This window comes from Mustela erminea, chromosome 11, assembly GCF_009829155.1.
Source record: "Mustela erminea isolate mMusErm1 chromosome 11, mMusErm1.Pri, whole genome shotgun sequence".
Lineage (NCBI taxonomy): Eukaryota > Metazoa > Chordata > Mammalia > Carnivora > Mustelidae > Mustela > Mustela erminea.
In genome coordinates, this window is record NC_045624.1 from 59,233,490 (window position 1) to 60,386,922 (window position 1,153,433).

A 1,153,433-nucleotide genomic window follows, 5' to 3' on the forward strand; every position below is an offset into this window, starting at 1 on the left:
CTTCTTGTGGGCCTTATAGGCAAGCTCTGTAGCCACACCTGAGCCAGCGTGATAAGGAGGACACCAGAATTTCCTGGAGCCAGCAATGTTTTGGCAGCCATACTTAGTAAGATCCGCATGAGAAGGAAGAATCTGGGACCAGGAGTTGGGACTGTGAGATACATCTGCCCCCACCTGAGTGCAGATTTTCTGCTGCAATGTTCTAGGAGGACTCTTTTGTTCACTCAACAGATTTTACCTCAGCCTCTAGCAAGTAATCAGTCATTTTGCTAGGTGTTAAGGATACAGCATTGCACAAACTAAACAGTACTTCACATCCACAGAGCTTATATTTTTGTTGAGTTGATGTGGAAAGAAACGCTGAAAATCAAAATAAATAAATAAATTTTGAGCACATAAAATGTCATAGCTCTGTGAAAACATAAAGCAGGGAAGGGATAGGAAGGGCCAGAAAGATAAAAACAGCCTTAAACAGGGTGGTCAGGAGTAACCTCACTGCGAAATAACCTTTGAGAAAAGACTTGAAAGAGGCGAGGGAACAAGTCACGCAAAGATGTTTGTGGGAAGAGCTTTCCAGAGAAAAGGAACAAGTGCACCGACCCTGCAGTGTGAGGAGACTGGTGTTCAGGAAGGACACCGGTGTGGCCAGAGTGGGGTGAGCGAGGATAAGAGATCAAGTAAGACAGAAAGCTGGGGAATGGGAACCCAGAGATCATGGTTGGGTTTTGAGTTTAGATTCAGAGAGATACAGAATCAGGGAAAGGTTGTCAGTCGCCATGGCAGAGATCTGTATCGGCGGATCTTCTTTTGGAGAATGGACATGGGGAGGTAGGATGAGAAGTAGAGAGACCAGCTGGAGTCGGGCTTTGGCAATGAATAGAGGAGCAATGATCATAATTTGGATCGAGCTGGTACAAAGAGGAGGCAGCGAGGATGGATTCCACATAGACTCATACGTGTAGCTCCAAGGGAGCCCGTGACCGGGTGAATGTGGCACTTGAAAGAAAGAGGAGGCAGGGACACCTGGGTGGCTCGGTTGGTTGAGCCGCTGTCTTCGGCTCAGGACATGATCCCAGCGTCCTGGGATCGAGTCCCACATCGGGCTCCTTGCTTGGCGGGGAGCCTGCTTCTCCCTCTGCCTCTGCCTACCACTTTGTCTGCCTGTGCTCGCGTACTCTCTCTCTCTAACAAATAAATAAATAAAATTAAAAAAAAAAAAAAAGAAAGAGGAGGCAGAGATGACTGCAGAGTATGGAGTATTCTTTTGTTAAAAGAGAAAACATCGTTTCCTTCTTTCTTAATTATCACTAGTCAGTACTTAGCTGCCTGCAAAGTGTCAAAAATGGGTTCCATATAGAGAAACAGTATTCCGTAATTTTTTAAGGGTGGTGGTTCTATAGTGGTTGAGTTTTCTACTGCAAAATGGTGTCGGGTTCTGCATTTTAATCCCTGCCCTGTTAGCATCTAATTTTGTTACTTTGAGCAAGTCACATTATCTTTCTAGATCTCATTCTGTTTCATGTGTAAAAGTAAAGTGGCTTTACCAAGTTATCTGAGGTGCATTTCAGATCCAGCACTTTATAATTCTTTGTGGGGCACCTGGGTGGCTCAGTGGGGTTAAGCCACTGCCTTCAGCTCAGGTCATGTTCTCAGGGTCCTGGGATCGAGTCCCACGTCAGGTTCTCTGCTCAGCAGGGAGCCTGCTTCCCTCTCTCTCTGCCTGCCTTTCTGCTTGCTTGTGATCTCTGCCTGTCAAATAAATAAATAAATAAATAAATAAATAAAATCTTTTAAGTATATATATATATAATTCTTAGTGTGTGTTATCTTATGAGGCAAACAGTTTGCTTTCCATATGTAATTCAGAATAATATTAAACATGTCACAGAGATTATCAAACGGCTTTCTGTCAAAATGAGCTTGAGAACCATTCTATTTCAGAAACAAAAGCATGACTATTTTAAAGAATTACTAGTCCATAAATTTTAGACATTTCTAAAGGTCTGAATTTTGAGCCATAGAAATAAGATAATACCAATATATACAAATTAGATAACATCAGCAATGTGTTTTGTATGTTTGAATAAATTGCAGTGTTTGTTTCCCCCAAGGAAAGATTTTCCTGTTGGTCTTTTTTGATCCAATTGTAAACTACCAGGTAAAATGAAAGGCATTAATTTTTTATTTTGTTTTGTTCCAATATGTCTGAGTAAGAGTTAAAGAATACATCAAGTTAAGTAAGTTAATCAGTGGCAGATTCCCACTTGCATCATTCATTAACTTCACTCTATATTATTTTTTAATTAATTGAAAAACTTAAATTTTCTGAATACAAAGGGTATATCATTATTCTGTCACCAAAGTCAGCCCTCAATGTGTCTTTTTAAAGTCTTAGTCTTTTTTATATCCTCCTACTCAAAGAATCGAGTTACATATTTGCCTAGAAGCTACTTTTATAAATTATTCTTGTAGGTAAGCTATTTAAATGCTGTTAATTCTTGGGGCACCTGGGTGGCTCAGTGGGTTAAAGCCTCTGCCTTCAGCTCAGGTCATGATCCTGGGGTCCTGGGAACTAGCGGCACATCAGGCTCCCTGCAGGGAGCCTGCTTCCGCCCCCTCCCCCCACCTGCCTCTCTGCCTACTTGTGATTTCTGTCTGTTAAATAAATAAATAAAATCTTTTTTAGAAAATGATGTTAATTCTTTCAGCCAGTCACTGTATTATAATGGGCCTACTACCTGTCAGGTGTTGTTTGACATGTTGAGAACAGAACTATAAACAACATGTTTGACATGTTGAGGACAGAACTATAAACAAAGTCCCCAGGGCTACAGAACTTTGCTTATGGTTTACTTCATGTTTACCAGTCAAATGGACTAACTTAGATTAATCCTGTCTAAAATTGTTTAGAAATGTAATTCTTAGGCAAACGTTGCCTCATATGTTTAAATATAATTATTAAGTACTATTGCTCACTTGTCATTCTGTAACTGTTAGTAGTCTTGTCTAGCCCTGCTAAGTCAACTGGAATTTTTAATTAACTTTTCATAGGCAAATGGTTTTTCAGCTAAGCCAGTGGACCTTATTTGTGCGCTTCAATAAACAGAGATGCCATGGCTGGAATAAAGAAATGGGATTGGGAAGCAAAGCTCCAGCTCCAGCTCTGTCATACACTGGACTCAAGCAAGTTGTTTAACTTGTCTGAGCTGAGGGCTCATGTGTAAAATGGAGTCTATGAGTGGGTGCCTTTTGAGGCCTTCTTAGGGCTCTGATGAAAAAGAGAATTGGATTATTCTAAACTCTTGAAGGCTCTTCTATCATGCTAAGGTCTAAAACACTAATTCTTAGTTTTAAAAATAGCAACCCTATCTGTTGTAGACCTATGACATTATACATATACATTAAAGAAGTAAAAAGATACATAGCTCCTAATTAACTTGAAAATTTTAACCATCACATTACTTCATTCATCAAATAAACCAGGTGAGAGAAATCCTAAAAAATGTATCAATTCATTTCTGTCATTTCTGTTTTCTTCAACTCGGTGCTGGCAAATCAGAATAGCACACTCAAAACAGAGTGTGACAGAAAAGAAAATGTGTTTAGCTCTGTTTATCTCAAAAAGGATAAGCAAGGATAATTCATTTTAAAATGAGAGTTTTATGTATCCCAAACACAAATGACTGATGAGCCAATTTTTTTTTCTCATAGCTAGGATTATTACACCTTTCAGAAATTTACTAAAGGTGACTAAGGTGTTCCGCAGTACTATTGAACACCTGATCGATGAGATACTACAATAAGGTACCCCCTAAGAGATTTTAAAGTCTCAATAGAAAATGGAAAATGACCAATACTAACCAAAAGTCCATTCCTACAGATAAGTTAAAGTGATCTTTTAACCTCCCACAATCAATTTAAAGACTCCAATGGGCAGAACATAAACAATGGCTATGCCCAGTGTAGAATGAAGCATAGGTTAGCTCTTAAGTGCATATCATTCATCTCAAGCAGAACAAGCCATCATTTCTAGCTGAGTGTTAGCCTCATATTTTACTCCCTCTGTCTCCAATAACATCCTATTCTAGTGGCCTGCTAAGGAAAATGTTTTCTTTTAAAATATATACTTTAAATACTTGTAGGGAAGCATTTTATCTTTACTTATTTAGCATTTATCATAAATGCCTGTAAGACTGCAAAATGATATCACAGAAACTAACGTCTGAAAGAAGAAAAGATATATAAATATGATGGAGTACATATTAACTAACATTTCTTCTTAAGGAATTTGGTGCCTAGTCACATGATCCACATCAGAAAATAATTCACCAAATTCCCATGTTTGCTTGATGAAGTACATAGCCTTTATGGATCTGGGAATTGCAGCAGGAAACAGACTAGCATACATCAATGTTTAGGTGACATTCAAAAATTGAACAGAGGAAAAACAAAAACAGATAAAAATACTATAAATGGTTAACTTACATTATGTTCTGTCACCATTTAAATAAATTAATCATGTAGTAACAGTCTCATATATAAAATAAATGCACTTGGAGAAAGTTCAGCTCATAAACTGGTATGTGTTGTATGTCTCATATAAACACCTCTAAAGCTTTTCCTTCTTGCCTTCCATAGAAATCAAATATTCCATGGAAATAATTTAATACCTGTGCTACACTTGGTATACCATTTATTTCATGCTGCTTGCTATTAATTTTGAATAAGAAAAAGAGCAAAATTAGAACTGAATTGTTATGCCATTAACAAAATAATAAGTAAGAATCCCCCCCCCAATATGGTGAAATAACAAAAGCACCAGGAACCCAGTACTGAACACATTCATCTCCAGCACACAAAAGTCTAGGTCAATATTTCAAAGAGTAAATACACGCAAGAGAAGTAAGGGTGAAAATTTGTCAAAATGCAGCATTATCATCTACATGCACAAAGGTAGGGAGGTGATCATTTTAAGAAAGTCTTAATATTAGATTTAATAGTATAGATTCATTAAAATTCCTTGCCTAAATACATCTTAAATTAGTTTACTTTGTTTTCTCAAAGGTGAGAGAGAAGATAAGGAGATAATATGTCCTAACAGAAGTAGGTAAAATTGTAAATTCACCTAATGGATGCTGAGCTGCCCTGATCCCCTGTTATAGGACCAACGTACCAGTTTTTCCTGTGCCTCGGAGTGTTGTCTGGCTCACAGCTAAGACCCTCCCCAAGAATTACTTTCTGACAAAGGGAGCTATCTCTCACTGACTGCTCAAGGTGGGAAAGGGTACAGAGGTGAACTCATCTGCCTTAATTTGGGAAATCTCTGAAGGGGAACACCAACTTCAGAGCTCCCAAGAGATCAGCTGAATCTTCTGTGTAAATTCTATTGTAGTTCGCCTTCTCCCTCTGCTCAGTCATGCCTGCTTCCTTAACTCTCAGGTGTTGTGAAGAGCTCTACCAAATAAACCACATTCATGCAAATGTCAGTCTTAAAGTCTCCCTCTGAAGGAAACTAACCTTGCCATTGGCCTCTTCCTAATTAATTATATTTTGAAACTGCATACATTATAACAGGAAATTGGAAATACTCTGCATTTTATTATTACTCTACTGCCATTTTATTAAAATATGCTGCTTATTTGTTTCAAAAATTCTTATAATCTCTCTGCTTTTTCCTCTCCTATATTCTTCATTAAATTCTGAGTACATCAAGAATACAGGACATTGAATTTTTCTTTTCTAGATGCATGGTTTAATAAGGACAGAAAAATTTGAAAGGTCATTGAATCCAGTTTTAGTTATAGTTTCAAAAGCCAATAGACTCTGAACATTCTATTCAGTCCTCCAAATTAGCATTAGTCATCTCTATTTGAGACATCCTTGTCTGACAGTTCCTTCAGATTTATATTCCCAGACTTGGGCTACTCTAAAAATGAAGTTTAAAAGAAATCAACCAGGAGTTATATCAGGAACACTGCCAAATTTCTGTTAGATGCAGTGCATTTTTAAAAAATTTAAATACACTAATAAAATAATTGCCCACAATCTACTGATGTTTGCTACCTCCTATGTATCATATTAGGTACATTTTATACATTGTTTCTAAACCTCATAGTATACAACAAGACAGATAATATGACTGTTACACAAGGAAAAAGAAATTGGTTGAGATTCATGATTATGAGATTCATGATATTCATGATTATTAAGTAACTAAGCCAAGAATACAATACTTAATTAGTGGTAGTTTTTAAGCCCATTGACAAAGGCTGTTAGGGACACACCTGAAGTCATACAATGTCAAGTTTATTTAGCTTGGTGTAGTAAAGGAAAACACTCCAGAGACAAGACTTAGGAGTTTCTTTCTTTTCTTTTCTTTTTTTTTTTTTTAAGATTTTATTTATTTATTTGACAGAGAGAGAGAGATCACAAGTAGGCAGAGAGGCAGGCAGAGAGAGGGGGGGAAGCAGGCTCCCTGCTGAGCAGAGAGCCCGTTGCAGGGATCATGATCTGAGCTGAAGGCAGAGGCTTAACCCACTGAGCCACCCAGGCACCCCAACATAGGAGTTTCTTAAACCACAAAGTTATGAATGGCTTTTGTAGGGTATTAGGGCTTGGTTTGAATGCTTTTAAGGTGCAAAAACAGAGTATCAGTTAAGACTGGTAGGTTGCTAGAAGCAGAAGATATATACTGATTAGTTATGGGCTCTTAGTAGAAATATTTTAACCAAAGAGAAATGTTTCTTGTCATTTTCATTGGTACACATGTCTATTATTGTTATTTATGAATTGATAGTTTTAAGAGGTCCCATCAGGCATTTTCTCAATGGATTTTAACCTTGTTTCTGAAAGCCTCTAAGTATTTGGACCTGCGTCCCTTTTACCTATTCAACTCTGTCATGCTACATTTAGCCAAGGCAAAAATTCTAGAATGTGGATGGATCAGAATGTTTTCCTTTTTTTTTTTTTTTTTAAGATTTTATTTATTTACTTAACAGAGAGAGAGCATGAGCTGAGGAAGGGACAGAGGGAGAGGGAGAGAGACAATCTCAAACAGTCTCCACACTGAGCACTCAGGGTTTGATCTCATGACCTGAGATCACAACCTGACCTGAGCCAAAATCAAGTTGGATGCTCAACCAGCTGAGCCACCTAGTCACTCCTAGAATGTTTTCTCTTAAATTTGAAACTTCATTTAGCATAATTTATGTCTGTTAGTATAAGCCTCACCATCAATTTTCTCTTTAACCAAATAAGAATGTACCTTTTTACACATCCTTTTTTGTTTTTGTTTTTGTTTTTTCCTTCTCAGGATTGGATATTGACTATAGTTAGATCTACTGATCACCATTTTGAAGGGGAAAAAAAAAGTGAATTCAGGCATAGACAACAGAAAATGCTTTGATATTAATTTTATTTGAGCAATAGTTGAAGACAGTTCTAGCATCTTGAATGTAGCTGACTGACCACTTATTTCTTTCCTAAAGAGGAAAATCAAGTTGATCAGCTTTAGACCAATTGATTTTGAAATATGTATATACTGACAGATCTGCCCTTCTCAGTTTCTCCCAGACCTTGTGAAGCGACACGAATGATTTTGCATGCTCATTATAATGTTACACAGTTTTGATTTACTGGGCAAGTGTGAGATATTCATCTCCACAACTCATCATTATAGTCACTGCAGAAGGATGGCACAGGTGATAGACACTCCATGCATTTCTGGAGTTGACTTTGTTGATGTGGCTTGACAGAAGACTATTTTTAAACATATAAAGTAACTATGCTGAAGTTTCTAGATAACTTTAGTTCTGGTCGCCTTACTGCTGCCTAATGAACTCCCCTAAAGTTAGTGACTTAAAATAATACCTACGTTAATATATCTTGTGATTTTAGGGTCAGAAATTCAGGCATTGCTCAGCTGGGCAATGCTTCTGTTCTGTAAGGATATGATGAGGATCACTAGGTGGTATTCAATTGAGGACTGAGCTGAACTGAAAAGTCTGAGACTGCTTCATTCACAAGTTTTGTGTTTTGATGGGCATTGCTGGAAGGCTGAACTCAGCTAGGTTTCTCTTCTTTTCTTTCTTCATCTGGTCTTAGGGCCTCACTCTGTGATTGCAGTAGCAAGGTAATTGGACTCCTAGGTGGAAGTTCAGAGCTCCTAAAGACCAAAGTGGAAGCCACTCATACTCTTAAAAGCTAAGTCCCAAACTGGAATAGTTTCACTGGTTGTAAACTCTATTGGTCAAAGTTGTCATAGGCCAGCCAAATTAAAAGGGAGGGCCAGGAATACCCAGCTCTTGGTGGGAAGGGTGCTGAAGCATTTGTGGCCATTTAATTTGCCATAGGAGAGTGAAAGTTAGGTGTTATCTCTACCTACTGCTTATAACTTGAGAAGACCTTACCCTACACAAGGAGAATCTGTTTACCATCATCTGAGCTCATCAATCCTAGAGGAACTGGTGATACTTGAAATGCTATCACCCACCCTGAAACCCTCTAGTATTTTTTGCTAAAAATATTTTTGGGGGTGCCTGAATGGCTCAATCAGTTAAGTGTCTGACTTTTTATTTCAGTTCACGTTATGATCTCAGAGTCATGAGATCGAGCCCCATATCAAGCTTCATGCACAGTGTGGAGTCTGCTTGAGATTCTCTCTCTCTCCTTCTGCCCCTCCTCTGCTCATGTCCTATAAATAAATAAAATCTTTAAATTTATATATACTTTTACCTTATCCTGGAAAAATATATCTTGTAAACAATTTGGATGGCTCATACTCAACTATTCTCAAAACAGCCAAGTCACGTTATTACATAGACTGTTGGAACTAGTAGAAAAATCTGGGATAGTGAGACTAAACTATGCTTTAATTTTTATTAAAATATATTTTAATATATTTAATAAAATATATTTTTTAATCTATTTAGGTAACTGACATATATTTTAGGAAACTGTTTGGATTTTACTTAGATAACTTATACCAAGCTCAATTTTGAAAATAAATTGGATTCTTGAATGAGAATCTAAAATAAGCAGTGTTTCTCTGTTGAATATTATTTACTTAAACATATTTCCAAATCCAGAATCCCCTTATTGACCCATGTGCCATGTAAACAAGATGATATATGGAAAGTGACTAATTTAACTAACAGGTAAACACCATATGTTCTTATTTTCAATCAACAGTTTATTAATAAAGACATCAGTTTCAATGACCAACAACTTGAAAACCATAAATTAAGAGTTGCTAGTTTGTAAACCTGTCACCAAGTTAAATTGTCAGTTATAACCTTTGTAACTGGAATTGAATTCCCCTAGAATAATTTTTATTTAAAGGCTATTATTTCCTTCATTTTAATAAACCTATATTTTAATGAATTATCTATATTGACTAGATATAAAAGTGCCACAGATTAATCTATTGAGCCAACTAGGATTGAAATACTTTCCTATTTTTATAATTACTTTAGATCTACATACATGTTTCTAATACTGTATGCTTCCTACCCTATCTATGGTAAAATTATCTCTGGCATGTGTTCTATAGTTATTCGATCTCTAGAAAAAGATTATGAGAGTAACATTTTCAACTTTTTTCAAGTTTAGACAAATTATTTGTATGAGGTTTTTAAAATATGTGTATAGGGGCGCCTGGGTGGCTCAGTGGGTTAGGCCTCTGCCTTCGGCTTAGGTCATGATCTTGGGGTCCTGGGATCAAGCCCCACGTCGGGCTCTCTGCTCGGCGGCGGGCCTGCTTCCACCTCTCTCTGCTGGCCTCTCTGCCTACTTGTGATCTCCCTCTCTGTCAAATAGGTAAATAAAATCTTAAAAAAAATTAAAATAAAATATGTGTATCGATTATCTTCTCACATTTTATTTACGGATTAGAATTTCTCTCAGTTTATTTTCTCACATAAATGCTCTAAAAAAGGTATAAATTTCTGGTAAATAGTCACACAAGTTCACCATTGAGTTTTACTATAATCTTTGGGTCAATGCTATACATACTCCAAAATTTATTTATTTGTATGTCTTTTACCAGTTAAATATGAAACAACTGTATACCACTCTTAAAAGTAATATATAGAATTTTAGTATTAGTATTTAGTGAGATTTATATAACCCCTTCATTCATTGATAGACATTAATTGTCAGACTCTTCTAGGTGAATAATGATGAACAAGGCCAACTTAACCCTAAGTGTCTTAAAATTTTCAGTGTATTAGAAGGAATAGAAAATACGATGGTAAATAAATAAATAAATTATGAGTTAGTCATCAGTGCCTTAAGAATTTAAGTCAGGGAAACAGACATCGTGATTGGCACTTTATGTATATTAACTAACTTAATATTTAAATCAACTGTTTTAGGCTAACTACTGGCCCCCACAATATCCATATCCTAATCCTCAGAACTTACAAATGATAACTGATAAGTAAAAGAGACTTTGCAGATGTAATTTAGCTAAAGATCTTGAGATGAGTCCAGGTGGGCCTGTGTAATCACAGGGGTTCTCATGAGACGACAGTAGGAGATCAGAGAGGAAGCAGATATGACATGGAAGTGGTGTGAAGATGAGGTGTGGTGTGAGCCAATGAATGCACATAGCCCCAAAAGCTAGAAAAGGCAAGGAAATGGAAAATCCCCTGCAATCTCTGTAAGAAACCAGTCTTGTCAACACCTTGACCTTAGCTCAGTGAAGCTGATTTGAAACTTCCGGCCTCCAGAATTAAAAGATAATAAATTTATGTTGTTTTAGGCCACCAAATTTGTGGTGATTTGTTATAGGTCTCATAGGAAATTCATACAGCAGCCCAGCTGGAGAACTCAAGCAAGGGTTAGGTAACTTGTTCAATACTTCTGGAACAGAAGGTTAAATGTTCTTTCCCTATACTCACAGCCAATATTCCAAAACTTATCATCAAAGGCAGAAATTGTTCCCATGTTTTAAATAGAATGTCAAGTAGCTATAAGCAACTTTATTAATAATTCTTAATAAAAGATGGCAGGGCAAGTTTTTATTTCTGTTTTTGTTTTATTTTTGTATTTGTTCATTACAGATGTTCACAAACTTGGCATCAAATATGATTCTTCCATATCAGAGACCAACTGCTCCAGTGGTCCAGAAGCCCTTTATTAATGAGACATCTAGTAGTATTCTTCAACCCAGAAATGCTATGCTTCTCTCCCTGCCAGATGGACCTAACACTTCTAACAAGATAATCCTGCAATGATTATACAGCAGTCACAACACCAACAGGTACAAGATCATTGCAAAGCCTCATGCTTTAGGCTTGGAATGACTGAGTATTGGAGAAATGGCTGAAAATACCATAACAGTAATTGTTAAGGGGCAGTTTAGCTGTTACCTCAGTGAAGATGCACCCTCTCACACAAGATGGCCCACCATTGCTATCAGCTTCATAGGTCTCACTTAGGACATAAACTTAATCTGTTTAGGAATTCCATGATCTGGCTGGATGTGAGGAGCAGCAGAGCTGAGCCTAGCCAGAGCAGGAGAAGCTGACTGTCCAGAGCTGACTTGGGCTCCTCCTACGTTCTCTGTGGCGTTGAGCCATCCAACCGTTTGTCATCCAACATTCTCTGTTTGGGAGACTTATCCCCAAGAAGAAAAACCCTCCCCACTGTGAGGAGCTCATCAAGCAGACACACAGCACCCAGTCCTCATGTCCAGAGGTAAGTGAGGCCATAAACCGTAGCCCAGTTGGTTTATAATTGATGTGTCATCCTGAAATCTAACTCTTTGTCTAAGATGAACTTGCTTCTCCTTGTGAGTCTTTCTTGTTGCCTTTTTTTTTCCTTTTGGTGCTGAAACCCAGATTTGGTTGCTGTAATAAAATAGAAGGAGCTGTACCATATGCTTCTTCGTATTTCACTTAGCACAGGTCTTTTGTCACTCACACTCACATCTTATTCAGCCTAGATAAGCTCTAGAGGACTTTATGAAAATAGAGAATTCATCAGGTTGTTGAGCTGTGAGCTCAGAAGAGAGAACTGGGGCACGGAGGCTCTTTCCCTCCCAAGGCAAGGTGTTATAAGAAAAGCATGCAGAGACTGGTGGTACTTTTACAAGAAGTAGACCACATCTCCTACCTTGTTTGAATGCTTAAGGGCAGTAGAACCTCACAGTCTCATCTTGCAGGTTCCACTGGAGGAGAGCACAAGACAGTGCTTAACTGAGTTCCTGCAGGGTGGAGGCATTCATGAAGGCTTAGGGCTGTTTCTTGCCAGCAGCCTTCTGTGGGTGGAAGTATGGCTAGAAAGAGCCACAACTGCAAAGAGACCTAAGAGGGTGAAGTAGCTCACACTCCCACCATTGGATATGGCAAGGATTTGTGGGCCAATAAATGGAGGACAGACTTGCCCTGCTTAAGTCTTCTTTAATGTGCTCCACAAAAGAGGAAAGCCTGCCAAGAAGAGTCTCCACAGCTTAACACCCACATTACAGTACTATGCATTGTGGAGATCTTCATCAGCCCACTGAAAGAATTCACACATATGCCCTAAGGGAAGTACCCATATATGAATGCTGTTGTGCAAAGCCAATGAAGGCCATCCTACAAAAATAGAAGGGAAGGTTTTGCACCTCCTCCACAATTCCCCCTTTGTCTCCTCACTCAAAGAGGAAACAGGAAAAGAAGGAGAAGAATTAGGGAAAGCGAAAGAGAAGTCAAAATGTGCTTTCTCACAAGAAGCCTTTGAGCTGTGGGTCAGTCTTGGGTTGTGGAGAGGAAAGAAACTTTGAATGGAATTAGAGATTGGAGCCCTGACTTAGACTGGATTGGACCTTTGAATAAACGAGAGATAATAATAGAAAAGGAAATAGAAGTGACTTGGAGTTTATGAGATTTACATAATGTATGATCAGGGGGCAGGGAAAGTTGATCCAAAAGAATGTTTAAGAGGAATAGCTGGTGAAAAATAAAAGAGCATCGAGAATATACTTCCATCAAATTTAGTTCATGCAGTGAAGCACTTAGCCACACTGATGCAAGACAGAGCAGCTGGAGCACGAGTTTAGACCTTCAATATTACTGTCACGTTTTCTTCATATGATGCCATATCATGGTCTAATATCCTTAGAAATTACCCTAACATTAGAATGTAGTCTCTTGTGTTTTTTTATTTGCAGTGAGTATCCCTTTGTAATGTATTATATAGTACACTGATTTTAGTACTCATTTATCAATTCTCATTTGTCATTTAGAGAATTGGCAAATCTCTATATAATTTGTCTGTCTTACAAAATCAGATTAACCTTAGACTTCCTAGGTGAATATTTTTCAGTTTATTCTCTGAATTTTTTGTTTGCCTAATTTGCCACACTTTATTCTTGACTGGAAATTGTTCCTTTTTTTTTTTTTTTTTTTTTTTCCATGTAATAGTTAAGTGGGAGAGAGACTTGAGAAGATAAGTTAAAAGATAATACTTCCAGGAACCAATTTAGGGTATCTTTGATAACCTGGGGACTATATTTTTATGGTCTTTAAGGGTTTATGATTTGAAACAAAGGAGAGAAGGAGGAAAGATGGAGATCATTACTTTGTCAAAATGGTTTCTTGAAAAATTCAGGGTCTTGAATGTCAACCAGTGAAGGCTGTCGATTGAAATAATGAAGTCCTTTATAGAAATAGATGAAGAGTAGTAATGGGAAAGGAAAAACACCTATGTTCAGTCATTAAATGGCCTAAAGACATATCATCTCCTAAACCCAGGACAAACTGAAACACTAAATATTAGTAAAATTGTTACACAAAATTGTCTTTGAAGAGAGAAATCTCTGTTCTTTGCCCTGTGCCACTTGAAAATTGCTAAGAACCAGCATTACTCTGTTTTCTATTTCATACTGTAGATCTTATTAAAAAAATAGTCATTCAAAGCATTTAAGCTGAACTATGTCAAGTTTAGGGCTGGATGTCCCTCTTCTATTCTAATTAAATATCATTAAAAAAATACATGATCGATCAGAATTTTTTGAGCTTTCAATGTGTGTCATTACAGGAGAATAAAGATCTATTCTCTGCACTGTTGTAAAATAAGCAGTTCAGAATTAGTCACTGACTGTCAAACGTGGCTGGGCTCTTAGGGCCCATCTAGGTGACTCCCATCATGGTTGAATTCAGTTTTCCAAGGACAGAGTTTGAATTAGTTCCCATTTCTTTTTACTCCTGTCTTATGTACCCATTCTCTCTGAATAGCATTTGTAATTTTTTTCTTGGTTCTAAATTGTACACACATTCATTCCCCTTCCTAACCTCAGCTTCTCCACCCAATGATAAAAGAAAAACAGACATTCCAAATGTCTTTGGAACAGACATTATTTTTCTATTTCTTATTTTTAAAGTATTATATTGCTTAGTGAAACATGTTTTTCCCCTCCATTTTTTCTTTGTCTACTTCTTTTTTCTCCTCTAAGCCTGATTCCTTAATTTTTCATGCATTTGAGCATCTTTGGTCAGGAAACTGTGGGTAAGAGCTAGGGTCAGTTTTAGGAGAAATAGGGCAATCGATACAACAATGAGAAACCAGAGAATTTGGACAGTTTGACCCGTTTCCTAATCATCAGTGTGCTTACAGGGTTTTGTTGTATTTTTTATCAAGTTACATACTCATACCAGTATGAAAATAGGATAATTCTGATAGTTCTGATCAAGTTTCCATATTGTTTCTGAATTAGGTAAAAGAGGTTAAAGTACTTTAACAGTAGACTGAAAATGGGATGGATGGCAAAAAAAAAGGACATTTGTTTCTTTCTACACAAATTGTGAAAGCTATTAGAAAAGAAGATTCTGGAGCCTGACTCTAGATCTCCTGAAGCAGACACTCTGGTACTGAGGGCCAGCAACCCATGTTTAAAGAAATCTTTCAAGTGTTTCTGATGCTTACTGAAGTTTGAAGTCTGTGGGGCAGTTTTCCAACCCAGAGAGATATATGTGTGTGCTGGTAAGAGGGAGCACTTCTGCTCCACTTTGCCATTCAAAGACCCATGCTGACTAGATCTCTGTCATTCTCAGCATGCCCACTTGAAGTGGGTGAGTATACAGAGCAGGGTAGGTGGAAAGTTTCATTGTATCATTATAGTCCTTATATACTTTTCAAGAGAATTTCAGCACATGGTCATAGGCCATTGCAAGGAAGACTGAGAAGTGTAATATAGCTGGTTCATAACATGTCCGGTTACTACACAAGAAAGGAAAAGGGACTTTGGTAGACATCTGATAGTGTCTGCAGCAGTTACATAATGATCTTTGGACAATCAAGTTTACTGCTGGTGAGTGTTATCTTACCTTTTTCTTACATTCCAGTTGATGTTGCTTTCAGTCAGGAACTATAATTCTTATATCATATGTGTAGTGCATCATGGAAACTAAAGTAAGAGGGTAATTCTAGAGAGATTGACCAGTTTAGTGTCACATGCTACTGAGCAATCAATGAAATGATGTTCCTAAAAATGTCCCCTAGATTGGGCAAAGTGGAAGCCATTTATGACCTTAGGAAGGACTGTTCCATAAAATAAGGGTTCCTAAGCTATGTTGGCATAGAGTATGTTAGTAAATGTATAGAAGGTGAGAAAATGAAGACAGCAAAATATAAGTAATTGTTTAAAAAAAGATTGACGATGGAATGGTGGAGAGAGAGGGCTGTAAAGGAAGGATGGTACGGATGGAGTTCAGGAATGATTACATATTGATGGGAAAGATCTAGTTGAGAAGGTATGGTTGAATATTCAGGAAAGAAAAATTGGAAAATATGCTTGAGAATTCCAATTTATTGGAATTTTAGAAAATTCTGAGAAGAATCTTATCAAATGAATCAGTGTTTCATGTTTATAAAACAGTAATTAAGGAAATTGAGTGCCTCATTTCATATTCAGCTTATGTGTCCAGAAATGGGGGAAGGGGAGAATAGGAGGGGATAGGAAGGGGGGAATGGGCATATATATATATATATATATATATATATATATATATATATATATATTTTATATATATATATTTTATATATATATATTTTATATATATATATATTAAAGATCTTATTTATTTGACAGAGAGAGATCACAAGTAGGCAGAGGAGCAGGCAGAGAGAGAGGAGGAAGCAGGCTCCCCACTGAGCAGAGAGCCTGATGTAGGGCTCGACCCCAGGACCCTGAGATCATGACCTGAGCTGAAGGCAGAGGCTTAACACACTGAGCCACCCAGGTGCCCCTGAATATATTTTTTAAATGAAATATCAAGGTGCCCATACACTGAAGTGACCCAAATGTTTATTCAATGGCATGCTTCCATCCTTGTATATAATCTGGCTCTTTGAGGCATCAGAGTATACTGTGGACATTACTAAAGCCTACCATGTTGCTCTGAAAAGTTAACTTCCCTTATCGGATCTTACCCTCTGGGCTATTTGAACCACTCTAATTGCTTCAAGTATCAGACAACTAAGGATAATCCCCATGCTAATTATTCCAATTAGCCAGTCCTCCCGGAATCTGCAAAACCTAACTAATCCCAGCTTTCTAGCCATTGCATCCCTACATAGCTGCCCCTACAGTTCTTCTTAGCTTTTATTCCTCCTTTTTTCAATTCCCTGTTTCGTCTTGCCTAGAAGCTCTCTTTACTTAGTAGATGTACGTAACAACAATAACAAAAATCAACTTTTTTTTTTAAATCAGCCTTTATCTATGTGAGTGTCAAGTTTGTTGTAACCTACCATCAAAAGCATTCAAAAGTCTTTAAAAAAAAACTGGTACCGTAGTCATAACCACTGACTTTTGGATAACTTCTTAGGAGGCTGTTCTTGCCTTACTAATTGGTTCCAGACCACAGAGAGGGTCATTTAGGATGGAATTTAAGCTTGTGCTTTAGTCTTGTGGCCTGCTGCTGTGTCTGCAGGTGGTTCCCATGTCTCAGAATGTTCTAGATGAGCCGTGCTAATTGGCTTACCTCTTGGGCCTGGCTACTAGTCCAAGTGGGGACACACCCTACAGCTAGGAGTGATAGGCCACTTGAGCTGTGCTTTCCTGGGTCTGTATTCTGTACTTCCAGTCACAGTCTATTTGGCAGAGGCCTATTCCAGTGGCCTGTTACTTCTTTAACATTGATGTTTTTTCATTATTCTTTGCAGCAGAATTCTTATTTGCCTATGTGTTTCATCATCTCCTATGCAGAAAGATGTTGGTTGGGCTCCCCCATGGTAGAGAAGTGGCACCTAGGTCTCCCTTTGCTTTTGCTTGGATTAGGGTAGCAGCTACCTGCTTCTTTGCTGCTGTGTATAGCTTGTTGCTGTCACTAAGGAACTTATACTTTCTAGACCCTCAGGAGCGTCATAGCCTGCATGCTTGAAGACCAGCCACCCAATGTGTAATCCAAAAGAAGTCTCTGGGGCAAGAAAACTAATATCTCATCCCAACAACCCCCTTTAGAATAGCTGCCAGTCATCCTCTTACTTAAGCAATGCAAGACCTGTAGTCTGTATGCTTGGGCTTCGTAAGTGCCTCAGCATAACATATGATGGGGCCGGTACCTTCTGACAGTGTTGCTTACTGCACTCTCCCAAGGAGAGGCTGCTCCACCTCTCAAGGGCAAACTCAGTCCTTTAAAGGTGGACTGGGAAGGCTGGAGCAAGAGCCAGCTGCCTATAAGGCAGGGCAGTCGGCCCTCTTCCCCTCGTCTTCTGTAACCAACCAGAAGTTTCACACTCTAAGTTATCAGACAGAGGCAGAAACTAAAACCACAAACTTAGGTACCTATAAGCCCCAAACAGGGGAAAAATAATCAAATGAAAGAGGGGAAATGGGGCACCTGGGTGGCTCAGTGGGTTGAGCCTCTGCCTTTGGCTCGGGTCATGATCTCAGGGTCCTGGGATGGAGCCCCGCATTGGGCTCTCTGCTCAGTGGGGAGCCTGCTTCCCTACTTCCCCTTCCCCCCGCCTACTTGTGATCTCTCTGTCAAATAAATAAATAAAATCTTAAAAAAAAAAATAAAACAAAGGGGGGAAATAATATAGATGCAATGAGAAAAAAATTAAATATATAGATAGATAGATAGACATAACTAAATTCAAACAAATGTCCGTAATTTGACCCAATTGAAAAATCCAAAATTTATTAAAAGAATTTTTGTAACAAAAAGCTTAAAAAGACACTGGTTACCTTTTTTGCCTTTACAATGCAGGCTCTTAATTAGCAATTAAATAATTTAACAACAGCTAACATGAACCAGTTGACAAAGCTTCAGGGACTTTGTCATACTGGGTCTCAAATTTCAGTTTTACTAGAAGATTCCATTAAATTTAAACATGGTACCCCTTATAACCTTAGGAGAATAACTAAATATAAACAGAGGGAAAAAATAGGTATTTCTCACTTTAACTGTAGCCTTGCCTAAATTTCCCTTAGCCATAATATCCATTGTCCTCACTGTTCCATATTGGAAAAAGATACTTGGATCATGAGTAATTATTTGGAACTAAATAAAGTCTTTGATACTTACAAATTGGCTTGACAAAAATGGACCCCGTTAACCTACCAGTTAAAAGAGTTAAGATGGCCCAATGTAAGTAAAACAGCACTTTTAAGAACTCACTTATTAGATAAGACATAATTAATAAATTATGCCCACTCATCTTCCATAACAGTCAGATTTTGCCTATTCTAAATTTTTAAAGATGAAAGGAAAAAGAATAGGACCTTACAGTGGATTACTGTAACTTAATCTGTAGTTCTACCTGTTAAGGTCCCCATACCCAATACCCAATATTATGAAAATTATTGACCTTGCGCAATCAACAACCAGTAACCATTTTGGGATTTGGCTAATAAGATTTGGCTTATAAGTTGTCTTTAGTACCTATTTCGGTAGATTCTTAGTGGCAGTTTTTAAGGTTCGGTAGATTCTTAGTGGCAGTTTTTAAGGGAAGCATACACCTTTTCCAGGCTACCCTCCAGAGTACCTCAACAGCTTTGCCATTGCACACAGTATTTATAGACAATATCTTAGCTGTATCTACCTTTCCCCATCAGCACAAGTATGACATTACAGTAATGATATCCTCCTCCAAGGAGTTTCATTTAACACACTCATTAAGGACATAAAAGTCCAACCTGTTTTAGTTTAGTCTTTTTTGCATTCCGGAAGCAACATATTCCTCATTTAGATACTCTACTTAATCTCTCTGATACTACTACCTGCTACTTACAAATCAGCCTACTTAAATGGGGTCCTCTCCAACAAAGGCTCTAAAATCTGTCCAAATTAAAATTGATAGGCCTTACCTGGAGGGGGACTTTATGGGGGGGGGACACTCCATAAAGTACAGTTGGGTGGTACCTGGGGTTTGTCCAAAATGGTTCACTCTTGAAGAAGCTGTGGCTGTCTACACCTGGTTACCTCAAGTGGCCACACATGTGGTTATCTTCCTAGACCTGCATAAGGATGTCCTGGTCTCTGTCTCTGAGGCAGTCTCTCCTTGATTATCACAAATGCATTCAACTGCAGATGCTGTTCACTGGGATCGGAGATAGCCCAGTTCAGCCCTGCCCCAGGTCCCTCATTCACTTCCCCACTCATGATCCACACTGGAGAAAAGTTGTTTATTTTTTGCAGCTAGTGGCTCTGATAAAGATCTAACACAAAATCAAACTTGAAGTAACATTATGAATGCAAACATGACAGTAAGCAAAAGTGATAGTATGCCAGTTTGTAGGTTGTAGGAAGGCCTTTAAGAAACATCAGCAGCTGAAAATCCATCAGAATGGGCATAAAAATAAAGGAATTCAAGGGAAACTATGAAAGATGTGCCAAACACTCTGCTTCACCCAGTAATGTAGAAGGACATGGGATGGTCCATAAGGTCCGTGTATTATCAAAAGGGATGTTCTACTGTGGCAAAAACGTGTGAGAAACTCATGAAAGAGGAAATAGTATAGAAGTATGGTGGAAAACATCCAAACACAAAGGTGAAGGTAAGCAACATACAAAACTCTTGCCCCCGAAAGGGATATGTGTCAAAGTCCAGGGGAAGACTGTGGTAGAAGCTACACAGCTGTGCTTAGTCTTCAGAGCCATATTTTCTTCTTCATGAGGAAAAGCACCTGTTTAAGTATGGACATGCTGACTGTTGCAAAAGATTTGCAACGAAAAACAGTCTCATGAGGCATGCTGTTGTGCATGATTGTAACCAGAAGAAAATGAAGAGCAAAGTAAAAACATCTCATGGAGAATCGAGTTTGGCCTCTCATCTTAGCGAATATACCTTTCTGAAAGGAGATAACAATAAGGCCTATCTGTGCCTACAAAACAGAGACTTTGAATGGTATTGATATAAGTAGTTGAAATACTTATTCTCAACTAAATATCATATACTGTTTGGAGCACAATAAACTGACAAACTCATTTTCTCTCAGAAGCACATTTCTCTTCATTGCAATCTTGATTTAGAAAAATCAAAATGGCTAGTATTCTCCTAAGTGCCCTCAGAGTCTACTTCACCATACAGGCTTATCAGCCTCTTCTCAGTCCTCCCTAGTACCTGAACACCTATGACAGCCATAGGTTGCCCCTGGGCTTTGGATGGTAGAGTCTTACCTTGGCTCTGCACTATCTGGGCTATACATCATTCAAGCAAAAATTATTGGCCACTTACTGACTCTTCCTAAAAATAGTGGCTCTTACAGATCCCTGAACCTGTGACTCTCTACACGTAGTTGCCTATTATGCCTGGCTTATAAATGCAGCCTACCTCAAGCTCAACACCTCTACGGAGACTTTCTTGGTATAGGACAGAGCCAAACCTGGGCCTTCTGGAATATTTTGCCTAGAAGAGGGTGTAGTCCATCCTGTCCTCAGTCCCTTGCCAGAACCAGCTTGCTGGATAGGTTGCCATTCCCCCAGACACCTTAGCCAACTGGGAGTCCCTTGGGATCAAATGAATGAAGCAGTGGGAGTTTATAAACTATATGACAGCATTGCCACCATCAAAGGGATGGAGCTCACGTTGCATGGTGCTTCTTTCTGTCCCCTAGCTGGTGTGTCCCGGATAAAGTATGCTGCCCAAAAGTCGGCAGATTTGCCAAACTTCCAACAACCATCTTAGTAATGGATGTCCTGGTCAGCAAAATACCTTATCTATACATTTTTTTTTTATACATTCTTGAATCATTGCCAAGAGTTGTCCCCTCTGTTCAAAGTAAAGAACTCTATGAACCCCTTAATTCACAGATATCCAAAATATAAAGTCACATGTATTTCTGCATATTCTGAAGCTACAATATATGGAAATTCTCATCAAAATACTCCTTATGCCCTTGGATTTTCAGAACTTTTTCAGAATATACAATGCAGGCTTACCTCATTTCACTGTGCTTTGGTTTATTGTACTTTACATGTATTGCATTTCTTTATTTATTTAGATTTGTGGCAACCCTGTATCAAGCAAGTCGATCATAGCTATTTTTCCTACAGCATTTGTTCACTTCATGTCTTGGTCATATTTTAGTAATTGTCACATGTCAAACTTTTTCACCATTGACATTAGTATCTTTAATGTTACTATTGAAATTGTTTTGGGGTGTCATAAACCACAACCATATAAGGTGGCAAATTTAATCAGCAGATGTGTATGTTCTGACAATTCTAATGACTCTACAGTCCCCCCTCTTTCTCCTTCTTTCTGGTCTCCTCCTATTCCCTGAGATACAACAATATGGAAATTAAGCCAAATATTAACCCTACAATGGTCTCCAAGTGTTGAAGTGAAAGGAAGGGTCAATCCATGTGGCAGACTTTATTGCTGCATTATTTTAAGCAATTGCCACAGCCATTTCATCCTTCACCAACCACCACCTTCATCAGTCAGCAGCCATCAACATCCAGTCAAAACCCTCCACCAGCACAAAGATTACAACTTGCTGAAAGCTCAGATGAGAATTAGCTTTCTTAAGCAATAAAATATTTTTTAATGAAAATATATACAGTGTTTTTAGACACAATGCTGTTATATAGTTAACAGACTATAGTAGAGTGTAAACATAACTTTTAAATGCACTGGGAAACCAAAATATTCATTTGACTTTGCTTTATTGTGATACTCGGTATACTGCTGTGATCTGGAATCAAATTTGCAATTATGTCCAAGGTATGCTCATATAGGATGCTTGGAGAAAGAATTCAGTAAAATTCATTTCCCTGGTAGGTCCCAGAGAGTTGGTCTAATGGGCCCCTCAAAAGTCTCAGTTACAAAATAAACCACTAAACAGTGTCTATCTTGCCCCAGGCATTAATCTCTTTTAACTCAAGGCCCTTTAGCCAACTCACACCACATACCAGCTTTAAAAAACAAACAAACAAAACAAAACAAACTTCCTATAGACCTATCCTATTTTTAATGGTGGAATATGTCTGACCTCCTTGTATATAAACACACCTTATATATGAAGCTCTTTAATGGTGTCTCCTCCTGTCTTTATGGATTTTCAATTCAACCCCCACCCCATAGAGTTGAAGACCAGATCAAGGGTATGTACTCTTCTGGGACCCATTAATCATAGGTTTTCCCATAAGCCAGGACCCTGACTATCTGATACAGGATTCGTTTGAGCCTCAATATCCACTACTCTAAAAATTTTGGTCAATATTCAGTTATAAGGGGTGGATACTTAATTCCTGCAATACTTCTGATTCCCTCCAGAAAATTGAAATTACTTTTTCAGGGCTATTCTAATAGGCTGTGTAGACTAATAAAAAGGAGATAGAAAACTACACTTAGTAAATAAAATAAAAGTGACACTCAGAGGGTATAAAATCAACACTATATCCCATAGTGATGCAACCAGAGAATCCCACACTGGTAATCATCAAGCCAGAAAAAGTCAACAACAGACGACAAAGACCTGTCAAGTGCAGCTACATACCATTCTGTTGCCAATGGTCTCATTGCTATTGGTTGGACTGCTTTCATTGGTTTGCAATTCAGAGGCTCAAACCCTACAAGTAAGTCATTGTTTCAACCAACCTTGGTAGATGCTAAAGACTAAAATCCAAAGTCTTCACTGGCTTGTCCATGACCAACCAACCAATTGAGGTGAAGGGTTCATGCTAATTGGCTAAATTGGAGACCTGCCTATAGGATAATGTTGGAGCTCCAAATGCAACCACAGATATTTAATGACAAACATGACATCCTATTAATAGCATGTACCTAAACCTGGTCATATGATTTAAAACCTGTCTGTAGTAGGATCTCCTTCATCACCCATCTCAATCAAACCTTAAACACTTAATTAGAGATTTATTTATGCCATTTAGTTTCTGATACTTTAGTCCAACTATGGCAATGTCCTTGCTGATGAAGCATCATCTTTGCTGGCTGTGTACCCACAAAGCTTTGACCTAAAAGATATTTAGCTTCCAAGCCCAACATTGCCCTCACATTTTAGATACAACTACAAGAGATTCAGCTGTGCTATAATATCGTAAGGCCACAAAAACAAGGCCCCTATCAATGCGTATCGTTACCCACTTAAAAAGTATATCCCAGTCCCATATCTAAATCACATTGTCCTAGCTCAGAAGTTTGCTCTTGTAGAAAACATTACTTCAGATGACATCACATGGCACAAAGACCTTACCATTGGTAGAGGCTTTGCACCCTGTGCCAGAGACAACTTCTCCCCAGACACAGAGACTGCCATACTAGCAATACCCATGGGTTGCCTTTCCTGTCTCTTAAAATGATGATAAACTGGACATGGAACATTTATTGCTTTATAAATTATTATTAGAGATTGCGTTATATTTCCAGAGTTACTGTTTGCTTAGTGCATAGTATGTTCCTTACTTTTTTTTTATACCTAAAGGTAGATCTTATAGAGGTTATACTATCTGTGCTATTAAATGTTTAACAGATTAATGCAGATTATTAATCCCCTCAGTAGGTAACTGCCTCAACCTTTGAGTGGACCTCCTATTCCCCAAAGCCTTCTCCTACATACCCCCAGTCTGCCACCATAACCTCCCATACACCACAACCACACCTTTATCTTGGTTACAAACAAATACCATTAACCTTTACACATATTTTACTATAAACTCTCAGTTTATAACCTCCAAAAACAAAACTGCTGTACCTACCATCTTCACTTAAGGAATACACCAAGATATTGTTTTTTTTTTTTAATTTTTTTTTTTTTAGATTTTTTAAATTTATTTATTTGACAGACAGATCACAAGCAGGCAGAGAGAGGAAGGGAAGCAGGCTCCCCGCCAAGCAGAGAGCCCGATGCGGGGCTCGATCCCAGGACCCTGAGATCATGACCTGAGCCGAAGGCAGAGGCCTTAACCCACTGAGCCACTCAGGTGCCCCACACCAAGATATTATTATTATAAAGATATATAATTCATATTTTAACATACTTTACAATTCCACCGTGATATTGTTAGAACCCCAAAATTTCAAATCCGTTCTTTCTATATAAACAGAAAATTTGGTTACAGGTTGACCTACATATATTTCTGTTTCCCTCTCTTTGACTCTCATTTAAAAAAAAAATGTTTTTCTACATAGTTTAGGGGAATATATACCCTCTTCTCTAAAACTATTACTTACTGCTTAAGCTCCTGGGATTCTCCAAATAATTGAGGTCAAAACTGATTTTAAGACAACATGAAGTCAATTGTAATGCAATTTTGTTTTGTTTTGTTCTTGTACCGTGACCCTGTTTTGAGGACCTGGCTTAAGGCTAGTCAGTTCTCCTTCTTGAATAGCTGAGCAAGTCCAAACCCTAACCACTTCCGTTATCAGGCCCTCACATTCAGAACCACCATCAGTCACCCTAATTGTTTCCTGGTGAGGAACCAAACTAGGAACAGCCCCTATGGCCTGAGACTGAAAACTCGTTCAAATTAGAAAATCCACAAGGAGTCCTCTAAATGAAGCTAATACCACCCCTCTCCCACTATAGCAACTGTTTACTATTATCTTGAGGGAGGTGGGGAGGGAAATTTTTGTGTAGCCCTACCTGGCAGCCATCTTTCCTTTGGAGCTCTAAATAAGAGTTGTGTCTTTCATCTGTTCAAGTGTCAGTGTGGCGTATCCCACAGATGAAGTTTTAAATATAGGTGACGTTCAGTGGGCGGAGTCCAGGACCAATGACCAAGAAAGAATTCTTAAGCCATCTGTGATGCTATTTTTAGTGGTTTATTAAAGCATGGTTTATTAAGTTTATTAAATTTTTATTATAAAATTTATTAAAATTATTAATAATTTTTATTTAAATAAACCTTTAAAAAGGTTTTATTTTATTTTATTTTATTTTATTTTATTTCTTTTATAAAAATCCTTTAAAAAATTCTAAATGTCCTTTTATAAACCTGCCCCATAAGGCTGAGGGGTGGGAATGAGGGTGTAGAAGTGGCCTGCCCTTTTCTGTTTTCACTGAACAGCTTGTTCTAAGGGGGGAAGAAGGGGAAGAGATCTAGAATGGGTGAGAGGGGGTTGGGGGTGTCAGGGAGGCAAGTGTGTTGTGTTATTGTGTCAATAAACTGATTTAAAGTTGGAAAAAAAAAGGACAGGTTTATTAATTTATGTATTAAAGGTTTATTAAAGGACAGGACCCATGGGCAGAGAGTTTCTGCCCTGAATTTGAGGGGTGACAGGTTATATATGGTAGGGTTGGGGGAGGTAAGGAAAAGGGGAGGTTTCAACAGAACTTTCATATGCTAAAGAGGACCTATAAGATACTGGATGCCTTGAGGCCTTGTCATTATCAAGGTGTTTCATTCTAGCAAGGTATTAACATTAAAATAGTTGGGATGAGGCACCTGGGTGGCTCAGTGCGTTAAGCCTCTGCCTTCAGCTCAGGTCATGATCTCAGGGTCCTGGGATCGCATAAGGCTCTCTGCTCAGCGGGGAGCCTGCTTCCCCCTCGTTCTCTGCCTGCCTCTCTGCCTACTTGTGATCTCTCTCTCTCTCTCTCAGTCAAATAAATTAATAAAATATTTTTTAAAAAGGGCACCTGGGTGGCTCAGTGGGTCGGGCCTCTGCCTTTGGCTCAGGTGGTAGTCTCAGGATCCTGGGATCAAGACCTGCATTTGTCTCTCTGCTCAGCGGGGACCCTGCTTCCCCCCTCTCTCTGCCTGCCTCTCTGCCTACTTGTGATCTCTGTCAAATAAAATCTTTTAAAAAAATATTAAAAAAAAAAAAAGTTGAGAGATTCCTAAAGAATCGCACAATATGTCCCACCCAGAAGTAGGGATGGGGGGGAGGTTGCACAGTGTCAGCTTTTGCTTTGTCCTTAGCCAGCCTTCTGTTCCCTCATCACCACCATGAAAAAAGTTTTTAAATCTTAGAAAACATGTAGTTTTCTTTCTTTCATTCTAAAGCAATTACAGGAATGTTCCACTTTATTCTGAAGTTTTCTAAATTCTTAGAATTGTCCCAAAGTAAAAAAAGTCAAATCATATTTTTGAAAAAATTAGATAATACATTTCCAACTTTTTACAAGGCTTTACTAAGCCTTGTAACCTAAATATCATAACCTAAATGTTGAAAGAAGATTAAACTTTTTATTTTTTGTTTATCTATTTTTAAAGATTTTATTTATTTATTTGACAGATAGAAATCACGAGTAGGCAGAGAGGCAGGCGGGGGGCAGAGGGGAGGCAGGCTCCCTGCTGAGCAGAGAGCCCGATGTGGGGCTCTACCCCAGGACCCTGAGATCATGACCTGAGCTGAAGGCAGAGGCTTTAACCCATTGAACCACCCAGGCACCTCAAAGATTAAACTTTTATAGGTATTGATTCATCATAAACTTTTTTCTTTTTGTCTTAATATTTTGTCCTTCTGTTCAAATCAATTTTATCTGTTTCTTTTAGTCTCAGTTTCTTTGAGTTGTTGGTATTCTAGAATTGAACTCTTCAATATAGGACTGACTAGCCAAAGTTAAGTAAAATTTAGACATTTTTAAAAAACTTAATTAAAAATAGTTTTTAACTTAAATAAAATTGGAAAATCCATTTTCTAAGTCATAGTAGCCACGTTTCACAGTCTCAATAGGCACAGGTAAATAGGTCTATTTTGGTCCATGTGGGAGTGCATTTTCTTCAAAACAGAAAGCCCTTTCGGGCAGCCCTCTTCTAGAATACAAGTGCCTATTTATTATCTCATCTACTTTCAGCATTATTTGTAGGAATATTTTTATAAGATAGATCAAAAATTTTGAGTGACTGTTATCTGAAGAATAAAATAGGGCAGTCTGGGAGAAAAAGTGACAGAAAATAAGAAGCAAAACATGCAGTAAAGAAAACCCATTTGGGGGCACCTGTCTGGCTTAGTCAGTAGAGCATGTGACTCTTGATCTCAGGATTATGAGTTCAAGCCCCACACTGGGTGTGGAGATGACTTAAAAATAAAATCTTAAAAAAAGAAGATTCATTTTTTAAGCTCAAGAAAACAGATCTATACCAATTATGATAAAAGATTCTATGCAGTCTTGATATTTCTACTAGTCTCTGTCACTTTCTGTCTCTTTTAATAAAAAATACTTTGTTATCTTGAATTTGATCTCTACTCTTCTGGGTGGTAAATTTTTTTTTAACATGTGTTCAGTAAGAAAACAAAAATGAAGCAGATGCCCTTCCACAACATTGGGAAGACTCCTCTGATAACATGGTTAGTCTTCTAGACAGAGGACATGCACAATGTAAACGATTATGCATTCTTCAGGACTGTACTCTCTAACAAGTCTTGCTGAATGGAAATATGGTTACTTTTTCAAGGATATATGGATTATATCAGGACATATTCATTTAAATTCAGCAAACTACATGCTTATTTACTACCTCTGAGAATCAGTGTTCAACACCGATAGTGATATTGAAGTAGCCTGAGCATGTGTCTGAAAATTGGGATGGTACACCACATATCATGCTTGAGATTAAGACTTGATAAATTAACATCTTTATGAGAGGCAGATTATTTGCTCTGCTCTCCAAAGCAACAGACTATGGTCCTCATTATCAGTAGGTTTTATATATCTTCGGTGTGTATCTGTGTTTGTGTCTTTGGCAAACCTTGACACTTGACATTTGAGGTATTTGAGACTGTAAAAGTCTTTGTTATAAGGGACAGTCCAGGCAGTGAGGAATGTTTAGCAGCAATCCATGGCCTCCATCCACCAGGTACCAGTAACATTTCCTCATATGCAGTTGTGACAAACAACTGTGTCTCCAGATATTGGCAAAAATCTGCTGAGGACAAAATAACCTGCATTTAGGAAGCACTGGTCTATGGTAATTCATCAACTGGGATTGCAAAGGCACTAATAGTGACTTAAATGATGCAACAAAAATGTACATTTTATTAAACAATATAAATGTGTTAATATATATGTTTCTATAGATGTAAATACAACATACGAACATTCTACTGAAGCATGCATTCAATACAGCTTTTGGTCTCCATTCCCACACTGAAGCAGTCTGAGATGATATGGCATAGAGTAAATATTCAGAACTTCAAATGTCAGCTCAGTGACTTGTGAAAATTTCGTAAATGGAAATAAAATTTTTTATCAATAATACTGAATCAAAATCAGCTCCACAAAAGCTGTTGTTGGGTAGGAAAACATACTTCTTCTACATTTATAGGTTCTTTGGCTGATCTAATAATCAAATGAATGTAAAACAGATTAGTGAGAGAAGAACAAGTTTAATGATCTGTGTTCAGGTGTCTTATAAGGATGTGAGACCAAAGGACAAGCTAGGCAATTGAAGATTGTATGCCGTCTTGAGCTAAGGAATGAGGAAGGGGCCTGGGGCTTTCAAGGGGAGGGGCATGATAAGTACACATGACAAAATCAGTTTTGGGAGACTTGTTCTCAACCATCTTAATTAATAGAACCCTGAGTAAGCACATCATTTTTTTAATCAACTGAAAGATAGTCCTTTCAATGCAGATAGGTCATTATGTTGAATGCGATCTAAGTCACCGGTTTTGATGTCAAATTACAGGAGTGACAAAATAGCAATGCTACTTTTCAGAGTCTAACTGTTGGGAATGATAAATGAAGCAAATCCCTGACTGAAAGCTATCTGGTTGTATTTTTCATAGTTTATCCTCCACAAACTGATAGATTTTACACAAATCAGGAAGTTCTACTTTGCCCAGAGGGGCTTTACTTTACTTAGAATTAATTACTTTTAGATAAGGAATTGATGACTGTCCAGACTGATGGATTCATGAGGGACCTTAAGGTCTTCTCAAAATGAGACTGCATAATCAGTTACAGAGACATGTTTCCTGGATTGGAGGAGGAAATAATTTTCTTCCAGATTTCAGCAGGGGATCCCTTAGTGGTTAACATCTATGTTTTTTTAATGAATTATTTAACAAATAAATCCTGTTATCTTGTGGGAAAATATCAACTATTATTGTTTGGTATGAAAATAATTCATCTATTAAAAGCAGACATTTTAAATATACAAAAAGTAGCCTTTTCATGTATACCTTTTTCAATTTAATGAGCTAGTGACCTAAAAATGGGGATTCTCTGTCCCTCTCTAAGGTTCCCTGACAGTGTTGTTCTCATTGCTTATTGTGGTGTTAGTCTGCAGAGCAATGGAGTAAGAGGTCATTGAACCACTAGGTGTCACATTGTAAGTTTCAGTAATATCCCTTTGGCATGAAAGGTGATGACTGAAAGTGTTTTGCCAGGACTGTGAGGGATGAAATCCAGAATTCAGGACTATCACCACCATATCACTCTTGGAGTCCAAAAAAATTAAAAAGGATTTAACAGAATAATTAAACTGAGCTCATGACTTGAGGAGCTTTTGTATTTGGCAAAGGCACTTGAGAGCAGAATCTTCCTTAGCAACCGGTTAATCATGATCTCCTGGCTGTGTTCACCATCGTCCATTCAGACACTTATGTTTTTATCTACATTTCAAGATACATATATCCATAAGTTAGTCTTTATTTTTTCATGCTTTACTTAAAACTCCTTTACCTCTAATATGTTAATGGTACATTTTACAGCATTTTGAAATATCAAAGGCACCAGGAATCAGCACTGATATTTTTCTCAGATAAATCGCTGCAGTGATTACCATGAAGTACATTGATGTCACTATCACTATGACAACATTATGACAAGAACTAGTCACTCGAAGGCTACCTAGTCAAGGGAACTGTCATCTGTATTTCTGAATAAAATATAACACATATTAGGACCTCTGCTTTCTTACCTTAATTTGTACCTTGATGGTTAGGGAATGTTGAATCACTATTGGATGAAGAAACAATTCATGTTAATATCTCTCCAAAGGTAAGACTTGAATATTTGAAGAATGTATACTTTAACTTTTCAGTCAGTTGAAAAGAAAGCAATTGTTTGATCAGTAGAAGCTACTGTTTGATGCAATAAATGAATAAATGACCTTGGTATTGCTTTATTATATTTTTGCACTTAAAAAAGCACGATACAGTGATATCAACAAATAGTCTAAATAGGTGAACTTTGGGAGGGATGTGAAGGTGTTTTGTCTGAAGCAATAGAGAATCAACATTCCTACTTTCAGGATGTTGCATCATTTTTTAACTTTAAGCTTCTTATGAGAGAAGTGGATCACCCTTCTGTACTGTTCCGTTTTTAATTAAGCAAGGGTTCAAAATCATTTTTTCATTGGTAACTTTAAAAATAAGTTGACTCTTGTGTGTTCTCCATCCCCCTCCCCCAGGGATGTCCTATGGAACATAAATGAAGGCGTACTAGAACCTTAGAAAGAAAATATTAGTCATCACAAACACCACTCATCTAGAAATGCACTGCTGCCAATATTTTTGGATCGTTTATGCTCAATTTTGTACTTGTTTTAGTTTGTACAGTAGAGCGTCGGCATTCTGACATTTGCTGTGTAGAGAACTGTATCACCACATGATGTGACATAGAACAGTTGACAAATGGCAATTTTCCCAGTAATGTTTGCCTTTTTATTTGATCTGAGCCAAATCTGAAATTCTTTAGAGGAATTCCTTCCTTATAAGATTTCGTAGATTTATAAAAAGAAAAACAAAGGTATAACCTGTCTTGATTTTAAAAGCCTACTTTTTATTTTGATCCATTAAGAAATATGACTATTAGACATATGTAAATATGGGCTGTAGTCATACAGATGGGCGAGGTATTCTCTTATAACTTCTTCATCGCAAAATTCTTAATGAACATGATTGGAGAGGCTATTTCTTTTTTTGTAATGCATCATTTGGTGCCAGAGACACTAAAAGAAAAGCAGAAACATTCTTGGTGCAGGGTGTGCTATTCCGAGTAGATTATCTGATGCAAAAACTCAAGTATGTCTTTTGTGTTACTCAAGTATCTATTTAGAACAGCTGAGAAAAACCAATAATTCTAAAACATTGAAGATGGATGATGTTTATTATAAGCAGCTTGAGGTTTTTCTGAGAGGTGATACAATTAACTTAATATTCAGTTCATATTTTGCTGCCTCAATCTCTATTAGAACTCAGAGGTACATGTTCTGATTATACTATTTTTGCTAAATGATTTTTGCTTTTCAAATTATTTTGACTACAGGTGTGTTATACACCATCTAAACAAAGAAAAAAAATCATTTCAATGGAAGACATTTTGAATGTGCCTCAATAGCATTTTAAGGAAAAAGTAAACATAGATAAGCAGAGCTATAAAGATCTGCTTTATCTGTTGGTTATTTAGAAACTTCAAGGGGAGAGGATTCCAGCTTGTATCTTGATGAAAAAACTTCAAAATTGATTGCTTTAAGAGATTTGTTTTCATGAGGCATAATTCCCTTGCAAATTGTAGTTTCTATTTTAAAATAAGCCTTTAGCAGAGCATATTGCACATCACTAAAAAAATCTGCTCGACACCACCCATCTCACCTATTTTTACCATATAATAAGCATTAGATTTCCTATATCCTATATAAAGTTAACCTACTTTCTGTAACCTCTGCCGTCACCACTACCTGTACACAAATGTACACGCACACGCTTTTGTGTTTATTTTTTTCTGAATTCTAATAAAATGTTTCACCATATTTTTATTTTTTACATTTCTCCTTTAAAATTTTTTCCAGAAGTAAACAAATTTAAAACTCAAATCCCTAGAAACAACTTTTTATTTAAAGATTATGCAACCGTCAATTTTTTTTCATCTTTCAGAGAACTAGGCCATCAAGATCATATTCTTAAAAAGGAGTTCAAATCTTAAGAAATAGTTCAGATCTGATAGAATATTAGTCAGATGTTAAGTTAATCACTTTAATGTGATGATTTCTCCCTCCTCTAGTGTTTTGAATTCACTTGAGTTCAGTGATTTTATAGCAATCCAAAATAGAAGGCAGCAAGGTAATCTTTTTTTTTTTTTTCTTTTGGATTTAAAAAACAGATGTTTTTACTAATCGATTTGGAAATAAATAAAAGTTGCTGCATGTAAATGTAGGCCAAAAGGACAACAAAATCTCTGTGTTATACATGGAGTCTGAGTTATTCTAGTTTGTCAGTGTAAGTTACATGAGATAGCTGTTATAATGCATAAGGAATTCTGACATTTAAGATAATTAATGCAAAATGGAAAACTTTTCCTAGTATGTATATTAAAGTAAGAGCATATACCAAGCCTTAGTTTATTTGCAATTCATGATAAAAACGGCATTTATGAGTAGAATGGCAGGGATTCTCTGCACTGATGTTTATCATATTCAGATCCCAAGGCAAAGTAGCTTGTCACTATTTTACTAAAGCAATATCATCTTGATTTGCCTTAAAATTATACTTAGTATTCTTTTATAAGCCAATTTAGGTAAGGCTGTGTGACTTTAAAAAAATTAAAGAGATTCATCAATCCAAGAATTTTTATTCAGACAGTATTTCATTTGATAAGCTTAATGTTGATGAACTTATTATCTTTCCTTTTTTTCCTGAATAAATCTAATTGGTTTCACAAATGTTTGTTTTATTAACATATAATGTATTATTAGCCCCAGGGGTACAGGTCTGTGAATTGCCAGGTTTACACACTTCACAGCACTCACCATAGCACATACCCTCCCCAATGTCCATAACCCCACCACTCTCTCCCGACCCTCCTCCCCACAGCAACCCTCAGTTTGTTTTGTGAGATTAAGAGTCTCTTATGGTTTGTCTCCCTCCTGATCTTGTTTCAACACATATTTGTTTTAAATTCAGTTGATTCTTATAGTTAAGATATGGAAATAAACCAGATATTTGTACACAGCTACAATCTTAAACCAAGTAACTATTTACAAAGTACTATATTTGATATGAAGAAATGTCTATGGCCAGAACTTTCATCCAAAAATATACCACAAGCTTTTTGTTAGTATTATGCAGAAGTGAGAAAGAAGGTGGGAAACTTTATATTCTTCAATATAAATGAAGAATTATTTTACCCCCTCTATTATCTCAGAGCTCAGTAAACATAGGGACACCTTGGAATACATTTATTTATGATTACATTTTTTTTCATGAGCCCAGGCATTCTCCAGCCTCTGAAATACACAAGCCTTATTTATTTGCTGTCACCATCTGTCAGAAAATAATTTGAGTTGAACAGAAGCAGCAAAAGAATAATCCCACCTGCAGATGTTCTTCAACTGAGAAATTAATCCCAACAATTGAAATGATCATTTAAGGAGCATGGGTTTATATTTCTCTTTTATGGTGATACAATAGTTTACCTTATTTGACTCCTTGGGATAAAAAAAGAAAATGCTAATTATTTTTCATTCAGATTTGCATTTAAAACTTCACTTAAAAAAACAAATTGGGTGCCTGGGTTGCTCAGTGGGTTAAAGCCTCTCCTTTGGCTCAGGTCATGATCCCAGGGTCCTGGGATCAAGCCCACATCGGGCTCTCTGCTCCGCAGGGAGCCTGCTTCCTCCTCTCTCTCTCTGCCTGCCTTTCTGCCTACTTGTGATCTCTGTCTGTCAAATAAATAAATAAAATCTTTAAAAATAAATAAATAAAAATTAAAAATTAAACAAACCCCAAAACTTCAGGGCTTTATACTAAAATGGTTCGAGAGCCCTATGACATCTCTACCCCCTCCCTGGTATTCTGCGCCATCCTAACATACATGGTTGGTCTGCACTCCAGACAGTTCTGTAAGTGGTCTTCAAGGCAGGGGGAGTTTAGGGCTACCTTTTGAAAGGGAGAGTCTAGGAATACTACGCCGTATGTTATCAACAAGATTGTATCCTTCTTAAAACCAGATAAAAAAATATATATAGCCTTTCAAGGGGGGGACAAATTACAAAAAGACAATCATGCAACTTTGGGGAATAGGCTGGAAAATCTGAGGGACAATTTTACCTGCTTTGTGTGTGTGTGTGATTGATAAAATGCCATACATTTAAAAAAAAATTTTTTTTAAGATCTTATTTATTTATTTGACAGACAGAGATCACAAGTAGGCAGAAAGGCAGGCAGAGAGAGAGGAGGAAGCAGGCTTCCTGCCGAGCAGAGAGCCCAATGTGGGGCTCGATCCCAGGACCCTGGGATCATGACCCGAGCTGAAGGCAGAGGCTTTAACCCACTGAGCCACCCAGGCGCCCCAAAATGCCGTACATTTTAAAGATGATTTCTATCGATTTGTCTTTTTCTCCTTCAAATCATTCATTCGTTTCCTTTTTCCTTTGTGTCATTTTCTTTCTTTTATTCATTCCCCTAACGTTTAGTGAGTATTGTAGTATTATGAGACCCTTTATATTTTCTGTATTGGCCAGATTTTTTCCTACCTCCAGACTTTACATTTTCCTATTATCCTCTGATTTCTTCAATGTATTTGTTACTGCTTGAGACCATTTTATTTGTTTGGAGTTTTTTTGTTTGTTTGTTTGTTTGTTTGTTGTTTGTTTTTGCTGCATCGTCCCTCTCATCATTCGATAAGCTTCCTGAGCAAAAGAAGTTCTGTGTGTTGTTCAATGCTGAATTTCCCAGATCTACAGGCGTGCCTGGTATCTAGTGTTGATAATAAATGCCAGTTACCATCATCATCATCATCATCAAGAGCAGCTAACTTTTGCTGAAATTTTAAAATGTTTGTTCAATGACTGAAAGAATGCATGAATGAAGTTATACCATAGGATTCATCAAGATTAGTGAGGCCCAAATTATGTTATGGTACTTAATGGTCTACTGCCTTCATAATGCTTCACTTTCAAACAACCCAGTTTCCTAAATTCAGAGGGTGATAATAGAGTCACTCTTTATTATCCTCCAGGCACATTTGGGTTTGATAGGAATTAGAATGGCATTTTTTGTGATATATTGATAAAGTATTAAATGGATAATGACTTAAGATCTTAAAGAAGTAAACGGAGATTTGCTTGAGTCCTGGGCCCCTAATTGTTCCTGCATTTGGTTGTGTTACAAGAATCCTTAAGGAGAGGGGCACCTGTGTGGGTCAGTTGCTTGGGCGTCCAACTGTGGGTTTCGGTTCAGGTCATGATCTCAGGGATGTGGGTCATGCCACACAGTGGGCTCTGCTTAGTGAGGAATCTGCTTGAGTTTCTCTTCCTCTGAACCTTCACCACTCTCTCCCTCTTTCAAATAAATAGATAAATCTTTTTTAAAAGAGAAAAGAATCCTTTTTTTTTTTTTTAAGATTTTATTCATCTGACAGACAGAGATCACAAGTCGGCAAAGAGAGAGGAGAAAGCAGGCCCCCTGCCAAGCAGAGAGCCCCATGTGGGCCTTGATCCCAGGACCCTGAGACCATGACCTGAGGAGAAGGCAGAGGCTTTAACCTACTGAGCCACCCAGGTGACCCAAAAGAAAAGAATACTTAAGGAGAACTGATGGGGGCGCCTGGGTGGCTCAGTGGGTTAAAACCTCTGCCTTCGGCATAGGTCATGATCCCAGGGTCCTGGGATCGAGTCCCGCGTCGGGCTCTCTGCTCAGCGGGGAACCTTCTTCCTCCTCTCTCTCTCTCTGCCTGCCTCTCTGCCCACTTGTGATCTCTATCTGTCAAATAAAATAAATAAAATCTTAAAAAAAAAAAAAAAAAGGAGAACTGATGATAACACCAAGATTCTACCTTCAGTTTGTCTCTAGTATCTTCTGCTTCTGGCCTCATTTCTGCTGTTGACTCTTTTTTTTTTTTTCTGCTGTTAACTCTTATACAAATGACATAACATGGCACAGGGCAGTGAAAAGTTAGGTGAACGGCAAATAGTCAAATGAACTTGGATGGGTGGATAACAAGTCAAAATTAAGAGCTAGAATTTTACAAATATTAATGGGAAATCTTGCATTTAGGTTTTAAAATTAGTTAATATATAATAAGAAAATTCCCAGAATGTTTTTTGTGTGAAAACAAAATACCTCGACTTCTTTAAGTGATGCAAATGTATGGTAAATATGCTAAAAACATGAACTCTCACGTGCTTTGATAAACATATATGCTCAAATAAAGGATACCACGCTCTGTATCTTAAGATTGACACTAAAAATTTACTTCCCTTTGAACAGGATCGATTTAATTTATTCCTTGCTTTGCCAGAGCAAGGAGGCCTGAACCTTGCGACAGGGAATGTTTTGGGTCAAGAAGGAATAGCTGTCTCTCATTTAGTTGTAGCAGGAACCTGTGCAATGGATGGTACAAAGGGGAGGATTATATGTTCCTTCCATACCTGGGATTTGAATATGGACTAAATTTTTCAAGGATGAAAAACAAACAAACAAACAGAAACGTGGAAGGGGAAAGATAGTTAAGATCTTTTATTCCCAGTCATCAAAGGAAGAAAATATATATATATATATATATATATATATATATATATTTTTTTTTTTTTTTTTTTAAGAGCTCTCTTGAGAACCTATGATTTTAATTTTACCTGCTAGCTTGAAAAGATCTAAAAATGGGTAATTTATTATCACAGATTTTTTTCACTGTGATAATAGCAGTACTACATTTAGCTTGATTCATTTAGCCATACACACAAACACAATAAATCAAAAAACCTATCGAGTAAAATGTTCTAAAGCCTAAAGAACTCTTTTTTAAATTGTTCACGCTCTAATTGTTGCTTATCAATGACGAGCAGGCTTGTTGTATTTAATGTTTCTTGGCTAATATGATAGGAAAATCAATGGAAGATTGTTTTTAATCATCCTAATACTTTAGTATTTAGTGAGGGAGAAAGAAGGAAGAAAGGATCAAACTTGTCTAAGACACAAAGATATAAGGAGAATAATATAAATATTTATGACTTCTCTGTTACCAGTAACATTAAGCAGAAAGTGGTAAAAGGTATTTCAGTTCTGAATTTTTCTAATACAAGGAATGTGGCTGAGTAAACTACCATAGTCCTTTCCATGGCTTTGTCAGAAAGAGGACTACTTGGTCACCCCTAACAATTATTAGAGTAGGTTATTGCTTTAGACTAGACTTCGATTTCTCTTGTTTCTCTGTTTCTCTCTTTCCATTTCTTTAATACCTTTTGCTCTAATTATTTTTCTGGCTAAAATTCTCCAGTGGAATTCATTAGTCTTATATACTTTACTGACTTTTAAACAATTATTTAAAAATAATAATAAATACAATAATAATAAATAATTATTAAATAAATAAATAAACAATAATAAATAATAAATAAAAAATAATTGTGTTCACTAGTGTTTTAAACAAGGTTGCTCACTAGCAAGAATAATTCAGATAATTTAAGCTCTACAGCTACATTTATCCTAAAAATCAAGTCTGAAATTATGTCAAAGAATTTTTTTTTTAAGATTTTATTTATTTACTTGATAGAGAGAGTGAGGGAGAGAGCATGAGAGGGAAGAGGGTCAGAGGAAGAAGTATACTCCATGCTAAGCAGGGAGCCCTTTGTGGGACTTGATCCTGGGAGTCCAGGATCATGACTTGAGCCAACAGTAGTTGCTTAACCAACTGAGTCCCCCAGGCGCCCCAAAGAATTTTTTTTTATTTTGTTTTTAATTATGAAATACATTCTCCTTGAAAGAGTCAACCATGTGCTTATAAACTTAGAAGGCATTTTTGTTTAGGGTTTGCTGTGGATGAAATACAGAGTTTGTTTACATTATGTAGAAGTTTTTAAATCCTCTTAGATCTTTCCCTAGCATATCTGGATTATTTTTTTTCACTTAAAATGTTTCTGTCTTTCATGTAAAAAAAAAAAAAAATCTTCAGCTAACCAGCAGAAGTTTCAATCTAAAAAAAAAAAAAAATGAATAGTTGTTTAACTGAACTGCCATCAGGCATATCACTAAATAAGGTTTATTTCAAATAATTGGCTCATTGTAAAGGTTTGCATGCCATGAAAAATGAACAAAGCATGTCAGACTCCATTGTAAAATGTACAGTTTGTGCATATTACCTCCTTAAGATGAAATTTTAAAGAGTTTTAGATGTTAGGAATCATCTGTCATTTTATATTTAACTTTCAGCAGTGTGGTTTTTACATAACATATTCTAACAATATATCTTTTTTTAAGTAATCAGATAGAAGTATTCCCTTCTCCAATTCTGAGTTGTCTTTACAACATCTCTACACTTGAGTTGACAAAAAAAATAAATTAACAATTAATGAGACTGCCTAAGGTAGTTATGGAATGGAGCCAAGAAAAAACTCCAGCTAAATCTCTCAAACCATCCGTCTGTTGTAATAGAAGCAACATAAGCTCAGGCAGTAAACAACGATGACTGAGTATCCCTTTAAAAAAGTCTAGGACTCCTATCTAATTAGGATTTTTCTTTGAAGGAGGAAAATGATGCCACTGCATTCTGATATTACCAACATGAATCACTAAAAAGTTATTTAGTAAACTTTGCTAAAAACTTTTCAGTGCTGTGCTATGTGAAATATAAAAACCTTAGCTCTTCCATCAGGGCACTATGTGTCTAATTACGGAGACAAGTTTAAAAGTCAAATTGTACTTACTCATTCACTCGTAGGAAATAAGAGAAGAAAATGATTAGCATGGACTGTTATGGTAAAATCACCATGCAAGAAAGAGTCCAGCCAGGGCTTAAGAATTTGGGAAGATAGGGTTTTGTTGACAGAAGAATGAAAGACATTATCACGATGGGAGCATATATAATGGGAAGTACGGAATCAGGAGTATTACAGAGAGAGAAGAGAATGGCCATTTTGTTGTGTGCTCCATATGTGTGAGTTGGAAATGGTTCTCAATGGGTAGGAGTGCCGCCAAGTAATGGAAAGCTTTGGGAAATCAAATATGTGATTTTAGAACTGATAAGAATTTTTTTTGTAATGTCATATATTCTACTGATGTTGAGCCTGTGAAATTTAACAGGACATGAATGATTGTGTTAATGTTATTGTCACTCCGTCCTATTGCATTCTTCTATAAGTAAATTATAAATTTACTTATGAATGTAAGTTTAATCATCTTGAGGGGATAACCAAAGGGTATCATATGTAGATACGATGAATGCAAACCACAACCAATCCACAATGAAGAGACAAGTGTTTTTGTTTTGTTTTATTTAACGTCATCTATTTGTTTTTAAAGATTTTTTAAAATTTTTTTTATTCATCAGAGACAGAGAGAGAGGGAGAGGGAGAACCAGGCTCCCTGCTGAGCAAGGAGCCAAGTGCAGAACTCCATCCCAGACCTGATCATGACCTGAGCCAAAAGCAGGCGCTTAACCATCTGAGCCACCCAGGTGCCCTTATTTAAGTCTTTTAAAATTTGTACCACAGTCTTCTTACAAATCATGCTATAAAGTATGCTCAGGTTTCTATCATCAGCCACCAGTCTTGAGCATCACTGATTTGGTTCAAGAAATCATGCCTGTTGCCTTCTATTTTGTTTAGTGGCCAACCGTCAATTCTTCAGCAAACTTCTCTCCCCAGAGTTGTCACCAAAATCTCTTTAAAATGGAAATTTGATCTTGTCATTACTCCCCTAGCTCACTCAACTCCTGTTTAAAAACTTTGAATCAAGTTAGAATATATTCCAGTATCCTTAGCATAACATACAAAATCTTAACCTTTTTTTAATTTTGGCTATCCATCTAACTCTTTGTATGTAAAAATTACTCATATGCTTTAATTTCTATCTGGAAATTTACAACTCTTCAAAGTACCGTGTTATTCTGTGACTCTATGCCTGAACATTTTATATTCTTATTCATCATTTAACTGTTAAACACATTAATTCTTCTAAATGTTAGTTAAGCATCACCTCCAAGGTAAAAAAATACCTGCCTTCACCAAATTTCCACACTTTTCTGCAAAGTAATCAATTTTTACTAACGAAAAGTTTTATATATAAAACAAAAAGTTTTATTATAGCAAATATCATACATATATGCACATTTGTATAAATTTATTTTTACCTTTCTGTTCTCCTTATTGAATTATGTACTAGTACAAAATAAGATGTGTACTGTGTTTATCCACTTGTCGCTATTACTTAACATAGTGCCTACAACATGGTAAGTTTTTATTAATACTGGTTGAATTAGAATTTATCTCCCAGCTACTAGAAACAAAACCAAGAAATATCTTGATAAATGTTAGTTGTAGAATGGGAATAGAGAACATTTTAAAAACCAGGAGCTCTAGAACAAGCCTGTCAACCAAGTTTTATTCCATCATTCCCTGGTAATTGACTTTTAAAAAAAAAAATTTTATTTATTTATTTGACTATCAGAGATCACAAGTAGGCAGAGAGGCAGGCAGAGAGAGAGGAAGGGAAACAGGCTCCCTGCTGAGCAGAGAGCCCGATGCAGGGCTTGATCCCAGGACCCCAGGGATCCTGGCTCGATCCCAGGATCTCAGGCCCTGAGATCATGACCTGAGCTGAAGGCAGAGGCATTAACCCACTGAGCCACCCAGGCACCCCAGTAATTGACTTTTAAGAGACAGATATACCAACACTGCCCCAACTGAGATGTGGATTCATGAAACAAGCAAACAGACCAAGGGATGCAAATATAAGAGACAGAGAGTGAGTCCAGGTGGACCATGAGGTCTTGATTCTGATTGCCGAGAGACCTGTAGCTTGATTAATGTGCCAGTATATTCTCTATGGCACATCTTGCCCAGGCTCATTTTACTTGCATTTTTTTTCACTTACAATTGGTAGAATCCTAAATAATGTAACAGCTTATATATTAGCAGTCAGAAGAATTCTTATGTTTCATGAAAATAATAAAATGGAAAATTAAAAATTAAATATCACTCAAGATGACTGGATGTCTCAGTCAATTGAACATCAGACTCTAGGTTTCAGCTCAGGTCATGATCTCTGGTCTTGGAATCAAGGCCTGCATGAGGCTCCATGCTCAGTGCAGTCTAATTCTTCCCTCTTCACCCCCCACCGCTTCCTCCCTTCCACTCCTTCCCCCACTTGCATGCTCTTTTAAAAAAAAATAAAATCTTTTTGAAAAAAAGATTAAGTATCGGGGTGCCTGGATGGCTCAGTGGGTTAAACCTCTGTCTTCAGCTCAGGTCATGATCTCAGGGCCATGGGATCGAGCCCTGCATTGGGCTCTCTGCTCAGCAGGTAGCCTGCTTCCTCCTCCCCCCCTGCCTGCCTCTCTGCCTACTCATGATCTCTCTTCTCTGTGTCAAATAAATAAATAAAATAAATAAAATCTTTTTTAAAAAAACCACCAAAAATTAAATACCACTTAAAATGATTACAGGAACATTTATTAATCTTGCTAGTACTCTCTTGTTTTGCATGCACACACACACACACTCCTATATCTACTTACAAAGAGTTTCTGAAGAAGCACAGGAGGTGTTTCATGATATTTTGAATGAGTGAAAAATCTTAATTTGCCAGGATCATGATAAAAGGTTATGTTTTCTAATGTAAACATATATTCTCTACCCCAGAATAAGCCATTTCATTCAAAACATAAATATGATTCTGATCTTTGAAAAAGGCACTGTGATGCTTTTGCTGTACTGCTACTCTTGTTGTTTTATGGAAAAAGGGTAATGTCCTCTAAAATTCTGCAACCAAAGTAAAAAATGTCAGTGAAGACAGCTATTCTCAAATTGAAAATTCCTTTTTTACTTCTCAAATTGGAAAAATAGGAGAATTTAGGATAGGATAAGTGTGGATAGATACGATAGCTACTCACCCTGAAATAATTTTTTGTGTATTATAATTTTTGTAATATATGAAATTTGGATCTTGTGAGAAGCATATGATGAGCTTGAAGTTCAGAAGGCCTATAAAAGTTTATTGTTGAGTAAATCCTGTTTTGTTCAATAAAACTTCATTATGTAAAAAACAACAATAACAAACAAGCTGCTTTGGATGTACACAGATCTCCAAAACAAAGCAAACAAAACACAAGTCCATTTTTAAAATATAGAAACAAATTCAGAAATAAAGGGAAATAGAAAAGGAATTCAACTGGACATATACCAAAAAGAATGGAATAAAGGAAGAAGCTAGAAAACAAATAATTTCCAAAGTGGAATGCACATTAAAATAAGCTATATAATCTTTAGAGACCTCCATTCTGCATTGCTGTTGGAGAGTGGCTCTGCCTAGCCCAACCCCCACCCTAACCACCACCTCCAAGAATGAGATTGCCAGAATGCACAAGGGAATTTGTGGTATTATAAAATACTGTATACCCTTAAATTGGAATGTCATGTTCTCTGCTTTTTGTCCTGTGCTTTTCTGCCCGAGATCCTGGTTAATGAAAAATTTATTAATGTCTTACATTTAATTTGATTTGATAGCAAGAGAAGTATTTGTTGGGGTAACCTGTAAAATCTGAGAAGAGAAAATAAATGGACTCACAGTACTAAGTACAGAGTATCCACATCAACTTTAGAACAGATCAAAAAATTATGTGATTCGACATCAACAGTGGCATTACACTAGTCAGTAACAAATGAAGTTTTAGGAGGAAATCACCATTGTCAACGCCATTTTCATTGCTTGGCTGGATTTGCTTTGACTTTATTATATAAAATAGTATGTGTGGAACACATTTTCTCAAACTATAATATAAACAAGTTTGCATTCTTTCTACTTTTACTCACCTTGACCGTAATATGGTTTTATTGATAATACTTTTGAAATAATGTTTTAATAAAATAATATAGTTTTTAGGGCAATTTTATAAAACAAGAAGAAAATGAAGTCAAGGGATTACTTATAATTTTAGTATTTAAGTGTAAGTACTGCTGATATTCTTTTTCATTTTTAAATTTCAGACAAATACTTTTTAAAAAAGATTTATTTATTTATTTTAAAGAGAAAGAGGAGTGGGAGGAGGGGCAAGGGAAGAAGAAGGAGAGAAAGAATCTCAAGGAGACTTCCCACTGAGCATGGAGCCCAAGGCTAGGCTCCATCTCAGGACCCTGAGATTATGACCTGAGTCAAAATCCAGAGTCAGACACTTAACCGACTGAGCCACCCCGAGGGCTCCATGGCAAACATTCTTTTTATCATCAAGTAGTACATAAAAATCTGGGTTTCTTTTTGCTTTTATTACATCACAGTATTTCAAATTGTTGTATATTCTTTTGAGTACTATTTTGAGTGGTAGCGTAATTTTCCATTCAATGAACCAAATCCACTTACCACAGCTCAGTACTTGAATCTAATTCCTTCTCAGATTGATCTTTAAAGTCTGTAAGAGTAACACATTGAAGTTAAGAGACTGATCTTAACTACCACATATTTATAATTTTGAAGATAACTTAGTCTCCAAAAGACAGGATTTGGGATGCCTGGGTGGCTCAGTCAGTTAAGTGTTTGCCTTTAGCTCAGGTCATGATTCCAGGGTCCTACAATCAAGTCCCACATTGGGCTCCCTGCTCAGTGGGGAGTCTGTTTCTCCCTATGCCTGCCAGTCCCCCTGCTTGTGCTTTCTCTCTTGCTCACATGCTCTCTCTCTCTCTCTCTCTGACAAATACATAAAATATTTAAAAAAAAAAAAAAAAAGCTGATGTATATTTCCAAATTGTCATTCATGCCTTTGGTCACAAAATAACTGATGATGGAGTTTGCCTTCATTTAAAAAATATAGGAAAACATGACCACTATGTTGATAAGCCATGAAGAACAGTATTGTGCTTTCACTCAGGGTTAAATATCAAAATCATTTTGCTTACAGAAAGATATGAATATTTCTTAGATATATAATAATGTTTTTTTAAAAGATTTTATTTATTTGACAGAGAGAGCGAGAGACACAAGCAGGCAGAGTAGCAGAGGGAGAGGGAGAGCAAGTGCCCCCACTGATAGGGAGCCCAATGCAGGGCTCGATCCCAGGACCCTGGGATCATGACCTGAGCTGAAGGCAGTCGCTTAATCAACTGAGCCACCCAGGTGCCCCTCCTAGGTATATAATAATTTTATATGTATAGATGGATAGATAAATAGATAAGTAGAGATAGAGATATCCTTATGCATATAGCTATTTTCATGAAGTAAGATGAAATCTTTCGGGTACATTGATTTAAAATGAAGGGGAAGTACTAGAGAAAATGATTGTGTTTTTCTTTTTTACGTTCAGTGATAAAATCTAGCCTTATATGATAGAGCTTTCCATTTTTCCTCATAGCAATGATTGTGGAGGAATTACATTTTCCTCTCCAGACCTAAAATGTTTAAATTACTGAGATTTCCAGTGACCTCTTTCAGGTTGACACGCTGGAGCAGTTACTTAGTCACCTAGCCTGGCAGATATGTAATTTAGTGACAAACGTGGTTACTAGGTTACGAATGAGTTATGCTGTCCTTAGTGAACTGTAGAGCTGTGAATACGCAAATTAGTTTCCTTCTCCCAAATTTAAAAATATTAAATTCCAGAAACTGGATCATGATGACAAATTGAATGAATAAAGATATATTACTCCTCATCTACCTAAAATACCCTAAAATAATGAAAAATGTGTTTAAAAAATTATTTACTATGCTGGCAAGTGAGACAGTCATAAACTACGTATAAAATCAGTTTGTCAAAATAAGTAGCTTTCATATTACAACAGCTTTTCTATTACAACCAGTTAGAAAATGTAACTGAAAAAAAAAATCTGTAAATACCAAGAAATAAACCTATGAACAAATGTTCACTGATTCTGTGAGGAAGTTTTTAACATTTTACTAAAGAATATAAAAGAATTGAGCAAGTGGAAACATACTATTTTTAAATGTGAAGACATATTTGCACAGATTTCAAGTTTTATCCAGCTCTCCATTCCATTGATCTATAACTCTGTGCAATCCCAAACAAAATAACAAATAAAATACTGCATTAATAAAATACTGCATTAGTATTTTTGGGTTTTTTTGTTTGTTTTTGTTTTTTTACCAAATGATAGAAATGAATCTCAGAAAGTATATCCAGAATGAAACTTATGTGGCTAATTTCTTTCTTGGCTTCTGACATAAGAATCTAGATTATTCAGATATGAACTGGGCCATTTCCTTATGCCTAGACTTTCAACCAACCAAAAAGATCCTTCCCAAGAGAAGTTCCTGTAGAGGAGGGAGGGACCACAGCACAACATGTGACCACAGCACTCAACTGTGTCCACCAGATTTTGGGAAACTTCATGAAAGCTCTTCCTTGCCCTGCGGTTATCAACCTTCCTCACATCAAGAGTAGGTAAGTACAAGTAGTGGGCTCACATGTTTGACCTTGACTAGTTTCTCCATTATTTTGTACATTTTTCAGCAGTGAAATCAGATTGAGTCTTCAGCTTTATTCCCATTTCTTGCAAGGGAAGAGTATTTATACAATTGGACATATTTTGTTATCTTCCCCTTACAAATTTTAAACCCTTTTTTTTGTATTCTGCAATAATCTGTAAACATATTTATTTTTACCTGCTTTTTTAAAATTTTTCAGATCAAAATTTTTATATTGCATTCATTTGTGAAAATAAGACCTCTCACATAAAAAGTAAAAATAAAATATGGCCAAGGATATGCATAGTACTCTTATGAAGATATTATACAAAGAGGCTGGAGTTGGGAACCTTGACATAATGAAAAATAGGTTACTTTAAAGAAAAAGGAAATAAGGGGTGCCTCGTGGCTCAGTCAGTTGAGTGTCTGACTCCTGATTTCAGCTCAGGTCATGATCTGAGGGTCCTGAGATGGAGCCCTGCATCTGGCTTTGCACTCCAAGCTGGGTGTGGAACCTGCTTAAGATTCTCTCCCTCTCCCTCTGCCCCTTCTTCCCTCACCCCTACCACCCTGCTCATGTCTGTGCTTTCTCTCTCTCTCCCTCTCTCACTATTGCTCTTGCTCGCACTCTCAAAAAAAAAAGAAAAAGAAAAAGGAAAAAAAAGGACCATTTAGTCCAGAAGGGAGAAAATCAGGTGTTTGGGGCTTAAAATACTTAAAATTTTCCTAGAGCTTACACTTTTCTTTTTCTTTCTTTTCTTCTCTTTCGCTATTTTATTTAGATCTCCTGGCAGAGGTTCTGTGTGTGTGTGTGTGTGTGGTGAGGGGTGGTAATGCAATTAAACAAGGAGGCCATTAGATTGAGGTGGATTTAATCCCTTGGTAGTCTACCTAAGCAAATGAAAGCCCAAGTGCAGGTCAGTGCAAGTGCATCTGAGAAAATGAAACCTGAGAGCAACCAACCATAAACAGCCAACTGTTTTCCCCAAATAAGGCAGTTATTTAAACTGTAGCCAATCAAATATTTCCTTGTTTTGCTTATATACTTTCTCTGTGAAAACCTTTGCCCTAGCTCCTTTTAGCAGAACATTCCTAAACACCTTTGGTTTGGCTCTGTGTCATTTGAATCAATGTTGCTCAAACAAACTCTTGAAAATTTTAATGGGCCTCAGTTTATCTTTTAAAAAAAAGAAAAAATGGCTACTCTATTGAATTATGAATTGTTGTTGTTGTTGTTGTTTTCAGGTAAGCTTTGAGCATGAACATGAGGCTTGAACTCACAACCCTGAGATCAAGAGTCACATGCTCTGGTGACTGAGCCAGCCAGGTACGTCCAGTTTATCATTTGACTAGGGATGCTTAACAGTTAGGAAACCGCCTAATTCAGATTTACATGTCCACCATCTGCTGTCTACTCACTGTCTGTTACACGTACCCTTCCCTCAACTGGTCCTCAGCCTCATGAGAGCACAGAACCTCCTAGAGGCTTTCTTAATTACATCGTGGAGAACTTTGCATATGGAAAGGAAACTAATGCCTATCACATGTATGGATGTTGCTGTATTCAGTCATATGGATCCAGGGTTCACTGAATGTTGATTTAACTCTCATGAACTGATAATGCCGAAATTTTTGGAATACTATAAGATAACTTAGAAATTGTCTAAGGTTTCAAACTAATGCATTTATTTATTTTTAAAGATGTATGAGGATTCCTGGGTGGCTCAGTCAGTTAAGCAGTTGCCTTTGGCTTAGGTCATGATCTCAGGGTCCTGGTCGAGTCCTGCATCAGGGTCCCTGCTCAGCAGAGAGCCTGCTTGTCCTTCTCTCTCTGCCTGCTGCTCTGCCTACTTGTTCTCTCTCCCTCTGTCAAATAAATAAATAAATAATCTTTAAAGTTGTATGTATGCACGTATATATGTATGTATGCATGCATTTGAGAGAGGAGGAGGGGGAGGGGAGAGACAAGCATACTCTACACTGAGCACAGAGCTCAATGTGGGGCAAGCTCTCAGGACTCTGAGATCATGCCCCAGGCTGAAACCAAGAGTCAGACCCTCAACCAACTGAGCCATCCAGAGACTCCTCTAATGCATTTACGTTAAATATGTATAATATAACAGATTCAACAGTGTAGAAAATGCTATATAAGCATAAGCGTTTATCAAATAATTGCTTACTAGTCAAGATATACTTTGGATAAGAATATTTTAAAGCAGGAACACCTGGGTAGCTCAGTTGGTTAAGCGTCTGCCTTTGGCTCAGGTCATGATCCCAGGATCCAGGAATCAAGTACCACATCGGGCTCCTTGCTCAGCGGGGAGCCTGCTTCTGTTTCTGCCTGCCTCTCTTTCTCTTTCCTCTCTCTCTGACAAATAAGTAAATTAAAATCTTAAATTAAAAAAAAATATTTTAAAGCAATACTTAGAATTTTTGATTTTACATCGTCATGGATGTGAACTAAATTTTGAAATTTCACTATATGTTAGTATTCATTTATACCATTCATTTATAATTCTGTAAGAAAGATTATTTCCTTTATTGTCCAATTGTGTATTTTGGGCATTTTAAATATGATATTTTGGGGCAGGTATTAAAAATTTGTAACATAAAGAAATAGGCATGGTAATAAATTGTGATGGTCTTCTTTTAAAAAATACAAGAACGATCATATTTACAAGCACAATATATGTCAGTACCTCATAAAAGGAGAGAATTTCAAGACCATTGTTAGGTGGATAAAAGCTAGTCTTAAGAAATACATTCATAATTCCTTCCCAACTTTTAGAGACTTTTCTATGGTGTCTGTCTCAATGTTCCTTAGTTGTAACTAACTTCTCCATTTCTTTTTTCTTATGCTCTTTTGCTCCCCAGTGGTCACTTTTAACATACTCTACTTGTATTATAGTTGGTTGTTTACAAAACTGTGTCCAAGACTAGACAGCATTATTTTATCCCACCCACTGGTAGCACAGACGAAATAACTTTTGAAGTGGACCAAAGCAGCATTCTAAACCTTTCTGCTTGAAATATTTCTGGAAAGCTCCAGAAATGATATAGGAAGAAAAAATAAAGAGTATCGGGAGTTTTCAAATTCTGTCTGAGGATTAATTTTTGGAGACATTGAACTAGGATAAGAATTTGTTTTTGTGTCCTTTTTTTATTTAAAAAATAATAATAAAGCAAAAATACTTAGTAAATAGTGAAATTTGAAATAGGATATATCAGCTATGGATACAGAGAGCTAAAAAGGCTCACAAATTCAGTTTGCTCCTTTGATAGACATTGAAAAATATTAGCATGTGATTGATAGGTTTCAGGTGAGAGATTTCTTTTCTTTACAAAGGAATTATGAAGGTAGTATTAGACCGAGGAAACCAGGAGGACAGAAAGAAAGGCTATAAGAATGTTTAACTTCATATTAACTGCTCATCAGCACTTTTTATACTGGGTTGTTTTAATTTTTTTCATTAAATTCCTCCCCTCCCTTTTTTATCTAACCAAAAAATGCTTTGGATACAACCAAAAATTCTTAATGCTGAAGTTTCATGAGTTTCTACACATATTTTGAGGCATAGATGTGCATGTTTCTCTTTTTCTTCTCTAAGACCCTGTATAATTTTAGGCAACTTCATTGGTCTGAGACATTATGATAATATCTCTTCTACAGACACTGGAATGTTGCTAGAAGCTAAAAGCTTCTTACAGACTGAGAAGCTATCTTACTCACATAGCCCCTTTGGTACAGATAGAATATGTATCAATTTTTAGATAAATGGAATTAATTAGCAGCTCACTTTCACATCCTCTAAAAACATGAGCCCCTTTATTATGCTACAACCCTACAGCAGATTTCAAATTTTAACAAAGACTTTTAAAAATCTGTACTAAATATTGGGAAAACTTTTACCTATTTAAATCATTGCTCTTAGGTATGCTGGTAATCAACTTTACTGAATACCCCTACTCAGTCTCTGTGTGGACATCAGAGTTACTGTGGGGGGTAGGACTCTTTCTGGCTTGAGGAAGATCTTGCTGCATGAAGAACTGTGTTTGAAATTCTTTGAAGTGTCTAGTATCCTACACATGAAAGACAAAGGCAGTTATTTTTTTTTTATTTAATTTTATTTTTTCAGTGTTCCAAGATTCATTGTTTATGCACCACACCCAGTGCGCCATGTAATACGTGCCCTCCATAATACCCACCACCAGGCTCACCCATCTTCCATCACCTCCCCTCCAAAACCCTCAGTTTGTTTCTCAGAGTCCACAGTCTCTCATGGTTCGTCTCTCCCTCCAATTTCCTTCACTTCACTTTTCCCTTCCTTCTCCTAATGACCTCCATACTATTCCTTATGCTCCACAAATCAGTGAAACCATATGATAATTGACTCTCTGCTTGACTTATTTCACTCAGCATGATCTCGTGCAGTCCTCCATGTTGATACAAAAGTTGGGTGTTCATCCTTTCTGATGGCAGAGTAATAGTTAATCTCTCAGTTTCTATTCAGTTGTGTAGTTCTGTCAAAGGAGTCCTCCTTCTTAAAGTTACATTTAAGAAACTGGGTAGATGGGGCGCCTGGGTGGCTCAGTGGGTTAAAGCCTCTGCCTTCAGCTCAGGTCATGATCCCAGGGTCCTGGGATTGAGCCCTGAGTCGGGCTCTCTGCTCGGCAGGGAGCCTGCTTCCTCCTCTCTCTCTCTGCCTGCCTCTCTGCCGACTTGTGATCTCTCTGTCAAATAAATAAATAAAATCTTTAAAAAAAAAAAAAAAAGAAACTGGGTAGATGGTTGTTAGCATCCTTTGAATTTTTTCCCCATATTTTGATACATCTTATCATCTCTTGAGTTTTTTCAACCTTAGTTTTAATGTTTCCTCTTGAATGATCACTTCATCTCCATTATAGGTGTTACACTCCTCCAGAATTCACGCATGTCATACTTGCCTCTTTAGTGTAACTTCAAGAAGTTCTTTCTAAATAGTGAAACTCTAATGTTCTAAAAATAAATGAGGATATGTCTACCGTTCAGGTATTTGTTATGCTTATATTCGTCGTAGCAACAGACCCCAATTATGTGGCTATATATTTATGATCATATTTATTATCTGTTGTATAACTCTAAAGGGAATAGGTAAGTTTATCACCTTAGTACATTTTCAGCCTTTTCAGGGAAACATTCTGACAGGCTCCCTTTATCATTGCCTTCCTTTTCCCATTGTGCTTTGAAATTTTTAAACATTTTTTTCTCTTCCTTCAGCTCCTGCCATCTTTCCTCCCAGTGAGTCTCTTCTTGAACAAGCAGCTACGGGGTTTACTGAAGCTGAACATTTACAGGACTATCATTAACCATTTTCCTCTAATATTCCACATTCTTCTGAAATGTTGTTAAAATGTTTTTGGACTCAGTCACTTGGGACTGGTGAGATTTTGATGCCTCTTTGAGTGACCTTGGCTATCCTTTAGGATAAGGTATCATCACTCCATGAAGTGACATGTTATGGGACTGGCTTTTCTGTTCTTGGTTGAGAAAGTCAACTCTATCCCTCAGGGAAAAGTGGACCTGTTTACATTTTTAAGTTCTGCTGAATACAGAGTTTTTAATACCTGAGGAATATTCTCCACTACAGGTGACTCCAGGCTCCAGAGTCTTCTTTAATGGGTCTGTTCTTCTCATCAGCTTTATGATATTTTTCTACTCAAGCAGCCAATCTTTTTGCTAGCTTGTTTTCCCTCATAGTGTGTCAGCTTTTTACTGTACAAACATCAAAGCTGTACACATACCAAAATTTCCAAGGGAAACTCAAAAAGAATTGAGCCTTGTAGCCATAATTCAGACAACACCATCCGAGTACCACATACTTGCCACACGGTTAGCTGGAAAGATAACATTTCTGTGGTCATCAGCAGGCCCTTGTTGCCTCCCAAGGGCACTACAGCTCTGCCTCTGGCCAGTTGCTTATGGGTTATAGCTGCCTTCCCATAACTCTGTGAGTGTTCTACATCAAAATAAAATTGTACCTGAAAACCAAGACAGACCATCAGTGGGGCTGGGGGAGAGGGAATGGTTTAATAAATTAGTGATCTTTACCTTTGATCTGGTCACTGCACAAATAGAAAGAATTATAATTTTTATAGTATACTAAGGGAATGAAAAAGGAAAATTATAGCCAGAGAAAAGATGCTCTAGGCCCATTTATCTCCACAGGAAACCCAGGAGGTCAAAACAGTGCTGTTCTCTAGCCAAACCTATAGAACTGAGACTAAATAAAATTAGATTTACAGTGTAGGTTCTGCCTCTTCAATAATTTCATGACCTGGATCTTCAAAATTATAGCCAGTATTTGATGACAGCAATGCAGATCACAAATCATCTTCTTATACAGTATGTTATTGAAAAGCTTGACACTCCTATGAGGTTGACCAGTGTCTTAATCAGCTAAGGTACTCTATCAAAATCTGGTAAACTGGGTGTCTTAAATAGTAGACATTTATTTCTTATAGTTCCAGACGCTGGGAAGTCACACGATCTAGGTGTTAACAGATTTAGGTATTGGTGAGGGCCCTTTTCCTGGCTTATAGAGAGCCATCTTCTCCTTATATCTTCTAATTCTGGTTATAGAGAAAAAGTTCTGGTCTCTTGCCCTGCTTATAAGAATGCAGTGCTAAAAAAAATAATAAGAAGAAGAATGCAGTGGTATCATGGGGGCCCCACGCTCAAGATCTCATCTAAAACTAATTAATTAAAAGCCCCATCTCCAAGTACCATCACACTGGGAGGTCAGTCTTCAACATGTGAATTTGAGGAGGACACAAACATTTAGTTCATAAGAGCATCCTATGAGGTTATTAAGTATATTCTAACTGTTAACTTTAGACAGGTTATTCAAGGACATGAACTATTAAATTGCAGTTAGATTTCTAATCAAAATCATCTGTCTCCATCTATATTCCCCACACCCCTTTGGTAAACCATTTTGTATTGCTCAATAATTTCACTCCACTGTTAAAACAATGTATTTATGAAACAATGTTTAATGTTCATGTAACTGTACAATTCTCCAATCCCATCATCATTCCTTTTGACTCTTAATACAATTGCAAAGCAGTCATTTTTCACCCCCATGTGTTATTCACCCATTGACTTAATAAGCACTAATGACATTACTCCTATATGAGAAGTACTAGAGTTACAAAGAAAGGAACTCACAGTCTGGTCAAGGCGATAAAGAAGCTAACACACAATTAGATCTTGCTGAAAGAAGCCATGAAAGCTTAGGGAAGACACCTAACCAGCAGGGCGAGGCAAGGGGAGATGAGCCAAAAATTCAGTTAATATGAGGAATTATAATAAACTAGGGTTTGGGGAAGTTGAATAGGATTTCCTGATGGGATGGCCAAAAGATCATGTTTCTAAGATAAAGCTAACAATTCATGTAAAATCAGAGAAATAACACTGTGCTTTGGGAACATTTATGTTCTGTTTTAAGAACTGGGCGTGTCAGTGGAAATGGAAGGATATCATTTGAACATTGTCAGGGGGCAGCGGCATTTAAAAAGTTGCACATTTACTATGAAATTGTGAATTTCCTCCTGGTTCCAGTGAAGTGCCATGAATTATTTTTTTTAAAGATTTTATTTATTTATTTGACAGACAGAGATCACAAGTAGGCAGAGAGGCAGGCAGAGAGAGAGGAGGAAGCAGGCTCCCCGCTGAGCAGAGAGCCTGATGCGGGGCTCGATCCCAGGACACTGGGATCATGACCCGAGCTGAAGGCAGAGACTTTAACCCACTGAGCTACCCAGGCGCCTTGCCTTAAATTATTTTAAGAAAGAGAGTAAGATGAACAAATTTGATTCAAGAAATGCATTTAATGTGGAGAATAAGAAGGCTCCATAGCTCAAGGGTTAGAGCATTGGTCTTGTGCTATGGAGAAGAGATTGTGAGGGGAAGAGAGCTGTGAGATTGGAAAAATAAAATTCAGGTAAGTGGTGTGGGGGGGATGGGGTGGCTAGATGATGGACATTGGGGAGGGTATATGTTGTGGTGAGCACTGTGTATTGTGTAAGACTGATGAATCACAGACCTGTACCCCTGAAACAAATAATATATGTTAATAATTTTAAAAATTAATTAAAAAAACCTTCTAATCATACAGATTAAAAAAACAAACAAAAGAGTAGCATGTAAATATAATACTTGACAGCATTATGGGTGAGGCATTAAATGAGCAAAAATCAACAGAACATATTAATAATTGGATTTAGCTATGGAGAAGACTAAAAAATTAAAGATAACTTCCAAATTTCTGACTTGAGCAACTTTGTTGATGTTCATTCTATAACAAAATAGAATGGTAAGCAGGATAATTAGGAATATGTGTGTTTGTTTGGGATGAGACTGATGTACCAGAGAGAATTTCAAAATACAATTCCATTTTCAGAAAAAAGTTACATGAATATAAGAAACTTGGTCCCTGAAGGCCAAGTTTTGTCTAAAGGAAAGGCTATGGTTTAGATAATTTATGAAAAGTATGTAGATGAGAAAAAAAAATATGTGAAATGAGAGTCAAAGAGAGGAATCCCAGCATTTGTGAAATTAAAAGAGAATGAGATGCTTACAAAAGAGATTAAGCATCACTAATTTTTGATAAGAATAGTTCACCCACATTTTCTCAACTTCTCTTCTTCATCATTCTGCAACTGAAAAAAAAAAATCTGGTTTCTGCCTTAACTTTTCCATTGAACTTGGTCTTACAAATGATCTTCTTATTAAGTCAAATGTTCACTGCCAAGTCCTATTTTTATTTGACATCCCAGGTACTTTTCAGTGTGTCACCTTATTTCAGGAACTAACTAACTATCTTCCTTCCTTCCTTCCATCCTTCCTTCCTTCACATTTCACAACCTGGGAGTTCTGGGAGTTCTTCCTAACTCTTTCGCTGCTTTAGTTCAGCCTCCTCTGATGGCCACTCTCCTACCAAATCTCTTAATGTTAACATTTCCTCAAGCTCAGATGTTGGCCAGTTTCTTTTTATACACACTCTCCACAGCTTGTCATGGATTTGGAAAAATATCTACATGCCAGCGACACTCAAATTTGAACTTGAACCTAAACTTCTCCTCAGAGCTCCATACTTACATAGCCAGCTATGTACTTGTCATCTCCACTTGGTTATCTAGTAGGCATCTAAAATTGTGGGTATTTCATTATGCATATATCTTGTTATTCACATTTCCTCTTGCTTTTATCTCATATCTAATATATAAAAAATTTCTCATTCTTCCTCCAGAATATTTATTTGGCTACCATATGGCAATAAATGTAAAAAATAAATAAATAAAATTTTTAAAAAATCACAACACCGACTTGAATGACTCTAATAGCCTCCTCATAATAGTCTAACTTGCACTTTTGCTTTTCTTGCAGTTGATTCTCAATTCAGTGACTGGAGTGATTTTTTAAAAATACACATCTGATTAATATCTCTACATTGCTACAGTCATTAATAACTTCCTCTAACTAACAATAAAATTCATGAGCTTGGTGTTCCTTATAAAGATTTGCATGAATTTACTGTGTATTTTTTAGGCTCATCTCATAACATTCTACATGACATTTAGTGTAACTCTCCAAACTCTTTCATTCTCAGTGCTCATCCACCTGAAATGCTCCCCATCCACCACTAACAGACTGTTCTCAGCATCAGCACCATGGACATCAGTTGGCGGCCTCTTAGAAATGCAGAATCTCAGCACAAAGTGAACAATTCAGCTTGGAGTAGAGGGATGAATCCCAGGTTTCAGGCTTTTTCTTCCTGCCTCTCCACATCTACTTCAATTTGAGGTCTTAAAATAGATAAAACTTCTTCAGAAAATCCTCCTTTGATCCCCTTATAAAGTGATTCTCAAATTAGACCAGCATCAAAGTCATGTGAGGACTTAGTAAATCACAAATTGCTGGGCCTCACCGCCAGCTTTTGTTGGTGGGAAGGGGTGAATTTTACCTGTGTAGTAAGTCCCCAGGTGATGCTGATGCTGCAGGATTAGGGGACCACCCTTTAAGAACATGGCTCTAATAAGTAGTCCTCGGTCTTAGCTGCACAGTCAAATCACCTAGGGGAGTTTTTGTTTAAAAAAACAAACAAACAACAAACCCTGTTGCTTGTACCACATACCACGCCTTAAGCCAATTAAATCAAAATTGCTAGAACATCTAGTGGGGTGTGGTGGCTCAGTCAGTTAAGGATTTGACTTCAACTCAAGTCATGATCTCAGGGTCCAGGGATCAAACCCCACTTGGGCTCCCTGCTCAGTGGGGAGTCTGCTTCTGCCTCTCCTTCTCTCTCTGTTCTCCACTTCCCCTGGGAACTTAGTAGTAAAATTTACCCCGTGCTCATGTGCTCTCTCTCTCTCTCAAATATCTAAAATCTTTTTTTAAAAAAACTTATGGGACCTTTCTAATGGTTCTCAGATTAATATGGGAGGTTTAGCTTCAGCCTCTTTGGTTTCTTGAGGGAGCTGTAATTCATATACTAACCTCTGATTGCTGATATCTTAAGGTAAAAATATTTTATGTTTTCCTTATCTCTTATCACTGCTAAAATTTACACTCTGTATTTCTGTGGTTGTTTTACAATTTGGAAATGTCCTCAAATTCTCTTGAATCCAGTAGTGCATTAAATTTCTTGTATGTTGTAATCAGTACACAGGCTTAATATATTTCATCGGGGGAAGGGAGCTCTAGAGGATGAATCTTCCAAACCACTATTTGAAATACCATACTGCTAAGTCTGAAATTTTACAAGACAAACTTCCATAGAAACATAAGGGGGAAAAGTTGATAAGAATTTTCATAGTGAATTTAAAGTAAATAATCTTTTAGTCCAGATTAGAAAAAGAAAATACTGAAGGCACAAAGCAGTAAGATTAGAATGTTTGCTATTCATCTCAGTTTTGTTATTCTGTTTCAGAAACTCTGATACATTCTTGCTCTGATACATTCTGATACATGTCATTTTCTAGGTCCCATAAAAATTATTTTCCTTCTTGGCAAGCTCCTTTTCAGTTAAGGAGAACACAATTGCCAATGTATTATACTTAGATTTGGCGCAGCAGCATCTCCATCTGCCCACGGGTCCTGTCCCCGTGCTCTAATAAACCACCTTTTTGCACCAAAGACGTCTAAAGAATTCTTTCTTAGCCGTCGGCTCCGAACCTCACCGTATTGAACCTCACCTAGGTTCAAGAACTTTATCATTACTACTTAAAGAGTATTTGATACTACTTAAAGAGTATTGCTTTAGGCATGTTGGCTGAACAAATGACTTTTCATCCTTCATTCTTTTGACCTGAGTTGGGGGTGGGGTTGTTGTTATTTTTTTTTTCAGTCCTTATAATAAATGAAAGCAAATAAGTGGAAAACAGTAAGAATGAATATAAAAAGAAGGTCTGCAAAGAAAGCAGTGGATTCACGATAATAGGCTGGGAAAACTCAAAATGGACTAAGATTATTGAGCCTATTGATACTGAGACAGATAGCACATATTTGGATAAAAAATGGTTGTGGAAGACTAAGTATATAGAGCTCTATCTAGTATAACTCAACATTTGATTTTCTCCAACTTCTCCTTGTACAGACAGTATAAAATATACATGATATAAATTAAGGTGCACACCTGGTTTTAGGTTTGTTTTTAAAGCTCTTCATGTTTATAAACCCAAAGGAAGATTTTTCCTTCTATGGGTATTATTCAATATACATTATTATATGATCATACAATTAACATTAATTTGACTCCATTGTGCTGAGTATTATCTCATTACTTTAACTTAAAAATTCCAGATATATAAATATATATATACATATATATAATTTCCATATATGTTTCAAAATGTTAAAGATTCAAGAAAAAAAATCTCATTCAGTAAAAATTTACATTTAAACAATAATTCATCCAGAAACAAGTGGAATGCCGAAACATAACTGAAAAGATTCATTACAGAACAGTTTTGTTTTTCCATTTCTATATAAAGGCGTTTGTTTTACAAGCAAAGTAACAAATGGCTTAAAACAATCTTCTTGTTGCTAGGCTCTTAGATACCTAACAGACCTTACACTTTTTAGGTTTAAACATAACAAACTGTAGCATTATAAAGATGCTTAGTAAAATAAGAAGGTGACTCATTACAAAAACTAGAATTTTTCTTTGCCACTAGAAGACCTTGACATTGTGTACAATAGATACTTTTTAAAAATTTTTTTCTCCCATTTTTCCTTTTTTTGTTAATCCTTATCTTTTTTTTTTTTAAGACTTTATTTATTTATTTGACACAAAGAGAGAGCCATCACAAGTAAGCAGAGAGGCAGGCAGAGAGAAAGGAGGAAGCAGGTTCCCCGCTGAGCAGGGAGCCTGATGCAGGTCTTGATCCCAGGACCCTGACATCATGACCTGAGCTAAAGGCAGAGGCTTAACCCATTGAACCACCCAGGTGTCACATGTTAATCCTTATCTTAACAACATCCTGGCTATGTGAATTTATCTATTTTAAAAATATAATATCCCTTAAATATATTTTTAGATTATAGTTTTATTTCCTGGTTGTTGTAAATAACAACTGTTGTATTTTAGTTTGAAACATTTCCCAATTATTTCTATCTGACAATAAATATAAGATGGATGGTTTTTATGAGCATGCAATCAACCAAGTATAATAAAAGTTGATTAAATTGAAGGAGTTTGATTCAAATGTTAAAAGAATCTTGCCAAGTAGTGTGGATGCAATGGTAAGCAATATTGAGAAGGGAGCTTGGAACTGGACTTTCAGAAGACTGAATTATATTCCTTTTTTGATTAGTCATGGGCTGTGTGATTGTGGGCAAGTTATGTCTCCTTTTGAGACTTCTCAGTTTCTTCCCTTGTATTATGTCATACATTTCTCTTGAATGCAAAACATTGAGGAATTTGAGGACCTGATATTTTGTGTTTGTTATGTGTGTAGTTTAAAAAGTCGTGTGGATGTTGCTATTGAGCTATGATGAAGTCTTAGAATATAAGTGAGGTTCGGTGGGGTGAGGTCCAGAGCCAATGACCAAGAAAGAATTCTTGAGACATCTTTGGTGCAAAATGGTGGCTTATTAAAGCACAGGGACAGGAGCCATGGGCAGAGAGAGTTGCTGCCTCGGGGGCTGTGAGGAGTGGTCCATTATATACTTGCAAGTTGGGAGGGGCTCAGGGATGGCGTAAGTAAGTCTCTAAGGAATTTTGGAAGCAAGGTTTCTAGGATCTTGAGGGGCTAGCTATGTTGGAGAAAAGGTTATTCATTACCTAGATGTATATCAGTGGGCAGCATGCTTGGGAATCATTGTCAACAGATATCTTGGAGGATTTAGAGATAAAGTTTCCAAAGGAATTGTTAAAGTTAAAGATCCTGTAAATTGTTACAGGATCCTGGTTGGGGGTAGAGGTTGGTCAGGCTAGGATTGCCCTTAGCAAAGCCTTAAGGTGGAGGTAATTGAGTCCCTAGAGGAATGTCAGTCTGCCTGTTTGGAGGGCTTGTCCATGGATAAGGAAATTTAATAACTTTTCTTCTGCCTCCTGTTTCCCACATCAGCTATATCACACACAAAAAATATAGGATTAAAAACCAACCAATGAAATTTAGATTTTATTTTGTTTGCAGTACACGTGTGTATTGCAAAGGGAGAGAGATCAGTTTGAAGGAAGGATTGTCAGGGTCTGGAGGGAGAGAAATTAGTTAAGAAACCAATGTAAAAGCAAGTGGGAGTTTGGCCTGAATAAAGGTGGTAGTTAAGGAAATGGTAGGTTCTTTGATTTCCTCTGTAAGAATTTATTCCACTTTTTTGTTGTTGTTGTTGTTTGTTCTTAAAACTGTGTCAGTATCAAATTTAAATTCTCCTCGAAATGTTGAGTAGATCAGGAAAAACCAAAAGCAAAAATGCTGTATAACCTATATGGAACTAAACTACAAAAATCAACGGGGTAAAAATATGGAAAACTTGGCAAGAAAAATATTAATACTAGAGAGTACATACATTATCAACAAATCACCAAAGACTACTCAACAGCAAAAAAACAAACAATCTGATTGAAAAATGGGCAGAGGTCCTGAATAGCCATTTCTCCAAAGGAGACATACAGGTAGTTAAGAGATACATGAAAAGATGCTCAACATCACTAATCATCAGGGAAATGCAAATCAAAACCACAATGAAATATCACTTTTCACCTTTCAGAATGGCTAAAATCAAAAACATTAGAATTAATAATTGTTGGTGAGGATGTGGAGAAAAGGGAACACTTGTGTACTGTTGGTAGGAATGTAAATTGGTACAGCCACTGTGGAAAACAGTATGGTGGTTCCTTAAAAACTTAAAAAAAAAAAAAACCACCTTAAAAATAGAATTACTGTATAATGCAGTAATTCCAATACCCAAAGAAAATAAAAACACTTAATTCAAAAAAGATAGCTGCATTCCTGTACTTTTTGCAGCATTACTTATAATAGGCAAGATATGGAAGCAGCCTAAGTGTCTAGGTAGATTAATTGCTAAAGAAGAGGACACACACAAACACACACACACACACGAATATTATACAACCATAAAAAGCATGAGCTCTTAACATTTGCAACAACATGGATGGACCTAGAGGGTATTATTTTGCCAAATGCAAAAAGTCAAACAGAGGAAAAATAAATACTATATGATTTCACTCAAAAATGGAATCTGAAAAACAAAACAAATAAATAAACAAAAAACAGCATCAGACTTCCAAATACAGGAAACAAACTGATGGTTGCCCGAGGGAAAGGGGGTGGAGGATGGGCAAAATGGGTGAAGAGGAATGGGAGATACAGGCTTCCAGGTATGGAATGAGTAAGTCATGGGAATAAAAGGTACAGCAGAGGGAATAAAGTCAGTGGTACTATAATAGCATTGTATGGTGACAGATGATAGCTACACTTGTGATGAGCATAGTATAATACATAAACCTGTGAAATCACTATGTTGTACACCTGAAACTAATGCAACATTGTGTGTCAACTATGCTCCAATTAAAAAAAAAAAGTAAAAACAAAACAAAACATGAAAAAACAAAAACTGAGGCTTCCTTAACTTTAATAATATCTAAAGTGTTTTTCCTTTTAAGAACATCTTATCTCCATTGAAGAATGCAATCGTGGTATTTTAAAAATGCTTTTCTATATTAAATATAAAAAGAAAATAAAGCTTACGCATTTGTCAGTAAGCCAGTTGGCCATTCAGTCAGTAGTTAGTTATCCATTATGGTGTGTGCCTTTAATTATTCTAGGTATGAGTCAAATAGACAACATCCTTAACACTTCTAGGGCTTCCATTCCATGACGTTTCACTTATTTCATTTTATTTGCATCTGTTTTTTTTTTTTTTTTTTTTTTTTTGGAAAGGCAGAATATGAACCAAAGAAAAAAAAATAATATATAATGCTGGGTCAGGTTTTGAAACAAGTAAATGGTTTGAGAATAAAATAATCCTTGGTAAGAGGATTACAAGTGAGATGGAGAATGTATTTTAGATAAAGTGCTGAAGGAAGAGCTTAAAAAGGTGACATTTTAGTTGAGACCTAAATAAAATAAGGAAGTAAATAAGGGAATAAAATGCAAGTATCTGGGGGAAGAGAATTCCAGGTAGAGAAATCGGCCCTGGGGCAGAAGCATGTTTGGAGAGCTCAGCTAACAAAAGGAAGTGAGTTACAGCTGGAACAAACTAAGCTAGAGAAGATGCAAAAATCGAAGAGATAGCCAGGGGGCAGAATCATAGACTGAAGCTATAATTGTCCAAGCCCTATTAGGTAGGATATATCCCAGTATTAAACTAAGGATCAGGAGACTATCCTCACTTCATAAAACATTGAAGAAGTTTAAAATAAGATTTAAGTTATTATTAATAATATAAATATTATATAAAAGTACAAATGCAAAGGAAAGGATATAATGCTATTCTGGTTAAGTTGTAGCTCAACATTCTGTGCATTTTTATGACACTAAGATTTCTTGGGGACAATTTTATTATTTATTTACCAATTATTTATTTGTATTATTTTTGCGTTGGGATCTTTTATAGGCATAGGAGATAAAAAAAAAGTATAATTTAAAAAGTATAATAAAAATATTTTGTGTTCTCAATGGTTTTTATAACATTACCACATTCAAGTGTATATTTCCAGTTATTACAAAGAAAATTTCAGAGTTTCTTGATGTTCTAGCCCTCTAACATACTTTTTAATTCATCAGCAGCAATGCAATTCTTTTTTAATAGTATACCTGAATTTTTAGAACTCACATGCTTATAGTAAATGCTTCTATCTCTATGGTTGATAGATTATTATTGAAATATTGCTCATCTGTGAAACTTATTTTGGCTAAAACTTAGAGTTTGGTTTTATGAATGTTTCCATGTAACAACCTGAAAAGGGGAGGTCTCTGCACTTACTTGGGATGCTTTTAGTTGCAAGGATAGAAACTTCTCAACGTATCTTAAAAATAGAGATATTTATTTACTATTTTTTTTCCCTCAAACCAGAAGCCTGGAGTTAGGCAGCTCTATGTTGGATTCAAAATCTCAGTATTTTAGAGCAGCATGAATTACCACATAACTTCTCAGTCTTTCAGAGGGCCCACGGATCGCCTTTGCTACTTTATATATCAGGTCTCTGACCAACCTCTAAGAGGTACAGTGTACCTCATTTCCTCATCTCTTCTTATTTGAATCAAGATAAAAGACTTTTATGCAAGTCCCAGTAGAAATTAGTCACTAACAAAGAAGGACAGAATTACCACATTTTGGACAGCCTTTAAGGCTGAGTTAGGGAAAAGGGCAAAGGGCCCACCATGCTTAAACAAATGGTTTTGCCTTTTCTAAAATTGTTTAAAATAAATCTGTGATTTTGTTAATAAAGAAGAGGTTGAACAAAATAACTATTGCATGGGCAAATAATAATATCACTTTATCGCTTTTTATTCCTCAATATATTTGAACTGTTAAGTTTTCATTCAATTGCAAAGACAAATCTGTGAACTAAATTAGCATAAATGAGCATGGCTCCAAAGAAACTATTACTAATTGGATTCTAAAATTGTAAAGTTGAGTTAGAAATATTAATTTAATAAACCATGAAATTATATCTTTTTATATCTCTACTGCTTCCAAGCATCCCTTTTCTTAAAGTGTATCATAACTGTTCAGTATAGTCTATTAGTATCTTTCCCGTATAGCCAAATCTGGAATCTAGTGTAACTTTTAAATTTCTCTGTGATTTTTATGTTAAATGATTAGAAATTAATCCTTCTTATTTGTCTTACAGAGAATTTTTCAGAGTAAGTAGTAAAAAACCGTAAGCTTGCATTTGATATTATTCACCAGTATTGAATCATTATTATTAATTGTTTGAGGAGCACTCCAAGAATTTTGTGTAAACTATAAATCATCTTCATGGATAATATTATATATTTACAAATTATGCATAAAATTTCTAAAGTAAACATTCTCTAATAAAAATCATCGAAGTAATCCATAAATCTGTTGACCCCGGGTTAATATTTAAGTTAATATTTTTGAAAGTCATCTATTTCTCTTTTATTTCCTTCAGCTAATTTTAAGTAGCTGGACCTCCTTATGATATAGTTATGTCCCAAATCACATGGTGATTTCTTTTATGAAAAAGGCGGTCTCTTCCTAAGACCTTTCCCATACAATCTCAGACTAAGATTCTTTTTCATTATACAGAGCACGACTGTTTAAATAATTTATTATCTTTTTTTTGCAAAAGCTTGAAAAGATGCAATTTTTTATATATCAGTTTCATTTGTAATCTTTCCCACTGTCAATGCCTACTGAAGTTACTTTACCTTTGCTTTGAGCAAGAATAAGTAATTCATCTCATAAATTTTCATTAAAAAAATATGTCTTCCTCACATCTAGTATTTAAATCATGGTCCCTACCGTAACAAGAGGTATGATCTGTAGAGTTTTGAGTATTCAATAATAAATTTATATTCTCTCCTATTGAAGTTATAATTTAGATATATATTACTTAAAAAGAGTCTTAAGGAATTATTAAAAATCAATTAATATCAGGCTATCAGAAGACAAAATACCTGGAATGTCATCTTACTCTCCAAAGATACATACCTAAACTAAAATAGGATTTATTAATGTCCTTAGTTGTTATAGAAAAATAACATAGGAAATGTTAGATTTTGAATAGTGATTTTATGTTCTTGACAAAATGTGGTCCTGGACAAATATGCTTTACAGAAAAATATTTATGTAGTTCCAGAGAAAAATATTTACCTTTGTCTTTACTTGTTTTTATGTTTTATTTTATAACACACACACACACACAAACCCAATGGAATGAAAATTTTACTTATTCCTTTTTGTTATAAAAAAGAACTCCAGCCTAATTATGTGCTCACCTAATATAATCAGCCCATCTCAAATATCTAATAATGTGTACTTCAGGTGTTTTTCTTACTTGCTCTGTATTCTGTTATATCCCTTAAATATCTTTAAATTATATTTAGAAGCCCTTTTAGAACCTTCTGGAAATGGGCAATATATGTGAACCTTTTAAGCATTTTGAAATTTTTGGTCTTCTGTGGAGTTCAAAACAACATGCTGTATGTCCATAGTATTCTAAGTCATTCTTTGTATATGTGTATATACAAACCTATGAGATGTTTGGGTATTGTGTGTTTGTATGTGCATGTTCATATATTTTAGAGCTGGGCAGAGAGAAAGGCCACAAAAATAATAGAGAAAAGGAAAGGTAATGAATATATATCTTATTTATCACTTAGTATGTCCCAAGTACTGTCCAAGCATTTTATATACAATATTTCATTCCGTCTTTGCAACACAGTGTTATAAAGCAACAATGTTGCTTTACAACAGTATTGTCATTTTATAAATGAGGTAACAAATTAGGTTTTATATGTAATATATATACATATATACATGTAAACACACACATAGTAATCTTATAAAAGAAAAGGAAGAATAATGAAGTTGGAGTTCAAAATTTATATACATGTATATGTATATATGATCATGGTTATGCAGTGGCTAGAGCTGATTTGTTCATAATATGTGAGTTATGCAATCTAGCTGGAATCTTATAAAGATAAATGTGCATTGTTGTCTCCTTCCTTTCAAAGGAGCATATTTCCATAGGAGAGCCTCCCTCCATATGAACTTTATATTCAATCAGGATTTGGATATACTTAAAAAATTAAGCTACATTTATAAGCATAACAGAAATTTTATTTCTATTACTAATACAGCAATAGATTTATTTTCCATTTCAGATATTGTAATTATTTTGACAATGAGAAGCCTAAAAATGTGTTCTGTTTTTGTTTTTTTGTTTTGTTTTGTTTTGTTTTAGAGAGGGGTATAGAGAGCAGTGGGAGGAACAGAGGGAGAGAGAGAAAGAGAACCTTAAGCAGGCTCCACACCCAGGACAGAGCCCAATGTGGACCCTGATGTCACAACACCGAGATCATGACCTGAACCAAAATCAAGAGTCAGATGCTTAACCAACTGAGCCACCCAGTTGCCCTAAGCCTAAGAATGTTTTAAACACATTTCCAAGGGAAACAGTCTATATAGCATAAAATAAATTTGTGTGATTTGGGAGGACAAATCTCAAACATATAGTTTTGACATACACAACATTTTACAATTAAGACAAAAGAGATGAAGTTAGTTTAAATAATTTTAAAATGTAAAAAATCAGACCAGGCAATATACCTATACTGTAAAATTATTTATATCAGGGGTGCTGTGTGACTTAGTCGGTTAAGTGTCTAACTTCAGCTCAGGTCAGGATTCCTCAGACCTGGGATGGAGCCCCACATTGAGCCCCTGTCAGGTCCTGGCTTGGAGAGGAGTCTGCTTGTCCCTCTGCTGCCCCTCCCCCCACTCATGCTGGAGCTCTCTCTCTCTCTAAAATTAATTCAATAAAATTTTAAAAATTTTATTTTTATAAAATAAAAATTTTATAAATTTTATAAAATTTTAAAAAATATTTATGTCAAATTCTGCCCAAAATATTTATGTAATATACTAAATTTAGTTGCTCAGGTCACTCTTTACTGCCTGCTGACTTTTCCATTTTGTGTTTTCTCTGTTAAGAGTTCCTTTCTAAGATATTGACATAACTCAGTTGTGTTATTAACAGAGTTCAGGCATCCAGTGGTGATAGTAGGTATACTGTGAAAGGTATGGAAAGACGTATTATCTGGAATAATAAAAATGTGAAAAATGAAAAATAATTACAAATCTAATCATAGGACTGTAATCATGTTATTTCCATGACACTCAGTAATCTAAGGGGAAAAGTCAAGTTAAGGTGATTTGGGATGAAAAAAAATGAATCAGGGAAATTGGTGGCTCAGTCAGTTAAGCAACTGCCTTCGTCTCAGATCATGATTCCATGATTCCATGATTCCATGATTCCATGATCCCAGTCCCAAAAGTGTTCCTCTGCAGCGGGGGGCCTGCGTCTCCCTCTCCCTCTGCCTGCTGCTCCCCGTTTGTGCTCACTCTCTCTCTGTCTAACAAATGAATAAATTAAATCTTAAAAAAAGAAAAACAATGAATCAGATAAAAAGTTGTTTTTATAACACTTAAGCAAAAATTCATAATAAGGGGATATTTAACTGTCTCCAGGGTGAATTTACATATAAATAAAATTCTGTTTTACCAAGTATTTTTTTTTAAAGATTTTATTTATTTATTTGACAGACAAAGATCACAAGTAGGCAGAGAGGCAGGTAGAGAGAGAGGAGGAAGCAGGCTCCCTGCTGAGCAGAGAGCCTGATGCGGGGCTCGATGCGGGGCTCGATGCGGGGCTCGATGGGGGGCTCGATGGGGGGCTCGATGGGGGGCTCGATCCCAGGACCCTGAGATCATGACCTGAGCCAAAGGCAGAGGCTTAACCCACTGAGCCACCCAGTCGCCCCTACCAAGTAGTCTTCTAAAACTACCTGAAAGACAAAATTGAATGTCAGATCCTGTGTTTTTGCAAACTAACACAGGAGGCCCATCATTCTTCTTTTTCTTCTTGTTCATTAATTAACACTGTCCCAAATTTTAGAAAATAATTAACCATATACATAACCTTTTTATTAATAGTCACATTACCAGCCAAAAATTTTTGAGATATCAGGAATATTGATTGTGCTAAAATTTTCTTGAAAATTCTGACTATGTCAACTTTGTCACTCAAGGGTCTCTGTTCTGTTACCTTTTGCCAGAATCTGAGCATTGCATGCAAAAGAATTTGAAGAGAGAAAAAATATCTTATGACCAAGGTTAAAAATAAGAAATGTATAGGATCTTTGGACATTTCACAAACCACTAAATATTTATATCTTGTCAAAAATAAGTGCAAATGATGATTTTAATTTTGAGGCTCATTCTTTACAACATACAGGAGAAAAGGTCTGATCTATTACTATCTCTTTCATATATAAAAATATATCTTTATTGAGCAACTACTTGGTGATTGGCACAGAATTAAGTGCACAGGATGGAAATAAAATTAAGACCTAGTCCAGCTCTGAAGAGCTTAAAATTGGGTGGGGAGATAGACATATAAAATTAATTTAATGTAAAAAAAATTAATTTAATGTTATGTGGTGTATGCACCCACAATGCTAGAAGGACATGCAAGAAAGACATTTAACTGTGTCTGGGGACTTGAAAATGTCTTCCCTGAAAGAACGAGTAAGATAAATTTCTCTCTGTTGTCTATGATGTCTCTCTGGTTGTTGCTTGTAAGAAATTCCCAAATCATACGTCAAATTGTCACCTCCAGTACTTAATGTATTAGTAAAACTCCTTTAGTTGTGAAATGAACTATGTCCAACTCACATGAGAAAAAAATGTGGATGAAAATTAGAATAGAAGAAGAAAATAAGAATCAAAGTTGAACATTCACATGATGAGAAGGGCAAAAAAACCACAAAAAACAAGAACAGTTTGGTTGTACTGGTGAGAAGCTTCCACGGACTGTCTTTACCCTCATCCTCCTTTCCATTCTTCTCTTGAAATAGGGTTCCTCTTTTTTCAAGTGCAATAGTTAGGCTTGTGATTTTGATCCAGTTTAGCCAGTGTTCACAAGGACTATGGTACATTGAAAACTGTTGTGCAATTTTCCTTATTTTTGTCTGTATAGTCTCTCTCCTATCTGGAGACCTCACTGGCATTTACCAATACTTTCAGACTTGCTTGTTGCAGATAGAGCCAAACAAAAGATACTTTTTCTTTAGCCTTCTTACCCTCTCAGCCCCTTTCTTGTTGATTTTTATTTTTTTAAAATTACTCTGTACCCACTCTGTTTATTTACTCTTCTTAATTTTTACCTACACTTTGGTGTCTGATCCTGAACTCTTTATAAGTTGCTTCTTCAAGGATTTTTCTCTCACTTTTCTGGCACTTAGTATCTGGTTATCCTTCTATTTCAGATAGGTCCTCTCTGATCTCTTCCATGAGACACTTATTACCCATGTCCAAAGTATATTATGTTCTCTGAGCTCTGTTCTTCCGTTTCATTTCTCTTACCCACTACGAACTTTATTTCTAATCATTGGTTTGGTATCTTCACCTGTTGTCATGCTGGTACCTCAGTCATACCAAAATAGGATTAATTTTCCTGGCTGAGTCCACTGATAATACTGACTCCTCTCTTTCTGCTAGTAATACCATCTTTCTTCTTGCCAACCTTGTTACACACCTGCAGATGCTCCTCATCCCTCAAACTCATGGCTCTGAAGAACCATTCTCAGGCTTATGCCCAATATTCCCTGATTAACTGACCATTATCTTTTGCCTTGATTAGCATTTCTCAAAATGACCTCTTAGTCTTCTTACTGAGAATGTGGTTGACAGGCCAGGATTATAGGCATCACCAGGGAATGTTTAGAAACGAAGAATCCTAGACCCTACTGAATCAGAATTTACATTTTAACAAGATCCTTTATTTTGAAGTGATTTGTTTTAAAAATATGAGTTCCATGAGATTTTTCTTGGAGGGGCAGAAACAGAGAGAGATGGACAGACAGAAATGGAGAAGGAGGGAGAAGGGGAGGGGAAGGAAGAGGAGAAGAGCAAAGAGGGCAAAGAGAATGGAGACATAGTTCTCCTCTTGGACTGCCCCAGTACGATTAGCCTGTTTAAAGCTTTACCGTGGGAAAAAAGGAGTATTCTGTATGTAATCTATATGAAAGGTAAAGAAATTATATACATAGCATCTGTTCTACACTCTCTGAATTCCTCATTTAAAAAAAAAAATGTGGGGCGCCTGGGTGGCTCAGTGGGTTAAAGCCTCTGCCTTTAGCTCAAGTCATGATCTCAGGGTCCTGGGATCGAGCCCCACATCGGGCTCTCTGCTCAGCAGGGAATCTTTTTCCTCCTCTCTCTCTGCCTGCCTCTCTACCTACTTATGATCTCTGTCTCTCAAATAAATAAAATCTTAAAAAAAAAGTTTATGGGAAATTACTGGTGTTACTTATGATTACCATAACCCTATTGCAAACAGCCAATCAAAAGATTCATTTGAATGCTTTTAGTCAAAATGTGTGTAATAGTTTCACTATATTATATATATATAATATAGTGAAACATATAGTGACACATAATGAAACATATAGTGAAATATATATATATTTTGGCCAGGAAATGTCTGGTGGGATGTTTTGAGAAAAAAATAAATCCTTAGTAGGCATTCTTAAAATTGAAGTGTGTTATTGAGTCTTGGTGAGAATTTTGCTTTCCATTCAAAACTTAAGAGTTCACACTGCTTTTGCTGTAAGAGAAATTTAATTTTTCTCTTTGATAAACAAACAAAACTTCATTGTAACACATTCACATTTCTTGCACATTTTCATAATAAACACTACCTTCCTTTGGAAATTTCCTGTAAAAATTTGAGATTTTACAGATCTCTGAGGCTGCCAAAGCCACTTTAAATTGGCATCTCATTTGCAGGCTCATTAAAGCCCACAATGAGACAGGTCCTGGTCATTGCTGATTTGTTAGTTGATATGCTCAGAAAAAAGCAGGCACTTGAATGCTTTCTTGTCCAATAATACTCAAATTGTCTCTAAAGCCTGTCTCAGCATTCATAACATGCTTTTAGAACCGCAAGACTCCAGATGTAACATTAGGCTGTAGGTAAAATTATGACTGCAAGGAAATTCAGTTATGTAGGTTTACTTTTGTTTGTTTCAGCCACTGATAAAAATCATTGAATTAAAAAAGTTGGGCAGATGTCTAGTACAGCTCAATATTCCACATAGAGTTTTAAATCAAATTAAAGGGACTGACTGAAGCAGGCTTTCTGTCACCAAGCACAAAGGATCCATTGCTTGGGGTGTGTCAGCCAATAGACTAACCCAAGTCTTTTGTTTTAAGTAAACAGTTTTTGTGTGTGTGTTTTATTTTGTTTTGTTTTGATTAGTTGCAAAAAGTAAGGGGACAAGGAAATAGTTCTCAAAGCACTGTTTCCTTTTGGGTTTAGTGATCAAAGCACTGTTTCCTTTTGGGTTTAGTGAAGGAAGCTTTTATTCAGTGTGCTAGTAGGGCAAAGGCAGGAGGCTTGATACATTGGGGAACTTACACATATTTTGTTACTTAGGCACTTAGGTTCAGGTTCAGCGGGACATGCTTAGCATGTCAACATTCTAGTGCGTACATTGTATGTTTTAAAAAAAGGCAGAAAAACCCATCCTTATGAGGAGATCTTTGTATTACAAAGAGCTAAAAGGTAACTTTAGGGCAATTCAGGGAGCTTCTGCACAGATCCTTATCTCCAATCTTGCTGAAACTGGTTCACACAAGGGCATATCTGGGGGAACACCAGGCCATACATCTCCCATCCAAGTACTAACCAGCCCGACCCTGCTTAGTGGCCATACATCTCCTTGGTGGGAGCTGCTTGTTCTTCAGAACAGACACATTTTTTTTTTTTTATTTTTAAGATTTTATTTATTTATTTGGCAGAGAGGCAGGCAGAGAGAGGGGGAAAGCAGGCTCCCCGCTGAGCTGAGAGCCCAATGTGGGGCTCCATCCCAGGACCCTGATATCATGACCTGAACTGAAGGCAGAGGCTTTAACCCACTGAGCAACCAGGTGCCCCCACTCTTGATTATTCTTAAACTTATTATTTAATGTTTTTTTACTGCTTACTTCTTTACTTAGAAGTTCTTAGTCAGATTCTTCAGAAAGCAATAACCTTAATCTTAGGGCAATGACTAAAAATTAATAAATGAAAATGAATTTTTAACTCAATAAGATCATAGATTGTTGATTTATAGTGTGTCAAGCATTCTTGCAATCAAAGGATTGACAATCCAGCAGATTCTTGGATAATTGTTTGCTTTTACATATAGCATAATTTTTATTCTTATTACACATGCTTATTTAGAATATTGACATACAAATAAATAAGATTTGTCATTGAAATTTTAAAAAGTGATTTTTCTCTCCTTTGAGCAATCTGTTAAAGTAGTAATTTTGAAGTTAGTAATGTCAAAAGAGAAAAATAAATTATTTTTCTGTTGATCAGATGGAATTTGAAATTACTCTTAATGTTGAAGCACTCACTGAAACCTTGTTTATTGAAGAGCTAACAGGTTATTCAAATACTCATCCTGAGGATATGGATTATCTGCAGACGTAAAACAATGAAAGGGTATTCAAGGGGTATCATTTTTTTCTGTGTCATGAAGAGAACTTACTACTGACAGTGCATCCTTTTTATACAGAGTCAGGAAATGGATTCCACACGGGAACATGTTAGGATGTCACATTGTTAGGCAGTCAACCTTTCACAGTTCTTGACTTACGTGCTGTAATTGATAAAGTAAAAAAATAGTAAATTAAGGCCTTGGAATTTTCAAACATCAGCCTAATAGAAAAACTTCTGGGGTAAATCTACTTCAGGTAGCTTTGTCTATTAAATATTAATCATAATTGAAAAAGTAGCAAAGCATCAAGCAAAAAAAAAAAACAAAAGAAATTTGTGTTCTGAAAAAGCTAAACTTTTTGCCCTTCTAAAATTAAAGTTCATATATTCATAAGACCTTGATTGCTTTTCTATTTTTATATGTATCGGTTTTGAAAATTCCATCAGTTGATGAGCACTTAACATCTGGGGACTACAGATGTGAGTAACTTGTGGACCTGAAGGAACTTGTGAAGTGATACAATTTTCACAACAATATTTGTTTTGTTTTAAAATTCTAGAGTATAGTCCTTTTTTTTTAAGATTTTACTTATTTATTTGACAGACAGATCACAAGTGGGCAGAGAGGCAGGCAGAGACAGAGAGAGGGGGAAGCAGGCTCCTCACTGAGCAGAGAGCCTGATGTGGGGCTTGATCCCAGGACCCTGGGATCATGACCTGAGCCGAAGACAGAGGCTTAAGCCACTAAGCCACCCAGGTGCCCCTGTAGATCTCATTTTTGCCATAGCCTTTTCATATCCAAGTAACCAGTTATCTATATTAAATAATCTATTTTTGACATGCCAAGCTTGTTTTCTATTTCTTGAATGTATCTTACTTAACTGATATAGAAAGCATTGAAAGATTTTACCCATGGAGGTGATGTAACCAGACATGTACTTTTATTTATTTTTTTTTTTTAATTTTTTAAAAATATTTTATTTGTTTATTTCACAGAGAGAGAGAGATCACAAGCAGGCAGAGAGGCAGTCAGAGAGAGAGAAGGAAGCAGGCTCCCCGCTGAGCAGAGAGTCTGATGTGAGGCTCAATCCCAGGACCTGAGATCATGACCTGAGCTGAAGGCAGAGGCTTTAACCCACTGAGCCACCCAGGTGCCCCCAGACATGTACTTTTAAAAACGTAATTTTATAGTTTACAGGATTTGTAGAATGTGTCCCAACTGGAAGTATGGCAGTCATTTGGGAAGACTATTAGTGATTCAGGTAAAGGGAAAATAGTGTACTTTGGTTTTGACAGAAGAGAGGTCACTGGTGATGCTGTTAAGAGCAGTTTCAGTAGCATGTTGACTACAGAATACAGATAGCAGGGAGTTGAAGCCCTAAGGGAAGTTAATTTATCACATGTACCTCACTATTAAAAAATATTTGGCCTTGGGGCACCTGGGTGGCTCAGTCAGTTAAGCAGCTGCCTTCCGCCCAGGTCATGATCATAGGGTCCTGGGATTGAGTCCCACGTTTGGCGCCCTGCTCACTGGGGAGCCTGCTTCTGCCTCTGCCCCTCATCCTGTTTGTGCTCTCTCTCTCTCTCTCTTTTTCTCTCTCTTGCTCACTCTTTCCCCTCAAATTAATAAGTAAAATCTTAAAAAAATATATTCGGCTTTGAAAGAACACTGAAACTCTATAACATCTGAAAAAAATATGTGTGATCTAGAGATTTTTTTTATTCTGTTAGAAAAAATAACATACTCATTTATTTATTATTTTGAGATGTTAATGGCTTAAGTAAAATTCTGAGAAAATTTTGATATATTTATAGTATTACTAAGAAAACTCGGTATTTATATGGCTAATGTTTTATGCATTTGATAAATCTCTAGTTTGGTATGACTGCAACTAAATAAATTTCTGTAAACTCACCCACTAGAATGCAGGTTCCGTGAATTCAAGGTCTTATGTTTACTTTGAATTACCAGCGCCAAGTAAGTAATAGCTGCTCACTAAATATTTGCTGAAAGAATTAATATATATTTTAGTATATCTGTTTTTATTGAATTCATATGTAAATCTAATTTAAAATAGATTTTTGTTGTAAAATTTAAAGGTCTTCTGCAAGAAAATTTTATTTATTTATATTTCTCAAATTCCCAGGCTACTCCATTAGTTACTCTTGTGAAACTATCTAGACACAGTATTATGAAGGATATATTTATAGTAACAGTCTTGCCTTTTTATAGCTTGGCTCAGAATTGATTATATATTGCTCTCCAAACAAACTAGTCAACAATGTACTTTGTGTAAATTAAATCTGAACTGATGTCTTAAAATCAGGGATTTTAGAGGTTGGTTTTGCCTATAAATATTTAGGGAAGAGGGAGCTACAAAATGCAAATCTACTGCTGCTTAGTAGAACTCATTAAAATTTTGGGGAAACTTTTCTCTTTAATTTTTCTGAGTTCTCTTTTCTCTGAACACAGAATATAGCTTGAGGAAAGATAGATGTTGCTTTTCTTCATAGAAAGCAAGAAACAGTAAACTTTTTCCAAGTAAATACAATCCTATTGTTGTGTTAACCTTTATCTTAATATTTCTTAACAATGACTTCTGTGTATAATACTACCAGATTTATGTAGGAATTCCCAAGGGTTTTTTTTTCTTTTTTTTAATGCCCTTAAAACTTCTAGTTTATAGAGATGATTTATAGCAAAACAAAACCTAATGTTTATCCTTCTAGATCAGCATGCATATTTCTTAAATGATAAGAATAGTGTATGGCTCCTGGGGCTAATAATACATTATACGTTAATAAAAAATAAATTATTTTTAAAAAAGAATAGTGTATAGTGAAGCAGATGTCATGTCATCCTCATCTTCAGAAAACAACAAAAACCCTAAAGCTCAGAATTTATATTCAAATGGTCCTGGGTTAGAAGGGTCTCTAGTACCCTCCCAAGCAGATGGAAACAAATGCAAATAGTCTATAAAGAATCACATTCAGCAAGGTATTAAAGAATTCCTGTGGTAAATTTTAAGGGAAAATGAGCTGATTTCTAAAACTTACAAAACATAAAGAGGAGGAGGCATGGCCAGCAAGAATCAGAAGAAATTATATCACGTTCAGATACAGAGACATTAAAATTGGCTATATCAGACATAAAATGTAAAATACTTATGTTAAATCTACTTTAGAAGGGGTGCCTGAGTGGCACCATCAGTTGAGCATCTGACTCTTAGTTTCCACTCAGGTCATGACCTCAGGGTGGTGACACTGAGTCCTGGGATTGTGCTTTGTGCTCAGTGCAGGGTCTGCTTAAGATTCTCTTTCCATCTACTGCTCTCTCTCTCTAATAAATAAATACATCCTGAAAATATATATGTATCTAAAGAAAAAAAATTATGGATTAAAGGTATGAAAATGAGGCACAAGACATAAAAAAGTAACTAATCAGATTTGTCAAAAAAAACCAAAAAGTAATCTAGAAATATGGGATTCTTGATTCCATAAAGATAGAGTAGGTTTATTCTCCTCAAATCCTCCTAGTTGCAACTAAAAACAAAACAAAACCAAACCTAAATCTAATGGACCAAAAACAACAACGAAAAAGATTCTGATAGGTGGAAAAAAGAAGTCAGACTGTGTAGGAGCCATAGGACTTGAAAAATAAAACATTCAAACACACAATGGAAGATCACTTATAATAAGAACAAGGGAAATCACAAATTGAATGAGAAAAGAAAGTAGATGCCAACAGTAAAATGAATCAGATGGTGTAGTTATCCGACAAGAATTTTAAAGTAGCCATCATAAAAATGAAATCCTGAAAGCAATTATAAGTTCTCTTGAAACAACAGAATAAAATGTTAATTCTATCAAAGAAATAGAAACTATACAAATAATCCAATGGCAATTATAGAACTGAAAAATAAAATATAATCACCAAAAACAGAACAAAATTTGGAATGGTTTCAGTAGTAGACCAGATGTGACAGGAAGATAGAATCCTTGAACTTAATGACAGATCAGTAAGATTTACCCATTCTAAAAACCAGAGAGAATGTAGTTTATAAAACAGAAACAACAACAGAATTAGCATAGCCTAAGTAATCTGGGGACCAATAACTAAAGAGTTATGTTTTGTAGTCTCTCATGAAATGGCCCCTCAAGTATGGCCACAAAAGAAAACCCAAGAGAGGCATAGGAAAACAAAGTTTATTATACTTACAGGTCTTAGAGAAACAGTCACTGCATGTCATGAGGGGGCCTGGGGGTAGAACCAAGGGAGCTAGTTCAACCAAACAGTTACAAGCTGAAACAGAGGGAAGACTTATGGACAAGTGCTTTCATTGGGAACGAGGATAAAGTTTACAAGCAGAATGTGTGAAGGAATGTCACTGGTACATTTGGAATGTCACTGGGTCATAGGGGAGAGTAAGAAGGGGAACTTGTGGCAGTGACAAACTTTATCACACTAGTGCTAGCCACCTGGGTGAAGTGCTTACAGCCTGTTCGTGGGGATGTTGAGGCAGCCAGAAAATATTTATTTTAAAATTTAAAATACATCATCTAGGGACGCCTGGGTGGCTCAGTTGGATAAGCAGCTGCCTTCGGCTCAGGTCATGATCCCAGCGTCCTGGGATCGAGTCCCACATCGGGCTCCTTGCTCCGCAGGGAGCCTGCTTCTCCCTCTGACTCTGCCTGCCTCTCTGCCTACTTGTAATCTCTGTCTGTCAAATAAATAAATAAAATCTTTAAAAATAAAATAAAATAAAATAAAATACATCATCTAAATCCCAGAAGCAGAGAAGAGAGTACTGGGACTAGAAAACTATTTAAAGAAATAATAGCTGAAAACTTCCCAAATTTAGTTAAAGACATAAATCTAACGACTAAAGAACGTGAATGAACTCAAAAGCAATAGAGTCAAAGAAATCCATGCAAGGACACATAATAATTAAGCTTATGAAAACTAGAAACAAAGGAAAAAAAAAACCTCTCTAAAGTGACCAGAGAAAATAATCAAAAAACACCAGTTTGAATCACAACAAATTTCTCATCTGAAATTAATAGGAACCAGCAGGAAGTGCATAACAATTTTCAAGTAGTGAAAGGAAAATGTAACCACGAAGTAGGTATCCAGTGTAAATAAATATCAGGAATGGAGGGGAAATAAAGGCATTCTCAAAGGCAAACTAAGAAAACCTGTTGCCAGTAAACCTAAAACTGAGAACGTTTCTCTTTAAAGGTAAAGAAGGTAAAGCATTTTAAAGGGAAGATTTTTAAAATCCAATTGAAGCAGTTAAAACATCAGTATCCGTAGACTATGCTAAGTTAAATGTGTATATTGTAATACCTAGAACAACCACTTAGAAACACATACAAAGCCATATACTAAAACAAACAACAACAACAAGAAAAAAAAAAAAAAAACCTAAGTAAGTCAAGATGCAATCCTACAAAAAAAATTCAGGTCATTTACAGGAAAGTAAGAGGAAAAAATGAGGAAACAAATGAAATACAGAAAATAAAATGTCATATTTAATAAATAAGTACTTACAAAAATATAGTTAAAATATACCCATTAGAAGACAGAGGTTGGCCAAGAGGATTAAAAATAAGCATAATCCAACAATACATCTACAAGAAATTTACTTCAAGGAATAGAGGGGAACTTCCTCAACTTGATAAAAACATCTACAAAACCTACAGCTGATATTATACTTCATGGTGAAAGATTGAATTTTGAGGAATAGTCAATAATGTCTGCTGTTTCCACTCTCACTCAGCAAAATACCAGAACTTCAAGCCACTATAATAAGACAAGAAAAAGAAGTGAAAGAATAAATATTGGAAAGGAATACTAAAACTATTCCTTTTTGCAGTTAACAAGATTTCTACATAGAAAATTCCAAAGAATCTAATTTTTTTTTAATTAAAACAATTAACCAAATAATCCCCTAGAACGATAAGTGAGCTTACCAAGATTGCAGGATGCAAGATCAAAACACCAAAAATATTGCGTTTTTATATATTAACAATGAATATATGGAAACTAAAAATAAAAACACAGTACTTTAACTGTTCCAAAGAAAAATAAAATAGTTATGTATAAACCTAATAAAACATGCAAAGGCTATGTATGCTGAAACATAAAAATGTTGATGAAATAAATTTTAAAAAGGCCTAAATACAGACATATACATGTTCATAAATTTGACAGTTCAACATAGTAAAGTTATAAATTCTCTGCACAGTAATACATGAGTTTAGTGATATTCTACTAAAATCCAAGAAAGTCTTTGTAGCTAGAATATATAAACAATTCTCAAAACTCCACAATAATGATTATAAAAACTGATTAGAAAAATACGCAAAAAACGTTACAGATATTTCACCAAAGAAGAGGTACAAATGGCAATTACTGTATGACCCAGAAATTAATCATAAAGCAGTGAAATGCATGATCATACAAAAACTGGTTCCTAAATGTCTATGGCTCAATTTAACTGTTACCACCAGTTACCTTTTTGTCCAGTGGCTTCTGCTACCATTCAGCAGGACTCAGCTGTGATTCTCCACTGGGTATGCATCCCTCCCCAGCTTTTAGGTGGCAGTTGCCCTGTGACTTCATATTTTTCTTTTTTTTTTTTTAATTTTATTTATTTGTTTTACAGAGAGAGATCACAAATAGACAGAGAGGCAGGCAGAGAGAGAGAGGGAAGCAGGCTCCCTGCTGAGCAGAGAGCCCGATGTGGGACTTGATCCTAGGACCCCGAGACCATGACCTGAGCCGAAGGCAGCGGCTTAACCCACTGAGCCACCCAGGCACCCTGACTTCATATTTCTGATTGATCTGAAAATGTCATTGATTTTCAGTTTGTTCAACCATTATTTTTAAATGTGAGGATGGCAGTGATGATTTCCAAGATCTTTATAGGTCAGAGTTGAGACTGTAAGTCAAAAAACTACCTTTTATTTTTGACCAGCAAGTCATTCTTGAAAATTTTCAAGTGTAGACCATCCTAGGGAATAAAACTTCCATGTCATTTACTTCCCATTTTTACATGATTTACCTCATGTTCTTCTTTATTCTCTTAGCGAAGAGAATTCGCTATTCTCTTAGTGAAGCTTGTTAAGCTTCACTTTCATCTGTAATCTTCAAATTGCTTTGTGGGATTCACCTAGTTTAAAGTCCTTGATCTTGGGGAAATATGTCTTTCATATTTATATTTACAGTGCCTACCACCTTATCTAGCAGATAGAACAGGATTTTCTTGTGAAAGGATAATGGATATTATGATGAATATAATGCCTAACCTTAAGAAGTCACATGTTTTAGTAGGAGTAACAGGAACACTAATAGGAATTTTATATGCAATGTGAAAAGCACAGTTGCTGAGTACGTGGGTGCTATGAGGGTCAATAAGAGGACAAATGGCACGTTTTCCAGAATAGAAGAGCCCTTCTGTGAAAGAAAGGGTTGCTGTGAGCTAAGCAAAGCAAGGGATGGTCATAGGGAATCAGAGAAGAAATCTTGATTAAGAGTATGACTGTGAGGACAATGTAGTGGGGTAAATATTCACTGACCATGGGCTGGGTGATACTGAGCAAAATGCTTAATAACATCATATTTCTTAATGGAGTGGAAGACCACATCACCTGCTGTGAATGAGAAGGTTGAGCAAATTGGGAGAACCATTAAGTCTGAAAGAATATATTTTAAAATACGGAGTAATAATAACAGGTTTTCATATAATGAAGGAAACAATCAACAAAACAAAAAGGCAGCCTACTGAATGGGAGAAGGTATCTGAAAATGATATATCCTGTATGGGGTTAATATCCAAAATAAAAAACTTAAAATAGCTCTCTCTCTCTCTCTCTCTCTCTCTCTCTATATATATATATATATATATATATATATATATATCTGATTTAAAAATGGGCAGAGGACCTGCATAGACATTTTTCCAAAGAAGACATACATGAAAAGATAATCAGCATGACTAATCATGAGGGAAGTGCAAATCAGAACCACAATGAGATAATACCTTTCAACTGTCAGAATGGCTAGAATAAAAAAGATAGGAAATAACAAGTGATGGTGAGGATGCAGAGAAAAAGGAACCCTCATACACTGTTGATGGGAATGTAAACTGGTAAAGCCAATATGGAAAGCAATATAGAGATTTCTGAAAAACTTAAAAATGGGATTGCCATAAGATCCAGTAAGTCTACTACTAGGCATTCACCCCCCAAAACCAAAAATGCTAATTCAAAAAGATATATGCATCCCTATGTTTATTACAGCATTATTTACAATAGCCAAGATATGGAAGCAACCTAAGGGTCCATCCATAGATGAATGAATAAAGATATAGTAATACACTGGAATAGTATGCGGCCATATAAAGGATAAATACAGAGAGCATACTGATGGTTGCCAGAGGGAAGGGGGTTGGGGGATAAGCAAAATGGTGAAATGGGTTGAGAGATGTAGGCTTCCAGTTATGGACTGCATAAGTCACAGGAATAAAAGATACAGCATAAGGAATATAGTCAATGATATTTAACAAGGTTGTATGCTGACAGATGATAGCTATCCCTGTGGTGAACATAGCATAACTTATAAAGATGTGGAATAGCTATGGTGTACACCTGAAACTAATGTAACATTATGTGTCAAATATACTCGTTTTTTTTTTTCAAAATTAGAATAATGACACTTGACAAATTAAATAGGGGACAGTTATTTAAAACAAGGAGAGGCAACATGGCAGGAATAGAGAAGAGTTTCTTGTAAAAGGCAATATGAGAGATGGTCTATAAGTAGTGAAGAAGTAAATATGTGTGAGGCAATCATATATGTGGTGCATGCCAACAAGAGAAATAGAGCTTTAAGTGACCGTTGAAATCATGAGAAAGACAATTGTGATGAAACAGACACCTTGACAGGTTTCCACTCAATATTTAGCTTTACCATTGGCATTCACTTATCTTGCTCAGTTGCAACTAGGGTAAGAAGCAATGATGAATTCTGTGGCTGAATTTATATAACACTAAATATGTTTCATTTTAACTCCATGAAACAATTCTGGCTTCTTCTGTAATCTTTTCAACAGCCTCTTGTTTGATCCTCCTGGTGCTTATCTCTTTTACTTCTGATACAGTATAATCATTACCACCAGATGAATCAACCTAACCATGCCCCCAATGAATTCATCCCTCTGATGAAAACTCAGAGTCTAGCTGTTGCTCTTCTTGCTGCAGGCACGTTAAAGTGACTCTAGCTACTTGATGCAAGATAATGCCATTCAACAAATATGAAGTGGTTCATAGGCTAAAACAAGCCACAATACAACTAAACTTAGAAGGGTTAAAACAGATTTGTTTGAATATCTGGATAGAAACATTTGGGAGTGTTTTTATTGGAATTTGTCAACTCCAGTAGTTGACTTAGTTTGGGAACCTCAGATGTCTAGGAAGAACATCTAGTTGGCTTAACTTAGATCCCCTTGGCCTTGGGAATAGGGTGTTTTTATTTATATTTCAACAAAATTGTATCCAAAGAAAAATCAGTTTGTTACAAGAAGATAGGGAACTGGACACTGAGTAGGAGTAAATAGAAACTTAAACAAGTCCCAAACAATCAAAACTCAGATGGGCTTTGAACATAGTCCAAATATCTTAGCCTCATAGGCAACTTTTTTTTTTTTTGCTGGTTTCTATATACTGTTTTAGTGTCTTAAGAAATTTCCAGTTTATGTAGAAACAGAGTCATAAAATGCATAACAAAACAGTGGCCCATTGATTTAATTAATTGCCTTCCTTTTTTATTTTTACATCTTTGGTCTCCTATTTTAGGTTAAATGAAACATAGCGTTTCTACAGTTGGACTTCTGTGGGTCATGGTATCCAGATGCTTACTCTATAACTTAAGGCACTCATGAGAGCCTCAGGTGAATATGCACATTTTTCCTAGATGGTTTAGACTTGGAAAAGTCAATATGTATTTTGAAGGGAAACAAAGAAAAGAAGGAGATTTGCCAACTCTTCCCGAATTTATTAATTTTATGTAGATGTGCATAATTAATAGATCATTAAACTTGAGCGCCTGTCTGCCAAACATTGGGCTAAGTGTTGGAGCTATAGTAGCAAAATAAACATTGCAGAATCTTGCCCCTCATAGAACTTAAAAATTAGTGATATTGACAAAATATTAAGCAAATAAACAACAAATGTACTGTATAATTAATAATTATCCTAAGCTGTATGAAAGCAAACCATAAACACTTATTCTTCAACACCAGTCTGGAAAGTTCACATAACATAAAATCAACTCTTTATAAAGTATTTTCAGCATTTGGACAGATCCCTACACAAACAGAGTTATTGATGCTGTGATAATTTTGGCAATGTTTGTTATTCCAGACATTTTTCAAAGAACTAAAGCTACAAAGGCAAATAAGATATAGTTCTTCCTTCATTGAGTTTATGGTATAATGAGGGAGAGCCACAGAAAAACTAACTATGGTAATATATAATATTTCACTGCATGTATGCATGTATACATTGTGAAGTTAACATAGTTATTAAATGCATAAATTGGGTACTTGGGTGGCTCAGTCAATTGAACAGCTGCCTTTGGCTTAGGTCATGATCCCAGGGTCCTGGAATCGAGCCCTATATCGGGCTCCCCAACCAGCAAGAAGCCTGCTTCTCCCTCTTCCTCTGCTTCAGCCTGCCCCTCCCCTGCTTGTGCAGACTGGCTTGCTAGCGCTCTCTGTCAAATAAATATGTCTTTTTAAAAAATAAAATGCAGGGACGCCTGGGTGGCTCAGTTGGTTAAGCAGCTGCCTTCGGCTCAGGTCATGATCCCAGCGTCCTGGGATCAAGTCCCACATCAGGCTCCTTGCTCGGCGGGGAGCCTGCTTCTCCCTCTGCCTCTGCCTGCCATTCTGTCTGCCTGTGCTCGCTCTCTCCCCTCTCTCTCTCTGATAAATAAATAAAATCTAAAAAAAAAAAAAAATAAAAATAAAAAAAATAAAAAAAAAATAAAATGCATAAATTAATAGCTCTATTAGTTATTCTTTACATTGGCATGATGTATATCTGATACAAACTATTAGTTATAATAAATATGTAAATGCTTGAAATAGATTATAACATGAAAAAAGGTAAGGAATCTTGAATTCACAGTTAATGAGGATATTATATTGTCAAGAATTCTATCTCCACATAATTTAAAGTTAATATAAATTATTGACATTTCAAGTGTTAGGTACATCAGTACTGATTAAACATAAATTAAGCAATTATCTGTTCTATTGCCTTAAGCATTCTAATTTCAGATCTTAAATGATATTTACCTATTAAGAGTAGAGATACATTATAGTGGAGCTGTTAGGAATATGAGGTCTAGAATCAGTTTATGAAGATCCAGTGCCTTTGCTGATAGCCAGAGTTTTTTGGTCCTTGGATAAATTTCTTTGTACTTCTGTTTCTTCATCTAAAAATTGGAAATGACAAGAGTATCTGCATCATAAGATAGTTGTGAAAATTAAATGCGGTGCCATTGTTTAGTATATGCTCTTAGATTTGTGGCTAGCATAAAAGTATTTGCTCTTACTGAAAGTGAACATATTTTGGTGGACAGAAAAAGGAAACAAAGTTAACATAAAATATGTTCTTCTAAGTTTTCTGTTGGTGTTTTTATTTTTTTTTTGTATTTCAGATTAAGTCTTTCTAAGAAAAAATTGTTTACTATATATATTAGTTTTTCTGCTTTTTAAATAATATATATTTTGATTGTATAAAGTATCATGACATCACAGTTTCCCAGGATTATCACCATGGGTGGCAATTTTTGCCTAACAGTTTTGACGTCAATTCCTATTGATGTAAAAGTGCTTATTTCAGTGTTTCATGGAACTATTCAACCTCAAAAGCCATTTTTAGATAAATCATCCAGGGCAAATATGGTCTCTGAATTCAGGTCATGCCAACTGAGAAAAAAAAGTGACTGCTTTTTTAAAAATATATTTAGTCATTGTCTGTTTTAATTATGCAGTTTATTTTTAATTTGCAAGCTGACATATAATGAAGTCAGTTTGTAAAATAAATTTTTATACTACCTAAGTTTTAAACATTGGGCTGGATATGGTTATAACTATTTAGAGAATCCCCAATGAAAGTTATTTTCTTTCTACTTCTACAAATTATTGAAGTTCCTCTTCATAATACTCTTAAGAGGAGCTTCAAAGCTCAGTCTTAGTAACATAATGTATACATGATACTGGTCTAGGTAAGAATGATGAAGCTATGAAAAACATATAAAAAGGTTTAGAAAAAGACAACATTGTACAAAACACCCCCTCTTTCAGGAGACCTTCTTTTATTGCTGAGTTATTTGAGAATCTGATATTGTAACCTATTATAAACAATGGGAAGACAAATTATTGACTGTAGGATAAAATGAATTGGCTTCCATAGATATGCCTGTTTGGGGACTGTACAAGGTCACAGTCACATATAGGATTAAACTTTTCTTCCTTCATACTCTTCATTCTGGGAAATCAATAAGAAGCCACCACAAAAAATATGAGTTCAATTTTTAAGAAACATTTATTGAGGCTTAGAATATGCTTCTGTATTTAATGAACATACTTTATTATATGAATATTTATATTTACCCACAGCCAGTATAGACTGAAAACGTTAACTGAAGAAATGCATCCTTAGTTTCTCAAACTAACTTCAAGGACATATACCACATAGATTGTTAATTTCACTACAGTGAATATTAAGATAATGAATCTTGTTATTAAATTTCCACAGCCCTACAGCATTTGCCTTTTTAATAAAATGCTCTGTTAAATCTGCCCCAAATCAATCCCTTATATATGTATTTTTAATGCATAGTGTAAGTAGCTATAATTCCTGTTACAATTTTTTTTAAAGATTTTATTTATTTGAGAGAGAGAGAGAGGTAGTGAGAGCACACATCAACAGCGGCGGTGGGGGGTGGAGGGAAGATGCAGAGGGAGAAGCAGAATCCCCACTGAGCAGAGAGCCCAATACAAGGCTCTATCCCAGGACCTCAGGATCAGGACCTGTGCTGAAGGCAGATGCCTAAGAGACTGAGTCACCCAGGTGCTCCTCCTTACAAATTTTAATACAGATTTTTCCTTTCAGATTCCTTGGCATTCTAGAAGTTATAGAAATCTAAGTCAATTTAATAAAAATTTACTTTAAGGTTAAATCATATAAGGTACAATAGAAAACATTTAAGCCCCCCACCAAAGGAAAACAAAACAAAGAAAACCCCTGCCCTCATCTTAAGGTAGTTCTTGTCTAAAATGTAGACAAGATAAACCTTTTTTTTTTTTTTTAAAGATTTTTTTTGTTTATCTGTGAGAGAGAGAGAGAGCATGAGCAGAGAGAGGGAGAAGCAGACTCTTTGCTGAGCAGAGAGTCTGACAGCGGACTTTATTGCTGGACCCTGAGGTCATGATCTGAGCCAAAGTCAGTCGCTTAACCAAGGGAGCCACCCAGGTACCCACAAGATAAACTTTATTTTACCAGTTAAATAGTTTAAAGTTAAAGTACCTATTTGCTTGAAATTTATAGCCTGTTGTTTTAAATATTTTAATATTTAAATAAATGAAAGCTATCTCTTCTCTTTTAAAAAATGACATTTAAAATAATTTTTGTGGGGCACCTGGGTGGCTCAGTGGGTTAAAGCCTCTGCCTTCAGCTCAGGTCATGATCTCAGGGTCCTGGGATTGAGTCCCACATCTGGCTCTCTGCTCAGCAGGGAGCCTGCTTCCTCCTCTCTCTCTGCCTGCCTCTCTGCCTACTTGTGATCTGTCTCTGTCAAAGAAATAAATAAAATCTTAAAAAAAATAAATAAAATAATTTTTGTTACAATTCCATATCAATACAATTGAAAAATCTTTGAATACCTTCTGTTTGTAGGACTTTGTGCAAATATAAATATAAATTGGTTTGTAAGTCCAGTGAAGAGACAAACAAACGAATGGCCTCCCAAATGCTAGAGAGACTGATGGGATGTCATTCTAGGATTAGAGAAGGCCCAGAAGAAAAATTAATTAAATCCGCTTATCTGGCTTCTTCCGGGGTTGGGGGTGGGGGGGAGAAAGCAAAAGAAAACAGTCACGGCAGAATGTGTAGGCTGTGTTTTTAAAACAAAAAACATTGGTCTAAATAAGAGTGAGGTCATGCAATATAAAATCTGGCCATTTTTAGGAATTTGTCCTGAAATTCACTGTGCAAGTGACCATTGCTAAATCAATTATAATGTAATCCACATCCATCATGGAGACAGCCAAATAAATGGCTAGGCTATATTAGAGTTTGCTAATTTCCCACATAAAAGTTCCATTTCAAAGCTACAATTTCTCTGTCACAAGCTTTGTATTTTGTGCTTTAAATCATGTTTTGCTGCATTTTCTATGGTTCCTTAAGTAAGTATGTAGCTGTGGACTTCACGTGTTGTGGGTGCTTAAGGACGTTTGATTGAAGGCTTCGTCGGTAATTCTTGTGATTTGTCCCTGTTCATTCAGACCTCTTTACAGTATGGGTTACTTTCTTGAAGTAGAGGGAGAATGCTCTTTGATTTAAAAAAACTGTGTCTTAGGGTCCACAGTACGCTTGCTGACCCCAGGAGGCCCCAGGGGAATCATGCAGATTCTGCCAATGTCATTGAGTTTAAAAAAATTCAATAACTGGGAAGTCAAGTAGGTAAACATTAACCTCAGAAATCATGACTCTAATGAAGGGAAGAGGTAAAAATCCTTGTGTGTGTGTATGCATGTACATGCAGTCAGGAGCAGAGGTGTATGGGTGTGGGTGCACATGTAGGTATAAGCATGCCCAGGCCCCACACATGCAGAGATCTGCCAGGCAGTGTTTTGTGTACTTTATCTGTACCAAATTTTTTGATTCTCCAAGCTGTTCTGTGTTGTGGATGCTATTATCCTCATTTTGAGATATGGACAAGTGCATTGCCTTCTTTCTCTGGCATCCTTTAAGGATAATACTAAATTGCCAGCATCTCTCTGGGAGGAGTTTGTACCCATGACTGGTGCCCCAGCTTGAATGACTGCCACCTTAGGAATGGGACCCCTGAGCACCTGGCTTTGAGAGTCAACAAGTCTTGCTTTCATGATTCCAATAGGACTATAGCAAATGAAGGAGTTTTATTTTTAAAAAATTTTATTAGTTACAGGGGCACCTGGAGGCTCAGTTGAGTAAGCAACTGGCCCTTGATTTTGGCTTGGGTCCTAATCTCAGAGTCTTGGGATCGAGCTCTATGTAGGGCTCCATGCTTAGTGGGGAGTCTGCTTGGAATTCTCTCCCTCCCTTTCTGCCCCTCCCCTACTCTCTCTCTCTAAAATAAATAAATAAAACATTAATTTAAAATATTACTATTTATAGGTTTATTGAGGTATAAGTGACTTGTAAAATGTTAGGATATTTCAAATGCACCTTATGGTGATTTGATATATGTATCCATTGTGAAAGGATGCTCCCATCTACTTAATTAACACATCCATCACTCATTTATTTATTTATTGACATTTAAGTTTATTCTCAGCAAATTTCAGTTATACAGTGTAGTATTATCAGTCGTAGTCACCCATGTTTTACATAAGATCTTTAGACCTTATTCACATTAAAGTTGAAAGTTTGTACTCTTTTTCCAACCTTTCCCTATTTACCTGACTTCAACCTTGTATGATCATTTTTATACTCAGTTTCTATGAGATTTTGTTTTTTGTTTGTATATCAGGTTTCACATATAAGTGATACTATGGACTTCTCTTTCTGGTTTGTTTCACTGAATATGTATCATATCTTCTTTATCCATTTATCCATCCACTGACAGACACTTAGGTTGTTTCCCTGTCTTAGCTTTTGGGAGTAATGCTGCAAAGAAAATGAAAGTATAGATACCTCTTCAGGATTCTGATTCCATTTTCTCTGGATATATATGCAGAAGTGGGAATATTGGACCATATGGTAGGTCTATTTTTAGTTTCTTGAGGAACCTCATACTGTTTTTCTATAGTGGCTGTACCACTTTGCATTCAGACCAATAGTATGTAAGGGTTTTCTTTTCTCTGCAACCTCACCAACATTTATCTCTCATATTTTTGATAATAAATATCATAACAAGTGTGATGTTATTCACACACACACACACACACACACACTCATAGCAGAATATTATTTATCCTTAAAAGAGAAGGAAATTCTGCCATTTGCCATCTATAACAATATGAATGAAACTGGAGTGTTTTGCAAGTTAAATGAACTAGACAGGCAGAGAAAAACAAATACTGCATGGTTACACTTACATGTGGAATAAGAAAAAAAGAAAAAAGTTGAATTTCCAATAGAGAATCAGAATGGTGGTTGTCATGGGCTAGGGATAGGGAAAAATGATACGAACTTTCAGCTGTAGGATGAATAAGGAAGGATCTAATGAATAACATAGGGACTGTTTTGATAATACTATATTGTATAATTCAAATTTGCTGAGAGGGTAGAACTTAAGTGTTTCAGCAAAAAAAATAAAATAAAATATGTGAGGTAATGGATATATTAATCAACTTGGTATGGGAATCTTTTTATATAGTATATGCACGTCAGATCATCACGTTGTATATTTTCTTTTTTCTTTTTTTTTAATAAAGATTTTATTTACTTATTTGACAGACAGATCACAAGTAGGTAGAGAGAGAGCAGAGAGCCCGATGCAGGGCTCGATCCCAGGACCCTGAGATCATGACCTGAGCAGAAGGCAGAGGCTTTAACCTACAGAGCCACCCAGGCGCCCCTATTTTAAATATATTCCAGTTCTGAAAATTGTATTCTAATGAAATTGAAAAAAAATCCTGGTTTTATAAATGTGAAAATTGAGGTGTAAAAAGATAGTTGTTCCAAGGTCGTATATTTGGTCATTGACACACCTAGGAATTAAAACTTGCCTTTTTTTTTGTGCCAGAGCTTGCGTGTCTAACATTGCTATTCCTAGCCCGAGAGTCTAGAGGAGATTGGTAAATGACCTTCCCGGCAATAAGCCATGATGACCTGCTATGTTATTTCCAGTCCTGTGGAATGTGAAAACTGGATTAGATTTGGTCTAAGAGCCTATTCAAATCCAGTTTTTTATAATTTTTATTCTTTATAAATATAGGGCCTTTTCTGGATCTTTCATAACTTTCCAGTCTACGTGTACTTATTTATGGTTTGAAAACCACTGGAAAAGTTACCATGTTACAATCTACCCCATTTAGGAGGTAGTCATTGTCTCATCATTAAAGTCAAAGTTGTGAAGATTTTAATCACACTTGATATAAATTAAGCTATTTGATTTTTCTCAAACATAACAAAGTTAAAAAATGTTTACACTATAAAGTAAGAATACATTTACTTATGGGACCATATGTCCTTTAGAAGCACATGCTAAGAGTGTTTGGACTATGTTTCTCTTTCCAATGCTTTGTACATAATAGATATTCAATAAATGTTTGTTGAATAAAATAACATGACAAGGTGTTTCTAAGCACCAGTTCACATAAAAGGCTGTTATTAAATACGAATTTATATTGACTTTAAGTAATGTATGCTATGTCACTAGTTAAGCTTTGCTTTTCTTGAATTTGTTTTAAAAATTGCCTTGCTTAAATTCATAAAAGGTTAATAAAGGTTATCTTGCTTATAATCCTTATTACAGGACTAACATTTTAGGAACACATACAGATACATGTGTAATGACCCAATTCCTATTTTCTTTTTCTTTTTTATTTTTGGATAAGCCTATAACTTCTGGGGAACGTTTTCTTTTTTCCCCCAAGTTTTTGTTAGTTAACATACAGTGTAATATTAGTTTCAGGTGTAGAATTTAATGATTCAGCACTTCTGTACAGCACCCGTACTCATCACAACAAGTGCATTCCTTGGGGCGCCTGGGTGGCTCAGTGGGTTGAGCCGCTGCCTTCGGCTCAGGTCATGATCTCGGGGTCCTGGGATCGAGTCCCGCATCGGGCTCTCTGCTCGGCGGGGAGAGCCCGCTTCCCTCTCTCTCTCTCTCTGCCTGCCTCTCCATCTACTTGCTTTTCCTCTCTGTCAAATAAATAAATAAATAAAAACCTTTAAAAAAAACCCACAAAAAACAAGTGCATTCCTTAATTCCCATCACCTGTTTTACTCATTCCCCACCCTGCACGCCGCTTACCTCCCCTCTAGAAACCATCAGTCTGTTCTCTGTAGTTAAGAGTCTGTTTCTTGGTGTTCCTCTCTTTTCCTTCCCCTATGTTGATTTGTTTTGTTTCTTAAATTCCACATATGAGTGAAATCATACGATATTTCCTTTCTCTGACTTATTTCACTTATCATAATACTCTTTAGCTCTATCCACATCCCTGCAAATGGCAAGATTTAATTCTTTCTTATGGTTGAGTAACATTCCATTGTTTGTGTATGTGTGTGTGTGTTTGTGTGTATATGTATATATATATATATATATATTCCAAATCTTCTTTAGCCATTTATCAATTGATGGACATTTGGACTTTTTCTGTAATTTGGCTATTATTGATAATGGCGCTATGATTATCAGGGTACATGTATTCCTTTGAATTAGCTCTTGTGTATTCTTTGGGTAAATACCTATATTGCGATTGCTGGATTGTAGGGTAGCTCTATTTTTAACTTTTTGAGGAACCTCCATACTATTTTCCAGAGTGGCTATAGCGGTTTGCATTCCCACCAACAGTGTAAGAGGGTTCCCCCTTCTCTTCCTCCTACCAACACCAGCTGTTTCCTGTGAACAACCTATTTTCTTAAACATCTAGTACCCACTAGACTAAGTATGGATTTAGAAGTCAAATTTGGAGGGGGGGTGCTGTACATTTCTTAAAGATGAATAGGTCCTGATGTTACTGATTTGCAAAATTCTCAGGAAATGAGACTTCAGGGAATTCGTGTTGATTGAATTCATATAGGACATAGAAAAATCATTTTGGAAAAGTTTTGGGAAAACACATATTGCGAAGTTTTGTAGAGTCTGTGAAAGGTTACTTTTGAGACAATAAGAGGTGAGTCCAAAGTTTCACAGTTACTTAGCAGCAGAGTAAAGACTGGAAGAGTTTAAACATCCTTTTTCTCACTTACCTTCCCCATATCTTGCACTGGAAATTAATTTATTTATTCATCCACTCATTTATTAGAAAACTACCTATTGTACACATAGCACATTCTAAGTACTTTGCCGGACACTAGAGACACGTGAGTGAACTAAGCAGACTTGGCTTCTGCCATTGCAGGCCTTGCCACCCTTGGGCTTTTCTACAGTGAACAAATATGAATTAAATTATAGAATTTAGTTTGGGAATACATATTTTGATGACAAAAGAAAGGCAGTTGGGAATTAAGATATTATTTATTTCTATATACCTGTAAATTTTTTATTTAGTTGATTAGTGGGAATTTACAGAACAAGGTTATTTTTCTGCCACTATTTTTTTTTTCAAAGATTTTATTTACCTATTTGACGGGGAGAGAGAGTACAAGTAAGCAGAGCAGCAGGCAGAGGGAGAGACAGAAGCAGGCTCTCTTCTAAGCAGGGAGCCCGATGCAGGGCTCGACCCCAGGACCCTGGAATCATGACCTGAGCTGAAGGCAGCTGCTCAACCAACTGAGCCACCCAGGCACTCCTGTCACTATTTTTTTTTAAGCTTGATTAATTATACAAAGATACGCATGAAGTCTAAAATCTACTGATGGGGACATTTATGGACAAATTTGTCCTTCTGTATCAAATTATTTCGAAGTACGGTGGACAGTCTTTGCCTACTTCCTTACATTGCATTTATTTATTTATTTGTTTGTTTATTTATTTATTTTTAAAGATTTTATTTATTTATTTGACCCACAGAGATTACAAGTAGGCAGAGAGGCAGGCAAAGAGGAGGAAGCAGGCTCCCTTCCGAGCAGAGAGCCCAATGTGGGGCTCGATCCCAGGACCCTGGGATCATGACCTGAGCTAAAGACAGAGGCTTTAACCCACTGAGCCACCCAGGCGCCCCTCATGTATGACTTTAAAACAAACATTAATTTATATATTTTTGTTATAATTGCAGTAAGGTTGGTTTTGGTAAATTGATATTTATTGGATACTTAATAAATGCTTTGTACATTAACTAGCCTTTGTTTATCTAAGAGCAGTGATTTTGTAATATAAACAGATCAAGAGAAAAATGTATTACTTAAATCTTTTGGGTTCCTTTCCTCCTCTGGGTCCTCTGTTGTATTTGTTACACTTCCTTCTTTTGTATTAACATCTGTCCAAATTAACCCTGATTAAACAAACCCTAACAAATGGGAAAATATATGGCAAATACAAAAATTGCTCGGAGCAGAGCAGAAATAATTAATGGTGTGCATTGCAATTACAATAAAAAAGAATTAAGTTTATTTTTAACTTAGACAACTGAGCGCTCAAAGTGGATTAATAGTACCAACAATTAAGTGCTGCGCGTGTGTACGGATGTGTGTGTACATACCTGTGTGTCTAGTTGGGAGGGGTTGTTCATGGTTATCCAGTCTATTACAGAACAAGAATAAAAAGACAAACTATTGCTATAAAAGATTAAGTAAGTTATTGGGAAGTATTCTTGTCTTTAGGGGTTTTGAAAACTTGGTTAAGTTCTAAATTCAGCTCAGCTTCACCTAATGTGAGAATAAGCTGGAGATAAATCAGGGCAGAGAATGAGCAACCAATAAGAAGAGAAAGGGAGACTCCACAGGCAGCAGTAACCAGTAGGTTTCACCGGAATTTCTAGCTGACAGAAATACTGATGCATTGAAATCACAGTGGATACTATGCATGGAAGACAAGAGCCAACAAGGGATGTGTGTATATCAAGATACCCTGCATTCAGCTTATAAACACCCTCCTTAATAGCTGTCTGGTTTTGCATACATTTTATAAAATGGACATGATTATTTCGTGGCTTACATTTTTATTACTCCAATGCATTATTTTACACACATGGCTCAAAATTATCATTTTTATCGGTATGCTGACGGGTTATGCATACAAACGATATCCCTTTTAATATCCACCTGCTTTTCCCCATCCCTTCTTATTTTATCCTCCTCCGTCCTCCAGTCCCCTGCTCCCAGGTGACCAAGTTAGAATGCAGGAATAGAGTGTGCAGCTTTTAGAATTGCTAGAAGTGGGTTAGGCAAGTGGCTGATGAACCATGACCGGGCAAGGACTATAGTTAGCCAGAGGGTGGGGAGAGACCAGGTATCAAGTTTCCTGGGGAAGGGGAAACATATTCTGAATGGTAGTAACTGCAGTGAATCAAGCTTAATGTCTCAACCACAACCACTCATACCTGCACAGTCTCCACCCTCCTCTTATAACTGGTCCAGCAGTTGAAGAGCTGTGAAGCCCTGTCTCTCTGTCTCCTTCTCCCTGAGCTCCAGCGGCAGTAGTAGCAACAGCAGCTGTGGAAGCGCCAGCTAGAGATAGGCAGGGTTGGTGCTTGCAGCCGCGCAGATCGCCTCCTCCTCGCCACACGCACACACATCCACACACGCACTGCACAGATTCCCAATATCACCGCGTCTTGGTAGAAATGAAGGACTCAAAGAGATGAGCGAAGAGCGTGGGTCATGGACAACAGGTATTTCATCTCTGACAAATCCCGTTTCCTTCTGATGCTTATTGGTATGGATAATAAAATAACCGTTTGTGATGCCTAGCCTGAGTGGGAGCCTGGAGGTGGCCGCGCAGAGGAGGGGAAGCGGGAGTGCGTGCGAGGGGGAGAACGGGGGATGCCAAAGATGACTTTCAGGCTCCGGAAACCTACACCTCTGAGCCTCCGCTGCTGTTTTTGAGTTGCAAATTGTCAGGGAAGGGTGGGCTGCAGGCAGCCTGTGTTGTTGACTGGAAGACGATTTCCATCTTTCAGACACTAGTTAGAATGGGCCGTGCGTGCTGGAAGGGGGTGGAAGTCGAGGGGAGGAGATGCTGCGAGCGGAGTTCTTGAAGCTCCACTCCTCTGGGGAAGCCGAGCTGCGAGGCAGCCTTCTTTACCGAGCCGAGAGCGTGTGAATCGGAAGGGATCCTGAGAGCTGGCTGGTCCCAGGTCCTCTCCGGAAAAGCGGTTGCTCTCGCTTCGGGGATGCGATGCGCCCAGCCCTCGCCTGCATCACACTGCAGTAAGTTAAACTCGACACGGCTGGCAATTTGAGTGGCTTCTGGGTTTGTGCTGCGGGGGAAGGGAGGCTGAGAAGAAATGGCGAGGAAAGTTCGAAAAGCATAGCTTTGAATTCTCCTTGACATGTTAAATCGGTTTTTCTCGCTGACTCCCGTCCTAGTTATGCTGTAGTTGGTTTACTCTTGGTTATTTGTTGGCGGACGTGGCTTGTCGGATAGGTATGCCCTAAAGCGCCTAGTCCGTTGTGATTTTAGGCAACAAAACTGGTAAAGGCGTCCTACATTGAATTACAATAGGGAGCTCCTGAAAGTTACTAATGGACGACACTTCGCCTTTTCAAAAGAAAATTCGTGAAGAGGCCAGCTTAGACTTTCAGATACCCACCTAATTGTTACAAGTTTCATTCCAGACTTATTCCAAATCTTCAAATAAAGAAGCAATCTAACAAACGAAATGAAGCAAAGGTCTTTGATTTATTTTATTATATTTAAATGAAATGTGGAGTAGGTCTCTCGATCACTGTCAGACAACTGATGATAGGATAAACATTCAAATACTCTTTAGTGGGTGGAGGGCTGGATTCCCCCCAGTTTCTTACTAGTGCAGTCATCTTCTCCACTTGCTAAGGAGTCCTCTCCTTGTGATTTCAAAGTGGGGGGGGTTTACATAGATGGCTTTATACTTCAAACCGAGCAGCATTGTGGTCCCTGGCAAAAAAGGAAGGCTAAAAAAAACTTTTGGAAAAACTACTTCAACTGGTTGCTCAAATTGCAGATAACAAACTCTTAAAAGGAGGTAAAAACAGGTCAGCGACAGCCAGCCCATTGTAAAGCAAATGACTAAATAAATGTGAATGCAGACAGAATACTAAAGGTCTCTTTTAGAGGGAAACCAGAAATAATTAATCTAAAAATGCTGGCGTATTTCTAACCAGGTCCTCTTTTACACTGACCAGAATTCTTTTTTTTTTTTTTTTAAATGAAGCAAAGAAGAAGGAATTCTCAAGCAGAAAGAACATGTTGCGCAAAATATTAGACCTAGTTGTAGAATCACTGGAAAAATTGTGGTGTTACTATAGTTTTCTCCAAGAAGCATTAATGAAAAATCAGGAGTACGCAAAACAGAATTCAGGATTTTAAGCTGGATTCCATATGCTGTCATAAGTTCTGTAGGATAAAGAGGTATCAAAACTTATGAAACAACTACTGTGAAATGCAAAGTAATTCAGAACTTCTCCATTTTTTTGAAAAGAAGAAACTAAGAATCACTCTTATCCAGTTATTTCAATTTTTAATTGCTATTCCTTCTTGAATCCACCTAATCTTCATTATTTTATTAAGAAATAAAACATATACTGAATGAAATTTGAATTACTTTGCCTGCTCCTGACAGGGTTCTCCAGATAAAATATCTTTGTCATTATGGAAATACCCAATTATTAGAGGTAACCTATTCCATACACACATATTACTTGGTGCAGAACTCTATGTATAACTTTGTAAATCACTGAGTAGAATATAATCCAGAAGATATATTGTGATAGTGCATGTGTGATAATGATTAAAAACTTTCGACAGCAATAAAAAAGAGAAGGAAGCATATACACAAAAGACTAAAATAATATCGTTGGAGCCAGTTTGTAAGCAATTCTGTTATAGATCACTATCCGAACCTCAAGTATTAGCTAAAGAGAAGAAAAATCGAACTAAAAGCCTGAATGGAATTGCTAGGAATTTGAATTGCATAGGGATTCGTCAAAATATCTTTTAACATAGAAACATAGGTAGAAGAAGTCAGGTTTTGGGAATACCTTCTTTTCATCATTTGGTTGGCCTCACTGTAAGCCTCATGTTCTACCTCATGTCATGCGTGAGAATATTTTCAGAACTATTTTTGAAATAAAGCAATTATTTTAAAATTTAAACCTTTGATAAGTTTTGCTGGGAAAAGTGTCTGAACTAGGCAAGTATCCTATGACTCATGCTTCCCTTGCACACTACGGAAAGAAGGAAGAGTTGTAGAGACAAGCCAGAGATAGCTGCTGATCCCTCAACCTAATTCTACCTGCTAATAATGACTATGATGTTGATATATAGGCTTGAAATGACATATTAAGAATATCTTTTCCTGGATGCTTCTCCCCCTGGCTGGCTTCAGGAACAGAACTGTACTTATATATGCATGATGCTGTTGTAATATTCTCTTAACGGTAATACTTCTCCCTAGGAACATTTGCCAGGAAGAAGATCTAGGCGAGGATTTGAAACCTCTTCCTGTTGCTCCTCTCCCATTCGTGACATTTCTCTCTTTTTTTAAAAGATTTTATTTATTTATTTGACAGAGAGAGAGATCACAAGTAGGCAGGGAGGCAGTCAGAGAGAGGAGGAAGCGGGCTCTCTGGGCTCTCTGCTCCGATGTGGGGCTCGATCCCAGGGTCCTGGGATCATGACCTGAGCCAAAGGCAGAGGCTTTAACCCACTGAGCCACCCAGGCGCCCCACATTTCTCTCTCTTTTAAAACACCAATACAAAACAAGGCAATAATCCCATGTATTTGTTCATCTTTAGGTATTAATTATGAAGTAGGTTCAACCCCTTGATAGCTCCTTGGTTTATTTGCATGTGTGATTCATTCGCCGTACAGTACACGAATAGTTAGTTCACAGTTATTGTGAGTATACAAATAACAGGTATTGGGTTAAGTACTTTGAAAATGTCCTCTCATTTATGGGATAATAGCTATAGGAGAGATGGCATTTTCTCGCCTTGATAAGAAACTAAATCACATAGCAGATAAACAAGTCACCTAAAACAACATATTTTAGTAAATGGTGGGCTAGGATTAAGTCTAAATCACTTTGCTCCATTGTTTTATTAAAATGGTACCCTACCATGTTCTAGTGGAGCAAACTTGCCAGTGGAGTGTATTGAGACTGCTTGAGAAATCATAGCCATCGGGAGAAAAATCCCTGCTCGATTGATACCCAAGACTGGATCTATCCAAATGAAAACCTGAATTGACCCCAAATCCAAACTTGGCATATTCAGGTCTTCTAATTTCAGTGTTCTCTGGCTTCATGAACTATGAGAATGAGGCTGGGGACATCTTTGTCAGGAAGGAAAATGATGGAGTTAATATGGGAGGAGAGAAGTTGGAAGGCTCAAAAACCAAAAGGGATAAAAGGGAAATAAGAGGAGGCTTATCATGGTAGGAGACTGGTAAGAGAAATTGTCCAGATTCTGTGTCCTGAGGGACGCTAAAAAACAGACACTTTGGACTGCATGTGAGACAGATAGATAAAGCGCAGATTTAAACCATCTCTTTAAGGAGTTGTAAGGTCTGATTATAAAAATTAGATGAGGCTCGCCTTCAGATATTCTCCTTTATGCTTTGTTTTTTACACTTTTTTTTTTTTTTTAAGAGTAGAAATGATGATTCAAAAGAAAGTGGGAGCTGAAAGGCCTGATGATGACCAAAGAGGTAAAACAATGTGTGGAAATATCACCAGTTCTTGTATAATCACTTTCTGAAAATTTGCCAGGCAATGAAGGGCCATCTTCAACTGGTGAGGATAAAAACAAAAACGGTTCATTTAGGTAAAATCTGAAGTGTTAAGGAGAATAACATGATTATTGTCACTTGTCTTCTTATCACAGAAGACAAACACTAACAAGGAATAAAATGAAAATGTTACGGGCATACCGCCAAACAATATTTTAAGATTGGTCTTTCTCAGCATGCTAAATTTAAACAGCTGAAATTCTTTTTTAAGTATTATCTGAGTCAACAATTTGAAATGAAGGATTTGTCTTGAACAAGGAATCTGTATTGCCATGTAAGTTTGAAACACAATGTCCTTGACTCAGTTTTTTTTTTTTTATTGGCAATATGCCAATCACTACAGAGCAAGGAGCACAAAAGTTATTACTTTCAAAATCAGAGTATAAATATATCTGCTCCGTAAGGAAAGTTGATGAACTTTGGTGGAGCTTTGCAAATACATTTACATTGTCAGCCCTGATTCTTTGTCATGTCTCTTGTCACTTGTGACACTGCGGGTCGAGGTTAGGAGTAGAGTTAGGACAGTCAGCTTCAAGGGTTGATTTTTGAATGTGGTGTTTGGCTCTCTTCCCCTTACAGTTTAAAACTAATGACAGGAACTTTTGTTGAGTGCTTGCTACATACCAGTTGCTTGTATGAGCATCTTGCACATTTAATTTTGACAGTACCTTTATAGGATAATCCAGTTATCATCTGCATTCCATTTTTTAAAAATATTTTATATATTTATCTGACAGAGGGAGACACAGCATGAAAGGGAGCACAGGCAGGGGGAGTGGGAGAGGGAGAATCAGGCTTCCTACCCAGCAGGGAGCCCGATGCAGTTCGATCCCAGGACCCTGAGATCATCACCTGAGTGGAAGGCAGACGCTTAAGGACTGAGCCACCCAGGGGTCCCCTGCATTCTGTTTTATAAAGGAACAAACTGAGGCACAAGAGGGATAAAAGTCTCACCCGCAGTTCCAAATTAGTACTTTTGGAGCTGGGGCATGAACTAGAATTCTGACTCTAGAGCCCATGCTTTTAAACCAAAGGCTCCAAGTTTACTTATTAACTCTTACTGGCTTTTTATAAGCCTCTACAATTCATGCTATTTGTTTACCTCTTTTGTCTCTTCTTACACCTCTCTCTGTAATGTCTTTCTTGACACCCACATTCCTCTGTCCTTACTCTTTAGTGTTTCACCTCATGATGGATCTTTAAGCTTTTGCTGTGACATCACAACCTTCCAGGATTCTGTTTGGAGTCTACCACCGGCCCAACTGTCCTCTTCTGTTTTTCCACTGACACTTGCACTTCCTTTATTATTAAATATGCCACAGAGGGTTGAAATCATCTATTTTCTGCATTGAGGAAGGAAATCGAGCCTTATTTAACTTTGGAATGTTAGTGCTGAGTGTTATGTCTAATACAATAGTAAAAGTCAAAGAACACTGAATTCAAAGCTCTATTTCAGTTCCCCGAGGGATCTGTAATTCCGATTCCATAGTCTTTACCCCCCAAAAGACTACAGAATGGTCTTTAAATGCAGGTTACAGGGTTTTAGTTAGTATATTTGCATTAGTTGAGCTCATAATTTGTATAAAATTATTCAAAAGATATTTGCCACACCCTGTGATACTGCATATTTAGAATATAGGAGGCAATATTTTGGAATAGGACAGATGGCTGATTCTAGACTACAATATTGAAATCTATAACGATACCTAATTTCTGTTACTAATGTATCTTGAGGGGGGTAAAAAGCAAGTGTTGGAATAAGTGGTTCATTGAAGATATTTTGCTTTGTCCGCCAGTAGAATGAAGTTGTGAAATCGTGCTTTCGAAAAACTATTTCTTGAATTCTCGTTTTCTTTGCGGGAAAGTCCTGAGAAGATTTTGCTTTAGTCATAGCTAATAAATATTGAGTCATCTCAGGAACAGACATTGGAAAGTTGAGTACCACTGGAGGAAAATGAAAAAATGGATAATGGTGGGAAAAATCAATCTCTACTGTCTCTCCCCCAGAGAACCATTTTCAGTTTATGGGATAATTTGGATTTTAGTTATTAATGATACGTAAATTTCTTTCATTAAGTATTTAAACATTATAGCAATGTGAACTGGATGGACATAGCTATAGTGCTTTCTAAATATAGTATTTTCATTAAAAGTATTGGTCAGATAACTCTATTTTATTCTTTTTTTTCTACTTTATTCTCTTTCTAATCCACACAAATCATTTGTCACATATGCAGTTATAACCAGGGGAAGACCAGTGGTGATGAGATGTGGAGATGTGTGTTAGCTATTTAAGATCTCTTTGGAGTTGGATCAACAAAGTTAAATAAGAGTACCTGAGTCAAATAGCTGGGCCTTCCTTTATAATATTTCTTTTTATTTATAGGATTTTGTCTTATATCATATTTTGATTATTCATGATGTTGGAATTGTGGTTAAAGGTGTGGAGAAATGGAATCGATATAAAATTTCTCGGTATGCACAAATGCTCATTTGAATTTCATCATTTCCTTCTTAGACCCTGTGATATAGGGGTTAACATTTATTCTTTGCCTTAAAATTGCCTGGCCTCAAATCTTTACAACTTCGATGACTTTGAGCAAGTAACTTAAATTCTATGGTTTGCATTTCTCTTTGTAAAACAGGGATAGGGGACATGATATCCACTTCATAGAATTACATGATTTAATCATGTGCGTAACAGGCTTAGAATGGAAGGAACACAATAAATACTCAAAAAATAATAGCTATTTAGTATTTTCTATTTACTTAGGATGCTCTCTCAGGTAAAAAGTAAAGTGCCAATAGCAAAGAAAATGTTCTAAATAAAATGTAAAAGCTGTTTTCATTCTCTAGTTTTATATTAATAAAATATGAGACTCATAAAATCTATTAAATGTTATAGTAAACATCTTCTTTATAGGGTCATCTTTATTTATCATTTTGCCCAAAAGGTTTTTATTGAATTATTTAAAAAAAAAAAAAAAGAAAAGGTAACTGGTAACAAAGGTAAATGAGACAACACATGCAAATACTTCTGGGAGCGTGGTTGGCACAAATCAACCCTTAGGCCTATCAATTCTCTTCCCGTTAGTTATCACAGTAATGGAAGACCTTTCATTTTTCTTCCTCTGACCACCTTAAGAGGTAGGCACAGCTGTCATCCACTTAATACACAAACTGATCGGTTTTCATCTATTTCGACTCTTCTCCATTCGTACCTATGCAGACTGGGAAAAGATGATCTCTTATGTGAGGAAATCTGTAATTACCTAGATTGACTCCCTTTGAATCATATGAACTGGAAAAGAGGGAGAAATGGAGGTGTTGCAGAAGAGCATTTCAGGATCCTTGACCTGAAAACAGAACTTCAAGCACAAAAGATGAGTTTGTTCAGCAACTTGTTCTGCTGAGACAGAGAATGCAGGGAAATGTTTTTTCCCTGGGCTTTTGACCAAGGAATCCCTTCACTGGTTACTTAATGAAAAGAAAGACTGGGGAGTTCTTGCTTGCCTGCCTTTCTTAGCATTGTATTTGAGAGATGCTAAGTAACAGTCAGCTACTTCTGGGAAATTTTAAGGTTCCTATGAATAAACACACTTAGTAAAACTATTACCTTAAGAAACAGAACGACTGGCCATGATCCTGTGCTTTATTTTATTTCATTCTTTAGTTAGGGTTGGGCTACCTTGTTTTAGGCAATGTGCCAGGCTCAGGAAAGGAAAGAGTAAAATAAGGGACAAATTCATACAGTGATCAAGGTACTTCAGCAAAAGACACAGACAGACAGAAGCAGACACACCCAAACAAGGAAGCAAATACATGATTTATTGTTGTTGTAATAAGTGCTGTGAAAGAGACAAAGAGGTGAAACAGAGAAGAACAGAGGTCCTATTTACTGGGGAACAAACCGGTTTCAAGACTCCTAAGAAACACTTCACATACCTCCCCTCCATTATCCTTTTCTTCATCACAGAACAAGTTTCTGGTGTTGACAGTGAGCAGAGTAGGATTATACACCTGAAGTAATCCAAAAACCAAGACAGATGAACTCATGGTGAATCAGAATTTTTGAATTATTGAGCAAAAACATTTCATTCAGTCAGAAACATGACTCCCACATTGCTTTTCCCTTTACCTTTATATTACAGGATTATTCAGCTTGTGGCAGCTTTTAAAGATTAGAAAAAATGCAAGAACTTAATGTTGCTTAGTAACTTGTGTTGCCTGTCATTTTGGGTTGCACATAAACAACTTGTAACTTCCCCACACTTGTCCCAAATTACTAGAATTGAGAAAGAGCACACAAGCTGATGAGTCACTTTGCTATCCTGTTGTTCTTAATAAGAGTTCTGGTTAGCAGAATGGGTGCGTTCTCGTTACATAATGTTATTTGCCACCCCATATGTCAGAACTTTCTGTTTGGCAAATAGAGGTTCCTTCCCTGTCACCCACTGAAGAAAGCATAGCATTACAGCTCTTCAGGGCAGGAGTATTGTTGTGTTTGGGTGCCTGTTTTTTTTTTTTTTTTTTTCCCTTTTTTAAGATTTTATTTATTTATTTGAGAGAGAGAGGGTGAGAGAGAGAGAGCGAGAGTATGAGAGAGGAGAGGTCAGAGTGAGCAGCAGACTCCCCACTGAGCAGGGAGCCAGATGTGGGACTTGATCTCCAGACTCCAGGATCATGACCTGAGCCGAAGGCAGTTGCTTAACCAACTGAGCCACTCGGGTGCCCCTGGATTCCTGGTGTTTTGAATGTACTCCAGACTGTATCAGACTACGTAGTGAAGGTGAAGTGGTAGAGGTTTTTGACCTTCATTTGGAAATTTTATTTTAGAACTATTAATGCTTTTATCCTTCAAACTACTTGCATAACTGCTTGGTGGTACATTTAGTGTTCCTGTAACTGTATTATCTTTGTTATAACACTTTTGAAGCAAAACAAAACAAAAGAATGGTTTCAATGTGACTATAATAATCTTTATGGTTAGATTGTGTTTTCTAATTCCTAAAATTAGAAACTCTCTTGTGTATGTGCACGCTCTCAAATAAATAAAAATTTTTTAAGGAAAAAAAAAAGATTTGGTGTATATGTCAGTAGTATGGGAGTACTGTATTAATCAAATTTTTTTCTCTTCTAGGAAATGTCAAAGCTATATTGAAGGAATTAGCACCTATGTCTTATCTTTGGGGAGCATTCTGATTAAAGAGAATTCTGCACATACCCTGTTTCTTTAACATTTGTTTTGCTGATCCTAATGAATTAAAATCCAAACTGTGTTAAGATATAAGGAATAATTGTTTGAGGAATGCTATTATGTGTGTTAAAAGAAGAAAAGGGCAAGAAAGCGTTCCTTATCTAAACATTAAACAAAGTTAAATAGTTTTCTATTTTAAAGACTTCTTACAGTTCTTCAGATGCAACTGTGTGTTGGAATCTCTAAGAGTGGGATTTAGTACAAATTTCCCTAATCTCATTTAATCACAGAATCTCTTCTTTTGGGAACATCCATTAATATCTCTTTGGAAAACTCATCACAATTTACTAGTCTATTGGCGTTCAATAATTCATTTAAAAATTTTTGAGCCTCTCTCATACATAAGAGTACTAAGTTCTGGAAAGAAAATTATGAATAGAACCTGGACCTGACATTAAGTAGCTCCAAAATTGAGGGTTAGGAGAAAACACATAGATGTATAAATTAGAACACCATGGGCTATGGGCAGTGCTAGAAGATAGATGTCCAGGAAGCACATCTTCCTGTTGAAAGTTGAAAGTAAGAGGATAAGAAATTCATTACAGATAATTTAGAATGAGTTGGGTCTTGAGGGAAGGTTGTAAAAAAAAAAAAAAAAGGACAATAAAACACAAGGAAGTATTGAGAAATCATGATTCTTTTACTCTCCTGTGAAAACCCGTACTCTTTTCATTCATCCAAGCTTAACCCTTGAGTGACTAGTTGGCTAATGTGAATAAAGAGATGAGAGAGCAAACTGGGAAGAAAATATAAATTTGGGGATACAGACTGTAATTGCTTTCTTTGAAGTAGATGTGAATCCCTGGGAAAAGAATGTGGAGTGAGAAAAAGATAATTTTAGGAACAAATCCTAATGAATTTTAATATTTTTAGAGTATATATAGTTGAGTGTATATATATAGTATAATAGTTGGGATATTAAGAGTGAAAACAAGTGGTCACGGGGGAGGAAAACAATAGCAAAAGTCTGTGGTATTCCTTGGGGCGCCTGGGTGGCTCAGTGGGTTAAGCTGCTGCCTTCAGCTCAGGTCATGATCTCACGGTCCTGGGATCGAGTTCCGCATTGGGCTCTCTGCTTGGCAGGGAGCCTGCTTCCTCCTCTCTCTCTCTCTCTGCCTGCCTCTCTGCCTACTTGTGATCTCTGTCTGTCAAATAAATAGATAAAATCTTAAAAAAAAAAAAAAATCTGTGGTATTCCAAAGACTAGGGAAGAACATCCTATAAGAATGACAAAGTAATCATCACTGCCAGATGTTGCTGAGAGGTTGAGATGAGGAATGAAAAATATCCATTGGATTTGAACACAGGGAGATCATTGGTGATTTTTAGCTAAAGATGGGTTGCCATGGTGACTGGGGTGAAACCCAGGTGAAAATGTGTTAAGGAATGAGTAGGAGCTCAGGAAATGGGAGATGGGGAGTGACTCATTGAAAAAGTTTGTGTATGGATGTTTGAAAAAAAAAAAAGAGTTGTTTCTGGAGAATAATGGAAGTTTGAAGGAGCTTTTCTAAGATGGCTGTTTTTAAGCATATCTAAATATCTATGAGAAGTCCAAATGATTAAAAAGTGTGGTCTACTTGGGTTGTCTGGGTGGCTCAGTCGCTTAAGTGTAAGCTCTTTTTTTGGTTCAAGTCATGATCTCAGAGTCACAATCCAGCCTGAGGCTTGGGGCACTGCACTGGGTATGGAGCCTGCTTAAGATGCTCTTTTTCCCTCTTCCTCTGCCCCTCCCTCTGTTTCATGCACACACAAGAAAGAAAGAAAGAAAGAAAGAAAGAAAGAAAGAAAGAAAGAAAGAAAGAAAGAAAAAGAAAGGGCTCTAGCCCTCTTCCATACCACGTCCTTGGTACCCCATGGCTTTCAGTCTACCAGTTATATCCTCAAGCACCAGGACATGGGTTACAAAAACAAGAACAGAAACAGCAAAATTTAGCAAAGTAAAGGGATTTTTGATGGATTACCTAAAAATGTGAAATTGATTAGGTTCCAAAACGTAGAGTATGAGTTGACTTTGACCAGCAGTATTAGCTTCCGTAGAGAAAGAGGGGATGAGGGAGAGAAGAGAGTAGTCTGAATAGATAGATAGGCTTTGTAATGCTAAATTGAGGATAATTTTGGAATTTAAATTCTCTCGGCAGAATTTGAACAAAGTGGAGAAAGTTAGAAGTTTTTGGACAGGGTTGGAGAAGTTATTGACCAAAGATATTTGCTAAGATCTGAGTGATATTGGGGTAAGTTGCATTTGAGTAGATGTTCATATCTTTACAACAAAAATAGTTTACATGAATATGTGATTCCTTTCAGCAGCTATTGATATGGCATTGAAAAATATAGAGCTCATCCAAGATGTATTGTTTTATTTCATTTTGCTTTTTATATTGTCATCACCTACTCTCTCAGTATCACATCATCTTCTTTATTACTTCTTCAGATCGAGAAATTTGGATGATAATTTTCCTTTATCTTATCTCCTGTTATCATCATGATTGATGAAAATACATAGGTTGACAAGTGAAGTAATAGCTTACAGAAATTCTTAACCACCTTACCTTCATTGGCATTCCACTCCATTCCATGCTAACCATTGGTCAGTGACTCTGTTCTGAATCTTGATATCTGAAATATGTCATCTTTAAAAATCATGAAGTACAGAACATTAATCACCTGTTCTTTCCACCTCCCACCATTCTCCGGTGCCTTGACACACCTTGTTCTCTTTGTGACTCTACTCATTCACCATCTCCTTGATATCTAGGCAACTTAAATAATTCTTTTGCCCAAATCTTCATTGCTTTGAACTCTTTTTCTTCTACTAAACATCTGGCAAAATCCTTACCCTTTCTCAACTGAGAAGTTTGGTTTTGCTTTTTCACTTCATTGCTCTTGAAAATCACAAAACTGTGAAAACTGGTGTCATAATAAATTTGTGATCTCCCATCTCAGTCTGACCTTGGTAATACTATGAGGTGCCATGTTTTATTTACCTTTCCCTTGTCCCTACCAGTCTTCTCATTAAGCTCTGCCGCACATGTACTTAATGTTGCCTTAAGAAAAGAAAGTCTTAACTCTTGTTTCCTTCTTCCTCTTTGTGCCATTTACTTTTATTTTTGGTATTGGCATTTAAACATTTTAATTAGATTTAGATTTTAATTAAAAATTATTAATATTACAATTACATGCACTTTTCTCCCCACTGCCTCCCCTTCTCATATCCCAACCTTTAGACAAAGTTTCATCACATGGCCCCTCTTTATCTTTTCAAGAATGCCTGTTGCCACTGTATTCTCTTCCAATCCAATGTTTCTTTGACATTAAGCTACTTAAAATATCCTTTCTGTCGGTGTTCCTTTCTTACTTTACTTGAATTCTCAATGTGCTCTGATTCTCTGTTTCTTTTCTGTGATTGCAACAGTACCTGGTACAAAACAGGTAGAAAAGAAAAGAAAACAAAACAACAAAACAAAACAAAACAACTCTGAGTGAAAGTGAACTTTGAAAATACCTCTTTCTTGATTGAAGGTGATGAATCATCTCATAAAGCATTTCCCTGGGTCAACATTGTTTTTCTCTTTCCGTTTACTCTGTTAGAGCGCTAAGTGACTATCTCTGTTCTCTGATATACACTGTTTCGTACCTCCCCTCTGTCCTTTTTTCAGTATAGTTTGCATTGATTCTGAGCAAGTGCCTGTCCTTTAGCATGTTTTCCTCTTCATACATAGTAGTAAAAAATATATTCGCTTATTCTGGAAATAATATTCAATCATGTTAGTGTCTGTTTGGAGAGAATGAGATTATTCTTAATTTGGCCAAATGCAGTAATTGGTGCTTTATTTCTACAATATTAGCAGTTTAAGTTAGATTTAGGCATTTGTTTTATTTGTGACACCATTCATGAGTTGATTATCGGCATTCAGTTGTCAACCTGGATGTAAAGAAGTGGAAGGATCAGAGTTATTTTCAGAATCTGACAAGAACCAACATGGAGACTTTGAGGGCTTATCGTAAGTAAACAGTAGGCTAAGAGGTCACATATGTGGAGAGAATAGGAAATAATCTAGTCTATTTTCCCACTGCTATGTCACTTTCTCAGAGTCCCATTTAAGTGGTGATGTACCAATGACAATAGAAAGAAAATATTTTTCTCAGCCAAATACTTACTACACTTGTTACCAATACTTATTATAAGGAGTATGAATGAATAAAAGGTTGTTATCAAGATTTCTCTGTACAGTTCACAAGTGGGTGGTCACCTGCGCAGATTCTCACTTTCCCATATCCCTATCCTCCCTCCACTCTTTCCACAGAATCAGATACCAGCTAATAAAACAAATGAAAGCATTTTTAGGGGGGAAAACATGATTTATATCAAACCTCAGTTTCAAGCTATATTCATCCACAGCAGTACACTAGTCTACTTTGCAAGTATGTGTTCTTCACTTATGCACAGTTTAAGAAATTATAGAATTATGTTGTCCTTGGAATAACTTTTGAATTTCAGATATTTCTTTTCTATATAGTTTTACCTAAGCAATAAAAGTAAGGTTAGCTGTGACCTAAAAAAAAGTATACTCAGTCATTTTACTAAGAACACAATATGGTATGTGCCCTAATTAATTTTATTTATGGGATATTAACAAGAATAACTTCATAAGGAAATGAAAACTGTGGAAAGAGATGACTTTCAGAATGAGACACTCTCAGAGCTTCTGACTGGATAAATTCTGATAAGCTGATATATTTTTAATGCATGTATGTTTGATTTTTCCTCTTTTTTATTGGTTTTAGCCATTACTAAAGGAGGCTAATGTATTTCTCTATGTTACTTATTCCAGGCCAAACAGGACAAAAAAAATGAGAAACTGATTTTCAGTTTGTAGAAAAGAGTTCTTTGATAGGTCTGAATTGAAGACATTGGAGACCAAGTTTCCTTTTGCCTTATGTTGTCCAGATTCCTTCATCCCACGCTTTTTGTTTTTGTAGGTTCAGGGTGGGATTTCATGTTCTTATTTTAGGACTCTTTTTCTTCTACTTTCTGCTTTTGATTGCCAAGGGACTAAGTACAAATAATTCATTGATTCCTGTAAAGACTTGGTTTTTTTCTTTGTCAGTTTTTTATGATGAACAAAACATTGGTGACCTATTACTACCCAAAGAATGCTCCTTCTCTCTTAGCTGATATGCATTGCTGTTTCTTTCTCTCTTCAAAGAATATTTTATTTATTTATTTATTTGATAGAGAGAGGGAGCTTGGGGGAAAGGAGTAGGGAGGGAGGGAGAAGCAGACTCCCCGCTGAGAAGAGAGCCTGACACAGGGCTCAATCCCAGGACCCCAGGATCATGACCTGAGCCAAAGGTAGACTCTTAACCAACTGAGCCACCCAGACGCCACTGTACTTCTGTTTGTAAACTGAGTACTGATTTGCGAAATGTGCTTCCTCTCCCAGCTACTTAGCGGGTGGGAAAGATTTTCCAAGTGGGGTTTGTGGTAGTCCAAAGCCAAGCCGACTGTGCTGGAAGTTTGGTTGCCTTGATGAAGCACAAGAAATAGAACACAGATGTTTGAGTGCATCTGTGGTGCAGCAAAGCTGTCACCAGAAGGAAGAGGGCTGTTGTGCTGGTGTGGCCCCACACCCAAATGGTTATAAAAGACCACAATGCCGCATGTTGTACTGTGCTGACTGGGAGTATTCCTTCCTCTTCATGGACTTCTGGTAGTACTGAACTTTGGTTATGCCCTTGTGTGGAATAGAACAAAGCCTCGGGGAGGATCTGCTCGCTTGCATTCTTAATCTTGTGTCTACTCTTTGCAAGGATTATTTGCCAGGATAATTGTAAATCAAAGTGAAAGACAAACATAGTTGAGTCATGACCCTAATCCTTGCCATTTCTAGACCCTGAACCAGCTTTTTTGTTCTAACCAACTTAGAGTCAGTGATGTTAAAAATGATTTTACTGAGCTGGCTCAGAGATTCATGGCCACTTCCTGCATCGCGTCAGTACTTCCTGGTTTCTGTAGTTGGAGGGTGTTTCCCTTTGCCCATATCTTACCTACCACAGTGCAAGCTTCCTAGTCTTATTAAATGTTTTAAATGTCATTAAGCTTAGAAAAATTCTAACAGGCCAGTAAATATTACAGTTACCAGCTCTTACCTACTTTTCTTCCTAATATCAGTATTTAAATAAGAGGGTTCAAACACTACCTACATGTAACCAACCTTGAAACTTAACTGCATAGCAATGTTCCACATTTGAAGTAATGGCGTCTCCTCGTAACTTTCAGATGTATGGCTCCTTATTCACACAGAGAGAAAAATAATGATGGTTAGTTCTTTTGGATTTAAGATACCCTGTGGAAGTAGACTCTTTGAGGGTGCGGCAAATAGGTATTGAAGTCCAAATTGATATAACAGTGTAGAAAATTTCAACACTGGCATATGGAACAAAGGAAACCCAAGTGTTAGGAATAGTACCTACTCCGTCCTGCTTACCCTTGGGACCTTTGTGCTTCCCACTAGTTCCTTAGACAGTTATACGTTGCCATTAATATATACCTGTACTTAAATTGGTTTTAAAATTCATGAATAATTTCCTGATTATCAAATGACATTTACTTTTTATTAGTTTTTGCTAACTTTAGCTTTTTAAAATTTGCCATTTTTGATAGCTGCACTCATTTTTGCAACTCTATTTGTTATTTGTAAGATTGCAGTCCTATAATGTTATTTCTGTTTATTCAAGCAGTGAAAAATTACTCAGTGACTACCATTTGCCAGGCACTTGGAAAACAGTGGTAATTAAACACATAAATAGTTTCTGTCCCCAGGGATTTTATAGCTTAGTGCGAGTGATTTATATTAATAATTTATTATTTGACTTAATAAATATATTTTGAGTACCTACCTGGTGCCAGGTTCTGTTCTAGGCATCAGAAATGCAGTATAAAAAGAGTACATGGAAAAACTTATATTTTCGTGGAGGAGATAGAAAGTAACACATATTTAATAAAATTTTATATATAAGTGCCATGAAGAAAAGTAAGTCAGGGCAAGAGGAAAGGAAGTGATAGAGAGTGGTTGCTATTTTAAATAATGTACTATTTTAGATTTATTAAATATGTCCCATTCTTCCATAGACAAATTACATTTGAAATGCCTTTAACATATCTGAGAGGTGTTGTTAAATAGGCAGTTGGATACATGAGGCTGAAATGAAAAGAATTTGTTGGAGACAGAAATAAGAGAGTTGTGCATAGACCTGGGACCAGGAGAGATCATGTAGGGATGGAAAGTAGATAGAAAAGAAGGTCCAACACTGAGTCTTGGGGGAAACCGAAATTTTGTGGGTTAGAGAAGGGGTGGAGGAGTCTGCAAAGGTTAAATAAGAACTAATAGCAGGAGAAAACCAGGAGAATGTATACTTCCCGGGATGTCAAATAAGTAGTCAGTAAGAAAGAGCTGTTGAAGTATGTCACTTGTTACTAAGAGGACGAGCAAGATGACCAAGGGTTGACCACAGGACTGGGAATGTTAGGTCTTTCTTCATCTGGAAAAGGGCAATTTCAGTTGAATGGTGGAGCACAAGTTCAACTGAAACAGACTGAAGTGAGAATTGTTGGTGTTGCAGTGGAGGGAAAACAAGCCAGTTAACAATATAAATCAATTGGAAATTGCACCTGAAATGAATGGTCCAAATATAACAGTATTATTTGTCCTCATCAAGAGGGTTTGAAAAGCTTCATGAGAAATGATTGTAAACTGAAGTCAGAAGGATGAGTTGTTATTAAACAGATAATAAAGCAAAAGTAGAAAAACTTGTAGAAAGACTGTTACTGCAAGACAAACTTGAGGACTGAAAAGAAGTTCATACAGGTTGGAGTAGGGATATCTGAATTTAAAAAGGAATCAGGTGGCATGAGCCTTTTTAATCTTTAACCTTAGAGCATTGGTCATAATGATTAAAGGGAGGTTGGGATATGTGGACCACATCACCTTTTGATGAGATTGCTCCAGCTGTACTGTGTATGGGGTGAGCAGTAGGTCGGCCAGGTGGAAGTTGGGTAAGCCATTAGTAGGCTGTCTTAGTAATAAAGGCGAGTGATAATTTTAGCCAGCATTACAGCAGGAAAGGTGTAAATGGAGAGAAAGATAAATCTGAGTGATATTTATGAAGTGAAATTGATAGTGCTTACGACAGTCTGGATATGAGTACAGGAGGAAATGAATAGAGAAGTCAAGCATGACCCTTAAGCTTCTGGCATTTGTGGTAGAGAAGCAGTGTCTTGGTATTAATTGGGAGAGAATTAGAGCGGAATGCCACTGGTTTGCTGTTACTTTTGTGGGCCTTGATGGATTTAGTTTATGCAGTTGAATTAGGGATGTGTGAACCGTTTTCATCAGCCGACTAGACTTTTCTATCTATATATCACACTGACTCCTCAAAAATATTAACTGAGTCTATCTTCATCCCTCTAAAATTTCTTTTTCCCAGGATCCCAGACTCAGTCATCCTGAAATGTTTTCTCTTCCAGTCCCTTCTCAGCTTCTGTATCAGCAGACACATTCCATCTCTTGCTCTGTCCTGATTGTTCTACCTCACATTTGCCCTTCTTTTCCATTTTACCTGTACTAGGAATTTCAGACTCCTTAATTTCACTCGACTGTGCTCTTAACCTGCTACGTGGTCTTTTTATTTCTTAAACATTCCTTGCTTGATATTATTTTTTATCATAAGTATCGGTTTTCATATTTAAGATTCTGATTTCCCCACATCCTTTCTCAAAATAATTCAGTGTCTCTTCTATTCCTTCTAAATAAGCTGTAGATTCACTTTAGTCTGGTGTTCACTCTTAAAAAAAGAAAAGAAAACAACCCCCAAACAAAAAAAAAAGCCTGTGGATTTTTCTTAACCTGCCACACTGTGGAATGCAGTGATTAGGAACTGTCTGGGTTAAATCCTGACTTTAGTACTTACTAGTTGTGTGATTTTGGCTGAGTTATTTAATCACAATTTTCTATTTTTCAAACCGTATTAAAAATAGCAACTCATTTACATGGTTGTTTTAAAGTCTAAATCCATTAAATTCTCTTAGCACAGTCCCTGGCACCAAGCTAGCACTCAATTAATGCAGCTTCTATTATTATTCTGTGAGCCTCCCACCATGTCCCCTCTATGTACGCAGGCACATTTAACCACTTCGTGAGCATGCCATTTATTTCTCTTTTATGCCATTTTATACTCCTTTCATTCTTTTGCCTAGAAGGCTTTCTCCTTCCTCTCTTGGCAGTCTCTCCCCACAACATAATTTCTTCCTGTCTAAATCTGTTCATCTCTTCAAGGACCAGCTCTTGTCTCTCCCCAGGAAATATTCCTGTCTTCCCCAGCCTGACCCCTCCCCAATCCTATGTGTGGCTACGCAATATTTTTTTATATATTTTGACATCTCTCTTATCAGCTCCTTGTACATAGCTTTCTTGCGTCTCCTGCAGGGTGGTCCTTGAGAATAGGGAGTTTATTTGTACAGTGTCTATAATTTTTGCAATATTAGTGAGCAAAAGATTGCGGTGTGAGTGGGCAATTCCCTCAGTTGCCTGTGGATATTCTTTTTTTCTTCCCACACAGACTCCTCATCAAGAAACATCAAGTTACCTGTCCCAGATCTTTTCCTTAAGGACAGGAGCTTTCAAGTCAGCAATCTGCTAAACCCATCAGAGCTAATGTGCTTGTTCTCTCTGCTCTCAGAACTTTAAGTGCATTTAACTAGGGCCTTCTGGCAACAACGGCTCTGCTTTTATGTTCCAAGTTGTTAGTTTTGTTTTGTTTTTCTCAGTTATACATAATTTGAAGGAAGCAGCTTTAGGAGAGGTAACTGAACACCAGCTTAATACTGTTCCACTTGGAGCTCTCCAATAATTGCCTTCTTTAAAATTTAAGAAAAAAAAGTGACATAAAAAATAATATTTAATATTTCTTCTGTTTCCTGACTAATTTCCTGTGCTTCAAGTTCTGCTGAGCCCTGGCCTTTGGATTATGAGCTGCCTCTTTTTAGGATGTTCCAAAATCCTGAATCAGGATTGATTCTTATTTTATTCATTGCTATACTTGGTGGTAACTTACACAGCCTGAAATGAGGGTTTATTTTTCCCCTCTGAAGACTTCAGGGATGTTTTTGTCAGGTTTTGGAAAATGTGCTCCAGGAGCAATAATAAATTGAGTGCTGCCTCAGAAAGTCAGGCTGTCAGGGAACATATTTATCTCCACATTTGGGTAGCAGAGCAAAATAAGTACAGACCTTTTAAAAACCTGTGTGAACAATTTCTAAGGGAAGGGAGAAAGAAGATCAGTCTGACATGGCTTTATATTCAATTTATTTATAATTTATGGACTATGTGAATGTAAAGAATACTCTAAAATCCATGCTCATTCAAAGATGAACATTGTTTTTTTCCTATAGTAATGTAGTACTGAGGAAAACTTGGTGGTTAAATGGTTCTTGTTTCATTCTGTTTCAAGAATAAGTATCATGATATAAGAGAAATAAAGAATTGTATTTAAAAAATATTTTCCTAGGTTTGCCTAAAGTAGAAGCCTGCCTATTTTTGTAAATAACGTGTTATTGGAACATGGCTGAAGTAATTTGTTTACATATTACTTACAGCTGCTTTTGTCCTACAACTAGCAGAGTTGTGTACTTGCAACAGAGACCTTTTGGCTCACAAAGCCTAACATAATTCCTCTCTGGCTCTTTTTATTATTATTAGTAGTAGTAGTATTTTATTTTATTCTTTTTTTACAGAGAGAGAAAGAGATTATGTGGGGAGGGACAAAGGGAGGGAGAGCTTCTTAAGCAGATTGGATGCCCAGCGGGGAGCCTGTTCCAGGCTGCATCTCACCACCCTGAGATCCTGACCCGACCCGAAATCAGAGTTGGACGCTTGACTGACCGAGCCACCCAGGCGCCCCGTTTACTGTCTGGTTCTTTAAGAAAAAGTTTGTTGTCCCCTGGCCTAGAAAGAAATTTTGTCTCAAAAGGAAGATTCTATTCTTTTTTTTCTATAATGACATTAATGAGAAGTTTGCTTTAGTTGTGAGAGATGACAGGCTTGTAAGGGAGCAGCTGTTTATTAACGTGGTCTTACTCTACAGATTTATTTGTTTGTTGGGTATAATCGGATTTAGAATAGGGCTAAAAATGAAAAGACAATTAAGTTCATATCTGCCTCATCCAACTAGAGCATTTAGTAGAGTCTTAATTAGATATCACAGAGTTAGGTATTGTTCAAAGAGATACAGAGTCTGCTTAGGTGGGCAAAATGTCAATTAAACCTCAAGGTTCAGGTCCCCTCTTCTTCTGAGTGGTTTCTAAAAAGTAACTCTCCAGTTTTTTCAGCAGTATGAACAGTGACAGTGGTTAATGTAAACCATATGTCTTTCAGTGTAGGTTCTTGGGAAAAACTGTGCAGATCCTATCTTTACCTATTTCTTGTCACTTCTACCTCCATCTTTGTGTGAATGTGTGTGTGTGTGTGTGTGTGTGTGTGTGTGTATTCATCCATCTTAAATATTTCTTAAAGAAACTGGAAAATCAGAATTTATTATATATTTCATGTATCTACATATTTTGTGTTGTAGCTATGCATTTGTTTTCACTAGCACACATTAATATTCATCTAATCAAATACTAGCACAATGCTAAGTACTAAAGGGAAACTTAAAGTCTTCCTACCTTCATCACGCTTTCATATTTGGGGAAGATGGACGTTTAATACAGCACAAACAAATTACATACGTATTTCTTTTTTTAACCTTTTTATCTGAGAAAAAACGCACAGATAATAAGTGTATGGCTCCATGAAATGGTCACAGATTGCCCCCACACATGTAACCAGCCCAGAACAAGATGCAGAACGTACCCTCCAATCCTGATGGTGTCCTTTCTTCATTGGCCCCACTTTCCAAGGAAGACCATGGTATGACCTCAGAGATTCAAATCTGAGGTTTCTAAAAGATGGAGTTTCTAATATTTATAGATCAAGATATCTGAATTTCTGCCTTCCTTTGAGAAGTCATTTCTGGTGACTCTGAGCATGTGTGCTCTGTCCAGGCAGTGGCCTCCTGAAGCAGAAGCAGCTGGTTGTCCCTAAGGGAAGGTGTTGTCCTCTGGGCCCCCTCGGCTCACCCCGGTTTTGTCACTGGCCTGGTCTGCCCACACAAGAGCTTGTAACACTTGTAAGCTTTTATAATCTCTTGATCCCAATTTCAGTTTCTTTGTGCTTTTGACCACCCTGAGCCTTTTGTGTAATGCAGTACTATTATATTAGATAAAATTTTTATATGTAGTTATATATATAATATATATTCCTATTTGTTGTACTTATTTCTTTATCTAATACATACACATTAAAAAACCCACAAATTTAACATGTTTCATGTACAGAAGGTAAAAGAAGAGTTTTTTGTTTTTTAAGATTTATTCTTTTAGAGAGAGATTGTGTGTGTGAGCACATGTGACCGAAGGGGGAAGGGCAGAGGGAAAGAGAAACTCTCAAGCAGATTATCCATTGAGCATGGAGCCAGCATGGGGCCCAGTCCCAAGACCTTGAGATCATGACCTGAACCAAAATCAAGAGTCAGCTTAACCAACTGAGCTACCCAGTTGCGCAAAACAGAGTTTTATTACAGGGGGCCATGATGTGGAATGAAGGATCCTCAAAGCTTCCCCTAATAGAATAACAGTTTAGCTAAGATGAAAAGTGAGAAGGTAGGCAAAGACAAAAGGAGAGGCGAAAACATATCCCAGGAACTATCTGTATACATTCACAAGTATTCAAAGTACTTCACTCCAACGATCTTATCAATTGATTTTCCTCTGTTTTTAAAAATTCAAAAGTGCCAATTAAGCTTCCCATTCTTAAAGCTTCAGCCACCACCTTCTGTTGAATTCTCAGATTGCCGTGGCGCATATTTCCTATAGAAACATTTAACAGAAATTATATGTTATTGGGGCGCCTGGGTGGCTCAGTGGGTTAAAGCCTCTGCCTGCGGCTCAGGTCATGATCTCAGGGTCCTGGGATCAAGCCGCGCATCGGGCTCTCTGCTCGACGGGGAGCCTGCTTCCTCCTCTCTCTCTGCCTGCCTCTCTGACTACTTGTGATCTCTGTCTGTCAAATAAATAAGATCTTTTAAAAAATAAAATAAAAAAAAAGAAATTATATGTTATAAAAACCTTGAAACAGGAGATTCCGTGCTGCTTATCAGCCTATTAAACAACTCTCCTCCCCTTTCTTTTTGCTGTTGTGAGAAAAGTTTTGGTCCTTGGGTGGAATCTAGGACCATAGTGTCTACTCTGACCATCAGAAACCCCCTCTTCTCAGACTAGCTTATCAGTTATCCATTTCAGTCTTGCTCTTGCTGTCCATCCATGATTCCTCTTTTTCTCTCGAACTCTCAAATATACTCCGATTTAGTTTCTGTCTTTTTAGCTCTAAAACCCACTGCTCTCTATTTCCATCACTCCCATTTGAGACCACCGAAAACTTGCCTAAGAACTATCTATCTGCTAAAGTTACAACTAAGTTATGGAATGAATAAGTTATGGGAATAAAAGGCACAGTGTGAGGAATGTAGTCAATGGTATCACAGTGGTGTTGTACAGTGATGAATCGGAGCTCCCCTCTGCTCTGCTGAGCAAAGCAGAGTGTATAAATCTGTGGAATCAATATATTGTACACCTGAAACGAATGTAACACTGTGAGTCAGCTACACTCAAATGACTTTAGAAATACAAAGTGGACACATTTCAAAGACTTTATTCAACTCATTAATTAGTGAAGGAATTAGTACAATGTCAGAAAAGATTCAAAAGAGAAGTAGAGGATGTGAGATTTATAGAGCTATTTAGTTAAGGAATAAAAAAATTAATTTACTAAAAGATACTAATGTGGTTGGGAGACCTGGTGGCTTAGTTGGTAGAGCACATGACTCTTTTCTCAGGATCATGACTCAAGGCCCACATTGAGGGTAGAAATTACATAAAAAATAAAATTTTAAAAAAGATACAAAAGTAGTTGAGGTTGTACTAGGCAATAAATAATAGCATCTCAATTATGGTATACAAGTCATTGCAGTCATTTCTTTTGTATAGGAATAGTATAAAATTTTCTCAGAGAATGATCATTGGCATTTCACTCAGTTCTAAAGTTAATGTTTATTCTTAGATAGTTACAGCCTATTCTGATCGATAGTAAATATGAAGTCGAACAGAGGTATGTAACCCTAGAAAATTAGAAAATCTCTAGTTAGGTTATGTCTGGTGTACAATACCTAGCCACTAAATTGAAATGATACCTACTAATCCTTTTGCGTATTCCCTAATGCAGGCCCATGTTTATGACTTAATTGTTCTGCACACATTCTTAACTCTTAATATATTATAGAATATGTTTAGAATTTTTATAAAATATTTAGAATATTTAATATTCTAATAATTATAGAAAGCCAAGAATATTCTTTTGACAACTTTTTATATAGAAATTTAAAACAACTTTATAAAAAAGTATCTTAATCAAAATCAAACATAAGCAGTTTGTTGGGAGAAAATATTTTTTATGCATATCATAGGTAAAGATTAGTTCCTTCAATATTCAAAGATCTACAAAAAATAATTTTAAATATTTCAGAGCCATGGAAATAATTCAGAGTAAGAACCATCAATTTATAGAAATGATTTTAATGGCCTGTCCTGTGAAAAGATGCCCAATCTCAGTTGTTGTCACTGAAATGAAATGATGACCTCATACCACCACCACCCACAGCCATATAATTCAGAGTTTGCACAACAGATTGGCAAAAAAAAAAAAAAAAAAAAGCATTTAATAGTATCCAGTATTGACAAGGGTGTAAGGAAATTGCTCTCTTTCAACTATCAGCAATTCTGTAAATGGTGTGGGATATTTGGAAATCATGTTGCTGTAACTTATGAAAATATAAATTCCCCATCATTTTTGACCTGACAACATCATTATTATTTACTTATTCAGTAAAGGTACTAGAATATAAAGATAGATGGTAGTGATTTTTTTTTTTTTATATTGCAGCATTACTTATTATAGCATCAAACTGGAGAAAGAAGAGCAAATAACATCAGTAGGGGTATTGTTGAGTCAGTTATATTTTCCATATGATGCAGTGCTCTGGCTAGCATAAAGAATGAGTTGTAATTGTCTGTATTACATTTTAAGATTGTTAAGTTATAGAATATGTAGTCTATGATCATATCTTTAAAAAAATAAAAACTAAAAGCAAGGCAGCATTCGCTATATATGAAGAGGTTGTATAAGCAGAGAGGTTATACACAAAGCTTTACTGGTATGTAGATTAGGTTATGAGATTGAGACGAGGCTCTTAAAGACATTGTTAATTTTGGTACTTTGTCATTTTGTTAAAAAGAACATTAATTTTACTATTATACATGTAATTTTATATTATACCTCTGTAATATATATAACTGTCCATATGGTAAAAATCTCTCATGGGGCTTATTATGGAATTAGAATGCCATCTCAACCTCTTACCCCTACCTAAGTCTCCTATGGTTTGGTTCTCCTTCCTTCTCCAACTTGATGATGAGCAACTCTAGCTCTCTTTAGCTGCATCTAGAAACAATAGCCAGCTCTTAGTTTATTTTGCAGAGTTGCAATTCTTTATTACCATAAAACCTCCCCACTCACCAGCACACCCTCTGGCTAGAACCACATTTCCATACTCTGGCTGAGGCAGTTTAAGTGTCACTTCCCTAAAATTGCCACTTTGATCCTTCAATAAAAATTATGTTTTGCCAGTTATTAAATCATAAAGATTCTGAGGAATGTAGTTTTTTTTTTCTTTAATAGAAACCAAGTTGATGCCTCTGATTCTTAGAATTACTAAATAAAGATTTTGAGTATGCTATGCCATATGAGCTAGATAAATATTCAGTAAATGTATTATTTAAAATATTAAAATAAAATATTTAAAATAAAAAATCCTATTATTAGAGACAACAAGGGTCATGCATACATTTGTCATTTATTACTTACATAAAAGCTTCTGGATTATTTTGCTTTAAAAGAATTTCAGCTTGCACACAAAGTCTTATGTGGTAAGATTATTTCAACATAGGGTTAATTTACCATGGGAGAAAATGAACACTCTTCCCTGATTTTTTTTCCCAGCTCTAGGAGCTGTTACTATGAAAGTTTTTGTTTGATAAAAGGGAAGGAGTTTCACAAGTTTGTTTAGTAACATACCTGTTTAGAATGGTAGGCATATTCTTTGGATTTTATAAGCCCTAGGTCATTTCAGATGGGGGGAGAAGTTTTGGCCCCTTGGATTAGAACCTTCTAAAGACATAAATATTTAGATAGACTGCAAGGAGGTTCTGACATGGTAAAGTATGAAATCTCCAAATAGCTTGGAAGAAGATTTAAGTGTTTTATATTTAGGGAGAAAACTCCCATCTGAAGTGATAGAAACAGTCTGTCTCTTTCAAGTGATGTATCTAAGCACATTCCTTAACGGAACTCAGAGTGAAAGTTTACCTTATTAAATTGTTTCAAAATTAGACTTGGCTAGCAAACAAAAACAAATCAGGCATCTAAACAGGATATCCTTTACTTTAGGTCATGAATATTTAGAAATACATTAATATAGATCATTGTTGTTTGTCATTAGTTGGTAAGAGTATCATTACCTTGAGCTGTGATATGTCTTGATACACATTAGTTCTTTAATAAAACAATATATCAGGAATCTGTATGACATTTTGTTCTGTCTGGTAACAGGAGGCCATGAATGTATCATTTATTATTATCAAATAAAAGCTTGGATTTTTGACCACTAGAAATACAACAATTTATAGAGCTGTGGCATTAATTTTGGTGGTGATGTTTAAATAGATGTTGGCTTTTGACACAAAGTTGCATTCAACTTTACCTGGGGGGTATTATAGTCCATAATACCTGGGGGGTGTTTTAGTCCACAAACTGAAACCTATTCAAGATTCAGAAAGAATTCAATAGGAAGAAAGCAAAGTTAGTTTCTGAGATATTTTAATAGACCACATGTGATAAACAATAAATATGTCTTTAGATTTTTTGTACCTGGTAAAATGTATTTCATAAGGACTTTTCATCAGCTTACAAATTATGCAGTAAAATGTGTAGTCATATAACTGTTCTACTTGTGATAGTCTTTTAAAGCTTCAGTGAAGGAACATTAGTGTAATTGCAAAAGAGAATGATGAAGCAACTGGTAAAAGTTCTACTCTACATTACCATTCATGAATGCAGATGAAATAAAGAGGTGGAAGTGTTAATTTTTGAATTACCATGGCATTATTTTTTTTTCTGGTTAGTTTGATTTATAGATTAATATGTTTAAGGGTTAGACATAAAGAATTTTTGTTGACAGACTGCATGTGTGCTTCTTTCATGGATAAAATATTATTGGCTTTTCCCCACCTTTAGTGGGCATTCCCAGAGCTATGGTAAGTTAGATGGAATGAAAATTTAATTTTGTCCTACTGTAAGGCACAAATATGAATTTGTTTTTGAGTACATGCTCCTATAATCAAGTCACTCGAGATGAGAAAACTCATAAAATGATAGTCAGTGCTCAAAGCTAGGGGTTAGATTTAATTCTCCTATATATGATTTTCCCCCAAAACAAATCAACATATTTTCAAAAGCTTCAGGGACCCATTGTTTGTGGAACTTGGCACTGTGGAGAGTTATTTAATTATTTCATGGGAAAAGTTGAAAATGTGAAGTTACCTTAGTAAGTAAACATTTATTAAGCATCTGTCACAAACTTGGTTTTGTGGAGAACATTCCAAAACAAAACAAAGTATGTAAGTTGTAAACTACTGACATACAAAGTAGCAAAGCTCCGCACCAGGGTGATAGAAATGCAAAAATAGAGTTATTGCCCAAAACAGATTGTTTCAGAAGAATTTTCCAGTAGGAATGAGACCAAGAATTTGGCTGAGTTTCAGCAGTAATAATATGGAGGGTAAATTACACATGTGAATCCTCAGAGACTTCAGTGATAGTAAGTGCTAACATAGTTATGAAACTTCCCCTAGCATCCCAGGATTGTTACAGGAGAGAAAAAAAGCTCTTGATGAATTGTGATCTTTTAAGTCCTTTGATTTTTTTTTTTCCACATGCAGGTGTAAAAATATTTATGTTTTTGTAATTATCTTCCCAGAACTAAGCACAGTTCTTAGTAGGAAAAAATCATGGCGGTAATGAAATTGCGGACATTGATTAATTCCCCTCTACCCCCGAAAACAGAATTTGGTGGTTGTTACTAACCTGAGTTAAATAATATAGAATATCTAAGAAACATAGTTTGACATATAGGTCAACTTTTTTTTTTATGATATGATTCTCCTGATTACTGAATGTACCACAAGTGTGCTAGGCCCAGTGAACTTTAAAAAAGTACAAACTAGCAAAGAGCAAACTGGCTGGTTGAGGAGGTGTGCTATGTCAAGGAATGACAATGCAGAGCGTCATGTGATTAGAGTCGAATTATCAGTTGTGCAGAAAAAAAAAAAAGTAAGCCCAGAAAGGCAGCTAAGTTATGTTGAGTTGCATTTGTTGCAACTTATACTAACAACAGCAATATAGAACTGATATGGTAGCACTAGTACTAAATAAATATGGAAACCTAAGAAACGCAAGAAAAATGGGTTAGAAAAGTTTATTGAGTTCTAGCTTTACTCTTCTTAGTGGTCAAGGCAAAGATGTAGACCTGATAGTTATGAGTCTTACTATTTACTCAAATGATTCTTAGTAGTGTGCTAGGAATGATACTTTCTTTTTCCCAATACTGGCTATTTTGAGATAAGATGATGTGCACATGTGGGTATACACACACAAATTTAAAATATTTGCTATGTATTCACATATTCATATAAATTTCATAATGATTTTTATGGACAGTTATTGAACAACAAGATTAACAATGGTCTTGGTAGTTTTGAATGATTTATTTGTATAACTAAATAGGTAAGCACAAGACATATCAACTCACAGTTAGAAAAAGCATTTTTTTAATTTTGTGGAGGCGTACAAATTGGTATGTTTCAGATATATTGTTAAATCATCTATGTGGTTTAAAAAAAAAAGATAGGATGACTTCTAAAAAGTGAATGGTTAATGTTTTCCTAGATTTTAGGCTACAAGCAGATACAGGAAGTAGAATTTTTCTTATGAAATAAAAAAAGTAACATTTGGCATTCAGTGAAGCTGTTTAAAAAGAAGGTCCTAGATAACAAGTAGCTTTAGAGGAATGACATTTATTTTGTCTGCGGCTTGTAGACACAGCTTTATTTCTTCATAATCCCTTTAATACAGTGTTGATCAACTATTCTTAAATTAAATTATTCTTTGTATGCTGTCCCTGGCTTTCAGGGAAATTCATCTTAACTCCATTATATCTACTTAACTTCTTAATGACACACCAAACGCCTCTCTAGAAAATGGATATTAATTTTTAAAACAGAAGAAAAATCTGTTTTTTTATCAAACAAGATTTAAAAAAAGTTTGGAAAGGGAAGATATTGCAAAGTTATTTTCCATCCAACTTTGGAGAAACAACTTGAAAATTTACATTGAGGGGACTGTGCAATCTACAACTTGATATTGTATCTAATAATAAACCTATGTGCGGGGTTTGCTCTTGAATAATGCTTTGGAGCTCAGGGTACAATGGATTTTGCTGCAATAGTTGCTTTTTTCAGTAACACTTTAAGAAAGCAGTATTTCAGTTGACTTTAGACATTTGTGGCAATACTCCCTCACTTTTTTGTCATGTATGTATAGTATTGTTAATTATCTATTAATAGTTATATGACAAATTAATATTGTATTTTCACTGTACTGTAAAATAGTATAGTATTTTTTTCTCATAATCTCATGATAAGATTTTGTAGACAAAAAAATTGGGATTCTCATACGTTAAGTACATCTCCTACATTAATATAAATGAATAAAAACAAAACATTTATATTATTTACCAAATGGATTTAATTTGAAATGTGGAAAATATATTCTATTTCCAGTTCTAAGCTATGTCAACTAATTTGCCTTCACAAAAAGTACATTATAGTAAATGCATATCTACTAAAATGATCCATAATTTCAATTGTGGTAAAATAAATCCTGATTAAAGGAAAGTGGATGAGACAACTGAAGACTATGTGGTAGAGTAGAGAAACTCAGGTCCTAATTTTCTGAACATTTTTAAAACAGGTTTCTTGAGAATAAGTTTATGTGTGTGCTTAAGTGGTACAGCAAGATTAACTAGGTACATCTTTTCACCTTCAACTATTGCTATACATTGGCTGGACTAGTAGAATTTTATTTGTAGAAAGTATAACTGTTCCTAAAATTTTTTAAAAGTTGGGGTTGTTAGAGCACATGGTTCTTAATCTAGGAGTCCTAAGTTCAAATCCCATATTTGGACTATAACTTACTTAAAAACAAAAAGCAAAAAAACCTTAGTCTCAAGAGGTCAATCCTCTTAAATCCGTTAATAAATGTTTATGACTCACTAGTGTATATTTTCGTTTCCTTCTTAGTAACTCAGCATTCTATTTTTTTTTGTATTTTGATTAAGTAATACAATTATTGTTCCATATTTTTGTAGTAACTACCTGTGTGTTATCTTACAATTAAGTTAGTAGTGGAATATATAAATGGTGCCGTTACTGAATGCTACCAATTACATTTTCTTTAAAGAAACTGAGTGACTTTTTTTTTTCTTTTTTTACTTGAAGTGTAGTTGACACACAGCATTGTGTTGGTTTCAGGTGTACAGCATAGTGATTTGTCATCTCTATCTGTTCTGTTGTGCTCACTGTGGTGTAGCTATCAGCTGTCACCGTACAATGCTCTCAGAATACCGTTGATTATATTCCCTGTGCTGTACCTTGTATCCCCATGACTTAATCTATAACTGAAAGCCTGTGTCTCCTTCTTCATCTATTTTTCCCATTCCCCCACCTCCCTCCCCTCTGGCAACCACCAGTTTGTTCTCTATATTTATGGTCTGATTCTGCTTATTAGTTTGTTTGTTCATTTGTTTTGTTTTTTAGATTCCACATGTAAGTGAGATCTCATGGTATTTACCTTTCTCTAATTCTTTTCGCTTAGTGTAAGAGTTTAGATACATCTGTGTTGCTGTAGATGGCAAGAAATTATTCTTTTTTATGTCTGAACAATGTTGCATTGTGTGTATATTATTATATATATATGTACATTTTGTATACACACACACACACACATACACACCATATCTTATTTATTCATTCACTTACGGATCACTTACTTATGTTGCTTCCATATCTTGGCTATTGTAAGTAGTGCTGCAGTAAACATAAGGGTGCATATACCTTTTCAGATTAGTGTTTCTGTTTTCCTTGGGTAAATTCCCAGTAGTGCTATAGTGGATCACATGGTATTTTGATTTTTAATTTTTTTTGAGGAAGGTTCACACTTCTTTTGTTGTTGTTGTTCAAAATAGTTGCACCAATTTCCCTTTCTACCAGTAGTGCACAAGGGCTCCCATTTCCCCACTTTCCAGCATTTGCCATTTCTTAATTTTTTTATTTTAGCCATTCTGACAGGTGTGAGGTGACATCTCATGGTGATTTTGATTTGCGTTTCCCTGATGATGAGGGATGTTGAGCATCTTTTCATGTGCCTGTTGGGCATTCGTATATCTTCTTTGGAAAAACATCTCTTCAAGTCCTCTGCACATTTTCAATCAGATTATTATTATTATTATTATTTTGGCATTGAGCTGTTTAAGTTCTTTATTTTGGATATTAACCCCTTCTTGGATATGTAATTTGCAAATATATTATCCATTCTGTATTTTTATACAAACTCATATGGAATTTTTATATATGTTACTAATAGAATACATAAAGAGTGAAATAATGTCATTACTGAATTCTCTGATTATATTTCTTTAAAGTAACCAAATGATAATTAAACAATTTCATTCAATTCAGAGAACTTCAGCAATGAATCAATAACTTTGGACTCTAATGGTAATTGCCTAGCGATAATAGAGCTCAGAATTAATTTTAAGCTGTTCTGCCTTGTCATTTAAAGCATGTGTGTGTGTGTGTGTGTGTGTGTGTGTATATTTATAAAGATTATACAATTTATTTAGTATCTATCCTAAATCAGGAGCTGTGCTAGGCATTTGAAGCATAAAATAAAACAAATACTTTGCTGGGCAACTTTCTGTAAATTCTAATTCTAGAGCAGGTGAGAAAAAGGTTTCACTACATATATCCATACTAATCAGCTGGTAGTATTTGTCCCTAGTGCTGTGTGGAGAGGGATTCTGAGACTGCCTCTGGGCTCAGTAATAAACTATTTTATTTTATTTTAAAGATTTTATTTATTTATTTGAGAGAGAGAGAGAGTGAGAGAGAGCATGAGAGCAGAGAAGGTCAGAAGGAGAAGCAGACTCCCCATGGAGTTGGGAGCCCGATGCTGGACTCAATCCCAGGACTCTGGAACCATGACCTGAGCCGAAGGCAGTTGCTTAACCAACTGAGCCATCCAGGTGCCCCAGTAGTAAACTATTTTAATCATTTATTTATGACTGTAGCTGTCTGAGTGTTGGGAGGGCAGTGCTTAGTGGTAGCAAGTCTATATTTGTTGTACACACACACACACACACACGTATATATATGTGTGTTACATCATACTATATGTGTGGTGTATATACACATACACACTGTGTATATAAATATAAATATTAATAACTAAATATTTATTTATTTATCCCTGTTCTGCCATTTTCTCATTTAGAATCAGTATTTCATTGGAAAAATAGGTGCACTTTAATGGTAGCAGAATTACATAATGAACAATACGAACAGATTAGTATATGATAGATTCTTACATTAAACTGTAGAAATGACTTACGATGTTCAATTTTTCATCCTTTACAAACTCATATTTATTTTTAGATCTAATGAATCACCACTTTGCCCTTTGCTTCACAGAGAGCTTAGGGAGGTTAATGTTCTTGAGACTTTCAAGCCTGTCTCAATGTAGTTTTATTTTGGGCAAAGTGCCATACTGATGGTAGAAGTTTTAACAAAAACCATTAGAGAGTGCTTATATTTCAAACTTTTAAAGGTTGTTTAAGATGAAAGTACGAGAACTAAATGGGTAAATATTAAAATTCATTTTGAAAATGATCAACTAATGTCTTCATCATGCTGTCCATCTTTATATATCTCCATAGATAGCAATTAACATAATAAATATGTTAATATTTTTACAGAATCTGAAGAGTGTTGGGGCTTAGTAAAGGCTCACTAAATGCCTGTTAATGATTTGGTAGATAAGTGTTCTGTGTGTGCCAAGAGTTTTTTGTTAGCATTATGCTGTGCATGTTTTGTAAAAAACAAGAAGCCTAGCCCTTCTCAGTTAGTCCAAATTCTAGGTAATGTTAGCATACCAAACATCTGGGCATATTAACATTACCCAAAACAGAAAACGACAAGCTTGTTATAAATAAATGATAAACTGTATGGCACTGACCTTAGGAGAGTAGATCAGACTAGAGTGACTCATGGTAGCTAGAGATGAAGATTGTCAAGGTCAGATTTAAATTAGTTTTTATCAGAATTTTTATAATGAGAGAAAAAGGACAAATTTTTTTTTTTTCAAAAACGGGAAAATATTCCGCACAGAAGGCCAAGGTATTTTCTAACGAATTAACTCATTAATTCATATGTTCATTCAATTTCACTCATTTACTCAATGTCAGAAAGAAATTGCTTGTGCACCTATAGTGCAGGTTATAGGAAGCTCCGAGTAGGTTAATCAGGGGAGAAAAGAGAGCATATCATTTAAGATATCTGCAGGATACCTACACGAAGATCCCTAGTTAATAGATGACTCTGTGGGCTTGGATGTTAGGTGAAAATGATGGGCTGAGATTAATGGAGGAGGTATTTTCACCTGGTTGATTGTGGAATCCAAAGATATGAAATGAGATCATTCAGGGAAAGATATGTAGAGCCAAGACGGGCAAGATACAACTCTGGGTCAGGATGTTGGGTACAGAAAGAAAATTTGATAAAGGAAATTACAAAAGCTTGTATTTAGATAAGATTGGTTGTGTTTTTTTAAGAAGTAAAGTGCTTACTGTTTCATATGAATTTATTTAAGAATGGGCATTAATAACGGTACTATGATGCAGCATGGTAGCTTATACATTTTTCTAAAAATGGAAAGAATATTCCCATTTTAGAAGAATGTATGCTTAATTACAAAATTGTAATGAAATGCATTACTTAAAAAGAAAACAACAATATTTTAAACTTTAAAATGTATAGGAAATTAGACCCAGTTAAACCTGGAGTGTTTAATCCTGTCAAAACATGATAGAGTCTCAGAGTCTCCAAGATGGGTCCCAATATGAAGTAAAAACTTAACACTAAATTTTTAATTGAATTTCATTTTCTAAGAATTTACATAGGTTGTTTTTAGTTCTTCATTACAAATTTTGATGTGGAACTTTTTTTGGGGGGGGGTATATAATATTATCTTTGGCAAAGTGCCATTGCTCAATTTCTGTGAGCTTGGTTATTTTAGTAATTGCCATCTCAACATAGAATTTATAACGTTTTGGGACGCCTGGGTGGCTCAGCGGGTTAAGCCACTGCCTTCGGCTCAGGTCATGATCCCAGGCTCCTGGGATGGAGGCTCCTTGCTCAGCAGGGAGCCTGCCTCTCTCTCTGCCTCTGCCTGCCTCTCTGCCTGCTTGTGTGCTTTCTTTCTCTCTCTCTCTCTGACAAATAAATAAATAAATAAATAAATATCTTTAAAAAAAAAAAGAATTTATAACGTTTAGTCATGAAGAATTCTGACAATGTTTAGATTATAATATCTAGAAGGACTGCCCTTGCCGTTTGACAAAATGTTCTATCTTTACCTGTAAGCCAAACAATGATGAGGATTTCTTTCTTCTGATTTCTTCATGAGACTGTTTTATTTGTTCATCTTCCCTGAGAAATTTAAAATTTGCATTTATACAAGGAAGCAATGAACTAGCAATTTACTAACATTGATCAAATGTTTAAATATGGAACAGAGAGTGTGAGGATTCTTAAGCCTTTACTTCAATTTCACAATAGCCCCTAGAGGTAGGTACTCTGGCCTCATATTATATTTAAGAGAGAAAATTCAGCCTTTTCCACTTTCACAGAAGGCAACTGGAAAGTGGAAAAAAAAAACATCAGAGAGGCTGGAGGGAAGAGAAATTGCTCATCAAAGGCAACATTGTGTGAAGAGTTAAAGGAAAGAAGGTGGGAAGCCAAGAGGTGGGGGAGCAGAGCTGATGTAGGAAAGACGTTAGGGTTCGAAGCCGACAGCCAAGAAAGAATTCTTGAGATGTCTTTGGTGCAAAAAGATGATTTTATTAAAACATGTGGGCAGGACCCGTGGGCAGAAAGAGCTAGCTGCACTGGGGTCATGAGGAGTGGCCCATTATATACTTTCCCATTGGGAGGGAGTTAGGCATAGCGTAAGTGTCTAAGGAATTTTGGAAGCAAGGTTTTCAGGACCTTGAGAGGGCTAGCTATGGTTGGGAAAAGTCATTTATTACTGTTTAATAAAACCTTAGTCACGAGACCCTTCAGATGTCTATTGGTGGGCCATACGTTTGGGGGATGATTACCAACACGTATATTGGGGGGGGGTTAGAGATAAAGGAAGTTTCCAAAGGAATTTTGGTACAGGGAAGTAGACTTACAGGGTCCTATTTGGGATGGGGGGAGGGGTTGGTCAGGCTTGGATTGCCTTTTGCCCTTAGCAAAGTATTAACATTGAGGCCATTGAGTCCCTAGAGGAGTGTCACTCTGCTTGTTTCAAGGACTTGTCAGTGGGCTCTTGGTAGTAGGAAATTTAGTAATTTTTCTTCTGCCTTTGTTTCCCGCATTAATAGAGCCAGGGGCTACTGTGAGTAGGAGGTTTCTGTAGGAGAAGTCAGTGCAGGAGGTGACAGAGACAGAGACACTTGGGGAGCTACCAAAGGGAGCAGGGATCACGCAGGTGTTTAAGGGATGTGGCTCTGGAAAATGTGCGCAATAGCTCCTTCTCCTGTGTTTTACCACAAAACCTTCCATGTAAGACGCATTATTTTCAATGAAAGACTCACTCCAGCCTGGGGGCGGGTGTGGGGAGGTGGGGGTGGGGTGAGAGGGTGAGGTTCTTAGATCAGAGCCAGAAGAAGAACACTTATGTGGGGATTACATGGTGATGATGACACGCAGACACAGAGGTGTTAATTTGGATTCAAAATGGAATCCTAGGTCTGACTCCAAATTTTATACTTCTATTACCACTTCACTTCCCATACAATTTGAAATGAGCTCTAAATCCAAGGAGAATACCGTAGGGACACTACTTTGTGATGATACTTGTAGGTAGTATTCTATTAACAATGTCTAACTAGACAGCTGATTTGATTGTTTTGGCAGGTATCTGTTAGAATTAGACATCAGTCAAGAAATCAGTGCTAGTTGTTCTTGCATACATATTGTAAGAAACGGTATTTCCTCCGCTCTGCTAGTAATATTTATAAAGGAGTAGATAGAAGTCTAAATTAGTGTCACATGCTATTAAATGTAAAGGAGAAAATATGATTCATTTGAGTAACTTAGAGGGGTTAATTACATTTGCTTTTAATAATTTATAAATATTTAGAGCTTTATTATTATTTTCCACAAATACTGTTAAGCAAAGGAATTTGAAAATGTAGTGCTCCAGCTTCATAAAACACAGTTTTTACATTTAAAGAGTAACGTAGGGGCACCTGGGTGGCTCAGTGGGTTAAAACCTCTGCCTTCGGCTCCTGTCATGATCCCAGGGTCCTGGGACCGAGCCCCTCATCTGGCTCTCTGCTCGGCGGGGAGCCTGCTTCCTCCTCTCTCTCTCTGCCTACTTGTGATCTCTGTCAAATAAATAAATAAAATCTTTAGGAAAAAAAAAGAGTAATGTAGCAAGTGCTGTCTCAGTAAAAGGAAATAAGACATGTCAAGAATTTATTACTATAAAACCATGTAAACAAATAAAAACGTTGGCCTTAATATATTTTATGTGCTGCATTAAGAAATTAGTCCTTTAAAGCACTCAAAACCCAAAACATATGACATTTCAGAAAAACAGTTTGATTAGAAAATGGGTATTTTCTGAAACGCTGCTTAATATATGTGAATGTATTAAGAAAGAGGACTGCTGTTTTCAGATAATTAGCTGACCTATCAAATAGTCACCAGCATCATAAAGATCTACTCCACCTGAGCTTATACATAACGATATCTAAAAAGTGCCAGTTCATGTTACAGGGGCTCTGTAGCAGGATTTCTCAACATTGGCACTATTAACCTTTTGGGCCAGATAGTTCTTTGGCGCTTGTCACGTGCTGGCTACGTAGCGGCATCCCTGGCTTCTACCTACTAGATGTCAGTCAGTAGCATCTCCCACATCCACCCGACCATTGTGATGATCAAAGCTCTCTCCCAGCGGTGCCAAATGACTCCTACTGGGCAAAATAGCCTCAGGTTGAGAACCACTGCTCTATAAAAATCAACACTTAACTCCATCTGAGCTACCTTTAGACCTTATTTGAAGGCATAATATTTACCTCTGCTCTTCATAATTATTACAAATAACTTAGGCAGTCTATTTAAGCTTCCTTTCTAGAAGCTTTGTATAATAGTGTAGCTAAAAAATTATTAGGGGTGCATTATCCCCGTTAGTCAAAAAGGTTATTTACTAGTAATGAACGAGTGAATAAAAGTTTTATTTTAGGAAACTTCGGGAGACTTACAATAATGAGAAGTTGAGACATCTAACTTGGCTGAAGACACACATTTTTGGAACTAATAACCATCCGTTTGGCAAACTCCACATAGGGACTACACTTTTTTTTTTTTTTTTTTTGAGAGCGGGAGAGGGAGACGCAGACTCTCCATTGAGGAGGAAGCCCGATATGGGGCTCGATCCCAGGACCCTGAGATCATGACCTGAGCTGAAGACAGTGGCTTATCCAACTGAGCCACCCAGGCTTCCCTAGGGACTACACTTTAAAAAGTAATGGAAAGGGCGCCTGGGTGGCTCAGTGGGTTAAGCCGCTGCCTTCGGCTCAGGTCATGATCTCAGCGTCCTGGGATCGAGTCCCGCATCGGGCTCTCTGCTCAGCGGGGAGCCTGCTTCCCTCTCTCTCTCTCTGCCTGCCTCTCCGGCTACTTGTGATTTCTCTCTGTCAAATAAATAAATAAAATCTTTAAAAAAAAAAATAAATAAAAAAAAAAAATAAAAAGTAATGGAAAGAGACAAAACTCATTCTTTAGATTAATTGAAATCTGGGTACGTACAGTATGGCGTTCTGCATGGTCTTTGTCGACTGTATTTGTAGAACACCCAGCCTGTGAATGGGTTTATTTTGTTGCTGACTGTCAAATTTGCAGATAGCTATGCTTATTTTAGTGTTTAGAAATGGAGTGATTACATCCAAAGTAGAGCCCCATAAATTCAAATATAACTGAAAAATTAGGTGCCATCTATATTCCAAACGTTGTTGAAACTATTTCAAAAATATAAAGCCAGGCTCGTTTTTTTTACTTTCTTGTGTGCAATAGTTTCTGTATGGGAATTAGGATCTTGATAACAGATTACCAAAAGACAACTCCTGAATATTGAGCAATATTAATCCAAAGAAGACTTTTTTTTTTTTTAGGTCTTTGCCTCTCTAAGTCCAGACTTTTCAGTTCAGGAATCACTTTTCTCCATCATCACTTCTCAAACCTGTCCATCTTTATCTGTATTTTGTATTCATCTCTGTGCTTTTGCTTATGATATATTTGTCACCAAGAAAGCCTTATTTTCTACCTTAACTCATGAAAATTATAGTTATTTCCAGCTCCTCTTTAAATTTCACTTTTTCATGAGTTCATTTGAAATTATTCTGAACCATAAAATGCCTTCTCCCAATTTTTCTTTCTCTCATTCCCATTTAGCTCAATCCTTGACTATCTTTTCAACCCCTACGCTCTTTGAACAGTTGCCTTCTCAATGGACACACGATAACTCCCACATCTTTAAATTCAACTTAGAGCTCTGACCATCTTTAAATTCAACTTAGAGCTCTGACCGGGATCCCTCCCTGCGTATTCCTCCTAACCGCACATGGTAGTTTGAATATTCCACAAAGCATCTACCAGAGTTCAGCCAAGAAACAGGAACCATTTCAGGTATTTGGTAACAAAGGCGATGGAAGAAAGAGAAGCCAAACCAAAACTAGCAACAGCAAGAAGTCACTAATATCTTAGGACTGAAGAAACTCAGGAAAGGGAAGGTTTGACAGGAATCCCCAAAGTCCTAGAGAGCTCAGGCCATGGTGGGATAGGGAGAAAGGGAAGAAGCTGGAGCACAGAGGACGTGGCCGTCACTACCAGAAAAATGGAGCCTTCACATCCAGGCAGACCAAGAGAGAAATATCTTGGCTACTCCCCTCTTCTCCTTCCTTTTGTCCTAGCTTGCTAAAGCCAGTTAGCAAGGGAGGTAGAGAAGTGCAGTAAGCGAAACGGGGGAGAGATCTGAGTATAAATAGACAAGGACTGGAATTGACAGATATCAGAAATGCAAAAATATTTCCTTAAAGTGATATTCTTTAATCCTAGCACAAATCCTTTTCTCTTTCAGAGAGTCCCATTAATGGAATTAACATTTACCGGGGCTCTTTTTTTTTTTTTTTTTTTTTTTTAATCCTCCCTTAGCTCATCAGTGGGTCATCACTTCTTCACAGTTTTAACTCTGAGTATTTCTAGAATTTGCCATGTCCTCTTCATCCCTACGCTGTGACTTTGAGCCTATCCTTAATGAATCTCTACTTGCACCCTTGCCAGGCCTCCCACTAGCATCTCTGCCTCCAGTCTTTTCATAAATGCCAGCGGAATTCCATCTGGAATATGAATGAAATGATGAGGTTCTCATATATATATACATATATATGTATATATGCATGCATACCTACATTAATATGTGTATGCATGTGTGCATAAAATCTTAAGGCCTCAGACTGGCATGATGTGGCTTCTGACTCCCATTTTTTCCCCATCACCACTTAGTCATCTTTTTGTCCACCGACTCTGCTCAGTCTTATTAAATAGCTCATAACACCCTTGACTGTTCCACATTTCTCTGTCTGGCTAATTCTTAGTGCTTCTATAGAATTCTGTTCAAATATCTCATTTTCTGAGAATCCTTTTCTCTGAAACCTTTTATTCAGACTCATTTGTTTTTCCGTCACTGTGCCTGAACTTAACTCCATTTGTGTTTACCTCCATGCCTTTTAAGAATATATATATCTCCCATACTCAACCAGACTTCGTACTTCTCAAGGGCAAATACTATGTAATATTTACCCTTGTAACACTGGAATATGGAAATATGCTAGGCCTATTACAAATGCTACGCAAATGCTCCTTGATGTTACATTTCTAGTGTTCTTATGGTCCATTAAAACAATTCTGTTCTGAGTGTGTGTGTGCATTGGTGTGCCTGAGCATGCTTTTTTTTTTTTTTTTTGGTAAATTTTTGACATATAGGTAGTCATTTAAGTGATTTAAGAACAAATAGGAATACTTACAGAAATCTATCTACACAAAACTACTGTGCAAAATAGAAATAATTATAATTACGAAATAACTTCTGGAGACAAATTAAATTGAGACAAAATTCTTAAATAATTTTAATTTTACAAAGTCTGTGCCCCACTTTTAACTTAGTATTTAATTTGAACATATACTGCCCCCAAAGTTAACACTGTATTTTAATTCATATTATAGCATTCTTGCTTATTTATACAACTATATGTAGTAGATGTCCATTCCTCTTGGGTTTGAGGTGATTTTTCCCATTTCTTTCTTTCTTTTTTTTTTTTTTAAGATTTTATATATTTGAGAGAGAGAGGGAGAGCATGAACACAGTGGGAGGTGGGGGTTGGGGACAGAGGGACAGGGACATCCAGATTCCCCACTGAGCATGAGGCTAAAGCTGGCTCAGTCCCAGGATCCCGAGATCATGACCTGAGCCAAAATCAGATTAATCGATTGAGCCACCCAGGAACCTTGATTTTCTAATTTCTTAGATAAAGTAGTATGTTGTGAAATTGTAGTTTTATATTTAATTATAAAATATATAACTTTAATAGAAATTTTATTTTATCTTCTTTACCATGATTACAAACTATTCCTGGTATCTTAGAGTTTAAATGAGAGAGAATATTTCTAATACATGAGACCTATTTGGTTAATACACGGTATAAAGTATTATATTAGCAAAATATGTTTTTAAAAAAGTAGAAAAATGGATAAAATGATTTGAAGAGGCAGTTCACATCCACACAAAAAATTATAATTGCCTAATAAATATGAAAGTTTCACAACTTCACCAGAACCAAAAGAAGTGCAATTTAAAATGGTTTGCCATTTCTCCACCATCAAATAAAAGTAAATTAAAAATAATATTGTTAAAAATAATTCAAGCATTTCTTTAGGGCTCACTGCCATGACCAGAATACACTTTCTGACTCTATATTCATGTTCTTATCAGTGCTTAATGTAAAATGAGTTCTATTGAAAATTATTTTACATAATCATTTCTGAGGGAAAGTATAGGAAAAAAATCAAAAGCACATTTAATGACTTTTGTGACCTGTATAAAATACATTTAATGCAATCGACCCAAAGTGATTGAAATAAAACACAAATACATAAAAAAATTATAAAGGCAAATGAGGAGATACAGCTGCATTATATGTTTACCAAAAAAAAAGCAGGGGGAAGAGAACATTTGTAAAGAGAAGTGGTAAAGCCTTTTAGTCTTTTCCCACTGAATCTTAGACTTTAAAACATAAACACAAAATGTTCAAATTTTTGTGGGAAGATTTTTTTAGGAAAGCAACAAAATATAGTAGATACAATTGGCTAAGGGTAGAGACTCCATGAGTTTGATTTCTGGTTTCATCACTTGTTCACTGTGTAATTTTGAGGCAAACAACTTAAACTATGCATCTCAGTTTTCTCCTCAAAAACAGTTCTCATCACCACTGAATAAATAGAGTTAAAAATGTATCTGGGTTATAGTGAGCACTTAATAGTTGGTACCCGTTTTCCCATTTATTAACAAAAAGTTGCTTTAACTTTTTAAAAAAGATTTTATTTATTTATTTTATTGGAGAGAGAGAGAGAGAGAGACAGTGAGAATGAGCTGAGGGAGGGGCTGGGGGAGGGCGAGAGAATTCCGAGCAGACTCCAGGAGAAGCGCAGAGCCTCACACGGGCTTCGATCTCAGGACACTGAGATCATGACATGCGTGGAAACCCAAGAATCAGGTGTTTGAGTGAATTACCCAGGTGACCCTGCTTTTACTTTTTAAACCTTATCACACATTTCTTGAATATGTGTTATGCGAAAAGCCAGATGTTTTAAAGATTTATTTACTTATTTGAGAGAAGAGAGGGAGCATGAGTGGGAGGGGCAGAGGGAGAGGAAGAGAGATTCCCAAACTGACTCCTGAGTGCAGAGCTTGACTTGGGGGCTCCATCTCAGGGCCCTGAGATCATGATCTGAGTTGAAACAAGGAGTCAGAGGCTTAACTGGCTGCACCACATAGGCGCCCCTGAAAGTCAAATATTTTAATACGTATTTTTATATTATAGAATCTACTTAATCACACATTACCTTTTTGAAAGTATGACTGAGCAAAAGTAATTTTATACATTTTTATTAGATGCTTCAATGTCTGAGAAATATATAAAAAATATAAATAGTGGAAAACCCAATCAATTTTATAATTCATGTACTCAGTATGCTGGTGAAAGAATTTCAGTGGTCTAGATTTATTACACACATATGCCAGCTACCTAAAATAAAATGACTTTGTGTGGAATCATCTAGAATTTGAATTCCAAAGTTTGAGTTTCCCCTATAGTGATGTCTTATATTACTGCTACTAATCATTTTCTTGCCAGGATACAGGTAAATATAGGGATATAATCTGTCATTCACTGTTTAGGAAGTAAGTACATAGCATCATTTTAAATTCCCAGGAAAATCCATTACCTCAATATTTGGAATCATATAACCTTTAAAAATGGTCACAAAATTCATGATTTTTCTCTCCTAAGTATGCACACATGTTCCTGCAATTTTCCATGTAATAACAGAATGCTCAGAGAGCCCCTGACACCATACATAAACAGTTTAATATCCTGGGGTGGGGGCGGGGCAAGTAAGGAAGGAGACTTTTACACAATCATCTCGATGTCCATAATATATAGCTGTGCCATTTGAAACATTAAAACTGATAAATAACTAAATGTAAAAGCATCTAATTAAAATGTTCTGTGCATTAATATTCTGTCACTGAACTATTCATCTCTTAGCACTTGCATGCGATCCAATTTTACAGTATGTTAAGAATGGAATATCTGTCTGGAAAATGACACCAAAATGCCATTTTAAAATCACTTCCTTTTTCTTCCCAACTTACCTCAGTTTTTGTTTGCCTTTCATAAAATAGTTTCATGAGAACCAGTTTATTAGGCATCATGTACAAATATGAAAACGTAAACAGTGAGGGACAGATATAGATACATATGGTTGTCATCAGATTTCAAATTTTGTCCAAGGAGCACTTTTGTTACCAGAGGCAATGAATTATCAAGGATGAAAGACATTTGTGCTTTGAAAGACAATGCTTACTCCTTTATAGAATGGAAATGTAAAAATTTTTAAATAAATGCTATCTGTTATTAAAAATTCACAATATTTAAGGAGACAGAAATGATAGATTATATTTTAAGTATATATTATGCCATCCTTTTTAGTCAGAGAAGGTGTTTAACAAAGAAAACACCTGGTACATTATTGTTAAAATAAATCATTTTAAGTATGAAAATGTAGAGCTGATTTTCTTATTATTTCTATAGCTAATGATATTGTTTCTTGTTATTTTGTTTGTGATAGAGAAAATAAGTAAGTAGATGTTATCAAGTTATTTCTTATTTCTTGGTGCAGTTTTCTGGTAATATGGCTGTTTTTTAAAATTTTATTTATTTATTTGACAGACAAAGATCATATGTAGGCAGAGAGGCAGGCAGAGAGGAAGAGGAGGAAGCAGGCTCCCTGCTGAGCAGAGAGCCCGATGCGGGACTCGATCCCAGGACTCTGAGATCATGACCTGAGCCGAAGGCAGAGGCTTTAACCCACTGAGCCACCCAGGTGCCCCTATGTTTTTTTAAATCACCTAAGGGGCACCTGGGTGGCTTAGTAGGTTAAGTGTCTGCCTTCAGCTCAGGTCATGATCCCTGGGTCCCGGGATCGAGCCCGACATCGGGCTCCCTGCTCTGTGGGGAGTCTGTTTCTCTATCTCCCTCTGCTCCTCTCCCCTGCCTGCTCTCTCTCTCTCTCTCAAATAAATAAATAAAATCATAAGAAAAAGAAAGAAATCACCTTTTTGCTACTAGGCCTTTGTTACAACTTTGGCTACATGCTGTGTCTAATCAGTTTCCCTTAGGGTAGTAAGTGACTTTATAAAGTATTTGGGATCCTTGGATCTAACATAACTGTTGTAAGAGGTGCATTTATTCATTCCCAGTGTTTGCATTTAGTTAGAAAAGGAGGTGAGGGGAGAAAGGAAAATATTTATTAAACAACATGATGGCGACTGCATAATTAAAGGTCCAAAGTATATGTTGCTTCAAGAAAGTATGGAAGTAATCTTCGGTTTTGGTAGGAGGAGAATGGATAGGAAATTTGTAAACTCTTAAACCAATAATGAGAAAAAACAAAACTCTGAAAATATGTCTTTCCTACCATTCTTCTCTACTGGTTACCTTGTTCGTTATTCTTACATATTACGAAGATTAAAAGAAGTGGTGCTGTGTACTTCAGCTCTCTTGGCTTTCCTATCTTCCTTCTGTTTCCTTAAATAGTCTGTTTCTGATTCTGAATAAATATATATTTAAGGATGTGATAACAATATGTTATATTTTCATATAAGACTGAGGAATCACTACTCAGTACCAAGACTAATGAGGAGACTCGAATTCACTCTGCCTGGGCTTCCTCTTACCTTCTTCTTTCCTTGGTATTCAGAGCCCTCGTCCAAGCACAACCCCTTGTGCACAGATTATGGTTTCTGTTCTTGACATCCACCCACAACCTGTACTCTCTGCCTGGCTCATTTCCTGATTGCTGATCACAGTGTTTCTGCTGCCTGGAATGCCCTCTCTCATGTTTTCTCTTTCCCAGTGAACACATAACTCAGGGTCTAACTTGGATAGTCCACCTCCTGTTTGTCGTTTTCCCTCATTTTCCCAGTCAGAATCACACTTGCACCGCTGTTCCTCTGAAACCCTCTGTTATTCACCAGATCGCCTCATAAAAAGATGGATGTATTAAAGTCCATCCTTCCAAATAATCTGAGATCACTGCGCCCTGAGTCCCCAGGCTAATCGTGTTTATTTTCCCCAAAAACTATGACAGTGACTTGAACGTGTCACTTGACGATTGTTTGATTTGAATATCTGTGTCTTATTCTACTCTGGCTAGTTTTTATCAAGTGCCTTGCTCATCTGTTTTGTCTCTGCCTCTTGGTCAATTAGCTGAGCTTCCTACTCCTGTCACTGGGCTTTCTGTTAGTCTAGTGTTTCTTTCTCTTCCCCTGACTCCTTGATCTGTTGCCATCTGACACCATGAGAACTTAATATCCCTCATGGTGTTCTGCCATATAGCGATAATACACGTCTTGCAGGCCAAGTAATTATATTTCCTGCAATGCTGGCATCTCCCTTAAATTTTATTTGTGTTTCACAGAGCAGGATCCGAATTTAATGTAGAGTTTGTTGCCCTCTCTTACGTACATCTACCATTGTTTTTGTATCAATTCCTATGTCTCTGCATATTTTCTGTGTTTCTTTTTCTCAGGAGAAAATACATTCATATCCTAAAATGAATATGAGAAGAATATAATCATGCTTATTCTTTGGCATTACATTACTGCTGGTCTTCAAAGTCCTTTAATTGTAGTCATTTTTGAACATAGAAATCTGCTGTGGACAATCTGGCAGTGGCAATTAGAACCAAGAACATAACCAAACTGAAATACTGGATATTTCCAGTGAGGCAGCATCTTATTGAGACAGTTGAAAACAAAAGATAAATGCTAATGCATGGTTTCTGGATATGTTTCTAAGGTGTTAAGGTGTTGTAGGCCAGTATTGGCCAATACTCACATACTCATTCCTCACCTGAGTCTTGAATATTTGTTTGCATTACATTGAAAAATGTTGGGCACCTGGGTGCCTCAGTCGGTTAAGCGTGTGCCTTGGCTCAGGTCATGATTCCAGGGTCCTACGTTTGGGTCCCGCATCAGGCTCCTCCCCCTGCCTCCCAACTCCCCCCACCCCCGGTCTCTCGTAAATAAATAAATCTTTAAAAAAAGAAAGAAAAATGCTGTTATAGGTGACTGAGTATGAGTCTTACTAATAGGTGAGAACGAATATCCCTTGAGTATTAATTCTAATCAGTCACAGTACTCACTTCGGCAGCACATATACTAAAATTCTAATCAGTCACAGGTCAAGTAAAAGATTATCCATGTAGTAGAAGATTCATTTAGTTTGGATGTTTATATTTTCTAGACTTTCTGTCTCTTGAGATACTTGGAATTTCAATTAATATTTTAAAATGTCCAATACATTTTAACAGTACATTTAAATAAGGCAAAATTTAAAATTCTGACAACAAAGATACCATCAACAACTGAAATATGCTTAAAGCAATTTGTATGTGAAGAACTCCTATATATATATATATGAAAAGAGGAAAGGAAAGTAACCTCATAAACACATGGGAAAAGGGTATCAATGGACAATATACTGAAAAGGATATCTTGAATGGCCAAGGTATATGTGAAAATGTGCGGTGTCCTAGAATCTAAAATACATAAATCAAAACAAAAATAAGGTAGCATCTTAAAACCATCATGTTAGTTTTCTACACCTCCTTAACAAATCACCACAGATTTTGTAGCTTTAAACAACATTCACTGGGCCGCATGGGTGGCTCAGACAGTTAAGCATCTGTCTTCTGCTAAGGTCATGGTCCCCAGGTCCTGAGATCGAACCCCGAATCAGGCTTTCTGCTTTGCGGAGAACCTCCTTCTCCCTTTCTCTCTGCTTACTGCTCCCCTTGCTTGTGCTCTCTTTCTCTCTGTGAGATAAATAAATAAAATCTTTTTTTTTTTTTAAAGATTTTATTTATTTATTTGACAGACAGAGATCACAAGTAGGCAGAGAGGCAGACAGAGAGAGAGGAGGGAGCAGGCTCCCTGCTGAGCAGAGAGCCCAATGTGGGGCTCGATCCCAGGACCCTGAGATCATGACCTGAGCTGAAGGCAGCAGCTTAACCCAATGAGCCACCCAGGCACCCCAATAAATAAAATCTTAAAACAAAACAAAACAAAACAAAACCCAACAACATTCATTTATTGTATCTTATTTTTTGTAGATAAGGAATCTGGGTATGAGTTAGCTGGATTCTCTGCTCAAGGTGTCGCAAAGCTGAAGTCAAGGTATCTGCAGAGCTAGGTGCCTTCCTGTCTGAAGGCTTGATTAGGGAAGGATGTTCTTTGGCAGAATTTACTCTCTGAGACGGTAGAATTCATGGACGTTTGCTTCTTCAAATCTGGGAAGGGGGAAAGGCAGAATTGCTGCTTCAGGTCTCTGACATTAAGACTCACTTTTTATAAAGTTTTAATTACCATATAGTTCACATACAGCGTTGTCTTAGTTTCAGGTGTACAATCTAGTGATTCAGCACTTTCGTACATCACCAGGTGCTCATTGTGAAAAGAGCACTCCTCAATCCCCACCACCTATTTCACCCATCCCACCACCCACAGACCCACTTTTATTTTATCTATTTTTTAAAGATTTTATTTATTTATTTGACCGACAGAGATCACAAGTAGGCAGGGAGGCAGGCAGAGAGAGAGGAGGAAGCAGGCTCCCCGCCGAGCAGAGAGCCTGATGTGAGGCTCGATCCCTGGACCCTGGGAACATGACCCGAGCTGAAGACAGAGGCCTTAACCCACTGAGCCACCCAGGCCCCCCCCCCACCCACTTTTAAAGGACTTGCTCATTTGACTAGATCAGGTCTACTAGGGTGAACTTATTTTGATGGACTTAAGGTCAGCTCATTAGGAACTTTCATTATCTAAAAAAATCTCTGCATGTTTGCCATATAATATAATCTAATCAAGGGAGTGACCAGTGCTATATTCTTCTGGTTAAAAGCAAGTCACTGGCCTCCCACACGTTCAGGATGAAGGATTACCTAAGACTGCGACTCCCTGGGCTTCACCTTAAGAGTGTGTCTTCCACATTCATCTTATGGGCAAAAGCTTAAGAAACTGACTAAAATAACTACATTATGAAGAAGAATTTGGTACCAAGAGCGAAGATTCTCTAAAATCCAGCAATTCTGCATATAGTTATGTGTCCATCAAACAAATGCAAACATGTCAATTGCAATATTTTTAATAATATAAAATTACATATAAAACCAAAGTTCCATGAATGAAAGGCTAGGTCAATAGATTTGATGTATTCATACAATGAAAACTTATACTCCATAGCAGTGACAATGAATGAATCAGAGTCACATATGCTAATATGTATATCTGAAAAAAAAATGAGTGAAACGTGGAAGTTGAAGAAAAAGAAGATAGGCACTATGATACAGATTATAAAAAGTTTCAAAACATAAAATAGTGCTATATACAGTGTTCATAATATATATATATTGCATGTGCAGTAAAAGAATAAAGGAAGAATAGAAATAATTAGCAGTGTTAACATCTAGACTCTAAAAAAGTGTGATTGTGTATGTATGAATCAGAGAAATATATATATGCTTACCAATCAGAAAAAGGATCAATTTTAACTGTATACCATTATATTTGCATTTCCATAGGAATATATATGTTTTTCAAAGGATATGTTGGGATTTTTGTGTTATGTTCAACTGAATCAGTTTGCAAATTTTAATCTGGGATTTTTCAACTCATGGAAATAAATCTCAGGAATGTAACAAGGATGAGTTTATAAATTGAAAGTTGTTTATTTATGAATTCCTATATAAAAAGTTTCTTGAATGCTACCAGATTTTATATTTTATTGAGCCATCATTTTTATCATTGAAATGGATAGAAATACATGCTTCAGAGATTCAAGTGCACACTACAGGTTTAGGAGGATGTTAAGTACTAATATATGTATTTCCTAAATTGTGTATTTGTTACTGACCAGAGAGTCTGTCAGGAGGTCTTGGTTCTTAAGTTCCCTATGAAAAGATTTATATGAGGATTCCTGCTGAAGTAAGGACAGCCAGAAGGAAGGTAGCGGGAACAGAGCAGTTTATTAGGAAGGTAGCGGGGACAGAGCAGTTTATTAAAGTGGAATGTATACTCTCAAGGTGTGAGAGCGAGCCCCTGGGTTGTTTTGGGATTAGATATTTGTTGGGTCTTTCTGGGCTGGGAGCAGCTGTGATATACAATGGGGTGGATTCTAATGGAGGCTGCTTCCAATCATTTGGGGGACTGCTCCCACAGGTAGGGACTGGGAGTTTTTGAACCAGCAAGATTTGTACCGGAACCAGTTTGGCAGCCTTTCTTCTTGGGGAGGGAGGTAGTGTTTTAACCCCAATGCAAATGTATTGAGTGAGTCTAGGGATGTGAGTCACTATGTAGTGAGTCTAGGGATGACCCTGGGGCAGAGGTGGAAGAGGAGAATGCATGCTCTGCACCTGTGGCTCTTGGTCTGTTAGCCCTGTGCCTTGGAAGACACGGGCCAGATTGCCGTGCCCCTTGGACTTCTAATGTGTAACCGATTTATCACTATTCTTGTCTTCATCCAGTGTCTCCATCATTCAGCTCTCGAGGACATGGGACTCTGCCTCAAGGACGTTCCTTGCACTGCTCACATCTAGCTTCTATCCATGATATTGAAACTAAATACCATTTCTAACTCTAAAACAATATTTTTATGTTTATCTTCTATATATTATACATGAAACTTTATATTTTTATTGTTTATGCCTTATTCTCATGGTTGAAAATTTATTTTAGAGTGCATAGGAGCTGCTCTTCAAAAGAGTAGAAGGGCAGTTATATAAAAGAGTCATATCTAATCAACATCAAATAGGGTATTAATATTTAAAAACAAAAATAAAGACAACAGATTAAGTATGGAAAGAATCTGAGCTTTCCAAAAACATTGCATTCAAAAAACTCTTTTGGTAAATACCTGAGATTTTTTCTTTTTTAATATTTTATTTATTTATTTTGACAGACAGAGATCACAAGTAGGCAGAGAGGCAGGCAGAGAGGGAGTAGGGGAAGCAGGCTCCCCACCGAGCAGAGAGCCCGATGCGGGCCTCCATCCCAGGACCCTGGGATCATAACCTGAGCGGAAGGCAGAGGCTTTAACCACTGAGCCACCCAGGTGCCCCAATAGCTGAGATTTTTAAAAAACTTAATCATTTATGACCTAGGCAGACAGAATGCTCAGTCGGTCTCTGATAAAATGAGTCCATATATGTTTTGGTGTGGACGTTTGTGTGTGTGTGTGTGTTGCATGTGTGCGCGTGTGTGTTTATTTGTGTTGGCAGTTGGCTATGTCTATTGGTCAATGGAAATGCAGTTTTACATAATCAAATTTTCAATTCCTAGTCCCTTTCTAATGTGTCATAGACACATATTTGTAACAAATATCTCAAGATTAAAACTGTACACCTAAGTGGAAGGGATATATCTCCTGTCTCTGAAAGAACCTTGAAGAATTTGTTAGTTCAAAGTAGATCTCACGGGGTGATTTAGGCTCTCCCTGGATTTCCAAGTGCTGCTAAATTTAGGCCATTCTAACCATGAGAGGCTGAGGCGTGCTATTTCTCTGCTGATCTCCAAACAGCTGCTGCTCTCACCAATCTTTTTTGATGTAGACCTGATTTAAAATATTACAACCTCATTTCACACCTTGAATTCTTCTTAAAAAGAGTAATTTAATTTCAGTACCTTTTTTTTTTTTAGAAACCTACATTAAAACCTTCGTTAATGAGTGAGGGGAGATACAATAAAGGTATTCAATTATACAATGACCAGAGGGATAGACGCAGTGTATATTTGTGTATAGAGCATCATATGAAATTTCAAATGATCACCATTTACATGAATTTACATAAATCTACATAAATGGTTATATTCCAAAAGTTTCTTAAGCTCCCTTCTAAAAGTTTCTATAACTTGTGGTTAAAATATCAGTAATCCTGAATCCCTGGTAATTTTTTTTTTTTAAGAGGAGGGGAAGGGCAGAGAGAGAATCTTAAGCAGGCTCTTTGCCTAGCACAGACCCCAAAGCAGAGCTCAGTCTCACAACCCTCAGATCATGACCTGAGTTTAAATCAAGAGTCAGACACTTAATTGACTGAGCCACCCAGGTATTCCAGGACTCTTGATCATTTTAAAACAGAAAAGTTTAATATTTCCTCATGCAGGGAACAGCATCATTTTATATTTCAATGCTTGCAACAAAAAAAGAAATCAAATGGGAAAATGACATTGTGCTCTCCTGTGGTGTCTCGCAAACCATGATGTATATGGAAAGTTTAAGATAGTGGGTTTTTTAAGAGGGAAGGAAAACTATATGGCCAAAATACACATTTTTGTATTGTTGTCATCTATTTCTGTGTCAGTAAATTGAATACAGCTCTCTGGTTTTATACTCTGGGTTTACTGCAAGCATTACTTGTTTCTCAGAGTAGACATCAAATTTCATTTTGTAAAAAGGTCCCCAGCGTACTGCAATAATGATTTTCCTTAGGCGGTTGCGTACTCTAACTTGAAGTTGAATAACAGCATTAGAGTTGATTATTTTCTAGAGATTAAAGGTTTGAAAGGTATTAGTTCCTTACCAGCAATCATCAAATTCCAGTAATTGCCTGAGATTAAATTTATTATTTTTTTAATTAATAGAAAAAATTCTAAACACATGCATTCTTAGTACAAAGTTTGAATGTATTTTATCAGAGGCTCTTTGACAAAGAGCTGGAGAATTATTTTAGTGAATTTCTGCTTCTTCAAGCTGGGCATGAGAAACACTAATGATAAATTTATCAACTTATAAATGTTAGCATTCTAGGAAATGTGTTTCTATTGAAAAAGATCCCAGGTCAAATAAACTGGAAAAACAAACAAACAAACAGAAACACCCAACAATGGCATTTTCTTCTGGGGGTTATCTTTTATCCTTTCACATTTTTCTCTTCTTCATGTGAGATTATATTTTATTTGGAAAATCTTTGTGAAAAACACAAACAGACCTTGTTCCCTGATAAAACATAACAAAACAATGGTCCACAAAAAAATCCACAAAATGGATTTTTTCTCTTTTTGGCACTGAGATCTTTACCTTTTTCTTAATATTCCACTGAGTTCTTGTTTTTTATTCCATGACTCTCAGTCTTTCAGTAATCCATCACTGAAAAGTCCAAAGTTAGAAGAAAACCTGTGTTAAATATTTATACACACCTCCCAAAGACTTTATTCCTTAATTCAGAGGGAGATGGAAAATTCATACCAACATGAACCAGACCATGTGATGTAAGAAGAGTAAATTAAGAGTTACACACACATAATTCATGCAGCATATGCAGAAATGTAATAGTAATAACAGTAAAATAATATTTTGAGGTACTTTTTATTTGTGTCAAATATTGTCCCAAGTTACTTGTTCTTTATACTCTTGCATAACAAACCAGAAAATACTCAGTGCTGTAATACAGCCATTTTATTGGGCTCATGGATCCAGGGGTCAGCCTTTAGAATGAGCATAATGGGTTGCATTGTCTTTGTCTCTATTTGATGCCTCATTTGGAAAGACTTCTAGCTTAGAGAAGGGGTTGCTTGACAGCTTGCACTGGAATCTGAAGGCATCTTCACTGATGTAATTGGGGGTTGATGTTTGTTATTGACTGACACTTCAGCTGGGCTGTTGGCTGGTGCACATATTCATGGAGTACCCAAGTGGTCTCTTCACATGGGCCAGTTTGGACTTTCTTAGAATATGTTGGTTAGCTTTCAAGAGCAAGAGTCTTAAATTTTTTTTTTTTTAATTTATTTGACAGAGAGAGAGAGATCACAAGTAGGCAGACAGGCAGGCAGAGAGAGAGGAGGAAGCAGGCTCCCTGCTGAGCCCCATGTGGGACTCGATCTCAGGACCCTGAGATCATGACCTGAGCCGAAGGCAGAGGCTTAACCCACTGAGCCACCCACGTGCTCCCCAAGAGCTAGAGTCTTAAGAAAGAAAGTAAAACTGAAGTGTGTGATGTTTTATGATCAAGCTATAGAAGTCATACAGCATCACTTCTCCTGTAACCTCTGGGTGAAAAGGTAGTCACAAAGGTACTTGCAAGTATAGGAAGAGGAAAAATAGACAGCACTTGTTCAAGTGAAGCATGAGAGCGAGATTCTTGTCTCACAGAGTCGAAGAATGAAATCTCACAGACAAAGGAGAGTGAGTAAAGTGATAGAGTTTAATTAAGCAAGGATACAGAAAAAGCTTTCAGGAATGAGAGAGGGATCCCTACAGGGTTGCCAAAGTGGGTCTTCACCAACAGTCTTTTATTTAGGACTGACCAGGGAGCTTGTGGCCTTATCATTCTTGTGATGTCTTGGTTTGAGTAAGGACTGCTGATAACATCTTTAATGTCTTACTTTTTCTATGGGGTCTGGTCATTTTTTGTGACAGTCACAATGTGACTGCCATAAAAAAATCTCTTGACCACCCAGGGTAGGGTGTCCCGGTTTGTTTCCTTATTTCTGGTTTCCTTACACCTCAGCATTTCTAGGATTTCTCTGAGTCTTATCCCGTAGCCCCCTACCTAATTTCTCCCTACTAGCCCCACCAGTCTGTTATTCAATGAGACCCTTCAGATGTATATTGATGGGTTGTATACTTGGGGATGATTGCAACATGTATCGTGGGTTTGGGGGTGGTAAGAGATAAAGGAAGTTTCTAAAGGAATTTTTATATGTTAAAGTAGACTTACAGGATCCTGGGGTTGGATTAGGATTGGCTTTTGCCCTAGCAAAGTGTCAACATCCAGGCAGCTCTTTCCCTAGAGGGAGGTCACTCTGCCCGCCTTAAAGACTTGTCAATGGGCTGCAAGTTGTAAGGAAATTTAGAAATTTTTCTTCTGCCTTTGTTTTCCAGAAGGGGTACAGCAGGGTTCTACAGTGGCATGTGAGATGCAACGATATTGTTGTGGTCATGGTTGGAAAGTAGAATCTTAGCTGAGCCCTTTACACTTAGTATTTTATATTAAGAAAGGTTCTACCTCTGCACATTATCACCATTTTTACCTAACCTCAGTCTCTATTCTAAAGGATATTTTCCTTAAAACCAGGTCTAAAAAGACAGAGCATTGAAAAGTCACTTGAAGTAATTTTCTTACAAAGAAAAAAAAAAAAATAAAATGACAATCCATCTTTGAAATCATGACTGCAAAATATAGGCAATACAAAGCTTGATATATTTCCCTGTTTTGCATCACCAAAGATTTCCCTTGAATTTTTTTAGATTTTTATGTGTCAGCAGAGTCCAAAAATAAGACAATTATGAATCTTACATTAAACCACCCACATAGTCTTCTGAAGGGTTTGTAGACTTCCCCTATATTTCCCCTGTATGCATACTGCATGTATGTTCACATTCTATACTAAAAATATATCTTAAATCCTTACTCACAAAGGCAAGGAGAAAACAACTTTTATTGAGAAGCTTTTACTTCTTGTGTATTATGCACGTGTTACTTCATTTACTGCTAATACTCTAGCGAGTGGGTGATATTATCGACTTTTCATGAGAAAGGAACTGAAACTCAGGTGAAATGATTCACTTTACTCGGGCAAGACTAACAGCTCAGAATTTGAATGAGAATACAGATCTATCTGATTCAAAAGTGGTAGGTTAAGAATATGACTAATTGTCCTTTAGATGCTTTAGTCTATAAATTAATAATTTAAAAACAGGTTGTTTCAGTTCAGATTTATGAATAGCGTATCCCCATTGGCTTTTTACTCTGTCTCCTGTTCTTTCTACATGCCTTTACTAAGCTCAGCTTACCATGTTTGTATTTATTTATTCTTATTTATTTTTTTTTTTTTTGGTAAGATTTTATTTTCAAGTAATCTTTATACCTAATGTGGGGCTCAGACTTACAACCCTGAGTTCAAGAGTCACAAGCTCTACTACCTGAGCCAGCCAGGTGCCCTACATTTGTATTTATTTTTTTCTTATCTTCCTACTCTTATTTCTCCCTTCCCCCATCATTGCCTAACTAAACCATCTGCTAATAACTAAGATTTATATATCATTGAGAAAACAGAAGTTAGGAGCCAGAAATCTTCCATTTTCTAAGCACCAAATCTACAAAATTACTTGCATCTGTTCTCATTGTTAAGATTAATTTTGGCCCTCACATATTTTCTGGAACTTATCTCTCTTGCTAACAAGGGGTTTTAAAGGCCTTTTAAGGACTTCGAAATACTGATCACTTCCTCTCTCCTAAACTTGAACCATTCTCACTATAAACCTTTCTCTCCAATTTTAAAATTTGTTCCAGTGATTCCTATAAACAAACAAACAAAAAAAAGCAAGCAAAATTCCTTGATTCCATATTCTTCTTGGGTAGCTACTTTTAGCTTTCCACTCCTCCTCACAATCACACTTCTCTGAGAGTTGATGGTATTCACAGCCCTCCCAAATTCAGTTCTACTCTGTAACCCGTTCCAATCTGACTTGCCTAGCCTCAGGGAAGTTGTTTTGCTAAAGTCCCCAGTGACCATGATGTTGCCATGGGATGTTTCAATCCTCATCTCATTTAACTGCCCAGAAACTTTTGGTAAATGCCCTCTAACCCTTTCCTTGAACCCTAACCCTCACACCCTTTCATTTTCTTCTTCTTTTGTTGTCTTTCTGACATCATATTCTATTTTGGGAGGTCTTTCTCTACTTCTAATCTCTAAATATGGGAACACTTGGAAGCTTGGCCCTCTTTCTCACACCATTCTCTTTCTCCACATGTACTTAGTATTTCCCATTTTCCCCTTCAGATTCCCCCTTCATCCTCTTCCTTTTTGTTCAGTGCCTCCTGAGGCTGTTTCCTATAGATGACATCAGTGGTTGTCCTTGCCCTCTGGCTTATGATTGGGTTTGGTTACTATGAAGCGCTGGAAGAGATTGGAGAGTTGGAAGAGTACAAGGTTAAGAAGTCATCCCCCCATACCCCCACACCACTTCTTCCCCAGCTAAGTCCTTTGAGAATGGGTGAATCCTGTTACCTAAGACCATGGCTCCTTTCAGATGACCCTGTGTATATATAGCTACTCTGAGGTTTTTTTTTTAAGCTGCAACAGCCCTAGTGCCTTCAGGCTTAGGATCAGTAAGTTCCCAACTTTTGCTAGTCCAGTATACTGGACCAGCCTTTAATAACTCCCTAATCCCTGTCCATTCTTTCTCAATAATCCTTTTATTAAACTCCTACCTACCCATTTTAAATGTACATCTGTTCCCTACTTGGAATCCTGACACATGGGATCCTTCACAAGGAAACAAACACTAAAATGGAATTAGAGATACAAAGGTTCCCAGGATGACCAGGAAATTATTCCTGTGAAAGATAAAGGGAGAAAAAGCAGGGTTGGGCAGAGACAGCCATCAATCTGATGCAGATTTGATACCTGAGAAAAGAAAGGAGGTGTGAGGGGATGCTGAGTTCATTGTGAATAGCTTCATATCACAGTGCCGCCAGTCCAGTGGGTTGTTCTGAAGCAATAGGGGTCATTACGGGAGTCCTCCATTGGTCAAAACTGGCATGATCCTAGTACATCCATCATCTTTAGTCTTTGACCTCTGCCTGTGAAGAGTGTGACCGTTGTTCAAAAGCTGACTGTATTCTGAAAGCTATTAGAGTAGAGGCTGTCAGGTATTACATACAGTCTTTGCAGCAGAATGCACGTTCTTTCTAAAATCAGAGCTTAGAGTTTCATTCTGCTTTTCTTTCTGAAATTCTGATTGATATTTTGGCTCCCATCCTTTTTCCTATGATTTCTCCAGGGGTTACTTAATAATTTAGGGTTTATGACCCTTCAGACCCAGTAAATATTTTCACTCATCATAATGCCTTAAATTTGTCTGCATATAGTTTTCAGTATGCCTTTATGGCTGCTACATCAGGCAAACGTGTGCATGCCCATATCTTCAAAAATACTATCTATTCCAAAACAACTCTCAGCATCTGACCTCTCTCTCTCTTTTATTAGCCCTAGGCTTACCTCACTATCTACTAGTCCTGTCAATTTAGACAGCCCTTCTTAAACTGAACACGTCCCCAAACAAAATAGTGGTTTGCCTCTTTTCCTCACACCTAATACTCTTCCAGTAAATAGTTAATTCTTTAAACTACGCCTTTTCTGTTTGCTGTGCTCAAGCCAAAACTATAGGAGTCCTTCTTTGATCCCTTCACCCTACACATATTATATCCCCTTCGTTATAAAATCCTGCTTCTAAAATATGTCTTGAGTTTGGCCTTTTCCTTAATCTTTACTGCCATTTCCATAATGGAAGCCACCGCCAACTCTGTCTAGTCCTGAAACAGCCTCCTCATCGGCCTTTTCACTTCCGTTCTTGTCACCTTCCCATCCATTGATTAGAATGGACTTCTTAAAATATAAGTGGATCATGTTTATCTCCTGCTCAGAATGTACAGTGGCTTCATCATCCAGTTATGATCAATCTTCATTATGACCTCTAGGAATCTGCATGGTGTAGTTCTTATCCATTTTTCCAATCCAACGGTGTGCCCGTTTCCCTCTTGTCACCAGGCTCCAATCACATCTACTGTCTTAGACCCAATTTTTAAAAAAAAAATTCTCACTTATAGGTTTCTGCTCATATTTTTCTTCTCACTCAAGTTCTAACTGTTACTCAACTTTTATCATTCAGTTTAAATAAAACTTTGTCTATGAGCTGCTCTTTGAATCTCTAAATTAGGACACTGTTGTACTCTCTCGCAGAATTCCATTGCCTTTTTTTTTTAAGTAATTTATTATTGTTCAGAATGATTTATGCTTGTACTTAGTTTAATGTAGATCATTCCCCCAAACAAGATCCAAGAACTGAGATAGTATATCTGTTTTTCTTTTTAGTATATCCTTAGCACCTGCTTAGTGCCTCACATGTTGTTTTTTTCATGAATAAAGGAACAAATAATTACAAATTACATGATAGCATTAATATTCCATTTAGTTTCATCCTGCTTTTCTTTCTGAAATTCTGATTGATATTTTGGCTCCCATCCTTTTTCCTATGATTTCTTCAGGGGTTCCTTAATAACCCATAAACCCCCAGGGTTTATGACACTGCAGACTCAGTAAATATTTTCACTCATCATAATGCCTTAAATTTGTATACATACAGTTTTTAGTATGCCTTAATGTGTATTAACTTTATTCAATTATTAGAGTCATGATGTGTTGACTTTTAATAACTAATTAGAAATCTCTGCTTAACGTGATTAACAAATAGTGAATCCAGTCCATCAGATTCATTCATCTAGATACTGCCTGTAACTTCTTCATAGGAGATTTATTTCCTTCCCTAATTGTGAAGAATGTGTTTTAGTCCAGGCATCGTAAGCCAAAGAGCTTTCTCCAGTTCCTCCAACATAGTTATTTCCTGCCAACAACTAAGAAAAATGACACACCCATTGACTAGATGAGAATGTCAGCATTAGATTGCTTTCCAGCAGCCAGCAAAGTGGATCCTTCCTGGCTTTCATCTTATGCATCTGAAGAAACCCCTTGCTTGGGAACAGGAAATCTTTGAATGTACCATAGGGAATCTCTATTGTCATTTTATTTCCACACGTTTGTAAAGAACAAGTGACTATAAGGAAGTGTTGCTATCATTTCCATCTGTTTCTGAGGCATGAAGACTAGCGTGCCTGTTGATTTAATATTATACGTGCAACTTTTCTCTTTATGCAGAGTTGTGGTATGTTCAGCTAGTTTAAAATATTTGGTTAGGAAAACTCCATTTATTTATTATTACTTGACTACATGTCATGTCACCTCATGAGAGTTGGCACTACCAGGATTGTAAAACCAAGGGTTTCCACTGGAAGGATTATAAGGAAGGCTTATTTGAAGTGTATTAGTGTTGGAATAAACCAAATCCAAGAACCAAAGAGAATTTACTTTGAGTCCTTTAGGGCTGCTGTTACCCTTTAAATGCCTCTAATAAAAATGCAAATTGTATTAGATTAATTTAGAGAAGCTGTTCTTGAGATGAAAAGCTATGGCTTGTGTTGATAAGATCACATTAAATAAAAGAATGCTATGTAATGTTTTTGTCAGATACAGAAAAATAATTTTAAGATAGTCCTGATGCTTATTGGTTAACATATCAATGAAAGTTTCACTTGGAAATGTTGCTCATTTATATGGATGCCTGGGTGGTTCATTCTGTTAAGCCTCTGCCTTTGGCTCAAGTCATGATCCCAGGGTCCTGGGATCAAGCCCCATGTCAGGCTTCTTGTTCAGCAAGGAAACTGCTTCTTCCTCTGCCTGCTATTCTCCCTGCTTGCGTGCGCTCTCTCTCTCTGGCAAATAAATCAATAAAATCATTTAAAAAATATATGGAGTTAGATATATATAACAGAAAGAAAATACTAAAAAATTATGTAAAATAAAGATTTTTTAAAAAGATTCATTGGAGAGAGAGAAAAAGAGAAAAGGAGCAGGGGCAGGGGCAGAGGGAGAGAGAGAGAATCTCGGGCAGACTCCATGCTGAGTGCAGAGATCGACAAAGGGCTTAATCTCACAACCCTGGTATCATGACCTGAGCTGAAACCAAGAGGCAAATGCCCCTTAAATGTTTTTGTTGTTGTTGTTGTTTTTTTAACAGTGAAAGTTTTGTACCTCTAACTATAACTTCTTTCATTTATGTCTTTCATTTTGTACCTCTAACTATAACTTCTTTCATTTATGTTGAGTTGAACAAAAATCGGTGGCCCCTAGGAAGAATGAAACTTGTAATAACTGTTTTTCCTAACTGCTTTCTGCACCGTTTTCTCTTTTTCAAGTTGAGGGCCTCTTCTACTTCTACTACCCACGTTTTCCTTTCTTTTCTTTTCTTTTCTTTTCTTTTCCTTTTTCCCTTTCTTTCCAGTCCTGTCCTTTCCTGTCCTTTTTTCTTAAGATTTCATTTATCTGAGAGAGACAGAAAGAGCAAGTGGGGTAGAGGAACAGGGATAGAGCAGCAGACTCCCTAATGAACCAGGATCCTGATGAGGGGCTCGATCCCAGGGCCCCAGGATTATGACCTGAGCTGAAGGCAGGTGCTTAAGTGACTGAGGCACCCAGGTGCCCCTACTCGGGTTTTTCTTTACCAAAACAAACAAACATATAAGTGAATTCATACTATAATTATTTCCTTACCAGCTACTCTAGGAAAATAGCAATGAACAAACAGACAATAATCCTTGCCCTCATGGGACTTAGTCTTAGAGCACAGGAGAGGATATGGTGACATAGAATCTAATACACATGTTGGGGAGAAAGAGTGTCCTATTGCCTCCAAGGTCCTTTTAGCTAGACTAAGAATCCAATTGACGTGAGACAGATGAACAGGAGAAAATAAAATTTAATAGGGTATGTGCAGGACAACGACACAGATAGGGAAATTTCACAGACTGGCAAAATGGGGTGTATATATCATAAAGAACTAAGGAGAAGGGCATAGGGCTTTGGGATTTAAGTGGAAAGGGATGCAATTCAGAGGGTGATGAGAAGAAGAGCAGAAGTTTGGTAATTGGATGTTTGCCTGGCCATAAAGATGGGTCACTCAGACACAATTTATCTTGCTAGCAACCCTTATTCTGGGAGAGAACCTCAGTCCAGATTCTTCTTTGGAGTTATCTGAGGGGCAAAAATTTCTCTTGATCCCTTAGAGTCTCTATTGACTTCATCACAGAATAATCTTTATGCCAAAGTAGTCCATCTTGAGATGGCCTGCCCTAGGCCTCTACACATACATCTGGGTGAAAATCAAGGGAAAATGCAGCAAGTATTTTTACTTGCTTTGTCCTTTTTGTGGAATCCTATTAGGGCTCAAAGCCATTCACGCTACCCCTAATTTGTAGCATGAGGAAACAAGTATTAAATAATATAAGTAAGTTAAATATTTGATAAGATACTATATTCAAAACAAATAAAAGCCTGATGGAGGGATGGTGTGTATGACTGTGCAATTTTAAATTGAATGACCAGGGGCACCTTGGGTGGCTCAGTGGGTTAAGCCTCTGCCTCCGGCTCAGGTATGATCTCAGGGTACTGGGATTGAGTCCCGCATCAGGCTCTCTGCCTGGCAGGGAGCCTGCTTCCTCCTCTCTCTCTCCCTGCCTGCCTCTCTGCCTACTTGTGATCTCTGTCTGTCAAATAAATAAATAAAGTCTTTAAAAAGAAAAGGAAATTGAATGACCAGGTGCCACTTTACTGTGAGGATAGGATTCATGTAGAATCTGAAAGATATCAGTTAACCAGTCCTTTTTAAATTTGAATTTTGAATTTGAGTTACTTAAATCAGGAATTTTAATAAATTTCAGAGCAAGTAGCAAGGTAGAAAGCTGTAATTAATTAAACTAGTTTATTATTATTCTCATATATTAACTAACTTTTTATTGCTAATTTATAAGACAGGACTCTGGCATCACCTTAGTTCATGACTGTCCATGGACTCAAGAAATAGGGCACATTAAGGAAAGGAGGGAGCTCAGGGGGCCAGTTAAGAAGGTACTGCAATAGTACAGGTCAGGGAAGGAAACAAAATGAAGACATTGGCATTTTTCCATATTGACATTTTCCCCAAATGATCAGGTTTCCGGTCTTTGTTGTTGTTCATCCATTGTTTATGACTGCCTTCAGAATAATTCCCCAAACGTTATTTAGCATTGAAATCCCTTCAAAAAATGGCCTCTTACTGGTTCCAATAAAACTTTATTCACAAACATAGGTGGTGGGTCAAATTTTTCTACAGTTGGATATTTGCCTACCTGGTCTACTTTATGGGATTCTGCTATTCTTAGCACATGCCTTCCATTCTAAAAGTTATCTCAGAAGTATAAAAAACTGTTGCCAAAATGTTAATATTCCAGGTAGGAAGTTACAGGAAGAGGAAAAAAAAAAAGGTTAAAATAGCACTTGCCAAATAGAACCTTTCTGTATACCTTACCCCAAACTATTTACATCTCACTGATCACTCCATTATTCAAATAACCTGAGTAAAGTAGTTCTTTTTTTTTTTTTTTTAAGATTCTTTTAATTTGACAGAGTGAGAGAGAGAGAGCATGTATGGATGCACAAGCAGTGGGGGCAGGAGATAGAGAAGCAGCCTCCCCACTGAGCAGGGAGCCGATGTGGGGTTTTATTCCAAGACCCTGGGATCATGACCTGAGCCGAAGGCAGATGCTTAACCGACTGAGCGACCCAGGTGTTCAGGAATGTAGTTCTTTAGATGGATATATTTTCATTCAATAAGATTAGAGGTCTGTTACCAAGGAAGCAAGGGAGAGTGGATGGAGTTTGGGTTTCTAGCAGTATCTGTCATGTTTGACCATATTCTAATCATCTAGTGTTAGTTTCTTTATTTTTTTGAAATCAGAGACTAGGGTTCCTCGCGAAGTAATTTTGTGAAGATTGAATAGTCAAACACACAATACTATGAGGAGAGTACAATGCATACTCTAAGCTATCAGTAAAGCTGATATGTTGTTATAATTCGTATTATTTTCATTTGGGGGTATCTTTGATCTTTGTCGTATTTCTAGTGCCTGGAATGCTTTCTGGCACACAGTGGGAATAAATAAACATATTGTGAATGAATAAGTGAACTTCCATTATGATCAGTTAAGGTTTGGGGGTTGTAGGCAATAGAAATTGATTCTTCTAATTGGAAGAATGTTATTTGCTTCTGGAAGTGACAAGATAGCCAGATAGTTGGGCTCAGACATCAGCAGGCATCCAATTACTGCCGTAATCATTTAGGTACAACTATTTTCATCCCGTCCTTGAATAACTCCATCCAACATTTAAAGCCCCATGAGACACTCTCATGTGCCGAATGTTACTGAATCATCTGTCTCTCTTTGGATAGGAAAGAATAGGACACCTTCTTTTATAGTCTCATCAAAACTGAATGTAATGGGGGAAAGCAAAGAATTAGGATGAAATCAATAAGAAGGATGAAATCAGCTGGAAGACACTGGGTGGAAAACAGAAACGTCCATCACATGTTTCCTTTCCTTTTGGTTTGCGTTATTTCCACAAAGTCATGGTTGTGATTTAAGAGCATTCCCTGGGAGGAAAAAGAGACCTAGCAATTTGGCCTCTGTTAACACATCAGTATCTTCATTTTTTCCAATTAAATAGCAAACTGTCATCTTATAAAACTGAGTGCAGGGACTCTGAACAGATGAGATCGACAAAAATCTTTTTTATAGACAGAGATGACAAGATGTGACAGTGAGGTCCTGGGGTTCATACTGAAGACCAAAAAACAGATGCTGAAGAGAGGTTATGCACTAATGCCAAATATAGGTAGTTGGCTTGAGGTAATGACATCTGCATAAATAAGCTTTCCACTCATAAAATTTCATAAACTTAAGTCATTGTTGCTAAATATTTCATTTTCTATAATGACCACAATGCCAGTCTGGTTTTGAGCAATTGATTACTGTCTCTAATAAAAAGTTGAGACCAGATGGTTTTTCATTTTGTTTGCCTTTATAGATGTAGCAGTGAACGTAGGTCCATGACAACCCAGGGATTTATTTTTAAGCATGATTCATAGTAGTTTTTCTACTATCATTATGCAAGCCTGTCAGACTTTTGGAGTTGCTTTAGTTTAGTTAATTTTATTGGGATTTTTACAAATTATAAAATTAAAATTACTCTATTCATTTTGTTGCTAGAAAAAAAAAATCCTCAATTTATATGACTCCCAGAATTGATTTGCCTGATTTCAAATATATGTGCTTCTACTGAAAGCCATTCCAAACTGTTGTTAGAAATTTGGTACACTATGGGGGCGCCTGGGTGGCTCAGTGGGTTAAGCCTCTACCTTCTGCTCAGGTCATGATCTCAGGGTCCTGGGATCGAGCCCCGCATCGGGCTCTCTGCTCAGCAGGGAGCCTGCTTCCCTCTCTCTCTCTCTCTGCCTCTCTGCCTGCTTGTGATCTCTCTGTCAAATAAATAAAATCTTTAAAAAAAAAAAAAAGAAATTTGGTACACTAGGGCGCCTGGGTGGCTCAGTGGGTTAAAGCCTCTGCCTTTGACTTGAGTCATGGTCTTGGGGTCCTGGGATCGAGTCCCGTGTCAGGTTCTCTGCTCGGCGGAGGGCCTGCTTCCTCCTCTCTCTCTCTTTCTGCCTGCCTCTCTGCCTACTTGTGATGTCTGTCTGTCAAATGAACAAATAAAGTCTTAAAAAAAAAAAAAAGAAATCTGGTACACTAGCTGATTGTATGTACAGGGAGCTATAGAGCTTACTTAGCTTCCTTTAATAATTTGGTCTAGATTTTTACATAGTAATTGTTTAGATATTACAGGACCGGCAAGTTCAGATTGATGAAAATGACACCCTTGTTTGCTCTTGGGATGTGAAATTTATAAAATTGAACGGCATAGAAAAATCTACTTTTATGAAATAGCCTTCATAAAATTTTCTTTTTGTATCGAAATCATTTATTCCTGTAATCTGGCATTAGGAAATACATATAAAAATGCCATTAAAGAGTACATGAACAATTAGAAATTGAGTATTACACAAAATAAAATAACTTTGGAATATATTATTTAGAAACTAAAAATTCTTTTTACTTATTTACTTAAATTCAATTAATTAATATTTAGTGTATTATTAGTTTCCGGGGTAGAAGTCAGTGATTCATCAGTCTTGTATAATACCCAGTGCTCATTACATCACGTGCCCTCCTTAATGTCCATCACCCAGTGAGCCCACCTCTCCAACCCCCAGCTCTTCTCCCCTCCAGCATCCCTTAGTTTGTTTCCTATGATTAGGAGTTTCTTACAGTTTGTTGTCCTCTCTGATTTTGTCTTCTTTTATTTTGCACTCCCTTCCCCTATGATCCTCTGTTTTGTTTCTAAAATTTCACATATGTGTGAGATCATATGATATTTGTCTTCCTCTGGCTGACTTATTTCACTTAGCGTAATATCCTCCTCTAGTTCCATCCACATCATTGCAAATGGCAAGATTTCATTTCTTTGATGGCTGAGTATGTTCCATGTATCTATACCACATCTTCTTTATCCATTCATCTGTTGATGGACATCTGGGCACTTTCCATAGTTTGGCAGTTGTAGACATTGCTGCTATAAATATCGGGGTGCAGGTGCCCCTTCAGATCACTACATTTGTATCTTTGGGGCCAATACAGACTAGTGCAATTGCTGGGTCATATGGTAGCTCTATTTTCAATGTTTTGAGGAACCTCCATACTATTATCCAGAGTGGCTACACCAGCTTGCATTCGCACCAACAATGTAAGAGGGTTCCCCTTTCTCTACATCCCTGCCAACATCTGTCCTTTCCTAACTTATTCATTTTAGCCATTCTGACTGGTGTGAGGTGGTATCTCACTGTGGTTTTGATCTGTATTTACCTGATGCCAAGAGATGTTGAGCATTTTTTTATATGTCTGTTGGCTTTTAGTATGTCTTCTTTGGAGAAATGTCTTTCATGTCTTCTGCTCATTTTTTTTTTTTTAAGATTTTATTTATTTGACAGAGATGGACACAGAAAGAGAGGGAACACAAAGAGGGGTAGTGAGAGAGGGAGAAACAGGCCTCCTGCCAATCAGGGAGCCCAATGTGAGGCTCGATCCCAGGATTCTAAGATCATGACCTGAGCCAAAGGCAGATGCTTAACAACTGAGCCACCCAGGCACCCTTGCTCATTTTTTGATTGGATTATTTGTTTTTTGGTTGTTGAGTTTGATAAGGTCTTTACAGATTTTGAATATTAGCCCTTTATCTGACAAGACATTTGCAAATATCTTCTCCCATTTCATCAGTTGTATTGGTTTTGTCTTGGTTTTGTCAAATGTTTCCTTTGGGCGCAGAAGCTTTTTATCTTGATGGATGTCCCGATAGTTCATTTTTGCCCTTGCTTCCCTTGCCTTTGCAGACGTGTCTAGCAAGAAATTGCTGCAGTCGAGGTCAATGACCATAGAGTTGAGGGTCCATTTCTGGACTTTGTATTCTGTTCCACCGATCTATGTGTGTTTTCATGCCAGTACCATACGTTTTAAGGGTCTCATCTGTTCCACACAAATTTTAGGATTATTTGTTCCAGCTCCGGAGAAACCGTTGATAGTACTATGATAGGGATTGGATTGAATGTATAGATTCTTCTAGGTAACACAGACATTTTAACAATATTTGTTCTGAAATGGAAGGAGAACTTCCAAGCTCTTTCCATGAATCCAGCATTGCCTTGATCCCCAAATCAGACAGAGACTCCACTAAAAAGGAGAATTACAGACCAATATGAACATGGATGCAAAAATTCTCACCAAGAGACTAACCAGTAGGATCCAACAGGACATTAAAAGGATTATTCACCACAACCAACTGGGATTTATTCCTGGGATGCAAGTGTGGTTCAACATCTGCAAATCAATCAATATGATAGTACATTAATAAAACAAAAGACAAGAACCATATGATCCTCTCAATAGATGTGGAAAAAGCATTTGACAAAGTACAGCATCCTTTCTTGGTGAAAACTCTTCACATTATAGGGATAGAGGGAACATACCTCAATATCATAAAAGTCATATATGAAAAGCCTCCATCCTTCTCAATGGGGAAAATATGAGAGCTTTTCCCCTAAGGTCAGGAACACAACAGGGATGTCCACTATCAACCACCGTTGTTGGACATAGTACTAAAGTCCTAGCCTCAGCAATCAGACAACAAAAAAGAAATAAAAGGAATCTGAAGTGGCAGAGAAGAAATTAAACTCCCACTCTTCGCAAATGACATGACCCTTTTTGTGGAAAACCCAAAATACTCCACACCAAACTTGCTAGAACTCATACAGTAATTCAGCAAAGTGGCAGGGTATAAACTCAATGCACAGAAATCAGTTGCATTTCCATACACTAAAAATGTGAGAGAAGAAAGAAATATTAAGGCATCAATCCCATTTACAATTGCAGCAAAACCCATAAGATACCTAGGAATAAACCTAACCAAAGAGGCAAAGGATCTGTACTCAGAAAATTATAGAACATTCATGAAAGAAATTGAGGAAGACACAAAGAAATGGAAAAACGTTCCATGCTCATGGATTGGAAGAACAAATATTGTTGGAAATTAAAAGTTCTTAACATTGTATAACTTGTCAACTTTTTCTTTGTGCAATAATGCTGACCTTTTATTTTTGTGTTTCTTTTTCTGCAGATCTTTAATATATTATTGAGACTGCCAACTCACACCCACAGTGGCTACATGTTGACAGATTGCATATTTTGAAAGCTTGAGATATTTTATAATGAAACATGCCATGTGGAAACTTTGAAGCCTAGAATCCTGCCAAACACCTGAGTAAAGAATTCTCACCTGTAATGTAAGAGACTTCTCACTACCACCATGACAAACCAGGAGAAGTGGGCACACCTTAGCCCCTCAGAATTTTCCCAACTTCAGAAATATGCTGAATGTAAGTATTTATATTGATAATATGACTTGATTTGGCATTTGTTTTAAGCAAGATTTATAAGAACAGATTACAGAACCTGTTCAGCATTGGGAGAGATGTAGATACGTGTTTTGTTTTTGTAGGTCGTCTACTTGAGACTACCTTTTGGCATGAGAAAAAGGAAAAGTTGAATTTTTTTTTTAAGGAAAAGAACTTAAATATAAAATCTAGAAAGAAAAAGGAACTAGGATATTAGGTGCAAAACTAAAACTGGAAACATTCCATGTGTAACAGAAGTAAAGCAAAAGATAAGACAGTTTGGTGAAAGGAAATTGGTGATACTGCAATTGAGAAGGACAAACAGAAGTAAGGGGAAAAGTGAGGGTTTGTTATTGTTATTCTTGTTTTGTATGTTTTCTGTTTGCTAGCATAACATAGAAAAAGGGCTGGGAGCTGGGGGTCATGGATACATTGTGGAGTTGGAATTAGAGCTTGTTAGCGAGAAAGTATCAGGACCTTATGCCAACTTTTTCAGATGTGTATATTTATACAAAAGATAGACCATGGCAATTCAGTTTATAGTAGGCTAATTTTAAATACTAAGTTTCTTTACACATAAACAGTAAAATTTCATCTACAAAGAATTTTATTTTTAACATGGATTTTCAGGAATGTATCTGTTTCATGAAATGAGTTTCAACTATAAATATGAATAACACCTGGGTCAAGGTGTTCAAGAGAGAAGAGGAAGTTCCTAAAAAATCAGTGGTACCAAAAAGTTGGGAGGATGACGAGCAGAGAAAAAAGTAACACGTAAGGAATGTAATAAGATGGAAGAGACTAGGGGAATCGCATGGTGCCCGGAAGAGAATTCAGGAAACCTTAGAAAGAGGAGAACAACTGTAGCGTGCAAGAATGTAAGAGGAAACACTGAAGCAGCTGGGCTGGGGAGGTGTGGTACCCGGGAGAAGGGAGTGGATGGAGTAAGGCTATGAAGGAGAGGCAGAGAGAAGAAGAACTTGAAATAATAAGTGAAAGATTTGTTGATAATAATGAATAATAACGCATTTATGGGGCACAGATAAGTCAGGAACATTAGTAAACACTTAATGCATATTATATGAAAAGGCCAACTTCACCGGTTTTCTAGAGGCTTCCTCACTTGTGGGCTGATGTGTGCTGGGTGAGGTTGTGAGGGTGTTGCTGGGTATTCACAATAAAGATGCAAAGCCGTAAGAACATGTGCATGTTCTTAGTCAATAACAAAAATTATAACAGCTATCCCTGGTGGGGAGCAGAAATTTCTGCTATCAAAGTATGCTTCTCATATTCAAAAATGTTTTGAGAGGCTGAGAGCACACTTCATCCTCTTGTCCCGTTTAGTCCACAATGGCTGAATTCTTGTCTGCATTTTTATACGTGATAATTTTGAAATTGACTAAAAAAATGATTTACATATGTTTTCCAATTTCATTTTGCTCTCTGCTATTGTTTTATATCCAATAATTAAGTAAATATTTCTGAGCATTTTCTTTAGGGAGAATATTCTCCTTGGCACTGAAGGAACCACAGTTATAAACATGTGTTCAAGGATGTTTAGTGAAGGCTAGAAACTAATGGATAAATGACTCTGTATCTAGGCAGAATATTTTTTAAAATTTTTTAAAAAGATTTTTATTTGTTTATTTGACAGAGAGAGATCACAAGTAGGCAGAGAGGCAGGCAGAGAGGGGGCAAGCAGGCTCCCACTGAGCAGAAAGCCGGATGCGGGGCTCAGTCCCAGGACCCGGAGATCATGACCTGAGCCTAAGGCAAAGGCTTAACCCACTGAGCCACCCAGGCGCCCTTAGGCAGAATATTTTAAGTGCCACAAGGTTTGGGGTTCTGCAGGGCATTAATATGCAGTTGGAGTTGGGAAAGGGAAATCTTCATGGAAGAAGTAGGATTTGAAATGAATCTTAAAATTTAAATAGGTTTAAGGAAAATGGAGAAGAAACTAATATAGATAAAAAGGAAAATTTAGCATATATTTGACGGAGAGGAGTCATATTTAGCTATACCGCAAATTAAAGGTATAAGTACAGTTAGGTTGTAAAAATGAGATGGAATTAAAATATACAATGCTGGGGCTCCTGGGTGGCTCAGTGGGTTAAAGCCTCTGCCTTCATGACCTCAGGGTCCTGGGATCAAGCCCCGCATGGGGCTCTCTGCTCAGCAGGGAGCCTGCTTCCTCCTCTCTCTCTGCCTGCCTCTCTGCCTACTTGTAATCTCTGTCTGTCAAATAAATAAAATCTTTAAAAATATATATATACAATGCTAAACTTGAGTAAAGCAGTGAGGAGTAATTGTAGGGTTTTAAGTGCAGAACAACATGAGCAAGGAGTTTAACTTGGCAAATACAAGGATGGAATAAGGTAATGGAAAGAGACTAGCATCATGCCAGCGGGCTACCGGAATAGACTAAATAATGTGGATGATGAAAGATGAACAGGAAAGTGTAGATTCAGATATTATAGCATTAAAACTAAAAGAGAGCTTGGGAAATAATAAAATAGAGAGAGAAAGAAATAAAAAATTTAGTTCCAAAGATTTGACTTGACGAATGGGACAGTTTGGTGACATAATCTCCCAAGTAAAGAAAACATGGAGTTTGGCTTAGCTTATGTTAAATTTAGCTGGATAATTAAAATGTATGTTACTGTTTCTGGAAGCATTAAAATAAAAATGGTAAATTATTGCCATAATAGCTAAATTATCATTTCTAATGAACTTTGCTCAGATATTAAGATTCTATTTGAATTGATAAATAGAATTTACACTGAAGTATTAAATATGTTATATACTGCTACTTTCATTTTATTGCCAATGGGATATGGCATTCATTTAATTATATCATAAAAATGCTTGACTTAGTAATCAATTTGTGGAAATACCTAAAACAAGTGGTAATAAAAATTATCATAAATGTGAAAGTTGTAACAGATTGAGACAAAGATTAATGAGAATTCAATAAATTGGTAGTAAGAACTGACACATTAAGTATAAGAACAGTTTTAAATTGATTTTATGAGGACACAAATTAACTGAATAACTGTGAGTTAAAAAAATCAGTGCAGATTCCATGATCATTAGACTTGCCATTCTTTTTCAAATAAGCAAGACATTATGAAAAGTGCTAGACTTAATCCCCCAAGAAGTTTCCTGTGTAATTAGGAAGCAAGGAATATCATGATTAGAATGTATCCTTGTATAATAAATTGCCATTGTCAAAATATGGCTGGAAACAAACCTTATTCTGAAGATTAGGAAAATAGTCTATTTTCCATTGCAGTTTAGTGCAGGTGATCAATCTGTCATCAACATTTAAGCATCAGATTTTTCATGTTGCAGAGCAGTATTGACAAAGTGACATTCATTCATTGTCTAGTAGAAGATGGTATATTGGATTCACTTTCTTGACTTTGTTTTGTAGCTTTCAATAAGAAACTGTTTACATGCATTAAATTAAATTAAAAAACAAGTTACTGTTTTAAGGTTAAATCTGCAGCACACTAAGATTGTATGTGCTGTATACCAAATAAGTGTTTCATATACTTTTGGGAGATGGAGCGGGGCTGTAAAACTGTTGGTTGAGATGAAGGAATTCATGGAACCCCTACCCCAGCAAAAGGAAATCACTCAAAGTGGGACCTAGATAACACCGTAAAGATCAATTCCTTGAATTATCTGATTGGGGGTTCTCTCCAGTACTGCCCCAATATACCGGATGTCTTATTCTGTTTGGGCTGCTCTAACAAAGTACCACAGAGGGGATGACTTCTAAGAATAACAGATATTTCTCACAGTTCTGTAGGCTGAAGTCAAGGATCAGGGTTTCAGCATGTTCAGGTTCTATAAGGGACCTTTTCTCAGTTGCATACTTGCAAACTGCCACTTCTCCTTGTATCCTTATAGGGTGAAGACAGTCAGTGGGACAGTGGATTCCCAGGGACTATTGTTAAGGACACTAATCCAGGGGCGCCTGGGTGGCTCAGTGGGTTAAGCCTCTGCCTTCGGCTCAGGTCATGATCTCAGGGTCCTGGGATCAAGCCCCGCATCGGGCTCTCTGCTCACCAGGGAGCCTGCTTCCTTTCCTCTCTCTCTGCCTGCCTCTCTGCCTACCTGTGATCTCTCTCTGTCAAACAAATAAATAAAATCTTTAAAAAAAAAAAAATAGGACACTAATCCAGCTGGGGCCTCACTCTCATGGCTTCAGCTCCTTCTGATTACCTCCCAAAGACCTCTCCTGTTGGAGGCTGGTATAGCAACATATGCCTTCGGTGGGGACACGGTCAAGTCCCTTACACCCTGGAACTGGAAATACTCTCAACTTCAAGGCTTTCCTTGTGATCACTTGGGGGAAAGCAGAGCAAGATGGGCACAACATCCCTAGTTAGGCAGCTAGGACGTCAGACAGCTTGTATTCAAATCCTGGACCTCCATATTTTAGATCTCTCATGTGGGAAAAGTCACTTAACATCTCTGTGTCCCGTTTTTCACACTTACAAAATGTGGAAAACCATAAATGTGTCAAGGGTTGTGAGTATTAAATCGAACGAGTTAATGATTTATGTCAAATCATGATAGCACCGTCGGGCCAGTTGTAAGTGATGCAGCTGTTTACATTTATTGTTTTAATAGGAAGGGTGTGAATGTATTCTGTTGGCTGTTTGAATGGATTGTTGATGATCAATAGAAAGTGCCACATTTTGGAGCACAGTCACTGTCCCCCCCCACCCCCCCCCCCCCCCCCCCCCCCCCCCCCCCCCCCCCCCCCCCCCCCCCCCCGCTGTGCTGTAAGACTGGATTCTTCCCACAAGGTAGACAATTCTGGTGCTGCTGGCAGCCTCATTTCTGTGTTGTCCCCACAATGCTGAAGGCAGTTAATGCAAAGCCTGCTGTGGCTGCCTACAGCATGCTGAGACCATGCTCCTGTTTAGGATTTTAGGCTGAGTCACTCCATGGGAAACATTTCCATTGATGTGTGGGAGAGAGGAGTATAATTTTCTTTCCCACTCTTTATATAAAGTCATCCAAACTGTTGTTACAAGATAGAGAGCTCTCACTCCTGCCGTGGAGAGAATTGAGCTTATCACATTATTAGTTTGCCAGAGCTTCCCGCTGTGGTCTCATGGTGTCACAAAGGGTTAAGATACTCCAAGTCTTTTCATGGATGACAATATTTTCTGTGTAAAATCCACACGATATTTTCAAGTGATTCATTATCTGCCCACATATTGTCACTTAGGATTAGCTCTTTATTTGCTATATATAAAGTGTGTTATATAGCATGCAAATTATTTTTGAAAGCTACTGTGTTATTATGGTGGGAACACTTCCAAATTTTCATAAATTTTTTTACTGTTTATAGCAGCTGGCATTGTGGAGAGTTGCAAAATTATGATGAACTTGTTCTTTTCAATAAGGACCAATATGCCTAACATTTGGACATCGTGTACGATTTCTTCTATGGAGAGAAGCACGTGCACTTAGTGGAAAGAGCACAGACTTTGCAGGCAGACTAATACTTGATAGTGTTGAGCCCCAGCCCTGTTTGGTACTTTTAGTGGTGTGCGCCTTTAGAATGTTACATAAACTGCTTGTACCTCAGTTTTGTCACCTGGAAAAGTAGAATCCACGTCAAAGTATTGTTGCAGGATTTAATGAGACAGTAAATGTCATCATAATAAATAATTGTTTTTTAATGGCCTCATCTTAAACAATGTTCAAGTATTAACTCATTGAATACAATACACGTCAGAGGGGAACAAGTGATCTCTTCCAGGCAGATTACCGAGCCCATAGCAATGGCACAATAAATGATGAAAATCAAAACAGTAATAATTCATTTATGTTTTTTATGAAGATCAGTATGTTAATAAATTGGTTAGTAATCATGTTTCCAAAATACGAAAAGCTGGAATCTGGGATTTAGGGCCCTCCTAGCTCCACCAGCCACAGTCATCTCTCAAAGGTTTTTAGATACGAGGCAAAGCAGAGAGGCAAAGCTACTAACTATGGCTTTGGCCTCAAATTGTCTTCTTGGTCTCTTATCGTGGTAGATTGGAAAGGATCATGTGTGAACCTCAGTGAAGCTCCACCTACAATAGAGGCAGATTTCAGTATTCCTCCTGCATTCAGTCTGCCAGAGCCTGGAACCTCCCTCACTCTTCCTTTATGAAAAGCATGGGAGGAGAAGGAGAGAGGAGCCGAAAATCGTGAAGCAATTGTAATAGAAATATGGTGAAGTCCTTTTCCATTTTAAGTAGCCTTACTCTCTTGAGAAACTCTACTCTCTAGCATGATGATCTAATGTGCCTTTGAGATACGTTTTGTGAGTCATCCATACAAGATGAGACAAAGAGAACGGTGGGGAAGAGACTTCACCTCTTGCCCCTGTGGGTATTCAATTTATAGTTAAGCAAATTTAGATCACATATTAGCCCTGTTGCTAATTTGTCACGATGCAGTTTGCTTTTGATTTTGGCCTATGCCCTCTATGTTAGATAGGCTCTATTTTGGGCGGGCAAACCACTTAATGATAATTACTTTCTGCGTAAGACCAAAGAATAAATGGCACAGGGCCATTTAACAGATTGACTGAGAGCACTTAATTTGATGTCATAAAACGAGGTGAGTTCTAGTGCTGTGATATACCCCTCAGTTTCCTCACCCACGTCCTAGGATTGTGGTGATGGTTAGATGTGAAAATGCAGGTAAATGCTCAGGACTCAATATGTTATTGCTATGATGATGATCACAATGGTGATAAATGAGGTAGATGAATGTCATAAGAGCTTTTCCTAATGAAAAAATTTTAGGCCTGTTCACTTATACAACTAATGTAAAATGTCTTGATTTTGCCCTGATACGTGGTCTGAAATTGGAATCTGCAACTCTATTTTAGATAATACATGTCTCTCATTTCCGACCCTGTTTCTTCTGATTCGCATTGATTAACTCAGCAGTTCCTGGCTTTGGCCCAGATTTTATTTCTGGAATGTATGTTGGCTGCATAATCTCTTTTGCCTCATTTCTGGCTCTGTTTCCTATTTGTTGTACTGTTTCAGACTGATTTTTTCCTTGGTAGCTTCTCTGGATACATATATGTCTTAAATCTTTTAATACATGAAATGTGCAGTGGTAAAAGAAATCAATATCTATGAATGTCCAAATTCCATACTTTTTGTGTCCTAAAGACAAAAACATCTATTTTTCCAATTTTGCAAACTTTCCAGGAAAAAAAAAACAACAAAAACAGTATTCCAGAAACAGTTTTAAGGCTTACACTCAAATGAACTTTAATACTGAAGTCAGGACTTCTGTGAAGTCTTGGCTTAGGTGGGCCAAATTATGTTACAACAGAAAAATTCACAAAATCTCAGTGGCTTAATGAAATAGGTGCTGATTTCTTGCTCATCTTTTATTTTCAAATCTGAGTCCACAAACGGTTAATTTCGCTTTGTCCTCGATCAAGTCCCAGTTTGATGAAACAGTCATCAGCTTCAGAAACTGGCAGATGCTATGGTAGAGATAGAGAGCTTCAGAACTGGGAGTTGGCTCTTACGGCTTCTCCCTGACAATGATACGCTTAGATTTATTTTGCCTAAGCAATACACATGAATACATCCAATTCCAAGTGAGTAGAGAAATGCCTTATTTTTGTCTGCCCAGTGTCAGGGGAACACTAACATACTTGGTGAAAACTACTAATGTGGCCAGTATCTCACAAATGAAATGGATCCTACCACTGACTTTGGAACCTTACTCCTCATAATCTCTTTAAACTTCCATTTATTTTCCTATAAAATGAGGACAATAATTCTCATCAAAAAATAACAACTATTATTCTATCACTAACATTAATATGATAAATTTATATCAAAAGTTATCACTGAGAATCATGCACATTTAATTATGTACTTCCTCCTTAACTCACTTATAAAAGTTGTTATTTGCCGAAAGTTTCCTTCATTGTCACCTTCCCCATTATAGCAGAAGTGCTATACACACACACACACAGACGCGAGTACACAAACTAGAAGGGACATAATTTTACTCAGTCATTATTCAGTCAATACTCAGTCATTACTTAGCCAACAGTACTTAGAACCTTTTATTCTTTATTATGTTTGGCTTTGGTTAATACAGAAATGAATATTTTGGTGCTTTCAGTCAAGAGCCTAGTATATTCAGAGACACAAATAATGTGGCAGATGATGATAAAGCAATTAAATACACTCTCTGAATATTATATATATATGACATTTTATTGAGCTATAGTTAAATATAAGGTTGTTTTAATTTTAGGTGTACAACATAATGATTTAAGATGCATTGTGAAATGATCACCATAATACGTTAAGTTAGCATCTGTCTCCACACATAGTTACTTTTTAAAAATTATTTTTATGATGAGAACCTTTAAGATCTTCTCTCTGTCCCTCTCTCTCTCTTTTTAGAGATTTTATTTATTTTATGGAGAGAGACACAGCAAGAGAGGGAACACAAGCAGGAGGAGTAGGAGAGGGAGAAGCAGGCTTCCCACCAAGCAGGGAGCCCGATGTGGGGCTTGATCCCAGGACCCTGGAATCATGACCTGAGCCAAAGGCAGATGCTTAATGACTGAGCCACCCAGGCATCGCAAGATCTACTCTCTTAACAACTCTGAAGTAACACAATACAGTATTATAATTGTAGTCACCATGCTGTACATTATGTTCCCAGGACTGACTTCTAACTGGAAGTTCTTACCTTTTGATCTCCTTCACTCATTTCAACAAACCCACACACCCTACTTTCAACCTCAGGCAATCGCCAGTCTGTTTTCTATATCTGCAAGTTCAGGCTTTTTAAGATTCCACATATAAGTGAGATCGTACTGCTTTTGTCTTTCATGTCTGACATATTTCACTTAGCATAATGCCTCAACATCCACACATGTTGTCCCAAACAGCAGGATGTCCTTTCTCATGGCTGAATAATATTCCAGCATGCGCGCGCGTGCGTGAGTGTGTGTGTGTGTGTGTGTGTGTGTGTGTGTATTGCATTTTCTTTATCTTCATTTCTCTGTGGATACTTAGGTTGTTTCCATGTCTTGGTTATTATAAATAATATTTCAACAAACATGGGGGTGCACATATCTTTTTGAGTTAGGGTTTTGATTTCCTTGGGATATAGTCCCAGAAGTGGGATTGCCAGATCATATGGTGGTTCTATGTTTAATTTTTTGAGGAACCTCCATGTCATAGTAGTTGTACCAATTTACATTTTTACCAACAGTGTACAAAGTTTCCCTTTTTTAACATCTTCTCCAGCACTTACGTTTTGTCTTTTTGATCATAGCCATTTTAATAAGTGTGCGGTGGTATTTTGTTGTATTTTGATGTGCATTTCTCTGATGTTTAGTGATATTGAGTACCTTCTTACGTTCTTATTGGTATATGATCTGCAAATATGCCTCTTTCTCACACAACTTGGGAATTTCTGTCTGCCATCTCTGCTTTGTGCCCTGGCGGGGGATAGGTAGTTAAGAATGAATTCTATTTGCTATGGACCGGTGGGACCTGCAAACATAAGCCCTGCTGGGCCCCAGAGCCAAATGATCAAAGGATGCATTCCCTGGATAGCAGCTGTAAACCCCTTGTACCCAACATGTGTACCTGATCCTTTCTAGTCAATATAAACAACTTGGAATGAGGCAGAGGGGGAGCGCTAGCTTTCCTAACTTGTGGGGAATATTGTATCAGGTCCTCTAGATATGTGTTAAATTAGAAGATTGCCCCACAGGCCACAGCCTTTTTTTGTTGTTCCAGTTTCATTGAGAAGTAATTGACATATGTCACTGTATAAGTTAGAGTCATACAGTGTGATGGTTTGACTCACACATATTATGAAATGATTACCACACTAGGTTCAACTAACATCCGTCTTTTCTTATAGATAAAATAAAGCAAAAGATAGAAAAAAAGAGAAAAATTGTTCTTCTTATGATGAGAACTCTTAGGATTTACTCTTTAACAACATCTTTATGTATCATACAATAATGTTAGCTACGGTCATCATGTTATGCATACATTCCTAGCATTTATTTATCTTAAAATGGGAAGTTTGTGCCTTTTGATTACCTTCCTCCAAGCCCCCCATCCCACGAGCCTCCTCCTTTGGTAACCACAAGCTTATCTCTTTTTCTATGAGGTTTGTTTTTTGTTTTGTTTTGTTTTGTTTTTTAGGTTCCATATGTAAGTGAGATCATATGGTGTTTGTCTTTATCTGACTTATTTCACTTAGCATAATGTCTTCAAATTCCATCTGTGTTGTCAGAATGGATTTCCTTGTTTTTTAATTGTTGAAAAATATCACTACACACACTACATATGTGTGTGTGCGCGCACACACACACACACACACACCTTATTTATCCATGCATTTATCAAAGACACTTAGGTTATTTCCATATCTTGGCTATTGTAAATAATGCTCCTATAAACATGGGTGGGCAGATATGTTTTTGAATTAGGGTTTTCATTTCCTGTGGATATATTCCCAGAAGTGGAATTGCTAGATTATAAAGTATTTCTATTTTTCATTTTTTGAGGAACCTCCATACTGTTTTCCATAGTGGCACCAGTTTACATCCCCACCAACAGTGCATGAAGGTTCCTTTTTCTTTGTGTTCACGCTAGCACTCGTTACCTCTTACCCATTTGATTGTGGCTATTCTAACAGGCATGAGGTAATATCTCACTGTGATTTTAATTTCCATTTTCTCAGTAACTAGTGATGAACATCTTCTCATGTACCTGTTGGCCATCAATAGATCTTTGGAGAAATGTTGGCTCATGTCCTTTGCCTATTTTTAAATGGGTTATTTGTGGTTTTGCTATTGAGTTGTATGAATTCTTTATATATTTTGATTATTAACACTTTATCAGATAAATGGTTTGCAAATATTTTTCCCCATTCAGTGGATTTTTTCCCCACATTGTTCGTCATTTATTTTTCTCTCTTTTTTTTCCTTTTCACATTTTTAAATTAAATTGTAGTTAGCTAACATATAGTACAATATTTATTTCAGGAGTAGAATTCAATGATTCATCACTTATATACAATAACCAGTGTTCATCACAACAAGTGCCCTGTTAATACCCATCCCCCACCCAGCCCATCTCCCGTCCCGTCCACCTGTCTCCTTCAACCCTCAGTTTGTTCTCTACCTTTAAGAGTCTTTTCTGGTTTGTTTCCCTTTCGTTTTTCCTTTCCTTCCTTCCTTTTTTTTTTTTTTTTTTTTTTGATGGTTTATTTTTCTGTGTAGAGCTCTCTTACTTTGATTTATGTAGAGCTCTCTTACTTTGATATAGTTCTACTTGTTTTGTTTTTTTTATTTTGTTGCTTGTGCTTTAGGACTCATAACTAAAAAAATTATTACAAGACCCATGTCAAGGACCTTTATTCCCCCCTGTTTTCCTCTAGGAGTTTCATGCCTTCAGGTCTTACATTTAAGTCTTTAATCCATTTCATATTAATTTTTGTGAGTAGTGTTGTTATGGGTCCAGTTTCATTTTTTACATATGAATATCCAATTATCCCAGCATTATTTATTTAAAAAATTGCCTTTTCTCCATTGAGTGGTCTTGCCCTTCTTGTCAAATAGTAGTTGGCTCTATAAGTTTGGTTTATTTTTGGGCCCTTGATACTATTCTATTGGTCTATATGTCTGTTTTTATATCGTTACCATACTGTTTTGATACTATAACTTTATAGTATAGCTCAAAATCTGGAAGTGTGATACCTCCTGATTTGTGTTGGGATTTCTTTAGCTCTTCAGGGTCTTTGTGGTTCCTTATAAGTTTTAGGAGTGTTTTTCTACTTTTATAAAAAAATACCAGTGGAATCTTGATAGGCATTACATTGAATCTATAAATAGCTTTTGGTAGTATTCACATTTTGACAGTAATCTTTCCATTTATAAACACTGGATACCTTTCACTTATGTGTATCACCTTTGATTCTTTTATCAGTGTTTTACAGTTTCCAGAGTAGAGATTGTTTAGTTAAATTTAGTTAAATTTAATCCTAAGTATTTTATTTTTTTCAATGCTATTCTAAATGGGATCGATTTCTTTATTTCCTTTTTCAGAAAAGTTATTATTATTTTTTTTTGAGGTGCTCCTGCGTGGTTCAGTGCGTTAAAGCCTCTGCCTTCAGCTCAGGGCGTGATCCCGGGGTCGTGGGATCGAGCCCCACTTCAGGCTCTCTGCTCAGCAGGGAGCCTGCTTCCACCTCTCTCTCTCTGCCTGCTTCTCTGCCTACTTGTGGTATCCATCTGTCAAATAAATAAACAAACAAACAAATAAATAAATAAATATAAGATTTTAATTTTAGAAAGAAGTATGTATAAAATAACTTTGCTTGGAGGGAGACTAAAAACAATTATGAGAGTATTTTTCTAGTGCAAGTTGTTGAATATGCAGGGTTAAATAAAGTTTAAGGCATTGTTAACAGAGAAGTAATTACATATTAGAGAGAGTCTCTAGAGGTAGAATAAATCAGGTACAATCACCATTGGGGTATGAGTACTAAAGAAAGAGGATGGGGTACTTGAACTTGGGAACCACGTGGTTTTTTTTAACCCAGGATGGGACTTCAAAGAAAAAAAAACAAGCTAATTAATTAACTAATGAATTCATAGCAGGTTTACAGAGAAATGGCTTTATTTTGGACATTTTGAACCATAATTTTCTATCCATCTAATGATTGAACATATGAATTAGATTATTTGGCACACAGATCTAGAGCTCAAGCAGGAAATCAGAACTGGAGTTACAGAATGGGTGTGCTTTTGCACTGTGGGTGGTAATCATATGATGAGAATAGATTAGGTGACCCAGTGGAAGAAAACTGAGCAAGGAGAGAAGGATGGAGAAGGAGTGCTAGAGATCACTGTGTTTGTCAGGCAGTTAGAAGATGAGGTATCCATGAAAGCATTTGGAATATAGTACCGAGAAAGGAAGGAGGAAGTAAGTGAATGACCAGTATTCTAAAATCTAAAGAAAAGTGTTTTCAGAAGGTGAGATGTAACCTAATAAGCAAAATGTGCCCAGAGATTTCATCATTCCGTGTTCCTGGTGATTTTAACAAAGATTTTTTTTTTCTTAGAATAATAAATGCAGTGGGATGAGTGGAAAAGAAGAGAGACAGAGAGAATACATATACAGTATTTTTTTAAAATAGAAAGAGAAAAAATTATGGCTTAAAATGAATACAGTAAAAAGAAGGATTTTGTTCTTTCACATAGAGAGAAGACAGTTCATGGGGCAAGAGGGACGTCATATAAAGGGAACAACTTGTGAGGGAATATTCTGAGCCTATGGCCAAATCTTAATTTTTGTTTTGGTTTTATTCAATTTTCTGAAGTTCACCTCTACTGTTTATTTTTTTTTTAACATACTAGTTTTAGTTTTTAGCAAGTTACATAATCTTTCTAAACTTTAATTTTCTCAACTGTGTAATTAAGAAAATAATAAAGCCTATCTTACAAGATTGCTGTAACACTCAAAATAATATGTGTGGAAATGCTTTGTAAACTGCAAACCACCATATGTAAGTTAATTACTGCTTTCATTGTAGTTACCATTAGAATGTTCTGAGTTATCTTTATACTATTTCTTTCCTTCTTCTGCAGTACAATATCTCTGCTTATCCCAAATACACATTTATAATTTTACTATTTATTAAATTTTACAGTTTGCTTTAATGGATTATATGAGAAATACCCACCTGTTCATTGTGCCCCAGTTTTTTAACTTTTTCCTATTGTGGGGGAGAACACTGCCAAGATTTTACTCCACTCACAATGTAGCAATTTAGTGTGCTGCAAATTTATGATGCATCGTGTCATAAATGGATGCTCCTGGATCATAGGAAAAGGACATTATTAACAATGTCACAATAGACAGTATTCACCTCATGTTTTCATTGTCATCTCCTTTAGTTCTCCCAAAGAAACATGAAAAGGCCAGGTGAACTCTGCACAAGCAGTGAATTGAGTTATAGGAGAGGAATCCCAAGTTTAGGGAACCCGAATCTTTTATAATGGATAGGAAACAAAGTTGCCTTTTGCTCAAGAGAGGGCCACAATCTATGCTTCCCAAGGGTTTTCACAACAATACTATCTGTGAAGTGATGGTCTAGAATAAAAGTCATCTGTGCCTCTGTTTGTTAAGACTTGCAGGAACATGAAAGAAACATTAAGAATTATTCCTCAATAAACATAAGCTTGTGATAGTCATTACCACAGTGATCAGTTCCAGAGGTTGGTGAAAATACAGGTTTTCTTATCAGGTTACCTTTTAGTTTATGTAAAGGTAACCTAGATTTGTGCCCAGAAGTTTCTTTGTCTTCATCTCTGACCCTCTTTCCTTCCCTTTACTCTACTTCTAGGTTTTCAGGTTCATCCTGTCTATGAACATTCTCAAGTTAGAGGTAGACTCACCACTTGTCTGTATTCATCCAGGAGGGATGAAAGGGAATCCAATTGGTTGCTAGTATTTTGGAGCCTATCCATTAAAAATAGGCTCAATTCTTCCGTTTTATCAAAGAAGTAAACCTCTTAAAACACAGATGTATTTTCTCTCTCTCTCTAACACACACACACACACACACACACACACACACACACATCTTTTTCTTGCAAGTGTCAGGGAGGAAAATTTTTCTTATACCTTTTAATGTCCTTTTAGCGAGCTTAAGAATTAAGAGACCAATTAACAGGAGAAGAAACCCCAGAGTTTAATTACATGCACATAAAGGCCTAATCATAAAATTGAAACATAAAGAAATGACCAAAGCTATCAGAGGGAAAGTGTATGGGTATATGCATTAAATAGATATGAGGATTAAGAAATGCACTTGTGATGGGCACTGAGTATTGTATGGAATTGTTGAATCTCTATGTTGTACAACTGAAACTAATATTACGCTGTGTGCCAACTAACTAGAATTTGAATTAATACTTAAATGACCAAAGCAGGCAGTTTTATGCTTTTTAGACAAAGAAACACAAATATAAGAAAACTTATATTTGGGAGCTGCAATCAGTAAAGAATTTGAAACAGGATTTGGGCTGGAGTATTTAGTAAGAGTAACAAAGTTTGTTTATAGTCTTCTCAGCTCTCAATTCCCTCACTCTGGTACTAAGAATGTCTCTTTACCTCCTGGTGCAGGAAGGGTGTCTTTCATATGGGAGATTTATTTCCTGCTTTCTAGAAAGAAAGAGGGGTCGGAGTGTTTTTCTTGCCCTGGCTCTTCCTTAAGTAACTTTAATGTAACATAATCAATATGCCAAATTGTCATATTTTGCGGCAGGCTGCCCTGTGCCCTCACACACCTATCAGTCACCATTAACTTATTTTTTAATGCTTTACTGTTGCATGAACACAGAAAGGAAGGATTTGGGGGAAAAGGGACACATAGACTAAATAGTCTCTCCTTTTGCTGAATGGTTTGCTGAATGGTTTGAGAACTCCCTGGAATTGAATAAATATTGAAGATGCAATTGACTTTCTGCCTGATGTCATAAGTGCCTTTGAAGCAGAATGTGTTACTATTTGAGCTGCTTTAGCTGCCAAAGGATAAGTGACTTGCAGACCCTTTTTTTTTTTTTAAAGATTTAATTTATTTGACAAAGAGAGAGAGATCACAAGTAGGTGGAGAGGTGGGCAGAGAGAGAAGAGGAAGCAGGCTCCCTGCTGAGCAGAGAGCCAAATGCAGGGCTCAATCCCAGGACCCTGGGATCATGACCTGAGCCGAAGGCAGCGGCTTAACCCACTGAGCCACCCAGACGCCCCCTTCCAGACCATTTTTAAGCTTAGTTTCTTACTAGATTGTGGTAATCTGTCCCTTGAAATTTACCCTTAAACTGAAGTCACTGGAGAACAAAGAAAATCAAGAGAGGAGTAAAATGCTGGTAGCTGCAGCTCTGACTTGGACAGGAGAGTCTCCCAGATGTTTACAAAATTCTGCCAACTATTGCTGGTTTGTCGTTTCCCCGTGGATATCAGAGATTAATCATTTTTTCCCCCTGCCAAGTGAAAATCTTTCTCTAGAAATTCACTCTTACAAGCTCTGCCTTGATTAGAAGGTATTCAAGGAAGGTAGTCTATAATGAATCCCATAGATGCACAGAATAGAGGATACATTCTGATTATTGGTAAAATGTGATTTGATGTGACTATTGAATAGTCTATTACCAATATCAGGGTAACTGGTTTTGGTGGAAAAAAAATTAATGCATTTTGTAAACTTAGGAGTTAGAATCATTCTAAATATTTTGAAATATTTCTGAAAGGGCACATTTTCCCTCATACTCACTTCACAAGTGCCAGAATTTTGTTTTTAAGATTTTATTTATTTATTTGACAGACAGAGAACACAAGTAGGCAGAGAGGCAGGCAGAGAGAGAGAGAGAGAGAGAGAGAGAGAGAAGCAGGCTCTGCACTGAGCAGAGAGCCCGATGCGGGGCTTGATCCCAGGACCCTGGGGTCATGACCTGAGCCGAAGGCAGAGGCTTTAACCCACTGAGCCACCCAGGCGCTCCAAGTGCCAGAATTTTTTTTTTTTTTTAAATAACATTTTGAATATATTGGACTCTTTAGGATTATAAAAACTGTACCCTAATGATATCCAGTCTCTTCTTTTTTTTCTAGGTGTCAAAGACTTCAGGTATTGCTCTCAACAGCTCTGGGAGGCATTTCTAAAGCAGCAATAACTGCTTCCACAGAGCATTTATGTGGAAATACTATATGGAAATCCTTCATGTAATGATAATTTCTGCCCTTTCCAAAGTTACTTTCTGAAGGCACCTTGTAGAATTCTTCCTTTTTCCACAAATGGCTGCCATGATCATTATATTGAGTTTCGTGGTAATTTTCCTTTTGTTGCCTTATCTCCCAGAATGATCAAAAGCATAGAGCTGAGAAGTAAAATATAATACCATTGACCTAAGAGTTTCTTAATGTAATCCTTTAAAGAATTCATCTTGGAGAAACAGATATTCCTAAAATAATCACTGATAAAATTCCACGTTCTATGTAAAATTCCACATTCTATATAAAATGAGAAAACCTTTCCTTCTGCCTTGTAGTTTCCCTGTCAGGACCTTGGGTATCTGAAAATGTACAGTGTCAAAAAAGTTGATACTTTGTGTTCTGCTGTTTTCATGATGGCCTGTAGGCTGAGACATTTAGAAATACTCTGAGGATACTTGTGACTTCTATCTAACTAAGCAAGCTGGAAGAAACACATTTAAGGAGAGTATGATAAAATGCTACTCCATCTCTCCCATATGGCATAAAGAATAAGTATATACCTATAAGACATTGGAATTGCAACATTAGTCTGGTTACAAGTGCTGGGTCCATATGCACCTTTTTTTTTTTTTTTATTTCCTCATTCCCTCCTGGCAACTTCAAGAGCTCCACACTGCAGACAGCCCTGGTAACTTTGTGCATTCAGACCATGGGAGGTATGTCAATAGTCTTTCTAGGGAATTGTGGACAGTTATATCCAGAGATGGACTAATTAATAATAGGTGCTGCACACTCCCCCAGACTGCATTAGTAGCAATAGATAGAGTGTCCTTTTGAGGGGAATCCCATAGCTCATCCACGACATCACCTCTACTCATAAAACTGAGGATTGAAAGTTCTTGTTCATATGTTCCAAAGTGTCTACTACCATCTTAGATTTCTATCAGATGTATTTTTTCTGAGCTGGCATATGATCCTTGTGTCTTCAACTATTTCTAATTTTTTTTTTCTAGTTCTCTGTAATCTCTGAGTTCTCTTGACTGTCCTTGAATTAAAACCAGAAAGGATTCTCAGACATCGTGGGGATGTTGATGGCTGTCAGACCTTGGTTGGCACTGGGCCATATATTGCTCTTATCAGGTCTTTGAGTCTGAATGGGCCATATTTGCCTAAGCCCTCCATTCTAGCATCTTTTGTAAAAACTTTCTAGTACACCACAAAATTGCCCATATTTTATCTTCTTTTCTCCAGATGATAAAGAGTATAGCTTATCTATCTTGGCACTTCCTAACCTAATGAAGATATTCTTTCTCAAATACTATTAGCACAATACTTAGCACGGAGGTACTATAACTGTATTCACATTTTTCCAGATTCTCCTCCACAAGCCACTTAGAAAATGGCATTCTAACTTTCTCATATTTTGTATTTCAGAGTTCATTTTTCTATTTTATAATGATGACTTCTTCAATCGACAGTTCAAAGTGTCATTCCCTGGAATTTTTCTAGCAGTCTCTCAAGTATTTTGAGATTTAGCATCTAATGGTATCTTGCAGAGGCTGTGTAATTCATCTGTTATTGTTCGCACAGGGTCTCTGTGCCAAGAGAATGGCCAAGATGTGATGTGGACTCCCTAAGCTAGACCATATTCCTTATGGAGTTTTTTCTCTATAAAGAGTGCCCAAGTTTCTTTCTGAACATTGTATAATAAATAGGACATAAGTCATTCTATAGCAGGCCCCTTTACTGAATGTTTTCTGCAGGAAATTTCTTTGAGGGAGCATTTTGATAAAGACACATAATGTAGCTTGGTCCTGCTTTAGAGTAGAAACATAATTGTCAAAGCTTATCTTTCTTCAGCAGATTCACTGCAGGATCTTAAGTCTCCATTTTGTCGGTGTCTCTCTTTCAAATGCTTTACCCCTCTCTACTGTCAGTTTAAAGGCTACAGTAGTAATCGTCTGGAACTTGCTGTGGTTTGCTTGTATTTCATTGTGGCCATTCCATGGGTCCAGAATTCTATGGGTCCAGCCTTCTCCAGCTGTTCCTATGTTTTTACTCCATATAGTGTTTTAAAGCGTGCTTCAATTCCATCCATCTTTCACCAAGAGTGTAATACTACAAGTAGCTGATAAAAAAACATATCTAGAGTGCAAAGGATGGGTCAAAACATTTGTTCATTTGTTCACTGCCTTTTCTTCTCCCGTTTCCCTTTCTCATTCTTTTTGTAGCTCTTTGCAGTGTCTTGGCTCCATCCTGCCTGAGTCCTGCAAGGTCAAAGCTCACAAGACCATTATTTTGGTATCCTATGTAGTCTAGGTCAGTTGTTATTCATGGCTTCATCTCATGAGGGCAAAAGATGGCTCATTGAAGAATTTGGGTCTATTTTTCTAATTTAGAGTGTTCAGAGCAGTTTACTTCTAAGGCAAGCCAAATGTGTGCATGCTAATATTTATTATCACTGAGAACATATCTTGTGTGGCAAATACAGTATAATATCTAACACTTAAAAGGAAATTATCATGAATTTATTATAGCTCACATTTTTCTAAGCCTCTGTGCTTTAACTATATTTACATATTTAATTATAGCAACCCTCTGAGGCCAACAATCATTATTATTATTGTCATTTCACAGATGAGGGAATGGAAGCCCAGAGAATTTAAATTAACTTGCATGAGATTATAGAGATTTTAAATTATAGAGCCATAGTTCAAATCAGGTGGACTGTGTCTGGAGTCCACGCACTTAATCACTGCTATACTGATTCAGTTTGTTATCCCTTGGGCGATCATTAGTTTAAAAACAAAGCATAACCAAGAAAAATTGCTCCCTAACAAGAATGAGAATAGTAAGGAAGAAAATGAATAAAGGAACCAGGAAACTCTGTTCTTCCAAAGTTCAGATTACATAAAGGATACAAATGTTTGCTATGACTAAGAAGAAAAGATACAAAGCATGAAATTTCTTGGAAGCTGTTGGGCTGAGAAATGGATGATTTTGCAAGTGTTTCTAGTCTATCCTTTAAGGTGGCTTTGAGATAGGACTGATGGGCAGTGAGTTTACAATCACTTTGAAAGCCATGAGAGACTCATGAAAAAACCAAAGATTATGGGCAGAAGCTTTGATGAAGAGATACATTTCTTCCAGGCAGAATCCATTTCCAGGCTTTAGTAGGAAGAAGCATGATGAGGTCAGCCAAGTTGTTGGAGTAAGCATTTAAAGGCTTGTCTCATTTTTACTGCAAGTTTGACACTGCTGCTGTTGCAGTCCCTGAACAGCATGGACAAAATCAAATAGGCTGCCTCAGGGCAGCAGCAGTGACAAGAAATGCTGAAGGTATGCTGCAGCAGTAAGTGGGCAAAGGGAAGTTTGCAATTGTAGAGTTAGTGCAATTGATAAAACTGAAATGCGTTAGTCAGAAAGCCCAAGATATCTCTCTATTTGCGTTTCTTTAGTTTTCTACGGCACAATATATCCTTATGTTTTTGTTTTCGGTACGTAAGAATTCAGTTGTACTTCTCTTTCGAATCGAGAGTTAATTTTAAGGAAAGGGGAAATTGCCTGGGTCATAGATTGATGTTGTGAACCTTTAAAAGTATGTTTTTGGAAAATGGTGGCATTGCTTTGTTAGCCAGCAGCCAGCTAAACAGCTTAGTCCTTCTGAAACAAAATCCTGCCTTAGAGAGGAGCTCTCAGTTGGAGGCTCTTGGGGGCCACGCATTTCACACAGCTCAGGTGCACAAACAGAACAGCTAAAGGAATGCTCTTCAGTATCTCTGCTTCCCTGGTCTATAATTTGTTGCTCATACATAGTTCCATTAAACATGCTGTTTCTATTGGTACTACTCTATATGGAATAGACCATTTAGGATGAGAATCAAAAAGCCTAAAGTTCTATAATTTTATAATTAATAAAAAAGACCTTTAAATGATGTTTTCTATAACTTTGTAATATGATCTTAACTGATAAAGATGAGGCCGATTTAGTAATTTTTAGAAGGGTGAGTGTACATAAACAGTATGGCTTCTAATCTCTGATGCAACTCACTTTGGTTGTGACCCAGCAAACCATATTAAAAAATTTCTCCAAGTCTAGACTAATGAAGGAACATTTGAGAATCTTAATAATTTTTCACCTGTCTATTATAATGTAGTTTCCTGAGTTCTGATCAGTAATAAAGATACTTTGCTGAGAATTTCCTTCTCTAAAATGGTTGAATTTGATCTGTCTCTCATGCTCTCTCCTTCTGTATCTCTCATCATTCTATTTCTCTATTTTCCTCTCTGAAACCATCTCTTTCCTTTCTTTGTTATAGTCCATATCTTAATTGGCAAGAACAAAAACCATTATATTCTTTAACCTATAAATTATTTATATATTGCTATTTATTTAGAGAGGAAAAAAAACAGAGAAAAAGATCTTGCATCTAAAAGAAAAGTCAGTGGTGATACGGGTTATGTTAATATAGGTTTGATGAGTAAGGGCAATTAAAGTAATTAAGTTTTATTTTTAGAAGCCATATATAGTGTTTTTAGGTAATCTGCAAAATGTGGAGAAGCTGGAAGAAAATTAATACTTTTAGTTTCACTTTCTTCTTGATTGTTAATCATAGTTTTATTGTGTTAAAAAACAAAAAGTCAATGGCATAAGTTCAAAGATCAAATTAGCTTTATACAACAATCATGATTAATTGGGAAGTATCCCATCTAGCAAATAGAAAGGACCTCCATGGAGTCTAGATAAGAAGTTTTAAAGTGAGAAAAAGTTCAGAAAAAGAAAATTATTAACAAAGAATGCATCATTTTAGGTAAGTTCTTCCTCCTAAGAGGAGTGGAAGAGTCTATATGGCAGATTATTTTACTGGTGCTGACCAGGTCATTCCAGGCTGACTGGTTGAAGTTTATACTCCTTGGGGGTTGAAACTGCCATTAGGTTAGGTGTTAAGTCTTGGGTTACTAATATGGTATTTAGCACAAATGACTCCATTTTGTGCCTGTTGTCTCTTTTAACTGTTGTCTTTGCTATTCAAGTTATTTTGATGAGAGTTGTTTGGGGGACTTTTTTTTTTTTTTTAAAGAGGGAGAGCGGGGGAGGGGGTCAAGGTCAGAGGGAGAGGGAGAGAGAGCATCCTAAGCAGGATCCGTGCCCAGTGTGGAGCCCAATATGGGGCTCAGTCTCCCAACACTGAGATTATGACTTAAGCCAAAAATCAAGAGTCAGACACAAAACCAACTGAGCCCCCCAGGTGCCCCAACGAGGTAGTTGCTTTTTAAACATGTTTTTGTTTGTTTGTTTTCCCCAATTAAAATATCATATTTTTAGGGCAGAGATAAATTTTAAAATATGACATCATAAAGCATTGTTAATTTTAAGTTCTCTTCGTTGAAATTAACTAAAATGTACAATCTATTTATGTAGGAAACAGAAGCAAAAGAAAAAAACATTTCCTTGCTACTTATATTCTATTGAGAAGTCCTTGAAATAAGCAGAGTGACCTTCCTCTAGGAACTCAGCTGCTTCATGTTAATACTTTGCTAAGGGTAAAAGGCAATCTTAGCTTAGCAATATTCTAACCTCCAGTATTCTGTAAGTGTACTTTAACTATAAAAATTCCTTTGGAACCTTCTTTTATCTCTGCCCTCCTCCCCAAGATACATGTTAGCAATCATCCTCTAAGCGTATGGCCAACTGATATACATCTGAAGGGTGTCATGACTAAGGTATTATGAGACAGTAGTAAATGACCTTTTCCTAACCAAAGACTAGCCCCCTCAAGTTCCCAGAAACCTTGTTTTCCAAACTCCCAAGGGAATTACACTATCCCTAATGCCCTCCCAACTTGAAAGTATATAATCGGTCACCCCTCACAACCGTTGTGCAGCTCTTTCTGCCCACGGGTTCTGTCCCAGTGCTTTGATGAAACCACTTCTTTTGCACCAAAATTGTCTAAAAAATTCTTAATTAACCATTTGCTCCAAGTCCCAACATTTCCGCATCACTATGTCCATGTGATTTTTACTTTTAATAAGATGCTTTCGTAACCATGTCCCTCCACCCAAAGGCTGATTTCTTTTTTTTTTTTTTCATATTTTAAAAAATTTTACTGATTTGACAGAGAATGAGAGAGAGCACACAAGCAGGGGGAGCAGCAGATAGAGGGATGGGATAAGCAGAGTCCCTGCTAAGCAAGGAGCCTGATATGGGGGCTCTATCCCAGGACTGTGGGGTCATGACCCTAGCCGAAGGCAGATACTTAACTCACTGAGCCACCCAAGTACCACAGGCTGATTTCTGATATAACAAAAATTTTCTATATCTAGCATACCACAGAGATAAATTTTTAAAATTGAGAAAGTATTTTAAGTAACTGCTCACTTTAGGAATAAAAAAGAGTAGTTGAAGACACAAGAAATGAGAATTAATTAAAGATTATATGTTATAGCTTATCTACATATTTTAATATTTTACCCATTAAAATTTAGTCATTTTTGTCTCCTACTTACATTTTAGTTTGTACTGAGATCTCACTGCTTCCTCAATTATAGTTTTTTAACAATTGTTTTAATTTAGTTTTCTTTTAATGTGCATATATTTGGGGCTATCTATAACTGTATGAAATGACTTAAGTAAATATAAAATTCATTCTTAAATTATAAAATATTTTGATCACAGTAAAGATGATGTATAATAAATTGGCTGAAATCTTTGTTGTATTCATTTGAAAACAAATGACACCATCCTACTGTGCCTGAGATATTGAGTTAAGAAATATTGCAGTTTAAGACATCTCTAATTTCTGAGAAGAAAGAACCTAGAAATAGATATTTATAATCTGAACTTCAAGTCTTTAATAATGTGGTCTTGTGTTTGTTAGAACAGTTATGCAAGGATCACTTTTATCTGTTGTTTGGCAGCTTGTGTTTTCATAAGCCCACTAGCTTGCTAGTTCATTGATCTCAAGGACTTCTCCCATTCTGTAGTCCCTCACTACTTCTTTACTCCGAAGGGAGGAGAATTCACCACCCCAAAATATACCTCTTTGGCATGAGGATTATTGTGAACTAGTTATTTTTTTTTTTAAGATTTTATTTATTTGACAGAGAGAGATAGAGCAAGAGAGGGAACACAGCAGAAGAGTGGGAGAGGGAGAAGCAGGCTTCCCACTGAGCAGGGAGCCCGATGTGGGGCTCGATCCCAGGACCCCGGGATCATGACCTAAGCTGAAGACAGAGGCTTAACGACTGAGCCACACAGGAGCCCCATGAACTAGTTATTTTTTAAAAATGAAGACACTAGGGACGCCTGGGTGGCTTGGTCGGTTAAGCGGCTGCCTTCGGCTCAGGTCATGATCCCAGTGTCCTGGGATCGAGTCCCACTTTGGGCTCCTTGCTCAACGGGAAGCCTGCTTCTCCCTCTGCCTGCTCTGCCTGCTGCTCCCCCTGCTTGTGCTCTCTCTCTCTGACAAATAAATAAATAAAATCTTAAAAAAAAAAAAATGAAGACACAAGAGAAGCTCTGAAAACAGTAAAAGTTGCCCTTTTGTAAAGGACATTTTCATTCATAAGAGAAATTTCCATTTGTAAGTGTGTGTAGGACCGGATCTCTAGAAACTCTTATCTATGGAGGAGACACTGGTCACAAATCTGCATTACAACCATACCCTTCTTTAATGCACTTTTCCTGTTAACTGCCCATCATTGGCCTCCCCCACCACATCTTTCATTTATCCCCACCTGGGAATGTATGTATGGAAGGTGGTGGCTGGGGTCATTTTGGAGAGTTACTCGGTTTTCTAGGTTGTTTCTCATGTATATAGGGGCAGTGCAGATGTTAGTAAAGTTGATTTTTTTTTCTCTGTTAATCTGTTTTTTTTTTTTTTTTCCAGAATCTAGAGATACAGGTAAAATTGTTTTTTCCTCCTCTTCAACTCTACCAACTTATAAATGTGCTCTGGAATCATCCATTCTATAAGAGCTTTACTAAACACTGCTATGTACTGTTCCATTTATCTGCCTTGACTTTGCCCTCATCCATTTGGAAAGCTAAGGTTTTCATGGTCAGTGTTCAATGGTTCTTTTTACCTGAACTCTTCAAATTAATTCACAGTTCATCCCTTTCTAAAACTCTCATATCTCTTGCTTTGAGATCTATGATTTCCTCTTTCTTTGACCATCTTCTCAGTCTCCTTTTAAACCTCGCCCCCTAAATGTTTGGCGGTTCCTAGATTATGTTCCCTTCTAAAGCTCAACTTTCATTTCTTTTGTGATCATCTGTTCCAAGTCTTTAAATACTATGTATGTGACAATGACTTCCAAATGTATATTTCTAACCCACTTCTCTCCTTTCCTCTTCAGCTCTAAATATGCAACTGTCTAGTTGACATCTTCCATTGGCTGCTCATTGACATTTCACATTTGACAGATCCAAAGCTGAATTCTTGATTCCCTTCTGCTCCGTCCAAACAAAACCAAAATTAAAACTCAACTCTCTTCCTCCCTTAGGTTATGCATGTTGGATTTGTACTATTATCATTCCTTAACTTTGGAAGAAAAGTTAATACTCAAACTCAATATTCATCTTTCCCTCTCTCTCAACGTATAAACTGTCAGCCACTCCACCTCTAATATAATGACTCCAATTTTTCAAAATTATGTTGCTTCCACTGTAAATCCCGTTACTGGTGTTTCTCTCTCACTCTACCACAGTACCTTCCTTCTTGGCCTTCCTGCATCCCTCCAAGTCTCTCTCCAAAAGATCCTCCCTTGGAGAAGCCAGAGTAATCTTTGGAAAATATCAATCCAATTATACCATTCTTCTGCATGAAACTTTGAGGTGATGTCCTATTGTACATAGAGTAAGATCAGATTCCGTACCATTCAGTCGAAGACTTGGATGGGCAGCCAGTGTACTAAACCATCTGAACCCACTCTCTTTTGCCCACTATGCTCAACTTTTTTATTTTGTCCCAGGCTGCTTCCTTTTTATCCGTCAGCTCTCAGTCTAAATGTCAGCCCCTCTAAGAGGCCTCCTCTGGTCACTTGAAGTTCTTCTTCCTTGATATTACCTACCTTTATACCCTGTTCATCTTCTGTATCACAGCTACTATGATTTACACTTATGCATTTTTTTAAATCTTTAATTTTTTTTTTTTTTTAGAGTAGGCTCCATGCCCAACATGGGACTTGAGCTCATAACTCTGAGATCAAGAGTCACATACTTACCCTGATGAGCCAACCAGGTACCCCTTGTTTGTTTTTTTAACTATTTGTTTTTATCATCTCTGGTTACTTATTCACAAATATATATCCAGGGTGTAAACATAGCATTTAACACACAATGGATACTCAATAAATATGGATCTAATGAATCAATGAAACTTAAAAGCAAGAAAGGAAAATGGTCCTACCCTGTGTATATAGAAAGTGACATGGTAAGCTGTTCAAAGAGGCTCTAATACAAAAATGAACTGTTCTTACTTCAAGATTCACTCTTCCTAGTCATGTGTGTATTACTGACTTAGAAGTGAATAGACTTTTAAAAAATCTTTATATAATTTATTGACTCCAAAGCAGAGACAGAGACCTTTCTAGAATCTGATTGAACCTGTTCACAGAGAATATAGACAACTCCGCATAGTTACTGTAAATGCCTGAGATGTTTCCAAAAAGCCTGCTCTGAGATTATATCTGTGGAATTTGGGTCAGAAAGTATTCAGTGAACCCCCTGCAGTTCTCCAGGTGTAACTTGATTTAAGTACAGAGACACACTTTGCTCCAGACTTTGCAAAGTTCTAGCTGTGAGATAAATCTCTATGATAATTTTAGGTTAACTCTGTTAGAATTTTTTGCCTTAAATTCAATAGAAAAGTAGTATAAGGAGAGAACACTCTATCCTCCATAGCATCTCATATACAATCCCCTCACATTTTCCCCTCTCCAATAATCTATCCAGTGATCAATGATAACTGCATTGAGAACATTGACTTCTTTCTTGTGCTTATCTTTGTTAAATTGAAATAATGAGTTTTTCAACAAGCTTATTTACTATAATACTTTAGGTAATTGGAAACCAGGAATGATAAACACTATTTTCTAATTATATGTTCAGTTACAAAAAATTTGAAATGCTTTAATATGCTCAACCCAAGGCAATTTTTGCAAGTATTATAATATTAGGCACTGCAAAACATCACTGCTAAGTTTTTGGAGTTTTTTTTTTGTGTGTTTGTTTGTTTCTTACAGATTTTTTTTAAGCACTTACTGAAGTAGGTTATAGAAATAGCCAAGTCTATGTTGAAATAAAGTATGGTATAAACAATTTGGAAAACAATGAAACGCCACTCTATTTTTTTTTTTTTACAATTTTTAAAATTTACATACAATGTATTATTAGCCCAAGGGTATAGGTCTGTGAATCGTCAGGCTTACATACTACACTACTGTATCTTGATGTTATATAAAACAAGATTGCCTACATATTATTATAGTGAAGGAGTAGGATTTTCTAGATGGTATTTAAAAAATGGTAAATTTAAACTGGGTTTAGGCAATTTTTTGTTGATCCAGAATCTCTGTTCTTTATATGGAAGATGTCCAAGCATGCCTTAAAGCATAGAGAATTATCAGATGATTGATGATTGAATGCTGCTAGGTAATTCCTACAATGAGCTGATATCAGACAATGTATTGAAAGAACTAAAAAAAAAAAAAGGTAACTTCTACCTCTTTTTTTTCCACCTTCTTTTTCTTCATGAGTCTTCCTTCCCCACAAGATGCCAGAATGGTGAGGGGAGAGGGGCTTATAAAGATTTCTCTGAGTATTTCAACCTCTACCAGTCTCGATCCTTTTAGAATTTATTATATTTATTGGTTATGTTACTCATGTGGCTTCTCATTTAGTTTTATGACTTATCCTAGTATGTTTATTTTATGTTTTTGTTTGTTTGTTTTGTTTGTTTGTTTTTTAACTCTTAAGGCTTATGGTATACTGGTTAAGAACACGGGTTTAGGATTAAACTGCCTAGGTTTGAATTTGGACTCTACAAACTATGCAACTATGGGCAAGTTATTTCATCTCTGTGCCTTGGTATCCTCTTCTGTAGAATGTAGACTCTGTAGAATAACTCTAATATATATCCTTTAGGGACATGGTGCTACTAATTATTATGATTACTGTTGGTATTTGATTTTTCCCTTTCCCCAGAAAGGGGTTGGGACCTCTAGGGAAGCCCTCTGCCTCTCCTGGAGAGTCATTCCTCTGTTCACTGTTGCAAAGGTAAACAGTAAACTGAAGCCACGCTACACTGTAGACAGCACAAGTTTTATTCCGTGGCCTAAAAATAGAAATAATAATGACATTTCAAGATTTGCATTTTGTATGTACAAATACACAAAACTAATAGAACTATTAATTTTTTTTTACCATGTAAGTTACACTGAAAAGGAAAGGCCATGTCCAACTGAAGATGTAAATTTTACATTAGATATTTACCTGTGCTAATATGACTCCAAAATTATAATTATAATGGAATTAATGAGAATGGTTGAATCCATCCAGAAGTATACATTTCATGCATATTTGCATGAACTCTGCTTAATTCTTAAATTCAAGAATCAGCTTCACTGGGGTGCATCTCAAGAAGGGTCTTATGGATCTGGGTTAATAAAGGGAGAGATATACATACGTTTTCTTTGACTGAGTCAGTTTTTCTTCTCAGACTAGGTGTGCCACCACTTTTCTCTCCTTACTTGTCTGGCTTTGATTAGAACCTTTATAACATTGATAGGTATGTCATCTACCATGCTCATGTATTATATAATCAACCTATAATCGGATGTGGGGTTCTTTTGCAGTCAGATCTATTGGCCTAGTCGAACCAACTATGATTGAGTTCCCCTCAGTCTCCTGATGCCATCTTGGATCCAAGCAGTTATGACTAGTTCTTGTTTTGCCTGTAACTGAAAAGAAAAAAAGAGGGGTGGCTTCTGCTCAGTGGGATGAGAAGCAACCTTGGGAACATTACCGATCATTGTTATTAGTCAATAGAATAATTGATTTATGGGAAAAGAGCATGTATAACTTAAAGGCAAAGCCTCTGTGTCCATTTATCCTCTGTATTATACACACTAGATTCTCTGTGTGTATTTAAAAAGTAGAAAATATTGGGGAAAAAACTGAATATGGAAATCGAGTAAATCATTGGCATCTGGAAATGATGGGTGCATAAACCAAAGGGAAACCAAGAGGAAGAGAAAAATGGACAGAGGAGTGGCATAAAGGAAAGAGCAAGTAGTATAAAGAGATGCAATCATTTCTTTTAATGAATAATGAAATGTTGGCTACTTTGTATTCACTTTTTTTTTTTTAAAGATTTTATTATTGGGGCACCTGGGTGGCTCAGTGGGTTAATCCTCTGCCTTCGGCTCAGGTCATGATCCCAGGGTCCTGGGATCGAGCCCCACATCGGGTTCTCTGTTCAGCGGGGAGCCTGCTTTCTCCTCTCTCTCTGCCTGCTTGTGATCTCTCTCTCTCTGTCAAATAAATAAATAAAATTAAAAAAAAAGATTTTATTATTTATTTGACAGAGAGAGATCACAAGTAGGCAGAGAGGCAGGCAGAGAGAGAGAGAGAGAGGAGGAAGCAGGCTCCCTGCTGAGCAGAGAGCCCGATGCGGGGCTCAATCCCAGGACCCTGAGATCATGACCTGAGCCGAAGGCAGCGGCTTAACCCACTGAGCCACCCAGGTGCCCTGTATTCACATTTGAATTGCCTATGAACTACGCCTATTTTTCTTTTTTAAATTTTTTATTTTTTATAAACATATATTTTTATCCCCAGGGGTACAGGTCTGTGAATCACCAGGTTTACACACTTCACAGCACTCACCAAAGCACATACCCTCCCCAATGTCCATAATCCCACCCCCTTCTCCCAAACCCCCTCCCCCCAGCAACCCTCAGTTTGTTTTGTGAGATTAAGAGTCACTTATGGTTTGTCTCCCTCCCAATTCCATCTTGTTTCATTGATTCTTCTCCTACCCACTTAAGCCCCCATGTTGCATCACCACTTCCTCATATCAGGGAGATCATATGAGAGTTGTCTTTCTCTGCTTGACTTATTTTGCTAAGCATGAAACGCTCTAGTTCCATCCATGTTGTCGCAAATGGCAAGATTTCATTTCTTTTGATGGCTGCATAGTATTCCATTGAGTATATATACCACATCTTCTTGATCCATTCATCTGTTGATGGACATCTAGGTTCTTTCCATAGTTTGGCTATTGTGGACATTGCTGCTATAAACATTCGGGTGCACGTGCCCCTTTGGATCACTACGTTTGAATCTTTAGGTTAAATACCCAGTAGTGCAATTGCTGGGTCATAGGGCAGTTCTATTTTCAACATTTTGAGGAACCTCCATGCTGTTTTCCAGAGTGGCTGCACCAGCTTGCTGTTACGCCTATTTTTGTAGTAGGCAGTTATGTCTGACTTTGCATCCCTGCACTCCCTTACAAATACCATGATGTCTAGTTGTTTTCTCTCTCGATTACCCTCCCTAATATATAGATTTTGAGCATACAGTAGTCCAAATACAGTTTCAGTAGCAGTTAACATAGTACTATCTTCATCATCATTCTTCTCTCCTCACCTGCAAAGTAGAAACTCCCACTTGACAAATAGCAGTTGAATCTAGAATCCTGACTGATCATATGATTTGGAGGCATCTTTATTCTTTTTTTTTTTTTTTAAGATATTATTTATTTATTTGACAGAGAAAGAGATCACAAGTAGGCAGAGAGGCAGGCAGAGAGAGGGGGGGAAGCAGGTTCCCCGCCAAGCAGAGAGCTCGATCCCAGGACTCTGAGATCATGACCCAAGCCGAAGACAGAAGCTTAGCCCCCTGAGCCACCCAGGCGCCCCAGGCATTTGTATTCTTTACTTTTTCTTTTCTTTTCCAAAATCCTTTGCCTCTGCTTCTATTTCTCTCATGTTACAACTATTTTATAGTTCCTCTGTGACCTCTCCTTAGAACCTTATTCAGAAGTTTTCTGACACTGTGGCAAGATGGCAGGAGGCAGAAGGAAAAGGGGTAACTGCAGGAGTCTAATGGGCTAAGTTTCTTCGTGCTGCTGGGGAACATAGCAGGCCACCCTGCCCAGCTATTTATTGCTTTTCTTTTAGGTATGCAGGTTGGAATTCTCATCATAGCCTGCTGGTTCAAGATTGTAGAGCTGCATGCATTAGAGGGGGCAGAGTTAAGTGTTTGAATTAATAAAGAATAGAAATCAGACCACCCCTGATTTCGCCTTTTTATTTACATTTCTGGAAAATACCTTTAAATGACTTTCAATAGTGCCTTGTAGGAGGATTGTGACAATGGCCCACTTTCCCCTTGATATTTTTGAGACAAATGTTCTTAGTTGTTAAGGGCCCCCTCCAATGAGCCTGTGGTGGTTTAAGTTTCTTAAGAATCCATGTTCTAATCTTCTGGAACATTGGTATTATCACAGTTTCCTAGCAGAAGTCACGATTTGTATACCCAAGAGAAAATCTGGAGTTTCTCCCAGTTGGTGTCTGGGTTGCTCTCTCATATTAGCACATAGTAGAGAAATTCAGAATTAGACTTGGCAGGAACATGAGACGCCTACTGATTTTTTGTTGTCGTTGTTACCAGAATTGATTCTTGCTATCTGCATCATGCCATAATTTGTGTGCTTCTGCATGTACATGTACATTCATATTATTATATTTCACCAGGAAGTGATGAAAATAGACTTTACTTTGTAATGTATTATTATTGTCAATAGCTGTGGCAGGGATATGGGAACAGACACTAAGCAGACAATTGGTTTTGACAATATAATCTAAACATTGTGTCATTTGTGCTTATTTTAGATGAAAACATGCATTTCCCTGGTAAGAAGGGAAAAAAATGTATGTTAATTAAAATATCTAACTCTGATTCAGATTCTAAAAATGGGTAAATTACTGCAAAAGCATAGATATTAGACACCTCAAAAAAGAAAACATTTTTTAAACTTTTCAGATTAAAATCCCATGTTTATTCAGTTTTTAAAAAAATTACTATTTAGGTTGCTCCTGATCATTTTTACCATAGTTAATCTCTTAGAAGCTTTCTGCTTTTATTTCTATTTGGTTGTTCGTTTGACTTTTAAAAATACAATCATGTCTGGCTTGATTTCATCATTTTCATTTTAAATGAAAGCCAGATTTTGTACCTGGGCTTTTTGTAATTTAATTCTTGTTATAGTGTAACTGGACATGTATTAGTATTATGATTAGCAAATTAAAATTTGCAACATTTACCAGACTGTGAGTTGCACTGTTTTGGGACAAATAACTTAAACTATCCCAATGGCATTTAGTCACATATTTGTGCATGGTAGAAGTAGCTATAAACTGGTATCATCAGAAGTGAAGGTTAAGATTTTTGACAGATTATAATCAAATTACCGTAACTTGGAGATGCACTTCATGATATGCTCAGCCATTAGATATTTCCTAGAATTTCAAACTAGAACAGGCTCAGAACTTTTGCATGAATTTGAAGCGAGGAAATTAAAAATACAAATATTGAAGCATGTTAAGAAAAAGAGCATCTTACAGACAGAAAACCATGTCAATAGTGTTTGGGTTTTTAGTTGTTAAGTGTGTCCTATCAGCAGCATAGAACATAAAAGCAAACTCCTCACCAGGAGTTCTTTCTTGAATAGCATTTGCATAGTATGTTGGATACATAGAGAAAATGATTGTTATTATCAGTGTATGCTGGTTCAGATTTTTAAAAATTTTTGCTATTCCAATAAAAGCATTGATGAAGAATGTGTTATTCTATAATAATAGTCAGTGTTTATCCACACATGTAATATTGTGCTGTATCCTTTCCTCGCATTACCTCATTTACTCTTTATATCAAAGTTATGAAATAGTATTATCTATGCTATTCTTTAGGCCAGTGAAATTAATATTTAGAGATGTGGCACAGCTATAACATGCATTCAGAAATGGAACTTCTGTGTGTCTGATTCCAAGGTCCATGTTCTTTATTCACTTGCTGTTCTGACCAGTGACCACAGTTTCTCCTGCTTAAACAACATTTAGGGACTGGTAACAATGAACAATGATGGTTTCAGTAACTGCCAGCCAACAACACAGATAAGGGATGGGAAAAACTTGAGGCAAAATGGCAACCTAGTAGAGAATGAAAAGGAATATTAAAGGTAATTCCTAATAAGCATGCAGAGGGACTTTGTAGCTATTCTCTACAGATATAGAATATAAGTAAATTTTAATAGCCTGCAATGTAAGCCTTTTATATTTAAAATCTGATCTTTCTCCTTCCGTTCATTTTATTTTATTTTTAAAGATTTTATGCATTTATTTGAAGAGAGAGAGCCTGAGCGGGACAGGGTGGGGGGCAGTGGGGAGGAGCAGAGGGACAAGCAGACTCTCTACTGAGCAGGGAGCCTGACATGGGACTTGATCCAGGGACCCTGAGAATCATGACCTGAGCCAAAGTCAGACACTTAATTGATTGAACCACCTAGCTGTGCCTTACTTCAGTTTAACCTGAGGTTATCCATCCCTGGTGCTCAATGTCTGGTTCAGGGAATTGTCTTTTACAGTATGTTCCTAATACCTTCCTTTCTTTTCATGATTATGTATAGTCTGCGATCTCATGACCCCTTTTTGTGCTATTATTGACATAAGGAAGTAACAAAGGGTGGTGAGAGGGAGTGTTGAGCCTGCCTGGTGAGTAGTTCTGTGGTTTGAAGTCCTCCACTCCCCAACACGAATGCCAGGGGCCTGGGTCTCCAAGGCCTCCTAGAGATCAAGCCGGCCGCTGGAAGAGAACAAAACCTATTTCTCTCTGGGGATCTTGGTTTAGACAGTGGACTTGGTAAGTGCCATATACTACCTGAGCAAGAGAATGAACAATTAGGTGAAGTTTGAGTGGCTGGAAAAAGATGGGCAGATATGTATGTTATTTTTTTGTCATAGCAAGGATGAATGAGTTTGTCCTAGGTTAAGTGAAAGCTTGCCAGGCTTGAACTCTTATACAAATGTCACACCCTAGAGTGTAGTAAGGGTGGTGAGGGACCTTGGAGCAAGAGGCCCACTAGCTTAGGGTCCTAGAAGAGCGGAGAGCTGGAGTAAGAGGCATGGGCAGTGCGAGGCCCTGAATGAAGATTTTTTAATTTTTTTTTTATTTTTAATAATGTATTTTATTTAACCTAATACATCTAAAATATTTTCATTTCAACATACAAACAACCAGTTTTTTTTTTTTTCATACTAAGTCTTCAAAGTCCAGTTTGTATTTTAAACTTACAGTATCATTCAATTTGGACGAGCCACACTTTGAGTGCTCAATAGCCACTTGTGGCTAATGGCTACTGTATTAGGCAGTGAGCTGTAGTTATGAACTATTTTTTTAGTTTTACACATTGCAAATATTCTCTTCCATTTTGATATCTGGCTATTAACCTTTTTTTGAAGAGGTATCTTTCCTGGTCTAATATATGGTCATTTTTTATAAATCTCTATATGTACTTGAACATAGTTATTCTGTTGTGTATGAGATTTTTTTTCTCCATAAACATGCTTTACATTTCTATATCATAATAATTTTATTGGATTGTCCTATCAGTTCTTGAGTGGAAGAGATGTAAAGTCTCCCACCACAATTGTGATTTTGTCAATTTATTCTTTTTTTTAAAATAAATTTATTTATTTTCAGAAAAACAGTATTCATTATTTTTTTTCACCACACCCAGTGCTCCATGCAATCCGTGCCCTCCATAATACCCACCACCCGGTACCCCAACCTCCCACCCCCCCGCCATTTCAAACCCCTCAGATTGTTCAGATTGTTTTTCAGAGTCCATAGTCTCTCATGGTTCACCTCCCCTTCCAATTTCTCCCAACTCCCTTCTCCTCTCTAACTCCCCATGTCCACCATGCTATTTGTTATGCTCCACAAATAAGTGAGACCATATGATAATTGACTCTCTCTGCTTGACTTATTTCACTCAGCATAATCTCTTCCAGTCCCGTCCATGTTGCTACAAAAGTTGGGTATTCGTCCTTTCTGATGGAGGCATAACACTCCATAGTGTATATGGACCACATCTTCCTTATCCATTCGTCCGTTGAAGGGCATCTTGGTTCTTTCCATAGTTTGGCGACCGTGGCCATTGCTGCTATAAACATTGGGGTACAGATGGCCCTTCTTTTCACATCTGTATCTTTGGCGTAAATACCCAGGAGTGTATACCTGCAGGTCAGATGGTGGCTGCCCTGTGGTGAATAGTGACAACCAGCGGTTCTAACCAGACAGGCAGCCACAATCCAGGTGGAAACAAGGAAAGAACAAAGAAGCAACAGACAAAAGAAGACAAAAGTTTTTTTTTTTAATTTTTAAAAAAATTTTAATAAACATATAATGTATTATTAGCCCCAGGGGTACAGGTCTGTGAATCGCCAGGTTACACACTTCACAGCACTCACCATAGCACATACCCTCTCCAGTGTCTATAACGCCGCCCCCCTCTCCTTCCCCCTCCCCTCAGCAACCCTCAGTTTGTTTTGTGAGTTTGATAGAAGAAGACAAAAATTTTATCTGCTTTTCTGACCCCTTCTGTTTATACCCATTTGTATTAATCTGTAGTTCATATTTCATTTGTGCATTGTTTCATTTATAGTAGTACAGAATAGGAACACAATTTTTAATTATGAGAGAGAAAAGATAGTAAATACTTAGATTAGAGAAACTATAAAATACTATAATTGAAATGCCAGAATAAGGGAAGAGAAGAAACTTCAGTTAACTATATATTAGAACAGACTTTCTGAGCTGAAGAATATGAGTCTTCTGAGTAAAACAGTTAATTAGATAGAGCTAATTAAAAAAAACACCTAATGTATTATCAGGATTTTTAAAACTTGAATAATAAAGGAAACATTTATAAGTACTTAAGCAGGTAATCTCTAAAGTAAGAACGTTTGGTCTAGTTTTATAATTTACCTCTTCCAAACTAGTTTTAGAAGCAAATAAAGTTATGTTAGTGAAATGATGGGTGGAAAATGACTCTAAAATTCCAAACCCAACCACATTCCATTCATCAATGAATAGAACAGAGAACAATACCCAAGCATTTATATCAGAGTTTGTGATCTTGAAGATTAATTAGTCCTTTATTAATAAAAAAGATGTGTTACTTGAAAAAAAAATCTTACTGTGGCATGTATTCTCAGCCACAGAGTAGAAATCCTGACTCAGAGTGGCTACACTCTATATATGTCATCCCCCCCGCCCCATATCATCTTTTTCTCACTGCTCTTCATTTATGTGGTAGCTTGATATTGTGAAGAGCAGTCCTCCTACTTGGAACAAATGGGAGAAATATGCCTATGGGTATATTAAATACATGAGAGTAGTTCTACTGCAATTGAAGGAAAAATTAAATATTGCATTATTTACAGTTGCTCACCTATATTTCTTTTCCTTTCCTACTAAGACTTGGTAAAGGAAATTGCTGGAAATAAGGAACACTGAATGTGTTAGCAATTCAGACAGTGAAGGTCTTTGGAGTAGTTCTGGTTATTAATAAAATATCATATGCTTCTCCCAAGTCTTTGGGACACTCTATATATGGCATTGAAAAAGTTCGAGAATGGTTTACTTTGCTGTGAGCATCAATTCTCAGGATTCCATGAGCTTTGTTTTCTTATTTTTAGATCATAGTTGGTACATCACTGTGTTCATTTTTCTTTTTACTTTGGATGTTGTGTCCGCAAAGTCATATTTATTAGAGAGGAAGAAATTAGAATTGACGGCGAGGCGAGTTGTGGGTTGAGGATGAAGAGGACTAGAGACAGGAATACTTATCGATGCTGCAAAATTGCTAAGGTGCAGTTTCACAAGGCTAAATTTAACCTACCTGGTATTTTAGTTGTTGAAATTGTGTTGCTTTAAAAATGAGTTTTTAATACCAAGAATAGTTCACATGTGGGAGCCGAGAGAAGAACTAATAGAGTGAAGAAGGTTGAAAGATTGAAGCCTGGAGTACATGACAAGATAAATTTCAACAAAAATGTGAAAGCAGCATGATTTACCAGAGAGCCCGGGAGCTGAAGCTGAGAATATTCTACAGAGATTTTAATTTTCAGAATGCACTATGTGGATATTTCTACATGTAAAATACTTTTCTATTACAGGATGATGACCTTGGGAGAATGTAGGGGAATAAGAACTGGGGGATAAAGGGCCGAAAAAATTAAAGTGGTCAAGGCAGTACATTATTCTGCTAGAAGGAAGATGGTGTATACCACCGGCACAAAGAGGAAAGATTTAATTTTTTCATTCCAGCGTGAAAGAGAAATCTGCCGCCAGTTTAATGGGAAAAGAAAAAAGAAAGAAAAGATAAGTATTCCTCGGAATCAGGGCATGTAATAAAAGTGAAAACCCATGACTCAAACAACTCTTTGTACACTATGTTCATAGCTGCATTGTTCACAGTAGCCAAAAGGTAGAAGCAACGTAAATAAATGTCCATCAGGGAATGCGTGTATAAGCTAAATGGAGTTTATATGTAGGAAGCAAAATCAGCCTTAAAAAGAAGAAAGTTCAAAAAAAGAAAGAAAGAAAGTTCTGACACCTGCTGCTACTTGGATGAGCCTTGAATTGATTATGCTTACTGAAATAAGGCAGTCTCCAAGGTGCAAATACTGTCTGTTGCACTTACATGAGGTACCTGGAGTAGTCAAAGTCCTAGGAACAGAGAGTAAAATGGTGTCTGCTAGGGACTGGGGGAGGGGAGAAGGGGAAGTTAATGTTTAAGGGGTGCAGTGTGTCCGTTGGGGAAGAATGAGAAAGTTCTAGGGATGGATACTTAAAAGTTCTAGGGATGGTTTCACAACAGTGTGACTGTGCTTAATGCCACATTAAGTAGTGTGCAGTAAAAATGGTTAAAATGGTAACTTTATGTTATATAAATTCTATCAGACACAACAACAATAACAAAAAAGAGAAGGTCCAATTTTAAAGAAATAATGATAACAGGAGGAAAAGGATCGATTCAGGGAAATCTTAAGGTGATCTTAGAGTGTTTCAACCAATTACATAAATAATTTATCTATTTCTCTCCAAAATATTTATTCTTTCTCCATTTTTATTATTATCAATTTGGAATAAATAAAATATTAAAATTTTGAATAATAAGAATTTTATGACAAGTATGGATTTTGCTCTGCAAGAGCCAATGTTTAAAAGTATATACTATTCCTTATCCTGTAGCTTTTAGTTATAATTCCTTATAATTAAACACTGAGAACAATTTAAATGTTACTAGTATTGCCCTTTCTACTTGGCTTTGAAGCAACACAATCTTGTAGTATTAGAGACTGAGAAATCTGGCTCATTTCCACTAGGTCTGTTCTGGGTCTCCAGAACTCCACCTTTCAGTTAAACCATTATAATCAAAGAGCATTTTAATAATCTTTAAGCTCATGGTACTTTGCTTGGCACTGCTTAATGCATTTGAAATCATTACATTTCTACAACTGCATTGTCGAATATGGTAGCCAGTAGCCAAGTGTAGCCAAGTAGCCACGTGAAATGTGGCTACTCCAAATTGAGATGTGCCATTAATACGAAATGAACACTAGACCCAAGACTTAGGAAGATAAATATTCATTAATATTTAAAAATATGTTACATGTAGAAATGTTAATATGTTGGAAATACTTAAATCATTAAATTGATTGGAGCTCTTTCTTTTTACTTTTAAAAATGTGACTACTACAAAATTTTAACTAACTTTTGTGGCACACATTTGTGGCTTGCATTAATTGAAACCACTGCGAGGGCCATCCTAGAATGGTGTAATTTATTTTATTTATTTATTTTAAAAAAGATTTTATTTATTTATTTGACAGAGATCACAAACAGGCAGAAAGGCAGGCAGAGAGAGAGAGGGAAGCAGGCCCCTTGCTGAGCAGAGAGCCTGATGCGGGGCTCAGTCATCGGGCTCTGGGATCATGACCTGAGCCGAAGGCAGAGGCTTAACCCACTGAGCCACCCTGGCGCCCAGAATGTTGTAATTTAAATACAACTGAGACTGACAGTAAGAATACAAGTTGAGGATGAGACAGATTCATTCAGAATACAGATTAATAACCAGGAGTGACTCAGTTTTACTAGAGTACCAGAAATTAGACCACAGCACATTTGTTTTGTTCTGAAATCATTGTATATTTTGAGAGTGGCCATGTGAATGCTTCTGCCATTGATCTCTGAGTCAACCCTTAGAGAACCATACTTCCTCATTTCAGATCCGTTTCTAAATATAAAAAAGAATTCGTATTTGCAATATGGATACATTCTGTCAAGTCTCTAGGGAAAACTTAAATATAGGACTAAAGGAAGTGGAATTCATTGATCTGAAGGAGGTAGCATAGGATTCTAACATGTTTAACAGTGATTTGCTTGTGCACCAGATCTAGTGCAAAACAAGGAAGTAAACAGAGTCCAAGAAGTTTGAGATTGGAAATCTGCAGAGATATACCTTTCATGTTTTCATGTTAGCATCTTCACATTCCTAAATGTGCCAGGGGATGCCGAATAGACGATCTCTTGTTCACTTTCCAATACGTGGTTAAAGCAACAAGACAACTTTTCTTGAGGGAAGAACTACAGTTGACAACTTTCAATGGTCCTCACTCCCTACTCTTTTATTACCTAAAATACTGCTGTATCATATGTTTTTGGTCGTTTTGTTAGTCAGGTATGTATTCAAGTCAATACTTTGGAAAAAAATGTTAACTTAAAAATCTAGTAACAAAATACTTTTAGGGCAAAAAAAAAAAAAAAAGCAAGCCAGTGTTGTGCACTCTTTATTTAAGAACACTTATTAGAAGATTCAAAATAGGGTGCCTGGGTGGCCTCTGCCTTTGGCTCAGGTCATGATCCCAGAATTCTGGGATCGAGCCCCATATCCGGCTCTCTGCTCCACAGGGAGCCTGCTTCCTCCTCTCTCTCTGCCTGCCTCTCTGCCTACTTGTGATCTCTGTCTGTCAAATAAGTAAATAAAAAAATCTTAAAAAAAAAAGAAGATTCAAAATATGTTAGAATATTTTTTTGAAAAACTCTACATTTCTTACATGGGTGGAAGATAAAATATGACCTCCATGTTTATGGGGATGAAACACCTCTGATATAATTCACAGACTCCTTGGCTTTAGCTTCAGTTGAACTTGAAGTTGAACTTTTAAACTTTGTTTTAAAGATTTTATTTATTTATTTGATAGACAGAGATCACGATTAGGCAGAGAGGCAGGGAGAGAGAGAGAGAGAGAGAAGAGAGAGAGGAGGAAGCAGGCTCCCTGCTGAGCAGAGAGCCTGATTCAGGGCTCGATCCCAGGACCCTGGGATCATGACCTGAGCCAAAGGCAGAGGCTTTAACCCTCTGAGCCACTCAGGCACCCCTGAACTTGAAGTCTTAAACTTGATGTTTCACTCACTTCTTTCGATTTGACCTTGAAAACATGGTCTTTGGTAGTATTTGACCTGAAATATCAAAAGTGAGACCCAGCAGCCTATTGCAGGAAACCTAGTATGTTTAGGTGAATAGTTAATACTATTGTAAATTAAATCACAATTAAAATTGCACATGTGAAAAAATATCTTTAAATGTCTAATATAAATAATTTAGCCAGAATCTTTTAATTTCTAGGTATACTTTCTTATAAATACTCACATATATCTTTGCCTCTTAAAGTAGTTTTATTACACTTGTCCACAATAGTCAAAAACAGAATGCTAGGAGACAATTTGGCCTACATTACAGTCACCACTTCTTTTTGTTCTAAAGTTTTCTTTAACCTCAGTTAAAAATTAACATGTTTATATCTGCATAATTTGAAAACTGCAAGAAACTTCTAAGTGCAAATGGGGGATGGCTGGTAGGGGAGGGTCATTCCCGACTGAAATGAACATGGAGCTGGGCCTTAATTATACTCTATTTTGCCCCCTCAGTTTACAGTTGAGGGTTGGGTATGTTTCCCAAGTTATCTGAGGTCTCATAGCTAATTAATGACAGTCCTGGGGTAAGTACCTGGAGTACCTGTACCCCAGTGTAGTAATTTCCACTGTTTCTAAAGAGTCTCTTGGCCTTTTCAGCAAAATGAAACCTACAAATTAAAAGTAAACATTGTGCCCTCATCGGTTTTCACCTGGGTTACTGTAACAACCTGTGACCGTGTTCTACTTCCTTTTCGCAATCTCTTGTGTTCCATTCATTTTTTCTCCACAGTTACCATTTTCATCAAGCCTTTGTTTATCCTGTGTAAAACTCCATCACTAATTTAAGCTCCTTTTCTTTTATTATCCTTGAAATCCTTTAGAGTGCAGTCTCTCTATTTTTCTATTCAATCTTAATACATTTCCTTTGGACTCTTTATAGTTTTGGTGGAGGGTGGTGAATGTTTAGTGAGTATTAAGGCATGCTTCTGGATAGCACGGAATCTTTTTACCCAACCTGCTAACCAGTGTGCCCTCTTCATATTGCTAACTATTTACTGCTTCTGTACAGGACTTTCCTTCCTTAAGAAATGATGTGCTTCATATACTATTTTCTTTGTAGTTAATACCAACATTTATTGGCCCTGGTATTTGATGAATATTCAGGAAATGATAACCTGATGTATTTGTTTATGTAACCATCTTTCACAGAAATCTTGTTAGTCTGCAAAAGAGACACTAAACAGTCGTTTGCAATACATAAACCTTGCTTAAAAAAGGAAGCTCTGAAGGGTATTCTTGTGACAACTGAGGACATTTGAATATGGCTTAGATATAGATTAGGAATTTTTGTCAATTATTTTAGGTGACATAATGGCATGGTGGCTTTGTAAGAGATTATTCTTAGTCCTAGGAGTTTCATAGTGAAGAATCTATAGGTTTGGTGTCATGATGTCTATAATTTATTTAACGTGATCCCAGAATACATATCTGCCCAGATATATGAACAATAAACAAATATGCCAAAATACTACCCCTGTTAAAACTGGTTTGAGGTTATGTTTTTCACACTGTGAAATTTTTCATAACTTTTATAACTAAAACCAACAAAAAAAGAACTGTTAGTCTAGGAATATACGCTAAGTAGTAATGCTCACTCCTTTCCTAACGTAACATACTTGGTTGATGATGTAGCTATAGAAAGCAGAATCTTCTGTGGTAGAGAGAAGAGAATACACGTCATAAGGTATTTCCTGGACTTTCAATTACATCCCTTTTCATGTTATTTATATCATTTCTGATACACATCAATACTGATCTTAGTAATGTAATTTGACACCATACTTGATAGCTATTTTCTAATCTGATGCTCTGTTTCTTCATAATGATCTCCCACGGGTCAGAGTAGAAGGGAAATATTTATTTTGTGCCATTTCAAGATATTGGCCTCAGAATTATAGATGAAATTGCCCTTCAGTTTTTTTTAATTAATGATGACTATAGTCATATAGCTAAGAGAACTAGTACTTACTCATTTTTATGCAGTTTTTGTTTATTAAATATTTGAGTTGGGCAGCGTGGCAGGAACTAAATCTAAAATGATTGGCAAGAAACACAACATAGTGGGTGACAGAGGAGAGAATGGACAGTTAACAATATGTGATCTATGAGATAAAACTCCTGCAGTCAGAGAGAAACTATATTGTAATTGGCTACTATGAGAGAGAAAGAGAGAGAGAGAAAAAAAAATGTATGGACTTACTTAAAAAATTCCAGACTTCTCTGGCTTTAGGCATGGTTTCATGTCCTGAGGAGTTTATTTCCATCTCTCAGTTCTGATTTTTCTTTTCAAGAGCTTCATTGTTTTTCCTTCTGGTAGCAGGGTGACTCTAGCAGTGATGGGTAAGAAGCTTACTTTGTATAAACCTGAAGAAAGAGCTATACCATTGTTTCTAATTGCTCAGGGAAAATTCTAGAGCTGCAGATGGTAAAAGGTGTCTCAGCTCACTTGCTGCAAAAATTGTCTGGGCCTGGGTTATATTGTCATTCTAATAGTCGTGGGATAGGAAGGACCTCTGGGATAACACAGTCAGAGAGTGGAATTTTGAAGGAAATTGGTATTTTATTAGAAAGAATAAGGTAGCTTATGAATACTAAGGAGGCAAATATACCAGGTAGTCCCTATGGGAAATAAGATGTGACAATTAGAAGCCACTATGGGAAAGCATGGGGGACACTATTCACTAACAACGAAGATGCCGGGTGAGTTCAGAATGTGAGTACAGGGGCACTTTTAACTCTTTCTTACTTTGGGCGCAGATCATGATCACAGGGTCATGAGACTGAGCTCCTGCATCTGGCTCTGTGCGAGTGCCAAGCCTGCTTAAGAGTCTCTCTCTCTCTCTCTCTCTGCCCTTCCTCCCTCCTATCCCTCTCTCCTCCTACCCCCGTTGGCATGCACTCTCTCTCTCTAAAAACGAAGAATGTGAGTACAATACTGTATTTTACAGTTTTCACTTTACCAACTATAGCAATAGAACTGCCATCCATATATTTTTATAAGGCAGAAAACAATGACCAACTGCCCATCTGTGTTTATGGTTCCCTTTGTTTGGAATCACGTATTTACATAACTAGTAATGAAGAACTAGATACTATGTCATGATCTTAACTACAAACACCCAGATTATTCTCAAGAACTTTAGGGTAGGACCTATAGCTGTAAAATCAGTGCATAGAGTACAGTGCTAGGCAAGAAAGAGTAAAATTATCCAAATATAAACTACAAAAAGAATAGGTTGTTGTTTTTTTTAATTTTTGAGCGAGGGAGAGAAAGAACATGTGCAAAGGAGAATGGGGGATGGGCAGGGGGAGAGGAAGAGGGGGAGGAGCAGTTTCCCCTGTGAGTACAGAGCCCGAAGTGGGGCTCAGTCTCACACCCCGGAGATCAGGACTTGAGCTGAAATCAAGAGTCTGACACTTAACTGACTGAGCCACCCGAGTACCCCCAAAATACTTTTTGATCTTTCTGGACCTCACAATACAGTGTGTGGTGTTAAGTTAGCTCTCAGGAAGACTACAGATTAAGCTACGGTTATAAGAAGAGTGGAAACTAAAAGTGCTCTGCACACCTGTGATGAGGTAGTAGGAAATAACATGTCATTTTGTAATATATATTTGTAAAAAAAAAAAATTCAACTATTTTAGAATAAAATATGAGAAACCATTAATCTTAATATCCTAGCATATATAAAAAATAATGAATTTATTACATGAAAATAAAAAAAGACAAAGCTGCAATAGACTAAAATGATTTCAGTTGGTATAAAGATATTTTCTAAAGCATAATTACAAATTCAGGATCTAATTTAATTGAAAATATGTCAATACACTTTACATTCAAGTTTTGAGACTTCTTGGTAAAATAACTGTGGGAGGAAGAGTTACAGGTTTATAATGTTTGGGAATCAGAAAGAATCATATAGAACATTTCCTTGGAATTCTTCTCAAGACGGAATTCTAACTTCACACCCTTTTATTACTAGTATTGATAAATTAGATAAATTAGATATTCAAAACTGAAAACCTAATTATACTTTATCTAAAACATAAGATACACATCTTCATGGGCTAAAAGCTAGAAGGAAACACAAAATAGTTTGTGTAACTAAGTCTGCAGGCATGCCGGGCTTGGCTTGTAGACTCAAAACGTTAAGAGCCAAGATTTTTGTTCCTGTGTACCATGGGTACAAAGAGAACTCCACAAAAGGTAAGCTGTCAGAAATGTGTCTAAAGTTAGAAACGAAGTGCTATGGTTAGTCTAACTGGTTAGTGAAAAGAAGCTGAAATTGATGTCCTTGCTGCCTGGAGCAGCGTGTACCTGGAAGAACAAAACACTGGGATCTTACAGTGATTCCACCCTTAGGGTTGGTGACTTGTTCCATGATACTCTCACTCCCACTGTTGGATGGTGTTTCCCACGGCCGCAGCCTCCAGTTGTAGCTGGTTTATGACACAGTTATCCAGGGGTATTCAAATAAAAGAGTCCATTGGAGTTGCATAGTGGTAGCTCTCTGTTGGCAGTTCACTGGCCAGAGTCTTGTTTTGGGGCGGTGGGCTTCAGGACTGAGTGGAGATAACTATAAACTTCTATAAAGGAGGAGGTGAGCATAGAACGAGAAAGAAAATCTTCTACTCAAAATCCCCCTTAGAAAATCAAAGAATGGTAACCAGTAGGAAAAACCTGTCAACAGGAAACCACCACTGAAAATCAGCTTTAAGAGAAGAATTATAATAATTTTATAATGACTGAAAGTTCTCAAAGAGAGAAAGAAATGGAATTAATAGGGATGCCTGGGTGGCTCAGTGGGTTAAAGCCTCTGTCTTTGGCTCAGGTCATGATCCCAGGGTCCTGGGATCAAGTCCCACATCAGGCTCTCTGCTCAGCAGGGAGCCTGCTTCCCTCTCTCTCTCTGCTTGCCTCTCTGCCTACTTGTGATCTCTGTCTGTCAAATAAATAAATAAAATCTTAAAAAAAAAAAGAAATGGAATTAATAAATAGCAGCAGCAACAAGACATAATAAATTAAAGTGAAACAAAAGCATGTGGACCTGTAAAGAATGAAAGCAGTCTCTGGGGAAAAGAATTAGTCACTGGGAAGCTATAAATGCATGTAATGCTTGTCAATGTAATGCATCATTTAGTGGAATAAATAATAATTAGGGATATTTTTATGTTTCAAAAGAAAGTACTAAAATTCTAGACACTAGTTACAAGGGAAATGAGGGGGATGTTCACTTGTGACTATGCTAGGAAAATTTTTGGAACAGTAATAGAACTGTTGAACTATTTTAGACATTGTTAGAAAATTATATTGATTATATTAAATGTAAACAAGTAATCGCTTTTAAAAGATCATAGTAAATGATAAAAATCATTTCAAAGATTTAGTAAATGATACGTAGTTTCAAAGATCATAGTAAATGATAAAAAAATAAAACTGTATTCTTAAAAGTTGGAAAGGAAGACTAAATGAGTAAAGAAACACACACACAAACACACACACATGCCAGATAATAGAAATAAATTCGATTAAAAAAACGATCATAGGGACTCCTGGGTGGCTCAGTGGGTTAAAGCCTCTGCCTTCGGCTCAGGTCATGGTCTCAGGGTCCTGGGATCGAGCCCCGCATTGGGCTCTCTGCTCCGCAGGGAGCCTGCTTCCTCTTCTCTCTCTGCCTGCCTCACTGCCTACTTGTGATCTCTGTCTGTCGAATAAATAAAAATCTTAAATAAAAAATCATAATAAATTCAAACAGATTAATTTAGTCATGAAGGGAGAGTGTCTAACAAATATGAAGGAAAAAAAGAGTGCCACTTAATGCTTTTTAATCAACCAAAACCACATAAAAGAAAAAAAGCAAGACAAGGTAAAAATAAAAGAATGGCAGAAATACTTAAATTATAATCACTTTTTATACCTTGCACACACATGCACACATAAATTAGTGAGTACAGCAATAATAGATAAAAGCATTAATAAAGATAAAGAGGTCTCAATCCTTGTATTGAAAAATCTAAACCCATGTAATAATAGATGTGGAAAATAAATCATCCTCTGTCCTCTTAAAATGTTTGCTGATGACTCCTTGTCCAAGAGGCCTATATTCATTCCTGTATTTGAATTGCAACCTATGTCTGACTCATGTACTCCATACCTTCCATATATGTTTTCTTTTTTTTTTTTTTTTTAAGATTTTATTTATTTATTTGACAGAGATCACAAGTAGGCAGAGAGGCAGGCAGAGATAGAGAGAGAGGAGGAAGCAGGCTCCCCGCTGAGCAGAGAGCCCGATATGGGGCTTGATCCCAGGACCCTGGGACCATGACCTGAGCCGAAGGCAGAAGCTTTAACCCACTGAGCCACCCAGGCGCCCCTATGTTTTCTTTTTCAGCAATCATTTCTGCATTTTTTCATTATGCTTATAGTTTATTTTTTATTTCATGAATGAGACAAACTGAAGAAAACATTTATGAAAACGAAAACTTTTATGCAAATATTAGAAAAAATAAATGTTCTTTCTAAATGTACATCGAATTGTATGAAAAATCAGGATGATGAATAGTCACTTCAGTTTCAGGACTGTGGTTATTTCCAGATAGAACTGAGAGCAATGTGGATGCAGGTTTTAGTACATCTGTAATTTCTATGTTGATTTTTATAAAGGAACTGAAGAAAAACATGACATTTTAACAGTTGTTAAATCTACATGATGGTTGCCCAGATGCTCATGATTTTATTCTCTAAACTTCTGTGCATATGAAATATTTCTAATAGGATGGTAATTTCATCCATCATAATTGGGTAAAAATTCAACATTGTTTTATAAATTAATTACATTAAGAATGGTAACAAGTAAAGGTTTTAAAGAAATAGTCATAGAAATTCATAGAAATAAAAAAATAATATTTTTGAGTCATCAAAAAATAGGCTGAGAAGCCAAATAATATTTTTGACCCTTTGAATATTTAGCTGGCTAGATTTTAATGGATCTCCCAACACAAATGCTACAGCTCCATATTCCTGCTGATTGTAATGGACTGTTGCAGGAAAGAACTGCATTTATAAAATTAATAACAAAAAAAAATGAGACAGGCAAAAAATAAGACAAAACAAAACAAAAAACCTGTAGAAATGATGGCTCCTTTAAAATTAGATTACGGTTATGGTCCCCCAGGTGGCTCAGTCAGGTAGCCTCTGACTCTTGATTTCAGCTCAGGTCATGATTTCAGGGTAATGATCTCAGGGTGGTGAGATCGAGCCCCATGTTGGGCTCTGCACTGGGTGTGGAGCCTGCTTAAGATTCTCTCTTTCCGGGCGCCTGGGTGGCTCAGTGGGTTAAGCCGCTGCCTTCGGCTCAGGTCATGATCTCAGGGTCCTGAGATCGAGTCCCGCATCGGGCTCTCTGCTCCGTAGGGAGCCTGCTTCCCTCTCTCTCTCTGCCTGCCTCTCTGCCTACTGTGATCTCTCTCTGTCAAATAAATAAATAAAATCTTTAAAAAAAAAAAAAAAGATTCTCTCTTTCCCTCTTCCTTGTCCCTCCCCCCATCCCTACACAAACAAACTCTCTCTGAAAAAATAAAAATAAATAAGTAAATAAATAATAAAATTAGATTGCAATTATAGTAGCAATAGTGGTCTTATAAACTGGGAATTAAGTATAGAAACAAAATCATCTTAATAGTCTTTAATTTGTAATCAAATAACAAATTATTGATTTAAGAGGACTATAAATTAGGGATTAAATCCTAAACTTTGACTATTTTAACACTGGATGTACTATAGAAATTTCTCATTAAGATAATTTAATGTTTTTTTATTTAAAGTCAACTTATACATACACTGTCTATAAAAACAGATGTCTGTACATCTCTCTGCTTTGGCAAACAATATTAACATCTTCATAAAAATTCACATACTAATTAGATAAAATGTTTGAGTGATATTTTAAAAAGTATATAATCTTCCCTGATTTCTTTTTTTTTTTTTTAAGATTTTATTTATTAATTTGACAGACAGAGATCACAAGTAGACAGAGAAGCAGGCAGAGAGAGGAGGAAGCAGGCTCCCGCCAAGCAGAGAGCCCGATGCGGGGCTCAATCCCAGGAACCTGGGATCATGACCTGAACAGAAGGCAGAGGCTTTAACCCACTGAGCCACCCAGGCACCTCTTCCCTGATTTCTTAAAGGTGAATATTCTAACGAGGTTCAGAATCCCAGACAGAAGGCAAAGCAGGGTCCTTCTAGATAGCAGAAGGGAAATAGAGTATTTGAGTGTCACAAGTGAGAAGTGTGGGGAAAAAGGCAGGAATATTTTTTTGGGACCCTAGTGGTGGAATGCCACGTTTGTCCTGATAAGGTCATATGAGGAGAGACATCCCATTATCACAATTCTGTCTTTTCTGACTCTAAGGACTTTCGTATAACATTTCCTATAGAATGTATTTTCTTTTTTTTTTATTTTAAAATTTGTTTTATTATTAATCCAGAAAAGTCATGACAAGAGGAGAAAATGACAGAAAACATCCCTTATGAACATAGATATACACATTCTAAACATAATTTTAGCAAACTGAATTCAACAATATAGAAAATGGGTCATAAATCATGTCCAAGTGGAACTTATCCCAAGAATATACAGTTGATTTACCAATTAAAAATCAATGTAATTCATCTTATCACCAAGCTAAAAAAGACAAATCATCATCTTAATAAACACCAGAAAAAGCATTTGGCAAAAATAAAATCATTCCTGATAAAATCCTCAGCAAATTAGGAATAGAAATAAACTTCCTCAATTTGATAAAAGGTATACAAGGAAACTACATAAACGTCATACTTATGAAAGATTGACTGCTTTACTTCAAAGTTCAGGAAGAAGACAAGGATGTCCAGTCTAACCACTTCTATCCAACACTGTGTTAGAGATCCTAGCCAGAGTCTTAAGGTAAGAAAAAGAAATACAAGTTATCCAGATTGGAAAGTAAGAAGAAAAACTACCTTTTTTCAGTATGACATGATTATCTATGTAGAATATATTTTTTTAAAGATTATACTTATTTATTTGACAGGCAGAGATCACAAGCAGGCAGAGAGGCAGACGGGGTAGGGAGAAGCAGGCTCCCCTCTGAGCAGAGAGCCCTATGCATTGCTCGACCCCATGACTCCGGGACCACAACCCAAGCCAAAGGCAGAGGCCCCAACCCACTGACAGCCATTTACCAGAAGGACGTTTGTTATTTTTCCTAAGATTCACTGTAATGTTCATGTAGAATAACCAATGCCCATTTTTCCTTTAGGAATTCTGAGAAGCTTCTCTAGCTATTGTCTCTTATGTTTTTTACTTTCCTCTTTACTCTAAAATATGTATCATATTCAAGTATGGTTGGAATGTACAGTCTTTCTTCAAGGATCTCGGTGATCTTCTCACATGACTTTTGTGTCTTGGGTATATTTTCACATACCTGTGTTTTCCTTTTTCCTTAATTAGACTGTTAGTGCTTCTGCAGAAGAACAATTTACTTCAGCTTTAATTTGTATATTCTTAATTTCAAGAAATTTAAAGTGGAATAAATTGCCTATAGGATTTCTTTCTATAAGATCAGTATTATGTTCCCATGGGGGAAGTTTCTCTAGTGGATTGAATTTAAAAATTTCAATTGAGAAAGGATGAAAGGGTTAAAGATAATACTACAGATATGGTACTTTTATTTTAAAGCTGTTTTGGAAAAAAAAAAGAGGTGTGACTATATTAAACAAGCCAAATGTATTCTAATATTACATTCATAATAACTTTCAAAGTTAGGTTTTTGTTTAACTTCGTGTCCCATTTTTGACTTGAGTCTGCCAGCCTTTTTTTTTTTTTTTCTGTCAGCCTATTTTTACTGTAAATATGAAGATAACTTAAACCACCAGTGTTGTCATTATGGAAACATTAGGAAAAGGTGGATTTTGTTCAGAATATGAAACCCTTTCTTTAGTTCAGCCTATCATTATCATTGTCCAACTACCAGATCTGAGACTTTCCTAGTCTCACTGTCCTTCTTTGGGTAGATTCCAAGAGTTGTCCCCTCATTTCCTTCCTGCTTCTCTGATGAGAGTGGTGATGAGAATGATGGAAATTCTTAATTCTCATCAAACACTTTGTATATCCAAGTACCTTATGTTCATTATTTTATTTAATTTTCATTATATCCTTTTGAAGTCAATACCATTATTATTGCAAATGATATGGTTGCAACTCCGAGATGTTAAGCAGCCTGCAAATATTACATAGTTAGCAAACAAGGAGGCTAGAATTTAAACTTAGAATTGTTTGACCCAGTGTTTCATCTTAAAATTTCATCTGGGTCTCCTTACCCTTTACTTAAGCAGAACAGTAAGGTACTGAGACCTTGGTGCTAGATACCCCCAACTACTACTGGCATAACTCTTCTGACAATGTAAAGTGGGTTCTTCCCGTTTTTTTTCTTAAATTATTTTTGAATAAGGGAATTATGTATATGGTTTGAAAGTCAAAACTATCAAGAAGGGAATAATCTGAAAAGTCGAATTTCTGTAAGAATGAGAAGCTGTCCCCGCTTCATATCTTTTGTCACCACTGGTTCTCCATTGCTAACTGGTTTTGTTAGTTTATTACTTACCTTTCCAGGGTCTCTTTTTGCAAAGCAAAACCTAATATATATTATTATCCTTCTTCCTCCTTACTTAAGATTTCTCTGAGGTATATACATTCTCTTGTATTCTGCCTTTTTACTTAAATCTTATAACTATTTTTTAGTAGTATCTAGAGACCTTTCCGATTGTTTCTTTATAGCTACATTGTATTTCGTATTACCAAGTGAAATTTCTACCAGTCCTTTGTTGACAATCCCCAAAGGCGATCTATATTTGTTTTATTAATTGGGCATTGTTCTTCTTTCATTACTGGTAGTTAATCAAATTTCCCTCATTTATCCATAATTACAGGAACAAAATAATTTGAATAGGTAACTCAGAGATCTAGCAGCCTGATTTAAAGTAGGTGTTGTTAATAAAAAGCTAAGAAGATAATTGATAAGCTTAAAAAAATAGATTTATATAGTATAGGTTTGGGAGAAAAAAATGTAGCCTGGCCATTAGGATCAAGGAGACTTGGATTTGAAGTCTTTTCTGTTGCTGATGGACCCAGGACTGTATAGCGTCGTGTATAGCATCTCTCATCTTCATTTCCCTCCTTTGTAAATTGAGGAAAATGATACGTACCTAAGAAGATCATTATATAGTAGCCACAATAATTATGTTTTCTTTCTTCTCTGTATGGTATTGTTCAAGTTAATAGTGTAAAAATTAGAGAATTAATCAGGTTTTTCATTTTTCTCCTCTAATCTTGTTAATGAATGGTTCAGGACGAAAATGCCTTTCTTGGCATATATCAATGTAGTTTTCTTTTGGACTATTATGCAGCCTCTATCCTTCAGTTGGGTCTCATTCTCTTTCTCTGCTAGGCTCCCAATGATTTTATAAGAAGCATCTTAAGTGATCAAGGCCACCCACTGTTTTTAATCAGAGCCACAGAACTGCATGTGACAGAAAAAGGCTTAGAAGAGTAGCGACATGACAAGGCTGACTGCTAATTGGATCTGGGGGTTAGAGTGGCATGAATAAGCTGCTGTACCTCTTCATTCTCATATCTGGTGACTGTTAGAACATTTTGCTCTGGGAAGGCAAAGCAAATGATAGGTCTGAAACAAGGTAAATGACTGAACGACTATCAATCAGAATTCTGTCAAGGCTTCCTCCCATTTGTAATTAAATCTATTCCTAGAACAGTAATAACAACCCCACCCATCTAGTAGGCTATTTTAAGTAATACAGCCCTGAAAACTGTCAGAATATTCTTTAGACAGTTTCAACTGGTAAGGTGCCCTCTGATCTATGACTCATCTTATTACTCTTTTTTTTTTTTTAATCATTTTGGAACATTTGATAAAGGAATAGCCAATAAGGAAACAGGTGTGCTTATATTTAATTTCTCCTGGAAACTATCCTGTAAAGCTGAAGACAACTTATGTGAACCTTTCCGAGAAATAGATGAAAGACTTAGTGTTTAAGATGCCCAAATTGTTTCCCTATTTATTTAAAATTTATTTGTTGATATCAGCAAAACAAAGCTAATCATTCCACCTATATTGTGTTTCCCTTGTTTCCAAGGACTTGGTTTGCGCCTTCTTGGGCTTCTTAGTGTTACTCTCTCATGCTTTTGCTCCCGTCACCATCCACCCCCATGAAGGTCATCCTTTAAAACACATGGCTGCATTTTTTATTTACATGCATTACCTACTCTCCTTGAAGTGTAAAGTTTTGGAAAATCCTATATTAGCATAGCATAGCATATTTGTATAAGGAATACAGTAAAAAAAATACATGGAAAACCTGTAGATTAGTCGGGTTGCTGCTTTCCTGCCTCTTTTCTACATGGCCTTGGGAAGACTGGGTTCTCAGGAAGCCTCAGTCTCTTTACTAGCACAACTATAGCTACATGAAGCAGTATATATGATAATTAAATGAGATAATGTATGAAAACATTCTGCAAAACACTTAGACATGTAGCAGTATATTATTTTAGCTGCTTTAAAAATTTTAATTTGCAACTTATGTCATATTAGAGAGTTGAACTCTACACACATAAGTTTAATAACTTAGACTTCAAAAAACAAATGTCATAATGTAATCAATATGAAAGAGATAATTTGAATAGCTCTGTAACTATGAAATTATTTCAATTTATAGTTTAATAGCTCCCCCAAAGAAATCTATAGGCCCAGACAGTTGTACTGCAGAATTCTATCATACATTTAAAGAAGTAACCCGAATTGTATACATTCTCTTCCAATAATCAAAAAGCCCCACGAGCTACAGAGCAATATCTCTCATAAATATAATGTGAATCCTTATGGAAATATCAGGCAATAGAAAATATAAAATAATCTTTGGGATACGGTGGTAAGCAGCTATTTATTAGACTTGATGTCAAGAGCACAATTCATAAAAGGAAAAATAGATAAAATAGACTCTATCAAAATAACTTATGGACTGTAAAAGACCCTGTTAAGAGGGAAAAAGGATAAGCTACACATTGGGAGAAAATCCTTGCAAAACCCATTCAACAAAGGACTGGTATCTAAAATATATAATGAACTCTTAAAACTCAACGGTGAAAAACAAACCAAATATTCCAATTAGAACATGGGCAAAAGATATAAATAGGCATTTCCCTGAAGAGGATATACAGATGGTAGAGAGGCACATGAAGACCTTTTAACATCATTGTCCATTAGGGAAATGGAAATCAAACCAAAAACAAGGTATTACTACTTGCCTATTAGAATAGCTAAACAAAAAAATCGTGACATCACCACAGACTAGAGAAGATGTAGAGAAAGTGTTCATCTGTTGTTGGTGGGAATTCAAAATGGTATAGCTACTCTAACAAATAGTCTGGTGGTTTATTAATAAACTAAACATATAACTACCATATGACACGGCAGATGTAATCCTGGGTATTTATCTGAGAAATGAAGCTATGTTCATATAAAAATCTGTACCTAAATCTTTATAGTAGTGTTATAGCCAGCCTGGAAACAGCCCAGTTGTCTTTCTGCTGTTGAATGGTTAAACAAATTGTGGTAGCTCCACACCATAAGAATAGTATTCAGTAATAAAAATAAATAAACTGTTGAATCATGCAACGACCTGGATGAATCTCCAGGAAATATTGCTAATAGAAAAAAGGCAATCCAAAATCTTACATGCTGTGAGATTCCATGTATACAGTATTTTTGAAATGGCATAATTATGGGAATGAAGACCAGATGACTGCTTGTCAGGGGCTAAGGAGGAGACAGAAGCTGAAGGAAATTGGATATGGCTATAAAAGGGCATGAGGACTCTTGTGACAGAACTCTCCTGTACCTTGACTGTCAATGTCACTCTTCTGGTACTATATCGTTGCAAGATACTATCATTGAGGAAACCTAAGGAGAAGACAATGAGATGCCTGTCTCAGAGTTACATAGGAATTCCATAATTATCTCAAATTTAAGTGTTTCACTGAAAAAATTCTTCCAGTGATAAGCTGCAACTTTTTGTACTAAAGGTCAGGTCTGGAGTACTGAAGGATTTTGCTCAGCGTACTTGCTACACTGCCGTCTTTTCGCCGACCCCAGAGAGCAGATTCTCTGTGGTGTTTCACATCCTTCAGAAGTAGGCTGCTGTTGTATGTTACTTGTTATCAAGGGTTTTTAAAAATGGATGCTACTGTTATTGAAGCCTGGCAAGACCAACAGATCAGGGAATGATTGCCCTTGAGAAGGTACTTAGTTGTGCTCACAGATCCCAGGAAAAGAGGCTCACTTGCCATAGGGGAAGGACCATGATCGGTCATGAGGCAAAGGAAGCGACAAGAAAACAGGGCCAACGATGATTATTATGGTTTCTCTGTGAAGGAATGGGGGAGACAGCATGAGCAGGTATTGGGTTGCTTAAATTTGAGTCATTTCAGAAGGCTTTGGGTTATGGGGGCTGTCTATAGTTGTTTGGTCTCGGCCCTGGAGTAATTAGAACAGATAGATAGTGGCCCAGGGTGTAAGATCCTGATAAAGGAGGTGACTGGGGTATAAGGTTTGGGTTGATTCGTTTGTATATAAAAGGTATGCTCACAGGCAAGATTTTTGCTATCTCTAGGAATTAGCTAACCATTTAAAGAAAGGACAGTCCTTTCTGGTTCAGCAAGGCCCCATGATACGAAAGCATTAGACTACAGAAAATAAAAGGCGTGGTTCACATCCATGGCTTTAGGTGGGACAGAGAAGGCAGTGGAAGATTTCATACCGTCTGCAGCATTCTCAGACTGAGGAAGTGTCTGCAGAGCGGGTCCTCAGGGTTGGGGTTGTTCTCGGGGCTCCTGACCTTCCTCCAGAGTTAGCAGACCTCTGCTTTGTATCAGGACAATGCTCTGGTTGTTAGAGCTTGATGTGCTCTTCTCCCAAGAGCGGCAAGTTTTTGCCTGGGATCCGAGATACCAGTCTGCCTCTTTCCCGCCAGTGTTCTGAGAGGCTTGTTACTGATTGGAGTGCTCCTAAAGGCCCAGGGCATGTCTTCTTTCTTCTGCTCCAGCGGTGGTCTTTGCCATCAACCTGAGCCATATTTATAACATTTTAAGTGTGTGTGTTTGTGTGTATGTGCGTGCATACACCTAACCTTTACTTCCTATGAAGTTTATAACACAGGAGATCTCTGTACAATTGCATACAAATATCATGAAGAAGAAAAAAGAGAAAGATGACTCTCACCAATGATTTCCTGCCACAGAGTTCAAAAAATTATTTACAAAAAATTTTGTAAATAATTCTTTGGAATTGTGGGACAAAGAACTGTAATTAGCTTTCTTTCACCCTTAGATCTTTCAGCTGTTGGGAAAAAGAAAAATCCTTCTTCCTTTCCTTTTCAGATCCGAATATTGTGCTTTCCAATAATATTCAGATACATTTGAGTAATCCTAAATTTTGGATTGTGAAATAAATGTTTGGTTTAATCTGGTGCTTCAGAAATAGTCTTATTCATGACTGTGGAGTGTACAATAGCTATATATTTTGAGGTTCTGATTCAATATTTGATTTTCTATTTCAGAATTTCAGCTTGGAAGAGCAGACTTAAGTTTTTTTGTGTTACAGTCTTCCCGTTATGTGCTTTTTCCCCACATGTTTTTGATGCAGGTGGCCTTAGATTTCTAGTTCAGTTCTGAGGAGACCTCTGTGCTCTTTCTGATCTGCTGACAAAAAGTACAGCAGTGAATAGATTTAATGTAATTTAACTGTGAATTGCAATAAGGTTTCTGCCACATACACACACATATATATGATTATGGCCAAAAAAAAAAAAATACGATCAGTGTGTGTTTGTGTGTGTGTGTGTGTGTGTGTGTGTGTGTGTGTGCTTTCAATGAACTAGATGGAAAGAGTCAATATTTAAAGCCAAAATGTTTTACTTAAAAATACATTGAATGAAAAGTTGATGTTAAAAAAGGAGGGAGTGAAGGCATTTATTAGATTGAGTTTTCCAGCCATTTTCTCTACTTTCCTTGAAACATTGATAATAAAATACCTCAAAACGATTTTAAAGAGCCATTTAGCTATTTCTAAGCCTTTGAAGTATCATATTTTTCTATCATATTACTTTTTACTCTATCTTTTTTTTTTCTGAGACTTTGAAAGTCTTATGATAAAATAAGTGTAAACTGCCAATGGAAAATGGAAAATGTAGATAAAAGTCACTCATGAGTCATTAGTTGACTCTTGCTCCTTCTCGTGGAATGTACATTGTTAGCTTCATTGTACAGACCGTAGAGATGTAGGATGTTAGTGTATGCAATCAGAAAATTAGTCTATGACAGCCACGCTCTGGGAGAAGAATGAGAGACTTTCTTCCTTCTTCTTTTTTTATTATATTTTTTATGTAAATGCTACATAAATGTGGGATTCAAACTCACGACCCTAATATCAAGAGTTATACTCCACTAACTGAGCCAGCCAGTCCTTTTTTTTTTTTTTTTTAAAGATTTTATTTATTTATTTGACAGAGATCACAAGTAGGCAGAGAGCCTGACTCAGGGCTTCATCCCTGGACCCTGGGATGATGCCCCGAGCCGAGGCCTTAACCCACTGGCCACCTGGACCCTGGGATCATGTCCCGAGCAGAGGCCTTAACCCACTGGCCACCCAGGCGCCCCCTCCCTTCTTTTTTTAATAGTTTGTTGTTTGTTGTTGTTGTTGTTGTTTCGTTTGAGAGAGAGAGAGTGAGAGAGAGAGAGAGACTTTGTCATCAGTGTGGCAGACTAGCCATATTGAAAAATCTTTCAACAGTAAACATACACTAAAATATATTGCTATTGAATTCATAGAAAGTATGGAAAATTCCCAAAGGGCAGAAGAGAAAAAAGCTGAGACAGGAGGGGTAAAGAAACAAAGAAGCTAGGTTGTCCTGAGGAAAGAGCTAATACCAGGAAGTTAAACCAATCTTAACTACATAAATAATAATAATAATTTCTAGTGATGACAAAAAAAAATAGATAGCTATAAAATCCTAATCAAAATAGCATATAATTTGGGAAGGAGGTGAATATTGTTAAAATGGTCAATGCCTCTTGATGGTTCAGGTTTTATTTAAGTTAGATTTTACTAATATTAGTTAGTGTAGTCTTATCTCTAGTGTAACCATCCAAAGAATAGATTACAGAATATAACATATGAAGCATATGTTATAATAAAGAATGTGGGCTGAGAGGGACGAGTCAATAACTATTAATAATTGAAAAAATACAATGTATTTTAATCTCATTGCATTTACTCCAGGAACAAAAGAGTTTTTAAAACTTAAAATGCAACTAAATGCAATTTTTTGAAAGATTTTTCTTATTTATTAGAGAGAGAAAGAGAGTACAAGCAAGGGAAGAGGCAGAGGGCCAGGGAGAAAGACTCACCACTGAATGGGGAGCCTGACCCAGGGCTTGATCCCAGGACCCTGGGATCATGTCCGAAGCCGAAGACAGACACTTAACCAACTGAGCCACCCAGGACTCCACAATTAATGCGATTTACAATAAAAAGTTCATGTTGAAAAAGAGTCATTCAGTAAACATCAGTATATATTCATGATTAAAAATTCTTTGTAGGGGCACCTGGGTGGCTCAGTGGGTTAAAGCCTCTGCCTTCAGCTCAGGTCATGATCCCAGGGTCCTGGGATCGAGCCCCGCATCGGGCTCTCTGCTTGGCGGGGAGCCTGCTTCCTCCTCTCTCTCTGCCTACCTCTCTGCCTGCTTATGATCTCTGTCTGTCAAATAAATAAATAAAATCTTAAAAAAAAATTGTTTGTAAACAAGGAGAACAAGAAAATATTCTCAACTAGATTACAAGTATTTAACAGGGAAGTATAATAAAAACCATTTTCAGTGGCAAAACATTATAAGTTTTCCCTCTAAAATTAGGAAATCACAAAAGATGCTCGTTGTCACTACTTTTTTTTTTAACTGAGCCACACAGTTCCCTCATTGTCACTATTTCTATTGAACATTATAATGGAGGTTCCTTTCAGTGCAATAAGAAAAGAAGAAAAAGAGGTATAAGGATTGGAAGAGAAGGAGCAAATTAATTTCGATGATGTTATCTATTTTTAAAATTCAAAGATATTATGGACATATTTTGATAATTAATAGTTGAAGTAACCAGTTACTGGTGTTAGACCAATAGAGGAAAAGTAACAACTAGAAAATGAGATATTATTCAAAATAACAACAAAAATATACTGTATCTGGCAATAAATCTAATAAAATATGTACAACAACCTAATGGAGAAAGTTAAAAAACTTGATGAAAACATATTTAGACTGTATGTAGTAAATAAAAGAAACTATTTTATATTCATGGCTAAGCAGACTCATTATTGGAAATAAATATCATTTCTCCTTAAATTAAGCTATGGATTTAGTTATAATAAGAGACATTTTCAAGTATTATTGTTAGTGAGAGTTTAGAGAATGCTGTGTCATAGGTCTGTAATGAAATAAAAACAAAGATTAGCAAGACTTCTTTGAAGTTAAAATTATGATGCCAGGATTAAAGAAAAGTTAATACAATATAAGCTGAAGAAGACCTTAATGGTCAGACTGTAAACAAGGGATCCATTTTGAACATAAGGAAGAATAACAGAGATATTTGGTCTAGTATTGACTTAGTAAATGTCTCAGATAGAATTTTTAAAAAGGCATTTAGTTACTGTGAAAAAAATCTCTATAAGAATATCATGCTCAAGGGGCGCCTGGGTGGCTCAGTGGTTTAAGCCGCTGCCTTCGGCTCAGGTCATGATCTCAGGGTCCTGGGATCGAGTCCCGCATTGAGCTCTCTGCTCAGCAAGGAGCCTGCTTCCCTCTCTCTCTCTCTGCCTGCCTCTCCATCTACTGTCAAATAAATAAATAAAATCTTTAAAAAAAAAAAAAAAAGAATATCATGCTCAAAATACTATGCAAACCAAAGTATGGCATGGCTGGAACAATGGATTGACTTTAAGAAAATAGAATCTAATATCCTTTTCAAATGACACAGGTTTAATCTAGCCTTCAAGCTCTGTCACACAGAGACATTTCACACTGTTTGGTTAAGAAGTAAATCATACTATTAAATGCCTATTGCTGTAAAACAAAAATTGTTTTGAAAATTTAGAAGTCAACAGATAGACAAGATATTAAAATATGTTTGTTAAGGTGGGCTAAGATGCTAAAACAGAGAGACCAGAATTTCCAAAATGGAAAGATCAAAGTTTATATCCTTCCTGCACAAAATAGTCGGCTGCGAAATGTTCCAGATTTGTGGATGGTTCTATATCAAGAGGGTCATTTGCTTTTACGTCGGTGCCCTACCATTTCCTGCATACTCCAGGTTGTGTGTAGGTCCTTACAATTTTCCAGCTGGCAAAAACAAGAGAAAGCATGAAGAAATCATATCACCATTTAAATGTCCCATCTTAAATTAGCACCAATCACTTCTTTGTATTCCATGCCCTGTTTTTACATCTAAGGTGGCCGAATGCCCAGCTACAACATTAATTATAGAAAGAGAAGCATCTGCATCACAGAATAAAGATGTAGAATTAAAGGTGTAGTTAAGAAAAGTTGGAAGAAAAGGTAGTGAATTAAAGAGAGGTAGGTCAAACAATTTTTCTGGCTCCATACAGATGAGAACAGACAATAGATACTCTCAAATTGAAGAATCAAGACACAAGGTTTTTTGTTTGTTTGTTTGTTTGTTTGTCTGTTTTGTTTTTTAATACTTACAGTGTAAAATACCAGTCAGAAGAACTATAATTACTGATATAACCAGTAAAATATTGACTACTCTGTGTATTTTGCGGGGAAGTATACATATACAACATTATTACCTTCCTTTCTATCAGGTAATAAATATTGTGACAATCAACAGAAATTGCTAAATAGAACAGAAATGGCTAAAATAGTTCTGGAGTTTGTGGGATCCTTTACTTTTCATTTTATATTCTTTGGTACTGATGGAATGTTTTAATTAAGTTACTTCATCCATATTTTAAGTGATGGTTATGATCATGGTACTTTTATAACTAAAAATGGGATAATGTTAAAACATGGAGCTGTGTCTTTTGATTAAAGATGGCAAATCTTTCTCTCTTTCCTTGTTAATTTAAGCAATTGGCATAAAAATAAGAACAAATGTTTTCATTCTTTCCACTAAATAATTCATATTATATTTAAAAGTTCTAAAAATTAAGTAATACGTACATTTAAAATTCAGAACTACCAATGTAAAAGCATAAGTTAGAAGTCAGTTCCTTCTTTGACTCTAGTTTAGCTGAAGTCAAGAAATATAAAACCAAGGCTTTCTTAGTTGACTGTATATTTCACATTAGTAAACTTTGTATGAGACCTCAATTAACTTTATTTTCTTTCTAAAAATAATCAAGGAAATGGAAGAATGGTTTCCTTTGCAAAGGGTTATAGAGTAATTAATACTAGAAAATCAATTTTTACTTTATTTTTATATGATCCTATGAAATGAGAGTTGATTAATAAGCAGACTAGCATACTCATTTAAAAGTAGATTTTAATATGATCCGTGTAACACATAAAAATGACTATCTTATGCAAGGTACTTTATGTGCTAGGTGCTATGGAAAAAAACTAAGAAAATAAGTCATGGGTCATTAGCTAAATGGGGCTTGCATATAGCATATATGGGCTTCACACCTGTTAGAAATTGCCCAATCTGTCATTTGTATTTACAGATTAAAAAAAAAAATTCAGACAAAAAGTGTGTTTACTCTGGTAATATAGGCCTCCTAACTGAATCTTGTCCTCTTTCTACTTCAGAGCACGTTTTTTCTTCAGTCTCTTTATCTTGATAATATTTAAGAGCATGATGCTTATTAATCCCTCTATTACAATGCAGGAGAAACCGAGAATTCACTAGTAATTCCTGTCTACTTAATTTATTCATAGATATATGAAATCTGAATTAATATGGCAGTTTTTACTTGAGCTTATGATAATTAAAGCTAGACTATAAATATAATTGCATCATATTTGAATTATGTCCAGATTCTATACACAATAAATACTTTACTCTTATACACTTATACACATAACATACACTGTTATGACAAAATAAATTGGTTTAAACTTGCTGAAATGTAAATTGGCATAATGTAAAAATTGCCTTAAAATGTATGAAACATTTGACCCATCCATGCCTTTAGCAGTTTATTCTAAGGATAGAATCAAATATGTTCGTAAGATGTATGTGTATTATCTTTATTCTACCTTTTAATAATAATAAAAAATTAACGGTAATTTAAATAACCAAAAGACTACTAAATGGAATTATAGTACAACTATGTAAGGACATACAATTCAACCAATACTAATAATAGTGTGGATTTATGTTTACTAACATGAAAACTTTAAGAAATATATTAAGTGCAAAAGCAGCTTAAAAATATCATGTCCCCTCTCCCGTATGTCATGACTTCTGATTCCAGTTTTATCAAATTTATCAATTTATTACAAAAATTCTGGGAAGATATCACTACAGTGATAATAGTAGTCATTTCCAGGTAGAGAAATTAAGGATAGTTACATCTTTTGTATATAGGCAACTTTTGTTCTTAGGGTTCTAATTCTCATGGGCATTAAAAAATACAATGATCTTGACACTTTCATCTTAACGGCAAAGGAACATATGCCACTTAATCTGACGTCAGTCTGGACAGTGTGAGCCAGACATAAAGCAATCTGTGATGCGAAGGAGACGTAGGAAAGGAGAGAAATTGTGGAGAATTCTAAGGCAACAACAAATTACTTTCTTAATCTCAAAAATTTAAATAAATTTTTGCACATTTTACTTAGTTGGCCATCCGTCTTTATTAATTCAGACTTAGAACATGTAATAATTTGAGGAAGGCTGTTGTATATGACTATGTACATACTTAAGTTGAAAAAGAGATGATTGATATCCACGTATAATCTGACGAAAGATTCAAATGACATTTGCAAACACCAGTTGTTTTAAAGTCATTAATGAGATACCCTAATACGGAGCAACATTGGAGCAAAACCAGTATACTCAGGCATGAATAAGAGGAAATCTAAGATTTTTGACACCTTGTGTTTCACGCGACCTCTTTCTGGCTTTCTTTAATTTCAGATTTTAAGTGGAACAAATATCCAATCACTTTGAATCTCCTTTATAATTTTGTATGTGCTTGGACAATGTCCCTTAGGCAAAGCTCTTGCCAGGTTATAATTAGAGTTTATTTGGATTTCTAGGAATTCTCTTTATCTAAATGTTCTCACCCCACCGACCCCCGGCCAACTTTAACTTTGGAGGAGATACCTTCCTAGTCTTTCTCGGTCTCTTTCTATCACAGCAACATCAAGATGATTGCTCCAGAGCTTATCAATCTTTTCTGTCCAGTGATTCAGACACACTTTAAACTCTTATGTGTGCTCCTCCCAATTCTGCAGGTGAGAGAAAATAACATTGCCACGGAACAAATGAGGCAGCTGGCTGTCACACATTCTAGGAACTCAGACCAATGCACCACAGTTCTGTCTTCAGGAGAATGAGTGTATTGTCGAGGCTTTGTTTTCTGCCCGGCTTTGCACTGGATTCTACAAAACACTTAGGAGGCAGTGCAGGTTCATGAAAATATAACTAATATTAAGACACTTTTATCGTGAGGTTGACAGATCACAATACAAAAGAATTCCTGGTAGATGTTGGCCAGTAGAATCATTTTTATTTATGGTCCACTTACATCCCCTGATGATCTCATCTTTTGTGCACTACAAACGCTCTCCCATACTCTTTTCCAGGCCTGGTAGTCTGGTACGGGCATTTTGATGATGTGTTTCTTGGCTCCTCTTTACTGGCTATTTCACTTTTTTCCCCGCCAGAATAAACCTGAGGGCATGACCCCTTATTTACAGCACCTGATGTTGTGGACTGTACCCTTCAGATTTATCTGGATCCTCTGATCTGCTCGGTTAAATTCCAGTGCTATTTTTGGCTTTTCTCACTCTTGTCTCTTCTTCATTACCTTTGTTAGTCTTCAGTTACGTGGCCTGAATTCACTAACTCAATGCATTCTTTTCCTACTTAGTAGGTTTAATGCATGCATTCCTTATAATATGAGTCTAATCTGTTACTGAAACTGTGTTGACTCTTGAATTTTTTTTTTTAGTTGTCGAGGCCTCTATGACATTATTTTTTAATAGGGAAAATAAGAATGCATTTGTTGCCTATGAAAACACCCCAAGTAATAACAATTACTGAAATATATATCTAAAACTCAGCAATGACTTTTGTGTAATATAAAACAACTAAAGCACCAATTAATCATTGAACAATGATTTAGCACTTTCCGAGCTTACTGACACCTGTGTGTGCAGCATAAATGATACTGCTATATCAAAATTTAGATACAAATATCCTTTTACTTCTAAGCAGAAACTTGAAGAATGAATAATGTGTTGAAGATGCAATGAATAAAAATAACCTTTAACAAAACAAAAACAAAGAAACAGGGCAGTTTTTAAAATTAAATACTTGCAGACTTCCTGAATGAGGTGTAGCAGTGCACAGAGAGGTGGAAGGTGTAGTCAGTGCTGCAGCTTGCTGGAGGGGAAGGATGAGCAGGAGGGAACTGGGAGAAGGGAGAGAGGCAAGAATAAATGCCTGAGGTTTGGCTCTGTCCAAGTACAAGGTCATGTCCAAGTACAGGGAAGCAGTGGACAATTTCTGCTGTTGGCTCTTTTGACTCTGGAAACAGATGGCTGTGAACTATCCACTGATGTCATAGACTACAATAATAGGGCTCCCTAAGACTCTAATTCCTCCTCTATTTCTATGCACTTTGCTTGTGCCAGAATAAGTGGTGATAAAATCTTAATGGGGGATGTTCATGTTCATGGCATGATCGCATACACTTGCCAAATGATTTTTACCTGTATGATCCAAAATGCATTTGAAGATTTGCGTCAAGCGTTTATGCTTTCTCTTCTTCCAATTCACAACAATCGTTCAATGAACAAATCCTCTGCAGAATTATTCACTGTCCACAGTAGCAAATCTGGCCTCTGTATGAGATCTAAGATGTCTGTTGGGTGAGTTCTCTTCATGAAAAATTTGCAAGTGAAGTAAAAAAGTATAGAACAGTGTATTTTTGTCATACTTCGTTATTAAGCATGAGATCTCTTTTGCAGCCCAGCTCACCCATTTGAGTACCTTCTTGCTTTCACAACCATTCAGTTAGCCCTTCATTAGAGGAAAGTCGTGAGCATCAATATCCCAAAGCAGATACTGTATCACCGTAATGTGATATGTTCTCAAGGTTGTCCATACCCTTGGCTGCACTAACAAGAGTGGTATTAGGAGACACAAAGATCCCTTATCTCATACTCAACAACACTAGAAGAATATATTAGAGCAGCACATACCCTAGAGCTAACCAAAGAGCTGTGTTTGCAAAGTTTTGCTTCTGGAATTCTTCTTGGAACTTTGAGGAATGGTGACAGAAAGCCTTTCATCTAACTCTTAACAAGCTCTTCATCATATAGGCATTACACTTTGGACTTAGTACATTATCAGTGTTGGGCCATGCTCTTCCTGGACTGTTCACAGGCAATGACCAAGGACAGTGGAAGTGGTAAATCCAAGTTCTAACATAGCACCCTTCCAATGGGCAGTATTGGCCCAGGAGCTCCTCATTGGCCTGGTGGAGACTTTATTAGAGCTGCACCATATCTAAGGCCTCGCTACCCAGTTCTCTTCCTTCTTGTTCCCTTTTTCAAGTGTTAGATCTGCTTCACTGACTTCACTGAGATCTGTTCTCTGTGCCTACTCCTGCTTCCCTTTGACCTTCACAGATGTCTCTCTAGTTTCTTGCATGTGCTTCTCACAGGACCTGAACTAATATACCATTTAACAAACAATAAGCTTCACAAAATTCCATTAGGATTCCTGCATATTTTGGAGTAATAAATCAATAAAAGTCTTGGCTGCACATCACCTTTAAAAATTTTCACCTAGGGGCACCTGGGTGGCTCAGTGGGTTAAGCCGCTGCCTTCGGCTCAGGTCATAATCTCAGGGTCCTGGGATCGAGTCCCGCATCAGGCTCTCTGCTCAGCAGGAGCCTGCGTCCTCCTCTCTCTCTCTCTGTCTGCCTCTCTGCCTACTCGTGATCTCTCTCTGTCAAATAAATAAATAAAATCTTTAAAAAAAAATTTTTTCACCTAAAACCAGTGTATCGTAGGTAAATATTCCCACAGCCCCTAAAAAAGTATATCTGAGTCTTAATCTCTAGAACCCGTGAAGGTGACCTTATTTGTGAAAAAGATTTTGCAAATATAGTTAAAGATCTCAGGGTTAGCTCATCCTGGATTTAGGGTAGGCTCTAAATCCAATGGCTAGTGTCATGCAAGTCAGAAGGGGAGAATTCACAGGGAAACGGGGGAGCAGACCATGTGATGACAGTGGCAGAGATTAGTGTGATGGGTCCACAAGCCAGGGATTGCCAGTGATTTCCAGTAGCCTCCAGAAGCTAAAGGAGAGGCATGAAAATGATTCTTCCTCAGAGCCTCCAGAAGGAACTAACCCCGTAAATACCTTGGTTTCAGACCTCTGGCCTCCAGAGCAATGGAAAAATACATTTCTGATTTTTTTTGTTGTTGTTGTTTTGTTTTGCTTTGTTTTTAAGACTTATTTAGTTTTAGAGACAGAGAGAGAGGGAGAGAGAGAGCACACGTGGGAGGGGCAGAGCGAGAGGGAGACTCTCAAGCGGAGTATCCACTGAGCACAGAACCTCGCTTGGGGCTCCATCCCATGACCCATGAGATCACAGCCTTAGCCAAAACCAAGAGTCGGGCACTTAACTGACTGTAACCCAGGTGCCCCAAATTTCTGTTGTTTTAAGCCATCAGATTTGTGATAATTTTTTTGCAGCAGCCGTAAGAAACTAATGAAGAGTGTTAGCTTACTTTTGGAGCTTTGATGCTCTTGGTAGGTTTTTTGTTTGTTTGTTTTTTGTTTTCCGTCATGACTGAGAATTTCCTCTGTAGGAGAAGCACATTAATCAACGGATTTCTGCAATTCACTGGGAAGGCTGCTACAGCCTTACTCACTAGAAGCTCCTCATTCCTGATTTTTATATTGTGTGATGTTGCATGGGCCTTAAATCCCCTAAATCATCTCAGACTTGCTTTGTAACTAAATTCCTTTACAAAATCATCACCCTTAATGGTCCCTTCTTTTTTAGATCTTCAAAAATATTTAAGCAGGTGGGACTGGCCTTTATCCTGTTAGGTGAATGGCTGAAATACACCAAAGTTGCATTGGAAATCCTCTCTGTCAGAATAGCCAGCAATTTTAGAAGGTGGTTTTATTTGATAGCACAATGTAGCAAAGTCTCTTGGCCATTATTACAGCAGATACTCTGATGTAAGAATGTAGATTGTGAGAGATACCATTTAATAAAAAACACCACCATGAATTTTCCTTCTCAGTACTGCACAACAAGGATATTTGGAAGAACTAAGTGATCGTATCCGTGCACATTGGGTTTCATCTCCAGTCTATTCTCCACCCGATAATTTTTGAAAATAGAAAGACGGCTTTTCCCATTGTAGGTAAAGTTCTCCATTTAAAATTATCAAGTTAATCTTAAACGGACCTTGATCAAAGTTTATCACTTTTCAGAGTAATAATTATAAATTTAAATGTAATTTATATTTGTATAATACTAGTATTATACAAATCCTAGGATTTGTATAATACTAGTATTATACAAATCCTAGGATTTGTATAATACTACTAGTAATGTTACTAGAGGTTCCAATATCACTGGGGAATTTGACATGCCAGAAAAAACCTCTGCCTTTGTAAACTGGAATTATTGCTCTTCTCCCCTTTTCAGTTTATCTGATAGTAGGATTAAAAATTTCCAATTCCGGGGCACCTGGTTGGCTCAGTGGGTTGAGCATCATACATGATTTCAGCTCAGGTCGTGATCTCATGGGTCATGGGATCGAGTCCCATAGTGGGGCTCTATGCAGGGAGTCTGCGTTAAGATTTTCTCCCATGGCCCCTCATTCATTTGTGTGCACTTGTACCCTCTCTCTCTCAAACAAATAAGCTTCCAATTTCCTCAGTCTGAGGTCTCTGTTAGAAAGTTCATTAAGAATTGGGATGCTAGGTGGCAGAGTTGTGAAGTATCTGCCTTCAGCTCAGGTCATGATCCCAGGGTCCTAGGATTGAGCTATTCATGGGGCTGTCTGCTCCGGGAAAAGCCTGCTTCTCCCTCTCCCGATGCTGCTCCCTCCAGCCTGTGCTTTCTCTCTCTGTGTCAGATAAATAAATAAAATCTTAAGAAAGAAAGAAAGGAAGGAAGGAAGGAAGAAAGAAAGAAAGAAAGAAAGAAAGAAAGAAAGAAAGAAAGAAAGAAAAGAATTAAAGGAAGTAGAAATTAGAGATGGGGTGTGGGGGAGGCAGTATTTAGGGGGTATGGGTCTGACCATCCTTCTGTGGTATCTGGAGACATTTCTGTCATTAGGATCACAGAATGTTGTGGCTGGAAGGGTTCTTCAGTACCGTTTCTTCCGATTCCCTCAGTGTTAGAGGAAGAAAATGAAGTCCGTTATATGAGAGCACTGTCTTACAGATCATCTAAGAGCCAAGGTCTGGAAGCAAATCTTTCAACTACTTTTAATTTCATGTAGAGCTAGAGCCTTCTTTTTGCAGTAAAGCTTTCACAGTCCCCCAGAGGCATGGTAGAAATGAGATACATAAAGCCACACATTTCCACGACTTCTGTTTTGAATTTAAAACTTGGAGACAATATTTTACAGTTTTATGCTCTTTAAAGTATGCATGTGAGCAAATTGTAGTCTTTGAAATATGTATGCCAGCAAAATAAATAGACTTAGGTTTTTCCAGATTGCCTAATACTATGCCTGTTGGTAAATATATAGACAGTTGCAAATTTTTATGGTCAGCAAAGAATTGAAAACTTTGGTAGTTTTGTATTGTCTTAAAACAGGATATTATTAGTAGTGTCACTAGAGAATACATTGCTGTTGCCAGCATGTCTGGTTTCTCAGTTAAGTGTTTTGCAACCCACACAAGAACTTAAAAAAATAAATAAATAAAACTTTCATCTTCTGAGCTAGTGTGGGTTTAACATTTTTAAATAATGTACAGCTTCAAAATGCTTAACCCATAGTTGCATTTCATTAATCATTTGATTGAAGCACATGTAATAGCTGTACTTAATTTTATTGCCTATGAAAGTGAATTACTCATAACAAAAAAATTAAAATTGATGATTAACTTTAATTTAAAATGTTTTGTATAGTATTCTGGTTATTGGTTTAATTAGGAAATTTAAAGCAGCCAGTGAAAATGCAAAAGAAAATGAAGAAAGTGGAGAATAATCTGAAATTAAGGTTTTGGAAGAGTGGTGCCTGGGTAGTGCAGTTGGTTAAGCATCGGACTCTTGGTTTCAGCTCAGGTGATGATCTCAGGGTCCTGGGATCCAGTCCTGTTATGGTCTCCATGCTCAGTATGGAGTTTGCCTGAGAGTCTGTCTGCTTTCCCCCCCTGCCCCTCCCACTTATGCTCTGTCTCTCTCTCTCTAAAACAAATAGATCTTTTTTAAAAAGCCCCAAAACGGATATGAAAGAAAAAAATCCGAAGAACATGGTGTAAATCTGACAGCACAGATGATAAACGGCACAGTTGATGAAGATTTCTTTTGCATCACATATTTATCCCACCAAAAGACCAAGGAAGATATTTTATTATCCTCATTTACCAATAGCAATAACAGCACCACAAATCGTTGGTGGCAAAGCAGCATTTGTCAATCTAAAATCTGGATATTTCGTTGAAAATGAGATCATTAGTTTGGAGAGTCTGCATGGTATTTGTGAAGGATCTGCTTGAATAATGCTGCATGAGATGACGACTTTCCTTGCCTTAATGTATGCTTTTTAAAGCTAGTCTATATTTCTGGGAATATACAATGAGTGCATTTTATAAAGCCTCTCCCCACCAAACCTAACAAATGACTCAAAATCACTTTTATAAAAAAGAAAAAAATAAAGAATAAATGAGCAATCATTCAGCCAAAGGAGCTGGAAAAAAAAATACGTAACTTCAACCATATAGGTTAATAAAGTGTTTCCGAGGGGCAGAAAGTCTCCCGAATTCTCTCACCATTATTTTTCCACTTCTCCAAAATGATTTAAGTGGGTATGTGCTGAGGACGGTGATAGGAAGGAGCAGGAGAAGTGAAGTGGGGACTTGAGGCTCAGTAGGTCTCTCTAGAGAAATAACCTGTTTCACCACTAGTAACGATGACTCCACATGAAGCTGAACTACTCGGGCATTGTACTGTATTCTCTGGACAAGGGAGAAGGCTGGAAAGACAATTATTATCCAGAACTATATGTGTCCAACTATAATTAGGTGCTTTACAGAATGAGAGGAAAAAGGAAGGAAGGAGAGAGGGAAGGGGAAAAAAAAAAAAGAGAAGAAGAATTACTGAGGTACTGTTAACTCTTGAGAAACACGCATGTAAAGCAGCGTGATTTACAGATTTTTGTTTTCCATGTCCCCTTATGGATGGTACCGAGGAGGGTGGCATCTGAGAAGGGGGCCTGAAGTTCTGGAAACTACAATAACTGCCAGAATGTTTCTCTCTCAAACGAGAGAGAATGATACACACCGAGTGTGTTAGCCACAGTGTGGGCTCTTCTTCCTGAATTGAAGTCATAATCGAAACGCAAGTGTAATTCCCTGTGAAAAGTTACTAAAGTCACCCCCTTGCTTCCTTGCTCAACTTCCTTTTCCCTTCTCACTGTAAAGCCCTTGGATGAGCAAACCGTAACAGTAATCAGTGTTAACTCTCCACTTATTTTATAGCTGAGTGGACTTCAGTGTGGCCCAGAAAACCACATGTCCCTTGTCCTGGATGTCCTTTTCAACATCTCAGTATTCTCTTCAAATCTCCATTACTTCTCTTCTCATCTTTTCTCGGCTCATGGTCTCTCTTCCTCCTTCGCTCACCAAAGTGAAGTTATCACAAGAGAACTTTACATACACCAACTGGACATCGACCTGCCCATCAGCATGTGAACCTGTACACTCTGTCTTCTCGCGTGGGTGGACCTTCCATGCCCTCTGTCCTAAGCCAGACCATCTGCTGTGTACAAGATTGCTTTCTTTCTCACCCACTTAAAAGACATCATTCTAGTGGTTTTTCTCTTCTTTTTCCTTAATTTTTAATTTTTTCCTTTTCTCCACTGGATCATTTTTATCAAAGTGCTGTTTTCTCTCCTTTAGAAAAGTCATCTTGAGTTCACTTTTTGCAGCTTGGCTACTACTCAAATTCTTTCCTTCCGTTGCAGCAGATCTGTTTGAATGAATTGTCTATTATTTACCGTTGTTTGTTCCTTCCACTTTATTTTCTCTTAACTCGCTCTGGACTGTTGTCACAACTACTAAACTGAAACCATTCTTCCCATTTAAGTACTAACCAGGCCCAACCCTGCTTAGCTTCCAAGATCAGACGAGATTGGGCGCGTTCAGGGTGCCATGGCCGTAGACTAAACTGAAACTGTTCTTGACAGGGACGTGCATGACTATCTTCTTACTAAACTCAGTGATCAGCTTCTGCTCCTCATTTAACTTGACATTGTGTGAAACTTTGCTTTCATGACCCATTGCTTCTCTTGGTTGTCTTGCTGTTTCACTAGATACTCATTTTTAGTCTCCTTGCAGATTTTCATTCTTCATAACATCTGAACTTTGGAATGTGCCAGGTCTCAGTCCTTGGTATCTTCTCTATGTCTCTCCCCATGTGAGACTCAGTCTATGGCTTTAAATACCATTTATATGAATAACACTGAAATTTGGTCTTTAGCCTAGATCTTCTTCTGAATTCTACATTCATATATAACTGCTTTGTTTTTTAATTAAAAAATCTGGTGGAAATATCATTGACACATAACATTAAATTAGTTTCAGGTGCACAGTGTAGTGATTCAACCATTATATACATTGTGACATGCTTATCACAATAAGTGCATGGCAATATTATTGAACCTATTCCCTGAGCTGTACATTTCCTTCTCATTATAACTGCTTTCTTAATGGCTATACTTGGATATCTGATAGAATTTTCATTTATGAATTGCCTAAAACTAAAATGGGAAGCTCACCATCCGAAACCTGTGCCAACTTCAGCGGTCCCCATTCCTCTTTGTGGCAACTTAATCCCACCAGGTCCTCAAACATAAAACCTTGGGAACACTCTTGATTTTTCAATTCCTTCCTCCCTCTCTCTCTTTCTCCCTCTTCCTTCCTTCTTCCTTCTTTTTTTCTCCCAGTTTCAAAACTTACATCTAGGTGCCTAGGGTGGCTCAGTCAGTTAAGTGTTTGCCTTCGGCTCAGGTCATGATCCCAGGGTCCTGGGACCAGGCCCCGTATTGGGCTCCCTACTCGGTGGGAAGCCTACTTCTCCCTCTCCCACTCGCCCTGCTTATGTTCCTCTCATGCTGTATCTCTCCCAGTCAAAGAAATAAATAAAGTATTAATTTTAAAAAAAACCCCAAAATCAACAAAAACATCCAGTCCATCAGGATATCCCTTTGACTCCACTTTCAAAATAATCCATGTTTCCTACTCTACCAGTAATACATTCATCCAAAGTCATCAAATCTCTAGTCTGAATTAATATAATAATTTCATAATTATTTCTTTGTTTGAAGCTTTGTCTTCTGTAGTTGGTTTTCAAAACAATAGCCAGAGTACTCCTTTTAAAAAAGTTTTGAAATACTGATAGATTCATAGGAGCTTACAAAACATATATATGAGGAGGCCACACAAAACTGGTTATGATGGTTACAAATTGCGTAACTACAGTTTATAAAATACCATCAGTATCAGAAAATTGATGCTGCTATAATCCAGAGTTTATTCAGATTTCATCTTTTTTTTACATTAGTTTTACATTAACAGAGTGCTTCTTTATATCTTTAATCAGAGTCAAAGTTTTGATCAAATGTTACTTTTCCACAAAGTCTATTTTCGCTATTTAAAATTGCAAACTGTGTCCTGCAAGTTGATAATTTTTTTTATCTATTATTTTTTCCAAAGCATTTGAAATCTTATACTATTCTACATATATTTACTATGTGTATTATCTGTCTTTCGCTAGACTACAAACTACATGAACCAAGAATATTTTCTGTCTTATGCATTGATATATTCCAAGTACTTGGAACAGCACGTGGAACAGTCAGACTCAATACATGCAGGGCACCTGGGTGGCTCAGTGGGTTAAGCCTCTGCCTTCAGCTCTGGTCATGATCCCAGGGTCCTGGGATTGAACCCCACATCGGGCTCTCTGCTCAGCAGGGAACCTGCTTCCTCCTCTCTCTCTTTGGCTACCTCCCTGCCTACTTGTGATCTCTGCCTGTCAAATAAATAAATAAAATCTTAAAAAAAAAATAAACTCAATACATGTCTCTCAACTATTTGCTAGAATGATTTAGCAATCACAACTGGGCCTTTTGTTTTAAGTTATCTTTACAGCCAAGGTAAGGCTCGAACACTCCACCCAGAGATCAGGAGTTGCGTGCTTTACTGACTGAGCCAGGCAGGTGCCCCTACAACTGGCCCTTTGTTTCTGCCCTTGATCTCTATTTGTTTCAAAAGACTTGTTTATTCTTCCTAAATTAGATAAAATTCTTTGTTGATTATTCATTAATTACTGCTCATGTGAGTCAAAGGTTAACATTTCTTCCTAACTCTGCATTCATGAGGTCACGTTGGATGCTTGATATGGCCTACGTGGGAGAATGATCGCAATAGGTAAATGCGCAAACACCTCAAGTCAGCACTCTGCGTCTTCAACAGTTGTTAAATACTTCACCAGCACACCACTGAATCATACCAGTCAATTCAGGCACTGATTAAAATTCTTAATTAAAATTATGTTTTCGGTACCAATCTTGAGTTATTTTATAGATGAGTAGCTGTAGTGCCAATGTAAATTTTCCACACAAGAAAATCTGTGTAAAATGTTAATTGTTTCATGGGTGTCTAGGACAGTGTCCAGCTGGAGGACAAATTACTATATATGTTGTCTATCCACGAAATCACTCTTTATCCAAGGCATTGGACTGGTGTACTTATCAAAAAGTTGAGCATAGGTAGATTGAATCAGGGGGGAGAAAATAATAGCAAATGCGGAAAATTTTTTTAAGGATTATTTAAGAGTCTTATCAGCAACTAATATCAGAAGGAGAATAGAAATTTTCTCCATGGTCTCATATCAACAGTAATTCTGAAATTAAATAGTTGTCTTTTCAGATAAGTGGAAACAGTTCCTGCAGTGTATGTAACAGTTTTCTCTAATGTAGTATGGCCACCATCTTTTGAAGTTAACATTATCACCCCAAGAGCTTAGCAGAAACATGTAGAGAGGGAACTTGTACTCAGAACAGCTTAATAGCTTTTTTAAAACAACTCTTCCTAAGGTAGCTATATCTGTAGAATATTCTTGGGATGTTTTTAGAAATCCAGGTGTATAGATTTCAGTTAGAATATAAACTCCTACAGTGTCACTTATTTTTAACGATAGTTCCATATTTTTTCAATCTTTTTGTACATAAGTATAAGTATATGAATGTTTCTCACAAGTAGATAGGAATTTCTGTGTTTGGCTGACTGGTTCTCCAAATATTTTATTTCATAGCACTGTGAATGTTTATTTGCTGCTGCTTATTACAATTTAAATAGGACTCTTTTTTTTTTATATCACCTTGGGGATTACATTAATAGCAGTATGAATTTCTGGATCTTCTCACATTCTAAAATACTATTTTTGGTTATTTTAACCTCAAGTGAGGCTAAATCATTTTTTAAATAAATGCTTTAATAAGGTTCTTTTCCCCAGTAGAACCCTCCCCCCGAGCAAAAGCTATCTTAAATATATATTTATCAAAGATTGTATGTAATCTTTACAAGAAGTTGAAATATATATTCATTCAGATTAAAGACCTAAGCAGCCTCTCTGTGTTGTAAGAGCTTTTATTTTTTCCTGGAAACTCAGTGTTCTCACTGAAACAAGGATCCATGTTGGAAAATATAGCAGCCAAAATTTTGCTAATTAATTCTCAGTTTCTTAAAGTATCTTTTTAAGGAAAAGAGTAGTGGTTAATTCAACTTCAGCTGTATATAAGAATCCTGGGAGGAGCTTTATGAAAATCCCCATGCCTGGGGTGCCTGGGTGGCTCAGTTGATTAAGCGTCTGACCCTTGATTTCAGCTCAGGTCATGATCTCGGGGGGTCGTGGGATGGAGACCTGGATGGGGCTCTGTGCTCAGGGCAGGGGGTTCTGCTTGAGATTCTGTCACTCCCTCTCCGTCTGCCTGTCCTTCCACTTGTGATCTCTCTCTTTCTCTCTGTTAATAACTAAAATCTTAAAAAAAAAAAAAAAATCCCCATGTTTCATGGGGTCCAGTCTAGTGAATTCAGTCATCATCAGTGCGTTTTCAGCCTATGCATCAGTATATCTTTTATTTTTTTTAAAGATTTTATTTATTTATTTGACAGACAGAGATGACAAATAGGCAGAGAGGCAGGCAGAGAGAGAGAGGAGGAATCAGGCTCCCTGCTGAGCAGAGAGCCTGATGTGGGGCTCGATCCCAGGACCCTGAGATCATGACCTGAGCCGAAGGCAGAGGCTTTAACCCACTGAGCCACCCAGGCGCCCCTATGCTTCAGTATATCTTAAAAGCTACCCGGATGATCTTAAAATGGATCCCACTTTGAGAACCACTGGGTTAGACACAAACTGTTTCACTTAGACAAAGATAAAGCTCTTTTGCTAATTTGAAATACTCTATAGCTAAGGGAAACTTTGTCACATTTAACTTTGTACTGAATCTTACTATGTTACGTGCGTATGAATGCTAGCTCAGTATTTAGACAAGAACGTTTTCTCTTGAAATATTTGAAGCAACAAAACCTTATTTACTACAGGGTTAAAACAGCCACTGCAAAGATGCTTTTGGTTGACTGCAGAAAGACATTTCTAGGCCACAAATATCCTCTGTAATAAGGGGGAGAAATGGTGTCGGGAAGCTTCGATTTTGAAGAAAACTTTTGAAGCACTGAGTTGGGAGGACCAAAAGGTAAATTTTCCATGGTTCCACATTCAGATTACAGGCATTGGTAACCTCTCTCACATTGTCAGAGCTGCATTTTTTCCTGGAAACCCACTGCCCTCACTGAAACAGGGACCCATGGTGCTGTCTATTTTGGCAAACAAGGGTCTAGATGATTAATCTATATGAGGTTATTTGTTATTTATAAAAATGACAAATGCATTTTATAAATTGGAGAGTCTTGGTGTTAACAGTGGAATATAATCATCTTTTCAAAGGAGCTCGAGCTACTGTTTGGATGTTAAAGCCATTGGCTTTGACCTAAGGAATATTTACTTTGGAACAAATGAAAAGAGATTTTCTTATGAGGCATAATGAGAATGTGTTATTTGCAGAATATTTTTAGGATTTTATTTTAATAGTTCTTCATCTTTTCAATGTATTTTCCCTTTATAATGTGACAGAAGCCATTTTAATACTTATTCTTTAAGATGACTTTTTTTTTTTTAAACTATTTGATAGACAGAGATGACAAGTAGGCAGAGAGGCAGGCAGAAAGAGAGAGGAAGGGAAGCAGGCTCCCTGTCAAGCAGGGAGCCCGATGCGGGGCTCGATCCCAGAACCCTGGGATCATGACCTGAGCTGAAGGCAGAGGCTTTAATGCACTGACCCACCCAGGCGCCCCAAGATGACTTTTAAATAACTATACAAAATACATGTATCATGTAAGGGTTATGTATATTTTAAAGCTTTCAAAAAATTGTATAAATTTTCCAATTCCATTATCAAGAGAAACACAATCCCGAACAAAAATAAAATGCTATAGTGGTGCCTGCATGGCTCAATTGGTTAAGCGTCTGCCTTAGGCTCAGGTCATGATCCTGGAGTTCCAGGATCAAGTCCCACATTGGGCTTCCTGCTCAGCATGTAGTCTGCTTCTCCCTCTGACCCAACCCCTCTCTCTTACTGTCTATTTCTCTCTCATTAGCTCTCTCTCAAATAAATAACAAATTTTTAAAAAAATAAATAAAATAAAATGCTATAAAAACACTTTAAAAATATCCATATGACATTTTTGTTTTACTTTTACTTTTTTTTTTTTTTAAGATTTTATTTATTTATTTGACAGACAGAGATCACAAGTAGACAAAGAGGCAGAAGGGGGCAGTGGGTGATGCAGGCTCCCCGCTGAGCAGAGAGCCCAATGCGGAGCTCAATCCCAGGACCCCAAGATCATGACCTCAGTCGAAGGCAGAGGCTTCAGCTGAGGCCTTTTGAGGGGCCCAGTCTAGTGCATTCAGTCATCATCAGTGTGATCAGTCATCATCTGTGATCAATCATCATCAGATCCACTGAGCCCCCCAGGCGCCCCTGTTTTCTTTCTCATATATTTCTTATATATACAAGATATTTTTCAACTGTTAATTTAAGTTGGTAAAAAAAGAAATAAACTGTTTCCACGTACTAGAAAAATAGGTAATATAATTCCCTGAATCAAACTGACAGAAATCATGGACTCCAAAGTAGATGCCTTGGCTCTAATGGAAACTTCCAATTGTTTTTGTTTTTGTTTTTTGCAAAGTAATGAAAACAGATTTGGATCATATACAAAAGTTTGGATCACTGTTTGTGTGGTTTTGAATAAATAATGATTGTTTTAACAAATTAATTTCTTCATAAGTTTAATGGAGGAGTTTGAAAAAATCCTCCTGGTAGTTGTGAGTTTTAAATGAAATAACAAGATACAACTCTTAAAAAAAATAAGATACTACTACACTTTGCAACCGCTTGAAGAATCTACCTGTGTAAACTTCAGTTAACAGTGTTAATAGTACTCAAGGCATAAAACAAGTGTGGATTCCAGGTGCATTATTGTAGGGAGTTCCATGGAGAGTTAGAAGAAAGTCCTGAGAGGTTCTGTGAACAAGGTGGCAGGGAAATTATGGCATGCATTATGTTTGACTTCCTTTGACATGGAGGATAATTCTGGACAAAGAGATATAGAACTGTAAATAAGGGGGTCATTGAAAATAATTATTAGTAGGTAGGTTTTGGATCATATTTTGACACACGTGCCAAAAGGAGGAGTTTGTGCTTCATTTTAAAGACAACAGAAAACTGTTGAAGGGGGATGATATGTTTGAAGTCTTGTTTGGGGTGGAGCAAAAGAATAGGAATTTTTTGGGCACCAGATATGTTGCTGGATACAATACTGCGAGGTCTGTTTCATTATTCCTATTTTGCATATTAGAAAACTGAGCTACAGAGACATTAAAAAAAATACCCAGGGATATCCAGCCAAAAATTCTGGAGCCAGGACTCAAATCTAAAACTCTTTTAGGTTTTAGGGGTGCCTGGGTGGCTTTGAGGTGCCTGGGTGGCTCAGTGGGTTGAGCCTCTGCCTTCAGCTCAGGTCATGATCTCGGGGTCCTGGGATCCAGCCCCGCATCGGGCTTTCTGCTCGGGGTGGGAGGAGCTGCTTCCCCTTCTCTCTGCCTGCCTCGTTCTCTCTTTGTCAAATAAATAAAATCTTAAAAAAAAAAATTAAAAATCCTCTCTGACTTTAAGTCCTTTCCATTATTCCATGAGACCTTTTAATTAATATGATAAGTGTGTTGAGTTTTTTGGAATAGACAAAAAGTCTGTGAAATCACAAAGGAAGTTCATTCAAGATGGAGCAGATACCTAGGGAGATGTGAGGTAAGCCAAAAGTGTTAAGGTGTTTCCTGTTTTGTTTTGTTTTTGGCAACATATTTTTAAGACCCATGAGTTTGATTCTTCTGTTTTCTAAATGTTGTTGAATGTTCTTATGGATTTATTTATATTTCAGAATTAGTAAAAGGAATTAAATTTTCCTGATAATCATATAAAAATTCAAAACATTCCTAGCCATACATTCCTAAAACGTAGCTAGTTTAACTCTTATGGCATTAAAAAATAGTACGTGACTCTGCCAAACATGAGAAGATTCATAGAAAGTGAGCACTTTAGGGAGCCTCTAGAATGGCTCATACACTTGAGCAGGTGTTAGAAAGATAAGCCATGAGAAGAAATCTACCCTGCCAGTCCCCATATATATTTTTTCTGTCCTTGCATATAATGAAGGTGTTTGCTGAATAAAATGGTTCCTCTTTGTTTGGTTCAGTACCATCTTAGTTCTTAGGTGATTCTGTTATTGGTAGAGCTGACAACCTGGCAGTAACTGGTATCTGGTGTTCTTCTCCAAGTCTGCTGACCTATTACCCAAGCCTTGAAGCATCAGTGCCTCTGGAATTAGTTATTTCATATCAGGACCCTCCTTTGCTTTCTAGGAGACCCATTATTTCGTACTGAGCCTCTGTCCTAAGCCCTTATCTGAGGATTAAACTAGCTGTTTGAACCTGGTGGCCCAACACTTATGTTGCCAGTCTTCTTTGATGCCAGGCCTTTGTTGGATTCAGACATGTATCACCTGTGAATTGATCTACCTACCTACCTTTCTCAGCATCGCTCAGCCCAGAATCTGTCACTGTGCTCTCATACTCGAAGCTCAGATATTCATGGAAATATCATTGAGATTCTGTCTTTCACTCATGCAGGCCTCACTTCTTTGGTATCTCTCTTTGACTAGAGGGTTGGTCAGACTCAGTCATTCATCCTTTCTCCTCTCCACTATCCCAGTGCTTCTTGGACACACAGGATCCAGAGTTGACAAAATCAAAGAGATAGGAATGTTTTGATGACAGGTAATAGGAACAAATCCAGAAAAAAAACTGAATTATAAAATAAATGAATGACGATACTCCTTCAAAGGTAGGGAGAACACAAAAGCAGAAACTATGCCATCTAGTGCGGTTTGGGAATCCGTATGGATATGGAAACTCTTCACATAAGGGAATTCTAATGACAGGTTAGGGGACACAGGCAGGATATTGGAATTCGTTGGTGTCTCATACCAAAGTCAGCCTATAGAAGATTGGTTGGGTAAGTCAAGTCCTTAATCTTCCAGAGACTGGGCCCAGGAGAGATTATTGGGACAGGAATAGAAGAATAAGATAATGTTCCAGTTTCTGAACTAGATTATAAATTGGGGATTAGATCATGAATAAACTTTAGATGTCAGGATATTAAAAATGGGACTTGAGAATTGAAAAAGGAATAAATTGGGTCAGGGTGAGCCATCTAAATATGAATTAGTGCTTCTGGAATTGTCCCAAACCACGATCATCGAGACACAGAGAAATTTGGTCTTAATTTATTAATTTATTACTTGTGGTCTCCCCACTAAGAATATGCTAATATAAACTGTGGCCAAGAAAGCACTGAAAAATGACATACATAATTTTAAGGACTGTTGCCTTCTCTGGAACATTTGTAAGGGATTACTGAATGTGGGGTTTATTTATTTATTTTTTTCGTTCTTACGGAATCCTGAAATGACAAGCCCACCTTTAGGCAGTGTCTCTAGTGTTCTGTGGAAGGCCTAGTATAAGAAAGCAGATTTTCTTCTCCCCTTCCATTTTATCATGGGGCTTAGATACGGTTAAAATAAACATAGTCTTTTGGGTATGTGATTCTAGCGTTTGCGCATCTAGATATGTGTATGTCTATATAGGTATGTACAGAAGGGTCTACGTCTACATTTATGAATGCAAAGAAGTAAAAGGTGGTCTGCTAAGTTAGAATAATGCCTTCTCATCGACAAAGAAGGGTTTTGGAATAAAGGATCAGCTTCATATCTCTCTTTAATATAGAACCTGGTCTCTAAATTAGTTTACGTTTCTGCCGAGGTGAATGTCAAAGCAATTTACTGTAATTTGTTGTAATTTAAGTATAGCTCTGATCAATTGAATCACAATATTTATTATTTTATTGTTTCATCTTTGTAATAAATTTGAGTGCTATGCAAAAATGAAAATGTGTTTTCTTCCCCTGAGCAGCCTACAATCTAGCAAGAGACAAGGCATAACAAATTAACTCTGATCATGGTTCAGAAAGTGCTAAGAAAATATATGCTAAAAAAGAAACCTATAGGAAACTGTACAGGCTTCAAACATGCTATAGCATGCACACACTTACCCCAAACAGTCTCAACAGCAAAAAGTAAACACCACATTAAAAACTAGCCAAAAGACTTAAATAGACATTTCTTCAAAGACACACAAAAGGCCAATAAGCATTTGAAAAGATGTTCAGTATTGTTAGTCATTAACAAATAACGAATGAAAAACAAATAGAAATCACTAAGTGGCTATAATTAAAGAAAAACTAGAAAATAACAAGTGTGGCAAAGATGTAGAGAAATTGGAATTCACATACATTGCTGGTAGGAATGTGAAATAGTATATAGCCCTGTGAAAATCTGCTTGGCAGTTCCTCAAAGTGTTAAATTGTAGGTTTTCAGATGACCTAAGAATTCTCCATGTAAATGTATACCCATGAGAGTCAAAACAGATCTGCGCAAAATTATGTATACTTGAATGTTTGTAGCAGCATTCTTCATAATAACCAAAATATAGAAACAAATGTACATGAGCTGAGGAGTGGATAAACAAACTGTAATATATCCATAAAATGGAATAGTTTTTGCCTAAAAAGGGAATGAAATACTAATACATGCTATAACATCTACGGGCCTTGAAGTGAGAGAAGCCAAACAAAGACAACAAATTATATGATAGGTTTCAGTTGTATGGAATCCCCAGAATATGGGCATTCTTTCTAGGGTGATGGAAATATTCTGGAATTATGTAGTGGTGATGTTTGGACAACAATATACATATACTAAAAAAAAACTCACTGAATTATAGACTTTAAAATGGTTAAAGTAATATATCTGTGTTATGTGAATTTTAATGCAACATAAAATTTTACACTCCAAATGGAAGTATAATTTATAAATTAAAGGCAAGATGCGCTGGACAGGCATTTAAGAGTTAATTTTCTAACAGGATAACTCAAAAACTGCTTTGTAAATTAATATTTTTGGAGCTGGGAAATATTTTATGGTGGCACAAATATCACTGAATCTTGGGGAAAGGCAGAGAGAATTACATTCATATGCTGGGAAATAATATCCATGCCCCATTGCCTACTGGAAACCTAAGAATCTTCTGCTTATTTCCCAGTTTCAGTCTTGTTTTATTACTGTTATTCAAACTTGATTGAAGATTTAGATGACTTATCAGTATTTATTAGTTATTTTCCCCTAACTTAAATATGTTGTAAGTCTAAAATTGCTTAATCAAATTATATTTTTATAACTATGAGAGCATTTATTTTAGTAGATTGAATGCATGTGTTTTTATTCTGTTTATGCATATTTTTCTAAAAATATTTATGTTCTTTCTTGACATTACTTCCCATATTAAGTAAGGAATCTTTTGTCACAATTGAGATGATGAATGACTTAAGAATATTTCAAAATATGTCTAAATTGAAAAAGCAATTTAAAAATCTTTGGGTAACATATATAAACTTCTTTTTTTTAAATTTGGAGATGTAAGGGGCTTTATTAAGCACTTCATGAATTGGGAAGCATCCCGTCTAGCAAGTAGAGATGTTTCCTAAACTTTGTTTCTGTTTTTTTTCCCCTAAATTTTGTTTCATAATTAAATTAAAACAAGCTCTAGTTTGTTCTTTGTTTATATTTAGAAAATTCTCTCTAAAAATATTTGAAAAATACTAAAATCTATACCTTGCCTCTGACTGGGTTCACCATTGAGGCTTAGTTATATATTTTATTGTTCTAATTTGTCCAACAGGGTTATTATTAGTTAATGGAGTAAAATATGAAAAATGCACTGCATTTGTTATAAAGTTCAACAAGGAATGCCTGTATTTTCTTTTTAAATAAAGCTTATTTCACTCATCTAGATTTTATGTTATCAAAACAAAGGGAGAAGATACTCCCTATTTCTGTATTTGCTCTTAATTCATATAATACATGGGTTAACGGTCTTGCCAAATGCTATTGCCTAATACATAAGCAATACACTTGGACAAAACATACACTTATCTGTTCCTTTCTTTTTGTGTGTATGATTAATTTTTTCAATGAAATAGCCTTTCAAAAATGGTAAAGGACATTTTACATGTGTATTTTAAAATTTAATATCTGTTGGTGATTATATTTTAATAGGTCTTTGTTTCTGAACTGGGTTATTTAACCACAGTAGGCATATATAAACAATTTTTGTGTTCTCTATTTCTTTATAGATTCTACAAAGAAATTAAAGGATGTTCTGGAAGAATTCCATGGTAACGGTGTGCTTGCAAAATATAATCCTGAAGGGGTAAACTTTTTTTTTCTTTATATCGGTGTCATATACACGCTTGGAAGAGGGATTTCTTAATGAAGAGTCCTTGGATATAAATCTACCATATAGCATACCATAAATAAAATGAAATTCATAATGAAATGCTATTCTGGAAAACACATAAAATAGTATAGTATCTTTTTCATTCAAAAACCGTTTGCTAATGGAAATAATATTTCTCTATTGTGCGCTTTAAAGAGTATAGGTTATCTATAATATAGACCTCTGTTATTTTCCTAGATGTTAAATATATTCTAATTCTGAGATTTCTTGGTCAGGTATGGTCAGGGAACAGGACTGATTGAAGCAAAGTCCAAATGTACCTGCTGCCTGTTCTATGTCCAATAAATTTTAACCCCAAGTGAACACTGGTTGGGGGCAGGAGGGTTACTCCTTTCAGAGAATTATTCCCTTGACTACAGAAAAATTCTGTGATGGGTATAACTGGTCTGTAATTTTAAAGAGCCAGCTTGGATAAAAAGTGAGGAACTTCTTTCCTGTAGCTTGTTTTAACCTACTACTGGTAAACCAGAAAGTCCCTGAAAATTTTTTCCTTATTAAAGATTCCTATCCTGTTAATGGCTTTTGAACACGTGGCCTGAATGAATGTCCATCCTTTTCCTAATTATTTGTTAAATAACCTTCCATTTAATGTTAGCTGGGAGATGTTATGTTTTAAATGTTTGAGTTCTTCTGCAGTTTCACCAAGTGATAGTTCTGTTGTATGGAAGTTAAAACAAATTACCCTTAGCAAAAGAAACATTCCCTTGGATGTATTATCTAGCCAGCCAGATAGATTTGTTTGCTGATTAAAATGTGATTTGTTTTTTGTTATTATTGTCATTATGGTTTTGCTCTGTAAGAACACAGTTATTGGTTATCCTTCAGTATTGTGTTTCTTTACATTTTAGTCAAAACCAAATCTCCAGTTCTAACCTTAAAGCATCATATTGCTTTATAATTTCCTTCAAATATTTCTGACAGCTACTTTTCATGCAATATTTTCTTATTCTGTCTATATTCTCATATATTACCATACCTTGTAAGTCTTTAACCTAAGATTTATTTTCTTTTTCAAGTAATGTTAATGTTTAATCCCTAAAAAATGGAAAAAAGGGTAATTTAAAGGCATTCCCATTTTCCTATGTCAGGAACAAAAGATATCCAGTCTACATTTCCCTCATATTTTATTTTCCTAGATACCACAGTGTGAGAGAAAAAAATTATACCAGATAAATTTGTAGAACCGAAAATCTCAAAGACTGGGAAATTAGAGTGGGAAAGCTAAAGATGACAACTCTATGGAATTGATAAAAGACCCCAAAATGTCATTAATATTTACATTCCCAAACATACTTGGAAACTTGCATGTTTTCTAATCTATCTACAGAGATAAAACCAGTTTTGTTTTGCTCTCTAAAGATAGCTGCTGGCTATAAATTCAGTTGGAATGTGATCTTGTTTGTAAAGTAGCCTTTTTGCTTCAATGATTTCTTATTTAAAAGACTCTCAAGACTTGGTCTTACTGATATTATATCTTTCATGAGTATTATCAGTCACTGTATACTGGATTTATTGAGGTAATTACTAGATTCACTCTTAGACACACATATGATGTCAGCCTTTTCGATAATGTAATAATTCTCCATAAATACACAGATCTGCTCTTGAAATGCATTATTAAAATATTGAACCATTGAAAAACAGAAGTAAAGTTAGATCTTATTATGACCCCAGAGTAATTCTTATTTAAGAGTGAAACTACTCTCTAATTGAACACTGAGAGGTCTTTTATATATATATATATTTTTTTAAGATTTTATTTATTTATTAGACACAGAGATAGAGATCACAAATAGGCAGAGAGGCAGGCAGAGAGAGGGGGAAGCAGGCCCCCTCCTAAGCAGAGAGTCCGATGTGGGGCTCGATTCCAGGACCTAAGATCATGACCTGAGCCGAAGGCAGAGGCTTAACCCACTGAGCCACCCAGGCGCCCCTGGTCTTAAAACCCCCAAAATAATAAAATCTTATTTAAATACTAGTATATGTTTTATATAAGCCAGTAGAAGTAATTAGGAATATTCAGTGTTGTGGAAGAAATCTTTAATGCCTTGAGGTTCTCTTCAGTACATGACTACCCAGTTTATAAAAGGTTACTCTAACTGTATGACAGAATTCATACTGTCCATTCACATGGAAATTATCACTCTCTGTTGGCTGATCAGGTTAATCCTCAAGTTGTTGGCATAGATGACTATTTAACTGATGGCCTTTTATGCAAGAAAACTGAGAAAAGTGTTTAACCTACATTACTTTTAGACTAAATAATCCTTTGTTTCCTGAAACAAATATTGCATATATCATCCATATAAAATGTACTTAAAAGAAAGAACAAGCTAAATATCTTTTATTTGCTTCTCCTCTTACAAAGTAAAGCTGCTTAAGTGGTAGATGCATTGTATTTCTTACTATTTACTTGGGTTACTGAGTTCTAAAAGGTCTCTGTATTAAAACTTAATACAATGAATATGTGACCTGCTTAAGTCAATTTTAAAGGAGAAGAAGTATTAAGTGCATTACATGGATGAAATATTTATTTTGAATTTATGTCTTCTAAAGATCATTTAAAAATCTTTGAAAAAAAAAAGAACCCCAGAATCAAAAAAATATAAATCTAAACAATGGCTTTAATGTTCCCTAAGAATAAAATCTTTAAGAAGGTTGAGATTCCCAAACAGATAAGATTATAAAGTTTTTAAAAGAAAAAAGTCATTGTAGGAAAAGTAAAATGACTTCCCTAAGATTAACCAGCTAGTTTCATGACAAGAGATTGTCTAGAATCTCAGTTTAAGAGTAATGTCCTTTCCTCTTCACTTCATTGACTGCGCCATAGAATGAAAGGTGCAAGGTGGTGGGAGGTGAGAGCAAGAAGAAGAGAAAAAAATTTCACATACATTGAATGGTATTTCTTACATAACAATTATGGCATATTCCAGTGCATGCAATTATTACTAAGTCATGCCCAACAAGGTAAGAGAGTCTTACTTGTCTCCAGCTAACATTATATGAATCATACAATATTAAGAGTATGATTATATTTCGTTTTTAGTAACCATCCAGTCTCAGTGAGGTGGTTCACAGTAAAAGAGAGCAAGATATCTCAGATATAAATGATTCATGAAAGCAATAAAATTTGATAATATGAGAAGAACCAAGTTGGCATTGCATTTTATATATGTAAAATATATATAGTATATTATAAGTAAATATATTAATGCAATAATATTTAATATTAATAATATTAATATAGAAACATATTAATACAATATAATAACATATATATACATTCCTCCCAGGGTTTCCAAATTCAATTCTAAATTATTCCATTGATGTCTAAAGCCAAGGGAAGAAATTAAATAGTGGTATATGTATGGGAAGATATTTATCTTTAAAGGCATAGTAATGGGCCAGGCATATTACTCTCAAAGATGGAAGCTTTAGGAGTGAGAAATAAACATTAATAATCTAATATAGATTTATATATACTGTTGTGTTTTCATAATCTTCTCTGGAAGGGTTTAATCATCTTATATGTAATATTCATTATATTTATTGCCCAATGGAACTATTTGCTTATTACACTCCCAGATGGATCTGATAAATGATTCTCAAATTTTAGCTTGTATTAGAATCAGCTTTTTAAAACAGAGATTGCTGCCTTCTCTCCTGCCCTCTCTTTAGTTTCTGTGTTTCTAGAGTGAGGCTCAAAAATGTGTATTTCCGTCAGCTTCCCAATTGATGATAATGATACTGTCTCAGGACCACATTCTGAGATTCATGGGTCTAGGGTATGTATTAAAAATCAATCTGTAAAATCGACCTTTTAGTTATCAGCAGAATGAGTTAATGAGTATAAGTTATCTTTCATTAACACCTGTATTCTTTCTTTCCTTGCATGCACAGAAACAAGACATTCTTAACCAAGTAAGACATTTTCTTTTCTATTAAAATCTGTCTTTTCTCTCTTTATTCTGATGTGAGCTATGAATTTCTCATCCATATCACTGACCTGTACCTCTGTACCATTAAGATTCGTATAAAATATTCAAGGCTATCTATAATCCTTATAAAGTTATAACTGACTGGTATTTGTTCAAATCAGAGTCTTGAGTGGAGAAGCTAATACCTTAATGGACTCAAAGAGGGTCTAGAGGGTGGGATTTAGTTTTGTAGACTCTTGAATTTAATTTTCTAATATCATCAAAACATGATAAGACTCCAATAAAATAATTCATTTACTGAGAGTCTTTATTAATTTACAATAAGAGGTTTATAATTGCATGTAAGTACAATTGATAGGGATTTCTTTGGGGGGTGGGGATTACACATCTATAGTGCTATTAGAATCTGTAAGGGAAATAGAACTGAAAAGCCACTGAGTTTTGCCTTCCGGGAAAAAGAGTAACTCATCTCTTGCTTCAGTCACTCTCTCCCCGTAAAGCCTATTCTGCAAAGCAAGTTTTGGGTCCATACTTCAGCTGGGTGCATAGAATTACAACACATTTTGGAAATCTCTGAATGGATTTTTTTATTATATTAGGAATATGACTTGTCAAAATGCACGAGATACTTAAAACTATAATATTGTCTCCCCAGGACAGTAGTGGATATATACTAGCTTTTTATTCATAAGTTTCTCTACGGTTTTAATGACAGCAGACTCTGTGATCTCATCCCCAACATGTTACAGTACAGTTGGTCACACCAGAAGGATCCTGATTGCCTTAGATACAGGTCCTACATATTATAATCTCCTAGGATGAGGCCAGACTGAAATGGCAACTCATGGACTGTGATGACTTTTACTAGTCTCTTTCAGAGGATGACACTTCCCTGATCTTATCCCTGACCTCTGGCAAACCTACCAGTTCCCCCAAAGACAGACTATGTGAGCTTTATGGTTTTAGGAGGCGATGCTTCAGAGTCAATCGCTGCTTTTATAAAGCAGAGGATTTAGCTATTAAAGAACATTTATTGAACACCTTGGTCAACAAACATGCCTTTCTGCATAACCTCCATCCCTACTAGAGGCTTTCTGGAAACTGGTGTCAAAATTAGCCCTGCTTTTTCTAGGGATCAACAGAATGAGTTTCTTCCTTTTCCTGGCTATGTCTTTGTTCCATATAGAGATGTTTAATAGGCAAGAAATTTCAGTTGCAGAATAGAAGGAACAGGGAAAGCTGAGGTTAGCCATGGGAGGTGGGGTTGGGAGAAGGACATGCATATTTATTGCTCTATGGTGTTCTTGGTCTGTGAGTGTTCCCTGAGTGTAGGATTTTCTCTTTACATTTCCTGTCAGTAGATGATCCTTGGCCCAAGGCTGAGTTACATTTCACAGTTCCCTGGGCTTCCCTTATCTTGGTACTTGGTACTCTGCACTATAGGTTCTGCTCATGTGTATAACCTTTAAATTTAGACAACTGAGTTGCTTCATTCCCTTAATAAGAAACCTGGGAATTCATAACCTACATTTGGTAGTGCTGCTGCCTAATGTAATATTTTAAGTGTATTTTAGCAGTGATATTGACACTGATATAATTATTAGCAATCATATAAACACCCTTTTATTGTAAGCTCTAATTGTCCTTCCAGAACCAAATTCAACCCTTCCCATTAAAGAAAGCATCTGGAAAGTATAACAGAGAAAACGAGGTCTTAGGAGTCCAACTGAACTGAGTTCAAATCCCACATCTGCCACATATTAGCAGGTCATGGACAAGTTACTAGCCTCAGTTTGTTCAGCTATGCAGCGAAAAGAATATTGGCCTTATTGAGTTGTTAAGAGGGTTAAATTCTGAAGTGTATATAAAATAATTAGCTCTGTGCCTGATGTATAGGCATTCTATTCATGTTTAAAGGTGGTGGCTGTTGATCACACTTGAGAGACCAACATGATTTCATACAAAAGTTCTAGAATATACACGAAAAGTGAAAGTGGGAATATCTGAGATATACCACCAACCAATCCTGTCACCTTTATTTTCTGAGCCTCACTTTTCTCAACTATAAAGTGAGAAAATAGAACTCTGATGTCTTTCCAACTCTAAATTGATTTCCTTCTACCATGAGGTATGAGTGGAGGACATGAGATGTGATTTGTTTCCCCTGCCAAGCCTGGCCACAATCCAGAATGCTGTTCGGATACTAGAGATATTGTGTCTGTTGTATCTGTTCCTCCTCCCACAACTTCCTAAGTGCCAGGATGGTTAGTTAGCAAGGAATGGAAGTAACATGTTACCCAGTATTTCTGCTTCTCTTCTCTATGACTCCAATGCAAATTCAGTCCTTTTCTTCTTCTTATCAAACCTACAACCAGAGCACAGTTTTGAAAACAGACCACCATACTGAATAATAAAACACCCTCTATAATTCTGTGTTAATGACCTCTTATTAAGATTGTATTAATGATTGTTGAAATATAGTAACTTTCTTTTCAGTATGTGACATCAGTTAGAATGGAACCATGTAAAAAGTTTGAGAAAGTATTTACATAGATACTTACGAGCTTAATTAGCTGCATTTTAGCATAATTGCAACACATCACTTTGAATAGCTTCTTACAGGTATCTTGTAACCCCACTAAGGATCTAGTCTTGATACACCAAAAAATATACTACCTTGTATCTATGACAACATGAAGAATTTGATTATAGGCCATCTTCAATATTGTATCCTAAATTAAAAACTTAATGATTAGACTGTTTCAAGGGGCTACGTGATACCTGTCACAGTTGATATATTTCTCCCTTTACCTTCTATAATAAACACACGGTAATTCATTTCCTCCTACTCTAGTCTGCCCTTACTCCTATTCTGCTCTCCTGCCCCTCCTCACTGGCTTTTTAGAAATACCTCTGAAACAGGATCATTTTTATACCTCAGGGCTTTCGTACTACCTGCCCTTTTGTCTGTCTGAGATGGTCTTTCTCCAAATATGTGCAAAGCTATCTCCCTCATCCCCTTTAAATCTATATTCAAAGAATGGATTATCATTTCCTGATTTTTAGATTTAAAACTACAAGCACCCCTCTCCCAAAATATATAAACATTTTCATCTTTTTTTCCCCCCACAACACTTCATACTTTCACACGTTGTACATTTAGCCTACTTATTTTTCTATTTACTTGTTCCCTTTGTTAGAAGATAAGCCTCTGGTGGGAAAATTTTTGCATGGTCCAGTAGCATCTCTACCCCAACAGCTAGAACAGAGTCTAGTACAAAGTGGGTGTACAATGAACATTTGCTGAATATGAGAAAATCCCCATCCTGAAACCACCAGAATAAATTAATGATAGAGTGATGACATTTATTTTCATTCACTTTGAATCTACTTGGATGAATACTAGTGTTATTTTTTTAGTATTAGCAGGGATTTAAAAACAAAGGATCCAGATGGTCAGATATAATAATGAAAGGCATATAGAAATGTGTTTTGAATTTCTGCCAATTTGGCAGCAACATCTGAGCAGCTCCGTCAGTCTGAATTCTTTGCAGATTCTCTATGTTATCTCCCTAAATAGTCTGTGGCTGCTCCTTAAGGGGGAAAAAAAAAATGAAGAAGCCGTTCTCAAAATTTTAAACCTTCTGTGGTATGTATGTCTCCGAGCTTATAGCCAATTTGATATTTGAACACTCATTCACTAAAGTCCAACCCAACTTTTTTTGTTCGTGTTCCCACTGATGTGCATATAAGTGATCTCATTCTTTTCAAGGGTTTCAATGTGTTCAAAACCAATTTTAATGATGTTACATGAGAGCAGTAGAAAACAAGATACTTAAATTGAGTGACATTCTACTGAATCATGAAAGAAGGAAAATATGTAGTTAGAGGACAGTGTCCACAGAAAGGTCTGCTATGTTGGACAACATGGAATTTTAAAAGATTTGAAAATCTTTTACCAACCAGAAAAGGAGATGAGATAACCAGAAAAAAGATGGAAGAATAATTCTTCTCTGAATTGGAAACACTGAAATAGCTAATTTTTGGCTTTAAAGGAGTTTGAGTTTTATAACTTTGTTAGCTGTGTGTAATGATCGAAATGTAAGGGAGGGGAATTTTGCTCTCACCAACACTGTGAAGAAGCTTGAAGGAGGTTTATATCATCAGTAAAACTTAATAGATGACATCATCGCATAGAAAACTTCATTCTTATTTTGATAATAGACTTTTATTTTTTAAAGTAAAATGGCTGTTTATAAATGTTCACGTTTTAAAAGCAGGATTTAGTCAATGCTGCCTGATATAAAACAATAATTGCAAAATGTCTAAAACACCAAAACTGCAGACTTGATTGAGGAAGATGTAGTGAATTTTCTGGTTTTCTGGACTAATAAAGAGGAAAGCAAATTAAGATAATAAAAAATCCATTAAACCTCAAACCAGGACTTCCTTTTATTATTTTATTATTTCATTTATTTTACATGCTGTGCCCCCAGGGGCATGTTAAGTGCTTCATATTGATTTATTATTACATTTAGATGACAATCTTGAATGGTTGATCTTATATATCACTTTATATGGAAAAAACTGAGGCTTAGAGCTGTGAGAGACTAAAACTAAACTGCTTTTGGCTTACTGAGCAAGGCAGGGGTGCAGCATTTAATTTTAGAAAGTTTTCCTGCAACTGAAAAGGAAGGACCAAGGAGTAATGCATTCCTTATTAACAGGGATGCTGTACATTTTTTTTCTTTTTGATTGTGTATTTTTCTGGCTTTCATCATTTAATTATAGGCTCTAGTTTCAAAGAGGTTCCATTTAGGTTATGTAAGGCTCTATAAAGAGCACACACTTGGGATGTGGCAGATTTTTTCTTTAAAAGAGCAGTTAAATTCCTTGCCCCAAATCACTCAGGTGGATATGGAGATATTGGAATATGTTACAAAAATACTTTCTTCTCAAGTCCTTAATTTTCTTCTGTTTGTTGGTTGGTTGTTACTATTTTCTTTTCTTATCATGTTAAACTCTTGTCTTAAAATAGTTCTGTTGTAAAATATAATCATATGCTAACAGAAGATCCAGAGAAAAACTGTGAACAATTCTAGTCCTTTGTTCATATCTTGTTACCAGCTTTCTAAAACAAATTATAATAGTAACCAAAAGGGATGCACCCATGTAATGACTTGTTAAATGCATATAAAAACATTTGAGGTAATGTGGTTTTGAGACTTTCTCTTCAAAAATTGTTTGAAATTTCCAACAGACCAAGAAGCAGATGTTGTTATTCTTACCTATAGATGGAGAAATTAAGGCACAGAGAGATTAATAAATTGCCCACCCTGACACAGTTTGGAAGTGTTGGATCTGAGAGTAGATCCAGGTAGTCCGACTTCAAAACCATGTTCCTGTCATCTGTTGTGTTGGCAAACACAATGCTGACCACGGAAGGTTTCAGGCTAAGAAGCAAGAGGGAATATAAATAACCATGCTTCTAACCACAGTGTCTAGGAATATGTTTGTTACAGAAAGTTGCCATATTTTGTAGTAAAATTAACTCCTGGTGTCCCATGAGGCTTCACGCATTTGCGGACTGTCTGCCAAAGTTGGTTACTAATTCAGCTGAGCGTGGATTACTTCTCTCAAGACAGGCATTGCCTAAGGAATCTTCTTAGTAAGAGTAGGTGTCTCCGCTCAAGAAAATGCATTTGGATTCAGTAGTCTGACTGTTGGCCTTACCTGAGTCTTTTGAAATCTCAGTTTCATTCATGGTAGCAAATTGGTTTTCAGAAGTACTTCTGCTACCTGAGGCTATTCTTATGTTTTTATATTATTCATGGTTTTTAGTTATGTGGCTCACTCCACTAGTAGAATTTATAATGTTTTGTGGTGGTGGTTATTTCTTATATATGGAAGAAAATGAAGCCTTTTTTACCGACACTGGTGTAAATGTCCAAAGTGCCTTTCGTGAATAAGTAAAGCAAGATTAAATGAGCTAAAAATGTCAGAATAAGGAATAGACAAGAGTTTTGCAACCATTAATAAACAAAGTGAAGTTTTTTGTTTTGTTTGTTTTTGGTTGTTGGTTTTATTTTGGTTTTGGTTTGGTTTTTTTTATTGGCTTGAGATTCTATTAGGTTCAGAAGCATACAGAGTACATATTTTTCTTTTTTTTTTTTTAAGATTTCTATTTATTTATTTGACACACAGAGAGAGAGAGAGAGCACAAGCAGGGGGAATGGCAGAGGGAGGACTCGACCCTAGGACCTTGGGATCATGGCCTGAGCCGAAGGCAGATGCTTAACGACTGAGCCACCCAAGCGCCCCATAGTCTATATTCTTAATTGGCCCATGATCTAATCTACAAAAATATACTTTCTCTAGTGATATCCCTGTATGTCACATTCCATTTTAGGTTTATTCAAAACAATGTTATAATAAAATTGGTCATTCTGTACCATCTTACCCCAATATAATTGCATGGAACAAATAAATACTTTTTCTATCCAAAATAGCAGTTTCAAGAATTAATTTTATTCTCATCTGCCAGAAGTTTGATCAAAATTAAGAATGTCAGTCTGCCAAATTTAATTTTTGCTCTGTTTTTAGTTTCATCTAAGTTACACTGAACCGGGTAGGAAAAAAAAAATGCCCTTCAAGGGCTTCCTATGAGGCCCATTGACCATGCACTTTTTTGATCTGGACAGGTGTGGCTTTATTCCAGCTTCTTCTCTGTAGGTCTCCTTGTCCTTTCAAATGGCCTACTGGATGGGACCCAACACAATGCCGCTGGCCTCTTCCATATGGTCTACATTGATTTCCCAGGAAGCCTTTATGCGTCATTGTCCCTACGGTCATGAGGGTGTTGGCCAAGCCCAGTACAGTACAGTACCATTTACTTGCCTTTGTCCCAAAGCATCTATACCCTTGTCCTCAATTTTCCCGGCAAGAGTCAGATCCTGGTCCACTGTCCTCTGCTCAGAGAAGGCAAGCTCTCCAGGTGGCTCCTGTGAAATCCTCTCCTTAACTGGAGGATAGAAGTGGTTCCCATCACTGTTTCCCTGAGTGGACATGGGCCTCTCAATGTAGTGATGGCTCTCTCCAAATAAATGTCTGGTTTTTCGCTTGTTTGTTTTTGTAGACCTGCAGCGAGTATGCATGGGCAACGATCTTGAAATAGGTTTTTTTGAAAGTTTGCATGGGAAGTTTTAGAATTTCACTTTGGAATTTCATATCAGTTGATGTTGGTGTTACGGTAAAACTCTTACATTAACCCCTTTCTCCAGTTGTCGAGAACAAGATTCACCATTAGAGACAAGGAAAGGAGAAAAGAGAAGTTCTTGTATTTCAGAGTATTCATGCTGTGTTCATGACTCCGTCTCACATTACTTGCCCGATTGAGTTCTAATAGTAACACAGTGGGATCAGGAATATTACTCCCAATTTACAGAAGAGGAAACTGAGTCTCAAAGAATAGATTTTTTTAAGGTGATACAGACAGTGTGGAGATAGAAACGTCTGACTGGAAAGCTTCTTGTTGCCCTGACACAGGTGAGGTGTATGTAAATGTCTGTACATGCGAGCTCCACTGTTAGCCTATGACTGTGTTTCTCAGTTACTGTCCTTTTGTGGACTTGGATATAGAAATGTTTGAGTCATTTCTACTACTGTTGATTCTGAACTTAGAATATAATCTTATCATTGGCTGAGTCTTATAATATATATTTAATTTTTTTTCCCCAGACAATAGATTTTGAAGGTTTTAAGCTATTTATGAAGACATTCCTGGAAGCAGAGCTTCCCGATGATTTCACAGCACACCTTTTCATGTCATTTAGCAACAAATGTCCTCATTCTAGTCCAGTGGGAAAAAGTAAGCCTGCTCTCCTGTCAGGAGGTAAGTCTAATTATGTACTTTAAAAATGTATATGTAGAGAAATACCAGAGAAAGTTCTTCTGACTGAAAATAAATGACCCCAGGAAGTAATTAGGGTTCACACACATGCGAAGAGATAGCATTGAATAAGATAATTCTGTAATTACAAAAGAAAAAAATGTATATGTAGTAAAATCCTCGAAAGGAAATTCAGTTTCAAGTTCTCTACAAGAGAAGAGATTATTTGCTTAAGAAATATCTTTCTTTCAGGATTTATACTTTCATACTAAGATTGTGCAAAATATTTAAAGTGTCTCCAATATAGTAGTAGCTAAACATTAGAGAAAATATGCTTTATCATTATCCATCACTTGTCATTCAAAGTCTTAGAAGTCTATGTTTAGGTAATAATTTTAAGAGAAACTTCCATCAAATATGGAAAAGTGCTCTTTGAAATGACTAGTTAAATATAGATAACTTTATACATGAAAATGTAGTCACAAAGCAGTTATGTGTAGGAAACATAATATTTATATCACTTCTGTAAATTTCTAACATACTTTCAAAGAAAAGGCTTTTCTTTTTGGTAAGATTTTATTTATTTATTTGAGAGAGAGAGAGAGAGAGAGAGAGAAAAAGCATGAGAGGGGAAAGGGTCAGAGGGAGAAGCAGACTCCTTGCTGAGCAGGGAGCCCGATGCAGCACTCGATCCCAGGACCCCAGGATCATGACCCAAGCTGAAGGCAGTCGCTTAACCAACTGAGTCACCTAGGCACCCTGATAGAAGAGTTTTGATTTTTCTCTTAGACACTTATTTTTTTAAAAATTTAATATCACCGTGGAGATGATTGGTTCTGTCATTATGTGTAGCTTTTCAGAGATGTCTAATGAATTAATACTTGTTGCTAATTGTGTCCACCTCCATCCAGTCAGGAGAACAAAAATCTCACTGTATTACCCTAGCGAATGTAAAATAGGTGGCTGGTTAAACAGTGGGGGAGGGTTGAAAAACCAAAGACAATTCCTACGGTAATGCAGAGGTAGAATCACAGGAAGCATGTGCCACTCCTAGGTTGAAATAATCAAAACTCAGAAGTTTGGAGGAAGGACTTCTTCGAACTGGAATGCTGGGTTCTGTGGGGAAGGTGTCACCTGGCAGGTCTCACTCTGGGACCTCTGTGGAGGGGATACTTCTGGGTTCGGTAGCTCAGGAGCTCAAGAGGGGCTTGCTGCCTGGCAGTTAGACCTCTTAGGAGCATCACAATGGTCTGTTCAGGATTGTGTAGCCAGGCTCACTGTGGCTTTCTCAATGTGGAAATAAGCTGGAGACGAGAGCCTGTTGCTCCTGGAAATGCGTACTGGAGAGATCTAACAGGAAGTGAAGACAGACTAGCAGGAAGCAGCCGTTTCTCCTTCCTTCCGTGTCATGTCTCTCTAGTGCCTCTTCTTACTGCAATAGGAATCCAGCACGTAATGGGAGAAATGTGGTCTACAGCAGTGTTTCTCATACTTTTTGTGATCTCAGGATTTTGGGGGGTTCCTAAAATTATTTAGGACCCCAAAGAGCTTGGGTGTTAACTATTATATCCATACTAAAGATCAAACACTGTAAAAATAACAATCATCAACCTATTATGTTAACAGAGATAACATTTTTCTGAAAAATAACTTTAAAAACTAAAAACACTCATGAGAGGAGTGACATTGTTTGATATCCTTGAAAATCTCTTTGACCTGTGGCTTCCCATCTGCTTCTGTGTTTCTGTTGCTGTATCATATGTTACGCAGCCTCTTGAAGAGTCTACTGCACACACACGAGAGAATGAGAGGAAAAAAGCAAACGGTACCTCAGAATTACCAATAATAATCATTTAGATCTTACAGATTCTCTGAAAGGGGCCTGGGGATTTCAGGGGAGACACTTGTCTGGAGACTTCCAGCCCTAGCTCCCGAAGTAGAATATCAAAGTGTGGATAACGGAATAGAAATTGTTTAATAATTGACACTAATAAATTCAAAAATGAAAACATCCAAATAAGAAATAGGTAGTTGAGCCATAAACAAGGCTTAGGCAATTTGATGAGGACTCCATACTCCGAAGCTTTATGTTGTGCGGCTTCCGTTTCTGTTCATGAAATAATGTATCTTTCCTAGAGCAATCACGTTTTGGTGCAAGCTGATTTAGTGTACACCTTCCACAGGATATATTTTGACCCTTTCAAAATATATAACTGAATACATTCATCATAATCCTTAACTACCCTTGAGTATTTTTAGTTCCTTAAATAATTCCCCTATATCATGCATTGAAAGGACTCACCCCACTTGTTTTTCTCTGAGTGAGTCTTATTCAGCCTCTTCTTACGGTGTGCTCTTGGAGCTTACCAGTGTTCTGGGCCGAGCATTTTAAAATGGGACAGTTCCTTACTTTGATCTAGAAATTAAAACTCCCTTGTTCTCCATTTCATGCTATAAATGGATTGCACATACCATAGACTGAATAAAATAACAAAATTGTCTCTTCTTTCATTTTCTATGAAGCAGTACTTTCTTGCATACGGAGAAAGAAGGGGGGCAGTTTTGGGGGTGTTGTCTGAATAATTGCATCCGACTTGGAGGGAAGAGAGGAGAGATTCTAATTAATTAGGTAGGTTTGTAAAAAATTAAAATCTCAAACCCTCTTGTCTTCAAATAGCATGTAGTAAGTATTACATATAAGATGCCAAAAATACAAGGAGTAGAAATCGAATCAGGTTCCAAAATGGAAAAAAAAAAAAAAAATTAAAGGGTAACAGCTTGTACTTCATTTGGGACAGCCACATATTCTGCACAGATCTACTTGAAAGGAATTGCAAGATGGGCTGTGTAGCTCTCATGCAGCAAAAAATAAACTGGAATTCCTTTTCAAAACTTGGTCTCCACATTGTAAAGCATTAAGTGCATGGTGTCCTTTGTAGGACTGTTTTCAACCCCATATTCTTTCAAACTTACCTTTGATAGTAAAAGTTAAATGGTTTTTTTATGTTTAGAACCCTGCTTTGCCATGATCGAAGTTATCTACACAAGATGTAGTTAGGCTGAAAAATCACAAATAAATTTTGAATAGAAATGAGCTATAATCTGTTTTGTCGTCCCCCCTCCCCCGCTGAGAGTTTACTACATTTCATTACTACAGTACCAACAGGGATATGATAGTCATTCTTGACTCTGTATATCAACTAAACAATGGTTTCTCAATAAAAAACAAAACTAAATTGGGAAAAATATTATTGTTGGTTAGTTGAACAATATTCAAGTATTAGAGATATGGTAAATGTAAAACATTTAGTTTTTAATAGAATAACATTTTTAAATAGTTATAAAGAGGCATCAAAGGGGTGTGTGTGTGTGTGTGTGTGTGTATAGTTGGTTTTTGTCAGAACTTGCAGTAGCTACTGATACATCTGGTAGTTTGTGTGGTGAATGATTTTTTGGGGGGAATATCTTGTTGCAGTGTAAGTGCCTCTTATCACCTACTTAAAATGGGAGATGATTCTTTCTGCCATTCCCAAGTTGGATTTTTAATTTTTGAAGAGATCCCTAATGCTCTATCTTTCCAGCTTTCTCATAACCTCTTCTGCTTCATTGTGAATGTCAGGTCCCTAATGCCTCACATGTTTGCCTGCCCAGTGACTAATTTCTGATTTTAACTTCATCCCCAGAATCTATCACCTGAACTACTCTCTTTGCAGAATGGATCAATCGTCTGAAACCTTTGTTTTTTGGCAAATGGCTCGTATACCCTTGACCATGAATCAATATTATGATTTCAAATTTCAGTCCCTGCAACTTGAACACTGAAAGTAACCAAAGAGATATTTCATAAATATGCAGATTGTTACCTCTACAAATTCTTAACATCCAATTTTAACATGGCCTTAACACCTCTTCAGTTTTTTAAAAAATCCACCATAAAAACTATTTATTCTTGATACTGCCTCCTAGATCAGTTAGGCTAAAATTTTCCAACTTGCTTTAGTTTATTCAAATCTTTCCCTCATTCTCATTAGGCTAATTTTTTTTCATATCATACAAAAAATAGGCACTAACATAAAATGCCTCAATTATTCCCCATGCAACCCAGAACTGTTTCTTCAGCTCACAGAGAATATGTATTAACTATATTCCAGATGGAACTCTTCATTGGCTGTCCCATAAGGAATCGAACTAAATGTGTTTGAAAGTCAAATAATTATATTCTGCCCACACCTGCTTCTTCCTGTCTTGTCTCTTGGTGAATGGAACCCAAGTATCTATCACTTTTCCGATCCTAAAATCTTGGACTCTTCCAACCCTGTATTGCTTCATGCCTCATGTTTAGTTAATCACAAAATGCTCCCTTTTGCTCATTATAACTCCTGAAACATTCTGCCAGTGTCAGTATGATCCATCATTGCTTGTGTCATAGACGACCCATTAGCATGACTCCCAGCTGGGCCTGACTTCCCATCTCCACCATGTGCTTTCTCCCACTGAAGCCTGATTAGATTACTCTTGGGTTTCCAAGTCTTAGGCCTTCACTGTCACCTTGTGCACAGTTTTTAAAATTATTTTATTTTTCATAGGAACTTAAATCCTTGATATTTAAAGCAGATTAAGAAAGAGTTGCTTCGGTGAAGGAAAGGGGTGCAGGAGAGATGTACATACAGGAAGTCCCAGTCACTGGCCTTCCCACAACTTTAGAGACTCCCTTCCCATGCCGCCTGCCCCCTGCCCACCAACGTGGCTTTAATGCCACTCCAAAGCCTGGCTATTGCAGTGTAGAAGATGATCAAATCTGAGTTTCATAGCAGTGAGCACAATGCCATGTAGCTTGTGGATCTGCCTACAGTCCCAATTCTCTGTCTCTTGCCCGTTGCAGCCCAGACCCTTTAAATACCGAAGTGTTTGCTGTGACTTAACTCTGCTGTGGTCCCTTATCTCACAGCCAAACCCAACTCCTTCAAGTCTCAGCGAATGTGTCCCTCTAATTGCATGGCACATGCTGGGAGGGGACACTTGCAGTGGTCCCTGGGAGGCAAGGCTGGCACCATGGGAAAGGCACACCTTTTGCCTCTTGCCGAAGAGCTGTTGCCTCCTTCTCCCCGCAGCTCCCACCTAGACCAACTCTGCGCAGCAGCCCTGGGAGTGAATCCCCTTCAGCGAAGTGATCACCCTTAATGGTAGGTAGTAGTAACTTTTACTTTTGCCAAGAATATGGTCATTAAAAGAGAATGGAATTGATTTATTAACTGGTTCAGACACTTAGACTGTATATTTCTGTTGGGCTCCACACAGTCTAAATGTTGACTCTATAACAATAAGTGTTCATTATTAGCTATAGGGTAGGACAAGTGTTTTTTGTTGTTGTTGTTATTAATAGTTTTATAGGGCAGAAAAAGAGGATTTCCTAGCACCCTTTAGATCAGATCATATACTTGGCCAGCTTTGACATTCAATTCTTTATCTTATTAATTCATTAATTCATGCATTCCACCATTCTTCTTCTTGTTGTTCTTTTTCTTCTCCTTCTTCTTCCCTTTCCCTCTTCCTTCTCCTCCTCTTCCTCCTCCTTCTTCTTTTTAAGAGGCATAGGGGAGGAGCAGAGAGAGGGGGAGAGAGAGAGACATGGGGTTCCATCTCAGAACCCTGGGATCATGACCTGAGCCAAAATCAAGAGTCAGACATTGAGCTGACTGAGCCACCCAGGTGCCCCTCCATCATCCTTGTTTTAAAAATACCTCATGTGCCGAAGCGCCTGGGTGGCTCAGTGGGTTAAGCCGCTGCCTTCAGCTCAGGTCATGATCCCAGGGTCCTGGGATCGAGTCCCACATCGGGCTCTCTGCTCGGCAGGGAGCCTGCTTCTTCCTCTCTCTCTTTCAGCCTGCCTCTCTGCCTACTTGTGATCTCTGTCTGTCAAATAAATAAATAAAATCTTTAAAAAAAAAAAAAAACCTCATGTGCCAGAAATTGCACCAGAAAACTGAGGCTCCTTTAGAGCCATGTGGAAAGGTAGTCAATTAAGGGATCAGTTATATTACAATAAAATAAAAGTTGTCATCTATTTATCAATATCCTCTGACTGAGATTTTAATCATAAATTGAAATTACTTTAAGTAGAAGTAGGGACAGGTGCTTGTAGGAGAGGATGGAAGGGAGTTTCAAGAAGAGAAAACATGTACATTTCTACCCCAACTTAAAAAAAAAAAAATGCCCCATGAGAGGATAATGTGTGAACTGTAAGAAACTCAATATTATTTTATTCATAAATATTTATTTATTTTAGATTTTTATTTTTATTTATTATTATTATTATTTTTAGATTTTAAAATAAATTTTAAATCCAGCGTGGTTTCCATACAGTGTTTTATTAGTTTCAGGTGTGTAATACAGTGATTGAACTCTTCCGTCTCTGACTCCGTGCTCATCACTGAGAGCACACTCCTTAACGCCATCACCCATTTCACCCCTCCCTCCAGCCACCTTGCCTCTGGTGACCACCAGTCCGTTCTCTAGAGTTAAGGGTTTTTCTCTTGGTTTGTCTCTCTCTCTCTCTTTCCTTTGCTCATTTATTTTGTTTCTTGAATCCTACATAGGAGTGAAATCATGTGGTATTTGTCTTTCTCTGACTGACTCATTTTGCTTAGCGTAATACTGTCTAGCTCCATCTATGTTGTTGCATTTGGCAAGATTTCATTCTTTCTTGTGGCTGAGTAATATTTTATCATTCACAAATATTTATCGATCACTTACAATGTGCCCACCCACACACACTGTTCGTCTTTCAGTGAGGAGAATGTAACGACTTCCTTTCCTCTGTAGTCAGTTACATTTTACTAAATAAGTAAAAATGTACACAGGATGTCAGACGGTAAGGGAAGGAGTGCTGTTAGAATACATTGGTTAGATAGAAAGGACAAGGCAAAACTGAGGATGACGGAGCCCTGAATTTCTCGTGAATGACTAAAACTGGGATATGAGTCATAAGGAGATCATTTTTAAAAAGATTTAATTATTATTATTATTTTATTTATTAGAAAGAGAGAGAGCATTAGTAGTGGGGAAAGGGCAGAGGGAATGGGATAAACAGACTCCCCGCAGAGCAAGGAGCCCAACACGGGGCGCCTGGGGCGTCTCAGAACCCTGAGATCATGATCTGAGCTGAAGGCAGATGCTTAACTGACTGAGCCAAGCAGCAACCCCGAAGATAATTTTTCATGGCCTCAGATTAGATGGTGGTTGTGACTTTGGAAATATCAGCATGGCTAGAGGGAAGGTTGGAGGAGTGGTCCTGACAGGGTCAGGGTCCTAGGGCCTTAGGAGTTAGAAGAAGGTAGACTTGCTGAGTGCAGAGAGATCTGGGTCTATGCCTTGAATCCTGGGACTGGGGCAGATGAAGGACTGGAAGAGAGTGGCTGGAGAAGAGGTCAAGGAGGGAGCCAAGGCGCCATGGTGACTGGAGAGCTGTTACACAGTTTTAAACCAGTGGGGTGGACGCTGTCGTGATGAAGCATGAGGCTTGAAGGTACAGGATGAGTCAAGATATTTAAGATTGAGAATAATAACAGCCACCTCTGAAAGAGTTAAAGTACTTTATTTTTGGTCCCTCTCATTGCCTATCCAATATGGCAATGGTTAATTGATTTATGCTATTAAGCCACAATATCGTTAATGAATGTAATTTTTTTTATGTTTTCAGTACAGCCAGAGAATCATACCGCAGATAATATTTTTAGTCAGAAAAGGAGAAAGAATTTCTTTTAGTCTATAAGGAAATTAATCAAATTAAGGACAGAAAATTATACAGTGAAAATGAGGTATTTGAACCTTTGGGAAAATGTTGTTTTGCCAAATGACCTTACTGGATGTTCTTGCCAAAAGACACACTTCATTAATTGTGCTGAGAAGAAATTATTACTCTTATCAGGACTGTCTTGAGGATATTAAAAATTGTGTGTGTGTGTGCCTGTGTATATGCATGCATATTTTCACCATAGGTAACTTTATAGGTCTTTTGTGTCTAAAAACTATATAAAGTTTCCACAGTGCAAAAAAAGGGCAGACAAGGTCTCAAACAACACAAACTGAACAGGATTCAAGGCTTGTGTGACTGAGATAGGAAGCTTCTTGGCGCATAGTAGGCATTTAAAATACATTTATGCATTTGTTAATGTTGATGGACTTACATACCTACATACAACTGCTCTAAAAATAAAGATAACTCCTATATGTTGACAAATTAGCATTTATTTACATCAAGCATTACATTTCTTATGTTTTTATGGTACCACATTCACTCTTCTAATTATTATTAGCAGTAGTAGTAATCTGAAAATTGTTTTACTCCAATAAATCTTTTATCCTGAAACTCTGAAAACTCTTCACTGAAACCACAGAAGAATCTATACCTCAAGGCCCTATTCATAGTAAAATTACTGTCAGTAAGGAAAAGAGTACCCAGACCTCCCCTTTAATTATTAAATGGGTTTGAATATTGGATTTGATTATATAGGTTTCTTTATTCTTCTATCTGAATATTCTAAGTAAAATGTTTGTCTTCAAATTGGCCATCTTTACCTTTAGATTTATTCATCCAGTATAAAAGGATTTTTGAATTTTCAGTTATATGCTAATATATTACATATTAAATAATAGTATTAAGATTTTTGTGCTGTCGTGTTTATAATACTATTGATAGTTTTTTATTCTAATAAAGGTAAATATGTTATTTAGTACTTTTTGGAGTCCAAAATCAGTCATAAATTTTTTTTCTTTTTTCTTTTCTTCCTTTTAATTTTTTTTAGATGGGGGAGGGGCAGAGGCAGAGGCACAGGGAGAGAGAATTTCAAGCAGGCTTCATGCCCAGTGCAGAGCCCGATGCAGGACTCAGTCTCATGACCTTGAGATCATAACCTGAGGCAAAATAAAGAGTCAGACACTTAACTGACTGAGCCACCCAGGTGCCCCCAAATCAGTCATAAATCTATTTAACTTGGGATATGCTCTAAAATACCTAGTAATAGCTAGAAAAAAATGCAATGGTACTGACTTTTGGCTTGGATCCACTAGAATGAAAGCCCTATAAAAATGAGACTTTTTTAGGGGCACTTGGGTAGCTCAGTGGGTTAAGCCTCTGCCTTCAGCTCAGGTCATGGTCCTGGGGTCCTGGGATCGAGCCCCACATCGGGCTCTCTGCTCTGCAGGGAGCCTGCTGCCTCCTCTCTCTCTGCCTGCCTCTCTGCCTACTTGTGATCTCTCTCTCTGTGTCAAATCAATAAAAATAAATAAAATATTAAAATGAGATTTTAAAAATCTACTGTATTCAGTGCTTTATGCTAGAACTTGGTTTTACATGACTAATAAAGGTTCTTAATATCTATTTGTTTTTTTTTTTTTATAAAGGCATGGTAGTTATATACCTATTGGAAAATGCAGATAAGCAAAAAGAGAAAGTATCCACAATCCATTTCCATATAAAAAATGCTGGTAAAGTTTTGGTAAATATGAATATATGCATGTTTATATTTACACGTGCAAATATGTGTGTGTGTGTGTGTGTGTGTACACGCGCACGCACCTCACAAATGTGTTTTATTATAAATGGCCCAAGGAGTGGTCTGAATGGAAGATGAACATTTACAGCTCTCAGCTATGACTAGGATTTCTAATTTCATTCCAGAGGTTTATGAAATAATCAATGTACACACTCTTAAGAGTCTTAAAAACCAGACTCCAAAGACAAAACGTCATTTATCGAGAAGCAGGAGACAAAGTCCTTTGATTTAGTTTTCTCTATAGCCCCAGAGAATTGTACTTCACATAAAATCTCAATTTGAACTGCCTTTTGAATTGTGATTACCCTACTTATCTTTGAGTCTTTTCTGGCAAATGTAAAATGGAGATAATAAGTGTTCCTGCACTGCGTGTTGGGGGACGTAAAAAAAGATAATGTATTAGCTGCATTATAAGTGTTCAGTGCATTTCACCTATTACCATTTTTCGTTAAACAAATTATTTTCCCGCATTTTAATTTGCAAACATAGGGAAAGATCAAATTCAATATAGTTCCCCCCGCAATGTCATTCATTCTGAAAGAGTACAGTAAAAATTATGGAGTATTACTGGGATTTCTTCTTTTTTCTTTTTTTTAATTTTGTTTTATTTTTTTGGTTTGTTTTGATTTTTGTTTTTTGTTTTTTAAAGATACAATTGACATACTGTGTAAGTTTAAGGGGAACAGCATACTGGTTTGAGTTACATATATTGTGAAATGATTGCCGCAGTAAGTTTAGGTACCATCCATAATCTTATACAGATACAATAAAAAACAAAAGCAAAAACAAAACCATGTTTTCCCTTATAATGAGAACTCTTAGGATCTACTCTCTTAACAAGTAGCATTTACAGTTACATCATACAGTAGTGTTAACTATAGTCATTGTGTTGTAGCTTAAATCTCTAGAACTTACTTATTTTATAAACAGAAGTTTGTGCCTTTTGACTGTATTCCTGCAATTCCCCTCCCCCCACTTCATTCCCATGACTTGTACTTTTTAAAATTTATTTTTATTTTTTTAAATATTTATTTCAGAGAGAGAGAGAGACTGAGTAACAAGAGAGAGAAGGAGCAGGGGGAGGGGCAGGAGGAGGGAGAAGCAGACTCCGTGCTGAGCAGGGAGCCTGACATGGGATTCAGTCCCAGGACACTGGGATCATGACTTGAGCCAAAGGCAAATGCTTAACTGACTGGACCACCCAGGTGCCCATACTTTTCTTTTCTTTTTTTTTTTAACTGAAGTATAGTTGACCACAACATTAGATTAGTTTCAGGTATACAACAAAGTATTCAACAAGTTTATAGGTTTATAGGTCTATGGCTTACCCACATATGTAGCTACCGTCTGTGACTATACAATGCTATTACAATACCATTGACTATATTCCCTCTGTTGTACGTTTTGTTCCTGTGACTTCTTCATTCCATAACTGAAAGCCTGTGTCTCTCACTCCTCTTCATCTCTTGCCACCATCGTCCCAGCCCCCTTCCTTTGGGTAACTGTAAGTTTCTTTTATTGTGGGTCTGCTTCTGCTTTTTTGTTTGTTTTATTTCTCAGATTACACATATGAGTGAAATCACGTGGTATTTGTCTTTCTCTGACTGATTTATTTCACTGAACGTAACACCCTTTAGGTCCATCCACGTTGTCACAAATGACAAGATCTCTACCTTTTCTCGTGACTGCATAATACTCCATTGTATGTAAAAGATGAATTATGTTCATCTATCAGTGGACACTTGGGGGTCCTTCCATGTCTTGGCCCTTGTAAATCATGTTGCAGTACCCATAAGGATGCATATATCTTTTCAAGTTAGTGTTTTCATTTTCTTGGGGTAAATACCCACTGGTGGTACTGAGATTTCTTTTTAATGTGACAAAAATAAAAGTTATTATAACTTTTTCTACATGTGGTAGTTTTATTCTCATACTTAAGGATACTCAAGAAACAGAGTAATTCTACGAACTTCCACTCTTCTTCCTGTAGACAGTATGTCTCCAGCACTAGTATGGTAGTCATTAGCCTGATGTAGCTATTTAATTTAAGTTTAAATTAGTTACCAAGTAAATCAGATAAAAATTCAGTTCCTCAGTCCTACCAGCCATATTTCATGTGCTTAACAGCCACCTATGGTTAATACTCCTGTATGGAATAATACATATATGGCACATTTCTGTCATTGCAGATTATTTTACTAGACATAATTGATGTAGACAGATCGTGATTTTACTGCTTTAAAAGTCCCTAAAGTTTGGAATTAGATATCCTGTCCTCAACTCTTGACTCCCCAGATTGCTACAGGATGATCAGAGGTTCACTTTACTCTCTGATTTTCCACCCTCTTGTCTCTTAAAATAGAATTGTAGGGTCAAATCAGACCACCGTGTTTAAGCGTTGTTGGCACACAGCCAGGGATGTTATTAGTTCCTCCTTCACAGACGTCCTCTGCTTCTACAACATCACCCCCAAAGACCTGTGCTGCAAATCCTGTTCCTTATTATTGTTTGTTCGAGGTTTTTGCCAATGTCCAGACAGATGAAATGCAGAGAACGTTCATACAGAAAATTTGCTGACCCCAGTCTCCTGTCAGGGAAGGTATCTCACTGCCTGTCCTCACTTTAGGTACATTTTACATTCCTTGTTGATTTGTAACACAGTCTATCTCATTTTGCTGTCAGTTTGTACAAGCATAAAAGCCATTATAATACTATCCTAAGGCGAGCATAGTTGGAAGGTTAACTCTGAAAATCAAGAAACATCTGACAATACCAAAAAATTGTTTTTAATCTTGATTGTCTGTGCTACTCGTTGTGACTATTAATATGGATATCGGAAATCTGACTATACTATGACAGATTGTTTCTAAGCCTCATAAATTCCTGAAAATTGAACCAGTATTGAAAAATGGAAAAGCCAAATTGCAGTGCTTTTTTGGGGGGGGGGGGCTTACAAATTTAGAAATGTAATTCATGTTATTAGTTTTGAATTTTCCATTTTGAAAGATAAAGGGAAACAATGGATATAACAATACCCTTTTCATTATCTGAGCTACATGTATTTGGCAATAAAACAAATTGGAACAGAAGCAGTAAGTGAACACGAACCCAAAATGTATCTGCTAATAATTGCACCTTGAAGCTAGAATTTAAAGTATCTATTAAAACAAAACATTTTAGGTATCTGTTTCAAGAAATAGAGTGTGTAGATTGAAGTACAATGAAAGTCATGTGCTTGAAGAATGCGGTAGTAGTAGTCAGTGCTCACCTTGACTAGTGCTAACTATTTTGGTAGTTAGAACTTTGAAGAATGTTTATATGTAAGAAGCTGTAGAAACACACACACACTAAAATCATCATAAAACTGAAAATGGTTTTCAAAGTACAATAATTATTCCTAAGGAAACTTAATGCAGTCTAATTACAATGCTTATTTTTACATTGGTGTGTGGACATAAGTGGTGTCTACATGTGTGTACACTCGCTTCACTTTTGTGAGGGAATATTCAAAGAAGCATAACCTTGGGCTTGTCAGTGAGCTTGCTAATTGGGTGTCAGTTAATCACATTTTTTTTAAAAGCTAAATATTGGCCACTTGAGGCCAAAGTTTTACCCTGCTTTATGTTCAATTCCAACTCTGAAGAGTTTCACCAAATGTGGGATGAATTGAAATGGCCTTCCTTAATGGAACATAGAATTTTGAGCCCCTTCATCAGAGGCCACTTCTGCTGAAGAAAAATGCAGGTTACCATTTACCATCTCCTTGAAAAGCTGTAGTCAGGAAATGGGGCTTGCAAATTTTGTTTGCCACTGTGCTGTTTCTTATGTTCCGAATAAAGCTTAGTATGGTCTGCTTGAGAGAAAAGGAACTTTTTTAGGGCAATAAGGAAAGAAGTAGTAGAAAAGACCTTCAGCCTGATTTAAGGCAGGGGGAGAATGTATATTAATGGTAGAACAGGGTGGAAAAAGTCTCTACGAAGAGAGAGAGATTCATGCCCCAGGGTCTGCTTTCAAAAAGTGATATGAAAATATGGAGAAACATTTTCACCACAGAAGCGAAAATGAGCTAATCTTAAGGATGAGAGTAGGAGCAGGAACAAACCTGTGAAGTTTTTCCTCAGTTCAGCACCTCAAGATTTAGTCAAGTCCTGTTCTATGAAGATTTTTGTTATGAAGTAACTGAGAAAAAGGTCTTTGACACACCTTAAAAGTCATTGCAAAAGTGTCTATTTTATCACTCACAAAGGAGCCAAAACAAAAACTTTGTATGGGTTTGAGGAAGAGTTGGTTGATTTTTCAATGTGTGTTGCCATAGAAGCCCATAATTAAAAAAAAGAAAAAAACAACTGTAAGTTTTTTTAAGTGTACAACTGTTACATGACTATGATACACGTTTCAGTTTACCACCTGTTATGGACAGAAAATGAGAAATATTTACTCATTTTGCCAAAAATCATTTTAATCTAATAATACGCTTTTTCAGAAAGGTGGAGCTAACTATAAATTATATTTGTATGCTTCTGTTCAATATGTGTATTACTTACAGGAAAGGCAGACGGAAAATTATGTGGTCTTTACGTGCTCCGAATTGTTTATATTCGCTATTATGAAAGCTGATAAAGAAATACCATGCATTTTAGCTTCATACAAACAAAGAATCATGAGGTGTTCTAAATCAGTGAAAATATATAATGGGGTTGGCATTCTTTCAAATGGATGTCATAACAGGTTCTCTTCCCTTTTTCTTGTTTTGTTCTGAGGTTTTGTGTAAGAGTTAAGTCCAGCTGATTAAATCATTTCAGTACCAGAAGAGGGAGGGAAGCAGAGGAGAGAGGATGAGCTCATCAGGCGGGATGGGTTAGGTCATAGTTTATCCGATCATAACTCAAGTGCTGTGTTTTCCAAGTTAGGAAGGTAGGGTCATGTCAAAGGTCAGCGCCAAAATGTCTTTTATCATAAGTTGGAACTGCTTATTCCTGCCGCTGGCCAAACTTCAGTTTTTGTACTTTAGTTAGATAGAATTAGTCAGGTATGTATATAAATTTTTTTAAAATTTAGGATTGCCTTCAATTCTCTGCCTTCTTTTATTTTTAAAAATAACTGTATTAGTTTGTATTAGACATGCAGTAACACTTTTGTTAAGAAAAATCAATTTGTAATTATATCTCCTTTTTAATAGCTGTAAACAGAAGTAGAATTAACAGGAAGCATAGAGCTGTATTTGAAATAAGTACGACTTGGGTAAAAACAAAAAACTGAAAGATGTGAAGCAGTGTTCTTCAAAATGTGAACTGTGATGGCTTGATGGGTGGTGAATTCAATTTAGAGGGTCTTTGACAGAATTTTAAGAATGAAATAGAAGAAAGGAGAATAGGTTAACACAAAAGAAAGCTTGAAGCAGTTATGGGACCTACTAATGTTGAGAGGCAGAAAGGGGAGGGCAAGAGAGGGAGGGAGAATAAAATGCTGGATTCACATGTAAATTGTTTTTCTTACTCTTGGTCTTGAACAAGAAGTCTGTCATCCTTTAGTGTAGAGCATAGAGGGTGGTTTTGCCAGCTGTGGAACTCGAAGCCTGTAAAATGGGAATATTGTGATCGACCTCACGGAGTTAACGTGGGAATTAAGTGAGACGATCCATGTTAAAGCCATGTTAAAGCCAGCATGGTTCCTGCCACATAGTTGACACCCGATAAATGTACCTTTTATTACTAGTAACACTGTGAATGAGGAAAGTAATTTCATAATCCATTAAATGACATGCTGGCTGTCTTGAGACAGCTGGAGGAGATACCAACTCTTCTATCAAAGTTATTCAACCAAGGAAATGCACAAGAGTTCGAGATGTGGTGAGGTAGAGGCATTCTTTGCACTGATAGGCTTGCAGAACTGTGTTTGGTTGGGATTATTCCCTCCATTCTAGTAACTCCTGGTTGATTAGGAATCTAGTAGCCATTCAGCCCGTTAGCCATTTCACCCAAACATCTCTTGTTTGCCAAATAACCTTAAAGAATAATTGGGGTTTGCCTCTAGGTCTTGTGAGGCCCACATGATCTGGTTTCACAGCCATCTGTGTTAGATGGAATTAACCATTTATTATAGAAGAGTTTCAGTTCAATCATTATGAGCTAGACAATCTGAGGTCATCATCTTTTGCAAATAGACATTCGAGTCCTCTACCCTTGTCTTAAAATAAGCACAGTGAATGGGTTTCAGAAATAAAGTTAGGAACCATATTAAAACTGAAGTATGGTCATAGGTCCTTACCTCTCTAATTAAATGTTTGTCATGTTTAAATGGATTATTGTTTATGTTCCCTTTCTTACTCATGGGCAGATTTCTTGATGGGAAAAAGGATGTTTTATTCATGGTGCCCACAAATATTTGAAATAAATACCTGTTTTTCTGAATGAATGATTCCTGATTGTCAACATATAAATCATACTATGACAGACTCAAGTCTCTTTTTCAGTGTTTCTTTAAAGGCCAATTTTAATATCTTTTCAGCTGATTTATCATTGTCACTCCCTAAAGCAGAGAAAGGTGGAAGAGAAAAGTGGTTTTTCCTGTGTTTAAATCTGTCTACCAGCTCACCCTGGCCAAGAGGATTCTGACCCCAACATGCTTGTTCTTACAGGCAGATGGAGCAGTTTCCATGTTCCTGAATACCAAAAAAAACTGAATTATTTACAGTAATCATACAGAATATATCTGGCTCTGCTATCCTAGAGTTCCAGAGAATTGGCTATTTTTTAACCTAAAATATATAGTTCTCTACATGGTCTATGTGTTATCTATTTTCTTAGGTGTCTTTTTCTTTGAAAGCTTTGTATGGATATTTTTAAGAATATAAAGGCAATTTTTTTTTTCCAGGTCTGAGAATGAATAAAGGTGCCATCACCCCTCCCCGTACTTCTCCTGCGAATACGTGTTCCCCAGAAGTAATCCATCTGAAGGACATTGTCTGTTATCTGTCTCTCCTTGAACGAGGAAGACCCGAGGATAAACTCGAGTGTATGTTTTTTTGTTTAGTTTACTTATCACGGCAGGGGTTAGGGAAGGAACTATCTAGGTAGTAATGAATTTAAAACTGGATCTACTATGGTTGACTAAATTTTCGTTAAATGAAGTAACTTTGGTTAATAAATAAAAATTCCTTCAATTGGGAATCAAACAAAGGATTTTACTAATCTGTCAATTTCAGGTTTACATCATGTTCCATTTATTACGGAGTATTTCTTGAGTGTATTGGTCTGTCAAATGGCTTTCTTGACTGTTCCTTAGTTTGGTAACATGATGATATTGGAAAGTGTCATTTGAGTTGTTTTGGAAAAAACCTTTGTTTCTAGTATGTGAGGAGATCTTGCCCTTAGTCAACAGTGGGGTTCATAGTACACAGACAAGGTGAGTATTGGCCATTTTCCTTGAAAACTTCAGCACTGATACTTTCTTTCCAAGGGATAAATGATTTCTCACATGTCAAGCTTGCAAGTTTAATGTATTATAAGTAAACAATAGCTCTGTGGCTTTTTTTCTACAATAGAGCAGATATTTCCAATAGAGAATGTCTATCTAGTTGAAAGGAAATTGCTGTCTTTAATTAAACTATAGTGTCTGTTCTCCCTCTGGTGGCAAATTGTACTCATTGCAATGCAGGAAAATATTTTTCAAATACTTCGTCTAAGCCAGCATTTAATCTAGTCTGTCTCCAAAGCCCCTGCTAAACATAGAGCTGGTAGCTTATTCAGGAGTCTGATTAACTTGATTATATTGGATGGTATTAAAATGAATTAAAAATTCTTGCTACTGAAATGATAGTGAAGATATAAATCCTAAGTTTGATATTTTCAAGTAGATCTAGAACACTGTGATGTCTGAGAATTATGATTTGAAAGCATGTTCAGTTAATCTAATAGTAGCACGTTGATAATATTCTCTTACTAATAACGAATTTACCGTAGTGTGACTATTTAAGTCACACCTGTGTAAGTTACAAATAAACCATATTAACGTTATTTTAAAAATACATATTTATTATTCCTAAATGTTGAATATTTGCATTTCAAGATTTATTTGTATTTCTAAGGATATACAGAAATCTCTCTCACTCCAAAATAAATATTAATGTTCAGGGAATTTCTACTGAAGCGACAGCCAAGGAGAAAGTTTGCTCAGGTGTTATCAGGTCCGTGTTTGGGATGATTTTCAACATACAAAGGCACAGACCTTTTTCCAGGTCTGAAATGGAATGGAGGCACTGTCACTCCTGTGCAACATGCTCTTTGTGTCACACATTAATTATTTTTGTGTCGACTGGAAGCATTTTAATTTTAAGGTAGAATTCCTAAGAGGCATACTTTTAAGTTTTCAGTGTGAGTTTATGAACCATCAGTTTTTGTCCACAACTGTAGGCAGAATGGTAAACCACACATCACTTAAAAATACTTAATGAATCAGATCAAACCTGATATTCCACTGACCTCCTTCCTTCATGGTTTTCAACCCCCTTTCCTCTCCGCTGTCTTTGAATTTTCCAGCTTTTTTTTTTTAAAACATTTTATTTATTTATTTGACACAGAAAGAGAGAGAGAGACAGACAGACAGACAGCGAGAGCAGGAACACAAGCAGGGGGAGTGCGAGAGGGGGAAGCAGGGAACCCAATGTGGGCCTTGATCCCAGGACTCTGGGATCATGACCTGAGCCAAAGGCAGATGCTTAACTTCTGAGCCATCCAGGCGCCCTTCCTAGCTCTTTTCCAAACCTGCATCAGATCCAGGCATGTCTGCCATTTTCCTTAACTGTTGCTTTAAACTCTTGTCATGGGTAGATTCGTTGGGGCCTGATACCGTCACTGTGGTTTTCACCAGACTCTTCAAAGTAGATGAATGCCAGCTTCAGAACTCATGAAGGTGTGCTTCTGACCCTGCTGCACTCTAGTTCTCATCTCTACTATCCTCCAATGTGGAAGAACTTAACCTGGTCCTTGATTATCGGGACCTTGTTTTGGTCTGTTTCTTAAATGCCGGCGCCCGGCCCTTCCCTACATCAGTTAGTTCAGAATCCATTCCTGTCACTCACTCTCCTGTCCATGGACTAGACATTGTTCCTCTTCTGCCATCAAACACTTCATGTATTCTTCTGTAGTTACAGATTTTTAAATTTTTTAAACTTGAAATTTATTTTCAGTAATACTTGAAAGAAATCAAATGTTTGTGGTTAATTTAATATAAACATTTCCAAAATAAGTTTGGAACTTACTAAACGTAATTTAAACTACAGGAGAGAAAAAAATGGGAAAAGCAATTAAAATTAACACAAATAAATAGGAGTGAATGCCCAATACAATTACCTTTGGGTGGTGAATGCTGAATTTGGATCTTAATTTCTAGGTAGCTGAACAGAAAGGAATACATGCACACTGGCTTAGGCCAGAATTAATTAATTTCTTTCTTTATTTCTTTCTTTTTTAAGATTTTATTTATTTATTTATTTGGCAGACAGAGATCACAAGTAGACAGAGAGGCAGGCAGAGAGAGGAAGGGAAGCAGGCTCCCTGTTGAGCAGAGAGCCTGATGCGGGGCTCCATCCCAGGACACTGGGATCATGACCTGAGCTAAAGGCAGAGGCTTTAACCCACTGAGACACCCAGGCGCCCCAGGCCAGAATTTCTTACATTTTATCACACATAACATCACCTGCAGGGCTTATGAACACAAGTTTATTCTGGGCCCCAAATGCAGGGTAGGCTATTCAGAAGGCCTGGAGGGGACCTCAGAATGTTCATGTAAAGAGGTGTCCAGGGGATGCTGATGTTGCCGTTCCGGGGACCACATTTTGAGGAGCCCTGGTTTATGTGGTTCCTCTGGTCCATAAAAACACACACCTGCAGTTTCTCTGAAAGGAGGATTATTTCTTTGAATTGTTGAATGGCAACAGTTTTTGGTAGGTTCTCTGGGTTATTAGATAAAATAATGGCATGGCTGTAAATGTTTGTAAAAGAAATACTTTTTCCCCAAAATGATGTTTTATAAATCTATTTGTCACTTGCTGTCACCTCTCATCTTCCCACCTGTCTCTTCTGTCAGGCATTTACCCAGTGTTTAGAATAAAGATCGTTTTTTCATTGAAAGGAAACAAACAGGAGCTCTTGAACTTTCCGCCGATTGTATGTCACATCTTCACTTCACTTTACTTGCTCCGATCGTATTTTCTCACTGAGAACTTTGCTCATACCGAGGCCGAATCAGGTAGATGGTGTTTATTCACCTGCTGCCATGGACCCTTGCAGAGCATGTGTGCACGTGCGAGCGTGTGCATGGGGGTTTTGTATATACGTGTTGAGGTCGTGGGGGATTCCATTTTCCTCTCTCCTTCTGGGTATCAGATACCTACCACCCAGATGCATGGGTGAGAACATGGGTGAGTACCAAGGCTGATCTGTCCTCTCCCAAGCCTGCTACCGTACTTTGTGGAGATCCTTTCAGTATCTTCCTCTTTTAGTTTCCTTGCCTTTCTCCAATTCTGTGACCTCACCCACATTTTATTTCGGTCACCCACTTCTGCAGCAATACCCCGGATGCCTTATAAATTCCAAAGACTGTTCTTACTCTAAAATTTTAAGCTCTCGTATTTTACTTTGACCACAGACTATGGTCACTTAACTTCCCCCTTCCTACTTTCAAATATAGCAAAGCACAGTATTTAAGAGCTTAGATTCTTGCTTTCACTAATTGAATGTGGCCTAGCTTTGACACTTATGACTGACTAGGACACATTACAAAAAAACAAAACAAAACAAAACCCAACTCTTCAGGTCTCAGTTTCTCCAGCTGTAAAATTGGGATCATAATAATATTTATCTCATGCATTTGCTATGAAAATTAGATGACCCAGTATCTGCTCACATAGATTCCTTCACATCTACTAGTTCACATAAATGTTTGTTCTGTGAAATATAAGTTGAATATTCTCGTCTCTTAACCATTTCCCTTCCTCCTCAATTTGCCTGTTGCCTTTTGCTCATTGGACCCCCCCATCCCTTCAACTATAGACTGACCCCATAATCCATGATGCCAGTCATTCTTTGACACTTCGTTTCAGGCACCCAGTTTCTTTCCTTGTATATTGAGGTGGCAGTGAGTTAGTAAAATAGAAAGATCATTCTACGGGTTATAACTCCACTCAAAACCTGAGCTGGTCTAGCATGCCTTCAGTGTTTTGCTGGTCGTCAATTTCTTCAGCTAAAAGTTAATCCAGATGCTTCTTTGTTCCAACACCTACCTATTTAATCATCATCTCGCTCATTAGGTGTGAATTCTTGTAACTTCCTCTCATGTTCCCTAGAACCTGTCAACTCCTAGACATTTTCTTTCCTCTTCTTCTTATGACTCAGGGTGAATGTGTCCCTTTGACAGTTCCCTGTTGAATAATACATAAACTGAAGCCCTTACTTAGCAACTAGAAACTGATTGGACTCTACAGTTTGATCCTCACCCACTTTGTCAATCTTGCATTTTTGAGCTGCACACATGCACGAACAGTGTCCCCGTCACATGGATCTACGTTTCGATCATCAGACACAAACCCTGAACATTTCTGTCTTTGCACCTTTGCTTCTAATGTGCATTTGCTGGGAGTGTTTTTCTCAGCATATGTCAGGTCCCGTGCAGTGCACGCTTGAGGTCCAGTTCATGCCGTGATTCCTCTTGCCGCCTCCTAATTGAATACATTTTACTCCTTCCTGTACCCTTGTGCTGTGTCTAACTTCCCACCCTTCAGCTACCACGTGTGTGTGTATTTTAAGAGACAGATGCTAAGTAAATGATACTTAAATGGAATTGTACTGAAGTCAGTGGATGCTTGAGAAGAGAAAAATAATGTGAATTATTTAAAGGATGAAATAATACTAAATTCATTTTTACTGCAACTCTTAAAAAAAATATTTTATTTATTTATTTTTTGAGAGAAGGAGAGAGAAAGAGAGAAAACGAGTCAGGGAGGTGCAGAGGGAGAGGGAGAAGCAAACTCTCTGCTGAGCAGGAAGTCAGACTCCGGGCTGGGTCTCAGGATCCTGGCATCGTGACCCGAGCTGGAGGCAGACGCTTAATCACCTGAGCCATCCAGGCACCCCTGTACCGTGACTTTCAGATACGTACACCAATTTGGATTGATGTTTATGAATTGTTCATGACTTATGAAAATAACTTTCATTAGCATGCATTTAATGAAAATGAAGAGAAATTGGTTGGAAAATAACCAGAAAATAGATAATGAAGACTAACCTGTACATTAAAGTCACTGGTAAGTATAGTATTAATCGTAGAACCATTGGATTTAACATTGAAGAGATCCTAAGTATCAGGGTAGTCAACTTCCCTATAGAGTCAATGAAAAAAAGTGAAGCCCAGAGATACTGATTATTAATTATAGCACTAGTTTATCTGGCTGTGACTAATAGCCATGATTTCTACCTTACTGTTAAAGTGCTCTTTTTATTTTGAAAAGTTTTCTTTTCTTATCTTTATTGTCATTTCTCTGAAGGAAAAAGGGAGAAAATATTGCTTTGTTGCATTAGATGTCACAAACTCCCAAGCAGCTAATTTTTTTTCACCTCTGCCCCAAAAGCTTAAGTGGGTCTTAAAATATATAAAACAGTAAAAAATTATGAATTAAAAGATTCCAGCTTATATGCCTTTAAAAATAATTTTTCTAATGCTTAATAACAAATTCCATATTAATATTTTTATTATGAATAATATGGTATGCCAAGTATAAAAACACTGGAGTGTATTTAGTAGAATATTCAAGAAGAAAACAGATTAAAAACTTGCAAATCTTTTGGAAGGGAAAAAATTCTAGATATAAAGAATGAACCTTATATTGCATAATATGCCTGTGCCCTGATCTTTTAACCAAATTCATGTGTGGGAACATAATTGTTTCTATATAAAGGGAAATTACATGAACATAAAAATAGAAAAAAGGTGGGTTAAACTAACTTGTAACTTTGAAAAAGGTAGTCACATTTGGAAGCTATCATGTTGACAGAGTAATTTTAATATTGGGCTTAAAATATTTTTGCACCTAAAAATCTATATCCTTATTATGTTAGTTTTAAGAATACAAACTATTTGTCGATGTTTCACTTGACCTTGGAGCTTAACTTTCCTTTTAAATTCTAAGAAGAAATAATCTTAAAATAATATTTGACGCTAGGATAATTAATTAATTAATATTATCAGTATCATTCCAATGTAGTTTTAAAAGGGAAAGATTACCATAGGCTTACCAAGACATTTTTTTCCCCCATGATGCTAATATCTGCCTTTTTTCTTTATTTCATTAGTTTCTCTGTATCTACATAACCAATCAATTTCTAAATCCTCTACCGTAAATTCTGGTTTGGAACTCTGTGCCCTTCATTTGTTCTTTAATCTTTTCATTGTTAGTTACTTTCTTCTTTACTCTTGCTCTGTCTTCCTAGAACCATTATTTTTGGATACGGACACTCCCAAGACAGAAATTTAAATTACTTTTTCTTTCTTTTCTTACTTTTCTCCTATTTTTTTTTTCTTTCTTTGTTTGTTTGTTTTGTTTTGTTTTTGACATCTGGTACCTTCTACATCTGCTATAAGTTTTTGTTTTACTACTTCTATTATGCTTTTAACTTCACAGAGGCTTCATTTTGTTCTCAGCCTGATTCTTATAAGCTCCCCTTTTTGTATGGATTGCAAATTTCCTCTTGCAGGGTTTTATTCTGCCTCCCTGCTTTGTTGCTGCTGTTGCTGTTGTTGTTGTTGTTTTCCCCCAAAGTACTTGTTTTGGAAGGACTCCTTTGTGTGATGGGCAGGTGGGTGTGTGGGTGAGGTTTAAGTGTGACTCACTGAGTTAAGGAAGAGGACTTATCCTTTCAACATTCACTACTGAGACTTTCACATGAATACCTCGTTTGGGGGATACCCTACCATCCTGAGCTCAGCATCCTCTTGGTTTGAGTGCTATAGAGCCCCAACGTCTTGTCTTCCACGGGGTAGGGAGCTGGCATACCGTCCGGTAGAGTGTGAAAGGTGGCATTTGAGGGTCTAACTTCTTTCTGTGAAGGTTGTCACTTCATTTTCCATCTCATCACCTTTTTTGTGCAAATCTTTGCTTCTTCACTACCAGCTTACATTTATATTTCTTTGGTTTCCAAGTCAGTCAGCCTGTGTTTCCCAGCTTCTTAAATTTGCTGGTTCTTTTTTCCTCTCAGATTTTCTTTTCTTTTTTCTTTTTTTAAGATTTTTATTTATTTATTTGACAGACAGCGATCACAAGTAGGCAAAGAGGCAGGCAGAGGAAGAGAGAGAGGGAACCAAGCTCTCTGACAAGCAGAGAGCCTGATGCGAGGCTCAATCCCAGGACACCCAAGATCACGAACTGAGCCGAAAGCAGAGGCTTATCCTACTGAGCCACCCAGGTGCCCACCTCACAGATTTTCTTTGTGCTTGTGGATTTATGCCTATCTCATACCATGTTGTTACTCTAGTGGCTGTTCACTACAGAGCTAAGGTAGGGAGGTGTATTCAAAAGTTCCTATTTTGCATGAACCCCACTGTGATTTTAAATTAGGAAAATAGACACAGCTCTGAAAATCAAAATCCTAGAATTTCTCTCTCTTATTCAGGACAAAAGGAAACTTATGTTCTCGATTCGACTTGGTCAAATTTAGAGTGCCTTAAAGTTAGTGCTCAATATATGTATGCAATTTTTCTTACTGCTATTCTGAGTAGAACTTAAATTTCTCTCAGTTTTTCTTTGATGAAATAGACAGGATTCATAGACAACCATTAACCCCTATTAATGTGTTAATGTGATTTAAAAGATGTCAGGACTTCTACTTCAGACAAGAATGAGCAATGTGTTTTCAGAACAACATCCCTACTGGGCACAACTAGAAAATGTGTATATAGTATTTTTTTAAACTGTCTGAAAGCTTCAGGGAGTTGTCAAGGCATATTGGATTTGTGGGCCAATTTTCTGGGAGAGGGGAGCCTGGCTTTTGCCACTATTTTTAAATGGCAAGTTCTTAAACAACTAAGGCTGAGAAGCTAAGCAGTTTGAGGAGACTGAGCTGTTTTTCTTTAGAGGAAAACAAAAGCAAAAACAAAACAAATTTGAATTCCAGACTCTTTTTCTAAAGATACATGGTGGTCTCTGTGTGATGTTGAGCACTTTATAATGATTGGCCATTCCTAGTATCTTCCATTTTTTAATTATATGTTCGATTTTTTGCCTTTTTATTATTAGGTTGTTTGTCATTTTATTACAGAGTTATAGGGTTTGTGCATGTATTCAATAAATAAGCCCTTTGTCAGATATGTGTGTTCTGAAAGATTCTCAAGTCTGTGGTTGGCTTACATTTTTTTCTTATTCTTTTCGTTCTCTTTCTTTTTTTTCCCCCTTTAACTTATTTCTTTCTTTTTTCTTTTTCTTTTTCCCTTTTTTTTTTTTTTTTTAAAGACTTTATTTATTTATTTGACAGATAGAGACCAGAAGTGGGCAGAGAGGCAGGCAGGGAGAGAGGTGGGGGGGAAGCAGGCTCCTGCGAGCAGAGAGCCCGATGAGGGGCTCGATCCCAGGACCCTGAGATCACGACCCGAGCTGAAGGCAGAGGCTTTAACCCACTGAGCCACCCAGGTGTTCCATCCCCTTTCACTTATTTCTTTATTTTACTTTTTTTTTTTAGTGAGCAGAAGTTCTAACCCTGATGAACGTTAACTTACCTTTTTTTTTTTTTTTTTTAAATCATTGGTGGTTCATGTTGACTTACCTTACGTTTATGAAGATATCCTCCTATATTTTCTTCTGGAAGCTTTATAGTTTACTTTAATGTTAAAAGTAAAGTTTCATGTTTTATAAAAATAAAGTTTAGTTTAAACTTAAAATTTATTTTGACCTTATCTTTATGTTTGATGTGAAGTAAGTGCCAATGTTGAGTGCACAGTATCACTGGGAAAGACAAAAAACTAGGCTAGTTTTAATTTCTTTTTTTAAAATCTTTTTTTTTAAAGATCTTATTTATTTATTTGAGAGAGAAAGACTGGGAGAGAGAAAGCATGAGAAGAGAGAGGTCAGTGGGAGAAGCAGACTCCCTGGTGAGTAGAGAGCCTGATGTGGGACTCGATCCCGGGACTCCAGGATCATGACCTGAACCAAAGGCAGTTGCCCAGGCAACCGAGCCACCCAGGCACCCATAGTTTTAATTTTAATTTTTTTAAATAAAGCTGGTTATTGGTTTTTATTTTATTTATTTTATTTTATTAGAAGGGGAGGTGAAGAAGGGGGAGAAGGAGAGTATCTGAAGCAATCTCGGTTCTCAGCGTGGAGTTTGATCTGGGGCTCTATCTCATAACCTTGAGATCATGACCTGAGCCAAGAGTCAGAGTCAAGAGTCAGAACTCAACCGACTGAGCCACCTAGGTGCCCCCAGGTTATTGTTTTTTAAGTGATATTGAGAAACACACAGAATCATTAGGAGAGATAGAGACCCAGCTTTGGAGGATAGTTCTCTAGGATCAGTGCTGAAATTAAGTGCTAAATTAAACTGGGGAAATTCCCATTGCTTCCTGTGCACAAGCACAGCACCCTTTGTTGACAATACCCCTGACACATCCAGGAGTCTGGTTTCTCTCTCTCCAACCACTGCTGCTGCTGCAGCTCTCATCACTAGAATGGATTGGGTAGCCCCTTTTTACTTGGGTCACCAAGATTGGTGATGCATCAGTTGGGTTTTTCTTCTGATTGATGGAGTCTGAGTCATGTGCAAACTCTACCTTCAAGTCAGGCTAGTAAAGATAGGGTATCTGGTGTTTCATCTATTACTGTGTTTTGTAACATGTAGCTTTAGGAGCATAGGAAGAAGTTTCAGATGCTGCCAAAAATGAATGGCAGGTTCCCCCCACACAGAGTCCGCTTGTGTGTATATTTTCGAGCCCATGTTTCCAACAAGTTTTACCAAGAGATATAGGGTTTCCATACATCCATTTAAAAATGGTCAGGCAATCATTTATTACAGGGAGCTTTCAGAGTCACCGGTGCCCCTCATTCTAAAATACAGCCAGGCTTTTGTAAATACTTGACTTGGTCGTGGTACTGAATCTATTCTTTGAGTGGTGTGTGAATTCTTGTCACTTACAAAGTGATTTTTTACTATTTTCTGCTCTTCTAGAAAATCTTGAAATCTTGAAAAATCTTGCTTAGGATCCATGTTCTGGTAGGATTTTTCTTTCTGAATATTTGTCATTTATTGAGTGTATGAGAGATAGTAATCATTATGGTTTGCAAATAAAGATATTTAGGTCCTTAGCCAGCATAACATTATGTTTCTTAATTCAATGGATACACATTTCCTCTTACATGTTTCACATCTTGAAAGTCTTTTTGCATTTTACAATAAATAGAACACGATGATTAGATTGTAAGCATTTTTTTCCTATTAATTGTATGCAGACTGGTTATAGCATCTTATAAATAAATAATCATATTTTAGGTTGGTGAAATGTAATAATTGTTTTTAAGTACAAAAATAGTAATTAGTTAACAGATACATGATCAAGGTCATTCACTGCACAATTATGTCTCCTTTTTACCGATGTCTTTATTTAATATTGTAGACCCCAGCCATCAAGATTCTCCCAGAAATTATGCAAACCCAACAAATACTCTCACTTCCACTACTCTGTTTTAACAGCTGTGCCATTCTTCTCTGTTTATCTCAAAATGGCACCTGCAGCCCCTTCTCTAGTCTCCTGGTGGTGTGTGAATTTATGAGGGAATCCTTAGGCTGGAGAGGCCCGCTGTCCTCCTGCTTTCCTGTGCTCACTATTGCAGAGACAGGACTTTCCTTTTCCTTGTGTAAATCAAAGAGTGGCTATCCTCTGAAAGTGCATCTCAGATTGCAACAAATACACCATTATAACCATGATAATAATGCATTTTGTGTCTTGTCCTGAATCAGAAAAATTCCCTTATTTTGCATGCTGCTTGGAGATCAATCAAAACGATGGCTTCTATTTGTGTAGTGCCCTACAGCTTTTGATAAGCATTTGTGTGTATCACTTAATTTTCACGAGTGTGTCCTATGACACGGTGGTTATTCTCATTTGACAGATAAGAGAACAGTGTTGGACTTTGCTCATGTGCTGGTGGATCGCAGATTCCAAATTTGGTTTCCAGACCTTTGAATCCGTTTTGCTTTTTCTTATTCACTCTGTCCTTTAATATCCCGACTCCAAAGATCTAACATTCCTTCTCTTCTTTTATTTTTGAGTTTTCATTTAATGATCTTAAAATTTAAAAACTGAGCAAAAATGGTAACTTTCAGTGTTTTCTAGATATATAACAAAAATTGTTTGACCTTATATATCTGATATTGAGTATTTTTATTAATTGACTCATTCATTCTCAAATTAACTTGAGAAATGATCTTACAAATCAGTATTTTTGAATAGGAGAGGATTAAATATTTGCTTTTGACAGGAAATTTTAAAGAATATGTCTTTTACTAACATTGATCTTACTTGCCTCTAATTTTTTTTCAACACCTCTTTTATTTCTAGTTATGTTTCGCCTCTATGACACAGATGGGAATGGCTTCCTGGACAGCTCGGTAATTTTTTTCTTTAAATTTTCTGTGAAAATTTCAAAGTGGTTTGTTCTGAAAATGCAATGAATAAATTTATAGCTATTACCACAGAAGACACACTTAATATAATTTCCATACACTCACACAGCATTTTGATCATCCTACTTTTTGAAAGAGAGTGATCTGAAAAAAAATAAATAAATAAAACTGTTAAGATTACAATTGTTCTATTGAATAATTTTACTAGAAAAAAGTGACTTTTTATACATGGAAAGATAAAAAAGACCCCAATGTTCTTTGAATAATACATGAGAAAGTTGAGACCATTGATCTAGAAAGAAAAAAAAAAATCTGAGGTTTGACACTAAGAAAAATAACAAGAATTCCAGTAGAATTGAAAGGAATTATAAAGTTAATTTAATCATTTTATCATTTTTTCCCATGTTTTAAAGTTCTTTTAGTCATATATGCTATTAAAATACATATATTTATAAGTTGCTTTAACCAGTTTTCCTTTTTAATTTAAATTATAACTTGTACTCTATCATTTTAGTCATAAAAAGCAATAGGAGAATAATACCATCTCTGAATGATTTAACTAAAAGGAATATTTAATGCTTACTGTATCTGTAATATACACAAATCATTGATAGTTTTCAAAGGAGTAGTTAGATTCTTAGTGTTACTGCACAAATCAGTGCTTCAAATATAAATCCATCCAATAATGCATTTTATATTTGTTAGTGACACATTTTTCATATATTGACTCTTCTGTAAAGGAAATAGAAGAATCTTAAAACATAACAAGTGTCAGGCTATGGAGATCTTGAAGTATACAGGTACCTTAAATAACAAATATTTTGATATTCTTAAATTGATTAAAATGAACATTACTTCTAATAACGAGTGAGTTTCTCTCTTCATCTGATACTCCTCCCTGTGGCAGAACTCAATAAGAATTCTACAAGCAGAGCAATGAAGTTGGATACATATTTATGTAACTTTGAGTAGGATAATGGCACATTAGCGTCTCCAGAGAGAGATAAAAATATTTAATTCCTCCTTTAGGAAATGACCACCAATGTAAATTGATGCTGTGATTGTGGGATTCCTTATGTTTAAGTCTCTCCAATTTTTCAAATGCTATCATTTTTAAGTGCTTATCCATTTAGGAATATTAAGCTACATGATACATTTGCTCACTTTCTGGTGGCATTTCACAGCGAGGAGTTTAGACTTTTCTAGATATTTCCATATGCTTATTGTAGCACTTCTGACTATACTAATGCAAATTATATTTAAATGTAATTTTATTTTGTTTAATGTTTCTTTTTAATTAAATTAAAAGGATGTTTCTTTACTAGGCTTTTAGCCATGGGTTGGCAGCTGATTTGAAAATTCAGTCAAATGTTTTTTTTGGTCTCTGGCCATTTTGCGTTATTGTTGTTAACATATAGTATATTGCAATATTTATAACTATACATCTAATATTAAACAATGAGTTGGGAATAAGTAAACTGATTTATGATTAAACTAGTCTATTTTATAATTAAAGGCCTGAGTTTTATTTCTGTGTTTTTCTCCAGGCAATTTACCACCCATTATGTTTCCTTCACTATCAGGTTGAAATTGCATATTCTGATGTCATTAATCTTGGAAATTTAAAGGTGTAGCACATCACATATTAGAGGCCAACCAGAGGAAAATTGATATTTTGAAAATGACCACTATGTGTAATAATGCTAATGAATATTTATTGATCCCATGCAGTATGCCAGGCAGCATAAATGTATTTCATATCATAGCATGCTTACTCTTTGCAGCAACTCTATGCACTAGGTAAGAGTAGAATACTGATTTTACAGATGAGAAACCTAAATCTTAAATGACTAGTGTCAAATGCCTACATATGAAGAGTTTCCACTCCTAAAAACATGTCCAGAGACTTTCACTCCAAAACATCAAGGCATAAATAAGCGAAGACAGACACACAATTCTAACCTATAATTCCAAGGTATTTTAGTATAAAAATTTTCTTAACTGTAATAAGGAAACACGTTTATATTTGTATGTTTTCCTGGGGCAACCTGTGTTACCTAGACAACATTTTCATGATTACATTTTTTCTCAAGAGAGGAATGGAGCTTTGATCAGTTTCTCAGATGGGTCCATTGTCCCCCAAATGACAACCTCTTTTACCATATTTCCTTCTTTGCTGTATGGATATCAGCTACATACGTTAGTTCGGAGATTTGAGTAGAATAATCTCTAACTAATATGTTTTCAAACATTATCCTTTTATATTTCTTATATTTTAAATTATTATACTGTTAAGGCACCACATTTAATTATGTCAGTGACTCTATTTAAAATTACTAGCATTTACAAAGTATGTATAATCTTTTCTGGAGATAGGGAATGAGCAAATGCTTTATTCAATCAGGGTATATGTATTAATTAATCATTCTTCAAAGAGATGACACTTGAGTAAAATAATATGAAAATGCTAACTAAAATTCTATTTCCTTAAAAAATAAACTCTGCATGTATTTAGCTTCCAAACCTTGACTCTGAACACATGTCTAGCATAGCAAATTATATCCATTAATGGCTAGAACAGTCAGTATACGTTCTCAGTGTATCAGAATAAAAATAAACCTTTCAGTTGCCCTAAAACACTTCTCCAATCCTTCCACACCCATTTCCAACCCAAAGGGCTAGGATACTGGCTGACTTAAACATCACATCTTGTGAAAATATGTCTGCTCCCATTTTGATCAGATGTTCCTTTCCAAAGACAGATTTTCTTCCTTAAAAATACCTTCTATTGGAAGAAAAGCTTTTTTTGTGTAATTGTGCCCTCTCCTGGTGAAGACTTCTAGACAAAGTACAAAACAAATTTATATTCAAGTGCTTCTTTTGTGTGTAATCAGAATGTTGAAAGGACATATTATATATAAATTAATTTATATGTACAAATTATATATAATACACAATCATGGAACTTTTGGTTTTTGAATTACATGTTAAACAAAACAATTCTTATAAGTCAACGTTTGAAAAACTTACAAAAACCCTGTATTCACGTTTTTTCCCTCTTCTCTCTCTCCTCTCCAGGAGCTAGAAAATATCATCGGTCAGATGATGCATGTTGCAGAATATCTTGAATGGGATGTCACTGAACTCAATCCAGTAGGTATATGGATGATTTACCCATTGGCTACATTCTAGAAGGCCCATGTCGCTTTTCTCTTTTTTGGAACCCTAATATACTACTGCCATTTGGTGTTTTCTTTTGATAACCCTAAGTTAATATTTCTATTCAGTAGCGAAAGTGGCTTCTGAAAAAGAAAAGGTATACGTGGTGTTCTGAAGCTCTTAGCAGTAACTTTTGCTTTTCTTCTTCATGGAAATTAATTTGAATGGCGATCTCATATATCTTTAGGTAAGCAGAAGCTGCCAGTGGATCAAGGTTATACCATGCCATCAAATCGTCAGAGTTAATGTATGTTATTCATGATGTCTATATTTTCCTTTTATGGAAATAGCTAAATCTTCATTCTAAAAGAAGATGAAGTCACTTAAGAAGCTGGTGACAGCTGACTGAGTGGAGGGCACTGTTGTTATTTCCTGTGTATGTGTTACTCAGTGCTTGTAGCTCTCTGAGATAGACACTATGATTTTACTCATTTTATAGATAAGGGAATTGGGACCCCAGCATGTTCAAGGTACTTTTCACAGCTCTTCAGCCAGTTAAAGATAGAGCTAGAAAACTGTGATAATTTGTTCAAAGAAATGATATCTAAGAGGGTTTTAAGAATGTAACAACTTCTTATTTTTAACAGATTTATACCAAAAGTACAACATTTTCCCAATGTATATTAAAACATACTTGATTAGAAACTTTGACTTTCGCTACAAGTAATATTTTGGGGAGAGCTGATAAGTACCTTATTGATTAGTTTATTCTTGAAACCAACTACGTTGATCAAGTTGTAAATGAATTAAGCATATACAAATCAATTTTATTTGAATGACTTACATTTTATAAGAACTTTAAAAAGCCTTATAACAGCATGATAGTAGGGTGGTAAGAGAGCTGTGCTAGCATTTCCTTTGCTTTGGAAAGCAGTGCCAGTAAAGTGAAACAAAGTTATATGTGGTGACATATCCATAGGAGGGGCACCGTTCTTACTGGGATTGGGGTTCTCCCAAGTTTTAACTCAACTGTTTTTTCTTTTTGGGAGGCTATGGAAATACACCATGCTGTGCACATAAGGCATAACAGATATTCACAAAGTTGCAGTTTGTATATGGAATAATAAGTAATAGTGATAACTTATATGTAATTCTAAGAATACTGCTTGAGTCATCTTAATACTATTTTCACTGAAATCAAGGGACTTCTTTTTTTAAGTTCTGTTGCCCTTTTTGGTTATGTTCATCTAAATCAGCTTTCTCCATTGTACTTACCTCAATACCCATGAATATTGTATGTCTTTCAGCCAAGCCTTCTGTCCTCGCTAGAGTGATAGAAGGAAGGAAGATGTTTTTCTATCAGTTTTTGAAACAGAAGGGGGCACCGCTGCTTCCCCAGGAAAGAGTATTGAGGGAACCAAGCACTTGAGGAAAAGGGGGATCTGGATGATTTGAAAAAGGGAACAGTTGGTGGCTAGGCAGTCTAATTATGACAAAGACCTATTGGGAAATACAAATAAACTATGTAGCATTATTTGTCATTTGTGGCAGACATTGATAAATCTGCCACTTCAATGAGTAGTATAAATAGTAGAAAGTGAAGATGAAAAGACTTACGTTGGGCAGTATGTTTGCTGTCATAGGGACTGCCTCATCCTGCCTAATGATTCAACATCTCTGCCCATTTTATTATACTTCTTTAAAAGATTTTATTTATTAATTTGTCAGAGAAAGAGCACAAGTAGGGGAAGCGATGGACAGAGCAGGCAGAGGGAGAAACAGGCTCCTTGCTCAGCAGGGAGCTTGACATGGGACTCGATCCCAGGACCCTGAGACCACGACTTGAGCCGAAGGCAACGCTTAACTGACTGAACCACCCATGCGTCCCAACTCTGCCCATTTTAAACCAGTGCATACATTTGTACACATGGTCAGAGCCCTGATACATTTGCATATATGAATAAAGATAATCTAACGTTTGAGGTCCATGAAGTTAATAGGGAAGACTGAGAAATCCTTGGATGAGGTTTTGAAAAAACAAACCCAGCCTCTCACATGACATTTATTAGTACAAAATGAAAGCATCAAACATCTGAAATAATGCTCTGTGTTCTAGTTTTATTCATTTCACCAAGTTCATAGAAGTGCGTTCAAGGGGTGGGACATTTTAAGAAGATCTTACAGCATTTTGCCAAGTTTTAAATAATTTCCCCTGCTTTTCATTTTGAGAATAATAAACTAATTATTTCAGTACCATTTTGTTCCAAAAAGTCTCTTCTTTTTCAATCTATATTTAAATTTGTATGAAGGAAAATAACCTGATTTTCAAATCAGGTTGTCTTTCATGGGAAAGACATCCATCCATGAAGTTCAGGAGTTTTTAAGCAAACAGCACTTCTGTCAACATATCAAGCATTCCATTTATTGCACCTTTCAAATTTCGGTTCCAATGCTCTCTGTATTTCTTTTCTTTCTATCTTTCTTTCTTTCTTTTTTTTTGTGAATTGATGAAAATTTCTGTATTAGATAAAGGTGGTGAGTTACTTTCTTTATTGGAGTTGTAACATGTTTCCCATTTTGGTGCTGTTGGATGGGTAGTATTGTACCTTCCCAGCAACCAAGGGTAGTTATTGTATTGTAACCATATAATATATAGTTGTTGTAACTATGTAATATATAGTTAATAAAACACTAATAACACCCATATGACACTTACTATACGTACTAGATGCTCTTTGAAGATATTTTTAGCATATTAACACACTTAACCCTCTCAACAATTGTTTGAATTAAATACTGATATTACCACTATAAAACTGAGACATAAGTGTAATTACAACAAACACAGTGGAGAACATTTTGTATAAGTTCTGTATAAGTCATCTTTAGAAAAGAAATCTAATAAAAATGACTTGATGGTTTAACTTCTTGGCTTTATTAGGTTCTGATAGGCAATTAAAAGCAGCTTAATTTCCCCACCCCTTACCACTTAGCGAAGAATCATTTCAGCTCTCTGCCATGAAGTTAATTTGTTCAGACATTATCTGGCATACGTATGAATTAAAAAAATCTAGAGAAAGCAATTAAAGACCACTTTTACCCTTAAATTAAAGATAATTTCTTGTTTTAGCTGTACCATTCAGGGACAAAGTATTAAAAAGTTAACCAATTATTTCTAAAAGTTGAATAATATAAGAAATCAGGTTCTAGAAAATCTTAACAATGCTACTGTATTCTCAGTTATTGCTTGACATTGTACCACGTTACCTTGATATTTATCTCTACTCTGTACTTAGCTACTAGTCAGTTTGTCATAACCAATTCAATGCAATGCTTTGTTCTCTGTTACGAAGTTTATTTTATTGATTCATAGCGAGTTTTCCCTCATCTCCTCTATTCCAGATCCTCCATGAAATGATGGAAGAAATTGACTATGATCATGATGGGACAGTCTCTCTGGAGGAATGGATCCAAGGAGGAATGACAACAATTCCACTTCTCGTTCTTCTGGGCTTGGAAAATGTAAGCATTTACACAAAGAGGGTGGCCTGGTGGTAAGTCAGTGGGGTTCTCTATTACACATTTTGATGATAAATTGATCTGGCCATTTTCTATCATTAAGCATGTAGTGAGTGCCTGGTCCTTTTAATAAGTATGCCACAGGGCAATTTAATAAGTCCTCTAGTAATACTTGCCACAAATACATTGATTCTTTTTAGATATTACCGTATTATTTAATATAATTTCTCTTTTTTCTCTATTTAAAGTACAATCAAGTTTAAAAAATTATTGACCTTCTCATCATTTTATTTACTGCAAGAAACTCCCTAGTGTTATCGCATTCTCTGGTTCTTGTGCTGCTCCATCTCATTAGGTAATCACCCTCCCCATGAAGAAAACCTGTTTTATTGATAACCATTACTTGGAGAAGCCAATTATATATTGAGGTAGTTGAGAATATATATGTATACACACACACACACATATATTATATAATATATATATGAAACATAAATTTTCTTACATATCATCAAATCAGCCAGCCTTTCATTCTAGGCTTATCAAAAGTTTTCTTGTATCAGTGCCTCCAGTGTTAATTAAAGAGGGCTTTGGGGGAAAAGAAATCAATCTAAGGGGTATGGCAGTGACTTTGAAACCAAACCTTGCTACCCAACCTTGATGTCATTTTCAGTAATCATTAATTTTGAACTCAATGCATCACTATGGAATTTTTGTATTTAGCATTAGTAAAAAAGAATTAACCATAACATGCATATAGGAAAATGTATACTAAGATTCAAAGAGCATTATTGATGAAAAGCACGCATACAGTATTTAGAATTTTGAGCTGCAAAAACATAATGTCCACCACTTGGCTGCTGACTCTAAAACTTTGCATACTTCTTGTTACCAGAGATAACAATCTTGCAGATTCAAGACTATACCACAGTTACTAAAGAGAGCAGATTTTTAAAAGCCTTCAAGAAATCTTACAGTCTGTGTTTGTAAAACATGTGAGAATATATACAAATATGTTTTTACATATTTACATATGGGTTTGAGAATATGTAAGTGGGCTTCAGGGAAGTAGTGTTTGTTTCTTTTTCACCTGATTCTTCAAATTCTTTTCCATTCAGGTTAATCTTATCCTTCATGAGACCCATAGGATTTTAGACATGGCCAGAGGAAGGCAAAGAAAATTACTAATAGAGGATATACGGGATGTTATCCTTAAAGTAGATAATAAAACAAAGATAATATAGACCTTATTGTCTATACACACATATTTCTACATTTTGAAAACAAATGCAGCAGCAGTTTCTTGTATCTGATGTTCTCATACTATACATAACCTGGTATCTTTTTGTAATAACCTGTTGTATATCTCTATATTATAAATATTTGTTTGAGTGTTTAATACACCTTCTGACAAAGTGTATATAAGTCTATCAGGAGAAAACAAAAGACCAATTTTATAAAATGTTAACATTTTAAGGTTCATTGTATACTCTACACAGAAAAAGTCAAATGCTAGTCAAGGAAGTTCTGATAATAACAGTTCTGAAGAGAATTTTGTATTTTTAAAGCTAAAATTGTGCTTATATGTGCTTATTCTAAATATTTATAAAAATTTTAGTGTGAGAGAATGTGCAGGAATGAGTAACTAAACCATTTGGTAGTTGGGGTTTTGGACAGCAAAATGCAGAAATACAGTCTTAGTCATCTATATTTAAAATTGTACAGAAAGATTTTGAAATGATGTTCATCTGTGGAAACTACTATTTAGAAATTGTTTATAATTCAATTAACAAATATAGGTATTTGTAAAGTTATGAAAATGGCATGGGTAAATGTAGTCCACAGATTTAATATGGATTTAATGCAGACTCTTTCAAACAAACAGTACCTCATCAGTTTCTGGTGTAGTAGTAACTTTATTTCAGTTGAATTAGAATTCTTTGTCATTAATTTCTGTCAGGTTAAGTACATACCTAATTTACTTTACAATCATATTCTTACATTTATGGTTTGTGTTTTTAGTCATAGGAGATGTTTTTGGAGCCTAATAGAGGAGAGATCAATACAGGGTTTCAAAGCAGTAACCAGTACATTTCAAAAATTGTGTTCCCGGTCAAGGCCGCTAGATGGCAGGGCAACATCGTTTAACATTTACAGATCAACTTAAGCAGGAGCAGGGATTTTTTTCCCCCCTGTACGGAACAATTCAAGAGAGTTAAATCCCTTTTCCTTTGCTTTTTTAAAAAAGAATAAGCCAATAATCTTTTGAATTGTCTTTTAATAAAATGTATAAGCCATGTAATTATGATCACGAAACAGAGCATTTATTTGTTAGAAACAGCTTTTTAATTCCAAGGCATGGAAAGTGTTTTACAAAGCAGGAATGACACAATGACAACTGAGTGATGAGGGCCTTTTTTTAGTAATTGAGATTTATTTCCTTTTCTGTAGGCAGTTAATGTGTTATGTTATTACCTGTAGAGAATGTGATTCATGATGCCATTTCCCCCTTCCTCCCCCCACAACCCTCCCCACCCCACTTTTGCTAATCAAATTGGAAATCCAGAAGCTTTAGGTTGAATCCAGCCATTTATTGTGCAGCCTGTCTTGTTCTGTTGTCCTATATATTCTTGTCTTCTGTCAATTAGGAGCTCGGGGAGTAGATTCTGATTAAGAGTGCGTGTTAAATACCATGGTGTATTTGAAAGTGACTGTGGTGTACTAGCCAAATTACACACATAAAAGCATTGTCCTGGGAGAGCAATCCTTACTTCTAGTGCAAAGCAGAACAGTTGTGACTTCCTTGTAGTTTATTTTTCTCTATCAACAGAATTTAAAAACCTACTCTTTTTTGAATATTGTCTGTTTGGGAATCATAATAGAAAATGGAAATGTAGTTGATCAGAATCTGATTCTCTATCAAATGCAAGAAAGTAAGAGTCATTTCCTTTCTCTTCTAAAAAGCATTAAACTTGGACACCTGCGTGGCTCAGTTGGTTAAGTGTTTGCCTTTGACTCAGGTCATGATCCTAGAATCCCAGGATCAAACCCTCAGCAGACTCCCTGCTTAGTGGGGAGTCTGGTTCTCCTCTGACCCCCTCCACCCCTCACGTTCTCTTTCTCTCTCTCTCTCTCTCTCAAATAAATAAATAAAATCTTAAAAAAAAAATAAGAAGTCCATCAAACTTAGCATACCCAACATGAAATGGTACAGTCTCTTAGGTCTGGAGGAAAACTGAGAGTTGGGTGGCACTTGTGATTTTAATTACACCTGAGGCATAGTCATTTATACAGGAGACTTACTCATTCTTCCTTTGGAGTTCATCTCACTAAAGAATTTTTTTGAATTCAATTTTGAATGAAAATATTTTATTTGAAAATAATTGCATCTAGCAATAAAGCTCTGCTCTAGTGATTAGCAAACTTTGTCTGTGAAGGAACAGAGAGAGTAAATAATTTAGGCTTTGTGGACCATATGGTCTCTGTTGTAAATGCTCAGTACCTCTGTTACAACTGGTACAAAGGCAATCACAGTCACTAGGTAAAGGAAGGAGACCAATAAAACTTTATTTACAGAAATAGGTTGCCAGCCACATTTGACCCAATGGCCATAGTTTTCTGATCCCTGATTTAGCCAGTCACTAATCTGTCATATTACAAAGAGAAAGAGTTTTGATTTATTTTTAGTTGTTTAGGAGAAAGGAATCTACTACCCTTTATTTAACTCACTTAAGACAACCTCAGCAAGATGCATGGGCTAGTGAAGAGATAGGATGGTAGTAGTGAAGTTCATCAAATTGATCTTTACCCAGGCTCTGTTATTAACTAATGAGGTCATTTTTGCTAGCCAATCATCCTCTCTGGACACATTAAAAAGAAGGTAGGCAAGAATATCCTTTTCCTTTGCCAATATACTTTGTGTTCGGACATTCCTTTTCTTAGGTGAACAAGATAATTAATAATGCTCCAATTCCTAGTATCTGTAATCTTGGAACATTACTAGATTTTTTCAAGGAAAATTCTTGACTTCCTATTATCATAAAAACAGAAATAGACATTTAAGTAGGAACCTGGCTTAATATAAGAATACTTTACCTTCTTAGTCTTGGATTGTAGTCCCCACATCTTGCATGTATGGTTTTTGGTGAATATGTGTTTTGATTTCTCTGTATGTGTCCTCAGAATCCTGGACTTTAAACTCTATATGTAATTTAAACTTTGCTGTTGATCAAAATGGTTTAGGATATATATATATATATATTTTTTTTTTTTTCAACCGATTCAGCAAAGTGAAAGTAACTGCTGGTGTGCCTCCTGATTTCTAATGGAATCTATTTCCTAATGAAATTTCTGAATATAATGGAGAGCTGAAGATGATGCCTTCTTAATAGACTAGGCTATATCTGGAAAAGTAATGCTTCACACTCTATTTTTTAAAATTTAATTTGGTTGAGATGTTGTTTTGCTGTTTATACATTGCTCAATCTAGAAAGGAATTACAAAGCTGGATAAATGCAATAATTCTTGACATTCCAGATTGGGTCATTCAAGGAAAATGACTATGCAATGTGATGGCCTGGTAAGTTTGCATTTGAACCCAAGTATGGCAGGCCCTGAGCCTGACTTCAGAAACTGGGGTCTGGAGATAAGCAGTTGATTGCAACTCTGCTCAGAACTTTAAAATATCTCTTTGCATTCTCTTGGCCCAGACCTGATATAGCTCATCTTTTTGTCTAAAAGAGCATTTTCTTTCATATTGTTACAATTTTTTGGAGACGTGGAGCAGAAAAGTAAGGTAATTTTAATGGTCCTTATTATTTAATGAGTTGGAATTCATTTGCAGTGTTAGCTCCTTTTTTTTTTTTTTAAGATTTTATTTATTTAGTTGACACAGAGATCACAAGTAGGCAGAGAAGCAGGCAGAGAGAGAGGAGGAAGCACGCTCCCTGCTGAGCAGAGAGCCCAACACGGGGCTTGATCCCAGGACCCGGAGATCATGAGATCATGACCCGAGCCGAAGGCAAAGGCTTAACCCACTGAGCCACCCAGGTGCCCCTGCAGTGTTAGCTCTTAAATGTGTTTTAAGTGAAGTCATTTGAAACAGGGATGTGACCAAGTATGGGGGTTAGGAGCATTTGGGTTATGACATTAGTAAAATTTCTCCTTGAGGTCTTTTGAAAAAAATAAAAGATATTATTTATAATAGCCCTAGTTCACTTGAAGAGGGTATGTGATCTTGGATGCATTTAGGGACAAACTAAAACTTTAGAAAACACTAGAATAACGAAGTAGGTTTCCAAAAGTTCCAAAGGGCATTCTTGCCTTTGAAACCTCCTTTTGACTATAGGGGGACAAAAAGGGGAAGAAGAATGTGGAGCCGCTCTGTGAACTTGCCTACATTTCATTAAGTATTCCTCTCTCCTCATCAGTTCACAGAACTGAACTGCTTCAATTTTAAAACATAGTGTTCTACAAATATCAGGAATAAATTTCTCTTAAGAGCGATGCCTGGTAATGAAAAAGTGGGAACAAAATTTTTATGAAACAAAGTATGGTGAACCTACAAACATCCTTCTCAAGTCTTTGGGCTGCAACATTGAGATGTTACACAACTCAATCCAGTGATGGTAATAATATTTGCTGTTTATATAACACCAGTCTTCTGAGGAGCTAAACTGACTTCACAGGTATTGTATAATGAAACCTCTCCCACGGCCTGGGAGAGGAGAGTGGGTGCTTTCATTTTATTAGAGGAAAATAAGAAGAAATGGGAAATGTCTGATCCACATTTTCATAATGGTCCAGGAATCGAACCCTCTGGATTTCTTTATCATTTCTTGTTTAAAAAAATGAATTCCTTTCTAGGACAATAAATATTTATTTGCAATAGAAGTACTAATAGGAATATGCTTTACCAGCTGATAGTATGGAGTAAGGGACAGATCCTCCCAGTCCCCCACGAAGTTTACCATCTAAATAAGACAAACGAGACAAGACATGAAAATACAGAGCGCTGGAGTATAATTTGCACTGCTGAGAAGTAGTTGGCTCCTGGTTTCAATTTCTTCTCTTGAAGTCACATACATATTTCATCCTTTGCATATTTTGGCGATGTATCCGGTTAAGAGCTATAAAGCTATTTAATTTGTTTTTTGGTAAAGTCTTTTATGTCTGGGTAATGGATTTGTACATCAGTTGCAGCCTGTAACATGGCTAAGCGTTCTGATTGACAGAACACCCACGTTCAGACTTGTTTATTTTTTGATAAGGAAAATGCCAGCTAACTTCGTCCATATGTGCTCTTCAAAAGGATGAGGCTTATTCACATGTAATGGACACTCATTTGAAAATAAAATGACAAGGATTATGAGAACAGTAATACATATGAAAATTACGGTTTTTTCCCTTTCCTCTTTTCACTTCAGAATCTTAGTTTAAGCTAACTTTATCTATCTATATCTCTATATTATACCTATCTATCTATCTTTTTATCTACCTATCTTTATATATTAAATTAACAGCCCTATTACTTAAGCTTTTCACTCAGGATGTTTTATTCTTTTTTGAGGGAATAGAACTTTTAAAATATTGACAGCTGGAAAAATACAGCAATGCTAAAGGAATATATAAAACATTCCATTCATATAATAAAGATATTAGAAATCCTATGATTCAAACAAACCAGCAATGGATTTAGAAATTACTAAATTACTATGAAGCCTATTTCTTAAGTTGTGGAAGGAAACTGAAACACCAGTGTTTCTACATAACTGCTTTTGTTAAGAGTTGTTAGGCCTTTGTCCAAAAAAAAAAAAAAAAAAAAGAATCTAAGCATTGTCAAGAACTGTGAAGAGTCTGAGAGTTACCCTACTTGTAAGTTAACAAGTTAGCTTGCTAACATTTCATGAATACTGTAGAGGACATGAGACCCCTGGGTCAGAAACAAAGGACTTCTTTATTTACAGCAAAGCAAGCAATAGGAGCTACATGTCTGAGGCATTTATCTGGGCCTATAGAGTCTCACAGTGATGGAATGTGGCCCAAGGAATCACTGTGCACAGCATCAGTCCTTGGAACCCTTGGCCTGGGGAAACTAAATCTTTTATAATGTGCAGTAAACAAACCTGCTTAACCTTTTCCTAGAAGGAAGAGATTATTTTTATTATACTGGACAGTAAGTAAACCTGCCCTCTCCCCTGGAGGGAGATATGTCTCTATTCAAGGCTATTTGTTTTTCAGATATCTTTGAAAAGATAGTCTATAAAAAAGGACAGTTCTTCTGCTTATAAAATGTGCAGAAATTCAAGACACCCATGAAGAATTATCTCCCAGGAAGCGTTTTCATTAATGTTTCATATTATGATGCAAATCTGACATTTCTGGTTCTAATGTGAGAATTAGTTACTGTGGATTTAATCGAGGATTTCAAATTTGGTGGTTTATCTCTTGACTAGAAATAGGAAAAAGTGGCCAGGATGCATTATTATTAATATGTTAGCATCAAGAGAAATGAAATGATCTGGACATGTGTATGCTGTGCCACTACGACAGAAATTGTGTTAGTGTCCCAGCACATAGTAGGTGATCAAAATTTTTATTAGGTGAATGTATTCTGAAAAACAGACAACTGGGCTAATGTGAAAAATCATGTCCTATAATGGTTTCTATAGAATGAGTGATGTCTAAAATGAGTCTGAGTTTGATGTAAGTGGGTGAATGGTGTACAAGGACTACATGTGAATGCAGAAAGTGATACTAACAAAAGTAATGATATATAATAACTTCACTTAATATCTTGACCTTCTTGTAAGGGATTCAAGAGACTCATGATCATCATATTATTTCATTTTGCTTCAATCCGAATAATACAGATATAATTAAAGGCCTTTTAGAGAAGTAGTTATTATGGCTTATATAGTTTTACTTAGAAAGGTAAATTATAATTATAGTTGTTATGCTAAAATGTGAATTAATTTAAACCTAAGGTTTTATTGCAGCAAATAACTACAGTAATTGTTATAAATACAGTAATAATAGTTTTAATATTTTAGCACCTTTCTATGAGATTAAAATCATTCATATTTTACAAAAGAGGAAGAACCAACATGGTAATAAGATTAGGTCCTTAAAAAAATTTACCTTTTAAAATTTGCTATTTGTGACATACAAAAATATGCTAATATAAATTATAAGCTGTAAGTAATCCCCAATTGAAGTCTTAAAATATTACCAATAACTTACCTTGAAGTATTGATCTTTCCCCTCCCATTCTGTCCCATCCCTCTGCCTCCTAAGACCCCACCATCGTGAAATTTGCACATTCCTACTACTAAGCAAGGGTTAACAGTCTTCCCGAGTTTTTATGTGTCAGGCTCTTCCACTGAAGAATGTTTTCTCTTTCTTTATCCATTTATTTGTTTCTGGAATTGTGTTAGGGATAAAATATTCAGAGGCGAGGCAGATATGTCCTTGTTCTTCGGGAGTGCTCAGTTTGGCAGGTCATTATGATGGTTTGGGACCTGCTGTTGGACTGTTGACATTAGACAAGAATGTGTGCGTTGCTATAGTATCCGAGAGTTGTTAGCAGGATCTCATTCCACTAGAGCACATGTGTTTTTCTAGACTCTTTGGCGATCTTGGAGAAAGGCAGGGATGAAATAACAGATTGTCTTCAAATGCCTCAGTCCAGCTCTGAGTTTTATTGGCACTTGCATATTCCACTGTTTATTTCATTAAGTGAAATCTGTTTCTCTTACGTCCTGTGCAGAACGTGAAGGATGATGGACAGCATGTGTGGCGACTCAAGCACTTTAATAAACCTGCCTACTGCAATCTTTGCCTGAACATGCTGATCGGTGTGGGGAAGCAGGGCCTCTGCTGTTCCTGTGAGTACCTTTGCTTTGCCTGGATGTCATCACCTCCAACGACGAAAGGTTGATTTCATGGAATAATCCTGTTTGTAGATGGAGACCTAAGAAATCATTCTGACCCTTCCTGTACCTTGGGTTTATGTTACCCTACAGCACGTTCCTAAATGTTTAGGTCACTCTAGCTTTAACTTCCTTCAGTTTTAGGAAACTCTCCCCTTGGAAAAGAGCGAAGGACATTTTCCAATTCATCAGCCATTTTCTTTCCATTGTAGTTTGATTTACATATGATTCCCATTTTTTCCTGGGATAATTATGAGAATGCCCACTGGTTTCTCATATTTATATCTTACTCATATTTGCCCTTTAATTTTCAAGTTAGCCGCTTTATTCACATTGTCTTCCTATAATGAGCCAGTTCTTTTTAGGTCATTAAAGAAATAGTCGAATTAATTGATTATGAATTTGTACTCAAATTAAGAATGCAAACCAATCTTACACCTCAGGCACTTGATTTTTAAGGCTGTCTTGAGGAAAACCTTCCTATATGGTTAGTGGAAATTGGAACCCAAAGATTGCCATCTCCTGAGTTGTGGCCGTTATTTCCACTTCAGTACATTTATCTCTGCATTTTTCATTGTATTCTGTTGAGTGAGTACTGCCCACTAGAATTTTCTGGTGGAGTATGTAACAATTAATTTATAAAAGCCACCTAAGTATTTTTCATTAATATTTATACCCGAGAAATAGTACATTCTCTAATGCCCCTGTTAAAACAGGGGACAATGTGTCCTCCTCACTAAAGTATGACATTCTCTTGGTCCAGCGATTTGTCCATCCATTTCCTTTTCTACTATGTGTGGAGTTACTGAAACTATCAAGTTTCACAGCCCATTTTTGTGCATTTATTTTAAATCTGATTTCTTACTTGGCCTTCATACAATATATGGTTTTCTAATGCTATTTTTAGGTAGCAGCTTCTTTGGTAGTATATCTGAGAATTGACTTCCTCTGAGATCTATTCTTTGACATTAAAACCATGTTTTAGTGATATTAATGAACACATTTAAGTGATATTAATAAAGTTATATGTAATTACAGTATATCACTTCAGAGGGCAGTTTCTGGTGGCCACATTTGAAAGGCTAGTTATGCTAGAACGTTCTGTATGTACAAAGGAAGTGATATGTTTTTAAAGTTTTGTTATTTTTAAGGTAAAGGATTTTTCATGGTAGATTCTACTTACAGGAGCATATGAAGCAGAATGATAACACAAATAATGTGAGTGATGTCATATAGAGAGTGAGAATTTTGTTCACAAATTGTAACTAACCATTGTGGCAAATACAATCCTCAACATTATCACCAATATGGAAAGAGAAGAAAAAGTCTGGCTTCTTTCTCAGTGTCACCAAAGGAAATCATAAATGTGGATATTTTGGAACAGTTTTGCTATGCAAATATTACGTGGATTTAGTATTTTTCATTCTAATTCTATATAAGGGTTTGTTTTTGTTTCATTGAAAGGAATATATGGTCATTTTTTTCTTTAGTTCTTGTTGTATATTTATATATTTTTAGAAAATGTTGTTCCTTTTGGAGGAACAGTACCATGATGGCAAATGAGGGATAAACTTATACTGAAGGCCTGGCATGTATGATGAAATCTACTCTCTGGAAATGGACTAATCAGCCATTTAAGGTTTAGATAAATCAATAGAGAAAATAGCATAAACTCGTGAGCTTTTATTTCCATGCCCTCCAGCTGCTCTCATGCCTATACTTTGTAAAATATAGATCTCTTCCTTCTAGCAAATGACACCAAGCCATTTGGCAGTCATCAATTTGTCTTTAATATTTCTGTCATCTGGGAATTATTGTGAAAAATTTGAGTGAGGCCTGATTTAATTAAGCATTTCCTGCTATGCCATGATAGAGGAGTCTTGGTTTTTCACATGCATAATATTTCCTGTACTAATTGGCCTTTTGTAGTCCATGGTAAAAACAGTCAACTTAGACTTTTTCTTGATGTCGCTGATTGGATTGATTAGGGAGCAGTGGATACGAAATGAGGTTCTGTTAATGTCATTCTTTCCCTATAAAATTGCAATCAGGACCAGGATTAGCTCTGAATGCATGTACGTGTTTCTTTTCAGTTTGCAAGTACACAGTCCATGAGCGCTGTGTGGCTAGAGCGCCTCCTTCTTGCATCAAGACTTACGTGAAGTCCAAGAAGAACACTGATGTAAGTGTGCAGCTCTGCTCACCTGCTTGGGGTGGTGTGTATGGATGGCTCTTCTTATCACGGTACTCTTGTTCTGTTCTAGGTCATGCATCATTACTGGGTTGAAGGTAACTGCCCAACCAAGTGTGATAAGTGCCACAAAACGGTCAAATGTTACCAGGGCCTGACAGGACTGCATTGTGTTTGGTGTCAGATCACAGTGAGTAACACTGGAAAACAAATCTCTAGCATTCACTCACAGTGGAGACTGCGTATCCCATACCCTCCAAGAGTTTTATCCCGGGCAATCATCCTGAATTTTAGACTAAGTGGGCATAAAGTCGTCCATCTCTCACTGGGATAAAGGTCAAAGTCAGATTTGTCCTCATAGAATCCAGAATTTTAGAGCTACTGACAACCTTAAAGACTATACCATTATGCGGATTCCACCAATGCTCCATGGAACTCTGGGAGGTACCAGGAAGGTGATGAGATGTCATGGCTCATGGGTGGGTGACGCGTGTGGGACACAGTCTGAGTAGAATTTAGCTCTCTCTCCATCCCTAATGCTGTTTTAGAAGAAATTTCTGTCTCACATGCTGTAAATATATTTTAATAACAGAATCTATGGGCTTACAATGGGTAGACAGATGAATAATGTGATCCAAAGACTTAATTACATAGTGAAGATGCTAAAACCAAGAAAAACATAGCAAATTGTCGTTGACCGCATGGCTAGGGAAACATGCAAGTGGGTCCATATTTTAGTTCTTGATCCTTTTAAGAACTTATTTTGCCCTTTTTCACCACATGTCGTTGCCTTACTCCTTCCCCTGTATCATAATTTGAGGTATGAAATTTTACATATGGTATTTACATATAATGTTTACAGATGTAAACTCTAGTCATTAGAATGATATTGATGATTGAGAAAGAAGAGGTAAATTGGTCTTTTTCTGGGAAATTTTAAGATTCTTCCTGGTTTGCGTTATTATCAATGCCTGGTTCAAATAGATGGTAATTGCTAGAGTTTTGTGTTTAATTTCTGGAAATTAATTAGAATCTCATTTTTATAATATAGTACAGAAATATTTAGGGGATTATTTCCCCTCTCCCACACACTGTTTTTCCAGCTAGTGTATGAGCCCTATTATAGGAAAAATTGTTCTTGCTTTTGTGAGATTAAAACAGTAGGGAGCAGTGTTTCAGTTTAAATTTTTCTATAGTGCCCTTCAACCCCACACCCCACAAACCATTTACAATTTTTCTTAAACACACATATGCATACACACAGGATAATGAGAGAATGAACTGTGACTTGCATTTAAAAAATACGATTATATACTTTTTTTAAATGAACACATTTTCTTCAGTCATTTTCAGCTATTAGTCAGTTAAATTACATTTACATTTGAAATTTCCTCAATTATGGAAGAGTTTTATTTTTTTGAAGTGTTTGGTTTTTATAATAAAATGTCTAACAATGATTTAAATTACACATATGGATTACTTAAACATGTTGAGTACTCAGTTTTAAGAAGAACACAACTATTTGATTTTTTAGAAAATTTGTACACATGATAATTGGGATTTTTGTTTTGTTTTTTTGCTAAGTATCTATAAGAATACGTAGTTTTTGATTCAATATTGTAGAAGCCTGTTTCCCTAATTTCCCCATATAGTGCTTCTTTCCTTAGTTCTCTCTTTACTTTAACATAAGCTGAATTTAGAGAATATCCAAATTTATTTCTCCCTTGTACTTCAAGTTTTTTTCCCATTCTTCATAAATTTCAAATGTAATATCTTAAGTTTATTATTTTGCTTTTCTTTTTTTATTTCTTAAAAAATTAATGTGTTTTAAATGTGCACACATTTTGAATACTCTAAAAATATGCATGAGGCTTGTGAGCTTCCAGTACAAAGGTTTGTGAGTTTCTAGAATTTTCTTTATTTGACTGATCTCTTTCTTTTTTTTTTTTAATTTTAATATCCATGAGGTATGTCTTCTGCCCTTTCCATTCTATAAAAATGACTCTCCTTGAAGTTATCACTGCTAGTAGTCTGTTATTGACATTCAAGGAATCTTGAAATTCTTTTCTTGTTTTATATTCCATTTTGTTTTCCTGGTTTTCTTTCGTATGTTTTAATGTCCCTCTTATCTGTGATTCCATAAACCTACATTGCTACCTCGACTACTTACCAGGAGAGCCCTGGGGAGATCCCAGGGTCCTGGGATCATGACCTGTGCCAAAGGCAGAGGCTTTAACCCACTGAGCCACTCAGGTGCCCCCAGTTGTACATTTATATTTGATCTTAATCTTGGCCTCAGCCTTGTAAGAAATTGGGCCTTCCTGGGGCACCTGGGTGGCTCAGTCGGTTAAGCATCCAACTCTTGGTTTTGATTTAGGTCTTGATGTCAGCCTCATGGGATCAAGCCCCACATTGGGCTCCTCACTAAGCATGAAGTCTGCTTTTCCCTCTTCTTCTACTAACCCCCCACTGCCAGTCTTTCTTAAATAAATAAATAAATAAATAAATAAATAAAATATTTTTAAAAGGAAAGAAATTTGTCCTCCTTTTTGTAGGAAATAGGTTGTGGCCTCTGAATAAACTATACTTTTAAAAATCTCGGGATTTCATGTCCAAATCAATTCAGAAAACGTGCCCCTGACATCTTATTCTTTAGATCAATGTGTAAATGAAGATGATTCTGTCACTATAGCAGAGCACAATATAAACCATAAAAGACTCTAAATCCTTTGGTTCTGTTCAGGAAATAAGAGAGCACTGAGGGGTTTAAGGAAGAGTTAAAAAAAAAAAAATGGCTGCCAACTTACTAAGCTCTGCAAAGTCCAGAGCCTTCTGGTGGGCCTCAGCCTTATTTTATGCAAACCATGATCTCTAGAGTTCCTATGGGTATTGGGTTCATGAAACAAGACTTGCATAATTTTTTTTTAAAGTTCTCATGTATTCAGAGGAATATGTAACCCTCTCCAAAGTAAGTTCATTCTCTATGCACTTTTGGATTTTTTTTTTTTAAGATTTTATTTATGTATTTGACAGAGATCACAAGTAGGCAGAGAGGCAGGCAGAGAGAGAGAGAGAGAGAGAGAGAGAGGACGAAACAGGCTTCCTGCTGAGCAGAGAGCCCGATGTGGGACTCAATCCCAGAACCCTGAGATCATGACCTGAGCCAAAGGCAAAGGCTTAACCACTGAGCCACCCAGGTGCCCCTCACTTTTGGATTTTTAACTGTAAGCACTTTTAAGCACATATTTATTAATTTAATGATTTCATACCTAGTTAAACAAAATATACTTACCTAAGAATATTTATATATTTGGTGTAATGTATACTTTCTTCTTGAACGATTATATGATGATTTTAGTATAAGGTTGATCTGTTCTCAACCCCAGTGTTTTCTTATTATTACTGATTGCCTTTAAAGAGACTGAATCTACTTTTTTATGTCCACATGCTTCCCAGAAAGTACTATTAATATAGAAAATACCTAGCAGAAGTTGTGAAAGAGATGGGCTCTCTTAGCATCACAATGCCTAGCTTTAGGAAGACCTATCTGAATGGAGTCTGTAGGAAACAGATTGCAAAGAGAAACAAAGAGAATGAAACTTGGCTTCATTTCATGAGTTTCTCCAAGGCTATTGCTTTCTTTTATGTATTATTTTTGGAAATGGGTGGAGTCTTCTAAGTTCAACTGACCAGATTCTTAATAAGTTCACTGTCCAACAATTAAGATAGCAGTTGTATAATCTTGGAACAGGTATATAAGAAGCTTGGGGCAGTTTCCTAATTTATAAAATGGAGTTAACAATACCTATCATATAGGATTGTTTTAAGAATTACATGTGTTAAAAAAAAATCTGTGTGAATGTGTTTAGAGCAAGACCTCACACATAAGAAGTACTCAGTAATTGACAATTATTATCATAGTGAAAACTGGGTAAAATACCCCAGGGCACAAAATCCCAACTCCTGGCTCACAGAGGGCACTCCATGAATATTACTCATGCCCTTTCTCTTTCACCTCTGGAAGGATCTAGTTGCGCAGTCTGAGTCAGAAAAGAATAGCATCTTCATATTCTAAAATCATCCAGAACCATGTGGTCCTGAATCTCACTAAATCCTAGACTAAGCTGATTTATTTATATTCGTAAAAAGCAAGTATTCCAGCTCTCTATTTTCTATCAGACATGGTATCATCATGCTTGCAGTCATTGGAAATAAAGTTAGAAGTCAATTTCTTTTATTCTTGTCTTTCACCTTTCTCTCATATATTCAACCTATCACTGAGCCTTGACATTTTCTCCTTAAAATATCGCTCTCAGATTTGAGTTTTTGTAGCCATCATTCACAGCCCAAGTGCAAACTCTTAGCACCTCTTAACTAGATTAGAGTCAGACTCTCTTGGCTTAGCTCCCTAACAGAAGGTACTTTTCCTATAATGCAGGCTGCAAACCACCTCCAGAATCATCTTCTGAAAATACTAGTTTGTTATCATATGCCACCTTCAGCACCCTATAATAGTTCTGTGATAATAAATGCAGCCCTCACTTCCTCCTACCCGACCTGGTTTTCAGTTCCTCAAATATCAGACCCGAGCCTAAGCACATGACGTATATGTTATTCCTTTCTACACACAGCCCCTGCTGTAGCTGTGGAGAACTGTGGGCAGTCCCTTGGGAAGGCCACGCTTCCCGCTTGCCTGTTACTTTGCTGACTCTATTCCCTTGAGTGTATCCACCTTCAATTCTAACTACACCTGCAAAACCACAATAAGGTCTATATCTGCCTTGAAATGGTCCTTGACACTAATCGTTCTCTTTTTTGGAATACCTTCTATACAATTACTCCGTACCAGAAGAAAAGACTAAATGTTTTCCAGAGGTTTCACGTCTGCATATTAATGTTGTGCACATTTTTAGATTACATTGTGCTCAAGCTCCTGGTCAAAAATATACATTTTTTTTTTTTAAATCACCGAAAATGCTTGACAGAGTGTGGAGCTTAGGGGAGGTCCTTGGTAAGTTCACTTTAATCACAAATGTGCTCATCTTCTTAATGTTAGATATGGAATTTTTTTTTAATAGAGAAGTTTTTCATTTTCTTTTTTTTAAGATTTTATTTATTTGACAGAGAGAGATCACAAGTAGGCAGAGAGGGAGGCAGAGAGAGAGGGGGAAGCAGGCTCCCTGCTGAGCAGAGAGCCCGATGTGGGGCTCGATCCCAGGACCCTGAAATCATGACCTGAGCCGAAGGCAGAGGCTTACCACACTGAGCCACCCAGGTGCCCCTAGATATGGAATTTTAAATACACATCTTTAATTTCTGTTTTTCCCTCAGTCTGCATCAGGTATACAAGTAGGTTTACACAAATACTAAAGTTAAGAACTCATTTTAATACCCACTTTTTAGTCAGCAATTGGTGGCTCCTTGAAATGATACTAATTTGCCATCTTAAAGATATAAAATTAAGGTCTTAGGAAACTGAGTTTTATATCCTGTTGCAAATCTAACCACTTAAAAAATAAAAACAGAAAACTCCTAAGACTGTGAACTATCTTCTAGCATTTATGCAACCATTTTTTGTGTTTTATAATTCAGTCAGCCAGGCTAAATATCTTCATTGGTTCTCTCTTCTTTCACTTGCTTACATTCTCTGTTTCTAAGATCCCACTGTGAATATGAGTTCAGTTCTGCTGAGAGTGTATTTCCTTGACATTCTTTTAAAAACAAGTTGTAATTTGCTCCTGGTTGTACTAAAATGTCCCGAGTGAGGTGGGACTCAGCAAGATAGGAGGGTGATACATTTCATTTGAACTTGACAAAAGAAAGCCTACAAAGGCTATGATTTATTTACTTTCGGTATCATGTGGGTCTACTCCTTTATTAAAATATTAGGCTATGAGTAGTAGTGTTTCCAATGCCTTTCCAATAAGAAGATTTATGCTTTAGCAAATATCTGCATTTAAGCAGGATCCTGAATTTGCAAAATGTTAGAAACAAAAGAATGTATAAACCAACAATGTTCCTTTAAATCAGGGCACTTAGTTTTTCTTTAGAAGAATGACGTCTGTGTCTTATTTTCCTACAAATACATATGGAAATTTATTTTCTATTTTTTTCCTCCCTTGACTTGTTAGATTCTAGTGCTTTATTCTCAATATAGTACCCCAACTCTTTCCACAACTCCACCCTGTAAATACATACACGTGCATATACACACATTCACACGCATACGTACTTTCACATGTTTTCTTTTTCTTCCTAACTTGAGACAGCTTTTCCCAATAAACACAGATCTGGCTGTAAATTAGGTGCCATTGGAAATTGTCATAAACTCTGAAATTATTTCCAAGTGTTTAATTCATTTCCAGGAAAAGCTGGTTCATATTTTATGAATTTCCTAGATATAGGACTGATTCAGTTAATACAAAAGAGAATTTCTGGGGGTGCCTGGGTGGCTCAGTGGGTTAAGCCTCTGCCTTCGCCTCAGCTCATGATCCCAGGGTCCTGGGATCGAGCCCAGCATTGAGCTCTCTGCTCCACAGGGAGCCTGCTCCCCGCCCCCCCCCCACTCTCTGCCTGCCTCTGTGCCTGCTTGTGATCTCTGTCAAATAAATAAATAAAATCTTAAAAAAAAAAAAGAATTTCTGTACATATAAAAATAAAATGACTTAAGGATTTCTGTGCCTTACTCTTAAAAGAATGCAAAGACACCCAGGAACCAAAATAAAAACACTTAAAAGAAGGCAACAATTTCTTTTTGTTTTGTTAATTTAATTTTTTTTAAAGTGTTCCAAGATTCATTGTTTATGCATCACACCCAGTGCTCCATGCAATACCCACCACCAGGCTCACCCAACTCCCTATCCCCTCCCCTCCAAAACCCTCTGTTTGTTTATCAGAGTCCTGAGTCTCTCATGGTTCATCTTCCCCTTCAATTTTCCCCAGTTCACTTTTCCTTTCCTTCTCCTAATGTCCTCCATGTTATTGAAGGTAACAATTTCTTATCTCTGGGGCTCCACTGGCCATTTTATTGAAGAGGCAGGATTCATCTGTGCTCTAGTTTATTTATATTCTTGATAAGGATTTTTGTATTTTCACTTCTGCTGATTTGGGATCTGGGTTGTCTTTAAGACAATTTTCAATCTTCAGCATCTTACTGACACTGAAAAGGACTCAGCTGTGTCTTTTTCTTATACCCTTGTCTGTAAAATGTCATGGCCTCAAGTTTAAGCAAATTGTTTTTATTGCTGATTATGTTCACCTTTTTCCTTTTTAAAATTATATTGAAAAATAACATACATGCTGAAGAATATAAATATCTTAAGGGTAGAACTGGATGAATTTTGCATAAATGAACAACTCATGTAATAACAATCTGATCAAGAGAGGTGCCTGGGTGTCTCAGTGGGTTAAAGACTCTGCCTTTGGCTCAGGTCGTGATCTCGGGGTCCTGAGATCGAGCTCTGCGTTGGGCTCTCTGCTAGGTGGGGAGCCTGCTTCCCCTCTCTCACTGCCTGCCTCTCTGCCTATTTGTCATCTCTCTCTCTGTCAAATAAAGAAATAAAAAACCTTAAAAAAAAAAAAGAATCTGATCAAGAAATAAAGCATTGCCAGTAACCTAAGATTTTGGGTTGGGGGAGGGAAGGTGCTTTTAAAATCTATCATATGGGGGCGCCTGGGTGGCTCAGTTGGTTAAGCGACTGCATTCAGCTCAGGTCATGATCCTGGAGTTCCAGGATTGAGTCCCGCATCGCGCTCACTGCTCTGCAAGGAGTCTGCTTTCTCCATCTGACCTTTTCTCCTCTCATGCTCTCTTTCACTCTCTCTCTCTCAAGTAAATAAATAAAATCTTTTTAAAAAATTTAAAATCTATCATATGGCTTGTATTTTTTGATATTTGCCTTTTTTAAATAGACTTTTTACTTTTAGAGCAGTTTAGGGTTCACAGCAAAAAATGATCCTCACTTTTTTTTGAAGGGTTTCTTTCTTTCTTTCTTCTTTTCTTTCTTTATCTGAGAGCGAGGGACAGAGAGTGTGTGAGTAGGGGAGGTGGGTCGGGGGGAAGAGACAGAGAGAATCTCCAGCAGTCTCTATTCTGAACAGGGAGCCTGAAGCAGGCTCCAAGCTGGGGGTAGGGGTCTCCAACCTGGGGTCTCCAACCAGGGTTCTGCTTCATTCCATGACCCTGAGATTATGATCTGAGCAAAAACCGAAAGTGGGTCCCTTAACTGACTGGACTACCTAGGCTCCCCAAATGATGTTCACTCTTAATCTTCATAAATAGTACTGAGAACTATAAGTTACTTTTTTTGGCTTTCACATTTTGTACTTTGTCTTCAAGTGTGTCTCTCAGCAATATGGTGAATAAACTAGAACTGCTATACAAATTTGTCTTCTAGCTTTTGAAATGATGAGAATGATCAGTAGTTCCCATATGGTGTCCTCCGTTTTGACACTTTGGGTTTCATGCAATGTCATGGTGGTGTTGATGGCCACCCAAGTACATTGAGCAGCTCTCAGTTCCCAGTCTTTAAAAAAAAAGTAAGGTATCAGTGCACGTTACTAGTTAATACAGACTTTTGGGGCAGGAGATTTTTTTTTGCACTGCGTGATCATATGACTACCGACTTTCTTCTAGAGTCTGCTACTTGACCATGTTCCTTCAGGATTCTGCCTCACAGCTGCTTGGACAAAGCTCAGGAATATAGACAACAAGATAGGCAAACTAAAAAGGCCCCAGAAAGTTTTATTTGCTTATATATATTTATAAAAAATATATTTGCTTATATTCTGAAATCCCCATACCCAAATATGAAGATTTACCCCCTATACACATACTCTGTTCAGCTCAAGTGTGATTCTATTGAAGTCTTTTGTGGGTTTTGGTTTTTTTTTTTTTTTTTTTTTTTGCTGGAAAATGGTCTTTAAAAAAGGAAAAAGACAAAAAACTATCATTAAGTTCATTTTATGTTTGTCATCTCTTCTTACATCTGGTAGGCTTCAAATAAATATACAGAAAGGATCGTTATCCTTTGCCATATCAGTTGCAAATTGTTGGAAACACATGGAAAGGAGGCGTGGGGGAGAGGGAGGCCCTCAGATAGAATATCTGTGGTCAGTGTGGGCCTGCCAGAGTGTGCCCTGCCCCTCTGTCCTTCAGAGTCACATATGAGGCTGAACGAACTTCAGGGAAGAGGAAAAAAAATTCAGAACTTTCTCATTCCGTACACTCAAGGGTCTTTAATGTAGATCTTGCCTCTACAGATTAGAGGCTTCTTAGATTCTGCATTCTCAGATTTAAAGAGGTCATACAGGATCAAAAAACAAAAGCCTTTTTTGCTGTGACACCCTGGCATAGAAGAGCCTTAAGACTCATCGTTTGTCTTTGGTTTTGGTTCATTTTTTCATAGTGATTAAGATGTAAGCTTCCCAGGACTGCCATCACAAAATGCCACAAAATGAGTAGCTTTAAACAACAGAGCCTTATTCTCCTTTAGTACTGGAGGCCAGAAATTTGAAATCAGAGTCCATCTGAAAGGTGTCTGGGAGAACGCTTCCTTGCGGCTTCCTGGGCTCTGCTGGGAGCCTGCCCTCCTTGCTCTTCCTTGGCTTGTGGCTGCATCACCAGATCTTTTCCTGTGTTGCCACATGGCCTCTTCCCTCCATCTCTGCCCCTGTAGGTCCAGATTTTTCTCTTCTTATGAGGACACCCTCATAGTCATTGGACCTGGCTTTTCTTTATCCTGTAAAACTTCAGCTGAACCTGAATACATCTACAGAGATCTTATTTCCAAATAAGTTCACATTCACAGGTACCAAGAGTGAGGACTTCAACATACCTTTTGAGGAATCCATTGTCCATTAGGTCCAAATCTCAAATTCCAGAGCCATGATTTATTCTAAGGAAATTAAGTCCAATAAATTAATAATACATTTCACCACCAAATTTTCATTTGCCAAATCAAAACATCCATTTATTTAGCTCTTTTGTACATGTGGCGTGAACCTCTGTTTTTAACACCTCTTGCCTCTTGATGTAGATCAGCAGCGCTTGGTAAGAAGACTAAACCATTGTCGGGGCACCTGGGTGGCTCAGTGGGTTAAAGCCTCTGCCTTCAGCTCAGGTTGTGATCTCAGGGTCCTGGGATCGAGCCCCACATCAAGACCCACATCAGGCTCTCTGCTCAGCAGGGAGCCTGCCTTTCCCCTCTTTCTCTGCCTGCCTCTCTGCCTACTTGTGATCTCTCTCTGTCAAATAAATTAAAAAAAAAAAAGAAGAAGACTAAATCATTGTCTTAGAAGGAGTTTACATGTCACTGAGAAGCAGCTGCTAACCATGGATGTATATGGAGAGGTTCTTTCATTTCATGTAATGGGGCCTTATGTGTAGGAATCATTACCCAAGTAGCCTTAACGCAGGGCAAGGAGTTGTTAGTACGACGGATGTTTTAGATTGAAGGGCAACAGAATACCGCTTCAGGGGAGTTCTATCACCAATAGTAAATCAACACTCTTTGGGGGTTTATGTTTGATTGCTAATTAACTGCTTACTAAGGTAAGCTTGTTTGGAAAATTAATGTAGCCATGACTTAAACGGAGTGACTTTGGTTCAAAACTGAAAAATGATGCCACTCCATTTTTGTTTTGAACAAAACACGTTACTTTACTAACACGTATAATTGTTCTAAAGTAGTAATATTTTATAATAAATTTTATATTTTAATAATTTTATATTAAATTAAGATGGAGTGAGAGAGCAAGAAATCCCTAGATGCCTTTAGCAAATTTGTATGATTCCCATAAAAACTACCACCTCAATTTTAAAAATCACTATTTAATGCACTATGTTATAACACCTTAATTTAAACTTGTGACCAAGATGGATAAAAATACAGTTTAGATTCATACATGTTAAAAAGTAAAAAACATTATGTGATTATACCCTAACTTAATGTAGAGCTGATAAATACAATATAAAGATAAATTTTTATAATCATAATCATCTTCTTATATTTATATCCTGCTCCTACTGAGATGAATCTCTGGTTACATTTACATATTGAATTACAAAGTTAAAACTAATGATGGGATCAATTATGCCCCATACTGAGCTGTGCACTTTGGAATGACTTTGAGAAAACAGGAGGGTCAAAAAAAAAAAAAAAAGCATCCTCGGCGCACAGTGGTTTCAGAATTATGCTAACAGATAAGCAAAGGAAGAGACAATAATTTGCATTTGTCAAGGAAATCAGGCATTTATTGGTATAAAATCTAAAGTATTTTGAATATAAACATTTCTCAGAATTCGAAAATATATAGGCTAGGTCATAGAAGTTGCTGAACGGTGGATTTAAGGTAGATATATAAGGGCAAACATAACCTCATTCCCTTTTTGATCCTCTTAATTGTTCTTGGAATCCTTTTGATGTATTTTTAATGCATTTGCTGTATCTCAGTTGAAATATCTGCTCCATATTTGCTGTTGTCATGCCAAATGATAGTGTCTTCTTTCTCTTTCCTAGCTGCATAATAAATGTGCTTCTCATCTCAAACCTGAATGTGACTGCGGACCTTTGAAGGACCATATTTTACCACCCACAACAATCTGTCCAGTAGTCCTGGTGAGTTTTTCCTTCTCATCATTCTGCTCTAACTTGGGGTTTTTGTGAAGAACTGGTATGCTATACCATTAAATGCTTCCAGGGCTGATTCTTTTCCATTGATCAAGGCAGTGCTCTATAGATCAAAAATACCCCATTACTGCCAAGTAGACACCTTTGCCCACTATATTTCCTTTTTTCTTCATGGCACAGTAAACGTTTTCGTAAGGTGTGCTCTAACTGAAGCTGACTCAGGCTTCACCACTTAGTCATGTTGTACTTACCAGAAATTGTATAGGCGGAACACTTCTACATCTTACATGTTTTATAGATCTAGCTTCCCAGAATAATGAAGTTATTCTTATGGGCAATTTTGCTGGAGATGCACATTATATATCTGCAATGTTGAGTCCTCTTATCTAGGTCAGAGGCTACCTAGAAAGAGGACACATATGCTGAAGAAAGCTATGCACTGTCATTAGGTGTATTTTATTTTTTATTGGTGAACAATAAATTTAACCACCTGCAAAATACTTAATTAAATAAATATGTAAGTGGGAATATTTAAAAAAATATATGTAAGTGGGAAATGCGTAACTGAGGCAACCCAGAGAAGAGTCAAACCTCAATAGAAAGAGAAGTAGGTAGTCAAAGATAATATTCACATTACATTTCAAAATCCAAATTGTTTCTAAAGTGAAACGCTTATTTTACAAAACAAACTATTTTATATCCATAATGCAGTTCGCATTTTTAAAAATGACATGGAAATTAAGTGGCTGGGACTTGAGCTTGGTATAATAAAAATACAACAACTAAGAAATGTTAGACAAATACTTTTCTAAAGGTCAACCTAGAAATTAATCAAATTACTCAATTTGCACCCACTTATGATTCATTTTGTAATTATCTGTAAAATACTGGTTGTATTTTAAATGTCTTTATTTAAAAATTATTTAAAACTCTTCATTTTCTCAAACTACAAGTGTAGAGCAAAAGAAAATACCCCCACATTGCTGAGGATAGCAATAACTAATTCTCAGTTTCCTTTCTTCATGTGAGATTCATTAGACATCCTGTAGTAAATAAGATTAATTAAAAATAATAAATGCCACATAAAAATACATTTTAGATGAATTTTGGTGTTATTTTATTTTTCATAGCATTGTCTTAAAGAGAAAGGACTTGTACCATTTTTAGATATTTATATTCTTTTTAAAGTTATAGTAATTTTACTACTTTTGATGCAGGCTTGATCTCAGATTTTAACCCTAGAAAGAAATTCATCCTGTCATCCTAACATCTAGCTGCCTATGTAAAACCCTACTCAGTTCATTGAACCAGGAGACTAGTTCCTTCGTCTACTTATGTCAACCTCTGGTCACATAAAGTCAAGCATGAGCTACTTTCTTTTTATTACTCTATCTTTTCTTTCTTTGAGAGAATCAAAGGTAGAGAACATGTATTACATGAATATTCTTGTGTTCTAACAATCTTAACAAAACCCTCACCCTGGTGGTTTTTTTTTTTTTTTAGATCCTCTTGATTCTGAAGATTTGTTTTCAATCATTAAATCTTCCTACAGTTTTAATCATGATTTGCATCTCAGCAGTTGCTCTTTTATCATTTCCTTGGTACTACCTACTCCATAATATTTGGCACTGTTGACGACTTCGTCCTTCATGAATGCCTACCTTTCACTGACCGCCATTACGCCACGCTCTCCTGGGCTTTCTTCTGTTTCTCTGGATACCTGCCCTTTATCTTTCCTGGTTTTCATGACTTCATCCTGCTCCATGCTGGTGAATCCCTTTGCTCAACCCTCATATGTCATAGCTTTTCACTCTTAACATTCTTCCCAGTGGGATCTTGTTTATTTAGTTGACTTCATTATCATGTTAATTTATATTCAGTTCATCATCCATCAATAGGTTTGCATCCCAAACCTATAAGCCTGCAACTTGAAGGCCCCATGCTGTCTTACATGCCCAATATATTATCATTATTGAATGTAATAATAGTAGCTCATATAGAGAGGGCACATATACCATATCAGCTACTATGCTTAACATATTCATTCATTCATTTAGCAAGTATTTATTGAGTGTCTTGTTGATGCCAAATAGTATTATAGGTAGGGAGATAAAATGGTAAAAGCTAAAGTAAATCTTTGCTTTTGTAGTTTTCATTCCAGCAATAAACAATGAAATAAGAAAATTATTTCATACCTGGTTGTGCTTTAAATATAAAGGGCAACGCTGAAGCAGGAAAAGAAGAGGAGAAAGGTGGGGCTGTAGTTACTAAGGGGGTGCACTTTAGAGTTTAATATGGGAATAGTTGAATGGAGAGTTGAAGAAAGTGAGGGAGTCATCCACATGACTGTTGGGGGATGGAACTTCACAGAGGGGTCACCAAGGATGGACAAGTAAGGATTCAGAGGCAGAAGAAAACAGTTGTATCTGAAGGGCATCAAGGAGATTAGTGGCTGGGCCTAAGTGAGAAGGAGGAGGAATAGTAGAGGAGAAGGTCAAAGATGTCATAAAATATTCCTGTCCTCTAGGGCACTTTAGGCCACGGTAAGATCTTTAGCTTTTATTCTGAATGAGTTTGGAAGCCAGTAGAAGATTTTGATCAACAAAGGGGATGATCTGACTTACAGTTTAAAAAGAACAATGTAACAATGTTAAGGGGGCAGCAATGAACAAAAACATATGTGATACTTCTCTTTTCTCAGAGAATTAGGAACCCGGGATATTGCCGAGAGAAAGGATGGTATAAACTGTATGAGAATTTAGAGGATTGGTAAGAAGTTACACAACAGGCACTGAGGAAAGTGGGAGCTTAATGGATCAAGGGAATGCCATTTGTTTAGCAGGGAGTAATGAACAGCCCCTTGTTAATCATCATAAATTTAGAATAAGACCAGTAAGCTTGGATGAGTATATTTCTCTAGTCAAATTCAGTTATATTTCTCCATTTTTATTCTAGTTCCAGGAGTAGAATAGGCAGAGCCTAGCTTTAAGGAGGTTACACATAAAATTTAAGCTGGGAGTGAGGGAAGTAAGGACATGGAGAGGGAGATTCAATAATGGGCGGTAGGAAGAGTATGTTGTAGATTGTTGTGGAATCCTAGATTGTTGAAGTCAAGGTTATCAGTATTTCAGTGTCAGGTTGTGAGAATGAGTGGGATAGCAAATTGAGATTATGAAAGGGTTGTGGTCACTGGTAATGATAGGTATGAATTAGTTTAATCCTCACAGTGACACCATAAGATAAATATTACAACTATCTACATTCCTTTTATGAGTAACCGAGAAACAGAGAGGTTAAGTACATTTCCTATGTCACATGGCTATGAGCTAACAGGCCAGAATTGGAGCCCAAGAATTATTATTCCATAACTCATTCACTGAACTTACCATTCTCACCCTTTTTCCAAATCCCAAACAGACCCTTCCCCTCTCCTGTTTTTCTTACCTTGGTGACTAGAACATTCATATTCTAACTTTCCCAAGATAGAAACCTAAGAATTATCTTTGATGACTCATCTTAAATATCAGATTAATCATTGGGCAGCCTATTCTGATGTTTTCAATCCTTTTTCTTTCTTCAGCCCAACTGCAACTGCCTCATGTGTCACCATCACAAATTGTTGTTCAGGATTGTCCTAATGACATTCTTACTGAATTGCCTCCATTCCATACAGTCTTCATTCTGCAGGAGCAGAACGAATCCACTTGTGAAAAATATCTAATATTTTCCTGCTTAAATATTTTTTTTTTTAAGATTTATTTATTTATTTATTTGACAGAGAGAGATCACAAGTAGGCAGAGAGGCAGGCAGAGAGAGAGAGGAGGAAGCAGGCTCCCCGCCGAGCAGAGAGCCCGATGCGGGACTCGATCCCAGGACCCTGAGATCATGACCTGAGCCGAAGGCAGCGGCTTTACCCACTGAGCCACCCAGGCGCCCCCCTGCTTAAATATTTTAACATATTTAAAATAAGTAAATATCCAGTAGTTCTCTATTTGAATTCCAAATTATCTAACATGGCAAGCAAGGCTCTAACTAGATCGACTCACCCAATCCCTCATGTCATTAGCACACTTGAATTCAAGGATAATTTGAACTACTATAGTTCTCTTAAGTACACCCACTTTCTAAAGCTTTTGGAGTTTTGTATATGTTAATGAATCAGCCTGAATCACTTTACTTTAAAATTTCCCCTGCCTTGCTAAATAGAAATTAAAGGTTACTTTTTTAGCCTGGAATAAATACTCATACCACTATTAGACCCATTAACTATTTAAATAAAGAAATTATACCATTGTTCTGCCCACAGAATTGCTTAATCAGTTCGGACTGATGGCTCTGAGACTTTTTAATTTGTAAACTCTCATTTGACATCCCAAGAATAATTCCACACCATATCCCACACTGTAAACTTTTTTTAACTTTTGTTTAAAGAAAATCGTTAGTCTTCACAAGTAATATAATCTCGTTTTCCTTTTTTTCAATAACAATTCCCTTCTTAAAAATTATGAGTTCCGTTTTCTCATGCTGATGTACTTGAAGAAGAGCAGGTGAGGTTCAGAATCACTGTAAGATGGCCATGAGTAGAAGAAATCTCTCTTTAATCTGGGAAATATAAAATGAAGAGCTTAAGATACTTAATTTTATTGAGGTTTTTCTTTCCTTTGCCTTGACTATATAGTCAGACATTGGCTATTGAATGAGCGACATAAACTTAATATGGAGTTTAATTCCTGGTTGAAACACCTAAATAACATACTACAAAGTCAAGGTCCACAGCAGCACTCTTTTGATATTTTAGGACATCTTTTTAGGTGTTATTTATCTTTTAAAAAATCCCACATCACATTTCCATCACATTTCTCAGCCTCCCAATTGCTCCCCAACACTTGTTATTACCTTTAAGTTAAAAGAGTCAGTAGATGTGTGCTCACCTGTTATGGGGATTAGCAAGGTAAGCACCTTCTTTGCACTGATGGCGTGCTCTTATTGGAATATACTACAAACGGCTTTCACACATAATTGGTCTTGATAGTGCCTATTGCCATAAAAATGGATCCAAACCAACTACTCTGAAATTAAAATTAAAATGTGACCAGTGAGTCTATACATCACATATAATCACTGCTTTCTGGGATTGCTTTTGGTTTCTGGCATATTTTGAGAGTATTATCAAAAAACCATATTGCTTAAAATTGATGTAGTTTAGAGACTTTTGTCAAGATACTTCTGTGTTTGAATACTTACCATGCTTTCTTTGAAAAATCTTCCAGCAAAAATGATGACATTCATGGTCCATTTACTGCCATATCGGAGAAAATTCAGAACTGTTTCCAAAGGCAGATTTCTTGAAGGCCTTCCCTCATCCTATCTCCAGACAAATGTAAAGTGATTCCAATCTATTCAGTGGGGACCCTTGATAAGTAACTTAATTTCCATAAAAGGCCATTAACCCTTCCCAATTGATTGTTAAAATGAATATTTCTCCTTTGAATGGAGTCCATTAAAAAATATGTTCTTGACTCTCCTTATAGATGAAACTTAGAAATTTCTGCTGTCCAATATCAAAGTGACAATGAAAAAAATTATAATAATTTCATGGAGAATGTGGCCTGATAAGCATGAAACCCACCTTTTATGTTCTTTAATGTTCTAAATTTTACCCCCAACCAAAGACGGACTTGTTCCATCTGTTTTAGTCCCTTACCGAATTGCTTTAATTAAATTCAGACTCACCATTATGTCATTTACCTACATTGAAAGATATTTTAAAAGTGATTTGGAACTCCTTATTGTAATAAAAAAAAAGCTGTTTTTAGAGATGCCTCCATTACCTAACAGAAATTCCTCCGTTCCCTTTATCATGGTTTTCTTTCAGTCCCTATCGTCCTAGTACTGTCATATTTTTATTATATAGTATTACATACTTATTATTTACACACACACACACACACACACACACACACACATGTTAGCCCCTCACCCCCAGAAAGGTTGAATACAATAGATCCAGGCCTTGTGTTTAAATTAAAAATTTTTTTTTAAAAAAGAGAATATTCCAGATAAGCATTTAAGATAAAACACACTGCCTGAATCCATTACTGTCGTGTTTTACCTTCTACCCTTAAAATGCACTGAGGTAAATGCATAAGACATTTGACAATGATGTATGTATTTATGTTATTTACTTCTTCGTAATAATTCATAACTTTATTATTATCCCATCCATAAATTTTTCTTCCTTTTATTGGCCTCAGAACTTCTAAAATTATTTTTAATAGTACATAAATTTGTTGAGTCACAGAAATCAATGAAATAGGCTAGGTAAAGTCCCTTTGATTCTCAGAGTAATTTTGTAGAGGAAGCTATAAATTTGATCAACTTCTCTAGAACTGTAGTGTAGTCTGTATGTTCATTCCAAATTTTATATTATTTTTTTATGATCAGTCCATTTGGATCTCAAGGAGTGTACATGTTTTTATAATGATTCTTCAGTTTGAGGGAGGCTTTTATTACATTGATTCTTTCACTATCAACAAAAGAAAACTTGAGGGGCACCTGGGTGGCTCAGTGGGTTAAAGCCTCTGCCTTCGGCTCAGGTCATGATCCTAGGGTCCTGGGATCAAGCCCCACATCAGGCTCTCTGCTCAGCCGGGAGCCTGCTTATCTCTCTACGTTTCTCCCAGCCAAGAAGCTCAACTCAATGGTTGTGTAAGTGCAGATACATCACACCGCAACTGTTTGCAACAGCCAAAGCTATCAAGTCAGTTTCATCTCACAGAGGGCTTTGAAAATGCCGCAGATATAATTTTGGTTAGTATTATAATGGTCAACCCTATGGCCAGTTATGACATTGAGAGATTATGTGGATTATGCTCCTTTTTGCTAGGAAATGTTTGTAAGTAGGAAGAAGACAAGGAAATAAAGGACTATACCAAAAGGAAATGGTGGGGGTGCCTGGCTGGCTCAGTGAGTTAAAGCCTCTGCTTTCCGCTCAGGTCATGGTCTCAGGGTCCTCGGATCGAGTCCCTCGGATCGAGCTCTCTGTTCAGGAGGGAGCCTGCTTCCTCTTCTCTCTGCCTGTCTCTCTGCCTACTTGTGATCTTTGTCTGTCAATTAAATAAATAAATAAAATCTTTTAAGAAAGAAAAAAAGAAAACTTGAGATGTCTCATGAGGAAGTGGCATTTTAAAGTTTATGTTTCAACAGTGAAATGAAGCAGATCATTGTAAAAATCATTTTTATTATATTTAGCTCCGTGATTTAATTCACTTTTCTCCGTGCTAGAGTAATTCTTGTACATCATTATTTAAAAATAAGATTCCTTTTATCTAAATAAGGGGTGGATTATTTTGTCATTTTCTGTATCAGTATATACTAATAAAGCTAAGAAGTTAAATATAGGGATGATATAATGTTGATTATTTTAAACTAGAGTTTATTTATTTATATTTTATTTATTTATTTGACAGAGAGAGATCACAAGTAGACAGAGAGGCAGGCAGAGAGAAAGGGAGAAGCAGGCTCCCTGCTGAGCAGAGAGCCCGATGTGGGCTCAATCCCAGGACCCTGGGATCATGACCTGAGCCGAAGGCAGAGGCTTTAACCCACTGAACCACCCAGGCGCCCCTAGAGTTTATTTTTTAAAGGTTTCATTTACTTGCTAGAGAGAGAGGAAAAGAGAGAGCATGTACAGGTGCACATGCAAGCAGGGGAAGGTTCAGAGGGGGAGGGAGAGAAAGAGGGAAAGTATCCCAAGTAGAATGTACACAAAGCACAGAGCCTGAAGCAGGGCTGAATCTCACAACCCTGAGATCGTGACCTGAGCTGAAAGCAAGAGTCAGACGCTTAACCTACTGAGCCATGCAGGTGTCCCTAAACTGGAGTTTATATTAAAGATAAGCATCTACTGTTTATATACTATAATGACTGTCTTTAAGATCATTACTGATAATCTATGTGCATTATTTTTATATACAATATCTTCAGTGCAAGATTCTTTTATGTTTTATCATCTTCTTCTCTCTACTTCTTCCTTTCACCTTTCCATTGTCTTTTTAAGTTTCTGGAGCTAAAAGTCCAGATAAGAGCTTTTCTCTTCTTTCCCAGAAATTACACTCTATTGGCTAAGACAGGCAAGCTGATTACATACTATGGTAAGATAAATATTAACTTATAGGGGCCCTCGAGGACAAACTCTTAATTCTTCTGGAGGGTAACTCAAAGAGTAAATAAAGGGTTTCTTGAAGAAATGATGCCTGACTTTTGAAAAATAAGTGGGGGTTTGACTGCCAAATACACAGTGAATGCCATATGAGTAGTCGAAGCAACCAGAGACAACAGAGTGAGATCTTGAAACTAAGAAATGGTTATTGAGGGTTATGTGTAAAGGTGAGTCTTGGAGAGAAGGACAAGATAAGGTATGAAATAATGAAAATCCTGTCCTGTCTTGTCAAGGAGTTAAGCTTATCCAGTATAAATAGGAGACGACATGATCAGGTTTTAGAAAGAAAGTTCTAATGAATCGAACTAATCAAAAACTAATGGTGTATTATGGTGTATTATATGATGGCTAATTGAAAATAATAAAAAATAATAAAGATTACGTCTGAGATTTAAATTAAAAAAAAGAAAGAAAGAAAATTCTAGTAGCAGTGTGATCTAAAATAGATTTAAAGCTGGGAAAAAAATAAAGCTGGGAGCACAGGAGATATGAGAGTGTAAATAGAGGATTGTGATGTGAACAATCAGAAACATCAACAGAGTAAGAAAATGAGCAAATCAGGAGAGAAGATTGTGGCCAAAACTGGAATTAGAGTGTCTGATTTGATTTCAGAGTAGATTAGTCATAGAGGACGGTAAAATCTGGTTTGCAGCCATTGATCTGGGAGGCTATCTTCCCAGTGTGGAGAGGGAGTTCACTAGCTATCAGGAGGTCAAGTAACTCTAGGGATAGTTTATTGTATGTTGTCCTTAAAACATCCCAAGATAATTATAGGGTCTTGATGAATTGGTTGCTATATAACCATAATGAATAAGAGTAGGAAGAGCTAGGAGATTCCTTGAGTTTCAGATGATAAGAGATATTCTACTCCGAGTCTGAAGGAATGATGATTTAAATGGAAAGCTGAGTGATTTCAATAAAACTATAGAACAAGTACTGGATGAGAGAATGAACAATCTCTTTTCAGAAACATACTAAAGGAAGTGGCAGTGACTTAGAAAGAAAAGCAGTACTTTGTTTATCTTAAACAAAGATTCAGAAAGCCCAGTAAAAAGTGTCAGAAATGAAGTGAGATACAAAAGATCAATTTAGGAGAAAGAAATCAGAAATAAGTTTGGGATAGTGATGACCAGAAAGGAAAGAGACTAGAAATTTAAGTTTCATGTGAACTCTGGATCAGTGGGCAAGTTGTTTCCTTCAAAGGGCTACAGAATCAGAACAAATGATTTGTGTCCAGAATATAAAAATAATTTATGTAAATAAATAATAAGTAGCAAATAATCCAAACCAAAAGGGCAAAAGACCTAAAGTAGGCTTTGGATAAAATATATAAATATATATAAATATACACAAATCTCCTAAAAACATATAATATATGCACACCATCTTTACTCCATCAGGAAAATACATTTTTAAATCTCAATAGGTAACACTACACACCCAAAAGAATTATTAAGACAATTAAAAATCCAAGGCTTTGGAAAGGATAGAAAGCAAGTGGATTGTTCATACATTGCAGATGGAAGAATAAATTGGTTCAGCCATGTTACAGTACTGTGTGGTAATATACTCTCTGTATTTGAGTCCTGATTTTTTCACTAATTTTGTGATATGGGGCAAGTTACTCATATTTCATATGTCTGTGTTGCATTTGTAAAATGGAATTAAATGAATTAATTCATGAAAACTGCCTAGAAGGATGCCCAGTATATAGTAAGTGTTCAGATGATCTCACCTACTAACATGTTTATTTTAAGTGTTATGTTGGAATTTAAAAAGTAGATTTCAACCATTTATTATTAAATAAAATTGATGAAAATGACATAAAAATTAAGAGATAAATTTAAAAATTGGAGTGAGATATGTAAGAATAATTATTAATATATAAAAGGAAGCACTTTTAAAAACTTCTTCCTGATTCTTAGATGTGTATTTAGGAATATCTGTAATTAAACTTTATATAGCATGTGACACCTTATTTTTACACTTAAACTAATATCATTAAATGTGTGTGTTTCTGTATACTATGGACCATTGCTATTCATGGCTGTATAATATCTTATTAAGTGAAGATATCATAATTTAGTTTAAATAATGTTTATGTCTAGCATGTTTCCAATTATTTATTTTGTTATGATATACAATACCTTACTGAACATCTTTATGAAGAATGGCCTTTCCTGGTTACTCTGTAATCGATATTCCAAAGTATCCTTTTTTCTGCTCATACTGTATTACTTTGTTCTACACATGAATCAGATTTCACGGTTCTTTAGTTCTTTCTGCACTATAAACATATCTTAATCAGGAATATAATGTTTGGAGTGTTTCCTAAAACAAAACAAAAAAAAGTTGTAGCATAAACTATTAATGTAAACATTTAAGTAACTGATTTTAGAGGATAATTGTATCTTATGTTTACACAAACATCATATTATCAGAATATACAATCAGAATAGTATTCATTGGCAGATAAATGATATAAAGAATCAAGTGTATGTTCAATATGGTGCCTCTTTTGGACCAGTTGTGGTCTCTTCTCCCCAAAATACTTTATATTCTTGTTATAATATTCTATATTATCTTAAATAAACATAGAAGAATGCCAACAGAATCAATAATGAAGTTCGTTTGCTCAGAGAGGAAAATAAAGCTATTTGGGTAATATGAATTCTAGACATACCCTTAGACTTGATTCATATTTTTCCAACTACCTCTCTTCTTTACTGTTACTGAAAACTTGGACAACATAATGTTGCTGAAATACCAGTTGATGCATTTCTACATATAACACTCTTGGAGAACCACATGTCTATATTACCTTCTTTTCTTCCAATCTTGCTTGCTCTTCTACAATTATAAGAATTCTACTAGATTATGCATTGTAGATATGGTGATTAAGTCTAGTGTAGTATCGGGTATGTTAAATCTTTCCTTAAAGTATGTGTTTTATCAAGTCATTACTCCTCAACAATGTCAAAAGTTCTGTTAGAGAGAGAAAGCATGGTATGTGTGTATTTTCCTCACAGTCCAGCTATTATGGGATCTCTCTGTCTTCTCTGTCACTTAACTGTAACCAGAACACTTAATAATGACCATTTCAATAGTAAACATGAGCCAGTGTAAGGGGCGGGGGGGAGATGTTTGAATTCCTCATGATTGTGAAATTTGGATTTTGAATGCTCTGGAACCTTGCTTCCTATACTAGTTGTAGGGCTCCCAGAAGTTTAATGGAGAGGTGTGAACAGTTGGCTAAGGCTGTGACTTGCTGCAGTGAGCTTCAGTTTTTATTTAACATCAGTTCGGCTGCTTCTCCCTTCTTTGCATTTACCTCTTTAACCTTTAACCACAGTTACTGAAGTCATCTATTTTCTTCAAATTCTTTATGTAATGTACCATGGGTTTATGCCTGTGCAATTTTCTTTTTTGTCTAAAGAGTGGGGACAAGCCCATTGTCAGTGCTCAATAAATGTTTCATCAGTGCCATTACTTAATATTCATTTAATTAATATTCATTATAGATCAATTCATAATTGTCATCATAGTAATGATAGGCAAAAAAGAATCTAATTTTTTCCATACTTTGAAAATCTAACTCGGACTCATTTTTAAGTTATTATTCATAAAAAGATAGCTGCTTTTTATTTATTTATTTTAAAAATATATAGAAGTAAATTCTGAACATTCCTATATTTTTTTGCCAATGGTTTTCTTTACTCAAATTTCAGTGAGGAACATATTTAAGCACTAAAGCTCTATGATGTTTATAATATACGTGTACATCCATTTTGGATGGACAGAGTCTTCATGTATTTTTATTTTAAAGGTACATAGGATAAGAAATGGGAAAAGATCCTGCACACTAAGTGATGATCCCATCATCCATACTTGTGAGATGAACCATTTATCTGTTACATTGTCTTAGATTGATTTTAGTGGTTTCCAAAGAACCCATCTTCATAGTAGCTTAGGCTATGTAATATAGTATATGTATACTTACAAATAAGGTCTAATCTAGAAGAAAAAATTCATTATATTGTGGCAAATTATATTTGTTTCTACCTAAATGAGTATGATAGAGTTCTATTGTTAGGATTCTAAAATACTATTTTTAGTTACTTGTTTGTTTTTTTTTTAAATAGGGCTGCATAGATGTTTTTCCACATTTCTCTGATATTTTATGCCTAACATGTGGCTGTACCCAGAGAAAATTATAATCATTTTTTTTTAAGGAAACAAACTTGGAGTCTGTTAATTTTGTCATGATTTATAGAAAAGTAAAAATGAAAGACTGATATGACATAAACTGGGAGTTCAATTAATTGAAAATCTGATGGAAATCTAAATCATGTAGGCAAAAAAATAAGCATTATGTAATGAAGGATAAAAATATTTGATAGCTAAAATCTAGGAAATAGGTGGAAGCAAAGTAAAGAATATCTTTTATATACCTGTTTCAAAAGTGAGGATATGCAATTATCTATTAATGAATTAAGTTATTCTACAGCTTACTGCCAATAACATTAGCAGCTTATATAAGTATGCAGCAATCTAACACAATAAATGTATACTGAAATCAAATTAGTCTTAGAAATTCACTTCACTAATATCCTAAAAAAGTTGACAGAGGTAGTTTGCAAATTTGTCACTGAGTTTCTTAGTAGCCTTATGAAAAGAGGGGGAATACAGTCTCGACAGTCTTCACAACATAAAAACAAATCATTCACTTAGCAGAAACACTTTTTGTTGTTACTGTTGTTTCTGAGGTCTGAGATTAATTTCTTCCATACCAAATTGTATCAGAGGGCACAACGGCTCAACAATATTGCTATAATCATAGTAATGTTTGTTTCCTTTGGTTTCTCTTTTTTATAATAACTGTCAATGCAGACGGATGGCTTATGGCCAAAGTGCATTTTAGTATAAAGAAGTCTACCTGTTGCCAAAATAAAATAGTAATTCTGCCATAAGGAAAAAGAAAGAAGCATAGTAGTTAGAAGTTACATCGATGTCATATGTGAAGATTTATTATATTGAGCAGAAGAAAACATTAACAGCAATGATCAAGAATACTAAAGAAAACATCTATTTTATAATATATTGATTTAAAAGGAGTAACTATAAGGTTAAGAAACGACATAGAGAAAAAAAAAAATACCTTAGGAGAAACCAAAAAGAAACCAGTGTCTTTTTGAAGACACTGTGTCTCTTGAAGACAGTGTCTCTTCAGAATCAACTTCTGAAGAGAACTGCCTCAGTGATTTGATGGAGTGGATTAAGAAAATCTCGTTTAGTGCAAAGATGCTATCCCTAAACAAAAAATTAAAATATTTTCTTAAGTCTAAGTATACTGAAGAAAATAAAATTACGCTAAAAAGAACTGACATTTCTTCAAATTCACTCATCTATTTAATGCAATTCCCATATAATATTTATTTATTTTTTGCTTGGCAAAATGATTCCACAGTTTGTCTGGAAGAATAAATATGCACAAATACATTATGAATTCATAAAGCCATAAGCAATAGTAAGGAAGACCTTTTTTTTTTTTTAAAGATTTTATTCATTTATTAGAGAGAGAGCAAGCTCAAATGAGAGAGAAGCCGAGAGAGAGGGAGAAGCAGACTCCAAATGGAGTAGGGAGCCCAATAAGAGGCTGGATCCTAGGACCCTGACATCATGACTTGAGCTGAAGGCAGCTGTTTAACCATCTAAGCCACCCAGGTGCCCCAGGAAAGACTTGCTTTTAACAAACCTTAAAATTATGCTTATTAAAGTCACTTTGATCAAAATAATGTCATAACTCTAGAAGTTATAAGGACCTAGTAGAAAGTCTAAAACATAGTACACTAATATGAGGTAATGTAGTGTATGATGGAGGCCATATTTTAATCTGGAGGGGGATAGTGGGAATTGGTGGTGTTGAGATTACTGCATAGCCATATGGGAAACCAAATTAAGATAAATTTCACTTTATACCTATTCAAAAATAAATTAAACATGGATTAAAGATTTATTTTTACCCTTTAAAAAGATTTTTTTTGCCTTTTTATCTTTTTCCTAAAAGGAAAAGATTAAAGAAAATGTTGACAGACTTGACGAATCAAAAAAATTTTTTAAATGGTAAAGAAAGAAAAAAATAAAAATAAAAATGGTAAAGCCCAAAGCTCATAAATCAAGGCAAACACAAGCATTATAACAACAACAACAACAACAAAAAAAAACCCTTGTTTTGTAGAATTAATGGAAATAATTACAAAATAATTTTAAAACTTAACTGTTACCAATAATTAAGAAAAATTAAAACAAGTTAGAGATCATACATTTTCTACTCAGTAAGACATGATTACCACGGAGCGTGGCATAGATGCTCCCAGATATGTGAACCTCTGTATAGGTATTTTTCTGCTTGTGCCCTCCAAAGCAAGATTGGGGTTAGGGCAGGGCAAATATCCAGAACTAACTGCATTACAGTAGAAATAAATACTTTAAATCATTTCTGTCTTCTAACTTTTAAACTTTGAGTGCAATTAAAATCAGATCCCTTCACCACTAGACATTTAAGGATAAATTCTACCTTGCAAAGGTAACCTATGGTTTTAATGATTCCAGATGAAGTGGCGGTGATCATAAAGTATTTATATGCATGCTTTTCTCTGTTTTACTATTAAATATAACTTCTCTATTCTCAACTTTCAACGTGAAACCTGAACAAGAATTGATTCATTTAAAACTTTTGGTCTGTACACCAGTTTCATGCACAATGCAGTGATTTTTGACACTCTTTTGTCCTTTTTTCTTAGTTCAGCCTGCATCTCCCCCTTTCTATAGAAGAAGGATTGTTTAGTTCCTTTGAGGCTGCCATACTCACTCCTTGCCTTCCAGCCTAGGTGGTAGAATATATCATTTCAAATTCTGTTGTTAATGCTCACAGAAGCTTTGACCTATTTGGCCTTACTTGCCTAAGGAAACCCACATCTTATAGAAATACAGCTTACCACACCATATTCTATTCCATATAATATTATTCCTGTTTCACCCCAACCTCAAATATTCTTGAATTCTTCCATTTGGTTACCATTACTCCAATATCCTTGAGTCACCAATGCCTGTATCCCTCCAGTTTCTTTCTTTCTTTCTTTTTCATTCTAGCACTTCCTGCTTTTCTTTCTTCCCATTTTCCTCCTTTCATGGCCTTTGTCACAATATGTAATAATATATTGACTCGCTAATTTACAGTTGAAACCCTCAAATAAGGTGTCACCTAACATGCTTGTGATAGGTAGCTCTGGACAGCACCATGATCTGAGTCCAGCTCTGGAACTTCTCTGTTTCCACTCTTAGTGATATGTCTGCCCTTGAACCCATACTAGAAGGATGGCTGTTATTTTCTGTTTTTCTTTATTTGTATATGGATCTGACCTTGTCTGCTTCTTAACTATATGCAGCTGTGAAGATACACTCACCGTGTCAGATTTTCCTCCTTCTACCTCAACTCACAGTATTCTCATTCCTGATTATAAAATGTGTGGAAGACTATTCTTGCTATTCATCCCAAATCCAGTGATGGTCTTTTTTGGGATGGTTTCCCAAGGAGCAGAGCATGAACCAGGGGCTTGGATGTTTGTGATTTATAGAGGAAGGAATGTTTCTTTATAAAACCATCTGTATGGGATGGAGGAAGAAGGAGAGGAAGGGGGCTTTGTGCAAGAAAGTGGTTATAAGAAGACAGTAAACCTTGGCCTGAGCCCTGGGAGCTCTGGCATAAAATCATACCATAAGGCTGTTCTTAACTTAAGACAAGGGGTTGGCTTTTTCTAACTCAGATCAGTTATTCATTAGCTGTGGCTTCCTCCAGGATAAGAAGTGCTTGCTCCTCAGGCATCCTGCTCCTGGAGTAAAGAATAACTTCAGAAAATGTGACAATTAGGAATTCTCAACAGTCTACACTCATAGCAGTTGGGGATAGGTTCTCTGGCTAGGTGACAAAGAATCTGCATCGGGGTACCAAAAACATCCACTAGACCCCCTTTCCAAGAATCCTCTTTTTTGAATCCTCTGCAGCATTGACAGTATTTTAGATGCTCTGTTCTTGTATCATGACACTCACCTCACACGTTTCTACTCGATTTTATTCTGCCTCTCCAGTCACACTCAATCCATATTGCTCAATTCCTAGCCCTCCTTCTATTCTCTTAATTATGTTTCCATTTTTAACTATATACTTATGCCATTATGCTTGCTGTAGATTATCTCATCCAATTCCATGACTCCAGCTACATCCCCCCCCCTTTTTTTAAAGATTTTATTTATTTATTTGACAGAGAGAGAGAGACCACAAGTAGGCAGAGAAGCAGGCAGAGAGAAAGGGGGAAAGACTCTCCACCAAGAAGGGAGCCCAATGTGGGGCTCAGTCCCAGGACCCTGAGATCATGACCTGAGCCAAAGGCAGAGGCTTAACCCACTGAGTCACTCAAGTGCCCTCAGCTACCACTTTTGAAAATGTCTGTGTAAGCTTGTTCTCTCTGACCTCTCAAGATCCAAATACTCAGCTTCACCTTGTGAATTGCCTCTTGGATGTCCCACAGAGGCCTCAAGGTCACACCAGGAGCTGAACTTGAGTTGTTTCCTGTGAAGCTGTTCCCTGTGCACACTGACCCCCCTGCCATCACTCTCATTGCTCACATGAAAGGGAAGATCTCTTTATCTCTAGCACCTAATTCATTGTGACAAATAGTAGATGACCAACAAATATTGACTGAATTAATGAATAACAATCAGTTGTCTGTTTTTTCCCCATCAGTTTTCAATTTCTCTTGAGTCGAGAAGAAAATACATCTGACAGTGACATAAATATCCAATAACATATTAAAATGGGTATGTGGCAGGGAAGCTTATTCTTAGAAATCATTCCTAACACATGGCAATTAGATCTTACTGTTATAAGCTAATAAAATTGAGTTTAAAGTATGTGAGGATGAGGTTATATTAGTAGATGTCTAATGAGTATTATGTTTAGTTTCTGGAGTGGCACTTGAAGTATTTTATAATTATTAATAAATTTCAGAAAATTTGTGATTGTTATGTTATTGTAGTTATGTAAAATATCCAATAGATGGTACTGTGAAATGCCTAATATTTAAAATAAAGTGGCATTGCAGGCAGAGAGTTTAAAGGGAACATTTCAGAATTCTGAGGAGAATCAAGACATTTTTCTCTGGATGTCAAATTATATTTAAAGTCTGATTTTTAAAAATACAGTTGAAGCAATACAGTAGTCCATGTAAAATATAATAAATATTCATTCTCAGCTCAGAAAATGAAAATTGATGTTTACTACGAAATGGAACTTTAAAATTGTTCCTATCCTATTAGTAAGATTTTTTTTTTAATGTGGTGATTACTCAATGTTACTCAAATAACAGCATTTTCAGCAAGAAATCATAGCAGCGGCATGTCTTTGTCACTGCAATTCTACAGAAGTTTTTATGTTAAAAATAAAGCAGGCCTGTGTGAAACAATCTCCTTCTTACTTAGAGTGAGTTTATTATTTCTTTCATATGTTGGTCTCTACCAAAACCAGTCTACTACCTGAATAGAACATTCCACTGTTTTGTAAATATACCATGCATCAGAATACTTAAAAATACTTAAAAATATGGAGTTAATATATTTTTTTAAAATATATGGAGTTAATATATTTTTTTAAAAAGTAATAATAAGAACTGATTAGAGTTTGTTCCTAAAGAGCATACGAAAAGGAGTAATTTGTAAATAGCCTTATTTATCTTAGTGCTCATGGGTATTTCCATTTTAAAGTGGCGCTTGTTTATACGTAAGAATGAATGCCAGATATTAATTATCAGAACAAAGTTTTACAGAAACTACTTCTAAAGCTAAAACTGACAGGAATTATGTGATAATGTAGATTGAAGATCTCTGTATATCTTACTTTAAATATTACATGTAGCTTTTTAAAATTTTTGCTAACTGTTCATGATAACTATTCTTTAATACTGGTGAGTATTCCTTTGTATTAGGGTTATTGATTTGTTAGTTTATTCAGTAATCTTCTATTGCATATGACAGTATGCCGGCTACTAGAGAAACCAAGAATTAAGAAGAATGCTCTTGCATGCATCAGCTTCTTGTGGAATATGCAGTTATGTCCTTTGGCTTCTTTGTGCAATTACTGTTTTTCCCCATGTTTTATATAATCTGAATATGTTATATTATGGCTCCTCTTAAAAAGAATATAGTCTTAGGTGCATGTGAATGTTCTGCTTAAAGGAAATACGCTATTGAAATACCTTGAGCTACATTAAATAATGGAGGTTATTTTCTTTATTAAAAAAAATTAGTTCTTTGGTAAGTCTAGGTTTTCTGACCTAAGCCATATCAAAACAATTATGCTAGATTTGTAGTAGAAAAGTGTGGGATGAACAGCTCTTTTTCTGGATGCTTGGAGTTACACATGATTTCTGTCCACCACTACGTAATCATAACATCTTTATGGACTCATCAGGGAATAAAGGGGTCTCTAGAATCCTACTCAGGCCCTTTCAGATTTTGTGTTCATTGAGTATTATGTTCTTTTCAAAAACAGTAACACATGCTGATTCATTTACTCAGATTTCCTAGTATGCTGGATGTATGTAACATTACATGGCCAAGCTCCTACTTGGGCTAAATGGGTTTAAATATAAACTGTGCATGCAGCTCTCAAGTGATAGTCTCTTAATAGATGTCAGATACTCTTTATTGCTGCCCTCTTTTATTTCAGTAACATTTTAATTAATTCACACTGATTGAATAAATGTACATTGAGACTTGTTTCCTAATGAGGGCGCATTTAGAGGAAAGGTTTTGCATCATTCTGATATCCTGTGGGTAATTATATTCTAATTATATGGTCGGGGGAAAAGAGTCTATAACTCAGTACTGATATTGTTCGTTGGACCCAATTAATTACATGCACATAATGAAAGTTCATGATAAGGTTGACTGGCAGTCAGTGTAAAATTTTAACTCAATTGAATCTTAGCCTAATGTGAGTGCAGAATTGGACTTTAACCTAGTTAGAAAATGCTTTGGTGTGAGATCAGTGGATATTTAGAGGGGCAAAGGATAAGAACAAATTTCATTATAACTTGTTTGTTTTTTAATTCGAGGTCTTTTCCAAGATTGATGAAAAGGAAAACTTAGCATCCTAATGCTTTAATTCTAAATATTATTATCAATATTCTTTCACTATCTACGGTGATTTTTCTGTATTTTAGAAAGCCACAGTGATACATTTTGAGAATGAGATCATGTTGAGAAAAAGAATAGTCAAACAGGAAGTATTACTGATATATTTTATTCACATGAAATTCAATAGATATTAATTTATTATATTAGGTGTGGTTTTTTTAAGAGTCCGTTTTTATTTAAAACCACCAACTGCACTCAGATCCCTGTCCCAAACATCACAAACAATCATGTGTACACATACGTACTTACCTAGGTATGTATTAATTACCTTTATGTAGAGTAAGAGTTCTAGAGAATTATCTGACACAAATTAACAGTCAGTAAGACATGTGCGTTCATCTTGAAATGTATTTTGAAGGTGGTTGAATCTGATGTTTAAGGGTTTTGCAAAACTTCAAACAAATGCAAAGCCATGGGGTGCCTGGGAACTCAGTCAGTTAAGCGTCCAACTCTTGATTTCAGCTCAGGTCATGATCAAGTCCTGGGTCAGGCTTTGCACTCAGCAAGAAGTCTGCTTGAGGATTCTTTCCCTCTCTCTCTGCCCCTCTCCCCACTCACAGGAGAGTGCTGCACACTCGCTGTTTCTCAAATAAATGAATAAATCTTAAACAAATAAACATTAAAGCCATGCTCTAAATATCAGCTTCCATCCTTCCTTTACTCGATGTCATTGTTTTATTTGAATGAAAGGACATTCATCTTCAAAATGGTAGATGTCGTTTGATGCCCATGGTCCATTTGAGGATTGAGGAGTATAGCAAAGAAGGCAGACTTTGTTCTTCTTTTCTTTTCTTTTTTTTTTTTTTTAGCCTCTTCCTGTCCCCCTCTCCTTTTCCTGTGTTGTTTTTGCTCTTAGATCTCTTCTCACCCCTCCCGCGTCTTTCCTTCTTTCTCTCTCCTGTAACAGTCCTAACATAAATGTGTCATTAAAAATAAATAAATAAATAAACAAAGAATAAATAAATCTTCTGGTTCCATTGGTTCCATCTACGTATAAGCAACAAACATAGTATCAGATGAAGAAAGTGTGATTAGTCCTTTTTCACTGAGCCCTAGACAGGCAGAAAAAGCTAAGGGAATCTTTGAGGTTTTAATGTTAATAAAATAGTTCCTATTTATTGGAAACTTAAATTTGTTAGATACCCTTTTAATTGTTATCATGCTCACTGGACATGTGAGGAAAGTGAAGCAGAACGATACTGAAGAAATTTACCTAAAGTCACACAACATGCAGGTGGCACGAGCAATACACACCCTACCCCAATTCCATGTTCTAAACTCATTTTTGGTGTTCCTGCTGCATTCCCCAACAATTGGGGAACCGTGAACTCAGTTAGGGGATCTAGATCAGCATTTCAGGAAGGAATGGAAAAAAAAATAGTCATTAGAGGAGAAATAGAAGTGAAGAGAGAAAAGAATAGAATATATCAGAGAGTGGGGCATACAAGGTAGGTGGTCTTTGCAAAATTATTTTACCAGTATGTATGCACATATCCTTACTATGGTTCAGAGCTAAAAAGAAATTAAAGAACCAACCATATGGGCTTCTGATGAAATGTTAGGATAACATTTCTAATGGTTTTATTTCACTAGCTAGTCAAGTACACAAGACAATAACAATAAAACAACATTAGAACGGTTTAGTTGTTGCTGATTGCTTTTACATGTAGAAATCTATCTTTGAAACTTGGATATCTTCATAAAGATACATTTACCATTTGGTGCCCCTTGATTTCCAAATATCCATTACACTAGGTGTACTTTCCCTGAAGGCTCAGGGTTCTTCCTTTCTAGACACAAACATGCATGTTATACTGGGGGAGCCATTAAGGAGGGAGCCTCACAATCCCTTCTGTGCAAAATCTTCTGAACTAAACTCTGCAAATATGTGTAAACAATCACATTTACAAAAATAAGATCAGACATTCTTGTGAACAATTATAATTATAAGGGTAATGAAATTATCTCAATTAAAAATATTCTTACCATTACATTTATCTTGGTGCAAGCTTAAAAATTTGGCTCAAGTGAGAAGTGGTTAGTCAAGGGACACTGAATTAAGATTATGTGTATCTTCCTTTATCTAAAGATTTGCTTTATTTGTCAGAGAGAGAGAGAGAGCATGCGTGAGTGGGCGCAAACAGGGTAGCGGCAGACAGAGGGAAAAGCAGGCTCACCACTGAGCAAGGAGCCCGATGCAGTAGAAGCAGTACCCGATTCCAGGACTCTGGGACCTGAGCCAAAGGCAGATGCTTAACAGACTGAGCCACCCAGGTGTCCTATATGTGTTTTTGAAAATATTTTATTTTTGGTAGTTACATTTTAATTAAGTATGTCAAAGTGCTGCTGAAAAAAAAAATAATGATCCTAATTGAAAGACTTGCCATACATTGAAATAATCATTGGTTATAAAAATTATTTGTAGCTGGGACACCTGGGTGGCTCAGTGGGTTAATCCTCTGCCTTCAGCTTAGGTCATGATCTCAGGGTCCTGGGATGGAGCCCCACATCTCTCTGCTCAGTGGGGAGTCTGCTCCCCTCCCCCCATCCCTGCCTGCCTCTCTGCCTACTTGTGATCTGTCAAATAAATAAATAAAATCTTTTAAAAAAAATAAAAATTACTTGTAGTATAAAAATTATTTCAGTCTCACTTCCTTTTTAAAATTTGTTTTGTGGGGCATCTGGGTGGTTCAGGTGGTTAAGCGTCTGCCTTTGCCTCAGGTCATGCTATCCACGTCCTAGGATTAAGTCTCATGGCAGGCTCCCAGCTCAGCAGGGAGTCTACTCTCCCTCTGCCTCTCCTGCTTGTGCTCTTTCTGTCTCTCTCTCAAATAAATAAAACCTTTAAAAAAATAAAATTTATATTGTGTTCAAATGTGTGGTATACACACTTAAGGACCTGCAAAATCATAAAAGGTTAAACAAATTATGAATCTGGAATGGGACAGTAAAATTCACCAAAATCAAATGTGTTTATTCACTGTGGGAGAGATGGTAGGGAAGCCCTTGATACATTTTATCATCAAGTGTACGAGAACAGCTTCTCCCCTTCAGACTGACAGGTACCATAATAGGACGATAATTGATCTTTTCCCAGACTAGCTTTACTTTCCCTCCGTTGTTTTCTGAGGCCAGGGATATCCAATTGCATATAAGGAAAGAGCTATGTAGAGTAGCTTTATTTGACCACTTCAGATTACCACAGTACTAGAAGTTATTATGTTAAATTACTCCATATTGACATTCAAGCCTCTTTTTCAGGCAGAATAGATGTATATTGTAGTCTCTAAATCCTTCCCGTGTTCACTGTCTTAAGATAATTTGATTATTTTTATTTTATTTTTTCAGTGTTCTAAAATTCATTGTTTATGTACCACACCCAGTGCTCCATACAATACTATCAAATCACTTAAAAAAATAGAGACATGGATAGAAAAGTTAGAAAAAAATTCTTATTGAACTTGTTGTTTGAATAAATGAGCCTGGGAAAGGGAAATACTGTATTTGGATTCTGTCATTACCTTTATTTTCTTGGGCTGGGGGAATATCTTGGCTTAGAGGAGGATTAAATGAGATGATAAACATAAAAGCAATTTAAAAAAATATAAAAATTCCTATATAGGTATAGCATATAATTCTCTTCATTTTACTTTAGTCTTGAAATAACTAATGACCCTCTTAATGTGAATATTATGCTCTTTCTATATTTTTAACTCAAACCTCCCAACAATCTCTTCACCAAAGATTTTTCTTTGTCCTACGACAATTTGGATTAAATTGTCAATTTAAAATGATTACATGTTAGAAACTATGAGGACAAGAGAGATCTCAATACTTTAGAGTAATAGGATTTTAAAAAATTCTTTGGTATTAGGTTGAACTTAATAAGTGCCCTGAAGACAAATGCATCTTTTAAACTAATTATCTGTACTGTGTATTCTGTTTAATATTAAAGTGATACTGATTAAATAAAATCAATCACATTCCTCCATAGTCACACCTCACATTTGATTAAATACAAATATACAGTTCCTGTATTAATTCTGATTAAAAATATATTACATTTAGAATTACACACTCATGATAATTTTCAAAAAACTAAAACATTTACTCTGTTCATCCTTGATATTTGAAAGTCATATACAGAAGGGTATAGTTGAAGTAACATAATATCTGAATTTGTTCTCTAATGAGTTGCTTGTTTATCTTTTACCAGATACCATAGTTTTCTTATAGTAACTTGAGGGTAAGCCATTGATGGCCATGTTCATTTAATATACACTCTTTGCCTACATATCTTGATTGTAAGTGAGCTTGTATATACATTGTTTCATCACTTCTATTCTTGGAATGAATTTTTAGTGTTGCTCTCAGACGTCAAAGTGTTGCTGGAGAAAATTTCCTGAGCTGGTGGCTTTCTTACATATTTATGACTTCTAGCCCCACTTGCTCTGAATTTTGCTTAATTCTGTTACTCATTCTTTGTCAGCTGCTTTCCCATCCTCAGAGAGGTAGTGACAAACTCTACTATTTCCTTGCTTTCTTATATCGCTATCTCTCTGCCAACATCTTTCATTCTCGGTAGATGACCAGTAACCCTACTACCTTAAGCAGGAAGAAGCCTGCAGACACCAATATCTGTATGGTACTAGTTCTCCAAACAGGTGGTAGCAAAGTGCCAGCCAGGATTTAATTTCATCCTACAGTCTCTTTTGGAGGGAGAATACCTTAAAAGGGGTTTTTATTATCTGAGTTGGCATGGTTTTTGCTTTTTGTGACATCAGGACACATGAATCCAATATATCCCCAGCCTATATTATTATTTTGCCATCATATAATGAAAAATATATATTTCATTATGTTCAACCTTTTGCAGATAGATTGCAGATAGTATGACACTACATCTCTAAATAGGTCAGCAGGCATTTTCCGAGATTAAGGACAGTTTTCTATACAATTACCATACTATTATCATACCTAGGAATATTAACAATAATTCCATAGTATCAGTCATTACCTGTCTTTATTCAAATGCTTAAAAGTATGTCAAAAATATCTTTTATAGATTTTTTTAGTGGTTGCGTTGAGGTGGACAGTATCTGTTTGAGATTTTTGCATCATGCTTGGTTATTTTTCTGAACCATTTCCACAACTATAATCGTCACTTGGCTTTCCATTGCACTGCTCTGTACGCACGTATATATGGTGAGCATTCATTCTTCCCAAAGTCAAAGGCATCTGTGATCATGCCATGGAGACAGTTTGACGAACGTCCTAGTTTGGTTGCTTGAGATTCTCTGGACTTTCCTGGACTCATGGCGTAGGACAGGATAAGGCATCATAGAATAAGATGCTTAAACTGAATTGGAGGGAGAAGAAACATTTGTATATTATAATAAGGTTGGAAGAACAATATTCATGTCTTAAAATGTTTATTCAGATCTAAGTTTGAACTAAGAGCTGAGAAAGAAAAATACGAAAGCTGACAGAAAATTTGAGGTGACCTAGATTGACACTAGCACGTTCTTCCCACCACCCATTACCCCACGTGCTATGTAGATTGACTTGGACTCAGAAGTCCAGAGCATTACTGAAATCAGAAAGCTTTCAAGAAAAGTTCCATTAAGTTTCAATCCATCTGAGAAATAGCAATTACTTCCATAAGGTTCTCCTGTTATGGGATAGTCAACCCGAGTACATCCTCCCAGACTTGATGACTTCCTTTGATGAAAAATGTGCAGCTGCAACATTTTTTAAACTTATAAAAATATCTTCGAAATCGAGTTGCATTCCTGGACCCTTTAATTTTCTCTAGGGCTGCCCTAGACTCCTTTTTCTGATCCACTTTTGGGTGCATTTGATCTTTCTGGTCCATTTCTATGCTGAGTCGCTGCAAAGTTGCCTGCTTCTTCATCGATCTCAGTATACGGCATAAGGAAGTCCACAGATAACTGTGTTCTCTGATTGTTCAGACCCATCTTGGATTTCCATTCAGATTCGCCTTCACATAGCTCAGTTCTAGGGAGGAAATGAAAATGCTGACCACTCCCTCCTTTTCAGAGACACGTAAGTGTCTAAGTACTCCCAGCTTCACATTCAGGTTTCATACTTCTCACCACACACAACCCACCATAGGAAAACTTTGGCTGGTACTATGTGTGTGTTTTGTCAACAGTTTTCCAGATTTGTTCTGAGTCCCATAGACTTTTGGAATTTGGTAACCTTTTTTTCTGTTTCTTGCCAGAAAAAAAGCTTCCCACTGTGACTCAGAAAAGGAGGGGTGGTGGATAATTGAAGATGCACTCTCACGAAGACCAGCTTCAGTGTATTTAACCTCATCTCTTTTTTTTTTTTCTAATTACTCTCAAGTAAAACTTTTCTACATATTTAATAGTACTCTTTCTTTTTACTGATACTAATGGAATTTTTTTCTTATTTCCAGAAAAAGTACAAAATAAAACCAACACCATAAGCTATGTCTCCATCAAAAAGACACTGAATATTTTTAGGAAGGAATGAGAGTTGGACTGGAAAATGGAAAAGTGGGACGGGTAACTGGGCAACTTAACAAATTAGTAGGAATGGTTTATGAAGGATAATGGAACTTGGAGATGAGATCTTACTGCAAAATATAAATGTAATACCACCATGTTGTTTCAGAGAGGTCTGTGAAGCCGGCCAAGGATGTTGATCAGTCTGCTTTGGGTGATGAAATTGCATTTTGGATAAGTAATTCACAATATAACCCACTCTCTTTTGGAGCATTCCTCACTTTGTGAAAAGATATTTCTTCATGTATTTAATGAAATTAAGCAGAATAAACATGACAAGGAAATGCGTTTTATATTTATCCACTTATTTCACAGGAGAATAGTGATATAAGAACCTTCATTGGCCTTTGTTTTCAGTTTGACTTTTGTTTTTTTCAGCTTTAATATGAACTTCTCTTTTTCAACAGAATCTGCCCACTTCAGGAGTTTCAGTCCCTGAGGTGCGTAAGCAAAAAAAAAAAAAAAAAAAAAGCAAAAAATATTTCATACTTGGAATTGTAGGTTATTATATATCTCATGTTAGGAAGAACATTTGTGGCTATATCAGTGATGTACTAATATCAGTTTGTATAGCTTATTTTGCCTCATATGATGGTATTTGGAATTGGGGACCTTGATATTTTCGTGATGGGATAGACTTGAAACTGTTCCAGTCTACTTATGTGACAAACATTAGGAAAGCAAAAGTTATGTAAAACCGTGTACAGAGAAAAATGAAAGTTACTTTGCAAAGAGTTTTGCCCTGCATATAAGGAAAATATCATTCCTATTTATCAAGTAAAAATGTAAATACCTTACAGAAAACCCAAACAGTTCAATCCTCTGTGCCATTAAAATACAGTTTTCAGTGATAGTAGGTTGAGAAACTCTTGTTCGCTTTGAATCATCTGTCACTTTAAAAAGAGTACATCTGCATTTATCACTTAGCATATGACATTATGTAGAAAGTCATTGGAAGAAAATACAGTGACAGAATAAATGACTTTTTTATTTTGAAAATAAATGTGGGCATTGCCACACCATTTATTTTCAGTAATGTGTTAGCTTTACCTTTGCACTAACAAAGTGAAGCCTCCACATTTTCCAGTGACCCTGTCCTATTTGATTGTTTTTATCTTTAAAGGATATGTTCAAATGGTATTATTTCTCTTAAAATTGAATTTTAAGATTAAATAATTTAATCTTTATTTAAATTTAAATTTAAATAATTTAAATTTAAGTAATTTAAGATTAATATTTGAATTCACTTGCTTAGGGAAAGTATTATTTATAATATATGAATACTATATAAGACTATGAATTTTTTTAGAGGAAAACATATAATTGCAAAAAAATGTATTAACCTCTCTCCCCTGCCCCCTAAAAAGTTTTTGAACCAGTGTAGACTGCCTCATGAAACTTTTTTAAAAGTTCATTTTGTAATCAGCGATATACTTTAAAATATACTGGAGATACGCTTGAAAAATAATGCTTCTAAGAGAAATATTAAACTATTTTGTATGCTTTAAGTCCATTGATACCACTATTATCATACTCATTATAAAAATAAAAATGTTGAATTGCATACTTAAGCAACAAAGGTACTTGGAAAGTTTATCGCTTAGTTTAATTATTTAAGTGTAAAATAATAAACTTTGTATATTCAGGGGTTTGAGTTTTTTTTTGCCCCATCATAGCCCATCAAGTGAATAGGCACTGTATTTGGGATTTAAAGTTTTCTTTTTAGACTTGTTAATCTCCGTAGGTCTCCCATATTCAGCTGTATAATCTATATCATACAGGTAGAATAAATAAACCAAAATTACAGTTTTCATAATACGCTTTTCTCATTTGCTTAAAAAAATATTTCTTCTGCAAAGTAATCAGAAGTCTTCCTACACTGATTTTTTTTTTCTGGCAAGATATATTGATTTATATTAACTTAGACTTTTCACCATCCTCTGAGGTATGTATGAAAACACATATTTATAAAGTCACTACCATAGCACCGGTAAGTAGCCCACAGTAAAAAATTTTTGACAAGGTCCTTCTCATTCCTAAATTTCAGTTCTTCCAATCAGGATTTCTAGAACAGAACTCTTGTAAATGGTTTATACTGGGTATGAAATTACCCCAAGAGAAAATATTCACAGCATGTGTCATGTGTGAAAACCAGGACTTGGGGATCAAGTTGCAAATTGTATCTCCAGGTGTAGTTGGTGAGTAGTACTTCTGGGTACTTGAGACTAGCTGTCATTCTGTCTAATTTTTTGCCTCCCATCGGCCCCACAATACCCTACCTGGATCATTAAACCACTTATTCCCAGTTATGGTGATCCAGTCAGCACATAAAGTGCTACAAAGTAAATGAACTTCTTTCAAACATCCATCTATAACTCCTGTGGTCTTAAGCAGCATATACAAGATAAATTAATGATAACATATAACAATATACCTTTTTTACATTTTTAAAATCACTGCAATTTAATGAGTGCCTATTTTATGCCAGTATTTTTATCTGCATTTTCTCAATTTATCATCACACAAACCTCCTCATGTTATAAATGAATTAAGTGAAGGCTTAAAGATAGTAAATAATTTGCCCAAGTTTGCACAGCAAGTAAGAGACAAAACTGGGATCTAGCGTCCAAGCCCATACTTAAGACTTTGTCCAAAGTAGTTTTTGTTTTTAGTAAGCATTTACTTAACTAAATTAAAAAAGAAGTGAAAAATCTTTATATCAATTATTATATTTATGTTTAAAACTATGAATTACTATTTTTTAAATCAGGGAGCAAAGACTACTTTGCTACACAGCAATAATAAATTTTGCTGCAACTTCCAAGGATTCCTATAGACTTAAAGTCTTTGCTATTTTTCCAAAGGTATTAGTTTCTCTTGGCAGAAAAACTACTCCAATTTCACAATAAGGTCACAATAATTGAAAGGACAGCTTTGCAGCCGTGAGCCTTGCTTTCTTATAGCCTATAACCCTCGTAAGCACCAATGAATTTGGTGACACTTACACTTTGGTGAGGGATTTTATATTGAGAATACCCAAGTGTTACCTTCGGTTCACATTCTAGAGTTTTTGGGAAATTCTTGCGGCCTCGCTCTAGTGGCAGAAAGGGCTAAGTCTCCCTTCAGGCATGTGGGGCTGTAGCGGTAAAGGGAGTTCCAGGCCTCATGGGAAGGATGTGATGGCAGAGAGCTCCCTCCTCCCCACGCTTTTGTGACTTTGTACCAATCAAGGTGCTTGGCTGCTGCCTGTCTCTCATGCTGAGATTGGACAAAAAGAAGAAAACCCTGTGCTTGAGGTAATCATCACTTGCTGCTTGTAGTTTGTGAGTGATCGATAACAGCAGGCTGAAATATTGTGGTAAACATCCCTTTTGTGAAAGCAGTTTTCAGCAATGTGCAAATACTCCATATCTGAGAATCAGCATGATATTAAAAAAAAATTTTTTTTTAGAGCACATATTTAAAGTGAGGTCCTTTTATGTCATTTATTTCATCTTCCTGTTTTCTATGAATGGTCTTTTTGGCTTTTCTTCTTTGTTAATTATGGTGATTATTCTTTTGGAATTCTATTACAATGTGTTCTCTAGTTAAGATCGGTTGTGCTGCTTATAGAGTCTAAGGATCACAAAACATTAAATTCTATATTTAAAATGTCTGCATAGCAAACACAAATGCCTGATTTTTGAAATGCTGAAATATCAATAACTATATTTTATATTTCATAGTTATATTTTCTATATTCTTTTTTGTGGTCAGAGTAGGTCTTTTCAGTGTTTGAATAATTTCTATTGATTAAAGCAATAATTTTCCAACTCTTTTTATATCTGGGACAATTTTTTCTAGCAGAACAAAATTTGCTTTAATTATAATGTAATTTTATTTTGTGGTTTAGAGCCCAAAAACTTAAAAAGAAAAAAAAAAAAAGCAGAAAGTGAAGTGGCAAATACTGCCCTCTGTTACCAGAGAGCAATTTTTTTTTTTAAGATTTTATTTATTTGACAGAGATCACAAGTAGGCAGAGAGAGAGAGGAAGGGAAGCAGGCTCCCCGCTGAGCAGAGAGCCCAATGCAGGGCTCAATCCCAGGACCCTGAGATCACAACCTGAGCTGAAGGCAGAGGCTATAACCCACTGAGCCACCCAGGCGCCCCCAGGGAGCAATTTTATCCTTAATAACAATGTAAAATCAGGTTGGTGATCTCTTCCCGAAACTTTTCAATAATTTCAACCCTGGAATAAGTCTCTTAAATATCATAATGGAACTCTGCTATTCAGAGTTAATTAACCCACAAAACAGGCTAGTGAAATTTTTGTGGACAGCAGATCTTTCAAAGGTACAGTTGTTTCCCCCTTCCTGTCCCTCATATAAAATATGAAAGAAGTAAAGATTTTCTCAGTGGAAATAGGAAAAAGTATCCAACTATCCTACTGCGAGTTATGCTGCTTAAATAAAGTATAGCTCAGGGAGACTTCTATACAATTTGGAAATAAAAATAAAACAAATGAGTGTAATAAAAAGAAAACTCTGGGAAAAATTAAATACTTATGATTTTCTCCTGTTTAAAATTTTCAGCCTTGATTAATTCCACAAATTTCACCCAGTAGACATCCCCCCCACACACACCCCACCAAAAGAAACCACTTGGTTTTCTTGCGGGGTGTGTGTGTTTAAACAAACACTCATTATTTTAATATTATCTAAATTATATAATAAAATTCATGTATTTATTTTGAGGTTTAGAGCCCAAACACATTAAAAAAAAAAAAAAGTGGAAGGTGAGGTGGTAAGCACTGCTCTCTGGTAACAGTTTATCCCTAATATGTAACATTTATCCCTAATAATGATTCAAAATCAGGCGGTAAGCTCTTCATGAAGCATTTTGACAACTTCAGGATAGACTGAGGATTTTTCTGTTAGCTTGTTATAAACCTCTTTCTTATAATTTTAGACTTCTAAAATAATACCTTAGTTGAACATTCGATTTAGGATTTAAAATTTTGTTTTTATATTTTATAAAGCTTCTTATAAAGCATTTGTTTCATCGACTCCCAATTTACTCAGAAAGGTGGCTCCCTGAAGAGACCTGAAGCTCCTTAATCAACTGCTTTCTGCTAGTTGGAGATTCTTACCAGGAAAGAAATTCCCCTCGTTGTGAGCATAGCTAGGAATAAAATCATGTTCGTAGATGATTTAGTAGCTCTTTTTACAGACACACACATAACATGTCTTAAACTTCCAGCACTACATCTATAAATAGTTTGGTCATAAATACCCAGTTCCCAGTTCCAACCAACTTAAATTATAGTTAATTCTTACAAACTAAACATTTTTTGAATTCAATGTGAAATAGCAATTGTTGGATTATATGGCAGACTACAAGGTATATAAGGTATGATAAACTATAAGGTACATAAGATAATGTATAGCTTCTGCATTGTAGATTTTTGCAGAGTATAGTTACCATGTCTTATATACCTGTATGCAAGAATCCAGAAAGAAATTATTGCCTTACTTTCCACCAGTATTATGTTTTTGAACTCTTAATACAAGCCATAGATTTTTTTTTAATTTTATTTATTTATTTGACACAGAGAGAGATCACAAGTATACAGAGAGAGAGAGAGGAGGAAGCAGGCTTCCTGCTGAGCAGAGAGCCCGATGCGGGACTCGATCCCAGGACCCTGAGATAATGACCCAAGCCGAAGGCAGAGGCTCAACCCACTGAACCACCCAGGTGCCCCCAAGCCATAGATTTTAGTTGTAAACATGGGGCTCTAGTTATTTAAACATATACTTAAGTGTAACTAAGTATAATTTTTCATATATATACACTTGAAATATAATAAACACTTTGCATAATTGTACTACTAATGAGCACCCTAATGGGAGAGCCACACTTTATTATTCATAATAACTTTCCTTTATTGAGCGCATATTCTAATATAGGAACAAGGTTAGGAATTTATGTGTTTTCTCTTAAACCTTACACAACTGTGAGAAATATGTATTGCTGACTCCATTTTGAATAAGAGTTACATTCTCTAACATTATGTAATATTTAAGTAGCAGAGGCAGGATTCAGCTCAAGCTTTCTGACTCCAAACCTCATCCTATAATCCACTCCTTCTATGCCTTATACTCTTAACTCTCCATGCACAAAATTATAATTTGCAAGTTTAGGAAGAATGATCTATCTTTTAAAAAAATCAATATTTTTGCCAGAAATTATACTTCTATGAAAGTATATCATTTTCCAAAGAATGTGAATTTCAGGAATCCTATTACACCATCCATTTTTAGCCACACAAAAATATATTCAGTGATTTTACACCATGAAATTGCAAGGTAAATGGACTATATTGATTAGCATCTATTTTGGTCTGAGAAGTTTTCTGATCCATCTGATCCTAATATAGTTAAAAAGAGCTTTATTTTGGGGCACCTGAGTAGCTCAGTTACTGAAGCAGCTGATGCCTGATACCTCAGGGTGTGAGTTCAGGCCTGGTGTTGGGCTCCACACTAGGCATAGACGCCACATAAAAAACAAAACAAAACAAAACCCTTTGCTTTTTTTTTAAAGACATTTATTTATTTATTTGACAGACAAAGATCACAAAGATCAGGTGGTAGGCAGAGAGAGAAGAGGAAGCAGGCTCCCTGCTGAGCAGAGAGTCTGATGCAAGGCTTAATCCCAGGACCCTGAGATCATGACCTGAGCGGAAGGCAGAGGCTTAACCCACTGAGCCACCAAGGCGCCCCGGATCAGAGCTTTTCATACCAATCCTAAACATGACCCAAGATTTCCTCTCATTGCAGTGTTTCAGGCACTTAAAATTTTTTCAGTGTTGATTCATTTATTTCTCCATTTATCCTGACTTTTTTCAGGTACTGATTTAGGATCTGATGTACAACAGTGAAGCAAAAAAAACCCTCTTTCTCTTTAAAGAATTAAACTAATTGAATTTAATTAATTTAACAGCATTAAACTAATTAAATTTTAAAAATTCAGGTTGTAATAAATTTTATCCATATTTTGTATATAATATGTAGTTATATATACAAATATATTTTTATGTTTCTATAAAAGGAGGCTAAAGGGAATAGAGAAGTGTACCTGACATTTGAATAGAAATCTGAAGTGGGGAGTGGGCCCAACAAATACGCTGAAAAGAACTTTCCAGCAGAGTGAAGAGTGATTGCAAAAACTCTGAATTAAGATCATGCTGGTGATCAAGGAATAATGAGAAGGTGGGGGTAGCTGGAGTGGAGTGAAATAGGATGAGCATGATTGTTATGTAGAGAACCTACTGTAGGGAGACAAAGATGGAAGCCAATTGACCCATTAGCTGATGGCTACAATAATCCAGGCAAAGAAGCAAACAGACCTAAAGTATGTAATGATAGAAGTGGTGAGTCATCGTCCAGGTTGGGATTTGTTTTCAAGGAGGGTAGGCAGGAAATTAAAAAAAAAAAAAAAAAAAAAGGATATTTTAGAACCAATGTGGAAAGATAGAGAGGGCATTTGTATGTATGAGTTAAAGTTCAAGGGAGAATGTGAACAGGGACTAGAGCGTTAGAAGTCCTCCTCATGAAGTTAAAAGTTGAAGTTGAAAATCAGAGCCTTGGGATTTAAAGAAGCCACCTGGGGAGTGAGTGTAGGGAGTGAAGATGAAATGTTCAAGGAAGAGGTTAAATGTTATGGACTATAAATCTGGAGGAAGAAAATGGAAGAGCCTCTGAGGAAGCAGGGAAGTAACCAGAGAGCTAAATGTGAGAGAAAGCTGTTTTCAGAAGCCCAGTGAGGCAAGTGTTCCAGAGGGAGGAAGAAGTCAGTCGGCATTCTGTCAAATGCTGCCAAAAACTGGAAAAGATGAAGGCTGACCAATAGATGTGACAATGAGAAGGTCATTGATGATTTTAAGAAGAGCAGATTTGGTGGATTAATGGTGAAAAAAGCTTTTGGGTTGGGTCGAAGAGAGAGTGAGAGGAGGGGAACATAGAAAGAGGAGGCAGACAACGACAAGAAATATTTCCACCATGTGAACAAAGGAATTACCAGGGATGGAATGTGTGTTTTAAATTTTATGCCATCCTGGATATAAGTAGCCCCTTATAAGTTCATCATGTATTCGTTTTTTATATTACCTGTATTTATAAGCATTACTTTTAGTGCTCAGTAACATCTTTTATAACTTCATATTATTTATTTCTATCATTCCTTTTGATAATAATTCGCTTAGTGGTCCTTGAGAACTTCTGATAAACAGTCCTCATTGGGAACATAGGGGAATGTCATCTGGTTTTCTTTCTTAGTCTCGTTAACTGGTATTTTTATTATGTATCTATCACGGGGACTAAGCCATTTGAAAGTAACAGCAGTCTTAGTATTCACGAGGAAATCCGAATAATGAACGTGGGCCCAAGTTTGTAGCCACAAAGGTTTTCTTTGTGTTGCCCTTTTTAGTAAAACAACATTCTTACAGAAGATTTCCTCCTTCTAGGAAAGACAAGCAACGGTGAAGAAGGAAAAAGGCGGTTCCCAGCAATCAAACAAAGTGACAGATAAGAACAAAATGCAAAGAGCCAACTCTGTGACGGTGGATGGGCAAGGCCTACAGGTATGACTTTTTAAATCCAAATTTGAGTAGCTTTCACACTGGTAATTGCTATACTCTTACACACATGTGTCCATCTAGCAACACATTTATTTAATGTGCGGATTAGCTTAGCAGAGGACTTTGGAACGATCTTTATTAATTTATCAGGATGTCAGTTTTATATTTGATTGACAGAGTGACATTCCAGTTATATCAATCACTTCTGATGTTATCTGCACTTGAACTCAAGTTTGTAAGAGATCTTTGGTCAATCTGAAGATTTTGCAAATATCACTAAATACACACATTTTTATATGCATACATATTATTTATTTACAAGTTTACTTCATATATATTATTTGTATATTTGGAAGAGTCATTGTGGTGGCAAAAGTGTCGAGGGAAAAATAAAATGAATTTCAAGTGTGTGGATACTTTTGTTCCTATGTAAACAATGAAATAAAGGATTTATTGATTTATCCATATCTTCTAAAGTTTAAAATCATAGTTGAAAGCCCATAAATATTTCTAGTCTAACTAAACACAGGTAGCTCAAAATCGTGTTTTTAGTACTTTAAAAACCTTTAATACCCTACGATCTTGGATATTAGGAGTAAGATTTCTTTCAGTCTGCATTTTAAGACATTCTATAGATTGTATGTATTGTATTTATTTGCCTCTCTTCCTCACTCCAACATAAAAACAACCCATGAACTTGGCTGCATCAATGAAATTGTGAGTTCATTTTTGTTTTTGGCTTTTTTACCTATACATTTCTCTCTTCTAATTTTCATTTCCTTTCTTCCTCAATATGCTTCAAGTTTCATGTCCTCTAGGAAAATTTACCAACCACTTACCAAACAAAAATATATTTTGTCACATACCTGTCTTTAATATACATAACCTTATATTTTTGATTTTTGTTTATTATTTTATCTATGATATGATGGATTATGTGTTTTATATGCCTTAATTTGGAAGCAGAGTTCAGAGCACACAGTCGTTGCCTAAATGCATGTTTCCTCATTATTTTGACTACCTCATTAAAAAGTTAATATTAATTGCTTAAATATTGATAACCAGATTACTGATTTTTTCTGATCTAATAAAACACATGGTGAATAGAATCTTTTTAATAATTATTAAATTCAAATATAAAAAATTCTAAATGATGAAATTATTACATTGGTTAGAAAGTTTAGAAATTATTCATCAAAAGGATAAATTAGGATTTACAGCTTTTGGTAGTCATCTCTATATGTTTACAAATCTCACTGAGAGACTCAGATATGAAGTCTATCCACTTTGAGAGCCAAAAAAAAAAGGGAGGGGTGCAAAAAAATGTAAGTGGTCCTGTAAAATTTTTAGTGAAAAAGTTTTTTTTATAAATTTAGTACTTCAGTTGCAAATATTGATTAGTTAAATCTTTAGTCATTTTGAGTTCCAGTGGTGAAGATATCAGAAAAGAAAATTAATTTTAAAATTCAAGTGCATCTCACACATGGCTAGACATTTCTCAACATGAAGGGGAAACATGTGCAATTTATTAAACAGTATTGCTAGATACCATGATAGTATTTTATGCCTATTGAGTAAACTTATCCTCTCAGTAAACACATGCGATAAATATTCTTAATTCAATAAACATAAGATAAATGTCATCATTATTATCACCACTTACAAAATGTTCAAAGGCAAAGTTATTCCCAGGGCCAAAGTTCAATAAGATCCACTTTGCTCAGAGTATATGCGTCTTACTCTTATAATACCCAGTCTCCTTGGTTAAAAAGTTTAGAGGTATATAAATGCTACTTTCTGACCCCCTTGTTCTGACCATCTGCCTTTCTCTGTGAATTTATTGCATCTCTCAAACCAGATAATAACTTCATAACTTTCTTTTGCATATGAATTTATCTGGTAAAGTTGTTGGTAAGCAACAACTTTATAAGGGCTGATGGGTAGACATCAGCCCTTATAAAACAGCATTAAATAAATACCATGATTATTATCATTATAATTTTTTTGAATTTTAACTGTTGGTTAATTTTTTGAATTTTAACATGTTTATAATCATGTGCAACAATCTATTTCACCTCAGCAGAATGGACTAAACTATGATACACATACATGTTCATGCAATTTTGAGGAAAACATAAAAAAGGTAAAAGAATCAGTTATTGGATAACTAATGCAGGGTAGAAAAATAAGTAAATTTTGTTGTGCTGATCAACTTTAAAATTATAAAATCACTGTTCTTTATCAGGAAAGGTAAAAAGATGTGCCAGAAAATTAATTTTCTGTGAGCTTTAAAAAATGTATATCATGAAAAAGCATGGAGTTGCAGCCTGGTTTGCATATAAGTCTGTGACAGAAGAGATCTACACTGCTTAAAGAAGACTATTAATCATAGTTAAGCACATTCATCTTACTTCTTTCCAGCTAACCAGCATAATGATCAGGATTATTATTTCTAATTAGAGGAAGTAATAGATCATGTATAACCTTAGGATGAGTCTCATTAATTAACCCAGGTCCTAGGGGACTTCAAATAGAGGTGGTTAGGCACTCTGTCTTTGTCACTGCTCACACCATAGGTTTACACTTAATACATATGATCAAATGTAATTGAAACTACAATTTCTAACATGTACAAGATGTAAAAATGCAGATAACTATTCACATGTGAACAAACAAGTGAAACAGAACCACTGTGTAAACTGTATTAAACTGAAGTTGCCTTGTCCTTGATTATTCTCTGAGAAGAGTGTCCAAATAAAAGGGTCACTGGAGAACCAAAAAGTCTAGTTTGTAATGCTCTTAACACCAGAAAAAAAGGGGAACCTTTATATTTAACTGAGTCAGTACCATCCCCTACTACAACTGCAGATTGTAAACAAACATATGTGTGTGTATGTATATATCCATGTGTACTATATACAACTATATATTGTGTGTATTCAGTTAGTTCCCTTTATTTGACTGATGTGTGTGTGCACGTATATATGTGTACATTAGGATCCTCAAGCCTGTTGGCTCTTCCATAATTAGCTCGTCATTGTCACTTAAGTCCCTGAGTCTGGAATTGTTATTCTATACTTTAATACAATAACCTGTAAACTGAGTCCCTGTTCCCAGCTTATAATGTGCTAGATTATAAATAATATGGAAAAAATGGAGCTCAGTAGTAAATGTCAGGACAAAGTTAGCATTGTCTCTAATTTTAAGTAACATGGCCAGATTGGGCCTCATTAAAATGTGATGTTTGAGTCAAGACTTAGGTGAGGCCTTTGGTCTATGGGTATCTAGGGGATGGACAGCCCTAAAACAAGTGCATGCCTGGCAAGTTCTAGGATCAACAAGACCAACCACATGGTTGGAGCAGGCTGAGCAATATGGAAACTGGTGAAGAGTACTTTAGAGAAGGAATAGGAGCTAGATGCTACAGAGCCTTCAGGGTCTGCAAAAGAACTCTGGCTTTCCATCTGAAAGAGATGGCAAGATATAACATGATATAACATGATCCTAACTTAAATGTTGAAACGCTTACCCTTGTTGACATTAGATCGTTAGGGAACAAAGAGTCAAGTGTGGAGAAAGCCACCAGTAATTGAGGGTTTATAGGTTGGAGGCATATCCAGTATAGATGGGGCATATCCAGTATATATCTATCTCTTTACCTCCAGCAGGGGAGGTGAAGAGATAGATAATCCATGGATTTTGAAGAGGGTCAGTAGGATATGCTGATAGATTAGATGTACGGTTTATTAGAAATCAGGGAATTAGGGACATCTCTTAAGATGTTTGGCTCATTCACCTGAAATGATGGATTTGCCATTGACTGACATAGAGAAAGGCTGAGAGTAGGTTCAGGGTTCTTTCATGCTTCAAATAGAGCAACTTACCTTTCATCTGTCTTATATATTGTTCCGCTTAAGATTATTTCAGGTGCTATATAAATATTTACTTCCAAGAACAAATAGATTTAGGCTGTCAGAATTTCTTTGTATATGTATGTTTTAGTATTCCCTCCCATTCCACCAAAATCTGTAACTAAAAGTGTATAATATTTTAGAATAGCAGTAATCTGTTCAAAATGACTGAATTTTACAAGTTATTTCAAAATTTTGTATTCAGTAAAAATCGAAAATTCATATTAAAGACTATATTAGATATAGTTCAAAGAGATTAGTAAACTTGAATATAAGATTGATGTATTAGTGCTCTTTAATTCCCGGATTCCATTCAGGTTTTACCAGTTGTCCCAATAATGGCTTTTATAACACAAGCAGCTGGTACAGAATCATGTAAATTTCCTGGTTTTGACACTTGTGTTTAGGTAAGGGAATGTTCTTGTGTATAGGCTATCTTAAAGTAAACAAGAGTGATAAAGTATCATTTTGGCAACTTAGTCTCAAATGCTTCAGGAAAAATAATCTTATTTGAACAGTCCTTTGAACTTTTCTGTAGATTTGAAATTGTTTTTAAAGTATAAAAATAAAAATATCACTTCAAAATATAAAAAAATTTAAGGTATTTCCATATAACTTTATTCATCAGAATCAAATATACCAAGTTTCAGAAAGTAAGAAAACTGTATTTTTTTTAACCTCTTTATTTTCGGTACAAATGATTTACATTACAATACAAATTAGCTCTACTAGACTAAATTCTGAATTCTGTAAGTTAGTTTTTATCTGATTTTAACCTCTTTGGAAAATAAAATCTGGAAGCAAATAGATTGAATTAAGTAATTGAAATATCACATCTAGTAATACCTATGTATTTTCTTCCTTATCTCAGACTCTTTAAATTACAAAAGAATTACCTGAAAATGATTATGCCTCTACTCAGTAAGGACAAAAACATAATGTAAGATAAAATGAAAAATATAAAGTATCTAAAGAGATTTTGATATCAGGTTTCTGTTCTGCACTCAGGGCCTAGAAATATTTACAAGTGTGAGAAAGTATAAGATTTCTATGCCTGGTTCCACTTACATTCAGTTCTGTACCCTCATGGATGTTGTCTTTCATACCAGTTATAATTAAGATCTGCAACATGTAACAGGGAAATAAAAACAAAAACAAATAAACATAACAGTGGTTTAGATAAGATACATGTAAATTTTTCTGTTGTTTAAATGAAGTCCAGAAGTAGGATCTCCAGAAATAGGGCTAATACCCCGGTTCCACATTTTTATCAGGCCTGGTACTGTCTTTCCTATCCTCCATCTGTAGTATCTTCAAGGTCACCTCATTCTCAAAGATGGCTGCTGGTCCTTATAGTATCATATTTCATCCTGGCATCCTGAGGAAGGTGACTGGAAGCTCTCCCTCTTCCTTTGTAAAGAGCATGTCTTGAGTTTCCATAAAACACTTCTGTATTAGTCAAATTGGGCTGCTATAATAAAGTATCATAGATGGGTGGTTTAAACAACAGACATTTACTTACCACAGTTCTCAAGGCTGGAAAGCTCAGGATCAAGGTGACAGTTAAATTTTATTCTGAGTCCTTTTCTCTTGGCTTATAGGTGGCAGTCATGTCTTTGCCTGCTCACATGACTTTTTGTGTGCGCAGATGCAGGAGTAGATCTTTCTTTTACAAGGGTACTAATCCCATCATGAAGCTCCCACTCTCCTGACTTTATCTAACCTTCCTTGCTTCCCAAAGGCCCGGTCTCCAAATACCACCACAGGGTGGGGCAGGGAAAGTAGGATTTCAACATAAAATTTGGGGAAACACAATTCAATCTATAGCAACTTTCAATTATAGACAAAATAGAGACACATTTTTTTCTATTTAGACTTCTTATTTGCATTCTTACATGGCAAGACACCAAAAGTCACACCTTCTAAAACTCTTTGAAAGAAATACGTATTTAAATTCTGCAAACAGCAGCAACAGTTTCCAAGATACAGGTGTGATGGGAGCTGCCAGTGTTTCAGAATTACCTTTTGCCCTGGATTCTTTTACTAAGGATGATGAGGAATATATGATAGTTGTGATAGTAGCAGTCTTTGGCAGTAAGATCTCTCTCCTTACTTCAGGAGTATTAGAGCGCAAAGTAGTTGTTTATTTTTAACTTGTCAGACTTGAAAATGACTATGAAATACTGCAGGTTTGGTGCTGTCAAATTAAAAAATTCTCTTTGGTCTTCTGGACTCCAAATTTCCTCTGCTGGATTGGTTTTCTTTTTCTTTTCCTTCCTCCCTCCCTTTCTTCTTCCCTTTCTTTCTCTCTTCCTTCCTCCCTCCCTTCCTCCCTCTCTCTCCTTCTTTTGTTCCTTCCTTCCTTCTCTCTTTCCTTTCTTGATTTTATTTATTTCAAGAGAGAGGCAAGAGAGCAGGAGCAGAGGAAAGGGCAGAGGGAGGAGGATAAGTAGGCTCCCTACTGAGCATGGATGTGGCTGATGTGGGTCTCAATCCCAGGACTCTGAGATCATGACTTGAGCCGAAGGCAGAAGCTTAACCAACCAACTGAGCCACCCAGGCGCCCGGCAGAAGCTTAACCAACTGAGTCCCCAGGTGCCCCATGGGTTGGCTTTTTTTTTTTTTTAATTGCAGCAACATTTAGCTGAATTTTAAAGCTTTTTGAATGGGCATTGAAAAACATGCCAGAATTGCCTAAAACCTTGACATTTCTAGTGTAACAACATTAAATGATCCCTTAACACCAGAGTCTCAGTGGTGCTGATGTTAAATCACATATCATCCCTTTAATGTAGAATGTATTAGGTCAGGAGTTTTATCTAACATCATTATCAAAGGGACTCTATTCCACAGAGCCTGGAAACTACAAATAGATACCTGAAGTTTTTAGTATTTTGTTTTTATGTAGTCTTATTTTGTAAGCTTAATTTGTGATAAGAAGATAGATGGGGAAAAGATTGCCAGATAATTTTGATTTTTCCTGAATTTCCATTTGGAACATTTGACTTTTGTCACTGGTAGAGCATCATCATTCTTCTAAATTCACTCTTTATCTAAATTATTTTCCATTTTCCTAATGCATTTGAACTGTTTATCCATTTACCCACCTCGAAAAATGACATCCTCATTTCTGGATTTTGGAATCTTCTATAGTCTGTATTCTAGTGGAATATATACTCACTAGTAATAATGTGTAGAATGCAATTGTTCTATAGCTTTATACTGTCCTTTATTAATAAATAGTTATGATGCCTTTAAATATTCCAATAAACCTGTATTTCTGAAAGGTACTCTAAAACATATTTTCAAATAAATTATAAATATCAGACTCAGTGTGAATTTAATATAATCTAATTTATTTTAATAGAATGGTAAGCTGAATGTTGAGTGTTTGGGTTCAGATTTAATGTTTTGCTCAAAAACGTTTATTTACCTTGAGATTCTCACCTTTATTTAAAAATAAGGAGTAACAATTCAAATTAAGTGCAAAAAGGCAGCTAAAATCCCCATGTGTTAGCATTCCTTTTTTTGCATGTGCAAAACTTTAGGAGTTCTATCTGATTTTATAATTGGTTGAAAAATAAATTGAATGCAAGTCTTTAGATAAAGTTGTGTTTTAGTGTTTCTTATTTTACCTTTTAAATGAGGGGGAAAGGGCAACATTGCAAGTTGGTAGCTTAACCTAGTAGGCACTTTCTATGTATTAATTGATTGAGCACATTGGGTTCAGGACAGAACTGTGAAGTTACTACAAACCCAGCTCATCTGTCTACCTCCTAACTGAATTAGAGTCAAACCAGGAACAAGGAACCTTTGTCCTCTTTGCAGAGGAAAGTAAAATAGAAACAGATACAATCGATTAAAAAGGGGAAGAAGTAGAGTCAGAATAGAAAAAAATAAGGATATTTTAGTATATTATAACTAATGTGAAGATTTTAATATTTCCTCAGTGCCTATATACTCATCAGAAAAATTACATTTCACCTAAGATTGGAGGAAAATGTATTAGAAGAATATTTTAACTTATGTTGTTCAAACAAACAGGAAGAAAGGACATCATATGTTTATTATATTTACTTTTTAATTTTTTTTAAAGATTTTATTCATTTGAGAGAGAGAGAGAGAGCATAAGCAGGGGTAACGGCGCGGAGAGGGAGAAGCAGACACTCCACTGACCAGGAGCCCGATGTGGGGCTCAATCCCAGGACCCTGAAATCATGACCTTAACTGAATGCAGACCCTTAACCATTTGAACCACTCAGGCACCGCCATCATATGTTTCAGTGGGTGTTTTTATCTCATTACATATTTAAGAATACTTTCTAAAAAGGAAATTCATAGCAGTAAAGGATACCTTGAATCTACTTTCAAAAAGTAAACTGATCTAGAACTATTCAACTTAATGTTAAGAGGGCTCCAGCAGTTGCATGTTTTGTTACTAAGTATTTTTTTGTCAAACTGTATTTAGATGGGATTTATGTAGTGGTAGATTAAAGAGGACCACTTGTATTTAAGTCTACCTATTAACATTAAATTCAGGTAAAGTGCAAGAGCTCTTCTTTACCACCCTATTGAAAACAACTTTACCTCCCCACACACCAATAACAGCTATCATTTTATTTGATTTGCTTTATTTCCTGGTGTGTTTCCCTGTTGACTGTATATTTGTTTGTTTATTATCTATTTCTGCATTAGAATATAAGCTCCACTAAAACAGGCACTTTTTTTGTTCAACCAAGAAACCAGTAGTGATGAAAGCAGTGAACGGCATAGAGTAGGAGCACTGTCAACTTATGGATTCCTGTTTAGCAAACAGACCTAATTAACTGGCCCTCCCCAAGCAGGGAAAGACAGCACTGAGAAAACATTGTGTAGAGGCAGACAGTTAGGCTGAAAGAGACTTCAAACCATCTTACTGAGATTCTAATGGACAAGTGATTCGATAGATGGATTCCACACATAGCGCAAAACTCTATTGTAGGTGTCTGTCAAATCAGGGCTCTCTATCATTTGGTCCCTTTCTTCTAATCTTTCTTTCTCCACTATATTCTGTCTGCTTTACGCACCATCCCACAAATTGTGCCTTTTGTTTTCTTCTCATGGCTATTCAAACACCATTTCCTCTTCATAGCTGCCTTCCTCTCTGCCCTATACCTAACTAGACCCTCCCTCTCTTTGTGGAGTGAGTATGCTTGTTAATATATATTTAGTCAAAACACGGGGTTTAATTGAGTTACTAAGTAGATCTGTCTATCCGTCCATATTACAGAACTTAAGAGACATATTCTTAAAATTGTTAATTTGTATTTCATGAATTAATAGATAATGTGAATAATTGTCCATTTATCCAACTTTTCTTTTAGATTACCCCTGTTCCTGGTACTCACCCGCTTTTAGTTTTTGTGAACCCCAAAAGTGGTGGAAAGCAAGGAGAACGGTATGTTTTTAGAAATCGGGTTTATTTTCTGTGTCATGTGTATATAAAAAGATAAAATTAGTGTAAAAACATTTTAAAACATTATTCCCTATGGTTAACAATTTTAATGTCAAATAAATAATTCTAGCATCCTTATGTACTATATTGATATGATTTCTCCTTATTTTTACAGTTTATTTTTTTAAGTTATTTTTACAGTTTAAATATTAATATAATAATGGCCTTTATAGTTATTTTTATTATCATGTATCGGGTATCTGAATTCTCTCTACTCTATGGACCCAGCCCCTAACAAAGAGCATTGCGTACAATATGGCTCCGTAAATATTGTTGAATGCAAATTGGTTCTCTAAATGTTCAACAAGACGACTTCACGTAAATCATCATTCACTAGTGAGGAACAGAATTTATGTCCAGCTTCTAGACAAATTACATTATAATGATTTTCTGCATGTGTGTTTTCAGAGTACATGATGCCATATATCCTGGAGGAGCACAATATATTTAATCTGAATTATAATGAGCTGCATTATTAAGGTCCCGATATATTGGCAGACAACACAAAATTTTTGTTTTTGTAATAAGTTAATGGTTAAATCATAATATTTAATAAAAATCTGAAAATTACCACATCGAAGTGTAAATCCTACATGCTTTCTTAAAATGGGTGTCATAAAAATGAAGTTGCACTTGCTTTAATAATTTCTAGAAGTCTTTACTAATCTCAGCCCCAAAACGGGCAATCAAATAAAAGCATCCATGTAAACACTATGATAATAAAATAGAAATTTCCATTCTGGTTCATCAAATAATGAAGTTGAAAGTTGAAATGTTTTCATGATTAGTGAAATTTTATAATTTCCCTTCCAATCATCTAACTTTCAGCTTTATTTCAATGAAATGAAGAGTGCTGTTCAATTTCCAATCAACAAAATATTATTTCTGCTGAAATTTTTTCCTTTATTAACATAGAGTCGTATATTCTTTTTTTACTTCACTAAACATAATAGAAATTATTTTAAATAGCTAGTGACATGATAAAATATTTACATTGTTTTACTAAAGAGAATAGTTGCCTCATTTTTGGAGATACAAAATAGTAATTAAATAATAATGCTAAAATGATTTTCTCCTTTACTATGTATAGTCTGCCATCTTTATGTATTATGGACATTTGGCAAAAAAGTAAAGTCTTTACACAGAGTTAGGATTAAATTCGTTTTGAAAAATGAGAAACAAATGAGTATCAAAAGAAAGAAAGAAAGAAAAGGCATATTTTCAAAAGGAAAATGTTCCCCTCAAATTAGAACATGGATCATGCAGGATGACCCTTAACTGAATATCTGACTTCCCCTTCTCCCATCAAGGAAAAAATACACAGATACACTGAAGTCATCAGCAAATTAAGTGGGGTGAAGGGATGACATTTGAGTGCTCTTATATGTATCCCCACTTGTGTTTTGTTCTTCATACACGAACAGGGACCAAAGTCACAGGTAATGTAAATATGTAAGCATGTAAAGGAAACCTATTATGAATGCAAATATGAATTTTCCTGATGAATTGAATAAGAGTCATCTTTCACAAACAATGATATTTCATTCAGGATTTCCTTTAAAAATACTGGGTTTCTTGACTTTGATATGTTAAATAAGTAGCAAAAGTTTACAAAATTATATAGTCACACAGTTTCCCTGTAGCTGTCAACAGGTGTGAAAATGTTCACATAGCATTCATTCATTCAAAAAGCAACACCTGAGTGAATCCAGACTACTAGGAACTGGGGATAAAAGACCTAGAATACAGCCATGCAGCGAGGCAGGCCCAAACAGATACACCATAATATCATAAGATGAATGCTGAACTAGAAATGTTTAAAATAAAGGTGCTGTGGAAGTTCAGAGGAAGGAAGGGTATCTGAAGACTGAGAAGTCTTTAGACAGGAAGTAGCTTTTGAGTTGATATAAGTAGATGATATGTGTAGATTTCCAGGTGAAGGAAAGAGATGTGTGAAAGCGTGTTGTCTTTTTAGGGAATGAAGAGATAATCACTAAAGTTAAAATTTAAGGCAAAGGAAGAGAAAGAGAAGACTTAACCTATGTTAAATATAACAAAATATTTTTTGTTGTAAATAACTTGGCCCTAGGAACCTTTCATCACAGAAATAACATGGCTGTATTTAAACAGCCCTGGTAAGAGGACAAGATAGGTATAGGCTATCCAGAGCTGGTGAGAGAACTGGAATGCCTGAGCAAAGGCAATGAGATAGAATTGCCAAGTTTAATAGACATTACTGTTAGAAGGTGCAGGACTGTACTCCAGTCAGGTTCAGATGCTGGGGAAAAAGAAGTACTGAGAAGTACTGAGAATGACTCCTAGTATCTTTCTTGAGACACTGGTTCATATAATCAATCAAGAACTAGAATGTGAGGTTATTTTAGATTTGGGAGTGGGGTGATAGAAACAGATACTACATAGTGAATTTGGACAGTTCCTATCAGTAAAGATAGTCTGAATATGTTTGCAAAATCCATGGTAATATTTTTACATTTATATAATAAAAACTAAATATATTCCTTCAGTTTTAATATTTTATCTAAGAATACCAATATGGAATGTGTATTTACTTAGAAACAATTGTGTTGCATTTGTTGGGCAATGTTTGATTTCTTCTGGAAAAAAATGAATTATTTAATATGTGTCCATCGAAACAGTTTAGCAGTTGTGTGAGCTGACTGATCAGATGGTGGTTTATGTGTAATAATTAAGCAGATGGGGTCACATTCTTTGGTTACACGCATACATATAACATGCACAGTCCTATTTTATATGTGGGATAGATTTCAGTTTGATTAGATTGACCCCAAACCTGTAAACTTCACAAGGATCAATTAGAGGAAGGTAGGTAAGTAATTTTATTCCAATACTCTTAAAAAATGTATTTGAAATCTAATTAGCTAAACAAAATTCAAAAACAGGATAAATAATATTCTAAATACATATCCATATTTAGAATGCAAGTATCACTATTTCTAATTTATAAGCTTTATTGCCCTTAATTGGCTACTAAATCTCTTTTTCTTATTGAGCTGTTATACTTCTCATATTATTAATGTAAAATTTATCAAATATATTTAGTTACAACCATGTATATAATTATAACATTAAGAGGTGCTATTTATTTAAAAATTGTAGACTAAAGTCCTTTTTTTCCCCCATATTTTCATCTTTATAGAATTTATAGAAAATTCCAATATCTACTAAATCCTCGTCAGGTTTACAGCCTTTCTGGAAATGGACCAATGCCAGGGTAAGTCCAAGGATAATATCATTGCCATTGACTCATTTAATAGTAATTAACAAAAGAAGCAGCCTGTGTACCTAGAAATAATGCTATTTGAATACAGCAGCCAGATTAGTACACATAAAAACATTGAATATCAACTATATAAGAGTAACCAGTACAGATGCTATTTTTAGCATCTGAAATAGTCTGTTTCAAGCAGATTTTTTTGCCCCTTCTAAGTTTTGTGAAGTACTGCTCTACTACTACTACTACTACTATTACTACTACTACTAATCACACAAACACACTGGCTGGGTACCTAAACATCCAAACCATCTGTTTGAAGAATCACTGTCTCTTCTTCTCCTTTTTAAATATAGAACGAGGATCTACTATAGAGGAAAAAGCTAGTTAACAAAGAATAGAAATCATGACATGATGTTTTCATTTACTGCTTACGAAATCTAGTGACCACCACTTTCTTACAAGACACTTTATTACTAGGTAAGACATGGCAACAGAAGTTTATTTTTTCCGGCAGCACACTGTGTACCTTTTACAACACAAGTATATGCTGAATTCAGTCATCATTACTTTGGCCTCGTTAACTAACAGTGTCTTCCACTGACCTGTTTTCTCACTATCAACTTGAGTAAGCATTAGACCAGCTGTAGTGGAAGGAAGCTCTGTAATGCTTATCTGATCTTCTTTATTAATGAGAAAACAACAGCATAAAACATCAATGTGATTAAAATAAGTTTTCTGGGTTATTCTCAGAAACTAGAACTCAAATATTGAAATTGTACTCTCTTAATGCTCAGAATAAAGTGTATACCTTAGTGTCTAATGTTAAATACATGTAAGTAAAATACAGTGAATTAGTACAGACTCCTGCAACACTTTCTTCTCTTTCCTCTGCTCACTGCCACCTGCTGGCCAGCACCTGCTGAGCGGTGATCTGGAGAGCCTCCTTGCTGTAGAAGGCAGGATCATCCTAAGCATTTAGTTCAGAACAGTGTCTTTGTCAAGTTCCAGACTCCAGAATCTAAAGGGTCATGATCAGATTATTGGCTCCTTGAGGCGCAGGCAAGAAGTCCTGATCTAGAGAAAGCCATGCAGAAGTAAAGTCTTAATGTTGACACAGAAGCTTAGTCAGAATGGCTCTTTTTCTTGTTCTTCAATATTCTCCAAATTTCAGAGTAGTAGCTCTTATTCTAAAGGCTCAAGCAATGGTGTGTTCAAATAAATTGAGGATTTGCCTGTATTCCATAATTGACCCATAAATTGAGGATTTGCCTGTATTCCATAATTAAATGCAATGCCTACTGACGTGCTAATTATAAGCCCATGTGTCTTTGACTCATTTCTTTAAAATGAGAAAAGTAATACCTGTCTCATCGGATAGTTGTGAAGTTAAATGGGATGATACCTATGAAGCATGTAAAAATATGCTTAGTACAAAGGTCCCCAACTAATATTCCTTATTCTCCATATTATTCATAGTAATATTAGTTAATAATTAATAATTGCATGTATGTAGCTTTATATAAACATTCTGTAATAATATTGATTTTAGCCTTGTTTTCATTTTCATTTTTTTCCCCACTCCACTTTAAAAGTGTACTACATGCTTCTTTTCACTCTTTCAATTTTAGGCATCTTATATCCAGTACTCGATTTTAATACACTGAAAAAAAAGTAATATATGTACTTGTGAAAATCCACATTACAATGAGTCTCATTTAGAAAGTAAGTTAAAGGATTCCCTTCAAGCACGAACACTCCTCATGTGATAGCACTGCAAATTGTTTGTGTGTATCCTCCCAGGACTTCTTACAAGAGCATACAACCTAATGTGTGTATGTGACGTATTTACATACAATGTATTCATGCATACAGAGTGTTCATATACACACACACATATGTATGTTGTTTGAATAAGTAGATTTAAAAAAAAAGATTTTGTTTATTTATTTGACAGGCAGAGATCATAAGTGGGCAGAGAGGCAGGCATAGAGAGAAAGGGAAGCAGGTTCCCCACTGAGCAGAGAGACCAATGTGGGGCTCAATCCCAGGATCCTGGGATCATGACCTGAACCAAAGGCAGAGGCTTTAACCCACTGAACCACCCAGGAGCCCCTATTTAACTTGGAGTATAGATCATTTATTGTTCTGCAACTTGCTTTCTTTTTTTTTTTTAACTCAAAAGCATATGATGGATATTGTTTGAGTTCTGCAGATATTGATAAGTTTCATTATCTTTAAGAGCTGCACAGTATTCCATGGTTTTGTTAGCTGTTCCATTATTGATAAACATTGAGGTTGTCTGTAGTTTTCAATTATTAGCAAATTTGCAAAGTTAGCATTTATCAATGTATTTATGTCTTTCGAAAGTTTGTCCAAATGTTTGCATAGAATGGTTGATATAGGTAGAATTGCTTGATTGAGGATATTATCCCTTTTAATTGTGTAAGGTTCTGCCAAAATCAAATCAAAAATCAAAAAATTTGTATTGAATTATAATCCCAGCAGCTATGTATATAAAGCTAATTTCCCACAAGATTCTTTAAATTGGCTATCTTCAGTAATTTCTGTTTTAGTCCAATGTGATAGGTGAAAATATACTTGTCATTTTCATTTTCATGTGTTTGATCAATTATAAAGTTGAATATGGCATTAATTAGATATACTTTTCTATAAACAACAGAAATGTACGCTGGCTTATTACCTAAAATAAAGTTCAATTATGAGGTCGCTCCTAGAATTAATAGAAAAAATAAAGAACTCTGTTTCAGCAAAGATAGGGATCAGGACAGTTTGAGGAAATGGAGTAGCGGGACCAAAAGGACAAAGTCCCATGGTAGTTCTTTCCAAGAGAAATTGATTCCAGTTGCTTTTAGTATTCTTATTTCTCTGCTCAACATTCAGATCCCAGTGAAAAGTATATTTATTGGCTTCTCTCATTTCCCATGCCACAGCCTTGGCTTGTTTAGGATGGGGGATCTTGACTGACAGTCCTGTCAAGGCTTTATCTACATGGTTTATTCCCCTACAGCTAGACAAGGATATATAACCTGAGGATGAAAGAGGAATTCTTGGAGGGGATAAACCGTAGGTATTCAGCACAGTGCAGCAATAGGGCTGTCCAATATCCCTTCTTTTCTGAACACAATAATTGAAAAAAATTATACTAGTCAGTACTGCTACGACCAAATGAACAACTGAGAGCACACAGTCTTCTAAAATGTAGACACCCCAAAATTTTATTCAGTCACAATATACAACTCCCAAGTCCTCGTTAGCAGGAAACAACTGGAGATGACTACTTTTTCCTCACTCTCCACACATTTGGGATTAACATACAGAAATGTAATGAGAAATTTAAAAATTTAACTACAAATGTGAATTTAATTGAATGATGATTTTAATAATATAAAGAATGAAACACATGTAAAGTCTGTGGCACTGGGTTTGCAACTGGTTGAAAGCTGTAGGTGAAACTTAGAATGTTTCTCCTGCTTATACATTTTTACCCAGTGCGGTGACCCATTTTTACCTGATAGTTTTGAGACTTTGGTAGTATTGTTTGCATAGTGCTGAATTAGTCTCTCATTTACCGTTACTGAAAGGCATGATGGTATATGGCAGTATTAAAGTTATCTATCAAATATTTCCAGGTCTTCTCCAGGTGTTTGATTTTATTTACTTTCTTTAATCATAGCAATGTGGAGTATCCGTATGTTTCTCATAATAAACCTTGGGGATAAAGTAGATTTTCCATGCTTTCTTATCATTTGCCACAGTAACCAGCAATATTCTAGATATTGGCTCTTTTGTTAGCTTGGATCACAGAGAGATAGAAAGGACCCCCCCCCCCCCCCGCACCGCCAGCAACACATACTGCTTTACCTGTGATCCCCATAGAATGAGGGATAAATAAACCTCTCTAAGGCTGTGCCCCTATGATTTGGGGTTATTTGTAATTATATATAGCCTGATCTTTCATGATAAAGCAACGCTAGAAGGAGAGATCCTGTTAGTACTCTCTATGCCCGTTGGATAGCAACAAATCTATTTCTCCTTGGGAATCAGAATCCACTATATTAGGTAAATCATCTTTTTTTTTTTCTTATTTGCCTAGTCCTATAAAACCCCTCAAAAATGTCTATATGTCAGTTTTAGCTCCTAATTCAGTGAAAACTTTATTGTCTCATATGGCAGCATTCTCCACTTTGGTGTTAAAACATCTAAACCATGATAGTTAAAAACTGAGGGGATGGGAAGCAGAATTTTGAAAGTGGATGTACTCATCAGTGTTTGTCAGAGAAAGAGATCCAATAAGGTATATAGAGAAGGATTTATTATAAGGAATTGGTTTATATGCTCTTGGAGACTGACAAGTACAAAGTCTACAGAGTTGATGTTTCAGTTTGAATCTGAAGGCTGGCAAGGTATTTTAAAACCAGAAGGAGCCACTGTCCTAGTTTGCAGGCATCAAGCTAAAGAGTTCTCTCTTTCTGGAGTAGGGTCAGTCTGTTATTTTTTTTGACTTTCAGCTGATTGGATGGGGCCTACCCACATTATAGAGGACAATCTCCTTTACACAGTCTACCAATTTAAGTATTATTAAAAATACCCTCACAGAAAAACCCAGAAAAATGTTTGATCAATTATCTGGTCATCCCATGACCCAACCAAGTTGACATGTAAAATTAACCATCACAATGTGTATTAAGTCTAATTGTAAGTTTCATCACTCAAAATGTACCTTTTGGCCCCGGGACCATGTATTTTCTCAAATGAGTAAGCAGCATCATATAGTTTAGAGCCTGTGCAGCAGAAGTTTGTAGTACACTCTTTAAGTGTTCCCACTGATTCAGGGACTGAGCTTTTAGTAGGCTATTTCAGCGTTCTACTGACCAACTGCTTCTGCCTGATGAAATACAAGAGAAGACTTTTAAGTCTTGGGGGCATCAGCTCACTGCCTTTCTTCCCTTTCATTGAAAGGAATTTTTTGAAAGGATACCGCATGTGAGACACTATGATAGTATATAAGTCATTCAATAAATCAATTGCAGTTACCATTGACAAAGACATAATGGGAAGGAAAAGTAAATTCAATTGCTAGAACAAATTCCTAGTGAAATTAGGCAAAGGCTACAGTTCCATTATGAAAGGGGTCAGGTGAATTTAGGCTACTTCTAAACAGTTGGCTGAGGCCCTTAGAGTAAATCAGCATATTGGAGTTCACTCATTGGTTTCTTTGATGACTGAGCACTCCAGAGTCAGTATCTACCTTTCTTGTTGAAGATTAATTAGTGTTGTTTATCTCTTTCGATAGCCTCCCCTCCTACTAATATGAACATAAGCCTTTTTTTGCACACTCACTAGGAGTAACTAAGAAAAATGCTGACTGGGATTCCTTTGGGTCATTTGAAGTCCCAACTATGGATTAATTCTGAAAAGTTCACTTATATAAGCTTTCCTTTCATCACTAATTCTCTATTCTTGTCCTTTCCAAGTCCTTCATAGTCTAAGGCATGTTATTAACCATTACTGTTGCTTTGATGTGTTTCATAAACTTTGGACATCATTCTGCCCAGAAAAAGTAGACAGGTTTTATTGTGTACAATATGGCTCCCTGGTCAACTGGCCGTCTTTCCTGTCCTCCTCGTATTACTCCTAGTATGGTTGTACTGCCAAGCTGTCCACTTCCTGCTTCTTCTGGCATATCATGGAGAGGTATTGGTAAACCATTTTTTTCTTTTATCCTTAAAGAGTGAGAATAAAAAAAGTCCCTATGAGAAAAAAAAAAAAAAATAGAAAGAAAAAGGTATAGGTTGAAGGAGTGGTGCAGAGTATAGGGAGATTTTGAGTATCTGAGGGGTGGTCCCAAGCATTTCAATGTCTTAAAAGCTCCCCAGTTGATTCTATGCAGCCAGCATAGAGAACCACTAAATAAGTAGATTGATTGCTATATAATAGGTGTTATACGCCATATGATATGGTGCAGTTGGGGTGACTTCCCAATTACATGTTTAATAATCATTGTAAATTCTTAGACAGTCATCAGTCTTTTGCAGTACCGTTTTTATAGGTTGTCACATATGGATGAATCAGTAGCCCATAAATACGTCTTAGATCAAAATTCAGATTCAAATTTCAGAGAAAAATGGTCTCATTGACCTGGTTTGTCCATATGCCTACCCTATTCTTTGGGTCAATACAGTTGGTTTACTTGTTTGATAGATCTACCAAAACCATTCTCAGCACTGTTTCACCTAATCAAATAAGGCCAAAAAAAACAGATGCTCCAAACAAGTTGTTTTTTTTCTTTGCGTGTGTATACTAAACTTTTGTATTTTTTGAGTAAAGCGTATGCTCTTTTATTTGCCCATATTCCTTTTGATATATTTATCTTTTTTATGTTCATTTTGAGATCTCATTATGTATTAATGTCATAATTTTATAAATATTGCAAATGTTTTCTTCTACTTTGCTCTGTCTTCTTTCAATTTATATATTTTTGTCCATATAAATATTCAAAATTTTCATCTACTAATTCTGTTAAGAATGATTACTCTCTTTTATATGTTTTAGAAAACCCTTTCCTCAAGCCAAGATTATGAAATGTTCCTGTACGTCTTCTCTTATTACTTTTACATTTTGTTTTAAATTTCTGACCTTTAATCTCTCTCTTTTTTTTAAGGATTTTATTTATTTATTTGACAGAGAGAGCAAGAGTACAAACAGGAGGAATGACAGAGGGAGAGAGAGAAGCATACTCCCTGCTGAGCAGGGAGCCTGATGCGGGGCTCAATCCTAAGACCCTGAGATCATGACCCTGAGCTGAAGGCAGACACTTAACCAACTGAGCCACCCAGGTGCCCCTCTGACCTTCAGTCTTTAAAGATTGCATTTTATCTTAGAAGTGCATTGAAAGATATGGATTAAGTAGTAGTGGAGCACATTTTCCCCCTTACATTGAAATGTAGGTGTCCAGGATGCCTGCATGGCTCAGCCAATTAAGTGTCTGAGTTGATTTCATCTCAGGTCATCACCTCAGGGTGGTGAGATTGAGCCCAGCAATTGGATTCCATGTTGGGTGTGGAGCCTACTTAAGATTTTATCTCTCCCTTTCCCTCTGTCCCTCCCCAACTCTCTTAATAAAAAATGTCATTATCTCAACAAAAGCTATTCATTAGTTCACTGTTTCACCACTGATTTGACTATTTTGTATATGATGAAATAATACATATGTTAGAGCATTGCTGCTCTTTGCTTTGTTAATCTGCTTATTGATTCTAATAATAGATTTTATATACTTTAATTCCCTAATTATTCTCTCAAAATTTAATGACATTCTCTCTCTGTTGTTTGTTCATGTCTCAAGTTTAAAAAAAAAAAAAAAAAGAACGTAATTGCATTGGATTTTTAGTTTCAATTGAATCCCTGTGAGAATGCCCACGCTGTGTCCCCATTGGCAGACCTGAGTTTCTAAGAGAGTTGTTCCTTGTTATCCTGGAGGCGAATGCCACAGGTAGCTGCTCTTAATGGGGACTGTGGCCAGGTTGTGCTGTAAGCCTCCACTTAGTCCCGTGACTGACCTGCTTACTTGTCATAACTCTTCCCACGCCTGTTTCTTGTTGACAGAGCTACTCTTATAGTCATTCCCTTTTAGTGTTTTGCTTTGGAAACTGTTCCATTCTCTAAGGTGTATTTACATATCTAATATTCATTGTTATTTAGTTTCATCTTTGTTTCTGGTGTATTACTTTCCCACTGCTAAACGATATCTATATAGATATATAGATATAAATATACACCTAGATTTATAAATCTATATATAAAATCTATATATAAATATAGATTTATACATAAATATAGATATATCTATATCTATATAGATATATAGGTATATTTTTATCTGCCACCATGAGCCTGTAGTTATTCATTATCTAATTTATCTTTTAAAAGATTATTTATTTGAGAAAGAGAGAGAGAGAATGAGAGAGAGCAAGAGAGGAAGAGAGAAAGCATGAGAGGGGAGAAGGTCAGAGGGAGAAGCAGACTACCTCCTGAGCAGTGAGCCTGAAGTGGAGCTCAGTCCTGGGACTCCAGGATCCTGACTTGAGCCAAAGGCAGTGGCTTACCCAGTTGAGCCATCCAGGTGCCCCTTACTTATTATTTTAATTTCCCTTTTTCCCATTTTTCCTTTTTACCACGCCATCATTTGTATCTCTTCTCTTATTCTGTCTTTATTATTTTTTTCTTTTCTGACAGTTTGTTTACAGAGTAGAGACTTTTCTTGGTGTGTTGAAACTAATCCTTTGTGTGAATTATTCAGTAAATATCAAACTCTTTGGACATTTCTCTTTTTGTCTTTAATTGTTTTCAAGACAAAAATGGCTATTTGTTTGTTTATTCCCATTATATCTCCTTATATAAAATCTCTCTGATCCTATTCTATTTAGTGATCTCTAACACTAGTATCTATGTCATAAAACTGGTTTCTTCCTGATAATGCGTATTGTGATCTAATTGAATAAATTATTTGGAGGTATAAACTAGTTGGAAAAGATGAAATATAAAATATGTATTGCTTTCTGGTCAGAGAATGATGAGATGTTTTTTTCCTTTACCACATTAAAGTAAATACGCACATCTCTAGCTTCTCCAACAACTGCATATGCTAATGTGGCCTATGAAACATCAATATCAAGTTTTTATGTACTTGTGACATAGCTTTTTCTTTTCCAACTCAAAGCTTTGTGAAAGTACAGATGGTTTGTTTTATTTGCATACCATCCCTAAAATATTTCAGAAAAAATATCAAGTATTTATTGAACTGAAATAAAATGTAAGATAAATCCTTTCAAATCATGCAAATTATTTTCCAGATTGTTACCATAATGAGGTATAATGAATCTTTCATGAAAGGTGCTTTATAGAAATCTTTGGTTTCATCTAACTGAACTAAATGCAAAACATACATAATAGTAAAAATAAAATTTAACAGTCTACAAATTCACATATTCTGAGTATCAGATACTTACACATAGTGAAATCTTTAATATATTCTATTAAAATAAATGTGTAACTTAGAAAAGATATAAAAGATTCCACAGATTTTATTACTTTCTTACTTTAAGATATAATTTTATATAACAAAGTTTCTACCATATTTTATGTAAATAAAATCCATCTTGAATCAGAACTTATGACCTACTACATATGTCTCTTGCTTTGGAATCTTGCTATGTCAGAGAGTTAAACAAAATCCTCAGAAGGCTGAGAAAAAGTTCATCAAAATTCAGTCTAGCTCTACTGGAAGTTTCAGAAAAAAATGTTGCTAGTTGTAAAAAAAATGTTGGTAAGGTAAAAATAAAGCACTCAGCTCACCCTTTTAGTCCTTAAGATTAACCCTATTTTATGATGATTTTGTGAGCCACTTCTTTTTTTGTTTGTGTGTTTAAAGATTTATTTATTTATTTGGGAAGGGGTTGTGGCAGAGGGAGACGGAGAGAGAAAATCTCAAGCAGACTCCCCACCAAGCCCTGATGCAGGGCTCATTCTTATGACCCAGAGATCATGACCTGATCTGAAATCAAGATTCAGATGATTAATTGACTGAGCCTTCCAGGTGTCTCTAAACGGGTGAGCATAATTCTGTCTTTATCACTAGAGCAATTGAGTTTGACAATTGATTTATATTTTTATGGTAAAAATCTATAGGTTAGCAAAAGTAACAAAACATTAACACATCACTACAATTAACAAAATTATATAATCATCTGCCTTGTAGAAGAACTTCCCCATTTCAGGTATTACAACTCTGTAGTCACTTCCCACATGTATCAGCAAATGCATTATGACTTTAAAGATGCTCAAAAATCTGAAATGTTATTACTCATCTCATAAAGAAACAATAGTAGCTGGCTGAATAACAGTTAGAATAGACACCTATGTTCTTATTTAGAGATTTTCACTTATCTAAATTCCCTGAACACTCTAAAAAGAACAACTTCACCTGAATTGCTTCTAGAAATAACCAATTTGTCTATATGATCTAACCTGTTTCTTATTTTATTCTACAGAAGTGAAGCTTCTAATAAATAACAAAATATTTTATTTGAATATTCACAGTTGGCTAAGCCTCCCCAGTGTGTTTCCCTGGCACGACCTTCCCATAAGCCCCAGGCTTGAAAAGGACATGTCCCTATTAATGAATGAATACAGGGAAACTCGTAGTAGATGGTTATCTCAGAATCCTATAGGAATGAGGAGCATGTATCTTACTCCTATAATTTAATTAAAAAGAATAAAAGTGGACAGTGTAATCCATGCTCAAATAGACTAATGATGCAGCAGCTAAGTAAAAAGTAAAATGATAGCTTAATAATAACAATATTAATAGTAACATCAATTGATCCAGAGTTTATTTATTAAATGGCTAACAGATGTCAGGAACAAGTCTTAGAACTGCCACTCCACTTGTAACAAAACAAACAACATTTTCTGCTCACATGGCCTTATGTTTCAATGGAGACAGACAGATTAAACTAGTAAAATACACATTGTATCAGTGGAGAAGGTAAATAGAATATACATTGGTAGTGTGTGTTCTGTTTGTTCTTCTTTATAGGTTGAGCAGGAAAGAAGTCACTGAGTATAGACTAGAAGGACGTGAAGGAACAAGCCATTTGGCTATAGCATAGAAAAGCATTTGAGGCAGAGAGAGACACAGAAATAAAAGCATCATGACAGGACAGTATTTGACATAATTGGGGGATATTAGCAAGATGGCCAGAGGGACTGAAGCTGAATGGATAGGAGTAGTTTATGAGAATGATACTGAGGGGCCAAATGACATAGGGTCTTGGGGTCACTGTGAGTATGATAATTAGGTTTATCCAGGAGTCTTCTGGTCTGTTCCTGGCTTGCCAGCATCTATCCCAATTTAGTATTTAGCCAGGAATTTTATATCTTAAGTACTGTTATTAGTGGGTGCATTATCATAAGCTCTGATGATTATGGGTTTGTGGTCTCTCCAGTTTGTATATCCAGTTTCTGCTATGTTTTTCTCTAGTCGGACATAAGGCACATCTGTCCAATGAATGGTGTTCTCATTTTTACATATAATCATTAAAATATGAAACATAACCAGAAAAATGACTATCTTTTCCCAACCATTCCCACATGCAAAACAACTAACAATTTCTTCTGAAGTATAGTATATAGTGAGTTCAAAGAAAAAAATAAATATGCACTAAAAATCCTTTTGGCTAACTTGTATACCAGCCCATGGAATCTCATCTCCTTGTGAAATGCAAAGGAGAACAAATATACCAATTAGTAATATCTGTAGAGATTGGGGGAAATCATAGGTTAGATTTATATTAAATAAATGTGAGGAGGAGAGAATGAGCTGTCCTGCCAATTATTTTTAATGAATGCTTTGAATAATCTTATTCAGTGTTTTAAAAAAAAAAAAACTAAACATGTAATTGAAATTTATAAATATTTGTTTTGTACACTCTTATTTTGCAATAAAACTTTTCAGCAAAAATGAAAATGCATATTGAATGGAAAATTCAGTTGTGAGTTTCTCTTTTCTCAGAGATAATTGATAATGAATACATGATTTTTTTTAAGATATTTATTTATTTATTTGATAGACCGAGAGAGATCACAAGTAGGCAGAGAGGCAGGCAGAGAGAGAGGGGGAAGCAGGCTCCCCCCTGAGCAGAAAGCCCGATTCAGGGCTCGATCCCAGGACCCCGAGATCATGACCCGAGCCGAAGGCAGAGGCTTAAACCACTGAGCCACCCAGGCGCCCCATGAATACATGATTTTTATGAAGTACTTATCAACATGTACCATCAACTACAGGAACTCTGGTGGTATCATTGTGCATATTGAAACTATAAGCACAAATATGCTATAGAAGCATCAGTATCTGCTTCTAAATAAATAGCTAATTATCTGCTCAAAGCAGCCATTTAAACTGCAGAAAATCTCTTTGCCTATCACTCTTTGAAGAATGACCTTTCATTTAGATCAAGTGATTGTCCTAAGTTAATGTTCATGTTCAATTCCAAGTTTTTTATGTGTGTTATAAGTGAAGTGATTAACTGTTGATATTTTGGCTTCATTGGAGGAAGAACTTTAAAATGGTTCAGCAATCCCATTTTTATATCAGAGCAATCAGAAGGCTTTAAACAGAAATTCCATTAAAAAAGTAAAACAGTAATGATTTTATTACTTCTTCCTATGGTGATAATTTGAATATAGATTTTGTTGGAACACATAGTCATGGCAAAAATATTGTTTTGACTAAAGTCAGAAACAATAGGTAAAAGCATATGGTCTGAACTGGTTGTGGTAACTGCATCCAAAGAAATTTTACTGTCGCTCTCGCCAGCAAGAACGACCAGGAGACCTCAGCGAAGCAAGCTTTATTTCTGCGTAGCTGTTGGGATCTCCCTCTCCCCCGCCCGTGCATGTCTATATATATCAAGGTTGCACAACCAATCACTCGCAGCCACATAGATACAAAATCCTAAGTTCCGCCTACTGGCTCGCATCCAGCCGCCATCTTAACGGTGTGTTTACTTTTGGGCACCGAAAAAGTCGTGCGGCGCCCAGGGCCCCCCCGCGGGCCCAGCCGGAGCAGCTCCGCACCGTCGCCACCTGGCGGCGGCGACGGCTTGAGGCAGCAGCGGCCGAGGCAACGAGCGGGCATGGCGGAACCCAGAAGCATCACCGCGCATGCGCTACAAGCCGCTCGGGCACCGATATTTTACTATATTAATAATTAAAATAGAAGCCTTAATTGTCAAATTCTTTGTGTGTGCGTAGGTGAGCATGATCATATATACAAACACACACAAATTGTTCAGTTGTGCTACAGATTCTGTAGTCACTAAGAAACCTTCTGGAAAAATCAGCAACTAAGGCTCAAATCTCAGATCATTTAAATAATGGAGTCCTTAAAATATCTGTGGATAATACTACTCCAGTAAGTCTTTTTCATTTTATAACCTTCTCTTTCATTTAAAATTCTACCACTGAAGAAGTGTGACAATTTAAAATAATTTAACATAGAGACCTGTAGAAATCTACAATTTGATCTCATCTTTTCATCTCTTCATAAAAATATTATTCAAAATTATTCTCTTATGAAAAGCTGACCAAATGTAAAAAATGTTTAAGTCAATCAGGCAGTTCTTTTTTTTTTTTAAATTTTTTATTTTTTATAAACATATATTTTTATCCCCAGGGGTACAGGTCTGTGAATCGCCAGGTTTACACACTTCACAGCACTCACCAAAGCACATACCTTCCCCAATGTCCATAACTCCACTCCCCTTCTCCCAACCCCCCCTCCCCCCAGCAACCCTCAGTTTGTTTTGTGAGATTAAGAGTCACTTATGTCTTGTCTCCCTCCCAATCCCATCTTGATTCATTGATTCTTCTCCTACCCACTTAAGCCCCCATGTTGCATCACCACTTCCTCATATCAGGGAGATCATATGATAGTTGTCTTTCTCTGCTTGAGAAAGCAGATACGCTTTCGCTATTTCGCTAAGCATGATACGCTCTAGTTCCATCCATGTTGTCTCAAGTGGCAAGATTTCATTTCTTTTGATGGCTGCATAGTATTCCATGGTGTATATATACCACATCTTCTTGATCCATTCATCTGTTGATGGACATCTAGTTTCTTTCCATAGTTTGGCTATTGTGGACATTGCTGCTATAAACATTCGGGTGCACGTGCTCCTTTGGATCACTACGTTTGTATCTTTAGGGTAAATACCCAGTAGTGCAATTGCTGGGTCATAGGGCAGTTCTATTTTCAACATTTTGAGGAACCTCCATGCTGTTTTCCAGAGTGGTTGCACCAGCTTGCATTCCCACCAACAGTGTAGGAGGGTTCCCCTTTCTCCGCATCCTCGCCAGCATCTGTCATTTCCTGATTTGTTGATTTTAGCCATTCTGACTGGTGTGAGGTGATATCTCATTGTGGTTTTGATTTGTATTTCCCTGATGCCGAGTGATATGGAGCACTTTTTCATGTGTCTGTTACCCATCTGGATGTCTTCTTTGCAGAAATGTCTGTTCATGTCCTCTGCCCATTTCTTGATTGGATTATTTGTTCTTTGGGTGTTGAGTTTGCTAAGTTCTTTATATATTTTGGACACTAGTCCTTTATCTGATATGTTGTTTGCAAATATCTTCTCCAAATCTGTCAGTTGTCTTTTGATTTTGTTAACTGTTTCCTTTGCTGTGCAAAAGCTTTTGATCTTGATGAAATCCCAATAGTTCATTTTTGCCCTTGCTTCCCTTGCCTTTGGCGATGTTCCTAGGAAGATGTTGCTGGGGCTGACTGAGGTCGAAGAGGTTGCTGCCTGTGTTCTCCTCAAGGATTTTGATGGATTCCTTTCTCACATTGAGGTCCTTCATCCATTTTGAGTCTATTTTTGTGTGTGGTGTAAGGAAATGGTTCAATTTCATTTTTCTGCATGTGGCCGTCCAATTTTCCCAACACCATTTATTGAAGAGGCTGTGCTTTTTCCATTGGACATTCTTTCCTGCTTTGTCGAAGATTAGTTGACCATAGAGTTGAGGGTCTATTTCTGGGCTCTCTATTCTGTTCCATTGATCTATGTGTCTGTTTTTGTGCCAGTACCATGCTGTCTTGATGATGACAGCTTTGTAATAGAGCTTGAAGTCCGGAATTGTGATGCCACCAACTTTAGCTTTCTTTTTCAATATCCCTTTGGCTATTCAAGGTCTTTTCTGGTTCCATATAAATTTTAGAATTATTTATTCCATTTCTTTGAAAAAGATGTATGGTACTTTGATAGGAATTGCATTAAATGTGTAGATTGCTTTAGGTAGCATAGACATTTTCACAATATTTATTCTTCCAGTCCAGGAGCATGGAACATTTTTCCATTTCTTTGTGTCTCCCTCAATTTCTTTCATGAGTACTTTATAGTTTTCTGAGTATAGATTCTGTGCCTCTTTGGTTGGGTTTATTCCTAGGTATCTTAAGGTTTGGGGTGCAATTGTAAATGGGATGGACTCCTTAATTTCTCTTTCTTCTGTCTTGTTGTTGGTGTAGAGAAATGCAACTGATTTCTGTGCATTGATTTTATATGCTGATACTTTACTGAATTCCTCTACAAGTTCTAGCAGTTTTGGAGTGGAGTCTTTTGGGTTTTCCACATATAGTATCATATCATCTGCGAAGAGTGATAGTTTGACTTCTTCTTTACCAATTTGGATGCCTTTAATTTCCTTTTGTTGTCTGATTGCTGAGGCTAGGACTTCTAGTACTATGTTGAAAGCAGTTGTGATAATGGACATCCCTGCTGTGTTCCTGACCTTAGAGGAAAAGCTTTCAGTTTTTCTCCATTGAGAATGATATTTGCAGTGGGTTTTTCATAGATGGCTTTGATGATATTGAGGTATGTGCCCTCTATCCCTACAGTTTGAAGAGTTTTGATCAGGAAGGGATGCTGTACTTTGTCAAATGCTTTTTCAGCATCTATTGAGAGTATCATATGGTTCTTGTTCTTTCTTTTATTGATGTGTTGTATCACATTGATTGATTTGCGGATGTTGAACCAACCTTGCAGCCTGGAATAAATCCCACTTGGTCGTGGTGAATAATCCTTTTACTGTACCTTTGAATCCTGTTGGCTAGTATTTTGGTGAGAATTTTCACATCTGTGTTCATCAAGGATATTGGTCTATAGCTCTCTTTTTTGATGGGATCCTTGTCTGTTTTTGGGATCAAGGTGATGCTTGCCTCATAAAACAAGTTTGGAAGTTTTCCTTCCATTTCAATTTTTGGAACAGTTTCAGGAGAATAGGAATTAGTTCTTCTTTAAATGTTTGGTAGAATTCCTCCGGGAAGCCGTCTGGCCCTGGGCTTTTGTTTGTTTGTAGATTTTTAATGACTGTTTCAATCTCCTTACTGGTGATGGGTCTGTTCAGGCTTTCTGTTTCTTCCTGGTTCAGTTGTGGTAGTTTATATGTTTCTAGGAATTCAGCCATTTCTTCCGGATTGTCAAATTTGTTGGCATAGAGTTGCTCATAGTATGTTCTTATAATAGTTTGTTTTTCTTTGGTGTTAGTTGTGATCTCTCCTCTTTCATTCATGATTTTAATTAGTTGGGTCCTTTCTCTTTTCTTTTTGATAAGTCTGGCCAGGGGTTTATCAATTTTATTAATTCTTTCAAAGAACCACGTCCTAGTTTCGTTGATTTGTTCTTTTTTTTTTTTTTTTTTTTTGGTTCTCTTTCATTGATTTCTGCTCTGATCTTTATGATTTCTCTTCTCCTGCTGGGCTTAGGGTTTCTTTCTTGTTCTTTCTCCAGCTCCTTTAGGTGTAGGGTTAGTTTGTGTACCTGAGACCTTTCTTGTTTCTTGAGAAAGGCTTGTACCGCTATATATTTTCCTCTCAGAACTGCCTTTGTTGTGTCCCACAGATTTTGAACTGTTGTATTGTCATTATCATTTGTTTCCATGATTTTTTTAAATTCTTCTTTAATTTCCCGGTTGACCCATTCATTTTTTAGGAGGATGCTGTTTAGTCTGCATGTATTTGGGTTCTTTCCAAACTTCCTCTTGTGGTTGAGTTCTAGCTTCAGAGCATTGTGGTCTGAAAATATGCAGGGAATGATCCCAATCTTTTGATACCGGTTGAGTCCTGATTTAGGACGGAGGATGTGATCTATTCTGGAGAATGTTCCATGTGCACTAGAGAAGAATGTGTATTCTGTTGCTTTGGGATGAAATGTTCTGAATATATCTGTGATGTCCGTCTGGTCCAGTGTGTCGTTTAAGGCCTTTATTTCTTTGCTGATCTTTTGTTTGGATGATATGTCCATTTCATTTAGGGGAGTGTTAAAGTCCCCTACTATTATTGTATTATTGTTGATGTGTTTCTTTGATTTTGTTATTAATTGGTTTATGTAGTTGGCTGCTCCCACGTTGGGGACATAGATATTTAAAATTGTTAGATCTTCTTGTTGGACAGACCCTTTGAGTATGATATAGTGTCCTTCCTCATCTCTTATTATAGTCTTTGGCTTAAAATCTAATTGATCTGATATAAGGATTGCGACTCCTGCTTTCTTCTGATGTCCATTAGCATGGTAAATTCTTTTCCACCCCCTCCCTTTAAATCTGGAGGTGTCTTCGGGCTTAAAATGAGTTTCTTGGAGGCAACATATAGATGGGTTTTGTTTTTTTATCCATTCTGATACCCTGTGTCTTTTGATTGGGGCATTTAGCCCATTAACATTCAGGGTAACTATTGAGAAATATGAATTTAGTGCCATTGTATTGCCTGTAAGGTGACTGTTACTGTATATGGTCTCTGTTCCTTTCTGATCTACCACTTGTAGGCTTTCTCTTTGCTTAGAGGACCCCTTTCAATATTTTCTATAGAGCTGGTTTGGTGTTTGCAAATTCTTTCAGTTTTTGTTTGTCCTGGAAGCTTTTAATCTCTCCTTCTATTTTCAATGATAGCCTAGCTGGATATAGTATTCTTGGCTGCATGTTTTTCTCGTTTAGTGCTCTGAAAATATCATGCCAGCTCTTTCTGGCCTGCCATGTCTCTGTGGATAAGTCAGCTGCCAATCTAATATTTTTACCATTGTATGTTACAGACTTCTTTTCTCGGGCTGCTTTCAGGATTTTCTCTTTGTCACTAAGACTTGTAAATTTTACTATTAGGTGACGGGGTGTGGGCCTATTCTTATTGATTTTGAGGGGCGTTCTCTGAACCTCCTGCATTTTGATGCTCGTTCCCTTTGCCATATTGGGGTAATTCTTCCCAATAATTCTCTCCAGTATACCTTCTGCTCCCCTCTCTCTTTCTTCTTCTTCTGGAATCCCAATTATTCTAATGTTGTTTCGTCTTATGGTGTCACTTATTCTCGAATTCTCCCCTCATGGTCCAGTAGCTGTTTGTCCCTCTTTTGCTCAGCTTCTTTATTCTCTGTCATTTGGTCTTCTATATCACTAATTCTTTCTTCTGCCTCATTTATCCTAGCAGTGAGAGCCTCCATTTTTGATTGCACCTTATTAATAGCTTTTTTGATTTCAACTTGGTTAGATTTTAGTTCTTTTATTTCTCCAGAAAGGGCTTTTATCTCTCTGGAAAGGGTTTCTCTAATATCTTCCGTGCCTTTTTCGAGCCCGGCTAGAACCTTGAGAATTGTCATTCTGAGCTCTAGATCTGACATATTACCAATGTCTGTATTGATTAGGTCCCTAGTCTTCGGTACTGCCTTTTGTTCTTTTTTTTTGTGGTGAATTATTCTGCCTTGTCATTAAGTCCAGATAAGAGTATATGAAGGTGCAAGTAAAATACTAAAAGGGTGGCAACAGCCCCAGGAAAATATGCTTTAACCAAATCAGAAGAGATCCCAAATCGTGAGGGTGGAGAAAGGGGATAAAAAGAGGTTCAAAAAGAAAGAAAGAAATAAAAAAAAAAGAAATTAAAAAAAGAAAACGAATAAAGAAAAGTATAAAAATATATATATATTAAACTAATTAAAAAACGTTAAAATGAAAAGGGTAAAAGTTAAAAAAAAATTAGCAGAAGATGAGAAAAAAAATGAAAAAGAAAAAAATTAAATTAACTGCAAGACTAAAAAATCACAGGGAGAAAGCCGTGAGTTCCGTGCTTTGCTTTCTCCTCCTCTGGAATTCTGCTGCTCTCCTTGGCATTGAGACCGCACTCCTTGGTAGGTGAACTTGGTCTTGGCTGGATTTCTTGTTGATTTCTGGGGGAGGGGCCTGGTGTAGTGATTCTCAAGTGTCTTTGCCCCAGGCGGAATTGCACCGCCCTTACCAGGGGCCGGGCTGAGTAATCCACTCGGGTTTGCTTTCAGGAGCTTTTGTTCCCTGAGCACTTTCCGTAGAGTTCCGGAGGACGGGAATACAAATGGCGGCCTCCTGGTCTCCGGCCCGGGAGAGCCGAGAGCCCGGGGCCCCACTCCTCAGTGCGTCCTCAGAGAACAGCCCCCCGTAACTCCCGTCTGCCTGACCTCCGGCCGCGCTCCGAGCTCACCGAGCCTGCGACCGGATCAAGGTAACACTGAGCTGTGAGCTTACTGTCGGCTCTGTCTCTGTAGCCGGCTTTCCCGTTCCAATCCCCGCAAGCTCTGTGACACTCAGACACCCCTGATCCTTCTGTGACCCTGCGGGACCTGAGGCCATGCTGACCCCGCATGGGCTTCGCCCCGGTTTAGCCTCTGGAGCGATGTCCCTCACCGGAACAGACTTTTAAAAGTCCTGATTTTGTGCTCTGTTGCTCCACCGCTTGCCGGGCGCCAGCCCCTCCCCCCGGGTTCTATCTTCCCATCGCTTTGGATTCACTTCTCCGCCAGTCCTACCTTTCAGAAAGTGGTTGTTTTTCTGTTTCCAGAATTGCTGTTCTTCTTCTCTTCGATCTGCTGATGAATTTGCAGGTGTTTGCAATCTTTAGATAAGCTATCTAGCTGATCTCCTGTGACCTGAAGTAGTCTCAGCCGGCTACTTCTCCGCCATCTTGACTCCTCCAATCAGGCAGTTCTAATGAAATTATTATACTTGATTAGCCAAAAGGCCAAGAAATGAACATTAATGAAATTATTAGGCTATTATTCTCGACCTTATGATGTAGTGTCTGTGTGCCTTTTAATTTGCAGTCTGTTGTGATTTCTTATTCTAAATACATATATGTATATGTACATATTTATATGTAATGTCTAAAACCAGATTTTTACACATTTTTTTCTTAAAAAGTTCATCAAATTTTATAAATATCACACCCCACCAATCAGTATTTACCTTTGCTCTCAATTTATCAATGAGGTATCATGGAAAGGAAAGTACTTCAACTTATGTTTGTTATTCCTACCATTATGAAAACATCACTATGCAGGTCTATCCTGACTCCCTTCTCTATTCTCTTTTCAGATGTGGCTTCTCTCCTAGATAAAGTGTATTCACCTTCCTCTGTGGATCCCTGCTGCTCTCACTTCTTTGACTCTTCTTCATTATCCTGCCCCCTTGCTATCACATCTTGAGCTGTCCTCTTCTATTGCCTTTTTATCATAACTATGTAGGCCCTTTTTTAAGATTTTATTTATTTATTTGAGAGAGAGAGAGCTTGAGTGGAGGGAAGGACAGAAGGAGAGAATCTCAAGCAGACTCCATGCTGAGCATGGAGCCTTACTTAGGGCTCTATCTCATGACCCTGAGATCAGAATCTGAGACTAAACCAAAAGTCAGATGCTCAACCAACTGCACCACCAAGGCACCCCCATGTAAGTCCTCTTTCTATAAGCCCACTCTGCACTAAAGTGATTTGATTTAGTTTATAAAAGCATATACAATGTTTACAATGTCATTATAAATTAACAATAAGAATTGATAGAGATTCAAGACCAAAGGGAATGCAGATAAGTAATTCCTAGGACTGCAATGTTGCATAAAATGAGCAACATATAAAACTAATGGAGGCTTTTAATTTTTAATTTTTTAAATTTTTAATTTTTTTAAAGATTTTATTTATTTGACACACAGAGAGAGAAGTCACAAGTAGGCAGAGAGGCAGGCAGAGGAGCGGGGTAATCAGGCTCTCCACTTGAGGAGAGAGCCCGACGCGGGGCTCGATCCCAGGACCCTGAGATCATGACTTGAGCCGAAGGCAGAGGCTTAACCCACTGAGCCACCCAGACCCCCCTAAATTTTTAATTTTTAAAATTTTTGAGCAAATGTAAATCTGCTTACCTTCCCATTCCTTTGTTTTTTTCACAACTAAATACTTAATAAAATGAGCTGTTTTTCCACTCTTTCATTTCCTCTTCCGTGTAGTTGGGATTTTGACTCTACTCTCTATTGAGTCTGCTGTTGTCAGTAATAAACTTCTGGGTGTAGAATAAATTCTTGCTTATTTTTATATTTCTTAAAAGTCTCTCCTCCCTTGGATTTTCTTTTTTTTTTTAAGATTTATTTATTTGCTTGGAGAAAGACAGAGAAAGAGAGAGAGAGTGGAAGAGCGGAGGAAAGGAATCTGAAGTAGACTCCCTGCTGAGTGAGGAGCCTAATTCTGGGCTTGATCTCATGACCAAGAGATCATGACCTGAGCCAAAATCAGGGCTGGATACTAAATCAACTGAGCTACCCAGTCACCTCTTTTCTCTCTTGGATGTTAGGAAATAATTGTCTCCCATCTCTACAGTTGTTTCTTCTTATATAATTGGATACATCCTTCTTGGTATATCCCTTGAAAGTCACATATTCCTAGAATTTCATACTCAGAATTCTATTTCATGCAATATGTTTTCTTAATTTTATAATAATAAAATAATAGTGATTTGTAGGGCATAGGTCAAGGTTTATGCAAAGTGTAGCAACCTCATGTATTGGGCATTTTCTCCATTTGCAGATGAGGAAGCTTATGATGAGACAGTTTAAATAATTTGCTCAAGGTTTTAATCCCATAAAAGAGCTAATCTTTGTTGTATTCTGTCGTGACCATTTTAACTTCTGTTCTGTTCCTTCTTCTTACTTCCTTTCCTGATTTTGATAATCAGAAATATCTGAATTGCTTCTGAATATTGCCCTCCATCTCAAATTTCTCTCTGCAGCCTTGTATAGATTTACACAACTATTAGGCGACGTTTCCATAAGAATGTCCCATAGGTATCTCAAATTTTACATGTCTAATATGAAACTAATTTTTTTTGCCCTTTCCCAAACTTGTTCACTGACATGTATCCCAATATGATGAATGGGAAGACCATTCACCTTTCCCTTTTTTCTGACAATGAATTATTTCACACTGTCCAGAAATTCTCATCTAATCACTTTATTGGTTTCTTATATTCACCCTTTTTCTTATATATTAAACTTTCATTCATTTATTCCTCTTCCCTGTCCACCAGTTCATCAAAGAATTAACTTACCGCAGCTTCAAAATTCAACTCAGGTCTTTGTCTCCACTTTTTTTTTTTTAATTTAATTTAATTTTTTAAATATTTTTATTTATTTATTTGACAGAGATCACAAGCAGGCAGAGAGGCAGGCAGAGAGAGAGAGGAGGAAGCCAGCTCCCTGCTGACTAGAGAGCCCGATGCGGGGCTTGATTCCAGGACCCTGGGATCATGACCTGAACCAATGGCAGAGGCTTTAACCCACTGAGCCACACAGGTGCCCCGTCTCCACTTTTATTAAACCAACCTTGATACACTTCTCTGTTTAATCTGCATCAGCAGCTCCCAAAGAACATTCTATTGTGACCTGAACTGTGTGGGGTTTTTTTTTTTGTTTTTTTTTTTTTTGTCTGCTTGCTCAGTTAAGCCATTGAGATATCTGAAGGCAAGGACTCTATCTTGCTTTTCAGTCTCTCGAGTCTAACCCAGTTTCTGGTACAGAGGTGCAGTTAAATGCATATTAAATAAATGAATTGATGCAGGTGTTGTAATCACTTAAAAAATTACTTTCCTCATATATAAATATTCTATTAAATGCAACTCTCTTTCTTAGACATATGTAGCTATTCTGTTGTGTTTGATCCCTGTCAAAGAATTTCTTTTTTCCTCTAGAGAACTTCATGTGTTATTTCCTAATTCACAATACTTTCTTCTTCACATTATAAAATTAACTTGGTGGAAAGATCTGATGAATATAGAAAAAAAAAACTCATTCTAATTACTAACAATAAAAGCATTAGGATGACAAAATGGATTTGATTAGATGTGCCAAAGAAACCTAAGCAACCTAATCTCTTCTGCTGTTATATTTTAGAAGTTAATTTTAGATAGTGTCCTTTGGACCACAGATGATGTCTTTGTGCTTTCCAATTGGAAGTATTAAGAATGAAGTCTTCCAAGTTAACTTCTTTTAAAGATCAGGAAATATGTGTGAATTAAAACTCTTTATCATATATTTCTTTTCATTCTTCACTTCAAAATTTCAGTCTTTTTTTTTAAACTTATGTTGTAGTCATATAACTTATAAACTTACAAGAAATATTTAAATTGAGTTTTCATGTACATACATATATGTTAGTATGCAAACACATATGAATTACTTTAGGACTTTGAGGGATGAAGACACATGTATTTGGTCACCAACTTGATTGCATATTTGTAGCACTAAATATAGTTATGTGAATATTGAGTCAAATTAGCTCCCTTTAGGGGTGCCTGAGTGGCCCACTCAGTTAAGTAAGTGTCTGCATTCAGCTTAGGGCTCAGGCCATGATCCCTGGGCTCCTTGGGCTCCCTGCTCAGTGGGCAGTCTGCTTTTCCCTTTCCCTCTGCCCCTACTCCTGTTCATCCTGGCTCTCTCTCACATAAATTAATAAAATCCTAAAAAATTTACCTCCTTTTCATTCTTATGCAGAAAATTCTTAGCATGTATAGATGAGAAGAAATGTTTAAAAAAAAAAACAACTATTGTTTTATGTTCTTCAGTTACTTGGTCCCTAAATACTAATTTATGTTTACATATATTTAAAACATCTTAAAAGGGTTGCTATTTTCTATATATCAGAATAAATTTGTATTTCAAAGTAAGATGTTTATAAAAGCATTTTATTATACAAATGAAATCATGAATAGTTTCAATAAAAGGTTAAGACTATTTAGCTAAGTATTACTTTGTCTTTAGTCATTCAAAAGTCATCTAAGAGAGTTTGATATTTTTAACACATTAATTTTCTAAGAATTATGTGCACAAGTCAAAAAGGAACAAATAGTTGGACCGCATTCGAGAGTCTATTGTTTCCTGATTTCTCCTTTCTAATTCATTTTATGCCAGTGAGAACATTAAAGTTATTTAATAAGATAACAGGAACAAATATTCCCTCATTTTCTGTCTCTCATAATCTTTTTGGCATTTCTCACTGCCTTTCTCTCTGACTCTTTCTCCTTCTCTTGTAAAATATACATTTGCATAAAATATGTCTTTGATATTTCCAGAGATAATGAAATTAATGTCTCAGTTAATGGTGCACTGGAATATATATTTTCTCAAATACTGTGGAAGTTATTTCTGGCTGTGATGGTAACAGAGTTAAGTTATACTGGGTTCATATCCATGAGTCCAAAATACATTTTTATGAATATCCCACTTATCTACATGCCCAAAAGAGTGTAAATTCATCTTTCATACAACATCCTCAAAAGATTAGCCAAATTTGTTTAAAATAGGTGCACTTTCTAGTTTACCTAACCTTTATTAGTGAAATAGAGTACCTGAGATATGAGCCGACAGGACATGTTTATAATTAGTTTTACTCTAAGCTGAAATGTTGGGGGAGGCACATTATAATTGATGAGTAATCACTTTGAAGCTGACATTATCAAGATCCACAGAAAAAAATCAAATATAACCCTTCCCCAGTTTGGTAGCATATAGTATAGAGGAAACTTTTGGGGGACGTAATTGCTTCATGCATAGATTTTTCTAACCTGATTTCAGCAGCAGTAATAGTGTCCAGTGATACCAGTATGTATAGATGCACTTTGGGAATTAGGAAATGAGGTGGAAGGTGTTAGGAATTGTTTTTCTGGATTGTAAATATGGTTTTGAAAACAATAACAACATCACAATTCAGAAATTTCAACCTGATTTTAACGAGGCAGTTGTGAAGTTATTTAATCTTGTAACTGTAAGAATAATAGGTAACCGTGTACATGCAGGTGTGAATATGAATTGAGTTGAATAATAAGAGATAAGTATGTTTGTTTCTGGCTCAAAATGCTTAAATCAGAATGCAGAGCTTTCTTAAGGCAAGCTCTTGAGATAAACTATTTTTTCTAAACAAAGAGGAGGTAAAGAAGACTTGAGGGCATATAATGAAGTTATTTTCGATCCTTTGACCGTGTGTTTCTTTAATACAAAGAAACATGAATAGGTACAATTAAATGAGCTTTCATTCCATGCTATCACGATAATAATAATTATGAATCTCATACTGGTTTCTTCTAAATATCACAGAATATAGTTTTATACTATGTACATTGTTTAATTGCTATACATATATTTATTTTTATATGTTCAATCTGATTTCTAACTGATATAGAAATAGATCATATTTCTAACTGATATATGATCATATATAAATTACAGAATCATTTATTTTCTTTGAATTGTAAAACAGGAGATTGGAATAAAATGAAATTCCTACATATAGACAGTTAAGAAATCTAATTATAAGACACTTTCCAAGATTATGGAATCAGTACTACAGGTTTTATTTCTTCTTTTTTAAAAAAGTTTTCCCAGTGTGTTTTTAAAATACTGTTGTCAAGTACAAATTAAAACTTCCTGAATTTTCTATATTAGTTTTATCTTCACACTTTTTTAGAAATGGAAAGTAGACTTCTAAATCTTAGTATCTTAATTTGCTTTTAGTGGTTCAAAACCTCACCACCCACTTTTTTATAGGGTGTGCTGTAGCGGTGGCTGTTGAGCAAATGTGATAGACAAGCCTTTGACGTGGAGCTGCTAAACCTGTACATTACCATAAGATCTCTTTCAAATTTAGCTACTGTAGATAAATAGGAAATGCTTTAGGAGAGCATGAATGACCAACACTGGAAACTCAAAAATCATTAATCCACTTCATAAGTCATTTTAAGTTTTAATTTAATAAATCTCCATAAAAATAGTCTAAATAAATTCTGGGGCCATGCATGATTACTTAATTATGCATTCATTCTGCGGGTGAACCTCTGAAATTGGTAGTTTCCACTAACAGACATCTTTCCAGACACTCTTTATTCCCTTATCCTTCTTGTTGTTAGGATGTCCTTTGAAGTGGGAGCCTCACATTTGCTGGTCTTCACAGCTTAATGAGTGAAAAGTTACTACCTTGCAGAGCCCTATATTTTTGTTCTTGTCAGGTCTCTTGGATTTGTTTGTTCTCAGTCAGACCTATTTTCCTTCGCACTTTCTGTCCCTAATGCAGTGTCATAAGAAGGTCTCCCAGTAGTTGGTTTGCTATAGTTTCAGATCGAAGGTAGGAAAACTCACTGCCCATCCAGCTTTGCTTGCTAGGAAGTTCTATTTGTGATTATTTTGCCGGAACACGGGGGTGAGGGGTGAAAATAGAGGAGTGGCACTCTGACCTATAAAACATATATACTACTTTTAATGAAGGGAAAATAATTGAATTACTAGTAATCTATGGATAGTACAATTTAATTTACATACACATATTGTTTATTTCTTAAAACAGCCTAAAGAAGCAAATGACATTAACTCCATTTTAAAGATAAGGAAACCGAGACTGAGAATGATTCAATAATTTTTCAAGGCTATAATTCCAATAAATGAATGAAATAAGGAATGAATGACTCTCTAGGGAAAACAGCATGGATTGAGTAGAGTAATAGGCTGAGATAGAGAAGTCAATTTTTCAATCCATTTAGCAGTCAATTTATAGAGAGTAAGCTGGTCTGACAGTCACATGGGGTTTATGTTTGGGGGTAGGATGCTGCTGAAGAACCAAATGATGACAGTTTTAAAAGCAACAAGAATGAATAAGAGATGAAACATCATCATGGAGTAGAAGAACAATGGTGAGTCAAATGGATGGTTAGGCTTTCACCAGAAACAATTAGCTCTCTGGTAAAATTTTCAGCTGCCAGCATATTTTGAAAACCTTTGCTAGGTTTCAATTAGATAATGTTTGAAAATTAGGAGATAGACAAATTAATAGGCTATATAACTGGCAAAAACTGATTTAGGGAGAATTAGAAAATAGAAATTTTATTCCATAATTGTGAAAGGAATTCAAACAATTATTTTAAAAAAAGAAGGAAAGAGAGAAACCAAAGACTCACCAGAAATAGAATAGCTTATATGCAAGTGCTACAAGTTTTAAGGAACTTCCAAAATTGTACACATGCTTCCAAAAATGGAAGATGAGGGCATATTCTGCAACTCACTTTCTGAGACAGAATAATTTTGACAAAAAATTAGAGGTGATATCAGGAAGAAAAATAGTCTGTTGTGTTCATGAATATAGATTCAAAATGTCTAAGCAAAATATTAACAAACTGAATCCAGTTCTCTATAAAAGTATTAATAAACTGTGTCCAATTTGGGCATATAAGTGTATCATAAGGAGGCTTTAATGATACAAAAATGTTTAAATGTATATTCCCACATTATTGGTTAAGTGAGATAAGCCATAATAACATCTCCAAAGATACAGAAAAAAATTTTAACAGATTGATAATGAAAATCCTTACTATAATAGGAATAGAAGGAAATTTTATTACCTTCTCAAAAAAAGGAAAGAAAACGAATATCTGTACAAAAGCATATTACATGGGGAAAATATAGAAATATTCTATTTAAATTTAGGAACAAGATAGGAGCATTACCTCTGAATATCCCAATTCAGCAATGTTTTGGAGCTCTGGGTAGCACAATAGGAAATAACAGTTACAAGGATTGGGGATCACCAATAGTACCAATATTATTGGCATACTATATTCATGGATGAAGAAACTCAATTTAAATTTTACAGATTTTATTTGTCCCAAAAGTGATCTGTAGGCTTAATGTTAACTCTGATCAGTGTCCTAATTGGTCTTTATTTGTTTTAATCTTTATTTTTGTGGAATAGGACAAATTAACTTTAAAATATATATATCGAAAAATCAAAGAAGAAATAATAGCCTAGATACTTCATGCTCTGTGAGATATAGACTTACTATAAAACTACTTAAAGAATTACAAAAATGTGATACTGGTGCAGGCATGGACAAAATATGAATAAAATAAAACAGTTCAAAAAGAAATATACTCATATATGGAAATCTGATTTATGATGGTGCTTGTGTGGTAAGACATAGCATTATCCAATAAGTAAAAGGATGGATTAAAGAAGAGAGAAAAATTGGTGCACAACAGCCACAAGGAAGGAAAGGAGGGTGGAAGAGGAAAAAGAAAGAGTGAGAAAGAAAGAAAGAGGATGGAGGTTGGAGGAAAGGGTGAGGAAGGTAAATGAATAAAAGGATTCCTACCTCACACCACAACACAGATCTGTTAAAAGTAAAACTGAAATTTAAAAAGAGTATATATGAATTATCTTCTGACCTCTGAGTAGGGAAACTTTTCTTACACAGCCCAGGTCAAAGTGCTAACCACTTATGAAAAGGTTGATAAATTGGAATACATTAAAACCAAATCTTGTTTATTAAAATATACATTAAAGTTTAAAAAATTTCAATTTGTAGAAGATATTTGTAAAAAAGTATTAAAATTGAGAACAAGTAAAGAATTTTTACAAATCAACAAAGATAAAAAGGAGTAGAGAAAGGAAACAAGTCATGAATAACCATTTTGCAAAAGAGGAAACCCATGAAATTAAGAAGTGTAACATTAAAAGTGTTAGAGATAATGTACTCAGCCAAATATCTATGTTGGGAATGAATGCATACATTGGTACAACTTTTTTGGGAAACAAAAAGTTGCATTAAAGTGTACCCTACTCTAAAAGTAACCACTGTCCGTGAGCACTAGGAAGCATGTCCAATAATACAGTGTTTATAAAAACATAAACTAATCAATCCAAATGTCCATTGACATGGGTTTAAAAAGGCACACTCACATATATGATAATTAACAGTAGAAACTAAATAACTTCAAATATACATGGAGAGAACTTTAGCTATCACATGATTGAGTCTTAGTAACAATACCAAGTGGAAAGAGCAAAAAGTGAACAGAATGTTGTCTATGGCATGTGCATGATAATGAAAATTTAAAATAATGCTCACTTTTGTGGATGAGGAAAAAGGATGCTAAAGGGAAAGAGCATAGTGTCTTTGTAAGTTTTGGGGAATGTTCTCCCACTGGGGTGGGCAGTTGGTACATAGGTACTTAATTTACCCATTATAAAAGACTCAAGGAGAGTCTTTTACAATGGATATTATAATGGATATCCATTATAAAAGACGCAAAGAGAATATTGCAGCATGTCTAACAAAAAGAAAGTATCTACAATATAATACCTAAGGAAATATGTGGAAGTCTGATATTCTAAATATTCATTGCTCTTAATATCAGGCGGCAGAATTTCAGTTAATTTTTATACATTTCTATTATGTTTATGCATTGTTTTTATTTAACAAAATGTTTTTCTAGTAATGCTAATTTAAAAGAAAACACTCATGTAGAATTTATAAGATAATAATAAAAGACAGCTCAGTAGAAAAGATGGGCAAGAGTTTGAAGATGCAGTTCATAGAAGATATCACATACTTGTAAACCTACAAAAATATGCTCAACATACTCGCAAACAGGAATGTGTGATTTTACAATAAAAGCATAATTGGGTTTTTCATTATATTGAAGAAATATCATAAAGTCGTTTACAAGTATCTTCTATAGCAGAAACAGTTCAGAGAGTAGTATGATGGTATAGTAGTTTTCCCTTCTAGATTAGCCTTCAAAACATATGTGTACGTTCACATAAATGTTCTTCAAATAGTGTTAACTGTAATGCTTATTTTTTGTAATAATGAAACACTAGAAATAGTTCAACAGTACCTGAAGAGAAAGGGTTTATTTGATCACACAGTGAATACCTTATGTAATACATTCACTTATTGTAAATCATGTTGCAACATTGTGTGAGCTGACACAGAACGATCTCTTAGATATTTTTAAATTTTAAAAAAATGCACACAATTAACAGGATGTATAGCACGAGCCCATTAATGTTAAAAATGTGTGTTTAATAAAATTCATATGTGCATATTCACATATGTAAATATATAGAAAAATTTCTTGGATGATTGCATATTATATTACCCGTGGTTATCCCTGGGCAAGGGAGGTAAACAGACACATTCCACATATTTCTGTGTTGTTTCAGTTTTTTTTTTAATTTTTAATTTTTTTTATTGCAAAAATTTTTTATTTTTTTATTGCAAGAAAGTAGGCATGTACAATTGTATAATTGGCTGTGTTACCTGCCTTTTTAACTTTTCTCCAAGGTAGGTTGCTTTAATAAGCATAGTGCTATGTGCAATATGCAATAGTAAAAGATGCTATGGGCATTTATTACGCCCACCTAGCAGTTAGGCTTGAGTGTTCAGAGGTAGCAAACACTGAGGGCCATATCAAAAGACAAGAGAAGCCTGGCTCCCATTTGCAAATTCTAAGTCAAAGGAATCACTGAAACAGAACCCAAAAGCAGTGTGATCAATTTCTTCCAGTAATGGAAGAGTCCGAAAACTCTCAAAGACACATTTGCTGGCATTATAGTTGTATGTATATAATGATTCAAAAGAGAATTTTTGATTAATAAAAATTATCCAGTGAAATGCTGTAGTAAATGTCACTTTGGGTTATATGTAAAATGCAGATCACACGCAAGAGAATATTTTAATAAAAATCATTATAATGTGTAAGTTTTGTTTTTTAAACTTTAGAGTTGATAAAAGAAAAAATAAAATACATATTGAATATATGTTCAAATCAAGATATTAATTCCTTAATTTTAGAATTTTATTCTACATAAGAATTTAATAATTTTCAATAAAATCTTGAGATTACCTTACATTTTTTATCAAGTACAAAAGTCTCTTATTAGACAAAATGCTAAGAATACAAAACTTTACAAGTTCAAATATTAAAATATCAATCATGTGCCATAACATGCTTATTTTTCAGGTTAAACTTTTTCCGTGATGTTCCTGATTTCAGAGTGTTAGCCTGTGGTGGAGATGGAACCGTGGGGTGGATTTTGGACTGCATAGGTAATGAAGACACATACTTAACATGGCTGGGGTGAGAGTGGTAACCTAAAATTCTGTATATTTTATTTATTTTATTAATGCATTGATATCTTTGTATGCTACAGTGATATAATCGGACATCTGGCATTGTTGCCCATTACTTACTGATCTAATGAGTTTTCTATAATTCAAAGTTTTAATTGACAAAATAATTTACAAGTATCTAGAAATCTTTCTTTTTAAATCTGCTTCTCGTGGAGTTTACTAAACCCTCAGAGCTATTTTCAAATCAGGCTCTACAAATTCCATTGTTTCTTTGCCCTAAGTCAAAGAAAATCTTAGTATTTGTGATAAAACTTACATCAAATAGATGTGGTTATTTTATTCAAGCATGGTGCCTCCAAACCTTAGCATCTGTGGACATTCTTAGCCCATGCATCCATATTATTATTACCATAGCTATTTTTTTATTTATTATGTACTCTGTCATAGATGTTGTGCTAAGAGTTTAGCCCCATTCATCTTAATTCTCACAACTCTGTGACACAGTATAGATAATCCCATTTTAGAGAGAGACTGTAGGGTGTGGAGAAGTTAAATAATTAAAATGGGATCAGAGAGCTATAAATTGACCTTTTATTTTTTTATTCATCTTTTAACCTTAACCTAGATTGTGTCTCTACTTAAGTTTTTACAACTTTATTTTTATGAGAAAGCAAAGCAGATACGTGACTGAGGAAAACATGTAGACAAGTACACAAAAGCTTGGTGATTTAGAAAAATTACCTGGTTTTTCAGAGACAGTTAGCTGTCAGAAGTGATTACTGATCAGTAAAATAATCCTGAATTGGCCTTCATTAGGAGATAAATTCCAAACAAATTTCCATTCTTTATTGACCAATTCTTTTTTAAAAGGGGGCTGTGTCATGGGCATCTGGATGGCACAGTTGGTTGAGTATTTAATTCTTGGTTTTAGTTCAGGTCATGATCTCGGGGTCCTGAGATCAAGCCCCTGTTGGGCTCTGCACGTGAGGCAGAGTCTGCTTGAAATTCTCCCTCTGCCCTTCTTGCTTGTGCCTGCCCGCCCTTCAAATATATATATATATATATAATTTTTTTTTTTAATGGGCCCTTTCACAGAAGGGAGATAATTTGTTCAAAGGAATTTTTACCGCCTATGTAAACTGAAACACTTTTATTAAGTTAATGTAGGTGAACATATTTTATCTTTTCGTGCACACAGAAGTATTCAAATTAAAAGTAAATATATGTTGTCAGCATACTTTTTGGTAAGCATCTTATGATTTTAGTCTACTAATTTTTTTTTAAAGGAACAGTGAAAATTCTGTTCTTTGACCTTCCAGTTAAAGACATAAATAGTATAATATGCAATATCTAAGGAGAAAATCAGAATTCAGAAATTGCAGAAATTAGAGTTGCTTGAACAGAGTCTGAATACTTGTGAGAATTTTAGTGAAAACGTAGGATATTATGAGTTTATTTTAGCTCAAATCTAAGCCTTGGCGATTATACCATGACACATCCATCCCTAAATAGTCTGTTCCTTCCCCATTCTTCCACATAGACACATACTCACTTTGAGGGGCTGAGAAAGTAGAAAAAGTAAGGAAAAGTAATATATGTTTGTGAGAGTCATTCAAGGCATATGATGGTTTAAACAAAGCTATGTGAGGGCGCCTGGGTGGCTCGGTTGGTTAAGCACTGACTCTTGGTTTTGGCCCAGGTCATGATCTCAGAGTTGTGAGATTGAGCCCCACATGGGGCTCCTTGCCCAGCATGGAGTCTGCTTGAGACTTTCTGTCCCCCTCTGCCTCTGCGCCTCCCCCAACCCTCCAGCTTGTTCACATACATGCATGTGCTCTCTCACTCTCTCTCTCAATCAGTCATATAAACAAAACCATGTGGAATTTTGGGGTACCTGGGGGGCTTAGTCTGTTAAGCATCTGCCTTTAGCTCAGATCATGATCCCGGGGTCCTGGGATGGAGCCCTGTGTCCGGTTCACGCTCAGCGGGGAGTTTGCTTCTCCTTCTCCCTCTGCCCCTCCTTGTGCCCTGCTTGTGCCGTCTCTCTCAAATAAATAAATAAATAAAGTCTTTAAAAATGTGTGAAATTTCAATGGCAGAGATCTTTACTGCTCTAAGCCCAAAGTATTACATTGTGTAAAGCTTAATCTCAAAGAAAACTTGCTGATTGCAGAGTTACCCAATTCTTACATTGCTTGCTCTGACCCAAAGCAGCACCATGGGTAGGAACAACATAGTGAAACATTTTCAGCATTTTATTAGCTTTTAAGAGTTTGATTTTTCAAAATGTCTTATTCCTTAAATTGAAATGTACCTAGAGAAGGTGTTGTAAAATAGTTTTTTATAGGAACCCCCACCTCTACTTTGGTGTTGTCCCTTTGTGTATGTGTGTGTGTGTATGTGTGTGTGTGTGTGTGTGTATACACACACACACACACACACACACACACATATATATAAAATTATTATTTTAATTTCTTTTCAGTGTAACAGAATTCATTGTTTATGCACCATACCCAGTGCTCTATGCAATACTTGCCCTCCATAATACCCACCACCAGGCTCACCCAACTCCCCCCACCCCCGCCCCCTTCAAAACCCTCAGATTGTTTTTCAGAGTCCATAGTCTCTCAAGGTTCATCTCCCCCTCCAATTTCCCTCAACTCCCTTCTCCTCTAGTATATTCTTATGGTGCATCTATCTGCATCCTTGAAATTTCCATGATCTTAAATCCACTAAAATTTTTAATTGAGTTAAGATTTTGTTTAAAGATATTATGTATTTATTTGTCAGAAAGAGAGAGAGAGAGTGTATGGATACAAATGGGGGAGCAGCAGGCAGAGGGCGAATGAGGCTCCCCACTAAGCTGGGAGTCTAATGCAGGACACGATCCCAAAACCCCAGATCATGACCTGAGCCAAAGGCAGACGCTTAACCAACTGAGCCACCGAAGCATCCCCTGGGTTAAGATATTTAAAGGCTTTCTTCAAACACGAATCTTGAAAATTCCTATCACTTTGTGAATTATGGTATTTATATGTGTTTTATAAATACAAATTAATCTTACTTTCTAATTATATATAGATATAAAACATAACTTTTCCAGCTTTTAGGTACCTAGTGGAATGCCTTCATTTCATGCCAAGGTGTCTTTTTACTGTTGTTCCATCTGTGATCAAAATTTCATTTTATTTTATTTTAATTTTTGATTCCACAGAAAAGGCTAATGTTGTCAAGCATCCTCCAGTTGCCATTCTGCCTCTTGGGACCGGCAATGATCTAGCAAGATGCCTGCGATGGGGAGGAGGTAAAACAGATACTGAAAATCTTAAAAAACAGAAATACAGTACAGAGCACCACCCCCCCAAACTAAGCCCATCGTTTTTAGTATATGACAGCTTCCATGTGAATTTAGCCAATACAACCGTTGTGAGAGGTACAGTATATAATTTTGAACAATAGTGTGGAGTAGAGAGGGAACTAGTAGACCAGGAGCTAGACTGTGAGTGCTGTCCTTTAATCTGATACTAATTATAGACTTGATGGGCAAGGCAAGTTTCTCAACCTCCTTGATTTGGGGTTTCTAACTTAAGAAATGAGATAATCAGTGATTAACTCTAACGTAATATTTAGATTTTTAATCTGAGTTGTGTAGAAAAATCACTAACAAGGGAAAAAAAACCCGAAAGGCTGAACAATGACTTGTTCAGGAATGAATACATTAAATAACACTCAATTTTTTGAGATCTACTTTATAACAAGGGGTATGTTCTTTTCTTGGGGTATAAGGTTAAGGACAAAAAACAAGGTCTACCTTCAAAGAGGCCTTGAATTCCAGTGGCACATAGTCATAAGTAAATTGTGAGACCTCCTACTAACAAGTAAACCTATAACCAACAAAGCAAAAGGTGTCTTGGAGGAAATGACAAGATAGCATAAGAACCCTAGTGGACAGAATAATGACAGTCATATAGAACGGAAGGTAGAGTTTAGAGGTAGAAAGAATCTGAAGTAAGAGGTGCAGAGGTAGGAAGGGACTTAACATATTCAAGGAACTCAAAATGGAATAGGTGGATGATACAGGGTAAGGGGGGAATATTTCGAAAGGTCTTAAAATAATTTGACATAACATTAATAGGCTCTGCTTACCAGAAGATGCCAAAGGAAAGAAAAACAGAACTGAAACTGAGTAACTTTAGCTTAGAGTTTAAAAAGTGTCTACTTAGAGAAGTTTAAAAAGTGTCTGCTAAGACAGTGTGAATGAGAAGCCCTTGGGGAGCTTGTTAAAAATGTAGTGGCCTGACCTCCCCCCAGATATGCCGAATGGAAATCTCTGGGGTGGACCTGGGCAGATGATTTTCTTTTTAAACAAACTTCCTAAGTAACTCTGATTTACAATAAAAATGTGAGAACAACTTTTCCATGAGTTATCTAACCAACCGCTAAACTCTAAGCTGTGTTTTGTATATGTGTATGTGTACGTAAGTGTACATGTATATAACAGACAGAGTTGAAGACTAAGTTAAAATCTCCATATATGACATTTTTGTAATTTTCATTAAGGGTATAGTTTAGTAAAAGAATATCATGAAACACTGAGTTAAATCTCATAGAATCTAAAGACAGATGGATAGCACCACTGCTTATAAGATGCTTGTATTTGCCAGTGCGTACATACCTATATTGATTAAAGGGAGGAGAACACACATGTGACTTCTTGTGTATTCTTTTGAAAAATATTTTTTGATATTTGAAAATTAATGACTTCATTTAGTTTCCAAACTCATAAATGGCTCCAATCTCAAAATTGACATAGAATTTCCATTCGGGGCATCTTCTAAAGATTTTCTTATAAAACAATTTAAGATATATTGTTATCAGTAGTCAAAGGTGCACAAATTATAGTACATGCCAAAGTATGTATTAATAATAAACTCTCTGTGTGTGCCTTGCCATGGGCTGATACTGTCCTAGGTGCTGGGTTTAGAGTGAAAAATAAAATGTTCCTACTTTTTGGAGATTATGCCTTCATTGAGTACACAGACAATAAATCAATGAATAATAAAATATATAATTACAAAATAAATATATAAGACTCAAACATATTTAGAGAATAGAGGAGGGAAACTCTTGAGCTAAATGATCAAGAAGTCCTCTCTGAGGAAGTAACATTTAAGCTGGATTTAATAGGTAAGGAAGGAAAAATAGCTCCTGAAATGGAAAGGAAGGCTGATGTGACTCTTAAATGGTCTGCGAGGCAGTAGGTATGGGGGGTGAGAGAAAGAGTGACTAGTATGAGATTGGAGAGACAATCAAGAACCAAATATTGCAGGGGCTTGGTGGTCTTGTTCAGAATTTTATTTGATTGCACTTGAAGCACAGAGTGAAGCTTGGAAAGAGTTTCAAAAGCACCATGACACAATGACATTTATGTTTTCAAAACCAGATTAATTGGAAGGTATGAAATAAACTTAAGAAACTTAAGAAATTGTGAAAATGACACAATGACATTTATGTTTTCAAAACCAGATTAATTGGGAGGTATGAAATAAACTTAAGAAACTTAAGAAATTGTGAAAATGTAGAGAATCAGAGTTTTCCAAATAAGAATTTGTGTTAGAGTTTTTGTAATTAGAGAATGAATGGACTGGAGCAGAGTGATAGTAATGGAAATGAGACAAGTAGATACAGTGCAGTTCTCCTGTTAGGGAAGGCCTGGTAGAACCTGCCTGTGGATTGAAGACAGGCTTTGGGGAAACCAAGGTAATAAGTGGGACTGTAAGATGCCCAAGTTGAATGATTAGTAAAATGCAGATACCATCTGGTAGAGTTTACTAATAAAGAAACTTGTTGTGAAGTGTGATTATTTCTTGCCAGATGTGTATCTAACTTTGAGCAAGTTGCTTACCAACCATGGGCTTCAGATTCCTCATTAGAGCTTGAAAAAAATGATAGTGCCTGACATGTAGGTTCTTATACCAACCCATCAAATTGTTTACCTAGTGTTTGTGCTGAGAACTTTATGTATTTTTAACAAAGATCATCATGCTTAGTATGTGGGAAGGAAAGGACTTTATTCAACCAATAATCATTTGGTTCACTTTAGGTTACTGAGTATTGACTTGACTGGAATATATTGAAGCTTTTTTTTTTTTTTTTTTTTTTTTTTTACTTGAAGCTTATTTTTTACAAGAATGTATTTGGGAAAATGTAATACTGTAGAATCTAGGATGTCCTAGGGCATTTGCAAATACTTAATTTAAATTCTCTTTGCAATTTTTCTAACTAAAATTAGTCTAACTAAAATTTAGGATTACAGCAGGAAGAATGTTTCATGAAGAGTAAGAGTGTAAGAATTTTAGATGGAACACACGCTGACAAATCTATATGGTTGCTTTTCTTTAAGTGACTTTCCTTTTTAAACATTTCTGTGCCTTTTTAGATAGATTCGGTAATAACATTGTACCTTTAAATAGAAAATAAATACTAATTATATTTTTATTTTGTTTCTTAGCCTAGAGGGACTGTAGGTTTAAATCAAAATAATGGAAGCAAAATAACATCATTCTTTTCTGGGAATAAGCTTTTACTTCTATATTTAGTAAGTTTAATATGTCTTTTTTTAAAAAAATGATCTTCTCAAGTTTTGCAATCCTATTTATAGCTATGAATCATTATTGAACAAGCTTGAGCATAGATAAATACAAGTAGGGTATAGGTATTTGTTAAATTGGAGACTACCATTTGGAATTTGTTATCTTTGTAAATTAGCTCTGACCTGCAGTTGCTGTGATTCTCAAAATAGATTTATGACCTATATCTTTCCATTTTTATTTGGCTAGAAGGCTATTGATACTAGCCTTTTTCATACTTATCCATAAAAACTTAGAGAATATAACCAGTGCTAAAAATTTTAAGGTGAGTGGCACTTGTAGAATCTAGCTATGGTAATTAATTTTCACTCAATCCATTCCTACCTTGTTTTCTCCTGCTCAGCTGCTGTTCCTGTATTTTTCTAGTGTTATATTGAACCATGCTGTTATTAACTTGAGATGTAACTGGGAATAAGCTTAAAATTTTATTTAAATAATTATTATTTGCTTGTATATCTCCAGAATGTATATATATATTATGTTATATTTTATTATATATTATAGAGTACTTCCATGCTATATTATACTATATTACATTAATATTTGCAAATCCATTTATGTCTGAAAAGCATCATACTTATATTCAAATGAGTAGAATTTGCAAAAGAGGTTAATATACTTACCTTTTTTATTCAGCTCAATGAAGAAAACATACATAAAATTTATTTGGAGGCCAATATTTATTATTTTTAAAAGAAATTAAAAATTTAAAAGTTAAACTTTGAGAATGAGCGTTGAACCATAAAAAATATGACATATGCATAAGTTTAATTATTATAACCTTGTACTTTAAATAATTCAGTGTTTGTACTGAGTATGGTTATACACTAATTATTATTTATATTCATAGTTTTTGAATTATGCTATAAAAATGCAACATAACATCTATTAAAATACCGTTTGGTACTTTTAATGCTTATATCTGTCTAGTTATAGTTTGTTGTACTCTTTGTTGTATGTATTAACTAGTACATAACTATTTTACCTGTTTAAGATAAAAAGTAATAGTGGGCGCTTAAATAGGCACACCTAGGCTCTGGCTGCTTTGAACTTCTAATAATTAATTCAACAAATAACACCATAAATGTAATTTATTTATCTTTAGAGGATGTTGGCATATTACAGTGCTTCTTCTCTTAACCCAATTAGTTTTTCCAGTGTTATGTGTGCTAACACCTCTAATGAGGACTCATAGCCTCTGGCATTTCCTTGTTCAATGAATACAGTATTAAAATATAGACCAAAGTTGAACACAGAAAAAAATCTATGAAAATATTGTTCCAACTCAAAATATCAATTCAAGAATGTGTGTATGTGTCTGTGTGTAGAGGTAGAGAGAAATGTATTATTTAACTCAGTATAATAATTCAAATTCTGTTATCATTATATAGTTGAGAAATTTCTATTCTTTTGCCTCATGTACTAAGAATTTCTATGCGTTTTCTCATTTAATTCTCATAAAAGCAGAAGTTTTTACGAGGAGGACACTATTTAGGGAGGTTAAAAAGCAAACTTTAACACAACAAGGATTAGGCTACAGTTTGAACTATAATATTATATAGATAGATACATTTATGAGAAAATATAATATTAAAGAATAAGTTTCATTTCAGGCCATCTTGATTATGTCCAGTAGATCCATCAAAACTAGATTTGTTGAGCATTTACTCTAGGGCAGACCTAGTAAAAGAAACTTATAGCAAGGAAGATGCAAATAACTATAACGGAGTGTACTAGTTGTACTAGTTGTACACTAGTTTGGAGGTAGCTAGGGCTAGTTTGGAGAACTGTGCGCTGTGGAACTGCAGAGAATCCATTACTTTGGGAGGGTGGCTTCTGGAAAGAAGTGTTGTCAAATATAAAACTTGCAGCAGGAGCAGAAGCAAGGCAACCAAAAGAAAAGGGAGTCTCTGGATATATAGAACAAGAGAAGAAATGGCATAAAATGGAAAAGAGAAGAACCAGACTGAAAATTGTTCTGTATCACTAGAGAGTCAAGTATGAGGGTCACTAAGGGATGGAAAGGGACAAGTCTGAAATCTCACCTAAGCTTTTTACTTCCACAACTGAGGGTGTTGTCTGTCTGTAAGAGAATTAACAGGAGAAGATATGGAAGGAGATCATTAATTTCCTTTAGAATAAATTGATATAAAGTTTTGGGGGGGTATGAAGTGGAGATGTTCGTTTGACATTTCACCATACTGAGAATTGGCACCACAGGACAGAAGTATGAGTTGCAAATTAAAGCTAAAATATTTCTATGAACTTACAATTAGAGTGAATTCTTTATCTGTGTTAGAATTTGCTTTAGGATGCATTGTTTGGCTTTAGAATGAGACATCCACATACATACACTCAAACACATATAAATGCAGCTTTTGTTATTTGGTTACATTTTTTCTCAAGATAATTTTTTTTCATTAGGTTATGAAGGTGAGAATCTGATGAAAATCCTAAAAGACATTGAAAACAGCACAGAAATCATGCTGGACAGGTGGAAGTTTGAAGTCATACCTAATGACAAAGATGAGAAGGGAGACCCAGTGCCTTACAGTATCATCAATAATTACTTTTCCATTGGCGTGGTAAGACTTTGCACTAACTGTTCTTTTAACCAGTCTAGCCTAATCAGTGTGTTTAAACTCTTACGGTATGAATTTACTGATAATATATAATTTATTTTTGTGTCAGCAAAACACCTCTTCTAATGGGCAATAATAAAGCTTATGAATTTATTCAAAGTCAGAGAATCAGCAATAGATAAGTTTTTCATGTGTTAAAACACAGAATTTTTTTCTTGCAGTTGATTTGACCATTTGTGTTACTAAAGTAAAAGGTAGAATGGTTTGTAAGATAGTTATGTTTTAGAATATAGGCTAAAACTCCACATAAAAAGTTGAAATGTGAAATGGATGCATCAGGTTTTATCTTATTTTGAGATATGTATTAAAATCTTAATCTCAGAAAACAAACTGAGGGTTGCTGGAGGAGGGAGGTGGCAGGGATGAGGTGGCTGGGTTATGGACACTGTAGAGGGTATGTGCTAGGATGAGTGCTGTGAATTGTGTAAGACTGATGATTCACAGACCTGTACCCCTGAAACAAATAATACAGTATATGTTAATGAATATATTACAACCAATTAGGTTTTTACAAATAGATACTATTTTAAAATGTATGGTTAAGTCTGAAGTCTAAGAAAAAATGCTACTATGATTCTTAAGTGATTAATAAGTCAAAGGGCTAACTTTTCACTTAATTTCTTGAAAAATCTTAGACTGAAAGTAAAATATCATTTGGCAATTAAAATCGTTATTGTGATTTCAATCCCTAAGGAATTAATAATTTTAACAGTTATTTCATACATGTGTACATATATATTACCTGGTAGTTAAGAATTCTTAAAATATATTGTATACAAAATTATATTCCATTTCACATGTGTTACTGGATATTAATCTTATGTCTTTCTCTGTCATGTGCGCACACAAACACACACAAATCACTAGTAGATTATAAAAGGCACTGAATGAATTCTTGAATTTAGGAGTCAAGCTACCTAAGCAAGGGTCCTTTAGCAATATTTTTTCTTTCTTTCTTTTTTTTTTTTGGCAGCTTGACTAACATAAATTTATTATATAATTTTGTAGATGATTATTCAGGTAAAGTCAGCTGGTTTCTCTACACCAGGTCTATAAGACAGCAATATTTTTTCTAAGTGTCCATTTATTTATCATGATGGTATTATTTTTTTCTCTCATTTTTACAAATAATGTGTTTATATATTTAAAGAGCCTCAAATAATGGTACATAATAAAGGCTAAATATACAATTATTACTAGGTAACGTTAGTAATCAACTAGAGTTATTACTATTTGCAAGAAAAATGTAATGCATTTGATCCATAAAAGTCCTCCTATTCATCTTCGATATGAATATGCACAATGATGTTTTTAACAGCTTTATTGGCATGTAACTTAAACACAACCTAATTCACTCATTTTAAGTGACCCTCTCAATGATTTTTACTAAATACATCCAATTTTAGAGGATTTTCATTACCTAAACAAGAACCCTCATGCCCATTTGTTATCAATTCTGGCTTCTTCCCCAGATCTAAGCAATAACTAATTTTTCTGCATCTAAGAACTACCCTTTATGGATATTTCCTATTAAAGAAATAATACAAAATATAGACGTTTTCATTTGGCTTCTTTCATTTCACATAGTATTTAGAAAGTTCACCCCTATGAACTGCATGGATACTATTTTCCTTTTTATTGCTAGCATCCCATTGTATGGACATATCACGTATTGCTTATTCATTCACCAGTTGATGGACATTTAGATTGTTCTGAGTCCTTGGGTATTATGGATAATGCCATTCTCTTGGGTTCCTTCATTTTATTTTTTCATTATTGTTATTTTGGTTAATATAGTTTTTAACTCTAGAGTTGCCATTTGGTTCTCTTTTTATAATTTCTATGTTTTTAATTGGTATTTTCTATTTGAAGAGTCACTGTTGTTATGCGTTCCTTTATTCTTTAAGCATGGTTTACTTTAGTTCTTTTGACATATTTAAAATAGCCTTGGTGAAGTTTTTGTCTGAGAAGTTCAACTGCTAAGGCCCTTCAGAGAGTTTAGTAACCTCTGAACCACACCCAAGACAATTTTCTGCCGAATTATGTGCCACATTTTGCTATTCCTCTGCATGTCTGCTGATATTTTGTTGGGAACTGCGTATTTTGTATAATGTATTACATTGTATAATGTATTATTTGGATTTTCATCCACTCACAGTGGTTATGGCTGTTCCTCTGTTAGTTTAGTGACTTGCCTGCACTAATTTTGTGGAGCCTTTCTCCCCTGTGGCATATGACTCAGTTTTGTTTTGTTTTGTCTTTATACTTCTTATTTTTATCTTAATCCTGGTTTCCTGGGGATCACCCCCATGTCAGCATGATTGATCAGAGTTTGTGCTCAGTGCGTTTGAGCCAGTAAGTCTTCCGGTTTGCCATTTGATGTGTGTTCATTGGGGACACCCTTAAACTTGAGACATTCAACTTTTAATATCTGCTGACCCTTCTTTTGTCTCTTTTGCCATGTATACGAATTCTCACTTAGTCAGGATATATAATCTACTAGGGCCCCTTTTGGTCTTTTCTGAACACGTGTGTAGCCTTGCACATGCATAGAGCCTTTCAGACAGTCAGGGATGTGTGACAAATGATCAAGGCCCATTATGGCTATCTCATTTGCAAGATCTGTTGAATTTTTGGCTAGTTGACTGGTTATTTGCTTGCCTTAATCAGTTCTGCAAACTCAGGCAAGCTGTGACACTAGCTTTCCTTACTTGTTTGCCACTGGGATTACTCTTGTTTTAGACAACTTTCTGAGTCATAGAGTTTTTCTACCTTCGACTCCAGATCCAGTCAGTTCCCCTGACAGTAAGTTGCTTGCTTTCATGGCTTGCCTACCGTGGTAGAACCAGAGCACCGATGAAGCTGGAGGACGAGGGGGAAGCCCAAGGCAGAATCATTACAGATTACCACTGTTTCCATCTGACGTTTTGTAGTTTATCGCAAATAAACACTTCTTAGTCATCATATGCTTTTAGTCAGTTTCCTTAGGTCCTAGACAGCAGATCATTCCTCTCCACCAAAGGAAATGCTAGGCAAGGTTTGCTCACATTTGATTGTCATGAATGAAAAGGGATTGCTATTGGCAGCTCGTGGGTAGAAACTAGGGTTGCTGCTGAACACTCCCAGTGCACAAAGCAGCTCTTTAAATGTACAAGAAGGAATTATACAGCTCAAAATGTCAATAGTGCTGAGTTTATAAAGACATATTAAATACAAAACTCAAGGTGTTGAAAAAGAAAGAGCTAAAACCAAAAGAAATGAAAAGGGAAACTCATAAAAATCAGATGGGAAATATAGCAAAGAATAACAGCAAGAAAAAAAAATAGAGAATGTTGGCAAAACTAAATATTGGATTATTGACAAGAATTGATCAGATCTATTGTAAAATTAATTTTTTAGGGGCCCCTGTGTGGCTCAGTGGGTTAAGCCGCTGCCTTCAGCTCAGGTCATGATCTCAGGGTCCTGGGATCGAGTCCCACATCGGGCTCTCAGCTCAGCAGGGAGTCTGCTTCCCTCTCTCTCTCTCTGCCTGCATCTCTGCCTACTTGTGATCTCTGTCAAATAAATATATAAAATCTTTAAAAAAAATTAATTTTTTAAAATCATTGTAAAGAGAATTACAAATAATGTAGAGGGAAAACAATAGAAAACCAAAAAGTTTTAAAAACTCCATAAACACAAAATGTAATAACCCGATTTAAAACATATGAGGACTACATATGGGAGAGTAGCAAAACTGCAAATATAAAATCAACTTAAATATTCAGTAGTATTCCATTATGTCAATAATAATGAATTTATGAAGACAGCAGTAAAAACCTGAAAATGTCTAAGAATTAATAAAGAATATCCAAGAAAATGTTAAAAATCTCTACAGAGACATAAAGGATCAGAACAGAGACATTTCTTATTCTTAGATGAGATAGCTTAATATAACAAAAATTAATTTATGCACTTAATCTATAACTAATGTAGAGCTAGGTTTTATGACAAACTTGAAAAACTTACTCTAAAATATATATGACAATGTAAGTCAGTTTTAATAAAAAGTAAAGATGGAGGACTATTTTACCAAATTTGATATGCTAAAGTGGACTGGAAATTAGAATGAAATGAAGAGAAGAGTGAATCAGAGAGGAAAAGAGACACATAACTGAAAGTCAGTATGGATGTGGCACAAAGATTTGATGGAGATACCATAGAGTGCTTAGTTCAGATTGCAAATTTAAAAGCTAGCCTCCTAGGAAGAGAAAATTTTGTTAGAGCTCTACCTCACATTACATAGGTAATTGCTAGACAGATTAAAGTACTACATTTGAAATGCAATGTTTAGAACCTAATAAAGGAATACATAATAAAAGATACGTATGATTTTGAAGTAGACCAGAACTAGCCTAATAGGTGGATTTTGACTGAATTTATTTTAGAAGGGGTTTGTTTCATTTGACTTGGAGCCTCTTTCAGTGAGTATAACGTCCCTCCCTGAAATATTTGCTTCTGCCCCAGTAAGCCAAAGGCTCAATACTCAGGGTCACAATCAGAGCAATCAGAGAGTTGAAGCTTTGACTGTTACTTAGCAAGGCTACCTTCTATTCAGTGAGTTGTATTCCTCTGCTTCAAGCAGTGAATCCAGAAAACAAAAAAATGAAATGGATTATCTATCTCAAACTATTCCTGAGTATTCCTGAAGTGTGGAATTGGAGTATAGAAAGGATGATGGGGTATTTCGACTTTTTGTTATCACCAGCGTAGGAAAGATTAAGATGGGACCTGTTTTGTACTTGAAATTAACTCTTGGAACCCATTACCTGCTAGTTATAGGGTGATCTCAAAGTTTGACTATACTATCAGTATGGTTTCCATTATTTCAACTACTGCCCTTCATTTATTGACCATAAATGTCTTATACTTTATACAGAAATTGCTTCAGATTTTTAGAAGAACCTATGATGGTCAGAAATACATAAATATCTTCTTCATATATATGATTATATAATCCTTGTACTAGTCAGAATGGGTTGAGTATTGGCACAAAACCCCCAAAGTACCAGTGGTCTGATAACAATTAAAAATTAGTTCTTCCAGGGCGCCTGGGTGGCTCAGCAGGTTAAAGCCTCTGCCTTCGGCTCAGGTCATGATCCCAGGGTCCTGGGATTGAGCCCCGCATCAGGCTCTCTGCTCCGTGGGGAGCCTGCTCCACCCCCGCCCCCCGCGCCTGTCTCTCTGCCTACTTGTGATCTCTGTCTGTCAAATAAATAAATAAAATCTTTAAAAAAAAATTAGTTCTTCCCTCACATAAAAGAAGAATAGGTTCTAGTCCACTTGGTCAGTCAGTGACCCAGACTCCTTCCATCTTACATCTCCACACTCCTTTAGCTCCTCAGCCCTCCATCTAGTCAACAACCAGGTGACAAAGAAAGAGTGGGCTATAGGAAGGGGTCGTTTATAGGCCAGGCCTGGAAAATGGTCCACTAATAACACATTGGTCACTTACTAATCATTTTGCTGTGCCTAATATTAGGGAAGCTGGGGAAAGAAGTGTTTGCCCAGAAAGGAAAGGGAAGTTGGTAAATAACCAGCCCATTTCTGCTAATTCCTTCGGTGTAATACTTTTTAGTATTAGCCAGGACAATTGTAAGTCTGAAATCGTAATTAACTCTGAAAATAGATATTCTTACACAGTGGTGGACCTTCAATAACAGCATAATTATATAACACCTACTATGTGCCAGATACTCTTTGAGGATCGGAAGTGAACCAGATAGAAGAAATTTAAGTAATCGCTAACTTTACATTATAGTAAGGAGATAATTGTCATGAAAGGCTAAACACCTGGAAATTAGAAGTGCAGATTATAGAAATTAACAAAGAACAATTGGTATGTTCCATCCATTATTTTTATTGTCATAGTTGCGTCTTCATTCATTCATTTAATATAAACAAATAAAACTAAGTCCTTTTTTTTTTGGTCAGGCCCTAGAGTTCTAGGAATGGGAAATGAGTTCATTATTAGAACTTGGAGTTTAATGGTAGAGAGAAGAAGCATTAAAAAACAAATGCACAAATACAGACTTTTTTGAGAATTATAATAAATTCAAGGAAAGAAAACTAAAGTTATCAAGTGCTAGAATAAGGGACAGTTTTAGATCTCATGGGATCTATAGGCAAGAAAGCCTAGAAAAGAGGGAAAGCCTAGAAAAGAAGATACATTTAATATATAGAAGAGCTCACTCCCACCTTCCTCTGAGGAATACACAAGTGAGATGGATAGAGCGTTAGCAAGCAGTTATAACTATATGTGAAGAGACTGAGGTGAGAAAAAAACTTGATGTGTTTAAGGACGTGAAAGGTCAATGTGCCTGGAAACTAGAGAGGAAGGTGGAAGTGACTAACTTGCAGAGGTTGGCTGCTGCCTTGTCTTGAAGACCCTTGGAAGCCAATGTGTGGTATTTATCTTTCAAGAGGGGCCATTAGGTGATTTAATGATTATAATCAGGAAATGAAGTGGTCCAGTTTATTTACAACAGAAGCTCTTCTACACATAAACAGAAAAATTAAGTGTCAAAAAATGATACATAGAATTTTAAATATTTTACCCTAAAACTTACAAATGTAATTGAATTGGCTGGTCTTCTCATATAGGCCCAGCTAATATCATTTCTTTGAATGTGGATCTGGGGTTCTATACAGTGTCTTGTGTAGACCACATTCCATAATTTCCATTTGTAGTTTAAGTGGAATAAAAATTCATCAGACACTTCAGATGCAATCTGAGTATAAAATTAGTTTAATTTTTTACAACAGTTAAATCCTTTATAATGATTTTTCTTGCAGGTAATTCTATAGTAAAGATTATATAATTCTACAGCAGTTTCAGAATTGCATTTATATCACATCATCCCAAATCTTCATTTCGTTATAAGACAATACTTTTTGTCTGTAATCATATTTTTCCTTGTATATAGCATGTGATTAAGTTATATAATTATAATAGAAACTAAAATTGGTATAAACGGTGTTGGAAACAACAGAAATGATTCTTGGTAAGTGCAAACCTCAAAATGTGAAAATAAAACAGGCAGGTTTACTAATAAGTCGGAGCTGAGAGCGGCTAGACCTGAAATACAGGGCTGTTTCAGTGTCTGCATTTGGAGGGATGTTGGCAAGCTTGCCTGTGGGTGCACGGATGGGATGAGCATGTCCCTCCTCTGAGTCCTGCACAGGCAGGGCGACTTCCAGACCACTGCTAAGAGGAACTAGAGCTAGCTTACAGCTCTGCTTCCAATTCCACAGACTGCACTTGAAGAAGCAGTCAATTCCTCACTCACTGGCTTCCAGCAACCCAGTTAGGGAGTTTGAGGCTCTCAGAGCTTTTCTATAGATGCGCCCATTCCCCACATCTTGGAATGGGGGCGGGGGGTGCTAATTCCTAAGATTGTATGCCTTGTCTCCATCCGCAAAGCCTGCCTGGTATTGTGAGGCCCCTGTGTGTTTTCACGAGGGCCGTGCCCTAGAATGCTGAAATTTACCTGCCTTCCCGCAGTCCCGCAGAGTTGACCTAGTGGTCTGCACGTGCTCAGCCGCTGGCGGCCAAGGCTTGCCTTTCCGCGCAAGGGCATGCTCCGGGGTCGGCCACGCTCCCGGGCACGTTGGTTGGGGCGGGTGGTGGTGTGGTGTGTGGGTAAAAGAGGTATTGCAGGTGCTTCTTGAGCCGGTTGGGATTTCCTCGGTTGGTGGTTTAACAAGGCGCTTGTGGGCAGACCTGATGCAGTCTGTGGTTCGAAGGATCCATCGCTTTCTGCGGAGTTCCAAGTGCATTTCGGCTGTGAGGCCTCGCCTCTCCTGCCTGCTCCCAGCCTCTCGTTACCGCCCAGCCGTGCCGATGCCGTCCGTATTCTGGGTGAGGCGAAAAAGGAAGTCGTGTGTCCGAGGGCGTGCGGCAAGGCCTGGGAAGCTGCGCGCGCACAGCACTCTCTGGTGAGAGAAGCCGCGCTGCTGAGGGGCTCTTAGCACTGCGCTGTGCCCTCTTGGGGAAGGGGCGAGGCCGGTGAGGTGAAAGTGTTCTTCTTGCCCTCCTCCCGCTACTCTCGGATTTTCGCTCGGGTGGCGTTCCCGGACTTCGCCGGACTCTGACGCCCACAAAGGTACTCATCTGTGAGTGTCTTCCGGTCTTCTCTGGCGGGGTTTGATCGCCGAAAACTCCTACTCTGCCATCTTGGTGATGTTACGCTCCAATAATTTTTTTTTTTTTTAACAGAAAGAAATTAAATATACTGCGTAATAAGTTTGAGGATATAACGATATCTGTGAAAATATCTAAATACGTGGTTTGCGTCTTCATGTCGTTAAGCTTTATTATAGGGAAGAAATTGAGTATTTTGCTTTCAGATACACATAGCTGAAATTTGAAGAGGAAGGAGCAGCAAATGGAAGCTGGTAGTTCTCGAACTTGAGTATATATTAGAATCAGCTGAAGGGCTTGTTGAACTCCTGATTGATGACCCTCGTACCCTTTCCATTTCTTTAGGTCCGAGATGGAGCCCAAGAATTTATGGTTCTAGCAAGTTCCCAGATGCTCCCAGTATTGTTCTTCTAGGATTGTACTTTGAGAACCCCTGCTCTAAGCCTATAGACGAAGGTGAAAAAGTACGACGTATAAAAGAACTGCTTTAGTAGTACTGTTGTCATTGAAAATGATCTTGCACAGTACAAATAATTCTTACATTGGGTTAGTTCGCTGCCTTCGCCTAGGGTCATGATCTTAGGGTCCTGGGATCGAGTCCCGCGTCGGGCTCTCTGCTCAGTGGGGAGCCTACTTCCTCCTCTCTCTCTCTCTGCCTACCTCTCTGCCTACTTGTGATCTCTCTCTGTCAAATAAATAAATAAAATCTTAAAAAAGAAAAAAAAGTCATTTCTGAGTATAGACTAAAATGGGGACGCCTGGGTGGCTCAGTCCGTTAAGCATCTTACTCTTGGTTCAGCTGAGGTCAGGATCTCAGGGTGATGATACAAGACCAGTGTGCGTGGTGGGGCTCTGTGCTCAGCAAGGAATCAGCTTGCGATTCTTTTCCTCTTCCTTTCCCTCCTGCCGCTCATGTGCTCTCTTTCTCTCTCTCAAATAAATAAAAATCTTTAAAAAAAAAGAATATAGATTAAAATGGAATGTTTCTTCATTCATTTTAGATAAATTGCAAATCTCAGTATCAGTACTCTGTGAACTACCGAATAAAGGAAAGACTCCTGTAAATATAAATGTCACAGTTAAAAACAACATAATTAGCAAATAAATTTAAGTATTATATGTAAGGACTAAAAATCTGTTGACTGAGATTTTAAGAAAGCCAAATGGGTAAATTTTAGTGTAATTATTCAATTTAAGGAAAACCAAGGTATGTCATTTTTCACAATTAAAAACTACTGACAATATGTAAAATCTTTTCTACAAATTTGTAGTTAATGTCATATTAATACTGGCATACTAGAGACATTCCAAATAAAATCAGGAAGAATACAGCAATTTTTCTATCACTACTTCAGGTAACGCTTTTAGAAAAGTGAGCTAATTTCATACTAACAAATGTAAATGTTATAAATCTTGAAAAGTAAGAGACAAGATTAGTATATTTGAGAGTTATATGATGACATAATATTACAAGTATACATAAACTAAAAATTAATGAATCAGTATATGATACCAAATACTCAATAAATGTACAAAAAAAAGACCACATTGGGGCGCCTGGGTGGCTCAGTGGGTTGAGCCGCTGCCTTCGGCTCAGGTCATGATCTCAGGGTCCTGGGATCGAGTCCCGCATCGGGCTCTCTGCTCGGCAGGGAGCCTGCTTCCTTCTCTCTCTCTCTCTGCCTGCCTCTCAGTATACTTGTAATTTCTCTCTGTCAAATAAATAAATAAAATCTTTAAAAAGAAAAAAAAAAAAAGACCACATAGCTTTCCTTTACAAAATTAATATATTAATATAAATAGAATTGAGTTAAAAATGCAAGAAAACTATAAGATATCAAGGTTTATATTTAATAAGAAAAATACCCAGCCTAGGGAGCCCTGGGTTGGGCAGCTGCCTTCAGCTCAGGTCATGATCCCAGGGTCCTGGTGTCAAGTCTCATATCCTGCTCCTTGCTCAGCGGGGAGCCTTCTTCTCCCTCTGCCTGCAGCTGCCCCTGCTTGTGTGTGCGCGCTTCCTCTCCTTCTCTTTCTCCTGACAAACAAATGAGTAAAATCTTTTTTTAAAAAAAATCTAGCCTACATGGGGAAAATCTAATTTTATTCAAGATTATAAAATAGAACCTGAATAAGAAGTCATCTCATGTTCCTAAATGGGAATATTTAATATGAAGGAATCAGGTCTGCTCAAATTAGTTTATACATTTAGTCTATTGCTACTGAGAATTCTTATAGGATTACGGGTAGCTTTGATAAATGGTAATGTACAATTGGAAATACTGGTCTTATAGTTTTTGGAAATAATGTCCTATAAATGGTCAATTTCTTTGCGATGTGCAAAATACTACCAAGTTACTGTAAATAAAATATAGTGGCACAAAAACAGATAAATAGAAGGGATATAAAAAATTAGAGCAAAAAATTACATCACTACATTTCATTGTGTTGAATTTTCAGATCATTGGGTAAGAATGAAATGCATAATAAATTAGGTTACATAATTGGTTACTAATTTGAATGAAAATAAAATTTTATTCTCATTTATATCCATGTGAAATATACATCAAATAGATTAAAATGCAAGTTAATGTAATATTCTTAAATGATATTAGAAGAAAATATCGAAGTATATTGCTTAAGATAGGAGAAACCTGTCTCAGGCCAATCGGAAACTTAGAACCCATAAAGGAAAAGGAAATTATAATTATTTTCCATAACCCTTCATTTAAAAAGATGTTAAAATTCATTAGAAATTAGCAGTCAGTGAAGTTATTTTCTGTATAAGTAATAAACATGGGTTTAGTAAACAAATGGGAATTCTTTTATTTTTTATTTTTTAAATTTTTCTCACCATAGCACATACCCTCCCCAATGTCATTCTTAATAAAAGACAGGCATCTAATAGGAAAATAGACTAAGACTATAAGAATTACAGTGAATAGCCAAATGAAAATATTCTAAATGTTACTAGTTTACAAGGAAATGCACAATTATGCAGTGGGTATCATATTTTGTCTATGGTCAATAAGTATGTACAAAAATAGGCACATTCATAATTGTGTGATCTATAAATTTAATCTCTGAATAATAATTTGATTGCATTTGTTAAAATTTAAAATGTGAATAACTTTGAACCATCAATCCCATTTCTAAGAATCCATTCTAAAGAAATACATAATACAAAAGCCCAGGCTGCACCAATTATATTTAATGACATACAGTTGTGAACAACCTGAAAGTTTCTCAATTTTTAGATGTTATGTAACAGGAAAAGAGGTCCCAAAAGTATCATGTTAAATCACAAAAGCAAATTGTCTGTAAGTAAGCACTGTTTCTTCTACGTGAATGGGGATGATACAGAGACTTTCTTAAGAAGTTGTGGGGATTGAGTTTACAGACTCCAAACAGTACAAAGCACTGCTACTTAATAAATATTAGAGATGATGGTGGTGATAAAATATGAATGGTTTTATACAGTTCAGGGTCTAAGAACTTACAAGAGAGTCAGTAAATAGGGGCACCTGGGTGGGTCAGTCAGTTAAGCATCAGACTCTCGATTTTGTCTCAGATCATGCCTGATCTCAGGGCTGTGAGCTAGAGCTCCTTGCTCGGCCGGAGTCTGCTTGAGATTCTCTCCCTCTCCCTCTGCCTCTCCCCTTTCAGGAGCCCTTGCTGTCTTTTTCAAATAAGGAAATAAATCTTAAAAAAAAGTAAATATATGTTCAGAATATTAACCTCTGGAGTGTGGAGATATGGAAAGGGAAATGAAACTTTCTCTTCTTAATTCAAAAATATCATGGGGCAATGGGTAACCTTTAAAATTTCGCAGGATTGAGGGACCTGGGTGACAGTCAGTCAGTAAAGCATCTGCCTTCATCTCAGGTCATGATCTCAGGGTCCTGGGATCCAGTCCTGCAATGGGCTCCCAGCTCAACAGTGAGTCTGTTTCTCCTTCTGCCTCTTCCTGATTGTGCTTTCTCTCTCAATCAAATAAATAAAATCTAAACAACAACAACAAAAAGTAAAAAGTAAAGGTATTTAAAATTTCACAGGATTATTCACATGTATTTAAATATTTTCAAACCTACTACCATGATACTTAAATGCTCATTCACATTCATTTTAACCTGCTTTATATCCCCACCTCTTATAGCATTTAATAATGATTTGAGATTTGGTGTGATTTTATTTGCTTAGATCACATTTTAAGTGTATAGAATTTCCTAAACTATAATTGCTGTTCTATTGATTCTTTTTGTATTTTGCACACTTTCATGTCTTTTCATTCATTTGTACAATTCAATTACGTTTATGTGAGTAGCCATTATATTGCGGACACTCTTCTAAACATCTCCAATCACTATTGGAGAATAAGGTTGGTAAAATGAGTTCTCATTTAGTCTCCATTTGTAGGTACTATGATAAAAGTGACTTAGAGAGTCACATAGGGTCTTTATTTTATATTGCCATGACTATTTTATAGCTGGGAGTTTATACCTTTTGATCCCCTTTACCCCTTTGGCTTCTTCAGCAACCACTGATCTATTCTCTGTATTTATGAGCTCGTTTTTTTGTTTGCTTTGGTTTTGTTTCTTTCATTTCTTAGGTTCCGCATATAAGTAAGATCATATGTATTTGTTTTTGTTTGACTTATTTCAGGTAGCATAATGCCCTCAGGGGCCATCTATGTTGTTGCAAATGGCAAGATTCCGTTGTTTTTCATCACTGAATCGTATTTCATTGTACGTATACACCACATACGTACAATTGTTTTTATCCATTCATCCATTGATGGACTCTTAGGTTGTTTCCATATCTTGGCTATTGAAAATAATGCTGCAGTTAACATAAGACTACATATATTTTTTTGAATTACTCTTCTTTCCTTTCTGTTTACTTAAAGCTCCAGTTTCTCTTTGGCTATCCTCCCTTTCGGGTTGGTCCTTATGTATTGCGAGGGTCTCAAGGCCCTCAGTATTAGCCTTAAGACCAATATCTTATTAATTTAAGTTTCTAGCTTTCTGTTTTTGTGAATAGCTGATTTTCCCAGTTTATTACAACATTGACCCTGACTTATGATTTTGTCTTTTGGGCTTTAGGCTGGAGTATCAATTTCTGGATAAAATGCTGATGGGAGGCCCACACATACAGGAACAATAGAATCCATACTTTATGATGGCTCTGTGTTCAAAAATATTCACTTTTCTCAACAGCCCAGAAAGCAAAGGAAGATTACATATTTGATATGCAAGGGATATAGTTCAAATTAATGGCAGATGCCTCACAGCACACACACAAAGTATTTTAAGTCCCTTTATGCATTAATTTTTTCTTTCCCTGGGATGTATCCTTCACCCAAGCAACACATGCAATTTTGAAGTAAGGAGAGTATTGCATGCAGTGTCAGGGAGAGGAGTGTTAGTACTCATAGATGTTCCTGATGAAAGAATGAGTCACACAGATCAGCAAAATATTACTTTTACGGGCCTCTTACTAGGATTTGTAAACCGTATTGCTGAATAAACATATCTTAACCTCTGATGGTATGCTATACTTGACGTCAGTGTAAAAAATCTAAAATACTGGGTTATCATGGCTTAGTGCCCTACTGCTGCTTAGTGTTTTAGTTCCAAAGGAGTTTATCCATTAGTTCATTCCATAAATACTGACTGGCTGCCTGCTCTGACTCCTGGGATAAGCATTATAGAGATACAAAGATAAACATTGTGCCAGGAAGAAGTGTTAATTCCAGTATATTGGAGGTAAACTATTAGGCATATGTATCTTTGCTTGAAGGTGAAATAAAAGAAAGTAGTTGTTCAGGGAATTAATTTTTTCCCTTAAACTGTTAGCATATTTATCTTATTATTATAAAGTTATTATACTAAGTTATTATAAGTAGTATAATAATTTGTTGTAAAAAATTTATTTAGTCCCAGAAATACAAAGGATTTTTAGGGCATATGTCAGCAATTAGCTTACTGTTCTATAATTGGAACGTCAATGCATCATAAACCAAAACACACACATCTGTATTACCTTTCAATTTAATTTGTGGAGAAAAAAATAGGACTCATTTTGTAGCAGATTGCAATAGCAATAATAGTATGACTTAGTGTTTCAGCCACAATAAAGGTTAAAATGATGAAAGATTTAAGTAAACCAATTTCTTACTAAGTGTAACAGTGATCATTTTTGCAACTGAGAATATGCATAATTATGCATAATTAAAACATATGAATTATCTTCCTCACCCCCTGGGTCTCTGAGGTGGAGCCTGAAAAGCCCATGGATTATATCCATGGAAATGCTTCCACCAACAAAAATTATGTTTGGCTTGCTGACATAGATAGATATTCTGCCACAGAATAGTGCTCATGTAAGACCATCTTAGCCCAATTCTGTTTTCCCTACATAGAGTATTGATTTTGTAGCAGCTGTTAATCATCCCAGTAAGTTCCAATTTGGACACTCTTCAACACAAAAGTCAGCACTGTGAGCAGAAACAAGCAAGGCAATAAGAATTTCAAAGGCTTCTGGAAGGGTCCTCCAATTTTTGTAGAACATATCCAGAAACAAATTAGTATCACACACTGTGTAAAAAGTGAAAGCCAACATGAAAATGAAAACCTTATCCACATTAGTACTTCTGAAATTGGAAATGGGTCTATACTCACTGTGAAATTACTCTCTGCGTCTGGAAGAAATCTGACAAAGACAAGTGGACTTTTAGTGCACCATATATATCACCACCCAAATGTACTATCAAATAGATATTTGCATGGTTATGATTTAATATCCTTCAGCCTTGCTCAGTCACTAAGAGCCTCTTATTCCGCCAGTGTAGGAAAAATATGACTGCTTAATTCTCATAACCATAAATTTCAGGTTAGTGGAATAGTTACCAATCAGAATTCCTTTAGCATCAGCCCTTTCTTACCTTATATATTTTCCTATGCCTTTTCTGAAAATACAAAGGCAATAACTGTAGAAATTTAGTTATGATCGCAGACTGTATAGGGACATAGAGTTCTTTGTCTGGGCCTGAAATCAATAAAATTGGGTCTGAACATGATCAAAATCTTTTTTTTAAATCTTATTTTCTTTGATTTGTCCACTTCATCTATCTCCTTATTATAAACATTATATAATTTTGAAGCTACCACCTTTAAATTTGTTTTAGCTAATTCTGTTGGTCTAAAGATAATTCCATTGTAATACAGAGAAGAATAATTGTTATGTGATTCCTAAATGAGGAACTTGGATTATATATTGGAGAAATTACAAGTTAATCAAATGAAGACTGTAATTCTCATTGTAGAAAGACATTGTTTTGAAATGTATTTTTCCCCATTTTATGACAAGAAATTTAGAATGACATTAATGCTATACTGGTATAAAATGTTTTTCCTGTAAAGTCAACTTCATATTTTTGTTGGAAGATGCTGTCTCCTAGGACATTTGCTTCTGAAATAGGTTATTTATCTCAAAGTTTTACATTATTTGAATGAATTGTCAATCACAAAAAGATCAAAAATCTCAAATACTTGATAATTTTATCTCAAAACAGTTTATTTTCTTACAGAATTTTCATGTGAATTTAATTCCAACCATTTTCTTTAACTTACATAGTGTTTCTCTTTTATTGGCCAGGCCACATTAAACTGTGTAGTATATTATTTTTAGAGAAAAGAATAATTCTTTACTGAATTATAATTAAGTTATTCATTAAGCATCAGACACAAAACACTGGGATTTTTGTCCAACAGCTCCATCATTTAAAAACCAGTAGTGGATTCTATGATTTGATTTTACTTTATAAACTAAAAACCCCAAACTAGAATACCAAATCAGAGGTTGAAACAAAATTGTTGTTCATATTTTATTAATAAATTTACAAAAAAATTGTTCTTTTTATTAAACAGTTGAATATTATATTTTTTATTTGCCTTTTTTTCCCATCAGGTAATTTTTTTTTTTAAATGTTCAGACTTCAATACTTCTGAGTTATTTTTTTCTGCATTTTCTTTATCACTCAAAAAGGTTTACAGTAGATTTTGATTTTAGAAGATGGCATAAAGCAAGGTTTAATTTGAAATATTAACAATGAATTTTGGAACACAAAAAATTAAATTAAAAAAATAAAATTAAAATATGAAATATGAAACAGACTATTTTAAATGTTCACAATATTTGGGGAAAGAAGAAAACAAAACTTGTCAATTTTTAAAAAAGAAATCTTGATTCCTATCTAATTTCTGAGTATAAAACAATTATTTTTTAGTTGCCACTACTGTTTAGTTTTTTTATTATTTAGTTGTCACTACTATTTTAGTTGCTTAACCAATGCTAGCTGGTTCTGCTCTCTACTTACTCTCTCCCATACCACTTGGCTAAAACTTGTTTGGCTATTGTCACTCTTGACTTGCAAATTTACCATTCTAGTAACACTATCTTTCTCAATGTTTTGCTGCACTTAATCTGACAGCAGTTTCTATTTCCTCAGTTTCTTTTCTTCCGTGGACTTCCTCAACCCATATCCTCTCAAGTCTTACAATTCCATGACCACCTTGCTGGGTGTGTGACCTTCGAGTGCCTTTCTGACTTCCAGTCTGCCCTTTAATTGTTGAGGGTCACCAGGGTTATTATTCTGTTCTGCTCTTTTCTCTTCACATCTACCTGGGGTGTTTCATTCTCCTCGGGGTTTCAGCCATCATCTCTATAGATGACCACATTCTCTCTGTCACCCATCTTAGATCTCCTGGAGTTTCACCAATTCCCGCAACCAGTGAAGGAATCCCAATGATTCTGTAACTGAATATCCTCCAAATGATTGTCCTCTCTGCACCCCCAGCTCATAAGTAGCTCAGTCTCATCACCTCTCATTTGCACCGTTGCAGTGTTTCCGTCTTGCTCTTTTCTACCTCCAGTCTTGATTCCTGAAATCCAAGCTCCTCCTAGATAGCCTTGCCTGCAATGACCCACGGTTTCATCCAGATGAATTCCAAACGCCTTAGCATGTTTTGGCCTTACTTCATCTCCATTTTGGAAATTTCCTTCAGTTTCCAAAATACTTTTTCTTGACTCTGTTGCTTCTCATGTCATCAATGCTGGATGAAACTGACCACTGTCTTCTTCCCCTCTTCTAATTTCCCCCAAATATATGCACCCTTTCCTTATTCACAAGTTCTAAGGTTAGCTGCTGTCCATATTTGAGTAATCAACTCAGACTACTCTTCTCTAAAAAAAGTCTTTCCTAAACTACTAGATTGGGTTTGCCACTCCTTCTTAGGCCCTTGTATTGCTCTTCACAACTCTTTATTTAGCATTAATCACAGTTCTACTTTATTTATATAGTAATCTATGTTTTTTCCCCTAAAATCTGAGCTCCTTGAGATCAGGAATGTGGATTTTCAAGTATGCCCACTCTTTGCACATACATTATTATATCGCAGTTCCCAGCAGATATTAAATGATCATTTATTATGAATGAATAAATGTTCTACTTTATTCCAACCTACAGACAGATGTCTTTGGTTCTTTCTCTTGCTCATATTTAATTAACAACGTTTTCATTGTTAGAGAACAGCAAATGGTATAAAATTCCCATCATAATATAAATAACATTCTTTAGGTATATAAAAGTAAGCATGTTATTCTTTTGAATATTTCTAACAAACTTGGAAAATGGGAGTATTAAGAAGCTACCTAAGCATACAGGGATTCCTAATGTGCCATACATTTTCTATACATATATTTCAAAGTTTAGGATCTTCTAAAAAAGTGCTGTAAAATATAGAGGAGTCTTTTGTCTGACTTGAATGATTTTAACAGAATTTTGATTTTCTTGTAGTCATTTAATTTCTGCGACATGAACTTTCCTAATGTTCCATAGCTAATTTAATCTTACCTGGTTTTAGCTGTCATGTGCTTTTAATGAGTAAACTTACAAAATGTATCACAGCTAAGGAATTTTTTTTTTTTTACATTAAAAAAAAGCACTCCACTCTCGCTAAGAGCTAGAATGCTGCAAGTGACAATGATAAATGAGAGTGTATTCCTGAAGATGTAATTAATCTGCAACAGGGTCAGAACAGCTCCTTAGGTAAATGAAACTAAATCAGCTGTGTAGTCTATAATTAACTTACAACCGTATTAGTCCAAGTGTAATATTATTCATTATATATGTAAGGTATTATTTTCTCCGTATGAAAGTTGTAATTTGCTAAGTAATGATTAACAATTCATCTTAGTACTTTAGTCATATTATCATAATATAATTGTCATATATTTTCATTTAATTCCATTTACTGTTTCTATTTGAAAAGCAGAAGAAATTTGTATTCTTTATGTCGGGTGTACAGAAATGAATACTTTAAAGATAACAGCTGATTTCTTGTGATGATTAGATTAGTTTTCACTGGTGCTTGATTTGGCAGGTTTATTTTGGATTCTCTGAGAACGTGAAGGTATATATGATAAATATTACTTCAGAATAGAGGTATAGCATTCGGTCTACATTGAGGACCTGTTAGTAAAAAAAAATTCCAAGAAATAGCATAAAGAAGTTCTGGCCTTTGATACCTGTATTAGGTTTTCGTTCCGTACTGATCGTTCCGTATTGAGTACCAGATCTATAACCGGTATGGGCATTCAGGAATTGCTGTGGGTATTATTAGTTCACCAGGAAAGGAGCTTATTTTTTTCCATTTTATTTTATTTCTTTTCAGTGTTACCAAATTCATTGTTTATGTACCACACCCAGTGCTCCATGCAATACATGCCCTCCTTAGTACCCATCACCAGACTCACCCATCCCCCCCCCCGTTTGTTTCTCAGAGTCCACAGTCTCTCATGGTTTTTCTCTCCCTCTGACTTCCCCCATCTCACTTCTCTCCATCTCCCAATGTCTTCCGTGTTATTCCTTATGCTCCTCAAGTTAGTGAAACTATATGGTAATTGACTTTATCTGCTTGACTTATTTCACTCAGGATAATCTCCTCTAGTGAAAGGAGCTTATTTTATGCAAAGTATGGTGCTTTTCTAGACCTGCCCAAGAACATTTTAGGGAAGCAGAAAAACAAATGAGACTTAGCACAAAAATAAAACATGGTGAGAACTGCTTGAGAGTCACGTGGCAAAAACTGCTCATGCTAGTTTAAGCTGAAATGGGAGTTTATTGACTCACATACCTGCTCCAGTAGTATTTCAGGCTTTAGGCTGGGAATAGAGGCTCGACAACATTATCAGTACCATATTACTTACTCTATTTGGTTCTGTTGATCTTTCAGTTGATTTTTTCTAGCTGGGTCTAATTTGTATTCAGTTTCTGGATTCAACTTATCTGGAACCCATTTTTGGGTTTGCTTACTTCAGACTTCTGTCATCAGTGGAAAAAAAATCACTTCCCGAAATTCTGGATCAATAGTGCAAAGACAAAGTCTTACCCCACACTTTCAGCAGCAAGCCCTGATGAGATGCTTTGATCGACAATATGTTGTAGGGGCACCTGGGTGGCTCAGTGGGTTGACCCTCTGCCTTGGGCTTGGATTATGGTCTCAGGGTTCTGGGATGGAGCCCTGCATCGTGCTCTCTACTAAGCGGGGAGCCTGTTTCCCCCGTCTCTCTGCCTGCCTCTCTGCCTACTTGTGATCTCTCTCTCTGTCAAATAAATAAATGAAATTAAAAAAAAAAAGAAAATGTGTTGGACATATACTCAGGACAGGCTGCATAATTTGCAGGGCTCCTTGCAAAGTGAAAGTGAAGACTCTCTTGCTCAGAAGTTAAGAGTTTCTAGAATGTAGCAATAGAACATTAAGCTTACTGAAAGGCCCTTTTGAGTTAAGAGTGGAGCTCTCTTTGACTAAGCAAGTCCTATGCCCCTGAAGCCAACCCTGCAAAGGACTCATTCTTATGGTAATCATTGTGTTCTAAGTTACTATCACAAAGCAGAAGAATAGTGCTGATGGTGATGAGTTTATTTCTACTCCAGCCACAAAGAGTAAGTTCCCTGTTATAAAGAGAGATTTTATGATGAGAAGGGAGAGGAGTATTTAAGAGGCAAGCCAAAAAGTTAGCCACCAGAAGTCATTTAAGACCTTGCGAAGTCACTTAAGAAAGAAACTGAAAGATTAATTCAAGTAGAATTTAATTTAAAAGGTTGCCATATACATGCAAATAAATGTTTTTGTTCCTGTATTTCCCAAGTACCATAATAAATGATACTTCCTGTAAAGAATCTTGTCACCTAGTGGAAAAGATTTAAGAACTTAAGAAAAAAGATAATTTTGACTAGTTAGTATTTTTACAGATAGAGTTATTACATAAAAGGCAGAGTAACAAGTAAAAGTAATATGAGCATTGGCCAAAATGGGCTAGGTTATGCTGAGGTAAAAGACTCAAGGTTTTAGGGCTTTAAAAAAAAAAAAAAAAAATCAAAGGTCTGTTTCTTGGTAATGTGCATTCATTGCAATCCAGAAGGGACTATATTCTGAGTGTGCTAATTCGGGGACTCAGGCTGATAGAACTGGCTCCATCTGGAACATCACTCAATGGCAGGGGCTGAAGAAATCGTGAATTGAGTACTGGATTTAGGGGCTTTAACCCAGAGTTGACACAAATCACTTCTACTTACATTTTATTACTAAAGGAAGTCTGCAGCCATAGATAACTTCAAGGCAGCAGAAAAATTTGCTTTTTCCATGTATCCATTAGAAGAACCAGAATATTGAGGAACATGTCAAATGATTTCAAAATGAGCACTTTTGTTAGAAAATTTTTGGCTTAATCTCTGCCTAATACCCACTACACTCATGCCCTGATCAAGAAAGCTACCCTCTAGCCCAGCCACTCACATCCAGACTTCAGAGTTCAGACACTGCTTTACTCATAGTTGTCTTTTCTTCAGAAGGTGAGGAAAATAGTCTACCTCAGTTCTTTGTGTGTCCTCTTTTGAGCTACAGCCCTAGAGTTAAAAATAATAGTGTTCTGCCTTCTTTCTTACCTAATGTACGAGATGGATTAGGAACAGGATAACCAAAATACCTGCTCCCAGAAAGGAAAAGAATGGGAGTCTCGTTGTAGCTCACCTTGGTTTGTAGCAGTTCTTTCTTTACTTTTTTTTAAGATTTATTTATTGGACAGAGAGAGATCACAAGTAGGCAGAGAGGCAGGCGGAGAGAGCGGGAAGCAGGCTCTCTGCTGAGCAGAGAGCCCAATGCGGGCCTCGATCTCAGGACCCTGAGATCATGACCTGAGCCGAAGGCAGAGGCCTAACACACTGAGCCACCCAGGCGCCCCGGTTTGTAGCAGTTCTTAAAGGTTGCTGAGCATGTAACTGTGAGCGTTCCAACTCCAGGGAGAGGTGATGGAAGCTAACTAAGCCTTATTTTCTACTTTCTAGAAGCCCCGTTGAACATTTGTTCTAGTTCTTTTGCTCTAGTCTTTATTATCTTCTTTGGACACAGCTGATATAGGCATTTGGTGGTGTGTCTTTTTTGAGAGAGATTTTTTTTTCAGCATACTTTCTGCTCATAGATTGTTGAGGCCTCATGGGTCATCTCAAGTCTTGTTGACTCACAGTCTGTTGTAGGCTGTGCTTTGGGAATTATATTTCCAGTACGTAGTTGGCTTGTTAACTGTTTGATTCTACTCAGCGACATGGTCAAATATCCACATCCACAGTTCCTTTTAATTGAGGATACTTCAGTTATATAAACTTAAAGTGGAGACACTCATCCTTCATCTTTTTTTTCCCCCGAGTCATCTTTTACCATTAAAAGTATTTACTATGGACACACACATTAGCTTAACTTTTCTCCAGTGCATCTCAATCTTTCAGAGGCTCTAACAATGGAAATGAAGGCCACACATTTAATCACGTCCTTGTCCTGAGGCAGTTTAATAAATTGAAAGTTTTTAATAATTAGTATCATTTAATATTTTTTCTTTATAAAAGCTGAGTTTTAATCTACTTTTGTTTCTCTAAAGCTGTCTCGATTTTATTTTGTACTTTATGGGGCTAAGGAGAAGTTTCTTCTTCCAGCTCCAGTAAATTCTCACTTTTGTTCCTACTACTTCTGACAATACATTCCGTGCCATTCACAGTCCTAGACCTAACTGCTGAGCCAATGTCATGTGTTTTATTTTTTCTTCTTTCTTTGAAGTCACAGCAACATCCTGTCTAAGGTAACAATTTCTGCTGGGATGTGGTTACCAAACCGCTCTAAATCTCAGTGAATTAAAGTTTATTTTTCATTCATGCTATGTGTCGAGGATGTGTTGCCAAGATTTTCTGATCCATATCATCCTCATTCATGGATCCACAGTTGGATGTTGTCTCCACAACTTGGAAAGTTGATGGTTGTCTTGGCAGCAGAAAAGCTACATAGTGAATCACACTGGCTCTTCAAGGCATCTGACTGACAATGACATGCATCACTTTGGTTCACTTCCCTCCCCCCGCCCAACGCAAGTCACAAAGCTACTCCTAATCTGAAAGTGCCCAGAGACAGGAGAACTGAAATATGAAATGAAATTTGGACAAACAGCTGTAAGACTATCCTAGCATGGATGCACAGAGAGAAGTAGAAAGAGCAAATGCAATTTTAGAAAAATCTGATGAGAGAGAAAACATTTCGCAATAGAGGGAAGTTGGAAGGGATGGTGATAGGATAAAATAGTAGCAGGTATAAAGGAAACAGGAGATTTTCAAAAGCTGAATTAAAAAAAAATACATATTTTGGCATCGACATGAAGAAGCATCTGATAGTAGAAATGTAAGTGGGAGTGAATGAGAGGGAAAATTGACATTTGGGAACAAGCCTAGAAAGCAGAGAAAGAGAAAGAACTGACTTAACGGGCAAAAAAACACAGCATGCTGGGATTGAAAGGCAGAAATAGATTTCTAGAAGAAAAAACACCACCACTAAGGAATTTAATACCTTGTCCTAAAATAATTTTCCTGTCAAAAAACATCATGTGAAACTTTCTTCATTACTGTTACTCATGTGCCAGGATTTTTGATTAGCCAGATTATAAATGTGCCTGATTTAATTTAGATATTCTTTCTTTGGAAAATAATCTGAATTGTTTTTCATTAGAGACAGAAATTTGACTTGCATATTAGCAGTGTTAGAGAACCATGAGAATAAAAGATGTTATTGACATTTCTTAAGCACAAAAATTAGTGAATCTTCAAATATGTGTTAATTACTTTTAAACTCCTATACTGAAGATTTTTCATTATTTGAATGTTTCTGAAGTTTGGGTTTATTTACTTTGTTCTATGTGTGTATGTCTCTTGATAAATACCTTCAAGGCTGATTTAAACCACTGTTCTTCCTCTGAACATTTGCACATACAAAATCATAGGTTTTTACCCCAGTTTTATTGAGGTATAATTGACCTATAATACTGTATACATTTAAGATGTATAGCATGCTAATTTGGTATGTTTATTATATATTATAAAAGTGATTATCATTATAGTGTTAGCTAACACCTGCACTGCTTCACATAATTACCATTTTTGTTTTGTTTTTTTTTGTGGTGAGGACATTTAAAATCTACTAACTTTGTGATCTGTATGTATACAATACAATATTTTTAACTGTAATCACTATGTTATATATTATATGCTCAGAACTTATTCATGTTACTGCTGAGAGTGTGTAATCTTAGATGACAAATAGCCCTTCCATTTCATCCACAGCTCCTGGTAACTCATTCTAGCTTCTGTTTCTATGAGCTCAGCTTTTTAGATAACAAATATAAATTACATCATACAGTATTCATTTTTCTTGGACTTCTTTCACTTAGCACAATGCCCTCAAGGTCCATCCAAGTTGTCACAAACAATAGGGTGTTTATTTTTCTGACGGTTGAATAATACTCCATTGTGTGTGTGTGCATACGTGTGTTTTTATATACATATATATATGTATATATACATACCACATTTCACATTTTTACTTATGCATCCATAAATGGGCATTCATGTTACTTTCATGTTCTGGCCATTGTGAATGATGCTGCAGTGAATATGAGAGTACAGATAACTCTTCCAGATCCTGTTTTCATTTCCTTTGGATATATACCCCAAATGGAATTACTGGATCATATAGTTCTACTTGTAACTTCTTCAGGAACCTCCATATTGTTTTCCTTAGTGACTGCACTGATTTGTATTCCCACCAACTAATGATTTACAAATACATAGTCTTAAAAAAAGTATTGTGTAATTTTTATTCAGTGAGTTTAGTCAGTTCTTATTTTCAGCAACCGCACCTCGTTCAGTCATAAGGTATTAAATATGAGAAATTTTTTCTTTCATTGTTACTGCCTGCACCATCTCAAAGGCTTTCATTTGATGTACTGTTGAAATGTCGTAAATATATGTGATTTTCTCATATCTAATAATTGTCTTACAACTGTAACTTAAAAAATGTTTAATTATCTTAAGATCATTTGAAATTTCAGAATTAATGATGGATTATAGAGAAGTAAAAATTATATCCTGAAAGCTATATGTTTAATAATACGTGAAAATGAAATTTTAGTTAATATTTTCATTTTTATCAAAATGAAATGATTTTTTAAAAATACAGGTGGGGCACCTGGGTAGCTCAGTGGGTTAAGCTTCTGCCTTTGGCTCAGTTCATGATCTTAGGGTCCTGGGATTGGGCCCCACATCGGGCTCTCTGCTCAGCAGGGAGCCTGCTTTTCTTTCTCTCTCTCCTGCCTCTCTGCCTACTTGTGATCTCTCTCTCTCTGTGTCAAATAAATAAAATCTTAAAAAAAAAAATAAAATACACACGATATCCTACACTTTAAAACGCTCCCTGGAACACTGGGGTACTGTAGTTGGTTAAATGTCCAGCTCTTGATTTCAGCTCAGGTCGTGATCTTGGGTCATAAGATCAAGGCTTGTGTCAGGATCTGTCCTCATCGTGGAGTCTGCTTGAAATTCTCTCAACCTCCTGCCTATGCTCTCTCTCTGAAATAAATAAATTATTAAAAAAATAAAGCTCATTACTGTCCTGAGGTGTATGTAGATGTCTGTACAGGTTTTATGGACCTGCTTCTTTAGGATTTACAACCAATCAGTATCTTCTGAGTTAGTAAGTCTTGGTTTTTATTTATTTAGTTAGTTATTTATTTACCATTAAAAAAAATTTTTGTTTTATAAACATATGTATTATTAGCCCCCGGGGTACAGGTCTGTGAATCGCCAGGTTTACACACAACATTCACCATAGCACATAACCTCCCGTATGTCCATAACCCCACCATGTCCTGGTTTTTAAATTCATGGTCATAGCAGTGAGCTATTAGTTACTGAGCATCTATTACATGTCAGAGTTATTTTCTACTCGATGCTCTACAACTGTCATTTTATTTAATAATTTTCACATCACTATGAACTGCTATTATTTTTGTCTCAGTCCATTGATGAAAAAACTGAGGTTCGGAGAGAGAAATTTTCCCAAGTTCATGCAGCTAGTAGGAGGGAGACTGATAGAAAAATTTCATCCTTTTTTTGGTTGTTTCAGATAGTTCGTCTCACTCTTATTATAATCATCTATTTCTTTATAAACATATGCTTTTTATAGACTAGCACTGATAAAATAGAAATCAATTTCTCCTTGTATATTTAGAAATTATTTTAATTTCTGACATTTTTAAGACAGAATAAAATATAACATAGACCAGCAGTGTGTTGCAGCCCATAGTGTGAAACTATGTAAATAAATCTTCATCTCAAAATCCTTAAATGGTCCTGGTGGACATATTTACTTTTTTTTCCCAAAGCTGTTAGAGTGAAGTCAGCTAAAACACAATTCTCTAGGATCTCTGTAGACATAGATTTGAGAGCAGCATGGTTCTAGATACAGGGCATTTCTTTGTGCACCAAAGTTGCCTAACGTTCTCTTGTCATGCTAACTGAGCCGCCAGTCTGCATGGAGAGGAGAGTCATGGTTGAAGTCTTAGGAAGATATTCCTAAGCAGAATCCTCCCCTCTAGAGAACCCTTGAATTTTGTGCTTGGCTCACTAGCAAGCAGAAGTGTAATACTCATATTTGGGTGTCTGAATCTTTAGCCTCTGCCAGGGAGAGGAATTACAGGTTGGTTTAGGTGACCAGGCAAAGTAGTGAAAGGTAAAACTGAGAAAATCTTCCCAAGGATCATTTCAGGGAGTGTAGGAATTAAATAGGAAAATAAAGTATGCAGAAAATCTCTGAATAAGAGGAAAGATATCAGTGAAGTTTTGCGGTGGAGAATCCAGTTAATATAAGCCATGTTTAGGGGAGAATAATCACTGTGTCTGGAAAGTGGTTCTTGGAGAGGAGAAGTAAATGGTCATAAGGGACTTCAAAAATAGCAGTATGGTGTACCTTCAGAAACATACGGAGCTGGGGGTTAAGATGTAGTCTGTAAGGAACCATTGGAAGATTTGAAGAAACAGTTGACCATTTGAAAGGAAGGGAGTTTTAGGAAGAATAATATGACTACAAGCAAGAAAATGTATCTATCTAAAAATAGAGTCAGGGCAGCCAACATGTTCACAAGATAGCACAGTTTCCATGGTATGAGATGCTAATATAATGAACTGGAATAGGATTATTAGATTGGGTATATTAAGTCAAAGTGGGCTAAAGACAAAAGAAAAATTGATAGAATTTGGCAATGAATTGAGTTTAATGTGTCTATTAAAACTGTTATGACTTGGGGGTGCCTGCATGGCTCAGATGGTTAAACATCTGCTTTTGGCTCAGTTCTTGATCCTGGGGTCCTGGGATCAAACCCTGCACTGGGCTCCCTGCTTGGCAGGGAGCCTGCGCCTCACTCTCCCTCTACTGTTCTCCCTGCTTGTCCTCTCTTGCTCTGTCAAATAAATAAATAAAATCTTAAAAAAAAAAAAAAGGGTGCGGTGGGAAAAATTTGAGAGTAGATTAATATAGAAGTGATTGCTAGAAAAATCCTATAGACTGTAAAAGAAAGTAGTCTGAGACTAAGAGAATGTCAGTTATGTGCTTTGGGAAATCAAAAAAATATATTTATAGCAGGTTACTTCTATGTAGCTTTTTACAAATACCTGTTAGTCTATTGTTTCTTATTAAGACCTCTAAAACAAAAATAATTACTTTAAAAATGTTTTCTATGCATGTATCTATCGGGAAATCTCAGTAACATTTTATCTTTTATTATATATTCTCAGTGGGCTTAGTTCATTCCTGTATCATTTGTCCTGTTTAATAACTAGCAGGATATATTGCCCATGATTCTACTCTTCCATTTGGGGGCCTATGGCATTGCCAGACGTTTTTATCAAGCATTCACGCACTTCAGTGTGGCTCACTTATGACCTGGCATTGTAAGTGACCTATGTCTGTGAATGATTTTCATTTTAATTTTTATTAGCCGAGAATCCTAGTCATCATGACGCTCCTGCAGCTGTTACTCACTTGGCAACTGCAGTGAGTGAAGGACTATCACAGATAGTTTGACAGGCCATCACTTGTACATGATTGTGCTGGGTGGGGCGGGGGAGGGGGAATGAAAGACAACATTTTTAATGCAGGATTTCTTAAAGTATAAGCCAGGGACTCTTAGTGGATCTTTATATTCTGTCAAATGTCAATAAGCTGTCTGATTGCTTCAGCTGAAACCATAATGAAGTGTTTTTGACCACATATATTGTACAAATTTGAAGAGTAACATTAATGACTGTATTTATACAATACTCTGTGATACTGTTAATCATCATTGCATTTGAAAGGTTATACCCATGCTAAAAAGACAATATTGATTGGTTTGTTTCAGACCGTGTCAGACAACAGGCTAAGTTTCCTTTCACCTGATATTTTCATATTATTTGTATTTATTGCCTGTGTGTTTTAAATATGCTTTTGCCATCGTTACTATTATTGTGAGTTTTATCCACAATTCATTGAAAGTGAACCAAAGCACTGAAATAAACCATTGGGATTTAAATGTAGTGACAAAATCAGTCATGAAACTGGAACTTAAATTGTGAACCAGACTATATTACGAGTGTGGCAGGTAAAAACTGTATATTTGCAGAGAAGCAAATTAGCATGTGAAGACCACAGAAGGAGCCACAACAGAAAGTGATATGGTGGGAAATATGAAGATAAAAGTCTTTTAAAATTAGATTTTATTGGATTGAAAGAAAATTTTTTTTTAATCTTCCTCTAGAGCTTTTCAGGTTAGAGATCTCTGCCAATTAGGGTCATGAACTTTTGCTTCATTTTCAAACAAAGCACAATAACCTCTCTGGTAAACCATTTGAGTTATTTCAGAACAATCATAATACAGAGTTTACAAAACTGTTTACTGTTATTTTTGCCAAAGGCAAGGAAGAGACCAGCACTTGAAAAGCATCATTAAAGTCATATTTCTGTAGTAAGTATGTCACATGGTCACCTAGATTATCAAAACAACTGTAAGGTTAATACCCAGTATTATAACCCAAAAAATGATGGATGGGAAAATTCCTTTTTCAGATGGTACAGTTGATTCTGACATAATATCATTGCTTAGAAAATTTTCCATTGCTTGGAAAAACAAATACAGGGTGTGTGCATGCTATCACTTATGTGAGACCCCTGGTGTGGTACGTCCACAAGTGGGTGGTAACTGAGGCGAACAGATTGGATTATGGTTTTTTTTCTGTTTGTCACATGAAAATTCATGCTACAGGAGATGAGTCAGAATTATTTTGCAAATTATTATAGAGAATTAACAAGATATATTCTGGTCAGTAATGGAAAAGCCTGAGTATTATACCCCGAAGTGTTTACTCCTGAAAGTTCATCCACATATAGTGGTCCAGTATGCATCCCTGGCTCTTGATTAAGTACTGAAACAAATCTGTAGTGTGAAACTCTGCAGAAGATCCATACTAAGTATGAACGTTTTTAATTTGTTGTTTGAAGAATTGGATAGCAACTCTAAGATTGTGCTTTTATTACCATGGCTTTCAAGAAGAATGCATTACATGAGTTTTTGAAATTAAAAACAAATTTTATTTTACTTAATTTTTAATTTTTTTAAATTTTTTATTTTTTATTAACATATAATGTATTATTAGCCCCAGGGGTACAGGTCTGTGAATCGCCAGGTTCATACACTTCGCAGCACTCGCCATAGCACATACCCTCCCCGATGTCCATAACTCCACCACCCTCTCCCTACCCCCCTTCTTCTGGCAACCCTCAGTTTGTTTTGTGAGATTAAGAGTCTCTTATGGTTTGTCTCTCTCCCGATCCCATCTTGTTTCATTTATTATTTTCCTGCCCACCAAACACAAATTTTATTTTTTAATTAAATTTGAGTATAGTTGATACAATATTACATTAGTTTCAGGTATACAATATAGTGACTCAGTATCTCTATACATTAGGCTATGCTCACCACAAGTAGAACTGCCATTTGTCATCATACAATGCTGTTTTCAGTGTCACTGACCATATTGCATATGCTGTACCTTTTATGTATACATTATATGCACCATGTGCTTTTGTAACTGGAAGCTTGTGTCTTCTACTCCTCATCACCCTTTTCCTTGGCAACTGTGAGTTTGTTCTCTGTATTTATAAGTCTGATTCTGCTTTTTGTTTGTTTTTTCATTTGTTTTGTGTTTAAGAGTCCACAGATGAGTGAAGTCATATAGTATTTGTCTTTCTCAGTCTTGACTTTATTTCATTTAACATGATACCCTCTAGGCCAATCCATCTTGTCACAAGTGACAAGATCTCATTGCCTTTTTATGACTGTATAACTTTCCATTGTGTGTGTTTATCCATTAATCTATCATTGGAAACTTGGGTCGCTTTCATAGTTTGGCTATTATAAATAATGGTGCGATAAACATAGGGGTGCATGTATCTTTTCAAATTAGTGTTTCTGTTTTCTTTAGGCAAAATAAACTCAGTAGTGGAATTAATGGATCACATGGTATTTCTATTTTTAATTTTTTGAGGAAACCTTAAACTGTTTTCCATAGTGGCTGCACCAATTTACATTCCCACCAATGGTGTACACGGTTCCTTTTTTTCCACATTCTCACCAACACTTGTTATTTCTGGTCTTTTTAATTGTAGCCATTCTGACAGGTGTAATATCTGATTGTGGTTTTTGGATTTGCCTGATGGCTAGTGCTTTGAACATCTTTTCATTTTAGCCATTCTGTATATCTTATTTGTAAAAATGTCTATTCAGGTACTCTGCCCATTTATTATTATTATTATTATTATTATTATTATTATTATTATTATTTTGGTGTTAAGTTGTATAGTCCTTTATATGTTTTGGATATTAACCCCTTACTGGATATATCATTTGCAGGTATCTTCACCTCCCATTCAGTAGGCTGCCTTTTTGTTTTATTGTTTCCTTTGCTCTATAGAAGCTTTTTATTTTGATGTAGTCCCAGTAGTTTTCTTTTTGATTTGTTGCCCTTGCCTAGGAAGACCTGTCCAGAAAAGTTTTGCTATGATCAATGTCAAAGAAATTAATGCCTGTGTTTTCTTCTGGGATTTTTTGTGGTTTCAGGTCTCAAACCTAGGTCTTTAATTTTGAATTCAATTTTTTGTATGGTGTTAGAAAGTAGTCCAGTTTCATTTTTCTTGCATGTAGCTGTCCACTTAAAAATGAAAATTTTAAAAATTCTTGCAGACAGTAAGTAACTTGCTCAAGTTTTGTTATCTCAGAAATATTTTTTTAGATTTTATTCTAGAGAGACAGAGAAAACGCAAATGAGCAGGGGAGAGGTGGGAGGGAGGGAGAGAGACAAGCAGACTCTGTGCCAAGTCCTACATGGGGCTCGACCCCACAAACCTGAGGTCATGACCTGAGCTGAAGCCAAGCCAGTCAGCTCCTTAACCAACTGAGCCACCTAGGTGCCCTGTAGTAATATTTTTAAAACAAAGTTCAGAAACATAATTTACATACCAATGAATTAATTCAATATAAGGATGTGATTCAGTGATTTTTTTTAATAAACTTAAACAGTTGTGCATCTGTCTCCATAAAATAGTTTTAGAACCAGTTTACCATCCCCAAAAGTTCCCCCATGTTACTTTGCATTTAGACCCTGTCCCCATCTCCAACATCAGCCACCATTCTCTTTTTTGTTTCTTCTTTCCTTACCTTTTGCACTGGCTAGAGGTGCCAGTGTACTTCCCTATCACAATTTTAGGAAAAGGCATTCACTCTTTCACTATTAAATGTGAGGTTAGCTTCTTAGGAGTATATTTTGTAAAGCTGAGAAATTCACTTTTAATGCTAGATTGTTTCATTATGGTAAGTTTTATTAGATCGTATCAAATGACTTTTCTGTGTCTACTGAAATGATAGCATTTTGAAGATACCAATCTCCCTCTACACAGTGCTTTAACTGCAACCCATACGTTTTTCTTTGTTTTGATATGCATTCAGTTCAGAAATTTTCTAGTTTTCATCATGATTTTCTTTATGATCAGTGGGTCTTTAGACGTGCAGGATTCAACATATATTTGGGGAGTTCTCAATTTTTTCCCCCCCTCTGGTTGATTTATTGCTTCATTTTGTTGTGGTTAGAAGTACGTCCTTTCGATTATTAGAATAAAATTTAATTACTGATACTTTTTAATGATCTAATGTCAGGTTTATCCTGGATAATACACCATTGTACTTTGAAAGACTATGTAGCGTCTGTGCTGGGGTTTTCATAAAGAATCTGCCTAGCTGGTAGTGTCTTTTAGTTGTTGATGTCTTTACTGGTTTTCTCATTGTTTTATCAAGTATTAAGAGTGGGGTATTTAAATCTCAAAATGTAATTGTTAAATTGTCTTAATTTTTTTTTTCACTTTTGTCACTTTTACTTCTATCTTGGATCAATTTTGATGTGTGTATATATGTAATTATTGCATCTTCTTTATGCTTGGCCATTTATCAATATGAAACCTCATTCTCTGTCTCTAACAGTATTTCGTGTTTTAAAAGTTCATTTTCTCATATATTACTCTGTCTCCTCCAGCTCTCTTATGGTTGCTGGGCCCTGATGTTGCTGTTTTCTATCCATTTGCTTTCAGTCTATTTATGTCTCTGAATTTAGTTAGTTAGTTAGTTAGTTATAATATTATATTTAATTATTTGAGAGAGAGTATGAGTGGGGATGAAGGACAGAGGAAGGAGAGGGAGGAGGCTCTCCTCTGAACAGGAAGTGATTGGGGGTAGGGATGGGGTTCCAGCTTGATCCCAGGAACTTGGGATCTTGACCTCAGCTAAAAGCAGATACTTAACCAACTGGGCCACCCAGGTGCCTCTGTCTCCCTGAATTTAAAGCATGTTTCTTGTAGACAGGTTATAGATAGATCTTGTTTTGGATTTAGGCTGTTTGATGCAGGGAATAGCACTTTAATATTTCCATTGTTATTGTTGTGACTGTTTTTACATCTTCCATGTTGTCTTAGTTTTCTCTAGGTATCATGAAATTTTGTTCCTTTGTCATTTACTGTTTTTTATTGGGTATTCAGCAAATTTTTGTTCTGTACAGTGTATATACCTTTGATTTTTTTTTTATGGCAATTGAGGTATAATTTACATAGCTAAAATTCATTCATTTTAAGTATATAACTCAGTTGATTTTTTAAATGTTCATTTGCAGTTAATTACAACTCATCTTTAGCCACAAGCACGGATATATTTTGTTTCTTTAAATTTGTCTTTACTAGACATTTCATATAAACGGAATCCTGTGCTATGCTATCTTTCACTTAGCATGGTTTAAGTTCATTAATATTATAGCATGCATCGGTAATTTTTTGAAAAAGTTATTTGGTGGTATTTTACTATATGTTTATAGCAAACATCGTATGTCCTTTTATTAATTAATGTGTATTTGGATTATTCCCAGTTTCGGCTGTTATAAACAATGCAGCATTCATACACATTTCTTTTTTAATTTTAATTTTTAATTTTTATTTTTTTTAATTTCTTTTCAGTGTTCCAGAATTCATTATTTATACACAACACCCAGTGCTCCATACAATATGTGCTCTTCACAGTACCCACCCCCAGGCTCACCCAACCTCCCAGTACCCTCCCCTCCCCTCCCCTCCAAAATTCTCAGTTAGTTCCTCAGGGTCCACAGTCTGTCATGGTTCATCTCCCCCTCCAATTTCCCCCAACTCCCTTCTCCTCTCCATCTCCCCATGTCCTCCGTGTTATTCCTTATGCTTCACAAATAAGCGAAACCATATGATACTTGACTCTCTGTTTGACTTATTTTACACAGCACAATCTCCTCTAGTCCAGTCCATGTTGATACAAAAGCTGGGTATTCATCCTTTCTGATGGAGGCATAATACTCCGTAGTATATGTGGATCACATCTTCCTCATCCATTCGTCTGTCGAAGGGCATCTTGATTCTTTCCACAGTTTGGTGGCTGTGGCCATTGCTGCTATCAACATTGGGGACAGACAGATGGCCCTTCTTTTCACCACATCTGTATCTTTGGGATAAATACCCAGTAGTGCAATTGCAGGGTCATAGGGTAGCTCTATTTTTAATTTCTTATGGAATCTCCGTGCTGTTTTCCAAAGTGGCTGCACCAACTTGCATTCCTACCAACAATGTAAGAGGGTTCCCCTTTCTCCACATTTGTACACATTTCTTTCTGTTGACAAATATCTTCATTTATCTTGGATAGATTCCTAAGAATGGAATTGCTAAGTTGTTTGACAAGTAACTGTTTAACAACTTAAGAAATTACAAATCTTTTTTTCTAAAGGGGCTGTACTATTTTTCATTTCCACCAGAATTAATGTAACATTCCCATTTCTCTGTATATCATCACCAACTCGTAATATAATCTTTGCTTTTTATCATAGCCATTGTAGTGGATATGTAGAAGGATCTAATAATTATTTTATTTTTTAAAGATTTTTTAATTTATTTGACAGAGAGAGAGGTCACAAGTAGGCAGAGAGGCAGGCAGAGAGAGAGGAGAAAGCAGGCTCCCTGCCAAGCAGAGAGCCCAACGTGGGGCTCGATCCCAGGACTCTGGGATCATGACCCAAGCCAAAAGCAGACGTTTTAACCCACTGAGCCACCCAGGTGCCTCTAATAATGATTTTAAATTTATTTCCTTATTGACTGTTGATGGTGATCATTTATTCTCATGTATATTAGCCATTGAAATATCTTCTTTGATAAAATATTTATATTTAATATAATATATTATATATTATATATGTAATATATATTATATTATATTATAATTTAATATATTTATATTTAATATAAAATATTTATATTTATATTTTTGGCCCATTTAAAAATTATGAGTTATAAGAATTCTTTATATAGTCTAGATAAAATCCCATTATCAGATATATATTTACAAAAGCTTTCCTACAGTGTGACTTGGCTTTTCCATTTTTTTAACAGTGTCTTTTGATGTGGAGTTTCTTTGATTTTAATGAAATCCACTGTGGATTATCCTTTTTGTATCATATCTAAAAACTCTCTTGCCAACCCAAATTCATAAAGATTTTCTGCTGTATTTTCTTCTAGAGGTTCTGTGCATTAAATGCATATATATGTGCGGATGTATGATCCATTTGAAATAATTTTTATGTACAGTTCAAAGGATTTTTTTTTTGCCTGTTGATAACCATTTACCCCACTGCCAATGATTAAAAATTCTATACTCTCATTGAATTAATTTGATGTCTTTGTCAAAAATCAGTTGACTATAAATATGTTCTGTTGGTCTGCATGCATATCCTTATGCTAAGACCACTCTCCTGATTGCTATAGCTTTATAAGAAGTCTCTAAATCAGATGGTGTCAGTCCTCCAGTTTGGTTCTTCATATTCAACATTGTTTTGACTATTCTGGGTCCTTTATTTTCTCATATACTAAAGTTTGTTTCATTAGTTTCTCTAAAATATCCTATTGGCATTAAGAATTTCATTAGATCTGTAGGTCATTTCTACAGAAATCTACTCTTGACAGTATTCATTTTTCCAATAAAATATCTCTCACTTTACTTAGGCCTTTTTCATTTCTTAGCAGTGTTTAGTGGTTTTCGTTGTACAAGCCTTCTGCTTTTTAAAAATATATTCCTAAATATTTTAATCTTAGGAACTATTATAAATGAAATTATTTTCTTGATCTTTAAGGTTTTTCAGTGCTAGTATAGAGAAAAACAGTTCATTTTTCTAGATAAGAGTTTTGTGTTCTGTGACCATTGCTGTCCCTGTGACCATTATTTATTATTAGTTCTAATAATCTTTTTATTGGGCTTGTTGGGTTGAGATTTTCTGCATGTAGGATCAAACTGTCTGTAAATAAAATAGTTTACTTTCCTCCTTCCCAATTTGCATGTTTCAGTTTTCTTTTTTCTTCATTGCTCTAGCTATAATCTCCAGTGAAACACTGAATTGAAGTGGTTACAGTGGATACTCCCTTTGGTGTAGCAGTCTTTCAAGGGACAGAGTCAAGCATATCTGGGATATATGCTTTCTATGCTTATCAGTGTAGAGATGTAGAAATCCTTGCAAAACATATGTGATAGCACTGGTAATGTTATTAAATAGACTAAAATTACTTTCATTTTACTCCTTATTATGTAATAAGTTTTTATATGTTTTGCTTTGGATTTAGATTATTTAGCTATACTATATATTTTCTTAAGTTACTTTATAGAGGAAACAACCTAGGTAAAATGAACTGGGAAACTTAGTTTATATTCATTTATGACAGTTTTGGTTAGCTTCTTTATTATGTAAGTAATATCTTATACAGAGCAATGAATTAGTAGGGAAAAAGGAAGACAAAGGAGAGGCTCCATTTAATTGTAAATTATATAAATGAGTCATGGAGAGATTGTTAAGACAGCAGTTTGAACCACCTTGCTATATCTTTTATGATGTCATATTTCTCCTGAGGAACTTAATGTAATAGGTAGGTTGATCTCTGTGTTTTCATGGGACACTCAATATTATATGGTAAACTTACTAGAAGGATCTTTTCACGTTTTATATATGCCATCTGCTTTTCAGCTCTCATCCATCTATAAAAGAGGCAGGAATTTTAAATTGTAGGCAGTATCAATTAAGAAGTGATGAAGGGAGGAGCCAGTTTGACATGAGTTATTGTTTACACAAAATGGCAAGTCATGTTAATACTCCTTTCCTCATGCTGACCAAAGGCATTACTCAATACATGATCTTTATTCATTACTTCCCAATTTTTATACTTCACAAGACAGTGTACAGGAATTTATTTTAAAAATTAAAGGTATCAAGATTCACTTTGGGGAAGGCAATTGTAAATAATTTTTAGAAAATATAGTCTTAATAAAATGGCATTCCTGTCTTAGAAAGATTATTGACATTTTGATATAGGACAAAGACCTTTAATGAGATCTCAATCAAAGGAAATACTTCAGTAATGATACATGAATTAATCGATGGTGATCATATAAATCTACTTTAGTCCATTTTAGATTTCACTTTATGAGTAGCTGCTCAGGTCAAAAGATTAACAAGTTCATAAGTGACTACTAATAGCATTCCACTTGACTGTGCATTTGTATCTAGCTAATTGTACAAGACAGCATTTGAAAGTACTTTAGATTGCAATTTATTGTAGTGTAGAATTCTATGGAGAAGGAACATAGCAAGCAAAATGATATAAATCAAGGCTTAGTCTAAAATAAAGCATGGAAAAGTCCTTGAAGGTATATTGTGTTGCACAGCACTGTTGGTTAAAATAGACAAACACTAAAAATAACTACATTAAGGTTATGTTGAAAAATACTGAAAGATTTTAAAAGTTATCAACCTATCTCTTGAGAGTATTATCATTTCTTTGGATGCTGGCAAATCACCCTTATTCCTTAGGTAAGGAATTTTTTTCTATTGTTCAAAGACGTTTTTCATGGAGAGTGATGATAGTAACACATTCCAGAGCTCAGTGCCATGATTACATACAAAGTATGTATGTAATTATTACTTATCATAATTACTTTGTGGTAGAATCAGTAAGATCTTCATTTCAGGGCTTATATTATTGGTGTTTTCAATGATATTACCAAAGAAATAATTACCCACTTGAATAAACTTTATAGATTATTAATTTTTAGCACATTGCACATCAAAATAGTTGATCATCACCTTTTATAACAAACATATGTGAAAGCCAAAGTGTTTCCCTTCCCCCCCGACTTTGTTATGGTGCCCACCTTCACCACTCTGTAGTTTTGTATTTGTTGGGGAAGTACCTACATTCAACCTGTATCAGGTAAAATTTCAGGAAAGAATCCTTTATTTACTAACTTTCAAACTTAAGGTAGAAACTTTGATAATAACTTTAATATCTTTACAGTATTTTAGCATCATTGTAAATAGTTATCCAAACAGTTCTCATGTCACTTAGTGATTTCAGGAAGAAGAGAGTAAAGGTTTATAAATGACGCTGACCTGGGTCCCATCAGTTAGGAATGAAGTTAAGTTACACTGTTGGTCTGGATTTAGCCATTAAACCCCAGTGCAGCATACCAATTTCTGAACTCCCATCTCTTTTGACCTTACAGTATTAATTCCATTTCTCTATCCTTGTCTCATTTATTTCCCTTATCACATTTTTAATGGACTATCTAGAGAAATTACATAACACTATTAAAAGCTACAGGAGCACTTCTCTATTTTATAGGCATACTGTAACAGTCCATATATCAGATACCAATTACCTGTTACAAAATAAAAATTGCCATTCACATGTTTTTTTAATGAATTGTGTAATATTTTTAGTATTTATGTTTATGCTTTATTAGTGTAATGTATTGATGATTTTTTTCTGTTATTGCTTCATAGAATGTGTATTACAATATAACTACTCTACAATTACTATTCAGAAGAACCACAATACAAATACAATTTCTATGGATTACTTCATAATTACACTTCAAGTTACCACGTAGTTCAATGACTAATCACCATGTTACTTGCAATTTTTATATCTTGTGAGCCTGCAGTTTAAAAGACAGAAATAATCAGATAATTAGTCTTTGATTACATAGTACTCACCCTATTCTTAAATGTACTTAAATGGTCAATAATTACCATGTAATTACCAAGCAATTATTGTAGTGCATTCACACCACCATATGTAAGGCACTGTCAGTGATTTCATCCCCTATGTTTAGGGATTTATGACTCAGTAATAGAAAGGTCACTGCAGGCTGTATTGGGGAAATTGTCTGAGAAAGTGGGCCTTTTGTAAAGGTGAGTGTATGTGGCAGGGCAGTGGAACAGCCTTTTAAAGGAGAGTATTGTTGACTGCATTTTAAGTTTTTTTTTTTATATGGTTAATAAACACAAAAGATGTACAGAAAGAAAAAATCCAGAGTTTATACTGTCGACATTTTTAAAAAAATTATTAACTTGTCATTTTCTCTAAAGTATTTCTTTTCACTTTACCCAAAGATGCTTTTTGGAGGGGGCTACTAACAGACCATTTTAAATTATATAGTATATGGTTCACAATAGAACTTTCTATCTCGCTTCCATCTAGAAAGTTTTTTTTTTTTTAAGGAGGAGATTTTTAAATTTATTTTTATTTTTTTAATATTTAAAATTTTTAAAATAAACATATAATATATTTTTAGCCCCAGGGGTACAAGTGTGTGAATCCCCAGGTTTACACACTTCACATCACTCACCATAGCACATACCCTCCCCAATGTCCATAACCCCACCACCCTCTCCCAAGAAGTATTTTGTTTTGTTTTGTTTTGTTTTGTTTTAAGAAAGAAGTTTTAAGGGCCAGCACCTGACACCTCAACAAAAGATCACAGTTCACCCATTTTTTTTTTAATTGAGTTGTTGCATGACAGGAATTGATAATCTTCCACTTTCCGAGTTTAACAAAAGTTTCTGCTTTAGAAATAGTTTTATGTGATTGTATTTTCCTACCAAACTATGTAATTTATTTAATTCTTCAATGTTTCATTTTCTACATGTTTATCTTCATTACAATCAGATTTTACTCAATGACATTAGAATTATTTATGTTAACAGGGAAAAATACATCTTAAAGCCCACCAGACTTACAACATTTTAGAGTAATATTGTCCTGCACTTTCTCTGAAACTTTCAAAGGTGATTTAGTCAGAGTTAAGCATATATGAGAATCCCAGGAAAACTGCATTGAAATACATTGTAACCTTAATTTTCTTAGTACCTTCTTTCTCTAGTGCCAAAATTTGCAAAGTTGCTGGTTTGCCAGCAGTTTGGATGTTTAATTTTACTGTTTTTTTTTAAATTTTGGCTTGTCGATGGATGGATATGCTAAAGCTAAGATGACCACAGAACAGAAAAAAAAAAATCTCTCAATTTTTAAGTCTTCAAATATTGAATCAGGTTTTATTTTGCACCAGTGCCTTTCTGAATACAGTGGGCAATGCTAAAATGAGCGTCCTATGTACATATGGTTATAGAGAGTAAATAGATCAACCAGAGATCAATGCTAAGATATGCAAGCGAATTCAGTGTAGTTTTAGACCTGCCTTTGAACATAAATGCTTGATATTTAGAATAAAATAAAGATCCTTGAAAACTTAAAAAAAAAAAGAAGATGAATATATTATTACTAATAGGTTTTATAAATACATAAGAGTACGTTAATTAGGTCTTTAAGCAACCCATTTAACATTATCATTTGATTATTTTTTTTTAAAGGAGAGAGAAGTAGGTGAACTGGTCAATAAAATGTGTTGTTTATTTGTATCAAACTCTGTATATGTGTGTATGTGTGTGCTTGCATCTGACTAATTTTGGTATGCAGGTAAGACGGTCTAAAATTTTTGTTTTTCTATGGTGAACTTCTCTAGACGAAGAAAGATCCAAGCAATTTGACAAAAACTGCTTTGTTTGCCATCCTACCACTTACCAGGCTTAACAAGCAACTTGAGTTTTTAAACAGCATCTCCTTGTGGTCTTCTCTTACAGATTTTCATGTTCAGCACATGCTACTTAAAATTATTTACTTTAAAAAATGTTTGTAATTGAAAAGCTGTCTCTTATCAGACTCCATTTTGCAGTATCATTTCTTTTTCTTGTTTAACTCTTCCCATGATTTGTGTTGTAATCCTTGGGGAATAATTGGAATTTAGGCAGATGTAAAGCAAAACTCACTTGAAAGCATGGGTTTGTAATTGAGGTGGAAGGGTGATTTTGCATCCCTGGGGACATCTGGCAGTATCTGGAGACTCTTTTAGTGTCACAGCTTGGTAAAGGGGATCTTAGTGTCTTCTATTAAGTAAAGACCAATGATAATGCCAAATATCCTATTGTATATAGTATAGCCCTCCACAGCAAAGAATTAGCCAGCTCAATTTCCATAGAGTTGAAGTTTGAAAACCTTGCTTTAAAGGAATGAATGTACGTCGACCTTGATACTCTATAATTAATCATAGGGAATTTTAGCAGAATGTTTGTTTTTCCTTAAAATTAATTAAAATATACACCAATGAAGAAAAAATATTTCCTTGCAATTGAGTTTGAAAAATAAATAAAATATGAAACTAAAACTAGTTTATCTAGTTGTTTAGGAATGGGCACATACTTTTCAGCATATGTAAAAAGCTATACTAAATCATTATTTTCAATGACTTAAAAATTCCAAAATTTTCCCTTAATACTGTTTCCTTTTTTCAAATAGTGTCCTTTTACTTCATAATTCAACACTGCTCCTAATTGTTAATTGTTATGATGTTACTAAAATAGATAATCAGTAGTTATAAGTTCTAGAATAAGGTGAGATAGATAGTTAATAATTAATTTTTAAAAAGAAAATATTTTCCTTGTTTACACATGAGCCTGTTTTACTCCAGAATTCTTTTGAACTGTCAATGTCTCTAAATCCATTAGAGTGATTGGATCATGTCTTTCCCACAATCAGCAATGTTATGACTCTAATTTAAAGGTCATCAGAGTAAGTCACTTAAGTGACCTACCAAGGACGTGTACCTAATCATTAGCCAAATGAGCGAGAACTCCCTGTTGGACAGAATGATTTTTCCTCTGCTGCTTAATGAAGACAACTTGATAACACTCTTTTCAATACATGGTATAAGTGGAGCAAAAGAGTATAATTTCCAGAACAGTCTTTCTCATTTTCAGAACAGTCTAACTTGAACCACTTAGAATGTCTTCTTTATCATCTGGGACACATGTACATCTTCGAGCTCCTGGAACCAGTCTCAGGTGAAGTTTGGGTCATGGACAAACAAATTTTTAACTGAGTGAGAATGTTACCTAGACTCATTTGTCTTATGAATTCTTGTTCAGTTTGTATTCATGGAGGGGCCATTAAACCAGCGATAATAACTATAACTAATTTATAATTTAATCAGAGGAGTCAAAGGGTTAGTGGTAAATAAAATTAACTTTTTGCTATGAAAACCTTCAACTGTACCACAAAATGGAGAGGCAGATATAATGAGGGTGATGTATTTACCATGCAGCTTCAATAATTACCAGCATCTTGCCAATCTTCATTACCTATAAATATTTTAGTATATGTGTCTAACTTAATAGACATTTTATTTATTCTATAGCTTAACATGATTTTATCATATTTAACAAAATTAACTATTCCCTTTAATTTTCATAATCTCAATAGAATCCCACATTCAAGTTGGGATCCTTTAAAAGAGAGTTTAATGAATAAACTATTTCAGAAGGTGTAGGTGGATTTAGGGGATAACAAAATGACAAGGGATAGTTCAGTAGCTTGGCTTGTATCTGCATGAGTTTTTTATTTGTTTTATTTATTTGTTTATTTATTAATTATTAATTATTTATTATTTATTTATTTGTTTGTTTGTTTTTATTTGTTTTCTTTATTTGTTTGTTTGTTTTTTAACCTCCCCTGAGGAGTGAGAGCAGCTTCCTAAACTCAGAGAAAAGGACTCTAACCAGTTCATGGGAAGACTGTTTTCCTGTATCATCAGAGTTTTTTTCAAGTTTATATTTATTTATTTATTTATTTATTTTTTGTCTTAATGATCCATTAAACATTTTTTTTTTATTTCCAGCATAACAGTATTCATTATTTTTGCACCACACCCCGTGCTCCATGCAATCCGTGCCCTCTATAATACCCACCACCTGGTACCCCAACCTCCCACCCCCCGTCCCTTCAAAACCCTCAGATTGTTTTTCAGAGTCCATAGTCTCTCATGGTTCACCTCCCCTTCCAATTTCCCCCAACTCCCTTCTCCACTCTAAGTCCCCATGTCCTCCATGCTATTTGTTATGCTCCACAAATAAGTGAAACCATATGATAATTGACTCTCTCTGCTTGACTTATTTCACTCAGCATAATCTCTTCCAGTCCCGTCCATGTTGCTACAAAAGTTGGGTATTCATCCTTTCTGATGGAGGCATAATACTCTATCCCCAGGGGTACAGGTCTGTGGATCACCAGGTTTACACACTTCACAGCACTCACCAAAGCACATACCCTCCCCAATGTCCATAATCCCACCCCCTTCTCCCAAACCCCCTCCCCCCAGCAACCCTCAGTTTGTTTTGTGAGATTAAAAGTCACTTATGGTTTGTCTCCCTCCCAATCCCATCTTGTTTCATTTATTCTTCTCCTACCCACTTAAGCCCCCATGTTGCATCACCACTTCCTCATATCAGGGAGATCATATGATAGTTGTCTTTCTCTGCTTGACTTATTTCGCTAAGCATGATACGCTCTAGTTCCATCCATGTTGTCGCAAATGGCAAGATTTCATTTCTTTTGATGGCTGCATAGTATTCCATTGTGTATATATACCACATCTTAAAGATCCATTCATCTGTTGATGGACATCTAGGTTCTTTCCATAGTTTGGCTATTGTGGACATTCAAGTTTATATTTAAACTGTTAATGTATCTCCTAAAAAACTATTTTAGAATCAAGAATTTTATAGAGAAATATAGGAGGTTGAACAGACACAGACGGCTTGATAAACTTTCTATAAAATTCCAAGTTGATAAGAGTTTGTATACATGCCAATAGTGAGTGGAGCAGACCCAAGCCACTCACACCTTCCTAGATTATAAAGCCTGTGTCTGTGTGGCAGCAACATCATGGGCCCATATAGAAACTAAAAGCCTGTGCAAACTTGTAAACACAGTTTAAAGTTTTAATGTTTAAGTTTAAATAGATCTTTCAGCAGAAAATAAAACCCTTAATAGCTAAGATGGTTGAGCACAAACTTTGTTCAATCTTTGGTGGAACATTAAGCTCTGTGGTCCCACAGTTGTCCTCTAGGATTTCAGGCTTAAAAATAAAAACAAACAAAGGAACTGAGCAGAGATACACGTTGTAAAAGATCCTGCATTGCAGGAGAGATAGCCTTAACAGATGTGGTCCAGGCAAGGTAACGTAACAAGAAACCAAGCAGATCAGCAGTCTTAAACAGGGAGAGCCATTATCTAGAATTGCTATAATATCTAAAAACGCCACTATTCAAAAATGATGAGATATGCAAAGAATTAAGGAAGTTTGACTCATACTCAGAAAAAAAAAAAAAGCAGTCAGTAGAAACTATTTCTTTTCCAGATTTTGAAAGCAGTAGAAAACTTTTCAAAGCAGCTATTGTAAATATGTTAAAAAATAAATCTTATTTAAAGAAATAACAGCACATATAAAAAGAGTGACTTGGTGAGTAGATAATCTCAAAAAAAATTAAATGGAAATTGTAGAAGTGGTAAGTATAATAGCTGAAAAATTAAAAAAAAAAAAAAAGAGATGCACTGGAGTGGCTCAATAGCAGTTCTTCGAAATACAAAAGAAGAAGAACCAGTGACAATGAACACAGAGAAGTAGAAATGTTTTAATCAGAAGAATACACAGAAAAAAGACTTGAAGATCAAAGAGTACAAAACTTGTGGTATGATCATGAGCCCCAGTCGACAAGTGAGGAGAGCCCCAGAAGGAAAGAGAGAGTAAAAAGGTAGAAAAGTATGAGACATAATGGTTGGAAAGCCTCCAAACTTGACAAAAAAACCTGTAAATCTACAGATTCCAGAAATCAACAAACTGCAAATAAGATAAATACTAAGTGATCCACATAGAGACACACCATAGTCAACCCACTGAAAAACAGTGAAAATCTTGAAAGTAGTATGAGAGAAACAATTGTTCACACAGCAAGGAATGACTGTTCAGGAAGTAGCTAACATACCATCAGACAATAAAGGCCCAAAGGTAGTGGAATAACATATTCAAAGAGTTGCGAGAAAAAAATTCTGTGAAATAAGAGGAGTATATTCAGCAATGTTACATTTTAATAATGAAGGTGAATAAAGTTCTTTTCAGATAAACAAAGCTGATAGATTTCATACAGGATTCTTTGCCATACAAGAGATACTACAGAAGTCTCTCAGGGTAGGAAAGTAATACCAGCAAATCAAACTCACAGAAAGAAATAACTGGAAATGGCGAATACATGAGTAAATATAAAATATTCTGTAATTTTTGTCTTATTTTTCTCTTAATTTAAAATACCTAATATGCCTTATCAAAATGAATATAACAGTGTAAATGTATGTTGAAATATTTATTATAACAAAGATATATAATAACAGTAGCATAAAATTGAGGCAGGAAAAGGTGATATATTGGAGCAAAGTTTCTATAGTTTATCAGAATTAAATTAAATTATTTTTGATAAGTTTGGATATATAGTGTTAACACTAGCAAAATCACTGGTAGCCCTAATTTTGAAAATCAGGAGAGAGATTAAATGGATACACTGAAGAATATCACAAAAGAAAGCAGTGGAGGAGAAACAGAAGATCAAAAAGTCATGAGACAATAGGAAACAATAACAAAATGCAGACATGAATCCACCTGTATCTATTTATATTAAATGGGAGTGGACTAAATACCCAACACAAAAAGAGATTTGGCAGACTGAATTTTAAAAAATAAAAAATTAATTAAAAAATTAAAAAATCAACTAAAAAAAATCCAATTCTGGGCGCATGGGTGGCTCAGTGGGTTAAGCTGCTGCCTTCGGCTCAGGTCATGATCTCAGGGTCCTGGGATCGAGTCCCGCATCGGGTTCTCTGCTCCGCGGGGAGCCTGCTTCCTCCTCTCTCTCTCTCTGCCTGCCTCTCTGCCTACTTGTGATCTCTCTGTGTCAAATGAATAAATAAAACCTTTAAAAAAAAAAATCCAATTCTATGTTGTATATAAGAAACTCCTTAAATTCAAATACATAAACAGGCGAATGGTAAAAGAAATACCATGCATACAGTAACCAAAAGAGAACTACCATACTTAATGATGAGATATATAACAAAAAGAAGTGTTTAAAATAAAAAATATCAGTGCATCAGGAAAATATAGTAGTTAGAAATGTATATGAGCCTATGTAGTATGTTATAACATGTATGCATTTCTGAATATATAGTCCTTAAAATTTGTGGTGCAAGAACTAAAGGATTAAAAAAGAAATAAAAAAAATACAATATTTCCTGGAGTTTTCAGTATTTTACTCTTAGGAATAAAATAAAAAAATCAGACTGAAAGTATAAAAAATACAGGAATCTTGAACAACACTCTCAACCAACTTGATTTTATTGAGCTATATAAAACATTTGACCAAATGACCATAGAATACAGATTCTGTTCAAACACATTCAGGGAATATTTTCCAACAGAAACCATTTGCTGTACCACAAAATAAGTCTTAATGCGTGTAAAAATATTGACTATATACAAGGAGTTGCTTTGACCACAGCAAAATTATATTAAAAACCCACAATAGAGAAGAACCTGGGAAAATCCCAATTAGTGGAAATTAAACAAGACACTTCTAGTCACCCATGATCAAAGAAAGAAACCACAAAAAAAATTTAAAATATTTTAACATGAAAATTAAACTCCAATATATAAAAATTTATGGGATGCTCTTAAAGTAAGATTAGGGAGAAATTTATAGATTTAGATATCTGTATAAGGAGAGAATCAATAATCTAAGTTTCCACCTTAGGAATCCAGGAAAGAAAAAGCAAATTCAAAGCAAGCAAAAGGAATGAAATAACAAATATTAGGACAAAAATCAGTGAAATATAAAAATAGGAATATAATAGAGAAATTTTTTTCAGATTTGTTCTGAGAAAAGATGAACAAAACCAACAAAATTAGACTGACCCAGAAATCATGATAAAAGGTAAAGATTACCAAAATCCAGTGTAATGAGAACTAAAACTGTAAACTACTAGAAGAAAACAGGTGAAATCTTTTTGACCTCAGGTTAGACACAGTGTGCTTAGACACAATAGTGAAAACATGACCAATGTATTAACAAATGACAAATTAGAGTCCAATAACATTTAAAATGTTTGTCCTTTAAAAGACATCATTACAGAAATGAAAAGACATGCCAAATTAGGAAACATACTTGCAAATCATGTATCTGATAAATGACTTGTATCCAGATTATAGAAATAAATCAGAACCAACAATTATAAGAAAATCCATTTTAGGGGTTCCTGGGTAGCTCAGTCGGTTGAGCTCAACTCAGGTCATAATTCTGGGGTTCTGGGATAGAACCCTGCATCAGGCTCTCCCACTCCTCCTGCTTGTTTGTGCTCTCTCGCTTGCTCTCTTTCTCTCTTTCTCTGTCAAATAATAAAAAACGAAAAAGTCTTAAAAAAGAAAAGCCAATATAAAAAATGGAAAAACAACTTGAATTGGTATTTCACCAAAAATATTTTTAAAAAAACTAACAAGCACATAAGGAATAGAACATTATTAATCATTAAGGAAATGCAAATTAAAATTATCATGAGATACTGCTACCAACCCACTAAGAAGACTATAACCAAAAGCCAAATAATATGAAGTGATGAAAAGGATATGTAAAACTTGGAACACTCATTAATTTCTTGTAGGAAAAGTAAAATAGCCACTCTGAGTAACAGTTTGGCAGTTTCTTGAAAAATTAATTCCATACCTGCAAATATACATGAGAGAAATGAAAATTCATGCCCATGCAAATACTTGGAGGCTCATGATTTCTTTTTTCTTTTTCTTTCTTTCTTTCTTTCTTTCTTTTTTTTTCTTTTTTCTTTTTTTTTGAGAGAGGACACAAGTGATGGATGTTGGTGGGGGGGCACAGAGGGAGAAAGAGAGAGAGAATCTTAAGGAAGCTCCGTGTCAAGTGCAGAGTCCCACATGGGGCTCGATCTCACGACCCTGAGATGTCCTGAGCCAAAATCAAGAATCAGTTGCTTAACTGGTTGGGCCACCCAGGGGCCCAGTTTTGTTCTTTCTCATTGAAAGAGAAGACCCAACATGTCAGAGAAGCAGTAGCACTGAACAACTTGGAAATGTAAGTTTTTAAACCCTAACCCAGACCTACTGAATCACAAACTCTTGGCAGTGGGCCCAATAGCCTCTCGACAGGCCGCCTTTTTTTTTTTTTTTTTAAAGATTTTATTTGTTTATTTCACAGACAGAGATCACAAGTAAGCAGAGAGGCGACCAGAGAGAGAGAGGAGGAAGCAGACTCCCTGCGGAGAGGAGAGCCTGATGTGGGGCTTGATCCCAGGACCCTGGGATTATGACCTGAGCAAAAGGCAGAGGGTTTAACCCATTGAGCCACCCAGGTGCTGCTCTTGACAGGCCTTCTAAGTGATCCTGGTAGATGCTAAAATTTGAGAGCCATCTATCTTCAAATTCCTATAGTAGTATGGTTCTTTGTCTTCTTGAGAAAAAGCTTGTATCCCCTATATCCCCACAAACAAAATGCTTAAAAATTTTTTTGAAGTGTTGAATAGGCAAATATTTTTGCTCTTATTTATTTTATTTTATATTTTGTTTCAAGTTTTTACTTAAATTCTAGGTAGCTACATATGGTATAATACTAGTCTCAGAAGTAGAATTTAATGATTAATCAGTTACATACAATAATCAGTGCTCATCATGGCAACTGCCCCCCTTAATACATGTCACTCATTTAACACCCCACCCACCCACCTCCCCTCCAGTAACCCTCCATATGTTCTCTGTAGTTGAGAGTCTCTCTCTTCTTTCCTGTATGTTCATCTGTTTTATTTCTTCAATTCCTACATATGAGTGAAATTTGTTAACTCCTTCCACATCATTGCAAATGGCAAGATTTTATTCTTTCTGATGGCTGAGTGATATTCCATTGTGTAGATATACCACAATTTCTATATCTATTCATCAGTTGATGGACATTTGGGCCTTTCCCATAATTTTGGCTATTGTTGATAATGCTACTATAAACAGTGTATGCATCCCTTTAAATTAGTATTTTTGTATACTTTGGGTAAATACATAGTAGTGTAGTTGCTGGGTCATAGGATAGTTCTATTTTTAACTTTTTGAGAAGCTTCCATACTGTTCTCCAGAGTGGCTGCACCAGTTTGCATTCCCACCAACAGTATAAGAGGGCTCCCCTTTATCTGGATCCTTGGCAACATCTGTCGTTTCCTGTGTTGTTGTTATTAGCCATTTCGGCATGGATGAGGTGGTATCTCATTGTGGTTTTGATTTGTATTTCCCTGAAAGACATGGAACATCTTTCTGTGTGTCTGTTGGCCATTTGTGTTTCTTTGGAAAAATGTCTGTTCATGTCTTCAGCCCATTTCTTAACTGGATTATTCGTTTATTGGGTGTTGAGTTTGATAAGTTCTTTATAGATTTTTGGATACTAAAACTTTATTATCAGATATGTCATTTGCAGACAACTTTTCCTATTCTAAAGTTTGCGTTTTAGTTTTGTGGATTGTTTCCTTTACTGTGCAGAAGATTTTTATCTTGATGAAGTCCCAGTAATTCATTTTGTTTTTGTTTCCCTTGCCTTTGGAGATGTTTCTAGTAAGACATTGCTACAGCTGATGTCAGAGTTTGCTGCCTATGTTATCCTCTAGATAAATAATTTTAAATAGAAGTATTACATGTAAAATTCTAAATTTCATGTTTCTTTTGAAAAAAATCACATGATGAAGCAATAGTTCTTTCATGTTCCCTGCATAGCAATATTGAGCTGGAGCAGGCTCTTAAGTATCTCTTGGGACAACAGGGGCTCTTCAGTGTGCCTCTATTTACACAGCTTTCTTCACTCACCTCTGCTATGTATACGGACCTTCTCTATTTGATTTGTTTACCCCTGATCTTTAATGCCATTTGGTACCATTTGATTGCAAATTACAGAATTTGTGAAGACACTGAATTCTTCAAAGGGTTTATGAGAAAATATTTTATGCTAGTGTTGCTATAATGGTACCGAGGGAGAGTGTATAGAGAGTTTTATTTTATAGCCATATTTTTAGTGAGTTCAATGATTTATTCCAATGGTGCACTTCTTCGTTTACTTTTTGTTCACTCTTCTGGATTACTTTCCTATTTCATCTGCTGGAAATTCCAACAATAGTATACTCATTCCCAGAGTTATAGATTGTTTTGTCTACTTCTCTTGTGAAACAGTTGTTTTCTTCTTAGAGAGATCTAACTTGTGTTAGCAATTTAGAGTGAGAAGCCTTCTTGCATTTCTGTAATAACCATGTCACTTATTTACAATCCAAGTAGTTTTTTTAAAAAATGGTTAAGGTGATTATTCAAATAATTTAGTGATAAAGTTCTTATTCCTAGATGAAAAAGCGGAATGTTGAGTATGTTGGCCAGATTGTAGCAATGCTGTGTGAATACTTTGATATTAGACACTTGAAATGTGATATTTATTGATCTTTTTCCTCTTCCTGATTTATACATTTTTGGACGAAGTACTTAAATCCTTTTTTGAAACCAGTTGATATTCAAGTTAATAGATAAATGAAAAGATAGTTTAATAAATTTTAATTATTAAGTGTTTTAGATTGTTTGAATCAGTTTTTGATTTATTCATAATAATAGGGTGAAAAAGTGTTTGGTGTGCCTGTCAGGAACATGTAAGAGGCAATCCATCTCAAAGCAAACAACTTCTTTTCTTATTATGGGAACTTGAACACTGCCATCACTGATTTCATTATTTTCTTGGCAAATAGTCACAAAATCTGCTATAATCAATTACCTCAGAGATGTTGAGTAGTTTTCCTGCAGTTGCTAATTGGATAGAAATAATGAAACAATATATTTATGTCCTGATAAGTGTTCCCATTTTTTATTTTTATTATTTGATTTTAATGTTTGTAAACTGACTTTCTAGTGTTCTAACGATGAGAATTGCTACATAAGAAATTTTTATTACTGAGAGAATGTTCCAGCTCTGAATGGGGGATCTTGAGGTGAATTCTTATTCTACTTCTCTTTGAAATGGGAAATTAATAGTAACCTTCTATGATGTTGTAAAAATTGAGAATATTCATTTTACTACTATTTTTGATACAGGGTAAGGTTGAAATTATGTTCGCTTGGTATAAAATAATATCTAAATATATGTTAAATAATGCCTTTATGATTCTGATAGGCATCTGTTTAGCTAACAGAAATCACTTGCTTGTTTTATAATTAGATTACTAATCCATAATAGATTTTATATTCAAATATTTAGATAAGGGGTTATTTGCAGTTATAATCAAATTCTACAAAGTGCACATAATAGTTGGAAGTCTGCACACATTGTCCAAGTAATGCAGTTGATATTTCTAGAGTTCTATTTCTGTGTAGCTTTTAAGAAAGTCAGGTTAATAGCCTATTTCTAAAAGTTACTTTGAGGTGGGAATATGATTCTCTTATATAGGTTTTCATTTGTCATTGCTGAATGAAAATTTTTGAATTTTGGGAAGCAACCTTTATTCATTTTTTTTGTAAAGGGGTGGGGGAGTAACTTCATGTTTCGATAAGAGGATCAAATTTTGGTTTGTTATTTACATCATAATTTTAAAAATGATATTGTAGAAAGTATTTCTTTGACTAGAACTATTAAAGCCTTGTGACTGAAGTAGTACCCAAAATATAATCAGTTCTCAGTTAATTAGTAGGATTTTCATTGGCATTTTATACATGTTTAACATTTATCATGGAGTTAAAGGCTTTAATTTACATTGAGAAGAACTTTAAAAAGAGAATCTTAGTACTTTTAAAAGAGAATCTTAGTACTTTTTCGGTAATTAACTGCCTAGAAAAGTCTGTAGACCAAAGCAATGCCAGCAAATTTAGGTACAAAATAGCAGGTAGAACATTTTAGCCACTAGTAACCAGAAGAGCATAGTAACTACATAGAATACTTTTATATTTAGAAAACCATCCATATGTTCAACATTTTAATTTCATTCTAACTCTTTCGTTAAACGAAACATTATGCTTTGTCCGGGGGTGTACCAAGATGAACAACATATAGTTCTACCTGTAAAAACATTTATAATCTAGGAAACTGTGTTCTTTCATTTGTATTTCAATATAAAATATTTATAACATAATAAGACCTTTAACTATAGTACTTAAAATCCTGTTTTTGTACTGAAAAAAATTGTTTTAATAAAAATTGTGTTACCATAATATGGAGATATAGGTAATAATTATGCATCTTAATTACTGCCATAATTAGATTGAGATTGACTCTGTCTTCATGTCAGGTGAATAAACTTTGGAAGACCTTCCCATCGTCATGCTCACATAGCTAATTCATTTTTATTATCTTTTTTGGGTAAGAAAGTAGAAATTACACAACAAATTTACATTCAATAAAAGCGCAAAAATCTGTTGATATAAATATGATTGTTTTATATGGACACAGCCATCTGCTATGTCTCATATGGATTTTAAAAAACCTAAAAACTTTTTAGTTTTATTCTTAATTATATGTAATGCCCCCAAATGTGGTTAAACCTACTTAATACATGTAGAAGATAGAATAATAAAGTATGGATTCTGTCTTAATCACTCTGCTCTATTAAATATTAAAGGGCTGTTATTAATAGCACTTTTATAATGGATGTCATTTTCTACCTTGAATGAAAACCTCATCTCCTTTCATGTATTCATTGCAGAAGTTATGGAATCTTTTCAATTCCGAATCTTGTACCAAAGGGTATTTTTTTTTTTTTTTACTACATGCCATATCTTCTTTGTATCTGCCCCAGTTCTTGATGTGTAATAAATGTTCAACAATTACCTCGTGAATGAATAAGTGACCACATGATTGAATGAAGGAAGGAATAAAAAAGAATAAATGAATTGTCATAGAGCAAAACTGCTTTGTTTAGTTAGAATAGGCTGTTTCAGGTTTTGGTGTTTAAACATTTACTGTCAGGGAGATTTTATGATTTGTGGTGTTTTAAAATTTATGTAATGATGATTTGTGTTACAATTGAGTTTTACAGTATAATAATAGGGAATTTCTCAGTTTCATTTTAAGGAAAATTGATAAAACAGTAATTTTTCACAAGTTGTTTATATTCATTATAATTTGAGATAACACTGTACTTACTTCTTTGTTTTAGGAATGGCTATAGTCACTGTCTAAAACCTGAGCTGTCTATATGAATGTTTAAAGACCAATTGAAAATAAAAGAGAGTTTTCAGGATGAGATTTTAGACAGAAGGTTCCAGTAAGCTAACAGATATGTCTCATATTACATTAAACTTGAAAAGTAATCCTATAAACATTTCAGTGTCTTTGAAGAAAATCAGTTACTATAGAGAAACTTCAGTCTCTGGGTAGTCCTTAAATATATGTATCAGTTATTAAAATCTTCCTTTGTAATCAAAGCAAGCCACATAATTCAATCTTATAATAAGGATAAAGTAGACTTCTCAAATACCAGTTTCTGTGGTTGTGTTTGATGTTCTGAAAACATGAATATGTTTTGGAAGTATGCATTCACCATTGATGAGTAGGATAGATACATGCATAGGAAATGGACATAAATTGACCAGGAATCAAGAGTATAGTGGTAGTGTGCTGTCTGATCATAGAAGAGACTAGATGTCTTTGTGTACTAAATGCTATAGAATTTAAGTAAATTATAGAATGTAACATGATTTAACCACCCACTTAGAAAGGGCAACGATTTTCTTCATTCTAGATTGAAATCCTGAGTTTATATGCCAGTGGTCATATAATGAATGCTCACTTGAAAATTGAATGTAATATTCCTGTTCACATCTTAAATGATAAAAGTTACATAAATGAACTTGTTCAACTCTAAAATGGCAGGATGATAGGATAATAACAGTAGTGCTGGATTTGGGGTCATGAACCTGAGGTAAATACATGACTCACTGAGTCACTTTGGACATATTAATTTGGTTATTTAGATCCCAAATTAACTTTATAAGTATTTTCCACCTTGAGAAGGCCAGTGCCAAGTTCTCTAATACGTACTGTCCCTACAACCAATTTAATAATAAAGCCTATGAGGAAGGTGAAGAGATTTGGGGGGTCTTTCACAACAGGTCCAAGGGCCCTTGCTGAATAATTCCACCTCATCCTTCCCAATAATGCAAATTCTACTTGTTTTTCTGTCCCTAGTAGAATATTTTTTCTTCTGACAGGCACCTTCAGCAGATACAACAGCTGAACCTAACTAAAGTGGCTCAGTAATTTAAGAAATTTCAGGCAAACTGCCAGAACCGCTGGGAGGGGATTCTTTACGTGGATGATCCATTTAAAGATCCTCAAATCATATACTGTCCATTTTATGTGCTCAGAGGTCCCATCCTCATAATGAAGTTTACTAGTTTATAAAGCAATATATTTTTTGAACATGCAGTCAGAAGTGTCAGAGATGAATATTTAATAGAGCCATAATTTAAAGCCTGCCGTGCAAAACTATATTTGGTCCTAGGATGTAGTTTTTTTTTTTGACATTTGTCTTCAGTTTTTATTGTACAGCTTGTATGAATAAAGCCAAAATACCCCTTTTCACTTTATTTCTAACTAATTTAGTTAGAAATATGTATTTTTAAAATGTGCTGCCTGCTTAGCTTTTGAAGAGTCACCTGAGTAAAGACAAAAGCCTGAACATCAACCTTTGTGGAATTATGGCCCTGTAGTTATCCTCGGTAGCCAAAGGTAGCTTTTTAAAAGTATTTTAAAAAATTAATCTTTCAGTACTAGAACATTGTTGACAAATCCGTGTATCTGTAAGTATGTACTATAAGCTTAGGATGGACAAGTGTTTAGACCTCCATGTCTGGGAATTATGCCATCAGTACCCACAGTTGATTCACATGTTTTTTTTGGCTCTCTCTCCTGCTGCCATCTGCGTGTTTGGCACAGTGCCTGCTAGCAAGTTGGGCAGACCTGTGCCAACATAATGGAATGTCGATGGATGGTACATAGACTGCTGCAAAATATAGCATTTTAAAAAGGAAAACCTGCTTCAGGGGGCACCACATTGGTTCAACATATGGCCTTCTGTGGATACCTGAGGAGAAAGGGTGAACAAAGACATGGAATGCATAGATACTTCCAAATGGCAACAAAAATAAGAACACTGTGAAAATCTCTGTGCAAAGTACAAAACGAAAACATCCTCACACACCTTATGGCTTGACATATTTAACATTGAATCATATGTGGATTCTCCATGAAAATGATTAGTAAGAGATCATTAAGAGTTTTACATGGCATATTTAATATTTCAGGAGCATCCCTGGTGGTATGCTCTGGGGAGTTAAGTATTTCATTAAAACTGACACTATTCCTTAGAGAAAATAACAGAGCTTAAATGCTGCTGTTAAGTTATGAGGGCCAGAGAAGGAGATGCTTAGGTTTTGGAATTATCTTGAAAAGCAAAAACTGTATTGACATTAATTTTTTATTTCAGTGAGTGAGACTTAGAGTTGTTTGAATGAAGTATGTTGTGCTAGGTTATGCTGCAACAACAAGCAAGCCTCCAGATCTCTGGGGCTTAACACAATAGAAGTTGGACCTCATCCATGGGTCAGGCAGCTTCAGTTACCAAGGCTCTTAGCCCAGGCGCTAGCAGCTAGTACTTCTGTCATATTGCAAGTACAGTGTCACCTTGGCATCATCCAGCCTGCAGATGGGATGAGACAGAAGCAAAAAGGAGTCCTGGACACTTAGAGTCTACTGACTAGAGCTGGTCAATGGCCAGCCTGTTGGGAAATACTGCAGAGCACAGATTATCAGGGGGTATCAACAGCCTTCACTGTAGCAGACTGTCTGTAGTAGATCTTTTGTGTGTGTGGAAAATCCAAGGAAGGAATGGTATCTCCACCCATTCACCTACTTGCAGAATTCTGGCCTCGGCAGGGATTCTTGGGCTGCTAGGTGATCTCAGAGGTCTGTGTGTGGCTTTCTACCTCTGTCTTTGTGGTGCCTTGTGAAGTGTATGGCACCAAGTTTGTTTTGTGAATGAATGATTGTAATATAAAATCCCATTTTATCTATGACCTCAAAAGAGATTAAAGGACTTTCATAATTTCCCAAAGTTAATCTAGATCCTCTGACTCCTGGTGCAGCTCTTTGCCACTCTTGGGAAACTTTATTTACATACTGTCTACCTTTTTCACATAAATGTTCTAAAACCAGACAAGCTAATCGTCCCCTTGAAGAAATTTTAAAAACTGGTTAGGAAGTAGTTTTTGACTATAAGAATTTGCCATTTGTCTCCCCCCAAATGTAGCTTATATGAAACTCTGGACTTGCTGTGAGCATGCTCTGTGGAGTCAGGACAACATTCTTCATGTGGGTGAGTTTACATTTATGGGTTTGTAGGAGGCCTGGAATTTTGTTCTTCTCTAATAAGAGGATTCTGCCAAAATCTTTAGTCTGAGTTACCAGGAAGTATGGTTAGTCATTGTGTAATGCACGTTGTGAGCTGGGGGGGGGGGGGGGATATATATATATATATTTTAAAGATTTTATTTATTTATTTGACAGAGAGAGAGATCACAAATAGGTGGAGAGGCAGGCAGAGAAATGGGAGAAGCAGCCTCCCCACTGAGCAGAGAGCCCGATGTGGGCTCTATCCCAGGATCCTGAGATTATGACCTGAGCCAAAGGCAGAGGCTTAACCCCCGGAACCACCCAGGCGCCCCTAGAAAATATGTATTTAATAACACCATAAATCCTGCATCTTATAGGCTCTGGACCTACGTACAAAAGGTGAATTCAGGCTGCATATCTGAGTAGTGAATTGTAGTTGTGGGTCATGCAAAGTGAAACGGGTGGTTGCATGAAATGAAAGTGTGTTATTGGGGGTGGGGGGTTGGGCAGATAAGGAGATTCTGCTGATATTTAGAGGCAAAATATATGGTAGAATCTCCCAGGGAAAATGCCTAAGCAGAGGGATATTGACTCCCAGGGACCAAACCACTACTGTGTTGCTGCCTAATGAAGATTTGCCATATTTATTGCCCAAAAAACATTTGTCTTATCATTCCCAGCCTCACATTGCTGATGTTCCTTCCTGTTGAAAGTGATCGGCAGATCTACAGAAATATCTGGGCATAGCTAAAAGTGAAAGCATTTTAACTCTTATTACTGGCAAGGGAAGAATGTTGCTCTGTCTTTATTATCAACAGTAAAGAGACTTGAGAATTAAATAATTCTATTGCAGATTAAGGGAGGGAGTAGAGAACTGTCAAGAAAACACTGTACAGAAGTGAATACCCTGGGTCTTTGAGTGACATTCACATTTGTACTGTGCCAGCCCTTATTTACTTACATGTTTTTTTGAGGAGAATCTGTTAAAATTTGTTTGCTGTTTCAAGAAGAGGAAGTGTCCAAAAGATACTTAATCAAAGGCTAAGGCAAATAATTAGATGTATATTCAGTTAGGAGACAATTTTGAATTGAGTTTTATAGGCAGAGGTTGAATAATGTGGGCTAAGCTTTTCAAAATCCTCACAAGACAGTAAACTTGTGACAGGTAGATGTTCTCTACATTATACAGAAGAATGAGGATGAGTGTGGGAAATAAGGTTAGGAAATCTTGAAACAAAATGAAACAGAGATAATATTTAAATACATGAAATAAATAGGATATAGGTGCAAGGAATGGACATCATCTTCAAGCTCTATACTTTGACCGCAGTATGGGGTCCGAGAAGACCATGACCATGATGTGAAGGCTTGTTCTCTGCATCCAACCTTTTAATTAGAGTATCAGGCATTCAATGCTAGTCCTTGTTTGTCTGAGGATTTGGAAGAGTTGTAGCATGTTCAGTGGGTGTTTATAGGATTAAATAAGTTACCACTGATTGCACTTTACCTGATTTGTTAGTTGAGAGAAAATTTGGTTTTTAGGGGCCTTTTGACCACTGTAGATGGAGTCAGATCTTGGAAATTATCCACTCAAATGCTTGTAAGTGAGTCTCTGAAATAAAAATAAATTTCAAGTTAACTTTAAACTTTTTGGGGGAAATCATATCTTTTTCTGTTTGTTTTAGAGAAAAAACAGTACTTTTTGGTAATTCTTTTGTTTTCATATATTGATAGCTTCTTGGTGATGCATGTGACTACTTGCTTCAAAGCATTTGTTTACTTTAAAAACTGTAAATGGAAGAGTGCTTAAAATTTTATAGTACATTAGTAATCGCACATCTCAAATAGATGAATGATACTGTGTGAATCACAAGGAGAGAGCTGTGGGAGAAAAAAAAGTCAACAAGTTCATTTCTAGATGCCTCTTAGCTGTAAACCTCTAAGCCACTCTTCATTTGTCAATACTGAACTTTAATGAGTCCGGATAAGAAGCTAGTCAATGGATATCCATTTAGCAGTGATAATCTGAACTCCCGCTGATTGTCCTAGCAGCTGTGTGACTTCATTACCATTAGAAAGGCATACAGCCAAGCCAGCTGGTACCCAAACCGGCTACTCAATACACAGAGCGTATCTATTTGTTGGTTTACACATCAGAATTACACAAGTCTCCATGAAAAGTTTGGAGTATAAAATAGAATCTGCATAAAGATTTAATTTAAAGGGCTTATCATTACTATGCCAAGTACAGCTAGTTTGTTTTGTTTCTACTATGATATAGTATATTGTGGTTGTTTTCAGTTCTTCCATAAATGCAGCCAACATGCAAAATTTGCATGTAGATCCCAAACATAACTGCACATCATAATTTCCCAGTTAAGAAAACATCTTTTTGGTTGTGTTTGTTTTAGTGCTTACAACAGTGCATTTTCATTTTCTAAGGCAGCTTTAATAGAAAACAGTTTCAGGAACTTGTTAATAGCTAGTTTAGTTTCCATCTGTCCCCTCCTTTCTATTCCCAGTGCCACTGTCTAGATCCGGCCTGTTTAGCTCTCCTTAGCAGTTTTGTAAAGTTTTTCTGACTGGACTTGTTCCCTTACTGTCTCACTGCCCTACATGACTATTAGAAAATTGTCTTAAATCACATCCCCATTGCATACACCTGTGTTTTATAATTTGGTCTCAGGCCATCTGTACTAGAGTCAGCTGGAATGCAGAAGTAACTGGAAGGCAGATTTTTTTTTTTTAAAGATTTTATTTATTTATTTGACAGAGAGAGATCACAGGTAGGTAGAGAGGCTGGCAGAGAGAGAGAGAGAGAGAGAGAGAGAGAAGCAGGTTCCCTGCTGAGCAGAGAGGCCGATGTGGGACTCGATCCCAGGACCCTGAGATCATGACCTGAGCCGAAGGCAGCAGCTTAACCCACTGAGCCACCCAGGTGCCCCTGGAAGGCAGATTTTTAGCTCCATCCCAGACCCACTGAATTAGTAGAGGAGTTAATTTCATTTATACTAATCTCCGAAAATTACTTCTATAATAAGGATGCCACAGATAATAATCTAATTCTTGCCTTAAGGGTACTCCCAATTTAATAAAATGATTAACACTTTTACTTAAAATGAGCCAAAATATAGATCATGATATAACTTCAAAACATGTGAAAAATCAGATTCTAAAAGTAATCCACGCCATCTTACAGCAAGTAAAAGGAATCTGTTAAAACCACTATCTCCTCTTCAGCACAACACAATAGTCAAGGAGAGATAAGATTCTGGAAGAGATAGTCACATGCATAGGGAGTTCGTTTTTTGCCAAGAGTTTTATGAAGAATGTTTTATCAAATACGTTTCTTTGTAAGAACAGTTAATATCAGGTAGGTTCAGCAGTAGATCTTACACAGATGTTGTAGTACAGAAGCAGCTTTTTTTGTTGTTCTTTTAGAGAAGTTGAGCTGCTAAAAATGGCAGAGGGACAGGTGGGCTGATGTTGTAAAGCAAGAACTCACGACAACACAGTTACTTAACATGAATTAGATCCTGGAGAGGCATGTGATGACACACAGTAACCTAATCACTGGAGTGAAGGTGAAAAGTCAAAGAAGGACCGAAGAACAGGGCCTTTCTAATGTTAAGCTGTCTCCTGGTGCTTCCCTTGATGCCAGTTTTCTCTATGTGAACTAATCCTTGAAGGGAAGATTGGAAAGAATTAATGCTGGAGGTAGTATAAAGCTCTGAGGTGTAGGAGAGAAGGAAAGTTTAAGACGGTAAGAATGGTGCTGCTCTTTGAATGAGTACTAACAGGAGGTTTGCAGGTGGGCTACACTGTGATGAGAATGGGTGGCATAGATTGTATCCTGTGTTCAAAGACTGTGTGTTGACGTTCTAACCGGAATTATAAAACCCAAGACAGTCAAACTGAACTTCGAATCACGCTTTCGACCTAATGTCAAAGTTTATGATCTTTACATTTCTATCAAATATATTTAAGCCTCCAACATATGTGAATTATGGTTTAGTACCAGAAAAATAACTATTCCCTAAAGTATTTCAAATCATAAATGAATGCTGAAATGACAGTATAGGTGTGTTGACTTGCTTAAGAATTATCTATTGCACTGTGTAAGGAACTGCTACAACATGTAATGGTTTAAAACAACCATTTTCTGGGTGCCTGGGTGGCTCAGTCGATTAAGCATGTGCCTTTGGCTCAGGTCATGATCCCAGGGTTCTGGGATAGGGTCCCAGGTTGGGCTCCCTGCTCAGCGGGGAATGTGCTTCTTCCTCTGTCCTGCCCCCAACTCATTCTCTCTCTCTCAGATAAATAAAATCTTAAATAGAAACAAAAAAAGAATTTTTTTGCTCATAGTTTTGTGGGGCTGCAATTTGGAAATTGATGAGTGGGTGATTTATCTCTGATTCACGGACTGGCTGTGACAGCTAAAGCTGGAGACAATTCCAAATCAGTTTTAGCCACAGATGTGATACCTTGATTCTGCTTGGTCTTTTCTCTCTTTCTCTTCAGCATGGGAAAACCTCTCTCTCATCACAACATGGAGATCTCAGGTTCGTTGGACTTCTTACATGGAGCCTGACTCCCTCCAAAGCAAACATTTTTTTTTTTTTTTTAAAGATTTTATTTATTTATTTGACAGACAGAGATCACAAGTAGGCAGAGAGGCAGGCAGAGAGAGAGAGAGAGAGAGAGGGAAGCAGGCTCCCTGCTGAGCAAAGAGCCCGATGCGGGGCTCGATCCCAGGACCCCGAGATCATGACCTGAGCCGAAGGCAGTGGCTTAACCCACTGAGCCACCCAGGTGCCCCCAAAGCAAACATTTTAAAAGAAAGATTTCCAACAGACACAGGTGGAAGCCTTATGACCTAGAATGTTGCTTTCACTGTATTCTGGAAGGCCCAGATTCAAGAAGAGAGAGCTAGGCTGTATTTTTCACTGGGACATGACATGTATAATTAGATAGGGATAGAATTAATGACAGTTACCGAGATAGGCTACAACATCCACTGTTTTGCCCTGCAAATTTGTGACCATCCAGTAAGCAAAATATGATCACTGTCTCCCAAGACCTTGGAAGTCTTTCTCCTTATTATTCTTCGGCATCAGCTCGAAGTCCAGCGCCATATTGTTTAAATTAGATCCTGTTCTAGATGAGGTTCCTAAGTGTACTTCCTCGAGGTTAGCTACTTGAGTACGGTTCATCTTGAAATAAAAAGCTGTTAACTACAGAGCCAAGTTATCTACACTCTGTAGGCACACCCAGCGGAACTAGACTAGGATAACAGCAGTATATGCTTCCATTCAAAAAGGGAGGGGATGCAAACTACAGACCAGTCACTTGATTCATGGCAGTTCTGAAATCCAACAGAGCATATAGTACCCATTTCTTGAGTTAAACCCAGTTCAGCTTCTTGGAGATGATTCTCTGAGCTCTTGGTTCTGCTATCCTAATCACTGTTTCTTTACCAGAAAAAAGCAATTGACATATTAAGATAATTTACTCCACCTGCTACCTTCCCATCATGGGTTGGGGCTTCAGCAACCTCTTTTCAATTTGTTTGGTTCCTGTCTCTTTCAGCCCAGCTGGAAGAGTTCTTTAAAAACTTTGTGTACTTCTTGGGCGCCTGGGTGGCTCAGTGGGTTAAGCCTCTGCCTTCGGCTCAGGTCATGATCTCAGGGTCATGGGATTGAGTCCCACATTGGGCTCTCTGCTCGGCGGGGAGCCTGCTTCCCTCTCTCTCTCTCTCTCTCTGCCAGCCTCTCTACCTACTTGTGATCTCTCTCTGTCAAACAAATAAATAAAATCTTTAAAAAAAAAAAAATTTGTGTACTTCTTATGTGTCAAATTACAAATCCATTCCATTAGGCAGCAGTTGTTCCATATGTCTTTTCCTGCTAGACTTCTCTCTAACTTGGATTGCTTAGGAGGTTGTTGAGGGACAATGCCCTTAAAATTCAACCCTATTAACTGTAAGAGTGTATAAAGCACTACTCTTAAGAGCCTTAGAAGTTCTACTGAGCACTACCTTAAGAATTTTTTAGGAGTTGTGTGGTTGTTGTTTTGTTTTGTTTTAAGTAAGCCTTATACCGAACCTGGTGCTTAAAGTCGTGACCTTGAGATCAAGTGTAGCAGGCTCTATGGATTGAGCCAGCCCAAGCACCCCTACATTGTGGAGGTCTTAACAAAGAATCTTAGTCTGATTCCATGGGTTATTCATAGTGCCCAGAATTGATCTTTTCCCTGAAACCAGTTCTTGAGAATTTTATGATGGGAATGAGTGAGAATGAGAAACATTTTATTTTTAGGGGCACCTAGGTGGCTCAGTGCGTTGGGCCTCTGCTTTCGGCTCGGGTCATGACCTCAGGGTCGTGGGATAGGGCCCCACATCGGGCTCTCTGCTTGGGGGAGAGCCTGCTTCCCCCCTCTCTCTCTTCCTGCCTCTCTGCTTGCTTGTGATTTCTCTCTTTCTCTCTGTCAAATTAATAAGTAAAATCTTTTAAAAAAGAAAAATTTTATTTTTAAACACATTAAGTCCTGGCTTATTAATGTTTGTCTTAAATTTTGCTTTAGAATTTGTTAAATTTGTCATTTAATCTCTCATATTTTATTATAGACATCTATAGGATTTGAGTAAGTGCTCTTCTACATTTTGCCTAGGAATTTTTGTAGTCATATTCATTAATTTTTATATTCCATTCCTTTCATGTAACAAGAGGAGGAATGTCACTGAACATCTCACCACTGTCGGACAAGGATCACTTTTCTCCAGCATCTAGTTCACTGTAGTTCAAATCCTTACCAGTAGACTTCCTAAAGCCCTTTGAGCTTATATTTCATCAGCTAGTCCCAAAGCCAACACCAAAGGCCGCTTCCAGCTACTATGCTTACAATACTACAGATTGCTTATGTTTGGGAGTAGTTTATATCATTTATGCTTTATATTTATTATTGTTAACAATGACTTTACAAAGTGTATGGAAATGCTGCTGGAGGTACTACTTTACTTCTGCTTATTTCATTTGAGAAAAGTGAAAATAGCAATAGGGAAGCAAGGACCTTTCAGTCATATCTGTTTTATCTTAAGCTCCTATTCCAGTATCAAACATATATTAAGGATTCAGTGAATGAATTCATGAGTTAGTAGTAAAAACTGAGCAATTTTAAATGCAGAGAAGTTTTCAATAACTTTATTTGAAAGGCTGATCAGTAAAAATAATACAAAAACCGTATGGACATTTTCATTCAAAAAGATGAAGCTTAAGATAACTTACAGTCTATGTCAGTAATTTATACAGGCAAAAATGTTAATCACATTAAAAATGTAAGAAAAAGGGCCATTGTATGATTTTCAAAAGTTAAGTTAGTTTACAGTAAATGAAAATTCAGTCAAGAATATTTTTTATGGAGCTTCAAATTGGGAAGAGAAAGATATTTTTAAAAATGCTTAAAGCCACAGAATTTATTAATAATAACCCCACAAGGGTAAATAAGATGTTGAGTTAGAGTCTTGATTCAACTTATTTTCTAACTTTTGAGGTTGACCTGTGGGAGATAAAATGTGACCTCTTCTCGTTGTCACTGCCAGAGAGAAAATACTGAGTCTGACCTACTATGACCACTGCCAGAGAGAAAATACTGAGTCTGAGTCTGACATACTGAGTCTGGTTTTCTTTTTTTAAGGATGTAGAAAAATACTTACCATTCTAGCCTTTATCTTAACGACACAAGGCCATGCTTTGAGCAACTTCTGCCATTTACTTTACAGAAGTAGGTATTTTGAGAAGGTATTTCATTTCTTTATTACTTGGCATTCAAGTTAGTTTTATAGAGTATAAAGGATAAACAGAGGGAATCAAGAGACATACCACCAGCACATTAACTATTTGCAAATCATCTCTCTTAAGATGTTTACTTCAGTTTTCTTGCTTGTCAAAGAAGTTTTCAAACAAGATGACTTGGGATATTCTAAATTATGGTTTAGTGATTATGTTAGTTTATCCCTGATTAGGGATGTCTTTATTTTCATTTTTGGTGTTGAAAAAGGGAGAGTGATCAGACCAAGATGAATCTATGGGGAATAATATTGATAGCCAGCAAAAATGATAGATTATATATTTATAGATTAGGGTAGCAAAGAACTTTCCCACATTTCTTTTGAAGAGTTCGAGATGAGCAAAGCCATACTGAAAAATGGAACCATATTTTTTTTTAATCAAATGAAGCCTTGCTTCCCACCAAAGTTGGTAATTCTCTGCCCCAAACAACTCCAAGATGCCAACCCAGTACAGAGTTATATTTCTGGGTAAAAAGCGGTAGAAAGGATAGAAAGTAAGTTTGAGCATAAATATGTTTGCGACATTACGTGCTACATTTTATCACTTCAAAAACCTGTGTAAAAACCTTTCTTTTATGAGGTAATAATGTAAGCTCTCCAAAACAGAATCACAGTTACCCTTTTCAGAATGAATCCCAGCTCTAAGAAATACCTTTTCCCTTCCCCTGGTTCAGAATTTATGAAGAGGACTCAGTTGTCAATCACATCGAATTAAAAGTCTTTACTTTTATATTCTGAAGGCCTTCATATTTCCACACAGTGTCTTTTCATCCTTTTCAAAGCCTGCTTTTCTTTAGCTCTGTCTCCAAGTGATGGCTCCGCTTTTCTACCAGTTAGAATCTACTTTCCATATGCAAACACTTAGTAAATTTAAGGCAAGTAAGTAAACTCTATCTTTATAAATGTGATTAGTTTTGACATTTTCAATCTGTTGAAATGAGTATTTTCTCATGGTAAAAATCCAGATTAGTTTGGTCCTATTTGTCCTTGCTAGCAAAAATCTGAGAAGTGCTTATAGATAAATCCTGGGGCTCATGGACATCATAGTACAAATTTTGAGGCAAACAAAGCAAAACAAAACAAAACAAAAAAACCTAACAAGTTTGGTGATTCCCTGGACTTACTTTCAATAGACCTTAATTTAAATGGTTTATCATAAAATGAAAAAGACACCTGCATTTTAATTTCCAAGACTTTTGTTTTACTCCTGGTTCAGCACTTGCATTGAGGCAGGTTACTTTATTCTCTGAGCTTGTTATCTCTAAAAATGTTCCAAGTTTTTAAAACTCCATGGCTTGTTACTTGTGTTATTTTTCTTTTAAATTTGTGTCGCTATAATTTTATGATATCGTGTGTTAATTAAGTTGGCTGTATTAATGTATCCTTAGCAGTGCAATTTTAAAACATGGAGCACTTAATTTTGTGAATATATTTTAATGAGATTTGAAGACATTTAAGCAAGGTAAGCATCTTTAACAAATGCTCCTAAGGAGAATGTGTAAGGTGGCAAATTTGCTTCACTAAGACAATGTTTGTTTGCTTTAAAAGACATTTATCACAAATTAAAAGGAAGAGATACAAATTACATACTTGTTTTTAAAAACATACTTCTTAAAATTGAAAATATTCCTATTCTGGACTTAGAGCCTTCAGAAAGAACAAAGCATGATTATTTACCTCATGCTTTAAAATGATAAGAATTTAACTCAATACAAATAGAAAATAAAAATCTAAAAATAGTAAAGACATATTTAGTGTATGCTTTTGTTAAACATATGACAACATTTGCATTTTATTATTGCCGGAATATCAGTAGTTCTTTTTTCAGTGGCATTTGGTGACGTACAGCGGTTCTTGGAGTATTCAGTGATGCTGTGTAAATAAGATACCCAGCCATCTTTTGGGACAGAGGAAGGCATTGGAACTGGGTTTAATTAAATATCAATTGGAACCAGATATGCTTTTGTAATATTGCCCAATCTAATATTGGTGAATCTCAGTTTGCTCAATTATATATCTAATATCTTCCAAACTCTGACAACTTCAATAAGTTATTATTATTCTAGATGATCCAGGAAAGTTCTGATTCTTGCCCACTAGCTCTGGGTCATTTGGTGTCTCAAGGTGATTTAGCAGAGTCTCTTTATGCTAACATGTCCTTGACTGGTTGTATACTGAAGAATATAGAGACACATTCTCTTCAGTGTCCTGATGAAGAACCTAGGGAGAGGCTCTGTGATATGGGGAATGGAGTTGAGAGCTTGGTGTAGATTTCCCAAAAGTATAATGCAGTGTTATCATGGAAGACTAGTGCTAGTGTTGAAAACGTAAGGTACTCACTTTTCTAACCACTCTCTCTCCTTGTAAAATCTGTACCTTGATGCACTCATGAATATTTTTAAACATATATTACTACTAGATGTTTTGACTTTTGATATCATACCTAAAAATGAGACAACATACTCACCAATATAATTTTAGTAGTAATTAAATTACTAGAAATATCTAAAACAACTTTACTCTCTCCTTCTGTTTTCAGCTTTTTTGAAAAAAATACTGGTTTTACTATTTTTTTTTAATTGCTTTGTTGTTGTTGTTGTTTTTTAAAGATTTTTATTTATTTTTTTGACAGATCACAAGAAGGCAGAGAGGCAGGCAGAGAGAGAGAGGAGGAAGCAGGCTCCCCACTGAGCAGAGAGCCCGATGTGGGGCTCGATCCCAGAACCCTGGGATCACGATCTGAGCTGAAGGCAGAGGCTTTAACCCACTGAGCCACCCAGGCCCCCCTCTACTATTTCCAAGAACTTCAGAATATTGTTCCTTTTTATCATTGAAGCATACCCAGTAAGGTTCAAGGAGAAGGAAGTCTAGAAAGAAAAGATTGATAAATAGTAAATTCTGTTTTATTTGATCTTGTTCAGCTTGGAACCCAGCACAATATTTGGCACATAGTAGGTGCTTGGTAAATATTTATTCAGGGAATAACTTTGAAAGTTAGTTTGATGAATATGGTCATTTTGAGCAAAGTTTCATAATATCCCAATGCACCATTCCTTTTTTGTTGGAATCACTGTTCTGAGTAAAAGAACCTGAAAGGTGCTATGTTTGTAAAAAAAATAATCTCCATTTGTAACTAAGAAAAAAATACTCATTCCATCTCACTATCTTAGCACCTTTTATATTTTTAAGAAGCTGCTGAGGTTTATCTTTAAAAATCTAAGAACAAATTGCTTCAGGCAGTTATTCTAACTTTGACCATATGGGCCTTGCTTCTGCAATCTACACTTGAAATGGAAAAAAACAAATCTTAGGCACACATTTGATAAAACCTGGACTATTTATTAAAGGTAAGGCAAGAAAATGCTACTTCAATAAATTTTTAAAAAATGCAAGTCAGTAGGTTAAATATTAATTTGAATGTCTACAATAATGGGTACTCCTGCTATTTAAGGAAGTCATCATTCCACTGTGTAGTCAACAACCATATTGATTAGAATTAATTCACTACAAAAAGTCTCCAATCATTTTTAACCTAAGTTTTTCCTCTTGAACAGTAGTCTGAAGCTTGTCTTTTTTTTTTTTTCCTTTTGTGGTCAATTTAGCAACAAATTTGCAATTAATCATTTGCTGATTGCAATGAATGGTCTGTCAATAATACGCAACTCACATTGCTAAAAGGGTTATACTGAGCTTTATTGTTTTCCTTTTGTCTTGGGAATGCTTTGTCTAGCTTTATTTCCTAGAATGGATTTTGAATAGTTGTTTTGAGGTAATGCATGCCAGTTTTAAAGAGACACTACAGGCTGCTTTGAGGGTATTAATCAAGATATGCCCTAACTTTCTTTTGGCATTACAATATTTGGACATCTGTTCTGACTCCTTATATGTGAAATAAAACTCATACCAGATAGTAGAATAAATGAAGGGTTTCATTATCTTAAATGTCATAACATTTGTTTGAATTATCATGTGTAGATTTGAAATGCTGAAATTGTCATCTTGGTTTTGTTTCATCTATTTTGCTGTCCTTTCAAAAGACTATAAGCCTGAAGATTTTTTTTTCTATTGCATTAATAATTTAAGAGAAATAATTTACAATTTTATGCAATAACAGTGAAATTGTTGTGGATGAGCTATATAGCCTGGTAATTTCTAAAAACATAAATATTTTACTGAGAGAAACATACCCTTTTAAAGCACAAAAGGTTTCTTTCTATAATGGCAGTGTATTTAGTGACAAATAGTGCATTTTTAAAGAGCCATTTGTTGACCATTATTATAGTTCTCTTTGTGTAACGGTATTATAGATTCTTAGGTGTTCACTTATTTAAAGTCTTTTCCATTGTGTGTATCGGAAGGATTTGTCTCTGAATTCCATGGTGCCCCTAATTAGTGGTGACTACATTTACTGACTCATGGGTCAACCTGAAATATAATAGGAATGTATTTAGACTTTTCATTTAAACAATAAAAATAAATAATGTGCTTTTGATAATACAAATAATACTTTCAAATTTGACTTACACTACCTCTTAATTCCTTTGCCTTTCCCAAGACCTTTTTTTGGAACCAATATTGTTAATCAAAGAAGGATAACTGTTTATCATGAAGCCGTATCCCACAATCCACTAGGCTTGCAAACACTTGTAGTGCTAGATACTGGGTTAGTGTCTGTGTATATTTTTTCATTTCACATTACAGCTAAAGAATGCCTTATAATCTGACATACATAAAATGATTTAACCAAATCATGAAAACAAAGTAGTATTTTACAAATGTAAAACTTTGAATATTTTTAAAAAGTCATAGGAGCCTTCATCCTTGTATTCACTTTGCATAATTGATGTGAGAGAGTCAGTGATGTTTTGCCTAGCAAAACATTTCAATCCAAGGTGCACCATAATATTTTGTTTGTGAGACTGAGGTGACTCTAAGTCTTAACAAGTGAATGTCATTTTTATAAATGTTGCTTACTTGAAAAGAGTTGGACCAAGTTGAGATTAAATTTATATTCTTATATTTGTAAAAACAGTGGTTTTGTACTTTTGGATAGTGGGGTCCTGAATTAAGATCAGCATAAAACAGAAACAAATTATCCCACTTGAGAAACTAAATATAACTTGTCTCAAGCTGTTCATACATTTTGAGTTAGACATCTAAAATCTGGTCATATTATAAAAACAAACTAAAATATTACGTTAACATATAAAATGAAAAGGCAAATGGTAAATGAGTTAAGATACTAAACTAATGTAATAGAAAATGCACTTTTTCAAGGAAAACTTCCATAAAACAATATATTTTATTTATATATCTGCTATAGGCAAGGGGACTTTATAATCTTAGTTGAAGAGCATTTTCATACATTTTTAATCTTCAGAGCCTTTAAAAATTGAAACCAATATGTTGACACCAAAATAAATGGAATTCATGTATTTATAGATTTTATGTTAGATTATAACATTTGATTAAGATTGTGTTTGCTTAATTCTTTGATGTATTCATATCCATGATATGTAATTCTGTGACAGTTTTTTGTTGTTGTTGTTGTTGTTGTTCTTAGATTTAAAAGTATTAGTTTTGTATGTGAGAAGTGAGTAAGTCGAATCTTAGAAGGCTGTCCATTGATTTAACCGGCGTTAGTGTCTTTCTTTTTAGTCTTCAGATAGCAGTGGGGACGTGAAACTCTGTTTGTAACCCATAATTTATTTGAATAAGCATACTTGAACTTATTTTGTGCCCAATCATAGAACCGTTTTACTAAAAACATTAATATAAGACTATTTCATCAGAAATAGCAATACTACACAAATAGTCCTCTAAAAGAGTTTGCATAGGTTAAGCATTCAAAGTAGATGTATTGAAAAATGGTTATGTTTATGTAAGTAAATGTGGGTAGTTTAATCTTGCAAAATTTGACTGTGGTTATTACTGTTCACTATAATAGTTTAACTGTTTTATTTCTGTGGACCATAAATATGTGATTTTCGTTTTGTTTTTTATGGCTATTGAGTGTGAAATGTGAAAGTGACTGAAATTTCTTCTCACCTATTACTTTTTGAGGTGACCCATGTATCTTCATTTTACACATCTGATAATTACGTGGGATGCTCAAAAGAGTTTTGTGTTTGTGAAATTACTTTAGTGGCAGATTAGATTTATATTCTTGTTAATTAGAAACAGATGAATTATGAGGTAGAAGTACACAGATTATATTTTAAAATTTGTAAATATTTGATAGAATTCTAGAAGGAGATAAGTTTTGAATGAAGAGTAGCCCGAGGGTGGAAGGCCTTTGAAAGCTGGGTCTCAGATTTGAAACTTGGATAGCCCAGAGTAATTATGACTTAGAATGAATTGTGTTAGTGTGTCAGATTAGTAGCAAGAAAAAGCATTTGGTGCACCTCTGTAGCAGTTAAGCTGGGTTGTGACCAAGCCTGGACTAAGGCAAGGGCATGGAAAATGAGGAGATGCAAGTAGATGGACAGAACCGGTTAGAGACAAGTTGTGGGAGAAAAGGGAGAGTCAGAAATAAGTCTAATTTTGAAGCCAGGTCGCCAGGAGTAGAATGATGGCATGACTGTTAGAAATAATGGTTTAATTTGAATTCTCAGCATGATACCTCATGGCAACATAAAATATGGATTTGGATTAATGGAGCTGAATGTTAAGAGAGCAGCCAGGGCTACAAATACTTAACTAGATTTTATCAAAAGTTGAAATCTATAGAAGGGAGTGTAACCAAAAATGTGGTGATTTTAAGATTATGAGCTTGAAAGAAGCGGAGGGCAGTGCCGAATGTTGAAGGACTCCAGAGAACGAGTCTAAAAAAGCCTTTGGAGTTTAGTTTAGATTTGGGTCATTTTCTCATGCTGTGAACTTTCTAGTATCTTTGACCTCTCATGAAAACTGTCAACGAAATATGTCCCAGTATCACCCAGAAAGGTCTTGAGACAAATTATGATATGTTTTAAATGCAGAAATTTTAAGAATTATTGAAAAGATAAGGAAAAGCCAGTGACAAACCAATAATTGTATCACATTTTTATGTATGAAGTTGCTTTACTAAAGAAAATGTTCTAGTGCGTATTTTTTAAATCAGGTCACTATATTGTATGCAACTCACAAGCAAAACCAATTCTTTTGTTTGATAAATTTAAAAGATAATATTGGGACTCCTGAGTAGCTCAGTCCATTAAGCAACCAACTCTTAGCGAGGCTCAGGTCATGAACTCAGTCATGAGATTGAGTCCAACATTGGGTTTTGCATTGGCTTTGCATTCTGCGCAGTCTCCTTGAGATTCTTCAGCCCTGCTTCTCCTTCCTCCTCTGTTCCTCCCCCTTCTCTCTCTCTCCCTCTCTTTTTAATTAAATAAATAAAATCTTAAAAAAATAAATAAAAATGAAAGATAATACATGTAGGTATTTAGAAATGTTGCAACTCATGAAGTCAGATATCTGATCCGTTTCTTACAACAAATTTCCTGTGACGAGTCTTACGTTAGCAAATCCAAATACAGTGAAAAAAAAAAAAGAATAAATATCACTGAAATATTTTCTATTTCGCAGATACTGGTTTAACTCTTTTACCAAACTATTTTCTTACTTACTCCTTACTGTAACTTCAAAGACAGAAAACAGTTTTCCTAGAATCCCACTGCTTGCAAGTGAAAGAAAATAGGACTATTTGATTCAAAATCTCTATTTGTGTGATTGTTTCATACTGAAAGTTTGAGTGGTTGTTTCAAACTATATCAAATAAAGTAAGAAATCAACATTGTAGAAAAAAGTAGTGTAATCTGAATCACTCATCATCACGTAAATATTCCATAAACTTTTATATATTTTACGTTTTTATATAAATATTGATAATAATTGGCAATTTTCAAAGAAAAGTTAACTCTGGAAAGAAATGATTGTTAATTTTATACCAATGTATCACATAAGTTTTATTTGAGATTCTGATGTTCTTTTTAAGTGTTCTCATAACCATCAATTTCTTCTACTACTTGGTTAATTAGTTGAAAGTTATTACACTACCACATACCTATAAATACACACAAGTTTATGGATTTCAGAAATAACTTTTGATAAGCTTTTAGTCAATTCAGCCTTTTAAAGACATAGGCAGGGGTGCCTGGGTGGCTCAGTGGTTAAGCGCCTGCCTTCAGCTCAGGTCATGATCCCATGGTCCTGGGACAGAGCCCCACCTCCTGTTCCCTGCTCTGTGGGAAGCCTGCTTCTCCCTCTCACCCTCCCGTTGCTTGTATTCCCTCTCTTGCTGTTTCTCTCTCTGTCAAATAAACAAATAATGTCTTAAATAAAAGAAGTATTTAAATAAATAAATTTAAATTAAAGAAATTTAAAGAAATTTATTTAAAAAGTAATAAAAAAAAGACTTGGGCAGTGATTGTCATCAGTTGTCATATTTATCATAATATTTGTCTGAAGGCAATTATTCTCTGTGTGTATGTAATTCTTATATATGATCAATACTTGAGTCAGAGTCAAGGCTAATTAGGAAAGGACTAAAACTCAACTTCTTATAATGGTACTGGAGTTTTGGAGACCATACTAATGTACACTTTTTTTTTTTTTTTTTTTAAATTCTGGATGTGGTTAGCACAGTTATATCCATTTATTCATTGAGTACACTTTCTAAGACTGGGTATTAAATATCAACATAAAGTTACATAAGCAAAAAGCTCCAGTGTGTCTAAAGATGACTGTCATCTCTCCCAAACTTCCTATTCTTTCTCTATCTCAATTGGAGGTACCATAATAATCCAATTACCTAAGTCAAAATTCAGAGTCATTTTTGATTCTTTCCTCCCTCTTACAACTCAGTCACTCAATACATAATCAGTCACTAAGCGTTTTATTTACCTCTTAAATATTTAATGGTTAGTTGAATGAATTATTCAATTCATTTAATGTTATTTAATGAACAGGAACCTTCTTTCTATCCATACTACTACTACTATTCTAATTCAGCAATTTTTTCTCCCCAATAGTGAGCCCACCAAATAAATCTTCCATACAGTATCCAAGTGGTCATTCTAAAATACAAATATGATGCAAATGTTTAAAACATTTTTGTGATTTCTTTGTTTTCAAATGAAGTTTCATCTCCCTAATAGGATTCCAGGCCTTTCCTTTTCAGACCCACTTGTGTAGAGTTAAGAAAAGGAGTTTGAGGACAGAATCCTAGGAAAAATCATTATTGTGGATTCAGACAGAGGAGTAGCCTGCCAGGTAAACTGAGATAGATGACCTGGAAGATAGGAGAAAAAACAGGACTTGGTCTGATTCAAGTCAAGGCAAAAGAGTACAGGAAAGAAGGAAAAGAAATCGAGGCAAAATTTCCAAGAGGTCAGGGATGTAATTTATAAAGGACTGATAAATTATCCTCTAAATTAGAGTTGTGTAAGGAGGAAAGTTAGTAGAGGAAGCAAAGAGACTTAGCTGGTACTTTCAAGTAGTGATGTAGAAAGCCAGATTGCAATGGATTAGAGAGTCAGAGGTAGAAGTGAAGTTAGAGATTCTAGTCAGTATTTTTAAGAAGTTTGGGTAAAAAATGGAAAACAGGGTGCCAGTATTTTGCAAGCACAGGAGATTAAGAGATTTTGGTTTGCATCATTGACACCTAAGCAGTTTTTATTGAGAGAGAGAGAGGATGAAGTACAGGAGAGGACATAAACTCCTAAAGGTTTGTAAGAGATTGAGAAGGAATAGGATTCATTATGTCGGGAGACTGGTCTTAGAATGATGAAGAACAGAGGAGAGAATAGGGTGAGTTTGAAAATAGTTCTGTGTTAGGTTTGGTGACAGGATATTGGCAAGTCCCTTGGTTTAGCTCAGTGTGTGTGCACTCATCTGCATTGCACGTGTGTGTGAGTAGGAGATAAGGCCACCTGCACAGGTGTGAAAAGAGTGAGAATGCCTATGATGCTCAAAAGGTCAAAGTCTGTATGTGAAACTCTCTTGGCCAGCTAGTGTGGAGAGGTCTTGAGCAGATTCCAGGCCCAAATCAGAACCCGGTAAGATGCCACCAGTCAAAGATCCGACCTGGAAAGACATCAGGTTTATAGGAACTGTGGAAAATTTTACTTTGAGTTCAGGCAGTTGGCCCACGTATTTGTCAAGCACAGGTTTGATTAGCATTCCAAAACTGTAAGGTTATAAATACTCAGTTCTATTCTAAGGAGACTCTTCTTATACTGTTTTTCTTCCAGGTAATTTATCATGAAAAACAGGCATTAACGGAAGAAAGTTTTCACAGAACAACAGTTTTAAGTATTTCAAAACTATTTAAAAAAATAAAATGCCTGAATTGCTTGTAAAGAAACAACCTCTGAAGTCCTATTTTGAATTTAAAGGATGACCCAAACAGAATCTTTCATCTGTACTCATATTTGCCTTGAACATAGCAACTCCTATAAACATTGTCTACTCCTAATCCCTCTCACCTCTAAAGTCTTCACTTTAAACAGAACTCCCTAGTTTCCTTTATGTTATATTAACACCCTGCTCTCTTCACCCTTTTTCGTGACACAGCCCCACAGAGAGTTCTCTGAGTAAAAATTGCATTTTCTTGCAATAAGTAGCCCTCTGCGGATGGTAATCCTTTTTTTAAATTTTATTTTGTTTTGTTTTGCTTTGTTATGTTTTTTTTATTGTGTATATAACAGTAACATGAGATCTACCCTTTTAACAAAATTTTGAGTGTACAATATATTATCAATTATAGGTACAGTGTTGTATAGCAGATCTCTGGAGTTTATTTATCTTGTTGGACTGAAACGTTTGTTGCCTTTGATTAGTAACTCCTCATATCTCCCTCTCCCCAGCCCTTGGCAACCACTATTCCACTTTTGGATTTTGTGAATTTGTCTTTTTTATTTATACCTCATATACCTATTTTATTTATACCTCATATAAGAGGTATAAATCCTTTTCTTATAGTGCTTCTCTTAGAAAAAATCAGCTCAAAATCTGAACTTTGTTTTCACAGCAGACAGGAGAATATAAGGAAATTAAATGGGCAATCAGAGGAGGAAGAAGTGATGAGTCCTATGTTTTAATAATTGGTATTCTGTCACATATATAGTTGTATATAACATTTCAGGGTTATATGTCTTACTAGCTTGCCACTATGATAAATCATTTGTAGAACAGAGTACTGAATTATGTGTAATTTGATATTTGTAATCTGATATTTAGGAGCTTAAGATTTTGTTACTCTCCTTATTACGGACTTTGTGGGGATCATAGGGGTTCATGATTTGTATAAGGCAGAGAGGAATGTTTCTAATAACCATTCCTTCTCTGCGTCTGTGTCATGTGATCACTGTACTTCAATTGAGCCGCAATGCAAGGTGTTTTTCCTTCATAAGGACTAGACCTTTACTTTTAAGTTGGAAAACATGCCCAGGTAATTTAAATGTTACTGAAACAATGCTTGATACATGCTCTTTCATTGTTGTTTGTGGATTTTCCCCCAAGTCTTTGAGCTAGAGCCATCACCTCTGCCCCAGACTTCTGCTCACCCCGTCATTCCCTAACAGGTCGGCTCTCTGTCCGGTACATAAAACCTGTTGAGATGGCTGTTCCTTTCTCTGCTGCACTTAGGAAGATTTCTTAATAAGACTAGTTACAGCTTTGTTTGTTTGTTTGGGGATAGTAAAACCAGACTAACAGGAACAAGTTTTCCTTATGTTTAATTTTTTCTAGATCTTGAGTAGATTTTGATTTTATTTTACATTAGAAGCAATGTAATTTTATATCTGGAGTCTGCTGCAAATTCACTTACCAGTATTATTCATTCATGAGTATGATATCATAGCTCTTTATCCTCTTTAAAGTACTAGTTTACTGATGTGAGAGTTCTCTGTGGTTGCTTTGTATGATGTTCTTTGTAGCACTGAAGCACAAGCTTATCTTTGCTGAAGAATTTTGAGTTCAAGTTCTTCTTATTTAAGTTAAATAAATTAGAAGTCTCTGATTATGGTCTTAAGCTACTGACTTAATGATTTCATTTTCTTTAAGGACAATGATTACAGGAAGGGGTATTCAAAGTTGTATTTATTCTGGAGAACAAAGAATAAGTACAATTGCTATTTATTATTTAATGAGAACCAATCAACATTATTCTGTTTTCTATTACTACCTAGGAAATACATCATTAATTAAATGAAACCTACCATTAGATTGTGAATAGAATTATGGACACAAGCAGCTTCTCCTGATTTTCTGAGTAATATTAGTTGTTTTAGGAAATAGGGGATATTAATGGCATTAATAGCAATTGAGGTTGGGATACCTCATTGTCAAAATGAGTATCAAGTGAACTGTCTATATTGCAGGGATAAATAAGTCACACCCTGCATTAGGGATTGAGGGACAAAAGATAAACTCAGCTGCCCTTTGGGCAAGCTGCATAACCTCAGGAAAGCTCCTTAAGTGCAGAAAGTTTTCTTTTTTTTAAATAAAGATATTATATCTGCCCTCTTTCTTTCAAAAAAGGTCAAATATCTAATATTGCAAAAGTAACGAGGTCAACGTGCATAATTTGCAAGAAAACCCTTTAGAAATCACAGAGCTCTGCACAAAAATACAAAGTTCAGTAGTTTTAACCATGAGGAAAAGTAATCGGGTGAAATATTTCTCGGAAATCACCATCATAGAATTCACAGACTCGGTGTCTTAATGTTTTCAGAGAAATGAGATGCTGGGGAAGTAGTCACCTATGTTTCAGTGAAGATTGTGTTTGGCCGAACAGAACAGTAACCGAGGTACAAGTCAGGGGCTTCTTATCTGGGCTTTCTTCATCTGAAGGAAGTCATCTTGGCCATCAAGATGTTTGATGGGGCCACCTTTTTTTTTTTTTTTTTTTGCCCCCAGCTGTTTTCAGCAATAGCTTTTATTCTTATTTCTTCCACATTACCTGCTATTCCCTTCAGGTAATACATCCATATGCTTGTGAGTATGGTAGTGATGGTGGGGGCTTGAAGGTGGAAAGGAATTTTATCTAGATAGATCACCATTTCTAGCCACAAAAGAACCTTTGGGGGACTTAGGGTTTGGTTGCTTGGTTGTTTGCTTGTTGGTTAACTTGGTACACTGCAGCGCAGGTGAAGTAAGAGTTCTTTCGGTTAGAAAGAGGAGGGAAGTAGGTATGGGATGATAACAAGCAGCACCTGCCACAGCCCAGTTTTACTCTGGAAATGCCTTTTGTAGGAAAGATATATTTTCTAGAAAAATGATGACCTCTTCCTAAGGGACTTTGCTATTTAGGAGGACAGAGAACAAGGACAGACTGATAGGAGGAGAAGGTGGAGGGATGGAAGTGGAAGAAGGAACAGGAGAACGCAGTGTGGAGAATACAGTGTGTTGTGATACCCCTCAGTGATTTTTTCTTCCCCTGAGATGAAGCAAATAAATAGATCATGTGGTGTCACTCTGAGATAACTCATTGAGATCAGCCAAACCAGTAGTAGTATCAATTGTTTTTCAGACACAAAGATTATATAGTCTGATTCAGAAACCATTCCTTCAATAAGGCTAGAGTCATTTTTGAAGTCATTTTTTTCTCTTAGACTAGTAGTTTTGAAGATACGGCCTTTAGAGCAGTGGACTACAGGACTACAAACTATTTACATAATGACACATGTATTTTGGATTATGTTGGCTTCTCCAACTTGATGAGTTATGTAGAGTTATATAAACCAATGAACCTTCCATTTTTTTCTCTACAGCAATTCTTGCCTTATAGATTTAAATGGCTTAGGATGATATAATGGCTTAGGATGATATAATTGCACCTTGCCCTCAATACCAGTCATTGGCCTTTTGGTATTCATTGGCTTGATGAATATTCTGTAGAGAGCCTTCTTTTTATACTTTTTCCATAAAAATTTATCCTATTTGGGATCTAACAAACCGTCCATCTCCCTGCCCCAATGTGGTACTCCAGTCTCTGCTCCCCGCCCTCATCAAGTTTCACATATGCAGGCTTATCTTCACTCTCACTTTTGAGACTTTTCCACGTTCCTAGTTATAGAGAGTAAATAGAACTTTTTTCATTTTCTTCACTCTCAGTTCTCTCCCCCTCTGCTCTACTTCAACCCCCATACCTATTTGTGTCATCACTCTGCTTCACCCCACCTCACTCAGTTTACTGGTGACCCTTATACCACATTGGTTATTACCAACCCAGTTTAATAACTGGCAGTCACACAGAAGGTGTCAACTTTATTTTGCAAATACAAAAAATATGCCTAGTTTCAGATATTTTGAAAAACTCTATTCACATTTCAACCCCCTGGGTATTCAAAGACAAGACTTTCCTTGCACATTTGCTGAAATTACATCAAAGCAGTGAATATATTTGCAGCTTTCATCAGATTGAATGAGTACTGTAATGACCAACCTCAGACATAAATGCAGTTTTAACTGGAAAAGATATCTTGATTATTGAAGATAATAGTATCAGCAAAATACTTAAGGTTTTTAGAAACTAAAACAGAGCTAAGGATCTAGTTTACCGTGAAGAGAAATAAATATACAATATTGACTTGATTTTTAAAATTCATTATTTCAGGCACATTTATTGTAAATAAATACTTTAGTATTTAAGTTCGTATACTTGTTATTTTTTCCCAAATTGGGAAAGAAAAATGCAAATTATAAGAATTCTACTGTGGAGAGATGAAAAACATTTTAACAACCAACGCATTATTCAATATTTAGTGGACACTAGCAGGATTTATGAAATTTTCTAGGCATTTGATTGTCACAAATATAATCAATACAAGGATTTTTTTTTGGTAAGTATTTTCTAGTCAGGTGATATGTAAGGAAGCACATTGGTTCTTGGTTAAGGTGCGGTCGACTTGTTTTTTTTTTTTCTCTTAGACTAGTAGTTTTTATTTGCCCAGTACCTGAGCAATGGAATAACACATTTCTTATTTTGTTTACTGTCAGGCTTTGTGCTGGGGGTAAGAATCCTTACAAAAATGATCCTTGATGTGGAGAAAGGGGAACCCTTCTACACTGTTGGTGGGAATGCGAGCTGGTGCAGCTACTCTGGAAAACAGTATGGAGGTTCCTCAACAAGTTGGAAATAGAGCTACCCTATGACCCAGCAATCGCACTACTAAGGATAGTAAGGATACCAATGTAGTGATCCGAAGGGGGCACCTGCACCCCAATGTTTATAGCAGCAATGTCCACAATAGCCAAACTATGAAAAGAGCCTAAATTTCCATCAGCAGATGAATAATAAAGAAGATATGGGGTGTGTATGTGTGTGTGTGTGTGTGTGTGTGTGTGTGTGTGTGATGGGATATTATGCAGCCATCAAAACCCCCGAAATCTTGCCATTTGGAATGATGTAGATGGAACTAGAGGGTGTTATGCTAAGTGAAATAAGTCAGTCGGAGAAAGACAAGTATCATGTGGTCTCACTGATATGAGGAATTTGAGAAACAAGACAGAGGATCATTGAAGAAGGGAGGGAAAAATGAAACAAGACGAAACCAGAGAGGGAGACAAACCGTAAGAGACTCTTAATCTCAGGAAACAAGCTGAGGGTTGCTGGAGGAGAGAGAGGGTTGGTTGGGTAATAGGCATCAGGGAGGGTATGAGCTATGGTGAGTGCTGTGAATTGTGTAAGACTCGAGAATCACAGACCTGTACCCCTGAAACAAATAATACATTATATGTTAATAAAAAAATTGATCCTTGAAAAATTAGTATTAACCTGATGAGGTAGATATGGGCTATTTTCATTTTTCAGATGAAGAAACATCAGTGTAGTGATGGCATGAGTATAGGAACTATTTGTTAGATTGTAGAGATTGTAGAGCATGTGCTTTTAATTACTGTGTTCGCTGGCTAGGAGCAAGCCACTCTCTTTCTTATTTCAGTAAATTGAACACTGTTAAATGTCCTTAATGCCTTAACATCATGTGTAGCATTCTGGTTCCTTATTGCCGGGAGTCCTGAGCTGTTTTCATTGACTTTGGGTCTATCCTAGACCTTAAATGTGAGAAAGGTATAGACTTCTCACTTGTTAGGCCTGGGGAGAGTATCTTTCCATACTGACCGATGTCCTCCTTTGTAGAAGCAAATAAGGACATTTTCATATGGGTTTGATTCTCTCTGTGCCCTTTGAAGACGAATGTCTAGATTCCCTTTCCAGGACTACTCTGTAACACTAGTCTCTCTCCAGAATTTCAGGTTTATGTCATAGTTTGAGTGGAGTTTTACTATGTGGGGAGTTTTACTGTAGAATAACTTAATCACCGTCTCACCAAAACTGTGAAGTCTGAAAATCTTAAATTTTATTGTATAGTTTTTTAAAATAACAATGTTGATTTAAATATTAGTTTTACTACTCAGGCACCAATCTTTCTATATCACTGCACACTTCTTTCTTTAGTTTTGGCCTCAGGCTCTATAGAGAGGGAGCCCCTGATCTAATAATATACTGTTACTAAAACTGTTGCAAATTTGGCTTTCTTGGATTTTTATGTAGTTAAGATCTTCTTAGATTGTTCCACATTAGGAATAAAACTAAATTTATAAAGCAAGTTATTTGAATTACACTTCAGTCACTAATTATGTGGTCTATATTGTTTGCTTCATTTGAGATTTCTAGGCCTCCAAATCTAGGATTTTTTAATCAAAAGAAGCACTTTGAGAGGAAAGTAGTCTTTTTAATTCAGTAAAAACAAGTTAAAATTTGTTTAGCAAAACAAAATTTGTTTTTAAAGGAGCATTTTGATCATAGAAACTATAGGGTTGTGATAATAGTATATGTATACTAAGTTTATTCTTTTGACAAATTTGTTCACAAAGCTTAAGGCTAAGGTGAAAAAACTGTTCGAGAAGTTTTCTGGTAATTGTATTTATTTCCTTGGTGTTAGTCGTCTCTCCCCTTTCATTCATAATTTTATTAATTTGGGTCCTTTCTCTTTTCTTTTGGATAAGTCTGGCCAGTGGTCTATCAATCTTATTAATTCTTTCCCAAGAGCCAGCTTCTAGTTTCGTTAATGTGTTCTGCTGTATTTCTGGTTTCTGAAACTTCATTGATCTTTGCTCGAATCTTAATTATTTCCCTTCTCATGCGTGGGTTAGGTTTAATTTGTTGTTGATTCTCCAAGTCTTTAAGGTGTAAAGATAGTTTGTGTATTTGGTACTTTTCTGTTTTTTTTTGTCTGAGTGAGGCTTGGGTGGCTATGTATTTCCCCTTAGGACCACTTTTGCCATATCCCGTAGGTTTTGGATTGATGTGTCTTCGTTCTAGTTTTCATGTATGGTGACTAACATAATATAATTTAAAAAAGAAGAAACTTTCTGGTAGTGCTAATCCCATGTGTTACTTGTTCTAGAGCAGGAATGGGATTTATGATTTAGGTTCTCTTCTGGCATGTCTCTTTAGATTCTCCGAGATCAGATATTTTTTCCTAATGACTTGTACTAGTCTGCTTGGTTTCATGATCTCTTCTGTATAAAATATATTCAAACAACAGGAATTTTTTTTAAGATTTTATTTATTTATTTATTTGAAAGACAGAGATCACAAGTAGGCAGAAAGGCAGGCAGAGAGAGAGGAAGGGAAGCAGGTTCCCTGCTGAGCAGAGAGCCCAATACAGGCTTGATCCCAGCCTTGACCCTGGGATTATGACCTGAGCAGGCAGAGGCTTTAACCCACTGAACCACCCAGGCGCCAATTTTTGATTATTAAAATGTAAGTAGAATCTTCTCATTTTACTATGTAATTTTAAGAATGGGTTTTCTGTTTCAAAATTGAAATTCGAACTAATCATTTGTACCTTTCTTTTCACTCGTGCTGTAATCTCTTACAATTTTAATAAATATTTATGTGAGGTGAAAATACAATATTTACATCCCAATAATGTTATTATTATCAAAAGTTATTGTCATACTAGCATCTACTTTCAGAGTAAAATGACCATCTAGGAATTATGTGTAGTAAAATGCTTAGGTTATAATGATTATCTCAAGAGTTCCTGCACAAAATTTCCGAAATTCACTTGTAGGAGAACCCATGGACTAGCCTCCTGTGTGCTTAGGAGCCATATTCCATACCTATATTGGCTTTGTTTAATCCACTTTGCTCGTCCAGGCTATGAACAATATTTATAGTCACTTCTAGTTTTCAGATTCTAAGGCTCCGTTTCTTTTCAAAATGTGAAAATTGAAATCAGTGAAACAGGAGGAAACTACTAAGGAAAGGTGTGTTCTTTATAGCAAAAAGTGAAAGTTAAGTGTTTGATATGATGGAAGAGGAAGGAATAAAAAATATCTCAAGAACACTAGAAAGCACAACGTAATAGTTTGAAGCAATTCAGTGTAGCACGAACAGTCCTTTCCACATAGCGGCCATGGAGTGTCGCTGTGCAAGGTCTATGACCTAACAGGATAGCCCTAACCATTAAGAGTAGCTTAAAGGTGATGCTGTATATCAATTTGAACGAGATAAAAGATTAGCTATTAATTAATCTTAACTAAGTTAAGTCTGTAGATAAAATACTTTTTAGCCCAAATTAGTTAAATTTAAAAGTTTATCATATAACGTAGAGTGGAAATATATTTATCTAGCCTAGGATACATCACTCTTTGATAAAGCCAGAAAGTTTTCTGTGTATACACTTAATTAAGAGGAAGGGAGTGAGTGCACACGGGGGGTTGGTGATGGATGTGGGAGAAGGAGAAAGAGAATCCCAAGCCACTCAGTTGGCACTCCATCTGATGACCCTGTGATCATGACCTGAGTCAAAAATCAGGAGTCAGGCACTTAACCACCTGAACCACCCAGGCAACCCTATATACACTTCATTTTTAATGTATACATCTACATTTACAGGGTGATCTTAGGTAATAATGGCAACTTTGATTTCATTTTTTGAAATAATAACAAAAATTATTTTAGGTGTTTTGCTTTTTAAAATGAGAAAGCTTGGTATTTGTTTCCAGGTACCATGTAATAACTATTTTACTTAATTAAACATTTAATTTTTTTAATTTTTTAAGATTTTATTTATTTATTGGTCAGAGAGAGAGAAAGCACAAGCAGGGGGAGTGGCAGGCAGGGCAGGCAGAGGGAGAAGCAGGCTCCCTGACAGCAAGGAGCCCAATGTAGGACTCAATTCAAGGACCCTGGGATCATGACCTGAGCTGAAAGCAGACGCTTAACCAACTGAGCCACCCAGGAGTCCGTGATTAAAAATTTTAAATGTGTATTTTATAGACACATATATACTTGTATATTATAGTTAGTTGATACTTTTGTTGACATAACAATAGCCACCTTAACTCTCAGTCCATTTCTATATATATGTACTTATGCTTCTTCGACTTGTACATTTTTTACATGTAGGTTTTTATTTTGCTTTGAGTATTGAATCTTAAGGACTATAATTCCTCTATTCTGGATTGCTTTTGTTTGCAATCCCTCTCCACCCCTTTCCATAGAACTCTCTGACTGGACAGTGTCCTGTATACCTATCAGATTCCTCTTGTCATTTTGCTTCTAATTGTTTTTGCCAGTTGAGAGCCCCCGCTAGAGATGGGAAGGAAAAACGTGTTATGGTAATTATAGTCCTGGTACCCTCAAGGAAAAGTCAGTTGTGACTGGGTGTCTTTTTCCTCTCAGTGCCATCTTCTACATGTCACTCTGTCCTTCTGGGTCTGGTAACTATCTTGTCACATGGTCTGGAAGGACTTAAATTTACTTATCCCAGTATTCTGCATGACTTATCAGCTTCCCAGAGGCTTTCTGAGAGTCATTTAACAAGATAAATTTCTTTCCATTTAGGATAATGCACTTCCTCAGATTAGAGTATATCATCTGGAGTTTTTTTTGTTTTTGTTTTTGTTTTTTTTGTAAGGTTCTATTCATTTACTTGAGAAAGAGTAAGAACTAGAGAGAGAGACACATACACATACATCTGGCTGAGCAGGGAGCCGGATGTGGGCCTTGATCCCAGGACCCCAAGATCATGACCTGAGCTGAAGGCAGATGCTTAACTGACTGAGCCACCCACTTGGTCATGGTGAATATGGTTCTTGTTCTTTCTTTTATTAATGTATTGTATCACATTGATTGATTTGCAGATGTTGAACCAACCTTGCAGCCCAGGAATAAATCCCAGTTGGTAATGGTGAATAATCCTTTTAATGTACTGTTGGATCCTATTGACTAGTATTTTGGTGAGAATTTTTGCATCTGTGTTCATCAAGGATATTGGTCTGTAATTCTCTTTTTTGATGGGATCCTTGTCTAGTTTGGGGATCAAGGCAATGCTGGCCTTATAAAATGAGTTTAGAAGTTTTCCTTCCATTTTTATTTTTTGGAACAGTTTCATGAGAATAGGAATTAATTCTTCTTTAAATGTTTGGTAGAATTCCCCCGGGAATCCATCTGGCCTTGGGTTCTTGTTTGTTGGGAGATTTTTGATGACTGCTTCAATTTCCTTACTGGTTATGGGTCTGTTTAAGTTTTCTATTTCTTCCTGGTTCAGTTGTGGTCGTATATCTCTTTTTTATCTATTGTATTTCTAAAGACTTCCAATGCCATGTCAAATAGATACTCAGCAGGAGTATCGGGGGTTGAAAGAAGTCTTTCTTGTAAAGGCAAGAAGTCCAGCCTTTCTAAGGTTTTGCTGTTCATTTCACTTTATGTAGTTGACATAGAGAATTTGTGGTACCTACTTTCATCTTCTTATATTCCTTTTTGGTAAATTACAGATTTGGAACATCACATTAAATACAAAAATTAATGCAGTTGGAATTGAGAGGATAAAGTAAGGATTCAGACAAAATTAAGATAATGCTTTCCTGAAACAAGCTATAGGAATAAATGATGTACAAATTTCCTGTGCCTGCTGTAACAAATTACCACAAACTTGGTGGTTTAAAGCAATAGAAGTGTATTCTCTCACAGTTCAAGGGTCTACAAGACCATATTTCATGACCCTATGCAGAAATCATGGTGTCAACAGGTTCATGGTCCTTGAGAGGCTATAGAGGAGAATCTGTTGTTTGCCACTTCTTGCTTCTGGTGGCTGTCGGCATTGCTTGATGCTGGTTGTCTCCCCGAAATCTCTACCTGTATGGTCACATTGCTTCCCCCTCCTTGGTCTTCAAATTTCCCTGTCTCTCTCTCTTATAAGGACACTTGTAAAGGCATTCAGGTCTTACTTAAATAATTCAGGATAATCTCTTCACTTCAAGATTTTTAATGACATTTGTAAAAGTTTTACCTTATATGGTGACATTTGCAGGTTCCAGGGATTAAGGACAGATATATATAGGGGTTACCACTCATCTCACCTTTCTGCCCACTGTCCATCATAGATTTATTCTGTCCCACATGCAAAATATTTTCCCCTCATTTCAGTATCTCCACATGTCTTAGTCCGTTACATCATCAGCTCATGTCAAAAGGCCCTTTTCAATATCATCGGCTCCAAGTCCCTAATCTTATCATAGAAATCATTGAAATCTGTTATAGGTGAGACTCAGCATGATTCATACTAGGCAAACTTCTTCTCTGTTGTGGGCCTGTGAAGCTAGGAAACAAGTTATCTGCTTTCAAAATAACATAGTAGATCAGCTAGACATTCCTTTCCCAAAAGAAAGTAAGTGCAAGGAAAGAAGCATTGGTCCCAAGCAATATTAATCTTTAACTTGATCACATCTGCAAAAACTTTACCAAGTTCCAGTGATTAGAATCACTTTGGGTGATTCTAGCCCAGCCAAATATGAAAATGTATTACATAACTAGAATATTTAAAATAGTTTGGTATGATTCAGAAGTAACATATAGAGAAATAGAGATGAAAATTTATTATAGAATTAACTGTATTTAAACAAGGAGGGAAAAAAGTAGGTTATTAAACAAATTCTATTAGTATATGTAATATGTATAAGTCTAAAATGATTCAAATAATACAGTGTGAAATACGAAGTTTTAAGGGCAAAAACAGAAAGTATCCTGCTTAATTATGGAGAAAAGAAGGATCTATCTAAAAATGACTCAAAACTCAAAAAAAAAAGTTTGATTATGTCTGAAATACAAAAATTTAAAACCCTATAAGGTAAACAAAAAGTTAAAAAAAAATTGGGAAAATATTTGCAATTGCATGGGTTTCTCAATGCTAGCAAAAATATAAAAGGCCTGAAGGCAATTACCTTTAGTCACCTGTGAATTCCACAGCTTTTTCCTGTATGGTCTGGGAGGGTTCTGATCTCCATAATCCTGTTTTCTCCTTCATAAAATGTAGATAACAGTAGGTAGCTTGTAAAAGTTTTGTGAAGATTAAATGAAATACTATATGTAAAGCTCTTAAAATAGTGCTTAAGAGTAGTAAATATTTAATTATTATTGATTATTGTCATTCTGGTTCTTAATCTAAATAATTTTAATTTGCATAGACAAAATAGATAAAGGACTTGAACAGGTACTCCGCACAAAAATAATTAAGACAAAAGCATATGAAAAGATAATCAACTTCAGTCAGTAATAAGGAAAATTTATTTAAACAATTATGACATGCTGAATTTTTTAACTTGTTTATTTAAAGTATGGCTTAACCAAAGAAAAAAACATTATTAGTTTGACGGCTGAAAGTTCTTCAAGGGAGATTCTAAGCATATAGTCTCTGAATATCTTTTTCAGAGACACTTAATAGAAAAAGAGGACTCCTTTTAAACCGGCTATATATGGAGTGATTGCGAGGTAGAAATCACAAGTGGGATTCTGGAGAGTGCTCATTTCTCAGAACATGTAAGAGCTTCAAGCATGAATGGCTGTGGTAGAGCTGGAAACATCCATTAAGTCTACACCAGAGCTTTCACATCTTATATTTTCATCGGAATTGACAGATCCCTTCTAGGGAAGCAAATGGTGCCGGCTTAATTGGTTAAGGCTAAGCAAGGATACCACTGCATATTTTATTAGAATGATAACATTTTTTTAAAAATTGCCAGGGGTTGTTGTAGATGTGAAATGTTGATAAAGATGTGCATAACTGGAACTCTCAGAAATTACTGGTAGAAACACAAAATGATATAATTACTCTCCAAAATAATGTGATAGTTTTTTATACAGTGAAATATAAATTTCATCATACGTCTTGGCTCATACAACTTGGCTCAAAGTTACAAGTCTGGGCAGTTTCAATCCAGGGTATTCACTCAAAAGATATAATCACATGTCTCTGAGAAGAATTGTGCTCAAAATTTCATAGCAGCTTTATTTATAAAAGGTCAAAGGGCGACAATTAATAAATAACCAAACTGGCATATCAATTCAGTTGGATGCTATTTAATAATAAAAAGTGACAAACTTCTTATCCTGGAATAAATGGCCGAATCTTAAAAGTATAACAATAAGTGAAGAAAGCCAGACATAAAAGAGTACTTTTAAATTCCATTTATAGGAATTTTTAGAAAAGGAAATCTACGGTGACAGAAAGCAGATCGTGTCTTTTGAGGGTGGTGGTGGGAATATGTGTACGTATAAAAGCATATAAATGCTGAGGGCATTAGGGAGCTTCTCATGGAGGTGGAAGTTTTCTATATCACGTTTGTGTAAGTGTTTGCTATATACCTTTGTTCAAACTCATTGACTGGTACACTTGAAATTGATGAATTTTGGGGTATGTAAACAATAGCTCAAAAAAATCCATTGGAAATATTTACTAGAGTTTGTTATAGGTTCAGGTATCTCAGGTATTGAGTATTTTCTCAATTTAAAATGTTATGATCCATAGAAATAGTCAAAAACTTTAAATTAGTAACTTATAATGCAACTTTGGAGATTTAGAGTGACTTTGTTTTTTAAAAAATTAAATAATAAGCCCTTATAGGAAAAGGAAAATTACTCATCAGAAAAATAACAGTGACAGCTAAGAAACTGATTCTCTGATATATGAATTACTTGTGTGTGTGTGTGTGTATATATATATATTACTATTTTCTTTCTTAGAAAATTAATATATTTAAATTTGTTTTGCTTTAATAAAAATGAATATATTTTAATTTCTTAAATCTGATTTTAAGTTTCAAAATTAATTTAAAATAAAAGTATTTTATAATTTCAGGAAATAATAAAACCAATTTGAGAGTCATTTCAGAATTGTGCAATTTAACTATGTTTTACTATATTTTGCTTTCAGTAAAATTCTGATGTGAATATAAAATATATGAACGCCTCAGCTATAGAAAATAATCTAAAAAAACTCATCAAAATACTATAATGGAGTATCAGTTACCTCCTTAAAAGATATGGAAGCTGTGGCTTAAAGTAAATAAGTAATTGGCTCAAAGTTACAAGTCTTGGAAGTAAAAGTCTGTCTGAATTTAAAGTTTGTTCATTCTAGGGTGTGGAAATAATGTTGATTAGTTTTTGTTCCTTGAGGATGTGGCATATAGAGACAGAAAGGGCAAAATTTATGTAAAAACCTGACACTATTTTATCTTTTTCTTATTTGGTCTCCTGTTAGAGTCCTAAGTATCTCTGAAATATGGATGCTGGATAAGTTTACAGTATTTGGCAGTTCTCTTGAGCCTTTTGGGGTTATGCCAAAGGGACAGAGTCCCATGGGAATTTGGTCTGAATTCTCATCCAAATGAACACCTGCTGTCATTGTGTCTTGTCAGTCCTGTAGTCAGTAATGCCAACTCTCTTTGCAGTGAAACCCATTCAACACATGGAAAAGGCATGCCAGTGTTCCTCACTAGTTTTTGTTTATCCCCCCTTTACCACACGATCCATTGCCCAGCTATCTTGGAGATAGAGCTAACATTCAGTTTCTCCTTGGCTATTTGGTCTATTTGGTGTTCTGTATTTCTAGGAGTTTACTCAGTTATAGTCCCATCTAAATGGTCTTCTTCGGATACCCTCTTTTCTTCTCCTTTCCCTTTTCTCTCCTTTCTTCTTTACCCCTCTCTGTCCTTATTATGTTGCTTTCAAAAGGAAGAGAACTGTTATTGAAAAATACATGCTTATGAAGCAAATTATACTACACAATCTATTTTTAAAAGTCTTCAGTTCTTTACGTTAGCAGGAACATATAATTCAAGCAGAAGTAAATCCAATGATAGTCTCCCTATGGATAACCAATATTGATCATCCATTCTTAGGACTTGAATCATATTCCTTTGCTTTTTGTTCAACTGGTCTGCTGGATGTATGCATTTAATTATAAGGTATTACAAATTGATTTGGACCCAGATCAGGGATAAAGTAAAAATAAATGGTTTTAAAACATTAATGATCAAGGCACATAATATATCACAAATAGCCCAGCTCACATATTTATTTATAATTTCATACCACTATAAAACAGCATGCTAAGATAGCTATATGTATTACTTATTAATGAGAATTAAAAAAAAAAAAAGGAAGAAATTCCGTGACTGGATTTGAGAGCTATTGAACCAATAAAGTGAAACCATCTTGACATTCCTACTTCTTAGCAAACCAGGAAGTTGGACATCTATATATAACAAAGATATCTTAGAACATCAACCATACAGGGATTTTTTGGTAGCTTTTTAATAAGTATTTCTATGTATACCAGTCTATATCTTTGTGTTCATTTCTCTTGTGGATTAATTCAATTCCCTCATATTTTTAGAGGACAAAATGTACAGAAAAAATTACATTGCTAGTACAGCTTTCTCTTGTGGGGAAAGGCAACTCAGTCTGCCATCTGCAGTGGGCATTGGTCCCTCTCTTGTTGTGCCTCGTGCTTTGTTATGCATGAGTAAGCACATTAGCCTTTTCATTTCATTCATTAGACTTTTAATCCTTGATTAGTGTTTTCGAGATTCTCTCAAATACACAACTTCTTTATTTCCTTTGTGTTTGTTTTCTTTCTTTTTTTTTTTTTCCTTCTTCACTATGAAACAAAATTAACAGTTAATCTCAACAATAGCCTTATTTCTATTGAGACCACTGGTAAATATATTAGTTTCTCATTGACATGATTAATCATGTGTAGATGAAAAATGAGAAAATATCTTCTAGTTTGGACTATAACAGTGGCAATTGTTTCAAAGTCAGCAAGGATGGTGTCTGTTTTAAAAGCTTGAATCACAATCTCACAACCACCAATCTCACATGATCAGTGTGATTTTGTCTCATAAAAACTCATGAGTGGATTTCTTAAAAGAAAGAAATCCATTAGGGTTCAGAACTGGTACTTTGGGAGTCTCGGAGGCTAGTTATTCATCACCAATTCTCCAGAAAATTTTTTTTTTCTCTTTGTTGCTTTCTTTTTTCCATTAAGCAAGATAAGATAGGTCAGAAAGTTGCTTGTGGAGTGAACAATTAATAATTGCACATTCAAGACACTCTTAGAAAACTTTGAAGTCCTGTATTATGCTTAACTTCATTATATATGCAACCTCACACTATCTTTTTACTCATAATTAATCTCACAGGACTAGAAACTCCTCCACCTGATTACTTCTCCACTTAGGCCATCCTTCCAGCTATGTGTAATAATATTTTCAATACTTTTTAATATTTATGTTCATAGACACTGTCTTAAACATACTTTGATCTTGAGGTCAAAACCAGGTAGTAAAGGAGATATATAAATTAAATAGAAGTCAGTTCCTAGAAGCCAATATGACAAGTAACCAGCAGTGAAATTACATAAATCATACTTGCACTGAATTTGTGTAGATAATTCATTTTTGCCTAATTTCAGAATATCTTCTGGGCAATGATACTGTTAAGAAAGAGTTCATTTAAAAATATTATTAATTAATTTTTGTCTCTTAATCTTTATTTCCACAAGGTAGTAGGATCATAAACTGCCTCATTTTTATTTTCTATTTCTCTCCTTAGGATGCTTCCATTGCACACAGATTCCACATCATGAGAGAAAAACACCCAGAAAAATTCAACAGTAGGTAAGGTAACAAATGATAAAATTATAATTGTGGTTTGTGTTGATTAATTATGTTATGAATAGGATCACTATATGGTATAAAGTATTTTACTTAAAAGGCTGGATAACATTGGGTGTGTGTGTAAGTCTTGGGACAAAAGTGTAAATGAATTTAATTTTTCCTCTTTGGTTTTAATGAGACTACAGTGAGGAATGCAATGGTCATCTCTAGTCCATTCTCCTGTGTGGAAAAGAAGAATTTTGAGTGTCCAAGGTGAAATGATAAGATATATGGGAAGTATCTACATAGTTAAGGATATGAGGGGTAAACATCCTAAATCCCAAAGGAAAACATGGATCTGTGATTTGATAGTGCTGAGTTCCTGTGTATTTCAAAGGTGTCAGGTAGGGCCTGGCATCTTTGTACTGTCTGTCCAGTATAGGCCTCAACCAAAGGGAAAATAAACCAGAGAATTATCAATGCTAACAGAAACTAATTTTAAAGATTTATTCTTTGAAGAAGAGAGCATTACATCAGAATTAGTTTTGCTACTATAGTAATACACATTTTTCCCTTCCAATTGTAGATGTTGACTTTTTTGGATATTCAGGGACAATAGGGAAAGCTTTGGTTTTGTATCTTCCCATTTCTAGACAGAAATCCTACTATCTCCCCTCCATCCCCCAGAAAAATGGGACAGAAGTGAATCATCTTTGCTTCAGTTATACCTACTTCTACTGTGTTCATTTCACAACATTACAAAATCACAATCTGCCTTTCTATGCAGATACTTGATTTATATATTAATGTTCAAAGCCCAAGGCTCTGTAGCCCTGTATGTGGCAAGTTTAACAACCCTCAAAATCATAATTTGTGCCATTATGTTTTGCCTTTCCTCTTATAGTTGAGCCAGGTACAATTCTGGTTTAAAGAAAATGGAAGAAGTATACATATGAGTATGTACATGTACACATCATATCTTTAGAAGAATTAACAAAAATCTTTTTACTCTGGGTTCCTCCTGGAAAAGGGAACTAAATGGTTGGGGTGGAGACTAAATTTTTACTGTATATTTTTGTGTGTGTGAATTTTACGCCATTTGTATTATAAAATTTAGTGGAGAGCTCATTAAAGTTTCTTACCTGTAAGTTTCGTTTTATATAGAATAGACACTTTCATTTTACAAGATTTAATTTTATTTCATGAAATATATGAAAATAAATTGATCTAACAACGAGCTCATAATCACCTTATAGTAAATTTCAGCACATATTGATAGACCTTGAATGTCCTAGAAAAGAACATAACTGTTAATGCACATAAAACCATATTATAAAATCTAGACTGTGCTTGCTCAGGTGCCATCCCATGAAGCATTCCTGTGTTGATATTCATATTAACATATGAAGCAATATGAAGCATTTCAAGTAAAAAAATAATTGTTTGAGAATGAGGCATGCAGTGTCCCCCATCTAGGAGTTTCACAATTTTATAAGCCCATTAAAGACTTTAAGGGGAGGAAAAAAAAGCTTTAATGGGGAAAAAAAAAGTTTGATAATGTTTAAGGTGTTTTTGTTCCAAACTTAGCAGAGAGAGAGAGAGAGAAACAGAAGAGATGGTGGTGAGGAAAGAAAGGAGAATTCAAAATATAGAGAAAGTATAGCAATGTATTCATGTGATAATCACATTGACATACTGTATATAAGAATGCCAGTATTTATGATCCTCTCTCAAGTGTCCGAGGTAATAAAACTTCTGTTATTCATATATATCTACGTAATTTTTTATTATTGATTGCAGTACTAATTTATGACATTCCTTGCTGCCCAATATGTGGTTAAATTCTATGTACAGCAGTTTGTTTGTACACATCCCAAAGTACTTAAAAGGTGTAAAACTACATCCTTTTGAAGCTTATTTGTAAATTTGAGGGATGAATAAACCTTGTATAGTTTAAAGAGAATATTTCATTTGGAACAGTGCTAGTACAGAAAACATCTTTTAGATTGGCATACTTCGCATGTTTCTCTTGTGAGTTCAGAGGATGCCGGGTGTATAGTAGAAGCTCAATGTATTTTCTGTTTTTAGCTAACAGTTCTAAAATTGCATATATAACCAGGTCAGTTAGGCATATACATTTCAGCCTGTACTTTTGCAGATTGTCTTCACTCAGAATTACAAGCATTTAGATAATACCCTAAACTATAATGCAACATATTCAGAATATGAAAACTTTCTAATACATTTTTATGAGGAATATTGTGCACAAGCAATTTCATACTTAAAAGGGCAGATTTTCAGATATCAACTCTTTCATATTTTGAGGGATTTGCAAATGGATTTTTTTAAATACTCCTAATAATGGTGTTTCAGATCAGATCTCATGTCACAATAAATCATATGCCATTAATATTATCCTCTAGCATGCTCACCTTGAAATTCATTTATATTTTAAAGAACCTGATGTTTCTAACATTATCTTAAGGAAATTAATTACCAAAATATATAGTTCTCTCTATGCTTCTTCTGACAGAAATTGAAAGAACTGGGAAAGATAATGATTTTTCCGGTGCTTAGGAGAGAGTGCTAGTTGAGAGGTTTATATCGTATTCTTTTCCAAATTTTTATGTTAATCTAAGTTAACTATTGAAAGGAAGTATGCTGTTTAACTTTCTAAACTTTGAGATATTCTTCAGACTGAAATCTTTCTCATTATTTTAGATTCAAACAATCCTTAAACTATTTATGCTATTATTTATAACCCTTTATTACATGATACCAGTATTTAAAACACTAACTTGTCTATTACTATTAACTATCACGTTTGTGCTCTTGTAATTAACATATATTGCTGGTTCTCCTGGTCTACTGAGAGTAGAGCATTGTAAGTTCTTCCTTTAAAACAATGATATTAATCATTGTATATTGGCACACTGAAATATGCATCCATTAAAATGATCATTATAAGAATTCTGAAAAAAAATAAAACTGCTTAACTCCATGAGTGAAATCTTATAACACTGATAAGGACTTACAAGTAATAAGCAAAATGGAACTAGTTATAGAAACAGTATTGGTGATGTTACAAAGAGTTATTAATATTGTAGTTATAGCTTGTTTTCAAAGAACTAATTCAAGTTTCTAATAAAAAATAAACCACACTTGATACAGTTTGCTAACAAACACTGATGGCCCACAATATTCCACAAAGATATTATTTCACAAAGTCCACAAGTAAGTGTTTATTTAATAAGTGTCTGGTCTCAAACCTCCTGAATGAGACAAAGATCGTTTTCTTAGCTTTTTTTCAGAGGAATATACTTCATTGCTGTTCTACTTTCTGCTTTTTATGAGGAAATCTACAACTAGAAAACTGAAATTGGTGTGTGAATTTAAGTAAAACAGTTTAACTCACCGTCTGTGTAGCAATATCAGATGTGTCGGAGGGCCTTACCCTTCACCTATGTGAAGGAAGAAACAAAACAGACAAATTGGTATACCAGACTTATACTTTATCACTATATTAATAAAACCTAATATAAAAGAGAAACTAAGGTCTCCAAATTACGCAAGAAATTAAGGGCAGACATGAATTTAGAAAATTTGCCTTTGCCTTTAAAATCACATTCATTCTGTAGAGTGATTCTATCTTCTTTTTTTTTTCACCCCCCTTAACAGTAGACTTGGGGAGATCTTAGAGTGAGACTCTTTCTGGGAATTTAGTTTCTACACATGGCATGGAACATAATGAGCTCTTTGTAGGTATTTGCTAAATGTATTTACTAAATTATTTATTACTGAATAGTATATTTGTCTTTTAAATACCTAAGTACTTTTATAGTTTACCCTTTTTATAGTGCCAAAGCTGTAATAGAAAAAATAAAGTTGAAATATACCTAGATGGGTCTTCATTCTAAGTAAGTATTCTTTTAGGTACTAATAATATTGCCTTTTTAGTTTCTCACTATGGTATTCATGTACTTCATTTCCAAAGACCCCAGAAATATCAATAAACAAGTGAAAATCCTCCTGTTTAAATCTCTGAGCATTGTGAGTGTCTTGCTAATGAATAATACAAACTTTGTAGATTGTTTAGGACTTGTTATCTTCAACTTTATAGGTCAAAAATATGTAATCACCAGTCAATTATTAATATTTTTTGGTAATAGTAAACTGAAGACAGTATAAAAAAAATCACTCCCTCTTTTTCTCTCTGTAGTAATTTTGTAAGTTGTGTATCATATGATATTAAGCCAAAGATAATAAAACAAATTTTGCATAAATGATAAGAAAAGATATTTTATGGAAGCAAATATTTTTATTGGTCAGAATAACTCATAAAATATCCTTATTGATCTTGACATGCCAATTTTATACCTGTATTTACCTTAAACTGTGTATATGTATATATGTTCTTAACTTAGAAATTGGATTTTTCCATTTATTCTGTACTATATTATATGTGGTATATTATAATTTCCAAGTTAATAGAGAAATAAAACTTAGAATTTTTTTTTTAACTTTCCAGCTTCTTGTAGGGGCAAAGCAGACAGACAAGAATAATGAAATAAAATTGTTGATTATTATCTAGACAGAAAAGTTCCAGCTAAAATTTAAGAATAAAATGTGGGGTTAAGAATAAAATAATATTTCAGTAGTGATAGAAAAATTCTGTATCATAACCAGATATTTCTATTTATTATCTAAAGAGCAATGAGAAGTTGTTTTTCTGAATTCAGTAAAATAAATTTTTCAGACTTTAAGAGGAGTGTTCAAATTATGTCTTATATCATGATATCTTCATATATATCAAATATTCCTCATATACTATAAATATTTTAAATGTGTGTTTAATAAAAGCAATTTAAAATTATCTTTCAATAAATTTTATAATATAATGTCTTAACATACATATCTTACTTATCTTTTTAAGTCAATTACAATATGGCAAATAAAACAAGATATTCCTTCTGTTTTATCTCTGAATGTTTTTAGTACATATATTTATAGACTCTCATTTGTAGGAATACATCTTTTCTTACACTTTGAAATTATAAAATTTTACATAATAACTTTTATTGGTATTTTTAAAAATCTGTAGAATAATTTATTTTTAAATTAAAGACATATTCACTCTCCATTAAGAACAATGTAAGTGAAGACAGAATGGAGTCTGCATTGTCTTTAAGGCATTTGACCTCACTTTTGCAACCATCAGTAAAGACAGCTTCATTATTGTATAGTGACGCATTTTATTTATTTAACAATGTACACAATTCCACTTTATGTAAAGGGTACCATCTTTTATATACTAGGGAAATAGTACTACTGATATTAAAAATCAAACATTTTTATTAGTAGTATCCTGAATAAAATCTATATTTATTAGAAAAGTTAGTGTTGTACAGGGACCTTTTGGACAAAATTATATTCTTGTGAGAATTCTGTATCCTAAATCATTTTTTATGTTTTCATTTTCTGTATACCTAACCAGTTTTTGTCTTTTCAGAAAAATTTTTCATTCTCACTTAGAATGACTACTCAATTATATCTTTTAGATAACATTCCTTGACATTTTTTGTGTCAGCATTATTACTAAATCAGTGTTTCTACATGACTAAACTATGATCTATATATAAGCCATTTAGTGCATAGATAAATAGGTGGATTGGTAATATACAGACTTACATAGATGTATGCATATATATCCATGATGCATAGATTTATATATATGTGTACCTATATATTTTCTGAGAGTTTCACTTTTTCAAATTATGTAAATTTTTCATAACTATATGTATTCTTATCATACATATATTTATCATATAAGGCTTTTAAAATAATTTACTAGTAGTTGTGCTATCCTCTTCATATATTTTCATTTGTATGTTGAAACACATTTAGATATTTCATCTGAGCAGGTAGCAATATGAATGGTTATATGAGTCAGAGTTGTGTGCATACTGATACAGGACATTCAATCCACCTGAATCTTCCTGCAGTATTTCCTGGTTTCGTTAAATCAGAATACTCACTTTTGTTTCCAGGCTGTTCAAAATCATGTGTGTAAGATAGTTCTTTGGAATGGAGTGAGAACTTGAGGATAAATAAGCAATCCAATGACTTTTCTTCCTTCCTTTTTTGCCTCCTCTGATCTCTCCAAAGTTCTTATTTCTGCTCTCATTTTCTGTCTCTTTTTTTGCTTTACTCTTGCCACTACAGTGGAGTAACACAACTATCAGTGAAGATCCTGAAGTTTGGATAAAGTAGTGCTCATCTGCTATTGATTTGGCTGATTATTTCTTTTGCAGACACGTATTAGAGGAGCTCTTTTTATACGATGGACATCTAGCTAGACACTGAATTTTCCTATCTGTGAGGCAAATGAGGAAAATGAATTTGGGGTTACATAGAAACCATAGTGATAGGTTGTGCAGAAAAATATAGACAGGAAGAAAAGGTTACATTGTATTAATACAGAGGAGAGGATATTTCCTGGGGCTCCCAAGTTGGTGACCATTTAGCTCTAAATGATGTATATTGAAGTAGGGGCCGCTATATGTTCTCTGATTTAGCTGAGGAAGGAACAACATTTATTTCTAGTTTCTGTTTGCCAGATACTTACATTTTATTAGTATCATTTTCATGCAAATATTCTAAAAATTTTCTTGTTTGATTTTGCCTTTCTTTTCCTGGGATTTGTGTTTTTGCTTTACATGTGTTTTGCATGTGTTTTATGCAAAAGTTTCATATACACACGTTCACATACACACACACACACACACACACACACACACAAGCACATAGTCACTTCCTAGGATACCAAATTAAGAAAAGAGATTTGTGAACTAACAGTAGTTAATCAGGGATGTCTACAAAATTACAACTGAATAATCCAAGATACAGTGAATTTTCCTGTAAGAAAGAGTACCAAATGGTAAGAAAGGAGTTTAGGGAAAATATTTCTACCCATTATTACAGATTCGATGCCTACATGGAAACTTTTGGGAAATATTTGTGAAATTAAAACATAAGATGACATTAGATACACATACATATGTATATTTGTGTATAAATTTTATTTTTGGATTTACATATGTATAGTTATATACATATGTAAATTTCAATTAGTGTATAGTAAGTAAATGATCAATTTTTAGGCAAAAAGAAAAGATAAGCTTAACCAGCAGTTAAAGCTGATGTTTCTGGGAACCTTATCCCTAGTTTACAAAGTGCTTTTGTATTAAAAAACGCTAAAGGTCCCATTTCCTTTGCATCCAGGCTCACTCTCTTTTCAGATTGGTCTGTGGAACTATAACAAGAACCAGTTGTGCTCTGGGGACTGAGGGGATCCACTGAACTAATGAGACAAGGGACAGCTGACTTTGGGGAATGAGCATTGACCGATGTCAATGACAGAAATTTTTCTTTGGACATTCATAGATATTTGGAATTGAATATCATCCAATTGTTCTGTTCTTTAGTATAGATACAGCTAGTTCCATATAAATTAGTTAATTTGATATTAAGTTTAAATATCTAATTTATAATATCCATATGCTTTAGAACTCAGTTATCAATAATATAATAAAGGTGTTTTTTTGGTTGTTATAGAATAAACTCTCTTGATTCTTGGTAGAAATAATCCCTGGGAACAATTTTGAGAACCCTTTTTATATCACCTTTTTATAGGACATATTAAGTATACAGTAAGTCTATCTTGAACTCTTTCCAAAGAGCTTAATCACCTCATTATAAGGTAATTTTACCTAGAATAATCCTCTAGCATGGCTAATTGGAACTAATTTGGTGTTCTCTATTGCCTTTTGTTCTACCTGAGCATTAGTTACTGACGTCTTTCTTTTGGGAATACATATTCTTATACAGATATGTTCAGCATTATTTTCTGACTGAGCATAATTAATCCTAATATATTAATCTCAAATGGCTAATTTACTTTAAAAGAAAGAATAAGAAGAGTTCCCTGATGTAAATTTTTTTGAAGAGAAAAATAATATTCTCACTTAGGCAACCTTTTGAAGTTTGTATATTCTGTTTTATATTTCTACATGACTGGTATTTTCACCAAGTAGAGAATCTTACGTAAGCAACATATATATATATGTATATGTATGTGTGTGTATATATATATATATATATATGCACACACAAGTCTTAAAATATGAAGAATTTATTTCCTCAGTGGGTAAGATTTCTGGAGAGGATTAGAAAGTGTAAGTACAACATCTTGATTTATTATGATTTTTAATTGTAATGTCTCTGTATTTTCTCTCTTCTCATCTTTGCTTCTAGCAAGAAAAATACCAGAAACTCTTTATAGTTTTATTGTTTTTTTTTTAATTTTATTTTTAAAACAAATTTTTAAAAGATTTTTATTTATTTATTATCTGACAGAGAGAAAGACAGCAAGAGAGAGAACACAAGCAAGGGGAGTGGGAGAGAGAGAAGCAGGCTTCCTGCTGAGAAGTGAGCCCAATGAAGGGCTTGATCCAAGGACCCTGGGATCATGACCTGAGCCTAAGGCAGACACTTAACCACTGAGCCACCCAGGTGGCCCTAAGATTTTATTTGGCAGCATTTATAAGGGGCCAAAAATATGCTGAGAATTGTCAAGGTATCCTTGTTTCATAACAAACTATTTGCCAACATATAACTAGGGTTCACTATTGTTTACCCATTAAGATTGTTCCTGTGTCGTCTATACCCTCACTAATGGCTTTTTAAGGCTTCCTCATTGTCTACCTATCCCTTCTAGATTCTGTTCATCCTTCAGTTCTGAAGCAAATATTGTGGCAACATTTTACTTCCACAGATCAAAAATCTCTTCTGTTTTCTCTGGCTACATAACAAACTACTTGAAAGCTTGGCAATATAAAATAGCTGTTTTATGTGTGTAGCTTCCATGGGTCAGCAATTTGAATAGGGCAAAACAGGGATGATGTATCTCTTTCATCATCTCCAGGTCCTCAGTTGGGCAGACAGGATTGGAAGTGATTGAATTGGCTGGTGGCATGGTTACTCTCAAGTCTGGTTGCTGATGCTGGTTGTTGGTTGAGATTTACCTGGAGCATTGTGTTGGTCAGTGTCCTTTCCTTCCTCTGTCTTTTGTTCCATCCAAGCCATAACAGTTTAGATGATGCCCGTCCACACTGGGAAGAGTCATCTACTTTGCTGAGTCCACCAATGTAATGCTAATCTCATCCAGAAACTTACAAACACACACACACACACACACACACACACACACACACACACACACTATGTTTAATCTGGACACCCTGTGGTCAGTCAAATTATCACGTAATATTAACTATCAGAGCACCTGCAGTTGACTTCTTTATGTGGCCTGGGCTTTCTCAGTGTGATAGCTTAGTATGGCCATACCTGTGAATGGCAAGCTCAGGCCTCCACAAGTGAGTGTCTTAAGAGAACAGAAGGAAGTTATATGCCCCTTTTTCACTTAGCTTGGGAAGTCTTAGAGTTTCACGTTTACTGTACATTTACTGACATACTTTCATGATCACGAAACTTACCGGACTGTTTGGCATTGAATATTAATATTGCATATATTTCCTTACCCCATTCCTCTCCATCCTTAAAGTACCCATTTCTAGCATCCCCCCATTCTTTTCAGGCCTTCTTGATTTACTCTTAGAAGTGACCCTAACTTCTATTTCAATAAGAAAAAAATTAAAAACACCCCATAGTAAGTGATGAACTTAACTCCCAATACCAGAGCAACAATGCATCTGTATCCACATTCATCCTTCCCTCAACCTTTGAACACAGCATGTAAGCCAGCTATCTCTTAGTCTAGGGCCAGTGCGCCTTGTGACCTATGTCCTCTCTGTCCCACAGCCACCTTTTGTTTCCCTCAAACTTGGAACAGACTTTAACCTTCTCTCCTACATCTTTCCTGTCCAACCACTCCAAGTTCTTTTCTAACAGCTTCCAAACAAGCTATGCCTAGTTTCTCTTCATCGTTAACAAACAAACAAACAAACAAAAAAGTCTCCTGATCTTGCTTTTCTTCAGCTTACCTCATGTCTTTTATCATCTTCACAACCAGACTCTGAATAAATTATCACTACTGTCCTGTTGTTCATTCATTCAATTTTGAAAACCATTCCAATCGGATTCTCTTTATGTGTAAGTGAAAACTGTTCTTACACACACACACACACACACACACACACACAGAGTTTTATATATATGTTTTATTGGCCTCTACAGAAATTGAATTTGAATTTGTCATTTATTTTCATCCTAAAACTTCTGCTTTGGGCCATAAAATACGCTGTTTTAACTGCTTTGAATCAGCTTGAATTTATTTATGACTTCCTTCTGTCTAATCAATCCATAATTGTTCTGGGTCCTCAGAATTCTGAGATAACATTCTTCTTTAGTTTATCTTCTCTTCTCAAATCTCTTCAAACGTAAAGATTGATCTTTTTAAAATGCTTTCTTTTCTTGAACCAACTAATTGCTCAAATCCTTACTAGGTCCTCGACTTTCTGGTTCCTGGCCTGACTTTGGGCCTTCTCTCTGAATTTTGTCTTTGCCTTTTGTTATAGCCTTTTATGTCAGCGATTGCTCTTCAATAGACTGAAGATACCTGCTTCCATGCTGCTTCCTAAGGATAGTGCTCCCTTTTCCCCCCATCTAGATCAGTCTCCCAAACCACCCTGCACTTCCTTTTCGTAGAATTTGTAGAGGACTAATATTTTGAAATATTACTTGGTATATTGTTTTAAATTCCTTCGTGTATTTTGCTTTAACTATCTGGCCCAAACTATGCTTTTCCCAAACTATGCTTTTAATGCATTTACCACTTCATGATTGGGTTAAGAAGAAAGAGATTACCGTTCCACAGTGATTGCATTTCAAGATACTTGAAATTCATGTCAGGGAGCAAAGTTTGAAAATAGTTTTGGAAATTTCATAATTCTGACTTATAAATATCAAAAGTAGAGGTCTGAAGGACTCAAAGTATGAGATGTGTGTTAAAATCATGATTCTGATATAGAGATCTTGAAGCGATTTGAAACAATAAGAAAGCTTTATTTAAAAATGTGTGTATTTTTTATGGCACTTCCAATGTTTTTGGCAATATATAGTTAACTAGTAAGTACTTAGGAAATTACTATTGAAACTTGTTATACACGGGAAATTATGATAGTGGAACTGGGCCAAGCAAATATTACAAATAAAGGGAGATTTTACTGATTGCTATTTCTGATATTGTTTCTGTTAGAATTTTTCATTTTTATTTTTAAAAATCTAATTATGCTTTTGTCAGACTTGCAACTTTTCAGAATACTCGACTTCATTTTTTTTTTTTTAAAGATTTATTTGTTTATTTGACAGACAGAGATCACAAGTAGGCAGAGAGGCAGGCAGAGAGAGAGAGAGGAGGAAGCAGGCTACCTGCTGAGCAGAGAGCCCGATGCGGGGCTCGATCCCAGGACCCTGGGATCATGACCTGAGCCGAAGGCAGAGGCTTTAACCCACTGAGCCACCCAGGCACCCCCGTCGACTTCATTTTTTTTAATGTAGGCTTCATTACAATACTAAGTAAGCCTAACAAATCTGTAGAATTATTAATGCAGAATAACGTTTATTTTTGTTTACGTAGACACATGTACATGGCTTTTATTAAAGTTATTGGAATGAAGTCAAATGTTTGTTTTGTTTTAGCAAATTTTTTTGCAATTTGATGTTTAGTATTTTTAAACTATTTTTTTCTTATTGTGGGAAAACATATATAACACATCACTTTATTTTTATGTGTACATTTCAGCGGCATTAAGTACATTCATATTGTTGTGCAACCGTTACCACTGTCCATCTCCAAACGTTTTTACCTTCTGAAACTGAAGCACTGTGGCTGTTCAACAGTAATTCCTGTCCTCGCTGTCTTCTCGGTGCCTGGCAACCACCTTTCTACTTTATGTATCTATGAATTTGACTCCTCTAGATACCTCCTACAAATGGATCTGTGCAGTATTTGTCCCTTTTTGGATTCTTTCCGTTAGCATACCTTTAGTTCATTTTGTAGCACATGTCTCCATTTCCTCTTGCCTTCCTCAGCTTAACTACTGTTCCATTGTATGTACATACTTCATTTTGTTTATCTGTTCATCTGCTGATAGACATTTGAGTTGTTTCCATCTTTTAGCTATTGTGAATAAAACTGCTAAGAATAGTGGTATACAAATATTTGTCTAAGTCCTAATTTAATTTTAAAGGCATTTTAAAATCTTCGAAAGTCAAGTTTAAAAAAAGTTATAATTTACATTAGAATAATTTTACCCAGAATGGACATTAGATAGGGCTTAGGACATCTCGGTCTTCTACTAATTAAGTAATTGGGTGTTTTCTGGGTTTCATTCTCTTCCTTCCTTTATCATTTCTTCCTTCTCTCTCTCCCTCTCTCTCACCCTTTTCCTCCCCATGTTTGGAGTACAATAGAAAGAGAAGTATTGTTCAATACTGACTTTTTTAAAAAACCTATATGGGCCTCTTATTTTATTTTAGTATTCCCTTGACTTGCTATGTAATGTGCATTTTAAAACTAGGTCACTCCTCTTCTCTGAAAACTTTTATAATTGCTGAGAAAACTGAGTAAAAGTATTTAAGAAACTAAGTAATCTCCAAATAGGAGATGTACCCCATAACCAAAATGTAAATGTTTTATGGACAGACATAAAATATATACAATTTTCTTAGACAAATATTGACTCATGAGAAATTAATTACTTCTCATTTTATGGCCTAATGTTCCGGTATTCTATGAATACTCTTTTACCTATCATTTATTCAGTAAAGAATTAAAGATATGCATGTTTTTTTTCATTTTAAAAGTAAAATGATTACTGCTAAGTTTTGGGAAAAACAAAACAAAACAACAAAGTTCACCACTTTAACACTGGCACCCATAAGGCCATTTTTTATTATTTTACATTATTTTTAATGTGTAACTTGAGAAATATTTATTATACTATGAAAGTGCTTGGAAAATAAGTAAGGTTAATAATTAAATATTCTGCCTGCCCTTGAAAAGTCTGTTGTCCAGCAGGAGAGCCAAACCAAATATGTAATCACAATAAAATGTGGTAAAGACTGTCACTGAGGTTAAGTGCAGAATTGAGTGCATTGTGCTGCCAGAGGGAAGTGTCTATTTCTGTCTGCAGTAAGGAAAGAAGACATCCCTCCAAAATGTATTCTTGTACCCATACCACTTCTTACAGCATTGTTACCAGGTTCTTCCACCAGAAGTCACACATGTCACTTGTGCTTACATTATGTCTCACACTGTGAGGCACTCACCCTACAAGATAGGAGGAATTCAGGAAAATGCCATCTCCTTCTGGGGCGGGGGCCGGGGATGTCATGTGCCTACCTAATTCGTGGAGGTGTTAGTATTAGCAGAAAGAAAGGAAAATGAATAATAGGGGTCATTCAGCAGTCTCTGCCAAAACTTTTCTATATTATAAAAATGATTTGGGCTTTTCATAGCCTTCAGGTTTCTTAATTCATTTTCTTGGCTTTAAGCAAGTCCCATCTAAATTTCTAAGGCTCTCATCTTCTACTGGACCTGTTTAATAATGTAATAAAATCACTTCTAGGTACTATGAGAAAACCTTATGTCACAAAACCTGCTTGTAGTGTAAGCAGTCAGCCCCCCCCCCATTTATATGCTTTTATCGGTTTAAATCTTTGCATGTACATGTATCTCTAAGCAGACCACATACCACTTGTGCCATCCTTGTAACTTGCTGATAACTTTATTATTCACTGTGATGGCATAATTTGTTTTATTTTTACACATAGCTGTATTCAATTATTTACACACAGTTTTTTTGTATATTTTCACCTTACTGTCATTAATATTTTTCTTCATTCATTCTGTTTTAATTTCTAAGGCATGTTTGAAGTAAGAGGGTCATTTGGAACTTTGATGATCACATCTAAGATCCAGAAACATTTGTGCAATGTGATTCATGTCATCTCTGAATTTATGAATATGAAATCTGTGTTTACACTCAATTACTTTAATTTTATTTATTTATTTTTTTTACATTTCATACTAGATGCTTTATCCTGTTTTGTATTCACCCAGTGATCTAAGCAAATTCAAATTTATTTAAACTAACAAATGGTGATGTGACATAAAGGAAAGAATGCACAATCTTATAAAAGCTTCCTATTTCTATCTGTTAATTTAGCCATTTTTTATTAAAATTTGTTTTAAAAAGAAAAAAAGGCCTGGATTACTCTGAAAACTTAAAATCGTGCCACAGTACTTAGTACCCATCTTATTTTTATTGTGAATTCTTGTAGCCTTGTACATAGAATTATAGATCTAATAGTTGTCTTTTGTTATATCAGTATATTATAACAAAAGTCATCATTAATTCTTCTCAAAGGCTGGACTGTGTTCTAGATAGTGCACCAAACGGTTCTGCTGGGTTATTTTATTTAATCAACATACAACCCTAGGAGACGGTTACTATTATTATCTCTTTTTACCTATTAGAAAACAGAAGTATAAGTAACTTGCCCTTACCTAACCAAAAATGGTCCAGATAAATAGTTAATGCATATCTCCCAACTAGAAAAGGTTTTTATTGCTCAGGGTAAAAGGTAAGTTTGATACCATTCCAGTCTCTGAGTTAGTATGGGGAAAGATGCATGCAAACACGCACATAAAGTATTGTGGGATGAATGCAGTACTCAGAGAATCACACCTAAAGAGATACACAGGAGAAAATAATGCTCATATAGTGATGGGGTGGTGATCCTAGGAAGGCTTTATAGAAGACATGATACCTGGATGTCTTTCTAAAAGTTAAGTAGTAATCTACAAATAACTGGGGTCAATAGAAGGAATATCATGTATTAAAGTGGCATAAAACACATCAATATGTGGCGACAAGGAGGGAAGGAAGAAAGTAGTTAGGTAGGGAAGGAGGGAGGGAGGGAAGGACGAAAAGAAAGAAGGAAGGAAGTGAGGAAAGAAAGTCAATCTGAAATGTGAGAAATGGAGGATTGAAGGGCATTCGTTGATCATATTCATCAAAAAGATCTTGGGTCGTTCTATGGGAAACGTACTTTATACTTGATGTAATATGAAATAATTGCAAGTCTTTAAACAAGAACATAAGATGAAAGAAATCTACTTTTAGAAGAGAAAAGTGGTTACTGTTCCCCAGCTTAGTAATTGGTACGGTATGAATGTGGATGTGAAGGAAGGCAGAATGGTAACAATACTAATGAAGAGGTGACTATAGGAAGGAGAGATGGTGGTCGGAGGAAGATTATGAATTTGGTTCTGTATCTGTTGAATGGGCAGTATCTGTGGTATATCCAGGTCAGTTCAATAGACAGGAGATCAATGTACTAGCCCAGGATTTGGTAAGTTGTCTGGGATGGAGATGAAGAGCTAGTATAATAAAGAAGCCATTTTTGCTCCATCATCTGTAAACTGGAGCATCGAAAAAATCCAGAGTAGTGATAAGTGGATTGTTTGACTGAATTGAAGTATACTTTTTTATAATAAATACTACTTATGATTTTGAAGACTGTGACTTAATATCCATGGTGAATTATATTTTCATATATTATAAAATATAATTACATATAATTAAAGTATTATAATTATATAGATATTGTTAACTACTGGTTTAATCCAAAACACCCATTTAGCATTTATTTAAATCATTTGTTTATTTAGACTATCAAAAGTATTTGTTTATTTATGCATAGTAAGTTAGTAAATTGTTCCTTTAATTTTTGGTGCAAGCAGTTTAAGAATCTAACTTCATTATGATCCTCACAGAAAATTCGTGTTGTCACAATACTTATAACTCAGGTCAAAGTCACGTTCGTGCGTAAAGTTTCCATACATTCTGAATTCCCGAAAGTAAGAAGTTTTAGGGCGTCCTTTTTATAAGCAACGCTTAGAAAGACTTTCTGATTTAATGAAGTTGAATAATCCAGCCAGCAGAGGGCGCCGGCGCACATGCACTTCGTCTTTGCAGTGATCCTTGTGATCCAGAAAACACTGGAGAGTCCTTTTTAATAAGCACACTGGCAAAGCAGTTGTTTTTGTTGAACGTTGTGTTAATGTCAGAACTTAGATATTTATACCAGTGGTCCTTCTCATGTGAAAGTTTGCGTGTCTTTTAGAAAAGTGTACTTTGAATTGTATTTGAATGCCAGCCAGCACACTTGAGAGTCTGAAATAAAATGCCAAAATCTGAGCAGTCTGTGGTGGGAGGTTGAAGGTCATCTGTTACCTGAGTCTTGCTGACTAATTAAGGAGCTTTCTATCACATTTGACGAACAAGAGCAGTTTTAATCTGTTGTGGAAGAGACTTTACTTCAGTGAAACTAAAAGTCAAAGTGTTGAACTCCTTTGTAATTGTAGCATTACTAATTAAATAAATGCCAGAATGTCTGAAACAGTTTTCTAATTGGAACTGAAGGCATTCTAAGAAAAAATTCTTATTAAAAAAAATTCTTAGATAATTTAGAACAATAGCATTGCTATGGTGTAATGCTTAGGTTATTTAAAGGATTTTTTTCCTACATAGATATCTGGTTTAGAAGTATTAAATAATTCTTAAAAAATATTATATAAATATCTCAAAAATGCAAGTAATACTATACTTCCTTTAAAAGCATTTTAACAGATCTCATATTTTACATACATTTATGATTATAATTTTTCTTGTATTTCCAATTTAGATGAAAGCAGATAAAGTATATATATATATATATATACATATATATATGTATATATATGTATATATATATATATTTTAAACACATAGTGGCTTTTCAATGTGAAGAAATTATTGGCCACTGTGTATTTTAGGTAATCACTTAATATTGACTTGTTTTTAATGATGCACACCCTGTTACATACCTCTTTACTAGAATATCATGATTTCTTGTTATTATAACACACAGCATGCTTTTAAATTTACATACAATTAAATATATGATGTATCTGTGTAATGCCAGAAATATGTTTACTTTTAAAAGCTGATATGAAACATATTTGTTTTTATGTTTTAAGGAGAAGTTAATGCTGTCATTTCTACCTTATCCAACACAGTGAAAGTGTAGTAAACTGTTTAAAAACCTGTGGGAAGTTAATTTTAATGTTTAATAGTGTGTGTGGGGGGGGGTCCCTTCTCTTGTCTTCTCGATGAAGCTTATAACAATTTTATTTGCCAAGATGATGATTATTTAATAAAGTGACAAACTGTCCCACTGATAGGATACATTAATTTGCCTCTAAAGCTGTTCCTTGTCCTCCATAAAAAGGTGATAATTAGGTTTTCAGATTATAATAAAATAATCATGTCACTTATGTAGATGCTTGTTAAAATATATTTTATCTTCTATATAAACTTGAAACAATTAAAAGCTGTAAAATATTTTTCTGTGTGAACTTCTAGGTGAACACAGCTAATACACTAAGTTAATTTTAAGCTAAGCTTGACTCTGAAAATTTAACAGTTTGAAAAATAAGAAGTGATTATCTTTTCCAGTAAAACAGTGGTATTAGTAGGCTGTGCTAGAACATCTGCCTAATAAAATAGCACTCATTCATATACTGATTTAATTTCTTCTCTTGTCCATACAAAGTGTGCAATTTAATCTTTGGAAAGTCACATAGAATCATTTTGTGCATGTGTATTAACATCCTCAATTTCTAATGTTTTGGAAAGCTTAAATTATTGTTAGATACTGCACATGATTACATTTCAATTTTTAGCCTTATATTACACAACATTAACTGGATCCCACATCTGAATGCCTTAAAAAGTACTCTATGGTGTTTGAATTTCCAACAGTGAAAACACTGTTTATAAAAACAAACCACTAAGTGACTTTTTAAAAAGAAAGACTCTTTCATTGCCTTGGGGTTGATGATAACACATTGTCTTAAAGTTATAAAGCCCAATCTTCTCTAGCTTTAAATAACCAAAGGTAATTTCCTCTTCTTAAAGTTTGCAGAGAATTAAAAAACTTCCCAAAATCTATTTCCTGACCAAGTTGGAGAATGTTCAGTGCACATTCATTTAAAATATCTTTAAATGCTCTGACTCAATTACTTTTAATAGACTGGAGAATGTTTGGTGTAGCTTTGAGTGCACAGCATGAATGGTTGATTTTAGTTAGAAAACATACAAAATTAGTTCCTGTGCACAGGTAATCTCTAGAGAAATAGAAGTAACCAAGAAATCTTATATGTGTATCTCGTATATATACTGAATCTCGTATATGTACTGAAAATGTCATGTACTTGCTTTGCACATGTTGTGTACAGAATTATGACATAAATGAAGTTATGGTAAGATATTGGCAAGATAAAAAAGGGATTTTTGTTGATAATGTGCAAAAAAGCCACATCTGTTTTTATTCATCCTGCACTTATTTCTTTGAAGAAGCTTTTATACAGCTGTGAAAACCTAGGGAGTTTTGTACAAAACAATTTGACAAATGTTCATGATTCCACACCAATGAAATGCATTTTAATTTCATTCAGAATGTTCCAAGCTCTCTAGGACATAAACAGTAATAAAACTCATATTGAAGCTATTTCTGTGATTTTTTTAACTTCACTGTTCAAATGATACAAGCAACTTTTTCTGGTCCTCATTAACAAATGTAGAGAATTCTAAGCAGAGTTTACACAAGAAAAAGTACACTGATGATTTGGAAGTTTGGACCTGATATTGAGTTCCATAAATAACCATGAAACACGATATGATGTCATACAAAGTATACCAGTTTCCAGTTCTATTTATGTCTGAGTTCCGATTCTGCTTCTTACCAGCTCTAAAACCTTGGGTAAATTATTTAGAATTTATGATCCTCCATTTCATTGCCTGTAACAACAGAATAGTTATTAGTAATTACTAGTTCTCAGGGTTGTTATAAGATTAAGTTAAATTTAATAATGCACATAATGTAGGTAATATAATACCATTTCCTTTCATTTTTATCTTTATCAGAATTTGCTATCAAAACTATAGTGTGACTCATGTTCATGAGGAACACTGATGTCATGATGCGGGGGTTCAGTAATTCTCTTGAATTTAGGAAGGCAGGTCGGAAATATTAAAGGATTTGTAGAAAGTGGGAAATGGAGTTCGAAATTTTTGAAAAATCTATTTAGGAGGTAATATGTGACTGATAATAATCACATGGTTTTTCTATGTAATGCAAAAATTGTGTTAATAAAAAGATCACAGGATTTGAGTTAAGAAGCCATCTTAAAATTGTTGGTTATGGAAATTATCTCTTGTAAACTGGAATAACTTTAGTTAGGTAACTCACAGGGTTATTGTAGCTATTGAGTGTGATCATGTTTGTAAAAAGACAGGGTATACGAGAATTGGCTCAAGATCACTTTCCAGTCGAAATCATAGTCTAGAAGAAAATACAGGTTTGATAGAGACACACAGATACTGTTGTAGAATTGAGTTTTTTAAATGAGAGAGCATTTTTAAATCATATTTCCCTCCCAAAAGACAGAACAAAAATATAAATACTTCTCAGAGATAAGGGGTTGGAAAACTATGGCACACACACCAATTCCAGTCCAATGCATGCTTTGTACAGTCTGTCAGTCAGTCAATCAATAGAGTTTTGCTGGAACACAGCCAAGCTCATTGGCTTTCATGCTGTCTGTGCCTGTCTTTTAACCACAAGGGTAGAGTTGAGTTGTGACAGAGACCACATGATCCACATAGCCTAAGATCCTTACTATCTGGCTTTTTACATAAAAAGTTGACCCCTGCTACAGATGGAAATCTGTAACTGTGAGAGAAAGTATTTAGAAGAGTGTGGATAATTTCTAGAGCATATGAAAGGAGTGGAAACCTCATGTTCTATAATAGAGGGACATATACAATAGATATAATTGAGAAATACAGCGGATGAGGAATTTTAGTAGAAATCTAATCTCAAGTAGTATGAGATTGTTGAGCAATGTGGATAAATAGATTCTCTGCAAAATGTAATGCATTCTAGTTCAGATTCATAGTGTGCTGTACAAAATAGTGAACCAGGACAATACGTTAAATAGAAACTTGTATATGTGTCAGCTTTTCTTACTTGTTTTTTAGGAAAGGCAGTACATACCAGAACCATGTAATTTGATCTTCAGAAGGGCTGCAGTGATGATGAGGACACACTCTGGGACTTGGTAGTTTAAATCCAAATCCAAATACTTGACTTAACAACCTGGTGGCCCTGAGCCAGTGGCTTATCCCTCTCTGTGCCTCAGTTTCCTTCTATGTAAAAAGGTGTAGCCATAATTTCTACCCCACAGTGTGTAAAGGGATATATGAGTTAATCCATGTAAATCTCAACAGTTCCTGGCCTGTGGTAATCAAATTATGTGTAAGTCTTTGCTAACTTCCATTTCCATGAACATCCATAACTTTTATTAGCCGTTTCATTTATATATTGTTTGATCTTTAGCGTATAGTCTGAATTCAGTCAGTCTCATTTGATTCATTTTTGTCTTTACAGGATTCTGATTTAAATTTACTTTCTAATAGGTTTCTCTGTTTGGACAAATGGAATCTTATCTTTAAATCAAGAAATTATATTATAAAATGACCTGTAAATAATAGTTAACAAATATTAGTTGCTATATAAATATTTCTTTGGGGCCTTAATAAATAAAGTGAAGCCTAAATTCCTTAATACTAGGAGGCAAAATTTACAGTTTTAGGGTCACAGGTTTTTCCTTACTTTCAAATATATAGTTGAATTGATTGGGATTCATATGAGGAAAACAGTGATTAACAGATTCTAGATAATCACCTGGTTGTTTTTATATTCTAAGGTTTTTTTACCCTTATTCAAATGAGAAAGTATGTATATATACTGATTTGCAGGTTTAAATTTTGCTTTTATGTGCCTTATTTTATGTGATCTTGAGATGTGTAAGCACAGAAATGTACGCCATGCATGCTCTTTTCTATTTGGCAGGAAATATTGCAAGCATATTGATGATGATAATTAATATTTTCTAAACAGTCAAAAAACAGGTGTACCTTTCCAAATAAATCCACATAAATTTCAAAACAAACTTGCTGAATGACTTCAAAAAGAACTAAAAAAAAAATAAAGTCAAATTGTCCTGAAAGGTTTCAGATTAGGCATATTGTTAGAAATAATTATCATATTAAGTTTTTAACAATAAGAATCATGCTTTATTCATCTTTATTGCTTCATTGCTCACAAGTACCTAAATCACAGCAGCCATTCAATATGCACTACATGATAGACATTTTAAACTTCTCCAGTTGTCTTTTTTTTTTTTTTTTCTTAAACATTTTGTTTATTTATTTGACCCAGAGAGAGAGAGAGACAGTGAGAGATGGAAACACAAGCAGGGGAAGTGGGAGAGGGAGAAGCAGGCTTTCCGCTGAGAAGGGAGGTGTATGCCGAATGCCTGGCTTGATCCAGGACCCTGAGATCATGACCTGAGCCAAAGGCAGATGCTTAACGACTGAGCCACCCAGGCGCCCCATCTAGTTGTCTCTTAAGGGACATTTTATTTATTTATTTGAAAGAGAGAATGAGAGAGAGAGAGAGAGAAGAGAAGAGAGCATGAGAAGAGGGAGGCTAAGAGGGAGAAGCAGACTCCCCGCCAAGCAGAGGGGAGCCCAATATGGGACTCGATTCTGGGACTTCAGGATCATGACCTGAGCCCAATGCAGTCACTTAAGCAACTGAGCCCCTCACGCACCCCTTAATGGACATTTAATCATCTCTTTCATTTTGTATCTAAGTGTTTGTGGGATAGAGTTAATGGTAAGAATAGCCAAGTTAATTTCACATTATTACATAAAACTTACTAGCCTTGACAAGAAATAGATTAATACAAGCAGTAAAATATAATCAAAAGTCAAACTGTGCAAAAGAGTGCTTTAATTTCTCTGCTTGATCTTTTCTTGTTCTGAAGTCACCCCTGTCAACTGACCAAATAAACAATTCGTTTTGTCGTTTAAAATATTTGAGTCTTTCCTGATTTAAAACTGTTTCTCTTTATTTAACTACCAGTGTTTCTAGGTATCTTTCTCTACTCACTGGCTTTGCCTCACTCTCCTTCCCAGAAAGCATTTCTGTACAAAGGGCACGTTACGTTTTCCCTTAACATGGAGGAAGACACTGTCCCTTCTCCATCTGCTGAACTGTAACAAAGGTTCCATGGTCACTGGGCATCTTCCACTGGTATCCTCTGATCAGGACACCTGCCTGATATTTTGGGCTTCTGGCTGACACTGGGTTCTGATGATGGTGGACCATGGAATTGTCTTGATTCTTAGTGTTCCACACTCACCACCTACTTGTCCTGACCCTGAATCATTCCTATTTTGAGTCCATGTTGTGAGAGGGCCTTGTAATTCTGGGTGCTTTTTTCACCATAATAAGGTCTGTGGGACCCTGCAAGGGCTTTCTTCAGACCCACTTGACTGGGCATCTCCTTCAGCCGCTGTTATGTCCCTGCTCGTATGCCATAAAGGACACGTAATTATGAAAACAACGTTGTTCTCAGTCACAGAGAGGGTCTGCCAGAGGTTATTCCTAGGAGTCTTTCATTGCCTTGCCCTATTTGGATATTTTCCTTTCCATCAGAAGAGTGAGAAGCCCAGTATGTCTAATACCGCGTCTTCCTATTTCCAGTATTTTGGCTCTTATCTTCCCACCCACCACCTCCACCCAGCAACAGCAGGGCTTTGCCCTTTCAGTTTGGCAGAAATCTCCCACTGTGCTTCCTTATTCTATAGCATCAGTATATTAATTCTTCTGTTCTCAGTTTTTTGGTACCTGTCTCTTGATCTGCAGATCCTTGCTGTGGAAATATAAAGAAAGGCTCTTTATTTTTCAGCATGATGAGATATTTGCAAAAGTCAAAAATGCGTGTTTTCAGATTATTACCTGGTTAATGCCATCCCGATGAAGATATGCATGTTGCTGTTGTAATTATTAGGGGTTTCACTGGCATTGGGATTCTGGTATTAAGTAGCATGGGAATACATAGATTTACTGTCTCAAAAATAAAAAGAAATTATTTCTGTCATATCTGTTTTACATAATGATAAAATGTGTTTTGTCGTATTTTATTTTTTTATTCCATGGATTAGTTTATCAAATGTATTATAAGATCAAGGGCGCCTGGTGGCTCAGTCAGTTAAGCATCTGCCTTCAGCTCAAGTCATGATCTCAGGGTCCTGGGATGGAGCCCTGCATTGAGCTCCTTGTGGGGAGTCTGCTTTTTTCTTTCCTTCTGCTCCCCGTCCCCTACTCATTCTCGCTTTCTCTTTCTCCCTGTTTCAAATAAATAAAATCTTTTTAAAAAACCATGTGATCAAAATTAGTTGTGGCCTAGAAAATAATCTATAATGAACTTTGAAAATCAGAGACTACTAATTTAAAAACAATTCACTACATTGTTTACTTTCTACACTATGTATGTTCATAAAATATCCAATTAGATAGTTTCACTGAACATTTTCCATGATGAGTTTGGCACAAAACCTAAATCAGAATAACTAAGTGGGTTGGCTAAACATTTTGATCCAAGAGTCACATACAAATTAAATGTTAATTCTTTTACTCTTTTGAAACTGATATTTTTTAATCTGTCATGAAAGAAAAGCTTAGAAGAATATGTTATTATATTAAAGGAATGTAGATGTTTGGTGGGAGGTTAAATATCACTATAAGATATTTAGAAAATATCTTGTCTTATGGATTTTTTAATGATAAAATATGTCAGCAGTGCTCATGAAAGTGGATGTGGATATTATAGGCAATTGAAAGTAGTAGGTGGTTATTGTAGTTGGAATGACTCCCAGAGCAGATGGTTTTATAGGAGTTTTTGAAGGAGAAGAGCAAGGTGGCCTGCCTGGCGTATATTAACTTGGTGCCTGTTCCAAGTGTAGGGGGTGGTTGGAAGAATGTGTGATGTCTTGAGTGGGCGAATGATACAAACAGGCATAACTTCAAAATAACCTGGAATTTTTATCTCCACAAGCTTACAGACAATTCACAAAGACACAGTTTTGTCTGTAAGGAATCAGTAAAATGCAAAATTTTACAAACAGAGAGCTAACACCACATAAAATAGAACCAAGGCAACCACGGCCAATATTTTTACATTTAGCAATTGTCTCTTGCTCATCCACAAAAAAAAAAAAAAACAATAATTTCCTAATTAAGAAAAACTATACTAAAACTACTTCTGATTTTTAAAAGAACAGATCTCATCAAGTATTTAAAAGATAAGAGTCTTAAACTCTAACATCTTTTTTTTTTTTTTTTTTTTTTTTATTTCCAGCATAACAGTATTCATTATTTTTGCACCACACCCCCTGCTCCATGCAATCCGTGCCCTCTATAATACCCACCACCTGGTACCCCCCCTGGGGATAGAGTATTATGCCTCCATTAAACTCTAACATCTTGTATGTATATTTGATAGGCATAGATTCTTTCAAAGTGACATGGTTTAACTTATTGCATAGTCATTATATTCAGTTTTAAGTTCAAGATGGACTCCTGAATTTAACCTATCCAAACCAGACTCCTGAATTTAACCTATCCAAACCACCATTCTGGTTTAAAAAGCATTTTCTCATGCTCATACTGCTGAAAATTTTTCTAATTGTTTTCCCGGTCTTTTCAGATCTTTAAACACATACATATGTTGTTTTCAGAATGATTTTCTTAAAATTTAATTTTACTCATTCACTTGATAGTGTCATGAGTAAGAACACGGGATCCGGAAACAGAGTCCTTACATTCTAATCCCAGCCTCACCACTTCCCCATTGTGACCTTGGGCAGCTTATTTAACTTCTCACTTTCTCAGCTCTCCAAGTATAAAGTGATTGAGTAATAAGATTATCTACCTTAGAATATTGTTATAAAGAATGAATTAGTAATTATTTGTAAAATAATTTAAGCAGTGGTGGACACCTTACAAATGAACTGTTAAGTGTTTAATTAACGGTCATGATCATACTCCGGAAACTCTAGGACTCCCTGTTGCATAACAGAAAGTTCAGAATTCTTAGTCATTGTCTTTTCAACCATCTGTCTCTCATTTTCTAGTCTTACCCAACTTTACGTCTAGAGGCAAGCGTTTGGTTCAGTCAGTATTCCATTTGCTTCAGGCTTTCTTCCTTGGATTTTTTAACCCTTCCCTTTCTGCAAACTAGGATGTTGATTGACATTCCAATACCACACCCATCTCTGAACCCCAACGTATACACTAGATCATGCACAACTTTCAGAGTCCTCCTTTAATCTTTCCTCTCATGCAATGTTTTCCTTTTTCACATTTTTGCTATCTTCCAAATTCCTCCAACACTACTAGCTTAAGCCACGTGTATAACATTGTTACTATTTTCTGTAATTCATAATAGCTCTCCAGCTAAGGTGCTAAATTCTTAGAGAAAGTAGTCCCAGCACTCAGTATATGAACTTGCAGAGAAAGTAGTCCCACCACTCAGTATATGAACTTGCACATAAAAGGTGCTCAAGCAGTATATGATGAATGAGAAAATGAGCACATAAGTAAATGCATGCATAAACTGGACTATCTATCAAAGGACTTACTGTAGGTTTTGGGTTTTTGGTTTTGTTCTGTTTTGGGGTGGATTTATTGTGCTTTAAAGACACAAAATTCCAAGTTTCTTGGAATGTCAATGTCACTGTGTCAGGTTTTAGGTGTTATCTTTAAAAACTGGATAAATCGTCTAAAAGTCCCAGTGAAAGCACAGAATTTTTATCTCCTATAATCACCAAAGTTAGCAAAATGTCCTAATATACATAGAAGTATAGGAATAGCTCATGGGTTATAGCTTTCTGATGGCTCGTAGGTGTGCTATAGCAAAGACAGCTGTGGTAGCCATTGTGTGATTATCAATGTAGGTATCTAGAAGAGGAGTTATCACTGTTTCAGGTCTGTGATTTACACATTGGTAGTTGTACTTTTAGTACTCAGTGACTGAGAAAATATAAAATGATACAAAGTAGCATATATATACCAATGCTTCAAAATAAGTACATTTTAAATCTAATTAAAAAATAAGTATTTTTGAAAATTATCAGTGTATATAAATGTAAAATAGTACTTCTACAGTTGTCTTTCTGCATATGCAAATTTGCCCATCCTTTGTAATATCTCCTACATCCTACATCTCCTACCCTTGATCTCCATTTTAGAAGCTGTTGGAATCAAGCATGGCATTAATGAAGCCACATTTATGAGCTTGTTTTTATATGAGCCTCTGTATGTCCGGAGATGAAACTTACCCAGAACCCTAGGCCTACTATAAACATGTCCCTAGGTACAAATAGAGCAAATCTTGATCTGGGTAAGAGAAAAATTCTGAGAGCTCTCAGGATACATGGTGTATAAGTTGGTGTTTTATTTTATTTTGTTGGATTTATTATTATTCAAAAGTTTGGTCATTTGTCAATATTTAGTTCAGTTATTTTTCACTTGTACTTATGATAACACTCAATTTCTGGCTGCATGCTATGTGTTAAAGTGACGTGTAGAGTGTGTAAAAGTTATGGAGGCAAGTTTCAATGGAAGCAAACTATACTATTTTACCTTATTATATCACTTTTAAGTGATAGATTGTTAATAGAACAATGGGATAAAAAACTAACCCTATTTATCTAAGTTCCCAGGAAAGTTTAATAACGTTCTTAGAAGAGTTTATAAGGACTTGCAAATAACCATCCTAAAATAGGACACATTCTGTTTGAATGGAACTTTAGTTAAATAGCTGCTTTTCAAAACACACAAAAAAATTTGTATGGCTCCTGGGTCCATTATTTTTTTCTTTTAAAGATTTTATTTATCCACCTGACAGAGCACAAGCAGAGGGAGCAGCAGAGGGAGAGAATGAAGCAGGTTCTCCGCTGAGCCAGCAGCCCAACGTGGGGCTCAATCTCAGGACCTGGGACCATGACCCTAGCCAAAGGCAGACACCCAACCATCTGAGACACCCAGGCACCCCTCTTGGGTCCATTATTGATGGGATTTTCTCCATGCCTTTTAGAGCTCAAAATAACTTCAAAAGGAATTGCTTTCCTGAAATAAGGGCAAACGGTATATGTTGACTAAACAGGAGATTGCAAGAAGTGTTTGGAGAAACTTTGGTTTTAATGTGAGTGAGACTAAATGGCCAAGGAAGTCAATGAATCATGGCTTTTCTTCATGTTACAAATTCTAGTGATTGAAGTTTATCTTACTAGCAAAGCAATGGTAGGATTTGGAGTTTTAGGGAATTACGTGAGCAAAAGTTAGTTGAGTTCCATGGAAGGCAGCACTTTAGGACTTGTTTTTGGCAAATCATGATTCTTGAAAAAAAAAAAAAGCATTTTGATAGATGCCATGGTTTATAAGAAACATGACACCTGTGTCCTGTGTCTGTGTTTAACATATGCATGATGTTAGGAATACTTTTCTTTTTCAGATGCCGGATTCTCTTTATGATCCTTGCTTCACAAGCAAGATTTTTGCTTGTTAAGATCAGAAAGGGTTTAGTTAATCTTATAGTCATGGTTAATTATAGCCAAAGTTCACTTATGCATTTTAGCTTTGTTTTGAGCTCCATAGTTATGGCCATCTTTCCATCATCTCCTTTCTGCTAGTTCTTATTCAAATACATTCTTGAATTTCTGTGTCCTAGTAAACATTTTTAAATAATTTGGGAAAATAAAAAGAAAAATAGTTGACAAATTCATAATAAAGTCTCTTGCAAGTTTTGGAAAATATTTCTATTTTTTTTTTTCTTAGCGCTGATTGATTGCTGCTTAATAATGATTACTAGTTTGACCTTGCACACAATAGTGTAATGAAATGCGGGCAGTCTTTGAGATGATGTATCTAAAATATGTAGTGGAAATAGAACAAAAGGTCAGAGGCTTTGCTTCTTCACTTCCTTCAGTATTTTTCATCTTAGACAATATGCAGTTTTAAGGTATATATCTTGACAAGGGGCCACAAAGGAAAGAAACAGCAAAAATAAACAAGATAGGAAAAAGGTTAATTCAAATTCTTACAGCTTTTTTCTCTGAGTTGATTTCAACTTAAACTGAGGTTTGCATATACCTGAGGCATTAGCACATTTACCCAAATTTCCTTTCCACTAAATACCTCTACACAATGGACATCTGCTAAAAGATGTTGCTAAAATTTACCCTCACAAATTTTTTGTTTGAATATTTCATTGATTTTTGTTTTTAACTTGGTCATAATAACCTTTAAATCCTCATTTATCTTTGAACAATCACTTTATTTGTGAAAATCCACTGTCATTTATATAATTGTATAAACTTAAAGTAAGGAATCATTTAGGGACTGACATGATGAATGACTGTTGGTAGTTACTTTTGTTTTCTATGATACTATGTTTTTGATAGTGAAATTCTTCAGATGTATGATCCTATATATTAGTCCTCCAAATTAAATTTTATTTTATTTTGTTTTTGTGTTTTATAATTTCTAAGCCTCTATTTTACAACTAATATGTATGTATGCATTTTGATGTACTTTTTAATATTTTAAACTCATTCATTCAGCGGAGGAAAAAAGATAAATGCAGTCCTTTTCCATTTATTACATAGAAAATATGGGACAAGATCTTTCATAAACCATCATTTATAGAACCTATAATTTAGAAAAATAAAATTAAGTCTCCTTGATTTTTATTATTTTGACCTTAGAAAAATACACCACTGTGCATTTTTTAATACAGTAGTAAAAGCTAGGATTTTGTTATCAGGTAACCAAAATGGCCAGAAAAGAAATTCAGCCTTGGATTCTATAGAAAATAAAGGAACCATCATGACAGCTTCTAAAAGAACAACTAAAAATATACGAATGACAGAGGTGAGGAGCCATAGTGGTACTGGTAGACAGTCTGAAATATATTAAGAATTACTGCCATGCCTCTATCACTCACTGACTGGAAAAAAAGCATTTTAAATTTCATAACCAAATAATTGTAGTATTTCTCAACTGGCTATAGGGAATAAACAAATATATCTATTGATTTTATTTATTTATTTGACAGAGAGAGATCACAAGTAGGCAGAGAGGCAGGCAGAGAGGGGGGAGCAGGCTCCCTGCTAAGCAGAGAGCCCAATGTGGGGCTCGATCCCAGGACCCCAAGATCATGACCTGAGCCAAAGGCAGAGGCTTTAACCCACTGAGACACCCAGGTGCCCCGAGGGTATTTCAGATGTGATAGTATATTGTTTATTATTTTTATGCCTTTTACATGTCATTCTTAACAACACAGTGTTCATAAGTTCATTGAAATTATAGGGCTTTAAGTTTAATCATACTAGCTACTATTTAAGCATTTACACCATAATAGGTATTATGCTAAGACCTTTGCATGCATCACATATATTTGTAAAGTGGGTATAATAACAGAACCTCTTTTATACTCTCCTATGAAGATTGAAAGGTTTTATCAATACTAAGTGCTTACAGCAGTATTTAATGATTGCCCGATGTTATGTATTTTGTTGTTATCATCATTGTTATTTTAGCACTTCATGCTACAATATTTACTCTCCAAATTTTCCAGATTAAGACACCGAAGCTGAGATGTCAAATCATTTCTAAAACTTATAATTGTTGGATACCACATTTGAATTCTTATCTGTGCACCTTCAGAGTCCCTGGGTGGCTCAGTGGGTTAATCCTCACCTTCGGCTTGAGTCCTGATCTCAGGGTTCTGGGATCGAGCCCTGCATAGGGCTCCTGGCTCAGCGGGGATCCTGCTCCCCCCCGCCACCTCTGCCTACCTCTCTGCCTACTTGTGATCTCTCTCTCTGTCAAATAAATAAATAAAATCTTCAAAAAAAGAAATTCCATCAAGATAGGTGACAACAACAAAAATGATAAAATAATTTTATGAATATAATTTGCAAATTAAAATGCAAAAATCAAAATAATAAAAATTAAAGGATATGATAAAGAACTTTGTTTCAGTACTTTTGAAAACTAGACAGTTTTCAGGAAAACCCAATTTAAGTGCATCTTGTTGGCTCTGCAAGTAAGCAACTCTTTTGGATCAGGTCATGATCACAGACAGGGTCTTGAGATCTAGGTCTACATTGTACTCCCTGCTCAGTGAGGAGTGGGCTTGAGAGTCTTTCCTCCTCCTTCCCTCCCTCTCTGCTCCCTCACCCCTGCTTACGCTCTTCCTCTCTTTCTATCTAAAATCAATAAATAAAATATTTTTAAAAATGCAGTTTTTAAAACTGATAACAAAAGAAAATAGAAATTTATTGAGCAAAAAATATTGAAGACATTGAGTCAGTAGTTAATGTACTCTATACACTGATTTTTTAAAGACAACTTTGAACAAATACTGAAGAGTTAATTTAAACAGTATCCTTACCAACTAGAGGTTATAAAAGAGGAACCCTTCCCATTCATTTTATGGAGTTTGAATATGTTGATAAAAATAATTCAAGCAGGAATGAGAAAGGAAAATTAAAATCTAATTTCAAATGCTAGCATAGATGGCAAATTTTGAGCCAATTCTAGGATATCAAATCCTGGGACATAAACGTTTAAAAAGATCTGTTTTCACCACCAACTTGGATTATCCCACGAATACAAGGATGACTCAAGATTAGAATTTTTATTATAGAAAAAAATATGTATCAGAAGAGAATGTGTCTGGAAATAGTATATTAATTTCCTATTGGAAAAAAAGGCAGTAAATGAAATTAAATATCTACTTCTAACTAAAATTCTTAACATACTGCCAATAAAAGATGAAGATACTTACAATCATTATTTCTGTAGAAATAATGTAATGAAATTAATCACCAGAGCAGTAAGGAAAAACATGAAATGAAACAAAATAAAATTCATAATAACTTGGAAGGAAACTAGATTATCTTGATTTGTCACATACATGATCATTTGGATAACACTAAATAGTCTACATTCAAATTACTGGAAATAGTATAAGTCATCTCGGTGCCAGACAGGTCAAGGTCCCATGAGGGAGGGCCTCAGCCCCATTGCCAAGAGAGTTCTTGGCTTTGTACAGGAAAGAATTCATGAGCAAGCCATTTAGAGAAAGGAACACAGATTTATTAAGCACAAAAGTAAGAAAGCAGCCACTTTACCAAGTAGCAGAGGTCTCTCCTCAAATGAGAAAGAGGACCAACCCCTGTTGCCTTTAATGAAGGGTTTTTTAAGGTTTTTGTTTTTTTTTTTTAATAGACTAACTGTATAGGGAGTGGCTTATTCTTTAACTTGGGTTTATTATTCACATTGGGCAATTAGTTTTTCCATTGTCTTAAGGTTGTGGAATTACCCACAGGGAGTAATTTAAGAATGTCCAGCCTTTGTGGCTTTTACTGCCTGAGGAAATGGGGTCTTGTGATTTTCCATGAGGCAGATCTTATGATTCTTTTTAGGACCTGCTGACTTTTAGGTTGAGGGTCAGCCTAAAACTAAAAATAACTTTACTTTGGTCATCTTGCCTCCCTGGTCTCCATTCCCCCCTGCCCAATATGATATTTAACAAGAAGTTATGAAATATAATTGAAAAAGAAACTTGATCCTATTTGTACAAATATATACAAATATGAACAAATATGTACAAATTACATTGGAATAAATTTAACAAAGTTGGCCAAGACCTTCAAGGAAAAAAATAAAATGATGCATTTATGGAAAGGTATTGAAGTAGAATTAAATAAGTGGAGTGTAAAACCCTATCAGAAGACTGTATATCATAAAAATGTCAGTTCTTCTCATCCTAATTCCATTTCTAATCTTAAAAGAGTATTTTCTAAAGAAACTAGACAAGCTTATCTTAAAATGTGTATGGAAGGCAAATGTTTAATAACAAGCAAAATAATGTTTGCCTTACCAAATATCAGTATTTATTATGAAGCAATGATAAGCCAATGTGGAATGTGGTGTTGGTACAAGTACAGAAAAATGCCATTACAAGGGAATGCTGGAAATGTGCCCACACACATAGGAAAGAATGATATATGAGAGAGTTGGCGTTGCAAATCAGGGGAGATTATTTAAATGGTATTGGGAGTTGAGTTATCCATTTTGGAAAGAAAAAAAAAGATTAAATTGGATCTCTCTTTAATACCACACATATACACACACACACAATAATTCTTACTGCACTAAGGATGTAAGTGTAATAAATACAATTTTAAGTATTTTTTTAGGGTTAAAAAAAATTTGTCTTCCTAAAAGTGAAAAATTTCTGTATATCAAGCAACAGTAAAATGAAAGATAACCTGCGGCTAGGAAGAGTATCAGTGTAATGTCTATAACTGACAAAGGATTATTATTTAGAATATGAAAAGGACTTCTTTGATTATAAGGAGAAAAATGAGCCGCTTTGTATTAAAATGGACAAAAGATACAGAAAAAAGCTATTCTAAAAGAGGAAAAAAAATGAATGCCCAATAAACAGAAGAAAAGCTACTTAACTACATTGCATTAAGAAAAAGCAAATGAAAAGTTGCCATTTCACAGCTGTCAAAATAATTAGAATTAAACCCTGACAGTACCAAGTGTTGGCGAGCACTGAGGAACAAAGGCAGATCATAAACACTCTCATGCATGTATTGACAGAAACACTTTGAAGAGCACCTTAGTAAATATAAATTTAAAGATGTGCCTATACTAAGACCCAGAACTTCCATTTCTAGGTATACATTGTGGGGAAATTCTCACATATGTACCCTGAGACTTATTTAAGAAAGTTAAACACTATTTGCATTGTTTATACTTGCAAATTGGAGTCAACCTGCTGTGCCATCAACAGTGGATGGTTTATAAACTGTTAGCAAATTTAGACAATAGAATTATCATTCAGCAGTGATAAGAATTTAATTTATATCTGTCAACCTGAATCTATCTCACAAACTCCAATGATGGGTTTTAAAAGAGAAAAGTAAGGAAAAAAATGTGTATCTTTGGTAGCATTTCCATAAAGTTTTAAAACTTGCAAAAATTGTTTACATTGTAGAGATCCATGCATACATAGAGAAAGCAAATTCATATAGCTGTAAATGCAAAACTGAAGAAAATGGTTATCTGTGTGGAGAGAGGTGGGGAGAACGAGTGAAGAAGAGCTTCACTTATATTTGTTACATTTTATTTTTTCAGTATGTGAAGGAAACATAGCTTTTGTGAGTATTTTTATTCATCATTGTATATCTAAATCCTTTGTAGTGATAATTCACTAGAAATAAAAATATTTTTTTGCCTTTATGTGGAAATTCTGCTTAAACACCCATTTACGAAAGTCTTAAGAAGTCTTGTCTACTGAAATAGAAGTAATGTTGGCAATATACTAACTTGTTTTCAGGGATGAGCATGATGAAATAAAAGTGTAAAGAGGTAGTTTGGATATAAATACTTGTGATAAAATCCAAGCCCCCTTTATGAAAACCACATCCCCCTTTCATATTCGTTTTTGTTTCCCTTAAACATATTTTATTTAGCTATCTTTCCATAAAATACAAGACAGTCTTTGAGAGAAAAAAAATAAGCTTTTCTCCGTTATCATATAATTTATCCATTATTATAGGACTTGAAATGTTGAAAACATTGTAGAAATAGTTAAAGGTTAGAGAATATATTCAGGTTGCTGTATATATTTTTTTCTTACTAGATTTTAACACATAAAAGTGTCAGCCTTTCCTTTAAAAAGTTAAAGAGAAAGTAATTAGGAGATACTTAATTGTCTGTTTCTTTAAGGACTGTATTGCTTGACTGAAACCTATTCTTGCTGCCAACACTTACTAAGATTGCTAGAAGGACATCTTGCTTCACAGTGTTGGCTCTAATTTGAGATAAAATAATGCGTCTAACTATGCTGACATCTGTAATTCATGGCTACTCATAAGTGTAGTTCATTGAAATCTCGCCAGTGCTCCAACCTTTGTCATTCCAGCAAACAAGATACATGCACTTTTATTTCTTTTTGAATCTAAATTATTTTGTTAACCATGTAGAGGTTTTGAGCAGTAGATTGTTCTCAATAAGCAGATAAAGATTCTGATGTGACATTATCCCTTTAAAGAGAAAATGTACATTTACTTTTCTTTTTTGAAACATGAGTATAAAAATAACAAAATGTTTCTGATAGTTTTTTTTACTAAGTCCTCCTTAGTAAATGTCACATATTTGGTTGGACTGTTGTTAAAAAAAAAAAAAGTGACTAGCTCGTCTCTCCCGACCTACTAATGCAAGTCCATCAGCCTCACTAAGTGAATTTATAACCTGCTAACAAGGTGGAGAGCTTGAGCCCCGTTTTCTTTTCTTTTTTTTTTTTTTTAAGATTTTATTTATTTATTTGACAGACAGAGATCACAAATAGGCAGAGAGGCAGGCAGAGAGAGAGAGAGAGAGGAGGAGGAGGAAGCAGGCTCCCTGCAGAGCAGAGAGCCCGACATGGGGCTGGATCCCAGGACCCTGGGATCATGACCTGAGCCGAAGGCAGAGGCTTTAACCCACTGAGCTGCCCAGGCTTCCCGAGCCCTGTTTTTTAAATCCTGGCTGTTCTTGTGTTACACTGACAAATTGCATGAGCAGTCGGTCAAGTCTGAATTAATTTGTCCTAGTATCCCTGAGTTTTTATTTGATTTAGATAGATACTTGAGAGGGGAAAAAAATTCTGTTTGGAAAGTTTGAAACATTCCACACTTCAGGCTTGATTGCAAGGGCTTTGTGGTGTAGACTCTATGACATATTAATAGTTTTGTCATTTTTGTAATCTTACAAAAAAATCTTTTTTTTTTTTTTTTGTAATTTCATCTTTTCTATGCTGAAGGGGGGGAAAAAAAGCCCTCTCAGCTTCTATTTCTTTGTTTTACATTTCACCTTACTTCTAGACCAGTAAGTTCTGCCTTTAAAATACTTACCCTGTTTCTCTAAGGCATGATCTTCTAGTTATTTTCTGAGGTTTAAAAGAGAACTCAGGGGGATAATTTTGGGATTATAGAGTGAGGAATTAACTTAAAAAAAAAATCTCGTGATAAATTATTAGAAATATTTTTTTTAACTCTCCAGAGATTATCTTAAAGACAATTCTCTATCTTGAAAGGTTCACTTTCGAGATGCAAATTAACACAATTATCTTAGTTGAAAACATATTTAAGAGGTATGTAATCAAAATAATAAATCAGTTAAATAAAGCTGGCTTGTGCAATCACATTTGGTAAGTAAATAATTTCTAATGAGAAACTTTAAGGAGTACGTTTAGCATACTTTTAAGAGTGGAGCGTATTTTCGGTAGAGTTATTACTGCTCCTCAGTTCATGCTAAATCTTACTTTTCTAATCCAGGAATTAATAAAGTAATAAGTAAATGTGTAGGAAACGCAAATAAAAACAAAAGCATGAATAGATTAGAATTATCAAAGCCAATTTATGTTAATTCTGCATTAATAGTATAAAAATTGAATCTCTACTTTCAAGGATTGGTTATTGAATTAATCAACTCCAGCTTAATTTTTAAATATAATCACTTTTTCTGGGCCTAATACAAGTTTTTTTTTCTATTGTATTTGTCATTGTTCCAACTCATTTATATATTTATAAATGAAATTCATCTTTATAAATCAATTCCCAGAAAAATATTTTGTATATGAAAAATAAAATTTATGGTTTGCTGAGGTTGCAGTTCCTTACTGCAAAAATAAACAACGGAAACAACAAAAAATCCAAAAAAGAGAAATAAAAACCCAAAGGCCAAATGAGTTCAGTCCATTGAGGAAGTAAAATTAGTTGTCTTAATTAGTAAATACTATGAAAGCATTTTTAACAATGGTATAATTTTTAATAGTTTACTTAGGCAGTTTTGCTCTGAGGTTCATTAAAATATTTTCAAGGAGAATTCCTGGGTGGCTCAGTCAGTCAAGCATCTGCCTTCATCTAAGGTCATGATCCCAAAATCCTGGGATTGAGCACTGAGTTGGGCACCCTGCTCAGCAGGAGTCTTTTTCTCCCTCTTCCTCTGCTCCTCTGTGCTCGTTCTCTCTCTCACACTCTTTTTCAAATAAATAAAATCTTAAAAAAATATATTTTCAAGGATGATACCTCCCTTTTTTGGTTCCAGTATTTCTAGTAATATGATGACTGCAAACTCTAAGGCAGAGATTATGGTTCTAGAATTTGAGCTAAGCCTAGACTATCTTGAATGAATTTTTTATAGAAATAGGTGCAATACTTACAAAAGAATCACTGGGAAATTACTAAGAGTGAAATGAAAAATCAAAAGAACGTCTAATAGTATTTAAGTTTCTAATTACTGAATTTAGGTTAAAAGCAAAATACTGCATTTTAGAAGAGAGGCGTCTTTGGCAGCAGGCCAGAGAACAGTATGCTGGGCTCTAGCAACCTGTCCCCAAGTAGAAAACATGCCAAGACAACTGTCCAGGGAATCAGAAAGGCTTTTATTTATTTACTTTTTAAGATTTATTTATTTATTTATTTATTTGACAGGGATCACAAGTAGGCTGGGGGTGGTGGGGAAGCAGGCTCCCTGCTGAGCAGAGAGCCAGATGCAGAGCTCAATCCCAGGACCCTGAGACCATGACCTGAGCGGAAGGCAGAGGCTTAACCCACTGAGCCGCACAGGCGCCCCCAGAAATGCTTTTAAAGAGAGGCAGCTGGGTGTGTGGACGACTCAGTTGGTTAAATAGCCAACTCTTAACTTTGGGTCAGGTCATGGTCTCAAGATGGAGGCCACATTGGGCTCTGTGCTCTCTGGAGAATTTGCTTGAGATTCTTTCCCTCTCCCTTAGTTCCTCCCCTTGCTTGTGCTCTCTCTCAAGTAAATAAAGCTTAAAAAAAAAAGAGGTGGAGTAAGAATTCTCTATCCTTATCCATGGCCCACAGGAGGAAGAATAGCCATAGTGTCAGCAAATGAATCCAACTCTTGTAATAAATAGTTTGCTGAATTTAATAATTAGCTTTTCTTTATTTAATGATATTTGTTCAAAGGCCCAAATATCTAGTACTATTAAAATAAATAGAAAATAATTGTTGGTATGGGAGATTAATTTTTTTAATTCTGTAATTTCTAAATTCATATGCTAATGTATATAATTGGAAAATTAGGCATCAAGTTCCACTTGAAATGTTTGATGTCTGGGGAACAATGATGATTCCTGTTGATCTTTACATTGATATTATTCTAAACCATAATCTATTAGAGTACCCATTTGCCCTATATTTCTATAAAAGAAAGATATTAGTATAATACATATAAAAATTCAGCAACTCTACATGATTGCTGGGAGCTCAGTACGTATTTCCAGAGATAGCTTTCATAAGTAAACTAAGTTGCTTTCTGTCATTGTTTATAATAGGAAAATTAACTATTATTTGCCAAGATAAATTTTCAAGTTGGTAAAATCAACTAATTTCACTTTTCTTTTGCATGTGGGAAAAATGTAAGCTAGAAGAGTGTATGGACATGAGCAAATAGACCACTGAAGATAATATGACATTGAATATGATGTTGAAAGCTTTGTCAGGGCATTATTTATTAATGCCATTGATTCTTGTTATAGAAATAATCAGTAACACTTACTGAAAGTTTATTTTTTTATTTACTTGCCACAATACTTTATGTGTATTTACTCAAAACCGCCCTGTTGGATCGGTACAACCCCATTTTTTTCAAACATTGGAATGTGCTTAGACATTGGAATGTTCTTGACATCAGATACTGACCACATGGGGAATAGAGTCTGATCTCAGATTTCTGTGACTTCACTTAGCCCTCTGCATATGGCCCATTTATCTTGAACTTTGTTTATGCTCAAATCACATAAAACTCAGAGATTTTCTTTATTTTATTTTGATGAATCAATATATGGTTAGTCATGATTATAGTTTTTCTTCGTGGTACAAATAAAGAGCAAAAAAGCAAATGAAAGTAGTGCTTATTTCTCAAGAATTAAGAAGAGATACTTTAAGTTAGGTAGAGGATGAAAGAGTCACAAATCTAAATCAAGAGATAGGGCGCCTGGGTGGCTCAGTGGGTTAAGCCGCTGCCTTCGGCTCAGGTCATGATCTCGGGGTCCTGGGATCGAGTCCCACATCGGGTTCTCTGCTCCGCGGGGAGCCTGCTTCCTCCTCTCTCTCTCTCTGCCTGCCTCTCTGCCTACTTGTGATCTCTCTGTGTCAAATGAATAAATAAAATCTTTAAAAAAAAATAAAAATAAAAAAAAAAAAAAATAAATAAATCAAGAGATAGCTTGAATAAAGTAGGTGTTAATATTAGGCAAAAAAGCAATAATAACATAAAGCTAGAGAAGGAAGCTTTTCTGATGTGATAGTTTTATAGACTGGAGACGACATAATTTTCTGAATTTGAGGGGAGGTGGGGCAAAGAGGGCACATTGGCAGGGTGGGAGCATGGAACAGGCAAAAGAAGCCTGGAATGGAAAAACTATGGCATAAATGTTCAACATTCACTCAACCATTGGCAAACGGTTCCCACTTAATGATGGTTTCATTTAGGGATTTTTGACTTTATGTGGAAGTGATATACATTCAGTAGAAATTGTGCTTTGAATTTTGAATTTTGGTATTTTCAAGGCTAGAAATAGTTATACAATATTTTTATATGCTAGGCACTGGCAGCGAGCTGCAGTTCCCAGTCAGCCAGGTGATCATGAGGGTAAACAGCTGATAAATGTTCATCCATTCTGTACTTACACCAAAAAAAAAATCTCTTTTTCACTTTCAATATGGTATTCAGCAAACAACATATTAAATACTTTATTATAAAATTGGCCTTGTATTAGATAATTTTGCCCAACTTTTTACAAAAGTTTTACTTATTTATTTGAGAGAGACTGAGAGCCCACACAATGTGTCCACATGTTGGGGGAGGGGAGAGGGAGAAGAAGAAGAAACGCCCTGCTGAGCAGGAGGCCCAATGATGAGGGGACCCTGGGAACATGACCTAAGCCCAAGGCACATGCTTAACCGATTGATTGAGCAACACAGGCACCCTGAGTTTGTCCAACTTCATTTTATTTTTTTTTAAATATTTTACTTATTTATTTGAGAGAGAGCAAGACAGCATGAGTGGATATAGGGGCAGAGAGAAAGGGAGAGGCAGACTCCCAGCTGAGCAGGAAACCCAATGTGGGACTCAATCCCAGAACCCTGGAATCATGACCTAGGCTGAAGGCAGACGCTTAACTGACTGAGCCACCCAGGTGACCCAATGCCCAACTTTAATGTAAGTATTCTGAATACCTTTAAGGTAGATTAAACTAAGCTATGATGTTTATGAGGTTAGGTGTATTAAATATATTTTCGACTTAAAACATTTTTAAGTAAAATGGGTTTATCTGGATATCATCCCATAGTAAGTCATGGAAAGTCTGTTACCAAATACATTTTAGTCAAGTGATTTATGTCATGTGCTCACTGCTGTCCCAGTCTTGGTCCCTTCCTTTCCACATGGTTGAGGCCTTTTTGTCCCTGCACACAAAGCTATAGCTGGTCTACTTGTCATGAACCTTTCCATGAATCACGAAGGGGTATTTATTTTATTTTGCTGCTATAACAAATCACCTCAAACCTAATAGCTTAACACAACACACAAAAAGTATTAAAGGTGTTGTCTTACAGTTCTTTGGGTCAGAAGCTTGACACACTGGGTTAAAAACAAGGGCTGCATTCTTCCCTAGAGGCTCTGGAAATGTGGGCTCTACTGGGCTCTACTGCAGTATCCATTTCTAGGTCTTTTGCAATATATAGCCTTTTTTTCCTCTGTCTGCAAAGCCAGCGATGACAGGCTGAGTTCTTCTCACATTACATCACTCTAATCTCTTTTGTAGTCCTGTGTCCCTCTGATTCTCTTCTACCTTCTACTTTTAAGGACTTCTATGATCACTTTAGCTTCATCCAGATATCCAGAAAATCCCCATTTCAAAATCCAAGATTTAATCAAACTTGCAAAGCCCCCTTTACTCTATAGAGTAAATTCATGGGTTCTGGAAGGGTAGATAAAAAAAAATTGTAAGATATCTTTGGAAAAGGTAGATATTATTCTGCCTAGTACGAAGCTTTTAAGACTTGCAGTTTAAATAATGATAACTCAGCAATGTCAATTGGTATGCTTGTTTAGTTTTAATGCTTGTTTTTGGTTCAATAAATTAAGTGGGGATCATTTTGACTATGTCTAGATTATATAATATTCTATAAACAGGGTAATTAGATCTTTTTAGTTAACTATTTGTGTGTAATTACCTTCTCATTTTTCTCAATCTTCTAAAGGTTAAAAAGTGAAAAATAAAATTTATTGAGTATCTATTCTGCAAAATGAAGTATTTTATATGTATTATTTTCAAGTGAGATTTTTTTTGAATATCTAGCTAATTTTTGTAGTTGGATTATTGATTATATAAAATTACACCGCTAGTTTAATAGATAAATAAATAAATATCCTTTGTGGTGCTGGATAATTATTATATAATAAGGAATGACTGTTGAAACTAGAAGACTACGTATTTATATATGCAATATTTACCTGGTCATTTAATCTCAGTTCTGTTATTTTTAAACCCCGCATACACAATTAAATATTTAATTTTTCACTGACGTAACTTTTTTAGAGAATCATGTTGCACAACTTCAGTGAAGTCATTCTCCTAAAACACAGTATTGTTGCCTTCCAGCACATTTTTTGCTGACAGATGCTGAAGAGACTAAGGAATTCAGGGTTACACAGCAAGTTAAAGTGATCGGTTTCAAACTCAAATCTGTCTGACACGAAAGCTTATTTTTTTCACATGAAGTTCCCTGGGAAAAACAATTTGAGGTGGAGATTTGCATGTAGGAAGTTTTTGGGAATCAGCATCAGAGAGGTACCACAGGAAATTAGATTGAGAAGATATGAATTTTAATAAAAATCTCAAAAAAGGCTTCACCTGATCCCTTGGGAAGCTCTGGAACTATAACAGCCAAAAGGCGAAGTCTTTTATCCTCAGTTGTAGATTTAGTGGAGATGAGCTACTCCTTGTGAGAAGTTGTGACCTCAGAGAAGCGCTCCACTGCCCAATTGTTGTCAACTGTCCGTATTTCCAGCAGCTAAGGAATGAATACAGCAATTTCCAGGGAGAGGTCTGGGAAGATCACCGAAGTGTCCACTATACATCTGCTCTTTCCATGTGGGCTTATTAGAATTCCTTCCATTCATTGCCCTTGATTTTCTTCCCTCAGATGTGGTTTCTGGGCTTCAGAGTTATTCCTCCCAGGTGACACATGTGGAACATGTCATTTAAGAAAAAACAATGGCCCTACAGTAGCTTGAAGGGAGGAGGAGGGTTAGAGAAGGGCATATGAAGTGAAGGGAATGGAGGAAATAAAATCAGGGCTGGGGGACAAGATTAAAGAAGTCAGAACTTAGGCAGAGCTAGAGACATACATAAGAACCACTCCTCAAATGTCCTTCTTGGGATTATGGTTTTGTGGAGTTTTTTTGTCTTTTTTTTTTTTTCCCCCCATAACCCCACCACCCTATCTTTGTCAAACTTTTTATTTTGCTCATGCATTGTTCCCCTATTGTCATTTGGTTTCTGTGTGTTCTTGTGTGTTCACCAAAGTTTGAGTAGTATTCTCAATTCTTCGACAGATCATAGATCCCTGTTTTTTTTATGGTCAGTTATTAGAGTTTATTAGTTTTCTTTGGCAGGTCATGTTGACCTGAGATTTGTGATCTTCATTCCTGACATTGGTATCTATGCATATGAGTAAGTAGTCTCCTTTTTTGGGCCTTACATGTTCACTTAAGCAGGGATCGTTCACCAGACAGCTCACTTTAGGTTTCTGAATGTGTCTGCTGGCAAAGTCCGGCTGTAGGGCCTAATACGTGGGTCATATTTTGGGTAACGCCATTGGTTAGTAACTAGTAACTAGTTATAGTTAATCTTGGGTTAGATTATCTCAAGTTAATCTTGGGATTGGTTGTGAGAGGTCAATTTCTTTGTATAAATATTAAAAAGTAGCGGCAAGCTGAAGAATCCAGTGGGTAAAATTCAAGCCAGGGGCCATGAAGGGAAATTGAAAGTTACTATATAGAGAAATAAGAGCCACAGACCAAACCTGGGGAAGTGAAAGTAGAATCATGAATAAGGGACAGAAGAATGGGAAATAGTTTGGGGCAGAGTCAGTTTATCAGTATGTCTTGAAAGAGCAAAGATACTGGAAAAGACAGCTATAGACATTGCTAGTGTTTGCAGCCCTTTTTTTTTTTTTTTCCACCGAGAGGATGGTAGTGGTAGTACATGAGTGCATGGCTGGAGGAGGTTGTGATGTCCACTTCTCATTTTTTTTTTTTGCAAATTGGGTCAGTTCTTAGTCAAAGTAACAAAGAGGATGATAGGACAAGAGCAGGACTAAGTTAGAAAAGGCTATATTTTTTTATTTGATGGTAGCAATTTCCATATTTACCAATGGGAAACCAATAATATTGAGAGAGTTTGTAAGTCACATTTTTTGCATGTATAGATGGTAGCATAGTGAGCTCTATTTTTATCAACAGAAATAAAAAAGCGGTAAATATTGGAAGAAGAGACATCATCACTTTCATATTTCTCAGCAAGTAACTTTCATTTTGCCCTGAAGCATATCTGGCATAACCTTTCACAGCTAACCAATGTCAAGACATTGTAAAAGGTACATTTAGATATAATCATATAAATGTGCAAGTGGAGATTATAATAAGCACACAATCTCTTATGCTACACGGTGTGTTAGTGTGGCTTTCCCCTGATTACATGCAAGTATTTTATTATGCTTTAATATACCTTTTATGAGAAATTTTGCATAAATCAATGTGTACATCTTTTTTCTCAAGAATTTATCAATTCTTTAGTAACATAGATACAACTTAAGTATTGAACCAAATGCAAAACTATTTAAATATTGTCAGAAAATTCTTGCTTAATATTTAATTACATATAAAGTTTAACAATTAAAGCCCCTGGAGCATTGTCTTAAAGAAAGAAAGCACTTAATGTTATTTGATAAGTTAAAAGTCTGATATGTAAGAGATACCAAATTGTTCTTTGGCTCATGAAATAGTGTCAGAGCTTGAGAGTTTTAATTTCCAAATATTTTCAGCAACAAAATTTATGCCTACCCTTAAGATTAGGTTGATCCAATTAAATTGCTATTATTCAACCACTTTTTCACTTAAATAAGCAGATAACATTACTGTTGCAAGTGAGTATTACAAACTATAATATTAAACTTCCAGGGGTGCCCAGATGGCTCCGTTATTCAAGCATCCAACTCTTGATTTAAGCTCAGGTCATGACCCTGGGGTCCTAAGATCAAGTCCCAAGTCAGGCTTTGCCCTCAGTGCCAAGTCTACTCAAGATTCTCTCTCCCTTTCCCGCCCCTCTGCCCCTCCCCCTCACTCTTCTGTGTGCTCTCTCTCTCAAAGAAATAAATAAATAAAATCTGAAAAAAAAAGCTTAAAGGCATCACACTAGAGGCAGATAAAAATATGAGGTTTGAGGAATCCCAAAATGTGGTAAAGGTGATATTATAGAACAGATAATAATGGTCAGGTGCCAGGTAATAATACAGGAAGACAGACACCTGACTCAGATGAGCCAGGAAAGAAATTCAACGAGTCAAGAAAGGAAAAATCAGAGGACACATAAAGATGACATAGAAAACCAGGAGGTGGTACAAGGGAGAAGGAGCTTTTTACACTGTGAGATGATGAGAGATCCAGGAATTCAACTACAGTTAGGAAAGTTATGTCAGCTAATAAATTAAAAAAAAAAAAAAAAAAAAAAGCAAGGGGTATCTCCAAGGAAATGATGCTTCAGAAGAAATTCTGAGGGTAAGCAAGTGTAGGTAGATATTTCTAGGTAGAACTGAAAACAAATCTAGAAGTAAAATTGTCTACAGGGAGGTTATTACAGAAAATAAATGCAGATTTTTATGTATGGCTATGCATGGTATGAATAAAATTAGATAATTATTGTTTTCATCAAATTATAAAGATCTTCTTTGAAGCGTGGAAATGTGCCAATAAATCACTCAGAAATGTTGAGAGATTGATGTATGTAAGATTTGTCTGTCTTAGTAGAGTTACCTGAACATTTTAATCCTCTATGCAATAAATATTGAATCACTAATTCAATTTATATTACACCCATTTAAAGCCTAACAGTAACTTAGTATTGGAAATAACTTCAGTAAACGTTTGCAGATTCAGTGTATTAAATATTTGTCTTGGAGTGCTTTAGAAATTAGAGAACTATGAAATTTTAGGGACACCTGGTTGGCTCAGTCGGTTAAGCATCCAACTCTTGATTTCAGCTCAGATGATGATTTCAGGGTCATGCGATCAAGCCCAGAGTTGGGTTCAGCTCTCAAAGGAGAAGTCTTCTTGAGATTAAATCTCTCCTTCTGCTCCTCCCCTCCATGCCCTCTTTCACTCCCTCTCTCTCTCTCTCTCAAAAGAAATATTTTTTTTTTTTAACGAGAACTGTGAAATTTTATATTTAAAACTAAGGATATGCCTTCTGATAATTTATTCTGAATAAGGTAAATGGAACCACAGCAAATGGGAAGCATTCATGGATTTTGATTTTGCATGTTTTTGAAAGAATGATAAATTGACAGATTAAGTTATATTTGATACCTAATTATACAGTGATTTATTTTAATGATTCAAAAACATAGATGCAAGTCACATGAATCTCAAACTTAGTGACAATTTTATACAAATTATTAGCCATTTAAGACAGAATTATAATTTGAAATAATATTTTAGAAGATTAAGTTATAGTTGGATAAATTTTGTATGTATTTTGCATGTATACATGCATGTATAGTTCATGTATTTTGGTCTAAGTCTTACTTTATTTTGCTTAGAAAGGTGCTTTATCTGTAGAAGTGCAAACCAACCATCATCTTGCCAGGACCCAAAATGAGCCAAAAAGGCACTTTTCCTATATTCATTAACAACAAAAGACAGCTTCATCCAACTTAACATAGTTCCCGTGGAAGAATAAAAGTAAGAAATCTAGAAAAAGAAAAAAAAAATTTACTAAGAAACAATGTTACCAAGTGAAGTCAGACCAATATGTGTTCCCAGGCTTGTAGGGATTTCTCCCAGATAGATTTTTGTACACATTCAGGAAGTCCAGAAGACAGTAGAAAGGGCCCAGGGCGAAGTGGAGATCAGACACTTTAGGATATATCCTTGAGACTTCAAGGACTAGAAACATCCAAAAGCATTCATAAATGAGTATTGTCAATAATACAGAAATTCCTGTTTTCCCCCTCAAAATATAATTTTCCCTTCCCAAAATAACTGCCTTGGTTAGTAAAGGCAGTTTTATTTTATAAGGCCTCTGGCTACAGGGCTTAGTTTATTTTGCTCTTAGGTCTATTGTTAAACTAAATCAGTAACGTCAAGGTTAAAGGAGGAGGGGCTTTACAGTGTAACATACAAACACACGTGCACACACTTACATAAACATCTGTTTCTTCCTAACATTTAGCTTTCTCTAAGTTGGAAATTCTTTCTGCTATCTTACACTAGCACTCCCAGCTTATCCCCAGGGTCCGAAAAATACATACTTCATTTAAGAGTAATAATAAGGAAAATAAATCAGTATAGACTCTATACCATGATACAGGGAAACAAAAGGAAGAAAAGAAAGAAGGAAAAAAATGATAGGTAAGAAAACCCTCTAGAAAAATATTGATATGAGCAGAAAATAATCACAACTATCTTACTGTCATGAACCATTCACTCCCGCAGGCCTGCCAAAATCCTCGGAACAACTGATCAGATAAAATTTCAATACCTCAGAATGTACAATGAGACAAAGCTAACACCTGAACCAGAAGAGAGATTAAGAATGATGTGGATATGAAACAGTTCCAAGAATGAAACCCAAAATGGGAACAAGCAAAAAGGCACTGATAGAAGTAAGGAATGCAGAGAACCCAGTTAATAAAGTAGGCAAAGCAAACTGGAAGAAAAGTGGAACTGATAACATTATAGAGAATGATATATATATTATCAGAAAAAGTTATAAAGCATACAGCCTAGAACAGTGCCTAGTACTTAATAGCATCAAATATTTGCCTATCATTGCTGATGGCCAGTTGAACAAAGGAATAAACCTGTACAAGATTGACGTTCTGGAAGAAAACATCTTCACAAATAGAAAAAAATAATAACATACAAAGATATACTTCAAGAGAAGTCCCCAAAATGAATGCAGACTTGAATTTACACTTTTATAGAGCCACTGTGTTCAAAAATTAAAATGAAAGGACCAGTACTAAAACTTACTGTATTACATTAAATGGATTTGAAATACAGAGAAAATAAAGGGTCTGGGCCAAAATTTTCAAATTGATTCTAAAGAAAATATTTCTGTTTGGCCTCAGATTTCTCACAAACAGTTCTAGAAAGTAGTAGGAAAATTTACCTACAAAATTATTATATATATATAAAGGGTGAACCCCCAAATGTATAACCAGCCAAATGTCATTTGGACACAAATCTATCAATATCAAACAAATTTTTTTGAATATGCAAAGAACATTACTGGGGATGCTACAATGAAAGAATTGCAAGTTGCATACAAATAATTTAACCTTAGACTAAGAATAAAAATTTTGTATGAAATTCTGTATACCTCATTTAACAAAATAAGGCATAAATAAGGACAAGTCCAGATTGAGGAGTTAATAGATTTATTTTAAAATAATGAAGAAATCAAGGTCAAATATACTTAATGATTTATAAAATGAATTTATTACAATAAATGTGTTTATTTTCAGCTTACCTATTTACCTATTTTAGTTTACCTTAGTTAAAAGTTTAGTTGAAGTCATGAGCAAGTCAGAAAAACAGAGAGATTTCAAGAACTTATTGTTCAAATAAGTGCTTTTGATAAACCAGAGCGCTAAGCCCCCTTGTCTGTCTTACCTAGCTGCATTTACTCCATCTTTCACAGAGAGGAATTAGACATAGGACATCAAGATTCACATAAATATGGTTAATAAAATAAATTAGGATGGCAACTTTCTCATTAGAAACAGCAAAGTGGTTATCTGTTTATATTGCCATTGTTTTAGCACTTATATGAACATTATGGTCAGTTCTGATTTTCATATCAAAGAAATGTCAGTTATTCAGACCAAACAGTCAAGTAGAAATAAAATATTATAAACCTGAATTGAGGAAGAAACAAATGCAACTTAATTGAAACTTGAACATATTTTTAAGAATTTTAAATAAAGTAAAATTAAATAGAATAAGGGAATGGTTTAAATACATTGAAAAAACTCGTAAGTGATACTTTTTATTGAGTGATACTTTTTATTGTTGTAAGAAGTATTTATTATTTAGATTTGAATCCTTACATTTTTCCTGCAGATAGACTTGTTTCAAATCACTTAAAAAAAAGTTACTTACATTTTCACTTGTTGATCAGTGTACTAATAATGAAACAAATGGAATTAGAGATATGACAGTCCTTTTAATTAAAAAAAAAAAGGAAAAAAAAGTTATCATAGTAGTATTGCTTAATATAGAGTTAGTGGAACTAAATATGCTAGAGTCAACAAACTTCAAATTCAAGGCTCAGTGATAGCCTTCATGAGGATCTGTAACCTGCTTAAGAGTTTGTTTTTCCTCTACTCATAAGTTCAGTAGAGATGATTGGAATACTTCATTATCAAGAGATCACCAAGGGTGCCTGGGTGGCTCAAGTCGATTAAGCATCCGCCTTTTGCTCAGGTCATGATCCCAGGGTCCTGAGATCGAGTTTACTTCATAAGAGCTTGTTATTTCTCTTATTGCCCTTTAGCTTTTGTGATGCATGGCTTTCATGTGCAGTGAGACCATTCCATCCATTCATACATGGATTCAACAAATATTTATTGACCTCCCATTGTGTGCTAGGCACACATGAATGTTACTTCCTTGGCAATTTTACATTACAGCAAAACATCAGGTTTTGATTTCATATCTCTCGGATGCAGACTGCATGACTTAAAATACTTAGCCTAGTTAGTTTACAGATTTGTAATTCCAGTCTTACCCTTTAATGCACAGAGAGCACATTTCTCCTGCTTTGAGTTCATATTGCCACTAGTAGACTGAACCACTTTTCCCATGCCGACAGATCATCTGGATTAGGAAATTCTTGAAACTTTGTTGACTACACATAAAATTAGCCTGTGGAATATTTCTCTTCAAGTATATATCCCCTTTTCTATGAACTCGTAAATAGGAGCTGTGGTTACAATAGTAGCTTAAATCTGGATTTTTAAAAAAGTACAGGAGGTTGAGTTTAATTAGCTGAAAGTCAAATCTCAGTAATACTAAATACATGTGGTATTTCCTCTCAAACTGTTGCAGAAAAATGTTCATGAAAATGATTTGTTGTTATTTAATTTGAAATGACTTTGAGGGGGATGAAATGAACTGTTATTGCTAACACTGACTTAAAATTATGTAAAATATTCCTTTTTGTATACGCTAACATTGGACTAGGCTGATTAGACCCCAAAGACACTCCTGATCTTCTTTAATGGAAGTCTGATTATGAAATAATGTCAGTGATACTGCAGAATGTTGTCAAAAGATAACTTGATCTTTTTCCTGTTAAAAGCTGAGACAAACTGAAATATTTATACTCAGAGCAAGAGGCATTAAGCTTGTAACCAAGTTCTCTTTCAATGACGATATCTAATACTGACTGTCAGATTATTGCTTGTGGTTGATTGGTTTATATGTTATATCAGAAGCAGCTCAGTATACCTTTATTTATTTATTTATTTATTTTAAAGATTTTATTTATTTATTTGACAGAGAGAGATCACAAGTAGGCAGAGAGAGAGAGAGGGAAGCAGGCTCTCTGCTGAGCAGGGAGCCCGATGCGGGACTCGATCCCAGGACCCTGAGATCATGACCTGAGCCGAAGGCAGCGGCTTAACCCACTGAGCCACCCAGGCGCCCTCAGTATACCTTTATATAAATTTAAGTTTATGCCCTTTGCGTTAGATTATATTTGATTCCAACATGTAAAGGGCATTTTCATCCATGACACTTATTCAATGCAGTTAAATATGTAAAGGCTCATTTACATGTACAAATGAATATTTGGCAGTTGATCTTTATCTTTCACTAAATACACAAACAATAAAAGGGAATTTTTATGATGGCCTTACTGCAATGGTTCATTACAAAGACTCTTAAGAACTATGCTCTATATCATGGTTAAAAGTATATTTAAAGGAGGGGCGCCTGGGTGGCTCATTGGGTTAAGCCTCTGCCTTCGGTTCAGGTTATGATCTCAGGGTCCTGGGATTGAGCCCTGCATCGGGCTCTCTGCTCAGCAGGGGGTCTGATTCTGTTCCTCTCTCTGGCTACCTCTCTGCCACCTTGTGATCTCTGTCTGTCAAATAAGTAAACAAAATCTTTAAAAAAAAAAAAAGTATGTGTAAAGGATATTCAAGTTATTATTTAACAGGGATTTTAATAATATAGTAGGAACACTGAAAAATGGGAAGTTCAGCCGTTACATTGTTAAGAGGATAAGTTATTAGCAAATAAAAGAAAGGAAAATCGATGGAACCATAAATCTCAATGTAAATAATTTCTGGATTAAAGTCAGTATTGGTAATATTGACTTAGGTCATGTGTATACTTATAATTCTACACCACTCAAGTTATAGGTGTGAAATAAACTTTTGTTCACATGAGAGCTTGGGTGAATGAGTAAAAACAAAGCCCAGAATACATGCGTGGTGAACAGGTGCTTTATCTTTGGCACTTGATTGGTAGCAGTGACATCATGTCTTCCTTAAGAAGACAGTGGTGTGCTGGGGCACCTGGGTGGCTCAGTGGGTTAAAGCCTCTGCCTTCGGCTCAGGTCATGATCCCAGGATTCTGGGATGGAGCCCCGCATTGGGCTCTCTGCTTGGCGGAGAGCCTGCTTCTCCCTCTCTCTGCCTGCCTCTTTGCCTATTTGTGATCTCTGTCTGTCAAATAAATAAATTAAAAAAAAAAAAAGACAGTGATACAGGGGAGTAATCACCAGTTTTGCCTGACCTGCTTTTGTTCTGCTATTTACTGGCTGTGTGATCTTGGATGATTATCTTAAACTCTTAACCCTCATACCCCTGTGTGTAAAATTGGGAGCATCCTAAAGAGTAAATGGGATTAGGTAGCTGATAAAGAATGAAGGCTGAAAAATCTGGAGACCCACTTTGAATCTTAGCCATGTATCTAGGTGTGTTGTGTAAATTTTATTAAGTTATTTAAGTTCTCTATCCTACGGTATAAATGAGAAAAAACATAAAGCCTACTTCTTAGAATTATTTTGAAGATTATAAGATAGCATATATCATGCATGTAGCAGAGAGTCTAGAATATTAGTATAATAAAGCTTTCAGATAGAAAGTGAGGTAGCTAACTCTCTTTTGTATAAGGGAGGTTAGAGAAAGCTTTTTGCTAAATGACATTTGAACAGAGATTTAGAAAAAGGGAGGGAGCAGAAATCTGTAGGAAGAGTGTTTTGAGCATCAAGGGGAATTGGCATGAAGGTCCAGGAACAGATCCAGGCTCAGTGTATTCAAAGTGAGGAGACAATGGGGTAGGAGCAGAGCGAGCAAATGGAAACGTGGGGGCAGGGAGAATGAGGACAGTAAAGAAGAGGTCCAGGCAACATGTGGACTCATAGATAGTGATGAAGATTAAGTTTCCTGAATGGTCAGGTTTGACAAGTTTTACAGGGACGACTGATTTCTGCATGAAAGACTGAGTGGGGGTAAGGAGTTAAGTGGTAAGACCTGTTAGGAGACTACTGCCCAAGTACACGCAGAGACTGACTTTGGCTGGACTGCAACAGTGGTGGTGAGTGAAGTTGGTGAGATGTGGCCAGTTTCTGGAACATTTTGAAGGTGGTATTAATGATTTGCTGATTGATTTAAATGGGGTGCAAAAGAGAAATAAAGAATAAGTTTAAACATTGGTGCCTGCACTACTAGGAGAGTAAAGTTAACACTTATTAAGAGGAGAATGTTGTAGGTCAGATTGATAAGTAGGACATCAAGACTTTAATTTTCAATATATTTCCATTACCAAGTTCAAAGAATGGAGCAGTTATAAATGTTAAATGTATGTCAGTGGTTTAATGTAATCATCATTGTGTGAAATATCAATGATTTCAGTTAATTTTTTTTCAGAAATTCTCTTTTATGAATTTTAGTTCAACTTTATATGGAATCACAGTCTCAGTAGTTAAGATGTAAAGCTATTTCTAAATCTTTTAAAATATTTCCAAGCCAATTTTATGAACTGCTAAGGAGTAATTACACAGTTACGTTAAAAAAGAAAAAATTATGCGTAACTAGATTCATTGGCTTTTATATACTAATTATGGACCAGATGATATTTGAGTACCTATTTGGTAAAGACTAAAAGTGTGAGAGTTATGAAGCAATTTACAACTTCTTAAATGTCAGATAATTTTATTAGTTTTCATGTAATTAATATTCCATTGCTGATTTCAAAAGATAAATAGCATTATTCTTTTTGACGGTTATTTTAAAGATAGGCCTTTTTTTCATCTTACATTTCAGACTGGAATAACAAGGTTTGTAGTAAGTTTAAAGACTAATTACCAGAGTGGCAAAAATGTATTCTAAATTTGAAAAAAAAAAAAAAAGAATATTCTATAGTTTTCTTTACTGTCAAGCCAACAGTGATTAGCTGCAGGGCGACTGGGTGGCTCAGTCATTGGACGTCTGCCTTTGGCTTAGGTCATGATCCCAGGGTCCTGGGACTGAGCCCTGCATTGGGCTCCCTGCTCAGTGGGAGGCCTGCTGCTCCCCTTACTTGTGCATGTGCTCTCTCTCTTTCTCACTATCAAATAAATAAAAATTTTTAAAAATAAAAAAAATAAAAACAGTGATTAGCCGTATCATATTGTATCAGTCATTTTGTTCTTTAGAGAGTAGTTTTCCCATCCAACTAAACACTGATCTCATGGAGCAATTTGGGGGATTTAATGACATAATGCATACAAAGAACCTAATACCCTCCAGGATGTAGAGAAAATAATCAGTAAAGAGCTTGCTTTTAGTGTTACTTATAATATTACTACTACTATTACTGTTGCTACTGCTGCTGCTGCTGCTTCTTCTCCTCCTCCTTCTTCTTATTATATTATACTTTGAATACTGTTATATTTACAGCATTTTTAGTGACACAGACTCCTGCATGAACATCACAGTTTTAAGCACATTAACATGCCTTAATGGGGAGTACTTTTCAGCAGTTAAGATTAAAAAGATCCTGGGAGAGAAATAGAATCTTAGGACTACACTATCAAATAAAATACAATAAAGGCATTTTATTTTCAGGAGGGTCCTTTGATATTAAATAAAGCCTAAGAAGTTTGTGTTTCCTTGGGGCTGTATGTGATTAACGGTGGAAAAATTGAATGGTCTTTTACCTGAAAAAACTATTCATGGTCTTCAGGCCTTCTCAATTCTAAAGAAATCATCCAAAGACAATGTATGTACTTTTTAACTCTCTAAATTCTTTAATATAATAGTGTTTTTGATTGCACACAATTTTGCAATAGCAGCTCTCAACAATAATAATGTAAACTTAAGGAAAATAAATATTAGTATATTACCATTGAAGGGGATTGGCTCTCTTCTTGATTTTTTTTTAGAGGCCAGCAAGCAAATTCTGAATTACAGTAATACTTTGTTGACAAGCGATTAATCGTATTTAGCAACAATTGAAAAGACACTGAATTTAATTGTATTTTTCCTTTTAGGTTAATGGAACTGAAGAAGGTAATATGATTCAGCAAATTGATAAAGGAGATTAGTTGTCACAAGTGCATTTTTAAAAATAGGTAAACACAATGTATCAATATTTATATATATACACATATATTCTATAAATATGCTTATTATTTTCTCAGGAGGCTGTAATAGCTTTTTTGGATGCTAAGAAGTGCCTGAAGTGAATTTTAACAGCCCAGTTATAAACTCCTAAAAGAACAGTTTATAATGGAAACATGGTGAGACGTTTAATATCAGTACTGAGATAGGTATTTTTGAGTCTGTATTTTTTTGAAAATAGTAACAGCAGTTCGAGTTTCTCCCAGAGGTATATTTTCTTTAGCTACATGTCTAAGTGTGTCTAATTACAGAAGTGCTCTTTGTGCCTATTCAATGTTGATACTAAACAATGTTTTCCATTACCACCATATTCTTATTTTAGAGCTTTTAAAAAGTACTCTACCCGATAAAATATCTGTGGAAATCGTATTTTGAGATTGAGAGTGAAATGTTTTCCATTGATAAAGGTTGAAAGGCAAAATGTTTCCTTCTTTTTAAATTAAAAATTCAAGAGGCAATTGACCTGTCACTTGAATAACTTTAGAACAGATACCTACCTTCCACTTTATCTGACCAGAGAAAAATAATAACTGATACAGTATGTAATAGCTTACAGTTTACTAAGTACTTTTTAAATAAATTATTTAAGCCTGAGCAAAACCTTGTGAGATATTATTATCACTATTATTATTTATCAGTTGATGGATTGATGAAGGTTATTTGTTGCTAGTCAAACAGCTAGTAAATTACAGATACAAGACTTGGCTGAAACCCTTTGAGCATCAGAGTTCCTGTTCTTCAGAGTTGCATTAACATTTCCAAAATACTATGGGACTTTTCATTGACTGAGCAAGTGAATTCCATTGAATTATTTTAAAAATTAAAATGAGTATATATATGAATAAAGTATGAGAAATTTGTTTCTTTTTTTTTAATCTTCATATTTTTATTTAAATTCCAGTTAGTTAACGTACAGTATAATGTTAGTTTCAGGTATATAATTTAATGATTCATCATTTACACCCAGAGCCCAGGGCTTATCACTACAGGTACTGTCCTTAATCCCATCACCCATTTAACCCATCCCCTCCACCCATCTTCCCTCCAGCAACCCTCAGTTTGTTTTCTGTAGTTAATCTGTTTCTTGGTTTTCCAATCTCCAAAACCTGCTGCCTGCCCCATGTTCATTTGTTTCTTTCTCATCTGCTAGATAATGACTTAATTACCTAGTATTTGAGTTGAAATAAATCAGCATCTCAATCATATATAGTTGAAACTTAAATTTTAAGTTTCAGGTAAATAAAAGCTGAATGTAGTAGTTGAGGCCTTTAAGGATTTGCAAGTGAACCAAGTCTTCTGAGTTTGTATCATGGGTCAGGTAGAAGATTAAGGACCTTGCAGGCCCTTTTACATGCAAATCTACCATGATGATTCATTTTTCTTTTCAGAAGTGTAGAGGGAAAAAAAAAAAAAGATTCTGGAAGCTATATTGATATAAATAGGCAGAGACCCAAAAAGTCTGCTCACTGAATTTTTAGTAAGCAGAGAGACATTTTACCCGGATTTTCTCTAAAGTGATTTTCTAGAAGTTATATTGGCAAATGAATTGAAACTGAAATCTGAAAATCCTCCTGCAGATTATTTTTAAAAGACTGAAGATCATTGAGAAAAGGATTTCCTCACAAGACTCAAAATATTGTTCAGTCTTATCACAAGGAAAATATTGTCACCTAAATTCAACTTTAATATAATATACACTGGATAATAATTGATTTCCCCCAACACTTCTTTTTCTCATGAGATCATTATTAGGGGCTTTTATTCTCATTTAGCTAGTCTGAAATATGGAATATTTTAAACACTAGTTTTCCATCTCAATGACTGCATTTTAGATTGAATTTTTTAAATATATAAAATAAGTAAAAATATTTCTGTTTTTCCCTTGACTTTTCAGGTTGGACATATTTAAAGTGTCAAAAAATCTGCTAAGTGAAAGTCAACACTACAAGTTGACATTATTTAAGAACTTGGATAGTCTCCTCACTAACTCCTTCTCTCCCAAGTCCCAAATACCAGACACAATACCCATTTTGCTCTTTGGTCTGGCCATGCATATTTCGTTTTGGCAACCCTTGGACCAAAGTGTGAAATGCAGGAACTTTGAGACTATTATTTTGTATTTAACATTAATTTTTTAAATACTTTGTTTTGATGAGGGAGGGGCCTTTTTTTTTTTTTTTACAGCTAATTAGGAGTCTGTAAATCTAATTTGATTACTAGTGAACAATTTTTTTGTTCATAGTTTCATTCCACTTCACTGGAATGTGGTCAGTGTCCCATAATCTTTTTATTTTTTTAATTAAGTGACTTTATTTTGCATAATCTCAACACAGTTTCAAAGAGAACATTGAGTTTAGCAATAATCACCAAGACCTGGCAGAATGACTTTTTTTTACATTGCCTTTGGCCACATAGCCAGTAGCAACAAACAGATGATCACAATTTCCTTCATGTAACTAAAAGCCAAAAAGAAATGTGATTTGAGCTTTTGCAAAACCGTTTGTGTCTAAGAAACTCAGTAGTTTCATAATTTATGAGAATTGGATAAAAAATATTTTGGAATATCTTTCCATATGTATCCCTAGTAAAGTTTTGATCATAGCATAACTTTATTCATATTTTTAGCAGGTTTTGAACTAAGAAGTGTGTTATATATCATATTAACCATAGAATTTATTCAAAAACTACTTTGTCACTCTGTATTCTTTTCCTTTTCCCATAGAAGAGAGAATTTTTGTAGAGGTTTATTTTTTGTATACTTTATTAACTATAATGAATTTATTTTTTCAAATGCAATAATTTATTATAATTGTATGAAGAATTTTTTTAATGGTTCAGGACACTCTCCTGCCCTAGAGTAAAAATTATAGTATACTCTTCTGCTTTCTCAATTACAATAAACAAATTCAATGATGGACCTCTTAGTGGAAATGGGTCCTCTGTCTGTAATGAGCTATATAGAACATATGGCCTGGAACATCCCAAATGTTTACAGATGTTTGTGTTTCAAGAAACCACCTTATATTTCTTTATTTCAGGTTTGCCTAGCTCTTACTGAATGTTTTCTATATGATAGGCCAATTCACATATTTTTATCAAATTGATTTTTTTTTCATTTTTTCTTCATCATGATAAGCATACTCTTTCATCTCCATTCCCTCCTTTCCCCATCCTTCTACTTGCCCCACGCCCCCCGCCCCCCGCCGTAACCATCAATTCTTTTCTCTAATTGTTTTAATTGTTCTCAAATTGATTTTATTTTACTTCTTATAACAAATGTTTGGGGTAAATATTATTATTCCTACTTGATATGTAAGACAGTAAGCTCAGAAGGATAACAAGGCTAATGAAATTAACACAGCAATTAATACTATTTTAAACCCAAGTTTTTTTTTTTTTTACTTCAAACCAGTTCACTTTTCAACATAGTTCAAGATTATTTCCTTATTTGCTTTTTATAACAGAAAGATAGTATATTAAAAACAAATAAATGGATTGATATAAACTGTCTAGCTTTCTGTAGTTACTTAATAGTAGTAAGGATAACATTTATGGAGTAGTTGCTGTGTGCCGGACACTTTCATTTTGCCTTGTAAGGTTTTTTATTTTAATTAGAGGGAATTGATATTATACACTGTGCTATAAAGGAAGGGTATATATCTGTATAGATCTGTATAGTGTTATAATATAGAATGTAGATATATTTCAGGGAGAAATCTAGAAGCATTATAATCTGAGGCTACTTAATGCAGAGGCACGGAGTTCTACAGAGTCCTACAAACTCCTCTATGAGGCAGAAAGCTTGCCATTGTCATTGTCATTGATAAACAAATAATTTCACATAAGCAAGGCCAAGTTTACTTATATTTGTGATTCCCTGATTTTTCTAAAAATACCAAAAAAAATACATAATATATTCAAGGTTTCCATTCAAACTAAGTGAAACATTTTTATTTTCTCTCCTTTGTTGTTGAATGTTACATACCTTCAAATATCTAGAAGATGTAGCTATTCAAACATCCTACTCATCTGAAATTCTGTGGAAGATGGCTTTAATGAAATTTATTTTTAATTCCTTCCTAGCATTTTTAGTAGGATAAATGTATAGTTTGCAAATAAAAGGGTAAAATAATTACCAGGAATAATTTATAATACTTTCTAGTTTTAACATGTCAATATACAAATTTAAGCACAGTTGAATTTTAGATCATTATTTATAGAGTTCCTTAAATTGGATGAATGATTTTTAATTATTTTAAGTATTATTTATCAAGAGTCTCTGTTGAAGTTAGAGAATGATTTTCCCAGGAGAAGTGAAAGAAACTATTCAGAAAGTATATTGTATATTTTATCTTGTGAATTAGTAGATGCCTCATAATTTAAACAACTCTTGCTACTCAAAAATTTTATAGCTTAACTCACTGAACCAGGATAATCCCACCTTTTTTATGTTGCTTGAAGTGTTTTATGTGAACATAGAAGTTGCTGGTTATTTCAGTTTTTGTTTTATTCTAATATAGTATCTGTATTTAACAGTATCAAAATAAGTGTAAACACTGAAATATTTGGTATCATGGAATTATCATGATGACAATATACTAAAAAGTGTAGAACCCTGGAACTTGAGAAGGAAGGGGATTTTTAGAAAACATTTAATCTGTACTAAAACCAGTAGAGGAGCAGAGAATTTAACTGTTTTTCCCAAGGTTAAAGAGTGAGTTAATGGAAAAACTAAAATATAATATTTCTTCCTATAATCCTAGTTCTTCACATTACAAATGTGTATCCTTAAAATCAGTGATACTTATGGTAACTTAGAATATGATATTATAGGAATATTTACACAAAGGAAGGAAATTATCCAGGGAGTGATGCCTGGTGAACAGAGTCCAGTCTTGTTAACTAAAGTCATGCATTAGAACTTTGAAAAGTTTTGAGTGGGTTGATAGGCGAAGGAAATGTTGAAAATTTACTTGGAATTATAGGTAGAAACTAAAACAAAACAAAACAAGAAAACAAAAACCAAGAAAACAAAAAACAGTAGAACAGACCAATGAAACCAGGAGCTGGTTCTTTGAAAAAAGCAACAAAATTGATAAACTGTCCATACTCATCAAAACAAAACAAAACAGAAAAGGAGAGAGAAAGAGAGGGAGAAAGAGAACTCAAATAAATAAAGTCCAGTGACAAAAGTCCAGGACCAAACAGCTTCACAGGTGAATTCTAACAAACATTTCAAGAGTTAATACCTGGGTGTGGTGAAAAAATAATGAATACTGTTTTTCTGAAAATAAATAAATTGAAAAAAAAAAAAAAAGAGTTAATACCTAGGGCACCTGGGTGGCTCAGTGGGTTAAGCCTCTGCCTTCAGCTCAGGTCATGATCTCAGGGTCGTGGGATCGAGCCCTGCATCAGGTTCTCTGCTCAGCAGGGAGACTGCTCCCCCCCCCACTCCCCCTACCCTCTGCTGCCTGCCTCTGCCTACTTGTGATCTCTCTCTGTGTCAAATAAATAAAATCTTTTAAAAAAGGTAGTTAATACCTTTATTTCTCAAACTATTCAAAAAAATAGAAAAAGAAGAAAAACTTACAAACACATTCTCTGAGACCAGCATTACCCTGATTCCAAAATCAGAAAAAGGCACCACAAAAATAGAACTGCAAGCCAATTATCTCTGATGAACATAGATGCAAAAATCCTCAAAAAATATTAGCAAACCACATCCAACCATCCATTAAAAAATCACTCACCTTTATAAAGTGGGATTTACTCATGAGATGCAAGGTGTTTCCATATTTGGAAATCAATCACATCAATCAGAGAAAGGGTAATTACCATATGATTATTTCAGTAAGTCAGAAAAAATACTTGACAAAGTACAACATCCATTCATGATAAAAACCCTCAACAAAGTAGAGTTAGCAGGAATATACTTCAACATAATAACGGCCATATATGAAAAACCCTCAGCTACCATCATGTTCAGTGGAGAAAAACTGAGAGCTTTTTCCCTGAGGTCAGGAACAAGACAAGGATGTTACTCTCAGCAACTTTTTCAACATAGATTTAGAAGTGCTAGCCACAGCAATCAGGCAGCAAAAGAAATAAAAGACATCTAAATTGGTAAGGAAGAAGTAAAATTTTCTTTATTTGTAGGTAACATATTAAATATAAAAAACCTAAAGACTCCACCCAAAACAAAAAAAGTACTAAAATGGATAAATGAATTCAGTAATGGCCCAGAATGGAAAAACAATATACTAAAATCGGTTGCATTTCTGTACATGAATAATGAAGCAGCAGAAAGAGAAATTTTTAAGAAATCCTATTTACAGTTGCACCAAAAATACTATAATACCTAGGAATAAACCTAACCAAAGAGGTGAAAGACCAGTACTCTGAAAAGTATAAAACTGATGAAAGAAAGTGAAAATGACACAAAGAAATGGACATTCCAGGCTCATGGATTGGAAGAACAAATATTATCAAAATATCTCTACTAACAAAGCAATCTACAAATATAATGCAATCCCTCTGAAAATACCAACAGCATTTTTCACAAAACTAGCACAAAGAATCCTAAAATTTGTGAAATTGCAAAGGAACCCTGAATATCCAACCCAGTCTTGAAGGAGAAAAAGCTACCTGAAGGTATCACAATTCTAGGTTTGAGTTATATTAAAAACCTGTAGCCATCAAAACAGTATGGTACTGGCAAAAAAAAAAAAAGAATAGACACACAGATCAATGAAACAGAATAGCAAGCCCAGAAATAAACACAGTGTTATGGACAAAGGAGACAAAAATGGGCAATGAGGAAAAAGTCTCTTCAAGAAATGGTGTTAGGAAAACTGGACCTCTACATGCAAAAGAATGAAACTGGACCACTCTCTTACACATATGCAAAAATAAACTCAAAGCAAATTAGGACCTAAATGTGAGATCTGAAAGTATACAAATCCTAAGAGAGAGCACAGGCAATGATTTCTCTGACATCAGCTATAACAGTGGTTTTCTAGATATGATTCCTGAGGAGGGGAAACAAAAGCAAAAATAAACTGTTGAGACTATATCAGACTTAAAAGCTTCTGCATAGCAAAGCAGCCAACCAACAAAACTAAAAGCCTACTGAATGGGGTTTCATAGACATATCTGATAAAGGGTAAGTATTCAAAAAATATAAAGAGCTTATAGAACTCAATACCAATAAAGGAAAAAATCCAATTAAAAAATGAGCAGAAGAAGTGAACAGACATTTCCCAGAGACACCGTACAGATGGCCAACAGACACATGAAAACGTGCTCAGCATCATTCATCGTCAGGGAAATGCAAATCAAAACTACAATGAGATATCACTCCACACCTGACAGAATGACTAAAATAAAAAACTCAAGAAACAAGTGGTAGCAAGAGTGTGGAGAAAAAGGAACTTTCATGCACTGTCGGTGGGAAGGTAAACTGGTGTAGCCACTGTGCAAGACAGTTTAGAGGATGCACGGAAAGTTAAAAATAGAACTACCATATGTTCCAGTAGTCACACTACTGGTTATTTACCCCCAAAATGCAAAACCCTAATTCAAAGGGATACACACACACACACACACACACACACACACACACACACTGGAGTATTATTCAGCTATAAAAAAGAATGGAATCTTGCTCTTTGCAACAACAGGATAGATCTTGAGTGTATAATGGTCATTGAACTAAGTCAGAGAAAGACAAATACCCTGTGCTTTCACTTATATGTAGAATTTGAGAAAGAAAACAAAGAAAATGAACAAAGAAGAGATAAAACCTGAAAACAGACTCCTAACTCTAGAGAATAAACTAATGTTTATCAGAGGGTAGGTGGGCAGAGGGGTTAAGAGTACGTTTATCTTGGGGCGCCTAGGTGGCTGAGCCTGTTAAGCGGCTGCCTTTGGCTCAGGTCATGATTCCAGGATCCTGGGACTGAGCCCCGCATCTGGCTCTGTGCTTGGCAGAGAGTCTGCTTCTCCCTCTCCTTCTGCCTGCTGCTGTGCCTACTTGTGCTCTCTCTCTGTCAAATAAATAAATAAAACCTTTAAAAAAAGAGTACACTTGTCTTGATGAGTACTGAGTAATAGAGTTGTTGAATCACTATAATGTACACCTGGAAGTAGCATAATACTGTTTATGTTACACATAAACATAAATACACTGAAATTAAAATTTTAAAAAAATTTCTTGGACTCTTAGAAATGAACTAATTTAAACCCTTCAAGAAAGAATTTGAAACCAAGAGTAAGATTGTGGTCCTGATTCATAATGTAAGGAAATTTAAAATACATATTTTTAAACAGCAAATATTTCTACAAAGATAAGAGGCCCTGACTGAGAATGGAATTAAGTTCCTCTTATTTTCCAGAATTTCAGAACTTAACTAGATTTTATAAAACATAGCTGAGAAGAGACACCCTAGAATTTTTTTCTCTTAGATATAATGATATCGGAGCAAAATCCTATTTAAAAAATACATGACTATCATTTGACTCAATATTAGTCATTAGTTTGATGCATTAAACTAAGCCTATTTTAGTATTCACTGGAAAATACAAATTCTGAAAGGCATGCATTTACATGTAATCACTGTTATGTATCACAAATTCATTATTTTATGTGCTTCTTTAATATCTTTACCTATTTAATATGCTTCTAGAAATCTGTTTTTACTTTTAAATTTATTCTTTTCTGATACTATCCTGTAGTTTTTTGTTTTGTTTCAATATAGATCACATTAAAAAAATCTCAAAAATATGTTTTATTCATATTATTTACATTTTATGTAGTTAAAAATCATGTACACAGAGATAGGATTTTAATGAATAAGTTGCATAGGGAATAATGTCAAATGATTCAGCTTGTCAGAAATGTGAATTACCCTCGCACATCCCTGAGGCTGGAGAATGTCATTTCACACCACGGCCAACCTATTAGAATTAAGTTGGAGAATATGTAGAGCTTTTATCTTCATTTACATGGGGCTTTATAAAAGTTCTGATAATATCATCCTACACAGATGTGTTTTTTTTTTTCTTTTAGCATATCTTTCCTCTTTTACTAACAGAAGTAAAGAATTTTCATGTTGTAAGAGACATACAGGTAACAGAGGGAAATTCATTAATTACAGTTGTTAAGAAACTAGGGTTTGGATTAATTAAACTGCTTAACCAAAGTACCTCTCCTTATTATTGGCAGAGACAAGAGCAAACCCTTGTACCTGGAATCAAGGGAAGGGCTTTTTTTCCTGCACTATACCTCTACAGAAAATTAGTATGCCAGGTAACAGTGAAATGGCCTCCTTAACAACATGGGATTCTTTTCATGTTTCTTTATTTTTAATTGTTCAAGTAAGTTTTTACATCTTTCCAATATTACATGTTCCTTTCTGCTTTCAGAGGTTAAACTTTTCTTAACTCCCTTTCAGATTCCTTGTATTCGCTTATTTTTGGTCTGTTGCGGCCCAGTCGCTTATAGTGAGGGTTCACTTTCCAAGTTCTAGACATCTGGAAAGAATCCACAGTGGAACCAAGTTCATCTCCTTCATCTTTTTATTGTTAAATATTGACACTTCTCACTTTTTACTAGAATGTCTTTACTCATTCTTTATCTAGAATTATCTATGAAATGTTATAACCCTATAATCATAAAATACATCATCTGTTAAAAACAGTGTAACTATTCTTGAAAATAAACAGATATTTTTGAATATTGAATATTAGTATATATTTAGCCTTTAAGTCCTAAGAGCAGATCTTTATTCTAAATGTTCTCAAATCTCTCCCATTAAAAACAAATTCCACTTTCATTTGCCTTGTTCATACCATTCTAGCTAATACCCTTTATTTTCACTACTCAAGTCTGATCCAGTCTTGTCCACACGTTGTGTCTCTTGCTGGGAGCACCCGTGACTTCCATCTCACTTTTTTCAGTGAGACATCTTGCATGAGCTGTCTGCAGGATTCATGATGGTTGGATACATCTTCAAACACTTTTTCCACTTGGCTTCTATAATACCATATTTCTGGCCTCTCCTGCTTTGTCTCCTATCAGGATAATTTTCCTTTATTTGGAATAGCCTCAGATTTTTTACTAGACCCTTTTACCGTTAGCTTTATTGACTCCTTCATATACCTCTTAAATTTGGTATACAATTCAGAGCTCTCTTCAGATCCAGGCTAATTTTTTCAATTAACTCATTGGCATTTTCTCTTGTATATTTTGAAGGTAATTCAAGGTCAGGACATGTAAAACTGAACTTAAGATTTTCCTCCTCAATTTAGTGCTCTGCTAGCGTGTTTCATCTCGTGAATGGCAATGCTATCCATCTCATTGTACCAGTTAGGAGCCTCTAAACCCACCTTCTCATTTAATAACCATCAGAAGGTGACTGGGACCTATCCTGACTGCTTAAGTGACATATTTTTTTTTTAATTCTTTTAAGCATGTGAGGAAGATACTACTTTTGTCTGCGCATTATCCTCTCTATATCCAATTTGTTATTACGTCATTTTAGTTTTGTTTTGTAAGTAGCTCCTAGATCCATCTCTTCATTTTATTCTTACTGACTTTTTTTTTTTTTCCAAATCCAAACTACTGGCTTTTCACTTGCTTTATCCCCATAATTTCCCTGTACTCTTCATTGATTTTTACCTGTCTTCAGTCTATAGCCAGAGTGATGTTTTTCAAACAGGTGTCTCATTATTTCAACTGTATGACCACCTCTAAATCCTCTTAAGAGTGCCCTCTAAACCCTGGGAGATCTGTCACCCACCTGACTCTTCAGCCTCACTGGGTACCATGTTCATCTATTAAAACCATACCAAATTCCTTTGCTCCTTTCTCCTCAGGCATTCCTTGAGCTAGTTTTCCTCAGTATTTACTCTCTCCTCCTATTCCTTCAAAAATCAGTTTTTACTTGTGTCTTTCGTAGGAAAGCCTGATCTGACTCCCTTTAGAAGTCAATGCCCCTATTGCAGTCTTCACTTTGTAGCATTATTCCACTTGCAATTTGAAATCTATTCCTGAGATTATTCTCACAGTATCTGTCTCCCCAATACATTGTTCACAAAACAGGCCTGTGTTTGTGTTTTGCATTTATCTTTTCTGATATTTTTATCACTAAAACTTAGTGATAGTGTCTGCTTTATAGCAGGAATTCAGTGTATATTTTTGAATAGATGAATGTTTATAGACTTCTGGTATTTCTTTATGCATATATATATATATATATATATATATATCATTACACATGAATATACATCACATTATGCTCATATGTGATCTGCATATATAGATATCTTCCTTTGCACTTACCCCCATATATGAATGTAAACAAAATCGTGATAAAAAATACTACTTTTTGTTATATCAGAATGATTTATTTTTACTAAATTATTTCATTATTTTTTCTATAATAGTATTTAAATGGTCCCATATTGTTGCCCTATAGGAATGTGACAAGATGCATTAAATCAATGCCCTCTTAGTTTACTGTTAGAGATGATAATTGGTTAATATCTTTGTATATTAAGGGGTGCCTGGGTGGCTCAGTAGGTTGGGCCTCTGCTTTTGGCTCAGGTCATGAGCTCAGGGTCCTGGGATGGAGCCCTGCATCGGGCTCTCTGCTCAGCAGGGAGCCTGCTTCCCTGTCTCTCTCTGCCTGCCTCTCTGCCTACTTGTGATCTCTGTCTGTCAAATAAATAAATAAAATCTTTTTAAAAATTATGAAAAATATTTTTGCATATTAAGCTTTATTTATTTATTTATTTATTTATTTTTAAAGATTTTATTTATTTATTTGACAGAGATCACAAGTAGGCAGAGAGGCAGGCAGAGAGAGAGGAGCAAGCAGGCCTCCCGTTGAGCGTAGAGCCCAATGCGGGGCTCGATCCCAGGACCCTGGGATCATTACCCTAGCTGAAGGCAGAGGCTTAACCCACTGAGCCACCCAGGTGCCCCTTAAGCTTTATTTATAACTGTAATTATTTCCAGAGGAAAATAAGGTGGTAGAGGAGAATGATGAGTAGTATTTTCATCAGAAGAATAATTATCATTTGCCAAAAAATGTGCTACGATCTACTTATGTATTATATTGTTTACTTTACAGTCACTCTGTAAGATGATTATTATGCTCCCCATTATACAGGAGCATAGTCTTAGACTCAGAGAATGAAGTCAGTTATGGAGATTATATAACAAGCAAGATTATATTCCAAACTGTTGGAAGACCAACAGCTTGAGCCCTAGACTATATGATTACACTAGACTTGATAATAATAAACTGTACTCATTTATTTTGTTATTATTTTTTACTTTTGTGCAGTGAGTTGTTGTTTACAAAGTACTTGTATGCACATTTCATTTTTATAATTCCACCATCTAAATATAATCTGTTAACATTCATATATGTATTTCTTTCCAGTATTTTTCATGTACTGGAATGTAATCTTTATATTTGGCCTAAACTGTGATCAGATTGTGTAGATCATTTTATTTTTTTGAGTTTTTATTTAAAAGTTTTTTTTAAGTTCATACTTCAATTCCAGTTACATACAGTGTAGTATTAGTTTCAGATGTACAATATAGTGATTCAGCAGTTCCATACAACACCTGGTGCTCATCACAAGTGTACTCCTTAATCCCCATCACCTATTTAACCTAGGCCCCCACCACCCTCTTCTCCTCTGCCCTCTATAGTTAGAAATCTGTTTCTTAGTCTGCTTCCTTCTCTTTTTATTTTTCCTTTGCTTTTTGTTAGTATCCATTGAGTAATGAATGGATAAGGATGTGATATACACACATACATGCAAACACACACACTAGCATATTACTCAGCCATTTAAAAAAAGGAATGAAAACTTGCAATTTACAACAATGTGGTTGGAGGTAGATAGAGTACTAGGCCAGGCAAAATAAGAAAAAGACAAAATACCATATGATTTCACTCATGTGGAATTTTATGAACTGTACTTATTTAGACTTCTTGATTTTATTGTCACATGCCCTCCAAAGAGTTTTATTAGCCTATACTACCATACATTGCTATCTGTGCCATCACTATTATTGCTTTGATTATTATTGTTACTAAGGAAAAATATTTTGGCATTTAAAAATATAGGAATTCATTTTTAATACCTTATCTTTTTGAATCCAAGTAAGGCTCAATGCATTTGTATTTATCTGTGCATTGTCTGATTTTACTTTTTATCATTTTTTTATTGGTATACTTTTTTTAATATAATTGATTCATCAGAGCTCTTTCTATATTAAGGACATTAATTATGTACTTCATATATTGCAGATATTTTCCCATTTTTTTATTTAACTTTTAATTTTGTTTATGGGATATGTATGTGCATTTGTGCGTGTACTTTCAGTGATAGTCATTTTAACTCTTTTGTATAGCCAGATAATTCATAGCCATCATCTTTTACCATATTCAAGATTTGACTTTTGAAAACATCTTAATGATGGATAAAGGTTAAATAATTCTTGAAAGAAATGTGCTTAGAAATATAAATTATAAATATGGTTGGTTATATAACTGAATGTAGATGAAATCTATTTTAGCCGTGTCTTTCTGAATAAAAATGTCTTAGAGATAGGAATAGAAAAGGGTTTTAGAAATAGAATGAATGTACACATGAGACAAATTGGGAGCAAAATGATAAGAAAGTTACCCAGAACCAGACTTTATAAAAATATACAGCTCTATTATAAATTTTAAAATATGTTAAAAGCTTCTGCTGGAAGATGATTTTTTAAAAAGAGTATATATATTATTGGTGTAAACAGGCTTAGCATGATTAAAAGTTCATAAAAATTGATGAAAGAATATCTAAGAGATCTGAGTATGAATAGAGGTTTTATTAATTGTGGTACCACAGTTTTATTTATGGAAATCCAATGACTGTTGCTATAATACACACAAAAAAATGAAAACTTTAAAAAATAAAATGAAAAAAAAATCAGTGAACTAAAAGAGAATTATAAAATAAGTCAGAAATAACTTTCATTCCATGAAGCTGAAAGGATTTTCCAAATTTCCTACATATTCTCCCATAAGTATCAGCATCTTCTTGAACAAGATTTTCTGCTCAATACAGAACTTTTAGTTCCTCACTTGATCATATCCTTAACCTATCCATTATTCTTTCGTTCACTGTAACTTCCCTGAAAACTCCAAGCATGGATCCACCCCATAATTTATGCTTTTCACTCCTTCATCCAGACTAGTAATAGCACTTGGAAAAATTGCATGTTACTTAAATAACTCCACAAAATGAGATGTGAAATGATTATTTCAAACAAATTAATCATTCAAGATGCCACTTAGCAGAAATAATAGCAGAAAGTTTACAATCTTCTAGAGGTTTCTCTCACTCTGTGCATTTCCCAAGATCTCCAGGTTTAGACATTCCCAAAGTGGGTCAGTTCTCTTCAACCTAAGAGCTGTTTATTTTGTTTTGTTTGTTCACTTGCTTGCTGGTTTTGTTTTGTTCTTAAGAAATGATGGTCACTGTCAAAATTTTCTTTCTGGTTTTACATATATAACCATCTTTCTCGACATCAACCAGATAGGACCAAGAAATGTGGTCTTGAGTAGACTCTAATCTTTTGGCTGAGTTCCTCATTTCCTTGTATCAGACCCAGGCAGTATTTTTCTTTATATCCCTAAAAATAAAACATTTTTGAGTTTTCCCAAAGTATTAAAAAAATACCTCTTTATAATCTGAACGATCTTCTAGTCCGGAGCCAACTTTGCTCTTAGGTCAATTCCTTGTCCTTTGCTTTTTCTCCTTGTGTAAAGGAGGCTGAATTCTTGGGTTGCATTTGCCAGACAAGGTGTGTCATCTAGCATCTGATTTGGTTCAACCACTGAATGTCATTGATAATACAGACTTTCACTGATAATGGGATAACACAGGAATGATGAAGGGGAATTTCAAAGCTATCTCTTTTTCTCCCTCTGGGCCAGCATCTCTAGCAGTGACTGTCTCATCACAGGTTCCAACTTTCCTTGGCAGACCACCTAAAATTTCATCTTCTACAGGTGACCCTTCTCCTGGGCTCTGGTCATACCACCTTCCTTTTTTGTCCCAGCAGATTGGAAGTAGTTGTGCCTTCCTGCTCTTGCTCATCTTGTGTTGTCCCCCAGCCCCCATTTAGAGTCACATCTATTCCTAAAAGACAGCCAAGTTTTTTCTTGACATAGTTCCTTTGTCCTTTCTAGTGCCCATGGTGTAGAATGGCTTTTTTTTTTCTTTTAACTTTTTGAATGGAGAGCTGCTTTTCCTTTAGTTCTTATCCCAAGTATTATGTCCTTGCTAAGTTGTACCAGGCTTCTGGTATTCTCTGTCACATGAAATCCTTTCATTCTTTGTCACAGTCTGTATAACTTACATGATTATTGTTTGACTTGCATATTGACTTTCTTTTCCAACTAGATTATAACTCCATTATGGCTGAAACCTTGTCTGTCTTGATTATCTGTCTTTAACACCTAGAATGGCACATAGTAAACTTATAATACATATTTCTTGAATGGGTCAAAAGAACAAATGAATGAGTAAAATATGATTATGGACATTAGGAAGCCCATTTTATTTCATTCTTATTGCAAGCCAATGTCATAATTACTATTATTATCCAGTTTAACAAGTGAGGACCCTGACATTTATAGAGATTAAGTAGCTTTGTCATGAGTTATTTCAGAAGTCATAAGATTAAGTAACTTATTAAAAAGCTAATAAATGGTGGATTCTGTATTAAAGGACAGGTTTTTGTGATTCCCTAATCCATACTCTTCACCAGAATTAATTTTTTTAGAAAAATTATCTAAAGTAAAGATATTGACAAGGCCATGTAAGAGAATTTTTCTTTTTTTCCCCATATTTAGTGTCTTAACTATCCACTTATCCCATAATGAGTACAATTACTAGTTTTGAGAAGCCAGAAATGGCGTTGATTTAAAACATGAAAATTCATAATTTAGGCCTAGACACATTAGATATGAGATCTGAATGGTGATATCAAGTAACCTGTTGGAGCTTGGGACTTCAGATATGAATCTGGGAATGATCAAGTTCTCCCTAATGCTTTAAGACTCAGAGCTGTATGAGATCATCCAGAGACCATCCAGGGAGAGAATGTGGGCTCAGAACACTCAACTGAAACTTCAGCGTTTAGTGGCTGAAGTGAGAAGGGGGAGTGAAAGGGAACTGAGAAGGAACAGCCAGCAAAGTAAAATGGAAAATAATGGAGGTGTTGATTCATGGACATGAATATGAAAGAGTGATTCAAGAAAATAGATTTTGATGAAGGCAAGATAAGATAAGAGCAGAGCATAGAACAACACTTTAGATGTACTGGAGTAGTTCTACTGAAGGGATGAGGTTGAGTGAGAATTGGGATAAGGTAATAGAAAAAGTCATCTGAGACCACTGCATTGGAAAGTTCTATTATACAACAAGGCTGTAGCTCTGTTTTCATCACTGGGATCATCAGTTTCTGGCACATAGTGCCTACCTACCAAATATAGATTTCACACAACATGACTGAATTGAATATTGAACTTAAATTTGATTTGAGGAATTATAGCAGAGTGAGCAGTTGAGTGTACATACTAATTTGCTCTTAGGGTGAATGAACAATGAAAAAAGTCCATTTGTGGATTTGCCCTTTTAACATTTGGTTCCATCAGATTGGCAAATGTGTATGCCATAGCCCAGCAAACATAGCATTCAGTAAAGAGAAGGCATGGACAGCGTTCTTGTTTCAGACATTTAAGGAGGAAGGAAGGTCATTGCATCTGAAAGAAACAGTAGGTTAAAAGGAGATATCTGAGAATACGTATGATATATCTCAAAATGTCAGCATCCAACAGTTTCTAACCTACTCCCAGTCTTACGCTTGATCTACTATGTGTTTCCCTATAAGAGGAACGTAGATATTCAACTTTTCTAAACCAACTTTGCATAATTCACTAAATATGCCTTTGGTTAAAAAAAAAAAAAAAAAGAAATTCCTGTCGTTGAAAAGCTACCCACTTTTCTCTGACATAATAAAATATATGGATTTTCTGAATTACCTTCCTCAAAGGAATCTTTTACCTATGTGGAAAAAAAAGAGGTTTCATTCTGCTAGCTGAAGAATTGTAATCATTAGGTAAGTTGGGCACAATTATAATGTAGTCTTACTTTTACATAAGAGAAAACTGAAAAGCTTAATTGCTGGGCAAATTAACAAAGCTTAGATGAATATCAGAGGTCCTGATTTTAGGTGTTTTATCCTTCCAGATACCATGACTCATATAGGGCTTAGTGGTTTCAATAACAATCCTTATCAAAGGATATTTGAAAAGAGCAAATCAGTGTAGTGGTTAGATAGATGGCAAAGCAGTCATATGTAAATAGTTTCCTGGGTCTTTACCTGGGAAGTTTACTTCTTTTTTGAAAACTAATGCATGCTATGGGAGGCTAATTAGTGTTCCTTAAGAGTTCTCCAAGAGGAGTCTTATTGGAGTTTATGTGAATTGGCAGAAAGCAGCATAAATTGATTTGATCACTAAAAGGCCTTGCATTTGAGGCTTCTTTTCAAGTGGAAAATGGTTCCCCAATGAAAACATATATCATAGGAGAATGAGAGGAAGAGAAGATAAAGAAAATTGAATGTTCGTCACTGATCAATTATTTAGAATCAATTATGGTTTGCTAGGGAAAGCATGCTGTGCCAAAGCCAAACCAAACTCAAGTAAGCATGAGAATTAATTACTTTCATGCTTGCATAAGGCTAGAGGAAGGAGGAGGTGGTATCTTTTGGCAGAAATGTACTGCTCTCTAGGAGCAGAAAATGATTATGACACAAGAGACCTTACTCTAGAGTACATGGCATTTTGTTATTTAAGGAAGATATTCTGAATTCACTTTATGAGAGAGGTATGTAAACATATGTAATTTCTTCTGAAAATAATGTATTAGAGTTCTTCAAAGAAACAGCACCAATAGGATAGATATGTGTGTGTATACATACGCAAATATAGGTGTAAAATATATATTGTTATATATATATGAATATGCACATCCACAATCATAGAGAGAGGGAGGGGGATTTATTTTAAGGAATTGGCTTATGCAATTGAGTTGTGGGCTCTGTCACATCTGATATCCAAAGGGCAAGCAGGTGGGCTTGAAATTTTGGCTGAAGTTGGTGTTATAGTCATGAATCCAAAGACTGAAAACTGAGGCAGAATTTCTCTGTTGTAAGCTGCTGAGCAGAATTCCTTCTTCTGTGTGGACCTCTATTTTTTCTTAAGGCCTTTAACTGATTGGATAAAGCCCACCCACAGTATGGAGGGTTATCTGCTTTATAAAGAGTGTATGATTTAAATGTTAGTCACATCTAAAAAAATACCTTCACAGCAGCACATAGACTAGTGTTTGGTCTAACTAGGCGTCATAGACTAGCCATATTGACACAAAAAATTAACCATCACAGTTACTGTACCTATCACCCACCTCTATGCTGTTGATAATAATCTCTCGTATTTTGACAACTGTTTTTATGCACTGCCATGGTCATACATTTTATATTCTCATGATGGAATTTCAGGTTAAGCAAGGCAGCAAATTTGACTCCAGTGACATAACTGAGAAAACAGAATCATTAAAAATACATAATTTTTTAAAGTTTTATTCTTATCAAAGTGACATGTACTTATAAATAAAAATTTAAAGATCTTAAAGAATTAAATAATAGGCTTATTTAGAAAAAGTTAAATTTTCCGTTTTCCCTTCATTTTGTACTCATCAGAGGCAGTCACTTCGACCTTCACTTCAGTTAATTCTTTGGTGTCTCTCCAGATCTCCAAATAACATGTTCATATTGTTACATCTTGGCTTTTCAATGTGAGACATTATCTCTTGACTTTCACTAGGGGAACTGAGGACTTAATTCTTTCACCATACCTACACAGCACATATGCACACTGCCTGGCCCCCCGATCCTACCAATTATTCAGTGAATTTTTATGATCATGACCAAGTGAACCTATTTACATTAGCTATGTATTATATTATGAGTGCTTTTTTCTCCTTATACAACTTTTTATTTTCCCAAAAGCTAATTTTCTTTCTCTTTAATTTCTTTCTTCTTTTTGAAAAATATGTAGTTCTTGAACTGTAGGTTGAAGTCCATATCCAACGTCATGAAAATTTTTCTTAACAGCCAATAAAAGAAAAAACGAAAAACTATGTAAGAATATATATTCTTGGAATTAAAATTAGGCATTATTTGATGTGGGTGGGAGCATCATCTTTATCATTAAGTTAGAATATGATATTAATTTGAAATTGTAAGGAACTTACATTTAGCTTGAAATATTTTCACCTACAGAAATAGGTAAATGGCAATAAAGCAATTTTAATGGTATGACTGATACCGTTTTATGTAAAATGATTAAAATCATATAAGAAATGAAATAGATGTACTTTTCTCGTATAATCTCTATATCTAGAGAGACAGGGGGTAAAATTAGTTCCTGCCGAAAAATATGAAGTATCTGTCTTATTGAAAATGATTCAAAAGTCTTTTACCCATATCTTAAAAAGGGATGGGGCAGTGATTCTTACTAGTTCAGTAGGATGTGTGTGCTGTGTATGTACATATTTGCTTTTTTTCTTGATGAAAATTCTTCTGCCTGTGGAATCACTCTTACTCACAGTTATCATATATAAGGGAATTAAAAATCCCCTCAGTATCTAAAAAGTCTCCCCCAGTGAGGCAGGATTTCCCTTTCACTGACATCGAGTGGAATCCTTTTGAGCTGAGAAAGATTGAAGAGTCTCTCTCATTTTTAGAGTGGGTTGGTTAACTAATAATGCTAGAAAGGGGCTATTATACCAGTTATTTGAAACATTTAAAATCTGGCCTAATGCAAGCGATTATGTTTGGAGTTAATGAAGCACTGATTCCCCTAACATAGTTGAGTAAAGGAAAGAAAGATCTTTTGCCAATAAAAATCTCATCAGGTGATGGCCTTGACAGAACATCCCACTATTCCTGTCAGCCAGAGCTGTCATAAACAAACCACTGATGAGACAATGACAATAATTAACACTGTGTTAATGGGATATGGAGCCTCACAGTTATTTTTTCAGCTACAGTGAACTGAATGAATGCCAAGCAGTGCACATGGCTTAACATCATAACATGTTTCTTTTTTATTTACTGTGGTGATGTTGGCTCTCTCGTGTTTTGGATATGCTTTCTTGGGCTCATGGGAGGGTGGCTGGGGAAACTGGATCCTAGAAACTCAACAACTGTGTTCACATTACCCTTAAAGGTTGAGAGTGAAGAAAGCGGCTTAATCTGGACTTTGTTTCCATAAGACTGTGGCAGTTTGGCCCTGCACAATGGAAGATATTTTGATTCTGACTATAACTCAAGGGAAGAACACTCTTCTAAAAATCAGAAGTTTGAACCAAAAGATAAAATAATCAGAGGCAGTGGATTTTATTAGAAATGTTGTTCCTGGCAGAATCAGGTTACTAAGGTCGTGAGAAGTGCTGGCTGCTGCTGCTATAAGCAGTCATATTTAGTTCTAATTTTTGAAGTTGGAGGACATGATGGTTAGAACAGGGCAGCACAAGGAATTGGGAAATAGTCAAGGATAGCTTGACAAATCGTTCCCTGAAAAATCTCTCTTCACTATAAATTTCTAGACTAACCTGCTTACACTTTACTATATTTTCAAGTGTATATCTAAGAGTACTCTCCCTCTTGGAATTACTACTTTTCAATAAGATATTTATGGAACACATAAATACTTCCTTCAGCCACATTTCAGGCTTAATAAATTTCATCTTACACAAGGAACAAACATGGTACGTCTAGACAGAATTTTTTTTTCCATTTTAGCTTCCCTGCTTGAACTCAAATCAAAGGAAAAAGCTGTATTACATAAAATGCATTCACTTGTAGAAATGGAAATGTTTTGATCTCTATTAAATACTGGAAATTTTTTTTAAAAAAAAAGTTTGAATGTACTCTGAAAAGTGGGATTATTTTTATCATCCTGAATGACAAATCTTTCTTAACAGGCTTTCCAGCAATTAGTCTTGCTCTAATGCTATTTCTACACTGGCAAGATAAAATCTGTTACTTGCCAGATCTCTGGGGAATATGGTGCTTTCTCTATAGGCACCGGTATTTGTCCAAATGCCAGAATATATGCTTGTATTTGGCCAGTGCAGAAACAGCAGAAGAGGCCTGAAATACACAAAAATTTTATTGGATTGCTTAGACGATTTCTCTAAGGAATTGCTGTTTACCTTTTTCTGAGAGTCGCAAATTATTAAAGATAGTGCAAGGATATCTGTGGGTTCTTCTGACTGTTTACTGAATATGCATAATATTTGAGATTACTGAGAGTCAGAAGGAAGTAAAATCATGGTCCTGACTCTAAGGCTAAGCTTAAGGATGTTTTTATCTTAGACTCCCTGTTTAACAGAAGAGATTTGCATGGTAATTCAAAGTGGATTTTTAGAAAAATATTTTTACACACACTTCAGTGTACAAATTTTTTTTTTGAGTCTGTTAAATACTTGCGTAGGACTTCCCTTAAAATACTCTGAAAAGAAAGTCTATTGTGTTTGCCAAAATTCATGGTGGCTTTTATAATAATCTAAAACTTTTGTTACTATTGTCTTTATATATCTCTTTTATCAAAGAGGAAAAACTGGCAGTCTGAGGATTGTTAATTTTTTTCATTTTATTATTTTCAAAGGGCTCAGAATAGTCTGTTCCCTATTCTGTCTCTTTTGAGAACTTGAAGAGAAATGGCTTTTTCAAAGAACACCCTGTTGAAGTAGATTTTCTTTGCCTTTCTAGAAACACATAATTTGGATATCGTCCTGTAGTCTGTCTCAATTGGGGCGTGATCAACTTTAAACTTTCTTTTTTCTTAAGCCAACATCAAAGATCACTTTTTCATGGAAGCAAATATATAGGACAGTCACTGTACCTGGTAATCAACTCAATTTTCCCCTCCTCAAACCTTAATGCTTGTCTATAGAATTAGTTAAAGATTATAATGTGGTTCCATATGGTTTCTAAAAGTTCATCTTTGTTTTTATTGTAGAAATACCTTTTTTCCATAACTGAAGGTCCTATGAGTAATCTTGTGTTAATAATAAATCATGATTCTGATTTTAACTAATGTCAGATAAATACTTCTAATTAATATATATGTTGATAGCAATAAATAGAGCTTTGGTAATTCTTCGAGAACCGAATACTCAGGTGGAATGGTAATATCTTAAATAATTAGATCCATGTCCAAAAACATTGTAGATATAGAATTATTCTTATTTATTTATTATAATAGATAATACTATATCATTTTGTATACTGAAGTGCTTTCAAGTATAATCTCTATATGTTCTCAGAAGTTTGAGACAAGTTTTTTTTTAGGAATGATAGTTAGTACTCCCATTTTGTCAGTGAGACAATGAAGCTTAGAGAAGTTCAAATATTAATTCAGATTCTTATGTTTTACATGTTACAGAGCAAACTCATGGATTCATCTCTTGATTCCAAATTTTTTACTGATTTCACCAGACCCTTCTTCCATGTCCATCAGGTGTTACTGTGAGTAGGATTTCCAGATATGTAGGATTTGCAAGCATGTCTCATCTCAGATGACTTGCTGAAGGTTCGCTCAAGTAGATCTTCTTCCCAACCCTCAAATTGGGGCCACCATTGACAACCAACTTAAAACCTTAAATGGCTTTCACAATCATGACCTCCCATAGACAAATACCTTGCTTTATCTTTGTTCTTGCATTTTTGTCAGTCAAAGACTATGGGTTAGAATCAGAACTCACATTACTTTATAGCTGACTCCAGATAATAAACAACAACCACTGTTCACTTTTATTCCATTCCCATGGAGTGTTTTTAACCACCGTTCGGGCTACACCCTCATTCTGTCTTGTCAGAAATAAATTACTGCTAAGTCCCATACTTGTATAGATGATTTGCTTATTTGAGAACAACAAAGTGCTAATACACACTGAGTCTAATATTTTACCTCCATACATGCCAGTTAGTTTTCCTTTTTATAAAAGTGGTTGTAGCTTCGCTGCACTGTTCATTTCCAAAATAATGTTCATTATAAAGTTGCCTTTCTATTTTCCTAATTATTCTTGTTGTGCTTGTGAGGACGTTTTCAAGGCCTCAGCTCATAGGAAGCAGAAGAGACTATTTATGGTAAATGTGGTTTAGCATAATGTTTCACAGTGAGTACTATAAAACTTGGCATTTCTTCATTTTTACCATCTTTGATCTTTTCAGCCGGTCATTACCATTGATCAAAATCATTCAGGAGGATGAGATCAAAGTAGATATTTAGGTAGTTGCTGTAGGTGAGCATTTATGGTGGCTACGTCACATTTTCTCCAATGTGTAAAGCATTCTTTGAAGTGAATCCAATATTTATATCAGTGTTAAGTGTTCATAGATTGCAGTAAAATTTGGCTATCTAAAATCAGACTTCTTGCACCTCCATTCATCTTGATCAAATATAAACACAAAAGAAGCCTCTCAGTTTTTTTTTTTTTTTAAAACAATGTCTAATTGTTGGGCCCTCTAGGAACAATTACTTTCCCTAGAAGAGATGGAAGATCCAAAGAGTACACTTGATGTAAGAAAGCACCCAAATAATGCTCTGCATAGCTGACAAGAATAAGTCAGTTTTTACATGAAAACTATGGAGCATAAGAGAGGCAACTTTAAGATGTAACCAAACAGAAGTGAAAATGTGCAGTAAAAAGAGAGAATGCAGTCAGGAGTCCATTGGACCATGGTGGTAATGATGTAGGTCAACAGTAGTGATGGAAAGAGCGAATGAGCCCGTAATGCTGAAGAAAATGAAAATGAAGAAGCACAGTAGGAAAAGCAGCTCTGTTGATAGAAGGACACAGTGGTTCTGACTACAAAACTTGTAGGAGCCATACATTAGACATGGTCATTGCCACCTTAAAAGGAGAAAAGAAGCAAACAGCCAAATAACCACAATGAAACCTGAAGATACACTGAGAATCTTTCCAGTGACTGGGTTATGCAAAGAGGAAAGAGGTGAATAAGCCCTGGTACTTCTTCATGCCCCAGATAACCCCCGTGTGGTTCAGCAGTCTGAGGCAGTGAACAGCTACAGCTCAGTGCAGGGATGGTTCTTGACCAATAACGTTGACATTTGTCACTTCAGCTTTTCCTGTAGTGTAACCTAGGTACTAATGTTCATCTTCTGTCATCAAGAAAGCTTAAATCATGTCCCATGGCATTATGTGAACTCAAAAGGAAACCTGTAACTCTCCCTGAGATTTCCATGTCCCAGTCTGTGTCAGTAAAAGCAAAACAAAACACAAAACTCTCTCAGACATCTTGAAAAGTCCTTGCCCAGAATACTTTATTTCTTTAATATTTATATACAACAATTTTTAGAATAAGAAGCATGGGAATTAATAAGGCGGTTTCTCAGTCCAGTTCAGAGTTATGAATTCTCCCTTCTCTGAATCAGGCAGAAACAGGGCAACATATTCTTCTTCTGTCATTCAGTGAAAACCTGTATGTTTCATTCTGATGTTGGGCTTTGGATTTTATAACTCTATAAACTTGGGTGATATTTGCATAGCATAGCAGCCACTGCTATGGAAGGACTGGGTGTGGACTGAAACATATTGTTACCCTAGTGTGAAATATAACCAGAAACACTGTAAAACACAGTGCATGTAGCTGATTCTGATTCTGTTTAAGTATGTTATCTGCTTGGACCTACATATCATCAGTATTGTTAAATACTATGCTATTTGAAGAAGCCCCATCAACAAACAAAAGCTCACAACAGCTTTTTTAATCCATGGTCACATAAAGCTGGGGTTCTTCCTGCTTTGACATGGGTGAGTTTGAGTATTGTCTTTGCTTTAAATCTAACTGCATAAGGTTATGCACTGCATAAGGTTAATGTCTATGAATCTGTAACTCATGGTAAACCAATATACTTTCTTTTTCTTGAAAATATATCTCCTAATAATTTAGATAAGTGGCCTGGAATATTTGTTCTATGTAAAGTTTTGATGATTTAATCACCATGCAAAGCTAGACCTCTATGCCTTTTGTTTTCCTACAAGATACAATATTGGATTTCTTTGCCACTAATTGCTTTTTTCAAATAAGTAAATCTTCAGTAACATTTAGTATAAACTTTGAGAGTTCTCAGGTAAGACTATGCCAGCAAAATAGGCTGGGAAATGGAATTTACTTACATTTACTTATATTTAAAATGCATTATTTCCTAGTCAGTAAACTTTTTTGTGAAAAGAAGAAAATAGTATCATTATGTATAGGTAAGGTTAATATGCCCTACCATTCTCTGGTGATGTAGTCACATAATTACAGTCCAGGAAGGCAAACTTTAATTCACATATTCATGACTCACAATAGGAAAACTTATATCGAAGGCTGTTTTTCAAATGCATATTTTATAACAAAGAAATTGTATGTTATCGAAGTGATATAGAGAGTAGCTTGTGTTGCTTATGTTGAAATCATTTTCAGAGGAAGAACCATTTACCCTTCTTGCAGAAACCAGTAATTCTCAATAGGTTAAGCCTAGGTGTTCAAGGATTTTACTTATATATTCACTGAGTTTGTTTTATTACCAGTTAAGTTATTCATATATTGGTTTCTTCTGGGTAACATAATATGAAGAATAAATTAATTGAAAGTAGAATGATTTTAATAGGTCCAAGAATCTAAAATATTGCATTTTTGGTAGTGTACATATTTATACATATGGTAAAATACATATTTGCACATATGGGAAGATATTTACATGTGTTGCTCTCCAAATCTTTTTGCTTATCTAGATTTTAGAATGTTAGAATTCTTAAATCTGATCACTATATGGAAGTATGGATGTCAACAATTGATAATAAGCTACTTAAAAAATTTGACCTAGATCTTTAATTATAAAATGGAACTTTTTTTCTTACATTTATTGTAGAAATCATTTCAAACTACTGAATAACGGATTTATCTTTTGAAAATAAAAAGGCTAGTAACAAAATGAACCAAAATTCATTTTGAATTACAAAGATGAGATTTTTCTAATGTGCAAACAAGAAAAAGAGCAAAAAGTGGGATGGAAGTGAGTAAGAGATACTGGTGAAAATATTTCATCATTGTATTCATTACCATAAATCAAAGGCAATGTAAGATTTGCCTTTATGTTTGGAAGAACAAGCTTTTTATTGACTGTCTTTCATAATTAATAGCATTTACTTCTCTAAATCAAATTAGTCCACTTTTCCTATTAAAGCCATACTGTAGGATCATTTTTTAAAGCACAAAATGACCTTGACAAAAAATGAAGAATCGATAATATGTTGATTAGGAGTCTATTTGCTCTAATAGCAAATGTTTCCTTGTCGTTAGTTCCTGTTGCAACACTCTCAGAGGTTGTAGTTCATTACTATCTCCTGGCAGTGGTATTTTCTACATACAGAAAAAAGTTGACCCTACTGAGCAGAACACTGATGGATTGACTTAGTCGTATATATGGATTTTCTTAATACTTCTTTAATCAGCTCATTTTTGGATTCAAGATTGTGTTACAGGATATCCATCAATTGGGCAGGAAGAGAGAACAATATGCTGTTGAACCTAACATCCTTACAATTTCTTGAGTTAGTCTTAATCAATGAGGGGTAGGGGAGCTATGCTTTATTGCAGAAAAAGAAAAGCTTAATGTGATTGAGGTTTCAGAAAATCAAAATATAAGCATTGATGGGGAAATGGATAGCAGGAAGAAAGTGCACATATATTAGGAAATTATATGGGTTTTCATGGTTTGATGTGTTGAAAAACAAAGCTAGATGGGGTTGTACATAAGCCACTGGGATCATTGCTAAATTTAAGAAATTTTCCTATGAAATGTCATTTTTAATAAAAGACATCTCCTTTCTATACTAGTTTAAGCAAAGAACACAAATATTTAAAAACAACACATCCAGTAAATGGAAACCATTAATGATATATTCTTTATCAATAATATATGTGGACTAGCTGGTCTAAAATAAATCTAGTGTAAGAAAAAAAAAAGTTTGCTTTGGGTAGCCAAGGGGAATAAAGGACAAATGAGATGCAATTAAGCAGAGAACAATTTAGTATAATTCTAATAGCAAAGTCTTTAATGATGCTTTGGTACAGATGAATTTGATTTAGAAATATCTCCCAAGTTAAGTTGTGGAAACCCATCTCTTCAGTCACTTAAATTTGGACAGGCCAAAGTTATTATGCTGAATGAGAAAATTGGAACCTAGGAAAGGAACTAAATGACCTAATTGATCTTCTTTTCCATCACCGATTTTAGATACTAGTATGAATTAAATGAAAAAAGGTTAATTTTTTGCTGTTTAAGATAAAAAGAAATGAACTGAACTTATAAGTGCTTACTTTTTTTTTTTTTTAAATTCAGCATTAGACGGTGTCTGTAGTCTCCTTTCTCTTTTTGCCTGTATCATCAGACTCATTATTCTGACTTGTGAGGCCCTGACGTGGTAGACACAATGTTTATGTTAAGTAAGTCAGGTCAGAGAGCTGGCCTACAGTAGCTCTAGAATACAATAGTAGACACAGGGTTTCTGGTCCTGATTTGGAAACAAGTAAGTAATTAGAAATTATGAAAATATTATCCTTGGCTGCTCCACAGCAAACGGTCGACCAACAAGATGGGTAAATAAATGGTGAGGGGAAGGGAGAAAAGAGAAAGGCCCAAAGATGTTGTCTTAGCTGAATTAGCAACATAAATGTCTTATGATCTTTAGATAGCAGTGCACAACCCTGCAGCAGGGGTTGACAGCCTTTTTTCTGTTATGGCCGAAGAGTGAATACTTAGTATTTGCAGGCCGAGATGCAAACTTAAGGGTATTAAATAGATTATTATAGAACAGGAAAGAAAACAAATTTCCATATATTTTTATCAATAACATTAAAATAAAAGATTCTTTGAATCCTTTTTTGGTAATACATGTTTACTAATGCAAAAAATGGATTTCTGTCCAAGGGCAATAACATTTTGCTTTATTGGGGTTCTAAGTTGGTGTTCTTTGTCATCAAATCAATTGCAAATGTAAAGGATATACAGAAACAAACCTATAGGCCATGGTCTGCCAAGTCCTTTCTTAAAACACTTGACCTGGGGTCAAAAGGTTTTATCCTCCTGTCTGAGGGAATATCAGGGAAATTCTTATTCCAAGTACCCCCAAAGTATAGAATAAAGGTTTTCTGAGCAATCAAATTTAACTAATCACATATCCTCGAAGCCTATTTTTTAGTTGTAATTGTGATTCAGAACTACTTTTTGCCAGTGGAATTTGGAATTTCTGATAGGATTTGACCAAACTCATTTATTTTCAACCATTCTTCACTTTCTAAGTACAATAGCATCACCAAGTCCGCTTCCCTTGGTGAATTCACCCTGACAGGTGCCTCTTGATGCCCTGGTGAGATCTGAGGGATCTACTGATAAATGGTGTAAACTCACTCTTTGGAAACAAGATGATAGTGTTAGCTTATATTCAAATATGTTCATTTCCTTACTGATTTAGTTCTATGTTTATTCAACAATTATATGTTCAGTACATTCTATGTTCTACTCACCGGTAATTTTGAAGATACAGAAATATTGTATGAATATTTTTCATAGACATGCTACTTTTTTAGCCATGTCCTCTAGTAGTGACAATTTTCAGATAAAGGCTGTAATCTTATAATCTTAAAGAGTTTTAACTAGTAAATTCAACCTTATGGATGTAACAGTATTTTTTTATATCTGTTAGTGTTTTTTAAGCATCAGAATAAAAATGAAGCAAATAAAAACACATTTATATGCATTAAAATTTCCAAATCAGTCAATATCAAAAGTATAGATAAAAGTTTCTTGATAGAAAGAAAATGGTCAGGTATTCTTCAGGGCTGTCAGACTATTGATACCCTATTCTTTGGGGAAGCACATTAATTTAGATTATAAATTTGCTGGGAGTTATTTCTCTTATGCTAATTTTCAGGCAATTTTACTTAAGATTCTTTTAATGGGGGGATTTTAAAATATAGTCAAAGTTAAAAATCAACTCATTTTTCCAAATAAATTCAAGTATTTGCCTAATTCTCATTTCTATGATTAGTAGACTCTCTTGATATTATATATTTCTAATCCAATGATGCAATGAAAATATAGTTAGCATTCTGCAGTCATTTTATTTTTAACATGTACATTACTAAAGAATTAAAAGTATGAATGTCAAGTTTTCATGTATTTTGTCTGAAAGACACAAAATAGCCGTTTTACATTATCTCTCAGGTTACCTTCGCTCCTCCTTAGAACCTCATAAAGGTTGGAGTAGGATTGGAGAATACAGAGGTTGGGGAAAGAGAAAGTTGATTTGGCTTATAAGTAGCAAGATATAATACAAATTCTCACCACAGAGTTATTCAAAGTACAGTGAAAAACAAAACAGATAAAGCTGTGTAATTCCCCTACAAACTTAATTTTTTTTTAAAAGATTTTATTTATTTGAGAGAGAACACAAGCAGGAAGAGGGACACAAGGAGAGGGGAAAAGCAGACTCCCCATTAAGCAGGGAGCAAGATGTGGGGCTTGATCCCAGAACCCTGAGATCATGACCTGAGCTGAAAGTAGAGGCTTACCTGACTGAGCCACTAACGACGTGTCTTAAAAGGGAATTAATGTCCTATTGTTACTAAAGTTATTATTTTCATCACAAGAATACCTCTGATAGGTAATAAATGTATCAAGCTGAATATATACTAGTTTTATGTTGATTTTTCTTGAATTTAATTTTTCCCAAACATAAATTTCCAAAGAATTAAGTATTTTCTCTAAATTAGGATCTAATTTATTCGAAGCTAAAACAAACTTCCTCTAAATTAAAGAGGTGAGTCCGAAAGAATGAAATGGCAAAAATCTCTCCATGGAACATCATTTTACCTAATGTAAATATTCATTCATTGGTGCACTTCCTTTCCTAAATGAATATACTTTGTAACATATTCAATCTTATAAATTCTATTGTGATATTTTACCTAAATAATAATATATCCCCCCTCTCAGTCTGTTGTTATAATTTTATGTAATGAAAATTGTGAAGATCTGTGAATGAAACCAGATCAAGGCATAGTGAGAGATACCTGTCACTCTTCGATGAATGAAAAGTAACCCCAAATTTCTTCTGTTTTGTTGTGGTGGTGGTGGTGGTTTTATGGAAGAAATGTCTTGTGACCTATAAATATGTATATTTGAAAGTCTCAGTTGTTCACAATTCATCTTCTTTGTGGTTCTTATCCAGAAATCCATAAAGTAACATCAGGATTAAGTGTATAAAATGGTTCAAAGACACATTGTTCCTTCATGATAACATTCTCGTATTAAGCCAGGAAAGCCAGGAAACGTGAATAACATTGAAAGAAAAAAGTTGAAAAAGCAAGTAAAAATTAATTCCTTTAAGCAATTATCTTTTTCCCAAGATTCTCTTTTTCCAAAATCCCCAAGAACTTTATTATCAAGTTATTACAACAGATTATTAATGTGAAAGTCATAAGAATGTGAGAGACTTCCATTTTCTGACATGGAGACAGGGAGGCATTTTGGTCTGCCACAATGGAAGAGAAGGAAGTTCTGACTAGCTTTTACTGTTTAGAATCACACTACTGTTTCACCATAAATAGTCAAGTAGGTTTAGTAGGCAGAATGAGAAGTTCTGTTAGCCTATAGTTTTATGAATATATCATAGTTTACCCCGAAATGGGTGAGTAGTATTTCCTGTCTTGAAACAGCTGTGGTATATGCTTTGTCCCACTCAAATTACTGCCTGCGCCCCACCGTCCCCCTTAGGGTTTTTTGGTTATTTGTCAATCAGTACAACTTTGAGTTACAATGCCCCCTCACTACGTTGGAAGTGTTTCACTCTTAAGGGCTTCGATGGGATGCCCTCATCTTTTCACTTTAACAAGGACCGCTGATGGATGCGGTCCATTTAAATGTACAACAGAGAGCTGAACTAGATAACGAACTTATTATTCCTCTCGGAGGATTATAGGTTAGTCCCAAAGGAGTGCAGTAAGCCAGAGCAAATCTATATCTACTGGCTAAACAATAGCCAGAAGGCTGACTAGAAATATTGATTTACTTTCTAGGCCATTTAGGCCTTAATGGCGGAGAAAAGCTGAAATGCTGTTTACTTTTCTGCCAGAATCGACCAAACAACCAGTCCATTTTTTACAGGTTTTTGATTGATTTCGCTTAGAGGAATTAGAGGTGATTTATTTTTAAGCTGAAAGCAACTCGTAAATATCTTCAACTGCACAGGTTCCCTGAGAGGAAATGTTAAGTGGAAATACTTATTGAGAGAGACTTTGTTGCAAATCAATGGGAACAGGTATCATGCCTCACTATGAGCAGTCAGATGTCAGACACCTTTCCAGAGCCCTGTCAGGACTATAATCTCATCCCTTCAGCTCCTCTCCTTTTGAAAGCTCTCAAGTTCACCAAGCTTGAATAAATTTAATCGCCTGCCTGAATTTCAGCCAGATGCACCCTGCTGACTTTCAAAGGGTCCTAGATGGGACAACATAATGGTGTACAAGGCTCGTATGGAGCATTTTCGATGTTTGATGGGTGAAAACAGTAATTTATCACACAAATGGCAATTTTCCATGATTCCTCAATCCCACACACAGAAAATGTGGAACTCCAACAAAGGAATGAAGCAGACACACAAAAGAAGGCTCATCCCAAATGCTACCATGTTAGTCTGACTTTCAAAAACACATCAACTCTTAAATCAGTGATAATATGGAAAGATCTACTTCAACAATTACAAGAAAAAATGATTTGTTATTTACTCTTCATGCTGGCAAGATGTGAAGAGGCTTTGATGAAAGGTCAGTTAGTGTTTTAAATGATCTTTCCAAGACTGTTTGCCTTCATGTTTAGAATGACTTAACAGAGGGGTGAAGGACAGCACTTGAAATTCTTTGTAAAAGCTGTTTATTCCATGTCGGCAAGTGAGGGAGAAGGGTGTTCGGCAAGCTTCTGATTTCATCTCTGCTCTTCTGTGTTGTCATCCCTGCAGCCACCATTTTGTAAATTTTAGGAAATGGTGCTGTTCAGGAACATTTTCCATGTTCTTTATTTTCTTCACCTTAAAGAAGAAAGAATTTTAAAAATCATATCATCAATAAAAATCACTTTGCAACTTTGCATTCATCAATCTACTTATTTTTATGTTTTGCAAAGATGCACAATCATTTCTATTTCATATTATGTTTTCCTGGCAATAAAACTATAGTTGACTATTGTAGAAAATTTAGACAATACATAAAATCTTAAACATTGAAAAGAGCATCCATAATCCCATAAGCCTGCAGTAAACACTGTTGTCTTTTTGTTTTGTTTTTGTTTTTCTTTTAATTTTTACTTTATTGTGTTATATTAGTCACCATACAGTACATCATTAATTTTTGATGTAGTGTTTCATGACTCACTGTTTGTGTATAATACCCAGAGCTCCATGCAATGCGTGCCCTTCTTAATACCCGTCACTGGGTATTTTTCCTTTCAGTCTTTTTCGTTCTCTCTCTCTCTCTCTCTCTCATTCTCACCTTTTTTTTTTTTTTTTTTTGCTTAGATGTTTATTTATATTTGCTTAGTGTTAAACAACAATAACAAAAAATGGATCAACTGCATATTGTTTTACTTAACGCTATTTCAGAAACATTTTATGTAATCAGTAATAGAGTTTTCCTTCAAATCATGGTTCCACTGTTTCCTAACAATGGGAGCTTGAAAAGGACACTTCTCCAGTCAACAATACTGACCTGTAAAATGGGAATACCAGTAGAGCAACTCATTGTGATTTTTGAGAGGATAAAAATGTAAAAAAGAAGTAATAGGAATGGTGATCAATCATTTTAGTTTGTAATTCAGAAACTGTTTGCATGAGTCTTTCATATATTTTGCTCTCACAGTACAAAATCTAGCTCCCTATTTTCTGTCATGCCTATTAATTATCATTAAAATGGCAAGCACTACTTATAGAAAGCATAAAATAGAAGATTCTTATGAGATAGACCTTTTAAATAAAATAAATATAAAAATTAATTAATATTACTCTCTCTCTCTCTCTCTCTGTCTCTCTCCTTCCACTCCTCTTTGTCTTTTATTTCCCCCATCAAAATGTTTGATCACTTGGAAGAGGCCAGCCCTCCTGGGAGAGGAGCTGTACATGTATATGCTGATAAGCTTGAAAGACCATGTTTGCTGGAGTTCACCGGAGGGACAGTTAGCTACAGCTTTGCTGTAATTACTGTAGACTGAGGGCAGCAGTGATTTTGGGGCTGAGAATTTATACTTTCTTTCTCACTTATCTCTTACTTTTCACTAAAATCTGTGCAACTGTTTCAGCAACTGGCATGGCTGTATCATGATTCCTGTGTCAAAAAATACCACATCTCGGGTGCCTGGGTGGCTCAGTGGGTTGGACCTCTGCCTTCAGCTCCGGTCATGATCTCAGGGTCATGGGATTGAGCCCCGCATCAGGGAGCCTGCTTCCCGCTTCCCTCAGCCTGCCTCTATACCTGCTTGTGATCTCTCGCTCTGTCAAATAAATAAATACAGTCTTAAAAAAAAATACCACATCCCCACAGATCTTTCTTGACTAATGAGGTTACTTAATGAGAAGGGGATTATACTTGATAGAGAGTCACATGTTAGGGCAAAAGTTCACTATCAGCCTAGACCCCGTAAGCATAGAGGTGTGAGACAACTCATTTTTCCTTTCATCCTTGGAGTGTAAGTGGAGGTACTTGCTAGGAACAAGGATGAAGCTCAAAGGAAAAAAGTCACTTCTGAAAGTGAAATACATCAGTAAAGAAAACAATAGCGTTATGGAGCTGAACTGGATTTGAAAATGCTAGCTTAAAACAATGGTTAAAAATGCAACACTGCATCATGATTAGAAGCTTCCAGGCCTAAAGCTCTAGTTCAGAGCAGAATCTCCCACATGCCATGTGGAACTGTATATTCAAAATAAATGGATAGTTCCCATCTTTAAGCACATTGAGAAGTCCCACAACTCTCACTCTTGGAAATTCACAGTCAATGTAACATTTTTAAAGGCTCTGTGATGTTTTACATCTTAGTTTTTCTAACCTCTCCCTGGCAGTATTTCCAGTTTGATAAAAGATCAACAATCACACATTTTCATAAGAGATTACTGTCATAACTATTGTGAAACACTGTTTATACTCATTACTACTTCAAATTATAATAGTTGTTGACCCCACTACTAGATGTTTTTTAATGTCTTAAAAAAGAAATACTTGCATTAATATGCCAAAAATTTATTCTATTTTGATCATTGTACTTCCTTACAATTCATTTTCTTTAAAACCCTACACGTTTTGTGTTATGTATTTAATAACATTATTCTGAGAAGGAACCTATGACTATCAAGAGGGTCTGTCACACACACAAAATGGTTAAAAGCCCTTGCTGTGAGTGAACTCATTAAACTCTGTCCAGCCTAGTAATCTTCCGAATTCTTTATTTAGGAATCCTTGTATTTTTTCCCACCAATAGCCATGTTTGAATGAGTCATCTGGGGAATACTATTTGGAAAATTTTGGCAGGATCTTTGCTCTGCTGACCTAATGCATTTGTCCTAGAACTTTGTCTATCACTGGCTACCTTAACAGGATCCATAAGCCCAAAGTTCACAGGTGTCCTCATCATCAGACCTTTAATATCCTTGTTCACAGTGAATTTTCAAGATGATGATGATATAGGCATCCTTCCCCAGTTCTTTTGTCCATGAGACCCTTTTCTCTTTCAGAACAGAGCTGGGTAGCTAGCCTTTTGTATGACACCCATGTGTGAAATACTGCGTCAGTACATTTTTAAGTGATTAATGGAAAACTTTGGCTTGTTAAGTGTAGATAAAAAATGGTGTTTTTTGGTTAGAGAAAAAGGTGAGGGAATGAGACAAAGATATTACCCCTGAGGTAGAAAACCATGAGACACTTTTCTTCCAAAGAAAACGGTTGGCTAATGGCAACCACTTGTTCATTCCTAGGGAGTTCTCCCTTATCATGGGGCTTCTCATCATTGGCACTGTTGACATCTTGAGCTGGCTAGTTCTTTATGGGGGGAAGCTATGCTGTGCCTTGTAGGATGGTTAGCAGCACTCCTGGCCTCTACTTGCTAGGCGCTAGTGGCAGCTGCTTATCCTCCTTGCCCTCATTGTGACAACTAGAAGTGTCTCCAGATATTGCCAAATGTCCCCTTGCAGGACAAATGTCCCCATTTGAGAATCATTAGAATAAATGTTGAGCTTTTAAGAGGAAGGAATTTGCCAGTCTCTAGGAACAAGTCAGAGCCAAGATAAAAACTGGTTAATTTGCTGTATAATTTAAAAATATAGCTATGATGTTTTTAAAGAAAATTCTATGGGCCCTTTTAAATGCGAGGGAAATTTAATATGTCTCATATTTATTTTGTTATGACTTACTCTAGGCATCAGCAAACTTTTTTGGTATGAATCTAGATAGTAAATATTTTAGGTTTTATGGCTAGACTGACACAGCTACTTGAATCTACAATTATATGGTGAAAGCAGCCACTGAGGATCAGCCAGCCTTTAAGATTAACTGTGTTTTAATAAAACTTTATTTATGCAATAACATGGCAAACCAAATTTGGCCAGCAACTGTCTTTGCCAACCTTTGCCTTAAATATTATTTATTAAATTTTGGTCTGGGATGAGGAAAGATGTTTTCTAAGAAAATGTGATTTTATGTATTTGATATGCATTTAATCAATTATTAATCCATACTAATTTTCAAAATTGGCATTGCCTTTTATCTGAGTTTGTTTACATAAATTAATGAATCAGCTTGGTCTCTTCCTCACAAATTTGTTAACATTTTGGTATCTTGTATCTGAAATTAACGTGGAAATGACTAAGTGGGTTTTTACAGAAATGCTAGGCAGTGCATACCTCATCTTTAAAAGCCTCTCAGTTCATGATTGATGATGACCAAAGACAGCCACAAAGTATAGTCAATCTTGGTTCTTATACACAAACTACATGGTTTATTAAAACATCAGTATGAATGCCAATTAACATGTCCTTTATAGATAGGCTATGTTAAATAATGCTGCTCAATAGCCATGCTCCACTTCTTTCTTAGAATTAGAACCCTGGCTTTAATTGAGGGTAATGGTATGTTAAACTGAAAGATTACGCTTCCCAGATTCTTCTGAGATTCCATGTGGCTATGTGACAAAGAGAGTGTATGTCCTATGAGACATATGCAAATATGTTGTGTGGGATATCCAGGAAGGATGCTTTTAAAAAATGTTGATTCGAGCCTGGGTGGCTCGGTGGGTTAGAGCCTCTGCCTTCGCCTCAGGTCATGATCTTGGGGTCCTGGGATGGAGCCCTACATTGGGCTTTCTGCTCAGCAGGGAGCTGCTTCCTCCTCTCTCTCTGCCTGCTTCTCTGCCTACTTGTGATCTCTGTCTGTCAAATAAATAAATAAAGTCTTTTAAAAAAATGTTGATTCAAGAAGAGCCTCCTTGTTCCATCATTCTGCTAGCCTGGCACATTAATATATGAGGACTCAAGGAACAGGGACCGCTTTGGACCATGAGCATAGAAATTACACACTGAGGATGGCAGAACAAAAGTTAGGAATCTCAGTCCCTGACGGCAGTAGGAAGCCAACAGAGGACTCTGTACCTCCTGAGGCCATCTAAATGGAAAATGGGTAACCTCCCTTCGTCTTTAATGTGATTTTGGATTTGATATTATTCACTGTAAAATATGATCATAACTGATTAAATTAGTTACAAGATTCAAAATGATTCTAATACTTATTTGATGATCATATGGAACCCTGAGTTTCTACATATTCTTCAGGAAGTGCTCTACCTCATACAGAAAATACCAAGGCATCGTTCCAAAGGAGAGGAGGTGAAGACACATGGAATAGTATTTAAAGACCCTTTGTTCTCAGACGATCTTTTCTGAAAGAGAGAGGAGCCATTATAAATAGGAACAGTTACTGAAAAAAGATGTTCCTATTGGATTGTGTTTTTTATCACAGATCTTCATCTTTAGTCTACTCCAAAACAAAAGGAAAAGGAAGTTATTCTTGCTTAGAACTATCAAAATATGACCAAATCGATGATCGGAAGAGGAATAACTTTTTTTTTTTTTGCCTGACCAGCATGTTGTTATCTTATTTTACATATTTTCAGTTTCCTAAAGGGTCCCCTCGTGGGTCTTCCTCACTCTCCAATCTGCTGTCACTTTCCACTGTGCCCTCTTCCTGCTACACAGTCAGCCTCACTCAGACTCACCACCATTGGCCTTCCAAGACTCAGTGTTGTCCCAACTAAGTCCTCATTTTAACCCCCAGGCATCTTCTGTATTCCTCTTTGATTTGCAGCTACAGGGAAAAACCCATAGCCATAAAACTCATATGGTTTATGGCATTTCATATTGTAAACTCTCCTCTTTTAAAATATATCTGTTGGGTCTTCTGAAATGCTTAATTTCCTAGGAGTTGCTATTCTGGCCTTTGATATTTCCTTAGTAAGTTTTCCTAACAGGTCATGCTTATCAGTAGGATGTATGGAAACACTCTTGTGAGCAGGATCAAACCTTTTCTTTCTATAAAGCCATGTATACTTTACGTTTTACAAACTTTGTGATGTGTGTGCATGAGTGCATGTGTGCACTTGTATGCAAGTACTAAAGCGATCATTGGGGGTGGATGAAGAAAAATGCAAAAGGAAAATATCTATGAGCAAATACATAGGCCTTTTCCTCTGTACTTTATATATGCCTCTTTGAATAACACTCTGTTAAAAATGCTACCTTTTGTGTATCTGTGCATAAGAACTCTTATTAATTGTGGATAAGAAATTTCTAGAAGGTATACTCTCACCCCACATTTCTAAGTTGCTGATTCATGCTGCATCCACATGCAGCCCCATGGTCCTTCTTGGCAGAAACATCCAGGCGCTGCTACAACCTGTGAGCTGTGAAATCAGAGATCAAAACTCCTTGAGTCCTAAGAATAAATAGTCTTGTGAAATGAAGATGGCTGAATTTGAACCCACGTGAAACACACACCTCAGGATCCAAAAAGGAATCACACTGACAGAATGAAAAGATTGCATTATTACCAGGAGTTTGCAAAATCAGTAATCAAAGCCATGGATCACTGAGTTTGGGTGCTTTTCTACTTTAGCACAAATGGAAACTAAAACTGGCAAAAATTATCACCGTTCCTCTAAGACCTGTATAATTTAGGGAAAAGTTTGTGATTAGGACATGGCTAAAAACAGGAAGAAATCGTGTGGGTGCCCGCTTCCCGGGATGGCAGAGAGAGCATTCCTGAAAACTCTGTGTTGCTAAAAGGAGAATCTATTAGTTACACAGATCTAATAGAGTGATATACTAGATCACTCTACTTCTCTAATTCCCATTTTCTCATCTGTTGAATGTGCATATGAATTGTTCCTACATCAAGGGATAGTATATGAATTAAATAAAAATAGTACATGCAAAGTTTTTTATGTAGTATCGGCCATATAAAAGCCATTCTGTGAATCGTAATTACTAAAATGATTATCCTCAAGGCTGTATCTTGAGGTTTTCAGGACCTGGAGCAAAAGTACAAATGGTGGCCCACACACTATATATCAAATATTTAAAAGCTTTAAATGCATCTAACGAGCTTGCTTATTGACGTTAAATAAAATAGATTCTATCTGATTGCCTCGGTACCACAACAGAGAAAGCCAGGGTTTAACTCTTTGGAATTTCTCACCTGGAGGTGACAGCACAGAGGGAATGAGCCCCCTGCCTCAGCTCTCCGTAATGGCCTTTTCTCTTCTCTCTCCACCCCCAGCTCCCTCATGCACTTTAAAGAGCTTCACTTGCATCTACAGCACGGTCTGTGCTCATCTCCTGCACGTAGAGGCCCCTTGACCAACCTTAGACCTAAAGGTCCACGCCAGCATATTCTGTCATCAGAAGAGAGGATCGTCCGGGCTGTAGGAGTAGGCAGGGGCCTATTCGAGCAGAGAAGGAATTGTTACTTTAGAAGCAATTGCTTAAAGCCAACCGAGCTCACCAACTCCCGACATCAATCAGGACTCCTGCCACCCTCTTTCTTCTGTCCCTGAAAGTTTCTCAAGTACAGACTAGAAACAGAAAGTGGGGAAAAATAAATCTATCCTTTCTTTGAGGCACCTAGTGTTGGATTTCATTCTAGAATTTCTGGTGACAGTGGTGTGTGAACTGAATAGTTCGTTCAACAAAAATGACTTTGTACATAGTAAGGACTTTCAGATGATGAGAAGAAATGGAAGCTCTTTTTTTATAAAGGATTTCAATACAAACGCTCACTGAGTTCAGCATAATGAGATAAGAAAATGAAGCCAGAGGAATGAATTAGATATACAAATAACTTATTTAGAAAATGAAGAAATCCAGTGTAATGGGAAAAGTCTTAAAATGTGTATGTGACATAATTGTCTACAGTATTCTTTAAAAAGGATATTGGTAAAAACTATATATATATATATACACGTTAAAATTTTTTTTCTTCAGATGACGTTTTCCCCAGTCTCCATACCTTACTTTATTTTTAATGAAAATTTCCTCCTATTCTTCCAAATTGGTGTTCCTAACAACTCACTTTTGTGCTTCACCAAAATGTGTAAATATTTATAATGGACAAGAGCAAAAACATAGATTTTTCTCCCCCTTTTATTTCTATTTACATAATCACCTAGTAAAAGGAGGTCTAAATAAAAAACGTAGGCAAATGCTTTCCAGTGCATCATTTATTTAAAATAAGGGATCTTTATGGTCCCTTTGAGTTTTTAAGTTTTCAGTGCATATCTTACATATGCATTTCCCTAACTCTATGAGTGTTTTATACAGAAACTAGGTGGCTGAGGCTTTTAATGTTAGTCTTTAATGAAAATAGTTAATGCTTTTAAAATAGATATCAGACATTTTTCCATCTTTTATAAAGATTGATTACATTATTCCCTAGGGTGTGTTTGACTTTTTGAATTACTGGAGCTCTTCTCTACCACTAATTTTTAAGTATAATTTTTATTTTGGAATAATTCTAAATTTACAGAAATTTTACAAAGATGGCATAGAGAATTTCTGTATACCTTTTATCTAGTTTCCCCTTAAGTTACTACCTTACATAGTTATAATACATTTACCAAACTAAGAAAGTGAATGTTCACAACTACAAAATTAACAGTGTTATATTTTTTAGTCTGTTTGTCTGAGCAGATGTATTAGAATGTTATCTTCTATTCCCCTAGAAATGACAGAACCTCCGAAGAAAATCAGTATTCGTAAAGAGGACAACTTTAAAATTGGAGACTCATAAGCCAGAATTAAATTTATTTGTCTTTAATTATTTCCTGCTTTCAGTAGAAGTCTTTCTCCAGCAGTCACACAATTTACACAGTTTTTGCTGGACCAGCCTGGGTAAAGTCTGACTATCCCAAGAGTGACTGACTGAGTGACTCTAATATACTTCACCTGCGTTGAAGAATCTTAGGGGATACTTAGTGGACCAGCAGATCCAAGAAATTTCCATTGTAGGGACACCTTCTGTGAATTCGAAAGACGGGAAGTTTTAGACCATCCTCAAAGAAGCACTCTGAGGGAGGAACTCTTCAGAGGGAAAATCCCAAGCCCCAGCTGTGAATTGAGCACACAGGCAAGGGAAGCACAACTCACCCTGGGAGTGGGGCTCTGGTTTTGGCAGATATCCCCAGGAGGGCACTAGGGATCGGGAGAAGGGCCCAGCCAAGGTAATGTGCGTGATTATCAATGGAGAACACAGTGCTTCATTGTTACCACAGGTAACTTGCAAGGGTCCTGGCTAGATATATTGTTTTGATATATGCCATTTTACTATGAATATCTTTACAGCTGTCTTTGTTACCAAGTTTTAAGCACATATTACCAGTTTTATTAAAATCACTTAAGTGTTTTCATACCTGTCCTGGAAAGATAAGAATGTTCACTGAGGAGTTTTAGAATAGTAGACAAAAGCATGGGCCTCAAGAAAAGAAAGTCTATACTTTAAATCATAAAGCAAATCAAAAAAGTTTAACAAGACTACCATCAATGCAATTTTTCATTTTAAATTAAATCATGAGAATAAAACAATTTTCTTTCTCTCTTAAGAGCTTAGTACATTATAATAGATATGACATTGAATGATTGCTAAATTAATGAAACCATTGTTAGAGTTCTCTACGAGTTTAGAGATAGATTTATAGAAGGTACATTTGGCTGGCTGGCTGCTCAGCCCTATTTTTGTCCCTTTAGCCTTGAAACAGCCTAATCAGGAAACAATTTTGCACAATGGGTCAAAGGATAAAATCCCTAGAGACAGAACTCAGAACATCATGGCACAAAGTGTCTCAAATTTAGGGGTTCTCACGGTTCTGAACCCCCTATCCTATTATCTGGGTGCTGTAACATCACAACATGGACTGCACAACAGGGGTAGTCTGATGCTTAGACTTTCTCAGTATTGCCTTACGTTTCAAAGGCCACATGCAGCCCTGTACTATGTATGGATTTACTGGAAATTTTCTTCATGGCTTTGCGAGTGACGAAGAAGCCCCGCACTCTCAGGCTATCTATAAAATGTCCAAGTTTGGCCATTTATAGAAAACCCACTTCTGCATCAAGGAACAAGATTACAATCTGGATGTTTGATCAGACTTGCCAATCTGCTTACATGGAAATATCTGGGTATTCCTTCATCACCTGAGAAAAATAGTGTTCATAAAGTGGCTTTTCATAACCTAGCTTTACACAGGTTTAGTATTTAAATAAGCAACACACGTGCTGCTGAAGGGGCAGGGGAGGGGGGAAGTCATGATTTTATAAGGCTTTTATAATTCTATTCCCTAAAGTTTAGAGCACTGTAACAATGGTTTCATTAATTTGTGAATCATTCACTGTCATCTCTGCTATAAAGTACTGGACTTTTAATGGGTTTAGGGACAGAGGAAAATTATTCCTATGATTTAATTTAAAATGAAAAATTGCATAGTTAGTAACTTCGTTAATTTTTGGTAGGGGTAGGCGGTAAAATCTTCATCTGATATAAGGTTATTTTTGTGATAAGAGTAAGCATCTGTTTTCACTGTCTCTGTGACAAGAAGGATCGAAAATATATTTAAAATATTGCATGATAAATTAGGTCAGTTATGAAATCGAAGAGAGTTTTGAGAAATGTAAAAGGTTACTGTGGTGGATTATCATAGCAGGGGACTTTGATGCCTTACGAAGAATCTTCTCAGGCTACTTCTGATTTCGGCCACAGCTGTCTTGGCAGTTCTGTGCCAGCTTGGGCTTACCTCATGCTGGCAGCTTCCTGTAAGTGCAGGCTGGGTGTCCCCCGGCTTCCTGCTTCTGGGCTTTGCTTTCTGAGCATACACTAGAGAGGCATGAGGGGGCCACTTCTACACTCCCATATCCTGGATGGTCTGTGTAACATTTCACTGCTGGTTTCCATATTTGTAGAAAACTAAAATTCTATCGTGCTTGGAGCAAGTTTGAGCCAGCATTTCAACCCGGTCTCTGTGCTATCGGGTGTGACTCAAATCTGGTCACAAAGAAGTGAGGTACGGGATGCTTTATAATAAGATTGAGCTTTGATTATCCAGGGATAAAGAGAAGTAAGAATTTTCTAAGTGAGGAGTGAGAAAGAGAAACTTCTAGGGAGAGAGAGTATCATGTGACGTTTCTGAGGCAATAGGTAGATGATTTGCCCTTTCCTCAAGGGACATTTGGTAGTGTCTGGAAACATTTTTGATTGTCACCAGGCAGGAGTACAACTGACATATAGTAGGGAGAGGACCGAGATGCTGCTGAGCATCCTGCAAGGTACAACATAGTCCTCCACAGCAAAGAATTAGCTGACTGTGAAATAGCAGTACTCCCAAGACCTGAGAAATCTTCCTCTAAGGCCACAAAAAGTGGTTTCATATAAGAATCAGAGAAGATTCCTATAACTAGCTCTTATTATCATAGTATTGTTAAAACATGCAGGCTTTATAGGACTTTATAGGCTAAATTTGATTATATACTAAATTCACATAAAGTCACTGAAGGAGTTTAATAAGGATGTGGGGTTGGCAAGACTTTATTTATATTTGGAAGAGATAATTATAATGTGAGTCTCAGTGGAGGCACATGCCAAAGGGAGTCACTAATACAGAACCAATTTTAAGAGACTTAAAGCATTCCACCGTACAGAGGTATAAAAGAGCCAATGGGTGGAGATTGGAAGAGTTTCCAAGAAGATTCTCTGGAGGGAGATAGCCTGTCAGGGGCACCTCAGCTCTTCCAGTGAAGTTAATCACTGCTCACCCCAACTCACCCAAAAGTGGGAGAGGAAGTTTAAGAAATTCACTTAGAGATCTTTATATGTGTCCGCTGCTTTGCAGCAAGCACATCGTGTGTGAGTCCCGTCTGAGTGAGGTAGAGGGTGGGAAGCTGACTAACATGTCTGTTGGTAGTAGAGCAAAGACTGCCGTGTGTGGTCTCTGAGTTCATCAGACTAATATGTAGCCTGAAGGTTAGATGTGTGAGCTCTGCAGGGAGGAGAGGGATGACCACGAGCTGCTTTGGGATTGTTTGAGATCTTACAGAAAGAACAAAGTCATCTCAGCAGAAGGAAATGGAAGTTAGATGGGCAGCCATCCAGAGGATGTGGAGGTCAAAATGAGCTGTGGCAAAGCATTGACCATGCCAACGACTGCGGCAGAAGATTCCTCAGTGGTAGAGGTAAAGGGTGGAGGACTGTACAGGGAAGAATTCCTGAGAAAATGAAAGCAAGGGCTCAAGGGCAGTCAGTGTTAAAAATAGGACAAAACTAGAAAGTACTAGTTGGTTTTCCGCTGTGATACAAATCAAGTAAGATCTCTGTTTACCTCTTATCCTACTTGGTGTTCTAAATGGAAGAGTCTGAGAACATGGATAATAAGATGGAGCAGGAAGAGAAGAAGTCCTAGATGAGAAATGAGGGAACAGCCTTCTCCTTTTCCTTATTATCCGCTTTCTTCTTTCATCAGGCATGAGCTGGGACAGAAAGACATTTCAGTCTTAGGTTAGGAGTTTCGATAAAACTAACACTATAATTAATGAATTGAAACTTTATTTTCAGCAAAAAACTAATTCTGTAAGATAAATTTAAAGACAAATTTCAAGAATGATTTAGCGTGTAATAACAACACCTCAACCAGTTTAACTCAATATGACAGTAACTTTCACAAATTGAAACAATGAATGAAACAGGGCTCCTCTTTGGAGAACAGTTTGGGAGTGGAGCAACAGTGTTTGAAAATGTATGTTTCAACATGATAGGTAGTGTTATGCCACAATAATAAACAACCCCAAAGTAAGGGTGACTGAAAACCACAAAATATCTCTGTCATGTTCTGAGTTCTTTGCAGGGGCAGGGAAACATTGTTTACTGTGTTCAATCAAGAATCCGGTTTGAGGAGCACCTGGGCGACTCAGTCGGTTGAGTGTCCAGCTTGTGATTACTCAGTCAGTTGAGTGTCCAACTTGTGATTTCGGCTCACATCATGATTTCAGGGTCCTCAGATCCAGGTCGACCTCCATGTGGGGTTCTGTGCTCAGAAGGGAGTCTGCTTGAAGTTCTCTCCCTCTGCTCCTACCCTCTGCTCCCTCTTTCTCTCTCAAATAAGTAAGTCAGTCTTTAAAAAAAAAATTCCAAATTGATAGCAGAGCCACGTATTTGAACCTTGCTATTCAGTGTGAAAGAAGAGAATTGCAGAGGGGTTCACCTTGGCAATTAAATGTTCCACTCCTGAAACGACTCACATCATGTTTATTAACTAACATCTTGTTGGTCATAAGTGGCCGTGGTCAGGAGGCTCGTTGGTCAGAAGTTAACATAGGGTTTCATATTATTTTTTGGTGTGTAATATAGTGATTCGACACTTCCATACAACACCCTGTGCTCATCACAAGTGTGGTCTCTAACCCCTCGTCACCTCTTTCACCCATCCCTCCCTTTGGTAATCATCAGTTCTCTATACCTAAGAGTCTGTTTCTGTTTCTTGGTTTCTCTCTCTCTCTCTCTCTCTCCCTTTTTCCCCTTTGCTCATTTTTTGGTCAAATGCCACATACGAGTGAAGTCATAGGTTTTTGTTTCCCTCTGACTTCATTTAGCAAATGGCAAGATTCCATTCTTTTTTATGGCTGAATAATATTCAGAGTTAGGACTATTCACCATTTGTGTGTTTTCTAAGAAAGTTAATGAGTACCTAAAACAATGTGAATATGTAAAGTGACAGATTAATACATATAAACATGATTTGTTTATATGATTATTTATATGCTTTGCTAATTGCTCTAGGAATTTCTCTAAGAAATCATCATCATCTGTAAATCCTCCTATTATACACATCTCTCATAATGGTAAAAATATCACAAAACAAGTAAAAGCCAGTCCAAAGGATGCAGATATTTATTACTGCACTGCTTTGAGATGTATTTGTTTAACTCATTTCTGCTTGCTACCACGAGTTATGATGTATCTGCATTACAGGCTATATAGTTAATTGTATGTTCCTTTACAATTTGTTTTTAAAGTATTTCTATTATTTTTAACACAAGAAAGAATATAATTATGAAATTATATTCTTTTCTAGAGAATATCTTTGAGGAAAACTTGAAGTTTAAATTTAATATTTAGATTTTAAATTTATCTTTAATAATAATTCATTATTTTAAAGTATGCCTAATAACAATATGAGATATCATGAAATCCCTTTTCAGTTTATATTATTTGTGGAATTGAGAGAAGGCTAGGATTTGGCTTTAGGTAAAATTCTTTGTATTATGATATAAAGGTTAGTCATTCTTTTGCCATGTATGAAGAAAAATGAGAGAGAAAAACAGTAGACATGGAAATAATACATTGCATTATATATATGAATGCTCCTCTTCCTAACAGCAAATTAGATTTCAATAAGTTATATGCCAATATATTTGGAATACAGCAATGTAAACTTGCTGGAGGCAGGAGTACGTACTGAAGGTTAAAATGCACTAAAAAAATGTAATCAACTCTAATTTTATGAATTCTTGTTAGAATAGTAAAATAAATATATGACTATAGCTCTAGATATTTTATTCTCAATCTATCTTATCTATTAAATGGTAAACTGTGCTTGTCTCTCAATTTAAATGAGAAAAATTATTTTATTTCCCATGGATTTCATGGAGATATATGAAAACACAAGTTGAAAATTGCTTTTGTTATCTAATGTGATACATGCTGATACCAAATAACTTTAAAAAAGAACTAAAAAATAATTTCCTTCAAGAGCTGTTATTTGTGATGCATTCCACCTTAAGGATTTTTGTTAATCCTTGAGTTTGCAAATACATAGTCAGGAGTTGTAATCTGGGTTTTTTTTTTTTTTTTGTAATCTGGGTTTATATAGATGTGGGCACTATCCGTAGCTTTCAAGGAGACTGTAAAGCATCTGAATTTTTAGACATGATCCTTTACATGTGAATCGTGTATATTTTAGGAAAGAAGGTTCATGATTCTTATCAAATTCTCAAAGTATCATGACCCCCTGAAAATTAAGAACTGCGGCTCTGTTTACCTCATGTAACTCATAAAGCTAATTAGAGACTAATTGTCTCAAGTGTCTAGATTTTGTGTGTGTTTATATGTGTGTGTGTTTTACAGGTTTATTTTTACAAAAGTGGGAGAAGAGACTTTTTAATGCTTCACTTGGATTTCTGCATACATGGTAAACAAGTGAGAACGTTGAAGCCATATTAAGTTGGAGATGATGGGAAATTCAAGTTGATTCCAGTGTTAATAGAAATCTCATACACCATCTTTACCTGTGATTACAGGTCCTTGCTTTTGTATTATTTGCAGATGGTTAAAAATGCAATCATTAATGATCACGGGTATAGCTATGGTCCATGTTTTGCACTGGCATAGAGAAAAAGGTAAATATTTTGTCAAGTTCTCAGACTTCAGTTCTCTTTCTGTGATGCAGAATTTGAATTATACTGGTGGTTCTGGGCTGGCTCTTGCCACTCTGCTTCCATCCTAATTCATATTTTGGCTATCTCTCCAACAATGACTGAGTGAGGCGTGAAGCGAGGATTGCAATGACAGAGACCATAGTCTTAGAAAACAGTCATACTGACCGATGCTCAGAACTCTTGAGTCCCATCTCATGTCTGGCATAACTTCCAGCAAATTAAGATTTGGCTTCCTCATTCACTAGAAAAAAAAATTCTGCAATACTTTTCTGTCCTAAAAAATCAAAGCCCACAAGGGATCATTTTATTCCCATCATTTACTCTTCAAATATTGAGTGCTTAGGAGTCTAAAGCGCCATTTCACATTACAGTGAAATTGGCAGGGAGAGCCCCTACCCTCAAGATGTTGACTGTCCAAGAAGAAACCCATCCATGTTCACAATATTTTAAAGTGGTAAGTTTCAAAAGAAAGATATAGATTTAATGTTTACAGCCAGTGTCATAAAGTGGTGTTAGGACTACCAAATATATTCATTTATGTGACACATTTGCAGATGGTGACCTTCTATATGATAATCTTGGTGCATTTCCTTAGAAAATTCTGTTTTTCTGAAGTCTGTTGCTCCACGACTTTTGGTTCTTGAGATTTATGCTCCCGTGCAGTCTGGTCCTGAGCTTCATTAGCACCTGATTTACCATGAGTGCAGATGGTTATTGGAAATAAAAAGTCAGCCATTTCCTATGATTAAATCTCTCCTGGGCTGCATCTCTCTCGTAGCTATTTCCTTACTATTGCGTATGATTCATTTGCAAGCAGAACAGTGATTATTATATGATTGTTAAATCTAAAGTGGAAAGGAAAGTAGATTATTAGAAAAAGTCTAGTAGCTTATTAATATATATTATGTGCTACAATGAAATGATTTTACTGAAGTATTAGCAAGATGATAGATTTATGGGTGATGAGAGAAAATTACTCTATTGTGACAATTGAATGTAAGGAAAAGAATTCAGAATTTTTCTTTTCTTTCTTTTTTTTTTTCTTTTTGTTTGCTTTTCTTTAAGGGGTTATTGCTTAAATCAATAATCCCTCAAGATGCGTCCTCATTGTCACTTGCCTCTACTTTGGGCAATAATATTACTGTGAGTCTAGAAGGAAAAGAAGGGAACTATAGGGTTGTTAATGGCAAAATCTATATATTTTTTTGAACTGAGAGGAAAGCAAAAGTTTGTTTCCAACAGAAATATTTCACTAGTTTTATCTGATTGGAAATGATCATTACTTTTTCACATGATACTTTTATGAAAGCAGTGAGTTTGGAAATTTCATCATACTTTAAGAATTTTGTATATTCTCCATATTATACTGAATTAGTAAAGTTGATGACCACATATTAAAGAGCCAACAAATATAAGAGAAACGTGTTAATTTACTATTTCTATATTGATTTGCCGTACATATTCCTTTTCTGCAAAGTAAAAGACTGTTCAATTAAAAGACGAATACAAACCCCAATCACTAGAGCTTGTTTCTCTCTTACTCATTTCCATTATTATATTTATTTAGGTTACTTAGCTTCAACTCTGTGGGTTTGAACACAAGGATTGTGAAGAATGAAGTTCAGCTATCCCTTTGGTGATATTTTTGTAACATGTTTTGCTTCCATTTCCTGAACATTCAAAAGAACATCCACAGACCAAAGAAATGTAAATTTTGCGTATGCACTGCAACTAACAGTATTCATCAGCTAAATACCTGTCCCTGACATTCTAGGACAATCTTACAATGAGCTGACTTTCTGTCTCTTCTTGGCTCTTTGTCCTTCTATCATTTAGTTTTACGTATCTGCTTTCTACCACAGGGCCTTTGTGCTTGTAATCACCTGTGCCAGACATGTGCTTCCCTCCCCTTAATTATAACCTCTCATAAAGTATCTTTACTTTTCATTCTGTCTCATATTACCATAGAAGCTTCACAATATTTGTGTAATTGAGAAATTCCTGTCTTTCCCACCACACTGTAGGGCAAGGACCATAAGCAGAGCTATGTGTTTTACTGCATTTTGTCTATGTCACGCTTAGCATATTATATAAGATATGTAATATCTTTTTGTGTCTTTTCTTCATTTCTACTTGGCAGCACACCAAACCTTGTGACTTAAAACAATAACAGTTTATAATTTCTTGTGTTTCTGTGGGTTGGCTGGGCAGCTCTTCAGCGGCAGGAAACCAGTGGATGAGCAGCGTTTAACTTGCATATTGGATCTTTCTCCTCACATCATTTTCCATCTTGGGCTTCTTCACAACCTGGAGTACTTGGTACAGGGCTCCACAAGGGGGAAAGTGGCATTTACAAGCCCTTTAGGCCTAGGCTCTGGAACTTGACGCCGTCACTTCTGCTCCATTCTGTTGGTCACAATAATTCCCTAAGGCCCAGGTTCAAGTGGATAGAGAAAGAGATTTACTTCTAGAGGGGAAAGTGGTACATTCCCACTGCATAGGGGCATACCTACAGGACTGGGAAGAATTTGTGGCCATTAAATAATCTACCATTGTGTTCAGTAATATTTTAATTATTAATACAATTGTAATTTAATTTTGAAGTCCAGGAATCAGCTGATTAAATGTTTATATTTTGTTATATTTGTTTTGAGTTTTTATTTTATATATACTCTGCTCTAAGAATGAGAAGAGATGGAGAGAGTGGTTTGTTAATTCTAAGGGATAATAGGCAATCTCATCTCACGTTTAGACAAATAATGACTATAAGCAGTATGAGAATAGGAACTTTATTTTAATCACTCATGAACTTCCAGCAACTAAAACAGTGCTTGGCACATAAGAGATTTTCAACAAATATTTGTTGAATGAATGAGTAAACATAACTAATAGACATCCCTTTTTGGTTTTTTCTTTTGTGTTTGTAAGGAAGTTGCTTTTTGTTTTCATCTGTCTCAAATGATTAGGTTCTAAATTTTTAGGGAAATACTGAGTGGGGAGTAGAGTTCCTACTCACATATGTGATATCATGAATCCATAATAATGAACTCTGGCAAGATTTAGTGACACTAAAACATATTATATAATTATGAATAATCTTATGATTATTTTATGAATATTTGACCATTCACTAAAAAGTGCTTCCAAGAAATTTTCTTTTCATATTGATGGATACAAAATGACAATGAGATATTCTCTCTAATCTGTGTAATCTGTTCAGAATAAGAAACATCTCTAAATGAGTCATTAACCTAAATGGGTGACTATAAATATCCAATAATATTCAGAATGTAATGACTTCAACACTTAATATATATAGGTTCAGATTATAGTACTACTTTTGTGGACAAGGATATCATTTTGTTCTGCCTCAATTGAAAAATGCAGATGATTTTTATTTAAATTCTGGAAAACAATACAACATTTCCCCAAATATATTAATATAACAAAAAAATGGTAATTTGTTGATTTGTTAATGGTAATATAAATTGAAAATAGTTTTAAAAAATATTTCCAACTGGATTTCATCTTCATGTGTTTGTTATCTGTTTATATGCACATGATTTCAAAGAGGAGGAAAGAGTATATAGGCTAGGCATATTTTTAAAATAAAACAATGGATAATACTAGAGAAAAAAGAGAGGAAATGTTTCTGTCACATCTGTCTTAGAATTATCCAATGTGTACTTGAATATACCAGCACAATGATTAATGTCCAAATTACGTCTACTTCTGTCAATTAGTTTATGTACAAGTCAGCCTGAATATTTTATATAAATTATAGCATATTTACTATAAACAAAAGGAGATCATGAGATTTCAGGGAGTCATCTGGGTCCCTTAAGATATCAATCAGTGACAAAAAAGGCAATCTAAATAAGAATGGATTTACTGACTCAGGTGTTAAGACTACATAATTCTTCAATTTGATTAAAAATACCAATATTTTCAATATAACTCAAATATCTGATTCCTATCCATTACATTTTTATACACAATAATTAATGTGTTTGTAACACCACTCCTCTGTAACACTGGAAAAAGAATTGTCCCATTTTTTTAAGTTGTAGTGTGAGAGAAGTTTCAAGGTGAACAGCATTTTCAAAATGCAGTTATACTTCTTGTCACAGAATTGGAAAAGGACTGCTGATGTGTGAAGAAAAACAAAAGGTAAAACACTTAATTAATTTTCAAAGAAGAGAAACAAGTTTTATTAGAAGTATTTTTTTAAAGTTGTGAAACCATGGTAGTCTTCACAGAATAAAGGTAAGGGAAATAATGTGTGAAGGAGCTAGAGAGGTGTAATTTTTTTCTTTATTTTTGCAAGTTTTACAAAATAAAGCACCCAAAATTCGGTGAAGAGAAACGTTAAAATGCAGCAAGATATAATATGTTCTGATGAACATAATTACTAATTTAAAATTATAATACTGAGGACAGTAATAGAGAAGTATTAATTGGCCTTTTAGTGATGGAAAGTATATGTGTTTTCCAAAATATTTGTATAATATCTTTTTCTCATGTTGAACTACTTATGTTGTATTATGAAACTCTTTTATCTAGTGATTTGAGATGTCATTCACATTTTAATATGCCAAGCAAATGTCATTAAACAGAACTATTTAATAATACAAACTCCTTATAGTTCTTAAGTGTACAAAATTACCAATCAATTTATATTCCAGCTGTAGAGTTTTCCATGAGTCAGGACAGAAAACAGGAACTGTCTTTACCAGAAGTCTGCTGAAATTTTTTGCATTTACTTAATTTCCCTGGAGCTAAGTAGGTACCTTTTACGTATCTGTTGAACTATATTAACACTATATTCCTATAACTAGTCCTTAAATAATTGATTGGTTTAGAACATTCAATAAAAGCAAATAGAACAGAGAAAAAGAGAAGGAGGGTGACAGAGACAGAGAAAGAAGTGAAAGAGAAGGAAGGAAGGCACTTGGTAGATGGTAGAAAGAGATGGGATGAGCAAGCAATTCTTTCACTGTCTGGCTCAACATACTCAATCCATATTATCCAGATAGTTGTCCCTGCTGCCTCTGAAGGCTCTTTGGACTTCTAGCAGTCCTGCCAGCGGGCAGTATTTTAAGCACGTGATTATAGTCTCATCCTCTTTTTGGTAAATGCAAAAACATAATTGTATCATGGCACTCTGAAGTGATCAGGCTCTTACTCATTTGCTCACGTTTACCAAGAAATACTATATATATATATGAAACTTAAAATACAGGGGAGGAGGTAATAACTCCTTTCAAGAGGTTAGAATATAGTTCCGTCATTCAAAACGTCATATTCGTAGACACCAAAATCCGTGAAATCCAGATTAACTCCCAGATTGCTCAGTAATCATGGAATTAGAACAAAGCAAAAGGGATGGATTGACGAACTGTATTTAGGATCTTTGGAAAACCTGACCAATTTCCTTCTTTAAGGAAGTCATGCTTTTCCCTTTTATTGAGTACATGCTTAAGGCAGCCTGTAAACTTTGTTTTAATGCTTACAACAATTAATATGATATAATTTATTTTCCTGACTAGAAATTAAGAGTTGTGCAAGCAGAGGTTTATTTTATGTATAAATGTAATTCCAGTGCCTTTCATAGTACCATGCCTAGATTAGGCGCTCAAAATATTTAATAAATGAGTTCCTATCCCACCAGAGAGAAGAGCAGTCTAGCTTCCCTTGGTGTCCAGAGTTAGGCATGGAGACATGCTAATTATTAAATTTGTAGTTTTTTCCTATTTGTTTTTATTTATTTATTTAAAGATTTTATTTATTAAACAGAGCTAGAGAGAGAGAGAGAGAGAACACAAACAGGGAGGAGGGACAGAGAGAGGAGAAGCAGGCTCTCCCCTGAGCAGGGAGCCTAATGTGGGACTCGATCCCAGGACTCTGGGATCATGACCTGAGCAAAGGCAGAGACACTTAACTGACTGAGTCACCCAGGTGTCCCTCCTCTTTTTGTTTTTAAACATACTGAAGATAGTGTTCATGCAGTAGACACTTTCTGGTTATGAATAAAATAATCCACTTAAAGTATAGCTTTCTTTTATACTGAGGCATACAAAGCTTAATTACAGTTTCACTATCAGTTTTGGCTAGGCTCTACATATTCCTGTTTATTTTAGTGGGAAGTACTATAACGTAAGTATTTCTGCAGTGATCTCAGAGATCCTGGTGTATTTCATCAATTCACATATCACCAGATGACTTCATTTCTAAGTTATTGGATGTATGGGAAGGGTGAAGGTAAGACTTGGGAACTTACTAGCTGCTTAATAGTTGTTTCAGGCTTCACTGACTGTAATGAAAGCATCAGATGCAAATGGAGACACTTCAAAAAGGGATGTTTCAGGACTTTTTTTCCAGGATTATTTCAAATATCTATACATGGAAATAATTCTTAGAAAATTCAGGGGAGGGAGCAGCAAGTCAGATGACAAAAGCAAATTCAGTTATAGTGGCCTGTCTAGGCAAAAGATAAGCACAAGTAATTATGCTGAATAGAAATTCTCCACCTTAACTCCTTTATTTGTTACCACAGAATTTCACATCTAGAAAAACAGTATTGTGTGACAAACAGATCTCCGCATTTAAATTTTCCAAATATTTCATTCATAATAATTTGAGTAACAATTCTCTTATAAATGAAAATGAGCTGTGCATCAACTGCAAGTAACAGAATACACAAAGTCAATCAAAGTTTATTTATAAATCTCACATGAGTAGAAATCCAGAGACGGACAGTTTCAGAGTTGGCTGATAAGGCAGTTAACTCTCTCAAGGATCTGGGTTAACATCTTGCTTTTTCCTTCATACTGGCAAGATGGCTGCTGCATCTCCAATGAGTATCTCCTTACTTGACAACATGCAAAAACAGGAAAGGAGGGGCAGAGCTTTCACTTTGTATGTGGCTCTTTACCAGAGTGGAAAATCTTTCATGGAAGCCCACAGTGTACTCCCCTCGGGTCCCTTCGGTCAGCTCTAGATTACATTGTTATCTTTAGTTGGCTTATTTCAGGAGAGGGGAATAAAACTTCTTTTAAAATAGAAATATGAACAAAGGAGTCATCTAATGATGACCTATCTGACCTCTAACATGTCCCTTTTGGCTTAGAAAAAAAGTTTCAGGTGATGCTGCATTCATTATTAGATTTAATGAGAGACAGTATGGGGAAAAAGCTAGGATTTCTTGAGTTAGATTATGCTCCTTCCCATGTGATGTTGGGAGAATGAGTTCTTAGCCTCCCTGGGTTCATCTGTGACAGTGCCATGCTCAGTAACAGTAGCAATTATTGCTATCACAGATTTCGTTTACTCTTCCTAACAATTTTCTGAGGGAAACTTTTAATATTATGAAAGATTTAATAGTAAAGATCTAGTTATTACTGAAAGGTATTCTATTGTAAACATGCTTGGACATTGCTTAAACATTTTATAATTTTAGTTTTATATTTCATGTAATTATTATCACTGCTCTTTGGGAACTTACTGTGCATATATACTTCCTTAGTATGAACTTTGCAATGTGGCATCACTAGTGCTTTTCTACTTTTCCATCCTAAGTCTTCCGATTATTTCTAATAAAAAATAGAGAAAGCATTTGGGAAAGAAATAATTGATTTGCATTACTATAGAAAGTTCTTATGTACAAAACCACTTATATATAACCGCATATTCTTTCTTTTATAAAGGGAATTGAAAAATCATACTGAAATTTTTTGATCTTTCAGTGCATCCTTTTGTATGAGAAGTTTCTTATATAAGAGTAATTCTGGTTAAAAATTGTATTTTTAGAATATCCATCTTTTTTTTTTTTTTTACAAAGATGGAGTATGATATGATTCTTTCTGAAGTTTCTGTAGCTTGCTTCATTATCTCCTGGGGACTTACCAAGCATATCTTATGAAAGAGCATTAGATACAAGCATTTTTATATGTCATTTAAAAAAATTATATCTTTACCTGTTGTTTGGAGGGATGAAAAATGTTTGCTCTCTTTAGTATGAATATAAAATATCCCCACTGTAGTCATTACAGCTGTGTTTCTCCCTTATGAAGTAATATTATAAACATTATTCACTTGCTATGAAAGGCGTATCAATTGTTATTTAAACAACAACATGGGTTTCAAGGTATCAGTTAAATGTATAGTATCCGAGGATGTAGGATCTAGGGTCACTTCTGCCACTAGTATGTTCCTATGGATAGTAATTTCCGTAAAATTATAGCTTCAAGTTTCTATAAGCAAATGTAACTCTTTACATACTGAAATGTTTGATCCTGTGAGTTTTTTATAAACTGTAGTAAAAGTTGTCATTCATTCCAAAATCTCAAACTTTGAACCACCTTCTTCAGGACTGTTTATTAGTGTAGGTATAGTTGCCAATCAAACAAATAAATAAATTGCTCATTTCATTAGGTTGGGTATGGTGTTCATTCTTAACAAATGCCTATTACTGTAGTCCGTACAGATGACAGCTGACCGATTTCAGGAAGTGATAAACTGCAGGTGTCCCCAGACTTTAACCCTGTGTTAACCTAGCATTGTGGCCCTGATAAGGCCCTGCTGCCCTGACACCCTGCTGTACGCCACCCTTACCCCCCCCCCCCCATGAGAGTTTCTCCCTCCTGCCCCGGGGATCCACCCACACAATCCCCACTGGGACCCTACTACTCCGCTTGTGTTGTCTTCTTAAAACATAATACCACAGTACCCTTAGGAATAAATACCCTTATAACTAATGTTGTGTGTAATGCCTTCTGCTAATGAAACATAAATAAAAGTGAATTGATTCTATGACATAAATGACCCACTTTCAACACTGACCCTATTGCTGTGAGCGAGGAATGCTGCATCTTTTATCATAGACATTGTTAGACAAGTTTACAATTCCTGTGCTATTTATTCCTAGCATGTTCCGTAGAATAGGGAGACGTGATTTAACCATTCAGGTGAGTGAGTTGTTAGACACCTTGCTCTCCATGAGATAACAATTTTTGAACCAGATTTGAAGTAACTGTTGAAATACTTTCAGAGCAGGACAAAAGTGAAAGAAAGCTAATGAAAAAGATGAGATTTTTGAAACATCCTTAATGAGTAGAAGAGTGTATTGGTTTTAAATCCTTTTTAACTAAGCTACTTAAGACCTTGTGTGTTTACTTTCATTTGAAAAGCAGTGATCAAAAGGGTTTTATTTTCTAATCTGATGAGCATGTTATCCATATAATGTAGATGGAATAGCTTAATTCAAGGGTCTTGGAAAGGGGATTCAGGTGTCTAACAGGTGGCTTTTCAGTTTTATACATATTAAGATAAGTAGTAATATATTAGTAATTTTATATGTATTTATAATATAATAAAAATAAAAGCAAGATATCTGCAAGAAAAAAGTTGACCTTTAATTTAAAAGTAATTTCACTGAATTATAACTTTCTGTGTGTTTGACTTTTGAGCTTTCTACAGCAAGATAAATGAGGCAGTTTGACCTCTCTCTGTATGTTGCATTGTCATTAGAAATGAGCTTAATATCTAATTAGGCTCTTTGTTACTTTTTTTGAGAAATGCACCATCAATTCATGTTCCGTTTGTTTGTTTTATGTTTGCTGCATTTACAGTACTTCGTGGACAAAAAACAAAAGACATATATACCACGAAGAAAAATTCAAAGGAAAGTAGAAATTAAATTACCTATTTGAAAGTTCAGAACTTGGAGAACTAAATGTTACCTAAATTTTGTAATAACAAGAATGATTCTTTGCTTGAATAAATCTCTGATCGTTTACATTTCCCTGAGGATATGTAAAAGAGGCAAAGTTGCTATTAGTAAGAAAATCTTGATAAATGTGAGCTAATTTTTTTCTGAATTTTTACCCAAACATCTGGTAGCCAAGCACTTTAAATATTAAACTGAAACCTGTAGACTTACAATTAAATTCATTGAAATAGGGTTTCATGTATTAATGAATTAAAATTATAATAGTATGAATAACTTTTTGTGGGACACTTGTCATCATACCTGCAATCACAAAAGCTAAGAATACAATAAATTTGACTTTGGCATGGCTATTCTGTAGTGTGTTAAATGTCCAGTTACCTTACTCTTAAAAAGTCCAAAGCTGTAGATAGGTTCTCTCTGACAAATTTGAGTTTGAATTATTTGGATCATTTTCTAATGTGAGCCATAAAAATAAATAGCATACATGTTTAAATGTGCTTTTTTGCATTTCTACAACCTAAAGACCAGTTTGGTTGAAAAAATAAAATTTAACAGCTCTTAATTTGTCATGTGGAATCTGATTCTATGTGTTTTTTATTACCTCCATATATTTATCTAAGTGAAACATAAAATGGTTGTAATAATGGAGAATTTAAAGCAGCTTTTGCACATGAGCAGTAATGCTAACTAATATGGTGAATAAAGGCTGAATGTAAATTCTCAGAATTTCTTTTTTTGTGATGTATTTACTAAAGCTGATATATTTTGGTTAGCTGATACAAGCTCCGCATCATCCTAATTAAGCTATGAAGAATTTTGACGGGTAGAGCGTTAAAAAATATAGGGAGTAATCAGTTATGTGCACAAAGAAGTCTTGTGTATATATGTATTTGCGTGTGCAAATGTGTGTGTGTGTATTTAATTTTCAAACTGCAATACAGTATGCATTAGCTCCATGACAGAACATGTCATAATATAAATCCAAAGACCTTCTTTTGCTGGAGTAATGGTCTGGTATTCATTCCTACATGTACACTTAGAAATAACTTGGGGGCGCCTGGGTGGCTCAGTTGGTTGGGTGACTGCCTTCAGCTCAGGTCATGATCCCGGAGTCCCCGGATCAAGTTCCCCATTGGGCTCCCAGCTCTATGGGGAGTCTGCTTCTCCCTCTAACCTTCTCCCCTCTCATGCTGTCTCTCTCTCTCTCAAATAAATAAATAAAATCTTAAAAAAAAAAAAAAAGAACAAACTTGGGTGTGGTAGAAATTAGTACAGTCTAATAATACAATTAGATTCCTATCAATACTACCTCATTTATTCTCCTGGATTGAGCCTCTCTTCTCCATTTCCCTTACCACTTGGTTGAGGCCTTCAGTGATATTTCCTTTGTATTATTCCAATAGCCACATTCCTGTTCACACTCCTAGGAGTGTTCAACATTTTAGCTCTTTTACTCATTTCTGCTAAACTTATTGCTCATATAACAGAGCTGGCCATGTCACTTGACTGGTAATAAACTTTTGCCAACATCCTATTAATCTAGAATATCAAATCCAAACCCTTTTATTTGACATACACGTTCTAAAACAGACCCTTGTTAGCTCATATCCAACATTCTCTTAAGTCATTCTGCACTCCTGAAACTGCCTAGAACTTGTCTTCTTTCTTTGCCTCCTTTGACTTACAAATTCAAATGTTGCCCGTCTCTTCTAAAACTCTTTGGACCCTCCCATGTAAAAGTAGTTGACTCAGGGGCATGGGTGGCTCAGTGGGTTGAAGCCTCTGCCTTTGGCTCAGGTCCTGGTCTCAGGGTCCTGGGATCGAGCCCCACATCAGGCTCTCTGCTCGGCAGGGAACCGCTTCCTCCTCTCTCCCTGCCTGCCTCTCTGACTGCTTGTGATCTCTGTCTATCAAATAAATAAATAAAAATCTTAAAAAAAAAAAAAAGTAGTTGACTCACTAAAATGTTTCCCTGTAACACTTGGCTCATATTTTTGTAGAGCGTTAACTTTTTAATGAACTTATATGCCCATCATCATATAATATTCTGAGCTCCTTGGAGACAAAGATAATTGTATCCATATTTATATTTTTAGAACTTATCACAGTAGGCATATGGAAGTCGATGACCTTGCTAAATATTTATTGAATGAATGAATGGATGAGTAAATGAATCCAGGAAAGTCTGGATAAAATGCTAGCACAAAAATGTTATTAGAAAACTTGCTGAATATAGAAAGACAATTCCAAACAATCATAAAACTTCTACTTATTGTTATTCTAATGTTGTCTCAAAACTACTGTATATCACTAATATTTCCCTCTCAGTATATAAATGACATATTTTCATCAGAGTGATGAGTCCATAGGAAAGTGTTTTTAATTTTTGTAACTTCAGCCAGTGAATAAATTTGCGAAATTACATATATTCTCTGAAGCAAATATTTGCATTAATTTAATATAAATTTGCATATAGGCTCAGGCCCACAGATCTTGATGTTAAATGTTTGCCCCTGTTCTATCTAATTAGCCATCATCTATTTTTAACTACTCAGATACACAAACTCAGGTCATAACTCAAGGAAAATATTCTCTAGAAAAGAATGAGAGTTTAGGGTACTAATAACCTAGGAATAAGAAGTTTTCAGATTACTGGCATGGGTATGGCAATTGATACAAGAAAGGCTAGTGAAAATTTTGTAAGGAAATAAGATCTTGTATGAGGCTGTATTGCTGAGTATATCTGGGTAGACAAGATTTCTTTTATGACCTGTAGTTTCGTATTACAGAACTCTATTCAACACAGTGTAATAACAAATACTATATTAGGTTCCATATTGTTTTCCATAACTAATAATAGGGCTGAATTAAGAAGTAAGGCCCTTGCCAAATGTATTTTTAATTGTTGAGATGTTTTACATTGTAATGTGAAAAGCACATATCAGTATTTCTAAGTCAAGAAGAGTACTTTGAGAGGTATATTTGAATATGACAAAAATTTCTGTTTTACCTGTGTATGTGAAAACATGTATCTCCTTTTACCTGTATTTTTTTCTAATTGAGGGCATAAAACCTTGTTAAAATATGTATAATTAAAAACTGCATTTTTTCCATGAGAATGAATTTTTAAGTCCAGCATTGGTTAATATAAAAATATGGTCAATCCTTGTAAAATTACATTAAATGATCATAAATTTATTTATGTGGCACAAAGAAAGAGTTTTTGGGTCATGGGAGAAAATAAAGTTTGATACTGAAATATTTTAAACCATATTTTCTTTGTAACTCTTTATATTGATAAAATACTATTACTACTTCTTTAGTTTTTTTATCTTGTATCATAATTTCTCACTATGGTTCATAGAAAGGAGGACAGTATCTTAAATAAATAATGAATAGTTATCCCAAATTTACCGAATTTGAGCTGTATGGAATAACCATGATTTTTCTTCTTTTTAATATGCTATTCAATCATACCAATTTCTAATGAATACATAACTACCTAGAAAAATTTAGCATAGTTATCTTAGTCTCATTTTTCTCATAAAAAGCCCCAATTGTTTTTTCTCTTTATGAGTACAGAGTGGCTGGTCTAAATCAAGTTGTCTAAGAACAAGCTAAGAATTATAAGCACGAAAATCATATTTTAAAATCTGAGCAACTGATATATAGAAAAGTCAAAAGTATACTTGAATCTGTCAGATCAACACATTCCTGTAACTCCCTTGGGGCAATCATACAATTTGACACCAACATTTAAGCTTTGAAAATTATGTGAACATCTATTACATTATGAATGTTATATGTCCTCAAACCTTCTTTATGACTTATAATACAAGACAGGACTACTCAATTAAAAAAAAAATCCCTTCTGTTATTGATAATTGCCTAAGCTGCTTCTTCCTTTCCTTTTTCAGAATGAAGAACAAATTTTGGTATTTTGAGTTTGGCACATCTGAAACTTTCTCAGCCACCTGCAAGAAGCTGCATGAGTCTGTAGAAATAGAAGTAAGAAACATGAATTATATTTTATAATACAATGAAATGGCTTGAGCTTGGTTATCAATATGTTTTTGACATCCCATGTAAGGAGCTATGCTTTAACAGCCTACATAGCTTTAACTCACAATTCTGAAATTTCATTTCTGTCACTTATTGGGGTTCTAGCACTCTCTGAATTATTAATATAAAGTTAAGTTTTGAGTATGAGTTATTTTAATACAGTGTTAAAAGATGAGATGTTGAAAATGGAGAAGTCTGGAAATCAGTGGAGAAGTTACTAGGCATAGTGTGGATAGAAAAATGTAAAATAAAGTATTTGAGGAGAAAGAAAACAATTTGCAAGATACGTATTAAAAAATACTTACTTTCAGATATCAATATTCTTATAACCTTTAAAACCCAGTTCACAGACATTGTGCTTACTTTCATGAATAAAAGTACTTTTCCATTTCATTCCCATTCATTAACTAGATTTTTCTCTGTTCCCGAGGTTGCCATTTCCCCATTACATGTATAGGAAGTGGAAAAGCCAAAAAAAGAGAGCAAAGATAGCAAGAAAAGACACACTTTGAAAAGATTTGGAGCAAATAGATCTACCAAAAAAATATAGATACAGTACAACTAAATTTTTTGGAGGTGGGTTATAATAGAAAATGACTTAGTTTTATTGAGAGACTTTAGGGGGTAAAGAAAAAGGAAACATTATATTGTGATGAGTGGCAAAGACAAACCAAAGGAAGAGAATTATGAAACCAGAACACCTAAATACTAGCTGATATGATTTGTGAAATACTGGCTTCAACTCTTTTTTTAAAAAAATAAATGCATAACTTGTCTACTGAGACCTTAATCATTAGTGGTATATATTCAGGTAATAAGTTTGCTAAACAAAAGTAGTTATGGACCCATGAGATCATAATGGCGTGGCAAAGTTTTTCATTATTCTAGCTTTCTAATTTATTGTTAAATGATAATGATGGCAAAAGTGGCACTATTTCAAAATATAATATTTTTGGACTCCTTTGGTGGATGAATTGAAGTATTAGAAGTAGAATTGATGATCATGGAATGGAAAACACCCTTCATCACTGTATCAGATCATAACCCCAAAAAGGAATATAATCACAAAAGATGAAGGATTTGGGCTCAACATGGACTTTCTGTGATTACTATTCATCAAGATTTATATATATATATATACATTTTATATACATCTGTAGAGAATGATATATTTAGGTAGTTATATATGTGCATATATATTTATAAAAATAAAAATATTCCTTTATCTTAAAAATTACTTTAAAAATTTCTGAATATATAGTGGATTTTGATCCTTTCTTACCTTCAGAAACCTATGCTCAAAGACAATCCATAGCAGAAGGCAAAAAATGAAAATAAAAACAACAGTATGGCTTCTGATTGAATGTAGGGTAGATGTTCTGAAGCCTCCCATACCTCTCCTTACCTCATCCTACGGCTGAATACAGATTTAAAAAAAAAAAAAGTTGAACTAGGAAAAGTGGATGTTCCACGGTTAAGAAAACTTCGTATTGTCAAGATGTCAGTTATGTACTGTATGATACCAACATATGATGTTCTGGAAAAGGTAAAACTATAAGACAGTAAAAAGATCACTGGTGGCCAGGGGTTGTAGGGGGAGGGTGGGATGAATAAGCAGAGCAAAAAGGATTTTTTTTTTTAAGATTTTATTTATTTATTTGACAGAGAGAGATTACAAGTAGGCAGAGAGGCAGGCAGAGAGAGAGGAGGAAGCAGGCTCCCTGCTGAGCAGAGAGCCCGATGCAAGACTCGATCCCAGGACCCTGAGATCATGACCTGAGCTGAAGGCAGCGGCTTAAACCACTGAGCCACCCAGGCGCCCATCAAAGAGGATTTTAAGCTGTTACAATACTCTGTAAAACATGATGATGGTAGATAAATCTCATTATGCATTTGTTCAAACTCAGGGAATAAACGGCAAGAGTGAACTCTAACATAAACCATGGACTTGAGGTGATTGTGATGTGTCAATGTCAGTTCATCCGTTGTAACAAATACACCATTCATTTGGAGATGTTGATAAATGGGGAGGCTGTGCATGTCGGGGGGGCAGGTGGTAGGTGTGAAATCTCTGTGCCTTCCCTTCAATTCTGCAGGGAACCTTAAACTGCTCTAAAAAAATAAAGTCTAGATCTAGAGTGTAATATTATGCATGTCAAAAAATATTAAAAAATGGTTAAGGAAATATAACCAAGGACATTTAAATGAAAATAAAAGGACACTTTTTATGAAAATAAAAGTTACGGGGCACCTGGGTGGCTCAGTCCATTAAGTGTATGATTCTTGATTTTGGCTCAGGTCATGATTTCAGGGTTGTGAAATCTAGCCCAAGGTCAGGCTTCATGCTGGGCGTGGAGCCTGCTTAAGATTCTCTTTTTCTCCCTCTGCGCCTCCCCCTCTTCATGCACATATGCATGCTGTCTCTCTCTTTAAAAAAAAAAAAAAAAAAAAAAAAGTTATAATGATAAATTGAGTGGTTTTGTTTCACAGAGTTTTTTACATTTTATAGAAAAACTACTTAGAATGTTACTCCTAGAAATCTGGATAACTAGAATAAGTTATTCTTCTAGGGTCGTGCTTCTATAAGCCCTCAAAGTCTGGCTTTTCAGCTCTGCATATGCTGGCTTATTCTGGCGACCATTGCAATAGCATTTATACATCAGAACCAGCACTTTGCCTTCCCCACTTTACTCTTGTGTATCTCAAAAGTACTGTTATAATGCTGCATATTTATCTCAATTCTTAAACTTGAGAGGAGGTATGTGTGTTTGTGTATAGATGGTAATGTACAACCTGCTTCTCCACTCACTTCCCAATGAATCCAGTCTATCATATTAGCAAAATACGCCTTTTTACCCTCAAGGTTACTTTATAATTAAATATAACAAAAACATCAATTTGGAAATTTGATTCTGTTTGTTCTCGCTGCTTACTTGGCCTAAAATTATACCAAATACGATTTGAAAATACAAAACAAAGGATAAAAGTACGAGAGTACCTCAAGTAGATACATGTTTTATTAGCAGCTTCTTCAAAACAGTCTGCTGTGTGACCCTTTATTTTACTTTCCTCTTCCACGTAGGAAACTTTTTCCAAAAGGAGTGAATATTTGGAATAAATCAAATATCATGGAATTATAGTTGATAATAATAGCTAATGTTTTATCTATTATTAATTGTACCTAGTTTTTGGTGTTAGGAATGTGCATACATTATTTGATTTAATCCTTTTGCAAAATTCTATCAATTAGAGAGATTCTAAAATATCTGCACTATAGAGATAAGCAGATGAGAATGTTATTTAATAATTTAGGAGTAACAAGAATTGAATTGCTGCTAAAATGCTTAAATCTAAGGAAACAAATAAATTGAAATTATATATACATATATAGTAATGTATATACATATATAATATGGTAAGATATATATGATATATATAAAAATAGACATAATATGCATACCTATATATGATGTGAAAGAGTGATTAACCAAGTTGAAGTTTTCAAAATTAAAAATTTTAGTTACCCTCTAACTTTTATAAAAGATAAAGAACTAAGAAAACAAAAAGTTTTAAAATTACAAGATAATATGTTAAAAGGAAAGTTTGTATTAAATTATTTGGCGCATAGATGTTCAGCTAAGAATCTCAGGTCAACATCTGGAACTGAAGTTATAAAGTTTGTGGGCTTCTGATTTGTTCCATGTACCAGGCAAAATTCATGAGAGAATAAAATAGCCCATTCTCCAAAGTATTTTAGTTTTTTGGTTATCATTTAGACTGGGAGGGTGGGGGTGGTATTTTTTAAGGTTTAGAATTTCCATTCTAAATTACTATGATTTTTTTTAAGATTTTATTTATTTATTTGACAGTGAGAGAGCACAAGCAGGGAGAATAGTAGAGGGAGAGGGAGAAGCAGGCTCCCCACTGAGCAGGGAGCCCAAAGCAGGGCTCAATCCCAGGACCCCCGGATCATGACCTGAGTCTAAGGCAGATGCTTAACCATTTGGGTCACCCAGATGCCCCTAAAGTACTAGGTTTTGTTCTAATGATTAATTACTTCTATGAAACCAAAATGATCTCAGGAATTAATAAAGGGCAAAAAGCATCAGGGAAACAAAATAAATTAGGAGAATTCTACAGTTAGGATTGTTATTTCCCAGTAATCTGGAAAACACAAACCTTTTAAAGGCCATGGGAGCAGACTTTCATAGCTCAGTCTCTGCCCCACACACATATTTAGAGTACCTTCCTGGTCTTATCCATACCAAATCACTGTCTGGAGCTGAAGAAGTGAAACTGTGAATGGATGTTTTTTTAAACCACTTTATTGAGGCATGATTGACATACAAAGGGCTGTACATATTTAATGTATATAATTTGTTGAGTTTGAGGATAAGAACGTACCCATGAAACCATTACCGCAATCATTGCCATCCTTAGTTCTTCACATGCCCTGTGTGTGTGTGTGTGTGTGTGTGTGTGTGTGTGTGTGTGTTTGATAAAACCATTTAAGAGATCTATCCTCTCGTCTAAAGCTTCCCAGATGATTTTTTTATTTTACTTTATTTTTTTTGGCCAGTGGAATTACAGAAACAATAATGAAAAGAGACGGTAAAAGTGTGGACCTCAACAAAGATGCTCAGTAAAAATAAAAGTTGAGCCCATTAAATCCAAAACATAAAAAATAACTTCTTATTGCAGAAAAGGATAAGAAACTTAGTAGGGGTGGAGTACAGTGTTATTTTATTAATATTAAAACATCATAATTATTCTTAAGAGAATGAGGAAGAAATGAAACTAGGAAAAAGGAGTGAATGTCCAAAAGGTGAATGTTCTCTTCTGTTTTTACCAGAAGTTATTTTTAGTAAGATAATTTCTGGTCAGAATTCTAATATCCTAGCAATAGTTTTTAGCTTTCACAGAATCTACTAAAAAAGGAAAGCATGTAAAAGTAAACTGGTTTTCTGCTAATACTTAAGACTAAAACTGGATGGCTTGAGCCAGCAATATTTTATTATTAACATGTTCAACAATTTTGTGTGTGTGCATAAGTGGTACAGGCCTGAAATTTTTCTTTATTCTGGGTTTGCTTTCATCCTTCTCTTGCTCACCAACCAGCTTCTGTTCTGCTCTGAGAGCTATCTTGTGATTACCCAGAATCAACACTTCCATCACCACCACTGGACTACCAGCTAATAGTAAACTGACCTAGAAGGCATGTCCTGCGCCCCTGTATCACACTATATTTTGTAGACACAACTTGTAAAATGCACAAAAAGCATCAAACTTACTCACGGGAAAATATAGGGTACCCCAGCCTTCAAATATCAGAAGAGACACTGTTAGACCATTTGTATGTACATGTGTATTTTAGTTTGTAGATTTGCTGCTGTTGTTTTCTGAAAACACATAATTTTGTCTTAGGAATTACATATGGATTTGCAGAAAGTCTAGAAAAGTGGGCTTATATAAGTTATTTTACTCCATGTTATTTTATATAGTGAATAAAGCAATGTTTTTATGTCTGATTAAACAAAATTAGGTATAATTTTTATCTGATCTGGGCATAGAATTAGACTCGCTATAGAAAAAATATTTATGGTAGATCATTAACTGTATCTCATCAAATTTATCCACACTTAGAGCTGTCCAAAGGTCTTCATAATTTTGAATTTTTCTGTCACATGGCTTGTTAACTGAATCTGAAACAATACACTTATTTTAAAAAGTTTGTCTTTAACACCTCTGTATAGTATGGTACAAAGTAGGCTTATAAACAAGGATTAAAATACCCTAGCAGAAGAATTTAAACCATCTTCTTTCCTTTTAAGTAGATTTGTCTCTGGAATAAGATCTTCCATTTTAAAACTGAAAAGAATGGACAACGGCCTCACAGCATTGCACTCTGCAAATAGCTCCCATAGTACTATATGTTAACGACCTTTTTTCTACGTAATAAAAATATTCAGGATTTATTGACTAACCGAGGCTGTTAGCTTTTAGGCTTTTATATTCTTTTCCTCTGTAGCTACCTTTTTAAAAATCATAAATCTTCAAAGCGGATGAAAATACTATCTGACACAGTATTATAACTTGTTTATAGTTCATAGCCTTCACCCCAGCTTTTATTTCCATGCACTGGGTTGGTGCGCCAAAATTCCTGGTCTCCATCGGAGCTAGCTCCGAAATTTTCCAGACTAATGAACATAATGTTAAAGCAAACAGAGGAAGGTAACCTCGGGTCAAGAACTAGTGGAAACAAATCATTAATAAATAGCAATTTATGTAAGTACATTGTCCTGCTCGCCTAGGAACCTCAGGGTTCATCAGTCCTTCTTTGGGAACTTGAGATTTTTTTTTTTTTTTCATTTTCCCAAAAGCTGCTCACTCTGTTTCCTTGAAACTACACGTGATAAGACTCCGAAAAGTGAAAACATGAATAGTGTACACTGATGTCTTTCAGTTGTCACATGTAACTCCCCTAGTTCAATTAAAACAAAAAGCCTGTTTGCAACTGCTCTCCTTTGCTGCAGATGAACAAAGAAATACTCCTTCACTAATTCTGCAAGTAACTTGTCACAGTGGGGTTCTAAGGCCTAGTCAAATAATTGTCTTAGTGTACTACCTGCTGTGTTCAATATTGAGTGAAAATGGAAGCCAGGCCCTAACTCTAGCTTATTTCACAATTCTTCTGTTATTTAAATGATTTTAGTCAGTTTGGGGAAAGCCAGACCTTTATAAATTAACAGCAGGGAAATACCAAAGGTGTCAGATTGCATATTTATCATCTTTTTCGTGTAATACTTAAATATGTATTAAGAAGTGACTGACATAAATTAGGCAGATTTCAGAAGCCACAGGCCGTGGCTTGTAGAGGACCCCCTTCTGCTTGACATTTCATCCTTGTCAAAGATCAAATTATTTTAATTTAGGCTGCAAATTATAAGGAATGAAGACTTCTTTGTGGGAATTCCCTGTGGTAATCTGACTTTTGTTGTTACTGCTGCTTGTCAGTGTGCAAAAGATATAATATGCATGCAAATAAGGTTAAAAAATATGTACTATCTAATTATCCAGCCAGTACATTCCACTTGAAGACAGTGGGAGGCCTGACACACAGTATGTGTTTGATTCATTGAGGCCTGCAGGGTATTTACACAAGATTACTTTTAATTATGAAATTAATATCTGTTTATCTAGAATATATAGTGGTAAGTGAGTATACACATGAGCAGAATTCTTTAGTAAAAAGAAATCATCTTAATTTGATACATGAAAAGGAAGAAAAAAATCGCTTGTTTCTAGGGGGGAAGAAAAGGCATCATCCAGACCTCGGTTTCACCCCCTTTGAAACAAATTGAATGAAAACTTGGCACCTTCTCTAGAATTTGTTTCTAGCCCTGCCAAGTAGACTCAAGATGTGTTGCTTTATTTCACAGTTTTTATGTTTTAGTGAACAAGATGCAGTATTCAATTCAGTACTAAGAGGCAAATGTGGAAAAAGAGCAGGGTTTTTTTTGTTTTTTTTTGTTTATTTCATTTTGGTGGAGCGTTATCGCTTCTAGGTTCAGAAATCATCATTGCCATGAGAAAGAGAAAGATGAAGTCAGTATCAGTGCTTTGTTTTGTTTTGTTTCTGGAATAAGATATGGCAAATAAAACAGTCCCACTGCAAATATACTTCAGTCTAGGAAATGCATATCCCTACCAAAGTTCTCTGTAAAACAAAGTGTTATACATTCACATCCCTTCTCCTATTAGCTTACGTACAACTGACAAAGGGAGAATGATATCTAGGTTACATTTATAATATCTAGGATACGTTTATAATATAAGCACCACTTTGGAAACCTCAAAGCAAATGAATGAGTAATAATTCCAAAAACACAGTATGGCCTTGCACTCTTCACACATCTCCGTCAGTGGAAATGAGCAGAAAATTCAAAAAAATTAAAAAGTGGCCACTCAGAATATCAAAAAGCATTGTGTATTAGCAAGTTTCATAGTCCTCATAGTCAAAAGGGTATTTTGTCACCAGGCAAACAAACAAACAAGAAGTCTGACTGATTAATTATTTTCATTTCTCAATCTATTGTTACAGCAGCTGTAGAGTAATGGTGGATTGGACATTGCCTCAGCTGTCCTTGGCATTTCTCTCACTCAGCCTCACTGGTCCTCCATATTGGTTTAGACAACAGTGCCTCTCATTGTCTGTAATGCTGTGCTTGGAACTTAATCTAGTACAAGAAACCATCCTTGGCCACTCAAGGATGGTTTCAAGTCTCTTTGGAATGGTGTTTTTTACTTTACTTTTTTTTCTCCAAAGTCTATTAAGCCACTTCTTCCTCTGCCCAAACAAGTAAAATCACGAATTATGAATTCTTTTTCCTCATTTTGCCCCAGTAGTGGCTTGCAGTGTATTCTAAGTAGGAGCCAGTCCTTAACATTTCTGCCGGAACATTGACCAGACTTTCTAGACCCAACCTCTTTTGTAACACATAGGAGATTTGTAGTTGGTTGTATAGACACTAATGCATGTCCTCCTAATGGTTTCCTATAAACAAAGATAGACTGATGATTTAATTTGATCATGTTTAAAGACATGTTTAAACAATAACTGATTAATGTTCGTGTTTACTTCATCTTTTATATTGACATTTAGAGTAATCATTTAAGTGTCCTCGAAAGGTTTACATAAATAATGACAAGATTTTGGACTTAAAAATTCATTGAAAGATAGGTAAATGCAAAATAGAAAATCATGGAAAAAGCCATCAAATATCTTACTGTTTCTGTTTGTTTGTTTGTTTCTTTTTCTTTTTACTAATCAGTGTGATGGAGTACAAATAGATTTAATAAACATCTCCCTGGAAGGAATTGCTATTTTGAATATACCAAGCATGCATGGTGGATCCAATCTTTGGGGAGAGTCTAAGAAAAGACGAAGCCATCGCCGCATAGAGAAAAAAGGGTCTGACAAAAGGACTACACTCACAGATGCGAAAGAATTGAAGTTTGCAAGTCAGGGTAAGTATTCTCACATTTAATTGTGTTAACTTGTTTCTTTATTTGCTTTCAAAGTCTACTTTAAAAGAGTTTTCCTTTGCACCGTGGTCTATATATTTATGCAGTTATATTTTTCATAGTATCAGATATGTATGTGCGATTAAATTATATCATATTCTAAAATTGAATATAATGTGGCTATATTTTTTGGTTTTTTTTTTCCCCCTTAATTCTCCCTTTTCAGATTTCATTCTGTTTATCCTCCTTCCCAAAGAAAACTGAATATGGGTGGGTATTTAGTGGATAACACTATATAATATATTGCACATTAGGTTCTGAAATGTGATCATCTTGGTCAGGGTGTTTGAGTTGTTGTAACAAGGGCCTTGTTAAGGCTTTTCTGATGTTGTGTTGCAAGATTTTTTATTGTTGGCTGGGACATCAAAGCTATCTTACATTAAGCTGTTGTTCTAAGTACTGTGTAGAATGACATGTTTAAATGCCCCATAAGATATTTTGGTCGTCTGCGGCTATTCTTCCAGAAATTTTGTAACAGTAATGAGGAGACCTGGGAAACAGATCCAAAAATACTAGCAAAATGGGAGAGAATACCTATGGATCAGAATTTTCAATTGCATTGTAATGTAGGTCACACTTGGGCATGACAATCAAGTATTATTGATAGATTTTTATAGATAAAGATATCAATGACTGTATTCTAACAGTCATGTCCCAATAATTTATGTATATTTCTTTTACTTTTCAGAATCTACCTAATTAATACTATTGATGACATTCAGATAGCCAAGAAAGCATCTTGGCCAGCTCAGTGTAGCCAAGAAAAAGTATGGAGAGGTTGACCCCCTTATGGGCCCAAGAAAATAAATAAATATATTTTAAAAAATAAATAAAATGTGAAGATGATTGATAGGCTTGATAGTGGTAGGAAACCGCTTTATCTTTCAGTATCTTCTGTGTCTTCAGGTATCTGATTCAAGTTCTCAAAGCCAACAGTTACTTCTGTTACGTGGAATATAGTGATCATGAGGGTGACAAAGATAGACAGAAAAAGTATTAGTTATTATTCTCTTGAAAGAAGTGCTTATTACAACGTGTCAATGACAGGAGCTTTTGAAGCCCCTTAAATATATAGGTGATCTTAAAGAGGTAAATTCTAAAGAGTCATGTAATTTAGTACAAGCAAATTTATACCAACTTAATTAAAATGCTTCATACTCAGAATGAATATAACTATAATGGAGAAAAATGGGTTTTTTAAAGGAGAAATATGTAGAAGAAAGGAGTACGTTTGTGCCATATGGATTTTTAAATGAAGAGAATTACATATTATTATTATTTCCTAGGAGTTATTGACATTAATATTATATTTATGTTTAAATGTAAGGTTAATAGCTTTCTAAGAAGATTAGTAAAACATAGTAATATAGTCCATATAATTAAAAAAAAGAGCTTTATACATATCTATAACAATTTCCAGTTTTTTATGTGGTAACTACATACTAATACTTGGCATGTCCTTTGCATGTTGATATTCTATATATAAATCTAACTTACTCTCCATGTTCAGCTGCCAGGTGTGTTCACCTGTTGAGGTATTGAAGTTGCTAGGACTTACAATTATGCTGAACAAGGAGGGTGTCTATACAACCCCTGTGGAGCTTCCTGCAGGCTTGCTTTTGCTAGCGTCACTCATGACTCTCTGTAGGCTTTTTTCAGTAATAACACATTTTAAATAAAGCACAGACAGGTCAGCCAGAAGTGTCATACACTGTCATTGCCTATAACTGTATAAAAAGACCTCTCTTCCTGTTCTGTCTTCTTACTTAATGTTGTGGAACTAGTAGGACTAAGTCTCCAAAAATTTGGTAAAGGAGAAAGTGGGAACCTGTAGGGTTTGTGACAGGAATACACTTTTTCTCAATACAAAGTTAGGGAAAAAGAGTAGAAATCAGAGTTCGTGGAGGTCATTGTATGATCAGAAGTATGTTTATATCTGATTTGATTCAACTCTTTGTTCCCTTTTTTGAAGCAGATGGTGCTTGTAATTTGAGTGTAGTTTTATTTCAAGATAAGGACAATTTCATCACTAAAAATGACCTTATCAGCTGAATATTAAAAATAGATTATAATATATTATGTACATAATATATATAATATATATTAATATGTAATATAATATATTAACCAGTATTCCCTTTTTATTAATTTTATGTAGTTTTTTTCATATTAAAGTATTTGGCCAAAGAATAACCAGAAGTATCTCAAAATGCTTCTAAGATTTGATTGCAAATTTATTCTCTTAACCCATAAATGTTATACTTACTAGTCAAGAAGTGAAATTTACTACTTATAATACCTGCATAGATCCTATTCCTAAATAGTACATATTTCTGTCATTTGATTCTGTCTTCAATATCTTGACATAAAAACGATAGTATTAAATGTAAGAGTCAATCAGTATTTTAAATCTAAATATATTTTCAAATTTACATAAAATGATTATAGGTATTGACTTTAGAATGAATTATGAAAAATACAGTTCTTGTTCAACATGTTTCTTTAGCCCAGACTCATGTTAATATTTTTCACTCTTAGAAAATATGTAAATAAAGCAATAAAAGACTTTATAATACAATTTCCTTTTCAGGAGGTACTTTCTTAAAATATTAACAAACAACTTTAATGATATGCCACTGCAAAAAATTTGAAGTTCAAACTACATTTTTACCATATTAAAGTGGATGCTTATTTCCATAAACTTTAGAAAGCATTTGGTGGGGGACAGAGTCGGGGAAACATGCATAACTAGATTCTTATAATAAAGATAAATTATTTTATTTAGTAGAAGCATTTAAATTAAGAAATAAGTGTACAGGGTTTTTGTTTTTTTGTTTTTTGTAACTTAAATATATGTCATAGACCAAAGGTACGTGATCAGGTTTTAGAGCATTAAATCCTCATCTATATTATGCTGTACATAATCTGTGTTTGTATGTGTACTCTGGGTTTTTTTTTTTTCAATTTATAATTTTAACCTCAATTTTATTTTTGAAATAAATCCATTTGAGCAAAAATAGGGTAAAAACCAAAACTGAATAATAATGCAGGAGGTATTTGAATAAGGCAAAGACTGTGAAGGGGGACAAGAAAGAGTAAAGTTTAGAAAGTAACACCAAGCTGATGTGACAGCTCTCAACACTTCCTCTCATACAGCCTTAACCTTGAACATTTATTGTGAACATGCCTTTTCTTTTTCATTCTCTTGCATACAATTTATTGTATATCAGCTCCCCAAGAACAAGCTTTTCTGTAGACTTTATGCTGCCCGTGCTTCTCCCCCTCCCAGATTGATGTTTGTGTCCTGTGCTAGGGAAGACTAAAACTTCTAAGGATTCTTCTTAGTAGCCAGAGAGATGATGCATCTGACTGACTATCAGGGAATCTCTCTACATCAAATGACTTTGTTATTATTTTGTCTTTTGAAAACTTGGAGGTAGTAAGAAGAGGAAAAGGCAGTCAAAGCCAGATTTATCAAGGAGAATAAATGAGCTGATATCTGCGAAAACTTGACAAAGCTTGAATTTCTTTTGCCTCTGAAGATAAATAACGTTATTGGCTCTTCTGTCTCTGTCTTTACAATGGGGATGGTAAATTCTGGAAGAGTTGAGATTCATCTCCCTGCTCTATGCGTTGTATTACCTGGATAAGGATACAAATAGCACTTAAACAGTAAGACCCTGACTTTCTATGCCTTGTAGAAGTTGCAGTTCTCTGAAAGTTGATTGTAAGAACATTTGTTATCCATTATTATCAATTTTTCTAGACATCTCTATGGGTTATTTGGGGTAATTTAGAAGGCAATGTTTTAAGTTGTCTAAATATAAACTGCAACATTCATTTTAGAACTGTAGATGATGTATTTGGCATTCAAACACCGGCAAGCAGAACAATTTCCAAGCATTTAAATTCAGTGATTAAATCAATTATATTTAGAAACAAGAAAATGATTTCATGCTGCATTATTATACCTGGATCTTAAAATTATTGAAAAAAGATTATGGCACTTGAGATGTTACATTTCACAAAAATATATGTCATATACTAATACCATGATAGTTTTATTGGTTGAAAATAGATAGATCCAAACATTTGCTATCCAGTAACCTTTAAGGAGATGTCTCGAATGAGTTCTTCAGTGTATGTTTTCAAACTATCTCCTTTGAAAATTTCCAGCAGTGGCTAATATAAATAATATCACATACTTAATAAAACTATCTAAATATCAAAGTTTCTGTTTGCAGTTGAATATTGAATCATACACCTGGATGTCTTAATGTGATAGTTCTCTATTTTTGCAAAAGGCATACTTTTTAAGTGTAAGACAGTTATAAAGAATTAAGGGATACAAAATGTATTTCTTTCTTTTTTTTTTTTTTAAAGATTTTTATTTATTTATTTGACAGAGAGAGATCACAAGTAGGCTTAGAGGCAGGCAGAGAGAGAGGAAGGGAAGCAGGCTCCCTGCTGAGCAGAGAGCTCGATATGGGACTTGACCCGAGAACCCTGAGATCATGACCTGAGCCGAAGGCAGTGGCTTAACCCACTGAGCCACCCAGGTGCCCCAAAATGTATTTCTTATATGTAAAAGTAGATAATGCATTTTTGAAATATAAGGCAATGTACTCTTGTCTTTGGCCTACCTGAAACAATCATGAAATTCATGGCATTATATTTGTCATGGCACTATAAGACTACAGAGAAACTGCTAGCCTCCTAAAAATTTGGAAATCGGAAACCATAACTATGCGTAAATTATTATTTATGGATGATTGAAACATCAGATGGCAGTCTTTAGAAGCATCACTGATCTTTTTCCCATGTTCAAAAGTCAGATTTTCAAAATCTGACAAGCAGGATTCTAGAAACAAAGTCTGACATGTAGTATAATTCTGGAACTTAGAGTAAAATTGGTAAGTCCACAAAATCATTTCGATATAAACAGACAAGTAATCATTTAAACAGTACAGTGGTATTTTCTAATACATAAATGAGATCATTGCCAATAAGGGTTTATTCTGGAAAATAGATTGAAATAGGAAAATGGAGAAAATACAAATAATAGGAGGTAGGAAAAGGCAGAACAAGGAGTAACTTGCTTCTACCTAATGAATCTGGAAAAACTTGAAACAAATTAGATTTTTGTAGCAGTTGCATTTTGAAAAATATATGAGCTGGCAGTCAATCTAGTGAATGCAAAAGAAGGAAAGGGGATTTGTTTATTTGAGGTTTTAAATCAAAGCTCAGCTGTTACCTTCTCTGACTTCTGAGGCTGAATACCGTCTTTATTTTCAAATGCTAATGCTATTCTGATACCCGTCTACATTTCTAGCTATTGATTTTAATTGCAACTTCAGAGAAAGATGGAAAATATAAATGCTCTAATGGGTCATTTTCTCTACAATGTTGATGTCTAATATCAGTGATAAAAGGACCATCTTACTTGTTTCTGTGACATAGTATCCAATCCTGAGTCTTTTGAAAGTAATAGCAGGTCATCTACTCAGGCTAAGGTTGCATTATAATTCTAAGTAAATTTAACTTGTGCAGTGGTGGAAATAAAAAATATATTTCCAAGTTAAATAAATATTGACTGATTATATAAGCCTCAACTAATTAAATAATACTTGTAGAGTTTGCTTTCAGATTAGTGACATGAAGTTCCCATATGTGATGCCATTCTTAGAAGTTTCCCAAATATCAAGTTCTACAGTAACCTTGCCAGTTGACAATGGTAATTTAAAGCCCATGTAATAGATGTGCCCCAGGGAACTTAAAATAATTTTCTTATAATCAGGATATATGGCACTAAGGGTGAATTTTTAAAGAATAGTAAACATGAAAGTACTATCAAAAAGATATAAAACCTTCAACAAAAATTGTTAAACATGGGTCATGGTTCCTTTTTTTCCCCTGTTGGCATTAAAAATCATGTTTTCTTTTAAATCAAGATACAAAATAATAACCAAGAAAAACTAATCTCATTGAGAATGAAATTTCAATTGCACCATCTTATGGAATGACACCTTATGTAAGGACTTCAAGTCATACAGGAGAGATATTAGACCTGTATGTTGCGTTTCTTTCTTTATAAGTATTTTTTTCTACTTCTTTTAATGGACATGAGGAAACCACAAAAATCTATCAACTGGTTCTCCTTGCATTCATTCCTTTAACTACCAAAGAGTGGCATGGGGTCCTGTTAGGGAGGAAAGAGACCTTTTTCTTGAAAAGAGCCAAATTCCACCACTTACTTAATTATCTTTGATCTGTATGAATTTGAGTTAACCAAAGCCAATCACCACTGGATTTCCATTGCCATGAATTTACATAGATCATCATTTTCTCCATTCTGGGTAATTATTCTTCTGGCTTAATAAAAATAGTTCTATTCTGCTTTTGGTGAACTGTGGATTTATAAACTTAAGGGTTTTTTTGGTGTCTATTTTAGGCAGTGTCTATTGGCTGCTGTACAATTAAAACTATTAATCAGAGTAAGGTAAAAATTGAGGCCTAAATGTTATAAGGTGACAGTCATTTGAAATAAGACTAATAATCTCCATAGATAAACATGTCTAATTTAAATGAGCTCTAGGGAGTTTTTTTAGAAAGTTCAAATGCCTGATGAATGCTACACTGTTATTCTAATTATATTGTAATATGGCATAAAATAACAATCTCATTTCATCCTTTTATTTACAAAGCTGCCCCCATTGTCATTATATTTTACCTGTTCAAGCTCTGAAAGATTGCTCCTCGTTGAGAGATTCATTAAAAGAGAATAATTATATTATATTTCACAGATTGGCTGAAAGAAAATGTATCTTTGAACAATTTCATTTCCCTGAACAGTTGTTCATTTCAAGGTGGAAGACAGGTCTATTAAGTACCTTCCCCCCTTTTTAAACATGTCAAAGCTAACCATTAATACTGAAATTAGTAATTTGGTTCTGATTTAATGAAAGAATCAGCTGCTATTTGTAGAACTCAGTTTCTGTGGCTGAGAAAAACATAGTGTCTTCAAAATATTGAATAACAAAATATATTTAAGAATCTTTTTATGCACAATGATTTAAATTCATGTCTTTCCTGTTAGTTAAAGCTCTTAGCCTTAGCATACTGACTTTTTTCCTTACTGATGATGCTTGAGAATATGTACTTCTCCATCCAAAAAACTACATAGGCTTTTCTAAGTATGTGGCATTCAAATTTTCAGAGTATCTTGTTAGATGAATAGTAGATAGAAAATCAACCAATATAATGAACATTCAGTTTTAAAATTTACTGCATGAAAGGCTCATGGGATTTGTGATTAAATGTCTTTTCAAAATGAAAAAGAGAGTCATGTACACAAAAATGTGACTTCAAAAAAATTAGGTCTGACACAGGTCACTTCGTATTTAAACATTTCAGTGTTGTGCGAAAAGCTGTTCATGGTCATATGCAAGTAAATACCTTAACTCTTAATCTTAACACTCTATAGTAAATAATTAAGCAGTAATGAAATAATATATTCATCATTGATGGATTTGCCAAGCTTTGCATACTTGCTTATAAGCACTTTCTTCCCTGAGAGTCCTTACATGATAGTCTTCTTAACACTGCTCTGCCAGCCCACGAAAATAGAAGTACTGGGAGATCTAGTGCGCAGCGTGGGAAGCCAGGAAAGGAGTCAACCCATCTTTCACCCAGGATAAAAGTATAAAAAGTGTTATTTGATTTTTAAAAGACAGTAATTGTATCACATTTAAATACCGATTTTAAACGTGTGTAGGATTTGAAGAGCTCTCAAGATACAAAATGCATTAACTGTATCATTTTAGAAGGGTGTAACTAAACTATGCTAATACATTAGCATTGCTGTTTTGAGTCAGAGGTTGAGGCTGAGGTTTTGCACATTTTGTAGTTAGCTGTTATTTCTAAATTCTTCATTAATGTGTTTTCTGGTGTTTTATTAATGAAACATTTCTTCTAAAGGAAGTCTATAAGGTCTTTATCTTGCCTTATTAAAATAGATCCGTTTAGATCTCTGTTGCATTTTTTGCTTTTCATTTTTGCTATTTGGCTTCTGAATATTTTACATGTTACCTTTGTAAACTTTTCATCCAGATATTCATATTCATACAGAAGTCAGCAATTAGAAAGGAACTGTAGTAGTTGATTTTATTCTTGAAGAAGGGAATGAATATAGTATGGTAGATTTATGATAGAACCTAAAATTTAACTTCCTTTGCAAATCAAGAAACTATTCAGTTATTCACGGTATTGCAAAATAAAATAAACACATTAGTTTAGGCAGAAAAGTTGAATTAAACTAAAAAGCAATCTGACACTTTAAATCTCTCATGAAGGTTTAATAAATCAAGGTATTTATTAGCGAGTACTCACAGAAAATGCCTTTATCAGGTGTTGTGACACAGTCTGTGCGTGTAAGTGCACATGTGTCTGTGTGGTGTGTATATGTGTGCCTATATACTGAATTCATTTATGGGGAAAGAATAATGGACATGCAGATTACAAAATGATGCATGGTAGAAAAACATCAGTTGAACACAAATTATTTTGGAAGTTCGTGTCAGAAAACTAGGGAACCAAATAAAGCATCGTTTTAAGAGGAAAATAGGTTTTATTTTTGTTTTAATAGCAGAAGAGACAGTGATAGTATAAAATATTCTCTAAACATTTTCCGAGGGTAGTACAAAACATCTCAAGAGAAGAGGAGGATGAAAATAGGTAGAGGGGAATTTCCTTTTTTTTTTTTTTTTTTTGGTCTTCCTTTCCTTTTCTTTTACTACATGTCATCCTTGGAGAATAATGCACTCTTCAGATTTCATCATTCCTGTTCCTCGGTATGAGAACTCCCACCCTAGAATGATCCTCCCCAGTAGCTAAACAACTTACTCCCTCGATTGGCCCCTATAGCAAATTTATACCTACTCATGGATCAGAAAACAGTAGCTTCTGAAGAAGTGTAAGACAATTTTCTGACACTGTAATGACTTTGCGTGTATGATAAATTTTTTTTGCGTTTTTAAAATTGAGATGACACTTGACATACAGTATTGTGTAAGTTAAAATTATACCACTTGTTGATTTGACACACTTATATAGTGCAGTATTATTACCACTGTTGAGTTAGCTAACACCTCTGTCACATTAAATAATTAAGATCCAATATTAGCAACTTTGATGTTTGTAGGACATACTATTTACTATGCTATAGTGATTTTTCTTTCTCTGTCTTCCTATGATAAAAAAAAAAGTTATATTCCATGAGAAGAAAAGAAACGAATTAATATCAGGGCAGTTGTTGGTCTTACACAGAATTTTCATCTTCATCTAGGCTGTCTTCTTTCTATTTTCTTTTCAAGTCAGCAGCCTCTGAAAGGAAAAACTTTTGACATAGACATTGAAAGCCAGTGATCTTCTGGAGGCTGGCCTTAGTTTCTAGCTTTCAATTCAATAAGTGCATGGCTATCACAAGTTCTTTGGTTAAAAAGGCAGGGGGGAGGATAAATTCATGAACTCAGACCAGTTAATAACTGGTCAAGTCTGTTTCCTAACCTTTATAAATGAAGATAATCATACCTGATTTTTTTTTTTTTACCTTATAGAGTGACTTGTACATTTCAATATATTTCAAATAATTTACTATAGAAATGTAAGATGGCCTTATTATTACTTCATCAACTTAAAAATATGCACAAGACTATCCCTAGAATTAGTGTGAAGTACTTGTAACCTTTGGCCAGCATTTGTGAGAGAGGAGGCAAAGGTTAAGAGGTCATCCTCCACCTGTGGAACCAGTAACCTTTCTAAGAATGAATCATACCCCCACAAAATTATAAATAAATAGGATCTTTATTTCAGATCATGACCAGTGTTTCCTTTTCTGAAAAACTACATTACGAATAAGCAGTGGCATTCTCAATTCTTGAAATCTTTAAATGAGATCTGTTGAGAGATAAGATACTGACTGCATTCTGAGCCACCTTTGAGTTAAAAGTTATTTATCATACCTTCCCAAGAAAGGCACAATTCCTCTTAGAATGTTTATACTAATAGAAGTTGATTAAAATACAGTTGACTCTTCACAGGTGTTAGAATGAATGAAATATTTAACTGATGCTTTTCGGGTTAGTTTCTTCCTGTCTACTCATTTGTTACTTTTTCCTCCTGGTGAATCATGGAATACATTGTTTATTTTCTGCATTCCCTTTGCTTGTACATCTTTCATCTCTCTTTCTTACAAAGGTTGTAAAATTGTGGTGGCCCTAGTCCTGATTTCTTGGGAGCCTCATAAGCCAATTGCCCCTGACCACTTCCCACTAATTTTGCATCAAAGACCAAGTCACCTTAGCAACCAGTCCAGATTGTGCTTGCCACTCTTAAATTTCTGTTTCCCTCTTGGCAGTATAGAGCATTACTTGTGATTCACCATGATGTTTATCAGAGCCCTTTCTAAAGTAGGCTGTCTTGGAAAGCACAAGCTGCCTAACAAATTAATGGCCTTGTGAGGTGCTGCCTGCTGGGGTGAAAATAAATTGTAGAGGAGCACAGGGGACAGGTAATGGGCCCTAGCGAGACTGCAAAACTCTTTTCAAACTGGCACTGACTGTGTGCCAATAGACATGGCGTTAACTGTCAACAAGGTCTATGGCCCTTGAAGATAGACTCCATAAGAAGGGAAAGTTGAAGGAGTTTTATGATTTTGTTTCAAGTTGAGTGCATCCTGCTTTTGAACAACTCTTCTGAAGCGGCAAAGATGCAGACTCAATGGCAAGTAATTCACAATTCTCAGGGACGCCTTTGCATGGTTTCAAGACTGAATTTTTATTTTATTGTTCTTGCATGTGTTGTTTTATTGTTGATGGTAATGTTGATGCTACTACTTATAAATTAAAAAGGAAAAAATCTCACAGTTAAAGTATGGGATAACTAGCTTCTCATAAAATGTAGAAAATATAATCATTGTTCATATTCTTTTGCCATCAGAGAATAAGTTTCAGTTTCTCAAATGTCCTTGCCTGCCCCTCCTAGACAAGCTACAATAGATTATGTGTTTGAGAATAATATGTCCCTTCAAGAAGTGATTCTCTATTGTTCTGTTTCTATTGTTGCCAGTGTCATATCTTAAATCTAGCATTATCTCTTTGTAAACTCTCTCTCTCTCTCTCTCTATATATATATATAAAATATGCATCTAATTCATAAATGATCAATGAATAAACACATCATGCTTTATTAACACTTTTTTTTCCACTCAGCAATTTTTTTTATTTTGATTTAATTTTTTTTTCAGTGTTCCAAAATTAATTTTTTATGTACCACACCCAGTGCTCCATGGAAAATGTGCCCAATTTTCTCGACTAACTGATGGTTTCTGTCTTCATTCAGAATTGTATGGGAAGGGCAAAACTTTAAAGATAGAACAAAATGTTGCCTAGCTCTTAAACTGAGTAAATTGACTACCCTCATTTTAAGAGGTTTTTTTTTTTTTCCCTAAGGATAGTAGATAGGGGATTTTAAACAATTTCACAGTGTGCTATGTATATTTAATGGACAGATAACAAAGACCAATCATGTTAAGACTGAAATGTCAACATACACATCAGTCATTCATTCAGTAGCTTAGTATGTGTGCAGCCAATCTGCCTGCGATTGCTTTCCTCACTCACTCCACTCTAGTCCAATTGGCCTTTTTGTTGCTAATCAAATACACCAAGCATGATACAACCTCAGAGTCTTTCTGGTGATATTCCCTGTCTTTGGAATGTTTTTACCTCAAATCTTCACATAGTTTCACATGGCTTCTCCCTTGCTTCTTTCAGGTAACTGTAAAAAAAATGCTTTCCTGGGAGAGACTTTCCCTGACCATTTTTCTAAAATGCCATGAGTTCCCTCCCATCACTTAATCCCTCTCACAAGCCCTACTTCTGAGTTCTATTGCTATGAATAAGTTCTGCTTTTTTTGAATTTTATATAAACAGAAAAATATAGCATATATTCATTTATATCTGGCTTCTTTAATTTCATATTCTCATTACTTCGTAGTATCCATTATATGAGTATACAGTTGTTGTTGTGGTGGTGGTGGTGGTGTTTTCCCCCTCATGGAGCTATTATAAATTCTACCACTGTGAACATTTTTGTACAGGTCCTTGGATGTGTATCTGTATTTCTTCTGGGTATAGACTGAGCAAGGAAAGTTTCTGGGTCATGGTATATATGTATGTCCAATTTCCTTAGATACTGCTTAAAAGTTGTACAGATTTACACTCCAACCAGTGGTATACCAGGCTTCTCCAGACATTCCATATCCTCAGCAACTCGTGGATGATGAGTCTTTTAAATTTAGCCATGCTAGTTTATTGTGTTTTAAATACACATGCTACTGAAGGCTAACATTGTGGCATACCATTTATATGACCAGGTTATTGGCTATCCTCTTTTTTGTAAAGTCAAAATACTTTGCCTTTTTATTTAAATTGGCTCTGCCCCTATCTATTCATCTAACTATCTGTATTTGAAAGAACTAGATTCTTTATTGGCTCTGGGGGTTGCAACTATATTTTCCTACTTTGGCTTGCCTATTTATTTTATTTACTGTTAATGGCATCTTTTGAAAATCACATCTTAATTTTATTCCAGTCCAGTGCATCAATTTATTCCTTTTTGATAATTGGTTTTTTTTTTTTAATATTTTATTTATTTATTTGTCAGAGAGAGAGGGAGAGAGAGCGAGCACAGGCGGACAGAATGGCAGACAGAGGCAGAGGGAGAAGCAGGCTCCCTGCCAAGCAAGGAGCCCGATGTGGGACTCGATCTCAGGACGCTGGGATCATGACCTGAGCCGAAGGCAGCGGCTTAACCCACTGAGCCACCCAGGCGTCCCTGATAATTGTTTTTAAATCTGTGTTTAGTTTTTCTTTTAAATTTAACATCTCTTTATTATTCGTAAGATGCTTTGTTTAACTTCAACTTTTTTTTTTTTTTTTTTTTAAGATTTTATTTATTAGTTAGAGAGAGCGACAGAGTAGAAGCAGAGGGAATGGGCGATAGAGGGAGAAGCAAACTGCCCACTGAGCAAGGAGCTGATGTGGGACTCCATCCCAGGACCCTGACCCTGAGATCATGACCTGAGCCAAAGGCAGACACTTAACTGCCTGAGCCACCCAGGCATCCTAACTTCAACTTTTAAATGAAATTGATTTTTGAGCATGGTTTAAGATCCAGGCAAGGAATGTTATTTGTCAGATCATTCAATTAACACAGCACTGATTACTAAAAACGTTCCTACCCCACTTATAACTGATAACATAATCTCGATTCACATGTCCATTTGTGTGTTGATTTATTTCTGGATTCTCTATTCCACACAAAAGTTAGGTAAACTTTTTCTGTAATGTCAGGTAGTAAATATTTTAAGCTTTGGAGTCATAAGTTGTCTATTGTACCCATACTACTCTGTCACATTAGCACAAAAGTAATCAGAGACAATACCTAAATGGCTGTGTTCCAATAAAACTTTATTTACAAAAGCAGGCAGCAGGCCAGATTTGGCCCAAGGCTACAGTTTGCTGAAACAGTTCAACACTATTGGTCTATTTATCAATCCTTATTCTCATCCGCACTGTTCTAATTTATGTTTTATTCTTCAGAAACATATCCTTTACATTTTTCTGACACATTTTAGAATCAGCTTGTTCATTTCTTTCCTCTAAAAAAATAAATAAATAACTGCAGAGATTTTGATTGGAAATGAATCGGTGATTTAGGGAAAATTGACATCTTTATGGTTTGTGTTTTTCAGTTCAGAACATAGTATATCTTTTTTTTTTTTTGTATATCTTTGTATTTATTTAGGTCTTTCTTAATTTCTCATGATATTGGTTTATAATTTTCTGTGAAGTGTCTTATGCCTAGATATTTGATATTTTTGCATGATATTCTAGATATTATATTTTCCAACATTTACGTTTTAATTGTCTTTTGTTGTCATACAGATACAAAACTTTCTATAGCCAGTCATCAGTGGATTTTAAAAAGATGTAATCGTGTCATAGATAAGTGATGAAAGATTTTTTTTTCTTTTCTATTCTTACACTGTGTCATCATTTTCCTTTTTCTTATTTCCCTAGTTAATATTTCCAATACAGTGCTGAATACAAGTGGTGATAGTGGACATTAGTAGGTGGGAGGGTAGGTTTCAATATTTCAATATTTCACCGTTTATCTGATGTTTCCCAAGTATTTCCATGTATTTTATAGATACACTTTAGCAGATTAAAGATTTCTTAAATTTACGTTCTTAAGTTTACCAAGTTTCTATTATAAATGAATGCTGAATTTTACCAAATTCTCATTTTATATCTGTTGAGAGAACCATACAAATTTTCTTTTCCATTCTGTGAATGTGGTGAATTATGTTGCTTAGTATTTATTTATTTATTTATTTATTTATTTATAAATTTTAAGGCAACTGTGTGTTCCTTAAATAAATCTAACTTGGCATTATATATTACCTTCCTTACACAGCACTGGATTGAATTTACTAATAGATTGAATTTAATAATAGATTTAGAATTTTTACATCGATGTTCGTACGAAATGTCAGCAATTATTTTTCTTCCAGCATCATCAATAGGTTTGGTTAACAAGGTTAACTAAGGTTATTATGCTGGGTTCAAAATACTACAATCCTATGTTTTCTCTGAAGCCATTTACACTCAAGGTTTTCTTTTTGGGGAGGTTTAAAAAACCAGTTACTTAAAATATATGTTTAACACTGTGTGAAGTGTCAGTTATTTAAAAAGTATATTTAACATGGTGTAAATTTCCATATTTTCTCTTGTTTCACTTTTGGGCAGCATTGTTTTTCTAGGAATGTATGTTATGCACATTTTCAAACCTGTTGCCATAAAATTGTTCCTGCTATCTTCTTATTCTCTCCTTAAAATCCATGTTATATTTATTGTTACAGCTTTTTATTACTTCTCTCTGTACTGTTTTTCTTCCTCCTATTTTCTTTGGTTTTAGTTTGCTCTTTTTCTAACTTCTTGAGTTAGATACTTAGCTCATTGACTTTAGCTATTTTTTCTTTTTAAATATGTGCATTGATGGTTTGCATTACCTTCTAAACTTGCCTTGCCTTTAGTGCAAGCCCTCGGGTACTGATACTGTTTTAGTAATGTTCTATTTTCTTATTGCAATTTGACTTCTTTTTTGAACCATGAATTGCCAAGTACCACATTGCTTTATTTCTAATAGTTTGGATAACTTTTTGCTGTTTGTCATTGATTTCTAGCTAGAAATTTCTGTGGTCAGAAATGGCTGTAAGTAATTTCAGTCTCTCAAAATGTGATAAAGGCTTGCTTAATAGTCCAGCATGTGATCAATCAGTATTTATTGTCACTGTGCTCACCAAAGCCTTTTTAGCTATACTGATTTTGATCAGTTATGGATGAAGGTATTTTGTCATGATTGTGTCTTAACATATTTTTCTTTATACTTCTGTCGCTTTTTGTTATATAGCATTATGACAATGCTATGTTTTAGGTGCATATATGTTTCAGACATGCATACTTAGAATAGTTGTTTTTTGTTGGTATAATCCTTTTATCATTATGATATATCCCTCTTTATCTATAGTAAACTTTCTTGTTAAGACTCCTTTATCTTATATTAGTATAACAAGACTGCCTTTATTTGATTATCCTTGCATTATAAATCCTTTTCTATCCTTTATTATTATATCCTTTATTCTGTCCTTTATCTTTTATTATTGTTTTTTATATCATGTTAAGGTTTGTCTCTTAAAACCATTGTATGGGGTGCCTGGGTGGCTCAGTGGGTTAAGCCGCTGCCTTCGGCTCAGGTCATGATCTCAGGGTCCTGGGATCGAGCCCTGCATCGGGCTCTCTGCTCAGCAGGGAGCCTGCTTCCCTCTCTCTCTCTCTGCCTACCTCTCCATCTACTTGTGATTTCTCTCTGTCAAATAAATAAATAAAATCTTTAAAAAAAAACAAAAAACCCATTGTATGGTTAGGTTTGCTTTTCCATCAAGACTGACAGTATTCAAGACTGACTGAAGTATTTAGTCCATTCATATTTAATAAAATCATTGTTGTATCTACTGTCTTTTAATATTTTTAAAATTTTTTCTTATCTCTAAAAAATAAAAAATTTTAAAAAAAGAAATACTTAAAAAAATTTTTTTTTCTTATCTCTTGTTACTTTTCCTCTTATTTCATCTACTTTTGGATTAAAACACTATTTGAGTTATTCCATTTTCCTCTTTCCTTAATTATACATTCTTTGGCAACATTGAGATCTTTGATTTATAGACGTCTAAACTATATGAGTATTTTTTTTACCATCACCTGACTTGTATTATAATTTTGTCACATTTAATTATTCTTACATAATAAAACATTTATTATCAATCTCTGTGTACTTTTATCAACGTATTTCCTGGAATTCAGTTTAGGTTGGATTCCTTGGACACTGTGAGAGAGAGTTTCATACAGTAAGTTTATTGGGGAAGAGTTTCAGAAGTAACACTGTCAAGGAGTGAGGAAATCAAGTTTGGGAAAGTAGAGAAGCAGATTCACAAAGGCATTGCCGCTAAGGCCTCAAGGTGATCCTCCTGGACTTGGGACAACTCTAAAGAGTTGTCAAGATGAGTCAAGATGATTGGGTTTTTGCATATTTTCTTCTTATTTTCTCTTTCTTCCATCCCACTCCACCCCCTGCTGTGATGATGTACTCTTAAGAACACCTTTTTCTACTTACAAGTGTTTAATTTTGTATTAAAATTTAGTCACACCGATAGGACTTCCAGGCATTAAAATGATGAGCTGAGTGAAGGGAGGGGAGGAGAGGTCAGGTATATTTTTAGTATTTACTTAGTTTCAAACACTGTGCTAGGTGTTAGCTTTCCTATGAGATAGGCATATCCATCTTCATCATAAGGACTTCAGATTAAATTTAAGCTTAAAAGGAAATATATCAATTATGTAGGATATAAGATGCTAGAGCAATGAGGCCCCCAAATTATAGGATTCCTACAGATTAGAAGTTTATTTCTCTCTCACGTAACTATCCATAAATAGGCAGTTTAGGATTAGTAAGTGGCTCTGTCATCTTCAAGATGATGCTTCCATTTCTGAGTCCAAGATAGCTGCTCCCTCTGCTGCCACTGTGTTTGCATGCCAGACAGCAAAGTCAGGGAAGGGCAAGGTGACCTTTTCTTTTAATTGCATAATCCAGAAGAGATACCCATCATTTTGCTCATGTCCCTAAAATAGCAAAGATTTTAAATAGTATGGACGTTTATTTCTCTTTCATGCAATAGTCTGAAGTCATGCAACAGTCCAACACTCCACAGTGTCAGGAACCCCATTTCTTCTTGTTATTCCATTATCCTCCAGTGTTTGCCATCTTTTACATGGCAGAAGGTAGAAGAACCACCTGGGTTCACATGTCAGCCAACAGAACTAGAAGAAAGGAGGAGAGGACACCTCTTTTCTTGTCGTGACTATAATCCTAGAATGTTCTTAGTACTTCTGCTCTTATCCCATTGGCCAGAATTTGGTTACATGGTCAAAACTGGCTGCATAAGAAGCTAGAAACTGTGCCTAGCTAAAAGACTCTCTGTCACAGGAAGCCATTGTAAGGATTTATGCAAGGCAGTGAAACAATCTAATTTTTCAGAAGTTAATGTGGATGCTAAAGAGAAGTAGATTCAGAAGAGTAGGCACAAGAGTAGAAGCAGAAAAACCTGAGAGATAAAGGCAGCTTGGTTTAGGGTGGTAGCAGCGGAGGTGGTGAGAAATAACTGATTCAAGATGTATTTTGAAATCTGCTTTCACAAATCCTCAGCAGAATTTTCTGAGGTGTTTTTTGTGAACTGTGACAAAAAAGGAGGAATTGAGGATCTCTGGATGAATGGCTTCTTTAGGTCATTCAGGGTTCAGCTCAAATGCTGAAGTTGTCCTTGATCTACTGCTTTGTGGCAATCACACTCTCCCATCGTTCTGGTTTTTCTTCCTAGAACATACTTCTAGCTGAACTTACCTTGTTTGGTCTTCTGTTTGCTTAATTATTTTCTGCTTCCTCCTACTAAAAGTTATGCTCCAGAGAGTAGAAATTTTGTCTGTCCTGTTCATTATTGTTGGTATATAGAACAATACTGGCACATAGTAGCCAATATTTATTTAATATTTTTTGAATGAATGAATAAGTTAAAATAGATAGTAGGTATTTCTGGAGATGAAAATAGAATTTAAAAAATTAAAGGATATAATAAGAAAAATGATGGAAGTCAGAAATCCATACATTGAAAAAGAGTCTACAGTGTTATTTTAAAATAATTAAATATTGACCACTGTTGTTCTAATTTTGCACAATTGTTATTCTAAAGTTTACAGTCTATAATTGCCCTAGTAGGCAATTATAGTAGAAGGTCAGGTTACTTTAAAAGAAGAGACAATCAGGCTAATCTGAAACCTCCTGGTAGCCAGATAGATAGCAGCAACAATAAAAATAAAGTAAAATAAAAATAAATAGAAAATTATAAATAATAAGCAGGCCCAGAGACTTAAAGGAGAAAGGGCTTGACTCAAGAATTTTAAAAATATACTGTCATTCAAATATGAAGAAATCTGGGAATATATCACCCATAGCTGTCTTATGGTATGAAAAGTTATTAGTGGAGTCACTGAGCATGATTAGAATGAAATATTTATGAAAAGAGTGATGTTCAGGCATTAAGGATAATTGGCAAGCACTAAAGTATATTAAACAAAATAAAGTGAACTTTTAATAGTTGTGGTTATGAAATCTAACGTGAGTATGAGAATTCTTGAAAGAAAAGCTACATGATGTAAAATAGTAATAGAATGTTAATTTACTAGCTTGAACAGATACCAAATTAAGAGTGGTTTAAGCAAGATAGGAATTTCTTTCTTTGTCTCATAACAGTCTGATTACAAACAGTCCAAGGCTGACCTGGGCTCTATGGTATTAGGAATCCAGCTTTTCTCTCTCTCATTACTTCCCATTCCCCAAAGGGTAGCCGTCTTTGGCTTGGCTGAATGTGACTCATCATCATGTCTGGGTCCATATTTTAGCAGTAAGGAAGGTTGAAAGGGGTTAGGAGTGGAAGTTCCATTCCTCTCTTTTACTCACATCTGATTAGCTGGCTACCTAGCAAGGAGCCTGGGAAATATAGTGGCTAGCTGGATGGCACACGGGCTTTTGAACATTCTCATCAACCTGTCATTGGTTAGGCACTTCCTGAAAGGGAGAATAGGTCTGGTTGAATCAATTCTTAGAGAGCAATGGCAAATCCTAGCAAGGGGGGCAGCTGCAAAGTGACCAGCAGCCAGTATTCCTAGAAGTTGGGGGCAGGGTGCTTTGGCCGTGAAATGAAGATTTGGGTGGGGCAGTGGAATATCTAATCCAACCATTAGACCATTTATTCCAGTTGCTTCATACAGTTTTCTCCAGGTAGGGACAACTTACACAGGATTCAAATTAGATGTTAGTTCCTGGGGAACTTACAAGAGATGTGTTAATGAGCTGAACAAAAGTACTTGCTGCTACAGTTGATCCTGAGGCCACAACTAATACTTACACTATAATACTGATAACTAATACTAATGTTCTTCTTTCACCAGCACTCATTCTAGCTTCTCTGTATTCAGCTAGCACTTCTGCTGGACCAGGTGGCTTATCTGATGCATTTGCCCAGATCCTCATCATTCCTAGACCCCGGATATTGTAATCATTCATCGTTCATTAAAATAGATCATGGAAGCACCAAGATATAATACTGTGGATCACCTAAATATCATACATATTATTTCCTGCCCCCATTGTGTATCATTACTGTCCGGCCTCCTCTGATGATCATACCAGTCATCTCTGCCAGCATGGTCTTAGCTTCTGGTCTCTCAGTTGACAAGAATTAACAGACCCTCCAGATACTGAAATGACTAGCAGCCAATGCTTAAAGTTCAAAGGGACCGTTACTGTATCTGTTGGTGGAAATATTTTTCTCCTTGGATCTCTAGTCCTGTAGAGCTTAAAGCTGCAGGGATGGGATGTATAAATTTCCCATATGGGTTGGTAGGAGTGATGGTAAATAAGAGAACTTGTACTTCCTTTCTTTGGTTTCCAGATCTGTGCATTCTCCTTACTGGGAACAAAGTAATGATTATTGATTTAGGTGTCTGAAGGGGGGCACCTCACCCTTGTTGTGTATCAGCTCCCGATTGGTACCTTGGCTGACTCCTTAAGAGGGATTTCACTCCTCTATCATTTCAGCATTTTCTTGGTGTTGTGGTAACTAACTGGACCAGTATATTCTGTGATCATATATCTTCTCTACTTCCTTTGCTGAAAGAGGAATCTCTTGGCCAAAACAATATTGTGTAGTTTTCCCTTTATTAAGTAATTGGATTATTCTATCTATCTGGTTATATTGTGGAGAAAGCTCTGGGGTAGGTGTTAATCTATGATACAGAGATCTTTAGATTCTGTTCCCATTCCTTTAAATCCATGCAGTAGGACTTTCTTTGAAACATGCTGTCCAGATATTCGTAAGTCCCTGTATTTTTTCACCTTAGGCTACTCTTCTTTTCATATGAAGGAAGAGCAGACATGCTTTGCAGAGCTCTGCTCATTAGGAGAATTTTCTTTTGCTGCCATCCCTGAGAAGCCCTGTAATAGAATAGCACCCATTTTTGATGCACATAAACATAACAGGGCAAACCATTTATGAACTACGCTTAGATTTTTTTGCTTTCCCAATATCCAGTCATTAGAGTTGTAGGTGGGAGCTGAAGGAGAGTTGCCCATCCAGCATTGGTGAGGATCAGGGCTGCCTTCTCATGCACATTTTGTGCTTCTCGCCCAACTCACATCTTACTTCCATCTTACAATGGATTTTTAAGCATACGGCTTGTCAGGTTCTTCTAAAAGCAATTAGGACAGATTAGGAGAGTTAATAGACCCCCAGCCTAAGACTCTACGTGTTGCTGACTCTATGTTCCATATGCATCTAAACTTATTTTGTTTCTCCTTTCTTAAAGGAATAGAAATGAATGCATCTTCATTTCAAAGGCTGTGCATCTCATACCATCTTATATGGCTCCAGAAAAAATACCACATCTAATATAGCAAATGTAGTTGGGGTTACTATTTAGCAAAGTTTACAGTTATCCAGTCATATGCCACAATCCATCCATTTTTTAGTAGCTGCTAGACTGGTGTTATAAATAGGATATACCATACACTATCCCCTCTGCCTTTTTTAAATCATTATGGGTGACAAGTATTGATAGCTCTTAAACAGGACAAGAAGCCAATATGAAGAATCTGCCAATCACCAAGGATATACAATCTTGAGCGATCTTGAAAAAGTCCAGCTGGTCAATCTGTGAACTACCATGAGCCAATTGCAGGCAAACCCTTTATTATCTGGCTCCCATATACCTTCATTTCACTGGGGGGATTGTTGGAGCAATCCCTTTGTGTCTCAAGAGTCTCAGTTTTAGTTTTGACTCTGAATTCAAGAGTCCTTAAGAAGTTCTGGATGTTCTCCTTTATTTCATGCATAATCCACTTGAGTAAATGACCTAAGGTCCCTTTGGAAAGGGCTGGGAAATTGCTGCTTCATACTCTCATAGTATAACTGGGTCCTTTTCTTAGAGATCTGCTTTAGTCTTTAATCAAGAGTCTTCAGTCAAAAGTCTGAGAATCAGCTCAGGTCTAGAAACTGGGCAAAAGAAGGTGTCTTAGGATGGGAAGAGAGGGGAGAGATGAGGGAAACCTGCCCTTGAATTCCATTCTGAATTATTTTCATTATATAAATTAAGCAACCTCCTTGGTGGATGCCCATCTATATTTCTACTTACTTGCTCTTTTTCTTAAAGTTTAGGTCCCAGGTTTACTGCTTCTGTCTTCCTGTTCTTTGCAAGAATCACACTAATTTTTCTCCTGGACATTAAGTGCCACCTTTTGGTATTTGTTATTTAGAGATACTGTCATTCCCATTTTTATCACGGATCCCAGTTCTGTAATATCATCTCTTGTGCTGCCTACAGAAGTGGCTGCTACTGAGCTTCTCACTAATACTGCTGTCCCTCCTCATAGAATACCCTTACTCTTTGGTAAGTGGAGTGTTCCATGGTCTGTCTTATAAATTATAGCTAGCTGGGCGTGTTTCTAGCCTTACATATATATTTTTTCTGAGGCATACTTAGTACACTGAGTCTTTTGATCCTTTTCTCCTTCATCTTCTATGGCAGTTCTGGAATTTCTGCCTCACTTAGCATGGGTAATAAATTTTCCAAGCTTCTTAGCAGTTATTAACACTATCTCTCAGGGTATATGGTGAGGTTTTAAATCCTATATCACAGAAGAGTGCTCCATATCAATTAACTATTGTATCAAAATGTATATTCTGTCACCTGTTGTTGAGGATCCTTAGCATCTACGCTAGGCATCATCTCCCGGCAGATCCTTTTTTTCTTTTTTAAGATTTTATTTATGTATTTATTTGAAAGAGAAAGAGAATGAGAGAGTGAGCATGAGAGGGGGAAGGTCAGAGGGAGAAGCAGACTCCCTGCCAAGCAGGGAGCTGGATGCGGGACTCGATCCCAGGACTCTGCGATCATAACCTGAGCTCAAGGCAGAGGCTTATCCAACTGAACCCCCTCAGGAGCCCTCCCAGGAGATCCTTTAGCTACATCAGTGGTACCTCTTCTTACTTAATGGGCCCATAGCATCCCTGTTCTGGTTAACTGGTATTTGACTTTGAATATTTGTCTGATTGTTAGGGAAGCAATGGCAGTAAATACTGCCAAAAAGCAAAGATTATCTGTGAGAAATCTACCTCTTTTAGGTTTCTCTAGGATCTTCAAGACTAGGTAGGGAGGGTACCATCTTATAAGTAGAGGGATTGGGTCATTTCTGCAGGCCCAGAGAAAATCTAGGAAATTTTACTTCTGAGTTCCATCTATCCAGATATCCACTTACCACTATTGTAACTCTCAGGGTTCTGATCTTAGAATAGGAGACCAGACTTCTCTGAAATCGCTGCTTTTATCATTAAGTACCTGACCTGGTCTTTTGTTCTTCTTGTTCTCTAGCTGCAGAAGATTAGATTTTCTTAAATCTTACAAAAGAAGCCCTCTGGCTTCCACTTTTTGCATAGAATTGGTGATTACTCAGTGTTGTATTTGCTTTCCAATAGAGCCATTTAAAAAAAAGAACCTCAAATTGTATTGAAAATCTGTTATGCGGTAGCCCCTGAAAATACACAGTGACCAAAAGAGATAGTGCTCTGCTACTAGCTGATTATTTCCTTTAATCCTAACAACAATCCTCCAAGGGAAGCAATATTTTGCCAATTTTAAGCTGACAAAAACTCAGAACATTTATCTCAAAGAGTAGAACATAACATCAAGACTGTTAGAGACCTACTTGTGGAACTGAGGGAAACATGTTCCATGTTTCTGCTGTTTTTGATAGACAAGACTTCATTCTACTCTAGCACAGTCTTCCAACAGCTTTCGTACCTTAAGCTTTTCACCACATTTAATAGTCTCCAGGCCCTCTCTCATGACCCTAATATAGCCCATACATTTCCCCTCCATGTAAGACTTATGGTTTCACATTTGTTTCTAGATGCACATGATACCTTTTTAACTGATGCTTGTTGCCTGCAGCTAATTCTGTACCATCACCTGGTCATACCACATGTTAAAGCAGATGCTTATGCCTCAATATTACTTCCCTTGTGGTTATAAGATTTGGCAAAGGTATTTGTTATTAAAAGAGAAATTATATTTAATTTGGCTATTCTTGTGAGTGAAATGCCAGTTGAATATTACCCCCACCTTAAAAGACCACCAGAGACGTGAGTCAAAGCCAATCAGCAAGGGTCGTTTATTGCAGGTTCGAACCTGGACCTCTGTGCCGCTCATTGCCGATAACGCCGAGAGGTCCAGAGCTGGGTTGGTGCAGGATTTTTATAGACAGATACAAACAAGTTTCAGGTGGGGCTGAGCTGATTGATTGATAGTTTGAACAGGCATACTTGGTGTCAGTGGATTGGGTCAGGGGACCCCACGCGAAAGCAGACAAAGCAATCTTACAGAAGCAGAACTGGCCGGTTAGCCCACGCATGCGAAAAAAAGCACTACCAGGATATTGAAGGCCTGGTTACTTATCAAGTAAAGACAATTGGGAGTCTCCTGGTGGAATGTTACATTCCTGCTATCAAGCATCCTTGTTAAGGTTTAGGTTTAGAAGAAATTTAACTTTATTTACTTTTCCTTCTACCTCCGCCTCCTTTGGTGTTTTATGGAGGGGAGGGTGACATTAGGGCTATTGATAAGGTAACTTCTCAAGGACATTTGCAAACCAAGGGAGACTCCTGTCTTGCAGGATTGTGATCTCAGCAAGTTAACTATTTATCATTTTATGGCAGTCAGGGGTGCCTGAGGAATGCTACACATATGGAGGGGAGCGGGTGAAGGGGGGGTGCAAGGCGCCAGCTTTTGCTTTGTCCTCAGCCAGCCTCCTGCTCCTTCATGAGCATATATTTTTGTATCTTTAAATTTTATTTTAATATTAGATATAATTTATAAGAAAGTATAGGTCATATAATTTAGTAAACATTAGTAAAGAAATCTAAGTTAATAATATGAAAGTTATTTTATCTAAATATACTCATTGCATCAATATAAGTTGTGTTTGCTTAAATCTACCAACATTACTGTTACTCATATTAACTACTGATTTTGAGGTTTTTGTCCACAGATTAGCTCACTTATAAGTTAGAATTCAATAAGATACATGGGAAAGATTTGTATTTTATTTGTACATATATTACCATTTCTTTAATCCTAAGAAAGTTCTAGCTTTCTTTTCCTGTCTTTATATATAGCCGCCAACTGCTCATCTTTCATTTAAAACATCCTCCAGTCTTTAACCTTTACCGTTATTTGACTATTCAATTAATATTCCCAGTCATACATTAGAAATATGTTAAAACTAGAATTAAATGTCTTAAATGAAAGCTTATAACACCACATCATTTTCTATAGAAGACTTTAATTAATTGAAGTCTGAAAATATTAAATGACTACAAGTATTTTTTTATACAATCAAAAGTCTCCTATTTTAGAAATTAGAGGTATAGCTTGAGACAGTGATAATAGTTGTTGATATTAGATTCCTGTTATACTGCAAACAGAAAATTAAGCATATTACTCAATTATATATCTACTTTTCCACTAATATTACTGTAATAGTATAATGTACCAAGCAATGTGATAGATTCAAATAGAAAGAAGGTAGAAAAGAAAATTAAACTGCTAATATTATAAGTATAGTCACTGCTATGATAGGTGATAGGGAAGTACCAGTGACAGAAATACATACTAGGAACAACAAGTCTTGTTGAGGACATTTTGCTTTTCATTTTTAACTTTAACATTTTTCTAACTTGCTTGTTAGAAAATACATGAGGTCAAGTTGAGATTTGAAGAATGAGAATGAATTGGGTGTACAGAGAGAGAGAGAGAGAGGGATATGTGTATTTTTCCAGGTCTGGTAGGACAAGAGGACACACTGAATATTCAGAGGCATCTTACTATGAAATCACAATGGGTTTAGCTAATCATTGACCTAAATACTTGGGTTTTGTTGCTTTCTTTCCTACCTAACAGTGAACACCATGAAGGCAAGGCATGTATCTGTTTTATTTCCTCTTGTATTCCCAGGTCTGAACTTGGTTTCTGGTACACCATGGTACCCTGATGCTTACTTGTGAAAAAAACAAATGGTCAACTAAAAAGCCTGAGGGCAAACTATGCCTATCACAGGGAGATGCTAATGGTAATCATTACAAAACCAACCTATTTCGGTGGGGAAACTGACTCAACTTTTATAACAGTGCTCAAACTCACAAAGTGGGTATACAGTGAAGTAAAAGTAAGAACGAAAGCCAGTGTGGTTTCCAATATATATGATGACTCTTTTTTTTTTCTTTTCTTTTTCTTCACCCCACTCTGTTTCCCAGGAAGTTTATGACAACTCTTGAAAGAAAAACCACAGGCCTAGTTCTGAAGGAGAGAAAGGATCAGGGAACATTTTATTCTGTTCTCTAATCTGTCAACTGAGCTATTCACACATTCTGAGATAAGACATCACTAATGAAGGCCCAGGTGTGAACACAGAATAACCATTTAATGGCTAATATTCTACCAATGCCTATATTATTGTTACTAATATTGGCCAAAAAAAAAAAAAAAAAAAGTGTTCAAATCCCAGCTCAACTCTTGTAGCATTAATTAGCAACTCCTTCTTAGACATCAGCTGTTGAATCATTAATCCCTCTACTAACTTCTCTGCTTTTCCCCTAATATACTTTGTTTTATTACCGTCTTGCTTATTTCATTTTAGTTTTATACATTATTATTAAGCCTTTTGTCAGTTCCAATCTATTTAACTTCATTATCTTGCTTTACTTACAATATCCATTTCCATCTGTCTATCTGTCTGTCTATCTATCTATCTATCATCTATTGAGACTCAGTGTCCCTGGGATGAAACTGAATGATTCCAAATAAGTTAACTGTTTATCAAGAATTTTAACTGCTTTAGAATTAATTTTAAAATCCTACTTAGAACTATCAATCAGCTGAAAGCAAGAGAGAGAGAGAAAGGGAAAGGGGGAGGAAGGAAAGAAGGAAGGAAGGGAGACCAACTAGATGAATAAATATATATTTATTCAAATAAATAAATATATTTCAGACCAACTAGATGAATAAATTTAATCTTCAAAATTAAGTTCTAAACTATGTCTCACCTATTTTTTAACGCTTGGAAGTTCATCTTTGCTAGTTTCGGGCAAACTGACATAAATCATTTAGGTAAAAGTTTAACTATAGACCTTTGGAAAAACAGCCAAGCACCCTAGCAATCTTAGTCATCTCATCTATTAAGAGTTGTTCAGACTGGGACAAATACTGTAGAACTTTCTGCTTCCTAATGTTTTTCTTATAAAACAAGAAACCTGAAAAGACCACAGTGATTACCACTGTAAGATCCTTGGAAAATCAATCTGAAACCTAACTGCCATAGATTAGACCTCTATGAATATCATCAGAAATGAGGTAAGATGCGTGCCTGGGTGGCCCAGTCAGTTAAACACCTGACTCTTGATTTTGGCTGAGGTTATGGTGTCAGTGTCATGGGATCAAGCCCTGTGTGGGGCTTTGTGCTGGGCGTGGAGTCTGCTTGAGATTCTCTCTCTCTCCTTTTATCTCTGCCTCTCTCTCCCACACTCCCTTTTTCTAAATAAAACAAAACAAAAAAAGAAATGAGATTAAAAGATGACAATAACAACAAAAAACCCAACCCCCCCAAAAAAACAAATCAAAACTTTTCGAGTACATTAAGTTAACAAATAATAATGTCTAACCAAAAAAGGAAAGAAGGAAGGAAGGAAGGAAGGAAGGAAGGAAGGAAGGAAAAATCTCAAATGGTATTTTTATGAGTTATGTATGTAATTTCAATGGAAAGTCATAGATAAGACAGTAATAAACTGTAAACTTCAAAACTGGAGGCTGCCCCTATCATTGAAATAGTTTTACATTACCCAAACTAGTCAGAATTAATAATATAAATCCCTTAATGGGTTTCATTAAGCTTAAAATAGGCCTACCATGTCATAAATGGACAATTTTTTTACTTTACTGAGAAGTTGAAAAATTTTACAAAATTTCCATTCAAATTCACAGACTATTGAAATAGACATTTTATTTTATTTTATTTTTTAAAGATTTTATTTATTTATTTGACAGACAGAGATCACAAGTAGGCAGAGAGGCAGGCAGAGAGAGGAGGAAGCAGGCTTCCCGCTGAGCAGAGAGCCCGATGCGGGGCTCGATCCCAGGACCCTGGGACCATGACCTGAGCCGAAGGCAGAGGCTTAACCCACTGAGCCACCCAAGTGCTCTGAAATAGACATTTTATTACTCAGTTTAAAAATTGTAAATCAAGGGGCTCCTGGGTGGCTCAGTTGGTTAAGCAACTGCCTTCTGCTCAGGTCATGATCCTGGAGTCTTGGATCAAGTCCCACATGAGTCTCTTGGATCACCAGAGAGTCTATTTCTCCCACTGTCCTCTCTCTCTCTCATTCTCTCTCTCTTTCTCTCTCAAATAAAATCTTTAAAAAAATTGTCAATCAAATGACATTGATAAACTGTAAGCTCACTACTGGACACTAAACTGGCAGTGATTACTTACCAGGGGAAATAACTGTGATCTGAGCTGTGCCTAGCAATTGAAGACAAAACAGTCTGCTTGGGCTCTAATGTAAAAAACTAAACTAGCAATTTCTTTTTCCAAAACTCATCTTATTACCTGGCCTTCTGAGGCAGAAAACCAAATGTAGGTAAATGCTGTGAGGCTTAGCACAAAGTGGGACTGTAGAATGTTGTGTATGATGACAAGAAAATCTGGGAATATTGCAGAAATCAAAATGCTCTTAATGGTGCAATAAAAAAAAATCTATAAAACACCACACTATAAAAATAAGCTGTCTTACATTAACTGGGTGTTATGATGCCAAATGTAGAATCTTGACAGCCTAGGTGGGTCTCAAAAAAAAAAACAAACAAAAATCAAAAAAAAAACAAAACCCTGAAATAAAAAGATAATGTATTTGAAAGGTAGCATTTTAACTTGAACCAAATACATAAACCTTAACTTTCACACGAAGAATTAAAGATTGGTTTGTTATTTTTGAAAAAGAAGTTTGCAACCTCCTCCTTTGTGTGTGTATGTGTGTGTGATGTTAGCTCTCCAAGAGGAAGTTGTGTAGACTAGCAGACAGGTCATATAAAAAAACAAGACAAAATGAGAGTAAGAAACCTCTTTTTCAAGCCAGGGCTTTATTAAAACATTAAATTATCTGTGTACCTGATAGATTTCCTCCTCTAATCCTTGATAGATTTTTTCAATCCTCAGATGGCTTTCATGGTGGCAAAAGTAACGTTGTGAGCAAAGTGCATGAAATGTCTGCAGCAAGCCCTGAGTCACCACTATTGTAAAGGTTCCTGGGCCACGTCCCTCTTCATAACTACAGAAATGACTGAGTGTTTACCTGGAGCCAGTGCTCTAGCCGAAGTAACAATTGACCTTTGGAATTTCTATCCCTGTTCTGGATGACTTTCTCTGATGCTTGTAAGTTAACAGAAAGCGCTGCCATGATTCAGTGGATGTATTTGAACTGGAACACCAGCAGAGTGCAGCTGGTTCAAGACCAGATTTGGGCGGAGCAAAGAAATATCAAACAGCAAAGAAACAAATTAAGTGGGAAAGTAGACTATATTCTGTTAATAAATACAGTGGGTAGGTTATTCAATGAGATAGAAAGAGGCACAGTTTTTAAATGATCAATCATCAATAAGGAAAACTTAATTTCTCAGTTCAAGGCTAACTATCATTAGTATTGTGGAAGGGTGAATATGCTTTCATGGGAAACATTCTAAAATAAAGCCAAATATGGAGGGAGGAAATAATCATAACCACCAAGGCTAATTTCCTTAAAGGGCATATGGAATTTTTAAAATAAAAATGAAATATAATAATGTTTTCATTGTATTACATTATAAATGAACTTTGTCACTAAGAAAAACAATTGTCATTACTAACTAGAGTAAGGCATTTTTCTTTCTTGTTTTCATAATGTCTCTGAAAGAAATGATTCACTTGGTGTACCACCCCCCCCCCAAAAAAGGTGGGGATGAGGGGTATCTTGAAAATAAGAACTGGGATACATAAGAAAATTTATCTACAATTAATTTTAGATAGTTGGGTAAATAAGTATTTCCTTATTGCCTAGCAGCATAGCTACAATAACCAGGTTATCTAATTAGATCTTAGATTTCTCCTTCCATCCATAGTATAATAAGCTAATCTTTAGAATTTCCACAAAGTCCTTCTGTAAATAATTTTCATGGACACTGATCCATTCAGTGCAGAGAACAAAGACCAAATGTATAATTACCCTTATGGATCTTATAATGAAGATTTTACATTAGGTATAAGATATATACAAAAATTTACAAATTCAGATCATCATATGGAGCTTCCCAATGTGAAGGAAATAAACAAGGTGATTAAGCATAACTGAGGATTGACTTTCAGTTTAGAATGAGTGGTCAAGGACTGCATCCCAGAGAAAAATACAACTATTTTGAGACTGAAGAATAAGGAAACACTTTTGTGACCACCCAATAAAAGTGTATTTCAAGAAGAGAAGGAAGTTCAAACACAGACTCTCAAGTGGGCAAGATTTATTTTTTTGTCTTTTTGAACAAGAGCAAGAAACTTTGTGCGCCTACAACAAAATGAGCTGGGGGGAAGCAGGCTGTTTCCAGATGACAGTAGGAGACAATGGCAGGTTATTGGAAGGTTTTCAATATGATCTATTTAAACACTTTAATAGTTTAAGAATAAAATATAGTGCGGATGTACACAAATGTCAAAACAAGAAATACATCTAATGATTTATCGCAAAGTGATCACCCGTGTAAATATCAACCAAAAATTGAACATTGGCAGCACCCAAGAAAATTTACACCCTGTCTTCAATTGCAGTTCTCTGTCCACCATAGTAAACATTATCCTGGCTTGGACTGTAAATGTTTCTTGATTTTTCCATCTGATTTTAGCACCTAAGGATGCATTTCTAAGCAGTGTAATTTGTGTGTTAAAATAGAGTCATTTGCATTCCTTTTCTCAACCATTGGTAGAATTTGCTCATTTTGTTGTTTTTGGCTTTAGTTTGCTTGTATTTATTGCTATATACAATCACAGAGACTGAGAGAATTAAACAGAATTGTAGTCCTTGTAAGTCTGCTTAATTTTGGTTGACTCTCATTACTAGGGTACTTCCATTTGAGGTCCCAACCCAAGACAAGGGATATTTCCCAGGTCATCTCCTTTTGTGGACCTAAACTCAGTCCTGTGAGTCTGACAGCTGCACTCTTGACTTAATCAGCCATCCTTCATAGAATGAATGAAAGCCCACAGGGCAAAAGTAGTCCACATTCCTGGGGTAGCTTTATTCTTAGATAGTGGCACAGGTTTTTTTTACTATTATTAACTTTATAAATCTTCAAATAGATGGATATATCCATTTACACACACACACACACACACACACACACACGTATCCGTGCCTGTGTATGTATGTGTTTATGTATATACATGTATATAGTGGCGGTTTTTTTGTAGGGTTGGCTCAGATTACCTAGTTCTTATTACAATACAGAGTGTCTCCCTAACTTATATTTTTAAAAGATTACTGACTGCCTGAAGAAGAATAGATTTAAGTGGTAAGACTTGAAGACAGGATGTGAATTAGGTCAGTATTACTGTTGTCCTCACAATAGGTAAAGATATCTTTGGGTATAACTGTGAAGGGAGATTTTTTTTTTTTTCATCTTTTGGTAGAAATCTCAGGACTTGCTAATTGTTGGGATATGTAGGATGTGGGAAATAGGGGAGTTCAGGAGACTGATATTCAAAGGAAAATTATGCAGGAATCTCCAGGATCAACTATTTCTATTTCATTGTTACTAGGTATCCTAGTCAAATGAGATTTTATTTTTTGTTTTTATTGTTTAACATTAGACTTTAAAATATATTCTCAGGGATGCCTGGGTGACTTAGTCGTTTAAGCAGTTAAACATCTGTCTTGGGCCTGGGTCACCATCCCCGACCCTGGGATCAAGTCCTGCATCGGCTTCTTGCTCAGCAGGGAGCCTGCTTCTCCCTCTGCCTGCCACTCCCCCTGCTTGGGCTCTCTTTCTATCTGTCTAGATCTAGCTCTCCCTCTCTCTCTGACAAATAAATAAATAAAATCTTTCCAAAAAAAAAGAATTTTAAAAAATAAAATAAAATTCTCATTTTAGGTTTACAAAATACATTTATAAGATGATGCATGTGTTTAAACAACTAAAATGTCGAATACCACAGATAGATATGATGAAGTTCTTGAACCTAGGTGGGTTTCGGTGGGGTGAGGTTCAGAGCCGACGGCTAAAGAAAGAATTCTTAAGACGTCTCTGGTGCAAAAAGGTGGTTTATTAGAGCACGGGGACAGGACCCGTGGGCAGGCAGAGATGCGGCTGCCCCGGGTTGTGAGGGTGGGCATGTTATATACCCTGCTGTTGGGGGAAGGTGAGGGGAAGGGAGGTTTCAGTGGAGTTTTCATATGCTAAAGAGGGCCTACAAGGTGCCAGGATGTTCCAGGCCTGCCGAGGCCTTGCCCTTGCTGCTGGATCAATGTTGTCTTTAGACCAGCCATTAACATTAAGATAGTTGGGAGACTTTTTGGTGGGGTGTCACAATCCTGCTATCAATCGTCTTTGTTAGTGAGATTTAGGACATTTGTAAGCCAAGGGAGACTCCTGTCTAGAAGGATTGTGAGCTCTGCAAGTTAACTATTTGCTTATTGTTCATGGCAGTCAGGGCTGCCTGAGGGATGCTACACTTATGGAGGGAAAGGGTGAAGAGGGGGTGCAAGGCGCCAGCTTTTGCTTTGTCCTCAGCCAGCCTCCTGCTCCCTCATCAGATAGACTCAAGGAAAAGTACAATCTTTTATTTTTAAAACCTTAGCTATTTAAATCCTGTCAACTGTATACAAATATATTGCAGGCTGTGTGTGCCATATGAGATTCTGATGCCTAATAGTGTAGGAAAGCTAAAATCCAATCAGATCTGCATCCCGTTAAAGGATTTCCTCAAGAAAACCCATCTGGCTCAAAACAAATGTCATCTTTTACTGATAAACCAATGTCTAATGAATTTCTCTGCTGAATGACTCATTGGATTTAACAACCTTTTGCTCTAGTTGAAATGAGGTACCTTAAAGTTCGTTGTTAATGATAGAAATAAGACTGTTAAAAGCTAGGAAACTGAAAAAGAGTAGAGCCATAGGGGAGATGTTTTATGAATGATATGTTTGTTAAAACTGGATTCTGGATGTGTTTAATAAAGTCAGTATGCTTTAGATTATAATCCAGAATGACAACTCTTAAAAAAAGAAAAATAAAAGAACAGTTTTCTAAAATAGGAAGAAAATAGGTAAGAGTCTGTTTCTTAGTTTGCCTGTCTTTCTTTTTTTCTCCTTTGCTTGATTGTTTTGTTTCTTTAATTCCACACGAGTAAAATCATATTGTAATTGTCTTTTCTGATGGACTGATTATCATTTAGCATAATACTCTGTACCTCCATCTACTTCATTGCAAATAGCAAGATTTCATTGTTTTTTTTAAGACTGAGTAATATTCCATTATATCTATATCTATCTTATCTATCTCTCTCTCTATATATATACATTTATACACACACACACACACACACACACACACACACACCACATCTTTTTGTAGGTGGGTGGATGGATAAAATAGGTTATGGGGATTAAAGAGGACACTTGTGATGAGCACTAAGTGTTGTATGGAAGCAATGAATCACTGTATTAAACACCTGAAACTAATACATTGTTAGTATGTTAAATAACTGGAATTTAAAAATTTTTAATAAAGAAATACAGAAATATAAGGTTAAGAGAATATTATAGACTTGACTGAACGCAGTCAGAGATGTATAGAATAATTAATTTCATCAGAAGGGTTTGTAATTATTAATTACTAATAAAAATAAGTGATCATTTTCACACAGACATTTTAAATATAGAGTAAGTGATAGCCCGGATGATTATAATAGTAACATTGTATATACTAACCCATGAATCATTAGCCTTTTAACTGATTAGTCGAGAAAGAAGTGAAATGGGAAGAAGGAAGTACACTTTACTGTTACATAGCAACATTTAAAACAATGGTGACATCTAAAATAGGAACAAACATTTGTTGAGTTAATTTTGCTAAGAAATATTTATATCACAGAGGATTTCAAATTATTGCTGGACTTTGGGAATTAGAGTTACTCTTTAGTTCTTGGTAGATTTCTTTCAGAAATCATAAAAGTACATTTCTACACTCTTCTACCTGTGTTTGAAAGTAGTTGTTATACTAATATAGTGACCATGTGTCCTGTATTATAGAAGACCATGCCATTTTCAAATGTGTTGTCCCTATAGTTCTAACTATAGGAACTTTTTCTTTTTTGGTATTTTGCTTTCATTTTGTTTTCCTGTTGGCTCAGTAATCTTCACAAATATAATATAAATAATAGCTCAACAGACAGTACTTCTGGAATGAAGGAATGGAAGGCATGCCCCGTGGGAAAGTGTGACAAAATATAAAGGAGGTGACAGGCGTAAAAGCATGCCTAAAATGCCTGGTCAAAGAGCATTTATTTGGGATGGCATTTTAGTCAAAAAGTGAACAGACAATGATAGTGTCATATTTATAACTGAAAGCAAAACATGCTACCCAATAGTTCATTCACTATAATGTCTTCTTAATAAAGAAAATGGCATATTTTATAAGCATATGATCATTCGTATATTCATTTACTAGATATGTGTACAGAACTCTGTGTACCAGGAGCTAGTCTACACACTGAGGAAATAGTGATGGTCAAGAGAAATAAGATTATTTCTTTCATGAAGCTCATAGAGGAAAATGACAACAAAGAAAGATACCTGATACCCTTGGAGAGATCCCCTCCCTCAGAGCTACTCATCTCCATTTGGAAAAATATCTAGAACCTCCCCAATCCAGAGGACAGGTGACTCTTCCTTATTAAACTCTTGAATTCCAGTAACAACCTTTGAAGCCTATGCTAAAGTTCTCACTTTGTGATCGCCTGATTTTCTCAATAGATGGATGAAAGCTAGTTCTGGGTCTTATTCAATGCTATATTCCCAAGGCCATTCCATAATAGATTTTCAATAATCTTGGACTGATTGAATTAACAGACAGATGCCAAAGCATTTCCCAAGTGCCAATAAAACATAAAACCTGTTTGCGAAGAAATTATGTAAAAAGAAAAATAAGCAGCATCAATTTGGTAAATTAAAATAAATGGATGTTGGTGCAATGAAGCAGTATTTTTATTAACACTTATAATCCTTAGATGAGTGTTCTTCTTACCTCTTAACTTTCTCATTTGCAATATTCCAACATTTCCAACTTCTCAATGTATTCATTAGGCATAGTAGGGCACTCTTCACATCACAGTGTCTATCACTGGGCCACCAGGGTCTGCATGCTTGATAATGTTGAGGATATCGATTAGCTATGTTCAACTCTCCATGGAATGTTTAGGAGTATAGTAAGCAGAATACCACACTCCACTCTGCTACTCAAGATTTCCACATCCTGATCTTCAGAATATGCCCTTCTCTAGCAAGGAAGAATTAGGGTTATAGATGGAATTAAGGTTGCTAATCAGCTGATTTTAAAGAGATTATCTTGGGTTATCTGAGTGCCCAATATAATTCCAAATGTCCTTATAATTGGAGTTAGGAAGTAGAAGAAAGAAAATCAGAGATGATAGCCTGAGAAAGTTTGGCCCAACATTGCTGGCTTTGAAGGGGGCCTGAGCCAAGCAATGCAGATGGTGTCTAGAAACTGGAAAAGGCAGGGAATGGATTCTCCCTTAGGGCCTCCAGAAAGGAACTCAGCCCGCCAACACTTTGATTTTAGTTCAATGAGACCCATTTTGGACTTTTGCCCTCCAGAACTGAAATATTTAAAAAAAAAAAAAAATGTGTTGTTTTAAGTCACCAAGTCTCAACTAAATTATTGCTGAAACAAATTGTTTTAGCAATAGAAACCTGATAAAGGGGAAGAGGGAAAACCAATCAGACTGTACAAAGTCATAGAGGAATGTTGTAAAGACTCCACAAGAACAGCATAAGGACTTTGATATTTATTCAAAGTGCAGTAGGAAGCCATGGGAGGTTTTAAACTGGAGACTTTTTAAAAGTAAACTCAATCCGCTCTGTGGAGGATGGATTAGAAGCATGCCAGGAGGATATCACCTAGTAGAAGTATGCAGATAGAAAAAAGAAGGGAGTCCAGGAAGAGATGAGGAATAGACACAGAAAAATTACTGGAAGGCCAAACCATATGTTACCATCAGCTATTTTGGGTGGTGACATGACAGATAATTAATGTGTTCTCTTTTTTATTCTTTTTTTCTATTCTACAGTTTCTTTCTTAAGCATATTTTACATAGTAATTTTTTTTAAAAAAAATAACAATAAGTGGCCCTGCCACATGGAGAATAAATCAGCCACAGGTATAAAATAGTAGTTCCTATTCTGCGAATAAAGAAGACATTGGATGACCGAAGATGGAATAAAACACAGAAACCATGGGAAGATTTCACAGTTTTACCTGTTTGCCTTCATCTTGGCAGGTACAAATAGAAGCTGGGAACTGAGATATTTTTATTCATGCACCTGCAAATTCAGGTAAACTGTTTTTCTTGACATGATTTCTGAGGAGTTTTCTTACTTTTATGTGAGTGAATCTATACAAGAAGCCATATTTCTATGCTGTTCAATAGTTACTGTTTTGCTAAGCATAATGTATGTATTAAACTAATGTACATGTTCAACATATAGCAGTATCTTTAGTAAAATATAAAGAAAATTATTTTTTAACATATATTTAAGGGACATGTCAATAGGTATCCAATGAAGGGTTTTTTGTTCTTTTTCTTTTTCTCCCTCTCATCATAAGAATGATTTATACACAGGTATTTAAGTTTTCTCCGTCTCTGCTTTGACCATCCAGAAAGCCCAGAACACTGCGTGACTCATTTATGATCAGGCGTTTTGTAGCTTGTAGAAATGGCCTAATGTGAAATGAGAAGTGGTCAAAACTGTGTGTATTTATCGTTTTTTCTTTAATGAAGTAGTAGCCAGTGTCAAAACCAGCACCTCTGTGAAACCTGATTTCAAAACCTGAAGCCTCTCATTTCAGAAAGGTTAGATGGCTTTCTTGGGATGGCAGCACTATTCATCCATAAGTAAGACCACTCAGGACCTGAATTAGAATGAGCCATTTAATAAAATGTACTCTCACCTGCTGGTTTTAGGATTGATATTCCCAAAGAGAGAATGGTATAGATCTGTCTAAAAATTGGTTTCCTATTTAGGGGTCCCAAAACACTGCTGAAATATGCTTTTTATTTTGTGACAATTTATATTAAAAAAAAAACAACAACAAATAACCAGGTTTGAATTGTAGTCAATCCAAGATATGAATATGAACAAATAGAGTTCAGCTGACACAGAATGGGAGTATTGCTGTGACACTTTTCACAGCTTGAATACACATGAATGCTGTGAGAAAGGCAGCCTGACCACATTCCTTTCTGAGTCAGTGCTGACGGTGCAGCGCCATTTTGAGAGGGAAGACCAGCAGGGGAGAGAAAAGAAAACGTAAATGAATCATGTCATATCCACCATAGATGAAAATGCAGTGAATGAGAACTTCTCAGAGACAGGCACTCTTGAATTTAAACACTGTAATTAATATCTTCCCAAAAGATATCACAATTATTTCTTTAAAACAAAAATACTAGACCAAAATAACTTTTCAAAAACAGAAAAAAGAAGTTGTCATAATTTCCACTGCCTTCTGTAGCACTGATAAGCATAACATTCAGACTTCAAAAGGGAGCACTTGTCCCTCAGAGATTATGCCTCTTTTGTGAAGAATTTGAAAAGGAGGTAAATAGTAGATGCTACTAACAATTTCCAGAAGTTACTCTATCTGAAACTCGTGAGATTAGCTCTTGCCTTTCTGTGCCAGTGTTTTCTTTGTTGTTTAAAATGACATTATGGTCTGCTGCTTAGAGAAGCAAAATGTTTAGGGCAACAAGATCTTTGTTGCCTACTTATAGGGTTTGTGATTTTTACTAGTAATGGCAGAATTTTCTGCTTACATTGAATAATTCACCTGGATGTATTCCTGCTATTTACTATTTCAAAATTTATAAAAATTTTCTGAGAATAAAATTTTTTAATTGGACCTTTTATCGGGGCCCCATAAAGTGATTACACTGAAATATTTTCTCTTTGAAATAAAAATATTAGAGAAAGAGCTTCAAGATTCCATTAGGCTTAGTTCTTTGATTCTCCAAAACTATGGATTCCTTATAAAACTGATTGGATAATTCACTCTGAGGAACATTCAAGATTCCTGAACCAAACTAATACAGGATTACAAAGGAAAGGGCCAAAATCTAAGAATGTACACTTAAGGATGTACGTTTCACTTCTAGCTCATGGTTATTTGAGCTAAATAAATAAATTCTTTTCTATACCTGGGCCAGTAATAAGGAAATTTCTTGAATTTACAAGTTAGGAAATTGCTTAATGTTCCATTGCCCTATGTCTAACAATGAATGTTATTTGTCTACTTTTAGATAACATGTTATTTTGGCACTTCCTCCCAGACTTTACAGTTTGTTTTTTTGTTTTTTGTGGTCATTTTACTTGGTCAGAATGTTACAGTCCATTCGAGTGCCTATTAACCCCAAATTCTCTACTTTAGTCCATAGTACAAGGCTATTCCTGTATGCTACCCCTGGGAATTATGTTCCCTCATCTTATCTGTGGTCAACTGGACTATTGTCCATAAAGATTTTGTCCTGAGGGGAGAAAGTGTTATATTTCTTCATTTAAACTACTCTAGTGTGGCATGAAGACTGTCTTTGCCCAATAACATGTAAGCAGGAGTAGTTGGCATCTCTTTTGGGCAAAGGCTTTCAGATCTTGTGTGTAGTTGGCATGTCCCTTTTTCCCCTTGTGAAAAGAACTACCAGTGTTCCAGATAGATTGAAGAAATATGTAGCCAACTTTCAGCTCATCTCGGATAGGTGCATGAAGGAAAAATAAAACTATTTAATTGTAAGCCTCCAAGACTTTGGGTTGTTTGTCAAACAGAAATAGCCCAACTTCCTTGACTGAGCTCACCTTGTATAGGTATTCTGAGGCCAGAAGTAAAGTCTGAGGAATCATCTTTATACTAGATGTTTAAATTGCAGATTAAGTAATTAACTTTCAGTCAGTGTGTGGGATTCATTTTCATGTCTTTTACAAAAAAGAATAAGATACTTAATTTTCACTCTTATAGTTTCCAAAACACTTTCCTAGAACGCAGTGCACTGAAAATCTAAGGCTGCTTGGAATAAGACAGACAACTTTTTACCCAGACTTGGGCTTGGAGATTGGACCAGGGCCTCCCTGTGTGTGTCTGTGAACATGACCAAGGAGGTAGTTCCAGATCATCCACACTGGTAGTTCAGTGTCGGTTATGGTTTATGCCAAATTTATAAAAGTGCTGCATACATTTTGGACATGGATACAACATTTGGTTTTGTGCATTTCTTAAGTGTCACATACTGAGTTTGTAGTTCAGGTTAACCATCCTAGAGTAACAAACACAAAGGACAGAAAAATACAGCTGTGTTTTCCTTGACAGTAATCATATCAGGTAAGCAAAATCTCATTGTCTCTCCGTAAGGCATTTGCTTAGAAGAAACTGAAAATCTGTTTTTCTAACCACACAACCCTTAAAGAATTGCTTTCATTGGGTTTTTCTTAGCCATTTTCATATTTATTTTTGCTTCATTTTATTTTCAAAGTATAATATTAAACATAGGAAGGGATTTTTTTAAAGTTAAAACTTAGTGATTTCTTAATGGTTCTCTTTGTTATGGCATATTACTGTGACTTAGAAATTTGTAGGTGATTACTCTTTCAAATCACTTATAACAAAAATATTTACTGATTTGACATATTATTTGCCCATATCTATCATCACCAAAATGGCATGAAGTGTTTAACTTTTAAGAAGGATTTTAGTGTCATATGTAATATAAATTCATACTTATACAAAATACTTTTGTTCAAAAACTGCCCGTGTATGTGAAGTGTATTTAAGTATATTTGCTTCCATTTTTTAAGCAACTTACTTTTATTGATAAATCTTGGCTGAATTTCCCTATTAAGAGTCAAGGGTTGTTGTATTTGTCCCATTATTAGTGTTCCTTTTGTTCCATTCTGAGAAAAAAAAAATGCTAAAAATTAAATGATGTTTTCAAGCATGAGTCTCTGTGGCAACATTTCAAAAAAATTTCCAAAATACCTACAATAAATATTGAGTTTAGTATTAAATTGATCAATTGCCTTCAAATCTATAGTCATTTTAAAAGTCTGATTCTATAATAAACAATGTGACTTGGGATAATTAGGAGAAATCTGTTCTTAGATTCTGAAGAACTATGCCAAAGAACAGCATGCGACAAACAGTATTCCAAAACTCTGTCGTCGTTACATCTTTTGGTATCACTGTATGTGCTAAAGGCTAAGGTTTGGCTGAGGCCCAGCCCATGTGGATGCTAACGCAGTCCTTACATTCAGGAGCAACAGTGCATATGGGTGTAGGCTGTTCTTTCTGGTAGCAGAACCAGACTGACCTACCATAACACATCAAGAAACCTCCTGTTTGGATGCGTCTGTCTGTGGGGAGGTTTCCAGCTGGTGTATTTGCTATACATTTGGATGCTCTCATGTAAACAATGAAAACATTGAGGGAATTGCCCATGGAGTCTGACTAACAACCAAAGGCTGACTTTGGCTGCTCTACAAGGACAAAATGATGAAGGTAGAGAGAGTAGTAAGAAGGGTGTGAATAAGGTGGATGCAGAAAAGGAAAACACAGAAAAGCAGGAAAAAAGTGGCAAAGAAGAAAACAGGAGAGGATAGTGGTTAAAAGTGCAGAGGACACTTTATTCCTGGGAATATATAGTTGGTCAAAGTAAGTAATAGCAATTATCAGTTAGGCCTAACTACTTAAATACATACTTTTAATCAATATCTGAATGAGCTCTTTTCAAATTAGGAATTTTAATTTGTATACAAACTCAGTGTATAAAGTGTACCATAGGAGTGGCACTAAAATGTATAAGCCACACAATAGAAGCAGGTAAAAACCAACAATAGATAAATAAATATTAGTTCAACAACTTTTCACTGTGCATCTACTGAATGCCAACCATGGTGACAGACATTTAGAACAACTTAGAGGTTCCTATAGGTTTTCCTTTGAAAATTCCCATTAAAAATGTCAGTAAAGGTGGCGTCACAAACCCTACTTCGTTGGGTTCGATCTAACCTTGACAGATGAGAAATCGTGAAATGTGGAACTCAGGAAACAAAGCATCTAAAAAGAACAGGTGCCAGTATAGTCTTAACACCTATACTTTCCCTTTTTTATTTTATTAGATATATTCAACATAACATACTCAAAACTTACCTTTTATTATATGCCATATTTGAATTTTGGAGTCTGTAGATTCTGAGTAATACATTCTACTGTATTAAGTTAATAAAATCTGCTTTTATATACTCTTTTCCAAATAGCTTATTTCATTCACCATATTTTTTTTTATTTCTATTCAAGTTAGTTAACATTTAGTGTATTATTACTTCTGGGGAAAAATTTAGTGATTCATCATTGCATATAACACCCAGTACTCATTACGTCAGGTGCCTGCCTTAATGCCCATCACCCAATTACCCAATCCCGTTACCACTCCTCCAGCAGCCCTCAGTTTGTTTCCCATAATTAAGAGTCTCCTATAGTTTGCCTCCCTCTCTCTGTTTTTATCTTTTATTTTTCCTCCCCTTCCCCTATACTCATCTGTTTTGTTTCTTAAATTCCACATATAAATTGTTTGTCTTTCTTTGTCTCACTTTTTTTCACCTAGCATAATACTCTCTAGTTCCATCCATGTTGTTGCAAATGACAAGATTTCATTCTTTTTGACGGCTAAGGAATATTCCCGTGTGTGTGTGTGTGTGTGTGTGTGTGTGTGTGTGTGTGTGTATACGCACCACTTCTTTATATATTCATCTGTTGGACATCTGAGCTCTTTCCATTTTTAGCTATTGTGGACATTGCTGCTGTAAACATTAGGACGCCTTTGCCCCTTTGAATCACTAGTTTTGCATCCTCTGAATAAATACCTAGTACTGGAATTTTTGGGTCAAGGAGAAGTTCTATTTTTAACTTTTTGAGGAACTTCCATACTGTTTTCCGGAGTGGCTGCCCCAGTTTATATTCTCATCAACAGTGTAGGAGGGTATCCTTTCCTTTGCATTCTCACCAACATCTGTTATTTCTTTAGTTATTAATTTTAGTTATTCTGACCAGTGTGAGATGGTATCTTATTGTGGTTTTGATTTGTATTTCCCTGATATGAGTGATGTTGAACATCTTTTCGTGTGTCTGATAACCATTTAAAGGTTTTCTTTGGAAAAATGTCTTTTCATGTCTTCTGCCCATTTTTTGACTATTTTGTTTGTTTGTTTTTGGGGTGTTGAGTAAATTTTTTATAGATTTTGGAAACTAGCCCCTTTAGCTGATACATCATTTGCAAATATCTTTTTCCATTCCATTAAGTTGCCTGTTAGTTTTGTTGGTTGTTTCCTTTGATGTGCAAAAGTTTTTAATCCTAATAAAGTCCCAATAGTTCAGTTCTGTTATTCACCATAATTACTTTGAGATTCATTGATATTGTAGCATGCATCAGTAGTATATTTTATTGGTGTATGCTAATTCTGCTGCATGGACATACCAAAGTTTATCCATTCACATGTTTACTTCTTTAATTTTTTTTAAATTTGACTATGGTTGACACACAGTGTTACATTAGTTTCAAGTATACAACTTAGCGATTTGACAAATTTATTATACTGTTCATAATAAGTGAAGCTTCTATCTCTATTACATCATTGCTATTACATCATTGACTGTACTCTATATTCTGTGCCTATTATTCTCATGACTTACTCACTCCATAAATGGAAGCCTGTATTTCCCGTCCCCCTTCACCTATTTTAGTCACCACCACCCCCACCTCCTCCTTTCCGACAACCACCAGTTTGTTTTCTACATAGGTCTGAGTCAGCTTTTTTTGTTATTGTTTATTTATTTATTTTTAGATTCACACATGACTGAAGTCATATGGTACTTGTCCTTCCCAGTCTGACTTATTTCACTTAGCATGATGCCCTCTAAGTCTATCCATGTTGTCTCAGATGTTATTATTTCATCCATTCATATGAGGCTGCATAATATTCCTGCGTGTGTGCACGCACGTGCACCACATTTTCCTTATTCATTTGTCTACTGATGGACGTAAGTTTCATATCTTGACTATTGTAAACAGTGTTGCAGTAAATGTAAGGGTGCATATATTGTTTCAAATTAGTGTTTTTATTTTCTTTGGGTAAATACCCAGTAATGGAATTACAAAATCATACGATATTTCTATTCTTTTTTTTTTTTTTGAGGAACTGTTTTTTACAGTGGATATACCAATTTGCATTCCCACAAGCACTGCCTGAGGGTTCCATTTCCTCCACATTCTCACCAACACTTATTTCTTATCATTTTGATTTTAGCTATTTTAACTGGTATAAGGTGATATCTCATTGTAGTTTTGATTAGCATTTCCCTGCTAATGAGTGATGTTGAGCATCAATTCAATGTGTCTTCTTTGTGAAAACGTCTATTCAGGTCCTCTGCTCGTTTTTTTTTTTTAATTTTTTATTTCTTTTCAGCGTAACAGTATTCATTATTTTTGCACCACACCCAGTGTTCCATGCAATCCGTGCCCTCTATAATACCCACCACCTGGTTCCCACAACCGCTCTGCTCATTTTTGAATCTGATTGTTTGGGGCTTTTTTGGTGTTGAGTTTTATAGGTTCTTTATATATTTTGGATATTAGTCCTTTATCAGGTATATCAGTTGCAAATACCTTTTCCCATTCAATAGGTTGTCCTGTTGTTTTACTGGTGGCTTCCTTTGATGGTGCAAAAACTTTTTTATTTTAGTGTAGTCCCAATACTTTATTTTTGCTTTTGTTTCCCTTGCCTTAGGAGGCATATCTTTTTAAAATGTTGCTATAGGGGCGCCTGGGTGGCTCAGTGGGTTAAGCCGCTGCCTTCGGCTCGGGTCATGATCTCAGGGTCCTGGGATCGAGTCCCGCATCGGGCTCTCTGCTCGGCAGGGAGCCTGCTTCCTCCTCTCTCTCTCTACCTGTCTCTCTGCCTACTTGTGATCTCTCTCTGTCAAATAAATAAATAAAATCTTTAAATAAATAAATAAATAAATAAATAAATAAATAAAATGTTGCTATAGCCAGTGTCAGAGAAATTACTGCTTGCTCTCTTCTGGGATTTTTTTTTTTATGCTTTCAGGTCTCAATATTAGGTCCTTAATCCATTTTGAGCTTACTTATTTATTTGTTTATTTTGGTGTAGGGTTAGAAAGTGGTGAAATTTTGTTCCTTCATCCCAGCACCATTTACTGAAGAGACTGTCTTTTCCCCTTTTTGTATTCCTTCCTCCTTTGCCATAGATTAACTGACCATATAAATTTGGTGTATTTTTGCGGTATCTCTTCTGTTCCATTGATCTATATGTCTATTTTTATACCCCAAATTTATTTTTAATGGACAAAATAACATATTTTAGACCATAGTCACAGAATTTTAATGCTAAAAGAGATAATAGAAATCACCTGATCCTAGTTTTCTCCCTCCCCTCACATGTCAAAAATAAACATGTTTTTAAATGTTCATATGTGTATCTATCACTTTATATGAAAAGATGTGATGAATAGAAGAAGTAATATATGGGCCAAAATGGCTAATGTGCTGATTGCAGGTGAAGGAAAATTTATGTTGTTGGTATCTTTTTGTCCATTAACACATTTTTCTAACATTGTCCTAGGTTTTTGGCACATAATTTTATGATTCTAATAATAACTAAAATATGTTAAGTTATAGTATGCTTATGTATTTATAACTGCAATTATTGAAACATAGTCTGGAATCTCAGAAATTATCCAGACATTTGATGTTCACTGAACTTATGAACGGTTCTTACCAGAAAAATCTGAAAAAAAATTGTCTTATTAAACTTATTTAAAGGACTGCAAACATGAGCATTTAGGGCAATGACTTTTTCATGTATAGACATTCACCCAATTCTCAATTCAGACATCTTTCCCTGTTTTGAAGATCAGTAGTTATCATAGGACATCCTGAAATCCAGTTCCAAATCCCAATTGCTCACATATACTTTAATGTAAGACATAGTGCTCGAGTAATACTTTCCCATTATTCTTTCATCTTTCAAGAGCTAGATCCCAAGTCCATATCATCACCATGCCAGCACATGAAGGTATACTGCTTCCTAAATTTGCCCTTGTACTCTGCCTTTTCAAAGTATTATGCTTGGTACTTAGTAAAGTACGCTTTTTGGATAGATAGGAAGTAATACTGCAGAGCTCTGGGAAAAGCTGGCTCACAGGTGTTGTGTGTTATATAAGATAGATTTCATGAAGAGCTTCCCACAGTGGTTGTAGAGAATGCTTGGCTGTGCACTGGCACTAATTATAAATAATGATTTCTGACATTGCAAACTTTGTGGGTCAGTAGACAAGGAGGTCTCCAACATCTAATTGCTGTCACCTTCTAAAGGGAATTTTAAAAAAGCAGCAAAAACCTATACTAGTCCATTGATGCGTACAATTACTAGTAATACAGAAAAGGAAGTTTCAAACATAACTCTTCTTTTTAACTTTTTTTAAACACAAAGAAGATGTGATATTTAGGGACTTGAAGCTGCTCCAGAAATTCTGATAAAGATTAGGGCTGTTAAGGTCAAAGATTTCTCAAACATGCTAAATGTGAATTTATCTCATAAATGTGTTCTTTGTTTCTCTAAATTATTTGTGTAACATCTTCCCACATATATAAATGTACCTTCCAAAAATAGGTATCATAATTGATTTCCAAAATAAAAATTATTTAATATTTGTCCTTTGGCACATACTGATGTCTACTTAATATACAATATGAATTTTAAGATGCAGTGTGGTACAACCATCAGTGAGCACAGCCAACTGATATGTCATCCACAAAGTGGTCTTGAGACTTTCTAGTCTGAAAATAACATTTCCCTGGTCCCTGCTAACCCATTGTATATTTAATTTTAGTCCTTGTTCTTTTTCAGTCTGTTGTACTTTGAATGCCTACAAGAAAGATGAATGGGATGAGCGACTTAAACACCCAGTAGAAAAGACTGAAATATTTGCTTACCACACCCCTCCCGCTAGTTTGCTCTGTTAGCACTTTTTAGCCCCTCTGTTATAGCAGTAATTGTGGTCCACTCAACCAGTGACTGGCCTCTTGACAAGCAAGTGAGTTTCATGTCTTGTTCAATTTTGTAGCACCTGTCAACAGAAGGACATTTTAGAGCTCATTTAGGGCAAGGTATACATATATGGGTGACTCAATGAAATACATATATTAGGAACCAGGATTAAATCAAGTTATTTATGATTCAGTGTAAAACAATAATGGCCAATGTGTGTGCAGAGTTAGATAGTGTGGCTCAGTAATGTTTAGAGGCAGAACTTTCCACTTTATTTTTTCAAAATAATAAACATAAAAAATATACATATTCTGTTTCTTCATCTGTAAAATGGAGATTATAATAGTAATTGCTTCAACTGCTTTAGTTGTATCAAATGAGATAATCAAGAAAGAGCTGAGCAAAGTGGTCAGCATGTAATATTCTCCAAATGTTAATGATTACTATTTTTATAATACTGAAAAGCACCAAAGAAAAATTGTGAACAATTCATACTAAGATGATCTGGACATAGGGACGCCTGGGTGGCTCAGTTGGTTAAGCAGCTGCCTTCGGCTCAGGTCATGATCCCAGTGTCCTGGGATCGAGTCCCACATCGGGCTCCTTGCCCTGCAGGGAGCCTGCCTCTCCCTCTGACTCTGCCTACCACTCTGCCTGTGCTCTCTCTCTCTCTCTCTCTGACAAATAAATAAATAAAATCTTTAAAAAAAAAAAAAAAAAAGATGATCTGGACATAAACCTAATAATTTAGTGTATATTTTCCAGTAAGGTCTCTAAATATGTTTGTGATGTATGTGTGTGTGTATGTATGTATGTGTATATATATAATTTTTTTTGGAAAGAAATACTTTCCAAAAAAAGTAGAATGTCAAGAAATGTTACCTATTGGGGCCACCTGGGGGGGCTCGTCAGTTAAGCAGCTGCCCTCAGCTCAAAGTCATGATCCCAGGGTCCTGGGATGGAGCCCCATGTGGAGCTCCATGTGGAGCCTGCTTCTCCCTCTTCCTCTGCCTGCTGTTCCACCTGCTTGTATTCTCTCTCTCTTTGTCAAATAAAAATAAAATCTTAAAAAAAAAGAAATATTACCTAGTAAAGATGTTCCTTTGATGGGAGTAGAAGGTATATAAGAAAACAGGTAGTTCTACAATTCAACAGAATGATGAATAGGTTTATTTGTCTTTTTTATGGGGAATGGGGAGCTCTGTGGTATCCTGGATCCAAAAAAAAAAATTCTGTCACTAAATTGGCTATAATTCTTAGTAGGGATAGATTACATGTAACAGTGCTAAGTTAAAAAATAAAGTTTCAACTATTCATTTTACAGCAATATGAATTTTATACCATCCGATTTTTGAATATTAAAATATTTTAAAAGAACAAAATTTCAAAACATCTTATATTTATATTCATAAAAAGTAAGTTACTTTTTATGAAATAAGATAAATAGCCACATAGTGTAGTATATAGTCACATAGTATAAAATATATGACTAAATGACAACTTATTTTGTTACTTAAAATTTACATTGTCTTAAAATTTAATTAACCTCATTATCATTATGAACTAGTTTTGGAGATGTGTCTCCAAACTTCTGGAATTTTCTAATCTGTTACCGACCGGACATCATTGACATTTTAGATTTGTTAAGTGCTATTAAGAATTGCTAGTTCATTTTTGTTAAGAGACATTCGTTTCAGCTGTTTCTTGTCTTCTGTCAAATGTCTAAATCAGAGAAAGCCTGGCCATTGCAGCAGGCGGGACCCTGTGTAAAGTGAAAATATTAAAATTCCCACACGTGGATGCCCTTTGACTCATTCTGTACAATTAATTGTTTGCTAAATGTTGCTTTCCTCTCTGAATAAAAAGCAATTTGAGGGGAAACTGTGGAAAGACTAAAGTGTAAGCCTTGGATTAGCTGAAGAAATAGGTTCATTTTGAAATATGACCTAGGACCTTGTGTTCTACCCATCCCTGGCAAAAAAAATGCTCATAATTAAATATTACTTAAGTAAGTTTTCTTACAAAGACTTTTTATTGAGTGGCAGTACTATGTCAGGGCCTGTGGCAGGAGTGGACCACAAAGGTGTGTGAGATATGGTACCTGCCTCAAGATTCAAAAAGACAAACACATTTAAAAACACCAGCAAAACTATAATCCAATGTAGATAAACATAGAAGTTAAGTATAATCAAAGTAATGGTAACATAAAACATGTTGATTACTTCTTTTTTTTTTTTTAAGATTTTATTTATTTATTTGAGAGAGAATGAGCATGAGAATTGGGAGGGTCAGAGGGAGAAGCAGACTCCCCACCGAGCAGGGAGCCCAATATGGAACTTGATCCCGGGACTCCAGGATCATGACCTGAGCCGAAGGCAGTCACTCAACCAGCTGAGCTACCCAGGCGTCCCCATGTTGATTACTTTTGCCCGGTGTTGATAGAGGGATGCTTCAGAGGGGTGATGTTTCATCTGAATTTTAAACAATGGAGAGGAATTTATCGAGGCCAGTGGAGAAAGCCATTTGAAGTAGAGGAAACTACATTTGTCATACACAAACACACATACACATGGGTAGAAACAGTATCAAGGTAGAAACTATTAGTCTGAGGTCATGAGCAAAGGTATCAACTGATAAAGACAATGAAAGGCAGGTAGAGACAAGTCAGCTCATAGTCTTTTATGCCATGCCAACAAACTGAATTTTGGATAAGTAGGAATCACTGAAGATTTTTTGTAAGTGACTTGAGTTTTGCATTTTAGTAGGAAAATTCTGATCAGGTCTATAGATGTAGAATGAGCTGTTGTTAAGAGGAAACGTTAAGATAAAATTTGGAGGGTGTTGCCAAACAACTAATCATTGCGTATCACCTACAGGGACTCTTCTGGACACAGTGACAAAGTCCAAAGGAAGAACTTGAAGATGGGACTGTAACTCTTCTAGAGCAAGGAGGTAGTCACTAACCACATAGGCAGTCTAACCTCAAATCCTGGACTCGTACTGAAACCAAGCATGCAAGCCATGATAGTCTCATATTAGCCAAAGCCCCTCCCAATTTCATTACTCAGGTTTATCCAGAAGGGACATAACTGCTGAAGTCTAGCACAGTCTTACACAAACCAGTGTTATATAAATATGCTTCCAATAATTTAAATCATACTGAAAATAATTCTGAAAGTAAATATTTTAAAATAATTAATTCTAGGTATTATCATATTGATGCTCTGTGGGTGCATTGAGAAATCACTAACACCTTTTTTTTAAAGATTTTATTTCCTTATTTGAGAGAGTAAAAGACTGAGTGAGAGAGAGAGAGCATAGGCAGTGGAAGAGGCAGAGGGAGGGGGAGAAGCAGACTCCCCACTGATCAGAGAGCCTGACATGGGGCTCCATCCCAGGACTCTGGGATCACGAGAAATTTCTAATATTTTTGAACACACACACACACACACACACACACACACACACACACACACTTACCTCAATATGAATAGAAGAAAGTGAGAGCAGGAAGGAAAGAAAAGATGAAGTTAGAGCTACTTACTAGTCACAACTGAGGGATATCAAATCTATATAGTTTTTGAACATGCCTTTTCAAACCAAAAGAAATGAGCTTAGTCAGTGGATATATCCTTAGCATTTGTATATAGATTTGTCATTCAATTAAAGTCTATTCTCTGAACCATATCACATGAAGACCCGGCATTAAACCATGCTAACCAGAACATAAGATCCTAAATCTTCTTCAAACCTCACACTCCAGCCTTACTGTCATTATAGCAATATGATAACCTGGAGAGCCCGCAGTGCTCGATAAAAATATATTGGCTATGAGTATTTAAAGCAATCTATCTGAATCCATAAACTACCTGTCATGTCAGCTTCGTGCCTTTACTGTATTGTTAAATCTGAAGTGATGCCAACACATCATTACATGTCCTGTTGAGGAAAATTGTGGCACTTCTTATGGATTTAGAACTCATAGTGGGACAAACATATTGGGTTACAATACCTTCATTTCCTGGTTGTGCTACTGATAGCCTGACTATTCTCAGAAATATCCTTTCATTCAACTATTCCAATTACCACCCCCCCACACAAATAATTTCCCTCAATTATATAATCTACAAGCTTTCTATCCTTCTTTCTTTTTTAAATCTTTGAGTATTTAGAAGGGATTTGCATCTGGAATTTATCTTTCATGTAACAATGCTAGGGCAGCTTCTGCAAAGTAAGTCAAGTTGTTAAATAGTTAAAAGTCAACAGTGTACATTATGAACATCTCCTGGTTCTTATGGGATTGATTTTGTTATATGAAGACAGTAATGGGTCAGCCAGCAAATGTTTTTAGTCATGGATGACATCTGGCTCAAACAACAAAAGCCTAGTGACAGTGACAAAAAGTGGAGGTAAAGAGGTTCTAACGGGACAGTAGATAAAGCTACTGTATGATGTAATTGTCAAACAGTTGAGTGCATAACTTCTTAAATGACATATTTCAACAGAAAAATGATTAGAAAATATGTTTTTCTGATCTAAGTCTTCAAAGATTTTTATTTATTCATTTGTGAGAAAAAGCAAGAGAGAGAAAGAACAGGGGGCAGGGGCAGAGGGAGAGAGAGGAAATCTCAAGCAGACTGTGCCAAGTGCAGAGCCCAGCTAAGTGCAGAGCCCAACTCGGGACTCAATCTCATGACCCTGAGATCATAACCTGAACTAAAATTGAGTCAGACACTTACGCAACTGAGCCACCCAGGCACCCCTCTGATCTAAATCTTTAAATGTTCTTTTGTAGTTTATACAGATTTAGAAAACACATTTTTTGTATCATACGAGATATTTCTTTCAACTTAAAGTTTTGCATGTATATGTACTGAAATGATAATGCCTAGCATGTTATAGAATTTTTCACAATTAAACAACTTTAGTATTGAGAATCTGTGAACAAATACGTTTCCAAACTGATCAGGTTACTGAAAGGTTACTTTCACATATATCTTTTCAATTTCTTTAAATTGACTATGAATTCAGCTAATTCTACAAATAAGCATATTATCATTTTATGTTGTTTATGAGAAATAGTACCTAAATGACATATTTGACTATAAGTTATTTGGTATGTGGTCTTGTTGCTGCCCTTTAAATCAGATCAGATTCAATCACATGCACATATAGTACTGTATGCTTATTTACTTATTTTAAATCAAAGTATCAGGGAAAGTAGAGGGCAAAAAACAGATATCTAAGTATATAGCTAACACACTGAACAAATAAGGTTGTAGGCATGATCTCTCAATAACCAAAATAGACAAGAGCACAAGAATACCTCTTCTGCTTTCTCTACCCTCATTAGCAAACTGTTGAGATTTTATTCCAAATAAGAAACATAATATTGTTAGATTTTGGAAAATCATACTTTGCCTTTACCTCTGCCCCCTTGGCACCAGCACACACACAAAAGGATCCCGGTGAAACCAATTTATTAGGAGCTATTTTCTTTTACCCTTAAAAGTCCCAACCAAAAGCTTTTATGTTTGGGGCATTTAAGCCAAGAATACCTTTTTTGTAGTGCTCCCTTTCAAAGCACTCAGGCCATGTGCTTTGCCATTATTTTAGAATGGTAATGCTTTCTTTTTAAATGACGCTTCCTTTGCCCCTCAAAGGCACCATTGTCTGCCTGGTTTCCTCAGTTTGGTTGCTTTTAGTCTCTGATAAATTAGTAATGGAACAGAATAGGAGGCTTTGCGGTTCCTGTGCCCTGTTATTAAATTGCGGTTCTGTGCTAAAATGTATACACCGCAGCCTCTGTAATGACAGGTAACTGTTTGACTCATTGGACCAGACTCAGTAGGATCACAGAGCTACAAGGATCTTCACATTCTTTGGTCTGCTCAACTCATGTTTTCAGGGAAGACTGAGGCCTTGGCAATTAAAAGACTTACGAAAGAACATGAAACTGCAAGTAACATTGTTTGGACCACAGAACATTCTGTTTCCCATGTTATTTCTCTTTGAATAGAATTTCTGATATCTATATAGTAAAGAAAATGAATTTAAATTTGGCCACAAACATTTTTTGAAAAGATCTGCAAGTCCTATTAAAATATTTTAAATGATTTGAGTCAGTATTTAAAACATTTTTGGTCAGTTATCAATTTGTAAATGATTTCTTACATCCCTATAGGGCTCTATGCATTTCCAAACTTGTCCCTACAAGCTTTTACCTCCCAAGTTTGTACCCATATTATGTCAGATAGTGTACAATCAGTTCTCTAAAGCAGTGAAGGAAAATTTTATTTCTGATTTACCTAATCTGAACACCAGTAGCTATGAGTTTCAACTCTATTTTTAAAAATCACTTTCCACTTCATATTTTACTTGTTGACTTACATGTGTTGTCCCTTCTATTAAGTACTAAAACCTTTTGAAGGTAAGGAACCGTCTTTTTGTTTGTTTGTTTGTTTGTTTGGTTTTAGAAAGAGAGAGAGGGAAGAGGGCAGGGATGACCAGAGGAAGAGGGAGAGAAAATCTTAAATAGGACCTATGCCCACTATGGAGCCCCACTTGGGGCTCAATCTCACAACCCTGAGAATATGACAAGCTGAAATCAAGAGTCGGATGCTTAACCAACTAAACCACCCAGAGAACCCCAAGCAAGGAAACTTCCCAAGCTTCTTTCAAGACCCCACAAGTTCTAGCACATGGCTTCACAGAAATAGGCCTTTCAGTATGTCTATTTAGCTAATAAATAAATGAATTTCTCTTTAACAAATAAAAGAGTTCACATACAAAATTTTTTTTCTCAAGGTCATATAGGACATTAGAAGAGTTAGGACTAAAATATTGTATTCATTTAATTCCTGTTTATGTAACACCAGACTACTTGAGCAATGCCGTAGAATGCCTGTATTACCGACTAGGCCCTTCTGAGAGGAATAGCTTTGCCCTAACCCTTCCTGAAGAGGCACTGTTTTGTAACTCCCATCCCCCTGTCTTCCCCAAACCAGAGCTGACAGGTTGAAAGGGTGGGCAGGGTGCCAACACAAATGACACGGGGCAGAACATAGGCTGACCAGTGACTTTGAAGCAGAAAAGCATGACCTATAAAGGGGTGGGAGAGACTACAATAGGTCGGCAGAATACCAGCTAATGCAGGGAGGGCGAAGAAACTATGAGCAAGCAGAGGAACCCGGTTAGGAAGGAGAAGGAGAGGAGAAAGTAGCATATGTGCAGGAAAAAGTGGAAATGCCACAAGAGACAGAGGATGAAGCCTGTAAGAGAGAGAAACAGTGAGAACAGCCAGAAGCTAGCGCTGCATCATTTTTGATAGCTTTACTTTTCTGTTTCCACTTCTAGCCACATGCACCTTGAAAATGAAACCCCCTTCTCATGAGGTAAATTGAGGAATATCCTTCTCTTCTAACAATAATAATAACAAAAATAAAAAACAAATAAAAATAAAATAAATAATAAAATAGGGACAGGCATAGGAATCCATGCCCTCTGACTCAGAAAGGTGAGTGTATTTCCACAACTCGACAGTACCTACTTATTAATTCTCTATTTTATGGAGGGTTACAGGACTTTTAGCACAGATCATTAAGTATTTGCCACCTATTTAAAGATGTATTATAGAATCTTCCCTGGCTAGTTGATTTTAAGATTTATTTTAGATTCAAATTGTGTTACAGTATTTCTCAGTACTGTAAACCAAATCACCCTAACAAATCAAATAAAGAAGACAAATGGATGCATCTCAATAGGAGGTTTCTAAACTCATGAACTGCATTTCAGCGCTGGTTGTTTTCAGCCATGCCTAGTTTTCCTCTGATCTAGCTAACACCTCGACCTGGATTGTTCCCATGCTGCCAGAATATGAAGTTGCATTTTGAGAAAATATATTTGATTTTTGTGAGACTCGGAGATGGAGTTGGAGAAATGGTGAATTCAGAAAAAGCTCCTAAAAGAATATAGTCTTCAGAAATATACATGAACTATTTATTGTCCACAGCCATGAGATGTACACTAGTTACACTGTCACTTCTAACTTGGGACCAAAGAAGTTGATTCTTATTGAGTCTTTGAGCCAGCCAGTGGTGGTTTTAAAATATGCCTGGAAATTCTTTGATACTGCTGCCCTTATGAGGTGGAGCCCAGTTCCCCTCCTCTTGAGAAGGGGTGGATTCAGTGGCTAACTTCAAATATGGTGCTAGTGGTGGTATGTGATTGCAGAAAACGGGTCATAACAGCAGTACAGCTACCTCCTTTCTCTCCTATCCCTCACTCTGCCACTCCACTCAGATAGTCCTGTAGAGGGATCCGCATGGCAAGGAACAAAGACATCTCCCAAGTGGCCAGTGAGGGACCAAAGCCTCCAGCCAATAGCCATGTGAGTGAGCCACTGCAGAAGCAGGTCATCCCCTGGTTAAACCTTAAGATACTCGGTAATCTCATAAAGACTCTAAGCCACTAGCATCCTGTGAAGGGACTCCCAGAGTCCTGACCCACAGAAACTGGGAGCCAATACATATTTGCTGTTTTAAGCCACTAAATTTAAAGGTCATTTGCTACCCATAGTACACTCTTCTGTCATCATACACAGACACCATCAAAGTGAAAGTTACTTAATGTTCTAATATTCAGATTGGTTTTTAATAACTCCTTGTTTATCATAAGTTAGACATAAAATAACTTATTCTCAAAATGTTCAGTGTGTATTCTAAATATGTTGTGCTTTGTAGAGGCTAAATGGATTAAATTGTTCAATCAACAGAAGATTTACATGTTTTTCTTAAAGGAAAAGCAAAATTAACTTTTTCCAAAACTGATTAGTAATGTTAGGAATCCCCAAAGATTCTACATTCTCTAACATATTTTTTATTCATTTCTTAAATTGCGCTCGTTTCAATTTTAAAATTTAAAAGAAACCAAATGGAAGAAGAATTCTTACACGTTTCTACATTGTTATTCTGAGAATTCTTTGGGTACCTCTTCATGCTGAATTCTAAATCAATAACTTTGCATATGCTTGAAGTATCTCTCTGTATTTATGTACATATATATGAATACTAAAATGCATATGTTGTTTTTCATTCCATTTTTATTTTATTTATTTATTTATTGCTGTTGTAGATTAATTCCTCCCCAGAAGCAGCTGCCTGTGGGTGGTGGGTAAATTCACTGCTTATCTCACAGAATCTTTTTAAGATGACTTATAAAGCACTTTATAATCTGGTGATGTGAAAGAAATATTTGGAGTGTGTGTGTGTGTGTGTGTGTGTGTGTGTGTGTGTGTGTGAATGTGTAAGGTAGATGTTTAAAATCTCAAAGACAGATAGTTCTGCTCAGTGCTTAGATCAGTGGGCTAGAAGCTATCAGACCTGACTTTTCTCTAAAGTTGGGTAATATGTGGTTGGCACCCCTGCTTTTCTTCTTTAGCCCTAGCATATACCCTCGTGAATCATTTTCTGATTATCTTATTGTAGCCTTAGTAGGAGAATGGTTCTGAAATACCTTGGTGAGAGGGAATCACAAAATGGAGCATCAGCCCAGAGCCTCCACCATTTATCCTATGTTATGGTTATTTATTATTGTATGACAAGTCACTCAAAACTTAGTGGCTCAAAACAGCGACCATTTCTTACAAACATGGTTCTGTAGGTTTGTCATCTGACAGCTAATTTTTGGGCCCATGTGGTATGACTGGCGTTGCTTGGTGGTGGTCATCTTGGTATCTTAGCGTGGAGGGCTGAAAGCGTGGGCTGATCTGAATCCATCTCGTTCTCCATGTAGTTACAAGAAACAGGAGAAGAAAGCTGCCTGTCTCTTTTAAGGGCTAGCCCAGAAATTCCTAAGTATGACTTCTGCCATTGTCTTTTTGTTAAAACTGTGATAGAACAATTAAGTTCTAAGACTTAATAGAAAAATCATCAGAAAAAGTGTGACATCTCTAATCTGCCACACCCTAAAAGGTACACAAAGATACACACTCATATACAAGTATGGCTCATATATCACAGATATCACTAGAGAGAAACTAAAATTATCCATCATCTATATTTCAAATGAAATACAAGGTAATGTTCACATGACAAAGAAATTAAAACAAAAACCTTCAGTTACACTGAAGCATGTCAGTTTGCTTAAGTAGAAATGTGTTTTAATGCCAATAGTGATCATTAATATCAAGGAAATTGATTAGACAAAACAGTCATTTTAAATTATGAAGCTGTATTAAAATGAACAGTCATGTCCATTTAGTTAAGCCAATGTATATTCCTTTGTGTATTAAAAAGCAATTGAACCATTAAAATAATTGGAGAGTAAAAACATATAGGGATATAAATTGATACAGTGGAATGTTGTCATTTTATTTTGAGTCCTGTTGGATAAATAGGGGTGGATATATTTTGGTACATTGGTATTTAGAATCTCAATAGAAATACTTAAAAGGTCAAATACACAGAAGCCTCTTTACCTGTAGCAGCAAAATGACATCATCTGTAGCCTTTATAGCTACAAACATTTTTCAAAGACCGCAATTTATGGATGCTCTTCTAAGAATTAGTCAATGTATTAGCTCTCTTTAAGATATACAACTGCAGCAGCAAGCCACATATATTTTATTTGGCCTTGCTAATATTCTCTGGGTTCTAGGAGCTATGGATTTTTCAGATATTTGGCTGAAACTCAAAATGAAAAATCATTTTAAAAAATAGAAAAGCATTTCATTCTTCAAAAATGCTAAAAATATATGATGCAAAATGTCATAGTTTGGCTGTAATAGCAAAATTCTTAGAATCAATCAGTCAAAAATAACTGTGTTATTTAGGCGCAATTTGAAGGCATACAAACTAAAAACAGTATTTTAAAACCATCTATAAGAGCTTGATGGCTTCTTTATACACTGATAGCTATTTGCCTTGTAAAAATAACAATTGAATGAGCACAGAGAATAGACTACCATAGAAAAAGGTTGCCTTTTATGTAGCACATGCACTCAATAACATTTACCTATTTAGTCTGGGCCAAGGGCAAGAGGGTACTTCAATAACAACCCAGGCTCCCCTCTTTAACCACCATTTCCACTTTATAATCCCCTCACAGTAAAAGCAAGAAGCAAACTAAAATTCACGTAAACACCTCAGATTGGGAGATGTTTTATGTATGCTTAACTTGCCAGAATAAAAATGAACTTGGGAAAAAGTACTTGGCCCAATCATTTTTTAATTTTTTATTCATTCATTATTCAGAATATATTTATTAAGAGCCTCCTGTATGTGAGATACTTTTTTCAATCCTGGGCATAGGGATTAATATACATATAGCTTTTGCCTTCAATATACTGATGGTCTAAAGGGAAAGATAGATACAAACAGGTAGTTACACTGGAGTTTGAGAAACACAATCACGGTGGTAAGGATGGCTTTCATAGGTGAAACAGCTAATTCAATCTTGGAAAAATGGGGAGATATTTCCCAAAAGAAGTACCAGAAAGACATTTGGGAATTCGATGGGCCAAGAAAAGATGTGGAAGGCAGAGTAGAAAGAAAAGAAAATGAAAATGTCAGGAGATTAGAAAAAAGAAGTGTTAGTTGGAGCAATTAGCACGGTATGGGGAGGGTAGCAGAGGCGTATGGAGATTTAAGTGGTAAGATGAGTAACATCTGAACTGACACTACTAAGCAAAAAAAAAAAAAGAAAGAAAAAAAGAAAAAAAAATTTTTTTTGAAAAGAGAATGCAAGAGAAAGGGAAGCATTCCAAACAGAGAAATGTTTCTAAAGCCAGAAAGTATACGCTAACCAGGAGGACCAGAGGGGTAAACGTAAACCAGATCACGAAGCCCTTCGTGTGGAAATGAAAAACATTATGTAATGCTTAGTAGACTTCCTTTGAAGGTTTTTACTTTTTTTTTTTCTTCAAAGGTTTTTAAACTTGACATCATACTTGGTTGTAGAATGATCTCTGACTTGGAAAAAAAAATGGATTGGAGACAGAAGGATTAAGAGAGTGCTGCATAAATTCAAGTAGGGGATGGGAAACTGAAAAAAGGAGACTTTCTAGCTCTTACTAGCAGTCTCCTCAGAGTTCTCCCAGGTTCTACCCAGTCCTTATCACAAAGCCAATGCCAAATATGTTTCAGCAAAACCCTACTTCTGATTCAGTTTTAGTTACTTACTACTGTATGATAAGCCATCCCAAATTTCAGTGGCTTAAAACAAGAACAGTCCCTCCCCCCCTTTAAGATTCTGTGCATTTACTGAGCCACTTGACAATTCTGCTGCTGCTAGATACGTTGGCTAATGCTACAACATCTCCTTGTACAAAGGAGCAAAGGGCTGTGATTACCAAGATAGATCACCAGCACAGTTCACCCATGCTGGCTTACTTGGACACCTTGGCGTCTCTTTGCATGTAGTTTCAGAGACTCCTGCTCTCCATGTGTGTCCTCTTTAATGGCCACTCTAGAAAACTAGCCAGTGTTCCAGAAAGAAACTCAGAGTTGCCAAAAGTGCAAAAACAGTAACTACTCACCTTTTTAAAGATTTAGACCCTGTTCATTGATAATTCCTGTTGCTCACAAAAGTTGAGCCTATACTCTGATTGAGATCCTTAATTATGATTAGATTTCAAGAACATTTTTCTTAGGGTTCCTGCCTGGAGAAGGAAGCAACCGGAGGATCCTTAGATGCCTCACAACCAGACCATTGAGGTCCTTAGAATCAGTTTTTCATTTAGCTTCCGGAATTTATTTATTTATTTATTTATTTTTTTTTTTTAAAGATTTTATTTGTTTATTTGACAGACAGAGATCACAAGTAGGCAGAGAGGCAGGCAGAGAGAGAGAGAGGAGGAAGCAGGCTCCCCAATGAGCAGAGAGCCGGATGTGTGGCTCGATCCCAGGACCTTGAGACCATGACCTGAGGTGAAGGCAGAGGCTTTAACCCACAGAGCCACCCAGGTGCCCCTAGCTTCCGGTATTTAATGTAGACACCAGGACCAACCTGAGAGCATGTGATACGGCTATTTCAGAGATATTTCTTTTTTCTTTTTTTTTTTTTTTTTAAGATTCCATCCACTTGACAGACAGAGATCGCAAGTAGACGGAGAGGCAGGCAGAGAGAGAGAGAGAGAGAGAGAAGCAGGCTCCCCGCTGAGCAGAGAGGCCAATGCGGGACTCAATCCCAGGACCCTGAGATCATGACCTGAGCCGAAGGCAGCGGCCTAACCCACTGAGCCACCCAGGCGCCCCAGAGATATTTCTGATAAAATACATGAATACTAAAAAGTCAGTCTTCTCATGCTCCACTCCTTCACCTGGATATAGGATCTGACACCACACAATAAAGAATGTAAACCTGTAATAATACTGTTTTGTAAGGTTGCCAGAAAACATTTATTTTATCAATAATTAATTGAGTCTAATTTATCGCCATCTGCTAAATAGCAGGAAAGAAAAACACAATATAGTCCTATCTGTTTTAAAATAAGCTTTTATGTAATGCTCAGTCATTCTACGATAAAATGCGTAGCTTCTCAGAGTTTTTAGTCAGCTTGCCCCCTCCTCAGATTTGTGTCATCTTAGTGTGTGATGGGGAGTATGGTCTAAGCCACCTCATTATGGGAGTGGAAAATTTAACTTGTTGAATAAGATATCCTCTGGCACCCTTGGTTCCTGGGACCATAACCCTTGTCTAGTTAATTGCTGCTTACCCAGTTTGTTCTGTGCTGTACCATGATTCAGTTTAATGTGACTTGACTGGCAAGAGCTAATTTGTTCAGAATTCTGTGTCTGTCATTCCATATCCACTGAGTGTTTTATCTTAATCTGCTTGAACTGTCCTTTCCAATAGCTCCATGGCAGGTCCCGGACTCTGAGCCCTGGAGGCTTCCAAGCCATTCCACCAGGCACAGTGAGAACATCTGAGTTCCACACATGCTAGGGGTCAAAGATACAGCTAAAAAATGTAAACTCTTTCTGCCCAATGCCATCGGACTATTGAGTTTCTTTAGCTAGGCTGAAAATTCAACTGCTCTATTATCTGGGGAGTTCTAGAGGGCTCCCTCTGCCTTCAATAGACTCTTTCCTAACCTAAGGCCAAAGATGATAAATCCATTTTATTAATTATTCACCACAGAATGCAGGACTTATTCAAGGTCTTCTGTATTGTATAAAGTACATTTCACTAAGCTTGATCTCATTCAAAGAGTTTGTTCTTAAGCTGTTTAATTAGGAAGCTTTACATAGAGAATGTATTTCTGCTTTGTATTCTTAAGGGCATTTAATGCCTGTTGCTTTCAAAAAGGAATGTAGAATGTAAACTTTTGGAATATTACATGTCTGATTGAAAAAAAAATCATACTAACAGAAATATTAAATTCTGGTACATAAAATTTTAAATATACCACCATATTATTATATCCCTTTTAAAGTATCAAAATTATATTCTATATTTCATCCTAAGTATAAAATATAACAATATAAAATATGTTTTGTTTTTTCCCTATACCCAGTTTAAGGAAGATGATCTTACTTAATCTTATTTTGCATTTGTATACTATATTTGCATGTGTATGCTGTGTATTAAATTATTATTGGATTAATTAAATCTAAATATAATATCTATTTTTAAATCCCTGGTGGAACAAATCAAATCAGTCACTGAAAAGGCAAAAACATCAGCTCAACTCTAGGTGTTTTTGAATGGATGTGTCCAAAACTTCTATCCCTCATCAATCACCATAGGGTATATGATATCTAAAGTGTATAAAGGAAAAGTATTATATTTGCTTGGAATGATTCATATCAGCACTTGGATACTTCTTCATAAAAACATGATAGGGGCTATCTATACATTATTAAAACTACTGCTTGAAAAGCAAAAAATCTAGCTTAAGCACCAATGACAAGAAAATATTTATATGTGATTTTATTTTTTATTTATTTTATTTTAAAAAAAATTTTCCCTGAAATGACAGATTTTTGCTAGTATCATAGTTGTGTTAATTATTTTGGCATTGTGCGTCCCAACATGCTGAAGAAGAGAATGAAAGTAATTGCATGCATAATTTAAAGCAGTTGAAACATGGGTAAGAGCATCTAGCAATTGTTCCGTTCTCTTAGTTAATTTTCATGTATTCTGCATGTGTAAATACAGCCATTCTGAAGAGACTTTGTCATTTGTTTAGTTAATTTGATCAAGGAAGCCACTACCTATACTTAGTGAATAAAGTTTAGGTTTTCAGAAAAATTTTTAATGGTTTTCTTGATTTTTTAGTTAAATGTATAATTGTATAATCGACAGTATTCTCCTTTCTTCTATGTAGACAAGATCTTAATGAGCAACAAACAATCTTCTTTCATGGTCGTAAAGCAAGTTTTAATCATAACCTTACTCAAATGAAATGTTAACATTTTGGTTGGTAGCAAGTTCCACTAAAAATGAAACGTTACTATAACTTCTTGTATTAAGTGACCACACTTAAGCAAAAGAGTTCTAAAATTAACTGAAAATATCTACTTACCTGAACTTTAATGAGCCAAATTTTCATACTTAATTACATTGGTTGAAAATTCCTAACTTAACTGATGTAATAGAAATGGAATCTAGAGAGGCTGCCCTATTTTATTAGTTGTAGTAATGCCTATTGTTTTAATGATGAAAAATGTCTGAGTTCTTATAAGATCTTGAATATCATGAAAACAACAGCCTCATCTAACTCTGAGCCCATTGGCTTATGTTGCTGGATGATCACCAGCAGGGTTTAATTTTAAACTTGCTAACACAAAATAGTAACTGGAAAGCAATTTGTTTCACTTTTTTTTTTTTTCTTAGTAAAATTATGATGGAAAACTGTTCACCTGGGAAAATCCAAATTCATATCATAAACATAATGCTGCTTATAAGGAGTACTAATGATATACTTTATGAATTTTAATTTCTGTTTGGAAGTCAGCAAGTGTGCATTCTATAAATGTAAACCATCTGTTGGCACCTTCTAAAAGACTAGATTTCAGTCCATCCCAACATGAATTATTTATTTTGATGGATTTCTTTCCTAAGCAGATTCAAGGTTGTGTATATATGAGTGTGAGTGTGTGTGTGTGTTAATCTGTTTTTAATCTGCAATAAAGTTTCAAAGTCAGGGCATGAATAATTGCAAACCTAGAAGATAAAAGTGCTCAACAATTTGAAATGTGTTCATTTTCCATAATAAGTTGCTTGTGAATTTAAGAAACACCACTTAACATTAGATGAAAGGTGAAAGAAGTGGCAAACAGCACAATGAGAAATTTTTATAATATTAATGTTTTAATGTTTCACTGACAGTATCAGAAATTCCCATTACTTACCAAAAAAGAGAAACCCATAGCTAATCCATTGGTGACTGCACCTGCTCCATAGTTATAAGGGAAATGCAATGGCAGAAATGAACATTTTCATATATTCACTTCACTAGAAGATCTTTTACTGTTTTTTTGAACAAATGCAAAAAATATCATTGGGGTTGACTTAATAGGCCTTATATTACATTGCCAGTATTGGCATTTTTTGTTTTTAATTTAGGCTTTGTTTTTATTTTACATTTTTTTTTCTTTCCAGCGTAACAGTATTCATTGTTTTTGCACCACACCCTGTGCTTCATGCAATACATGCCCTCCCTAAATAATTTTTGTTGATCAATATATAAAATGGTTCTCATGAGTCAGAAATTACTGCACATAGTTGCACTTTCCTCTTTTGAGTTTATATTTAACTTTTTGTCTTTCAAAGAAGCATTTTTATTAGATAGGATGGGGACAGCCAATGCACATTAATGAATCTATACTTTAGGTGGGAAAGAAATTGGTGTCCAAGGGATTTTTTAAACCATGTTCAACAGGCAATGGTGTAGAGTTTTTAAAAAAAGAAGGAAGTTGTGTTGTAGGACAGTTGCTTCAAACTACCTGAACAAATTTCATAGACAAATACCTCAGATGTTTACATTACAAATTAGGACAAGATTTGAACAAGGCTTTAAGAATCAAAATTTTTCTGATTGAAAATAAATGCCTCCCAGTAATAATTTAAAAGCCACTGATTTTCCTAGGGCTATCACATATTTCTAAAAGAACGGGCCCTAGTTGAAGCAAGATATTCACCCTAGAGCTACAGATTCTCTTTTTGTTCCTTTATATGGTCATTATTCCATTTTGTAACATGAGCAAATTAAATCAACTGTGAAAAGTCTGTTCCTCTGCACCAAAGACCAAGTTCCTGCTGTACATAGACTTGATTGTGCTTATGTGTATTTCCATAACACTTGTTGCCATTGGAGAGCTACAGCTGCAGTCACCATCTCTGGGCTGTTCCCTCCCATCCCTTTCACCCTCCAGCAATTTTTGTTCTCTTCCATTCAGGCAAATTTGCACTGATTAAATGTTCTTGGATTATACAAGGAAGCCATAGGACAAAGTGGCAGTGAATGCCCTATTGCATTTCACTCTAATTTCAACTGCCTATAAATTTTATCTGGGGTCTTTGAAAATGTATTATTCCTCTAGGCAACAAATCCAAAATACTATTTAATTCAGAAGAGTGATTGATTCTTGACTGTGGAAAAAAAAATCTTAATACTCCAACAAAAAGAACCTGTATTCCTCTTTTTATCCAAACTACCCTCCCCAAGCATAATCCTCCCTACCCCAACACACACACAAACTCTTCTTATTCTAGGCGCCCATTAAAAATTAAGTGCAACCAAATATATTGAGTAAATCATATCACAAAATCCTATTGGTTTATAAAAAAAAAGTAAATGTTTAACGGAATTTATATTAAGCCTTTCCACAATCAAAGGAAAGTTTTCTTACTGTTCTATCTCAACTTTTGCTCATCATATTCCTTTACTTCATGTGTTTATTCTGTTCAGAAACCCTTCCACATAAGGAATGTCATTATTTTGTATTGACATCTTTTAACGTCTGTTTACAGAGTTCATAATAAATATCATATCTCTTTTTTTGTTAACAGTGAAAATCATGAGTGCAGTTACTGCTCAGGTAACCTACAGCCTAGAGCCAGGGAGTTATTCCTCTTAATTAGAAGGGACACATGGAGACAAAGCAGAGAGAAGGTACTTACTTGCTCCTGGCCTTTGCTCATCCTTCACTTTTTTCTTAATGTTTTTCATTATGCTACTTTATCTTGTTCCATTCTACCTTCAATTTTGTATCAGTCCACTTCTTCTCTCTTCACTATGACTGTTTTAATAAGACCATCAATTTCTCTCAAACTACTGTAATAACCTCCAGTTTAGCCTGCCAACACCCATTTCAGCCATATTCCATTCGCTGAGAAAACAAAAGCCAGAGCAATCTTTTAAAACACATAAAGCAGATTATTTCATTCTCCAACTTAAAATATTTTTTATAAAATACAAAAATGTTGCACTTCACATATCTATACATATAAATTTCAAAATACCAAAATGAAATTTAGAAAGTACTAGAATGGAATTAAATATAAAATACCATAGACTGAATTTTAGACTACCAGCTTCAGTGGTGTGTAGAGAAAAAATTATCTAGCTCTAATATAAAAGTACTAGGGAAAAAGAAAGATTAAAAATTAATGAGCTAAAAAATCAACTCACAAAGCTAGGGAAATAAATAGGAGGCATCTGCATGGCTCAGTCGGTTAAACATCTGATTTGGGCTCAGATCATGGTCTCAGGGTCCTCGCTCAGCAGGGAGTCTGCTTGTCCTTTTCCCTCTGCCCCTCCCTTTGCTCATGCACCCGCGCTCTCTCTCTCTCTCTCTGTCTCTCTCAAATAAATAAATAAAATCTATAGAAGAAAACAAAGCTAGGGAAGTAGAGCAAATACAAAAACTATGAAAGGAGAAATAATAAGAAATGAAAGAGTAAAATAATTAATAGCAAAGATTCAGTAGATGAGCATATAAAACAACCTGCTTCTTTGGAAATCTAATAAAATGGACAAAATGTTGCAAATATTTAAATAGAATGATTGAGGAATAAGAAGAATCATGAGAGACCATTATGATAAAGATACTGAAATAAGAGAATTTCTGGAATACACAGTTGTTCGACAGCCTCTGAAAGGTCAAGGGAAGAGGAACTGACTTATACGTGCATTATGTCTCACACTTAGGAGGCCCTCGGCAATCTCTGTCGACACAGTTCAACATGGTCAAAACTTGGATGCAGTTTACAGAAGAGTGAATGGCAGTTGAGAATGTGTAGCAAATAAAGGGCAAGTAACTGCTAAAAGCTTAGCTGTGAAGAGAAGAGGCCGGAAACAAAACAAAACAAAACAAACAAACTGGAAAGATAGTAAGATGAAGATGAAGGGCTTTTCACAAACTACAGTGAAAGAATCACAGGGAGAAAGAAGTTCATCAGCTAGGCGTAGGTCTTGTGCCTGAAAATCTTTGTCAAGGACATTATTTTATGTCTTTCTGTTTCTCACTCTACCGTTGTAACAGCATGGAGGTCTCCAAATAAGGTCTGGATATGCTTCCTGTTTTACTGTTCTCTGAAATTATTTCAAGAAGTCTTTATATTTTTTTCTTTCTTCTCACTTAATTAAGGGCCAAGGGAGATGCTTTGAGTAGAATGAAATGTCTTTAATTGAATTCTGCGTCTTGGTCTTTATCATCATGAGTATACACGTATTGACTGTGCTGATTGCATTATGTGTAGTAGCAATAGGAGGGTGATGAATATTAAAATATTTTAATCATTAAAACACCCCTAATTAAATTATTTTATTTTTTCCAAGGCTTAATATGGGAATGTTTTCATTTTTGTTGCAGCGTTTACATCTATCTTTTCCAAGTTTGTTGATTGCAAATAATTCTTAGCCAGCAATGCGGAGTAGTTTTAAGAGAAGGCTAACTTAATTGGTCTGCACCACACCTAGACTTCATCACATTGTCCTCCACATCTGTCTTTTCTGTTGTAACCTTCGTTCCTGGTGTAACTCATTCTTTACTTGAAAAAGTTTTGAATTTTTCATGTCAAGTTTATATAATGAATCAAATATGGGATTCCTTTGGCTCCCCTGTCAAGTAGAAAAGAAAAGTCCTGTTGTTTACCCTTATAGATGCTAAGAAACCTTTTTCATTCTGGGGAAATCATCAGTATTTCTAAATACCTATGGTAGATAGAATATTTTATGAGGTATTAGGGAAAAGTTTGGGATGGGGTAAAAAAGGAGACTCTATTTTTCTGTATTCTCTATTTTATTCCATTATCCTATTCTATTAGGTTCTATTTTTTATTTCTTATCTTTTAGAATAAACTTGCTAACACACCATTGTGTTTGCCTTGGAGGAAAAGGAAAACAAAGAAAGAAACACGGTTTTGGATATTTAGAAAAGGTTTTAAAATATCTAAAAGTAGTTTTACCTAGTAATAAATATATTAAGTACTGTGTGTGTGTGTGTGCGCGCACACGTGCGGGGGGAGGGGGCAGAAACCAAGAGAGAGGGGGAGAGAGAGGGAAAGAGATGAAAAAACATGGAGAACACAAGAGAGAGTAAAGAACTTTCAGGTTCTTTTTAAAATTTCTTTATAAGGGGTCACCTGGGTGGGTCAGTTGGTTAAGCATCTAACTCTTGGTTTTGGCTCAGGTCATGATCTCAGGGTCATGATCTCAGTGTGGTCAGACAGTGCCTTGGGTGGACTCTGTGCTCATTGCTCAGTCTGCTTGAGATTTTCTGTGCCTCACCCTCTACCCCTGCCCCATCTATGTGCTCATATGTGGTCTCTCTGTCTCAAATAAATTTCTAAAAAAAAAAAAAAAAAATTCTCAGAGAGGCTGGGTGGCTCACTTGGTTAAGCAACTAACTCTTGATTTCAACCCACATCATGATCTCAGGGTCATGGGATTGAGCCCTGTGTGAGGCTCTGTGCTCAGCAGGGAGTCTGCTTCTCCCATTCTCCCTCTGTCCCTCCCCCCACCCCCTGCCTCTTTCTGTCTTAAGGATAGCCATAAGAAACTCAAGAACTTTATACCCATAGCCCTCGCTAGCTACACTTTGTTGTCTAAGCATAAAATGTCTTTTTTTTTCTTTATATAACCCTATTACATTGGTCAGAACTAATACTGAGCAAACCTAAGTTCTTAAACCAAAGTCACATATCTGTACAATATTTGAGAGAACAGTGGGCCATGGAAGCAACCTAACACAAGATGCTGGCTAACGGAAGTGTCCACTTCAGTAGGTGGCTGGCAGACCCAATTGGATCTTTTCTTCTGTGGAATCTAAAAGGGAGGAGGAAGAGGAATGGCAGACAAAGGAGAGCAAGAGAAGTTGAGTCCTGAGTATGATAGCATCAGATTGCCTCCATTGAGTACACTCTGAGAGAAAACAGGAAGAGGAGGGTTATTTTAAGTTATAACTCAAAACAAAAAAAGATTTTACGGAAGGTGTTTAAAAATGTTGTCCTCATCACAGTATGCAAAACTCTTGTCCTGACAAGGAAAAAAACATTGGTTTCCAGAAAGGCCCAGACCTCAGAGCATTAAGGATAGAGACATAAAGAGCTATAGCTATTTTGGTAGCTAATAATCTGTTATTAAGAGTAGGTAATAGGAGCCCTCAAGGAAATGGTAGACAATTTGGTCTCAATAGCCTGGGGCCAGACCCAGAGAAGGGCACAGGGAACTGGGGCTAGAGAACCAGAGAAGGGCACAGACCCCAAAGTGAGGGAACTGATCTCTGTGCCATCCTTCTTAAAGTTGCTCCCTGTTCCTTAGCAAAAAAAAACAAAAAAAACAAAACAAAACAAAAAAAAACAAGAAACAAAAAACAAACAAACAAACAAAAACATACTGCTGGATTTCAGAAGCAAAATTCTTTAGAATCTTTAGAATTCTTTAAAATTATAATTTGTTGTATAGCTTTATAATGAATTGTATGTCCTTTTTAGCACAGAAGATGGATTTAGGCATTTTCAGTACAATCCGACAGGCAGTTTGGCATGGTCTTTAAGAAAGTGGTCACAGTCTCAAAAACAGACACATAGACCAGTGGAACAGAGTAGATAGCGCAGATATGGACCTGCAAATCTATGGTCAAATAATCTTCAACAAAGCAGGAAAAAATATCCAGTAGAAAAAGACAGTCTCTTCAATAAATGGTGCTGGGAAAATTGGATAGCTATGTATAGAAGAATGAAATTTGACCATTCTCTTACACCATACACAAAGATAAACTCAAAATAGATAAAAGGCCTCAACATGAGGCAGAATTTATCAAAATCCTAGAGGAGAACATAGGCAGTAACCTCTTCAACATCAGCCACAGCAACTTCTTTCAAGACATGTCTCCAAAGGCAAAGGAAACAAAAGTGAAAATGAACTTTTGGAACTTCATCAAGACCAAAAGCTTCTGCACAGCAAAGGAAACAGTCAACAAAACAAAAAGGCCACCCACGGAATGGGAGAAGATACTCGCAAATGACACTACAGACAAAGGGCTGATATCCAAGATCTATAAAGAACTCCTCAAACTCAACACACACAAAATAGATAATCATGTCAAAAAATGGGCAGAAGACATGAACAGACACTTCTCCAAAGAAGACATACAAATGGCTAACAGACACATGAAAAAATGTTCATCATCATTAGCCATCAGGGAGATTTAAATCAAAACCACATTGAGATACCACCTTTACACCAGTTAGAATGGCCAAAATCAACAAGACAGCAAACAGCAAGTGTTGGAGAGGATGTGGAGAAAGGGGAACCCTCTTGCACTGTTGGTGGGAATGCAAGTTGGTGCAGCCACTTTGGAAAATAGTGTGGAGATTCCTTAAGAAATTAGAAATAGAGCTACCCTATGACCCTGCAATTTCACTAGTGGGTATTTACCCCAGAGATACAGATGTAGTGTCAAGAAGGGCAGTCTGTACCCCAATGTTCATAGCATCAATGGCCACAGTCTCCCAACTGTGTAAAGAACCAAAATGCCTTTTAATGGAGAAATGGATAAAGAAGATATGGTCCATATATACAATGGAGTATTATGCCTCCATAAGAAAGGATGAATACCCAGCTTTTGCATCAACATGGAGGGGACTGGAAGAGATTATGCTGAATGAAATAAGTCAAGCAGAGAGCCAATTATCATATGGTTTCACTTGTGGAGCATAAGGAATAACATGGAGGACATTGGGAGATGGAGAGGAGAAGTGAGTTGGGGGAAATCAGAGGGGGAGACAAACTGAGAGAGACTGTGGACTCTGGGAAAGAAACTGAGGGTTTTGCAGGGGAGGGTGCTGGGGATTGGGTGAGCCTGGTGGTGGGTATTAAGGAGGGCACATATTGCATGGAGCACAATGAATGCTGGAACACCGAAAAGAAATAAAATAAAATGAAAAAAAAATTAAAAATAGAGCTACCTTATGACCCTGCAATTGCACTACTGGGTATTTACCCTAAATATACAGATGCAGTGAAAAAAGGGGCCATCTGTACCCCAATTTTATAGCAGCAATGGCCACGGTCACCAAACTATGGAAAGAGCCAAGGTGCCCTTCAACAGACGAATGGATAAAGAAGATATGGTCCATATATACAATGGAATATTATGCCTCCATCAGAAAGGATGAATACCCAGCTTTTGCATCAACATGGAGGGGACTGGAGGAGATTATGCTGAGTGAAATAAGTCAAGTAGAGAGAGTCAATTTTCATTGGTTTCACTTACTTGTGGAGCATAAGGAATAACATGGAGGACATTAGGAGAAGGAAAGGATTAGTGAATTGGGGGAAGTCAGAGGGGGAGATGAACCATGAGAGACTGTGGATGGTGAGAAACAAACAGGGTTTTGAAGGGAAGGGAGTTAGGGGGGTTAGGTGAGCCTGGTTCTGGGTATTAAGGAGAGCACGGATTGGACTATGGAGCAGTGGGTGTGGTGCATAAACAGTGAATCTTAGAACACTGAAAAAATAAAATTTTTTGAAAAGTGGCAACAGAAACTAGATTATCTGCTTTTGAATTTTGGCTCTTACACTTATGGGCTCTGTGATGCTGGGCAAGGTACTTCACATTTCTTTTCTTTCTTTCTTTCTTTTTTTTTTTTTTTTTAACATATAATGTATTAGTTGTTTCAAGAGTACAGGTCTGTGAATCATTAGTCTTGCACAATTCACAGCACTTATCATAGCACATACCCTCCCCAATGTCCATAACCTAGCAACCCTATCCCTCTCCCTACCACCCAGCCATCCTCAGTTTGTTTCCTGAGATTAAGAGTCCCTTATGTTTTGTCTCCCTCCCTGGTCCAGTCTTGTTTCATTTTTCCCTCCCTTCCCCCCACAACCTCCCACCCTGCCTCTCAAATTCCTCTTATCAGACAGGTCATATGATAATTCTCTTTCTTTGATTGATTTATTTCGCTTAGCATAATACCCTCTAGTTCTGTGCACATCATTGCAAATGGCAAGATTGCAGTTTTTGATAGCTGCATAATATTCCATTGTGTGTGTGTGTGTGTGTGTGTGTGTATGACATCTTCTTTATCCATTCATCTGTTGATGGATATCTAGGTTTTTTCCATAGTTTGGCTTTTGTGAACATTGCTGCTATAAACATTTGGGTGCATGTGCCCCTTTGGATCACTACATTTGTATCTTTAGGGTAAATACCCTGTATTACTGGGTCATAGGGTAGTTCTATTTTCAACTTTTTGAGGAACCTCCATACTGTCTTCCAGAGTGGCTGCACCAACTTTCATTCCCACCAATAATGTAGGAGGTTTCCCCTTTCTCTACATCCTCGCCAACACCTGTCATTTCCTGGCTGGTTAATTTTAGCCATTCTGACTGATGTGAGGTGGTATCTCACTGTGGTTTTAATTTGTATTTCCCTGATGCCGAGTGATATGGAGCACTTTTTCATGTGTCTGTTGGCCATCTGGATGTCTTCTTTGCAGAAATGTCTGTTTATGTCTTCTGCCCATTTCTTGATTGGGCTATTTTGTTGTTTGGCTGTTGAGTTTGATAAATTCTTTATAGATTTGATACTAGCCCTTTATGTGATATGTTATTTGCAGATATGTTCTCCCATTCTGTTGGTTGTCTTTTGGTTTTGTTGACTGTTTCCTTTGCTGTGCAATAACTTTTGATCTTGATGAAGTCCCAATAGTTCATTTTTGCCCTTGCTTCTCTTGCCTTTGGCAATGTTTCTAGGAAGAAGTTGCTGCCGCTGAGGTTGAAAGAGTCACTTCCTGTGTTCTTCTTAAGGATTTTGATGGATTCCTGTCTCACATTGAGGTCTTTTATCCATTCTGAGTCTATTTTTGTGTGTGATGTAAGGAAATATTCCAGTTTCATTCTTCTGAATATGGCTGTCCAATGTTCCTAACACCATTTGTTGAAGAGACTTTCTTTTTCCCTCTGGACCTTCTTTCCTGCTTTGTCAAAGATTAGTTGACCATAGAGTTGAGGGTCCATTTCTGGTCTCTCTATTCTGTTCCATTGATCTATGTGTCTGTTTTTGTGCCAGTACCATACTGTCTTGATGATGACAGCTTTGTAATAGAGCTTGAAGTCTGGCATTGTGCTGCCACCAACTTTGGTTTTCTTTTTCAACACTCCTCTGGCTATTCAGGGTCTTTTCTGGTTCCATATAAATTTTAGGATTATTTGTTAAATTTATTTGAAAAAAAAAGTTGTTGGTGTTTTGATAGGGATTGCATTAATCCTGTAGATTGCTCTAGGAAGCAGACATTTTCCACAATATTTGTTCTTTTAATCCATGAGCATGGAACATTTTTCCATTTCTTTGTGTCTTCCTCACTTTTGTTCATGAGTACTTTAGTTTTCTGAGTACAGATTCTTTGCCTCTTTGGTTAGGTTTATTCCTAGGTATCTTATGGTTTGGGGTGCAATTGTAAATGGGATCTACTCCTTAATTTCTCTTTTTTCTGTCTTGTTTTTGGTGTATAGAAATGCAACTGATTTTTGTGCATTGATCTTATATCCTGACACTTTACTGAATTCCTGTATGAGTTCTAGCAGTTTTGGAGTGGATTTTATTGGGTTTTCCACATAACGTATCATATCATTTGCAAAGAGTGAGAATTTGACTTATTTGCTGATTTGGATGCCTTTAATTTCTTTTTGTTGTCTGATTGCTGAGGGTAGGACTTCTAGTACTATGTTGAATAGCAGTGGTGATAGTGGACAGCCCTGCCGTGTTGGTACTTAACATTTCTGTCTCTCAGTCTCCTTGTCTGTAAAATGGGACGACTTTTTAAGTGCATAACATAAAGCTACCATAAAGGTTATATGTGACACACTTAGAGCAGCCTCTAAGTGGTTATTGTAAATAAACCAGTTAAGAAATTTTTGTTAAATGTCTCTTTTTATGTAGAAAACCAATATATAACCATAATGCTTATTCTTATTTACAAGAAGATGTAATTGACAAATCAGTCTGTTTTCATTTTGATCTAGCCAACACAGTCTCTTCACTGAATACATGTTAAATGGAAGGTAAAATTATTATAATTTTTGTTGGTAAACTTGTCCCTTTGTTAAAAAACTTTGGAGGCTCTTACTCATTATACCATTGGTCTTGCCAAGGGAACCACAATGTTTGGAAGTTGGAGGCCACTAGGAAGGCTCCTCATATTTGGGGCAGCACCTACTTCTATGATTCCCATTTCCCCAACTTACCTAGCTTACCCAACTTCCTTCTTTTAGTTTATGAGGTCTTTTACCCAACAGGAATGTAATTAAACATGCATGTTTTCTTTGTTTCAGCTTCATCAATTCCAGTCAAATTTCAATTTTCTTTACCTGACATTTCCCCTAAATAATCATATAATCATAATTAGAGGTCAGAGATTTACCAAACTCTTCACTAGGATCCTTATTATAGCAGATAGCCATTTCCTTTATTATCCCCAAAGGTTATCACAGTGTGTGTGAATGTGTGTACATGTGTGTGAGTGTCTGTGTGTGTGTTTATTTCTCTAATTTAAGTAAATTTGAGGTTTAATTCATTTCAAATTTGGGGAAGACTCTTCTATGACATCTCAGTCTTTTCCTCTTTTCTCTCAGAAATTACTTACTACATGCTTCTCTCCTCAGATGGGATATAAAGAGTAAGGGCAATAAGAATCATGAGTATTAAGAGGGGCTGGTATTTTAGTGACATGGTGCTGGATTTTATGAAAAAATGAATTTTGAGAAAACTGTTAACAAGAACAGTGGTGGAAGATAAATTCCTTCTTGTTCTTTCCTCTAGTTTTTTTTTTTTTAACATCCTTCTCATTATTCAAAGCCTTAGCCATGTTCCTTCTCCTCTTTATGCCCTCTCCAATCATTCTCATTTTGCCAGAAGTCACTTTATTCTCTTTATATGACAATAAGCACATGGAAAGTACCTCCCGCCTGTACACAGAATCACTCATAATACCTTATGCGTTTAGAAGAAAAATACCAATAACAGAAAATTAGGTTTAGCAGTCTTCAACTTCTTCATTTCACAATTAAAGAATAAAGAGAGAGGATAGCAAAAATGGGGCCAGAATTAGTCATTATGATCCATTTAGTTTCAAATTTTCACAGTACTTATAGAAATAAAAAGGACAAAATGAGGATCATTTTGAAGGAAGAATTGATAGGAATGTCATGGAATAGTTGAGCAAGAGGCTTTAGTCAAAGGCAGTTGTAGTCTCAGCTTTATTGGGAAAATTGTGGTAATATTAAGAGGGGAGATTTTTATTTATCAGCTACAGTGTGTTAAGGAAATAATCCAACTTAAATATTTTATCTCTGAATGCAGTATTTGAATGGTAGTGTGCTTTGATATACTAATGCTTCAAAAAACATAACTGAATATATATGTTTTGGAAACTGAAATGCTATACCAGGGTCTAAAATGAGTTAGGAATTCAATATTAAAAGCTAATAATTAGCATCCGTATGGTCCTAGGAATTTAAAAATGTCCCCCTATTGCTTGTTTCTCGCCACCAATTTCTGTCACTTATTCACCTTCTTTGATTTGCCTGCCCCTTGAAGGAACTCAAAGTTCTTAGCAGTGGGCTTCAAGACTTTGGAATCGCATTTACATGATACTCCATTAAGTGCCAATTTCTGTTTCCCACATTTGGTTGGCACTGGGTATAGCTTTGGCAACACCAGAGCAATAAGCAAATGTCCCCATAAGTTTGTCCTTTTCCAGTTTAGTATTTTATTTCTTTCTTGTCTCTCTGGTCTAAAAAAAAAGGTAAGTTCCCCTAAAAATAGGCTTAATATATTTGCTTATGGACTTTCTCATTTTTTTACACTTAATATCTGAAACCACTTTAAAAAAATTCTTCTATTATTACAATTCTCTCTCCCTCTCTCTCATCCCCTCTTCCCATCTCCACTTTTCATACTGTCACCTCCGTTAAGACATGTGCATAACTCCCTATTTACATAAAGTCCAAATTCTGAACACATGCAGTATTTCAGGTGCTCTCAGAAAGATTTAAACACTTAAAAAAAAAACTTTCATATATTTGGATGCGGTTCTTATATATTACTGCTACTGACACATCTATTGAATTTAGAAGCACTAACATCATCTTCACTTAATATTGACTTGGAAGTTATGAAGGGTATGGTTGAATTTAAGGACTGTGACCTTTCTCTGAGGTCACCAATTAAATTTTATGACTTATCTTATGAAAAGCTGGAGTCAAAAAAGGGACAGAATAACTTTTTCTCCCTTCAGGTTGTAATATAATTTATGAACAACCGTCAGGATTTGCTCAAAGTGTTTCCACAATGTAAGATATTGCTTTGAAGGGCCTGGGTGGCATTACTGGATAAATTCTGACCTAGATTCCTGAGAGAAGCAGGCCTCACGGCTCTCTGCTCCTTCTCAGACAAACAGTAATCTGATTCTCAAGCACAGAAAGCTGTCACGATTTGTGACCTTTACTGTGAGTGATATAAGCTAAGCCAAAGTAGAGACAGAATTATCTCTTACCTTGCAGAAAGTCACTCTTGAGGTCACCTTCAGGACAATATAAGGACAGTTGCCCTACTGGTTTTTTGCCCTGTTGAGCCTTTCTGTTTGGCTGATTTATCCATCCTAGCATACACCCTGCTCCAGTAATTCAAAAAGAACTCATCCCACAGTGGATGAGATCAAGACTGGTAACCATCGGAGACTGGTTTCTCTGAAGGAAAATTATGTCAGCCTGCAGGCAAGTCAGGGACTAACGGGATCAAATGAAATCTGCTTGGGTTTTCTCATTCATTGGGCATCATATGCCTAATAAATATGGACTAAAGAATGTCAATCCGCTTCACATTGGCCTTTTTATATAGATGTGCTGAAATATATAAATTACTGCAGGTCAGTAACTTGATGCAATTTGTCCTGTTATATCAACTAGTTATTTTATAAATGTTATTTCTAAAAGTAATTTATTACAAGGAATTTTCTTTACACTTTATTATTTAATCACTAGTTGGCAGTCATTTTATCCTATTGGTAAAATTGTTCTTGTTTTTAATAATTTCCCCTGGACTCTGCATATATCATCTATCTAATGCTCACCTCCTTTCTGTTCTTGTATCCACGTAAGTATTCTTATGGTATAACGATAAGTTGCTTAGAGTTCAGGTAAATCAATTTTACTTGTTCTATTTCCTTTTCTTTCCTACCTTTGGGCAAAAGCCAACCATTTCAAACAAAATATTTTCAGATTCAATTACATTTTTAAAGGCCTTTAATTTGCACTATTTCTTGTTAAGTATGTATAAGCTGCTTAAAAGTGAGCTTATTTTTTAAGGACAATTTTAAGACACACATAAGTGCTATAGGATATTACTTATATGTCATTTTTCATAAGCTGTATGAGTTGGGTTTAGGAACCTAACAGCCACACATTTAATTTAGTATGTTAGAATTATGTAACCCTTACTCATGTGGTCAGTGTAGTCAGAATTTTCATAACCTTTACAGAATTATGGATTGCCATGGAAGAAAATGCTAAGATGAAAATCTTAGGTAGGAGAAAATGTTTAATTTTAAACTACAAAATGAAATAAAGCTACTGATTATTTTTATGTCATGAAATCCTATCTGATATACAGTATGCATAGGTATTATTAGTGTTATGATTTATAACAATAATAATAATTATTTAAATGACCGAGCTAGGTTAGAAGATCCTCCATATATTTAATTAATGCTTTGAAAGACTAAGTCAGAACACAGTGAAATCACTTCCAGACCATTTCTCGATGGTGCTTCAGTTTCTACCACTAGTAGGCATTTATTAGTGGAATCAAAAAAGAAGATAAAGGTCACATCAACATTTAGGGCCATAATGATGACTATAGCTACTTGAAGGAGAGTTGGGGAGACTCTCTCAAAAAGGATGATGAAATGATTAACTCACAGATTCTGCAAATTCAGTAAGGGGCACAAGCAAAAATTTTCAGAGACCTTTGTGGCTTATTAAGTTGTTGTTTTTTAATTCCTCTTTCTGTGACTCTTTCTACACTGTGACCATTTACCAAAAATGTCAGCTAGCATTTTAAGAGTTAATTACTCGGTGACTGAAAGATAGCAATGGAGAGCAAGATGTCAGAGCAGAGAGGAAACCTCTTCTAGCCATGTGGTTTTTTTTTCTCTCTTTGCTATAAGCAAATAGGAGACCCAAATGGCAGAAGCTAAGCTCTTTCACCAAGGAGTTTTCTTTTGGGGAGGGAACAAAAGGTAAGGGGGCACTTTCTGACATTTCTGCTTGAGGGGATAGAAAGAGGGAGGTAGTTTATTTTCCCTTACGAATCATGTTATGCCACAGTGACAGTTCTGACGATAAGGAAGCACAAAGGTTTCTTCAGAGAATCCTGAATGGCATGGGCCAAAATAACATCATTTTGTTATGTATCATTTAATGATGCCTTAATCACTCTAAAATAATAACTTTTAAAATAATTACATGGTTCTTTAAACATTGACACTTCTTACTATTTTGGGTGAAAATTCTGTGATTTTTTCGCAAGTACTAGATCGATAACAAAGAAAATTTCTTTTAAATGGAAGCAAGGCTTTGGAGGACTGCTTTGGTGTTCTTTTATACTGTGGGATCTAGGATGTTCAAATGAATTAATAAGGAGAGTTAATTATGAAATCTCTGTAGCAGAAACATGTTTTCTGGTTAATGGGCAATATATTGGCAATATGTACTTGCTGAAGGCAGGTTTAGGACCTATGTGTACCTGTCCTGTTGCCTCTTCACTTATGTGCTATGTCCTCCCTCTTCTTTTGCTGTAAACAAAACTTATTATAAAGTGACCAGTAGGGTAACAGGATCAGATTATTTTTAAATTATATCTACATGTCAGCATTTAAACCAAAAATATGTTCTGCAGGGTATCTACCTAGTAATATGGTAAAGGACACATATCTCTATAGATTTATCTTTAAACTCTAATCCCATATGAACCCCCTATGCCAACTAAAATCCAATCTCATAATAATCAGGCCCCCTGAAGGGATTGTCTTCTCACCAGAGACCCTAAATTAGCATTATTTTGGAAATCATAGCCTACATTAATAGGCTTCAGTGGAAGTCTTTGGCATTTAATGAAAGAATCATGTTGCTTTAAATCTGGAAAATCCCTTTAGGCTTCCCAAACCATGAAATATTTTGCATTGTTCAGATAAAAGTCCCTATCCTAAATAGAACCAATTCTGTGGGTCATTTTCAACATTTAAACTCAGCCAAGCCTAAGTAGTATATAAGAACTTTATCATGTTTCTCATTGTTTCTTTTATGGTGCTTATCACAATTGAAAGGGTTTCTTATTTTCATGATTCACATGCCTTGCGTTTGAAGGAATGAGATTGTGGTTGCTTTTGATGGTTCTTTATGTTTTTTATTATGAAAACTTACTGAATGAACTAACAATTGTCTGAATTAGGAAAAAGCAATATTCCCAAAGTCTACAAATCATCTTACGTGAAAATTTCACCAAGAAAAAAATACAAGCATATTCTCAATGCATGGGGTAATGCAGATGTCTTGCTTTTGATTCTTTGAATTGGTTTCATGTATGTTCATTTTTTTTTTGTTCTGAAAATAACCTAAGAAGTATTTTCTCGGCCCAGCCTAGCATGTTGAATCAGATACTTAAGAAATAATGTAGTTCTAGAAGACCAAATTAATCATACAGTGTTGAAGTTTTTATGCTAGGGTGTTTGGAAGGGACTCTCTCTTCAGAGTCCATGAACCCTCTGATACAGCAGACAAAACTTTTATGTGTTGGGGTAGCGGAATTTCATGGGATTTGGGAACACAATAATAATTAAAAATCACATACAGAACTATGCTTGCATAATCTAAGATTCCCAATTTATATTTTACTCCCTTGAGCCCACAGAAAGTCTGGGGCAAATCTATATTGTGAAGATTCTCCTTGCCCACACCAGGCTGAATGGGTGTCAGGGAAATGTGGATTCCCGTGTAGATGCAGAGATTCACTGACCTTTTGACCCCTTAGCACATCATTTAACATAGTCACCCTCCTTTCTTCATTCTTAAAATGAAAATGCTAATTATCTACCTGGGAAGATCAGAAGACATAATGAATGAGTAAACACATAATAAAATTATGACATGCCATAGAAATGTAAGGAATTACTGTGACTGCATTGCTTGAGATTTTGGTATTAAAATGTACAGTCTTATAGAAAATTACACAAGGCAGTTTGCCATGTAAAGATACAACAGTAGTGAGCTATTTTAGAAAACACTTTTTAAATTCCATTTTCTCAAATTTTCAAATTTATCATACCTATGAGCTTTAAACTTTGCCGAATACACGTTCACATTTAAAAAAAAACAAAACTTTTTGAAATCAGCAATAATGTTCCTAGAGCTGTAAAAACATGATGTTCCAACTGCACTTTTTTTTTTTTTATAAGCTTTGTACCCTTTCCTTGGTTTTATTGCCAAAACAACCCATGGAAACAAAAGATGCAGAAAAGATATGAAAGGAAGTAGCGACTGCTGAGCAGTTATCCTGTAGATGAATAATAGACAAGTGCATAAACAGATGCAAGCCGAACACGGATGCAAAATGAATGAGAGGAAACAAACAGCAAAAGCAGTTAGAAAGTTCGGTTTGGGGAGTGGGCATTCATCTGTCTCCCTTGGAAGATGCTCTATTGCTGACAAAACAAAATCCTTCCTCACTGTAATAAAATCATTGCTTTATACGTCTCTATCTCCTTTTGACAAGTTAGGGGGAAAAAGAAAGAAAAAAATTTTAAGACTTAAGACAAAGCATGCTAACTTTCTTAGGGCTGTATTCTTATGATACTTCAACAAACTTCTAAAAATTAAACTGGGTATATGTAGATATAATATATAGTATGTCAACTAATATTTTCTTTGCATAGTACTCAACTGCTGCTTTGATATATGTTCTTACTAGTAATTATGTGTCTTGATTAACTGAATTCACCCATTTTATGTTTAATTTTTCATAAATGTAAACAATTCTGATTTTATTCAGACTAATAATAGCTACATTAATCATTTCTTGAATACCTACTATGTGCACTTCTCTTCGATTTTCTCCTTCTCATCTCCTACAAGCTCTCTGAATAGCATAATAGTTCAGAAGTTATGAAGCTTATTATCAAACCTGAATTTAGATATGCCCATTTCCATGAGATTTTCAAGATTTACAGCAAAAGATACAGATGCAATACAATTGAAAATCTTTAAAGTAGGAATAGAGAGACCAAAATGAAAGATGAAATGATAGATTGCTGTGAAGGGGGGAAAGCTTTGTTAATTCCCACCATAATGTGATGAATCCAATTCCATCAACTGTGGTGTTGTATCATTGTGAAGTTACTTAAGTTACTTTGGGGACTTCTCTTCAGCTACTCATCTGGGAGGACCATGGGTGTGGCTACCACCTTTGCATCTTACTGTGTCTTGACTGAGTTTGGCACATGAAGAAACCTCTATCCTTTGGTTCAAATATCAGCATGTATGGTACAAGTCCTTTGGCTCACAAGGACTTCCTAGTCAGTAGTAGTAATGTTAAAAATGTTCCCACCCATGTCTAATCCAGGGAGATTGGACAAGGAGGCTTTGGAGGAATGAGGACCATCCCATCACTGTCCAGACACCCAACATAGAGAATGCTGCCTATAACTTTGCTGTCTGCATTGAAGTCCACCCCCTATTTCTCCACTCCCCCAGGAGAAAAAAACTTCAACCCTTTGTTCTGTATTATTTTGACAGGGCTTATTTGCAATAGCATTGCCAGTTTCATTTTTATTAAATCAGAAAATGCACTCCAAGAAAAGTTTTATAGGTAAGCCACAATTTAGCCCTGGGATTTCTGGAAAACAAGGCAAAAATAATACAGTTTTTATTATGCTTATTTCTGATAAAAGGAAGTTCATAGGTCTAAGAGAAACTTTTTTTTTTCTTTTACCAGACCTCTGAGAGACATTTGTGATATGGTTGTACACAGAGGATACTAATCAATGTAATAGATACATTCAAAAGTGTTAACATCAAAATTATTTTGTTAGGTTTCAGTGACATATGTAGTAATAAAGATAGCCTTTAATATAAACTCTGTTAGAGACCACAGAATTCTTCATTATGTTTTGTGTTTTAATTGATTTTGAATGATTAAGATTCAATAAACTCTACAAAGAAAACTTTATCAAGATAAATGTGTATATGAACTTAAAAAACCTTATTTTTTATATCATCTTAACAAGGTGAACTTAAAATGGTGATCTTTGTTCCCAATTATAATATTTGTTGCCACATTAAGAAGGCATTTAATAATGGCTTATTTCATATCTCAGGTAACCACACGGAGGATTCCTCCCTACAATCTTGTTGCTATCTGGCCTATTTATGACTTTCATTCAAAATATCTTAGGTAAATTGCATGAACCCTATATGGATTAAAATTCCAGTGGATTTTTAGGATTTATTTGTGTATTTATTTATTTACTTATTTGGAGAAAGAGAACACGAGTGGAGAGGGAGGGTCAAAGGGAGAGGAAGAGAGAGAAGCTAAAGCAGGCCCCATACTCAGTGCAGCACCCTCGGGGCTCAATCTCATGACCCTGACACCACGACTGAAGCCGAAATTAATAGTTCGATGCTTAACCAACTGAACCACCCAGGAACCCCTCAAATGGAATTTTTAAAAATTACCTTGAATAATTATAAAATAGAAAAATTGAAGGATACATTTTTTATACTTACTCAAGACAACATTTTCTCATATTCATGGCTATTTGGTGGCTACACAAGCACATTAGTGGTTTAAACATACTATCTTAAAGAATAAGTGCCTCATTGGGACACCTGGGTCTCAGGGTCCTGAGATCAAGCCCCAGTCAGGCTCCATGCTCAGTGGGGAGTCTGCTTGTCCCTCTTCTTCTCCCTCTGCCTCTCCTCCTTCTCACTGGCTCACAAGCTCGCTCTCTGTATCTATCTAAAATAAATAAACCAATAAAATCTTAAGAACAACAAAAAGTAAGTGCCTTGTTTATTAGCACTTTCACAGGTACCCACTTGAAGGAAAACAACAAAAAGACAATACTCAAACCAGAAAATCAAAAATAGTAGGAAGGAAGGAAAGTAGGAAGGAAGAAAGAAGAAAAGCATGAATAAATTGAGCACACTGTTCATGTCCATGTTCTTTATTCCAGGGAAGTCAATTTCAACTTATTTTTGTTTATGTATGTTATATAAATAAATAAATATATGTATATTATATACATATATATATATATATAACATTTACATATTTGAAACAGAGCAACAGGTTATTATGAGTGATTAATGTAAGAAAGTGTTAGGCAAGTATAATGCTAGACTGTAGGATGTGCCCTGTGGCTTTGCAAATGAACATTATTTACAAGAAGAAAATAAATGTAAGAAATCTCAGAAAGATGTTTCTCTGTACTTCTAGGGTTAGCACACCAGATTGATTTATTGTTTTTCTATCATATTGCCAAAAAATTAAGAAAATGGAAGAGAAATATTACACTAAGACTTAGGAAAAGAAAAGAGAAAAGAAACCAGTAGGGGGAAAAAACCACTTAATGTTAAATTCTGAAAATGTTTAATATTCTACATGCTTATTTTTACTAAAAATTTTTTCATTTAATTTTAATTTTTGAGATTTGGCCAAGCTAGTATTGCTGGTGCAAGAATTGAATTTAGGCTTGGGGTGCCTGGGTGGCTCAGTGGGTTAAAGCCTCTGCCTTCGGCTCAGGTCATGATCCCAGGGTCCTGGGATCGAGCCCTGCATCGGGCTCTCGCTGCTCTGCAGGGAGCCTGCTTCCTCCTCTCTTTCTGCCTGCCTCTCTGCCTACTTGTGATCTCTGTCTGTCAAATAAATAAATAAAATATTTAAAAAAAAAAAAAGAATTGAATTGGCTTAAGTGTTTCAAGTCGTTGGTTGACATGTCTTTTGGTAGCTATGTCAGAAAAGAGAAATTTGGAATTGTTTCTTTCTTATGTAATTAATAGTTGGGAAAAGTTTAATTACTTTGATTTTTAGTAAATTTTATTAACTTAATTTTGTTTTTGTCTGATGAACATTTTCTATCATTTCTGAATCACTTGGCTAAAATTATAGGACTATGTTTTATCTACCAGCTCTATAAAATTTGCTTCTTGATAATAATTAAACACCCAAAGTTGTCCTTTTATCTAAACATATGTGTTTTTCCTTTTTTCTTCTTTAATGTCATTATGATAAGTTATATGTTCTGAAAGACACTGCTATTTAAAGAGTCTCTGTTTCCCCCTAGTTTTGCTACTATTTGCTCAGTTTGGGGGGGCAGAAATAATAATTTATTATTCCTGTTCTTTCATAATTGAGTACTTTCTTCATTTTTCTAAGAAAACTGCTCCATTTTCCTTACTTATTTGGGAAATGATCAGCTGACTTTTCTGTTGGTAGTTACTTATTCTGATTCTTCATTACGTAGTAACAGTTAAAATTCACTTTAAATGGTGAATAGGAAGTATTAGTTGTTCTTTCAAATAATCTATAATTTGTGAAGTCTGAAGTCTATAACTGCAAAATAGGAATATTACTCTTTAAATTCTATGTTAAAAGGAGGATCAAGATGCATATTTTGCAGTAACAAAAAATATCAGAGAAGTAAATGAGGTTGTTTTTTATGTATTCCTTTTCAAATATCAGTCTGAATTAGTAGTATCGTAAAGTGTACATGTGCGCATGTGAGTGTGTATGTGTGTGTGTGTTGGGTGCAGTATGTGGATCCACATACGTGTGCACATGCAAGAAGTAAACATGCCAGAAATGGGATTTGCTATTTATACCTCGCACTTATATTGCCACAAAACTATATAGCTTCATAAAACAGCCAAATTAGCTTAAGGAAGCTAAATATTAATACATTGTCTTTTCAGTATGCAAGGATAGATTGGGTTTTTAGAGGAGAAGTTGAAGCAGAGTTAGATAAAACAAATTAGTTGGCTTAACTGTTTCATGGTGCTTTACTTCACATGTTTCCTTATTATGCTTTTAGCAACTAGCATATATAATATTCTGCCATGATTTTTAGTTATAAAATTTTACTTGGAAAAGTATGAGCCACTAATTTTCCAAAAGGAATAATCTGATAGTGGCATTGTTCTTCACCAGTGCTCATGATAAAATTGATAAAATTGATATTCTCTCCTACATTCTGAAATAGGGTCTCGTTTCTGAAGCTCTTCTCTGTTGTACAGCATGACAGTTTAGTTTCTTAATATCAAATTCTTTTGCCTGTTCCAAGCAAAACAGATGGTTAAGATAATTATAATGGAAATGGCATGCTGAGAAAACTGTGGAGAGACCATTCTTTTATATTCCTTTTTTCCTCTTTCTAAATGCAGTGGGACAGTGAACAAAATATGTAAGTCAAAAAACAGGGGCTCTAACCTTGACTCAGATGGCCTGTGTCACTCAGATCAAGTCAGCTGACTTCTGTGGGACTCAGTTTCTTCTGCAAAATCAAGAGGAGGGGCTTGTTTCCCCTGGTGGTCCCTAAGTACTCAGCCAGAATGTCAGCATCCACCTGGCCAAGAACTCCTGGAAGAAGAGGAGGAGGAAAGGGCTTGAGCCCAAGAAGACATGGTTCCTTCCAAATCACACCCAAGCTACTTTTTTGTTGACCAAAAGAATTTTTATGCAAAAAGCATTTCAAATGAGTTTAAAACACAGAGCAGAAATGAATCTGAAATGCCTAACGTATGCTTTTTCAGCACTTTCTAGCAATTATGACAATTTAGGTGGTTATGTAAATTACACAATTCTTGTAAAATGACATAATTATGAAATGTTGGGGCAGAAACAGAAATGGATTACATTGCTTTAAAGTGAATACTGCAGTGATATAAGATTGAGCATACACTCTCTCCATCACCTTTTCTGAGTCCCTTTGGATTTTACTGTTGCTGGTGGAAAAGTGTTAATAGGAAGTAACTTTCCACAGTTATAAGTGTTGGTAAAAACTGAATAGAGTGGTATAATATAATGAGGATATTGGATTGATTTTTATTGTTTGGATCAGATTATTATATCTATGCTTGCACAGTAATCCATTCACATGAAGCTATTTTCAAAAATATCTTTATTCCTAGAAACTTATTTGGCATTTAGAACATTTATACCAGTGGGAAAAAATATTTAAAATAAGCATTTCACTTAGCATTGTGTGGTTCATGTTTGTAAGAAAAGGCTTTTTTAACTGGGGACATATTGCTAAGATAGGCTCACACAGTTTAAGAACAATAAAATACATACGTGTATTCGCAGATTTCAGAAATCACAGTTACTTTTGGAGAACAGTATATGATATTTCTTTTCCTTTTATATCTGTAGCTAATACTTTACCTTCATTCCCTAGTTGGCCATGACAGGAGTATATATACTATGCTTAAGGGGGGTGGCAGATAGAGGATTATTATTTTTTTTCTTTGCTATTTATATGGGGTGCTGAATTTCTAAGTCCATCACAAGGTTTCCTAGTTATTCTCCACATTGGCTATTCTATCTCAAGGAGAAGTAGAGTGACAAACACAGAGGCAGAGATTCGTAGCTCACAAGGGCTTTTACTTTCCTGGCAAGGTGTACCGTGACGGTACCACACTTTCTAGGCATTTTGGGTTTCTCGAGCTTTAAATAGGCACAGCTGACACCCTGGACTTCACAGTTAAAAGTGCCCCTGCCAGGCCTTCCCTCCATTGTGATGTGGGGAATGACAAAGAGAAGCTTTATTTCCAGCTTTCTTTCCCTTGCTGAGAGGTAGAAGTGGGGTGGCAGGCACTCTTCTCTCCATCAGCTTGTGGATGCGCCCTGCTCAGATCTCCCCGTACTCTGGTTGCTGTCTCTTCGCCTTTAGTTCTTAATAATGTAGATAATGTAGATAATTTTCCTGCCCTCTTCCAACCTCACTGTAGCTTTCACTTAGTATTCTTAGATAATGGTCATCATCTTTAGGCAGTTTATAAAGTGGCATAGAACATTCATTTCAGTGAATACAAATGCATTCCTACTTTATTACCTTCATCTCGGGGATTCAGGAACTGTTCCTCTAAGAATAGTTAACTTTGAGCAGTGTGGACCTCTCTTGGGGGAAAGTAGTCCCACCCTCTCACACTTGCTAGGAAAACAGAAGAAGAAAGTGAGAGCATTTACCCTACTAAATTTGGAACTCAGAGTGCTAAAAAATGAGACTGGGGGCTCAAAGGGATATCAGAAAGAAAATTCTGCGACTCAATTTATGTGAAAGAGGAAACCACATTAGACTGAATTCCTGCTTTACAAAACAGCAAATGTGAACATCCTCCTTGGCTAAGATATAAAGTACGAAGAAAAAAGAAAGGCACAGAGAGACTTACACAGTTCTGTACTCAAGAGTCTCTTCAGATAGTTCCACTTGTCACTGGCTAACCAGTCGAGGGTGGAGAATTGTCTGAAAAAAATCATTTCCCCACTACTTCCTTTTTATGTCCTTTTTTCTTTTTTCTTTGCCGGCATATAGCTTAAGGCAAGTCTTTTTTCATACACAGGCTTGCACTGTCTTCAGTGTCCTTCATGTACACCCCCCACCCCCCCCGTCTTCCTACTCTAGCCAAGACACCTCAAGAAATCACTCTTCCTTTTTGCAACCATTAAGGCACATTATAAAGCATGAATAATAAGCTTGAGTTGTCTTTGTGTAGCAAGGACAAAATGCTATTTTAAAGTGGCTAGCAGATTCTTCCTGGTGCTCTGGTTATAGTCTAGATCTTAAAATTGTTGGAGTTTGGAAGCTGATCTCTTAGGGCTTCTAAAGAACTTTGATTCATAAGACAGAGTCTGGAATTTATCCTTGAAGCAGACACACTCATCATTCTGGGAGTTCCCACTTTAATTAAAGTGCTTTTTAGTCTTAGAAATACCTCTTTGTGGCTTTGAGATAAACTGTGAACTAGTAAAATAATCACACAATTTACAGTAAATACTAGTTTTCTTAATGTATTTTGGCTGCTTCCTTAGCAGAATTATGCCCTTAAAGAAGCTATTTTTGTTTTTTGGGTTTTTTTGGTTGTTGTTGTTTATTTTATTTTTTTTAATTTTTAAATTAGGAAGGTGAGTTGGTCCTGTCTTAGTGCATGCTCCATGCCAGCTAAGGTAAGATGGAATCACAGATACTAGAAAGCATCTGGTCTACTTTAAAGATTATCTTTCCTTTGTGTCCAGGGTCCAGATTACCCTATATGGCAAGATGGGGACTTTCTCCTGTAACAAATGCATAGTCATCCTGTCAGTTATCCCAAGTCCACAAAATAATAAGTTAGCCTTGGACTGCTGAGGGGAAGAACTCTCTTTTTTTCTCCCAAGCTTGTTCTGGACTTTGAAGGGAAGGAATTTTGAGCAGTCATTTGTCTGCTGAGGGCACATGACTAATAAAACTCCCATGCACTGAAGCATTCAGCATAAAAGAAGGCCAACAGGTAGGGAGGTCCCTGGAAAGGCAAGACTGATAAGGAAATATATAATATCCACTTTAATCTTTTACTTTTCTTTTCTTTTCTTTTTTTTTTTTTTTAAGATTTTGTTTATTTGTTTGACAGAGATAACAAGTAGGCAGAGAGAGGCAGGCAGGGAGAGAGGGAAGCATGCTCCTGCTGAGCAGAGGGCCCAATGCGGGGCTCTGGGCTTGATGCTGGGCTCCATCCAAGGACCCTGAAATCATGACCTGAGCTGAAGGCAGAGGCTTAACCCGCTGAGCCACCCAGGTGCCCCTAATCTTTTACTTTTCTTTAATTCCCTTCTCTTCCCTTTTCTTTAATTCCCTCCACATATTTTATCATATGTGGGAGGTAATCCAAGGAAAGGCAGAAGGGTGCAAAAAGAGTACTGCAGTCTGAGTAAGTGTTCCAGAGCTAGCTGGAGTGGACCAGCAGGAGAGCTGGGGTGGTCCTTTACAGGAAGTAAGCATCTGGCAGATTTCCATGGCATGAAAACAATCCTAGGACATCTTAGATTAGAAACATTAATAAAAAATTCAATAAAACTCCATCAACTTTTCTCAAATTCATAGGATTGGGCATAGGCTGAATTGAACATTATAAGACAGACTTGATAGATTTGGGGTATTTGACTGATACTGATATGCTTCCAACACTCTATACTATTTTACTTAGAAATGTCCAAATTGCACATGAGCTAGGCTTTTCGGTTTCCTCTTTCAAAACCAGTACACGTGATTATCTTTAATCAGAACCACAATATACTGAACCTTCAGGCATTGTCAGGGAATATAATGTAGTAATTAGTTTTAAGCAGATTCTTCCTGGATAGCAGAAAATTACCTTCCATTTCACACCAACATACTCTGTGTTTGTGTGTGTATGCAAACACACACACTTATATATACATGCATAACAAAATTTAATTGATATGTACAGTATGCCAAACTATTCAGCAGAATTTATTTGGTGAATTTCTGATATAATCACTTTTTCAATATGCTAATTAAGTACTTTTTTATTGAATATGTTTTTTTTATAGGACATTATCAGGAAATAGAGCATTACCTGAATAGTCATTCAAAAGTAAATTCCTGCTTAATTCAATTTGTCGACTAAAAATGAACAACAGACACTGTAGACAATTGTCCTGAAGGAGGATTAAGGCATAGGATTGAAGATATAAATAATTATATAATTGCTGTAAAGACATTTGTAATAGACCTACATGTTGGGGATATATCTCATCTGGTAGGAGAGAAAGGGAAACTGCCCTGAGGTGTTTGGACTTAGCAGTAATTATGGAAAGGGTCATGTTACAGATAGAATAGTATGTGTGAGTTACACTGTACAGGAGATCGGTTCTTTATAGGAACTGAAATAAAGAAAGTATACATCAAAGAGAATGAAAAGAGAGGATACTAGTGAGGATGATCTACTGATGTAACAAATTTATTCTGAAGTTTAAGTTAACATTTAAAAATACTTGTGAGTCTGTATTGCTATAATAAAATGTGGCAAAATTGTTAATGTTACAGCAATTCTCAGGTTATACCAATTTTTCACTTGAAATCATTTTGTTACTGCTCTGTCTTAACTTGATGTCATTCATTTCTACTCCCTTTTCTTAATTTATGGGGGACTTTTGACTTTACAGATTACATCACATAATAATTCTTCAATTAATGACTTTTTACCATAACAGCTTTTGAAAATATATACTTTTTTCAGATGAGAGTTCCGTTTTTCCTGGTGAAATGACCTTTTCCCAAAACATTGACCAAATAACTAGACCAGAAGAAGCATTATGCTGACATTAGCATTTTAGGCAAACATGCATTTATCAATTTATGGGAAGTCACATTTTTTAATAACTCATATGAAATAAATTTGAATTGTGTGAATTTGCCAAGTGGAGAATTGGAGAGGAAGTCTCTTTTTACCACACTTCAATCTGGTCTTCCAATTTCAAGGTAGTCTTATATTAGGTAATTTGTTTTGTCCTAGTAATGTTTTCTGGCTCTTGGATCTATGACTTTATTTATTTATTTATTAACATTTAGTGAAGTTTTAGTGCAGGTTTACAGTAAAATTGAGAGGCAGATCCAGAGACAAAAGGTTGGTTTATAAAATAAAACCTACACTGACATATCATGATTGTTCAAAGTCCATAGCTTACATTAAGGTTCATCTTTGTATTGTATATTCTGTGAGTTCAGACAAGTGTAGAATGGCATGTATTCACCATTATAATATCGTACAGATATTTTTATGGACATTTTTACTGTCCCCACAGTTTCTCCTTTTCCATAATATCATAGTAGTCAGAATCCTATGGTATGTAGCCATTCCAAATTGTCTTCTTTTACCTTGTAATATCCATTTAAGTTTCTCATGTCATTTCATGGCTTATATATTTTCAGCATAAATAATTATCCATTGTCTGGAGGTACCACAGTTTGTTTATCCATTCACACACTGAAGGACATCTTGGTGGTTTCCAAGTTTTGGCAGTTATGAATAAGGCTGCTGTAAGCATCCATGTGCAGACATAGCTTTTCAGCTCCTTTGGATAAATGCCAAGGAGCATTACTGATGCATTGTATGGTTGTAAGAGTATGTTCAATTTTATAGGAATCAGTCAAACTGTCTTTAAAGTGGCTGTACCATTTTGCCTTCCCACCAGCAATGAATTAGAGTTATTGTTCTACTTTCTTATCAGCAATTATGTTGTCATTGTTTCAGATTTTGGCTATTTTAGTAAGTGTGTGGTGGTATCTCATTGTTTTAATTTTCATTTGCCTGATGACATAAGATGTGGAGCATCTTCTCATAGGCTTATTTATCATCTGTATATTATTTTGTTGAGGTGTTCATTACAGTCTTTAGCCAAGGGGCTCCTGGGTGGCTCAGTTGGTTGAGTGTCTGACTCTTGATTTTGGCTCAGGTCATGATCTTGGGGACCTGAGACTGAGCCCCACGTTGAGCTCCCCACTAAGCTGGGAGTTTGTTTAAGGATTCTGCCTCTCCCTCTGCCCCTCCCCCCAATAAATGAATAAATAAATCTTTAAAAGGAAAGATCTTTGGCCTATTTCTTAATCAGTTTTTTTTTCTTATTATTGAGTTTTAAGAGTTTTTGATGCATTTTGGAAAATGGTCCTTTAACAGATGTGTCTTTTGCTAATATATTCTCCCGGTCTGTGGTTGTCTTCTAGTTCTCTTGGTATTGTCTTTTGCAGAGCAAAAGTTTTTTGTTTTAATTAAATCCAGCTTTTCAATACTTATTTCATGGATCGTGTCTTTGTGGTTTTGTCTAAAAAGGCACCATCACTCACAGGTCATCTAGGCTTTCTCCTATGGTATCTTCTAGTTGTTTTATAGGTGTGCAGTTCACGTTTAGGTTTATGATCCATTTTGAGTTAGTTTTTGTGAAGAGTACATGATCTCTATTTTTTGTTGTTGTAGATGTCCAGTTCTTCCAGCACTATTTATTAAAAAGACCTCTGCTCCATTTTATTGTATTTCCTCCACTGTCGAGGATCAGTTGACTATATTTATGGGGGGGGTTGTCTGTCGTTGGGCTCTCTTTCTCTTCCACTGTTACGTTTATTTGTTTATTCCTTCACTAATATCACTGCCTTAGTTAATGTATATTTATAATAAGTCCCAGTTAACTAACTGCCTTAGTTAATATATATTTATAATAAGTCCCAGATAACATCAGTTATCTGTCTAACTTTTTTCTTCTCCTTCAATGTCGTCTTAGCTATGCTGAGTCAATATCCATAAGATAACTTGTTGGGAATTTTACTGGAATTTCATTGTATCTATAAATCAATTCAGGAAGAATTAATACCTTGACAATACTGAATCTTCCTATCTGTGAACATAGAATATCTCCTCATTTACTTAGTTGTTCTTTGGTTTTGTTCCTCAGAATTTTGTGGTTTTCCTCATATGGATTATGTAGCTGTTTTGGTAGATTTATACCTAAGTATTATAAATTCTGTTGTATTTTAATTTCATATTCCACTTGTTAGTAAATAGGAAAGCAACTTACTCTTGTGTATTAACATTGTGTCCTGCACCTTTGGTATAATTGCTTATTGGTTCCAGGAGGTTTGGAGGGTTTGTTTGTTTTCATCAAGTCTTTCAGATTTTCTCCATAGAGAAAATTTCTACATTTCTTCATGTCATCTGAAAACAAAGACAGTTACATGTCTTCCTTTCCTTTCTGCATACCATTTATTTTCCTTTTCCTGTCTTATTGCATTAGTAAAGACTTTCAATATGATGTCGACAGGCCATGGTAAAAGTCGACATCCTTATCTTGTACCTGTTCTTAGAAAGTTTTGAGTTTCCTACCATTAAATTTGATGTTAGCTGTAGGTTTTGGGCAGGTAGTCTTTATCAAGTTGAAGAAGTTCCCTTCCATTCTTAGCATTCTTATCAAGAATGGGTGTTGGATTTTATCAAATGCTTTTTCTGCATCTATTGATATGATCATGTGATTTTCTTTTTTTTTGTCTGTTGATATTACAGAATACATTAATTGATTTTCAAATGTTAAACCTGCCTTGCATAACTGGGATAAATCCCACTTGATCATAATGTATATTTTTTCATAATTTTTTTTTTGTAATCTAAGTTCATGAGAGATCATGGTCTATAGTTTTCTTGCATTATCTTTGTCTAGTTTTGATAGTAGAGCAATGCTGGCCTCAGAATAGGTTAGGAAGTATTCTCTGCTTCTGTCTTCTGAAAGAAATTATAGAAAAATGGTATAATTTTTCTCTTAAATATTTGGTAAAATTCACTGCTGAACTAATCCGGACCTTTCTGTATTGGAAGATTATTAATTGTAGATTCAATATATATATATGATATAGTCCTCATCAGATTTTATCTTGTGTGCATTTTGACAGATCGTGTCTGTAAAGGAAGTGGTCCATTTCACCTATGTTATCAAATCTGTTAGCACAGCGTTGTTAATAGTTTTTCTTTATTATACTTTTTAATTTCTATGGCATCTATAGGATACCACTTTTTCGTTTTCTGATATTAGTAATGTGCATTCTTCTTTTTTTCTTAGTTAGCCTGGCTAGAAGTTTATCTATTTTATTGATATTTTCAAAGAAATGGGTGATGATTTCACTAATTTTTCTCTGATGATTTGCTGTTTTCAATTTCACTGATTTTTTACTTCAACACTTATTAGTTGTTTCCTTCTGCTTACTTCTTTTTCTAGTTTCTTAAAGTGGAACATTTTACTACTGATTTTAGATTTTTCTTCTTTTGTCATATATGCATTCAGCGCTACAAATACCCTTCTAAAAACCATTTTTGCTGAATTCCACAAATTATATTTACATTTTACTTCAGTTCTTCTTTGACCTATGTGTTATTTAAAAATATGCATATTGTTTAATCTCTATGTGTTTTGGAATTTTCCAGTTATCATCCTGTTATTAATTTCTAGTTTAATTCTGTTATGATCTGAGAGCAGACATTGCATGATTAAGATTTTTTTTTAACTTTTTAAGGTATGTTTTTATTGCCCAGACTGTCATCTGTTTTAGTGAATGTGAGCTTGAGAAAAATATATATTCTGCCTTTGTTCAGTGAAGTACTCTATTGATGTCAAATATATCCAGTTGATTGGTGGTATCATTGATTTCAATTATGTTGATTCTGATTTTCTGCCTGCTGTATCTGTCCATTTCTGAGAGAGTAGTGTTGAAGTCTCCAATCATGATAGTGGATTCATGTCTTTCCCCTTACTGTTTTATCAGTTGTTTCATGTAGTTTGATACTTTCTTAGGTACCTATGAGTTAAGGATTATTTTGCCTTAGAAAATTGATCCTTTTATCATTATGTAGTATATTTTTATCCCTGAAAACTTCCCTTGCTTTTTGAAGTACGTTCTGTCTGATATTAATATAACTGCTCTTGGATTCTTTTATTTAGTTAGCATGACATATTTTTCTCCTCTACTTAATTTTAATTTATGTATCTTTATATTTGAAGTGGATTTTCTATAGACAATGCATAGCTGGGTTGTGGATTTTGAGCCTGACCATTTCTGTCCTTTAGTTAGTGCATGTAGACCTTTGACATTCAAAGTGATTAATGATTTAGTTGGATTAATATTTACCATATTCTTTGTTTTTTTATATTTTGTCCTTTTCCTTCAATCCTATTTTAGTCTTCTACTCTTTTTCCATCTTCAGTAGGTTTAAGTGAGCGTTTTTTTAAATTGAGCCTTGTATATGATTCTTTTTTCTCTCCTTTCTTAACATATCAGATATTCTTCTTTTTTTACTTTTTTTAGTGGTTGCTGAAAGTCCACATTCAAATGACACCCTTCCACTTCATGGGAAGTGTGAGTACCTTATAATAGCAAGATCATTTTAATTCCTTCCCCCCATCCTTTGTATCATCGATGTCCATTAATTTCACTTATATAAGTGTGTGTGTTCAAATTGTTGCTAGCATTATTTTGAATAAACTTTTCTGTTAGATCAACTAAGAATAAGAATAAAAGTTTTTCTTTTATATTTACTTACTGCTTTTTTGATGTGCTTCCTTTCCTTATGTAGATCTGAGTTTCTGACCTGTATTATTTTCCTTTTCTCTAAAGGACTTTTTTAAACATTTCTTACAAGGGAAATGTACTGGCAAGGAATTCCCTCAAATTTTGTTTGTTTGAGAAAATCTTTATTTCCCCTTTATTTCTGAAGAGTAATTTTTCAGGGTACAGGATCCTAGCTTGGTGTTTTCTTTGTTTTGTTGCTTTTTTCTGTGTATGTTAAGTATTTCATTCACTCTTTTTGCTGGCAGGTTTCTGAGGAAAAGTCAGATATAATTCTTGTATTTATCCTCCACAGGTAAGATTTATTTTTCCTTCTGCCTTCGTTCAGGACTTTTTCTTTGTCTCTGATTTTCTATAATTTAAAAATTATATCCCTTGGTATAGTTTCGTTGATATTTATCCTGCTTCGTGTTCTCTGAGCTTCCTGGATCTTTGATATGGTGTCTGACATTAATTGGGAAAATTCTCAGTCTTCAAATATTTCTTATGTTCCTTTCTCCCTTTCTTCTCCTTCTGATATTACCCACTTAAGTTACATTGTCTGTAGTTGCCTTGTAGTTGCTCTGTAGTCCTTGTATATTGTTCTGTGTTTTTCAATCTTTGCTCAGAGATTCTTTTCTCAACCATATTTGGTCTACTAATAAGCTCATAAAGGGCATTCTTCATACTGCTACAGTTTTTGTTTTTTTTTTTTAATCTCTAGCATTTTTTTCTGTTCTTTATTGAGATTTTCATTTTTCTGCTAACATTCGTGGTTCTTGCATACTGTCTTCATTAGAGTACTGACATATTAGTCATAGTTGTTTTAAGTTCCTGATATGATAATTTCAACATCTCTGATATTCAGATGTTTACTCTGTCTCTTCAAATTTTGTTTTCTGCTTTTTTCTGTGCTTTGTAATTTTTTTTTTTTTTTCTTGATAGCAAGACATGGTATGCCAAGTAAAAGAACTGGTACCAATAAGATTTTTGTATTATGGTGGTGAGGGGTAGGAGGAAGGGAGCATTCTATAGTCCTATAATTAGGTCTTAGAGTGAGCCTATGCCTTTAGACTGAACTTCAGTAGTATTTCTTAGTTTATTGTTTTGTTTTGTTTTTTCATTTCTCTTTAGGTGAATTAGAATGGCCAGAATGAGCTGAAATGGGGTATTTCCCTTCCCCAGCTCAGTTAGGCTCTGATAATACCATGGCAGGTTAAGCTGTGGTTAATTGTCTTCCCCTGAAGGCAGGCCTTGTTAGAAAGAACAGAATATCCTGGTATATCCCTCACCCCATCCCCATGCAGGTAGCCTGAGGGGATTTTTTTTCTCTGATTGTTACTGTGGTATTCTGGTCAAGCACCTAGAGGTAAATCTCACAGTACTGTGGTGGTCCCCTCTGACTGTCTCCTCTTGAAGCTCTGAGATTTCCCTGCACTGAGTGTCCAACAGTTCATCAGTTATTTCAGTCTTTCCTATCCCAGCATTGGTTACAACATTTTTTGCTCATAAATTGAAACTGCCTGGATAAGCCTGGACTCCCTGTGTTTGCCTGTGTTTCTCTCCAGTCTTAAAGGTCATTGTTTGACCTGTGTTTCCTCTTTCATGGATCCAATAAGTGTTATTGATTTTTCAGTGTGTTCAGGTTTTTACTTCTTAGGACAGAGTGCTGACTTCCAAGCTCCTCACATTTGAAACCAAACATCTTCAACCACTATGACTATTTTAATTTCAGTTTTAGTATAGGAAAAGCATGAGCCCATATGATTATAAATACACACACACACACACACACACACACACATACATACAGATATATATACACACATACATACACACACACATATGAAAAAAACTAATGCAGCAAGAGTGAACTTTTCAAGAATACACTCTCTTTTATACTTACTCCACCAACCATCTCTCTTTATAAAGTTGTTTTGTTTTTTTTTGGCAAAGAAAATCTCAGTTCATTGCATTTTATATGCAAACTATATTTATTTACTTCTGAATTATCATTAATTACATATAAACTATTTTTCTATTACTTTATTTTTTCTAGTTAAGAAAATTATTTGGTTATCTTGGCTTTGGATAGAATACATCATAATTTATCACACTACAATTAATTCCTATTTTTTAAAACAACTTTTCATTTAGAGACCATTTTTACTGGAATGAATGACAATCATTGAACAAAAGATAGCATTTTGTAGTTCCTTATAAAGAAATATTCCCTAAAAGTTAACCTAAAGAATCATCTTACATGGCTTAATTTTCTTGCCTTTCAATTATGGTGTACATTCTGTAGAATAAAAGGAATGAATGAGATGTATATACATACATGCATATATGTATACATATCTTTATATATGTATATATCAGTAATGATGAAAAATTTTATAACCAAGCAAAATAATATAGAATGACTAAAACTGGAGAATATCTTTAATAAATAAATAATCAAATTTATTTTTTATAGAAGATAATTAAATGTATGGTGTAATATAAAATGTATTCTTTCCCTATATTCTAGATTATCTCTATGGCTTGTCTCAAATCTTAATTATTATACTAAAATGTTTATGTGCATCTATATACATATAAAATTGAATTATATATGTATTTACATATACATGACACATATATAGGTATATGTAATTTTAGTACCATCTTATCATATTCTTAATGAAATTTTAATTGTCGAATTTAATAAGGAATCCTACATGCATTTCTTTTTAATTCATTGTCATCATTCACAGGAAAATATTTTAAAACACACACACAAGCGCAAAAAAAGAAAAAAAGAAAGAAAAACTGACGCCAAGTAGTTTTAAACTTTAGTCTTGCATGTTGATGATAAGAGTAATGACTTTTGAAACAGAAGAGAAGTTTTAAAAAAATTTAACATATTTTGTACAGTGACACAAGTTGAGTGTTCATTTGTCTGTTATGATTTCTCTGATTGCTACAAAGGGCAAAAATCACCTGCCAGTTTCACATTTTCTCACATCCACTGTTATGGGCAGCACTCTCTGGATGGCCATCATCATGATGCACCCAGTGTAGGATTATTGTGTGTGTGTGTGTGTGTGTGTGTATTTGTGCACATGCATGCTATCAACATAGCCTAAAGATATTTTCAGACTATTCATACTAAACATAGTGTGTTTTCTTTCTTTTTTTAAAATTTTTTAAAGATTTTATTTATTTGACAGAGGAAGACACAGTGAGAAAGGGAACACAAGCAGAGGGAGAGGGAGAAGCAGGCTTCCTGATGAGCAGGGAGCCCGATGTGGGGCTCGATCCTAGGAATCTAGGATCATGACCAGAGCCAAAGGCACATGCTTAACAGACTGAACCACCCAGGCATCCCCAGTATGGTGTGTTTTCAAATTAGGGTCTTTGGTTTTACAAAAACAAAAAAGAGGTGAAACTTCTGATTACAATACATGGGCCACCTTAGAAGGTTGTAGTATTAAAATAACAATAATATAAAATAGTTTCTGCACTGATTTAGAGCATGTTACAATAGGAATTGGTCTATGTGCCAGAGGATGTCCAGCAACAAGTTAGTCTTTGTCCTTCATTGTTATCAGCCTCTATCTTTCGTTCCTTCAAATCGAGGAAATACTCAGTAACATGTGCTGCAGTTGTTTTTATCCTGTGGTCTACAAGGCAGACAGGCATCATTTGTAAAATAAAATAAAAATAAATGACAAAAAACCATGTTGTCACAGAATTAGTGTGCCACAGAAGCTGATGACATAATAACCTTGTCTTCAAAGCCAGAAATTCTCTATTATGCTTAATTTGAGTTCTCTGAGCCTAAAGAATGAGAGTGATTAAATTACTCTGTACTGTAGCTAGTTCAACATAAAAAATGGCTTAATAAATTTTGTCTTAGTTGGTCATATTCTTGGGATATACATGTTAACAGCAGCAAATGAACTTTGTGAAACTATTTTATTTACTATTTTCTGATGGCACACATCGTCATCCATAATTATGAAGACCCATGTGATTTTGTATGTAAAAGGTGAAAGAGTAGATCAAACTTTAATAGGGCTTCAAGTTTTTAAGTGTCCCGTTATTTTTTCTGCTGCTTTGTTTTAATAAATGATAGACATATGTTACATAGTTATATGTGAAACATATATGTAATTTTATACCTTTGTTCCATGCTTTTAGTGTTTGCATATTTTTTCTTATATATTCCAACATAAAGGATTGGACTGATAAGCAAGTTTGCTACTCGCCCCCCATGCTGCTTCCTTCCTTCTCTCCTCCTTCTTGTGTAATTTTATCAAGGTAGAGCCCAACAAGCCTTAGTTATTCCATATTTGAAATGGAAATTTAATTGACGTTTATTTCCTGATGAACTGACCTTAGAAAATCCTTTTTGGTTACATTTATTGTGGTCTATTTTTATTTGAATTGGCTAGTTTTATTTGGCTATTTGCTCAAAGATTTCTCTAGTAGCTTGCACATTTGGAAATGTTTTGAAACTCAAACACTTAGTCACTATGATTGTTTGAATAAAAATTTAAGAAGAGAGAACTTTTGAAACTGTGACTTTAGTTTCAATTTCCAGTGTGGTATGCATGAGGATGGGGTAACTATATATACTTAAGACCTTACAAAGTGGCATTTTCTGGACAGCTGTAGTTCATCGGATTTATAAAGGAAGAACAGTAGAGTCCAAAGTAGAATGGACCAAGAGTTTGGCAATTTATAATATAACCCTGGACTTCTCACTAAAGAACTGTGGGCCTTTAGACAAGTTACATAAACTTCCTAGACCTCAACTTTCTTATCTTTAACATTAAAGTTTTTAACCACAGGACCTATTAGTTACTAGCTTTAAAAATTCATGATTCCAGGTAAATGTTAAAAATGGTAGAAATGCCTCATCAAAAACAGGAATCATAGACTGATTACAATGCCATATTATATTTTTCACATATGATTCCCTTCGTGTATTATAAGTAAAATGTTGGATATTGATAAATAGTTCCTAATTATCTGGAAAATTTAGCCAACATAGATTTGGTGAACTATGTGGTTCAGTTTGATATGGGCTTGACATCATAAGGTAAGTATAAAAATGTTTTCCTTACCATTTGCCCTATGGAGTCCCTTTAAGATTTTTGTTCAAGAAAAATAATCATGAGGCCAAAAATTTAAGTGAAATTACAGAATGCCATATAAATAGTTAAATGTGTAATTGCTTTAATTAAAAAAATAGAAACAAAAAACATCTTTTCTCTTTATCAGTTTTGTTGTAATTCACATTTCAAAGATAAATGATCTGCATGCCTTTAAAAAGTCTTATAGTCAGAAAGGGAGAAAATATCTATTTTGCTTACATATAATCCTCTTAACATGCACATGCCAGATGGTGTTTCATATCAGGTCAGAAGTAATGAAGGAATCTGGCTTTAAATCTAAGAATCTGGGGGAAAATGAGTAACTAGGGATTATGTATTTGTAATAGCATTTTTCCCTGAAATTCAACCATTTGTAATAATTTTTGATATGCTTCTGTCTCTGTGTGTGGATTTATTTTTACTTATTTCATTTCTATTGTACCTTATTGGGATTCTGAAAGGTTATTTATGATGAAATTAGATATTTTTTCAATCTTTGGATCTCTGTAGTCAAGTAATAATTTGACCTTCAGATATTTCAGACTGCAAGTTAGTAACTAGTCTAGAAAATAGAAAGTCAACAACTCATGGGGTGAGAAAAATAAATAGATATTCTATTAAGTATGGAGGACAGTAATATTTTTCTAATTCACTTTAAAGAAACTAATTATAACATTAAATAGTCTGAATTCTTTGGCTGAAAAGAAATAAATTCACTTTATGTAAAAACAGCACATTTCATAAAAATAAACCAGACTGACTTTAGAGAATAAAGTTAGGCCATTGTATTGTAGGGAAAGCAGAAAATTGTACTCTTAATTATTTCATTCCTTGTTATTATTCTCTTGATTTCTCTTTCTCTTAATAGATCATGTGATAATCTATGTCATTTGCTTACTTGATCCAAACTAATTTATTACACTATTCTACTAGTCACTCTGTCTTGAATGTCTTTATATAATAATTATTTGGTTCTGTGGCCTTGACTGCTTCCATGCTTTAAAAAAGAGGCCAAACACTTCAAGTAATACATGTGGCTGAGTTACGTAAATCCAGCACCCAACTCCCAGCCAAAAAAAAAGGAAAGAAAAATTGAAGTTTTACTTTCAGCATGACAGCACAAGTTCTGTAGACCCACTCCCTAGTGAAACTGGACAAAATTGTCCAAAAAAAAAAAAAGTTTCTAGAAATGGTTCTAGGGAAACATTCAGAATCTCTGAAATAGTTCTAAGGAAGGCACACATTGGTTGTATAATGAAAAAATTAGGTAACTTTCCAGGAAACTTGCTGAAACTATCATGCCCTCCCTCATTGATTGAACATTCAACTCCTAGATTGGAGTTGTCATGTCACTCAGAGAAAAGTGTACCATTACTTGCACCCCTAACTCCAGAGCTGTATGTAACTCACATATTTTCCAATAGGAAAAAATAGACTGTAACATAGAGAGCTTCATATTTCTTTCCATATGAACTGATTACATTTGCAAAAGAATGTGGAGAAGTTCAAAATGAATGATGGCCTCAAAAAACAGTGTTGGTTATGCTTAACGGCAATTGGTAGGAGATAGGTAGATTCATTGAAGACATACTCAAAGCTGCAAATTGGCTACTTTGCTGGAGAGAACCAGGCAAACGTGTAGCTGGGAAGTATACAACTGGGGTGAGAACAAATCTCAGACATGGACTTCAGGAACTATACCTTCAAATGATCCCAAATTTGGTTGTCTCAGTCTGTCAAAAATTTATGCCCCAGAGCATTGTTGAAAATAAGTAGTGGACCTGACTGTAGTTAAGGGTAGGAGACAGAGAAAGCTCTGAAAAATTCACTGTCATCTCGGAGTGGTTATGGGCTTATCCAAGACTGTGTTGTCTGAGGAGCATCAGACGCTTCTTGCTACAGAGGGTGGGAGTGAGGGATTGATAACTAAGGTAAAAAAGACTTCACTAAAATAATCGAAAGCACACAAACAAATAAGAATAACCAGCCCTTACGGTGGGGGAGGTACACAGAGTATTTAAAAAAAAAAAAAAAAAAAAATATATATATATATATATATATATATAAAGTGTTAAGTTTCCAATTAAAAAAATACTAGAACTAGGAAAAAAAAACAGAATATGGTCTATACACAGGAGTAAAAAGTGGACAATAGAATTTGCCTGTGATCACAGCCAGATGTGGGATTCAACAAAGTCTTAAAAGTAACCATTATAAATATGTTCAAAGAAGTAAAGAAACAATGACTAAAGAAGTAAAGGAAGACAAGATGGCAGTGTTATATCATATATAGACAATATCAACACAATATCAAAAAGGAAATCAAAATTATAAAAAGGAACCAAATTTAAGTCCTGATGTTGAAAAGTACAATGACCAAAGTAAAAAAGTCAGTAGATGTGAAATAAATCAGTGATTTGAAAATAAATTGATGAAGATTATACAATCTGAAGAATTAAGAGAAAGCCAAATAAAGAAAAATGCAATGCAGAGAAATATGAGACACTATCAAGTGCACCAAGATATTGTGCGTACCATAATGGGAGTACCATAAAAGAGAGGAGAGAAAAGATTAGAAAAACCGTTTTAAAGATAATGTCTAAAAACTCCCCATATTCATTGAAAACATTAATCTGAACATCCAGGAAGCTCAACAAACTCCAAGTACAAGGAGATTCACAATCAGACATATCACAGAAGAAATGTTGACAGTCAAAGACAAGGAGAAAAATCATGCAAGCAGCAAGACAGAATAAACACTCTAATTTACAAGAGAATTCAAATAAGGTTAATGGGTGCCTCCCCTTCAGAAACATAGAAGGCTGGAATGAAGTGGGATAAATACTAAAAATGCTCAAAGAAAAAAATGTCAACCAAGAGCACCATACTGATCAAAACTATATTTCATGAGTAAAGACAAAATAAACATACTCCCAAATAAGGAAAACCATGAGAATTTGTGGCTTACAAACCCACTTTACATGAAATACTAAAGGAAAATCTTCAGGCTAACAGCAGTTGACCCTAGGCAGTAACTAGAATCCATATGAAATTACAAGGAACAATGGTAGAGATAATAATGTAGCTGTTCTGATTTCCTCTCCTTTCTTCTCTTGGCTTCTTTAAATATGTAAAATTATATAAAGTAATAATTATAAATGCAGTGTTAAAGTGTTTTTAACATTTATAGATATAATAATTATAAAAATATAACAAGGGTTAGAAAACAGAATAGTTGTAGTAATAACATTTCTATATCTTACTGGAATTAAGTTAGTGTAAATCCAAAGCTAATTCTGATAAATTAAGATGTATTTAATAGGCTTTAGAACAAACACTGACATAGCTCACAAAAATATAGTGAAAAGATCATTAGAGTAATTAAATCATTAAAGTAATTAAAATACTACATTAGGAAAATATTCAGTCACCCAAAAAAGCATCAAAGAAGTACCAAAGCATTGAAGCACCTGGGTGGCTCAGTCAGTTAAAGTGTTAGATTCTTGATTTTGGCTCAGGTCATGACCTCAGGGTTGTGGGATCGAGTCCTTCCATTGGTTTCTGAACTGGGCATGGAGGCTGTTTTTTTCTTTCTCTCCTCTTCCTCTGCCCCTCCCCCACAAAAAAGTAGACATACAGAAAATAGACATACAGAAAAGAAAAAACAAAATGACAAACATATATTCAACTGTATAAAAAAAAGTCATGAAATGTGAGTGAATAAAACAACCCAATCAAAAGGCAGAGATTGTAAGAATGGAACAAGCAAAACAAAGTAAGATCCAACTACATGTTCTCTATAGGAGACACACTTTATTTATTTATTTTTTTTAATTTGTCAGAGAGAGAGAGAGAGAGAGCACGCGCGAGCGAGCGCACAGGCAGAGTGGCAGGCAGAGTCAGAGGGAGAGGCAGGCTCCCTGCGGGGCAAGGAGCCCAATGTGGGACTCGATCCCAGGACGCTGGGATCATGACCTGAACCGAAGGCAGCTGCTTAACCAACTGAGCCACCCAGGCGTCCCGGAGACACACTTTAGATTCAAAGATAAGAATAGATTGAAAGTAAGAGTCTGAGAAAGGTATTTTATACAAATAACAATCACAAGAAAGCTGAAGTGGCTGTACTAATGTCACACCAAAAATAGACTTTAAAACAAAAAAATGATACCAGAAGTAAAGAGGGACCCTTCATAATAAGGTGTTAACCCATCTATAACATGTAAGTATTACAAACATGTATGTGCTAACATATATACCAAAGTACATGAAGCAAAAACTAACAGAGATGAAGGGAGAAATTAGATAATTCACTAGTAGAGTCTTCTGTATCTCAATTTCAATAATAGTAGAACTAGATTGAAGATCAACAAGGAAATAGAAAATCTGAACAGCACTATAAACCATTATATAACATCAGTACAAATACCTACTTAACAGACATCTATAGAACATCTATATAGTATCTTTATAGAACTACATCCAATAACAGTATATTATACATTCTTCTCAAAAACACATGGAACATTCTCCATTATAAACCACATACTAGACCATAAAATAAACCTTGGTAAGTTTTAAAAGATAGAAATAATACAAAGTTTAAAAAAAAAAGCAAAATGAAAGAATACAAAATATATTCTATAACTACAATGGAACAAAATTAGAAATCAATAACAAAAGACATTTGAAATCTCACTAATATATAAATTAAACAACACACTTCAAAATTACCAATGGTTTAGAAGAAATCAAAAGGGAAATTTAGATGAATGAAATTTAGAAAAATGAGAATAAAAATAAAAAATTTATGGGATGTGATGTCTAGAAAGAAATTATAGCATTGAATACATTTTTTTTTTATAAAAGAAGAAGATGTCACATCAACAAGATAACCTTCCATGTTAAGATGATGGGAAAAAGAAGAGCATCCTAAACTTAAAGCAAGCAAAAGAAGGAAGAAAGTAGATAGAGCAGAAATTAGTGAAATAGAGTATAAACAATAGAGAATGAGAAAAAGAATAATTAAACAGAGGATAGAAAAACAAGAGCAAAAACAAAACTTGGTTCTTTTAAAAATCAACGAAATTAATCAACCTTTATCCAGATTGACCAAGAAAGAGAGAATACCCACATTACTAGAATCAGAAATGAAAGAGGGAATACTACTATTGATCTTACAGGGGAACGGGGGAAATCTTTAGGAGACTATTATGAAAGAGTGTATGCCAACAAATCAGATTAATTAGATAAAATAGATAAGTTCCCAAAAAGACATAAACTACTGAAATAATAAATAAATAAATAAATAAACAAATCTGAATTGATATGCAAAGGAATTAAAGCAGTAATCAAAATCTGCCTATAAAGAAAATTGAAGGCCCAGAAGGCTTCACTGGTGAATTCTTTCCAACAGCTGATAAAAAATTTTTATCAGTTATTCACAATCTCCTCCAAAAAATAAGAGGGAATATTTTATAACTCCTTCTATGAGGGCAATATTACCATGACACCAGAATCATACAATAACAAGAAAAAAACCCTGCAAACTAATACCTTTTATGAATACAGATGCAAAAATCCTAACAAAATACTAGCAAACCAATTTGAGCAACATACAAAATAAACTATACACCATGACTAACTGGTATTTATCTCAAGAATGTGAGTTAGTTTAACATCTAAAAATCAATTAAAGTAATACATCTTATCAAGACTAAAAACCCAGAATTAGATCTTCTCAATAGACATAAAAAAGTATTCAGCAAACTCCATCATTTTTTCAAGATAAAAACATTCAACAAAGTAGGAAAAAAATCCTCAAGCTGATAAAGGATATCTGTGAAAAACCCACAGGTAATATCATACTTAATGGTGAAAGACTGGGTGCTTTTCCCCTAAGTTCAGAAGACAAGGATATCCATTCCTTGTACTGGAGGATCTGGCAAGAACAATTAGGAAAGAAAAATAGATAAAAGACTCCCAGATTGGAAGGAAGAACTAACACTATATCCACTTTCATGATCTTGCATATTGAAATCTTAAGGAATCTAATAAAATACTATTAAAATTGATAACTGATTTCAGCATGCTTTTAAGATAGATACAAGATCAATATATTAAAACCAGTTGTATTTCTACACACTTGCAGTTAATAATCAGAAATGAAATTTAAAAATATTTTCATTATAATAGAAAATAATACAATACTAGAAAAATAAAATTCAAAACTCATACTCTGAAAACTACAGAACATTGTTAAAAGAAATTAAAGATCTAAATAAATACACATCTCATGTACATGGATTAAAAAACTTCAAACTGTTAAAATAGTAGCACTCCTCAAATTTATCTACAGATTCAACATAATCTCTGTCAGATTCTCAGCTGACTTCTTGGTGGAAATTGATATGCTGATTTTAAAATTCGTATGGAATTGTACAAGATCTAGGATGGCCAAAGCAGTCTAGTAAAAGATGATTAAAACTGGAAAACTTGCACTTCACAATTGCAAACCTTAGTACAGAGCACTAGTAATCAAGATACTATGGCATTCAGATAAGGATAGACATATAGATCAATACAATAGAAATGAGAGTGGAGAAATAAACCCTTGTGTCTATGTTCAGCTGATTTTGACAAGACTGCCAAGACAATTTAATGGGGAAATGATAGTAATTTCAACAAATAGTGAGGGAACAATTGGACAGCCACATACAAACAATGATGTTAGATCCTTACCTCATACTACATGTCAAAATTAACCTGAATCAAAGGCTGAATGTAAGACCTAAAACCATAACAGTTTTAGAAGAAAACATAGTGGTAAATTTTGTTTCCTTGGTTCAGCAGTGGATTCTTATATATGGTACCAATAACATGAGCAACAAAAAGATAAACTGGAATTCATCAGAATTAAAAAATTTGTGCTTCAGAGAGCACTATCAAGAAAGTGAAAAGCCAACACAGAGATGAGAGAAAATAATTATCAGTCATATATCTCATAAGGGACTTGTATGTACAACATACAACAAATTCTTACATCTCAATAACAAAAAGATAAATAACCTAATTCAAAAATGGACAAAGGTCCTGAATAGATACTTCTCCAGAGAAGATACACAAATGGCCAATAAGCACATACACAGGTGCTCAGAATCATTACTCATCAAGGAAATGCAAATCAAAACCACAATGAAACATATTTGATGCACTATGAGAGTTGGAATCAAAAAGTCAGATAATGGGGCACCGGGGTGGCTCAGTGGGTTAAGCCTGTGCCTAAAGCTCGGGTCATGATCCCAGGGTCCTGGGATTGAGTCCCACATCGGGTTTTCTGCTCAGCGGGGAGCCTGCTTCCTCCTTTCTCTCTGCCTCTCTGCCTACTTGTGATCTCTACCTGTCAAATAAATAAATAAAATCTTTAAAAAAAAAAAAAAGCCAGATAATCACAAGTGTTGATGAGGTTGTGGAGAAATATAATAGCCCCTATCTATATTTTCCAAGTTGGATTTTGAAATGGTGCTGCCACTTTGGACAACAGTCTAGCAATTCCTCAAATGGTTAGGCTTAGAGATAGCATATGACCCAGCAATTCTACTTTTAGGTAAATGTCAAAGACAAAGAATGCAAAATGCAAAGGGCAAAGAAAGCATATGTCCACACAAAGACTTCTACATTAATGTTTATAACAACATTATTTATAATAGCAAAAAAATGGAAACAACCAAGATGTCCATCAATGAATGAATAAATGAAATATAATCTACTATAATCATGTAATGGAATATCATTCAGCCATAAAAAGGAATAAAGTTTTTATCTGTACTACAACATAGATGAAACTTAAAACATTATACTAAGTGAATCAAGCAAGTCACAAAAGACCACATGTTATACAATTCTATTTATATGAAATATCAAGAACAGGTAAATCTGTAGATGGAAAGTAGATTAGTAGCTACTAGGAAAATAATGGGACTGGGATTTGGGAAATAATAAATGGATGATATCTAAATGATAGGACAAATCTTTCTGAGACAATAAAAGTATGTGGTTTAGGTGCACATATCTTGAATATACTGAAAAACTTTGAATTGTACACTTTAAATGTGTGAATTGTGTAATATGTGAATTACATTACAATAAAGCTGCCAAAAAAAAAAAGTCTCTGTCCCACGAATAGTGGTTTAACTTCTTATTAAAAGGATGTAAAGTAGTATTTCTGTCTAGAAAGCCCATAAATGGACAAAAGTATGATTAACTTCCCCTTCTCTTCCTTCAAGCCATCTCTTATTCATTATGAGCAAGAGCTACTTCCAAAGCAGATCAGGTCTTTATTTCCATTAGCATTGGCCTTTGGTCCCTTCACAGCACAAAAAAATCTTTTGTTGGCAGACATCTAAGACCACCAACAAATTCACCTATGAAGTTAAGCAAATATCACTGTGCTTTTACTGTTTTTTCTTAGAGTGATATTTTTATTTAACTATCAAGTGCTTTTGCAAGATGGTTTTAGCACTTAGCCTCACAGAGCAATCTTTTTTTTTTTTTCACAGAGCAATCTTGATGAAGATTTATAACTTTGTCAATCTGTGACCTTGTAAATATAACTCTAAGTGTCACAACTAATTTAGGCTAGATATTAAATTTATTATTTGTTTGGAAAAGATTTTAAATTCTGTCAACCTTTCCTTTAAATAAAGCAATACATTTGTTTTTCTGTTATCTATTTGGAACACATTAACATTAGAATACCTCATATTAAATGCTTATTCTTTTTGCTTAAATTCTTTTGGAAAGCTAGAGTCCTAAGAACATGAAGCTATGTCTGGCAGGTGTTATCTGTGTGTTTATATGAATCTATCCTACCAAATAAAAATTAGTTTATTTCAAAGCCAAATGAAATCTATTATTTGCTTATTAGTAGAGGTCTTAATCGAAAACAGATTAAACCCTCAAGTTAGGGTATCTTGTGGAAGGTTGACTTAAAAAGGGACTTATGACAGGATGTGGGCAGGAACGTGGAGTCATGTGCAGTAGAGTTGTCACCAGCCATACTTCTGTGGATGAAGAAGGAAAAAGAAAAAAGGAAAATGAAAAAAAGAGAATTGTAGTGAATCAGTTGCCTTGAAAGATATATAGCTTTCTGTCAAGAGCCTAGCAATATTGTGGGGAATTCACAGAGAGGAACATTTCATAGAAGTATATATGTGGAAGGATGATGCCATCATTGTTTTGCTCACATCTCTTGTGCTTTAACTTGTTTTGAGATCTCTTCTGTTGTTTTCCATTTATGTTCTAAATAGTTATTTGGAATTCCCAATGTAACTGTTCACCATAAACTTTTATATAAATCTGATATGATCAATCATTGACAGTGGTCAGAAAAGTTTGTAATACTTTAGTATGTCAGTTCAGATTAACCACAAAGAATATTGTTGATGATTGCTTTTCTTAAAGGTTAATGAAAATGGTAAAAGGTGAAATTATAAGAATTGTGCTAGAGTACTAGCTTCAGAAATGTGGCATCTAGAAAAAAACCCCATGTGTCAAGGAAGCACACAAAAAATCTAAGCATTAAATTCAATTAAAGACAGAGAAAATTAGTTGACAGTTACAATTATTAAAATTATTACTGGAAAAGATAATATTATTTATAAATAAAACGTTGAATTGTTTTCACATTTTAAAATTTAATATCCAAATACCACTTTAGATTTATCAATTTTATCTTTCCAAAGAACCAGCTCCTGGTTTCACTTATCCAGACTCAACAAGAAAAAAAGAGAGAGGACTCAAATTAACAACATGAGAAATAACAATCAATACCATGGAAACACAGAGGATTATAAGACAATATGAAAAATTATGTGCCAGTGAATTGAACAATCTTAACATGGATAAATTTCAAAAAAACATATAACCTCCAAAAATGAATTAGGAAGAAATAGAAAATTTGAACAGACTGATAACTAGCAATGAAATTAAATCACTAATCAAAAAACTCCCAAGCAACGAAAGTCCAGTACCAGATTGCTTCACAGGTGAATTCTACCAAACTTCAAAGAAAAGCTAATGCTTATACTTCTCAAACTATTCCAGAAAAATGGAAGAGGAAAAAAGTTTCCAAATTCATTTTATGAGGCCATTACCCTTATACCAAAACCAAATACAGAGACACACACAAAAGAAAACTACCATCCAATATTTCTGTTGAACATAGATGGAAAAATCTTCAAAATACTAGCAAACCAAATTCAAGAATACATTAAAAAAAATCATTCACCACCATCAAATGGGATTTATTTTCAGGATGCAAGGGTGGTTCGGTATTCACAAATCATTCAATGTGATATATCACATTAACATGAGAAAGGATAAAAACCATATGATCATGTCAATAGATGCAGAAAATGCACTTGAAAAAGTACAACATATATTCTTGACAAAAACTCTCAACAAAGTAGGTTTCAAGGAAGCATGCCTCAGCATAATAAAGGTCATATGTGAAAAACACACAGCTAACATACCCAATGAAGATGAACTAAGAGCTTTTCCTCTTAAGATCAGGAACAAAACAAGATGTCCACTCTAACCAACTGTATTCAACATAATAATGAAAGTCCTAACCACAGCTGTCAGAAAGGAAAAAGAAATAAGACTTCCAAATTGGTAAGAAAGATTTGCAGATGACATGATACTCTATAGAAATTCCAAAAGACACCACTAAAAAAACTACTAGAATAGACAAATGAATTCAGTAAAGTTGCAGGATACGAAATTGATGTACAGAAATTGCTTGCATTTCTATACACGGTTAATGAAGTAGCAGAAAGAGAAATTATGAAAAGAATTCCATTTATAATTGCCACAAAAATAATGAAATACTTAGGATTAAATTTAACCAAGGAAGTGAAATACCTATACTCCAAAAACTAAAACATTGATGAAAGAAATTCATGACACAAACAAATAGATAAATATTCCATGCTTACAGTTTGGATGAATCAGTATTGTTAAAACATTTACACTACCCAAAAGCAATCTCCAGATTTAATGCAATTCCTATCAAATCACCAACAACATTCTTCAAATAACTACATCAGATAATCCTAAAATTTTGTGGAACCACAAAAGATCTTGAATCACCAAAACTATCTCAACAAAAGAGAACAAAGCTGGAGACATCACAATCCCAGTTTTCAAGATATACCACAAATCTCCAGTAATCAGATCAGTATGGTACTGACACAAAAATAGGTCAGTGGAATATAGATCAATGGAACAGAATAGACACCCCAGAAATAAATTCATACATATAAGGTCAATTAAATTACAACAAAGGAGGCTAGAGTATACAATGGAGTAAAGATGGCGTCTTCAACAAATAGTGCTGATAGTGAACAGCTACATGATACGGGACCACTTCCTTACACAAAATACTAAATAAACAAACAAACTCAGAACGGATTAGGGATCTAGATGTGACACCTGAAACCATAAAATTTCTAGAAGAGAACATATGAAACTATTGGGACTACAGCTAAGTAAAAAGCTTTTGTACAGTCAAGGAATCTGCCAACTAAACAAAAACGCAGCCCACTTCATAGAAGAAGTTATTGGCAAATGATATATCCAATAAGGAGTTAATATCCAAAAACATAAAAAACTTATATAACTCAACACTACAAAACTAATTATAATCCTATTAAAAGTGGGCCAAGGTTGGGTCACCTGGGTGGAGCAGTCAGTTAAGCTTCCACCTCTTGGTTTCATCTCTGGTCATGATCTCAGGATCCTGAGATCAAACCCTGTGCGGAGATCTGTGCTCTGTGTGGAGTCTACTTAGGACTCTCCCTTCCTCTCCTATGGCCTCTTCCCCCTAAAATAAATAAATAAATAAGTCTTTAAGAAAAAACAGGCAGAGGACCTGAATAGATAGCTTTCCAAAGAAGACATACAGATGGCCAACAGATACTTAAAAAGATCCTCAACATCACTAATCATAAAGGAAATGCAAATCAAAGCCACATTATAACCTTACATCTGTCAAAATGGCTGAAATAAAAAAGACAAGAAATAATGAGTGTTGGTGAGTATGCGGAGAAAAAGGAAACCTCATGCACTATTGGTGCAAATATTTACAAATATATACAAATTGGTATAAACATTGTAGAAAACAGTATGGAGGTTCCTCAAGAAATTAAAAATAGAAATACCACATGATGTAGCACTTTCACTACTGGATATTTGCACTAAGAAAACACAAACACTAATTCAGAAAGATATATGCCCCCTTATGTTTATTGCAGCATTACTTACACTAGACAAGATACAGAAGCAAGTCAAGTGTCCATCCATAGATGAATAGATGAAGATGTGGTTTATATACATGCAGTAGAATATCACTTAGCATAAAATGAATGTAATCTTGCCATTTGCAACAACATGGGTAGATCTAGGGGATATAATCCTAAGTGAAATAAGTCAGTCAGAGAAGGACACAGAAGCAAAGCAAAGAACAAAGGAAAAAGGGGACAAGCAAAGAAACGGACTCTTAAATATGAACAAACTGTGGTTGCAGGGGGTGGAGGACATCCATGAAATACATAAAGGATGTTAAGAGTACACTTACCTTGATGAGCACCAAAAAATGTACAGAATTTTTCAATCATTATATTGTATACCTGAAACTAATATAATACTTCATGTTAATTATACTTCAATTTAAAAAAAGGTTTCCTACGCAAACACCATAGTCTGAAAATAAGGCATCATCATGCCTATTATCCAGCCCCACAAGAACTTGTGCTAATGAAGAACATGTGTCCATACCTTGAATTTTTTATACATTTTTATATTTAGGAGAAATGTATTGATTATATAATATTCAATGTCATTCCAAAGTGACAAAATCTTATAAATTAAAAAAAGGCATTTTAGTATCTTTACGCATATTTTTAAAATATATAATGCACTTTGGATCTCTAAGGGACCTTCAGAACCCTCTAGCCCTTTCTCTTGTCATTTGTTGTACAGGTTGGAATGTAAAAAAAAAAGTGACTTTATCAATCCATTCAAGTTCTCATTCAGTGAACAAATGAAATAGGTCAGAGGTTCAGAAGAATTTTTTAAAAAAAATACATTTTTGTGTGGTTTTATTATTAAATACAATATATAAAACTGATTAAATAAATAAAAAATATATAGTGTTGAAAAGGAACAAAATATCATTCATGCCTCCATATTTCAGGGATAACCATGTCCAGCACATACTTCAAGACAGAGATCTTTCACTTTATTTTCTGCACCTGCACATCTCCCTCCCCCAACCCCTTCCACACATATCCATTGACAAAAGTGTTAACTTACCATATGTATTTTCAAAGCCACATTTTCCTTCTATAATTTGAGTTTATAATGCTATTTTAAACCAGATTTATTATTCATGGTATAGCAATATACTAGTGTGGCCTTAAGAAGTCCAAAAAACTTGAGCATGACTGAGATTTACATATTTTACCAGTGTTATTTTACTTCCTCTGAAATACATCCCTTACCTTTGGCTTCTGATTAGGTTAACAAGTTTAAGAGAGAAATTATATCAAACTTTCTTCCCTTATCATTTTTTTCTTATCATGGCCTTATTTTTCATTTCCTTCAGAGTATTCATTATAATTTGCAATTTTATGTCTTTGTGGGGTTTTTTGGGTATATCTTAGTTTCTGTTTTAAATCTGTTATCCTTATTAGACAACAAACTCCAGGAAGGCAAGAATGATATCTACCATTTCAGCCCTTTAAAGTCCTAGCACAGGCTTGACACAGAGTAAGAGCTTGGTTATTATTGGTAAGTAAGTCTGCACATCAGTATGCTTAAAGAAATAATATCCAGGCCATATGTACACAGTGGCACACATATAGAGGGAAACAAGCTTAAAAATGTGTAAACAAATATGTTTGAAAATGCTTGACTTGTGTGTGAATAACATGAATGCCTTTCAAGTCTTTTTTTTCATATCTATATTATTTCAGTACACAAAAATAACATTGGTAGTAATCTTATTAAGTAAGAGCTTGAATTCAAAATCAGAATTCCTCCTTGCAAATCCAAAAAGCATCATTCATTAATTAATTACTTAAACCAGTTAGTTACCTCTGTGTCTCCTCTGTAAAATGGAGATAATACCAGTACCCACCTTATGGGATTAAATGAGATAAAACATATAAAACAGTTGTATATTAACTGTATTTATCAAATGTTAAAAATATTAGTGATAATTATTATTGTTATTATTATGATCCTTATTATTCTGGGCTCATCTGCACAAATAGACTGAGAATATTTGAGAGAAAGGGAATTTTTATATAAGAGATGGAAGAGGGAAAATGACTAATATATATTACTGCTCTGGGCCCCTGCACTTTGTGAGATACTTTTAACATATTACCCCTATTTTACCCTTGAGGGAAATGTGGCTCAAAACCTTAATTTTCTCCCAGGTTTGTCATTAACTACCTTATGCATGCATACCAGTACTGCAGGTATCTTTCTTGTGACATTGCTTGTATTTGCCCTAACTTGAAATAGTCTTGTTTACCCTGTATGAAAAAATCTCACTACATCCCTCAGCCATCAAGCAAGTGTACATGTCTTCCTCAAGATCCTTCTCAAATGCTATCTCTAATTATAGTCATCAGTTTCATGTTTTCTCTTACCATTGGCCATCATGATAATGGTAGGTCTTTTAGATCAACTTCTCCATTTCACCATGAACTCCTTTGACTTGCTTACCAGCATCCTGGCAAGCAGACAGTGCTTCTTAAATTTTGAGTGGGAGGAAGAACAAAGGAGTGTGAGAGGGTGGGAGACATAAATGGAAGCCAAGATGGTACTACAGGACTCTGAAATCCAAGAAGCCATCAGTGGAATTTCCTCTCAGTTCAGTGCCATATTTCCTTAAATGTAATGATTCGAAGTTAATTTAAGTGAGGACAAAGCAGTTCATGAACTTAATCCTCTCTTGATATATTTTTTAAAGATTTTATTTATTTGCCAGAGAACACAAGTAGGCAGAAAGGCAGGCAGAGAGAGAGAGGAAGGGAAGGACCCTGAGAGGATCCCAGGAGCCTGAGATCATGACCCGACCAAAGGCAGAGACTTTAACCCACTGAGGCACCCAGATGCCCCTCTCTCTTGATATTTTTAAATTGTGTTCCCTTCTTACAGAAAGATCAGGTACCACATCTGAACCTTTATTATTTGTTTTGTTGAAATTATGTGATAGAAGAGAGCAAAATGCGAAGAAACAATTTTTTTAGGAAAAAAAATTTCTAACTAATAGAGTAAAATATGTCTGCAGAAAAGGAAAGAATATGGAAAACTAAAACAACTAAAATGAGAAATACGTATATACACTATTACCCAGAAATAGCTGCCATGTAACATTTCTGTATATTTTTCTTCCTATATATTTTTTTTATTTGTGTTGCAGTGTACAACTAAAACACATGGTTCTTCAAAATTTATTTCCAAAACATGAAGTTGTAACAAACTTCCTTGAAAACATGAATGTGAAATGGCACATGAAATGTGTTGTTATAAATCAACGAACAACCCCAAAACAAGAGCAAGACATATTCAAGAAAGTGAACACTTGTATTTACTGTCAGAAATGAAGACAAGAATAGCAACAGAGAGAGTTGGGGAGGCCGGCAGGGAGAAGGTGTGGGGTCGTACAGGCCCTGTCAAAGATTCAGGGTTTTATCCTAAGAGTACTCTGAAAGAGTAAGTGTTCTTAAGCAGAGAAGTGATGAGTTCAGATCTGCATTTGGGGGAGATAGAGTAGATATGGGGCAGACATTTCGGAAGCTATTACAATCACTTTGGATTAGGAGGGTGGTATCAGATGAACAAAAGCAAGTAAGTATGAGGAAGGGAAGGGAATAGAAGGGAAGGAGGAGAGAAACATATGACATCACTATATTAATAACCGGGGAAATGCAAATTAAACAATGAGAAATCATTGTTTTCTTCTATTTTACTGGACATGGAAAAGTTCATTCCTATCAATTATTGGCTATAATGTGAGGAATACTATATTCCTCATACCCTTATGGTAAGAATATAAACTGTATGGCCACTGCCACAGTTTCCTGAATGCTGGCAGAAGGTACTTGATTTCTGAGTTAGAGATGAAGTCTAGTTTATTACTCATAACAGTAGCAGTAACCAGAATATCAACCTTTTTGTACTGGCTCCCCGAACTCTAGTTCCCACAGGACAACACAAAGACAGCCAGAGATTGCCTGTGCAGTGTGTATTGTAATTGCAGGAGAACTTTACTGAGGTTGGAGGAGATATTATCTCTTGTAATAGGGTAAGCCTGTCTCCCTAATGCTCCAGAAGGAGACGTTATTTTTCAAGACTTCTCACTATTCATCTTTGAAAAGATCATGCAGAAAAAGGACAAAGCCTTACTTGCCACATGTACAAAAATGTGGCAAATCCATGGAGAATAGCCTTCCAGTACAACTTGGGAGTATAATCTGGCAGTGTCTTTTTAAAACTATATTCTTCAACCCTGAGAAACATTCATAGAAGAAGCTCTGAATAAAAAATATTCATTGCACTATTGTAATAGAAAAAAAGAGAAAGCCTGACTTGAAATAGAAGAAAGTCTAATAGTGGAATGTTCATGCTGTGGTATTTTATGCATTAATTAAAATGAAACAAATCTATATATACAGAAATAGCTCCCCAGAACATGTCTTTGTCTGAATAAACCAGATTACAGAGTATGTTACTTTTTTGTTTTGTTTTGTTTTGTTTTTGTTAAAAACTGACATACAAACCAATCTGTATGTTTAAAATTGAACTCATATATATGTGAGTACATATAAGAATAGTCAAGATATTTGGGTGAATATACACCAAATCCATAATTAATTTTACCTCTGGCTAGAGAAAGAAGACGAATAGATTGGGAGCTGTGGTGAAAGTTGCCAATTTTTATAAAGTACATATTCTTGTATAACTTGTTTAATTTCTGAAAGTTAACTGGAAATTCTTGGCTATTGATAGATTCAGGAAAGTAGAAAGGAAATGTGAAAGGTGACTTAAGTTATCTGGCTTAATCAATTGTATGAATGGTATTGAAATTTGGAAGGATTGAAAACCTTAGAAAAGGAATAGGTATTTTGGGGAGAGTGGAAATGAGTGAACTTCAGAAGTGTTGGATTTGAATTACTTCTGAGTCATCCAAATTCAAATGCTGGATGAACAGTTTGTTGTTAGGGCCTGAATTTTTGAAGACATGAGATTAAAATGTATAGGTCGGCTGCAAAATAGTGGTCATGGAAGCCATGTAGGTGAATGAAAATTTCTAAAGATAGAATATAGTGGAAAGAGAACCCAAGACAGAGCCCCACGACATTCCATCCTTTCATTGTTAAATAGGGAGAGGAGAGAGTTAAAAGAAGACCAAGAATTAGTGTCCAGGGATGTAGGAATAAGTGAAACCAAATGAAACATAGGTGTGAGTGTCACAAAAGCAAGGGCTAAGGAAAGAGACTGCATGAAGTCACAGTGATCACACTGGTCGAATGCTGCTGACATATCTAGTAGAATAATGAAGTCCTTTGATTTTAGCAACAAGAAGGGACATCACTTACAAAATAAATTGTGAATTTTAATAAAATGTTGACAAAAGTAGCCAGAATTTAATGGCTTGGGTGGTGAGTAGGAGGGGAACAAGGTAAGAAACTTGAGAAGATGTTTGGTTGAGAAAGAGGAGAACAAGAGTGAAGGTGTCCATTGTAGGGGAATAGGCCATCCACAGGGTTTCTTCTAAGGAGAAAATCCTGAGTGGCTTAAAATTCAAACAGGAAGGATCCAGTGAAGAGGGAGAGTGCATAAAAAAATCAGAAAAAGGTGAGCATATAAATCAGGAGGAGATGGGCTTGCTTTATGAAGATAAAGACCCACGAATCTGTTCTAGCAGGAAGCAGAAGAAAGGGGAGAGGGTGGGTGCTGATTTGTGTAGGCTCTAAGACGGTAGAATGTTGGAGTCAGGCCCATCGCTGACTCTGCTTTCTCTGCAGTAGGTGGCATGGGCATATATTGAAGGTGATTTGAAGAAAGAGGCATAACCCTTGTGTAGCCTGCTTTGTTGGTTATGTGAAGCTTCATGTTGTGGAGACTACTGGATGGAGGGTCTCCATCATCCTCACCCTAGCAAACTGATTGATCCTGAAAACTGAATGTATGTTGGGACTTTGAATTGAGCCAAGTCACTCTAAAACTCTGTAATGATTCTTGCAACGTATTAAAACTCTGTTATTTTCCTGGCAATAATATGTAAAGACATAATTTTAAGCTGAAGAATTATCCTTCTCCACATTATGCGCATGAATACGTGTCTAGTTAATACTGAAAAGACAGAGCAGTGATCTTTTTGGAGTGCTGTCTGCTAATCAGTCTTGTAGAATTGGCCGGCTGCCCTTGAACCTGAAAAGAATTCCTGTTTGCCTTTATGTTGAGTTAAAGAGTCGGGCATTTGCCCCCAGTAATGGAGGCATTGCTACTTCTTGCTTGGCCATTGCACCACCAGATGTATCATATAAATACTCTAATGGATACTGGTGGACTAGGAACATAGGAGATAATCTGATGCAGGCAGATGCTAGCAGTCAAGATTACTCAAGCTGTATTGAAATTTCCTTTGCACCTGGCACTGGAGGTGTTAGCCATGCCAGTTCAATCCCCCCAACACAGATGTTCTTGTTGTACCACTTTGTATGTATAACATTTAGGTTTCTGTTCAGCTTTGCCATAGTACACATAAATACTGTAATCCAAAGACCACCCATTTATTAGTGCACCTGCATCTTCAACCAGATTTCTTTCATTCTTTTCGATGAATGTGCAACATTTTTTTAAATGAGACAGTCATAGGGTGAATAACCTTTTGTATCTGTCAGATTGCTTAACAGAATGATGATGATGATGATGATAAAAATAATACCAGATCCAAAAAGAAATGCAAAACAAAACAAAACAGTGTTTCTAAAACACAGAGATAAACTGAGCTTTGTTTAAGAAATGATACATTATTAACTTCTATTTTAAGCTTTCCTTTATTTCTTATTAGTGAGGAAGATAGATTATATAAATAGATTATTTTTCTCAAAGCTATGGTCTCATTTTTTTCTTCAAATGGGATTTTGATAGAGCTTACCTCTTAAGAAGCAGGTTTTCCTGTATGTGAACCTCTGAAACCCCCATTTTAAATTAATAGGAGTGGAGCTTTGTGCAGCTGAAGACTGGATATGACCTCCTGAATATGGGATAAAAAAAAAAAAACCCTTTGGAGGGAGGGAAGATCATTACTCTAGAGAATAGCCTTGTGTAGTTGCTGTCCTACTGAAGTGGGGAAAGGGCATCAGAATGTTTTGATCTTGTTTTTATAGTTGCAAGCAGTGTCTGTATCTTTCCAAATACCTAATTTTGAAATATATCACTCTATGAAAAGGAATTTCAGTGCTACTTAATTTTGGTTTGGGGGAGATGGAACTGCCTTTCATTATTCATTTGAAACAAATAAATGTTTAAACATGGCAACATTTTAAAAATTGATGAGTGGTGATGGTTTTTAAAGGTTTTTTTTTTTTTTTTCATCAGAAGTAATAGTTTTCCAGGTTTATACTCATGTCCTGTTTGTTTTCCACTCTGCTTATAGCCACAGTTGTATACTGTTTGAGAGTTACACATGTGTCCCCCCAGGGAAAAGAGAGCATGCTGTTCTATCAGTATCACTTGGTGATTTAGTAATCTGTTGTGTAGCATATCTAGGCTACTAAGAAACCAGCTAATCGAGGGACGGAGCAGAAAGAAGAGAATACAAAAGAAAAAATGAAGATTCAAGAGGGCAAATGCAAAAAAATAAAAACTAGCTATATCCAGATGGCTGTGAATGTCCTTTTGTTTATTTCTGACAATTCTTGGAGCACTAGGATAGGACTGAGCAAACACAAGCAGTGAATTCCGTGATTATGTAGACAATGTAGCTAGCTGCTGAGACTACCTACTACTCCTGTATTCCAAAATTAAATGCATAAGGCTGGAATGCAGAGAAATGAAGAAACAAACAAATAAAAGCCAGTTTTGTAAGATATTCTAAAATTAATGCAATTATTTGAATGCTTCATTTTGAGAACTTTTTTTTTTTAAGGTTTTATTTATTTATTTGACTGAGAGGGTTAGAGAGCACAAGTAGAAGGAGCAGTAGAGGGAGAAGGAGAGGAAGAATCAGGCTCTCCACTGGATAGGGAGCCCAGTGCGGGGCTCATTCCTAGGATCCTGAGATCATGACCTGAGATCATTCCCAGGACCCTAAGATCATGACCTGAGCCAGAGGCAGATGCTTAACCATCTGAGCCACCCCAGCGCCCCTTCAAGAGTTTAAACTCTTGTGTTCAATACAGAAATACTAGCATTTGTGTATAAATAGGCACAAAAGTCCATAACTGAAGAGGAAGAGGTAAGGAGAAAATTTATAAAGAGGGAGAAATTGGGACTGTCTGGCAATCCCTGACATCCCAAAGAAATGGGTGAGAGTTATTTGAAATAGAAGTTGAACTCCTGTCATTTATTCCGGCCTCCTACTGAAAATTTGAGGGTTAGATAGAATATACTTTTTTATCTTAGACTACTCAACATTCTCTTCAAGTTTTTAAGGAGTTCTAATGCTGAACTCCCATCACAGTTCAAGAATCGAGACCACCAGTACTCACTACTCCTGTTCCATCCTTGGAATTCTCTTCTAGTATAACATAATGTCATTATTATTTATGATGTTAGCAAGCAACTATTGAGTGCCTGTCCTATACCAAGCACAGTGCTAAGAATGTTGACAATATTCTCACTAGGTATTTTTATTTCATTTTATAGGCAAAGGGACAGGTGCTTGCAAAGATTAAATATTTTTTCAAGATCGCACAATTAACAACTGAAGAAGTAACAATCTGGACCCAAACTCCTATTATAAAGCTTGCATATTTAATCACCACAGAACTTTACAGAGAAGAGTATAGAGTAGAGCTTTACAAAATGTTGTAGAAATATTCAAGGGTCACATGAGAAATTTTGTTGATAAGTCCTATTAAGTTTTTTTTGAGGTTGTTAATTATAAAAATCTATGTTGCTTTGAAGATAGAGCATTGGAATCCATTTCTTTCTTTTGTTCCACATTTATGCCCTCACCCTCACTGTGCTCGTGTCCTAGTTCTTAAGTACAATAAGGGACTGGAACTAAAAAGTTTGCTGTTTCAGGATAAGTATCATAGTTTTACTTTGACATGGATATCAGCCAGAATTTCTAGTTGCAAACAACAGAATCATGCCTTGCTTATGTAAGAAAAAAAAAAAGAAATGTATATAATATTAGTAGCCCCAGGTTATCTTCAGAAGACAGGGGATCAGGCTTAAAAGCCACTCAGCCAGAAGCCACACACAAAGTAATCACCAGACTTATCCATAGGGAACTTCACTGTCACTGCTTCTGTGCAGGAGTATAATACTTTAACATAGAGGTATTAGAGATAGGATACTACCTCTGGGACTTCTGACACTACTCCTTCAGAGAACAGAGTATCTTCCTGCCATCCTGGCCAGAAGCATTTCTTGTCGTACCTCCTCCTTCAAGCCTCTCATTTCCAAACTGAAGTCTCACATCTGTGGCACCTGTTTGGCAAGGCATAGGTCACATGCCGGTGGATCACATTCTGATGGGTCACATTCTGATGCATCAGACACTGATGGATCCCGTGCTGATAGTTCACATGCTGACCCCAAAGGAGGCAGAGGGAGTGACCTTCCACTGAAGTAGAATTTGTATTTACTTTCATGAAACATTCCTTAAAAAGTGTTGGGCAGAATTTGCAAGGATGGGGATAGAGCTGGAGAGATTATGCTAAGCAAAATAAGTCAGTCAGGGAAAGACAAATACCATATGATTTCATTCATATGTGGAACTTAAGAAACAAAACAGATGAGCAAAAGAAACATTCTCAACTATAGAGAACAAACTGGTTACCAAGGGGGAGGTGGGCGTGAGGGGTGGGGGAATAGGTGATGGGAATTGAGGAGGGCACTTGTTTTGAAGAGTACCAGGTGATGTACGGAAATGTTGAATCACTATATTGTACACGTGAAACTAATATAATACTGTATGTTAACTGGAATTTAAAAAGAAAAAAAAACTAAAAAAAAATCCCACTCCCAATGAAACAAAGGATAAAGGTCTTCAACACCTAATAATAGAAACAATATAACAAGGAGAAAAGTTAATTAAAAGTTATTTGCAACATCTATAACCTCTATCTCATTTTTATTCCAATATTCATGTTATCTGTATATCTGTCTTTCTCTTAATTGAATATTTGCTAGTAACCTATATACATTGTATTTTTATTACTATTTGCTAGTAACTTATATACATTGTACTTTATTACTACTGTTGTACATAGTAAAACTTATCAGAGATCCTCTTCACTCCCCTCCTACAAATATAGTTGAAACATTAATTAAATTTCATTCCATATAAGGTCCACTTATATCTTAGAGTTTGCCAAGCTTTAGCAGTATCATATTATTTGATCTTTGTGATAATCCAGTGAAGCAAACAGAATATATGACATTCTTTTCACTTTACAGATAAAAAAACTAGATTTTGGAGAGATCATAAGATTTCTGAACACCAAAACTCTGATTATGTTCTCCAGGACTATAGAAAATATTTCAGTGGGGAGCCAAAAGCCCTTCACCTAAGTCCAAACTCTCTAACGTGGTTTATTAAATCACATATTTATGTACCTGCTTACCCTTTGAGAATGCCTGCCCTTTCCTTCATATCCATGAAATTCTGTGCTCAGCCAAATTGAACAATTTCTGGATCATTTTAAGCATCAAGATTTATCTCACCTTTCACTGTTCCTTTGCACATACTTTTCTATTGGAAACCACTGTCACCTACCTGTTGACCTGGCTGAGACTCATTCTTTAGGTAGTTGCTGACACATTGCTGTTCTTATCAGAAAAAAAAAAAAAAAAAAGTAGGAGGAAGCTTTTGGAGGTGATATATATATGTTTATGGAATATATTGTTGTGATGGTTCCATGGGTTATCTCCAAATTCATCAAATTCTGGACATTAAATATATACAGCTTTTTGCACATCAATCATACCTCAGTAAAGTTGTTCTAAAAAAAAGAAAAGAGAAAAAAGAAAAAGTTGACAGATTTTAAAAAGTTAGCAGCAGTTTAAAATTTTATGATGCAATATGGTATAAGTCAAACAATTCTGTGGACCAGATTCAGCCATCTGGCCAACAACTGATGACTTTTGCTCTCTGAAGAGATTATATGAGATTCCAAAGAAAGATAAAGATTTTAGGGGTCAAGAAAGAGAGAAGAGAGGTTCTGCTGGCCCAGGCAGAGGAAAAGGTTACTGTGGTGGATCCCAAGAATAGTGTGGAACCACAAATGGCTCCCTGGAAGAGTCCCAAGGAGATGGTATGACATCCTCAAATGGAAGAGCTGTGAAGGTATCTTCCATCTCCAAAGGAAGAGCTGGGAGGCAGCCCTAGGACAAGTCTCAGCAAGGTTCCCTCAGTCCCACAGGTGCATGGCATCAGAAGGCCAGCTTATATAATACGAATAATAATGGCAATATAACACACTAAGAATGAGAGGCTGTTTTCACATTCTCCTGGCTATTTGACAAACTTCAGAGAGGAAATTGGCCTTTAAAACATGTGAGATAGAATTTACTGATAAGATAGAGAAATGGGAACGTGGAGGCAGAATTAAGCTGATTAGCAGGAAATTAAAATTATGAAATTTTTATAGAACATCTACTGTTGTGGATATACACACACATACACATATGATAAAAGCTTATTCAAGTGCTTAAAGTTTTCCCAAATAAAAATTCCTCAATTTCAAAGAATTATATGCACATAACTACCAGAGATAAAAAACGGAAACAATTCATAGTAATATATTTCTTTTGTCCTTGACTTAATTCACCTGGGCATATGTTCCCCTCCCATACCCATGACCCTGCTATTAACATTCTTTTTTTGTAAAGAAAATAATTGCTGTCCTAATGGTGTAATGTTTGTCTTAGCTGTTTCATGTTCCAGAAACACTCTAAACTTCCTTTTAGCCAGTTGACTAAGAACTTGAACCTTTTAGTTCTCACTGGCAAAGAGCCAATGAAGATTTTTATGAAACAATTTAAGTCATGTTAACTCCTCACCAAATCATAAGCCTTGTATTTTCTCAGCTGTTTTATATTTCCCAATTTAAAATCTATGTGGAAAGTCAGTCTTATGTAATGGATAAAAGTATAATCAGTGACTTAACCAAAGTCCTCCGGCTAATCATTTTCCTCATTCGTATTTATCTAGATAGACACACATACAGACAAACTTAGAAGGTTCAGTTTACCAATGCTACATGTAGAACTGTGTGGAAGAGCTGCAGTAAATCAGAACAGTTGAAACTTTGGGTCACGTCAGAGTTGAACCTGGCTGCATGTATTAAGCCTCAGTATACATGTTTTCCATGTGTTGTAACTCCACCTACTCTAATAGAAAGTATTGAAATTTGTGAACAAGGTCACTGTCCTTGTTTTAATGTATGTGATTTGATATGATGTATAGCAATGACTTCTATAAATTTTAATTAGTTGAAAAAACATTAATGGATGATATGTTTAAGTACAATTCATCAACACATTTTCCTCCTATTTAGGAATATCCTTGTCAATTAATGTGATTTCCAATTTTATATTTTTTCAAATAGATGACACTAGGCTCAGTTGAAATGATGGAGGGATAAATATCCAACATTTACCAGGGTGAGGAGAAAATAAGGATGACACTTAAGTAACTTTGATCAGTGTTATTTGACAAGAAGCTTCAATTTGTCTAAATACTTCAGATTGTCAATTGACACATCAAGTTCTTCTTTGTCTCACACCTACTGAAGTAGATGGAAGGCCGGACATTCTTCCAGTGGTCACTACAGAATACCTCCTGAGAACCTAAATGAAGCTTTGTGAAGCACTGTGATTTCATTTATCCCATGGAAAGAAATGTCTTCACATTTCCTATAGCTTCTTGATATTTTCCAGGGTCTCAGTGTATGTGAATGCTAAGGACATGCTCTGTAAACTTTAAGGAGATGCCATTTATTTCACTAGAATGTGAATTGTCAACCTACAGTTATTTAATATACAGTCTGGCCAGCTGCATGCATTGGCCAGATCCTCTAGGATGACAAGCTTTTCATTTTCTTACTATATCCTAGCTAATTCCTATTTCAATGTTTTAATGCTAAATATTATCCCTGCATTTACATATGAACTTTCTCTGAATCATTGCTACTTTCTTTGAGTCATTGCTACTTTCGATATGTATCCATTATCAGGAGAGAGAAGTAAAAGAATGAGGCCAAATCAAAATACATTTTCCATCTCTAAGAGCTTTTGTTGATTTTGTAGGTTATTTTATTTGCTCCTCACTTCAGTTTGTTATTGACTCATCCATTTATCATCACAGGAGAAAATCTTATTACTGTTTTTGTGTATGTCCTTCAACATGGGTGCAGAGAAACTTCAGCCTGTAGAAAGAATAAGTGTTGCAACTTTTGGGTGGGGGGCTAATGTTCTTTTTGATACAAATCCCCAAGCAGAGATTATTCGCACATCTGTTGATTTTTTTTTTCACGTTGCACACATTTGCACCTTTTTTTTTAAATGTTGACTGAATCACTTAATTGTAGAGGAGCGTTCATTTTAATGTAAATTTTACAGTATTACATGAGTGAATGTATGAAAATAGCTTGGAACAGTTTAAATTGGGCAGAATTCTGCTTTGATCATAATGTGCCTCTTCAGCATTAAAATAAACTTGCAACATATGCTGAAAAACGTGTAATAAGTAAGTGCCTCTTACATGGTGACTTATCTGGAAAAAATAAATCATCAATTTAATAGAACTCAAAATTCATAAAATACTTCTAACAACTAACAATGTGATGGTCTGATTAGTATCTTATGAAAATAACTAACCTGCAGTACATGTTAAATAGTCAGAAATATCTGATTTAAAGAATTTTTAAATATTAAAATGCTATCAAATTGTAATTATTTTTGGAAATATTTGAGAATAAAACATTTAGTAGGTAGTTATATAATACTTTATTTTTATAAATGTAATCCTAACTTCTTTACGCTATTGTACAGATAACAAAGAATGGGGCAAATTGATGTCCATTTTTACAGCAACCAGTAGAAATGAAATTATCAACATTCTAGAATCAGGGTGAAAATAGAGAATAATTAATAATGACAAAGGAGTTTTCAACAAGCAGAATGGCTAGATAACAACAGTTTTGTCTCTAAAATTTACCTTGATGAGATATTATCAATTAATGGCAGTCGTCCAAAGAATCTTCTGTTGGTATCCTTGAGAGGCAAGGAGGAACTGTGATATGAGCAGAACTGTAGACACTCACTGAATAACTGTGAACAAATAATTTATATTCTCTGACTTCTTTTCCCCATCTATAAAATGATATCAATAAGAAATGCTTTGGGTTTTAAGTTTTAAAAAATAAAACATCTAACAATGTCTTAAGCACAGTTCTTAAGTACTATGAATGTAGTAAGTCATGGGAAAAAATTTAGAAAACTAAATAGAGACAAACTAATATAAGAAATCATTCCCTATAAAAGTAATCTATCAACGTTTACCCTTAATCAGAAGAAATACATTTGTCACTTTAAGAAATTATCTCTGAGGTCATGAGCCATTTTTTCCCCCAACTAGTACTCATTGTAAAACAAATTCAAAGGTGAGTCTATCCTTTGGCAACACTTGAAGAAGGCTATCAGGAAAGCTTCAAGTGTACTTAATACAGTACATTATTACTAATTCAACATTTGTTTATTGATTGTTTGTTCTATGCCAGGTTGTGCATTTGAGGATCTAAGAAACAAACCAACAACAAACTAAAAAGTGACACAGTATACGGTTCTTACCCTTAAAGATTTTAAGTGAATTTGAAAATAGTGTTCAGATATACAGACATGTTTCTCCAAGCAGTCCTCTCTGTAGAGTTTCATGATATCATGCACATCCTAAATCAGACTCATCATGTTTTTACTTCCCAACTTATCCTCTCCCAACTTAACCCCACCACCACCATTTTCTCCATATTGATTGGAGACATTGTCATGGGTCATACTTCTAACATTCCCCACCTCCCAGGTTCTGGTACTGCCAGTTCTGCCTCATACACAACCTTCCTTCTTCTACACATGGCCTCAGCCTTACCTACCTCTTTGTCATCTCTTATCTGGATTATTTCAGTGCTTCTTTCGAAATAATCACCTTGTTTCCTAACCTCATTTCCTCATAAGCCAGATTCCACATGACTCTCTAGATGTTCTTTTTGAAATGCAGTCTCATCACATCTCTACTTCACTTGGAAATCTTAACTGGCCCCCAGTCAGCTACAAGGACAATTCAAGCAAACTAGCAAAGGTTATAAGGCCCTTCATGACTGAGTCCTCATTATCTCACTTAATCACAACCCCTCCTTCTTATATTTATAAACCAGAAAAATTGAGATTTTTATAATCCACTGGATATAGCATGTGATTTAAATATCATTTTATTTTCATACATGTTTCTCATTTGGGGAGAGTTTCACTCACCCCAACATCAGATAACTAAAACTGACCTTCAGTATCATCAATTCCAGAAAGACTTTCCGTAAACTCTTACTACCCCAATTTTCCCCACCCCCAGTCATCATCCATAGAGCCAAACACTCCATTTTTCAGTTTACACTTTGAATATGTCTATTGTAGCACGAATTATACTATAGGACATTTTTTCTTGTAGGTCAGTTCTCTTAAGGATAATGTGCTCTTTGAGAATAGGAACCATAATTTCATTCACAATACCTGGCATATATTGATCTACTGAGCATCTATTTTGTGCTCCATGTAACTGTGTTGTGTGAAGTAAATGAATAAATGAACAAATGGAAGTTAGGTAATATTATGAAACAATATGTATGATATAAGAAAATAAATATGGAGATCAAATTTAAGCCAGGAAAGTAATAATTCTTGCCAGAAATCCCTAGTCATGATGAAACAGAATGAGATAATTAGAAATTCGTAATAGCTGTGTCAAAATGGGGGCAACTTTTGTGAGTGGTGTGGAGGATAAAGCTGACTTGGACTAAAATACTGATAATGTTCAAGCTCAACAGTAAGGAGTCTCATAGTAGACCATTAGACAATGAAATGACCTAAGTGCAAAGTGACATGTGTCATTTCTTTAACTGCTAGGTCTTACACTCTGGGAGCCACACTTTGTGAAACTTTGTTTCTATGATCCCCATGTAAGTTGAGTGCCAAAAAGGTGATAATGATATTGTGTTTTTGTTACATTTAGCTATGGGTTGATGACGTTAGAGAAAGCAGTATGGAAGAGATAATACCTGAGCCTTAAAGGACTGACAGAATTTAAATAGGAGAGGACAAAAATGCTTCCATGCTTGAGGGCAACGGTCAGCAGAGTAGGGGTAATCAAGTCTACTGAAGGGAACAGAAAAGAGTAGTTTGGACAATCTGAGAATATGCATGGAAGAGTATTGGAAATAAAGTTAAGATTATGAGTTGCTAAATGCCAAGTTTCTTGCTCATTAAGGAATACAAATCAATTAAAAGTGGCAGTAAAGGAGAATGACACTACCAAAGTATATTGAGGACAATGAATCTGGCAGTATTTGGAACCAGAATTCATGTCACTCAGGTGTCATTTAGCTGCAAGGGAGAGAAAACCAGTTCAACTGGCTAAACGGGTCTTTATTTTATATGTTTAAATTTAAAGTGATTTTAAAAGAGACAGAGTGGATTTATTTGCTCATGTAATGGAAAAGTCCATGACTATGGAAATGGTGAATCCAAGTGCTCAATTTACAAACCAAAATGACTCCTCCCATGTGGTAGCAAGATGCCCTCTGGAAGTTCCAGACTTATGCCCACTTCTGAATGTATGGTAAATGAGAACCTCTCCATTCTAGCGATTATATTAAGAGTCTCTGTTGAGTCTTGCTCATCACTATATATATATATATATATATATATATATATATCACACATGCATACGTACATAGTCAACACCAAGCCTAGCAACAGACATATATGATTTTTAAAATTTTTTTATTTTTTATAAACATATAATATATTTTTATCCCCAGGGGTACAGGTCTGTGAATCGCCAGGTTTACACACTTCACAGCACTCACCATAGCACATACCCTCCCCAGTGTCCATAACCCCACCCCCCTTCTCCCACCCCCCTCCCCCCAGCAACCCTCAGTTTGTTTTGTGAGATTATGAGTCACTTACGGTTTGTCTCCCTCCCAATCCCATCTTGTCTCATTTATTCTTCTCCTACCCCCTTAACCCCCCATGTTGCATCTCCACTTCCTCATTTCAGGGAGATCATATGATAGTTGTCTTTCTCTGCTTGACTTATTTCGCTAAGCATGATATGCTCTAGTTCCATTCACGTTGTCACAAATGGCAAGATTTCATTTCTTTTGATGGCTGCATAGTATTCCATTGTGTATATATACTACATCTTCTTGATCCATTCATCTGTTGATGGACATCTAGGTTCTTTCCATAATTTGGCTATTGTGGACATTGCTGCTATAAACATTCAGGTGCACGTGCCCCTTCGGATCACTACCTTTGTATCTTTAGGGTTAATACCCAGTAGTGCAATTGCTGGGTCATAGGGCAGTTTTATTTTCAACATTTTGAGGAACCTCCATGCTGTTTTCCAGAGTGGTTGCACCAGCTTGCATTCCCACCAATAGTGTAGGAGGGTTCCCCTTTCTCCGCATCCTCGCCAGCATCTGTCATTTCCTGACTTGTTAATTTTAGCCTTCTGACTGGTGTGAGGTGATATCTCATTGTGGTTTTGATTTGTATTTCCCTAATGCCGAGTGATATGGAGCACTTTTTCATGTGTCTGTTGGCCATCTGGATGTCTTCTTTGCAGAAATGTCTGTTCATGTCCTCTGCCCATTTCTTGATTGGATTATTTGTTCTTTGGGTGTTGAGTTTGCTAAGTTCTTTATAGATTTTGGACACTAGCCCTTTATCTGATATGTCATTTGTAAATATCTTCTCCCATTCTGTCAGTTGTCTTTTGGTTTTGTTAACTGTTTCCTTTGCTGTGCAAAAGCTTTTGATCTTGATAAAATCCCAGTAGTTCCTTTTTGCCCTTGCTTCCCTTGCCTTTGGCGATGTTCCTAGGAAGATGTTGCTGTGGCTGAGGTCGAAGAGGTTGCTGCCTGTGTTCTCCTCAAGGATTTTGATGGATTCCTTTCTCACATTGAGGTCCTTCATCCATTTTGAGTCTATTTTTGTGTGTGGTATAAGGAAATGGTCCAATTTCATTTTTCTGCATGTGGCTGTCCAATTTTCCCAACACCATTTATTGAAGAGGCTGTCTTTTTTCCATTGGACATTCTTTCCTGCTTTGTAGAAGATTAGTTGACCATAGAGTTGAGGGTCTATTTCTGGGCTCTCTATTCTGTTCCATTGATCTATGTGTCTGTTTTTGTGCCAGTACCATTGATTATGACAGCTTTGTAATAGAGCTTGAAGTCTGGAATTGTGATGCCACCAACTTTGGCTTTCTCTTTCAATATCCCTTTGGCTATTCGAGGTTTTTTCTGGTTCCATATAAATTTTAGGATTATTTGTTCCATTTCTTTGAAAAAGATGGATGGTACTTTGATAGGAATTGCGTTAAATGTGTAGATTGCTTTAGGTATCATAGACATTTTCACAATATTTATTCTTCCAATCCAGGAGCATGGAACATTTTTCCATTTCTTTGTGTCTTCCTCAATTTCTTTCATGAGTACTTTATAGTTTTCTGAGTATAGATTCTTAGCCTCTTTGGTTAGGTTTATTCCTAGGTATCTTCTGGTTTTGGGTGCAATTGTAAATGGGATTGGCTCCTTAATTTCTCTTTGTTCTGTCTTGTTGTTGGTGTAGAGAAATGCAACTGATTTCTGTGCATTGATTTTATGCTGACACTTTACTGAATTCCTGTACAAGTTCTAGCAGTTTTGGAGTGGAGTCTTGGGTTTTCCACATATAGTATCACATCATCTGCGAAGAGTGATAGTGTGACTTCTTATTTGCCTATTTGGATGCCTTTAATTTCCTTTTGTTGTCTGATTGCTGAGGCTAGGACTTCTAGTACTATGTTGAATAGCAGTGGTGATAATGGACATCCCTGCCGTGTTACTGACCTTAGCAGAAAAGGTTTCAGTTTTTCTCCATTGAGAATGATATTTGCGGTGGGTTTTTCATAGATGGCTTTGATGATATTGAGGTATGTGCCCTCCATCCCTGCACTTTGAAGAGTTTTGATCAGGAAGGGATGCTGTACTTTGTCAAATGCTTTTTCAGCATCTGTTGAGAGTATCATATGGTTCTTGTTCTTTCTTTTATTGATGTGTTGTATCACATTGATTCATTTGCGGATGTTGAACCAACCTTGCAACCCTGGAATAAATCCCACTTGGTCGTGGTGAATAATCCTTTTAATGTACTGTTGAAACCTATTGGCTAGTATTTTGGTGAGAATTTTCGCATCTGTGTTCATCAAGGATATTGGTCTGTAGTTCTCTTTTTTGATGGGATCCTTGTCTGGTTTGGGGATCAAGGTGATGCTGGCCTCATAAAATGAATTTGGAAGTTTTCCTTCCATTTCTATTTCTTGGAACAGTTTCAGGAGAATATGAATTATTTCTTCTTTAAATGTTTGGTAGAGGGGCACCTGGGTGGCTCAGTGGGTTGAGCCGCTGCCTTCGGCTCAGGTCATGATCTCAGGGTCTTAGGATCGAGTCCCACATCGGGCTCTCTGCTCAGCAGGGAGCCTGCTTCCCTCTCTCTCTCTCTCTGCCTGCCTCTCTGTCTACTGTGATCTCTCTCTGTCAAATGAATAAATAAAATCTTTAAAAAAAAAAAATGTTTGATAGAATTCCCCCGGGAAGCCATCTGGTCCTGGGCTTTTGTTTGTTTGGAGATTTTTGTTGACTGTTTCAATCTCCTTACTGGTTATGGGTCTGTTCAGGCTATCAATTTCTTCCTGGTTCAGTTGTGGTAGTTTATATGTCTCTAGGAATGCATCCATTTCTTCCAGATTGTCAAATTTGTTGGCGTAGAGTTGCTCATAGTATGTTCTTATAATTGTCTGTTTTTCTTTGGTGTTAGTTGTGATCTCTCCTCTTTCATTCTAGATTTTATTAATTTGGGTCCTTTCTCTTTTCTTTTTGATAAGTCTGGCCAGGGGTTTATCAATCTTATTAATTCTTTCAAAGAACCAGCTCCTAGTTTCATTGATTTGTTCTATTGTTTTTTTTGTTCTATTTCATTGATTTCTGCTCTGATCTTTATGATTTCTCTTCTCCTGCTGGGCTCAGGGTTTCTTTCTTGTTCTTTCTCTAGCTCCTTTAGGTGTAGGGTTAGGTTGTGTACCTGAGACCTTTCTTGTTTCTTGAGAAAGGCATGTATCGCTATATATTTTCCTCTTAGGACTGCCTTTGTTGTGTCCCACAGATTTTGAACCATTGTGTTTTCATTATCATTTGTTTCCATGAATTTTTTCAATTCTTCTTTAATTTCCTGGTTGACCCATTCATTCTTTAGAAGGATTCTGTTTAGTCTCCATGTATTTGGGTTCTTTCCAAATTTCCTCTTGTGATTGAGTTCTAGCTTCAGAGCATTGTGGTCTGAAATTATGCAGGGAATGATCCCAATCTTTTGATACCGGTTGAGACCTGATTTAGGACCGAGGATGTGATCTATTCTGGAGAATGTTCCATGTGCACTAGAGAAGAATGTGTATTCTGTTGCTTTGGGATGAAATATTTTGAATATATCTGTGATATCCATCTGGTCCAGTGTGTCATGTAAGGCCTTTATTTGCTCGGATGATCTGTCCATTTCAGTGAGGGGAGTGTTAAAGTCCCCTACTATTATTGTATTATTGTTGATGTGTTTCTTTGATTCTGTTATTAATTGGATTATATAGTTGGCTGCTCCCACGTTGGGGACATAGATATTTAAAATTGTTAGATCTTGTGCTCGCTTCGGCAGCACATATACTAAAATTGGAATGATACAGAGAAGATTAGCATGGCCCCTGCACAAGGATGACACGTAAAATTGTTAGATCTTCTTGTTGGACAGATCCTTTGAGTATGATATAGAGTCCTTCCTCATCTCTTATAATAGTCTCTGGCTTAAAATCTAGTTGATCTGATATAAGGATTGCCACTCCTGCTTTCTCGACATATATGATTATAATATTTTTCTTTTTTGTTTTGACACTTTGGTTGGTGTTATTTTTGAGATTATAATAAGAATGTGGCAAATAGGGGCGCCTGCATGGCTCAGTGGGTTAAGCCTTTGCCTTTGGCTCAGGTCATGATCTCAGGGTCCTGGGATCGAGCCCCGCATCGGGCTCTGTGCTCAGCAGGGAGCCTGCTTCATCCTCTCTCTCTGCCTGCCTCTCTGCCTCCTTGTGATCTCTCTTTCTCGCTGTCAAATAAAAAAATTTTTTAAAAAATGTGGTAAATAGCAGATGTCTATTTTGGTGATATCACTATTGAGGGTTCTAAGATACCATTACTTTGTCACCACCACTACTTTTATTTTGGAAATCATAAAGGAATGGCATCGCAAAATAATTATATTAACTTAATAGCCTAATAAAGAACTTTATTACCACAGGCTGCCACTGATCGAGTTCTAGTTGAGCTTTGTTCTTCTTACCATTTCAATCCCACTGAATTTTGGTTCTACTATGTCTTGCACCTAGAACATCTGAGCATCTTCTCTTCATCCCTGTTCCTAATGGAAATCAGAGCAGTGTGTGTTTTATTTCTGTCCATAGGTTCACAGTGAGCCTAATCCTGTCCCAAGAAGCCTGCAGAATGCTGACCTAATTTCTCTATGCTCCTTCAGTTCAATGATGTAAATGCTCTTTGCTTCACCCTGTGGAAATTTGGGTTCAGAAGGCTAACATAAATGTTGTAGGTAATGAGATTTCTGTCTTGTGCCAACCTGCCCCAAATTGTGGAAGACTAACATGTTAGCTTTCAAGAAAGGTGAAATCTCAGGTGTTTCACCTCTTGACAATGATGTACATTTCCCTAATAAAATCTTCTCTTCTCACTCATGTTCTCCCTAGACCCCTGCTTTCTAATTCTTTCTTACTGTTCTCATTTCCTGGCTTCCAAATCTCTTCTTTTTTATTGATAATCCATGCAGAACAGATTCTTTTTACTTAAAACTCAAATTAGCATTCTTTATGAATCTGTTTAGTCCTAAATGCTAGTTTCAATTATTTCTTGAGGAAAAAGGAAAGAACTGAATAGATGTAGAATTGGGCTGTGAAATGCTACTAATAATTCATTTCTTTGACCCTATCCCTGTACACTTTGAGCCCAAAGATAAATTTATCATAAGTTCAAAATGAGTTCATAGACTCCTTCTCCTTGGGCACCTTGGTTTGTTTCAAACCTGGGGACATTGATTAGGTGGCCTGCATCGGAGACAAGTTGTGTTTCCTTTCATAGCATTTGCTAAGTAATACATACCTTTCCACTGGTTCAAGGCATACCTGTGAACTTGTTGAACAGAACCACCAATAACCTTCTTTGAAATGTGTATCTCAGCTATCTAACTACTATTTGAGAAACAAGACCTTTCTAATAATATTTTTTCAATGAACTTGATACTCAGTTTGCATTTTTACCTGACTGAAATTTTTAAAAAAATTAATGGAAAGATTCTGCACAAGAGCTTTAAACTATGTGGCAAAAGTGGCGATCAGTCTAAACACATTAAAATTCTATTTTCCTTTACAAGTGTTTGCTGCAGATGACCCCCACTGATCTTAAATATATTTCTGTATCTGTAACTGAATAGAGGTTTTCCGTACAGCATGTTCTAATGGCACTCTGGCCTTTAGCCAACAAGGCACTGAATAAGGCTATTTTTAAAATACAGAAACTGGGAACAGCTGCAGCAATCAAATTTGATAAAAACAGAGAGGAACTTTGCTTTTTTTTTTTTTTTTTACGGTTTGTCCAAGTTTAGACTTCTTTCATAGAACTGCTTTTGTTCTGCTGTATGAAGGGCTACAAGACCAATACAGTGAAGCCCTTTTAAACAAATAACTTTTAAAAGAATACAACTAAATAGAATAATTTTTCTTTGTACCAAGAGTATCAATGCAAAAGTGTTTTAAACTATTTTTAAAAGAATATATCTCTTATAAGAAGAGGTAGGAAAAGAATGAATTATATTAACAAAGTTTGGACTGTAAAAGAGGTTTTTGGCTTTCCCTACCCACAAAACAACTCCTTGAAGGGGAGATACAGTCCTTAGTTTTCCAATGTTGAAAATCTGCAAGTTTGCATTTGAACTTCTCCTATGTACTCAAGTGTTGTTAGGGACAAAGGTACTCTGAATGTTCCATTTCTGCTTTTCATGTAACTATTAGTCATGATTGTTGCTGTATTTTCTAAAAGTTGGATTAGTATCAGTGCAGTTCTTTACAAAGATAAAATGACATGCTTCTTAAAATGTAAAGGAAAACTTTCTCACAGAGACCTTTTGTACGTATCTGAATCCCTTAACGTGTCCATATACAAGGGCTTATTCTTTATTTTTTTTTTTAAATTCAGGCTCTTTGGAAACTTGTCAGTACATGATTAATAAGCATTATGAGGTGAATAGATACTGAAAATCTCCTATACAGTAGTTGATTGCAAATTTTCTCTTCTAAGTGATTCCATGTGTTGAAAGGATTTCTTTGCTAACTTTGTAATTGACATGACAAAGGATATTGCATTTCTTACAAGTATTTACAAATGAGATTCATTTTAAAGTCCCATCCAAATAAAACTACTTAGGTCAACGTTAATTCAACTTAGTAATCCAAGACATAATATCATTCTTTTCCTGTAGCCATAAAGTTATAAAATAAGATTATCTTATAAGGCAGAAGAAAGAAAAAAGAGATTATCTTATAAGGCAGAAGAAAATAAAAATAGAAAAATCTAGGTATACACTAAGCTATACTAACTTGTCAATAGGTAGCCTCTTAGATATGATGGTCCGTTTGTCTGTAGTCTATTATAAGCTTGAAAAAATGAAAGAACAAATTAAGCAGAATCTTCTGTGACTTGAATCATCCTTTACTAGAGGCCCTGATGAGTCATGAGTGGCTCTTCTTTAGATGGGAAGGCAATGATCCTATTAAGTGTGTTGTTAGAACTTGAGACCATAAGAGTTCCCGTCCCAGTTCTGCTCTCATGTCCTGTTGTCAGCTGAGAGGGAGTCCTCAGTCCTGCGTAACAGCAAAATTCCTTGAACACACATACTGTTCTAACCAGCGCCTGTGGCATTCCTGTTGTGCAAAGCCCTGAAGCCAGAAGGTTTTCAAGGATTCTCTGGCAGCACATCAGATTGAAGGAGATAATCCTATATTTTACCAATACCAAAAAGTTCCAAATGAAGGTTACTGGGATTTAATTTTATTTAGTCATGTGTAACCTCTTTTCTGAAGACATACTGCCAGGAGTCTAAGATGTCTTTCTGAGCGGTAGGGTTTTATGCAAATGATTGGAAAAAGCACAGTAACCCCAGTATACTGGAATCTTTCAATCACTTGTTAAGAGTATGATATTTATATGTAACCGGGATAAACTAGATGTAAAAACAAGCTCTGTTATATGGTAAATAACTTGCTGCATTACTGTGTTTCGTCCTTATTTTAATTTTCACTTAGGTTTTAAGTGAGGGCAAATGCATTACCACATTCTTAAAATTTTATTGTTTTTCACAAGTGTTTCTCATATTTCGTTGAAACTAAAGGACAGAGAAACATAGTATTAGATTTTATAATATATGTCAAGAAAATAACATTTTCATAGTGTTTCTGGAAACTGAATGTGAAGACTACATAGTCATATGTAAAATCATGTTGGCACTGCCTTCTAATAAGTTGAGTTTGAATTGGGGTGGTTTCTTTTCAGTTGCTGCTGTTTAATTCTTGGAAGAATGGCAGTTGGTCATCTCCCTGGTGACTTCACCCTTTTAGCATGCATCAGTGTTGGGGCGCAGGACGCCCCTCCAGAAGCTATTCAGAATTTGCTGACATCGGCTATCATTCATGAGCACTTGCTTTGTTTAGTGATGGTGCTGATATGAGGAGACACATGAAGTAGCTCGGTTTATGGAAGAGGGCAGAGGAGGCATGGTGCTGTGAAAACAGCCCCCCCCACACACACACACACTAATGGCCCATTCACACAGAAAACAAGCCACAGCCTTCAGTCCCTCCACAAAGCTTCACAAGAACAAACTAACTCAAGAACCCAGAAGCCGCAGCAGTGTTCAGAATCATTGCTAGCCTGTGCTCCCACCCTCTCTGCTTACATTTACTCATAATATACATTGTCAGCTGCAGCAGTACATTGCTATGAGAAGTCTTTAAGCTGATTCTCTGTGGGCCTTGTGAATGAAATGCTTACAGTTTCTTGGGTTGTGTGCCCCCCTCCCCGGGGTGAAGATCTCTTTTCAAGTATGTCATGTAACAAAGCAATTTGCCCTCCCTGAATCACTTTGGTCCCAATAAGGGAGTTTGTTGACAATATGCCACACTGTGATTTCTGGTCTTTACTTTTTTTGGATCCATTTAGGGAAGTTCAGAATTTTAGAATGAAAATACATAAAGTTATAGTCAGCTCTGGCTGGTTGTTTTCAAAAACCAGATGGCTTTAAAAGAGATGATCAAATCCATTCTTTAAAAGTCATTTTTAAAAGCAGGCATGTGATTCTACTATATATATATATATATATATTTCTGTATGTGTACCTTAACCCCTTATTTTTCAGAGTTTTTAAAGGGAATGGGGTATTTCATACTGCTAGATTTTCCAAAAACTCTAGTTAATCCATTTATGTACCAGACTGTAATTTTCGAAGGTTTTTTTTTTTTTTTTTTTTTCATTTTAACCACTTTGGATGGAAACTATTCCAAAACGCATTTTGCATTTTATAGACTTCTTACAAGATTCTTCAGAGTATAATTCACACATGACCTGGAATAATCATTGTGAGTTTTTTATACTGTATTTTAATTCAGTGACAACATCTAAAATGATTTACTGGTAGGATTATTGATGATACTATTCATGTTGTTGTTATTGTTTTCCTTTTCCATCTCTGGTAACATTTAATGGTCCTTACTACTGTCCGCATGTACAGTAACATGGAATTTGGAGTCAAGTATACCTAGATCAAATACCAGATTTGTGAAGGCTTGGACAAGTAACATAGTTTTCTCATCAATAAAATGAAGAGAATAATATCAGTTTCTAAGGGTTATTGGGAGTCTTCAATGAAAAAAAAAATTCCTGTTCATTCCTGAGCAGAGAGCCTGCCCATAGTAGGTATAGGGTGTATGCGTTAACTCTCCCCATTACCCTGATAGACCTCTAATTGCATGGTATATAACCTTAGGTGCTGAAAATCTTCTTGAATGCTTAGATACTTGTGCTGTGAAACAAAGTCCATATTAATAAACTGTTGCTTTAGTTCTCTTTAATAACCCCCATTTTCTTATTTGCATTTTCTTTTTTTTTTTTTTAAGATTTTATTTATTTATTTGAGAGAGAGACAGTGAGAGAGAGCATGAGCGAGAAGGTCAGAGAGTGAAGCAGACTCCCCATGGAGCTGGGAGCCCGATGCGGGACTCGATCCCGGGACTCCGGGATCATGACCTGAGCCGAAGGCAGTCATCCAACCAACTGAGCCACGCAGGCGTCCATGCATTTTCTAATTTATGGAGGTCAGGGAGAACAGCCAGTTGTGCATGTGAGGAACCATCTGAATAATCAGTGGGACAATAGATGGACATGTTGAGGAAAAATCCTCAAGCGTTCACTTAGATGGATGAATTTCATATATATCGTGGCTTTTTAAAAGTTTATTCTGGAATCTTCGGGCATGTCTCATATAGATGCTAGCTAAAGGAAGCATCACTAGAAGGCATAAAACGTACCCACACTCAGAAGGTGCAACTCCATAGATATTTTGGGCTCACCCTGGCCAAATAAGGACTTAATCGATGCTGATATGATTAGCAGTTTATGGTGATTACAGAATGTCCATGCTGAGTCAGTGAGTGTACCCCAGGACCTGGCCTCCATCCATGTTGCAGCATGTGGCTGGACACCAGGCATGAAGGAGTATGCCCTGCCCTGCCCCTTCTTCCCTTCCCTTCAGTACACATTATATTCTACGAAATGCTGAAATGCTACAACCCACATTAAGTCTGTGTTTGTAAGGCGTCCTCTTCTGTTCCCTCACATATGGCAGTCTGAAACAATTACATAATGAGACATATTATCAGGGCATAACTGTCAAAAATGAAGAGCCTGAGCTGTGAATAAATATTACCCACTTATTAGCTGTGCTGCTCCTGTGTTCTCCAACCCTGGGTTTTAGATTTTATAAAACTCTAAACCTTAACCCTGGGTTTTAGATTTTATATTCATACCCCCTGATTGCCTGCATAACAAAATGATGCAGCACTAACAGTATTCAGAAAACAATTTATAATGTCAAAGGCAAATTAAACTTTAAAGTAGTGTTTCTTATCCTATTTGTGATATAGTCTGGTGAAATCTACTGACTGTTCAGAGCATGTTTTCCAAAATTCATAAAAATAAAATATATAGGATAATGAAGGACACCAAATATATTGAAATACTTTCAAAGAGTCCCTGGCCCTGTGTGAAGAATGTTGCCCTAATATGATTCCATTTCTGATTATTTCATTAAGTTTCTTCCCTCTGAAGGACTTCTTCTGGACTTTCTATTTTAAATATAAAAATATCAAATTTGGCAGATTCTCTTACTTCTGTTACCCCCATAGAGCCATTTAGAAAGACATGTTAACTCTTTCAAATATGTACTCTTCTTCCCCTGAACAAAAGCAGTCTCTTCCTCAGGATCGATATACCCTTCAGATTACCAGGATGTCAGGGGGTGTCAAAACTCAGTGGATGACTCTCACAGGTGGAGCTAATTCTCACCTGGATCTCTGCGTCTCATCCTAATTTGTGCATTCCTGTATAGTACTCCTCCCCCCACCCACACACACGTTCAAAAAGTCCAAACTGGATATAATGACTGCACATAATGTTGAACATTAAGGTGCTCATTTCTTTTATAATAAAGTAGTTGGAGACTTAAGTACTTTGTGATTAACAACAAATTGTTGATGAGGAACTTCACAGTACACAGAGGTGTTGCGATCCTATGGTTGAGAACAACTGTTTTACTCACGGATACATACCCTGACGAAGGAAGGACATTATGCCATTCAGGTCACTGTGACACCATTTCACCTTTATCTTGACACTACTAACGTGAAAATTTCAACGGTCTAATTAATTGCTTCTCTTAAGCAGAGGTTGGCACTATTCTCTAAAGGTCCAGATACTGTTTGTCTTGGGCTCTGTGGGCTATATGGTCTTCGTTGCAACCACTCCACCATAGTGGTATGAAAACAGACATAGACAAAATCTAAATGGAAGAGTGTGGCTGTGCTCCCATCGAAACTAAATTATGAACACTAAAATTTAAATTTCGTGTATTCTTCAGATGTCGCAGTCTATTATTCTTTTAAAATTATTTCCATTTTGTAAATGTGTAAAAGCCATTCTTAACCAGCAACCCATACGAAAACAAAGCAGCTGGCCAGACTTGTTCCATGGGCTGTAGTTTGCTACTTCAATTCTTATGTATGAAATCTGTAGCCAGGTAGCAAACCAATTAAGCAGGTTCATCAGATTGGTTATGACATCCCAATGGGACCTACATGTACAATAATTTTAGCTAGAATATGAAATGAGGAAGTCTTTGATGTTTTTAGATGATACTACATATAGAAACAAAATGTGAAATTATATAGATGGAAACTACCTTTGTCTGAAATCAATCAAGATCCATCTCTCAAAGGCAATAAGTAAGAAGCATCAGTTTTACACAGACAGTGCAGACTATTATATTTAAAAATGTGGAAGTGTTACGGAAGCAAATCTGTACAGCACAAATTTAGTGTTTCTTTTTCTTTCTCTTTTTTTTTTTTCTGAACACCTAATTTAAGGAAATGGTATTAATTTTTCTTTACTGCAGTTAGCAAATATTCCACTCTTTCTATGTAGTTCTTTGTATTAAGAACATGAAAATTTGAAAGCCTGTCTTCTAAATCTGTAAGAAATATCTTCATTACTGATTACTAATGGTAGAGATTGATTTTCAGGGCATTTTTTTGCAGGGAGAAAAACAAAGACAAATTAAAAGAAAGAAAAAAATCAGAAGGAGGGTGGTAGACAGCAGCAATATGGTGTGGGTATAGACAATCCCTGTGATTCATGGAAAAGTTAGGGCTCACAGATTAACTGTCATGAGAAAGTGTTTTATTTCTTGTAGAATTGTTCCCATCAACCAGATCATTACAAGATTAGCACAAAATTTCCCCTAGTTAAGAATCCAGCAGTTGCAAAATATGTAATACTTCATATGAACTTCAATGTTGTTGTTGTTATTGTTGTTTTATAAATATCACCAGACACACATCTGGGGTTTTAGTGCTTGCCACAGTGTAGTTTTCTGGTTGACATATATCTAAGAAATGCGTATATTAACACCCAGGCTATAGAGCCAAGTACATTTTAGTGCGGGCTACAGCTGAAAGAATATGTTTCCATTCCTTGTCCATCTGTTCTTGGCAACATAAATTTAAACTAGAAACAGAATAAGTTTCATGAGAAATAAGTCTAAATAGGGTTTAGAACAGCAAGGTGAATGCTCTAAGTTATTATGACTTGTTAATACTTGATTTTGTAGTTAGAATGTTGTGTTGAGTTGGAGAAATCTCACCCTGCAGCTATAGCTTCAAGTTTAAAAAAAAAAATAGTTGTGGGTTGTTTTTTGTTTGTTTGTTTGTCTATCAGTTCATTTAAAAAAAAAATACTGTGGCTTGGTCACACTATCTGTTTTAAGGGCTTATATTTGCCAATGATCATGAGCCCAATGAACTTTGAGATTTCAGAGTGCTTATTTGCTATACACTTGAACTACACTAAAAATGCATCATCTATGTTTGTGAGCTCCATGCTGAAATGGATTCATTAGTGGGGAATGAGGGTTTTCCAAATGGAGTCCACAAAACACACACGTGCTTGTTTTTCTGCAAGTCCGTCTTCAGCTATGACCAGCTATTATATTAATATCTTGTAAAATCATCGTGTATCACCCACTCTGTGCTAAAATTTCCCTTTTTCTGCTAGTAAAATAATACTAAGCTGTTTATCTGCATTTGAAAATACATGGGAATACATGAGAATACTAAAATATGATAAGGTCATATGTGTGCATCTGGAATTTTGCCTTCCTCTCAAGGGTCCGGCTATCTGAGCTAAATTGGTAAGCTGTGTCAGGGCTGTGTGTCAGAGCTGGGCTCTGTGGGATTCCTCTGATTCGAGGGCAACCTCTGCTTCTCACTGAGCAAAAGTCTTCAGGTTGGGAAGGGACCTTGAAGCTCACACAATCCAGCCTCTTTCCCTATATAAGAAGCATTTATATAATTTTGAAGTCTCTTTTTCTTATATGGTTGATTTATCAAATATAACATAGTGGTTATGTGTCAAGGTTGTTGGGTTCAGATTTTGGCTTTGTGACTTCCTAGGTGTGTTAATATGAATAAATTAGCTTCTCCAGTGTTCAGTTTCTCTGTCTGTAAAAGAGAATAATCATGTTTACCTTCAGTTGGTTTTAAAGGGAAGCAAATGAGATGATAAAGTGATTAGTCCAGTGATAGGAACTACTTAGTAAACATTCATTAAGCAAAAGCTATTACTATTAGTGTCTTTCTCCTGTCCTCTGTTAGAAAAAATAATTGCACTGGGCTAATTTTCTAGGTGGCTCCCAAATAGTATTTTAGTAGTATATTTCTTATCATCAGAAAAATATCTCATGAAACTAATACTGTTTATTGAACTTCCACACAAAGTTACCTACGACTATGGACGAGTCACTTGATGACTTAGAGACTCAGTGTTCTTATCTCTAAAATGAGAAACTTTAATTCCATGAGCTCTAGGGTCTTTTGTTCGAGTAATTTAACAAAATCATGTTTGACAGCATATCCTCATACTTTATTTATAGCATTGAAATGTGTATTTGCTGCCAAATGTATAAACGTTCCATATATACATGTGGAATAACATTAAGTTTGTTGATGTTAAAAACTACTGGTATATTTTTTGGCATTATTTGGCTCCGAATTCATTCTTCCCATTTTGTTTTAGATCAAGCTGACAGCCGATCTTTTCCCGCAGCACCTCGAGGTTTAGTTAAACTGAGAGCTTTAGACGTAGGCCATCTTTTTCATTACTTTCAGAATCCAAGGCAAGCTTTCTTTGTCAAGTAGCTTTCATTTTTCATCTTTGTAATATCTAATGGCATTAAATTGTACACATATGGATCTCTACTGTAACCTACAAGGCTTCTGCTTTCTTTCAGATCTGAGTGATCAGCTGCTGGAGGTGGTTGGCTTAGAAGGAGCCATGGAGATGGGACAAATCTATACCGGACTGAAGAGTGCTGGGCGGCGGCTGGCACAGTGCTCCTCTGTGGTCATCAGGTAGTTTTTTCTCTATAATTGAGAAAGGGGGTTGACATGGTTTAAGTGCAACCTAAGGAAAAGTATCCAAGACTCTGATAATAACATCTGTCTTATTTGTGTCTCAAATTACCAGTAATTAATACTGATATATTTCCACATAATGGGAATTGGCAGATTTTACAAAGTTTTGGTTAACTATTACTTACCAGGTTTGAAATTTGATGTTCTCTTAGTTTGACCATGGATACAAATCTAACATACAAACTTCATCCCCTGTAAAATGGTTCTCACACAGTTCAGTTTGCTGAAGCATAGAGGATCTACCAGGTACATTGCCCAATAGAAACACTGTTGAGGCACCATTAACTTAAATTCTTTCATAGACTAAAGTGCACCGTTGTTTCTATAAAATTAAATAATCCATTTATTGTATTGTATATGTGTATTCAATTTAAACCTTTTTAAGAAACATTTTTCCAAGAATAAATGAAACAAGATGGGAACGGGAGGGAGACAAACCCTAAAAGACTCTTAATCTCACAAAACAAACTGAGAGTTGCGGGGTTGGGGGGTGGGTAGGGAGGGGGTAGTGGGGTTATGGACATTGCGGAGGGTATGTGCTATGGTGAGTGCTGTGAAGTGTGTAAACCTGGCGATTCACAGACCTGTACCCCTGGGGCTAATAATAAATTATATGTTTATAAAAAAAATTAAAAATTATAAAAAAAAGAAACATTTTTCCAGAATTTTACCTTTAGGGGAAAAAAGTCTGCTTTGATCCAACAGTGAAACCATTGGGTTTATAGCACAGATATAATTGGTGTTACTTGTGTGAAAATGTTGATACTGGACAGTCTGAGACATCAAATACCTTTCCTTCAGGTTTGCAATGTTTTCATGGAAACGAGGGGGCTCTTTTGGCTATAGGAATTCCAATTATATCATTAAACATAAGCCCCCCAAAATAAATAAAAATAATTTAAAAATTATAAAAACATAAACCCTGTATTTTTCTTTTGGCATTCGTAATGTTTTTTTAATCATCGCATTTACCTGGAAGCTCTTAATATTCCTGTGATCAAGGTACGCTTCAGGGTACTCATTCATAGTCAAGAATTGAAGTCCCTTTCAGAAGAGATCAATTTAGAGCCAGCTCTTACCATATTTGCATTCTCAGGTCTCATCATCTTATATCTTACATATAGTCTGTTGTGTAAAGTTTTTCAGTGTTATACTTAAAATGAAATATTTTCCCCCAGGACTAGCAAGTCTCTGCCAATGCAGATTGATGGGGAACCGTGGATGCAGACCCCGTGCACAGTGAGTACAGAGTAGTTGAAAGGCTATGTCACTTCATTTTTGCTTTCCAAATATCATGTACTTCTATCACTAACTAATCACATACTCCTGTAACTAAATAACCACAATAACTAAGCTTTCGATCTATCACCAAGTACCTTTTCCTTTTTATTTATTGATGTGACAGAGCTATTGTTTTCAGGTTTGGGGCATCATATGCCCTTGGCAATGATTTAACCTTTGAATATTTGTGTTAGTCTAAGTGCAGCTTTTAGATATCATAGATCAATTATAAACTCTGGAACTAATCAAAATTTTAAAAATGCTTTAAATCTTTCTTGTACTTGTTTCAGATCTCCTTAAGAGAAAATTTTTTATGGGCCTTCAGACATGAGTCTCCCTGAATCATTATCCATCTGTTCTTTTACCTCCATTTGGGGATTTGAGGGCATCCCTCTTTGTAGAAAACTCCCCCATCCTTGTTTTCTCCAGAATAAGATATTATTTAAGTCAGACATTTAGACGCCCCCCACAAAATTCCAATTTCCATTTGTAGAGTGAATCATTTGATTTACATATTAAAAGTTCACCTTGGCTGCTTTGTGGAAAATGGATTATACTGAGTAGCCCCTGGGACAGAGTCTCACAGAGGAGTCTGGACTTGAGCACCGATAGTGACAGAGAAGAGGATAAATTTGAGCTACTTTCTGGAATGGGACAAGAAGAATTTGCTGTTGAGTTCCCTCGGGGCTGAGAGAAGGAGATGAATCCAGGTTAGCTCTTACATGTAAATGATGACGCATTTACTGCGTAGTTACGATTGGGAGGGCAACCAGTTAGGGAATGAACAGGGGGTCTTAATCTTAAACTGGTATGAGCATTGTGCTAAGTGCTGGTGTTATATGTTTAAGTTTGTTTTGTTTTAAGTTGAGATATAGTTGACATTCAAGATTGTATTGGTATATTAAATAGTCACATATACATTAAATAATGGACCTCATCATTTTTCAGATGGAGAAAACAGAGGCTTTGGAAGGTTCCATAACTTACTCAAGGTCAGATATGTAGCAGAAATGGAACTCAAACCCAGGACTCTTTAAGGCCCCTTCTCTTGACCCCTAATTTAAACAGATTTAGCTCCAGATTCCAACCAGTGCACTGTAGCATGAAAAAGGGAACTTTTAATTTTACCTTTCCAGTGGTTTTACTCTAAAGTTATTGGCTTCCTCTTTGTGTATATCAGACAGATATCACCTTTTGTTTATTCCTAGCATATTCTTTTCAGTATATTCCTAGTATATGGTTTTAGCTCTTTGAACCCCAAGTTTGCAAATCTGTTATTCTCTAATAATCATGTAAAACAGACTTGTTTTAAAGATCTGTTGATTGGCTACTTCCTGTGCTTTCTGCTATCTTTGTGGGGGGTTCCAAATAGCTTTAAAAAGATTCCTGTTCTCTCTTTTCCAGCGTGTAGATACTCACATCTTTGTTATTCTTCATGCTCCCAGTGACACTTCTGAGTTCATGTTTATACTCACACCGGTGTTGAAAGTGTTGTTACTGTTGCTACAAGTGGTGGTGGTGATGGTGGAGGTGGTGGTGGTGGTGGTGGTGGTGGTGGTGGTGGTGTGTTAAGGCACTGGTGATGTGTGCTGGTGCTGGTGGTTGGGATGAACTGGTGGAGTTGCTATTGATGGTCGTGGTGATGCTGGTGATGGTGTTGTTGTTGTTGGTGGTGGTGGTGGTGATGCTGGTGATGGTGGTGTTGGTGGTGGTGGGGGCGGATAGTGGTCTGATGATGGTGGGGGCTAGTGGCAGTATTGTCTTTAATGAAAGGTGAGTTTTCATCAGCTTGGTTGACAAGAGGAAAAATAAAAAACACCTTCCACAAAGACTCTGTATTTTTTGGATTCTTCTCAGGATGAAAGGAAGTTTCTTCCTTTGTCCATGTTTTAAATCCAGAAGGATTTAGTGGTAATAATAATATCATCTAACATGTAGTAAGCTTTTAGTTTGTGCCGTGTACAGTTTGAGACACTTGACCTGTATTGACACATTTAGTTTTCACAAAAACCCTATGATTAGTTTCACTTTATGGATAATGCAGCTGAAGCAGACAAAGGTCAAATAGTTTGCCTGATTCCACACAGATGAAAAGTGGCGGTGTAGAAATTAAAATGCAAGTAGTCTGGCTCCACAATCTTACTCCCCACTGTGGATCTCAACCTGTGAAGGCCTGGGGCCTCTGCTGGAGTGTGACTTCTGATAAATCACTTACTGTCTTTTCCAGCTTTAAAAAGTCTATGTCTATGAAAATCTACTGTTTTAGAATGATTTTCAGTTTATTTTACACAAGCACTTCTAAAGATACTTTTGTTAACTTAACTTTCAATTAGTAACAAGATACTTAATTTGCCTGTTAATTATCATGATCTATGCAATTGTTAAATTAGTAATAATATGTATAACTTATGTTTAATTTTCTTTCTTTCAGTTCTCTTATTCTTTTAAAACATTTATTCCAGTCTATGGTGGGCCAAGAGCTGTACTAGACTATGGCTCATTATTGTCATTTCACATTCTGGCAAACTCTGCTTTTCCTAGAACCACATGGAGTTCTGAACTTTAAATTTCACTTTAAATGAAGAGAGTGTTTAGTCTTCATAGCATTGCAGTGGTTTAGCCAAAGAGTATGTTTGTTTCAATTGAATTAACAAGATGTTTTTTCATATAGAATATCAGAATCTATAGCTGAATTTAAATATCCATTAGCTGATATCTAATTTATGAAGGAATTGCTTTAGATATAATGTTAGAGCATAGCAGAAGTTCTGTTTTTCTTTAAGTAGAATATATGAAATTGAAAGGCACATGATAAATGGTCTTGATTCTTATATCAAATGTATTTTTTTAAAAATCAAAGTAATATAAGTTCTGGAGATCAATAGTGGTGATGGTTGCACAGCAAAGTAAATGAGCTTAATGCTATTAAGCTGTATGCTTTAAGAATGGTGAAAATGTTAAATTTTCTGTTATGTATATTTTACCACAATAAAAAGTAAATTAAAAAAAAAAGAACTAAGATAATATCTACCTAGAAATTTCAGCAATCCAGAGTTGAAATATCAGGAAAAGCAAAACCAAGAGCTTAAAACTTTGAATATATACTTAATCAATGGAAATATGTCACGTACTCCTGTGTTCACAGTTTCATAATAGACATTGAATTAACAGAGAATGGACTTTGGCCGTATAACCATTGGCCATGTTAACAAACGTATCAGTCTAAAGAGACAATTCCAGAAGACTTTATATTAAAATAGTTCAATAGATTTTTCAGGCTGGACTCCAGAGCCTAATTATTGTCCCCTTTTTGTCTTCTTGCTCCACAGTGCTTCTTTGTAAGCATGTCAAACATACTGATTCTTTTATCAATATGTCTCTATCATGGGGAAGAAAAAAAAAAAGCAGCTTGAGGAGGAGGGAAGAGATATGGGAAGTCATAAACTAGGTCGGATTTCATTTTATATCCATTCATTACAAGTGATGGGTGCCCAGTAAAGTTCTGTGATGTTAGGAGATGCCTTACTAAGCCACCTATATACCTAAAATGGACTCATCACCTGCCTCGCACCCTCATCCCCCCAAACATATGCTGACTTCTTATATTCCAAAATACTTGCTCCTCCCTTTACCATCCTGAGTTAGTGAAACTGTTATGTACCCAGTGTTTCCTAAGCTAGGAATCTGAGAGCCGTTCTAAACTTCTCTCCATACCCTCAAATTCAAATACCATGTCCCCCTACCAATACGACATTTTTCTGGAATTTTTTCCTTTCTTCAATCCCCATGACCTCTGTCCTTGATTTGGCCTATTTCATTTCTCTCACACTCCTGGCAATAATCACATCAATATTTCCCCATCTCCATTTTTTTTTCCCATTTAAATCCTTTCTTTACCTTTCTACCAGAATGATCATGATAAAATACTAAGCTCACTATGATACTGTTCTACTTAAAATAGCTTAATTTCTTTCTGACAAAATATAATTTGACTCAAGCTTCCTATTTCACCAGTATCACCCCCTACTTCCTTTTACTCTCCTCACACACTTCCCTTATGTCCAAATAAGCTTTTCTTCTTCTTTAGTTGATTTATACAACTTAGCTTGAGACTCGTTTCATGTTGCCCCTCCTCTATAAAGCTCTTCCAGAACATTGCCACTTCCTCCACCCCATCGACCCCAGCTAGTCTAAAAGCCCAGCCTTAGTGCTTCCTAGCCTTATGTAAGCACTTACGATATTACACTGAAATTATCAACGTTATCTGCTAGCTTCTTGATAGATATAAGCTTATTGGGGTCATGCACCATGATTTTGATCATCTTTCTGTCCCCGGAGCATAGCACAGTGCCTTACACATAATTACACTGCCAATGCCAAATGCATTTTGAGTTTGTGAATTTCTTAAATACTTCTTGAGGTAGTATAACAATTTTAAAAAATGCTTTCTACTAAACCTTCTTTCACTGAACATAATGTAGGTTGGCTAGCAATTCATTCACATATTTTCCATATATAAATACATGTAAAAGTTATTTTGAGTTATCTTTATTCATTTCATTCTCAAAGCAAAGAATTTTAATGTATCAAAGAAGGAATACATTCTTAACCTTCGAAACTTTAATCTTCCTGTTTCTTGGTGTGGTACAGTTACATTTCTTTGGGCCATTTCTCTCTGTATTATCAAATTTACACATTATATAGACTGCATTCTGTTACTACTTTGAAATATTAATAGACATATATTTGTTATTACTTGTGATACTTTTATGAAAGTAATGCCTAAGAGGTTGTAGTGGAATATTGCTCTAGGTGTTTCATCTATGATTAAGATGAAGGAAATTCTTGAAACTTTCTTCTGTGTGGTACAGAATGGGAAGGAAGTCATGAACAGATCATAAGCTAGATGGTGAAATGACCACAGATAATATATAAAGATTCCTCAAAAAGGTAGCCAGAGTCAAGGCAACTTCTAGAAAGTGTTTACCTGTGTTTTTGTCTCTCTTTGCTTTTTTAATTCACTTCTCAGCACCCTGAACCCACTTGCCCAATCTGTTTCCAAACTGGAATATGTTGAACATACAACTCAGCCATGACCTGGGACTCAGCCAATTCCTGCCAAGCATGGTTGTCTAGCTGCCCTAGGCTCAATCCCTGCTTTTTCTGGGGCAGACACTTGGTCATCTAGTGCCCTAAGAGCAATTGTCTCCTCCTGTTCCATTTCTACTGTGTAGGCCATTCTATGAGATGCTGTTTTCAGACTTGGATGCCAATTTTTTCCCCTGGCAGTAATATCTACTTGACTCAGACGCTGGCTACTTGCCTAGCCTTTGCTTTTACCCTCGCTTAAGGAGACTGGATCTTTTTCCTATTGCTCTAGATGCTGCAGTTATCTGTAGTTTATCTTAATTTTGACTTGTTTTTACAATGAGAATATATCCAGCACAACTTTAAAATGCAAAGTCTTTAGAAAGAGAAAGTGTTCTGTTGTCCACTAAAGTTTTATTGGTGTGTTTGTTGTTTTAATTATTAAAAATAATCATAATTGGGGCGCCTGGGTGGCTCAGTGGGTTAAGCCGCTGCCTTCGGTTCAAGTCATGATCTCAGGGTCCTGGGATCAAGCCCCACATCAGGCTTTCTGCTCAGCAGGTAGCCTGCTTCCCTTCCTCTCTCTCTGCCCGCCTCTCTGCCTACTTGTGATCTCTCACTGTCAAATAAATAAATAAAATATTTAAAAAATAAAAATAAAAATAATCATAATTTAAAAAGTATTATTTATTTATTTATTTATTTTAAAGATTTTATTTATTTATTTGACAGACAGAGATCACAAGTAGGCAGAGAGGCAGGTAGAGAGAGAGAGGAAGGGAAGCAGGCTCTCCACTGAGCTGAGAGCCCGATGCGGGGCTCAATCCCAGGACCCTGGGATCATGACCTGAGCCGAAGGCAGAGGCTTTAACCCACTGAGCCACCCAGGTGCCCCTAAAAGTATTATTTATCTGAAATCATTAGTTAAATAAAAATTAATCTCAGACCAAAGTTTTAGTTTATAAAACTTTTTCACTAGATGAAGGCTGATAGAATCTTCAAGACATTTGAATGTCCCAGTTACGTGTGGAGGAAACTGTGGTAATGATGCCTAACATTTCTTGAGTGCTTACCACGAAACAGGTTTTGTTCTGTATGTTTGTTTATTAATTATTTAGTCTTCATAAAAGTCCTAAGAAGTCAGTAAGGTTATTACAATCCCCATATTATACATTAAAAACAAACACAGATGATCCAGATAAATAAAGCAAGTTTTCCAAAGCCACACGGTAAGATGTAGAGCAGGCCACTAGACTCTAATGCCTTTTTTCTTGATTATGATGTTTTGCTGCCTCACTCAGTCACTCTTTCGGTCCTTAATGTAGCTCTAATATTAGTAATCAATTACAACTCTGTCATTTATAACAGAATTCAGATTGTTTTCAGCTTATTTACATTTTTCTCTTTAACATCTTATTTTTTGCTTCCCGGTATGGCTAAGGCCATCCATCACATTGCTGCCAGAATTACTACTGAACAACAATGATCATTTTACTCCTGGATGTCAAAGTTCAGTGACTCCTTTTTCACACAGAATAAAGTTTAAAATCCTTGCAATGGCATTAAATAATTTTCCCGAGGCTGTCATGCTTCATAGGGACCACTTTCTAGGAGCTTTCTACTCATACCTATTAATTTTGTGCCTAAAATATCCACTTCCTGCTTTGTGTTTCAGTAATAAATTCATTCTTCGAGCCTCCAAACAGGGTACAAACAAATCTGTGGTTTCTTCCAGCAATTTGGTAGAACCTGTGGTTGGCATTTCTTTCATTTGAACCTATGTTTATTATTTTGATATATTTATTTTTCCCTTTTATTCAGATTACCTGAAGTAATTATCCTGTCCTATTGGGATATATGTATTTTTATAATTTACTACAAAATCTTTCTGAAAGGCAATGAGATATAAATACATATAAACTAAAAATAAAATAAAATTCCTTCTTTCAAAGCCAAGCTTAGCAGCAGTTTCCTCATGAAGCCTTTTTAACTCCCCATCTGTCTGAAATATTTGCCTTATCCTTTGTACTTCTGTGGCTGTCTGTTGATATCTTCTTAATGCCATCGCAATGCACAGTCTTGTATTTCGGCTATCCATATACGTATCCAGCACTTCTGACTTAATTGTAAGCATTTTAAGATTCCTCCTTAATTCCCCTTCATATCTTGCATAGTGTCTTTTACATAATGTGGTTTCTGATGAGATACCCTCAGTCATTTGAATCATTGCTTCACAATATTTAATGCATCATTTTCTCAGGCTGCATTCAATTTTTTCCTTTGTCTTTAGTTTTCAGTAGTTTGATTTTGATGAGTGTGGGCATGGATTTCTTTGGGCTCATTCTGTTTTAGTTCCTCGGAGTTGCACGAATCTTTAGGTTTATGACTTTGCCAAAGTTTTCAGCCATTACTTTCTTCAGATATTAATTTAAGCCCCATACTCTCTCCTTTCCTTCTAAAATTCTGATGATCTGTTTTAGATACTTTATGTCTTATCTTGTAGATCTCTGAGTCTGATATATTTTTTCTTTCTTCTTTGTTCTTTGTTCTTCTTTCTTCTTTGTTCTTTCTGTTTGTACCAGATAAAGTTTATTCATGTATATTCAAGTTCACTTTTCCTCTTTCATCTCTGTTCTGTTCTTGAGCCCATCCAACTAATTTTTGTTTTACTTAAGTCATTGTATTTTTCAGTTGTTAAATTTCTAACTGGTTCCTTTTTTTGATACCCTCTATTTCTCAGCCGGTAGTTTCTATCTTTCCTTTCATTTCAGGAGTACCTGTCTTTACTTTTTGGAGCACAGTTTAGTAGCTGCTGTAAGGTCCTGTGTGGCAACTCTTAACACTTGGATCATCCCAGGGTTTGCATCACTGGCTGTCTTTCCCCTTGTGAGTTTTTGAGATTTTCCCAGGTCATCATATGTTGAGAAATTCTGAGTTGTATGCTGAACATTTTAAATATTATGTTACGAAACTCTGGGTTTTGTTTAATTCTTAGGGGGAATGTTGGTTTGTCATTGTTGTTGCTATTTTAGTAGGTCATTGATCCAGTTAGGTTCAGGTCACAAATCCTGAGCTGCTTCCTGTGTGTTTCTAATGTCAGTTCAACTTTCAAAGTCTTTACAATGTTATTCAGATATTCTACATGTACAAAACTCATAGGCTGGTGTGGAACCTGGGTGGCGGTCCACCCCCTATTTTGGTTCTTTAAGCTGGCAGTATGCTTCTTAAGGACAAATCTATGCATACACAGCTCAAGGGTAAACTCGGGAGATTGTATGCAAATTTAAGGAATAGCTTTTTTGTGTTCTCCCTCTCCTCCAAGATCTCTGGCTAGGAAATGTGAGAGGGAAGAAAAAAAAAAAAGAAAACTCATCACTAGTTCAGTGGCACTTTATGCCAGGGTTTCCTTCTCCAGCCTACCTGCTATCATTTGCTTTCGGGATCCTCAGATACTTGCTCTAGTCTATGTGGGATTTGTAGTTGCCGTTAGTGGGAGATACAGGATGGAGTTTGCTTGCTGCTTGACCAGAACTGAACTGTCACCAACTCTCCTTAGGTGTTATTGTGTATGGCTATTTTGAGATCTGGCTGAATTGTCCCCACCAAGTTGGCATATTATTAGTCAGAAGTACTTAATCTGCCAGCTTGGAGACTTCACAGCAAAATCCCCATTTCTTACCCCCACCCCCGAAAAAAGCTAAATAAGTCTAAGAAATGCACTAAGCTTTGAATCTTACATTTTATTTGTTGAGAAAACATCATGTTATTTTTCCATTCTCATGTCCTGCATTTAGGTAGTTAAGACAGCATTTACCTTGTTTGATTGAAAATAATGGATCAAAAAGGCACAGTTTTTCTACTCACCTGTAAGGGTAGAGTTTTCAGTGTTTCTCTAAGCTAGTACTGAGGTGGATGGCTACATGAGAAATGTTTTTTAGATTACTTTGTAGGAGAACATATATTAAGACTGTTGCAGATGAGCTATATGGCTGTATGGGGGGCTTATATATGGAGGTGTGGTAAGGTCACCGAGCAGAGTTCTAAGACCGCTTCTGTCCCTAACTTGTTTTTCTACTCCCAAACTGGTCATCAGTTGATTAACCCTGTTTGCCTAAGGAAAATAAGTTCAGAGAGGAGGAAATACGACGTCTCTAAAGCTTTCTGTAATGCATAGTGTTGAGTCAAGGAGCCCACGTGTCAAACAGGCAGCGAGCCAATGAGACTCCCTGCACTTTGACTTTCTCTAGCAGCCGTAACCACAGCAAACAGCGTAGGACATTTGTGTTGAGAAGGAAAACAAACCCTTTTAAGAAAAGATTGTTTTAATGGCCCTCTCAGCCCACTTGTAAAGTTGAACACCATGACCATATTTTCTACTTGGGAATACCATTTAAATGAGCATTTCACATTATATTATATTAGAGAATACAATAGTATGGAATGGAATGCTTTTCTCCATAGTTTATGTGCCTAAACATCTCTTGATTGCTAGAGAAACAACAAATATGGGTAAAGGCAAATTGTGCATGGAGTGTTTCTTGACAAGGAGCTACTAAAACTTAGCAATAAACCATATATAAGGATACCTACGAAGAAAATGGGGCAAATTTAGGAAGTAGGAAAATAGCTAAAATGTGCTTATCATTATGGTAGGTGGATCCCTTTAGACCTACTACCTAAATTAACTGATCATACACCTAGGAACTAAAAACAGGTCAGAAGTTAAATAACCTTACCATTCTTTTATTATAGACTCACAACCATTTTATTAAAACTTCTGTATATTAGCTTTTTATCTGAAATCTATTGTAAGTTTAATATTTTAAGTTATTTTGAATAAGCTAACGTCTACAACTGAAATAGTCAACTTTTCTAGCACTGAGGCAGAAATTTAGTGTAGTCTAGGGTTAAGAATATTTTTCACTTCCTAAAAGCAGTGTTTTATGGGGTTTCCATAAGGAGGGAGGGAAAAAACTGCTTAGGAAGATAACCATGTGAAATAACTATATTCCAATGGATAGAAAACAAGAATAAAGGCCAGAGTCCAGAGTTTCATATTTGTTATATCAGTGACCTCTGGACTTCAGAGAATTACTTAATCTTCTTGAAACTATTTCCTTATTTAAAACTAGCTACCTACAAATCTCAAGGTAGTATTGAAAGGTTGTTGAGAATTATTACACGCCACATTTTCCAACACTAAAAGTATTATTTGATGGTGTACAGTAAGTATTGTTATTTTTAATAATGCACTTGAATTTTCTTCTTTTTTTATTATTCAGACTAGCTTCCCCGTGATCTTGAGTCATAAAGGGTAAAAAGTTAAACTGATGTAATTTTCTGGTGGGACAAAATTGAAATCTTTTTGAGATTTGGCCATAGCATTACAGAAAATGTAGCAGTGACTTTTTTTGTTTTCCCATAATCATTTACAGATAAACTCATATTGGAAAAGGGTATTTCACCATAACATTTAACATCTTTAATTATTACCTTAAAGGAAAATTATATTAAAACTCATCCAAATAGAATAGCATTGTGAAAGTTATCTGCTAAATCTGCTACCTAACTCTTGAATCTCTCAAGACTCTTGCATTAAATTGATTAACTTTAAATAGTACTAAATAATATTAAATGCACCAGATTGATTTTTTAGAAATTATTCTTGTTTTGAAAATTTAATAAAATATTTTCTCATTAGAAATTATACAGCTATTGTAACTTGGTACGTACTTGTTGACTTTGTAAACACACTATCTTTAAGGAATCTTAAACTGCTTTAATGGCTTACTTTAGAAGGGGATGGACGAAGATAGAGAGAGGATAGATCAACCAAGCAAGAGACTATTAACTATAGAGAACAAACCGATATACCAAAGGGGGTGGGTAGGGGGAGGGGTGAAATAGGTGATGGAGATTAAGAGTACACATATTGTGATGAGCACTGACTCATGTACAGAATTGCTGAATGACTATATTGTACACAGGAAACTAAGCTAACACTGTATGTTAACTATACTGGAATTAAAATTTAAAAATTTTTTTAAAAAAATTTCTTTCTTCCACTGACTCTATCCCCTGTTCATGCACATGCATGGACTCTCTCTTTCTCTCTCTCTCTCTCTCAAATAAATAAATAATAAAGTGAATAATTTTTAACCGAGGCCAAAAGGGAAAAAAAAAAAACAGAGAGGCAGATAGGCAAAGCAGACAAGGGAACATGGGAACATGTATAGTTTTAGTGATGGAGGAAAAGAGTAACCCGTAAATTATCAGTAGGAAAATGTTTAACAGGTATATGTAGATAATGAATATTTCCTTGATGTGCCTGCAAATTGCATTTTGTGTAATATTTAAATACAGAAGAGGGAAAAATGTTAAGGAAGGAAATAGCACCATTTGCTATTTAATGAGTCGAAATGTAGATACTCTGAAAAATAGAAAATTAACAGTATTCTGCCTTCATAAAATATATTTGAGTAAGCAGACTGCTGTTCTAGTAGCTATATTTTTTAAGGTGTGAGTGATAGTGAGATACCAAATGCAGTTAAATAAAACATAAACTAAAAGCTTCTTTTACTTAAGACTTCATTGGTAAAAGCTTTTGCATAAATTTGCATTTCCAAGCCTTTTTTTTTTTTCAAAGACTGGAATGTTAATGTTTAGTTGGGCATTATTTTTTGCGTTCCCCTCTTACTTATGCATTAATTAGTTTTGTTTACCTGTGCATAATTTTTCCTAATTTCACAACAGTTGTTGTTTTTGTAATTGACAATGCAATTTACTGCATGTGTGCATTCTGGCCCCCAAACAAGAACGTTAAGGTGTAAAGCACCAATCTCTTCATTTCAGATTGTTAAAAAAAAAAGGATTGGTTGTGACTAATTTCCAATTAATTTGCAGTGGTTATGGGGAACAAAACAATTGCACCTACTAATTAAATTTTAAAATATTCCAAAGTGTCATCTTTAGGTGTCTGTGGAATATATAATTTCCATTTTGGTTCATTGCTGGATCTGTAACACCCATGAGCTTGACAGCTCTATTAATTTAAAGGCTCGGTAATACCTATTAGTACAAACCATGAAAAAAAATACCATTAATCATTTATTTTAATTTTGCAGCTCTGTCATTTTCTCAGTATGTTTTAAAATTATGATGACACCATAATGTGCACAAATCGACCTGGATGAAGGGGAAACAGATCACACTACTTAGGGGAGATGCTGAAGTACATTGTTAGAGCTTAATTAATGCCAAACTGATTAGATTTGATTGCATTTTGTGCTAAAATACTTTAAAGAATTTTTTCTTACCATATTATATTTTAAAAGTTATCCCAAACATTATGTTTACAATTGGACTTACCTTTTTTGTACTTCTTTTCTTGAGTACACTCAACCTAAATGCTGTGAAATAAACCTAAATTGTTCTTTCATTTTGCATGTTGAAATCTGAATTAATCTAGTTATTGGTTTAAATTTAGAAAAGTTTATTGCACTTCAGTTGATAGTATCTCTCATATTGGTATGCTTTGATAATAACTCCTAACCCAAATTGGCCACAATGTCCAAAAATATAAAAGATCAAAAATTGAAATAAGAAATATACTAAATATGCAAGACCTTATGCATTTCTACTGTTGTGATCCAGGATTGTTAGACATGCTGAAAATGATCAAATTGTATGCACTTAGACTTTTGTCATTAGATTTTAAGAGAACCAGTAGTTATTTTATTTATATCTACATCTAGTTAAAAATTGAAAATCCTCCTTTAGACAGGGTTTTTACTAGTATCTCCTAATTGCTAGGCGTCATCAAACTAATTATATAGATTTGATTTCTTTCCTTCCAGAGCACTTAGAGGTCTCTCTTCTGGTAGATACAAACTATGGAATCACAAGGCCTAACTTTTCTCCCACATTTGCCTTGGGATCATATCTTATCTGGCTATTCATTTCTTTTGACTTTATGTATTAGAATTAGAAAATATGGCTAATATAATCTAAGTTTTTCCTCAAAAGGCAACATACTGTAGTGTTAAAAGTTCTAAGAGTAAGAGTTCTTATCCACTAATAGAGAACAGGGTCCAGTGTTTCATAGAGATATTCTCTGGATGGCTTAACAATTTCAAACAGAAATTTGAATTTTAAAAATTCATAATAAAAATACACTGATTATAATACTATTTGTTTTATTTTCTTGAATATTCAGAACATAATTATACATATTTTATTTGAGAAGACTTAGGAAATTTAAAAAATCTTAACATATTACATTGACTTATATACATGACAGTTCCACAAGGTGAATTAAATAGATCTTATGAAAGATGATTTTCAATAAAAGATGATTATCAGTAAATCAGTAAGCTAAGAATACAACTATTTCATCTAAGCCATATCAGAAATATCAGTAACTCGTTTTTTCATTCAACAAATGTTTATTGAATTTCTTCTCTATGAAGGTACTAATATTTTGTCCTACTGTTACAATGGAGAGAAAACAAAATAAACAATGGTTTCTGAACTCATTGTGGATATAAATTACTCAAGAGAATCACACAAAATTTCAGTAATGATGCAAAGTCTGTGAGTGAAAGTTTTGTGGTACTATGAGCTGGGATACTGTGATATCATGAGCGGGTATAAAAGTGGGCCTCAACTTTGGAGGTCTAAGAAGACTTTCAAAGGAACTCAGAATAGGCGTGTGAACTAAAGGATGGGGAGCATAGAACTAAACATAAAAGGAGGGAAGAGTGTCCTATGCAGAGGGAGCTGCACGAGGTAGGAGAGAGCATGTGTACAAGGATCTGAAAGAAGACCTGATGGATGTGGGTGGAACAGAAGGAAAGGGGGGCAGTCAGAGCTGCAGGACCTTAATGCCCACCGGAAGGATGGTTAACTTTAGCTTAAGAGTCAGTGGAACTATAAATAGAGTTTAAGAAAGAGAGCGATGTGATCAGCGATGCATGGTGATAAGGTCATTATGGGTAGAAAATGGGTTGGTAGGGAAGGCAATAACCACTGAGGAGACTTCTGCAATTGTTTAGACACTAGCATGGTGGAAGCAGAAAGACTAAAGTTAGGAGGTACAGAAATTATTTGAGGAATAAAACTGATCAGAATTAGTAATAGTCTGGTTATGGGTATTAAGGAGAAGACACCACAGATAATCCAGATTTCTGGCTTGAACAACTGAGCAAATGATGGAACAATTCATTCAAATAAGAGAATCTGGAAAATAATCAGGTTATTTCCTCCCTACTCCAATTTATGCTCCCTAATCAATGTCCTAGGCACATTGTTAAGAATGTTAATTACCATTACACTGCGGGATGGCAATTTGGTTTTTTTTAAGATTTAATTTATTTGATAGAGAGAGAGATCACAAGTAGGCAGAGAGGCAGGCGGGGGGGCGTGGGGGGAAGCAGGCTCCCTGCTGAGCAGAGAGCCCGATGCAGGGCTTGATCCCAGGACCCTGAGATCATGACCCGAGCTGAAGGCAGAAGTTTTAACCCACTGAGCCACCCAGGTGCCCCAGCATTTTTTTATGGATGTCAGAATGTTTGTTGGATTACCATGAAGTAGTTTAACATTGGTGAGAAGCTCTTTTAGATCAATGCCATGATGCTCTAGATAGCCAAGGGCACAGCTGAGTGTAGGAATTGGGTCATTAAAGAGCTATGTTCTCACATATTGTCAGTATGAGCTTAATGGTCTCTCCTGGCTTAAAAGAAAAAAAAAAAATAGATACTTTCTGTGGGTTATTAAATGTCTCACATGGATTTTTTTTCCTGGTATTTTTTTTTGCATGGAAGTGGAGCCTGGAATATCACTGGAATCCTACCAGGTGCTTCTGGCCTCCTCAGAGAGAAGGCAGATGGCCATAATATGCCATCTCATAATGTCACCCAAGGAATCCCAAAAGCATTGTTGTTTCAGATAGAAGAGAGATGAAAAAAATGTATTTTCCATGGAGCTATACATAATTACACTAAAAATAACAGGTTATATTTATAAGCACATAAATGAAATGTAGAGCCTCATTTGGTACTGACATTGGTCCTATAAAGCAAGTGTTTTGTTAGCCTCCTTTAATAAATAGATACTGAGGCTCAAAAATGTGAGATCCTAGGGCATGTGGGTGACTCATTCAGCTAAGCATTACACTCTTGATTTCAGCTCAGGTCATCATCTCAGGGTTGTGAGTTTGAACCCTGCGTCGGGTTCTGCTCTGCTGTGGGCATGGGGCCTGCTTCAGATTCTCTCTCTCCCTCTGTCTCTAACCCTCCTGTCTTTCCTCTTTCTCTCTCTCACTTTCTCTCCCCCACCCCACGTTTAAAAAAAAAAAAATGAGATCCATTTGCTAGTGGCTAAGCTGGCACTCAAACTCTTGCCTCCTGTCCCAAGTCCATGATTTTAACGCTAAACTGTGTGAAAAGACCACATAGGAAAGGGCTTACAAAATACTATTTTTAAGAAAGTATGGTCATAAGTTGTGAATATTATGAATATTCTTTGGCTGTAGTCGAGGAGGGGAATTTTTTTGTGTTGTTTGTTCTGTTTTTATTTTTATTTTTTGTTTGTTTGTTGTTTTGTTTTTTCCATATGACCAAAGAATTGGAGAGGGCCTGGGAAAAGTAAAACAGTTACTAGGTTAAGGTCTTGGATATCATTTCTCTGTAGAGACATGGAAATTATAAAAAGATTTTTTAAAATGTTGTTGACCCTCCCTGGCAACCAACATATAACCATAAAATATTTTGGAGAGGAGAGCCAAATTTATATCTTGAAAGAGATTTCAAATCCAGGTATAAGTATTTCCTTCCCAGCGTAGCCAAAGAGCCTGTGACTTGCAGGAAAAAGTTTCTCTTTTCTCATTACCATACATATTTAAAATTGCTGTGAATTTCATCAGTAAACCTCTTAAACCCATTTTTTAAAGATTTTATTGTAAATCTTCACAATAATTTATCTGAATTTGTTGTTAGATCAAAGACTTAGACATTAAACTTGGATATTACTATCATTCCAGAAAATAATGACTAGAATCATAAAGAAGCTGGCACAGGGGTTTTAGAAAATTGTTATGTTTCCATTGCGTTGCTTTTTGGCAGTTATGGACCTGAAAAATTTAGCATGCTCTTTATTCCCGCTATCATATGGCTCAGCTACGTGCATGAATTCAAAATGGTTTCCATTATTGGAAGGAGACCATCTTATTCCAGAACCAAGCTAGGTAACTTTGAATGTTCCAGATAATTCCAAAATTAAGCTCTCCCCACAGATATTGTATGGCATTTATTTTTGCTCTTAAAACTCCATTCATTTCTAAGTTAGCTGAATAAATCCAGTGATAATAAACTTTTAAAGAAAGAAGCAGGAGAAGAACATTTTCTTGGTTAGATACAGGGAGAAAATTTTAAAAGGAGAATACTACCTGCTGAGATACTTTCTAAGAATCACAGTATTATTAAGCCTACCCTGGTACAAAGCAATAAAAAGATTGTACATTTGAGCCAAACATAATCAGGTGGTATATTATCAAAACTGGGAAAGTTCACATATATAATTCAGAACTTTGCAAAATGATTTCTGAATGGTAGCACTCAGCATATCAAAGATATGCCATATGAAATTATTTCCACTTTTATCCATCTCCTAGCTATGGTCCCATTAAATCATGACTTTAAATTAAAAATTCTTTCTTCTACTTTGTGCCTCATAATTCTAGATGTGATTATATTTGACTGTAATTATATCAGGGGTCAGCAAGTTATGGCCTTTGGGCAAAATCTGGATAGCTGCCTGTTTCTGTATAGCAAAAGGATTAAGTGTTTTTTTTTTTAAATTACATTTTTAAATGTTTGCAAAAGCAAAATAAGGATAGCATTTCATAATTTAAAATTATATAAATTTCAAATTTTAGTTTTCAAACATAAAGTTTTACTGGAATGTAGTCACACCTCTTTAGAGGTAGCTGATGGACACTTCTGTGCTACAATAGCAGAGATGAGTAGTTACAGAGACCCCGTGGCCCACAAAGCCTAAAATATTTACCATCTAGCAGAAGATGCTTTACCAGAAGTGCTTCCCAAGCCCTAATTACATGAGCACCACCTAAACATCCTACAGCTTATAACTCTCAAATATAATTACTTCTAGATTTAGAATTAGTATAAAAGTTCTGTAGCTTGTATCACTGATACGTAAACCCTGTGATAATCTGGGCCATGACTAGTCTAGATACATGCCCATTTGAAGGTCTTGCCTTACTCCATGGAAGAGGAATAGGCCACACTGAGGAGTGGGAATGTGTATTTCTGGTGCTTCTCTCTACTTTTTCTGCTATCTCTCAGGCTACTTGTACTCATATTCCTTCCTAGGATATCATACTCCTGCTTCACCCTTAAATGTCAGCATTCTTCAGTTACGCAGCCTAATATCTGATACTTGTATTTGCCACACTGTCCTTCAGTAATCTATTCTTGATGGGTGACATTATTATAGGTTCACCCCACCCAAATCTGTCTCAAGACCTGTTCTCCTTTCTGAACTCCAGACCTACATATCCTAAAGGTAGTGAACACCACCTTCAGAATATAACACTCAGCACAGAGTTCGCTAACTTCTGGGTTTCCACCCCTGCCAAAAATGCATCTCATTCTATTAAAAAGCATCACTACACACTTAGCAAACAAGGCTAAAAACACAGAAGTCACACTCGAGTTTTTCCATTTGCCAGTACTCCACACATTCAATCATGTCCTATAGGTTGTGCCTCCTTGATATTTCTCAAGTGTACCCCCTACTCCATTCCCATTGCCACTGCCACAATTAAAATCCATTTTAATTCTTTCTTAGATTATTATATTAGCCCCCCCATTTAATCTCCCTGCCTCTTGTATGGCACCCAGCCCCTAGCTATGCATCCAGAGTGATATTGCTAAGACTCAGGTTTAAAATATCCTGTCTTTCCACCATGATCTCAATGGCATTGTTTTGTGCTCCCTCTGCACCCTGAGAATATCTCTGTGATACAGTGCATATCACATTCTGCCACTGCGTATGCTGTCATTAGAATATAAACACCTTAATTATGTTAATAAAAATGACTGTTCAACTTGGAAGCCCAAGCACTAAACTGAAGTAAGCTGGTACCTAGTACATTAAAAACAGAGTTAATTAAAGTTGGATAAAAAATTATTTCTTAGCCCAAGGTTTTGGGGGTGATTATAAGAAGGTGCTGGCCAGTCTGTCAGTTTGTCAATGGACTCTTATTGGCCTTATACCTTAGGAAGAGAAATAAAGTGACAAGTATAAATCACAGGGCTTCTTAAATTTAAAGGTGCATACAAATCACCTGGGGGATCTTGCTCCAAAGTAGAAGCTGATTCAAAAGGTCTGGGTTGGGATTGGGGAGTCTGCATTTCTAACAATGAGGTCAGTTCTCCTGGTTTGTAGATCGTGTTTGAAGAACCAGAACACTAGAATGCAAGACAATTATCTGCAGAGGGATTTTTGTTACTGTCATTAATTATTTAAATGTTTGCACCAAAATAATATATGCACACTAAAAAAAAAAAAGCAGAATGTTTAGAATTATAAAAAATAATAACTAAGATTCTGTCCCATCATTTCTTTGTCACCAGGTCTGCTCTTTGAACTATTTGGTTTTTTCCTGTCATTTACTCTACAGCTATAAAAAATATGCTTTGATCTTTTTTTTCATCTGTTACTTTTAGGTATATTCTGTTTACTTCATGCACAGAAAAGTGGCTTTTAACACTTACATTACTCCATTTAGCTCTCTTACTAACAGTGAATATGTACTGAGTGACTTCTTTTTGTGCCAGGTAACATTCTAAGCATTTTGTGTGCACTGTTTCATTTAGTCCTAATAAGAAACCCCTGAAACGACACTATTTCAAAGTCTCTATATTATTAATGAGGGAAATGAATGGTAGTTATTTGGCCAAAGTCTCCAGATAGGGAATGGTGGACCCAGGCAGTCTGATTTTTAACAATTATGCTGTTATGCTTCTGAAAAAAGTAATGATTTTATTTAAATCAAAACAAAATATACAATCCTTCAGATTATGAAAATGTCAACTGCAGAACCAAATGCTGACACACAGTTACATTTTCTTTTCTGTGAAGATTTTGGAATCTCTTCCCCCCCCCCCTCTTTTTTTAAGTCATCATTATGGTAATTCTCGTTTTTAAAAATAGATATCAATTTACCTATTGTCCCCACTCTTGTTCTTTGCTACTTATTTATTTATTTACTTATTTTTAGAGACTGGAGGAGGGGTGGAGAGGCAGAGAGGCAGAAAGAGAATCTTAACCAGGCTCCTTGCCGGTGCAAAGCCTGTCACAGGGCTCAATCTCACAACCGTGAAATCATGACCTGAACGAAATCAGGAGTCAGGACTCTTAACTGCCTCAGCCACCCAGGCACCACCCTCCACTCTTGTTCTTTATATGGAAAAGTCCTTCTTTGGGGGTTTCTTTCTAGGTTTCTTCCAAATCTATCATCCTGGGTCTCCGTTGGACCCCCTGTTTGTCGTCGTTGTTGTTTTTAATAGACTTGATTTTTTTAGAGCACTTTTAAGTTCACAATAGAACTGAGGAGAAGTTACACAGATTTCCCGTATACCCCCTGCCTACACATGTGCATAACCTCCCTCACCAAAGAGGTACATTTTTTATAATCACTGAATGTACACTGACACATAGTCACCCGAAGTGCATAGTTTACATTAGGGATTCCTCTTAGTGTTGCAGTTTCTGGGTTTGGACACATGTATAATAACATGTGTCTATTAATATTATATCATAGAGAATATTTCCATTGCCCTAAAAATTTTCATCCTTCTTCAGCTGTAACCCCTGGCAGCCACTATTTGTTTTTGTTTTTTTTTTTACTTCTCCTTAGTTTTGCCTTTTCCAGAATGCAGTAGGTTGGAATCATATGGAACATAGTATTTCAGATTGGCTTCTTTCACCTTGTAATATATATTTAAGGTTCCTTCATGTCTTTTCATGGCATAATAGCTCATTTCTTTATTAGCATTGAAGAATATTCCATTGTTTGGAACTACCATAGTTGATGTATCCACACACCTGCTGAAGGAAGCAACGTGGTTGCTTCCATGTTTTGGCAATTCTGCAAAAAGCAGCGATAAAGATCTATGTGCAAGTTTCTGTGCAAACATGTTTTCAAATCATTTGATTAATATCAAGGAGTGTGATCTGTGGATCCTATTATAACAGTATGTTTAGTTTTATAAGAAACTACCGAAGTGTCTTCCAAAGTGACTGTACCAGTAATATATGAGAGTTCCTGCTGTTTCACCTCCTTTCAGCATTTGGTGTTGGCAGTATGATCCTCTGTTTTGTGAATCTCTTTCTTAGCTCACCCATTGTTTTGCTAGAGAACACCCTCAAAAGTATTTCAAAGGGCATATAGATGGTAAATTCTCTCAATCATTTAACGACTGAAAACTTCTTCATTGAACCTTTGCCTTTAATCAATACATTAATTCAATATAGAATTCTGTGATAAAATTAACTTTTCCTCTGCGGCTTGGAGGTGTATCTCCATTTCCTTCTAGCACTAATTTTTTTTTGAGAAACCTGATGCCATGAGACTTTTGTTTTTTGGTAAGTTGCCAGGTTTTCCTCTCAGAGGGCATCTAGAATATTCTTTTTATTCCTGTGCTTTGAAATTTCATAATAATACCTGATTTGAACTGTACAGGACAGGAATCAAAGTTTCATTAGCAGAAAAAAGGAGAAGGTTCTCTAGGGCCATAGCTGGCACAGGGTACAGAGGTGGGAGTTCAGGAGGAATGCTGGCAGGGTTGGAGAGTCAGTTCTCAAACCCAGTTCTTGCACTCACCAACATGAGCTATGTAACACAAGTTACAGAACCCATACTGTTGTCATATATTGAAAACTAAGGTTATTGACACAGACTTCCAAAGGTTGAGGGATGATAAAATTAAGTAATGTAAAAATGATTAAAAAAAATTATGCTTTTACTTGCAGGTCTGAGAACTCCTTGAAAAGAGAACATATCCACCTCTGTTTTAATCATATTAGAATGCTTTTCTGCTCTTTGCTTTCCTTTAATTTATTGAGGTGAATTGACATACAACATTATATTAGTTTTGGGTGTACAACATAGTGATAGGACGTGTATATATATGGCAAAATGGTCACCACGATATCTAGTTAATAATCTGTCTCCGTACAAAGTTAATACAGTGTTATGGACTATACTCCCAGCGCTGCACATTACATCCCTTTGAGTTATTTATTTTATACTTGGAGGTCTTGTACTTAATCTTCACGCATCTTGCTACCCACCCAAGCCCTCTCCAATCTGGTAACCACGGATCTATTCTCTCTATATATGAGTCCTGGGTTTGTTTTATTTTGTTTGTTTTGGTTTTTAAATTTTACTTATAGGGGAAATCATATGGTATTTGTCTTCTCTAACTTATTTCACTTAGCACAATACTCTCAAGGCTCACCTGTGTTGTCGCAAATGTAAAATTTCATTCTTCTTTTATCCTCAGGAGTCTCCCGCTCTGTGTGTGTGTGTGTGTGTGTGTGTGTGTGTGTGCGCGTGTGTGTGTGTGTGTGTGTGCGCGCATCCATTTATCAGTGGACCCTTAGGTTGTTCCCATATCTTGCCTATTGTAAGTGGTATTGCTGTGAACATGGGGCTGCATATATGTTTTCAATTAGTGCTTTCATTTTCTTCAGATAGATACCCAGTAATGGAATTGCTGGATCATATGGTAGTTCTATTTTTAATTTCTTGAGGAGCTGCCATCCTGCTTCTCAGAGTGGCTGCCCCAGTTTACAATCCCACCAATAGTACACGAGGGTTCCCTTTTTCCACATCCTCACCAACCTTTGTTCTTTTTTGCCTTTTGATAATAGCCATTCTGACAGGCGTGAGGTGATATCTCCTTGTGGTTTTTGCTTTAATTTCCCTGATAACTAGTGTTATTGAGCATCCTTTCTATCAGCCTGTTGACCAACTGTATATCTTCTTTGGAAAAATATCTATTCAGATTTTTTAATCAGGTTGGTTTTTGTTACTGAGTTTCCGTAAGTTTTTTAATGTATTTTGACATTAGCCCCTTATCAGATGTTTGATTAGCAAGTACCTTCTCCCATTCAGTAGGTTGCCTTGTTGTTTTGTTGATGGTTTCCTTTGCTGGGCAGAAGTTTTTTAGTTTGATGTCATCCGTCTGTCTCTTTTGTTTTGCTTTTGTTTCCCTTGCCTTTGAAGTCATATCCAAAAATCATTGCTAAAATGATTGTCAGGGAGCTTACTACTTAAGTTTTCTTCTAGGCATTTTGTGGTTTCAGAGTTTACATTCATGTTTTTAATCTATTTCATGTTTATTTTTGTATGTGGTATAAGATAATAATAATTGTATATGGCTCAGTTTTATTCTTTTGCATATGGTTGTCTGGTTTTCCCAACAGCATGTATTGAACAGACTGTCCTTTCCCCATTGTGCATTCTTGTGTCAGTTTTTCTACCAATACCACAGTGTTTCGTGTACTTTAGCTTTGTAATTTACTCTGAAACCAGGGAACATAAATTCCTCTGGCTTTTTTCTTATTTCTCAAGTTTGGTTTTTTTTTTTTTTTTTTTAATTTCTTGAGGAACTGCCATCCTGCTTCTCAGAGTGACTGCCCCAGTTTACAATCCCACCAATAGTTCATTTGTGGTCTTTTGTGGTTCCATGCACATTTTAGATTTGTTCTAATACTGTGAAAAATGCCATGGTATATTGATAGGGACTGCATTGAATCTGCAGATTGCTTTAGGTAGTGTGGACATTTTAACAATATTAAATCCTCCAGTGCATAAGCATGCAATATCTTTTTAATTATTGTGTTTTCTTCAATTTCATTCCTTAGTGTCTTATAGTTTTTAGTGTTCTGGTCTTTTACCCAACTGGTTAAATTTATTCCTAGATATTTTACTCTTTCTGATACAATTATAAATGGGATTATTTTCTTGATTTCTTCTTTTGATAGTTATAAAATCAGCAAAATTTTTATTATTAATTTTGTATCCTGCAACTTTACTGAATTCATTTCTTTAGTACTAACAGATTTTTGTTGTTGTTGTTGGAATCTTGAGGGTTTTCTGCATATAGTATCATGTTATCTGCAAATAGTGACAATTTTACCTCTTTTTTCTCAATTTAGATGCTTTTTTTCTTTTTCTTGCCTAATTGCTCTGCTTAAGACTTCTAATACTTTGTTGAATAAAAATGAGAATAGTAGGCATCCTTGTCTTGTTCTTGATCTTAGAGGAAAGATTTCAGCTTCTTGCCATTTGGTATGATTTTAGCTATGAGCTTGTGTGTAGATGTTGAACCATTCTTGCACATTTGGATCCTTCTTGATCTTGGCTGTATGACCTTCTCAATGTAGTTTTGAGTTTTGTTTGCTAATATTTCATTAAGGATCTTTTGCCTTTGTGTTCATCAGGGATATATGCTTGTAATTTGTGTGTGTTTGATGTCTTTGTCTGGTTTGGGTATCAGGGTGATGGTAGCCTTACAAAATGAAATTGGAAGCATACCCTTCTATAGAGTTTTTGGAAGAGTTTAGGAAACATCGGTATTAAGTCTTTTAATATTGGTAGAATTCACCAGAGAAGACACTTGGTCCTGGACTGTTGTTTCTTGTGAAGTTCTTAATTATCGATTCAGTCTCCTTACTAGTAATGAATCTATTCAGATTTTCTGTTTCTTCTTGAATCAGTTTGGGAGATTGTAAATGTCTAAAATTTATTTCTTCTAGGCTGTCCAGTTTGTTGGTGTCTAATTATCCAAAGTAGTTGCTCATGATTCTTTGTATTTCTGTGGTAACAGTTATAACTTCTCTTTTATTTCTGATTTTTTTTAATTTGAGCTCTCTCTTTTTTTTTTCTTAGAGAGTCTAGCTAAAGTTTTGTGAATTTTGTTTATCTTGTCAAAGAAGCGGCTCTTGTTTTCATTGATTTTTTTTTTTCTGTTGCCCTTTTAGTCTCTGTTTAATTTATTTCCAATCTGATCTTTATTATTTTCTTCCTTCTTCTAACTTCAGGCTTCATTTGTTCTTTACTAATACCTTCGGTGTAAAGGTAAATTGTTTATATGAGATTTTTCTTGTGTTTTGAGGTAGGCCTACCTACATTGCTATGAACTTCCCTCTTAGAACCATGTTTGCTGCATCCCATAGTTTTAGTTATGCCGTATTTCTGTTTTTATTTGCCTCTAGGAATTTTTTTTATTTCTACTTTGATTTCTTCTATGACTCAATAGTTGTTCAGTAACATGTTTAATCTCCATGCAGAACGAGTCTTTTTTCCAGTTTTCTTTTTATGATTGATATTATGATCTGAGAAGATGCTTGATATGATTTCATACTTTCTGAATTTATTGAGACTGATTTTATAGCCTAACGTGTGACCTATTCTGGAGGATGTTCTGTGTGAACTTAAGAAGAACATGTATTCTGCTAATATTGGACTATCCTATATATATATATATAAAGATATTAATATAAATGTATTAAGTGCATCTTGTCTATTGTGTCATTTAAGACCAAAGCCTCCTGATTTTCTGACTGACTGATCGATCCATTGATGTAAATGGAGTATTAAAATCCCCTACAATTATTGTATTGCTATCAATTTCTCTTTTTAGGTCTGTTAATATTTGCTTTATATATGTAGGTGTTTCTATGTTGTATGCATATACTTTTATAAATGTTATATCTTCTTGATGGATTGACCTCTATATCATTATGCAGTTTGCTACAGTCTTTGTTTTAAAGTCCGTTTTGTCTGATATGAGTGTAGTTAAACAACCATCTTTCCCATTTGTATGGGAGATATTTTTCCATTTCTTCACTTTCCGTGTGTGTGTCTTTACTTCTGAATTGAGTCTCTTGTTGGCAGTATATAAGAGTCTCTCGATTTTTGTTTGTTTTTTAATCCATCCAGCCATTCTGTATCTTTTTATTGGAGAATTTAGTCAATTTACATTTAAAGTAATTATTGATGGGTGTGTACTTACTGCCATTTTGTACAGTATAGTACAAAACTGGCTGTTTTTGTAGGTCCTGCCTGTTTCTTTCTTTTCTTTCTCTCTTTCCTTGTGATTTGGTGACTTTAGTGTTATGTTTAGGTTCCTTTCTCATTTACTTTTGTGTATTTACTATGTCTTTGCTTTGTGGTTACCATGAGATTCACATATATATCATCTTTTGTATATAATGGTTTATTTTTAAGTTGATAGCAGCTTAAATTTGAACACATTTGAAAACCACATCTTAACCCCACCCACATTTTATTTTTGATGTCACTTTTTACATCTTTTTATTTTGTACAACTAATTAGTGTAGTTTTAGTTAATTTTACTACTTACATCTTTTAGCCTTCTGAGTCACTTTATAACTAATTAATCTACTATGTACTTACTTTTTCCAGTGACAATTTTACTTTTGCATGTTTTCCTGTTATTAAGTAGTACCATTTCCTTTCAGCTTAAAGAAGTTTCTTTAATATTTCTTGTAAGGCCAGTTTAATAGTGATAAACTCCTTTAGTTTTTGCTTTCTGGAAAACTCTTTATCTTTCTTGCAAATCTGAATGGTAACCTTGTTGAGTAGAGTATTCTTGGTTGGAAGGTTTTTCCTTTTATCACTTTGAATGTCCTGCCACCTTCTTCTGACTTGCAAAGTTTCTGCTGAGAAATCTGCTCATAGTCTTACAGAATTTCCCTTGTATATAACAAATTTTCTCTCTCCCTCTCTTTCTCTCTCCTCTCTCTCTGGTTTTAAGATTTTCTATTTAACTTTTGGCATTTTAATCTTAATGTGTCTTAGCTTGGCTCTTTTGGGGTTCATTTTACATAGAACTTTCTGTTCTTCTAGGACCTGATGTATATTTCCTTCTTTAGGTTAGGGAAGATTTCAGCCATTTTTTCTTCAAATAAGTTTCTGCCCACTTCTCTTGGGACGACTATAATGCAAATTTTATTCCACTTGACAAGGTCCTGTAGGTCCTTTCAGCTATCTTCATTTTTTAAAATTCTCTTTTCTTTTTGTTGCTCTGAGTGAGTTTCATTTCTTTATCTTCAGTTTGCTGATCTGTTCTGCCACTTGACTCAGTTGCTGTCAAACTCCTCAAATTTGCTTTTCTTCCATTTGTTAGTTTTTTCCCATATGTTTTTATCTCTTTATTGAAGGTTTCATATGTTTATCCTTTCTTCTTTCAAGTTCTGTCAGCATCTTTGTGATCATTCCTTTGAATTCTTTACCAAGTAGATTACTTATCTTTGTATCATTAAGGTGTTTTCCTGAGGATTTGTCTTGTTCTTTCATTTGAAACATGTTTCTCTGTTTCCTCATTTTGTTCAACTTTCTGTGTTTTAGGTGAAACAGCTACCTTTCTCAGTCTTGAGGAAATGGCCTTGTGTAGGTGATGATCCTTCTCATTTAACCTTGCCCTACCTTTTGGTTGTCTCTTGAACCTTTTTATTGTCTAAACCACATAATTTGCTCTTGATATGTCTCTATTTTTAAGTATGTGCCAAGACCTGTCAATAATCCATTTAGGATCTATTTTCAGGTAACAGCTTTTAAAGGATGGAAATGTTTACAGTCTATGGGGTCATATGTATAATCATTGCTATTCTGTAGACCAGGAGATCTGGAGGCGTCCCCTGGACAACTGTTGCAAAAACTAGGGCTTCAGATGAGACTACAAGCTTCTTTCTGGAAAGTTTTGTGGAGCTATAGGAAGGTCAAAGGGGTGCTCAGGGATGGTGCTTTCCACTTACATTCCCTGGGAGTGCTTCTTAGCCCCTATATATGTGGGAAACCTAAAGCCTGTCCCTCAAGCTGAAATTTTAAACTAAGTAAATAAGCCCTTTTCGCAGAAAGACTGGGGTTATATTTCAGGCTGCTGTCTGTGCCCTAGGGGTGGTGGACTGCCAAGAACTGTCTTTTCAATTGTTACAGTCTTATGGAGCTCTGGAATGCCAGGTCTCTTAGCCATCAGGAGATCAAGGGGTGACCCCCAAAATGTGAATTGCATGTGCCCACTTTTTCAGCAAGGCAGTTGGAGAATGTGTTGTCTATTCATGCATACCAGCGTTAGGCTGAGAAAGGAAGAGTGCTGGGATCCTTCACACTTAGCCCCAGCCAGAGGCCAGGGAAATGTTGCAATCCCCCCTACTCCCGAACTTTAGCTAATAAGTGGGAGGACTCTGTGACCATTCATGTTTTCCTGCCCCAGTCAGGGAGAGGGAGAGAATTGCAATGACCCATGCCCTCCTGCCTCAGTAAGTACCACAACCACTGTCCTTGTCTATCTCAGGAAGGCAACAGGAAGGTGCCACATCCAAGCTCATCCACCTGTGCTAGTAGGATGTGTGGAGAGAGCTGTCTCCAGAGAGCATCTCAACTGTCCCCTGGCCCTCCATCTGATGCCCCCAGATTAGCAAATGAATCTGAATCTATGTGAGGGAACTTTTCCTGGAGAAGTGCTTGTCTGGTGAAATCCCTCCTCACTGTGTGTTGCTGTGCCAGAGTGGGGCTTTTCCTACCTACCTCAATCTGGTTCTTTTATCCTTTGTTTTGGAGAGCAGATCATCTAGTTTTCAATAATTTTCAGAGGAAAATGATCCATATGTAGTGACAAATCTTGTATGTCTATGGTAGAAGGTGATTCAGAATCTTCCTACACTGTCATCCTGGATGCCCTTCTAACCAGAAAGCTTAGTATGCCCTTTGGTGGATAGCTGGGGCCTCCAGGGACTGGATATTAAAGAAGGTGCTCAGATGACCTGAGGTAAAGAAACACTATGCCTTATAATAAAGGGTAGTGAGAATATTCGGTGTTAAGGAATGGGGAATTAGGAAAGAAAAATCCAACAGGTCGTGTGAAACTTGCCCAGAGAATGAGTCAGGAAAGGCTTTCCTCTCTTACCTCAATTTTAGTTTGGCTAAAGAAAGTTCTTTATAGAGAACACAAATGTTTAATGGGAATAAACACTATTCACTGCTATGAGATATAACCCCCCTATTGTATCATGTTTATGAAGTTATACTTAATCTTGCACATCAACAATAATACTTTTATGGGAATAGACTTTTGTTAAGGGCAACTCAAAGAGATGAAACAGGTAGCATCTGAATTACTTACGTAAAATACTTAGCATAAGGCACCACACACAGTAAGAGCCAAATCTTACTGTTTTTTATCTTATTATTACTCTCAATATTATAATTATGAAGTTACACTATGTAACACTGATAATACGGTAGAGATAAGAAAACTGTGTCTTGTAATCCTTGATTTGGTTTCCATGTGCATCTTTATTTTGTACTGAATACTTATAAAATAAAAATGCAATCAAATTTTTTTCATATTTAGATTTTTAAGTGTGTCCAATCTTAATATGTAATAGGAATATAGAAGTAGAAATAGTCATGCAACTTTAGACATGCCTCTCTTGTTCCACCATGGCTTTGCAAAAGAATAGGCAATATGAAGAAATGAAGAGTTTTTATAGAAGGACACTATTATATTACTGACAGTATTTATCTTGCATTTTTAAAACAATGAGAAGGAAGGAATAAAGCAATGTTCTTCTACCTTCATGGAGCTATCCCAGCTTTTGGAAGCCCCATCATTGCTTATAAGTGCTCACTATTCTCTCTCAATTATAAATATCAGATTCTCTTCCAAACTAATCAAAATCAAATTGCAAATTGATTATAGCCAGTGATTGATAAAGATTTGGTGTATTGAAAACAGCTGAGAAACAACTGCCTGACTGTTGAAAGATGGAAGCAAACAAAAATTGCTGAAAATTCTACTCATGTCTTCAGATTGCTGAAACTTAGTATATTCTAAAGTCTTTAGAGATAAAATTTGCTCCTTATTCATTGTTGTTTTTCTGGTAGATACCATGTTCTCAAAGTAAGTAAGTAAGTAAATAAATAAATAAAGTATGAAATGTAGGTATGCCTGGGGCTCAGTCATTTGAACATTTGACTCTTGATTTTGGCTCAGGTTGTGATCTCAGGATCATGGGATCGAGGCACAGTTTGGGCTCTGCACTTAGCATGGAGTCTGCTTGAGTCTCTCTCTCTCTCTCAAATAATAAATAAAATCTTTAAAGTAAAAAGTGTGGAATATATATAAAATAGGCATCTGTAATATTATTCCAGTCTTGGAAAGACCCTCTTAAGCAGTTTCCTGCACATGGGCAGTCTGAACCTAAACTTAAGTCTCTACAGCTTTCCGGAGCCTATATTGAACTTTCTGTGACCATACCATCATCAACTCACTTAAACTGGAATTATTCTCTTTGTTAATAGAGTACTTTTTGCTTCTGCTCAAATATACAAGGACATTTAATTATCCAATGAGAGTACCTATGCAGAGAGCCCAAATACATAATAGGCATTTCATGAATGCCAGTTTCCTTCATGTTATCTCTCCTAGAAAATACAGCCAGTTGGTTTTCATTTCCATAAACAATAGATAATAAATATATAGATTTAATTTTTGTGGAAATAATGTTAGATTAAAGAAAGAGTTGTATACTTAGAGCACAGGTATGATCAAACAACCAAAAGGACAGGTTTTAAATAATTTTAAAAATAAGATTGTCCGTCATCTGGCTTAGAAACTGAAAACTAGAACTCCATAATAATCAGTAACATGGGTTAAGGATCCATCCCACTGTATCAAGAGCACTGAACAAAGAAATAACAACATGTTATTTTTCTCAAAAAAGAATTGCCAGTATAAAGATAGCCATGATCAAAAAAATTTCAAATGCCAAAATAACACAAAGAATGAACAAAATCTCATAGCCAATGACTTGTGGTACTATGGTTACACTTCATCATAAACTAGTACTAAGCTTATATATGTAACTAGAATGATATATTTCTCCCAAAGTCTTAAGAATAATTTGCTATTAATTAACCTAGTTTCCAAAATGTCCTAATACTATTGTACCCTCCAAAGAATTTAGTCCAGCAACTGTGGCTCAGAAATGTGTATCTCCTTACTTTAGCTGCTAATGTTCTATTTGATTCTAAGGTTATCATATAAGTAATATGTGGAAACTGCTTTCCCAGGCATTCATTTTAACATTGTATTTTTGTGTAAAAAGCTCACTTTTATTTTCAGCATTAAGAAAATAGTGCCTTTCCGCTTAACCTCCTATTTCAGTTTCTATGGTAGGTTGAACATGCCTGTTAAAGATTTTTTTTAATTTAATTTTATTTTTATTTATTTGACAGAGATCACAAGTAGGCAGAGAGGCAGACAGAGAGAGAGGGAGAAGCAGGCTCCCTGCTGAGCAAAGAGCCTGATGTGGGGCTTGACCCCAGGACCCTGGGATCATGACCTGAGCCGAAGGCAGAGGCTTTAACCCACTGAGCCACCCAACACCCCGAACATGTCTGTTAAATTTCTTTTTCCTATTGACAAGAATTTCTCGGGAGCACAGATTGTGCATTATTCATTAAAAGTTCCTGGTACAGTGTCTGAAGCATAGTAGGGGTGCAATAAATTTTATGAAATGAATGAATGAATGGATGATGCTGTATTAGACAGCATATGAAGCTAGGATTCAGGGGGATTTAAAAATCAATGGCATCATCTAAAACTGTTGAGACAAAATCTAGTAGAGATCTCTTTTAATCTATAAAGATGTGTATATTCTGGGATCTTAACTATCTGGCTATCAATTCCACATTTTGTAAGATAACAAAAATAAAATACATTCGGAGAGTTTGGGGCTGGCTTAGCCTACTGGCCTTTTACAGGTGCAATTTATTTTTACAGTAAAAAGAAGAACACTGAATCTTCCCAGAATAACCTGACTCCAACAGACTTAAATAAAGTTGTTCATTTTCCCAGGTTTTTGACATACTTAGGTCTTTCTAGATTGTGAAGTGAATCTCCATTTCCCAAAAGCCCCAGTGCCGATTTTAATGATCCTGTCCACGTGACATACATTTTTTTTTGTTTTATTGCTATTAGTGAATGACAAGTGAAGGATATTCATTTTAACTTGAAAATGTCAGGGATGCACTTTAAGAGATATATTTTTGCAGCTTTTAATGAGGTGGTGTTTCTTTTTGAAAGAAATACTCATCTCTGATGTGGGTGCTGTGCAGGTGACAACTGATATTTAATAAGCGATGGTTCTTGTATTAGTAGCAGTTCTCTAAAGAAAATGTCTCAGATTGCTTTTGAAAAACTCTTAGCGTCACTAGCCCAAAGGCAAGATGTGACCTTTTTATTACATAATGAGAATCATTTATTATCTTACAATGTATCTTAAAGTCACAGACAAAATGCCACTTTGATAATTGCTTTCAATTAGCTTAGAGCATAGCATATATTCATAAAATGTCTTCTCTAATTTAGACTTGAATTAGAGAAAATTGCAGACATAATCTACTTTAAGGTTGTCTCATTTAAGGTGATTCGTAGTTTTATATCAAAGAAATCAGAATGAGTAGCTTCGGAACAGTCTCAAAGTGTTTTAAGCAGGCTTTTCAATATTTGATTCTATTCTATTACCAATTAATTAACAAATTAGAAAGCTAGTTCATCATTTCTGACCTTTTGTGCACGTTAACTTTTGACTTTCATTCCTAATGATTGTTTTGAAATTAAACCTTGCAGTTCATGTGGAAAGAGAGAAACAAGCTGATTAACAAGATAAATAAGGCTCCACTTGATCCCCAGTACATCTTGATGTTGGACTCTAACTGGGATTCTGAATACTGTCACAGTGCATTCTTTCCCGCTTTAAGTAGTCAGTGAATCATACTAGATAATTGTGTGGCCAAAACAAAGAGTTTGGGGCCATTACTACAAGTGAGATTAGAGGTAATGTGATATTTAAAATGTGGTTTCAGTCAATTTGTATTTTTTGTTAATATCCTGAGCATTGGAATAACGGTTTAAAGTAATAAAAACTCTGAAACTGCATTTTACGCTCATGGTGTTCCAGTAGTTCATGGAATATTATTAACCTTAACAGAGATTCTTTGAAATCGGTATTATATCTGGAGATTACCCTCTCTCTCTTTCTTTCCCTAGATAAAAATTACACACAAGAACCAAGCCCCAATGCTGATGGGTCCTCCTCCAAAAACTGGGTTGTTCTGCTCCCTCGTCAAAAGAACAAGAAACCGAAGCAAGGAGTAAACCTGTCTCATTTTATTCTTCGAGATCTAATTAGCATAATTGGGCCGTGGAACTTATGCTGGAAATCTTTGAACCATTTCAGTTCTCTTGCTCATGCAAAATCATTGAATTGGTTTAACAGTTTTTGTTACTGAGCTAATGTAAAATTCAGCTATTAGAAAATTTGTCTCCGTTTTTATAGGCATCTTTGCATGAAGAAGGCAGAAGTTTACATGAAGTGGTACTGCATATTTTTGTTGCATGCATTCCCATAGATTTTTATGTCCCTCACTCATTCCTCCCCCTGTTTCCATTTACTAACCTGTGAGAGAAATCTGTAAACCCTAAAGGAAATACCATGGAAAAAGTGATTCTCTGTGTGATTCCAATTATTGATAAGCGCTAATCAGTAATGCTACGATAATCACAACTGCAGATTGCAATACTTTTGCCTTTAAGAATCAGTGTCTCAATGACCTTTGAACTATGACTTGAGAAGAACCTTCTAATTGGAACATTTTATTAAATACTTGTCTATGATACGTCGCTGTATCTAAATAGTTTTTCTTCAACATCTTGATGCTTCTGAGTGGAATTTCAGGTATACAGTTTTCTTGTGCAAAAAAAAAAAAAAACAGAAAATCATTTTTATTTTGTTTCCTTTTGGTTTTAACTCCAGAAATTAGTGAAAACAGAAATAAGTTACTTGGCAGTAAAGTGTGGTAACATGGCAAGCCTTATTCCTTTCTGCATGCGGATCTAGAAGAAAATTCATAACCACACCAGTAACCAAATAGCTGTTTTAAACTATGTGCCTAATATTACTATCTCCCACCAAAGATTCAGAAAAAGATGCCTGAGAGAAATGGGTTCATGTATAATTAACTAGCATTGTGGAAAAAATTTATGGTTCTTATGATTAATTTTTTGATGACTTAAACTCTGAAAAGAGAGTGAATTACCCATTAATTATAATTAAAGTTCTCACCTGATGCAGACAATAGACCATACAACATAATCAAAGCTCAATTCAATGATTTCTTGCCTTTTTGGTCATTTATAAATATAGGTATCCATAATTTTTAATGGATCAGTTAAGTGCACTTGAGAAAGTAAATGATTGTATCAATTTTGTTCTAGTATAAATGGATACCTGTGAGGACTATTAAGCTCACTGAAGCAAACCATGCACGCAATTCGTCCTCTCCCATCGGCATAGGCCACTCCCATCTCTGTGGCATTTCAGATGTTCATTTGGAAATGATGGCCCAGATCGTTGTTTACGATATTCATGGTATGGTTGGAGTCTCTGTTTAAAGAAATTATGGAATATATGCTTTTCTTTGTGTTTCATTAAATCTATGATATAAAATGAAATTCTATTCTGAGCAGTTGGGGTATTGTTCACTCATACCGACCTGCATCTCATCATTGCATGTTTTATGTTTTTTAAACATGCCACAAGGAAAACAAGTGCTTGAAATGCATGATTTATTAGTTTTTCTCTCCACTCTGCATTAAAGTACTAATGATTTATCAGTTCTGTTTTTCTATTGATTCATTCATCTTTGAACAACAAATAGCATTTAGTGATTCTGTTGAACACACTCCTGTGCATGGATTTATGGATTTCAAGTGAAATTGCTATAATTTTTGTTCTTTGGTTTGAAAACTCAACTGAATGCTGTTGTATCAAATAGCTACTCTCAAGCAATGTACTATAATGGAAGATTATGTATAAAACGTATTATTTTAGTGTTCCAGGAACATTAGATGGTAAATATCAATCAACAAAAAGTTTAATTGCTTTGAAAATAAAAGCTTTTGAATAAAATTAAGACATAATTTAGCATTCCCAGGAAAATTATCATTACAATTGCAAATGTGGCACAGCAATCACTTGCCCTAGTATAAAAAAAAAAAAAAAAAGTTATTTGGCAGAGCCGTAATCTGGAGCAAAAGAAATCTCTAAACAGTAACAAATGCATTACTGACATAATGTTACATAACACACACATTGATTTTTGTGTATCTATGGTTACAGGTAATAAATATTTTTACATAAATTGACACAATTTTCTACAATGGGCAGGCAGGCCTTGTATCAAAACATATTCTGAAGCCACAAATTATTTTATGTGCAGTACACATACGATTATGTCTTGGCTACCTTTTATAGTATGTAGTGGGAAGGCAGCAACAGTTTGTGAGTCATTCTTCACAATCTGTGCAGTGGAAAGCTGCTGATGAGACAGAGGAATGGGACGAATCAAACAACCTGCCTATCAGACTTCCAGAGTTGAAGTCAAGGGATGCAGCTTTCCTTCCGGGTAGCTCCTTAACTCTAATTAGTGATAATAGTAGTTACATTTTCAGTCAGAATTCATTGGTACAAATAACAAATGTTCTAATAGGAATCAAATGTTACTGTCTTCAACTCATTTTCTAAAGCTACTGACATGCTTGCCCTGCAAGTACACTACTCCTGGGGTTTGGAAAGTAGTTTAAAAAAAAAAAAATGACTTTGATAGTTATAAAACCAGAGAAGATATTCTTTCCATTTTTATGACAGCTTCAAGTGAGGAATATATATTTTAAGGAAAATTCTAAACAGAAAGCTCTATGGTATATTAAAATACTGAATAACGAATGTTAGCTTTTCAAGATGGGATTTTTTCTTCTCTGTGTGTGAGTGCTGGATTGTTGCATCAACTTCTTTTAAGTAGAGTAGACATAGTAGTACAAAGGTTTAAGTAGATGAAACCCCAAAGAGAAAAAACTAACACTGGACTTGCTGGGAGTCAGAGGAACAGAGGGAGAGAGATACACATTTTGCTAAACAGTGCAATACACCGAGTTGATAAACAGACATTCCAGGAGAACCCTGGACATCCAGGCTTCCAGTGGGAATGGGGAGATCTATGTGGATCCAGGAATTTTAAAGGACATAAGTGTATTTTTCTGCATACATGTGTATACCATGTGTATTCAATTCAAAAAGTGCTGGTCAATGTATTTGTGGAGAAAGAAGGTATCTTGTAGAAGGTAAAGAAAACAAACTTTTTCAAACAGTTTTCATATTTAAGCTATATCTGTGATTATAGCCATAACAAAGCAGAAGGCTCAGATGCTTAGTGTAGTCTACTGCAGGTAGAAATTTAAATCTGATGAATTGTGAATATGTTTCTGCATATTGTTCTTTTTAGGGGGATGGGAAATCATTGCAGTTTTCCGGGGAGAATCTGTGTTGAATTTCAGACTGTATTCTACTTGAATGAAACAGAACTTTTAAAAGATTCCATTCCTTTTTGTGTCAGTTTATTGTTTATTGATTATAAAAAGGGAAATGTACCTTTCCTGGCACATAGAACCCACAAACAATGATTCAAATACAGTATGTATATTCTAAACTAAACAGTGAAGCCCTTGTAATATATGTTAAGGGTGTAAAGTTTAAATAAATAAATAAATAAACAAAACCCGCAGAAGAACTTTTATTTTGTGACAGGCAGAAATCACCCCTTTAGTCTCCCGACTAAACTGCACTCAGTTTAAATAAAAATCTAATAAACTCACACCGAAGGATTCTATACATCCTTATTGTGTTTAAAAACAGAGAATTCATTTAATTATAGTATCTTATTAATTTTTTTGGAAAGTGTTATATACAATATCATGCTTTTTGAAATAAAAACGTTAATCTCTCAGTTAAGTGTCATTCCTTCCTGCTGTTTTGGCCAGATTTTATCTGAAAATGAACTTTTTTTTTTAAAGATTTTATTTATTTTTGACAGAGATCACAAGTAGGTAGAGAGGCAGGCAGAGAGAGAGGAAGGGAAGCAGGCTCCCTGCCAAACAGAGAGCCCGATGCAGGGCTCAATCCCAGGACCCTGGGATCATGACCTGAGCCAAAGGCAGAGGCTTTAACCCACTGAGCCACCCAGGCACCCCTGCAAATGAACTTTTGAAGCAGTTGCCATCAGTCTACCTCACTGGATCTCTGCTGGCGGATACCAGGCCAGCCACTTCGTCTTCCGTCAGGGAGGAAGGAGTCTGGGCATTTGGGGACTGAATTCTGTCATTAAGAACAGAACCATCCCATTTTGTGCTGCTTTGGCCCCGGGTTGCTGCTATGAACATTATTCCAGAAATTTCAGAGATCCCAGGAACACCGCAGACGGACTGATAGACTTGTGGAGACTGAAAGATTAGGTCAGGGGTTCTGTGAGGACTTCCATGGAATTTTCTGCAGGAAACCCAATTCCAATTTTATTTTGTGTAACAGACTTCAGCAGATCTCTCCTGGGCACTGACTGGGGACCAGATATTTTATGAAGGGGTTACCGCAGTTAAAGGGCAGCAGTTCTTTGGGTTCCTTCTACTTGAGGTCAAGATTGGCTACTCAAGGAGTTTGGCAGTGGCCCCAGACCTGGGACTGTAGTCTGTGACTCTGCCATGTCACTGACCAGGCTGCTGCTTCCTGCTTCCATTCACCGAGTTTTGCAGCGGGCCCATGCCAGTAAAATAACAGAAGATTTAGCTTAAGAATATTTCAAGGTAAATTTGCCTCTGGGAGCTGTAAGAAGGTTCTGAAGACAGAGGTACCAACTTTAATCCTAGCTGCACATTTGACAGAATATAGTTCAGAGGAGAGTCACTGATTCTCTCTAAGCCTCAGTCTTCTCATCTGTACAATAGGCAGAAAGGCCCTTTATCAGGGTTGTGGTGAGAATTAAGTGGAGATAATTTCCTAACTCATTTTCTATCAGCAAACATTCAGAACATCTTTTCCAGCTGCAACAGAAACGTAGTAGCAGGACAAGCAAGAGCCGCACAGGAGAATCTCCTTGGTCCCCACTTCGGGCCCTCTTCCACAATACCAATGATAGTTTTCTAGAAATAGATGATATTCCTCATCACATCACCCTGTTCTACATGACTAAAGTCCAAAATTCTCAGGCAGACAAGGGCTTTCATGAGCTGGATCTTCTTAACCTTTCCTCTGTCCGCTTTCCTCCTAACCCCAGGTGCGATATTCATTCCAGCCACACCTTTCTACTTGTATTACACCAGGTATGCCATGTTTTCTTCACAGCTCTGCACTTGAGCAAATTTCGTACTCACTGGCACATTCCCTTTCTCAAGGGGTGGTTCACTTCTGTTTGGGAGGATATCTGCACCCACTTTTGTCCAGATGGCATGAGAATGGTTCTGGAGAGTATGTGCTGTGCTTCTGGTAACACTCTGATACCTATGCTAAAGTTTTTCATTCTGTATTTTAAACAGTTACTTGTCTGACCGTCTCATCAAACTGGTGAGTCATTTGAAAGCCAGCCCTGGGTTCTAGTCCCTGCTGTTTCCCTGGAGCCATCCCTATAAGATATCCAGTAATCTTTGAATAGATAAATACAGGCTGCCAAAATTCTCAAGTTCCCATAAAACACAAACTACTTCCAGAAGAAATTCTATAAAAGCAGTCTATTCAAAAAATCATAAAAAAATGACCTTTTTTTTTTTTAACAGTTTTATTTTATTATCCCTTGTAAACTTTGGCTGGATAAACTCACAGTTCATTCTTGTGTCCCTCTCGTCTCTTGTCACCTTCCCTTATACAGTAGTACATTTCCAACTTTTGGTTGATTCAGTAACGAGAATGGCATGCGCTTTAACTCACAGGTGGTTCTCATTGGGCCAGCCCAGGGTCCTCGTGCCTGGTGGGCTGGGAGTCGTGAATAGCTGACTTCTATTCTCCAAGGAAGGCTGGGGAGACAGTATGTAGGTAAGTGGCCCCCAAAAGATGTTTACACGCTGGTCTTTGGAAGCTTTGAATATGTTTTGTCACCTAGCCACAGGGAATTAAGGTTACAGACAGAATTAAGGATGCTAACCAGCTGAGTTCAGGCTGAAGAGTAGCTTGGATTATGCAGGTGTGCTCCATGTAATTTCAAGGGTCCTTGAACGTGGGGGAGAGAGGAAGACTGAGTCAGAGCGTGATTTGAAGACGGGAACATTGTTTCATTTGAAGATGGCCAAAGGAGACCACCAGCCACAGAAAGCAGGGGCTCCTGCAGAAGGTAAGGAAAAGGATTTTCCTCCAGAGCTTCCAGAAGGAACAAAAAGCTTTAATTTTAACCTACTGAGACCTATTTAGAACTTCTGAACTGCGGTACTAAGATAATAAATTTGTGTTTCTTAAGCCACTAAATTAGTGGTAATTTGTTACAGCAGCAGTTGGAAACTAATATAGGGAAGTAGGGAAGTAGAATACCACTGTTCAGGGCTGTTGCTGAAACATTGATGCATTTTAAAACAGAGTAAGAGTGCTGTTGCTTAATCTTTAATGCATTTGAATTGCTTAATCCTCCTTTAAATGCATTTGAATTTCGAGAATCCAGTCCACATGCCTCACCTTTGACCCGTGTAGATAAACTGATGAGAGGTGGAGAAAGGGAGAGAGATTTTATTTCCTAGTTCGTTCATTTTTGATTGATAGCACTCTAATAAGGGAAAAGAGGAAAAAAATAAAAGCTCCTGTTGTGATGACGTTTATTTTGCTAAGAAAACAATCTCAGTAATTTATTTTTTTCAGATTATATATGTAATCCTGGTTTTAGTTATTTGGATGTTTCTTGTATTCATGCTTTTTACTCTTCTTGGGCCACTTAGGACACTTTCTACTTGAGTCTGTAGGAATAAGAAAATAATAAAAGGTGACTGCAAATGAGAGGTTTAGAGTACCCCTCTTAAGTTAAATTATTTATGTATGTCTGCCCCACATTTTCCTGCATTCATTTCACAAGTCCACTGGATGCTTCCACTGGAGCATCAGCTGAGCAGAGTCAGCTAACAAAGCCGCCCCTCCATGCGGGGTGAGAGACCTGCTTTGGTGTTTGGATCACTATCCCCGTCTGAAACTTTTCAAGAGGTGTGCACTTGGCAAATGCTAATGAGTTTAAACTGGCTTTTGTGTAAATTACTAGGTGTTTGGAGGGGAAAATTAAAGTACTTTGCAAATGTTTGACAGCATAAGGATTTTCTGGGCCTCTTACCTTATTCATAGATGAGAATTTTCTGAGCCCTAGAGAGGTTGCCAGCCCCATGAAAACTTAGCCTGTCTTTAGCTTGAGACCTTTAACGCAAGTCCTTTTCCTATTCCAGAATCTTCTATTGTAAGTTTAAGGTATCCTTAGAGATTCTATTGTCATTCACACAAGAGGGAGAAATTAATCAATTCAGTGGTATTTTCATTCGAGTCCAGTCCCAAAGATTCTGTCTAGACTTCACTCTCCCAGGCTTCTTTGAACTGTCTCATGTAGGCTTAAGCTTCTGGACTTCTTGGTCTCCGCAATTTCCAATTTGAACAGGAATCCTGAGTCAGTTTAGCTGGAGTCTCCTATGCTCCATATCTGATCATCTTCAATCACTATCTAACCAGGCTTCTCAGCCTCCACCATCCACAGGTGATAACTGTGTTCCTGGTCCCCGATGTTTCGCCTAATAATTTTCCATCCACTGAGCCCCTACACTGTACCTTAGCTATTAATTCCCACTTGCCCAGGCTGTGTTTGGAGTTGAAATGAATCTCTCTCTCCTGTCAAATTCTGTTTCAGGGGTCCCTATACCTGTCTGATAGCCACCCCTCCCCCACTTGAATCAAGTCTTTCTCACCATGTCTTAACCAGTCTCATTCAAGAATTTAACACTAGTTTCTGGTAAAATGAAAAATCAGCATAATGGTAGCCTATTATCAGAAGTTAAGGACTGTTTCAAAATTCCAGTCCTATAAGAGAATATTTGCAAGGGAATTTACCTTCTATTACAATTGACAAAAGTTAAAAAACAAAAAGTAATTTTTAAAAAACCAGAATGTAGTAGTAGTTACTATGGCCCATGTGAAGCTTTAAAAAAAAAAAAAATCGATACTGCGATTCCATAGCCTAGTTGGTTGTAAGAGAACCATATTGTCCCAGATCCTATTTGAGTTCACCCCCAGCCATGGAAAGTTTACTGCACACAGAGCGCTCTTCTGAGAAAACTCTTGCAAGGAAGCAAACATGCTGGGGTATGCCTAGGTTGAACCCTGATATGCGGCAGAGTGATACCCCCAGCCCAACCCTCAGCCAGTTTGGGATTGGAGTCTATTAAGAAATACCTCGGTCTCCCTCATTTGTACAGGTTTGACAATTCAGAGCTATGGTCCACTGAATTTTTTTAGAGGCTTTCTAGTGGGACCATGCTTCAGTAGCCCGTCCTTTTATGTGGCCTTTTTTGTCTTGTCTCCTGCCTCTGTCTCACTTTTGTCTCCTGGCGTCTTCCAAATAAAACAGCAACAGCCAGATCCTTGTCCCAGGCACTGCTTTTGAGGAAGTCTTGTTTTGTGGAAGCCATGTCCGAACCCAAATAGAGTACTGATGTCCCACCAAAGCCTGTTATTCTTTCCAGGAGACCTGTGTCAAAGAGAAGGTTGCAGATCAAATGCCTAAAGAGGCCAAGAGGATATTAAAGACAGACTGAGACTCATAACAAATTTTAAGAATTTATTTGAACAAAAATTGATTAAAGTTGAGTTGCAGCCAATCGAGCAGATAGATAGGAGCTTTGAAGAACCGTACAAAATGAAAGCCTTCTACGGGCAGAAGAGACTAGGGACAAGGAGGAAACTATATGAGATGTAAAAGCAGATTGGTTATTGCACTGTTACTTCCCTTTGGGAGGATGGCAGGGGTCTATCAGGCAATTACCTAACTAGCGCTCATCAGCGATTGCTGAGTGACAGATGTAAGATTCCATTTCAGGGAAGGTTGGAACTCTAAGTCTGATTTTAGTGATGTGGGGCTTGGCATAAGTGACTCCGTTTTGGGGCAGATAACTCATGTGAGTCATTTCAGCTGAGATTAAATATGCCAAAACACTGAGACAGAAATACTGGGTATCTCTTACTGATTCCTTTAACAAATTGACTATGTTTATTGACTGCTTAGGAGTTCAGGAAACATCTGTGAATAAAACAAAGCCCATTGTCTTCGTGTGGACTGTATATTAGCTTCTAACAACCATTAAACTCTTTCTGGAAGCCATTTAAAGTGGCAATATCTGTTGTAATTAAAAATTTTTATGAGATTATATTATACTTGGGAGGCTTACAAGCAAGTATTTTTATAGCAGGAGTAACTTTCATATTAGTATTAGATTTGGATTGTTTTGTTTTGTTTTGTTTTACCCGTTGCTCTCTATTTACTCGGTTTCCCTAATCAACTTTCACATAGGACTTGTACCACTTCACAATGAAAGGAAAAGGCCAAGTCTGTGTGGTAGATGATTTATTTTTATATCATGATGTGGCTGGGTATTGTTTTGTTTTGTTTTTTATTGGAGCTGAGGATAATCTTTTCAGAGACAGCTAAAACAAGGAACTGAATACAGGCTTGACTCTTCACAAAGTACTTCTCACCATTCACTGCCTACGTGCTTCTTAAGGGAGGGTTGGTACCAATCTGCCAGGGAGTATTTTCAGGGACCCTCACATTTAACTAAGGATTGTGGGGAAAAATAAACTTAATGCAAAAACCAACACAAATCCATATACGTGCTAAAATGGAACAAAATATTAAAGTGAAACCACAGGTTTGCGTTGGGTCACTTAGAAAGTCCCCCAAGCTTCCTGGCTTATGCAGTCAGAACTCTGAAAAATGCTTTGCAGAAAACCGTGCTTCATACTCCGATCTTGACCACAGCCTGGACCTCATTTCCAAGCTGCAGACCTGTACCTAAGGCACACTGACCCCTCGATCTGGATGTTCATGGGCAGCACACATGGAATGTTCTTGACTCGACCCATCTGCATTCTCACGTGACAACCTGCCTCCATGTCTGTTACTTGCTTTCACTTAATGGAAGCATGACCCCCTCTTTCTAAGCTCATTGGTAACCAAGTCCTTTCTATTCAATCTTTTTCTTTAATTTTCACTTACCTTCTATTTTTATCCCTACTGCTATTGTCCCATTTTTGGCCTTTTATCTCTCATTTGAACTTTTTCAGTAACCTATCTGCTTTTAGTTTAGTCTACTTTCACTTGATTCTACACACGATGGTAGGATCTTCTAAAATGCAGGCATTATTAATATACAACTAACAGAGAAATTATAATGTATACTCAATAAAGTGAATTATTTTTCCTATGGGTAGGAATAGCTTCAAAATTCTTTCATGAGCATGTGTCCTTCCTCTCTAGCATTAAAGTAAGCTATTTTGGGGCGCCTGGGGGGCTCAGTGGGTTAAGCCGCTGCCTTCGGCTCAGGTCATGATCTCAGGGTCCTGGGATCGAGTCCCGCATCGGGGTCTTTGCTCAGCGGGGAGCCTACTTCCCTCTCTCTCTCTGTCTGCCTTTCCGTCTACTTGTGATTTCTCTCTGTCAAATAAATAAATAAAATCTTTAAAAAAAAAAAAGTAAGCTATTTTGACTGAGGAAAGGATGAGAATAATAGAAGTCCACTTAACAACAGTATCTTAGCAAAAACCCCAGTTCAGGGGCTCCTGGGTGGCTCAGTCAGCGAAGTGTCCAGGCTCTTGCTCTCAGCTCATGTCTTGATCTCAGGATCATGAGTTCAAGCTGCGTGTTGGGTCCCCGGCTAGGCATGGAGTCTACTTGAAAACACAAACAAAATCCTATGGTCCAGAGTTGAGTTAAGCGTGTGGTAGTGCTGCATGGACCTAAACCACCAAACTGATAGAGAAAGGTGTTGAATGATAGCTGACCTAGAAGACTTTCAGCCCAACTTGGAGCTCTCCAAGGATTTCCAAGGTCTCTGTCCTCAGATTTCTTTTATCCTCTAAGATCCTTGCAATTTTAGAAAAATACATGGGTTTGAATATCTCATTGTTTAGTAGAGAACTTGATGCATTCAAAGCTTGTTTCACTGCATCCAGTCATTAAACAAATTGTTACTTATAATGGAGTTGGTGTAAGAAATACTGGATAAAATAGTAGTTTGAAGCACTAAGCATCTATATAGATCTGCAGATGGGCTAAATAATATTTTCAAAATATTTATACATGCTTGTAACTTTTCCATGCTCCCTAGTTACTACATGCTGTGAGCTCTATTTTCACATCCGGGAAGAATTAGTTAGGTTTTGGCTTATAATATTTTAGATTACCTTAACATATGTACTTCTAAATATCTGGCATTTCTTTTAAAGTTGTTTTATCATAGATTTTTTTTTTTTCTCAGTATGTATGTTCTACCTTTTAGACCCTTTCTGGAAAAAGAGACAAGTTCTGTCTCTCATTTATTCACACATACTACATGTTGCCTCACACATAATTTGGCAAAATAAATTTAAGAATAGGTGAGTCCTGTACAGCCTATCCTAAATTCAAGACATTAAAATTTGTATTGAAAATAACTTAAAATATTGAACAATGGCCCTTTGATGGTTACTGTAGCCTTCTTTTAAGAAAACATTTAGGCAAAATAGAGGTTCCTTTTGATCACATAGTTGAAAGGTCAGAGGTGACTCTTAAATAAAAAAAAAAGTTTAGCTACTTGATAAATGCATAAATTAGGTTTCTACTTGATCCTTTCTTTTCAAATAACTTCCATGTTTGCTGTCAATCACTTAGTATTAAAATTTGATAACATGGAAACTTGGAAATTCAAGAATAAACTCTGAGGTATTTGTTCTTAAACTGGTTTTAGCTTTTCTCCTCGTTTATAAGTGCTCCTAAACTGAGAACCCCTGTCAAGTTTGGAGAAGGAAGAGTAGGCACTTGAAAATGCCTTCTTAGTTCTGCTTTCTAGAACTCCATCTCCCACTGATTTCTTCTTCCTGCCCCACTTCCAGTGGTTTCTAATTGGTATTTTTTGGAAAGCATAATAGCCTCTGGTTTTCTAACTATTTATAAACTATTGGAATTTCCATTTCATTTTAGAACTTTACTTTTTCAAATTTGAAAAAGAAATTTAAATTTATATATCCCATTTTAATTTTTAAATTAGTCCTTTTTGTGTCTTGGGAATGGATATTTCATAAATCTGAATATGGTCCTCATTGTCTGTGTATTTTTATCTGCACAGAAGTATTTTCTATGTGTTTAATTTGTCTAAATAGTTCCAGTAACACTTTGTACATTTTATAATCAAAAAATATTTAGAGCTGTAAGAACCTCTCGTTTTTTTTTTTTTTTTCATTGTGCCAGTAAGAGTCAAGGTCTTCAGCCACATTCTCACAGTTAACTAAGAGTAGAACACCCACATATTCCAGAACTACTAATCTCTGTAAATAGTTCAAACTGGCCAAAAAACAACAACAAAAAAATTGTAGTACTTTTATTTTGTTGTATAATTCAGATTTGACTATAGCTATTTTATTTTAAAAGTATGTATATAATAAAAGCATTATCTACAAAATATTTGTTATTAGAAAATGCCTTAATTTTAGTGGCATTTTGCATAATTATGTTTTATTAGGCAAATATTAGAGTCCTTGTCCTTCTCCTGAACAAACAATGCCTGATGATAATAGAGATAATTGAGGAGCGGTGTTGACCGGAATTGGCAACTTTTTTTTTTCAGGATTTTAATATACATCTTGGATGAAATGTAAAACCCCAAGTCACATTGGTAATTAAAAATTCTAACTGAAATAACTAAAAATAACAATAACAATCTAATCATGCATATACGTACATTGATCGGGATATTATTTCTTATCTTAAAAGATTAGGCTTCCAGATTCCCTCAAAATTTTCTGTTTTAAAACCTTGTTTTAGAAACATCACAGCATGATGTAATGCTATCTAGCCAGAAAGGTCGGTCTGGGAAAAAAGGCTGTAGTTCTAACACCATATATTTTTAAGTAGAGAACATACTGTGCTTCCTTTATTTTAATCAAAAATAATTTTGAAACTGATTTGAAGTCTTTTTTAGCAATAAAATAGCTATTTAGTTCAATGCTTCAGAGTAAATAACTCAGATACATTTTGTAATAGATTGACTCACTTTTAGCTATCCTCTACCAACACAGATGGATTTTAAGTTAATGTCATTTACCAGGCTGGTCTTCCACATTTCGTTTTGCATGGAAATGACAGAGAAGCACGTTCTTCTGTGACTCCATTTTCGTGCTTGCATGGTCACTCCCTACTGTACTTCCCTTCTGCTGATGGTGTCTGGCCCACTTACTAGTGTCTTTGAAAGGGGTTAGGAGTCCTATTCTGGCAGAGAATGCAGGGAGCACGTGTCTAATTTTTGGCCTTATCTACTCAGAAGCCAAATACAGTTATATGATATTTTTACAACTGATGGCTCATGTTTTCATCTTTCCAGTTAGCACAGAAACCAATTCCTATCTCCTTCTGGTAAAACAATCACCAGGGTCCTATAGTATAAGAGGTGGGAGGAGCTAAGGGGTGGTGCAGAGAGGCCCAGAGGAGTCTTGACATAGAAAATCATGCTGTTCTAGTTGCAACCACTAGGTGACACCATTGAAGGTTGTCAACAAAGTAGTGAAGCCCGCACTGTTGTAGATCCCTGAGATTGCTGCTGGAGTGACTCCACCCCAAGCATAGCTTTTCCGAGTTAGATTTCTCTTCCTTTCCTCAAGATGTTTGGCCTTTTCCCCCAATAATACAACACCATGCTCTACTTGGTCTCTTGGGATGGGCTTTTTCCTTCAGGTGGTTCACGTGGTGCTCAAACCAACCTTCCTTCATTACTCTTGACACCTTTGTCTCAAGTCTAAACACCAGTTTAGATCTACCTTTCCTCACGGATACTTGGTTTTAGGTCAGGTTTCTTTTCCCTGCTAGTAGATCTTTGTGGAACCCTTCTGTTCTACTTTGGTCTTTTCACCTTTAAATCTCAGGGAACTCAGGGTTGAGATTTCTGTCTCCTCTCCTCCAATTATATCCATTGTTTCTTATTTCCTGGGAGCACTGAGAAAGAACAAGAGCCCCAAGAAATCAATCAGGATGAAGTCACCTGAGGTTATGTCAAACCCTTTTGCATGTTTTCTGCCCTCCTCCACCTTTTACATAATTTGTGTCTACTTACCTGTGCTTCTGGAGAAAAAATAAATACATACATGATACATACATAACATCCTGCCTGATGAAGCACCTTTTATGCCAAGATGTGTATACCAGGCTGACCTTGATCAAAATTGCAAATTCAGTAAGATTACCTTCCTTCAATGCTTTTTATCTTTTTCCAGGGTCCCCATAACTATCAATGGTTGCCTTCTTCCAAAAATGCTTAATATTTCCCCCTGACACAGATCTTACTTAGAGATCAAGATCTTGATAATGTAATCCATTCTTGGAAGAAGACCTAATCCGATCTTTGACATTTAGGGATTTAGTTTTGACAAGGTGCTTGCTTTGGGTAACAGACTTGGGTAGCAGAAAGCTCACTGGGTTTATAATCACCCTGACTCAATTCCAAAACCCTGAGAAAAAGAAAATTATGAGAGAAGGAAGAGAACGAACAGAATAAGTATGCAGTGATGAATGAGGGAAGAAGTAAAAGCTGGACTAGGGCTTATGGTTATTTGGACTCTACTGCTTGGAAACTGAAATGAATGATGTGGTTTTATATTTAATGGGCATATGCCATGAACTTGAGCAGTATAAATAGTGAATTTTTAAAAAAGGAATGCGTAGTGAAACTTCAAGGGAAATTCCAGGAAAAAAGTACTGCAACCTCAACCTTTTTAAGAAAGTAAATCTGTTACATAACAAATAAACCAGATGTCATCCAAAGCAGACGCCAATGAAAGATTTTACTACGGAATTCAGTAGAAGGAAGCATACTCTATGATCATTTCCCTCTATGGAAAAGAAGCCAACTGGATACTTGGGATACAAGCCATTGAAGTCTGAAGTGAAATCCACAAGTAGAAGCAATTTAAAGAGAAGGGAAACTCTTGAAGTACTAAAATAAAATGCTTCAGAAGTAAGAATAATTATTTGCATATCAGAGAAGATTGTAATGCTTTAAATGAAAGATATTTCGGGAGTTCAATTTTTCCATAATTCTAACTTGGTTTGGAGTAGGTGTTCTAATGCATCATCGGTTATAAAAACAGTGTTTGGTTTTCATTGTCTTCTTTGTAAAGAGTAGCTTCTTATATTTTTGACATAAATATAGATAGATCCATCTGAAACCACATACCTATACACACATTTGTGCACATGTATACACAAACACACCTCTAGATTTCCAACTTCCCTGTGATTGTTTATTTGTTGCCTTGGTGATAATACATCGCATTTCATAGGTACACGTCATCATTAATTTATACTGAGATAAGATTGCTTATTAAGTGTTCAGCAGGTCTAAGAAAAAAATATCTCCAGATTCCTAGCTGCTTATTCAATTTGCTTTAACATTCAATCAAAAGGATTATTTGTAAAGTTTTTAAGCCATTTGTTAATAGCCCAATCTATTTCTTTTTTCAGAAATGTAACTATTCTTTAGGAAGTAACTCAGAGTAAATAAATCACCAGTCTTGGGTTTTGGTCACCCAAGTGTTAAAGTTAGCAAACACCTCAATCTGTATTTGATTTCTGTGCTTTTCCTGTTATTTATCAAGTGTCTCCTTCTGTGCCATAAATAATTTAGAATTCAGAGTGAACTATGCCATTAAGTGCTAGAAAGATCCAAATCACGTTTATTTTATTTGTTAATGTTTCTCTCACATAATCAAAATCTAAAACCATTCCACTTGCCCTCTAATAAACAAAAATCTTCCTAAAATGTTCTTGTAAGCTTTCTTCCAGCCAGAGGCAGAGGAATAAATTAAATAACCAGTGTAATTCATTACAGAACACTTTTTATATATATTATTACTAGTGACAATATAATCTTGCTATAGGCAATTCATATAAGAAAATCTATATTTACTATGACTGAAACAAATCACATTATGAAAACTCAATATGGGTTGATTTGGAAAGGGTTGTATTGATATGTTAATCAACAATAACATCTAAAATGTGAATTAAAATTCATGTGTATTTTTTAAAATTTATATGCATTTTGAGTCAACATATATGCAACCAAACTAAAACCCTTGAGAGAGTAAAACTATGATTTTAATTGGTTATTTCTTACAACAGTGTCTTGGGAATAATTTTAAGTGTTCATTTCACGTGGTAAAAATGACACAGTGGATTTTTCAATGGGAAACATTTTACTATTTTGTTGTAGTGATTGCTTTATGCCAAGAAGCAGGCATTCTGTGGTGCCTGGGTGACTCAGTCAAACATCTGACTCTTGATGTAGGCTCAGGTCAGGATCTCGGGGTCCTGGGTTTGAGTCCTGGGGCTCTGTACTCAGTGGACAGTCTGTTGAGGATTTTCTTTCCCCCCTCCCCTTGCCCTCCACTCATGCGTTCTCATTCTCTCTCACTCTCTCTCTCTCTCTCAAATAAATCTTAAAGAAATTTCAAATGATTTTGTTTTACTTACATGACCTTGAAATAATGATATAAAGATATAACAAAATCTAGATGATACCCTCATTTTAGTGATTGAGGTAATTTGAAGTTTAAACACTTTTCACTTTCCCAAAGTTAAAGTAGATTTCAGCAAGTCAGGAACGAAAACCTCAGGGTTCTGGTAATGCATTTGGTCTTTCTACTTTGCTGCCTCTTATAGAGGGTGTGTGAAATTCTAAAAGCACTCTGAGAAAGTACAGCACAGACAAGTGGAAGATGTCAGTAAATGATGAAAAATGCACTGTACTTCAAAAGAATTAACCTAGAAGTCATTTAAATGTCCCATACACTTGAAACAAAAATATGAGAAATTCTTGAACTTTGCTTTGTTCAAATTAGAAATTAAACAAGAGCATTAAAAAAAAAATGAGCTGGGACTTGTTTACTCCTTTACGTACATGGGTCTGTATTTGTTTTTTGTTTTCCTCTTTGCTCTATCTGTAACAAGGGAAATAATTAGCAGCATGACTCTGCTTGCTTGCTGTTTTATTAAACGTAGGTAATTACTACATGGTAGGGCTCATGTGAGGGAATTACTAAGGCTATAGGGCTGTGATTGTGGATGCAAGAAATTAATATGATACCTGGCACAAAATAAGATTTCAATAAACTTGTTTTTAGTTAGTGCTAAGTGACTGGATTTACTGAATCGTTATGTTCTAATATTGCCTGGTGCACTTATTATCTTCTACATGAAACATCTTTTCTTGTTCGTATCCATAAACTTTTCAGCTACTGTATCTTCCTAGTTTAACAAGGATCACATCATTAATAAAGGGAAAGAGCCTACTCTAATATTTCTCAGCCACTTTTGTGCTAAGCCAAGCAATATTGTAGGTGTTCCATATATTCACAGTAGTGAATTCTCAGGAAAACTAGAAGGTTATTAACTACCCTCCCCCCATTGTCTAAGCATGGACACTCAGTTCAGAGAGACTGACTTGACTAAAAGTCCTAGCAATATGAGAAAAGCTGAATTCAAACTTGGCTGTACCTGCTTTTAAAGTCTGTCAGTTTTCCAGTCTGTCAGGCAACCTCAAAATCTACCAGAACAGGCAATGTTAAGTTAAAAAACAAAAAACAAAAAACAAACAAAAAAAAAACTATTTTACTTATTCTTTCTGGTACAAAAACAAATTTTGTATAAACTACACAGTATTCCATCCCTATGTGTCAACTTCAGTGAACAGCAGGCTGAGAATCAATTTCTAACTGCTGATCCCAGATCTGCTGGATTACAAAATGTGAGGTGGGTCTTGGGCATTCCATGGGCTACTTCCTTTCCCCCAATCAGGAGCCAAATGCGAACATGGCAGACGCGCTCACACCCACCCACCTGCCTTATTCTCATTTTGAGAGACTAGAGCTTTCCTTCTATGACAAGAATCATGCCTAGATCTGCAACATAGGACCTCTCCCCGGGGCCCTTTTAAGGATGACTAAAGAATGCATGGCAACCTTCAGGAGACTTCTCAGACTTTACATAAGCCCTGCTCAGATAAGTCCCAACAGCCAAATGTTGAAATCCTTTCATAAAGAAATTTTTTCAACTTTCACAGGAGCTGATGAATCGCTTTCCTTTAGCAATCCATGCCAGGTAATACGCGAAGCGCTTTGTGTACATTATGTGATCCAACAGTTAGAATAACTGGATGTAACAAATGCTATTCCTTCTCTCTGTTTTCAAATGAATTGACTCAAAAGTAATGCAAGAGAGTTAGTGGAAGGTCCAGGATTACAACTAAACTAGTAGGGACACCTGGACATTCTACCTTACAAAGCTTGCCGTGGCCAGAGGCGAGCCTAGCATCATCACCTTGATCGGTCTCCACAAGAAGCTCAAGGAGTATTTGCTCCCTTCCGTGTTCTCCAAACCTTCGCAACAAGGGAACAGGGAGTCAGGTGCACTGAACATAGGCATCTGTGATAGGCCCTGATTACTTCATTAAAACTGTTAGGTCAAGACCATCTCAGTAGTCAAGGTCTCTGTGAGCCATAACAGCTACTTTGTTTCATGAAAGAAACCGTTGGCATTTTTGTTCCCATTTATTAATGTGCTGTCTTTTGAAACCATGTTGCTCGTGGAGATTTTTATTCCTTTTGTTTTACATAAACTTTACACCTTAAAATTTCCTATATGTACTGTCAGAAACTTTCCAAATGATGATCTAAAAGCCTTTTTGAAGTTTAGTTATGAGGCATGTTGTTTAGGAAATTTTGGGCTCATTCTATTAGTGCTCAGATGGTTGTAATGGAGACAGCTGCTGGGGAGATTTGGCAGGTATACAAATGAAGTTAGAAACGTGCATGTTTATCACTTAAGAAGCCACACACACCTACTGTTCTCCTTCGCCAAAAGATAACAATTCCACATTTTATAGGCAATTGTCTTTCCTTTTTTGTCCCAGAGGCTCACCAAAATTCAATAGGTTTATTTTAGTGAAAACCACCTTGCTGCACTAAGCATCTTGCCTAAGCAAAATTCCTTAAAATAAAATGAGCAGGAGCCATTACCGCACAGTGAACAAAGCCAAAATGATCACGAGCCCATTTCTTTCCAAATGAGCTCATTACTATTAATTTCTCCTGTCCTTAGAGAATATTGGGGAATATTGGGAAAAGCAAGTTCATCAGGAGCGCGAAATAAATGTGAAAACAAACTTGGTAAAAATATCTCTCACCTTCAAGATTGCATCCTAAGTAAGGCAATCCCATAGGACACTAACTCTCCGCGGCATAGGCTCTGAAGAGAGATTTCCGAGGATTACTTGTGCGTGATTCTGGAGCATACATGGATGTTTTGACAATGGCATCAAACAGAAGCTAAATGTTTGTAAAACCATTCAGTAAGTATACATAATGCAACAGATTTTATTCTCAAGGAATCTGAGTTTTCCTCCTTGGAAATAGACTCTGTAATTAGAAGGACTGTAATATATATATACATATATATATGGACTGTAATATAATACAGAGACCAAATGTTTAAGGTAAGTTAAAACACTTAAAGACTTGCCTTCTGTAGGCCAAATTCTGGGACTGTACCTACCATTCCCTGATGAGGGGGGCTTTCTAAGAAGTCTGCATGATGGGACATGTGGCTGGAGTGCAAGGCAATAGGTGGGAAGAGAGAGGTGAATCAAGTATGTCATCCTTTGGTTACCCCCTCACACTTGTCTTTTGAACTCCAACTCCGCCAGCTGTTAGCTATTTGACACTGTAATTCTACTCAATTCCTAATACCCTTAGTTCTTTAATCTATAAGGGAGGATCATAATAATTGCTACATTATAAGGAACAAAATACTAACTGTAAGTAGCGTAGGACAGTACCTGTGTCTAATCAGATATAGACTATGTTGGCTATTAACTTTGCGAATTTGTACAGCATTTCCTGTCTTCTCTAGGTTCCCTCCCAAATGGAGAATAGCTTGAGAGACATAGAGATGTACTTCTCTCCCTTTAAAAAGACTAAGCAGGACCAGGTGGGGTTTGGAGCCACAAAGTGGGTGAGGGGGGCAGGCTGTCCACCCAAGTTTTTGAAGAAGATACATATTCTTCTTCTTTGAGCTAAATATTCCATGCTTTCTCAACATCCTGGGATGGTGAAGTACCTAATCCACGATCAGGAAAATGAATAAGGTGGATTTTTTTGTCCTAACTTTGTCTGAGACTTAACTTGAAGAAGCAAAGGGGTTTTCCTGACTCACACATGTTCCAACCTATTTCACTAAGGTGGAAGAACAAATAGCACTTTGGAGCTATTCATACCATTTTAAAATTTCATACTTCTGTTAGTCTACCACAATAGGAAGCCAGTGAAATGGGACATTGGGGTGTCCTGTTATTGAGTAACACACAACACTTCAATTCCCATTATTTTTCTTTCCTTTCTCCCCACTTCCTCCCGCCCCATTCCTAACCTCTTCCCTCTCCCTCCTCCCTTTCTTCCATCATCTGTCTGTGTATACATCTATATTCAAATGATTATTTCTTCCCCAGCAGAGAGAATCTTATCATTATCAAAACTTCTTTTTGCCCTTTTTTTCTGGCGAGTTAGACTTCATAATAGGCCAAAGAAGCCACACACCCAAAGCTAGAATGTTCGTCGTTAGCTGTGTCTGAGTAATGCTGCCAATTATTGGAGAAGGCAAACACATCTTCCAAAGACATGGCTGCTACTCTTGGTCAAAACTAATAGAAAATGAAAAGTAAGAAAATATTACTTCATTTAAAAACTAGTTATGCTCAAGTAGTAAGATGTCCATTGATGACACATAAGTGTTAAAATCCAAGGTAGAAAATTCCATCAATTGAACATTTGACTCAGAGTGCTTTAGATAATAGGTTAAATGTTTATATACCTAGACCTCACTATTTACAGATTTTATTTTTTTTAAAACATTTTATTTATTTATTTGACAGACAGAGATCACAAGTAGGCAGAGAGGCAGGCAGAGAGAGAGGAGGGGGAGCAGGCTCCCCACTGAGCAGAGAGCCTGATGCGGGACTCGATCCCAGGACCCTGGGACCATGACCTGAGCTGAAGGCAGAGGCTTAACCCACTGAGCCACCCAGGTGCCCCGTCTAGTTACATATTTTCTTTTTTTTTTTTTTAAGATTTTATTTATTTATTTGACAGAGAGAGATCACACGTAGGCAGAGAGAGAGGAGGAAGCAGGCTCCCTGCTGAGCAGAGAGCCCGATGCGGGACTCGATCCCAGGACCCTGAGATCATGACCTGAGCCGAAGGCAGCGGCTTAACCCACTGAGCCACCCAGGCGCCCTAGTTACAGATTTTCAAAGCAAATCTAGGATGCTTCCTCTGCCTCTCCCTCCACTCACTCATGCTCTCTCTCGCTCTTAATAAAATCTTAAAAGAGAGAGAGAAAAGATTCTCAAAGCAAATCCAGTGCCCTAAACCAAAGATGAGGTGATACTTAAAATATATGTATATTTATCTTTATTTTGTAAGACTGAAAACTTAAAATTCACAAGTGACCTTCTTAGTTGTCTTGACAGCGACTGCATTACCAATAATATCAAATGTTAAGCTTGAAATACGAACTTCCATCCTGTGCTGCACACTTCCCTAACATCTATGGCATTTCCCTGAAGAAGGCCATGAAGAACACCTTGCTGAAAAAGGCTTTATTCCTCATCAACCAAAAAAATAGTGGGTCTTCTGAATAATTAATGCAAAGATACCAATTCATACACCCTAATGCTCTCTTTCAACATGAATGCCATAATAGTTAAAAGATCAGCCTTGTTGGTTTTCCTTTAGGCTCAAACATTTTACCTCTGGAAACTATCCCAGCAGTAGCCAAAAACCATAGCTTGAAGGGGAATATCAGAGAAGATCATGTAATAATCAGAAATCACTTTTTTTTAAAGGATCGTGCCACATATGTAGGTCTCTATACTTCATTTTGCTTATGTTTTCTCCTTGGGCATCAAACAGGTACATAAAATGGGATTCATTTCACAGAAATGGATTTCAAAGTCCAGACGTTTAATTTTTTAACAATTTAATTCATTGCCACACCATTAGATTTTTTTCTTCCTAAGTGTATTTCAAAGGGCAGTCGTTGTTCCTCAGCTATAAACAGAGCTTTTGCCCAACTTCCTGGGTAAACCACACTCCAGTCCAAATAATACTTGTACCTGATTCAAGATAATCAAACTACAAATACTCCATTATAAATAATAGAAGAAGGCTGAACAATGTTGAGGAAATGTTCTGTATGATTATCTTTATTGGAGGCCATTAGGGTTCAATACAAAATGATAAGAGGAAGTGGGGAGAAAAATAAGAGGAGTCCTAGACAGGAGGTCCGAGTAGAGCAGTATGTGCAAGAAGAGGACATGTCACACGTGGCTTTCAAGCTTTTGACCACAGAGCAGAGTCAAGAAATATATTTTACTTCATCTAGTCACACAAGTGGGAGCACATGTACACCTGTGCCTGTGAAGAGCAAGAACTGAAATAGAATTTTCATGAAATGACATCAGGAGTATGTGGGATCTATTCTGGGACTTTCTAACCCATCCTGATGGATGTCATCTCCTGTCATCCTATTCTTCACGTGTGTTAGGACAACTTTTGTGCTCCAAATACTAACTGTAATCTTTGCTGACTATCCAGATGATAGTATGTGCCTCAGCTGCATTGGGTATTTCTTGGATTCTGGGTTGGGGCTTCTCAATCACCTCTCCTTGGGACTAGATGGAAATGCCATCAACTGGTCTGAGAAACATAGAAAAAATTTATAAGGTAATACATTTTTGGAGTAATCTTTGAGGATTAGGGAACAGGAACCATTGGGAAAATACTGTCCTCTTTTATTTTTCTTCTGAGGCACGTATCTCCTAATGTTCTAGAACCACACTAGAGGGATCTGGCCCTGGATGCCCGTGGTGATGATCAGAATAACACCCTTGTGGTTTGTTCTTCATCTCCCATCTCACTACTCTTAGTCCTTGACTATTACTACTTGGGATCAAATTATAAATAAACCACTTGCACATATACTCAAACCTGAATTGACATGTTTTTTGGTGTGGGAGAGTGGGGAAAGAGACCTGCTGACATCCTATTACTTGATTAAAACATTGGTGGTCATGGATTGGTTTCATGATTCATTAATATTAATTTGAAAAACAGGATCTAGCCTTTGGGAAACCAGAGAACCCAAGTGAAAAGAATGACTCCTAGGTGATGGTAGAGGTAAATAATTCTCACATAATTAGAGAACCTTGTGAAATACCCAATGATCAATGATGAATGCTGTTCAAGAGTTCAATTCTAACCTAATAGAAAAATATTGTCTATCTCTGTGGTATATTTTAACCCCTCCATCTCATGCCTCTGGTGATCTCATGGAAATATAGAATATATATAATACATTTAAATTGAATTGGTCAAATATCTGTTGAGTTTTTACAATGATAAATGCTGCAATATTTGCAGAAGACAGTCAAAACACGTCTAACACCTTTCAGTGTTAAGAAATGACAGTCATGTAGGCATAGCTGATGCTTTCAAACTTTATTGTTAGGGGGAATTAGGAGTTTAGAAGGGAAATAGAGAACTTAGAAATGCATTTTTAGGATTAGATAAGATATTTAAATAAAATTAGGTGACTAGAATAAAAATTCATCAAAAAAGAAATATGCAGGAAAAAAGAGAAAAACAAACAAACAGACTAACCAGTGCAGAAACAGCTGAGAAGAACATCAGTAACACAAATTTTAGCATCAGATTCTTATACACAAATACCTAGGGAGTGAGCAACAAGTTAAACATGAGATGTTATCATAAGTAACTATGCATATCCACATCGTTGTTACAGGGCTTCCCTGATTACTAAGAAGGTGTGCTGGTCATGCAGATCTCCCTGTTAACTGTATAATCTTGTCCTTATTGCCATACACTCAATCTGATGCTTAGTTCTTTCCTGTGGACCTGCAGAAATCATTTCAACATATTCTGAAGAATAATCTGTCAGTTATGTGTGTTACAGATGAAGGAGTCTTATTTCATTAGTATTCTGAAAGAGTTCCAGTAGCATCTGACAAACTCTTCATTTGCCAGGCTGAATTTAAGTCAAAAATAGATTTAAAAACACTTAAAGAGGGCACTATTTTAAGAAGTCTTATCTCTTGTTGGTCAAAGAGTACAAACTTCCAGTTATAAGATGAATTCTGGGGATCTACCGTACAGAATGGTGATTATACCACTAGCACACTATTATGTATTTCAAAGTTGCTAAAAGACTAAATCCTAATTGTTCTCACCGCAAAAAAGAAAGAATAATTACTTGATGTGAGGAAGTTGTCAGCTAACACCATGGTGTAGAACTGCTTGGCAATATGTCAGTGTATCAAATCAACACATTATACACCTGAAGTTTACATAGTGTTATATATGTCCATTATATTTCCAGGAAGCTAAAAAAAAAAAAAAAAAAAAAAAAGGAAATTGTATCTCTGGTCCACAAACATTATATCCAAGGGCTCTAAATAAATTTTCTAGAGCCTCTATCATTGTATTTGAAACACGATGAAGATCAGTGAAAAGGCCAAAAGGTGAGAATTGTGTATAAAGAGTTGGGAAATGAAGGGACATCCATCCCTACCTACATTTCAGAACACTTAAAATAATCTGTGAACATGCAAAAGGGAAAAGAATAATAAAAAGCACCACCTGTACTTGTCCCCGATTAGACATGGGGCTTACTAGTGCCTCGGCCAGTGCAGTACCATGCCGCAAATGCCAGTTAAAGATTTACTGAACAATATGTGCTACTGTAGGCATTGGCATCTTACGAGGAAAATCTATAAATGGAGCACATGTATTGATGGACAAAGAAAGTACTGAAAAGTCCAAAGACCACGCCATGTGAGAATTACTGAATCTGAATGTATTAAGCTTCAAAGAAAAGAAGAAGATAGTCACATATATGGAAGTGAAATTAAAAGCAATCATCCGACAGCAAGAGAGGTCCATACAGGAACATTACAACAGGAAAAGATAAGGAACTTTGAGACTTAACTCAACAACAGCAAAAACATCTGAGGCATTTGTTAGATGCTGCACAATGTGTTAGATACGAGGACACAAAAGCACATGAAAGACAACAATTCTCAAAGCTTACTTTCAATCAAGTAGAAGAAACCGATATTTACAAGGTTAAAAATCAATAACAGGTGGTAAAGCCGTAAAGTATACTAAGGGAGTACAAAAAGTATAGTGACTAATTCATTTCAGTATGTTCAATTTGTTAATGAGTTACCTTGAGAAGTACTGAGATCCTGGGCAGAGAAGGCATTCAAGCCAAATATGAGCTGGATTGAAATGCATTTAGACATGTACAGTAAACATAATTGCTTGAAAGCTGAGTGCATTTGAGACAGCAGGGTCTTAAGTTCATTGGATTTCTAAGAACATGTTTGCTTCATGCATTTCATTCTTAAAACCCCCCAAACCACAAAAAACAAAAACAAAAACGTACTCAATAGCGATGAAAGAAACTACGGTCTTGTTCATATTTAGGCCTGGGTTGTCAGTTTATGATTCATAGTCTAAATCTGGGGTTGGGAGACTATGGCTCATTGGTCAAATCCAACTAGCTGCCTGTTTTTGGTTTTTGGTTTTTTGGGTTTTTTTTGTTTTGTTTTGTAAATAAAGTTGTATTGAACACAAACATGCTCAATAATTTGCATATGGTATATGGCTGTTTGCATACTACAAGAGCACATTTGAAGAGTTGTGGAAGACTGGCCCAAGATCTAAAATATTTACTGTTGTGCTCTTGATGGAACAAGTTTGCTGAATGATAGATCTAGAAAACCACTGTTGCTCTTGTGGAAGAGGGATTGTTGGAGTAGGTCATTATGCTCTTTATATGGTACTTGTAAATTATTGTGTATTTTTATTCCATTTTGAGAAATTTTTTTTTTACTAATGTAGATAATTATATTCTTATCTGTTAACAAATAACCCTGAGAGTGATAAAATTCTCAGTGTAATCGATTCAGTTCAGGTGGGTCATGTATGCTTTGCCTTCCAACCTAAAAAATTACATTATAAATCTGTAGATTACTTGACTTTTGCCACTATTTCCACTCAAAAATACATTTAAATGGATTAGAAAACAGTGGAAGTAACATTGCTATAGCAACAGGACCTATATGATGAGGTAATGTTTGTTAGATATTTAATGTTAAATTAATGAGAATTATGCAACCATTACTCCTCTTGGAGTGCCAGTAATCGATGTTTTATTATCATGTGAGTAAAGAGATTCTATCTTCTATTTTACTCTTATGCTGATTGATCTGGCCAAGCTTCCTAAAGAATTAAATGCTGAGGTGTATTTTGAATGCAGAGAAGAAAGTCTGAATTGGAAACTTTTTTTTTTTAGCATAAATAGCTAAGTTAGAATGACTTTTTAAAAATGATATTAGAAAAGTCCATTTATCTAGGACTCAGCATTCACAGGAATCCTCTCAAACATAAGATGTTTTTTGCTAGAAATGTGAGATTAGGATGTCTGGTGGACAGCTGCAGTTGGCCAGCCTCCCCAGTGGCCCCTGATCATCCTTGTCTGATGGTGTTCACACCCCTGTGTTGTGCCCTCCTCGTTGAGTAAGGCTGACTTGTGTAATCAACAGAATACTGCAGAAATGATAGAATGGAATGTGGTATCTAAGGCTAGTAAGAAAAGACATTGAGACTTCCATCTTGCTCTCTGGGACTGCTCACTCCTGGGGGGAAGCCAGTTGTAATTATAGAAAGATACCCAAGCAGCCCTATGGAAAAGCAGTGTGGCAAGAAAATGAGGCCTCTTGGCAAGAGCTGGCAAGAAGAATAGACTTGAAGGAGATCTGTCAGCTCCGATCAGGTTTTTAGATAATTCCAGATATTTTTGACTAGAACCTCATGAAAGACATCAAGACAGAACCAATTATGCTGCTCCCAGATCCCTGCAAAACAGAAACTAAAATACCGATATTATTGGTGATATTACCATTTTAAGTCACTGTTTGGAGAGACATTGTTATACATAGCAGATGATTAATACAGCAACCATACCCCATCTTGAACAGTTGTGGAGCCCAGCCTCACTGAGAGAATCTGTCCACATTAATCACCCTTTTGGTCCCTTGGAACAGAAAGTCCCAAATCAAAGGCTTTACAGGAACATCATGCAACATAGACAGAGGCCGTCTTCAGCATAGATTCAGCCCAACCAAAGTGCCTGGCTCAATGCCTGGGATATGCGAAGGGAAATGTTTCGAAGTAGGAGACCGGCAAAGAGGACTGGCTCTACTCATTCGAAGTCATGTGACATTGGGCCTGACACATAACCACTAAACATCACTTCTTTAAAACTGAAATGAGTCTTTGCCTTTTTCCAAGTGTTGTGAGGGTCGAATAAGGGAATGTGTGTAATGATATGTGTGAAAATAGCCCCATCAGTAATGGATAATCCTTATACCTGATGTAAAAGGAAACAACTCCTGCTTGTTTATTTATAAATATCCATATGACTGTCCTTTTTGATTGGTCTGAATTATTGGACATATGTGTAGCTCAAAAAATAATCTTCCATTCCTTGATGCATCCCACCATGGGAGTACCTGAATTTATTCATCCATAGCTTTAACTCTGAAGCCACAGAAAGGACGCTTTTCTTCCCTGTACTGATTGTCCTCTTGTTTGTCCTCCTAACCACTTTGGTGGTGGCCTGCCATATTTATCCAGTCTGAGAAGATTCTGTACTTCCTGTTCTTACTCATCTGTGCTCTGTGCTATGAACCACCCACGTTAAACACCCCTAAAGGATAAAAGGAACACTCTCTTTTAGTATATTTGCTCCTATCATCATGAATACAAAAGAAACATAACTCTTTGCAACACCAACTCAACTACTTTATTACTTTATATAATATAATTAATAATATAGATACCACTAATATTTATTCTCTGCACCAGGTGCTGGAAATAGAGGTGTGAGTAAAGTAAATTCCCTACTTTTACAGGGCTTTTAGTTCATAGTGACTGAATACAGGTCATAAATGAACTGTATAATTGCATAGTATAATAGAGGATCCATTGAAAAATAAAAGGGAAGGATAATAAGGGGTACCTGGAGGGTGCAGTTTTAAAAAGAGTTGCCAAAAGACTTCATAGAGGAGTGATATTCAAGCAAAGATGTGGTGGAAGTAAAAGGTGACCTGGGGTCCTCAAAGGAAGGGCATTGTCGTCAAAGGAAATAGCCAGCATACAGACCACCTTGAAGAAACATGTGTGGTTTGTTTGGAAAGAGAAAGGAGGTCAGTGTGACTGGAATAAAATGAAGAAAGGGGGATTGTAACAGGTGAGGCCAGCATTTTTAACAGGAGTCCGGATCTTTTCCAGCAACTTGGCTTGTGCGTGGAGTGACATGGGGAATCACTGAGGGATCATGAGCTGTGAGTTGATCTCATCTGATGTATGAGCTACACGCTAACATTTTTGATAAAAATAGAGTGGAGGGGCTCATGCCAGATGGTGGGTGACTTGTGAGGGAGGCTTGAGCATTAATTCGGGTAAGTAGACTAGCACTAGAGTGGTAAAGACATTTTTAAAAATGGGTGGTATAAAATGGTCAGATTCCAGATATATTTTGAAGGTAGAGCTGGAAGGGCTTACTGAATGATTGAATTAGGGTAGAAGAGAAAGAGGATGCTTAGAGACTGTGGCATGAGCAACTGAAAGAACAGCATTGCCTTCAAGTGCTAAGAAAGATGGTTGGAAAAATCTGCCTTGGGAAGATTCAAAATAAAGAGTTCATTTTGTAATATGTTAACTTTAAGGGGCGCATTAGACTGTAAGATAATCAGGTGAAAATGTCAAGTAGATAGTTGTTCAAGGTGGAAGTTTAGGAATAAGGTCTGGGCTTGTAATTTGTCAAGATTTAAATGATTTTTAAAGTTGAGATTTTATTTTTAATAAGTGTGGAATAAAAGGTAAAAGATCCAAAATTGAGCCCTAAACATTCCAATTTTAGAAATAGGCGGATAGAGAGACAGCAGCAAAGAAGCTTGACAATGAGCAACTTACCACTCAGAAGAAAAAGCATGCTACAGTGGCAGCCTGGAAGCCAAGTGAAGACAGTGTTCTCAGGATGAGAGACCCACTGGTTGTCAAATGCTTTTGTTAGGTCAGTAGATGAGGACTAAGAAAATCAAGGCAGAGACCATTGGTGACATCGAAAACAATAATTTCAGTGAAGTTGGAAGCATGGAAACCTCAATGTGGTATGTTCAAGGTAGAATGAAGGAAAATAATCGGGAGAGTGTTAGGACAATTGAGAAGTTTTTCTTTAAAGACAAAATCTGGTGTAGTAACTGCAAAAAGGAGAGAGATCCAAGGAGAACTGCTGCAGGGTGGGAGATCCTTGAGAATTTTTTCTTTAAATGTATTTTATTTATTTTAGGAAGAGAAAGAGAGAAAGGGGGAAGGGAGGACAGAGGGAGAGGCAGAGAATCTCAAGCAGACTCCCCACTGAACATGGAGCCTGATGCAGGACTCAGTCCCGCAAGCCTGAGATCATAACCCGAGCCAAAACCAGGAGTCAGACGTTCAACTGAATAAGCCAACCAGGCTCCCCAACTTGAGAATTTTTTTTTTTGTTTCTGAGAAAATCTCAGTAGAGAAGGGGGAAAAAATGATGGAGCCAAGAGAGATTTGTGGAAGCAGTGAGCCTGGGTGGTTTAGAAACTGGCCCACAAGTGGAAGAGTTGGTCCCTGCACAGGCATAGGTGCTGAGAGGTGGGTGGGTGTATTTGTTGGAATTCTCTGAAATCTTATTGCTTCAGCTTTCGCACAAAAGTAGTATGGTAGGTCACGGACCGAGAATTAGCATGAAAGCCTAGGTGTTGAAGATTTGAGGAGAGAAAAGATGATTTGAAATAGTCATCAAGGAAAAGGGGAGAGAAACTATTCTGGGCAAACAATGTGAATCCCAGACATCGTTAAAATCTTGCTTGATCTTTGTGGTTATATTTAAAGCGATGTGTGTTTTCCTCCAGTACGTTCAGCTGCACCGTCTGCACAGGAGTGGAACGGGAGACAAGCTAGGTATAAATAGGATGCACGTAGGCATTGCCAAGACAGTAGAGTAAAATGAGTGAAAGGCGGGAGAGTTAGGGGTAGGGATCAGGAGTGATTATAATGACTGAACATGGAGTTCAAGCAGAATACAGAGGGTAACAGAAATAGGAGGATGGGTGTGGGGGTAATATGAGATGGTACAGTCAATGGATTGTAAAACCTGTTAGTTAGAGTATTGGAGGTGGGATTTTAGACCAAGTAAACTGGAAATTTGGGATGTAGTTGTTGGAAGTAAGGATGCTTGTGAATGAAATTCGGAGGAATTAGTTATCAGTAATGATAAATTGTAGGTGTGACCTTAAGAATAAGCAGGGGACAGAGGCATTAGACGAAGATCAAAGAACTATAGGCAAAAGTATTACAAGAATCATCTAGGTACAGGTTGAAATTCTTTAGAATTCTGGCAGGAGTAGTGCTGGAGAGTGACCATGAGCCAGGAGGCAGACTTCTCAAGGAGAGAAAGAAACGTAAGAGCCAGCAGCCAACTGCAGGAAGCACGGATATGGCAAGGAGAGTCTCAGGACATGGAGTCTGAAGAGTCAACCCTGGATACTTTTTAGAGAGTCGAGAACAGGAATGGCTGCTGCCCCTAATGTGGAGCAGGAAGGCCCACTGCGCTTCTGGAGAGGACCACGTGGTGTGTTATGCAGCAGACCCGTGCCGCATGAGGTGACAGCCGGGGAAGCTGTATCTTTAGGGAAGAGGCAGAATTGAACATAGAGCAAGGACGTAAAGAACAGGAGCGGGAACTTTGCTTGTGACTGACTGCAAATGCAACAGTCCAGTGCGGTCATCCTCCATGCTTTAGTAACTGTCTTACGTAACAAGAAAACTGTTGTGGAGGAAAAAGAACCTGGATGCTTACAGATATTGCTGAACCCGACCACAGTTCGGTTGTATTAATGATTCACCTGCAACTATGCACTAGTCATGTAGGTGAGGGATTCGGGGGCACTGGTTTAGAACAGCTTCTGGGCTTTGTGAACCGCTTTTACTTTTGTAGCTCCAAGATGTCTTTACAATAGAGTAAAGCCTGTGTTCCATTAGCCTAGGCTGATGGGCAGTCCAAGCAATAGTATGAGACTTTTGAGAACATGACAGTAGTTCTGGTATCAAATGTATATTTGGTAAGTTGTCAAAAATATATCCAAAGCAAGCAGTGAGAAGATAAAGTAGAAAGAACCCTCTGCTAGACTTGAGTTCTAGTGTTACTCCCCCACTTTCTAGTCAAACCTGTCGGGCTTTGATTATTTTCTATATATAAACTGAGAGGGTCAGGACCAGAGAAGTCTTAATGTCCTGGCTCTAAAATTCTAGTATGTTAATCTAGTGACAAGATAAATAATAAATATTGTTATATACTAACTTTCCTTTATACTTTGCATTAAGGTACTTAAAAACTACATTTGTTTGTGTAGTTGAAAATTGAAAAATCCAATAAGTAAGAGTAAATAAACACTGTTTTGGCTTTCGAAAGCAAATGAAACAAAGAAATGAAAGCCTATACCATACCAAAAAATGGTAAAATTGATTATCTTTCACCAGTCCCAGGCAAAGAATGGCTTTCTTTCAGGTATTTCTTTTTCCCAACCATTTTCAAGATATTTAATAATTAACAGTATAACCGATTTCCTAATATTTAATCAGAATAAATCCTAGGAAAGAATAATAGAAGAAATAATGGATGATATAAATGAAAGAAAAAAATGGTATAATGCTAAATGAAGTAAAAAACAAAACCCAAAAATTGTTTCTGGAAAAAAAATGTGGTTATATCATTTTATTATTCATCTACATCATGTGGCAGGTATGAAATAAGCTCTGTTCTTGAGATTTTTAGTCCATCACATTCAAAAGCCTTCTTTAAAATTAACTCATATTTGTTTCCATTACATTTTTTTCAATGTAAGTGAAGAAATACAGGAAGAGCCAAGTTTATAGTAGAACATATAAAAAATAAATGACATTTATGTCCATCCATAACTCAGAGTAGATGCTAAAGAATAAAAATATTAATATCATGACCAAATATTATCCACTGCTGTTACTATGACTTCCAATACTATGTTGAATAAATGTGCTGTGAGTAGATGGATATCTTTGTCTTGTTCCTGATGTTAGAGGAAAAGCTCTTAGCTTTTTAGCATTAAATGTGATGTCAGCTCTAAGCTGGTCATCATGGCCTTAATTATTTTGACTTACATATCCTCTATACCAACTTTGCTGTGAGTTCTTATCATAAAAGGGTATTAAATTTTATTAAACTTTTTTCCCCATCTTTTGAGATCATGTGTGTTCTATCCTTCATTTTGTTAATATGGTGTCTCACACTGATTTTTCAGATCTTGACCATGCTTTGCATCCCTGAAATAAATCCCACTTGATTGTAGTGTGTGCTCCTTTTGATGTACTGTTGGATTCAGTTTGCTAATATTTTATTGAAGATTTTGTAGCTATGTTTGTCAGGGATATTGGTGCTTAGTTTTCTTTTCTTATAATGTCCTTGTTTGGTTCCCCCCAATTTTAATGACTTTATTTATTAATTTTTAAAGATTTTATTTATTTGACAGACAGAGATCACAAGTAGGCAGAGAGGTAGGCAGAGAGAGAGAGAGAGAGAGAGAGAAGAAGGCTCCCTGCCGAGCAGAGAGCCTGATGCAGGGCTCAATCCCAGGACCCTGGGATCATGACCTGAGCCGAAGGCAGAGGCTTTCGCCCATTGAGCCACCCAGGTGCCCCCAATTTTAATGACTTTAAAAAGCAATGAACGTTGTTTATCTCTCACAGTTCATATGAATCATGAATTCAAGAGCAGCTTAGGTTAGGCAGTTCTTGCTTAAGGTTTCTCGTGATGTTGTGAGGTGATGTTGAAATCATCTGAATGCTCAGCTGAAGCAGAAGTACCCAATTCCACAGTAGCTCACCTAAGTGACTGGAAAGTTGATGCTGCTGTTTTTGAGAGCTGCCTCCACATAACCCTTTCTCAGGACGGCTTGAGTGTCCTCACAATATGGCAATTGGCTTACCTATGAGTGACAAAAGAGCTAGGGGCAGACAAAAGCTATTCTTTTTAGGGCCCCCAACCTTGATTTTTATCACACTCTATTCATTAAAAATGGGTCACAATCCAGCCTGCATTCAAGGGAAGGGAAATTAGGCTCCTCCTATTAAAGAAAGAAATGCCAGGGGCGCCTGGGTGGCTCAGTGGGTTAAGCCGCTGCCTTCGGCTCAGGTCATGATCTCAGGGTCCTCGGATCGAGTCCCGCATCGGGCTCTCTGCTCAGCAGGGAGCCTGCTTCCCTCTCTCTCTCTCTCTGCCTGCCTCTCCATCTACTTGTGATTTCTCTCTGTCAAATAAATACATAAAATCTTTTAAAAAAAGAAAGAAAGAAAGAAAGAAAGAAAGAAAGAAAGAAAGAAAGAAAGAAAGAAATGCCAGTGAATTTTCAGAGAAATCACCAAAGACCCAATGGAAAATTGCTTATTTCTTAATTAAGACTCATTATTTCAGTTTAATGCCTAGTAAACTCACTAAACATAACTGACTTCCTTAGTAAGCTGATTTTTTCCATCCTCCCACTTTTCCTCCCTCCCTTTCCTTTCCTCTTTCTCATTCTTTCCTCTCTTTCTTTCTTTTTTTTCTTCTTTTCTTCCTTCTCTTTCTCTCTCTCTCTCTATTTCTTTCTCTTTATTCTTTTAAAATTTGCTATTTTACTCAACGGATCACCTCAGTTTTCTACTTTGGCATCTAGTAGACATAGCTGAAGTATTTGTTCCAAGGTCACCCAACAAAATATGGAACTCAGTCTAAGTTTTCCAAGTGACAGATTCACTCCCATTATTTTCAGTTATTTTGAAAAAAAAAAAAAACACCATTAATGACAGGAGCTTTACTTTTATTCCAAGGTTTGTGATCATGAATCTATGATTCAGGGAAGTGCGTTTCTAGTGAATATGAGACAGATACCAAGGTGGAGGGGGGGTTATGAAAACGTGAAGTGACAAGGTCATAGAGAGAATTTTGTTACCCATATAATATAAGTCTGGGTGCATGATGTGGTAAAATGAATTGAGGACTAGATAATGCACTGCAGACCTTTCAGATAGCAGGAGCAAAAGTCATTTTTTCTTTTATTTCTTATTTATTTTAATTAATAATGCATGATGATGATCTCAGCAGTTTAGCACAGCAAGTTCCAATTCTCTCATTTTCTATCTGCAGAACAGAGATGTGACTCTGCTGTCAATATAGGTTGTGGCATTTGTTACATAATAACAACAAGAATCATATTTAGTGTGGCTAACTTTTTGAACCTCTCTACAACAAAAGGATGCAGTGTTGTCTTATGCAAAGAGATGAAGTCATGTCATGTCTTGTTTGAGTTAAGGGGATAAAGCTACATAGTGGGCAGAGACAAGGGTTAAGAAAGTCATTCTCTGAATATAATGAAACAGAGCAAGAAAAATAATACCACTTTAGAGTTTCATAGAATATCATAGCTGAGCTATATTAAAGAAGTATAAAATATAGTCTTCCTTCAATACTATTTACTACTAACATATTTTATATTTAATTTCCAGTGAATTACATTTTGAAAGTAAAATGTTAATCAAGAATAGCAAAAGTTTTCAAAATTATAAATATCTTTGCCACTCTCAAGCTAGATGTATGCTATATTCTCCATCTGAATTTCAGTGCTCATAGATCAAAGACTAACATCAAGAGAACTTTCTCTGACATTGAAGGTCAGAAACTTCAGAAATAGTGCTAATAGAATAAGAACACAAAGGTGCTATCCAAGAATGTCTGTGTTTACTGTACATTCAGACAGCTAAATAATTTTTTCAAAGTTTAGTTATACACTGGACAGTCTCATTTCAGCTTGCATTGGAAGAATTTTTAGTGGTTTCTTAGGAAAAGAAACTTCCATGTCAGCTGCCAGAAAGCAACATGATGGCCACTGTTTGTTCTATGCAATTACAAAAATAGCAACGGCCTGTGAGCATGAAAGCTGTGCCAACTTGTGTTTCAGGGTAACGCATTCTAGTATAAGATAATTTCAGGTAACAGTTTTGTGACTTAGAGAAAAGAAATTACCAACTGATAATTGATTTTCAGACTCACCCCAAGACTCACCCTCCCTTGTAGGACTCTAGGTTTTAAAGAAATTTAGAGAAATTCAAAAGTTTTGTTTAAATCTTTCTAAAGAATAAAATAAGAGTAGCTTTCTTGAGTAGAGGGCTCTGCAGATGATTGATAGGAGTGTGTCACTGAGTTTAAATTTAAACACTTGCCAGAAGACAGATTGTAGTGCAAAAGTCTATGGAAGTAAATATTATCTGAATCAAATGACAATTTATTCACCCAGAAAATTATTACAGTGTACAAAAACAAAAATTTTGAGGTTTTAGGTAATTCCTAAACCCCAGGACATAAATTCCATTTTTTTCTTTTTTCTCCTCTATTTTTCTTCTAAAATGGAAGAATGAAAAACCTAAGAATAGGTGACATAAGACAGACATAGAAGCCCAACCTGAGTTTTGTCAGACTCGGTCAGAGCTTGGTCCATTGCTAACAAGAAACACTGCCATCAATGTGTGTGTGTGTGTGTGTGTGTGTGTGTGTGTGTGTGTAGAGAACAGAATCAGCTAATGAAATCAAGCTTTCCTTGATGAATCTAGGTTTCTAATTGAAATCTTTTCATGATTTGGCTGTATATGGAGGCATGCTAGAATCTGTCAATGTAGCCCATGGGGAAGTGGGCAGGAAACAGGCTGTCAGGTTTTGTGCCATTTCAGATGGAGTGGAGAATGCTGTTTGATACTGCAATTCAAGGAGTATCAAAGAAGGCTTGGGGTCAAAGTCAACCTGAAAGCTCCTTTCTTTCATCTAAAAGACAGGTCAAATCATACTATTCCTCCCATTTTTTTTTTTTCTTAAGAAGGAGAAAATATAGAAGAGAGCAAAGAAAACATTCAAAGTGAAGACATAGGCAGACAAAGAGAAAAAATCTTATACTTGTCAAAGGCAAAGGACAGGAGAACTTCAAGCAGACTGCACAGTGAAGGAGCAGATGGGGTGGCTGATTCCAATAGTGTCCAGAGCAGCTAGAACCATAGAAATACAGGTGACAGTGTCTGAACAATTGCAGAAATAAAATGTCGTGGAACATTGGCACTGAGAGAGCAACATACGTGGATTGACCAAGTACAATACTAGGGGACAAAATAAAAGAAAGATGCAGATAGACGATCAATCAATCCTATTCATATAGAAAATCTTCCTCAGGATGTTGATTTTACTGCAATAAGAGAGTGAAAGAAGGAAAGGTATGGTATTTTTGTTGTTTTTCTTTTTAATCCTCTTTTCCAAGGGGTTAATATTTTGTGTTTTGGGAATCCAGACAGAAGATCTTTTACCTATGAGATGGCAACTCTCCATCATCTGGATGTCATTTGGTGGGGAGAGTGCAGGCAGAGGGAGGGGACCGAATTACGTGAGGCTGTTGAGCATAGGGGGTAGACCCGAATGGCAATGCTTTAAATCTTTGCTTAGATGAGGAAGGGAAGAGGTTTTGCAGGCTTAACACCAATTTTTCAGGCCCTGGCTGTCCTCAGGAGGCCACAAGAGGGGTGGAAGGAGGACCCTTGTACAGTGTGACTCCTAAACATAGGCCCTTGAGAGTAGCAGCAAATTTCTTTGTGGCTAAGTGTGCTATGAGTGAGAGTCATATTTGAGCCTCTCAGAAGCATCATCATCACTTGACAGAAACGGGAAAAGAAGGCAGCCTTTGGTTGAGCACTGGAAGGAGAAAAGCCATGATGGGATTTCACGTGGCATGAGAAGGTGTTCTAAGCACCTTGTAATCCTCAAGCATTCTTCTGTAGAGCGACAGAGAGATCCAAACCTCTCATAACTGGGAATCAGAGTCAACTTAATTTGCTTTTAAATAATAATAATGATGAGATACTTCTTGCTTTTGAGTGTTGAGGAGAAAATACTTACCCCAAATTACGTTTAGTGTGCTGTAAGAGTTTCCTGAGCATGGCATGGGCTTCATTTGTAGATGAAAACAATCTTAACACTTTGAAGATTCGAAGTCAACAGATACACTGAAGCTTCTCTTCTAAGGAGGGAAGAAATGTAAAAAACAGTAAAAGAATGGAAGTATACCAGAAATAAAACAGATTTCTGTGATCTGCACTAGAATAAGGAATACCTACAATTATTCATTCTCTGTCCCTTAGATCATCAAAGAGAACATGGTGATAGTGAAATGCACAGGAGATCACATGACACCCCAGGGAGCTAGATAGCCCTCAAAAATATTTCCATGAGACACATACCTGTCTTTTTACTGTTTTTATTGCCTTCTGTTAACCCTTAACTCCATTTTCTCAAAATGTTAAACTTTATTTTTCACATAGCAAGTTTATCTCAGTCTTTCATTATTTTTTTAAATCTTCTATTTGTCTTTTAAATTATGCTTTATTCTAACTTACTAAATGCATACTCTTATAATTTTCCTAATTTTGGTCTCTAGTTTTAATTTTTGGCCATATCTTTCTCACTTCAAAATTTTTCTTCAGTTTTAATTCAAGGTTTCCCTTTTTTTAATACCCATATTCCTCTTCTTAAAGTTTTATATCTTTATTTACTTTTATGACTTATCTTGATAATAGCTGAACAGAGCGACCACTGTGTGGAAGAGGATGACATCTTTGATCTTCCTATTCTGATGTATGTCACCTATATTCCCCGTGCTTTGTTTATTTATTCTTTTAAATAACTAGTATTAAGGCAATGATATAGGGGTCTAAATATTACATCTGCATAATTAATTGTCCCAGTGACATTTATTCAATAGTCTTGTCCCTATGACCTCTGATACTACCTCTGTTATGTATCGCATTTCTGTACATCCGTCAGTCAACTTCAGATCTCACTATTGTACTTTATTGATTATTTTTACTGACATATATATGACTACATAAATCACATGTATTATATAATTATATATATTACTTATATATGTATATATTATACAGTTATTTTCCAATACATACATGTTGTAATAGCCATAAGGAAAATTAAAAGAAGTTAGGACTGTGATTACATGCAAGAGGGAGGAAAGAAATGAGTCAGAGATGGACACACAAAGGAGTTCAAAACTACTAATATTTCTTAGGCTCAGTAGCATGTACATATATGTTTATTAATAGCTATGGAATTATTTTGAATTATGTTGAATATTGAATATTATATTGAATATTATTTTTAATTATTTTCTTTTAATACATACACTTTATTTTTCAACTGCAAATAAATGACTGCAAATATTTTATTTAAATTTACTGATCTGTAAAATTCACATAGAATGCAAGGTAGAGACTTAACAAGGGGAAAGTAAAGTTCTATTTTGTTCACTTTTGAGTTGCAGATAGCTCTAAAATATCCAAGTGTGGATATACATTCATTTCTGGAGCTCAAGGTGGTAGTTCATCCTGTAGATAGAATATTGAATATCTTCAGCATGTAATTTATACATAAGTCAGGGAATGAAATGGTACTGAGAAAAAGAAGATAGCTCCAGACTGTACTCTGTGGAGAACTTTCCTTCAAGGAAGCCCAGAAAGGATAATCTTTCAAGTAGAAGCCAAAATCTTAGTAAATTACGCTGAGAGTCCAAGAAAGTCATGTTTAAAGCAGTGTTTGTTTTCTCTTCTATGAGGAGGTCCCTTTAGCACTGACGGGAGCAGAGAAGTGGTGGGAGCAGCCGGAAGAACTGAGGAGTAAATAGAGAATTCTACTCTAAGAAATTCCTCACAAAACTTCACTCTTATCTCCTCAAGTAAAGTAAAACCCACATCAGAATTGATAAATAGTAGCCAGACAAGCAATACTAACCTTAAACAGTAAACTAGGAGAAGGAAAAAGTATAGGACATCATACAAGTAACAGGCATGGATGTTATCCCTCCCTGTCAGTTCGACGGGGCTAAGGAATGCCCAGGTACCTGATAAAACATTACTTCTCAGGCTTTTGTATTCAGACTAAATTATAACACTGTTTTTCCTCATTCTCCAGCTTCCAGATGGCAGATCTTGGGACTTCTCATCCTCCATAATGACATGACCCAATTCCTATACTCTCCCATATAAAAATACACACACACACACACACACACACACAAATATAGTCTTACTGGTTCTGTTCCTCTGTAGAACCCTGACCAACACATGCTGATATCTGCATAAACAGTGCTGAGCAATACCACAAAATGTGGACTAAACAACCCAAGGGGGCACATCCTTTTTTTCTTTTCTTTTTTTTTTTTTTCCTAAAGATTTTGTTTATTATTTATTTGACAGACAGAGATCACAAGTAGGCAGAGAGGCAGGCAGGGAGAGAGGGAGAAGCAGGCTCCCCGCTGAGCAGAGAGCCCGATGCAGGGCTCGAGCCCAGGACCCTGGGATCATGACCTGAGCCAAAAGCAGAGGCTTTAACCCACTGAGCCACCCAGGTGCCCACTTTTTTTCTTCTTACAACAATGAAGCAAAGGGAATGACATCTAGAAAGAATGATGTAAAGTGGGGAAAGAAAGAAGAAAACTCTCATAGGAAGACATCAGGACTATACATTGCATAAGAAAAATATCTTGAGTCACATGGCTACAAAATACATCTCATTAAGGTACACTTAATGGAGGCTAATAAAACTTAAGCCTCAGGTTATCTTCTCTGACATTGTTACTCCCTCCCCTTTTTTAAAGATTTAGTTTATTTATTTGACAGAACACAAATAAGTGGAGAGGCAGGCTGATGGAAAAGGAGAAGGAGAAGCAGATTCCCTGTTGAGCAAGGAGCCTAACGGTGGGGTTCGATCTCAGGATCCTGGGATCATGATCTGAGTCAAAGGCAGACACTTAACCAACTGAGCCACCCAGGAGCCTCTACATGTGTGCTTTTTAAGTCACTACACCTAATGTTGTATCCATAAATTTTTTTTATTCTTTAACAAAGGCCCTACAGCTTGTATAAATTCACTGAACCTCAATATACCTTTGCCTAAAACTAGGAAGAGTAAATCTTGGTAGTGTGCATAAAAAATTCATAAAGGAAAAAGCAGAGACTCTGCTACAAATGACACCACCACCTCCACAAAAGGTGCTACTTCCTACCCCACAAAAATGTATACAGACCATTTATCCAGCCTTCACACCATATCTCTGGGAGAAAATAAAGCAAAGCTGGCTTGGATACTGTAGAAAGAGAGCTTAGTTAGTCTCACAATTATCTAAGCAAATGGAGTGTCTAGACGGGGACAACCAAAATGGGAAAGAAAAAGAAATAACCAACACAGCAATTAAACAAACACAATATGGCAAAACAACTTAAGATATTAAAGCATGAAAAAGAAAGAAAAAGAGCTCATCCAATAGGAGATTATAACTTGAACAAAAGGCAATTATTCACAATTGCTTCACATTGTAGAACAAATTAAGAAATGTTATTTCTGTAAAATAAGAACTCCAAGATCAAATGTAAGATAAAAAGTAGTTTGAAAATAATTGCAACTGTAAGAGGAAGTGAGGATTAAATTATCATAATAGAATTAATATATTAATTAGAAACAAAGAACAAAAATGATACAACTAAAAATAAAATTGCTGACATAGAGGAAGTATTTAAAATAATCACAGTAGTTACAGAAGGGCTTAAAGAAACAGAATGAAACAATTGGACATGGATGATAGAGCAAGATAAGCTAACATAAATATAATTTTTGTTCTTGGAGTAGAAAAACCTAACACTAGAGCAGAAGATTGTTTTAAAATTCAGTATGAGAGAACTTACCCAAAATAAATAATTAAATCTGCAAATCTAAAGAAAACCCTATATTCCAGGAAATTTTGATCTAGAAACCTCAAGAACAAACTATATGCTGAGATGGATAGTTAAGTGTTGTTTTAAAGAAGTCTTTTGGGGGGACATCTAGAATTCAAATCATCTACAACAGGGAAATACCAGGCTTACATCAAAGTGCTCCTCAGCAGCTTTCAAAGCCAGAATACACCGTTTCCACAATGTTCTTAGGAAAGTATGACCCAGTAATGTTACGGCCAGCCAAATCAGTCCAAGTATAAAGGCACCAGGGAGCTGGGCGGCTCAGTCATTAAGCATCTGCCTTCGTCTCATGTCATGATTCCAGGGTCCTGGCATCAAGCCCTACATCGGGCTCCCTGCTCTGTGGGAAGCCTGCTTCTCCCTCTCCCACACCCCCTGCTTGTGTTCCCTTGCTTTCTCTCTCTCTCTGTCAAATAAATAAATAAAATCTTAAAAAAAAATAAAGGCAATTTGAGGACTGTATCCTCAAACATGAAATGTATCAGGAACAACACAATCTACGCATCTTCCTTGGAAGGAATAATGTTTGACAAATTCAGCAAAGTATGAGGAAGATAAAACTTAGGAACACAAAAGAAGCCCAAGATGATTAGTGGTAAACATTAAACAGGTGGAACAAAACCAGCTGGAAGCAGCAGTGGGAATTATTCCTTTTATAGAAATGTCATAAGTTTGCAAAAGTTTATACAGTATAAAATATTCATAGTCAAATTGAATTAAGATTTTTCATTTTATTTAAAATAAAACATGTAATATTCCATTTTATAAAAATATTTCTATCAATTTATATCATTTTATAAAAATACTTCTATCAAAGCAGTTGTTTACATGTATAGGATATATGCATTTTCTTTGTGATAAGACAATTCCAGGGGACTGGCGTTTGAAGATTTCTAAAAAATCTTTCTCTTTATAATATCTCTGCAAAATTTGAAAATCGATATAATTCATACTTATCACTTTGCAGAAACAAAGTGATTTTAAAAAAAACACAATAAAACCCCATAGCAATAATTTTTTAATGTTAACTAGCATTAATTAAGGAGGGTAGATATGAGAATTATTCTTCTTTGTGTTTTTTCAGATGAATTATAATTCCCCCTACTATCAAAATATTATAAAATGTACACAGAAGTAAAGTTGTAAGGGAGAGAGTAAATACAGAAAACTATTTGAAAATGTTTGAAGCAATGGGACCTAGAAAAGGCTGTAATTGGAAGGAAATGTAGATTAACAATGGGGTTTTCATTAAAATAGAGGAAGCTAGAACATTTTTCTATGCTGATATGAAAGATCTTATATAGCCAGAGAATTTGATGCTGCAGGTGATAGAGATAACTAAGTGAAGGACCATAGTTCTTTGAAGAGGTTGTAAAGGGTGGAACCCAGAGGACTAGCTGAGTGATTGTCCTTGGACACAAAAGAGGTCTAGTCATTCATCGTAAGAAAAGAGAAGAGCGAAAAATCTGGGCCCCAATGAAAGCAGGTCATGTTTAGAGTCAGAAAATGGAAGGAGTTTGATTCTGGTTTTTAAATTTCGTTAATGAACTTTGTCACGAGGTTCTTACCTGAGCATAAAGTAGACAGAAAGACTCTTGGCATTGGTTAAATAATGTGAGTTAGTATAACAAAACAAATCCAACGTTCTCAGCAGCTGAACATGATAAATATATTTTTATGATGTGTACAAAATCAGTGTGAGTATTCCTGATAGGCCAGTCTCTTCTTCACTGCCACTTAGGACTCATTTTTCTTTCCAGCTTGTAACTTCAGCATCTTCTGGATCCTCATAGAGCTTTTCCATTCAGCCAGAAGATCAGGTAAGAGAAGCACTGTATGTAGGAGATTTTTTTTTTATGGCCAGGTCTGAAAGTGATGGATATACCTTCTGCCTGTGTTCTGTTGGCCAGAATTCAGGAACATGATTACCTCCAACTAAAAGGTTGCTGGAGAATATAGTCAGCTTATGATTCTAGGAGAAAGAGAAAATGATTTGGGGGGAAGCTAACCAATTTCTGCCTCAACAGTGGTATGAAGTAATTTCAGGTGGTGGGACAATCAGGCTGTATGAGATGTAATATGATCGTTGGGCCAACTGAGTGCCATAAAAAGAAAATCTTAAATTATTTTTGAAATTTTAATTAAAGAACACATAGCAAGAAGTTCTGGTCTCAGTTGGGTGACTTCCTGTATGGTTATTAATTAGTTCAGATACAGAATAGGGGGGTAGGATGTCTCATCCAGACCGATTTTCCCAAATGAGTAAGTTCAAGGGACAGTAAAATAACCAATTGAGAATATTTATAAAAGAGAAATATTATCTATGGACCATAGAAACAAGACTGATCTCGGAAGCAGGTGGATATTGAAAAAGTAATGGAGTTAAACACTATAGATTTCAAAGAAGTCAAAGATGTATAGGAGTACACATATTTGATAGAAACACTATAAAAATGAAATTGTTTATCTTAGAGTAGATTGCTTTAAATATCTATTTTAAAACTTTCTGGTAATAACAGGGTTTATGCATATTTTCATAAAAAGCAATGGCAGCAATAGAATGGATAAAAGTTCATTGGAAAAGAGAACAAAAAAATGAAAGGTCAGGGCATAGGATTTGTACTTACAAAAATTATAAAGAAAAGTGTTGAAGGAGGAAAACGATCAGCTGTAAGTTCTAGCCTTTGATGAGTAAGTTGGGTAAGAAAAAAAATAGATGACAACTTGAATGGTGGAAAATGTATTTTACCCTCAGGGATGAATCTCAAAAAATGAGGTTAAGTAATGGGTTCTAAGTAATGATGGAAAGTAAGGAATTCTAAGTAGCCCACATAGATCCTGTGGTAAGTGAGAAAGGAAACAACTTCAAGTTAGGAAAAGGAAGAAATTACCCCAGTTGATATCTGGGTTTCACCTAAAGCCAGGAGAAGAGGGTATTTCAAGAGGAGGTTAAAGATACTGAGGTGATTTCTGACCTAAGTGGGTGATCTAGGAGTTGTTGTGAGTTTGTGAAGGAGGGTGTGTGGGTGCTAAGGTCAGTGGCTGTCAGGGGTGGTGTGGAGATGACACTAGAAGGACAATCTGGAGCACTTACATGGTGGTGACTGAGGTGAGAAGAACTAGAACGTACGATGCACTTGCAGGCTTGCAGCAAAGCAGTACTCTCAGTATTACTCTGAATTCTTCTCTCAGGAACCTGCCCCTAGAAAGGAGGGAAGGAACACAGGAAATAGAAGAAATGTGACAGATGTGAGAATATTTGACAGAAAGAATGAAGGTGATTGGTGATTAATTAGAAGAGATAAGAGAAAAGAAGTAAACGAGGGTTATTTCTTCATTGCCAGTTCAAGCATCAAAATAGCTAGTAGTGTTACCACCCAATACAGGGAATATTGCCTGGGGAGTATAGACGTCATAGTCTCTTTTTTATTTTGAAAGAGGAAAAGGATAATGTAGTTATTCAAATGAAGATGGAGATATTGTGCTAACTAACTGCAGAGAAGTTCAGGAGAGATGTCTGGGCTGTAGATACAAGAGTATCAATACAGAAGGTTGTGTAGAGGAGGAGGCAAAAAAGACTGAGAAGCAGCATCCAGAGACCTAAAAGCAAAATGGACTTTATTATAAAAGCCATAAAACAAGAGGTACAGATAAATCAGTAGGGTGAGAAAAATGTCAACAGATAAATAATATATATCATTTATATCATAATATAAATATAAATAAGCATTATGAAGCACACACATTTCCTATTTCTGTAGATGTCCAGAATTTTCTGGAATGAGACCCTACTACATTTTTAGATTTTCTGAAAATCATTCTTTTTTTTTAATTTTTAATTTTTTAATAAACATATAATGTATTTTTATCCCCAGGGGTACAGGTCTGTGAATTGCCAGGTTTACATACTTCACAGCACTCACCATAGCACATACCCTCCCCAAAGTCCATAACCTACCCCCCCCAAACCCCCTACCCGCCAGCAACCCTCAGTTTGTTTTGTGAGATTAAGATCTGAAAATCATTCTATTATACTCAAATATATACTGGTTCCACCACTATATGCATAATCTATCTTGAAAATATTATTATTGTCAGATATAGCAGTTTAAGTACTATTATCAGATATTTTGAAAAATATCGTAAGTTAAGAACTAATATACCAGCCTCTGAAAAATGTCATTTTCAAAATAGATACTAGTTCAACTTTTTAGAGTATTCTCTAAATACTCACCAAGAGTGGAGCAATAATTTATAAAGTGAAATACCCATCACAGATGATCATTTTATAATGTAGCTTCTGTAAGAAATAGAGTATTACGGGGCGCCTGGGTGGCTCAGTGGGTTAAAGCCTCTGCCTTCGGCTCAGGTCATGATCTCAGGGTCCTGGGGTTGAGCCCTACATTGGACTCTCTGCCCAGCAGGGAGCCTCCTTCCTTTCCCTTCTCTCTGCCTGCCTCTCTGCCTACTTGTGATCTCTGTCTGTCAAATAAATAAATAAAATCTTAAAAAAAAAAAAGAAATAGAGTATACATGGGAATATAGTATATAATATTTTGGGCTAGTAATACAAATTTCCATTTACTAATAGAAAATAATTACAAAAGTAATAAATGTAACTTAAGTGACTGTATTATTTCAAAAGCTAAAAAAAGTACCACAGTAATAAAAATATAACTCATTCACTAAAAAGATTTAACAAAACTACTGTTGATCCTGTTATGTCCTCAAATAATTTACAATAATTAGAGTTTACCAAAGAGAAGCTGAAGTTGAAACAACAGGAAATCCTTTGACAACTTAGGAAATGCCTCTCTCAAGCCTGACAGCTTTATTAACATGACTTTTGTGTTCCAATAAAAATAACAACACAAATGCATATTCATTATTTGCCCCGTACTATAATGATGTTTGGATGCAGCAGATTCAAAATTTGTTTTACAATAAAGGGTTTGATGCCAGGTATGTGTCTACTTTCAACATTTTCCCCCCACTTTTTTTCTTTATCTCTTAAATCGGCTTTAGATTTATAATATATTTTATATATTATAATATTATAATATACTTGTCTCCCGGCTGAAATGTGATAGAGCGATCTGATTGTATGGATTACAAGAAGTCCCAGATACTAGCTTTTTAAGACTCTTTTTCCAGATCAGTTTTAATTTTTCAACCACAGAAATCTACATTATCACACTTTCACTGTTCTTATTTTGACAAAGATCATTAGGCAGTCAATAAAGAATTTGAAGGTCAATGAGGCAATGTGAAAAGTAAAAAGTCACAAGCGGACAACCATAAAAAAATTTGTAAAGCTTTCTCAAGTTTGCTCATTGGTTCAACAAACTTAGCTACAATAGAACTATGTGAGAGAGCCAAGTAGTACACTCTGTCAGACTTACAAACTCAAATCAGTGGCCAGAGATTTCTACAAAATCATTCTCTTTCTAAATGGGCAGTCCTTTATATTTATCCTATAGAGCTAATCATGTCTTTGTAAATAATAAAAACAATACCAAAGGGAATATTTGTAACTAGTATAGTTGATTAAGGATTCCCTTGACTGCTATAATTAACCAAACTTTATTAATTTGAAAAATAAAGGTTTTTTAATTTAAATTCAACTGGCCAACATATAGTACATCATTAGTTTTTGATGTAGTGTTCAATGACTGATTAGCTGCGTAACATCTAGTGCTCATCAGATCAGATCATGTGCCATCCTTAATGCCTATCACCCATGACTCCCTCCACAGCCCCCTCCCTTCTTCAACCCTGAGTTTGTTTCTCAAAGTCAAGAGTCTCCCATGCTTTGTCTCCCTCTTTGATGTCTTCCCATTCCATTTGGCCTCCCTTCCCCTATGGGCCTCTGAGCTATTCCTTATGTTCCATATATGAGTGAAAAATGTATTTTTGTGTGACTAAAAATGGTCAGGGAATCATAGCATAATGGTCAAGAATTTGAACACTGGAACAAAATTGAATAGCTTTGAATCCTGGCTCTGCCAATGTCTGTGTAACTTAGATGAACTTACTTAGCCTTTCTGTGCCTCATCTGTAAAATGGAAATAATAATGACATCTTTCATGTATGGTTGAGTAAGGATTAAATTACTTAAAATATATAAAGAATTTAGAACAGTCCCCTTGTGCATTTCCCTGTGTGTGCCTCTATTTCCTGCCTTTCTCCATTATCATGGCTCCATCCCTTCTGCAGCATCCATGATCTCTTTCTCCCCTAAGCCATGTCTCCGCACTTTGTACCTTCTTCAGTGTGGTCTCTATTCTCCCCTTAGTTGTCCAGTTTGTTTTGTCAGTCTTCAGCTCGATTTGTGGGGTATTTAGGATGATTGGATAGTTACCTAGTTGTGTTCCTGGGACAAGACAAGCATAGGCTCTTCATACTCTGAAAACATCTTCTTCTTCTCCCTCCAAATCCAAATTATCAATTGCCAAATTGTTATGTATGTTAACTGTATGTTAACTAACTGGAACTTAAATAAAAACTAGAATTTAGGATGGATCCTGGCATGAATTCAACTCTACCTGAATATTCATGACACTAAATATTAGCTAAAATAAAAAATTTCTCTCTGTATTGGAAAGACAACCTTACTTCCTCTTGAATGTGAACAAATAATTTGTTGGGCAAAGTTGTACCATCATCTGTTGAAGAACTTCAGGAAAATGAATTTTAGAGTATAAATAACCAGAGTCTGGGGAACATGACTGATAGGTCTATTCAACAAGCATTTATTAGGGGCCTACTATATGCCCTGTGGCTCCTGCTTTCTAAGGTAGAGAGAATGAGCAAGTCTGTTCTCAGTGTATTGCTCTATCATATTTGCAATCAGAGGACAGATAGATGACAGACAGATAGGAAGCATTAGGAAGGAACTGGTGCTACGATGCCTGTATGCTACATGGGCTACCAAGTAGAGAGTAGACCCACTGAATCTCCTCTATGAAGGCAGGTTAGTTTCACAGAGAGCATCAGACCTGAATAGACCCTGAAGCCTGACCAAAAACCCACCCTATTTCAGTGATTAAACATCTTAGGTATCAAGGAGCATTATAAACACCTGCCTTTTAAAATTAAATTTATAATGGATCTTGATCTAGAAGTCTCTCTTGCAGATTAGGTGAAGGCATGGCATTCACACCAGGTCGAGACACTTCTCTCCTCTTTAGTTCTCTTTAAGATAAGTCACAGAGAAATACAGAACATAAATGATTTGTGTCATAAAACTCATTATCTCACCCCTTCTTACATTTATTCATAGATAAAACGCCACAAGTACTATTCTCAAGGATAAAAGGATGAATGGGTGAAGCTACAGGAATACTCAAATAACAAAATGTGTTTAATTGATAGAATCCCATTAATGAATACTTCAGGGTAGGTGGAGTCATAGACAGTTGTAGTCACATACAACTTTTTCTATAGTGTAAGTTAATATTCAAATCCTTGGTTATGTCATGTTTGGCTTGGCAGTGGAAGGGCATTCTAGGGAGAGAACCCAGTCTGCTTATGGAGTAGATGGATCCCAATCTCATACTCATCTCATGGCAGAAATGCTATGTTTTACTTGTAGCGCTGCCAACATGTAAAGTGAGAAGTAGCTGAAGTGACTTACAGTCATCTGCAGACACATAGGGACAATGTTTTGTTTGTTTTGTGGACCAAGAACAGCAGAGGAAGCATGGCACCTCAGAGTTAGTAGTGACTCACCTGGATTTACTACTCTACTCAACTAGAAAGCATCCAAACCCTGGAAAGATCAAATGCCTGAACAAAATCATACATCTATCTGGTATGAAAATCAAGGCTAGAATCCAGATTTTTTTGAATTTCAGTCAAGTTTTATTTTCATTGCATCTTCTTGGTAATTATAAGTGACATATAGTAGAACCTTCATATGCTGGTAAAGTACTTTCTGAGACCATCTAAAATTCAAGAATATGTCACTAAATATTTTGTTCTTTCAAATACAATAGAGTATAACTGGGAAATACTAATGATACCTTCAGGGTACTAAGCATCTATAACACGGGACCATAGTTTGTTTATACAGCTATGAAAATAAATGTCTCCGAAGCATATTTCCTTCCAACATTATACATTTCATACTATGAGTTAATTGCTTTTTCATATTTTACTGAAGTTTTTTTCTTTCAGAGTACGAACAAAATTTGGACTATTTAGAACATTGCTGAATCAGATTCACAAATCACTTTTTCTTGTCTTCACATAGAACTTATGGTGGGCTTGACAACTTCAAATTTCCAAGCTGCTGTATAATTTGACAATCCATAATTTATCTAAAATGTTAATTTCTGGATAAAAACATTAATACTTTTAAATAGAGACCAGTAGCAACAGGATTTCTTTCCAAAGTCATTTTTTTTTAATAAAGAAACCAAGTTTTGTCACACAAAAGTAGAATTTTTTTATACTATAAATGTGAAATGAGAATACAAAGCCACAGTGAAATTTGAGTGTGTGGCGGTCATCTTACTCACTAGCAAAAGCTCATTCCTACCCACTACGCTTGTGCTATTCATCAGTCATGTTCACAATTAGCAAAACTACATATTGCTATATAATAAGACATACAATATCTTTCAAAAATAATCTAAATCAGTCTGTTAAATCTCATGTTGAGAATATCCTATAACCTTATCATATTCATCCTGTAGTCTGCACCTCAGAAAGTGCAGTTTTCCCCATTTCCCAGGTAAAAATGAAGTTGGCATTAAGTCTGATGATATAGCCTGTCCCTCTATACCTTTCTTAATCTGTATATATACAGAATAGACATTTTAGGACCTGCAAAAGTTTCCAAATCAAGCATAGCACATTACATAACAAAAATCTTTCTTCTGCCTTTTTCAACTAAAGAACTTTTAGTTGTTAGATTAAGTCTCTGAAGAAAGCCTTTAATGATGTATTCAAAGTATTTTTTGAATGATGCAACAAATTTTCAGCAAGTTCATTCCAAGAGGAGAGAGCTTATTTCTGTGATCACCTCCAAAAATTTTCCTTTTACAGTTATTCTCTCTGTTGTTGGGGCTTTGATCCTTTTCTGAAATAGGCTTTTTTATCTCTGGGTTACAGTCTTCAATGCAATTGTCTCAGGTTCATGCTGATCTTCACGGTTCTTTATTCTACTTCTCACTGGTTGGTAGTGATCTCTTTGTACTGAAAATATTCCTCTTTCCAATAGACCAGTCCTCCTATCCTATATCAATACAATTTAATCTATGATTATATTGGTCTTTTGAACTTTGGAGAATTTATAGATTTGGTAGTACATGGAGTACATTGTATAGATAGCCTTTCTTTGAGTTCATAAGTTATATACAATCTTCTTAAATTTACAGGACTCAAGCTAAATCCCATAACAAAAATGAACTTATGAACCAATTGTAGTAAAAAAAAAATGCTTCTTACAGTTTACATTCTATATTGGCTCCAATATTTCATATATGTTTGGAAATGAACTCCCAAATTTAAAATATATAAATAAACATTAACATTTTGTATTTTCATGGGATAGCACCCTTTCATTTATGTTCCACCAAGACAGCTGTCTAATGTCTTGATATTTCTTCTGAAAAAATTCAAAGCTCCTTATGATTTCTTTATATATCAAAAGGCAGAATTTTAAAGCCTTGAGTTACATGCAAAAGAGTGACAGCAATTTGAAAAAAGAAAAAAGAATTTGCTTTTCAAATCTCATTGGGAAAAAAAAAATTGACTTCATATAACCTAAAAGTTTGAAAAAAAATCTATCTTATAGTTTGAAATAAGAGTGTAAAGTCTATTTATAAAAAGAATAGTTTTTTGATTTAAGATTGAAATGTGTTATAATTAAGATATACTTTCTTGGTAATTCTTCAAAAAATGGACTTATGGCATGTGCTCTAAATAAAGCTGAAGAGATCATTTTCTGGGGCATTTGCTGAAGTTTTCAAAAGCAGAGCTGGTGTTTTGAGGTTGCAGATGGTATTATGTTACCCTAGAATGTTGTGGCTCTCTCAATTAGAAAATCATTGCCTGTAAATAAGAGGAAACTATAAGACAATGCAGATTAGAAATGGAAGAGAGAGATCTTATTTCAACATGCCTGATCATTCCTAGACATTTCCTTTATGAAAGTTAACATATTCCATTTATTGCTTAAGCAAAAATAAACAGATTAAGATTTATTTCTCATGGAAAATCAACAGCAAAAAGAGGACAACAAATAAATTTAACAATTAATCCCATAGAAAGGGATATCATACAAGAAATAAAAGAGAACTTAAGAAGTACAGTGTTTTCAAAATGTTTTAAGAAGTTATTGCAACTATAAGAATTAAAAAGAGAAAACTGGACCATAGGAAAGAATCAATGTACAAATAGGAAACAGTTAACATTGCCAAGGTAGAAATTTACTAGAATAAAATTGTAAAATAAATATATAAAAAATAAATCACACTATATAAGGTTAATCAAATTTCTAGAATACAGAACAGAAAAAAATTGAAGGTATCAACTTAAAAAAACATAAAACATATCTTCAGAAACTCAAGCATCTCATCCTCAAAGAATGGAAGGGAAAAAAAAAAAATGAAAATGGAGAAACTATGGGAGAAAAAGAGAGAGGGATAGAGAAAGCCTGAAGATTATTTCCCCAAGTCAAAGAAAGACTTAGGTCTTAAAAGGGAAAGAAAATACCGAAGGAAAAATTGGAATAGAGGAAAAACATGTATACAGAGACTTTACTCTTGAGGTACACGGTGAAAAGCATAAGGATAAGAAGGGAGTTCTAAAATCCTCTTTAAAATGAATAGCATATGATCCCTTCAAAAAATAAGTAAGTAAAATTGGTTGACTTTTTGGCACAACCAGGAAGTCAGGTGGAAGTTGCAAAAAAAGGTCTTTGTGTTTTGCAGTAGAAATTTATAGGTCTATATAAGTCAATTTATAAGTCTATACGTGAAATTTATTTTTTGAATAGGTTACATAGACAAAAAAAGGTTTTTCAGACATCCATGAAATCTATATCCTCACCATCTTTTTTTATACATTTGTGGAGACCCTAGTCCATAAGAAGTAAGAAAAGGAAAAGTGTGACGTCTTAGCCTGTGTTCCCTAAGAACTTAGGCAAATTTGCCTTGAGGCAAAAGTTCTTGTACCACTAATGGTTTTTGGAGAACAATTTCAAGAAGACAGGAGTGAGGCAGGGAAGAAAAATGACCCATACACGTCTGCATTACTGAGCTGGCCACCACTCAGCGCCAAGTGTAACTGGTTGTTCAGTCTCCTAGAGTTATCTTCAACAAGTCTGGTCTGGGAGGGAAATGGAGTAAGGATTTAACCAATGATCCATATGTTATATTCCCAGAGGGAGTTAACACACCCAACCTTTCTGTTTTCACATTCTTGGGAATTGATGGTGTTTCATATGAAGAAGGAAACATTGGAACCTGAAAGATGGGGGGGAGTGGTGGGAGCATTAATCAAAACTGGAGATGGGTGAGCAAAACTGGATCTAAAGGACTCTGTCAGTATGCCTAATGTAAGTGGTATAATATTAAGAAGAGGTAAAATTAATGTCATTTGAAGAATGTATGATTGCCTATTTACAAATCTAAAGCACATCAGACTCTGATATGTGGTTAATTCTAAGAAGAAGATGGCGATTGATGGGGACCAAAAGAGGATTTTTATGTTTTATTTCAAATATGTAGGGATTTCTTTTTTTTTCTATAAGGAATGATTTTGAGGGTTCGGCTGCAACCACTCGGGACCATGGGCCCGACCCAGGCAGCTCCCCTGAAGACCCCCCCCAACCACTAGAAGCAAATTTGCCTGGGGTTTCTGGCCAATTCTCATGGGCTTTCTGCCCATATTGATACTGATTTGGGCAGAAAGCTAGTGAGAATTGGCCGACATTGTACAGCAATTTGGACTGCACATGCACCCAGTGTTTGGAGCACTTTCTCACTAGGTATGACCTTCTGGGACCATGGGCCAGGCCCATGCAACTCCCCGGAGTTCCCCTGATGAGGTGGGCTCCCTGGGGGTGGGGTGGGGTGAGAGGGCCGAGTTGCGGAAGATGGTCAGGCTGAATGTCAGGCTCCAGGTTTGGGGGGGGGCAGTGAAGGTAGGGGTAGCTTCAGGAGGTGCGTGCAGTTTCCTCCTGCTCTGAGGGTTTTGTGCAGCTCCAAACAGCTGGATTCCTCCTAGGTGGCAGGCGGAGTCCTGGGGTATGGCTTAGGGGTCCCCAATCTGGAGGGCTTGGGGGCCAGGCCTCTGGGTATGGAAGTCTGCATACCCAACCTAGAGTTAGGGTTAAAGCCTAGGGGCATGGCAAGCCAGATCTGCCAGTGCTGAGGCGGGCTCCCCAGGAGGCTGAGTAGAGGGTGGGGTTGGCCAGCAAACCACCCCCCCCAAAAGGAATTATTTCACTATATATTCATCAGTGATTATGAAAAAAAATACGTCTTTTCAAAAGAGCACAGTCTTAGGGGCACTGCCCACAATTTCCTGAGTTCTACCTCTAAGAGCCCCATGAGGAGGAAAGTCCCCCTTGTTTTCCATAAAGAGGGAGGAAGGAAAGTAACCATTTTAAAGATCAACCAAGGTAAAGGTGTCCATCTCAAAATATGCCCAGACTTTCCAAGTTTCCATATCAATGGTCCACCTTCAAAGTAAACTACTTTCTCAGAACCTGTTTAAGCCTGGGAGAATAGCTCCGGCCACAACTCTGGCCACAGTAGCCTTCGTGTCTCACATAAAGAGAGAAAAGAAAAAAAAAAATTTCTGACAATCTCTTCTGAAAGCCATATCCCAGGAATTAGGTCCCCTAAAAACATGAGCTTTAAAAAAAATATCATATGAATGCTTTGCCTCCCAATGTCTACTGTACAATTAACAGAACCCAATATAAAAACTGAGATGTAAAAGACACAACTGTATTTAAAAAGGAGTTTCTATGGAAACCCAAAGATAAAAACGAAAACACTAGAAGAATCTTTTGACATCTATAGCAAACATTAAGCACAGCCTAACTCCTATCCCAACAAATACAAAACCTCATAGTAAAGGCCTATGTACCTCAGTTTCTATTACTGGATACATCTTGACTGCTTTTAAACAAAAAGTTACAAGACATGCTAATAATCTGGAGAAAACAGTTTGGAGAGACAGAATAAGCATTAGAACCAAATACAGATACGACAGAGGTTTTAGAATTACCAGATGAAGAATTTAAAACAGTTATGATTCATATGCTAAAGCCTCTAGTGGAAAAAAATGGGCAATATACAAGAACAGAAGGGTAATGTAAGCAGAGAGGTAGACACTAGCAAAGAATCAAACTGGAACTATAGAAATAAAAATTGCTATAAGAGAAATGTAGAAGGTCTTTGATGGCCTGATTAGTAGGATGAACACAGCAGAGGAATGAGTCAGTGAGCTTGAAGACACGTCAATAGAGAGTTTTCAAACTGAAAAATCAAGGGACAAAAAGAACAAAGCAATAGAACAGAAGGTGTGAACACTGTGGGACAATTACAAAAGGTATAATGTAGACATAGTGGAAATATCAGGACAAAAAGGCAGAAAAAAAACATTCAAAACAATAATGGCTGAACATTTTCCAAACTTAATGACAAACAACAAACCACACATCTAGGAAGCCTAAAAAATACCAAGCAAGATAAAAACCAAAAGATTTACATCTAAGCATGTCATATTTAAAATAGAGAAACCAAAGACAAACAGAAAATCTTGCTAGAACCCAGAGTGGGGGGAATACTGCTTTCCCTACAGAGATACACGGTAAGAATTACATCAAACTCCTCAGAAAAAAATGCAAGCAAAAATAGAACAAGAGTGAATTCTTAAAAGTGTTGGAATAAAAAAAAAAATAAAAATAAAAAGGTCTGGTTAAGTTTGAGTTGTAGTTAGACCTTCAACTGGATTTTGACTGAGAACCTCAAGATCTCTGCTTCCTTAGCCCTGAAATACTGGAGGATTAATTTCTACCATTTTGAGGTTTTAAGCTTATTTAATCTTCTGTTCCTTGGAGGTTCAAAAGAGGGCACAGATCTGGGGACAGAGAGTCCTGTGAGTTTAAAGCAATCCCTCTAGCAGAACTTTGTTTCTTAAGCCCAACAAAACTATCTAATATTTTGTTCTACTTTTAAAATGTTTCCATCCCAGTCTCCGGCATCCCATATCACCCCAGACATCAGCAAATATCCTAGAATGAAAGTTGGCCATGTATTTGGGATTCCTCAAATATCAATTCATAATTTAAACTGCACAATTGTTAAAAGCTCTGCTGGTTTCCCTTTTCCCCAGCAGTGAATCTCTATCGAAACTAAGCTCATCTCCATATTTGGCAAATGCTCCCAGGGAGAAAATAGCTAGAGGTCTGGAGCGCTCCAGAAGGGCCTTTTCATTTCCAAAATTTTGTTTCACCTCCTCTTCACTAATCCAGAGTACTCTGGTGTTCTGAAAATGATGATTTTATTCATACTATCTATCTTTTTAAAATTTTTAGTTATTATGGCAGGACTGCTGGCCTGACACAATGTTTTACATCCAACACCGAAGTCATCCTTTTAAAATCCTATTAAAATATATTTTTTCAATCTAGTTTAATGGCTGGAATAGCAGTATAAATTTCTTCTTTATTACTACAATTAATACACATACACTGAGTGTACATACCTGAAAGTGTTTCACAGATACCGGTATATGATCATCAGTGTTTGAAGATCACAGTTTATGAAAATTATCTTACACTGCTCCAAAAGCCACCCTTGTTTGATTTCTTATGATGTTAAGAAATCTGCTGCAGGTGAAATCAAGCTTTTCACTGGTCCTTGCTGAGAAATATTTATATGTAAAATCCAACTTTTATAGGATGTCTATAGCCACATAAATTTGCAACTATCCTTAAATAAAGGTTTAGCAATAATCTGCGTTGGAGTTTGTAAAAAATAAAATGATGACCTATAGGAGCAGTAAACAAAAGATCATCTTCCTTTGGCTGAGAATCCTTTTACTTAGTTAAGGAAGTACCAATATATTAAATTAATTTTCCTCTTGTTGAGTTCTTGAACTTCACAACTAATAGCCTAGTAAAGGAAGCACATTATATTTTACTATTCAAGTCAAATAAGTTATCATGGGCTTTATTGTCCATGAAATGCACCTAAAGTGGCTATTGTATTTTCCAGGGACTCCTCTGCATATCTGCCAGATGCTCCCATTACCAAGATTTTTTGAATATTCACTCCTTTATGGTGGCATCATATTTCTCAAACTTCAGTAGTTTTTTGATCTCTTGTCTTATTTTACTTTCTTGGAGCTATTCTGTCAAGCTTTTTGTGCTGTTTGAAAAGCACTCAGCTATCTGAACATCTGGAAATAAAACTTTGCAATTAACAGTCACATTTTCATCACTGGAAGTCTGTTAGTTTGTGAACATCTTCTTGCCTTTCTACTGGGTATGTTGAGAAACTGCACCATCTGGGTCTAATGAAACAGAAATGAAAACTGAGCGTCAGAATACTCATGGCATGGTCGCCCCAAGCATCCCTGTACCTTATTTCACCTATGTGTTTGTTTCACCTTTCTTGGGCTGAGTGCATTTTCACTCCGTATTGCTGAACTGCCGTTGATAGACAGAGAAAACCAGTGTCCTTTCAACAATATTTTGAAATTTAAATGCTTTGATAGAGCTAGGGGTCTTTACGTGAGTCTGAATTTTAATAAAACATCACGTTTCTTTTGTGTATCTAGTCTTGTTTTGACTTCAGTTAAATACAGTGATTTAGGAATCTCATACTTTCTCTTGGCTGTCATACAAAAAAAATTAATTTATCAGACTTTAGGCTCTATCTCAAATTCTGACTCTCTTAGTAGAGAAATATAAAACACATTTCTCTATTTTTCTGTTACTTTGTTTTGAAATCTTATGGGGGCAAAATATAAATGGCACTTAACTCCTTTAAATGATTAGAAATTTGCTCATTTTAGGCTGATTTTTAGGTGAATCATTTAAGTATAAACTGTGTTTTGCACTTGGAGTTTTAGGTCAATAAATGAAATTAGATTGTAATTGAATCCATACATTTTCAAACTGAGCTAAGTGGATTCTCGGTAATTTCAGAGTCCCTTGGGGTGGGTTTTTGATGGAAACAAGAGTGTGGGAATGTGGAAAATGTAAGGAAGTAGGGCTCCTATTGGCCTTACCGCCATGATCAGAAAAGTCTGATTTTCATCTGTTCTACATGTTAATCTTCTTTGTAAGACTTGATTTGAATAAACTTTCTTGTGACCTTAAAAAAGAATTAGTCATTGACATTATCAATGACTCACTCTAGAGATTAAAGAAAAGAGACCTAGAGATGATGGTTCTTTTTTGGGAGCTAATTCACATCTAATTCATGAGAGATTTAGGAGAGTTTTTCCTAACTTTAAATTTTCCTTCAAATGGACCAACTAGGGAACTGAAGAGAGCACACAAATATCCAAAGAAATACAGGAAAGCACGAAATTTATAATATCACTTAAATTAATAAGGAATTTTCAGGGACAATGTAATAAGCAGTTTTTGAAGAAAAGATTGGTTGAGGAGAATAGACAACTATAGCTTCAGTTTTAGAAGGGTATGTGTGTGTATTTTCCTTAGAACTGGCTAGATAATTACATATGTAGTGAGATAGGTAGGATAGCCAGTAGACATATTTATGGTCCTTTTTTTTTTTCTCAGAATAGTTGTAAGAATCCCTAATGTGTTCAACAAGCATTTTGCCAATTAAAAAAAAGTGTTATAGTCAGTATCAATGATCCAATATGATACTAGTTATTCTAACTTGGAATAAAGATCTCAAAACCATAAAGGCAACTGATCAGTGGAACTATAGAAAAGGCAATAATAATCGATTACTGGAATTCTACCTTTGGTGTTATAAAAATTATGTAAGAGATGGAAAGGATTATCAGATTTTTAAAATCACTATCATGCCAGTTTTTATCATTGGGTATGAATAAAGTAATGGACCTTTCCTCCTTTATTCCTTAAAACCTGACAAATTTTTAGCAAATCAATTGGTATCCACTATTCTTAAAAGGAAGAATAGAACTATAAATTAGAAATCTATCTGGTATAGTAAAATGGGCCACAAATGATGGTTATTCCTGTGTATATTTCATTTCACAAAACTTATTAGTATTAGGAAATAAAATATGCAATTTGGGTTCAAATGTTCATTTATTACATGAAATAATCTGGAAATGATAGTGATTTTATCAGTCATTAACCATTCATCTGTTTTATAACATCGCATAATCAAATAGACAAGATGATCTATAGATTACATTTTGTAATTTTGTAATAGCCCCTTGAGGTTGTTATGGATTTAGAGAGACAGCTAGATTATCCAATAACATCTGCACAAATTTTCTTGTGTTTTTGTACTAACTGCACAATTCTTTCGCATCTCTCATCTTCAGCTATCTGTACTTTAAGGTATACATAGATGGAGTGATTAAGAATTACAATAAGTCTAACAAATATATCGTTAATCAAATCTGTATGTTCTTCAAACCAGTTCTCTTCTGTATGCGAAATGATCTGAGGACATCTTAATTTACCAATACATCTGACTTCAATTTCAATATTTAAAATTTTTCAATTGAGATTAAAAAACACAATATAAAATTCACTCTTCTAACCATTTTCAAGTGTACGGTTCAGTAATGTTAACTATATTCAATTGTTGTGTAACAGATCTCTAGAAACTTTTCATCTTGTAAAACTAAAACTCTGTATTCTTTGAGCAATGAGTCTCAATTTCCCCTCTCCACCCAGCTCCTGGAAACCACCATTCTACTTTATATTTTCATGATTTTGATTACTCTAGGAATAGAAGTGGAAGCATATAGTATTTGTTCTGTTGTAAGGGTTGGTTCACTTAATTCAGCATAGTGGCTACAAGATTAATCAATATTATAGCATTGACAGGATTTCTTTATTTTTTAAGGCTGAATAATATTCCATTGTGTGTATATACTACATTTTCTGTATTTATCTGTTAGCAGATATTTGGGGTTCTTCTGTTTCTTGACTATCATGAATACTGCAATAAACATGAGTGTACATCCTGCTGACAATTTTGGATACATATATACCCAGAAGTGGGATTGCAGGATAATGTGGTAGTTCTTTTTTTTCTTTTTTTTTTTTTTAGTTTTTTTGAGGACCCTCCATAATGTTTTCCATAGCAGCTGTACCATTTTGCATTCCCACCAACAGTGCACTGCAGTTCCAATTTCTCTATATGCTCATCAACACTTTTTTTTTAATGGCCATAATTTGTGGAAATGACACCTCATTGTGGTTTTGATTTGCATTTCTGTAGTGGTTAGAGATGTGGAGCACCTTTTCGTGTGGTTGATGACCAATTGTACATCTGTTTTGGAGAAGTGTCTGTTCTGCTCCATTGCTTAATCAGATTACTTATTTTTGTTGTTGAGTTGTGTCGATATCAATTTGTCATAATTTTTATTTGCTTTTACAACATTAATGTTTACCTACAAAACAGGGAAAATAGCTATTTTATCTGTAATATTATAAGAGGTGGGACCTGTAGCTGATAATCTTATATGATAAAATCTCAGCACCTTTTCTAAAAACTTTACCATCATAATTAGTGAACACAATGTTCATTCAGATTATTATTAATTTGTGTTCTCCAGGTTCCAGTCAGTAAAAATTCCCCATAAGTTGCTTCCTTTCATGAGTCTATGGTGATAGACATATCTTGGAAAGTGAGAATCAAGTACATAACTGTATTAATATTGTTTCATATGGTCACAGTCAGAGCTCCTAACATATTATCCATTTTGAGGACATAGCTCCTGGATGTGTGTTTATTGGGATGCCTATCCTGCTCACTTCTTGGCTCTTGTAATAAGGTTTCAGCAAAATGTCTCACTCCAAGTGCATCAGAGTCAAAGCTAAGGAAGTGATTATTCTTCTTCTCCAAGCCTTTCTCAGGCACCCGAATTATATTAGTTTTTCCCTTCTGTTGTAACATGTAACATTCCTTGACCCCTTCTGCCTAAGTAACAATCTCACCTTTCTTTCATTTATCATTAATTTTTACCTAAACCTTTCCTGCTGAGATAGGGTCAGACATTGGTCAAGTCCATATTGTTAGTAGCATGTTGAAACATACTAGGACTTCCTCTTTTATTCCATTCCCAGTCATAGGGCACCAGACTGGAAAATTTACAGAAATGGGAGTATCACATTTACTAGGCAGTAAAACATTTGCTACCATCAACTCCAACTTGGCAAGGAATGGGGAAGAAATAATCACTCCCATTAATTCATTTGGAATACCTTCAGTTAGGTTCTGATTAATAGACATCCTTTCTTGGGGGCACCTAGGTGTCTCACTCCGTTAAACATCTGCCTTCAGCTCAGGTCATGATCCCAGTGTCCTGGGATCGAGCCCTCCGTTGGACTGCCTGCTCCCTGGAAAGTTCACTTCTCCCTCTGCCCCTGACCGGGCTTGTACTTGTATTCTCTCTCTCTCTCTCTCTTTCTTCCTTTCTTTCTCTCTCTCTCTTAGATAAATAAATAAAATCTTAATTTTTTTTAATAGACATACTTTCTTATTTTGGAATATCACCAGTGTCTGGGACAGTGGCTACAGTCTAGGGACTACTGCATCTGATATTAAAAAAAAAAAAGTGATTTATGCATGAGGAGACTTGTATGTAAACTTTTGTACCATCTTTCACACTGTACTTCCCAATCTTAACACAAAAATATAACAATTTACCTAATGGAGCCACCTCATTAGTTCTCTTGATAGTCAATTGCAAAATAGAAGGCTGGAAGTTTGTAGGTTTACCCTTTAATGATTTGTTACCCTCCATCATTTTAAACAGGTGTTTTAATTGACCATGCAGGTTATTAACCCACTAGCTTAAGAGTGATAAGGAATATGAAAAGTCAGTTGTGAGTGCTGTTGTTTCTGTGTGCATTGTTGCACTAGGTGAGTGGAGAAGTGAAGGCTCTGATCTAAGGACTTGTAACTAGGGGGAGCAAACTTGTACAGTAGTTTTTGTTTGTCCTGGTTATTTTTACCTCAGTATTTTGGTAGTGTTAGCAGTACTGGTTTCATTTACTGCGTATGGCAATCCAAACCCAGATTATGGGCCATGTCTTGTCAGTGTCCATCTAAGCACCTCCCTCTCCTGCCAGCAATAGGAAAGAGCCAAAGGAATGTATGTGCCAACTACTTGCTGGCAAGGGTAAACTGCACATTTTGCTTTTTCTGTTTTGTTAGAAGTTTGACTTTGGTAGGGGCCATGAGTATATTGTCACCATTTGTCATTGAATGTCTATGATTCCTCTATGTCCATTCATGTCATGGACCTAAGTTGTCACTTCAAGAGATCAAACTAGAGCATTAGCTTCTTGATTCCAATTGCCTTCAGCTCCTGGCATAGGGTTTTTTTTGATAAGCATCCAGGATGCCTTACTTTGATTTTATCTCAGAATTTCCATAGAGATTTTTTAAGAGCAGTATCTTATATAAGGATCATTACATGATCTATTTGGTCCATAGAACATATTGTAAGCCCAAGAGTCATTATACCCAAAGAGTAGGGCTTTTGTTTTTCATTCTTCTACTATTGCAGGCAACAGCCTGTAATTTAGCTATTCCATGAGGGTTTTACTACTTGCTAGATTCAGAGTAGCTGTTTTCCACACTGAGTCTTGGACCTCACTTCTGGAATTGCCCTCTGTAAAGCATACAGAATGCCTGACCTCTTCGGCTGCTTGGTCTGAAGCATGCCCATTCGGCAATAGTAGCTGGCAAGTCCCTGGCAGCTCTATAGTAGATCATAGGAAGAAAGAGACTAATTTGCTTAGGAATATAATTTGCTTAAGAATGACTCTTTCTTGTAAATCTCTGGCAGGATGTTCTTCAATATATCATTTCTATTTAATCTCAGGAGGGAATTCTTGGGCATCACCCTTGTTTTTGGAATGCTCTTCTGGAACCACCCATGGTGATAGGTATTTCGAGTCATAATGTAGTCCTAAGCCTTTACTTACTTTGACTGTCTGCGTAGGTAATCAATAAGAAGCCAGTAACTGACTTTCAAAAGCAGTGTACCAGAGAGCCACATCTGATAATTATCTAAATCAAAGGCTGAAAGTCACCATTAAGTAGTAGTACGTTTGAGATTTTGTAAGAGACTCTACTTGCCATGAGTGTAGGTGGCCAAAATTTCTAATATCATTCTGACATTAGGACATGTGGTATGAGAATAGCTTGAGTTCACAGCCTTCTGTAGTTCTAAGAAGTCTTATTTTTGTTCAGGGCCCCAATTAAATAGGGTCTTTTTTCAAATATTTTAAGGGTTCTAGTCAATAGTATCGCAAAGTGAGGGATACAATCTCTCCCCAAATCAAGAAATTTCAGTAGGTATTGTTCACACTGAGAGATAGACAGTGAAAACAATTTACTTTTAGTGGTCTATGATAAGACACAGGTTGCTTCAGTCCTTATAATTCTCAAAACCTTAACAGGTTATATGGGGTTCTGCATTTTTATAGGGTTGATTACCATAGTAAATTTGCTTTAAGCTTAATCCTCAGTTTCAAAAATAATTGTGTCATCAGTATAGTGTATTATAATATTACCAGTTGTATTAGATCTAAGTCCCACCTTATTAGATTGCTAATATAAGGGAAGGTTCAAATATCCTTATAACAATATAGTAAATACATACTAGAGACAGTTGCGTATAAATTTAAATCACTGTTAATTCTTCATAGCTACTGATATTGAGAAAAACACATTAACCAGATCAATTACAGAATACCAGTCGCCATTATATTTTGTTCTATCAGTTGAATAATATATCACAAAACTGAGACTATTGGGAATACTGTTGTACTGAGTCTCATAATTTTCTGTCTGCCTCTAAATTCCATCAGCCTTCCTCATTGGGCTATTGAACAATGAGTTTGTGAGCTAATAGATTTGAGTCTAACATTTCCTTATTTAAGGCATAATTTCTTGTTGTCTTCCAGGTATCTGATATTGTTTCAGATTTACCATTTGAGATATCTCAAGTAACTCTAAAGGCTTCAATTTGGCTTGTCTAATTAGCATTTGACAAATTTCTACTTGATTGAGAAGATGAATGTCCATTCAAATATTAGATTCATACTAATTATGTGTTGAAGTAATGGAGTTGCCACCAGGATATTTTTTTTCACACATTCCAGAATTTAACTAGACATTAATTTTTATCCTGCCGCAGTAGTATCTCCATATCTAGCCAACTAATTCTGTCTCCCCCAAGAGGATTACTAGCAGGTCTAGACATTACTGGATGCTGTGCTCCTTTATCCAATAGATCTAAAAAAGTTTGTTTTCAACTCCCTAGTCTTTTCATCCAATATTGGGATATCTTGCTGGAGACTGAAAGAAGAGACCCTGAAATTCATGTCAATTTTATCCTATGGCAAACGTAATGTTAAAAGGCAGGTTTGTTTTTTATTTTTTTGGCATCCAATACTAGAGACTCATCAGAACTGTTTTTTGTAATTGGTTTAAGCTCAGATAAACTGAGCATATCTGCCTTGATTGAGGTTGTTTGATATTCTAGAAAGTTTGAGGAGAGGTAGTTATAAGTTTCTGAATTTCCTATAAAGTTTGAACAGGTTTTTGATAAGCATACTGTCAATTTTCTCATTTTACATACATTTATAATTAACCATCTTAAGACTCCCATGTGATCAGACCCTGACAAGTTGCCCTCTTTTATTATCTTGAGGTCCCACATGAGAAAGCTGGGATAAAAGATCTGTGACTTTTTGTTTTATATCACCCTTGATCCCAATAGCAAAGTCATTTGCAATGCTTTGCTAGTGGGACTCTTTTTCTTAAAATATCACCATAAACTGAATTAAAGATAGGCATTCCATTAAGAAGTTTGTGTGTATATGAGTGGAGAGTCTCTAGCAGGGATCTTTGGGCCTGAGACTTTCTTGCCCCAGTGAGTGATACCAGGCAGCCCGGGCTGCTTAAATCCCAACTCTTTCCATCCCCTCAGGCAGTATCAGCAAGGAGCAGTGAGGGCCCAGGAGCAGTAGCCCACTAGCCCAAGCAGACCAAAATAAAACCACAAAATGGAGCTATCATTGGAAGAGTAGGCTAGGCCAAAATGAGGCTAGGACCTGTGTGCTAAAGCTAAACAGAGTCACTGACTAACAAAATAAAAGATTTACATTGGAACCAGAATTTCTTAACATGACAAATTAAACTTCCAAAATACAATAAAAAATCTCCCATCATACTAAAAACTAGGAAAATCAAGACTTGAATGAAAAAATAATAATCAACTGATGGTAACATGGAGATAAGTCAGATGTTAGAATTACTAAAGATCCTATTTTAAAGTAGTTGCCATAAAAACACTTCAACATCAATTATAAACTTTCTTAAAAAATGGAAAATTCAGGAAATAGAAGTTATAAAAAATAGGCAGTGGAAGCAAATGCAAAATAAAGAATGAAAAAATTTAATAACAAATAAAAAAATACTTGCTGGATTTGTTTAACAGTAGTCTGGAGATGATAGAAATTAGAACCAATGAACGTTAAGGACAGAATACACCTGATCTGAATAATAGACAAAAAATAGGGAAAAAATATATATAACAATATTAAATAAAATTTAAAAGTACACATATGTATTAGATGTACATACGTGGACACACACGTATATGTATATATATGTATATGTGTGTGTGTGTGTGTGTGTGTGTATAATAGAGCCCCATTGACCTGTGCAGTAACAAACAGTCCACATTATTATCACTAGAGTCCTAGAAGGAAAGGAAGCAGTCAAACTGAAAGAGTATTCAAAGAAACAAGGTATGAAAATTTTCCAAACTTGGCAAAAGATATGAACCTACAGATTTAAGAAGTCAAGTGAATCTCAAAAGAAAAACTAAAACAAAAAACAAATCTACACCAATGCACATTGTAATTAATTTTTAAAAACAACCAGAAAGAAGCAATACATTACCTACAGGGAAACATTAATTCAAATGATTTCTCGTCTGTAATCATATAGGCCAGAAGTCAGTGGCACAAATTTTTTCAAATGCTAAGAGAAAAGAGCTGTCAACTCTTAATTCTATATCCAGCAAAATGATCCTTTGGGAATTACAAGTAAATGAAAACATTCTCAGATGAACGAGAACAAAAGAAATTTTTCACTAGCGACCTATCTTTGAAGATTGTCTAAAGAAAGTCCTTCAAACAAATGAAATGATAAAAAAGAAAATCTTGAAGCATTGGGACTGAAGAAAGTACAATAGAAAGAACAAAAATATGAATGCATGTAATAGACTATCCTTTTCTTATGAATTCTATAAATTACAGTGAATTATTGAAATAAGAATTGTAAAGTTATCTGATATTCTCCATAGTGATATTTGAAGTACAGAAAGTAAAGGAACCTAAAAGCAGGTGAAGATTCCACACTTCATTCTAAGTGGTAAATGCTTATCATAGTAGACATGTTAAATAACATTTGTAAGTTGTAATCCCTGGAATAACATTTGTATATTGTAATATCTGGAATAACCATAAAAGCTCTACAAAGAAAACACTAAAAATCAAAAGAAGTAACTAAACATAAATCAAGATGAAATACTAAAAAATGTTCAAGTAACCCACAGAAAGTAAGGAAAAGAGAAGCAGAGAAATGAGAACCAGAAAATGGTTCTGAAAACCAGAATAAAATGATAGACTTAAGATCTAATATACTAATAATTATCTTAAATTTCAATAATTACCGGGGTGCCTGGGTGGCTCAGTGGTTTAAGCCACTGCCTTCAGCTTGGGACATGATCTCGGGGTCCTGGGATTGAGTACCGCATCGGGCTCTCTGCTCGGCGGAGAGCCTCCTTCCCTCTCACTCTCTCTGCCTGCCTCTCTGCCTGCTTGTGATCTGTCAAATAAATAAATAAAATCTTAAAAAAAATAAAAAATAAAAAAATTTCAATAATTACCTGAAATGTCAACCAAAAGACAGAGTTTGATGGGAATTATTTTTTTAAAAGGCTTGAATACATGTTGTTTACAAGAAACTGATTTCAAATGTAAAGGCACAGGCAGGTTAAAAGTAAAGGCATGGAAGAAAACATATTGGGCAAACATTTATCCAAAACAATGAGAAATGAATATATAAGTAGCCAGTGACACAGAGGTCAGAACAAAGAAAATTACTTAAGACAAATAGTGACAAGATATATCAGTTTTAAAAATAAATTTAAAACATAGGAAGACCAATGATCCCAAATGTATGGGCACCAAGCAACCATGTCTCTAAATACATGAAACAAAAACTAATAAAGCTGAAAGGAGAAGTAGCCAAATCCATGATCATCGTTGAGGACTCCTCTCAGCAACTGATAGAATTACTAGATAGGAAATCAGTAAGGTTAGTGAAGAAAGGAATTATAGAAGCAGTCAGAAATATCTATCTATCTATCTATCTCTCTATCTATCTATATGGTTTAACATCCCAGCCAACAACAGCCTAATAGACACTTTTTTTTTCAAGCACCAATGACAAGTTCATCAAGGTAGGCCATATCCTAAGCCATAAAACAAACCTTTAGAAGTTTAAAAGAATTGAAATTATACAGAGTGTGTTCTCTGACTAAATGATATTTAGCTACAAAGCAATACCAGAAATATAGCAGGAGAAATCTGTAAGCATGCGGAAATCAAACAACAAACACATATTTTAAAAAAGCATGAGTGAAAGAAGAATTTAAACAAAATATATATAATTGAATGAAAATAAAAATATAAGCAGGAAAATATGTGAGATGCAGCCACATCTATATACCCACAACAACTATAGAAAAATATCTATAGACAGAACCCTACATTAGGAATGAGGAAAGGTCTCAAATCAATTTAGGTTCCCCCATGAAGAACTTGGGAGGGAAAACAACAAAACAACAAAGCAACCCCAAAGAGAGTATAAAGAAGAAGAAAAAAAATAAAGAGCAGAGATCAGTGAAATAAATAATATAACAATAGAGTAGATCAATTAAATAAAAGTTGGTTCTTCAAAAGAAATCAATAAAATCGACAAACCTCTCAAGCAAGATTGACAACAATAATAACAAGAGACAAATCACCAATATCAGGAATGAAGTAAGTTAAATCACCACATTTCCTGTAGTCATTAAAAAAAATAATAAGGGAATATGACAAAAAATTTTATGGTCCTAAACTTGGCAACCTAGAAAAAATAGATCAATCCCTCCAAAACTAAAAACTTTTATGTAAACTGAACTAAGGTAAATAGATCTTCTGAGTAAGTCCTGTAACTATTCAATAAATCGAATCCATATTTCTTAAGCTCCCAAATGGAAATCTCCAGCTGGTTTCACTGGAGAATTGTACCAAACATTTAAAGAAAAATTAACACCAACTTTTACAAATTTTACACTATCTATTTCAGAAATAGAAGAGGTAGGGACACTTCCCAGCTCTTTTTATCATGCCAGAATCACTGTGGTACTAAAGTCAGACAGCACAAAAAAATTACAGACCAATATTTCTCAAGAATTTATGCACAAAAATTCTGAACAAAAGTATTAGTGAGCCCAATCCAGTAGTGTATTAAAAGAACTATCTACCATGACCAACTGGTATTTATTTCAAGTATAAAAGACTGGGTAAATATTTAACATGTCAGTGCAATCCATCATATCAGTAGGTTAAAAAATAAATCATATGATGGTATCAATTGGCCCAGAAGAAGAAATTACAAAATCCAACACCATTTCAGGTTAAAAATTTTCAGCAAATGAGGAATAGAGGATAATCACCTCAGTTTCATAAAGAGCTTCCTTAAGATCGTCTTCAGTCAACGTCACAATGGTAAAAGAGTGGGTCAGGAAGAATACTAGAGTGGGTCAGGAAGAATACTAGAATATCTACTCTCAACACTCAAATTCAACATTATAGGAAGTTTTAGTTACTAACAATAGGGTCTAAAAGAAAATGGAAGGCATACAGTTTGGAAATTAAAATAAATAAATAAATAAATAAATAAATAAATAAATAAAACCGCCCTATTTGCTGCAAAATGGCTGCAGCAATCCCAAACTTCATATTTGTATACCACACGGTCCAGTGCAGGAGGGGTCTTTCTTTACCTTTCAATTACTTTCAATTATTGAGTTGTATAGTTGTGATCAGGAAGATGTCTTGCACTGCTGGCTTAGGCCTAAGTTACTGTCCTTTCCTGGACATTTACTCTGGGGAAGATGGGGAAATGATTCGGATGTATTTGTGCCAGTCAGGACCCACACTGGAACTAAGTACATACCAGTGCCAGTCAACTACATTACTAATATTGATGGATCTTTGGGGAAAAGAGGGAACTATGCAGCACTCCTATTCAGAAGTAAATCCACCTATGAAAATCACATTTTCAGGTAATGGTAAATACTATAAAGAGTATTCAAAGGTAATGTGACACCGACCATAGGTAGAACAGGTGCAGATTTAGATAAAAAAGTGAAGGTAATATGGGAATAGAGTCCTGCTTGCATCATGAGAAGGAATGGGTCTTATGAAGAACTTGGGAAGGAGCAATCTAGACAGACCAGTTATGGTCTGGTTGCTTATTTCGTTCATCTCCTGTGCAAATCTGTGAGGTCAACAAGGTCAGCAACCTTGCTGGCTAACTCCCTGCTGTAACCTGGTAGAGCCTCGTAAAGATAAGAAACTCAGAAACATTTCTTTTTTTTTTTTTTTCCTTTTTTTTTAAATTTTTTATTTTTAATAAACATATATTTTTATCCCCAGGGGTACAGGTCTATGAATTGCCAGGTTTACACACTTCACAGCACTCACCAAAGCACATACCCTCCCCAATGTCCATAACCCCACCCCCCTTCTCCCAACCCCCCTCACCCCAGCAACCCTCAGTTTGTTTTGTGAGATTATGAGTCACTTATGGTTTGTCTTCCTCCCAATCCCATCTTGTTTCATTGATTCTTCTCCTACCCACTTAAGCCCCCATGTTGCATCACCACTTCCTCATATCAGGGAGATCATATGATAGTTGTCTTTCTCCGCTTGACTTATTTCGCTAAGCATGATATGCTCTAGTTCCATCCATGTTGTCGCAAATGGCAAGATTTCATTTCTTTTGATGGCTGCATAGTATTCCATTGTGTATATATACCACATCTTCTTGATCCATTCATCTGTTGATGGACATCTAGGTTCTTTTCATAGTTTGGCTATTGTGGACATTGCTGCTATAAACATTCAGGTGCATGTACCCTTTGGATCACTACGTTTGTATCATTAGGGTAAATACCCAGTAGTGCAATTGCTGGGTCATAGGGCAGTTCTATTTTTAACATTTTTAGGAACCTCCATACTGTTTTCCAGAGTAGTTGCACCAGCTTCCATTCCCACCAATAGTGTAGGAGGGTTCCCCTTTCTCCACATCCTCGCCAGCATCTGTCATTTCCTGACTTATTGATTTTAGCCATTCTGACTGGTGTGAGGTGATATCTCATTGTGGTTTTGATTTTTATTTCCCTGATGCCGAGTGATATGGAGCACTTTTTTATGTGTCTGTTGGCCATCTGGATGTCTTCTTTGCAGAAATGTCTGTTCATGTCCTCTGCCCATTTCTTGATTGGATTATTTGTTCTTTGGGTGTTGAGTTTGCTAAGTTCTTTATAGATTTTGGATACTAGTCCTTTATCTGATATGTCATTTGCAAATATCTTTTCCCATTCTGTCAGTTGTCTTTTGGTTTTGTTAACTGTTTCCTTTGCTGTGCAAAAGCTTTTGATCTTGATAAAATCCCAATAGTTCATTTTTACCCTTGCTTCCCTTGCCTTTGGCGATGTTCCTAGGAAGATGGTGCTGTGGCTGAGGTCGAAGAGGTTGCTGCCTGTGTTCTCCTCAAGGATTTTGATGGATTCCTTTCTCACATTGAGGTCCTTCATCCATTTTGAGTCTATTTTTGTGTGTGGTAAGGAAATGGTCCAATTTCATTTTTCTGCATGTGGCTGTCCAATTTTCCCAACACCATTTATTGAAGAGGCTGTCTTTTTTCCATTGGACATTCTTTCCTGCTTTGTAGAAGATTAGTTGACCATAGAGTTGAGGGTCTATTTCTGGGCTCTCTATTCTGTTCCATTGATCTATGTGTCTGTTTTTGTGCCAGTACCATGCTGTCTTGATGATGACGGCTTTGTAATAGAGCTTGAAATCCGGAATTGTGATGCCACCAACTTTGGCTTTCTTTTTCAATATCCCTTTGGCTATTCGAGGTCTTTCCTGGTTCCATATAAATTTTAGAATTATTTGTTTCATTTCTTTGAAAAAGATGGATGGTACTTTGATAAGAATTGCATTAAATATGTAGATTGCATAGACATTTTCACAATATTTATTCTTCCAATCCAGGAGCATGGAACATTTTTCCATTTCTTTGTGTCTTCCTCAATTTCTTTCATGAGTACTTTATAGTTTTCTGAGTATAGATTCTGTGCCTCTTTGGTTAGGTTTATTCCTAGGTATCTTATGGTTTTGGGTGCAATTGTAAATGGGATTGACTCCTTAATTTCTCTTCTGTCTTGTTGTTGGTGTAGAGAAATGCAATTGATTTCTGTGCATTGATTTTATATCCTGACACTTTACTGAATTCCTGTACAAGTTCTAGCAGTTTTGGAGTGGAGTCTTTTGGGTTTTCCACATATAGTATCATATCATCTGCGAAGAGTGATAATTTGACTTCTTCTTTGCCGATTTGGATGCCTTTAATTTCCTTTTGTTGTCTGATGGCTGAGGCTAGGACTTCTAGTACTATGTTAAATAGCAGTGGTGATAATGGACATCCCTGCCGTGTTCCTGACCTTAGCGGAAAAGCTTTCAGTTTTTCTCCATTGAGAATGATATTTGCCGTGGGTTTTTCATAGATGGCTTTGATGATATTGAGGTATGTGCCCTCTATCCCTACACGTTGAAAAGTTTTGATCAGAAGGGGATGCTGTACTTTGTCAAATGCTTTTTCAGCATCTATTGAGAGTATCATATCTATTTCTTTCTTTTATTGATGTGTTGTATCACATTGACTGATTTGTGGATGTTGAACCAACCTTGCAGCCCTGGAATAAATCCCACTTGGTCATGGTGAATAATCCTTTTAATGTACTATTGAATCCTATTGGCTAGTATTTTGGTGAGAATTTTCGCATCTGTGTTCATCAAGGATATTGGTCTATAGCTCTCTTTTTTGATGGGATCCTTGTCTGGTTTTGGGATCAAGATGATGCTGGCCTCATAAAGTGAGTTTGGAAGTTTTCCTTCCATTTCTATTTTTTGGAACAGTTTCAGGAGAATAGGAATTAGTTCTTCTTTAAATGTTTGGTAGAATTCTCCTGGGAAGCCATCTGGCCCTGGGCTTTGTTTGTTTGGAGTTTTTTAATGACTGTTTCAATCTCCTTACTGGTTATGGGTCTGTTCAGGCTTTTTATTTCTTCCTGGTTCATTTGTGGTAGTTTATATGTTTCTAGGAATGCATCCATTTCTTCCAGATTGTCAAATTTGTTGGCCTAGAGTTGCTCATAGTATGTTCTTATAATAGTTTTTATTTCTTTGGTGTTAGTTGTGATCTCTCCTCTTTCATTCATGATTTTATTTATTTGGGTCCTTTCTCTTTTCTTTTTGATAAGTCTGGCCAGGGGGTTATCAATTTTATTAATTCTTTCAAAGAACCAGCTCCTAGTTTCGTTGATTTGCTCTATTGTTTTTTTGGTTTCTAGTTCATTGATTTCTGCTCTGATCTTTATGAAATCTTTTCTCCTGCTGGGCTTAGGGTTTCTTTCTTGTTCTTTCTCTAGCTCCTTTAGGTGTAGGGTTAGGTTGTGTACCTAAGACCTTTCTTGTTTCTTGAGAAAGGCTTGAACCGCTATGTATTTTCCTCTCAGGACTACCTTTGTTGTGTCCCACAGATTTTGAACCGTTGTATTTTCATTATCATTTGTTTCCATGTTTTTTTCAATTCTTCTTTAATTTCCCGGTTGACCCATTCATTTTTTAGGAGGATGCTGTTTAGTCTCCATGTATTTGGGTTGTTTCCAAACTTCCTCTTGTGGTTGAGTTCTAGCTTCAGAGCATTGTGGTCTGAAAATATGCAGGGAATGATCCCAATCTTTTGATACCGGTTGAGTCCTGATTTAGGACCAAGGATGTGATCTATTCTGGATAATGTTCCATGTGCACTAGAGAAGAATGTGTATTCTGTTGTTTGGGATGAAATGTTCTGAATATATCTGTGATGTCCATCTGGTCCAGTGTGCCATTTAAGGCCTTTATTTCCTTGTTGATCTTTTGATTGGATGATATGTCCATTTCAGTAAGGGGGTGTTAAAGTCCCCTACTATTATTATATTATTGTTGATGTGTTTCTTTGATTTTGTTATTAATTGGTTTATATATTTGGCTGCTCCCATGTTAGGGGCATAGATACTTAAAATTGTTAGATCTTCTTGTTGGACAGACCCTTTGAGTATGCTTTAGTGTCCTTCCTCATCTCTTATTATAGTCTTTGGCTTAAAATCTAATTGATCTGATACAAGAATTGCCACTCCTGCTTTCTTCCAGAGTCCATTAGCATGGTAAATTCTTTTCCACCCCCTCATTTTAAATCTGGAGGTGTCTTTGGGCTTAAAATGAGTTTCTTGGAGGCAACATATAGATGGGTTTTGTTTTTTTATCCATTCTGATAGCCTGTGTCTTTTGACAGGGGCATTTAGCCCATTAACATTCAGGGTAACTACTGAGAGATATGAATTTAGTGCCATTGTATTGCCTGTAAGGTGACTGTTACTGTATGTTGTCTCTGTTCCTTTCTGATCTACTACTTGTAGGCTCTCTCTTTGCTTAGAGGATCCCTTTCAATATTTCCTGTAGATCTGGTTTGGTGTTTGTGAATTCTTTCAGTTTTTGTTTGTCCTGGAAGCTTTTTATCTCTCCTTCTATTTTCAGTGATAGCCTAGCTGGATATAGTATTCTTGGCTGCATGTTTTTCTCGTTTAGTGCTCTGAATATATCATGCCACTTCTTTCTGGCCTGTCAGGTCTCTGTGGATAAGTCCACTGCCAATCTAATATTTTTACCATTTTATGTTACAGTCTTCTTTTCCCGGGCTGCTTTCAGGATTTTCTCTTTGTCACTTAAACTTGTAAATTTTACTATTAGGTGATGGGGTGTGGACCTATTCTTATTGATTTTGAGGGGGGTCCTCTGCATCTTTTGGATTTTGATGTTTGTTCCCTTTGCCATATTAGGGAATTCTCTCCAATAATTCTCTCCAATATACCTTCTGCTCCCCTCTCTCTTTCTTCTTCTTCTGGAATCCCAATTATTCTAATGTTGTTTCGTCTTATGGTGTCACTTATCTCTCGAATTCTCCCCTCATGGTCCAGTAGCTGCTTGTCCCTCTTTTGTCAGCTTCTTTATTCTCTGTCATTTGGTCTTCTATATCACTAATTCTTTCTTCATTTATCCTAGTAGTGAGAGCCTCCATTTTTGATTGCACCTCATTAATAGCTTTTTTGATTTCAACTTGGTTAGATTTTAGTTCTTTTATTTCTCCAGAAAGGGCTTTTATCTCTCTGGAGAGAGTTTCTCTAATATCTTCCGTGCCTTTTTCGAGCCCGGCTAGAACCTTGAGAATTGTCATTCTGAGCTCTAGATCTGACATATTACCAATGTCTGTATTGATTAGGTCCCTAGTCTTTGTTACTGCCTTTTGTTCTTTTTTTGTGGTGAATTTTTCCGCCTTGTCATTTTGTCCAGATAAGAGTGTATGAAGGAGCAAGTCTAATACTAAAAGGGTGGCAACAGCCCCAGGAAAATATGCTTTAACCAAATCAGAAGAGATCCCAAGTCGTGAGGGGGGAGAAAGGGGATAAAAAGAGGTTCAAAAAGAAAGAAATAAAAAAAAAGAAAAGAATTAAAAAAGAAAACGAATATAGAAAAGTATAAAAATATATATATATATTAAACTAATTAAAAAACGTTAAAAAAGAAAAGGGTAAAAGTTAAAAAAAATTTTAGCAGAAGAAGAGAAAAAAAATGAAAAAGAAAAAAATTAAATTAACTGCAAGACTAAAAAATCACAGGGAGAAAGCCATGAGTTTCGTGCTTTGCTTTCTCCTCCTCTGGAATTCTGTTGCTCTCTTTGGTATTGAAACTGTACTCCTTGGTAGGTGAACTTGGTCTTGGCTGGATTTCTTGATGATCTTCTGGGGGAGGGGCCTGGTGTAGTGATTCTCAAGTGTCTTTGCCCCAGGCAGAATTGCACCACCCTTACCAGGGGCCAGGCTGAGTAATACGCTCGGGTTTGCTTTCAGGAGCTTTTGTTCCCTGAGCGCTTTCCGTAGAGTTCTGGAGGACGGGAATACAAATGGCAGCCTCCTGGTCTCCGGCCGGAGGATCCAAGAGCCCAGGGCCCCACTCCTCAGTGCGCCCTCAGAGAACAGCGCCCAGTAACTCCCGTCTGCCTTACCTCCAGCCGCGCTCCGAGCTCACGGAGCCTGCGACCAGTTCAAGGTAGCACTGAGCTTTGAGCTTACTGTCGGCTCTATCTCTGTAGCCGGCTTCCCCATTCCAATACCCGCAAGCTCTGCGACACTCAGACACCCCCGATCCTTCTGTGACCCTGCGGGACCTGAGGCCACGCTGACCCCACGTGGGCTTCGCCCCGGTTTAGCCTCTGGAGCGATGTCCCTCAGCGGAACAGACTTTTAAAAGTCCTGATTTTGTGCTCCGTTGCTCTGCCGCTTGCCGGGAGCCAGCCCCTCCCCCTAGGGTCTATCTTCCCGTCGCTTTGGATTCACTTCTCCGCCGGTCCTACCTTTCATAAAGTGGTTGTTTTTCTGTTTCTAGAATTGCTGTTCTTCTTCTCTTCGATCTGCCGATGGAGTTGCAGGTGTTTGCAATCTTTAGATAAGCTATCTAGCTGATCTCCTGCTAGCTGAAGTAGTCTCAGCCTCCTACTTCTCCGCCATCTTGACTCCTCCAGCTCAGAAACATTTCTGAATGAAGAACGAAGAAGATGGAAATCCCAAGCACAAATCCTCCTCTATGAAATGCTTTGAAACTGTCCTTGTAGGAATGCAAGAGAGAAAAGCTGTTTAGGCCACCAGGACCCATGGACAAATGCGTGGCACATGTAGGAAAGTATACCACTCTCACATGAGACAGATGGGAAGTAATGTAAAAGGAAGCATGTTCACAGAATTTTAGGATGCAGGTAGAATTCAACCTCTGATGGCTTAGGCAGAAGGAAGCATCATTAATTTTTGAACAATGAAGTAAAATGATGAAAAAAAAATTTAAGACTATTCCGGAAGGAGTAGACTGATTAAGTTGCTAATTTCCATCTTTTATCATAACTGGGTTGTGTGTGCATAAAAGCTAAGCTGTTGAAATGATACTAAGTAAACCAGATTATATTCTAGTAATAATATTTGAATGGTCATTAAGAGTTAACACTATACTAGATACTTTATATTTATGTAATGCTTGCATAACCTTTTGAGATAGGTATTATTGTCCCATATTATAGTCAGTAACTGAGATGCAGAGAGCTAAGAAATTATCCAAGTTCATTTAGGTAATAGGATGTGTTGCTGTGTAGAACTTAACTCTTAGGCACTACTCTATGCTACCCTTCCATGGTACTTTGGAAATAAAAGGGTTTTAGAGTTTTCAAAAGAGCAGGAATGGAAAACATTTAAACTAATATACAGAATACTTCAAATTCTGATTCAGCATCTTTAGGGAATAATTGAGCTCCTTTTCCCAAATGTCATCTATTAGCTCTTGAACTATATTCTCCAGGAATTCAATTATTAAAAAAAAAACAAAACAAAAAACCCAAGACATAAGAACTTCAGTTTTTTGTATATATTTTCATTGTGTTCTTTCCACAAATTCCTTTTTATCTGGAGTTTGAGTTAGATATTTAGTATTTTCCTCTGACAGTTTTTTTCTTTTTGCTTTTAGGTACTTTTCACTCATAATCTATAATGCCTACTCCTTGGGCAATTTTCTTACAATGTTTCCTGTTTATTTCAATTTTGTTGAACTCTTAAAACTTCTGAACATATTTGATTTATACTATAAATATATAATTCTACTTATAAATAATATATTTAGGTTGAGAAAACCCCCAAAATTGTTTAAAAACATGTTTTTTACAAATACTTTAGTAATTCATTACTTTATATATGCAGAAAGTACATTGTCAAATAATATTTATGTACTTAATTCAGGAGAACTAATTTCTCCGATAGTCCAAATTGGTTCTCCACTTCTCCTCACCAAAAACACTCACACCTTTATTCCCTTCACCTTGATTTAATAGAAGAGTTGATCTCCATGAATGCATCTCAAGAATATATCTTAAAGCATTTTAAAAGTTCTTTTTAATTTTATATTTTTATTTACAATCTAGTCTCATAATTTTCAACTATAAAAAAGTAAATTATTCAGTAAGACATTTTTTAGTGTCTCCTTTCAATGTCACTCTCTAATGTGGCCTGACCTAGCCATAATTTTCTTTGAGGAGGTTAATATTTAGGTACTAATTTTTGATGTTCTGCAAATACCATATTGATTGCACACTAGAATGTTTAATCAGCTTTTCTAAGCACAAATGCTCTTTATCTTTTCATATTCTGTAAGATGTTTTATCTGTAATTAAAGAGTCAGCTATACTGAAAATCATTGTACTTTGCTCTTTCCAGTATTATTGCATAATTATTGATTGTCGGGCTGCTTTTAATTCTCTCTTGTTACTAGAGACTATATCATTTAAAAATATTTATTTTATTAAAAATCCCGAAAAGGGTTACATTATATCCATTAAGTCTTTTTTCCTAATTCCACCTGATATTTTTATACAATTGCTTATCAAAAAACAAATTATATAGCAAATTTGTAGCCTGTTAGTGATGTAACTAATGACTAAGCACATTTAAATGGAGAATGGGTTGAGAGATTTTAGGAGCCTCATTCCTACTCTCCATTTTTTAAAAAAATAATTTTGTGCCAAAGTGGACCAAGAGCTATGAAAATAATTTTGCAAAGATTTATTGGGCACACAATTTAATGAAGCCCATCGTTAAATGACTACTGAAGATATTTCGTGACTTTTTTCCTTAGATGAAGGAATTGACTTGCCACCCTAGAACATATGGGTATATCAGAAAAATGACATGTTTTCTCAAAGGATAAATTAACCTGCATGACTTCAATCCATTTGGGGAAACTCAAGCAAATCCTGTTTGGATATTTATTCTTTTTGCATATCTTTGTTCTAGCTCATTGATTCATAAGCCTGAGCAGAGTTAAAATAGAAATAGGGACACATTAAGCTTCTCTGAGTCAGTTATTCCATATACCCTTAACTTTAATTATATTGGTTTGCCCTTCTCCAGTGTCTGCTAAATACTATAGTATGCAAAACTATTCTTGGTACTATTGACAAATATGTCAAACCTTGTATTCATCAAAACTGATCTGAGTGTTCTGCACCTTGGTATGTACAGTCAGATTTAGGCCTTGAGGTCAGTTTCATGAAATTCTGTGGGAGTCAAAGGACAAGGGCAGAAGCATCTGAATCTCAAAGAGAAAAATCATTTGGTGTGTCCTGTCTATTTGAATCCAGCTCTTGTGATCCCAAGAAACATAAATTCATTCATGTTAGTCCAAGAAAAATGGAATTTATTATCAAGGGGTGTATCTATCTGAGTACAATAAGGAGAAAGAAGTCAAGCATCTTGAACAGGAAAATTTTAGGATAAAGAATTATAAAGTTATGAGTGGGGAGTAACTATAAGGATAGAAAGAGAACTCTGTAGGTGACCATGGGCCTGTGGGAAAGTATGCATTGAAGGACAGGGTTGGAAGAGAGGATTCTAAAGTGCTCCTTAGATTTTGTTGGAGACGGTGTGGTTGCAAAACCTTGAAAATTTGCCTGTTTATGTGTCTGGCAAGCAAATTCTAATGCCATAGTTGACTGAGGTTGGTAAGTAGGTATGTACAGAGGAAGTGGGGAGAAGATTTCTCTGGAAAAATAGAACCTGCAGTATGCACTCAGAGATGGAATTGGGATACTGACCTTCCAGGTGCACAGATGAGCTGAGTAGGACAGGTGCATAGAGCCTGAGGCTTGGTGTTCAGTAGGAAGGTCCATGCAAAGTAGTCGCCAGTAGACCATAGCTTCCAGGTGGTTGAAGGACAATGTTTTTTGGGGGCACAACTGGAGCAAAGTGCCAGTGGATGTCCTTATACACCCAGTACTGACAGAATGTTCAGCAGAAACAGAAAAAGAAAATACACAATAAAATGCAGCAGCCCAGAATCAGAAGTCTTCTTCCTTCCTCCATGTCTCTCCTATACCCCTCTATTGTCACAACATGTTCACTGTAATACAAAAATGCCCGAAATCCAATCCAGTACTGCAGGGCAAGTATTGAATGGTGAATTTGGAGCTGAGCATCAGGAAAATGACAGTTGGCACAGATGAAAATGAAATGAACTTGTAACTGACACTAGATAATCATAAAGAATAAAATCTGCACTTGGGGACCAGTCCTCCTTTCTTTCCTTCTCCTGACTGTGTCTTTTTTCAAGCTATCTCTCATTAAGTCTGTCCTTCTCTCCTCATCTTGGATTACTTCTTTATCATTTTAATTTGTATATGGCCGTCCCAGTCTATGTAACTGTACTCTGTGTAAGACATTTCAGCTTCAACGTCTCATAGTTCTTTCAGGACTTAATGTACCAAGTCCTGGAAAGAAGGAATCTATTTAGCACAGTTCATTGTTGTGTGCAGACCTCATTAAATATGTAGATGAACTGTCCTCGAGGCCACTCCTAGTGTGACGGGTTTTGTACCTGGGGGTAGTGTCATATGGTATAAAACATGGGTCCCAGGGAAGACTCTTCAGCAGGAGCCATGAACAGACACTTACCCTGCAAGTGGTGGGACTGTAGACTCTGACACACAATGACTGATAATATTTGTATTAGATTTGGGCGAGATATATATATATATATCTCATATATCATATATATATATGATATATATATATATGACAAAATTTTTCAAGGAAGCAGTCAGTTGTATCTAAGCAGTTTTATATTTTATGCCTTCTAGATATTTTATACATTGTTCTATAAGCTCCATTTGTCTAAACCGAGAACAGTTTCTCTTTTTGTTAGACCACCTTCAATTTTTTCATAAAATTCTTTCTTTTTGAACTTAGAAACAAATGGAAATCAAAATGGATTTTAAAAACATAACTTCTAGTGGAAGAATTCTGATTTTTTTTTGTTAAACTCTTCTGCATTGCTCAAGATCATTAGAGTTTATTACAGAAGAAAGCCCAACTCAAATCAGTTTAAATAAAAAAAGGAAATTCATTATCTCATGTATCTGAAAAATACTGCTAAATTCCCACTCTTAGATAGTGGTACCCATTTTTCTCAACTCCTTTCTCTGTGATAGCTTCATTCTCTGTAGTTTCTATATGATGGCCTTCACTACAAACTTACATCATTTTTAACAGGTGTCAGAGTAGTTGCAGACAATGGTCACTGCCCATGGGAATAGTGGTCAACAGTAGAAGCTTAGGAGGACGAATGTCCAGTAGTCCATATAAAAGCAGAAGTATAAAAATATTTTTGCTCACTTGCTTTTCTGTGGATTTCTTTGGGTTTTATATAGATACCATCTTTTTAACTGAAAGGGAAGTTAATTTACAAATAAATAAATACTCACTGCATTCAACATTTCAATAAATTGGATATACTCTTTATACAATCTTAATTGGGTTGGAAACTGCTAGTTTACTTACTGCCACTTTGCCGTCTATTCGCAAATACCTTGCACCAGTGGCTTTCAACCAAGGTAATTTTGCCCCTCAAGGGGCATTTGGCAATGTATGGAGAAATGTTTAGTTGTCACAACTGGGTGGAGAGTGCTACTAGCATCTAGTAATAGACTAAAATTCTATTAAACATCCTACAATGAAAAAAACAGCCTATAACAGATGATTTCTGGCTCAAAATGTCAAGTGTGCTGAAGTCGAGAAGACTTACTCTATGTAATCATGCCAGCTACTCTCTCTCCCTCCTCCCCCATGCCTCCCTCTCTACAATACAAGCCTTAGACTTCCTGTCAACCCAGTGTTTCAGGTATCCAGTATTAATAGGGAATACTGTCAGCATTCTAAATGAAACCCATTGGCTGTCTACAACTTGTTGAAGAAAAAGTAATTTTATTAGTCTAGACTTTTTTCATTGCATGTGACACAGATTCAATTTCATTGCCTATAATCAACAACAAAGATTATTAATGTAAGACACTATGTCTCCTAGAACTCAAGAATGGAATTGTGCTTGGGTCAGAGGAACCAAAAAAATGGGATGCAAATGCCCATGGACATCCTCTGCATCTCTCAGTTTTGCTCTCCTCCCTATGTCTGCTTTAAGTTTTTGCCTTCAAGTCAGATCAGCCAAAAAAACCCTCACAGTTTATATCTTACAGTTGTATTAAAAAGAGACAAACCTTGTATTGTGAGGACCAATCATAAAAATTCTGAGCCAGGATTCTGAACAGCCAGACCTAAGTCAGATGCTCAGCTTTGGACTGATGGACTGTAAAAGCAGTGGAAGAGATGCTATCCTTGCCCTGCAACTCTATGTATGAGGGTAAAAGGAATTTTCAAAAGAAGGGAGTATTAGATGAGCATTATAGTCATGTGGAAGGAAATCACACATCTGGATGAATTACACATCTGCTTTCTCATCCCTGTAGGCTGGCCCTTCACTAAAAAACTACCTGATCATCCTGAGTAAAAATTCCTTACAAAGCCTGGGTAATTACTCTCCTCAGTATATCACCTCTTTTTACCATCTCTCCCCACATACAAAAGAATTAGAAGTGTGAAAATATTCTGTGAATTCAAACTAATTGGAGAAGGCCTTTTTGAACCACTATAAAACCTGAATACTTGACTGTTTTTTCAAGATGTAGTTAATCATTTTTTTCTATTTTTCTTTTCTTTTTTTATCTTTATTTATTTATTTATTTATTTTTTTAATAAACATATAATGTATTTTTATCCCCAGGGTACAGGTCTGTGAACCGCCAGGTTTACACACTTCATAGCACTCACCATAGCACATACCATCCCCAATGTCCATAACCCCACCACCAACCCCGGCAACCCTTAGTTTGTTTTGTGACATTAAGAGTCTCTTATGGTTTGTCTCCCTCCCGATCCCATCTTGTTTCATTTATTCTTCTCCTGCCCCCCCCAACCTCCCACGTAGCATCTCCACTTCCTCATATCAGGGAGATCATATGATAGTTGTCTTTCTCCGATTGACTTATTTTGCTAAGCATGATACTGGTTGAGGCCTGATTTAGGACTGAGGATGTGATCTATTCTGGAGAATGTTCCATGTGCCCTAGAGAAGAATGTGTATTCTGTTGTTTTGGGATGAAATATTCTGAATATATCTGTGATGTCCATCTGGTCCAGTGTGTCATTTAAGGCCTTTATTTCCTTGTTGATCTTTTGATTGGATGATCTGTCCATTTCAGTGAGGGGAGTGTTAAAGTCCCCTACTATTATTATATTATTGTTGATGTGTTTCTTTGATTTTGTTATTAATTGGTTTATATATTTGGCTGCTCCCATGTTAGGGGCATAGATACTTAAAATTGTTAGATCTTCTTGTTGGACAGACCCTTTGAGTATGCTATCGTGTCCTTCCTCATCTCTTATTATAGTCTTTGGCTTAAAATCTAATTGATCTAATATAAGGATTGCCACCCCAGCTTTCTTCTGATGTCCATTAGCATGGTAAATTGTCTTCCACCCTCCCTCCACTTTAAGTCTGGAGGTGTCTTCAGGTCTAAAATGAGTTTCTTGTAGGCAACATATAGATGGGTTTTGTTTTTTTATCCATTCTGATAGCCTGTGTCTTTTGACAGGGGCATTTAGCCCATTAACATTCAGGGTAACTACTGAGAGATATGAATTTAGTGCCATTGTATTGCCTGTAAGGTGACTGTTACTGTATGTTGTCTCTGTTCCTTTCTGATCTACTACTTGTAGGCTCTCTCTTTGCTTAGAGGATCCCTTTCAATATTTCCTGTAGATCTGGTTTGGTGTTTGTGAATTCTTTCAGTTTTTGTTTGTCCTGGAAGCTTTTTATCTCTCCTTCTATTTTCAGTGATAGCCTAGCTGGATATAGTATTCTTGGCTGCATGTTTTTCTCGTTTAGTGCTCTGAATATATCATGCCACTTCTTTCTGGCCTGTCAGGTCTCTGTGGATAAGTCCACTGCCAATCTAATATTTTTACCATTTTATGTTACAGTCTTCTTTTCCCGGGCTGCTTTCAGGATTTTCTCTTTGTCACTTAAACTTGTAAATTTTACTATTAGGTGATGGGGTGTGGACCTATTCTTATTGATTTTGAGGGGGGTCCTCTGCATCTCTTGGATTTTGATGTTTGTTCCCTTTGCCATATTAGGGAAATTCTCTCCAATAATTCTCTCCAATATACCTTCTGCTCCCCTCTCTCTTTCTTCTTCTTCTGGAATCCCAATTATTCTAATGTTGTTTCATCTTATGGTGTCACTTATCTCTCGAATTCTCCCCTCATGGTCCAGTAGCTGCTTGTCCCTCTTTTGTCAGCTTCTTTATTCTCTGCCATTTGGTCCTCTATATCACTAATTCTTTCTTATGCCTCATTTATCCTAGAAGTAAGAGCCTCCATTTTTTATTGCATCTCATTAATAGCTTTTTTGATTTCAACTTGGTTAGATTTTAGTTCTTTTATTTCTCCAGAAACGGCTTTTATCTCTCTGGAAAGGGTTTCTCTAATATCTTCCATGCCTTTTTCAAGCCCAGCTAGAACCTTGAGAATCGTCATTCTGAACTCTAGATCTGACATATTACCAATGTCTGTATTGATTAGGTCCCTAGCCTTTGGTACTGCCTCTTGTTCTTTTTTATTTGTGGTGAGTTTTTCTGCCTTGTCATTTTGTCCAGATAAGAGTATATGAAGGAGCAAATAAAATACTAAAAGGATGGCAAAGACCCCAGGAAAATGCACTTTAACCAAATCAGAAGAGACCCCAAATCTGGAGGGAGAAAGGGGATAAAAAGAAGTTCAGAAAAAAAAGAAAATTAAAAAAAGAAAACAAAGAAAAAAATATATATGATAAACTAGTTAAAAAACGTTAAAAAAGAAAAGTGTAAAAGTTAAAAATATTTTAGCAGACAAAAAAAAAATTTTAAAAAAATTTAATTAACCGCAAGACTAAGGAATCATGGGGAGAAAGCCATGAGTTCCGTGCTTTGCTTTCTCCTCCACTGGAATTCTGCGGCTCTCCTTGGTAGGTGAACTTTGTCTTGGTTGGATTTCATGTTGATCTTCTGGGTGGGGGCCCTGGTGTAGTGATTCTCAAGTGTCTTTGCCCCAGGCGGAATTGCACCGCCCTTACCAGGGGCCGGGCTGAGTAATCCGCTCCCATTCACTTTCGGGAGCTTTTGTCCCTTGAGCGCTTTCCATAGAGTTCTGGAGGACGGGAATGAAAATGACGGCCTCCCGGTCTCCGGCCCAGATGAGCCGAGAGCTCGGGGCCCCACTCCTCAGTGAGCCCTCAGAGACAAGCGCTCAATCACTCCCATGTCCCTGACCTCCGGCCGCGCTCCAAGCTCACCGAGCCTGCGCCGGTTCAAGGTAACCCCTAGCTGGGAGCTCACTCCTCGGCTCTGTTTCTGTAGCCGGCTTCCCTGTTCTAATACCTGCAAGCTCTGCAATACTCAGATAGCCCCATCCTTCTGTGACCCTGCAGGACCTAGGGCCACGCTGGCCCCACGTGGGCTTCACCCCGGTTTAGCCTCTGGAGCGATGTCCCTCAGCAGAACAGACTTTTAAAAGTCCTGATTTTGTGCTCCATTGCTCCTCTGCTTGCCGGGAGCTGGCCCCTCCCCCGGCGGTCTATCTTCCCGTCGCTCTGGATTCACTTCTCTGCCAGTCCTACCTTTCAGAAAGTGGTTGTTTTTCTGTTTCTAGAATTGCTGTTCTTCTTCTCTTTGGTCTCCTGTTGGATTTGTAGGTATTTGCAATGGTTTGATAAGCTATCTAGCTGATCTCCTGCTACCTGATGAGGCCTCAGCCTGCTACTTCTCCACCATCTTGACTCCTCCAGTTAATCATTTTTTTTTAGCACAACAGAATCTTAACCAAGTTACTTCAATGTTTTGCTCTAGTGGGTAGAAAATAATCTGAAGTGTGTATGGCAAAAATACCAACCTAAACTGAATACCCATCTAAGACAAAAATTATATGGTTTATAATGAAGGTATAATTCAGATGACTGGAAAATTTATCAGAAATTTACAGCAGCTTATTATCTGAAGTATTTTCCTCTGTAACATAATGTATAATGCTCACTTGTTTAACAAGCCCCCTTTTTTTCCTTTGGAGAATAAAAATAAAGTTCGATCTAGCTATATTTGTCCAACTTGTCGCAAATCCTGAAACAGAACTTCATTAGCAACTATGGAGGAACTTTCTTCCCAATATAGAATTTTATAAGTTGATATAAGCTTGGCTGATATATGAAAAAATGAAAAATGATATGGCAAAAATTCCCCTAGCTATATAAATTTCACATATAAAGAAGAAACATCTCAGACAAGTATCATGTGCTATATGCATTAATTGACCCAGGCATCTACTAAGCCTGATGGTACTACCGAAGGTAAAATACTTAAATCATTATCTTGATAATAATTGTCTTAATGATAATAATTATCATATAATTTTATTGTAAAAGAAACAAAACCCCAAATCTAAATCCTAATACTGTTTAATATAGTAAACGAGCAACAAGTCCATTCAGGGAAGGACACTTGGTAAGGGGGTAGACATGAGTGAGTAAGTAGGTTGGGGCTGGAGGACGGTGGGCAAATATCCATGTAACCTCCGGGAAGTTTGTCAAAAACTGACTTAGAAACTAGAAATGTGACATTTATTGCATAAAGGATCCTTATTTCTAGACTAGTCTAGAGGATCCAATCTTTCCACATTGATAAAGCTTTCCCCAACCAGATTTCTTGGTATGACAATGCTGCCAGACAGAGCCTTGTTCTTATTTGAAGACATGTTTATTATACTTGCTTTTAAGTATATTCAAATAAATAGCTACTGAATCATAGTTTAAAATAAGAAATAAATGATAAAGTATCACAGGAAGATACACATGTAACTAATTAATATACTATTTTAGAGCAGGTATATAAATTAAATGCCGAATTTAATAATTGCAGTGAGCTGGATATCTGCTCTCTGGGCTCCCTGGAGAGACATCTGAATTAGACCGAGTGATTCAGAGCATTCTGTTCAACCATTCATGGTGAATGATTAATATCTGGGGATGTTAATCAAGCCATATAACTTCAAGTTTTCCTTAGACCTCCTTTAATGTTAGTAGGGAGAGAGTTCAGATTTTATGTAGTTGCTGTAATAGTAGGATCTGAGTGGGAGCTACTGATGACCACGGCTTTTTCTGTATGGAGAGAGGCCAAATAAGGAAGAAGCCAATACTAAGGAAAGAAGAACCAAAAGATGAAGAAAGAGAATCATTCTGACCTCATCTGAGCCATTAGAACTAACCATACCTGAAATGTTTGCTGGCCTTTTATTTTATTGTAAATGAAAGTAAATTCCCTTCTGTTACTTATGCTACTTCCAGTTGAACTTCCATCAGGCCTAAATCCTACTGAAGACAACAATGGCCAATTAAGATGGTCAAACTTGGCCTTCGACAAAAATCTATTCAATGTGATGTAGTCAGTTACTTAATACATGGCTAAAAGCAACTTGAGGGAAATAATCTTTTCCCATTGTGTCTACTTCATGTTACATTTATTCTCTCAGCAAATAATTTTTGCTTGCCTACGATGTCTCTAGTACTCAGTGTTAGTACTGGAGATGCACTGAACATAATTTTCTCATCTTGCTTAGTGAACTATTATAGTCGTTAAATAAATTTTGTAGTCTTGAATGCTGCCACAGATACCCCCTAGGGTGATCATTCCACCCTCAAATTCCAGGAATTTTAGTTACTAAAGGCCTACACTTCAGTCCCTCTCTAAAACCTGCCTTTGGTTTAAAAAGGCTGCCTTTTGGGGCGCCTGGGTGGCTCAGTGGTTTAAAGCCTCTGCCTTCGGCTCAGATCATGATCCCAGGATCCTGGGATTGAGCCCCGCATCGGGCTCTCTGTTCGGCGGGGAGCCTGCTTCCTCCCCTCTCTCTCTGCGTGCCTCTCTGCCTACTTGTAATCTCTGTCTGTCAAATAAAATAAATTTAAAAAAATCTTAAAAAAAATAAATAAAAAAAATAAAAAGGCTGCCTTTTTTATAGTTAGAGCCCTTCTAGCAGCTGTGCTATTCACTGGTTGATGGGGTGGGACAAAGGCATTGGCATTGCCTCAACCACAGCTATTCTGAATGGCCTCCTGGCTTCCAGAGTTCCTTCTTGGAGCAGCTGAGTCTTCTGTTGTAATCTCGTCATACCTCAGCCTTGCTCTTGGCCTAGTGGAGCTAGTCTTTTGATAAGAATAAACTTCTTATCAAAATAAACTTCTTGTCAAAAATCTCAGAATCTCAAGAGTGCTTCCCAGGGGTTCTGATCCACAGTAACCACTCAATTTATAATTATTAGAAATTTTATTTTATATAAAATACTTTAAATTTTAAAAATTTAATTTATTCTGGGATTACCCAGAGTAGTTTGGATGAAACAAAAATATAAATGTGAAAGCTAACTTGTATAATTTTTGTGAGGAAATATAAGACAGTTGTTATAAATTTGAGGTACAAAGGATTTCTTAACAAGACTCCAAAATCACTAACACTAAAATAATTGTTTTTCTTTTATTACATTATATCTGTTCATCTAGAGATACTATAAAGAAAGTGAAAATATAAGCCACACTGGAAATATTTCAAGTCCCATTAATAGTAAAGGATTACTACTCACAATAGGAACACCTTTACATTAATACTTATAAAAAGTCAAACAACAAACAAGGAAGTACAAAAGTAGAACATCAGCCTCTTCATTGAATTTGATGATAAATTACCATATAAAAAGTGTTCAACCTGTCTAGTACTCAGGAAAACACGTATTAAAACCAGGACTTGATACTAGCTTTCCCAGCTATTTGGCAAAATTAAAGAAGTCTGCAAATTACTCATTTAATAAAGATATACCACAGTGAAAATTCTAATAAAGAGCTAGTGGGAACATTTGTCATAATATGATCACTCTGGAAGACAATTTGGCAGTATTTTACAAAGATCTAGCAATCCTGTTGCTTCACACTGCATATCTTTTGACATGTGTAATAGGAGCTATATTGTTCGTAGAAGTTGTTCATACTAGAAAACCACGCACAGACAAAAATGTCTGTGAACAGGAAAAGAGGAAATAAATAATGATAATCACTCCATGAAAGGCCATACAGCAGAGAAAAAGAATGAGCTTGAGCTGCCCAAAACAACATGAACCAACTCTAGAAACTTGTTCAGTGGGAGAAAAAAAAAATCAAATTATAGTGTATGATATTTTTCTAAAGACTAAAAACAAGTACAACTAAACATATCATAAAGACATACATACATACATATGTATGTGGTAAAACTTTAAAGAAGGCAGGGTAACAACAAATGGAAAACTCTGAGTAGTACTAACTTTTGATCTAATGGCACAGGGTTTGAATAGTGGAAAGGAGAGAGGTAAATTCATCAGTATTGGTTAATTCTAGTTTTAGAGCTGAGATTTGGGACTCATAGTGCTTGTTTTATTATTTGCTTTACATTTTATATATCTGCCATATGTATACTCTTTTGTGAGTATTAATATTCTATAATGTCTTTCAAAAGACAATTGCCCACACAATATGGATATGAATTCAAATAACCAACAACAAAATGTTACAAGAACATCAGGGAAACATGACTAAACAATGAGTGGGCTCATTGTTAATATTTTAGGTGTGTATTGTATTACGGTTATTTTTTTAGAGTTATCTCCTAGAGATATATATTAAAATATTGACATGTTAAATGATATAAATGATTAAATGATAGAATGACTGGGATTTGCACCAGATTAATCTAGGTGGTACTATGGTGAAGCAAAACATGCGTTAAATCATTGTTGAAGTGGATATTAGAAACACAAAGATTTATCATATTCTAATTTAGAATATGTTGGGAATTTTCATAATAGAAAAACAGCAAGCAAGAAAAGAAACGTCTTTCCTAGTAAAATTTTTATTGATTCTAACTCTTTGATTCTTTCAAGTGACTATTATCCTGTGTTAAAAAAAAAAAAAAATTCTGCCTTGGGGTGCCTGAGTCTCAGTCTGCTGAGCGTCAGACTTTAGGGTTCCACTCAGTTGAGATCTCAGGGTCATGGGATTGAGCCCCCACTCAGCTGGGAATCTGCTTATCCCTCTCCCTCTGTTCCTCCCCCTTGCCTGCACTTGCTCGCTTTTCTTGTCCTCTCCCAAATAAATAAAATAAATAGACAGACAAATAAATAAAATCTTTTAGATAAAATGCTACCTTTACAGAAAAGACAGAATTGGTTTCCTTTCCTAACCTCCCTTTTTGTTAACCCAATCAATTCAACATAAAACTGCCTAAAATGTCCTAGTTTATGTCAATACTTAGTGTCATCATAGTCTACTGAATGTCTTCCAATAAAAAGTCTTTTTGCTAGGGGGTAGAGATTATCTTTTTAAAAATCATTTTGGTTATTTCACCCAATTTTTTCATTGGCATGCCCTTTTTATGATCTTCACAAACTCTGAAATCTCTAATGGCTCTCTTTTTTTATTCCCTCTTTCATTACCCTCCCCCACACTCCATCTACAAAGACTACCATACATTAGAATTTCTGTTGCCATGCTCCAAGTCTTCTTGCTGTCTTCAGTAACTAGTGAAAAAGTCATTCCTTCTTAATCTGAAGTATAGTCATCTTTCAGGGACCCTCATCAACAACTAAACTTACCCTGGCCATTCTAGACTATAATGAACATATTCTGAAACACTTTTTTCCCTTTTCATTGATAATGCCATACTCACATAAATTTACTTCTAATTCATTGGCCTTTGATGCTTGGTATTCTTTTCCAACTTTTTTTTCAGATTATTATTATTTTTTTAATCCAGTATAGATAACATACAGTGTTCTATTAGATTCAGGTGTACAATATAGTGATTCAACAATTCTATACATTATTCAGTGCTCATAAAGGTAACTGTACTCTTAATCTCTTTCACCTATAGGTAAGTCTATTTTTTGGTTTGTCTCTTTTTCCCCCATTTCTTCACTTGTTTTATTTCTTAAATTCCACATATGAGTGAAATCATATGGTATTTGTCTTCCTCTGACTGGTTTATTTTGCTTACTTTCTAGATCCATTCATTCTATTGTAAATGGCAAGATTTCATTCCATCTTATGGCTGAATAATATTCCATTTGTGTGTATGCATGTGTGCACACCACTTCTTTACCCATTCATCTATTGATGGACACTTGGACTGCTTCCATAGTTTGGCTATTATAATTAATGCTACAATAAACAAAGAGGTGCATATATCACTTCTTTGGGTAAATACCCAGTAGTACAATTACTGGCTCAAAGGGTAGATCTATTTTTAATTTTGGAGGGTACCTAGACACTGTCCTCCATAGTGGCTATACCAGTTTGCATTTCCACCAACAGTGCACAAGTGTTCCTTTTCCTCTGTATCCTCACCAATGTTTTCTTTTGTTTTTGATTTTAGGCATTCTGAAAGGTGTGAGGTGATAATATCATTATGGATTTGATTTGTCTTTCCCTAATGATGAATGATACTGAGTATCTTTTCATATCTGTTGGCCATTTGGATGTCTTCTTTGAAGAAATATCCCTTCATGTTTTTTCCTCATTTTTAACTGGATTATTTGAGGGGGGGGGCACTGAATTGTATAAGTTCTTTATATATTTTGGATACTAACCCTTTATCAGATATATCATTTGCTACTATCTTCTCCCATTCAGTAGGTTGTCTTTTAGTCTTAATGGTTATTTCCTTTGCTTTGTTTAATTTTTTTAAATGTCATCCCAATAGTTTATTTTGTTTTTGTTTCTCTTGCCTGAGGAGACATATCTAGAAGGATACGACCAATGTCAGAGAACGTTACGACCAATGTCAGAGAAATTACTGCCTGTGCACTCTTCTAGGATTTTTATGGTTTCAGGTCTCACATTTAGGTCCTTAATCCATTTTGAGTTTATTTTTGTATATGGTATAAGGAAGTGGTCTAGTTTCATTCTTTTGTTCTGACTTCTTTTTTATTTGACTTCAAAAGGTTTGAACCCACAGGATTCTCTCCTGCCCCATTTATTTTATCTGCAAAGAAACTTCATCCTGTCCCATGTTTATTATCTAAACACCAATGATTCCAAAATCTATATCTCCAGCTCTGACCTCTCTCTGTTGAAGCCAGAAAGCTGAACTATTAATTATTCTCTTTATATTATTCAAAGTTTGTTCAAAAAATATTAACTACTCTAAGCATTTCATACAGGAAATAACTTAATTTGAAGAAGTCTGGGGAAGCCGCAACTAGGGACTAATCAGGATAGGCAGGAAACTCAGAAACTACAATTAATAGTCTCAGTTACCTGCCGTACTGAAATGGGTGACCCTCAGGAGGACGTCTGGAAGGCACAAGGAAAAAGTCCTGTATGTGTCATCTCCAATGCCCACGCAGCTACCTGCAGCCCCCAACAGAAGAAATGCTCTTTCCTTCTTACTCATCTTCCATATCTCCCATAGGAATGCTTACTGGCAAAACCAAAACCAGTAATTGTTCACAAGTGAGTTGGAGAAATGCGGATTCCATGTTTTCAGTCACTGCATGTACGCGAGACAATTTAAAAAAGTGGAGATAGTTTTGAGAAAATATACAACAGTAAGACACAACCAAACTTCTTACCTATCAGTCTTGCTGATTTGGTGAATAATAGTACAATGGATCCAGTTGTTCAAGCCAAATTCTAGTTTACCATTGATTTTCTTTATTTGCTGTATAACTCTCACCCAATTCATAAGCAAGTTCTATGAATCAGTCTTTAAAAGTATAGTGTGTCACCCTTTATGCCATCTCCACTGATACCTTCCTTGGCGAGGCCTCCATCATCTCTCACCTGGATAACAGCTGATTGCAGTAGTCTACTTATTTGTAGCCCATCTTCCACTCTTGTCTACCTACAACACATGTAACCGAAGTGACTTTTAAGAATGTGAAAGCCCTTAAGATCTTTTTCTAAGTTTCCTATCCCACCTAGACTGAAACTTCCTCTCTGGGACATTTATCCTCCAGTTATTATGTTTACCTCAATCATTATGCTCCTGTCACACTATCATTAATTTTCCTCAAATTTACTCAGTCTATTACACTAACCTGCAATGTTACTTCCCCAATATTCATGTGGCATATCATTTTGTCATTTATATCTCAGCTTAATACTCAACTGAGAGAGACTTTATTTCTCAATCTATAATGGCAATTGGAAACTCATTTTGATTCTTTACATGCCATGTGCTGCAATTGAAATTTGTCTTCTTTTAATTATATATTGTTCATTTCATCCTCCAGCATTAAGTGTCGTACAAGCATGGATCTTATCTACTTTGTTCACTACCATGGCATAGTGCCTAGAACAATGTGTGAGAATAAAAATTACTTGATACTATGAACAACTGTACACCAACGAAGTAGGCAACTTAGAAAAAAATGGAAAAATTCTTAGAAATATAAAACTTACCAAAACTGAATCAGGAAGAAATAGAAAATTTGAATAGACCAATGATAGGTAAGAAAATTGAATAACTAATAAAAAATCTCCCAAAGAAGGAACACTCAGCACCAGATCGCTTCACTGGTAAATTTTAACAGACATTTAAAGAGGAATTAACACCAATCCTTCTCACACTCTTCTAAAAAATTGAAAAGGAGAGAAAACTCCTAAACTCATTTAAAACATAAGCATTATCCTGATATCAAAGTCAGAAAACAAGTATTAGAAAAGAGAACTACAGGCCAATATCCTGAGTATAAATGCAAAAATTATCAATAAAATACTAGCAAACCAAATTCAGCACACTGAAAGGATCATTCACCATGATCAAATGGGATTTACCCCTGGGATACAAGGAAGATTCAACATATGCCAATCAATCAATGTGATACATAAGCTTAACAGAATGAAAGAAAAGAATCCTATCACCTCGGTAGATGAAGAAAAAGCATTTGACTAAATTCAGCCTTTATTCATAATAACAAATGCTGTTATGGATATGGAGAAAAGGGAACCATTGCAAAGTTGGTGGAATTGTAAATTGGTACAACGATTATGGAAAATAATATGGAGGATCATCAAAAAACAAAAAGTAGAAATACCACATGATCTAGCAATTCCACTTCTGAGAATATATCCAAAGGATATGAAATACTATGTGAAAGAGACATTTTGCAGGCCCATGTTCATAGCAGCATTATTTATAGGACACACACAGAGAGGAATATTATTCAGCCATAAAAAATGAATTCCTACAATTTGCAACAACATGGATGGACCTTGACGGGATTATACTAACCAAAATAAGTCAATTTATATACTAACCAAAATAAGTCTCCTTAGCACAAGGAGAAATAAGTCAGACAGGGATGCCTGGGTGGCTCAGCCACTGCCTTTGGCTCAGGTCATGATCCCAGGGTCCTGAGATCGAGTCCTGCATTGGGCTCTTTGCTGGGCAAGGAGTCTGCTTCTCTCTCCCACCTCTGCCTGCCATTCTGCCCACTTGTGTGCTCACTCTCACTCTCTCCCTTACAAGTAAATAAATAAATAAAATCTTTTAAAACATTAAAAAATAATAAAGTAATAATAAAATAAGTAAGAGAAAGTCAATGTATAATCTCACAGCAGAATCCTTAAAACAGAAAGAGGGAAAAAAAAGAAAAAAGAAACTCAGGAGAAGAGATAGAACTTCTAGTTACCAGAGGTGGAGAGTGGGGAGAGGGAAATGGAGGAAGGTGGTGAAAACTTCCACTTACAATATAAGTGAGTACCAGGGCTGTAATGTAGGACATGATGACTACAGCTGACACTGCTGTGTGATGTACAGGGAAGTTGCTAAGAAAATAAACCTTAAGAGTTCTTAGCACAAGGAGAAATTTTTTTTTCTCTTCCTTCCTTTCTTTTTCTTCTATTTATATGAGAAGACAGATGTTCTTTGAACCTGTTGTGGTAGTCATTTCACAATATATGCAAATCAAACCAGACTGTACACCTTAACCTTACACAGTGATATATGTCTTTTTTCAGTAAAACTGGAAAAAATTGCTCAATAAAAATGTGTTAAATGACTGACCACTCAAGCATATGGTGTGATAATTACATTGATGTTTCTTATGTCATTACATTGTACTGAATACAATAGTTTTAATGCCGTAATTGGCTAGTGACTCTTTCTAAGTAACCATGCCTTGCTGAATGTCTCTGCTAAAGAGTCCTTTGACTGTTGTCTCATTCCTCAGCATACCTCATTTCTTTGCATAAGTACTGGCAAATATTTTCAGCTAAATGAATTAACCAAATACTATTATATGGATTATATAAGATGCTAGGTTTTATTTCTGTTATTATTTTATAAAAGTAAAATATTGTGGGGAAAATACTAAATCCAAATGGCTAATTGTCATTAGCATGCCATTAATTGTCATTGATCTCGAGATAAAGATTTGTTAGGAAAGTCAATGGAATGTTATTTTGTCTTCCGTTAAAATTTTCCACGTTAGAGGCGCCTAAGTAATGCAATTGGTTAAGTGTGTGACTCTTGTTTTCTGCTCAGGTTTTGATCTCAGAGTTGTGAGATCAAGTCCTGAGTCTAGCAACATGCTCAGTGAGGAGTATGTTGGGATTCTCTTTCCCTCTCCCTCTATCCGACCCCACCTGCGTGCACACGTGTGCGTGCGCTCACTCTCTCTCTCTCTCTCTCTCTCTCTCTCTCTATATATATATATATATATATCTCAAATCAATAAATGAATCTTTAAAAAAATAAATTCAGACACTTGAAAACACTAATGGAAAAACTAAAAGAAAGTATAAATCTTAAAACTTCATTAACAGTTGAGTCAGAGATCTGGCAGTTGTGGTGTTGATATGTTAACAAATGTTTTTTAAAAAGTGACTGGCATGAGGATGCCTGGGTGGGTCAGGTCAGGATCGTAGGGTTCCCAGATGGAACCCTATACTGGGCTCCCTTTCTCCCTCTCCATCTCCCCCTCCCCCAACACTCTTGCTTGGTCTCTCTCACTCTCTCAAATAAATAATCTTGGGGTGCTTGGGTGGCTTAGTGGTTAAGTGTATGCCTTGGGCTCAGGTCACAATCCCAGGGTCCTGGGATTGAGCCCCACATTGGGCTCCTTGCTCAGTGGGGAGCCTGCTTCTCCCTACCCCTCTGTCATTCTTTCTGATTGTGTTCTCTCTGTCTCTTTCTCTCATCAGATGGATAAATAAAATCTTAAAAAAAAAAAAGGACTCTTTCTTTACATAAATAAATAATCTTAAAAAAAAAAAAAAGGTGGTATAATCGAGGTAGGAACTGAATGATCACTTTAGACCAAGGTGGTGGAAGCAGGGGTATTGACAAGCAATCAAATTATGCATATGTTTTGAAAACAGCACTGAAAGAATTTGCTTTTAGATGGATTTGGAGTGTGCATGAAGGAAAGTAATCAGGATTTGGGGCTTGAATGGGAAGACCGTATGGAGAAGCTGATGCAGGGGTAGGTAGAGGGCAGGTATATCTGGAGCTCGGTGTTACGCTTAAGACATGTTAAGTTTGAGATGCTTATTGGACTTCTAAGTGGAAATATCAAATAGGCCAGTGACAGAGATCTGAAGTTTGGGGGAACATTCTGAAACAGAGATGCATAAATCAGGTACATAGAGAAACAGATAGACAGATGGACAAATTATAATACTATTACATATAATGTGTTCCCCTATTTGTAGTCCAACATTTAGAGGTCAGAGTGTTGAGAAGAAAGCAAATGAGACACTGCAGTAAGAAAGGCCAAAAAGAAAAACTTGTCCACGGTAATAATTGTGAAATTCCAGAGAACAAAGGGTTTCAAAGAAAAATAAACCTCACTATCAAATAATGCTAATAAATCACCTAAGATGGGGGGCAAATACAAACAGGTAGGTCAAACATGGTTGAGAGAACTTGAAGTCCTCCCTGAGAGTTTCTATCTGGTTCTGGAATAGAAAGCAAAGTCATCCGCTGAGTGAAGAGGGAGGTTTTAGGCTTTCACTATCAATTTCCAATCATATGCCTTTCACTTATCAGGTACTCAATACTTGTTCACTTTGTAACTGACAGAAAAAGAGAGAATAGATAGGGTTGGAACCCTACTCTAGTCCCCACCTGGTTAAGTCAGTCACACCCACTACTCTTGAGTTTTTCTCCTTAGTAAAGTTAAGCTAGTAATAGTTACTTAGTAGATGGAAACAAACTCTCATCAGTAGAATTTGTGGAAAAGAAATTAGGAAATGAGGGGTGCCTGGGTGGCTCAGTGGGTTAAGCCTCTGCCTTTAGCTCAAGTCATGATCTCAGGGTGCTGGGATGGAGCCCCACATCCGGCTCTCTGCTCAGTGGGGAGCCTGCTTCCTCCTCTCTCTCTCTGCCTGCCTCTCTGCCTACTTGTGCACACTCTCTCTCTCTGTGTCAAATAAATAAATAAATAAAATCTTAAAAAAAAAAAGAAATTAGGAAATGAGTCTTGAACACTTTGTGCCTTTGTTTCAAATATGATTTATGTAATTTTAAGCTTACATAATTTAATATTTCATTTTAGTAAATTTTTCCCTGAAAACTTGATAGTCCGCTCTCTGGAGCTGAAACAGGTGGCTCCAGGCAGGCATCACTGTGTGTCTACTCCAGAATTTTAGTAAAGATTAAATAAAACAATATATAAGGGAGAGTTAAATTTGTTCAAAGTGATATAAATGTCAAGCATTATTATTTTAAGGTGCTCAGAGGAAGAAAAGCAAAAGATACAGTTCCTGTTTCATTTGTGTTAGAATTTACCATGGACCCTCAATCAGAGAGTGATTAACAAGTTAATTAACAAGTTAAATTTTCACATAGGTGAGAAAGAGAAAAGACTGATGATAAAAATGAACATTTTTAACATTTTTTTCACTCAAGGACCAAAAGGTTGATCAATTTAGTCTCTGTCTTATAAGTGGCCAGAGGGACAAGCTACAGTACTTCTAAAAGATTGCTTTATGAGTCGGTTTTACTTAATTATGTATTTGTTTATTTATTTTATTTTATTTTAATTAAGGAGGCCCCATGCCCAACATGGGACTTGAACTCACCACCCCAACATTGAGAGTTACATGCTCTACTGCCTGAGCTAGCCAGGTACCCCATGAGTCTGTTATTTTTTAGAATATTAAGTACATGCAATATTAAGACTCTTTTAAATTTGGTAATAAGTAATATGGTGAAAAAGAATGAATTAGCAATACTTCAAAGTGGCATCTTTTGGCTGTGCATAGATAGTAACCCATTTTGGTGAACACCCTGTATATTACTGTCAGTTTATGGTTCATATGTTATTGGTTATTTAATACATTTAATACACAAATACTTTAGTTTTGTAGTTTCTAAATGGATTTACAAACCATAAGACACTGTTTTTAAAGTGGGATATTTACTGGTAGTTTAACTTCTCATAAAATGTACCTTTAAAAAATTCCTATGAAGAGATTGAAGGTTCTTAGAGTACCTGATTTTGATACACAGATTGTAGCTAGAAGACGTGGTAAGCGCTGTACCATAAACTTTTCAAGCAGGACTAAAGAGAACCTTAAAAATACCTCATTATTTTCCCTCTTCATCTTTTTACCCCACCCCACAAGTTGGGGAGAGAGAAATGTAGAGAAAAAGAAGAGGAACTCAGGGTCACATTCATGTACAAATTGTGACTAATATGCAAATGATTTGGTAAAAGAATGTGTTTTTTCCAAAGCAAATTCTATTTATTTACCCTATTTTTAAGCCCAGTCTTTTTTTTTTTTTTAATTAGGTTAGTAATTCCTTGACCTAGCAATCACTTTTGTTACTGATGTTGGGGTTTATTTTTCTCTGTCAGTGTGCTTCCCTGTCAGGTTCAGAATCAGTCTGGTGATTTCTCACTGTCTATAAAGTTTTTTCAATGCAATGGTTAAGGGGCGCCTGGGTGGCTCAGTGGGTTAAGTCTCTGCCTTCTGCTCTGGTCATGATTTCATGGTCCTGGAATCGAGTCCCACAACGGGCTCTCTGCTCAGCAGGGAGCCTGCTTCCGCCCCACCCCTGCTTACTTGTGATCTTTCTCTCTCTGTCAAATAAATAAAGAAAATCTTATAAATGCAATGGTAAAATGCCTTGTACCTCTATCCACTTAAAAAACAAACAAGCAAAAAAAAAAAAAAAAAACTCAAGGAAAGAAACAATAACTCAGTAATTTCTCAGAAATTAAAGAAAGAAAATGAAATGTTTCGCCTCTTTCAAAAGTCAGGGTGCCCTTACAAGTAGAGCTTGATAACAATCATATTTGTGGTGCTCCAAATCCAATGTTATATTTAAAACTTTCTTTAGAGTTCTAAAAGAAAACCCATTTTGTATTGTTTCCAGCATGAAGAAAATGCTGTCTCAAAATTTCTTAGCAAAATGTGCAAGGAATTGATGTTAATCATATCAAAAGTTCAATCATCCGTGAGAGAATTTTCACCCATGTAACTCAAAGGCAGTGTTAATGAAAAGTCTTGCTACCTGTTGTATGACAGGCACATCTCCATACTATAGAAATTATGTTGTCAGAGGTCATAACAGGGTCAGTGTTCAGGATTACATTGGTATACCTTATTGGAGGATAGTTACTTTCCCACCATTTTATAATATACAAATTTTTTAAAGTTTAGTTTATATTCTTTTCAGTAATGCTTTTTTGTATTGACCTCACTATACCATTTTTATGATTTGGGGGAACATTTTCTTCTCAATTTTATTTTTATTTTACTATATAAATTGGTGTGAAAGACAAATCTTAGGAGATTATACTAATTGAAACAAAATAACAACCTATCATCCCAGGACCCTGGGACCATGACCTGAGACGAAGGCAGATGCTTAACCAACTGAGCCACCCAGTCGCCCCTTAACCTTTCTTTTTGTGCCAAAGACTAAGTTCTCAGAATGATCTTTTGAAATCCATGAAACCAAAGATTTAGGCTTATAAACAGAACCAATTATGTTGAAATGTTACTTAAATATTTTCTGAATGTTACATGACTTTAACACACATTAAATAACAAGATCTAACAATATGTAAAGTAACTACCAAAGCAGTGATAAGCATAAACAATAATTTGTGATATCACCAACTATAATGTGGTTTTATAATATCCTTGATTTTAGGCACCTGGGTGGCTCAATGGTTAAGGGCCTGCCTTTGGCTCAGGTCATAATCCCAGCATCCTGGGATCAACTCCATGGGGCTCCCTGCTCAGCAGGGAGTTTCCTTCTTCCTCTGCCCCTCCTTCTGCTTGTGTGCACATGCATACAATCGCTCATAAATAAATAAATAATTTTCTAAAAGTTCAAACAATCTCTGATTTCTATTAATGTTTAAATTATAGGTAGTGCTACTACTACTGTTGTCTACTTTCATAATTGGAAGAAATGCTAAATTTTTGTAGGAGGTTAATGAAAATGAAGATGTTATTTTCCCCATACAAGTTTACACAGCCCTTGAAATCTATTTATGGATGCTGGGATTGGTGGATGGGAGCTTATGAACCATTGATGCAGAATTTTATTAAAAGTGCCTTTCCATGTAATAACTGCAATATAGAGTATCTTACACTAAATCATTTAGTCTTTTGGTTTCCTTTTATAGCAGATGCAGCTTTGATTTCTTCCCTTTTGTATTTTTTCCTCTTCCCAATTTTTTAGCTAGTAAACTATTTGACTCAACTGGAAAACTGAATGCTAGTTGAGAGGCCAGTTGGAAAGGAAGCAAAATGTCTCATTTTCTTCACTGTCATAGCCTGAACAGCACATAATAGTTAGGGGAGGAGACCATAGCTTGGATTCCCTACTGTGTATCAGTTACACGTCTGCTTAACTTTTCATTTTACAAAGTTCTGCAATTTCTCCAGACTAGCTGTGCCATGAAGTTTTGCTTAAAAAAAAAAAAAAAAGATGCAATCCTTACATTCAAGTATGAATAAACACCTTGTTAAAGGAATAGGAAAAATAAGGCTCCCGTTTCATTTAGTTTGATGAGATGTTTTGAAGATAGTATATAAGGAAGAAAACTAAGATGCTAAGAATTTAAATCATTTGATTCTAAATCACAATTATCATGCAGTTAAAACTCAATCTGATTTTCTGAAATTCAATCTAGGGACTCATGCTTATATTATGTAAAAGATTTTCTAAAATATTTCCTCAAATTATAAACATTTCAGTGAAATTGTGTATTTTCTTCCTTCTCCAACAAATGATCACTACTTGTTATCTATATGGTATCAAAAGCCTAATATATCATGATTTCCATTTGTCTAGAAAGAACAAAATTATAATGATTAGTCAAAATGATTCCATAAGAGACTCCATTCTATTCCTTAATTATATATAACTTATCTACTCATGGTATTGTTTATAATTTTGTCTGTACTGGAGAAGTCCCCCATAAAAGAACCTGTTTTTCTACAGACTTGAAATGTGCTCATTAACTTGGATGTGTTTCATACAATTAATATTACAACATGTTGGAACTGAAAACATAATATGAAAAATAAGATAGGAAAGTGAAATAAAATAATGGAGTAGTAGAAAAAGTAAAGACTAAATTCAGGATCAACAGTTCAAGATATAGACTCTCCTAATATCTGATTGTGTAGTGATTCCAAGGTTTGAAACAGCACGTACTGCTTATTCATGGAATTGAGACCTTCCCATAAAAATAGCCTCAACAAGTAGTTTTTGGAAACCTAGACTAACGACAGAGTATCAGCTGATTGGTGATATGAAAAAGAAATGTGAAATGATGTTGCCTTTGAAAAGCTTGAGAATATTTATGACTCATGTACTTGGCAATAATTGTGGCAGACCTACTATGTGACTCTTCTTAATGCTGAGAATACAGAGCAATGGGTAAAATAGATAACATCACTTCTCCCCGAGCCTACATTCTAGTAACACAGACTAACAATAAACAGGCAATAAACATAATATTAGCTATTGGTAAGAACTACGAAGAGGAAAATAAGTAAAGCAGGATATGGGATAGAAAGTAAGGTGCAATGTTATTTTAGATAATATTGCCAGTGAAGGTCTCTGGGAAATGGTTCTTGAGTGGAGACTTGAATGAGAAAAACCATGGGAATATCTGAGAGAAACAAGTTCACAGATGTCTTAAAATCTATCCATGAATTCAAGACTGAAGGAGCAGCAGGTCAAGGGCCTTGAAAATTCACTGTGTTTAGTGGGTCAATGATTAGCCAGAAGGCCATTTGGCTTGAGCCAAGAAAGAGAGCAGAAATTTGGGAAATGAGGTAAGGACAACGCTTGAGGACATTGGGTTTTATTCTAAGTGTGATGGACACAATTAGAGGCTTCTGAGCAGGGAGTAGTTTTGGTCATTTTTTCCACAAATATTTGTGCGAGGTATCATACTTGGCAAAACAAATAAGGCATAAATCCTTCCCATCAATTAACGGAGCATGAAGTAGGCAGACCACTGAGCAAGTGAATGCTGTGGAGTATTCCAGTGCCATAATGGAAATATGCACCAGCTACAGACTGCAGACCAAGAACTAGAGAAAAAATTGAGTGAGGAGGAAGCCCAGGATGACAACTGTGATTGTCCAATAGGAAATGTTGGAAGGAGAAAATAGGCTGTGTGCCCACACTAATTAATCAGTGGGGAAGAAGACAAAAGTCTAAAAGATAGATCGAGAGTGGGGACACAGAGAAAGAAGAGGCCAGGGACCCATGTCATGGGAAAGATACTTTTGGGAAGAATCATTCAAGTGCTTGAAGCACACACAACCCAAATAGAATGAAGGTGGAAAGAAATGAGAGGGACATTGCACTTAGGGTCATTTAGTCATTCATTCAATTTTTAAAGTATTGCTTACATAGCAGTCACTGAACTAAGTCACTAAAAATTTGAAGTTATAGCACCCTCCTGGCCTTTATGAAATTTTGAAGAACACCAACACTAATAAAGACTCAAAAAAATGACAGAAGTTTTTAAAAAATTAATTTCTATAGAAGAATAGGGCATGGTACTATGACATAATGTGGACATTGATCTAGTGTTGGAAGTCAAAAAATGATTTCTGAGAAAACAGTGATTTGGTTTTACTTCATGTAGTTCATAGTTGAGACTAAAAGAAAGTCAAAGTTGCTCCAGTGGTTTTTAAGGGAGCCCTTATTTTGTGCTGGAAATTGTAAGAATAGCTAATATTGGCTGGTCTCAAGGTAGTGAGTTATCTCAATTGATTATTCACAGTCAGTCACAGATCAAATTCCTATTTTATACTTTCCCCCCTTGTCACCACTGCACTTGATGAATAGCCTTAAAAAAAAAAAGTTAATGTATATATCATTCAATTCATGAAAATTTGTTTGCTTTTTGGGATTTTAAATCTATACGGTATTGAAAAGGAATTTCATTTCACATAATCTTAAATCACAATGAGAGGCAGGAGATTAGGTAACTTGAGAGATCAGTATTAGTAATCTAATTACTAAAGTCATATCATAGGCTATCACAACCCCCACAAAGAAGTAGAAGGGCATTTGAGTGATTCAGAGCAGAGCTGAAATCCTAGAACATGTAACAGTGGCAAAGTTAGAAAAGCGTCAGAAAAGAACAATTGTGCTACCATTAGGGCTGCTCTAACTTTGGAGACACACAAAAATGTGATTGATTCCCCTGCCCCCACCCCACCATGGGAACTCTGGGAGTCCACCCGTGTCTTTCAGTAGCAGTTGCATCTTCTTTAAATAGGTTAATATCTCTTTGCACCAGTCTTGTGAGAATCCAATGGGGTACTGTATACAATGTGCCTTGCTTAGTTCCTGGTTGTGCAGGAGGTGATCGATATATGACAGCTGTATTAACACCGTTGATTGATGTTGATAAGGAGGAGGAAGACAGAAACAATAGCAGGATGTGGGTATTCGTTCACTGTGCCAGCTTATGGAGAACTGAAAGACATACGTCCTGACCTCAAAAGGTTTATCAACTACCTAATACAGGATATATATTAAAATAGCAATATGAATTGCATTATGCTTTGAAAAAAAAAATGAGGACTGAAAATAAGGACCTGGGAAGATGAGTGGAGGGCCTTATTGCTCAAAATCTATGAACTCAGGGAAAGATTCAGGATGTCATGGATCTTAATCTCTTTCTCAAAGGCTGTATTCATTTCCTAGGGTATCCATAACAGATGATCACAGATGGTATGGCTTAAAACAAGGGAAATTCGGTGTCTCATAGTTCTGGATGCTAGAAGTCTAAAATCAAAGGTATGGGCACACAGGCAGGAGAAGCATAGCCATGCTTCTTCTAAAACACGAAGCGATATCCTTCCTTGCCTCTTCTGAGCTTCTGACAGTTTGTCAGCTGCCCTCGGCATCCCTTCACTTGTCCATGCATCCCCCCAATCTGAACTTCCCCTCTTCACGTGGTTTTCTCCCTGTGTGTCTCTGCCTCTTTGTCGTCCTATGGCTACTTTCTTATCAAACCACCAGTCATACTGGATTAGGGACCTATCCCACTACAGTATGACCTGATCTTAACTAATTACAATTGAAAAAATCCCTATTTGCAATAAGGTCATCTGCTGAGGCACTGGGGATTAGGATTTTGACATAGCTTTTTTTCTTTCTTTCTTTCTTTCTTTCTTTAAGTGGAGGGTATCACACAATTTAGCTCATAACTTATCAACTCTGTTGATCTAAGGATTATTTTTTCCTCATGGAACTGTAGGTTCAATTTTCTAACAAAAATCAAAAGAATGGTCAGGATTTTTTTTTAGCTAAAAGTACCTGCAACCCAACTTAAAAAGAAAAATTTTTGCAGGGAAGCTCACAAAATTAAAGAGTTCCTGAATCAAAGGGCAGCTCTGAGGCTCTCCCACTCTGCCCCTCACCTTTGCTTCTCTCTAGCTACCTGTTATGTCCCCTCAGGCAATCCTTGCCTCACCAGCTATGGTTACCAGAAGCTCCAGAATCATCATTTAAGTGAAGAATTAGAGAACCATCCCACCTCCCTTGGCAATAGAAAAAAACCCACAGAAGGACTCTGAGTGACCCTTTTTGGGGTCTGGGCAAATGACTGTGGCTGTTATAAGGTGCTGTGAGCATGGCCGAGCCTGGTCATGAGCCCAACCCTTTTGACCAATGAGGTAAGATCTGTTTCTAAAACAAGAGACTTTTTTTCCTGAGGATACACTTAATTAGATTTCTAGGACTTCCATAACAAAATCCATGGGCTTAAACAATAGACATTTGTTTTCTTGTGGACCTACAATCTAGAAGTTCAAGATCAAGGTGCCATCAGAGTTGGTTTCTTCTGAGGTCTCCCTGCTTGCCTTGGGAAATGCTAACTTGGACTCTTCTCCATTTCCTCACCTGTCAGTCCAAATCTCCTCTTCTTGTGAGGACATCAGTCAGACTAGATTAGGAGCTACCCATATGACCTCATTTTACTTTAGTCCCCTCTTTATAGGCCCTCTCTCCAAATACATTTCTATTCTGAGGTACTGAGGGTTAGAATTTTAACTGAGGACTTGTGAGGAAACGTAATTCAGCACTTAACACTAGATAACGTCTGATAAGAGCCAACAAGCATTTCCCTGGTAACTACCGTCTCCTGTGTGGCAGGCACTCTACAAGCTATGTCATAGAAACTTCCCTAGAATCCTAAAAGGTTGATACAATCATTGTCTGAAATTGTCCAAATGAAATTAAAGCTTAGGAAAGCTGATATTTTGACTGAAGTAATCCAAGAAAGTTGACATTCAAATCCAAGTTTGCCTGGCTCCAAATTCTACATGCTCAACAACTACTTCATAATTACAGAATTGGTTTTGAAACTCTCACTTTGGAGTTTTGTATTTGTTTTATTTCTTGTAAAAAATGGGCGGTGATGCTGAAAACAGAACAAATGTTTTTAAAGAACACATTTCTCAAAGGACAAATTTAAATTCTAGAGTATTTTGCATTACAGACTTTTGGGGACCTTAAAAAATCTTCACTTTGTCTCTTAACAGTATTGGTTCATAGCTGCAGATGTGACAGATTAGGGGAAAATTGATCAAATTATTTCTTAAAACATGAAAAGTTTGAAGAACATGTTCAACTGATGCTGCGGAGAAAACTTATTTTAAATGTTAGCTTCTCTTTGTCTATACACTGTTCTTTGGAGAGCGGCAAAAGTGGCAAAAAGTTAAGCCTGGTCTTTTGACCCATGAACAGCCAGAGATCCTTTTAGTTCAGTGGCCCCAGTAAAGTGGCCTTATACTACCAAGGCCAAAATTCGGTGTCTTGTATCACAGTTGAAGCATTTCTTATTGTTGATACTTGTATTTCCCAAGTAGAACTACAGGAAACCTTTTTGAAAGAGTAATTTTAGAATCCCATCACAAAAATAAACTACACATTAATAATATACAGTAATAAAAAACACATAAAGGATTGCTGTTTTGGAGTGCACCGACACTAATTTTTCAGGGGCCAGAGAGAAGTCTGTGGCTGGCTATTACACCAAGCGGATCATTTATGGAGAATAAAGGGGAGAAAGAGGGCCACATTCACTTATTTGCTTGTTGATGATGTATGCTCCAGATCAATAGCTGAAACCTCACATAACGCAAAAATACAAAGCAATTTTATTTCATAATAGGTTGTGGAAAGTGACCACACTTTGCATTTCCTGACTTTGTGGTAGTTTGGGGCTTTCAGTGGCTCCATCAATATTAAAAAAAAAAAAAAGGGAGCCTAGTGATCTTCACCTTCATAGTACTGCAAAAATATGTGGAAAAACTACAATCACGAAACAGCAGACAAATCTATACAATAGTTCAAGTTTCAGTCCCAAGTCCATCTCCATATAGACTCTTACATCATTTCAAAGTACTTAGAACTTCTAAACATTGTGTAGGCTGAACCATTAGCGCTTGAAAGTTGTTCTCTAAAAATTAATGGTGCCGCATTATTTTAAGCAGGAGGAATATTCTTATAAATTCAGTTTGTTAAGCTAATTTCACAGAGTTTGTCATTTAATTGAGGAGCATCCTTTAATAGTATCAAACAAACTTCAGTTACTAAGGAAAATCAGGTTCAGAGCTAAGAACTAACCACATTGTCAGCTCAACCTTTTGTTAAGAATGAGATTGAGATAGTCAAAATATGTCTGATTCTCTTTTTTTCCCCCAGCCTTAAAATTGGCAAATAAAATAGTTGTATATTTAAAGTGTATAATATGGTGATTCGACGTGGGTATATATTATGATGCATTAGGAAGGAATTCCTGTCGAATTAACATAGCCATCACCTGACATATCTACCCTTTTTATCCCTTGAGAGAACTTTTAAGTTCTACTTTCTTAGCAAATTTCAATCATACAAGACAATGTTAGTAACTATAGTCCCATGTTATATGTTAGGTACTGAGATCTTATTCATCTTATAATGGAAAATTTGCATCCTTTTCCCAACCTTTCCCTGTTACCTCCAACGCCTATCCTTAACCCCTGGCAACTACCATTCTGCTCTGTGTTTCACTTCTTTTTGTTTTGTTTTGTTTTTTGCTTTTGAGTTTTAGGAGTTCATTGTATATCAGATACATTTGCAAACATTTCCTTCCATTCCGTAGGTTTCCTTTCCATTTGGTTGATGGTTTTCTTTGCTGTGAGGAAGCTTTTCAATTTGATGCAGGTTTTCAATTTGATGCACCTTTGCTTTTGTTGCCAAATACAAAAAATCATTGTCAAGACCAGTGTCAAGGAGCTAACCTAGTTTTCTTCTAGGAATTTCATAGATTTAAGTCTTACGTTCTAGTCTTTAATCAAACACTGAACTGATTTTTGTGTATGGAGTAAAGTGGGTGTCCAGTTTTGCTCTTTTGCTCATTGCTGTCCAGTTTTCCCAGTAGCATTTATTGAAGAGTCTGTCCTTTTCCTATTGTATATGTTTGTCTTATTTTTTGAAAATTAATTAACCATATAAAGATGCATTAACTTCTGGACTCTCTCTTTTGTTCCATTGATCTGTGTGTCTGTTTTTGTAAAGATACCATCCTATTTTGATCATTATATCTTTGAATATACTTTGAAATCAGGAAATGTAATGCCTCTAACTTTGTTCTTCTCATTATTGCCTTGGTATTCGAGATCTTTAGTGGTTCCGATCATTCTTAACGTCGTAACAGTCAAAGATTTTGATTAAGCCGAAAGGGGTGCCAGCCAGGATGGCATTATAGGAGATAGATAGATAAAAAGATAGATATAAATAAATAAATAAGATGTTGGAAGTTAGTAAGATACTAGTAAAATAGTAAGACACTTGATATTTAATATTAAGATTAAAATATCAACATAGATTTTTATTATAAACCAATATAAGATAATTAGTATTTGATTTTTATTTTACTGATATAATAACTAAGACAACAGAAGAAATTCTGGACTCTCCCAGAAGTACAGAATTAATAGAAGGGAACAAAATGCCAGCACTCTGCATAGAACTGCACAAAGCATAACATTTCAAGGGCCTTGAAATGATTATATTTTATAATCTTTATGTTTGACTGCTTACTAATGACATAACCTTTTAAGCAGGAAGAAAAGGAAGAGAACTCTCCTTTTGGGCTCTGTTATTTGGTCTCTGGCTAAAACAGAGTTTTTACCTCTAAGTGGCCAAGAAAGTCCTAGTTACATTGTTATCCTGACTTGAAAGCAGCATTTAGCATTGCTACTAACAAGAGAAAAATGGAAGAGATTTGGATCATCATTGTTCAAACTGGGCTAGTGACAAAAAAATTGAGGCCTACATAACCAAGGTGATACATACTTATTTTATTTTTTGGTGTTACATGTTAGAAGAGTGACACGTTTATGGTTCACCCCAAGTAAACCTTAGAATCTACTGAAAGTTAATATGACCTAGTTGAACTTTCTATATGACCTTTAGCCTACAACACGCATAAGCAATGAAAGGTCTTGTTCCCATCTGTTCTAGGTTGCTTCGTGATTTCATTTCAGAAAGGCTTAAAATATATTTAAATGTCTGATGTATATAACCCTATATTATTTTGATTAATATGTTGGCAATTTTACAAAATGTTTGTTTTTCATTACCAAAAGGAGTGTTCATATTAAAAATTAAATAGTTGCATTTTTTTTAAACTCTGGCTGCTTATTAAGCTAGAATTAGCCATAAAAAACATTTTTGGCCCTCCTACAACAGAAGAAAGAATTATCTAAGCTATACTATTAAAAAAATCTATTTAGGCAGTCAACAAGTATGTCAGATATCAACCAAATATGATTTAGAGATTCAAATCCATAAAAGGAAAATATTCTTTGGACTTTAGTAGAATCTACCAGGTTTCAAAGAATCAGAGAAGAGTGACAGGCTGACACAAGGACAAGAGAAAGATCAACAACGGCCGGGGGTAGTGGAGTTTGAAGGCTGGTCAAGGCTTAATGCATATGCCTGTTTCCTGGCCCAGACTGGCTCTAACCTCTGTTTTCCCCAGTTCTGTTTGCTCTGTGTGAACATTCCTGTGCAGGTTCTATGCCAGTTCACCTTTGCAATTATGATTTTATTAGTCTCATTTTAAGTATATTCTTTATTATAATTCCATTTTTCTTTTCCCCCAGGACCAGTTTCCTCCTATCAAATACACAGGCATTAATCATTTGCCACAATTTTTAGGGATAAGTGATAAGAATTCAATTCTTGTCCTTAGGGACCTCACAACCTAACAACCATCTAGTAAAACTGTTAAGGGAAAGCTAGCCCACAAATAAACTTTTACAATGTCATATTTTCAACTTTTTTATTCCTGAATTCCTCTAAATAAATTACTTAATCCTCACAGTTCCCTCCCCCATGAGTCAGAATTTTTAGCCCCCATTCATAGATAAGTAGCATGTCTTCATTTTTAAATCTGTTGCCAAATCCATTAAATAAAGAGGTATAAGATAACAAAAATGAATGCATTATCTTAGAAATTATATTCTTTGACTTCTTAGTGAGATCAATACTGCTTACTCCATTTTTGATAAGACTCCAATAACTTTTAAAGAAATCAAACACACACTTTGGCAGTGATCCTACACCAAAACAAGACTGAACTAAACTCAAAAGAAAATACTTGAATTTTATATATGTAGGAAAAAAGCATTGCAAATATAGTGTTTACAATTGAATTGCTTTTGTGAAATTGAACTATTTACTTAATAATGGTGTCCAGTATTTTCTCACCTAATGTAGTACAAAAACTAGAATATGCCTAGTATTCAGAATTATATTCAGAAGACCCCTTTTACTGCATGAATAAATATCTCTTGGTCTAGCTGCCAGGGTCATGACAATAGCGTTGTCTTTTCAGAAAACCTTCAATTCATAGTGAAGTGCTCCAGGAAAGAGATCTACTCTACATATTTTTGTCACCTTTGGCCTCTTACCAGAGTTGGCTGGAGACTCAAGCCAATCTGGACACTCCTAAGAATGTGCAATTTTGAATCCAGAGATATGGAAAAGGGAAGTGTAGAGGTTTGAATCATATCAATGACAGTACTTTGCTAGGCAGCCCATTGCTGTCTACTACTGTAGAGGCCACTTGAAGCTATCATGATTATAAAGCTTTTTAAGTATCAATTGTTCACTTCTTCCAGGAAGTCAAAATCGATTACGTCATCTTGCCAGTACACTGGTATCGCTGAGCTAGCAAGAAGTAATTGCTTTGAGAATATAATAAAATAGTAAACTCTTAGAGCTGAAAGTGATCTTAGTTAGTTCATTCATATCTTTCAAGATGAGAAAACTGAAGCATAGAAAAAATACTTTGTCCAAATTTATGAAATATATATTTTAAGTTAACATTTCCTCAGTACAGTGTGATGACATGAAAACTGATAGGTTTCAGCTTTTAAAGAATATTATCCACAAACTGACTTAATTTGTTATTTGAATTGAAAAATTGACCTCATATGACATGATAAAATATTACTTCTTTGATTTAGGTTACTAGAAATGGCATTTGAAAATGACATTTGGTCATATGTCTGCGTTTTCAATGATACAGACTTTGTTGAAAAGTTGCCATATTGTTTTTGAGGTTCATTAGGCATAGTTCCTTATATCTGATATTGACAAAATTGCTAAGATAGTAAGTGAAAAAAGGCAAAAGACATGGCTGTGCTATTTATTTTATGAGCATAGAAGGAAAATATGTTTCTTTATTAAGTTGACTATTTCTGACAAGAGGAATTGACTCCAGTAAGAAGTTTGAGGAGCTAAGGTGAGATTCATAAGAAAGAAACTTACTTACATTAATCTGTATTTCCTTTTGTAAATTTTGTAATACATGTAGCAAATACCAAATACGTATTACCAAATCTTAAAGGAAATGAAGTTCATCAATAAAAATAGCTAAGAAATAGCTAAGAAAATTGTAGGAAAATGATGAGAATAATAAGAGGGGATATGTATTATTAAATGTTCAAAAATTGATAAAGCTACTATAATTAAAACAGCATATTCCAAATAAATAGAAAATAAATAAAATAAATTTTAAAAACCTTCATATTCCCATTAGGCAAGTAGACAACTAGCTAGGAAAAATTTAGAAATAAATCTAGGTAAAGATGGGAATTTAATATATGTTTTCAAATAAGCATATCAATAAACTTTGTTGGGACAATCAGTTACCAGTTGTAAGAAAACAACACACCTGAAAGTGAATTCAAGTAGATTGAATACCTAAGATGCACCAACAAATAAATGATAAAAGTACAAGAAAAAAAATTCCTCTTATAATACCTTAGATGTATGAAACAGCTTCCTTTGAATGACAGAAAACTCAGAAATTATGAAGTGAATAACTGACAGATTTAATGATAAAATTAAACTATGTGACAAAATACACCATGAATACATCTATTAAAAAGCAGTAAAAAACTAAAGAATGTAGAAAAATAATTGAACTATAAGCAGAACTTAATGGAAGTAAAACAGAAGTACAATAGAGGCTCAACCAAGATCAACAAATTTATTCTTTGAAAAAAACTGATGAAAAGTACAATCTTAGAATAAGACTGATGAAGACAAAAAAAGTTTGAAAACAGAACATTATCAGGGACATAGTACAGGATAAAATTAGTGAACAAATGTAAGAAAATACTTCATTAGTATTAAAAGTATACAAAAAGTAGAAAATCCCTAGAAAAAGAAATCTTACCAGAATTGACTCAAAAAGCATGAAACAAAACCCTGAATACTCCTATATCCATTAATTTTTTAAAAAACCAATCATTTTTTTAAAGATTGTATTTATTTTTAAGATTTATTTATTTATTTATTTGACAGACAGAGATCACAAGTAGGCAGAGAGAGGGGGGAAGCAGGCTCCCCACTGAGCAGAGAGCCCGATGTGGGGCTAGATCCCAGGACTCTAGGATAATGACCTGGGCTGAAGTCAAAGCCTTAACTCACTGAGTCACCCAGGTGCCCCAAAAGATTGTATTTATTTATTTGCCAGAGAGAGAGAGAAAGAGAAAGAGATCACAAGCAGGGAGACCAATAGGCTGGGAGAAGCAGGTCCCCACTGAGCAGGGAGCACAATGCGGGACTGGATCCCAGGACCCCAGGACCATGACCTGAGCCGAAGGCAGATGCTTAACTGACTGAGCCACCCAGGCATCCCCCAAAAATCAATTATTAATTAAAATTTTCTCACAAAGGAGACACCAGTCCCAATCGGGTTTTTAGGCAAATTCTACCAAATATTTATGAAAAAGATAATTCAGAACATTTGTAGGTTTACCCAGATAGAGAAGAAAAGCTCCTTAAATTCTGCTAAGACTATATTGTCAGATGGCAGTTATGAAAAAGAAAAACAGAAACAAAAAAAAAACTATCACACATATATGTTGCAATATCCCAAATATATATTAGCAAACTAAATCTAACAGTCTATTAAAGATGATAATAGATAAATAGCAAGTTAGGTTACCCTGGGGATAAAAGAGTATCAGCACTGAAAGAGTTCCGAATTTTATTTGCACATTAAGAGATAAAGGAGGAATTAAAATAATATCATCTCACTAGGTGCAAAAGAAAAAAAAAAAAGGAAAAGAAAAAGCTGCTGGAACATTCAAAAACCATGATGAAAATCCTTAGTGAACCTGAAATAGGAGAGAACTCTAACTCTCCAAGGGTATGTCTGAAAAACACAGCAATCATCTGATTCAATGATAAAAAGTGAGGAACAGGGCGCCTGGTAGCTCAGTAGGTTAAGCCTCCACCTTTGGCTCACATCATGATCCCAGGGTCCTGGGATGGAGTCCCGCATCCAGCTCTCTGCGCAGCAGGGAGCCTGTTTCCCCCTCCCCATCTGCCTGCCATTTTGGCTACTTGTGATCTCTTTCTCTCTCTCTCTGTCAAATAAATAAATTTTAAAATCTTAAAAAAAAAAAAAAAGTGAGCGACTAGACTAGAGCAGCTATAATCCTGTGGCCTGATAGAGTCTGTTCAGACAGATGCCAAGAGAACCCATTACACACACTTCTTCCTGACTCCGAGATGCTGCGGGTAGCTTGAAATTAGCCACAGTAGACCTACTGGCATTATGGAGATTGTCATATACTATAAAAATCAAGGATGGGAGTGGTCAAGGGCGATTGAGTAGGAGGGAGCTGGTTTGTCAAACACTATTGAAGACAGGACCTACCTGGATTAAAGAAGAAAAAGAAAGAAATGAGATAGCAGTTGGGAGATAAGAAGTAATACAGACATTACTTAAAATGTAGCCTAGATAGAAAAAAAACCAATACCTGGACCATCTATTATCACTAAAAGAAGAATTCAGCATTTTTTGAATTTGCGAGTAATTACTGAAAAGAAATGAACTACAGACACAAATATCAACACAAACTAAACTTTACAAATTTATCATTGAAAAAGGTGAGATACAGCAGAATACAAACGGTAGAATTCTGTGTTTATAGAGTTCAAAAACAAGCAAAATTCTGCACCATATTGCCTAGGAATACATACATATGTGGTAAAATGATATTTTATAAAAAGCAAAGAATGAAAAAATAAGATAAAATGATGATCTATTTGGAGTGGGAGCAGGTATGAGAATGTGATTAGGAAAGAGCACACAGAGCTCTTTCATAAGAAAAATAAATGGAAAAAATAGAAAAATAGGCAGGTGGAGAATACTCACAACAAATAGAACAGATCTATTATTAAGATATAAATATAGATACTGTACATTTTACTCTTATTCAACAAGTCCACTTACAGAATTATGTTCTATGGCAAAAAGAGTGTAAGTATGTGCTGTGTGTGTGTATGTGTGAGTGAGTGAGTGTTCACTGTACTATTATAACAGAAAAAAAATCCTACATGTCTATTAATAAAGAATTCATTAAATAAAATAGAGGCACATTCTGCAAGCTATTGAAAATAATGAGGTAGCATTACTTTTGTTGATCTGGAACAATGTCTGTGATACAAAGTTATAAAATATACGGCATGATGCCAGTTAATGGGTAAAGAATGAGTAAAGAATGGCATGGTGGGAGTTGGAAATCCTGGTAGACATGAAACAGTACAATGATGACCTTTGTGGCTTGGGGTAGAGGAAAAGTTAGGGAATTTTCACTTCTTGATATCTTATCCCCCACATTGGTTATCATTATGGAAAGTTGTTCACTAGTAATAATATATATAAACTTGGGCTAACAAAAATAACAACTAGTGACTTCTCAAATAAGTGAGGGTGTGCTTGTGGATTGTGAGGGCTCTGAAGTAAGTATTTGAAGCATGGTTTGCTTAAGTGTTAGAGGAAGATAGGTGCGTTAGGGCCTGGAGTTACTGAAATGTTACCATCTTCATTCCAATATTTTTTCTGTTTTATGAATATAAATAAAATGCTAAGCATTTTATTTAATTATTTTTGTATTTATTGAACACAGTATTTTTGTATTTATTTAAGCATTTTATTTTTAATTAAATTAATTATTTTTGTATTAATTTATTTATGATTAAATTAATTATTTTGTTATTCTAACTGAAGACAAATGCCAAAGCTAACTGTAACCAGGAAGCAAAGTCCATTTAAAGAATCCTAAAAATCCTTTTTTGATATTTCAAGACCTCAGAAGATATAGGAAAATAAATCAGAAATTAAAAAGTGTGTGTGTATTAGGAATTACATGTGGGCATATTTATATATCTCTGTATCAGTTTATATATATTTATATATAATGCATGATATAAATTAAAATGTATACATATAAATTAAAATGTATACATAAAATTTATTTCATTATATATATGAAGTTTTATATTAGAGATTCATTTAAAAAGTTTGTAAAAAAGAGCATTGCATCGGTCATGTTGTCACAAAAGATGGCCATAATTAGAATCTAGGAGAACTTGGAAAGAAGAATGTTAAGTTCCATAGACAGATTGTCTAGTTTGGAGAATGCAGGAAAAGGTTAGTAATGGGTGTATTAGGACATATATCTGCAAAGTAGAAATTCTTCAAGGAAATAAGTGCCAACTATGCCAGCCAGCGGATTCTCAGGGGAAAAACCCAGGCAGGCAGGCCTATATGTCTGCAGCCAAGATGAAGAAACCCATGGGATAGCCTGATACTTCCCGAGTCCCCGAGATTCCCTTCTCCTTGCTTACCCTACCTCAGTGAAGTGGTGTGTCCACATCAAATGACATTCAGTGCAAAGTCTGATTGTGGAAGGAACCCCGCTCAGACCTTGTTTGTTCATAATGTCTCCTGCTTACACTAAATTCCGTGATGTAGATGGACCTCATGTACTTGTAGGCTTCACAATTCCATTTGAAAGTGCTTTCTTATAATTAATCTTTTATTGACAGTTTTGTTCTTATTCTTGTCTGTGGTCTTCCAGCTACTAAATTTATAATACAAAGGTCTTGTACTCTAGGAGTAGGGAGGGATTCATAAAAATGTGGATATCTCTCTGTCGATGACATTCACCATTATCACACTGGAGTCAGTCCCAGGTAAAAGCAGTAGGAGACACAAGAGTCTCCAGGAAATTGTCTACCTTGCGTATCAGGCCTAGAGTATGTCTTTATCCTGCCACTAATGTACAGTTGTATTAGGTAATGCAACTTTCTCCTCGTTGTTGAGTCATATTTCTCTCTGAAGAGCCCAAATAGAAACTCATTTAAAAATGCAGGAGGTTGGAAGGTAACCATAGATTTTAAACCCACAGCTGTAGTAATTTATCCTTCCAGGAAAGATATACTAGTTAGGGTGCTATTATAAATGGACAACTCTGAGGGGAGGGAGCCATTGGAATCTGAATAACTCTGAAACCAAGTAATAACTTCACAAATAGGAATTTCAGAGGGGAAAGATTTATGGATCATAGAGGAGTAAGGTGAACTAGAGATTCTGGAGAGAGTACAGAATTTTACATGCAGAGATAAATGCTGGGGTGACATACTACGTGAAATCAGTGATTCTGGTTTGGTTTGGTTTTTGGATTTTTTCCTTTCCTCTGCTACTCCTTTGTTTGGCACTGTGGCTTCTTTCCTGCCTTTGGGGTTTTGGAGTCCCCAAGGGTTCACTCCTCCTCTCTCTAGCTCTTCTCCCTGTTCAGAAACTAAGGCTACTGAGGTGAGTCATTTGTCCCAGGCCACTTGAAAACATCACATCTAGTCCCAAACACTCCATTATATTCCCTACAAATTATAAAGAGAGTCAGGATCTGTTATTGAAGAGACACTGAAAGTCCTTCTATACACAAACCTTTCTGCTACATCCTCAATAACTGGGGGCTAAATAGACACCTAAAGCCTGCCCATGATAGGACATTTCACAATCTTTTAGGACTTGTTCCTTGTGGGGTGCCTGGGTGGCTCAGTCGGTTAAGCGTCTGCCTTCGGCTCAGGTCATGACCCCAGTGTCCTGGGATCGAGTCCCACATCAGGATCCTTGCTCAATGGGAAGTCTGCTTCTCCCTCTCTCTCTGTCCCTCCCACCTCTGTACCTCTTCCCCTTTCCTACTGCATCCCCCCCCCCACTCGTGCTCTCTCTCTCCCTCAAATAAATAAACTCTTTAAAAAAGAGAGAGAGAGAGAGAGAGTTCTTCCTTGTATTGGGCAGAATTTGGCTATCTGGAGCTTTTTTGTACATATTTTATTTGACCTGTGGGGTCCATAAAAAAAAGAGTATAACATCCCTTCCACATGAAAACACTTCAGATGTCTGGAAATAATGACTAACTCCTTTCCTATACTGCAGGCTTTTCTTGTGTAAGTGTTTAACCATTCTTCATGGGAAGTCGGTTTGCGGTAAATATCGTGACTTGCAGAATAATGGTGGCAGATTCTTCCCATCCCTGTATGCACAGGCTTTTGCAGCTCATCACCAGAGGGTGAGAGTTTGTCTGCTTCTTTGAATCTGAGTTTGTCTTGCAGCCTGCTTTGACCCATAGAATGTGATGGAAGTTATGAGAGTTTCGCATGAAACCCTCACAAGGCCCTGTTGCTTACACTCTCGCTCTCTTGAAATCTGACTCAAGCCTGTGAAAAAACCTGGATTTGTTTCCCCAAGGCTGAGAATGGCTCAGTTGTCAACCACTGCTTATTCTCAGACCCACAAAGGAGGTAGGTACTCAGGCCCAGTATAGCTACCAGATGACTGTAGTTGCATGAATAACCCAGATAAGACAGAGACCAGAACTGCCCAGCTGAGCCCAGCTCAAACTGCTGACCTCCAGAGTCATGAGCAAATGAAACGATTGTTGTTTGCAACCACAGTTTTGGTGTGGTTTGTTACCCAGCAATATATAACTGATATAGTAAATTGTCCACTACCCATTTAATTACTCCATCCTTGGAGTATCTGTCCCTTTGAAAGTATGATAATCCAATACAGAATGCAGTATTTCCATTTACAATTTGACTAAATTTGAATGGATCAAAATTAGCCTTTCCTACATTATTCATAATTCATTTCTATTGCCAAGGTATTAAAATTGCTCTAAATTTTCTAGTATTCCATGTTCTTCTCTCTATGACAACATTCTATTTGTACAAAAATACTATAGGCTACAAAATACTAAAGGATATTTAAGACAGTTCATTTCCTTAAAAATAGTCATAATTTCTCAAGAAGTTTTTTATTGTTTCTTTGATAAATTACTCCCTTCTCTTTTCTCATCTCTTTCTGGAAAATCCATCAGTTGGATGTGGATCATGTAGCCTCAATCCTCTAAGTTATTTTTTTCTTTATTTTTTATTTCTTTGCTTCTTTGTTCTAATGTATGAGATTTCCTCTTTTTGATTTAGATTCACTGTCATATTTTTTATTGAAGTAGAGTTGGCGTACAGTGTTGTGCTGGTTTCAGGTGTACACAGTGATGATTGGTGTCTCTACGCTATGCTGTGCTCACCTCGGTATGCTCAATGCGCATCTGGCCCCATACAACATTATTACAGTAAGAGTGACTAAGTTCTCTGTGCTCTACTTTTCATCTCTCTAATTTATTGTTTTAACTGGAAGTTTGTATTTCTCAGTGCCCTTCACATATTTTACCCATTCCCCTAAACCTCTCCCCTCTGTTAACTACCAATTCTCTGTATTATTGATTGTTTGTTTTTTGTTTTTTTTCATTTGTTTTTTGTTTTTGTTTTTAAATTCTTCCTAAGTGAAATCTTATGATATTTGTCTTTCTCAATCTGACTTACTTAGGTCCATCCATGTGGTCACACATGACACAATCTCATTCTTTTTTATGGCCAAGTAATATCCCATTACATTTATTTATTTGTTTGCTTATATCTCACTTCGTCTTTATCCCATCATCTATCAATGTGTCAGTGGACACTTAGGTTGCTTCCACATCTTGGTTATTGTAAACAATGCTGCAGTAAATACAAGGGAGTATATATCGTATTGAATTACTGTTTCTGTATTCACTGCCATAGTTTTAATTTTAGGAGATTTCTCTATTCTGTCATTATTCCTTTGTAATAGCATTCTGTTCCCCATTTAGAGATGTAATAAATCTATCTCTCTGTTGATATTAAATTTCAGTTTCCTATTTCCTATGTTGGGTCTATTTTTCCTAGTTTCCTGTTTTGAGTTTTGTTTTGTTTTTAATTTTATTTTTGTTTGGTGTCTTTTTCTCTCATGTCAGAAATTTTCTTCAAATAGTTGGTGACCATTAGCCAACAAATCACATCTAATAATGAGATGTTAAAAAGCTAATAGGAGCTGTGGTGGTGGGAGTTGAGATTGGAATGGAGAGACAGGAAGAACAAAGGAGGTTTGAGTACTTAAGTTGGGTCATGGGGACCCTCCTATGTCAATAAATTGCGGAATTTTTTTTTCCTTTCTACTTTTTCTACACAACTATTAGTTTCTCAAGAGAGGTCTCCTTAGGCTTTCTGGCTGGCATTCTGGGAGTAAGGAAAAGAAGCATAAAGGATTCACTGTCCTGACTAGATCTTGGTCTCCTTGCTTTTTGTTCCATTCCCCTCTCCAGCTCCGAAGTGGGCTGGGTGTCCCTGAGCCCTGAGCAACTCTGGTGCTGTTTCTTTAGAGTAAACTTCCAGTTCCCAATGATAGAGAGCCATTGATGGGACACAGGGCTGTGAGAAAGTTGGGGATCTGACCGTAGGAAGGAGGCAATTGCCCATTATATGTGCAAAATTTAAACCAGTATTCGTATCTTTACTTCCATGGCTCCCAACTCAACTTCCTTATAAACTGGTGCCTTCAAGCCCTGAGTCTCCTCGACATTTTGCAATTTGAAGCTTGGATTGGTCCCTTTCTCATCCAGGTCCCCCTCTGCAAGCGCTTTACACTTAGCCTCCCCAACTAAGCTAAGTGAGTCACCACCATTCCATGTGCTTCCCATTTTCCAGATTTGACCCATCAATCTCTTTCCTCCAGTTCTCTGCAACTTCTTAGGTCCATACATTTTTAATTTCTTATGTTGACATGTCTTTGGAATTCTTTTTTTTTTTTTAATGTTTTATTTACTTGTGAGAGAGAGTGCACATGCCCAAGTGGAGGGAACAGCAGGCAGAGGGAGAAGCAGACTTGAGTTTAAATTAAGATATTTTAAACCCTAGAGGTTGTCTGTTTCCTCTCCTAAAAAAAAAAAAAAATGGTAATGATAACACTAAGATAACTGAAAATAAATCTAAAAAATTTTAAGATAAATTTTATTTTTAAGAAGGTATACAAACTCAGCAGGTTTTAGATACCACTTAAAAAAAACTAGAACTCCCAGACTTTGGTGGCCATTTTGTTATAGAACTAAAATATTCCTGAATTAAACTACTGAAGAATGTCCTCATCTTGGTTTTTCATTCTGCAGGGATCAGGGTGGACGAACTGTATCCCCTGCCAGTCACCTGTTTCATTGATGGTCACACAACCACGTTCATTCACTCACATATCACCTGTGACTGCCTCAGTGGTACAAACACTGTTGCTTACACTAGAATTGAGTTGTTACAAACACATTTACTATCTGGCTCTCTACAGAAAACATTTGCTAACAACTACGTTAGCTGGCTAAGCTGTAGGAACAAGAGTTGTGCCCATTTTGTTAAAAAATGAGTAAGTGGAGAATCAGATGTAAAGATTAGCAACATTTTATCTTTACTTCCAAATTAAGAAGATTATTAAAATTATGTTGCCCCTTAAGTATAACAGACAAGCAAAAACAATGTTCTATTGATCTATTGATCATGTTTGAAACATATCAAAGTCAAAATCTCTTGTAACAAAAGTCGTTCTGTCATCCTTCTAATTACATAAAGGACCCAAGTGTCTGGGAAACTGATTAAATTCTTTCACTTTAATCATGGTGGACACAGCACTACCCAGGGAATAAAAGACACTTGATTTTGAGTCTCATGTGTACTATTAACATATTCTATGGCCTTGGGCAAGTCACAATCCCACTCGATTTAAGTTTCCTTGTCCATAAAGACAGGATTAAATTGCGTGGTCTTGCATTGACTGTGTTTCTGTAAGGTTGTGTAAAGAGGTCAGCTAACAGCTTTGTCCTTTGCACATGTTGTTATTAGGCTGTTACACTAGTTTTAATATTTAAAAGAAAAAGCATCAGGCACTAAAATGAGGAATACAGAGTTGTGGCTATATTATGATTCCTCTATTTTTATACTTTATTTGGATTGCCTTAGAAAAATCATTTATGCAATTCCATGCTCCAGTTTCCTTTTTACTAAAACAGCAATAATAGTGTTTGTATCTTTAGTATATCAAGATATACTATTCTTTTTGGAAAAGCTATTTGGAAAGACTCGGGAGGGAAAAGGTACATAAATATTAAATTCTTGTTTTTAAATTAATTTTAGGTTATTATAATATTTCAAAAAATACTTAACCTTGCCCTTTAAAATATTGCATACACAATGCAAATTAAATGCTAAATTTTACAGAGTCCTTACTCATGTGTGAAAAAATTAGATATTCTGCATCGTAGACAACTCTTCTGAAATAATGTCACCATGTAATATCACTGTTAGCTTTCCCAGCTGAGAAATGCTGTTTTCATGAATAGTGATAAGAAAGGAATTTGAATGGAATTTTACATTCTCATGCCTTGTTACATAAAATTGTCACTCAGGACTATAAATTTTATCCCTTTTATACCAAATATAAACTATCAATTTCAAATGTGTAGCATAGATTTAGATGCATTTCTTCCTATTTAATTTTTAAATGTCAGGTAAACTGTGTTAGGTAAAAGGAACTCTGAATATGATTAGTTAGTATTAGACACATTTAATCAAAACCATGACCTCTTCCTATTATATATGATATTAAAAACATTAATGTTTATGCACTATGTAGCAACTGGAAATGTTTGCCTTAGTAATCTAACTTTTTACAGAATAAAAATTATAAAAGTTCTGTGCCTCACATATCACCTGTGGCTGCCTCAGTGATATAAACAGTGCTGCTTCAAACAGTAAAATGACTGTAAACAGTAAAATTACTTCTGTTTAAATATTCTTTCTTAGTGTTTTAAACTTAGAGTAGTAGTTATAATACTCAAATTTTATCTTGCTATTTCAGTAGGAAATATAATTTCATATTAAATTAGTCATAAATACTTTGTGGGAGATAGTACATTAATAAGAAATACTCTCAATAAATATACCATTCAGTTATTCTTATACAGATCTCTTTATCTCTGGACAATATAATGGTCAGGAAAATGTAGAGCTGTTGTTGAAGATCCTGTCATTGTTTGCTGAATCAAAATTATTTAATATTTATGAAGTATCTATAAAGTTCACTGGAAACCCACAAAGCCTGATCTTTGTCTGAAGGGGTGTATGCTAACATAACCAACCTTTATAAAGAGCTACTAATGAAAGATTTGGTGCAACAAAGGCAAATATTTTATCAAAATGGAATTCTTCTATGATATCTTTGTTCTTTTAGCTTTCTCACTTCCTATCACTGTTCCATCGAAACGGATAAATGGTGTATATTGTTTCACAATCACAATTTAGGTTCATATCTCTGGTCTTGCTTCTAGAATAATGGTATATGTTACCCAGATCCCAGCGTACTAACATTTCATTTACAAAGACTCTGCAGGTTGTCTGTAGCTGGAGCTTCAAGTTTGTGAAGCTCACCAGGTTAGCTTTCATAGTCATTTTCTCTTCTACTGTTCTGCATTTTTTTTTTCTGTTTAGTCTTATGTTTTTTTATTTTCCATCTGAATTTGTAGTTTGACTTTTTACATAATATTTCTTTTCTAATTTTTCTGAGCACTGCAGCCACCATGACATTCTTCTCTTAACTAATGAGCAAGCTTGGCGAGAACTGAGACTGCCTTCCTACCTGCTGATGAAATTTTCACTGGCCGGAGAGAATTCTGTAGTTCTCAAAGCCAGCTCCGTATGACCCATCAGATGCTTTCCATCATGCACAATGCTATAAATCCATGGCAACACATCCTATAGCCCACTCTAAGCAGCTAGACCCTAAACATGCTATTGATTTCAGGACAATGGATTCTTGTGAAGTTTACATGAGATCATTATCATTCTTGTTGCTCAGACAACTTCTTAGAATTTGGATGCAACCTTTAAAAATAAAAAAATGTTTTCATGTCTCTAGCCCAGATGGTCCTAGAGGGCATAACTCACGTGCACTAGCAGAGGAGCCCACATAACTGAAGCAGAGTGAAAAAAGTGCAAGAGAGAAATATATGTGATGGAACAGGTACAGTTTGTTCATAGTGGGCAGCTTTTAGATTGGCTCCCAGTGTTAACCACCTGCTGGTATTCACCCTCAAGTATGGGCTGGACCTAATGACTTGCTTCTAGTGAAGACAATATAGCAAAATCATGTGCTATTACTTCCAAGATTAAGTTACAGAAGACTCAGATTCCAAATTTGCTTGCCTTCTAGACCTTACATTGAGAATGCTAGCAGGCTTTTGAGATGATGATGAGGTATGATGTTGGGTCAGGCTTGCTCTAATGCTGGGGGCCAGATGAGGAAGTGGTTGGACCATGGTGAAAGTGGAGAAGGCTCCGTGACTCTCCTAGATTAAGATATTGGGATATGTTATGTTTTAATTATTTGTTCCTTGAATTCATTCCATATCACCTATGAACACCAAAAAAAGAAAAAATTAGTCTTAACTGAGGTTAAAGAGCTATTTATAGATCTTCATTTTATACGAAAATGATCAGGTGACAGTTTTCAACAGAAGCTTATAGCAATTTGTAACACTACAAATTTTGGCTCTTCTTTTTTTTTTTTTTTTTAAAGATTTTATTTATTTACCTGAGAGAGAGAGTGAAACAGAGAGAGAGAGAGAGCTTGAGCAGTGGGGAAGGGCAGAAGGAGAGGGAGACACAGACTCTCCACTGAGCAGGGAGCCCAAATGGGGCTTGATCCAAGACCCTGAGATCATGACTGTAGCCAAAGTCAACTGCTTAATAGACTGAGCCACCTCAGCTCCCCAAATATTGGCTCTTAATTTATGAGTGATAAATAGCCAATTCTCCTAGACTCAGAGCAAGTTATCCATTTTATAAATATCCTATATTCCTAATAAGTGGGTCTTCTGCTATCCTTTTCATATAGGTTCTATGCATTCTAACCATCAGCGTACCAGAGAGCAAAAAAGAAGAAAAAGGTAAACATGAAAACAAAAATGCCTATAATCACAAATTCGGAATTCTTCATGCTTTGCTTGTCTTCGGGTTAACAAGATTTGTAGAGCAGGGAATACTTGGCTTGGAAGAGAAGAATGACATGACAAGACCTTGGCATTAATATTGCATGTGGATAAAGGGTAGAGGGGCCCACAATAAATACAAATACCCAATAATGAGCGATGCTTAAGACTTGGGAGAAATTCACACCAAAGTGGGAATTTGTTCATTGTTGCTGGGTTTGAAGGGACATCAATCATGAAAAGTATTGACATTTTGGGGGACAAAGAACCATGCTAGAAACTTAGAATATTAGATACAATGCCTGTCTTCAAAGAGTTTATAGTGTAGTATAGAAAGGCAAATTTACTACATAATTAAGACATAATTTTCTAGGTGTTATGGTTGAGTAATACCCATGGTGTAATGGGGGGATCTAAAAAGAGACTCTAGCTTGGACTAAAGTAAGGGTTTTAAGTACATCTGGGAAAGCTAGTCCTGGGTTCTGTATGTAAAGAGTTGTTGAGGAAGGAAACAGTTAGCATGGAACTTTACACTGAGGGGTACTACATGCACAGCCACTGAGGTTTGTGCTGTGTATGAAGATCTGAAAGCAGCCTATGACAAAAGGAGGAGAGACAGGGCCTGATCAAAGATGGGTTTCTTATGCCAAACCAAAGAGCTTAAAGTTTATTCTGAAGGTCCCAAGACATGTAAGGGGTGGTCTGTGGATCAGACCCAGCAGCGTATGTGCTGGGTTTCAACAACACCATGCTTACAAAAGAAATTTGAGTTAGCATTAAAAATCAGAATCAGATAGATCCTAAGATCCTAGTCTGCAAATGAGAAAACTGATGCACCGGGTGGTCAAGATTGCACAACTGGTTAACAGGCAAAGCCAGAATTTCAATCCAGCTACACTGGCTGCAGAGTTGTTGTACCTGATCACCACCTTAGGATCAAGCTATCTCAGATTTGAAAGGCATGGCCTGGGATGTCCAGGAAGAGCAGGGAGAAACTGGCCATGGCACATCAAAGAGAAACTAGTGCCTGTGATGTGATCAACATCAGTCAGTTTTCCACATGCCTCTTTGTTCTGTGAGTTATAATGAAAAAAAGTTAAATTGGGAAGAGACTGGAGAGAGTATTACATATTGCAGTTTTAAAAATCTTTTTGAATGCTGCAAGTTTGTCTTGTGCAAAGTTATTGTTCAACTTCCAGGACAAAATTTATGCAATAGATGTAACAGAATTTTCTAAGATGCTTTAAGTCATATAGCCTCCACTTCCTCTTGCTCTGTAGTTTTCAGAGTATAGGTCTTCTGCTTTTTTGGTTGGGCTTATTTCTAGGTATCTTGTTGATTTATTTCTAGGTATCTTATTTCTAGGTAAATGGGATTAATTCCTAAATTTCTTTTTCTCCCCCTTTATTATTGATGTATAAAAACACAACAGATTTCTGCACGCTGATTTTGTATCCTGTGACTTCACTGAATTCATTTATCAGTTCTAGCAGTTTTTTGATGGAATCTTCAGGTTTTTCCATATAGAGCATCGTGTCATCTGCAAACAGTGAAAGTTTTACTGCTTCCTTGCCAATTTGGATGCCTTTTATTTCTTTTTGTTGTGTGATTGCTGTGGCTAGGACTTCCGGTACTATGTTCAGTAACAGTGGTGAGAGTGGACATTGGAGTGGAATATTATTTTTATTCTCAAAGTATTTTTTATTAAATGTAAGAGTATTTTTCATGTAGATATATTTATTTTGTATCTACTTTTTATATTTATACATTGGTTTTAAATAATATCATTTCATGTTCTTTGGTTTCCCAATAAATAATCATAACTTAAGTCTATAATTTCTCAGTTTTCCATTTCTATAAAAAGCTGCCAGACTCTCTTCATGTTTTCAAGCATCAAAAAGTTTACCCTGAAGTGTAGACCAGAGGATATATGTGAACTACAACCTTAAAGAATTATCCAGTGTATCTTTTGTCATGTCCAAATGTCCAGCATTGGTGATGAATGACTCTTTTAAGGGAATTAAAGAAATTCTGTAACTCCCATTTGATGTTATTTTTCAAATGTATGTTCTTTACCTATAAGAAATTTTCTGCTCATGGTGCAGAGTAGGCTTTTTATTTTTCCCTTATTCTTTAATAACTTCCTTAAGGATATAAGATACACAGCAAGCTGGACACAAATGGAATGGAAAGAAGAGAAATCAGTCCCCACCTGTGCCCTGCATAGAGTTTAGCGTAGTGTCTGGGACACAGTTGGTTCTGCATCAACTTTAAATAAAGGCCACCTCTGAAAGTCCTAGAACAAAATAATACAGCTTCATAAATTGACTTGGATAGCTGAGTCTAAAATTAAAAGGCACTTCTAACACTCTCACCTTTACCCCTGGGAGTAAGAGAGAAATGTCATTAATGAAAGGCGATCAGTGATAAAAAAGGCAAATAAAAACTCCATTATCAGTTTACAGTGACAACAGACTACTACCACATTTTCCTCAGCCACATCTTCCAGAACAAATAACAACATGGAACAGTTCTTAGGTACAAAACTAGAAAATTACAACCGATGGCAGATAACAGTTTCTGCTCCCACTCTAGAAAGTGTTTGTGTTCATTTCTTCTTAAGTTTTATGAGGAAAACTCTATTACTGGCTCCCTCTTTGGGCCTCTTTCTTAAAGTGGGGGAGAATTAATGTCAGTACTGGGTTCATTGGACTTTGTGTCACGTAACATATTTAATTCATTTCCTTTCTTGCAGCAACATAAATTACTACTACTTCCATTATTATAGGAAATACAGATAAATGACTGGCTATTCAGTCTTAAAAAAGAGAGAGAAAGAGAGAGAGAGAGAGAAGAAACAGGGGTTGGAGCCAAGAGGTATTTAAGAAGAATAAAGTCAAATCTGACTTTCAGCATGTTTTACTGTGGCCCAGTCCTTCAGACAATTAATGCTCAGGCTTCAAGATCATGATTTATTTTGAGATGTCAGTTTTAAGATCGTGAAGGAAAAATGTTTAAGGCAATGATAATGTCCCACTTTAAAGTTCCTGTGTTTCTGCTTAAATGGTTATAATAACACATGCTATAGAAATCTTCTATATTTATTTTAGAATTACTGCTATGTGCATGGGCATTATTCTTGGTAGGACGGGCATCTTCATATCTAGGGCATCCCACTATGATGACTGATTATGTTCCAGCTGGTCTTTCTCTACTTAGGAATGAGATTTTTTACTAGAGTAAATTTAATCAGACAATCTTGTTAAATGTGGCACTGGTCCCAATCAGTTGAAAGTTTTAAGAAGAAAAAAAAATCAGAAAAAAAGACAAAAGCTCAAGTCATTAATGTCATGAACTTCTCCTGTGTGAGTTCTGAAGTTGGGCAGTCTTAGAATCATATCTTGAATCTATCACTTACTGGCTCTGTAAGTTTCAGAGAGCTGTAGAAGCCCTAAATCTTGGGATTTAGGGATTTTTTTTAGAATCTAAATCTTGGTTTCTATGAGTTGGAGAATAGTGTTAACAGCTACATCTTAGGTTCATCCTAAGGGTAAAATGAGAAACTGTATGCATGCATTTAGCCAAGTGTCCCCACACGGGAAGTAGGCAATAAATGTTTCCTTTTATTGTTACTACTATGTTTTCAACCAGATTCAAAGAATGACTTACAAACCAAACACCTGCATCATTATCACTTGAGGTACTTATTAAAATAAAAATCCTAGGTGTCTCTTAGCACCAACTGTTTCCTAATCTCTAGGCTTGAGGCCCAGGAGTCTGTATTTTTCAGAAGAGCCCCAGGTGTTTCTTTTGCACATTAAAGTTTGAAAAACATTACTTAATCCTGGAATTTTCTTTTCTTTTCTTGTTTTTTTAATACTGTTTTCTCACCATATAGCAGTAGTTTAAAATGACTCTCTAGTGATTCCATCTTTTTATCTCCTCTATATGCTATATTACAGGGAAGAACACATTGCTAGGTTTGTATTTAAAATGCCCACTCCTCACCTCCCCACCCCCCACGCCCAAAACTCAGGCCCATTCAAAAGGGCTTCCAGCTTTCCCCAAGTCTCCTTTATCTCTTTTCTCCCAGCACTGGATCACTTGGATCTCTCTAAAACCCTCCTTAGGCACACTTCTTTTCAAAAGTTTTGAGTTGTTAATTATTCCCTAAATGGTAAATTCTAAGCCTCTGCATGTAGAAATTAAAATCCTTAAAAATATGGCCCGTACTTCTCTTTCTAGCCATACCTCCATCTTGTCCCTGACACAGTATATATTCCACTGAAAGAGAAAAAATCACCATTTCAAGTAACTAAATTTGCCTGCTTCAGTGCCCTTCCTTCAGTCAACAAAGGACTTTAAATTTCTTCCCGTTGAAATCATGTCCACCAAGATCCAGCCTGAACACCACTTCCTCCCAAGAGCTTTTCCTAATCTCTCCAGCTGGAAGAGATTACCTTCTTGAAGCCCTTGGTTAATAACATTCTCCTAACCCTTAGATTTTTCTTTTTTGTGTGTTATGTCCCCTATTAGGTTTTATTCCTTTATTTCTTACAGACAAAAACACATCATCTCCTCCTCTTCATCCCTCATGATTCTTGACATAGCTGTGGTCTTAAGATGGCTATCCTAAAGTAACCACTGAATGAATGAATGACATTAATATGTCATTTGCCATAATGGTTTTCTAGAGACACTCAGCTTATGAAATTTTCATCTTTGGCACTTTTAATTACTCTTGGACTACAAAGTCCTTCTTGCTTGATTGAATGTACATGGGCCTAAGAAATCATCCATCCAGGGGCGCTTGGGTGGCTTGGTCGGTTGAACGTCTGACTCGGTTTTGGCTCAGGTCATGATAGGTTTGTGAGCTCCGTGTCGGGCCCTATGCTCAGCGGGAGTCTGCTTCTCCCTCTCCCTCTGCCCCTCCCCTGGCTTATGTATGCTCTTTCTCTCAAATAAATCTAAACAAAACAAAACAAAACAAAAAAAAAAAGGAAAAGAAAAAAAAAAGAAAAAGAAAAGAGAGAAAGAAAGAAGAAAGAGAAAGGAAATCATCCATCTAACTACTCCTGCGGCTGAAATATCGGAGAGGTACAATAACTTGCCCAAATCATGCTGTTAAGGATGACACTGAGTCCAGTGGTAAGTTGGACAATTCTTTGTTTTGTCAGGAATTATCATGTTTGTTTTTCACTTTTGTATGAATATTCCATACAACCTTGTGGAAGTTTATTCCATTGCTTCAATAATGCTGTAATCATTAGCAATCACACATTTTTATTGGTAGACAGCGAGAAGCATTGACCTATGTGCTCTGCAGTCCGTTGACTGTGTTTCAGCTTACGTTGAGTTCTGCTTTAGGATGCATTTCAGCTGGGCTTACCCCCAGACTGGCAGTGGGGCTCAGGCTTGCTTCATGCCTCTTCTTTGGGGGGCAGGCGAGCTAATGGGGCAGCAGCTACCTGAAGCATTTCTTTCTTGGTATATCACTGGACCTCAAGAAATAGACTGAATTGCTACACTGTCATGTATGGCCACATTCCACTGGCCAAAGACAGTCATCTGGCAAAACCCAATACAAATGCTTCCGGTGAGGGGAACTCCATAGTGACAGGGCAAAGTGCATGGACGTACAGAAAAAATAGGAAGAATGAGGAACAGTTATCTACCTACCACATGTGTCTTTACAATTAGTTTTTATTATGTTTACATTTGTCGTTCATATCTGAAATAGGAATGCATATTAAAATATTTCATTTCTATAGACATGGTTAGACGCACTCCTTATAACAAGTGGAACTTGAAAAGAAGTGAAAATTTACCACTATTGAAATGTAGTTTTTCTATCTCCATTATGAAACTGGAAAAATATGTGTATTTAATTTTGTCTTCATACTTGACAAAATTTTCATAAGACTGGCCTATATTAATCATTTGATATTACTCATAATTCTGCTGGTATGAGAAATTACAGTGATTTTACTCATGTTAGCAATTTAAATGAGTAAAACTATAATTAAAAATATTAAGGGATTTTGTCTATAAGGGATGTGCACCACCAAACAGAAGAATGAAAAGGTATAATTTTTAATTTGCGGTGATAAAATTCATGTGAAAATTGCTCAAGATAGAAATTTTTTACAATTACTTGATGCATGTGGTCTAAAATCAGTTTCAATAAACCTTTAAAGGAAACTTCATGGAGCATGTTTACATAAATACACTGCAGAATAATTTATACATTTAAATTGACTTCCATGTGGAAATGATGTCATTGAAAAAAATATTCAATACTTATTAATTATACCAGATCTTTGCCTCCCTGAGTACTTGTCAATGATTATCTATAGTCTAAGCAAAATATTATATAAGAACAGTTTGTTAGGCTTCATGTATGTACTTATGTATCTGAAAGACAGAGAGTATGTACTTATGTATCTGATAGACAGAGAGAGTGAGAGCACAAGCAAGAGGACCCGCAGGCAGGGAGAGAAGCAGGCTCCCTGCTGAGCAGGGAGGTCAGGGTGGGACTCGATCCCAGGATCCTGAGATCATGACCTGAGCCAAAAGCTTAACCAATTGAGCGACCCAGGTGCATCTGTTAGGCTATATTATGCAATCTTATTTTAAAAAGTTTACTACCTTGCTCTGATACTTAATAAGATCTATAAATATGCATTTAGCTATACATTTTCTTAACAATCCTGGGACAGTCACACCTTTAAATTCCTTTCTGGTGCCTTGTGTGCAAGATAGAACAGTTTTAGAAAGCTCAAAATAATGAAAATTTAGGGGCTTAATGAACTGTTCCATTTTTTTATTCTTAGAAATTAATATGCAACTAGTAACTTATATAATAATCATACTTGAGAGGCTGGGTCTGAAAATTCAACATGAAGATCTGTTTAAGAAGTATTATTGCCATAAATTTAAGGAGCCAATACTGAACTCTCTTTATCTCTCAGTTATTTTGTATCTGTTTGGGTGGCCTACCAAGAATCCTTAGCCCAGCTTTAGTATGAATTTCATGTGGAAATGAGCCTCCTGTTTGGTCTTTTTCTTTTGCCACATACAGTTTAATAACTGCTGGTTCTTTGTGTTTTTTTCCAGGAGTTCTGAAGAGTGTGTCCCATCAGATGTGTTTTTTGTTCCTACTTGCCACAAATAGAGAACAGGTAAGAAAAATACCCCAGGAAAATGAGCCCCACACTATCATCCTATGGAGTCCCGCATCGGGCTCTCTGCTCAGTGGGGAGCCTGCTTCCCTCTCTCTCTCTCTCTCTCTCTGTCTGTCTTTCTGCCTAATTGTGATCTCTGTCTCTCTATCAAATAAATAAATAAAATCTTCAAAAAAATAAGTCATTTACTTCTATATGATTTCTCACTGTTGTATTGTTCAGTTTTTAACTAGGGCTCAGATATAGATCAGGCAAGAGCCATGCTCAAGTTACCTGAAACTGTAGTCAACTTTGACAATGTTGGTGCTTTCAGAAGTTCTCTGGCTTTCATTTCCATCATTTATTCATATTCATAAGGAAAAATATTTGAGTTTTTCAGCACAAAGAATACTGGACTGCTAATTAATACTACCTTTACTGAAGTATGTATGTGAAGATAAGAAAAAGGATGTCTCACTCTGGTTCTTAATTTCATTTTTATAAAATGAAGAATTAGAATTGTATTGGCTACAGGGGTACCTCTGATAAGAGGATATTGTAGTGAGAAGAATTGTGTGTAGCCATTATTTGTGACCAGTTGGCAGATCATATTTGTGAGGGTCTTGAGTATAGAGCGTGGGACAGGATAATTTATTGGTAGACATTAATTTGTGTTTCATTTTCATTGCCATGGAAGGATTAGAAAAAACAAGAGCTATTTTCATTTTGGTATCTCTATTTCACTCCCATCCTCATTCCAGAAAGTAGCTAGAATTTGTCCTCCGTTTGTTACTTAAAGACAAACTTCTCTCCCAGGGTTTCTTTCTGAAGTCTCAGTTTATTGAAGAATTATGCTGGAGGCAAGAGAGAGGAATGGAGGAAGACACAAAGGAGCAGAAGCAACCAAAGTAGAAAAAGATTGTCTCGAATAGGAAGGTGATGAACAGTTCTTGGACCCATGATTAACAGGGGTCATGAGCATGGAAGAACCTGGGGGAGTTTGGTTGAGAACATGGGTCTTCTAAGGAGGTAGGTCTTGAAGTACTTGACAAAGCTACTTTTGACTGCAACTACCTACCTTTAAGAAGATGTAGGCTTGTATATTGAGTATGTCCTCAGGTTTCTGTTTGACTAAAGAGCTGAGGCCTTCCCCCATTTTCCAGTCATCCTGTGAAACTCCCGAAAAGGCAGGTAGATTTTGCCAAAATGACTAAAGTTGGATCTCTTACCAACCAAGCAAGAAGAAGCTTAGAGTCAGAGTCCATCTGATTTAATGACAAGAAAGATAATGTGGCATTTATTGTTAGCGAATTTAGGAACTAAAAATTATAATGGCAGCATAATACTGCAGTAAAAAAATTCTTTGAAAATGAACTATAAACATAATCTGAATAATTAAATTAGAATTGTTTTCCTTCCCTCTAAGTCTCAAAAAGCAAAGTTCAAACTATAGAGAGAGGGAGGGAGAAAACAGTGTTGTAGTTTGTTAGAATAAATCACTGCACATATAAATTTTCTAGGATTTTTTAATGTGCAGAAAAATGTAAAGCTCTCCAGATTTTTACTTACCAAGAAGGTAAAAATTTTTAAATCAATTTTTTTTAATTTTTTATTTTTAACCCTTATGAGTGTGCATCACTACACATTCAGGAGATTTGCCTTTACAAAGCTTAGTTACTTCAAGAAAGAGTCCAGTGAACCTGTCACCATAATGTAGTGGTGGGAAACACACTCCACTGTGTGTCAAGTGTCCTGACTCGACTCCCAGTTTCTGACCTTAACCCTGTGGACTTGATTAAATCATTTAATTTCTCTGATTCTCAGTGGTATCATCTGCAAATTACAACAATTGTAATGAGAGATGCCAAAGCATTAGCTAACTTGAATTTTTTATTATGATTTTTCAAATACTTTATTTTCCTGGCTTTAGCCACATACCTTGAGAACTTCCATCTTCACTGCCATTCATCAGTCAATATCAACAGTGAAAAAAGCTCCTGATTCTTGTATCAGCTAACAATTTCAGAATTCCCTTTTCTGGGAACCTGGGTGGCTCAGTGGGTTAAGCCGCTGCCTTCGGCTCAGGTCATGATCTCAGGGTCCTGGGATTGAGTCCTACATCGGGCTCTCTGCTCAGCAGGGAGCCTGCTTCCCCCTCTCACTCTGCCTGCCTCTCTGCCTACTTGTGATCTCTCTCTGTCAAATAAATAAATAAAATCTTAAAAAAAAAAAAGAATTCCCTTTTCTGATTGTTTTCAGAGTCTATTTGAGTTCCCCAACAAAATGAGTATCAATACTATGACTTTAAACTCACACCAATATTCAAAGAAAGGCAACACTACCCACATTTTTTTTAATTCACAAAATGCCCTCCAAATGGTTATAGTTGTTTGAAAGAAAACCCACACTTGAAGGCTCTCTTATATTAAAATTCTTCAACAAAAACATGTTGCCAGCATTGATGACATCTAAAGAGGATGAAATCTAAAAGCACGTTAGGCAATGGCAGTGTCTTGAAATAAGCATCATCCTCTGTTTATATGTTGTATTTATTTCACTAAATATAAGGAATGTCTGTTTGCCTTAATTAGGATTTTTTCTTTTTTCTTTCTGAAACTTCAGTAAGGTTTTATGAATTGTAGAAAGTACTCGGCTAAGGCCAAAAAGAATATGTATTTACATTATTTGTTCTTCTTCAAAATCAGAAAGAATGATACCATAATTATATCAATGTTTACCAAAAGAGACTTCATTTTTCTGCATATGTACATTTTTTTTTCAAAGACTTTATGTATGTATTTACTTGAGAGAGAGTGAATGAGAGAGCATGTGAGGGGAGAGGGTCGGAGGGAGAAACAGACTCCCCGCTGAGCAGGGAGCCTGTTGCAGACTCAGTCCCAGAACCCCAGGAGGATGACTGAGCCGAAGGCAGGTGCTTAACCAATTGAGCCACCAGGTGCCCCTGTGCATGTATACGTTTAACTGAACAGAAAATTATAGTTCAGACATGTAGGGAGACTGAGCTAGAATTTCTGAACTAATTTATTAGAAGGTGAAAAGTAGTAATTCAAGCATATTTTGTTTACTCAACCCATTGAATATTTTCCTTTTATTTCTTTTTTCATTTTTCTTTATTTTTAATTTTTACTTAATCTCTAGAAGTAGTAAATGACAAAAATAAATGTGGTTATATTAATCAAATTTGTAACAACACTATTAGAAAAACTGAAAACAATGTGTATAGCTTTCAAGACTCCAAGCGTGAAAAATAAACAACATACCGAAGTATACAGAAAGATATGGTAAGCAAAAAAATAAAAACAAAAACAAACCCCACCCAGTATTTGTGGGAATGTCAATTTCAATTGGATTTCTAGAGACGATCTAGATCTCAGAAGAGATGACTTAAACAAATAAAACACACCAGAGAAGCTGCAAAATCATGTATATATTTTTAATTTTTTATTTGAATATAGTTGACGTATGCATTACGTTAGTTTCCGGTGTGTACCATGGTGATTTAGCGTCTCTGCACGTTCTGCTATGCTCACCACAAGGGTAGCTCCCATCTGTAATCATACATGGTATTAAAATATAAATGACTGCATTCCTTGTGCTGTACTTTTTATTCCCCTGACTGGAAACCTCTATCTCCCATTCCCCTTCCCATTTTGCCCATCCTTCTACCTTCCTTCCCTCTGGCAACCATCATTTTTTTTTTTTTTTATAATTTTTTATTTTTTATAAACATATATTTTTATCCCCAGGGGTACAGGTCTGTGAATCATTTTGATCTCTGTGTTTATAGGTTCGATTCGACTCTTTGGTTTGTTTGTTTATTTGTTGTTTTGTTTTCTAGATTCTACATATGAGTGAAATCATATGGTTATTTGTCTTTCTCAGTCTGACTTACTCACTTAGCATCACACCCTCTATGCTCATACATGTCGTCACAAATGACATGATCTCATCCTTTTTTTGTCTGTGTCCTATTCCAACGTGTGCGCATACACGCACGCACGTGTGTGTGTGTGTGTATGACATCTTCCTTATCTATTCATCTATCAATGAACACTTAGGTTGCTTCGCTATCTTGGCCATTATAAATAATGCCTCAAGAAACATAAGGGTGCATGTATATTTTCACACTAGTATTTTTCATTTTCTTGGGGGTAGATAGCCAGTAGTGGAATTACTGAATCATGTGGTATTTCTATTTTTAATTTTTTGAGGAACCTCTGTACTGTTTTCACAGTGACTGTACCAATTTACATTGCCACCAACAGTACAAGAGGGTTCTTTTTTTTTTTCTCTGCATTCTTGCCAACACAAGTTATTTCTTTTTTCTTTTTTTCTTTTAGCCATTCTGACAGGTATAAGGTGATATCTCATTGTGGTTTTGGTGTGCAATTCCCTGATGATTATCTTTTCATGTGTCTATTGGTCATCTGTGTGTTCTATTGGAAAATATCTTTTCAGGGAGAGCCTGTGTGGCTCTGTTGGTTAAGTATATGCCTTTGGCTTAGGTCAAGTTCCCAGAGTACCACAACTGAGCTCTGCATAGGGCTCCCAGCTCAGGGAGTCTGCTTCTCCCTCTACCCTTCTCCTCTGCTTGTGATAGCTCTCTCTCTCTATCTCTGTGTCAAATAAATAAAATCTTGAAAAAAGAAAAGAAAATATCTTTTTGGGTCTTCTGCCCATTTTTTAATTGGATTGTTTAAATTTTTTGGTGTTGAGTAGTGTAGATTCTGTATATATTTTGGATATTAGCCTCTTATGATATATCATTTGTACAGTGATATATATTAATACATAAAATAGATAATACATAATAATATATATTATATGTAATAATAAATAACATATATATTTACAAATATCTTCTTTCATTTAGTAAGTTACCTTTTTTGTTTTGTTGATGCTTTCCTTCGCTGTGTGAATCTTTTTATTTTGATGTAGTCCCAACAGTTTATTTTTGCTTTTTTTCCCCTTTCCTTAGGATACATATCTGGAAAAATGTTGCTGTGGATGATGTCAGGAAAAATTACTACCTGTGCTCTCTTCTAGGACTTTTATGGTGTCATATCTCACATTTAGGTCTTTAAAACATTTTGAGTTCATTTTTGTGTGTGGTGTATGAAAGTGGTCCAGTCGTTCTTTTGCATGCTGCTGCCTAGTGTATTGGAGAGACTGTCTTTTACCAATTGTATATTCTTGCCTCTTCTGTCATAGATTAAATGATCATAGAAGCATGGTTTTATTTTTGGGCTGATCTATAGATCTTTGTGTCCATTTTGGTGCCAGAACCATGCGGCTTTAATTGCTACAGCTTTGTAGTTTATCTTGAAATCTGGAATTGCGATACATCTAGCTTTGTTCTTTTCTCAAACTTGCTTTGCCTACCCACAGTCTTTTGTGCATCCATACAAATTTTAGTATTTTTTGTTCTACTTCTGTGGCTGCTATTATTGTTGTGATAGGAATTGTATTGAGTCTGTAGATCGCTTTGGGTAGCGTAAACTTTTTAACAATATTAATTCTTCTAGCCCTTTTAGCATGGAATGTCTTTCCACTTCTTTGTGCCATCTTCACTTTCTTCCAGCAGTGTTTTTTAATTTTCAGAGTAGAGGTCTTTCACCTCCTTGATTATGTTTATTCCTAGGTACTTTATTATTTTTAGTACAATGGTAGATGCAAGAGTTTCCTTAATTTCTCTTACTGCTACTTTGCTCTTAGTGAATAGAAACACTACTGGTTTCTGGGTATTAATTTTGTATCCAAATTCATTTATTACTTCTAATAGATTTTTCTTGAAGTCTTTATGCTTTCTATGCATAGTAGTACAAATAGTGACAGTTTAACTTCATCCTTACCGGTATGGATGCCTCTTACTTCTTTTTCTTGTCCAATTGCAGTGGCTAGGACGTCCAGTATTGTGTTAACTAAAAGTGGAGAGCGTGGACATTGTTTTGTTTTTTTTCTTGATCTTAGAGGAAAAGCTCTTCGTTTTTCCTTGGGGTATAATGTTTGCTGCAGATTTTTCTATATGGTTTTCTTATGTTGAGGTATGTTCTCCCTATTCCCATATCGTTGAGAGTTTTTATCATGAACAGATGTTGAAGTTTGCTAAATGCTTTCCCTGCATCTATTGAAAGGGTCACATAATTTTTATTTTTTGTTTTGTTGATGTAGTGTATCACATGGTCATTTAAGTTTGAATATATTCTTTAAAAATGTTTTTTACTCCATATTTTATGTGTATGTTGCCATATTTTACATATATTTATTCGTAAATTTCTTTTTCCTTTTTTGGGGAGCAAATTCCTCTGCCTCCCTATTTTGCTTGACATTCTGTGTTTGTTCTATAGATTAGGCAAAACAGCTACTTTGTGTAAACTTGAAGGAATGGATTGTTTCTCTTGCTATTTTCTTTTGTCATTGTCTCTGTCTTTTGTTGTTTGGAAGTTGTTCAGTCAGCCTTCAGTTCTTCTTAGGAGGAATTGCTCTCTAAATAGGTATAATATTGTGTGTTCTGTGGAGGTGGTAAGCACAGGATCTTTCTACATCACCATCTTGGACTACAACCCTATTTATGATTTTCCTTAAGAAATACCCTTTAATTTTTTTTCAGTTTCCAAAATTCATTGTTCATGCACCACGCCCACTGAAAAGAAATAAAATAAAACAAAATGGGGGGGGGGGGGAGAAATACCCTTTAGTAGAGGCATCTGTTAAACATGTCCCTATTGCTCACCAAAGACCCATAGTGTCAAAGTGCCAGCTTTTTTTCGAATTTTAAGATTTGGGATGTTTTCTGGAAATCAGTTCAGTAACTGTAAATTATAATAGGCATACATATTTTGTTCACTTTAGCCTTTTTAAGTAGGAATTGCTTGCAACACTTTAATGAGACTAAAATAAAGTCATTGACTTAAACTCTGAATACTCAGATTTGTCCATAGGATTTGAGGGTAGGCAAGAAAGCAAAAAAGTTAGTAATTCTGTCTTATAGTTAGAAAAGCTAAAGCAGAGACATCGTTAAATGAGTTTCACAGAGTTAGAGAGAGTAGTCAATGTCAAGTCTAGAACATAAAGAATCTTAAGCCATTATCTTTCAGTCTATGAAAATTAAGTCAGAATGATTAATCCTGGGCACCTGGGTGGCCCTGTCATTTAAGTATCTGCCTTTGGCTCAGGTCATGATTCCAGGGTTCTGGGATCGAGTCCCACATCGGGACTGAGCCAGGGGCTCAGAGGGGAGTCTGCTTTGCCCTCTACTCTCCCTACTTGCTTGTGATCTTTCTCTCTCTCTCTCTCAAATAAATGGATAAAATCTCTTACAAAAATAATTCTCTCAGTAAAACTTCCTGGTTACACTTTGTGCTTGTGGAAGTACAAGAATTTCTATCCTATAAGTTTTCACCCATTCCCCCAAAGAAATGATAATACAAATAGCTAACTACAAGTATGAATAACCCCAAATAAATAATACCATGGTGGGATGCAGCCTGTCTCATGAAGTGTCTATGAAATTTTTACATCACCAGAGAAGTCATCCTTGGTTTCCTTAACCCACAGAAAATAAGCTAAGCAGTCAAATTGTAGGAAAATCTCATACAAATAGACAAATATGTTCTAAATACTTTCCTTTGCCCCATATTTTAAAAAGTAATTTTATATTTACATACACACAGTAATTGAATAAACTTTGATTTAAAATTTTCAACTCTTCTTTTTAGAAAATGCCAGTCTATAGGACTTCAATTGGAAAGGAAATCTTTTGTAATAGTACATAAATCACCTCCTGACAATATTAATAGGCATTTCCTAATTCCATATATTGTATTCATTTTATCAAACAGGAAATGCAAATTCCCATTCTTTGTTATTCTCCCATTAAAGATATGCCACTTCATTGAATTAGAGACTTTTGTTGAACACAAGCCAACCATTAAAATGAGAATATGAATAAGAAACACACATATTCATCCCACCACTTTCATTCGTAAAAGTTCATGAGAGCTCTAGCTGCCATCTTGCTCCCCCGCCTGTGTGCACCTAATCTCAGCTGGTCCACCTGAGACTCCCTAAGCGCCAACCCTATTCCCCCACGCAGTCACATTTCTGCTCCAACAAGATGAAAGAAACTATCATGAACCAAGTGAAATTTACCAAACTGCAAGCACAAGTGTGCCCTGGTGGGAAAGGGACTGCTTGAAGAAAGTTGATGGCTCATAGAACGGCTATAGCAGATGATAAAAAAAAAAAAAAAAAAAAAAAAAAATTCAGTTCTCCCTAAAGAAGTTAGGGATAAATAATATCTCTGGTATTGAAGAAGTGAATATGTTCACAAACCAAGGAACAGTGATCCATTCTGACAACCCCACAGTTCAGACATCGCTGGCAGAGAACACTTTCTCCATCATAGACCACGCTGAGACAAAGTCACTGACAGACATGCTTCCCAGTATCTTAAACCAAGTTGGTGCAGACAGTCTGACTAGCTGAAGAAGACTGGCTGAAGCTCTGCCTATACAGTCTGTGGGAGGAAAAGCCCCATTTGGTACCAGAGAGGATAACGATGATGATGAAGTTCCACATTTTGTGGAGAATTTTGATGGAGCTTCCAAGAATGAGGCAAACTGAACTGAGTCAACTTCTGAAGAAGGGAAAACTTGAAGAAGTTACTGGGAAGCTGCTATCTTATATTATGACTGCCTTATACATTTTGTTAATGGATCTGATAAAATCTAGATCTCTAATATTTTTAAACCCAGGCCCCTTGGACACTGCAGCTCTTTTCAGTTTTTGCTTACACACAATTCATTCTTTGCAGCTAATTAAACTGAGGAAGCCTGGGAATAAAGTTTGAAACAAGGTTAATAAAGTTCTTTGCCTGGGGAAAAAAAAGTGTGGGAGCCTAGGAGAGAATAATGAAACATCTAAGTAGTTCTGTCCTAACACAAGAGGGGATGCATCACTTTTCAGAGCCCCACACTTACATGGGCCTTCATTTGTATTTTTCTCCCCAAATATTATTTTATCTTGTAAATATTAAGGACTGGCTTACATATAAATGTTTCAGTTCTTCTTGATAATGGTCATTTATCTGAGATTCTTCTTTAGAACCAATAATACGTACAGCAAATTAGTTGGAACTTACACTTAGCATTTCTTTCCTCAAATCCCAATTTTTTTCTCCCTACTTCCCTGCCTGTCCCCCCCTTTTTATAGTAATAGCTAAATTGATAATACAAATTAAGAAAGGATTTGTGTTTGTGGAGATTAGTGAAAGAATGGTGAGAAAGATTTTTTTTAGTTTTTTTTATTTATTCATTTGAAAGAGTGAGCGAGCAAGAGCATGAGCCGGAGGGAGAGTTAGAGGGAAAGGGAGAAGCAGACACCCCACTGAGCAAGGAGCCCAAGGCGAAGCTCGATCCCAGGACCCTGGGATCATGACCTGGGCTGAGGGCAGATGCTTAACCCACTGAGCCACCCAGGTGCCCCAAGAAAGATAATTTTTTAATGATAGAATTTTTATTTATATTGTAGGACTTCCTTAGTGTTCAAGTTTTGTATTTCTTCATACACTCTAGTCTCCCTATTGACTGCTGTCGCTCTGTATAATTGGAATTGTGAGCCGGATTCCCAAAAAAGGTTGCAATAAAAAGGGAGAAGTGGAAAAGTTATAAAGAACTAAAAATAAGTGTTGGTTTTATTATTTATTATGTACCCACTATTATTAAGTATATCATTAAGCGGTCATTTAAGCCAACAATAACCTTGTAAGCTGCGTGCTATTTTTTTTTTTAAGATTTTATTTATTTATTTGATAGAGAGAGATCACAAGCAGGCAGAGAGGCAGGCAGAGAGAGAGGAGGAAGCAGGCTCCCTTCTGAGCAGAGAGCCTGATGCGGGGCTCGATCCCAGGACCCTGAGATCATGACATGGGCTGAAGGCAGAGGCTTAACCCACTGAGTCACCCAGGCGCCCCATGAATGCTATTTTTTTTTATTCTTTTTTTTTTTTTTAAAGATTTTATTTATTTACTTGAGAGAGAGACAGTGAGAGAGAGCATGAGCGAGGAGAAGGTCAGAGAGAGAAGCAGACTCCCCATGGAGCTGGGAGCCCGATGCGGGACTCGATCCCGGGACTCCAGGATCATGACCTGAGCCGAAGGCAGTCGTCCAACCAACTGAGCCACCCAGGCGTCCCCCATGAATGCTATTTTTAATCTACATTTCAAAAGTGTCAAAACAGAGCTTAGATTAAACAACCTGCCTAGGATCACACACAGCTATTAAGTGACAAAAGCAAGCTCCGGAATCAGGCAGCCTAGCCCCAGGAATGTATTCTTTCTTAATGTCTTCTTCCCCTCCCATTTTCTCTCAGTTGAATCCAGCGTTATCTTTTTTTATTATTATTTGTCTTACTAGGCAAGAAGCAGCTTGTTTCCATTCAGAAAAATTTCAGCTGTGATATCAAATTTTTTAAAATAATCAAATGTATATAATCTGAGAGAAAGTGAATGTGACAAGCATTGATCTGTTTGACAAAAGATAATTTCTTTTATCCTTTTATCAACACTGTGATGTAGATATTTTATTTTCCCCATTTCACAAAATAAATGAAGGCCCAGGAAAGTAAAGTAACTTACCACACGTCACCCATCTGTTAAGCAGAGAAGGCATGATTTGTACCCATGCAGTCTGGCTCCAGAATCTTTGTTCCTTACAGGGGCTGACTTCTCCATTAAGCATACAGACAGTGCCAAGGGCTCACCATATTTTAGGGGGTCACAAAAATGTTTCAATTTGAATTTCTTCGAAAATCAGAAGTAAAAAGTTAACATAGTAACATTGATTATATAATAAATATGAATGTAATAATATTGAATACATGATGATTCCTTATGCCAACAGACTTAAAAATAACAATAAAATTATATATGTATGTGTATATACATATATATATAAATAAAAATTTTTTTTTCAATGTAGGAAGTAGCCCATGAAAGCAAAAGCATTTAGGGCCCACAGATGTCAAACTACAGCCATGTTCTTAACTGCTGTGCTATGCTGCCTCTCATTAATAAATAAAGTTCACAGATACACATTCTTCAGTTTAGTTGTGGAAATAATTTTCTTCTGTAGTTACCTACTTATTATTTAGCACTCTTCCTTTTTCCCAGTGAATGGCATTCCATCATTTCTTCCCAACCAAAAGGGATTAAGTTTACTGCTAAACTGCATTCCTAGAATCATAAGAGAAAGTGCTTGTAGACAATAAAATGTAGCTGAGGTCAATTTCACAAAACATAAGACTGAAATCAAATAAGTTGTTTCACTGAGCCTCATTAATTCAATGGAGAGCCATATTTGGGGGTGGGGGTTGGGGATTGATGACATAGATCTGAAAATACTCTGAAGGTTAAAAGGTAGTTTAAACGTTGTATCCTTACCTGTACTGATATCAAGCCTTGTTACAGTCTACATTTACTTTATTTTTTTTGCGAATATTCATGTTTTATTGGAGAAATAGTGCTATGTAACATTCCAGAATTCCATAGCCTTTAAGTGTTATATAATATGCAGTGCATTGAGGTATGTATTTCTTTTCTGTGCTCTGAAAAATAATGAGGGTTTAAAATAAGAGATTGAGGGGCCCATACTTTGGTTCGGGGATTGACATTAGGATAGTGGTTTTCCACTTCTGGCTCACAGTCGAATGCCTACACAGTAAACTCTTTTCACAAGTTATTATGGTCTGCATATTTATGTCCTTCCCAAATTCATATGTTGAAACCCTATCCACCAATATGATGGTATTAGGAAGTCAGGCCTTTGGGAAATAAATAGAATTAGATGAAGTCATGAGGGTAAAGCCCTCATGAATAGGATTAACATCCTTGTAAAAGTTGCAAGAATGCTGCCTGTGTCCACCCTCTGCTGTGTGAGAATACAAGAGAAGTAGGCAATTTGTGATCCAGAAGAGGGACATGACCATGTTGGTGCCCTAATCCTGGACTTGTAGTCTTAATGTTTATAAATCAGCCAGGGAATGTTTGTTTTAGCAGCTTGAAGAGACTAAGGCACCCCCACACACATATACATACATATATAATGCATAGGCAGTATGAGATCGTAGTAAATAATTCTTAGAACTTTTTCAACTATATGCTCTTTGTATTTTAAAAATGTTTCATTACAATGTATTCTTCCTTTATAAAAGAATTTTAGAGTTAAAGGTATTTCCCCTTTCTCCACTGATATCTACCCGCCCGCACCCATGCCTTTTCTGATATTCTTTGGGTTCTTATCTGGCAAAATAAAGACTGTTAACTTTATGTTAACACTTACATAGTTTTGTTTTGTTTTTGTTTTTGTTTTAATTTTACCAATCCCCAATCGGACCAAACTGATGAACTACTCAAGAACCCCCAACTCTTTATAAAAGATGCTCTGATATTCCACATGACAAACAATTTCTCTTTTTTCCTGAATGAGCTCATTAAGGCTCTAGGTGCCAGAGAGACTGATAGCTTTAGGGCACTACAGAAACAAAACAAAACAAAACAAAAAAACCTCAAAAAACCCAAAAATGGAACAAAAATGGAAATGCAAGTATCATTTCATCAATACTAATCAATAGCAATTTTCTCCTATTCCTATTGTAACCATTTCTTAGGAAAGAATGTCTTTTATGTCCACATGGTGATATTAAATCAATAGAATTAGTAGCCCTTGGGGTCGACTCCTACTGCTGCTTTGTTGCTTTGTTTTTGCTCAGAAAATTAACACGAGTATTTCACCCACTTGAATCCATAGAGCTTTAGTCCTATACAATGTTCTCCCAGGGAAAAATAGTAGGTGTTCAAACACTTTTGATAAGTTTACTCGGTCTCAACCCCAACCCCTCACCATCCCCAACTCTAGGTGGCCCTAAACCACCTCCACTGAAATTTAGTTCACTGGGAACCTTCTCATATTAAAGGCTCTGGTAAGTGCCAACGGGATATTTGTTTTATTTTAGTTTAAATTAACTTAATTGCATTCAACTCAACATTTCTTAAACTTACCCCAGCACAGCACCCCCCTGCCCCACAACACCTATTAGTGTTCCAAGATAACATCCTTCCCTCAGGACAAACTTTGAGAACTGTGTTCACTTTATTGTGTAATCACAGTCATCAAGACTACACTTAGAAAGTACTTGAAACCAGACTTGCACAATTCTTCAGCATCCATTCATTCATTTGTCTTGAGGTGAATGGGAGTTGAATGACCTGAGGTTTCTGTCTCTGTTTCTCTGCTTACTGGTTCTATGACTTGTGGGTGAATCCTTTCCCTTTTTTGAGTATCGGTTTCCTTGACTTTATTTTTATTTATTTATTTATTTATTTATTTAAATTGTTTCACAGAGATGCCCATTTTATTGAAGAAACTTTATCAGACTTTATAAAGTTGCCCCACATTTCTGAATGTGAAACTTTATGTGAATCAAGCTTTATAATTGTTATTGGAAATAATGCTTCAGATTTAATGTCTACTTTGCCACATATACCTAAGTAGTTTTGAGACTTCACTTGTTAGGCAGATTCATTTTATTCAGGGGGGCTTGGTTAACCTGCATCATTAGCATACGTGTGAAATTAGAAGTACTTAGGGACTGCACTGTCTTCAGCTTTTTCTCACCAAGGCTAACCCCCAGGAGGTGTAGATTAGCAGGAGGCTTGCTCTCATAGTGTATCCCTTTCTGTGGATTTTCCTAACCCAGTAAACAGATTTTTTTCAGCAGAGGGAAATGGAAGGTATAAAAGTAGGTGGGTAGCTTGTTCAGTGATTGAACCTAAAAATCAAGTGTGTATTTGGAAAAGCATACTTTGTAAGAACAGCAGATTGTCAAAGGTTGCATGATGGCACAGTTCCAGGAAATCATAAAGGCTTTCAAGCGATCTCGAAATAATCAAGTTCAGGGTTTCCTTGACTTTAAAAAGGGCCACTAATACTGCTAGTGCTAGTGCTGTTCTCAAGACCTCATGAGAAAATCAAGCAATATATAAAGTGCTCAGTGCCCAGAGCAGAGCTCAGTGTTTCTTCTCACTCATCTCTCACCCTCCTATGTTTCACAAATGAGAACAGTTAAAAATGAACAACAACAACAACAAAAATTCTAATTAAAAACAAAACAAAACATTTTTCCCATTCAAGTTTTTATAATTCTGAGGAAATTGTCTACTTTACTCATCTTGGGTTAGTGGGCTACCTGTGATTTCCATGACTACTGAAAAAATAATTTTACATGAGACTAATTGCAAAGCAGATCAATTTTTAGAATAAACGTCCTCGAAAATGTCTCTTTAATTTCCATTTAATTGGAACAGATTCATTTGCCGTCCTTATTCATGCAAAACTCCCATTGACATCACTTAGTTCCAAACTAAATTAAGTAATGTAAATGATAAAAGCAGAATCACTGCACAGAAGCAAGAATATTGGGCTCCTTCTGTGGCTCCACACAATTGCAGAATCTAGCAGAAGGGGACTCGGTGGCAGAACAAAGCCTCTGAGGCAAGACCCTAAGCGAAAGCATAAACAAGAAAAAGTGGAATTTGAGGTCCCTGTCATGGACATTCGGAGACAGGATTTATAGAAGAGAGTGAAAGATTCCATTTCGCCTTGAACATGCTTCTAATTAACTGTATTCATTCAAGGGGTACATGGTGCATGCTTAGTTTGAGCCAAGTCCAGTTTTAGGCAGGCTTGTAAACAATCCTTAAGACCACTGGGATCCACCCTACTTTCTAGAGCTTACAACTTGTGGTAGGCAGAGGAGGAGAGAGGAGGGGTCAGGAAGGAAACAAAAACTAGGACACATATGTACACGAGTTGGAAAATCCTATACAAGCTGAATCCTATGATGAAAATACGACAGATTAATATGCTAGAGAGAGTGAGTAGGAGAACCATGGGAGCATGTCATGAAAGGCCCTTCCAAAGGGGTGTTTTGTTGCTCTTGTATCTCTACTTTTAGTTTATGCTTCCCATTTGGTTGGGGGTGCTGTATGATCTGTGCACTTCTCATGTAAGACACTGCCTGGTACACTGTGGTAATGAATACTGAATAGAGAATTTAATAGTAGGAAATACATTCGAACTTCAGCATAAGGGATTTAGTTATTATTAGACATATCCCAACCCTGGAGTATTAAATCCCTAAATGGTATTGTTCCTCTAAGTTCTCGATTTCCTTTGTGTCTTAGTCTGCTCAGGCTGCTGTTATAAAATATTATAGGATAGGTGCCTGACACTTATTTTCTCACAGTTCTTAATATTGGAAATACAATATCATAGTGCCAGCATGGTCGTGTTCTGGGGCTCTCTCTTCATAGCCTGGCTTTTTCCTATGTGCCAATATGGCTTGCTTGTGAAGGGGGAAGGGGGGCATGGGGAGGGGAGAGCGTGGAAAGGAGGGACCTTTGGGGAGGGAAGGAGGGAAGAAGAGAGGGACTGAGGGAGGGAAGGGGGAGAAATGGGGTGTATGTGAGAGAAATCCCTTTCTCTTCTTTTAAAGCCCCTAATCTGTCTTGAGGCCCCACTCTCACGATCTAATTTAACCCAAATTACTTCCCAGAGGCCTCCTCTCCCAATGCTATCACATTCCAGGTAGGGCTTCAACATAGGCGTTTTGAGGGGGATGCAAATATTTAGCCTGGAACATTGGTTTAACAGCTTTAAAAATAGGATGTTTTTACTAAATCTTTCAAGACATCACTCAACTATGTGTAGGAATACAGCCATAAATAAGATAAAGCCCTTGTTGCCGTAGAGCCTTAAGTCTAATTTTGGAAGCCATTTTGAATACATTCGAATGGCAAATAAATCTGTTGACTCTGACAGATTGGATATTTTTAAGAGAAAAATGTCCTTATGAGGCACCTGGGTGACTCAGTAGGTTAAGCATCTGCCGTAGGCTCCGGTCATCATTTTAGGGCTCTGGGATTGAGCGGGGAGCCTGCTTCTCCCTTGCCCCTTTCCCCCACCCTCCTCCCTGCCCATTCTCTCTCTCTCAAATAAATAAATAAATAAATAAATAAAATCTTAAAAAAAAAAAGTCTTATAGAGACCTTTAAATGGTCCCCAAATGATGACAGCCTCCTGATATTCACTGCTTTGTGCCATCCCTCTCTCACATTGGATTGGTCTTTGTGACCAATAGCATAGAGCAGAAGTGATCGTTTGTGACTTGCAAGGCTAGGACATAAAAGACTGGGGCCTCCATCTCGAGCTTTCTGTCTTTTGGGTTATTTGCACTTGGGAAGCCATGTCAGCAGCCCTACGGAGAAACCCTTGTGGTGAAAAACTAAGCTCTATAGCCTGTAGTCACAAGGATCTGGGACTGCCAACCACCACATGAGCAAGCTCAGAAGCAGATTTCCCTCCAGATGACTGCAGCTCTAGCCCACAGCTTGACTACAGTCTCAAAAGAGACCCTGAGCCAGAAACACCCAACTGAGTTGTTTCTAGATTCTTGATTGAGAGATACTGTGAGATAATAATCGTCGGTTGATTTTCGCTATTAAATTTGGAGGGTGTTTGTTACACAGTATAGATAAGTAATGAGTCTTTCAGGGCAGTTAGTTTGAGAAACAATGGTGTGGAGTGTTCTTGACGATTTTATTAGATAATGAAGGCTTAAGTAAGTTAACAAATTCTTATTAAGTATGGCTGGATGTGTTGGAGAATAAGACTTGTTATGGTGCTGATATCAAACTAGGTGAGCTACCTACCGATGCTTCTTCCTGCTGTAAGATTACATCATCCAGAATCAAGCACTGGTATCTTCAATTGTGTCACAAATGATTCAAATAACAACAATATATAAATAACTATAACGAATGTCATGGCTTTTTCCTCTATTTTAACTGATAACATTTATTATTTTAAGAATTCTGAGTGGATTTTGGGGGTGTGTGTGAGAATGTGTGTATGTTCCAATTCTAAATGCTAAATTGTTTTTAGGTCTCCTCCATACACACACCTGAGGCAATGGGGTTTTGCTTCCTGAATGCCTTTCTGATAATGGCTTCCTTCATTGACTCAAATGACACCCATCTTTCCTAACAAAGGTAAAGCTTTCGTTCATGATTAACTTTTTTTCTGGGTGGACTGTGTTGCCCTGAAATATATTTGATAAACTAATAAGCATTAATAATATTTGACAGAATGGAAACAGGGTGTAACTTCAATTTGGAATATAAAAGTGAACCAGGAATAAAAACCTGAGTTTTATTTAGAGTGTGTCATACAGATACAAAGAAGATTTGTAGCTTTCTTTGATGTGCTTACATGAAATGCCTGTAGTCAAACGGCTATTTTTAAACTTGAGAAGGAATTCAGGACAAAAGGAACATTTTAAATATAAAAGGGAATTCAGGAACATCACAAAGAAGTGAAATCACTATTACGAAGTTCAAAGACACATTGTTCTTCAAATACCAAGAATCTGACTTAAGTATCATTGGTGACCCTCATTCAAGGAAGACTTTCTAGGTTTTAAGGAAGTTACAGACATGAGGCTATTCTTTTGCCTCCTTTTTAGAAACTGTTCTGTTTTGGGCATCTATTCTATTTTACTTTCTTGAGATTACTTTCTCTGTTGTGCTTTCTTGTCAATTCTCTCTCTCCTTCAACTACCATGCTAGACTTTTTGAATCCTATAATGAGATCTTAGAGGCAAGAAGACTGGCCTCTTGTGTCAGGCGTCAAGCGAGCCAACCACCAGAGACCAGGGGAGGTTCTGCTGTGTCAGTCCCTCACCTGAGGAGGATAATTATTAGAGACCAAGAATTGGTCCTCACATAGATGGGAAGGTAGAAAATTGTTTTAAACGTGGGTAGGAAGTCAGGCTGAGTGTTCCCAGGTGTCAAGGACATTTCTAAAAGTCATCCAGAAGGTCACAGTAATGTAAATAATGGCATCAATGAGGATTAACTGAGAGTTGAGATCTGTTGTCTGACATCAGAGTAAAGTTCCAACAGATAAGAAACGTTACTTTTATGGAGTACCAACTCTGCAGTTTAAATACATCAGCTCGTTTCTCCCCCACAGCAATTTTGGAAAATAGATTTTATATCCATTATATAGATGTGGAAACTGAGACCTAGAAAGATAAGGTGATTTGCCTTGTGTTGGAGCCAATAATTCAAATCCATGACCCTCTGAGACCAACCCTCTTTCTATTATACTGTTTTTTTTCTCCTGTACTGTGGTTGATTAAAAGTAAGAAAGTCAGGGGGTTGCTTTCAAAAGGGTTCTAGGGCATCGAGTACAAACCCTTCATTTAATAAATTTTTAAAAAGGTCATATTTGTACAAGCTATGATTCTGAATTATATATTTCAGATACTTTGCTTTTGGCCCCATAAATATCACTGCTTTAGAAATCACAAAGAATGTTGTTATTGTTGTTTCTAAATGAGATAAACCTACAAATGTGAGAAATATATTCAGTTGAGTGTAGCTTTTAATTTTCTTTTCTTTTCTTTCTTTTTTTTTTTTAATGACATATAATGTATTATTTGTTTCAGGGGTACCAGTCTGTGATTAATCAGTCTTACACAATGCACAGCACTCACCATAACACATACCCTCCCCAATGTCCATCACCCAGCCACCCCATCTGTCCCACCCTCTCCCCTCCAGCAACCCTCAGTTTGTTTTCTGAGATTAAGAGTTTCTTATGGTTTGTCTCCCTCTCTGGTTTCATCTTGTTTCATTTTTAGAGCAAATTTTAATCTAAAAGCCATTTCTACTCAGGTAGTCAGCCCTTGCCAATTGCCCAACAGATTTTTGTTTTCAGAAAGTCATTGCTCATAACAGTGCTTAAATATTTGAAATTTGTTTATATTTGTAGAGCAAGGCAGTTCAGGAGCATGCTATCCATTTACTGGATATCCATTCATCCTCCAGCAAGCATTTGACACCTTCTCTGTGTCAATGACTAAGGACACAATTGTAATCAAGATCCTAAGGAGTTTATCAAACGAAAGGCAGTAAGAAATATTTATACATAATTTAGAGCTATGGAAAAATGTCACCTTTGAGAGCCACGAAGGAGGAATTCTCCTAATTCTCCTTTGGGGATCATAATTGGGTAAAACAAACTCTTTCCAGGAAGACTTTCTAGAGGAGGTTACCTTGGGAAGCCAGCCTGGAAATACTATTCCTCCCAATGTCTAATATACATAAAAGGTTAGCTTGTTGGGTATTTTGAGTGTTCTCAAGTTGTGTCCCAGAGGAATAAAAGTCAATTTCTAAAATGGACCTTTAGAACCCTTTTTGTCTCTGTTAACTAATCCATCTTTTACATTTGAGGAAAGTATAGCAACCATATCTCCATTTCTTGTTGTGGTCCAGAAAACAACTGTAAGAGTAGAGATTGGTGAACTTTGTTGCTGTTTTACTCTTTTTAATTTAATTTACTTATTTTATTTTATTTATTTTTGCTGTTTGTTTGAAAGTTACCAATGCCATGCTTTTGGTTTTTAAAAATGTAAGGTGTCATCTTTCTAAAGGAAAGTTTAGGATTTGTATTTTGTTCTTTGCTTATAAGCATAATTATTCCAAATTATGTATCATTTAAAAGTTATGATCCCTGACCACCTACATATATTGACCTTCTACAAATGGAAACTTCTTCGGTTCTTACAAAACTAATTCTAATCTAAACTACTAATTCATTCATTCTTTCAGTGGTATAAAAAACTTGACTGTAATACATGCATATTGTAACCAACCCCTATAAGTACTAGGAGAAAAATTCAGTTACCTTTTACTTCACATTAATCAGATCTACTAGAGGTACATGTGACTAAAAATAAAAATGGTTGTATCCTTTTTGATGATCAAAAAAAAATCAACATGTTTAGATAAATATAGTATCTATAGAAAGAAAAAAGAAGCATAGATATATATTGTACATACTCAGTGGGGGTGATATTGCCCCCAAGTGTTGAAAATGCATTCTTGGAGGAATAGCTGTTAAGTATTATAATAGTTTGTGACTCTCCAAAGAAATACAGGACATGAACAGATACACAGTATATTTCTGATATTAAAATTTAATGAGAGGGCAGTTAGGGATAAAAAATGCCCGAAAAGTTTCCTTAAGGGGCAGTAATGAAACAATGTTGAGAAACTATGGTGTCTGTGTGTGTGTGTATGTGTGTGTGTGTGTGTGTGTGTATTTTGTATGTGTATATATGTATACCTTTATGTGCTTTATTTTCAGTTTTGAACAAAAAGAGGATATATTACTCTCTTTATTCTGTCTCATGCTTTTTTCACTTGATGTGCTAAGCCACTTGGGAATCAGGGTTGACACATGCAAATGCTCACAGGGCTCAGCTGGGTAACATTAACAAGAAAAAAATGAATTGGGGAAGAATGTGGACCATAGTAAAATTGAGAGCCCATGCTCCTTTACCCCTTAAGGAGTAACAATGTTCAGTTCCAGCTACTGTAGCCATGAAGGAATTTGGGCTCAGTGTTATTACATGCTCTCATTTGTCATGCAGTACTGGAAATCTGAATTTTAGAAGTTGACAGTGATTTCCCCATGAGGGTCAACATTTTGTGGGTCAAGCCAAACATGTCCTTGCTAATAAACATGCATGCCTCCCTTTGGATTTTAGTAGAAGTCCAATCCAGGTTTCTCAAGAAAGATTCAGAAACCAATTATAACAAAATGCCCTGCCACCAGATTTGTATGTGATATGTTTGCTGGGCCCCAGCTCAGGCGTACTGAATTAGAAACTCTATGGATCCACCCAGGAATCCAAATTTTTAACATGGAGTTTCTTATGCAATCTTAAGTTTGTGAATCAAGGACATTGCATACTTTTTAACAGCGACACAACCAAAATTGAACGTCAAAACATGAAACTATAATACTTTTTAAAAGTCATCCCCTTATCTATACTACATCTTCTTTAGACACGCATCAATCAATTGATGGACACTCGGCTGCTTTCATAGTTGGACTATTTTACATAATGCTGCTGTAAACATAAGGGTGCATGTATCCCTTTGAATTAGTTTTCTTGTATTCTTTGGGTAAATACCCATAGTGCCATTGCTGAATCATAAGGTAGTTTATATTTTTTAAAACTTTTTTTTTTTTTTTTTTGAGCAACCCCCATGCTGTTTTCCACAGTGGCCATACCAGTTTGCATTCCCACCAGTGAAGCACCAGGGCTGTTTTTTCTCCAAATCTTCCCCAGTACTTGTTTCTTGTGTTGTCGAGTTTAGCTATTCTGACAGGTGTGAGGTGATAGCTCGTTGTGGTTTTGATTTGCATCTCCCTGATGATCAGTGATGAACATCTTTTCATGTGTCAGTTGGCCATCCGAAAGTCTTTTTAGGAGAAATGTCTGTTCATGTTTCTGGCCATTTTTAATTGGATTATTTGTTTACTGGGTGTTGAGTCTTTAAGTTCTTTATATATTTTGGATAGTAACCCTTCACTGTATATGTCATTAGCAAATATCTTCTCCCATTCCACAGGTTGTGTTTTAGTTTTGTTCATTGTTTCATTCATTGTGGAGAAGCTTTTTATTTTTTTTTTTAATTTTTTAATTTTTTTTAAATATTTTATTTATTCATTTGACACAGAGAGATCACAAGTAGGCAGAGAGGCAGGCAGAGAGAGAGAGAGGAGGAAGCAGGCTCCCCGCGGAGCAGAGAACCCGATGCGGGACTCGATCCCAGGACCCTGAGATCATGACCTGAGCCGAAGGCAGCGGCTTAACCCACTGAGCCACCCAGGCGCCCGTGGAGAAGCTTTTTAAACAGTGGACTGTTAGCCATAAAAAAGGATGAAATTTTGCTATTTGTAATGACGCAGATAGAGCTAAAGAGTATAACGCTAAGTAATATAAGTCAGAGAAAGGCAAATACCATATGATTTCACTCATGTGGAATTTAAGAAACAAACAAGTATAGAAAAATAAACGAGAGAGAGAGACAAGTCAAGAAACACTCTTAATTATAGAGAATAAGCCCATTGTTACCAGAAGGGAGGGCTGAGGGAGACTGGATTGAGCTGGTGATGGAATTAGAGTGCACTTGTGAAGAGCAGCGGGTATAGAAGTGTTGTTACCGTCCTGCACACCTGAAACTAAACTCTCAGGAGTGAAAACAAAAACTTCAAAACAGAAACCATTCCCTTATTGATGGGAATTGAAATTGCTTCTAAATTTTTCCCTCTCTAAATAATACTTCAGCAAACATTCTTATGCACATTGCTTTTAGTTTTATAGGGTAGATTCCAAATCAGATTATGGGGTCCAATTTTAGGATCCAGTAGATACTGTAAAATTACTTTAAAAATGTTGCATAAAGTCACATTCTGATCAGCAATATATGTGAGTGCCCTTATCCCAATACTGACATCCCTGGGTAGTAAAAAATTTTTTAACGTTCTTTCTTATTTATTTTTTAAAAGATTTTATTTATTTATTTGACAGAGAGGGAGAGAGAGAGGACAAGTGGGGGAGTGGCAGGCAGAGGGAGAAGCAGACTCCTCTCCAAGCAAGGAGCCTGATGTGGGGCCAATATTCTTTATTTTTTAAATGCATAATATTCTGACTTCTTGTATAATTAAGATTATACATGTGTTTGCCTTTCCTCTTCTTGGGAAGTTTGCAGATAGCCCCAGGCTGACAATGGCAGGTTTGATAGTGAGACCCAAGACCTTCAGTTTCTTTGATACCTTCCCTTCTTCCTAGGCTCCACCCTCCCATCAAATCCCTCCTTTTTCTTCTCACAGGGAGCCCACTAAGCTATTAATTATCTTTCACCATTTTGGCAAGTCTCTAAGTTTTCTTTTGGAATTATAGTCATCTGTTTATTTCCTTTGCACATTTGGCTACTTAGTAGTTGATTTTTTTTTCTTACCTATTTGATGTAGCTTTGTGCAAACTAGGCCATAAACAATTTGCTTTATATATTTTTAAGAAACAAATTATAAAAGTTACTATTTTACTTAATAATCAACACAATTTGAACAAATTTTATTTAATTTTAATCATATTAATAATTTAAAACAAGCAATATAATTTTTCTTTTTTTGCTGCTTTTAGAAACTCATCATTTAACATCATGCATTTTCAGTATAATGCTATAATAAGTTAACTGCAGAAAAGCCACTAAAGAATGTTATTTTATTTTATTAAATAACAGCAAAGGAACTGTAAAGATTTAAGTAGCTTATATGAAAGTTAAAATCTTTCCAAACTTGGATATGAATTTTTTTTTTCTAAGGTGGGGGCTTTCTCTCAAGAGCTTCTATTTCAAAACCCAAATGGGATTTCAAAATACGAGTAAATAAATGTCAAAGCCTCTTGGCCTCTTCTCTGCCATTCTTTGCCTGAAATCCTGCCAAAATGAAATTTTCCATTCAAGGACTGGCATTTACTAAGCTGATTTTTCTTAAAGACTCACTTTCAAAAGTAGTGGAAATTCTGAGCAACTTTTGACGTTCCTCTCTGTGGATAGAACAGCTTCCTCTCTATAGACATTTTCCACAATGGCAACTTTTTCTGAAAAACGAATTTTTCAGTCCTTGAAATATGTTAGGCATCTAGGTCTATTGTGTTTTTTTTTTTCTCCCAGTGCCAGACCCAGAAGATAAACAGCAGCCAAACTAAAAGCTAGTGTTTCATTAGGTATCATAGCACAAAAAGGAAAGAGAAAGGGCAGAAGAAAAGTGGGAGAAAGGAGTATGGTCCAATAGTTCACTTGCTAGAGGGGCACATTTAGCTCAGAAAAATTGTGCTGTCTCAACAAAACTGAGCTGTAGCGAGACTGACTGTCTGCTTATTCACATAACATCATTTTCAATTACTGTTAAGATCAAATAGTTAAGAGCTGAGTGCGTTTAAAGAATCCAAAGGCGTAACTATGGAGCGGTCCCCCCCACACTCCCGCCCCTCCGCCGCCCTCACTACAGAATAAAATCGGAGGATTAGGGCGCAGCTTCTTTTTGCCAGTCTAGCGTTGGTGGGGAGAAGGGGGAGTGCTTTGCGGAGCCTGTGAAAGAGTGAGGACTTGGGAAGTGGAAACTAAAACTGTCAGCCAGAAAAATCCTGCAGTATTCCTAAATGAAAGTTCAAAAAAGTTAACAAGGAAACTGTGGGATGAATGAAAGGTAAAATTGAAAACTACAGGAAGCTGGTTGAGAAAACTGAAATCTGCAATCGAACTTTGCACTTCTAAAAGCAATGGCTTGACGCCCAAGTTAGTAGTCTGTCCTTAGGCTTTCTCCCCGCTCCTTTTCGCAGCTTTTCGCGTAGTAAGTGCACCCTGAGATTGTCGCCCCGTGAGCCTTTAATTTCTGAGTTCCTTTCCTCTTGTTCTCAGACCCAAGCCTCCTTTTCCTCAAATAGTATTTGTTCAGAGACGAATTATAGCGGAGATGGAGGGGTAGAAAAAAGTTTTTTGGTTTGGGAAACTTGGGCCTTTGTTGTGTCATTTCCCCTGCCCCTCCACGCCCCCAACCACGTGACCAGGAAAGGCCGGAATTTTGTGAATGGAGCCGAAAGGTGGCTGCAGGGGCGGGAGAAGCTCCGCCCCTTCCCTTGAAGCGGCCAATCTCCTAGCGGAGCGCTGCGGGGTCAGCAATAAACAACAATGGGCTGGGAACATACGATACATTATTGGCTGAGGCGAGCACCTCGCGGGGGCCTCCCCTGAAGCTCCGCCCCCTCCCGGTTGCCCTGGATACCCGTCAGGCTCTGGCCGCTGAGAAGGTCTTTGGAAACTGTTGCTCACGTTACCCAGGCTGGTTTATCCTGGGAATGCTGGGCGGCAGGACACCCTTGCTAATGGCTCCCCGCCTGACTGCACCCTCGATGTACCCCAGAGCCTTGGAGACCCAGGCTGTGCCCGGAACCCTTCCGTGGCCAAGGTTAAAGTGCAGTTCCCGCCCAAAATGCCTGTAGGTGCTCGCGTTTCACCGGCTGCTCGTACTCACTAGTTTCGGAATGCACCGTGGGTGTCCTTGCTGTCCACAATTACTGGGTGTTTCCCAGTTAATACTTTTTCTGTTGTTGTTTATTTAAAAAAATATATATGTATATGTATATATTTTTTACATAGATCTTTACCCTCCTAGTTCCCTCCTTGGGTCTGGAATGGAGTCTTGTGGGCTCACACTCTCATGTAAATGCGTCTCCATCACGTTCCATTTAAGGAAGGAAACTTTCAAATAGAAATTGAGAACTGCAGCACGTTTCCCTACGGGCGGAACAGCTGCCGGAAACGTCCTTTGGTCTCCAGCTCTGATCGCCATCAGGATCACAAGAGAATTTCAACACCACTAAGTGCCTGGTCCCATCCTCACAGCCTCCCATCTACTATTGGGCCGAGGCTGCTTCCAAAGCGACTTTTTTTTTACAGCTCCAAGCCTCGTAGGCGCGTCAGGGCAAGTGGTTTCAGAGTTGCAGCCCACACTTTTTAACATCCCAATCATTGTCCTTGAAACTCGAGCCCCTTCACCGCTCGCCCCCAGCTCCGGGCTCTGGCGGTTTAAAAGCTGGAGAGGAAGTGAAAGCGTCAAGTACAGTAAGTGACACCCTCCACCTCCGTGTGTACATAACAAAAGCTCAGGAAATGTGCGGGTCCCTAGGATATCCGAGCCACCCCATTCCCCACCCCCCCCCCCCCGGCCCTCCCCCTACCTCCACAGTGGGCTGGATGCATCTTGTTCCCGTGCACGTGTAGGATACATTTGCTTTTTATACTTTTCCTCACCTAGATTGGTCTGTGGTCCTGCTAAAATTCCCTCCCAACGCAACCGCTCCTAACAAGCAATTCCTCAGTGCTTTCACTCATAGATTATTTTACTGTCCCATGAATGATAGGGTCTTGTTTTACTTGAGGGTGGCCGTTAAAAAGTGGCGCTGGGTGTTGAAAAACGGGCAAAGAATTTGGGCCAAAAGCTTACTGGAAACAAGTCTAAGGACCGAGGTAGGCGCCTTATCAGGTTAAAAGTAGGGGGGGGGGCGGTGCTGGAGATGTTGAGGGAGAGGATTCGGGGGAGTAAGGAGGCATGGGCTTGGTGGGTCGCACTTCAGAGTATATACCCGAACCGAACAAAAGTGATTGAGGCAATCAGCCCAATAGTGGACGAAACGCACCGGTAAGGAATACTAGCGACTCGATACACATGGCTTCAGTGTCCCTTCAGGGACAATAAGCAGCGCGTTAGGAAGGCAGTTGATTTCCTCCGTAGCTTTTGCAGGCTGTGGATACTGCGCAGCCCACGGAGCATCCGCTGGGAAGAGGGGCGCGAGAGATCCACGAGAAGGGGCAGCAAGCCGCCTGATTGACAGCTCGAAATCTGATCTTGTGAAAGAGACGCGGAGCCAATGGGAGGCAGCGATCCATCAGTTTGGATTGGAGGCCCCTGGAGGAGAAGTAGAGGAAAAACCACCGAATTGAGCTCTGTCAGAGGCGCTTTCGGCTTCCAAAGGGGAAGTGCTGGGCAATAATTAATGTTTTTATTAAATTTGGAGGGAATTTTTTGCAGCCGTTCGCCTAGCGTGGCCTTCAGGTGGGTCTTTCCAACAACTTTTTATGTCTCTCCAGATAATTGCATGGTTGTGGGTTGCAAAAACTATCCTTACGAAAGAGGTGTCTCCGTCTCTTTAGTCCCGTTAGGTGCAAAGCAAGTCTCGTTGATCGCCATTGCTAGTTTTGCACACGTTTGCGAATCAGAGCTACCCGGGGTACACCGACCGCGCAGGGAAACATCGAGAGTGTAAATAAATACATCGCCTCTTGTTCGGATTTTTGCTACTGCCGAAAATATGTAAATTGTGAACTCTCTTGGCTCTCTTTGGATCCAGGTGAAGGAGGCGGTGTAGGGAGGGTTATTTTTGTGAATGGGACTGTTGGAGGGTAATTAGCTATGCAAATTCAAGAGCTTCATTCATGACTTTTTTTTTTTTTTTTAAGCCTAAAAGCCATCTTGTTCCCCTCTAGGTTGATAGAAGTCCAGATCCCGAGGAAATCTCCAGCTAAATGCTCAAAATATAAAACACTCAGCTGAGATTTGCGAAGAGAAGCAGAATGGATGGATTTTATGACCAGCAAGTGCCTTACATGGTCACCAATGTGAGTGATCAGTTCGAAAGTTGCTGTTTATAAACTTGACTCCAAGGGGGGGAGGGGGGAGGAGGGAGAGAATGAGAAGGGAGGGGGTAAGGGGGCTGGGATTGCAGATACTTTATCTGCTTTGTTGCCACTGTAGGGCGACTCTGCTTCTAGAAGCCCAATCTTCAAAATGAGCTTACCTTTCAGTGATTTGGATAAGGCATAGTTCTGTTTTTAAGACCCCCCCCCCCTTTTTTTTTCTGATTAAAGTGCCCAAGATGAGTCGAAGAGGAGACGGAGGGCAGCAGCAGCTGCTGCACTCAAAGTTTTTGGCTGGGTTTGTCTGCCACATTGAAAAGAATGAAGTTGAGACAAATGCTGACACTTTTTGTTTACATGGGGTGTTTTTGTTTCTTTTTTAATCGTCTCATTTTTTTCCTCAGGCTTTTTTTTTTTTTTAATTTCACCACTCTATTTTTATTTTTTGTTTTGGGGGTGGTATGAGAGAGAATAAAATTCACGGTATTTTAGTCTAGCTTTGATCCAGCTAAAAACGACTTTAAGTGTGATTGCTTAATGTTGTTTTGATGCTGAGATGCCATGAATATATGACTGATAAGTAGTAATGTGTTAGCTTGGCGCTGGGAAGCAACTCTCCCTGGTTGCTGAATTCTCAGCCTAAGCTTTCACCGTCAAGTGAACGCTGAAAATGAGTATTAGAATTGATACTATGGACTTTTATTCTTTAATTTAGGGAAAGGATCCCGCAGACTTATATATGCATGTGTCTTTTGTGTGTGTGACATCTGAGGTTTACATTTTTTAAAAGGATTTTATCTTTCCCTTTGTAGAATCAGCGTGGGAGAAATTGTAACGAGAAACCAACAAATGTCAGGAAAAGAAAATTCATTAACAGAGATCTGGCTCATGATTCCGAAGGTGAGGTTTGATCTTTACCTATCCTCTCCATCCTCATCAAGGAGAGGAGCACTTCAGTCTTAGCTTAAAAATAAGAATCTTTCAAATCACTGCCTTTAACTGAGACTTTTACTTGGAGCAATTAACATAATGTGACAGTTTGCACTGGAGGATATTTTATGGCCCTGTCACAAACTAATGAAGGAAATAAAAACTTAACAGTGACATCCTTCTTTTAATCATTCTTTTGTGTTTAAGTACTCTTGTCCATATGGCACATAACTAATCCCATACACCAAGGTAACAATCTAAAAATATCCAACACCGTGGGGCAAAGTAAGCAGCTAGGTATACTACTTAATTTCTTCTTTCCACTTTATTAGAAGGTAAAAGCTGTATATCATTGTTTGATAGCCCATTCCCCTTACACTAAAACCATTTACTGTTAGCAAACTTTTCAGGGATGATTTTGATGACTACATGGTAAGGTCATAATATTTTGTTTATGGGCCTTCAAGTGTTCACTGAATCATAATTAAGGCCTAATTTATAATTAGTATACCTGTTTGGGAGATTAGGTTACAGATTTTTTTTTTTTCTATGCACTGTTGGTTAGGAGGTCAATTTATTATAAAGTATTACAACTATATGGGAGCATTCATAATGAACTTAATTACTTAGATTTAATGATCAAAGTTCAGTTTGGCATTTTGATTAGGCATGTTGAATTCTGAAACCTAACTCAAATTTTCATACATATTGGATACCCTCTCCCTCCCATTATGACAGAATACACAGTTTGGGGCTTGATAATAAACAGGTGCTAGGGAATTATCTCACTTTGACTTTTGTAAATCTATTAATGTAGAAATTTTCCTCTAAGATCTTGTATTTAAAAGTTGTCCCTTTTAGTTTGGAGGCTTTGAAACTCAAAGCATACAGTGCTTTAAGAATTATACCATGTACTGTTCCCATCTTTTATATAAGGTTCAGAAGATAAAAAGAAAGTGATTGTCAGTCTTTCTACTCTTTCCTCTGCAAGAGTTGACTCTATTTAAGAAGGTTTTACACGATAGGCACACCTTCACCTGAGCCTTTTTGAATCCTAGTATATGTATATTTGATGTCCCTAATCTTATTTATTAAGTTATTTGTTAAAAGGGGGGGAAATATTGCCTTCATTATTTAATTCACTAAAAGAATTTCATAGAGAAGTATTGCTTAATAGCCATTAAAATGGCAGGATTACTGAGGTATTTAAGTCATGAATCCTATTTTCTTTTTATATTGACTCCTTTCCCCAAATTAAATTGATACTTAATACCAATTTCATGACACGTGTTTCCATTTAATGGAGCCTAAAGGTTTTTCAAATCTTTTGTTTATGTCTCTGACTTGTTTTTTAGAACTCTTTCAAGATCTAAGTCAATTACAGGAAACATGGCTTGCAGAAGGTAAGGCAAAAAAATTGCTTTAAAAGGAGGGGAAAAGCAACTCTAGAAGGGGAAAAAAAAAGTCCTGAACTTGCTGTCTTAATGTTCAGCCCAATTAATTGAGCTCTAAAAGAGCCACCTCATGTGTCATGCATACATTAGAGTCTCTGATGAGTTTGTCTTTGGGGAATCTGGGGCTGCACTACCCAGTGTCATCACAAATTACCAGGAGAAATTGCTTCCAGCTCACAATCACATCTGCTTTTGGCAAGAACTAATGCACCAAGACTTCAAGTTCTAAGCCTCTGTTCAGATTTTAATTGCAATTGATCAGGTTTATATTATTGTACCTCGAGAGACCTCCTAGAGCCAGAACCCGGCTTGCTGTTTCTTTTAGAGCAGCGCATATCATTATTTGGTGTTCTGGTGGAGGACTTTTCTGATGGCAGAAATTAGTTTCTCTGGGTTCATCAGGACGGGATGCTTCAAGATTTAAGTGCAAGTGTCTTCTTCCCACCTTGTTCACAACACAGAACGTTAGGTGTGTATCCAGTACTTAGGAAATCTATGGCTTTAAAAAAATCTTTGGGGGATTTGAGGATTTAAAGAAATGTTTTCTATTTGTTACTGTTATGTGATATTTGCTGAAACTGATTTTTGCTTTTGTGTCACTTTTATTAGGATTTATTTACTACAGCAAGGCGAAATGTAAAGGCATTACTCTTATTTTTAATTACTTTTTAGTAAAATTTTGTGTTGTAATCTATTGTTATCTTTTATTGGGTAAAACTTTATTTTATAGGAACAATGAGATACTGCTTCAATACAGCTTAATACAACTTGAGAAATGGCTAATGTTGAGGGACTTTTGTTGGTGTCCATACTTGGAGAGTTTTTCTTTTTGGATTTGTCATAAATGTGAAATATTAATTTTGTCCTATGATGTGTTTTATGGGAAACACAAAGAGAAAATTCCATCTATTTAAGCTTTGAGTATAATTTGTATTTCTCTCTGTATGTTATCTGGCAAACATGCAATTTTTGGAACAGATTTTTAAGGTTGTTAAAAGAAGAGAGTCTCTTTAAATGGAACCCAAGTGTGGCTGTTGCTACTTGGAGCCAGACTGCAATGTTTTATCGGTGGTCTTGCTTGCAGTTCATCAAGTTGCTGTTAGCATGTAAAATAAGTTTCTTTGTTTTGCTGATATTCTAGTTCTCCAAAAAGCTTTTGCAGTCTGTATAGATCTTTTAAGTTAAATAGCTCTTCTAGTAGCCCTTTGAAAGGGTGGTTTCATTTGCATGTTCTTAAAAGGTAAGTATTAATGACAGTTTTAGTTATATTTAAAGGTCATTTTGCTTGTCTCTGTAAATGAAACTTACTGCAATAGATTACTTACTCTTGCAACATAAACCATACAGTCAAACCTAACTTTTTCAAGAAAAATTTGCACAGAGGTCGTTGTGTTAACTTTGATCAGGTAGTTTTGCCAAGTTGGAGGTTGTGAGGACATTACATTTATGAGGAAACGTGTTCGCTTATCTAAAATAATTTGAAGTATCTATTTTAATTGTTCTCAAAGGTTTGTTGGTTCTTAGATGTTTAAGTCTCATTGATTCCAAGTCAGTGCACTTGCTGGCAGATTTTGCATGTGCATAGCAACTCTGTTTCTGGGATTTTAAAATGCGGATTCTGTGACAGACTCTTACCATTCTGTAATCAGTTTTAGTACAGTCTTTGACTTGTTTTATTTATTTGTCGCTCGGTAAGTGATTTGAATAACTTATCCAAGTTAATCTTTTAAAACTCTGCACTGAATATATTCTTACCCATGATTATTAGTATACCTGTAAATCAGATTTGAAGACTTAACTTTATATAAAATAAACCTAAAAAATGACTGATGTATTTGGAGGAACATGGACCTTTACTTAGAAAATAATTCATAAGCTTAAATAAGTTAAGGAATTAATCCTCGGAGTGTTTTATTGAATACCCAGGTGGGCGACTGTTTACAAACTATGGATAAAACTGCATTTTACACTAATATAAACAGTTTTCCGATTAGTTTACATTAATTTATCCTATCATGATATAAGCAAAATATTATTAATAGGACTTTTAAAATCTAAGAATGGGCAGTTTTGTTTTTTTTTTTACTATTTGTTAATAGTTTGCATTTTTTATTTTTAGCAATTCTGTATCATTATATTATTTGTTTTAGCATTTTAACTTATCTCATATCTTGAACTAAGAAGAGATCTTAAAATTATAGTGGGTTATAAGGACAACTAGAGTTGTCCTTCTGGACATGCAGAAATTAAAACATTGCCAAATTGGCAGATGAGGGACTGTTTATATATTTCTTTTCGTAATGCTTGGTAGCCAAAAAAGTGACCATGGAATTTTAAGGCGTCTTGACCCCTTTAAAAAAGATCACTGGCAATTAACCAAGTTTCTCTCATGAGTTAGAATCCCACTGGGAAGTTAAAGAGGTCTAAAAATCTTATTAGACGTGAGAGTCAGGTTGTGTCCTATGAAAATCATGTTTTTAAAAAGTGTTCAAATCTATGAATACTTGGGAAATGATATATCCCAAGATGTTTGTTTTTTCTTGGAAGAATTTTTATAAATTAGATTCAAAGCACAACACATGGATTAGTCATACGTAAATTATTATGGATTATGAAATGGGTTTTACATCTAAAGACAAATTGGGGTAGATAAGGCAGGACTATTTGAGGGTGAGGGTTGGAGCCAGTATTTTCAATTTGCTAAAGTCCTGTAATTTGGGGGGATGCATGGAAGTATATTTTTTAATTTCTAAATGGAGATAAAAAATATGGTTGTAAAGGATATAACTTTGTATTAGTATCACTTTTTAAGTACTAACACTGCAATTTAAATGTTTTTAACATATCTATCACACTTAAATACATTCACACCTCATCCTGAAGAAAATTGAAAAGATAATGTTTTCAGTGACCACAGTAGCACTTAAAAAGTGTCTATTTTAAGTTTTGCCATAGCTCCTTTATATTATAATTTTACTATGTACAATTCTTTATTGATTCTTTGTCTTTGGAGTTAGATTGCTACTGATGGAAAGGCAATTTCAGTTATTTGATCCCATGAAATAATGAGTTCATACATCAATCCTATCAGCATCACTGTAATGTCTTATTCTTAACAACCTGTTTTAAGTGTTGCTTTAGTAGACGGTGTCCTAGAAATTCATAGCCAAAATGGACCCTTTTGTGTGTGAGGGAGAGAAACAGAAGGATATAAAACTGAGTTTAAAAGTATTGCATTCTTCTCAAATTGCTTATGAGAGCTTACCTGCTAACACAGCTTGAAGAGAAATAATAAATTTCATATGTATGTAATATAAATGCATAGCAAATTTTGAACATTGTTTTTGGTGTGGATCTAGGTGTTCTTGAGGTTCCCTTTCATCAGTGATATTAAGGGAAAGAGACAACAGTGATTCGCTGTCACAGGGTAGGATGTTTTTCAGTGATGTTATATAGTAAGTCAAGTTTCCTGCTGCCCCCATACTTGAATCAGAGTTTTATCTCCAAGAACAATCTTTCTACACCAAAGGTTATTACTTCATGCAGATAAGGCTCTTTTTTTCTATTGTTTTGTGTGACCTTCAAATAATAGGTTGGCTTAACAGTAGAGATGTCATTGTATCCTCTCTGTTTACTTCAGTAGCTGATACTAAATTTATTCTTGTGAAGTTCCCTTCAATGATGTGTGCTGTTCGGTCTCGCTATCCATGTCCTCCACAATACACAGTAGTCCTAATGTGCTCATTTTTATTTTTCAAACAATTATACTGTTACTCGTTAAAATGGAACATAAATTGGATATGTGCTCATTAATTATTTTTGATGTGATAACGGTAAGAGCTAAAGACTTTAAAAACTACATTATTTTATGTGGTTTACATGAGAAAGGAAATGAGAATTAAGCATTAAATTACAGAAGTCCATACTTTTTCTTAGTATTGAGCAAGAATCATTTAGCATGTAGGGGGGAGGGGCGCTACTATTCCTCTTTCTGTTGTACCAGGAAATACTCTAAAATATGAAAAGAAGACTTCTTATTTGGACTTGATTAAAAGATAGCAGGTAGAGTAAATGTATATTTTTAAACATTTATTGGAATTATATAAATGTCTTTTCATCGAGGATCTACTTGCAAAATTAAAAAAAAAAAAGTTTGTTAAATATAGAACTTGGATGTGATATAGCTTAGATATACTTTTTCCAGAGGGCCCTAATAAGTATTAATGAATACTGCTTTTCTGGTTCAGTTACAAGAAATGGTCATTTCTTGAATCTCATAGTATATCTTTATTTCCTTTCACGTGTATACAAAAGCTTGAAATTAAAATAATAATAATAATAAAGTCAGACCTCCATAGTATTAGGAAATAGAAACAACAGCTCTTAGGCTATACTTGGTTCCAAGTCGCTATAGGTCAGTGTAGAGTTAGGAATGGAAGCTGATCCGAGACTGAAGACAACTGAAACTTACTGTTTTCTTTCTTTTAGAGCATCAAGGATTAAAGATGTTTCTGTCATGGGGAAATAGCCCCCCCTTTTTTCATATCTTTAAATACGTTTATACTACTGTATTAATTAATGCTTATACACTGGTACAATTATTTTTAATTTTAAAAGCGGATGTGGTATAAAACCAGGCTTAGTGGCTTCATGATTATTTTGTTCCATGGCCTGAAGCTTCAGTTCAGGATTAAATAGAATACCACCAAGCAAAGGTTGATTTTCCTGTTGTTTTACTTTTATTTAAAATAAAATTCAAGTTTATTCATAGAAACTCGTTGCTAATTCTTTGATTCAAAGTGAAATGCTACAAAGTTCAGCAATAATCTGTTATAATCTCAGGATAAAGAAAATCTGAATAATAGGCAAAGAAAAAATAAGACATTTCTTTAATGATTTTTTTCCTCCCCACCTCCCTCCACTCTTAGTCCCTTCCTTTCCTCCTCCTTTCCTTTTTTCCTTCCTTTTTGGTTTTATAATGTATGTTTTTGTGAAAAGTTTCTCTATAATATCTATGGTTATATATCTGTATATAGAGAGATAGGTAGATAGGGCTGTCTAACTATATGTAGTATTAATTTTGTAAACTTGTCATTTATTTAAATGTATATGTTAAGGGATCTGAGCTGTATTTCAGACTGAGCAATAAAATTGGTGTGTTTATTGCAAGTTCAAGTTGACTTGCTTTAGTTCTCTGGAAGGGTGTGACATGAAAAGATTGCGGTTGGGCCACATGGCTCATGCTGGACTGTGTTTTTGTGAATGGAGGCAGAACTCCAGTTCTGCCTGCTTGTCTGGAGGAATTGCTGAGGAGATCAGCTGTCTCATTCACAGGCAGAAAGAATGACTCATACATCTTCCGCCTTGTTTGGCTCCAGGTCATTGTTACAGTGGATAGAACTGGTTTTAATTAAATATTAACCCCTTTTATACTTGACATTTGTTCCATTTGTAATTTCTCCACTTTTTTCCTGGCTTTAAAAGAGAACTCCACAGTCCCCTAGTTTGTAAGGAACGGGAACTTTTTACTTGCCTGCAGCCAACCTTGGACACACTTAAAACTCTCACCCTCTCTTAAGTAATTAGTGTTTCATATGAAAGTTTTAGCATAAAATAAAGGAACTCTATTTAAAAATCGCCCCCACCCCCAGAAATGTTCGTTAAGAAAGTGTGCTGAAACTGAAAATGAGGGTTAGAGATTCTGTGGCATCCAGATCATGATTAGTATTTTCATGAGCTTGTTTCTTGTAATATGGATTGCTATGCACTAAAAGAGAGAAAAAAAAAAAAAACCAACAAAACGAAACATAACACAACAACTCTGGATCATAATCTAGGTAAAGCAAAGAGCTGAGAGGGCAGATACTACCCTTTCAAAGCCCGAGTCCCGAGACTTGATGGCAACTTGTCTATTTCTGTGCAGTGAACTGATAGGGCCGGTCCAGCTCTTACCAATAAAATCCACATGCTTAATCTTCCTGAAAGCCTTTTATTGGTCTTTGGTCTGTACTTTCCCCCCTTGTCCTTTCTTACTCTTCCCCTTCCTCTTTAATTACATAGTCTGGGGAAGCATTTTCATTCCCCAAAGGTGATTATTCCAAGCCTAGTTTATAATAGATAGCAGTGAAAATAGTGCTTTTTAAAGGTTGGCCTCTATGGTTAATTTTCCACTTTGGAGTTGGTATGGCTTGCCACAAATTTTCAGGCGGCTGTAGTTTGCTACTTCACAGAATTCCTGTGAACTGAGGAGAAAAGGAAACGTATGATATGAGTGTGGCAATACTTTGTCATATTTTCCCTGCCCAGATCCAACTTGTGTTTTTTGTTAACTGCTTTCCTTTTACTCGAACTTGAAATTAGAAGTGTACTTAAGCCTTTGTCTATTTAAGTAGCATGCTGCTTCATTGGGTCTATTCCGTTTTTTCAGATTAGCTTCTGTGAAAATGTGAGTCATATGTTTTTTGTTAAAATGCTGTAATATGTTCAGGCATAAGTGTGAAGTATTTATTCAGTATGTTAAGGAGTTAGAACAGAAATAGCAATTCTTACAGCAATTCTTATTCTTTTTACAAATTGTTATGGACCTCTTTTCTTTATGTTTGTGAGGTATAACTTCCAGCTTCTTCTAAAATTTGGCTCCCCCTATGCTTATCCCAACACATACCACATATCCATCAGTGATTTTTATGTCTTTCTTGCAGTGAAACATATCACAGAGTTGCAATTTTGTCTTAAGATAGTAAGGAAAAAATAATGTCTGGCCTTTAGGACGCTCATACCAGCACATTTAGTTACAAATATATTTTTGTTACTCAGCAGCTATTTTTAACTATTCCTGTAAAGGGGTATTACATTTTTATTAGATTCTTGTAAATGTTGGCTTTTTAAAAGTGTAGTAATTGCTGTGGTTGATAATTTTGCATCTCAATAGTTATGTCTGTTTAGCTGTTAATTTAGAAGGAAAACCAAAACATGTGGGTATGATGGAAAAAATGTGTAGGATTTAGTTCTGTCTACCTGCTGTTATTTATTAAATAGATATTGAAAACATTTTTGTATTTTTTTGCTGTGAAGACTTATTTTAAAGGATGTTTCTCCACTTAGATGAATCTGTGGTAAAAATGAGCTTGCTGTACTGTCAAAAATGTTTATAGTTAAGAGAATACTAATGTACACATTTACCTGTTATTTTTATCCCTTTCTGATATAATTCAGGAGAATTGAAGATTTTAACCTTGCATTGTAATGACTGAAGTAGTTTTGTGTGTATGAACTGAAAGAAATGGGTGGGAGGTGAAGGTTCGGAAAAAATAAGTAACATTTAGGATTTAATTTAATTGTAACAGGAAACCCATATTACCACTATTAAACTGATGAATAAAATACAGTTCAAATAGGTTAAAATAGTGTACACACTTTACACCGATAGGATGTCATAAAACCATGACTTGAAGTTTCCATGGCTTTCGTTATCCACGGTAGCAGACAGAAGTAGAATATGAAGAGGGAAAAAAATCTCTTCTTCCATTATGTGCTGATCATTTATAACTTGGAAGAAAGTCCTAATTTTTTTGGTGACAGAGGATGGAATTTGTCTTTAATAAGCTGATGTGTTGGTGTACAGAGAATGTTAGGAAATAATTTAATGTCAGACTGTATGTATTTTAATAATTGGCGAGATTATCATTGGTTCTGCTCTTCATAACATGACATTAGTTTTATTCAGCCAAGTATTTCTACTTTTATTTTATTATTATTTTTTTGAATTTCTGCTTTTAAAAATGTGATTAAACAAGCTGGTACTAAAGAATAATCTTATCTATGTTGTATTTCGTTTTTATATACATTTTTAAATGTAGAATTTCTTTTTAAAGAGAATTTTTTTAACTCATTCACCTACCAACCTGTAACTTTTTCCACAGAGAACGATTATGTTCATAAACATTCCCCATTCACAGCAGGCTCTTTTTAAAAAATTAATTGACATCTATTTTAATATGACTTGACTGGATGAAACATTTCAGTATTAGATATTACGAGTAAAGTAATACTAGTATCTAGTAATACTAGTAATACTAGTAATCAGATCATAGCCAAAGTTAAATAGGATAACTCTTCTATTTTTACCAAATTAAAAGGAACTAACTTCTATTTTAGGTCATTTGTGTGTGTGTGAGTGTGTATACTTGTGTGTGCATGTGAAAGCTTGTTTTCGTAATATCTTGTCAATTTGGAATAGGTTATTTTGATGTCTGAATCAACTGTGACAAAAATATTTTAGAAGTGGAAAAGTGTACTTGTGTTTTGATTACTGCCGAATGCATTAAGTCCTTGCTCTCCAGTAGTTTTTTCTTTACTAAAAATAGGGAAGTTATTTGACACAAAGATTGACGAAATAGTGATATTCTTTTCATGAGTGTTGTGTAGTTGCCAGGAAAATATTTTGCGTGAAACGATGGAATTTATTATTTATAATTTTATTGTTATGACATAATCACTAAAATATATTTTATTCTTCTGTATGACCAAAATCAGTGGATATGCTTTCACTAAAAAACTTTGTAGCATATCTCAGCCAAATTTAGGTCAAACATTTTTAGTTATGGTCGTCTCATTTTCAATTGACTGAACATACTAGAGTCAGGCATTTCTGTCAAAGCAGAGGGATGTGTGTAACTGCACATCCTTTGAAAGAATGCTGTAGTTAGTATAGTGGCTGCTGCAGCACGAGCCCTGGGTGAATTGAAATACTTCTTACTCCATTCTTGCAAAGAAGCCCCGCAGCTAACAGAAACCCAGTAGCTTCTAATATTTTGTATGTTTCTTTTATTTCCATCTGGCAGGTGATGTTCAGAAGGACCACGACTGCCACAATTACATTTCTGACACTTGTGTTTTCTAGCTGACATCAGTGGTTGCTTCTCTTTCCCCTCTCAAGTATTGCCCTCAATCCCATTTTAAATAGGAGCTCATTGGCAAATAATCATAGGTTTGATCTGAGCCGAAAAAGATCTTGCTTGACATTCCTTATGCCTTAGCACTTTCTCTCTTAATTTTTTTTTAATTTTTTTTTTTTTTCCCTTCAGCTCAGGTACCTGACAATGATGAGCAGTTTGTGCCAGACTATCAGGCTGAAAGTTGTAAGTATAGTATGACTCATCTCTTGATTTTTTTCTGTCTTTCTTGTTTTCTTTTTTCATTCTTTCTCTTTGGTTGGTTTCTACCTCCAGTGTCCGTTCTCGCATTATGTTGGTACCTTGTTAGCATATAGTCATGAGGTGATTCTGTCAGGTTGGGACACCAGCAGAATCCCTGTATGATCTGAGTGGAGCTCCAAATAGTAGCCAAGGAAAACTGTCTTTGATTAAAAGGTGGTCTGATTCTCCGTATTTGGTTAATACCTTTGGAGGAGAAATAGGGTATGATCCAATGAATGTGCAAGTGTTTACCTCCAGCTTTTCGCTGTTTGTGAGAAAAAGTCTGAATGCTGATGCGAGGAAGTCAGTAGTTAAGATCCATGTGAGGCTCTGTATTGAATGCTTATAAAAATTTGTTGGCTTGTATTTTACATTCATGAACTTTCACCTACATTGATGTGATTTTTTAGCTTCATTTTCTGCCTCCTGGTTATAGTAACACAAACGGAAGGAGCCCGTGGCTTCTCTTAGGATCCCTTCAGTGTTTCTTTCCCTGAGCCTTGCTCCAGGGCCTGTCAGAGAATGCGTGAGTGGTGATTCATGGGACAGTGGCCTCCCGGTAATCCCTGAGTGACGATTATGCCTGTACAAACATGGCGGCCTCGGGCTTTCCTTCTCCTGTTTATGCTTTGCTGGTCTACCAACTAACTGCAGCTGTTGACCTGACGTGTAAATATGAAAAAAAAAAGGTTATCAATGCCATCTTGAAGAAAGTGACCTAATAACGTTTTTATTCTCTTAGTACCTTTTAGAGCTCTGATTTGATTCCCTTTTCCAGACCATTGACAGTTTCACAGGAGGCAGTATCAGCAGCAACTAGAGATGCTTACTGCCTTACAGCTTATCAAACCCATATTCTCACACTTAATCTCACATGTCTAATATCAATACCTATGCGACTTCGAGGAGCAGATGTCTGTGAGCAATGTTTTCCACTTTTATGTTTGGTATTTTTTATTTCCCAGGCATCAAGGGTTATAAGAAGTTACATCCAGATTCCCTCCTATGTTTTGGTTCAGCTTCATTAAGATATTTTTGTTCCATTGTGGTAAAATATACATGACAGAAAATTTACCATTGTAACCATTTGTTAAGTGTGCGGTTCAGTGGCGCTCACACTGTTGTGTAAACATCGACACTGCCCACCTCCAGAACTTTCTCATCATCTCATTTTGACCTCTGTACTTCCTAAAAAAAACTCCTCACTGTCCCACTGGTATCTGCTGTTCTGTCAGTTTGATTTTTGATCTAAGAAGAGAATTTTGTGTGCTCTTTGATGTCTGCATATAGTTATTATGCAATTTCAAGAACCTGTTCAGCAATGATATAGACCTTAAGTAGAAGAGCACCTGGGTGGCTCAGTGGGTTAAAGCCTCTGCCTTTGACTCAGATCATGATCTCAGGTTCCTGGGATCGAGTCCGGCATCGGGCTCTCGGCTCAGCAGGGAGCCTGCTTCCTCCTCATTCTCTGCCTGCCTCTCTGCCTACTTGTGATCTCTGTCCGTCAAATAAATAAATAAAATCTTAAAAAAAAAAAAAAAAAAAAAAAAAAAAGAAAGACCTTAAGTAGAGACCCTTAGAAATTTCCAGAAAGATGACAGTGAAGGATGATGGCTAGGCAAGGCCTTCCTTTTTTTTTTTTTTTTTTTAAACGCAGAGAGGGAATGGTCACATTTCCAGAATTTCTCTTTCTGTGGGATTTTCTAAAAGCTAAACCTGTCATCTGAGTGGGAGAATTATTCTCATCGAGTCATTTTACATCTGAAGAAATTGGTAATGATTCCAATGGTATACCAAATGCCAGGGTAAAAAATCACTACCAGAAAGAAATTTTTGTTCCTTTCCTTTTTTGACCTCTTTTCAGTTTTTCATATTCTTGACTCTTTTGTCTCCTTGAACTCTCCTCTTGGTCCACAGTGGGATGATTTTTCCCTTTCTCTTTTTTAACTACTTTGATTCTTTCTTCTCCCTCCACTCATCTTCCTTCCCTCCTCTTTTCCTAGGGTTCTGTCCCCAAGCTTTGCTCTTATCTCACATGAGCCATCCCTGCATAATCCCACAGAACTATCTGTCATGGTGGAAATAATGGGTTTCTGACCATTCGGTGTAGTAGCCACTAACCACATTGCTCACTGAGCACAGGAACTGTGGTTGATGGGACCAAAGAGATGAATTTTTGTTTTATTCAATTTCTATGATCTTAAATTTAAAGAGGGGCTATTGGTTGCTGTCGTGGTCAGCACACTTCTGTATAGTGATGTCTCTTATATTGTTATCTCTGCCTGGGTGTCCGCCTGCCCCTATCTGTTGGGCGTCTTCCCCTGATCTACCACGTGGTCCTTGTGCCAAGACAGAAAAGCCTAATACCTCAGGACTCAACCCTTAGCCCTCAGGTAACCATCAGCGTACAATAGTCTTACACATGATGCTCCGTGGACAGTTCCCACTCAGCTAGGCCAATGTGGAATTTATTACTATTTTTTTTTTCCTGATCAGTGTCTCTTTTGCACTTCTCTTGCCTTTCCAAGTTGATGCATTACGTAGGCTAAAAATCCTTTATCTGTACTTCTTCCCAGTTCTTTACCAGAGACCTCCACTTGCTTACCAAGTTGTTAATTCTACCTTTTAAAAATAACTTAATTTTGTGGTCTCTACTTATCTGTGTTTGACTGAGTTCACAGCCATGTCCGCCTTGACTGATCTTGTGAGTAAGCCTCTTGCTTTTGCAGTCTTATGTCCTCCCAACCATTCCCCGGGATGGCATTAATGCACAGCTGTCTGTCCTTGCTAATTTTCTCCTTAAACTTCCTTCAGAACAAAGTCCCTCAGAGCATCACGCTACCATCTGGGCCTTGACTTGGTGTTTCAGTTTTCACTCTTGTGTTCCCAGTGCCCGGTTCCTCCCTGTCCTCTGACCTGGAGCCCTTACCATGTTTCCGTTCTTCAAACGGATGCAGCTGTTTTAGGTCTCTCCACCTAAATGAACCCGTCGTTCATTTTGCTTTGTAAACTTCTCCTTGTGCTTTGTGGCCTTGGTAGAGCTCCTACTGCAGACCTAGCTTAGACTTCACCACATTGAAGTCTTTCTTTTTTTCTTTTTTTAAAAAATTTTATTTATTTATTTATTTATCTATTTATTTATTTATTAAAAAGATTATATTTATTTATTTGACAGAGAGAGATCACAAGTAGGCAGAGAGGCAGGCAGAGAGAGAAGGGGAAGCAGACTCCCGGCTGAGCGGGGCTCGATCCCAGGATCCTGAGATCATGACCTGAGCCGAAGGTAGAGGCTTTAACCCACTGAGCCACCCAGGTGCCCCATTGAAGTCTTTCTTGACCTTTTCTTACCACCCTTACCTGCAGAGTTAGGCTCTAGAGTATCTCGGGCCTTGTGCTTACTGTAACACTTTACATACATGCATTTCTTCAGTAAGACTGTAAATCTCTGGGGGATTAGGAGCACGTCCTGCCGAGCATGTTATAGAAGCATAGTAAGTAAAATTGGGATCCCAGAAATGTGATCAACTTCTTAGGGCTCTTTTACTCCTAAGTGTTTTCAAAGCCCTAATTCTCTTCTTAAGGTGGAAAATATATGATCATGCCTTAACACACTAGATGTAGTCTCATTCTGGAAAAACATGCTAAAACCATGAATATTTAACCAAATGTTTTCAGAATGCTGAGGTTTTTCTTCAGAAGTGAATATTTGCAGTTTAACAAATATGACTCCGGCATTGGTGAATAAAACACCTAATCTTAAAGGAAACCTCCAAACAAAGGTAAAAACAAATCTGAAATAGTCTAGTAAAAAGAAAATGGAGGTGTGGTTTATTTCACGTTACCACTGACATAAAGGACTATTGTTCGAAGATGGTGAACAGCTAGTTTCAGTGTTCATTGAGAACAGCACAAAGGGAGATGATGCAAAAAAGAGAAATAGAGTATATGGATTAAATTCTGAGGATTTCTGGATGGAGGAGGTTATCAAATATTGGAACTGAAAGTGTAGAATGCCTTTTACAAATGTTTGATTCTTCCCTGGGAATGCTTCGTGGAGCAGAGGGATCTCCTCTCCAGGAATAGAGAGAAGCCCAGCCCCCTGTGTGGTCCCGCTACAGATTCTATGGGGCTGGTTTTTCAAACACAAACAAGCAGATTTCCTGACATCTCTCAATCAAATAAAATGCCTCTCATTTTATTGCTTTAGTCCTTCGGTAAATGTGAGTTAGGAGAATGAACTGTCAAAGTCCGTTCCATCCTGGATTATGGATCATACATTTGACTGTCTTAAGGTGAATCTATGCAGAAGAGGAGAGAACGGAGCCTTTAAAATTGTGAGAAATGAGGTTAAACCATAGCACTTGAGGATTCTCTAAAAATCTTCCCAAACATTCTTTATTTTTATTTACACAATATGTCAACTGGAAATCTGGAATCTAAAGACCTGTAGCTTGCTGCTGACCTTTGAGGGGTGCTGACTTTTGAAGCACCTATAGGCATTGGAGGCAGATGAAAACAAACCAAAAACTCCCTACAAGCCCGTCCTAGGAAGTGAGTGGAGGCTAAGAGAAAAAGCTTACTTGGCTCTAATAAATTGTGTATTTCTTAGAAACAAATCTTTTCAGAACTCAGGACACTCTGCCGAAAAAAGCAGAATTACTTTAAGATAGCTTTTGTCCAGAGGAAGTAGAAATTGGTCTTTTCAGAAAAGAGAATTTAAAGAGTATTTAAAACATAAATTAGCCTTATCTTTACAAAGTAGACACAAATTTATATATTAACTGAATTTTTGTAAATTATATGTTTATTAATAATGTTGTATTTTAAATCACATGCTTTAAATGTAGTTATAGCCCTCATCTTTTGAAATCTATTACCTCTCATTTTTTTCATTACGGTAATATGTTATCATTTTTCCAACTCGTTTGTTTCTGTTTGGTAACATGAGTTCTCATTGTTTTCTCTACAGTGATTCACAGGATAGATGATGTTCACTTTACCTTTTACCTCTTTCCAGAACATTGCCAGGGGTATAAACAGGGTTATGCAAAAATTCCCAGCAGGATAGGTCTTTGTAACTCTGTTTCTTTCTCTTGTACTCAAGAAAGAACAGTGGAATGCAGGTCAGTTAGAATAGTGTCATTAAGAGAATAACAATAACCTTGACACTGATATGTTTATATAGCAGAAAGTAAACATTAAAAGTTTGCAAGTTTGTATACTTGAATTGAAATTCATAATACAGTACTAGTGACCCAACTGAAAAGAATCAGGGCAAACCGGTGTGTGGGATCTCAACTGTTAAAGCTCCTGTTACACAGGTGAGTCTTTGTTCAAGTAAATAAAAGTCATAGCTATGTTTCATTTTCTTAGGAATTAAAAAAAAAATACATAGTAATACTCGGGTTCCTTTTACACTTACATTGGGAAGAGGTGGGGGGAACTTTAACAGATAATGATGACAGATTTGCTTTTTAAGACACTGAAGTCAGGGAAGTCTCTCTGCAGACCCTGACTAAATGATTTCTTTTATATTAACCTGTCCTCGTCGTGGATTGGGAAGTTCCATTGGTGCTTTGTGTTTCTTACTTCCCTGCTTTTCTACTAAGCCACCTTCTTGCATTGTGTTTTTTTCTACACACTTAATGAGTACTTGATAAAAGTTGGCTTTTTATTATAAATTTTGAACTCTTTCTTGCTCCTGATTAAATTTTTGAATATGGCTGCCCAGGAAGTCTTTGTCTTTCCTTCTTAGAGCTTTTACCAGAAGGTGAGCATACATTCAAAGAAGAAGTCCATTTCTGGGATTTGAGAACATAAGTTTGTTACTGTGCTTTGTTTTCTTTAAAAAAAAATTAATAATAATAAAAGGGAGCACCTGGGTGGCTCAGTGGGTTAAAGCCTCTGCCTTCAGCTCAGGTTATGATCTCAGGGTCCTGGGATCGAGCCCCGCATTGGGCTCTTTGCTCAGCAGGGAGCCTGCTTCCTCCTCTCTCTCTGCCTGCCTCTCTGCCTACTTGCAATCTCTGTCTGTCAAATAAATGAATAAAATCTTAAAAAATATATATAAAAAAATAAAAAAAAACCATAAAAGGACCCATGTTTAAACATGCCACTGTACAGACCACAACTATCCACTTAAGGATGAATAGCCTCGTGCCTTCCTCATCTTAAATGGTATCACTTGAGATCTAAGCTATAACCAGCTCTTGAAGGTTCTGTTTCTTTTGTGTTTGGTTTTTGTTGTTTCAGTTGTTTTGGGTTTATTTGTTTGTCTTAAGCTTTTTTTTAAAAAATATTTTATCAAAGCGTTATTTTCCTGAGTGGGGGAAAAACACAAATAAGATTGTTCAACCCAGCCCTATTCTCTACAGAAACCTTTTTTTTTTTTTTAATGCCTTTCATTTGTCCCACATGCTAAATAATATCCTTACACTACAACTTCTTGATTTATCAGTTTTAGATTTTTGTCTGGCACCCCATTTAGGAAAATAAGCACTTGAGATGTGTTTTAATTATTTTCCTAAAAGTAATCAGCTATGTAATTCTACACGAGTCCAATAATCTTAATTCACTTTTGAATGTGAACAAGCATCATTTGGGAAGCTTGTTCAAATGCACCTTCATGTTCCTATCCTAGGAGAGTTGGACTTTCAGGTCTAAAATTGGGCCCTCAAATTTCTAATGAGCTGTTAGATGATTCTGATGCAGGCTTTCTATGCAACACAAAGTTAGATATGTTGCTTATCTTGTCATTTAATGATTTGTGGAACACTGACAGCGGTATCAGTCTTTTGCAAGTAAGTTGTAGGATGAACTCTCCTGTTCATACAGGTATACAATTCATTAAGTGATAGTGTTTTTTGAAAATTTTTATGGAAGTAATACACTGTCATTTTGTTATTTAAGTATACTAGGGAATTAAAAAATGAAGTCTATTTACTAGTGATATTGTTAAAATAGTTTAATTTTGGTCATCTTTGCTAGAGTTATTTGTACTATCTAGTTCCAAAAACTATTTTTTACTTATTTGCTCTTCCATGACCTTGAGAAAGTGCTCACCGTTAGATCCCTGTCATACTAGAATCAGTTCTGGCTTAGAAGGAACCCTGTCCTTGCTAGTGAAGGAGAACCAAGCATTGGTGGCCCCACTGTGTTCTAGATGCATCCACTGGGGGATTCTCATCATCTAATGGTCTGTTCTTTCACTGTTAGTGCGTTCTCTCTCATGTATGCTGGGCCCAGTCTAGTGTCCAGTGGCCATCTCTTCAGCAAAGCAGACATTCTGGTTGGTGCTTGATTGTTTCACAAAGAATATATTTTTCCAATGAAAACAGAAACCCAGTGGAAAAAAAGCTACCTTTTACAAGAAATTTTGTGTTGGATAACATCCGGGAAAGCTATCAAGTTCCACAGAAGGAAAAAAAAAATACTAAATCATTCACCTCGGGCATGTCAGTTAACCTTTATTTACTTATCTGTAAAATGACAAGGAAATGAGTAATCTTTCAGGCCCAGAACACATTATGATTCTATGGCACTTCTTCCTTATGCAAGGATAAAACAAAAAAGAAAGATAATACCTGAATATGGTGAATGTTTGTGGAATATGAAAAGGTATATTTTAGAAAAACTGCAATTAATGGGGAAATATGTGTAATTAGAAATTACTGTAAGTGACTAAATGTTTATAGCTAGAAAATTGCATCAGTTTTAGTAAAGTCTGTTCAGGTAGATCCTTTCCAAAATTTTTAGTTTTATCAGCTCATTCTTCCTAAGGTAGATAGTTCAGATTTAATGCCAAAGTGAAAACCAAAAAATAAAGCAATGCCTTTAACCCCCCCCACAAAACTGGAATTTGTCGTTATATTATTGCTAAAAGCTGAAATTGTATATTTCACAAGTTTTTAGCTTTTTCTTTCCTGTTTTATTTATCCTCTTAAATTTTTCCTTTAGTTTAACACATTGTCCTAGAAATTGACTTCAGAAACATGATAAAAGAAAGTATGCCAACAAATCCTTTCCACTTACCCTGCCTATAATTAGTAACAAATTATTTTGAGGCAAGTGATCTGTGCCATCTTTGGTTAACTTTTGCTTAAACTTAAATAAGTGTATCGCTATGCAGTTACTGGAATGATTAGGTTGAAAGCCCAGCAGCATTTGTTGGAAAGTTTAGATAAGGGGTTATACTGGGAAGTTATTTGCAAAACCAAATATTATATTCTTTGTTCCAGTGTTTTTAATATATATACCTATTCTTATGTCTAGTGGTGATTACAAAAGCAAACACAACATTTGATAGTATTTGCAAATAAGGCCAAAGCAATCATGAAAATGACTCTATTTCTGAACCACCATTTCATAGGACATGTAAATTTTATGGAATCAGATATAAAGAAGTAATCCGAGCTTAAGTAGTACATGTAAACCTGTATGTCCTAACTGTGTGTTTAGTGTTTTTATGGTTTTTATTTTTATCATTTTGCCACTTTTCCCCATTTATAACGTTAAACATCTACTTAAGATGCACAGTGCACATTTGCTTCTGTTACTGAATTTTCTCTTAACGAGAGTTTGTTCTATGTCGCAGTAAGTAAAAAATGGTTGGTTTCATGTGGTTGCCTTATTTTTCTTTCTTTCTTTCTTTTTTTTCTTTTTGGTGCCAAAACCCAGGAACGAACCAGCTGTGGTTGCTTTTTAAAAATCTAATGAATTACACCCCAACAAGCATTACTTGGCACTTGACAGTAGCTGAGGGTAATGTTAACTCAAAAACCCAATTACTGACAATATATCAGAAATGGCCAGATTAGAAATCCTGTTTCTACAATGTCTGATTAAATTTCAAGATAGAAAAAGTGCCATTGTGTAATGATTGTATATGCATTCTTAGACTCTTATTTAAATCTCAGGTTTAGCAAAGAAGTTCAGTTTGCTGTAGATGGCACATTGTTAAACCATCCAGAGGCTTGTTTCATAGTTGCTCCTAGTTTTTGACTTTACAGCCCTGTTGGAGGAGATTTTTAGATCCCTAAAAGAGACTTGAATTGTAATTGCTCCTTTATTTGTGTCTTACTATAAAGAAGTCTTATATTTCTGTTTGCAAAATTGGAATGATTGTATTCTTAGAGATGTGGGCCACATTCGTTATTTTGATTTTTATGACTTAAAATATGAATCATAAATCTTAAGAGTGTAAAAGCTTTCATTTTACTTAGAGATTTTACAAATGTCCATAGATGTATATTTTTACTGAGGGTGCTAAGTAGGTTGACAAGACTCTAAAAGTTTATTCATTTAACTAATGTGTTTTGGTCTGTCCTATGCCGTCTTCTGTCTAGGCACTGATAATTACAGTGATGGACAAACGAGAAAAATACATCTGCTCTCAGGGAACTTAGATACTGAACTGCATACAACTGATAAAGTCTTATTCATCCCGTGTCAAGGGATGCGGAATCATATAGGGCTCAGTGTGTGTGTGTAGTCATGGGATACTCAGGTGCTGATCTATTACATTCTGAAGAAAATGTGCTTGGGTTTTTTTTTTTTAATGTTCATTTCTACAAGAAGCACCCTGTTCAAAGGAATGGCCACTGGATTTTCCAGTGGATTACTGTCATTTTCTATGTTTGCACCTCTTTAGGCCATGCTTCGATTTCTGTGATTAGGGACTCAGGAGGTTATCTTATGTCTTGATAAATCATGTTCTCTGGCGGCAATTACATGTGCAAAATGTTGACCTACTCTACTTTTTGAGATCATACTCATTCTTGAAGGTTCTGTTTTTTCATGAATCATTTCATTTATGAATGTCATTTTTTCTCTGCTTGTCTTAGAATTAATGAATTCTCTGCTCATAAAAGCTTTCTGTACATCTCAGTGTTATATTATTCAAGTTTTCTTGTAGAGGATCGCTCATGTCCTATACAACTGTGTATAATTCTTTGTGGATATTCAGTGAATTGAATGAATAGCTTCTCAGATATTTCGAGTCTTATAAAAGTGTTTTAGACCTATTCGCACACAGGTAGCTTAGTTGTCTGAAATAAAATCCAACAATTCTGCTTGTATTTTCCCATGTTGTGTTTTGTTTTGAGGGATAATGGAAAGCCATTTGCATTTATGTAACATTATCAGTGATCAGTCTCTGTTACCAGATTAGGGCTCTCTAATATTATTTGATATTCCTATCTCACAATACATTTCTCAGTAATCTCTATTAAACACAAACACTCTGAAATAACTTAGTATGTTTCCCCATTTTTTATTGAGAAATATAGGGAATAAAATAATCAACTAACTAAAGCCTCAGATGATTGAAATGATAAAAGTTGGATCCCCAGCTCCTACTTGCATGGTCTGGGGACATCATCTCCCTTCCCCGAGGGCCAGAACTGAATCCACTTGTAAAGGTTTCAAAACTGTTAATACTCTCCCCCCTTCCCCCTTAAGTAGGCTCCATGGCCAACATAGAGCCCAACTCCAGGCTCAAACTCATGAGCCTGAGAACAAGATATGAACTGAGGTCAAGACTCAGATGCTTAACTTTCTCAGCCACACTGGCGCCCTGAGAGATGAAAACATTTGACCTCTCCTTTAGCACCAACTGTTACTGCTCTTAAAAAAACAATCCCCTCCCCCGCCAAAAAAAAAAACCCTTCATCACTAACAGAATGTTTTTCATATAGGACATGATTATTATTTGAAAATTATTCTTAGTAAGGCACAATAGATTGAGAGGGACCCAGAGAACCTTCCCACAGGGGTTTGTTCTGAGAAAGGTGTTCTGTGAACTCATTTGAGCTAATAGCTATGGTTGAAGGAAGTTGGGATGACCTGGTACTTGGAACTGTTCCATTTCTCATCTAGGCTCTAGTGCTTGCTTTGCCCTGCCTGGAAGATTTCCTCTTATCCAGAATTTGAGAGAGATTTATGATATATCCTCTATTTGCTTATTGTATATGTGCAGTTTTTGTCTGAAAATATCTGTATGTTTTTCTAAGGGTGGGAGAAGAACCTTGAGGCAGATGATGGAGTAGTAGCAGCAGCAGAAGTATTAGTACTAGTCAGAGTAGTAGGGTTCATGGAATTCCCAAAGTGGTAGTAAATATTCACGAGAATCCCAGAGCTGCAGCTTGAAGAGACATCATAGATTAATGATCTCCGTGCTCTTGTTTTAAAAATGAACTGAAATCCAAGAAAGGTTATTTGGTTCTGATGTTAGAGCAAGAACGATTGTATGCCCTTACTTGTATGTTGGGAAAATAGCAAATAAGAATTATACAAACCTAGATTCTTTAATTTATTGGTGACCTTTTTTTTCCCATCAAATACTCTAGAATACTGGAGTGAGAAATATTTTTCTCAACCATTTTCTTGTTAAAGAAGGCACTTTAAGCTTAGCTACCTCAGTAACACAAATATATTTTAAGAGGGAATGAATTCAATGTAGTATATCTTGATGCCCGTTTTTTGTTTGTCTACTTTATCAATTTTAATGTATTTGTGTCTAATTCACAGTTTACGATCGTTTAGGTCTTTCTCATTGTGATCAAGGTCTGTAAGCAAATCCAAATTCTGGACAAAATTTTAATCAGAAAGAAATATATCCTTTCCCTTTGCCCACTTCCCCCCCCTGAACCTTTTAGTCCTGATATTTAAGGCCCAAACATATGATCTTCATCTGAGATTTTCTGTGAGCCACCAAGTAGCAGCCAAAGTTCTGTCAAATACTATTCGGGTTCTTGGACTTGGTTAAATATGGCTCGTTCCTATCACGATGTATGGATAGTCTTGAAGTGTTAACTACAACATGTTAGCTTTTCCTTTGAAATGGCAGTCATGCTGTGAAGTGAACTTTGACTGCCGGTTTGAGGCTGTTTTTCTCCATCCTCATGGACACAACAGCCTTATTATGTTGATTTGATTTCACTCTGGTTCTTGGCACTGGGGCTAGAATGTCAGGTGACACAGTTGTCTCAGCTCACGGGTCTGCTGGGAAAGCCAAGAAACTGGATGTCATTGCTCTGTGTTTCTGGATGTTTTGCCATCCTGAGCCTCTCCACGTTGTTTTTTTCCTCTAGGATAATCAAACCTTGTACTCCTTTCTGAAAGCTTTCCTTACATTCACTGTTCTATTGCAGATTAAAGGCTGGTGCATTAGAAGGTTATCAGTTAATCAATAAACTTCGGTCATCTCATCTTGTGATAAAGCTGTCTCATTGATCAAAGTGAAAATTTAGGCCCTTGGCTTTTAAATGGCAATTTCTGAAGGTTTGGGCAATGTGCTTATGGAATGTGTAGACCTATCTGTTTATGTGTATTTAGAGGTCATCATATGAATGTAGGCGTGTGTGATACACACATAGGGAGACCTACACATACAAACTTATGTATTTTATTTAAAACATTGCATTCTTACTTTTCTTGAATTTTTTGTCGTTTTATTCATCATCAACCTCCCACCCCCACCCTTTCTCTCTAAATGTACAAAACCTTTTTTTTTTTTTTTTTTCTTTTTTGGTTAGGACTGGTTTAAAGTACCTCCTAAACCATTCATGCAAAATTGCAATAATTGTGTGCATAGTAAAATGCATACAGTTGCTGTGATTATGAAATCAAAAAATACACTCTTATTTTTATATTAATCGTATAGTTAAGCGGTTACCAGTTTTAGAATCTGAAGATCTGGCATATTTATTTGGGTAAAATGCAGCATGTTCTTTTGGTTAAGAACCAGAAAGGTTTTTTTCCTCATAACGAAAAGTAAGTTGAGACAACAAACATCCATAATGCCAGGTATTGTGCTAGATCCTATGGGATGAAAGATAAAGACAAGGGTAGCGATGATCTCAATCTCTCTCCCTCTTTTCTTTCTTTCCTCCTTCTTCCTTCCTTTCTCCCCCTCCTTCCTTCCTTCTTTCTTTCTTTGTTTAACAGTTTAGAATTCATAGATCATTTCCACATCCCTCCTCTTCCTTGCTTTTCACAATGGCCCTGGGATGTAGGTAGAGCAGACAAAGGTCATACAGGTTTAATGCGATAACCAAAGTCTTGTAAGTAGTGGATGGCAGAAACAAGACTCATCTTGTCACATTTGCTCTTGTACATAGAATAGCGCATAGCAAAATGTGGGAACCACTCATCTATTGAAATGCTATGACTCTATAAATGAAAAAATTCATATAAATATTTTTGCCAAGGGCATGTGCACATGTATCAATTTATATGTTTGTATGATATAAATTAAGGAAAAAATAACCCTCCAAAATGTTTATTTATAAATTTCTTCTGATTTATACCATAATGTACAAAATAACACGTATATGGAAAGCAAGGGTGGAGTAGACAGCTCTTAGTTCCCTATTACTCTATGAAAATCTTCATCCTCATGCTTTGAATTGTAGAAGTGTGGTTAAGTTCTCTGTATACATAAGCCTTCAATTTCAGGAATCCTGAAGGTTTGCTTAACAAAATAATAGTGCTCTCAAAAGAGAATTTTTAAATTTTGGTTGGGACATTATTTATCTATAGGCATCATATAATTAGGTCAGAAACCTATGCTACTATTATACTGAACTTAATTGAATATCACATGTAGCATTTGGTCTGACAGCACTTCTTAAACATATCTTCAAGCTCTTACATGGTATTAATACTATGAACACTAATGTCACATAATATGAAGTGATGGGATTCTCTCAGAGGACGGAGTACAAGGTACTACATATGAGCAAAGTCTTGGGCCTTGGACAGTGGAGGTCAAATCTCGCTATTTAATAGTAGAAGCAATTTTACCTCATTGTGCCTCAGTTCCTGCCTGCCTGAGACAAGGATACTAATTTTACTTTCCTCTAGGATAACTTGAATATCAGATGAGTATTACACAGACACAAACACACATGCATTGTGTGTTTATATGAAATATATTAGGTATATGTTTAGACATAAAAGGCAGTGGTATAAGCTTTTATTCTATCTATATATGCACAAATATATATAAAATGCACAAATGATTCATATTATAATTTTTATGATGAAATGCATTCATTTTGATGGATACTTTTCTGTGTTTTGTTTTCTTTGTTTTTGCCATACTCAGAAATGTTATCTGTACCTGCCAACTTCTAGGCTGTTTCTATATACATACTGAAAAATAATTGCAAGAACAACTTGACCTTTTACTGTTGATCACACTGTGCAGTTCTGTACCTATCCATGGTGACACTGTCAGAAGACACTCAGAGTGTTTATTCAAACCTACTGTTGCTTTGACCATAGGGATTTAAAAGCAGGAAGCTGAGCTGAAGACATTTGGTACTTGGAATCCTGGCCTGGTTATAGGATCAGTTAACATTTTATGTTTAAGATTATGGGTTATGAATTCTGGTTGATCGAGGACACTCTAATTTGTGGGTCTAGCAAAATTGCCTGCATCTTCAATGTTTTTGTTGATTTTGAAGTTGATGTATTCATGGAAAGGGAAAAAAGTGTTGATTTTTCAATTAAGATGCAACCTTTACAATGCAAAGCAATAATAATTATAGTGTTCACTCAGCCTGAAGAAAAAAATTTCACTAGTTAAATAGCAATAATCAAGATGAGAACTGTATTGGAAGGGTGCTAATTTCATGATCATCTCTTATTTAAATAATAAAAATTAATCCACGGGACCCTTGCTGTAACACCACTTGTGATGAAATGATATTTGGCTTTAGAGGTGGCCTTCTGGAAGCCCATCTAAAAGTAATGGGCTGATTAAATTGTGAATGACCTAAGATCATCCTTATAAAATAGCTTAGAATCCACTGAATCAAGTATTAGGCAGTGGTTGGGCTTCTACCAGACTGGATATGTTTGACCCACAGCATTTCACAGGGATTAGCGTACTCATTCTTCTTGGATAACAGATTTTTATATTTTCAGTTTCCAAGGAAAACCCAAAGCCACAGGGGGAAAAAAATCAAATTTGGGAGTTTCAACAGTTGACCTCTGCATAGTAAATGTAAGAAAAGTACATTCTAGCTGTACTTAGAATTCCTGACATTTGAGGTTGTTCAGCACTGAAGAAAAGATCTGGAAGTAGCTGTAACCTCAGAAGGCGACCTATTGAATTTGGAGCCCAGCTTGTGTAGGTTCACTTCCTAGTTCCACGTCACTATTTTTGTGATCTTGGACTAATTACCTAACTTTGTTGAGCCTCTTAAGTAAAAGTTAGGGAAAGCGAATGGGTTGATGTAATGATTAAAGGAGTTATTATATGTCAGAATTTTGGCAAACAGATGAGTATTTGATCACTCAGTAGTTCTATAGAAATAAGATATTGTCAGCATATACTTAATATATACATTGTTTTTAGGCCAGAGGATTTCATAAGCTACAGGTTTCAAAAGAGTAACACCAACAATACAGTTAAAAAGAAGTCAAAATGATTGTATTTGATTGATCTAGCCGTGGCAAAGTTTGATTTGGGATGTTATTTCCTCTATCTACCAAATGCTAATAGGATATCTAACACAGATAGCTGTCATGAATAAATTGTTCTCCAAAAGGTAAACATTAGTCTTCTTTCTATTTTGCTCCATTACCAACCCAAAAGGAGGAAACATCACAGTTGTGGCAGCATATACATTACAAATTTGTGAAAGACCCTATTCTTTCCTAATTTGTACGGTAGGTTATCTATGCCTGGTTCTCTTTGGGAAACCCACATGACTAGTCATAACTCACAATTAGGAAAAAAAAAAGTGGTTTGACAGATCAAACTAATTTTAAGCCATGTTTTTGAGTCATTCCATTTTAGAAATTGTCTAAATTACTTGAGTGGTGAAAATGCCAGGATAAAGATAGACAAATAATTAAATATTTATTAATTTAGAATGTAGTTTATATGCCTTAAAGAAAAAAACCCTCTCCCGAACAAATGATTCCTGACTTCAGAAAACATACTGAGAAGTTCAACATACTGGGGATAGATAAGATGCATTATAGTGAGCAGTTAGCATAGCAGCTACGAGTGTAGCTTCTCAAGTCACTGTCCCCTGTCTCCTGTTTTCTAGGTGGATGACCTAGGTGAGTCACTGTATCTCTGAATACTTCCATTTCCTCATCTTACTGAGAGGCTCACAGTAGTAAGGTGCCATCCATGTGAAACAAGGACAAAATAAATCAGGACATTCAAAGTTATTAACACCATTGTTATTACAATATTAACAATAAAAAACATTTGACTACAAATTAAATGAATGTTATAGACAGTGAATTCTATAGGTGTTTTTTTGTTTGTTTGTTTGTTTGTTTTGAAGAGGTCAACATAGATTGGAATAGTTGAGAAGGGCTTCGTGAACTGGAAACCCAGACTCCTGAACTGTTAGAGACGAAATGGACCTAGATATTTTCCACCCAGTATCTTTGTATTTGGTGGATTAGAATAGCTCCTCTTTGTACAGTGCTTACTTTCTGGTGGATACTTTTCTAAGCCCTTCACAACAGCCCTCTTTGTAGAAGCTGGCATATGCTTTTGGGGGGGTGAAAAAATTGAGGCCCCAGAGTAGTTAAATGGATTGTGTCTTGTCACACAGCAACCAAGTTGCATCTCTGACTGGAATTTACACTCCTAACCATAACCCTTCACTGTTGCGGATAAAGCTGAGTGCCACAAATATGGTGTTCAGGGCTAAACAGTTTGCCCAAGAAGTTAGTACCTGAGTAGTTAGTCATAGAAGTGACTAACTTCTTATTCTAACTTCTAACTTCTTCTAATCCTCCCTGGTACCTAATTTTCAATATATCCATGCTTGCCACATCTCAATCGACTCTTCCCTATTTGTGTGATTTATATAGTAATGAAGGGAGGGCCTCTTAGGCCGGATAAAGCCCAGGTGTTAATTGCTGCAAAATAGGCAAGTGCATTCTCTGTCCCTTGAGAGAATGGTGGCAGTGTTGGGAGATAGAAATGTACGTTGGCTAGTAGTGGAGATGAAGTTTGATAGGTCAGAGAAAGTCAAATTTTATGGGTCAGCAAAACTAATGAGATGTATTTGGGGTTTATCCCAAGAACAAATGAGCATGCCTGGAAATTCCTGAGCATGAAACTTGATGTCCCATTATTGAAGAGGAGAAAGTAGAGGGAAACAACAACAACAACAACAACAAAGGGGGATAATAGGTTTTTAGGGGGCAGATATGTTTCATCATTTAGGCACACTGTAGTTAATTGTATTTAAAACAAATAACATATAATGCACATATATCAGAAATTTTGTAATTATGTTAGTGTAGTCTAATGTGGTAATTCAGACAAATGTTCACTGGCCAAGAATTTATGCATGCATTGTAAGGGAAGACTCCTTTTAAATCATGCTTTATCTGATTTAATTTTTACCCCTGTGCACACCCTCAATTTACAAAGCTTCTATTAACTTCAAAGGGCAAGGAAGAGAATGCAAACCAGGCCTATTATGTTTGTGATCACACAGTCGTTTTGCAGGTGGCATCCATGTGTTTCTCCAAAGTTCATTTCTATTTGCACACATGGAAGGAGAGCCGAAAGACTCTTTCATCTTCATATTTTTCTCGTTTCTTGGAACTATCAATTACAAAGGAGGACTGCATAAATCATCTTTGTGTGTCTAAGTGCTAATATAAGCTGTTGCATAGATCATCTGGCTACGGTATTTGACACACCTACTGGTTACCTTAAACGGAGTTAGCTGCAGACTCATGGGCAGAGCTCTGTGTTCTAAAGAGTTAGAATGTATTTTAGAATATGAAAGTAAAAGGAAATGTAAAAAAAAAAAAAAAACCCATTCTGTGCGTGAGTTTCCTACATTGTGTTGTGTTGGTAAGCCATGATGGGGCTTGGAAGAATGCTGCCATTGTTTATCATCCTCTTTGATCACTAAATTATAGAAAAATGATTCTTGTGTAACCGGTGACCTGTAGCAGGCCTTGTAATATCTGTTCATTCGCATGGGCATGCTGGTAACATCTAAGAGTCTCAAAAGGTTACATTTAAATAGTGCTTTACGTTGACAGAGCAGTAAATACAGTTTTGACCGTTTAGAAGGAGGAGACAAAGTTGAGAGTTTGGATATGCCACGTCACTGAAGAATAGAGATCCATTTATATATACCTTACACCTAAAGTTTAAAAACCCACCAGGATTAGTGACTATAATATTTACGGAGGTGAAATTGATGTAAAAATCAAATCAAACGTAGACTTTCCATCCTAGTTAGAGTGTCTGTATATTATGAATAATGTTAAAGACATGCATCGTGCAAGACTGTGTAGGATTTGAAATGTATTTTGATGTTACCACAAAATGCTCTCCCAGATACAGGAGTAAAAACGTTTTTAATCTTCAAATATTACTGCCTACGTGCTGCGATTTTTCTATTTCCGATAACACCTGTATGACACTGTTACCTCGTTATGCTCTTTATTTTATGTTTAGTGTGGTAATCTAATTTCCCCTTATTTGCAGTTAGCAACTCCAAGTTAAAAAAATATACATTGGAATGTTGCCATGACACTATTGTTACGGAGCCAAATTTGGTAACTGGTGAGTTGTCTTGATTCCCATCAGACAGGGCTTGGTCCTGAAGGATCACAATGATCTTATTATGAGGAGTTTTCCTCTGTTATGTAGCCTCAAGAAAGCACTTGTGGGCTAGTGCTGTAGAGAGGCTCTAGAGTCAAAAAACCAGAAACAGGCATCTTTTGAACTACTAGCTAGGAAGTTACATCAATAGCTCTATAAAGTATAATAAAAATTGAAGGATCATTTTCTACACATTTAGGAAGCCTTTCTGGATTAGTGTAAATTGAGTGAAAGTGAAGAAGGTGTCCTTAGTTACAAGTCTATATAATTAAAGAGTGGCATCAAACTTGATTTTGTATTTTGAGCTACTCTAATAATTATATATTCCTAAATCCACACCAACTAAGTCAAATATAATTGTAACTTTATATAAATCTGTTTTAATATAAATTGGGCTTCAGGATAGAGAAATCAGACTTAACAAGTTGTATATCCATGATTAAAGTGCTCCTCCGTAACTGTTCGTCCTAAAGTTTGTGAAGGGGGACAAGAACAATCTCTTCAGCTTCTTAATGAAATGCTCTTATCTGATTTGATTCATTTGTGACTTGTTACTCCCAACGGTTATACCAGTTAAAAATTAGAGATGTGTTCCACTAGGAAAAAAAGATAACATTTAATCTAATGTATAACACCTTCGTAAAAAGAAGCTTATATTCAAAGGAAGCAATCTATTAAGAAATGAGAATGTTAAGTGATCTCAAACATTACTTCCCTAATGCTGATATCATTCTAAAACTCTGTTCCAGTGACTGTTTCTTGGGATTATATCCTTTAGCTATGGACATGTGATCTGTGTGTACAGTGATCATTCACATTTGCTTCGTGCAAAACACATTGTATGGTGGAGCTTATATATTATCTCTTGACTGTTTATTTCATGGCTGTGGGTAAGCCCATCCATAACTCTCTGGGTTGGTTTTCTTTATTACCATTCAGTTGTTTGCTTCTTGATTTATTGGTGAAGGCTGGGCTTGTGTCAGTAGAGACTTTTTATAGTTCATTATCCTGATATCACTGTTGAGCTGTAGATGTTTTTAAGTTAATATTGTTAAGAAATGGCACAAAGGGCTTGACGGGTATCTGGAGGTGATCATGATGTTGTCACAGTTGAGGAAGACAATGCTGGTACTTAGCAGTGAGTCTTTGTAGGAAAGTCTCATGGACTTTCTATAAGAAAGTTTGGCCAACATCAATATTACCTGATGTATGAAGTGCACTTTTCTAAATAATTCTGATGGATTTTTTTTTTCCTTGCACGTTGACCTATTTTAAGACTATTTTGAGGTTAGTAATGTGGCTCTTAAGTCATAGTCTTTATTATTATTATATATATATATAAAATTATATATTATATATAATATATATATATATCAGATTAAGAAGCTCCCACCCCAAAGGAAATGGGAGATATAATTAATATATTATATTATATTATATATTTATATATAAAATACAAATATGATTAATAATAAATTTCTATATTATTTATATATTATCAATTGCATTAGTTATTAATTATTTATTATCTGTATATTATCCACATATCATAAATATATAAATATATTTATATATTTATATATAATTTATATATAAATATATTTAATATATGATATAATATAATATATTAATTATATCTCCCATTTCCTTTGGGGTGGGAGCTTCTCAATCTGAGACATTTAAGTGAACATTTTTTTTTTTTTAAAGATTTTATTTATTTTTTGACAGAGAGAGATCACAAGCAGGCAGAGAGGCAGGCAGAGAGAGAGGAGGAAGCAGGCTCCCTGCTGAGCAGAGAGCCTGATGCGGGGCTCAATCCCAGGACCCTGAGATCATGACCTGAGCCGAAGGCAGTGGCTTAACCCACTGAGCCACCCAGGCGCCCCTAAGTGAACATTTTTAAAGATGGGCAAAACTGGGTAGAAGCTTTTTTTGTAGGAATGGTGACTATTCATGGAAATTGCTCTAATATACATTGAATTTAATATTACAAATCCAAATATCCAAAATCCAAGAATTTATTTTGGGGAAGAAAATAAAAAAAAAATTGTGCCAAATTCATAGTTGGCTCAAATAAACTCTTTGTAAGATTTACTGTAACTAGTATTAACAGCTTTAACAATTGAGGCCAGGTGACAGATAATTTCTTTTTATGAACGTGTTCATTGTCAGGAAAATTGCGAAGTTTCCTTTGTAATTACTCTATCGTTGTTTTGGCAGCCTGTAAAGTTTTATTGGCATTTACTGAAAAGGTACTTTTTTTTTTTTTTTTGTGCTAGCCAGCTGGCTTTCTTTTTTTGGGCAAACTTTTCTATCTCTGGTGTTCAGAACATATTTTCAACTTTGATTGTCTACCAGTGGGATCTTTTTGAACAGGGAGCCAAGTGGCTAATAATAACTGAATTGATCTCAATCATGTCTTCAGTAGCGTGACATCAGAAGGCTGCAGGTGGATTTCAGCATCGGAATGTGGCTTCCTCCTTATCCACTGTGTTATTTTGGTTCTGAAGCACTCAGGTGATCCATTTCAGACCATGCACATTATAGGCTCTTTTCACATATGGCCTGGTAGAAAAGTGTGTTGGAATTATGAATGAAAAGTGAGTACTCACTAACTTGAAAAGAAAATAGTTTTCCGAGCAGTGTAGGTTCACCACATGAAAAATGATAAGATCGTTTTTGGGAGTACATATTCAAACGAGAAGAGCACAAACATTTGGAGAGGTGGAGTGGTAATAGAATTGTATCAGATTTGTGAGGGATGCGTGCAGGTTTAGAGTGTCAGTTGGCTCGGTGGCGGTATTCGCTCTCGAGGCTGTGTACCATTTTTCTTACCTCTGGGCTTATTTAAAGACTTTTTCAGATCATGCTGATGCATGTGAGATGAAGTCTAAATTTAGAATTCTCTTGCTTTAATTCTGAAGAACACAGGAATAAATTCATTCAAGCAAGTATTTGCATCACTAATTACTCCATTGCTTTTAAAATGGTACTGGGTACAATAGTTATACTTTATTTCATAAAAATCTGACTTGTTTGAATACTTGTTCTTAGCGAGTGAAACTTACAAACCCTAGAAACTGCTGGTCTTTTTAGTAATTATTATTCCAAAGTGATGACAGGCGTATTAGTAGTTGGCAGTCTTCTTTGGCAATGAAATATTATCTTCATTTTGTCTTTTCATGTTACTCTGGTCTGTGGAGTAATGAGTGTAAAATTTTAGGTCGGAGCTTCTGTGTTTGTGATTGAATAAAAAGGGGAAATTAAAGATCACATTTATCACTTCTTACTTCTTAGTAAAATATCTCGGATGTTTCCATCCACCTGGATTCTCTTCTCTGTCTTGTATCATCGGTCTTCCTTTTTTTTTTTTTGGTATCAGATTCCAAATAGTAATAATATATCCCCCCCCCTTTTGTTTTTCTCTTGAACTACTTGTTAGAGATGGAGATTGATAGTCTACAGAGGGTGGCACTCGGGGGTTTGTTCGGGAGGGGGCAGAGGATGGAGGACAGAGGATGCCCACATTTTACATGTTCGTCCTGTCGTAACGACCCATTTTCACGGTCACATGGTAGTGAGGACAAAGCACTCTTGGTGGCTGGGTTTTGTGCAAGGCCCGTCTGTCAGAACCACCTCAGAACCTCTTCATGCTAGACCGAGAAACACCAGTAGTGATGGGCACTTCCAGCCTCTCCCCAGCTAGGAAGAGTAAGTGCTGTCCAGTCTTTTCCAAATAATATTCTCTATTATTAGAAAGGAATTACAGAATGACCAGGCAGGGAAGTAATATGTATTTTTGTAACTTTGTAGGGCTTCAAGAGCATCCATATTAAAGCGAAGTAAACCGTTTCTGCACAAGAGGTGTTGCATGTTCATCAAGGTCATAATTAGGTCGTTTATTAAGTGGAGCAGTTTTCGAGAGGCATGGATTTTGGGGGGGGGGGGCATCTTGCTTCAGAACTTGATTTCATTTTATTCGATCTGTTTCTCAGATAGCTGCAGCTTGTTCAGGGTTCAGTCCTGCCAGTTGGATATGAAGTGCTGTATGTTTGGGCTCACTGTACAGAATCGGTTTCCAAAAAAATAGTGTCGTGCTGCTTTCCATCTACTGGACCAGTAGGGGTAGGAAGATCTGATTTGAAGCCAGTGCAAAATGCAGACTGATTAGATTTGGATTGTTCATACATTAGGCCTCCCTTTCCCTGTTCTTACCCTTTTCCAGATGGAAGGACCAGTTTCCTCCCGGGGCACTTTCTTCTGGCAATTAGACTGTGAAGAGGAGGCTCATTTAGGCAGCTACTGCTGCAGTATTGTTAGAATAGGATGGGGCTTTAAAATTTAGACAAGTGAATCAGTATACTCTGTACTCTATTTTTCAATTAGTGGTGCCTACGATGCTTTTGAAATTAGGAATAGAACTTTGTCTTTTGATTCTGCTTTTTGTTTTATTAATATAATAACATCACTTGCAGCTGCTAGAAAGTCGGTGGTCCACGAAACAACTTTTAAAGCATCGAGCATTTTTAGAATGCTGGCATATCGTATGTACAACTTTCTAATGTGCATTATGTACCCTCCCTTCTTGAATATAGTGGATCACACCTGATTTTGCCTTTTCAAGGTGATTACGGCTCATGAGTATAAATTTCAGTGACCACGCTTTGCTAAAATGCAGTAATGCCCTCAGTTCTTAATGAAGTGTATAGAGTTCTGTGTGGACTCAGAATGTTATGCCCTTTGAATTCTCCTATCAAATCTTTACATTTTCCTCTTCTCTCTGACATTAGTAAGCAGGTACTTACACCCAGACATTAAATTTTAAAGCTGCAAGGAAAGATTGCTTCATCTAATGCCTTCATATTATAGGTAGGAATGGAAGCCTCGGAAGTTTATCTGTGAGCATACAGCTAATTACAGATGAGGTAGGAACTAGTGGATATTACAGTTGACTCTTGAACAACATAGGAGTTAGGGGTGCTGAGCCTGCCCACAGTGGAAAATTCCTGTATAACTTTGATTCCCGCCCCCAACTTAACAACTAATAGTCTCCTATTGATTGGAAACCTTATGCTATTTGTCGATTAACACATATTTTCTTTCTTTCTTTCTTTCTTTCTTTCTTTCTTTTTTTTTTTTAATAAAGGTTTATTTATTTGTCAGAGGGGGCAGGGAGGGACAGAGGGAAAAGCAAGCTCCCTGCTGAGCAAGGAGTCAGATCTGTAGATGGAGTAATTGATTCCAGGACTCCAGGATCATGACCTGAGCCAAAGGCAGACATTTAACTGACTGAAGCACCCAGGCGTACCAGCATATACTTTCTGTGTTTTAGGTACTATATACAATTTTCTTAAAGTTAGGGAGAAGGAAATATTATTAAGAAAATTATAAGTGAAAACACATTTATACTTCTGTATTGGTCAAAAAATCCACATATAAGTGAACCTGCACAGTTCAAACCCATGTTGTTCAAGGGTCAACTGTGTTTGGTTCCTAATCCAGTGCTCGTCCTACCAGGCCCGCCCTGTTTGCTTTTTCCTTCTCTTGGACAACCTTTTCCTCACAGATCTTCTCCGTATATAATTACTTTGCTCTTGGTGTGTAGTTGATGGGCACAAAAAACAGGATGACATAGAAGAAGTTGGGAAATAATAGTACGACGGCTGGAAGTCGTGTTCCGGCAACATCACTCTATTTCCTTGAGTCTTGCTTTATTCTCTGTGAAAAGAAGTGGTTGAACCAATAGTGGTAGTAACTAATGTTTACTGAGTATTTGCCGTGTTCCACATACCGTTCTAAGTTCTCATATGTGTTACTCCGCGTAATTCTGACACAGACCCCAAGAGGGAGGTCTCATATTACATAGGGAGACTGAATCACATAAGCAATTACTCAGTTTACCAGAAGTCGTTCAGCATGTCCGGAACAAAGCCAAGCGTCAGGCTTCACACCCTTAGCCTCTCTATTCTTTTGTTTCTGAATGATCTGTGTGCTCTCTTCTCCATGTTACGGGTTTGAGTGATGACAGCACTGATAGCTTACAGTATTGAGTACTTCCTGTTTTACTTTACAGTGTCTCATTTAATCATATCAGCAACTCCATGAGGCTGGTACTGTTAGTATCTCTTTTTTTTGTTTTGTTTTGTTTTTTAAATAAATGCCTCTTCTAGCTGGTAAGCAGCTGTGGAAAATTTGAAACCTGGCAGGTCTAAGTGTCTCTTAGCTCTGCCACTATGCCTTATTGCTGGAGAATGAGTACTTGAGTATATAAGACACAGAGTAATGTGAGTTTTATAATATTTTTGTTGTTTAGAGGTGATGTGTGTGTGTGTGTGTGTGTGTGTGTGTGTGTGTGTGTAAGCGTGTACATTAATGGTTTCTTACCTATGTGTTCTCTAAAAAGTAGGGGCCTGGCATGCCAAGGATATAAGGGAGAGTGAAGTGAATTTTGTGTAAGAGATAATGGGGTGCAGAGTGGTGGGTATTGTGGGTCCTGCAGCAAATAGGAAAAGGCAGATCCTGGCTAAAGGGGCAGCTGATCGTGGGCTCAGCTAAGTCCTGCCCTCCTTTTCAGGCTGGAAAGTGGACTTAGTGTTGCTGGATATTGTGTTTTTTTCCTAGAGAAGCTAGAAGTTTGGATTTTTAAGTCAGAAAGAGATTTTGAAGGTGATTTTATAAGATCACAACAAGAAATTATTTGAAACCATTCCATGAGCCAAATGGAAACTTGGGCAACCACTGGTTTGGATCATCAGGACTGGTAGATAAATGACTTTCAGATGAGTAGGAGTTGGCCCTACATCTCCGTATCAGTGCTGTTTTTTTGAAGAGAAGCAGCACAGCCCAAACCGGGAACAATTGTCCATTCTATTCTACCTATTCAGATGGCATAATGGCACTCGGTAATATAAAGAAAGTTGAATTATTAAGTGTACTTTTAAGAAATGACTGTCTTGTGAGGCTGTATCATCATCAGAAGACTTTGCCCTGTAGATTATGAGGATTCCTGGTATCTGACTTCAGCACCAATTTTCAAGGCTGTGGACTCCTGATTCTGCATGGGGCTGTGGGGTGCAGCATCATCTCTCGGACTTTGTCGAAGTCCATCTCTTCTATTCAGAAGTACCCCTGGCGGATCCGTTCAGGAGTGTCTGCAGTAGAGTGTGTAGTTGCTGAGACTGATAGGAGTTTGGTACTGGGAAAAAAAAAAATAGTCTGGGGGCGGCTGGGTGGCTCAGTTGGTTAAGCATCAGGTCATGAAGCTCAGGTCATGATCCCAGGGTCCTGGGATCAAGCCCCACATGGGGCTCCCTTCTCAGTAGGGAGCCTACTTCTCCCTTTCCCCTCTGTCCCCTGGCTCTTGCTCTCTCTCTGTCTCCCCATCTCAAATAAGTAAATAAAATCTTTAAATTAAAAAATTGAAGGAAACATAGTTTGGTACCTTCTGAGAAATGCATGGTTTCTCCAAGCTCAGTCCTGGTTTTCAACCTGCTCAGAAGTTTCCTTGCAGGTGCTACGTATTTACTTGCAGGAGCAAGGTAGGACATAGTCATGACTGTCTGCCTTCTAATAAATGTAGCTCCTCTGTAATCATTTTGCCCAACTGAGTTCTACTTGTGATTTCTTTTGTACCATGATTTCTGAGTACAAACCCTAGTTCAGTCCCTAAAACTGGATCATACCTAATGTCGTCTATAATTCAGAAACTCTTAGATTCGTAACAAGGGTAAGAGTTTCCCTTATTTTGCCTTATTTTGTGATTACTACTAAGCCACATCTTATATATTGCCAGAATAACGTCAGAGGGCAAACTAGGTTTGGGATCTCGGCCAACTGGTAATATTCCTTTGAAACCATTATATCATCTTTTTTTTTTTTTTTTTGAGAAAAAATTTTAAAATATTTTATTTATTTATTTGACAGAAAGAGATCACAAGTAGGCAGAGAGGCAGGCAGAGAGAGAGAGGAGGAAACAGGCTCCCCACCGAGCAGAGACCCAGATGTGGGGCTTGATCCCAGGACCCTGGGATCATGACCTGAGCCGAAGGCAGAGGCTTTAACTCACTGAGCCACCCAGGTGCCCCTCTTTTTTCTTTTTCTTTCTTTCTTTCTTTTTTTTTAAATAACTACCCCACTTAAGGAATATTATTTAAGAAAAAATAAATATCACCTTGCTGCGTGATGGTCTAAATTCCTGTCTTGGAAATATTATAGTTAATGTATTTCCAGAAGCTGCAAATAATGGAAAATCGCGAAAACTCGAATCAGGGTCTCTATCTTTAAATGTGTTTCAGTTTGCATTTTGATAGCAGTTTAGAAATGTTATCGCTTGTTTTGTCACGGACATAATTCACATCTTTCTTCAGGCACTGTAAACAAGAGAAATGGTTTAATGGCCCCATAAAGGCACTCTGCTGATATCTGAGATTAGGCCCTTTAGTAATGGATGTTGGTGCGTGTATGTGAGAGTGGTCTGTGTGCACAGTGGGGGCAGGGAGCCACTGGAAGAGGTAAATGTACTGGAAAAGATTCTTTGAGAGGCTCTGAGGCAGCAGAAGTGCCTTCTGTTTTTCTGTGTGTCTTGGAAGATGGATTTACAGAACATGTGACACTATTGTCTTTATTTGTATACAGGCCTTCCCCTTTGCTTCTGGAATTTAACTGAGTACTAATTGAGGTCATTGCCATCCATTTATCACCTGAAATTGAAATGATATTAACTTAAAGTGACTGCTTTTCATCTAGTGAGTGTATTCCCAACTACATATATTTGTGTAAACTCCTGCATGCATTTTTCATGCCATGCTGGTATCTGGCCTTAAATAATCTAATTTATGTATACTGTTTATGTTTTTCCACTTTTACAGTGTTGTTATTGTGTTTGTTTTTATTTGCTGCTATGGCCAAGTGAAAGTGTTTTTTTTTTTTTTTTAAGCATTTTCGTGTCTATAAAATGATTTGTTTGGACTTTCTTAGTTATATTTTGTAGACGAGTGTAAAAAATTATATGTTATACATAACCAGGTCTATGTAAATGCCTTAAAATCCTTCAAAGAACATCAATTTGTGTTGTGTTGGAGGCTCAGAATCACATCATTTTCATCATCTTGTTCATGTAGACCCCTGTAAATTGGCTACCTTAGGCTGCACACTTGGTTTTGAGAGTCAGTATAAACAAAGGGTTAGTAAAGCAAACTCCATTGACCTTTGTTAACTAATTTACCTAAACCTTATCAGTAGCAAGTATCACTGTTCTACCCACTCACTTTTATGTTTTCCTCTCCTTTTTCATTATAGACCATAATCTCGCATGATCTAGAACAGGTGTCAGCAAACTTTTTTTTTTTTCTGTGAAGGGCCCTACAGTAAATTTTTTTTAGAAGGTGCATTTATTTCTTAGAAAGAGAGAGAGAGTGTGTGTGTATGTGTGTTCATGTGCGCCCATGCAAGCGGTAGAGGGGCAGAGGAAGAAGGAGAATCCTCAAGCAGACTCCCCATTGAGCGAGGAGCCTGAAACAGAGCTCTATCCCAGGACCTTGGGATCCTGACCTGAGCCGAAATCAAGAGTCAGATGCCTAACCGACTGAGCTACGCATGTGCCCTGAGACAATAAACCTTTTAGGCTTCATTGGTCGTGGAGTCTCTGTCTCCATTATAAGTCCAAGTAGCCCTAGACGCCACCTTAGTCAAAGGGTGGGACAGTATTCCAATAAAACCTCATTTACCATGACCCGTGGGAAGCCAGATTGGACCCACATGCTGTTATTTGCCAGCCCCTGTTCTGGAACATCATAAAGTTAACTATTCTAAAGCAGACTTTTTGAGCAGATCGGAAATCTCAACACCAAAATCCGGAGACTTTCATAAAGGTGCCCTATTCCTAGGTTGTTTTTGTTAAAGAACTACAGATTTGAAAATGGTTTTTAAAAAGCTACAGATCTGATTCAAAGAGGTAGTTCTTTTTAGTAAAGAAGTATTTTAAAATGATGGGTTTCTCTCCCAGAGTAATTGTTTTGTACTCGCAGAAATCGGTCCTCTATTTCACTCTCATGAGAAGGATTGCGAGGAAAAGCAGAGTGAAAGGTCAGAGTCAAGGCAACTTATTACTGTAATTATATTCACTGTCCACATATGGAAGAGGACCCGTCATTTGTGACATTTTGGTTATCAGACTCGATGGGGAAGCTTTAGATTCTGGATGGCAGCATTTTTCCTTAGTGGAATATGAGTGGTGTGAACTTTTAAATGCTTTCGGGCACAGTAATAAATTGAAAGAAAGCAGCATGCCTAGGAGTAGGCATGAAATGCTCTGAGAACTGTTTTGGATACAGGTGGCACGGATATATTATTAAGGTCATATATATAGAAACATGCATCTTCCACACTCATGAATGAATCAAACTTAAAGGAGACTGCCTAATACTGTCTAATATCTTTCTGAGAGAAAACACTTTAAAAAATGAAATAAAGCTCTGATTCGGCTTCTTTGAGTTCTTGAAGGTTAAACTGTGTTTTTTTGTTCATCCTTACTCTAGAGCTTTACATTCTGTCCCTCTCTCACCACCTGAGATAGTATCTGGGCTGTAGTAAATGAATTAATTAGTGAAAGAATGAATGGATAAACATCTGATAGGCGGTTATAACGCTTCTACGTGAAGGAAACAGTAATTGTGTTTATTCAAAATAAGTTTGAGTGATGTGCTCAAGAGTTCAAGAGCTGTCACCAGAAGTCTAGGGCTCTTTATTCTTAACCTGTTTTGAGTTAGTCCTAGGTCTTGGGATAGACGTTAAGGTTAGCTTTTATATGCCTCTTGAAAAAAAATTTCTCAGAAGAGGGAGGTATAATAAAGGTCCTTCTTGTCTTGACTGATGAGAATCAAATACAGTAGGTGAAGAGTCCTTGAAAACTGTAAATTTGAGGGTTTTTAAAAAAAGTCATGGCTAGTATTTTCTACTGTGATTCTAAATTCAACCACAGTTCAGTAAGTTACCACCTATAGTTAAGCGTCTTTCTTAAATGTATCAAAAGGCAACATCATCTTCACTCTAGAAATAGAAATAGAAATGCAATGTATAGATTAAATTGTTTATTTTCTGGACTAACATGAACCAGTCCATTAAAACAAACATGATCTGTTTTTAGTTTATGATATAAAAATGTTCCAATATCATGATTGTTTAGGAAATTATTCTCATATGAGTAAATTTTTAAATTCATTACCTTCATCCATATTTTAAGGTGTTCAAATGTACTTTGAACCAAAGACATGGTTATATATCAGTATTGTTGCACTCTGGAAAGGTGGAGGGCATTTCTGTGCTCCAGTAAAATGAGGACAAGATTTTGCCTCTGTTCTAGAATGTAGACAGGGAGAAAGGGGGGGAAAAAAAAAAAAAAGGAAGGCAAGATGATGCCTCGAAGTTCATGATTCTAAATTGAAAACAATTATTAATTTAACCGATACTTTATGATGAATACCATAACCCCAAGTAAACTTTTAAATTAAGAAGCGGTTAAGTTTATTTTGGAAGTGCACTTTTAAAAGTCCTGGCATTTTGGAGCTCTTAAATTTAACCATTAGGAGAACTCAGTCATCATTAGTCAGCCTTAAGATGTGGTTTTAAAGGTCAAGCCTCCATCAAAGAAAAAATGCAAGATGCGGCTCTTGCGTATTCTTTCTGCTTCTCCTCTTAAAGATCGGGTTGTCCAGAGGAGCTGGGGGTCATAGAAATTTGCATGGAAACACATCTGAGGAATGCCTGTGGAAGACTGTAGATTTCGTAGATTCATTTTCTGAACTGTCTGAAGTCAGTGATAAAGATATAAAGGAATATTATTTGCACTGTCACTTCTCTGTAAATGCAGTGTAACTCACTGAATTGGACAAACTGGTAGAAGGAAAGGTTTACTTTAATTAAAACTACCAACAACGCAGACGCACGTCGTTCTCTGTTTCAGACGCAGCAAGGACCGTACAGTAAGCGAAATGAAATGTACCTAGCAGCCTCGGCAGCAGGCTGGAGCCGTGTTCAGTGAAAGTAATTTAATTAGTGTTGATCATGACTCCAGATGATGGTGATTTGATAAGGAATAATTTAGTACTTAACAGCCTTTTACATGCACCAACTCCATGTGGGAAGGTAAAGCAAATTGCACAAAATGAATGTGCTGCTTTCACTTGTGCCTGTGCCAGTGAGCTGGAAAACTGCCTGTTAGCAGACGCTCAGCCTCCCAGTGCAGTGAAGAAATACCCAGCCCGTTCCCGGCTCAGCCCGCTCTGGTGGGAGTCTCTGTACTACCCTTATTTCAGAATAAATAAGAGAAGTCCGTTTTGGGATAGAGAATCTCTAGGAAGCAGGAGAGTGAAAGGGGGGAAATAAAGTTGCATGTGGTTCTTGTGCAAAATGTTGGAGATCTTCAGGTTGGCTTCCTTTTTCCCCCACAGCAATTAAAAATTTCAAGCCAACTCAAATTCACTGGATTACTTATTTGTCTTACAATTAGGAAAAAAAAAAATCACAGTTCCAAGCACCCGTGATGATTAAGAGGCCCACACACGTTGTATGAGTTAGAGACACATTAATGTTGTGGAGTTCTGTTAGTAGGGGAGCCCGAAACTTCTGGATTTGGAGAACCTAGGAAAATCCTCAAGTGTGGGCATGTACTGAATAGAAAGGCATTGTTAGATCTTTTTAATATATATATTTTTAAGTCTTTGCAAGTACTGGGTCTATTTAGGTTCAGCACACAAGGAATCGAGGTATGGGTAATCATCTCAGTGGATTTTGAAATGAGCCCAGTTATGAGAATCACCTAGAAATTTTTGAAAAGGCAGAATCCTGATCTATATCCCAACCTTAGTGACTTGTCATTTCTGGAAGTGGTGTGTAAGTTTGCTTAGGGCTGCCATAACAAGCTGAGTGGCTTAAAAAACAGACATTTGCTATCTCACAGTTCTAGAGGCTTGAGGTGTAGATGAGGGTATTGGTAGTTCGGAGTGCTCTGAGAGAGAAGCCCTTCCACGCGTCTCTCTGGGCTTCTGGTGGTTTGCTGGCAGTCTTCAGCATTCCTTGGCTCCCAGAAGCATCGCGTCATCTCCGCCTTCACTTTCATGTGGTAGTGGTCTGTGTGAGGGTCGCTCTATCCTAATGCCTTTTTATAAGGACATGAGTCATACTGGATTAGATTCCACCCGAACTGACCTCATCTTAACTAATCTCCTCAAGAAGGTTACATACTAAGATGTGCCAGGGTTAGGACTTCACCATGAATTTTGGAGGGGGCATAAGTCAAACTCTAATGTCTGGGGTCTGGAAATCCCTGTTTTTTTCCCCAGAGTACTTGGTTAAATTCGAGGATGGGTCAGATTTGAGCTTGCTAAAGTTTAGAGTTCAACTTGGCCTCTGATAGCATTGTGGGAATCCTTACATCCGTTCATCTGAAGTCAAGTTAGGGAACTCATGGAGCCACTCTGAAAGCAGGAGCGCTCCAGACAGTGTCCCCACTATGATAGGTCGTGCCCTTTCTTCTAAGTTGGTGTCAGTAGACATTGTGATAGGAGGCTATCGTTTGGCTAGCAACCATTCCTGATGGCACTCTAGACTTGTCATTCCTCCCCTGACTCATCTGGAATCATTTATCCTGTGAAATCAAAACTGAAACACACTTCCAAGGACCCATTCTCAGATGTCCCTGCTGGAACAGGAAGCCAGCTATATTAAAATATTCTAAGTTGTGTAGCATAGCTTGGTGCCCTTCCTATTTTTAACCTTTTAGTTGAGATATGCATTCTTTATAATGTAAAATTGTAACTGCACAATTTGGTGAATTTTACATATGTATACATAGTAGTACCACTTAAACAAGGTATAAACTATTCCCAGTACTGTAGCAGATTGCTGGCGCCCTTTCTCAGTAATTAGAACTCCCATCCACCAGCGGAAGGGAACTCTTTCACTGTCACTCAGTTTGGTCTATTCTTGAAATTCAAATGCTACATACTCTTTTGTGCTTGACTTCTTTTACTCAACTTCACATCTGTATGTTTCTTTGTGTGTCAGTAATTTGTTCTTTGTTATTCCTGCATAGTATTTCTTTGTGTGAAAATGCCGTGAGTTATTTACCCATTTTCCTGCTAATGAACATTTGACTTTTTCCAGTTTTTACTATTTTGAAGAAAGCTGCTATGAACATTCTTAGACATGTCTTTTGGTGAACATATGCAGTCCCTTCTCTTGGACATATCCCTAAGAGTGAAATTACTGGATCATGGAATCCATTTATGTTGCTGCCGTAGTGGATCCTGCCAAAAAGTTTGCCAAGGTGTTCATAATCAATTTATATTCTCAGCAGCATATGTAAAAGTTCCTGTTGACTCCAGGTCTTCTTCAAAGCTTGGTAATGTCAGCCTTTTGCAGCTAAGCCATTCTATGTGTGTGTGTGTGTGTGTGTGTGTGTGTGTATGTGTGTGTGTGTGTGACAATTATGTGATTTTATTTGCATTTTCCTGAGAAGTAAAGTACCTTTTTACATAGGCTTTTTGTTGTTCATTTGTTTGTTTTACCATTTGTACGTCTTCTGTTAAGAACTGTCTGTTCAGGGCTTTTGCCCATTTTAATTGGATTTTTTTTGTCTTATTAATTTGTAATGATTCTCATTATGCTGAATGTGAGCTTTTTGTCAGATTTTTCTATACAAAACATTTTGGAGTCTGAGGCTTATGTTGTAGTCCTTTAATAGTGTTTTTGATGAAGAGGAGTTCTGAATTTTAATGAAGCATACTTTGTAGGTTCTTCTCTCTTATGGTTAGTGCTTTTAGAGTCCTGTTCATTAACCCTATTCTCCCTCATGGTCCCAGAGACTTTTAAAATATACTGCTATTGGATATAGTAGTCTCTGATAAATCTGGTATTTTGATAAAGGTGATAAACTTTTTATCATACTACATATTTATTCATTCCTCAGGTCTCATTTATTTTTATTCATGTGTGTTAGATCCGATTTCTCAGGTATAATGATTTGGTGCTACCCTGAATGACAATTGGAATTCCCTGTGTGTTGCTACTGCTTTTTCTTAGGAAAGTGTATTACCCACTATGTAATCCAAAGTGCTAAACTTTGACATCCACATTTTACTGTATATGTTCAAAGAAGTAGTAAGTAGTAAGTAGTTGAAAACTATTGGTTAAGAAAGCAACACTGATTTCATCACACATGTCTATCATTCTAAGAAGTAGCACACACATTCATACACAGACAGAGAATTTTCTTATGGTACTTTTAATCTTTTGTGGATTTTTTTCACATTTTAAAAAGTTTTATTGTGCAGATTTGGGACTTAGTCAAAAGGAAAGAGAATGAACTCTGACCTACCCATCAGTCAGCATTTAACACTTATCAGTATTTTTCTAATTTGATTTCTCTCTCATACATTACTGTTTCTAAAGAAAAATTCTAAAGAAAATCCCGGGTATCTTAGTATTTCCTGTAAATACTTTATGAATCTTTAACTTTAAATCTTTTTTGTGTATAATTGCCATTCCATTATCACATCCAACAAAATGAACATTAATTTCTTCAATATCTAGTATCTAGTCCATATTTAGTTGTCACCAAGTTGTCTTTTTATAGTTGTTGTTTTTTCAAACTAGAATCATAACAAGTCCTCATGTTTTTAAATCTCTTCTGTCTGAGTGGTTAATAAATTATAACTTTCTGACCTGGTGTAAAGTTAATGAAGTGAGGACCCTTGACATATGAAAACACATGTAATTTCTCCTTTGTTTCTTGTCTTTTACTCTCTACTTTAGGCATGTCAAACTCAAGTATACAAAAAAATACTTTGAAATAGACCACCCAGTGGAATTATTTTACTACTATTTGTGAAGTTTTTCTTAGACAACTGATTTAGGTGAAATTCATTTATTTCTTTGGTAAATGTGTATTCTACAATGTTTCAGATGGCTCTTGAGTACCATAGAATATTTCTGTCTAAAATATGTACATATCCAAACAAATAGCATATATTTGCCCATAGCTTGTAACTCTTGATATCAAATTATTATGTTAAATTATATATCATGTTCAAACTAGTAAGGTTTATAATGCTGTCATGTCACAATCAAGATTGAGTGGCACCATAAATTATGAAGTTTCTCTTGTCATATCTTCCTTTATAGAAAACAGAAAGAATTTTTGTGTTTTAATTCGTTCTTATAGGAGTTAGAATAAATTTCCACAATGTGTGTTCTCCTAGTGTTTATTCCTTGATTAATCATTATTATGCATATTGTACATGAAAATAAAATCCATTTTCATGTGTACTTTATCTTTTTACTAATTTTCCATTTATACTAAAACTTCTAATAGAATCTCTAATAGGAAAAAGAATAAAAACATACATCGTGTTATTTTTTATTGGCTTTAAAGCTGTTTCTTCCCAAACATGCATATTTCCTCTAGCCTTCGTATTTTACATGGTGTTTATATTACAGTAAGCATTAATAATATAAGTATAACCATTAAGTCACATGAAAAAGGATAAAACATCATTTGACATAGAAAAATTGTTTTATGGCAGATTACATTTGACAAGTAATTTTCACATACTTCTCACATTGTATATTATAATTCTGGTAAGTAGATAGGCAAGTACATTTACCTTTATTTTATAAATGAACATTGGCCTCAAAGATGTTGAGTTTTTGTTCAAATTATCATCAGTTACCACTGGACCTGCATTTGGATTTTCTTTCTTACAGTTCAGTTGTTATTCCATAAAACAATTATTATTCATGGGCTTGAGATATTTTCCTTTCAGTAATGCTGAAAATTATGTTCCAGTCCTCACTTAATTCGTGGGTAATCAATTGAGCCTTTTCTTCTTTATCACTGGAAATTTTTTCGAAATGTTTTTTAAACTTTCTGAAAACTGAGGTTCTAGTATTGTTAATATCAGTTAAACAAATTATAAGTGACTCCCTTTAAGTAATGAGCATTCAAGCACACGTTTTTGTTAAGCAGCGAAAGCAGAAAGAGAATATATATAAAGGGATTCTCTAGAGTCTTTTCTTCCGTGAAATTCATTAAATGTGATTTTTCTTTTTCAATATGAAACGGTGGTGACATTTTAACCAAGAGAATTCGAACAGGCGACTTAATTCCTAACAGCGTTTCATTTGTGTGGATATTTTTGTTTTGTTTTCTAGTGGCTTTTCATGGCCTACCACTGAAAATCAAGAAGGAACCCCACAGTCCATGTTCAGAACTCGGCTCTGCCTGCAGTCAGGAGCAGCCCTTTAAGTTCAGCTATGGAGAGAAGTGCCTGTATAATGTCAGGTAAATCCATCAGGTGTACAGAGAGGGCGGTGCTTCTTACTAATACAGAAAATCCAGAATAATATCAATTCTCATGTTCTATTTCATATGAGTTACATCTTCAGGACCTAACAAGCTAATTAGCTAATATGTTTCCCAAACTCTGAAGAACCGCACACCATCCAATCAGACACTTTTAGGATCATTTGAAAGCAATAATTTTCTTCCAAATTGTTAGTTGCTCTTCTACTATAGTGATGCACCCTGGGTTTGAAAAGAGGGTCTTACTTGGCATGAACAGCTATTGAAAGTTCTTGTTAGAATAAATGCATTACGCACTTTAGACAGAGTCTGTAGGAAAAAAATGAAACATTTGGCAGGTCTGAGCAGTACATTAGTTATCTGACAGGCTTTGCAGATGATCTATAAGTTGTGTTCATGGAGAATTGCAATCAAGTTAGAATTTTATAAGGCTTAGTACAGGCTATTATCTATTAAAAAGCCAGTTGTTCCTTTTGATGATAATAAAGGGTGGAGCAATAAAATTACTTTGTTCATTTGTTAGAAGATTTGATAACATATATGTTCATTAAAAGCCCTTCACAGTAAATTGCATTCTGTTACTTTTCATACTGGCCCTCTAATTGCAAGAGGAGAAGTTGGCTCTGTATATTGGGTATCATTATTCTCAATTACAGTAAAAACTTAGTTCTTAAAAGGAGCTCGTTTGGAAACTTAGGAACATGATTACAAATATTTGCAGTTTTAGAAGTTCCGTAGATTGAAGTTCGTAATACATTATGATCCAAACGAGTGTTCTATTTTCTCATATATTTACAGCATGTAGTGTTATATCCAAGATGTATAAGATTCAAGAGACTTAGATTTGTGCAATCCCATGGCAGCTGACGAGCGTTGGGATATATTCTATTGCTAATTTGGTGTTGCAGACTTGTCTTCTATGTCTACTTTTCTAGGAGGATCACCACAGCCTGATAGAATGAGCCAGCTCACTTGAAACTACAAAGCTTTTATTTAAAAAGATCTCTTGTAGAAGCCATTAAAGCATACTGAGTTCAGTTAAAATCGTATTGATCAATCTAAGTTTTATTTGTAGTGTTTTTATTTATTTATTTATTTATTTATTATTATTATTTTTTAAGATTTTATTTATTTATTTGACAGACAGAGATCACAAGTAGGCAGAGAGAGAGAGAGAGAGAGAGAGGAGGAAGCAGGCTCCCTGCTGAGCAGAGAGCCCGATGCGGGACTCGATCCCAGGACCCTGAGATCATGACCTGAGCCGAAGGCGGCGGCTTAACCCACTGAGCCACCCAGGCGCCCATATTTGTAGTGTTTTTAATTTTTGCATTTTCCTCTCTAAGAGTACTGTGTATTCACGGACTAATTATTTAACATACTGAAAAATTTCAAGTTAATGAACAGATAGATAAGGGCTTGTCATTGCATCTCAGCATTGATCAGAAGTGTGACTGTGAAATTGCTCCTGCTTTGTATGACTTATCTGGCATTCATAAATTAATAGTAGATGAATCACCTGAATAGTTTAAGGTCCTTTTTGGGGACCAGTAATTTTTACAGTGGTATATGGTTTAAATCCTGATACTTCCATTTCTATATGAACAATGTAACTCAATACAGTATTTCATGAAGGGGAAAAAAAAAAGTAGTGTCCTAGGACAGAAGACAATGTCATTTTTTTCTTTTTACATGGGAATAAGACAGGCAGATTATTTTGTAGAAGAAGTGTTTTCTCATTCAGAAATATTGGTAGAGGAAATAGGTAGAACCAAACATCATATGAGTACTGTTGACTTTACTTTGAAGCCAATGGTTGACTTAACCCAGCACGCACTCCCACAGTTCTGTGAAGTATTTTTGTGCTTGGATGTGATTCTGTGGTATAGATGTAGCAGCTGAATTAATTATTTTATAAGTTAATCCAAAAAGAATGTTTCTTCTTTAAAAAGGAAAAACTATGTATTGATAATTGCTTTTTATTTTAAAAGAAAATGTGTTATTTTAACCTAGAAATACCTTTCTTTTTCGGAAATTTAAGTAAAATTTATTCCCAGGAAAACATTTTTTAGATTGTAAAAATTAGTTAACTCATATCCCCAAGAGAAAATGCAGCAAAGGAAATCAACTTAAATCCATAGTGTATATAAAAACAAACTTACTCATTTTATTTCTTGGTAATTGTGTTTAGTAATTAGACAATGACAATAGGATTTTCTTTTTAAGAACCTCATTTTGTACCTATTCTTATACTCCAAGAAAATTTAACTCTATCAGAAGCATTTTAATTGGCCCCATTACTCTTTATTATCTCATGTGAGGAAGTTAATGCCAGGCATCATTTATTTTATATAAAAAAATGAAAATAAGGCAAAAGTATGGCCTCCTTAAAAATTATATCACAAATAAAGGCAAGCCAGGAATGGTCTCTATCTTATGAATTTCAGGTTAATGTTTTGTTCTAAAATCTTATGTGATATGGAGCGATGATCATATCAGAAATATTTAATGATTTAGAAAAGATGTATCCAACTTGCTCAAGGAGACATATCAAAAATGGATACATCAATAATTATTTCCATAGTTCCACTGCTCTCATAGACAGTGATTTTCTGTATGCTAAGTTGTTTGTATAGGTATTAAAACACCTGATTTTTAATTAATGCTGATATAGAGTTATATGTTAATTATCCTCTTTTCTTTGTAAGTGGTGGGTGATTCTGAAGATCACATGTTTTAGGATTATAAAAATCCAATACATTGAAAATTCTCACTTCCTTATGATTTGAGCCTAGAATATTTTTTGCTTTTCTTGGGTTGGAAGAAAAATTGTTTCATCGTTCCAAAAAAACAGATGTTCTCTTCTCTTTTGTTCCTCGGGTAGTGCCTATGATCAGAAGCCACAAGTGGGAATGAGGCCCTCCAACCCCCCAACACCGTCCAGCACCCCAGTGTCCCCACTACATCATGCATCTCCAAACTCCACTCACACTCCGAAGCCGGACCGCGCCTTCCCAGCTCACCTCCCTCCTTCGCAGCCCATACAAGATAGCAGCTACCCCATGGACCACAGGTAAACAGCAAATACTGTGTTTTTTTGTTTTTTTGTTTTTTTTTAATGTTTTTAGCATCTTGGAAGAAATGTCTATTACTCATTCCTAAGACCTATGGTAGATTTAAGGTGAGCATTTTAATTTTGTACATCTTTGCAAAATATTTTTAGAAAGAGCTTGCCCTATCTGTATTTACAAGTAATTTGTGGAGAAGGTCATTTATAAACATTTAAATTGGTTGCTAAAGTGGAAACTTAATCTATATACCGACATTTGAACATTTCCCTTTCGCTTTGCCTGAATTAAATTGCCTCACTTAAACTTTAAATCAGATCATCCCATTTTTATGAGCATATGTGTGTACTTGTTCTATAAAGTTAGGAGACTAATTTTAGTAGGTGGCTTATGGAATTAGGTTCTTTACCTTAGATTGAATGGTGTAGCTGTACATAGTTTTGCAGAATAGAAGTTATTTGATTAAAACTATTTTTCCATCCTTTCCAAGTGATGAATATTTAATGTCAGTAGATACATGACCCTGGACACTGAGAATATAAAGTTAAGAGTCAGAGGCTGAATTATTATTACATAGAAGGAAGACAAGAGCCAGAATGCGGAGCTAGGGAGTATGCTTTACAATATTTAAGTAAAATATTGGAGTTCCTTTGGCACTTTTAATAATACAGCTTAAAACACAGGTGGAGGGTATATGGCACCCTTCCTTTCCCTCGTGCCTCACAAGTATATGGAGCCAGTGGTGTGCGGGGGAAATGTTTAATAATGGGCTCTATGGGAGAAAAGCCAGAAGACGTCATCTGGGGCATTTGATACATCTGTGATGTAAATACTGACTCTGGGCGGTGGTTGGGAGGGCTCTGAAGGTGGAGTCAGAAAGAGATGTGTAGTAGCACACCTTTATTTAATATTTCTATCAAATAGATAAAACGGATGTAAGCTCTAGAATATAATTAGTAGTAACAGGCAGTAAAATAATTTGCAAGGGATGAGTTTTTTTGGTTTTTTTTTTACCCCCCCAAGGGATGAGTTTTAAGCACGTATGGCCTTTGTTTTTAATATAATACTTAGAAAGTTATAAATTGATGTCATTTCATTCTTAATCATCCCATGTTTAACATTAGGGGTTTCACCGTATTTCTGAAAATTTAACAAATAAGCCAGTGCAAACTGGCTCTGAACACACCATTATAAAAATAACTCAGCCAAAGGAATCCTCTGGATCAGCAGAGGAAACCAGAAGATGTGTCACTGGCAACTTTCTGAAAATACGGGAAGACTCAGATCTGCTTTTTATGGGTTATTTAATGTGATTCAGTCTCAAATTCAGTGAAATCTCTTTGGGTATGATGGATAAGATTACAGCGTTCTTTACAATGTGAAACTAAGCCGCATCTTCGCTACCTTTGTTTCCATCACTGAGTCCTTTTGTGCTTTGGTTATGAAATGCCTCCTGTGATCTTTCCCTTCTCACTCCGAGGACTGGAGACCTTGTCAGAGTGTGATGGTATGTGCATCTGTGTAAACAGTTTTGTAAATACAGATGAAAGAGATCTTATTGCAGGGTGGGCCCTTAAACAGACGCACATTGTGCTGGACTGAAAGGGAGGAAGAGCACAAGCAAGAAAGGCAAGTTTTATGTTGCCCGCTTGCGGGGACTTCCGCAGGTGCCCCGCACATGAGGCTCGCCCCCTTGCAGCGAGTGCCAGCGTCACGGTGTGGTCGTCGGCCCATCGTGTGGAGCAGTGACATCTTCGGGAAGGTGACTGCTGAACAAGCACAATGCCTGGGTTTAGGTGACCTAACGTGAAAGGCTCTAGCCAAATCCATTTTAGTTTCTCTACTTGAAGTCAAATATTGGAGACTGAGAACAGCCGGCCCGGAACTATAAGAGGGAAGCTCGGGGTCTTTTCCCGCTGCCCCCCACTGAGTTTTGAGGACAGTACCAGCTGGCCAATCCCGGGAAAATCTCTGAAGCCGTATGTTTCTGAGGAGGATTTCTTGGAGGGTTCCAGCCAACAAATGACAGTCCTTCGGTTATAAATGGCAAATTTGCTCTGGGAACAGATCCTTTCTCCAAATAGCCCCCTCCAGCCCGGGCACCCCGCCTCACTCTGGGAATGCTTTATGGCCAACTGGGCTGCACCCTGCTTCCTTTCCTCAGGCTCATTCTGTTCCTTGGGCCAGCCCTTTGGCACTTGTTCCTGAACCTACTGTGCAGAAGCCCTGTCTCTCTCTCTCAGCGTTTCCCGCCACTTATGCACTGTTTTTCTGTATCCAAGAATCATCAGCGTGCTCTCCTTATGCATTAACTCTCTTCGCAAAGCTCCTTGAGTCACTTTACCTTTATCGTCGCCCAGGGCCTCCTAAGAACAGCAAGAGACACTTGTAGCTTCCTGGGAAGCCTGTGTGTTGAATATATATGTGGTCCTCAGCAGGTACCAACTAGAATGGGGTCAACTCGTAGAAACAAATGGCTTGATTCCTTACAAAGCTTTTAGTATAAGTATTATTAACTTCCTTTTAAGACTTTAACAAGTGAGCTGGTTTCTTATTTTAACTTCAAGTTACAATTTTCTGATTCACTCCTTGACAGTTCTTAATGATAATTTCTGTTTCTTTTTTTGGCTAATGAAATAAGCAAGAGAAGGGAAGTGAATGCAGTTCCAGTCAGCCTGTATTGCAATATCCGAATTTCCAAGTTTATTTTCTGCAGGTGTAGGTGGAATTTCAGTGCTTTTCTGTGACAGCCAGTAAACTTAGAGTTAAATCATGGGATGGAGAGGAAGGAGTGTTTGTGGAAATGCTAAAGCGATTGCTTTATCATTCTTTAGCTTTTACCTTGTTTTCGTTTTGTATTATTACAATTAAATGTTAACTTTCCAAATTAAAGTCTCAGGAATGCTTTTAGTGTTGGCGGGTTGGTTAATAGGTTTATATTTGGGCATAGAAATGTTAGGTAGTTTATTTTTAAGCACTCTTGGGGTGTTTTAGAGTACTTTTAAATCTTTAATTAATCCACATCTTTGTGGTGGGTCAATGATATTATAGATGAGAAACACAGAACCGAATGATTATGTGATTAGCCAATCATTTCACAGCATAACCAAGACGGAAGGAAGACAGGGACTCACTGTCAGCCTTCTATGGAGGGCTCAGAACTCCCTCAGGACCCCGCAGCACAATCTGTCCCAAATCTATTCAGCACATACTTCTCTCCATCTGTATATTTGACAATATATTTTTTTATTTTTAAATTTTTATAAATTTTTAAATTTTTATTATGTTGTGTCCCGACATCATTAGTTTTGGATATAGTGTTCCATGATTCGTTGTTTGTGTGTAACACCCAGTGCTCCATGCAATACACTTATTTTTACCATTCTGGTATTTTGTTTGAAGCTATCAGAAGCGTATGTGTTCATGCTGCTGTTTGACAGCAAAGAGGTGGTCTTTAAAAACCAGCTCAGATTTTAGCCTCTATGATATTTTCCTGCTTTATTTCTCAGTGTTCTTTAGAACACTGTTGAAGATTTAAGAGTCCTGCCCATTTGAGACGAGGGTCATTCCTCTTGCTTCCTCAGTAATTGATTGGTAAGGGAAGGAAAACCAGTTAAGTAGGTTGATTTTTTGGTATGTTTGTTGATTAGTTTGGTAGCAGTTAAGAGATAGAGGATGTACTTTGGAATCAGATTCTGGTTTTCCTGGTATGTATTTTTTGTTATATAAATACTAGAGACCCTCTTAATATAGAAATTTGGTAGATGATCCAGTTTGTTTATAATTGGGCATTTTAGCTGTCAGTGGGTTTGTTTCCTCAAAATAATACTCTCCTGTTCCTACCCAAAGCACACCTTTAATTCACTGTGATGTTCCAAAATGGTGCTGCAAGGGACAGTTTATCAAGGAACACAAGTCATATTGTGATAAAAAAAAATACGGTGTTAGCGTGCCTGGCTCAGTGGGTTAAAGCCTCTGCCTTCCGCTCAGGTCATGATCTCAGGGTCCTGGGATGGAGCCCTGCATTGGGCTCTCTGCTCAGCAGGGAGCCTGCTTCCTCCTCTCTCTCTGCCTGCTTCTCTGCCTACTTGTGATCTCTGTCAAATAAACAAATAAAATCTTAAAAAACAAAAAAACACAATGTTACTGACCTAGGAAGGAGAAATCCAGTCCTTATTAAAAATTTGCCCTTCGGGGGCACCTGGGTGGCTCAGTTGGTTAAGCATCTGCCTTTGGCTTGGGTCATGATCCTGGAGTCCTGGGATGGAGCCCGAATCAAGCTCTTTGCTCAGCAGGAGTCTGCTTCCCCCTCTGCCTCTTCCCCCGCTCATTCTCTCTCTCTCTCCCTCTCTTGTTCTTCCCTACCCCCAAGAAAAATAAATAAATAAATAAATAATCTTTAAAAAAAATATTTGCACTTCGGGTCAGTTGGTATCATGCCCATTAACAAAGCAGTTGAAACTGTAGCAATATTTTAAGGAGTGTTCCTCATTACCCTTTTATTTAAAACATGCTCTCTTATTTCCCAGATTTCGCCGCCAGCTATCTGAACCCTGTAATTCTTTTCCTCCTTTGCCGACAATGCCAAGGGAAGGACGTCCTATGTACCAACGGCAGATGTCTGAGCCAAACATCCCCTTCCCACCTCAAGGCTTTAAGCAGGAGTACCACGACCCGGTGTACGAACACAACACCATGGTTGGTGGTGCAGCCAGCCAAAGCTTCCCTCCTCCTCTGATGATTAAACAGGAACCCAGAGACTTTGCATACGATTCAGGTAGGCCCATACTTTACGTTACATTTAAGACATTTTTTTGCTGGTCTGTCACTCTGATTGGTGTTGGCGTCAGATTGGGTAGCTCATGACCATTTGGTGTGGCATCTCTCTGATTTTATCCCTTCTTTGAGTCTTTCTACGTGAAGTTGGACTATCAAACCATTTTGGCTTGAGCTGATGGTTGACGTAGTGCCTAGAAATGAAACCAGTCCAGAGAAAAGTGTAATTTGTAAAATTAGGCACACTCTTAGTCCAAGAGAGTAACATTGTAACTCTTTTCTTCTTTCTGGCTTTTTTTCCAATTCGCTACTAGAGCAATAATAATAGCAGTACTTCCAGAAAGTAATATTCTTTTGTATTGGCTCATTCATTGCTTATAACTGTTTGTTATTTTCCTTTACTGATGGCAGTAAAGGTGGTCCAAAAGCAAGGATTCTTACATATTAGAAGAAGAAGAGCAAAAATATAATATCTGGGTTTCAAAATGGTTTATTCATAGAGCTTAGCTTTGGTCTCACTGTACCAGAAAGACCCCGCATCATATCAAGATGGAGAAAGGGGGTCTTCTGAAAGGAAGGAAATGTAAATTGGTTACAAATATTATCACCAACTTTGGTCAGGCTTGAGAAGAATTATTTAATTCATCTCATTTTCACCCATTATAATCGCAACATCAGGATGTCTGCTTTTCAGACCTCTCAGGAATTTTGAAAGAAAGTATGAAATAAAAGCTAATATTTATATGAAGGGCACCATGTTCTTACAGAACATTATTAACATTATTATAACTGGTGAAAAGATAGTTGTGGACTTGGAAATACTTGAAAACAATGTAATTTCCTCTTGTTGAGATGCAACGTTATGGTTGTTCTTTGTGAGGAACTGTTGCTTCTCTAGGAATAACTGCTGAGTTTTTCTATCTGTTCTACCTGAGGAAAGAATATTGTCTCTCATTTGTGCTCTTAACTTGCATAAAGTCACCTGTTTTGTTAAAAATTTCTCTTGAAGTTCAGCAAAAGGGGAACCCTATAGCTCAGAGTCTCCCTTTGGCCATCCTTCTTCTTTGGGCAAGAGGTTCCAAGGATTGTCCAAGAAATTTTCTACTCAGAGGTCATGCCTTCACCTTTGGAAAGAGCACCAGCTACCAAGGACCCATGAATTCCCTGCCTGAGGAGCCCTAAGTCCACTTCCAGAGCCCAAGCAGTCACATCCCAGGCTCAGTATTGTGAAGGCAGAACATACTGCCCCTGTGTCCGCTCTGAGGTCCAAGGAAATAGCCACTGAGTAGCTGTTTGTAGCTGAATGAGGATGGAGTTTGGATGCACCCATGGGCCTCCCTGAGCTGCCCATACTAGGTGGTGCAATGTGGGGTTATGGGATAGGAAAAGAGACAGGAAGTGACGTGAGCCGGGGTCTCAAAGACTAGAATAGAAGCTGATCCCCTGCCATCCTATTCCAGGGCTAATCTGATAGATTTCCTCAAATTCTAAAGTCTATGTGGCCTTCCAGTTCTTGCGAATGGTATATTTCCAAGGCACGGGAGGATGAAACATATTTATTTATCTGTTTGTTGGTTGGTTTACGATTTTAAAAATTTAAACATAAGGCATATGAGGGCCTTTATTTGAATGCTTGCCTCTCATGCTCTGTAATTTGGAGACTAAATGTACCTGAAATGTACCATAGTGGTTTCAGTTTAGAATTTTGTATATTTTTTCATAGTTTCCATCCATCATTAAGAACCCTGTTATATAATGGATTTTACTATAGATGGGATTCATTTTTCTCTGAAATTTCAAATCTTTCCCCCCCAAAACCATATTTTATTTGCTGCACAGTTTTTTGAAGCCACCATGACTTCAAGAAACTTTACATAGAAAATACATATAAAATAGCCCAAATAATTTGTTCAAAAGGACTTATAGAGTACAGCATTTAGAGAGTATCTATGTGTTCTAGAAATGTTTTTATGTATATCATCTAGCAAGATTGACATTGAAACCATTTTCTTGATTCTGTGGTTAGATCCATATAAATCTCTTTTCCTCATATTTATGTTACGTGTAAAATTATGTATAACATGGTGTGGAGAGTGTGTGACTCTTCTTGAGAAGATACATTATTGGTGGACCGTACGTGGTATGAACTTCAGAGTCTGTCAGTGTCTAACCCTCCAAAGCACAGATGTAGGCGAAAAACATAGTCCATGGCTTAGCTCAGGCTGCTCTAATGACTGGGAAGCCTCAACCAATGACCGGGAAGCTTCAACAACACACATTTATTTCTCACGGTTCTGCATGCTGACAAGTCCCAAGGTCAGGGTGCTGGCAGATTTAATTCCTGGGAAGGACCCTCTTCCTGGTTTGCAGATGGCCACCTTCTCACTGTGTCCTTATGTGACAGAGAGAGAGTAAGCGTGTTCTGATCCTTCTTCCTCTTCTGATAAGGGCACTGATTATCTCATGAGAGCTCCCCTCATGATCTAATCCAACCCTTATTACTTCTCAGAGGCCCCATCTCCAAATAGGGTCACACTGGGCATTAGGACATCTACGGTGAATTGTGGGGGACATAATCGTTCTGTCCAGTATCCTATTTTAAAGGGAACTAGGGCATGTCTTCTGTTAAGTGTACCATAATACCTTGCAAATGGCGTGTAGAATAGTTGTTTAACATTTGAGAAACTTAATTTATATTCCGTTCTTCCCTCTAAATTCTATTGCAGATTGTTAAAGAAGTTGTATGGCACCTTTGAATTCTAATTTCAGTATTGCCAATAGGATATAGTTCTGGCTTGTTTGAATAGTTAAATCGTAAATTTGTGTCTTTTGGTTGTGGTCTAAAAAACCTTCAGTAACAGTGTGTTACCAGGGCCTGTGAAAAATTAATATGCATGTATCAAAATGTATTTCCCTGGCCACAAAGTTGCTGCCTTTGAGTTGATGAGTCTGCATATGTCATACATTCATAGATCGCTGTCAACAAGTATGAGCTGCAGATAAATTTTGTTTTGTGGTCATTAGTTCTTTCATCCTTGCCGAGAGCACATTAAATAATCTTTTTAGGGAACCTAATGTATTTATCGCTGGATCATTGATTTCTTGGTTCACTTACTGATGTTGAGCAAATGGTACATTAGAAACTAGTTTTTGTGATTTAAAAACAATGCAAAAACGTTTCATAGTTTACCTAGCATCTGTGATCCAAAGGTTTTCCTTTCAGAAGGCCTCTAGAACTCTTTATTGCTTAATTCAATATAACATAAATGTTGTGAAAATAAAAGAAGCTTTGTAAGTGAAAAGGCAGCATGATTATGCTCTAATAAAGCCTGACATTAATTATGACATGGGAAATGGAAGGTCTATTAGTTATAATTATAATTACAGGAATGCAATTTCAACTGCCGAGTATTTAAGCTAAAAAAAAATGCAAAATATTATGTTAATAGAGTAGAAATTTTTATTCAGGAAAAGAGAAGAAAACCTGGGTCAGAGGACACTGAGAAGATTAAAAAAATGGTATTTAGGGCCAAGTTGGTGACCCAGTACAGTGTGGTGACGATTATATTAGGATATTAAGTTCTAGATAATCACATCTTTTTATTGTTTTCTTTCTCATCTTCTCTAGACTAAGAGTACTGCACAAAGCAGCACACAGGTTTCTTTTAGTTGGGTGCCAGCTCCTGAATCCAATGGGATTTTCTCTTTCTTGATCAAATGGCCAAGTGACTATATTAATTGAACATGCATTGATGGCTTGCATGGAATTTCCTTATGCAGAGCCCTGCTTGCATAGAAGTATAGTTACTTTCCCATTTTCATGTATATACATGAGGTTTTGCAGATTTGCAGTGCCCAAGGAGGCGAATATTTTATATATTCAGAGCAACATATTTTTGTGTTCATTGATTGGTTGGTCTTTTATATCTTTCTTTTTTCTTATTCCTCTTTTTTTTTTTTTTTTTCTTGAGGGGGATGGTTTACATGGTAGTATTTTTAGGGTTGTGGTGGGAACATGAAAACATGAAACTCAAGTTTGGCTTAAGAAAATATCAGCATATGTTGTCCACACCCTGTGACCAGGTCATATCACCCTGGAAATTATGTTAAGGAATGGAAGGCACACTGAATATTTGAGGGAGAGAGAAATTTTACCAATATATAGTAACTGAAAAGAAGAATAAGTTATAGCTATCCATTAGAGAAATATTATGTCGGCATTTGAGGTCAGGTTTAAAAAAAAAATTAATGAGGGGCACCTGACTGGCTTAGTCAGTAAAACTTGTGACTGTTGATCTCAGGGTTGTGAGTTTGAGCCCCATGTTGGATATAGAGATTACTTAAAAATAAACCTTTTAAAAAATTGAATGAAATGAAACCTGAGTAAAAAAGTTTTTAACTGTATGTATGACTGTAAATACATACTGTACTATAATGTGCATACATACATACTGTAATATATGACCCGTGTAAAATAAGACCCAATGCAGCAATCCTGTGGCTCTATAGGGTGATGAAATCCTAGGAAGTTTCTATTTTGTCTGTAAAGGGCTTTGCATTTTAATAATGCTTAGGTACTACTTTTCTAATAAGCCAGAATAAGTATTATATTTTAAAATATCAACCTATTTGGTGTATTAGAAGTGTCCAGATTAAGCACATCAGTCCTTTAAGTGAAAAGAGTGCTAAGAAAAGGATGATATTATAGTCCCACATGTTGCAAACCTAACTGACTTGCTATTAGTTTGTACCCAAGAATGCTTTAGAGGAGGGAGCAGAATTAATATGGTACTTACTGGATCTCCTGTTCCTCCCTGCATGGTGTTTGTAATCCACAGTTAGTGCTTTGTTCCTCTGCATTCGGAGATACACGGAAAATCTCAACCTAAGAGTGGCTGGGCTGAGTAGTACTTGAATAAGATATTTTTAGTCCTCGGGGTCTATTCTGTCACTTGACTTAGTTTAAAAGATGCCTCCCAGCCAGGGGATGGAGCAGTTTAAGAACTGGGGAGAGAGAGGGAGGGAAAGCAGAGCTTTTCAAGGACAGGAAGAAAGTTGCTTAAATCAGAAAATGGCAGACAAGCCTTGAGCTTCAGGAGAGGAGGAAGTAGAGGGAGAGGGTGGTGGAGAAAGCTGACATCATGGATCTCCTGAAGAAAGGCTTCTGTGTTTATTCTTGGTGTTTTGTAGGGCTACTCTGCTGGTACTGATAAGGCCTTCCTTCACTTTGGAGGTGTGTGACATGTATGTGGTGGCCAAGGTTGTGAACGCTGATTTTAAATTGGGAAATTGACACAAAGTGTTGTTTCACAGGATTAGAAATTTTTAAAACTGAATGCTCTTAGAGATCATCTAGTTCACATTCCTTCCCCACACCGCCACTGTACAGATAAAATGCCTGAGGCTTGGGGTGCCTGGGTGGCTCAATGGGTTAAAGCCTCTGCCTTCAGCTCAGGTCATGATCTCGGGGTCCTGGGATCGAGCCCTGCATCAGGCACTCTGCTCAGTGGGGAACCTGTTTCCTCTAATAAACAATGAATTCTGGAACACTGAAAAGAAATTTAAAAAATAAATAAAAATTTAAAAAAATGCCCGAGGCTCATTCCTATTAACTTATCTCCAGGTATACAGATATTTAGTGAAATAGTCAAAACTGGAACCCAGATTTTCTTGGTTTAGTATACTGCTCACCACTGTCTTTCTACAAAGTTGTCCTAAGTACTTTAATCCAACATTTCTTACTATATTATTGATCCTATACTCTATTTTGGACTAAGTTTTCCTGTGCTTTGTCCAGATTCTCCCTGCGAGCAATAAAAGGTCTGCCCTGAGACCAGAGGTGTGCTTTTCCTTTACGTTAGATGATTCTCAAATTTTATTCCAGTTATGAGACAGTTAAGACAGGAAAATATGGGACCTCCAGTGACATTTAGGATTGAAATGCATTCTGTTTCCTTAAAAAAAAAAAATAACATAAACATGGTCAATAGTTGAGATTGTCAAGAAAGTGACTTACCCTAATAGGTCTTCTGGAAAAGGCTTAGTAATAATTAGAAGGCAAAGGTAGCTAATTAACATTCTCATCAAGCTCTAAAATGCTTGGATTGTATATGAAATTTGAGTTTATCTGAGCCTTCTTATTGGGTCTCACCTATTCTTTGTTAAAATGTTTGGTAGCTCAGGGTGCCTGCCGGGCTCAGTCAGTAGAGCATGTAGCTCTTCTTGATCTCGGGGTCCAGCCCCATGTCTGGTATAGAGATTACTTAAAAATAAAATCTTAAAAAAAATTTTTTGATAGCTCTCAAAGGCTTAGAATTTAACTAGAGCAGCTGAAACTAGAACATAGTCTTAGTTTGTAAGACTAAGACTTACTAGATTAAGTCTAGTAAGGGAGTCCTCTCCTACTCCCCCAGCTGGAAGGTATTTCTCTGGCCTGAATTCCCGGATCAAGGCCCCACCTTCTACCTACAGCCGAGTCTTCCACACCCAGCGCATCAACCTCTACCAGCAGGACTCCCCACCAGATGCTCTACGCAGGATGCCGAAGCCCTGGGAGCGGGTGGGGCCGCCTTCTCCAGAGGGCCCTTCCCGACGGGTCCTGAGGAGACAAGGAGCCTGGGTTGCCCCCACCCCGCTGAGGGAGTTCCCCTTGCCCCCTACCCCCCGGGGCTTATATATAGATTATAAATCTATAAGGGGGAAAGGGGTGGGTGGGGAGGGGTTGTGAGCTAGGGCCCTCACTTCCCCTCCACCCCCCTCCCCTGGTCCCCTCTCCCTGGGGCCGTTTGTTAAAAAAGAATAATAAAAGGATTAAAAAATTTTTCTGAAATAAAAAAAAAATTAGAAGAATTTTCTTAAAAAAAAATTAGAAAATGAGTAGAGCAGTCATTTTCAATCTTTTATCAGCTGAATCCATTTTTCACCAGAAAGCTTATGAGGAACTGCATTATATAAAACAGATATGAGGAAGCTTACATTTGGGAGAAGATGGTAGGACTTTTCCATCCTCCATTTTTAAATCCATTCTTCACCCAAGCAACCTTCCCAAGTTTCCCCATGTCCTTCTTGTCACCTTAGGACTTCGATAAAAGCCAAGAGACAAACCTTTATACCTTGAAAGAAAGATTTTCTGTTTTTTAGCATGTAGAAAAATCATACATAGGCAGAGAAGTAATGAAATAAATACTGAAGACTTATTTACTTCATGTTAAGTACGTGAAAACTAAGACTATGTTCTAGTTTTAGCTGTCAGAGCTGATAAATTTATCTGGTACTCCTAGAGGCCCAAGCTGGCCCTTTAAACAAGAGAGTTAAATATAAATACTCTTGGGTTTCTAAAATGGCAAGGGAGGAAAATTTTTCCATTGTCATTGTTGTTCTGTGTTTTTTGCTGTGTTGGTGGCTACTCATCTTAGTCAAATCATAGGAAAAGTAATCGAGTAATTTTTAATGCTGTTTCTAGTAAACCTTGCTCATGATTCGCCTTGCAAAATTTATAGCAAGGTTTTAAAGCGGAAGTTACAGGTTGGAATCAGTGGAGAACAGAGCAAGATGAACACAATTATTTTCTGCAGCTACATAGAAATATAAATAAATAGTGCTTTGTGAGTTTGGAAAAGATTCTTCAGGATTGATTGATTGATTGATTGCACTTACACAGAATTTAAAAAAAGTGAACACAAGGGAACAAAATTCAGAAGACCACAATTACCTAGTAGTTTATCTAGAAACTATTACGACAGTGAGTGTTACTACTACTACCAGAGTAGTATCTCAGAAATGTTGTCATCAGCGTTTACTATTTTTAAAATGATTTTTATTATTTATTTATAAGAAGAGATACATATTTTAGAGAAATTGACCTCATGTATATTTTCTAGTAAATTTTCTCACATCTTTTCTGAACAATTGAGTTACACATAAGTAAACAACCAAACATATTGTTCAAGAAACAAGGAATGCAGTGATTACAAAAGGAAACTGTTGAAAATGCTAATGGAAGTCAGATGGAACAGAGGGAGTAAGAGCTCCTGATACTTATTTGTTTTTTAAAAGATTTTATTTATTTATTTAACAGAGAGAGAGGCAGTGAGAGAGGGAACACAAGCAGAGGAGTGGCAGAGAGCCTAATGGGGGACTTGATCTCAGGACCCTGGGATCATGACCTGAGCCGAAAGCACATGCCTAATGACTGAGCCACCCAGGCACTCCTCCTGATACTTATTTTAAACACCCAGGTTTGGGGCACCTGGGTGGCTCAGTGGGTTAAGCCTCTGCTTTCACCTCGGGTCATGATCTCAGGGTCCTGGGATCGGGCCCCACATCGGGCTCTCTGCTTGGCAGGGAGCCTGTTTCCCTGCCTCTCTCTGCCTGCCTCTTTGCCTACTTGTGATGTCTCTGTCAAATAAATAAATAAAATCTTTAAAAACAAAACAAAACACCCAGGCTTTCCATAAACTAGCAGGCTTCTTCATCTCCAAAGTGGAAAGTCCTATGGCCAATAATTATAATTTTAAAATTTCAAATATGAAATATTACATTTGAAAATATTCACCTTAATTTCATCTTTTATTTACATATCTATAGAACCACCTCAAAGAGAAGAAGAAAATGTTAAAGCCTTGAATAAAGACCATTACTTAGGAATTAATAATTCAATGCATGTTCACCCTTCAGTAGTCTTGCCTCTGTTCCATATTTTCTCTGGCTGGGAGAGTATAGAATTCTTTATTATTGGCTATGTCAGGCATTTCAATTTTGAATTCTAAAATATGTCGGTAACTTTATGTATTCTCTGCTCATTTATTAATCAGTTATTAGAAATTAGAAGATACATATTAAATTGTCATGATGCCACAGTAGACAGTCCTTCACAGGTTTAAAGCCAAAGACTTGGCATCTTTTACATATCTCCTCGTCCCTTCTTCAACAGGCATGGTAAAGATTTTGTGAGAAATTGTTTGGAGATGTATACAGAGATTGTGACTGTAACTCTTTTCCCTGTGTGGCTTTACGTCCCTGGAAGAGAGAAGTGGTTTCTTCCCTCTAGAGTCAAGGACCGAGTTGCAGATGGCTGATAAAACCTATTATGTGTTTAACACTGTTTGGTATATGACAGACTCTTCACAAATTATCCCCATAATTGTTCATAAATAGCGTTTTTCCTTTGAAAAACTCTAGGTATTTTTAAGCATTACCATCTTTAGTAATTTCCAGTGCAGCGATGATTATGGTTTCATGAACTTTGGCTTTTTGTACCTGATACTTAACACTCCCAAAGGCCAAGCCTTGGCCTTGTTCCATTAGTGAGCATCATTTGCTTATGGCTACATTTTCTCCTGAAACATGGTGGCTCATATATATATATATATATTTTTTTTCCATCCTAACTTTAAAACTATTGCTTCAAGAAGTTCAACTGGAGAATCACTTGGGAATTTAAAGGAATGAGCTATTGATCCTTTGGAAAATGTCAACATTCTGGCTGTTTCTCTAACATCCAAAGATGATTTTCTTTTCCTCAGCCAGTGCTTTGTGGACTAGTGGATCACTTAATTTCCGATTTTTAGGAGCTTCACTTGTGAAAAGTGACGGTGATGTCTTCTAATTGATTTTGTCATTCCAGTAGAGATCCGGGATTGGCTTCTCAACCTGACTTTGCTTTTTTTGCCCCTTGTGCCTCCTAGGGGGTTCTCCTCATTTTTCTGAGTTAAAATAGCAAATCTCCCAAAACAGTACTCTGGTGTACTCTACCACTTTTTCTAAGAAATACTTAAATATGCTCTCAATCTGCAGTTACAGTAAGTGGCACTGGCTAGTGATTTGATTTGAGAATTGAGACTATGGTCTGGATTTACTCTTTATGCATTAACACAGGTCAAATGGACAGGGACTGCATTTTAAGTCCGTAATGGAAGGCTGAAGGCTGTCTTAAACCAATCATATCAGTTTTACCCATGACTGATTGATCCCTGGGGGCAGAGCCCTGGAAGCATTTGTCTTCCATGAATGGACTCTATAGAGCCTGGAGTTTCATTCATAAAATGGAGACTGAAAGGAAACACACAGGCGCACACACACATACACACACTCTCACTCTCTGGAATGTCCATTTATACAGAGCTGAAGGGTGTCGTGTTCCATCAGCTGCTGCTTTTGCCAGTTGGCTGGAAGTAATGATTAATGCTCATTGGTTCTGCCTGCATGTAACCCAACACTATTTATGGCTTTGCAGTGTTCCTAATGTATAGTGAATGAGAAGACAACATTCTCAAATCAGAAACATAAACAGGAACTGGTGGGTCTGAATTCCATTCAAATATGTCATTTCAGCCACACAGTGTTTGTCTAACTTGGATTTTACAGGCAGGAAAGGGGGAAGGGAGGGATAATCTGCTTGTGACTTGTACTAGAATCAAAAAAGGGAATTAAAAAGGGGAGGGGGGCAGACGTTTATAGTGTGGGGTTTTTAGTTTCTTTTTACAGAAAATCACCAGGATGCTTTGGCCCAGAACAGCTTATTGCAAGTGGACAAAATGAACATACAGTTGTCTTATATGGGCAACTATGATTGGAAATTAAATGTTTTAAGGATGCATATTTGGATCTGTGTGTGTGTGTGTGTGTGCACGTGTGCACGTATGTGTGTTTCATGAATGTGAAAGAGAGAGGTAAGGTAAATATTTATTTTTTAGAAAGTATTTGAATGTAGATTTTTAAGTATAGAATGTGGTTACAGAATTTCTTTTTACTTATAGGATTTGTATATTTCAGGGAGTTAACTAATAGTTTAGAGGAAAAGGAAGATTTTTTATTTCCATAAAATATTTTTACCTATCACATGAATAACTTAATTGAAACCCTTTCAAGGAATTTTTATCACATTAAATAGAAGATTATAGTTTTTTCCATGTGTATGTAAGAGAATTTTTTCAGTTAATTGCTTCAAATACTGTCTGGAAACATTTACAAGGAGTGATATTTGGAGATAAATGTGAAAAGCCACTAAAACAAAACCGAGAGAATGACAAGTTTGTGTCATTGTCATTTATTGACCATTTTCTTAAATTTCAAGAAGAATCTTGGAATATTCCATCCTGGGGACGCTTTGTTTCAGTGTGTGGGCCTTCACTGTGCACTGCTTCACGCGTCTGTTTTGTTATTCTTAGCAATAAAAAACAAAACCACCCACTTTGTATGACACTGGGAGCATCACACTGAATTCTCTTTGTCCGATCAAGCCTGTTTTGTTGTACCTTTTATCCTTCATCTCCTCATTTATAAAAAAGGGCATGTAATTCCTTTACCTTTCTGTTTTTGTAAGGCTTAGATATGATTATGTTTGTAAAATTACTCATGTCTATAGTAGTAGGGGTCCAGGCAAGACTAAGGGATTTCTGTCTGTTTGATTTTTTATCTTGACTCCTAGTGGAGATTTCCTGAAAGACTGCTAGTCCTTGAATAAGGTGCCATTATGATTCCTAATGTTTACAAGTACTGTGTATGGGAGGCTAGAGGATAAGACAAACTGAGAGAGATTCTTCAGTGAAGAGTGTCCTATTGCGTAAGACCAACAAGATACTGTACTGTTAGGCTGAAGATGGAGTGAAGCCATCACACAGAACTCCATACTAGTATTATTTATGTTCAAAGCAAGTAGAATAAGTACATGAATATTGCTGTGATACAAGAGGAGATGACAGGGAGAGGACACAGCAATTCATGATGTGTTTGGTTCACATCATGTAGATTCCAGAAGGGGAACGATTCAGTATGGAAACTCAGCATCAAAACATCCCCCTCTTCAGAATTCCCTTGTGACCCCATGCTAGCAGCTAATGGCATCTTTTCTTATATTTTCTTTTAAGCTTTGGTAAACTGTTACAGTAATATCTAGTAAACAGTCAAAGTTACTGTTGTCCTTATAGTTTGTCTCACCTCAATTTTATTTTTGACTCTAACTTAGTATAACCTCACAGGCTTGTAAAACTTATGAAATTGTCAGCCTGCTAGATCATATAAGTTAAACCTGAATCTGGTCATTATTTGTGTAGGATACTCTTTCCCCCGAAACCCACATGCTTACAAGAGAAGTTTGTGGTCTTAGAGCAATACTATTCTATGCTGTTACTTCATGTTACATAGCCTTTATGTTTTTAAAAGTAACCTGAATGTAGATAAAAGTACTACTTTTTTTTTTTTTTTGATAATTTGCAAACACTACACTATAAAGACTGACATGGTACTCTTTCTGTCCTCAGAGTCTATCAACAATAGATGCTGTATCTCTGAGCTATAGTGGAAGAGAATATCTCTATAGATTTTACATTATTTATATTCGCAGTTTACCAAAAATCCTAATGAAAAAGATCCCATCGAAGAGTGAATGAGGTCATACTAACTTCATCCATCTCAAGATTTCAGCCAACTCCAACTTTTTTCTTTTTTTATAGGAGGCTCAGTGACTAAGATGTTATTACATCCCTGTAGAGCTTTTGTAACTGATGACAAACAGGTCTTAAAAAACTTCATTTTTGTGCCATCCCACTTGCCTTCTTTCTCAAGTGAATTAGATAGACATACTCATCCTGGGCCTTATTTTTAGAGTTAATTACTTTTAGATTTGTTCTATCATAGAGAGATAACATGGGCGTAAAAAAAATTCCTTCCCCTTAGCATCCTTTTCAGGAAACTTTATAAAATATAATTTTCTCAATTAGCTATGTGATATCTATCTCCTTGCTCAAAGTTTGCAAAATCAAGTATTTCCAGGCTCGCGCACTATTTTTTTTTTTAAAGATTTTATTTATTTATTTGACAGAGAGAAATCACAAGCAGGCAGAGAGGCAGGCAGAGAGAGAAGGAAGCAGGCTCCCGGCTGAGCAGAGAGCCCGATGTGGGGCTCGATCCCAGGACCCTGGGATCATGACCTGAGCCGAAGGCAGCGGCTTAACCCACTGAGCCACCCAGGCGCCCCTCGCACACTATTTGATAATGAACAATTTCAGCAAAGTGTAGAGATGTGACATAGGGTCGTGGCAAATATTTTGTCTCTGATCTGACCTAGTCCAGCTAGTAGGAGCTTTTGGCAAACCGTGCCCTGAAGGGGACCGTTCTTTCTGCGCCACTGGGCAGCAGTACGCAAACCTGTCCCTCGGAACAGGGTGTAGCTCGATCAAGTGTGCAAGATCAAAACCCCCCTTTGTGGTCAAAGCTTTTGTAAAGCTCCCCAAATCAGTGCTGTATTTCCCCATATGGCTTTAAGATGCAAGAGACAGAAGAATTAACTTTTTAGTTTCATACCTGAATATCTTAAGTTAAAGGCAGTTTTCACAGTGTTACTAAAGTGAAGACTAATCAAATCAGATAATTCCGGGTGTTAGTTTACTGTTCTTCTTAACTGCCCCTACGTTAACTAGCGCATTAAAATGACAACAGTGCTTTGCTCTTTGAATTTTTGTAGCCTATTAGATCAGCTAATCATCCCCCTAGTTCATGTGTGACAAATTATGGGCAGTTTAGTTTCTGCAAGCTGACTGGGCCCATGCTAAGGGTCACATTGTAGTGCTTTTTGATCCATAAGTTTCAAAATAATACAAAAGCCTTTGTCTTAAATTTACATAATTCAAATTATGGATTGGATTTAAAAGGTTTTATTTTTTTTATTTGAGAGAGCCAGGGGAAACATGAGTGGCAGAAAGACGGGAACAGGCAGGCTCCCCGCTGAGCACAGGACTCAGTGGGGGCTTGAGGTGGGTCTCCACATGGGGTTACACGCCGAGTTCCATTCCAGGACCCGGGATCATGACCTGAGCCAAAGTCAGACACTTAACCTAGTGAGCCACCGAGGCGCCCCTGAATTTAAAACTTTTTAAACCAAAGCCATTTAGCAGCAAATATCGGGGCATGACATTGTAAATAGAAGCTCATGAGAAGTACCTCCAAATATTTTGAAAATGTAATGGAGATTCTCGCTTAAACCTGATAAATTGTAAATTTATAATGAATTTTAAATCGATATGTTTTAAACACCACAGGTTCGGCCTTCTCAGTAAGTGGTTTAAGAATATTAGATTGCTACAAAAGTTGGGTATTCATCCTTTCTGATGGAGGCATAATACTCTATCCCCCATATGGTTTCACTTATTTGTGGAGCATAACAAATAGCATGGAGGACATGGGGACTTAGAGTGGAGAGGGGAGTTGGGGGAAATTGGAAGGGGAGGTGAACCATGAGAGACTATGGACTCTGAAAAACAATCTGAGGGTTTTGAAGGGACGGGGGGTGGGAGGTTGGGGTACCAGGTGGTGGGTATTATAGAGGGCACGGATTGCATGGAGCACAGGGTGTGGTGCAAAAATAATGAATACTGTTATGCTGGAAATAAAAAAATAAAAAAATTAAAAAAAATTAAAAAAAAAAAAAAAGAATATTAGATTAAGATATACAAATAGGGGCGCCTGGGTGGCTCAGTGGGTTAAAGCCTTTGCCTTCGGCTCAGGTCATGATCTCAGGGTCCTGGAATCGAGCCCCGCATCGGGCTCTCTGCTCAGTGGGGAGCCTGCTTCCTCCTCTCTCTCTGCCTGCCTCTCTCTGCCTGCTTGAGCTCTGTCTGTCGAATAAATAAATAAAAATCTTAAAAAAAAAAGTTTCTGTTATTAACGATAAGTACCATATATTGAATCCTCACTGTTGGCATTAAGTGAAATGTTGTCCTTACTGTCCCTCTCCCCAACCCTTTGAAGGATATCACATATTATTCCCATTTTACAGATGTGGAAGTTGAGAGTTGAAGATATTATAGAACTACCAAAAATTTCATACTCCCATGAAATACCAGAACCGAGGTTCAAAACCAGGTCTGTTAGAAGGCGAGGAGCCTGTTTGTAATCGTAATGCTGTGCTCATGACCCTCACATTGTGAGCTACGGACACATAATAGAACAGTATAAACACGCTGTCAGAGTAACATTTGTGCAAAGGTTAAAGTGCAGTTTGTTATTGTTGCTGAATTTTGTGAGCTTTATTCCATGAAATAACATGAATGCATGTGTGTGCAAAGCCTCCCTTCCTGCCACAGAACATTTGCCTTTGAAGTCACCGCTTAGCTAGTTTGGTTCTTAGTTGAGCATTTAGCAAAAGTTAAAATGTACTGCCAAACTTCATTGGTTGGATTTTTTATTAGATAAGGTAGAAATGAAAGCAGCAGGCAATTTAATTAGCAGTAATTTTTCTGGGCAAGTCATTACTTTGATGAACTTCAGAGCAATGTTTATGGCTCCTAATTAACCATGTTAGTCATTTGATTGAATAATCACTTTGGAAATGTTTCTACAATTTGATTAGAGTCTGACCCACTCTGATAGTCATAAATTAACTGATACCACTTTAGGATAACATGACTTTAGTTACTTTAGGGGAATAAACTCCCCTTAGCTATATTTTTTCAGGCTCCTCTGGACTGTATAAAGGATACCAATTTTAAGGATAGACTGGATTTAAACAATGCTAGCTAAGTGTCTCAATTTCAAGAGCTAGATGTTAATTTTATTTACTCTGGAGTATTGTAAATAGTATTAAGAATGGTAAAAACACGATTATGTGTATTTTTTTTTCCTAAATTGCCATTCATGGCTTTGCTTAGAAGTTAGATCACAGGTTTGGTTTCTGGAACTGTAATGGAGGTTCTGGCTTTAGCCCATTATAAATCATTATTTTATTACGAATTTTAAATCATTATACTTTAAATGCCATATTGAAAAATAGAATTTATGAAAAATATTACAGAATTAGCACAAGCAATAACAAATCATCAGGGTCAGTAGATACATGGGAATTAGTGAAATGGTCATCAAATTCGATCTTTGATGTCAAATGTCCAGGATCATGCTTATTTTCTATTATGTTAGAGTACTGCTGTAAGATGTTCATCGACTTTGCCTGGTGGGTTTCTTATAAATGCTTGAATTTCCTCTTCTCCTCTTTTTCTCCTCCTCTGGGGAGGAAAGACTACATTTAGTCACACTTATATATAATAGAGTTTAATCTCTATGTTTTCCTCTAGCCGCCTCCAGAGCCAGCCAGCTGTTTTTAGAGCCATACTCCAGCTGGGCAGCAGTCAGTAAAAGTATTTTGTGGCAGGGTGTCAACATTGGTACAACGAAATTCTTACCTCTAAACAGCTGCTAAGCTGATGGCAGGGTCATTAACACTGTCCCTACTAGGCCCAGCTGCTTGCAGGGTCCTATGCCTGGCAATAAATCAACATAACATTAAAAATGAATTTGAAGTACCACTGGTTAAAAAGTATGGATAAAAGGGATTGCTAGGTCTTTGGTAACCCAGAAGTTCAACTGCCCTGCAACCCCATTTTAAGCTTCCTGCTACCAGGAAACAAGATAAACTCTGTCTTTTGTAGAGTCAGAATTATATACTAGATCATATGTAATATAAAGAAGGCATGGTGTTCTAAAATGTTTGATAATGAGTTTTATATTGTTTTTAATCATAAGCTATTGATTTTTACATACTTTTAAGTGTTAGAGCTATTATGAAGCGCCATTAAGCTATTTTTGACTTAAAACCACGTAAACTTTTTTTCTTTGAAAAATTATCTCATATTTTGGTTGACATTAATATCGGGCAAATTTTTAAAAAATCAGATACACTTTAAACATGGAACATTCCAGACCAAGGAAGAATGGCCTTTAGGCCAAATAAATAGTGCTAATTATCTGTTACAACGTGAAAGTCTGTGGATGGTTAGTTAAGAAGACATGAGGGTCTTTAGCTCCCAATTCATTTAAGTGTTCTTTGTTACTTGTTCAGAAATCATGTATTTGCTACAAGTGGTAGAATGGAGGACATACGCTTATATTAAATAGGACATTGGCCATCTGTATTTTTTAAATTAACATATAATGTATTATTTATTTTAGGGGTACAGGTCTGTGAATCATCAGTCTTACCCAATTCACAGCACTCACCATAGCACACACCCTCCCCAGTGCCCATCCCCCAGCCACCCTGACCCTTCCCCCTGCTCCCCTCCAGCAGCCCTCAGTTTGTTTCCTGAGATTAAGAGTCTCTTATGATGTGTCTCCCTCCCCACCCCACCTTGTTTCATTTTTCCCTCCCTTCTCGCCACGAACCCCTGCCCTGCCTTTCTTTTATAAGTTTATTTTTGTATATGTCTAAAGTTTCAAAAACTTGAGTATATAGACAGAAGATAGAATTAATTCAGTCACATAGAATTTTACCTTCCTATAGAGTCTGTGTATATTCTGTACAGGGTTGGGCCCAAGTTCATGGGACCTAAAAGATAATATTTGGGGAACATTCTGAAAGAAAGAGAAAAAGAAACAGCTCCTACGAAATGTGCAGGGCATCGGGAGGGATTGCTGCAAGTGGAAGGCCCTTCCTGCGGTTTTAGTGGCTTTAGCAGAAATCAGGCTCTGGTCATGTGAGTGACATTCTATTCAGAATCAAAGAACTTGAGCCTGTAATCGACTTTAGATGACATCTGATCCGACATTTTATTTTATATAAGCTTAGATACAGAATGGCTCACCTAAAGTCATTTAGGTTTATTAGTAATAAGTTAAGGACTCAAATTTTAATCTTTTGTCTCCTCATCTGTGTGTCTGCCCTTTTCCCTTTATCTAAGGTACTATACACGTTAAATACACAGCCATCACTGTGACTCACGTTTAACCATTAACCAGGTTTATTTTCTCAGTGATGAGTTAACTTGGTCAGGTAGGCAAGGACTTACTCCTAACGTCATCATGGTGTTTGCTATGAAATTGTTGGATTTCTGTTTTATAGTCCCATTTGTTTTGATTATGACCTGTGTGTTTAACAAAATAAAAAGGCAATCATACTTTTTTCTGGGGGTGAAAAATAGCAATAACCTTAAAAGTCTGGAGTAATTTTAAGAGATGTGGCAGTTTTGTCTTTTCGTAATAATTTCTACCAGTGTTCATGAAATAAACCATGACTGAATCTTTGTTGATCTTTGCTTTGAACACCAAAGATATACAAACTTATCCCATAATTGCCCCCAAATATAGCTTTACTCATGACACCATTTGTTTCAAGGTCACTCTCACATTCATGTGGGGTTACAGGAGAGCCATCTTTCAGTAAGTGTGGGTAAAACTTTGAATTTACAAGCCCGTTGGAGAGAATCTGTGTCTGCCCTGATATGCTTCTCATTTTTCCCTTTCTTTTCTTTCTTTCTTTTTTTTAAAGATTTATTTGTTTATTTATTTTAGAAAATGAGAGAGTGTGCTATAGCTGGGAGAGGGGCCGCGGGGGAGAATGTCAAGCAGACTCCGTGCTGAGCTTGGAACCCAACGCAGGGCTCGATCTTACAACCTTGAGATCATGACCTCAGCTGAAATCAAAGTCGGACACTTAACTGACTGAGCCAGCCAGATGCCCCTTGTTTTTCCATTTCCTGTGTGGGTCCTGCCTGAAATATTAACTATAGTTGGAAGCTCCCCTCATGGAGACTCATGTCAGTTTTTCTTATTTTCCTGTCTGCACTCTTGTCTATTGGTAACAGCACATTTTTCAGCTCCAAACTTCTCTGACTGATGTTGTTTCTTCTTTCAGAAGTGCCTAGCTGCCACTCCATTTATATGAGGCAAGAAGGCTTCCTGGCTCATCCCAGCAGAACAGAAGTTAAGTTTTCTGTTATTGATATTCCTTGTAAATATGGTCAACATTATCATACATACCAAAGATCCAGTAATTTGATTAATCATTATGTTTTATGGGAAAAATCACTGTTGTTCCCTAAACCACTGTTTTAAAACTTTATCTTTTTAAAGTAAAAGGAAGATGTTTCAGGTCATGCTATCTTGAATTTGGTTGTTAACATGAGTCATGTGTGTATAAACAACTGAAAAGTGGATTTCTTTGGTTTTTTTTTTTTTTTTTTTTTTTGTGCCAACAACCACATCCTTTTAAAATAGAACACGTGCTTTATAGATTAGCCTACCTCACTACTCTCTATTGAAATGAATCTTCGAGGAATTTTAGTTTTGCTTTAAGAACTAAGTCTGTGTTTTAAAATAGAGTAGATTTAAATATATTTGCCTTTATATATCCTGGATTTTTCATTTTTAGACAAATAATTGTTAAGAATGGGATTTCACAATCTAAGAGGCCTACAGGAGTTTTTATTGTGGATGTGTTCACGGTAACCATGGTGGGAAAGCTTTGGTCTAATGGACTTTGATACCTGCAAAGTAATGGATAAAAAGAATCTTCTCTAGATAAATTACCTATTAAGGTGTTTCTGGAAATATGTGCATGGTTCATTACGTAAGTGTTCTGTGTCTTCGGTAGGATGACATAGGTGCATCTTTTTAGGTTAGGTCTAATACTGGTTGTTTCATATGAGTGATACTGATAGAAGTAAATGCTGATATTTAAAGAAGAGTATAAAAGCTGGTAAATCCAGCCAAAAGTTTAGCAGAAATCCACTGTAATTATTGTCACTGCTATTGGGAATATTATGTGCTCACCGTAGAGACCAGTACATCTAGGAAGGAAAACTGTGACTAAAGAATATGAACGTTCTTACTGGTGTTTAAGCAGTTCAGTGAAGGTCATAGTCAAGGATATATGTGGGAGAAAAAGAGTGTAAAAACTGTTGATTTATTTTGCATTTTTCCTGTGGACTTAGTTTTGTTACAGGATAAAAAGGAAAGTTAAAAAGAAAATGTAAAACTGTTTTGGCTGTTGAAGATGAAAACATGAGGCTAGCCTAGCTAAATATTTCTCCAGGGAAGTCAGAGGTAAACTGAAAGTGTTTCAGTTTATCAGGGTACTGTGCAAGGTAAATATAAGTAACTCATCTTGATTTTCCTCCTGTCTCATGAATAACAAAACTTGGAAGAAAATGAAAAAGGAGATGATATATTGTAATTTCTATATTTGCCAGCATTTACCTGCTCTGTGCTTGGGGTAGTAATAATACCCATATCTAATGTCATCTATCACTATGTGCCAGATGCTGTTCTCAACTTGGGTATATTAAATCAGTTAATCCTCACAACAACCCCTTTAAGATAGGTGATTTATTATCATTCCCATTTTACAGGTGAGGAAACAGAGACACAGAGGCTACATATTGTGCCCAAGGTCACAGAGCTGAAAAATGGCAGAGTCCTTTTCTACCCCAATTTTTGTGTTAATGGCTATATTTTAAGTTGCTTGTGAGCTTCATTTGTATCACGAATAAATGTATCCTATTTTCTCCCACAGGCTGTATGTTTGAGAAGGGCCCCAGGCAGTTTTATGATGACACCTGTGTTGTCCCAGAGAAATTTGATGGTAGGTTTCTCATTGTGCTGCAGGTTCAATATCTTTTTTTTAGGAGGGAGTGGAGAGATCACCCTCGACTCTTCTGAAAACAGTTGACATTCGTGCTTGAAGGTTTCTTTCTTTCTTTCTTCCTTTCTTTTTTTTTTTTTTTAAGATTTTTATTTATTTGATAGAGAGAGACACAGCCAGAGAGTGAACACAAGCAGGGGGAGTGGGAGAGGGAGAAGCAGGCTTCCCACTGAGCAGAGAGCCCGGTGCAGAGCTCAATCCCAGGACCCCTGGATCATGACCTGAGCGGAAGCCAGACGCACCCCCCAACTTGAAGATTTCTATGCACATCACTTATAATGCATTCAACTCTTGCTGAACTTTACCTGTTATAAATTCTCCCTTCCTTCCCCTATTCAGAAGCTTTTTTTTTTTGTCCTGTGAGAGATCTCATTTTTATTTATTTTATTTTTTTAAGATTTTATTTATTTATTGGCAGAGAGAGAGTGAGAGAAGGAACATAAGCAGGGGGAGAGGGAAAAGCAGGCTCCCCGCTGAGCAGGGAGCCCCATGTGGGGCTCGATCCCAGGACCTTGGCATTATGACCTGAGCCGAAGGCAGACGCTTAACAGCTGAGCCACCCAGGGGCCCCGAGATCTCATTTTTAAAGACAGAACCAGAGAGTATCGTTCTTGCTGAGCTTTGTGTAGAGTATGAGGTGTCTTTCCATTGCCCTGCTGAGCACACGCAGCTTATTCGAGATTTATTGAAAGCTGATCCCGTAATTAACAAAGCAGAACAGAAAGCATGCAAGTGTGGATACACGGATGACTAATGCAGCCTCTCTTTTATTATTTGAGAAAAGATGCATTATGGAACACAGGAACAACATAGCTGCCCATTTAGTTAGTGATCGTTAGTCCTTCTTTTGGAGTTTTTCCTTTTTTTTTTTTCCCCTGGGAAGATGTTCATTACTAATGTGCAGTTACTTTGTAATTGCTTAAGATGGAGTTAGGAAAGCATTAGCTTTTTAATATTTCTCACTTTTGCAGTGAAAAGGTCCCAGGTTTTAAAAATGAGTGTCAAGTTAGATAGATTTTTTTTTTTTTTCTCTTGACTAAAGTGGCAGAAGTCAGCATCTATGAGGAAGCTTCGGGGAAAGTGAACAGTTAATTGATGTAGTGGTTCTTCAGAGTGGTCTCCCTATCTCCTGCTTTGATCGTCTAACAGGAAATGAGCAGGGACCCTCTGATGAGCTGATTGCACGAACTTTGGGGATCATGGCTGTAATGACTTTGTAGCCGTCAGAAGTTTTTAATTGTCATTATTTTTTTTTTAAAGGTACTTATTTATTTATTTATTTATTTAATTTATTTATTTGACAGACAGAGATCACAAGTAGGCAGAGAGGCAAGCAGAGGGGTGAGGGGGAAGCAGGCTCCCTGCTGAGCCGAGAGCCTGATGCCGGCCTCCATCCCAGGACCCTGAGATCTTGACCTGAGCCAAAGGCAGAGGCTTTAACCCACTGAGCCACTGAGGTGCCCCTAATTGTCATTATTTAACAGCAAAGTACATGCTCACATTGCTTCTCCACCTTTCATTAGTTTCTTGAAGACTCTTCTGTTCCTGAGGCTTTTGCTACTCTGGTCCTTCTCTGAAAGAATGATAATTTGGGGAATATCTGTTACCTGAGCCTTCCTTTAAATGGCTAAATTCATTCAAGGTCACAGGGTTAAGCTCCAGGCGGAGTCACTTTTTTGGCCTTATTCCAAATAGATGTTAGTTTTAAGCTCGGAGCGCCAGTGTGGTTTGTGACGTGATCACCCAAGCGTCACAAGTCTTAAAATACAGCCTTTTCTCTTAAGACAAAGCATAAAGCCTTCTCTCTGTGGAGTGACCTCCATCAGTTTTTTGTTTTGTTTTGTTTTTCATTTTCTTTTTTTTTTTTTTTTAAAGATTTTATTTATTTATTTGACAGAGATCACAAGTAGGCAGAGAGGCAGGCAGAGAGAGAGAGGAGGAAGCAGGCTCCCTGCTGAGAAGAGAGCCCGATGCGGGACTCGATCCCAGGACCCTGAGATCATGACCTGAGCCAAAGGCAGTGGCTTAACCCACTGAGCCACCCAGGCGCCCTGTTTTTCATTTTCAATGAGCTTAACATTTTAAGCCATCTTGATTACCAGGGTGAACATATAAGGAAGTAAAATCAGCTCGTAACTACCAATAGGCTTATGATATAATCTGACAGGCCTAAGTCACACTAATGTTTAGGGAAGCAATCTCTCTCGATTATTTATTCCCTTTGACTTTGAAATATTCTTCAGTTTTGTACTAAGAGACTTGTTTTTTGGAAGATAATATTAGTTTTTTATTTTATGAGGAATAGAGACCAAGGGAAAAGAGAAGCAAAGTGTTATTTTTTCATTGACAAGGCTGGTAGAGTCCATCATATTTACAGGCAGAAGTAATCTAGAAATTATAAAATTTGACAGAGTTTCCCTCACTCTGCATAATTGCTCAGTTACCCCCATGTAGAAATTTGTTAAGTCTCAGAAGGAAAAACTAAGATAAATAAAACTGTCATCGACATCAATATGAAGAGACACTTCTGTGTTATCTAGCTTAGACCAAAATGACATGATGATTTCTGGCAGCTAGTGACTGAATAATTTTATTTTGGTTGTGGTTTTTAAAGTATTCTTTCTGTAATTATTTTAAGAGGTATATGTATGTTAACCAAAGGAAAGGTTTAAGAAAGCCTCTGACTTGGTTTGTTTTATGATTCACACTTACTGTGAATAGATTGGCTTGATTATATTCTCTCTGAATTGTTTCTAGAGTGGAGAAGAAAAATTCGTGCCATAACAATGATATGTGTGTAGGGCCCTAGACATTTTATCCCCAGTATGACCAATTCCACATATTTTGGGGGATGGTTGGCTGGAAGTAGATTTAAATAATCAGGAGTTATGACTGAGGTTTTGTTTGTTTGGTAAAAAGAAGATAACCAGATTTATACCAGAAGAATTACAACAGTAACACCCTTATTGCTATAATCTACTTAATAGGTTTTTATACTATGTATAAATAACAAATAAATGTAACAGAAACCAGCCTTTCTTGATTAAAAATATAGATTTACAGAAAACTCCTGTATATGTGTTTTTAGATTGCACTTGAGAGAAAGACTTGCAAGCTAAATTCACGTGACTGAAATGCAAATAAGAGATAAAGAAAAATGAATTTTTATTCCTGCCAGTTAAGGAAGTGGTAGTGCCAGTATGAAGGTGTGGGGAAAAGATGGTATAATAATCCAATACTCCCTGAATTATTATGAGATTTTACTAATTTACATAAAGTATAAATTACTTAACTCAGAGTTTAAGAGTAAATTTCCTTTGAGATGGGACACCTGGGTGGCTCTGTCAGTTGAGTCCAACTCTTGATTCTGGCTCAGGTTGCGATCTCAGGGTCATCAAGTCCCACATCAGCTCAGCATGAGTCTGGGTGGGATTCTCTCCCTTTCCCTCTGCCTCTCCCCCTGCTCTTTTTCTCTCTCATATAAATAAATAAATTGGTGAAAATAAGTAAATGAATAAATAAAAGTAAATTTGCTTTGAAATATTTGCAGTAAAATTTGCAATTTTTTTCATGTGGCATTGCAAATTATAGTGCAGAATTTGTACAAATAAAATGCCCAGAGCTTCGAATTGATTACTTCCTCTTTTATGTTTCTTAGAGCAGGGAATAAAGTCATTAACAATAAAAACAAGAGGAAGTGGGATTGGATGATACGGTTTTTAGATAAATGATTGTGAAAACAAAGAGATAGTTGTATAAAATTTTAATAAGAAAATGACATTCGTGGATTTACTCTACACCTGTTTGCATTTATTTTGACCCTTACATGTTACATATAGTTGTTTGTAAGTTTGTACAGGTTCTTGGTTTACATAAAATCGTTTAAATGTTTTAAAGCCCTATTTAAAGTGGTGATGTGATATTTCACAGAAACCCATAAAGTGGTTGTGGTTTAACCATTTTCATGACTGGTTTAATGTAAATTTTAGGGAAATGTCATAATATTGCTAATAATAGAAACTTCGACATTTTTTCATGTAGGAGACATCAAACAGGAGCCAGGAATGTATCGGGAAGGACCCACATACCAACGGCGGGGATCCCTTCAGCTCTGGCAGTTTTTGGTGGCTCTTCTGGATGATCCTTCAAATTCTCATTTCATTGCCTGGACTGGGCGAGGCATGGAATTTAAACTGATTGAGCCTGAAGAGGTGGGTTGAGTAGATTTTTATTGGGAAAATTGGATATATTACAAGATAACAAAACAGTTATTGATGAATATGCTGAAAATGTATTTTTTTTTTAAATTTTAAAACATTAGAGAAACCTTCTGAATTAGAAGGTGTGCAAAGTTAAAAAAAAGAGTCTTCATTTAAAAGAAGAAAAGAACATGACCCCTATGTACATGCAAATGGAGTATTTTCCTGAAGAACTTCTTAGTTCAATTTTCATTCTCTCCAGGTCTAGCTTGAGGATGAAAACTACTGTTATTATCACAACATAACCCACCAATAGCATTTTGGATCTCTATAGAAAGGTGACTTTTATATAAAATGTTTGAATCTTACGAAAGTTGCTTTCTTGGCTACTATTAAAATTGACTTTAGTTTACATTAGTCAAGAAAGCAATGGATGACTTTTTCTTTTTTTAAGATTTTATTTTATTAATTTGTCAGAGAAAGAGTACATATAAGTAGGGGAGTGGCAGGCAGTGGAAGAAGCAGACCCCCTCACTCCCCGAGCAAGGAGTCTGATGCAGGACTCAATCCTAGGACCCTGGGACCATGACCTGAGCTGAAGGCAGATGCTTGACCCACTAAGCCAAGCCAAGTCATCCAGGCACCCCTGGATGACTTTCAATTAACATGCCTATGCCCACTTATATTGGCTGTAGGGTCTAAATGCCTCAAAAACATGTAAAATCTAGGAAGATATGCAGCTATTTTTGAACCCAAAGTGATTAGTTTAGATTAGTATAGACTGGACATCTACAATCTAGGCTAATGGGCCCATACATCATAAAGTTCCTGCCCTCTGAACATTCATTCATAATCAGATAACATGTCCTTGTTTGATATCCAGAAAATAAGTCCTCTTTCTTATTAAAGGGATGATCTGATTCAAATTTGTATTAAAAGAAGTTGGACGTAAGAAGAGCTAGTTAGCATAGTTTTGTCTACTTCAGATTCTATCTGTACACACTAGTAGTCTAGAGGGTTAGCTTTGCATTTCCATTGCCCTAACCAAACACCCAGGCACGGAGGGCTCAATATCAGAATTTGAAAATATCTGTATCTAGAATTGTCTAAGGCTTAATTTGTCAAAGGAAATTCATTTTAATGTAGATGTACTTAAATGATGTAAGTGAAAGACCCATAAAAATGTGAAGCACTAACAAAGGGAGACTGGAAACATACTGTAAAGTAACTTGAAAGCCTTTTAAGATGATGGCAGTGTGTGTTTTCTGCCATGTTCATAATCACTGCAAGAGTTGTTCAGCCTAGAACTGAGGACCTTCACTGGAAATTTATGTCAGTCATTCCCCTTTACCTATGGCTAAAATGAAGTGAGCAGAAACAGGACTTTTTGTTTTTGCCATATATTTGTTAAGATGGAAATAGTATGGAATTATGTTGGTCATTATTGATCTCAGAAGAATAAAATCCTTATGAACGTAATTAACTTCTTTACTTAGCAATTGTTGACTTTCATGATGATCAGGTTGAATAAGTAGAAAAGAAGACTTGAACGGATGTCCATTAACTTCATCAGATTCTGAATTTCTGTGATTTTTAAACACTGGAAAGACATGCCATTATATCTTGAAATGACATGCCGTATGTCATTCAGAATGACAAACATTTAGATTCCTTTTCTGTGGAAGACCTATAAAGTAAAAAAGGGCCAGGTGATTCAGAGTTAGTAGACCATTTCCAAAGAGTGACTAATTCAGTGATTGTTCAGTGAGTACTAAGCCTTCTAAGGCTTTTGTTCAAAATGAAACATCACATTTCTAATGCCGCTCTACTCACCGTTGGAATGGCTTCCATTAGGCAATGGCTGTGCATTTAAATTTATTCTTTGGAAAGTCTTTGTGAAGTTTCTTCACCCTCTGTGGCCCACTGTCACCCTTCTGGTTGTACCACATAGGAGCTCTTTGAGGGTCTCTGTCAGCACGGCTCCTGGAAGGTGCTCAGAAGCCAACATTATAGGAGATAACTCGTTGGCTCATTTCTTTTTATTTCATTTTGCAATTTAAAATGATATTGTGTGAGACTGTCGTCCCCTGCTGATTATCTTATCTGCTCAGTGTGTTTGGGTAACATTAGCCAGCACGTGCTCTTTAACATCTCTCTTTTTGAGATATTTGAGATAATGAAATGTTGTTTTCAAATTAATCATGGATCCTAGGGAATTGTCTCAGGGAACAATTAACATAGCAAAGCATCTCTATGACTCAGAGAAAAAGTCTTTCAAAGATATTCAGACTTGATGAGCTAGAAGAATTACCAGGAAGTCTGATAACCAGGACCTGATTGTGGTCTCCAGGTTTATGTTGGGTATTCAAACATGATTTTAAAAAATCAGTTAATGCTTGAACTGTTACATTTTCCAACCTAATTCATTTGACAGTGAGAGTGATTTTTTAAAAGAGATTTTATTTATTCATGTATTTGAGAGAGAGTTGGGGGGGCGAGGAGCAGAGGGAGAAGGACAAGCATATTCCATGCTGAGCCAGAGCCCAACATGGGATTTGATCCCATGACCTTGAGATCATGACCTGAGTTGCAACCAAGAGTTTGACTCTTAACTGCTTAATCGACTGTGCCACCCAAGTGCCCCAAGAGAGATTTTTATAGTGCAGGTACCTTTTCAGTTTCCTCACTAATTATTTTAAGTTTTTACTTGGAGGGGTATCTAGGAAGTCACTGGAAGTGTTCCACCACCTCACCCATTCCATGCTGAGCATGTTGCCTTGGCTTTTAGCGGTGCGGGAGAGAGCAGTGATGGGTGGCTCACACATGAGGGCTGAATGGGCTTTCTCAGTTGGTAGGTGTCTACCAACTGGAAATTAGTTGTATCATCTGTTGACTTTAAGTTTCAATCTTTTTTATTATTGTGGTAATAACATTTAACATGGGATCTGCCCTCTTCTCAAATTTTTAGGTGTCCAAGACAGTATTGTTAACTGTGGGCATGTATGGTAGAGTACATCTCTAGAACTTACCTTGCATAACTTGTCTACATCTCACAGGCATTTTGTTGTGACCCACTTCCCTTTATGATGCAGGTGACATCGAATGAACCCAAACAGCTCTAAGAATATACTCTGTTCTTTAAAAATATCTAATACCCACTTGTGCTTAGAATTAACTGGCATCCTAAAAGACTGCTTATGGTCTCAAAAAAATCATCGTTTTCTCCCTAGAGACTTCACCACTGGGTTGTCTTTTTTTTTTTTTTAATATTTGTTTATTTATTTTTACGAGAGAGAGAGCATACACAAGCAGGGGGAGAAGCAGAGGGAGAAGCAGACTCTCCGCTGAGCAGGGAGCCCCAGGCAGGGCTTGATCCCAACACCCTGGGGTCATGACCTCAGCGGAAGGCAGATGCTTAACAACTGAGCAACCCAGGCACCCTCCACAGGGTTGTCTTAAAGTTGGTTGCAAGTATTTTACTTTCTAGGTGTACCCTAGTAAATTTCTAGAGGAGAATCATTTATAAATGAAAAGGTATTCAGGAGCGCCTGGGTGGCTCAGTAGGTTAAATCCTCTGTCTTTGGCTCTGGTCATGATATCGGGGTCCTGGGATCAAGCCCAGGACCAGCTCAGCGGGGAGCCTGCTTCCCCCTCTCTCTCTCTGCCTGCCTCTCTGCATTCTTGTGATCTCTGTCTGTCAAATAAATAAATAAAATCTTAAAAAAAAAAAAAAAGGTATCAGAAACTGGTGTTTAAGGTAATATTAGGAGTTTATTTCCATGGCTCTTCCAGGTTAGCGTGCTGTTCAGTTGCCTAATCTGCTAAAGATTTGCTGATGCCCATTGTTAGGTTCTTCAAAAGACATTTTGTTTCGATAGTATGGCTTTCATTTCTTATTTCCACCCTCCCATTGCACTGCTGCTTCAAACACTTACATTAAAATGAATTTTATCTCTGGAAAATTCAGAGCTGCCTGCTGCGGTGACAGGATGCGTAGTCATGTTCCTGTTACGTCACATCTCTGCTGTACTGATGCATGGGGGCTAAATTACACTGTATCCTCATTCAGCAAATACAAATTAGGGAGGAAGAAAAGAGCAAGGATCAGTATTTTTGACAGAAAAAAAAAACAAACCCCAGGGAAAGGTAATTGTTAATAAAGTGGAGAGGGACAGAACGCTCTCTCTGAAAGCAATCTATTTTAGGCTATGTGAGACAGCAACAACCTGGAATTTCAGAGAAATGAAGGAGAAACACTAACCCTATTAGATCATGTTTTTCTTGGGGTTGCCTAGGTATGCATGACAGCTGCAATTTCTGCTCAGACGAATAAAATATGGAAATTCCTGAGAACCTGAATTTAGCTGGGGTGGCGAAAGCAGGCTACTGGGTTCAGTGTGAGGCTTCAGCCAGCCCCGGCTTGGGGGAGGGGGCACGTATCATCAAGGAGGGAGGTTTCCTTGAAAAATGCCGCTGTGCCAGCTAAGTTGCTCCTCCAAACCCACCTCCCCAGAAGCTCTGAGATTTTTCATCAAACCACAAAGTGGACATTCTGCTTTAGAGATTTTTGTTTGTGGACTCGTGTTCTTGGTGACCTTTTCCACTTCCTTCTTATTTTTAGTATCCAATTACTGTTCTCTAAATGAATGCTTAATTCCCCAGTTCAGTATTGGTTACAGTTTTATTCTGATGCTGCTTCGGGCAATAAAAATTATTTGCAGTTCAGATTATGAATTTGTATACTGTTTCCTCTGGTACACATACAGTGCCACTTGTTCATTCTTTGGTCTCAAACAGGATATTTTTTTCTCTAGTTTATCATAATCTCAGAAAACATCTTTACAAAGAGATTGCTAAGCTGTTCTTGGTCTATAGGTTTTATCAGAAAAACTAAGAAGGAGAAAAGAGGCAGTATATCTCAGAATGGGAAACTTGCCTCATTTTAGTGAATTGCAGCCTGTTCATTCCCATTGTAAACACATCCCCTTATTTCCATTTAATTTTGTATCCAAAACAATAGTGACAAAGAATTCTATTGTGAAGTTTCAGAATGATCACTGCACGCCCAGTTTAAAAGCAAACCAGGACACAGGAAAATTCAGACCATGATAGCTTTTGCGTCTTTACTTCTGTCTTTAATTTGGATGTGTTTGGAAGATTTGGAAGTAATGGATTAATTCACTAATGTTTTATGAAATATCTTGATAAGGTAATACTTAACACTACAATGTCGTTCTGTATTGGTGGCAGGTGGCCCGGCGTTGGGGCATTCAGAAAAACAGGCCAGCTATGAACTATGATAAACTTAGCCGTTCGCTTCGCTATTATTACGAGAAAGGAATCATGCAAAAGGTGAGCAGCTACAACAGCATTAAAATTCATTGAAATGTTGCACATTAATCTGCATGTCATACTTTAAAAGCCACGTATCATTGCATTGCTGAAGCAAGGTTTTCACTCATTTTAACATATGCTTAGCTCTTGGTTTTGGTATGAGAAGCCTTTCTAGTTATAAATTCATGGGTATTATAGACCCAGGTAATAATACCTTACAGAAACCAGTAGACTTTCTGGAAGTCCCAACTTTACCGTATTTGGTAAAAAAGTGTTTCAGTACTAATAGTTCCACATTTTCCCAAAGTTGTCAATAGTCTGTTGCATTCTCCACAATTACATAATTTTAAAATGCTTTTGTTTATGGATTCCAAAACTAACTGAATTCTTACTTTCACCCTCCTTGTTCTGATTCTTAAAACATTCAGAACATTCCTTGTTCTCCTGCAAAATCTTTTCTTCTTGTCTGAAGTCTTGCCTGGTTTTGCTGGTTGACAGCTTAGCTACCTAAAAACCATTTGCTAAAAATCACAATTTGATATTATTTCATTGGTGAACGAAGTTACGTTACATGTATTTTATTTCACAAGGGCTTCTCTTAATATTTGAAGGTGGCTTTTAAAAAAGTTAAGATAAAACAAATGGAATACACATAGAACAAAATATAAAATTCTCGAAGAAGGTAATGAATAAAGAAAAAATATCGGATATTTGTTATTGTTACTCCTTCAGTGTTGCCTGTGTGTTCATTCCAGCTGTCTAGATTGTGAACTAAGTTTATGATTTATTGCTTATGAACATTACTGTTTGAGTTTGCTTCCTTTGTTCATCGGGCGGACACAAACATAGGTATATATTGCAGATGGTGGCCTATTTTTATACCACTAGAGTTATGCCAAGAAAAACTAGACCAGTAGCTATGTGAAACGTACTAGAATGGAGGAAACAGCATCTTGGAGTTTTTAGACCAAACAGAATCCGTGCTCTGGAGCTTTCCGGCTCAGGAGTTAGAATGCCCAAGATTCTTGAGAAGGCTAAGTTCATTACTCATTTCCTATTTCCCGGAATCTCACCTTCAAGACCTAACCCTTACCTACCTGCCCCATTGTCTTCTCCACCTCATCCCCAGGGTCATTTTTTAATTCCTCCCTTCCTCCTCACCCACCTTTCCCATTTGCAGCCAAATCCTTTCCAACGTGTTCCATTCCTTCCATTTCCGTCACCATCTAGCTGATTTGGGACCCGTGGAGTGGGCTGGTGCCCTAGGTGCTCAGTTCCCCGAGGCAGTGGGGAGGGGGAGGGGGCTGGGGGGTAGCTGTCAAAGAAAATGCAGGCAGGATTGAGGTTTGCATGCCACCTTCTCAGTGGTGGATCACCGTCTGGAACAGCTTCCTCTCTTGCTAAATGGTGTTGTTCTTCATAAAGCTGTTGTTGTTAAAAAAAATAAAATAAAATAAGGTAAAACAAACTATTTGCAACTATTTCTGTATCAGCTAATATAGACTAGAAAAGTGTCTGTATGCGACAGAACTTTTGGGGTGTCGCTGCATCATAAAGAAAGCATAGGTTGTTTCATGGTGAAACACACGAAATTGAAATCTACTAACTAGCACAAAAAAAAAGGAAGGCTTTTTACAATCTTTACAGACATATTTACTCCCTGTCTTCATACGTGTCGAGCCATTTTACTTGCTGCCCTTTGACACACCTGTGACTCCCTCATAGCCTCACTGATGGATAGCGTTCCCTCTGTACAGTGTCTTGCCTTGTGATTTTACCTGATATTGGTACCATTCTAATGGTAAAGCAAATTCTAAGAGTCCCTCTGAGGGAAAGTATGCTGTCCTTAAAAAAAATAAAAAAGTTAAAAAATAAAAGCAACCTATGATGTACAATTTTATATTTCAGTGTGTAGGGGAAATGTTTATATGTCCACACTTGTTTATAAACTTAAATTATGTATGTATGTTGTATATATTCGGGACAATTAAATGGAAGGATTAGAAATTGAAATAAAAATAATCAAATGGATCTAAAGATGTAGAAAAACCCTGCTTATTTCAGTAGTTCTGAAAGAGATAAATGATGGAGTTTGGCTTTTAGACTGTGGATGTGTGACCTTCTCTTTCAAAACTTAGAAATACCTAGAGAAATCTATGCACATATTTTAACAGTAGTTATTTGTGGATGATATAATGAGAAATCATTATTTCTTTTGATTTAATGTATAATTTTTAACTTTCTGCCAGTTTTTTATGTTACTTCTGAGATTTAAAAAGTTAACATAATTTAAATATCTAATCTTTCAAAGCACAGTTCAAAAGATACTTGCTTGTTAAATTCTGATTCATTTCTCCTGTAAAATTCGCGTTTTATCTATCTCAGCATTGTGGTTTGGGTATATTTAATGTACAGCATTTTCTAGATTGTAATTGTATTACTAATAATGAAAGACATTATCTCCCTTGGTAATTATCAGCCCTTGTTCTAAACTCCATGACATTTAACATAGTTCAATAAATAGAGTAGTAGTTCCAAAATTTTTTTTTGTAAGAAAAATAGTAGGAAGCTGTGAGTTAAGACAGACTCCTTAAGAGATTTTATAATCTTGACTGGATGCTGTACATTTTAATTCCCCACAGTGATTTATGAAATCATTTCTAATTATAACCAATAGCAACAGGTTGGATAAAAAAAAAGCTACCAGTAGCCTAAAGAAAATACCTCTTTTTCTGCAGCTCCAAACAAAACAAAGCAGATTATTAAATGCTCTAAAGTATGCAAGCCATTTATTTTTTTTTCTCAAAATGCTTTGAAAAAAGAAAAAAAGGAAAACTAGGATTTTATGTCTTAGCTTTGTTTCTGATATTGCATGTTTTTACTTTTGTGGCAGTTTCTCCTTCATGAACTTAATTTCCTTTTTATAAGGGCCTAAAGTAAATAAATTTACACCAGCTTCTCTGTTTGCCTTGCAATGTACTGGAGACTTCCATCTCAGTTTTACAGGAGGCTTTCCAAAGGAGCCGTTCCCACTTCTGTTTCCTAAAAAAGGGAAACTGAGGACTGATTTAAGAAACATGTCTAAGTGTTCACTGTTTTCAAACCTAGGAAGATTCAGATTATTTGGGATCTCTAAATTGGTTCCTCTTACAAGGTAAAACATCCAGGACAAAACAGTGTTCTAAATCTTGAGTCCAGAAGAGTAGCACTCTTTGGTGGTTGATTCTTATTTTCCAAACATGTACAGATAGTTTATAAACCAAGAACTTAACATTCTTCTTCTACACAAAGTAACTAGCAGTCCCTGTTTTTTTTTTTTTTTTGATACATAGGAACTGAGAGGCATTGAATAATTTTCACCTTTCTAAAATTACTAATCTCTGCATATAGGTGAAGATTTACCTCAATGTCAGTACAAAGAATTGTGTTCATACACACACCCTCTGCCACTCTCCACCCCCAACCCACCCCTGTTTTTTTGAGAGCCTCAGTTTTATCTATTAATGGAGGGGGGTTTGCATATTTGTTTCACTCAATTGTTTATAATTTCCTAGAGAAACATTAGTCTTCAAAATTTAAGGTTGGGACATGTCATTCCTTACAAATTATGCTACTTCTCCTTTATTTCAGGCAGCTGTCACATTTCTTTTTCTCATTTCCTCCCTATGTATTGTATATTTTAAATTCCCTTCACTTTTTTACACCTCTTACTTCAATTTGACACTTTACACACATCCTTAACTTCTGTCTAATGCATCTTGCCTTCATTTTTAAAAGTGATGTATCCAGGATAATGCTGTCCTCTTGATCCATCTTTCATTTAAATAAGGCTATGCATCTTTTGTTTTTTTAAGATGAGAATACACAATGCCAAAAAAAAAAAAAAAAAAAAAGGGAAAAAAGAAACGAACCAGTTCACCCTGTGAACCAGTGAGTCATAGTCTAGCCTTATTAGGAACCCAGAACATTTTTCTTTTAAGATTTGGAAGTTTAGGTTTTCTACAGTTTCAGAAATGTAGTATTAAGAGGGAGATACTCACCTTAAAGGTCCAGTTTTTTTTATATAAATATATTACAATTTAAAGCAAAAAGGAAAAAAATTCAATGTGAGATGCCTGCATGAAATCATCGACCCCCCCACACACACACACATAAATACCAGTGTAAATTTACCTTTATAGTAAAACGAGCAAACTACTAAGCTTTCTAGCTGTGCCTGGAATTAATATAATTATTACTCAAGGTCAATCATTACTCAAGGTCACATTTCCTTCTATTGAACTGAAGTTTATTCCACAAAGTAAGAGCATTTTTTTTTTTCCTTTTATGGATATCTGCTAACACTTGGCTGCTTTCTGACCTATTAAACCATGTTTTTGTTCTTTTCTTTCCCCGCTCTTTCCCATATGGGGATGATGAAAATTGTGGTTCTTCTGAAGTTAATTGACATAAAAACTTATGTCTGTGTCAGTGTACCACATAGCGATTCACTGTTTGTATATATCATGACATGATCACCCGGTGCGCTTAGTTAACATTCCTCACCATACATAAGGATGGGTTTTTCTCTTCCCTGTTTTCATCAGGTGGCCGGAGAGAGATATGTCTACAAATTTGTGTGCGATCCGGAAGCTCTCTTCTCCATGGCCTTCCCAGATAATCAGCGCCCACTGCTGAAGACGGACATGGAACGTCACATCAATGAAGAGGACACGGTGCCTCTGTCTCACTTTGACGAGAGCATGGCCTACATGCCCGAAGGGGGCTGCTGCAACCCCCACCCCTACAACGAAGGCTATGTGTATTAAGGCAAGGGACAGTCACGCAGGGCCTCTTCTCGCTTCTCCTCTTTCTGCAGGTTGCGGAGAATCTCTCGAGTTCTCTTCAATCTTTGTTTGATTTTTGTTGTTTGTATTTTATTTTTAAATAATAATACACAAAAAGGGGCTTTCCTGTTGCATTATTCTATGGTCTGCCATGGACTGCGCACTTTATTTGAGGGCGGGAGGGAGTAATCTAAACATTTATTCTGTGTAACAGGAAGATAATGGGTGAATGGGTCGGGGAACATGGGGATTACTTTTTACTTAGGCTTGGGATGGGGTCTTACAGGTTTTACGTATGATGAAGCTATATCATGTTTATTTGATTTCATAACAACGTAAGAAAATGTTCATTTTCTCTGGGTATCTATGGTACAGTTAATTCACATTGTGTAAATATCCACTTGGAGACTATTTGCCTTGGGCATTTCCCCTTATCACTTCTGAGTCTCTGCAAGGTGTACAAAAAACAAACAAAAACAAAAAAACTAAAAAACAAACAAAAAAAAAACAAAAAAAAACCTACTGTAAATGGCAATTTAATTGTTAGAAATGACTGGTTTTGCACCTGTTGTAAAAAGGTATTTAGAGATCGCATTTGCTGTTTTTTGTTTTGTTTTGCTTTCTCTCTGACTCACAGAGGATAACCATAAAATGGGTCTTTCTCTCTGCAGTTGAGTGATCACCATGACTGTAAATGAGGGGCACAAATTTTGGACTCTGGCTCCAAACTGAGTCACAGGCCAGTAGCATTCCGTGTACCTGGTGCCACCTTGCTGTTCAGATACAAATCATACTGTCGTTTAAGTATTTTGAAGCCCATTTCAGTTAAATAATGATATGTCATGGTCCTTTGAGATCTTCATTTAAATGTTAAATCTGGGATCACAATGAAGCAAAAAAAAAAAAAAAATCTCACTTCCTTCAGTACATAAAGAAACATTATTTAATCGATAAGAATTAACTGTACTAAATCACATATTACGCTGTTCTAGATACAGCAAGCACTCCTTAAAAAAAATATCCAATACACTAAATAGGTACTATAGTAATTTTTAGACATGGTACCCGTTGATATGCATTTAAATCTTTTACTGCTGTGTTATGTTGATAACATATATAAATATTAGATAATGCTAGTGCTTCTGCTGCTGTCTTTTCTGTAATATTCTCTTTCATGCTGAATTTACTATGACCATTTATAAGCAATGCAGTTAACTACAGATAGCATTTCAGGACAAAATAGATGACTCAAACCATTTATTGCTTAAAAAATAGCTTACGCCATGCTATGCTCTAAGCAGCTTTAATGCACATTGACAAATGAAGAGTAAGCTTCAGCTTGCTAAGGGAAACTGTGGAAACTTTTGTAACTTTTGGTGAAATAGAAAATTATTTACAAATTGTCAAAGACTCCAAGGAAGTTGCTGTATGACATAGTGCTGGCACTGATATTCATCTTGTTTTGGACACTTGTGTAAATGTGTTTGGATTGTTTGAAAGAAGACTTAAAGATGTAAAGTTTCAAAGATTTTTGTTTTGTTTGTGTTTGGCATTTGGAGAAAATATTGAAAGCAAGATAAGTTGTTTCATTCACCTAGGACAAAAAAAAAAGAAAAAGAAAAAAGTGAATGGTGTTATGATATCTTTGAATAGCTTGCTAAACCATTCAAAAAAGAAGCCTGAATTTTGCTCAATCCATCAATATCCCAGAGGAACAACATGTTTTAAGCACCTAGAGTGAAATGTTAAAGAAGAAAAAATCCTAAACACAAAGCCAGAATGAACCTATTAAAGCATTTCTTGACGAGCACAGGAAAGATTGTCGAAAGATGATTTCCTGGCTACCCGTTTTCCTGCGTGGCACAGATCACAGCTCATGTATCTAAACTGAACAGTTATTGGGAAACCCACATGCATAATCAACACTACTCACATTTAATCCTACAAAAAGGCCTATTTTTAATTTCAGCGTATGTATGTAACCTGTGATTTCAATGATTGTTTCTGCATATACATTATATATCATTTGGCCCATTATGGGCTAATAAGTATGCCTTAAAAATGAGAACTTTTCCCCACCACTATGCTCATGTGGCCATTTACAGCACTTAGAGTAAAAACAATTTTAAAATATTCAACTAAAGATTTATTGGGAAGAGTATTAACATATTGGGAGGAATTGAAGGAGAAATTAAAAGTGGGTCTTTAAAATACCATCTAAATAAAGTTGTATTGAGGATTCTTTTTTCCCCCCTCTTTTTCTTTTTTTCCTTTTTCTTTTTTCTTTTTAAAATTCTTGTTCTAATTTCCCATTGGGGAAGAATTCTGCCATGAGTTATCTTAAGGGATCAGAGGAAGAACTGGTATTAATTATATATTTAAGGACAAACTTTTTCTGCTTAAGGTAGTGACTCACAAAATGAGTAATTGGCCAACATTAAGGATATTTCCAGTACAGAAGGGTTCAAAACATTGCATTATAAACTCTTCCGAAATGTATTCTAAGGTTTTTCTTTTTTTTTTTTTTAAAGTTCTGTTTTTATTCTACTTTTTGTTCTCTTGTGGTTTTATTTTCAGATAGATTAATAAATCTGGCAGCTGATTTCTGCAAGATTCTCGTGTTTTGAATTTCTAATTGAATTGGCTACTCAAACATAGAAAGCTAATTAAAAATATAATATTTTCCTTCAGTTTGGTAAAATAAACTAAAAGAAACCTCTCCCCTAATGTTTGCTGCCTCTTGATGATGACATGCTTTACTCAAGAGACTGATTCCAACAAAGAATCAAAGATTATATCCCAAATAACTAATGAAAAATGACTTCATAAGTTATGCCTATGAAGAATGCTGAAAAATAAAAATCCACAAAGCTAACAGTGTAGAGCAGTTCTCTCAAATCCTAGAAGGATCTTTGAGGTCATTTATTTGAACCTCCTTTGTACAGATTGTTTTAACTTCTTGTAGCTGCTATAACAAAGTTAATAGTCTGAAGCTACACAAATGTATCCTTTTATAGTCCTGAAGATCAGAAATCCAAAATGAGTCTGAAAGTGCTAAAATCAGTGTGTGTAGGGCTTATTCCTTTCCAAGGCTCCAAGGGAGAATCCCATTCAATCCCATTCTAACTTCTTCCACTTATAGAGGCTGCTGACATTTCTGGCTCCCTGCCCCCCGCTCCGGGCTTCATCACTCCAACCTCTGTTTCTGTGGTCACATCCTTTTGTCTGCTAAAGTCGAATCTTCCTCTCCCTACCTCTTCTAAGGACATTTGTGATTGCCTTTAAGGTCCCCCTGGGATAATCTCTCCCTGTCAAGATCTTTAACTTGATCATATGTTCAAAATCAGTCTCATTCACAGATTGCCAGGATCAGGACATGGCTGGGGGGGGGGGCGTGAGGAGGGTGCTGTTATTCAGTCTGTCATGTAGTTAAAGACAGGAGTGAAAACACTGATTGGTTTCCACTTGGGCAAAAAAAGTTCTATTGATGGAGGTAGGATTAGAAGTTACTGAAGAACACTTTTGTTTGCCATTGTAATAGTTTTACTTCCCAGAAATGGTACTGAAAGCATTCTTTTAAAGTTCACCTGTTCCACTACAGCATCCGGTAATTGCATCAAGCTTTTACATGATTTAATAACCCCTCATGTAAATATTATGTAATGAGAGAAAAAAAGTAAGGTGTGATAATTACAGAGTACTAGCACAGTTAATTCTGTTGTCCAAGCCAGAGTTATATTTTTAAAATAAATTTCTTTTTGTGCTAGTATGACTTGTTACTGTACGATCTTAAAGGATCATTATTTTTTAGGTAACAATTATAGAGTATGTCTGTTACTCAAAACAATTCTAAAATATGAGTCAACTTATCTTTATATGACAAGGACAGAAATCTTTTACCCACTATTATAGCATTTAACTAGGTCATGGGAGTTTCTAATATGAGTTTCTTGGTCTATCAGCCAACACTTTCCAGAGCTTATAATGACAAAACATTAGAGAGAAGGTCATTTGAATGTTTTGTACTGGGTATCTTAAAAGAGAAAAAGTAAAATTTAAAATAAGCGTGTGAGCTACTTTCCAGTTGTAGTTTGACATGAAGAAGGGGAATTAGACTTGTTAAAAAAAATACAGGAAAGAAAGAAGGAAATTGGGTCAAAATAATAAAAGGAAATTTTAAAAAGCCTATTGAACATATTAAGCAGTTGTGATAAAAATTTCACAATAGCCAAGATTCCAGAAGATAATCAGTGTTGGACATGATACTGAGGAATTTGGCCTAATACTCAGAACTGAACTAGTATTTTCACGTTTTGACTTTAGTGGTTTTTTTTTTTTTCTTTTTAACATATGGCTCATTTAGAAAGATTTATTTATTTAAAAAAAATTATAGAGGTGCCTGGGTGGCTCAGTGGGTTAAAACCTCTGCCTTCAGCTCAGGGGATCGAGCCCCGCTCAGATTAGGGTTAGAGCCTGCTTCCCTTCCTCTTTCTCTCTGCCTGCCTCTCTGCCTACTTGTGATCTCTCTGTCAAATAAATAAATAAAATCTTTTAAAAAATTATAGAAAAATGTAGTTTAAGAATAGAGTGGACACCTTTTTAGAAGTAATGATTTTAGAATGTTAAATGGTATATAAAATAGATATGGTTTAGGAATCCATATGTAGAGTAGGATTTTTGTTTTTTTTTTTGTTTTTATTCCACATGTAGACTCCAGTATTCTTATTTACTTCCATTCGAAAGTGATATTTATATTTCTATGGGGAATACATTTTTAATTCACGTGGGTGTATTGAAATTATAGTTTGAGAAAACAGGCTATGAAATTTGTGATTATAGCAAATTAAATATGCTCAAAATTTAAATCTAAAATAAAAGTCCAGAAACTGAAAGTATTATCATTGATCACTCTGGATGGTGGCAATATCTCAAACTGATAAAGGTTGCCTAACTTTTTGACTTGCTTCTAACCATCTGAATCATTTTAATCATTTGATGTATGACCAAGGCACTTGAGTAACCTGCTGCCCTTCCCCCACTTCCAATGTACCATTCTCTGCCTTAAGGTAGGTCCCAAGACACCTGATAAATGTTTGTCTAGTTTTATGTTCTAATCTCTTTTAATACATTGTTTCACTTAATCCTTTCAGCAATCGGGAAGAAATCTAGAGAAGGGAGCTATCTATATCATTTCGGTGACTGCCACGTACCAGATAGCACGCATACTTCTGTCACTCATTGGCTTTGTGGAGGAGAAGCTGAGGCTCGTGGCAAAACAAAAATGTCCTTGTGTCAAGATGTCATGTGGTCACAGGCAAATTCATAAACTCTACTTTTTTTTTTTTCCTGTAACATGGACCTAACTACTTTCTTGATCTAGATTTCTACTGACTTAAAAATGTATATAACAATGATTCACATTTTGCTGAAACACAAGTCTTACTTAAAACATTTCTTTAACCATTTTTGAATAGTCTTTATAGAAAAATCTGACAAAGAAATCAAGTGCTATTTAAACACAGCCAACATCAAACTATGATTTTTTTTTTTCCAAGTCTTTAAGCATTTAGAAATCAAAATGATTGAAGTACCACTTTGTTGGTGGTGGTGTTTTTGTTTTTGTTTTTCCCCTACTGGAGAAGGATATAGCTTAATGCTACCAAAAGAGACAGATGTACTGATAAAATTCGTCAGAAAGTTGTAAACACTGCCCCCATGATTTATGCTATTAGACAGGACTTCTGAAAGTAATACATTTTTCAGAAAACTTTTAAGGCACAGTAAATTTGAATTTACATGATTCAGAAGAAGCAACAGATTTTTAAATTAGAAAGTGGGACTAAGGGACGCCTGGGTGGCTCAGTTGCTTAAGCAGCTGCCTTCGGCTCAGGTCATGATCCCAGCGTCCTGGGATCGAGTCCCACATCGGGCTCCTTGCTCGGCAGGGATCCTGCTTCTCCCTCTGCCTCTGCCTTCCACTCTGTCTGCCTGTGCTCGCTCTCGCTCGCTCTCTCTCTGACAAATAAATAAATAAAATCTTTAAAAAAAAAAAAAAAAGAAAGTGGGACTAAAAGCATAGAAACTATTTGATGAGGAAATCTTGATTTTGTTTTAAATGTTATTACTGCAAAGGGGACTGTGACATTTTATAAACATTTTAATTTTTTAAATAGCTAGTAAAAATACTTGTCCTATAGTGTAACATGAGTTTAACTGGAGACAGAAAAATGTGGGGGAAAAAATGAGAGAGAAAAAAATGCAGGTGGCACTGCTTTTTAAATTACAATTTAAAATGCTAGCCTAATTTTACTACAGAAGTATTTTGCTTTATACTTAATCATAAATATTAATTTTTAGTTTTAAAAATGTGGTATATATAACATAAAACTTGACATTTTAATCATTTTTAAGCATGTGATTCAGTAACATTAATTACATGCAGAATGTTTTGCGACCATCACCACTATTTCTAAAACATCTAGATCCTTTTATTAAAATATCATTAAAAATATCACAGGACATACTTTGTTATATATAAGAATTAAAAAGGTAAAATATGCAGCTTTTTTGCTCTCTAATAATTCACATTACTTGTAGTTTCTTCATTAATAGGTTGTTCTTGGTTTTACCCTGTAGTTTCATGGCTTTATTAAAGAAAGAAACATTATGCATAAACACTATGTCTACAAAGCCCCGATTATTGTTGCAGGGAGAGAAGTTCATTTAGATAACCAGCTTATTGGCTGTTTTGAAAATAACTCCGTTATGTAGGTGTATGTTAACAAATAAAAAACGTCCCTTTACACAATCCATGTCAAGAGTGAACTGCTGTTTTGCATTCGTGTTTTTTAAATTTGAAGATTTGATTAACATCATAAAAACACAAGCATACTAAAGGTTTGCTTAAACACTTGAGTGGTAATTTCAGATATATATATACATATATACACATATATGTATATATATTTAAATTCATAAACCTACTGGATTAAATAATAATATTTAATTAATTAAATGAGGCTGTCAAGATAAAACGGGCATCTCTCTACCACTCTCTCACCATATTCTTAAGTCTAAATACTAAGAACTTTCTAAATGAAAAGAAATTGAATATTTTTCTCTGACTTGGCAGATCTCATATAGATTCCTCTCAAAATCTATTCCTTGCATTATGGTACTCAAAAACATATATTAAGGTGGCTTGTTTAGAATCATTCACTTATGGAGTAAATTTTTGCTTCATTATTGAAAGGGTAGCATGTGAAGAGATAATCTATTATTATATTTAATTTTTTCTTAGATATATACCAGACATAAATGTGATACATTCCAATTTTGTTTGTTGATTTTTACTTGTTTCATGAATAGCTTGTAAATAGTAAATGTTACAAATAACACACAAAATTGCCATTCTAATTATTTTGCATGCTTACTCCTGAAATTCAGTATCAAGGAAATTATGAAATGGAATCAACTGAAAAATGACTTCTTCCGCACAATTTGCTGTTATTTCCACAAAAAAGTTGTGATTATGTAGAAACCCTGAGGCAGTATTTCTAAAACCAAAGCAAGGAGAAAAATGAAAATAAATGTTTGGATAATTTAGATCCCAAAGGAAAAGTACACTGCACACTGATTTATTCATTGAGTGAATATTAATTCATTCATATTAGAACAGACTTGAGATTATTCATTCCAATTTGCTCTATGTTGGGAAATCCATTGATTTAATCTCTCAAAATCCCCTGATATGACTCTTCCACAAATTGGTATTAAACACTGCTATAAAATAAGTTGATTGTGTACTTTTTGCAAATTAAATGCCCTATTCCATAGGTAGACCATATGGAACATACAACAGATTTATAAAAAGTGATCTCTGCACTCAAACTAAAGAAGACTAACCAATGTAAATCTAACACACACACACAGAATGATATGACGTAGTGTATCAGTTAAGCTGAAATAATCTATTGTTTAATGGACAGACTCTATGTGAAAGAAATATGGTAAAGAAGTGGCCTTAAGAATGTTAGTGGAAGGAGGGATGCTTTTCTTTTTAAATATAATTAGTGTGTAAATTCAATCCTGCCTATACCATAAAATGAAGCATTTAATTTGTCACTAAGCGTAATGTGGCCCATAAAGCAGGAGGATGGTCAAAATTTACAAATCAAGACAGGGCAGACGGCCTACTGTAACTTCACAACTTCTTTTATCCTGAACATCTTGATTAAAAATGTTTATTAAATGCCCACTCGCTGTGTATGTGTACACACTGGGATCTGTCACCGTGTCTAAAAGGGTCATAGTATTAGTTACGTTTGATGGTTTGATGGTTCCAAGCAATGATAACCAACTGATGAGGTGCTTTTCAAACCCAAGAGGTCCCATTTTGCACATGCTGTAGGTTTCCTTGTTACCCACCCTGACAAATGTCTCCTGTCCCCAACCTACCACTGATGCTTTAAAAGGCCAATAGAGATGAATAAAGAGTCTTCTAACACAAAGTTATTTCCGGTCTTTGATGCATTCCCTCAAGTTGCAGTGGGAGTAACTGCTTTATAGCAGAGAACTCATAGGTGGATACCTAAGAATCCCTGAGATACTGTGTTATTCCCCATTTGCCTGAAACAATTTACTTATTGAATCTGCATATTATTTAACAGTGCCCACTTTTCACTCTCAAACTCTGGAAAATAACTTCGCTCTTTTCCTATAGATAAGAAGGCCTGATTAGAACGCTCCTTTTGGGTTGCTTCGCACGATGACTTTTTGTGATTGAATCATCACACTGTCCCTCCCAGACAGATATACTTGAGGTAATCTTTCCTGGACCCCATATATCTGTGGTGACTCATAATATTTATCAAAACATTAATTTTTTTATATTCCAGTATCTTCTATTTTATCAGTCCAGGAATGTAGAAGTTTACAAGCATTCAGGATATAGGCATCTATATAAGTATCTGTGGGGCTGAGCTGGACAGATTTTAAGGTTTATGAACTTTAGATATGTCCTCATAAAAATGAATGCGCTGTGGCTCTACCTGTTTTAAGTGGAAAGGAGCTTAGTAGAAGGATAGTTAAATGTCAAAACCAATAGATATGATAAAGCACTTAGATTTAAAAAAAAAAAAAAACAAACCCTAGTAGCAAGAAATAACGATAAATCTTTTCAGATCACCATTACTGAGATCAATTATTACAAAAACTATCTTCCCATGTGAACACCACTTTATTTAAGATTCAGAGCCCAGGAGAGAAAACTCAAGAGTTGGCCCTTAGTTTCTGTCTTTACTCCTTGCCTGTAAAAGGGTGTGGAGTCTTTCTTCTGGCCCCATCAAACCCTTGTGCAATTGATAAGAAGTAATTCCCTCAAGTCATCTACCATAAAAAGAAACAGAATTGCCTGCTGGGTGTCCAGGGTTTCACAGCCCCTAAAAATAATATTATCGTTCACCTTCTGCGTGGGAAAACTGCTGAATATAATGTCCCTTTTGTTCTTCCCTTTCCTTCAAGAGCTCTGATTCCTACAGGACCTTAAAGGCTGCTCCTGTGGTATACATAGGCATAAAAGCAGTGATTAGAAAGAAATGGGGATGTTTACCAAGTTCTTGAAAAGTATAATCTAAGAGGAATAATGATGAGAACAAAATAATACAGATACAGGGCCGGTAGTCTATGGTTTGGCTAGGCTACCATAACAGAATAGCACAGACAGGGTACTTGAAGCAGCAGAAGTTTTGTGTCAAGTTCTGGAGACTGGGAGTTTAAAATCAAGGTGATAGTAGGGTTGGTACTTTCCAAAGGGCAGACCTATTCCAGGACACTCTCCTTGGCTTATGGTTTGCCTTTTCCCCCTGTATCTCTTCACATTGTCTTCCCTCTGCTTCTGCCCCTTGGTCCAATTTCTTCTTTTCAGAAAGATGTCAGTCATATTCAATTAGGGCTCACCTTCATGACCTCAACTTAATTCACATCTGTGAAAACCATATCTCCAAATAAGATCACATTCCAAAGAACTGCAGTTAGCACACCACTTACCTCTTTTTTGGGTGGGGAGGATTCAATTCAGTACATAGCAAATATTCAAGTTATGGTCAAGTGAAATGGAAAGAATCCATTAGAATGAAATAATTCTCATCCGTTGAGTATGAGATTCAGACTTAAGAGTTAAATGACAACTCTTTCTTATTTTACATGAATGATATGGGTAAAGACAATTGCATAAATATAACCAAGGCATTGCCCTTTATTCTCAAAGATGTTTGAAATAAATTATATTCTCTTCATAGTGTTCTTGTACCTCCCCCAGTTACCACCTTCCTCGAAAGATGTTATAGGAAAATGGAACTAAAGGGATTGCTCACATAATCAATTGAATGAAAATCTAATCTGAAAATGTAGGGATAATAAATGGGAAAAACAAGCAATGGAAAAGCAAAAAAAGAAAAATGTTGCTGTAAAAGAACTGGTATGTTCTTGCTGTTCTCTGCTGTTTAGGACTTAGAAACTAACTATGTGCCAGGAGAAAAATCTATAAACAAAAAACACTATAGACTTTTCTGAGCTGAAATGAGAAGTTAGATGAGGAAATTTGCATTGAGCACTACTTATCATTTAAGCACCATTGAGCAATAAGCAGCATGGGTTTACACAGAACAAATCATGCCAAACAAATCTGATTGCTTTTTTTTTTTATTGAATTACAAGATTAGTGGATGAATGCAATGTGGCAAATGTAATACATTTGGATTTTAGCAAAACATTTGATACAGCATCTCATGAACTCAAAAATGAATTCAAATAGTCAGGAATATTAACACCGATGTAAGGAGTGGAAATTAAATGAAGGATTGCAAAGAAAAAGAAATAATAATCAACCGTGATATGGCAGCTTGGGAACACATCATTATAAGGTGCTACAGCGATCACAGGATTTATTCAGTACATATTAACATTCACACAGCTTTCTCAGGCTCGATAAAAAGAAATGGAATAAATGATACAGCATGCACCCCATGATTTCAGACAATGTATACAATCGATGCAGATTTAGGGGAAGGAGAAAATAGATTTGACCTCAAATACTTTTGTTGCTTTTGAAATCAGTTATTTATGTCCCTGGATCATTTAATTCACTTAGTGTTCTAAGATTCTGTCACGATCCTGTCATTTGATCTTTTTTCTGTGTCTCAGGATGAGCCAGTGCTTCGTCACCTACTCTGCCTGGCTTTAAACAAAAGAACCACCAAGAAACTAGTGCAGACTCTCTTGGTCATCTGACTCTTCAGCGTTCAGGAGTCTTGAATTCTCCCATGGTGTGTGGACCTCAAGATAGAAACTGCCATCAAGGTGCAAGTTAACTACGACACCTAATTAAATCAATAGAAAGGACTAGAAGCATTGCAGTGAAATTCACAGCTGATACTGAGTTAGGAAGTATTGCTAAAAGCAGGAAGGCCAGTAAGATGACCGTGGGGCCCTGCCCCAGCTGAGAAATGCTTATGGCAAATGCAAAGCACACAGGTGAGTAGGCAAGGGGAAAAGTCAGCAGTAAGGCTGGAAGTTGCAGCAAAGCGACAGGGAACAGCAACACACATGTGAGTTTACCACGTCAGCCCTCCCCCAAGAGCTGTAACGTGCTGTTGGATCTAATATGTAGGTTTGAAAAAGATTCATCAGTTTCTGAATACAGTGCTAAAGTCCCTTCTGGAAGACTGAATGTATCCCCTTTGGAAACATGGTTTTCTAGGATAATAAGAAGGTACAGAGGGAAATCATAGTCTAGCCACCAGAAAAATGGCTATCAAGTGGCCAGGATAGGCTCATGGTGAAGGATCAGGATGTGTACAATATTGTTCAAAGGGGAAGGGATGATCACATTTGTCCGCAGACATGTAACATCTGTTAAGGGAAGTAGCAGAAGCGAATAAATACTTTTATAAAGGGCAGGAAAACACCTAACTGGGAAAAAAAAAGATAATAAATAAATGTATGGCCCCATTAGTAAAAATGAAGATCCTGAGAGGGGGAGACACTCTATGTCTGAGAAATAGTCTTCAAATTTCACCCTTTGATAAAAGAACTGATTTAAGAATATGCTGTAAAATTAGAAATGCAACGGCTTTTTCAACAAGGTGTTGTCAGGAATATCAGAATCCTTGTGACAAACAGATTAAATAATCTCTTTGAATAAAAATTCATATTCTAATATACCCACCCACTTTTCATTTATCCATTGAAAACTTAACTATTGAATCTGCATGTTTCTCTCTCTCACCCTCTCTCCCTTGTCTGTCTGTCATTCTTTCCTTTCTCTTTTTCTTTCTCTTTTTCTTTCTTTCTTTCTTTCTTTCTTTCTTTCTTTCTTTCTTTCTTTCCTTCTTTCCTTCCTCTCTCTCTCTCTCTCTCTCTCTTTCTTTCTTTCCTTTTCAATATAATTAACCTGCATGTTTTTAGGTATTTTGTGTGGTCCAGTGCTCTCCACCAGAGCAGTGTTGGAGATTTGGACCACACAGTTCCTGAACAAGACTCTCAAGAACTGTAGGATGTGTAGCATCTGGAACCCCCAAGGCACCACATGATAGCGAGACCTCCAGTAACCATGACAGCCAAACACCAACACACACACACACACACAACACACACATTTCCAAGTGCCTCTAATGTAACCCCCACCCCCCAAAAGCTCAAAAAAATTTAAGCACACTCACCATAACTAGCTCAATGGTTAAGGTTTCCACATTCAGGTTTATTGCTATACTTGCTGGGGAACTCACAGGTGCTTGTCGTTGTTCAAGGATCCAATATCTGAAGAGCCTTGTGCCAGCCAGTTTATTCCAGATTGTGTTAAGTGGCTTACACAGTTTCTTTCTCTCTACATGCCCACTGTGGGTCAGCTGCAGTCCTGCTTCAGAATTCCTACGAATGGTGGAGTCGCAAGCTAGAACTTTGACAGTTGTTACAGCATAGAGACAAAGAACGTGGTAACCATCAGCTGGTTCTTGGAGCTTCTGCTCTGAACTTACACTAGAACTTCCGTTAATAGTCACTGGCCAAAGAATGTCACTTAGCCATTCTTGAGTTCCAGAAAGTGGGAATATACAACCTGTCTGCATGGAGGGATGTTTAATATGAGTAAACAAACTATCATTGCTCCTTACTATTCTTCTTGAATTTCAAGGAAAATAATGAAATTTATCATAAAGTTTCCCACAGTGGAAGTGACACGTTTAAAGGAGATGAAAGTTACTATACTGATATTCATAGTAAGAAATGTGGGAAAACATGGAACAGAGCTGCTTTGTTTTCCAGAGACAGTAGATTAAAATCACTGTACTAGAAACTATCTCACTGGCTTTCCTGTTACTGTTACTGAGGTATTTGTTTTGCTGTGTTTATAAAACATGTAATTTGTAATTCAGCACACTTATTGAACCAGCTCTGGAGATGACAAAAAAATGAAGAAGACACAGCGCTTTCTCTTGAGGAACTCACAGTCTAGGAAGTAAGAAAGAAATAGATCACTGACTATAATTCAGTATGTGAAATTTTGTATTATAAATATCTAATAAGTATTTGAGTACAGTTATGAGAGCAGTTAATCTTTCCTGAATGTGAATATGGAGACATCTTTATAGATGAAATGATGTATGACCCAAGCACATAAATTTGGTGGACAATTTCAGGTAGATAATAGGGAATGGCTGGTGAGAGAAAAAGAGACAGAAAGAAAGAAAATGTGGGACTGTCTGAATCTTCTGGGAAACATTCTTAAGACATGCACTTCAGTCTCCCAGCTCCCAGCGACACACCAAAAGAGCTGGGGCGTGATCTTTCACATAAAGCTTCCAAGGTGATTATACCCTCACCCTGGATGAACACCACAACCATTCCATGTTTTCACCTACTGAAACTAGGTTCTTTAACAGTAGGATAGGATCACTTGTGTTGCTGTGTGTTTTGTTTGTTTGTTTTTTAAATAGATCTGGATTGGGTCCTGAAATCCTAATGTCATATGATTCTGCTATAGGTGATCTGTTGACCTTACATAGGATGGAAAATAGGAGGAAGTATGCCTGGGGTTGAGGTTATTGAGAGAGGCTGAAACCAGAGTGTGAAATTCTTCTCTGGCAGGATGAAGGGTTCAGGGTGCCTATAAATTGGGGCCACTCTTTTGCCTACAATGACATGTGTTAAAATTCATAGACTATAAGCCAAAAGAAAAAAGTCAACTTTGCTGTATGCTAATTGAAATCATAAAATAAAATAAGAATCCAGTGATTCTTAATATAAAGCACATTTTAGAAAGTCAGCTTTGAGTCATCAAAGGCTATTAAGCAGAAGGGTGAAGAGTGATATTTTTGTTTTAAAAATGTTCTTTTGTAGATACGTGTAGGCTATATTGGGGCGTATTAGGAGTGGAGGCAGGCTGATCAATTAGGATGCAATTAGTTGACACAAGAGATGGAAAAGGACTGTAATTAGACCCTGGAGCCTCATTTTCTAGGAACTGTGAGTTCCTCTGGGAAAAGCTAAGAGAAGGGCCCTAGGTTTGTGTTCCTCCTTGTCCCCCATTCAATGTTATTGTCTGTTTTTCTATGTTAAATGTACAGGGAAATTGCGGAGAATACAAAGTTCTCATCTTCATTTCTGCTCTCAAGGATATTAAAATATGACATTCCTAAAGACAAAAAGAAATAAGCCAAGAAAAGGTGGATGGGAAGGTTCTGTGTACAAGTTTGGTCTAGAATAAAAACAGCTGTACCCTGGTGTAGAGAGACTGCTTTTAAACAGGGAGATCTGTATATCCAGAGATTTGTATATCCCGAAACAAGCTAACAGATGGTCTTTGAAATTCTGCACCCAGATCAGCTCAATAGTAGCATCCTGGCTCATTTATAAATTACAGAAGAGACTAGATGGTCAGGTCTATTTTGAAGTTACTCAGTGTTGCAACTTATCGTAGAATACTGCACGGGCTTGAAGAATGGGTGGGGTGGAGGTTTGCCTTCATTCTGTATCCATCATGATCTATCAAACTATTCTAATAGAAGATTCCAGAGTTGAGGTGTAGGGCTTCCAGCTTGAGAAAAATAACGCTTTTTATGCGTTATTGAATACACTCTCTTTGAGTATATTTGGAGCTGACCCTTCATACCTTATTTGAGTAGAGTTTGAAGATATCTAGTGCTAGCTAGTTAGTGCATCAATCTGGCCTCTGTGACCCATGACCCAAGTATAGGTCATAAAAAGATTGGAAATAGGATATTAAAAGAGCAAAATTTTTTTTAAATTTAATTTTATTTTTTCAGTGTTCCAAGATTCATTGTTTATGCACCACACCCAGTGCTTCATGCAATACATGCCCCAATAATAGCATACTATAATAATTAGGGTATTAGAATAACTGGCATTGAGAAAAAAGAGGATAGCTAAAAACTTTTGATGCCATTGGAAACCAGGTAGGGGGTCTGATGGTACTGCAGCATGAATAGGAGTGGATGGGGGCTGGATGAGGAACAGAACAGCCAAAATAAAGTGAGTAACTGTCCAGGGCCCATCATCAGGGTGAGCAGTTGCCAGTGGAACAGGAAGGTCATAACGGGACCTAAAGTTTGATACAGCCAGAGTCAATGCATGTACACATGTAGGCTACACACGGGACAACTGGAAGGAACCTTCTTGTCATGCCCCAGATACTTCAGAACAGAATGGGCAATTTTTCCTCTGCATGGAGCCAGAATGTTATGATAAATATTTTGCTAGTATTTATAGATATTTAGATCTAGGATGGCATGAGTGAGACTTAGAGACAAACCTTGTTGTAACCGTTGGCTACATTCTCTGTTTTTAAGAGTTATCACTCTGTCCTGCCTTTTTGGTTACATCTGTCAGTTCCCCTCTGTCCTGTTTTTTTGGTTACACCTCTCAGTTCTCTGATTCTGATCTGGTGCCCATCCTTGGCCTTTTTCTAGTCTCACTTTATGTATTCTCTCTGGAGTATCTCTTTGCAGCCTATGGTTCCAATCACTACTTACTCTGATTCATTCTAAACCTTTAATTCTTAACCCCAGCTCTAAATCCTCATTTCAGACTTATTGCTGGATATTCTACAAGTCTTTCTTTCTTTCTTTCTTTCTTTCTTTCTTTCTTTCTTTCTTTCTTTCTTTCTTAAGATTTTATTTATTTATCTGACAGGCAGAGATTACAAGTAGGCAGAGAGGCAGGCAGAGGGGTGCAGGAGGGGCAGGGGAATCAGGCTGCCTGCTGAGCAGAGAGCCTGATGCGGGGCTCGATCCCAGGACCCTGGGATCATGACCTGAGCTGAAGGCAGAGCTTTAACCCACTGAGCCACCCAGGCACCCTAAGTCTTTCAAATTTAATGTGTTCTAAACAAAGCTCAATAATTACAATCTAACTCAACAATTATGATCCAACACAACCTTTGTTCCCTTTGTACACACATTTACTCTGAAAAATCTAAAACTTACCTTCAGATGTATTTTCCTGATCATTTTATCAATACTCTGTATTAGTATGTCCCAACTAATTGAAATAAGTTGTTTAAATTTGACCTTCTATAAAATATACTTATAAAACATCAAGCAAACATTGAATAATCATGTTCTAATTCTAGTTTGATAAACACGGCACAAGGACGATGGGGCAATGGAATTCCAAATATCTTATGTGTATAAACATGAAGAAGACCAGGGTTATAAATGAGCTAAGCAGTCTAGAGTGATTCACTACCTCTGCATGTGGTTCAAGGAAGGCATTAAACCAATCTGTTACTATCCTCTGCACCTATCATCTTGAAGCAGAGGATAAAAGCCACATACAGAATCGTCCTGCACTGTGTTGACTGGGTGTTTTAGACCTGGCATGCTCTTCTTTACCTTGCCCAGTATAATCAGCTGCAGAGCCCATGCTGTGCCCAATGTTTCCTGTTTTGAGAGAACTTAGTCATTTTGTTTCTGGTGTAAGAGATACCCCAACTTTGCCTATGGGCGGGAGGAAGGCTAAGGGAGAGTTTTTTTATGTTCCTTGTTTCACCACTATGCTTAGGAGAAAGGGTCTTTGAGTTGACCAGTAGTGATGGGTTATAGAAAAAAAATATAAATTATACACACTTCTGAGAGAATCTGGCTCTCTCACTGAGTTTAGTAAGGTACTGGGTTGAATCCTTGGCATGAAAGGCACAGAGGCTAGACATAAGGAAGTTCTGTATTTGACAGGGAAGCAGTCATAAGGGAGATAGTCTTATCAATGTATAATATTATTAAAGATTATTAATGTAGAAGACATTGCATCAAGACTGATTTGGGACCAGAAAACAGTCTTTTGGGCTCCATATATTTTGTTTATAGTTTCCCTTAAGAACATTTCTAATTTTTTCTTTAAGCTCCATTTTCCTTATGTCTGCAGAGTAAGAAATCTATCTAATCCCAATTTTTGTTACCTAATATAGAGTAATTAGAGTAACAGAGAATAACCAGTTTATAACTTGATTTGTTTACCTGGACAATTGTCTGTATTCCTAAGTACTATTGTACATTTGATTTTTAAAAGTTACATAATACTTAATTGTACAGATGTTATATGGTTTATTTAACTATTTTTCCAATTTTGACATTTATTTGCTTCTATTTTATTTTCTTGCATTACTATAAATTTCAGACAGACTATCTTTGTATTTTTATTTTCTCATTTTTTGAGAATGTGTTAAGTTCCTAGGAGTGAAAGGGCTAGGTCACAGGAAATGCGATTTTGCCATTATTTTAACTTTTGCTGAAGTTAACAACAAAAATCATGTCAAGGTCATTTTAGAGAAAATAACAAAGCCATATTCCTGAATAAAAGGTAACCATGCAAAAACAAATCAATGAAATTTTTTCAGTTAAGGTAAGTGACTGAAAGTTCAGGGTGGTTTATTGAATATTCAGGTAATTGACTTATTTCTACCTACAGGAAGATGTAAATATACTCTGGCTTAGGAGGAACTTGGGTGAAAACCTTGGAACATTGTTTCTTTTCTACTTCTGAAGGAATTTTTTAAAATTGAGAGAGAGACAGAGATAGTGACAGAGAGTACAAGTCTGGGGGAGAGGAAGAAGAAGGTTCCCTGCTGAGTAAGGAGCGTGATGCAGGACTTGATCCCAGGACCCCGGGATCACGACCTGAGCTGAAGGCAGATGCTTAACAGATTGAGCCACCCAGATGCCCCTGAATCTCTTTTTTCCTAGAGTGAATAACACCTTATGTCCATAGAATCATAGAATCCCAAAGTCCATGCAGACCACACAGGTTTAGCTATCGGCATCAGAAGGAGATAAACACAGTGGTGTAGCTATATACAGCAGGAGATGGAGGGGACACCAACTGTATGTTTGAACCTCCAGGAGGCAACACAGAGAAGAAATGAGAAAAAGAAATAGAAGAAGGCGATAAGACATTGGAGATACAGAAAATAAATAGTCTACTACAGAATATAGAGATACAGAAGGTATAGGATCAAAATTAGTGTGTAATAAAAAGAGGACCCTAACTACCCAACACTGGAAAGTTTGTTAAATACAAAGAGACTATCAATGTTGAATATGGACTATACATTATACAGTAGTACACTGTTGATGTAAAATTTTCTGATTTTTATAATTGTGCTGCAATACGCAGAAAAATGCCTTTGTACTTAAGGAAATGAATGCTGAGAAGGGGAAAGGCATGATTTTTGCAACATACTTTGAAATGGTTTAGAAACATAAGTATGTACACACACACACACACACACACACACAATGCTAATTTAAAAAATGTGACCCAGTGTTAACAGTTAGTGAATCTGGGTAAGGAACTAGGGAGTTCTTTATAATATTGCTTCAACCTTTATGAGATTTGAAGTTATTTCCAAATAAAAAGTTGAAAGAAAAAGAAAAACAATATTACATTCCCTTGACTAAAATTATTCAAGGTTGAATTTGTGACCCCAAATGGACAAGTTATAATTCTTCTTGCAACTTTCCTATTATGATGCAGTATCAAAGACTCTCTTTGTGGGTCACAGTTCTGGAAGACAGAAGTTTGGAGCTTCTTTTGAAGTCATAAAACATTTTTATTTGCCAAACTCCTGTCCTGCTCCATGGGATTTTAGTAAGGCAGAATTAGATCCTAGACTCATCTTCCTGTCCTCAGTGTTTAACCCAAGGGTTAGCATGAGACCTAAGCCAGGTCAGAGTATTCTCCCAATCTTCTTAGCAAGTGATACTATAGATGAGTACCTCTTGCCTTTGGAATTTCAGTGCTGCAATAATGTAAATTAAGAATTGCTTGGGTCCATAATCCTAGGTCTCAGAAAGTCGGGTTATTTACAGCAGGAGATAAGGAGATCAACATATAAAATAAAGCAGAAATGAGGGAAAAAAATTAAAAATCTTGAAAGTATTTTTAACTTCCTGGACCCAATGTCTGAAACCTAAAGATTCAAGCACATACTTACCTGTTATAATAAATTATAATAAGCCAATAAATTCCCTCTACTTTAGCTTAAATTAGTTTATATTCTGGAGTTGTTGGGTTGGATATTCCATATTAACCATTTATGTCAAGTTGGTTAATTATGTTGTTCAACTCTTCCACGCTCTAACTGATTTACCTGCTTGTCCTATCAACTGCCGAGAGTTGTTTCAAAGTCTTTCAATGTAAGGGTGCCTTGCTGGCTCAGTCCATTGAGCGATGACTCTTGGTTTCAGCTCAGACCATGATCTCAGGGTTATGAGATGGAAACTAGTGCCTGGCTCTGCACTGAACAGGGAGTCTGCTTGAAGTTCTCCCCCTACTTCTCTGGCCCTCCTCCACTCACATGCAAGTGTGTGCACTCTCTCAAATAAATCTTTCAATAAAATTATGAAACTATTTTTCCTATGGTTCTGTTAAAATTTTCATTATTTATTTTGAGGCTATGTTATAAGGTGTCTGCAAACTTAAAACTATTATAGTTTCTGGGGTGCCTGGGTGGCTCAGTGGGTTAAAGCCTCTGCCTTTCAGGATCCTAGGGTCCTGGGATCAAGCCCCAATTCTGGCTCTCTGCTCAGCAGGGAGCCTGCTTCTCTTCCTCTCTCTGCCTGCCTCTGTGACTACTTGTAATCTCTGTCAAATAAATAAATAAAATCTTAAAAAAAAACTGTTATAGTTTCCTAGTAGATTTACCCTTCTATCAATATGAAATGTCTCTTTGATCTTTTGTTTTGTTTTTTGTTTTTAAAAAACCATTTTTACTCTATGTGCTTTTGACAAAAAAAAAAAAAGGCAATTTAAAACCCTTTAAATGATGCATCTACTGCCGTATAGTATGTGGCATCATACTGTTAAGAGTAGCATCAAATCCCATATCAGGTCAGTTATTACCTTTTCATTTATTTTATTTTATTTATTTTTTTAATTTTTAATTTTTTATAAACATATAATATATTTTTATCCCCAGGGGTACAGGTCTGCAAATTGCCATGTTTACACACTTCACAGCACTCACCAAAGCACATACCCTCCCCAATGTCCATAACTCCACCCCCCTTCTCCCAGCCTCCCTCCCCCCAGCAACCTTCAGATTGTTTTGTGAGATTAAGAGTCACTTATGGTTTGTCTCCCTCCCAATCCCATCTTGTTTCATTGATTCTTCTCCTACCCACTTAAGCCCCCATGTTGCATTTCCACTTCCTCATATCAGGTAGATCATATGATAGTTGTCTTTCTCCAATTGACTTATTTCTCAAAGCATGATACCCTTTAGTTCCATCCACGTCATCGCAAATGGCAAGATTTCATTTCTTTTGATGGCTGCATAGTATTCCATTGTGTATATATACCACACCTTCTTGATCCATTCATCTGTTGATGGACATCTAGGTTCTTTCCATAGTTTGGCTATTGTAGACATTGCTGCTATAAACATTCGGGTGCACGTGCCCCTTCGGATCACTACCTTTGTATCTTTAGGGTAAATACCCAGTAGTGCAATTGCTGGGTCATAGGGCAGTTCGATTTTCAACATTTTGAGGAACCTCCATGCTGTTTTCCAGAGTGGTTGCACCAGCTTGCATTCCCACCAACAGTGTAGGAGGGTTCCCCTTTCTCTGCATCCTCACCAGCATCTGTCATTTCCTGACTTGTTGATTTTAGCCATTCTGACTGGTGTGAGGTGATACCTCATTGTGGTTTTGATTTGTATTTCCCTGATGACAAGTGTTGTAGAGCACTTTTTCATGTGTCTGTTACCCATCTGGATGTCTTCTTTGCAGAAATGTCTGTTCATATGTCTTCTGCCCATTTCTTGATTAGATTATTTGTTTTTTGAGTGTTGAGTTTGCTAAGTTCTTTATAGATTTTGGACACAGACTCTTTATCTGATATGTCGTTTGCAAATATCTTCTCCCATTCTGTCAGTTGTCTTTTGGTTTTGTTAACTGTTTCCTTTGCTGTTCAGAAGCTTTTGATCTTGATAAAATCCCAATAGTTCATTTTTGCCCTTGCTTCCCTTGCCTTTGGCGATGTTCCTAGGACGATGTTGCTGTGGCTGAGGTCGAAGAGGTTGCTGCCTGTGTTCTCCTCAAGGATTTTGAAGGATTCCTTTCTCACACTGAGGTCCTTCATCCATTTTGAGTCTACTTTCGTGTGTGGTGTAAGGAAATAGTCCAATTTCATTTTTCTGCATGTGGCTGTCCAATTTTCCCAACACCATTTATTGAAGAGGCTGTCCTTTTTCCATTGGACATTCTTTCCTGCTTCATCAAAGATTAGTTGACCATAGAGTTGAGGGTCTATTTCTGGGCTCTCTATTCTGTTCCATTGATCTATGTGTCTGTTTTTGTGCCAGTACCATGCTGTCTTGATGATGATGACTTTGTAATAGAGCTTGAAGTCCGGAACTGTGATGCCACCAACTTTGGCTTTCTTTTTCAATATCCCTTTGGCTATTCGAGGTCTTTTCTAGTTCCATATAAATTTTAGGATTATTTGTTCCATTTCTTTGAAAAAGATGGATGGTACTTTGATAGGACTTGCATTAAATGTGTAGGTGCTTTAGGTAGCATAGACATTTTCACAGTATTTATTCTTCCAATCCAGGAACATGGAACATTTTTCCATTTCTTTATGTTTTCCTCAATTTCTTTCATGAGTACTTTATAGTTTTCTGAGTATAGATTCTTAGCCTCTTTGGTTAGGTTTATTCCTAGGTATCTTATAGTTTTGGGTGCAATTGTAAATGGTATTGACTCCTTAATTTCTCTTTCTTCTGTCTTGTTGGTGTAGAGAAATGCAGCTGATTTCTGTGCATTGATTTTATATCCTGACTACTGAATTCTTGTACAAGTTCTAGCAGTATTGGAGTGGAGTTTTTTGGGTTTCCACATATAATATCATATCATCTGCAAAGAGTGATAGTTTGACTTCTTCTTTGCTGATTTGGATGCCTTTAATTTCCTTTTGTTGTCTGACTGCTGAGGCTAGGACTTCTAGTACTATGTTGAATAGCAGTGGTGATAATGGACACCCCTGACATGTTCCTGACCTTAGCGGAAAAACTTTCAGTTTTTCTCCATTGAGAATGATATTTGTGGTGGGTTATTCATAGATGGCTTTGATGATATTGAGGTATGTGCCCACTACCCCTGTACTTTGAAGAGTTTTGATCAGGAAGGGATGCTGTACTTTGTCAAATGCTTTTTTAGCATCTGTTGAGAGTATCATATGGTTCTTGTTCTTTCTTTTATTAATGTGTTGTATCACATTGATTGATTTGCGGATGTTGAACCAACCTTGCAGCCCTGGAATAAATCCCACTTGGTCGTGGTGAATAATCCTTTTAATGTACTGTTGAATCCTATTGGCTAGTATTTTAATGAGAATTGTCGCATCTGTGTTCATCAAGGATATTGGTCTGTAGTTCTCTTTTTTGATGGGATCCTTGTCTGGTTTTGGGATCAAGGTGATGCTGGCCTCATAAAATGAGTTTGGAAGTTTTCCTTCCATTTCTATTTTTTGGAACAGTTTCAGGAGAATAGGAATTAGTTCTTCTTTAAATGTTTGGTAGAATTCCCCCGGGAAACCGTCTGGCCCTGGGTTTTTGTTTGGAGATTTTTGATGACTGTTTCAATCTCCTTACTGGTTATGGGTCTGTTCAGGCTTTCTATTTCTTCCTGGTTCAGTTGTGGTAGTTTATATGTCTCTAGGAATGCATCCATTTCTTTCAGATTGTCAAATTTGTTGGCGTAGAGTTGCTCATAGTATGTTCTGATAATTGTCTGTATTTCTTTGGTGTTAGTTGTGATCTCTCCTCTTTCATTCATGATTTTATTAGTTTGGGTCCTTTCTCTTTTCTTTTTGATAAGTCTGGCCAGGGGTTTATCAATCTTATTAATTCTTTCAAAGAACCAGCTCCTAGTTTTGTTGATTTGTTCTATTGTTTTTTTGGTTTCTATTTCATTGATTTCTGCTCTGATCTTCATGATTTCTCTTCTCCTGCTGGGTTTAGGGTTTCTTTCTTGTTCTTTCTCCAGCTCCTTTAGGTATAGGGTTAGGTTGAGTACCTGAGACCTTTCTTGTTTCATGAGAAAGGCTTGAACCACTATGTATTTTCCTCTCAGGACTGCCTTTGTTGTGTCCCACAGATTTTGAACCGTTGTGTTTTCTTTATCATTTGTTTCCATGAATTTTTTTCAATTCTTCTTTAATTTCCCGGTTGACCCATTCATTCTTTAGAAGGATGCTGTTTAGTCTCCATGTATTTGGGTTCTTTCCAAATTTCCTCTTGTGATTGAGTTCTAGCTTCAGAGCATTGTGGTCTGAAAATATGCAGGGAATGATCCCAATCTTTTGATACCAATTGAGTCCTGATTTAGGACCGAGGATGTGATCTATTCTGAAGAATGTTCCATGTGCACTAGAGAAGAATGTGTATTCTGTTGCTTTGGGATGAAATATTCTGAATATATCTGTGATGTCCATCTGGCCCAGTGTGTCATGTAAGGCCTTTATTTCCTTGTTGATCTTTTGCTTGGATGATCTGTCCATTTCAGTGAGGGGAGTGTTAAAGTCCCCTACTATTTTGTATTATTGTTGATGTGTTTCTTTGATTTTGTTATTAATTGGTTTATATAGTTAGCTGCTCCCACATTGGGGGCATAGATATTTAAAATTGTTAGATATTCTTGTTGGACAGACCCTTTGAGTATGCTATAGTGTCCTTCCTCATCTCTTATTATAGTCTTTGGCTTAAAATCTAATTGATCTGATATAAGGATTGCCACTCCTGCTTTCTTCTGATGTCCATTAGCATGGTAAATTCTTTTCCACCCCCTCACTTTAAATCTGGAGGTGTCTTCGGGTTTAAAATGAGTTTCTTGTAGGCAACATATAGATGGATTTTGTTTTTTTATCCATTCTGATACCCTGTGTCTTTTGATTGGGGCATTTAGCCCATTAACATTCAGGATAACTATTGAGAGATATGAATTTAATGCCATTGTATTGCCTGTAAGTTGACTGTTACTGTATATTGTCTCTGTTCCTTTCTGATCTACTAATTTTAGTCTCTCTCTTTTCTTAGAGGACCCCTTTCAATATTTCCTGTAGATCTGGTTTGGTGTTTGCGAATTCTTTCCGTTTTTGTTTGTCCTGGAAGCTTTTTATCTCTCTTTCTATTTTCAATGATAGCCTAGCTGGATATAGTATTCTTGGCTGCATGTTTTTCTAATTTAGTGCTCTGAATATATCATGCCAGCTCTTTCTGGCCTGCCAGGTCTCTGTGGATAAGTCAGCTGCCAATCTAATATTTTTACCATTATATGTTACAGACTTCTTTTCCTGGGCTGCTTTCAGGATTTTCTTTTTGTCACTAAGACTTGTACATTTTACTATTAGGTGACAGGGTGTGGGCCTATTCTTATTGATTTTGAGGGGCGTTCTCTGAACCTCCTGAATTTTGATGCTCGTTCCCTTTGCCATATTGGGGCAATTCTCCCCAATAATTCTCTCCAGTATTCCTTCTGCTCCCCTCTCTCTTTCTTCTTCTTCTGGAATCCCAATTATTCTAATGTTGTTTTGTCTTATGGTGTCACTTATCTCTCAAATTCTCCCCTCGTGGTCCAGTAGCTGTTTGTCCCTCTTTTGCTCAGCTTCTTTATTCTCTGTCATTTGGTCTTCTATATTGCTATTTTTTTCTTCTGCCTCATTTATCCTAGCAGTGAGAACCTCCATTTTTGATTGCACCTCATTAATAGCTTTTTTGATTTCAACTTGGTTAGATTTGAGTTCTTTTATTTCTCCAGAAAGGGCTTTTATATCTCTAGAAAGGGTTTCTCTCATATCTTCCATGCCTTTTTTGAGCCCAGCTAGAACATTGAGAATTGTCATTCTGAGCTCTAGATCTGACATATTACCAATGTCTGTATGATTAGGTCCCTAGCCTTTAGTACTGCCTCTTGTTCTATTTTTTGTGGTGAATTTTTCTGCCTTGTCATTTTGTCCAGATAAGAGTATATGAAGGAGCAAGTAAAATACTAAAAGGGTAGCAACAACTCCAGGAAAATATGCTTTAACCAAATCAGAAGAGATCCCAAATCATGAGCGGGGAGAAAGGGGGCAAAAAGAGGTACAGAAAGAAAAAAGAAAAAAAGAAAAGAAACAATTAAAAAAGATAACAAATAAAGAAAAAATATAAAAAAGAAAAAATATACATATTAGATAAACTAGTTAAAAAATGTTAAAAAGAAAAGGGCAAAAGTTAAAAAAATTTAGCAGAAGAAGAGAGGAAAAAAAAATTGAAAAAAAAATTAAATTAACTGGAAAACTAAAGAATCATGGGGAGAAAGCCATGAGTTCTGTGCTTTGCTTTCTCCTCATCTGGAATTCCGCTGCTCTCTTTGGTATTGAAACTGTACTCCTTTGTAGGTGAACTTGGTCTTGGCTGGATTTCTTGTTGATCTTCTGGGGGACGGGCCTGGTGTAGTGATTCTCAAGTGTCTTTGCCCCAGGCAGAATTGCACCATCCTTACCAGGGGCTGGGCTGAGTAATCCGCTCGGGTTCCCTTTCGGGAGCTTTAGTCCCGTGAGCGCTTTCCGTAGAGTTCCGGAGGACGGGAATGAAAATGGCGGCCTCCCGGTCTCCAGCCTGGAGGAGCCGAGAGCCCAGGGCCCCACTCCTCAGTGCACCCTCAGAGAATAGCACCCAATTACTTCCGTCTCCCTGGCCTCTGGGTGTGCTCCGAGCTCACCGAGCCTGCGACCAGTTCAAGGTAACCTTGAGCTGAGATCTCACTCCTTGGCTCTGTCTCTGTAGCCGGCTTCCCAGTTCTAATACCTGCAAGCTCTGCAACACTCAGACACCCCCAATCCTTCTGTGGCCCTGCAGGACCTTAGGCCACACTGACCCCGCGTGGGCTTCACCCCGTTTAGCCTCTGAGCGATGTCCCTCAGCTGAACAGACTTTTAAAAGTCCTGATTTTGTGCTCCGTTGCTCCTCTGCTTGCCGGGAGCTGGCCCCTCCCTCCGTGGTCTATCTTCCCATTGCTTTGGATTCACTTCTCTGCCAGTCCCACTTTTCAGAAAGTGGTTGATTTTCTGTTTCTAGAATTGCTGTTCTTCTCTTCGATCTCCCGTTGGATTTGTAGGTATTTGCAATCTTTAGATAAGCTATCTAGCTGATGTCCTGCCAGCTGAAGTAGTCTCAGCCTGCTACTTCTCCGCCATCTTGACTCCTCTCCTCTCTTTGATCTTTAATAAGGTGTCTTGCATTAGAGTCTGCTTTGTGTGATATTAACATAGTTTTAAAATCTTTCTTTTAGTGTTGTCCAGTAATTCTTTTATTATTCTTTTTAACTTTATGAATTTTAATATTAAAAGTATGTAAATTATAAGTAATATTTATTTGAGTTTAGTTTCTTTAAAGTATTTTAATCTTCATTTTTACTTATAATTTTAATTCATTTGCTTGATGTATTTATTTATATATTGATATATATATCAATATTAAATATTGATGTATTTATATATATATTTATATATACCTACTTTCAATGTTTCCTATTTCTTCTACATGTTCATGCACCTTGTTTTCCCAAGTCTTTGTCTATTTTTCTTCTTTGTGTTTACTTAAGTTTGATTTTGTGTGTGTGTGTTTACTAAACTTGACACTCATTAGCTTGTTAGTTACACATTCTTAGACTATTTTTTCAATATTCCTTGAAATGTTAACATCTACCCTAGACATTATCACACTCCTTTTTGGCTGATTAAAGTCAAATATAAATTAATGTTTTACCATTTTTGAGACACTCCAGTGACCTTTAAGCACTAGGTTTTTTAAACTGAAAATACTTTATTTCTTTTATACCGTCAGTATCCATTGAGGTTTGCCTATTGCTATTCCACATATATTTGCTTTTCCAAACATTTTTCCTACATCTCTGTGTTTCCTTATTTTATCAGTTTCATCCACCTGAAGAACTCCCTTTAGAAGACATTGAGTAAAACATATGGGTGATGAGGGTATCTGATCAGAGAGGAATATAGCACTCTTTCATAGATGCAGATGAGGGATAACTTATATGTCTAATATAAATCAGACAAATGTCTATGTCTTTGTCTAATTCCTTCCAGTTGAGAATCTGCAGCGTCCATGTGACTGTCAGGGTAAGTGTGCTCTTAGACCTCGCCTCACTTTCGACTCTACGGTATTCTCCTGTCTTAGAATTTTGATCTCAGTTCCTAACACTCACTGCTTATTAAATTTCTAGATCTTTATTTTGGGTTCATAGAATGAGACACACGTTGCTTTCTTTCTGGCAATCTACTTGACTTTTCCATGGCCAAAACGGCCTCATAGGGACAAGATTAACCGCAGATTAATCTGGTTAAACTCAAACTCATGAGTCTGGAAGTTTTAGGAAATGATGTTTATTAGTTGATCTATGTTGAAAAAAATTTACCCCCTTAATAATATGTACATCTCAAAACCATGTAAAGTACAAAACATTTTTATTTCTGTTTTATGCTGAACAACATATACTATTAGTTTTCCACGAAAATACTAAACTATGTTGCTGAATTATAAAATCAAGACTCTAAAATGTTTTTGATATTGAACTTCAAATCTATTAATGTATACACATTGTAGATAACGATGAAAAACTACTGACAATAGTTCAATGTGTTTTAGCTGCACTATTCAACCACAACAATCCTTTGAGTAAAAAAGCACTTCATGTTCTCAGCATAAGTTCTTTGTTACTGAGAATGTGCTTTTTCTGCATCTGAACAGCCTGAATTGAATTTTATTTTGAGTTTTGTACCTGCTTCAAAGATTGTTGGCACACAGATAAAGCTTCATGAAAAAACATGGAGGTTGTAAATGCCACGAAGATGTTATTTTTCTACTGTGGAAATAGATGTCTGTAAATGACAGATGATTATTGACTCATTGGTGGAAAAATGCACAAAAAGTATCAAGAACTAACTGACATCTCAACTCATACATGTCTTACATTTAGCAAAGAAATCTCAAATAGTACATACTTTTCAACTGGAGCTCTTAACAATGGAATTGATAGTGTCACCACACCCATGCTTCTCTCCATTCTGAGTCTGAGACTGGTCTCATAAATATGTCCCTTACCAACTCTGACTCACTCCCACATACTTTAACTGAAAACAGGTAAAATGATACTTTATAAAGCATTATACTCGAAAGAAAAAAAAACAAACCTGTCCTCTTAACAAGTTTATCTGATGGAGGAAAACCCAATGCAACTTGCTGCAAAATACACTTTTATCTCACTTAGTTCATCAGAGATGAGAAACAGCCACCTTTTGCCTAATCAAAAGCTTAAATCTGTTCACAGGCTTTACAGCCCAGCACTGTACTATTGTATATTGATTGTGCCGGAGGGCACCTCCTTGTGGAGAACAATTGATTTTTCTTTGTTAGCAAAGCGATTTTAATAGTCTTTCTACAGGCTGTCATGTTTCCAGGCCCCAGAAACAAGATGCACCTGTTACTAGAACTTAGTGATCAATCGCTCAACCCACGGAAAATGTGCCTGTCTGCTACGCTAAAACACCTCCACAGCAATTACTCAGAAGGTGACTTTAACTCGTTTTGATAAATATGCTTCCTGGGAGTCTCAGGTGGGTTATCTTAAGCAATTTTACCTCCGAGCCTGAAGTTAGGTGTTTTGTTAAATTGCCATTAAGACAGCGTGGTTACAAGAACAGATTTTTGCTGTTTCATGTTACTTTTATAGTTTCGTGCCAAACTTCCTTGCCAAAGGAACTAGCCCAAAGTAAAGGTCACTGCTTTGAAGAGTGAGTGATGATAATAACTATATTTGTATTGCCCTTGATATTTGAAGACGGCTCTTCTGGCTAATTGTGTGGCATGACTAAAAAGTCAAAGGTAGGATCAGTAGCTTAAATCTGGCACAATTGCCGTCTGTTCTCCTTGACCAGTGGTGACCACTGTTTCCTTAATGTTATACAAAGTGTCCCTTATTTATTTTTTTTCTTCTTTGTAAATCTGGCTGACAAGCTTTCTTTGTAAGTGTATGGAAGCCTTTCTGTGATCTCTAGTCATGCTAAACTCTTCCCATCTCCTAGCAAGTTTTTAAAAGTATGTCGGCACTTTAGGCTTGTAGCTGCCCTTTACAGTCATAGTATTAGCTGCTGCCGCCGAGGTGATAGTATGTACTAATCTTTCAGTCAAATTCTTCAAGGCAGCACCAGTTACAGGTCATGCCTCATAGATGAGGAAATCTGAGAGAGACTTACGAGAGGTTAAGTAACATCGCCCAGCGATACACGTACATAAGTGACAAAAATCAGTATTTGAACATAGTCAATCCTCTTAACGATGGTATTCTTGCCATCTCTGTCTCTCAGCATTACGGTGTCACGTGGGTTCCAGAAGATGCAGAGCCCTTGCGGGACCCTGGCCACATAAAAATCCTTTTCGCCTCTAGGGGACAGAAGCCTCTTCGTCAACTCGGCAGACATTTTTGGGAGGTCTGCTACGCGTCAAACAGCATGATCGACTTTGGGGTTTGAGTAGAAATGGAGAAAAACACAATCTCTATTTCAAGAAATTTGTCATAAAGTGGGTGGAGGAAATTAGCGCAAAGGGGCTTAGCAGGGGAAAACACTCTCTCAGCCAGGGTGGAGAAATGTTTCCTGGAAGATACTGCTTCTGCATAAGGCCTGGAAACAAAAATGGGGTTGTTAGTGGGTTTAATTGTGTGTCTCCCGCCTCTCCCCCCAAATGTATATGTTTAAGTAACTAATTCCCAGTGCCTCAGAGTGTGGCCTTCTTTGAAAATAGGGTTCTTGCAGATGTAGCCAAGTTCAGATGAGGTCTTTGGGGTGTGCCCTCATCCAATATGATTGGTGTCTTTATAGAAAGAGGGAAACTTGGACACAGCACAGGGAGAATGCCGTGTAGAGATTGGATTTGTGCTGCCACAGCTGAGGATTGTGAAAGATCGCCCGCTAGGAGAGAGGCTCCAACAGATTCTCCCTGACCACCCGCAGGAAAATAACAGGCCTTTCACGTACCCTTCTGGAAATGCGCTAAACTCGGTTTTGGACTTATAGCTTCCAGGACTGTGAGATAATACTGTTCTGTTGTGTAAGCCCCCCCAGTCTGTGGTACTTCATTGGGGCAGCTCTGGAAAACTAATACGAGGGCTCTGACAAAATAATAGGAAGAGATAAAGAGATGCTTTGTGTGTTTGTTTTGGTTGTAAGTGAAGGAAAAAGGAATGCAAAATTTGAGGGTTAGGAAATATTTGTGAGGAAGCAGTGAGGGTCCTCTAGATGTTTTTTGAGTGAATAGAGTGGCTTCAGGAAAACTGGTCATATAGGTAGAAAGACAAAGGGCAGGTTTAGCTCGCCCTGAAAGTTTTTGCAGGTGAGAAAGAAGGTGCCTGATTTGAGAAGAGTATTGAAAATTGGGCTTTTTTTAAAGATGGGACCAACTCTAACCCTTATATTTGCAGATGTGGGAAGAGGCCCCAGTCATTTAGCCTGAGTGATTAGAACTAGTAATAATGTTACAATGTGTCAGATCAAGGAAGAAACATTTCAGAAATGCTCTTTCTTTCCATCTGTTCAGGCCTCTCTGGTAGGTAGAAAAAAAATCCTAGAGGGTGAATCAGCAGACTTCAATGTAAGGGTCAGCTCTGCAAAAAATTCTAGAACCAGTCAGGAAATTTCTCCCCGTTTCTCTAACTTTTTCTCTCCCCTCCTCCTCCTCATTCTTCTCTCTCTCTCTCTCTCTCTGTCTCTTATTTTCCTTTCTTTTTCTCCTTTCTTTGAGAGAAAGTGATGGTTACATTCCTTTTGGCTCTCACCCAAGTCTCTTTGAGGAATGTGGTGAGTTTACTTTCACTTTAGATTGTTTGTTTCATCTGTATGTCTTTCTCCCTGCCTTTATACTGCATTAACACAAATCAGCTTTTGAATCACATTGAACTCTTAAGAGTCTGCCCACCCAGTGCTAATCCTCTCATCATTTGAAGTGTTCGTAGAATTTATGTGGCGTCCGCAGAAACACAGATGCTATAGGTATAAATAAATGTGTTGCCATCACAGCTGTGTATGGGAAATAGGGGCCGCAAATGGGGGAAAAAAAAAAAGTCACAGATTTAAAGAAAAAAAAATAAAAAGGTGGCTTAGAAGTAAAATGGAAAGAGGAGCTGGGCCAGAACAGGTGTCAGAAAAGATCAGGGCAAATGTAAGCTAGCCGCGTACAGGCAATGAACAGGTGCAGGCAAAGAGGTGCAAAAATTAATGATTTATGATGGAAAACTCACATCCAGTGTCTGTTTCGAGCTCTGTCACCAAAGGGACTAGTCTCACTAAGTGAAACAAATCAGTGCTGATTACGAACATCTATCAGTTTCATAATGGTTAAGAATCAAAGAAGAGAAAGACATAGTTTGGACTTAAATGCCGTTTTTATATGACATGTTTTCATGGCTGAGCAATCATTTGCCGCAGCAGTTAAAAGAAGGCAGGGATTGGCCAACTATAGCCTGTGGGTCAAATCTGGCTGATTCCAGTTTTTGGAATAAGCTTTTATTGGAACACAGCCATGTCCATTTGTATACATCCTGTCCATGGCTGCTTTTACATTACGATATTACGATTATAGAGTTAAATTGTTGCAACAGGGACCATAAAACTCTCGAAACAGAAAATATTTACTACCTGAACTATTACAGACAAAAAAAAAAAATGTTTTTAAAATGCATCTTAGAAAACTCAGCTCTGGAAATCCTATTGCTTGGATTAAAATAGTTCCTTTTCTGTGTACTGATTTGGAGGTCTTGGACTACACATGGCCAGTGTTCAAACTCAAGTTTTTCTCATGTATCAAATGGGCCTAATAGTAAATCTCCACTAGCATCGTTGCCAGGAAAAATGAAATGTGTGAAGCATTATCAGTAGCGCTGTTCCTACTTTTCAGATCTAAATAACCTATTGTGCTGTTCCTTCTCTGCTGGTGTCCTGAAGAGACTACTGCGGTTTCTGTTACCGTGCTGAGACGGTGCTGGTTACATTTGTGACCACCCAGCACAGCAGAGTTCCTCACCATTCCAGAGCTTCACAGATAGTTTGAACAATTTAGTATAGAATGCCTTGTGTCACCGTTTTTGTTTTTGTTTTGTTTTTGTTTTTTTAAATCAAAACAAGTATTTTTATTTATTAAAAAAAAAAAAGATTTGTTAAGGGGCACCTGGGTGGCTCGGGTGGTTAAGTGTCTGCCTTTGGCTCAGATCATGATCTCGGGGTCTCGGGATTGAGTCCTGCATTGGACTCACTGCTCAGCGGGGATCCTGCTTTTCCCTCTCCTCCCTGCTTGTGGTCTCTCTTGCTATCTCTCTCTCTCTCTCTCTCTCTCTCAATCTCTCAAAGTCTTTGAAAAAAATATTTATTTATTTAAGAGAAAGAGAAAACACAAGCTTGGGGAAGGGCAGGGGGATAAAGGGAGAGAATCCTCAAGCAGACTCCCTCTGAGTGCGGAGTCCAACACGATCTCAATCCCAGGACCCCAAGACCACATTCTGAAGAGAAATCAACAGTCAGATGCTTAACCAACTGATTGTGCAGGCATCCCAAAATTATTCATTTAATTTAGGTTTTGTTTTTTTATTAACATATAATGTATTACTTGCCCCAGGGGTACAGGGCTGTGAATCATCAGTCTTACATAATTCACAGCACTCACCATAGCACATACCCTCTCCAATGTCAATCACCCAGCCACCTTATCCCTCCCCCCTGCTCAGCAGCCCTCTGTTTCCTCAAATTAAGAGTCTCTTATGGTTTGTCTCCCTCCCTGGTCCCATTTTGTTTAATTTTTTTCCCTCCTTGTCCCCTTGGACCCCCCTTCCCTGCCTCTCAAATTCCTCATATCAGAGAGATGATATGATAATTGTTTTTCTCTGATTGACTTATTTCGCTTAGCCTAATGCCTTCTAGTTCCATTCCCATTTTTGCAAATGGCAAGGTTTTCTTTTTCATTGTTTGATTTTTGGTATCTGCATAGTATTCCATTGTATATACATATAATATCTTCTTTATCCATTTGTCTCTTGATGGACATCTAGGTTTTTCTATAGTTTGGCTATTATAGACATTGCTCCTAAACATTTGGGTGCACATGCCCCTTCGGATCACTACATCTGTATCTTTAGGGTAAATACCCAGTAGTGCCATTGCTGGGTTGTAAGGTAGCTTTATTTTCAACTTTTTGAGGAACCTCCATGCTGTTTTCCAGAGTGGCTGCAGCAGCTTGCATTCCCACCAACAGTGTAGGAGGGTTCCCCTTTCTCCACATCCTCTCCAACATCTGTTATTTCCTGACTTGTTGATTTTAGCCATTCTGACTGGTGTGAGGTGGTATCTCATTGTGGTTTTTATTTGTATTTCCCAGATAACAAGTGATGTGGAGCACTTTTTCATGAGTCTGTTGGCCATCTGGATGTCTTCTTTGCAGAAATGTCTGTTCATGTCCCCTGACCATTTCTTAATTGGATTATTTGTTCTTTGGGTGTTGAGTTTGATAAGTTCTTTATAGATTTTGGATACTTGCCTTTTATCTGATAGGTCATTTGTGAATATCTTCTCCCATTCTGTTGGTTGTCTTTTGGTTTTGTTGACTATTTCCTCTGCTGTACAAAAGCTTTTGATCTTGATGAAATCCCAATAGTTCATTTTTGCCCTTGCGTCCCTGCCTTTGGCGATGTTCCTAGGAAGAAGTTGCTGTGGCTGAGGTCAAAGAGGTTGCTGTCTGTGTTCTCCTCAAGGATTTTGATGGATTCCTGTCTCCCATAGAGGTCTTTCATCCATTTTGAGTCTATTTTTGTGTGTGGTATAAGGAAATGGTCCAGTTTCATTTCTCTGCATGTGGCTGTCCAATTTTCCCAACACCCTTTGTTGAAGAGACTGTCTTTTTTTTCCATTGGACATTCTTTCCTACTTTGTCAAAGATTAGTTGACCATAGAGTTGAGGGTCTATTTTTGGGCTTTCTATTCTGTTCCATTGATCTATGTGTCTGTTTTTGTGCCAGTACCATACTGTCTTGATGATGACAGCTTTATAATAGAGTTTGAAGTCTGGTATTGTGATGCCACCAACTTTGGTTTTCTTTTCCAACATTCCTCTGACTATTCAGAGTCTTTTCTTGTTCCATATATATTTTAGGATTATTTGCTTCATTTCTTTGAAAAAAAAAAAAAAGATGGTATTTTGGCGGGGATTGCATTAAATGAGTAGATTGCTATAGGTGGCATAGACATTTTCACAATATTTGTTCTTCCAGTTCATAAGCATGGAATGTTTTCCATTTCTTTGTATCTTCCTCAATTTCTTTCATGAGTACTTTAAGGTTTTATTTATTTATTTATTTATTTATTTATTTATTTATTTGACAGAGAGAAATCACAAGTAGATGGAGAGGCAGGTAGAGAGAGAGAGAGAGAGGGAAGCAGGCTCCCTGCTGAGCAGAGAGCCCGATGCGGGACTCGATCCCAGGACCCTGAGATCATGACCTGAGCCGAAGGCAGTGGCTTAACCCACTGAGCCACCCAGGCGCCCCTCATGAGTACTTTATAATTTTCTGACAGCTTGTTTGCCTCATTGGTTAGGTTTATTCCAAGGTATCTTATGGTTTTGGGTGCAATTATAAATGGGATCAACTCCTTAATTTCTCTTTCTTCTGTCTTGCTGTTGGTGTATAGAAATGCAACTGATTTCTGTGCATTGTTTTAATATCCTGACACTTTACTAAATTCCTGTATGAGTTCTAGCAGTTTTGGAGTGGAGTCTTTTGGGTTTTCCACATAAAGTATCATATCATCTGCAAAGAGTGAGAGATTGACTTCTTCTTTGCCAATTCAGATGCCTTTTATTTCCTTTTGTTGTCTGATTGCTGAGGCTAGGACTTCCAGTACTATGTTGAATAGCAGTGGTGATAGTGGACAGCCCTGCCATGTTCCTGACCCTAGGGGAAAAGCACTCAGTATTTTCCCATTGATAATGATATTCACTGTGGATTTTTCATAGATGGCTTTGATGATATTGAGCTCTATACCCTCTATCCCTACACTCTGAAGAGTTTTGTTCAAGAAAATATGCTGTACTTAGTCAAATGCTTTTTCAGCATCTATTGAGAGTATCTTATGGCTCTTGTTCTTTCTTTGATTAATGTATAGTATCACATTGATTTATATGCAGATGTTGAACCAACCTTGCAGCCCTGGAATAAATCCCACTTGGTCGTGGTGAATAATCCTTTTAATGTACTGTTGGATCCTTTAGGCTAGTAATTTGGTGAGAATTTCTGCATCTGGGGTGCCTGAGTGGCTCCGTGAGTTAAACTTCTGCCTTCCGCTCAGGTCATGATCTCAGGGTCCTGGCATTGAGCCTCGCATCAGGCTCCCTGCTGAGCAAAGAGCCAGATGCAAGGCTCAATCTACTTGTATTTCTCTGTCAAATAAATAAATAAATAAAAATCTTTTAAAAAAAAGAATTTCTGCATCTATGTTCATCATGGATATTGGTCTGTAATTCTCCTTTTTGATGGGGTCCTTTCCTGGTTTGGGGATCAAAGTAATACTTACCTCATAAAATGAGTTTTGAAGTTTTCCTTCCATTTCTATTTTTTGGAACAGTTTCAGGAGAATAGGTATTAATTCTTCTTTAAATGTTTGGTAGAGGGGTGCCTGGATGGCTCAGTGGGTTAAGCCTCTGCCTTCGGCTCAGGTCATGATCTCAGGGTCCTGGGAACAAGCCCCGCATCAGGCTCTCTGCTTGGTGGGGAGCCTGCTTCCTCCTCTCTCTCTGCCTGCCTCTCTGCCTACTTGTGATCTCTGTCTGTCAAATAAATAAATAAAATCTTTAAAAAAAAAATGTTCGGTAGAATTCCCCTGGGAAGCTGTCTGGTCCTGAGCGCTTGTTTGTTGGCAGGTTTTTGATGACTGCTTCAATGTCCTTACTGGTTATGGGTCTGTTCAGGTTTTCTATTTCTTCCTGGTTCAGGTTTGGTAATTTATAGGTCTCTAGGAATGCATCCATTTCTTCCAGATTGTCAAATTTGCTGGTTTATTGTTGCCCATAATATGTTAGAATTTTTTATATTTTGGGAGCCTGGGTGGCTCAATAGGTTAAAGCCCCTGCCTTCAGCTCAGGTCATGATCCCAGGGTCCTGGGATTGAGCCCCACATCAGGCTTTCTACTCAGTAGGGAGCCTGCTTCCTCCTCTCTCTGTCTGCCTCTCTGCCTACTTGTGATCCCTGTCTGTCAAATAAATAAATAAATAAAATCTTAAAAAGGAAAAAAAAATAGTTTGTATTTCTTTGGTGTTGGTTGTGATCTCTCCTCTTTCATTCATGATTTTATTAATTTGGGTCTTTCTCTTTTCTTTTTGATAAGTCTGGCCAGGAGTTTATCAATCTTATTAATTCTTTCAAAGAACCAACTCCTAGGTTCATTTATTTGTTCTACTGGGGTTTTTTGGTTTCTTTGTCATTGATTTTTGCTCTAATCTTTTTTATTTCCCTTCTCCTGCTAGGTTTAGGCTTTATTTGCTGTTATTTCTCCAGATCCTTTAGGTGTAGGGTTAGATTGTGTACTTAAGATCTTCCTTATTTCTTGAGAAAGGCTTGTAATGCTATATACTTTCCTTTCAGGACTGCTATTACTGCATCCCAAAGATTTTGAACAGTTGTGCTTTCATTTTCATTTGTTTCCATACATTTTTAAAAATTCTTCTTTAATTTCCTGACTTACCCATTCATTCTTTAGTAGGATGCTCTTTAGCTTCCATGTATTTGAGTTCTTTCCAACTTTCCTCTTGTGGTTGAGTTCCAGTTTCAAAACATTGTGGTCTGAAAATATTCAGGGAATGATCCCAATCTTTTGGTACTGGTTGACCCAGGATGTGATCTATTCTGGAGAATGTTCCATGTTCACTAGAGAAGAATGTATATTCTGTTGCTTTGGGATGGAATGTTCTGAATATATCTGTGATGTCTATTTGGTCCAGTGTGTCATCTAAGGCCTTTATTTCCTTGTTGATCTTTTGCTTAGATGATCTGTTCATTTCAGCGAGAGGGGTGTTAAAGTTCTTACTATTATTGTATTATTGTTGACGTGTTTCTTTGATTTTGTTATTAATTGGTTTATATAATTGGCTGCTTTCATGTTAGGGGCAAAGATACTTAAACTTGTTAGATTTTCTTGTTGGACAGATCCTTTAAGTATGATATAGTGTCCTTCCTCATTTCTTATTATAGTCTTTGGCTTAATCTAATTTATTTGATGTAAGGATTGCCACCCCAGCTTTCTTTTGATAACCATTAGTATGGTAAATTGTTTTCTACCCTCACACTTTAAATCTGGTGGTGTCTTTGGGTCTAAAATGAGTTTCTTGTAGCAGCATATAGATGGGTCTTGTTTTTTATCCATTCTGATAGATATGGGCATTTAGCCCACTTACATTCAGGGAAACTATTGAAAGATATGAATTTAGTGCCTTTATTGTAAGGTTACTGTTACTGTATATTGTCTGTGTTCCTTTCTGGTCTGCTACTTTTAGGCTCTCTCTTTGCTTAGAGGACCCCTTTCAATATTTGCTATAGGGCTGGTTTGGTGTTTGCAGCTTCTTTTAGTTTTTGCTTGTCCTGGAATCCTTTCATCTCTCCTTCTTTTCTCAATGACAGCCCAGCTGGATATCGTATTCTTGGCTGCGTATTTTTCTTGTTTAGTGCTCTGAATATATTATGCCAGTCCTTTTTGGCCTGCCAGGTCTCTGTGGATAGGTCTGTTGACAATCTAATATTCCTACCATTGTATGCTACAGACTTCTTGTCCTGAGCTGCTTCCAGGATTTTCTCTTTGTCATTGAGACTTGTAAGTTTTACTATTAGATGATGGGATGTGGGCCTATTTTTACTGATTTTGAGGGAGGTTGTCTGTGCCTCCTGGATTTTGATGCTTGTACCCTTCACCAAATTAGGGAAATTCTTTGCTTAATTAGCTCCAATATAGCTTCTGTGCCCCCCCTTCTTCTTCTGGGATCCCGATTATTCTAATATTATTTTGTGTTATGGTATCACTTATCTCTCAGATTCTCCCCTCGTGGTCCAGCAGTTGTTCATCTGTCTTTTTCTCAGCTTCTTTATTCTCCATCATTTGGTCTTTTATATCACTAGTTCTCTCTTCTGCCTCATTTATCTTAGCAGTAAAAGCCTACATTTTTTAAAATATATTTATTTATTTGAGATAGAGAGAATGAGAGAAAGAGCATGAGAGGAGAGAGGTCAGCTAGAGAAGCAGACTCCCTGATGAGCAGGGAGCCCGATGTGGGACTCGATCCTGGGACTCCAGGATCATGACCTGGGTTGAAGGCAGTCGCTTAACCAACTGAGCCACCCAGGTATCCAAGAGCCTCCATTTTTAATTGTACCTTGTTAATAGCTTTTTTGATTTCAACTTGGTTAGATTTTAGTTCTTTAATTTCTCCAGAAAGGGATTTTATTTCTCCAGAAAGGGATTCTCTAGTATCATCCATGCCTTTTTTGAGCCTAGCTAGCACCTTGATAATCATCCTTCTGAACTCTAGATATGACATTTTACTGATGTCTGTCTTGATTAGGTCCCTAACCATCGGTACTGCATTTTGTTCTTTCTTTTGAGGTGAGTTTTTCTGCCTTGTCATTTTATCCAGATAATAATAGATGAATGAGAGAACAAAATACTAATAGGGTAGCAACAACCCTAGAAAAATATACACTAACCAAATCAGAAGAGACCCAAAACTGGGGGGAGGGGGGGTGTAGAAGAAAGGGGGGAAAAAAAGAAAAAATATATATATATATTAGACTGGTGAATAGAACAGAGCTACCCACTTTATTTTGGGTGTATTTTGGTCTGTTAGAAGAAACTACCTCCTAAAATTTTAAAGAAAGGAAAAGATATATATATATATATATATATATATATATATATATATATATATATGGTAAACATGATGAAGGAATGGAATATGACTGTAATGATAAAAATTTAAAAAGATTCTTAAAAAGGAATTAATAAGTTGGTTGAAAAAAGAATTTTTTAAAAAAGGAAAGAATTTGATCAGGCTGGAACAAAGTCATGAGCTTGATTTAGAGTATATTTTGATTAGAAAAACTGTATCCCAAAATTTTAAAGGAAAAAAACCCTATATGTATACAAAAAATAAGGTTAAATACAATGAAGGGATAAAATATGACTATAACAATGAAAGTTAAAAAAGATTTTTAAAAAGGTATTGATAAGATAAAATAGTTAAAAACGTTAAAATAGGAAAGAAGAAAAAAATAGAATAAGAAAAAATTTTAAAAATTTACCTTTGAACAACTAAAGGATCATAGGAAAAACCCCATGAATTCTAGGTGTTGCTTTCCCCTATCTCTGTAGTTCCGCAGTTGTCATTGATTGGTAAACTTGGTCTTGGCTGGATCTTCTTGCTGATCTTCTGAGGGAGGAGCTTGTTTCAGTGATTCTTAAATGTTTTTGCCTGAGGTGGAATTACACTGTCCTTGCCAGGGGCCAGGCTAAGTAATCTGCTTGGGTTCACTCTTGGGAACTTTTTTCCCCTGAACGTTTTCTGTACAGCTTGGGAGGAGGAGAATGAAGATGGTGGCCTCCCAATCTCCAGCCTGGAGGAGTCAAGAGTGTACCTCCTAGTGCACCCTCGGAGTCTCCCTGGTCTCCGGCTGCACTCTGAGCTCACCCAGCCCATGACTGGTCATTTCTATATCTGATGAATAGCCCTGTTTGGAATTTCCAAACCCTGCAGATTCCTGCAGCCTGCTCTTGCATTGCCCCTCCCCAAGGAAGAAGGAAGGAGTGTCTCCGGATCTGCCACTTATGGGCTCCTTGCTCAAAAAGCCATGGCCTGACTATGCCCTGGATCATGGTTTAAAGTAACCCTGAGCTGAAAGCCTCCTACTTGGTTCCATATTTGCAGCCAGCTTCCCCCACTCTGATACCTGGGGGCTCTGACACACTCAGGCACCCCCAGTCTTTCTGTGACCTCGTGAGTCCTGAAACCACACTGTCCCTGCAAGGGCTCCACCTTGGGCTTAGCCTCTGGAGCAATGTCCCTCAGTGGAGCAGACTTCTAAAAGTTAGGATTTTGTGCTCAGCTGCTCTACTACTTGCTGGGAGCTGGCCCCTCCCCCTCCGGTCTAACCTCCCATCTGTGGCATTGGATTCACTTCTCTGCATGTCCTACCTTCCAGAAAGTGGTCACTTTTCTGTTTCTAGAATTGCTGCTCTGCTCTTCGATCTCCTGTTGAGTTTTAGGTGTTCAGAATGGTTTGATAACTATCTAGCTGAACTTCTGGGATGCAATGATATTGCCATTTTGTTTTAAAATTTGTTAGAGGCATACCAAAATAATGCAAGTCATGCTCTAGGGTGTTAAAGTTTTTCAGAGAAATTGTCCTTTTGGGTTTTAAAAAATTTATTATTTTTTTAGTTTTTCTTTGAGTATAGTTGACACACAGTGTTACATTGATTTCAAGTATGTGACATAATGATTCAACAAAGAAGGAAACTGAACTGTTTTCTAACACTATATGCAAAAATTAACTCAAAACGTCCTTTTGATTTTGACTCAGAGTCCTCCCTCTCCATTCGGACCCACCTAGAAATTCATGGTACTAAGCTAGTGACAGTTTGGCACGAGAGTATGCTCAGAATAATTTTTCCCTTCTTCAAATAAGCATGTAGTATGTAAGCAAGTTGGTTATTGATAGCTCTCTCTTCCCTTGGGATGACTTCGTGTCACAGAAGCTTCCCACTTCTCCAGCAAGTAGCCTTTAGTTCTTTTTGTCGTTTTCACAGATGTTACCAGAATATCTGATCTCTAACACATGACACAGTGAAGGCTAACACTGGTGACTCCTCTGTCCCCTCCTTATTATTTTATTATTTAAATTCTTTTTACATTTTCTGTTTTTATTGAGAAATAGTTGACATCTGATTTAAGGTATAGAGCATGATGGTTTGATTTACATATACTGTGAAACGATAAGCCCGATAGGTTTAGCAAGCATCCATCGGCTCATATAGAAACAATAAGAAGAAAAGAAAGAAGAAAAAATAGTTGTTGTTTTTTTTTCTCCTTGTGATGAAAACACCTAGGTTTTATTCTCAACAACTTTGCTGTATACCATATAGCGTTGTTAAGTACTGCTGTCATGTTGTACATTACATCCCTAGGACTTACTTATACCTGGAATTTTGTACCTTTTGACCACCTTCCTCTAATTCCCTCTCTCTCTCTCTCTCTCTGATAATTACAAATCTTCTTTTTCTATGAGTTTGCTTTTTGTATTTGTTTTAAAGTCTACACATTTGTGAGAACATACACTGTTTTTCTTTGACTAATTTCACTTAGCATAATGCTTTCAAGTCCATCTGTGTTGTTGCAAATGATTGGATTTCCTCATTTTTTATGGCTGAATAATATTGCATTGTATACATTTACCATAAACTTCTTTGCCCATTTATCCATTGGTGGATACTTAGGTTGTTTCCAGGTCTTGGCTATTGTAAATCACGCTGCTATAAACATGAGGTGCAGATTTCTCTTTGGCAATATATTTCATTTCTTTGGATATATTCCTAGAAATGGAATTGCTGGACAATATGGTTTTTCTATTTGGAATTTTTTTGAGAGTCCTACATACTGTTTTCCATAGTGGCTATACCAATTTACAATTCCACTGACAGTGCAGAAGGATTCCCTTTTGTCCATATTTGTGTCAGTATTTGTTATTTTTTGTCTTTTTGGTGATGGCCATTCTAAAATGCATGTGGTGATATCTCACTACGTGGATTTTTAATTAAAGTATAATTAATCTATAATGTTATTTTAGTTTCATGTGTACACCATTATCTTGTGGTTTAATTTGTATTTCCCTAATGACTAGTGACATTGATCATCTTTTCATATGCCTGTTGGTCTTTTGTATATCTTCTTTGGAAAAATATCTATCCAGTTCCTTTAACTTTTTAAAATTGGGTTGTTGTTATTTTTGATTTGTAGGAGTTCTTTTCATATTTGGGATATTAATGTCTTAACAAATATTTTTTCTACTCCCTAGTTTGTTTTTTCATTTTGTTGATGGTTTATTTTGCTGTGCAGAAGATTTTTGTTTGATATATTCCCACTTGCTTATTTTTGATTTGATTGCTTATGCTTTAGGTGTCGTATCTAAAAAATCATTGCCAAAATCCATGTTAAGGAGCTTTATTCCTGTGTTTTCTTCTAGAATTTTCATGGTTTCAGGTCTTGCATTTAAGTTTTTAATTCAAGTTAATTTTTGTGGTTGGTTTAAGACACGTGTCCAGTTTTATTCTTTTAAGATCCAGTTACTCCAACACCATTACTGAAGAGACTGTTTACTCCATTGAGTATTCTTAGCTACCTTGTCAAATATTGGTTAATTATTTATGGTTAGGTTTGTTTCCAGGCTCTTCATTCAGTTTCATTGATCTGTTTGTATGTTTTATGCCAGTACCATACTGTTTTAAATACTATAACTTTATAATAGGGCTTGAAATCAGGGAGAATGATGCTTCCTGCTTTGCTCTTATTTCTCAGGATTTCTTTGACTATTTGAGATCTTTTGTGGTTCCATATAAATTTTAGGAATATTTTTTTCTTCCTCTGTAAAAAATACCTTTAGAATCTTGAGAGGGATCACATCGGATCTATAAATGGCCTTTAGTTATTTGCATTTTAACGATACTGATTCTAATCCAAGAACCCAGGATACCTTTCCATTTATTTGTGTCCTCTTCAATTTCTTTTATCAATGTCTTTAAGTTTTCAGAGTAGAGATCTTTCACCTCCTTTGTTAAATTAATTCCTAAGTATTTCATTGTATTTTTAATGCTATTTTAAATAGTATTGATTTCTTTTTTAGAAAAATTTTTGATAGTATGTAAAAACACTATTGATATTATTGTATAGAAATACTACCATACGTTAATTTTGTGTTCTTCAACTTTACTGAATTCATTGATTAGATCTAATAGTTTTTTGGTTGAGTATTTAGAATTTTTTATATATAAAACCAAGTCATCTGCAGATAGAGACAATTTTACTTCTTACTTTTCAATTCTGCTCTGATACCTTTTATTTCTTTTTCTTGCCTAATTGCTCTGCTAGGATTTCCATTACTATGTTGAATAGGAGTAGTGAGAGTGGGTACCCTTTTCTAGTTCTGGATCTTAGAGGATAAAAACATTCAACCTTTTACAACTGAGTATGGTGTTTACTGTATACTTGTCATATATGGCCTTTATTTTGTTGAGATATGCTTCTTTTATGCCTAACTTGTTAAGAGGTGGCTTTTTTTTTTTTTTTTTTGGTTAATCATGAATGGATATTGAATTTTGTCCCTTCTAACTATTTAATCCTTAAAAAAACTTTTAAGGTATTGCCATTATTCAACTTTTACATTGAAAAAACTAAATCTTACTAGGAAGATTAAATAAATTCACTGAGGTCATACGTAGTGCTAAAAGGAGGCTTTGAAATAAAAACTTTTCCATTCCAAAGCCTATGCTCTTTAATGTCATCCTGTATTATTTCTTAATGTCAGTAGTTGTTATGGGTTTGAACTGTGTCTAACGTGGAAATGGGTGTGTTGAAATCCTAACCTCCAGTACCTCTAAATATGATTTTATCTGTAATTGGGATCATTGTAGATGTAATTTTTTTTTAAAGATTTTATTTATTTATTTGAGTGAGAATGAGTGAGAGAGAGCATGAGAGAGGAGAAGGTCAGAAGGAGAAGCAGACTCCCCAAGGAGCTGCGAGCCCGGTGCGGGGCTCGATCCTGGAAGTCCAGGATCATGACCTGAGCTGAAGGTAGTTGCTCAACCAACTGAGCCACCCAGGTGCCCCACTGTAGATGTAATTTAAGATGAGATCCTACTGGAGTAGGGTGGGGCCCTAATCCAGTATACCTGGTGTCCTTATAAGAAGATGGCCATGAGAAGAAAGAAATACACAGGAGAACCCCAGGTGACAAGGCAGAGACTGGACTTCAGCATTTTCAAGCTGAAGGATGCCAAAGTTTGCAAGCAAACCACTAGAAGCTAGAAAGAGCCAAAGAGAGATTCCCCTATGGTTTTCAGAAGAAAAATGGTCATTCCAATATCTTGATTTTGGACTTCTGGCCTTCAGAATCTTAAGACAATAAATTTCTATTGTGTTAAGCCATTTAGTTTGTGGTGTTTTTTTCCTTTTGACAATCCTAGGAAACTATAATAGTAATATAGATTACTCTATATCACATTATTCTATATTTCTATAGAAACTCCAAGAAAAAATGTGTTATTAGGCCATGAATAGAGAATGTAAAATGTAATATAGACCAAGAGGACAAGAGACTCTCAACCAAAAAACCTTCAAAGTAGAAAGAAAAAAAAAAAGAGGAAAAGGAAAACAACAAGAGACAATTTGGTTAAAAAGTCACATTTCTGATGACATCTGATTTTAATAGGACATTCCTGAAGAATGCAAATAGGGAAGTAAAACCAAAGTAAATGAACGCGGTTCCCTCATTATTAACAAGGTTAACATTTGCTGGTTAGTGGTGGTGACCCAAAAGAAGGTACTTACAGATAATTAAAGACCAAAACTAAATGAATACAGATTAGATTTAATGTAAATTTCTCAAAATTAAAATGACATCAAATGTGGCATTATAGAAATGGCAGCCAAAGAAGATAATAAAACTAGAATAATTGTTTAGATCTACAACGATAAATTGACGAAAAACAGCTAAAATTGTTTTCTACTGGAAGAGTATATTTTTAAAAAAGAAAGAAAAAAAAGAAATAGTGTATTTTTGTTCCCTATCCCATCTCAGCTGAACTGAGCTGTCTCTTTTCCCATTCTTGGAAAATAACATTAGGGTGTTCCTACTCTGCAACAGACTCAAACCAATTACTGTTTGTTATCAAATAATAGACACATTCTAATATGTAGACACTTTCTTTTTTAAAATTTTATTTATTTTGCTGCGCCTGGGTGGCTCAGTGGGTTAAGACTCTTGGGTCATGATCTCAGGGTCCTGGGATCGAGCCCCACATAAGGCTCTCTGCTCAGCAGGGAGCCTGCTTCCTCCTCTCTCTCTCTCTGCCTGCCTCTCTGCCTACTTGTGATCTCTGTCAAATAAATAAATAAAAAATCTTTTAAAAATTACTTATTTATTTATTTTTAAAAATTAGCATATAATGTATTATCTGTTTCAGGGGGGCAGGTCTGTGATTCATCAGTCTTACAATTCACAGGACTCCCCACAACACATACTCTCCCCAATGTCCATCACTCATCCACCCCAGCCCTCCCACCCCCTTCTTCTCCAGCAACCTTCAGTTTGTTTCCTGAGGTTAAGAGTCTCTTATGGTTTGTCTCAACAATTCCTAAAAGTGTTAATCCACTCAAAACCTTGTACTATTTAAAAATTAATCTGAAAATGTCAGTCTCCTTTTGGAAATTAGAGTTGTGTATGCAAGAAATATCTGAAATATCAAGTATGCAAATGCTTTATATCTAAAACCATGGTCCTTTTTCTCTTTGCTTTGTAGCTGCTTGGATCGCCCTTCATCCAGCCTTGTCTACCTCACCAATCCTGCACTTCCTTTAAGGTGAGTTTAAAAACCATCTTCTTTATTAAGTCTGCCAAGTTGCCTGTCCCTTAGCCCATGTTGCTAACCTTTCCTTGGTGGTAACAGTCCACTTTTTAAATAGTATTTATTACATTATCTGGCATATTTGTGTGCTTACCTATAGATTATGAGTCTCTTGTGAGCAGGGCCATGTCTTACTAATATTGACATTCCCAACGTCTAGTACAATCTGACATATAATATAGTTATAATATTCCTGACATCTAGTAATCAATAGTACAAGCAATAGTTGCAATATCCCTAACATCTAGTACAATCTGACATATAATAATGAAAGAATGAACAAATGTAATTTGAAAAAAAAAAAACTGTTAGAGAAAATGCAAAAGAATTCATTAGTGACATTTAGAGATCGGGAGTGTTCAGGGTGGTATGGCCATAGACCATTAGTAATATTCAGGTCTAGAGATGGCAGATTATAGTAATATAGAGATAAATTATATAAATAAATATATAAATATATAAATATACAGATAGGCTCAAGACTCAGACAGAGATAATATCAGTGAGGAGGCAGACATGATGCTTGCTTATTCTGCTTCTATCTTGTGTGGGAAGGAGAATCCTCTTAAAAATGTAGCCAAAATCATGGTTAAGAGAATTTGAAATTGAGGATCAGTGAAGTGGCTAGGAAAGGCACTAGAATTCTCTCAGTGCATACAAGTCTCTGAGTCTAGATGAAGAACATGCTAAGGTTTTTTTTTTAACTATTATAAAAATATTACTGTGTCACTAGGTATTCTGATTGTTTCTCCATGTCAGTCAAGAATCCCTTTCACCTCTTTCATTGCTAAAATTTCAGTCAGACATTATCATGTACTTTAAATAATACAGTGGCTTAATTTTTATCCTATTTTCTGCCTCAAGTCTGTTTTCCTCTTCATTTGGCTCACTGGCTTGTTCATATCATTCCTGCATTCGGAATCTTAAGTTGTTCTCTGCATGCCCACAGACTGAAGTTTACTTTCTTCAATCTAGCCTTCAATGGCCTCTCTAAACTCATCCAAATCATCACTCCCATATCATTTCCCATCATCCCCAAGAAAATCCTTATTTCATTTCATCATTTGGAATAGATGTAATTTACTAAATGTATCATGGAATATAACTTAATTATTTTATTTTTGAATGAATATTTTTGACGTTACTTGTTGTTACCTGCCAAGGAAGAACCCAAGCCTCTCACTATTTTCCATCCCTTGTCTCATCCCCTTATATTTCTGGCAGTCCTTTAAAAAAGATTCTCCTATTATTGTAGCTCCAGTAAAGTCTCTAATATTGCCCAAGAATCTGTCCTTCTGATAAGAAGGGCTTAGTGAATAGGGTAGTCCTAGTTTTAACTATGTACACTTGCTCTAGGTACAGCTTACCTCAGCTTTGAGGGGGACCAAAAGTATATTTATCTCCTATGTAACTATCAAGTTCATATCACTTAATTCATAACATCATGTGGCACTTACAAAATCTGCTTTCTAGTTTAATAATCCGTTTGGCTGGATTATCTATTGTAAACTCAGTATCATAGCCTTTCCCTTTATCAGAGAGAAGAGGCTAGAACTATATCTCCTAGAATTGCCTTCATTGTGTGACCCTGGGTTAGAGTTCCTTCACTTCAAACCCTTGCATGAGATTTGGAGTGTGAACAGAACTAGCTGTTATTCTTCTCAGACAGAAGCAGCCAGAGCTATAAGGACATATGCTGTTCACTGGGCAGCTCTAGGTTGAGACCTTAGTTTTGATTCTTTCTTCCAGAACAAAATACCATAGACTGGCTGGCTTAAACACCAGCAATTATTTCTTAGAGTTCTAGAGACTGGAAAGTCCAAGATTAGAGTGCCAGCATGGATGGGTTCTGGTAAGAAATCTTTTCCTGCCTTGTAGACACGAGGTTTTTTGCTCTGTCCCTACATGGCAGTTGTGGGACCTGGGTGGGAGCACAGGGTGAGAGTAAGCTTTTGCCTCACCCTCATGACCTCATCTAAACCTAATTATCTCCCATGGGCCCCATCTTTAAACACCATCACACTGGGGGTTAAGGCTTCAACATATGAATTTGGTGGGTGGGGGGAGCACTATCAGTCCACAGCAGTTGAGATATTGGGCAGAAGTAACCCAGAGATGGTTGAAAATTGCATCACCTTCTCATACGGTTTCTGAGAACCATTCACTTGGTGCTTTGGGATGAGACTGAAGACAGCAGTTTTGCTGAACTCTGGAGGATATGCTAACTTTTAATAATTTAGAATTAGGGTGCTCTATTGGTGACAGCTTGTTCTGGTGATTTTAGAGCTTCTTCTGCTTCTTCTGTCACAGCTGCCAGCCAACCCATCCCCCCCCCCCCACTTTTTTTCCCACTTCCTTATGCTTTTCTAAGCAGGTTAATCTGTGCTTACTGTTGGGTAAGACAATCAAAATAGACTTAACCCTGAAAAAATTTGATACTTTGGCTCAGATCACTCAACATGGTGGTTACATGTGTTAGTTTTAAAAACACAGAAATGAGACTCAGCTACAGTGCTTTATGCTATGGGTATACTGTGCCTTAAATATATTCTACTCAACACAGCACCACATTTCACAATCAGTACGTTGGGATATGTCAGTGACACACTAGATTCTTCTCTTGCCTTGGAAATCTATGAGAGCATGCATTATTTCCTTCTTTTGTTATGGCAGAATAATATCCCACTGTATGTATGTATATGTGTATGTATGTATACATATGTATATATACACCACATCTTCTTTATCCATTCATATGTTGTTGGACACTTAGGATGTTTCCATGTTGTGGCTCTTATAAATAATACAGCTATGAACATAGGGTACAGTTACCTCTCTGACATCGTATTTTTGTTTCCTTTGGATATATTCCCAGAAGTGAAATTGCTGGATCACAAGGTTGTTCTATTTGTAATTTTTCAAGGAACCTCTGTACTGTTTTCTAAAGTGGCTGTGCCAGTTTAAAATCCTACTAAAAGTGTACCAGGGTTTCCTTTTCTCTATATCCTCACCAGCATTCATATGTCTTGTGTTTTGATGAGAACTGTTGTAACAGATGTGAAGTGATGTCTTGTTGTGGTCTTGATTTGCATTTCCCTAATGATGAGTGATGTTGAGCCCTTTTCATGTACCTGTTGGCCATTCATATGTCTTTTTTGGTAAAATGTCTATTCAGGTCCTTTGTCCATTTTTAAATTGGGTTGTTATTATTATTTGCAATTTAGTTGTAGGAGTACTTTATTTTGGATATTAATCATTTATCAGATATTTGATTTGCAAGTATTTTCCCATTCCATAAGTTGCCTTTTCATTTTGTTGCTGATTTCCTTTGTTGTACAGAAGTTTAGTTTATTTAAGTAGCCCTATATTTTTGCTTTTGTTGCTTGTTCTTTAGGTACCTTATTTAAAAAAATAATTACCAAGGCCCGCGTTAAGGAGCTTTATTCCTGTGGTTTCTTCTAGTAGTTTTGTGATTTCCAGTCTTACATTTAAATCTTCAATCCATTTTGACTTAATTTTTATGACTGATATAAGCTAGGGATCTGGATTCATTCTTTTACATGTGGCTATCTAGTTTTCCCATCATTATTTATTGAAAAGGGTCTTTTTTTTTCATGGAGTTTTCTCAGCTTCCTTGTCAAATATTAGTTGACCTTATATACATGGATATTTCTGAGCTCTTGCAAGTCTTTCATTTTTTAAAATGAATCATAAACAACCTATGTTTTCTGGATTATTTTCTCATATTAAGAACTTCAATTTAACAACCTTCAAAAATTATGCTTTTCTTAGAAATTCATCCTTGTCATGGTAAAATCTGTGTGGAATAAAATAAGGCAATTATAAGATAAGTTCAAGGAACTGTTTTTTTTTTTTTTCCTGCTTATAGTAAATGCATCATTGCTATCGACTACTATTTGCTGAGACCCTTGTATATTGAAAGGCATAAATAACACCCTTCTCTACCTTCTTCTGCAATATATGTTGGAGTACGACCACCTTTAACTTTATAATTAATGGTTCTTACACCAACTGTGAAGGTTGTGAGTTTCCAGGTTAATTTTTTTTCCACCCGCATAGCACAAGGACTTTCCCTGTTATCCCCAGAAATTTAGCAGCTAAATATCTCTGGAAGTTTCTGGTGCCCTTTCGAGCATAACTGCAATTCAGTCTCTGGTTCCACAACTGGAAATCATGGTTCCATAGTGTTGCCTTAGAGAGTCTGGCAGTAGGCCATAAAAGTAAGCCAGTGGGTAAGAATCAAGTGAAATGGGCCAAGGTGGTGGGGTTTACCAGACTCTAAAGCTCTTTGGTTTTGGAATGGTGGAATACATTTTGGTTTTAATTTTCTAATTTGTGGTTCTAAATGCCTCAAGATTTAGTCAAGGATTAAGCTTGTGGTTTAACTTCCTTTTTCCTGGGGGTATGAACTGTTTGAGTTCAGCCACCAACCCATACCCTGCAAATGAAACATATTTGCATTTCTCATGTGTGTAAGCCTAGTAAATGTTGATTGCTTCCAGCTCACTGACAGGACACCAGTGTGTTTTCCATTTTGTTACCAAATAATAAAACCTCAAACAGAGGCACAGTCTCTGGGCTTAACAGGAAGCATGACTCACACCTCTAAACAAGAGAGAAGAGAAACAGCATCTATGCACTTAACTGGTTTAAAATGCTTATTAGCATCAACTTTGTAACATACATTAGAAACAGTGGTCTTTGAAACACAGTCTTTCCCCTTAAGCATGGTTAAGGTCTCAAGGGCAATCTTATTTCAACAGAGGAATGTGTGAAATAATACATACCATGTCCTACTGGCCCTAGCAAAGGATTTACTCATTATGCATTTACCTTTCTGCATCTTGGCTCTGGTATCAGCAATTTTTTGCTGTTGTTGAAATGCAAATTAAAAACATCAACACACTTTGGCTTTAGCAATAAAGGTGATACTTTGCTTTACTTCAGGTTAGTGGACCTTAGGCAATATATGATAACTGGGACTGAATTCTGTATTTCTTTAATTTTCTTCATTTGTTTTTTGTTTGTTTAGTCATGGTAGGGAAATGGCAGCAGTAGTGTTAGGGTGCATATCTTTAACCGCAGGATCTGGAATTAATAGATCTAATTCTTACCAAACTATTGAGTAAAAGTACTAGGTGATGTGGGAAACAAAGATAGAAAAAAAATTGTTAGATTTCCTTACTATCTACAGCCCATTGACAAGTCCTTGAAATAGGCAAAGTGACCTTCCTCTAGGGACATAACTGCCTCAATGTTGACAACTTTGTAAGGGCAAAGGCAATCTTAGCCTGACCCCCAGGACCTTATGTCTACTTTAACATATAAAAGTTCCTTTGGAAACTTCCTTTATCTCTACTCCCCATGATACATATTAGCAATCATCCCCCAAGCATGTGACCCACTGATATATATCTGAAGGGTCTCATGACTCAGGTTTTATTAGACAGTAGTAATAAATGACATTTTCCCAACAATAGCTAGGCCCCTAAAGGTCCTGGAAACCTTGCTTTTAAATTCCATATAGACTTTCGGCTATCCTTAACTCCCTCCTGACTTGAAAGTATATAATGGGCCATTCCTCATGACCCTAGTGCAGCTTTTTCTGCCCATCGGATCTTGTCCCCATGCTTTAATAAAACCACCTTTTTGCACCAAAGATACCTCAAGAATTCTTTCTCAGCTGTTGGCTTTGAACCGGGAAGCCCTTTCCTGCATCATGAGGCTTTGCTTATTAGACACAATTAGATCACAGCCTTATCTCTGACCCAACCACCAATCACTATGCTTGGTGTTGGGGCTTAGGTCTGGAACCCTGACTGTCCTGAACCTGTCCAAGAGTGAAGGCACTTCACTGGATGGACTAGGCCATTACCCAGCCTTCTGCCCCATTCCCTGGATGTAACTGCCAATGTCCACCAAGCCAGAGTGCTACAGTATGGTCCTGGCCTGGTGCTTGCAGGGGGAAATCCAGTGTCCACTACGATGTGGAACCCAGTCCTGGCCTGAGATTGAGGAGATTTATGTTGGAGAGTTAGCTTTAGCCAAATTGTCTTTGTGATTTTGCCAAGTCTCCTGATGTGATCCTTCAGTTGTATGTTAATTTCTTTTACAGAAGATGTTTTCTACAAGACTACTCCTGGGCTTTTTGTTTTTGTTTTGTTTTCCGAAAATTCATATCTAGTTCATGCAACCTCATTCCAACACCAAAAATAATTTAGTCGTTTTAAATGCCATATGGAACAAATAAGTGTTTTGAAACAAATCAGACTTAATTCCCTGTAAAAAATCATCAGCATTGGTTATTCTGATTAAATATGTAAGGCCAGCAAAGGCCAAGGCTTTTGGCAGGCCTATAAAGGAAAAATGAGAGGAATTAGAAAGCAGGAGACTAAAGTCACTTTGTGAATTAGAAAGTGATGGCAGAATTGTTATTTTTATAACTTCCCAGAATAATAAAAAAAAAAAATTGTGGACTTGCAGCTGAAAATTGGCTGGTGATCATAGCCTGGCAAAGTGAGCAAGGGCACATGTACAGTGTATTTGAGGGAGGAGATCATCCAGATTCTAACTTACATTAGCACACATTGGAAACAACCCACATTGGAAGGAAACCTCACCAGCCGGTTCAATTCAATTCAAGGAACAAATATTGATTCAGCAAGCATTGGGTCCCAGGCTTAGCGCTGAAGAGATAACAAAAAGGAGGAAGAGATTGAGTCTGTCATCAAGGAGCTTACTGTGTTGAAGAAATGAGGTAATCACCAAATGTTTAAAAATAATTTAAGAACACAAGCAATTAGGAGAGAATGATTATATTTCGTGGATGTCATTGGTGTTATCTACTACATATAAGGAAACTAACCTATGTCAGATAGTAAATCTGGGAGTTTATATTCTAAAAAAGCAAACAAAAACAAAAAATGCAACTTAAACTTTATAATTTTGAATTTGCTGATACAACCATGGAAAGACAGAAAGATTTACATATCTTGCTCAAAGTTATTCTGTTCCCAAGTGGCAGACCCAACATATAAGTTGAGGTTTTCTGTGATTCTAAAATACATCCTTTGCTCCATGCCAAGTGACCTTTCTAGGATCTTAGACCAGGTTAGCAGTTTGAGTATATTAAGCAAATATCCAAGTCAGACAGAAATGAAGGAAAACTAAGGTCTTCAATCCAGAAAGATATATGTTGCAGAATCAATCTCTAACTAAATTTTAATAATCCAAGAACAAGAGATCTGTGATTGAATCTGAGATTGAAAACAAAATACAACAAAAAAAAACTAAAGCAAATAAACATAGAATATACATATATAAAATATATGCTATAAATAACATATAAGATATAATTGCACATTAAATATAATATACACATTTACTCTTTTTAGATTGTTTGTGTGTGTGTGTGTGTGTCTCTGTGTGTGTGTGTGTTGTTTCTCTTGTCCTACTCCAGAAGGGAAGAAATTGATCCATTCCTACATCAAGATAGAGAGGGAGATCATTCAGTATTTATTTCACAAATGATCATTGACTGCCAGCTTTGTGTTAGTCATCAGAGAGATTAGCTTACTAAGACATAGTTTCTATCTTCAAGGAGTTTGTAATCAAGTAGGAAAAATGAATTATTTTTATTTATTTATTTATTTTTTGAAAAGATTTTATTTATTTATTTGACAGACAGATATCACAAGTAGGCAGAGAGACAGACAGAGAGAGAGAGTGAGAAGAGGAAGCAGGCTGCCTGCCGAGCAGAGAGCCTGATGTGGGGCTCCATCCCAGGACCCTGGGATCATGACCAGAGCCGAAGGCAGAGGCTTTAACCTCCTGAGCCACCCAGGCGCCCTGGAAAAATGAATTTATAATCAATTACAATACAAGCAAGGTGTCATACAACAACTACGTATGTGTACAAGTGGGAGCAAAGGGAGCTGTGGAATGGGAAGATTCACAGATGGTGAAATTGAGGATGAAAGAATTTCCCAAGCTGATCAGAGGAGGTGGAAGAGAATTCCAGGCAGGAGAAATTGCTTTAACCACACAGAGAAAGAACATGTCATCTTGGCTTAATTTAGACATGCTTTGGATTGAGGTGAGATTTAGTTTGGTCTGTTTTCTATATGTCCATGATCTCCAAAATTTTTACTGTGAAAATTGTCATTAAACATTTCTGTGTATGAACATCCAAGATGTATATATTTCTGTAGTTATCACTACCGTCCAAATCTGCAAATATAGGTAAAACTCACCTTATGACTAATTAAAAAATCAGTAACAACAATCACTATAATTATATTAAGCGTTACTATTTATTGGTCAAGGAACTTTCTTCCAAACTCTTCTGTGTTTTTTAAAATTTAATTTCTGTAACCCTTTCAGCAACCCCATATAATAGGTGTTATATTAGCCCTTTCCTATTGTTGATGAGGAAGTCTAGGTACAAACTGGTGTTTTAAGTTTCCTACCCACACTCCACTGATCATCTTGCACACAGTAACTCTCTGCAGTAAATGGTAGCAGAGGCTAGGCATGGTTGTTACAAATTGAGCGTTTGTTGAACATCCTGAAAAATACTAGAGGTCCTTGAAAATGTGTGCATGTTTGTGTGTGTGTTTAAAATTGTCAAGAGTCAACGTTAAATATCATGGAAGATTTGTTCCTTCCTGCCTTTGATTTTTCACAAAATTGTTTTTGTTTGCAGTTTTGGGATTAAACAGATAATCCATCTGGACCTCTGTTTTCTCTTTACTAAATTACACCTTTATCTATGCTGATCGGACTACTCTGTCGTTTTTCTGATATTTTTCAAAATAACATTTTTTTCAAATTATAAATTTGTGACATGTCCAATGTAGGCAGTTTGGGGAAGAAGAAAAATATGATGAAAATATTATATGTGCAGATTTCACCAACCCAAGAAAACACTAGTAACATTTTGGTGTATATCCTTTACCAGTTGCAGGATATCCATCATGGGTTCTAGACATGTTTAGTCCTTCCCTAAGTCCTCCCTCCATCTCCCCAATCCTTCTACATCAGCACATTTTTCTCCTTTGTACATGGTAATTTAGTTTACTTTTAGCCAGCTTTAGATAGGGTAATTAAGCCAGATTTCATTTAAGACTACTTACTGATTTCTAGATAAGAGGAAATTTCCAGCTCTTTGCAAGAAAATTTCTCATAATGTCCTTTGAAAGCCAACATATTTATGAGAGTGCTTTGCAATAAATCCCTTTCTTTTATATCATCTAAATTAAGCCTACATTGTGTTTTGAAATCTTTAAAAGTTATTAAAACAATTATTATTTCACCCGTTTCACTTTGCAAAGATAACTGCCTACAAGAAAGAGAAACTAGTTTATGCAGACATTTAAGTGGAGTAAAATGCACTCCACTCATAAAAAAGTATATGAAGTATACTCTTATAAAAAAAGTATATGAAGCCACAGTCCAGGGATTTATATTGGAGACAGGGAGACCACCAAAACAGTATTTATAGGTCAAAGAGATGAGAAATATATCTTCTGATGTGTTTGTAAATGTCAAGACTAAAAGCACTTCAGCAGTGGGTCTCCATCTGGGAGAAGACAGAGACCAGAGGAATGCAGAGAGGGAAACTAGAGATGACAGCTCAATTATTGGGAGTCCTGAATACCACGTAAAGAATATAAGATTTTAAATCTAGTCACAGTAGACAAACCTGGGTTTAAATCCTAATTTATCAATTTACTTAGTGGCAATTTATCTGGGACAGTAATAATAGGTAAAACTTGTTGCTTAGAGTTACACATGTAGTAAATGGCACAGTCAGGTTTAAATCTCAGCATCCTAACCTCAAACACCATATACCTGGCAATTACACCGTAAGAATTCTCCAAATGAAGGAGGATAGTGAGCATACAACCAGGAGTATGAATTCTGGAGTTTGAATCCTTAGATGAACCATTGCCAAAGCGTTGTCTGTGAAGTCTTCACAGTGTTGACGGTGGTTCCTGAGATCCTTTCAAGGTGTCTGCGAAGTCAGAAATCTTTTAATGATAGTAGTAGGAAGTTATTCACTTATTTTCACTGTGTTGACAACTGCATTCTTGTTTAAAAAGACATGACAGGTAACCATTTCTACTGTTTTCGCATAACTAAAGATCTTGGCACAAAACAGTACTAAGAGTCATTGCATTCTTTATTCCCATTCATTCCCAGAAGGGTGAAGAATCCATATCAAAATTAATCTTATTAAATCTCAGTCTTTGTGTTCACATCTCTTTAATTGTCTGTGAGAAAAGAGAAGTACTCCTAAGGAATATCTGCCACATATCAAGATCTGGTATTTATTTCAAAAGCACTTGTGTGATTCTTCCAGTTGCAAGCTGAACTAGCTATCTTTTCTAGGAGCACAGTTCTACTTGAGGGAACGGAGGACAGACAATAGTAGTGGACTATTCAGACTTGGTCACCAGACAGATTTTCTTAAAAATAAGAAAAATGAGCTTATCACTTCGAGGAAAACAACTGATTATGGTTGTCATCAGTGACAAAATTGAAGTGCTCAAGAGATCACTAAAATTTTAGAAAACTTGTATCCATCACTTTCTAGTATTTAGAGATTTTTTATAAGATTCATTTTTATAAAATTTTATAAGATTTTAATAATTTTTTATGATTCATCAATATGTGGTTTTTAAAATATTGTATAATAACTTGGGTCAGTATATGGAAGATCTGAAACCAAAAAATTTTTATTTTCCAATGGTCATTGCACGATGTTGCATGATAACAAAGACATTCATAGTATCTGATAAACCAATGGATTTTAATGTAACACATTACAGAAAGTTTTTTGATAAGATTTCAGATACCATATTGCAACTATTTTGTAAAAACTTCTACTTGTTGGATTTTGCTATGCTATCAAAGGAGAATACTCACAATTACCTGCAAAGATTATTAAATATTCCTCCATTATTCAATTGCATAATAGTATGAAGCAGGATTGTTTTGATTTACCTCAACCAATACAATAGATTACATCAGATCTGAATGTAGGAGCAGATAGGAGAAATCAGTTGTCCTTTATTGTCATACATTAATAAGATTCACAAACATTTCAAACAAGATCACTGTTCTCACTGAGTCTTTGTCTTTGAAAAATAGTTAAATTTCATATAAATATGTTCGTTCTTTACAAAAGAATAAAAGAATTGAGAATAAAGTAGGAAAACCTTCAGTTCCATGAATAGGAATAAAGATCCAGAGAAGGGTTCTCATAAAAGAGCAGACAAAATCTAGAAGAAGGCTGAGGGACCCTGTGAAAGTATAGAATGATGGTATACTGGGTGAATGCCAATCTTTTAAAAGTGATGACTCTAAAAATTACGTTGCATTTTTTTATGATAAAGAAAATAGAAGAAACAGATTGGGGAGCAGTGGGAGGGAAAATGTTGATTCTAGTTTTGGACATTTTAATTTGGAGCTTAACAGATAATATTAACTTAGTGATCTTGATTTGGAAGTTGGAAAGAGGTGTCTCTACCCGAGGGAGCTGACTGGGTAAGCAGTAGGATTTTGATAGGTATTAGCAATTCTATGTATAAATTAATGGGATGGGAAAAATTAACTAGGGAAAACATGTATAAAGATTAAGAAAACTGAGGACCAATCTCAGGACAGGTGGGACAAGTCAAGTGCAAAAAAACAAAAAAATACACAACACAAAGAACAAATTATCAGGCAGTGAAAGAAGAGTATGTTTTAGAGGGTATGCGATGACACTTTCAAAGCATCCATTTTAAATATTGCAGAAACAAAATTAGATGAAAATTGAAGAGTGTCCATTAGCTTAGGCCAGTGGTTGATTTACGATGGTCTAATCCAATACAGTGGTTCTCAAACTTCGGCAGGCATCAGAATGACCTAATGGGCTTATTAAAACAAAGACTATTAGGTACAGCCCCAGGTTTTCAGGAGGCCTATGGAAGGGCCCCAAAATGTACATTTCCAACATATTCAAAGATGATATTGATACTCTTGATCCAAGTACCATATGATTTTATATGGAATTTAAAACATTTATTATTCTTTTGAATTACTTATTTTTAAAAATTGAGCTATGGTTGAATCACAATGTTACCTTAGTTTCAGGTGTACAATGATTTTGAAAACTCTATATGTTATGCTATACTCGCCACAAGTTTAGCTACCACCATACAATACTATTGCAATACCATTGGTTATATTGTCTATTTTGTGCCTTTCATCCCTGTGTCTTATTTGTGCCATAACTGGAAGCCTGTATCTCCCACTCCCCATCACCCATTATATCCATTCCCCCAACCCCCTTCCCCCTTCCTTCTGGCAACCGTCAGTTTGTTCTCTGTATTTACGAGTCTGTTTCTGCTCTTTGTGTTTGTTTATTGTAAATTGTACATGTAAGTGAAGTCATATGGCATTTGTCTTTCTCTGTCTACCTCATTTCACTTACCACAATACCCTCTAGGTCCATGAATGTTGTCACAGATGGTAAGATCTCATTTTTTTATGGCTTGGTAATATTCAATTTATATATATCTTCCTTATCCATTCATCTATTGACAGGTACATGGGTTTCTTCTATGTCTTGGCTATTATAAAAAATGGTGCAACAAACATCAGAGTGCATATACCAAATACCATATTTTTGAAGAGCATTGGTTTAGGCACTTCTCTAGTTTCGAGTTATCTCCAATGGAAATCACCACCACAGAAGGATAGTGGGGGTGGAGGACTAGAGTGCAATAAAGTCGATTGAGCAATTTCCTTTTTTTTTTTTTTTTTTTTTTGAGAAACTTGGCTGGCAGTTGCTTCTAGATGAAAGGAACAGGAAGAAATACTTGAAAAATAAATGAATGAGGGAAGGAATAAATGGTAGTGATTTGTAATTTCCTAGAACTGGTATTGAAGTAGAAAAAGAGTGATTGATGATGCAAGAACTTGTAGAACTGGATCCAGAGTAGAGGTTTAGAACATTGAACAACAATGTTGCTAAGAAAGTTAGCCCATTAGGGCCACTCAATATAATAGGTATTCTAGCAGATGCCGGATATTCATGATCATGGTTAATATTTTCAGTAAGCTTATAAAGTAGGTAGGAGAAAAGATCTTTTTCTAGGATCTATAGGAAGGGGGAAAGAATGGCTTATCTATGGATAAGTTAATTGGTATAGGTTTGACTTAGAAAAATTCAGAGAAAAGGGATACTTTGGAATGAGTCCACGGTGAAGGAGATGACATTAACGTGTAATGCTGTTTTTCTCAATAATTAAAAAGTCAGTTTCCAGACTCTGAAATTCCATTTTGAATACACAAATCTAAGTTTTTAGATACTCTGTTCACTATCTTAAGCAAGTATATCTGCTATTGTGTTATTTATTGGGATTATGAAAAAAATTCGTGAAATCCACCTCCTTAAGCCTTTTTATATCCTACTGATAAAGACAATTCTGAATGCAGTTATGGTGAGGGTACAGGTAGCATATTTTTCATTCCAAAGATTCGAGCTTTGAATGAGCTAATCTGATGGATTAAAACTATGTATTTGTCCCCTTCTTAGTTGCAAACCCAGATGAGAAAAGAAGTTCTTTTAAGTGTGAAGAGGACTGCTTTTTAGTAGTACGTAAGCCGACTTTTTCACTCTTTTACCTGAGCTTTAGATATAACACAGCTTAGTGTATACTTCTATCTGCCCACCCAACCATTTGTTCAACATATTTTTAGTTATTAAAGGTCTACTGAATTCAAGTGCACTTAAAAATGGCCAGGTCGGGCACCTGGGTGGTTCAGTCAGTTGGGTGTCTGCCTTTGGCTCAGGTCATAATCCTGGGGTCCTGGGATCAAGCTCTGAACCAGGCTTCTTGCTCAGCTGGAAACCTGCTTCTCCCTCTCCCTCTGCTCCTCCTCCTGCTTGTGCTCTCCTTTTCTCTGACAAATAAACAAAGTCTTAAAAAAAAAAATGACCAGGTCTTCCTTTCCTATCCTGTGTATTCCTACTATCCTAAGAGAAGAAAAAAAGAGATCTTTAAGATAAATCATGCATCTTAAATACTATATATTAAATATTGTTTAGGCTTTGTGGTTACTGGAGAATTTCCATTGGAGATAAACGTCAGTGAACTTTCATTACCTTCTTCCCCCTCTCCCTCCTCCCAGCTCCTCTTTCTATCCTTTTTTTCTTCTTCCTTTATTTTAAAAAATACATGTATCTTTGAGAAGCAAATAATAGTGGGTTTAATTTGTGTGCGTGCTCGTGTGTATATATGTACATACATGTGCCCTGCTCTCTCCCACCTTTTTAGACCTCCCCAATACAAGCAAATACTAAAAGTCACATTACAAACATGCTCCTCAATCAAACATTCATAAGAAAGTGAAGATATTTTTCCAGCAAGTAAAAAAGATTGCTATTCTAATGTTGAGAGAATTGAAAATAGCATTCACATATAAATCGTTTGAATGGGGAAATGTATGACACAATAGTACATCTTGTAGCCCCTGACTCAAAACAACCAGAAGAATTAATTTGTTAAGCTGATTTTAATTTCTTTCATTAGTTCACACTTGAGAAATTAAAACATACTGGAATATAAAGCATTTTGGTAACTGGAATGATTAATGTTAATGGAGAAAAAATCAAACATTTCCCATGTTCAAGATCTCTAGTGAAACTGCACAGTTACCTATGCAAAGTCGTTTCTCAGTAAATGGATTTATAAGGAGTGTCAATGGGAATGGGGAATACTGGTGATTTTTTAGATCACAAGTCATATTTAAGGTAAATGATGCTAAAAATATGCTAACATAGTACCTAGTCTGTGCTCCCATAGTAAAATGATCAAAGTAGTTCTTCCTCACCATCAAAACAGATGGTTCTAATGATTTGTCAAGCCATCGTTAATTCATTTGCAAACAACAGAGATCGGTTGGCAAATGTGTACTGAGAATGAGATGTTACTGTTCATAAATGCTTCTCAAGTTTGTTTTGTCTTATCATTACTGGAAAATGGTGTTTACCTAAGTTAAATTATTTGTGTGAACCGTCCCTGTGACAGTACTGCAGGTATAATAAATTACCTGTGAAGTGAAATGCACATCACCTGGTTAATACGGTTGTGGTAGCACAACTGACCTCATGGAACAAGAGAGCACATCTATGTTCTTTAAAATTTTATGAAAGAAAACTTATGTCTTTTACTGGTTCAAAAATATGTTTACTTGGATATAATTAATGCATCCTCTGTAAGACATAGATAATACTATATAAAATGGCAATCTATGCTGAATTATACATTTTATAATTTCATGAAAAAACTTACTTGAATAGTTTAAATATCAAATAAGAGAGTATTGGAAACTTCCTACTCATGTTATTCAGGATAAAGCCAAGTAAGCCAATTAATCAAGGTTTTTGTAACACATCAAAACAGTTGCTTGTGGTCACTGGGCATTTTTTCTTTTTTAAGATTTTACTTATTTATTTGACAGATAGAGATCACAAGCAGGCAGAAAGACAGGCAGAGAGAGGAGGGGGGAAGCAGGCTCCCCGCTGAGCAGAGAGCCCTACACAGGGCTCGATTCCAGGACCCTGAGATCACGACCTGAGCTGGAGGCAGAGACTTTAACCCACTGACCCACCCAGGCTCCCCAGTCACTGGGCATTTTTTGTCATGCTGTTTGTGAACTCTGGTTTTAACCAGAGAATAAGTCATAAATAAAATACATATTTTTACTTATTGGGTAGTACAAGCAATCTTCTGAACTTGAAATTGAGTTTTTCAAACTTTGATCTTCACATAACTTTGGGTTGTTTTTATCAATATCTTTATGGCCTCAAGTTAGAAGGTGATTGGAGATTTTAATCTTGTCCGTATTATACATTACAGACAGATCTGAGGGAAAAATATTCTTTCCCAGAAGAAGCATTTATCACTTATTGATGTGAGTAATGTTTCCAATTAGGCCACACAAGCCTTGTTTTCTTTCTTAACTGATCTTACTTGAGTTAAAATATGTTTCATGATTTGTGATTGATGGTTTGCCAGATAAACCATTTAAAAGGTAGCAAGGATAGACAAAGGTGTTGGGATGCCTCTGACTATAATAAATAACATGAGATACGTGTTAAGAAAACTGTGAAATTAGATATTGAAGAGCACTGATGCTTGGGGTAGTAGATGCTTTGATTCAAGCTGGAATTATAAGTAAAATAAAGTTATATTGTGAATTGCTTAGACCAAAGAAAGTTATAGGTGGTATTGGTACTGGCTTGTCATCTATGTTTTTTTCATGTTGCTCTAGTCTAATTTTTGTTCAACTAACTTTCACCACCCTAGGAAAGATTTTCTGCATTTCAGTAATCCCTTAGATTTGAAACACGTCTATAGTCCAGACTTCTAAATAATCTCAGTATGTGATAGCTAATAACCTTAGCCTTAATTTTAATTTTCTCTATTTATTTAAAGGTGTGCCTAAAATATGTAAATGATACTTCAACAACGGTATCTACTTTCACAAATATATTTAACTTTTATAACTGATGCCTGCTCTCTTAAGAAGAGAAGCTTTGAGAAGTAAGACATTATTTTACTGGTTAATTTCACACACACACACAAAACTTTTCCTAGCAACGTGGACTCCAGGAACAGAACTATCTCACTTTATTTTAAGTCAGATTATAGAAAAAAATGTTTCTACCTGTGACTTTTGAAAAATAGATTTCACCATTAAATTTGGAAGTAATTATGGGCACCTGGGTGGCTCAGTTGGTTAAATGTCTGCCTTCCGCTCAGGTCATGATCTCTAGGTTCTGGGATGGAGCCCTGCTTTGGGCTCCATGCTCAGGCTGTCCCTGTCTCTCTCCCTCTGTGCTCACTTCCTCTGTGCTCTCTCTCATACTCTCTCTCAAAAATGAAATAAAATAAAATAAATAGATAAAATCTTTAAAAATTTTGGAAGTAATTGTTCAAAGGGAATAATCAGCTGTTACTTTATTGTTTTGCTGGTATCTGTATTTTCACCTTGTAGATTCTCCACAAGAAGTCTCTCTGCCTTTTAAATAGCTTCGCAGCAGAGTATGTTTTCTCTGAGCTTGTTTCCCCACTCTTGTGTTTAATTATTTTATTCAAAAATATATCATACTCTTTGTGTGTGCCAGGCATTGTTCTAGGTGCTGGGATTAAAATGCTGAACAGGACAGTGTCCTGAAGAAACGTACCTTGATCCTTTTTAGTCCAAAAAGCTTTCACGCCATCATTTAACTTGTAAAGGCGTGTAGGTTTTTGCAATTTATCACCGCCCACCCCCTTCATGGCACAGCAGGTGAGGCATGACCTGCCGTATTGAAATGCTGCATGTCCCCAATGCTGATTGTTTTAATGCCAAGATTGTCAGAGGATGATGTATGGAAATTCTATGCTTTAAAAATGTGTTACCATACTTCATCGAAAGAGAAAATATAACCCTACAGAGAGAGAAAACTTGGAAAATGTTTAAGAGCAAAATGAATTCAATATCAATTTAATATCATGTTGTGATACTGAACCAATGTTTTTAAATCTTGACTTTAACACCCATAGTGAAAATTGTCGTTAGTACCTAGGAGGTAACAGCTAGGTAACCTGGGCCCTTGGAATTAAAGTTTCCCTCTGAGAATGAAATTAGACACAATCATCATGAAACCACGGAAATCAGTCAGCTATAGAAATAACTGAAATACAGTAATAACCTATGACTGAAGAGTCTAGAAACATCTAAAAACAAATTTCTATGTCTAGGTTAGTGGGTGACTGCCTTCGCATGACTAAAACTATTACATACTCACTTTTGTTTGATTCTTTCTGTAAAAGTAAAAAAAATTAAAAATACATTATTATAAGAGAATTAAAAAAAAACACATAATGACAGCACAATCTCTGATAGTTTCAGAGGTCCTCCTTTTGTCCTAAATATACCATCCTATATCTTCTCTATGGCTTAACAACAATTTGCCTGATTATTAATTTAACTTCAATTATTAATTTACCTACTGAAGACAGACAGTGACCACAACTTGATCATCATTCTAATAGGTATATTCCAATATATTTAGAGGACAGATTAATAGTAAATTATGAATTGGGTCTGGTGTGAGGCAGGGAGTTGTGGCCTTTGGTCAGTGTGGAGAGGATGACCTGTCTAGACAGGCATCGAACGGGACATATCTGTGAGCCACATTCAGTTTATAATCTCTAATGGATGTTCTTACACTGAAACAAGAACGAATTGTGTTACAAAGGTTAAAGGAGTCTTGATATTTCCCTCCTACTTCTTTATAAAAGAGGACAAATGTATCTGGTAGTTAAAGTATGCATATATGCATGTATATATCTATCTATATTCCCACATATACATGTACTCACACGTATATACACACACCTATATCTATCTAAATATACATGCATACGTATATATGGGTATGCATATGATCTTTTATTTTATGCCTGAATTTTCTTTTTTTTTTTTTTTTAAAGATTTTATTTATTTATTTGACAGAAATCACAAGTAGACGGAGAGGCAGGCAGAGAGAGAGAGAGGGAACAGGCTCCCTGCTGAGCAGAGAGCCCGATGTGGGACTCGATCCCAGGACCCTGAGATCATGACCTGAGCCGAAGGCAGCGGCTTAACCCACTGAGCCACCCAGGCGCCCCTGCCTGAATTTTCATCAAGTCAGTTACTCAGGGTAGTTCCTCAAATGGGGAATTTTGTGTTCATCAATTTGTTCAGGACATCTTGTACTTTAAAGGCAATAAAATATTTTAGAGTAATTTATGATTCCATTTTAAAAGAGCCCTGAATGTAGAAGAGAAACTTTGTTCCTCAGTTCTGAGTGAGCTCAGTGACAAAGGTGCGGTATGCATATCTACCCACAGCAGCCCTAGGGAGCAAGATACATCTTTAGTAACTGCCAGGAGGACAGATCTTGGGATTGTCTTATATTTTCTTCCCATCATTGCTCCTTGTATAAAAGCAGAGTTGGAATGGGATGGAGAGCACCCTGATCCCACCCTACGTGCAAATGTGCCCTGATAGATCCCAATCTCCCCCCTCCTTTGAAAATAATTGTTTCAGAGAGTTCAGCCTTAAGCCTAGCTTCCCATGATATTTATGTGTCAGTCAAACTGGTTTAAGAATGGGAGACCGGGCTAGAGAAGCACAGGTGCATGTTGATGAGTGATTGAGCAAAGAAAGTTCCTTACTTTTCCTTCTGTCTTTCTGGATTTTATGGCATATGGATATGGATCTGAGAACTGTGGCAGTGATTTAGAAAGTCTTAGAATGAAGCTGAGGCTAAGGAAGTCAATGCAGAAATGGGGAGTGGGAAGTGTCTTCATGATACCTTTGAGCCGCTATGTCAAACCATAATCGAAAACCCTATGTACCTCAGTATCACCCACATATATAAGCCAATAGATTCTCTTTTTGCTTGAATCAGTTTGATTTTCTATTTCTTAAAGTGCAGAATTCTTACAGAGGTGAGGACGGGTCTTCAAACATGGTGTCATCTTTTTCTCCTTGTCTCAGATGAATAGAGATTGTTTGTCATCATTGAACCTATGCCCATGTACCCTTTCTTTGGGTTCACCTTTGGTGAAGGATGGTAATCCTTGTCCTCTGCCCCTAGATTAACTTTGTTGAGCAGTAAAGGGGTCTTAACTTTGTTGAGTAGTGAAGGGGATTATGTTTTTAAGTTGTGTAAAGAAGTGCATGTTGTAATTGTCCACTCTATGTCAGTAAAATTTTTTAAAACAGGAAGTGGACATTATTAAATATTTCCACTTGTGGGAGAAGGGTCTGAAATATGTTCAAAGCACGTAACCTCATTATACCAATAATTTACAGGGAAGATTGGCTGAACATCATTCATAGAGCTACTACGTTTCTGTAAAGAGACAGATTCCCTACAACACAGTGACTTTTGTCTCACCTTGAATAGAAACTATCAATTCCCATTTCTTTGTGATTCTTTGAACTCTATCATTCTCATTATGGGGAATGTCGTGAAGGAAAGGCAGCAAGCCTCTGCATGAAGAGCTGTGAAACTCATTCGTGAGTAACAGCAATCAACTCGTTTATCTGACACAGCGCCCACAAGAAGGATGAAAAAGTAAAAAATTCAGAGAAAACGAGAAAAAAAATCCAAAAGAGGCCTGGAGGAGATGCGCCTTCCAACTTAGTCTGGTGGAAGACAGGTCAGAGTGGTGCATCTGGCACAATGACACCAGTGATGGTTTTAGTGGGGATAATTTAGCCCGAGTCCTCATGTCTGGTGCCAGAAAAGCAGCTGGCATCATGAAGGAAATCTACTCTAATGAAGTAGGATAGGAGATACCATGCCATTGAGCACAGAAAGGTCTGGGTTTGCAGTTTCACTACGGAATGAATGCTATGTGGCACCAGCATGATGTCTGGCACCCGAATGTTGGCTTCCTATTTAAACGGCTCTTTGTGTCCCTGCAAACAGGGAATTGTGGTGAGAAAAGCCAGAACAACTAGAGTGGAATAGAGGCCTGAGAGAGGCAGTACCATCACACAGCCAATATTTCATTGACTAATACATGAAAAACCTTCTAGAGAGAGACCGATTAACTAGAAAACATATGACAAATAACATTCTGCTGTTGGGAAAACCACAGTAGTGTCTCTTATCTGTCTGTACACCATGGTGGCTCTTTGGGAACCATGATATCTGGCCAGCTTGGGTGCCTGCTCTGTGGTGTTCCCTCACTCCATTCCCATGACAATAGTCTCAGCTGTGGAAGACAACTGTATTTCTATGCCTAAATGGAGCTTTAAAAGCTCACTGTACAGCGTTTGTAAGTCCAGCATATACACTGAAACAATGAAGCAAAACAAAGGCCAGGAAAGGAAATAATAAGGTTTAGAGTTAAAGGTAATTACTTCATGAATGTAGCCTACCTTTAAATAGAAAAGATATATAAGTTATTCTTCTCAGGATTAGGCTTTCTTGCCTGTTACATTTTCACCTCTTTTCATTTTTAGTTGAAAAAATCTATTCTTTCTTAGTAGTTTCTTGTCATTAAACATTTTGTGTCCTTGTCTCACTGTTGTTTTCCACAGACTCATTATAGAAGTTGATTTTGATGATGAATGCCATCTTTCAGGGTCCTTGGAACTATCTTCCAATTACGGAGAGGATACCAATTAAAATTTGGTGGCTTATTTATTTAAAAATAATCAGTAATTTTTAACAACTCAAAAAGGACACTTGTTCTAATATATGCTGAAGAGAATATTTATTAGTGACAATGTCTGGCCCTGAAGGAGCTAGACTGGGGAGGAATCCATAAGAAAATAAAGCCAGTTAAATTTATGGAAACAATCAGCAGATAGGTCAAAGTATTCAGAAAAAAAAATAATGCTTTCCATTTCACAGATTTCATATTTAAAAAAATAATATTTAGACCTCTGAGCTTTATAGTAAGCCTTTGAATTAGGTAATATAGATATTATTATTTCAACTTTACAGGTAGGAAAACTGAGACGGTATTTGAATAAGATTAAGTACTTGGGATGAAAATAAACTTGGATTTATTATGCTCTTACTATGTGTTATGCACTGTGCAAACTTAGCATGTTGTGATTTGATCCTTGAGGTAAACAACTTTTGAAACACAGTGACTTATTCTGGTCAGAGGGCTTTCTTGTTTGTACCACATATCTAACATAAGTAAATGGGAATGTTTTGCACCTATTCAGGGACCCATATCTATGGCAGAGTGTTGACAATCATCAAAATAGAGAACTTTGACAATCCACCAAAATAGGGAGAGAAAACAGAATTTTCCAGTTGTTCTTTTTATTCCTCCAGGTTTATTGATATATACAGACATATTGCATCCTGTAAGCTTAATGTGTGTGTTATCATTTGTTACATGGATATACTGTAAAATGTTTGTATCATAATAAGGTTAGTTAACCCCTTTACCTCATATAACTTACTTTTTTTTGTAGTTTTGTTATAGTGATAATACTTAAGAACTTTAAGTATATAATACTTACATTAGTAGGTAATGTTAACATTGTTTCCATGCTATGCATTAGATACCTGGGAATTATTCATCTTATAACTGAAGATTTATACCCATTGACCAACATCCCCAATATCCCCCAGCCCCAGGTCCTGGTAACCATCAGTCCACTGTTTCTAGGAGTTCAGTTCTTTTTAGATTCCACATATAAGTGAATTCATACAGTATTTGCCTTTCTTTTTCTAGCTTATTTTACCTAGCATAATGCCCGTAAGTTCCACCCATGTTATTGAAAAGGAATTCCTTCTTGTCTAAATGGCTAAATAATATTTCTGTGTGTGTGTGTGTGTGTGTGTGTGTGTGTGTGTGTGTATCACATCCTTTTTTTTTTTTTTTTTTTTTTTCCATTTATCCATCATTGAATACTTAGGTTGTTTCCATGACTTGGCTATTGTGAATAATGCTGCAATGAATATGGAGGTGTAGATATATCTCTGAGATAGTGATTTGGGTTGTTGTTGGTTTTTTTTTTTTTTTTTTTTTTGTATATTTATCCAGAAGTGGAATTGCAAGATTATATGGTAGCCCTGTTTTAATATCTTGAGGAAACTTCATACTATTTTCCATAGTGGCTGAACCAATTTACATTCCCACCAAAAGTGTACCTGATTTCCCTTTTCCCCACACCCTCACCATTTGTTAGCTACTGCCTTTCTGATATTAATCTTTCTTACAGGTGTGAGGTGAAATCTCATTGTGATTTAGATTTGTATTTCTCTGAGGAATAATAATATTGAGTATCTTTTCATTTACGTTTGGCCATTTGTATGTCTTCTTTGGAAAAATGTCTGTTCAGGTCCTTTTCCCATTTTTTAACTGGATTTTTTTTTTTTTTTTTGCTTTTAAATTGCATGAATTCCTTATATATTTTGAATATCAGTTATATGGGCTGCACATATTTTCTCCTAATCTGTAGGTTGCCATTTAATTTTATTGATTGTTTCTTGTGCTGTACAGAACCTTTTCAGTTTGATGTAGTTCCACCTATTGATTTTTGCTTTGATTGATTTTGCTTCTGGTATCATAAACAAGAATTTATTGCCAAGAAAAAGGAGCTTTTTCTATAAGTTTGTTCTAGGAGTTTTATAGTTTCATGTCTTACATTTAAGTATTAAATCCATTTACTGTTAATTCTGGAAGTAGTGTTACTTAAGGGTCCAGTTTCATTCTTTTGATGTGAATATCTAGTTTTCCCAGTACTATTTATTGAAAAGAACATCCTTTCCTCATCTAGTAATTTTGGCTCCTTTGCTAAAAATTAGCAAAATTGATTCTATATGCATGGATTTATTTCTGGGTTCTCATCTGTTCTGTTAGTGTATGGATATGTTTTTATTTTAGCACCATACTATTTTGATTAAAATAGCTTTGTAATATAGTTTGAAAGAAAAATGTTCAATGTCTTAAGCTTTGTTTTGTGGCACAGCTATTTGAGGACTTTTTGTTTGCATTTGAAGTTTAGGCTTGTCTATTTCTGGAAAAATGCCACTACAAATTTGATGGATTGCATTGACTCTTTGGATGGCTTTGGGTAGTATGAAGATTTTAATATATTAACGCTTCTTATCTATGAACATGGGCTATATTTCCATTATTTGTATCTTCTTCAATTTCTTTCATCAGTGTCTTATAATTTTTGATGCATAGATCTTTCACTTTTTGGTTTAAATTTATTCCTATTTTATTGATTTGATGCTATTGTAATGAGATTGTTTTCTTGATTTTTTTTTTTAGATAGTTCATAGATAGTTTAGATAGAAACTGACTTTTTGTGGTAATTTTGAACCCTGCAAATTTACTGAATTTATTAGTTTGTGTGAGTATGTGTGTGTACTAGTTATGGAATACATACATTTCCATGTATATTTACAGTAAAAATGCATTTTAAAATCTTTCACTAAGGAAACTTAAATATACACATAGGGTATTGAGAGAATGTGTAGAATGTGAACCACAACATTCTTTCAGGCCTCAACTGTATAATGCATGCGAGGGGAATTCTTCAATGGTTTGATTTAATCATATAAAATATTCATCCATCTTTTCTCATCAAGACATTCACATGAAGAGAGGGATTAAGGAAAGTAGGTTCATGGTTAATTACATAGTTCATGTAATTAACGTTACAGTTATCAGAGAAAACTCTATCTTTTTGTTTAATGTATAGTCCCTGTATGGTACAGTATTTCCAAAGTAAATCTGATTTGTGGAACTCAGATGAAACTGCCACACCAATGCTTCATGGACTGAGCCAAGCCCAGGTGGGTAGGACACAGATTTTAAAATGTCACATATCATCTTTGACAGCAAGAAAGATATTCAAATGGTAACTTCACAAGGTACTCCAAAATTCCACCTTAATTTCATTTTTTTGAATCTCTGAACCACAAATGAGTTGTTTATTGGTTTTAATAGTGGAGTCTGGGATTTTTCATATACAAGATCATGTCATCAACAAAGAGAGACAGTGTTACTTCTTTTCTGATTTGGGTACTCTTTTTCTTGCCCAATTTCTCTGGCTAGGACTTCAACTACGAAGTTCAATAAGAATGGTGAGAGTGGATACTAAAGTCTTGTTCTTGACCTTAGAGGAAACACTTCCAACATTTTACCATTGATTATAATGTTAGCAATGGGCTTTTATGTATGGACTTTATTTTGTTGAGATAATTCCTTTTTCACCCAATTTGAGATCCTTGTTACAGTTGTTACTATGAAAAAAGATTGACTTTTGTAAATTATTTTTTTGCATCTATTTCAATTATCATAAAATTTTTGTTTTTCACTCTGTTGATGTGATATATCATATTGATTGATTTGCTTATGATGAACCATCCTTGAATCTCAGGGATGGATCCCACTTGATCATGGTGTATGATCCTTTTAATGTGGGGTTAAATTTGATTTGCTAGTATTTTGTTGACAGTATTTACATCTATGTTCATCAGGGATATTAGCCTGTAGTTTTCTTTTCTTGTAGTTTCATTATGTGGCTTTGGCATCTGAGTAATTCTGACCTTGTAAAATGAATCTGGGAATGTTCCCTTCTTTTCATATTTTTGGACTAGTTTGAGAAGTATTGGTATTAATCCTTCTTTAAATGTTTGGCACAATTCACTTGTGAAGCCATCTGATATTGGGATTTTTTTGGTTGTTATTGTTCGAAGGTTTTTGATTACTGATTCAATTTCCTTACTGGTAATTGGTCTGTTCAGATTTTCTATTTCTTCATAATTCACTGTTGGTAGTTGGTATGTTTCTAGGAATTTATTTATTTCTTCTAGATTATTCAATTTGTTGGCTTGTAATTGTTCATAATAGTCTCTTATGATTCTTTGTATTCCTGTGATATCAACTGTAATGTTTCCTCTTCGATTTAAAAATGTATTTACTTGAATCTTCTTTTTCATGGGTAGTCTAGCAAAAGATTTGTCAGTTTTATCTCTTCAGAAAACCAAATTTAGTCTTTGATTTTTTTCTATTGCTTTCCTTTTTTTGTATTTCATTTATGTCTGTTTAGATCTTTCTTATCTACTTTCTTATGCTAATTTTGGCCTTTTTGCTGTCAAAACTCTTCAGTTCTTCAGTTCAGTCATTGTATTCTTCAGTCCAAAGTATCTATTTTTTTAATGTTTTCTATTTTTTAAGCCTCTCATTTTATTCTTCTATTCTTTTCCTAATTTCATAAGTTATTTATCTGTGTTCTGTTATAGCTCTTTGAACATCTTTTTTTCCCATTTTATTTCTTTTCAGTGTTCCAAAATTCATTGTTTATGTACCACACCCAGTGCTCCATAATATGGAGCCCTCCTTAAAACCCACCACCAGGCTCACCCAACCCTCCACCCATCTCCTCTCCCAAACCCTCAGTTTGTTTCTCAGTGTCCACAGTCTCTCATGGTTTGTCTCCCTGTCCAATTTCCCCTATCTCACTTCTTCTCTCCATCTCCTAATGTCCTCTGTGTTATTTCTTATGCTCCACAAGTAAGTGAAACTATATGATACTTGATTGTCTCTGCTTGACTTATTTCACTCCATAATCTCTTCCAGTCTTGTCTATGTTGATATAAAAGTTGGGTATTCATCCTTTCTGATGGAGACATAATACTCCATTGTATATATAGACCACATCTTCTTTATCCATTCACCCACTGAAGGGCATCTTGGTTCTTTCCACACTTGGGCGACTGTGGCCATTGCTGCTATGAACATCGGGGTACTGATGGCTCTTCTTTTCACTACATCTGTGTCTTTGAGGTAAATACCTAGTAGTGCAATTGCAGGGTCATAGGGAAACTCTATTTTTAATTTCTTAAGGAATCTCCACACTGTTCTCCAAAGTGGCTGCACCAACTTGCAATCCCACCAACAGTGTAAGAGGGTTCCCCTTTCTCCACATACTCTCCAATACTTGTTGTTTACCATCTTGTTGATTTTGGCCATTCTAACTGATGTAAGGTTACGGTATCTCAATGTGGTTTTGATTTGAATCTCCCTGATTGCTAATGATGATGAACATTTTTTCATGTGTTTGTTAGCCATTTGTAGGTCTTCATTGGAGAAGTGTCTGTTCATGTCTTCTGCCCAGTTTTTTGACATGATTATCTGTTTTTTGTGTGTTGAGTTTGAGGAGTTCTTTATAGAACTTGGATATCAGCCCTTTGTCTGTAGTGTCATTTACAAATATCTTCTCCCATTCTGTGGGTGACCTCTTTGTTTTGTTGACTGTTTCCTTTGTTGTGCAGAAGCTTTTGATCTTGATGAAGTCCCAAAAGTTCATTTTCACTTTTGTTTCCTTTGCCTTTGGAGACATGTCTTGAAAGAATTTGCTGTGGCTGATGTCAAAGAGGTTACTGCCTATGTTCTCCTCTAGGATTCTGATGGATTCCTGCCTCACGTTAAGGTCTTTTATCCATTTTGAGTTTATCTTTGTGTATGGTGTAAGAGAATGGTCGAGTTTCATTCTTCTACACAGCTGTCCAACTTTCCTAGGCCATTTATTGAAGAGACTGTCTTTTTTCCACTGTATATTTTTTCCTGCTTTGTTGAAGATTATTTGACCAGAGAGTTGAGGGTCCCTATCTGGGCTCTCTTCTGTGTTCCACTGGTCTATGTGTCTGTTTTTGTGCCAGTACCATTCTGTCTTGGTGATCACAGCTTTGTAGTAATGCTTGAAATCAGGCAACGTGATGCCTGTGGTTTTGTTTTTCTTTTTCAACATTTCCTTAGCAATTTGGGATCTCTTCTGATTCCATACAAATTTTAGAATTGTTTGTTCCAAATCTTAAAAAATACCAGTGGAATTTTGATTGGGATGGCATTGAAAGTATAGATTGCTCTAGGCAGTATAGACCTTTTAACAATATTTATTCTTCTGATCCATGAGCATGGAATTGTCTTCCATCTTTTTGTGTCTTCTTCAGTTTCTTTCATGAGTGTTCTGTAGTTCCTTGAGTACAGATCCTTTACCTCTTTGGTTAGGTTTATTCCCAGGTATCTTATGGTTCTTGGTGCTATAGTCAATGTAATCAATTCTTTAATTTCCCTTTCTATATTTTCATTGTTAGTGTATAAGAAAGCAACTGATTTCTGTATATTGATTTTGTATCCTGCCACATTACTGAATTGCTGTATGAGTTCTAGTAGTTTAGGGGTGGAGTCTTTTGGGTTTTCCATATAAAGTATCATGTCATCTGTGAAGAGAGAGAATTTGACTTCTTCATTGCCAATTTGAATACTTTTATTTCTTTTTGCTGTTTGATTGCTGTTATTAGGACTGCTAGTACTATGTTGGACAAGAGTGGTGAGAGTGGGCATACTTTTTTTTTTTTTTTAAAGATTTTTATTTATTTGTTAGAGAGAGAGAGAGAGAGAGAGAGAGATACAGAGCACAAGCACAGGCAGACAGAGTGGCAGGCTAGAGGCAGAGGGAGAAGCAGGCCCCCTGCCGAGCAAGGAGCCCGATGTGGGACTCGATCCCAGGACGCTGGGATCATGACCTGAGCCGAAGGCAGCCGCTCAACCAACTGAGCCACCCAGGCGTCCCGAGAGTGGGCATACTTGTCGTGTTCCTGATCTCAATGGGAAGGCTGTCAGCTTCTCCCCATTGAAGAACATATTCGCTGTGGGTTTTTCATAGATAGATTTTATGAAGTTGAAGAATGTTCCCTCTATCCCTATACTTTGAAGCGTTTTAATCAGGAATGGATGCTGTATCTTGTCAAGTGCTTTTTCTAAATCAATTGAGAAGACCATGTGGTTCTTCTCTCTTCTCTTATTGATTTGTTCTATCATATTGATTGATTAGTGAATGTTGAACCACCCTTGCATTATTTTAGGGATAAACCCCACCTGGTCATGGTGGATAATGGTTTTAATGTACTGTGGATCCTATTAGCTAGGATCTTGTTGAGAATCTTGGCATCCATATTCATCAGGGATATTGGTCTGAAATTCTCCTTTTTTTTTTTTTAAAGAATTTATTTATTTATTTGACAGGGATCACAAGTAGGCAGAGAGGCAGGCAGAGAGAGGAAGGGAGGCAAGATCCCCACTGAGCAGAGAGCCCTATGTGGAGCTCAATCCCAGGACCCTGGGATCATGACCTGAGCTGAAGGCAGAGGCTTTAACTCACTGAGCCACCCAGGCGCCCCTGAAATTCTCCTTTTTGATGAGGTCTTTGCCTGATTTGGGGATCAAGGTAATGTTGACTTCATAAAAAGAGTCTGAAAGTTTTCCTTCTGTTTCTATTTTTTGAAACATCTTCAGGAGAATAGGTATTATTTCTTCTTTGAATGTTTTATAGAATTTCCCAGAGAATCCGTCAGGTGTTCGGCTCTTGTTTTTTGGGAAGTTTTTGATAACTGCCTCAATCTCGTTACTAGATATTCATCTATTCATGTTGTCAATTTCTTCCTGATTCAGTTTTGGAAGTTTATAGGTTTCCAGGTATGCATCCATTTCATCTAGTTTGCTTAAATTATTGGCATATAACTTGATAATAATTTCTGATGATTGTTTCTATTTCCTTGGTGTTAATTGTGATTTATCCCTTTTCAGTCATAATTTTATTAATTTGGGTCTTCTCTCTTTTCTTTTGGATTAGTTTGGCCAATGGTTTATCAATCTTATTGATTGTTTCAAAAAACCAGCTTCTAGTTTCGTTGATGTGTTCTACTATATCTCTCATTGATCTCTGCTCTAATCTTGATTATTTCCTTTCTTGTGTGTGAGGTTGGCTTAATTTGTTGTTGATTCTCCAGTTCCTTAAGGTGTAAAGAGAGCTGGTGTATTCTGGATTTTTGTTTTTTTTTTTTTTTTTTTTTTTTTTTTGGAGGGAGGCTTGGATGGCTATGTATTTCCCCCTTAGGACCACCTTTGCTATATCCCATAGGTTTTGGACTGAAGTGTCTTTAATCTCATTGGTTTCCATGAAGTGTCTGAGCATCTTTAGAACAATTCTTTTGAAGTCCTTGTCAGGAAATTTATGTTTCCATTTCTTTAGGGCCATTTACTGCAAGTTTTTTGTGTTTCTTGGTGGTGTCATGTTTCCCAGGTTCTTCATAATTCCCATAGATTTTCACAGGTATGTGCATATTTGAAGAAGAAGTTCACCTTTTCTAGACTTTATGGACTAACTTTGGCTAAGGTCTATCTTTGGCAAAGGTGGAGGGATGCTGGAATATGCTGTTTGCCAGATTTTAGTGGTGGGGTACCAAGTATAGGGTTATGTGGTGACTCCAGTTTTGGGGAGGCATGATATCTTGGTAGCACAAGCCACCGGGATCCACAACATTGACAACTGTTTGTGGATAACTGTGTAATTTTTGTTTTATATTTTTGGGGGGATGGAGGCTGGGGTCTCCTAATCAGCCATCTTGATATTATCACTCTCCACTGGCTGTTCAATCATCCATTCTGTAGTGACACTTTCATTGGCTGAAACAAATTATATGATGGCACTAAACTTTAAAGGAGACAAGGAATTACAATCTTATTGTGTGTTTAAAAAGAAGAAAGTCAGAATATATTTGGATACATCTTAATGTTCACCATATCTTTATTATCCTGAAAATAATGGTAGTCTGAGAGATTAGAAAACTCACCAAAAACATATTCCCTGATATTTTTCTGCTGATCCTACCACTACATGGCCTTTTATCCCCTAATTATAGATTAGAAGTATGGCTTGATTCATTTTGGGGTTTAAAAAACAATACAACTAATTACCACCTAGGGTTTTTGTTTGTTTAATAAATGACTTGCAATCAAAAGCTTGAAATTAACAAAGAAAAAATCCAGTACACAGGATGTTTTATTATATTATCCCTTTTTTTTTAAAATTTTTTATTTTTTATAAACATATGTTTTTATCCCCAGGGGTACAGATCTGTGAATCACCAGGTTTACACACTTCACAGCACTCACCAAAGCACATACCCTCCCCAATGTCCATAATCCCACCCCCTTCTCCCAAACCCCCTCCCCCCAGCAACCCTCAGTTTGTTTTGTGAGATTAAGAGTCACTTATGGTTTGTCTCCCTCCCAATCCCATCTTGTTTCATTGATTCTTCTCCTACCCACTTAAGCCCCCATGTTGCATCACCACTTCCTCATATCAGGGAGATCATATGATATTATCCCTTTTGATCTTTATCCTGACTGTGATTATTTCAAGATTCCCCTCTAATTTCTCTGTAAATTCTTACAAGCATGAATCTGAGACTTAGCAATTTTAACTCTTAAAATTTTTATATCTTCATCACCCTTAGTTGCAAAGAATAATATAAGTAAACTAAAAAGCCATTGAGGCTCCTGGGTGGCTTAGTCAGTTGAGCATATAACTGTTTCAGCTCGATGTGATCTCAGAGTTGTGAGATCAAGCTCCATATCAGACTCTGTGCTCAATGGGGAATCTACTCGAGATTTTCTTTCTTTCTCCCTCTGCTCCTCCTAAAATAAATAGGTTTTTAAAAGAATATAGTTATTGATAAGCTTAAATAAGTAACACCTAAAAGAATTTGTAAAACCAGTTAGAGTTAAGAAGTTAAATTATTGTGACAAAAATCCCAAAACTGACAAGCAAAGCATGTTGTTGTTTTGCATTTAAGCAAAAATCATGACCTTCTCATCTGGATCTGGGCTGCTGAAGGTTTCTAACCTCCAGGAAAAACGTCTTCCTCACATAACTTATACAACTCATGTTTTGGCAAGACAAACAAAGGTCAAGGGAAATTTTACCAGATAACAGAATTTTGAGAAACCCAATTAACTAACTTACTCATTGTCAGGGCAGAGAGTCATTGTTCTCCCCCTCCCTAAAATATAGCACAAGATTTAGACTTTTAATTATAGTTTCCTGTGTCCCTTTCCCAGATGAGTGTTATCAAAGATACTGTTTACCCTCCATCATGGTGTATGGATTATACTGAGGGTAGTTAAATTAATTATTTCCTGTGGGTTGTTTATTAGATATCAGGATGTAATAACTGGACAATTATCTGGTTATAGATGTAGGCAGTTGTATCATATACAGCCAGAGATTTTGAGTGTTTATTTTAGAAGAGTAATATGCATAGCTTCTGATGACCATGGAGCAGAACATAAAAACAACAACAACAACAACAACATATTTTTATTTTGGTCTGTGGCCCAGAATCCCTGTGGGGAAAACCCCTTCCTTCTTCTTACTCCACATGATTTAGGTAGACTGGCAATCCCCTTCCTTCCCCTCCAGTTCCAAGTATGAGCAAAAGACCTCGGCTTGTCCAGCGAGCATGCCATATTCTGACATTGCAGCTGTTTCAAGGATAGGTATTAATACCCAAACAAAATGGCTAGAGTCATCTCTGGAAAATCAGAGGAAACTCTGGGGAAAACACCCTCATTTGTATGAAATTGCCAGCAGTAAGGACAATATATGGCTAGAGATTTGGTGGCCTTTACACTTTCATCCTATTTATTAACCTCTCTGGAAAAAAAATGTTGTTCTTACCCTGTGAGTGTTATGAAGAGTAAAAGAAATGATGTAACATAGACATCAACCCATGGCTTTGTCTAATTTAGGATAGATATATATTAAATGTTAAATAAAGCTAAAGTATAAAGGGGGAAGAAACAGAAGGATTTCAGATATAGGAAGAATTATAACTCTACAAATATATTGTCTATATTGGAGTAATAGACTGATCTATTTTTTCCAATTGTGGCTATATTACAATGATTCAGCACTGACCTAATCAAAGAATCACAGCAAAAATATCCTTTTTATGACAAATAAAGGATATGACAAATGCAGTAAATTTTGTCCATCACTAGAGTGGTGTATGTATGCTCATGATGAATTTGTGATGAGCAAGTTTTAGAAGATGTTTAATATAGCTTTAATGCTAATACATTTTATTTCATCCAGATACTTTGATGTCAATTCATCATTAATGGAATACATGCCCTGGTAAATTTGATATTTGCATAATGAACAAACCCTATCCCCTTGTTTGGTGTCAGTATTTTAATACATTTTAAAATTTGACTAATGGGAGTCATCAGAACAGTGTTAACATGCTCTGTCCAGAGGCCCATTTTAAAAGAATAATTAATCTCTATACTGTCTCTCTTAATCACCTTGGGCTTTTATAAGAAAATATCATTGGTTGGGTGGCCGAATGAACAGTTATTTATCCCTCAGTTATTTTCCACAGTTCTAGAGGCTGGGAAGTCCATTAGCAGGATACCAGCATTGTTAGGTTCTGGTGAGAGCCCTCTTCCCCGCTTTTGCTAGTTGCCCTCTTGTGTCATCAACATGACTGAGTGAGAGGATTGTGGTTCTTGCCTGTTTGCGTAAGGGATCCACCCTCAGGACTTTACCAAAGCTTAATTACTTCCAATGATCCCATCTCTGAATACCATCACACTGGGCATTACGGCTTCAATATATAAGTTTGAGGGACAGTGACATAACCCTTCCGTCCATAAGGAAGGGCCCTTATTCCCATATATTAAAAAGGCTAGGCTGTAGGTTAGAGGCCAATAATAATGATCAAATGCAAAATACCTGTGGTTAAACCAAATTGCTGTCTCAAGTACATGGGCAGTATTTCTGATAGATACCTGCTATTCTTTGTCATCCTCCAAGATGTCAAGAGAGTAAGTCTCAAGTCAAGGAGTGACCATTTTACATGAGAGTTATTATTTAAACTGTGATCTTAAGGTACAATGGCTACCAGTACTAGGGGCACAATATTACTTAATTTTTTTCAGGAAAAATAGGTGAATGGTGTTGGAAAACAGAAATTTTGTCAAGTGTATCATCATTGATATTTTTTTCTGTAATCTACACACCATGACTAAGAGGAAAAGAGAAAACACGCTGTTTTTGAGAGTCTCTTCTTTTTTGTTTTCTTTTACAAACCCCACAAATTCCATACAAACATTCAAATCAAGAATCTTTCATGTCTAATTGGGGAGGGTATGTGTTGTAGTGAGTGCTGTGAAGTGTGTAAACCTGGAGATTCACAGACCTGTACCCCTGGGGATAAAAATACATTATATGTTTATAAAAAATAAAAATTAAAAAAAAAAAAGAATCTTTCATGTCTATACAGACTGTTCTCTATCTAATTCAGTGCCATTGTGACTAAGGACAGGGTTCAAGTTTCCTTTGTTCTCTGCATTTTGCCAAGTTAAAAAAGAAAACAGAAAAGAGCAATGGACATCCTCAATCCCAGGCACCTAGTTCTCAAATATCTCAAGCAGAAAACTTTATTTTCCAAATGTGAAAAAAGTAGGTTTCTATAAAAAAGTGTGGTTGAGGGGAATGCTTTCATGAGGCCTGATTTTGTATCAGGCTGTGTAAAACTGGATCACTCAGCTCAGAAAGAGGGCACAGGGAGAGGAGAGAGAGAGAGAGAGAGAGAGAGAGAGAGAAGAAAATAAAAGACAGATATTTGTAATGGATAATTCTTTTAAGATAATGTTTTTTTCTTTCCTTTCAGTTTTGTCATTAATGGACCCAAATAATGACAGTAGAATTCCCTTGAGAATGGTCCACTTTGAATCACCAGAGCTATTGGATTCATGAAATCTTAACTAGAAAGGCCTGAGTTTTGCCAAAGTAAGCATTTCCCAAACCCTTTGACTTGAAAAAAATCCCACAGTGGGATGTGTAATTCCATAAAGTCTGTATGGCTTTAATTTGTAGAATAATTTTTGAATGCCATATAATGAATACACACACACACACACACACCCCAAAATATAGAATATCTTAAAGAAATCTTAAGTAATTCATAAGAATATAAATTCTAACTTTTTCCATTAAAGTTATTTCATTTCATTTTATTTGTTTTGTTTTTATTAAGGTTTTAATTTTAATTCCAGTGTAGTTAACATACAGTGTTATATTAGTTTCAAGTATACAATCCCCTGCCCCTGTTTCACTCATGTGCTCACTCACCTCCCCTCTGATACGCTTTGTTTAAAATGAGTATCCTCAGTAAAAATTTTTTATTTTTTTCAACAAGAGCTTTTTTTGAAGCATACTTCAGAATACATGGGTCTAAAAGATATATATAAAACATCCAAGAAAAATAGGATACACATTTTCTTCAGGTACACATGGAAGAATCCCCTGGTTATATCACATAAAAAGAGATGTAACAAACATTACAAATTTAAGAAGACTAAAATCATACCAAGTGTATCTTCTAGCCACAATGGCATAAAATAAAGATCAACAATAAAACAAAGGTGGAAAAATGTAAAATGTAAATATTAAATATTTAATATGTAAGTATTAAGTAACACACTACTACACAAAGCAGTGGGCCAAATAAGAAATCAAATGGCAAATTAAAAGTATGTCTGAAACAAAAAAAGGAAACACAATATTTCAAAACAAACCTATGGGATGTTAAGAGTCTGAAATTTATGCTGTAAATGCTTGTATTAAGAAAAAAGTTCACCTGGTGATTCACAGACCTGTACCCCTGGGGCTAATAATACATTATATGTTTATTAAAAATTAAAAAAAAAAAGAAAGTTCAAATAAACAATATCACACCACAAGGAACCAGAAAAAGAAATTGACTTGCAATTTAGTAGAGGAAGGAAATAAAGAAAAATAATAAATAAATCAAATAGAGACCAGAATAAACAATAACATAACTCTGAAAGTAATGACCAGTTTTTTAAAAAAATAAACAAAATAGACAATGTTTTAAGTATATTAACTAAGAAATAAAACACTCAAAATTGAAAATGAGAAATGGAAAACAATATAACAGAAAAGCACAGAAATAGTGTGATAACAGATTTCTACAAACAATTATCTATTAACAAACCCGATAATTTAGAAGAAAAATCCAGATAATTCCTAAAAGTGCACAAATTACTAAGATTGAATAATGAATCTTGAATCCAAGAAAAAGAAAATCTTCTTAAGCCAATAAGTAGAAAGAAAGTGAGTTAGAGATAAAAAATCTTCAGGCACAGAAAAGCCCAAGACCACATGGCCTCTCTGAATTCCACCAAACTTTAAAAAAAAAAAAAATTAATGACAATCTTTATAAAAATCTTAGATATAATATAACAGAGGAAACATTCAATAATTATTTGATAAGGCCAGCACTACTCTGATTCCAAAGCAGGAACAATACAAGAACAAAAAAGTTTAGTCTGTTCCAGAGAATTAGTATTACTGTGACTTTCTTTTTACATCCATTTGCACTATAACTGTTTCTCCATCCCCTCCCTTTCAATCTGCAAGTCTTTAGGTCTGAAATGAGTCTCTTGTAGGCTTAATTTCATTTTAAAGGCAATAATTTGTTGAAAAATAAATAATCTAAAAGTCATCATATTTGGATTTATGAGTAAGTATCAAAATAAAGGTTTAAAATGCATGTTATAATATGAGAAAAAGTGTCATTGTGACCAAGTTTGTAGAATTCTTGCCCTTTACTTTAAAAATAAACTGATGTTTTAAAATAATTGTTTTTCATTTTTGTTTCTAACTGAATAGATAAGGGAGGGTCTTCAAGATGTTATCTGAAAAGTCTGCAAATAGCCTTGTAGGCAATGTAATTTTAAAAATTTCCCATAATCCTTAGCATATTTAATAATCATTACATTCATTTATGCTTTTCAAATTGATTTTTGAAGTACTAAACATACACACGAATTTTGATTTGATGAAGGGAAAATTGAACAAAATTTGCAGAATTATATCATTATGCTCCTAGTTTCCTTATTGCATTTCAACATCAGTGTTCTTTGTGCTTCCTGCCTTTAACAAATGGTCAATTATGGATATAAATTAAACAATATTTGACTGAGAATACTAAAAAAAAAAAAAAAAAAAAAAACCAGTGGGCTGTTTAAAACTAGCGCACTAACTAGGATTATCAGCTCAGTCAGAAATGAGGTGACTCATGAACCAGCTCATCTAACATCCTCAAGCACCAATATGTTCACTTGAGGATACATGGAGAGTCTTAAAGTATTCCTTTCTCAAGGAAACATTTCTTAAATTATTTTATTTTTGATCCAAGTGATAGAAATTACAATAGAGATCAGTATTATGTTTACTCATGGGAATTATACGACCTGTGAGCCAATGGTGGGGAAAAGCAATTCTATGCCGTATACTAGTTTCCTCATGAGAAAACAGAGGTCCTAAAAGTTGATGCCTTTGCCAAAGGTTTAAAGGTAGTTAGATGTTTAGCACAAAAAGCTACTCACAGATATTTGTTGTATGTCATTGTTACATTTGGCATTGGTGGGCTTTTTTTTTTTTTTTTAAGATTTTATGTATTTATTTGACAGACAGAGAGGAGAGGGGGAAGAGCAGAGCAGCAGGCAGAGAGAGAGGAGGAAGCAGGCTCCCCGCTGAGCAGAAAGCCTGATGCTGGGGCCCCATCCCAGGACCCTGAGACCATGACCGGGGAACTGAAGGCAGAGGCTTAACCCACTGAACCACCCAGGCACCCGGCATTGGTGGTTTTAAATCATTATTTATCATTATTGGTACTAATACTACATTTTTGTTTTATATTATCTCCATTATTGTTGTTAAATTGAGATAATAAAAAATGCAGTTCCTTTTCTTAGGGTAATTAGTTATTATTAATATCAAAAGTATAGCAAATTATGAAATTAGAAGGGAAATTACTAGCATTTTCCATGTATTAGGATTAGAATATTGTTTATTTCCTGCTGTGGTACTGTGCTAGGTTTTGTGCATAGCCTTTGACTCATTATTGACTAACCTGTGCCATCTCATATTTTTAAAAATTTCAGAATTTATGGCATTGATTTTTCAAAAAATATTTTAGTAATTTGGACTCAAAAACTGATCTTAAAGTATAACAGAATGAAATAAATGAGATAGTAGTAACCTTCCTGAGTACTCAATTCTTCACCCAGAGACAATCCCAGATTTGGAGAGAAAAGTTCACATTTTCCATTTTTAGTTTGGTTTGTTTTGCATTATGTGTTACCAGTCAAAATCCAAAAGGAAATTAGAAATCACAAAGCATTTAAAACAGAGGGAATTAAATGCATGGAATGGGTTTTACAGTTGTTGGAAGAGCTAAGAAGCCAAATAGAAGAGGTAAGGCAACCCCCAGAAATTAGTACAAGCAGGAAGCTACTACCATCCCTGGCATGGATGTCAGGATGTCAGAGGACATGGAATTCAGAAAACATGGCAGGACTGCTTGGCCTGTGCTGAGCTATGGAGGAGACATAGCCACTATTGAAGAGATCATCCAAGGCAGCGAGAGAAGGCCTTCTATCTTCCTTCTGCTGTGCAGTCTCCCATTCATACCTCACCTTGTCCCAGTTCAGATGGAAGCACCAGCCATTTCCTCTCTCTCTTCCTCCCTCTTCTGCTCTGGAAAATGTTGCTAGTGATACAATACAGAAATGAGGAAAGTTCATGAAACTCGAGTTTATTTTCTTCTTTAATGATCAAGGGAGATAGGATTAGTTATTTCTTGTACTGAGACTGCAGTGTCCATTCTGCCAAACTTTCAAAAAAACATTTTGTCATAGGTGCTTACTTGAAGATGTGCTTCCCTCAATAGGTTCTAAACTTCTTGAGGAAAGAAGCCATCTTTTAATGTCCAATTCCTATAAGATCAACTCATATATATCATGTGCCACGCAAACACACAGAGGTATGGAAAATTAACCTGCCAGTTCCTATACTTACATGACATCTGAACGACAAAAGCTAGGAATAGAAGAGTGAAGTGACCATGGCAGCAATGCCTTTGTGGCATTGCTGTATACCTTCAGAGTCTCCATTTCCTTGGAGAGGTTTTTTTTTTTTTTTGAATTAACATATAATGTATTATTAGCCCCAGAGGTACAGGTCTGTGTGAATCGCCAGGTTTACACACTTCACAGCACTCACCATAGCACATACCCTCCCCAATGTTCATAACCCCGCCACCCTCTCCCTACCCCCTCCCCCTGGCAACCCTCAATTTGTTTTGTGAGATTAAGAGTCTCTTATGGTTTGTCTCCCTCCTGATCCCATCTTGTTTCATTTATTCTTTTCCTACCCCTCAAACACCCCATGTTGCTTCTTAACTTCCTCACATCAGGGAGATCATATGATAGTTGTCTTTCTCTGCTTGACTTATTTCGCTAAGCATAATACCCTCTAGTTCCATCCACGTCATCGCAAATGGCAAGATTTCATTTCTTTTGATGGCTGCATAGTATTCCATTGTATATATGTACCATATCTTCTTTATCCATTCATCTGTTGATGGACATCTAGGTTCTTTCCACAGTTTGGCTATTGTGGACATTGCTGCTATAAATTCTCGGTTGCACATGCCCCTTCGGATCACTACATTCATATCTTTAGGGTAAATAGCCAGTAGTGCAATTACTGGGTCATAGGGTAGCTCTATTTTCAACTTTTTGAGGAACCTCCATGCTGTTTTCCAGAGTGGTTGCACCAGCTTGCATTCCTACCAACAGGAGGTTCCCCTTTCCCTTAGAGATTTTTTGCTAATGTCACTGCTGCTTTCCTGTAAGGAAGACTCCTGCATCCCTTAATAAACTCAAGCCTCTACATCTGAAGATTGGGACTACACAGAAAAATCTCCATAGGGAACATAGTATAACTACTTCTTTACACACACACACGTGTGCACACGTACACACACTTCTCCATTTGCTAATTTCAGTAGATTTAGTTTGATCTTACTACCTGAGCCAAGAGTCACTAACTGCCTGCTCAACTAATATGGCCTAAGAAAGAAAGAACAAATATTGCCCCACATTGCCGAATGATTTGTTAGACTCAAGGCCTTTACCAGGCATAACTAGATTATAAGCCAAAATATATTGAGCTTTCTTCTCTGCCTTGGTGTCAGGAAATATTTGTAAAGTGTTAGGAACAAAGGGAGCACCTAAGCTGCTCTGTCCTTGCTGGCTTGCCTAGATTTAACAGGTAGAATGATGACATTAAGGTCATTATTGAAATATGTGTTCTGTTGACTCTGGCTCCTGATTTGGAAGAGCTACAATCACTTTCAAGTCCTCTTTTCAACAGAAGTTTCCCGAGTAAGCTCTGTAAATGTACCCTGGAACATACAGTTTTCCTCCCTTGTGTGTGTTTATTCCACAAAAGTTTATTCAGTGCCTGCCCTTTCCCTGTATTACCTACTGAGAATGTGAAGCAGAAATAAATGCCTTGTATCTGGTCCTCAAGAAGCAGAGGGAATTCAGAGTCTAGTGGAGAGTGACACCCAAGTGTGGACATAGATAATATACCAGCTGCTCTAATATACATGGACATGAAAGGTATATTAGTGGGTTGCTGTACAGAAGGTTGAATTTGAGTCCATAAGATGAGAAATGCATTCTAGGCAAGTAAAAGATTTAGTAAGACATGGATTTACAAAGCATGAGACAGCATGGGGTTTTCAAGGATCTCCAGTGATTACTTTTATTGGACAAGGGTTAGGAGAGGAAGTTGAGGAGATGAGACTGAAGGGGTACACTGAAGCCAGAATGGGGTTCCTTGTCTGCCCCTAAGGAATCGAGATTTTTATCCTGTAAGTCATGAGAAGCCACTGAGAATTTTTGAGTGTGGTGAAGATATTTCAAAGATCTCTCGGTTAGGACTGCAGGGAATGGCTTGAAGTGGAGATAAGCTTAAAAATAAGAAACCTAGAAATAAATTTTAATAATTAGGAGGACTCTTCCACTCGAAGCTCACTAAATAGATATTCTATTAAAAGCAAACTAGAACACGACGGGTCCCTGGGTGTACATGGAAGGAAAAAAAAAAAAAATTGGTCATGGGCCTCACCTTTGTGGAATCCCAGTTCAGTGGTGATGAAACAGGACCCTGGAATGGCAGTACAGGAGCTGGAGAGAGAGGAGTAAACACAGAAGAAAACCGAAGGTCGGTGAAACTGGACTTTTGAGACAACTGTATATTGAAAGAGACATATAGGGTGTTGTTTGGTTTGAATTATACGCACCCATTAATATGTTGCAATTCTAACTCACAGTTAGCTCAGAATGTTTAGGGTGGGGTCATACTGGTGAAAGGAGACACCTATTCCAAGATAATTGGTGTCCTTACAAAAAGGAGAAATTTAGACACATGCACATAGGAAGAATGATGCTATGTGTATATGAAGGCAGAGATCTAGGTGACAGGTCTATAAGTCATGGACACCAAAGACTGGCAGCAAAATGCTGCAAGCTGCCAGGGAAGGCCTGTGCTAGCTCCTCCCTAACAGCGCTCAGAAGGAACCAACCTTGCCCACACTTTGATCTTGGACCTCTAGCCTTCAGAATTGAGAGAATAAATTTCTGGGTAGCTTAAACAACCTAGTTTGTGGTACTTTGTGACAGCAGTCCTGGGAAACTCATGCAGATGGCTCTCGGGTTCCCAGCTTGAGCTGTTTCATTTCGTAGTAAGAAACATATGAACTTGATTTCTTCCTATTTTGTGTTCTATTTTTTTTTTCTTGCCTTCCTCATGAGTTTTCAGACTGTTGATTTTATTAGCGTACTTTTATTATGCTTACCAATTGTATTTTTGAAGTTGAAAAAGGGTAAAATCATGATTTCTGGTGCCAGCATCGAATCCTGTTTTAGACACTATTGGTTTGCTGCAGTCCAGTGTTAAATCACTTGCAGAACTCTGCTAAAAATTTGGAAAAAATGTAATATGACATTGCATGTCAACTAGACTTCAATAATAAATATATGAAAAAAAACAAAGCAGTAAAATTTTTTTGAAAAAAACTAAGAAAATCCTTTCAGATTGTTCTTTTGGCTGGGCCACATGGCTCTGGAATTAATAAAAATAAAGTATATTTCCTGCTAATATAGTTATATGCATACAACTTGTCAAGCAATTTGATGATGGTTTATTGCTTTATAGGGCTTTAAACTCCACCTTTAAAACAAAACAAAACAAAACTACCAGAGCCTGTTAGCACTTTTGTTTGATCTTTGCAGAATGGTATGAAAATAATAATAAACCTCTAGGTAGAATAAACAATCTGCCTGTGACAATTGCCCAAGTGCCTGCTGGCAAGTCTAGTCCTTTCTGCTCTCTTTAAAGTTGCAAAGTGCAAATTGCTTTGCAGCAGTAATATATTCTGGTTAAAGTGAAGCAAAAAGTATGAGTTTCACTTAAAGCTGAGGTTGGAAGACCGAATCATCGGAAACTTCATCAGTGGCCTTGTGAAATTGGGTCTTTTCTAAGGAAGCAGTTTTGCCTATGAATCAGAGTTTAAACGCTCACTGTCTTCTATTACTCCTAAATAAAAAGTAGAGAATGGGGAAAATATGGTGATTCATGATGTGTGGTCACATTTTAGAGGACACACATTTGCTCAGAATATAATGTGACTTGCTAACTTTTGCCCTTTTCCTTCAGAATGGTATATATCCCCAAAGGAAGCAGTGTGCTGTCCTTCATCTAGTATATAAACATGAAGCACTTCCTACTAGAGTGAAAGGTGGACAGAAATTGGCCCTCTGTGAGAATGTCCTCATGAAGGAGTGCTCTCAAAGGACTCAACAATTACAGTATTCCACTATGTTTATTTTTCCTTTTCATTTCTATTCTTCTTAGGTGCCATGTATATTACACAGCAATGTCATCCGCCTCATAATGTGATCTCTCGCTTTCAAAATTCATTTTCTTGCCATTGAATTTGCCTAAAGGACAGAGAGACTTGGAAAAATAATATTATAATACCTAGTCTTTAGGTAGAAATGGTATTGTTTTTACTTTCTTTTTTCTTTCTTTCTCTCTCTCTCTCTCTTTTAAACTAAAGATCTACTTATTTTGCCTGACCATAAATAATATGCCCCATTCACCTTCTGTTTAGTCCTTGATCCATTATGGTATAGCTTCCAATTGTTCCTAATTGCTAACTGTGATCTTTCCTACTATTTATTTTTCGGCCCTATCTGCTGAATTTGCCATTGTGGATCCCCCTACTGCCTATTCTTTAAGCTTTTGTGATCAGGTGTTCTGACTGCTTCTACTTTGCCTTCTACTTTGTCCCTTTGTCCTCTCCTCTTCTATCTCAGTTTTTCATGCTCTTTGGAGTATCTCATCTAGCCACATAGTTTCATCTTCCAAACTGAAATCTATAGGTCAAATCTCTCTCTAGACCAATATATCTCACAGAGTACTGCGCATCGCCAAATGACCCATCCCATAGGAACCTTACCTGTAAAATGTCAAAAAGTGAATCTCTCTTCCCTACCAGATTTCTTTCAGCATCTTAAATATTGTAGGCCCATTGATGGAATCAGGTTCAGAAAACTTGGATAGAAATTTGTAAGTAATTCACTTGTCCCTCTTACCTACGATTCATATGTAGTTAATTAGAGAATACCGCTGATTTTTAAATCCCAGTCCACCCTTTCTAATCCATCCCGGTGGCGATCACCTTGGTTCACGACCTCATTATTTTTCATCCGGCTGTTTTCTCTTTATTAGTTTCTTAATTGATCTCCTCTCTCCATTCTTGTACTGGTCAAATCTGTTTTCAACCCAGTTGTTAGAATGATCCTTCAGAAATACACAGTTAAATATTAAACTCTCTATTTAAGACCTTTCATCATCTTCTTATACCTTAGGAGATACAGCTCATGCTTCTTAACTCAGTGCAAAAGCTCTCTCAGCTAGTCCTTTCCTTCATCTCCAGTCATACCTGCAGCTGCCCATTGTCTTGCACTTTTTCCTTCCGCAAAGCCAGACCGCATGCACTTTTGTCAGACAACATTGAGTTGTTTTGCTCTGTGTCTTTGCTCTCATTGTTAAGAAGATTTTCTCCTTCTCCACCCTTGACCTAGCTAATTCTCAAGAACTCACTTACGTGTCACTTTCTTCCAGAATCCTTTCATTGCAAACTATCTCCTATTCTCCTCAGGGTATAACAAGTATTCAGTAAATGTTTGTTGAATGAATTACTCCACTTCGTTTTGTTGATCTAAGTATTGGGCAATCTGAAAACATATCAACATAATGTTAGAACTACTATTTGGGTCAGTGTAAAATGCATGTTCCAGTGCTGATTTATTCCATGGGGGCCTATACAAGTGAGACTGAGCTCTTTTCTCCCTTTGGAATAATTGTTTTCCCAACTTCTGTGTAATCTGTCCCTCTTTATAGTGTCAGAAGTTAGCCTCTTGGGCTATTACTTGAGTAAATGGAAAATGTTTATATAAAATTTCTAGAAGAGGTATAAGTTAAATACATACATCTGTTTAAATTTGGACAAAGATTAAATTCCTGCTGAAAGCTATAATCTGAAGTGTGTTTTTAGTCTTGCTAGGCCAGTTAATAGTATTTTTAGTAGGCTCCGTCTTGGAATGAAATTATGTATTACTGAGGTAGTGCTGTAAAGTCATGGAGACACCAGTAACTCTTCTCATTTATTCCCAATTACATTGATTGGTTCAGCTATTTATTTTCTTACTACATAAGGCAATATTGATGAGGCATTTGAGTTATGATTTACCTTATTTTGAAGTTTGCTGTTTAGATTATACCTTTGAAAGTTGAGTCTCACAGACTAAAGGGTTTGTAGGCTGTGATTGTCCTAAGAAGAAAACCCTCCCTCTTTATAGATACTATGTCTTCAGCTGAAGACATTCTCTCAGATTTGTTTCTGTCATTTTAATTAAGTCAGTGCGTTAAAAGAGTCCAATCATTGCCTTTCAAAGTATATATTTTAACACTTGCTTTTCCTTGCTTTTATTGTAAAATATTTGATACACAAAAGAAGATATGTCATATATGGAAGTGGGTCACAGGCCATATTACTAAAGTGTTTATCCATGACAGCGTGATTCACGATGGCACCAAAACGTCCTCAGTACCAGTCCTAATTCCACAGAGACAGGGAGTGAGCCACTTAGATTTTTACTGGACCTGCTGAAAAAGCGAAAAAGCTCAAAGAGACAAACAAGGAGGTTTGCTATTTCTTCACTGATCTTCGATATTCTTGTTATTTAACATGAGTTAATGCCGAACTGACAGAGGGAAATGCATATACTACAAATGACGCAGTTATTATTTTGAAATTTTTTCTCTGTCCTACTATGTCAAAAGGTTTTCTGTAGTATGAAATTGTTTTCAGTATTTTCAACTAGTCACCCGTCTGCCTATCATCATCTTTTTCTTCCGGGAGGAGAGTGTCTTTGGCATTGTGGGGAAGATTGGTTGTTGGCTCCGAAGATCGTTTTCTCATTATCAATGCGTTACTGCAAACGCACAGTAAGAAAAGGCATCCCTGTGTCTCACGGTCATCCCTTTAGCTGATACTGATTTAAAACATAAAAAGGTAAAGTGCTGACCTGCTTCAGAATGATGCACAAAGTGGCAGATGGTGGGATTGTATCGGAACCAGATTGTTCATACCCAATCTCATGCCCTTGTGCATTTCAGCTGCTATTTTTCATTTGTTATAAAAATGCCATTATCTTGACCAGTAATGCAGTTTCTCAGATATTTTGAAATCCTTAAAGGCTTATTTTTCGAAGAGCCTGGGCTGGAACACCACCGACTGTGCCTCGTGTGCCTCGTATTAGGCTAATGTAGGGTGGAAATAGCAAATTGACTTTGATAACGGATTTTCAAGTGTGCTCTTTGTGGATGAAATGCTGTTTCACTTATTATGATTTTTTCAGGCAGTAATTTATTTGTAAATGTCTTGACTGCACTTTAATGCCACTCTGTCTCTGGGGGTGAGTCTGTGTTACAACCAGTTACAGAGATAACAAGGTTAGGAGGACATCCTCAACGTGGTATTTGTCTCGGGCCTCAAACTTTTTTTTGCTGTTGTGACAGCCTCGCAGGAACCAATGATTCAACAAGATTTAGCAGCATAAGGGTAGAGAGGCTACAAATTAGCATATAGTTGCCCAAAGGCATTACATATATAAGTTCTTTTTATAAGGAAGTTGGAAGGTGACATTGGACAATTCAAGCTTAGAGAGGCCAACTTAGTATCTGTTCTGCAAATGCTGATTACAACTCCTAGTGGGGGGTGGGTGGGTGCTGGGTGGGGGAGTCAGAGATACAGTATGGCTTCCAAATGACAGGGATTTATATCTATGGGAACTGATTTCTTTTTTAAAGATGAAGAAAGTGAGTCAAGTATGTAGGATACACTTATTGTAGAGGTTTTCATGGGTTTCTTGGTTTGGGTGGAAGTTTATGTTCATATGTAAATCGTAAGAGGGAATTACGTTTTACACTAGGGCTCAGCAAAGTTCTCTGCAGAGGGTCAGATAGTAAATATTTCAGGCTTTGTGGGTCATGCATGTCGTAACTATTCATTTCTGCCGATGTTGTGCAAAAGCAGCCATAGACAATGAACAAATAAATGAGCAGAGCTATGTTCCAATAAAACTTTAATTTAAAAAAAAAAAGCCAAAAACCAAAACCAAAAAAACAATAGGCTGTGGGCCAAATTTGGTGCACAGATCCTAACTTGCAAATTCTCTTCTGGGTTAAGCAGAGACGGGTCCGGCAGATGCTGGCCCCACTGTGCTTGCTATCTTTTTAAAAGAGCAGTGAGGATAACTTAACCCACATAATTCAAATTATTCTGTCTTAGGCCCGTTCTCCATAGTTTTGAGAAAGTTACAAATTTAACATACTTGTCAGTATCCTCCTCTACCATTGTCCCTTAACAGTGATTAGAACTTAAGGCATTTCTTTTTTCTTTTTTTTAAGATTTTTATTTATTTATTTGACAGAGAGAGAGAGAAATCACAAGTATGCAAGAGGCAGGCAGAGAGAGAAGGGGAAGCAGGCTCCCTGCTGAGCAGAGAGCCTGATGCAGGGGTCGATCCCAGGACCCTGAGATCATGACCTGAGCCGAAGGCCGAGGCTTTAACCCACTGAGCCACCCAGATGCCCTGAAAGGCATTTCTTTTTTTTTTTTTTTAAGATTTTATTTATTCATTTGACACAGAGAGATCACAAGTAGGCAGAGAGGCAGGCAGAGAGAGAGAGAGGAGGAAGCAGGCTCCCCGCGGAGCAGAGAACCCGATGCGGGACTCGATCCCAGGACCCTGAGACCATGACCCGAGCCGAAGCATTTCTTGAAGGACCCGAGAATAATCTTTTCGTACTAACAGCTCTCAGATAACTGAAGTCCTTTGGAGAGAAAGTTACTACTGCTTGGGCAAAAGGTTTGGGGTGGAGGTTGATAGTGTTTTCAAATACTAGCCTTCAAGGGTTGAAGGTTTTATTTTCCTAGTAGGATGACTTATTTTGCTCTCTTTCTCTCTTTGTCCCCCCCCCCCTTTAATTTCTAGTCTCCTCCTTTCTCCTTTCCCCCCTCGACTGTATCATACTGGGTTACTGGTTGCTGAGGTGCTGCGTCACCTTCTGTAATGCTGCTTGATCTTTGATTTCCTGTGAAGCACAATGAATCTTACATTAGACTATTCTGAGTCAGGTGGTGAACCATCTGCTCCAGGCCTGAAAAACAGGGGCAACAGAAAGCAACAGCTACCCTAGTTTTCAGCAGAATATTCATATTCACCCAGTGAGAGAGAGAGGCTGACAATTCTGATTTTAGACCGGGTAAAATTTTATATTCCTCCCAATCACCTAATCAGTTTGATATAAAAGCTTTATTAAAATCATTTGACACATTAGTGCACTCCTGGAATGGGATAGATTTGAACCTATTTGCCTTTGTTGTTCTGGGATAATGTCAGGTTTAAGTGGTTGGGAATGGTTGTATAATTGTACATAATAGCTGCGTTGCCTGATGCTCTACAGAATATGTGAGAGCAGCTGGCAAACCTGGATATCGAAGCTGATAGCAGGTAGCATATAACAAATTGAAAGAATAGAGGCCAACCAGAGATCTCCTGGCTGCCAACTTTTGATAGCATTTAAAAGCCTGATCTAACCTTCTGTTAAGAAGATGAGAAACCCATTTACCACACAGCTTTAAATCCCTCAGCTAAATAATTAACTATAGATAAAACTCTTCTGACTGTACGTTGCTCTTGTAGTAATGTATTCAAATTAAAAGCAAATTGCTTTTATAATACACCCATCAGTTTAAAGGCACAGTGTGTAGGAAAGTTGCTAAGCCCTATGTCTGTAACGCATTAAAGGTCCACTGCCATTAAAATACAGATACCTTCAAAATGCTATAACAACTTTCCTAAATACCACATAGATTACAGAAGAAGAAAAAAAAAAAGAATTGGACATTTTTTGAAACTACTTCATTGATCTTCCTGTACTTTTTTCATCTTTACCAGGTATTTTTGAGAATTGGCATTCACTAAAAATCTAAAACACTGCCAAAAAACCCAAAAAATAAACCCTCCAAAAACAAACAAAAAACAACCAAGAAGCCCTGCTGAAAGTGAAGAACTTATAAAAATAAATGAGACAGAGAGCTACTTGGGCTAACTCTATAAACTGCTAGCCATCTCCCTCAAATTCTTGGTGAACACATTAGAAAGTTCTGGTATATTCAGTTGCTGGAGGATCTTCCTTTCTCTATTGACCCCGGCACGTCTGATGTCCTAGTTTAATACCAGATTCAACAGTTTCAGTTCCTATTTGAGAGGGGGTTGGGCAATGATGGCTCATCCAATTGCAGGAGATTATGATAAGGTGGACTCTGTTTTAAATATAGATAAATAGGCATCTGGTCATCAGAAACAGTCTTGCAAAAATTTTCTTGGCCATGAGAAGAGATATTTTGAGGCAAAAATTGGACCATTCAAGGCAGTGTGGGGAGAAGGTGTGATGTCACATTAGGGAAAAGGTGCATGGAGTAGGTAATGCAGGGTTGCTACCTTAAAAAAAATATCAAGATCAAAGCTTACCATATTTTTCTACTTTATCTTTTCATAACCGGAATTGAAGCAGAGGCGGTCCCACCCCAGGAAAAAAAAAAAAAAAAAGTCTGATAATGAGATCAGTTCTGTTTCTGGAGCCCCAAATGTAATCTTGACACATTTATAATCACCTTCAGAAAATACAGAACAACAACTCACTGTTACTATAAACAGCATGTTGTTTATTTTCAGAAGCAAAAATTTGTGTGGAATCTATTCTGCTTGCATTAACGGTATTTTTAGATTTCCAAAATTCATGTTATAATTTTATGTGATTTTTTTTTTTTTTTTAAATCTGAGTACTTTCATTTCCATCTATTCACTAGTATGTGATCCTTGGGAGGAACTTCTGAACTGAAAGCCTTTCACTTCTCTCTATGCAGCCTTTATGTCAAAATCTATGTGGTTCTTGGACCAGGAAATTTTTCACAACATTAAAATAAAAATAGGCATTCCAACCTTTGATCTACACCCTGGTCTACCCAGCTGCGTTTTACATGGATCCAAGATCCACACAGCCAATTGGGGCAGCCTGTCAGGCAATTCCAAACCATTCCAGAGAACACACCACAGTTTTCTCTTCCTGATTTCATTCCTGTTTCCATTTACTTGACAGTAGTGGAATTCAAGGGTTCTAAAATGTATATAAAACTCACAAAGATTATGTGTATATATTCAAAAATGAAGAACTAAAGCAATTATACAAGCAGGTCTAACAGAGATCACTGTGGTCTTAAAATTTTTTCTTTGGCACAACCCACAATTATTTTTACGTTCCTTCTTATAGGTCTCCACTGGTTTCTGAATTTCTTTTAATCTGCGTTAGGGCTGAGATAAACACACCACTATTTATTCCTAGTAAGTACCAAAACATACTGTACAACTAGTAGTACCTAACAGTCTGCATCCCAGTCCATTTTCTCAGGATTCACTTTAAGCACCACTGCATTGCATTCTGGGACCATGCATACCCTGTCTATATATCTACATGGGATAACCCCAATTTTTTCTCCTGTGCAAAATGATCTTTAATGTCCTTTATGCATTCTCCTAGGGATTTATTGCTATGACATTTAATTTATTCAACTTAGATAACTTCCCAATTAGAATAATTGGACTACTCGAATAGTAGATAGGAAATCTCTAAAGTTACCTGGTCAGTGGCTCCAACCTAGTGAGGCTTCTGTCCCTCCATACTTATAACCCCACCCTTTCTTCATTAACTCTTGGTTGGCTTTGGATACCATACTATGGTTTACTATTTCAATAACTCTCTCACTAGTGACCTGAATTCTCTTGCACCTTTGCCGTTTCATTAAATCCAGCCAAATCATCAACTCTGTTTGAGCTTAACTGACCTCTTTTTTTTTTTTTTTTTTTTTTTGTGCTAGTACCTGTGTAGTATAAGATAGATAAATACAGTAATACAATACAGCAGATGGGTATGGTGTTGTTAAACCTCATTATATTCTTCATGACATCCATCCATGCACATGTCCCATCAGTTTAACATGGCAATTATCTCTTCGATCTATTTATATTCACTTGTGTATACTCCCATTATTCTAGTTCAAACTACCAAAATTTCCTTCTAGATTCCTATAATTATCACTTGAGTGGCATTCTAGTAGCTACTCTTGACCATCTCTGGTTCTTTTTCTCCAAGGATCTTTTAAAAATGCATTTCTAATTAAGTCCCTCCTGTGCACAAAAACTTTGAAAGCTGCTGATTGCTCTTAGGACAAAACCCAACATGTCCTATATGATTCTGTATAATCGATGGCCTGCCTGTTTCTCTGCATCGTACTGTCATCATCTTCTTGTGATACCTGCTAATCACTGATCTCTTTCACTACTGTGAACATCCTTGGTCCTTATATTTTCCAAGGTAAATAGCATACAACCTTCAGATCTCAAGTTGGATTATCATTCCAAAAGAAGTGTACCCTTCCCATCACCCCCACTGTATCTGGCAGCCCTTACCTAGGGCCAGACCAGAGTTACAAAGAACATGCCTCATTGCCTTAATGTAAGACCAACTCTGGAAAAATTCATGCGTCAGAGATCCCTGTGCGGTAAGTTCAAGCTAGTCTTCAGCTTAGCTCACATTCTTGCTCATGTTCTTCACTGCTTTTCCTGCTACCCTTAATCCAGTTTTCCAGAGAACCCTCTCTCAGTACTCACTTGAACAAGACTCCTGATCATGGGGTCTGTCTCTAGGGAACTCATCACATGACAACACTTTATGTTTTTCCTTTATTACACTATTCAAGCCTTTCTTTGAGTACTTGGGTCTTTGATTATTCTTTGCCTTTGTCACTAGATCATATGCTCTCATGGGCAGGGATCATGTGTTTTTGCCTTCCATTTTTATTTACTTCCCTGAAAAGTAGTAGGCACATCATGGACATTTAATAAATAATTGTTGAGTTAAAGTTAAATGAATCTAAGTATCATTATTCCATCTCAGTGAACCGTAGGCTTCTGACCAGTTCCTGGTCTTGATCAATACTTTCCGCCACAAGGATGCTCACTCCAAGAAGGAAATAAGATCAGAGGTCACATGTTCAGTCTTTGATCTTTTGACCACTGAAACCTATCTGTCAGCATGAACAGACTGAATCATATGATTATCTCCTATTTTGGCTGACTAATTCTTGTCTAACTGTATTATTATATATGCCCAGTTCCTCTGTCTTTGTAACATCAAGGCACTTGCCCATTCTCATTTCTCAATCCATAACCCAAATGTATTTCTAGATGTGGAAGTGAAGGCAAAGTTTTGTATCGCTATAATTTGGGAAGTGGAGGTAATATAGATTACTAGAAACATACTTACATACTTGCCTGTACCTTTTTCCCCAATTTTTCCAATTCTGTTAATGTTACTATTTCAAATTTACAAAGAAAATGCATGCAAGCATGTTTTTTCCTTTTCTTTTTTTTGTAGAAAGTGAAAATGATTTTTTAAAAAGATTTTTATTTATTTATTTGACAGAGATCATAAATAGGCAGAGAGACAGGCAGAGAGAGTAGGAAGCAGGCTCCCTGCTGAGCAGAGAGCCTGATGCGGGGCTCGATCCCAGGACCCTGAGATCATGACCTGAGCCGAAGGCAGAGGCTTTAACCCACTGAGCCACCCAGCCGCCCCGAAAATGATGTTTTTCAAGAATTTTTTCCCCATTTTCTTTTATTTCTTTTCAGTGTTTCAAGATTCATTGTTTATGCACCATACCCAGTCCTCCATGCAAAACATGCCATATTGCATGGAGCAAGCATTTTTTCTATTAAATTTTTATAAAACAATACTAAATAATTGTGACCCAAGATTACTCTCTGTGTAGTCCTAATTAGTTTCTCAAATTTGACAATCAGCATTTGAAAATGAAGTTTTGTGGGGCGCCTGGGTGGCTCAGTGGGTTAAAACCTCTGCCTTCGGCTCAGTCATGATCCCAGTGTCCTGGGATTGAGCCCCGCATCGGGCTCTCTGCTCAGCAGGGAGCCTGCTTCCTCCTCTCTGCCTGCCTCTCTGCCTACTTGTAATCTCTGTCTGTCAAATAAATAAATAAAATCTTAAAAAAAAAGAAAAGAAAAGAAAATGAAGTTTTGTGGTTTTCTAAAGTCGTATTCCTTCAATATCATCATATTTGACTTGCTGTTTATTATTTCACATGTAAAGGTAAGCTCACCAAAGTTAGCCCTTCGTTAATATAGAATTCTCTCAATAAGACCTACCTTCCTTCCTCCTTCCCTCCCTCCCTCCCTCCTTTTTTTCTTTCGGAGAGATAGTGCTGGAGGAAGGGACAGAGGGAGAGGGAGAGAGAGGATCTTAAGTGAGCTTCACACTGGCCATGTTTCATGCTCTGCAACCCTGAGATCATGACCCGAGCTGAAATCACGAGTCCCACCCAGGCCCCACCAAGGACTTTTTTTCCTGAAGCACTAAATAAAGAGCTGTGAGTGGAGTGTTACGTATTTTTTCTTTTGGTAAATTAGAGTTCCCGGGCCACCATTTATACTTCCCCTGGTTAAGTTTCTTTTAACTGTAATTTCTCATTAGATTGAATTATTAGGCTTTGATGGAAGGATTTGTCAGAAATCACAATCACGTAGGTATGAGAAAAATTTACATGACCAAATGTTTATAACAATTATATGAGAAATGTCTTCTCTTAAATGTGTTTTCAAGCTTTGTTATGGGCTTGATTATGCCAGTGTAAAGAAAACTGAAGTTTCCGAAGGACCGGAGAATTTAGTAAATAAAATCGAGTAAGTTTTAGATTCTGAAGCATATGCATTACATTCAATCCATGCCTCACCTCACTTAAGTCACTTTTAAAGGCTAATTATGCATGGTTTTGGAAGGAGAAATGCACTCTGACTGAATCTGTTTTTTAGAGGCTCTTAATTGCAGTTATCCTTATAGGATGGGTGCCACGGTGTGATAATTGATCTTTACTCTGCCCTCACTCATGTCGCGATCAATTAGCAGTCAAAGGTGGAAGCTGCTGCTTAATCTCAGGGAAAAAAGAAGGTCTTATGAATTTCTGGATTTTAATTATTAGGAGGTGGTGAGGACTGGTATAAATTTCCACTATCCCAGTATCATTTGGAACAGCATTTACAAAATTAAATATATATTGTTAAAAGGGAAAAGTAAATAGAATACAGGTATTAAAAATCAGTGATATTTATAAAAAGTATCTAAAAGCTCCATTTGATTCAGCTTCAACTTTGAATAATTCTTAACTGTGTTTGAGTAATCATTAAGTGAGCTGAATCTTAAAAATATTCTCAGTAAATAAGTTGATGGCGATCACTGCCATTGTCTCATACAAAATGAGGAATAAACAAACTGATTTTAGTTATTAGGAGGAAAACGTATTTTTAACATTTTATAGCTAAAAATGAGCCACAAAAAAGTTTCAAACAGAAGTTTTAATTAACATAATGCTAGGGAAGGAAGAAGAGCTCTATTGTGGAAAAAGGACAAAACTGACTTAACTCACATCATGTTATTTGCATTTTTACATCTAGTATTTTATTGGGAAAAGCCTTATATAAATAAAATGCTCACTTTTCTTGGTTAAACACACAACTCATGTCTAGGAGCTGGTAGAACCATGGACTTGTCCTATCTATACTTTGTAATTTAATGTGTTTTTTTTCCACCAACGGGTAGTAAAATTTCATTGCATTTGTTTCCTTTCCTACATTTCTTTCCTATTCTTTGTATTGGTGTCTGTTATAAAATATTTTGATTCCATTCTTTTTATAAATTACTAGATATAGCATTCATAACTTTCAAACCATTAAACCTGAGGTTTTGAGGCACAGTCATGAAACATATTTCTAAAAGTAAGCATGACTAAAGGAGAAGAGTTACAGGAAATGGCTGAAAATAATTGAAAACAATTCTTTAAATAAGAACCTGAATTAATTTTAGATTAATGCTGTTTTTACAAATCATTTTCACTACTTGACTTTTTTTTACTAAGAATTCAAAGCAGAACTGTTTGTCCCTAAAGATGTATTACGTGTCTTTTCATACTGACCATCCCATTTTATAGTCCAAAAAGATACTTTCTATTGCCATAAGAAATAAAGATAACTTTTACTTCAAATAAGACATTTTAGAAAGTGAATCAACTTTATTTATTTATTTATTTATTTATTTTAAAAAAGATTTTATTTATTTATTTGACAGACAGAGATCACAAGTAGGCAGAGAGGCAGGCAGAGAGAGAGAGGGAAGCAGGCTCCCTGCTGAGCAGACCCTGAGATCATGACCTGCGCCGAAGGCAGCAGCTTAACCCACTGAGCCACCCAGGCACCCGAAAGTGAATTAACTTTAAAATACAAATCAAAACCATAGTGAGATATCACCTCACACCAGTCAGAATGGCTAAAATTAATAAGTCAGGAAACGACAGACGTTGGCGAGGATGTGGAGAAAGGGGAACCCTCCTACACTGTTGGTGGGAATGCAAGCTGGTACAGCCACTCTGGAAACTAGCATAGAGCTTCCTCAAAAATTTGAAAATAGAGCTACCCCATGACCCAGTAATCGCTCTAATGGATATTTACGCTAAAGATACAAACATAGTGATCTGAAGGGGCACGTGCACCTGAATGTCTATAGCGGCAATGTCCACAATAACCAGACTACGGAAAGAACCTAGATGTCCATCAATAGATGAATGGATAAAGAAGATGTGATACACACACACACACACACACACACACACACACACACACACACAGGAATACTATGCATCCATCAAAACCCCTGAAATCTTGCCATTTGAAATAATGTGGATGGAACTAGAGGGTATTATGCTAAGAGAAAGACAATTATCATATGATCTCTCTGATACAAGGAATTTGAGAGGCAAGGTGGGAGGACGTGGGGGATAGGGAGGGGAAAAAATGAAACAAGGTTGAACTGGGGAGGGAGACAACCATAGGAGACTCTTAATCTCAGGAAGCAAACTGAGGGCTGCTCTGGGGGATGACGGGGAGGGGGATGGGGTTATGGACATTGGGGAGGGTATGTGCTATGGGGAGTGCTGTGAAGTGTGTAAGACCGATGATTCACAGACCTGTACTCCTGAAACAAGTAATACATGTTAATAAAAAAAAAATCATGCCATGTATAGACAGTACTGATATAGTCACTATTGATTACATTTTTGGTGAGGTATTTTCTTTAGTACACTGAGATGTTACTTTGCCATTGGGGTCTTCAAGGCACACATTTTCTTCAGTGATTATCCTTGGGACATAAGAGTCAACATGGTTCTGTTTCAGAAAAGTAACTAGAATTGTCTAACCTATGTCTTAAATAGTAGCAAAAGTCATATCACGTGATCATTTTAAAGAGAACAACCACTTTTTATAATTTTAATCTATAATGAGGGATAAGGCTTTTGGTATTTAACTGGGAAACAAGCATAACATTTGTAGCAAATTCAGTTGGTGAATCACCAACGAAAAAATTAAAACTACAAACTTTTAAAAACTATTTGGGGTAGAGGTTCCTGGGTAGTTCAGTTGTCTTAGCATGTGACTCGTGATTTTGGCTCAGGTCATGATCTCAGGATCCTGAGATCAAACCTCATATCGGGTTGCCTGCTGGCATGGAGTTTGCTTGGGATTCTCTTCCTCTCCCTCTGCCCTTCCCTTTCCCCAGCTCATCCATGCATGCATGTGTGCTATCTCTAAAAAACAAACAAACAAACAAACAAACAAACACCCCCCCAAAACAAAACAACAACAACAAAAAACTATATGGGATTATTTGACATACTTTTTATTTTATATTTTTAGGTCTTTCTTTCCAATGATGAAAGCAGTCTCTGCTCTCTACCATTAGTCAAATGGTGAGATTCAGGAAATAGTACCCCAAAATATGGTACTTTCACGTATTGGATATGAAAGAGTTTGAGAAAATGGCAGAAGCAGGACGGTCACTGTATTCTGAACTGTCCCTGTCCTTTTACCCTCAACAAGTCATAAAATCCTCCTGTAAGAGGTGCCCTTCCTCTACCCAGAGGACAGGGGCATCCTTATTTCCAAAGGAAGGAAATGTCAAGAAGAATCCTAAGAGGCCTTAGTGTTTCCCCCGAATTTATGATCTTACCTCATACTCCTTAACCTATCTTATTTCTGCACAGCTGCCCACTCACCATCACACCTAGCATAAATAGACTCAGGTCGAACTGCTGCTTTGGGTCCTCATTGCCTTACAAAGGCTCCTATCTCACATAAAAGTAATATAAAGTAATAAATTTACATGCCTTCTTTTGTCAATCTTTTTGTCCCAGTTAGGGAAACTGAGAGTGTCAAGAGAAATTTTTTCTTCCTGTTCCCAAACAAAAGATGTATTAGAATCAAAGACCAAGAAACTCCTCTTAACTCAATTCTATTTGCCCTGCCCTGCCATACCCCAGGAGCTAATGAGACTTTTTTTTTTTTTTTTTAAGATTTTATTTATTTATTTGACAGAGAGCGATCACAAGTAGGCAGAGAGGCAGGCAGAGAGAGAGAGGGGGAAGCAGGCTCCCCGCTGAGCAGAGAGCCCGATGCGGGACTCAATTCCAGGACCCTGAGATCATGACCTGAGCCGAAGGCAGCGGCTAAACCCACTGAGCCACCCAGGTGCCCTGAGACTTTTCTAAGTTAGTCTTCCCACATTTTGATTGAGGCTCATATGCACTTTCATGAGCAAATATCTAAATATATCTGTTCCCTTCTTTTATTTTTTAATGCAATTATACTGCAATGTCTTCCCACTTAACCCTAAATATATTTATTTATCACTATATGTAAATCTAAGTAATTCTTTAGATAGCAAAGGAAACCAAAATATGTCACCCACAAGTCACTTTGTCATATTTATCAATTTTGAAAAAAAGGCATTTAGATAATAGCAAGTACATGCAGGACACTTTGACTCTCTTTCCTTCCTGAAAGCAGAAGCTCATGCTCCCATGTGAATAAATGGGAAAGGAGCTCTGTGAAAGGTGCCATGTGAAAGGCACTCTGCCTGCCAGGAGGAAGGCATTCTCATCACTGGAGGGGGGGAATGTGGGACTGGGAAATCAGTGCAAACAAACTTTGCTAAACTAACCCTTCTCTTCTTAGTTACTTCTTCACCATTTACTACCACTAGCCCCAAACCCCTTTGTCTTGATTATTCCACATTCTTTCTTTCTTTTTTTTTTTTTTAAGATTTTATTTATGTATTTGAGAAAGAAGGGTGGGGAACCCAAGCAGGGGAAGAGGCAGAAGGAGAGGGAGAAGCAGGCTCCTCTCTGAGCGGAGAACCCAATACAGGGCTCGATCCCAGGACCCTGAGATCATGACCTGAGCCAAAAGCAGACACTCAACGGACTGAACCACCCAGGTGCCCCATTTATTGTTTCTTTGTCTTATAGGAATAAAAAGTCCCTACTCTGTTCACTTCTTTGGATCTTAATTTTCTTCTGAAAGCTCCCATGTACATATAAAAAATTAGTAAAAATTTGTGTGCTTTCCTTCTCTTTATATGTCTTATGTTGGTTTAATTCTTTGGCCCAGAGACCCAAAGATGGTAGAGGAGAATCTTTCTTCTCCTGCAACAGCTCTCTGATATTCTATAGAATAAATGTACCAGAATGTGGTCTGCTGTTCACTGTCTGATGACTGCCCTGTTTGTGTTTCTGTTATTTTAAAATGGTAAGGAAAATGAAATAAATAATATACCACAAATATATGATATTACTAAAAACAAAAGTAAAAATCATTTATCAACTGGCACATTTACATCTGTGTGATAAATCCTTCAAAGGAGATGTGTTTGTTAAACGTGTCTATCTTTATAACTTAGCAGACTTTCAAAAAGTTGTGGAAATTTATAATTTTACCCCTAATCTACAAGTGCCTAGTTCTACAGGTAGCCCGTGGTGTTTGTTTCTGTTACTGTAAATTTTATGTGTGCCAAGTGGTAGTTCATTGCTTTGACAACTAGCTACAGTAAGCATCTTTTCATATTCATTGGTCATTTGCCATTCCTCCTTTGTGAAACAAGTGCTCATATCCTGTGTTTATTTTTCTCTTGGGTAATTTGTCTTTTCCTCATCTTATTATGAAAATTATTTTTTTTTGTTTTCATATGCTTTACAGAGCAATTTTCTTCCTGTCTCTCTTGTCTTTTGATTTTAGTAATTGTCTTTTTTAATATAATTTTTTAAAAGTTGTCAAATACATATTTTGTATAAATATATATATATAATATATTTGGTTTTGAGTTTGGGGTCTGGTTTGCCAACACCTGAAGTTTACAGAAATATTTCCCAAAAGTGTCTTTATTTTTCAATTAACTTTTTTTCCAATGCTTATGACTTTGTTTTGTCTACACTGTATTAGCATATATTGTGAGGAAGTGATTCGTATGGTTTATTTTGGGGTGGATAGCTATGGTGCATAAACCATTTAGCACATTAAAGATCTTTTCCTTATTCAAATAAAATACCACATTTATAATATATTAATGTCCCCAATATACTTAAATCTAGACTGACTTCTAGACTCTTGAGTTTATTTACTAGCTTAGCTATTTTTTCTTGGGTCAGTTTCATACAGATTTGAATAAAGAATTATAATAAACTTTATCTTACTTTAGAGTTAATCTGTCATTGTTTTTTTTCCAAAACTTTGAAAGCAAGTTTATAGATATACTTACTTATAAGAATCTTAAAATCAGTTTTAACAATCCTCCCTCCCCACAAAATCCCATAAATTTTGATGTTAAGTACATTAGGTTTATGTAATAATTAGGAAAGAACATTTTAATTACTGTACGTGGTCACACCTAAGTCTCTTTGATATCCTATTTTATAAGTTTATCTCTGAAAAAAAGAAGTTTCTCCATGTATTGTAACCAGCTTATTAAATTTAGTCTTCAAACCTTCCAGTTTTGGTCTTGAGACACAAAACCATTAATAGCCACAGATTAACAGGATTAGGAATAACATGCTACATCAAGGTGACTTTACTGTTTGGTTATCTGCATTAACAGAACATCAATATTCTAGGAAATTTTTGTCCAGGATAATAACATCGGACATAATTGCAATGTTTGTTTCAGTAAGTTTTTAAAAATTTCATGTACTTAAAGGAAGACTACTCAATTTGCTTTTATTAGGATAAAGAGCCCCTTCTCAGAAAAATTAGTTTGGTTATTTGAGATTTCCTCTTTAAGACATGCTTTAAAATACTTAACAGTCTTAAACTATTATATTATCATTTTGTTCCATTTCAGTCAGAACTTCCACCTGCATGGGAAGGTCCACCTTAAATCAAAATCCTCAAACTTTATAAATACCCCTCCTTTGAGTTTCCTCCTGCCAAGATTCTACGAGGAGTCTATGGAGGTGGTGTTTTCCCTTTATGCAAAAGAATTAATTTGGCTTTACTTGATAAACAGATTATTTTGATTGCCCCTTTAGGGAGTTGGTAGTCAGCAGTTATTGTTATTTTCCTCTCTTTTTCTATTTTTGACTGCCCAGTGAAATTATAAAGAAAAACTATAGAGTCTTGCAAATTTATTCAGCTATAGTATAAATTTCTTTTACTCAGTTTAAAAAATTTCAGAAGAAACTTTGGGATTTTCCTTTCCAAAACTAGTCATGTAACCAAAAAGTAAAAATATTCATTTCTCTCAATTTCATATATTTGTGCTACTTTAAAAAAAAATCCGTTTCCCCTTATTTTATTAAAAGCAAGTCAAGGGGCGCCTGGGTGGCTCAGTGGGTTAAAACCTCTGCCTTGGGCTCAGGTCATGATCTCAGGGTCCTGGGATCGAGCCCCACATCAGGGTCTCTGCTCAGTGGGGAGCCTGCTTCCCTCCTCTCTCTGCCTGCCTCTCTGCCTACTTGTGATTTCTCTGTGTCAAATAAATAAATAAATTCTTAAAAAAAAAAAAAAAGCAAGTCGAATAGGGGCTCCTGGGAGCCTGGGTGTTTCAGCTGGTTAAGTGTCTGCCTCTGGTTCAGGTCCTGATTTCAGGGTCCTGAGATCAAGCCACATGTCCATCTCCCTGCTCAGTGGGGAGCCTGTTTCTCCCACTGCCCATCTCCCCCCTTCATGCTTACACACACATACTCTCTCTCTCAAATAAATAAATAAGATCTAAAAAAAAGAAAGCAAATTAAATAAATGTTGTGATAGTTGTCATCTTTATATATTTCTGATTTTCTTTGGACTGTGTTTAAATAGTTTAATAAATATTTGTTATCAAAATTTATAAGTATTTTTTAATCTGAGTGTTTTTCCCCTGGCCCTTTTTTTCCTAGAAGTTTTTTTAGAAATGGTTGATGAATTTTCACAAATGTATTTTGATGTTATTAATATAATTTTATGGGTTTCTCTAATGATATTAAATATTTTCCAATATTGAATAATTTTTGCTTTACTAGAACTCTAATGCAGTGATGTGTGTGTGTGTGTAACTTACTTTTTAAGATTCTTGATAGTTACATGTCGACATTTTTGAAATTGCCAATAATTAACTACCTTTGACCTAAAAATGATAATTTTATTGGTTTAATCTAAATAGCATGTACAGTAACTATTAGGTATGATTAATGTCTTCTGTTTTTGTCCTTGAATTGCTCTCTATCTCATATTAATATAGCCACTCTTTCTTTTTGTTTGTAATTCCATGTTTTGCTCATTTCTGTATTTGTAACCTGTCTTAGATACTTTGTTTTATATGCATTATTTGGAAATGGCATGTCTCTGGATTTCCTTATTTTATTTGATCTGATAGTATTTGCCTTTGAATAAATAAATTCAACCCTTCATATTTATTGTGATTAATGATATTTTAGAATATTTTACCACTTTTTATGTTAAAATTGAGTACATTTTTTTCCTGTCCTCCCAGTTCCACCTTGTTTCTCTTTTGATGTAAGTTTCTTTCTGATTCTCTTCTGCTCTCTAGCTTAAATAGGAAATGCTATTGTATTTCTTGTTCTATTACTGCTTATATTCCCATTGTAACCATCTTTGTAGACATATAGCTACCATCAGAGCAATGTTAAATCATGACTAAAACTGTATAAGACATTTCATGTGAATAATTTCTCCAAATCTCTACTGAGGAAGATGTTCAGAATGCATTTATTTTTTTTACTTCTGGGTTTAAGTAGTTTGGAATTTTTATTTTTGAACTATTGCAATATCTGTGTTTTGAGAATCGGTACTCAATTCTTTTATTACAGTTCCTAGTCACAGAAGTTCAAGTAAATGCATCTATACATATGTTAAAAAGAATGATTGTTTACCACTCATTGAATTTTGTTTCTCCTTATTTTGTGCGTGTGTTGTCATTAAATTGTCTTTTGGTAGGACCATGCTTGGTATTTTCCTCAAAGAGGATATAGATTATTACAGGAGGTGTAAACATTATTTGCTGCATGTCATAAAAAGTCTTTCTTTGGCTTTCATGAAGTACTGGGTAAAAGGAACTGCTATAAATAGGCTTTCAGTGTTGTGATGGTGAGGTGTAGGGGAAGGGGAAGTGTTCTATAGTTTTATGATTGGGTATCATTCTGTGAACCCATGTTCTTTAGCTGTGAACTTCAGTGCTTTTCTGTTTTGTTTTTATTTTTGTTTTTCTCTCATTTGGTGGGATAGAGTGTCAAGAGTGGGTTGGATTTGGGTATTTCCCTTCTGCCATCTGAGTCCAAAGGAGTCTGGCATTGGATATTACCTTCTCCTGGGTCATTTAGGGTCCTTATACCCCAGCAGGTCAGGCTCTGGTTAACTACTTTCACCTGAGCGCTGACTTTGTTAAGAACAGCATGCTCTGGCCTATTTAAAAGTAGTTTCTTGCCACCCCACCCCCTCACTCTCAGGACGCTGTAGGAAGGTTTTCTCCACTATTTAGTGTAGGGACATGTTCAAGTTTCTGGAGGTAAGTTTCACAATATTGGGGGCCCACCTGGAGTTTTTAACTCTCTGACTTGTCCACACTGAGCCTCCAGCATTTCCTCACAGTTTAGGATTTTCTTCCCTGGCACTGGTTCACAGGGCAATGTCTACTCATGAGTTTCAGGCCCCTAAGCAAGGGACTCCCAGTGTTTCCTTGTCTTTACAAACTGGGGGCGGGAGGTAGGGGTGGTGGTGGTGGTACTTTGTCTTGTGATCTCACCGCTATAACAAATTTAGTAAGAGCTCTTGATTCTTCTAGCCTGTTCTGGCTTTTACTTGTTAGAACAGAGTGGCATCTTCCATGCTCCTTATTTGTGGAACAGAAAACCAAAAGTCCTTTTACTTTCATTTAAGAATTATATCTTTGCTAAGAGTAGTATTTTGAAATCACAGTTTTTTCCTCACAATAGAGTATAAAGTTGAAGTTTAGAAATCTGTTTCTAGTCTGCCTCTTTTGTTTGTTTGTTTTACTCTATTTTTTGGAAAGCTTAAAATTTTGTATTTACCTTTAGGATTCAGTTTTTTCTTCATTTATATCTAGATAATCTTTTTATATTTTAAGTGGGGTTTTGTGATTTTCTTCCCAATTACCATTTGAGTTCTTATTCTGCTAACCTATTGTCTTGCATGTCCTTCTTGCATTAAATAAGATTTTAAGCATATAGAAATACAGAAAAAAATAATCAAACATCTATGAATTCACAAATGAAATCATAATTCTGCCATATTTTCTTTTCCTTTTTATGGTTTGTTTTATACATAAACCTTAGATTCAGTAGTGAAATCTCTGAATTCACTAAGTCTTCTCAAGTTTTCTTCTCTCCTTTTTCAGAAGTAATCAACCCTTAATTTGTTATTATTCCTATGCAGATTCTAAAATCTCTGTATCTGCATAAATTTAGTATTTTATGGTTTATAAAACTTATGTATATAGTATCATAATGTATAAACCATGTACTTGTACTTTTTCTCATGTAATATTAGGTATTTGGATTGAGTCATGTGTTTCTACTTAAATCATTATAATTCAGTATTTACATGAAAAAAGCAATTTCAAAAAAGGGTTCTCCTTTTTTCTTTAATTCTGAAATGCATATTTCTGTACACATTTACAAGAGTTTTCCCTGGATGCTTCTGTATTGCTTTTTCATATTCCTTGACACAGTTTTCTTTTGGGAAATTTAACTTTTTTTTTTTTTGCTTTGCAAATGTTCTTTATGTATTTTAGATACTATACTTATGTTACTCACATGGGATGTAAATATAGTCTTTCACTGAATATCTTTATGGTGTCTGTATTGATGGTTTGTAGTTTTCTTTGCTCATAGATATCAGTAATTTGAGTACATCACAGAGAGATCTTGGAACCTCTCATTCTGTGACCATACTGGAGAACCATCTACAGGTGGGTCAAGAAGAAACAACTGTTGAGTATTCTACTGGGTAACAGGGAGAAAGTCGTGTTAACTCAGGCCTCTTTAGGACCAAGCAGGAGTAAAATGACCCCTTTTGACTAATGGACCATAAATGATTCCATGTAAGAGTATATCTTCTACATTTCTTTTATTGCTAAAAAGGCCACTTCCAGAAGAACGCTAAAAGCAGACACCCCCTTTCTTATCCCCAAAACAGAGTCTACCAGTATACTACCAAACTTCTCTGTAACCTTAACCCTAAACTATGTTGGTCCATTGATTCTCTGCTGGGCATTAGCAACAATGAAATATTTAACTTGGTTTTCCTCAGAAGTTTTTACCATGAAGGTTAATTATTTAAGCCTCTTCAACAAGTAACTGAGAGGAGTTCAAGGGGCGAGGAATGTTAGCTCAGGCAGCCATTTTCCCAGAATCTTCTTTCCATTGCAAATACTGATTTTAACTTCTTAAGAAATAGGTATTAAAGATGCTTACAAATATATTATATAATTATCTTCAAGCTCATTATCTGCTTTTCTCTGACTTCCTAGCTTTTCCAATTTGCAGTAATGAGATGGAAATCAATCCCAAACTAGCCATTTTTGTTTTTTCTTCTCCCCACCCCCAACCATTAAAAAGTTAGAACTTTAATAAGACAGTCACACTTGACATATTAATGCTTATGATTCACCTGTAGATTCCTGTTACTTATAGTGATACTTAATCCCTTTGCTATGCAGATTAAAAATGATGAACTCTATAGAGATGTTTCTTAGAGAATGAGAGTAGATCTTAGATTATTTCCATGCCTCTCCAGTTTTGATGTACAGAGGAATCCTTAGAATTAAAAAAAAAAAAAAGGCAGAATTTTGAATATAGTACCAGAGACTGATTTTTTTTAATAAGGATAAGAAAGCTACAGTTCTTTAAAGGAATATCCCAAGAGTTTTAATGCAAATGTCCTGAATAGTAAAGTTTGAGAATCACTGGTTTAGGGGGTAACATTGAGCTTTACCTGAGGAGTTGAAAAGGATTTCCTAAAGGTAAAATAAACATCTGAGTGGTGGAAAAAGCAAGTCATGTAATTGCTAATCACTTTGTACATAAGCACATTTAAATTTACTAATCAAAGTATATCTGTATAGAATACATTCTGGAGAATAAAAGTATAAAAACTTGGGTTGGTATAAAAAAATAGATATTTATTTCTCCTATAGGATCTTTGTGTCCCCCTGGTTCCTGGTTCCCTTGTGCATATGGTCTGCATTGTTTGATCTTGTTCTTGCTTATTAGTTGTCTCTGAATTGCTTTTGAATTAGTCAGGGATGCTGGCAGAATGGGAGATCATGCAATGATGTATTTCTCAGGTCTTTTATTCTTCACCCAGGATGAGAACATTGATTCTTTCTGCAAAACTTTACTTTCTTAAGTTTAAGGAGGAAAGGGGGGGGGGAATCATTGGAAGACAATGTAGATGTTCCATATTCCTGCAAACTCACAATGACTGTTATAGCATATTCAAGGCACTGATGTCTTGAAGTAGAATATATGATCCTGGGTGTTATAATGAATAGCATATTGCTATTATAATGAATAGCATACTTTATTTCTAAGCTATTGATTTAATTTAAAAATGAAGTTTTAGGAAATGTTTTTATTTAATGTTCTTAAAATTTACTAAAGTGAGTTTTGGTGATAGTAAGAAGAATGCAGACTCTCTAGGGTCAGATTTTGCCATACTTTTCTTTGTCCCCTCAGTTTTCAGTTCAGTATTTAGTACAAAGTAATCAGATAAAAACTTTTCCCCTCCAAAAACCATTTGTTCAAATAATGGATTCATTTGTGTGGTGGATGTACCATTATACTGTAAAGGTGTAGAATACTTTGGTGACAGGAACAAAGCATCATTTAACTCTGACATGGAATTGTCCAGCATTTTCTTGAACACTTTAGTGAACAAGCATTCTGTTAATGTGTAAATGTCTTTTTTGACTAAGCTTAATCATCATATTACAACAGAGTGAAAATTCATGCAAAAAATGAATTATTATTTACCAGTGGGATTGTTTTTCACTGGGTAACCATTGACAACCTAGTTTCCAAGTCTGAAACCTTGTAAATACCAAAAACCAGGATAATTCTGAACTATAGAATTGATGTAAGACTATACTTTCAGGGATCATTTCTATAGTTTGTTACTAGAATTGATGTATGAGCATGACATCATCCTTGGTCAAGTTCTCAAATGGGTTAATAAACAATCACTTCGTGAATCCTTACAAAAGAATGCATTGATCATATAATAAGTTTTTTAGGAACAAATACCAGAACAGAGTCCTTTCCTTTTTAGGTAATGTTTGTTGGATTAGAAAATCCCAGGAATGCTCTATTACAGACATACTATAGTCGGATTGTGGAGTGAAAAGGCATATGATAGTTTCTTATCTTTATGTTTAAAGACAAGATGAAAGTAGGATTATGAGAGGATGGTGACTTGTTAGCACTTTGGTAGAGATCTGTGAATTGAGAGGGCACTGGAATACAAAGTTTTTAAATCTTTTCCATTTCTGATGGTCTCATGGCACTTTACTATTTCTACAGTTATACCTTAAACAAGCTCTTCCATCTCTGCCTCCTTCTTTTTTCATCTCTCCTTTCATTCCCTTGTTCCTCTTCAAATTATTGTACTCAAAGTCCCATGCAACCTGTATGGAATTACTTCTCTTCAGATCTTCTCCATTGGCTCACTTTGGTTAAATATGGACTAGGAAGACTAGGATTCCTTCTTTTGTACATTGGAAATTAGAGCCCGTCAAAGGCATTCTAAAAAAGAAGTTCTGTTTTTTTTTTTTTTTTTTTTTTAAAGTTTGACTGTTGCATTCAATCGCTGTTAAATTAGCGCGCGCACGCACACACACACACACACACACACACACACACACACAGAAACCTTTTTGGGGATTTTCATGATAGTTAACCATTAAACTAATTCAACTAAAGTAAGTACATAAAAATATATCAGGATGTCAATTTCCATGAAATATATTTGCACACAGAATTCTTGTTTTCTATAAGCAGAGTTAATTACACATATGTGATTTATAGTTCAAGAAAGCCTAATTTACCAGAAAGTTGGAGATTGCTGGTGTGGGAGTTCTATTCTTATACTACTAATGCATCTGAATTTCCATTTTTAATTTTTCTCTTTTGTGTATAAACTTTCAAAAATATTTTAACTTTCTGTTGTAAGAAAGATACTTCATATCATTATCTTTTTATTGAAGTATAATTGATATATAAGTATATATTAGTGTCCTATCAGTTTCAGGTGTACAGTATAATGGTTTTAGAGTCTATACATTTGTCAGTGCTCATCAAAGTAATTGTATTCTTAATCCCTTTTATTTTCCATTCCCCAACTCACTTCCCTTCTGGCAACCACCAGTTCTCTAAATTTAAGAATCTCTTTGTCTCTTTCTTGTTTGTTCATTTGTTTTGTTTCTTAAATTCCACATATGAGTGAAATCATACGGTATTTGTTTTTCTCTGACAGGCTTATTTCACAGTATTATATCCACTGGGTCTATGCATGTTACTAAAAATGCTGAGATTTGATTCTTTTTTATGACTCAGTAATATTCCATTATATGTATATATGTGTGCAGACCACATCTTTATTCATTCATCTATCAATGGATACTTGAGTTTCCCCCATTTCTTCGCTATTGTAAATAATGCTGCAATAAACATATGGCTTCAAGTAATTCTTTGAATTAGTCTTTTTGTTTTCCTTGGGTAAATACTCAGAAGTGGAATTATTCCATTGTATGGTACTTGCTTTTTTCCTTTTTTTTTTTTTTGTTTTTGTTTTGAGGAATCTCTATACTCCATGGTGGCTATACCACTGTACATTCCCTCCAATAGTCCAAAGAGCTCCTTCCTTGTGTTCTTGCTTTTAGCCATTAGCCATTCTGACAGGAATGAAGTACTATCCCATTGTGGTTTTGTGTTTTCCTGGTGCTTAGTGATGCGGAACAGCTTATCATTATCTGTTGGCCATTTGTATGTCTTCTTGGAAAAAAATGACTATTGAGGTCCTGCCCACTTTTTAATTGGATTGTTTGTGGGGTTGTTTTGTTTTGGTTTTAAGTTATGTAAGTCCTTTATAGATCCTGGGTATTAATCCCTTATTGTATATATCCTTTGCAAATAATCTTTTCCCATTCAGCAGGCTGTCTTTTTATTTAATTGATGGTTTCCTTTGTTATGCAACACTTTTCATTTTAATGTAGTCTTTCTTTTAAGAAAGATACTTGATATCATTTTGAAAAGATAGTTAACAATCACTAGAACTAAAATTAAAATGGTTGTTGAATTCATTCTTTCCTATCTTGTCACTTCTCAGTGATTATATGACCTTAACGGATGAGACTGTGGACAGAGTTAGGTAGCTTCCATTGTAGTTATATAGATGTGTTTGTTCCCATCACAGTCCTGCTAACTTTTCCTCTGGTCCCCAGTAATTCTTCCCCATCCCGAGGTAGCATAACACACTGGTTAGCACTCACACTAGAGCCCAACAGATCGGGAGTCATGCCTCATCTATGTCACTTGATATTTATTTGATTTGATGAAGATAATTCTTCAGTTTTTTCATCTGTAAATACCTCGGACATCACCCAGAATCTGACTAGCACTCTGCTGACGCTTTAGGACTAAATTTTTCTCATGCCCCAGCTGCTAGGGATGTTGGAGCTGATGACTCAGAGCTAAAAACACCTCTGGAGTTTGCCCTCTGCCATCACCCAAGGCTTTATCACTCCCAGGAACAGCCCATATCCAGTGTCTGGTCACTGACGGTGTAAACACCTAACCTCTTTGCCTCAGTTCATGGAACTCTACAGGGCTGTCTGTGTTCCAGAACCCCTGGGGGGAATGGTGAGACTTATGTTATGGCTGCATCACAGCCCAGCTCCTCCTGTGCCTAATCTCGCTTCCTTTCCTTTGCTTCAGATGTCAGTCCTGGGGTACATTACCCAATAAACTTCCTGCTTTATAATCTCTATCTCAGTCTCTTTCCCAGA

General features: G+C 36.1%; 2 protein-coding genes, 1 long non-coding RNA gene, 1 other non-coding gene and 3 pseudogenes across 16 annotated transcripts; 6 read left to right on the plus strand and 1 right to left on the minus strand.

Moving 5' to 3' along the window:
- The first annotated feature begins 553 nt into the window (after positions 1 to 553).
- LOC116568759 lies at positions 554 to 20,344 on the plus strand (annotated as a pseudogene).
- A 72,572-nt stretch (positions 20,345 to 92,916) lies between these two features.
- On the plus strand, positions 92,917 to 793,108 carry DGKB (diacylglycerol kinase beta). 5 transcript variants are annotated; one of them, XM_032305329.1, is made up of 26 exons: positions 92,918 to 93,163; positions 160,271 to 160,529; positions 243,450 to 243,526; positions 247,514 to 247,534; positions 255,289 to 255,442; positions 271,867 to 272,007; positions 283,591 to 283,640; positions 286,734 to 286,808; positions 290,217 to 290,336; positions 299,101 to 299,218; positions 301,357 to 301,445; positions 301,528 to 301,644; positions 312,974 to 313,072; positions 339,518 to 339,550; positions 347,611 to 347,727; positions 356,999 to 357,072; positions 360,308 to 360,382; positions 391,079 to 391,164; positions 394,406 to 394,495; positions 400,266 to 400,426; positions 491,145 to 491,209; positions 605,224 to 605,314; positions 614,200 to 614,395; positions 757,292 to 757,412; positions 758,654 to 758,714; positions 791,018 to 793,108. In XM_032305329.1, exons 2-26 carry the CDS (start codon positions 160,460 to 160,462, stop codon positions 791,123 to 791,125), a joined length of 2,409 nt encoding a protein of 802 aa, XP_032161220.1. In that variant the 5' UTR covers positions 92,918 to 93,163; positions 160,271 to 160,459; the 3' UTR covers positions 791,126 to 793,108. The 5 variants fall into 5 exon arrangements, with proteins under 5 accessions (XP_032161223.1, XP_032161225.1, XP_032161220.1 ...); XM_032305330.1 differs by lacking the exon at positions 92,918 to 93,163 and adding an exon at positions 93,301 to 93,701; XM_032305332.1 differs by lacking the exon at positions 339,518 to 339,550 and having other exon boundaries at positions 92,917 to 93,163.
- LOC116569725 lies at positions 746,764 to 746,866 on the plus strand. Its single transcript, XR_004277156.1, has one exon. It is a non-coding gene; the product is annotated as a U6 spliceosomal RNA (small nuclear RNA).
- Positions 793,109 to 797,090: 3,982 nt separating the features above from the next.
- On the plus strand, positions 797,091 to 1,042,733 carry ETV1 (ETS variant transcription factor 1). 9 transcript variants are annotated; one of them, XM_032305975.1, is made up of 18 exons: positions 797,091 to 797,178; positions 833,939 to 833,998; positions 913,995 to 914,046; positions 921,205 to 921,269; positions 938,273 to 938,379; positions 947,965 to 948,161; positions 948,298 to 948,429; positions 949,260 to 949,347; positions 950,733 to 950,780; positions 959,918 to 959,971; positions 995,847 to 995,976; positions 998,879 to 999,067; positions 1,003,592 to 1,003,839; positions 1,022,458 to 1,022,526; positions 1,024,117 to 1,024,185; positions 1,028,287 to 1,028,456; positions 1,033,695 to 1,033,796; positions 1,038,365 to 1,042,733. In XM_032305975.1, exons 7-18 carry the CDS (start codon positions 948,385 to 948,387, stop codon positions 1,038,584 to 1,038,586), a joined length of 1,434 nt encoding a protein of 477 aa, XP_032161866.1. In that variant the 5' UTR covers positions 797,091 to 797,178; positions 833,939 to 833,998; positions 913,995 to 914,046; positions 921,205 to 921,269; positions 938,273 to 938,379; positions 947,965 to 948,161; positions 948,298 to 948,384; the 3' UTR covers positions 1,038,587 to 1,042,733. The 9 variants fall into 9 exon arrangements, with proteins under 9 accessions (XP_032161866.1, XP_032161865.1, XP_032161868.1 ...); XM_032305974.1 differs by lacking the exon at positions 913,995 to 914,046; XM_032305977.1 differs by lacking the exons at positions 913,995 to 914,046; positions 947,965 to 948,161.
- On the plus strand, positions 928,541 to 930,696 carry LOC116569614 (annotated as a pseudogene).
- On the minus strand, positions 1,029,865 to 1,051,672 carry LOC116569615. Its single transcript, XR_004277106.1, has 3 exons — positions 1,051,324 to 1,051,672; positions 1,032,380 to 1,035,203; positions 1,029,865 to 1,030,131 (listed from the first exon to the last, which is right to left on the minus strand). It is a non-coding gene; the product is annotated as an uncharacterized LOC116569615 (long non-coding RNA).
- A 98,837-nt stretch (positions 1,051,673 to 1,150,509) lies between these two features.
- On the plus strand, positions 1,150,510 to 1,150,599 carry LOC116569699 (annotated as a pseudogene).
- Positions 1,150,600 to 1,153,433: the final 2,834 nt, after the last annotated feature.

Bases quoted from the DNA above. Each gene is read 5' to 3' on its own strand.
- ETV1 (XM_032305971.1), top strand. From the start codon at position 948,687: ATGAGTCGAAGAGGAGACGGAGGGCAGCAGCAGCTGCTGCACTCAAAG. The intron at 950,781-959,917 runs GTAAGGCAAAAA...TTTTCCCTTCAG, and splicing joins GGAAACATGGCTTGCAGAAG to CTCAGGTACCTGACAATGAT. The intron at 1,003,840-1,022,457 runs GTAGGCCCATAC...TTCTTCTTTCAG, and splicing joins AGACTTTGCATACGATTCAG to AAGTGCCTAGCTGCCACTCC.
- DGKB (XM_032305329.1), top strand. From the start codon at position 160,460: ATGACAAACCAGGAGAAGTGGGCACACCTTAGCCCCTCAGAATTTTCC. The intron at 301,645-312,973 runs GTGAGTAACACT...TCTCTTTCCTAG, and splicing joins GTGTTTGGTGTCAGATCACA to CTGCATAATAAATGTGCTTC. The intron at 339,551-347,610 runs GTGCGTAAGCAA...TCCTCCTTCTAG, and splicing joins CAGGAGTTTCAGTCCCTGAG to GAAAGACAAGCAACGGTGAA.